Source organism: Ranitomeya imitator, chromosome 1 (assembly GCF_032444005.1).
Source record: "Ranitomeya imitator isolate aRanImi1 chromosome 1, aRanImi1.pri, whole genome shotgun sequence".
NCBI classification, from domain to species: domain Eukaryota; kingdom Metazoa; phylum Chordata; class Amphibia; order Anura; family Dendrobatidae; genus Ranitomeya; species Ranitomeya imitator.
In genome coordinates this window covers 1,109,496,852-1,110,650,284 of record NC_091282.1, presented here as the reverse complement: position 1 = coordinate 1,110,650,284, position 1,153,433 = coordinate 1,109,496,852, and positions in this window count along the sequence as shown.

The following is a 1,153,433-nucleotide window of genomic DNA, read 5'->3' as shown; positions in this document are numbered from 1 at the left end:
GTTCCAGCACCGTCAGCTGGTTCCGGGCCGAGCCTTTGGCTTAGGTGCCTCCTCCTGGGTATCCGAGTTCCGCCAACGCCAGGCGGTCCTTGGTAGTGCTTTTAAGCGCGGGCACCTACAGCTTAGTAACCGGGTTCCAGCACCGTCAGCTGGTCCTCGGTCGTGCCATTGGCTCTTGCACACTGGGGCAACGCATCCGGGTTCCAGCACCGCCAGCTGGTTCTCGGCAGTGTTTTTGTCACAGGTACTCCCTCGTGCCAAGCCTGGTTTCAGCACCGTCAGCTGTTTCCGGGTTGTGTCAAGCTCACTGAGACACCTATGCTTGCCTCGTCGTGGTGCGGTCGGGTTAGCCAACTCCAGGGTGCCTCCAGTTTAGGAGCTTCCTATGTGGGCTGCGTGAACTGGTAGTCAAGGCTGGTTCTGTAGTGCCAGTAGGCCCAGCTCCCCCTGTAGGACTGTTGGGGTTCGGTAACTGCGGCTGCCTCGCGGCCTAGCTGTTCTCTCCTCTCCTGTGGACCTTCGGGTCCACCACCTGGTTCCAGCACCGTCAGCTGGTTCCGGGCCGAGCCTTTGGCTTAGGTGCCTCCTCCTGGGTATCCGAGTTCCGCCAACGCCAGGCGGTCCTTGGTAGTGCTTTTAAGCGCGGGCACCTACAGCTTAGTAACCGGGTTCCAGCACCGTCAGCTGGTCCTCGGTCGTGCCATTGGCTCTTGCACACTGGGGCAACGCATCCGGGTTCCAGCACCGCCAGCTGGTTCTCGGCAGTGTTCTTGTCACAGGTACTCCCTCGTGCCAAGCCTGGTTTCAGCACCGTCAGCTGTTTCCGGGTTGTGTCAACTTCACTGAGACACCTATGCTTGCCTCGTCGTGGTGCGGTCGGGTTAGCCAACTCCAGGGTGCCTCCAGTTTAGGAGCTTCCTATGTGGGCTGCGTGAACTGGTAGTCAAGGCTGGTTCTGTAGTGCCAGTAGGCCCAGCTCCCCCTGTAGGACTGTTGGGGTTCGGTAACTGCGGCTGCCTCGCGGCCTAGCTGTTCTCTCCTCTCCTGTGGACCTTCGGGTCCACCACCTGGTTCCAGCACCGTCAGCTGGTTCCGGGCCGAGCCTTTGGCTTAGGTGCCTCCTCCTGGGTATCCGAGTTCCGCCAACGCCAGGCGGTCCTTGGTAGTGCTTTTAAGCGCGGGCACCTACAGCTTAGTAACCGGGTTCCAGCACCGTCAGCTGGTCCTCGGTCGTGCCATTGGCTCTTGCACACTGGGGCAACGCATCCGGGTTCCAGCACCGCCAGCTGGTTCTCGGCAGTGTTTTTGTCACAGGTACTCCCTCGTGCCAAGCCTGGTTTCAGCACCGTCAGCTGTTTCCGGGTTGTGTCAAGCTCACTGAGACACCTATGCTTGCCTCGTCGTGGTGCGGTCGGGTTAGCCAACTCCAGGGTGCCTCCAGTTTAGGAGCTTCCTATGTGGGCTGCGTGAACTGGTAGTCAAGGCTGGTTCTGTAGTGCCAGTAGGCCCAGCTCCCCCTGTAGGACTGTTGGGGTTCGGTAACTGCGGCTGCCTCGCGGCCTAGCTGTTCTCTCCTCTCCTGTGGACCTTCGGGTCCACCACCTGGTTCCAGCACCGTCAGCTGGTTCCGGGCCGAGCCTTTGGCTTAGGTGCCTCCTCCTGGGTATCCGAGTTCCGCCAACGCCAGGCGGTCCTTGGTAGTGCTTTTAAGCGCGGGCACCTACAGCTTAGTAACCGGGTTCCAGCACCGTCAGCTGGTCCTCGGTCGTGCCATTGGCTCTTGCACACTGGGGCAACGCATCCGGGTTCCAGCACCGCCAGCTGGTTCTCGGCAGTGTTTTTGTCACAGGTACTCCCTCGTGCCAAGCCTGGTTTCAGCACCGTCAGCTGTTTCCGGGTTGTGTCAAGCTCACTGAGACACCTATGCTTGCCTCGTCGTGGTGCGGTCGGGTTAGCCAACTCCAGGGTGCCTCCAGTTTAGGAGCTTCCTATGTGGGCTGCGTGAACTGGTAGTCAAGGCTGGTTCTGTAGTGCCAGTAGGCCCAGCTCCCCCTGTAGGACTGTTGGGGTTCGGTAACTGCGGCTGCCTCGCGGCCTAGCTGTTCTCTCCTCTCCTGTGGACCTTCGGGTCCACCACCTGGTTCCAGCACCGTCAGCTGGTTCCGGGCCGAGCCTTTGGCTTAGGTGCCTCCTCCTGGGTATCCGAGTTCCGCCAACGCCAGGCGGTCCTTGGTAGTGCTTTTAAGCGCGGGCACCTACAGCTTAGTAACCGGGTTCCAGCACCGTCAGCTGGTCCTCGGTCGTGCCATTGGCTCTTGCACACTGGGGCAACGCATCCGGGTTCCAGCACCGCCAGCTGGTTCTCGGCAGTGTTCTTGTCACAGGTACTCCCTCGTGCCAAGCCTGGTTTCAGCACCGTCAGCTGTTTCCGGGTTGTGTCAACTTCACTGAGACACCTATGCTTGCCTCGTCGTGGTGCGGTCGGGTTAGCCAACTCCAGGGTGCCTCCAGTTTAGGAGCTTCCTATGTGGGCTGCGTGAACTGGTAGTCAAGGCTGGTTCTGTAGTGCCAGTAGGCCCAGCTCCCCCTGTAGGACTGTTGGGGTTCGGTAACTGCGGCTGCCTCGCGGCCTAGCTGTTCTCTCCTCTCCTGTGGACCTTCGGGTCCACCACCTGGTTCCAGCACCGTCAGCTGGTTCCGGGCCGAGCCTTTGGCTTAGGTGCCTCCTCCTGGGTATCCGAGTTCCGCCAACGCCAGGCGGTCCTTGGTAGTGCTTTTAAGCGCGGGCACCTACAGCTTAGTAACCGGGTTCCAGCACCGTCAGCTGGTCCTCGGTCGTGCCATTGGCTCTTGCACACTGGGGCAACGCATCCGGGTTCCAGCACCGCCAGCTGGTTCTCGGCAGTGTTCTTGTCACAGGTACTCCCTCGTGCCAAGCCTGGTTTCAGCACCGTCAGCTGTTTCCGGGTTGTGTCAACTTCACTGAGACACCTATGCTTGCCTCGTCGTGGTGCGGTCGGGTTAGCCAACTCCAGGGTGCCTCCAGTTTAGGAGCTTCCTATGTGGGCTGCGTGAACTGGTAGTCAAGGCTGGTTCTGTAGTGCCAGTAGGCCCAGCTCCCCCTGTAGGACTGTTGGGGTTCGGTAACTGCGGCTGCCTCGCGGCCTAGCTGTTCTCTCCTCTCCTGTGGGCCTTCGGGTCCACCACCTGGTTCCAGCACCGTCAGCTGGTTCTCGGCAGTGTCTTTTGCTCTTGTACCTTCTGCTCCCCATCCTGGTTCCAGTACCGTCAGCTGGTTCCGGGCAGAGCCTTTGGCTTAGGTGCCTCCTTCTGGGTATCCAAGTTCCACCAACGTCAGGTGGTCCTTGGTAGTGCTTTCAGGCACGGGTACCTCCTGCTTAGTAACCGGGTTCCAGTAACGTCAGCTGGTCCTCGGTAGTTCCATTGGCTCTTGGACCTTCGGCTACCCATCCGGGTTCCAGTACCGTCAGCTGGTTCTCGGCAGTGTCTTTTGCTCTTGTACCTTCTGCTCCCCATCCTGGTTCCAGTAACGTCAGCTGGTTCCGGGCAGAGCCTTTGGCTTAGGTGCCTCCTTCTGGGTATCCGAGTTCCGTCAACGTCAGGCGGTCCTTGGTAGTGCTTTTTAGCACGGGTACCTCCTGCTTAGTAACCGGGTTCCAGTAACGTCAGCTGGTCCTCGGTAGTTCCATAGGCTCTTGAACCTTCGGGTAGCCATCCGAGTTCCAGTTCCATCAGCTGGTTCTTGGCATTTTCTCAGCCTTCTTGTACCTTCTGCTACATTTCCAAGTTGAAGACCCTAACGTCGACGACCCGGAAGACCACCACGATGACGACGACACGGAAGACCACCCCGATGACGACGACGACGACGGCGGAGATGACGACACTGGAGACGACGACCCTGGAGACGACAACATGGAAGACCGAGAAGCAGAAGAACAAGAGGCTGCAGAACAAAGAGCAGAAGAACATTAAGCATAAGACTTAATATCAGAGCAAAAGATATTATCTAAATTATATGCAGAAGAAGACTAAGCAGTGTATGGGGGTGAGTCCGTTCCTCCTCGTGGTGCCCCTGGATAAAGCCTGATGCTGCAGGCCAAACTGAACGCGGACAAATGTAACTTTTGTGACTGGCAGAACGGAAGGTGTAATCTTCAAACTTTTATAGATAACAACTACGGGAATGCCTGTCACAAATGAGAATATGATGAAGAAGTAGAATAGGAAGAATAATAACAGTGGAATAAAAAGAATATGTAGAATAAGAAGAATAATAATAGTTGAATAAAATGAATATGAAGAATGTAATAAAAAAAAAAAAATAGGTAGAAGATGAAGAAGAAGATGAATAAGGTGAAGAAGTTGATGTCAAAGATGCTGATGATGATGAAGATGAAAGTGTGGGAAAAGAAAAAAAAAAAGAAAAAAAAGAAGGGGAAGGGCGTGGAATAGTGAAACATCAATATCTGACAAAATAAAAAAAAAATTTACATAGTCAATATCTTTGTCACTCCGAACGTCTTAAAAAAAAACAAAAAACATGCTATTCTATTTGATTGGGATAAACCTCTATGACTTTAATGTCTCCGCCACCTCCCCAAATACATCCGGCATTATTCTTAGTTGTTTTCCTTCATGTAGAATGAACCTACAAGGAAAGAAAGGGTTTATTTTAATTCCGATATTTTGGTCCCATTGACTTGCATTGGGATCGGGTATCGGTATCGGCGATATCCGATATTTTTTGAATATCGGCCGATCCAAACCGATACCGATACTTTCCGATATCGGAAGGTATCGCTCAACACTAGACAGGAGTAGTCCCATCATCCGGCTAATGTGTTGAATTAAAAAAAAAACATACATACTACATACATACTACATACATGCTATATACATGCTACATACTACACACATACTACATACATGCCACATACATGCTTCATACATGCTACATACATGCCACATACATACTACATACATGCATGCTACATACATGCTACATACATACATAAATACTACATACATACTACACAGGCACAGAGCCCCGGCACGCTGCACAGAGTCCCGGCAGGCCGCACAGAGCCCCACACGCCGCACAGAGCCCCAGCACGCTGCACAGAGGCCCAGCAGGCATGCACAGAGCCCCGGCACGCACGCTCAAAGCCCAGGCACACACGCACAGAGCCCCGGCGCACACGCACAGAGCCCCACACGCGGCACAGAGCCCCACACGCCGCACAGAACCCTGAGACTCCGCACAGAGCCCCGGCACTCCGCACAGAGCCCCGCACGCTGCACAGAGCCCCGGTACGCCGCACAGAGCCCCGGCACGCCGCACAGAGCCCCACACGCCGCACAGAGCCCCACACACCACACAGAGCCCCGGCACTCCGCACAGAGCCCCAGCACGCCGCACAGAGCCCCGGCACGCCGCACAGAGCCCCGGCACACACGCACAGAGGCCCGGCACGCACGCACAGAGCCCCACACGCCGCACAGAGCCCCACACGCCGCACAGAGCCCTGGCACACACACACAGAGCCCCAGCACGCCGAACAGAGCCCCGCATGCCACACAGAGCCCCAGCAGGCCCGCACAGAGCCCCGGCATACATACTATATACATGCTACATACATGCTACATACATGCTATATACTACATACATGCTACATACATGCTACATACATACATACTACATACATACTACACAGGCACAGAGCCCCGGCACGCTACACAGAGCCCCAGCACGCCGCACAGAGCCCCAGCACGCCGCGCAGAGCCCCGGCACGCCGCACAGAGCCCCGGCACGCCGCACAGAGCCCAAGCACACACGCACAGAGCCCCGACATGCCGCACAGAGCCCCGGCACTCCGCACAGAGCCTCGGCACTCCGCACAGAGCCATGGCACGCCACACAGAGCCCCGGCACACACGCACAGAGCCCCGGCACACATGCACAGAGCCCCGCACGCCGCACAGAGCCCTGGCACTCTGCACAGAGCCCCAGCACTCTGCACAGAGCCCCGGCACTCTGCACAGAGCTGCGGCACGCCGCACAGCAGAGCCCCAGCACACATGCACAAAGCCCCAGCATGCCGCACAGAGCCCCGCACGCCACACAGAGCCCCAGCAGGCCCGAACAGAGCCCCAGCATACATACTACATACATACATGCTACATACATGGTACATACATGCTACATAAATGCTACATGCATGCTACATACTACATACATGCTACATACATACATACATACTACATACATGCTACACAGGCACAGAGCCGCGGCACGCAGCACAGAGCCCCGGCATGCCGCACAGAGCCCCGGCACGCCGCGCAGAGTCCTGGTACGCCGCACAGAGCCCTACACACCGCACAGAGCCCCGGCACGCTACACAGAGCCCCGGCACACACGCACAGAGCCCTGGCACACACGCACAGAGCCCCGGCACTCCGCACAGAGCCATGGCACGCCACACAGAGCCCCGGCACACACGCACAGAACCCCAGCACACACGCACAGAGCCCCACACGCCGCACAGAGCCCCACATGCCGCACAGAGCCCCGGCACTCCGCACAGAGCCCCAGCACTCCGCACAGAGCCGCGCACGTCGCACCGAGCCCCGGCACGCCGCACAGAGCCCCGGCACACACACACAGAGCCCCACACGCCGCACAGAGCCCCACACACTGCACAGAGCCCCGGCACTCTGCACAGAGCCCCGGCACACACACACAGAGCCCCACATGCCGCACAGAGCCCCACACACTGCACAGAGTCCCCGGCACTCTGCACAGAGCCCCGGCATTCCGCACAGAGCCGCGTCACGCCACACTGAGCCCTGGCACACAAGCACAGAGCCCCGACACGCCGCACAGAGCCCTGGCATGTCACACAGAGCCCCCCATGCCACACAGAGCCCCGACATGCCACAGAGCCCAGGCAGGCCAGCACTGTTATGAAGGCAATCCAGTAACACAGTGTGCCAGTAATCAGAGCACATACAGTGATCTGACAATAACCCAAAAACAATAGAACGAGCTCTGAGACGTGGAATCTCTGTAGACCGCAATACCTGAACCTATCCTAAACACAACTAAAGGCAGCTGTGGATTGCGCCTGACACTACCTATGCAACTCGGCACAGCCTGAGGAACTGACTAGCCTGAAGATAGAAATACAAGCCTGACTTGCCTCAGAGAAATACCCCAAAGGAAAAGGCAGCCCCCCACATATAATGACTGTTAGCAAGATGAAAAGACAAAACGTAAGGATGAAATAGATTCAGCAAAGTGAGGCCCGATATTCTAGATAGAGCGAGGATAGCAAAGAGAACTTTGCAGTCTACAAAAAACCCTAAAGCAAAAAACCACGCAAAAGGGGCAAAAAGACCCACCGTGCCGATCTAACGGCACGGCGGTACACCCTTTGCGTCTCAGAGCTTCCAGCAAAAACGAATAGACAAGCTGGACAGAAAAAACAGCAACAAAAGCAAAGAAGCACTTATCTAAGCAGAGCAGCAGGCCACAGGAAAGATCCAGAAGCTCAGATCCAACACTGGAACATTGACAAGGAGCAAGGAAGACAGAATCAGGTGGAGTTAAATAACAAGGCAGCCAACGAGCTCACCAGAACACCTGAGGGAGGAAGCCCAGAAGCTGCAGTACCACTTGTGACCACAGGAGTGAATTCAGCCACAGAATTCACAACAGTACCTCCCCTTGAGGAGGGGTCACCGAACCCTCACCAGAGCCCCCAGGCCGACCAGGATGAGCCACATGAAAGGCACGAACAAGATCTGGAGCATGGACATCAGAGGCAAAAACCCAGGAATTATCTTCCTGAGCATAACCCTTCCATTTAACCAGATACTGGAGTTTCCGTCTAGAGACACGAGAATGCAAAATTTTCTCCACAATATACTCCAATTCCCCCTCCACCAAAACAGGGGCAGGAGGCTCAACAGATGGAACCATAGGTGCCACGTATCTCCGCAACAACGACCTATGGAATACATTATGTATGGAAAAGGAGTCCGGGAGGGTCAGACGAAAAGACACAGGATTGAGAATCTCAGAAATCCTATACGGACCAATAAAACGAGGTTTAAATTTAGGAGAGGAAACCTTCATAGGAATATGACAAGAAGATAACCAAACCAGATCCCCAACACAAAGTCGGGGACCCACACGGCGTCTGCGATTAGCGAAAAGTTGAGCCTTCTCCTGGGACAAGGTCAAATTGTCCACTACCTGAGTCCAGATCTGCTGCAACCTGTCCACCACAGAATCCACACCAGGACAGTCCGAAGACTCAACCTGTCCTGAAGAGAAACGAGGATGGAACCCAGAATTGCAGAAAAATGGAGAGACCAAGGTAGCCGAGCTGGCCCGATTATTAAGGGCGAACTCAGCCAACGGCAAAAAGGACACCCAATCATCCTGGTCTGCAGAAACAAAACATCTCAGATATGTTTCCAAGGTCTGATTGGTTCGTTCGGTCTGGCCATTAGTCTGAGGATGGAAAGCCGAGGAAAAAGATAGGTCAATGCCCATCCTACCACAAAAGGCTCGCCAGAACCTTGAAACAAACTGGGAACCTCTGTCAGAAACAATATTCTCAGGAATGCCATGCAAACGAACCACATGCTGGAAGAACAAAGGCACCAAATCAGAGGAGGAAGGCAATTTAACCAAGGGCACCAGATGGACCATTTTAGAAAAGCGATCACAGACCACCCAAATGACTGACATCTTTTGAGAAACGGAAGGTCAGAAATGAAATCCATCGAAATATGTGTCCAAGGCCTCTTCGGGACCGGCAAGGGCAAAAGCAACCCACTGGCACGTGAACAGCAGGGCTTAGCCCTAGCACAAATCCCACAGGACTGCACAAAAGTACGTACATCCCGTGACAGAGATGGCCACCAGAAGGATCTAGCCACTAACTCTCTGGTACCAAAGATTCCTGGATGACCAGCCAACACCGAACAATGAAGTTCAGAAATAACTTTACTAGTCCACCTATCAGGGACGAACAGTTTCTCGGCCGGACAACGATCAGGTTTATTAGCCTGAAATTTTTGCAACACTCGCCGCAAATCAGGGGAGATGGCAGACACAATGACTCCTTCCTTGAGGATACTCGCCGGCTCAGATAAACCCGGAGAGTTGGGCACAAAACTCCTAGACAGAGCATCCGCCTTCACATTTTTAGAGCCCGGAAGGTACGAAATCACAAAATCGAAGCGAGCAAAAAATAACGACCAACGGGCCTGTCTAGGATTCAAGCGCTTGGCAGACTCGAGATAAGTAAGGTTCTTATGATCAGTCAATACCACCACGTGATGCTTAGCTCCTTCAAGCCAATGACGCCACTCCTCGAATGCCCACTTCATGGCCAGCAACTCTCGGTTGCCCACATCATAATTACGCTCAGCAGCAGAAAACTTCCTGGAAAAGAAAGCACATGGTTTCAACACTGAGCAACCAGAACCTCTCTGTGACAAAACCGCCCCTGCTCCAATCTCAGAAGCATCAACCTCGACCTGGAACGGAAGAGAAACATCTGGTTGACACAACACAGGGGCAGAACAAAAACGACGCTTCAACTCCTGAAAAGCTTCCACGGCAGCAGAAGACCAATTAACCAAATCAGCACCCTTCTTGGTCAAATCGGTCAATGGTTTGGCAATGCTAGAAAAATTACAGATGAAGCGACGATAAAAATTAGCAAAGCCCATGAACTTTTGCAGACTTTTCAGAGATGTCGGCTGAGTCCAATCCTGGATGGCTTGGACCTTAACCGGATCCATCTCGATAGTAGAAGGGGAAAAGATGAACCCCAAAAATGAAACTTTCTGCACACCGAAGAGACACTTTGATCCCTTCACGAACAAAGAATTAGCACGCAGGACCTGGAAAACCATTCTGACCTGCTTCACATGAGACTCCCAATCATCTGAGAAGATCAAAATGTCATCCAAGTAAACAATCAGGAATTTATCCAGATACTCACGGAAGATGTCATGCATAAAAGACTGAAAAACAGATGGAGCATTGGCAAGTCCGAACGGCATCACTAGATACTCAAAATGACCCTCGGGTGTATTAAATGCCGTTTTCCATTCATCTCCTTGCCTGATTCTCACCAGATTATACGCACCACGAAGATCTATCTTAGTGAACCAACTAGCCCCCTTAATCCGAGCAAACAAGTCAGATAACAATGGCAAGGGATACTGAAACTTAACAGTGATCTTATAAAGAAGGCGGTAATCAATACACGGTCTCAGCGAACCATCCTTCTTGGCTACAAAAAAGAACCCTGCTCCCAGTGGTGATGACGATGGGCGAATATGTCCCTTCTCCAGGGATTCCTTCACATAACTGCGCATAGCGGTGTGTTCAGGCACGGATACATTAAATAAACGACCTTTAGGGAATTTACTACCAGGAATCAAATTGATAGCACAATCACAATCCCTATGCGGAGGTAGGGCATCGGACTTGGGCTCTTCAAATACATCCTGATAATCAGACAAGAACTCTGGGACCTCAGAAGGAGTGGATGACGAAATAGACAAAAATGGAACATCACCATGTACCCCCTGACAACCCCAGCTGGATACCGACATAGAGTTCCAATCCAATACTGGATTATGGGTTTGTAGCCATGGCAACCCCAACACGACCACATCATGCAGATTATGTAGCACCAGAAAGCGAATAACTTCCTGATGTGCAGGAGCCATGCACATGGTCAGCTGGGCCCAGTACTGAGGTTTATTCTTGGCCAAAGGTGTAGCATCAATTCCTCTCAACGGAATAGGACACCGCAAAGGCTCCAAGAAAAACCCACAACGTTTAGCATAATCCAAATCCATCAGATTCAGGGCAGCGCCTGAATCCACAAACGCCATGACAGAATACGATGACAAAGAGCATATCAAGGTAATGGACAGAAGGAATTTGGACTGTACAGTACCAATGACGGCAGACCTATCGAACCGCTTAGTGCGCTTAGGACAATCAGAAATAGCATGAGTGGAATCACCAAAGTAGAAACACAGCCCATTCAGACGTCTGTGTTCTTGCCGTTCAACTCTGGTCATAGTCCTATCGCACTGCATAGGCTCAGGTTTAATCTCAGACAATACCGCCAGATGGTGCACAGATTTACGCTCGCACAAGCGACGACCGATCTGAATGGCCAAAGACATAGACTCATTCAAACCAGCAGTCATAGGAAAACCCACCATGACATCCTTAAGAGCCTCAGAGAGACCCTTTCTGAACAAAGCTGCCAGCGCAGATTCATTCCACAGAGTGAGTACTGACCACTTCCTAAATTTCTGACAATATACTTCTATATCATCCTGACCCTGGCACAAAGCCAGCAAATTTTTCTCAGCCTGATCCACTGAATTAGGCTCATCGTACAGCAATCCGAGCGCCAGGAAAAACGCATCGACACCACTCAATGCAGGGTCTCCTGGCACAAGAGAAAATGCCCAGTCCTGAGGGTCGCCGCGCAAAAAAGAAATAATAATCAAAACCTGTTGAACTGAATTACCAGAAGAATGAGGTTTCAAGGCCAGAAATAGCTTACAATTATTTTTGAAGCTCAGAAACTTAGTTCTATCACCAAAAAACAAATCAGGAATAGGAATTCTTGGTTCTAGCATAGATTTCTGATCAATTGTATCTTGAATCTTTTGTACATTTATAACGAGATTATCCATTGAAGAGCACAGAGCCTGAATATCCATGTCCACAGCTGTGTCCTGAAGCACCCTAATGTCTAGGGGAAAAAAAAGACTGAACACAGAGCTGAGAAAAAAAAATGATGTCAGAACTTTTTTTTTCCCTCTATTGAAAATCATTAGTTTGGCTCCTTGTACTGTTATGAAGGCAATCCAGTAACACAGTGTGCCAGTAATCAGAGCACATACAGTGATCTGACAATAACCCAAAAACAATAGAACGAGCTCTGAGACGTGGAATCTCTGTAGACCACAATACCTGAACCTATCCTAAACACAACTAAAGGCAGCTGTGGATTGCGCCTGACACTACCTATGCAACTCGGCACAGCCTGAGGAACTGACTAGCCTGAAGATAGAAATACAAGCCTGACTTGCCTCAGAGAAATACCCCAAAGGAAAAGGCAGCCCCCCACATATAATGACTGTTAGCAAGATGAAAAGACAAAATGTAGGGATGAAATAGATTCAGCAAAGTGAGGCCCGATATTCTAGATAGAGCGAGGATAGCAAAGAGAACTTTGCAGTCTACAAAAAACCCTAAAGCAAAAAACCACGCAAAGGGGGCAAAAAGACCCACCGTGCCAAACTAACGGCACGGCGGTACACCCTTTGCGTCTCAGAGCTTCCAGCAAAAACGAATAGACAAGCTGGACAGAAAAAACAGCAACAAAAGCAAAGAAGCACTTATCTAAGCAGAGCAGCAGGCCACAGGAAAGATCCAGAAGCTCAGATCCAACACTGGAACATTGACAAGGAGCAAGGAAGACAGAATCAGGTGGAGTTAAATAACAAGGCAGCCAACGAGCTCACCAGAACACCTGAGGGAGGAAGCCCAGAAGCTGCAGTAACACTTGTGACCACAGGAGTGAATTCAGCCACAGAATTCACAACACAGCACAGAGCCCCCACAGGCCCACACAGAGCCCCGGCAGGCCCGCACAGAGTCCCACACACTGCACAGAGCACCAGCACACACGCACAGAGCCCCAGCACACAAGCACAGAGCCCCACATGCCGCACAGAGCCCCACATGCCGCACAGAGCCCCGGCACGCCACATAGAGCCCAGGCTGGCCAGCACAGAGCCCCCATAGGCCCACACAGAGCCCCGGCAGGCCCGCACAGAGTCCCACACACTGCACAGAGCCCCGGCACTCCGCACAGAGCCACGGCACGCCTAACAGAGCCCCGGCAGGCCCGCACAGAGCCCCGACAGGCCCACACAGAGCCCAGGCAGGCCCGCACAGAGCCCCAGCACTCCGCACAGAGCTTCGCCACTCCGCACAGAGCCATGGCACGCCACACAGAGCCCCTGCGCACACACACAGAGCCCCAGCACACACGCACAGAGCCCCAGCAGGCACGCACAGACCCCCCACGGTCACTCACAGACCCCGCCCGCACACACACGCAGTCTCCGCCCATGCACTGCCCACACTCCATTTAAGTGCATCATTGCATGGAACTCGGTATCGGAATTCCGATACAGCGAATATCAGCCGATACCCGATATTTGCAGTATTGGAATGCTCAACACTAGTGACTACCTCTTGAAGCTCATAAGGAGAATGCCAAGAGTGTGCAAAGTAGTCATAAAAGCAAAAGGTGGCTACTTTGAAAAATCTAGAATATAAGACATAACAAAAAAGTGTGAAACAACTGAAATTAAGTATATAATTCCACATGTGTTAATTCATAGTTTTGATGTCTTCAGTGTGAATGTACAATTTTCATAGTCAAGAATATACAGAAAAATCTTTAAATGAGATGGTGTGTCCAAACTTTGGCTCTGTACTGTAGATATATATATATATATATATATATATATATATACATCAAATATATTTACTACATAACATAATGTGTGAATTTATAAATGAGTAACATGATAACAACATATAATTGTGAAGACAAACAGGATAACAGTCTTTAGTTTAACATAAAAAGCCATGACTTCTCTGTGATCCGGCTTTTTCTGACAGTTGTGCATTCTGCAGGTGCTGCTGTCTTTCTCCTTTGAGATAATCAATTATTAAGCAGGAAACATTGATTTATGACCCCTTTGGGTATGTTTGCAGGGGATTTCAGCACAGGAATAGTTTACAAGAGCATCTGACTGGAACAATGCCATGCCTACTGCTCTGCTTTATTCATTTCATATTAATATTTAATGTTGTTAAAAAGTCATCTTTGACCCCAATGTGATTAAAAATGTGTAATGCAGCATGTTTAAATATATTACCGATAAAAACATTTTCTGAGGGTTGGAAATAAAAATATATAGCAGCAAATCTAATATTTTCAGTTTCTAATAGGTTATAGAAAATTGTAAAGAATATAATTTGTAAATACAGTAAAACATCAAATCTTGATTGTACTTTGAAGTTCTATACAACCCTGGTTGCATAACGTGCAGCAGAAAACCTACTTTGACATTTTTCACACATCCGTGTTTCTAGTACGTGTGGTATCCATTTTAATGGATACCACATGAATCCATTATAACCTATGGTGCTATGCACATATCCATTTTTTTCTATCAGCATAGATGACAAGGGCCAATACAAGTCTATGGTTCCGTGAAAAACGCAGATGGTGACCATTCCCATAGAATGTGAGTCTGCAAGGACAGGGTCCTCTCCCCTCTGTACCAGTCTGTCACTGTAAACCTGTTTACTGTTAACGATATCTATAACCCTGTATGTAACCCCTTTTCACATGTACAGCACCATTGAATTAATGGTGCTATATAAATAAATAATAATAATAATAATAATAATAATAATGTGACATCCAAGTGCTGATTGTGTTTAACATTGCAAAAAGTACAGGAGAAGCTGATAGAGGCCAGGACTTCCCTGCATATATATCAGGAACTGTTTGTTGCTCTGGTCTCCCGTTCAGGTCCAGCTGCTGTGTCAGCTGCTTAGCACAGACGTTTTTCCCAGCATCTTGCTCAGGTTCCTATTATACATGTGGTTACTGCTGGCTCTCCAGCTAAAGTCTATGGTAACCAGTGGTATACAGAGGCAGCCCCACTCTCTGGAGTTTAGGTCCAGAAATCATCTTACTGAGCATGTCCGTGATGTGGCGCCTTCTCATTGGTGCTCGGAAGCTGACTGCTCTGGTGATGTGGCAGCTCGGAATTGGCCCATGGGCGACACCCTGTCCGACTGGGTGTGAGTGTTTGGGGTGCAGCCTAGCGCATAAAAGGCTTTTAGAGAAGCACTCTGGCGCTCTAGTGTCACTTGTGTTTGGTGTATGTGTGGGTGGATTCGCTACCACTTTGTCTGTGTGTTTTGTGTGTTTAGCACCGTATCAACTACCAGTGGGACGTCAGTGATCTGTGTCAGCATGTGTTTAGGACTGGCCCTGTGCAATTAGAATTCTGGCACCTCCAGAGAGGAGATGGATTATTTGAGTTCAGGACTGGCATCAAGGCATCAGAATTTTGGCTCCTCCAGAGAGGAGATTTGCTGCATGGTCTTCCTGACTGTGAGTTTTTGCTATATGTTTCGGTCCCGTGTGTATGCTATACTTCCCTGTGGGTTAACAAGGTATTGCACCACATAGCAAGTTCTACCTACGTGTTCTTTCGCAGTGGTTCTAAAGCGATATTGCACACTTCCTATTGTCCATGTATGCCTCGGTGGTTAGCTAATCTGGTACTTACCATCACTGTACCCCTCAGTGGTTAGCTAGCTGGTACTGTAACGGGGGCCAGGGTGGTAGCCGTACCAAGGGATTTCTGCTGCTTCCTCATCACACCCCGACGCTCCGCTACAGGAATATCATGTCCATTTTGTGGTGTGCTGTGTGTGTCAAGTAGCTCACCCATCTGTGAGTCAGAATATTTCTCAGCATACAGGGCTCCAATTCATCGCAGACACACACAAACGTTATCAAAGTTTCACAGAAGCACCTCCTAACTGCATGGGTTCCTCTAACTCCACAAATATTGGTTCACCAGTGGACCATCCACCTCGCACAGGGGTATTGTCCCAGAAAGAGAGCTTAGGAGAAGGTGGTCTTACCCATCCATCCCGTAGGCATCTATCTACCCATATAGGCAATGACATGGCAGCATCCAATAACTTTGGGGTTTCATACAATGTAAAAGCAGCTTTTAACCTTTCAATTACAGCTTGACAAAATTGGCTTTTAAGAGCTGGATTATTCCATTTGCTATCCGTTGTCCACCTGCAGAATTCAGAGCTATATGTCTCCACTGAATGATTTCCCTGCAGAAGACAACGCAGCCTGGATCCAACCAAGGAAATTTGTTCAGGATCATCATAGATAAGGACTAAAGCCCTGAAAAACCCTTTTTACGGACTGGAGACAAATATACCCCTGTGGCAAAGGAAAAGCCCAGGATTGAGGATCCCCTTGCAACAGTGAAATCACAATTCCCACTCGTTGCTCCTCCTCTCCAGAGGAGTAAGGCAAAGTTTAAAATGCAACTTACAAGCTTCTTTAAATATAAAAAACCTGTCCTTACCTCCTGAAAACCTGCCCTGGAGGGCAATTTTGGGTTCAAGCAGGACCAGCCTACTCGCAGAGTCCCCAACAGTAGGAGTCTGCAACCACTGCCATTTCTCCTTAACCTCAGATAAAAGGTCAGTCGCTTCTAGTGACAACCTCCATAGCTACTTTGCCAGCACAGAAACAGGATCCTTAAACCTGGAAAAAAAAACGCACAAAAAAAACTGATAAACAGCAAGTGTCACTTTTATTTTACTTTCTAAAAGTGTACGGCTGGTGTTGATATCACCCTGGGTGAGGGAGAAGCAAGGTGTGCAACAATGGGGAGAGGGAGGGTAAGACCAAACAATAGTGAAAGGGGAAGTGGAGACCCCTAGGCACATCGAACAACACCCTCTCGCCTGACTTCCTTAAATAGGTTCCACACCTATCGTCAAGCTGGAATCAGTGCCTGCCTGACCCTCGCAATAGGCCCTTGATAGACCTAGACAGAGAGAGTGGACAAACGAGAGGATGCATTGCTCATAGTGGATGCATCGCTACAGGTCTTCTCCATGCGGTAGTGGCTGCATCACTACAGGTCTGCTCAATGCGCACAACGTAACCTCCTTGTCATCCTCCTCCTCAGATGACCTACTCAGATGCGTGCCTCTGTGTTCAGTCGAACTAGGATCTACCACCTCATCATCCACCTCTATGTTATCACATTCCTCGCCCTAGGAGTCACCCTATTCTTCTTTCTCCCCTTACAGCACAGTACAGTCCGTGTGAGCCTCAGGTATCTGAATCTCATCAGAATCACATCCTCACCGGGGGGTTAACATCTGTTGACAAGTGTTAGGATGCTGCTCGGACTCTACTTCGTCTTGCCCCAGATCCAAGCTAAAAGATTTTAGGCATTGGTGCTGAAAATTTCTTTCTGTTGACTCTGTCAAACATACTTGTGGGGAAAATTTGATTATTTTTTATTTTTACAACTCAAGGTTATAAACTTCTGTGAAAAACCTGAGGGTTCAATGTGCTAACCACACATCTAGATCAGTTCCATGAGGGGTTCAGTTTCCAAAATAGTGTCACTTTTTGGGGTTTTACACTATTTAGGCATATCAGAGGCTCTCCCAATGCTACATGGCATCCGCCAATTGTTCGCACACATTTTGCATTCAGATAGTCAAATGGTACTCCTTCCCTTCCGATCTCTGCCATGTGCCCAAACATTGGTTTTCTTCCTCATATGGGGTATCGGCTTAAATTGCACAACAAATTATTTTGTGCAATTTTGCCTGTTACCTTTATAAAAATGCAATATTTTGTGCTAAAAACATTTTTTTGTGGGGAAAATTTGATTTTTTTTATTCTTATGGATCAATGTTATAAACTTCTGTGAAGCACTTGTGGGTTCAATGTGCTCACCAAACATCTAGGTCAGTTCCATGAGGGGTCTAGTTTCCAAAATGGTGTCACTTGCTGGGGTTTTACACTGTTTAGGCAAATCAGAAGCTCTCCAAATGTAACAGGACATCCGCCAATTGTTCTAGCAAATTTTGCTTTCAAAAAGTCAAATAGTGCTCCATCACTTCTGAGCTCTGCCATGGGCCCAAACAGTGGTTTTCTCCCTCACATAGGTTATCTGCATACTCAGGAGAAATTATACAACAAATGTTAGGGTCCCTTTTTTTCTGCTATTTTTGTCAAAATAAAAAAAAAATTGAATCTGAAGTAATTTTTTTTGTGAAAAAAATTACAGTAAATGTTCATTTTTTTAAACATTCCAAAAATTCCTGTGAAGCACCTGAAGATTTAATAAACTTCTTGAGTGTGCTTTTGAGCAGCTTGAAGAACGCAGTTTTTAGAATGGGGTCACTTTTGGGGATCTTCAATCATATAGACACCTCAAATGGACTTCAAATGTGATGTGGTCCCTAAAAAAATGGTTTCGCAAAGTTTGTTGTAAAAATGAGAAATCAGTGGTCAACTTATAACTTCCTAACAAAAAAAACATGTTAGTTCCAAAATTGTGCTGATGCAAAGTAGACCAGTGGGAAATATTATTTATTTAGTATTTTGTGTGAAATATCTCTGTGATTTAAGGGCATGAAAATTCAAAGTTGGAAAATTGCAGAATTTCCATTTTTTCACAAATAAAAGCAAGTCATATCAAAGAAATTTTACCCCTATTGTGAAGTACAATATATCACAAATAAACAGTCTCAGAATCACCGGGATCCATTGAAACCTTCCAGAGTTATTACCTCATAAATTGACAGTGGTCAGAATTGTAAAAAATGGTCTGCTCATTAACATGCAATCCACCTTCAGGGGTATGGGGCTAACAGGGAACATCTGGGCAAGAAAAATGAAAATTACATCTATAGAATGGGAGGAATAGAACTAAGCAGTAGCACGTGTGAAAAATACTTAAGTACACTAATACATCACAGTCTGCACATGAATCAACAGTGTGATGAAGCAGTGAAAAAGGCAAACACAGTTCTTGGATGTATTAAGAAAAGCATACAGTCTAGATCATATGAAGTCATTATCCACCTCTATTCCTCCTTTGGTCAAGCATCAACTGTAATACTGTGTCCAGTTCTGGCTACCATATTATAAAAAAAGACATTGAAAAACTGGAGCAAGTTGAGACAAAAGCAACCAGGAAGGTAGGCAGCCTGCAAAGTATGTCCTATGATGAATTGTTAAAAGATCTGGGAATGTTTAGCTAGCAAAAAGGAAGGCTAAGAGGAGTCTTAAAGCTGTCTACAAATATCTGAAGGGATGTCACAGTGTAGAGGTATCATTTTTATTCTTATTTTCACATGGAAACATGAGAAGCAATGGAATGAAACTGAAAGGGAAAATATGCAGAATAGATATTAGAGAACACTTTTTGACTGTGAGGGTGATCAATGAGTGGAACAGGTTGCAATGAGAGGTGGTTAGTTCTCCTTAAATGGACGTCTTCTAATTGAGGCTGGACATATATCTGTCTGAGATGGTTTAGTGAATCCTACTTTGAGCAGGGGGTTGGACAGGATGAACCTTGAGGTCCTGTCCAACTTTAACATTCTATGCTTCCATGATTCTAATGGTCCATGTCAATGCATCAGTTTTTTTTCATGTATGAGACAAAGTGATTAAATTTAATCAGTAATTTTGTTAAGAGCTTCTTTACGGTTTCACCAGAGTTTGATCTGAATGTCATAACTTTTTTTTGTACATAAAAAAAAAAATAGTTTCTCCACTTTCTTTTATCTAACAGTCTGTGCAATTGTCACCACATTTAGAAAACATCTGAGTGCGGAATATTATCACGAACCCATAGACTTGGATTGCCAATTTTGATCTAAAATTCAGATAAAAAATGAGACATGTCTCTGCAATTTTTAGGTATGACTGCTAACAGCGGAAAAAAATATGGATAGCACTCATAAAACAGACATCTAAATGAGATATTAAGGTTCATTTAGTCAGGCCAACTTTAATATAAAATGACCACTAAATTGCTATATACTGAAGAAGTCCATTGCCAGTCTTCCAGCCATTGGATGCACTGGTACATAAAACGTTAGGACTAGTGATGAGTCAATTTGTTCAAAAAAATCGCCAAAACTAAAATTGTCACGACTAGGGTTGAGCGACTTTTACTTTTTTAGGGTCGAGTCGGGTTTTGCGACATCCGACTATATCAAAAGTCGAGTCGAGTGAAATAGGCCGATTATCGCGAAAAGTCGGGGATCGACCGAAACACGAAACCCAATGCAAGTCAATGGGGGAGCATAGTCGGCAGTGAGTGGAGGCCAGGAAAACACCTACAGAGCCCATTTTAATGGCAAAAACATCCATTCTTGTTACTGAAGCTTGTCAATCTTAATTTACCTTATAATAATAGTTAGGCATTGGAAATTGGGGGTCATTTGGCTAAAGTTTTGGGGGGTATGGCTGGGTCAAGTATTTAGTGGGCCCAGGAAATGTGGACCATGTCACGGCAGTGGAGCAGGGAGAGGTAAGTATTTCAACTTTGCAAGTGCTGTGATCCTGAGCAAGCAGGGGTGGCCCACTCGTTCGCATTGGCACTGGCACAGGGCCCCTCAAAGTACGGCAGTGTGTTTGCACGGCGGGGGCGCCTCCCACCGGCAGCGTCACTTTTGCATACTATGAGGGGCCCTGTGCCAGTGACATCGCCATCGAGTATCCCCCCCACCTGATGGAGGAACCTGCACTTTCATCTGCACCTTCCTCTTTGTCCCCGTGTAAGGTGGTATAGTATGCGGAAAGGGGAACCTCACTTTCAGCAGGGTCAGAATCTGGCTGTGTAGCGTGCAAGGGGAATGTAGCGGTCTGGGTCAATGTACCAGCAGAGCCATCTAGCACTGGCTGGGCAATGGGCAGGATGAGGAGGAAACACAGATATAGTTACAAATACAAAAGTAGGCTAAACGCAGTTCAAAATTGGTAACAAGACTAAACAGGCGGCATTGCTTTGTTCAATGGAGGACAACTGTAATGAGAGTCTGACACAGTGAATAGGCCCAAATCAGTAAGTAGTCTAAATGCAGTTAAAAATTGGTAACAGTATTAAACAGGCGGCACTGCTTTGTTCAGTGGAGGAGAACAGCAAGGAGCAGCAGACACCGTTAGTAGGCCCCAACCAAACTAGTACGCCAAATGCAGTGTTATATTAATAACTACTTAATGAGAGCATGAAGATCGAAGTTCAGGACAGGAAACCAGGAGAACAGCAAGGAGCGGCAGACACCGTTAGTAGGCCCCAAACAAACTAGTAGCCCCACTGCATTTGTTCCATTTAACAACTATTTAACAAGAGCCTGAAGATAGAAGCTCAGGAAAGGCAACCAGGAGAACACCTTGGAGCGGCAGACACTGTTAGTAGGCCCACTGCAGTTTTAAAATTCCGATAGGCTGAAAACCTGACAATTGCAGGTCATTTTTTTTAAGAGGACAGCTGTATTGAGTGGCACAGACAGACACTGCTAGTAGGCCTTACACCACAAAGTTGGCTCGATGCAGGTTTAAAAAAAGGTTACATGGGTACACAGGCAGCATTGGTGTGGTCAGTGGAGGACTATTGGAAGGAGGGACCGCAGGCAGGCTTAGTAGGCCTAAATAAAAAAAAGTAGGCTCTATGCACTTTTAAATAGGTTCCAGGGGTACACAGGCAGCATTGGTGTGGTCAGCGGAGGACTATTGGAAGGAGGGACCGCAGACAGATGTAGTAGGCCTAACATAGTTTGTATGTTCTCTCCGTGTTTGCGTGGGTTTCCTCCGGGCACTCCGGTTTCCTCCCACATTCCAAAGACATACTGATAGGGAATCTAGATTGTGAGCCCCATCGGGGACAGTGATGATAATGTGTGCAAAACTGTAAAGCGCTGCGGAATATGTTAGCGCTATATAAAAATAAAGATTATTATTATTATTATTAACATAAAAAAAAGTAGGCTCAGTGCAGTTTCAATTATCTTGCAGGGGTACACAGGCAGCATGTGGTCGGTGGAGGACTATTGCAAGGAGGGACCGCAGACAGACTTAGTAGGCCTAAAATGAAAAGTAGGCTCTATGCACTTTTAATTAGGTTCCAGGGGTACACAGGCAGCATTGTTGTGGTTAGCGGAGGACTATTGGAAGGAGGGACCGCAGACAGACTTAGTAGGCTTAACATAAAAAAGGTGGCTCTATGCACTTTTAAATAGGTTCCAGGGGTACACAGGCAGCATTGGTGTGGTCAACGGAGGACAATTGGAAGGAGTGTCTGACACAGTTAGTACTCCAAAATAATACATAGATGTTAATGTCTCGCAAAAAAAAAAAAAAAAAAAGAGTGGCATACTTAGGTACAGGGGTGGGCTCCTCTGATGACTTTCAGACATTGTTATTTGGCGCAAAGTATTTAAAGGTGTAAATGTAGGACAGGGCCACTGAATATTTTAAGTAGCATCATACATGTCAACAAATTGGTATTGTCAGTGCCAGGCATTGAAGGATTTCACCGCATAGACTAAACAGCGGTGGAGCAGTGACAGATAATTTTGCAAGTGGTAGAGCACAGTTTGAGCTGGGGGGGCACTCTCTCGTGCCCGGCGGTACTGGCCCAAGGCCCCTCATGTTACAATGGTGTGTCTGATGTTGGGTGCGCGCCACCACCGCCAGAGACACTTCATTGTACTATGAGGGACCCGGTGCCAGTGCCATCGACCAAAAGTGGGCACACCCACCTCTTCAGAAAAAAAAGGCACTCTCACGGGTGCTTCCGCCAAGTGGCGAGACCATGGCCACGTGGGGGGAGTCAGCCCATTTAGCGAGGTGTAAACATGACGTATACTGGACATACAGCTGCTGCAAATGGAGAAATTGGAACACTCAGTAAGACCAGTCCAAAAGCAAGACCTTTTTAAAGGAAAGCTAGGTGTCAGCCGGGAAAGGTGGGACAAAATAATTAGAAATCCATGAGTGGTTCATTTTAATGAAGGTTATATCATCAACATTTTGGGTAGCCAGACGAGTCCTTTTTTCGGTCAGTATTGAACCAGCAGCACTGAATACTCTTTCTAATAGCACACTAGCTGCTGGGCAAGCGAGCTCCTGCAATGCATATTCAGACAATTCAGGCCAGGTGTCTATTTTGGATGCCCAGTAATCAAATGGGAATGACAGGTGAGGGAGAACATCGATAGGGGAGGAAAAATAGTTAGTAACCCTACTGGACAAATGTTGTCTCCTGTCACTTTGAATTGATGCTGCAGTACCTGTCCTGTCTGCGGTCATTGCGCAATCACTCCACAACCTGGTCAGAAAACCCCTCTGTCCAACGCCACTTCTGTTTTGTGCACCTCTAACACCTCTGCCCTGTTGCCCCAGGCAGCTCTTGTGAGAACCATCACCGGCGCTCTGTGCTGGGAATGCCTGAATCAAACGTTCAACGAGAGTTGCTTGTTTGGTTGCCAATATTTGTTCAAGGTTCTCATGTGGCATGATGTTTTGCAGTTTCCCCTTATAGCGTGGATCCAGGAGGCAGGCCACCAGTAATCGTCATCGGTCATCATTTTTATAATGCAGGGGTCCCTTTTTAGGATACGCAAGGCATAATCCACCATGTGGGCCAATGTTCCAGGTGTCAATTCACTGCTTGCGCTGGGTTGAGGAGCACTTTCGGGCAAATCAACGTCGCTTGCCTTCCTCAAAAACCCTGAACCTGGCCTTGCAACGCCACCAGTTTCTATTGCCCCCTGAGAAGCTTCCTCATCCAAAAAATACTCATCCCCATCGTCCTCCTTGTCCTCCTCCTCTTCGCCCACCACCTCGTCCAGTAGACTTTCCTGACCAGACAATGGCTGACTGTCATCATGGCTTCCCTCGTCCTCGGCTGCAGACGCCTGCTCCTTTATGTGCATCAAACTTTGCATCAGCAGACGCATTAGGGGGATGCTCATGCTTGTTTGGCTGCCAATATTTGTTCGAGGTTCTCATGTGGCATGATATTTTGCAATTTGCCTTTATAGCGAGGATCAAGGAGGCAGGCCAACCAGTAATCTTCATCGGTCATCATTTTTATAATGCGTGGGTCACTTTTGAGGATACACAAGGCATAATCCGCCATGTGGGCCAATGTTCCAGTTGTCAAATCTGTGCTTGTGCTGGGTTGAGGGGCAATTTCTGGCAAATCAACGTCACTTGTCTCCCTCAAAAACCCTGAACCCGGCCTTGCAACGCCACCAGTTTCTATTGCCCCCTGAGAAGCTTCCTCATCCAAAAAATACTCATCCCCATCATCCTCCTCGTCCTCCTCCTCTTCGCTCGTCACCTCGTCCTGTAGACTGCCCTCAACAGACAATGGCTGACTGTCATCAAGGCTTCCCTCGTCCTCGGCTGCAGATGCCTGCTCCTTTATGTGCGTCAAACTTTGCATCAGCAGACGCATTAGGCCGGGGACACACACAACGTATAAAAAAACGGACCGTTCTTGATGGACGAGAATCGCACAAATGTTACCAAAACATTGATCCGTGTGCAGTGCGAGGATGCGATTTTCTCGCATCAAATGATCCGTGTGACATCCGTATGGCATCCGTACTGCGTGTTTTTATCGCAGGCTTGCAAAACCAACACACGGCTATACAAGGGATCCATGTGACAAAAAAACAAACATATATACTGTCTATATATATATATATATATGTTAGTAGACACATATGTATATATATTAATATTTCATCCAGCGCGATATAGCAGAAAGCCGGTAATTCAATTACCGGCTTCTGCTTTCTCCTTCCTAAAACCCGACATGATATGAGACCTGGTTTACATACAGTAAACCATCTCATATCACCATTTTTTTGCATATTCAACACTACTAATGTCAGTAGTGTGTCTATGCAAAATTTGGCCGTTCTAGCTAGTAAATTAAGGGGTTAAATGGTGGAAAAAATTGGCGTGGGCTCCCGCACAATTTTCTCCGCCAGAGTAGTAAAGCCAGTGACTGAGGGCAGATATTAATAGCCTGGAGAGGGTCCACGGTTATTGCCCCTTCCCCCCCTGGCTAAAAACATCTGCCCCCAGCCACCCCAGAAAAGGCACATCTGGAAGATGCACCTATTCTGGCACTTGGCCACTCTCTTCCCATTCCCGTATAGCGGTGGGATATGGGGTAATAAAGGGTTAATGCCACCTTGCTATTGTAAGGTGACATTAAGCCTAATTAATAATGGAGAGGCGTCAATTATGACACCTATCCATTATTAATCCAATACTAGTAAAGGGTTAAAAAAATACACAAACACATTATTAAAAATTAATTTAATGAAATAAACACAAAGGTTGTTGTATTAATTTATTCTACTCTCAATCCACTCACTGAAGACCCTCGATCTGTAAATCAAAAAAACATAATAAACCAACAATATACATACCTTCCGAGGATCTGGCACGTCCAACGATGTAGATCCATCTGAAGGGGTTAAAATATTTTGCAGACACGAGCTCCGCTAATGCAGGATGCTCATTTCTGCAAAACCCCGGCGAATGAAGCTAAATATAGGTCAATGATCTATATTTAGCTTCATTTGCGGTGAGGCGCCCTCTGCTGGCTGTTCCTAGATCGTGGGAACTTTCCTAGAAAGCTCCCTGGCTCGAGATCATAAGAGGGCGCCCTCTGCTGGTTGTCCTCATATGATCTCGAACCAGGGAGCTTTCTAGGACAGTTCCCACGATCTAGGAACAGCTTTTCCCACGACCACCTGATGTTCCACCACCACTACCATCATTACCAGCTGGCAATGACCGCCAACGGCCACGACCTCTTCCACCAGACTTCCTCATTCTTTGAAATATGTAACCAAACTAACAAACGGTATTTGGTAGTGTAAAACCAGTTACAAGGTGGACGCAAAATTGTTGTGAATTTAAATCTCCCTTTATAGGTGTGTGAGAGTGCAAGGAAAATCAGGCCCACTGTATTACAGTACACAGTTCATTCTCTGTCCTTCATAGTACACGCCTGCGCAAGGCAATCCAATATTGCAGCCAGCATGCATCCATCGGGTAAGGAAAGGGTGAATCAAAAACCCCAAAACCCCGCCTCCATGGCTGAAGATTGTTCCCTCCAAATTCAGGTGACAGTGTCCCTTTAACAAAGATTTTTTAAAGAAACCTGTTTAATTTCTTCAATTAAAGGATTTTTTCTGGGTGTGAGCATTTTTATACAATATGACTGTGGGGTTAGTAATGGGGGCATCTCATATATGTCTCTCCATTACTAATCTCGGGGATTGATGTCACCTGACAATACAAAGGTGACATCAACCCCCCCAACTATCACCCCACTTCCCACTGCTACAGGGCAAGTGGGAAAAGCAAGGCTAAGTGCCAGAATTGGCGCATCTTATAGATGTATCTATTCTGGAGTGGCTGAGACCTGATGTTTTTAACTTGTGGGCAGTATCCTTGGCCATTTCCTAGGCTATTAACATCAGCCCCAGCGGTCTGCCTAACCTTTGCTGTTTATTAATTATAAGAGGACCCTATGTGATTTTTTGGGGGTCTCCCATTTTAATAGCCACAAAAGTCTAAGTATACAGCTGTGAACTGATACTAACTCCTTTCCGACATTGGAAAGAGTAATAGTACTCTGATGTTGGATAAACTCCCTTTGATGTGGGCTCTGGTGGTGAGTCCACATCTTTCTGGGGACATGCTTTGAACAGCCAGAAATCCAAAAAGAGTAAAACCGCACCATATGTCCATACAGCTTCCATACGCATATTGGCTCAAGTCAATGCCAAGGGGTCCAACTCGGCTACAAGTCCATATCCCAAAATAGAAGAAAGACAGCGCCACAGTGGTCAGTGATGTAGACCTTACGTATTTAATCTGCCTCCTGCGGCGACGTTTCGGTACAATGACCTTTATCAAGGTCTTCATCACTGACTGCTGTGGCGCTGTCTTTCTTCTATTTTGGGATATGCTTTGAACAGCCGACATGTGCCTGAAAGAGCCACAGGTGGAATCGCTATTCACCCATGGCTATTAACTAGTTAAATGCCACTGTCAAATGCTGACAGCGGCATTTAAATGGCGCTTCCGGCAATCACGCCGGAAATACACACACCTGTGACCTGCGTCCCGTGATTGCGGGTAACCAGTGTGTCGACATAACAACCTAAGGTCTCCTGGAGAACCTCTATGGTTGTCACTGCTGGATTATATAAGCACCATCCAGTGGTTGGGGCACATAGCAAGTCAGCAATTCTACTACATAGAGATGATCTGACCATCACCTCTATGTAACAGAGCCGATCGAGTTGGGCCAGCTTCTATACTCCTATAGAGACTATTGAAGTCATGGCAAAAGTAAAAAAAAATTTTGTTAAAAATATTAAAAAAAATAAAAGTTTAACCCCTTCATGACCTTGGGATTTTTCGTTTTTCCGTGATCGTTTTTCACTCCTCTCCTTCCCAGAGCCATAACTTTTTTATTTTTCCGTCAATTTGGCCATGTGAGGGCTTATTTTTTGCGGGACGAGTTGTACTTTTGAACGACATCATTGGTTTTAGCATGTCATGTACTAGAAAATGGGAAAAAAATTCCAAGTGCGGTGAAATTGCAAAAAAAGTGCAATCCCACACTTGTTTTTTGTTTGGCTGTTTTGCTAGGTTCACTAAATGCTAAAACTGACTTGACATTATGATTCTCCAGGTCAGTACGAGTTCATAGACACCTAACATGACTAGGTTATTTTTTACCTAAGTGGTGAAAGAAAATTCCAAACTTTGCTAAAAAAAAAAATTAAAAAAAAATATTGCGCCATTTTCCGATACCCGTAGCATCTCCATTTTTCATGATCTGGGTCAGTTGAGGGCTTATTTTTTGCATGCCGAGATGACGTTTTTAATGATAGCATTTTGGTGCAGATACGTTCTTTTGATCGCCCATTATTGCATTTTAATGCAATGTCACGGCGACCAAAACAACGTAATTCTGGCGTTTTGAATTTTTTTCTCGCTACCTTGTTTAGCGATCAGGTTAATGCTTTTTTTTAGTTGATAGATCGGGCGATTCTGAGCGCGGCGATACCAAATATGCGTAGATTTGATTTTTTTTTATTGATTTATTTCGATTGGGGCGAAAGGGGGGTGATTTAAACTTTTATATTTTTTTTTATTTTTTTCACATTTTTTTAACTTTTGCCGTGCTTCAATAGCCTCCATGGGAGGCTAGAAGCAGGCACAGCACGATCGCCTCTGGCACCGCCGGAGCCCGCATCAAAGCAGGGGATCTGACCTCGGACGTACTATCCCGTCCGAGGTCAGAAAGGGATTAAATCACCCCAATTTCGCCCAATTCAAAATAAAACAATAAAAATCAAACATACACATATTTGCTATCACCATGATCAGAATCGCCCGATCTATAATTGAAAAAAAGGATTAATCTGACCGCTAAATGGCATAACGAGAAGAAAAATCAAAATGCCAGAATTACATTTTTATGGTTGCCGCGACATTGAATTAAAATACGATAACAAAGATTGTATCATTAAAAATGTCACATTGGCACGCAAAAAATAAGCCCTGACCCATCCCGAGATTACGAAAAATGGAGACGTTACGGATATAGGAAAATGGCGCATGTTTGATGTCTATGAACTCGTAATATCCTGGAAAATCATAATGGAAGGTCAGTTTTAGCATTTAGTAAAGCTAGCAAAAAAACAAAAAAAAAAGAGGGATTGCACTTTTTTGTCAATTTCACCGCACTTGGAATTTTTTTTCACATTTTCTAGTACTCAACATGTTAAAACCAATGGTGTCTTTCAAAAGTACAACTCATCCTGCAAAAAATGAGCCCTCACATGGCCATATTGATGGACAAATAAAAAGTTGGGAAGGAGGGGAGTGAAAAATGAAAACACAAAACAGAAAAAAGCTCAGATCATGAAGGGGTTAATAGCCTGGGAAGCTCCATGGGTATTATCTCCTTCCCAGGTCATAAAAATCTGCCCTCAGCCATCAGCTTTCCCTCTGCTGTTTAAGAAAATTGTGCGGGAGCCCTCGCCATTTTTTTCAGAAAAATAATCTTTTAATAATTAAATATACAGTAACATGTACAGTAAGCTGCACACACTGTACTCATTGTGTATGTCAATGGCATCTATTTATCTATCTATTCTATTTGTATATACTGCATGTAATGCATCTATTCTATCCTGTCAGGTCCTCCTGGGATTTTACAGTACGTGGCTGCTGAATTGCCTGCTTTTCTTTTATCTATCTATGTAATGTATGTACATACATATACTGTGTGTATATATATATATATATATATATATACTAGCTATTGAACCCGTTCTACGCCTGGGTGGCGAGCATTTATATTGGTATATGGTCTCCATCATGTGCTGCTGCCATCCTGCCCCCGTTCTGTCATGTGCTGCTCCCATCCTGCGCCCGTTATGTCATGTGCTGCTGCCATCCTGCGCCCGTTCTGTCATGTGCTGCTGCCATCCTGGCCCGTTCTGTCATGTGCTGCTCCCATCCTGCGCCCCAGTTCTGTCATGCGCTGCTGCCATCCTGCGCCCGTTGTCATGCACTGCTGCCATCCTGCACCCGTTCTGTCATGTGCTGCTCCCATCCTGCGCCCGTTCTGTCATGTGCTGCTCCCATCCTACGCCCCAGTTCTGTCATGCGCTGCTGCCATCCTGCGCCCGTTCTGTCATGCGCTGCTTCCATCCTGCACCCGTTCTGTCATGTGCTGCTGCCATCCTGCGCCCCCGTTCTGTCATGCGCTGCTCCCATCCTGCGCCCGTTCTGTCATGTGCTGCTGCCATCCTGCGCCCCCGTTCTGTAATGTGCTGCTGCCATCCTGCGCCCCCGTTCTGTCATGCGCTGCTCCCATCCTGCACCCGTTCTGTCATGTGCTGCTCCCATCCTGCGCCCGTTCTGTCATGTGCTGCTCCCATCCTGTGCCCCCGTTCTGTCATGCGCTGCTGCCATCCTGCGCCCGTTCTGTCATGTGCTGCTCCCATCCTGCTGCCATCCTGCGCCCGTTATGTCATGCGCTGCTGCCATCCTGCGCCCGTTCTGTCATGTGCTGCTCCCATCCTGCTGCCATCCTGCGCCCGTTATGTCATGTGCTGCTCCCATCCTGCGCCCCCGTTCTGTCATGCGCTGCTGCCATCCTGCGCCCGTTCTGTCATGTGCTGCTCCCATCCTGCTGCCATCCTGCGCCCGTTATGTCATGCGCTGCTGCCATCCTGCGCCCGTTCTGTCATGTGCTGCTGCCATCCTGCGCCCGTTCTGTCATGTGCTACTGCCATCCTGCGCCCGTTCTGTCATGTGCTGCTCCCATCCTGCGCCCCCGTTCTGTCATGCGCTGCTGCCATCCTGCGCCCGTTCTGTCTTGTGCTGCTCCCATCCTGCTGCCATCCTGCGCCCGTTATGTCATGCGCTGCTGCCATCCTGCGCCCGTTCTGTCATGTGCCCGTTCTGTCATGTGCTGCTGCCATCCTGCGCCCGTTCTGTCATGTGCTGCTGCCATCCTGCGCCCGTTCTGTCATGCGCTGCTGCCATCCTGCGCCAGTTCTGTCATGTGCTGCTGCCATCCTGCGCCCGTTCTGTCATGTGCTGCTCCCATCCTGCGCCCCCGTTCTGTCATGCACTGCTGCCATCCTGCGCCCGTTCTGTCATGTGCTGCTCCCATCCTGCTGCCATCCTGCGCCCGTTATGTCATGCGCTGCTGCCATCCTGCGCCCGTTCTGTCATGTGCTGCTGCCATCCTGCGCCCGTTCTGTCATGTGCTGCTGCCATCCTGCGCCCGTTCTGTCATGTGCTGCTCCCATCCTGCGCCCCCGTTCTGTCATGCGCTGCTGCCATCCTGCGCCCGTTCTGTCTTGTGCTGCTCCCATCCTGCTGCCATCCTGCGCCCGTTATGTCATGCGCTGCTGCCATCCTGTGCCCGTTCTGTCATGTGCCCGTTCTGTCATGTGCTGCTGCCATCCTGCGCCCGTTCTGTCATGTGCTGCTGCCATCCTGCGCCCGTTCTGTCATGCGCTGCTGCCATCCTGCGCCAGTTCTGTCATGTGCTGCTGCCATCCTGCGCCCGTTCTGTCATGTGCTGCTCCCATCCTGCGCCACTATTGTATTATATGCCCCCGTATGCTGCTGCCATGTAAAAAAAAAAAATACCATACTCACCTATCGTCCGGCTCCACTGCAGGTGTGTCTTCAAGAAAATGGCGCCGGAAAGCGCGGACTGCGCAGGCGCCGATTCCGGCAGCAGGAATCGGCGCCTGCGCAGTCCGCGCTTTCCGGCGCCATTTTCTTGAACACACACTCCGGCTCCTCTGCCTGTGACTGGACTCTGTCACAGCAGAGGAGCCGGGAGACGGAGCCGCACGCAGCGCTGGAACGAAGGACAGGTGAATATACTTACCCTTCCTCCTGGCGCGTCCACGGTCCCTGACTCTCCGGTGGAGATCGCGGTATGCGTTCAGTGCTTACGCATACTGCGATCTCCTGGGAGCGTCACTCTGTGGGGGCCAGACTGCGCCAGCGCTTGCGCCTGCGCAGTCTATAAAGGCTTCGGACAGAGTGACGCTCCCAGCTTTATATTATATATATATATATATATGTATATGTGTGTGTGACTGACATCTATATGTCTATCTATTCTATTTCTATATACTGTATGTAATATATATATATATATATATATATATATATATATATATATATATATATATATAGATATATATGTACACACACACCCTGTATGCAAGTAAAGAGGAAAAAACGGTGAAATGCAAAATCATAGTTTAAAATATAACCTTATTATATTCTTACATAAAAATGGAGTATTCAAGCAAAAAATGAATAAAAGAGAGGACAGGAGCTTGGAATCACCAAAAAATCCATTACATTAGTATGGAAATGAAGTACTGCACATAATAAATAAGTAAAGCAAAAATAACTCAAAGAAAAAGATGCAAATAAAAAAATATTATATATCAATATATATGTGCATAAACATTGATGCTAGTTCATATCAATTCATGTATGAGTATGTCATAAAGTGCATAGTGCAACTGTGAACAGCCATAATGAATTTGAACAAGCATGTGATTCAAATTATATCCAAAGCATGTTAAAGTGAGTGTATGCATAAAATTAAGTAAAGGTGAAATACCTATAAAGTGCAGTGTGCAAAGGAATCCAGCTCCCAAGTCGTCTCACCCCGACAGTGCCGTTTTGCACAATGCTTCCTCAATGGGGGAGTCATGCATACAGGGTGGGAGAATGGGGGAGCCATGCATACAGGATGGGAGGATGGGGGAGCCGAGTCATGCATACAAGATGGGAGGGGAGGAACTGAGCCATACATGCAGGAAGGGAGGATGGGGAAGCCGAGCCATGCATACAAGATGGCTGGATGGGGGAGCCATGCATACAGGATGGGAGGATGGGGGAGTCATGCATACAGGGTGGGAGGATGGGGGAGTCATGCATATAGGCTGGGAGGATGGGGGAGTCATGCATACAGGGTGGGAGGATGGGGGAGTCATGCATATAGGCTGGGAGGATGGGGGAGTCATGCATACAGGGTGGGAGGATGGGGGAGCCATGCATACAGGATGGTAGGATGGGGGAGTCATGCATACAGGGTGGGAGGATGGGGGAGCCATGCATACTGGATGGGAGGATGGGGGAGTCATGCATACAGGGTGGGAGGATGGGGGAGTCATGCATACAGGGTGGGAGGATGGGGGAGCCATGCATACAGGATGGGAGGATGGGGGAGTCATGCATACAGGGTGGGAGGATGGGGGAGTCATACATATAGGCTGGGAGGATGGGGGAGTCATGCATACAGGGTGGGAGGATGGGGGAGCCATGCATACAAGATGGGAGGGGGGAGCCGAGCCATACATGCAGGATGGGAGGATGGGGAGCCAAGCCATGCATACAAGATGGTTGGATGGGGGAGCCATGCATACAGGATGGAAGGATGAGGGAGCCATGCATACAAGATGGGTGGATGGGAGAGCCATGCATACAAGATGGAACTGGGGGAGCCATGCATACAACAGGGGGAGCCACACAGAGCAGGACAGGACGGGGGTAACCACACATACCGGGATAGGGATGAGGGGACAATATATACCCGGCTTATACTCGAGTCGATAAGCTTACCCAGTTTTTTGTGGCAAAATTAGGTGCCTCTGCTTATACTTGGGTCGGCTTATACTCAAGTATATACGGTATGTAATATATACACATGTATGTGTGTGTGGATATATATATATATATATATATATATATATATATACTAGATTGTGGCCCGATTCTAACGCATCGGGTATTCTAGAATATGCATGTCCCCGTAGTATATGGACAATGATGATTCCAGAATTCGCGGCAGACTGTGCCCCTCGCTGATTGGTCGAGGCAACCTTTATGACATCATCGTCGCCATGGCAACCATTATGACATCTACGTCAATACTGTGCCCATCGCTGATTGGTCGAGGCGAATTCACGGCAGACTGTGCCCGTCGATGATTGGTCGAGGCAACCTTTATGACATCATCGTCGCCATGCTGTGCCCGTCACTGGCGGCCTTGACAAATCAGAGACGCGGGATTTCCAGGACAGACAGACAGAAAAACCCTTAGACAATTATATATATAGATATATATATACACACACATACACATATATAGCTTTGTTGCCATAAAAGGAGGGGGGATGGGGATATTTATTATGTGTGGGGAGAATTGGAGTGGGGATGGAGGGATTTAATGTGAGAGGGAGATTTGAGGATACAAAGGGGGCGATGGGAAAAGAGTACAGGGGAATTGGGGGCATGTATGAGGAAACAGTAAGGGGAATGGGGTCATGTATGAGGAAACAGTACAGGGGAATGGGGGGTGTTGTGAATTCTGTGGCAGAGCTCCCTCTTGTGGTCACAAGTGGTACTTCGGCTGATTCTCTCTGTGATCTTCCGTTGGTGGAGAAAAGTGGTACTGCGGCTTCTGAGTTTCCTTCCTCAGGTGATATGGTGAAGTCGTTAGGTGCTACCCTATTTAACTCCACCTGGTGCTTGGATCCTTGCTTCCAGTCAATGTTCTAGTGTAGGACCTGTTTCCTCCTGGAGTGTTCCTGTGGCCTGCTTATCTGCATAGCTAAGTTCCTCTTTGCTTTTTGTTTGCTGTTTTTTCTATTCCAGCTTGTCTATTTGTTTTTTCTGCTAGCTGGAAGCTCTGGGACGCAGAGGGTGTACCTCCGTGCCGTTAGTTCGGTCTTTTTTGCCCCCTTTGCGTGGATTTTGTAGGGTTTTGTGTTGACCGCAAAGTTGCCTTTTCTATCCTCGCTCTGTTCAGTAAGTTGGGCCTCACTTTGCTAAATCTATTTCATCTCTACGTTTGTCTTTTCATCTTAACTCACAGTCATTATATGTGGGGGCTGCCTTTTCCTTTGGGGTATTTCTCTGAGGCAAGGTAGGCTTATTTTCCATCTTCAGGCTAGCTAGTTTCTCAGGCCGTGCCGAGTTGCATAGGTAGCGTTAGGCGCAATCCACGGCTGCCTCTAGTTGTGTTGGAGAGGATTAGGGATTGTGGTCAACAGAGTTCCCACGTCTCAGAGCTCGTTCTTATTTTTTGGGTTATTGCCAGGTCACTGTATGTGCACTGACTTCTATATCCATTGTGGTACTGAACTACCAGCCATAACAGTACTGGAAGCCAAAAGTACTAATGATTCTCAATAGAGGGAAAAAAGAAGTTCTGAGACCATTTTTTTTCCTGTGCACTGTGTTTTGCCTTTTTTTTCCCCTAGACATTTGGGTGGTTCAGGACACAGGTGTAGCAATGGACATTAAAGGTCTGTCATCATGTGTGGATCAGCTCACAGCAAGAGTACAAAGTATTCAAGACTTTGTGGTTCAGAATTCTATGTTAGAACCGAGAATTCCTATTCCTGATTTGTTTTTTGGAGATAGAACCAAATTTCTGAGTTTCAAAAATAATTGCAAACTATTTCTGGCTTTGAAACCTCGTTCCTCTGGTGACCCAGGTCAACAAGTTAGGATCGTTATTTCTTTTTTGCGTGGCGACCCTCAGGACTGGGCATTTTCTCTTGCGTCAGGAGATCCTGCATTAAGTAATATCGATGCGTTTTTCCTGGCGCTCGGATTGCTGTACGATGAGCCTAATTCTGTGGATCAGGCAGAGAAGAATTTGCTGGCTCTGTGTCAGGGTCAGGATGAAATAGAGGTATACTGTCAGAAATTTAGAAAGTGGTCCGTACTCACTCAGTGGGATGAAGGTGCGCTCGCAGCTATTTTCAGAAAAGGTCTCTCTGAAGCCCTTAAGGATGTCATGGTGGGATTTCCTATGCCTGCTGGTCTGAATGAGTCTATGTCTTTAGCCATTCAGATCGGTCGACGCTTGCGCGAGCGTAAATCTGTGCACCATTTGGCGGTAGTACCTGAGCTTAGACCTGAGCCTATGCAGTGCGATAGGACTTTGACCAGAGTTGAACGGCAAGAACACAGACGTCTGAATGGGCTGTGTTTCTACTGTGGTGATTCCACTCATACTATCTCTGATTGTCCTAAGCGCACTAAGCGGTTCGATAGGTCTGCCACCATTGGTACGGTTCAGTCAAAATTTCTTCTGTCCGTTACCTTGATCTGCTCTTTGTCATCATATTCTGTCATGGCATTTGTGGACTCAGGCGCTGCTTTAAATTTGATGGACTTGGAGTATGCTAGGCGTTGTGGGTTTGTCTTGGAGCCCTTGCAGTGTCCTATTCCATTGAGAGGAATTGATGCTACGCCTTTGGCCAAGAATAAACCTCAGTACTGGACCCAGCTGACCATGTGCATGGCTCCTGCACATCAGGAGGTTATTCGCTTTCTGGTGTTGCATAATCTGCATGATGTGGTCGTGTTGGGGTTGCCATGGCTACAAGTCCATAATCCAGTATTAGATTGGAAATCCATGTCTGTGTCCAGCTGGGGTTGTCAGGGGGTACATGGTGATGTTCCATTTCTGTCAATTTCGTCATCCACCCATTCTGAGGTTCCAGAGTTCTTGTCTGATTACCGGGATGTATTTGATGAGCCCAAGTCCGATGCCCTACCTCCGCATAGGGATTGTGATTGTGCTATCGATTTGATTCCTGGTAGTAAATTCCCAAAAGGTCGACTGTTTAATTTATCTGTGCCTGAGCACGCCGCTAAGCGGAGTTATGTGAAGGAGTCTTTGGAGAAGGGGCATATTTGCCCGTCATCGTCGCCATTGGGAGCAGGGTTCTTTTTTGTAGCCAAGAAGGATGGTTCACTGAGACCTTGTATAGATTACCGCCTTCTGAATAAGATCATTGTTAAATTTCAGTACACCTTGCCATTGTTTTCTGATTTGTTTGCTCGGATTAAGGGGGCTAGTTGGTTCACCAAGATAGATCTTCGTGGTGCGTATAATCTTGTGCGTATTAAGCGAGGCGATGAGTGGAAAACTGCATTTAATACGCCCGAGGGCCATTTTGAGTATCTAGTAATGCCATTCGGACTTGCCAATGCTCCATCAGTGTTTCAGTCCTTTATGCATGACATCTTCCGAGAGTACCTGAATAAATTCCTGATTGTGTACTTAGATGACATTTTGATCTTCTCGGATTATTGGGAGTCTCATGTGAAGCAGGTCAGAACGGTGTTTCAGGTCCTGCGTGCTAATTCTTTGTTTGTAAAGGTATCAAAGTGTCTCTTTGGTGTTCAGAAGGTTTCATTTTTGGGGTTCACTTTTTCCCCTTCTACTATCGAGATGGACCCTGTTAAGGTCCAAGCCATCCATAATTGGACTCAGCCGACATCTCTGAAAAGTCTGCAAAAGTTCCTGGGCTTTGCTAATTTTTATCGTCGCTTCATCTGCAATTTTTCTAGTATTGCTAAACCATTGACTGATTTGACCAAGAAAGGTGCTGATGTGGTCAATTGGTCTTCTGCTGCTGTGGAAGCTTTTCAAGAGTTGAAGCGTCGTTTTTCTTCTGCCCCTGTGTTGTGTCAGCCAGATGTTTCGCTTCCGTTCCAGGTCGAGGTTGATGCTTCTGAGATTGGAGCAGGGGCTGTTTTGTCACAGAGAAGTTCTGATTGCTCGGTGATGAAACCATGTGCCTTCTTTTCCAGGAAGTTTTCGCCTGCTGAGCGAAATTATGATGTGGGCAATCGAGAGTTGCTGGCCATGAAGTGGGCATTCAAGGAGTGGCGTCATTGGCTTGAAGGAGCTAAGCATCGCGTGGTGGTCTTGACTGATCATAAGAACTTGACTTATCTCGGGTCCGCCAAGCGGTTGAATCCTAGACAAGCTCGTTGGTCGTTGTTTTTTGCCCGTTTTGACTTTGTTATTTCATACCTTCCGGGCTCTAAAAATGTGAAGGCGGATGCTCTGTCTCGGAGTTTTGTGCCCGACTCTCCGGGTGTATCTGAGCCGGCGGTATCCTCAAAGAGGGAGAAATTGTGTCTGCCATCTCCCCTGATTTGCGGCGGGTGCTGCAGAAATTTCAGGCTAATAAACCTGATCGTTGCCCAGCGGAAAGACTGTTTGTCCCTGATAGGTGGACGAATAAAGTCATCTCTGAGGTTCATTGTTCGGTGTTGGCTGGTCATCCTGGAATCTTTGGTACCAGAGAGTTAGTGGCTAGATCCTTTTGGTGGCCATCTCTGTCGCGGGATGTGCGTACTTTTGTGCAGTCCTGTGGGATTTGTGCTTGGGCTAAGCCCTGCTGTTCTCGTGCCAGTGGGTTGCTTTTGCCCTTGCCGGTCCCGAAGAGGCCTTGGACACATATCTCTATGGATTTTATTTCAGATCTTCCCGTCTCTCAAAAGATGTCAGTCATTTGGGTGGTCTGTGATCGCTTCTCTAAGATGGTCCATTTGGTACCCTTGTCTAAATTGCCTTCCTCCTCTGATTTGGTGCCATTGTTTTTCCAGCATGTGGTTCGTTTACATGGCATTCCAGAGAATATTGTTTCTGACAGAGGTTCCCAGTTTGTTTCGAGGTTTTGGCGAGCCTTTTGTGGTAGGATGGGCATTGACTTGTCTTTTTCCTCGGCTTTCCATCCTCAGACTAATGGCCAGACCAAACGAACCAATCAGACCTTGGAGACATATCTGAGATGCTTTGTTTCTGCTGATCAGGATGACTGGGTGTCCTTTTTGCCTTTGGCTGAGTTCACCCTTAAGAATCGGGCCAGCTCGGCTACCTTGGTTTCACCATTTTTCTGCAACTCTGGGTTCCATCCTCGTTTCTCTTCAGGGCAGGTTGAGTCTTCGGACTGTCCTGGTGTGGATACTGTGGTGGACAGGTTGCAGCAGATTTGGACTCATGTAGTGGACAATTTGACCTTGTCCCAGGAGAAGGCTCAACGTTTTGCTAATCGCAGACGCTGTGTGGGTCCCCGACTTCGGGTTGAGGACTTGGTTTGGTTATCTTCTCGTCATATTCGTATGAAGGTCTCCTCTCCTAAGTTTAAACCTCATTTTATTGGTCCGTATAGGATTTCTGAGGTCCTTAATCCTGTGTCTTTTCGTCTGACCCTTCCAGATTCTTTTTCCATACATAACGTATTCCATAGGTCATTGTTGCGGAGATACGTGGCACCTGTGGTTCCATCTGTTGATCCTCCTGCCCCGGTTTTGGTGGAGGGGGAGTTGGAGTATATTGTGGAGAAGGTTTTGGATTCTCTTGTTTCTAGACGGAAACTCCAGTATCTGGTTAAGTGGAAGGGTTATGCTCAGGAAGATAATTCCTGGGTCTTTGCCTCTGATGTCCATGCTCCCGATCTTGTTCGTGCCTTTCATTTGGCTCATCCTGGTCGTCCTGGGAGTTCTGGTGAGGGTTCGGTGACCCCTCCTCAAGGGGGGGTACTGTTGTGAATTCTGTGGCAGAGCTCCCTCTTGTGGTCACAAGTGGTACTTCGGCTGATTCTCTCTGTGATCTTCCGTTGGTGGAGAAAAGTGGTACTGCGGCTTCTGAGTTTCCTTCCTCAGGTGATATGGTGTAGTCGTTAGGTGCTACCCTATTTAACTCCACCTGGTGCTTGGATCCTTGCTTCCAGTCAATGTTCTAGTGTTGGACCTGTTTCCTCCTGGAGTGTTCCTGTGGCCTGCTTATCTGCATAGCTAAGTTCCTCTTTGCTTTTTGTTTGCTGTTTTTTCTATTCCAGCTTGTCTATTTGTTTTTTCTGCTAGCTGGAAGCTCTGGGACGCAGAGGGTTTACCTCCGTGCCGTTAGTTCGGTACGGAGGGTCTTTTTTGCCCCCTTTGCGTGGATTTTGTAGGGTTTTGTGTTGACCGCAAAGTTGCCTTTTCTATCCTCGCTCTGTTCAGTAAGTTGGGCCTCACTTTGCTAAATCTATTTCATCTCTACGTTTGTCTTTTCATCTTAACTCACAGTCTTTATATGTGGGGGCTGCCTTTTCCATTGGGGCATTTCTCTGAAGCAAGGTAGGCTTATTTTCCATCTTCAGGCTAGCTAGTTTCTCAGGCCGTGCCGAGTTGCATAGGTAGCGTTAGGCGCAATCCACGGCTGCCTCTAGTTGTGTTGGAGAGGATTAGGGATTGTGGTCAACAGAGTTCCCACGTCTCAGAGCCCGTTCTTATTTTTTGGGTTATTGCCAGGTCACTGTATGTGCACTGACCTCTATATCCATTGTGGTACTGAACTACCAGCCATAACAGGGGGGCATGTATGAGGAAACAGTACAGGGGAATGGGGGAATATATGAGGAAACAGTACAGGAGAATTGGGCATGTATGAGGAAACAGTACAGGAGAATGGGGGCATGTATGAGGAAACAGTACTGGTGAATGGGGGGGCATGTATGAGGAAACAGTACAGGGGAATGGGGGCATATATGAGGAAACAGTACAGGAGGATGGGGCATGTATGAGGAAACAGTACAGGGGAATGGGGGAATATATGAGGAAACAGTACAGGAGAATGGGGCATGTATGAGGAAACAGTAAAGGAGAATGGGGGCATGTATGAGGAAACCGTACAGGGGAATGGGGGGCATGTATGAGGAAACAGTACAGGGGAATGGGGGCATATATAAGGAAACAGTAAAGGGGAATGAGGGCATATATGAGGAAACAGTACAGGGAATGGGGGCATGTATGAGGAAACAGTACAGGGGAATGGTGCATATATGAGGAAACGGTACAGGAGAATGGGGCATGTATGAGGAAACCGTAAAGGAGAATGGGGGCATGTATGAGGAAACAGTACAAAGGGATGGGGGTATGTATGAGGAAACAGTAAAGGGGAATGGGGGCATATATGAGGAAACAGTACAGGGGAATGGGGGCATGTATGAGGAAACAGTACAGGGGAATGGGGGCATGTATGAGGAAACAGTACAGGGGAATGGGGGGCATGTATGAGGAAACAGTACAAGGGAATGGTGCATATATGAGGAAACAGTACAGGAGAATGGGGCATGTATGAGGAAACAGTACAGGGGAATGGGGGCATGTATGGGGAAACAGTATGGGGAGTGAGGGCATGTATGAGGAAACGTTATGGGGGAATGAGGGCATGTATAAGGAAACAGTACAGGGAATGGGGGGCATGTATGAGGAAACAGTACAGCGGAATGGGGGGCATGTATGAGGAAACAGTATGGGGGAATGGGGGGCATATATGAGGAAACATTACAGGGGAATGGGTGGCATGTATGAGGAAATAGAATGAGGGCATGTATGAGGAAACAGTATGAGGGAATGGAGGGCATGTATGAGGAAACAGTATGGGGGAATGGGGGGCATGTATGAGGAAACAATATGGGGAGATGGTTGCAGACAGTATGGGGGGCGAATGGGGGAATGTATGCAGACACAGTATGAGTAGCGATGTGAAAAATGGATGTGGACAGAGTACGGGGAGTGAGGGTGATAGGATGTGTGCGACCACAGTATGGGGAGTCAGGTGAGCAGGCAGTATAGAAAGTGAGGGGGTAAATATATGAGGAGACAGTGTGGGGAACAGGGGGAATGTGAGAGGAGACAGTATGAGGAGGGAGGGAAATAATGTGAGGAGACAGTATGGGGCAGAAAAGTGAGTGGGAGCAGAAAAGTGAGTGAGCATAGAATAGAAACGGAGTAGTGGGGGTGTAGCATGGAGGGACAGCGTAAGGGCACAGCCAGGAGGGGACAGTATACCAAGGAGGGGGAGTGTGATGAGTACAGTATAAATACAGAGCCCTATAGGGAGGACACAGTGTGAGAGGGCAGTGTGAAGAGGGGGCTGGTATGGAAAGGAGAGGTCAGTGTGAAGAGCATGTACCATAAGAGGGACAATGTGGGGATCATATTTTGTGCAGACAATGATTGAGGGGCAATTTTTTATACAGGAGCATTATAATGACACTTAAATTTTTAAGGGCATCATGTGGAGATTTTCTGCAAAAGAGCGGAGAAGATGGAAGTCTGCGAGACGAGCTGTGGATGAGAAAACTCATCATGGGGTCTGGACAAGATGAGGAAAAGAAGAACAGGTCCAGAGACGACGTCATCTATAAGGTACCTGGATGTAAATGTTATTTGTGATGCTAACTAACTCTCATGTTTTTATTTATGTTAGGAGCATTAAAGGGGATGTCCAGGTTTGTAATGAGTCTGCAGTCATTCTTTGTGACTTCAGACTTCTGACTTCTCACAGTGCGCACTGCACACTGTCAGGATTCTGTCATGCTGGTGAATTACATACATGCAGTCACGTGCCGACTAGACAAGTGTGGCCTCACTCAATGAAAATGAACTGAGTGAAGCTGGACACGTCTAGTTGGAATGTGGTCAGAAGTATACAAATCACATACTTGTGCTGACATGACTGTCCACAGGCAAGGGAGAATCCTAAAAGTGTGCAGTGCATTAGTTGTGAGAATTCATTAGCCTGTGATTTCAGTATTAAGCTCTGCAGGTTCCAGCAGTCATAACATGGACACTTCACTCATATGCGATTTTCATACTTGTGGTCCTGTGACAACTAGCTTCTCTTCCTGCTTCTCTCTGTTTTTCACTGAACATTGAGAGCATTAGGGAGAGGAGCTTGTCAGTACATGACTAAGTGTGCAAATCGCATATGCCCTGGGGGGGGCACCAAAATGAATTCTTGCCCCTGGTGCCAGAAACCCTAGATACACCTCAGCCGGTATGATACTGCGAGCAGTGATTACCAGGTCCGGTGGAGCGATTTCTGTGAAAAGTGCAGCACAGGCAGTGAAGCAGGGACTGAGGGTGTGCACAGAGAGAGAGAATGTAGACCCAGAGACTGCCCGTCCCAGTCTACGCCATAGCCTGGAGCCCTCATTATCGTAGGAATATGTCAGTTAATAAATTGTTTTTCTAAAGCTTTATAGTGTAGTTTTAGGTCAAAGGGATGGTTAGGGATGAGCTAGCAAGGTGCAGGGACAGGTAGTGATGGCTGCTTGTGGACATGTGCAGCACTTGCGGTTTTGCACTTGCGGTGAGACAAAAAAACACTGCTAGCAGTGTTTTTTCCATTGCTGCAAGTACCGCATTTGCTGAATAGCTGCAAGTACTGCACATGTCCGCAAGTCCCATAGCGAATGAATGAGGCCGAACATAGTTGCCATAAGTGATCTGTTACACGGCAGATGCGGAAAACTGCCTGATCTGCTGCAAAAGGCTACTTTCACATCAGCGATTTTTGCCAAAGTCACTGCCGATAATGTCATACTCACCAACGGGGGAGGCAGCACTAAAAGTGCCTAGGGCAGCAGAAACTCTAAATACGGCCCTGGCCGTGGTGCATCATTCTACAGTTATCAACATTATACTTCATCTGCCATGTGTTTGTCTATGCAGACATCATACCCAGATTGTTCTGTAATATTATATGGTCAAGCTCCGTTTTTGTCCAACATAGTTTTGTGTCAACAGCAAATACTGACACTTTACTCTTAATCCCACCCACTAGGTCTTTAATAAATAGATTAAACAGAATTGGACCTGATACAGATCCTTTATCCTGCTACATTTTTCCCATTTGGAGAATTTACCATTTTTAATGACTCTCTGTGCTCTTAATCATTTTTTTTTTACTTATCTGCATATTGTGTGCCCCAGTCTATGTTTCTCGAGCTTCAATTTTAGGCTGTTATGTGGTACAGCATCAAATACCTTAGCAATGTCCAGATAAATCACATCCTGATTTGTCTTTATCTCATCATAGAAACTCATCATGTGAGTTAGCAAGAACTGATCTTTTATGACTTATGATTATTATCAGCCATCATCTGCCAAGAAAGATTCTGGGTCACTCAAACAAGTACATCTAAGTTCATGAAGGTGTTAAGGGTCCCATGCGATTAGATTTTTTTTTTTGGAATTAATATACTTATAAAAAATATTTAGCTTTTTTTTTAATGCCATTGGCAATTTGATTTCTATGTAGCTAACTTTGCTATGTTGGTTTCTTTTTTACATTCTCTATTGAGATCTTTATACACCTGGAATGCTAGTTCTGACTTCTTGGCCTTCAAGATTTTAACTGCTTTTTGCTTCTGTCTTCTTATACTTTGTGCTGTCATATTTAATACTAATGTTTTCTTTGCATTCTTGGATAGTTTATTACCAGAGAATAGAAACTTAATACAGGATTTTAGTAGTTGCAAACAAAAACCTCAGTTGCATGCTATATGCTGGGTAATGCCACACAATGGTGATCTACTCGCAATGAAGATATACATCAACTCCAAGAAAGTGGAGAAACATAGGAGAATAAGGAGTACATCAGTCAATGAAATAGAAAAAAATATATATTTATTAAAGTAATTCATAACATGACACCTTTCAGGAAGCAACAAGACCCATGGAGAAACTACTCATAAATACATCAATGTTGCACAAATCCCATGCATCTTGTGATTCTAAAAAAGTGCAAATGTGCTAGTAGATAAGTCAAGGTAGAGAACCAACTAGTGAAAAGGTGAATGAAAAGCCCAATTTGGGCAGGTTCTTACCCAGACAAGATGAGTAGAGCCCCAGGCCAAGTGATAATGCCCCAAAGCAAGTTTTGCGTGTATATGACCACGCTTTCTCAAGGGGATGTGGTGCTTTGAGCAAAGAGGACCTCCTTAAACCCTGTGGAGAGGTCACATGGTTGAAATCAACCAATGACAGCAGGCGCATGTGCACTGCACCCCCCAGGTCCCGGTAATTGCAGCACAGGCGTCCAGCATCACTCTGCTTGCGCGGGGAGGTGAATTAGCCCCAGGCGAGTACAGGAGGCAAAAGGATGCCTGGTCACAAGCCAGTCTCACAAGAGCACGGCTGCCAGTGTCAAACCAATATCACAGAAATTTAAAGGGATAGTGCAAATAAATATATAATCCTAATACATTATTGATAGATGGCAGAGCAGAATCAATTATATACAGCACATTAGGAATTTCCATGAAGTGAGGATCCATCCAAAAGGAACACATACAGGAATGAAGCCAGACGGAAATATTGGGCTATGAGGTCTAGTGAGCGCAATAAGTCAGGAAGTCACACTAGTAAAAATAAAACATGAAGAAAAACCAAAGTTAAAAACACAAGTATAAAAACAAAAATTATAAAACACCTGGATATAGAGGTGTAATGGAGAAGCAGAGGAACCACATTACATAAATTTAGTTTTAAGGATGGAGAAATGCTGATTCCTATAAAAAGGGGGAGAAGCTCAAAGACTCATTAAGACCTCTAGGGGTCATGGTGTCTAGGGTCACTATCCATCTTGTTTCCGTTTGAGCAAGGTTTTTTTTATAATTTTCCCCCCTAATACCCATATGTAATGCATCAATCCCTATGACTGCGAGGGTCTTGGCTTTGCAGTTATGGTACTGCTGAAAATGGTGAGGGATAGTCTTAAGGTCAGAGGGATCGGCCACTGTCTTGGCCGCACAAATGTCCTTCACATGCTCAAGCACCTGTATCCTCAATCAACTCTCTGTTGGTGAGACCAATATAAATTTTGGGACACCTGCATGTGGCATAATAAATGACATTAGTACTGCCACAAGAAATACGATGTTGAAAATTAAATTGTTTTACACCATCCCAAGACTGGAAGGTAGAGTAGTGGAGGACATTTGTGCAGGCAACACAGTGGCCACAGGGTATAGACCCCAGAATGGGCCCTCTAGAACCAAATGGATTAGAAGGAGCCGGTGTGTAATGGCTCCTGACCAGAAAATCATTTAAATTCTTAGACCTACGAGAGGTCATTGAAGGAAAATTCCCCAACACGGTCCCCAAGAAGGGCTCAGCCCCATGAATCATCCTATGTTTTGTCAAGATTCGCCTCATATTTTCCCATTCATGATTATAAGCTGAGATAAACCTAATAGGTCCATCACTATAATCAGAGGAGCCTTTTTAATAATGTAGTAGGCTACTACGAGGGGTCATTCTCGCCCTATCATACCCCTGTTTGATACACCTGCGACTGTAATCACAGGCTTGAAAGCGTGTTTTTAAATCTAAAGCCTGTGCTTCCAACCTTTCATTAGAGGAACAAATTCGCCTCATCCTTAGGAACTGTCAAACCAGGACAGCCGTAATTGTGGCTGGATTGTGAGCGGATGTAGCATGAATTAATGCATTGATGGACATAGGTTTTCTATATACATGTTAGGTGTCGAGTTCCTGCCGCTGCACCTGGGGACTCTTGAACCATGTCCGCTGCTGTCTCCCATTCTCCTTTAGCCGCATTGGAGCTTGCTCAGCAGAGATGTCAGTCCCAGCATCTGGCTCAAGCTGATACTGTGCTCTTGGATACTGCTGCCTTTCCAGGTCCTGCCTTTGTAGCCAGCACTGATCAGCAGCGGGCAGGCGTTTCAGTGACTAAGTCCTGCTTTTCCCATACTGAGCATGCCCACGAGTCGACCTCCCATTGGAGGTCGGGGGTCACATGCTCAGGTCCTGTTGCAACTCCTATTGGACCATCAGGATGGTCCCAGAGCACTACTACTATAAAAGGTTATAGTATAAACTTGCTTGGCCATGCGCTAGTGTAAACTTGTCAACATGTGTGTAGATGAATGTCTGTCGATGGATGAAAGCTTCGAATCATTTCAATCCCTAGAGTTGTTGACTGCAAGCGAATGGTGGAAGCTACCTAGCGCCTGACAGTGCTTTCCTGCACATCTAGCACTTGATACTGCGTCTGTTAGCAGTGACCGCCAGTGTGGCACCGTGCACTATCAGTGTGCATTCCTAGCCCTAGTTAGGGTGGCTAGTAGGGTCCGCCAGAGCAGCGCTGTATGCACTCTTTGCGGTAATCTTTAATCTGTCCTGACTACAGGTCAATGTAGGGTGGGAACTCCTACTTGATCTCAGCATCTGACTCAGGGCGTCCTCAGGCGTGGGCTCAAAAGCCACAGAGTGTCAGAGCAAGATCAATCACCAGCGCAGTGGGGGTGAGTTTCAGGGATCCCACTAGCGTTCATCTGCTGCAACCTGTGACTGTTAACAGGGCACATAATTTCCTTTGTTTCACTGCAACTCTGTGAAGCAACAGAGTTCACATCAGTTCATACTGGGTGACAGGACCCATGTCTATTCTGGTGTAGTACCGCCATATAGTGCCGCCATTACGGTACTTAGCAGCAGGTTCCATCTCTGCGCGGTGGACCCCAGGCTGTGAACGCACGTTATAACTATCTTTATATTTATTCGGTGCGTTCCGCCAGCCCTAACAATACTTTAGTCTGGATTTGTCCAGAAGCGTCCACCTCCAGAGAAATGTCCAGAAAGTTGAGTTTTCTATAATCAAAGTCATAAGTAAGATGAATGCTGTATGAATTCTGATTTAAGTCCATCATAAATTCCTTAAGCTGTTGCACCATCCCATCCCACAAAAATAGAATATTATCGATGTATCTATGCCAGCACAGCACATGGGAGGCAGTCTGTGTGGCCCCCATCACTAAAAAGGAATCTCTCCCATGACCCAAGGAAGAGCTTAGCGAATGTAGACGCATAGTCAGCACCAATGACTGTGCCGTGCTTCTATAGATAAAAATTATCCTTAAATGCAAATAAATTGTGCGTAAGGATGTAGTGCAACAGCTCAAGGATAAGTTCACACAAATAGCCATCAATGTCGGATGCCCCCAAGAAGAGGGGGGGACTGCGTCTATGCTTAGTGAATGGTCAATGCAGGCGTACAAACTCTCTACATCTGCCGTGACAAGCAAGGTATTATTGTGCACATGGATGCCATCAACCCATGCCAGGGCGTCCGCAGTGTTATGAATTTAGGATTTTAGTAATATATTTTTAAAGAATCCTCATTTATGGATCATACTCTACTAAACTAGGTTCTTCCCTTAACCCCTTAACACTCAATGGTGGTTTGCATGTTAATGACCAGGCCAATTTTTACAATTCTGACCCCTGTCCCTTTATGAGGTTATAACTCTGGAACGCTTGCATGGATCCCGGTTATTCTGACATTGTTTTCCTTTACATTACTTGCGTTTATTTATGAAAAAAATTAAACTTGGGAAATGTTTTGAAAATTTCGCAATTCTCCAACTTTGAATTTTCATGCCCTTAAATCACAGAGATATGTCACACAAAATACTTAAAAAGTAACCTTTCCTACATGTCTACTTTACATCAGCACAATTTTGGAACCAAATTTTTTTTCTAAGGGCGTTATAAGGGTTAAAAGTTGACCAGCAATTTCTCATTTTTACAACACCATTTTTTTTAAGGCTCACATAAAATTTGAAGTCACTTTGAGGGGTCTATATAATAGAACATAACCAAGTGTGACACCATTCTAAAAACTGCACCCCTCAAGGTGCTGAAAATCACATTCAATAAGTTTATTAACCCTTCAGGTGTTTCACAGGAATTTTTGGAATGTTTAAGAAAAGAATGAACATCTGACTTTTTTCACAAAAAATTTACTTCAGATCCAATTTGTTTTATTTTACCAAGAGTAACAAGAGAAATTGGACCCCAAAAGTTGTTGTGCAATTTGTCCTGAGTATGCTTATATCCCATATGTGTGGGTAAACCACTGTTTGGGCGCATGGCAGAGCTTGGAAGGGAAGGAGCGCCTTTTGACTTTTCAATGCAAAATTGACTGGAATTGAGATAGGACGCCATGTTGTGTTTGGAGAGCCCCTGTTGTGCTTAAACAGTGGAAAGCTCCCACATGTGACACAATTTTGGAAAGTAGACTCCCTAAGGAACTTATCTAGATGTGTTGTGAGAACTTTGAACCCCCAAGTGCTTCATTGCATTCATAATGCAGAGCCGTGAAAATAAAAAAATATTTTTTTCCCACAAAAATGATATTTTAGCCCCCAGTTTTGTATTTTCCCAAGGGTAAAAAGAGAAATTGGACACCAAATGTTGTTGTCCAATTTGTCCTGAGTATGCTGATAACCTATATGTGAGGGGCAATCACAGTTTGGGTGCATGGAAGATATCAGAAGGGAAGGAGCGCCGTTTGGAATGCAGACTTAGATAGAATGGTCTGCGGGCGTCATATTGCTTTTGCAGAGCCCCAGATGTACTTAAACAGTAGAAGTCCCCACAAGTGACCACATATTGGAAACTAGACCCCTAAGGAACTTATCTAGATGTGTAGTGAGAACTTTGAACCCCAAAGTGTTTCACTACAGAGTATAACGCAGAGCCGTGAAAATAAAAAATCTTATTTCCCACAAAAATGATTTTTTAGCCCCCAAATTTTTATTTTCCCAATGATAACAAGGGAAATTGGACCACAAAAGTCCTGTGTAAGCTAATACCCAAAATATGTTGAGGTACACCCCTGTTTGGGCGCACAGGAGAGCTCGGAAGGAAAGGAGCACTGTTTTACTTTTTCAACGCAGAATTGGCTGGAATTGAGATTGGATGCAATGTTGCATTTGGAGTGCCCCAGATGTGACTAAACAGTGGAAATCTCCCAATTCTAACTCCAACCCTAGCCCCAACACAATCCTAACCCTAATCCCAACCCTAACCATAACCCAAACCCTAACCACACCTCTAACCCCAACACACCCCTAACCCTAATCCCAACCCTAACCACACCCCTAACTCCAACACACCCCTAACCCTAATCCCAACCATAACCCTAACCACACCCCTAACCCTGACACACCCCTAACCATAATCCCAAACCTAACCCCAACCATAAATGTAATCCAAACCCTAACCCTAACATTAGCCCCAACCCTGTTAGGGGTCGAGTTCCCGCTTCTGCACAGGGGGAATCTCGAGCCACTTCCGCTGCGGTCTCCCATTCTTGTCCAGCCGCAGTGGAGCCTGCTCAGCAAGGACGTCGGTCCCAGCGTCTTGCTCATTCTCACTCTGTTCTGAGAGTTAGTGCTGCTTCTCCAGTCTCTGCCATTAAAGTCAGTGCTGGTCAGCAGCGAGCGGACTTCTCTGGGACTAAGTCCTTGTCTGCATGTACTGAGCATGCCCAGCGTAAGGTCTCCCGTTGGAGATCGAGGGTCATGTGCTCAGGCTCTGCAGCACATTCCATTGGTCCTCTTGGCAGGTCCTAGAAGGGCAAAAGTGCTGTGGCCACTTCCTGTGCTGCTGCTATATAAACTGCGCATGACCGCACGGCCATGCGCTAGTATTGTCAAACAATTGCTAATGTGTGTATGTTGTGAGTGCAAGTCGTCCTTGGAAACCCCTACCCTATTGAATGTCTGTTCGCGGAAGGTGTATGGCTGCTATCTAGCGCCCGACTTAGCCTACAGCACTAAACACACATCTCAGCGTCCTGTAGCTGTGCCTGCCAGTACGGCGCCGTGCGCCTGCCTTGCGCTTTCCATACCCGAGTCTGGGTGGTTAGTGGCGTCCGTTAGTGCGGCATCGCTCGCACTCTTGTGCACTTATATTTCCTAAGGTTCTCTACACACCCAGTTGCGGTGTTACGCCAGCAAGGGTCTAATCGGGCTCCAATCCCTTCTGGGGTTAAGTCCGCTGACCACTTGCTCGCGCACTAGTGCGGTACTGCGGTCCTGTGAATTAACAGGATCGCTTTCTTCACGCTGGGTGAGGTTTAACCCACGCGTGTATCCTTTAGTGTACCGCCATATTGTCCGTCTTGCTAGCTGCAGGGTCTTTTACCTGCACGGTGGACCTCGGACTGCGAACGCACCTAGTTTCTTACCATCTATACTTGGTGCGTTCCGCCAGTCCTTAACATAATACTAGCGCCAAGGTCTGGCTAGTATGGCGGACATTCAGCAATCTTTGCGGTATATCCAGCAGTTGGAGGGTAGGTTGAAGGTTCTCGAGAACTCAACCTCAGCTGTGGATGTTACCGCAGTTGCTGTAAAGGCTGCTGGCGTGGCGGCAGCAACCTTGTCCACTGCCACCCCTGTTCCGACATTATCCCGCCTCCCGTTGCCAGAAAAATTTTCTGGAGATTGCAAAACTTGTAGGGGATTCGTGAGTCAGTGCTCTATCCACCTCGAGCTCCTGGCTGCACGTTTTCCTACAGAGCGGGCTAAGGTGGGATTTATTGTCTCGCTGTTGTCGGACAGGGCGTTGGAGTGGGCTACGCCGCTGTGGGAGCGTGATGATCATGTGGTGCAGAGTGCTCCGTTGTTTCTGGGCACGCTGAAAAAGGTCTTTCTAGGACCTCAACTCACCCATGATACAGCGCTCCAACTACTGGCATTAACTCAGGGTGAGTCCTTGGTCAGCCATTTTTCCGTCCGATTCCGTACTTTAGCTTCCGAGCTGGAGTGGTCGGATAAAGCCCTTATCCCCATATTCTGGAGGGGCCTGGCTGACCATGTTAAGGACGCTCTGGCCTCTAGGGAGATTCCTGCCACACTGGAGGAGTTAATATCTATTTCTACTCGTATAGACCTCCGTTTTAACGAGCGGAGGTTGGAACGAGCCCAGTGTAGGCAGAGGTTTCGGCTGGCTCCTACCTTCGCCAAACCTTTGGAATCTCCAGTCCAGGCATCTGAGTCACATGAGACCTTGGAGGTGACACGAGCGGGATCCAAGTCTCAGTCCGCTCGTGCACATAAGGTCCGTCATGTTTGCCAGCAGTCAGGACGTCTTGCCTCCAAGAGTCCTCAGCGGTCGGGGAAACGTCAGCGTCTAGTGGCAGTTGGAGGAGGTACACTAGACACGGCGACGTTTGCCTCAAAGTTGTCCTTCAAGGGGACAATTACCATAGGCCCATCCACTCTTACGGTCGAGCTATGCTTGGATTCTGGGGCAGAGGGTAACTTTATGTCCTCCGCCTTTGCCCAGCGTCACGCAATACCCTTGGTGATGCTCGCCCAGCCAGTGACCGTTCGAGTGGTAAATGGGTCAACACTACCTTCACAGATTACCCACCAAACCATTCCTTTCACGCTATCTGTGTCTCCATCACATCAGGAGATAATCTCCCTATTAGTCATTCCTGAGGGAATTGATGAGGTCCTGTTGGGGATGCCATGGCTTCGCTACCATTCTCCTCATATTGAGTGGTCCTCTGGGAGAATTTTGGGATGGAGTAAATCCTGTGAGGGTAGATGTCAGAGGGAGTGCGTTCAGGTTGCTACTACACAGGTACCCGCAGATCTTTCCTCTCTCCCCAAGCACTATTGGTCCCATGCAGACGTGTTCTCCAAAAGAGCTGCGGAGACTCTTCCGCCTCACCGCCCCTATGACTGTCCTATTGACCTCTTGCCTGGTGCTGAGCCTCCCCGGGGTCGAGTCTACCCGTTATCTCTCCCGGAGACGGAGGCAATGTCCCAGTATATTCAGGAGAATCTGGCAAGAGGATTCATTAGGAAGTCAGTGTCACCGGCAGGGGCTGGGTTCTTCTTCGTACAGAAGAAGACTGGAGACTTACGTCCATGCATAGACTACAGGGGTCTTAACGCCATTACCGTTAAGAACAAGTACCCATTACCCCTGATATCTGAGCTCTTTGATAGGCTACGGGGAGCAAAGGTATTTACAAAGTTAGATCTGCGGGGTGCTTACAACCTGATCCGCATCCGTGAGGGGGATGAATGGAAGACGGCTTTTAACACCAGGGATGGGCACTATGAATATCTAGTGATGCCCTTTGGGCTCTGTAATGCCCCAGCCGTTTTCCAAGACTTTGTGAACGACATCTTTCGGGATATGCTCACCACCTCGGTCATAGTCTATCTGGATGACATTCTCATCTACTCTCCAGATATAGACTCCCATCGGAGAGATGTTCGCAAAGTCTTCGACCTCTTACGGGCAAACTCCCTCTACGCTAAGTTGGAGAAGTGTGTGTTTGAGCAGGAGTCCTTGCCTTTCCTTGGTTATATCATTTCTGCCCAGGGTTTGGCTATGGATCCTGCCAAGCTACAGGCGGTAATGGACTGGCAGGAACCCCATTCTCTTAAAGCGGTGCAGCGCTTTATGGGGTTCATTAATTACTATCGCCAGTTCATTCCACACTTCTCAACTTTGGTAGCTCCCTTGGTCGCCCTCACCAAGAAGGGAGCAAATCCCAAGTTGTGGTCAGAGGAGGTCTCCAAGGCCTTTCTCTCGATTAAGTCACACTTCGCTAGTGCTCCCATCCTACATCGCCCCGATGTAGATAAACCATTCATCTTGGAGGTGGATGCCTCATCCGTTGGTGCTGGAGCAGTCCTTTTCCAAAAGGATGCTCAAGGTCGGAAGCATCCTTGCTTCTTCTTCTCCAAAACATTCACACCAGCGGAGAGGAATTATTCCATCGGGGACAGGGAGTTGCTAGCCATGAAGTTGGCTTTTTCAGAGTGGAGACACCTCTTGGAGGGAGCTCGCTTTCCCTTCCAAGTCTTCACTGACCACAAGAACTTGGTGTATATACAGACGGCCCAGCGGCTAAATTCTCGCCAGGCTAGATGGTCCCTGTTTTTCTCCCGGTTCCATTTTACCCTCCATTTTCTCTCCGGGGAGAAGAACGTTCGTGCCGACGCTCTCTCCCGCTCCGTAGTGTCATCTGAGGAGGAGGAGGAGGAGCCTCGGCTTATTGTTCCGCCTGAGAGCCTGAGAACTGTAGCTCCGGTTTCGCTGGAGTCTGTGCCCCCGGGCAAGACTTTCGTGCCAGCTAACTTGCGACCGGAGGTTCTCTCTTGGGCTCACTCCTCCAGAGTGGGTGGGCATTTTGGGACCAAGAGGACATCTGAGCTTTTGGCGAGAACATATTGGTGGCCGCATATGGTCCGAGATGTCAAGGACTATATTCAGGCGTGCGTTTCTTGCGCCCAGAATCGGTCTCCTCGGCAACGGCCTGCTGGGTTGCTTTACCCTCTACCGGTGGCAGACAGGCCCTGGGAGATGGTCGGAATGGACTTTGTGGTGGGCTTACCCAAGTCGCGTGGCTGCTCCATTATTTGGGTTGTCACCGACCATTTCTCTAAGATGGTACATTTGGTACCGCTTCCTCGGTTACCCTCAGCACGGGCCTTGGCGGTGTTGTTCATGAAGCATGTTTTCCGATTGCATGGTATGCCTGATAAGATTGTCAGCGATCGGGGTCCCCAGTTCGCGTCTCGGTTTTGGAGAGAGCTCTGCCGTTTGCTCAGCATAGAGTTAAACCTCTCCTCTGCATATCATCCCGAGACGAATGGGTTGGTGGAGAGAACCAACCAGACTCTGGTGACATATTTGCGACATTTCGTCTCCGCTAGGCAGGATGACTGGGCATCTTTGCTACCTTGGGCGGAATTTGCCTTGAACAACGCCGTAGCCGATTCCACTGGCCAAACTCCTTTTCTCCTTAATTACGGCCAGCATCCGCGTGTTCCTGTGCCCATGCCCGTGTCATCCACCGATTCTAGGGTGGCAGACTGGGCGGTGGAGGCACGGGACATCTGGGACCGCACACAGGATGCCATTCGGGCCTCCAAGGAGAGAATGAGGGTTTCGGCTGATACACACCGGCGTCCCGCTCCGGTCTTTGCTCCCGGCGACTTAGTGTGGCTCTCCGCCCGTAACATCAGGCTGCGAGTTGAGTCCACTAAGTTTGCTCCTCACTACATTGGCCCGTTTAAGGTTCTGGAACAGGTCAACCCTGTGGTTTACCGTTTGGCCATTCCTCCACGCCTTGGTATCACCGATACCTTTCACGTTTCCCTCTTAAAGCCCGTTCGTTTGTCTCGGTTTTCTGAGTTATCTGCTGGGACATCGGGTTCATCCACGGATGAGTTTGAGGTGAATGCTATTGTGGGAAGCAAGGTGGTACGTGGCAAAAAATTTTATTTGGTGGATTGGAAGGGTCATGGTCCAGAGGATAGAACCTGGGAGCCTGTGGAGCACATTCGGGCTCCGCAGCTCATTGCTGCCTTCGAACGTAGCGAGGCCCAAGGAGGGGGGGGCCCTAGGAGGGGGGGTAATGTTAGGGGTCGAGTTCCCGCTTCTGCACAGGGGGAATCTCGAGCCACTTCCGCTGCGGTCTCCCATTCTTGTCCAGCCGCAGTGGAGCCTGCTCAGCAAGGACGTCGGTCCCAGCGTCTTGCTCATTCTCACTCTGTTCTGAGAGTTAGTGCTGCTTCTCCAGTCTCTGCCATTAAAGTCAGTGCTGGTCAGCAGCGAGCGGACTTCTCTGGGACTAAGTCCTTGTCTGCATGTACTGAGCATGCCCAGCGTAAGGTCTCCCGTTGGAGATCGAGGGTCATGTGCTCAGGCTCTGCAGCACATTCCATTGGTCCTCTTGGCAGGTCCTAGAAGGGCAAAAGTGCTGTGGCCACTTCCTGTGCTGCTGCTATATAAACTGCGCATGACCGCACGGCCATGCGCTAGTATTGTCAAACAATTGCTAATGTGTGTATGTTGTGAGTGCAAGTCGTCCTTGGAAACCCCTACCCTATTGAATGTCTGTTCGCGGAAGGTGTATGGCTGCTATCTAGCGCCCGACTTAGCCTACAGCACTAAACACACATCTCAGCGTCCTGTAGCTGTGCCTGCCAGTACGGCGCCGTGCGCCTGCCTTGCGCTTTCCATACCCGAGTCTGGGTGGTTAGTGGCGTCCGTTAGTGCGGCATCGCTCGCACTCTTGTGCACTTATATTTCCTAAGGTTCTCTACACACCCAGTTGCGGTGTTACGCCAGCAAGGGTCTAATCGGGCTCCAATCCCTTCTGGGGTTAAGTCCGCTGACCACTTGCTCGCGCACTAGTGCGGTACTGCGGTCCTGTGAATTAACAAGATCGCTTTCTTCACGCTGGGTGAGGTTTAACCCACACGTGTATCCTTTAGTGTACCGCCATATTGTCCGTCTTGCTAGCTGCAGGGTCTTTTACCTGCACGGTGGACCTCGGACTGCGAACGCACCTAGTTTCTTACCATCTATACTTGGTGCGTTCCGCCAGTCCTTAACAAACCCTAACCGTAACTTTAGCCCTAACCCTAACCCTAACTTTAGCCCTAACCTTAATGGGAAAATAGAAATAAATAATTTTTTTATTTTAAAATTTTTCCCTAACTAAGGCGGTGATAAAGGGGGGTTTGATTTACTATTTATAGAGGGTTTTTATAGCGGATTTTTATGTTTAGCAGCTGTCACACACCAAAAGACGCTTTTTAATGCAAAAATAGTTTTTGCGTTACACTTACCACATTTTGAGAGCTATAATTTTTCCATGTTTTCGTCCACTGAGTCATGTGAGTCTTGTTTTTTGCGGGATGAGTTGTCGTATTTATTGGTACCATTTTTGGGCACATTGCATATTGCGATCACTTTTTATTCCGATTTTTGTCGGGCAGAAAGAACAAAAACCAGCAATTCATGATTTTCTTTTGGGGGGTGTTAATACCGTTCCACTTTGGTAAAATTGATAAAGCAGTTTTTTTCTTCAGGTCAGTACGATTACAGCATTTTTTAATGTGATGGCACTTTTATACAATAAAAACTATTTTATAGAAAAAATAATTATTTTTGCATCGTTTTATTCTGAGTGCTAAAACTTTTCTAATTTTTCACTGATGACGCTGTATGGTGGCTTGCTTTTTGCGGGATAAGATGACATTTTCAACGTTACCATGTTTATTTATATCTGTCTTTTTGATCGCGTCTTGTTCCACTTTTTGTTCAGTGATATGATGATAAAGCATTGTTTTCTTGCCTCGTTTTTATTTTTTTTACAGTGTTTACTGAAGGGGTTAACTACTTGGACAGTTTTATAGGTCGAGTCATTACGGATGTGGTGATACTAATTATGTGTACTTTTATTGTTTTTTTTTATTTGCATAAAGAAAGGTTTTTTTGATATATATTTTTTTTTCTTTATTTAGGATTTTTTTTACACCTGTTAATATTTTTTTTTTACTTTTTCACTTTGTCCCAGGGAGTGACATCATTGTATAGTGTCAGATCGCTGATCTGACACTTTGCAAAGCACTGTGTCAGATCAGCGATCTGACAGGCAGTGCAGGAGGCTTGCCGGTGCCTGCTCTCAGCAGGCACTTGCAAGCTACCTCCCTGCAGGACCCAGAAGGACCCCCGTGGCCATCTTGGATCTGGGGCCTGCAGGAAGGAGATGCTTGCGTTGTTCGGAGGGTCTCAGGGAAGCAACCAGGGAGCCCCCTCCCTGCGCGATGCTTCCTTATGCCAGCAGAACGCTGCAATCATGTTTGATCGCAGTGTTATGGGGTTTAGTGTGCTGGGAGCAGTCAGTTACTGCTCCTGGCACATAGTGTTGGATGTCAGCTGTAATAGTCAGCTGACACCCGGCCGCGATCAGCCGCGCTCCCCCTGAGAGCGCGGCTGATCGCCTATGACATACTATCCCGTCCTGGAATTAAGTTCCAGGTCACCTTGACGGGATAATACATCAGTTGGCATAAAGGAGTTAATCTAGCAAATTTAGCTGTCCTAAAGTTTTAGCTATTTGCATCCCACTTTGTAATGTTATGTTATATATTACATTTGAGCATATCATATTGTGGTTGCTGCTGCCTAAGTGCTCCCAGACCTGAAGATCATATATTGTATTTGACCTATTTGACAGGACCAGTTCAGGCTAAAATATTTCATCTGATTGCTTCTAGAATCAAAGAAGACTTTACCCCTCTTGGCACAGCCAGAAGACTTAATATCCTTTGAATCTCTGGATAGTGGAAATTCCTCCTAATAAGAACCCTATATTTATTTGTTGCAGTTTCCATTTGTTGCAGCATTTCTTGTTCTACCTATTGAGCTATGTTAGAAGACGTATAGCAAAAACTCTGATTAGCATCTCCCCCAAATGTATAATTCTTTTTTTGTATACATTTATTTTTTTAAATATGTTTTCCATTTCCATTATATTAATCACCTATCACTATTGATCATCAGTAGGTCATAAACAGGGCAAGAACAGCCATTGGGCAAGCCTGGCGCATACCAGAAGGGCCAGTCTGGCAGTGAGCTGCACAATCCCACAACACTGTTAACAATATCAGCATCCTCAGACTACTTCCAACCTGTGTCTTGTTGGAGGCCAAACTGGGAAGGTCAGGCGACATGATCATATCAATAAATCACTTCTCCTGTGCAAACCCACTAACAGATCAATCAACAAGAAGACAAATATTAAGGTGGACATAGAGCCAGGGTTACTTGATTATACAAATGTTCTTGCTATTATGTTGCCCATGAACTGGGCATCGTGCAGTATACAGAAAGTTGTGGACCATCATACTGTGTATGCGGGGCTACAAAGCCACCATACTGTACATAGGAGTTGTTTGGAATCCTACTGTGTAAAGGGGTTATGGATCATCATATTGTATATAGGGTGGTAAGGAGCAATATAATGTATCATACTATAAATATGAGATTATGTGCAATCACACTGTTTATAGGGGTTAGAAGGCATCATACGGTATATAGAAAGCTGTGGACCATCATATTGTGAATTGGAGGCTATAGTTCATCATACTGTGTATAGGGATGATATGTTCACCATTATACTGTACACGTGGGGCCCATCATAATCCATGTGAGTAGGCTGCGGGACATCATTACAAATGGACACAATATGGGATTATCATTTAAGGGATGCACATTGATATAATTATAAGACAGCATAGGAGGGTGCTTTTATTTTTTAAATGAGTCATAGAGTCATTAGTATTATAAGAAAGCGCAGGGGGATGTTTATTAAAGGAGGCACAGAAGTATATTATTTATACATAGTACTGTATAAGTGTAAGGAGGCACAGGGGGAACATTATTACAATGAGGAATTACAGAGGGAACATTATTGTTTTTATGGGAACACAAGGGGCAGGTTATTTTATTGGGACCATTGTGTGTAGTGGTCAAATGCAATGTGTAGCTTTAGTTTAAAAGTTGACTCTACTTACACAAACTCTTTATGGACTTTGCATAGCTCCAATTTCATAACAATTTATACGACAATGGAATCATAATATCAAAACAAAAGCAGATTTACAACTTATGTCAGGGACAAATGGATATATAAAAGAAAATGCTACAAACATAAAAATAATTTATATGTTTAGAAGAATAGGGCTCATAAATCAGCATGAATATGGCAGTGCAGAAATATTCAGAATGTTCTCACCAAATGAATTTCATCTAGGATACCATGAACAGATACCACCAGATTAAATGTCATAATAAATAACGCTTTTTCGATTTGAAAGCTAAATTGTTGCTTTAAGCATATACAGCATTAATTAGGCTAGTTGACCATGATTTGTATCTTTGTATCTTTTGAAGAATAATTATTCGCCCCAACTGCTAAATCATCATAATGGTTCAGATATTTTAAGGCTGAACTAAATCATTTCTACATATTTTTGAATATCAGTGATTTGGTTATTCAACAGTTGTTGTTTTTTCAAAAGTGATGTAAAAAATTTAAAAATACAACTTTTTCTATTCTTTACATGTTTGCATATAATATTTGCAATTTAAAAGTTTACAGATAATTTCTAAATATAAAAATTCCTTTTGAAAGAAAGGTTCCTTATAAAAAGATCACTTAAATTGAGCATTATACTGTAGTAGGATGCCATCATTGAAAGTCAAATCGCAACATTTGTTCTCCTTCAAATATTCCATGATTAACCAGGATTGGTATTAATTAAAAGTAGTTGAAAAATTAAAGAATTAGGCACTAGTTGCTGGAACCAACCAATGTTCTCTGGTTCACACCTCAATATGCCTCCTTAGGATCTCTGTAGGGTGGTGCACTCACATAGGTATCATCAAGGTAAAATGTAAGAAACTAAAAGAATAGGAGCACTCAACCGGATCATTCTTTATGTGCAAATTTATTCCATGGTTAAACGTGAAGTCAAATCATATTTAAGTCCTGAGTGAAGGTAGCAGGGGAGCTAAGCAGATAAAAGAGCCTTACTGACTACGGCCGTTTTGCGCTTTCTTAGCGATTCTATGGGTCATCTACGGGACCCGTTGAAGCACTAAGCAAGCACGAAACGGCCATAGTCCGTTTATATATAAACGTTATATACTATATATAGTAATATACACGGTTTTGAAATTTGTTTGCATTATTGGCCTGAATCTTCAAAACCAGAAATTTTTTCACCAGTCTTGATGAGGGTGCATGATGCTACAGATTCATTAAAAGTTGCATGCCTATTAATGAATCAAGAGTGACTAACTAGCGGCATGCATCTCCATTACCCACATCAGAAATCTCCAGTTCCTGGCTGTAGTTAAGATTTCTGATGTAAGGAATGCCATAGCTTGTAATGAATTGGACATGCTATGACGTTGCACCCCCCACTGCAACCTGTCCCATCCCAGCTACACCCATTTTGGTGTTTGAGCTACACCTTCATAAATTTAAATCTAAGAAGATTTATCTCATGATACACACTACTGGTAACATACAAGACCAGAAAAAACAGTTTATAAAAAAATTCTGTAACAAGATTCAATGGACACACGAAGCCAAGAAGGTGTAAGGAATCAGGTGAGGGTCTTGAACAGGTGAGTATATAGTTTTTGGCTTCTTTTAGCCTTTTTTCCCCTTCTATTTATTATGATTTGTGGCATGGTTAACCTCGGCTTGACTCTCATTTTGTTCTGCCACTCAGTTATTACTCTGGATTCTGATCTCAGCCCGACATTAACTGTGATGTAGGTCCTACAACATCTGACTGATCCTTTGCCTTTGGAACAAGAGACTATGCATCTTTTTTTTCACTCAACCTCCAAATATCTCAGGGTCTGATACCTAGGGCCTCACCAGAAATTGCAGCTGCCTGTTTAGTGGTATACGTAGTTATACAACAGGGAGTTCTTTAGATTCTGGACCTCAGGTTATCTTCACCTAATCAGATTGTAACATAGAGAGTTTAATACCTGCATCACCCATGATGTGACAATTAATACCAATGCATATATAGATATGCAGTAGCATGTTAGATCAGTGGTTAGCATTGCAGCGCTGGGGTCCTGAGTTCAAATCCCACAATGGACAACATCTGCAAGGAGTTTGTATGTTCTCGCCATGTTTGTGCGGTATTACTCCGAGTTGTCCGGTTTCCTCTCACAATCCAAAGACATACTGATAGGTATTCCTAGATTGTGAACCCCAATGGTGACAGTGCCAATAATGTTTGTAAAGCGCTGTGGAATTAATGGTGCTATATAAGTGAGTAATATAAATAAATAAAATAAATAAATTTAGCTATGGAAATGGTCAACCAGATAGCCTTCTTTATACACAGCACTTATGATGGGAAAATACAAGAAAATCTACTGTGTCGAGCCCAAAAGCAAAAGGGCAGCCACATTTACAGAATCCCATTTTAACCCCTTTACCCCCAAAGGTGGTTTGCACATTATGGACCAAGCCAATTTTTACAATTCTGACCACTGTCCCTTTATGAGGTTATAACTCTGGAACGCTTCAACGGATCCCGGTGATTCTGACAAAGTTTTCTCGTGACATATTGTACTTCAGGATTTTTGTAAAATTTCTTTGATATTACCTGCGTTTATTTGTAAAAAAACAGAAATTTGGCGAAAATTTTGAAAATTTCGCAATTTTCCAACTTTGAATTTTATGCAATTAAATCACAGAGATATGTCACACAAAATACTTAATTAGTAACATTTTCCACATGTCTACTTAACATCAGCATAATTTTGGAACCAATTTTTTTTTTTTCTTAGGGAGTTATAAGGGTTAAAAGTTGACCAGCAATTTCTCATTTTTACAACACCATTTTTTTTAGGGACCACATCTCATTTAAAGTCATTTTGAGGGGTCTATATAATAGAAAATACCCAAGTGTGACACCATTCTAAAAACTGCACCCCTCAAGGTGCTCAAAACCACATTCAAGAAGTTTATTAACCCTTCAGGTGTTTCACAGGAATTTTTGGAATGTTTAAATAAAAATGAACATTTAACTTTTTTCACAAAAAATTTACTTCAGCTCCAATTTGTTTAATTTTACCAAGGGTAACAGGAGAAAATGGACCCCAAACGTTGTTGTACAATTTGTCCTGAGTACGCGGATACCCCATATGTGGGAGTAAACCACTGTTTGGGCGCATGGGAGAGCTCGGAAGGGAAGGAGCGCCGTTTGACTTTTCAATGCAAAATTGACAGGAATTGAGATGGGACACCATGTTGCGTTTGGAGAGCCACTGTTTTGCCTAAACATTGAAACCCCCCACAAGTGACACCATTTTGGAAAGTAGACCCCCAAGGAACTTATCTAGAGGTGTGGTGAGCACGTTGACCCACCAAGTGCTTCACAGATGTTTATAATGCAGAACCATAAAAATTAAAAATCATTTTTTTTCACAAAAATTATTTTTTTGCCCCCAATTTTTTATTTTCCCAAGGGTAAGAGAAAAATTTGGACCCCAAAAGTTGTTGTACAATTTGTCCTGAGTACACTGATACCCCATATGTGGGGGTAAACCACTGTTTGGGCGCATGGAAGAGCTCGGAAGGGAAGGAGCGCCATTTGACTTTTCAATTCAAAATTGACAGGAATTGAGATGGGACGCCATGTTGCGTTTGGAGAGTCCCTGATGTGCCTAAACATTGAAACCCCCCACAAGTGACACCATTTTGGAAAGTAGACCCCCTAAGGAACTTATCTAGATGTGTGGTGAGCACTTTGACCCACCAAGGGCTTCACAGAAGTTTATAATGCAGAGCCGTAAAAATAAAACAAAAATTTTTTCCCACAAAAATTATTTTTTAGCCCCCAGTTTTGTATTTTCCCGAGGGTAACAGGAGAAATTGTACCTTAAATGTTGTTGTCCAATTTGTCCTGAATGCGCTGATACCCCATATGTGGGGGGAACCACCGTTTGGGCGCATGGGAGGGCTCGGAAGGGAAGGAGCACCATTTGGAATGCAGACTTAGATGGAATGGTCTGCAAGCATCACATTGCGTTTGCAGAGCTCCTAATGTACCTAAACAGTAGAAACCCCCCACAAGTGACCCCATATTGGAAACTAGACCCCACAAGGAACTTATCTAGATATGTTACGAGAACTTTGATCCCCCAAGTGTTTCACTACAGTTTATATTGCAGAGCCGTGAAAATAAAAAATCATTTTTTTCCCACAAAAAAATATTTTTTAGCCCCCAGTTTTGTATTTTCCCAAGGGTAACAGGAGAAATTGGACCCCAAAAGTTGTTGTCCAATTTGTCCTGAGTATGCTGATACCCCATATGTTGGGGTAAACCCCTGTTTGGGCACACGGGAGAGCTCGGAAGGGAAGGAGCGCTGTTTTACTTTTTCAACGCAGAATTGGCTGGAATTGAGATCGGACACCATGTCGCGTTTGGAGAGCCCCTGATGTGCCTAAACAGTGGAAACTCCCAAATTATAACTATAACCATAATCCCAACGGTAACCCTAACCACACCTCTAACCCAGACACACCCCTAACCCTAATCCCAACCCTATTCCCAACCGTAAATGTAATCCAAACCCTAACCCTAACTTTAGACCCAACCCAAACCCTAACTTTAGCCCCAACCCTAACTGTAGCCTTAACTCTAGCCCCAACCCTAACCCTAACCCTAGACCCAACCCTAACCCTAGACCCAACCCTAACCCTAACCCTAGCCCTAACCCTAACCCTAACCTTGGCCCTAACCCTAATCCTAGCCCTAACCCTAGCCCTAACCCTAGCCCCAACCCTAGCCCTAACCCTAGCCCTAACCCTAATGGGAAAAAGGAAATAAATACATTTCTTTCATTTTTTAATTTTTCCCTAACTAAGGGGGTGATAAAGGGGGGTTTGATTTACTTTTATAGCAGTTTTTTTTAGCGGATTATTATGATTAGCAGCCGTCACACACTGAAAGACGCTTTTTATTGCAAAAAAATTTTTTGCGTTACCACATTTTGAGAGTTATAATTTTTCCATATTTTGGTCCACAGAGTCATGTGAGGTCTTGTTTTTTATGGAACAAGTTGATGTTTTTATTGGTAATATTTTCTGGCACGTGACATTTTTTGATCGCTTTTTATTCCGATTTTTGTGAGGCAGAATGACCAAAAACCAGCTATTCATGAATTTCTTTTGGGGGAGGCGTTTATACCGTTCCATGTTTGGTAAAATTGATAAAGCAGTTTTATTCTTCGGGTCAGTACGATTAAAGCGATAACTCATTTATATCATTTTTTTAATGTGTTTATGTTTTATGTTTTTATGTATTGTATTATATAAAAAATTATTATTTTTGTATCGCTTTATTCTGAGGACTATAACTTTTTTATTTTTTTGCTGATGATGCTGTATGGTGGCTCGTTTTTTGCGGGACAAGATGACGTATTCAGCGGTATCATGGTTATTTATATCTGTCTTTTTGATCGCGTGTGATTCCACTTTTTGTTCGGCGGTATGATAATAAAGCGTTATTTTTTTGCCTTGTTTTTTTTTTTTTTTTTACGGTGTTTACTGAAGGGGTTAACTAGTGGGAAATTTTTATAGGTTAGGTCATTACGGATGCGGCGATACTAAATATGTGTACTTTTATTGTTTGGGTTTTTTATTTAGATAAAGAAATGTATTTATGGGAATAATATATATATATATATTTTCATTGTTTAAGAATTTTTTTTTTTATTTTTTTTTACACGTGTGGAAATTTTTTTAAACGATTTTACTTTGTCCCAAGGGGGAAAATCACAGATCGGTGATCTGACAGTGTGCACAGCACACTGTCAGATCACCGATCTGACTTACAGTGCTGCAGGCTTACCAAGCGCCTGCTCTGAGCAGGCACTTGGTAAGCCACCTCCCTCCATGCAGGACCTGGATGCCGTGGCCATCTTGGATCCGGGCCTGGAGCAGGGAGGGAGGTAGGGAGACCCTCGCAGCAATGCGATCACATCGCATTGCTGCGGGGGTCTCAGGGAGGCCCGCAGGGATCCCCCTCCCAGCGTGACGCTTCCCTATACCGCCGACACACCGCGATCATGTTTGATCGCGGTGTGCCGGAGATTAATGTGCTAATGTGCCGGGGGCGGTCCATGACCGCTCTTGGCACATAGCGCCGGAAGTCAGCTGCGATAGGCAGCTGACACCCGGCCGCGATCGGCTGCGCTCCCCCCGTGAGCGTGGCCAATCACGCTGGACGTACCATTTCCGTCCTTGGAAAATAGGGCCCCCCCACATGGATGGAATAGTACGTCCAGTGGCAGAAAGGGGTTAAAAGGTTGTTCTGTATGCTTGTCTGAAATGAGAATTCACCAGCCTCAACCATACAATGAGGAGCATAGTTACCTATGCCCCTGATTAAACAAAAGTGTAGCCACCAGGCTCATGGACCAAGTATATTTTGGGTAGAGTGGATATGGAAAGCATTCAGACCTCTTTAAATTTTTCACTCTTTGCTTCATTGCAGCGATTTGACAAATTCAAAAAAGTTCATTTTTTTCTCATTAATGTACGCTCTGTACTCTATAGTCACTGAAGAAAATGGAAATGTAGAAATGTTTACATATTTATTTAGAAAAGCAGAAATATCACATGGTCATAAGTATTCAGACCCTTTGCTCAGACCCTCAAATTTAAGTCACATTCTGTCCATTAACTTGTCATCCTCATGGAGATGGTTGTACTCCTTCATTGGAGTCCATCTGTGTTTAAAGTGATAGGACTTGATTTTGAAAGACACACACGTGTTTATTTAAGACCTCATAGCTCACAGTGCATGTCATAACAAATGAGAATCATGAGGTCAAAGAAACTGGCCAAGGAGCTAAGAGACAGAATTGTGGCAGGGCACAGAACTGGCCAAGGTTACAAAAGAAATTCTGCAGTACTCAAAGTTCCTAAGAGCACAGTGGCCTCCATAATCCTTAAATGGAAGAAGTTTGGGACCACCAGAAGTCTTCCTAGACCTGGCTATCCAGCCAAACTGAGCAATCATGGGAGAAGAGCCTTAGTGAGAGAGGTTAAGAAGAACCCCAAGATCACTGTGTCTGAGCTCCAGAGATGCAGTAGGGAGATGGCAGAAAGTTCCGCAAAGTCAGCTGTCACTGCAGCCCTCCTCCAGTTGGGCCTTTAAGGCATAGTGGCCCAACGGAAGCCTCTCCTCAGTGCAAGACCTATGAAAGTCTGCATAGAGTTTGCTAAAAACACATGAAGGACTTCTAGACTATGAGAAATAATATTATCTGGTCTGATGAGATGAAGATAGACCTTTTTGGTGATAATTCTAAGCGGTATGTGTAGAGAAAACCAGACACTGCTCATCACCTGCCCAATACAATCCAAACAGTGAAACATGGTGGTGGCAACATCATGAGTGAACATTAATGAGAACAAAATGAACTGTTCTGAATTTACCTAATAGCTTCAATGAAACAAAGAGTGAAACATTTAAAGGGGTCTGAATACTTTCCGTACCCACTGTATATTATTGGACAATTGAAAATAACAGTAAAGCATTAAGTTTAATAAATTTATAATAAGAAATTTATAAAAATATCATACATAACCTTGCAAGCAATTCATGCATACACAATATTTAATGTTACAGCCATCAGGAGATTTCTATTAGAGATCAGGTAGTTTAACAATAACTATATGAAAAGAAGTGGTCAAAGGTGGGAAAATCCTTGAAGTCCCTTTTTCTAGTCAAATTCCTAACAAAGAACACTGAAGCAAATAAGCTCAATGTATTCAAACATTAAATTCTATGCAATGTTGCATCTGTATCTCAGGCCTTGATTGATTAACCAATATTTATTTTTTCTCTTTTTTTGAGGAGCCTGGAAGGCGGATTGGGCTCCTACTGATGTTACTTGAATACAGATACACATGTAATAACCACTTTCAAATAATAGAAAATATAAATAACATGAATTGAATTATTAAACAGTATTATTATAAAAATAGATACCTTATATTTGAATTTAGGTTTGTAATAATAATAATAATAATAATAATAATAATATATCCTTAAGCAAACTGATAAGTAATTTTGGGTACATGAGTCTAGAATAAATTGCACAGCACAGTAAATAGCTCCACAGTGAATTGATAAATGACACACAAGACTATACCTGCTGATATGTACTTCATATTATTATTTACGTATGCACACAGGACTTAAAATAAGTCACTTTTTTGTTTGTCGATCAACTTAAATTTATTCATTTTTGTAACAACTCTGCTGGCATCACGTCATGGCCTCACATCTCTCACACTAGCTTACCCACTGCTCCAGGCCATGATGTGGTTTCTGTTTCTTGCCAGCTCCATGTTCTGTGTCTCTGCTCTCTGCATGCCTCATGGCTATGTTAATAGGGGGGCGGTGCCTGAACTCTCTGGTTCTTATAGGAATCAGGTGCATCTGTCTAATCAGTTCCTGACCAATTATCAAGAGGCCTCCTGTATATAGTGCAGCTCCACCCTGTGGTCTGGGCCTGTGCAATGTGTTAGCTCAGTTTGTTTCTTGCTTCTGAGTTTGCCAGGTCCTGCTCTGAGTTTCTCCCTTGCTGGAGGCTTTTCTCTGTGCTATTGCCTTGATCTTGTTGTCCGCCCTCCAGGAGGCAGTATATCCTGGTCCCTGTGTCTTTGTCCCTGTGTCTTTGTCCCTGTGTCTTGTTCCTTTGCCTTGTCTGTACTTAGTCTTATCTCTGTCTCCTTGTCTGTGGCTTCCTTCCCTGCTGTGTCTTTCCTTGTGTTCTCAGTCTGCTTACACTCCGCACTCTTGCGGCTCTGCCTGCTCTGTATCTTGGTAGCTTTACCGCTGCTCCACACTCCTGCGGTTCTGCTCCGTTCTACTCTGCTCCGCTCCCGTTGCTGCAGAAACCTCTTTCTGCAGTTCCTCTCTGCAATTCTTGCGGTTCCACTCTGCTTAGCTTCTGCAGTATCTCTTGCTTCAGCTTCTCTCCACATTCTTTGTGGCTCTGCTCAGCTTTTGTTGCTACGCTATCTCTTGCTGCTTTTCCACTCCTATCTGCAGTCTTGCACTCCTCTCCTGTGTGAACAGGTCCCTACCTGTTTCTTCATACCTCATTCCTTTCTGCTTGTTTCCTTTCCTGCACCTCCTGTGTATACGGGTCCCTACCTGTTCCTCCAAACTACATATCTGTTCCTGCACCTCCAGTGTGAACAGGCCCCTACCTGTTCCTCCAAACTACATATCTGTACCTGCACCTCCAGTGTGAACAGGCCCTTACCTGTTCCTTCATATACCACATCAACCAATCCTGTGTTCCTGCCAGTCCTGCCGTTCCTGCCCTGCCTTCCAGTCCTGTGTTCTCTGCAGTGCCTCCCAATCCTGTGTTCCTGCCAGTCCTGCCGTTCCTGCCCTGCCTTCCAGTCCTGTGTTCCTGCTGTCCTAGCCAGTGCTGTGTTCTCTGCCGTGTCTCTGCCAGCCTACTCGTCTGAGTTCCAGCCGTGCTCTTCTGCCAGTCCTGCCTAATGCCCGCACCAATCCTGGTGTTCCTGTCTCCCAAGTGGGATCAGCAGCCACAGCCAGACACCACCCTGGAGTAGCACCTGGCAACTGCCTGCTGCACAAGCCTGACCTCACTATCAGAGGCTCCAGTGAAAACCCAGGCAGCTGTCATAGTCACGCCCCTTCCAGGGTAGTCTGGTTTGTGGCACAGTGGGGCTACAAACCCCCCGAGCTCACGCCCACCAGTCAGGGCGTGAGCGTGACAATTTTCATATACTGTAGCTAAGAAGCACTGATTCAGATTAGCATTTTCAATTTTTTTCTATTTTATCTATACTTTTTTGATAAAGATAGTTAATAACATTCTCATCTCATAGATCAAACTACATCATAAAAAATACAGTCTATAGATGTTCTTTTCAAATTATTGTAGAACATCATTGATATATCAGGTTCTTGGTTAGTACGTGATATTACCATTTTAGAGGGTCAGAATACATTCTCATTAACAGCACCGTAACGCACAAATGAAGATTAGCTTATGGATTTCAGAACTTGAGAAAAAAAGCAAGAATATGTAGTACTTAAAACTAGGGTTGAGCGAAACGGATCGGACAAATTCAAAAATTGCCGACTTTCGGCAAAGTCGGGTTTCATGAAACCCGACCCGATCCTAGTGTGGGATCGGCCATGAGGTCGGCGATCTGCACGCAAAAGCCACGTTTCATATGACGCTTTCAGTGCCATTTTTCAGCCAATGAAGGAGGACGCAGAGTGTGGGCAGCGTGATGACATAGGTCTCGGTCCCCACCATCTTAGAGAAGGGCATGACAGTTATTGGCTTGCTTTTTGCGGCGTCACAGGGCCTAAAAAGGGGCGTGCACGCTGACCGCCATCTTCTGCCGATCTTAGCATAGGGAGAGGTTGCTGCAGCTTCATCAGAAGAAGGGATATAGTTAGTGAGGGAAGATTAACCCCCAAACTGCTTGTGCAGTAGCGATTTCCACTGTCCAACACCACCATTTTTTGCAGGGACAGTGGAGGCTATATTTTTGTGCATCAGCTCTGCAGCTTACTAGGCTGCCTTATAAGGCTCCCTGATAGCTGCATTGCTGTTTGCACGATGCTGTGCAAACCAACTGCTTTTTTAACAGCAAAAATCCTGTTGCTCCTTTCTGCACAGTTATCTTGTTTATTTGTCCACACTTTTGTGTGCAGCAGTCCTTTTTATTGCTGCAATACTTGTCCTGAGATCATTGTAGGGAGATTGAAATTGTACTACAGTCCTTGTATTTTTTCATATATCTTCCAGCCACTTTCTGCCACTTACATTGTGTTGTATTATACACTGGGCCTGAGTTTTGTTTCAGTCTCCCCCCAAAAAAGGGAAATTTAAATTCTCAACAAGTTTATATACACCTTCTACCTTGTTTTACAGTACCATATAACAGGTTTTATTTTGGTTAGATTTTCCCAAAAATGAGGAAGTCTGGTGGAAGAGCCCGTGGGCGGTGGTTGCCAGCTGGTACTGATGGTGGTGGTGGTGGTGCATCTGGTGGTAGTGGCAAAAGCACAATAGCACCTAAGGCTGGAGGTGTTGAGCCAGCATCATTGTCTGGCTATACAAGGCCTTGAAGGCTCCCTTATCTGAGAGTAGGAAAACAGCTTTTAAAGCCGGAGCAGCAGGAAAAAGTTTTGTCTCTCCTTGCTGACTCAGCCTCTAGCTCTTTCGCCTCCTCTTCAGAAAGTTCCAAATATAAAAGCAGCGAATCATCAGTGGATGCTCCCAGTCAGGAACAAGACATTTCCTTGTGTCCTTCACCCAAACCAAAAGTGAAGGATGCGTCAGGCGACACTACAGGTTACTCCATGGAGCTCTTTACACATACATAGTAACATAGTAACATAGTAACATAGTTAGTAAGGCCGAAAAAAGACATTTGTCCATCCAGTTCAGCCTATATTCCATCATAATAAATCCCCAGATCTACGTCCTTCTACAGAACCTAATAATTGTATGATACAATATTGTTCTGCTCCAGGAAGACATCCAGGCCTTTCTTGAACCCCTTGACTGAGTTCGCCATCACCACCTCCTCAGGCAAGCAATTCCAGATTCTCACTGCCCTAACAGTAAAGAATCCTCTTCTATGTTGGTGGAAAAACCTTCTCTCCTCCAGACGCAAAGAATGCCCCCTTGTGCCCGTCACCTTCCTTGGTATAAACAGATCCTCAGCGAGATATTTGTATTGTCCCCTTATATACTTATACATGGTTATTAGATCGCCCCTCAGTCATCTTTTTTCTAGACTAAATAATCCTAATTTCGCTAATCTATCTGGGTATTGTAGTTCTCCCATCCCCTTTATTAATTTTGTTGCCCTCCTTTGTACTCTCTCTAGTTCCATTATATCCTTCCTGAGCACCTGTGCCCAAAACTGGACACAGTACTCCATGTGCGGTCTAACTAGGGATTTGTACAGAGGCAGTATAATGCTCTCATCATGTGTATCCAGACCTCTCTTAATGCACCCCATGATCCTGTTTGCCTTGGCAGCTGCTGCCTGGCACTGGCTGCTCCAGGTAAGTTTATCATTAACTAGGATCCCCAAGTCCTTCTCCCTGTCAGATTTACCCAGTGGTTTCCCGTTCAGTGTGTAATGGTGATATTGATTCCTTCTTCCCATGTGTATAACCTTACATTTATCATTGTTAAACCTCATCTGCCACCTTTCAGCCCAAGTTTCCAACTTATCCAGATCCATCTGTAGCAGAATACTATCTTCTCTTGTATTAACTGCTTTACATAGTTTTGTATCATCTGCAAATATCGATATTTTACTGTGTAAACCTTCTACCAGATCATTAATGAATATGTTGAAGAGAACAGGTCCCAATACCGACCCCTGTGGTACCCCACTGGTCACAGCGACCCAGTTAGAGACTATACCATTTATAACCACCCTCTGCTTTCTATCACTAAGCCAGTTACTAACCCATTTACACACATTTTCCCCCAGACTAAGCATTATCATTTTGTGTACCAACCTCTTGTGTGGCACGGTATCAAACGCTTTGGAAAAATCGAGATATACCACGTCCAATGACTCACCGTGGTCCAGCCTATAGCTTACCTCTTCATAAAAACTGATTAGATTGGTTTGACAGGAGCGATTTCTCATAAACCCATGCTGATATGGAGTTAAACAGTTTTTCTCATTGAGATAATCCAGAATGACATCCCTCAGAAACCCTTCAAATATTTTACCAACAATAGAGGTTAGACTTACTGGCCTATAATTTCCAGGTTCACTTTTAGAGCCCTTTTTGAATATTGGCACCACATTTGCTATGCGCCAGTCCTGCGGAACAGACCCCGTCGCTATAGAGTCCCTAAAAATAAGAAATAATGGTTTATCTATTACATTACTTAGTTCTCTTAGTACTCGTGGGTGTATGCCATCCGGACCTGGAGATTTATCTATTTTAATCTTATTTAGCCGGTTTCGCACCTCTTCTTGGGTTAGATTTGTGACCCTTAATATAGGGTTTTCATTGTTTCTTGGGATTTCACCTAGCATTTCATTTTCCACCGTGAATACCGTGGAGAAGAAGGTGTTTAATATGTTAGCTTTTTCCTCGTCATCTACAACCATTCTTTCCTCACTATTTTTTAAGGGGCCTACATTTTCAGTTTTTATTCTTTTACTATTGATATAGTTGAAGAACAGTTTGGGATTAGTTTTACTCTCCTTAGCAATGTGCTTCTCTGTTTCCTTTTTGGCAGCTTTAATTAGTTTTTTAGATAAAGTATTTTTCTCCCTATAGTTTTTTAGAGCTTCAATGGTGCCATCCTGCTTTAGTAGTGCAAATGCTTTCTTTTTACTGTTAATTGCCTGTCTTACTTCTTTGTTTAGCCACATTGGGTTTTTCCTATTTCTAGTCCTTTTATTCCCACAAGGTATAAACTGCTTACAGTACCTATTTAGGAGGTTCTTAAACATTTTCCATTTATTATCTGTATTCTTATTTCTGAGGATATTGTCCCAGTCTACCAGATTAAGGGCATCTCTAAGCTGGTCAAACTTTGCCTTCCTAAAGTTCAGTGTTTTTGTGACTCCCTGACAAGTCCCCCTAGTGAAAGACAGGTGAAACTGTACAATATTGTGGTCGCTATTTCCTAGATGCCCAACCACCTGCAGATTTGTTATTCTGTCAGGTCTATTAGATAGTATGAGGTCTAAAAGTGCTGCTCCTCTGGTTGGATTCTGCACCAATTGTGAAAGATAGTTTTTCTTGGTTATTAGCAGAAACCTGTTGCCTTTATGGGTTTCACAGGTTTCTGTTTCCCAGTTAATATCCGGGTAGTTAAAGTCCCCCATAACCAGGACCTCATTATGGGTTGCAGCTTCATCTATCTGCTTTAGAAGTAGACTTTCCATGGTTTCTGTTATATTTGGGGGTTTGTAACAGACCCCAATGAGAATTTTGTTACCATTTTTCCCTCCATGAATTTCGACCCATATGGACTCGACATCCTCATTCCCTTCGCTAATATCCTCCCTTAAAGTGGACTTTAGACAAGACTTTACATAGAGACAAACCCCTCCTCCTCTCCAATTTTTACTATCCTTTCTAAACAGACTGTAACCCTGTAAGTTAACTGCCCAGTCATAGCTTTCATCTAACCATTTCTCGGTTATTCCCACTATGTCAAAGTTACCTGTAGATATTTCTGCTTCTAGTTCTTCCATCTTGTTTGTCAGGCTTCTGGCGTTTGCGAGCATGCAGTTTAGAGGATTTTGTTTTGTTCCAATCTCCTTGCTGTGGATTGTTTTAGAAATGTTCTTACCTCCCTTCTGAGTATGTTTTCCTGGTTCTTCTTTGTTCAAGTCTAATGTTTTTCTTCCCGTCCCCTCTTCTTCTAGTTTAACGCCCTCCTGATGAGTGTAGCGAGACTCCTGGCGAATGTATGTTTCCCAGGTTTGTTGAGGTGTAGTCCGTCTCTGGCGAGGAGTTCATCGTACAAGTAATTCACACCGTGGTCCAGGAATCCAAATCCTTGTTGTCTGCACCATCGTCTTAGCCAGTTGTTCGCATCAAGGATCCTGTTCCATCTCCTGGTGCCATGCCCGTCTACTGGAAGGATACTTTACTTTCTTCCCCAACTCTTCAAAGTCCTTGCAGATTGTCGGTAGGTCCTTCCTTGCCGTGTCATTGGTGCCAACATGTATCAGAAGAAATGGGTGGACGTCCTTGGAGCTGAAGAGCTTTGGTATCCTATCGGTCACATCCTTGATCATCGCACCTGGAAGGCAGCATACTTCTCTTGCGGTTATGTCCGGTCTGCAGATGGCTGCTTCTGTGCCTCTCAGTAGTGAGTCTCCCACCACCACCACTCTTCGTTGCTTCTTGGCTGTACTTTTTGCTGTCTTGGCTGTACTTTTTGCTGTCACTTGTTGCTGTGTGCCCTTTTCTTTTTTGCTTGCTGGTATTGCTTCATCCTTAGGTGTGCCATCTTCATCCTCTACAAAGATTTGATATCGGTTCTTCAGTTGTGTGGTTGGTGATTTCTCCATGGTCTTCTTGCTTCTTTTGGTCACATGCTTCCACTCATCTGCTTTTGGAGGTTCTCTGACACTTTTTTCACCTTCTGTGACCAGTAGAGATGCTTCTGTTCTGTCTAGGAAGTCTTCATTCTCTTTGATGAGTTTCAAAGTTGCTATTCTTTCTTCCAGACCCCGCACCTTTTCTTCTAAACGGGCCACTAGTCTACACTTCTGACAGGTGAAATTGGATTCTTCTTCTGGTCGATCTGCGAACATGTAGCACATGCTGCAGCTGACCATGTAGGTTGTCACATCTGCCATGTTGCTCCTAGATCCTGCTGACTTGCTGTGTGTTTTCCTTCTTGTGTAATCTACTCATCCAAGCTTTCTTGCAATAATGTCCTACAGGTAAAAATTCACGCGCCGTAAGGCGCGCGGTTTGGTGATGCTTTCCAAGCAGCTGGTCCCGGCTGTACCCAACGATCTTCTTGCTGAGGGAGACTTTTCGCTTTTCCCAGAAGGCACCTGGAATATGCAAATTATCCTCCTCAAGCTTGAATCCCTGGTTTGGTGATGCTTTCCAAGCAGCTGGTCCCGGCTGTACCCAACGATCTTCTTGCTGAGGGAGACTTTTCGCTTTTCCCAGAAGGCACCTGGAATATGCAAATTATCCTCCTCAAGCTTGAATCCCTGGTTTGGTGATGCTTTCCAAGCAGCTGGTCCCGGCTGTACCCAATGATCTTCTTGCTGAGGAAGACTTTTCGCTTTTCCCAGAAGGCACCTGGAATATGCAAATTATCCTCCTCAAGCTTGAATCCCTGGTGCCTGGGTTAGAAAGAGAAATTGTTAACTGCCCATTACAAGATGAATCGGACATGGAGTGCACTGATGCACAGCCACAGCTAGATTATAATGCTGTTCCATTGACTCAGATCACTACATTGCCCTCGCAGTGTACTGAGCCAGAATCTGACCCTGATGAGACTATGGTGCCCCGTCCCGAACACTATAGCACCTTACGCGGTGACACAGAGGAAGGTGCACATGACATTGAAGAGGAGGTGATAGATGACCCAGTTGTTGACCCAGATTGGGAGCCATTGGGGGAAGAGGGTGCCGCTGCCAGTAGCTCTGAAGCAGAGGAGAATGATCTGCAGCAGCCATCTACATCACAACAGCTGTCATCCAGCAGGCCCGTATCAGGCCAAAAACGTTTGTCAAAAACAAAATCAGTTTTAGGACAGCTTGGCCATCCAGTGAAAGTAGCACAGCGTGCAATGACTGAAAAGGTATTCCATAATAGGAAGAGTGCAGTGAGGCAATATTTTAACCAAGATCCAAATGATCAGTCAAAAGCTTTCTGAAAGAAATGCTCAAAGACGTTTAGCAGAGGGAAGAATCTTCAAAATTTAAATACAACGTGCATGCTTAGACATTTACCAGCATGCACTTGCAAGCCTGGACTAACTACCAAACGCCCCGTACCGTTGGTGCACCTGCTCAGGATGAAGATAGTCAGCAACACTACATTGCTTCCCTCACAGTAAGCCCACCGGTTAGGACACCACCAGCAGAAAATGTGGAGGTATCGTCGCAAGGCCAAAGCAGTCAGGGAATCACAAGGTTATTGGTAGGAATCACTGTATGTAGGCCAACATCAAGAATACCATCACCAACCATCTCTCAATCCGTCATGTCCACTACCACCACCGCTAGATCCACCATATGCAGCTCTCCAGTCCAGCTCACCCTACAAGAGACTCTCGTTAGGAAAAGAAAGTACTCATCCTCTCATCCGCATACACAGGGTTTGAACACCCACATTGCTATACTATTCTCATTAGAGATGATGCCCTACCGGTTGGTTGAAAGCGAAGCTTTCAAAGACCTGATGGCCTAAGCAGTACTACGCTATAACCTACCCAGTTGGCATTTCTTTGCGAGAAAAGCCATCCCAGCCCTCCACCAGCATGTCAAAGACCGCATTGTCCATGCACTGAGGCAATCATTCAGTGGAAACATGCACCCGACAACAGATGCATGGACCTGTAGGCATGGCCAGGAACGTTACATGTCCATCACGGCGCACTGGGTTAATGTGGTGGATGCAGGGTCCACAGGGGACAGCCATAATGGGACAGTTCTGCCTAGCCCACGGTCTAGGAAACAGTTGGCTGTAGGCGTTCGCCACCCTACTCCTCCTCCTCCAGAAGCAAAAGCTCAACCACAGAGCGCAGTCGCATGACCACTCCATCCACAGGAGGAGGATGATGTGGGATGAATATTTATGGGAGGAGGATGCTTATCAGGGGGCAATAGAAACTGGTGGCATTGCAAGGTCAGATACAGGGTTTTTGCAGGACACAAGTGATGTTGATTTGCAAGAAAGTGCTCCTCAACCCAGCACAAGCAGTGAATTGACACCTGGAACATTGGCCCACATGGCTGAGTATGCCTTGCGTATCGTAAAAGGGGACCCCCGCATTATCAAAATGATGACCGATGACAATTACTGGTTGGCCTGCCTCCTGGATCCACGATATAAAGGAAAATTACAAAATATCATGCCTTGAGCAAATATTGGCTACCATACAAGCAACTCTTGTAGACTGTTTGGTTCAGGCATTCCCAGCACACAGCGGTAGTGATGGTTCTCAGAAGAGCCGTAGGGGCAACATGGCAGAGGTGTTAGAGGTGCACAAATCCGAAGTGGCGTTGGACAGAGGGGTTTTATGACCAGGTTGTGGAGTGATTTCGCAATGACCGCTGACACGACAGGTAGTGCGGCATCGGTTCAAAGTGACAGAAGACAGCATTTGTCCAGTATGGTTACGAACTACTTTTCCTCCCTTATCGATGTTCTCCCTCACAGGTCATTCCCCTTTGATTACTGGGCATCTAAAATAGACACCTGGCATGAATTGGCAGAATATGCATTACAGGAGCTCGCTTGCCCTGCTGCTAGTGTGCTATCAGAAAGCGTCTTCAGTGCTGCTGGTTCAATACTGACCGATAAAAGGACACGTCTGGCTACCCAGAATGTTAATGATCTAACCTTCATTAAAATGAACCAATCATGGATTTCAAATTATTTTGCCCCACCTTCCCCTGCTGACACGTAGCTTGCCTGAAAAATGTCTTGCTTTTGGCCTCCTCTTACTGACTTCTCCAATTCCTACATTTGCAGCTGCTGAATGTCCACCATAGGCCATTTTTATACCTCCCTAAATGGGCTGACTCCCCTCCACAGGGCCGTGGTCCCCACCTGGCAGAAGCACCCGTCCGAGTGCCATTTGCCTGGACAGGTGGGTGGGCCCACTCTTGGATGACGGCACTGGCACAGGGTCCCTCATAGTACAATGAAGTGTCTCTGATGGTGGTAGTGCACAACCAATGTCAGACACACCGTCGTAATATGAGGAGCCCTGTGCCAGTACCGCCGCCCACGAGAGAGTGTTCCCTGTTATGATCTGGTGGCCTAGGAGCAGCATGAGATGTACTCTGGAGAAGGTGGTACCTGTATTGACCGCAAACCCTGAACTTAGCAGCGCAACTAGAAGTAGCCGTGGGGGGTACCTAACACTCCCTAGACCCCTCGACATAGCCTAAGAACTAACTTCCCCTAAAGACAGAAACAGGAAACCTATCTTGCCTCAGAGAAAATCCCCAAAGGATAGACAGCCCCCCACAAATATTGACTGTGAGAGGAGAGGGAAATAACATATGCAGACATGAAATCAGGATTTAGCATAGGAGGCCATACTAGCTAAAAAGAAAGAAAAGGACAGAGTGCTATGCGGTCAGTATTAAAACACTAGAAAATATCCACCACAGAAAATACAAATCACCACATCTGACTAAAGACATGGAGGGTATATCTGCATCTCCAGAGACACAGCTTGGCTGCAAAAAATCCTTCACAGACAAAGCTGGACAAGACAAAACATGAAAATGCACAGAACTATAAGGTCCACAGTAGGCGGACAGCAAAAACAAGCCAGAACTTATCATTGTAGAAATGAACAGCAGAACAGGAGAGACCAGGTATGGATGTGAATCCTCCAAAAACAATGGACAACTGGCACTGACTAAAGGATCAAGCAAGGCCATATAGCCCAGCCCAAATTGCAAAAAATAGATACACCTGATAAATGCTGCGATCCAACTACCGCAGCACTACCACTCATAACCACCAGAGGGAGCCCAAGAGCAGAATTCACAACAGTACCCCCTCCCTTGAGGAGGGGTCACCAAACCCTCACCAGAGCCCCCAGGCTGATCAGGATGAGCCAAATGAAAGGCACGAACCAAATCGTCAGCATGAACATCGGAGGCAACAACCCAAGAATTATCCTCCTGGCCATAACCCTTCCATTTGTCCAGATACTGAAGCTTCCGCCTCGAAAAACGAGAATCCAAAATCTTCTCAACCACATACTCCAACTCCCCATCAATCAACACCGGGGCCGGAGGATCAACAGAGGGAACAATGGGCACCACATACTTCCACAACAAAGATCTATGGAACACATTAAGGATGGAAAAAGAGGCTGGAAGGGGCAAACGAAAAGACACTGGATTGATAATCTCAGAAATCCTATAAGGACCAATAAACCGAGGCTTGAACTTAGGGGAAGAAACCTTCATAGGAACATGACAGGAAGACAACAAGCCCAAATCCCCAACCCGAAGCCAGGAACCAACACACCGACGACGGTTAGCAAAACGCTGAACCTCCTCCTGAGACAATACCAAATTGTACACCACATGAGCCCAAATCTGCTGCAGCCTGTTAACCACAGAATCCACACCAGGACAATCAGAAGGCTCAACCTGCCCTGAAGAATAACAAGGATGAAAACCAAAATTACAAAAAAAAGGTGAAACCAAGGTAGCAGAACTAGCCCGATTATTAAGGGCAAACTCGGCCAATGGCAAGAAAGCCACCCAATCATCCTGATCAGCAGACACAAAGCATCTCAAATAAGTTTCCAAAGTCTGATTAGTTCGCTCAGTCTGGCCATTTGTCTGAGGATGAAATGCGGAAGAAAAAGACAAATCAATGCCCAGCCTAGCACAAAAGGCCCGCCAAAACCTAGAAACAAACTGGGAACCTCTATCGGACACAATATTCTCCGGAATGCCATGCAAACGAACCACATGCTGAAAAAACAACGGAACCAAATCAGAAGAGGAAGGTAATTTAGGCAAAGGTACCAAATGAACCATCTTAGAAAACCGGTCACAAACCACCCAGATAACCGACATCCTCTGGGAAACCGGAAGATCTGAAATAAAATCCATAGAAATATGCGTCCAAGGTCTCTCAGGGACCGGCAAAGGCAGAAGCAACCCACTAGCGCCGGAAGAGCAAGGCTTAGCCCGCGCGCAAATCCCACAGGACTGCACAAAAGAAAGCACATCCCGTGACAAAGAAGGCCACCAAAAGGACCTACCAACCAAATCTCTGGTACCAAAAATCCCAGGATGGCCAGCCAACACAGAACAATGAACCTCAGAAATCACTTTACTAGTCCATCTATCAGGAACAAACAGTTTCCCCACTGGACAGCGGTCAGGTTTATTAGCCTGAAATTCCTGAAGAACCCGTCGTAAATCAGGGTAGATGGCAGAAAGAACCACCCCTTCCTTCAGAATGCCGACCGGCTCAAGAACCCCAGGGGAATCAGGAAAAAAACTCCTAGAGAGGGCATCCACCTTAACATTCTTAGTACCAGGAAGGTACGAGACCACAAAATCAAAACGGGAGAAAAACAGGGACCATCGAGCCTGTCTAGGATTCAATCGTTTGGCAGACTCAAGGTAAAGCAGATTCTTATGATCGGTCAGGACCACAATACGGTGCTTGGCCCCCTCAAGCCAATGACGCCACTCCTCAAATGCCCACTTCATAGCCAACAACTCCCGATTGCCGACATCATAATTGCGTTCCGCAGACGAAAACATCCGAGAACAGAAGGCACACTGTTTCATCAAGGAACCATCAGAATTCCTCTGAGACAAAACGGCCCCTGCCCCAATCTCAGACACGACAGAAAAAAGACTCGCACATCCAAACTAGTGTGAATAGGTGCATACCAGGAGCAGCTACCTCCATACATAAATATACAAAAAAGGTTGCACTCTATCATGCAAAAGCATGTCTAATATGAAATATATGAAATATGAATAGCAAAATGGCTTTTGAACATTAGGAAAATATTTAAGAGACGCTTTGCACAGAATTTGATATAATCAAATAGTGTGAGCCCATCAACCAATCGTCAAGGTGGTCTCATAAAACTGATGGGTCCCTGATCTCCCTGTCCAAATGTGAACACTTACCGAAGGCCAATGTCTGTATGCCTGGGTGAATGTGGATACCTCTGTTCAGCAAAGCCTACATATGGGTTGACCGGGACCAAGTGTGATGAGATGCAATTAAAAACCACATGGTGATGGGAGGAGTGCGCAGTCAGTCAGCTAACATAGAAATGACAGAAAAAAGACTCGCACATCCAAACTAGTGTGAATAGGTGCATACCAGGAGCAGCTACCTCCATATATAAATATACAAAAAAGGTTGCACTCTATCATGCAAAAGCATGTCTAATATGAAATATATGAAATATGAATAGCAAAATGGCTTTTGAACATTAGGAAAATATTTAAGAGACGCTTTGCACAGAATTTGATATAATCAAATAGTGTGAGCCCATCAACCAATCGTCAAGGTGGTCTCATAAAACTGATGGGTCCCTGATCTCCCTGTCCAAATGTGAACACTTACCGAAGGCCAATGTCTGTATGCCTGGGTGAATGTGGATACCTCTGTTCAGCAAAGCCTACATATGGGTTGACCGGGACCAAGTGTGATGAGATGCAATTAAAAACCATTGCATCTCATCACACTTGGTCCCGGTCAACCCATATGTAGGCTTTGCTGAACAGAGGTATCCACATTCACCCAGGCATACAGACATTGGCCTTCGGTAAGTGTTCACATTTGGACAGGGAGATCAGGGACCCATCAGTTTTATGAGACCACCTTGACGATTGGTTGATGGGCTCACACTATTTGATTATATCAAATTCTGTGCAAAGCGTCTCTTAAATATTTTCCTAATGTTCAAAAGCCATTTTGCTATTCATATTTCATATATTTCATATTAGACATGCTTTTGCACGATAGAGTGCAACCTTTTTTGTATATTTATGTATGGAGGTAGCTGCTCCTGGTATGCACCTATTCACACTAGTTTGGATGTGCGAGTCTTTTTTCTGTCATTTCTATGTTAGCTGACTGACTGCGCACTCCTCCCATCACCATGTGGTTTTTAATTGCATCTCATCACACTTGGTCCCGGTCAACCCATATGTAGGCTTTGCTGAACAGAGGTATCCACATTCACCCAGGCATACAGACATTGGCCTTCGGTAAGTGTTCACATTTGGACAGGGAGATCAGGGACCCATCAGTTTTATGAGACCACCTTGACGATTGGTTGATGGGCTCACACTATTTGATTATATCAAATTCTGTGCAAAGCGTCTCTTAAATATTTTCCTAATGTTCAAAAGCCATTTTGCTATTCATATTTCATATATTTCATATTAGACATGCTTTTGCACGATAGAGTGCAACCTTTTTTGTATATTTATGTATGGAGGTAGCTGCTCCTGGTATGCACCTATTCACACTAGTTTGGATGTGCGAGTCTTTTTTCTGTCATTTCTATGTTAGCTGACTGACTGCGCACTCCTCCCATCACCATGTGGTTTTTAATTGCATCTCATCACACTTGGTCCCGGTCAACCCATATGTAGGCTTTGCTGAACAGAGGTATCCACATTCACCCAGGCATACAGACATTGGCCTTCGGTAAGTGTTCACATTTGGACAGGGAGATCAGGGACCCATCAGTTTTATGAGACCACCTTGACGATTGGTTGATGGGCTCACACTATTTGATTATATCAAATTCTGTGCAAAGCGTCTCTTAAATATTTTCCTAATGTTCAAAAGCCATTTTGCTATTCATATTTCATATATTTCATATTAGACATGCTTTTGCACGATAGAGTGCAACCTTTTTTGTATATTTATGTATGGAGGTAGCTGCTCCTGGTATGCACCTATTCACACTAGTTTGGATGTGCAAGTCTTTTTTCTGTCATTTCTATGTTAGCTGACTGACTGCGCACTCCTCCCATCACCATGTGGTTTTTAATTGCATCTCATCACACTTGGTCCCGGTCAACCCATATGTAGGCTTTGCTGAACAGAGGTATCCACATTCACCCAGGCATACAGACATTGGCCTTCGGTAAGTGTTCACATTTGGACAGGGAGATCAGGGACCCATCAGTTTTATGAGACCACCTTGACGATTGGTTGATGGGCTCACACTATTTGATTATATCAAATTCTGTGCAAAGCGTCTCTTAAATATTTTCCTAATGTTCAAAAGCCATTTTGCTATTCATATTTCATATATTTCATATTAGACATGCTTTTGCACGATAGAGTGCAACCTTTTTTGTATATTTATGTATGGAGGTAGCTGCTCCTGGTATGCACCTATTCACACTAGTTTGGATGTGCAAGTCTTTTTTCTGTCATTTCTATGTTAGCTGACTGACTGCGCACTCCTCCCATCACCATGTGGTTTTTAATTGCATCTCATCACACTTGGTCCCGGTCAACCCATATGTAGGCTTTGCTGAACAGAGGTATCCACATTCACCCAGGCATACAGACATTGGCCTTCGGTAAGTGTTCACATTTGGACAGGGAGATCAGGGACCCATCAGTTTTATGAGACCACCTTGACGATTGGTTGATGGGCTCACACTATTTGATTATATCAAATTCTGTGCAAAGCGTCTCTTAAATATTTTCCTAATGTTCAAAAGCCATTTTGCTATTCATATTTCATATATTTCATATTAGACATGCTTTTGCACGATAGAGTGCAACCTTTTTTGTATATTTATGTACGGAGGTAGCTGCTCCTGGTATGCACCTATTCACACTAGTTTGGATGTGCGAGTCTTTTTTCTGTCATTTCTATGTTAGCTGACTGACTGCGCACTCCTCCCATCACCATGTGGTTTTTAATTGCATCTCATCACACTTGGTCCCGGTCAACCCATATGTAGGCTTTGCTGAACAGAGGTATCCACATTCACCCAGGCATACAGACATTGGCCTTCGGTAAGTGTTCACATTTGGACAGGGAGATCAGGGACCCATCAGTTTTATGAGACCACCTTGACGATTGGTTGATGGGCTCACACTATTTGATTATATCAAATTCTGTGCAAAGCGTCTCTTAAATATTTTCCTAATGTTCAAAAGCCATTTTGCTATTCATATTTCATATATTTCATATTAGACATGCTTTTGCACGATAGAGTGCAACCTTTTTTGTATACCAATCTCAGACACGTCAACCTCAACCTGAAATGGAAGAGAAACATCCGGCTGATGCAACACAGGGGCAGAAGTAAATAGTCATTTAAGCTCCTGAAAGGCAGGAACAGCCGCGGAGGACCAATTCGTCACATCAGCACCTTTCTTCGTCAAATCAGTCAGAGGTTTAACCACACTGGAGAAGTTGGCAATGAAACGACGATAAAAATTAGCAAAGCTCAAGAATTTCTGAAGGCTCTTCACAGATGTGGGTTGAATGCAATCATGAATGGCCTGAACCTTAACCGGATCCATTTCTATAGATGAGGGAGAAAAAATGAATCCCAAAAAAGAAACCTTCTGCACTCCAAAGAGGCACTTCTACCCCTTCACAAACAAAGCATTATTACGGAGGATCTGAAATACCATCCTGACCTGTTTCACATGAGACTCCCAATCATCGGAAAAAATCAAAATATCATCCAAATATACAACCATGAATTTATCAAGATAACTCCGAAAGATATCATGTATGAAGGACTGGAACACAGATGGAGCATTAGAGAGTCCGAATGGCATCACAAGGTATTCCAAATGGCCTTCGTACGTATTAAATGCAGTTTTCCATTCGTCACCCTGTTTAATGCGAATAAGATTATAGGCCCCTTGAAGGTCAATCTTAGTAATCCAGCTAGCCCCCTTAATCCTAGCAAACAAATCAGTAAGCAAAGGCAAAGGGTATTGAAATTTGACCGTGATCTTATTCAAGAGGCTATAATCAATACACGGTCTCAAGGAGCCATCCTTCCTGGCAACAAAGAAAAAACCTGCTCCCAATGGTGAAGAAGATGGCCGAATATGCCCTTTCTCCAAAGACTCCTTAATATAGCTCCGCATGGCGGCATGTTCTGGCACAGACAGGTTGATAAGTCGACCCTTAGGGAACTTACAACCTGGAATCAAGTCAATAGCACAATCATAGCCCCTATGTGGTGGAAGGGAACTGGATTTGGGCTCATCGAATACATCCTGGAAATCTGACAAAAACTCAGGAATTTCAGAAGAGGGGGAAGAGGAAATTGACATCAAAGGAACGTGACCATGAACCCCCTGACAACCCCAACTAGTCACAGACATAGATTTCCAATCTAACACCGGATTATGTAGCTGTAACCATGAAAAACCCAGCACAATATCATCATGCAAATTATGCAACAAAAGAAAACGACAATCTTCCTGATGGGCTGGCGCCATGCGCATGGTCAGCTGCGTCCAAAACTGAGGCTTATTTCTAGCCAACGGTGTAGCATCAATGCCCCTTAAAGTAATAGGGTTCTGCAAAGGCTGCAAGGGGAAACCACAACGTCTGGCAAATTCTAAGTCCATTAAGTTCAGAGCGGCGCCTGAATCCACAAATGCCATGACAGAAAATGACGATAATGAGCAGATCAAGGTCACAGATAATAGAAATTTAGGTTGTACATTACTGATGGTAAAAGAACTAGCGATTCTCTTTGTACGCTTAGGACAATCAGAAATAACATGAGCAGAATCGCCGCAGTAAAAACACAACCTATTCTGACGCCTAAATCCTTGTCGTTCAGCTCTAGAAAAAATCCTATCACACTGCATAGGCTCAGGGCTCCGCTCGGAGGACAACGCCACAGTGTGCACAACTCTGCGCTCGCGCAAGCGCCGATCAATCTGAATGGCCAGAGACATAGAATCACTCAGACCATTTTCTAAATTTCTGGCAATACGATTCTGACGCTTCTTGACCCTGACACAGGGCCAATAAGATCTTCTCAGCTTGATCCACAGAATTAGGCAGAGGGAGCCCAAGAGCAGAATTCACAACAGTTCCCCCCAGCTCGAACAGTGCTCTACCACTTGCAATACTTACCTCTCCCTGCTCCACCACTGTGTCGTCTGTACTGTTAAATCCTTCAATGGCACTGCCAATACAAATTTGTTGAAATGATAGATGATAGTTAAAATATATAGGGGCCCTGGCCTCCATTTAGACCAGTTAATACTTTGCGCCTACTACCACTGTCTGCTACTCAGCAGAGGAGCCTACCCCTGTACCAGCTATGCCACCTGTTTATTTATGAACAATTTTTTGGCAGACATTTAGCCCACTTTATTATTTGGGCCCACTATCTTAGTCTGATACTCATTACAATTTTCCGACACTGAGCATGCAATGTCGCCTGTTTATTTATGAGCAATTTTTTGGCAGACATTTAGCCCACTTTATTATTTGGACCTGCTAACTGTGTCTGCCACTCATTACAGTTTTCCTCCACTGAACAAAGCAATGCCGCCTGTTTAGTCCTGTTACCAATTTTGAACTGCATTTAGCCTACTTTATTATTAGGGCCTACTAACTGTGTCTGCCACTCATTACAGATTCGGGCAAACAACCGCACTCAGACAATATTTTGCATCAGAGGTGTGAAGTATTTATTAAGTAACACCACAGTGGTCAAAAAAGTTCTGAGGTAACGTTTCGACCAGAAAGGTCTTTCTCAAACCTCACTTAGTGAACAGTGATGGAAGAAGGAGGAGGAGGACGGCACTTGTCCGATGAATGGAGACAGAGGCTCCACAAATGGTCCTGAGGAGTAAAGAGGTACGAGGGTCCGGAACGGCACGGACAGGGCGCAGCATCCCTAGAAGCACTGTGGGTCCAGCAGGGAGAAAGGAGGCGGTGACCAGGTTCAGCCAGCACCAGCTTCATTCTACAGAGTGCACGCCTCATTACAGTTTTCCTCCACTGAACAAAGCAATACCACCTTTTTAGTCCTGTTACCAATTTTGAACTGCATTTAGCCTACTTTCTTATTTGGGCCTATATCTGTGTTTCCTCCTCATCCTGCCCATTGCCCAGCCACTGGTAGATGAGTCTGCTGGTACATTGACCCAGACCACTACATTCCCCTTGCACTCTACACAGCCAGAATCTGACCCTGCTGAAAGTCAGGTTCCCCTTCCCGCATACTATACCACCTTACACGGGGACAAAGAGGAAGGTGCAGATGAAAGTGCAGGTTCCTTCATCAGGTGGGGGCATACTCGTTGGTGACGACACTGGCACAGGGTCCCTCATAGTACGCAAAAGTGTCTCTGCCAGTGGTAGGCGCCACCCGCTGTCAAGCACACCGCCGTACTATGAGGGGCCCTGTGCCAGTGCCAACGAGTGGGCCCCCTGCTTGCTCAGGATCACAGCACTTGCAAATTTGAAATACTTACCTCTCCCTGCTCCACTGCCGTGACGTATGCCGCGTTTCCTGTGCCCACGAAAATCTTGAGCCAGCCCTACCCCCCACAACTTTAGCCAAATGACCCCCAGTTTTCAATGCCTAACTATTATTGTAAAGTAAATTAAGATTGACAAGCTTAAGTAATAAGAATTGATGTTTCTGGCATTAAAATGGGCACTGTAGGTGTTTTCGTGTCCTCCACTCACTGCCGACTTTGATTCCCCATTGACTTGCATTGGATTTCGTGTTTCAGTCGGCCCCGGACTTTTCGCAATAATCAGCCAATTTCACCCGACCCGACTTTTGACAAAGTCGGGTTTTGCGAAACCCGACTCGATCCGAAAAAAGTAAAAGTCGCTCAACTCTACTTAAAACCATGAGTAATCCTAAAGAAAAAACCCAAGTGATCAAAATGATCAAAAATGAAATAAAAAATAAAGAAAGAAATCACTATGAAAATAGACCTCTATACATTAAATGCCTAACTAAGAAATTAAGGCAACATAGGCTTTGATAATGTCTGCTAAGTTTGACCTCAATTGACATTTCAAATTTGATTAATGATAATGATTAATGATCATCAAGACTAGTGCTGAGCTACTTTAATGAAAATTAACAGGTGATGTCACTGGTACAGATAAAGTTCAGGAGATTCATTTTAGTCATAGACATTGTCTTTCTTGGGTCCTGTCAATTTCTGTAGGATCTGTCATCTGTCATCTGTCACTGACTTATATCAGTAGGTACCATCTTGCAGGCTTTTGCCTATGGGGAAACAAATACATTTAAAGGGAGGGTGCCGTGATTTTAGTTTTTGTATTAATAATTAGTGATTATATAATCAATTATTTTTAATACAAAAGTAAATGTAGTACTTTAATACTTTTTTATTTATTCATTTTTACTTTTGCCACTGGAGGCCGCCATTTTCATTAGTGTGGGTGTAAGTGTCTGGACACGACACTTGCACACCTCACTTACGGCAGCCATGGGCATAGGAGCCAACAGTCGGGCTCCGACCGCTCCTCCTGCCTCTCAGCTGTGACTTGGGCACGCCCCCTGGGCTGCTACGTCACAGCTGTGAGAGGAGATCGCGGCCATTTTGTTTTTTTCCTCTGTCATCGCACACACAGCTCAGTGTGTGCGATCATAACAGGAGCTGCCAGGGAGAAGCTGCTGCTGGGAAGAGAGGTTCAGGGTGAGTATCTGCAGCCAGGAGCTGTGATTGCAGCCTGTACTTAGTATTACAGCACAGGCTGCAATCACTGCTCACTGCCGTTCAGAGCAGGGAGATCGTCACACTGCTCTGCCCTGAACATGACTCAGCACTTCCTGGAAGAGGACTGAAGGTAAGTACAGAGTTTTTATTTTCTTATGCATCTACCACTGCTACCTGTCCCTATATACCACTGCTACTAGCCCCTATATACCACTGCTACCTGCCCCTATATACCACTGCTACTAGCCCCTATATACCACTTCTACCAGCCACTATATACCACTGCTACCAGCCCCTATATACCACTGCTACCTGCCCCTATATACCACTGCTACTAGCCCCTATATACCACTGCTACCAGCCCCTATATACCACTGCTACTAGCCCCTATATACCACTGCTACTAGCCCCTATATACCACTGCTACTAGCCCCTATATACCACTGCTACCTGCCCCTATATACCACTGCTACTAGCCCCTATATACCACTGCTACTAGCCCCTATATACCACTGCTACTAGCCCCTATATACCACTGCTACCTGCCCCTATATACCACTGCTACTAGCCCCTATATACCACTGCTACCAGCCCCTATATACCACTGCTACTAGCCCCTATATACCACTGCTACTAGCCCCTATATACCACTGCTACTAGCCCCTATATACCACTGCTACCTGCCCCTATATACCACTGCTACTAGCCCCTATATACCACTGCTACCAGCCACTATATACCACTGCTACCAGCCCCTATATACCACTGCTACCAGCCCCTATATACCACTGCTACTAGCCTCTATATACCACTGCTACTAGCCCCTATATACCACTGCTACTAGCCCCTATATACCACTGCTACCTGCTCCTATATACCACTGCTACTAGCCCCTATATACCACTGCTACTAGCCCCTATATACCACTGCTACCTGCTCCTATATACCACTGCTACTAGCCCCTATATACCACTGCTACTAGCCCCTATATACCACTGCTACCTGCTCCTATATACCACTGCTACTAGCCCCTATATACCACTGCTACCAGCCCCTATATACCACTGCTACCAGCCCCTATATACCACTGCTACCAGCCCCTATATACCACTGCTACCAGCCCCTATATACCACTGCTACCAGCCCCTATATACCACTGCTACCTGCTCCTATATACCACTGCTACTAGCCCCTATATACCACTGCTACTAGCCCCTATATACCACTGCTGCCTGCCTCTATATACCATCTACCACTGCTGCCTGCCTCTATATACCATCTACCACTGCTGCCTGCCTCTATATACCATCTACCACTGCTACCTCTGTCCTGTGTAGCTAATCTAGTCTTGTGTAGCTAATCCTGTCCTGTGTACAGTATCAAACAAGATAGGATTAGATACACGGCGCAGCACAGTATCACACAGGACAGGATTAGATACACGGCTCAGAAGTCAGTATCTAATCCTCTCCTATGCACTCCTCTCCCCCCTGCGTGTCTTTCCCCATTGTGGTTTATTATTTTTGTTGTGGGAGATGAGGGAGTCGAGGATTATGCGTTCGGTATGGTATAAAAAAGATTAATAAAGGACTTTATTCTGGCCGAGTCTTTATTTACAATACATGTGAGATCTATGTGGCGGCATTATGGGTGATCTATATGGTGGTATTATGTGAGAAGCATATGGTGGTATGTGAGAACACTGGCGGTATTATGTGTGATCTATATGGTGGTATGTGAGAACACTGGCGGTATTATGTGAGAAGCATATGGTGGTATGTGAGAACACTGGCGGTATTATGTGTGATCTATATGGCGGTATTATGTGAGAACACTATGGCAGTATTATGTGTGATCTATATGGCGGTATGTGAGAACACTATGGCAGTATTATGTGTGATCTATATGGCGGTATGTGAGAACACTGGCTGTATTATGTGTGATCTATATGGCGGTATGTGAGAACACTGGCGGTATTATGTGTGATCTATATGGTGGTATTATGTGAGAACACTGGCGGTATTATGTGTGATCTATATGGTGGTATTATGTGAGAACTGTATGACAGTATTGTGTGATCTATTTGATAGTATTGTGTGTGATCAATATGGCAGTATTATGTGAGAACACTATGGCAGTATTATCTTCAGAAAGCGGACCCATTCTATGGTGGTTCTGCCTGAGCACCTGCACGCGGGTCTGGGGTAATAGAGGGGCAGCATGACCTCAAGTTAGGTGCAGTCAGGGCTGGTGAGGCAGCTGAAGAGAGGGGTCTCATTTTTATCGTTACTATATGGCTACATTTCCTTCCCAGCGTCACCCCGGACTGCGCCTGTTGCCTCGCTTTCACACATTGCCAGGACAGGATGGAGAAGACAGGATCTGAGGAGGGGAATGGGGTCTGCATGCAAAGTCTGGATCAGACCAGGCCATCAATCCGCAGAAATGTTTCCTGGATTTCTGTGGAGCAGACGGTCCATCCATGTGTATAAAAGACAGCGCTCTATGTACAATCCCTGGCTGCTCCGCGCACCAAACAGGGGGCCCCCATAGACCAGCACACTGCTCTCCTGAAATACTCTGTGCTGCTGTCACCCTGCTCCCTCCACCTTGGTGACTGTCTACTTGTCAGTATAAGGCTGCCTTCACACTATCATTATTTGGTCAGTATTTTACCTCAGTATTTGTAGCCAAAACCAGGAGTGGGTGATAAATGCAGAAGTGGTGACGTGTTTCTACTAGACTTTTCCTCTATTTGTTCCACTCCTGGTTTTGGCTTACAAATACTGAGGTAAAATACTGACCAAATACTGATAGTGTGACGGCAGCCATACTCTGCAGTCACCAACAAAATGGCTGCTCACTGGGTTCCTGAATATCATCCTCTCTAATCCCTTAGCAAACACCCATAAGGGGAGGAGAGGAGACATCACACAAGTCAGCAGACTCCGCCCATAATTACTGCAGTGCAGTAATGTGAGCTATTTGTACACTAGGTTTTTCTGAAATTTCAGCAGCTGCTCCCCCTAGTGTTGAAAAGTGGAAATTCCAAAACTTTTCAAATTATTTTTCATATTTTACTAAATTATAAACAAATGATAATATTTTTTAAGAAAATGTAATCATTAATTCTTTACATTTTTACAATTTCTGAAAAAAAAATTTTTTTGATGGCACCTTCCCTTTAATTTTTCCTTACTGTGCCTTAATTTTTACCAATAAATATAGTAGGTAAAAATCCTTTAGAGCACATTTTCTCCAAATGACTTCAAACTGCTATTTAAAAGTACATATTCACTTTCAAAAGGTTATTTGACCAACAGCTATTCTTACCAAAATGGAGCACCTGCTAGGACCGTGGGATCCTCGGGCCGGGTTCGATGTTTCTGCAGGGGGTTGTCACGGCAGCAGTGACCTGGTCCCTGGCCCTGGGCATCCAATAAAATTAACTGAAAGGAAATAAAGTTTATAGGGGATTAGTTTGTGATGCCACCCGTGGTGTTCGGCAATAAGAAAATGGCTGACGCTGCGATTCAGGTCCAATGGGGCAGTTGGTGACGCAGCAGAGCTGTTACAGTTAAAGTGTTAAAGTCAATGATGAACTGTGTAGTGCAGAGCAGGTGATGCAGTAATAATTCTGAGGACACAGCAAGGTGCAGTTTTTTCACTTTACTCACAGTCAGATGGTTACAGTCTTTAGCCAGTTGCTGGGTCGTCCGGGTCTTTGGCCCAGCCAGCTCTCAGGTGATTTGGGTGCACTTTTCTGAGACTCCCTTTTCTGGTGTACCTTCCCAGGCCGTCTCTCTATGCCCTCCTGCCCTCCGCCTCACACACAGTGTTCCAAGCCAGCAGCCTCAGGTCCTGTCAGGCAACGCTCTCCTGGTCCCCACGACCTTATATGGCTGCCTTTCCAGCGAATATGTGTGGATTTGGCTGTACACATGCAGATACCTCAGGCTCTGGTTTGCTAGCTGAGTCATGCAGTTCCTCCACTAGTATGGGGTCGGTCCCCCACTGTGACCTGGTCCCTCCACCCGACTACTTTCGAGCTGGATTCCTTACTTCCCTGGCCCCTAGGACCCCTTCTCTCTGGAGCCCTTCTCTCTCACTTCTCTCTCCTCTCTCTCCTCAGACTAACTTTCTAACTGACTGACTAACTCCTCCCTTTTACTGTCACTCTCTCCACCCACACCCTTTACCTAGTTCCCTCTCCAACCTGAGATGGGGCCCTCCCTCAATAGGGTCCACCCAGATCCCCTGGCCTGGAGTGATGTAGTGTTGGATGCTGATATGTGTCTAAGGTAGTGCCGCATCCTTACCTGACAGCAGAGTACCACACCTCTGGCTGAGGTGTAGTACCTCTGTGGCAACTGGACCCTCAGGGGCACCACAAAAACATACAAATGCATACACCGCTTAAGCATTAGAGATGAGCAAGCTCTAATATGCTCAGATGCTTGTTACCTGAACGGACCAGTTCCTATTGCTTGAATGCTGTTTTCGAGCAGGAGTATAATGGAAGTCAATGGAAAATCAGAGCATTTTTCTGGCAGACCCTACAAAGAGGTCTAGGGACAGTGAAAATCTTCAAATGGATGAAAAAAGTGTTGAATGGAAAGAGAACAGGATTTGGAAGACCCCTGGAAGCATCTCTGACTCACAGATCGCTGCTGACAATAATGGTGTCACACTTTTACTCCACTTTAAGGACAAAAAAACAAAACATTCAAAATAGACAAAAAATTGGAGTTTCCATAAAAAATATATAGTATGGTGACTTTTATATAAGACAAAATTTAAAAAGAATTAAAAAAAATAATAATCTAATAAATAATTATCTAAGTAAACCGAAATTGAAATTTTTACTTAAAAAATGTGAAATTTCACCATAATTTATGAAGGAAGCCAAAAAAATGTGATGTAAGGGTGACTCAGACGCACCTTGTATTAGACATAAAGGAGGGCCTCATACACATTCTGTTCAAATTGTCTTATAGTGGTACTCCTAGACTCATAAAGGCTATACACTAAGTGAAAAGCCTCCGAAAAATTACAAAGAGGGCCATTCATACACCCTTGAAGGCACCAATTTTAGTGCCTTAGTCAAATATGGTGAGCAACGTAGAGTTGTGGTACTCTTACACTCCTAAGAGTTATAATAGACCAAAAAATGGGGCAAATGATATATAAGCGCCGCCATACGGAAAATTGCAAAAAAACAAAAAAATGGACACTAAAGTTTTAAAAAATTTATTGAAAAATATATTCTAAAAATTCTGTTTACACAACAATAACAATTATAAATAAAGGACGCAATGAAAGGGAAGAGGACAACAACCTAGTACCACATACAGGTAAAGATATTCGCAGGAATATTATATAAGCCACTTCATACTGTATTAAAAATATACATATAGCAAAATAGACAATATCAGATTAGTATCTCTCAGTAGATAATACAATACTGCATGGAAGTTAAAGGTTCAAAAAAAATACCGTAACGGATCAATATGTAACACTAGATGAATGGAAATATACATAAAGTGCCAATAGTGCAAAATATGTGATCCCTAAGGGGTTTCACAATAGCAGTTATAGTAAATCAATCCCTCACTAGGGGTACGAAATGAAAAAGCAATTCCCATATACTAGAATTAAATACAATAAGTCTCCAATTTAATTCACCTTCTTATAATTATACTAGATGGTGGCCCGATTCTAACGCATCGGGTATTCTAGAATATGTATGTAGTTTATTTATGAAGTTTTCAGAATAATTCAATTTATACACAGGATTCGGACGAACAGTCGCGACCAATTAGCGGTGTGGTTCAAATTCTGCGCCAATTCGCCGGCGGACTGCAACTGTCGCTGATTGTTCGTGGCCGGGCGTGACCAATCAGTGAAGCCAGGGCCGGCTCCAGGTTTTGAGGGCCCCGGGCAAAAGAGTCTCAGTGGACCCCCCTCTTTAACACATACCACGATTCATGATGCACAGATACAGCAGAGAAATATAGCACAGCCAAGTAGCGTATAACAGCCCATGTAGTATATAGTAGAGCCACGTAGTATATAACACAGCCAATGTAGTATATAGCACAGCCCACATAGTAAATAGCACAGCCCACATAGTATATTGCCCAGCCACATAGTATATAGCACAACCACGTAGTATATAGCACAGCCACATAGTATATAGCACAGCCACATAGTATATAGCAAAGCCACGTAGTATACAGCACAGCCCATGTAGTATATAGTGTTGTGAATTCTGTGGCAGAGCTCCCTCCTGTGGCCACAAGTGGTACTTCAGCTGATTCTCTCTGGGAGCTTCCGTTTGTGGAGGAAACTGGTACTGCTGCTTCTGAGTTTCCTCCCTCAGGTGATCTGGTGAGGTCGTTAGGTGCTTCTCTACTTAACCCCACCTAATGCTTTGATTCATGCTTCCTGTCAATGTTCCAGTGTTGGACTTGTGTTTCTCTGGATCATTCCTGTGGCCTGCTGCTCTGCATAGCTAAGTGCTTCTTTGCTATTTGTTGCTATTTTTTCTGTCCAGCTTGTCTATTTGTTTTGCTGGAAGCTCTGGGACGCAAAGGGTGTACCTCCGTGCCATTAGTTCGGTACGGAGGGTCTTTTTGCCCCCTTTGCGTGGTTTTCTTTAGGGTTTTGTGTAGACCGCAAAGTTATCTTTCCTATCCTCGTTCTGTCTAGAATATCGGGCCTCACTTTGCTGAATCTATTTCATCCCTACGTTTGTCTTTTCATCTTACTCACAGTCATTATATGTGGGGGGCTGCCTTTTCCTTTGGGGTATTTCTCTGAGGCAAGGTAGGCTTATTTTTCTATCTTCAGGCTAGTTAGTTTCTCAGGCTGTGTCGAGTTGCATAGGGAGCGTTAGGCGCAATCCACGGCTGCCTCTAGTTGTGTTTGGAGAGGATCAGGGATTGCGGTCTGCAGAGTTCCCACGTCTCAGAGCTCGTTCTGTTATTTTGGGTTATTGTCAGATCACTGTGTGTGCTCTGACCTCCATGTCCATTGTGATACTGAATTGCCTTTCATAACAGTACAGGAAGCCCAAAGTACTAATGATTCTCAATAGAGGGAAAAAAGAAGTTCTGAGACCATTTTTTTTCCTTTGCACTGTGTTTTGCCTTTTTTTTTTCCCCTAGACATTAGGGTGGTTCAGGACACAGGTGTGGACATGGAGATTCAGGGTCTGTGCTCTTCAATGGATAATCTCATTATAAATGTACAAAAGATTCAAGATTTGGTGGTTCAGAAGCCTATTTTTGAACCAAGAATTCCTATTTCTGATTTGTTTTATGGTGATAGAGTCAAGTTTGTGAATTTCAAAAATAATTGCAAACTGTTTTTGGCCTTGAAACCTCACTCCTCTGGTGACCCAGCTCAACAAGTGAGAATTATTATTTCTTTTTTGCGTGGCGACTCTCAAGACTGGGCATTTTCCCTTGCGCCAGGAGATCCTCCATTAAGTAATATTGATGCGTTTTTTCCTGGCGCTCGGATTGCTGTACGATGAGCCTAATTCAGTGGATCAGGCAGAGAAAAATTTGCTGGCTTTGTGTCAGGGTCAGGATGAGATAGAGGTATACTGTCAGAAATTTAGAAAGTGGTCTGTACTCACTCAATGGAATGAAGCTGCGCTCGCAGCGATTTTCAGAAAGGGTCTCTCTGAAGCCCTTAAGGATGTCATGGTGGGATTTCCTATGCCTGATGGTCTGAATGAATCTATGTCTTTGGCCATTCCGATCGGTCGACGCTTGCGTGAGCGTAAAGCTGTGCACCATTTGGCAGTATTACCTGAGATTAAACCTAAGCCTATGCAGTGCGATAGGACTTTGTCCAGAGTTGAACGGCATGAACACAGACGTCTGAATGGTCTGTGTTTCTACTGTGGTGATTCCACTCATGCTATCTCTGATTGTCCTAAGCGCTCTAAGCGGTTCGCTAGGTCTGCCACCATTGGTACGGTACAGTCAAAATTTCTTCTGTCCGTTACCTTGATCTGTTCTTTGTCATCATATTCTGTCATGGCATTTGTGGATTCAGGCACTGCCCTGAATTTGATGGACTTAGAGTATGCTAAGCGTTGTGGGTTTTTCTTGGAGCCCTTGCAGTGTCCTATTCCATTGAGAGGAATTGATGCTACACCTTTGGCCAAGAATAAGCCTCAGTACTGGACCCAGCTGACCATGTGCATGGCTCCTGCACATCAGGAGGATATTCGCTTTCTGGTGTTGCATAATCTGCATGATGTGGTCGTGTTGGGGTTGCCATGGCTACAAGTCCATAATCCAGTATTAGATTGGAAATCCATGTCGGTGTCCAGCTGGGGTTGTCAGGGGGTACATGGTGATGTTCCATTTCTGTCAATTTCGTCATCCACCCCTTCTGAGGTCCCAGAGTTCTTGTCTGATTACCGGGATGTATTTGATGAGCCCAAGTCCGATACCCTACCTCCGCATAGGGATTGTGATTGTGCTATCAATTTGATTCCTGGTAGTAAATTCCCAAAAGGTCGATTGTTTAATTTATCTGTACCTGAGCACACCGCTATGCGCAGTTATGTGAAGGAATCCCTGGAGAAGGGGCATATTCGCCCGTCATCATCGCCATTAGGAGCAGGGTTCTTTTTTGTAGCCAAGAAGGATGGTTCGCTGAGACCTTGTATAGATTACCGCCTTTTTAATAAGATCACGGTTAAATTTCAGTACCCCTTGCCATTGTTATCTGATCTGTTTGCTCGGATTAAGGGGGCTAGTTGGTTCACAAAGATAGATCTTCGTGGTGCGTATAATCTGGTGCGAATTAAGCAAGGCGATGAATGGAAAACTGCATTTAATACGCCCGAGGGTCATTTTGAGTATCTAGTGATGCTGTTCGGACTTGCCAATGCTCCATCAGTGTTTCAGTCCCTTATGCATGACATCTTCCGAGAGTACCTGGATAAATTCCTGATTGTGTACTTGGATGACATTTTGATCTTCTCGGATGATTGGGAGTCTCATGTGAAGCAGGTCAGAACGGTTTTTCAGGTCCTGCGTGCTAATTCTTTGTTTGTGAAGGGATCAAAGTGTCTCTTTGGTGTGCAGAAGGTTTCATTTTTGGGGTTCATCTTTTCCCCTTCTACTATCGAGATGGATCCTGTTAAGGTCCAAGCCATCCATGAATGGACTCAGCCGACATCTCTGAAAAGTCTGCAAAAGTTCCTGGGCTTTGCCAATTTTTATCGTCGCTTCATCTGCAATTTTTCTAGTATTGCTAAACCATTGACCGATTTGACCAAGAAGGGTGCTGATGTGGTCAATTGGTCTTCTGCTGCTGTGGAAGCTTTTCAGGAGTTGAAGCGTCGTTTTTCTTCTGCCCCTGTGTTGTGTCAACCAGATGTTTCTCTTCCGTTCCAGGTCGAGGTTGATGCTTCTGAGATTGGAGCAGGGGCTGTTTTGTCGCAGAGAGGTTCTGATTGCTCAGTGATGAAACCATGCGCTTTCTTTTCCAGGAAGTTTTCGCCTGCTGAGCGAAATTATGATGTGGGCAACCGAGAGTTGCTGGCCATGAAGTGGGCATTCGAGGAGTGGCGTCATTGGCTTGAAGGAGCTAAACATCGTGTGGTGGTATTGACTGATCATAAGAACTTGACTTATCTCGAGTCTGCCAAGCGGTTGAATCCTAGACAGGCTCGTTGGTCGCTGTTTTTTGCCCGTTTTGACTTTGTGATTTCGTACCTTCCGGGCTCTAAAAATGTGAAGGCGGATGCTCTGTCTAGGAGTTTTGTGCCCGACTCTCCGGGTTTGTCTGAGCCGGCGGGTATCCTCAAGGAAGGAGTAATTGTGTCTGCCATCTCCCCTGATTTGCGGCGGGTGCTGCAAAAATTTCAGGCTAATAAACCTGATCGTTGTCCAGCGGAGAAACTGTTTGTCCCGGATAGGTGGACAAATAAAGTGATCTCTGAGGTTCATTGTTCGGTGTTGGCTGGTCATCCTGGAATCTTTGGTACCAGAGAGTTAGTGCCTAGATCCTTTTGGTGGCCATCTCTGTCGCGGGATGTGCGTACTTTTGTGCAGTCCTGTGGGATTTGTGCTCGGGCTAAGCCCTGCTGTTCTCGTGCCAGTGGGTTGCTTTTGCCCTTGCCGGTCCCGAAGAGACCTTGGACACATATCTCTATGGATTTTATTTCAGATCTTCCCGTCTCTCAAAAGATGTCAGTCATTTGGGTGGTCTGTGATCGCTTTTCTAAGATGGTCCATCTGGTACCCTTGTACAAGTTGCCTTCCTCCTTTGATTTGGTGCCATTGTTCTTCCAGCATGTGGTTCGTTTGCATGGCATTCCAGAAAATATCGTTTCTGACAGAGGTTCCCAGTTTGTTTCGAGGTTTTGGCGAGCCTTTTGTGGTAGGATGGGCATTGACTTGTCTTTTTCTTCGGCTTTTCATCCTCAGACTAATGGCCAGACCGAACGAACCAATCAGACCTTGGAAACCTATCTGAGATGCTTTGTTTCTGCCGATCAGGATGACTGGGTGTCCTTTTTGCCTTTGGCTGAGTTCGCCCTTAATAATCGGGCCAGCTCGGCTACCTTGGTTTCGCCATTTTTCTGCAATTCTGGGTTCCATCCTCGTTTCTCTTCAGGACAGGTTGAGTCTTCGGACTGTCCTGGTGTGGATACTGTGGTGGACAGGTTGCAGCAGATTTGGACTCATGTAGTGGACAATTTGACCTTGTCCCAGGAGAAGGCTCAACGTTTTGCTAATCGCAGATGCCGTGTGGGTCCCCGACTTCGTGTTGGGGATCTGGTTTGGTTATCTTCTCGTCATATTCCTATGAAGGTTTCCTCTCTGAAGTTTAAACCTCGTTTCATTGGTCCTTATAGGATTTCTGAGGTTATTAATCCTGTGTCTTTTCGTCTGACCCTCCCAGATTCTTTTTTCATACATAACGTCTTCCATAGGTCATTGTTGCGGAGATACGTGGCACCTATGGTTCCATCTGTTGACCCTCCTGCCCCGGTTTTGGTGGAGGGGGAATTGGAGTATATTGTGGAGAAGATTTTGGATTCTCGTGTTTCAAGACGGAAACTCCAGTATCTGGTTAAATGGAAGGGTTATGCTCAGGAGGATAATTCCTGGGTTTTTGCCTCTGATGTCCATGCTCCCGATCTTGTTCGTGCCTTTCATGTGGCTCATCCTGGTCGGCCTGGGGGCTCTGGTGAAGGTTCGGTGACCCCTCCTCAAGGGGGGGTACTGTTGTGAATTCTGTGGCAGAGCTCCCTCCTGTGGTCACAAGTGGTACTTCGGCTGATTCTCTCTGGGAGCTTCCGTTTGTGGAGGAAACTGGTACTGCTGCTTCTGAGTTTCCTCCCTCAGGTGATCTGGTGAGGTCGTTAGGTGCTTCTCTACTTAACCCCACCTAATGCTTTGATTCATGCTTCCTGTCAATGTTCCAGTTTTGGACTTGTGTTTCTCTGGATCATTCCTGTGGCCTGCTGCTCTGCATAGCTAAGTGCTTCTTTGCTATTTGTTGCTATTTTTTCTGTCCAGCTTGTCTATTTGTTTTGCTGGAAGCTCTGGGACGCAAAGGGTGTACCTCCGTGCCGTTAGTTCGGTACGGAGGGTCTTTTTGCCCCCTTTGCGTGGTTTTCTTTAGGGTTTTGTGTAGACCGCAAAGTTATCTTTCCTATCCTCGTTCTGTCTAGAATATCTGGCCTCACTTTGCTGAATCTATTTCATCCCTACGTTTGTCTTTTCATCTTACTCACAGTCATTATATGTGGGGGGCTGCCATTTCCTTTGGGGTATTTCTCTGAGGCAAGGTAGGCTTATTTTTCTATCTTCAGGCTAGTTAGTTTCTCAGGCTGTGTCGAGTTGCATAGGGAGCGTTAGGCGCAATCCACGGCTGCCTCTAGTTGTGTTTGGAGAGGATCAGGGATTGCGGTCTGCAGAGTTCCCACGTCTCAGAGCTCGTTCTGTTATTTTGGGTTATTGTCAGATCACTGTGTGTGCTCTGACCTCCATGTCCATTGTGATACTGAATTGCCTTTCATAACAATATAGCACAGCCACGCAGTATATTGCACAGCCACGTAGTATATAACACAGCCCATGTAGTATATAGCACAGCCACGTAGTATATAGCACAGCCACGTAGTATATAGCACAGCCCATGTAGTATATAGCACAGGCCACGTAGTAAATAGCACAGACACGTTGTATATTGCCCAGACACGTAGTATATTGCCCAGCGACGTAGTATATTGCTCAGCCACGTAGTATATAGCACAACTCACATAGAATATAGCACAGATATGTAGTATATAACACAGCCCGCACAGTATCTAACACAGCCCACGTAGTATATATCAATGTGGGTACCATATCTCTGTTAAAAAAAGAATTAAAATAAAAAATAGTTATATGCTCACCTTCCGTCGGCCCCCCCCGGATCCAGCCGAGGCATTTATTGATGCTCCTCATGACGCTCCGGTCCCAAGAGTGTATTGCAGTCTCACGAGATGATGACGTAGCTGTCTTGCGAGATCGCTACATCATCATTTCGCCAGACCGCAATGCATGGACCGGTCACCAGAGCATCGCGAGGAGCAGGAACGGCCTGGGCTGGATCCAGAAGGTGAGTATATAATGATTTTTTATTTTTTTATTATTTTTAACATTAGATCCCGCGCCAATGTCGCTGATTGGTCGCGCCGGCTGGGTGCGACCAATCAGTGAAGCGGGATTTAAATCTCGTGGCAATGTCGTTGATTGGTCACACCGGCTGATTGGTCGTTGCTGTTTTGCCGCGACCAATCAGCGACTTGGGATTTCCGTTACAGAAAGACAGACAGACAGAAAGACGGAAGTGACCCTTAGACAATTATATAGTAGATTTGTGCATTAGCAAGAAATCTAGCGGCTGAGATACTCAAATTAGATACTTATAATATGTGGCTAGAGCATATACACATAATAGATAACACAATTTTAGAAGCCTGCAGCCAAATACACATGGAAAAAGTTAAACCCGATGTAATGGGGAGAGATAGTGAACCAAAATGGTATATGAACCAACCTGCTCCTGAATGTGGACGAAGGAGACCCCAACGCGCGTTTCGCACCAATGGCTTCCTCGGGGGGCATTAAGTCAAGGTAAAGACTGACTATTCATATTAATATATGACCGGCTTATATACCCAATAGTATGTAAAGTACCGGTGAATAAAGCGGCGCTGCTAATGGCGCCGCGATGACCGGAAGCACAGGAATCAGCGTCCTGTGTCACACGTTCATGCCCACCGCTGAGGCGTCCGTAAGGCGGGCCTGAAGATGCGACGCACGGTGGACACGTATTCATGGCAACCAAGCCATGCTAGCCAGGAGAAGTGCACTCCGCCAGACAATAAACTATTGTAAGATGAAAAAACCTTTTTGGATCAGATAGATCTATCGGATATAGGACAACAACACTAAGGATATACATAAAGTAAAGTGCACATACCTGAAAGAGTGAGACGAGTGAGAAAGTAAAAAACATGAACCATGCATAAAAGTGACTGGAAAAAGGAGGAAAGAGAAGAGAAAAAATGCAAAACATGATAAATAAGTGAGCAAATGAAACAATACATAATACGTTGCATTTATAAAGTGCTCACATAGAAATATTTATAGGCTTGAATAAAGGCCATAAAAATAGTTGCATAAGCAAAAATAAACTCAGCCCTAAAAAAGAGGGGAGAAGCTATGTGTAATAAAAGTGAGAACTATCACAGACTATTGTAAATTCCAATGCATATACAGGGTTGCATAAAGGAATGTACATAGGAGCAAATACATCCGTAAACCATAAATATTAATAAAATATCACAAGATATATGTGTGACAAAAGCAAATAAGTGAAGAATCTACAGATGTAGTATATATTACACAAATATAGATGTTTCTCAAATTGTTTCTTTTATCTTTTCCCTTAGTTGTACTATTCATAGATAGAATACATCTTGACATCCTGAAAGTTCAATATGGGGTAAATAAGAGGGTATGAAAACCGTACGGAGACCTATATAGACAAAGAGTAAAAAATTAATAAAATGTACACAAAAAACATAATTAAAACCTCAGACAAAACACATAAAATAAAATACGTTTACAGGAATAGGGCAAAACTAAAGAACTCGTTGAGGCCCTTAGGACGAATGCAATCAATCCGGATTATCCATTGGGCTTCCAATTGGGCAAATCTATTTTTAATATCGCCACCACGTCCATCAGTCAAGATACGGTCAATGCCTCGTACCCATAGTGCATGACCATTACATCCATGAACTTTTTTAAAGTGTCTGGGGGTAGATTTCAAAAATTCATCTGCCAAAGAATCACGTGCTCTTTTGATGTCCCGGACATGCTCCCTAACTCTTATACGGAGTTGTTGTGAGGTCAAACCGACTTAAATTAGGCCACATGGGCACGTAGTGTAATATATTACACATTCCATGGAACAGGTAATGTGTTGTCTGATGCAAAATTCTTTAGAATTTTTAGAATATATTTTTCAGTAAATTTTCTAATATTTTAGTAGCTCTGGTGTCCATTTATTTGTTTTTTTGCATTTTTCCTAAAAGTTATGTAGAGAATTAAGCCTATACACCTTTGAAGGCAACAACTGTACAGTCTCATTAAAATATTAAGAAAGTGTACCCCTGCAGCAGGACAATTTTGTTTTTTTACTTCAAAAGAGTGAAATTTCACACAAAGCAGGTTCTATGGTATATACATTATTAGTATATGGATGGATGAGTAATTGAATCCAGATACATTTTGAACACTTTTTTAAGAGTTATATAACTCAGCAATGTACCCCAAATAGAGTAATAGGATACGGATATGTAATTGAATTTAAAGGGAACCTGTCACCCCCCTCAGGCGTTTGTAACTAAAAGAGCCACCTTGAGCAGCACTAATGCTGCATTCTGGCAAGGTGTCTCTTTTAGTTATGCTCCCTGCACATGCTGAAATAAACGCTTATATAATGTGCCCCCTCATACCGGAAAATCGTCCCAGGGGCGGGTCTTTCACCCCTAATCAGACACAGCACAGCCATCACTCTGGGCCTGTGCACGCAGGGCTCCTCCTCCTCTTGCTTCATTAGTGGTCCCTGCGCATGTGCTGTAAGGATTTTTTTTTCCAGGCATGCGCAGTTGCGCTGCCCTTTGAACTTACAGCGAAGGCGCCAGGGACACTAATGAAGCAAGAGGAGGTGGTGCCCAGCATGCACAGCCCGGAGTGATAGCATGCAATAATCTATGTATGAGTTATTGAATCCAGAAATATTTTTTCACTGCGTTTTTGTAGTTTTATATACCACCGTAATGTAAAAATAACTGCACTCAATTGCATGGATGACCATTGACTAATATAATCCCCCCAAAATTATTTAATGTAAATATTTTGAAAGTGTATTTGATGTACTTCTACAGTCATAAAAGCTTTGCAGAAAGTGCCAGGAAATATTTATAAGGAGAGAAATAAAGCAATCCTCTCCAGGTGTCCACTTCTCCTTTCTCCTTCAGGATGCTAAGGGGAATCCCATCCCCAGGTGCCTGGGACTAAAGTGAGCCAACATCCTGTTGTGCTGAGGCTCCCAACATCTAGAAATACAGTCTCTGTGTCATCTGCACCATCACCTGCTCCCACATAGCAGGTGGGGACTCCAATGACAGTGCGTTCTCTCATATCGAACTGCCATGAGAAGACTCTCACAGGTTCATTCATTCCTCAAGAAGGCTTCATCCTGCTTCCCTCCTTCTGGTATCACACCCATCCACCATCCATTTTGAGGAACGCGACCTTGATTCCAGCTTTTGCAGCTTTCAAATCAAGTGTTTTGTCTCTATTTCCCAATGGTTGAACAAAATGTAATGACTGGTCCCAAACTATTCAATGGACTTCCTTTTCCTCTGCCATTGTACATAATGACCACCCCTTGGATGCCAACTGTCTGTACCTTGTAGCTGGCAGGCCCTATAGCATTTCTCCAGTCCTTGTACTGGCTTACCTCTTTCTCTCATCTGACCAGCCCAAGTCCCATAGTCCATTCATGATTTCCTGGATCTTGGCTCACCCTTCTACAGTCAGTAAGAACCCCAGTAATGGAGGCTGTGGCCTGGGACTCGGAGGTTCCTGAAAAGCATCCACATCCAGACCGAAAGCTCCTGCCACCTCTGCTGTTGCACCAGATTCTTTTGGCTGTAATGTTCTTTCAGACAGTCTCTTGTGAGTCTTGCATAGTTCTGCCATCTTTGTTGCCTGCATGTTCCACTGTATGGATGACTAATTGAATGCAAAAATAGAATAATGTTTTTTGGAGTGTTAGATTTCACAGACATGTACCGTAGACCAGGGGTGTCAAACTGCATTCCTCAAGGGTCGCAAACAGGTCATGTTTTCAGGATTTCCTTGTATTGCACAGGTGATAATTTAATCACCTGCACAGAATGATTCCAGCACCTTGTGCAATGCTAAGGAAATCCTGAAAACATGACCTGTTTGCGGCCCTTGAGGAATGCAGTTTGACACCCCTGCCTTATACCAAGGAATACTGTATGAGTGAGTAATTTCACTCAGGAAAATTTTTGTATGCTGTTTTGGAGTGTTATTTATCACACAAATGTACCCCAGACCTCAAAATAATGTATAGGTGAGTAATTTGACTCTGCAAAATTTCCCATTGGTCATTGTACATTGCGATATACCATATCACAGTATCACTAGATGTCTTGTTATTTCAGGTAAGTAACTTCTCAATGTCCTTAGCCCATAAATAATCTTTTCTGATACTCCTCCTAATAGACCCGCGGTTTAAAAATCTCTTCCCAAAGTCCACAGCTTGATTCTCAATTCTTCTGACATGCAAATTCTCCTCATGCAGAGGAATTGGCCCACAGGGACCGCTATGATAGTTGAACCCAAGTGTGTAGAGGAGTCCTGTAATAACTCATTGGCTGAAGTCTCCTTGCTGTACACATACATATGTATTGAACCATTCATTTGCATTTTCAGCATGACATTCAGAAGCAAAGTCTCATGATGATGGTAAGTTTATGTGAACTTGAAAAACTGTAAATCTCTGAAGAAGCCCTGCCAGATGAAATATATCTATATAACGATACTAACCAAGGATCTTGGGTAACAGTATGTGGATCATCAGGGAATTTTTCCCTCTCCCAATATCCCAGAAACAGGTTAGCATAAGATGGTGCATATGCCACTCACATCGCTGTACCATGTCTCTATAAAAAGAACCGATCCTTGAATGTAAAAAAAGTTGTGTCAAAATAAACTGCAACAGTTCCAACGCAATGTCCTTCATGTCTGCATGTAAGTTTCTTAACTCAAGAAAAAATTGGGCTGCTTCCAAACCATTCTCATGGCGTATGCTGGTGTACAGCGATTCATCATCCACTTTAATGAGAAACATATCAGAATCTAAAAGTAGTCCAACCAATCATCTCATGATGTCCGCTGTGTCTCTGACAAAGGAGGGTAGAGTTTCAACCTGCAGCTGCAAGTAATGTTCATTACATTTACAGATTGGGTCACACAGACCTCCCATGCCAGAGACCATCGCACGTTTTGGTGGATTGATCTGATCTTTGTGGACTTTTGGGAGAAGATAAAATGTGGGGACTACTGGATAATTAACAGTCAGTCCCTCAATGATTTTTTTTTTGGAATGATCTCTTTCTCACATGCCATCTCAAGTATATTCATCAATTTCTCTTTAAATGAGAACAAAGTATTTTGAGGAAGGGGCATATATGTGTCTTTGTTTCGAAAATGTTTAAAGATTTCCCTATCCTATTTCACCACCATATGACCACATTTTCCCCCTTATCTACTGGATTGATGACAATGTTGTCAAGTGATTTTAAATCATCCAAACTTGTCATTTCTGAGAGTTGAAGTTATCTCTCTCTTCCAGCGATCCATAGTCTACTCTATGAAAATCTAAAAATAATTAACCCAATCGGTAAACACCATAAACAGAAATAAATTGAAAGCGCCAAATTTTTTTGTACTACAAAAATGCTATAAGAAATTATCCAAATGATGCATCTGTCTAACAATAGAATAAATAAAAATGTTGTCTCACTCTGCAAAAAATAAACCCTCACTTAGCTCTATCTACTGAAAAATAAAAATGTTATTTATCTCAAAAAATAGAAAGACAATACATTTTTTTTTTTAGAAAAAGTATGTTTTTTCATCACTAACATAATAAACAGGGCATTTTTGGTATCACCATAATCATACTGATGAAGAGAATCATATTGCTAGGTCCTTTGTACCACAAATAATGCTCATAAGCAATTAACAAAACATAATAACAGAATTGCAATATTTTTTTCGCAATTTCAACACACTTGGATTTTTTTTTCAAGTTTTCCTGTATATTATGTGATAAAGTAAATGGCATCTTTCAAAATTAAAAATAGGACTCGTCCCACAAAAAACAAAAAACCTCATACATCTTTGTGCACAGAAAGATAAAAAGTTATGGCTTTTGGAAGAGGATGAGGAAAAAATAAAAGTGCAAAAATTGAAATTGGCCAAGCCAGGAAGAAATTAAAAAATAAAGAAATTAAAAACAGGTGAGAAAGGTATGAAGGGTCTAAATAGTAACATTTTTCTCTAGACAGATATTCTATTTGTTTTGGTTTAGAATTTTTCTCAACTTCTACTACTGCTCACATTTCATCCATTTCTGTTAGCCTGTTTCTGACCTACCATATAATATCAGGCTTCTGAATCAGTTATTTTCACCTGAGTGCCATGCTGTTGTGAATTTGACAGCCCTTCATCTATATATATAATTGTCTAAGGGGTACTTCCGTCTTTCTGTCAGCAACTTCCATAACGGAAATCCTGCATCGCTGATTGGTCTCGCCAGCTGCCTGTCATGGCTGCCGCGACCAATCAGCAACGGGCACAGTCCGATTAGTCCCTCCCCTGCTTCCCTGCCATCAGTGCCTGGCGCCCGCTCCGTAATCCCCTCCAGTCACCGCTCACACAGGGTTAATGCCAGCGGCAACGGGCCGCGGGTACCGCACTCCGTTACCGCTGCTATTAACCCTGTGTGTCCCCAACTTTTTTAGTATTGATGCTGCCTGTGCAGCATCAATAGTAAAAAGATGTAATGTTAAAAATAATAAAAAAACAAAAAAACTGCTATTCTCACCTTTCTTCGTCTGATGATGCGCTTGCGCCAGCCGCCATCTTCTGTTCCCAGAGATGCATTGTGAAATTACCCAGAAGACTTAGCGGTCTCGCGAGACTGCTAAGTCATCTGGGTAATTTCGCAATGCATCCTGGGAACAGAAGATGGCGGCAGCCGCGCGCGCATCACCAGAGTTTCGCTGGATCCCAGGGGGTGAGTATATAACTATTTTTTTATTCTAATTATTTTTTTTAAACAGGGATATGGTGCCCACACTGCTAAATACTGTGTGGGCAGTGTTATATACTGCGTGGCTGCTATATACTACATGGGCAGTGTTATATACTCCATGGGCTGTGTGATATACTCCGTGGGCTGTGCTATATACTACATGCCCTGTGTTATATGTTACGTCGACTGTGTTATATACTACGTCGTCTGTGTTATATACTGCGTGGCTGCTATATACTGCGTAGGCTGTGTTATATAGTACATGGGCTGTGTGATATACTTTGTGGGCTGTGCTATATTCTACATGCCCTGTGTTATATACTTCATCGCCTGTGTTATATACTGCTTGGCTGCTATATACTGCGTGGGTTGTGTTATATAGTATGTGGGCTGTGTTATATGCTGTTTGAGCTGTGTTATATACTGTGTGGCCACTGTTATATACTGCTTGGCCTGTATTAACACATCACATTGTACTCTACAATATGTATGTATGTTTATAGCAGCCACATAGTATATAGCACAGGCCACGTAGTATTTGCTATATACTACATGGCCTCTGTTATATACTATGTGGCTGCTATATGCATACATACATACATACATATTCTAGAATATCCGATGCGTGAGAATCAGGCCACCATCTAGTAAATAAAATAAAAGTCTAGAAAAAAAAATAGAAGTAGCAAAAGAAAATGCTTATAATAATTCTAATAATGACAATGTTAGAAATGTGACTTTTTTTTCTTAGTCTGGTCTACATTTAGAGTTCCCAACATTTTGGCTCAGAGCACAGATTCTGTTCCAACTGTGAAACTGTCAGTGCTACAAATCCTCCAGACAGTTGTTTGACTCAGTAGTTGGTTATTTCCTTTTATGGCAAAACTACATAGGACAGAAGGAGCAGAGTTGTAATAAAGTAATTACGTCTGGAGTCACAAGATTGAACGTTTTTCTGTGGTATTTCACGGCATAAAAGAATATTTTCTTTTCTGTATAATATGTCTACAGTCTTTATTTTTTCATGTTAAATGTTTTTCTTAGGTATATTCCATGCAATAAAAGAAAATAACCACTTCAATCATGTTTCCAGTTAGATTTCAAAGCTTCATAAACCACTGTGACTCAGGACCCAACAACCCAATTTTGAAACCTAAAGTTTTTGTTTCTAAATTGCTTTATTTTAACTATATTTTATAGGGTGTTTATGTCAGGAAATGAGGAGAATATGGAAGTTGCTACTTAAGTAGAAAATTGCCTATTTGCTGTGTACTAATGCAGTTAGGATCAGAAAGTACAGGAATGTGACTGGGAGTAAAACTTATAAGAAGATATTGCTTTTAAGGAGCAGCCAAGAGCATCATATCGTGTATGTCTAATCGTTGTTTTGGTCATGCAGTCAAATGCAGGGCGGCATCTATGATTGACAGCGGCACTCCAACTACATAATCCAGTATAAAAAAAAAACATTTCTTGTCATCTATCCACTTCCTAATAAGTAGTATTAAGTATAGCATAATCAAGGGTTCATATATCTTTATATCAGAGGAAGGTTCTGAAAATTGCCTATAAATATGCCTTGTTATAAGGAAATGCCTGTGGCTTAGCATGCTGTAGATAATAATATTTTTTAATCAGATATCTTCTTAATTTATTAGAGATTTTACAATACAGTACAAGAGAAAAAGACAACTTTCCTCCACCCACCCTCATACTCAGATCCATCTCCAGTATACAAAGCATACACTATTTTAATTATACAGAGCATTCATTTCTTATATCATGCAGAAAGCAGCAACCCAGGTATATCTTAGGATACAAGATTATGTTGTAAATCAACACAAATATAGTCTATGAATAATCAATGTAAAACAGACATGCATAACATATGATCCGTGAGCCTGCAGCCCGCCGAAAGTTGATTGTGGCCCTCGAAGAACCTGGAGATTCCTGTTCTCATCTTCCTATATTCAACTGTATTTGCATATTTCAGATGCAAGTACAGTTGAGCACTTCAGTGACAGGACAGGGGCAAAACAGAGCAGCGCTCGTCAGCTCCTGCTCCGACAGGCAGCGGTTTGATGAGATTATCACGCTGTGACTTCATCACACTGCTGCTGTCACTGGTGCTGCAAAACAGAGGTTTTGAGGACTCAATGGGATACAGCAAGCACTCCATGGAGGAGCCAATGATTAGAGTTCCGATTATAGGAGAGAATTTGGTTTTACTGTGGGGCAACAGAGCAAAAATTGCAAACGTGGGAGATATTTTGGAGAGAGGCAGTGTGTGTGGGCATTTTATGTAGAGGGGCCTTGTGTGAGGGACATTATGGAGAGGGGCAATGTGATTGGGATATTATGGAGAAGTTCCATGTATCGGGCAATTATAGGTGTTAGAAACAGTTTGGGGGATATTATGAAGAGGGGCAACGTGTGGGAGGAAATTATAGAGAGGGCAGAGTGTGTGGGGATATTATGGAGAGGAGCAGTGTGTGGGGGGATATTTTGGGGAGGGGCTTGAAGTGATGTATTCATGTAAAGACAATGATTATGGTGATGAATTTTTGTATTGCCAGTGGTCATACTGATTTACATAGTAACATAGTAACATAGTTATTAAGGTTGAAGGAAGACTTTAAGTCCATCTAGTTCAACCCATAGCCTAACCTACCATGCCCTAACATGTTGATCCAGAGGAAGGCTAAAAAAAACTATGTGGCAAAGAGTATGCTCCACACTGGAGACAAAAACATTCCTTCCCATCTCCACATACCGCAATCAGACTAGTTCCCTGGATCAACACCCTAACAAGGAATCTAGTATATATACCCTGTAACATTATACTTTTCAAGAAAGGCATCCAGTCCTTTCTTAAATTTAAGTAATGAATCACTCATTACAACATCATATGGCGGAGAGTTCCATAGTCTCACTGCTCTTACAGTAAAGAATCCACATCTGTTATTATGCTTAAACCTTCTTTCCTCCAGATGTAGAGGATGCCCCCTTGCCCCTGTCTCAGGTCTATGATTAAAAAGATCATCAGAAAGGTCTTTGTACTGTCCCCTCATATATTTATACATTAACATAAGATCACCCCTTAGCCTTCGTTTTTCCAAACTTAGTAGCCCCAAGTGTAATAACCTATCTTGGTATTGCAGACCCCCCAGTCCTCTCATAACCTTGGTCGCTCTTCTCTGCACCCGCTCTAAATCAGCTATGTCTTTCTTCTACACAGGAGAACAGAACTATACACAGTATTCTAAGTGTGGTCGAACTAGTGACTTGTATAGAGGTAAAATGATGTTCTCCTCATGAGCATCTTTTAATGCATCCCATTATTTTATTTGCCTTTGTAGCAGCTGCCTGACACTGGCCACTAAATGTGAGCTTGTCATTCACCCATACTCCCAGGTCTTTTTCATTGATGGTTTTGCCCAGAGTTTTAGAATTAACCACATAGTTATACATCTTATTACTTCTACCCAAGTCCATAACCTTACATTTATCCCCATTAAAGCTCATTTGCCATTTATCAGCCCAAGCTTCTAGTTTACATAAATCATCCTGTAATATAAAATTGTCCTCCTCTGTATTGATTACCCTGCAGCGTTTAGTGTTATCTGCAAATATTGAAATTCAACTCTGAATGCCCCCTACAAGGTCATTATTAAATATGTTAAAAAGAAGAGGGCCCAATACTGACCCCTGTGGTACCCCACTGCTAACCGCGACCCTGTCTGAGTTTGCTCCATTAACCCCTTCATGACCTTGGGATTTTTCGTTTTTCCGTGTTAGTTTTTCACTCCCCTCCTTCCCAGAGCCATAACTATGCTATCCATTATGCTATGTAGCAGAAATGGAGGTGTGCTGTGAGCGCCGACCACAGGGTGGCGCTCACAGCCACCGGTGATCAGTAACCATAGAGGTCTCTAGGACCTCTATGGTTACCATCCTGACGCTTCGCCGACCCCCGATCATGTGACGGGGGTCGGCGATGACGTCATTTCCGGCCGCCCGGCCGGAAGCGGTAGTTAAATGCCGCTGTCTGCGTTTGACAGCGCCATTTAACTAGTTAATAGGTGCGGGCAGATCGCGATTCTGCCCTCGCCTATTACGGGCACATGTCAGCTGTTCAAAACAGCTGACATTTCCCGGCATTGATGCGGGCTCACCGCGGAGCCCTGCATCAAAGCAGGCGATCTGACCTCGGACATACTATCCCGTCCGAGGTCAGAAAGGGGTTAATAACCACCATTTGTTTCCTATCCCTGAGCCAGCTCTTAACCCACTTACACATATTTTCCCCTAACCCCATTATTCTCATTTTATGTATCAACCTTTTGTGTGGCACCGTATCAAAAGCTTTTGAAAAGTCCATATACACTACGTCCACTGGGTTCCCTTGGTCCAGTCCGTAACTTACCTCTTCATAGAAATTGATGAGATTAGTCTGACAGGAACGGTCCCTAGTAAACCCGTGCTGATACTGGGTCATGAGGTTATTCCTCTTCAGATACTCCAGTATAGCATCCCTTAGAATGCCCTCCAGGATTTTACCCACAGTAGAGGTTAAGCTTTCTGGCCTATAATTTCCGAGATCAGTTTTTGTCCCCTTTTTGAATATTGGCACCACCTTTCTATACGCCAGTCCTGTGGTACAGACCCTGTTATTATGGACTCTTTAAAGATGAAAAATAACACAGGTCTGCAAAAATAAATTATTTCAAGAGCAGTTTTGTTTTTTCCACGTAATCTTTATGTTTATAAGTGCGCTGAATCCGAAAAACACCTCCGTTTTGTCATAGGACATCACATTTTCTGACAATAAAAGTAACTATGTTAAATTAGACAATACCTCAAAATAAATGAAAATACACTCATAAAATTTATTTTTTATTACAAATGTTTCATGAAAATCATTTTTAACTGCAATGAGCTCACTAACACACACTAAAATCGATTCTTCTTCCCTGTGAGGCTTTTCTTGGTACATTTACGTTTGTGAGTAGCTTTTGTAATGTCTCTCTGAAGCGTCCAACAGTAGTCTGCCATCATTGTAATGCTCCATCTTCCCTGGTATCTTCTTTCCATCTCTTTAATGTCCTGGTGGAATCGTTCACCTTGCTCTTCACTCACAGCTCCCAAACTTTCAGGAAAGTTGTCATGGTGGGAATGGAGGAAATGCACTTTCAAACTCATCAGGTAACCTAAAGCTTGAAATGCTTTCAGCATTCATCCGACGATTTTTGTGTAGTCAGGGTCTTTGTTATTGCCTAAAAATTTCTCTACGACCTCTTTAAATTCAAACCCTTGTTTTTGAGGATGTATCATGGTATTGATAAACTCTTGATCAGTTATAAGCCTTCTAATGTCTGGTCCGACGAACACACCTTTCTTCAATTTTGCCTCCGAGAGGCCTGGAAACTTGGTGACCCAGTATTTGAAATATTCTCCATCTTTTGGAAGGGATTTTATGAATTGCTTCATCAATCCCAATTTTATGTGGAGAGGTGGTAGAAGAACTTTATCGGGAGGAACCAAAGTTTCTCGGAGGACATTTTTTTCACCAACTGTGAGCACCCTCGGCTGCCAATTCGTCTTGGTTCAGTGATTTTGTCGGTCTCGGCTGTCCCATAGACACAGAAAACAAGGGTATTTGGTATACCCAGCTTGTTGCCCAAGCAGCATGCACAAGACTTTCAAATCCCCGCACACTTGCCAACCGTGGCCTTCCTATTTAAGTTTATGACGAACCAATTCCAAGTTCTCGACGGTTTCCTTGAGGTGAACAGAATGACCTACAGGGATGGAAGCATAAAAACGGCTGTTGTGGAGTAAAACTGCTTTAAGACTTCTTTTTGAAGAATCTATAAAAAGACACCATTGCGCTGAATCATATTGGATTTTGAATTGACCCATCAAACCTTCGACATCGATACAATAAACGAACTTCTCTTCCTGAGCAAAGTAAGGAACAAACTCGTTTTCATGATGTCTGAACCATGAAAAAGACACTCCTGGCAACAATAAATTATTGCTTTTGAGCCTTGATCCGAGTAACTCAGCGGCATCTTTGGGAAGATTCAAGTCTCTTACCAAATCATTCATCTCCTCCTGGGAAAACAATTTTGGTCTTGTATCATTTTCAAATTCAGAACTTGATTCATCATCTGGTTCAGGAATGACTCCACCTTCATCGGAGCTAGTTATCTCTTCCAAAGTAGCATTGGCCTTGGGTACTGGTATATCTGTGCCATGGGTGATGGGACGAATTGTTGAGTGAATATTGGGGTATGAAATGGAATGCTTCCATTTTGAATTATACCCTTTCACATCGCATGAACAAAAGTAACAATCATCACTATGGTTCTTTTGCTCTCGCTATACCATAGGAATCCCATAATGGAAAGCTTTTTTCTTACCCTTGACCCAATTTCGGAGGTCCTCAACACACCGTTTGTACATTTTATGAGGCGCCCAAGCTTTATCTTGATCTCCAAGCTTTAGTCCAAAATAAGCGAAGTATACTTTTTTCACAAAGTTTGTAATATTCAGCTGTTGCTTCAACACTGTATATTCACCACAAATGTAACAGAAACTGTCAGGCGAATTAATACACTTCCGCTAAGCCATAATGCTAATTTTAGGAAACACGGTTGAATATGATGAGCTAACACGAACTGAGATGAAAAAGACTGAACAGGCGAGAACCAAGATAAAACAATTGAATCAAGCCCGTGCATGTCAGAGCCTGCTCGTTCAGCTTGCAACATGTTGATGCTGGTTTCATTAGCTCACTCTGAAAGTTCTTTTCTTTGAAAGTTATATTTTGTTGGTATTGTATATCTTCAATGCATTGATGTGAATTAATTACTAGTAATTTTGACTTTCAAAACCCTAAGATAAAAAAAAATACCAAAAATTGAGAAAAATATACTAAATTTGAAGAGAATTTTGCATTTTGTGGCAAATCCTGACATCCAGGATATTTTTCAATTTTTTTTTGTTTTCAGCACACCAAAATACATGGAAATTAGATGAAAATAATCAAGCAGCTTTTTAGTCGCAGACCTGTGTAATGGTCTATCAATGACTGTACTTAATTCCTGCAGTACTCAGGGGTGTATCCCATCTGGGCCTGGAGATTTGTCAATTTTAGTGATGTTTAGATGCCGACGTACTTCCTGCTGGGTTAAGCAGGTGACACTTAATGGGGAATTTTTGTTATCACTGATCATATTGTCTGCCATGGAATTTTCTTGTGTAAATACTGATGAAAAAAAGTCATTTAGCATATTGGCTTTTTCCTTTTCCTCATCCACCATTTCACCCAGACTATTTTTAAGGGGGCCAAAACTATCATTTTTTATTTTCTTACTATTTACGTAGTTAAAGAATATTTGGGGATTATTTTTACTCTCTCTGTCTCAATCTTAGCTGCCTTGATTTGTTTTTTACAGAATTTATTTAATTTTCTGTATTTATTTAATGCCTCATCACTACCTACTTCCTTTAATTCTCTAAATGCTTTGTTTTTGTCACTTATTGCGCCCCTTACAGCTCTATTTAGCCATATTGGTTTCCTCCTATTTCTAGTATGTTTATTCCCATACGGTATATACTGTGCACAGGTCCTATCCAGGATTCTAATAAATGTCTCCCATTTTCTTTGTGTATTGTTTTGTCTCAGGATATCGTCCCAGTTAGTTGCACTAAAATCATCTCTTATTCATTGGAAATTTGCCCTCCTGGGGTTTAGTGTCCTTGTAACCCCTCTACTACACAGCTTGTTAAAGGATACATGAAAACTTATTATTTTGTGATCACTATTCCCCAAGTGACCCCCAACCCTTATATTTGATATGCAGTCTGGCCTGTTGGTTAATATTAGGTCTAGCAGTGCCCCCCTTCTTGTTGGGTCCTGAACCAATTGTGAAAGGTAATTGTCTCTCATAGTTGTCAAAAACCGTTTCCTTTGCTGGAACTGCAGGTTTCTGTTCCCCAATCTATTTCAGGGTAGTTGAAGTCACCCATAATAATGACTTCTCCTTGAGTCGCAGCTTCATCTATTTGCTTTACGAGGATATTCTCCGTTGCTTCCATTATTTTTGGAGACTTAACAATCCCCTATCAGTAATTTATTATTTTTCCCCCTCCCCTTATCTCCACCCACAGGGACTCAACATTTTCATTAGATTCACCTTCACGCAGGATGGGTTTTAAGGATGATTTTACATATAGACACACACCTCCCCCTCACTTATCCGTTCGGTCATTTCTGAGCAGACTATAACCTTGCAAGTTAACAGCCCAGTCATGACTCTCATCCAGCCACTTTTCAGATATCCCCACCATGTCATAATTATGCTCCAACACCATTAATTCTAATTCATCTAATTTGCTGGCAAGGCTTCTGGCATTAGTATACATACATTTTATGTATCTCTCTGTACCTCTATTTTTTCTTAAATTATTAATTGATCTAACCCCACCACCCATGCCACCGCCACCCCAACTACCTTATTTGTGCCTAGGTCTCTATCTGCACTATCGTCCCCTCCTATAAATTGAATACTCTCCCCCCATTCTCTAGTTTAAACACTCCTCCAACCTTCTAGCCATTTTCTCCCCAGCACAGCTGCACCTTCCCCATTGAGGTGCAGCCCATCCCTAGCGTAGAACCTGTAGCCAACTGAGAAGTCGGCCCAGTTCTGCAGGAACCCAAACCCCTCCTTCCTACACCAATTCTTGAGCCACTTATTAACCTCCCTAATCTCCTGTTGCCTCTCTGGCGTGGCACATGGTACAGGCAGTAGTTTGGAAAATACCATGTTGGAGACCTTTGCTTTCAGCTTGCAGCCTAATTCCCTAGAATCGTTTTTAAAGACCTTCCACCTACCTCTAACTTTGTCATTTGTGCCAATGTGCATCGTGACCGCTGGGTCCTCACCAGCCCCTCCCAGTAATTTGTCCACCCGATCAGCGATGTTTCAGACTCGAGCGCCAGGTAGGCAGCACACCGTTCGACAATCCCTGTCTTTGTGACAGATTTCCCTATCTGTTCCCCTAATAATTGAGTCCTCCACTACCAGCACCTGTCTGGTCTGCCCTGCTCTCGTATTTCCCTCCTTACTGTAGCAGTCACTCCTCCGGCTTTCAGAGGACATGCCTGGCTGCAGCAGTGCTACCCCTGTACTGGCACCCCCCTCATCTGCCAACTTAGCAAACTTATTGGGGTGTGCCAGATCAGGACTAGCCTCCCTGGCACTCTTCCCTCTACCCGGCCTTCTAACTGTCACCCAGTGTTTACTGATGGTGGTTTCTTATGCTGTATTCATGTTTTCATGGTGGTTGTCGTGTTGTATTTATGCACTGATGGTGGTTTTGACCATGTACCAATCCACAATGTGCTCAATATTAAAACTGAAAAATCTATAAAACTTACTTTTGAGAGCATGATGAGGATTTGGTTTAGCTTCTGTTTAATTTTGGCTCCAAAAACTCAATGTAAGTTTCTGTATGTTCACGCAGATTGTTTTTAATCACAAACTCTCCAAATAATAATAATAATCTTTATTTATATAGCACCAACATATTCCGCAGCGCATTACAATTGAACAGTTTCAAACACAACAGTCACAAGTAACAACGTTAACAATAATATAATAATTAAAGAAAATAAAACAACCCTGCTTGTGAGATCTTACAATCTACAATGAGTTGGGGGAGATGCAAAGTATACAGGTGTGTATTTACAATGATGGTCCCGCCATCTTGAGGTAGTGGGGGATAGATAGAGATAGTGAATGGGCTACACACACACATAAAATGACTTTGATGAGGGAACATGATACGCCACTCTGAACAAATGTGTTTTGAGGGAGCACCTAAAACTGAGCAAGTTGTGGCTGGTCCTAAATTCTTGGAGTAGAGCATTCCAGAGGATTGGTGCAACACAGGAGTCGTGTTGAAGTCAGGAGCAGGAGGAACGGATTAGTGCAGAGGTTAGTCGAAAGTTGTTTGCAGACGCAGTGATTGGCTATAAGGGGGCGCCGCACTGTGGAGAGCTTTGTTGGTGAGAACAAGTACTTTGAATTGGATCCTATAATAAATGGGCAGCCAATGTATGGACTGGCGAAGAGCGGACACGTCCAAGTACTGATTTGCCAGATGGACGACTCTGGCTGCTGCATTAAGGATAGGCTGGAGAGGGAAAAGTTGAGTGAGGGGGAGGCCAATTAATAGAGTGTTACAGTAGGCCAGGTGGGAGTGGATCAGGGTGACAGTGAGGGTTTTTATTGTTTCCATGGTGATAAAAGGGCGGATTCAAGAGATGTTCTTTAGGTGTAAGTGGCAAGAATAGGCAAGAGATTGTATATGGGAGGTGAAGGAGAGATTGGTGTCAAACATAGCACTCAGACAGTGCACCAGTTATTATGGTGCAACCCACGGAGACGGAAATGTCATATTTAGTGAGGTTAGTAGATGGCGGGACCAGAAGTTCAGTTTTCGAAAGGTTCAGTTTCAGATAGAAAGCCGACATGATGTTGGAGACTGTGGACAGACAGTCTCTAGCGTTCTGTAGTACAGTGGGGGTAAGGTCAGGAGATGACATGTATAGTTGTGTGTCATCAGCATAAAGATGGTACTGAAAGCCAAATCTGCTAATGGTATGTCCAATTGGGGCCATGTAGAGAGACAAGAGAAGGGAGCCAAGGACTGAGCTCTAAGGTACCCCAACAGTGAGAGGAAGAGGAGATGAATTGGATCCAGCAATCAAAACACTGAAGGAGCAGTTAGAAAGATAGGTAGATAACCAGGAGGGAGTGGTGTCCTTAACGCCTAGTGAGTGGTGAGCCTAGAGAGTAGGAGATGGTGGTCAACAGTATTGAAAGCTGCAGAAAGGTCGAGTAGAATGAGCAGTGAGTGGTCACCGTTACATTTTGCTGTCAGAAGGTCATTGGTCACTTTGATGAGTGCAGTTTCTGTTGAATGTAGGAGGCTGAAGCTGAGCTGTGAAGGGTCTAGGAGGGAATGAGGTAAGGCGGTAAGGCGGGAGTAGACCAGGCGCTCCAAGAGTTTAGAGATGAAGGGGAGATTGGATACTGATCTGTAGTTGTTTGTGCAGGATGGGTTGAGAGCTGGTTTCTTTAATAATGGAGTAATGATAGAGTGTTTGAAGTAGGAGGGGAAGATACAAGAGGAGAGGGAGAGATTGAAGATTGTAATTAGGTGAGTTGTGCTGACTTGAGAGACAGACTGGAGGACATGTGAGGGAATGGGCTTAGTAGTGCATTTTGTGGGATGAGAAGTAGAGAGGAACCTGGAGACTTCTTCTGTGATGGGATCAAATGTGGTGTGCGACCCAGGGGAAATGCAGGGTGGGATGGGAGTCTTGGCACCTGGTGGCTGGGAGTTTATTTCCTGACAGATATCTATTTTCTCTATAAAGTGGGAGGTCAGGCCATCAGCACAAATGTCTGTGATAGGGGCTTGTGCTTTTGGCCTGAGGAGGGAGTGTCAAAAAGTTTCTTGGGGTTGTTGGATAGTCAGGAGATCAGGGTGGTGCAGTAGGTCTGCTTGGTGAGGTGAAGGGCAGAGTTAGGGTATGTGCACATGTTGCGGATTTCCTGCAGATCTGCAGCGTTTTTTACCATGTAGAAACGCTGCAGATCCACAGGTGATTTACAGTACAATGTAAATCAATGAGAAAAAAAAATGCTATGCTGATGGTGTGGAAAATTCCATGCAGAAACGCTGTGGATTAAAAGAAGTAGCATGTCACTTCTTTTTTGCGGATTTGCAGCGTTTTTGTACCCATTCCATTATAGAAATCTACAAGGGTAAAAAACACAAGAAGTCCGCACAAAATCCGCAGTAAATCTGCAGCAAATCCACACAAACTCCGCACAAAAAATGCGTCAAATCCGCACCTGCGTTTTCTGCCAATAGATGCAGAATCCGCACAAAAAAATTCCTGAGGCTAATCCGCAACGTGTGCACATGGCCTTATAGGTTCTTAGCATAAATTTGAAGTGGAGGACAGGCAGAGTTGTTTTACTTTGTGCTTGGAGGTTCTGAGGGTGAGGGTGAGGGTAGCTGCTTGGTCAAGGGTGCTTCTGAGAGTGTAATTGTAGTGATGTACAGCCAGATCAGGACAGGAAAAAGAGGAGATTGGGCATAGTGATGAGTGTAGGGAGTCTGAAAGCGCATGAGGGTTAATGGATTTGTAGATTTCTGAATGTGTGGTAGCTAGGAGTGTGGGTGATGATTGTGATCCTGAAGGAGATAATGTTGTGGTCAGAAAGGGGAAAGCAGTGAGTTATGTAGGTAGGAGATTGAACAGAGCTGAACAAAGACCAGGTCAAGGGTGTTACCGTCTTTGTGTGTTTCAGAGGCTGAGAGCTGTGAGAGGCCGAGAGAAGTGGTTAGTGAGAGAAGCTGGGATGTGGAAGTGGGGCTGTTAATGGGGATGTTGAAGTCTCCCAGGATAAGGGTTGGGAGTTCTGAGTACATGGAATGCAACAGCCAGGCAGAGAAATGGTCAAGGAAGTGGGTGGGTGAGTGGGTGAAATCCTTCTCAAATACTATTTATGATTATGTATTATTGTACTGATGTTGGTTCTGGTGATGTGTGCATGCAAGCACCCATTCAATTCTTTTTTGTGGCCCTTCAAATTGGTTCAGTGTGAAATGTAGCCGTTGTACCAAATAAGGTTGTTCGCCCTTGATATAAAATATCAAATCCCTCTAGGAGAGAGAAAAAGTTTGGCCACAAATACTTGAAGGTAATAGGTCTGAGTCTAATTGTCATCCCTTGAAACACTCTCCAGTTCTCCCAAATTCAATAAAATATAGTCAGGGCTTTCAGTTTCCTACAATCTCTGAGACATGCCCACCAGGGCCGTGGTGTACTCGGAATCGGGGCGGACAGTTCTTTGGGGAAGTCACGGTGGTGCAGTGGTTAGCACCGCAGCCCTGCAGTGCTGGAGTCCTAGGTTCAAATCCCACCAAGGAGAACATCTGAAAAGAGTTTGTATGTGTTTGCTTGGGTTTCCTCCGGGTTCTCTGGTTTCCTCCCACATTCTAAAAACATACTGAATTTAGATTGTGAGCCCCAACGGGGACAGCGATGATAATGTGTAAAACTGTAAAGTGCTGCGGAATATGTTAGCACTATATAAAAATAAAGATTATTATTATTTATTAAGTCACGGGCCGTGACCTGATTCCGTGGCCCTGGCTGTGCTGTAAAATGGTGAATATGTATATGGGATTTAACGTGACGCCACTTGTGGTGTTCGTCAACGGATGGCCGACGCTGCTAAAGGAGACCGCTGGGGCTGATATTGATGCAGCTGGCATGGTTCTGCTTCCCACAAGTGGAACTTGGTCCCAGGGCTACCGTTCCAATTTATGTCAGGCTTCGTGCACCTTGTGGTGCAGGACTCAGGGCGCAAGAGATCACTGAATCACACAAGGGCTGCTGTTTTATTTTCCTTTACTTGATGGTTGATAGTACAGACCGGAGTACTGGTAACAGATCATAATGGAGAGCCCTCCTGCTTCTAATTGTCTCTCTCTGTTTTTAAAAACTCACTGTTGCCCGCATGGCAGGAAGCTAGAGCCTATCACAGGTGCTGCTTCTTTGTGTCGGCTCCAGGCTCTAGTATGCTTCTGCGCCACCGGGTATTAGATTGGATCAGAAGACCTGCAGTCCCCTGCCCTCCGGATTTAGCTGCCGTGACTTTAGTACCCACGCAACCATGGACTATAGTATCCAGTTCCTTGCGCTCAGCTCTGGGGTGAGTTTAATCACAGCTCCACTTTTTTCCTACTGACACCTGGTAAGGGGACTCCTCCTTACTTCCAGGCATGACATTACTCGCTGTGATGGAGGCAATGCCACTGTGGCAACCGGAATCTTGGGGTGCCACATTCCCCCTACTGAAATTCAGTAGTCCTGGACCGAGGAAACAAATAATTAACAAGTGAACAATCATAAGTACTTACAAGATTTCAAAAATGAAAATTACAAAAACTAAAGCTCAAAAATAGTCGTGGTGGCAATTACTCCATGCTTCATTGTCCATTGTTTATTCCTGAGCCAGGTTGGTAACTTTATACAAGTATTGTCCTGGTCACAACCAGTACAGTGACCAATCATCCATTAAATCAAGCAAAATAGGATTGATCAAGAGTTTTTACAGAGTCTCTGAAGGCTCATAAGCTTGATGGTTACGTACTTACATTACATATTTACATGTCTTATTTACACAATCTACTTACATGCAAAACCTTACAGGGATTTGACCTAGTGTACTACGGGTAGACCTTCATAGTAGAGTTGAGCGACCTTGACCTTTTTAGAGTCGAGCCGGGTTTCGCGAAACCCGACTATCTCAAAAGTCGGGTCGAGTGAAATCGGCCGATTATGACGTAAAGTCGGGATCGACCGAAACACGAAACCCAATGCAAGTCAATGGGGCAGCATAGTCGGCAGTGAGTGGGGGCCAGGAAAACACCTAGAGTGCCCATTTTAATGTCAAAACCATCCATTCTTCTTAATGAAGCTTGTCAAGCGTAATTTACCTTATAATAATTGGAAGGCATTTGAAATTGGGGGTCATTTGGCTAAAGTTGTGGTGGGTAGGGCTGGTTCAAGTAATTAGTGGGCCCAGGAAATCTGGACCACGTCACGGCAGTGGAGCAGGGAGAGGTAAGTATTTCAACTTTGCAAGTGCTGTGAACCTGAGCAAGCAGGGGGGGCCCACTCGTTGGCATTGGCACTGGCACAGGGCCCCTCAAAGTACAGCGGTGTGTTTGCACGGCGGGGGCGCCTCCCACCGGCAGCAACACTTTTGCGTACCATGAGAGGCCCTGTGCCAGTGACGTCGCCAACTAGTATTCCTCCCCCCACCTGATGAAGGAACCTGCACTTTCATCTGCACCTTCCTGTTTGTCCCCGTGTAAGGTGGTATGGTATGCGGGAAGGGGGACCTGACTTTCAGCAGGGTCACAATCTTGCAGTGTAGTGTGCACGGGAAATGTTGCGTTATGGGTCAATGTACCAGCAGACTCATCTATCACTGGCTGGGCAATGGGCAGGATGAGGAGGAAACACAGATATAGGCCCAAAGAATAAAGTGGGCTAAATGCAGTTCAAAATTGGTAACACAGGACTAATCAGGGGGCATTGCAGTGGAGGACAACTGGAATGAGAGGCTGACACAGAGAGTAGGCCCAAATCAGTAAGTAGTCGAAATGCAGTTCAAAATTGGCAACAGTAGTAAACAGGCGGCACAGCTTTGTTCAGTGGAGGAGAACAGCAAGGAGTGGCAGACACCGATAGTAGGCCCCAACCCAACTAGTAGGCCAAATGCAGTCTAACATTAACAACTACTTAACGAGCGCCTGAAAACGGAATTTCAGGACAGGAAACCAGGAGAACAGCAAGGAGCGGCAGACACCGATAGTAGGCCCCAAACCAACTAGTACGCCAAATGCAGTTGTTCCGTTTAACCACAATTTAATGAGAGCCTGAAGATAGAAGTTCAGGAAAGGCAACCTGGAGAACACCTTGGAGTGGAACACACCATCTCTCTACACCCCATACCCAATTTGTAGGCCTAATGCAGCGTAGTTTCCAACAACTACTAAACGAGAGCCGGAAGATCGAAGCTCAGGAAAGGCAACCTGGAGAACACCTTGGAGTGGAACACACCATCTCTCTACACCCCATACCCAATTTGTAGGCCTAATGCAGCGTAGTTTCCAACAACTACTAAACGAGAGCATGATGATCGAAGCATTGGCGAGGAAACCTGGGGAACACCTTGGAGTGGAACACACCATCTCTCTACAGTGGAACACACCATCTCTCTACACTCCATACCCAATTTGTAGGCCTAATGCAGCGTAGTTTCCAACAACTACTAAACGAGAGCCGGAAGATCGAAGCTCAGGAAAGGCAACCTGGAGAACACCTTGGAGTGGAACACACCATCTCTCTACACCCCATACCCAATTTGTAGGCCCAATGCAGCGTAGTTTCCAACAACTACTAAACGAGAGCCGGAAGATCGAAGCAATGGAGGGGAAACCTGGGGAACACCTTGGAGTGTAACACACCATCTCTCTACACCCCATACCCAATTTGTAGGCCTAATGCAGCGTAGTTTCCAACAACTACTAAACGAGAGCCGGAAGATCGAAGCAATGGAGAGGAAACCTGGGGAACACCTTGGAGTGTAACACACCATCTCTCTACACCCCATACCCAATTTGTAGGCCTAATGCAGCGTAGTTTCCAACAACTACTAAACGAGAGCCGGAAGATCGAAGCAATGGAGAGGAAACCTGGGGAACACCTTGGAGTGTAACACACCATCTCTCTACACCCCATACCCAATTTGTAGGCCTAATGCAGCGTAGTTTCCAACAACTACTAAACGAGAGCATGAAGATCGAAGCAATGGAGAGGAAACCTGGGGAACACCTTGGAGTGGAACACACCATCTCTCTACACCCCATACCCAATTTGTAGGCCTAATGCAGCGTAGTTTCCAACAACTACTAAACGAGAGCATGATGATCGAAGCATTGGCGAGGAAACCTGGGGAACACCTTGGAGTGGAACACACCATCTCTCTACAGTGGAACACACCATCTCTCTACACCCCATACCCAATTTGTAGGCCTAATGCAGCGTAGTTTCCAACAACTACTAAACGAGAGCCGGAAGATCGAAGCTCAGGAAAGGCAACCTGGGGAACACCTTGGAGTGGAACACACCATCTCTCTACACCCCATACCCAATTTGTAGGCCTAATGCAGCGTAGTTTCCAACAACTACTAAACGAGAGCCGGAAGATCGAAGCAATGGAGAGGAAACCTGGGGAACACCTTGGAGTGTAACACACCATCTCTCTACACCCCATACCCAATTTGTAGGCCTAATGCAGCGTAGTTTCCAACAACTACTAAACGAGAGCCGGAAGATCGAAGCAATGGAGAGGAAACCTGGGGAACACCTTGGAGTGTAACACACCATCTCTCTACACCCCATACCCAATTTGTAGGCCTAATGCAGCGTAGTTTCCAACAACTACTAAACGAGAGCATGAAGATTGAAGCAATGGAGAGGAAACCTGGGGAACACCTTGGAGTGGAACACACCATCTCTCTACACCCCATACCCAATTTGTAGGCCTAATGCAGCGTAGTTTCCAACAACTACTAAACGAGAGCATGATGATCGAAGCATTGGCGAGGAAACCTGGGGAACACCTTGGAGTGGAACACACCATCTCTCTACAGTGGAACACAACATCTCTCTACACCCCATACCCAATTTGTAGGCCTAATGCAGCGTAGTTTCCAACAACTACTAAACGAGAGCCGGAAGATCGAAGCTCAGGAAAGGCAACCTGGGGAACACCTTGGAGTGGAACACACCATCTCTCTACACCCCATACCCAATTTGTAGGCCTAATGCAGCGTAGTTTCCAACAACTACTAAACGAGAGCCGGAAGATCGAAGCAATGGAGAGGAAACCTGGGGAACACCTTGGAGTGTAACACACCATCTCTCTACACCCCATACCCAATTTGTAGGCCTTATGCAGCGTAGTTTCCAACAACTACTAAACGAGAGCCGGAAGATCGAAGCAATGGAGAGGAAACCTGGGGAACACCTTGGAGTGTAACACACCATCTCTCTACACCCCATACCCAATTTGTAGGCCTAATGCAGCGTAGTTTCCAACAACTACTAAACGAGAGCATGAAGATCGAAGCAATGGAGAGGAAACCTGGGGAACACCTTGGAGTGGAACACACCATCTCTCTACACCCCATACCCAATTTGAAGGCCTAATGCAGCGTAGTTTCCAACAACTACTAAACGAGAGCCGGAAGATCGAAGCTCAGGAAAGGCAACCTGGGGAACACCTTGGAGTGGAACACACCATCTCTCTACACCCCATACCCAATTTGTAGGCCTAATGCAGCGTAGTTTCCAACAACTACTAAACGAGAGCCGGAAGATCGAAGCAATGGAGAGGAAACCTGGGGAACACCTTGGAGTGGAACACACCATCTCTCTACACCCCATACCCAATTTGTAGGCCTAATGCAGCGTAGTTTCCAACAACTACTAAACGAGAGCCGGAAGATCGAAGCAATGGAGAGGAAACCTGGGGAACACCTTGGAGTGTAACACACCATCTCTCTACACCCCATACCCAATTTGTAGGCCTAATGCAGCGTAGTTTCCAACAACTACTAAACGAGAGCCGGAAGATCGAAGCAATGGAGAGGAAACCTGGGGAACACCTTGGAGTGTAACACACCATCTCTCTACACCCCATACCCAATTTGTAGGCCTAATGCAGCGTAGTTTCCAACAACTACTAAACGAGAGCCGGAAGATCGAAGCAATGGAGAGGAAACCTGGGGAACACCTTGGAGTGTAACACACCATCTCTCTACACCCCATACCCAATTTGTAGGCCTAATGCAGCGTAGTTTCCAACAACTACTAAACGAGAGCATGAAGATCGAAGCAATGGAGAGGAAACCTGGGGAACACCTTGGAGTGGAACACACCATCTCTCTACACCCCATACCCAATTTGTAGGCCTAATGCAGCGTAGTTTCCAACAACTACTAAACGAGAGCATGATGATCGAAGCATTGGCGAGGAAACCTGGGGAACACCTTGGAGTGTAACACACCATCTCTCTACAGTGGAACACACCATCTCTCTACACCCCATACCCAATTTGTAGGCCTAATGCAGCGTAGTTTCCAACAACTACTAAACGAGAGCCGGAAGATCGAAGCTCAGGAAAGGCAACCTGGGGAACACCTTGGAGTGGAACACACCATCTCTCTACACCCCATACCCAATTTGTAGGCCTAATGCAGCGTAGTTTCCAACAACTACTAAACGAGAGCCGGAAGATCGAAGCAATGGAGAGGAAACCTGGGGAACACCTTGGAGTGTAACACACCATCTCTCTACACGCCATACCCAATTTGTAGGCCTAATGCAGCGTAGTTTCCAACAACTACTAAACGAGAGCCGGAAGATCGAAGCAATGGAGAGGAAACCTGGGGAACACCTTGGAGTGTAACACACCATCTCTCTACACCCCATACCCAATTTGTAGGCCTAATGCAGCGTAGTTTCCAACAACTACTAAACGAGAGCATGAAGATTGAAGCAATGGAGAGGAAACCTGGGGAACACCTTGGAGTGGAACACACCATCTCTCTACACCCCATACCCAATTTGTAGGCCTAATGCAGCGTAGTTTCCAACAACTACTAAACGAGAGCATGATGATCGAAGCATTGGCGAGGAAACCTGGGGAACACCTTGGAGTGGAACACACCATCTCTCTACAGTGGAACACACCATCTCTCTACACCCCATACCCAATTTGTAGGCCTAATGCAGCGTAGTTTCCAACAACTACTAAACGAGAGCCGGAAGATCGAAGCTCAGGAAAGGCAACCTGGGGAACACCTTGGAGTGGAACACACCATCTCTCTACACCCCATACCCAATTTGTAGGCCTAATGCAGCGTAGTTTCCAACAACTACTAAACGAGAGCCGGAAGATCGAAGCAATGGAGAGGAAACCTGGGGAACACCTTGGAGTGTAACACACCATCTCTCTACACCCCATACCCAATTTGTAGGCCTTATGCAGCGTAGTTTCCAACAACTACTAAACGAGAGCCGGAAGATCGAAGCAATGGAGAGGAAACCTGGGGAACACCTTGGAGTGTAACACACCATCTCTCTACACCCCATACCCAATTTGTAGGCCTAATGCAGCGTAGTTTCCAACAACTACTAAACGAGAGCATGAAGATCGAAGCAATGGAGAGGAAACCTGGGGAACACCTTGGAGTGGAACACACCATCTCTCTACACCCCATACCCAATTTGAAGGCCTAATGCAGCGTAGTTTCCAACAACTACTAAACGAGAGCCGGAAGATCGAAGCTCAGGAAAGGCAACCTGGGGAACACCTTGGAGTGGAACACACCATCTCTCTACACCCCATACCCAATTTGTAGGCCTAATGCAGCGTAGTTTCCAACAACTACTAAACGAGAGCCGGAAGATCGAAGCAATGGAGAGGAAACCTGGGGAACACCTTGGAGTGGAACACACCATCTCTCTACACCCCATACCCAATTTGTAGGCCTAATGCAGCGTAGTTTCCAACAACTACTAAACGAGAGCCGGAAGATCGAAGCAATGGAGAGGAAACCTGGGGAACACCTTGGAGTGTAACACACCATCTCTCTACACCCCATACCCAATTTGTAGGCCTAATGCAGCGTAGTTTCCAACAACTACTAAACGAGAGCCGGAAGATCGAAGCAATGGAGAGGAAACCTGGGGAACACCTTGGAGTGTAACACACCATCTCTCTACACCCCATACCCAATTTGTAGGCCTAATGCAGCGTAGTTTCCAACAACTACTAAACGAGAGCCGGAAGATCGAAGCTCAGGAAAGGCAACCTGGGGAACACCTTGGAGTGGAACACACCATCTCTCTACACCCCATACCCAATTTGTAGGCCTAATGCAGCGTAGTTTCCAACAACTACTAAACGAGAGCCGGAAGATCGAAGCAATGGAGAGGAAACCTGGGGAACACCTTGGAGTGTAACACACCATCTCTCTACACCCCATACCCAATTTGTAGGCCTAATGCAGCGTAGTTTCCAACAACTACTAAACGAGAGCCGGAAGATCGAAGCAATGGAGAGGAAACCTGGGGAACACCTTGGAGTGTAACACACCATCTCTCTACACCCCATACCCAATTTGTAGGCCTAATGCAGCGTAGTTTCCAACAACTACTAAACGAGAGCATGAAGATCGAAGCAATGGAGAGGAAACCTGGGGAACACCTTGGAGTGTAACACACCATCTCTCTACACCCCATACCCAATTTGTAGGCCTAATGCAGCGTAGTTTCCAAAAACTACTAAACGAGAGCATGATGATCGAAGCATTGACGAGGAAACCTGGGGAACACCTTGGAGTGGAACACACCATCTCTCTACAGTGGAACACACCATCTCTCTACACCCCATACCCAATTTGTAGGCCTAATGCAGCGTAGTTTCCAACAACTACTAAACGAGAGCCGGAAGATCGAAGCTCAGGAAAGGCAACCTGGGGAACACCTTGGAGTGTAACAAACCCTCTCTCTACACCACGGAAGGGCTGATTCTTAGGAAGGAAGGCTGTCGGAAAGAAGCGGGGCGCGTCCGAGGGTGATTATATTCTTATTAGGTATATACTCACCCTCGGACGCGCCCTGCTTCTTTATTTGTAATGAATGTTTATTTGCAATGTGGTTTTGACTTACTCTATTTTTTTGGTAAATAATGATTTTATTATTTTCATTGTTTTGCATCTTCTTGGCAATAATATAAAGAAGACGCGACAGGACAACACTCGGTGGATGCCATATCTGTGTTTAAAATTGAAAAAAACTTTCAGTTAACTACTTGCAGGAGAAAGTTATTGTAGCTGGTGGCCATTTTTAGTACTGTACCAGATTTTTGTTGTATGTGTTTGTTTTTAATGTTAAAATGTCTGCATTTGATATCTCTCCAGTATTTTCTTTTTTATAAGCAAAATACTTATTTTTATATTTTCTGATGTTGGTTCCAGGGGTACACGGGCAGCAGTGGTGTGGTCAGTGGAGGCCTAGTGGAAGGAGTGACCGCAGACAGGCATCGAAGGCCTAAAATAATAACACATGGCTGTAGGCAATTTTAAATTGGTTCCAGGGGTACACGGGCAGCAGTGGTGTGGTCAGTGGAGGCCTAGTGGAAGGAGTGACCGCAGACAGGCATCGAAGGCCTAAAATAATAACACATGGATGTAGGCAATTTTAAATTGGTTCCAGGGGTACACGGGCAGCAGTGGTGTGGTCAGTGGAGGCCTAGTGGAAGGAGTGACCGCAGACAGGCATCGAAGGCCTAAAATAATAACACATGGCTGTAGGCAATTTCAAATTGGTTCCAGGGGTACACGGGCAGCAGTGGTGTGGTCAGTGGAGGCCTAGTGGAAGGAGTGACCGCAGACAGGCATCGAAGGCCTAAAATAATAACACATGGCTGTAGGCAATTTTAAATTGGTTCCAGGGGTACACGGGCAGCAGTGGTGTGGTCAGTGGAGGCCTAGTGGAAGGAGTGACCGCAGACAGGCATCGAAGGCCTAAAATAATAACACATGGCTGTAGGCAATTTTAAATTGGTTCCAGGGGTACACGGGCAGCAGTGGTGTGGTCAGTGGAGGCCTAGTGGAAGGAGTCACCGCAGACAGGCATCGAAGGCCTAAAATAATAACACATGGCTGTAGGCAATTTTAAATTGGTTACAGGGGTACACGGGCAGCAGTGGTGTGGTCAGTGGAGGCCTAGTGGAAGGAGTGACCGCAGACAGGCATCGAAGGCCTAAAATAATAACACATGGCTGTAGGCAATTTTAAATTGGTTCCAGGGGTACACGGGCAGCAGTGGTGTGGTCAGTGGAGGCCTAGTGGAAGGAGTGACCGCAGACAGGCATCGAAGGCCTAAAATAATAACACATGGATGTAGGGAATTTTAAATTGGTTCCAGGGGTACACGGGCAGCAGTGGTGTGGTCAGTGGAGGCCTAGTGGAAGGAGTGACCGCAGACAGGCATCGAAGGCCTAAAATAATAACACATGGCTGTAGGCAATTTCAAATTGGTTCCAGGGGTACACGGGCAGCAGTGGTGTGGTCAGTGGAGGCCTAGTGGAAGGAGTGACCGCAGACAGGCATCGAAGGCCTAAAATAATAACACATGGCTGTAGGCAATTTTAAATTGGTTCCAGGGGTACACGGGCAGCAGTGGTGTGGTCAGTGGAGGCCTAGTGGAAGGAGTGACCGCAGACAGGCATCGAAGGCCTAAAATAATAACACATGGCTGTAGGCAATTTTAAATTGGTTCCAGGGGTACACGGGCAGCAGTGGTGTGGTCAGTGGAGGCCTAGTGGAAGGAGTGACCGCAGACAGGCATCGAAGGCCTAAAATAATAACACATGGCTGTAGGCAATTTTAAATTGGTTCCAGGGGTACATGGGCAGCAGTGGTGTGGTCAGTGGAGGCCTAGTGGAAGGAGTCACCGCAGACAGGCATCGAAGGCCTAAAATAATAACACATGGCTGTAGGCAATTTTAAATTGGTTACAGGGGTACACGGGCAGCAGTGGTGTGGTCAGTGGAGGCCTAGTGGAAGGAGTGACCGCAGACAGGCATCGAAGGCCTAAAATAATAACACATGGCTGTAGGCAATTTTAAATTGGTTCCAGGGGTACACGGGCAGCAGTGGTGTGGTCAGTGGAGGCCTAGTGGAAGGAGTGACCGCAGACAGGCATCGAAGGCCTAAAATAATAACACATGGCTGTAGGCAATTTTAAATTGGTTCCAGGGGTACACGGGCAGCAGTGGTGTGGTCAGTGGAGGCCTAGTGGAAGGAGTCACCGCAGACAGGCATCGAAGGCCTAAAATAATAACACATGGCTGTAGGCAATTTTAAATTGGTTACAGGGGTACATGGGCAGCAGTGGTGTGGTCAGTGGAGGCCTAGTGGAAGGAGTCACCGCAGACAGGCATCGAAGGCCTAAAATAATAACACATGGCTGTAGGCAATTTTAAATTGGTTACAGGGGTACACGGGCAGCAGTGGTGTGGTCAGTGGAGGCCTAGTGGAAGGAGTGACCACAGACAGGCATCGAAGGCCTAACATAACAATAATGTCAATACAATGGTATTGTCAGTGGCAGGCATTGAAGGATGTCAGCACATAGACTAAACATTGGTGGAGCTGTGAGATAATTTTGCAAGTGGTAGAGCACTGTTTGAGCTGGGGTGGGGGGAAACTGTCTTGTGGCCGGCGGTACAGGCCCAGGGCCCCTCATATTACAACGGTGTGTCTGACGTTGGGTGCGCACCACCACCGCCAGAGACACTTTATTGTACTAGGAAGGACCCAGTGGCAGTGCCGTCGACCAAAAGCGGGCTCACCCACCTCTTCAGACAAACTGCACTCTCACGGGTGCTGTCGCCAAGTGTCGATACCACGGCCCCGTGTGGGGAGTTTGGCCATTTAGTGAGGTGTAAACATGTCGTATGCTGGACAATCAGGTGCAGAAAATTACGAGATTGGAAAAGGCATTCAGAATAGTCCACAGGCAAGACCTTTTCATAGGAAAGCTAGGTGTCAGCCGGGCAAGGTGGGGCAAAAGATTTCGAAATCCAGTTGTGATTCATTTTAATGAAGGTTAGATCATCTACATTTTGGGTAGCCAGACGAGTCCTTTTTTCTGTTAGTATTGAACCTGCAGCACTGAATACTCTTTCTGATAGGACACTAGCTGCCGGGCAAGCAAGCTCCTGCAATGCATATTCTGCCAATTCTGGCCAGGTGTCTAATTTTGATGCCCAGTAATCAAATGGGAATGACGGTTGAGGGAGAACATCGATAAGGGATGAAAAATAGTTTGTAACCATACTGGACAAATGTTGTCTCCTGTCACTTTGAATTGATGCTGCAGTACCTGTCCTGTCTGCGGTCATAGCAAAATCACTCCACAACCTGGTCAGAAAACCCCTCTGGCCAACGCCACTTCTGATTTCTGCCCCTCTAACTCCTCTGGTCTGCTGGCCCCTGCAGCTCGTGTGAGAACGATCACGGGCGCTGTGTGCAGGGAATGCCAGAAGCAAACGATCAACAAGAGTTGATTGTTTGGTTGCTAATATTAGTTCCAAGTTCTCATGTGGCATTATATTTTGCAATTTGCCTTTATAGCGAGGATCAAGGAGGCAGGCCAACCAGTAATCGTCATCATTCATCATTTTAGTTATGCGTGTGTCCCTTTTGAGGATACGTAAGGCATAATCCGCCATGTGGGCCAAAGTTCCAGTTCTCAAATCTGCGGTTGTGCTTGGTTGAGGGGCAGTTTCAGGCAAATCCACGTCACTTGTGTCCCTCAAAAAACCAGAACCCGGCCTTGCCGCGCCACCAATTTCCAGTGGCCCCGGAAAAGCTTCCTCATTAAAAATAGAATCATCCCCATCATCCTCCTCGTCCTCCTCCTCCTCTTCGCCCGCTACCTCGTCCTGTACACTGCCCTGGCCAGACAATGGCTGACTGTCATCAAGGCTTTCCTCTTCCTCAGCTGCAGACGCCTGATCCTTTATTTGTGTCAAACTTTGCATCAGCAGACGCATTAGGGGGATGCTCATGCTTATTATGGCGTTGTCTGCACTAACCAGCCGTGTGCATTCCTCAAAACACTGAAGGACTTGACACATGTCTTGAATCTTCGACCACTGCACACCTGACAACTCCATGTCTGCCATCCTACTGCCTGCCCGTGTATGTGTATCCTCCCACAAAACATAACAGCCCGCCTCTGTTCACACAGTCTCTGAAGCATGTGCAGTGTTGAGTTCCACCTTGTTGCAACGTCTATGATTAGGCGATGCTGGGGAAGGTTCAAAGAACGCTGATAGGTCTGCATACGGCTGGAGTGTACGGGCGAACGGCGGATATGTGAGCAAAGTCCACGCACTTTGAGGAGCAGGTCGGATAACCCCGGATAACTTTTCAGGAAGCACTGCACCACCAGGTTTAAGGTGTGAGCCAGGCAAGGAATGTGTTTCAGTTGGGAAAGGGAGATGGCAGCCATGAAATTCCTTCCGTTATCACTCACTACCTTGCCTGCCTCAAGATCTACAGTGCCCAGCCACGACTGCGTTTCTTTCTGCAAGAACTCGGACAGAACTTCCGCGGTGTGTCTGTTGTCGCCCAAACACTTCATAGCCAATACAGCCTGCTGACGTTTGCCAGTAGCTGCCCCATAATGGGAGACCTGGTGTGCAACAGTGGCAGCTGCGGATGGAGTGGTTGTGCGACTGCGGTCTGTGGACGAGCTCTCGCTTCTGCAGGAGGACGAAGAGGAGGAGGAGGGGGTGCGAACGGCTACAGCCAATTGTTTCCTAGACCGTGGGCTAGGCAGAACTGTCCCAAACTTGCTGTCCCCTGTGGACCCTGCATCCACCACATTTACCCAGTGTGCCGTGATGGACACGTAACGTCCCTGGCCATGCCTACTGGTCCATGCATCTGTTGTCAGGTGCACCTTTGTGCTCACAGATTGCCTGAGTGCATGGACGATGCGCTCTTTAACATGCTGGTGGAGGGCTGGGATGGCTTTTCTGGAAAAAAAGTGTCGACTGGGTAGCTCGTAGCGTGGTACAGCGTAGTCCATCAGGGCTTTGAAAGCTTCGCTTTCAACTAACCGGTAGGGCATCATCTCTAACGAGATTAGTCTAGCTATGTGTGCGTTCAAACCCTGTGTACGCGGATGCGAGGCTAAGTACTTCCTTTTTCTAACCATAGTCTCATGTAGGGTGAGCTGGACTGGAGAGCTGGAGATCGTGGAACTAGCGTGGGTGCCGGTGGACATGGCAGACTGAGAGACGGTGGGAGATGGTATTGTTGCCACCGGTGCCCTAGATGCAGTGTTTCCTACTACGAAACTGGTGATTCCCTGACCCTGACTGCTTTGGCCTGGCAAAGAAACCTGCACAGATACTGCAGGTGGTGCGGAAAATGGTGGCCCTACACTGCCGGAAGGGATGTTGCGTTGCTGACTAGCTTCATTGGCCGAGGGTGCTACAACCTTAAGGGACGTTTGGTAGTTAGTCCAGGCTTGCAAATGCATGGTGGTTAAATGTCTATGCATGCAACTTGTATTGAGACTTTTCAGATTCTGTCCTCTGCTTAAGGTAGTTGAACATTTTTGACAGATGACTTTGCGCTGATCAATTGGATGTTGTTTAAAAAAATGCCAGACTGCACTCTTTCTAGCATCGGATACCTTTTCAGGCATTGCAGACTGAGCTTTAACCGGATGGCCACGCTGTCCTCCAACAGGTTTTGGCTTTGCCACGTGTTTTGGGCAAGATACGGGCCTGGCAGATGGAACCTGTTGCGATGTTGATGCCTGCTGCGGCCCCTCCTCCTCCGCTTCAGAACTGCTGCCGCCTGCACCCTGTTCCCCCAATGGCTGCCAATCGGGGTCAAGAACTGGGTCATCTATTACCTCTTCTTGTAGCTCGTGTGCAACTTCGTCTGTGTGACCGTGTCGGTCGGTGGTATAGCGTTCGTGATGGGGCAACATAGTCTCATCAGGGTCTGATTCTTGATCAGCACCCTGCGAGGGCAATGTTGTGGTCTGAGTCAAAGGACCAGCATAGTAGTCTGGCTGTGGCTGTGCATCAGTGCACTCCATGTCAGATTCAACTTGTAATGGGCATGGACTGTTAACTGCTTAACTTTCTAAGCCAGGGACGGTATGTGTAAAGAGCTCCATGGAGTAACCCGTTGTGTCGCCTGCTGCATTCTTCTCTGTTGTTGTTTTTGCTGAAGAGGACAAGGAAGCGACTTGTCCCTGACCGTGAACATCCACTAACGACGCGCTGCTTTGACATTTACCAGTTTCACGAGAGGAGGCAAAAGAGCTAGAGGCTGAGTCAGCAAGATAAGCCAAAACTTGCTCTTGCTGCTCCGGCTTTAAAAGCGGTTTTCCTACTCCCAGAAAAGGGAGCGTTCGAGGCCTTGTGTAGCCAGACGACGAACCTGGCTCCACAGCTCCAGACTTAGGTGCAATATTTTTTTTCCCACGACCAGCTGATGCTCCACCACTACCACTACCCTCATTACCAGCTGACAATGAACGCCCCCGGCCACGACCTCTTCCACCATACTTCCTCATTGTTTTAAAAACGTAAACAAACTAACGGTATTTGTTGCTGTCACACAAATTACACGGTGAGCTATAACTTCAGTATGATTTAGCTACCCCTTTACAGGTGAGTGAGACCACAACGAAAATCAGGCACAATGTTACACACTCTGTTGTTGGTAGCAACAAATGAGAGAGATGCCACACACGCAGGACTGTCACTGAAGCACAAATGTAAATATTAATCTCCCACTGATTTGATTTTTTTTTTTTTTTAAGGGAGACTTTAGGAAGAAAAAAAAATAGAATAAAATGATTTTTTCAGGAAGAATTTAGAAACCAAATAAAATAAAATGATTTTTTCAGGGAGAATTTAGAAAACAAATAAAACAAAAAAAGGCTTTCTATGGCCCACTGAGTGAGAGATGACGCACACAGGAGTCAGGAGTGGCACACAAGCCCAGAGGCCAATATTTATCTCCCACTGATTGATGTAGTGATTTTTTCAGGTAGATTTTGGAACCCAAATCAAGCTAAAAAAAATAATAGGCTTTCTATGGCCCACAATTGGAGAGAGAGAGAGAGATGGCACACCCAGGAGTCAAGACTGGCACACAAGCAGAAAGGGCAATATTAATCTCCCACTGATTTGTTTTTTGTTTTGTTTTTTCAGGGAGACTTTAGGAAAAAAAAATAGAATAAAATGATTTTTTCAGGAAGAATTTAGAAACCAAAGAAAATAAAATGATTTTTTCAGGGAGAATTTAGAAAACAAATAAAACAAAAAAAGACTTTCTATGGCCCACTGAGTGAGAGATGACGCACACAGGAGTCAGGAGTGGCACACAAGCCCAGAGGCCAATATTTATCTCCCACTGATTGATGTAGTGATTTTTTCAGGTAGATTTTGGAACCCAAATCAAGCTAAAAAAAATAATAGGCTTTCTATGGCCCACAATTGGAGAGAGAGAGAGAGATGGCACACCCAGGAGTCAAGACTGGCACACAAGCAGAAAGGGCAATATTAATCTCCCACTGATTTGTTTTTTGTTTTTTTTTTTCAGGGAGACTTTAGGAAAAAAAAAATAGAATAAAATGATTTTTTCAGGAAGAATTTAGAAACCAAATAAAATAAAATGATTTTTTCAGGGAGAATTTAGAAAACAAATAAAACAAAAAAAGACTTTCTATGGCCCACTGAGTGAGAGATGACGCACACAGGAGTCAGGAGTGGCACACAAGCCCAGAGGCCAATATTTATCTCCCACTGATTGATGTAGTGATTTTTTCAAGTAGATTTTGGAACCCAAATCAAGCTAAAAAAAATAATAGGCTTTCTATGGCCCACAATTGGAGAGAGAGAGAGAGATGGCACACCCAGGAGTCAAGACTGGCACACAAGCAGAAAGGGCAATATTAATCTCCCACTGATTTGTTTTTTTTTTTTTTTTTTTCAGGGAGACTTTAGGAAAAAAAAATAGAATAAAATTATTTTTTCAGGAAGAATTTAGAAACCAAATAAAATAAAATGATTTTTTCAGGGAGAATTTAGAAAACAAATAAAACAAAAAAAGGCTTTCTATGGCCCACTGAGTGAGAGATGACGCACACAGGAGTCAGGAGTGGCACACAAGCCCAGAGGCCAATATTTATCTCCCACTGATTGATGTAGTGATTTTTTCAGGTAGATTTTGGAACCCAAATCAAGCTAAAAAAATAATAGGCTTTCTATGGCCCACAATTGGAGAGAGAGAGAGAGATGGCACACCCAGGAGTCAAGACTGGCACACAAGCAGAAAGGGCAATATTAATCTCCCACTGATTTGTTTTTTTTTTTTTTTTTTTCAGGGAGACTTTAGGAAAAAAAAAAATAGAATAAAATGATTTTTTCAGGAAGAATTTAGAAACCAAAGAAAATAAAATGATTTTTTCAGGGAGAATTTAGAAAACAAATAAAACAAAAAAAGGCTTTCTATGGCCCACTGAGTGAGAGATGACGCACACAGGAGTCAGGAATGGCACACAAGCCCAGAGGCCAATATTTATCTCCCACTGATTGATGTAGTGATTTTTTCAGGTAGATTTTGGAACCCAAATCAAGCTAAAAAAAATAATAGGCTTTCTATGGCCCACAATTGGAGAGAGAGAGAGAGATGGCACACCCAGGAGTCAAGACTGGCACACAAGCAGAAAGGGCAATATTAATCTCCCACTGATTTGTTCTTTTTTTTTTTTTTTTCAGGGAGACTTTAGGAAAAAAAAATAGAATAAAATGATTTTTTCAGGAAGAATTTAGAAACCAAATAAAATAAAATGATTTTTTCAGGGAGAATTTAGAAAACAAATAAAACAAAAAAAGGCTTTCTATGGCCCACTGAGTGAGAGATGACGCACACAGGAGTCAGGAGTGGCACACAAGCCCAGAGGCCAATATTTATCTCCCACTGATTGATGTAGTGATTTTTTCAGGTAGATTTTGGAACCCAAATCAAGCTAAAAAAATAATAGGCTTTCTATGGCCCACAATTGGAGAGAGAGAGATGGCACACCCAGGAGTCAAGACTGGCACACAAGCAGAAAGGGCAATATTAATCTCCCACTGATTTGTTTTTGTTTTTTTGTTTTTTCAGGGAGACTTTAGGAAAAAAAAAAATAGAATAAAATGATTTTTTCAGGAAGAATTTAGAAGCCAAAGAAAATAAAATGATTTTTTCAGGGAGAATTTAGAAAACAAATAAAACAAAAAAAGGCTTTCTATGGCCCACTGAGTGAGAGATGACGCACACAGGAGTCAGGAGTGGCACACAAGCCCAGAGGCCAATATTTATCTCCCACTTTTTTTTTTTTGTTCCAGGGAAAATTTATAAACCCAATAAAAAAAATAATAAATAGGCTTTCTATGGCCCACTATCTGAGAGACAGAGAGAGATGGCACGCTTAGGACTGGCACACAAACCCAAAGGCCAATATTAATCTCCCTTTTTTTTAAGGGAGAATTTATAAAACCAAAAAATAATAAATAAATAGGCTTTCTATGGCCCACTATCTGAGAGAGAGAGATGGCACGCTTAGGACTGGCACACAAGCCCAAAGGCCAATATTAATCTCCCACTGATTGATTTATTGATTTTTTCAGGTAGAATTTAGAACCCAAATAAAGCAAAAAAAAAAAAAAAAAAGGGCTTTCTATGGCCCACTGAGTGAGTGATGATGCACACAGGAGTCAGGAGTGGCACACAAGCCCTGAGGCCAATATTTTTCTCCCACTGATTGATGTAGTGATTTTTTCAGGTAGATTTTAGAACCAAAATCAAGCAAAAAAATAAATAGGCTTTCTATGGCCCACTGAGTGAGTGATGATGCAATATTTGTGGGGATAATGTTAGCTGTTTTATGGCTGCTGACATCAAGCACACAAGTTAGTAATGGAGAGGCATCTATAAGACGCCTTTCAACCACTGTGTTGCAGCAGTGTCCACGATGTGTAGTGATGAGGCAGTGACCCAGGAAAGTTCAAAGTAAAACATAGTTTTAATTTACAAACTTACAAACAAAACACAACAGTATACTCCAGATCGCAGCCGGGAAACGAGATAGTACATAAACGCATCTGATTGCCGAGGGCGACTGCACCACTGTATCACACTGCAGGGTGCCTGGGAGTTGCTCTGAGGTGCTCTGTGTTCCCTCACACAGGCTGAGCTTTTGCAGAGCCGACTGCACTGCTTGTTGCAAACTCCACACTGACACACCCAAACCCTATACTGCAGGGTTATAATTGGAATCTGTGGCCGCACGCCACATGTAAAACCTGGCCAGAGGAAAAGGACCTACCCAACTACCTTCCTGAACAATGCCTTTTACTTTGCCTTGTGACTCACAGGCGTCCTGCTGTGAATACAAGGCACTCCAGCGGGTCTAATAGGACTCTATCTGCATCCTGGGGAATATATCGACCCTCGCATATGATGCCCCTCACTGCCTTACACTACTAACCCCATATTTAGATTATGCAGCATGGTGGCTCAGTGGATAGCACTGCAGCCTTACAGCACTGGAGTCCTGGGTTCAAATCCTGCCAAGGACATAATCTGCAAGTAGTTTGCATGTTCTCCCCGTGTTTGCATGGGTTTCTTCCGGGTACTCCGGTTTCCTCCCACATTCCAAAGACATACTGATAGGGTATTTATATTGTGAGCCCCATTGGGGACAGCGATGATAATGTCTGTACAGTGCTGCGTAATATGTTAGCGCTATATAAATTAAAGATTATTATTATTATTAAAGTCCTTTATTTGAACTAAAAATACAGACCATTTCACTTTAAAAATAAAATAAAAACAAAGTTATATTCACCTTACACCAATTCCATTGAAGCCTTCACCCCTATAAAAAAATGAAAATAATAAACAAAAATAATACTCATCTAAGGACTATTCCATTGAAGCCCTGGCTTCCTGTATAAAAAAAAAAAAAAAAAAGAAAATGACCATATCCCTCACCTGTGCGACATACTGCCCCATGCCATAATCCATATCAGTGATAAGTGGTTTTTAACCTCAACGGTGCCAAGTTGTGAATACTACTGCAAGACACTGTTCCCGCTCTTGAGGATTTTCTCAGGAAATTTGATTCAAGTTATTCGTTGTGAATGATTTTAATGTCCCTTATTATGATCTAGGGTTGCAAAAAAAAATCCAAATACCTTATTACTTATCTATACATGTCCTCCCCCCCCCCCCCCCGGTCATCACTGTCACCCAACTAGTCCTCATCAGAGGAGAGAAAAAAGTCATGACACACCGTGAACTTGTGCATGTTTGTGCAGAAGACTTATCAGAGCCAGGAATTTTGGTCTAGCATTGAGGTCTTAGGACTTCATCACTCATGGAGGCCATCAGAAGTTGCCTGCAATTAGAGCCAGACAGGTGAAGGTGAGGAGAGGAGGGGTGGGAGAGGTGAGTGGTAAGGTGAGCATAAGTATCTTTTTTTATTCTTTAACCATTTGATAGCACTATCCATTAGTAATTCATGCAACTTTAAATACAAAAAAAATATCTATACTGAGAATAAAGAGACCATGATGCTGTGGCCTCTCCACAATCTTTCCATGCTGCCTAGCTCAATTTAAGTGAATAGAGGAAGCTCCAGGGGTCTATAGCCTGGGGTGCAGGACAAAAAAATAACAGGACCTCTTATTTATTTTCTTCAAAGGTTCTCCACTATTATCAAAGTTATGGCATATCAGAACTTATGCAATAACTTTGTGGTATTTAGTATTTATTTAACTGTTCTATGCAGTAATTTAAATCAAGTAACATATTTTTTATACAGGCCACAAAACAAATATTTATGATTTATGTTACTATTTTCAATCCCACTATAAAGTACATGTTTCAACTATGCCTAGATTTTCTACAGTGAAAAGCACAAATACAAAAATATTTTACTTCATTTCAACGGTTTGACATGTTTGACACTTTTGCATCTTGTGCCACAAAAGTGTGATCCAAATCTGTACGTAGGGATTCAGTAATATTCCTGTGTTGTAGCTAGGTCAAGTGTTACAAGAGATCAGGTCTAGGCTGGAGCACTTTTATCAACATTTCATCTCAAGTACAAGCGTTCAAGAGAAGATTTGTATTTCATTTGATTTGTTTCTTTCTTGCACCAAAGATTATTTGTAGAAGTCTTTTTTCTAACCAATTTTAGCTGAAAATACAAAATACGCTTCATTAAACTATTAAACTTCATTTGCACAGTAAACTGCTTTGCGGTAGAACAGAAGATCTTGGCTTACAGTATATGATTTTTTGCATTTTTGTATATATTTTACTGTGGGAAAATATCTTTTTATACAACCATAAATTTTTGCTACAAATGGTGTAACATACCAACTACTATCCAAAATTAATTTCAATCAACTTGTTATTTATTCTGGTCTTGAATCCCACTATGTGACTCATCATAAAAGTCCTATTTACCATATGGACTTGCTGCAATGTGACATCAATTTTAACACTATCATAGTCATATCTTTTTCACCAAAGAGTGCTTAATTGTTTCAAATAAGGGCTTGATTAGGCAAGACTGGCATTAATCATTTGCATTATTATCAGTCTTTTTTAACTGTTCCGCAGGACTTAGGGTCTGTTCCGCAGGACTGGCGCATAGCAAATGTGGTGCCAATATTCAAAAAGGGCTCTAAAAGTGAACCTGGAAATTATAGGCCAGTAAGTCTAACCTCTATTGTTGGTAAAATATTTGAAGGGTTTCTGAGGGATGTTATTCTGGATTATCTCAATGAGAATAACTGTTTAACTCCATATCAGCATGGGTTTATGAGAAATCGCTCCTGTCAAACCAATCTAATCAGTTTTTATGAAGAGGTAAGCTATAGACTGGACCACGGTGAGTCATTGGACGTGGTATATCTCGATTTTTCCAAAGCGTTTGATACCGTGCCGCACAAGAGGTTGGTACACAAAATGAGAATGCTTGGTCTGGGGGAAAATGTGTGTAAATGGGTTAGTAACTGGCTTAGTGATAGAAAGCAGAGGGTGGTTATAAATGGTATAGTCTCTAACTGGGTCGAAGTGACCAGTGGGGTACCGCAGGGGTCAGTATTGGGACCTGTTCTCTTCAACATATTCATTAATGATCTGGTAGAAGGTTTACACAGTAAAATATCGATATTTGCAGATGATACAAAACTATGTAAAGCAGTTAATACAAGAGAAGATAGTATTCTGCTACAGATGGATCCTGATAAGTTGGAAACTTGGGCTGAAAGGTGGCAGATGAGGTTTAACAATGATAAATGTAAGGTTATACACATGGGAAGAGGGAATCAATATCACCATTACACACTGAACGGGAAACCACTGGGTAAATCTGACAGGGAGAAGGACTTGGGGATCCTAGTTAATGATAAACTTACCTGGAGCAGCCAGTGCCAGGCAGCAGCTGCCAAGGCAAACAGGATCATGGGGTGCATTAAAAGAGGTCTGGATACACATGATGAGAGCATTATACTGCCTCTGTACAAATCCCTAGTTAGACCGCACATGGAGTACTGTGTCCAGTTTTGGGCACCGGTGCTCAGGAAGGATATAATGGAACTAGAGAGAGTACAAAGGAGGGCAACAAAATTAATAAAGGGGATGGGAGAACTACAATACCCAGATAGATTAGCGAAATTAGGATTATTTAGTCTAGAAAAAAGACGACTGAGGGGCGATCTAATAACCATGTATAAGTATATAAGGGGACAATACAAATATCTCGCTGAGGATCTGTTTATACCAAGGAAGGTGACGGGCACAAGGGGGCATTCTTTGCGTCTGGAGGAGAGAAGGTTTTTCCACCAACATAGAAGAGGATTCTTTACTGTTAGGGCAGTGAGAATCTGGAATTGCTTGCCTGAGGAGGTGGTGATGGCGAACTCAGTCGAGGGGTTCAAGAGAGGCCTGGATGTCTTCCTGGAGCAGAACAATATTGTATCATACAATTATTAGGTTCTGTAGAAGGACGTAGATCTGGGTATTTATTATGATGGAATATAGGCTGAACTGGATGGACAAATGTCTTTTTTCGGCCTTACTAACTATGTTACTATGTTACTATGTAACTGTGCGCTACAGTAAAATGTGTCAAATTCATTACAATTAATTTGTCCCAGCCTTCAACTGCCATGTGCCAAGGTCAGAAATGCTACGCCAGTCATAGACATATTTCTGGCATAATTTATGCAACTTAAGTGGCATTAACTAACATGAATTAATCAGACATGCTTAGTCACACCCCTTCCTGCCCAAGCTCTACCAACTTTTCTAAAAAATTAGCCAAGCCGGATGAGAGTGGTACAAATATGCCAAAGTCTGAAAATGTGCATGCAACTTCAAGTTGTGCGAACATTTTGGAACATTTTAAGGCTTTTTAATTCTGGCCAAAAATATCTTGATGAATGAAGCCAATGGCTCCCCCTTTTGGGCTGTCTATTTTATATATACATAGCTTTCCACATATGGGTTTCTGCACATTTGGGACCCTGTCCTGCTCTGGCCTTACCTATTTGGATGTCTGTTAAAACATAGTGAGGTGAACTACAACAGATAATTACTGTCCTGATTGGGTACACTTTGTCGTGGTGGGATGTTTTTTATGCTTTTTTTATCAAAATACTGTAACTAAATACTCTATATTATTTACTTCTGCTTTTACTATTCATTTACTTATTACAGGATATTTTCTCAATTTGTTTTTATCTTCAGTTTTATCTGTTAAATACCATTCTTCTTAAAAGAAGTCTGCAAGTAAAGAGCAACTGTTCAAACCATGTATTGGTGCTCAGTACACACTTCGTGTTTCCAAACATGCAAGTGCACCTTCCCTCCAACTTGTTTTCCATTTATCTCCACCCTTCTCTGGCTCTATAATGCCTGGGCTGTCAATCAAAGAGTAGTTGGATTTAGAAAACAAGTAGGTGGGAAGGTGGATTTAAATGATAGAACCAGTCACAGAAGAAATGATCAGGCTCCTTGCATCTTCTCACCCTACTACTTGCACCAGCAGTGCTGCCACTAGGAATTTTGGGGCCCCATACTGGCAAAGTTTTTGGGGCCCCCTTGAGATTCCAACCAGGCTCCACCCCATCCTTTCCTCCACCCCTCAAACTGTCCACAGTCCCATCCTTCTCTCTTGGAAAAACTCAGCTTCTTACCCATCACACATAAAATAAATAATAAAGCGCAATCACAAATCGGGGTCCACCGTGCAGAGATGGAAAACTGCTGCTAGTGAATGAATAATGATGGAACTCATGGCAAGCGATCTCCTGGACACACTGTGTTAACGTCACACAGTGTGAAAAGAACACTAAGTACCAAGCTGCGTTACTCCACAGAGAGGTACTGAAACAAATATGAACTGAGTGCTCTGTCCTGTTAAATGTCACAGGACAAGCAAGTGAACAGAACTCGCACACAGAAATGAAAGAGCTGCTCAGCAACAGAGCTGTCACTCACACACAGAAACAAAAGAGATGCTCTGCAACTGAGCTGTGTCACTTGCAGACAGAAACAAAAGAGCTGCTCTGCTACTCAGCTGTGTCACTCGCACACAGTAATGAAAGAGGTGCTCTGCAACTGAGCTGTGTCACTCATACACAGAAACGGAACAGATGGTCTGAGCTTAATACCCTGACTAGTGTTGTGCTTGCTTTGGAACTCTACTGTGCTAACCTCTCACATGTAGAAACCAGATGCTAAGCCAATGGCTAATTGCCTCGACTGACACTAGCTGCCTGCCTAAGCGTTCCGTCCCAAGCTAGACAGACACACAATGCTTGCAGACAGAGTGGTAGAGACACCACTCACATAGCCGTACATAAAATGATTTTAACTAAACGGCACACATATACACTATAAGAATTAAAAAAATAGAATGATAATCTAAAATTTATCGAACATTAAAATACTGTCTATAAAATCAATATATATAGTGCATAAAAAGTGTGACAAAAGAAGTGGAACCCACTCAATATATAGAGAACACCAAACCTAAAACAAGGATCACAGAAAAGAAGTACCACCAGGCTAAGATGTGCCAATATTCAATTATTTATTTATTAAGATAACACGTGATAATACAAAATATAAAATATTAAAAAAGGATGTGCACTACAGGACATATATTACCATAGATATTACATAAACATATATAGAAATATTGTATAAAATGGTAACCTACAATAGGTAAAACCTGATGCCAAAAAAAGGAAAAAATATTATAATAAAAAAATAAATGTGTTTGTGTAACCAATTATTTTGTATAAGCCATATACACATATATATATAAACAAATAAAGTGCTCAAGTGCTCAAGTGCTATGTTAATGTATTGCACTAGTCCAATATATTATAGACCAGAGCCAATATAGAAACCCCACTGTGAGTAAAAAGCGTGATAAAAAAGAAAAGTTAGGAGCATACAGGTACCTAATAGGATTGCTGTCCAAGTGCACAACGCGCCCCTAAAAATGAGCGCGTTAATGACTTTCAAAGACGTAGCGGCTTGTGATTGGTCGCGGCCGCGACCAATCACAAGCCGCTACGTTTTTGAAAGCCATTAACGCGCTCATTTTTAAAAATGAGCGCGTTAATAGCTTGCGGTGACGTCGCGGCTTGTGATTGGTCGCGTGGCGGTCACATGGGCGGCCCACGACCAATCAGAAGCCGGGACGTGATTCTCAGGTCCTAAATGCGCTGATTTTGAACAACGAAGCCTGCCGGTTACCCGCGCTGAGTCCAGGGGCCGCCGGAGAGGTAAATATATCAATATTTTTTATTTTAATTCTTTATTTAACACATCTCTATGTATCCGATACCGATACCCGATACCACAAAAGTATCGGATCTCGGTATCGGAATTCCGATACCGCAAGTATCGGCCGATACCCGATACTTGCGGTATCGGAATGCTCAACACTACTGACCACCAATAGGAAGACGCCACATCACAGACATGCTCAGCGAGGTGATATCTGGACTTAGACTCCAGAGTGTCACATCGCCGTTGCCTATCACTGGTTACCATAGGCTTGGCTGGAGAACCAGCAGTAATGAAATGAACACCATGAGCCTGAACAAGATGCTGGTACTGACGTCTATGCTCAGAAATGCCCGCAGTGACCGAACCTGAATGGGAGATCACAGAGGCACATAAGGCTTGGGATCTATCCCGTGCAGCGGGAGGATCCCATCACCTAACACCTACTTTTCTCTAACCTATAAAACATTTGTTAAAATATGCAATACAATTTAGGTATATTTTCATGTATTTTTCAATTTTAAAAATGACCGATAATATCAGATACAAGGGACAAATACCACTGCACTATGACCAGACACCATATTATCACCACATAGTGACCTATAATACTACATACAAGGAACAAATATTGCCACACCATGTCCAGACCACATATTACCACCACAGTGACCAAAAAATATGACATACAAGGGACAAATACCACCGCACCATGACCAGACCACATATTACCACCACAGAGTAACCAAATAATAGCACATACAAGGAACAAATACCAACACAACAAGACCAGACCACATACTACCACCACACAGTGACCGAATAATAGCACATACAATGAAAAAATACCGCCACACCATGACCAGACCACATATTGCCACCGCATAGAGACCAAATAATTGGACATACAAGGAACAAATACCGCAACATCATGGCTGGACAACAAATTACCACCAGATAGTGACTGAATACTACAATACTGTTAAATGCTAATAAAAAAACACAATACTATCACCATAAGTGCCATTATACAAAGCAGATATGTCCTTAGTATGCAGTGTCTGTGTACAGCTAATAGAGTAATCACCAGTGACATTATACAAAGGAGCTCTGTATATAGTGTATAAGTAATACAGGGATCACTAGTGACAATATATACACAAGCTCTGTATATAGTGTCAGTGTAAAGGTAATACTGTGATCACTGGTGACACTGTACACAGAACCTCTGTTTAAAGTATACAATGTATAGTGTCAGTGTACAGGTAACACACTGACACCAAATTGTTGTCTCTAGGGGAAGTCCTTCATCTTCGCTTTTCATCTTCATCCAGCACAGACTGCCATCACTTCTTCCTGCCAGGGGTCGTCTCTACAGGAAATAACCAGTTATCTAGAGCTCCGCTTGCAGAACACATTACTTAATTTTTTCCCAACTTCTACACCACACCACATGAAGAAAAAAAGGTGACAGTGTCACTCTGCACAGTAACAGGACCGCTCCCCATTCAAAATAGTATCCTCAAAAAATAAAATAAATACATCACTGCAGTAATAATATCCCTTAATTAGCCCCTATGGTATTATGGTATTAATATCCCCCATTCTGGCTGTGTATCTCATTCCTGGCTTCAGCCATATGTTCTCCCATCCTGCCCTCATGAGTATCTATTCTGCCCCCTATGATCTCCCAATCCTGACCCAACTGTCCCATGATCCTGCCCCATCTGTCCCATGATCCTGCACCATAATCCTGCCCCATCTGTGTTCATCGTATCCATCTTGCCCCATGATCCTGCACCATGTATCTCCATCCTGCACCATGATCCTGCCCCATCTTTCTGCATTCTGCCTAATGACTCAGCCCCATCAGTTTCCATCCTGCCCCATGACCCTTCCCCATCTGTCTCCATCCTGCCCCATGACCCTACCCCATCTGTCTCCATCTTGCCCATGAGCCTGCCCCATCTGTCTTCATCCTGCCCCAAGACCAGCCCCATCTGTCTCCATCCTGCCTTATATTCCTGCCCCATTTGTCTCCATCCTGCCTCATATTCCTGCCCCATTTGTCTCCATCCTGCCCTCGTGTCTCTGTCCTGCCCTATGTCTCCATCCTGCCCCATGTCTCCATTCTGCCCCGTGTGCTTACATCCTGCCCTGTGTCTCCAATCCTGCCCCCATGTCTCCCATCATGCCCCCTTGTTTCCCATCCTGCCCCATGTCTCCATTCTAGAAACATAGTAACATAGTTTTTAAGGTTGAATGAAGACATTAAGTCCATCTAGTTCAACCCATATCCTAACCTAATATGCCCTAACATGTTGATCCAGAGGAAGGCAAAACAAACCATGTGGCAAACAGTAAGCTCCACATTGGGGGAAAAAATTCCTTCCTGACTCCACATACGGCAATCAGGCTACTTCCCTTGATCAATGCCCTATCAAGGAATCTAGTGTATATAACCTGTTACATTATACTTTTCAAGAAAGGCATCCAGTCCCTTCTTAAATTTTAGTAATGAATCCCTCATTACAACATCATATGACAGAGTGTTACATAGCCTCACTGCTCTTACAGCAAAGAATCCACATCTGTTATTGTGATTAAATTTTCTTTCCTCCAGACATAGAGAATGCCCCCTTGTCCCCGTCTCAGGTCTATGAGTAAAAAGATAATTAGAAAGGTCTTTGTACTGTCCGCTCATGTATTTATACATTATAAATAGATCACCCCTTAGCCTTCATTTTTCCAAACTAAGTAACCCCAAGTATAATAACCTGTCTTGGTATTGCAGACCCCCCCAGTACTCTAATAACCTTGGTCGCTCTCCTCTGCACCCACTTTAGTTCAGCTATGTCTTTCTTATACTCCGGAGACCAGAACTGTACTCTGTATTCTAAGTGTCGTCGCACTAGTGACTTGTATAGAGGTAAAATTATGTTCTCCTCATGAGCATCTATGCCTCTTTTAATTCATCCCATTATTTTATTTGCCTTTGTAGCAGCTGCCTGACACTGGCCACTAAATGTGAGTTTGTCATCCACCCATACCCCCAGGTCTTTGTCAGTGACAGTTTTGCACAGTGTTTTACAATTAAGCGCATAGTTATACATCTTATTTCTTCTGCCCAGTGCATGACCTTAAAGTTGTCCCCATTAAAGCTCATTTACCATTTTTCAGCCCAAGCTTCTTGTTTACACAAATCCTTTTTTTAATATTAAATTGTCCTCCTCTGTATTGATTACTTTGCAGAGTTAAGTGTCATCAGCAAAAATTTAAATTCTACTTTGTATGCCCTCTACAAGGTCATTAATAAATATGTTAAAAAGAAGTGGGCCTAATACTGAGCCCTGTGGTACCCCACTGTTAACTGTCCCCATTGTCTCCATTCTGCATCAGTGTTTATATTCTACCCCCGTATCTCCAATCCTACCCCCGTGTCTCCCATCCTGCCCCCGTGTCTACCATCCTGGCAGCCTATTGGCTGGTAGCTTTTAACTATTACCGTGCAGGCCCACATGGCAGTAGAGTTTCACTGAACCTGCATCTCGGACAAAGGTTCAGTTTCTGCACAGGCAGAATCCCCATATGCCAGTCAGGCCAGTAATGCCCTGATGGCATCCCTGTGCACCAGTGACTGTATTCCCTCACATCCCCTCCTGTCAAAACTCACCTAACAAAAATATTCAACCTCTCTCTCTTCTGGTATATTTCCCACCTCATTTAAACATGACAGCATACATCAATTACTTAAAAAAAAAACCTTGACCAAAACTGTGCTGTTAACTGTAGGCCTGTCTCTAATCTTCCCTTCATCGCTATATTCCTGAAATGCTTGGTCTACTCCCATCTAATGCGTTATCTCTCAGATCACTCCATTCTTGACAATCTTCATTCTGCTTTCCGCTCTTTACACTCTTCTGAAACTGCCCTGACTAAACTCTCTAATGACCTACTAACAGCTAAATCTAATGGTCACTACTCCATGCTAATTCTCTTGGATCTCTCTGCAGCATTCAACACTGTGGATCATCAGCTCTTCCTCACTATGCTCCACTCCATCAGCCTCAAGGACACGGTTCTCTCCTGGTTCTCCTCCTACCTCTCTGACCGCTGCTTCGCTGTAGCTTTTGCTGGCTCCTCCTGCTTTCATTTCCCTCATACTATCGGGATCCTGAAGGATCAGTTCAAGGTCCCATCCTCTTGCATATTGCCCCTTTTGGATATACAATCAGTAGATCTGGTTTCCAGTACCATCTTTATGCTGATAACACCCAATTATATACGTCTACTCCTGAATAGTGATGAGCGAATATACTCGTTGCTGGGGTTTTCCCGAGCACGCTCAGGTGACATCCTAGTATTGTTAGTGTTCGGAGATTAAGTTTTCATCGCCTCAGCTAAATGATTTACAGCTTTTAGCTAGGCTAAGTATATGTGGGGGTTGCCTGGTTGCTAGGTAATCCCTACATGTAATCAAGCCAGCTAATAGCTGTAAATCATTCAGCTGCCGCGATGAAAACCCGAGAAACGAGTACACTCACTCATCACTACACCTGTCATCACATCTGCATTATTACAAAACACAAGTGATTGTCTTACCACTGTCTACAACATCATGTCCTATCTGTATCTGAAACTGAAGCCATAAAAACAGAACTCTTTATTATTTCATCCCTCCACTAAACTACCTATGACCGACATTGTCATTTCCATATGTGGTTCTACCATTACTCCCCAGCAACATGCTCACTGTCTTGTGGTCATTCTTGATTCAAATCTTTCATTCACGGCCCACATCCAATCACTGGCTCTGTTTTGTCATCCACATCTCAAAAACATTTCTAGAATTCATTGGTTTCTTTTATTCAACTCTGCAAAAACTCTTACTGTAGCTCTTATTCATTCTCGTGTGGACTATTGTAACGCTCTACTAATCAGTATTCCTCTTACTAAACTCTCCTCTCTCAAAATCTGTCTTGGATGCTGTAGTCAGGATCATATTCCTCAACAACTGCTACACATATGCCTTTAACCTGTGTCATCATTGCACTGGTTACCCATCTACTACAGAGTTCAATATAATCTTATCACTCTCACCTTCAAAGCACTCCATCGTTCAGCACCATTCTACATCTCTTCCCTGGTCTCAGTCCACCACCCTTCCCATACCCTCTGTTCTGCTAGTGACCTAAGATTAACATCCTCAATAATCTGAACCTCCCACTCCCATCTCCAAGACTTCTCGCATGCTGCACCAATTCTTCGGAATGCACTATGCTGGACAGTATGATTAATTCCCAATACCCACAGTTTTAAAAGTGCCATAAAAGAGCATTTCTTCAGACTGGCCTACCGCCTCAACATATTTATCTAACTATCCCTGTGTTGCCTATTCAAAATTTTCTTCAATACTAGGACCCTTGTATCATTTGTCCTCACACCCTTTATGCATTTAATAGCCATCTGTGTCTGTACTCTTTCATATACTGGTTGGTGATTGGTTCATGCAGCATTACGTGAACACTAGTGTTGAGCGATACCGTCCGATACTTGAAAGTATCGGTATCGGATAGTATCGGCCGATACCCGAAAAATATCGGATATCGCCGATACCGATATCCGATACCAATACAAGTCAATGGGACATCAAGTATCGGAATGTATCCTCATGGATCCCAGGGTCTGAAGGAGAGGAAACTCTCCTTCAGGCCCTGGGATCCATACTAAAGTGTAAAATAAAGAATTAAAATAAAAAATATTGTTATATTCACCTCTCCGGCGGCCCCTGGACATCAGCGGGAGGATCCGGCGTCCGGCACGGCTTCTTTCTTCAAAATGCGCGCCTTTAGGACCTGTGGAATGACGTCCCGGCTTCTGATTGGTCGCGTGCCGCCCATGTGACCGCCACGCGACCAATCAGAAGCCGCGACGTCATTCCTCAGGTCCTAAAAGGCGCTCATTCTAGGACTTTAGCTGAGGAATGACGTCGCGGCTTCTGATTGGTCGCGTGGCGGTCACATGGGCGGCACGCGACCAATCAGAAGCCGGGACGTCATACCACAGGTCCTAAAGGCGCGCATTTTGAAGAAAGAAGCCGTGCCGGACGCCGGATCCTCCCGCTGATGTCCAGGGGCCGCCGGAGAGGTGAATATAACAATATTTTTTATTTTAATTCTTTATTTTACACTTCCGATACCGATACCCGATATCACAAAAATATCGGATCTCGGTATCGGAATTCCGATACCGCAAGTATCGGCCGATACCCGATACTTGCGGTATCAGAATGCTCAACACTAGTGAACACCCTATTTATTACAATGCTGGTTGTACCATAAAATTAAAGCAATTGTTACCATCCACCTTTCGTTTCTCCCTTATTTCCTCATATATTTTTGTGATTATTGTTATTCTGTAATGTATTTTATTGTCTGTACAAGTCCCCTTTAAAATGTTAAACGCTGAGGAATATGTTGGTGCTATTGAAATAAAATTATTATTAAAATTATTATTTTACTGATTGGCCACACCAAGGATTCAGCGAGCACCTGTAAATGGATACAACAGTCATTCTATGCTCACAGACTCTCAAAACATTGTTGATGGCATGATCTGTAAAAGTAAATGTCATTTGCAACATCATTAACAAAAGTTATTGTTGCCTTGTGAGAGCCAGTGTTCAGCAACAATAACAATCTCTAGTGGCACAGATTGAAATTGTGTAGATTGTCATGAGATCATTACAATTTCATCATTAAGTCATTGGAAAATGGATACAATTCTAAAATGTAAAATTCACAAATAGCCATTACCTAACCCGTGAATCCTTTGCAGCTTCCACCCAATCCCGCAGTGATCATTTCCAGTACCTCCTGTACCGATGCCAATTACTCGCCTCAGCATTGAGACTTATATTTATGTCACTGGTCCTCTATGCTCAGTGATTGGCTGCAGTAGTTACAAGATTGATAGCCAGGATGTCACCATTGAGGGGCTTGCATAGAGCAGTCGGGATATAAGTAATGGCTGTTAACTTAGTTACACTCCCTATTCTATTATGGGTTCCTGAAAAATTCCTGAAAAATACTTTGTGTACAGAGATTCATTCACTATTCTATAGCTATTAAAATAGTCAAAAAGTTGGTTATCTGAAGTATACTGTTCCTCTAAAATTTTGTGAATGTATTGTACATTCTCTCAAGCAGAAATTCAGAATCAATACAAGACATCTTAATTAATATATTTTAAAGGTTTATTTTGTTCTATGCAAATTATTTCTTCTTTTATACAATGCAGCTTTAAGCATGTCACCCATTCACACACATTTCATATTGTGCTACGCTTCAAAGGCAGCTTTACATGATAAGCAATACACTGCAAAGTCCATTCAATGTGACCAGGGTACTGTGTGTTGCTATTGTGTGTGTGTCAGCTGACTTTATCCCATGAAAAAAAAAACATATGAACTCTAATGTCAGTCCTTTCTGAAAACCTAATTCCTATTCATTTAAATAGTAAAGCTCATTAACCAATTACTTGTGTTAGCAGCAACCACATCCTTAATCTATTAGCAATCCGATTTTGGCTCAGACTGTTGAGCTGATTAATTTGCAATTAGCATACAAATTAACTGCATTTAAGTAAATGTCCTATGTTCTAACTTTTGGTTGGGAAAGCCTAATGTAGAATAATGTTTATATACGGTTCGCCAAGTGCTGAAGTGCAATAAAACTTGGTAAAAGTTAACTTTTTTTTATATTATACAATCATGGATAGTATATTTCGAAAAAATAACATGCAATTACACTACAACCTAAATACAGTTCCTATCTGAACATTTGCTGATAATAAATGTGCTCTAATAAAATTTAAAAAGATGCATCATTTCCTTGATAAATGAGTTAGTGAAAAAAAATATTTTCTGTAAGAGTATGTGCACACAGTTTTTTTTTTAGAAAGTCAAAAACATGATGTTTCCTAGTGGAAAATGCTTCTAAAAATGCTCATTCGTGGGGAGGTTTTGTGGAAGTTTTTTGTGTCCTATGATGGTTTTGAATAGTTTTGGAATCAGTGTGGAAGGATTTTTTTTCCTGATGCATTTATTATTGTAGCATTTTGATGTCACAGTGTCTAATTTGGAGCTAAGTGCATCAGGAATTGCTTTAAGAAATGATATGTACTTTTTTCCAAGTGTTTTTCAAAATTGGATTTGGAAGAAAATGCTCAAAAGACAACACAATCGAGCAACAAAGTAGTTTTACAATAGAAATGAATAGTCTTTGATGCATTTTTAAAAAAGTTTTCTGATTTTTTTTAAGTGAACACTGTTTAAAAAAAATCTCAGACACTTGGCACATATATGCTAAATGAAAAAGGGTTTTCAGGTGGGCAAATCTGACAAGTTTTTCAAGAGGAATTGTCTTTGTTAGCATCTCTTGTTGTTTCCTGTGTGCTTTTTCAACATTTTTGACCGCCAGTGGTTTTTTGAGCATTTTTGGGGTCTTTTTTACTTTTTATAATGCAAAGTATAGAGCGCCATAAGAGTAGAAGATGCCTAAGGAAAGATAAGGTCACTTCTTTTAACCCTTTGGTGTTTTTGGAAACCTCAAGAGGCTGTAAGACACACATGAGACTGAAAAAATGAATAGTAAGTAATTTGTTACATAAAAATGCATATGTTTATTTTTTTTGAGCATCTAGTTAGTTAGAACTTTTCAGAGGGTTTTCAGAGCACAATCCACCTGAAAAATACATTTTGTGCACATACACTATATTTCCATGTTATAGTGCTCATTTCTATTTATCTTTATTTTATATGCATTATACTATTCAGAGCATGGCCACATGGTAGCTTTGGTTAATACTGTTGCTTTGCAGTGCTTGGGTCCAGCCAAATCCCACCAAGGGCAACAGCTGCAAAGAGTTTGTATGTTCTCCTTGTGTTTGTATAGGTTTTCTTCAGGTACTCTTTTTTCGGCCGGGATCACACATATGCGAGTTATGGCCAATTCTCCCAGGTGAAAACCCAGCTCTGGCGCCGGCACTTGGGAGCAGAGCCTGCAGCCTCATGTATTGCTGGGCGGCTGCATGCTCCGCTCCGGAGTGCCGGCGCCAGAGCTGGGTTTTCATTTGCGAGACTTGGCCGTATCTCGCGTATGTGTGATCCCGGCCTTCCTCTCACACTCCAAAGACATACTAACAGCAAATTTAAATTGTGAGGCCCGATGTGCTGCGGTGATTATGATGTATGTAAATGCTGTGGAATTAATAGTGCTATATATGCAAGTTAATTAAAGAAATAAGATATTTCTTTAGGCAGATATAAAAAAAAATTAAAATGACCAACCCTGGGATTAAAAGCAACTATATATTTCTCATGTATTGTCATCCTCTATTTAGTTTGGCCTTTGTTGTGAATTCTGTGGTCATGCTCCCTCCTGTGGTCATGAGTGGTACTTCGGCTGGTTCTATGAGCTTCCTCTGGTGGATGTGAGTGGGGCTGCGGCTTCTGAGTTTCCTTCCTCAGGTGACGAGGTTAAGTCGTTAGGTGCTGCTCTATTTAACTCCACCTAGTTCTTTGTTCCTGGCCTCCAGTCAATGTTCCAGTATTGGTCTTGTTCTCTCCTGGATCGTTCTTGTGGCCTGTCTGCCCTGCATAAGCTAAGTTTTGCTGGTGTTACTTTTGTTTGCTATTTTTTCTGTCCAGCTTGCTATATTGGTTTTTCTTGCTTGCTGGAAGCTTTGAGACGCAGAGGGAGCACCTCCGTACCGTTAGTCGGTGCGGAGGGTCTTTTTGCGCCCTCTGCGTGGTTGTTTGTAGGTTTTTGTGTTGACCGCAAAGCTATCTTTCCTATCCTCGGTCTATTCAGTAAGTCGGGCCTCACTTTGCTAAAATCTATTTCATCTCTGTATTTGTATTTTCATCTTTACTCACAGTCATTATATGTGGGGGGCTGCCTTTTCCTTTGGGGAATTTCTCTGAGGCAAGGTAAGCTTATTTTTCTATCTTCAGGGCTAGCTAGTTTCTCAGGCTGTGCCCGAGGCGCCTAGGTCTGGTCAGGAGCGCTCAACGGCTACCTCTAGTGTGGTATGATAGGATTAGGGATTGCGGTCAGCAGAGTTCCCACGTCTCAGAGCTCGTCCTATGTTATTAGTAACTATCAGGTCACTTTGTGTGCTCTTAACCACTAGGTCCATTGTGGTTCTGAATCACCAGTTCATAACAGTACTGGAGGCCCAAAGTACTAATGCTTCTCAATAGAGGGAAAAGAGAATTTCTGAGACCATTATTTTTTCTCTGCACTGTGTTTTGTCTTTCTTTTCCCCTAGACATTTGGGTGGTTCAGGACACAGGTGTAGTGATGGACATTAAAGGTCTGTCTTCTTGTGTGGATCATCTCACTGCAAGAGTACAAAATATTCAAGACTTTGTGGTTCAGAATTCTATGTTAGAACCAAGAATTCCTATTCCTGATTTGTTTTCTGGAGATAGAGCTAAGTTTCTGAGTTTTAAAAATAATTGTAAACTGTTTCTGGCTTTGAAACCCCGCTCCTCTGGTGACCCAGTTCAACAAGTTAAGATCATTATTTCTTTATTACGTGGCGACCCTCAAGACTGGGCATTTTCCCTTGCGCCAGGAGATACTGCATTATGTAATATTGATGCGTTTTTTCTGGCGCTCGGATTGCTTTATGATGAACCTAATTCAGTGGATCAGGCAGAGAAAAATTTGCTGGCTCTGTGTCAGGGTCAGGATGAGGTAGAGATATATTGTCAGAAGTTTAGGAAGTGGTCTGTGCTCACTCAATGGAATGAATGTGCGCTGGCAGCAATTTTCAGAAAGGGTCTCTCTGTAGCCCTTAAGGATGTCATGGTGGGATTTCCTATGCCTGCTGGTCTGAATGAGTCTATGTCTTTGACCATTCAGATCGATCGACGCTTGCGTGAGCGTAAAACTGTGCACCATTTGGCGGTATTGTCTGAGCATAAACCTGAGCCTATGCAATGCGATAGGACTTTGACCAGAGCTGAACGGCAAAAACACAGACGTCAGAATGGGCTGTGTTTCTACTGTGGTGATTCCACTCATGCTATCTCCGATTGTCCTAAGCGCACTAAGCGGTACGCTAGGTCTGCCACCATTGGTGCGGTACAGTCGAAATTTCTTTTGTCCATTACTTTGATCTGCTCTTTGTCATCCTATTCTGTCATGGCATTTGTGGATTCAGGCGCTGCCCTGAATTTGATGGACTTGGAGTTTGCTAGGCGCTGTGGGTTTTTCTTGGAGCCCTTGCAGTATCCTATTCCATTGAGAGGAATTGATGCTACGCCTTTGGCCAAGAATAAGCCTCAGTACTGGACCCAACTGACCATGTGCATGGCTCCTGCGCATCAGGAGGATATTCGCTTTTTGGTGTTGCATAATCTGCATGATGTGGTCGTGTTGGGGTTGCCATGGCTACAAGTCCATAACCCAGTATTGGATTGGAAATCAATGTCTGTGTCCAGCTGGGGTTGTCAGGGGGTACATGGTGATGTTCCATTCCTGTCTATTTCATCATCCACCCCTTCTGAGGTCCCAGAGTTCTTGTCGGATTACCGGGATGTATTTGATGAGCCCAAGTCCAGTGCCCTACCTCCGCATAGGGATTGTGATTGTGCTATCGATTTGATTCCTGGTAGTAAGTTTCCTAAAGGTCGACTGTTTAATCTGTCTGTGCCTGAGCACGCCGCTATGCGGAGTTACGTAAAGGAATCCTTGGAGAAGGGTCATATTCGCCCGTCGCCGTCGCCATTGGGAGCAGGGTTCTTTTTTGTGGCCAAGAAGGATGGTTCGCTGAGACCTTGTATTGATTACCGCCTTCTAAATAAAATCACAGTCAAATTTCAGTACCCCTTGCCGCTGCTGTCTGATTTGTTTGCTCGGATTAAGGGGGCTAGTTGGTTCACCAAGATAGCTCTTCATGGTGCGTATAATCTTGTGCGTATTAAACAGGGCGATGAATGGAAAACAGCATTTAATACGCCCGAGGGCCATTTTGAGTACCTGGTTATGCCATTCGGGCTTGTTAAATATTAATTATTCTTATTTTTATTCTGTACCGAGCACATGGTTTCTTGCTGACACTATCAAAAGCTATTTCTGTGTATGTAGCTCAGAGTATAAGTTAACTCCATATACAGAGGACACGTGATCAGTGTTGGACATATATAAACGTCTCTTAGGAGGGTGTGGGGGCTTTTGTCACGTGGGACGGTCACCTCCTGCCTGCACATTCATTCTCCATGGACAACAGATGAAGAAGCAACAGCTGATAACGGAAGCCATGATGACCTTCGAACTTCACACAGACAGATGACTTTTACCATTCAGGACCTTGGGAAAGATGAGTAACAAGACAAGCACTGATATTTACACATGGACACTCTGTTCGTAACTGTTTAATCTACTTTTATGTTTTTGCTGCAATGGTGGATAATTCAATAAACCACTACGCACCTGGTTAAGTCTTGATTAGATATTTTTGCGCAATAACGATTTTTAACATTGGTCAAGCCAGCCAGTTTTGATTTTTTTGTGCTATTTTTGCGTGAATTTCCTTCTTCTTGCACACGGGGGAAGACAGAACAGTTCCGCTAGATTGTGCAAGTATTCAGGAATTCCACTTCAAGTCACAAAGAACTCATACAAGAACCTACGAATTACGGAGACTTTAACAGGTGTCAGACGGATTGACAAGCAGTAGCTGAAGACAGACGTGCTGAAAATAGCCGTGCTGAAGTCCGGAGCCCAGCGTTGTAAAAGCAAAGGGACTACAAGCTGAGATTTCAAGGTAAGACGAATGGATTTGATTAATTCATATGCTAAATCAAGTCAGATAGAATTTGTAAGTTTGTACGGATCTAGCTTAGAAATATTTTGGTCTAATTTATTTTCAGAATGCAGAACCGCGAATTTGAAGTTAGATTCTAAGCTAATGTGTAGGAAAAAAGAAAAAGAGCAACTGAAAAATATTTTACATATGGTTTATGTATTTAACGAGTTTGTGACAGAGAAGTCCAAAAAAGACAGTGTAGAAAGAATTTCTAAGGAAATGGAAATTAATGATGTTCCCAAGATTGACTGTAATGGGAAGAGTGAGGAAGATGTTACACACGTGTCTGTGATGACGATGACCACCCAAGGTGACATTGACTTTGTGACACAAGATGAAAAACAAGATGGAGGACGTGTAGGAGAAACTGACAAAGATGATCTATGAGGGACAGATGTACCATTGCCCTTAAAAATAGACGACTCAGAGGCCCAACAGCTCCAACCTAATTCTAGAAAAATCTTGCTAAAATTATGCAAAACCATTCCAGCATATGATGACAAAATCCATGTGTGCAGAAATTCAGAGATATTTGAGAGTTTTGCTGATAAGTTTGATTTGACTAATGTGCAGAGAAATCATTTGTTTAAAATTTGGATTCCGGGAAATTTTATGAGAAGATTTTCATTAGAAATGCAGAATGATGAGTTCCATGAAAATATGACTGATGTAGAAAGATTAAAAATTTTGATTTTCTGTGGATTAAAAGAAAATTATCCAGATCTTGATATTCTTCTAAAATTGAAGATTGGCCGGGAAGAATGTACGTTTACTTTTATGGCCATTTTTGAAAGGATTTATAAATTGGTCTGTACGAATTTGAATCAACAATCCATGATAAATTGTTTTGTAAACAAGTTTAAATTCTTAAATCCTGTATCTCGTGCAATTGCTTCACAGAAAGATTCTTTATACGAATGGCAAAATCCCTAGATTTTTCTAGAAAACACGAGAATCTTGAAAGGAAAACACATTTTACTAAGTTTTTGAAACCAGTCAGAATTCAATCTTATCAAAAGCCAAAATCAAAATCTCTAAAACTGACCCAAAATCAAATCTATGAAGTACGAAGAAAATTACATATTTGCTACAAACCCTATGAAACGATTCAGGAGTCTATTAAAGCTGAAGTTCCTTTGAAAGGGTTAAAATCTGAAGGCTCAGATCTGTCTGCAAAGATGGCGGAAATTGACAGATGGAAGCAGGTGGGTATCCCAGGGGGAGCTCAGCTGAACACTCCATTAACACAGCTCTTCAAAGAGTCCATAGGGTTAAAAATGACCTTATTAAATAGAGCTTTCCAACAGATTATCGACAGAGAGTTACATTTTGGGATAGGAATTGGCTAAAAATGTAATTACATTATATGATGACTTATACAATGTATTATTTATTAATGTAATTATTCTATTTCAATATAATTCTGCAGTTACATATATTAATATAATATACAGTAAATACTGTAGCATATTTGTATAAGTAGAGATTATATTAACTGCATTTTTATATATATATAGTGAAATAATTAAAATTTACTCCAGTAAAAATATTTAGAATTATAATTAAATACATTAAATATATACATATGTACAAGATATTTAAATTATTTTGTTTTTAAATAAATATGAAATTAACCTTTATCTTTCATTTTCCCTTAGAATTTTACTTTCAAAGCAAGAATTGAACAAAAAATACCTGTTTCATGAATTTATGTCTTATTCACACAGGAAGTTATATTAACTGCATGATTTTTATATATTTAACACTTAAAAATAAATAATATATCTAACAACCTAAAAATGTGTGTACTACATGTAAATTTTCTTTCTGTAATAATCTAAAACGTGTTTTTTTTTTTTTTCCTCCCACTGCATGGTGTGACATATGTGAGTTAAAGATATCATATAGCCTTGTTTTAGTTTTAGGAATTTTTCTCAGCTTTACTTGCAAATGGATTCTTGTATCGAAATAGCGTTGGAACATTCAACTCGGGTTTCTTGTAAATGGAGGAGTCCTTTCTATAGGTTAAAACATAGTGTTACTGTTAGATAATATTTGGGGAATATTCAAAGGAATATTAGAATACTAAATTTAATAGATTACAATGCGCATTGATTAATAATTAGGATACAATATTTTGGGTTAATATATGTGTATTCTTTGCATGTGAAATATACATTGTGAACGTCTATGTGTGTCACATGTGACAGGTGAGAGAGCATATGAGCAGCTGCTGAGTGAACCTAATGTAAGAGTGACCAGAGCATGGTATGTGGAATGTGGAATGTGTATGCACAGTTTGACAGAGGCCTTATGATTCATGGTATGTTGAGGAAAAAAAAAAAAAAAATACAACAACTTTGTGTTTAAAAAAAATAGGATTCAGTTAAATTATTAGAATATTAAGATATATTTCAATATTATTTATTCAACATATATGCAACATATTTTTCTTTAATAATTATTATTTTTTGATTTAGTTAATAGTGAATAAGTACAATAATACATCAATATGATTTTTCTAGAAAACCTACATTTAGAACATTTTCCCAAATGATAATTTTATGATATTCAGTGTTTTTTTATGGTTACATAGATGAGTACACATCTTCAAACAAATATAAGTCATAAAGCTGATATGACAGTTATAAAAATAATGATTTTTCACTTGGGTTTTTACAAATTAATTTTTTCATAAAATAATATTTTTTGATATTAAGGGGGAAATGTGTTTTTGATCTTGATCACATCATCACATTTCATCAATACCTCTTCTTCACACATTTTAATAAATAAGAAATATTAATAAGGTATTATTGGGTATAATAACAATAAATATTATAAATGTCATTTTTTTCCTCAATTAAGGGTATTATGTGCAAAGTTGCATAATTTCAATATTTTGGTAATCCAAGGTCAAGACAACATTTAGATGATGAAAATATTAAGGGAATGTGTTACTGAGACATAACCTCAGCATTTGTCATCAACATGTAAAGGCCTTATTCTTATTTTTATTTTTTATTCTCATTTTTATTTTTCATTTTTCATCAACAAGTGAAGGCCTTATTTTAATTTTTCATTTTTAATTTTTTCCTCAATTTTTATTCTCAATTTTTATTTTTTATCTCAAGAAAAAATCAATATTTAATAAAGTAATGTCTACAAGCATATTGCTTTATCAAATATAGTGATCATATGGTTTCATTATATAAGAAATGTTTCAATCCTGAGTTAAATACAACAATTCTTTCACTCATTCATTCATTTATTCATATATATATTCTTATTTTGGTTCATGGCTATACATACTTACATATTATTGGTCTACTGAACATAAATTAATAAAGTTTTAATACTAAATATCAGCACTTGTTACATAAAAGACACACTGACATCTATGAGTTCAAAAAGAAATTACACCTATGACATAAAAATGTCCAATCACATGAAGAATATGGTTAATAATATACTATCATTTATTATTATTATTATTATTATTATTATTATTATTTTATTTTTCCAAATATAAACTCCATCTTAATATCATTTAATAATTATATGGATATTATTGATTGCTATGGTACGCTGTGATATTATAAGTTAGGGAAATTACCAGATTTGGTATAGAATAGGGAATGAAGACTTCAATCAAGATACCGGAGATACATTAATAAAGACATTTCATTTTTCTAAATTCAATTGATTCTTAAAAGTTGCAAGAAGAAAAGCCGTTATCCAGAAGTTCCACAAGGTAACAATGCTATGATTTCTGAGTAATAATAGACTGTGTCAAATACAATTCATGTCACTACTGACAACAACTACAGCATCCATCACTGACAACTGAGTACAGTATCAAAGATGAACTGTGTTATTATGTTCCAGTGGTTTCCTATCACCTATAAGACTTCCATGAAAGCTGGTGAACACTCAGGTAATTGTCAGGACACTACAACCCTGACATGTGTCCTGTGCACTAAGGACTGGTTATGGTGCTATGTTTGGCAAGGAAGAGTCAATGTAACCCTTGCTGTGCTGACCAAAGACGTCACACCTGTCCGAAGACCAGTGCTGATGATATGAGGATTCCAGATGATTTCCAAGGCGAGCCAATGTAAGTCCAGGTCTCTAAAGGTGACACTACACAGATATTAAAGCGACATTTCATCTATGAACTTTGTTTTCTTATCAACATTTGAATTTATGGACTTTGATTGACACATGACACACAGTCTCTACATATCTACATGTTATCATCTATTTCAAAAGACTTATGTTAAAGATTGTTTAAAAGAACCAAGAAGACATCAATATGAAGACCAGATGACATCAGACCTGAGATGCTTCAAGTAGATATAGGAAAGTATAATATATATTTTATTTGAATATTAGTCACGGCTTACCATAACATAAATTTACATATCATTATATTATTGAGAACATATAACAATATTATTGATATTACTATTTATTACATTATTTTACCAAAGAAGAAAGTAGATCTAATTAATATTTTAATTTGAGGGTTCCAATCAATGTCTGTCACCCTCAAAAGGGGGAATTGTTAAATATTAATTATTCTTATTTTTATTCTGTACCGAACACATGGTTTCTTGCTGACACTATCAAAAGCTATTTCTGTGTATGTAGCTCAGAGTATAAGTTAACTCCATATACAGAGGACACGTGATCAGTGTTGGACATATATAAACATCTCTTAGGAGGGTGTGGGGGCTTTTGTCACGTGGGACGGTCACCTCCTGCCTGCACATTCATTCTCCATGGACAACAGATGAAGAAGCAACAGCTGATAACGGAAGCCATGATGACCTTCGAACTTCACACAGACAGATGACTTTTATCATTCAGGACCTTGGGAAAGATGAGTAACAAGACAAGCACTGATATTTACACATGGACACTCTGTTCGTAACTGTTTAATCTACTTTTATGTTTTTGCTGCAATGGTGGATAACTCAATAAACCACTACGCACCTGGTTAAGTCTTGATTAGATATTTTTGCGCAATAACGATTTTTAACAGGGCTTTCTAATGCTCCATCAGTATTTCAGTCCTTTATGCATGACATCTTCCGAGAGTACCTGGATAAATTCCTGATTGTATACTTGGATGATATTTTGGTCTTCTCGGATGATTGGGAGTCTCACGTGAAGCAGGTTAGAATGGTGTTCCAGGTCCTGCGTGCGAATTCTTTGTTTGTGAAGGGGTCAAAGTGTCTCTTTGGTGTTCAGAAGGTTTCATTTTTGGGTTTCATTTTTTCCCCTTCTACTATCGAGATGGACCCTGTTAAAGTTCAGGCCATTTATGATTGGACTCAGCCGACATCTCTGAAGAGTCTGCAAAAGTTCCTGGGCTTTGCTAATTTTTATCGTCGCTTCATCAATAATTTTTCTAGTATTGCTAAACCGTTGACTGATTTAACCAAGAAGTGTGCTGATGTGGTCAATTGGTCTTCTGCTGCTGTGGAAGCTTTTCAGGAGTTGAAGCGTCGGTTTTCTTCTGCCCCTGTGTTGTGCCAACCAGATGTTTCGCTCCCGTTCCAGGTCGAGGTTGATGCTTCTGAGATTGGAGCAGGGGCTGTTTTGTCGCAGGGAAGTTCTGATGGCTCGGTGATGAAACCATGCGCCTTCTTTTCCAGGAAGTTTTCGCCTGCTGAGCGTAATTATGATGTTGGCAATCGAGAGTTGCTGGCCATGAAGTGGGCATTCGAGGAGTGGCGTCATTGGCTTGAAGGAGCTAAGCATCGCGTGGTGGTCTTGACTGATCACAAGAACTTGACTTATCTCGAGTCTGCCAAACGGTTGAATCCTAGACAGGCTCGTTGGTCGCTGTTTTTCTCCCGTTTTGACTTTGTGGTTTCGTACCTTCCGGGCTCTAAAAATGTGAAGGCGGATGCCCTGTCTAGGAGTTTTGTGCCCGACTCTCCGGGTTTGCCTGAGCCGGTGGGTATTCTCAAAGAGGGGGTAATTTTGTCTGCCATCTCCCCTGATTTGCGGCGGGTGCTGCAAAAATTTCAGGCTAATAGACCTGACCGTTGCCCAGCAGAGAAACTGTTTGTCCCTGATAAATGGACGAGTAGAGTTATCTCTGAGGTTCATTGTTCGGTGTTGGCTGGTCATCGTGGAATCTTTGGTACCAGAGATTTGGTGGCTAGATCCTTTTGGTGGCCATCTCTGTCGCGGGATGTGCGTTCGTTTGTGCAGTCCTGTGGGATTTGTGCTCGGGCTAAGCCCTGCTGTTCTCGTTCCAGTGGGTTGCTTTTGCCCTTGCCGGTCCCGAAGAGGCCCTGGACACATATCTCTATGGATTTTATTTTGGATCTCCCCGTCTCTCAAAAAATGTCGGTCATTTGGGTGGTTTGTGATCGCTTCTCTAAGATGGTCCATTTGGTACCCTTGTCTAAATTGCCTTCCTCCTCTGATTTGGTGCTATTGTTCTTCCAGCATGTGGTTCGTTTACATGGCATTCCAGAGAACATCGTTTCTGACAGAGGTTCCCAGTTTGTTTCGAGGTTTTGGCGAGCCTTTTGTGCTAGGATGGGCATTGATTTGTCTTTTTCCTCGGCTTTCCATCCTCAGACAAATGGCCAGACTGAACGAACCAATCAGACCTTGGAAACATATCTGAGATGTTTTGTTTCTGCTGATCAGGATGATTGGGTGTCCTTTTTGCCTTTGGCTGAGTTCGCCCTTAATACTCGGGCCAGCTCGGCTACTTTGGTTTTGTCGTTTTTCTGCAATTCTGGTTTCCATCCTCGTTTCTCTTCAGGGCAGGTTGAGTCTTCAGACTGTCCTGGTGTGGATACTGTGGTGGATAGGTTGCAGCAGATTTGGACTCATGTGGTGGACAATTTGACATTGTCCCAGGAGAAGGCTCAACGTTTTGCTAACCGCAGGCGCTGTGTGGGTCCCCGACTTCGTGTTGGGGATTTGGTTTGGTTGTCATCTCGTCATATTCCTATGAAAGTTTCCTCTTCTAAGTTTAAGCCTCGTTTCATTGGTCCGTATAGGATTTCTGAGGTTCTTAATCCTGTGTCTTTTCGTTTGACCCTTCCAGCTTCTTTTTCCATCCATAATGTATTCCATAGGTCATTGTTGCGGAGATACGTGGCACCTGTGGTTCCATCCGTTGATCCTCCTGCCCCGGTTTTGGTTGAGGGGGAGTTGGAGTATATAGTGGAGAAGATTTTGGATTCTTGTATTTCGAGACGGAAACTCCAGTACCTGGTTAAGTGGAAGGGTTATGGTCAGGAAGATAATTCCTGGGTTTTTGCCTCTGATGTTCATGCTGCCGATCTGGTTCGTGCCTTTCATTTGGCTCATCCTGGTCGGCCTGGGGGCTCTGGTGAGGGTTCGGTGACCCCTCCTCAAGGGGGGGGTACTGTTGTGAATTCTGTGGTCAAGCTCCCTCCTGTGGTCATGAGTGGTACTTCGGCTGGTTCTGTCTATGAGCTTCCTCTGGTGGATGTGAGTGGGGCTGCGGCTTCTGAGTTTCCTTCCTCAGGTGACGAGGTTAAGTCGTTAGGTGCTGCTCTATTTAACTCCACCTAATTCTTTGTTCCTGGCCTCCAGTCAATGTTCCAGTATTGGTCTTGCTCTCTCCTGGATCGTTTTTGTGGCCTGTCTGCCCTGCATAAGCTAAGTTTTGCTGGTGTCACTTTTGTTTGCTATTTTTTCTGTCCAGCTTGCTATATTGGTATTTCTTGCTTGCTGGAAGCTCTGAGATGCAGAGGGAGCACCTCCGTACCGTTAGTCGGTGCGGAGGGTCTTTTTGCGCCCTCTGCGTGGTTGTTTGTAGGTTTTTGTGTTGACCGCAAAGCTATCTTTCCTATCCTCGGTCTATTCAGTAAGTCGGGCCTCACTTTGCTAAAATCTATTTCATCTCTGTATTTGTATTTTCATCTTTACTCACAGTCATTATATGTGGGGGGCTGCCTTTTCCTTTGGGGAATTTCTCTGAGGCAAGGTAAGCTTATTTTTCTATCTTCAGGGCTAGCTAGTTTCTCAGGCTGTGCCCGAGGCGCCTAGGTCTGGTCAGGAGCGCTCCACGGCTACCTCTAGTGTGGTATGATAGGATTAGGGATTGCGGTCAGCAGAGTTCCCACGTATCAGAGCTCGTCCTATGTTATTAGTAACTATCAGGTCACTTTGTGTGCTCTTAACCACTAGGTCCATTGTGGTTCTGAATCACCAGTTCATAACAGGCCTTATATTAATCCTCTTTCCAAGATGGCCATAACAGTGGCATGGGGAGTACAGTGGTAAGTCTGAATCATATATCTCATGCCTTCTCTAGCCTACACTACACAAAAGCTAGGGGAGGTGCACACCTCTGATAAGATATGCCAAAATCAATGAGGCACGTGCACAATGAATTTGGCACATCTTTTCCCTGCATGTCCCTCAGTAAAACTGGCTTGTGAAAAGCCAGTCTTAATGAATTGGAGCACTAATCTTTTTCATAGCAAACTTTCATTTGGGTCAGTGATGATTATTAGATCCTTAACCCACAGCATTCTCAAGGCTAAATAAGATATTTTACAAAAATAAATTATTTCTGATATATTGTTAGGTGAAATGGACAGTTAGACTTTCTACTCAAATTACATTGGCCAGAGAAGAATGATGAAATGATTCAAACTCCTAGTCGTTATTCTGCCTCTGCAAGCCATTGTGGTCAGAGAACTAGTAGTACTATTGACTTTTTGAGCCAGGGCAGAAAAGCCAGGAGCTCATGACGATTCCCACACTGATACAATTGTGACTCATGAATATTGCTGCTCATGATTAGAAAGCTGATCAGGGTGTTGAGAAAGTGATCACTTCAGATGGAAGGGTGTTGGAGTTTACATTTAAAAGCATATCCAACATCCATCCAGCAGATCTTCGCCATCTACCTATTTTGTCATCAGGTTGGGAGTGAGTGATGTCACAACTGATGTCCGTGTTGGAGAATCAACAGTGACTGAATGCTCTGGTGGCTGTCGTGGTGGTGGCAAATGCTATATGCAGGCATTGCATGAGGATCAAGCAATGTCTGTCTCTCTGTACATCAAATGGATTCCCCTGCTCAGGTTGAGAAAGCAAACTGATCAGCAAAATTAGCAAGTCTCAAGCTGTCCTCCTTCTCCTAATGATCGTCTATCTGTTAGCTAGTTCACATTGACAACTGCTGCCTGGTCATTGTCTCTATTGCAAATTACATCTACTGTTTTTTATACTCTTCCTCTTTTCCCTTTGTGTCATTGTTAGTTAAAATTTTGGGTGACCTAGAAATATGCCTTCAGTAATGTGTTTGTGTAGAAACTAAAATCCACATTTCAAAATTGACCACAATTTATGCCTAATCACTTTAACTACCTTTTCAGCATCACTGGAAAACACCTAACTACCATAATTTATAGAATAAAGCCATCTGTGTTTTACATTTTCATGTGATCGAAAACCGTAGCCCGCTCTTTCGTGTTGGCGTTGGGCTACAGTTAAGGCTAAGGAATCTATATGCATTTTATGGCCCATCCCACTGATTCAATATTTCAAATTATAGCAATGCACAACTTGAAGTGCTCATTTTTATCTTATGGTGTGCTGATTTTAAAACACCAGTTGATGATTACACACTTAATCCACACCCTTCTCAATGGACATGCCTAGTCTGCACCAGCATCAGGGCATAACATTTTATCAAATGTCTCACAGGGTGACTCTTATTCAACTACAATGGCGCAGCCTAGTAGGTGATAATGCCAGAAATATTATGACTGTTGTGCAATTAGTCAAAGTATCACATGCTTGATGCATGGCACACATCCTCAATTTAATTGTGCAATATTTAAAAAATACAGTATATACACAGCCCTGGAATAAAGTTCTGTTCAATACCTGAAGAGTGTGTATCTGTATGAAAAACATCAGTGTGTGAGGTGAAGGATAATATTATGCACTTTGCAAACTGGAGCTTGTGTTACTGTTATGAACGTGTACACACACACACACGAACAGGTAACTGGCAGATGGACATTTATCCACCGGAAGACATTGTACCTACACCCAACTGGTCTAGGTACAGACTAGAAAGGCCATAGCCACACAACTAAAAATACCACCTCGAGCCAAACTCCTTAAAAGGCTGCAAGGAGTTTCTCGTGGAAGATATAGTAGAAAAATCCAGCAAGCATGCTATATGTATGAACACCTATACTTGTGAAAGCCTAGATCACATTCTGTTATTTTATGACAGAAGCATCTGAATGTCAAGATATTTTTTTCTTCATATTGACAAATAAAAATCTAGAGCAGAAAATTGCCATCGGGTAATGGAAATGATGAGCATTTGTTTTAATTTACATTATATGTAATTATGTCTAGAATTAATCATTGTTTCTAGGTAAGCCACAGAGAGGATGCAATAATGAAAACAAAATGAAAATAATGATCTTTTTTTAATTGAAAAAATGAACATATTAACACTAGAACTACCGATGGGGTCATTTTGACTCCTCACAATTTTTATTTTTCTTCTGTGACTACATTTTTCCGAATTCCGGCTTGAGACTCGGTGACTTTTACTCATTTAGAACATTAAAAAAGATTTTGTGACAATAAATCATTTTGGAAAAAAAAGAGTACCTTTTTTTCCAAATTTACCAAAGGGAGTCATTTTGACTCCCTACAATATCTTGCCAGTCTTTGTCACTAAATGTTATTATTTCTTTTAGTTTTCATTTTCTTGTATGTTTAGAATACATGTTGGCTTAGACTTAGAATAATTAGCATTTTTGCAAATATACTTGACATACACAAGACATATACAGGACATCCATCAGTGAACCAGTGAACTCTCGAATGGACTACATAATTACTTCAACAAATCCCAGTGATTGTGAGCATGTTTTTTCGTGACTCATTATACTTTATGATAATGGTAAATTTAGGTCAATATGTTTTGTGTTTATTTATAGAAAATATCAAAAATTTGAGAAAAATGTTAAAAAATTAGCAATTTTCAAAGTTTGAATGATTATCCCTTTAATCCAGATGGTCATACCACAGCAAACCATTAATAAATAACATTTCCCTCATGTCGGCTTTACATCAGCACCATTTGTAAAATGTTCTTTTATTTTGTTAGCATTTTAGGAGGTTTAAAAATGTAGCAGCAATTTTTCCTTTTTTCAAGGAAATTTGCATTTATTTTTTTTAGGGACCTATCCATGTTTCCGTGTTTGAATTGACTTTAGGGGTCTCATATATTGGGAAACCCCCAAACGTGATACCATTTTAAAAACAGCACCCCCTGACATATTGAAAACGGCTGAAAGGTAGTTTATTAACCCTTCAGGTGCTTTACAGGAATTAATGCAAAGTGGCATGACAGAAATGAAAATGTGTATTTTTACCACCTAAATGTCGGTAACTTCTGAACAGGTTACAATAGCCGACAGACTCTAAGGCCGCTATTTGGTCATGAATTGCCATCGCAAACATCAGGACCACAAAATCATGATCTGAGGGCACCAATTGGGATAAAGAGGAAGCCCCCACGCTCTGTTAACCATTTATAATGATGTAGTCACTATTGACAGCAGCATCTAAGGGGTTAAACAGATATGGACGGTGCCAACACTGATCGTGGCTGATACAGCAAGTTGTCAGCTATAGTGTACAGCCGACAGCTGCTGGATTGTCACCTGTATGGGGAGGCTATGCTCTTGAATCTCAGGTCAGTTAAAAGACGTATTGGCTGTCATTAAGGGGTTAAGTTACAACAATACCAGGAGCAAGAAACTCTAAAAATAAACGAAAACAAGCCAGGAGTCAAAATGACTCCATTCGGTAGTTCTAGGTGGTGACCAGTCCGGTAGTCCTAGTGTTAAGAAATGTAGATTTATTAGGAGAGAAGCATCATGTTCTGGTAAGTTACTATATAACTGGTCTTTATTTCACAAGTGATCTTACATTGCATGTAACAGACTTGTTTACAAAAAAACTATATCTATATAGATATACACAAAACTAGAGTTTTTACTGCTTGGGGCAGCAAAAAAGGTCAATGCTATCAAAATAGCTTCAACTTCATCAAATTTCTTATTTGTGATTACGGCAGTAAATACTGTATCTGCTAGTGCACTGATAAAAGAAAATATTTCTACACATTTCGATTTGAAACCGACATAACAAACTGGAAATTGATGTCAAATTTGCTTAAAATTTCACTTTTTATAGCTATGATGACATTTTAACCCCTTAGAGACCTTGCCCTTTTTAATTTTTGCATTTCTGTTTTTCGCTCCCTTTATTCACATAACTTTTCTATTTTTCTGTCAATATGACCATGTTAGGGCTTGTTTTTTGCAGTACAAGTATTTCTTTTGAAAGACACCACTGGTTTTACCATATTGTGTACTCAAAAATGAGAAAAAAATTCAAGTGCGGTGAAATTGCAAATAAAGTTCAACTCCACAATGTTTTTTGGGTTGTTTTTTTTTACAATGTTCACCAATTGCTAAAACTAACCTGCTATTATGATTTTCCAGGTCACTACGAGTTCATGTACACCAGGCATGTCTAGGTTCTTTTTTATATGCAGTTGTGCTCAAAAGTTTACATACCCCAGCATAATTTTTGCTGTCTTGGCCTTATTTCTGAGAATATGAATGATAGCAACAAAACTTTTCTCCACTCATGGTTATTGGTTGAGTGAAGCCAATAATTTTCAAACTACTGTGTTTTCTCTTTTTAAATCATACTGACAACCCAAAACATCCAAATGACCCTGATCAAAAGTTTATATACCCTGGTTATTTCGACCTGATAACATGCACAGAAGTTGACACAAATGTTTTTGAATGGCTACTAAAGGTAACATCCTCACCTGTGACTTGTTTGCTTGTAATCAGTGTGTGTGCATAAAAGGTGAATGAGTTACTGGGATCCAGACAGACTCTTGCATCTTCCATCCAGCCACTGATGTTTCTGGATTGCGAGTCATGGGGAAAGCAAAATAATTGTCAATGGATCTACGGGAAAATGTAGTTGAACTGTATAAAACAGGAAAGAGATACAGGACTCTGAAAACTAGCGGTTTGTTGTTTCAAGATGCACAATAAGGAGGCACTTGAAGAAAATTGGGTTGCATGGTCAAGTCCCAAGAAGAAAGCCATTACTGCACAAATGCAAAAAGTATCTCACCTACAATATGCAAAACAGCACAGAGACAAGCCACAAAGCTTCTGGAACAAGGTCATTTGGAGTGATGAGACGAAAATTGAACTTTTTGGTCACAACCATAAATGTTACATTTGGAGAGAAGTCAACAAGGCCTGTGATGAAAGGAGCACCGTTCCTAATGTAAAGCATGGAGGTGGATCACTGATGTTTTGGGGATGTGTGAGCTACAAAGGCACAGGTAACTTGGTCAAAGTTGAAGGAAAGCTGAATGCAGCACATTATCAGCAAATACTGAAGGCAAATTTGCACTCATCAGCACTGGAAGCTGCACATGGGACGTGCTTGGATGTTCAAACATGGACAACGATCCAAAACACAAGGCTCAGTTGACCTGTCATTGGCTACAGCAGTAGAAAGTTAAGGTTCTGGACTGGCCATCCCAGTCTCCTGATTTCAATATCATTGAGCCACTCTGGGTAGATTTCAAGCGCTCCCAGGAATTTACAGGAACTGGAGGCATATTGCCAAGAAGAGTGGGCAGCTTTACCATCTTTGAAAATAAAAAACCTCATCTACAAATGCCACAAAAGATTTCAAGCTGTCACTGATATTAGAGGGGGCAATACACGGTATTAAGAAATGGGGTATGATAACTTTTGACCAGGGTCATTTGGATGTTTTGGGTTGTCATTATGATTTAAAAAGAAAAAAACAGTAGTCTGACAATAAATGGCTTCGCCCAACAACTAACCATGAGTTGAGAAAACGTTTTGGTGTTATCATTCATGTTCTCTGAATAAAGGCCAAGAAAGCAAACATTTTGCCGAGGTAAGTAAAGTTTGAGCACAACTTTGAGTGGTGAAAAAAATCAAAAGTTTGTTAAAAAAAAAAAAACGCTTTTCGAGACCTGTAGCGTCTCTATTTTTCAAGATCTCGGGTTGAGGGATAATTTTTTGCACACCAAGCTGACATTTTTAATTATACTATTTTGGTGCTGATACGATGTTTTGATTGCCCATTATTGCATTGTAATGCAGTGTCATGGCAACCAAAAAAACATAATTCTGGCGTATTTACTTTTTCCTCACTACGACGTTTAGCGATCAGGTTAATATTTTTTTTAATTGATAGATCAGGTGATTCTGAATGCGGCAATACCAAATATGTATACTGTATGTTTTTTTTATTGTTTTATTTTGAATGGGGCGAAATGAGGGTGATTTGAACTTTTATATTTTTTTTATTTTGTAATATTTTTTTTATTTTTTTTTTCACTTTTGGCATGCTTCCATTGTCTCCATGGGAGACTAGAAGCTGCCATAACCCGATCGGCTCTGCTACATAGATGAGATGATCAGTTTGCCTGTATGTAGCAGAATTGCTCACTTGCTATGAGCGCCGACCACCTGGCGACAATCACAGCAAACCAGCACTGAGAGCCATAGAGGTCTCCTAGAGTCCTCTTGTTGTCATGCCAACCCACCGTTGACCCTCATCACATGATGGGGGTCACCGATGGGTGGGATTTCCGGCCCTACGACCAGAAGTGCACGTTAAATGCTGCAGTCATAGTTTGAAAGCGGCATTTAACGGGTTAATAGCGGCGGGTGGATGATTGCAATTCCACCCATGGCTGTTCTGGGCACATGTCAGCTGTTCGAAACAGTTGACATGTGCAGGAAATATGTGGGCTCATTGCTGGAGACCAACACACTAAGAGGACACTAAGAAACCATCCAAAAAATTTTTTCTAAAAAAGATACCAGTAGAAAGGCAGAGATGCCTACCTGCCCAAGCAAATTACCTGCAGTAAAACTGTTAATGTCACAAGTCCATGCTCTGTATATTTAGTGCTGGTGGTGCTACGCCACACCCAGTTTTACTGCAGGTGATTGACTTTATTGTATCACACCCTTCCTATTCCCGCTTTGCTTTTAACCTTCGTCCAGCTGAGTAGGTACAATTGCAAGTATTCCGTTTTAAAATTGCAATAATTTTTTTTTTTTCGAAAAGCCGTAGAGAAATTTCGTGACTTTTCTGCAGTTTTGGTCCAGAATATATTGGCCAAATTTCAATAAAATATATATGAAGGTACAATTGTACCTCTGCAGCCTGTTAACGTTGTAAAATTATGCAGCCTCACGAAGGTTAAGGCGGTATTCAGATTGTTTAGTGCTTGAATCACTTCCCAGTGTAAAATAGCAACAAGTTTTGCATTGCTGGGCATATATTCATCTACCTCTCCTTATAGGGAATATAGAAAATTCTGACAATCCATTTTTAATTGTCCCTCCCTGCGGATATACACACACATTGTCACTGTGCACTTTGCTTATTTATTTATTATTAGATATGGCTATTATTATTATTAGATATGGCTATCTATAGCTACATTGTAGTCTATAACATGTGGATTAATTAGTGCTGGGTAACCTCTCCCTGTATTTGGAGGTCCCTCTTTTTTCTTTTATATGAATATACTATTTTAATTATTTATAAATAAAATATATAATTTTAATTGTACCTATATTCACTTATTTTTCTTTTATGGCACCATACCATATTAGAATACGTTCTTGATATACTATTGAAGTGACCTAGCCACTGCTAAATAGGACTATGTGAATATTTAAATTTGTGGGTGTAAAGTGAAAATATATGGAAACGTTGAAGGAGCGTGAATACTTTTTCAACAAACTGTATACTGCTCTTTAGCCCTTCCATGAACAAACTGCTTTATGTTACAGCCAAATATTTCTTTGATCTTTCACTAATCATTCCGGAGCATCTGTCGCCAGATTTCTTAAACCCAAAAACTATTCTTTTTGTTTAGTAGAGTCACTTTGCCGCTTTTCCATGACAGAGGTATGGATTTTTAGATGGATTCTTCCATGAAAACCATGTGAATTCAGCAGGAAAAAAGAAAGAAACCAGAACGTATCGTTCCTAATCACGTCTGACCACTTTTAACTAACAACCCAGCATAGCCAGCCACTAGACTCTAAAACTTAACATTTAATATGTATACCTCTAAAATTATGTGTACTTTAAAAACAATTAGGTGCTCATGTTTAAACGTGCACTAGACAAGAAAAATGGCATGATCTCACCCAATTGCTGTCTCTCTTCTTGTTATAGATTCTTGTGCTTATTGAGAGCACGGCATGGGACGGAAACCAATAAACCTTTTCCAATGGGGGGGAGAAAAAAAAAAAAAAAGATATAGGTAGGTGGGGGGGAAGGGTTTGAAGCTATCTTCCCTGTCGTGCCCCGTGTATAAGACTCCCGCCCTAACAAGGGCAGTCCCCAAGTTTGAGCCTACTTAATGAAGCCCTTTGGTTAGTATAACCACCCTGGATGATATGTCCTCTTTCTCTTCCCAACGCGTTTCCCTCCCCGTTACGGGGGTTCATCAGGGGAATAAAATGTCCAGGTTAAATGTCCAGGTTAATGGAGGTATTCTGCAGTGGCAGACATAACCTCATTCAGCGGCGTCCTCCATGTGAGGATAAGGCAGTCCCTTATCCTCACATGGAGGACGCCGCTGAATGAGGTTATGTCTGCCACTGCAGAATACCTCCATTAACCTGGACATTTAACCTGGACATTTTATTCCCCTGATGAACCCCCGTAACGGGGAGGGAAACGCGTTGGGAAGAGAAAGAGGACATATCATCCAGGGTGGTTATACTAACCAAAGGGCTTCATTAAGTAGGCTCAAACTTGGGGACTGCCCTTGTTAGGGCGGGAGTCTTATACACGGGGCACGACAGGGAAGATAGCTTCAAACCCTTCCCCCCCACCTACCTATATCTTTTTTTTTTTTTTTTTTTTTTTTTTCTTCTCCCCCCCATTGGAAAAGGTTTATTGGTTTCCGTCCCATGCCGTGCTCTCAATAAGCACAAGAATCTATAACAAGAAGAGAGACAGCAATTGGGTGAGATCATGCCATTTTTCTTGTCTAGTGCACGTTTAAACATGAGCACCTAATTGTTTTTAAAGTACACATAATTTTAGAGGTATACATATTAAATGTTAAGTTTTAGAGTCTAGTGGCTGGCTATGCTGGGTTGTTTGTTCCATGAAAACCACTTCTGAACAGTCTTCTCTAAAGATTAAATAGTTGTAGCTGGTTCCCATTATTTACTGCTAGTTCTGTGCTGAGGACAGGTCTGAGCATCTTTTGATTTCAAAGGGGAGTAACAATGATGTGCAATATTTGCTTGACCAAGCACTAAAGTTCTCAACATTGCCCACTTCCTGGTGCTTCTTTATAGGAGATAGAATAACATATCTTGAAACTGCAGTGATTTCAAAGGTATGTGCACATGTTGAGTAAAATTTCTAGATCACTTATGCATCACTTTGCTTGAAAAACGCAGCTTCAAACACACAGAGAATTGACACACTGTAGAATATTTTCTGCGCCACATCTGCAAGTCAAACACAAGCAATGTGTGCATTACACTTTAGGTTTCTCATTCACTTTACTGGTGTTAGGGCTAGCAGTACGCACCAAATAATTAGAAAGATAGTGTAAGGTGTGTTCGCAGCCCGGGGTCCACCGTGCAGAGATGGAACCTGCAGCTAAGTAATGACGGACTATATGGCAGTATAATATGGATTCACACATGGGTTAACTTCACCCTGTATGAAGAAAGCGAACCCTGTTGCATCACAGGGCTGCGGTACCGCACAAAGAGCACAAGCAAGGAGTCACAGAACTCTTCCCCAAGACTCGGGATAGAGTACAATTACAACTAGACATCTTGCGCTCGACACCGCAACTGGGGTGTCAGAGTAACATAAATAATAATTAAGATACATGAGAGTGCATGCGGTGCCGCACTGGCGGACACCACTAACCACCCAGACATGGTTTAGGAAAGCACTGTGATAGCGCACAGCGCCGCACTTTCGGTCACAGCAAATAGACGCTGTTTCTTGTGTTCTAGTGCTGATAGCAAGTTGGGCGCTAGATAGCAATCATCCATCTTTCGCGAGCAGTCAAACCCAAGGGAGTGGATGATTAAAGTGCAACTTTCTCTCATCAACACACTCACGTTCACAAGTATTGATAAAAAGCAGTGACTATGTTTAGATTTCCTTTTTTTATAGGTTTACATGTGAATTAATTTTTTAAGTTCACGGATTTTTATGGATTTAGCAATGCCAAATATGTTTGTTTTTTATTATTTTAATTTCTTTGTTTACTAATTCAGAAAAGATGGTAATTCAGACTTATATTTTTTGTTTTTTATTATTTTTAAAACCATTTATTTTTAATTTTCACAAATTTATAGTCTCACCTTCAAGACTTGAACCTACCATCTTTGTCTATACTATCTGGTGCAACACTACCGTAATGCAGGATACAGGAAGGATAAGAGAAAATTTTCAATTTCCTAGAAAGCCAAGCCACAGGTGACAACAGGAGATGATGACATTCAAATAGTTACATTACCTGTTAAACACCTCGTATCTTCAGTGCAGCTTCTCTATTACTGGAATATAGACAGAGACTAGTGTGGACCAGCAAAGCATTCATAATAGAGCAGATTTTTATAAATGCAAATTTAGTGATTTTGCCAAATCTTTCCCAAAATTTTGATACAGCAAATAAATTTGCTTGAATCTCTTTATTGGAAAGCTTGTAATTCACGGAAAATACATGTGGCACGAGGATAGAGAGTGAAAGAGCAAAAGAGAGAGGTCCCTGCCGACACCATAAGAGTTTACATTTTAAAGGCGAGAGAGATTACTCCATGACCATAAGAGCTTACATTCTACAAGACAGCGAGAGAGAGCGAGGACCTCGCTGACCATAAGAGCTTATGCTCTACAGAAGAAAACTTATCAACAGAGTCTACTCATCTTAAAAGCTTACACTCTACTGGAGAAAGAGAGAGAGGACCTTTCTAACCATAAAAGCTTACACTCTACAGAAAAGAGAAAGGACCCTGATGACCATAACAACTCATACTCTACAGGAGAGAAAGAGTTGCCCAGTTACTCTGGATATGGAAAACAACTCTGCCACAAAAACTTTGCTCTGATTTGGACTGCTGATCTATGATTGCCCAGGAACTGACCACCACTTTACAAGGTATGATAATTCGTAAGATATCATACCTCTAGGGCATTATGGGGAAGTTTATGAAGCCAAGTAGTCATTAGCTGCTCTCTGATGCTCCTTCGGTGCAGGGAATTGTGATGGGGAACTTTTTTTTTAGGCATGTCCTAATTAAATCTCAAAATGTTGGAAATCGCATTTAAGCACAAATGTCATGAAACATGACTCAAACTCGATAATATGTCAATTTATCCCCTCATGTCTAATTTTTAGAACGTTGCAGGGTTCCACTCTGCATGTACCTGTGCAAATATAATGCATAGCCATTTTTCAACTTCTGGCACGGTCCATCAAGAAGCTTAGCCCTTTGCATAAAAAAGCAAAATGATATAAAAAGAGAGCAAAGGCATTGCATGTTCCTAGAGAGACCCCTCTGAATGTTTTGTCCACAACTTCAGAATTGAAGGACTAACTGTACATTCAAGTAGCTATTCAGAAAAAGGTGTCCTGTGTAATTTGCCAAGTAATAACATAATTTCTAGCCATTGTGTGATTTTTCTTCTGCATTCTCACCACTTTTCCCCCCTGCATCCTCTATCAGTTAATTGCAATCCACTGTTTGCGGGGGGAATTCGACTATCAGCATTGCTATTTAACAAATAATGTTTTTATTAATTTAGAAATATTTTCTGCTGCCATTTTTTTTGTTCTCTCAGTCATGCCTTCAATAATCTGAAATGAAAGGCACATTTTAAGGAAACAGTTACATACAATTCTGGAATTTATTGTATATTCAATTTAAAAGCATTAGCATTGTAGAGCAGTAGGAATATAATCTTTAATACAACTGAATTTATAGTTTCTAAGTCAAATATGAAGGAATGTTATCCTTTGAACCCCCTTTCATATTTGAAATCATTAATACAAACAGCACAAATCTACTAATTAGTTTGTAATTTAGCAAGAAAATTAAGTTAATTCAATCTCCAATGACTAGTGAATCGATGTAATTAATAAGGTAGAATTATCAGAGCATTCAAGTGTTACTGTCTCTGTAAGAACACAAAAAATATACCCTTCATCTGCTATAGGCACTCAAGAATGTCTTGCAGTGGAAAGATAGGAACATTTACTTGCAATATATGCTAAACTACCTGCAACTTGACGAATGATACATGATTATTAAGTGAAGACCAAAAAATGGTTGGTTGATGATGGAACTTTAATCTACATTCCATAAATAGTTTGCATTTATCAAATTACTCATTGGCTTCATTTAGCAAAATGATGGGGGAGGGTTAGCAAATTTCCTCTAAGCGTAGAGAAAAAAATCTAATTAGCATGAAATATTGTATACATTTGTTAAAGTCAATTTACTGCCACTATTTACATCATTTTGTATGCAGGAAATTCTTAGCTTATTACTTTGCTGGAGGAGGTTTTATTCTATTTCAATGAAAGATGTGTGAACAATACAGTTTTCAAGGTCACGGCAAAAACAGACTTATTTCACATTTTTCCCCCTTACATTTGCACTTGGTGGCCTAAATTTTAGTTATTACTTAAGTTATTATTAACCAACAGCAGTTTGGAATAACCTACATATTTACAGCTTCTGGCATGGGATCTGGATACATGCTAGGGAAATGCATTGTGGGCTGTGTAGTAACAAGAGATATTGCCTGCAGGTACTAATTTTTTCAGTTAAAATAGCAAGTGAAGGCTCCAAGTAGGAATTTAATGACTGATTTCCATGATTATGTTGACTTTTAGTGTGTAATTTTTGTCATTGCATTATTTAATTTCAGGTATTTTATTGTGTTTTCACTAATACTGCTTGAAAAATTGCCGCAATTCTATGAGGTTGCCTAAGGAGTCTTTCTAACAGTCTTTAAAAAGGATTACCCTATTTCCACATGGTTCTTCATAATTTTATTTGTCTGCTGACTGCTACGCAAACTCTTAACATGAGGGCTGTTACATGCCAAGTCAAAGCTACTCATTTAGCTCAAGCTATGCAGCTACGGTTATTGCTAGTGATGGGTGTACCGGAACAGTAAAGTTCAAGGTCCGTTCTGAACACCTAGAGTCTGAGCACAGACTCAGAACACGGACATCTCCAGGAAGTCGTGTTACTGTGATTTTTTGGCACCCCGAACATCTGCTGTTTCCTATACTGTCATCTGTGTGACAGCACGAGAAACATCGGCAACTCTGATCAGCAGTAAGTTAGTTACTGTGGGTCAGAAAGCTTCAATTTCCATGCTGTCAGATGAGAGTACTACTATCCAGAATTAGAAAAAAACTTGGCACTCAATTGGTAGTGTAGCTTGAAAATAAATCATTTAATGTGCATACATAGGCAAATGGTTGAACATTTTCGTTCCACATCCGGACCTTTATCAGAACAAATTACTGGAACGGTAGATAATGTTAATGTCCTGCCATTTGCAAATCCAATGAGAGTTTCAAAATGCCTGGATGCCGTGGTGAGTCCTGAGTGCATCAGCATAAAGTGGTATGTGACTAAGGTCATGGAGGGTGAGCGCGCCAGGCATTTTAAAATCCTCATTGGATCTGCAAATGGCAGGACATTAACATTATCTATTGCACCAGTAATTTGTTCCGATGAAGGTCTGGATGTGGACACACATTAAATGATTTATTTTCAAGCTACACTACCAATTGAGTGCCAAGTTTTTTGCTAAATCTGGATATTTAGGGTTGGATACCCTACTTGAGCTCCTGTCCTCCTTCAGTGTATGAGTGTCGTGTTCTACTACCTCAACTGAGAGTATTACTATCATCAGCATGTGCCTTCTGATGCTGAAAGCTGCAAAAGCAAGCAAGGCTAATGACACTACTCATCAGAAGATGCCTGGGCTATAAATAAATAAAAAAATAAATAAAATGACGTGGAGTCTCTTCTATTCTTGGTAACGAGCGCAGGCAAAACCAACAGCTGCAAGCTGAAACTCTCAGCTATCTGCTTTATCATAACTGGTTATCAAGAATAGAGGGGCCTCACACTTAGCCTAAAAATAACAGCCCATAGCCGCCGCAGAAAAGGTGCATCTGCCCATCTCTTCATACTTGACCTAGTGCGCTGGCAAGGGGGATAATAGGTTTGGGGCTGATAGCTGTTTTATGGATGCTGAAATCAAACCCACAGGTTAGTAATGGAGAGGCATCTATACGACACCTCCTTTACTAATCTCATAGCAAAATTGGAAAAAAAGCAGCCAGAATAAAGTCCTTTAATTGAAATCAAGACACTGATTCCTTTATTTTAAATACAAATAAAAAAAGCAAAATTATGTTCACATAATGCACTGAAGCCCATGCCCCTGTAAAAGACAGAAAATAATGAACAACCATATTGCTCAGCTGTCCAACGGGAAGGTAATCCACTCAAGCCCATGCCCCCCCTTAAAAGACAAAAATAATAAACAACCTCACCTGTCCGACCAGAAGATAATCCAGTTATCACATGATGAGTCTAGCTCTGCTAAATCTAAATGCCATTCTGAATGTTGGCATGATGCAAGCGTTCAGACTGGTAGCCAGCAGAGCTGTAAGCTGAGCATCATACCACAGCATCCATTTCTCTCGGTGACGTGAATGAGATGAGCAGAGCTCATAGCCAAATAAATTTATTCACTTTGCTGACATCATCGCTAGCGTGAAAAAGTTTGCACAGCTCAGTGTCTCTGCCAGCCGCTAGGCTTAACGCTTGCATCATACCAACGCTCAGCAAGGCATCTAGATGTAGCAGAGCTAGACTCATTGCTGGACAACTGGATTATCTTTTTTGATGGACAGGTGAGGAATAAGGATGTTTATAATTTTTGGTCTTTTACAGGGGATATAGGCATAGGAGGAGTGTCTTTACGCCAGACAGGTGAGAGATTTGTTTTATTATTATTTTTGGTATTTTACAGGGGACATGGGCATCGGAGAAGTATCTTTACATCGGACACATGAGAGATATGGTTGTTTATTATTTTTGGTCTTTTACAGGTGACATGGACATCAATGGATTAAGGCTATAGGTGAATATAACTTTGATTTTTTTATTTTTATTTTAAATAAAGGAGTTAGTATCTTCATTTCAAATAAATGATTTGATTATTGCTGTGTGTTTATTGCAAAACTCACTATGAGGTTACTAATTGGAGTGTCCTTTAGATACCTCTCCATTACTAACACCTGGGCTTGATGTCAGCTGACAATGCAAAGCTGTCATCAATCCCAACCCTATTACACCATTTGCCACTACCACAGAGCAAATAAGAAGAGAAAGGCTATGCACAAGATTTGGCATACCTTATGGATGCGCCATTTCTGTGAAGGCTGAGGGCTGATGTTTTTAGTCTGGCAACCTTTATAGATATTTTCTCTTTCCCAGAGTATTAACATAAGCACCTCAGCTGTTGGCTTTCCCTCTACTGATTATGAAAAGCAAGGGAGACCCACACATGCTTTATTCAATTTTTTTGTATTTATAAACAAGAACAGTAAAGTCACCTCAGTTAATAGCAGCTGTTTCTCTTGCTTTGTAAGTGCCAGTGCCAGACTGATGAAAGCCCACAAGTCTGACACTTGGCACTCCAGCATTCAACAGTCTGGCACTGGAGCTACCATGAGACCCTGTGGCTGGAACTCAGGTAACTTTCATGTTACCAGAATTTACAGCCACTGGGTCTTCTGGGAGCTATGAGGCCCAGAAGTGTCATGGGAAACTTTAAGGGACATTTTAAGGTTAATGTAGGTTCCAGCTGCATGAACACCTGGAGGCTGTTAACTAAAGTTACCGTGGGTGTGTATTTTACTGTATTTGCTAATAAATAAAAAAATAAACAAAAAAAACTTGGGGTCCCTTGAAATTTTCATAAACAGCTGAGGTAGAGTTGACGGCTGGGGGCTGATGTTAATATTATGGAAACAGGCCAATATCCATAAAGGTTATTAGGCTATTAATCAGATAACAGCTGTTTGCTTAGCCTTTATTGGTTATTGTAGAGGAGACTGCCCAAAAAATGATGTGGGGTCCCACCTATATTCAGTAACCAGTAAAAGCTAAACAGACAGCTGAATGCTGATATGAATAGCCTATTAAGGGGTCATGGTTATTGACAAACTACCAGACTAAAACATCTGCTCTTAGCCACCCCAGAACTGGCACAACCAATAGATGCACCAATTCTGGAGTTTATCCTCAGTCTTCCCAATTGCCCTGGTGCGGTGGCAAGTGGGGTAATAATATTGGAGTTGATGTCAGCTTTGTTTTGTCAGCTGACATCAAGCCCAGAGGTTGATAATGGAGAGGCATCTATAAGACACCCACGTTATTAAACCCAAAGTTAGATTGTAAAAAAACCCAGCCAGGATAAAGTCCTTTAATTGATAAAATAAAGACACTGACAATTTAGTTAAAATAAAAATAAAAAGCACATTTATACTCACCTTGATGCATAATCCACTGAATCCCATGTCCACTGTAAAATACAGAAAATTATAACCCACCATGGACATTGAAGTGTTATTTTAGGACATGTGAGGAATATGGTGGTTTATTATTTTCTATCTTTTACAGGGGACACGGGCTTCAGTGGATAAGGCATAAAGGTGAGTTTAACTTTAACTTTTATTTTTATTTCAAACAAAGGAGTCAATGCCTTTATTTTGGAGTTGTCCTTTTTACAATCCAAGTATGGGGTTAGTAATGGGGGTGTCTTAATGACGCCTCTCCATTGCCTCTTCGTCCATGTTGAAAATAGTTTATCCCTGACATGGATTAAGGCGTGGGACAGAATGACGAACAGGTGAGCGATATGGCTGTTTTCTATTTTTGTTCTATTACAGTAGACCAGAGCTTCAATTAAATGGGTGTTAAATGCGTATAACTGTGTTTGTTGTTTTTTAATAAAAAAGGAAAAGTGTGTTTTGCTTCTATTTCAAATATAGGACTTTATTCTGTCTGTGTGCTTATGTACAATGTAACTATAGGACTAGTCTTATAGACACCTCTCCATTACTAAGTCATGGACTTGATGTCATAGGACAATACAAAAGTGACATCAACCCAACAAATATGAACCACACTTGCCACCACCACAGGACAAGTGGGAAGAACAGGGAAAGGGCCAGAATTGGTGTATCTAATAGCTATTCCTTTTCTGGGCATCTGTGGGCTGCTATTTTTAGGCTGGGAGGTCAATATCCATGGCCCCTTACCAGCCTGAGAATTTCAGTCCCCAGCATTCAACTTAAGCTTGGCTGGTTGTAAAAAATGGGGGAGACCCCACACTGTTTTTTTTTAATTGTTTATTTAACAGCTGAGGGTTGCAGTCTACAGCAGTCAGTTTTGCCTGGCTGGTCATTAAAAACTATATGGTAGCCCGATTCTAACGCATCGGGTATTTTAGAATATGTATGTCGTTTATTTATGAAGATTTTAGAGTAATACATTGAATACACAGGATTCGGCCGGCAGCGATCAATTAGCGAAGCGTGGTTAAAATCCTGCGCCAATTCGCGGCCGGACTGCGCCAGTCGCTGATTGTTCGCTGCCAGCCACGTAGTATATATCACAGCCACGTAGTATAGCACAGCCACGTAGTATATTGCACAGCCACGTAGTATATAGCACAGCCACATAGTGTATAGCACAGCCCACGGAATATATAGCACAGCCCACGGAGTATATAGCACAGCCATGTAATATATAGCACAGCCCACAGAGTGTATAACAGCCCACATAGCATATAACACAGCCACGTAGTATCTAACAGCCCATGCATGCAGTATATAACACAGCCCACATAGTGCATAACACAGCCCACGTAGTGTGTAACACAGACCACATAGTATATAGCACAGCCCATGTAGTATATTGCACATCCACGTAGTATATTGCACAGCCACATAGTATATTGCACAGCCCACGTAGTATATTGCACAGCCCACATAGTATATAGCAATGCGGGCATCATATTCCTGTAAAATAAAAAATAGTTATATACTCACCTTCCATTGGCCCCCGGATCCAGGTGAAGCGTTTACCGATGCTCCTTGCGCGCTCCGGTCCCAAGAGTGCATTGCGGTCTCGCGAGATGATGCATAGGCAGCATCAGTAGTAAAAAGTTGGTCACACAGGGTTAATAGCAGGGTTAATGGAGTGTGTTACACCGCTGCATAATGCGGTCCGTTAACGCTGCCATTAACCCTGTGTGAGCGCTGACTGGAGGGGAGTATGGAGCGGGCACAGACTGCGAGGAGTAAGAAGCGGCCATTTTGCCGCTGGACTGTGTCCATCCCTGATTGGTCGTGGCTGTTTTGCTGCGACCAATCAGCGACTTAGGATTTCCATTGCAGACAGACAGAAAGACGGAAGTGACCCTTAGACAATTATACAGTAAATACAGAGAAACCTACATCAATTTTAATTTTAAATTATTTATTTATAGTGCAATTGATGGATTAATTGATGCCACTTTTCCTGGTGTCTGCCGTTAATTTTAGCTGTTTTAACCGCTTTTAGGCCTCCGTGAAGGTGTTGATTTTGCCTCCCATTGAATTTAATGGTGTTCAGCTATGTTCGGTGAACTGTTTGGTGAATGTATTCGGTGAACATAGCCTAACTGATCGTCAAAATGTTTGCTCAATTTTTATCATCGCTTCTTGTTACATCATAAGCCACTGGAAAACTCCTAGCAAAACATTTAGGTGTTAATGCCACCCTTTTTTAGATTTTTTTTTTTTAATACTTGGCTTGGAAACCTTACAGCCATGCTCATATTTGTAAAAAACTTAGCTATGGCACTTTAAATGTATCGTTTTACATCCCCACATACTTTCTCATGTGAAGTGACCATTATTCTCAATTCAAAGTTATATATTTGTGTACTATACAAACATTCCGTCAACAATGCTATAGCCGGAACACTTTCTTGTATTCTGTTGTAACCTTCGATGATAACTAAACAATGGTAAAAAATATATATTTGCATTGATAAATAAAAAAAAAACCATAAAATAGATAAACTATAAAATGACTGCATGAGAAATTTAAAATGTTAAATTAATTTTAAAATCAAATTAATTAACGTGAAACTATTTAAGATGTTATTAGAGCTATAATATTTTTAGATACACAAAATTAAAAGAATTTTTGGTAGTACTAGTAACATTGATTTTAAAAGATATCTCACTGCTCCATTTTTTAAATCACGACACTAGCAAAAAACTGTAGGTATACATAAAAAGTCAAACATAATACTATTGTACATAGCATCTGATAATTGTCCAGAAAACCACACAATGAACAGGCAGCTGAGTGGGAAGAAAACGATAGCAGCATGTATCCATTGATCTGAGAACATTTGTAAAATGGCCAAATATCAGATAAGAACAGTTCTATGAATAACCTTCAGTAATAGTACACCAGCGAGCATTTAATTCACAGGGCATAAAGAAAATTGCCCAATGTCCTGACCTCATTAAGGTGAGCTCTGAAAATAAAAGAGCTAATGCAGAGTAGTAGCAATGTATTAGAGAGGGTATACTAAAAAAAATTCCAGTGCACAGCCTCTATGATATACCTTCAGTACATTTGAACAATATAGTCTTGACTAACTTATTACTAACTTTCAGCAAATCTGTCATCACAGTCATGCATGATTTACCCCCTTAGTGACAAAGCCAATTTGGAACTTAATGAGCAACCCAATTCTTACAATTCTAACCACTGTCACTTCATGAGGTTATAGCTCTGGAACGCTTCAACGTATCCCACTGATTCTGAGATTGTTTTTTTGTGACTTATTGTACTTCATGTTAGTGGTAAAATGTATTCAATATAACTTGTGTTTATTCATAAAAACAATGCAAATTTGGCAAAAATTTTGAAAATTTTGCAATTTCAAACTTTAAATTTTTGTACCCTTAAATCAGGGAGTGGTATCACGCAAAAAAAGTTAATAAATAACATTTTACACATGTCAAGTTTACAGCAGCACCATTTGCAAAACTTTTTTTTTGTTAGGATGTTGAAAGTTGTCCAGCGATTTCTCATTTTTCCAACAAAATTTACAAAACCATTTTTTTAGGGACCACCTCACATTTGAGTGAGTTTACGGGGTCATTATAGCAGAAAATACCCAAAAGTGAAACCATTCTAAAAACTGCACCCCTCAAGGTGCAGAAAACCACATTCAAGACGTTTATTAACCCTTCAGGTGTTTCACGAGAACTAAAGCAATGTGGAAGGAAAAAAATGAACATTTTACTTTTTTCACAAAAAGTTTAATTTGGAACCAATTTTTTTTATTTTCACAAGGGTAGCAGGAGAAAATGTCGTGCAATTTCTCCTGAGTGCCCCCCATATGTGGGGGAAAGCCACTGTTTGGGCACATGGCAGGGCTCAGAAGGGAGGGAGCACTGTTTGACTTTTTTAACGCAAAATTGGCTGGAATGAATGGTGGCCCCATGTTGCGTTTAGAGACCCCATAATGTACCTAAACAGTGGAACCCCCAAATTCTAACTCCAACCTTACCCCCAAGACACCTCTAACCCTAATATCAACCCTAGCAATAACCCTTACCATAACCCTAACCCCAACACACCCCTAATCCTAATCCCCACCCTATGGGCTCATACTCACTTCACTCACTAAAAAATCGGATTGAACTCAAGCCAATGTTATTCAATGGATGACATCTCCTCTGCAATTTTTTTCTCAGCTGAAATTGGACCGATTTGCTGCTTATTTCGGATAAGACGAGGCAAGACTCGCCAATGCAAGTCAATGCATGTGAGAAAAAACTCACAGCACTCGCACCATGAGAGTGCTGTCTGGTTTTTATGCCCGGTGTCGTTTGAAAAGCCGGTAAATCATGTGCAGTGTACAGTAAAATCACACTGACAGGTTAGAATAGAATAGATAGAATAGATATATGCACATGGAATACATACAGTATATATACATGTCAGTGACACACACATACAGTGGGGCAAAAAAGTATTTAGTCAGTCAGCAATAGTGCAAGTTCCACCACTTAAAAAGATGAGAGGCGTCTGTAATTTACATCATAGGTAGACCTCAACTATGGGAGACAAACTGAGAAAAAAAAATCCAGAAAATCACATTGTCTGTTTTTTTAACAATTTATTTGCATATTATGGTGGAAAATAAGTATTTGGTCAGAAACAAACAATCAAGATCTCTGGCTCTCACAGACCTGTAACTTCTTCTTTAAGAGTCTCCTCTTTCCTCCACTCATTACCTGTAGTAATGGCACCTGTTTAAACTTGTTATCAGTATAAAAAGACACCTGTGCACACCCTCAAACAGTCTGACTCCAAACTCCACTATGGTGAAGACCAAAGAGCTGTCAAAGGACACCAGAAACAAAATTGTAGCCCTACACCAGGCTGGGAAGACTGAATCTGCAATAGCCAACCAGCTTGGAGTGAAGAAATCAACAGTGGGAGCAATAATTAGAAAATGGAAGACATACAAGACCACTGATAATCTCCCTCGATCTGGGGCTCCACGCAAAATCCCACCCCGTGGGGTCAGAATGATCACAAGAACGGTGAGCAAAAATCCCAGAACCACGCGGGGGGACCTAGTGAATGAACTGCAGAGATCTGGGACCAATGTAACAAGGCCTACCATAAGTAACACACTACGCCACCATGGACTCAGATCCTGCAGTGCCAGACGTGTCCCACTGCTTAAGCCAGTACATGTCCGGGCCCGTCTGAAGTTTGCTAGAGAGCATTTGGATGATCCAGAGGAGTTTTGGGAGAATGTCCTATGGTCTGATGAAACCAAACTGGAACTGTTTGGTAGAAACACAACTTGTCGTGTTTGGAGGAATAAGAATACTGAGTTGCATCCATCAAACACCATACCTACTGTAAAGCATGGTGGTGGAAACATCATGCTTTGGGGCTGTTTCTCTGCAAAGGGGCCAGGACGACTGATCCGGGTACATGAAAGAATGAATGGGGCCATGTATCGTGAGATTTTGAGTGCAAACCTCCTTCCATCAGCAAGGGCATTGAAGATGAAACGTGGCTGGGTCTTTCAACATGACAATGATCCAAAGCACACTGCCAGGGCAACGAAGGAGTGGCTTCGTAAGAAGCATTTCAAGGTCCTGGAGTGGCCTAGCCAGTCTCCAGATCTCAACCCTATAGAAAACCTTTGGAGGGAGTTGAAAGTCCGTGTTGCCAAGCGAAAAGCCAAAAACATCACTGCTCTAGAGGAGATCTGCATGGAGGAATGGGCCAACATACCAACAACAGTGTGTGGCAACCTTGTGAAGACTTACAGAAAACGTTTGACCTCTGTCATTGCCAATAAAGGATATATTACAAAGTATTGAGATGAAATTTTGTTTCTGACCAAATACTTATTTTCCACCATAATATGCAAATACATTGTTAAAAAAACAGACAATGTGATTTTCTGGATTTTTTTTTCTCAGTTTGTCTCCCATAGTTGAGGTCTACCTATGATGTAAATTACAGACGCCTCTCATCTTTTTAAGTGGTGGAACTTGCACTATTGCTGACTGACTAAATACTTTTTTGCCCCACTGTATATATATATATATATATGTATTTACCGTATTTACTCGAGTATAAGCCGACCCGAGTATAAGCCGACCCCCCATATTTTGCCACAAAAAACTGGGAAAACTTAATGACTCGAGTGTAAGCCTAGGGTGGGAAATGCAGCAGCTACCAGTAAATGTCAAAAGTAAAAATAGATACCAATAAAAGTAAAATTAATAGAGACATCAGTAGGTTAAGTGTTTTTTAATATCTATATTGAATCAGGAGCCCCATATAATGCTCCATAAAGTTTATGATGGGCCCCATAAGATACTCCATATTAAAATATGCCCCATATAATCCTGCATAAAGGTTAATAATGGCCCCATAAGATGCTCCATATACACATTTGCCCAATATAATGCTGCGCAAATGTTGATTATGGCCCATAAGATGCTCCATAAAGATATTTGCTCCACATAGTGCTGCACAAACGTTATGGCCCCATACAGACACTTGCCCCATATAGTGCTGCACAAACGTTATGGCCCCATACAGTGCTGCACAAACGTTATGGCCCCATATAGTGCTGTACAAATGTTATGGACAAAAACAGCGCTGCACTAACGTTATGGCCCCATATAATGCTGCACAAAGGTTATGGCCCCATAGATGCTCCATACAGACACATGCCCCATTTGCTTTGCCCCATACTCTGGAACTTTCTACCCCAACACATCAGACTCTCGCCTACCATAGAAACCTTCAAAAAGAACCTGAAGACCCACCTCTTCCGACAAGCCTACAGCCTGCAGTGATCCTGAAGTTACTGAACCGCCGCGCAACCTGCCCTACCCTCTCCTAGTGTTTCATCACCCATCCCCTGCAGACTGTGAGCCCTCGCGGGCAGGGTCCTCCCTCCTTATGTACCCATGTGCCTGTTATCTGCTCATGTTTAATTTATTTGTCTATATTTGCCTCGTATTCACATGTAAAGCGCCATGGAATAAATGGCGCTATAAAAATGTATAATAATAATAATAATAATAATAATAATTTGCTGTTGCTGCGATTAAAAAATAAAAAAAATCACATACTCACCTCTCCGTCGCTCAGGCCCCCGGCATTTTCAATATTCACCTGCTCCTCGTTCCGGCGCCGCTCCATCTTCAGCGTCTCCTGCACTGCCACTGACGTTCAGGCAGAGGGCGCACCCTGACCACGTCACCGTGCCCTCTGACCTGAGCGTCACTGCTGAAGACGGAGTGGCACCAAAACGAGGAGCAGGTGAATATCGCAAAGTGCAGCACTCCCCTCCCCGTTATACTAACCTGCTCCTGGTGTGGTCCCTGCACGTCTGTTCCCTGGCGCTGGCAGCTTCTTCCTGTACTGAGCGGTCACCGTTACCGCTCATTGCAGTAATGAATATGCGGCTCCACCTCTATGGGAGGTGGAGCCGCATATTCATTACTGTAATGAGCTGTACCATGTGACCGCTCAGTAAAGGAAGAAGCTGTTAGCATCGGGGAAAATACGTGCAGGGACTGCACCAGGAGCAGGTGAGTATAATTAGACAGCACCCGCTCCCCCTCCCCTGCCGACCCCTGGGTATAACTCGAGTATAAGCCAAGAGGGGGACCTTCAGCCCAAAACAATGGGCTGAAAATCTCGGCTTATACTCGAGTATATACGGTATATTGAACTGAAAGATAAAATAAAAGCCAGTAATTCGTCTGCCGGCTTCTGTAAAATCACTGCAGGAGACGACAGGATAGAAGAGATGGATTACATACAGTAAATACATATAGAATATGTAGATTTATAGATGTCAGTGATAAATACAATTAGTACAATGTGTGTGCAAATTACTGAACATGTATTTAATTAATAAATTATTATTTATTATTTATTTGAAGAAAATGGCGTGGGATCTCACACAATTTTCAAAACCAGCAGAGGGAAATCCAGAGACTGAGAGAAGATTTGTATAGCCTGGGAAGGGGTTAATACCCATGGAGCTTCCCAGGCTATTACTATCAGCTCACAGCTGTATACTTAGCCTTTACTGGCTATTCAAATGGGGACCCCCAAAAAATGGCATGGGGTTCCCCAAAATTAATAACCAGCAAAGGCTATGCAGATAGCTGTGAGCTGATTTTAATATCCTAGGAAGGGACCATGGATATTGGCCCCCTGGCTAAAAACATCAGCACTTATCTGCCCCAGAAAAGGCTCATCTCTAAGATGTGCCAATTTCGGCACTTAGCCTCGCTCTTCCCACTTGCCCTGTAGCAGTGGCAAGTGAGGAAATAGTTGTGGGGTTGATGTCACCTTTGTATTGAAAGGTGACATCAAGCCCGGCTGAGTAATGGAGAGATGTCAATAAGACACCTCTCTATTACTAATGCAATAGTTGATACATGTTAAATGAAGACACAGCCAGAATAAAGTATTTTAATGAAATAAAACACAACAGAGTTTGACCATTTTATTGTTACTCCTAATCCATGTGACGCCCTCAATATCCTGTAAAAAAAAGTAAAACAATAAACCAACAATATACCCATACCTGTCCATAGTTGTTTCCCACACCTTAATCCATGTGTGGGGGATATACAGTTTTCAACCAGGATGGTGCCAAGATGCACTGCCCGCGCCTGTGCAGTAGCAGCTCTTGGAGATCGCCGACAGCTGCTACTGCGCAGGCACGGGTGGCACCATCTTGATGGAGGACAATTTTTTTTCTTCTCCAGCAAGATGGTGCAGCCGGAGCCTTCACAATAGCAGATATCAGATCTCTATACAAACCGCAGGCTGCTGCTGCAACAGGCGTGGCGGGCACTATTTTCAAAACATTTTTTTTTTATTTCCTTGCTCAAGTAAAACTGCAAAAGGGATATAAGTGCACATTAACCATATGATTATGCTACAGCTCAGGTGCCACAGCCGACATCTGCCTGCAGAAGCATTTTTTTATTAAGTTCGTGATGGTATTCATTACGCAAACTAGGGGGCAGGTCACTGAGGGCTCAGTTACCTGTCAGCAGTCTGCATTATGAACACCTAATCAGAGCACCACATACCCCAGCCCCGCCTTAGGGCACAAGAAAGAACCTCATTAACACAAAACTGAAAATAAAGCTTAAGATTCAGCCGCAAGACGGATTTCATCAACCAAGATATCATTTTACTCAGTATAATGGTGCTGACCTGACAGTGTGTATAGGTTACCATGCATAACCCTGCTAACAGGTGCCCCTCAAGGGGTTAAAAATTAGATATTTGAGTTCTACTTGAAAAAAACTGAGAGCACCATGTATAATTAACCAAAAAATTCCCCTCCATTTTGCTGCTTAATCACAGCAAACTAAATTATGACACTGGCTACACAATCCTAAAAAACATATTGCAGCTAACTAGGGATGAGCGAACCTGAACGGTAAAGTTTGAGGTTTATACCAGACACACAGTGTCCAGTGCAGAACCTCGAACACAGACTCGTTCATACTTTACGTCCATGTTACTGCTTAGGTTCTGTACCCTAATGAAGCTTGTTTAAAGAATACAGCACAGCCAATCAACAAGCTTTACATTGTGGGCATCTCCGGCCCCATCACAGCCATGACAAGTATGGCATGGGATGGCTATGATTAGCAGGTGCACCACGTGACCCGGCCTGACAGTGTAAAATAAATAAATAAACAACTCTTGGTCCCTCTTTTTCTAATAACCAGACAAGGGAATGCAGATAGCTATGAGCTGGTCTTATTATGCTGGGAAGGGGCTAATATCCATGGACCTTGACAGCCTATTAATATCTGCCCCCATCTGTAAGCTTTGCATTTGTTAGTTATTAAAAATGGGGATCATAAAAAAATGTCTTGGGTCCCCCCTATTTTTCAAAACCAGCTGAGGCAAAGAAGATAGATGGGGCCTGCTATTAATAGGCTGGGAAAAGCCATGGATACTGACCACTTTCTAGACTAAAAAAAACAGCCCTCAGCTGCCCCAAAAATGACGCATTCATTACGCATTATCCAAGATGCATCTGGCGCTTAGCCTTGGATCTTTTCAATTGCCCTGATGTGTTTGCAATAGGAATAATGTGTTTGTAGGATTGATGTTAGCAGCTTGGCGCTGATATCAAGCCCACAGATTAGTAATGGAATCTGTCAGACATCCAGATTACTAAGCCAGCAGTCATTAGAAATATGCACACAAGAGAAAATCTTTGAAAAAATGCCTCAATAAATTTCCTCTTTCACCCATTTATTAAAAAATAATACCATTCAGCCATAGTACAAATGGAGGTCCCAACAAGATCCCTGTCTTGTCTTCTGTGACCTACGCTCCATGCACTGGAAGATTGAGGCTGGGAAGACCCATGGGTATTGGCCCCTTCACCAGCATAAGACCAGCTCACAGCTGTATGCTTTCCCTTGGCTAATTGTTAAAATACAGGTGACCCCATGTAATTTTTTTCATTTATTTATTAACTTATTAACAGATACAGTTAACTACACAAGCAAGTAACTGCTCCTCTCCTCCACTTGAATCTCCACCTGCTAGTTCAAGATAAATTAACATTTAATAAAAACATATTAAAGTCATTTTCCTTTCCACATTTGTTTGCAGGGCAATTGTCCTGCTCTTACCTGCATTTTGCTTCCTTTGGCACCCCCTAGCCCTTACTATGATAATTTTACAGTCAATGTTCGGGTCCCCATTGACTTAAATGTAAAGAGTTTGGCTCTGAGCTCAAGTTCAGGTCAAGATCTGGTACCCGCACCAAATTTTTGACTGAAGTTCAGCTGAAGCCAAAGAAATCCTTTGAGTTCGCTCATTCCTACCCCTAACCCCTAGTTCATTTTGTAGGTCTAGGCCCATGAAGAATAATCTTTATAAATGATTTTGTCTTTAGCAAGTTTAATCAGTGTACCCTCAATTCCTTCATCTAAATCATTGATAAAGATGTCTTTATCAAAATCTTTATCAATGATTTAGATGAAGGAATTGAGGGTACCCTGATTAAATTTGCTGATGACACAAAGCTAGGAGGGATAGCTAATACTAGAGAAGAGAGAGAGGATGATAGAAAATACCCAAGTGTGACACCATTTTAAAAACTGAACATCTCAAGGTGCTGAAAACCACATTCAAGAAGTTTATTAACCCTTCAGGTGTTTCACAGGAATTTTTGGAAAGTTTAAAAAAAATGAACATTTAACATTTTTTCACAAAAAAATTAATTCAGCTCCAAAACGTTTTATTTTACCAAGGGTAACAGGAGACATTGGACCCCAAAAGTTGTTGAAAAATTTGTCCTGTGTACGCTGATACCCCATATGTGGGGGTAAACCACTGTTTTGGCGTATGGCAGAGCTTGGAAGGGAAGGAGCTCCGTTTGGAATGCAGATTTACATAGAATGGTCTGCAGGCGTCACATTGCGTTTGCAGAGCCCCTGATGTGCCTAAACATTGAAACCCCCCACAAGTGACACAATTTTGGAAAGTAGACCCCCTAAGGAACTTATCTAGATGTATGGTGAGCACTTTGACACAACTGTTTCACAGAAGTTTATAATGTAGAGCCGTTAAAAAAAAAAATCATATGTTTTCACAAAAATGATCTTTTCGCCCACAATTTTTTATTTTCCCAAGGGTAACAGAAGAAATTAGGCCACAAAACTTGTTGCAAAATTTGTCCTGAGTATGCTGTTACCCCATATGTGGAAGTAAACCACTGTTTGGGCGCATGGCAGAGCTCGCAAGGGAAGGAGCACCGTTTGAATTTTCAATGCAAAATTGACTGGAATTGAGATAGGACACCATGTTGCGTTTGGAGAGCCCCTGATGTGCCTAAACATTGAAACCCCCCACAAGTGACACCATTTTGGAAAGAAGACCCCCTAAGGAACTTAGTTAGATGTGTTGTGAAAACTTTGAACCTCCAAGTGTTTCATTACAGTTTATAACGCAGAGCAGTGAAAATAAAAATTGTTTTTTTCCACAAAAATTAATTTTAGCCCCCAGTTTTGTATTTTCCCAAGGGTAACAGGAGAAATTGGACACCAAAAGTTGTTTTCCAATTTGTCCTGAGTACACTGATAACCCATATGTTGGGAGGAACCACTGTTTGGGCGCATGGCAGAGTGTTGTGAATTCTGTTGTCAAGCTCCCTCCTGTGGTCATGAATGGTACTTCGGCTGGTTCTGTCCATGGGCTTCCTCTGGTGGTTGTGAGTGGGGCTGCGGCTTCTGAGTTTCCTTCCACAGGTGACGAGGTTAATTCGTTAGCTGGCTGCTCTATTTAACTCCACTTAGATCATTGCTCCTTGCCACCTGTCAATGTTCTAGTATTGGTCTAGTTCGCTCCTGGATCGTTCTGGTGACCTGTCTTCTCCAGCAGAAGCTAAGTTCCTGCTTGTTTTTCTCTTGTTTGCTATTTTTCTGTCCAGCTTGCTATTTTGTCTTGCTTGCTGGAAGCTCTGGGAAGCAGAGGAGCGCCTCCGCACCGTGAGTCGGTGCAGAGGGTCTTTTTGCGCCCTCTGCGTGGTCTTTTGTAGGTTTTTGTGCTGATCGCAAAGTTACCTTTCCTATCCTCGGTCTGTTCAGTAAGTCTGGCCTCTCTTTGCTAAATCTATTTCATCTCTGTGTTTGTGATTTTCATCCTAACTCACAGTCATTATACAGGTCCTTCTCAAAAAATTAGCATATAGTGTTAAATTTCATTATTTACCATAATGTAATGATTACAATTAAACTTTCATATATTATAGATTCATTATCCGCCAACTGAAATTTGTCAGGTCTTTTATTGTTTTAATACTGATGATTTTGGCATACAACTCCTGATAACCCAAAAAACCTGTCTCAATAAATTAGCATATCAAGAAAAGGTTCTCTAAACGACCTATTACCCTAATCTTCTGAATCAACTAATTAACTCTAAACACATGCAAAAGATACCTGAGGCTTTTATAAACTCCCTGCCTGGTTCATTACTCAAAACCCCCATCATGGATAAGACTAGCGACCTGACAGATGTCAAGAAGGCCATCATTGACACCCTCAAGCAAGAGGGTAAGACCCAGAAAGAAATTTCTCAACAAATAGGCTGTTCCCAGAGTGCTGTATCAAGGCACCTCAATGGTAAGTCTGTTGGAAGGAAACAATGTGGCAGAAAACGCTGTACAACAAGAAGAGGAGACCGGACCCTGAGGAAGATTGTGGAGAAGGACCGATTCCAGACCTTGGGGAACCTGAGGAAGCAGTGGACTGAGTCTGGTGTGGAAACATCCAGAGCCACCGTGCACAGGCGTGTGCAGGAAATGGGCTACAGGTGCCGCATTCCCCAGGTAAAGCCACTTTTGAACCATAAACAGCGGCAGAGGAGCCTGACCTGGGCTACAGAGAAGCAGCACTGGACTGTTGCTAAGTGGTCCCAAGTACTTTTTTCTGATGAAAGCAAATTTTGCATGTCATTCGGAAATCAAGGTGCCAGAGTCTGGAGGAAGACTGGGGAGAAGGAAATGCCAAAATGCCTGAAGTCCAGTGTCAAGTACCCACAGTCAGTGATGGTGTGGGGTGCCATGTCAGCTGCTGGTGTTGGTCCACTGTGTTTCATCAAGGGCAGGGTCAATGCAGCTAGCTATCAGGAGATTTTGGAGCACTTCATGCTTCCATCGGCTGAAATGCTTTATGGAGATGAAGATTTCATTTTTCAGCACGACCTGGCACCTGCTCACAGTGCCAAAACCACTGGTAAATGGTTTACTGACCATGGTATTACTGTGCTCAATTGGCCTGCCAACTCTCCTGACCTGAACCCCATAGAGAATCTGTGGGATATTGTGAAGGGAAAGTTGAGAGACGCAAGACCCAACACTCTGGATGAGCTTAAGGCCGCTATTGAAGCATCCTGGGCCTCCATAACATCTCAGCAGTGTCACAGGCTGATTGCCTCCATGCCACGCCGCATTGAAGCAGTCATTTCTGCCAAAGGATTCCCGACCAAGTATTGAGTGCATAACTGAACATTATTATTTGTTGGTTTTTTTGTTTGTTATTAAAAAACACTTTTATTTGATTGGATGGGTGAAATATGCTAATTTATTGAGACAGGTTTTTTGGGTTATCAGGAGTTGTATGCCAAAATCATCAGTATTAAAACAATAAAAGACCTGACAAATTTCAGTTGGTAGATAATGAATCTATAATATATGAAAGTTTAATTGTAATCATTACATTATGGTAAATAATGAAATTTAACACTATATGCTAATTTTTTGAGAAGGACCTGTATGTGGGGGGCTGCCTTTTCCTTTGGGGAATTTCTCTGAGGCAAGGTAGGCTTTAGTTTTCTATCTTTAGGGCTAGCTAGTTCTTAGGCTGTCGAGTTGCATAGGGAGCGTTAGGAGCAATCCATGGCTATTTCTAGTGTGTGTGATAGGATTAGGGATTGCGGTCAGCAGAGTTCCCACGTCCCAGAGCTGGTCCTGTATTATTGTAACTATCAGGTCTTTCCGTGTGCTCTTAACCACCAGGTCCATTATTGTCCTAACCACCAGGTCATAACAGTACAGGTGGCCCAAAGTATTAATGCATCTCAAAAGAGGGATAAGAGAAGTTCTGAGAACATTTTTTTTTCTTTGCACTGTGTTTTGCCTTTCTTTTCCCCTAGACCTCTGGGTGGTTCAGGATACAGGTGTAGATATGGACATTCAAGGTCTGTCCTCCTGGATGGATAATCTCACTGCAAGGGTGCAAAACATTCAAGATTTTGGGGTTCAGAATCCGATGTCAGAGCCTAGGATTCCAATTCCTGATTTGTTTTTTGGGGATAGATCTAAGTTTCTGAATTTCAAAAATAATTGTAAATTGTTTCTTGCTTTGAAACCTCGCTCCTCAGGTGACCCTGTTTAACAAGTGAAAATCATTATTTCTTTGTTACGTGGCGACCCTCAAGACTGGGCATTTGCCCTTGCGCCAGGAGATCCGGCATTGCGTGATGTTGATGCGTTTTTTCTGGCGCTTGGATTGCTTTATGATGAACCAAATTCAGTGGATCAGGCAGAGAAAATCTTGCTGGCTCTGTGTCAGGGTCAGGATGAGGTAGAGATATATTGTTAGAAGTTTAGGAAGTGGTCTGTACTCACTCAGTGGAATGAATGTGCCCTGGCAGCAATTTTCAGAAAGGGTCTCTCTGAAGCCCTTAAGGATGTCATGGTGGGATTTCCCATGCCTGCTGGTCTGAATGAGTCTATGTCCTTGGCCATTCAGATCGATCGACGCCTGCGTGAGCGTAAAGCTGTGCACCATTTGGCGGTATTATCTGAGCATAGACCTGAGCCTATGCAATGTGATAGGAATTTGACCAGAGCTGAACGGCAAGAACACAGACGTCGGAATGGGGTGTGTTTTTACTGTGGTGATTCCACTCATGCTATCTCCGATTGTCCTAAGCGCACTCAGCGGTTCGCTAGGTCTGCCACCATTGGTACGGTACAGTCGAAATTTCTTTTGTCCGTTACTCTGATTTGCTCTCTGTCGTCCTATTCTGTAATGGCATTTGTGGATTCAGGCGCTGCCCTGAATTTGATGGACTTGGAGTTTGCCAGGCGCTGTGTTTTTTTCTTGGAGCCCTTGCAGTATCCTATTCCATTGAGAGGAATTGATGCTACGCCTTTGGCCAAGAATAAGCCTCAGTACTGGACCCAATTGACCATGTGCATGGCTCCTGCACATCAGGAGGATATTCGCTTTTTGGTGTTGCATAATCTGCATGATGTGGTCGTTTTGGGGTTGCCATGGCTACAGGTCCATAATCCAGTATTGGATTGGAAATCTATGTCTGTGTCCAGCTGGGGTTGTCAGGGGGTACATGGTGATGTTCCATTTTTGTCAATTTCATCGTCCACTCCTTCTGAAGTCCCGGAGTTTTTGTCGGATTACCGGGATGTATTTGAAGAGCCCAAATGCAGTGCCCTACCTCCTCATAGGGATTGCGATTGTGCTATTAATTTGATTCCTGGTAGTAAGTTTCCTAAGGGCCGACTGTTCAATTTATCTGTGCCAGAACACGCCACTATTGCGGAGTTATATAAAGGAATCCTTGGAGAAAGGTCATATTCGCCCATCGTCATCACCGTTAGGAGCAGGGTTCTTTTTTGTGGCCAAGAAGGATGGTTCTTTGAGACCTTGTATTGATTACCGCCTTCTTAATAAAATTACAGTCAGGTTTCAGTATCCTTTGCCGCTGCTGTCTGATTTGTTTGCTCGTATTAAAGGGGCTAATTGGTTCACCAAGATAGATCTTCGAGGGGCGTATAATCTTGGGCGTATTAAAGAGGGCGATGAATGGAAAACAGCATTTAATACGCCCGAGGGCCATTTTGAGTACCTGGTTATGCCATTCGGGCTTTCCAATGCTCCATCAGTATTTCAGTCCTTTATGCATGACATCTTCCGAGAGTACCTGGATAAATTCCTGATTGTATATTTGGATGATATTTTGGTCTTTTCGGATGATTGGGAGTCTCATGTGAAGCAGGTCAGAATGGTGTTCCAGGTCCTTCGTGCAAATTCTTTGTTTGTGATGGGGTCTAAGTGTCTCTTTGGAGTTCAGAAGGTTTCATTTTTGGGTTTCATTTTTTCCCCTTCTACTATCGAGATGGACCCTGTTAAAGTCCAGGCTATTTATGTTAGGAGTCGAGTTTCCTCTGCTGCACAGGGGGAATCTCGATCCGTGTCTGCTGCGGTCTCCCATTCGGTATCGGCCGCAGTGGGCTCTGCTCAGTGGAGACGTCGCTCCCAGCGTCTCGCTGAGGCTGATTCGGTGCATAGGGTCACTACTGCCTTTTCTGGCTTTCCTATGGTACCCTGCACTGATCTGCGGCGAGCGAGCCTCTCTGGGACTAAGTCCTTGTTTACTCACACTGAGCATGCCCAGGGCAGGGTCTCCCATTGGAGGTCGAGGGCCACATGTTAGCTCACATGCTCAGGTGCTGCAGTACATTCCATTGGTCCTCCTGGAAGGTCCTGAAAGGGCAAAACATGCTCAGGTACTGCAGCACTTTCCATTGGTCCTTCTGGAAGGTCCTGAAAGGGCAAAAACTTCAGTAGCAGCTTCCTGTGCTGCAACTATATAAACTGCGCATGACCGCACGGCCATGCGCTAGAATTGTCTTGAAAATATGTGTGTGTGTAGATGGATGTATGTCGAAGGATGAATGCTCCTAAATATCCCTCCCTAGTGTTGTTGACTGTTTGCGGATGATGGTAGCTATCTAGCGCCCGACTAGCCATCAGCACAAAACACACATAACAGCGTCTAGTTTCTGTGACCGCCTGTACGGCGCCGTGCGCTTTCCTTACCCAAGCCTGGGTGGTTAGCGGCGTCCGTTTGTGTGGCACCGCACGCACTCTCGTGCCTTTATTTACTATTTCTATAGTTTTCTTACACACCCAGTTGCGGTGTTGTGCCAGCAGTGGTCTAATCGGACTTCAATCCTAGTTGGGGTTGTGTTCGCTGACTTATTGCTCGCGCTCTATGTGCGGTACCGCGGTCCTGTGACGCAACAGGATCGCTTCATTCACGCAAGGTGAAGTTAACCCTTGTATGTATACTTATAGTACCGCCATATAGTCCGTCTTACTTAGCAGCAGGTACTTTCCTTGCACGGTGGATCCCGGGTGGCGAACGCACCAATTCCATCTAATAAACTATATATTTGGTGCGTTCTGCCAACCCTAACAATTTATGATTGGACTCAGCCAACATCTGTGAAGAGTCTGCAAAAGTTCCTGGGCTTTGCTAATTTTTATCGTCGCTTCATCAGTAATTTTTCTAGTGTTGCTAAACCGTTGACTGATTTGACCAAGAAGGGTGCTGATGTGGTCAATTGGTCTTCTGCGGCTGTGGAAGCTTTTCAGGAGTTGAAGCGTTGTTTTTCTTCTGCCCCTGTGTTGTGCCAGCCAGATGTTTCGCTCCCGTTTTAGGTCGAGGTTGATGCTTCTGAGATTCGAGCAGGGGCTGTTTTGTCGCAAAAAAGTTCTGATGGCTCGGTGATGAAACCATGTGCCTTCTTTTCTAGAAAGTTTTCGCCTGCTGAGCGCAATTATGATGTTGGCAATCGAGAGTTGTTGGCCATGAAGTGGGCATTCGATGAGTGGCGTCATTGGCTTGAAGGAGCCAAACATCGCGTGGTGGTCTTGACGGATCACAAGAATTTAACTTATCTCGAGTCTGCCAAACGGTTGAATCCTAGACAGGCTCGTTGGTCGCTATTTTTCTCCCAGTTTTGATTTTGTGGTTTCGTACCTTCCGGGCTCTAAGAATGTGAAGGCTGATGCCCTGTCAAGGAGTATTGTGCCCGACTCTCCGGGTGTTCCTGAGCCGGCGGGTATTCTCAGAGAGGGGGTAATTTTATCTGCCATCTCCCCTGATTTGCGGCGGGTGCTGCAAAAATTTCAGGCTGATAGACCTGACCGTTGCCCAGCGGAGAAACTGTTTGTCCCTGATAAATGGACTAGTAGCGTTATCTCTGAGGTTCATTGTTCGGTGTTGGCTGGTCATCCTGGAATCTTTGGTACCAGAGATTTGGTGGCTAGATCCTTTTGGTGGCCATCTTTGTCACGGGATGTGCGTTCTTTTGTGCAGTCCTGTGGGACTTGTGCTCGGGCTAAGCCCTGCTGTTCTCGTGCCAGTGGGTTGCTTTTGCCCTTGCCGGTCCCGAAGAGGCCCTGGACGCATATTTCTATGGATTTTATTTCGGATCTCCCTGTCTCTCAAAAGATGTCGGTCATTTGGGTGGTTTGTGATCGCTTCTCTAAGATGGTCCATTTGGTACCCTTGTCTAAATTGCCTTCCTCCTCTGATTTGGTGCCATTGTTTTTCCAGCATGTGGTTCGTTTACATGGCATTCCGGAGAACATCGTTTCGGACAGAGGTTCCCAGTTTGTTTTGAGGTTTTGGCGATCCTTTTGTGCTAGGATGGGCATTCATTTGTCTTTTTCCTCGGCATTCCATCCTCAGACAAATGGCCAAACCGAACGAACTAATCAGACTTTGGAAACATATCTGAGATGCTTTGTTTCTGCTGATCAGGATGATTGGGTGTCCTTTTTGCCTTTGGCTGAGTTCGCCCTTAATAATCGGGCCAGCTCAGCTACTTTGGTTTCGCCGTTTTTCTGCAATTCTGGTTTCCATCCTCGTTTCTCTTCAGGGCAGGTTGAGTCTTCGGACTTTCCTGGTGTAGATACTGTGGTGGATAGGTTGCAGCAGATTTGGACTCATGTGGTGGACAATTTGACATTGTCCCAGGAGAAGGCTCAACGTTTTGCTAACCGCCGGCGCTGTGTGGGTCCCCGACTTCGTGTTGGGGATTTGGTTTGGTTGTTGTCTCGTTATGTTCCTATGAAGGTTTCCTCTCCTAAGTTTAAGCCTCGTTTCATTGGTCCGTATAAGATTTCTGAGGTTCTCAATCCTGTGTCATTTCGTTTGACCCTTCCAGCTTCTTTTGCCATCCATAATGTGTTCCATAGGTCGTTGTTGCGGAGATACGTGACGCCTGTGGTTCCATCCGTTGATCCTCCTGCCCCGGTGTTGGTTGAGGGGGAGTTGGAGTATGTGGTGGAGAAGATTTTGGATTCTCATATTTTGAGATGGAACTCCAGTACCTGGTCAAGTGGAAGGGTTATGGTCAGGAAGATAATTCCTGGGTCTTTGCCTCTGATGTTCATGCTGCCGATCTGGTTCGTGCCTTTCATTTGGCTCGTCCTGGTCGGCCTGGGGGCTCTGGTGAGGGTTCGGTGACCCCTCCTCAAGGGGGGGTACTGTTGTGAATTCTGTTGTCAAGCTCCCTCCTGTGGTCATGAATGGTACTTCGGCTGGTTCTGTCCATGGGCTTCCTCTGGTGGTTGTGAGTGGGGCTGCGGCTTCTGAGTTTCCTTCCACAGGTTACGAGGTTAATTCGTTAGCTGGCTGCTCTATTTAACTCCACTTAGATCATTGCTCCTTGCCACCTATCAATGTTCTAGTATTGGTCTAGTTCGCTCCTGGATCGTTCTGGTGACCTGTCTTTTCCAGCATAGTAACATAGTAACATAGTAACATAGTTAGTAAGGCCGAAAAAAGACATTTGTCCATCCAGTTCAGCCTATATTCCATCATAATAAATCCCCAGAAGCTAAGTTCCTGCTTGTTTTTCTCTTGTTTGCTATTTTTCTGTCCAGCTTGCTATTTTGATTTTTGTCTTGCTTGCTGGAAGCTCTGGGAAGCAGAGGGGCGCCTCCGCACCGTGAGTTGGTGCGGAGGGTCTTTTTGCGCCCTCTGCGTGGTCTTTTGTAGGTTTTTGTGCTGATCGCAAAGTTACCTTTTCTATCCTCGGTCTGTACAGTAAGTCTGGCCTCTCTTTGCTAAATCTATTTCATCTCTGTGTTTGTGATTTTCATCTTAACTCACAGTCATTATATGTGGGGGGCTGCCTTTTCCTTTGGGGAATTTCTCTGAGGCAAGGTAGGCTTTATTTTTCATCTTTAGGGCTAGCTAGTTCTTAGGCTGTGTCGAGTTGCATAGGGAGCGTTAGGAGCAATCCACGGCTATTTCTAGTGTATGTGATAGGATTAGGGATTGCGGTCAGCAGAGTTCCCACGTCCCAGAGCTGGTCCTGTATTATTGTAACTATCAGGTCTTTCCGTGTGCTCTTAACCACCAGGTCCATTATTGTCCTAACCACCAGGTCATAACAGCAGAGCTCGGAAGGGAAGGAGCTCCATTTGGAATGCAGATTTAGATAGAATGGTCTGCAGGAATCACATTGCGTTTGCAGAGCCCCTGATGTGCCTAAACAGTAGGAACCCCCCACAAGTGACCCCATATTGGAAACTAGACCCCCGAAGGAACTAATCTGGATGTGTTGCAAGAGCTTTGAATCCCCAAGTGTTTCACTACAGTTTATAACACAGAGCCGTGAAAATAAAAAATCTTTTTTTTCCACAAAAAATATTTTTTAGCCCCCGGTTCTGCATTTTCCCAAGGGTAACAGGAGAAATTGGTCCCCAAAAGTTATTTTTGCATCTCCTTATTCTGAGGACTATAACTTTTTTATTTTTTTGTTGATGATGCTGTATTGCAGCTCATTTTTCGCGGGATAAGATGACGTTTTCAGCGGTACTATGGTTATTTATATCCGTCTTTTTGATCGCGTGTTATTCCACTTTTTTGTTGGAGGTATGATAAGAAAGGGTCGATTTTTGCCTCATTTTTTATTTTTTTGCTTACGGTGTTCACTGAGGGGTTAAATAGTAGGACAGTTTTATAGGTCGGGTCATTACGGACGCGGCGTTACTAAATATGTGCACTTTTATTGTTTTTTTTATTTAGATAAAGAAGTAAATTTATTGGAACAATATTTTTTTCTTTATTTAGGAATTTTTTTATTTTTTTTTACAATTGTGAATATTATTTTTTAATGACTTGACAAGTCCATATTTTGAAATGAAAGGTAATAATTTTGCTAAAAATGAAATATGCCTGCACAAAGCCAAATCCTTTAGCCATTTCACAGAATTATATCAAGACTGGAATGGTCTTAGTTTATAGGCAAAAATAAATAGCCCTTTAAATTGATTCCACCTGTGACATTACTATTAACTACGTGAATAGTAAGAAACTAACAAATGATAGTGTTGGCCCCCTTAAAAATAGTCTGGGTGAAATGGTGGATGAGGATGAGGGAAAAGCCAATATGCTAAATGACTTTTTTTCATCAGTTTTTACACAAGAAAATTCCATGGCAGACAATATGATCAGTGATAACAAAAATTCCACATTAAGTGTCACCTGCTTAACCCAGCAGGAAGTATGGCGGCCTCTAAAAATCACTAAAATTGACAAATCTCCGGGCCAGGATGGGATACACCCCCGAGTACTGCAGGAATTAAGTACAGTCATTGATAGACCATTATTTTAAATCTTTAAAGAGTCCATAATAACAGGGTCTATACCACAGGACTGGCGTATAGCAAATGTGGTGCCAATATTCAAAAAGGGGACAAAAACTGAACTCGGTAATTATAGGCCAGTAATCTTAACCTCTACTGTGGGTAAAATCCTGGAGGGCATTCTAAGGGATGCTATACTGGAGTATCTGAAGAGGAATAACCTCATGACCCAGTATCAGCACGGGTTTACTAGGGACTAGTGTTGAGCGTTACCGTCCGATACTTGAAAGTATCGGTATCGGATAGTATTGGCCGATACCCGAAAAGTATCGGATATCGCCGATACCGATATCCGATACCAATACAAGTCAATGGCACACCAAGTATCGGAAGGTATCCTGATTGTTCCCAGGGTCTGAAGGAGAGGAAACTCTCCTTCAGTCCCTGGGATCCATATTAATGTGTAAAATAAAGAATTAAAATAAAAAATATTGATATATTCACCTCTCCGGCGGCCCCTGGACATCACCGCGGGTAACCGGCGGGCTTCTTTGTTTAAAATGAGCGCGTTTAGTGCCTGAGAATGATGTCGCGGCTTCTGATTGGTCGCGTGGCGGTCACATGGGCAGCACGCGACCAATCAGAAGCCGAGACGTCATTCTCAGGCACTAAACTCCTCATTTTAGGAATTTAGGACCTGAGGAATGACGTCGCGGCTTCTGATTGGTCGCGTGGCGGTCAAATGGGCGGCATGCGACAAATCAGAAGCCGCAACGTCATTCCTCAGGTCCTAAAAGCGCTCATTTTAAACAAAGAAGCCTGCCGGTTACCCGCGGTGATGTCCAGGGGCCGCCGGAGAGGTGAATATATCAATATTTTTTATTTTAATTCTTTATTTTACACCTCACTATGGATCCGATACCGATACCCGATACCACAAAAGTATCGGATCTCGGTATCGGAATTCCGATACCGCAAGTATCGGCCGATACCCGATACTTGCGGTATCGGAATGCTCAATACTAGGGTTGAGCGAAACGGGTCGTTCATTTTCAAAAGTCGCCGACTTTTGGCAAAGTCGAGTTTCATGAAACCCGACCCGACCCGACCCCTGTGCGGGGTCGGCCATGCGGTACGCGACTTTCGCGCCAAAGTCGCGTTTCAATGACGCGAAAAGCGCCATTTCTCAGCCAATGAAGGTGAACGCAGAGTGTGGGCAGCGTGATGACATAGGTCCTGGTCCCCACCATCTTAGAGAAGGGCATTGCAGTGATTGGTTTGCTGTCTGCGGCGTCACAGGGGCTATAAAGGGGCGTTCCCGCCGACCGCCATCTTACTGCTGCTGATCTGAGCTTAGGGAGAGGTTGCTGCCGCTTCTTCAGAAGCAGGGATAGTGTTAGGCAGGGTCCATTAACCACAAAACCGCTTGTGCTGTAGCGATTTCCACTGTCCAACACCACCTTCGGTTTGCAGGGACAGTGGAGGCTACATTTTTTTTTTTTTCCTCAGCGCTGTAGCTCATTGGGCTGCCCTAGAAGGCTCCCTGATAGCTGCATTGCTGTGTGTCCGCCGCTGTGCAAACCAACTGCTTTTTTCAAAGCAAAAATCCTCTTGTTCCTTCCTTTCTGCACAGCTATCTTTTTTGTTTGTCCACACTTTTTATTTCATTTGTGCATCAGTCCACTCCTTATTGCTGCCTGCCATACCTGGCTGAGATTACTTCAGGGAGATAGTAATTGTGGGACAGTCCCTTTTTTTTTTTTGTGGGAGATTAAGATTGGCATTTCTGCTAGAGTGCCATCCCTGTGTATGCCATCTCTCACTCAGTGGGCCATAGAAAGCCTATATTTTTTTTGTTGCTTGATTTGGGTACTAAAATCTACCTGAAAAAATCACATCAATCATTGGGAGAAAAATATTGGCCTCTGGGCTTGTGTGCCACTCCTGACTCCTGTGGGTGCCATCTCTCACTCAGTGGGCCATAGAAAGCCTATTTTTTTTTTTTGCTTGATTTGGGTTCTAAAATCTACCTGAAAAAAATCACATCAATCAGTGGGAGAAAAATATTGGCCTCTGGGCTTGTGTGCCACTCCTGACTCCTGTGGGTGCCATCTCTCACTCAGTGGGCCATAGAAAGCCTATATTTTTTTTTTTTGCTTGATTTGGGTTCTAAAATCTACCTGAAAAAAATCACATCAATCAGTGGGAGAAAAATATTGGCCTCTGGGCTTGTGTGCCACTCCTGACTCCTGTGGGTGCCATCTCTCACTCAGTGGGCCATAGAAAGCCTATATTTTTTTTTTTGCTTGATTTGGGTTCTAAAATCTACCTGAAAAAAATCACATCAATCAGTGGGAGAAAAATATTGGCCTCTGGGCTTGTGTGCCACTCCTGACTCCTGTGGGTGCCATCTCTCACTCAGTGGGACATAGAAAGCCTATATTTTTTTTTGCTTGATTTGGGTTCTAAAATCTACCTGAAAAAAAATCACATCAATCAGTGGGAGAAAAATATTGGCCTCTGGGCTTGTGTGCCACTCCTGACTCCTGTGGGTGCCATCTCTCACTCAGTGGGCCATAGAAAGCCTATATTTTTTTTTTTTGCTTGATTTGGGTTCTAAAATCCACCTGAAAAAAATCACATCAATCAGTGGGAGAAAAATATTGGCCTCTGGGCTTGTGTGCCACTCCTGACTCCTGTGGGTGCCATCTCTCACTCAGTGGGCCATAGAAAGCCTATATTTTTTGTTTTGCTTGATTTGGGTTCTAAAATCTACCTGAAAAAAATCACATCAATCAGTGGGAGAAAAATATTGGCCTCTGGGCTTGTGTGCCACTCCTGACTCCTGTGGGTGCCATCTCTCACTCAGTGGGCCATAGAAAGCCTATATTTTTTTTTTTGCTTGATTTGGGTTCTAAAATCTACCTGGAAAAAAATCACATCAATCAGTGGGAGAAAAATATTGGCCTCTGGGCTTTTGTGCCACTCCTGACTCCTGTGGGTGCCATCTCTCACTCAGTGGGCCATAGAAAGCCTATATTTTTTTTTTGCTTGATTTGGGTTCTAAAATCTACCTGAAAAAAAATCACATCAATCAGTGGGAGAAAAATATTGGCCTCTGGGCTTGTGTGCCACTCCTGACTCCTGTGGGTGCCATCTCTCACTCAGTGGGCCATAGAAAGCCTATATTTTTTTTTGCTTGATTTGGGTTCTAAAATCTACCTGAAAAAAATCACATCAATCAGTGGGAGAAAAATATTGGCCTCTGGGCTTGTGTGCCACTCCTGACTCCTGTGGGTGCCATCTCTCACTCAGTGGGCCATAGAAAGCCTATTTTTTTTTTTGCTTGATTTGGGTTCTAAAATCTACCTGAAAAAAAATCACATCAATCAGTGGGAGAAAAATATTGGCCTCTGGGCTTGTGTGCCACTCCTGACTCCTGTGGGTGCCATCTCTCACTCAGTGGGCCATAGAAAGCCTATATTTTTTCTTTTTGCTTGATTTGGGTTCTAAAATCTACCTGAAAAAAAATCACATCAATCAGTGGGAGAAAAATATTGGCCTCTGGGCTTGTGTGCCACTCCTGACTCCTGTGGGTGCCATCTCTCACTCAGTGGGCCATAGAAAGCCTATATTTTTTTTTTGCTTGATTTGGGTTCTAAAATCTACCTGAAAAAAAATCACATCAATCAGTGGGAGGAAAATATTGGCCTCTGGGCTTGTGTGCCACTCCTGACTCCTGTGGGTGCCATCTCTCACTCAGTGGGCCATAGAAAGCCTATATTTTTTTTTTTTGGTTGATTTGGGTTCTAAAATCTACCTGAAAAAAATCACATCAATCAGTGGGAGAAAAATATTGGCCTCTGGGCTTGTGTGCCACTCCTGACTCCTGTGGGTGCCATCTCTCACTCAGTGGGCCATAGAAAGCCTATATTTTTTTTTGCTTGATTTGGGTTCTAAAATCTACCTGAAAAAAAATCACATCAATCAGTGGGAGAAAAATATTGGCCTCTGGGCTTGTGTGCCACTCCTGACTCCTGAGGGTGCCATCTTTCACTCAGTGGGCCATAGAGAGCCTATATTTTTTTTTTTTGCTTGATTTGGGTTCTAAAATCTACCTGAAAAAAAATCACATCAATCAGTGGGAGAAAAATATTGGCCTCTGGGCTTGTGTGCCACTCCTGACTCCTGTGGGTGCCATCTCTCACTCAGTGGGCCATAGAAAGCCTAAATTTTTTTTTTATTTGGTTTCTAAATTGTCCCTGAAAAATCATTTTATTTTATTTGGTTTCTAAATTCTTCCTGAATAAATCATTTTATTTAATTTTTTTTCTAAAGTCTCCTTAAAAAAAAAAAAAAAAAGTGGGAGATTAATATTGACATTTTTGCTTGAGTGACAGTCCTGCGTTTGTGGCATCTCTCTGATTTTGTGCCACAGAAAACAGAGTGTGTAACATTGTGCCTGATTTTCCTTGCGGTTTCACCAACCTGTAAAGCGATATCAAAATCATACTGAAGTTATAGCTCACCGTGTAAGTTGTCTGACAGCAACAAATAAAGTTACTTTGGTTAAGTTTGTAAAACAATGAGGAAGTCTGGTGGAAGAGGTCGTGGCCGTGGGCGTTCATTGTCAGCTGGTAATGATGGTAGTGGTAGTGGAGCATCAGGTGGTCGTTGGAAAAAAATTATTCCACCTAAGTCTGGAGCTGTGGAGCCAGGTTCGTCGTCTGGCTACACAAGGCCTCGAACACTCCCTTTTCTGGGAGTTGGAAAACCGCTTTTAAAGCCGGAGCAGCAACAGCAAGTTTTGGCTTACCTTGCTGACTCAGCCTCTAGCTCTTTTGCCTCCTCTTCTGAAACTGGCAAATCTAAAAACACCGCGTCGTTAGTGGATGTTCACGGTCAGGGACAAGTCGCTTCCTTGTCCTCTTCAGCAAAAACAACAACAAGAGAGAAGGATGCAGCAGGCGACACAACAGGTTACTCCATGGAGCTCTTTACACATACCGTCCCTGGCTTAGAAAGTGAAACAGTTAACAGGCCATGCCCATTACAAGTAGATTCTGACATGGAGTGCACTGATGCACAGCCACAGCCAGACTACTATGCTGGTCCTTTGACTCAGACCACAACATTGCCCTCTCAGGGTACTGATCCAGAATCAGACCCTGATGAGACTATGTTGCCCCGTCACGAACGCTATACCGCCGACCTACACGGTGACACAGACGAAGTTGCACACGAGCTAGAAGAGGAGGTTATAGATGACCCAGTTGTCGACCCCGATTGGAAGCCATTGGGGGAACAGGGTGCAGGCGGCAGTAGTTCTGAAGCGGAGGAGGAGGGGCCGCAGCAGGCATCAACATCGCAACAGGTTCCATCTGCCGGGCCCGTATCTTGCCCAAAACGCGTGGCAAAGCAAAAAAATGTTGGAGGACAGCGTGTCCATCCGGTAAAAGCTCAGTCAGCAATTCCTGAAAAGGGATCCGATGCTAGGAAGAGTGCAGTCTGGCATTTTTTTAAACAACATCCAATTGATCAGCGCAAAGTCATCTGTCAAAAATGTTCAACTAGCTTAAGCAGAGGTCAGAATCTGAAAAATCTCAATACAAGTTGCATGCATAGACATTTAACCACCATGCATTTGCAAGCCTGGACTAACTACCAAACGTCCCTTAAGGTTGTAGCACACTCGGCCAATGAAGCCACTCAGTAACGCAACATCCCTTCCGTCACTGTAAGGCCACCATTTTCTTCACCACCGGCAGTATCTGTGCAGGTTTCTTTGCCAGCCCAAAGCAGTCAGGGTCAGGGAATCACCAGTTTCGTTGGAGGTAATACTGCATCTAGGGCACCGGCGGAAACAATACCGTCTCCAACCGTCTCTCAGTCTGCCATGTCCACCGGCACACCCGCTAGTTCCACGATCTCCAGCTCTCCAGTCCAGCTCACCCTACATGAGACTCTAGTTAGAAAAAGGAAGTACTTATCCTCGCATCCGCGTACACAGGGTTTGAACGCCCACATAGCTAGACTAATCTCGTTAGAGATGATGCCCTACCGGTTAGTTGAAAGCAAAGCTTTCAAAGCCCTGATGGAGTACGCTGAACGACGCTACGAGCTACCCAGTCGACACTTTTCCAGAAAAGCCATCCCAGCCCTGCACCAGCATGTTAAACAGCGCATCGTCCATGCACTCAGGCAATCTGTGAGTACAAAGATGCACCTGACTACAGATGCATGGACCAGTAGGCATGGCCAGGGATGTTACTTGTCCATCACGGCACACTGGGTGAATGTGGTGGATGCAGGGTCCACAGGGGACATCAATTTTGGGACAGTTGTGCCTAGCCCACGGTCTAGGAAACAGTTGGCTGTAGGCGTTCGCACCCCCTCCTCCTCGTCCTCCTGCAGAAGCGAGAGCTCTTCCACAGACCACAGTCGTGAAACCACTCCATCGTCAGCTGTCACTGTTGCACACCTGTTGTCCCATTATGGGGCAGCTACTGGCAAGCGTCAGCAGGCTGTATTGGCTATGAAGTGTTTGGGCGACAACAGACACACCGCGGAAGTTCTGTCCGAGTTCTTGCAGCAAGAAACGCAGTCGTGGCTGGGCACAGTAGATCTTGAGGCAGGCAAGGTAGTGAGTGATAATGGAAGGAATTTCATGGCTGCCATCTCCCTTTCCCAACTGAAACACATTCCTTGCCTGGCTCACACCTTAAACCTGGTGGTGCAGTGCTTATTGAAAACTTATCCTGGTTTCTCAGACCTGCTCCTCAAAGTGCATGGACTTTGCGCACATATCCACCATTCGCCTGTACACTCCAGCCGTATGCAGACCTATCAGCGGTCTTTGAACCTTCCCCAGCATCGCCTAATCATAGACGTTGCAACAAGGTGGAACTCAACACTGCACATGCTTCAGAGACTGTGCGAACAGAGGCGGGCTGTTATGTTTTTGTGGGAGGATACACATACACGGGCAGGCAGTAGGATGGCAGACATGGAGTTGTCGGGTGTGCAGTGGTCGAAGATACAAGACATGTGTCAAGTCCTTCAGTGTTTTGAGGAATGCACATGGCTGGTTAGTGCAGACAACGCCATAATAAGCATGAGCATCCCACTAATGCGTCTGCTGATGCAAAGTTTGACGCACATTAAGGATCAGGCGTCTGCACCAGAGGAAGAGGAAAGCCTTGATGACAGTCAGCCATTGTCTGGTCAGGGCAGTGTACAGGACGAGGTAGCGGGCGAAGAGGAGGTGGAGGACGAGGAGGATGATGGGGATGAGTATATTTTTAATGAGGAAGCTTTCCCGGGGGCACTGGAAATTGGTGGCGTGGCAAGGCCGGGTTCTGTTTTTTTGAGGGACACAAGTGACGTCGATTTGCCTGCAACTGCCCCTCAACCAAGCACAACCGCAGATTTGACAACTGGAACTTTGGCCCACATGGCGGATTATGCCTTGCGTATCCTCAAAAGGGACACACGCATTACAAAAATGATGAACGATGACGATTACTGGTTGGCCTGCCTCCTTGATCCTCGCTATAAAGGCAAATTGCAAATTATTATGCCACATGAGAACTTGGAACTAATATTAGCAACAAAATAATCAACTCTATTTACCCAAGTAAATACTTTGCGCCAAATTAGTAGGTCAGAAACTACGCAGAGGATCCCACCCCTGTACCTAATGATTGCACCCTTTAGTGTTTCCGTTGTGTTTTAAATGAGAGACATTCACATTTCTGTATTGTTTTTGACTACTAACTGGCAGACACTCATTACAATCTGACTACACTGACCAGACCACTGCTGCCCGTGTAACCCATGGAACCAATTTCAAATTGCCTACAGCAAGGCCAATTTTTTTATGTTAGGCCTTTGAGGCCTGTCTGCGGTCACTCCTTCCACTAGACCTCCACTGACCAGACCACTGCTGCCCGTGTAACCCATGGAACCAATTTCAAATTGCCTACAGCAAGGCCAATTTTTTTATGTTAGGCCTTTGAGGCCTGTCTGCGGTCACTCCTTCCACTAGACCTCCACTGACCAGACCACTGCTGCCCGTGTAACCCATGGAACCAATTTCAAATTGCCTACAGCAAGGTCAATTTTTTTATGTTAGGCCTTTGAGGCCTGTCTGCGGTCACTCCTTCCACTAGACCTCCACTGACCAGACCACTGCTGCCCGTGTAACCCATGGAACCAATTTCAAATTGCCTACAGCAAGGCCAATTTTTTTATGTTAGGCCTTTGAGGCCTGTCTGCGGTCACTCCTTCCACTAGACCTCCACTGACCAGACCACTGCTGCCCGTGTAACCCATGGAACCAATTTCAAATTGCCTACAGCAAGGCCAATTTTTTTATGTTAGGCCTTTGAGGCCTGTCTGCGGTCACTCCTTCCACTAGACCTCCACTGACCAGACCACTGCTGCCCGTGTAACCCATGGAACCAATTTCAAACTGCCTACAGCAAGGCCAATTTTTTTATGTTAGGCCTTTGAGGCCTGTCTGCGGTCACTCCTTCCACTAGACCTCCACTGACCAGACCACTGCTGCCCGTGTAACCCATGGAACCAATTTCAAATTGCCTACAGCAAGGCCAATTTTTTTATGTTAGGCCTTTGAGGCCTGTCTGCGGTCACTCCTTCCACTAGACCTCCACTGACCAGACCACTGCTGCCCGTGTAACCCATGGAACCAATTTCAAATTGCCTACAGCAAGGCCAATTTTTTAATGTTAGGCCTTTGAGGCCTGTCTGCGGTCACTCCTTCCACTAGACCTCCACTGACCAGACCACTGCTGCCCGTGTAACCCATGGAACCAATTTCAAACTGCCTACAGCAAGGCCAATTTTTTTATGTTAGGCCTTTGAGGCCTGTCTGCGGTCACTCCTTCCACTAGACCTCCACTGACCAGACCACTGCTGCCCGTGTAACCCATGGAACCAATTTCAAATTGCCTACAGCACGGCCAATTTTTTTATGTTAGGCCTTTGAGGCCTGTCTGCGGTCACTCCTTCCACTAGACCTCCACTGACCAGACCACTGCTACCCGTGTAACCCATGGAACCAATTTCAAATTGCCTACAGCAAGGCCAATTATTTTATGTTAGGCCTTTGAGGCCTGTCTGCGGTCACTCCTTCCACTAGACCTCCACTGACCAGACCACTGCTGCCCGTGTAACCCATGGAACCAATTTCAAATTGCCTACAGCAAGGCCAATTTTTTTATGTTAGGCCTTTGAGGCCTGTCTGCGGTCACTCCTTCCACTAGACCTCCACTGACCAGACCACTGCTGCCCGTGTACCCATGGAACCAATTTCAAATTGCCTACAGCAAGGCCAATTTTTTTATGTTAGGCCTTTGAGGCCTGTCTGCGGTCACTCCTTCCACTAGACCTCCACTGACCAGACCACTGCTGCCCGTGTAACCCATGGAACCAATTTCAAATTGCCTACAGCAAGGCCAATTTTTTTATGTTAGGCCTTTGAGGCCTGTCTGCGGTCACTCCTTCCACTAGACCTCCACTGACCAGACCACTGCTGCCCGTGTAACCCATGGAACCAATTTCAAATTGCCTACAGCAAGGCCAATTTTTTTATGTTAGGCCTTTGAGGCCTGTCTGCGGTCACTCCTTCCACTAGACCTCCACTGACCAGACCACTGCTGCCCGTGTAACCCATGGAACCAATTTCAAATTGCCTACAGCAAGGCCAATTTTTTTATGTTAGGCCTTTGAGGCCTGTCTGCGGTCACTCCTTCCACTAGACCTCCACTGACCAGACCACTGCTGCCCGTGTACCCCTGGAACCAATTTCTAATTGCCTAAAGCAAGGCCAATTTTTTTGTTTTAGGCCTTTGATGCCTGTCTGCGGTCACTCCTTCCACTAGACCTTCACTGACCAGACCACTGCTGCCCGTGTATGCCGATGGGCGGGGGTTTATGATGCGCTTGCGGCACAGGTATGTTAAATGCTGCTGTCAGAGATTGACAACAGCATTTAAGATGTTAACAGCCATGGGTGGATCGGAGAAAAGTTGCAGGCTCATCGCCGCATCAAACAGGGGGAGGCAACCTTGGACGAGCCTATACATTTTTACCTTGTCCCAGTATGGGACATCTATGTTTCCTGATCTCATACTTTGCAATGCATTTAAATTGCAGGGCATCAGATCAGCGTCTTGCAGGCAGGGAGGAGGCATTTCAGCTCCTACACTCAAAGAGCTTAAAGGCCAAGGCCATAGTCCCTGGGTGACCTTGCAGCCATCTTTCATCCCGGGGTCACCATGGAGACCGTCGGCACAAAGCAATGGCAAACGCATTATGATCATGGGAGCAGAGAGGGAGCTACCACCTTCTGCGATGCCCATTGTTATCACTGTCACTATTGACAGCAGCATCAGAGGGGCTAAACGCCCACGATCAATGCTAGCAGGGCGTCACCTCTCATATTGAGTTGACACCCACATTTGATCGTGACGGTGCTTGGTGTGAGCTCATGTGATCCCACAGCACTGTACATATATGGCGCATGTTGGGAAGGGGTTAAGAAAGAAGTGTGTAAAGACAGAAGACACAACCTTCAAAGAAATCAAGCATTTTGGAAATTAAGAAAAGTAAACACTGAATCAGAAGGCAAACATTTTAATAAAGTTCACAATACTAATAACAATACCACACACAATACAATACAACCACTCACCGATTCATCAAACCTACATACTAAAGATGACCTGCTAATAGTTGTTATCACATTTTACTTTCTTTATAAGTATAACAGCAGCTCTAGAATGTAGTCTTTATGTTGTTTTTTATCTATTTTGAAACACTACTGCTTTTGACAGAACAAACTTGACATTTCAGTCTGTCTTAAAATATTGTGCACAGGGCAACAAGCTCAGAGTACAAAACCAGCACTAAAACTACATATAAATTATGCAAAAGGAATCAATGAAGAAAGTAATGCAATAAAAGGAACAAATAATGTCATGTCAAATGCATACAGGTTGCTGGGGAGAGGATGTATGCCTACAAAAAAGTGCTGAATGATTGCCCACTGTCCTTAAAACCTTAAAATCTGATGATACCTATGGTGGTAATTACAATCAGTTCCTTCTATAAAATCTTACAGTGGCTTTAAAATATAAAACATTAAGTAGCAATGAAGAAAGTGTTTAAGTAGGAAAGATGGATATGCTTCTTAGACCAGCAAATTTTCCTTACTGCTCAGTTCACAGATCTGGGGGTATGACCTAGAATAATGGCCCAACAGACGGAACTTGCTAACATTTCACCTGAGAAGAGCTGACAAGTGTCCATTCAGTTTTTTTTATATAAGACAGTAAATTCATAACAATCATTTCCAAACCATGAAATCTTTGAGATCTCTTAGAGCAACAATTAGAAAAAATATATAATGTGACTCATTAGAAACACATATATAAGACACTTTATAAGCGTGCCCCGAGGAACACTCCGGTATAAAACATCAGAAAATATAAATATAAGTATTTTGCTTATAAAAAAGAAAATACTGGAGAGATATCAAATGCAGACATTTTAACATTAAAAACAAACACATATAACAAAAATCTGGTACAGTACAAAAATTGGCCACCAGCTACAAAAACTTTCTCCTGCAAGTAGTTAACTGAAAGTTTTTTTCAATTGAAAACACAGATATGGCATCCACCGAGTGTTGTCCTGTCGCGTCTTCTTTATATTATTGCCAAGAAGCTGCAAAACAATGAAAATAATAAAATCATTATTTACCAAAAAAATAGAGTAAGTCAAAACCACATTACAAATAAACATTCATTACAAATAAAGAAGCAGGGCGCGTCCGAGTGTAAGTATATACCTAATAAGAATATTCTCACCCTCGGACGCGCCCTGCTTCTTTCCGACAGCCTTCCTTCCTAAGAATCAGCCCTTCCAGGACCTTCGGTGACGCCAGCGGTGACGTCGCGGCTTGTGATTGGTCGCGTGAGCGGTCACATGGGCGGCCGCGCGGTTAATCACAAGCCGCGACGTCACCGCGACGTCACCGCAAGGTCCTGGAAGGCTGATTCTAAGGAAGGAAGGTTCCCGATTAGTACCAGGGCGCGTCAGAGGGTAAGTATTGCGATATTTTTTATTTTAATTCTTTATTTTACACTAAAATATGGATCGCAGGGCCTGAAGGAGAGTTTCCGCTCCTTCAGACCCTGGGAACCATGGAAACTCAATGCACTGCATTGGGTTTCGTGTTTCGTCCGACCCCGACCCCGACTTTTTTATAGGATCGGCCGATTTCACTCGACCCGACTTTTGAAAAAGTCGGGTTTCGTGAAACCCGACCCGATCCTATAAAAGTAAAGGTCGCTCAACCCTACTCAACACTACTAGGGACCGTTCATGTCAGACTAATCTAATCATCTTCTATGAAGAGGTAATTTCCGGACTGGACCAAGGGAACCCAGTAGATGTAGTGTATATGGACTTTTCAAAAGCTTTTGATATGGTGCCACACAAAAGGTTGATACATAAAATGAGAATAATGGGGATAGGGGAAAATATGTGTAAGAGGGTTGAGAGCTGGCTCAGGGATAGGAAACAAAGGGTGGTTATTAATGGAACACACTCGGACTGGGTCGCGGTTAGCAGTGGGATACCACAGGGGTCAGTATTGGGCCCTCTTCTTTTTAACATATTTATTAATGACCTTGTAGGGGGCATTCAGAGTTGAATTTCAATATTTGTAGATGACACTAAACTCTGCAGGGTAATCAATACAGGGGAGGACAATTTTATATTACAGGATGATTTATGTAAACTAGAAGCTTGGGCTGATAAATGGCAAATGAGCTTTAATGGGGATAACTGTAAGGTCATGCACTTGGGTAGAAGTAATAAGATGTATAACTATGTGCTTAATTTTAAAACTCTGGGCAAAACCGACAATGAAAAAGACCTGGGTGTATGGGTGGATGACAAACTCATATTCAGTGGCCAGTGTCAGGCAGCTGCTACTAAGGCAAATAAAATAATGGGATGCATTAAAAGAGGCATAGATGCTCATGAGGAGAACATAATTTTACCTCTATACAAGTCACTTGTTCGACCACACTTAGAATACTGTGCACAGTTCTGGTCTCCGGTGTATAAGAAAGACATAGCTAAACTGGAGCGGGTGCAGAGAAGAGCGACCAAGGTTATTAGAGGACTGGGGGATCTGCAATACCAAGACAGGTTATTACACTTGGAGCTATTTAGTTTGGAAAAAATGAAGACTAAGGGGTGATCTTATTTTAATGTATAAATATATGAGGGGACAGTACAAAGACCTTTCTGATGATCTTTTTAATCATAGACCTGAGACAGGGACAAGGGGGCATCCTCTACGTCTGGAGGAAAGAAGGTTTAAGCATAATAACAGACGCGGATTCTGTACTGTAAGAGCAGTGAGACTATGGAACTCTCTGCCGTATGATGTTGTAATGAGTGATTCGTTACTTAAATTTAAGAGGGGACAGGATACCTTTCTGGAAAAGTACAATGTTACAGGATATATACACTAGATTCCTCGATAGGGCGTTGATCCAGAGATTTAGTCTGATTGCCGTATGTGGAGTCGGGAAGGAATTTTTTTCCCCAATGTGGAGCTTACTCTTTGCCACATGGGTTTTTTTTGCCTTCCTCTGGATCAACATGTTAGGGCATGATAGGTTAGGCTATAGGTTGAACTAGATGGACTTAAAGTCTTCCTTCAACCTTAATAACTATCTAACTATGTAACTATGTAACATGGGCTGAATTCACAGCACTACCAAAAAGAGAATTAGAATACTATAATTTTGGTGACCTCTGCTTTTAGCATGAATATGTAAAGTACACTGTCATAGTTAATTAGTTTTTTTCCTTGACATCACTATTTGGAGAAAGAGTCTGTATAACCCTTAATAATAATGTGCCAGTCACGGGCGAAAAGGAAACCTGCAACTCAATTCATGATGCATATATCATAGCATAGCAATTAAAGCTTAAGATGTTTGTGCTATAGAAATGAAGTGATTATTAGTGTTGAGCATTCCGATACCACAAGTATCGGGTATCGGCCGATATTTGCGGTATCGGAATTCCTATACCGAATTCCGATACTTCCCGCGTATCGGATACCGGAATCGGAAGTTCCCAGAATTCAAACTGAACGCAGCAGCCAATGAGGAATGATTGGAAGTGTGGGCACATCCTGTTTAGCATGGTGGGCATGTAAGTACTGGCAAGGCTGTGATTGGCTGCTGAAATGATGTCACTCTGCACTATAAAAAACGCTGCCGCCATTTTGCGCTCACTCTGCTGTGATTTCAGTTAGGGACAGCACGCTGTGTTCTAACTGAGGGCCAGTTGAGATAGCTAATTGCTTTATTTTCCTTTCCAAAGGCTAATTTAGCAAAACGCTGTGTGTTCTTCACTGTTCACCTTGCTCTTGCCTTGCAGCGCTGTTTTAACAGCGTTCTGCAAGGTCTCTGTGTGTGTGTGTGTGCAGCTCACTCTGTAGTCTGTGTGCAGCCATATACCCGGTTGTATTCAGCTCAGAGGGGGTTCACACTGCCTCACACAGTTGTCCTTTTTTGCTCATAGTGCAGGCTGCTGCACATTTTTTCTCAAATTTCCTATTAGTGTTTTTCCACCCGTCTCCAGCTAAATTGTGGAAAAACACTACATAGGATAACCTAGAGGGGGGTTTTTGGGCCTTGCAGCGCCATTTACGGCTGTCTGCATGGTCTCCGTGTGAGCCCAGCTCGCCCTGTAGTCTGTGTGCAGCCATAGCCGGTTGGATTCAGCTCAGGGTTCGTTACTGCCTCGTACCTTGAGAAAAATTTTCCTTTTTTTCAAATAGTGCAGCCTGTTTAAAATTAAAAAAAAAAATTCCTATTAGTGTTTTTCCACCCGTCTCCAGCTAAATTGTGGAAAAACACTACATAGGATAACCTAGAGGCGTTTTTTTGGGCCTTGCAGCGTCGTTTACGGCTGTCTGCACGGTCTCTGTGTCAGCGCAGCTCGCCCTGTAGTCTGTGTGCAGCCATAGCCGGTTGGATTCAGCTCAGGGTTCGTTACTGCCTCATACCTTGAAAAAAAATTTACTTTTTTCAAATAGTGCAGCTTGTTTAAACTTTAAAAAAAAAATTTCCTATTAGTGTTTTTCCACCCATCTCCAGCTAAATTGTGGAAAAACACTACATAGGCTAACCTAGAGGGTTTTTTTTGGGCCTTGCAGCGCCGTTTACGGCTGTCTGCACGGTCTCTGTGTGAGCGCAGCTCGCCCTGTAGTCTGTGTGCAGCCATAGCCGGTTGGATTCAGCTCAGGGTGCGTTACTGCCTCATACCTTGAAAAAAAATTTCATTTTTTTCAAATAGTGCAGCCAGTTTAAAATTTAAAAAAAAAATTTCCTATTAGTGTTTCTCCACCCGTCTCCAGCTAAATTGTGGAAAAACACTACATAGGATAACCTAGAGGGTGTTTATTGGGCCTTGCAGCGCCGTTTACGGCTGTCTGCACGGTCTCTGTGTGAGCGCAGCTCGCCCTGTATTCTGTGTGCAGCCATAGCCGGTTGGATTCAGCTCAGGGTGCGTTACTGCCTCATACCTTGAAAAAAATTTTCCTTTTTTTCAAATAGTGCAGCCTGTTTAAAATTTAAAAAAAAAATTCCCTATTAGTGTCTTTCCACCCGTCTCCAGCTAAATAGTGGAAAAACACTAAATAGGATAACCTAGAGGAGGTTTTTTGGGCCTTGCAGCGCCGTTTACGGCTGTCTGCACGGTCTCCGTGTGATTTAAACTAGCTCTGTAGCCCGATCTGCAAAAAAAAAAAAAAGTAAAGTTCACCAAACACAACTTAACACTTGTGTAGGCCACATTTGAAAAATAATAAAGTTTAGTCCACACTTTACAACATTAGTGTTTCTTACACCTGTTAGGAGGAGCATTTCAGGAATAAGCACACTAAGGCCTTAGTACTTTTCTGCTTATCTTTATCTGTCAACCAAGATGAAGAGGGCAGGGAGTAAGGCACGTGGGCGTGGGCGCGGAGCAGGGAGAGGAGCAGGGAGAGGACGTGGTGATTCTGTGCCTGCTGCGGGCGCCGGTGACTCGTCGTCACTCAGTTTCAGCAGGGAACAGTCCTTCATGCGCAGCTTTGTCGGAGAGCGCCGTGCACTGCTGCTGCGTGAAGACCAAATTGAAGCCGTTGTCGGGTGGATGGCAGCTAACGCCTCGGCATCGACTTCAGTTAGTGCCACATCCTCTCAGGCACAGACCACTGGAGAGCAGCCATCTGTCTCTTCACCACCTGCCAAATTGGCCAGGCAGTCAGAGAGCCCAGGACAGGAGCCGTCTCTACTTCTGTTCTCTGAATCTCTTGGCTTGGAAACAGGGGGCCAGCCAAGCAGCATTGGAGAAATGGAAGAAGAGGCAGTGTGCAGTGATGCCCAACAGCTTTGTCTCTCTGACTCTGAAGAGGCGGGTGGGCCAGTGCCTCCGGTGACCACAGCGCAGTACGCATCTGATGATGAAACTCAGGTGCCGCTTTCTGGTGCGTACTGTGCTGCCGAGACTACCCAGGAGGAGCAGTTGGTGGCAGAGGGTAGTGGAGATGATGAGGTCGTTGACCCATCGTGGCGTGAGGAACAGGAAGGTGGTGGGAGCAGCTCTGAGGAAGAGATTCCCCTTACGGGCCAAAGAGGGAGAGGGAGGGGGAAGACTGCGGAGCCTGTAGCCTCCACTTTGGCACCCGTTAGGAGCCTGTCTGTTATGTTTGCTAATGACAGGTGTTATGAAGGCAATCCAGAAACACAGTGTGCTTAGCGATCAGAGCGCACACAGTGATCTGACAAATACCCAAAAATACAAGAACGAGCTCTGAGACGTGGAAACTCTGTAGACTGCACACCTGATCCTATCCTAAACACAACTAAAAGCGGCTGTGGATTGCGCCTAACAACTACCTAGGCAACTCGGCACAGCCTAAGAAACTAGCTAGCCTGAAGATAGAAAAATAGGCCTGACTTGCCCCAGAGAAATTCCCCAAAGGAAAAGGCAGCCCCCCACATATAATGACTGTGAGTAAGATGAAAAGACAAAACGTAGGGATGAAATAGATTCAGCAAAGTGGGGCCCGATATTCTAGGACAGAGCGAGGACAGTAAAGCGAACTTTGCAGTCTACAAAAAACCCTAAAGCAAAACCACGCAAAGGGGGCAAAAAAAAAACCCACCGTGCCGAACTAACGGCACGGTGGTACACCCTTTGCGTCTCAGAGCTTCCAGCAAAACAAAAGACAAGCTGGACAGAAAAAAAGCAACAAAAAAACAAAAAGCACTTAGCTATACAGAGCAGCAGGTCACAGGAACAATCAGGAGAAGCTCAGATCCAACACTGAAACATTGACAAGGAGCAAGGATAGCAGCATCAGGCGGAGTTAAGTAATGAAGCAGTTAACGAGCTCACCAGAACACCTGAGGGAGGAAGCTCAGAAGCTGCAGTACCACTTGTGACCACAGGAGTGAATTCAGCCACAGAATTCACAACAGTACCCCCCCCTTGAGGAGGGGTCACCGAACCCTCACCAGAGCCCCCAGGCCGACCAGGATGAGCCGCATGAAAGGCACGAACAAGATCGGAAGCATGAACATCAGAGGCAAAAACCCAGGAATTATCTTCCTGAGCATAACCCTTCCATTTAACCAGATACTGGAGTTTCCGTCTAGAAACACGAGAATCCAAAATCTTCTCCACAATATACTCCAATTCCCCCTCCACCAAAACCGGGGCAGGAGGCTCAACAGATGGAACCATAGGTGCCACGTATCTCCGCAACAACGACCTATGGAATACATTATGTATGGAAAAGGAGTCTGGGAGGGTCAAACGAAAAGACACAGGATTGAGAACCTCAGAAATCCTATACGGACCAATAAAACGAGGTTTAAATTTAGGAGAGGAAACCTTCATAGGAATATGACGAGAAGATAACCAAACCAGATCCCCAACACGAAGTCGGGGACCCACACGGCGTCTGCGATTAGCGAAAAGTTGAGCTTTCTCCTGGGACAAGATCAAATTGTCCACTACCTGAGTCCAGATCTGCTGCAACCTGTCCACCACAGAATCCACACCAGGACAGTCCGAAGACTCAACCTGTCCTGAAGAGAAACGAGGATGGAACCCAGAATTGCAAAAAAATGGAGAAACCAAGGTAGCCGAGCTGGCCCGATTATTAAGGGCGAACTCAGCCAATGGCAAAAAGGACACCCAATCATCCTGGTCTGCAGAAACAAAACATCTCAGATATTTTTCCAAGGTCTGATTGGTTTGTTCGGTCTGGCCATTAGTCTGAGGATGGAAAGCCGAGGAAAAGGATAGGTCAATGCCCATCCTACCACAAAAGGCTCGCCAAAACCTTGAAACAAACTGGGAACCTCTGTCAGAAACAATATTCTCAGGAATGCCATGCAACCGAACCACATGCTGAAAGAACAAAGGTACCAAATCAGAGGAGGAAGGCAATTTAGCCAAGGGCACCAGATGGACCATTTTAGAAAAGCGATCACAGACCACCCAAATGACTGACATCTTTTGAGAAACGGGAAGGTCAGAAATGAAATCCATCGAAATATGTGTCCAAGGCCTCTTTGGGACCGGCAAGGGCAAAAGCAACCCACTGGCACGAGAACAGCAGGGCTTAGCCCTAGCACAAATCCCACAGGACTGCACAAAAGTACGTACATCCCGTGACAGAGATGGCCACCAGAAGGATCTAGCCACTAACTCTCTGGTATCAAAGATTCCAGGATGACCAGCCAACACCGAACAATGAAGTTCAGAGATAAGTTTATTAGTCCACCTATCAGGGACGAACAGTTTCTCTGCTGGACAACGATCATGTTTATTCGCCTGAAATTTTTGCAGCACCCGCCGCAAATCAGGGGAGATGGCAGACACAATGACTCCTTCCTTGAGGATACCCGCTGGCTCAGATAAACCCGGAGAGTCGGGCACAAAACTCCTAGACAGAGCATCCGCCTTCACATTTTTAGAGCCCGGAAGGTACGAAATCACAAAGTCGAAGCGGGCAAAAAATAACGACCAACGGGCCTGTCTAGGATTCAAGCGCTTGGCAGACTCGAAATAAGTCAAGTTCTTATGATCAGTCAATACCACCACGCGATGCTTAGCTCCTTCAAGCCAATGACGCCACTCCTCGAATGCCCACTTCATGGCCAGCAACTCTCGATTGCCCACATCATAATTACGCTCAGCGGGCGAAAACTTCCTGGAAAAGAAAGCACATGGTTTCATCACTGAGCAATCAGAACCTCTCTGTGACAAAACCGCCCCTGCTCCAATCTCAGAAGCATCAACCTCGACCTGGAACGGAAGAGAAACATCTGGCTGACACAACACAGGGGCAGAACAAAAACGACGCTTCAACTCCTGAAAAGCTTCCACAGCAGCAGAAGACCAATTAACCAAATCAGCACCCTTCTTGGTCAAATCGGTCAATGGTTTGGCAATGCTAGAAAAATTACAGATGAAGCGACGATAAAAATTAGCAAAGCCCAGGAACTTTTGCAGACTTTTCAGAGATGTCGGCTGAATCCAATCCTGGATGGCTTGGACCTTAACTGGATCCATCTCGATAGTAGAAGGGGTAAAGATGAACCCCAAAAATGAAACTTTCTGCACACCGAAGAGACACTTTGATCCCTTCACAAACAAAGAGTTAGCACGCAGGACCTGAAAAACCATTCTGACCTGCTTCACATGAGACTCCCAATCATCTGAGAAGATCAAAATGTCATCCAAGTAAACAATCAGGAATTTATCCAGATACTCACGGAAGATGTCATGCATAAAAGACTGAAACACAGATGGAGCATTGGCAAGTCCGAACGGCATCACTAGATACTCAAAATGACCCTCGGGCGTATTGAATGCAGTTTTCCATTTATCTCCTTGCCTGATTCTCACCAGATTATACGCACCACGAAGATCTATCTTAGTGAACCAACTAGCCCCCTTAATCCGAGCAAACAAGTCAGATAACAATGGCAAGGGATACTGAAATTTAACAGTGATCTTATTAAGAAGGCGGTAATCAATACACGGTCTCAGCGAACCATCCTTCTTGGCTACAAAGAAGAACCCTGCTCCCAGTGGTGATGACGATGGGCGAATATGTCCCTTCTCCAGGGATTCCTTCACATAACTGCGCATAGCGGCGTGTTCGGGCACGGATAAATTAAATAATCGACCTTTAGGGAATTTACTACCAGGAATCAAATTGATAGCACAATCACAATCCCTATGCGCAGGTAGAGCATCGGACTTGGGCTCTTCAAATACATCCTGATAATCAGACAAGAACTCTTGGACCTCAGAAGGGGTGGTGTTGTGAATTCTGTGGCTGAGTTCACTTCTGTGGTCACAAGTGGTATTGCAGTCTCTGGGCTTCCTCCCTCAGGTGTTTTGGTGAGCTCGTTGGCTGCCTTGCTATTTAACTCCACCTGAGTCTGTCTTCCTTGCTCCTTGTCAATGTTCCAGTGTTGGATCTGAGCTACTGCATCTTTCCTTGGGCCTGCTGCTCTGCTAGATAAGTGCTTCTAGTTTGTTTTCTGTTTTTTCTGTCCAGCTTGTTATTATCTTTTGCTGGAAGCTCTGAGAAGCAAAGGGGTGCACCGCCGTGCTGTTAGTTCGGCACGGTGGGTCTTTTTGCCCCTTTGCGTGGTTTTCGTTTTAGGGTTTTTTGTAGACTGCATAGTTCTCTTTGCTATCCTCGCTCTGTCTAGAATATCGGGCCTCACTTTGCTGAATCTATTTCATTCCTACGTTTGTCTTTTCATCTTGCTAACAGTCATTATATGTGGGGGGCTGCCTATTCCTTTGGGGTATTTCTCTGAGGTAAGTCAGGCTTGTATTTCTATCTTCAGGCTAGTCAGCTCCTCAGGCAGTGCCGAGTTGCATAGGTAGTGGATAGGCGCAATCCACTGCTGCTTCCAGTTGTGTGAGGATAGATCAGGTACTGCAGTCTACAGAGATTCCACGTCTCAGAGCTCGTCCTATTGTTTTGGGTTATTGCCAGATCTCTGTATGTGCGCTGATTACTGCACGCTGTGTTGCCTGATTGCCAGCCATAACAGTACAAGGAGCCTTTCAATGATTTCCAATAGAGGGAAAAAAGAAATCCTGACATCATTTTTTTTTTCTTAGCTCTGGCTTCAGTCTTTTTTTTTCCCTAGACATTAGAGTGCTTCAGGACACAGCTGTGGACATGGATATTCAGGCTCTGTGCTCCTCAATGGATAATCTCGTTGTAAATGTACAAAAGATTCAAGATACTATTGATCAGAAATCGATGCTAGAACCAAGAATTCCGATTCCTGATTTGTTTTTTGGTGACAGAACTAAGTTCCTGAGCTTCAGAAATAATTGTAAGCTATTTTTGGCCTTGAAACCTCATTCTTCTGGTAATCCTATTCAACAGGTTTTGATTATTATTTCTTTTTTGCGCGGCGACCCACAGGACTGGGCGTTTTCTCTTGCACCAGGAGATTCTGCATTGAGTAATGTTGATGCATTTTTCCTGGCGCTGGGATTGCTTTACGATGAGCCTAATTCAGTGGATCAAGCTGAGAAAAATCTGCTGGCTTTATGCCAGGGTCAGGATGATGTAGAAGTATATTGTCAGAAATTTAGAAAATGGTCAGTACTCACTCTGTGGAATGAATCTGCACTAGCGGCTTTGTTCAGAAAGGGTCTCTCTGAAGCTCTTAAGGATGTAATGGTGGGATTTCCTATGCCTGCTGGTTTGAATGAGTCTATGTCCTTGGCCATTCAGATCGGTCGTCGCTTGCGCGAGCGTAAATCTGTGCACCATCTGGCGGTATTGTCTGAGAGTAAACCTGAGCCTATGCAGTGCGACAGGACTATGACTAAAGTAGAACGGCACGAACACAGACGTCTGAACAGACTGTGTTTCTATTGTGGTGATTCTACTCATGCTATTTCTAATTGTCCTAAACGCACTAGGCGGTTCGATAGCTCTGCCGTTATTGGTACTGTACAGTCCAAATTCCTTTTGTCCATTACCTTAATGTGCTCTTTGTCATCATATTCTGTCATGGCGTTTGTGGATTCAGGCGCTGCCCTGAATCTGATGGATTTGGATTATGCTAAACGTTGTGGATTTTTCTTGGAGCCTTTGCGGTGTCCTATTCCGTTGAGAGGAATTGATGCTACACCTCTGGCCAAGAATAAGCCTCAGTACTGGGCCCAGCTGACCATGTGCATGGCTCCTGCACATCAGGAAGTTATTCGCTTTTTGGTACTGCATAATTTGCATGATGTGGTCGTGTTGGGGTTGCCATGGCTACAAACCCATAATCCAGTATTGGATTGGAACTCTATGTCGGTAACCAGCTGGGGTTGTCAGGGAGTACATGGTGATGTTCCATTTTTGTCTATTTCGTCATCCATTCCTTCTGACATCCCAGAGTTCTTGTCGGACTTTCAGGATGTATTTGAAGAGTCCAAGTCTGATGCTCTTCCTCCGCATAGGAATTGTGATTGTGCTATCGATTTGATTCCTGGTAGTAAATTCCCTAAGGGTCGTTTATTTAATTTGTCCGTACCTGAACACACCGCTATGCGCAGTTATGTGAAGGAGTCCCTGGAGAAGGGACATATTCGCCCATCGTCGTCACCATTGGGAGCAGGGTTCTTTTTTGTAGCCAAGAAGGATGGTTCGCTAAGACCGTGTATTGATTACCGCCTTCTTAATAAGATCACTGTTAAGTTTCAGTATCCCTTGCCATTGATTTCTGACTTGTTTGCTCGGATTAAGGGGGCTAGTTGGTTTACTAAGATTGATCTTCGTGGTGCGTATAATCTGGTGAGAATCAGGCAGGGAGATGAATGGAAAACGGCATTTAATACGCCCGAGGGTCATTTTGAGTATCTGGTGATGCCGTTCGGACTTGCCAATGCTCCATCTGTTTTTCAGTCTTTTATGCATGACATTTTCCGTGAGTATCTGGATAAATTCTTGATTGTTTACTTGGATGACATTTTGATCTTCTCAGATGATTGGGAGTCTCATGTGAAGCAAGTCAGAATGGTTTTCCAGGTACTGCGTGCTAATTCCTTGTTCGTGAAGGGATCAAAGTGTCTCTTCGGTGTGCAGAAAGTTTCATTTTTGGGGTTCATCTTTTCCCCTTCTACTATCGAGATGGATCCGGTTAAGGTTCAGGCCATCCAGGATTGGACTCAGCCGACATCTCTAAAAAGTTTGCAGAAATTCCTGGGCTTTGCTAATTTTTATCGTCGCTTCATCTGTAATTTTTCTAGCATTGCCAGACCATTGACCGATTTGACCAAGAAGGGTGCTGATTTGGTTAATTGGTCTTCTGCTGCCGTGGAAGCTTTTCAGGAGTTGAAGCGTCGTTTTTGCTGTGCCCCTGTGTTGTGTCAACCTGATGTTTCTCTTCCGTTCCAGGTCGAGGTTGATGCTTCTGAGATTGGTGCAGGGGCGGTTTTGTCACAGAGAGGTTCTGGTTGCTCAGTGTTCAAACCATGTGCTTTCTTTTCCAGGAAATTTTCTGCTGCTGAGCGTAATTATGATGTGGGCAACCGAGAGTTGCTGGCCATGAAGTGGGCATTCGAGGAGTGGCGTCATTGGCTTGAGGGTGCTAAGCATCGCGTGGTGGTTTTGACTGATCATAAGAACCTTACTTATCTTGAGTCTGCCAAGCGCTTGAATCCTAGACAGGCCCGTTGGTCGTTGTTTTTTGCTCGTTTTGATTTTGTGATTTCATACCTTCCGGGCTCTAAAAATGTGAAGGCGGATGCTCTGTCTAGGAGTTTTGTGCCCGACTCTCCGGGGTTATCTGAGCCGGCGAGTATCCTCAAGGAAGGAGTCATTGTGTCTGCCATCTCCCCTGATTTGCGGAGAGTGTTGCAGAAATTTCAGGCTAATAAACCTGATCGTTGTCCGGCCGAGAAACTGTTCGTCCCTGATAGGTGGACTAGTAAAGTTATCTCTGAACTTCATTGTTCGGTGCTGGCCGGTCATCCAGGAATCTTTGGTACAAGGGAGTTGGTTGCTAGATCCTTCTGGTGGCCATCTCTGTCACGGGATGTGCGTGCTTTTGTGCAGTCCTGTGGAATTTGTGCTAGGGCTAAGCCCTGCTGTTCACGTGCCAGTGGGTTGCTTTTGCCCTTGCCGGTCCCGAAGAGGCCTTGGACACATATTTCGATGGATTTCATTTCTGACCTTCCCGTTTCTCAAAAGATGTCTGTCATTTGGGTGGTCTGTGATCGCTTTTCTAAAATGGTCCATCTGGTGCCCTTGGTTAAATTGCCTTCCTCCTCTGATTTGGTGCCTTTGTTCTTCCAGCATGTGGTTCGTTTACATGGCATTCCTGAGAATATTGTTTCTGACAGAGGTTCCCAGTTTGTCTCGAGGTTCTGGCGAGCCTTTTGTGGTAGGATGGGCATTGACCTATCTTTTTCCTCGGCCTTCCATCCTCAGACTAATGGCCAGACCGAACGAACCAATCAGACCTTGGAAACATATCTGAGATGTTTTGTTTCCGCTGACCAGGATGATTGGGTGTCATTTTTGCCGTTGGCTGAGTTCGCCCTTAATAATCGGGCCAGCTCGGCTACCTTGGTCTCTCCATTTTTCTGCAATTCTGGGTTCCATCCTCGTTTCTCTTCAGGACAGGTTGAGTCTTCGGACTGTCCTGGTGTGGATAATGTGGTGGACAGGTTGCAGCAGATCTGGACTCAGGTAGTGGACAATTTGACCTTGTCCCAGGAGAAGGCTCAGCTTTTCGCTAATCGCAGACGCCGTGTGGGACCCCGACTTCGTGTTGGGGATCTGGTTTGGTTATCTTCTCGTCATATACCTATGAAGGTTTCCTCTCCTAAATTTAAACCTCGTTTTATTGGTCCGTATAGTATTTCTGAGATTCTCAATCCGGTGTCTTTTCGTCTGACCCTCCCAGACTCCTTTTCCATACATAATGTATTCCATAGGTCGTTGTTGAGGAGATACGTGGCACCTATGGTTCCATCTGTGGAGCCTCCTGCCCCTGTTTTGGTGGAGGGGGAATTGGAGTATATTGTGGAGAAGATTTTGGATTCTCGTGTCTCTAGACGGAAACTCCAGTATCTGGTCAAATGGAAGGGTTATGCTCAGGAAGATAATTCCTGGGTTTTTGCCTCTGATGTCCATGCCCCAGATCTTGTTCGTGCCTTTCATGTGGCTCATCCTGGTCGGCCTGGGGGTTCTGGTGAGGGTTCGGTGACCCCTCCTCAAGGGGGGGGTACTGTTGTGAATTCTGTGGCTGAGTTCACTTCTGTGGTCACAAGTGGTATTGCAGTCTCTGGGCTTCCTCCCTCAGGTGTTTTGGTGAGCTCGTTGGCTGCCTTGCTATTTAACTCCACCTGAGTCTGTCTTCCTTGCTCCTTGTCAATGTTCCAGTGTTGGATCTGAGCTACTGCATCTTTCCTTGGGCCTGCTGCTCTGCTAGATAAGTGCTTCTAGTTTGTTTTCTGTTTTTTCTGTCCAGCTTGTTATTATCTTTTGCTGGAAGCTCTGAGAAGCAAAGGGGTGCACCGCCGTGCTGTTAGTTCGGCACGGTGGGTCTTTTTGCCCCTTTGCGTGGTTTTCGTTTTAGGGTTTTTTGTAGACTGCATAGTTCTCTTTGCTATCCTCGCTCTGTCTAGAATATCGGGCCTCACTTTGCTGAATCTATTTCATTCCTACGTTTGTCTTTTCATCTTGCTAACAGTCATTATATGTGGGGGGCTGCCTATTCCTTTGGGGTATTTCTCTGAGGTAAGTCAGGCTTGTATTTCTATCTTCAGGCTAGTCAGCTCCTCAGGCAGTGCCGAGTTGCATAGGTAGTGGATAGGCGCAATCCACTGCTGCTTCCAGTTGTGTGAGGATAGATCAGGTACTGCAGTCTACAGAGATTCCACGTCTCAGAGCTCGTCCTATTGTTTTGGGTTATTGCCAGATCTCTGTATGTGCGCTGATTACTGCACGCTGTGTTGCCTGATTGCCAGCCATAACAGGGTGGATGACGAAATCGACAAAAATGGAACATCACCATGTACCCCCTGACAACCCCAGCTGGATACCGACATGGAATTCCAATCCAATACTGGATTATGGGTTTGTAGCCATGGCAACCCCAACACGACCACATCATGCAGATTATGCAACACCAGAAAGCGAATAACTTCCTGATGTGCAGGAGCCATGCACATGGTCAGCTGGGCCCAGTATTGAGGTTTATTCTTGGCCAAAGGTGTAGCATCAATTCCTCTCAATGGAATAGGACACCGCAAAGGCTCCAAGAAAAACCCACAACGTTTAGCATAATCCAAATCCATCAGATTCAGGGCAGCGCCCGAATCCACAAACGCCATGACAGAAAACGACGACAAAGAGCATATCAAGGTAATGGACAGAAGGAATTTGGACTGTACAGTACCAATGACGGCAGACCTAGCGGACCGCTTAGTGCGCTTAGGACAATCAGAAATAGCATGAGTGGAATCACCACAGTAGAAACACAGACGTCTGTATTCCTGCCGTTCAACTCTAGTCATAGTCCTATCGCACTACATAGGCTCAGGTTTAACCTCAGACAGTACCGCCAAATGGTGCACAGATTTACGCTCGCTCAAGCGTCGACCGATCTGAATGGCCAAAGACAAAGACTCATTCAAACCAGCAGGCATAGGAAATCACACCATGACATCCTTAAGAGCCTCAGAGAGACCCTTTCTGAACAAAGCTGCCAGCGCAGATTCATTCCACTGAGTGAGTACTGACCATTTCCTAAATTTCTGACAATATACTTCTATATCATCCTGACCCTGGCACAAAGCCAGCAAATTTTTCTCAGCCTGATCCACTGAATTAGGCTCATCGTACAGCAATCCGAGCACCAGGAAAAACGCATCGACACTACTCAATGCAGGGTCTCCTGGCGCAAGAGAAAATGCCCAGTCTTGAGGGTCGCCGCGCAAAAAAGAAATAATAATCAAAACCTGTTGAATAGGATTACCAGAAGAATGAGGTTTCAAGGCCAGAAATAGCTTACAATTATTTTTGAAACTTAGAAACTTAGTTCTATCTCCAAAAAACAAATCAGGAATAGGAATTCTTGGTTCTAACATAGATTTCTGATCAATAGTATCTTGAATTTTTTGTACATTTATAACGAGATTATCCATTGAAGAGCACAGACCCTGAATATCCATGTCCACACCTGTGTCCAGAATCACCCAAATGTCTAGGGGAAAAAAAAAGTGAACACAGAGCAGAAAAAAAAAAAAAAAAAAAATGATGTCAGAACTTTTTCTTTCCCTCTATTGAGAATCATTAGTTGGGCTCCTTGTACTGTTATGTTTGCTAATGACAGGTGTTATGAAGGCAATCCAGAAACACAGTGTGCTTAGCGATCAGAGCGCACACAGTGATCTGACAAATACCCAAAAATACAAGAACGAGCTCTGAGACGTGGAAACTCTGTAGACTGCACACCTGATCCTATCCTAAACACAACTAAAAGCGGCTGTGGATTGCGCCTAACAACTACCTAGGCAACTCGGCACAGCCTAAGAAACTAGCTAGCCTGAAGATAGAAAAATAGGCCTGACTTGCCCCAGTGAAATTACCCAAAGGAAAAGGCAGCCCCCCACATATAATGACTGTGAGTAAGATGAAAAGACAAAACGTAGGGATGAAATAGATTCAGCAAAGTGGGGCCCGATATTCTAGGACAGAGCGAGGACAGTAAAGCGAACTTTGCAGTCTACAAAAAACCCTAAAAGCAAAACCACGCAAAGGGGGCAAAAAAAAAACCCACCGTGCCGAACTAACGGCACGGCGGTACACCCTTTGCGTCTCAGAGCTTCCAGCAAAACAAAAGACAAGCTGGACAGAAAAAAAGCAACAAAAAAACAAAAAGCACTTAGCTATACAGAGCAGCAGGTCACAGGAACAATCAGGAGAAGCTCAGATCCAACACTGAAACATTGACAAGGAGCAAGGATAGCAGCATCAGGCGGAGTTAAGTAATGAAGCAGTTAACGAGCTCACCAGAACACCTGAGGGAGGAAGCTCAGAAGCTGCAGTACCACTTGTGACCACAGGAGTGAATTCAGCCACAGAATTCACAACACCTGTCTCTTTCCAAAGCCAAAAAGGGCGCTCCCAAGACTTGCAGTGCCTGGTCCTTTTTTGACACAGTTGCAGATGACATTTGTTTTGTCAAATGCAAGCTGTGTCATCAGAAAGTAAAAAGAGGGAAAAATGTCAGCAACCTCAATACCACAAATATGTGGAAACATGTGCGGACCAGGCACGCGGTGGAGTTACAGAAACAGACTGAAGATGTAGGCCAACCAACAGCGGCAGCTACCACCTCTTCAGCTCGTGTTGCCTCTTCCTCCAGCTCACGCACAGCTGGTTTGGCTTCCTCCCAGGATCGCCATGGAAGAACCTCTGGCACTGTTGTCCAGAGACCTTGTGTAATTCCACCCACAGCACCTTCCCAGTCATCCTCACACTCCCAGTCTACTCTACAGCCATCGGTAGTACAGGCATGGGAGAAAAGGCGGGCATTCTCGGCCAACCACCCCCGAGCACAGGCTCTGAATGCAGGCATTGCCAAACTGTTGTCCCTGGAAATGCTCTCGTTCAGGCTGGTGGAGACTGACAGCTTCCGTGACTTGATGGCATTGGCAGTCCCACAGTACAAGGTGCCCAGCCGCTTTTACTTCAGCAGGCAAGCTGTCCCTGCCCTGCACAGGCATGTTGAGGGAAACATAAAACATGCGCTACTGAACGCCGTCAGTAGCAAGGTCCACCTCACCACCAATGCGTGGACCAGTCAGCATGGACAGGGGCGATACGTTTCCCTCACTGCCCATTGGGTTAATGTTGTTGAGCCAGGTACAGATCGTGCGAGTGGCGCAGGACGTGTCCTGCCCACTCCAAGGATTGCAGGAATCCAGTCTGTACGCATTGACTCCTCCTCTTACACAAGTTCCTCAGAATCAACTCTGCAGGAGCCGTCACAGTCCACCTCCACATGGACCCGTGAACGTTTACCTATGACCGACATGAGCACAGCCGTGGCCAAACGTCAGCAGGCCGTCTTGAAACTAGTTTCATTGGGGAATCGAAGCCACACAGCGCAGGAGCTCTGGAATGCCATCAAGCAGGAGAGCGATGTGTGGTTACTGCCAGCGAATCTACAGCCAGGCATGGTAGTGTGTGACAATGGCCGAAATCTGGTGGCAGCTTAGGCCCTTGGCAACCTCACTCACATCCCATGTCTGGCACATGTGCTCAATTTGGTTGTGCAGAGTTTTCTGAGGGACTATCCGGATCTTGATGCCCTGCTGCACAAGGTCCGGCTAGAGTGTGCTCACTTGCGGCGTTCCAGCTTGGCCAGATCCCGCATTGCTGCTCTGTAGCGCCGATTCCGCCATCCGGAACACCGCATCATATGTGACCTACTTACCCGGTGGAATTCCACGTTACATATGTTGGAGCGGTTGTGTGAGCAGCAGCAAGCAGTTATGGAGTACCAGCTGCATCAGGCGCAAAGAAGTCGCAGTCAGCGCCGATCAGACTTCACAACCACAGAGTGGGCCACTATGAAGGACGTCTGCCAGGTTTTGCGTCCTTTTGATTATTCCACGCGGATGGCAAGTGCAGATGATGCACTAGTCAGCATGACTGTCCCCCTTATCTGCCTGCTTCAGCAAACTTTGCAAGGGTTAAGGGATGATGTTGTGGAAGAGGTGGAGGATGAGGAGTCACCTTTTCCATCAGCTTCTGGAGAGTCAGCGCCACGTGGTTCCTCACAAAGGGGTACGCAGGGGCCAATTTGTGAGGAGGATGAGGAGGAGTCAATGGAGGAGGAAGAGCTCCATCCAGAGGAGGGAGCGACACAATTGTCCAGTGGTCAGTGTGTACAGCGAGGGTGCGGTGATGACGAGCGGGCAGAGATCATGTCTCAAGCAGGGGACAGCGTTTCTGGGCCAGTTGGCACTCTGCAGCACATGGTGGATTTCATGCTGCAGTGCCTGAGAAACGACCGCCGCATCGACCACATTCTCAACATGCCTGATTATTGGGTGTTCACCCTCCTCGATCCTCGCTACCGGGACAACGTCCAAAACCTCATCCCAGCGTTGACCTGGGAGCGTAAATTGCGGGAGTACCACGACACACTGGTGAATTCCATCATCTTCTCCTGTCCAACTGAGAGGAGTGCTGCTAGTGCTTTACAAAGCAGCTCAGTGCATCGAGGCAGTGGGGGAGGCTCTGCCCAAAGAGGGAGCAGAAGCAGTGCCTCTGCCCAAGGCAAGCCCAGTATGGCACAACTCTGGCACACTTTTGTGTGCCCGCCCCAAATGTCTACACCATCACCGGCTGCTCCAGTCAGCAGGAGGCAACGGTTCCGTCAGATGGTGACAGACTACATGGCTTGCCCTCTTACTGTACTCCCAGACGGCTCTTCCCCGTTCAAGTTTTGGGTCTCTAAGCTGGATACATGGCCAGAGCTAAGCCAGTATGCATTGGAGGTGCTGGCTTGCCCTGCGGCTAGTGTCTTATCGGAACGTGTCTTTAGTGCCGCAGGTGGTGTACTAATAGACCGTCGCATGCGACTGTCCTCCGATAACGTTGACCGGCTTACTTTCCTGAAAATGAACCAGGCCTGGATCTCGCAGGAATTTGCCACTCCTCTGCCTGATTAAGTAATTGAGTGTCATCCAGGTCTCCTGCTGTGTTCATCTTTCTACCACCTGAACTGCTATTCCTGGGCTCCAACACCGCCAGTTGCGGCTCAGAAGTGCAGGCTGCACAGTAAAAACATACGACCCAGTGTTATTGGGTTTCAGTAACGTCAGCTGATCCCCAGCTGTGTAGCCGGCAATGTGTCCTGCGACCTCCACGCTGGCACAGAAACCTAAATGTAAGGGAACCTGTCCTCCCCCCCCCCGTCGTTTGTTACTGAAAGAGCCATCTTGTGCAGCAGTAATGCTGCACAAGGAAAAGGTAGCTCTTTTTTTTTAGCTCCTTGCACACGCAGAACTTAACACTTATAAAATGTGTTCACTGATACCGTTATACCGTCCTGGAGCTGGGACTTTCCTTCGTAATGTGACGCAGCACAGCCGTCATTCCTACCCCCTTGGTGCCATGCGCTGCCTCCTCAGCGTTGTTTTAAGCTGTCACGGAGCCTGCGCTGTTCTGTTATCCCTTGGGCATGCCCTATTTGCGCTGCCTGTCTTCTGACATAATTTGGTGTCAGGCTGGCTGCGCCTGTGCGGCCGCGCTGCCCGAGATCCCGCCTCGCAGTGTCTTCTGATTGAGTCACACTGCGGGCCTGGGATCCATGGGCATGCGCAGTGCATATCTTCCCCTCGGGCTCTCGCTCATTTCCCTCCGCCTTCTTTAGACTGTGCGCCGTCAGCTGATCCCTAATAGCATGCCACGGCCGTGACACCGCACAGTCTGAAGAAGAGGGAAGGAGGGGAGTGAGAGTCGAGTATATGCACTGTGCATGCCCATGGATCCAAGGCCCGCAGTGGGATTACGTTAGACGAGACTGCGAGGTGGGATCTGGAGCAGCGTGGACGCACAGGCACTGACAGCCTGACACCAAATTATGTCAGAAGACAGGCAGCGCTAATTGGGCATGGCCAAGGGTTAACAGAACAGCGCAGGCTCCATGACAGCTTAAAACAATGCTGAGGAGGCAGCGCACGGCACCAAGGGGATAGGAATGACAGCTGTGCTGTGTCCCATTACGAAGGAAATTCGCACCTCCGGGACGGTTGAACGGTATAAGGGGACACATTTTTAGTGTTTACTTCAGTGTTTGCAAGGAGCATAATTAAAAGAGCAACCTTTTCCTTTTGCATCCTTAGTGCTGCACAAGATGGCTCTTTCAGCTACAAACGTCTTGGGGGGGGTTAAAGGTTCCCTTTCAACTTGCTCCAATCAGGCTTCGGCCTACACTCTGTTCCTCTGCTCCTCCTGCTGACCCTGGGCTCTAACACCGCCAGATGGTGCCTGGAAGTGCTGTGTGCACAGTTAACAGTCGCTCCTCTGTTATTGGGGTTCAGTAACGTCAGCTGATCCCCAGCTGTGTGTGCGGCAATACCTCCAATCTGCTCCTCCTGCTGTCCCTGGGCTCTAACACCGCCAGTTGGTGCCTGGAAGTGCTGTGTGCACAGTTAACAGTCGCTCCTCTGTTATTGGGGTTCAGTAACGTCAGCTGATCCCCAGCTGTGTGTGCGGCAGTACCTCCAATCTGCTCTTCCTGCTGTCCCTGGGCTCTAACACCGCCAGTTGGTGCCTGGAAGTGCTGTGTGCACAGTTAACAGTCTCTCCTCTGTTATTGGGGTTCAGTAACGTCAGCTGATCCCCAGCTGTGTGTGCGGCAATACCTCCAATCTGCTCCTCCTGCTGTCCCTGGGCTCTAACACCGCCAGTTGGTGCCTGGAAGTGCTGTCTGCACAGTCAACAGTCGCTCCTCTGTTATTGGGGTTCAGTAACGTCAGCTGATCCCCAGCTGTGTATCCGGCAACGTGTCATGCGACCGCCACACTGGCACAACTAAAATGTAAGGGGACCTGTCCCCCTTCCCCCCTAGGCGTTTGTTACTGAAAGAGCCACCATGTGCAGCACTAATACTGCACAAGGGAAAGGTCGCTCTTGAAATTATGCTCCTTGCAAACGCTGAACTACACACTCATGTAATGTGTCCCCTCACACCGTCCAACCGTCCCGGAGGTGGGACTTTCCTTTGTAATGTGACGCAGCACAGCCGTCATTGCTACCCCCTTGCCACCGTGCGCTGGCTCCTTAGCGTTGTTTGATTCCGTCATGGACCCTGCGCTGTTATGTTATCCCTTGGCCATGCACAGTTTGCGCTGCCCGTCCTCTGACATCATTTGTTGTCATCCTGGCTGCGCCTGTGCGTCCACGCTGCCCGAAATCCCACCTCGCAGTGTCGTCTAATGTGATCCCACAGTGGGCCTGGTATCCATGGCCATGCGCAGTGCATATACTAGCCTCTCACTCCCCTTCTTCACGCTTCTTCAGACTAGGCGGCGTCAGATGATCCCTAATAGCATGCCACGGCCGTGACGCCGCACAGTCTGAAGAAGCAGGAAGGAGGTGAGTGAGAGGCGATGATATGCACTGCGCATGCCCATGGATCCCTGGCCCGCAGTGGGACTACATTAGATGACACTGCAAGGTTGGATCTCGGGCAGCTTGGACGCACAGGCACTGCCAGCCTGACACCTACATGATGTCAGAAGACGGGCACCGCTAACTGTGCATGGCCAAGAGATAACATTACAGCGCGGGCTCCGTGACAGAACCAAACAACGTTGAGGAGGTGGCGCACGGCACCAAGGGGGTTGGAATGACGGCTTTGCTGTGTCACATTACAAAGGAAAGTCCCACTTCCGGGACGGTTTGACAGTGTGAGGGGACACATTATATGAGTGTGTACTTCAGCGTTTGCAAGGAGCATGATTTTCGGAGCCACCATTTTCCATGTGCAGTATTACTGCTGTACAAGATGGCTCTTTCAGCAACAAATGCCTGGGGGGGGGGGGGGTTAAAGGTTCCCTTTCAACTTGCTCCACTGCAGTCTTCGGCCTACACTCTGCTCCTCTTTGATTCCCTGGGTTTCAACACTGTCAGTTGCCACCTGGAAGTGTTGTCTACACAGAAAAAACACTAGGTGATGTGTCAGTGGGGTTCAGCACCGCCAGCTGCTCCCCTGCTGTGTAGCCTGCATCGTGTCCAGCACAAGCCACGCTGGCACAACTGACCAAAAGCTGCCACCAGTGCTGGCTTCGGCCTACACTCTGCTCCTCTCCTCCTCCTGCTGACCCTGTTCTCTAACAACGCTAGTTTTTGCCCGGAATTGCTAGCTGCACAGAGAAAAACACCAGCCAATGTGTTAGTGGGGTTCAGCACCGCCAGCTGTTCCCCTGCTGTGTAGCCGGCAACGTGACCTGCAAATGCCACGCAGGCACATGAACTGAAATTGAAGTGAGCCTGCCCCCCACCCCCAGGTGTTTCTATGTATAACAGCCACCTTGTACAGCAGTACTGCTGCATTTGTACAAGGTGGCTGACTTTTTCTCCTTGCCCACGTGGAACTCAACACGTACAAAATGTGTCTCATTAGAGACCATTACAATGTCCCTGAGGTGTGACTTTCCTTTTTAATGACACGCAGCACCCCCATTGTTAGCACTGCCCGTCTTCAGACATCATTGGTTGGCTGGCTGTGCCTGTGCGCCGCCCTGCCCGACACAACGCCCCTCGTTGTCTCATATATTTTGACTGCGAGGGTGTTATTGATGGGCACGAGCAGTGCATATGTTCGCCTGTCTTCACTCCCCTCCTTCCGCCTTCTTCAGACTGTGCGGCCTCATGGGCGTGGCAGGCAATAAGGGATCAGCTGAGGCCGCCCAGTCTGAAGCAGGTGTAAGGACATGTGTGAGCGGTGAACATATTTACTGCACAAGGCCACGAATCCCAGCACCGCAGTGTGACTTTATGGAAAGGCACTGTGGGTCTGGGATTTATGACCATCGTTAACCGCACCGGCCAACATGAAATGAGGTCATAAGACGGCCTGCACTAACAGGGTATTGCCAAGGGATAACACAAGAGCGCACTCTCCTGTACTGCAAATAACAACGGTAAGGAGTCTGCACCCAGCACCTAGGTGTAAATTTTGACACCTGTGCTGCGTCTTCTTCAAAAGAAAAGTCACGCCTCCACTACTGTTTGACAGTATAATGGGCTAAATAGTGTACGTGTTTTATTCAGCGTGTGCAAGGAGCAAAATGAAGAGAGCAACCTTTGACTTGTGCAGCATTAATGCTGGTCAAGGTGTTGCTCTTGTACCTTGCAACACCTGAGGGGGGGTTAAAGGTTACCTTTGAAATTGGTTCAACTAGGCTTCGGCCTACACTTTGCTCCTCTCCCCCTCCTGCTGACCCTGGGCTCTAACACCGCTAGTTTTTGCCCTGAAGTGCTAGTTGCACAGAGAAAAACACCAGCCAATGTGTTAGTGGGGTTCAGCACCGCCAGCTGTTCCCCTGCTGTGTAGCCGGCATCGTGTCCAGCACAAGCCACGCTGGCACAACCGACCAAAAGCTGGCACCAGTGGAGGCTTCGGCCTACACTCTGCTCATCTCCTCCTCCTGCTGACCCAGGGCTCTAACACCGCTAGTTTTTGCCCGGAATTGCTAGCTGCACAGAGAATAACACCAGCCAATGTGTTAATGGGGTTTAGCACCGCCAGCTGTTCCCCTGCTGTGTAGCTTGCAACGTGACCTGCAAACGCCACGCAGGCACATGAACTGAAATTGAAGGGAGCTTGCCCCCCACCCCCAGGTGTTTCTATGTATAATAGCCACCTTGTACAGCAGTACTGCTGCATTTGTACAAGGTGGCTGACTTTTTCTCCTTGCCCACGTGGAACTCAACACGTACAAAATGTGTCTCATTGAGACCATTCAACTGTCCCTGAGGTGTGACTTTCCTTTCTAATGATACGCAGCACCACCCTTAGTAGCGCTGCCCGTCTTCTGACATCATTGGTTGGCTGCCTGTGCCTGTGCGTCCGCCCTGCCCAACACAACGCCCCTCTTTGTCTCATATATTTTGGCTGCGAGGGTGTTATTGATGGGCATGTGCAGTGCATATGTTTGCCTGTCTTAACTCATCTCCTTCCGCCTTCTTCAGACTGTGCGGCCTTATGGCCGCGGCATGCGATAAGGGATCAGATGAGGCCGCCCAGTCTGAAGCAGGTGTAAGGACGTGTGTGAGCGGCAAACATATTAACTGCACAAGGGCACGAATCCCAGCACCGCAGTGTGATTTTTTCCAAACACACTGTGGGTCTGGGATTCATGTCCACCGCTAACCGCATCGGCCAACATGAAATGAGGTCAGAAGACAGGAAGCGCTCACAGCGCATGGCCAAGGGATAACAAGAGCGCAGACTCCTGTACAGCAAATAACAACTCTCAGGAAGCTGCGCCCATGCACCAAGGTGTTATTTTCGACACCTGGGCTGCTTTTCTTTAAAAAGACAAGTCACGCCTCCACTACTGTTTTACAGTAGAATGGGCTAAATAGTGTACGTGTTTTATTCAGCGTGTGCAAGGAGCAAAATTAATAGAGCAACCTTTTACTTGTGCAGCATTAATGCTGCACGAGGTGTGGCTCTTGTACCTTGCAACACCTGAGGGGGGTTAAAGGTTATCTTTGAAATTGGTTCAACTAGGCTTCGGCCTACACTCTGCTCCTCTCCTCCTCCTGCTGACCCTGGGCTCTAACACCACCAGTTTTTGCCCGGACGTGCTAGCTGCACAGAGAAAAACACCAGCCAATGTGTTAGTGGGGTTCAGCACCGCCAGCTGTTCCCCAGCTGTGTAGCCGGCAACGTGACCTGCAAACGCCACGCAGGCACAACAGAACAAAAGCTGCCACCAGTGCAGGCTTCGGCCTACACTCTGCTCCTCTCCTCCTCCTGCTGACCCTGGGCTCTAACACCGCTAGTTTTTGCCCGGAAGTGCTAGCTGCACAGAGAAAACACCAGCCAATGTGTTAGTGGGGTTCAGCACCGCCAGCTGTTCCCCTGCTGTGTAGCCGGCAACGTGACCTGCAAACGCCACGCAGGCACATGAACTAAAATTAAAGGGACCCTGCCACCCACCCCAAGGTGTTTCTATGTATAACAGCCACCTTGTACAGCAGTACTGCTGCATTTGTACAAGGTGGCTGACTTTGTCTACTTGCCCACGTTTAATTAAACACGTAAAAAATGTGTCTCATTACAGACCATTACAATGTCCCTGAGGTGTGACTTTCCTTTTTAATGACACGCAGCACCCCCCTTGTTAGCGCTGCCCGTCTTCTGACATCTTTGGTTGGCTGGCTGTGGCTGTGCGTCCGCCCTGCCTGAAACCACGCTTCTCGTTGTCTTACTTATTTTGACTGCGAGGGTGTGATTGATGGGCACGAGCAGTGGATATCTTCGCCTGTCTTTACTCATCTCCTTCCGCCTTCTTCAGAATGTGCGGCCTCATGGCCGCGGCATGCGAGAAGGGATCAGATGAGGCCGCCCAGTCTGAAGCAGGTGTAAGGACGTGTGTGAGCGTCGAAAATATTTACTGCTCAAGGCCACGAATCCCAGCACCGCAGTGTGACTTTATGAAAAGGCACTGTGGGTCTGGGATTTATGGCCATCGTTAACCGCAGCGGCCAACATGAAATGAGGTCATAAGACGGGCAGCGCTAACAGGGCATTGCCAAGGGATAACACAAGAGCGCAGACTCCTGTACAGCAAAAAACAACGCTCAGGAAGCTGCGCCAAGCACAAAGGCGTTATTTGGGACACCTATGCTGCGTCTCCTTAAAAATACAAGTCACGCCTCAACTACAGTTTGACTGTAGAATGGGCTAAATTGTGTACGTGTTGCATTCAGCGTGTGCAAGTAGAAAAATTAATAGAGCAACCTTTTACTTGTGCAGCATTAATGCTGCACAAGGTGTGGCTCTTGTACCTTGCAACACCTGAGGGGGGGTTAAAGGTTACCTTTGAAATTGGTTCAACTAGGCTTCGGCCTACACTCTGCTCCTCTCCTCCTCCTGCTGACCCTGGGCTCTAACACCGCCAGTTTTTGCCCGGACGTGCTAGCTGCGCAGAGAAAAACACCAGCCAATGTGTTAGTGGGGTTCAGCACCGCCAGCTGTTCCCCAGCTGTGTAGCCGGCAACGTGACCTGCAAACGCCACGCAGGCACAACAGAACAAAAGCTGCCACCAGTGCAGGCTTCGGCCTACACTCTGCTCCTCTCCTCCTCCTGCTGACCCTGGGCTCATAACACCGCCAGTTTTAGCCTGGAAGTGCTAGCTGCACAGAGAAAAACACCAGCCAATGTGTTAGTGGGGTTCAGCACCGCCAGCTGTTCCCCAGCTGTGTAGCCGGCAACGTGACCTGCAAACGCAACGCAGGCACAACAGAACAAAAGCTACCACCAGTGCAGGCTTCGGCCTACACTCTGCTCCTCTCCTCCTCCTGCTGACCCTGGGCTCATAACACCGCCAGTTTTAGCCTGGAAGTGCTAGCTGCACAGAGAAAAACACCAGCCAATGTGTCAGTGGGGTTCAGCATCGCCATCTGTTCCCCAGCTGTGTAGCCGGCAACGTGCCCTGCAACGCCATGCAGGCACATGAACTGAAATTGAAGGGAGCCTGCCCCCCACCCCCAGGTGTTTCTATGTATAACAGCCACCTTGTTCAGCAGTACTGCTGCATTTGTACAAGGTGGCTGACTTTTTCTCCTTGCCCACGTGGAACTCAACACGTTCAAAATGTGTCTCATTGAGACCATTCCACTGTCCCTGAGGTGTGACTTTCCTTTGTAAGATACGCAGCACCCCCCTTGGTAGCGCTTCCCGTCTTTTGACATCATGGTTAGCTGGCTGCGCCTATGCATCCGCCCTGCTTGAAACAACGCCCCTCGTTGTCTTATTTATTTTGTCAGCGAGGGTGTGGTTTATGGGCACGAGCAGTGCATATGTTCGCCTGTCGTCACTCATCTCCTTCCGCCTTCTTCAGACTGTGCGGCCTCATGGCCGTGGCATGCGAAAAGGGATCAGCAGAGGCCGCCCAGTCTGAAGCAGGTGTAAGGACGTGTGTGAGCGTCGAAAATATTTACTGCTCAAGGCCACGAATCCCAGCACCGCAGTGTGACTTTATGAAAAGGCACTGTGGGTCTGGGATTTATGGCCATCGTTAACCGCAGCGGCCAACATGAAATGAGGTCATAAGACGGGCAGCGCTAACAGGGCATTGCCAAGGGATAACACAAGAGCGCAGACTCCTGTACAGCAAAAAACAACGCTCAGGAAGCTGCGCCAAGCACAAAGGCGTTGTTTGGGACACCTATGCTGCGTCTCCTTAAAAATACAAGTCACGCCTCAACTACAGTTTGACTGTAGAATGGGCTGAATTGTGTACGTGTTGCATTCAGCGTGTGCAAGTAGAAAAATTAATAGAGCAACCTTTTACTTGTGCAGCATTAATGCTGCACAAGGTGTGGCTCTTGTACTTTGTAACACCTGAGGGGGGGTTAAAGGTTACCTTTGAAATTGGTTCAACTAGGCTTCGGCCTACACTCTGCTCCTCTCCTCCTCCTGCTGACCCTGGGCTGTAACAACGCTAGTTTTTGCCCGGAAGTGCTAGCTGCACAGAGAAAAACACCAGCCAATGTGTTAGTGGGGTTCAGCACCGCCTGCTGTTCCCCCACTGTGTAGCCGGCAAAGTGTCCTGCAAACGCAACGCAGACACAAAGCTGACTCCAGTGCAGGCTTCGGCCTACACTCTGCTCCCCCTGCTTACCCTTTGCTCCAACACCGCTAGTTGGGGCTGAAGGAAGACAATCTTTGATAGGACACGCATCCGGGTTCCAGCACCGCCAGCTGGTTCTCGGCAGTGTTTTTGTCACAGGTACTCCCTCGTGCCAAACCTGGTTTCAGCACCATCAGCTGGTTCCGGGCCGAGCCTTTGGCTTAGGTGCCTCCTCCTGGGTATCCGAGTTCCGCCAACGTCAGGCGGTCCTTGGTAGTGCTTTTAAGCACGGGCACCTACAGCTTAGTAACTGGGTTCCAGCACTGTCAGCTGGTCCTCGGTCGTGCCATTGGCTCTTGCACACTGGGGCAACGCATCTGGGTTCCAGCACCGCCAGCTTGTTCTCGGCAGTGTTTTTGTCACAGGTACTCCCTCGTGCCAAACCTGGTTTCAGCACCGTCAGCTGTTTCCGGGTTGTGTCAAACTCGCTGAGACGCCTATGCTTGCCCCGTCGTGTTGCAGTCGGGTTAGCCAACTCCAGGGTGCCTCCAGTTTAGGAGCTTCCTATGTGGGCTGCGTGAACTGGTAGTCAAGGCTGGTTCTGTAGTGCCAGTAGGCCCAGCTCCCCCTGTAGGACTGTTGGGGTTCGGTAACTGCGGCTGTCTCGGGCCTAGCTGTTCTCTCCTCTCCTGTGGGCCTTGGGGTCCACCACCTGGTTCCAGCACCGTCAGCTGGTTCCGGGCCAAGACTTTGGCTTAGGTGCCTCCTCCTGGGTATCCGAGTTCCGCCAACATCAGGCGGTCCTTGGTAGTGCTTTTAAGCGCGGGCACCTACAGCTTAGTAACCGGGTTCCAGCACCGTCAGCAGGTCCTCGGTCGTGCCATTGGCTCTTGCACACTGGGGCAACGCATCTGGGTTCCAGCACCGCCAGCTGGTTCTCGGCAGTGTTTTTGTCACAGGTACTCCCTCGTGCCAAACCTGGTTTCAGCACCGTCAGCTGTTTCCGGGTTGTGTCAAGCTCGCTGAGACGCCTATGCTTGCCCCGTCGTGGTGCGGTCGGGTTAGCCAACTCCAGGGTGCCTCCAGTTTAGGAGCTTCCTATGTGGGCTGCGTGAACTGGTAGTCAAGGCTGGTTCTGTAGTGCCAGTAGGCCCAGCTCCCCCTGTAGGACTGTTGGGGTTCGGTAACTGTGGCTGCCTCGCGGCCTAGCTGTTCTCTCCTCTCCTGTGGGCCTTGGGGTCCACCACCTGGTTCCAGCACCGTCAGCTGGTTCCGGGCCGAGCCTTTGGCTTAGGTGCCTCCTCCTGGGTATCCGAGTTCCGCCAACGTCAGGCGGTCCTTGGTAGTGCTTTTAAGCACGGGCACCTACAGCTTAGTAACCGGGTTCCAGCACCGTCAGCTGGTCCTCGGTCGTGCCATTGGCTCTTGCACACTGGGGCAACGCATCTGGGTTCCAGCACCGCCAGCTGGTTCTCGGCAGTGTTTTTGTCACAGGTACTCCCTTGTGCCAAACCTGGTTTCAGCACCGTCAGCTGTTTCCGGGTTGTGTCAAACTCGCTGAGACGCCTATGCTTGCCCCGTCGTGTTGCAGTCGGGTTAGCCAAATCCAGGGTGCCTCCAGTTTAGGAGCTTCCTATGTGGGCTGCGTGAACTGGTAGTCAAGGCTGGTTCTGTAGTGCCAGTAGGCCCAGCTCCCCCTGTAGGACTGTTGGGGTTCGGTAACTGCGGCTGCCTCGCGGCCTAGCTGTTCTCTCCTCTCCTGTGGGCCTTGGGGTCCACCACCTGGTTCCAGCACCGTCAGCTGGTTCCGGGCCGAGCCTTTGGCTTAGGTGCCTCCTCCTGGGTATCCGAGTTCCGCCAACGTCAGGCGGTCCTTGGTAGTGCTTTTAAGCGCGGGCACCTACAGCTTAGTAACCGGGTTCCAGCACCGTCAGCTGGTCCTCGGTCGTGCCATTGGCTCTTGCACACTGGGGCAACGCATCTGGGTTCCAGCACCGCCAGCTGGTTCTCGGCAGTGTTTTTGTCACAGGTACTCCCTCGTGCCAAACCTGGTTTCAGCACCGTCAGCTGTTTCCGGGTTGTGTCAAGCTCGCTGAGACGCCTATGCTTGCCCCGTCGTGGTGCGGTCGGGTTAGCCAACTCCAGGGTGCCTCCAGTTTAGGAGCTTCCTATGTGGGCTGCGTGAACTGGTAGTCAAGGCTGGTTCTGTAGTGCCAGTAGGCCCAGCTCCCCCTGTAGGACTGTTGGGGTTCGGTAACTGTGGCTGCCTCGCGGCCTAGCTGTTCTCTCCTCTCCTGTGGGCCTTGGGGTCCACCACCTGGTTCCAGCACCGTCAGCTGGTTCCGGGCCGAGCCTTTGGCTTAGGTGCCTCCTCCTGGGTATCCGAGTTCCGCCAACGTCAGGCGGTCCTTGGTAGTGCTTTTAAGCGCGGGCACCTACAGCTTAGTAACCGGGTTCCAGCACCGTCAGCTGGTCCTCGGTCGTGCCATTGGCTCTTGCACACTGGGGCAACGCATCTGGGTTCCAGCACCGCCAGCTGGTTCTCGGCAGTGTTTTTGTCACAGGTACTCCCTTGTGCCAAACCTGGTTTCAGCACCGTCAGCTGTTTCCGGGTTGTGTCAAACTCGCTGAGACGCCTATGCTTGCCCCGTCGTGTTGCAGTCGGGTTAGCCAAATCCAGGGTGCCTCCAGTTTAGGAGCTTCCTATGTGGGCTGCGTGAACTGGTAGTCAAGGCTGGTTCTGTAGTGCCAGTAGGCCCAGCTCCCCCTGTAGGACTGTTGGGGTTCGGTAACTGCGGCTGCCTCGCGGCCTAGCTGTTCTCTCCTCTCCTGTGGGCCTTGGGGTCCACCACCTGGTTCCAGCACCGTCAGCTGGTTCCGGGCCGAGCCTTTGGCTTAGGTGCCTCCTCCTGGGTATCCGAGTTCCGCCAACGTCAGGCGGTCCTTGGTAGTGCTTTTAAGCGCGGGCACCTACAGCTTAGTAACCGGGTTCCAGCACCGTCAGCTGGTCCTCGGTCGTGCCATTGGCTCTTGCACACTGGGGCAACGCATCTGGGTTCCAGCACCGCCAGCTGGTTCTCGGCAGTGTTTTTGTCACAGGTACTCCCTCGTGCCAAACCTGGTTTCAGCACCGTCAGCTGTTTCCGGGTTGTGTCAAGCTCACTGAGACGCCTATGCTTGCCCCGTCGTGGTGCGGTCGGGTTAGCCAACTCCAGGGTGCCTCCAGTTTAGGAGCTTCCTATGTGGGCTGCGTGAACTGGTAGTCAAGGCTGGTTCTCTAGTGCCAGTAGGCCCAGCTCCCCCTGTAGGACTGTTGAGGTTCGGTAACTGCGGCTGCTTCGCGACCTAGCTGTTCTCTCCTCTCCTGTGGGCCTTCGGGTCCACCACCTGGTTCCAGCACCGTCAGCTGGTTCCGGGCCGAGCCTTTGGCTTAGGTGCCTCCTCCTGGGTATCCGAGTTCCGCCAACGTCAGGCGGTCCTTGGTAGTGCTTTTAAGCGCGGGCACCTACAGCTTAGTAACCGGGTTCCAGCACCGTCAGCTGGTCCTCGGTCGTGCCATTGGCTCTTGCACACTGGGGCAACGCATCTGGGTTCCAGCACCGCCAGCTGGTTCTCGGCAGTGTTTTTGTCACAGGTACTCCCTCGTGCCAAACCTGGTTTCAGCACCGTCAGCTGTTTCCGGGTTGTGTCAAGCTCACTGAGACGCCTATGCTTGCCCCGTCGTGGTGCGGTCGGGTTAGCCAACTCCAGGGTGCCTTCAGTTTAGGAGCTTCCTATGTGGGCTGCATGAACTGGTAGTCAAGGCTGGTTCTGTAGTGCCAGTAGGCCCAGCTCCCCCTGTAGGACTGTTGGGGTTCGGTAACTGCGGCTGCCTCGCGGCCTAGCTGTTCTCTCCTCTCCTGTGGGCCTTGGGGTCCACCACCTGGTTCCAGCACCGTCAGCTGGTTCTCGGCAGTGTCTTTTGCTCTTGTACCTTCTGCTCCCCATCCTGGTTCCAGTACCGTCAGCTGGTTCCGGGCAGAGCCTTTGGCTTAGGTGCCTCCTTCTGGGTATCCAAGTTCCACCAACGTCAGGTGGTCCTTGGTAGTGCTTTCAGGCACGGGTACCTCCTGCTTAGTAACCGGGTTCCAGTAACGTCAGCTGGTCCTCGGTAGTTCCATTGGCTCTTGGACCTTCGGCTACCCATCCGGGTTCCAGTACCGTCAGCTGGTTCTCGGCAGTGTCTTTTGCTCTTGTACCTTCTGCTCCCCATCCTGGTTCCAGTACCGTCAGCTGGTTCCGGGCAGAGCCTTTGGCTTAGGTGCCTCCTTCTGGGTATCCGAGTTCCGCCAACGTCAGGCGGTCCTTGGTAGTGCTTTCTAGCACGGGTACCTCCTGCTTAGTAACCGGGTTCAAGTAACGTCAGCTGGTCCTCGGTAGTTCCATAGGCTCTTGAACCTTCGGGTAGCCATCCGAGTTCCAGTTCCATCATCTGGTTCTTGGCATTTTCTCAGCCTTCTTGTACCTTCTGCTACATTTCCAAGTTGAAGACCCTAAAGTCGACGACCCGGAAGACCACCCCGATGACGACGACGACAACGTGGAAGACCACCCCGATGACGACGACGACGACGACGGCGGAGACGACGACGGCGGAGACGACGACGGCGGAGACGACGACGGCGGAGATGACGACACTGGAGACGACGACATGGAAGACCGAGAAGCAGAAGAACAAGAGGCTGCAGAACAAAGAGCAGAAGAACATTAAGCATAACACTTAATATCAGAGCAAAAGATATCTCAATTATATGCAGAAGAAGACTAAGCAGTGTATGGGGGTGAGTCCGTTCCTCCTCGTGGTGCCCCTGGGTAAAGCCTGATGCTGCAGGCCAAACTGAACGCAGACAAATGTAACTTTTGTGACTGGCAGAACGGAAGGTGTAATCTTCCAACTTTTATAGATAACAACTACGGGAATGCCTGTCACAAATGAGAATATGATGAAGAAGTAGAATAGGAAGAATAATACAGTTGAATAAAATGAATATGTAGAATAGGAAGAATAATAATAGTTGAATAAAATGAATATGAAGAATGTAATAAAAAAAAAAAAAGGTAAAGGATGAAGAAGAAGATGAATAAGGTGAAGAAGAAGTTGATATCAAAGATGCTGATGATGATGAAGATGAAAGTGTGGGAAAAGTAAAAAAAAAAAAGAAGGGGAAGGGCGTGGAATAGTGAAACATCAATATCTGACAAAATAAAAAAAATATTTACATAGTCAATATCTTTGTCACTCCGAACGTCTTTAAAAAAAAAAAAAAAAAAACCATGCTATTCTATTTGATTGGGCTAAACATCTATGACTTTAATGTCTCCGCCACCTCCCCAAATACATCCTGCATTATTCTTAGTTGTTTTCCTTCATGTAGAATGAACCTACAAGGAAAGAAAGGGTTTATTTTAATTCCGATATTTTGGTCCCATTGACTTGCATTGGGATCGGGTTTCGGTATCGGCGATATCCGATATTTTTTGAATATCGGCCGATCCTATCCGATACTGATACTTTCCGATATCGGAAGGTATCGCTCAACACTAGTGATTATTAAAATTGTTATAAATCATGGGTAGAATGAATCATAGCTAGACTGCACAATTGCAGCTATGTGTGTTCTTCTATGAAACATGTTTCAGAGAAAACATAATTTGAAGAGACGGCAAGGGACTATTGAAATAAACAAAACAAGTCTGTCACCACCATAGGCCAGCTTCCCTCCACACCGCTCTAGTTGATTGGCAAAAACTTCCAATGTTGTGTATTGTGATCAAGTCACTGGCAAAGTACTTGGAGGAGAGATATGTTTCACTGAGGCTATTAGCTTCAGTGATTTGAAATCTGGAAATTTGCTTAAGCACACTAATTGCTGACAGGGGTTAATCAGCCATTCTAAGGGCTGGATTTTATGTGAACAACTAAAGATTGGGTGGAAAGTTGTTCACCATATTTCCCCACCAGAGTGTTGTCTTGGATACAAATGGCCAGCCTTTTGAGTCAATAGGTGTTCAGTGGATCTGAAGGTGACACCTCCAGAGAAGTGTTCTGATAAACTGTAGTGATCGGAGTTGGCAGAATTCCACAAACCTATGGTCTCTTTTGCCTTCCCATTATGCCAAAAAAAGGCCGTGTTTGTTTTGATGAACTGTACATTGGTTTATGCTGCACTTTAATAAACCAGTGAGAGATTTAAAGAGACAGCATTCCTGTGTCTATCTCTGGGAGAGCCAAATGAGCCGATCTGCCACATGTAGAGTTTTGAATGCAGGCAAAGTTCCAGGAACATATGTAGCAGCTGTAGACTAAACACATGTTGAATGAAAGTGGCTATAAGCCAGGAAACTATGACAGACAGCATGGAGGAGCTAATCAAACACACTTGGCAATGACAGCAGCAGGAGATGCTTATGAGGCAGATGAAACTCCTGAGAGAGGCCATTAGTGGAAGACCAGCCCCCCCCCCCGCAAGTCCAGGGAAAGACTTGTACATCCAGAAAGCGTTAGGGCGAGTCTTGCAAAAGATGACTTGAGGAGATGATGTGAAGGCATTTTTGACTGTTTTTAAATGGGTAACATAGCAGAAACTGCTGCTGCCAGATCAGTGGGTGGAGTTGCGGGGCCCTTATCTAACTTGCAAGCTCCAAAAGGATTTTTACGATCTGGCAATACAGAATGCACAGAAGTATGCCATATTAAAAACTGAAATGTTGGCATGCTATGTTGGTCAGAGCCCAAAGGGTTCACCACTGGATGTATTGTGGTGAGAAACCACCTCGCTCGCCCAAACATTCGACTTACTGCAACTTGTACAGAAGTGGTTATGGCCGGAGTCCTCAACTCCAGCCCAGATGGTCGAGCGGGTTGTCATGGACAGATTCATCCATTTCCTACCTACACCAGTGTAGACATAGGTTGCTCAGGGAGACCACAGGAATGTGGATAACCTTGTTGGCTTTATGGGAAGTTATCAGATGGTTGACAGGTCCCTAAGGAAGATGGGGGTGTTGTATTCCTATACTGGGATACCAAGAAGGAGCACAAATCTCAGAAGAGGGGTGGTAGAACCACAACTGGGTGGAATGTGAGGACCCAAGGGGTTGCTGAGGGGTTGGCAAAGGCCACTGGTAAAGACTTGTTCTGTGGGAGATGTCATAGTCCTAGACACAGTCACCCATTGTCCTATGTCCTCTGAAAAGATGGACAGCAGCCTAGGAAGACAGTTAATCCCAGGAAAAACTGTGTACGTCCATTGTATTCATTGGGATGCCAGGGACTACCCCATTGCTAGAGTAACCATAAAAAACAACTGTGGGGCTATGTCCCATAACATCGGGGTGGTTAAGGACCAAGCTACACCAGGTGATAATAGAATGGGACTTTAGCTTGCTAAGGGACTTATGGAGGAAAGCCGCTGTACCAAGTGATTCAGACATGAGCCTGTAAAACCATGATGAATTCCCATCACAGTCGGAGGTGGATGATTTTCCCCTGTGTGTGCTTGCTGGTGATGAGGGCAAAATGGGGACCAATGAGGCTGAGATTCTTGAGTTGGGTGTTTCTAGGGGGAATTTGCTGAAATGCAACATCTTGCGTTAAAAGGTAAATTTGACAATGGGACTGTGATTTGACAATGGGGTTTCTCAAGAGCCAGGGGGGAAACATCACTTTAAAGAGCTGCTTTATTGAGTCACTACACCGAGAGGGAAAGTGATAGAGCGGTTGTTGGTACTGGCCTCTACATGCATAGGGTAAAACACCTGGCCCATTCTCATGTCTAGAGTAGGCATTTGGCAGTAGACAAAACCCAAAAGCGGGTCCTTGAAAGGCTCTACTGGCTTTGATGTCACCGAAACATTGTTAATTTATGCTGATCCTGCCCTACCTGTCAGCTAACTGCTCCCATATCCCACTTCCACAGTCCCCTACAGCCATTGCCCATTATAAAGGTCCTGTTTAACTGGATTGCTATGGACCTTGTTGGGCATCTAGTTAAGTCCGACAGGGGTCACCAATACATCTTAGTGGTGATGCAACATGGTACCCGGAGGTGGAGCCACTGAGAACTCCTCTGCCAGGTGTATAGCCCAAGAGCTAGTCCATATTTTCTCCCAAATGGGCCTGCCAATTGAGATCCTGACAGGAGAAGTAATTCCTTTCATGTCTAAAATGATGAGGTAGTTGTGTAAGGGTGTGTGCACATGATCAGTAATTGCTGTGGGTTGGATGCTGCGTACTTGTGCAGCGTCCAACCCACAGGTTCCAGCTATTACAGCATTGTGGATGAGATTTCAAGAAATCCCATACCCACTATGAGTCCACAGATGCCCATGGATCACCTGCGGAGATGAACATGAGGCACCAGACCACTGCATGTCTATTTATTTTGCAGGGACGTGAGCCTACTCAAGATAAATTTCACCCGTACAATGTATTGGATGTGGTGATTCCGCATGGTTCAATGAGCGTTTCACGTGAACTTCCTCGGGGGGCTGTCATATATAAGCATAGGCATATGGCCAGTTGAACATTATATGTAGCAAGTTTCAGTGGATTTTGATTCATGTCATCATATCCTGTCTATTATTTTTCAACTCCCAAGGAATGTTCCCTATTAAAGTATGAACAGATCTAACCGGCTTAGGCTCCCTTCACAGACGCGTATAAAAACACATCCATGTGGGACATTTGTGCATTTTTTATATCAGCATCCGTGTGTATGTTTTTCAATCTGTGTGAACGTGTTCGGCATCTGTGTGCTATCCATGTGACACGTAACACAATGTGATGTATTCAAGAAATTACTAATTTTTAAGTGTTACACATTTGAAAATATAATAATTAGATACTAGATAGATAATAGATAGGCAGATAGCTTGAAGAGCTTTCTATTAATCCAAATATGTAATAATTAAATGAAAAAAATTGATGTCATCTGTATGAGGTACAAGTATTACACAGATCCATAGACTTTTGTATATGTGAAAAAACGGACATGCCCAGTGGGTACGGAAAGTATTCAGATGCCTTCAAATTTTGCACTCTTTGTTTCATTGCAGCCATTTGGTAAATTCAAAAAGTTCATTTTTTTCACAATAATATACACTCTGCACCCCATCTTGACTATAAAAAAACAGAAATGCAGGAAATTTAGCAAATTTAATAAAAAAAGCTGAAATATCACATGGTCATAAGTATTCAGACCATTTGCATAGACACTCATATTTAAGTCACATGCTGTCCATTTCCTTGTGTTCCTCCTTGAGATGGTTCTACTCCTTCATTGGAGGTCCGTTGTGTTTAATTAAACTGATAGGACTTGATTTGGAAAGGCACACACCTGTCTATATAAGAACTTACAGCTCACAGTGCATGTCAGACCAATGAGAATCATGAGGTCAAATGAACTGGCGAAGGAGGTCAGAGACAAAATTGTGGCAAGGCACAGATCTGGACAAGGTTACAACAGAATTTCTGCAGTAATCAAGGTTCCTAAGAGCAGAGTGGCTTCCATAATCCTTAAATGGAAGAAGTTTGGGACCACCAGAAGTCTTCCTAGACCTGGCCGTCCAGCCAAACTGAGCAATCGTGGGAGAAGAGCCTTGGTGAGAGAGGTAAAGAAGAACCCCAAGATCACTGCGGCTGAGCTCCAGAGATGCAGTAGGCAGATGGGAGAAAGTTCCACAAAGTCAACTATCACTGTAGCCCTCCACCAGTCGGGCCTTTATGGCAGAGTGGCCCGACTGAAGCCTCTCCTAGTGAAAGACATATGAAAGCCTGCATAGAGTTTGTAAAAAAACACATGAAGGACTCCCAGACTATGAGAAATAAGATTGTCTGGTCTGATAAGACACGATAGACCTTTTCGGTGACAATTCTAATCAGTATCTGTGGAGAAAATCAGGCACTGCTCATCACCTGCCCAATACATCCCCCACAGTGAAACGTGGTGGTGGCAGCATTATGCTATGGGGGTATTTTTCAGCTGCAGGGACAGGATGACTGGTTATCTTTGAAAGGAAACATCAATGCAGCCAAGTACAGAGATATCCTGGATGAAAACTTCCAGAGTGCTCTGGACCTCAGTCTTGGCCAAAGGTTCACCTTCCAACAAGACAATGTCCCTAAGCACACAGCTAAAATATCAAAGGAGTGGCTTCAGAACCACTATGTGACCATTCTTGACTGGCCCAGACAGAGCCCTGACGTAAACCCAAATGAGCATCTCTGGAGAGACCTGAAATTGGCTGTCCACCAACGCTCACCATCCAACCTGACGGAACTGGAGAGGATCTGCAAGGAAGAACGGCAGAGGATCCCTGAATCCAGGGGTGAAAAACTTGTTGCATAATTCTCAAGAAGACTCATGGCTGTACTAGCTCAAAAGGTGCTTCTACTCAATACTGAGCAAAGGGTCTGAATACGTATGACCATGTGATATTTCAGTTTTTCTTTTTTAATAAATTAGCAAAAAATTACTACATTTCTGCGGGATTTTCAAGATGGGGTGCAGAGTGTACATTAATGAGAAAAAAAAATTACTTTTTTGAATTTACCAAATGGCTGCAATGAAACAAAGAGTGAAAAATTTAAAGGGGTCTGAATACTTTTCGTATCCACTGTATTTAGATTAGGACAAGCAATACAAAGAGTGTATATCACAACAAAGTTTCTCTTAACAATCCCTATCAGGTGATTTAACTATTCAGTGCAAAATTTCTCAGTTATGAACTATCTAAAATAAAAGTTAAATTTGATTCTGTGAGGAGATGGCCACTTAATAAAGACTATAGGACTTATGGACATAGAGCAGAGTCCATAGCTCTATGAGATAGAGACTTTTTCCAACACGGAGCACCGATAACATAATTATTATTGTAATTAATAGATATTTGCTTGCTGTGTTTTATTATGCAGTTCATCCTCAGAAATTAATGTTTCTATTCAGTTACAGCAAGCAGAGGAGAACGTGCAGGCTAGATCTTATGTATACCTAAAGCAATACTGTATCAATCTAATTTATATCTCCTTGTGTGGATGGGGATTGCAGACCAAGGGGAGCCATCATCACAGGGGTTTCACATGCAGTCCCAGGTAATGGAATATGTTTCTTTCTGTGAGCTAAAAGAAAATGTTTATGAGGGAGGAAGAAAAAGACACACAGGTTGAATCAGGCAGTTTTTGGAGTAATTTTGAAGGGAGAGGATCCAAGCTGGGATGGATGGATGGTCTGTGGAGTTTTTGAGATCAGTTTCTGGCTGGGCTGGATCCTCCAGCTAAGGTTGAAGGATCTTTTGTCTGGATTTAACACATTTTCTTGCGGATTGTTGATCTTGGATATATGGACGTCGGTTGTGATATTTATCATTTGGAGGAGCCTGGACTGTGATTACAGACTGTGGTGGTGGAAGATACAAAATAAGTGAGTATCGCCTGATACTTGGGTACTGGGACTTTTGGCCATCTAGCTGGATTTGTTGTACAACCATGGATGTATTGAATAAAATTAGTTGCATCGTTAACCTGCCTAGATGATTTGTATAGTTTTTAGTTTTTGGAATTCTTTAGTTTTTTGCACTTTGTAAAAATGAATAATTACCCCTACACAGTTACCTAATAATATGTTTTGGGGCCATTTTACTTCTGCATATGGTGCCCATATATAAAATTCTGCATTGCATCTAAAAGGATATACGCTGCTGTTTTAAATGTCATATTTCCTATTTTTATGAAAGACTCCAAAAATCTGTTTACCTTTCTCCAATTGTCTTTCTTAATCTCTGTCTTTTCTTTATTTTCAGACTAATTCCCTGTTATGGCATTCTGTCAGTAGCTCATTTATCACCACATACAATTGTCGCCTGCTAATCTATCATGTTGGAGTTATTCTGCTTTACCTATCACTGTTCATCTTCCTATCTGCAGCTTCACAATGCCTTCTATTGTATTAAATTACTTGTTAATGTCTGCTAGCATTTCAGATATTTCATACAGCAGATTTCAACAACTAAGTCACTAGAGTCTCAAATGTAGTTCATTCTCATTTGCATTTACACACGTCTCGCCTTTACTGTTTTTGACATACATAAAAGTGAAATAATGACTACAAAGGGACTCCTTTTTCCTGTTTCTTTTTAATCATCGCTGTATTTGCTCTGTTTACAGATTAGTTTTGTCTGTCACCTACCATTTATGCCTTCAGAAGACATAAAGAGAACTGAATCCAGAAACCAATTTTAATGCATATTTATTAAAAGAAGCCATCTTGGACATATCAACTTGCATATAGTTAGACAAGTTTTATGAAGAGCAGTAGACAATTCTGGAAACTATATTTAGGAGTTGAAATTAACACGTGTTTAATAAGGTTTCGCTGTCATCTTTACATGACACGTGACCAATTCTTTGCCTAAAAGGATTATTACGAGTTAGAATAATTCTTAATTCTAGCAAAAAATTAAATGTCATAATACAGACGTACAGTATTCACCCTTACCTTATTCCAGTTTATCACAAATTCATTACAATACTTTAATGGAATTCCTAATACAACCACTTGGTTGCCATACGTGAACATATTTATCATAGATCATAAACATCTCATAAAAGAGTATTACAAAATCAGTTCTCAATGTTGTTCTTAAAAACTGCATATATTTCATGATTCGTTGAGCCTAGAGCAAAGGTAAGGAAGAACATATATTCAACAGGTAATGGGGGATTTAGAAATCAAATAGAGGTCAAATAACTGGAGTTGAGCGAATCTGTTTGGATTCGGTTCCGAATACAATCGGCAGCAAATATTGTTTTTGCAATATTCGTCGAACACAGCTGAACGTCATTAGAGTTAATGGGAGTAGAAGTTACCGATCATCAAACATACATTCGCCATGAATTGTGTACCAATATGGCACAAATACGTCAAATTCAGATTCGGTGACTAAATCCGAACAAATTCGCTCAACTCTACAAATATTGTCTTATAAAACTGACCATAGTGCACGTGATCGTGTTTAAAGGGACTCTGTCACCTGAATTTGGAGGGAACAATTTTCAGCCATAAAGGCGGGGTTTTCGGGTGTTTGATTCACCCTTTCCTTACCCGCTGGCTGCATGCTGGCTGCAATATTGGATTGAAGTTCATTCTCTGTCCTCCATAGTACACGCCTGCGCAAGGCAAGATTGTGTATTGCCATGTGTATTTCTATCCGTCATTTTGATCGCGTTTTATTTCACTTTTTGTTTGGCGTTATGATGATAGAGCTTTGTTATTGTCTTGTCTTTTATGTTTTTACTAGATGGCAGCCCGATTCTAAAGAATCGGGAGTCTAGAATCCATATATACTTGAAATTCGGCAGGAGCTTGAAGAGCAACGTCACTGGGCCCGCCTCCACGCAGTAGAAACTTGCTGTGAGGTAAAAATTCAAAAATCACACCAAAATGGCGGGCGGAGTGTGTCACAGTACGGCACGTTTCTGATTGGTCGCTCGCAGCAGGCGGCAACCAATCAGACACTGGACACTGTTGACGTCACTTATCTCCGGACATTAGCTCCGGACATTAGCTCCGGACATTAGCTCCGGACAAAGCCACGGAAGTTGGCACAAATTGCAGGAAGGAGTATTCTAGGCAATTATATATAAGATGATGTTCACTTGGGTTCAGTTGGGTCATTGCGGACGCGGCGATACTAATTATGTGTGCTTTTATTGTTTATATTTTTTCATACAAATACTTATTTATAGATAAAATATCTTTAGATTTATTTATATTAATTTTTTAAAATATTGTTACAATTATTTTAAAAAAGTTTAACTTTTTTTTACTTTTTACTCTGTCCCACTATGGACAGCATCCTTGCTTTCCAAACTGTCAGCTTTGCTCTGACAGAGAAAGTTGCTTATCATGCTTTGTTCATGATCAGGCAACTTTCCTAGCTCTGGTGGCCCGGATGTCATCATGCCATCCAAGGGCAGAGGGGCTGTCATCCCTCTGCCAGCTCCTGGAATGGTGCGATGGCACTTGGTTGCAGAATTTAGGGGGTTAAAGTGCCAGGAGTGATGCAGGACCACACCTGATACTTAGTGCTAGATGGAAGGTGTCAGAATCAGCTGACACCTGTCTGTAATCGCCCAAACACACAGGCTGTGCAATGGTGATGCCTTAATAATCCATCTATGGTCAATAAGGCCCAGGGCACAGGGACAAATTTGTCATTAGGTTACCGAGACAGAGCAGAGCCAGAAGACTGCAACATCTGATGGCTCCTGCTTCGCCGCTGAGAAGAAGCACTTCTCCGGTATGTTAAATGTGTTTGCTTTCTTTCAGAGGGACATAGGTTAATCGGCCATGTGGAAATCCCTGCATTCAACTGTGCTTGGTTAACCACTCCTGTCTCCTATAAAAGCTAGGTCTGTTGGAGAGGTCCTTGTCTGAGTTAGCACTTGCTAGATAGACCTGGAGAGAGAAGCTGGTGTTTGGAGAGCTGGAGGAGTTTATTGTACGACTGTTGCTTGACTTGTTCGCTTGGAAATTCCTCATCCTTACCTGCCTTATTTTCTTCCCTCCTTCCTACACACCCTGGTAAATACCTCTGTTATTTTTGAGAGTATATTTTCTTTTACCCTTGTCTTGGTTCCCCTGTTTGTGGGGTTGGTGTACTGCGGTACACTGTAGTGCCTGTCTTCCCCAGGTGGGGGAAAAGGATAATGGCAGGGCTGCAGCTAGGAGACAGGGCAAGGGCTGATGCCCTGGCATTTTCGCAATCTGAGATATCCCGTGGAACAGGGCGAGTTAGGGCGCCCCCTAGTGTTAGGGCCAGGAAAGGTGCCCCTGGTCCCAGTTTACTTGTCAGTCCTATCGTGATATTAACTAAGACCGAAAGCCTTCTTCTGATCCATGATGGATCCTATCACAGCACTGTCAGGGCAGTTGCAGCAGCTCAGTTTGAAGGTGGTGGATTTACGCACGGTGGTTTCACAGCACTCCGTTACATCGGGTGTGAGGATCTTGCCCTTCTCTCTCTTTTGCCCTGCATGCTTCCTGGAAAGATCATGGACCCATATAGCTGTGTATAATCTGTAACCTCTTAGGCCTTAGGGATAGTAAGCTATAGATAGGGAGGGCTGATATTGCGTGTGTGATTTGGGTAATTGAGCAGTTAATTGTGGGTTTTTTATAATGTGTGCTATTGTTGTGATATTACTGGATATTGTGGGTTATTACTGTGTGTTATTGTTGGGATATCACTGTATACTGTAGTGATATTACTGTATTAGAGTTGTAGTATCCGTATATTTGTGTATATATATATCCAACTAACTAAAGCAATTGTTACCATCCACCTCTCGTGTCTCCCCTTTTCCTCATAGTTTGTAAGCTTGCGAGCAGGGCCCTCATTCCTCTTGGTATCTATTTTTAACTGTGATTTCTGTTATGCTGTAATGTCTATTGTCTGTAAAAGTCCCCTCTATAATTTGTAAAGCGCTGCGGAATATGTTGGCGCTATATAAATAAAATTATTATTATTATTATATATTTATAGTCGCCAGCTTGGGTATAAATATATATGTATGTTATAGACTGCAGACTTGTGTGTGTGTAATAAATATCCTTTATTGTTACACTGCTTGTCTCAGTTAGTATGTAGTATCCCACCACCGTGTCTTTGTGCGATGCAGAAAAGGTGAACAGATAGACTCTACATGCCTGCTTCCCATGGACGATTGGAGGAGGAGGTGTGATGGTGTGGGGGTGCTTTGCTGGTGACACTGTTGGGGATTTATTCAAAATTGAAGGCATACTGAACCAGCATGGCTACCACAGCATCTTGCAGCGGCATGCTAGTCCATCTGGTTTGCGTTTAGTTGAACCATCTTTTATTTTTCAACAGGACAATGACCCCAAACACACCTCCAGGCTGTGTAAGGGCTATTTGACCAAGATGGAGAGTGATGGGGTGCTATGCTAGATGACCTGGCCTCCACAGTCACCAGACCTGAACCCAATCGAGATGGTTTGGGGTGAGCTGGACCGCAGAGTGAAGGCAAAAGGGCCAACAAGTGCTAAGCATCTCTGGAAACTCCTTCAAGATTGTAGGAAGACCATTCCCGGTGACTACCTCTTGAAGCTCATCAAGAGAATGCCAAGAGTGTGCAAATCAGTCATCAAAGCAAAAGGTGGCTACTTTGAAGAACTTAGAATATAAGACATATTTTCAGTTGTTTCTCACGTTTTTGTTAAGTATATAATTGCATGTGTTAATACATAGTTTTGATGCCTTCGTGTGACTGTACAATTTTCATAGTCATGAAAATACAGAAAAATCTTTAAATGAGAAGGTGTGTCCAAACTTTTGGTCTGTACTGTATATATTTATAGTCGCTAGCTTGGGTATAAATATATATGTATGTTATAGACAGCAGACTTGTGTGTAATAAATATCCTTTACTGTTACACTGTTTGTCTCAGTTAGTATATAGTATAAGGAAAAGATAACGTTGAGGCATATTTGGTGGATATTAATTATTAATAGCCAAGTTCGGCGATAATAGTTAATATCGGTCCTCAATAGAGGACAGTTCCTCCTTTGGTAACGATAAGTTTACTATATTTGTAGGGTACGACTTGGACCCTTTTAAAATTATATTAACGAATTTCTGGCTAAGGGTCATATCAGACCATCCTCTTCTCCCTTTGCTGCAGGGTTCTTTTTTGTGAAGAAGAAGGATGGGGGTTACGTCCTTTCTTGGATTTCCAGGAAGTCAATGCGATCACTGTCTGTGATCTATATTCGTTACCTCTGATCCCAGTTCTCTTTAATAAAATTGTTGGGGCAAAATGGTTCTCTAATAAGGACCTCAGGGGGGTGTACAACCTCATCCGCATTAAGGAGGAGGATGAGTGGAAGACTACGTGCAATACGCCAGAAGGACACTGCGAGAATCTAGTGATAACTTTTGGGTTGACTAACGCGCCCGCTGTCTTTCAGAACTTTATTAATGACATGTTTAGTCACCTAGTAGGTAGGCTTGTAGTTATCTAGCTGGATGATATTCTTTTATATTCACCTGACCCTGAGTCACACCAGCGACATGTCAGGCAAGTCCTACTTATACTTTGTGACAATAAATTGTATGTCAAACCCGAAAAGTGTATGTTCTCAGTTGAGGAGATCCCTTTCATTTGATATGTAATATCTGCCACCGGCTTTTGCATGGGTCCAGCAAAAGTCCGGGCGGTATTGGAGTTGGATCATCCTGAGGATTTGAAGGCATTGCAAAGGTTTTTGGGTTTCACCAACTACTACCGTACATTCATAAACAACTTTGCGGTAGAAGCCAAGCCGCTCACTGATATTATCATGAAGAGATGGACTTCTCCAGGTGGTTCAGTCTTGCCAGGGAGGCATTTGACACGTTGAAAAAGTGTTTTGCTTCTGCACGTTTCTTATTCAGCCTGATGTCATTCAACCTTTCATTGTGGAAGTGAATGCATCTGAGGTGGGGGTGGGGGCTCTATTGTCGCAGGGTTTTTCTCCTGGTAAATGGCAACCATGCGCATTATTTTCTAAACGCTTTCGCCAGCTGAGAGAAACTATGATATTGGTAATAGGGAACTCTTAGCGATCAAATGGGCATTTGAGGAGTGGCACCATTTCTTAGAGGAGCGGTTCACCCAGTGATGGTGATCACTGATCATAAGAATCTGGTTTACTTGGAGTCGGCAAAAACGTCTTACACCACATCAGGCAAGATGGGCATTATTCTTTACCATCTTTAAAATTTTTGTTACTTTTAGGTCGGGGAGCAAAAATGTGAAGGCAGATGCTTTGTCCCATTGCTTTCCTGGGGGAGGCGAAAAGTGCAAACCAGTACCTATTCTACAAAAAGCGGTATTGATGGCGTCTATGTGCTCCAATCTTGAAAAAGAGGTTGCTGACGCTAAGGGGGATGCCCCTGCTACCTGACCACTTGGTAAACTGTTAGTTTTGGTCAATCTCCCTCTTAGAGTCCTTAGTGAACATCATGATATGGTGCTGGCTGGATGCCACCGCATATCTACTTACTTGGAGTTTTTGGTGGCCAGGTGCTCATAAGGATGTTTGGGAGTATGAGGCTGCCTGCAATATCTGTGTGCATTCTAAAACCTCGCATACTCATCCATCAGGGCTCTCCAGCCATTGGAAATTCCCAGCAGACCATGGACTCATTTGTCGGTCAATTTTATTACGGATCTACCTGTGTCTGCAGGGAACACTGTAATCCTGGTGGTGGTGGACAGGTTCAGTAAAATGTCTCATTTTATTGCTTTACCAGCTTTGTCTAATGCCAAAACTCTGGTGCAAATCTTCATAAGGGAAATAATCAGACTGCATGGGATTTCAATCGATATTGTCTCAGATCGGGGGGGGTGCAGTTTATTTCCAATTTCTGGAGGGCATTTTGTACCCATCTGGGGATCCATTTGTCTTTTTCTTTGGCTTTTCACCTGACGCCTAACAGGCAGACTGAACAGGTTAATCAGAATTTAGAGACATATCTTAGATGTTTTGTGTCTCAGAATCAGGAGGACTGAGTGACCTACTTACTGTTGGCTGAATTTGCAGTTAATAATCTCTGTCAGGAATCAACCTGTAAGTCCCCATTTTTGGGGGCATATGGGTTGCATCCACAGTTTAGTTTGTACAATGGTGATCACCCTTCTGGTTTACCGGAGGAGGAACGGTTTTCTTCTTCTATTTCTACTATATGGCAGGTGGTGACTAATAATTTGCAAAAGATGAGTTCCAAGTATAATAGTGGGGCTGATCGGAGATGTTTGGTGGGTCTGGACCTGTGTGTTGGTGACTTAGTATGGCTGTCCTCTAGGAACATTAAGCTGAAGGTTCCGTCTTGGAAATTGGGTCCCAAGTTTGTTGGTCCTTATAAGATCTTAGCCGTTGTCAATCCGGTAGCATTCCACCTTGCTCTGCGACCGACTTTTAAAATCCATAATGTTTTTCACCATTCACTTCTCAAGAAGTACGTGGCATCTGCAGGACCTTCATCTCTGCCACCTTCTACTGTCATTGTAGATGGTAATCTGGAGTTCCAGATAACAAAGATCTTAGACTCTTGTCTTGTTCGTCGGTCACTTCAATACATGGTACATTGGAAGAAGAATGGTCCTGAGGAGAGGATGTGGGTTCCAGCTTCTGACGTCCATACCTCTGTTATTTATGAGAGTATATTTTGTGTAAGTGGAGTTTTCTTTTACCCTTGTCTTGGTTCCCTTGTTTGTCGGGTTGCTGTGCTGCGGTAAACTGTAGCATCTCTCTTCCCCAGGTGGTGGAAAGGGATAATCGCAGGGCTGCAGCTAGGAGACAGGGCAAGGGTGGAGTCCCTGGCATCCTTGCCTTTTGAGGTATCCCAGGGAACAGGGCAAGTTAGGGTGCCCCCTAGTGTTAGGGTCAGGAAAGGTGCCCCTGGTTCCAGTTTACTCACCAGTCCTATCGTGACAGTATTATTATGCCAGATGTCAGAAAGGGATTTTAAAAAATGTCATGGATTCCCTTGTATTTTTGATAACAAGCCAGGCAAAACTGATGGGCTGCAACCCTCAGCTGTCAGCATTAGCAAGGCTGGTTAACAAGAATAAAGGGGTCCCCATGTTTTAAATATTTTTTACAGCCAGCCTGCTAAAACAGATAGCTGGGTGCTGGTACTCTCAGACTGATAATGGGCTATGGATATTGGCCCACCTGCCTAAAAATAGCAGTCCGCAGCCACTCTACATCTATTAAATGTGCCGATTCTGGTATTTTGCCTTGCTCTTCCCACTTGCCTGTAGTGGTGGCAAATGGGGCAATATTTGTGGGTTTGAAGTCACCTTTGTATTGACCTGTGACATCAAACTCAAGGATTAGTAATGGAGAGGCATCTATAAGACACCTATCCATTACTAATCCTATAGTTATATTGTAAATAAACACACAACAAGGATAAAGTCTTTTATTTGAAATAAAAACAATGCACACTTGTCCTTTTTATTTAAAAATAACAGTTAAACTCATCTCTCTCCCATTTCATTGAATCCCTCGTCTACTGTAATAAAACAAAACAAAACAAAAAAAAAACAATATCCCTCACCTGTGTGACATTCTGTCCCACACTGTAATCCATGTCTGGGGAATAATAGTTTTCAACCTGAAAGATGCCAAGATGTGACGATCCAGGCTGAGAACCACTGATCAATGAGCTGCTGGGAGCACAGCATCAGTGAGCAGAGGTAATGTCATCAAGGTTACTGCCGGTCACTGAGGCTGCATTCCGAGCTGGGATATTGAACTTCGCTAGGTGCAACCCTGTGGTGAATTTGAACGGCTGTGAACTCCTCTCTGCACCACTGTGTCAGCATACATTATCACCCTCACTTCTCATACTGTGTTAACACCCATCCCCCCACTTACCGTACTGTGTCCATACCCAATCCTTCCTATCACCATATTGTTTCTGCATCCATGCCCCCATCAAATTTCCTCTTCCACCTACCTATATTGTGTGCATACCCACTCCTTCCTCATTCCCCAAACACTGCTATCAAATTCTATTTCATCTGCCCACATCCCAAACTGTGTCCTTAAATCCTATCTCTTCTGCCACACAAACTGTGTCCTTAAATCATTTTTCTTCTGCCCCTTCCAAACTGTATCCTTAAATCCCATTTCTCTGACTTTTCCAAACTGTGTCTTTAAATCCTGTTACATCTGACCCCAATCGCAAACTGTGTCCGTAATTTCTGTTTAATTTGCCACTCTAAAGTGCGTCCTTAAATTCTATTTCTTCTGCTCCCTAAAACTGTGCCATTAAATCCTATTACATCTGCCTCCACCTCCCAAACTGTGTCCTAAAATCTTATTTACTTTTCCCTCCCCAAAACTGTGTCCTGAAATGCAATTTATTCTGCCCCAAGCAACAAATTTTCGGTGTCTTCAGCTCCACTGGAGCACTTGCCGCCATTTGCCCCTCTGCTGTGTCAGCGAGTGATGTCAGCAAGAAGATCACGTGACATGATCACACTGCTGACGTCACCCTAACCTGGCAGTCAGAGCTTCAAATGTACTCACATCTTTCAGACGTGAGTACAATTCAATACTGTAAACTGGCATGCTGTTTGACAGCCGGCTCAGAGAACACCCAACTCCTAGACTGGGGGGGTGCCATAATACAGCCGCCTGGGGAAAAGCATTATGCAGTCCGACTGCGCACCCTTCTGGCTGCGCTCCCGGCAGTTGCCCCAAACCAACCCCCCACCATATGCTTTTGGCTGCAGAATACAGCCAGCTATATAATCAAAAAGGGTTATTAAAGAAAACAACAAAAAAGTAGATAAAAGTAATCATTATGTAGCGCTGGTGATAAAAAAAAGGCAAGTGATGTTTCAATATTTCTGCCTTAAAAGAATACGTGACGTCTGAAATGTACACTTTAACCTAACCCGGACATTTTTGGACCTTGTGCAAATCATATTTTACAAGTTTATTTCAAAATTGCAAAGTACTAAATAAAAAATTCACAACATTGTAATTATAATTTTTTGCAAAAAATAAGCTACTGGGCTTAAAAGGCCGGGTTACGCATTCTAGGGTTAAACTATGTGATGCTGAGTACAACGAGAAGGAGTAACGGAACATTTGATTTGTCAAAGTATGTATTACTGATCTTCAGCTTTGCACCATCAGTAGCAGACCTACTCAGTATAATTATGATGAGATTACAGAGGAACTGAAAAGTATAAAATTACAACTTGCAGGCTGTAGTATTATATCTCATATTCAGCTATGAGAAGTGATTGGAGTGTTTTATATTTTTTTGGAAGATTTGTGAAATTGCATACCTAATAGAGTTTGATAGAAATAATTGGATAAACAAATCTAAATAAGTATAAAATCGTATAACATGTAGGGATGAATGAATTTGGATATTACATGAGCACCTGCGTGCTCGGATCTGCTCAGCACTCGATGAGCATTGGCTGGTGCTTGAATTTGATGATTGAATCCCCACTCCGCATGTTTGGCCCCCTTTACACAGCATATAGGCATGCGGGGATTACCTCAGCTATCTCGGTAGTGGCATTACTGTGATTGGCTGACCGTATTACCTCATCAAAGGTTATAAAATTACAGGTGCTGCCACGCTCAGCTAACTGATGCCATTGCATAGCTCAGAGACAGTTCTAATCAGAGGGAGAAAGCAGTTATCCAGGCCTATGTGTGCACAGTTTAACTAATCAGATTCTTCTAGTGTTGATACAGATGTGGATGCTAAATCATACTAACAGTCCTTCTAAAGGCTATTCTTGTGCTTTGCTGTTTGTGTCAGATACATTCTGTATTTATAGAAAAATCAGCCGCACTCTTATGGTATATCTTTGCAAAAATGTGATGTATTTATTCACATGTGTTGTGACAAAATTTTCATATATATACACACACACAGCAGGGAGTATAAACGAAGTAGTAACGTTTCGACCCTGCCTCAGGTCTTTCTCAAACTGCATTTTCTAGATAGTGTGAAAAATAAGAAGTGTGGTCCCTTTAAGGGCTCCTATTGTTGTGGTGTCAGGTTGTCCTGCTTCTGTGGGCGTGTGTCACAAAAGATAGATCTAATTGGTTAGAGCGAGCCGTCCCGATAGGCAATCATCGGTGCGAACATTGTCAGTATTGTCGGTTTCATCTTTTGGGCCAGATACTGCACATTGGACCGGTGATACATCAAGTCCGACAATTCACTTCCTGCAAGACGGAGTTCGTGGTATATGTAGTGTTTTGTCCTTGTGGGCGGTATTATATCGGTAAGACTATCCGCAGGTTATACGTGCGATTCAGAGAACATTTTAAATCAGTCACCTCTGGCAAAAGGTGTTACGAGATTAATCAATCATATGAAAGAGAGCCACGATGGCAACCCGGAGGTTCTAACCTTTGCGGGTATTGAGAAAATAGTCTTACCAGTGCAAGGTGGCGATCTCCATAAAATACTTCTAAGACAGGAGGCAAAATGGATTCTACGAACGAAAGCTACTGGTCCAGTTGGCCTTAATGACAGAATTGATATGGCTGTGTTTTTGTAGGTCTGTGGTTGCTGAATGGTTTCTTTTTGTTCTTTTCCGTTTCTTTCATTGTCCAATTTCTTGTTGAAATCATTTAGCGCTGCGACGTTGTTACATTGTCTATATGTTTCTTGGATATAACACTGGTAGGTGTGTCTATGATGTAATCCTCTTTCCTCGTTTCCTAGATGGACATTGCAGGCACTAGTTGTGAGCAATGTCTCGGTCGTAGCATTATATGTTAATATCATAGATTGATTGCAGGATTGTATATGTATGTATCCTCTCTATGTCAGTAACATGCGTTTGTTTTTAATTGTTTTTATTACACTGTGCACTTTTTCTATTGTCCGACGGGTTGATGACACAGGTGGAGTTCGTATTCACTGACCTACTTAGCCTGGCGTCACTTCCCTTTCGGCCATGGACCCGTAGAAGTGCTCTTGTATAGCGTGAAATGGCCGTCATCTCGTCTGCCGCACTCTCCTCTGTTACCCCTCACTCCCCCGTGCCGTGAAGAATGTACCGCTTGGTGTTGCAATAAAGTGCACTTGAAACTGCATCTTGGTGAGTGCATTTGCGTTTCTTTCATTGCTATAATGAATGCAACCATCCAGCCTCTGTGCCTACTTATACAGTCGCTGATCACAATAAAAGCTGGAGCTTTGAATGCAGACCAAGTGGAGATACAGGAAGACATGATACAGGAAGATACTGCCCATCACAGCCACATTGCATCTGTTCAGCACAGATTGAGTAACAATGAGAACAGGAACTGGTTGGTAGCACAACACAGGCTAGTACCTACACAAGCTTTGTCCTGTCTGTCCTACATGGATGGGCTGAGGAGGGGAATGAGAAGGAAGTGATAGAGGAGGAGGAGATGGAGAGTAGTCATCATGGTGGGGACAGGGAAGTGTTGACTATAGGAAGTCTGACACATATAGCCAACTTTATGTACTGCTACTTTTCCCATGACACTTGCATTACTATCATCTTAGCCAAAAAACTGTACTAGTTGTTCACCCTGCTAGACCCATGCTACAAATAGAACCTTGCATCTCCCCTTCTCCAGGTAGATAAGTCTACTAAAATACTGCTATACCAAAAGACCATTGTTTAAAATATATTCTCATCAGGCAATGCTAGCGGCAGTTGTCAATTTGGATAGGCGAAGGAGACACACACCAGGTTCAGCATAGGAAGGAGTACTAGGTCAAAGGCATGAGCCAATTTCATAACACCCTCCAAGCATCCAAGACCTGATGATCTGGTGTTTTTGACAAGGAGGGAAAAGTTTTTAAAGATGTTCAAGCAATACCTGGCCGACAAAACCAGCATACTCCCTAATTTGTCCATGACCTTAAAGCTTGACACCTGGCATGAGCTGTCTCTCTATTCTTTGGAAGAGTTATGCTGCCCTGCTAATAGCATCTTTTCTGATTGAGTTTTTTTGGGGTCGAAACAAGCAGGTGCTTTTGTTTGTCAACTGAAAATGTGGATACGCTCAATCTGATAAAAATGATTAAAGCCTTTTTACATTTTGCCTTATATACAAGTCATCATACAGGAAATAATGTTTCTTAACATTGTCTTTTTGGAAGGTAAATCTCTATCCCAGTTTCAAAACATTGACACACTGAAACAGGTTTTGCTCAAGAATATCCCTGTACTTTGCACCATCCATCTTCCCATTGTCTCTGAACATTTTCCCTGTCCCTGCTGTTGAAAAACTTCCCAATATCCCCATGCATCTCCATCTAATCCCATCTTACTCCATCACCAGTGTCATCTTCCCATTCTCATTCTAGTGGTGGGCAGTCCAGGTCTTTTGTATTTCAAACAGATCCTTATAAAATTTGTATTCACTTGAAGGTGAACACATACATGAATTAAAGTCATCACAGTTTGATGTGGTCAAAACCATTGCCCACCTGTAGCTAGACAGTGATAAGGCATTTTTCACGCTGTGTGTCATCCCAGCAACTGGACACCTTCATTTGAACTTTATTGAAAGCCATTCAGAAACTGTTAATAGCTCTCATTGGGGCACGATTTTTATTGCTTGCAAAAGGGAGTCAGCTCTTTGTATCAGATTGGTCACGAATGACCCGTCACTGTCTCAGAGGGCCTCAGCAACACCTGTCAAAGACACTACTGAAGGTAAATAAATGTTAGAGTAAATAAATGTAATGCAAAGCACCAAAAACAGCAGCTCTAGCAATAAAGCGTGTGCCCTACTACCTCTCTTTACTAACTAAACATGATCCAGTGTAATAGGATGGAAGAAAAGAGAGATGTATGTATTAAAGAAATTATAGATATACTGCATGGTATATATTATCTCAGAGTGTATAGCAGTATGTATGTTTGTTAATATACTCGTACACCTTTATATAGAAATGTATGCAGGTTCAAGGAGAAGATCTGGAAGGGGATATGTGCAGAGAGATGGGATAGCTGTGTCTCCATGCATATGCAGAGTAGCAGTGAGGGAGTTCTGCTGAATAGAACCCCACTTATCCGCACAGCATGAAAAGTCACATGATTGTGATGTCGCATCAGACTGCAAATCCAAGAACTGACGGAGAACCTGATGTGACATCACAGGAAACCAGGAGATTCTTAAATGACTAGGAAAGCAAGTCAAGTTACAGAAAGATTTTGGGAACAAAAGTATTTACATAAATCCTATCCAAAGCAGAAAGGTCACATGATTGAGAAAAGTAAAGTAATGTCCAGTCCCTTTAACATTTCTAATTTCCATTTAAACACTTTTTGATTGAGTGAACTGTAATATACATCTCTGGCAAAAAATTAAGAGACCACTGCAAAATGTTCAGTTTGTCTTATTTTTTCTCTTTATAGGTATATTTTTGAGTAAAATGTAAATTGCTCTTTTAGTCTATAACCTTCTGACAACATGTCTCCGAAGTTCCAAGCAATAAATTTTGTATTTTTTGTCTGAAAAAGAAAAATGGTCAAAATTAAAAAAAAACCCATTGCTTTCAGAAATCAAATAATGCAAAGAAAACAAGTTCATAATCATTGAGAAACAACAACACTAATATTTTAACTCAGGAAGAGTTCAGAAATCAATATTTTGTGGAATAACCATGATTTTTCATGTGTCTTGACATGCTTTCCACCAGTCTTTCACACTGCTTCTAGCACAAAAATGTATGAAGTTCTTCTTTGTTTGATAGCTTGCGACTATCCATCATCCTCTTGATTACATTCCAGAGGTTTTTAATGGGGTTCAGGTCTGGAGATTGGGCTGCCCATGACAGGGTTTTGATGTCACAGAGAGAAGGGAATGAGTGGTAAATTTTCCCACCTGTGTCATGTTTTTCTAGAGATTTTTACTGAATATTATGATATATACTTAAAAGATTTACAAATTTCCTTTGGCTAGGGTATAACTTTTCGATTGCTATGAGTTTAATCACTAGAACACAATAGATTCCTAAAACCGAGGCTTTGAAAAGCACCATGTAAATGAAGCAGTGACAAAGCATGCACAACTCCGCTCCAGTCATTCTTAACCCCTTAGTGACAGAGCCAATTCTGACCACTGTCACTTTATGAGGTTATAACTCTGGAACGCTTCAACGGATCCCGCTGATTCTGAGATTGTTTTTTCATGACATATTGTACTTCATGTTAGTGGTAACATTTCTTCGATATTACTTGCGATTATTTATGAAAAAAACGGAAATATGGCGAAAATTTTTAAAATTTTGCAATTTTCAAACTTTGTATTTTTATGCCCTTAAATCAGAGAGATATGTCACAAAAAATAGTTAATAAATAACATTTCCCACATGTATATTTTACATCAGCACTTTTGTTAGGGAGTTATAAGGGTTAAAAGTTGACCAGCAATTTCTCATTTTTACAACACCATTTTTTTTTAGGGACCACATCACATTTGAAGTCATTTTGAGGGGTCTATATGATAGAAAATAATGAAGTGTGACACCATTCTAAAAACTACACTCCTCAAGGTTCTCAAAACCACATTCAAGAAGTTTATTAACCCTTTACGTGCTTCACAGGAACTGAAACAATGTGGAAGGAAAAAATGTACATTTAACTTTTTTTTGCAAACATCTTAATTCAGAACCATTTTTTTTATTTTCACAAGTGTAAAAACAGAAATGTAACCATAAATTTTGTTAAGCAATTTCTCCTGAATACGCCAATACCCAATATGTGGGGGTAAACCACTTTTTGGGCGCACCGCAGAACTTAGAAGTGAAGGAGCGCCGTTTGACTTTTTCAATGCAGAATTGGCTGGAATTGAGATCGGACGCCATGTCACGTTTAGAGAGCCCCTGATGTGCCTAAACAGTGGAAACTCCCCACAAGTGACACCATTTTGGAAACTAGACCCCTTAAGGAACTTATCTAGATGTGTGGTGAGCACTTTGAACCCCCAAGTGCTTCACAGAAGTTTATAACGTAGAGCCGTGAAAATAAAAAATCGCTTTTGTTTACACAAAAATGATTTTTCGCCCACAAATTCTTATTTTCACAAGGGTAACAGAAGAAATTAGACCACAAAAGTTGTTGTGCGATTTCTCCTGAATACGTCGATACCCCATATGTGAGGGTAAACCACTGTTTGGGCGCACCGCAGAGCTTGGAAGTGAAGGAGCGCCGTTTTACTTTTTCAATGTAGAATTGGCTGGAATTGAGATTGGACGCCATGTCGCGTTTGGAGAGCCTCTGATGTGCCTAAACAGTGGAAACCCCCCACAAGTGACCCCATTTTGGAAACATGACCCCTTAAGGAACATATCTAGATGTGTGGTGAGCACTTTGAACCCCCATGTGCTTCATAGAAGTTTATAATGTAGAGCCGTGAAAAAAAAAAATCGCATTTTTTCTACAAAAATTATCTTTTTGCCCACAAATTTTTATTTTCACAAGGGTAACAGGAGAAATTAGACCACAAAAGTTGTTGTGCAATTTCTCCTGAGTACGTCGATACCCAATATGTGGGGGTAAACCACTGTTTGGGCGCATCGCAGAGCTTGGAAGAGAAAGAGTGCCGTTTTACTTTTTCAATGTAGAATTGGCTGGAATTGAGATCGCACGCCATGTCGCGTTTGGAGAGCCCCTGATGTGCCTAAACAGTAGAAATCCCCCACAATTGACCCCATTTTGGAAACTAGACCCCACAAGGAACTTATCTAGATGTGTGTTGAGAACTTTGAATGCCCAAGTGCTTCACAGAAGTTTAGAATGCAGAGTCGTGAAAATAGAAAATATTTTTTTTTCCACAAAAAAGATATTGTAGCCCCCAAGTTTTTATTTTCACAAGGGTAACAGGAGAAATTGGACTGCAATAGTTGTTGTCCAATTTATCCCGAGTACGCTGATGCACCATATTTGGGGTTAACCACTGTTTGGGCGCACGGCAGAGCTCGGAAGGGAAGGAGCGCCTTTTTGGAATGCAGACTTTGATAGAATGGTCTGTGGGCATTATGTTGCGATTGCAGAGACCCTGATGTACCTAAACTGTAGTAACCCCCCATAAGTGACCCCATTTTGGAAACAAGACCCCCCAAGGAACTTATCTAGATGTGTGGTGAGAACTTTGAATGCCCAAGTGCTTCACAGAAGTTTAGAATGCAGAGTCGTGGAAATAAAAAATATTTTTTCTTTCCACAAAAAAGATATTGTAGCCCCCAAGTTTTTATTTTCACAAGGGTAACAGGAGAAATTGGACTGCAATAGTTGTTGTCCAATTTATCCCGAGTACGCTGATGCACCATATGTGGGGGTAAACCACTGTTTGGGCGTACGGCAGAGCTCGGAAGGGAAGGAGCGCCTTTTTGGAATGCAGACTTTGATAGAATGGTCTGTGGGCATTATGTTGCGATTGCAGAGCCCCTGATATACCTAAACTGTAGTAACCCCCCACAAGTGACCCCATTTTGGAAACTAGACCCCCCAAGGAACTTATCTAGATGTGTGGTGAGAACTTTGAATGCCCAAGTGCTTCACAGAAGTTTAGAATGCAGAGTCGTGAAAATAAAAAATATATTTTTTTTCACAAAAAAGATATTGTAGCCCCCAAGTTTTTATTTTCACAAGGGTAACAAGAGAAATTGGACCCCAGAAGTTGTTGTCCAATTTATCCCGAGTACGCTGATGCCCCATATGTGGGGGTAACCCACTGTTTGGGCGCACGGCAGAGCTCAGAAGGGAGGGAGCACCATTTGACTTTTTGAGCGCAAAATTTGCTGTCGTGTTTGGAGACCCCCTGATGTACCTAAACAGTGGAAACCCCCCAATTCTAGCTCCAACCCTAACCCCAACACACCCCTAACCCTAATCCCAACCTGATCCATAATCCTAATCACTAACCCTAACCATAATCACAACCCTTACCGCAAAACAACCCTAATGTCAACCCTAACCATAACCCTAATCAAAACCCTAAATCCAACACACCCCTAATCCTAATCTCAACCCTAACCTCAAACCTAACCCTAATCCCAATACACCCCTAATCACAACCCTAACCTTAACCCTAATCCCAAACCTAACCCTAATCCCAAGCGTAACCCTAATGCCAACCCTAACCCTAATACCAACCCTAATCCAAACCCTAACCCTAATCCCAGCTCTAACCCTAACTTTAGCCCCAACCCTAGCCCTAACTTTAGCCCCAACCCTAACCCTAGCCCTAAGGCTACTTTCACACTTGCGTCGTTTGGCATTCCGTCGCAATCCGTCGTTTTGGACAAGAAACGGATCCTGCAAATGTGCCTGCAGGATGCGTTTTTTGCCCATAGACTTGTATTGCCGACGGATCGTGACGGATGGCCACACGTCGCGTCCATCGTGCACTGGATCAGTTGTGTTTTGGCGGAGCGTCGGCACAAAAAAACGTTCAATGAAACGTTTTTTTGTAAGTCGCATCCGCCATTTCTGACAGCGCATGCATGGCCGTAACTCCGCCCCCTCCTCCCCAGGACATAGATTGGGCAGCGGATGCGTTGAAAAACTACAGCTGCTGCCCACGTTGGGCACAATTTTCACAACGTGCGTCGGTATGTCGGGCCGACGCATTGCGACGGCCCCGTACCGATGTAAGTGTGAAAGAAGCCTAACCCTAAATTTAGCCACAACCCTAACCCTAAATTTAGCCCCAACCCTAACCCTAAATTTAGCCCTAACCCTAGCCCTAACCCTAGCCCTAACCCTAGCCCTAACCCTAACCCTACCCCTAACCCTACCCCTAACCCTACCCCTAACCCTACCCCTACCCCTAACCCTAACCCTACCCCTAACCCTACCCCTAACCCTACCCCTAACCCTAGCCCTACCCCTAACCCTACCCCTAACCCTAACCCTACCCCTAACCCTAACCCTTCCCCTAACCCTACCCCTAACCCTACCCCTAACCCTAACCCTACCCCTAACCCTAATTTTAGCCCCAACTGCTGTTCTCCTGCCGGCCGGCAGATGGAAACAGATGGCGGGCGCACTGGGCATGCGCCCGCCATTTTCTTCTGCCGGCGGCCAGGAGGAGCAGCAAGAGGATCCAGGGACACAGGTGAGTATTGTAGGGTCCCCGAATCCCCCTATTTCTCTGTCCTCTGATGTGCGATCACATCAGAGGACAGAGAATTACACTTTACTTTTTTTTTTTTTGCGGTCGCCGGTAAACAGTTAATTACCGGCGATCGCAAAACAGGGGTCGGTAAAACTGACCCCGATCATGCTCTTTGGGGTCTCGGCTACCCCCGGCAGCCGAGACCCCAAAGATTCTCCCGGTGCCGGCCGGCGGGCGCACTGCGCATGCGCCCGCCATTTTGAAGATGGCGGTGCCCACCGGGAGACACGAGGAGCATCGGGGGAGCTAGGTGAGTATTGGGGGGCCACCTGGGACCCCTTTTCTCTGTCCTCCGATGTGCGATCACATCAAAGGACAGAGAAATTAAAAAGAGATCGCTTTTTTTTTTTTTTTCCGATCGCCGGTAAACGGTTAATTACCGGCGATTGCAAATGCGGGGTGGGTTAAAAAAACCCCGAATCATGTTCTCTGGGGTCTCGGCTACCCCCGGCAGCCGAGACCCCGGAGAAAATCGGCCTCTGGGGGGCGCTATTTACTTTTTCCACAGCGCCGTTAATTAACGGCGCTGTGGTTTAAGTACCCTTAGCGGCCGCCGTTAAAAGGCGTATCGGCGGTCGCTAAGGAGTTAATGATACCACCAGAGATAGCCAGTTCTCGGGATAGATGGGGGTCCCGGAGGATGGAACTCCAGAAGCTATTCCCTCTCCTATAGTTAAGGAACAGCTTTCAAACTTGGTATAACCTTCTTAATAATCTTAATTAGTTTAAACAGAGATCTATTTTGTCTTCCTAAACATTTTTTATATATTTACGAACCTTTTGTGATTTAAAAGTTTTATGGGACAAATGGCTATTCAAATCATACACAGTTGAATGAGCTGAATGTCTTCCAATGGAATTGAATTGTTATTTTGAAAGTTCAGTATTAGCTAACTGTAAAAATAGCTTATTTAAATTCTTTGTGGGTACTTTGCTTCACTGGTAATTCATTACTTGCACATTTCTAATTAGAATAGTATCATTCTGGAGTATTCGCAATAGGAAAAATCCCCCTGTAAAGCTTAAAATAATTTTTCCTTGCCAAATTGAAGGCCACTTTTTCAATTTAATTTATAACACAAGTGTGAACTTTGGCTCCTGCTACATCTGTCAGATGAATCTTATTGGAAAGCAACACTAATAAAATCCCAAACTAGTTTTCTTTTTAAATGTGGAACAAAAGATAAGATTTGCTTATAAAAAGTAACTTTTCCTGATATGTCATAATATTGTGAGTTTCAAAATATCTAATATATATATATATATATATATATATATATATATATATATATATATATATATATATATATTATTTGGATCAAAATTTAGAAAGGAAATTACATTTTTTAAATTGTCCACGGCTTGTAAAAACTCTGGCAGAGAAGATAGCTTTAAGTATTGTGTGACCTTTTATAAACCAATCTCTTAGAAATGGCATGTGCTTAGAGTACAGTTCATCTGACAGGAATTCTCAAGAAAAAAAATAAGGCAAAACAAACTGCTTGGTCAAGTGAAGCATCTTGGAATATGTTTCTTACACCCTTAATAAACAGTAAAGACCACCCTGCCCTTTTAGTCATTGAAGTATGGCAAGAAAAGGTTAAATTGTCTGGCCATTTAAGGTGGTTGCTTAAACTTTCTATAGGTTCCTATCAGGATTGCTCTGCTCAGACAGTACACATCATGGTGGTACATCCAGGTTTAGAGAACACTACTGTATACGCCTATAAGTTTAGAAAATATATAATTTTTATTTTAGATAATTTTGTAAGTTACAGTATATAAAAGCAGATAATAATTAGGGTAAATTTGGCAACTGTAGGAGTGCCAAAATCTACATTTCCTCCCTTACAATCTTGAGCATTACCATTAGTGCATGGCAGTGAGCAGAGCACAGTCTAATGTCCTTCAAAAAAGAGATCAAGGAGCAAATACACACACATTGGTTAAAAATAATGCTCCGGTACAATTATTAGGTTCTGTAGAAGGACGTAGATCTGGGGATTTATTATGATGGAATATAGGCTGAACTGGATGGACAAATGTCTTTTTTCGGCCTTACTAACTATGTTACTATGTTACTATGTTACTATGGTATTAATTAATGTTAACCCCACATTTGGATAACCTTAAATGTCAATTATGGATCCATGACAGAAAAAAAGAGCAAAGTCAGTCCAAAAGATTTTACATGGTGCTCATGTGTGAAAGTTCATACCAAAATGGACCAATAAATTGTCCAATATCTTGGTATAACCACGTCAAATAAAGGAACGATCTCACCTCATATTCCTTTGCTCATAATAATGTTCAGGGACCGTGATTTCTGGTATAAAAAGAAGGGCGGAGGCACTTTTTTTGTCCATACAATACCCCACATAGGAAACCATCTAGGACCCTTTGTACCGTGACTCCAATACTTTTGTTACCCCACGTGTTTTGTTTATCATATGCATCAGGGGAAGGTAGAGATATTGCTGAAGAAACAGGGTATCTGTCTATCAATCTACACAGAAACCCATTATAAATAGGGGAATGAAGCGGCATGTCATACCAGCTGAATGCAGCAATTAAATAGACCGCCAAATGATCCTCGTGTTCAGAGTGTTCTAACGTCATATCCTATGCACGCTCTAATGGAGCGCATTGGTGACACGCATATGTCATTTCCTGTGTCAGCATGTGCATATAGTCATGTGGTTTCCGGTATGTAATTAGCAGGAGAGCAGCGCCGGACCTCAAACGTCATATCCAGAGCCGCGTCTCAGGTTTGCAGAATAGTTAACCCTTTAATGCATAATATCCAATATTGTGTTTGAACCAAAAGGACACTTTATGCTAAAAAAAGGAATTTTCATCAAAAGCAAGAAGATCCTAACAATACCTCCATATAGGAAGTAGGATCTGAAGTCAAAGCATTTGCTCATTAAATAAAAATAGGGACGAATTCAGACAGATGATTGTTCAGTTTATCTCTCAATTAAATATTTACTGGCTCAAAATAGACTCTACTCCAAAGAACGTAGAAAGATAATGAAATAGTTTTTTGGGATTTTTTTTTACAAATTGGCGAAATGGTACAAAACCACAAAATAGAGAGACCTTAAAAACCAATCATTAATCTCTAATATCCATCTTCTAGTGCATGGAAAAAATAGTGAGAGGGATAGAGATGTATGTGATGTTTACTAATCTCCTACAATAGTCTCAATAGCTGTCACCAACCTATTAATGGGGGTTGGCACCCTAGGGATAGAAAAACGAGATGTGGCACCCCCATTAGTGACGGCTAACCCTATGAATGAAAGTAGAAATTATGGAAAAAAGGCAGAGATTGTGCATGGGGTTTAAGGGGCCAGGCCGTCCTGTTATAATGTAAAAACTAACACCTATACTGCCTACCAGTGGAGGTAGACACCCAAAACGGACATGAGATGGCACCCCCACTCCTCGGCGGCTATCCATATTAGGGCCCTATTCAGATAAAGCAACTGTAGATGAGGATCTCATTAAGACCTCTGTGTGTTTGTGTTTGAGACAATAGATTATTTTGTCTCACATTGCAGTAAGGGTACCGTCACACAGTGGCATTTTGATCGCTACGACGGCACGATTCGTGATGTTCCAGCGATATAGTTACGATCTCGCTGTGTCTGACACGCTCCTGCGATCAGGGACCCCGCTGAGAATCGTACGTCGTAGCAGATCGTTTGAAACTTTCTTTCGTCGTCTAGTGTCCCACTGTGGCGGCATGATCGCATCGTGTAACAAAGGTGTGCACGATATTGTATACGATGTGCGCATAGTAACCAACAGCTTCTACATCGCACATACGTCATGAAATTATCGCTCCAGCGTCGTACATTGCAAAGTGTGACAGCAGTCTACGACGCTGGAGCGATATTGTTACGATGCTGGAGCGTCACAGATCGTGCCGTCGTAGCGATCAAAATGCCACTGTGTGACGGTACCCTAAGGCCTGGTCCCAATTTTCACCCCTTTTTGGTGCATTGATTCTGTCAATCCCCTTAAACTTCAAATCAAAGCTTTTTCCATCATGCTTGGCATTCATATGTCTAGATAAAGGGATTTCTCTTTTAAATGCAATGTCCCTCAAATGTTCTCCCACTCGTCTTCTATATTCGCATATGGTTTTGCCTATTTATTCGAGGCCACATGGGCAGACTGCTCTATATATCATCCCCTTGGATCGACAATTGATGAAATGATATATTTGATATTCCTTTCCTGTCGTGCCACTTCTGAAATTAGATCCTGTTAGTATGACCTGGCATGCAGCACAGCCACTACATTTATAACATCGAATTCAGATGATTAGATAACCATGTTTCTTTCCTTTGTGGAGTGTAGTTACTGTGTACCAGTCTATACCCTATAGATTTCCCCTTCTGGAATGTAATTCTGGGGTATGGACCCATCATTTCTCCAATGTCCTTATCGGTTTCTGCTGAGATTTTTCAAAAGAACCTACTTTACAAAATTCAATAGAATGATACTGTTAGGACTGGCGGAACGCACCAAGACAGGTGACGAAGATGCGTTCGCAGTCCGGGGTCCACCGTGCAGGTGAGAACCTGCTGCTAGCAATTTGCAGACTCTATAGCGGTACACTAAAGTAAACACGCGTGGGTTAAACCTCACCCAGCGTGAGGAAAGCGATCCTGTTAATTCACAGGACCGCAATACCGCACTAGAGAGCGAGCAAGTGGCCAGCGGACTTAACCCCAGAAGGGATTGAAGCCCGATTAGGCCCTTGCTGGCACAACACCGCAACTGGGTGTGTAGAGAACCTTCAGAAATATAAGCGCACAAGTGCGCGAGCGATGCCGCACTAACGGACGCCACTAACCACCCAGACTTGGGTATGGAAAGCGCAAGGCAGGCACACGGCGCCGTACTGGCAGGCACAGCTACAGGACGCTGTGATGTGTGTTTAATGTAGTAGGCTAAGTCGGGCGCTAGATAGCAGCCGTACACCTTCCGCGAACAGACATTCAATAGGGAAGGGGTAACCAAGAACGACTTGCACTCACACATACACACATATCAATTGTAAGACAATACTAGCGCATGGCCGTGCGGTCATGCGCAGTTTATATAGCTGCAGCACAGGAAATGGCTACAGAACTTTTGCCCTTCTAGGACCTGCCAAGAGGACCAATGGAATGTGCCGCAGAGCCTGAGCACATGACCCTCGATCTCCAACGGGAGATCTTGCCCTGGGCATGCTCAGTGTGTGCAGATAAGGACTTAGTCCCAGAGAAGTCCGCTCGCTGCTGACCAGAATAGGCTTCAAAGGCAGAAGCTGGAGAAGCAGCAATAACTCTTCTCACAGAGTCAGACTGAGCGAGACGCTGGGATCGACGTCCCTGCTGAGCAGACTCCACTGCGGCTGGAGGAGAATGGGAGACCGCAGCGGAGACGGATCGAGATTCCCCCTGTGCAGCAGAGGAAACTCGACTCCTAACATTACCCCCCCTCCTAGGGCCCCCCCCTCCTTGGGCCTCGCTACGCTCAAAGGCAGCAATGAGCTGTGGGGCCCGAATGTTTTCAGCAGGCTCCCAAGACCTGTCCTCAGGACCATAACCCTTCCAATCCACCAAATAAAACTTTTTGCCGCGTACCACCTTGCACCCCAAAATAGCGTTCACCTCGTAATCGTCCGTAGACGAACCCGATGTCCCGGCAGATGACTCGGAAAACCGGGACATGTATACGGGTTTCAAGAGGGACACATGAAAGGTGTCGGTGATACCCAAGCGTGGAGGAAGAGCCAGGCGGTAGACCACGGGATTAACCTGCTCGAGGACCTTGAATGGGCCCAAGTAGCGAGGAGCAAACTTAGTGGACTCAACTCGCAGCCTGATGTTACGGGCGGAGAGCCACACCAAGTCGCCAGGAGCAAAGGCCGGAGCAGGGCGCCGATGTGCATCGGCGGAGGACCTCATTCTCTCCTTCGAGGCCCGAATGGCATCCTGAGTGCGGTCCCAAATGTCCCGTGCCTCCACTGCCCAGTCTGCCACCCTGGAGTCAGCAGAGGACACGGGCATAGGCACAGGAACCCGCGGATGCTGGCCGTAATTAAGGAGGAAAGGAGTCTGACCGGTGGAATCGGCTACAGCGTTATTAAGGGCGAACTCTGCCCATGGTAATAAAGATGCCCAGTCATCCTGCCTGGCAGAAACAAAATGTCGCAGATATGTGACCAGAGTCTGATTGGCCCTCTCTACCAACCCATTCGTCTCGGGATGATATGCGGAAGAGAGATTTAACTCAATGCTGAGAAGACGACAAAGCTCTCTCCAGAACCGAGACGCAAACTGGGGACCCCGGTCACTGACAATTTTGTCTGGCATGCCGTGTAGGCGGAAGATGTGTCTTATGAACAACGCTGCCAAGGCCCGTGCAGAAGGTAACCGTGGGAGCGGCACCAAGTGCACCATTTTCGAGAAATGATCGGTAATTACCCAAATGACGGTACAGCCGCGAGACTTGGGCAAACCCACTACAAAGTCCATCCCGACCATCTCCCAGGGCCTGTCTGCCACCGGCAAGGGATAGAGTAACCCAGACGGCCGTTGTCGAGGAGACTTATTTTTGGCGCATGAGACACACGCCAGAACGTAATCCCTGACATCTCGCAGCATATGCGGCCACCAGTACGTCCTCGCCAGCAGCTCAGATGTCCTTTTAGTCCCAAAGTGTCCACCCACCCTGGAGGAATGAGCCCAAGAGAGAACCTCCGGTCGCAAATTTATGGGCACAAAAGTCTTGCCTGGAGGCACAGACTCAAGCGACACCGGAGCCACGGTTCTCAAGCTCTCAGAAGGAACAATAAGCCGAGGCTCTCCTTCCTCCTCCTCAGATGACACAACAGAGCGAGAAAGAGCATCAGCTCGAATGTTCTTCTCCCCAGTGACATAATGGAGGGTGAAGTGGAATCGGGAGAAGAATAAGGACCATCTGGCCTGGCGAGAATTTAGCCTCTGGGCTGTTTGCAAATATAGCAAATTTTTATGGTCTGTAAATACTTGAAAGGGAAAACGAGCCCCCTCCAAGAGATGTCTCCACTCAGAGAAGGCCAATTTCATCGCTAGCAACTCCCTGTCCCCGATGGAATAATTCCTCTCCGCTGGTGTGAAGGTCTTGGAGAAGAAAAAGCACGGATGCTTCCGACCTTGAGCATCCTTCTGGAAGAGGACTGCTCCAGCACCAACGGAAGAGGCATCCACCTCCATTATAAACGGCTTATCGACATCGGGACGATGTAGGATGGGAGCGCTAGCAAAATGAGACTTAGTAGAAGAAAAGGCCCTGGAGACCTCTTCAGACCACACTTTGGGATTTGCTCCCTTCTTGGTGAGGGCTACCAAGGGAGCTACCAAAGTTGAGAAATGGGGGATGAACTGGCGGTAATAATTAATGAACCCCATAAAGCGCTGCACCGCTTTAAGTGAATGGGGTTCTTGCCAGTCCATCACAGCCTGTAGTTTGGCAGGATCCATAGCCAATCCTTGGGCAGAGATGATATAGCCCAAGAAAGGTAAAGACTCCTGCTCAAACACACACTTCTCCAACTTTGCGTAAAGAGAGTTTGCCCGTAAGAGGTCGAAGACTCTGCCAACATCTCTCCGGTGGGAGTCAATATCTGGAGAGAAGATGAGAATATCATCCAGATAGACTACGACCGAGGTGGAAAGCATATCCCGGAAGATGTCGTTGACAAAGTCTTGGAAAACGGCTGGGGCATTACAGAGCCCGAAGGGCATCACCAGATACTCATAATGCCCATCTCTGGTGTTAAACGCCGTCTTCCATTCGTCCCCCTCACGAATACGAATCAGGTTATAAGCTCCCCGCAGGTCTAATTTGGTAAATACCTTAGCTCCCCGTAGCCTATCAAAAAGCTCAGAAATCAGGGGCAGCGGGTACTTATTTTTAACGGTGATGGCGTTAAGACCCCTGTAGTCTATGCAAGGACGCAACTCTCCATTCTTCTTCTGTACGAAGAAGAACCCTGCCCCAGCTGGTGACACTGACTTCCTAATAAATCCTCTTGCCAAATTCTCCTGGATGTATTGGGACATAGCCTCCGTTTCCGGGAGAGAGAGGGGATAGACACGTCCCCGAGGAGGTTCTGCTCCAGGCAAGAGATCTATAGGACAGTCATAGGGACGGTGAGGCGGAAGGGTCTCCGCGGCTTTTTTGGAAAAGACGTCTGCATAAGACCAATAGTGTTTGGGGAGAGTAGAGAGATCTGCGGGTATCTCAGTGGTGGAAACCTGAACGCACTCTTTCACACATCTGCCCTTACAGGATTCACTCCAACCCAATATCCTCCCAGAGGTCCACTCAATATGTGGGGAGTGGAAACGAAGCCAGGGCATTCCCAGCAGAATCTCATCCATTCCCTCGGGAAGGACAAGAAGGGAAATAGTCTCCTGGTGGGATGGGGACATGGCTAACGTGAAAGGGACAGTCTGATGTGTGATCTGTAATGGAAGTGTCGACCCATTCACCACTCTCACGGTTACTGGTTTGGCTAGCATAGCCAGAGGTATTGCGTGGCGCTGAGCAAAAGCAGAAGACATAAAATTTCCCTCTGCTCCTGAATCCACACAAAGCTCTACTGTAAGAGTGGATGTGCCTAACAGGATTGTCCCTTTAAAGGACAATTTTGAGGAAAATGCCGCGGTGTCCAGTGAACCTCCTCCAATGGACACTAGACGCGATCGTTTTCCCGACCGCCGTGGACATTTATTAGCGAAATGTCCCGGTTGCTGGCAATTTTTACATAGCACAGGTACTCGAGCGGTCTGAGACCTAGATCCCGCTCGAGAAACCTCCATGGCCTCATGGGAGTCGGACGCCATAACAGGAGATTCTAGAGGTTTGGCAAAGATGGGAGCCAGCCGAAACCTCTGCCTACACTGGGTCCGCTCCAACCTCCGCTCGTTAAAACGGAGATCGATGCGGGTAGCTATAGTAATAAGCTCCTCCAGTGTGGCGGGAATCTCCCTGGTGGCCAAGGCGTCCTTCACATGATCTGCCAGTCCTTTCCAGAACACCGGAATAAGGACTTTATCCGGCCATTCCAGCTCAGAAGCTAGAGTCCGGAATAGGATGGCAAACTGGCTGACCATGGACGAAGCCTGAGTAATTGCCAACAATTGGAGCGCGGTATCGTGGGTGACACGAGGTCCCAGAAAGACCTGCCTCAGAGCGTCCAGGAAGATAGGAGCACTCTGCACCACACGATCACCACGTTCCCAAAGCGGCGTTGCCCACTCCAACGCCCTGCCCGACAAGAGAGATATAATGAATCCCACTTTCGCCCGTTCCGTAGGAAAACGTGCAGCCAGCAGCTCGAGATGTATGGAGCACTGGCTCACGAATCCCCGACATGGCTTACTGTCACCAGCAAACTTGTCTGGAAGCGGGAGACGGGATAAGGTCGGAGCAGGGGTGGCAGCGGACAAACTGGCTGCAGCTGCACTTGCAGCCTGAACAGCGACAGCAGTAACGTCCACAGCTGAGGTTGTGCGCTCGAGAGCCGCCAACCTACCCTCCAGCTGCTGGATGTACTGCTGTAGACGCTGACCGTCTGCCATTTACTAGCCAGACCCTGGCGCTAGTATTATGTTAGGACTGGCGGAACGCACCAAGACAGGTGACGAAGATGCGTTCGCAGTCCGGGGTCCACCGTGCAGGTGAGAACCTGCTGCTAGCAATTTGCAGACTCTATAGCGGTACACTAAAGTAAACACGCGTGGGTTAAACCTCACCCAGCGTGAGGAAAGCGATCCTGTTAATTCACAGGACCGCAATACCGCACTAGAGAGCGAGCAAGTGGCCAGCGGACTTAACCCCAGAAGGGATTGAAGCCCGATTAGGCCCTTGCTGGCACAACACCGCAACTGGGTGTGTAGAGAACCTTCAGAAATATAAGCGCACAAGTGCGCGAGCGATGCCGCACTAACGGACGCCACTAACCACCCAGACTTGGGTATGGAAAGCGCAAGGCAGGCGCACGGCGCCGTACTGGCAGGCACAGCTACAGGACGCTGTGATGTGTGTTTAATGTAGTAGGCTAAGTCGGGCGCTAGATAGCAGCCGTACACCTTCCGCGAACAGACATTCAATAGGGAAGGGGTAACCAAGAACGACTTGCACTCACACATACACACATATCAATTGTAAGACAATACTAGCGCATGGCCGTGCGGTCATGCGCAGTTTATATAGCTGCAGCACAGGAAATGGCTACAGAACTTTTGCCCTTCTAGGACCTGCCAAGAGGACCAATGGAATGTGCCGCAGAGCCTGAGCACATGACCCTCGATCTCCAACGGGAGATCTTGCCCTGGGCATGCTCAGTGTGTGCAGATAAGGACTTAGTCCCAGAGAAGTCCGCTCGCTGCTGACCAGAATAGGCTTCAAAGGCAGAAGCTGGAGAAGCAGCAATAACTCTTCTCACAGAGTCAGACTGAGCGAGACGCTGGGATCGACGTCCCTGCTGAGCAGACTCCACTGCGGCTGGAGGAGAATGGGAGACCGCAGCGGAGACGGATCGAGATTCCCCCTGTGCAGCAGAGGAAACTCGACTCCTAACAGATACCAGTTCCATCTTAAAGAATGGAAACATGGAGAGATCTGCAGAAATTCAAATAGAATAAGGCGTATCAACTTACAACTAACAAGCACCCTTTGAGAAATTTTTAAACAGATATCTCTTCAACAGATACTGATCTTTCTGACACAGACACATGCCCAAAAACTGCTAGAGTTAGAAAAAGGTGGCAACGTAACCAGAGGGGACATCCCAGTGATAGGTCAGGGAGCACGCGTTTTTTAGACCGGGATAACTTTTTACAGAACAGATCGGGTCCCAACAATAATTAATGCATTCTTGTGTCCCCCCAAGTATTCAGCCCCTCTTCTAAAATTCTTAGTGATTTGGAAATACAGATCTTGAACAAAGGCCTCAATTTTGTGACAACCTCAGATTTCCAACTTTTTGAAAGTATTAAAGACCTTCACCTCTTTACAAGGAAATTGATGTGGAAAAAATATTTTATTAGAGAGGGTGTGCAAGGATATGAACAGCCCAGATTCCCTCTTAACAGATATCAGATTTCATTATGGTTTGGCGGACTCTCCTCCGGAACTAATGGATGAAGGACCCTTTAACAAATTGAAAGAGAAAAGTAAAAAATGCCCCATCTACAAAGTGACAAATCTACCATTGATGTTTTTGTGGAGTTTGTAACTAAAGATCTGGAGAGATTGGAAAGTGAAACTAAGGCCATGTTCACACATTGCGGTTTTTACTGCGGAACCGCGGCGATTTTGCCGCTGCGCATCCGCAGCTGTTTTCCATGCAGGGTACAGTACAATGTTACCCTATGGAAAACAGAAACCGCAGTGCACATGATGCGGAAAAACCCGAAAAAAACCGCGCTGAATTGCTGCGGAAAAAAAGAAGGACCATGTCTCTTCTTTGTGCAGAATCGCAGCGATTCTGCACCCATAGAAATGCATTGATCAGCTTACTTCCCGCATGGGGCTGTGCCCACCATGCGGGAAGTAATGCGGATAATGTGCGGGTTATACCTGGGGTGGAGGAGAGGAGACTCTCCTCCAGGCCCCGGGAACCATATTTGTTGTAAAAAAACAATTAAAATAAAAAATAATGATATACTCACCTCTGAAGTCTCAGCGCTGCACGCGGCCGTCCGGTCTCAGGTTTGCTATGCGACCAGGACCTTCGGTGACGTCGCGGTCACATGACCGTGACGTCACCGAAGGTCCTGGTCGCACAGCATCTTTGGAACCGGACCGCCGCCTGCAGCGCCGAGGAGATCGGGACGTCAGAGGGTGAGTATACCATGATTTTATTATTTTTAACACTGCTATTGATGCTGCATATTGCTGCATATGCAGCATCAATAGTAGGGGTAAATCCCACAGCGGAACCCACAGGACAAACCGCGATAAATCTGCAGGGATAACCGCAGCGGGTTTGCCCTGCAGATTTATAAAATCTGCTGCGGGAGAACCCGCAGGATAAAAAGGAACGTGTGAATGTGGCCTAAGAGTGGAAAGTGCAATCTATCCAGATCCGAAATGGAAATCTTGAAGATGTTGGAAAAAGATCCCAACATCGTAATTAAACCCTCTGATCGTGGATCATGGAGATTATATTGATATGTGCCAGAATATTTTGAATTGCCAAAGGTACTATGAGAAAATATCCTCCAACCCCACGTCCATTTTTGTTAAACAACTCAAAGAGATTCTGGTCAGGGGTTTGGGGGATTCTCTTATTGACAAAAATTAATTATACTTACCTCTTTCTACAGTATCCAGTAACAGTGACCTTTTACTGTCTCCCCAAAGTTCATAAAGGTTTGACACATTTAAATGGGAGACCAATAGTCTCAGGGATCAACAGTATTTGCCAGCATGTAGGGGTCTATCTGGATAAAATACTAAAACCCATGTTACGTTCCTAAATTCTTATACAAGAGATTTGATGGATCTCTTGAGGAAAATGGATGATTTAATTTTGGAACCAGATGCTCTTCTGATCAGTATGGATGCTGAAGCTCTCTACTCGTCCATTAACCATCTGGATGGTTTGAGAGCAGTGGAATGCTTCATTAGGAGCAGAGGTCAACAATCTACTAAACATAACAAATTGCTATTAGATCTACTTGATTTCTGTTTGACCAAAAATGTTTTTCTGCTTATGGTTCAGTTTACCAACAGCTCAGGGGCACAGCAATGGGCAATTCCTGTGCGCCATCTTATACTAATCTGCTCCTGGGCTGGTGGGAAGAGACTATCATCTTTGGTCACTCCTATATTGAAGAAGAGGCAAAAATAGCTTTTTGGTCTCGCTATATCGACGACGTATTGTTGATATGAAATGGAGGTGTCACAAGCTGACCACTTTTTATGTCCAAACTTAACAATAACCCTTTGGGATTATTCTTCACTTTTGAATATCATGAGAACCAGCTACCTTTTTTGGATCTTTGCATCCAAAAAATGACAGATGGTCACTTAACCCCTTTCTGACCTCGGATGGGATAGTACGTCCTAGGTCAGATCCCCTGCTTTGATGTGGGCTCCGGTGATGAGCTTTTTTGAACAGCTGACATGTGCGCACAATAGTGGCGAGTGGAATTGCGATCCACCCGCCGCTATTAACTAGTTAAATGCCGCTGTCAAACGCTGACAGCGGCATTTAACTACCGCTTCCAGACGCGCGGCCGGAAATGTGAGCATCGCCGCCCCGTCACATGATTGGGGGTCAGTGATGTGTCAGGATAGAAAACATAGAGGTCCTTGAGACCTCTATGGTTACTGATGCCGGTTTGCTGTGAGCACCGCTCTGTGGTCGGCGCTCATAGCAAGCCTGTAATTCAGCTGCGCAGGAGCGATCTGATGATTGCTCCTATGTAGCTGAGCCGATTCAGTTATGCCCGCTTCTGGCCTTCCATGGAGGCTATTGAAGCATGGCAAAAGTAAAAAAAATGTTTAAAAAATATGAAATAAATAAAAAAATATAACAGTTTAAATCACTCCCCTTTCGCCCCATTCAAAATAAAACAATATAAATAAAATCAAATATACACATATTTGATATCGCTGCATTCAGAATCGCCCGATCTATCAATGAAAAAAGGATTAACCTGATCGCTAAACGGCATAGCGAGAAAAAATTTGAAACGCCAAAATTACATTTTTTTTGGTCGCTGCGACATTGCATTAAGATGCAATAACGGGTGATCAAAAGAACGTATCTGCACCAAAATGGTATCACTAAAAACGTCAGCTCGGCATCCAAAACATCCTGCAAAAATTGAGCCCTTACGTGGCCATATTGACAGAAAAATAAAAAAAAATTATGGCTCTGAGAAGGAGGGGAGTGAAAAACGAACACGGAAAAATGGAAAATCCCAAGGTCATGAAGGTTTTAAACACCAAAACATACAGGAAACCAATGCCCTTCTTTGGTGGGACAGCCACCATTTGGTGCCTCTGAAGAAGGGCATCCCAAAGGGACAATACCTAAGAGCACGACGCAAATGCTCCTCCATAAGGGATTATCAGAATCAAGCACATGATTTGCGGACAAATATTCCTGGACGGGGATATCTAGATGTAATTCTGAGGAAGGCATACAATGAAGTTGAAAAAGTCAGTAGAAATAAATTATTGGTACCAACTCCCAAAAAAGATGAAATGCCTACATGTTAATATGTTACAACTTATAATAATGGTGCACAACAAATTTGGGCAACATTGCAAAAACATTGGCCCATCCTTCATATGGATGAGGACATTGGAGAAATGGTGGGTCCATACCCCAGAATTACATTCCAGAAGGGGAAATCTATAGGGGACAGACTGGTACACAGTCACTACACTCCTCAAAGGAAAATAACATGGTTATTAACGATGAATGATTGGCGAGCACTAAAATGCTCTGGAACTTGCTGCCAGGGTCGAGCAAATTGGAATACTTGGGCACTCTACCCAAGCAACGAGCCCAATGTAAGTCTATGGGAAACCCGAGTATTTTTACTGCATTCCCCCGGGGGTCCTTTTAAGGTCTAAAAATATCTGAAAATGATAGAAACACTGCTCAAATGACAAGGGCACATCATGAGGATTGCCCCCAGAAGCATTTCTGACTCAAAGGCCACAGCTTTAAGCAATGTTGTCAGAGTTTCACACCATTTTCACAGGAGCACCAAAAAACATACAAAAATGAAACTAAAATGGATTTTGCAGGGAAATCTGCTAAGGTACATCCTTTCCAGGGTAATCTATATATATAATTGTCTAAGGGTTTTTCCGTCTGTCTGTCCTGGAAATCCCGCGTCTCTGATTGGTCGAGGCCGCCAGGCATGGCGACGATGATGTCATAAAGGTTGCCTCGACCAATCAGCGATGGGCACAGTCTGCCGCGAATTCTGGAATCATCATTGTCCATATACTACGGGGACATGCATATTCTAGAATACCCGATGCGTTAGAATCGGGCCACAATCTAGTGACTTGTATATAAGGCAAAATAATTAACCCCAGACCAAAATGTTCCTCCACCACTTTGGCTATGCTCACACACAGCATTTTTGATGCATTTTTCAACTTTAACATTGCTTTCAACCAATACAAATGCATTCACTTGGAAATGTCAGTGTAACATTTAACAACCCTAGCTGGCTATATGGTGTTTGACACATAAGAAGACACATCTTGTTTCATTTATGAAGGAGGGACTCTTAAATTCACAAAGCCTATTTATAGAGATGCATCAGGCAGCATTAATATTCTTAAAGGGCATTATTAAACAGTGGGTATCCTATGCTGTTATTGCCTGGAGAAAATTGCGCGGGAGCCCATGCCAATTTTTTCCGCCATTCAATCCTTAAATTTAATAGCTACAGCGCCCAAATTTTGCACATACACACTACTAAAATTAGTAGTGTGTAATATGTAAAAAGTGGGAATATGACATGGTTTACTGTATGTAAACCATGTCTCATATCATGTCGGGTTTAGGAAGGAGAAATGAAAAGCCGGCAATTGAATTACCGGCTTTTCTGCTATATCACGCTGAAGTAAATATAAATATATGGAGAGAGAGAGAGAGATTTTCCATTGACTTGCATTGGGTTTCGTGTTTCGGTCGATCCCAGACCGCGACTTTTCGCAATAATCGGCCAATTTCACTCGACTCGACTTTTGAGAAAGTCGGGTTTCGCGAAACCCGACTCGACCTTAAAAAAGTAACAGTCGCTCAACCCTAGCCATGAGCACAACAGAAAAATATTTTTTGTAATTGAAGTACTCCGATCCTGTTCTGGCTGGTTTCAAAATGCGAATGTGCTTTCCATCAACCGCTCCCAAACAGTTTGGGAAATCACACACACTCCAGAATTTTTCCGCAATTTCAAGTCACATCTCCAAGGAGGGTAGGGGTATAAACTCATCCTGGAGTACATTCCTCAAAGCCCAACAGGTGTCCGCAACTATTCCGGACAGGGTGGATATTCCAAGTCGGTATTGGAAGTGGAGGGATGATAAACTCTCTCCGGTTGCCAGAAATCTGGAAAAAAATAATAAAAAAATATTGCAATCTATTCTATTTATGGTGTGGTTACGCTAAAAACAGAAAGGAAAATGCACAAAAAATACATGGCAGAAAACCCAAAATTTGTACTGTCATTGGTTTAGATTTGGAACGTAGCTTAATGTAACCAGCAGAAGTTCCTCGGGTGGTATCGCTCTACGGAGCTGGGTGTCCTGTCTTCGTATGGCTCCTTGGACACGAGCAAGCAAATCCCGGAACGAGTCTTGCGACATCCTTGTATATTGATGGAATTTCTCCGGATTGGCATTAAGCTCGCCATACAGCGTGTGATAGGCTCCACGGCTCTCACGTAGTTCGATAATGGGGTGTCTCCAAAAACGAATACGATGTCTCCTTCTCCATCTTTCGCGATTTCTGTCTTGCTTTCAAGCAAACACACAGGCAAGAAACAGCTTGATGCTTAAATCCAGGTTGAAATAAAAGCTCTTCAATTGAAGATCCATTATGACACAGCATACAGGAGCAAAATCTGAAGATTTCAGCTGTTCAAGCATCTATATATAGAGATCCCAAAATATACGCCCTCTGTAGTCACATTGGCGGTGTCTGGTTATCAAGATTTATCTCCTGTAAAATTTGTCACCATGCGCACCAAAAACCGAAACGCAGAAAAAACGCATATAAACGCGTTCAAACGCGGCATTTTTTAAACCGCATGCGTTCCCGCATGCGTCTAAAAAAATGCAGCTTTTGTATGCATTTATATGTGTTTTTTCCAGCACTTGCGGATGCGGATTAAACGCTGCGGATTCTAACGCAAATGTGAAACTAGCCTTAATCTGCCGATGCCCGCACTTACTCGAACACTGCAGGGAGAAAATGCACTTTATTCTCCCTGGCAGTGTTCCAGTTTCAGCCACAGGGGGCGGCACTGGCGCTAGTTTAGTCACCGCTCTGAGTATATAGCAATGTGGCTGTAGCGGTACCCCTGGCCTTGACTGACAGTGGCTCTACATTAGGGTCGTTTGACGATCAGAGCCGGGGGTGCAGTAACAGCGCTGTTTTGTATACTCAGAGTAATGACAGAACCAGTGCCGGTGCCATCCCCTTGCCTGAAACCGGAATTCTGCTGGGGGGAATAAAGTTCATTTTCTCCCTGCACTGTTCGCTTAACCTAATCACCACACACAATGCAGATAGATCACATAAAAATATAGCTTTATTAATACAAATTAAAAGCAATGAATAGAAGCAGGTACAAAAAAGCACAGGTATAGACAATACAACACTAAGTGGCAGTACAAAAAAGGGGCCCAAGGTACCACCCACCGCCGAAGCATACCATCCTCAAAATATATTGGATATCAATCCATGAATATGGGCAAAGATATACAAAGCACTGGTACTATGACCTGATATCCAAAGGGCAAGAGAGTATCACGAAATAATATAATGCACATTACCTGGTACACTCAGCAATGGGGGACCCAGAGCCCACCCCAATGCGCGTTTCGGAGCCACAGACCAGCTCCTTCCTCAGGGGGCGTGAGGGACAAATGCAATCAGCCGACCTTATATACGCCCAATAAGTCAGACAGAGGTAATTACCTCCAAGAAAATGTAGCACCTGCAGATGCCGCCGACCGCGGCGCCACCCCCACCCGCCGGAACCGGAAACACGTGCAAAGACACGTGATGCAGCCCCATGCGGCGGCGAGGACGCCGACATCGGCAGCCATTGCCAACCACAGCGCTCACGCCGCCAACCGGAACCGGAAACACGCGGGCCCACGTGATCCGGTATCCATGGCGACGGAGACGCTGCCGGCAACTAACTACAGGGACAGCGTCTGCGCGGACATAGCAGGGTGAAAGAAGAAACAGAAAAAGCTACACAAAGGCATGTATATACGAAAAAAACCCACATAGAAAAACAAATAAGCAACGCCTCAAATCTATAAATATAGAATCGTCATGGCCCATACACAATAATCCATAGACAGGACATATACCAAATATGGCAAAATCACGACACAAAACAAATCATATACAATAACAAAAAAATACAGGAATATACAAAATATACCAAAATAAATCCCACAATTAAAACACCCCAATAAAAGAAAAAGAACATATGCAACATACATATATAGCACCGAACAGAACGCAGAAAGATAATACATCTATAAACACATATATATATATATGTACAGCAGGGCGATGGCTGAACTGACGCACATCCCGCTGGTATAGTGTTATTCGGATATATCTTCTTCGCCTATCCATAGCAATAGCACCGATATAGAATATCCTAAATAACAACAAATGCACAAGTTAAAAACAAATTAAAAAACAATGTACATGACACTTATGATAGAAACAAAATACCCGTAGATGGAAAGGGAAGATCACAAAAAAGGCGCAAATGAGATGTTCTCGTTCAATCCATTAGGGTGGATTGTCCCTAATGTCCATATCCACCTCGTTTCCAATTGCGCCAGACGTTTAGCGAGATTACCACCTCTGATGTTAATATGCAGGAGGTCAATACCACGGACGCGCAATAATGTACTGTCACTATGATGGAATTCCCTGAAATGACGCGGCAAGGTCTTAAGGGTGGTTACGTCCATGCAGGAGGCTGCCGCCTGTATACCCAACACGTGCTCACGTACCCGAACCTTCAGCTGCCGTGTGGTCAAACCCACATAAATCAGGCCGCATGGGCACGTAGCATAATATATGACGTAACGGGATATACATGAAATGCGTTGTCTGATGGTGAATTGCTTCATACCATCAGAGGTAGCAAATGTAGTACATTTGTCAATGTTGGGACAGGCGACACACCTCCCACACGGAACACAACCACCCTGCCGCATATCATCCAGAAAAGTTGCTGTATTTTGCCCAACATAGTGACTACGCGTCAATTGGTCTCGCAGATTTTTAGCACGTCTGAACGTGATTGGAGGATTATCCGGGAGGAAATTTTTCATGATTGGATTAACCTTCAAAATAGGCCAAGCATTTTTGAGGGCCAGGCGTAGCTTCTCATGCTGAGGGTTATAAGATGTAATAAATCTAACTATATTATTACCGCCAGATTTTTTTGTTGTGGTTTTATTATATAGTAACCCATTACGGTTGGAGTATTTAGCACGGTGGTATGCCCTCTTCACACACCGACCGCTATACCCCCTAGACAAGAAGCGTTGTCTCAGTTCCTCCGCTCGTAACTTGAAATCGGCATCAGTAGAACAGATCCGACGGAGCCGGAGGAACTGGCCCACTGGAATCGCTTGGATCATATGGTGCGGTTGACAAGAAGACGCATGCAACAAGGTGTTGGTGGCTGTCTGTTTACGGAAGATATCCGTCTGGAGTAGGCTCCGTCCATCCTTACGGATAGTAACGTCGAGAAAATCAATTCTCTCAGAGTCCTACACCGGGGTGAGACGTATATTTAGATCGTTGCTGTTCAAAGAGGAGATAAACTGCGCAAGGTCGACGGCGGTGCCCTGCCAGACAAAGAAGATATCGTCAATGTATCGCGTCCATAAAAGGACGCGATCCACTGACCCCTGTTTGTCCGACAGGAAGAGATCCCTCTCCCACAGCCCCAGGAACAACCCAGCATAGGCCGGCGCAAAGGCCGCACCCATCGCTGTGCCCTGGAGCTGTAGGTAGAAGGATCCCTTAAACACAAAAAAATTGTGTGTGAGGGTGAACTCCAATAACTCCAGGATGAGGTCCCTCAAAGCTATAGAAAGCATAGATGTACTAAGAAAAAATCTAACGGCACGTAGCCCATCACAATGACGAATATTCGTATATAGGGACTCAACATCAACTGAAGCCAGAAGAGTATCACCCTCCAAGCACAGGCCGTCGACCCTGCGCAGCAAATCCCCAGTATCCCTCAGGAAGGAAGGTAGATTAAGCACCAAAGGCTGCAGATGGTAGTCGATCCACCTATTCACTTGTTCCAAAAAGTTCCCCCTCCCAGATACAATAGGTCGGCCGGGTGGTGACTTAATATCCTTATGGACTTTAGGAAGGAGATAAAGTGTGGGGATAGTGGGATCTTTAACTAGTAGCGCCGAAGCCAGGTCCTTGGTGACAATGTCGTTGTCCACCGCTTTTTTGAGAATTACCTCTAATTTTGCACTAAATGCCGAGAGGGGATTGTATGTGAGTTTTTTATAACATACAGCGTTATTAAGCTGACGAAACGCCTCCCTCTCGTACATCACTTTAGGCCACACAACGACATTGCCACCCTTATCCGCTGGCTTCAGCACTACATCCGGAAGATTTTGAAGATGTTTAAACCGGATTCTTTCCTCCTTAGTCAAATTATCCCCTATTATCTACTGTTCGCTTAAGTGCGGGCACCAGACAGGTTATTAACGCTAATAACCTGCAGATTAATCCCATATCAGGTTGATCGATTTTTTTGTTGCAGTTTCCCTTTACTTTATTATTAATAGTTTCCTGAAGCTAATAAATTATGAACTATTCAAAGAGGTTTATTGTCACCTATCATTTATCAAATGTCTTCTTGGGACTATATGGCATAGAAGCACATATTGAGCAATGACATAATCAGCAGAATCAAAAATTCAAAATATAAGAACAATTTACTGTGCTTTCATGAGCGGCTAAATTCATGACACCCTGTTGGAAGTCAAAAGGACATTCTTTCTTCTTTTTTTTATTTTGGGTGAATAAAGGCCTTTGATTATGTTTGATGAAATCAGAAAACAGATGTTTTTATTTTTGACAAAATCTGAAAACAGACCATTTTTAGAGATTGTAAGATTAGCGGATATACCCTGTGATATTGGTGAACCGAATAACTGCTGAAACTCTTTACATATGTCTATATCTTAGTACTCATAGAGATCACAGTTACTTAGAAATGTTTAAAATATGTTTTACATTTAATAGTGGGAATATACAAATATTCCTGACATTGTTGATAAATAGTTGTGTTGCTCCGTAGCAGTTTTCATGCAGTGGTCATTAGGAGTTTTATCTGTTCATTTCTTGGATCTAGTCCACATATAACTTCTTTTTTATGCTGTGCTTATTATCAGATTTTTGTGAATTATTTTCATTTCAGATGAATATTGAAAACATTATTGATTTGTAGCATTATAAATGTGTTTCTTTACAGTCATCATGATCATATAGACACATAACTATACACATCCCTGAGGAAAGTGTAAGATGCCCAACTGAGGTAGTCATGGTTGAACTTTTGTTCCCACTCGCTTTGGCATCCTACAGAAAATCGTGGGTCCTGGCTGGGTGTTAGTGTTGTGAGGGCCATGTGCCCATGCAAGCTGCTGATAGCCGATAGTATTTGCTGGCCAGGACCATGAGTTTTACAGATTAGCAAAGGAGACTTCTGTTCAGACATGGGAACTTTACTGAACTTGATGAGGGTTATATACAAGTGACAGCGAGTACACAGTCTTAAGCACTTTTCATTCACAGCAAGAAGCCTTCTCACTGACATCATCTTTCCACTGTAGTCTGCTCCATGGCCAGTATAGCACACTGCTTTGCCCTACTTTGTCACAGCCTAGCTTATCACCACAGTACAGTTCAGCGAGTTCCCCTATGCCAGCTCGGTGGCTCTGCGTCCTATCGCTATGGATGCCCTGGTATATACCATTCGGGACTCTCACTAGTCCCACAGTCTCAGTCCTCTTTAGGTCTGTAACTTCTTCGGCGTTTCTCAAGCTCAGGGTTTCTTCTAAAACGTTGTCCTATTCAAGGACCTATTTTAGATAAAAGGCTACTCTGCCTCTTCTCCGTTTCTAGTCACGCTGCCTCATCGTCCTTTTGTCTTCTTTGCTGTAGTTCACCCAACAGCAGCTCTACACACTTGTCACTTCAGACTCTAAGGCCGGGGTCACACCTAACATATCAAAATACCGTCCGTTTTTTACTGCAGAGATATGCAGAAAATTTTCTGAACAGTGATCCGTATTCAATGTGAGGATGCAAATTTTTCTCCAAAAATTATCCGTGTGTCATCCGTATGGCTTCCGTACAGCGAGATTTTCTCGCCGGCTTGCAAAATGGACATAGAATGGATCCATGGGCTCAAATATTCGTGAAAACATATATACAGTCTATATATGCATTTATGCAAAAGCAGTTCACTAAAATGTAACCATGAGTGAAACTGCTGAAATTAGATTGACTTTGACAGATGAATCTGAGTCACATATAAATTATTAAAAGTGAATTGAATGTTAAGCCCCCATGCCCTAAACTAAGGAGGCAAAGGGAATAATGCAATCTGTTTTATTTTGTGACCTTTTGCCCTGTAAAAATCATAGGTATTTTTGTGATTTTATTTAAGAGTTAATATTTTCCTCAATTTAGTGGGCAACCTCATTGCTGGGCAGAAAACAATCACTGGAGATAAATTCCCACCAGATTTCAGGACCCCTGGGTTGGAGGGCATATAAGGACTTTCTCTTAACTATAACACCCAGTTGACAGTGTCTTTGCATTCCTTACCACAAGTCTTAAAATTCCTGACCCACCCATCTCTATTCTGTTCATTGTTGCATGCCTTGTTAGAGGGTAATGACACCGAGCTCTTTTGCTGGGTGTTTATGGAAACTTGAAGTGGATTAATTGCTGACTCAAGTCAATTAAAGACTAAGCCTTTTTTTAACATTATTCTATTTGATTATTTATTGGTTATTTAACCCACAAGAAATCATTGCAACATCTTTATCCAATATTATGGTGTGATGTCTTTCTCTATATAGTTTAGTGTAAGGGTAGACTATATCATTTATAATCCTTTTTTATGATCTAGGATATCTCTAGCCCCCAAAGCATAACAAATATAGGTCATAAGAAAACAATATATTAATATCACCACTGTCTAGTTATGCCATTGCTGCAGTCCACCATCCAGACACTACTGTCTGACTTCCCCTGCTGCACGTGACATCCTATATTGCCTTCTACATGTGGGGATAGGGCTTTGGTGTGGCGAGACATCATAACATACAATGTCATGTTATAAACCTACCTGGTGCTGAAAGCCCGACTGCAACATGGGTATGTCAAAATCAAAAGAAAAGTCAAAGATACTATAGGATTTTTACAGGCTGAAAAGGGTGAAGTGGTAAAAAATGATGTTGAGAAGGCCGAACTTTTAAATTCCTATATTGCATCTGTGTTCTCTAAGAAAGCAATTGTAACATCAACTGATCTTCATGGTGCAATCAAAGGAATAAAAGAATCCACACTCTCCATATACAGAGAGATGGCCAAGGGACACTTAGCTAATTTAAATAAATTTCAATCTCTTGATCCAGATAAATTATATCTTATGGTACTGAAAGAGTTAGCAGAATAAATTGCAGAGCCACTAGCCAGAATCTTTGAAAAATCCTGGAAAATAGGAGAAATCCCAGAATATTGGAGAAGAGCAATTGTTGTCCCTTTCTTCAAAAAGTAAAAAAAAATGGAACAAGGAAATTACAGGCCTGTGAGCTTTACTTCTATACCAGGAAATATATTTGAACAAAATATTAAACAGCATGTGTGTAAGTACTTAGATAAGAATACAGCAAGTAACCAGAGACAGCATTGGTTTGTAGCAAAAAAGTAATGCCAGATGTATTTAATTTCTTTCTATGATGAAATCACTGACTGGGTGGATTAGAGAAATACGGTAGGTATAGTATATCTTGGCTTCAGCAAAGCATTTGATAAAGTAGCTTATCCTATCCTTATTGAAAAAATGATGAACTATGGGATTGACAAGGCTACGTTTAGGTGGATTCATAACTGGCTCAGTGATCGCTCTCAAAGAATGGAAATAAATGGTTGCGCATACAATTGGAAAAGTGTTTCAAGTGAGATACTGTGAAATAAGTGGTTAATATCTATTGTAAACAGAATAGAAGAAAATAGTATTATGCAATAATAGCCTATGTTCCAGTTATCATCTGTCTACATGCTGATATTCTTATGGCTAATGGTCAGTTCCTGCAATTTCCAGAACTTGTTAAATACATATGTTGTTTCCAATATGGTCTGTAATGACCTAAAAATTCTATTTCTTCAGCCAGAGTCTCTTGAGAACTTCAACTTTTGAACCAGAACACATTGACATGTGGGAGTACCCCCACATTCTTTTATGTAATTTATCTCATATCCCAGGTTGTGTTTGACAACCCATCGTATAACTCAAATTTCTGCCAGATTATTGTGTAATGCCTCATTTCCCTTTGATGTTGTACTATAAAAGAACACCCTAACCCTCCCATTAGACAGAGACAATTTGGAAAGACTATGAGCAGTGTGTCTCTCTGATTATTGTTTCATTGCTTAGGTACTTAAGTAAAAGAACACCTGAGTAGGTTAGAAATCCATTCTCTAACAATACCACAAAGCTCTGCCTTGGCCCCAGTGTTCAATATTTTTTATAAATGATCTAGATAAGGAAACTGAAGATGAACTAATCAAATTTGCAGAGAATGCGCACCTAGAAGGGATGGCTAATACTAAAGAAGACAGAGAAAGAATTCAGAAGGATCTACACAAGCTTGAACAATGGGCAGCAACTAAAAGAATGGTATTTAACAGTGACAATTGCAATATTCCACATCTGGGCAATAAAAGCAAAAATGATATCTATAGAATGTGAGGAATAGAATTAAGCAACTGCACGTGTTTGACTTGTGAATACTAATAAATCACAGACTGCACATGAGTCAACAGTGTGATGCAGCAGCAAAAAAAAGCAATTCTAGCACAGTTCTAGGATATACAGTGTAAAGAGAAGTAAAAAGTCTAGATCTCATGAAGCAATAAGCCTCCTCTACTCCTTGGTCAGGCCTCATCTAGAATACTATATTCAGTTCTGGGCACCACATTTTAAAAAAGACATTGAAAAACTGGAGCAAGTTCAGAGAAGAGCTACCAGGATGGTAAATGGACTACAAAGGATGTCCTATGAGAAACAGTTACAGAATTTGAGAATGTTTAGCTTGCAAAAAAGAAGGCTAAGAGGAGATTAAGTAGCTGTGTACAAATATTGCAAGGGATGTCACAGTGTAGAGGGATCATTCCTATTCCCATTTAATTACACTGCGCAAGAAATTTCAGGAAAGTTCTTGTCCCCTGAGAAAATTCTATAGTATCTTATAGATTTTGATATGCTGAACACAAATATGTGCTCCAAAAGTCTGTTTCTTGTAAGGTTTTTATCCCTTTCATGACCGGAGCTTTTTTCGATTTTTCGTTTTCATTTTTAGCTCCCCTTCTTTCCAGAGCTATAACTTTTTTATTTTTCCATCAATATGGCCATGTGAGGGCTTATTTTTTGCAGGACAAGCTGACATTTTTAATTATACCACGTTTGTGCAGATATGTTCTTTTGTTTGCCCGTTATTGCATTTTAATTCAATGTTGCAGCGACCAAAAAAAGGTAATTCTGGCATTTTGATATTTTTTTATTGCTACGCCATTTAACGATAATGTTATTTTTCTTATTGATAGATCGGGCAATTCTGAATGTGGCAATACAAAATATATGTCGGTTTGATTTTATTTATTGTTTTATTTTGCTTGGGGCGAAATGAGGGTGATTTGAACTTTTATGTTTTTTTATATTTTTAACCACTTTTTTTTTACTTTTGACATGCTTCAATAGCCTCCTTAGGAGGCTAGAAGCTGCCATAGCACAATCACCTCTGCTACATAGAGGTGCTGCTCAGATCATCTTTATGCAGCAGAATTACAGGCTTGCTATGAGTGCCGCCCACAGGGTAGCGCTCATAGCAAACTGCCATCAACAACCATAGAGGTCTTGAGGAGACCTCTGGTTGTGATGGCAATACAGCGATGACCCCCGATCACGTGACTGGGGTTGTCGCTGTGCGTATTTCCGGACCGGTGTCCGGAAGTGCATTTAAATGCCTGCTGTCAGAGTTTGACAGTGGTATTTAACTACTTAATAGGCATGGGAAGATCACGATTCCACTTGGACCTATTGCGGGCACATGTCAGCTGTTAAAATTAACATGTTATGGCTTTGAGGTATGCTCACCACTGGAGCCCACCTCAAAGTGGGGGATACTGCCAGCTGATGTACTATTCCATCAGCTGGCAGTAAGGGGTTAAGAAACAACAGTTTATAGTCTACATTATGATATCTGAGACACTACATGCATGTGCATCGATGTCAGTAGCAAAAGCAATTGTTCAAAAGTGTTTTGTAGATGACTTTCTTTATAATCCGAGTCAGATGCTTCTCGAATAAGATTCCTGCAATAGTCAGCCAGCATTGACGTACTCCACTTTCCCTGGTACCTTTTCTCCAACAGCGCAATGTCTTGGTGAAATATTTCACCGTGTTCATCGCTATCAGCACCAAGATTGGCTGGAAAAAAGTGAGAATGTAAAAAATGCATTTTTAGTGACATATTGCATTTCATCAAATGATATGCTGTGAGCATGTTGTCCACGAGTTGTTCAAAGTTTGGTGCCTTGCTGTTGCCAAGGAAGTTGAAGGTTACATCTTTAAAGGCTCTCCATGCCACTTGCTCAGTATCTTGCAAAATACCATCAAAGCTACTGTCGTTCAATATATCTCTGATCTGTGGGCCAATAAAAATACTTTCTTTAATCTTTGCATCACTTATTCTTGGAAATTTCTGTTGCAAGTAAGAAAAGGCTTCCGATTCTTTGTTCATTGCTTTGACAAAATTCTTCATAAGACCAAGTTTAATATGTAAAGGAGGGAGAAATATCTTTGATGGATCAATGAGAGGTTTATGTTTAACATTCTTCGGTCCAGCAACTAGGTTTTTGCGGAATGGCCAGTCCTTTCTGAAATAGTGCATTTCTTGTGCACAACTGTCCTACTCACAAATAAAACAATGATACTTGGTATATCCAAGCTGTAGTCTAAGAAGAGGTGCAACGACTTTTTGATCACCACATATGTTCCAGTTAAAATTTCTATTATTAATGTGGGTCAACAGTAACTCCATATTCTCATACGTTCTTTCATGTGTACGGCATGTCCAATAGGCATAGAAGGATATATATTTCCATCTTAAAGAAAAAAAGCTGACAGCACCACCGCTCAAAGGAAACAACATACGCCTGCTCACCTGGGATGGGAGTCTTGACCGCCGGATCCGAGGTGCTCTAGCCACAAAACAAGTCCAAGTCCAAACGAAGAAGAAAGAAGGAAAGGCGGCACTCACCGGTCCATTACGAGAGGTAACTTTATTACTTAAAAGCCATCACAGCCGGGGGTACAAAACATACAGTGCGGCAAGCCTGACGACGGCCGTTTCGCGCCCTCCTGACCCGTGGACTAATAACTCATTATCCTCATATGTGGAAAGTGGGCGAGTCCCACGAGGACTGAGAGTTTGGAAAAATATATCCCATTTCACCAATGATTCTGAGTTTCGGGCACAATGGGAGCGGATTATGCTCAAATGCTCACAAGAGCTGCTACAGTTAGTCCTAACCTCTAATATTCGGAATTACGATCAAATCGAGTCTGACATTCAAAAAACCAAAGCGGAGTTAAAATCCAGATTAATTGATAGCCAATGGTCACAATTTTTTAAGAAAATGGAGACTAGACTTATCCCTATCCAAGCGGAGACTAAGCAGAGAAAACGTGATAAATATATACGTGATAAAAAGGACTTCGATCAGGGGTTAATCTTTACTTGGCAAAAACAACAGGCAGCCGAGAATAAGCACCACAATAATCCAGCACATTTCAGCCGCAATAGGAAGAGGTTTCGGAAACGCCATACCTCCCAACGAAGAGATTACGTCACCACCGAGTCCGACTCGAGTTTGAGTGAAGGAGCGGTTCCCTCGGGAAGCTCAGCGGAATGTCGAGATGTGAGAACTGCACTCGAAGAATCCGTCCCTTTAGGAGGAAGAGAAGGACACGCCGAGGAGGACAGAGACGGCAGAGTTGTGCAGGAACGAAAAAGGAAATTTGTATCGTGGCGACAGAAGCGTTAGGAGATTCCAACGCGCCGCATGTCGTTAATTTGACCCACCACGATCTACATGATGCACATTTATCATTACTTGCGAAGGGGCTTAATTTTTGCATCCCTAATGATTTTGATCTTATTGAATTTCAGATCGATTTATTTAAATCCATACGTAAAATACACTTGTTTAACCATGTACCATCGGCCCTATAGGCTTTATGGCGGGGGCGGGATTGCACACCTTAGCTGACACCTACAATGAGGCGGAGTTGTTACTTAGTATAGGTGGAGAAGCATCACAGATTTCTACTTCGGATGTAGAGCCTATCACACCCTTCACAGGGGGAGTAGCGTCCCGATTTATGCCTCCGACAGTCCCTGGCAATTCTATTGATCTGTTTGGGGCTCAAGTACTTAGAGATGTGCAGGCCTTAATTTACCCCAAAGCACCACCCAACCTCACGCCCGATGAACATAGGAATTTGAATGATATAAGGGGGTGGAATGACACGATAGTCCGACCCGCCGACAAGGGGGGAAAAACTGTACTTATCCCCAGAGACATGTACATCGCGGAAGGTCTTAGACAATTACAAAATGGTGGCACTTATCAAAGACTAAAAGGTGACCCCACTAATAAATATAAAGGGGAGTTAAGATCACTGTTGAGACAGGCAGTAGAAACGGGAGTTCTATCTTATACAAAAGCAAGTAAATTGCTGCCGGAGTTCCCCATTAGGCCCCACTGGTACCATGTCCCTAAAATTCATAAGGCTATCGACAATCCCCCAGGCCGACCAATAGTGTCGGGGGTAGGTTCTCTTACTGAACCACTCTCAAAATACATAGACTGGTTATTGCGTCCGATACTCAAGCATATTCCTGCATATATTAAAGACACCGGGGCATTTTTAACGGAGATCCAGCATTTTTCATGGCAACCGTCTTATAAATTGGCATCTATTGATGTTATTAATCTATATACGCGGATCCCACAGGAACAAGGTGTAGAGTCAATACGTCAGATCTTGCAGACCACACAGAAAGAGAGTAACGTGATTGAGTTTATTTGTCATAGTCTCAAATTCATTCTCACGCATAATGCCTTCACTTTTTTGGACCTCTGGTACCTACAGGTGGTTGGCACTGCTATGGGGACTCCGGCAGCATGTACATTTGCAAACCTCTATTTGGGACACTTTGAGGAGCGGTACTTGTACTCCACTAAGAATATCTTTCTCAAACATATTTGAATGTTCTTACGCTATGTCGATTACATGTTTTTGATTTGGGACGGGCCAGCTGAAGATTTTGATGATTTTGTTACCTGGCTTAACGATAACGATATGGGCATGGGTTTCATTTCAGTTTTTGGAGGAACCCATTTAGATTTTTAGAAGTGGCTATTGATATAGAGGATGATAGAATTAAGACTTCCTTGTATCGGAAATCAGTGGCCACTAATGCCCTTATGCACTTCGATAGTTATCATCCCAGCCATACGAAACGTGCACTACCGTATGGGCAATTACTTACAACCAAGCGTGCCAATAATGTTGAAGGGGTCTATTACACACAGTCCCTGGAATTAGAAAAGAGATTGACACAGAGGGGATACCCTGACCATATTTGGCAGGACGCACAGAGGAAAATGAGGAATCAGACCAGTCGGCTCAGAAATGCAGATAAATCAACAGGTAAAAAGTTCACGTTCTGTTTTAAGTACGGCCCGATGGACCAACAGATCAGGGCAGCCATCAGAAATAATTGGCACCTGTTAAAAGGGGAGAGCACTTTGGCTGAAGTGGTAGCTAGGGGTCCCTTAATTTCCAACAAAAGAAGTACCCGGATTAGGGATATATTGGTTCGGAATCGCGTCACGGACAATAGGGCTAAGAATTGGTTAGAGCAGGCCACACCCCTGGGCAACTACCGATGTGGACATTGTTCACACTGTAGGCAACACGTTACCAATAGAATTATCAAAGTTGGACCAGTAGAGCATAAAGTGATGCAGCTCATTACATGCCAAACCAAATACGTTGTATACAGTTAGGTCCATATATATTTGGACAGCGACAACATTTTTCTAATTTTGGTTATAGACATTACCACAATGAGTTTTAAGCAAAACAATTCAGATGCAGTTGAAGTTCAGACTTTCAGCTTTCATTTGAGGGTATCCACATTAAAATTGGATGAAGGGTTTAGGAGTTTCAGCTCCTTAACATGTGCCACCCTGTTTTTAAAGGGACCAAAAGTAATTGTACAATTGACTCCAATGCTATTTCATGGACAGGTGTGGGCAATCCCTTTGTTATGTTATTCTCAATTAAGCAGATAAAAGGCCTGGAGTTGATTTGAGGTGTGGTGCTTGCATTTGGAAGGTTTTGCTGTGAAGTAAACATGCGGTCAAAGGAGCTCTCCATGCAGGTGAAACAAGCCATCCTTAAGCTGTGAAAACAGAAAAAAACCCATCTGAGAAATTGCTACAATATTAGGAGTGGCAAAATCTACAGTTTGGTACATCCTGAGAAAGAAAGAAAGCAGTGGTGAACTCATCAATGCAAAAAGACCTGGGCGCCCACGGAAGACAACAGTGGTGGATGATCACAAGAATAATCTCCATGGTGAAGAGAAACCCCTTCACAACAGCCAGCCAAGTGAATAACACTCTCCAGGAGGTCAGTGTATCAATATCCAAATCTACCATAAAGAGAAGACTGCATGAAAGTAAATACAGATGGTTCACTGCACGGTGCAAACCACTCATAAGTATCAAGAATAAAAAGGCTAGACTGGACTTTGCTAAAAACCATCTAAAAAAGCCAGCACAGTTCTGGAAGAACATTCTTTGGACAGATGAAACCAAGATCAACCTCTACCAGAATGATGGAAAGAGAAAAGTATGGCGAAGGTGTGGTACAGCTCATGATCCAAAGCATACCACATCATCTGTAAAACACGGCGGAGGCAGTGTGATGGCTTGGGCATGCATGGCTGCCAGTTGCACTGGGTCACTAGTGTTTATTGATGATGTGACACAGGACAGAAGCAGCCGAATTAATTCTGAGGTATTCAGAGCCATACTGTGTGCTCAGATCCAGCCAAATGCAGCCAAACTGATTGGTCGTCGTTTCATACTACAGATGGACAATGACCCAAAACAAAGCCAAAGCAACCCAGGAGTTTATTAAAGCAAAGAAGTGGAATATTCTTGAATGGCCAAGTCAGTCACCTGATCTCAACCCAATTGAGCATGCATTTCACTTGTTAAAGACTAAACTTCAGACAGAAAGGCCCACAAACAAACAGCAACTGAAAACCACCGCAGTGAAGGCCTGGCAGAGCATCAAAAAGGAGGAAACACAGCGTCTGGTGATGTCTATAAGTTCAAGACTTCAGGCAGTCATTGCCAATAAAGGGTTTTTAACCAAGTGCTAAAAATGAACATTTTATTTAAAATTATTGAATCTGTCCAATTACTTTTGGTCCTTTTAAAAACAGGGTGGCACATGTTAAGGATCTGAAACTCCTAAAACCTTCATCCAATTTTAATGTGGATACCCTCAAATGAAAGCTGAAAGTCTGAACTTCAACTGCATCTGAATTGTTTTGTTTAAAATTCATTGTGGTAATGTCTATAACCAAAATTAGAAAAATGTTGTCTCTGTCCAAATATATATGGACCTAACTGTATGTGATCTGGTGTCCGTGTGGCAAATTTTATATAGGTAAAACTATTAGGTGCCTGCACATACGTTTTAGAGAGCATTGTAGATCAGTTGTTACAGGTAAAGGGGTACCCATACTCATTAGTCATATACAGGAGTTGCATGGTAGCAATGCAGTAGTCATGACTTTCGCCGGTATAGAGCAGGTTAAAATGCCTGCAAGAGGAGGTGACCACCACAATCTCCTACTGAGACGAGAAACCGAATGGATCCTGCGGACAGGTGCGACGGGTCCTGCAGGACTCAATGAGAAAATAGATATGTCGATCTTTCTATGAGACATACAGAGCCCGTGAGTATATTGGTCCTTCTTAATTATAAATTAGATGCATCATGAGTTTGGGTCCTTGCGCATTGGAGCCTCCCCGATATTCGGTTTGGATTGGGCCTGTCAGGTCCCATTCGGATCATGGGGGGATAGACGGACAGAGAGAATAGTTTGAATTGCTATGTATAATCCCTTGTCGGTATTGCTGGAAACGTTTATATTTCGCCTGTTTGCTGTTAGAATTGGTGCATAGAGAATAGAGTCAATAAGTACACGATACGTTTTGCTAGTCTTGCGGTGGTACTATTATTTTTTGGAAAGTGTAGGTAGGTAGGGAAATTGTGATCGATTGATATACATATACTCTTTTCAATAATAGAGGGTCTGCTGGTTATTTGTTGGTTTCTACCGTAAGTCAGTGAATTTAGATGGATACGATATGGAGGTGATAAGTTTTTTCGTTATTAATTATCTTGTATCTGCATAAACCTTTTGCTATATGTGTATGCTTTTTAATGTTGCTGTTTTTATAGCGAGTTTTTTGTGATTTTATGTTTGTACGGTCAGTGGGCGGAGGGAGGCCAGAGGGAAGTGTGGGGATCCATGCTCTTCTTAAGGCGTCACGTCCGTCCACTGATTGAACCTGTGGAAGCACCGGTCAGGTGCGAAACGGCCGTCGTTCAGCCCTCACATTCCTTTGGAATAGACCCCCGTGCCGTGATGTTGTTGCACTAATAAAAGTTACCTGCACAGAAGATTGGTGAGTGCTGCCGTAATTTCTTCATATTTTATATGCACATTCTTATGCTCTTGCGGCTATAGCACCCGACATCTACAGTAGACCAGCGGAGGTCCAGGATTTGAACTGTTCATTGTGGTTCGGCTCCAGTGGTGCGGATTCCTTCTTTTTTCTTCTTTTTTATTTGGTATATTCTTTTGGGTCATGTTTGCATCCAAGAGCACCAAACAACCCCAAGACATCGTTGCAAAAGGTTAAACTCTCAACATGGCTAATAAATTGATTAAGGTCTTCTTGTCGACTGCGAAAAACAGAAACTCTTGTTCTTGATAATAAGAGATTCCGTTCTTGATGCCTTGATCCCAATAATTCTGCCTGCCTCTTTGAAAAATTCAAATCTCTGACCAAGTCACTCAGATCAGTTTGACTGAACAGATGTGGACTAGATGCAGAAGGCTCAAAGTCTGGGTCTGCAGCAGTTTCATTTTCCACTAACATTGTTAGTTCATCTTCATCGCCCTCCATTGTCCATACTCTATGCGGCTTGGGAACACTGTGGCACTGGTCTTACGGCTGAAGGAAGATTAGGACATTTTATTGATTTCTTGTTCTTTGCTGAATATCCTGTCACATTTGTAAGGCAGAAGTAGCAATCTGTTACATGATCTCTCTGCTCTCTCCATATCATTGGGACAGCGAACGGCATTGAAGGTTGTGATCCATTCAGACATGCTCTAAGGCTACTAGAACAAGATGCACAGCATATATGAAATGCCCACTGTTTGTCCTGATCACCTATTGAACATTCAAAGTATAGTTCATATGCTTTCTTAACAAGTGGAGTCATTTCCTTCTTTTGTGCTTTCATTGTATATTCTCCCCATATGTAGCAGAAATTATCACTGCTTTTGAGACATTGACGTGACATTTCGAAATAAATCTTCAGTTTTTAAAATGAAAAGTATTCAGGCTAATCGCATATATGACAGTAAGTAGATGGAGGCCCGATGCTATCGCATCTGGAGGGTGGTAATGTCACAATGAGGGCAGGGTTTGCAGCATTGAGAATCTCTCCCCCTGTGTGCTCACCCACCTATCAACTCTTTCTTTCCCCATATGATGACTTCTCCCATCTGAGCTCTCTTGAGATTGCAGAGGATACATTTTGTGAGGTAAAATATTGTTTAAAAACAGTCAGTGAAATATTTTTCCTCAAAAAATGAATCCTCGGTGATCCCCAGCTGTAATTTCAGTATTGTCTTTTGATTTCTCCCTTGCCCAGGAGATATGGTATGCTCTGTACACGGTCAGCAGAATGATTCACTGCGCCTGCCTGGAATTCACATGATAAGTGCTTGCATATGTGTAGATCAGTGATTTATGTTATTTTAGTGGAAAATTCAGAATATACTGTTTTAGAAAAAGTTCATATATGAGTTTTTAGAATTATAACAGAATATTGTAATGTTTCAAATCATTTCTTGAAAACCTTATGTGATAGGAAAAATCTGAAGTCATTTCTGAAATCAGCATGAAAAAATCTATCAGGAACACTCAAAATTGTCAGAGGGACAAAATCTTTGTAACACAGTATTATGGAAACACGAGAAGCAATGGAATGAAGCTGAAGGGGGAAAGATACAGATTAAATATTAGAAAAAACTTTTTGACTGTGAGAGTGATCAATGAGTGGAACAGGCTGCCAAGATAGGTGATGAGTTCGCCTTCAGTTGAAGTCTTCAAACAGAGGCTGGACAGACATCTGTCTGAAATGCTTTAGTGAATCCTGCATTGAGCAGCGGGTTGGACACGTTGACCCTTGAGGTCTCTTCCAACACTAACATTCTTTAACAACCCTGCTGGCATCACTGCATGGGCTCCCATCCCCCACCTGCATTACACTCAAACTCACTTACTTCTCTGGGCCATCTTGTGACTTCTCTCTGCTGCCAGCTCCATGCTGTGTGCCTCATGTCTGCTGTTTGCTCTGTGCATGCTCTGTCTGTGTGCATAGGGGGGCGGCATCAGCATTTCCTGTTTCTTATAGAGACTGTGTACACCTTGCTAAGGCGTCCCTGGACAATAGCCATGAGGTTTCCAGTATTTAAGACATCCCCACCCATTGGTGGGGGCCTGTGCAACTTACTCCTTCAGTCAGTTCTTAGCTGCTGAAGTGCCAGGCCTTGTCTCTGTGACTCTTGTGTTCTGCAACCCAAGGGGGTGTTGTACCCTGGTCTGTTTCCTGTCTAGCCACCCAGTGGGCTTAGTACCCTGGCCTATGTCCGCCACCCAGCGAGGCGTCGTACACTGGCTTGTGTCCATGTCTCTGTGCCTTGTCTTGTTCCTGACTCTGTCTTAGTCTAGTCCTGTTCCTGTGTTCATTTATATCCCTGTCTTGATTTCCTCTCCCTGCTGTGCGTTCTCTGTGTCTTGCTTTGCTCCGCTTTCGGCTCCGCTCTCTGCGACCTTGCTTTGCTCCTTGCTCTACATTCTGTTACCTTGCTCCGCACTCTGTTGCTTTGCTCTCGGCTCTGCACTCTGTGTCTTGCTCTGCACTCTGACTTTGCTCTGCTCTCAGCTCTGCACTCTGTGGCTTTGCTCTCAGCTTTGCACTCTGTGTCTTACTCTGCACTCAGCTCTGCACTCTGTGGCTTAGCTCTAGCTCTGCTCTCAGTGACTTTGCTCTGCACTCTTACCTTGCTCAGCACTCTGTGGCTTCGCTCTGCGGCTCCGCTCCTTGCGATTCTACCTGGCTCCGCTCTTTGCGGTTCTACTTCTCCTGCTCTTGTTTCCACCTCCAGAGTTTCTGCACTTGGCTCTGCCCCCAGATCTTGGACCCACCTCCTGCGTTTCTGAACTTGTCTCCGCCTCCTGCTTTTGGCTCCACCTCCGGCATCTCTGTTATTGGCTCTAGCTCCTGTGCTTTCGCTCTGCATCCGCTCTTGCGGTCTTCCTCTACCTTTTCTAAAGTCCTCCTGTCTGAACAGGTTCTTACCTGTTTTACATACCTGTCTGCAGGCCGGTCCCTACCGGTTCTTCCAGTGTACCAGCTTTGTCCGCCTGTCCTGCCAGAGAGCCAGCCGTACCTGCCTGCCTACCAGAGAGCCAGCCGAGCCCGCCTGCCTGCCAGTGTCTCTGTTGTACCCATCTGTCTGCCTGTGTCCCAGCCGTGCCTGCCTGTCTGCCAGAGTGCCAGCCGTGCCCGCTTGCCTGTCTATGTTCTGTTCCCCGGTGGGATCAGCAGTCACAGTATACACCACCCTGGAGTTGTACCTGGTAGCTTCCTATTGCACAAGTCTGACCTCACCATCAGAGGCTCCAGCGAACACCTAGGAAGCTACTTAGTTACGCCCCTTCCAGGGAAGTTTGGTCTGTGGTCCAGTGGGGCCACACCCCCACACGCCCGTGCCAACCAGTCTGGGCGCGAGCGTAACAGTTTGCACAGGCTTTGGTTCCCGCTGAGTCCCAGGTCCTTTCGCTCTCGGAGCAAGATGCACCAATCAATGTCTCTGATACTATCTTTAATAAGCTTCTGGCCTATGAACAGCAAGCTCCTGTGGATCCGCCAAGGTACTATGGGGATCTGTTGTGAATTCTGTGGTGAAGCTCCCTCCTGTGGTCATGAGTGGTACTTCGGCTGGTTCTGTCTATGAGCTTCCTCTGGTGGATGTGAGTGGGGCTGCGGCTTCTGAGTTTCCTTCCTCAGGTGACGAGGTTAAGTCGTTAGGTGCTGCTCTATTTAACTCCACCTAGTTCTTTGTTCCTGGCCTCCAGTCAATGTTCCAGTATTGGTCTAGCTCTCTCCTGGATCGTTCTTGTGGCCTGTCTGCCCTGCATAAGCTAAGTTTTGCTTGTGTTACTTTTGTTTGCTATATTTTCTGTCCAGCTTGCTATATTGGTTTTTCTTGCTTGCTGGAAGCTCTGAAACGCAGAGGGAGCACCACCGTACCGTTAGTCGGTGCGGAGGGTCTTTTTGCCCCCTCTGCGTGGTTGTTTGTAGGTTTTTGTGCTGACCGCAAAGCTATCTTTCTTATCCTCGGTCTATTCAGTAAGTCGGGCCTCACTTTGCTAAAATCTATTTCATCTCTGTGTTTGTATTTTCATCTTACTCACAGTCATTATATGTGGTGGGGCTGCCTTTTCCTTTGGGTAATTTTTCTGAGGCAAGGTAGGCTTATTTTTCTATCTTCAGGGCTAGCTAGTTTCTCAGGCTGTGCCCGAGGCGCCTAGGTTTTTGTCAGGAGCGCTCCACGGCTACCTCTAGTGTGGTTTGATAGGATTAGGGATTGCGGTCAGCAGAGTTTCCACGTCTCAGAGCTCGTTCTATGTTAGTAACTATCAGGTCACTTTGTGTGCTCTTAACCACTAGGTCCATTGTGGTTCTGAATCACCTGTTCATAACAGTACTGGAGGCCCAAAGTACTAATGCTTCTCAATAGAGGGAAAAAAGAAGTTCTGAGACCATTTTTTTTCTCTGTACTGTGTTTTGTCTTTCTTTTCCCCTAGACATTTGGGTGGTTCAGGACACAGGTGTAGTGATGGACATTAAAGGTCTGTCTTCTTGTATGGATCATCTCACTGCAAGAGTACAAAATATTCAAGACTTTGTGGTTCAGAATTCTATGTTAGAACCAAGAATCCCTATTCCTGATTTGTTTTCTGGAGATAGAGCTAAGTTTCTGAGTTTTAAGAATAATTGTAAAATGTTTCTGGCTTTGAAACCCCACTCCTCTGGTGACCCAGTTCAACAAGTTAAGATCATTATTTCTTTATTACGTGGCGACCCTCAAGACTGGGCATTTTCCCTTGCGCCAGGAGATCCTGCATTATGTAATATTGATGGTTTTTTCTGGCGCTCGGATTGCTGTATGATGAACCTAATTCAGTGGATCAGGCAGAGAAAAATTTGCTGGCTCTGTGTCAGGGTCAGGATGAGGTAGAGATATATTGTCAGAAGTTTAGGAAGTGGTCTGTGCTCACTCAATGGAATGAATGTGCGCTGGCAGCAATTTTCAGAAAAGGTCTTTCTGAAGCCCTTAAGGATGTCATGGTGGGATTTCCTATGCCTGCTGGTCTGAATGAGTCTATGTCTTTGGCCATTCAGATCGGTCGACGCTTGCGTGAGCGTAAAACTGTGCACCATTTGGCGGTATTATCTGAGCATGGACCTGAGCCTATGCAGTGCGATAGGACTTTGACCAGAGCTGAACGGCAAGAATACAGACGTCAGAATGGGCTGTGTTTTTACTGTGGTGATTCCACTCATGCTATCTCCGATTGTCCTAAGCGCACTAAGCGGTTCGCTAGGTCTGCCACCATTGGTACAGTACAGTCGAAATTTCTTTTGTCCGTTACTTTGATCTGCTCTTTATCATCCTATTCTGTCATGGCATTTGTGGATTCAGGCGCTGCCCTGAATTTGATGGACTTGGAGTATGCTAGGCGCTGTGGGTTTTTCTTGGAGCCCTTGCAGTATCCTATTCCATTGAGAGGAATTGATGCTACGCCTTTGGCCAAGAATAAGCCTCAGTACTGGACCCAGCTGACCATGTGCATGGCTCCTGCGCATCAGGAGGATATTCGCTTTTTGGTGTTGCATAATCTGCATGATGTGGTCGTGTTGGGGTTGCCGTGGCTACAAGTCCATAACCCAGTATTGGATTGGAAATCAATGTCTGTGTCCAGCTGGGGTTGTCAGGGGGTACATGGTGATGTTCCATTTCTGTCTATTTCATCATCCACCCCTTCTGAGGTCCCAGAGTTCTTGTCGGATTACCGGGATGTATTTGATGAGCCCAAGTCCAGTGCCCTACCTCCGCATAGGGATTGTGATTGTGCTATCAATATGATTCCTGGTAGTAAGTTTCCTAAAGGTCGACTGTTTAATTTGTCTGTGCCTGAGCACGCCGCTATGCGGAGTTACGTAAAGGAATCCTTGGAGAAGGGTCATATTCGCCCGTCGTCGTCGCCGTTGGGAGCAGGGTTCTTTTTTTGTGGCCAAGAAGGATGGTTCGCTGAGACCTTGTATTGATTACCGCCTTCTAAATAAAATCACGGTCAAATTTCAGTACCCCTTGCTGCTGCTGTCTGATTTGTTTGCTCGGATTAAGGGGGCTAGTTGGTTCACCAAGATAAATCTTCGTGGTGCGTATAATCTTGTGCGTATTAAACAGGGCGATGAATGGAAAACAGCATTTAATACGCCCGAGGGCCATTTTGAGTACCTGGTTATGCCATTCGGGCTTTCTAATGCTCCATCAGTGTTTCAGTCCTTTATGCATGACATCTTCCGAGAGTACCTGGATAAATTCCTGATTGTATACTTGGATGATATTTTGGTCTTCTCGGATGATTGGGAGTCTCACGTGAAGCAGGTCAGAATGGTGTTTCAGGTCCTGCGTGCAAATTCTTTGTTTGTGAAGGGGTCAAAGTGTCTCTTTGGTTTTCAGAAGGTTTCATTTTTGGGTTTCATTTTTTCCCCTTCTACTATCGAGATGGATCCTGTTAAAGTTCAGGCCATTTATGATTGGACTCAGCCGACGTCTCTGAAGAGTCTGCAAAAGTTCCTGGGCTTTGCTAATTTTTATCGTCGCTTCATCAATAATTTTTCTAGTATTGCTAAACCGTTGACTGATTTGACCAAGAAGGGTGCTGATGTGGTCAATTGGTCTTCTGCTGCTGTGGAAGCTTTTCAAGAGTTGAAGCGTCGTTTTTCTTCTGCCCCTGTGTTGTGCCAACCAGATGTTTCGCTCCCGTTCCAGGTCGAGGTTGATGCTTCTGAGATTGGAGCAGGGGCTGTTTTGTCGCAAAGAAGTTCTGATGGCTTGGTGATGAAACCATGCGCCTTCTTTTCCAGGAAGTTTTCACCTGCTGAGCGTAATTATGATGTTGGCAATCGAGAGTTGCTGGCCATGAAGTGGGCATTCGAGGAGTGGCGTCATTGGCTTGAAGGAGCTAAGCATCGCGTGGTCGTCTTGACTGATCACAAGAACTTGACTTATCTCGAGTCTGCCAAACGGTTGAATCCTAGACAGGCTCGATGGTCGCTGTTTTTCTCCCATTTTGACTTTGTGGTTTCATACCTTCCGGGCTCTAAAAATGTGAAGGCGGATGCCCTGTCTAGGAGTTTTGTGCCCGACTCTCCGGGTTTGTCTGAGCCGGCGGGTATTCTCAAAGAGGGGGTAATTTTGTCTGCCATCTCCCCTGATTTGCGGCGAGTGCTGCAAAAATTTCAGGCTAATAGGCCTGACCGTTGCCCAGCGGAGAAACTGTTTGTCCCTGATAAATGGACGCGTTGAGTTATCTCTGAGGTTCATTGTTCGGTGTTGGCTGGTCATCCTGGAATCTTTGGTACCAGAGATTTGGTGGCTAGATCCTTTTGGTGGCCGTCTCTGTCGCGGGATGTGCGTTCGTTTGTGCAGTCCTGTGGGATTTGTACTCGGGCTAAGCCCTGCTGTTCTCGTGCCAGTGGGTTGCTTTTGCCCTTGCCAGTCCCGAAGAGGCCCTGGACACATATCTCTATGGATTTTATTTCGGATCTCCCCGTCTCTCAAAAAATGTCCGTCATTTGGGTTGTTTGTGATCGCTTCTCTAAGATGGTCCATTTGGTACCCTTGTCTAAATTGCCTTCCTCCTCTGATTTGGTGCCATTGTACTTCCAGCATGTGGTTTGTTTACATGGCATTCCGGAGAACATCGTTTCTGACAGAGGTTCCCAGTTTGTTTCGAGGTTTTGGCGAGCCTTTTGTGCTAGGATGGGCATTGATTTGTCTTTTTCCTCGGCTTTCCATCCTCAGACAAATGGCCAGACTGAACGAACCAATCAGACCTTGGAAACATATCTGAGATGTTTTGTTTCTGCCGATCAGGATGATTGGGTGTCTTTTTTGCCTTTGGCTGAGTTCGCCCTTAATAATCGGGCCAGCTCGGCTACTTTGGTTTCGCCGTTTTTCTGCAATTCTGGTTTCCATCCTCGTTTCTCTTCAGGGCAGGTTGAGTCTTCTGACTGTCCTGGTGTGGATACTGTGGTGGATAGGTTGCAGCAGATTTGGACTCATGTGGTGGACAATTTGACATTGTCTCAGGAGAAGGCTCAACGTTTCGCTAACCGCCGGCGCTGTGTGGGTCCCCGACTTCGTGTTGGGGATTTGGTTTGGTTGTCATCTCGTTATATTCCTATGAAAGTTTCCTCTCCTAAGTTTAATCCTCGTTTCATTGGTCCGTATAGGATTTCTGAGGTTCTTAATCCTGTGTCTTTTCGTTTGACCCTTCCAGCTTCTTTTTCCATCCATAACGTATTCCATAGGTCATTGTTGCGGAGATACGTGGCACCTATGGTTCCATCCGTTGATCCTCCTGCCCCGGTTTTGGTTGAGGGGGAGTTGGAGTATATAGTGGAGAAGATTTTGGATTCTCGTATTTCGAGACGGAAACTCCAGTACCTGGTTAAGTGGAAGGGTTATGGTCAGGAAGATAATTCCTGGGTCTTTGCCTCTGATGTTCATGCTGCCGATCTGGTTCGTGCCTTTCATTTGGCTCATCCTGGTCGGCCTGGGGACTCTGGTGAGGGTTCGGTGACCCCTCCTCAAGGGGGGGGTACTGTTGTGAATTCTGTGGTCAAGCTCCCTCCTGTGGTCATGAGTGGTACTTCGGCTAGTTCTGTCTATGAGCTTCCTCTGGTGGATGTGAGAGGGGCTGCGGCTTCTGAGTTTCCTTCCTCAGGTGACGAGGTTAAGTCGTTAGGTGCTGCTCTATTTAACTCCACCTAGTTCTTTGTTCCTGGCCTCCAGTCAATGTTCCAGTATTGGTCTAGCTCTCTCCTGGATCGTTCTTGTGGCCTGTCTGCCCTGCATAAGCTAAGTTTTGCTTGTGTTACTTTTGTTTGCTATATTTTCTGTCCAGCTTGCTATATTGGTTTTTCTTGCTTGCTGGAAGCTCTGAGACGCAGAGGGAGCACCTCCGTACCGTTAGTTGGTGCGAAGGGTCTTTTTGCCCCCTCTGCGTGGTTGTTTGTAGGTTTTTGTGCTGACCGCAAAGCTATCTTTCCTATCCTCGGTCTATTCAGTAAGTCGGGCCCCACTTTGCTAAAATCTATTTCATCTCTGTGTTTGTATTTCCATCTTACTCACAGTCATTATATGTGGGGGGCTGCCTTTTCCTTTGGGGAATTTCTCTGAGGCAAGGTAGGCTTATTTTTCTATCTTCAAGGCTAGCTAGTTTCTCAGGCTGTGCCCGAGGCGCCTAGGTTTTTGTCAGGAGCGCTCCACGGCTACCTCTAGTGTGGTTTGATAGGATTAGGGATTGCGGTCAGCAGAGTTTCCATGTCTCAGAGCTCGTCCTATGTTAGTAACTATCAGGTCACTTTGTGTGCTCTTAACCACTAGGTCCATTGTGGTTCTGAATCACCTGTTCATAACAGGGATCCAAAACTGTGCCGTGTGTTCCTGGAGCAGTGTATGCTGAAATTTGAATGGTATGCTTCCGATTTCCCCTCTGATCTGTTCAAGGTGGCATACATAATGTCCTACCTAGCAGGAGATGCTTTGTAATGATCAACCCCCTCTTTGAAGCAGGGGGTCCCATCATCACGGACTTGGAGGCCTTCCTGGCGGCCTTCCATAAAGTCTTCGATGTGCCTACTTCTGTGTCTCCTGAAAAGTCTTCCCCTCCAAGCTCACAGAGACGGTCCAGATGAGAGAAACCTGTGGGTAAACCGTCACTTCCGTCCATGACCATCCAAGACTCACCTGTTCCACAACCTGCCAAAGCAGCCACCCGAGCAAGATCCAAGAGGTCTAATAAGAGGGGGCTGGCAAATCTGCAGCTTGAATCTGTTGCTGAGATTGAAATACGGTATCCCTGTGGTTGTAAAGAACATTCAGATGGTCTTCGCCCTGTGAAGCCTGAACTCCAAAACCCTGGGCCATTAGGAGAGACTATCCCTGGCAAGAGTACTTCCTCTCCATCAAAGTTAATGACTGTTTCTCTGCCTTCTGGGAGCCTTGGTGTGTTTAAGCCACCTGTCATACGGAGTCGGTGTATGGTCTCCATTCTACAGCTCCAGAACCCGTTGTGGGCGTTGCCTGATAATGGCCGAGCCCTGCTTAACAGCAGTCTAGTCCTGAAAGGACAACTACAGCTCCAAGTTGGAGTCTTATACACAAAGAAGTTTGTTTTCCATATGATGTCTGTTGTGCCCATGGGTCATTCTGAGCCAAGGACTCTACCACCCGCTCTGGTCAAGAGTTCCAGTAAAGTGCTTCGTTTGAACTTACCCAGTCTTGAGAGGTGTCTGGTTCCCATGCATCAAAGACACTCAGCAGTGTCATCTTCTTCAGCTGGTCTGCTAGTCGTCGAGTCAAGGTGTGCTGTCGTCACCGAAGATGGGGAAACGGTGACGATGTCTCCACACATCTCCAGCGACTATACCAGTAAACAGTTAGTCGTTGAGTCAAGGTGTGCTGATGTCACCGAAGATGGGGAAATGGTGACTATGTCTCCACACATCTCCAGCGACTATACCAGTAAACAGTTAGTCATCAGTGTCAAGGTGTGCTAACGTCACCGAAGATGGGGAAGCGGTGACGATCTCTCCACACATCTCCAACGACTATACCTGTAATCGGTTCCTTGGAACATTCACGCCGTTTGGACAATTTCTTTTGGATAACGGGCAGAAGATAGTTCCTATGTGGATACCTTCAGCGTCCTTGTGGCCGGCTGGTGTAGATTTCAAAACAGAAGTTTGTTCACCTCAATTTTTCTCTGACCCAGTGGAGTTGTTGTTCTCCACACTCACCAATGATTTTTTTTTGTGTTCCGTACCTAAGAACATCTCTGCTACCTGTCGGGCAAAAGTTGAACCCTATGAGAAGGTTTCCAGTTTCCATGTGTCCGGCTGGTGAAGATATTAAAACAGCAGCATTCAAGTCCCTGTTACCTATGTACCTGGAGGAGGTGGTCCAGCTCATTGTGGAAGCTAACCCTGTTGAGCACCAAGAGACTTTGTTTTCTGAGATTCCTGGTGACCCTCCTGCCTTATTCTACCCTGAAGATTTCATGTTGGCCTGGACTGTGTGTGAACCTATTATTCTTCTGCAGATCATCCTGGCGAGTTTGAAGAAGAGGGGCTGTAAAGGGGGGGGTACTGAAACAACCCTGCTGGCATCACTGCATGGCCTCCCATTCCCCACCTGCATTACACTCAAACTCACTTACTTCTCTGGGCCTTGTGGTGACTTCTCTCTGCTGCCAGCTCCATGCTCTGTGCCTCATGTTTGCTGTTTGCTCTGTGCATGATCTGTCTGTGTGCATAGGGGGGCGGCATCAGCAACTCCTTTGCACTGAGTGCACCTTGCTAAGGTGTCCCTGGCCAATCGCCATGAGGCTTCCTGTATTTAAGCCATCCCCACCCATTGGTGGGGGCCTGTGCAACTTACTCCTTCAATCAGTTCTTAGCTGCTGAAGTGCCAGGCCATGTCTCTGTGACTCTTGTGTTCCGCCACCCAAGGGGGCATTGTATCCTGGTCTGTGTCCTGTGTAGCCACCCAGTGGGGCTTAGTACCCTGGCCTATGTCTTTGTGTAGTCACCCAGCGGGGCTTCGTACCCTGGCCTATGTCCGCCACCCAGAGGGGCGTTGTACCCTGGCTTGTGTCCATGTCTCTGTGCCTTGTCTCATTCCTGACTCTGTCTTAGTCTAGTCCTGTTCCTGTGTTCGTTTATATCCCTGTCTTGAATTTCTTTCCCTGTTGTGCGTTCTTTTTGTCTTGCTTTGCTCTGCTTTCGGCTCCGCTCTCTGCGACCTTGCTTTGCTCCTTGCTCTACATTCTATTACCTTGCTCTGCACTCTGTGGCTTTGCTCTCGGCTCTGCATTCTGTGTCTTGCTCTGCACTCTCACTTTGCTCTGCTCTCAGCTTTGCACTCTGTGGCTTTGCTCTCAGCTCTGCACTCTGTGTCTTGCTCTGCACTCAGCTCTGCTCTCTGTGGCTTAGCTCTAGCTCTGCTCTCAGTGACTTTGCTCGGCACTCTGACCTTGCTCTGCACTCTGTGGCTTCACTCTGACCTTGCTCTGCACTCTGGCTTTGCTCTGCGGCTCTGCTCCTTGCGGTTCTACCTGGCTCCGCTCTTTGTGGTTCTACTTCTCCTGCACTTGGCTTCGCCTCCAGATCTTGGACCCGCCACCTGCGTTTCTGAACTTGGCTCCGCCTCCTGCTTTTGGCTCCACCTCCGGCATCTCTGTTATTGGCTCTAGCTCCTGTGCTTTTGCTCTGCATCCGCTCTTGCAGTCTTCCTCTACCTTTTCTTAAGTCCTCCTGTCTGAACAGGTTCTTACCTGTTTTACATACCTGTCTGCAGACTGATCCCTACAGGTTCTTCCAGTGTACCAGCCTTGTCTGCCTGTCCTGCCAGAGAGCCAGCTGTATCTGCCAGCCTACCAGAGAGCCAGCCATGCCCGCCTGCCTGCCAGTGTCTCTGTTGTACTCGTTTGTCTGCCTGTGTCCCAGCCATGCCCGCCTGTCTGTCTGCCAGAGTGCCAGCCATGCCCGCTTGCCAGTCTATGTTTCGTTCCCCGGTGGGATCAGCAGCCACAGCCAGACACCACCCTGGAGTGGTACCTGGTAGCTTCCTATTGCACAAGTCTGACTTCACCATCAGAGGCTCCAGCGAACACCTAGGAAGCTACTTAGTTACACCCCTTCCAGGGAAGTTTGGTCTGTGGTCCAGTGGGGCCACACCCCCGCACGCCCGCGCCAACCTGTCTGGGTGAGTGTGACACATTCTTTGATTCTATGATTCTATGGTGAAGGTTGAAGAGCTTGTCAAACACTTAGGAAAAGCAGGAATAAGAGGTAGCAGGGCACATATGAATGTGTGGTGTGATGCAGCAGCTTGAATTTAATTAATTGTTAAGTGAGTGCTATATTTTCTTCTAATTTTCTAAATTTCAGATCACCTCCATTGCTATGTGTTCAGAAGCCCCAGATTATTCTCTTTCTGGTTAACAATATATAAGATCAGTGCTGAATGCTTTTTTTCATGGAATTCTTACAACCCTTTTCCTGGCTTTTTGCAATTGAATAAAATTGTGAACACCTGAAGGAGAATCAAATTTTTTTGGTAAAATTCTCTACTAAATTTTTGTTTTCACAATTGTGAGTGAAATCCATTACCTATATGTAAACAACAGTATATACAATGGCTAACTTCCTGGAAGAACACAAATGTATTGCAAGATATTAACCACTTTCTGACATCGGGCGTAATAGTACACCGATCTCAGATATCCTCCCTTTGATGTGGGCTCTGGTGTTGAGCCCACATCTTTTCCAGCACATGTCAGCTGTTTTGAATAGCTGGCATGTGCCTCTAACAGCCACAGGTGGAATAGTGAACTACCCATGGCTGTTAACTAGTTAAATGCCACTGTCAAAATCTAAGAGTGGCATTTAACATGCGCTTCCATCAAGCACGCCGGAATATAGCCACCCATCGCCACCCATGTCACATGACCACAGTTCACCGATGGGTAGGCTTGAAAACCAGAGGTCTCTATGTGGTCAGTGCTCATAGGAAGTCAGCAATTCTGCTATATATATGCGGATCTGATCATCGTCTGTGTGTAGCAGAGGCAATCTGGTTATGGCAGCGTCTAGTCTCCCATAGAGACTATTGATGCTTGCAAAAAGTAAAAAAAAAGTTTGAAAAATATTTAAAAAATAAAAAAATATTAAAGTTCAAATCAACCCTTCTTTCTCCTCGTTCAAAATAAAACAATACAAAATAAATCAAACATACACATATTAGGTATCGCCGCATTCAGAATCACCCGATCTATCAATATAAAAAAAGAATTAACCTGATCACTAAACGGCATAACAAGAAAAAAAAATCAAAATGCGAGAATTACGTTTTTTTTGGTCGCCGCAACATTGCATTAAAATGCAATAACGAGCGATCAAAATATTGTATCTGCACCAAAATGTTATCGTTAAAAACATCAGCTCGGCACAAAAAAATAATCCCTCACCCAACCTGAGATCACGAAAAATGGAGATGCTATGGGCATTGGAAAATGGCACAATTTTTTTTTTTTTTGACAAACTTTGGAATTTTTTTTTACCGAAATGAGGATCATAATGGCAGGTCAATTTTAGCATTTAGTGAACATGGTAAAAGAGCAAAATTAAAAACCATTGTGGAATTGCACTTTTTTTTTGCAATTTCCCCCACTTGTAATTTTTTTCCCATTTTCCAGTACAAGATATCATGCAAAACATAGGTGTCAAACTGCATTCCTCAAGGGCCGCAAACAGGTCATGTTTTCAGGATTTCCTTGTATTGCACAGGTGATAATTTAATCACCTGCACAGAATGATTCCAGCACCTTGTGCAATACAAGGAAATCCTGAACACACAACCCGTTTGCGGCCCTTGAAGAATGCAGTTTGACACCTCTGATGTAAAACCAATGGTGTAGTTCAAAAGTACAACTCATCCCGCAAAAAAACAAGTCTCCACATGGCTATGTTGACCAAAAAATAAAAAAATTATGGCTCTGGGAAGAAGGGGAGCAAAAAAAAAAATTAAATACCTCCGGGGCTAAAGGGTTAATTTAAAAATAATTACATTGCTTCTAGCTCTACTGCAACAGACTTCTTGACTGGGTGCTTCTCTGCTGAACAGGAATCTGTAGAAGAGCTCTCTCATTTATTTTGAATACAGTATAAATAGTAGAGCAAGACATTCAATAATCAGATGGAACTCTAGAGACAATGGTATATGTGAATTTCATTGAAAAGTCAAGTAGGATTCAATGGATTCACCTGTGACATGCTTATCCTCATACATAATATGACAATTATATGACTTTCATTTTATGACAATTGACAGATAATTATTTCGGGAAAAATTAACAAACTCAACTGTCCTAGTTTTAGAAATAAGGTCTTATGTTAGCTTGCAAGAGGAGATAGACTTTTGCAGTAAATAATTGTAAGCAACCTTGCTATTAACTTATGTCCAGAGTGCTCAGAAAAGACTCACAAACATTTTACAAGGGTTACGGCACTTTCTGTATAGTCACCTGGAAAAATTTATCGGTTGAGTCCTTAATTAATTTATTTGTAGAAGGAATTCATGCAAATCTATTACATATTTAGTAATTTTGGCAAGTATAATGTTTTTACCCCCTCCCAACATGTGACTTACAGTATATGCCAAATGACAGTTATAAATGGCTGAAAACAAACATCATGAAAAAAGAGACACAATTGCTGTTATTTAAAGATCTCAATGCCCCTGAAATGTTGAATAAAAAGTTATCAAAAAGTCATATTTAATGTACTAAAAAAGTACTTCACACAGTATTATTAACAGAAAAATAAAAGTTCTAAATGTCAAAACAAAAACACTGTTTTTAGCTTTCTTTTAAACTAGCAAAGCATAAAAAAGACGTATCATACTAACCCTCACAATTAAGTAAATTTTTCAAGTTTATAGCATAGTGAATACAGTAAAAATGGAATTTGAACAATAATGCTTTTTTTACATTCCATGCACCAAAGATTTTCTTTGCATTTCTCAGCACAATAAACAAGTCTGCGGTGTAACTTCATGCTGCAAATAGAAAATTAGGTAATGGAGGTCTTTTGAATTTATAATAGTGTTGTTTCTGCTATATAAGACTATATCTATACAAAATAAATGCCCCAAAGTGTCTCTGCCTGATATTGTAAAATTTCAGAGAACATTAAAAAATCCACTGTGAATATTAGGTAATATATTTTACCGTGATGTTAGTGGAGTATTCCTCGTGAAACGATATTTCCAGCTCCAAAAGGAAACATTTTCAAAGACATCTATTGCACAAAATGTGCAAACAAGAAGCCTTAAATACTAAAAAGTCTCTGAATCTAGTGCATTCTATTAAAGATGATAAAATAGATTTAAGACATATTGAGTTTGTTTCAAATTAAGAAAAACAATAAGGTTCCCCACAATTTTTTTTTTGCATTTTGATTTGACTCAAAATAAGCAAAATTTCATCCTACTGTCAGCCATTTTGTTTGAATCTTTTTTAATTGTGGAAGGGGTTGAAAAATAGCTTAAAACTTTTCCTGGTGCTTAAGATCCTTGTCCTCCGCTAACTTGCTTTCTTCCAACAGTTCCTGCCTTCTTTTCCATTTTCAGTGTTTTGTGCCTCAGATGTTGACTGAGCCTCAAGAGATACCATCTGAGGGCTAAGGATCATTGCAGTTGCCAAAGAGTGAAAGACTAAAAACAGAAAGGAAGGATGTAGCTAGAGGGAGCAAATGAGCCAGTATAGAAGCATAGAATGTAAGAGTTGGATGTGACCTCCAAGGTCATCATGTCAAACCTTTTGTTCAATGCAGGATTCACTAAACCATCTACGACAGTTGTCTGTCTAGCCTCTGTTTGAAGACTTCCATTGAAATAAAACTCACCTCCTCTCATGGCAGCCTGTTCCACTCATTGATCACCAGGACATAGAGGTAGACAGTGTGAGGGAGATAAAAATCCACATTTATTGATTCATTTTAAAATCATGTAAATGATCACCACGTCCAGGAATCTTCATCATACTGTCTCGCTGGAAAACTCTCTTTCCTGACTTATCTTTAGGTTGCACCTGGGGCAGTTCTGTGCAAGACACAAGACTGCATCTGACCTTCACATCAGCGGTGTGCTGACCCTCCCTCTCCCCAACCCCCGACATATCGTACTCACTCTAGCTGTCAAAAAGCTATTTCTAATATCTAATCTGTATCTTCTCCCTTTCAGTTTCATTTCATTGCTCTCGTGTTTCCATGGGCAAATGAGAATAAGGATGATCCCCCTACACTGTGATATCCTTTCAAATATTTGTAAACAGATACTAAGTCTCTTCTTAGCATTTTTTGCAATCAAAACATTCCCAGATCCTATACCCATGTCTTACAGTACATGCGCACTATGGTCTCTGAAGGTCCGCCTCACCCCCTAACTGGCACAAGATCACATGCCTCATGCCTCCCAGTTACCATGTTGATGCATGTGTCACACAGTGGACGCTGCGCTATGATTGGTGGGAGGCGCTTTTCAAATCCCTCACATCCCGGTCATACAGTGCCCCTTGACAAAGGCTTTCTAGCCAAAACACGCATCGGGGAGGATTTTCAAAATCATAGCCTGATTTTCCTCTACCTATTATGTCATTTTTGCTGGTGACTGGACTTCCTCCTCCTTTTTGTGTATATGACGCATTAGGGAGGACACACTACCTGCATTTGCCAGGCCACCTCTGGGAATAAGATAAATACTTCTTTATTTACTATGTATGTCCAAACCAGACTCATTTGAGTGATGTCTGCCATAGATATCGTCAGGTCACATGGGAAAGTGCAATGATGAATTTTAATACCGTGATCTTAATTACAGCTGTACATCATACATGGATGTATATTTCTGTACTATCTGCTCCATATTGCTCTTATGTGCATGTCCTATCCTTCCTCCCATGTCCTTGTACCTCGGTTATGTTTAATACAACTTCTTTTTGTACTTCAATACTATGGGACATTTGAAACTTATCTACAGTAGATCATTCTGAATACTTTCTCTGTCTTCTGTAATGTTAGCTATCCCTCCTAGCTTTGCATCATCTGCAAATTTGATTTGTTTTTCTTCAGTTCCCTTATCTCGATAATTTAAACATTTTGAACAACACTCTGCCCAGGACAGACCCTTGTGGTACCCCACTGAAAACACTCTTCCAATTGGATGTGCATCCATTTATTACCACTCTATGAGTATAATCAGCATAGGATTTAACAAAGAGCTTTGGCACCTAGTGAGAGGAGAAGTGAGTGAAATAGTTTATTTTAGTCCCCTACATTTGTAAAAGAGATATTGCATTGTATGAACCTTTAAATATGACCTTCATAATGGAGATGTTTTAAACAAGAAGTCAACAAGCTTGATAGTTTAAAGTGAGTCAGTAGGATTCATTTTACCATCTATATGGGCATGCAGGTCAGAATAAAATCATACCTTGAAATGTATGATCCAGTGTTTTATTTAAGAGAAATCCACATTTTTCATAATATGTAAATTAATTGTTAAGATCTATGGGCTGGATCTCCCTGAGAAACTGCCTCTAGAGCCTATTTGAAATTAAAGGAAGCATTACCAGTGTGAGATATGGAATGACAGAAATTCTAGTCTCCTGATCTACATGTCGCACACTGGTAACACCCAATTTCATTTAAATAATCCCTGGAGGCCTATTCTAAGTGAAATCTGCATCTGGTCAATAGGTTATAACAGCTCGTTAAGAAAAATGTGTATTTATTTTAAATAAGACATTGGATCACAAATATTAAGGTCTTTAACAGGGGAGAGAAAAGAAGAAGGGACGATCTAGACGATAAGCACCTCTCTTCCTTTCTCCCTCGCCTTTGCATGGAATATCATTAGTAGCAACTGTCATTGCCTATCTCAGTAATGTAAAAATCTGCTTCACAGAATTCAGATTTACTCGAGAATTGAGAATGTTAAAATTAATGATCAGTCCTGCAGAATAACTAAAAAATAAACAGATTCCTATGATAAGATATATTACAAAGTTGCTGATTTTCATATTTACTATTGAAATAATTATATTTTTATAATTATTATTGAAGTAGGAAATAATTTTTTTTACAACTTTTAAACTTTAACTCCTTTATCCCCCAAGGTGGTTTGAATGTTAATGACCAGGCCAATTTTTACAATTTATGAGGAAATAACTCTGGATTGTTTCAATGAATTCCACTGATTCTGATAGTTAATTCAAGACATATTGTATTTCTTGATATTGCTAAATTTTTTCCATATGACTTGTGTTTATTTGTGAAAAAATGTAAATTTGGCAAAAAATTGGAACATTTTGCAATTTTCACATTTTGAATTCTTATGCCCTTAAATCAGAGAGATATGTCACACAAAATAGTTAAAAAATAACATTTACCACATGTCTTCTTTACATCTCCACAATTTCTGAAAAAACTTTTTTAGGAAGTTATAAGGGTTAAAAGTTGACTAGCGTTTTCTCATATTTCCAACAAAATCTTTTTTTCATTAACAACATTACATTTCAAGTGACTTGCAGGGGTCTCTATGAGAGAAAATATCCAAAAGTTACACCATTATAAAAATAACACCCATGAAGGTGCTCAAAACCACATTCAAGAAGTTTATGTTAAGGGAGAAGGACTTGGGGATCCTAGTTAATGATAAACTTACCTGGAGCAGCCAGTGCCAGGCAGCAGCTGCCAAGGCAAACAGGATCATGGGGTGCATTAAAAGAGGTCTGGATACACATGATGAGAGCATTATACTGCCTCTGTACAAATCCCTAGTTAGACCGCACATGGAGTACTGTGTCCAGTTTTGGGCACCGGTGCTCAGGAAGGATATAATGGAACTAGAGAGAGTACAAAGGAGGGCAACAAAATTAATAAAGGGGATGGGAGAACTACAATACCCAGATAGATTAGCGAAATTAGGATTATTTAGTCTAGAAAAAAGACGACTGAGGGGCGATCTAATAACCATGTATAAGTATATAAGGGGACAATACAAATATCTCGCTGAGGATCTGTTTATACCAAGGAAGGTGACGGGCACAAGGGGGCATTCTTTGCGTCTGGAGGAGAGAAGGTTTTTCCACCAACATAGAAGAGGATTCTTTACTGTTAGGGCAGTGAGAATCTGGAATTGCTTGCCTGAGGAGGTGGTGATGGCGAACTCAGTCGAGGGGTTCAAGAGAGGCCTGGATGTGTTCCTAGAGCAGAACAATATTGTATCATACAATTATTAGGTTCTGTAGAAGGACGTAGATCTGGGGATTTATTATGATGGAATATAGGCTGAACTGGATGGACAAATGTCTTTTTTCGGTCTTACTAACTATGTTACTATGTTACTATGTTAGGGCTAGCGGAACGCACCAAATAATAAGACAGATAGAATATGGTGCGTTCGCAGCCCGGGGTCCACCGTGCAGAGATGGAACCTGCTGCCAAGTAATGACGGACTATATGGCGGTACTCATAAGTATACACACGTGGGTTAAACTTCACCCAGCGTGAAGGAAGCGATCCTGTTGCGTCACAGGACCGCGGTACCGCACATAGAGCGCGAGCAAGTAGTCAGCGAACTCAACCCCAACTAGGATTGAAGTCCGATTAGACCCTTGCTGGCACAACACCGCAACTGGGTGTGTAAGGAAACTAAATAACCATATTAAGGCACAAGAGTGCATGCGGTGCCGCACTGACGAACGCCACTAACCACCCAGGCTTGGGTAAGGAAAGCACAGAGGAAGTGCACGGCGCCGTACTGGCGGTCACAGCAACTGGACGCTGTAATGTGTGATTCATGCTGTAGGATAAGTCGGGCACTAGATAGCAACCATACACCTTCCGCGAACAGACATTCAATAGGGTAGGGGTATCCAAGGACGACTTGCACTCACAACATACACACATTAACAATTGTACACTAGCGCATGGCCGTGCGGTCATGCGCAGTTTATATAGTTGCAGCACAGGAAGTGGCCACAGAAACTTTGCCCTTCCAAGACCTTCCAAGAGGACCAATGGAATGTGCTGCAGAGCCTGAGCACATGACCCTCGATCTCCAATGGGAGATCTTGCCCTGGGCATGCTCAGTGTGTGCAGACAAGGACTTAGTCCCAGAGAAGTCCGCTCGCTGCTGACCAGCACTGACTTTAATGGCAGAAGCTGAAGAAGCAGCAGTAACTCTCTGTACAGAGTGAGACTGAGCAAGACGCTGGGACCGACGTCCCTGCTGAGCAGACTCCACTGCGGCTGGATAAGAATGGGAGACCGCAGCGGAGACGGCTCGAGATTCCCCCTGTGCAGAAGCGGGAACTCGAGACCTAACAGTTTATTTACCTTTCAGGTGCTTCATAGTAATTTGAAATGTGGAAAAAGAATGAACATTTAACTTTTTCACAAAAATTTTAATTTAGAGGTTTTTTTGTATTTTCGCAAGTGTAACAGAGAAAAAGGACTCCAAAATTTGTTGTGAAATTTCTCCTGAGCATGCCAATGCCCCATATGTGGGAGGAAACCACTATTTGGGTGCACGGCAGGAGTGAAAAATTTGCGGGGACAATTAGCAAACACCATGTCGTGTTTGGAGAGCCCCTGATGTGCCTGATACCCTGTTTGTGGAGGGAAAACTACTTTTGCGGCCCAGTGCCAAGGTCAGAAGCAGAGAAGCACCATATTGGAGTTCAGATTTTGCTGGAATGGTTTGAGGGTGCCATTTCAGATTGGCAGAGACGTGAGATGTGAGAAAAACAGAAGCCCCCATATGTGAACTCATTTTACAAACTACACCCTCCAATGAATTCATAAGGGGTGCAGTGATCATATTGGCACCATATGTGCATCACACAATTTTGTATCATTAAGCGGTGAAAAAAGAAAGTACATTTTTACCACTAAAATGTTGCTTTAGCCCCAAGTTTTTAATTTTTCTAAGGTTTAATAGCAGAAATTTTTAGAACAAATTGAGGTTCATTTTTTTCCTGAGTGCAAGAATACCCTAAATGTAATCGGAAAATACTTTTCAGGCACAGTGCAAAGCTCAGAAGGGAAGGAGCGCCATATTTTAGTGCATACAGTATATTATTGTTATGGTTTGCAAGTGCCATAACCCACTGGGACAGCCCCTAAGGTGCCAGAACAGCAGAGCTCCCCATTAATGACCTCATTTTACAAACTGCACCTCTCAATGAATTCATCTAGGGGTGCAGTGATCATATTGACATCACAGGTGTGTCACAGAATTTTATACTATTGTACAGAGAAGAAAAAAATAATTACATTACATACACCCAAATTTTGATTTAGCCCCATATTTTACATTTTTTCACAAGATGTGGGTAAAAATGGTATCAAATTTTTCTCACAATTTCTACTGAACTTGGCAATATCCCAAATGTGGCTGTACAGTACTGCTTAGCCACATGGCAAGACTCTGGATGGAGCACTATTTGCCTTCTGGAGCACAGATTTTCTTAGATTAATTTGCTGAATCTACATATATAGATCCAATGTGCTAGAAGAGCAGAATTCTTCCTCAACTGACCCAATTTTGCAAATTATACCCCTTCAGAAATTTATCTACAGATGTAGTGACGATTTTGACTCCATGGCTGTTTTTCATAAACAAGCAGTAATGGATGTTGCTGAGTGGAAATTGTAAACTGCCATTGTGTTATCCAGTTCTCTGTAGTGACTAGCACTTTATAGTGACCACTATTCTATGCCCTGCTCATGCTTCTGGAGAAACGCATCTGTAAATTAGGAAACCTCTTATCGTTACAGAAATGTCAAACATGTGGACGCTATATGTGGTTTAGGTAGACTGAGGGCCAGAAGGGAGGGGGGCATTTGGATATGGGAGCGCAGATTTCCCTGAATTTCTTTTGGAGGGTGAGGAGCCATTTTGCTTTTCCAGAGTTTTTGCACTACCAGTAATGTGGAAGCCTCCCATATTTCTGTTAACAGATGACAAACCTGACGGGGGACTTGCTTTTTTGTGGATTGAAGTTACCTTACATAACATTTGGTATCACATTTATCCTGCGCACTACACTGAGCTTTTAGATCCGGATTTCCATCTAAATCTCTGAGTGTCGTGATTTAGATGAAACCCCCGAGGGATCCATTCACCATAATGAGGCCACAGAGTTACTCTGGACTTCGTCTGGCCTCTGTTCAGTGGCGTCCTTCTTTTCAGAAGTGCACAAAACTGTGGCCGACTGCACTTTTATGCAGGCCTGAAAGATGGACACTGCCAGATCATAGGCCAGATGGCATCCACAGTGCCTCCATCTGCCTCATTATAGGGAATCTTCTGCCGGGGGTTCCATGTGAATCACGTATTTCAAAGATTTACACAGAAACCCCGGTGTAAGCATTCAGCTTTATTGTAATATTTGGGAGGAAGGTTTTGTTTCTTTTTATGATGCTCCTTGTGTGCTTTAAGTGATTGTCAGGGATCGCGTGATGACTTGTCCAGGTCCGGACACGAGTCCCACACAGCGCAGAATGGGATGGGTAGACATAGAACAACATGGTCACAGGCATGCAGGACCTGTGGCACGTGATCTTAGGAGTAGGGGCCTGGAAGGAGTCAGCCGCTGGAGCTCCCAGAGTGATCAGCGGAGCACTGAGGGTACTAGTGGGGGTGATTGCCTGAGGCGCTGACAAGCGTGTAAGCAGAAGAGTTACTGGGGGCAAGTGGGTGTCAGGAAACCGAGTGGGTATAACCAGAGCTGAGGGAACAATCGAAAGGGAAGTCAGAAACCAAGCCAAGATCAGAGAACCAAGCCAAGATCAGAGAACCAGATAATCCACAGACGAAACCTAATCGGCAGGGAAGTGCAACGTGGGGGACAGACCAGGTCAAAACAGGATGCAATCTCACAAGGCAGGCACAAGGCGCAAACACACAAGTATACAGGGGTCACTTAACTCAGCCAAGGGCAGAAGTATAACTGACAAGGATGCAAGCCTCCAGTGGCTATAAAAAGCCCTCCCCTATCCAAAGGGAGGCCACCAGCATTAACTCCCAAGGCTCCTGCTCAAATCCTACCATAGGATCTTGACAGTACCCACCTCTCAATGGGGGGCCACTGGATCCCCAGACCTCCATGGATGTTTAGCATGAAACGCTCGAACCAGATGGGCAGCATGCACCAAGTGAGCAGTAACCCACGAGCGATCCTCCGACCCATACCCTTTCCAGTGCACCAAATACTGCAAAGAGCAGTGCACAAGCTAAGAATCCACAATGTGCCCAACATCATATTCCCTGTGACCCTCCAGCAAGGAGGAGGTGCCGACCCAGAATCTTCCTTGACTGACACTATTGGTTTTAACAGATTTATGGAACACTTTAGACAATTTAAATGAGGCTGGAAGATGCAATCTATAGGCTATGGGATTGACTATTTCCACAATCTTGTAAGGCCCGATGAACTTATGGCCTAATTCGGCAGACAGTAACTTCAGGTTGATATTCCGTATGGAAAGCCAAACCTTCTCCCCAACCTAAAACATGTGACCCGGAGTTCTCTTTCTATAAGCAAACACTTATACCTCCCTTGAGCCCTGGAAATATTATGCTATAGCTCAGCCCACAGATCCCTTAACTGCTGAACAGATCCCTCCACTCCGGGACAACCGGAATCCAATCGTGAGAATTCCCCAAAATGAGGATTAAAGCCATAATTGACCAGAAATGTGGACATACTAGTGGACTGAGATACTCGATTGTTGAAGGCGAATTCAGGCAACTGTAAAGCGATGAAGCAGTCATCTTGCCTATTAGAGGGCAAACACCTAAGAATCTGTTCCAAGGACTGATTGGTGCATTCTGTCTGCCCATTACTCTCCAGGTGATATGTGGAAGAGAAAGACAAAGAAATTTCTTACAGAACATCCTTCAAAATTTAGCCACAAACTGCACACCTCTGTCAGATACAACATTCAGGGGTACCCCATGCAAACTGACCACATGCTGAACAAACAATCTGCACAAAGTCTCCACTGAGGGAAATGAGGCTAAAGGAACAAAATGGGCTTGCTTAGAAAACCCATCCATCACCACCCATATCACAGTATTACCCCTGGACAGAGGGAGAATGGCAATGAAGTCCATGGACAGATGAGTCCATGGTCTCTCAGGAACTGGTAAAAGCATTAATTCCCCAGCTTGCCAGCTATGAGAGCTTTTGGAACGTGCATAAACACCATATGCAGATATACATTTCATTACATCAGAACCCAGTGAGGCCCACCAAAAAACCCTTGCCATCACCTCTCGTGTGGCCGCGATCCAAGAATGGGCACTCAATCTAGACTCATAAAATTCCTGAAGGAGCTTAGCCCGAAATTGGTCCCGGACAAACAATTTATCTCTTAGTTTGGAAGCAGGGGAAAAAGACTGAGCCTCCACAATCTCTCGTTCCAACTCAGACAAGATCCCCGCTACCACCACCCCGGGGTGAAGAATGGAGGATGGCGGCTTGGGGGGAGATACAGGTTTCAAAACTTCAGGACAAGGCTTTGGCTTTAACGTTCTTAGAACTAGGACAAAAAGTAATAGAAAATTGAAACCGGGGAAAAAAATGACCAACGTGATTGTCTAGGGGTCAATCTTTTCGCCGACTCAATATATACCAAATTTTAATATTCAGTGATCACAGTAATCGGGTGAGCCTTAAGGTCTCGGGGTTGAACCCAATCAACGATTGCTTGCACCATCCTGTGATCCAAACGGAACCCCTCAGAGATTTCAATAAGACCCAATAAAGACAGTTCTTGTACAAAAAATGAACATTTCTCCAATTTAGCAAATAATTGATTTCACCTGAGTCTTTGGAGAATGGTAGGTAGATGCTCCAAATGAGTCTGACTGCCCAGGGAAAACACCAAAATATCTTCCAAATAAATAAAGACAAAACGTCAAATAAGGTCAGTAAATACCACATTACTGAAATTCTAAAAAATAGCGGGAGCATTAGTAAGTCCTAATGGCATAACCGGGTTTTCAAAAAGTCCCTCTGATGTGAGGAACGCAGTTTTCCACTCATCCTCCTCACGAACCCTTATCACATTATAAGCCCCCCAGAGATCTAATTTGGAGAACCATTTGGCCCCTGATAACTGGTTACATAATTCTGGGATAAGGGGAAGAGGGTATGTGTTTCTCACCATTAATTTGCTGAGTTCCCAAAAGTCGAGGCAAGGATGCAAGCCACCAACTTTTTTTTAACAAACAAATCTGCATCACTGGAGAGACGTAAGGCTGTAAATGCACCATCCGAAGACTTTCAGCAATATATTCCTTCATGGCCAAACGCTCAGGACCAGACAAATTGAATAGATGGGCTTTTGGTAGCTTAGCCCCTGAAACTAATTCAATGGCACAATCAAAGGGTCTATGTGGCAGTAAAACCTCATCCTCGCTTTTGGAGAACACATCTTCAAAGTCCTTCAGGTACTCCGGAATACCCTCCAGACCAACAGACAACACAGAGTCAGACTTAACAGGTTCAGATAATAATTCAGATTCACAACCATGGTTCACACAATTAGAGCCCCATTGAACAATCTCCCCCATTAGCAAGTTGAAGATAGGGTTATGGCATTGCAACATGAGCATTCCCAACACCAAGTTGCAGGCAAGTTCCCCAAGACAAAATAACTTATCTCTTCAACATGATCAGAGACTATTTTGAAGAAAAATACCTCTGGGAAGTAACAAATTCCATCTTTAGTGAGGGGAGAGAAGTCAATGGCCACCACTTTCATCGGAGTCTGGAGTCTAACTGTCCCTATCTTGCATTGGGAAATGAAATGAGGACTGACTAAGCTGATGGACGAACAGCAGTCCACAAAAGTTGTAGAAAAATAAGGACAACCAACCACCAATAGTTCCACTGGAAGCAAAACTTTAGCAAATGAGGAAAAGTGTACCTGAGTGTCTGGATGGTTTCCTCAACCACCACCCAGACCAAGTCGTTTCCCGCCATCCTGAATGGGTAAGGACAGGAAGGACAATCCCTCTTCCAGTGTCCCACGACTCTCCACAATAGAAGCATAGCTGCTACTCATGATGACGTCTTCTCTCTTTCTCTTTCAAAGCAATGGCCCCCACCTCCATAGCCTCAAAAGTAGCCACAACTTTGTCTCCAGTGGGGAACAATGATGTTTCCAGTTGCATAACACCTCTTGCCAGTAATCTGCAATCCATACGAACCGCTTGGTTCATGACATCTTCCAGGGAACCAGGTGGAGGATGAAGCACCAGGGCATCCTTCAGATGATCTGACAGGCTTCTACGGAACAAGCCCCGGAGGGCGGCATCATCCCACGAAACCTCTGCAGCCCAGTGTCTGAATCCCGAGCAAAAGCACTTGACCGAGTGCTTCCTCTTACAAACACTCATCACCACATCCTCTGCCAGATGCACTCTACCCGGCTCATTGTAAATGTGCCCTAAGGCCTCAAAAAATACATCCACTGACACTCTTTCAGGGGCTGTAGAGGGAGAGAAAAATCGGGTCAAAACGGGATGCAAACTCACAAGGCAGGCACAAGGCACAAACACACAAGCATACAGGGGTCACTTAACTCAGCCGAGGGCAGAAGTATAACTGACAAGGATGCAAGCCTCCAGCAGCTATAAAAAGCCCTCCCCTATCCAAAGGGAGGCCACCAGCATTTACCCCGGAGGCTAATGCTCAAATTCTACCACAGGATCATGACAATGATTAGGCAACTTTATTCTTCAAGTCCGTGTGATTACAGCGATAGCAGATTTATATTGAGGTTTTATGCTTGGCAGCTATCACATGCATTTTATTGCAAAAAAATTGTGTTTGCATCCCAATATTTTGAGAGCTATAATTTATCTATATTTCAGGACGAGTTTATGTTTTTACTGGTAACATTTTTGGGGAGATTACATTTTTTGATTGATTTCTATTCTAATTTTTGGGAGGGAAAATTAACAAAAACCAGCAATTCAGGAATTGTGTTTTTTGTGTCGTTCCACGTGTGGTAAAATTGATAAGGCACCTTTATACTTTGAGTAAGTACGGTTACAGCATTACCACATTTATATATTTTTTTATGTTTTGGCGCTTTTACACAAGCAAAACTATTTTATAGAAAAAAATATTATTTTTGCATGGCTTTTGATTGATGGAATTGTATAACGACTTGTTTTTGCGAAACTAGATGACATTGTTTCTACGTCTATTCATATTTGTCTTTTTGATCATATTACATTTCACTTTTTGTTCAGCAGTATGATGAGAAAGCATTGTTTTTTGCATATTTTATATTTTTTTTATGGTGTTCACTAAACGGGTTAACCAGTGGGACAGTTTTATGTCGCTCAGTACCAAATATGTCTGCTTTTATTGTTTATATATATTTTTATTCATAAAATTATTTATTTATAGGTACATTTTATATATATATATATATATACCGGGTATATATATATATATATATATATACAAATATATTATTATTATTATTATTATTATTATTATTATTATTTCGTGATTTAAAAAAATATATATTTTTACAACTCTTTTCACTTTATTTACTTTTTTTAACTTATTCTCACTATGGGACTTTCAATTTCTGAAATCTGATGGCAGTTATAAGGTATAGCAATGCAGGAGCATTCCTATTCCTTATAACCTGTCAGCCAAGTAGACACAAGTTAGTTAGATCATTCACTGCTCATGATTTAACAAACTTCCCAGTGCCTGGTGACCTGGATGTCATCAAGATGATATTGGGTCAACCTGGCAACGATGGGGACCACCTGATGAGGTTGTGAGGTCTTCGATCCAAGAGAAGAGGGGCTTTCCTCCCTTTGCCTGCTCCCAAAATGCTGCTTAAGTTCAATCACAGCATTTAGGCTGTTAAAGTGCCTGGAGCTGTGTGTGATCGCTCCTGGCACTGAGTGTTGAATGTCAGCTGTCAGAATTAGTTGGCTCATGGCGGCAATCGGGCCCTCATAGTGCCTGGATGTATCCATACGTCGAAGGTCAGCATGTACCAGGCTACCTGTAAAGTCCAAAAAACCCATAAGACCTGATACAGCAACCTTTTTAACTAATAGACCACAGAGAGGTACACGGTAAATGCAATGTTTAATAAAAACATTAAAGATAGCGGTTTCATGTGGTTGACTTGCAATATCCTTCAATTTTTTTTATCTATGTATTTGCTACTTTGCATAAATTATTATGCTAGGTAAAGATGAATTGTAAAGAATACCTAACTTATAATACAGACACTGTTTAAAATGCATTGCTTGACAAAGAACATTGTATTGCACATCAGCCCAACTTGTTAGCATTGAGGAACTCTGACATGTTTAATTACTTCTGTTACTTGTATTCTTGTAATGTCTACTGGCATCAACTAGACCCAGATATAAAGTGCTATGTATTGTTGAACTCATGTCTAATTATAATTATGTTATTAATCTAATGAGCAGACATTAAATGTGATCATTGCACATGTACTTTTACAAGTCATATTCATATGGCAATTACAATAGCCTGAACTTAAATGCATTGTTTACAAGGTTGTCATAAAATGGTAGGTTTTAATGATCTAGCTCTGGGTAGTATTTAGCACCGATTTCCATTATGACTATTAAGTTCTTTATGAGAAATATGATCTGAAGTACATCTTAATAATATCCATGATGTTGTAGAGAGTTTACTGTAAAATATAATTGCATGCCTTGACAACATGCTGAAAGGATTTGTTTTCTTGGGGACTGAATAAACTTAAAGCTTGTTACTATATTTCATTCATTTTTAAAACCTCAGATATAATAAAATCCATGGTTGGATTTAAATTAGCTTTCACATTATTGTTATAGAGAGAAGACTAGTGAACAATACTCCATTATTGCCTGCTATAATCCAATAAGGAACATAGTGGGATAAAGTACCACCATTAGGGTTAAGCGACCTTTACTTTTATAGGATCGGGTCGGGTTTCACGAAACCCGACTTTTTCAAAAGTCGGGTCGAGTGAAATCGTCCGATCCTATAAAAAAGTCGGGGTCGGGGTCGGCCGAAACTCGAAACCCAATGCAGTGCATTGGGTTTCCAATGGTTCCCAGGGTCTGAAGGAGCAGAAACTCTCCTTCAGGCCCTGCAATCCATATTTAAGTGTAAAATAAAGAATAAAAATAAAAAATATCGCTATACTTACCCTCTGACGCGCCCTGGTACTAACCGGGAACCTTCCTTCCTTCGAATCAGCGCTTTCAGGACCTTGCGGTGACGTCGCGGTGACGTCGCGGCTTGTGATTGGTCGCGCGACCGCCCATGTGACCGCCCTATTAGGTACCTAATAGGAATATACTCACCCTCGGACGTGCCCTGCTTCTTTCCGGCAGCCTTCCTTCCTAAGAATCAGCGCTTCCAGGACCTTCGGTGACGTCGCGGTGACGTCACGGCTTCTGATTGGTCGCGCGGCGGTCACATGGGCGGTCGCGCGACCAATCACAAGCCGCGACGTCACCGCGATGTCACCGCAAGGTCCTGAAAGCGCTGATTCGAAGGAAGGAAGGTTCCCGGTTAGTACCAGGGCGCGTCAGAGGGTAAGTATAGCGATATTTTTTATTTTTATTCTTTATTTTACACTTAAATCTGAATTCCAATACCAATTCCCGATATCTTAAACATATCGGGAATCGGTATCGGAATTCCGATTCCAGATTCAGAAGATCGCCAACTTCATGGCCGACCCCACACAGGGGTCGGGTCGGGTTTCATGAAACCCGACTTTGCCAAAAGTCAGCGACTTCTGAAAGTGGCCGACCCGTTTCGCTCAACCCTAACCACCATTCTTTTATGTGTAAAAAAAATAAAAATTGGGGTCTACACCCGAGAGTTTATCATAAGGGCCAAATAAAAACAAAAAACATAGCTGAAGTTTTCCTGGTCAGAGTTGAAGAGGTCAGGTGGTGCAATGTGACAAAGAGTAGCTTGGCAAAAGTCATAGCAGAGTACGTATTTATTCTTTCTCTGTTACATAGTGTACATTCATTTCTGGAGATTGACGGAACCACGGTGCGAGCGATGTTCTTTGATTTATCAAGTGCATTTAATTCCCTGCAGCCACCTTTACTACACAAAAAGATGACTGATATGAAGGTGGAGGTGGGGATGAGAAATTGGATAACTGACTACCTATCAGATCGGCCACAGTTTGTACAGATGGGAGCAGCTGTGTCAAGCAGATTACTGAGCAGTGTAGGTGCCCCCCAAGGAACGGTGCTTGCACCCTTTCTATTCACACTGTATACATCAGACTTTCAGTATAAATCTGATCTTTGCCACCTTCAGAAATTTTCGGATGACTCCGTGGTTGTGGGATGTATTAGGGGAGATCGAGGGGATGAGGAATATAGAAGGGTGGTGTCGAATTTCGTGGATTGGTGCAATGGTAACTATCTACAACTAAATGTTAAGAAAACCAAGGAGTCAGTGGCCAACTATAGCAGGAGTAAGTTGGAATGCTTACCGATCACTATTGCTGGTCAGGAGGTAGAGCAGGTGGAGAGTTACAAATATTTGGGGGTCCATTTGGATAGCAAACTGGAGTGGAGATGCCACTCAGAGTTTGTCTACAAGAAGGGATGAGCAGATTGTATTTCCTAAGGAAACTGAGGTCTTTTAATGTGTGTAGCAAAATGTTAGAAATGTTCTACCAGTCGGTGGTGGCAAGTGCCATCTTTTTTGCAATCACGTGCTGGGGTAGTAGTGTGCCGGCCTCTGATGCTAATAAGCTGAATAAGCTTATCAAAAAGGCAAGCTCTGCTGTTAGCTGCAATCTGGACTCTCTTGAGGAAGTAGTAGAGAGAAGAACTCTGAGAAAGTGTATGACAATTATGAACAATAATGCACATCCACTATATGAGCTATTCATGAGACAGAAGAGCACCTTCAGCAACCGGCTAATACTTCTGAGGTGTAAGAAGGAAAAATATAGGAAATTGTTTGTGCCAACTGCTATGGGGATGTACAGCAATAACATTAGGGTTAAATCATAAAGGTGATTGTCCACTTTATTTCTTCTACTTTTCAGTTCACGCGCTGTGTATGTCCTATTCTAATGTATAATGTTCTTCTGTCAACAAACTGTCATGTCAACTAAGTAATTCATTTTATGATTTTTATGATGTAAGTTGTGCTGCTGTGATACCATCATTTCCCACAGGATCAATAAAGTGTATCGTATCATATCGTATCGTAGGTAAATCCCGAAGAATAGCTAGAGGGAAAATCTGGACAAAAAATTAGAATCATAATTCAATAATTGCATCAGGGTACTGCAAAGTATACAATAGCTTGCACAAAACTATCATATATCTACATTAAATTGCATGCTGGAAACCATAATTGGTCATGATATCCAATCTCTTCAGGATGGTGTCACCAGTTCTCCTAATTGGCTGGTCAGACAGACATTCTTGGGTCAGAGAGAATTTGTGCCAAAGACAACCAGGTACCGTATATACTCGAGTATAAGCCGACCCGAGTATAAGCCGAACCCCCTAATTTTGCCACAGAAAACTGGGAAAACTTATTGACTCGAGTATAAGCCTAGGGTAGGAAATGCAGCAGCTACTGGTAAATTTCAAAAATAAAAATAGATGCTCTATACCATTCATTATGGCCCCATAGATGCTCCTTAGAAAGCTGTGCCATATATATATTGCTCTGCACCGTTGATTATGGCCCCATAGATGCTCCTTATAAAGCTGTGCCCCATATATATATATATGCTCTGCACCTTTGATTATGGCCCCATAGATTCTCCTTATAAAGCTGTGCCATATATATTGCTCTGACCCGTTGATTATGGCCCCATAGATTCTCCTTATAAATCTGTGCCATATATATTGCTCTGACCCGTTGATTATGGCCCCATAGATGCTCCTTATAAAGCTGTGCCCCATGTATTTATTACTCTGCACCTTTGATTATGGCCCCATAGATGCTCCTTATCAAGCTGTGCCATATAGATTGCTCTGCACCGTTGATTATGTCCCCATAGATGCTCCATATATAATGCTGCTGGTGCTGCAATAAAAATAAAAAATCACATACTCACCTGTCTTCGCTCAGGACGCCGGCGCTTTCAATATTTACCTGCTCCTCGTGCGGCTCCGTCTCCAGCACTGACGCTCAGCAGAGGGCGCGCACTGACTACGTCACCGCGCCCTCTAACCTGAGCGTCACTGCTAGAGGACGCTGCAGATGGAGCCGCACCAGAGCGAGGAGCAGGTAAATATCACGCAGTGCTGCGCTCCCCGTATACTTACCTGCTCCTGGCACGGTCCCTGCAGTCCCTGGCTTCCCCGGCGCTGCAGCTTCTTCCTGTAATTGAGCGGTCACAGTTACCGATCATTTACAGCAATGAATATGCGGCTCCTCCCCTATGGGAGGTGGAGCCGCCTATTCATTTCTGTAATGAGCGGTGCCATGTGACCGCTCAGTACAGGAAGAATCTGTAGCGCCGGGGAAGCCAGGGACTGCAGGGACCGCGCCGCAGCAGGTAAGTATAACTACACAGCCCCCGCTCCCCCTCCCCTGCTGAACTCCCGGTATATGACTCAAGCATAAGCCGAGAGGGGGACTTTCAGCCCAAAAAAATGGGCTGAAAATCTCGGCTTATACTCGAGTATATACGGTAAATTTATGACACTGTGTCGGCACTAATCTGTTGTTAAGATACATAACTTACTCATTTTATGCTTTTTCATTAGTTTGTTCCCTTCAAGTCAAATTTCCTGGGTTCTTTGTTCTTGGCTGACAGCTCTAGTGGTCTCTCCAAGCTCCTTAAATCTGGCAGAAAATAATATTTCTACAGCATATTAGCTGGTGTTGTAAATTTGCAGAATTATTGTATTTTCTTTGAATGGTTAGCAGATGAAATATGATAACTTCAGTTAAATTTAAAAATACCTAAAACTTGTGTAGAATTGAATAATTATTTTCATATTAAGAATGTGATGTTGTTGTTGGATATCTTTCTTACATATCTCCCGAAGAAGCATTGCGAAACGCGCGTCGGGGCAGAGGGATGCCAAGGAATTTCACGTGGCTGCTTATGAGGTATACAATTTACCATCACTAATCTATATTATGTGTGTCATCATCACAGATTGCAATACACCAGGGCATATTAGGGACAAACTTAGATTTACCTAAACATTAGTCAATAGAGATACCTGTGTTTAGAAACTGTTTTCAAAACTGCAGTTGGATAATAATAATCTTTATTTTTATATAGCGCTAACATATTCTGCAGCGCTTTACAGTTTTTTGCACACATTATCGTCACTGTCCCCAATGGAGCTCACAATCTAAATTCCCTATCAGTATGTCTTTGGAATGTGGGAGGAAACCGGAGTGCCCGGACGAAACCCACGCAAACAAGGGGAGAACATACAAACTCCTTGCAGATGTTGTCCAAGGTGGGATTAGAATCCAGGACTCCAGCGCTACAAGGCTGCAGTGCTAACCACTGAGCCACCGTGTGCCCATATGATATATACCTGCTATTCATTCAGAGATTCCATTGGGAGTAATTTAGTATTAGGTTCTCATGTATGCAGCCACTGTTTTAGAAATATCCTATGGAAGTGTGGTCCCTCTTTTTCAGGACTATGTACCCTTCTTGTAATGTACAATTTGCATTTTAATCTGGCTTAAAAATAAATACATTTATTTTATCCAAGTACCACTGTGGAGATCATTTTATGTCTCATCACCCGATAGTGAGATTTTCATAAGGGTAACAGGAGAAATTGCTCCATTAAATCTGTTGTGCAATTTCTCCTGAATACTCCCATATGTGGGAAGAGGCGCCATAATGGAGTTCAGATATTGCTGGAATGGTTTGAGGTTGCCATGTCACATTGGCAGAGCCCATGAGGTGCCAGAACAACACAAACCCCTAGATGTGAACAAAGTTTACAAACTACACTCCCCAAAGAATCCTTGTATGGGTACAGTGATCATATTGACACCACATGTGCCTCACAGAATTGAGTGGTGAAGAAAGAATAAACTACATTTTTACCACTAAAATGTTGTTTTAGCTCCAAGAATAAGCTGAGACCCAGCGGCGATTGCTTGTGTGCAGCCTGTGTATGTGCACAATCACCTGGATGTAATAATCCGTCCCGTATTAATAAGTACCAGGGTGCAGGGACATATTGTTACTGACAATGTCGGAAAGGGGTTAAGTGTTAAAAAAAATCCAAAGTTTCTGAAAAAAAAGCCATTTTCTCAGACCTGTAGCATCTCCATTTTTTGTGATCTGGGCTAGGTGAGGGCTAATTTTTTGCCTGCCTAGCTGATGATTTTATTCATAGCATTTTGGTGTATGATATTTTGATCACCCATTATTGCATTTTAATGCAATGCTGTGGCGACCAAAAAAAACCCTTAATTCCACCGTTTAGATTTTTTTCTCGTTACACCGTTTACTGATCTGATTAATTCTTTTTATATATTAATAGATTGGGCGATTATGAACGCGACAATACCAAAATGTGTATTGTTTTTATTGTTTTATTTAGAATGCGGTAGATAGGGGGTGATTTGAACTGTTAAACTTTTTTATTTTTTAGAAAAGTTTTTTTTTACTTTACACTTGCTTCAATAGTCTCCATGGGAGACTACAAGCAGCGATAATCCAATCGCTTCAGCCCTGCTCTGTGTAGAAGAAATGCTCACTTGCTATGAGTGTGGACCACTGGTTGGCCCTCATAGCTATCCGGGTATGACAACCACAGAGGTCTGCTGCAGATGCCGGTTTGATATGCCAACCAATCTACGATCCACAGTTGTGAGACACAGGCACCAATGGGCGGGACTAGTGACGCGCTTCCGTAGCGATCATGTTTATTGCTGCTGTCAGAGATTAACAGCGGATTTTAACATGTTAACAGCCACAGGTGGATTATGATTGCACTCACTGCTCTTAGGGGCACATGTCAGCTGTTCAAATCAGTTGACATGCCTGAAAAGTTGTGAATTCATCACTGAAGCCCTCAACAAACAGGGGAGCAAAAATTTAACAGGGTTGAATTTTTTAAATAATTAAAAAATAGGGCACTCTATTTTTTATCACAAGTAAATATAAAGTTGACGGCGGAGGATTGAAGCCCAAAGCTGTCAGCTTTACCTGAGCTTTTAATAAAAAATAGAGGAGAACCCCGGCCATTTATTTATTTTTTAAATTTTTGTGTTGCACAGGTGCCGGCTGATGAATGCTATCATCAGCCTCACCTTTTCTCTCTGCTCTCAGTGAGAGCAGGTGTAGAGTTTTGAGAGCAGTAATCTCATCAGCCGACTCCTATGATCGGCAGCAACCTTTTTACCGCTGTTACAGATGCTGGCTCACATGCTGTCATCTGACATCATGGGGACCACAGCGATTTGACTGGTGGTAACAAACTTACAACCCATCAGAGCCACCGGTGTTTCTCATCGTGTCACCCAGATGACAGTATGGGAGACACCCAATGTTCAGGCAACCAAACACGAACAGTAACACCGAGTTTCTGGAGAAGTCAGTGTTTGGTGTCCGTGCACAGATACTGGGCATTCGGCATGGTTGTCAAACTTTACTGTTCGGGTGCACCTATCACTAGTCATCAGTGACATCAATTTAGGGGTTGAGCTAGTCCTCCCTTTAATGAGCATGTACTGTCAATTCCAAAGTATTTTCAGTAAATTTGTGCCACTGGGCACTATGCACATTACTTGAGCAAGCAAAAAGATAAAGTTTGGTAAAATAGATTCAAATGATTGTGTGATCATAATTAAGAAATGTGAAATGCTGCCATGTTGCCATGTATAACCTTCTATATGAAAATTCTGTCAATCTCATCTGTGAATACAGTTCCGTCTGATGCCGGTTATTTATGTTTTTCAAACTTCGAATACTAAAATAATTTCAGTTGTTAACTATAATGGCCTCTGCTCATATCGTCAACCATAGTACATTGGAAACCACTGCCACCACATTTAAAGGTAGCACTACCAATAGTCTGAGGAAGGCAAAGTCATCACATCACGTGTGTCAATGGTGTTTAACCCCTTTATGACCAATGACGTGTAGGTAAGTCATAGGTTACCTCCCCATCAATGCAAACTTTGAATAAAAGCTCGCAACTTTTCTGGCACATGTGAACAGATTTTATTAATTGATATGTGCCCCTAACAGCCGTGGGTGGAATCGCAATCTACATGCAACTGATCAAGACCCCTGCATGTTACATGATGTTTGTTAAAGAAGAAGGTGCATAGCAGCATATGCACAAAAATGGCTAACTGCGTTACCATCCATAGAGAAAGACCAGCCCATTGTGGGAGTGGAAGGCATAGAATGGCACAAATATTTTGTCCAACTACCTGAAGGAATAGACTAGAGAAAAGATGCCCTGTCGAAAAAACGGCTAGCTGTCGAAGGGGCGCACAAACAGAGGGTGCGATGGAAGTAATAGAAGACTGAAAAGGATGTTTTATAGTATTTATTGTATTTATTTTTTTACACCCTACAGTATGTTTGAAGGCTCAGAGTTTGTATAATAAACATATATACATTAATGGATATTCAATTTGCAATAAATTTGATGCAAATCAAATTTTCCTGCTAAATTCAAGTGATGTGCTGCATTTGAATGTCGGACGATTTTCTTATCTCTAATATTGAGGTATACGCAGATGGAAAGATGAAGCACTGCCAGATACCTTAAATGCTGTCTTATTAATATAGATAAACAAGTTATAGATGCAAAAAAATCAGACATTGATACAAAGAGCCACAATAACTCTGTCAATGCTGTTGTTTGCATCCAGCAAACCACTATTTCTGTGTATTTCTTTTTTCAAACCTGTGGAAAGAGCATTCATTATTTATTTAGCACTAATTGCAAACATTATACTTCACTTGACTTATATTTCATATGAATAACATTCTGTTTAAAAGAAGAAAAGTCTATCGTAAATACTAAGAATACTGATGATGCAAACATAAGCAAATTCATTTCATATGGCTTTATATTATCTAAAGTTATGAATTTATGATCACAGTAAAATGCATATGTAAATGAAGACTCGTGTCTGCACAAATAAAATGACCAACTTATTTTATCAATTCCAAAAAGATTGCTCTTGTATTATGTTTGATTATCTGTCTTGTAAGGAGAGGGCAGTGAATGCTGTTCAGCTTACTGTGGAAATCATCATTTCACACAAAGCTGAGAAGAAAAAAAATAAAATACTTGTTTTGACATGTTTAAGCAGAAACATTAGGTCTAGTATACACTGAATGTTAATTGCAGCATAACATGCATTTTTTTCTAACATCTTGTGATTAGCATTATTTGTTAATTAAATAATTTCACTCATATTAGGCATTAACTGTAAATATGATCAAATATTTTGAATATGAGTTCTCCAAGTACATTTTTCCTAAAAAAATGATTTGCAGTGAATTAATTCCTGTCAAATGGCTGACACTCTAAATGCCTTAACAAGATATCTATAACTCTATTTTATCCTTAGGACTATATCTAACTCCTTTCAATATCTTTGAAGCAAACAAAGCCTTAGTGATTTCACTTTAGAAACAGAGAGTAACCCGGTAGTAACCAATAGGAAATATAGTAAGAAGCATATTTTACCTTATACATATGGACAAAAGATCCTGATGACTAAAGTGCATTGGGTGATGTCCTATATAATAAAACTAAATTAATCTTATATGCAAATAAGACCATAAATAAACCCAATCCTTCTTTTAAAACTTATCTAAAAAGAGTATGAGTTCAGCAAGTGTATTTATATACTTCCAGGAATTAATTTCAATGTCAAAGGTATTATAGCAATATTAGCTGCCTATTTATGCTTATAAGGTGATCACTAGAAACGCAGGGGACTGTACCTTTAGATGCCTATTAGAGAGTCCTGGTAGGTAAAGTGCCATTGTGCTTGAACTATTAATCTTGGACAACAATCCTGTTATTGCTGGATACCATACATAGCTCTAGGCTAGTATAACTTCTTCATATAAAACTGCCTGTAGGGAGACTCAGAAAAGTGCTGTCCCGGCTAGTGACAAGCGCTTAAATCCAGCATCTGGGTCTGGCAGTGCTAGTAGCAGCATGTGTTTTCCTATAGGACCTTCGTTACATCACCGGTCACGTGGTATGAAGCGGTCACGTGATGCAAACTTCTTACTGACAGTAAGCAAATAGGAGCAATTCCTACGCATTTCTGAAAATGGCGTTTTACTTCCTCATGGATGGACCTAATCTCCTACCAGAGACACTTTATAGCGGTACACCGTCAATTACATGCAAATAGTTTGATTTCATTATTAAGTCCTCTTGGCTTCAATGTATCCAATTCAAAAATCCACTGACTTTCAGCTTTTGACATTCTCTTAATGAAATCTCCTCCACGCCAGTGTTGTTTGATAATTTAAATGCCTGTTATATCTATTCCATTGATAGAGCCTCCATGTAATTTGGCAAAATGTCTTGAAAGGGGATGATCATCATATCTCTTCTTAAAGTTCCTAAGATATTCATTTATTCTTACATGGCAATTTCTCGCATGGAATAGCCATCATTTCTAAGAAAAAGAATAGACTGTCAAAAGTTTCACTTGAAAGTTCTTTTTTTCTGGCCATTTTGAGAGTTTAATGGAACCAACAAACGTAATGCTCCAGATTCTCAACTAGCTCAAAGGAAAGTCAGGTTTATAGGTTCTCTAATCAGCCAAACTGTTTTCAGCTGTGCTAACATACTTTCACAAGGGTTTTCAAAGGGAATTTTAACCATCCATTAGCCTTCTTACACAGTTAGCAAACACACAGTACCATGAAAACACTGGAGTGATGTTGTTGGAAATAGGCCTCTATACACCTATTAAGATATTGTATTACAAACCAGACGTCTGTAGCTAGAATTTACCACTTTAAAAGCGGTTTTCCTACTCCAAGAAAAGGGAGCGTTCGAGGCCTTGTGTAGCACGCAGGACTGTCACTCAAGCACAAATGGCAATATTAATTTCCCACTATTTTTTTTTTTTAGGGAGAATTAAAAAAAAAAAGACAGTATTATAGACACTAGGCTGTTGTGAATTCTGTGGCAGAGCTCCCTCCTGTGGTCACAAGTGGTACTTCGGCTGATTCTCTTTGTGAGCTTCCGTTGGTGGAGGAGAGTGGTACTGCGGCTTCTGAGTTTCCTTCCTCAGGTGATGTGGTGATGTCGTTAGGTGCTGCTCTATTTAACTCCACCTGGTGCTTTGATCCTGGCCTCCAGTCAATGTTCTAGTATTGGACCTGTTTCCTCCTGGATCGTTCCTGTGGCCTGCTGCTCTGCATAGCTAAGTTCCGCTTTTGTTATTTTGTTTGCTGTTTTTTTCTGTCCAGCTTGCTTATTTTGTTTTTTCTTGCTTGCTGGAAGCTCTGGGACGCAGAGGGTGTACCTCTGTGCCGTTAGTTCGGTACGGAGGGTCTTTTTGCCCCTTTGCGTGGTTGTTTGTAGGGTTTTGTGTTGACCGCAAAGTTACCTTTCCTATCCTCGCTCTGTTTAGTAAGTCGGGCCTCACTTTGCTAAATCTATTTCATCTCTATGTTTGTCTTTCATCTTAACTCACAGTCATTATATGTGGGGGCTGCCTTTTCCTTTGGGGTATTTCTCTGAGGCAAGGTAGGCTTATTTTCTATCTTCAGGCTAGCTAGTTTCTCAGGCTGTGCCGAGTTGCATAGGGAGCGTTAGGCGCAATCCACGGCTGCCTCTAGTGTGGTTGGAGAGGATTAGGGATTGCGGTCAGCAGAGTTCCCACGTCTCAGAGCTCGTTCTATGTTTTTGGGTTATTGTCAGATCACTGTATGTGCTCTGACTTCTATTGTGGTACTGAATTACCTCATCATAACAGTACTGGAGGCCAAAAGTACTAGTGATTCTCATTAGAGGGAAAAAAGAAGCTCTGAGACCATTTTTTTTTCTCTGCACTGTGTTTTGCCTTTTTTTTCCCCCAGACATTTGGGTGGTTCAGGACACAGGTGTAGCGATGGACATTAAAGGTCTGTCTTCATGTGTGGATCAGCTCACGGCAAGAGTACAAAATATTCAAGACTTTGTGGTTCAGAATTCTATGTTAGAACCAAGAATTCCTATTCCTGATTTGTTTTTTGGAGATAGAACTAAATTTCTGAGTTTCAAAAATGATTGTAAACTATTTCTGGCTTTGAAACCTCGCTCCTCTGGTGACCCAGTTCAACAAGTTAGGATCATTATTTATTTTTTACGTGGCGACCCCTTAGGACTGGGCATTTTCTCTTGCGTCAGGAGATCCTGCATTAAGTAATATCGATGCGTTTTTCCTGGCGCTCGGATTGCTGTACGATGAACCTAATTCATTGGATCAGGCAGAGAAAAATTTGCTGGCTCTGTGTCAGGGTCAGGATGAGATAGAGGTATATTGTCAGAAATTTAGAAAGTGGTCCGTACTCACTCAATGGAATGAAGGTGCGCTCGCAGCTATTTTCAGAAAGGGTCTCTCTGAAGCCCTTAAGGATGTCATGGTGGGATTTCCTTTGCCTGCTGGTCTGAATGAGTCTATGTCTTTGGCCATTCAGATCGGTCGACGCTTGCGTGAGCGTAAATCTGTGCACCATTTGGCGGTATTATCTGAGCATAAACCTGAGCCTATGCAGTGCGATAGGACTTTGACCAGAGTTGAACGGCAAGAACACAGACGTCTGAATGGGCTGTGTTTCTACTGTGGTGATTCCACTCATGCTATCTCTGATTGTCCTAAACGCACTAAGCGGTTCGCTAGGTCTGCCACCATTGGTACGGTACAGTCAAAATTTCTTTTGTCCGTTACCTTGATCTGCTCTTTGTCATCTTATTCTGTCATGGCATTTGTGGATTCAGGCGCTGCCCTGAATTTGATGGACTTGGAGTATGCTAGGCGTTGTGGGTTTTTCTTGGAGCCCTTGCAGTGTCCTATTCCATTGAGAGGAATTGATGCTACGCCTTTGGCCAAGAATAAGCCTCAGTACTGCACCCAGCTGACCATGTGCATGGCTCCTGCACATCAGGAGGTTATTCGCTTTCTGGTGTTGCATAATCTGCATGATGTGGTCGTGTTGGGGTTGCCATGGCTACAAGTCCATAATCCAGTATTAGATTGGAAATCCATGTCTGTGTCCAGCTGGGGTTGTCAGGGGGTACATGGTGATGTCCCATTTCTGTCTATTTCGTCATCCACCCCTTCTGAGGTTCCAGAGTTCTTGTCTGATTACCGGGATGTATTTGATGAGTCCAAGTCCGACACCCTACCTCCGCATAGGGATTGTGATTGTGCTACCGATTTGATTCCTGGTAGTAAATTCCCAATAGGTCGACTGTTTAATTTATCTGTGCCTGAGCACGCCGCTATGCGGAGTTATGTGAAGGAGTCCTTGGAGAAGGGGCATATTCGCCCGTCATCGTCGCCATTAGGAGCAGAGTTCTTTTTTGTGGCCAAGAAGGATGGTTCGCTGAGACCTTGTATAGATTACCGCCTTCTAAATAAGATCACGGTAAAATTTCAGTACCCCTTGCCATTGTTATCTGATTTGTTTGCTCGGATTAAGGGGGCTAATTGGTTCACCAAGATAGATCTTCGTGGTGCGTATAATCTTGTGCGTATTAAGCGAGGCGATGAATGGAAAACTGCATTTAATACGCCCGAGGGCCATTTTGAGTATCTAGTAATGCCATTCGGACTTGCCAATGCTCCATCAGTGTTTCAGTCCTTTATGCATGACATCTTCCGAGAGTACCTGGATAAATTCCTGATTGTGTACTTGGATGACATTTTGATCTTCTCGGATGATTGGGAGTCTCATGTGAAGCAGGTCAGAACGGTGTTTCAGGTCCTGCGTGCTAATTCTTTGTTTGTGAAGGGATCAAAGTGTCTCTTTGGTGTTCAGAAGGTTTCATTTTTGGGGTTCATCTTTTCCCCTTCTACTATCGAGATGGACCCTGTTAAGGTCCAAGCCATCCATGATTGGACTCAGCCGACATCTCTGAAAAGTCTGCAAAAGTTCCTGGGCTTTGCTAATTTTTATCGTCGCTTCATCTGCAATTTTTCTAGTATTGCTAAACCATTGACCGATTTGACCAAGAAGGGTGCTGATGTGGTCAATTGGTCTTCTGCTGCTGTGGAAGCTTTTCAAGAGTTGAAGCGTCGTTTTTCTTCTGCCCCTGTGTTGTGTCAGCCGGATGTTTCGCTTCCGTTCCAGGTCGAGGTTGATGCTTCTGAGATTGGAGCAGGGGCTGTTTTGTCGCAGAGAAGTTCTGATTGCTCGGTGATGAAACCATGCGCCTTCTTTTCCAGGAAGTTTTCGCCTGCTGAGCGAAATTATGATGTTGGCAATCGAGAGTTGCTGGCCATGAAGTGGGCATTCGAGGAGTGGCGTCATTGGCTTGAAGGAGCTAAGCATCGCGTGGTGGTCTTGACTGATCATAAGAACTTGACTTATCTCGAGTCTGCCAAGCGGTTGAATCCTAGACAGGCTCGTTGGTCGCTGTTTTTTGCCCGTTTTGACTTTGTGATTTCGTACCTTCCGGGCTCTAAAAATGTCAAGGCGGATGCTCTGTCTAGGAGTTTTGTGCCCGACTCTCCGGGTTTATCTGAGCCGGCGGGTATTCTCAAAGAGGGAGTAATTGTGTCTGCCATCTCCCCTGATTTGCGGCGGGTGCTGCAAAAATTTCAGGCTAATAAACCTGATCGTTGCCCAGCGGAGAAACTGTTTGGCCCTGATAGGTGGACGAATAAAGTTATCTCTGAGGTTCATTGTTCGGTGTTGGCTGGTCATCCTGGAATCTTTGGTACCAGAGAGTTAGTGGCTAGATCCTTTTGGTGGCCATCTCTGTCGCGGGATGTGCATTCTTTTGTGCAGTCCTGTGGGATTTGTGCTCGGGCTAAGCCCTGCTGTTCTCGTGCCAGTGGGTTGCTTTTACCCTTGCCGGTCCCGAAGAGGCCTTGGACACATATCTCTATGGATTTTATTTCAGATCTTCCCGTCTCTCAAAAGATGTCAGTCATTTGGGTGGTATGTGATCGCTTCTCTAAAATGGTCCATTTGGTACCCTTGTCTAAATTACCTTCCTCCTCTGATTTGGTGCCATTGTTCTTCCAGCATGTGGTACGTTTACATGGCATTCCAGAGAATATCGTTTCTGACAGAGGTTCCCAGTTTGTTTCGAGGTTTTGGCGAGCCTTTTGTGCTAGGATGGGCATTGACTTGTCTTTTTCCTCGGCTTTCCATCCTCAGACTAATGGCCAGACCGAACGAACCAATCAGACCTTGGAAACATATCTGAGATGCTTTGTTTCTGCTGATCAGGATGACTGGGTGTCCTTTTTGCCTTTGGCTGAGTTCGCCCTTAATAATCGGGCCAGCTCGGCTACCTTGGTTTCGCCATTTTTCTGCAACTCTGGGTTCCATCCTCGTTTCTCTTCAGGGCAGGTTGAGTTTTCGGACTGTCCTGGTGTGGATACTGTGGTGGACAGGTTGCAGCAGATTTGGATTCATGTAGTGGACAATTTGACCTTGTCCCAGGAGAAGGCTCAACGTTTCGCTAATCGCAGACGCTGTGTGGGTCCCCGACTTCGTGTTGGGGATTTGGTTTGGTTATCTTCTCGTCATATTCCTATGAAGGTTTCCTCTCCTAAGTTTAAACCTCGTTTCATTGGTCCGTATAGTATTTCTGAGGTTCTTAATCCTGTGTCTTTTCGTCTGACCCTTCCAGATTCTTTTTCCATACATAACGTATTCCATAGGTCATTGTTGCGGAGATACGTGGCACCTATGGTTCCATCTGTTGATCCTCCTGCCCCGGATTTGGTGGAGGGGGAGTTGGAGTATATTGTGGAGAAGATTTTGGATTCTCGTGTTTCAAGACGGAAACTCCAGTATCTGGTTAAGTGGAAGGGTTATGCTCAGGAAGATAATTCCTGGGTCTTTGCCTCTGATGTCCATGCTCCCGATCTTGTTCGTGCCTTTCATATGGCTCATCCTGGTCGTCCTGGGGGCTCTGGTGAGGGTTCGGTGACCCCTCCTCAAGGGGGGGTACTGTTGTGAATTCTGTGTCAGAGCTCCCTCCTGTGGTCACAAGTGGTACTTCGGCTGATTCTCTTTGTGAGCTTCCGTTGGTGGAGCAGAGTGGTACTGCGGCTTCTGAGTTTCCTTCCTCAGGTGATGTGGTGATGTCGTTATGTGCTGCTCTATTTAACTCCACCTGGTGCTTTAATCCTGGCCTCCAGTCAATGTTCTAGTATTGGACCTGTTTCCTCCTGGATCGTTCCTGTGGCCTGCTGCTCTGCATAGCTAAGTTCCGCTTTTGTTATTTTGTTTGCTGTTTTTTTCTGTCCAGCTTGCTTATTTTGTTTTTTCTTGCTTGCTGGAAGCTCTGGGACGCAGAGGGTGTACCTCCGTGCCGTTAGTTCGGTACGGAGGGTCTTTTGCCCCTTTGCGTGGTTGTTTGTAGGGTTTTGTGTTGACTGCAAAGTTACCTTTCCTATCCTCGCTCTGTTTAGTAAGTCGGGCCTCACTTTGCTAAATCTATTTCATCTCTACGTTTGTCTTTTCATCTTAACTCACAGTCATTATATGTGGGGGCTGCCTTTTCCTTTGGGGTATTTCTCTGAGGCAAGGTAGGCTTATTTTCTATCTTCAGGCTAGCTAGTTTCTCAGGCTGTGCCGAGTTGCATAGGGAGCGTTAGGCGCAATCCACGGCTGCCTCTAGTGTGGTTGGAGAGGATTAGGGATTGCGGTCAGCAGAGTTCCCACGTCTCAGAGCTCGTTCTATGTTTTTGGGTTATTGTCAGATCACTGTATGTGCTCTGACTTCTATGTCCATTGTGGTACTGAATCACCTCATCATAACACTAGGCTTTCTGTGCCCCACAATTTGAGAGAGAAGCCACACACGACTGGCACTCAAGCACAAATGCCAATATTAATCTCCCACTTTTTTTTTTAAGGGAGAATTAAAAAACCCCCAAAAAATACAACAGTATTATAGACACTAGGCTTTCTGTGCAGCACAATTTGAGAGAGATGGCACACACGACTGGCACTCAAGCACAAATGCCAATACTAATCTCCCACTTTTTTTTTTTTAAGGGAGAATTAACCCCCCCCCCCCAAAAAAAAAAGTATTATAGACACTAGGCTTTCTGTGCCCCAAAATTTGAGAGAGATGGCACACACAGGACTGGCACTCAAGCAGAAATGCCAATCTTAATCTCCCACTATTTTTTTTTTTAGGGAGAATTAAAAAAAAAAAAAAAACAGTATTATAGACACTAGGCTTTCTGTGCCCCACAATTTGAGAGAGATGGCACACACGACTGGCACTCAAGCACAAATGCCAATATTAATCTACCACTTTTTTTTTTTTAGGGAGAATTAAACTTCCCCCCAAAAAAAAACAGTATTATAGACACTAGGCTTTCTGTGCCCCAAAATTTGAGAGAGATGGCACACACAGGACTGGCACTCAAGCAGAAATGCCAATATTAATCTCCCACTATTTTTTGGTTTCTGGGAGAATTATCAAGAAATCAGGCCCAGTATTACACACTAGGCTTTCTGTGCCCCAAAATTTGAGAGAGATGACACACACAGGACTGGCACTTAAGCAGAAATGCCAATATTAATCTCCCACTATTTTTTGGTTTCTGGGAGAATTATCAAGAAATCAGGCCCAGTATTACACACTAGGCTTTCTGTGCCCCAAAATTTGAGAGAGATGGCACACACAGGACTGGCACTCAAGCAGAAATGCCAATCTTAATCTCCCACTATTTTTTTTTTAGGGAGAATTTAAAAAAAAAAAAAACAGTATTATAGACACTAGGCTTTCTGTGCCCCACAATTTGAGAGAGATGGCACACACGACTGGCACTCAAGCACAAATGCCAATATTAATCTACCACTTTTTTTTTTTAGGGAGAATTAAACTCCCCCCCAAAAAAACAGTATTATAGACACTAGGCTTTCTGTGCCCCAAAATTTGAGAGAGATGGCACACACAGGACTGGCACTCAAGCAGAAATGCCAATATTAATCTCCCACTATTTTTTGGTTTCTGGGAGAATTATCAAGAAATCAGGCCCAGTATTACACACTAGGCTTTCTGTGCCCCAAAATTTGAGAGAGATGACACACACAGGACTGGCACTCAAGCAGAAATGCCAATATTAATCTCCCACTATTTTTGTTAGGGAGAATTTAAAAGAAAAAAAAAATACAACAGCATTATAGACACTAGGCTTTCTGTGCCCCACAATTTGAGAGAGATGGCACACACAGGACTGGCACTCAAGCAGAAATGCCAATATTAATTTCCCACTATTGTTTTTAGGGAGAATTTAAAAGAATAAACAAAAAACAGTATTATAGACACTAGGCTTTCTGTGCCCCACAATTTGAGAGAGATGGCACACACAGGACTGGCACTCAAGCAGAAATGCCAATATTAATATCCCACTATTTTTTGGTTTCTGGGAGAACTATCAAGAAATCAGGCCCAGTATTACACACTAGGCTTTCTGTGCCCCAAAATTTGAGAGAGATGGCACACACAGGACTGGCACTCAAGCAGAAATGCCAATATTAATCTTCCACTTTTTTTGTTTTTAAGGGAGAATTAACCCCCCCCCCCAAAAAAAAAAAAATACAACAGTATTATAGACACTAGGCTTTCTGTGCAGCACAATTTGAGAGAGATGGCACACACGACTGGCACTCAAGCACAAATGCCAATATTAATCTCCCACTTTTTTTTTTTAAGGGAGAATTAAACCCCCCCAAAAAAAAAATAAACAGTATTATAGAGACTAGGCTTTCTGTGCCCCAAAATTTGAGAGAGATGGCACACACAGGACTGGCACTCAAGCAGAAATGCCAATATTAATCTCCCACTATTATTTTGTTTCTGGGAGAATTATCAAGAAATCAGGCCCAGTATTACACAATAGGCTTTCTGTGCCCCAAAATTTGAGAGAGATGGCACACACAGGACTGGCACTCAAGCAGAAATGCCAATATTAATCTCCCACTTTTTTTGTTTTTAAGGGAGAATTAAACCCCCCCCCAAAAAAAAAATACAACAGTATTATAGACACTAGGCTTTCTGTGCAGCACAATTTGAGAGAGATGGCACACACGACTGGCACTCAAGCACAAATTGTTAGCGCTAGCGGAACGCACCAAATAATAAGACTGATAGTGTATGGTGCGTTCGTAGCCCGGGGTCCACCGTGCAGAGATGGAACCTGCTGCTGAGTAATGACGGACTATATGGCGGTACTCATAAGTATACTCGCGTGGGTTAAACTTCACCCAACGTGAAGGAAGCGATCCTGTTGCGTCACAGGATCGCGGTACCGCACATAGAAGGCGAGCAAGCAGTCAGCGAACTTAACCCCAACTAGGATTGAAGTCCGATTAGACACTTGCTGGCACAACACCGCAACTGGGTGTGTTAGGCAACTCTTATAATTAGAGCACCGAAGTGCGAACTGTGCCGTGCTGGCAGGCACCACTAAGCATCCAGACGTGGGTCAGTAAGCGCACTACTGGCGCGTGGTGCCGCACTGGCGGTCACAGCAATAGACGCTGATACGTGTGTGACACGTTGAGTGATTTGTCGGGCGCTAGATAGCAGCCATACTCCATACGCGAACAGTCATACAATAGGGTAGGGGTATTTAATGAACGACTTGCACTCACAACAAACACACGTATTCAATTGTACACTAGCGCATGGCCGTGCGGTCATGCGCAGTTTATATAATTGCAGGACAGGAAGTGGCCACAGAAACTTTGCCCTTCCAGGGCCTGCCAAGAGGACCAATGGAATGCGCTGCAGAGCCAGAGCACATGACCCTCGATCTCTAACGGGAGATCTTGCTCTGGGCATGCTCAGTGTGCGCAAACAAGGACTTAGTCCCAGGGAAGTCCGCTCGCCGCTGACCAGCACTGACTTTAATGGCAGGAGCTGAAGAAGCAGCAGTAACTCTCTGTACAGAGTGAGAGCGAGCAAGACACTGGGAGCGACGTCCCTGCTGAGCAGACTCCACTGCGGCTGGAGGAGAATGGGAGACCGCAGCGGAGACGGATCGAGATTCCCCCTGTGCAGCAGAGGAAACTCGACTCCTAACACAAATGCCAATATTAATCTCGCACTTTTTTTTAAGGGAGAATTAAACCCCCCCCCCCCAAAAAAAAAACAAAAACAGTATTATAGACACTAGGCTTTCTGTGCCCCAAAATTTGAGAGAGATGGCACACACAGGACTGGCACTCAAGCAGAAATGCCAATATTAATCTCCCACTATTTTTTTGTTTCTGGGAGAATTATCAAGAAATCAGGCCCAGTATTACACACTAGGCTTTCTGTGCCCCAAAATTTGAGAGAGATGGCACACACAGGACTGTCAATCAAGCAGAAATGCCAATATTAATCTCCCACTATTTTTTTTTTTAGGGAGAATTTAAAAAACAAAACAAAACAGTATTATAGACACTAGGCTTTCTGTGCCCCACAATTTGAGAGAGATGGCACACACAGGACTGGCACTCAAGCAGAAATGCCAATATTAATCTCCCACTATTGTTTTTAGGGAGAATTTAAAAGAATAAACAAAAAACAGTATTATAGACACTAGGCTTTCTGTGCCCCACAATTTGAGAGAGATGGCACACACAGGACTGGCACTCAAGCAGAAATGCCAATATTAATATCCCACTATTTTTTGGTTTCTGGGAGAACTATCAAGAAATCAGGCCCAGTATTACACACTAGGCTTTCTGTGCCCCAAAATTTGAGAGAGATGGCACACACAGGACTGGCACTCAAGCAGAAATGCCAATATTAATCTCCCACTATTGTTTTTAGGGAGAATTTAAAAGAATAAACAAAAAACAGTATTATAGACACTAGGCTTTCTGTGCCCCACAATTTGAGAGAGATGGCACACACAGGACTGGCACTCAAGCAGAAATGCCAATATTAATATCCCACTATTTTTTGGTTTCTGGGAGAACTATCAAGAAATCAGGCCCAGTATTACACACTAGGCTTTCTGTGCCCCAAAATTTGAGAGAGATGGCACACACAGGACTGGCACTCAAGCAGAAATGCCAATATTAATCTCCCACTTTTTTTGTTTTTAAGGGAGAATTAACCCCCCCCCCAAAAAAAAAATACAACAGTATTATAGACACTAGGCTTTCTGTGCAGCACAATTTGAGAGAGATGGCACACACGACTGGCACTCAAGCACAAATGCCAATATTAATCTCCCACTTTTTTTTTTTAAGGGAGAATTAAACCCCCCCCAAAAAAAAAAAAAATAAACAGTATTATAGACACTAGGCTTTCTGTGCCCCAAAATTTGAGAGAGATGGCACACACAGGACTGGCACTCAAGTAGAAATGCCAATATTAATCTCCCACTACTTTTTTGGTTCTGGGAGAATTATCAAGAAATCAGGCCCAGTATTACACACTAGGCTTTCTGTGCCCCAAAATTTGAGAGAGATGGCACACACAGGACTGGCAATCAAGCAGAAATGCCAATCTTAATCTCCCACTATTTTGTTTTTTTAGGGAGAATTAAAAAAAAAAAAAAAGTATTATAGACACTAGGCTTTCTGTGCCCCACAATTTGAGAGAGATGGCACACACGACTGGCACTGAAGCACAAATGCCAATATTAACCCCTTTACCCCCAAGGGTGGTTTGCACGTTATGGACCGGGTCAATTTTTACAATTCTGACCACTGTCCCTTTATGAGGTTATAACTCTGGAACGCTTCAACGGATCCCGGTGATTCTGACATTGTTTTCTCGTGACATATTGTACTTCATGATAGTGGTAAAATTTCTTTGATATTACCTGCGTTTATTTGTGAAAAAAACGGAAATTTGGCGAAAATTTTGAAAATTTCGCAATTTTCCAACTTTGAATTTTTATGCAATTAAATCACAGAGATATGTCACACAAAATACTTAATAAGTAACATTTCCCACATGTCTACTTTACATCAGCACAATTTTGGAACCAAAAATTTTTTTTTGTTAGGGAGTTATAAGGGTTAAAAGTTGACCAGCAATTTCTCATTTTTACAACACCATTTTATTTTAGGGACCACATCTCATTTGAAGTCATTTTGAGGGGTCTATATGATAGAAAATACCCAAGTGTGACACCATTCTAAAAACTGCACCCCTCAAGGTTCTCAAAACCACATTCAAGAAGTTTATTAACCCTTCAGGTGCTTCACAGGAATTTTTGGAATGTTTAAATAAAAATTAACATTTAACTTTATTTCACAAAAAATTTACTTCAGCTCCAATTTGTTTTATTTTGCCAAGGGTAACAGGAGAAAATGGACCCCAAAAGTTGTTGTACAATTTGTCCTGAGTACGCTGATACCCCATATGTGGGGGTTAACCACAGTTTGTGCGCATGGCAGAGCTCGGAAGGGAAGGAGCGCCATTTGACTTTTCAATGCAAAGTTGACTGGAATTGAGATGTGACGCCATGTTGCGTTTGGAGAGCCACTGATGTGCCTAAACATTGAAACCCCCCACAAGTGGCACCATTTTGGAAAGTAGACCCCCTAAGGAACTTATCTAGAGGTGTGGTGAGCACTTTGACCCACCAAGTGCTTCACAGAAGTTAATAATGCAGAACCGTAAAAATAAAAAATCATTTTTTTTCACAAACATTATCTTTTCGCCCCAAATTTTTTATTTTCCCAATGGTAAGAGAAGAAATTGGACCACAAAAGTTGTGGCACAATTTGTCCTGAGTACTCTGATACCCCATATGTGGGGGTAAACCATTGTTTGGGCGCATGGGAGAGCTCGGAAGGGAAGGAGCGCCGTTTGACCTTTCAATGCAAAATTGACAGGAATTGAGATGAGACGCCATGTTGCGTTTGGAGAGCCACTGATGTGCCTAAACATTGAAACCCCCCACAAGTGACACCATTTTGGAAAGTAGACCCCCTAAGGAACTTATCTAGAGGTGTGGTGAGCACTTTGACCCACCAAGTGCTTCACAGAAGTTTATAATGCAGAACCGTAAAAATAAAAAATCATTTTTTTTTCACAAAAATTATCTTTTCGCCCCCAATTTTTTATTTTCCCAATGGTAAGAGAAGAAATTGGACCACAAACGTTGTGGCACAATTTGTCCTGAGTACTCTGATACCCCATATGTGGGGGTAAACCATTGTTTGGGCGCATGGGAGAGCTCGGAAGGGAAGGAGCGCCGTTTGACCTTTCAATGCAAAATTGACAGGAATTGAGATTGGACGCCATGTTGCGTTTGGAGAGCCACTGATGTACCTAAACATTGAAACCCCCCACAAGTGACACCATTTTGAAAAGTAGACCCCCTAAGGAACTTATCTAGATGTGTGGTGAGCACTTTGACCCAATAAGAGCTTCACAGAAGTTTATAATGCAGAGCCGTAAAAATAAAACAAAATTTTTTTCCCACAAAAATAATTTTTTAGCCCCCAGTTTTGTATTTTCCTGAGGGTAACAGGAGAAATTGGACCCCAAAAGTTGTTGTGAAATTTGTCCTGAGTGCGCTGATACCCTATATGTGGGGGAGAACCAGCGTTTGGGCGCATGGGAGGGCTCGGAAGGGAAGGAGAGCCATGTGGAATACAGACTTAGATGGAATGGTCTGCAGGCGTCACATTGTGTTTGCAGAGCCCCTAATGTACCTAAACAGTAGAAACCCCCACAAGTGACCCCATGTTGGAAACTAGACCCCCCCACGAACTTATCTAGATGTGTTGTGAGAACTTTGAGCCCCCAAGTGTTTCACTACAGTTTATAACGCAGAGCCGTGAAAATAAAAAATCTCTTTTTTTCCCACAAAAATTATTTTTTAGCCCCCAGTTTTGTATTTTCCCAAGGGTAACAGGAGAAATTGGACCCCAAAAGTTGTTGTCCAATTTGTCCTGAGTACGCTGATACCCCATATGTTGGGGTAAACTCCTGTTTGGGCACACGGGAGAGCTCGGAAGGGAAGGAGCACTGTTTTACTTTTTCAATGCAGAATTGGATGGAATTGAGATCGGTCGCCATGTCGCGTTTGGAGATCCCCCTGATGTGCCTAAATAGTGGAAACCCCCCAATTATAACTGAAACCCTAATCCAAACACACCCCTAACCCTAATCCCAACGGTAACCCTAACCACACCTCTAACCCAGACACACCCCTAATCCTAATCCCAATCGCAAATGTAATCCAAACCCTAACCCTAACTTTAGCCCCAACCCTAACTGTAGCCTTAACCCTAACCCTAGCCCTTACCCTAGCCCTAACCCTAGCCCCAACCCTAACCCTAGCCCTAGCCCTAACCCTAACCCTAACCCTAGTCCCAACCCTAACCCTAGCCCTAACCCTAGCCCTAACCCTAGCCCTAACCCTAGCCCTAACCCTAGCCCTAGCCCTAACCCTAACCCTAGCCCTAACCCTAGCCCTAATCCTAGCCCTAACCCTAGCCCTAGCCCTAACCCTAGCCCTAGCCCTAGCCCTAACCCTAACCCTAGCCCTAACCCTAGCCCTAACCCTAGCCCTAACCCTAGCCCTAGCCCTAACCCTAACCCTAACACTAGCCCTAGCCCTAACCCTAACCCTAGCCCTAACCCTAATGAGAAAATGGAAATAAATACTTTTTTTCATTTACTTTTATAGCGGGTTTTTTAGCGGATTTTTATGATTGGCAGCCGTCACACACTGAAAGACGCTTTTTATTGCAAAAAATATTTTTTGCGTTACCACATTTTGAGAGCTATAATTTTTCCATATTTGAGTCCACAGAGTCATGTGAGGTCTTGTTTTTTGCGGGACGAGTTGACGTTTTTATTGGTAACATTTTCGGGCACGTGACATTTTTTGATCGCTTTTTATTCCGATTTTTGTGAGGCAGAATGACCAAAAACCAGCTATTCATGAATTTCTTTTGGGGGAGGCGTTTATACCGTTCCGCGTTTGGTAAAATTGATAAAGCAGTTTTAATCTTCGGTTCAGTACGATTACAGCGACACCTCATTTATATCATTTTTTTATGTTTTGGCGCTTTTATACGATAAAAACTATTTTATAGAAAAAAATAATTATTTTTGCATCGCTTTATTCTGAGGACTATAACTTTTTTATTTTTTTGCTGTTGTCGCTGTATGGTGGCTCGTTTTTTGCGGGACAAGATGACGCTTTTAGCGGTACCATGGTTATTTATATCCGTCTTTTTGATCGCGTGTTATTCCACTTTATGTTTGGCGGTATGATAATAAAGCGTTGTTTTTTGCCTCGTTTTTTTTTTTTTTTCTTACGGTGTTTACTGAAGGGGTTAACTAGTGGGCCAGTTTTATAGGTCGGGTCGTTACGGATGCGGCGATACTAAATATGTGTACTTTTATTGTTTTGTTTTTTTTATTTAGATAAAGAAATGTATTTATGGGAATAATATTTTTTTTTTTTTTCATTATTTAGGATTTTTTTTTTTTTTTTTTTTTTACACACTTGGAAATTTTTTTTTTTACTTTTTTACTTTGCCCCAGGGGGGGACAATACAGATCGGTGATCTGCCAGTTTGCACAGCACTCTGACAGATCACCGATCTGTCTGAGAGCAGTGCAGCGTTACCAAGTGCCTGCTCTGAGCAGGCACTTGGTAAGCCACCTCCCTCCCTGCAGGACCCGGATCCGCGGCCATTTTGGATCCGGGACTTACTGCAGGGAGGGAGGTAGGAGACCCCCGGAGCAACGCGATCACATCGCGTTGCTGCGGGGGTCTCAGGGAAGCCCGCAGGGAGCCCCCTCCCTGCGCGATGCTTCCCTGCACCGCCGACACATCGCGATCATCTTTGATCGCGGTGTGCCAGGGGTTAATGTGCCGGGGGCGGTCCGTGACCGCTCCTGGCACATAGTGCTGGATGTCAGCTGCGATAAGCAGCTGACACCCGGCCGCGATCGGCGGCGCTCCCCCCGTGAGCGCGGCCGATCGCGCTGGACGTAATATTCCGTCCTTGGGAATTAAGGCCCACCCCACATGGACGGAATATTACGTCCAATGGCAGAAAGGGGTTAATCTCCCACTATTTTTTTTTCAGGGAGAATTAAAAAAAAAACAAAAAAAAGGAACTGTCCTACAATTACTATCTCCCTGCAGTAATCTCAGCAAGGTATGGCAGGCAGCAATAACAAGGAGTGGACTGCTGCACAAATTAAATCAAAAGTGTGGACAAACAAACAAGATAGCTGTGCAGAAAGGAAGGAACAACAGGATTTGTGCATTGAAAAAAGCAGTTGGTTTGCACAGTGGCGTACACACAGCAATGCAACTATCAGGGAGACTTCTAGGGCAGCCCAATGAGCTACAGCGCTGAGGAAAAAAATGTAGCCTCCACTGTCCCTGCAAACAAAAGGTGGTGTTGGACAGTGGAAATCGCTACAGCACAAGCGGTTTCGGGGTTAATGGACCCTGCCTAACGCTATCCCTGCTTCTGACAAAGCGGCAGCAACCTCTCCCTATGCTCAGATCAGCAGCAGTAAGATGGCGGTCAGCGGGAACGCCCCTTTATAGCCCCTGTGATGCCGCAGACAGCAAGCCAATCACTGCAATGCCCTTCTCTAAGATGGAGGGGACCAGGACCTATGTCATCACGCTGCCCACACTCTGCGTCCACCTTCATTGGCTGAGAAATGGCGCTTTTCACGTCATTGAAATGCGACTTTAGCGCGAAAGTCGCGTACCGCATGGCTGACCCCACACAGGGATTGGGTCGGGTTTCATGAAACCCGACTTTGCCAAAAGTCGGCGACTTATGAAAATGAATGACCCGTTTCGCTCAACCCTAATTGACACTCTTTAAAGGGAACCTGTCACCTGAATTTGGCGGGACTGGTTTTGGGTCATATGGGCGGAGTTTTCGGGTCTTTGATTCACCCTTTCCTTACCCGCTGGCTGCATGCTGGCCGAAATATTGGATGGAAGTTCATTCTCTGTCCTCCGTAGTCCATGCCTGCACAAGGCAATCTTGCCTTGTGCAGGCGTGTGCTCCAGAGGACAGAGAATGAACTTCAATCCAATATTTCGGCCAGCATGCAGCCAGCGGGTAAGCAAAGGGTGAATCAAACACCCGAAAACTCCGCCCATATGACCCAAAACCAGTCCCGCCAAATTCAGGTGACAGGTTCCCTTTAAGTTCACATGGTTGAACCCAGTCAATTATGGCCTACATTTTCCCAGGATCCATCTTGAACCATTCAGCCCATACAATGAACCCAAAAAATGATATTTTTTGAATAGAAAAAGTACATGTCTCCAATTTAGCAAACAAAGAATTCTCTCTCAGCTTTTGCAAATTGTCTCTTCAGAGAGGGAGAGGACTAGAACTCTAGTGTCACCTATTGGAAGTAGCAATCCTAACTGTCAATGTCGACCCTTTAACGAGCCTTGTCACATGACTTAGGATAAAAGCCAAACCAGAATCTCAATTTGCAGACACTGTGTTTCGGGGTACTGCTCCTCATCAGTGCAAAATGGAGATCTGGTTTGGCTGAGTGAGAGGTGTCTGTCTGGGATCCAAGAAGTATTATTTTTCCTTGCGGAGAGTGACATGTTAAGCATGTCGATATGAGGAGACTTAAAGCTGCAATGCTCCTCTGGAAAATATGCAAATTGTCTCTTCAGAGAGGAAGAGGACTAGAACTCTAGTGCCACCTATTAGAAGTAGCAATCCTAACAGTCAATGTCGACCCTTTAACAAGCCTTGTCACATGACTTACAATAAAAGCCAAACCAGTATCTCAATTTGCAGACACTGTGTTTCGGGGTACTGCCCCTCGTCAGTGCAAAGTGGAGATCTGGTTTGGCTGAGTGAGAGGCGTCTGTCCGGGATCTAAGAAGTATCATTTCTCCTTGCGGAGAGTGACATGTTAAGCATGTCGAGATGAGGAGACTAAAAGCCACAATGCTCCTCTGGGAAATATGCAAATTGTCTCTTCAGAGAGGAAGAGGACTAGAACTCTAGTTCCACCTAATGGAAGTCACTCTCTCTTTTAGCTTTTTAAGACAAAGTGAAGTAGGGCAGTGTCCCTACAGAGAGGGAGCTGTATGGTTGAAGCATCCCATTATATGTGTCATGCATCTGGGTTTGAACACCTGAGGTTGCACTTTGTGGTCGGCTTCTCTGTCAGCCAAGCTACAGCAGACACAAAGCAGACATGTTGAATTCTATGAGAATTCATTGGTTTATTTAAAAATCAGCAGCTTTTAGATCCAAAATGGCCAGGACTTGCAAATTAGTGTGCACATAGGCTTATTTTGGAAATTTGCACTCTTGAAATTATAATTTTTATTTTAGTCTCTGGACAGCAAGCAACTGAATTAAAAATGCATAAGGGTACATTGAATGAAGCAGACTTTAATTTGGTTTTGTTAAGCTTTTATAATAGTTTTCAGCACATTTTTGTCATGATTGTGATTAGGGTTGAGCGACTTTGACTTTTTTAGGGTCGAGTCGGGTTTCGCGAAACCCGACTATCTCAAAAGTCGAGTCGAGTGGAATCGGCCGATTATCGCAAAAAGTCGGGGATCGACCGAAACACGAAACCCAATGCAAAGTCAGTGGGTTTTTTTTTTTCTCTCTCTCTCTCTCTCCTCCGTCCCTGCACAGAAATGCTGGTGTTACACATTGCAAATCGCTACAGCGCGCAAGTGAGAAGATGGCAATAGACGTGCACGCCCCTAAGACCTATGTCATCACGCTGCCCATGCTCCTTCATTGGCTAAAAAAATGGCGCCAAACGTGTCATACGAAACGCGACTTTGGCGCGAAGATCGCCGACCGCATGGCCGATCCCACACTAGGATCGGGTCAGGTTTCATGAAATCCGACTTTGCCGAAAGTCGGCGACTTTTGAAATTGTCCGATCCGTTTCGCTCAAGCCTAATTGTGATAGAATTAACCCAACACCCAACAAACAAGACCTAATTTCACTGCTTGAGAAAGGGTCAGTTGAACCGAAAGGTCGTCACTAGTGTTGAGCATTCCGATACCGCAAGTATCGGGTATCGGCCGATATTTGCGGTATCGGAATTCCGATACCGAATTCCGATACTTCCCGCGTATCGGATACCGGAATCGGAAGTTCCCAGAATTCAAATTGAACGCAGCAGCCAATGAGGAATGAATGAAAGTGTGGGCACATCCTGTTTAGCATGGTGGGCATGTAAGTACTGGCAAGGCTGGGATTGGCTGCTGAAATGATGTCACTCTGCACTATAAAAAAGCGCTGCCGCCATTTTGCGCTCACTCTGCTGTGATTTCAGTTAGGGACAGGACGCTGTGTTCTAACTGAGGGCCAGTTGAGCTTGCTAATTGCTTTATTTTCCTTTCCAAAGGCTAATTTAGCAAAACGCTGTGTGTTCTTCACTGTTCACCTTGCTCTTGCCTTGCAGCGCTGTTTTAACAGCGTTCTGCAAGGTCTCTGTGTGTGTGTGTGTGTGTGCAGCTCACTCTGTAGTCTGTGTGCAGCCATATACCCGGTTGTATTCAGCTCAGGGGGGGTTCACACTGCCTCACACAGTTGTTCTTTTTTGCTCTTAGTGCAGCCTGCTGCACATTTTTTCTCAAATTTCCTATTAGTGTTTTTCCACCAGTCTCCAGCTCTATTGTGGAAAAATACTACATAGGATAACCTAGAGGGGGGTTTTGGGGCCTTGCAGCGCCGTTTACGGCTGTCTGCACGGTCTCCGTGTGAGCCCAGCTCGCCCTGTAGTCTGTGTGCAGCCATAGCCGGTTGGATTCAGCTCAGGGTTCGTTACTGGCTCATACCTTGAGAAAAATTTTCCTTTTTTTCAAATAGTGCAGCCTGTTTAAAATTTGAAAAAAAAAATTCCTATTAGTGTCTTTCCACTCGTATCTAGCTAAATAGTGGAAAAACACTATATAGGATAACCTAGAGGAGGGTTTTTTGGCCTTGCAGCGCCGTTTACGGCTGTCTGCACGGTCTCCGTGTGAGCCCAGCTCGCCCTGTAGTCTGTGTGCAGCCATAGCCGGTTGGATTCAGCTCAGGGTTCGTTACTGGCTCATACCTTGAGAAAAATTTTCCTTTTTTTGAAATAGTGCAGCCTATTTAAAATTTGAAAAAAAAAATTCCTATTAGTGTCTTTCCACCAGTCTCCAGCTCAATTGTGAAAAAACACTACATAGGATAACCTAGAGGGTTTTTTTTGGGCCTTGCAGCGCCGTTTACGGCTGTCTGCACGGTCTCTGTGTGAGCGCAGCTCGCCCTGTAGTCTGTGTGCAGCCATAGCCGGTTGGATTCAGCTCAGGGTGCGTTACTGCCTCATACCTTGAAAAACAATTTCCTTTTTTTCAAATAGTGCAGCCAGTTTCAAATTTGAAAAAAAAATTCCTATTAGTGTCTTTCCACTTGTATCCAGCTAAATAGTGGAAAAACACTATATAGGATAACCTAGAGGAGGGTTTTTTGGCCTTGCAGCGCCGTTTACGGCTGTCTGCACGGTCTCCGTGTGATTTAAACTAGCTCTGTAGCCCGATCTGCACCAAAAAAAAAGTTAAGTTCACCAAACACAACTTAACACTTGTGTAGGCCACATTTGAAAAATAATAAAGTTTAGTCCACAATTTACAACATTAGTGTTTCTTACACCTGTTAGGAGGAGCATTACAGGAATAAGCACACTAAGGCCTTAGTACTTTTCTGCTTATCTTTATCTGTCAACCAAGATGAAGAGGGCAGGGAGTAAGGCACGTGGGCGTGGGCGCGGAGCAGGGAGAGGAGCAGGGAGAGGACGTGGTGATTCTGTGCCTGCTGCGGGCGCCGGTGACTCGTCGTCACTCAGTTTCAGCAGGGAACAGTCCTTCATGCGCAGCTTTGTCGGAGAGCGCCGTGCACCGCTGCTGCGTGAAGACCAAATTGAAGCCGTTGTCGGGTGGATGGCAGCTAACGCCTCGGCATCGACTTCAGTTAGTGCCACATCCTCTCAGGCACAGAGCACTGGAGAGCAGCCATCTGTCTCTTCACCACCTGCCAAATTGGCCAGGCAGTCAGAGAGCCCAGGACAGGAGCCGTCTCTACTTCTGTTCTCTGAATCTCTTGGCTTGGAAACAGGGGGCCAGCCAAGCAGCATTGGAGAAATGGAAGAAGAGGCAGTGTGCAGTGATGCCCAACACCTTTTTCTCTCTGACTCTGAAGAGGCAGGTGGGCCAGTGCCTCCGGTGACCACAGCGCAGTACGCATCTGATGATGAAACTCAGGTGCCGCTTTCTCGTGCGTACTGTGCTGCTGAGACTACCCAGGAGGAGCAGTTGGTGGCAGAGGGTAGTGGAGATGATGAGGTCCTTGACCCATCGTGGCGTGAGGAACAGGAAGGTGGTGGGAGCAGCTCAGAGGAAGAGCTTCCTCTTACGGGCCAAAGAGGGAGAGGGAGGGGGAAGACTGCGGAGCCTGTAGCCTCCACTTTGGCACCCGTTAGGAGCCTGTCTCTTTCCAAAGCCAAAAAGGGCGCTCCCAAGACTTGCAGTGCCTGGTCCTTTTTTGACACAGTTGCAGATGACATTTGTTTTGTCAAATGCAAGCTGTGTCATCAGAAAGTAAAAAGAGGGAAAAATGTAAGCAACCTCAATACCACAAATATGTGGAAACATGTGCGGACCAGGCACGCGGTGGACTTACAGAAACACACTGAAGATGTAGGCCAACCAACAGCGGCAGCTACCACCTCTTCAGCTCGTGTTGCCTCTTCCTCCAGCTCACGCACAGCTGGTTTGGCTTCCTCCCAGAGACCTTGTGTAATTCCACCCACAGCACCACCTTCCCAGTCATCCTCACACTCCCAGTCTACTCTACAGCCATCGGTAGTACAGGCATGGGAGAAAAGGCGGGCATTCTCGGCCAACCACCCCCGAGCACAGGCTCTGAATGCAGGCATTGCCAAACTGTTGTCCCTGGAAATGCTCTCGTTCAGGCTGGTGGAGACTGACAGCTTCCGTGACTTGATGGCATTGGCAGTCCCACAGTACAAGGTGCCCAGCCGCTTTTACTTCAGCAGGCAGGCTGTCCCTGCCCTGCACAGGCATGTTGAGGCAAACATAAAACATGCGCTACTGAACGCCGTCAGTAGCAAGGTCCACCTCACCACCGATGCGTGGACCAGTCAGCATGGACAGGGGCGATATGTTTCCCTCACTGCCCATTGGGTTAATGTTGTTGAGCCAGGTACAGATCGTGCGAGTGGCGCAGGACGTGTCCTGCCCACTCCAAGGATTGCAGGAATCCAGTCTGTACGCATCGACTCCTCCTCTTACACCAGTTCCTCTGATTCATCTCTGCAGGATCCGTCACAGTCCACCCCCACATGGACCCGTGAACGTTTACCTATGACCGACATGAGCACAGCCGTGGCCAAACGTCAGCAGGCCGTGTTGAAACTAGTTTCATTGGGACATCGAAGCCACACAGCGCAGGAGCTCTGGAATGCCATCAAGCAGGAGAGCGATGTGTGGTTACTGCCAGCGAATCTCCAGCCAGGCATGGTAGTGTGTGACAATGGCCGAAATCTGGTGGCAGCTTTGGCCCTTGGCAACCTCACTCACATCCCATGTCTGGCACATGTGCTCAATTTGGTTGTGCAGAGTTTTCTGAGGGACTATCCGGATCTTGATGCCCTGCTGCACAAGGTCCGCCTAGAGTGTGCTCACTTGCGGCGTTCCAGCTTGGCCAGATCCCGCATTGCTGCTCTGCAGCGCAGATTCCGCCTTCCGGAACACCGCATCATATGTGACATACCTACCCAGTGGAATTCCACGTTACATATGTTGGAGCGGTTGTGTGAGCAGCAGCAAGCAGTTATGGAGTACCAGCTGCATCAGGCGCAAAGAAGTCGCAGTCAGCGCCGATCAGACTTCACAACCACAGAGTGGGCCACTCTGAAGGACGTCTGCCAGGTTTTGCGTCCTTTTGATTATTCCACGCGGATGGCAAGTGCAGATGATGCACTAGTCAGCATGACTGTCCCCCTTATCTGCCTGCTTCAGCAAACTTTGCAAGGGTTAAGGGATGATGTGGTGGAAGAGGTGGAGGATGAGGAGTCACCTTTTCCATCAGCTTCTGGAGAGTCAGCGCCACGTGGTTCCTCACAAAGGGGTACGCAGGGGCCAATTTGTGAGGAGGATGAGGAGGAGTCAATGGACGAGGAAGAGCTCCGTCCAGAGGAGGGAGCGACACAATTGTCCAGTGGTCAGTGTGTACAGCGAGGGTGGGGTGATGACGAGCGGGCAGAGATCATGTCTCAAGCAGGGGACAGCGTTTCTGGGCCGGTTGGCACTCTGCAGCACATGGTGGATTTTATGCTGCAGTGCCTGAGAAATGACCGCCGCATCGACCACATTCTCAACATGCCTGATTATTGGGTGTTCACCCTCCTCGATCCTCGCTACCGGGACAACGTCCAAAACCTCATCCCTGCATTGACCCGGGAGCGTAAATTGCGGGAGTACCACGACACACTGGTGAATTCCATCATCTTCTCCTGTCCAACTGAGAGGAGTGCTGCTAGTGCTTTACAAAGCAGCTCAGTGCGTCGAGGCAGTGGGGGAGGCTCTGCCCAAAGAGGGAGCAGAAGCAGTGCCTCTGCCCAAGGCAAGCCGAGTATGGCACAACTCTGGCACACTTTTGTGTGCCCGCCCCAAATGTCTACACCATCACCGGCGGCTCCAGTCAGCAGGAGGCAACGGTTCCGTCAGATGGTGACAGACTACATGGCTTGCCCTCTTACTGTACTCCCCGACGGCTCTTCCCCGTTCAAGTTTTGGGTCTCTAAGCTGGATACATGGCCAGAGCTAAGTCAGTATGCATTGGAGGTGCTGGCTTGCCCTGCGGCTAGTGTCTTATCGGAACGTGTCTTTAGTGCCGCAGGTGGTGTACTAACAGACCGTCGCATGCGACTATCCTCCGATAACGTTGACCGGCTTACTTTCCTGAAAATGAACCAGGCCTGGATCTCGCAGGAATTTGCCACTCCTCTGCCTGATTAATTAATTGCTGCCATCCAGGTCTTCTGCTGTGTTCATCTTTCTACCACCTGAAATGCTATTCCTGGGCTCCAACACCGCCAGTTGCGGCTCAGAAGTGCAGGCTGCACAGTCAAAACATACGACCCAGTGTTATTGGGTTTCAGTAACGTCAGCTGATCCCCAGCTGTGTAGCCGGCAATGTGTCCTGCGACCGCTACGCTGGCACAACAACCTGAATGTAAGGGAACCTGCCCACCCCCCCCGTCGTTTGTTACTGAAAGAGCCATCTTGTGCAGCAGTAATGCTGCACAAGGAAAAGGTAGCTATTAGTGTTGAGCATTCCGATACCGCAAGTATCGGGTATCGGCCGATACTTGCGGTATCGGAATTCCGATACCGAGATCCGATATTTTTGTGATATCGGGTATCGGTATCGGAAGTGTAAAATAAAGAATTAAAATAAAAAATATTGTTATATTCACCTCTCCGGCGGCCCCTGGACATCAGCGGGAGGATCCGGCGTCCGGCACGGCTTCTTTCTTCAAAATGCGCGCCTTTAGGACCTGTGGTATGACGTCCCGGCTTCTGATTGGTCGCGTGCCGCCCATGTGACCGCCACGCGACCAATCAGAAGCCGCGACGTCATTCCTCAGCTAAAGTCCTAGAATGAGCGCCTTCTAGGACCTGAGGAATGACGTCGCGGCTTCTGATTGGTCGCGTGGCAGTCACATAGGCGGCACGCGACCAATCAGAAGCCGGGACGTCATTCCACAGGTCCTAAAGGCGCGCATTTTGAAGAAAGAAGCCATGCCGGACGCCGGATCCTCCCGCTGATGTCCAGGGGCCGCCGGAGAGGTGAATATAACAATATTTTTTATTTTAATTCTTTATTTTACACTTTAATATGGATCCCAGGGCCTGAAGGAGAGTTTCCTCTCCTTCAGACCCTGGGATCCATGAGGATACATTCCGATACTTGATGTCCCATTGACTTGTATTGGTATCGGATATCGGTATCGGCGATATCCGATATTTTTCGGGTATCGGCCGATACTATCCGATACCGATACTTTCAAGTATCGGACGGTATCGCTCAACACTAGTAGCTATTTTTTTGGGGCTCCTTGCACACGCAGAACTTAACACTTATAAAATGTGTTCACTGATACCGTTATACCGTCCCAGAGCTGGGACTTTCCTTCGTAATGTGACGCAGCACAGCCGTCATTCCTACCCCCTTGGTGCCATGCGCTGCCTCCTCAGCGTTGTTTTAAGCTGTCACGGAGCCTGCGCTGTTCTGTTATCCCTTGGCCATGCCCTATTTGCGCTGCCTGTCTTCTGACATAATTTGGTGTCAGGCTGGCTGCGCCTGTGCGGCCACGCTGCCATAGATCCCGCCTCGCAGTGTCTTCTGATTGAGTCACACTGCGGGCCTGGGATACATGGGCATGCGCAGTGCATATCTTCCCCTCGGGCTCTCGCTCATTTCCCTCCGCCTTCTTTAGACTGTGCGCCGTCAGCTGATCCCTAATAGCATGCCACGGCCGTGACAACGCACAGTCTGAAGAAGAGGGAAGGAGGGGAGTGAGAGTCGAGGATATGCACTGTGCATGCCCATGGATCCAAGGCCCGCAGTGGGATTACGTTAGACGAGACTGCGAGGTGGGATCTGGAGCAGCGTGGACGCACAGGCACTGACAGCCTGACACCAAATTATGTCAGAAGACAGGCAGCGCTAATTGGGCATGGCCAAGCGCTAACAGAACAGCGCAGGCTCCGTGACAGCTTAAAACAACGCTGAGGAGGCAGCACACGGCACCAAGGGGATAGGAATGACAGCTGTGCTGTGTCCCATTACGAAGGAAATTCGCACCTCCGTGACGGTTTAACGGTATAAGGGGACACATTTTTAGTGTTTACTTCTGTGTTTGCAAGGAGCATAATTAAAAGAGCAACCTTTTCCTTTTGCATCCTTAGCGCTGCACAAGATGGCTCTTTCAGCTACAAACGTCTTGGGGGGGGGTTAAAGGTTCCCTTTCAACTTGCTCCAATCAGGCTTCGGCCTACACTCTATTCCTCTGCTCCTCCTGCTGTCCCTGGGCTCTAACACCGCCAGTTGGTGCCTGGAAGTGCTGTGTGCACAGTCAACAGTCGCTCCTCTGTTATTGGGGTTCAGTAACGTCAGCTGATCCCCAGCTGTGTGTGCGGTAATACCTCCAATCTGCTCCTCCTGCTGTCCCTGGGCTCTAACACCGCCAGTTGGTGCCTGGAAGTGCTGTGTGCACAGTCAACAGTCGCTCCTCTGTTATTGGGGTTCAGTAACGTCAGCTGATCCCCAGCTGTGTGTGCGGTAATACCTCCAATCTGCTCCTCCTGCTGTCCCTGGGCTCTAACACCGCCAGTTGGTGCCTGGAAGTGCTGTGTGCACAGTCAACAGTCGCTCCTCTGTTATTGGGGTTCAGTAACGTCAGCTGATCCCCAGCTGTGTGTGCGGTAATACCTCCAATCTGCTCCTCCTGCTGTCCCTGGGCTCTAACACCGCCAGTTGGTGCCTGGAAGTGCTGTGTGCACAGTCAACAGTCGCTCCTCTGTTATTGGGGTTCAGTAACGTCAGCTGATCCCCAGCTGTGTATCCGGCAACGTGTCATGCGACCGCCACGCTGGCACAACTAAAATGTAAGGGGACCTGTCCCCCCCCCCCCCCTAGGCGTTTGTTACTGAAAGAGCCACCATGTGCAGCACTAATACTGCACAAGGGAAAGGTCGCTCTTGAAATTATGCTCCTTGGAAACGCTGAACTACACACTCATGTAATGTGTCCCCTCACACCGTCCAACCATCCCAGAGGTGGGACTTTCCTTTGTAATGTGACGCAGCACAGCCGTCATTGCTACCCCCTTGGCACCGTGCGCTGCCTCCTTAGCGTTGTTTGATTCCGTCATGGACCCTGCACTGTTATGTTATCCCTTGGCCATGCACAGTTTGCGCTGCCCGTCCTCTGACATCATTTGTTGTCATCCTGGCTGCGCCTGTGCGTCCACGCTGCCCGAAATCCCACCTCGCAGTGTCGTCTAATGTGATCCCACAGTGGGCCTGGTATCCATGGCCATGCGCAGTGCATATACTAGCCTCTCATTCCCCTTCTTCATGCTTCTTCAGACTAGGCAGCGTCAGCTGATCCCTAATAGCATGCCACGGCCGTGACGCCGCACAGTCTGAAGAAGCATGAAGGAGGTGAGTGAGAGGCGATGATATGCACTGCGCATGCCCATGGATCCCTGGCCCGCAGTGGGATTACATTTGATGACACTGCAAGGTTGGATCTCAGGCAGCTTTGACGCACAGGCACTGCCAGCCTGACACCTAAATGATGTCAGAAGACGGGCACCGCTAACTGTGCATGGCCAAGGGATAACATTACAGCGCGGGCTCCGTGACAGAACCAAACAACGTTGAGGAGGTGGCGCACGGCACCAAGGGGGTTGGAATGACGGCTGTGCTGTGTCACATTACAAAGGAAAGTCCCACTTCCGGGATGGTTTGACGGTGTGAGGGGACACATTATATGAGTGTGTACTTCAGCGTTTGCAAGGAGCATTATTTTCGGAGCCACCATTTTCCATGTGCAGTATTACTGCTGTACAAGATGGCTCTTTCAGCAACAAATGCCTGGGGGGGGGGGAAGGGGTTAAAGGTTCCCTTTACACTTGCTCCACTGCAGGCTTCGGCCTACACTCTGCTCCTCTTTGATTCCCTGGGTTTCAACACTGTCAGTTGACACCTGGAAGTGTTGTCTACACAGAAAAAACACTAGGTGATGTGTCAGTGGGGTTCAGCACCGCCAGCTAGCTGTTCCCCTGCTGTGTAGTCGGCATCGTGTCCAGCACAAGCCACGCTGGCACAACCGACCAAAAGCTTCCACCAGTGCAGGCTTCGGCCTACACTTTGCTCCTCTCCTCCTCCTGCTGACCCTGGGCTCAAACACCGCTAGTTTTTGCCCGGAACTGCTAGCTGCACAGAGAAAAACACCAGCCAATGTGTTAGTGGGGTTCAGCAACGCCAGCTGTTCCCCTGCTGTGTAGCTGGCAACGTGTCCTGCAAACGCCACGCAGGCACATGAACTGAAATTGAAGGGAGCCTGGCCCCCTCTCCCCCAGGTGTTTCTATGTATAACAGCCACCTTGTACAGCAGTACTGCTGCATTTGTACAAGGTGGCTGACTTTTTATCCTTGCCCACGTGGAACTCAACACGTACAAAATGTGTCTCTTTGAGACCATTCCACTGTCCCTGAGGTGTGACTTTCCTTTCTAATGATACGCAGCACCCCCCTTGGTAGCGCTTCCCGTCTTCTGACATCATCGGTTGGCTAGTTGCGCCTGTGCGTCCGCCCTGCCTGAATAAAATGCTCCTCGTTGTCTTAATTATTTTGACTGCGAGGGTGTGATTGATGGGCACGAGCAGTGCATATCTTCGCCTGTCTTAACTCATCTCCTTCCGCCTTCTTCAGACTGTGCAGCCTCATGGCCGCGGCATGCGAGAAGGGATCAGATGAGGCCGCCCAGTCTGAAGCAGGTGTAAGGACATGTGTGAGCGGCAAACATATTTAGTGCACCAGGGCACGAATCCCAGCACCGCAGTGTGATTTTTTGAAAACACACTGTGGGTCTGGGATTCATGTCCATCGCTAACCGCAACGGCCAACATAACATGAGGTCAGAAGACAGTAAGCGCTCACAGCGCATGGCCAAGGGATCACACAATAGCGCAGACTCCTGTACAGCAACTAACAACGCTCAGGAAGCTGCGCCCATGCAAAAAGGTGTTGTTTTCGACACCTGTGCTGCTTTTCTTTAAAAAGACAAGTCACGCCTCCACTACTGTTTAACAGTATAATGGGCTAAATAGTGTACGTGTTGCATTCAGCGTGTGCAAGTAGACAAATTAATAGAGCAACCTTTTACTTGTGCAGCATTAATGCTGCAGAAGGAGTGGCTCTTGTACTTTGTAACAACTGAGGGGGGGTTAAAGGTAACCTTTGAAATTGGTTCAACTAGGCTTCGGCCTACACTCTGCTCCTCTCCTCCTCCTGCTGACCCTGGGCTCTAACAACGCTAGTTTTTGCCCGGAAATGCTAGCTGCACAGAGAAAAACACCAGCCAATGTGTTAGTGGGGTTCAGCAACGCCCGCTGTTTCCCTGCTGTGTAGCTTGCATCGTGTCCAGCACAAGCCACGCTGGCACAACCGACCAAAAGCTGCCACCAGTGCAGGCTTCGGCCTACACTTTGCTCCTCTCCTCCTCCTGCTGACCCTGGGCTCTAACACCGCTAGTTTTTGCCCGGAAATGCTAGCTGCACAGAGAAAAACACCAGCCAATGTGTTAGTGGGGTTCAGCACCGCCCGCTGTTCCCCCGCTGTGTAGCCGGCATCGTGTCCAGCACAAGCCACGCTGGCACAACCGACCAAAAGCTGCCACCAGTGCAGGCTTCGGCCTACACTTTGCTCCTCTCCTCCTCCTGCTGACCCTGGGCTCTAACACCGCTAGTTTTTGCCCGGACATGCAATCTGCACAGAGAAAAACACCAGTCAATGTGTCAGTGGGATTCAGCAACGCCAGCTGTTCCCCTGCTGTGTAGCTTGCAACGTGACCTGCAAACGCCACGCAGGCACATGAACTGAAATTGAAGGGAGCCTGCCCCCCACCCCCAGGTGTTTCTATGTATAACAGCCACCTTGTACAGCAGTACTGCTGCATTTGTACAAGGTGGCTGACTTTTTCTCCTTGCCCACGTGGAACTCAACACGTACAAAATGTGTCTCATTAGAGACCATTACAATGTCCCTGAGGTGTGACTTTCCTTTGTAATGACACGCAGCACCCCCATTGTTAGCGCTGCCCATCTTCTGACATCATTGGTTGGCTGCCTGTGCCTGTGCGTCCGCCCTGCCCGACACAACGCCCCTCGTTGTCTCATATTTTGGATGCGAGGGTGTTATTGATGGGCATGTGCAGTGCATATGTTCGCCTGTTTTAAGTCACCTCCTTCCGCCTTCTTCAGACTGGGTGTCCTCATGGCCGCGGCATGCGATAAGGGATCAGATGAGGCCGCCCAGTCTGAAGCAGGTGTAAGGACATGTGTGAGCGGCAAACATATTTAGTGCACAAGGGCAAGAATCCCAGCACCGCAGTGTGATTTTTTAAAAAAACACTGTGGGTCTGGGATTCATGTCCACCGCTAACCGCAACGGCCAACATGAAATGAGGTCATAAGACAGGAAGCGCTCACAGCGCATAGCCAACGGATCACAAGAGCGCAGACTCCTGTACAGCAACTAACAACGCTCAGGAAGCTGCGCCCATGCAAAAAGGTGTTATTTTCGACACCTATGCTGCTTTTCTTTAAAAAGACAAGTCACGCCTCCACTACTGTTTAACAGTATAATGGGCTAAATAGTGTACGTGTTGCATTCAGCGTGTGCAAGTAGACAAATTAATAGAGCAACCTTTTACTTGTGCAGCATTAATGCTGCAGAAGGAGTGGCTCTTGTACTTTGTAACACCTGAGGGGGGGTTAAAGGTAACCTTTGAAATTGGTTCAACTAGGCTTCGGCCTACACTCTGCTCCTCTCCTCCTCCTGCTGACCCTGGGCTCTAACAACGCTAGTTTTTGCCCGGAAATGCTAGCTGCACAGAGAAAAACACCAGCCAATGTGTTAGTGGGGTTCAGCAACGCCCGCTGTTTCCCTGCTGTGTAGCTTGCATCGTGTCCAGCACAAGCCATGCTGGCACAACCGACCAAAAGCTGCTACCAGTGCAGGCTTCGGCCTACACTTTGCTCCTCTCCTCCTCCTGCTGACCCTGGGCTCTAACAACGCTAGTTTTTGCCCGGAAATGCTAGCTGCACAGAGAAAAACACCAGCCAATGTGTTAGTGGGGTTCAGCACCGCCAGCTGTTCCCCCGCTGTGTAGCCGGCATCGTGTCCAGCACAAGCCACGCTGGCACAACCAACCAAAAGCTGCCACCAGTGCAGGCTTCGGCCTACACTTTGCTCCTCTCCTCCTCCTGCTGACCCTGGGCTCTAACACCGCCAGTTTTTGCCCGGACATGCGATCTGCACAGAGAAAAACACCAGTCAATGTGTCAGTGGGGTTCAGCAACGCCAGCTGTTCCCCTGCTGTGTAGCTTGCAACGTGACCTGCAAACGCCATGCAGGCACATGAGCTGAAATTGAAGGGAGCCTGGCCCCCACCCCCAGGTGTTTCTATGTATAACAGCCACCTTGTACAGCAGTACTGCTGCATTTGTACAAGGTGGCTGATGTTTTCTCCTTGCCCACGTGGAACTCAACACGTACAAAATTTGTCTCTTTGAGACCATTCCACTGTCCCTGAGGTGTGACTTTCCTTTCTAATGATACGCAGCACCCCCCTTGGTAGCGCTTCCCGTCTTCTGACATCATTGGTTGGCTAGTTGCGCCTGTTCGTCCGCCCTGCCTGAATAAAATGCTCCTCGTTGTCTTACTTATTTTGACTGCGAGGGTGTGATTGATGGGCACGAGCAGTGCATATCTTCGCCTGTCTTAACTCATCTCCTTCCGCCTTCTTCAGACTGTGCAGCCTCATGGCCGCGGCATGCGAGAAGGGATCAGCAGAGGCCGCCCAGTCTGAAGCAGGTGTAAGGACGTGTGTGAGCGGCCAAAATATTTACTGCTCAAGGCCACAAATCCCAGCACCGCAGTGTGGCTTTATGAAAAGACACTGTGGGTCTGGGATTTATGGCCATCGTTAACCGCACCGGCCAACATGAAATGATGTCATAAGATGGGCAGCGCTAACAGGGCATTGCCAAGGGATAACACAAGAGCGCAGACTCCTGTACAGCAAATAACAACGCTCAGGAAGCTGCGCCAAGCACCAAGGCGTTATTTTGGACACCTGTGCTGCGTCTCATCAAAAAACCAAGTCACGCATCCACTACAGTTTGACTGTAGAATGGGGTAAATTGTGTACGTCTTTCATTCAGCGTGTGCAAGTAGACAAATTAATAGAGCAACCTTTCACTTGTGCAGCATTAATACTGCACAAGGTGTGTCTCTTGTACTTTGTAACACCTGAGGGGGGGTTAAAGGTTTCCTTTGAAATTGGTTCAACTAGGCTTCGGCCTACACTCTGCTCCTCTCCTCCTCCTCCTGCTTCAACACGGGCTCTAGCATCGCTAGTTTTTGCCCGCAAGTGCTAGCTGCACAGAGAAAAACACACGCCATTGTGTTAGTGGGGTTCAGCAACGCCAGCTGTTCCCCCAGTGTGTAGCCGGCAAAGTGTCCTGCAAACGCAACGCAGACACAAAGCTGCCTCCAGTGCAGGCTTCGGCCTACACTCATCTCCCCCTGCTTACCCTTTGCTCCAACACCGCTAGTTGGGGCTCTAGGAAGACAATCTTTAATAGGCAAGGCAACGCATCTGGGTTCCAGCACCGCCAGCTGGTTCTCGGCAGTGTTCTTGTCACAGGTACTCCCTCGTGCCAAGCCTGGTTTCAGCACCGTCAGCTGTTTCCGGGTTGTGTCAAGCTCACTGAGACGCCTATGCTTGCCCCGTCGTGTTGCGGTCGAGTTAGCCAACTCCAGGGTGCTTCCAGTTTAGGAGCTTCCTATGTGGGCTGCGTGAACTGGTAGTCAAGGCTGGTTCTGTAGTGCCAGTAGACCCAGCTCCCCCTGTAGGACTGTTGGGGTTCGGTAACTGCGGCTGCCTCGCGGCCTAGCTGTTCTCTCCTCTCCTGTGGGCCTTCGGGTCCACCACCTGGTTCCAGCACCGTCAGCTGGTTCCGGGCCGAGCCTTTGGCTTAGGTGCCTCCTCCTGGGTATCCGAGTTCCGCCAACGCCAGGCGGTCCTTGGTAGTGCTTTTAAGCGCGGGCACCTACAGCTTAGTAACCGGGTTCCAGCACCGTCAGCTGGTCCTCGGTCGTGCCATTGGCTCTTGCACACTGGGGCAACGCATCTGGGTTCCAGCACCGCCAGCTGGTTCTCGGCAGTGTTCTTGTCACAGGTACTCCCTCGTGCCAAGCCTGGTTTCAGCACCGTCAGCTGTTTCTGGGTTGTGTCAACTTCACTGAGACGCCTATGCTTGCCCCGTCGTGGTGCGGTCGGGTTAGCCAACTCCAGGGTGCCTCCAGTTTAGGAGCTTCCTATGTGGGCTGCGTGAACTGGTAGTCAAGGCTGGTTCTGTAGTGCCAGTAGGCCCAGCTCCCCCTGTAGGACTGTTGGGGTTCGGTAACTGCGGCTGCCTCGCGGCCTAGCTGTTCTCTCCTCTCCAGTGGACCTTCGGGTCCACCACCTGGTTCCAGCACCGTCAGCTGGTTCCGGGCCGAGCCTTTGGCTTAGGTGCCTCCTCCTGGGTATCCGAGTTCCGCCAACGCCAGGCGGTCCTTGGTAGTGCTTTTAAGCGCGGGCACCTACAGCTTAGTAACCGGGTTCCAGCACCGTCAGCTGGTCCTCGGTCGTGCCATTGGCTCTTGCACACTGGGGCAACGCATCTGGGTTCCAGCACCGCCAGCTGGTTCTCGGCAGTGTTCTTGTCACAGGTACTCCCTCGTGCCAAGCCTGGTTTCAGCACCGTCAGCTGTTTCTGGGTTGTGTCAACTTCACTGAGACGCCTATGCTTGCCCCGTCGTGGTGCGGTCGGGTTAGCCAACTCCAGGGTGCCTCCAGTTTAGGAGCTTCCTATGTGGGCTGCGTGAACTGGTAGTCAAGGCTGGTTCTGTAGTGCCAGTAGGCCCAGCTCCCCCTGTAGGACTGTTGGGGTTCGGTAACTGCGGCTGCCTCGCGGCCTAGCTGTTCTCTCCTCTCCAGTGGACCTTCGGGTCCACCACCTGGTTCCAGCACCGTCAGCTGGTTCCGGGCCGAGCCTTTGGCTTAGGTGCCTCCTCCTGGGTATCCGAGTTCCGCCAACGCCAGGCGGTCCTTGGTAGTGCTTTTAAGCGCGGGCACCTACAGCTTAGTAACCGGGTTCCAGCACCGTCAGCTGGTCCTCGGTCGTGCCATTGGATCTTGCACACTGGGGCAACGCATCTGGGTTCCAGCACCGCCAGCTGGTTCTCGGCAGTGTTCTTGTCACAGGTACTCCCTCGTGCCAAGCCTGGTTTCAGCACCGTCAGCTGTTTCTGGGTTGTGTCAACTTCACTGAGACGCCTATGCTTGCCCCGTCGTGGTGCGGTCGGGATAGCCAACTACAGGGTGCCTCCAGTTTAAGAGCTTCCTATGTGGGCTGCGTGAACTGGTAGTCAAGGCTGGTTCTGTAGTGCCAGTAGGCCCAGCTCCCCCTGTAGGACTGTTGGGGTTCGGTAACTGCGGCTGCCTCGCGGCCTAGCTGTTCTCTCCTCTCCAGTGGACCTTCGGGTCCACCACCTGGTTCCAGCACCGTCAGCTGGTTCCGGGCCGAGCCTTTGGCTTAGGTGCCTCCTCCTGGGTATCCGAGTTCCGCCAACGCCAGGCGGTCCTTGGTAGTGCTTTTAAGCGAGGGCACCTACAGCTTAGTAACCGGGTTCCAGCACCGTCAGCTGGTCCTCGGTCGTGCCATTGGCTCTTGCACACTGGGGCAACGCATCTGGGTTCCAGCACCGCCAGCTGGTTCTCGGCAGTGTTCTTGTCACAGGTACACTCCCTCGTGCCAAGCCTGGTTTCAGCACCGTCAGCTGTTTCCGGGTTGTGTCAAGCTCACTGAGACGCCTATGCTTGCCCCGTCGTGGTGCGGTCGAGTTAGCCAACTCCAGGGTGCCTCCAGTTTAGGAGCTTCCTATGTGGGCTGCGTGAACTGGTAGTCAAGGCTGGTTCTGTAGTGCCAGTAGGCCCAGCTCCCCCTGTAGGACTGTTGGGGTTCGGTAACTGCGGCTGCCTCGCGGCCTAGCTGTTCTCTCCTCTCCTGTGGGCCTTCAGGTCCACCACCTGGTTCCAGCACCGTCAGCTGGTTCTAGGCAGTGTCTTTTGCTCTTGTACCTTCTGCTCCCCATCCTGGTTCCAGTAACGTCAGCTGGTTCCGGGCAGAGCCTTTGGCTTAGGTGCCTCCTTCTGGGTATCCAAGTTCCACCAACGTCAGGTGGTCCTTGGTAGTGCTTTCAGGCACGGGTACCTCCTGCTTAGTAACCGGGTTCCAGTAACGTCAGCTGGTACTCGGTAGTTCCATTGGCTCTTGGACCTTCGGCTACCCATCCGGGTTCCAGTACCGTCAGCTGGTTCTCGGCAGTGTCTTTTGCTCTTGTACCTTCTGCTCCCCATCCTGGTTCCAGTAACGTCAGCTGGTTCCGGGCAGAGCCTTTGGCTTAGGTGCCTCCTTCTGGGTATCCGAGTTCCGCCAACGTCAGGCGGTCCTTGGTAGTGCTTTTTAGCACGGGTACCTCCTGCTTAGTAACCGGGTTCCAGTAACGTCAGCTGGTCCTCGGTAGTTCCATAGGCTCTTGAACCTTCGGGTAGCCATCCGAGTTCCAGTTCCATCAGCTGGTTCTTGGCATTTTCTCAGCCTTCTTGTACCTTCTGCTACATTTCCAAGTTTAAGACCCTAAAGTCGACGACCCGGAAGACCACCCCAATGACGACGACGACGACCCGGAAGACCACCCCGATGACGACGACGACGACGGCGGAGACGACGACGGCGGAGACGACGACGACGGCGGAGACGACGACGGCGGAGACGACGACGACGGCGGAGACGACGACGGCGGAGACGACGACGGCGGAGATGACGACACTGAAGACGACGACCCTGGAGACGACGACATGGAAGACCGAGAAGCAGAAGAACAAGAGGCTGCAGAACAAAGAGCAGAAGAACATTAAGCATAAGACTTAATATCAGAGCAAAAGATATTATCTAAATTATATGCAGAAGAAGACTAAGCAGTGTATGGGGGTGAGTCCGTTCCTCTTCGTGGTGCCCCTGGATAAAGCCTGATGCTGCAGGCCAAACTGAACGCGGACAAATGTAACTTTTGTGACTGGCAGAACGGAAGGTGTAATCTTCCAACTTTTATAGATAACAACTACGGGAATGCCTGAGGCTGTCACAAATGAGAATATGATGAAGAAGTAGAATAGGAAGAATAATAACAGTGGAATAAAAAGAATATGTAGAATAGGAAGAATAATAATAGTTGAAGAAAATGAATATGAAGAATGTAATAAAAAAAAAAATAGGTAGAAGATTTAGAAGATGAATAAGGTGAAGAAGTTGATGTCAAAGATGCTGATGATGATGAAGATGAAAGTGTGGGAAAAGGAAAAAAAAGAAGGGGAAGGTCGTGGAATAGTGAAACATCAATATCTGACAAAATAAAAAAAAAATTACATAGTCAATATATTTTTCAATCCGAACGTCTTTAAAAAAAAAAAAATCATGCTATTCTATTTGATTGGGCTAATCCTCATTGCCTTTAATGTCTCCGCCACCTCCCCCAATACATCCTACATTATTCTTAGTTGTTTTCCTTCATGTAGAATGAACCTACAAGGAAAGAAAGGGTTTATTTTAATTCCGATATTTTGGTCCCATTGACTTGCATTGGGATCGGGTATCGGTATCGGCGATATCCGATATTTTTTGAATATCGGCCGATCCAAACCGATACCGATACTTTCCGATATCGGAAGGTATCGCTCAACACTAGTCGTCACGCCATGTGGGTCTGAATGAAATCCACTATCACTTGAAATACTAATAGAGTGCTGCCTTCCTTTTGGTTTCTATGGAATTCTGGCAAGTAATGGATGTATTTCTGGGGAGACCTGAGCACCCAAAGTTCTAATATTGTGCTGTTCCATTTTTTTCTACATATTCTTTCAACAAACAAGTCAGTTAAAGAGTTAAACTGATTTTGTTTTTCTGTAGTACAGCACTCTCTGATTCACCAGGATTCCTGCTTGCCATGGTGAAATGTAGGATGGTGGGATTCTGCTTGATAATCACATTGCTATCCCCAACTGTGCACTCTCTGATGCTACTGTGGTCACTGGTTCTAAGGGAAGGAGTAGTTGATAAGAAGATACAAAAATCCATCAAGTGAATAATAAATATTTGATTAAATTTTATTTGCTTATACTCTGAAGGCAACATATGAACACATAAGATTAAAAGTTTAAAGTTTTCCCTGTTTATTAAAACTAAACAAACCATGACATAGTTTATTAAAATATTTGTTACATTGTATGTGAGTAAGTTTATTTAAATGTTTTTCTCCATTACTGTCATGATGTGAATTACCAGAATACAATGATGAGTAACACAACTCTGCATAATGAAAAGCCTTATATTTTTCTTATCAGTTTGATCTGTGAATATTTGTGTTAGGCAATGAGCCGTTCTATCTAATTATCTTTTCCTAATTTATTTCTCTTATCACAATAAGTTTCTTATTTTAAATAAAAATAATATATTCACGCCTTAGGACTGAAGACTATTCAACACTTATTGTACCAAGTAATACTAGTGTTCAGGGATGATTATCTCTACCCAGATTGTGCCAGTCACACAACTGGTAGACAAATATTAGGTATTTTAAGTGGAAAACAGCAGAGAGCTGCAGCATGTACTTGCAATGATGAGAACACCCAGGTACCTGCCTTTCACCCACCCTCTCTCCCTCCCTCCAATTACATCTTTCCCTCCTATTAAATCTCTCCCTACAAAATCCCCACAAACATTTAATCTTGACAATCTTCAGCTTTTAAAAGAGATTTTTGGTATAAATAACACTCGCTATAACTTTGCATCACTGTCCCTATGCTCCTTTCACTGTCCCTAAGCTGAAACTGCGCTCTCCCTACGCTATTTTCGGCTGCAATGTGTTCAAGATGGCGCAGGCAGAATGAATTTGCTCATCACTGATTATTAGCCCTGAGAACTTGAAGCGCTTTTGGTATGACTTGCAGCAGAAAGGACGTGCAATTAGCCCTCGCTGGTACTACACAATCCCTTCAGCACAATCTCTATGTGTTGCTATCATCAGCATTATGAATATTGACTCTATTTAGCCCTAATAAGGACTCTTGTTGCAGTTGAAAGAAATATTACAGGTGTCTAATCCCTGGCTACAACTCTATCCCTAGCTCAGCAGCGCAGCACCTTTCCCTAATCTACTTGTGCTTGTTGGTAAACTGTGGCAATCATAGTGTCACGGGTAGTGTTGAGCATTCCGATACCGCAAGTATCGGGTATCGGCCGATACTTGCGGTATCGGAATTCCGATACCGAGATCCGATACTTTTGTGGTATCGGGTATTGGTATCGGATCCATAGGGATGTGTAAAATAAAGAATTAAAATAAAAAATATTGATATATTCACCTGTCCGGCGGCCCCTGGACATCACGCTGCTAACCGGCAGGCTTCTTTGTTTAAAATGCGCACGTTTAGGACCTGCGAATGACGTCCCGGCTTCTGATTGGTCGCGTGCTGCCCATGTGACCGCCACGCGACCAATCAGAAGCCGTGACGTCATTCGCAGGTCCTCAATTCCTAGAATTAGGAGTTTAGTGAATGAGAATGACGTCGCGGCTTCTGATTGGTCGCGTGGCGGTCACATGGGCGGCACACGACCAATCAGAAGCCGCGACGTCATTCCTCAGGTCCTAAACGCGCTCATTTTAAACAAAGAAGCCTGCCGGTTACTCGCGGTGATGTCCAGGGGCCGCCGGAGAGGTGAATATATCAATATTTTTTATTTTAATTCTTTATTTTACACATTAATATGGATCCCAGGGCCTGAAGGAGAGTTTCCTCTCCTTCAGACCCTGGGAACCATCAGGATACCTTCCGATACTTGGTGTCCCATTGACTTGTATTGGTATCGGTTATCGGTATCGGCGATATCCGATACTTTTCGGGTATCGCTCAACACTAGTGATGACCCCTGTTTATCACATTAATGAAGAGCTGTGGCATACTTTATGCCAAAAATCTTATTCAAGTGCCTGACTCGAGTAAGATTTGCGTTGAGGCGCTTATTAATGGCACTTCACTCTCCAGCATGACCCCTCCTCGTCAAAAAAGCCGGTCTTGATGAATCGGAGAATCAGTTAGCTTAATTTAGACAATTATTTGCACTTCAAAACTGGTGTATTTATAGAAGCTCTAGAGCCATGGCCTAGATTCTAGAAACAATAGAAAAATGTCTGGTGAGACATATATATCAGTTTCTTTTTGTTTTTTGCACAAATTCGTAATAAATCTCTTCAAATTTTTTTGTGCACGAAAAGGAGATGTACTTTTTGTTAGATTTCTGGTGCAATTATTTTAGGCTAGAGAGTTCCAACCCATGCATATGGAATATATGGTTTGCTAGCTATATTCCAAATGATTACTACTGGGTAGTATGGCAACAAAAATGTGTGCGTGTGTTGATAATGTAATAAGTGAGAAAATATTTAATCATTGAAGATTATAGTGAGGGCACATTTCTAACTACTGTCTTATAGACCAAACATAACCTAGAGTAAATTAAGTCAGCTAATTTTAGCCTTTATCTGATTTAGCCACAATTAAGTAGCTTTATTAATGAGATCAAGTGCTGGGCAAAAGAACACTGCTGTTCTACTTATATGCTTTTTAATAAACCACAAACATGAATTAGAAGAGGAAAGGAAAGAGTATTAGTGAAAGGTCAGTAAGAAAAAGACAGGCACCAATACTGATGACTTGTGCAGAAGGTAGTTGCTATTAACACCTTACCACTTAAGACAGTTTTGCTTTCAAGAGAAAATCCCATTTTTCATACCAGAATTGTTCCTCTTTACATGAGAATAATTTTTTATGCTTTTAGTAATTTTTAGATTTTTTTCCTAAAGAACTTCTCTAGATTCTAGACAGTCATACCACACTAGTTAACCCTTTCACCGCAAAGCCTGTTTTCACCTGCCTGACCAAGTACATTTTTTTTAATACTGACAAATGTATATTTCTTAGGTAATAACTCTGGAACGCTTCCACCCATCCTAGTGAGGCCGGCGTCACACTAGTGAGTTTTACGGACATATGAGCGCAGAAAATACGTCCAGAAAATACGCATTGCACACGGCCCAATGATTCTCTATGGGGCAGCTCCTATCTGCCATATATTACGCATGTATTCAACAACGGCCTTCTGGCATGCATGCACTGAAAATAGCATGTCTGCATCCAACATTAGAGAAGGAAATTTTTCTTTCTACCGTCGGCCAAGAAAGGTGCACATCCAGTATTTCATGGTGGACAAAATGTCTTTAACACAAGGGTCTTGGGAAAGGCATCTGGACATGAATTGTGCCATGTGTGGCAGCCTAGAGTCACATGTTCAGTGTCCCCACCAGGACAAATACTAACCATCCTCACCTACTTACGATGCATCATCATCTCATCTTCCTCCTCCTCTTCAGGCCTTCCATGCTGTACAGCATGAATCTGAGATTGAGAGTCCCCTCTTTAGTGCAGAAAAAACTAATTTTCCTCCTCCTCCTGTTGCTTGTTATCACCCAATGTGGCCTGATAATATTGTCTGAGGCTTGGCTGTGTGGTATCAGTCAATGTAAAATCTTGCTCCATAGCCACCTGCTCGGCAGTCAAAGTTTCCTTTTTGAGATTCTGCAGCAAATGTTTTAATAGACAGAGCAGCAGGATGGTTATGCTGATAATAGTCTCATCAGAGCTTACCATCTTGGTGCAGTACTCAAAGTTTTGAATAACCCCACATATGTCAGTGATTCACACCCACTCAGCAGTTGTTATGTGTGCGGGCTGAGTGTTACTCTGACTGGCACTGAGAAGCTGGAATTTAGACACTGCCCTCTGCTGCTCACTAAGCCTTGCCAACATATGAAAGGTCAAATTCCAGCATGTGGGCAGATCACAAATGTGCGATGAGGCAAATCAAAGTGCTGCTGCAGTGCAGCAATACTGTCGAAAGCCTGAGATGACTTTCAAAAATGGGTGCTGATACGACGTACCTTAACCCCTTCCCGACCCATGACGCCACGTAGGCGTCATGAAAGTCGGTGCCAATCCGACCCATGACGCCTATGTGGCGTCATGGAAAGATCGCGTCCCTGCAGGCCGGGTGAAAGGGTTAACTCCAATTTCACCCGATCTGCACGGACAGGGGGAGTGGTAGTTTAGCCCAGGGGGGGTGGCTTCACCCCCTCGTGGCTACGATCGCTCTGATTGGCTGTTGAAAGTGAAACTGCCAATCAGAGCGATTTGTAATATTTCACCTATTATAACGGGTGAAATATTACAATCCAGCCATGGCCGATGCTGCAATATCATCGGCCATGGCTGGAAATACTAATGTGCCCCCACCCCACCCCTCCGATCGCCCCCCCAGTCCCCCGATCTGGCCGGTACACTGCTCCGGCTTCCCTCAGTACAGGGCTCCGCTCCCCCCCGTGCTCTTGTCCGCTCCCCCCGTGCTCCAATCACCCCCCCGTGCTCCAATCACCCCCCCTGCACTCCGATCCACCCCCCCCCGGTGCTCCGTTCCACCCCCCCGTGCTCCATTCCAGCCCCCCCGTGCTCCGTTCCACGCCCCCCGTGCTCCGTTCCACCCCTCCTGCGCTCCGATTCCCCCCCCGTGCTCCGATCCCCCCCCGTGGTCCCCCCCCCACCCCATCATACTTACCGATCCAGCCGGGGTCCCATCCGTCTTCTCCCTGGGCGCCGCCATCTTCCAAAATGGCGGGCGCATGCGCAGTGCGCCCGCCGAATCTGCCGGCCGGCAGATTCGTTCCAAAGTGCATTTTGATCACTGAGATAGATTATATCTCAGTGATCAAAATAAAAAAATAATAAATGACCCCCCCCTTTGTCACCCCCATAGGTAGGGACAATAAAAAAATAAAGAATTTTTTTTTCCCACTAATGTTAGAATAGGGTTAGGGTTAGGGGTAGGGTTAGGGGTAGGGTTAGGGGTAGGGTTAGGGCTAGGGTTAGGGCTAGGGTTAGAGCTAGGGTTAGGGTTAGGGCTAGGGTTAGGGCTAGGGTTAGGGGTAGGGTTAGGGCTAGGGTTAGGGTTTCGGTATGTGCACACGTATTCTGGTCCTCTGCGGATTTTTCCGCTGCGGATTTGATAAATCCGCAGTGCTAAACCGCTGCGGATTTATGGCGGATTTACCGCGTTTTTTCTGCGCATTTCACTGCGGTTTTACAACTGCGATTTTCTATTGGAGCAGTTGTAAAACCGCTGCGGAATCCGCACAAAGAAGTGACATGCTGCGGAATGTAAACCGCTGCGTTTCCGTGCAGTTTTTCCGCAGCATGTGTACAGCGATTTTTGTTTCCCGTAGGTTTACATTGAACTGTAAACTCATGGGAAACTGCTGCGGATCCGCAGCGTGTGCACATACCTTTAGAATTAGGCTATGTGCACACGGTGCGGATTTGGCTGCGGATTGGCCGCTGCGGATTCGCAGCAGTATTCCATCAGGTTTACAGTACCATGTAAACATATGAAAAACCAAATCCGCTGTGCCCATGGTGCGGAAAATACCGCGCGGAAACGCTGCGTTGTATTTTCCGCAGCATGTCAATTCTTTGTGCGGATTCCGCAGCGTTTTACACCTGTTCCTCAATAGGAATCCGCAGGTGAAATCCGCACAAAAAGCACTGGAAATCCACGGAAAATCCGCAGGTAAAACGCAGTGCCTTTTACCCGCGGATTTTTCAAAAATGGTGCGGAAATATCTCACACGAATCCGTAACGTGGGCACATAGCCTTAGGGTTAGGGTTGGAATTAGGGTTGTGGTTAGGGTTGGAATTAGGGTTGTGGCTACAGTTGGGATTAGGGTTAGGGGTGTGGGGGGGTTAGTGTTGGAGTTAGAATTGAGGGGTTACCACTGTTTAGGCGCATCAGGGGTCTCCAAACGCAACATGGCGCCATCATTGATTCCAGCCAATCTCGTATTCAAAAAGTCAAATGGTGCTCCCTCACTTCCGAGCCCTGACGTGTGCCCAAACAGTGGTTTACCCCCACATATGGGGTACCAGCATACTCAGGACAAACTGCGCAACAATTACTGGGGTCCAATTTCTCCTGTTACCCTTGTGAATCTAAAAAAATGCTTGCTAAAACATAATTTTTGAGGAAAGAAAAATGATTTTTTATTTTCACGGCTCTGCGTTGTAAACGTCTGTGAAGCACTTGGGGGTTCAAAGTGCTCACCACATATCTAGATAAGTTCCTTGGGGGGTCTAGTTTCTAAAATGGGGTCACTTGTGGGGGTTTCTACTGTTTAGGCACATCAGGGGCTCTGCAAACGCAACGTGACACCCGCAGACCATTCCATCAAAGTCTGCATTTCAAAAGTCACTACTTCCCTTCTGAGCCCCGACGTGTGCCCAAACAGTGGTTTACCCCCACTGATGGGGTATCAGCGTACTCAGGAGAAACTGGACAACAAATATTGGGGTCAAATTTCTCCTGTTACCCTTGGGAAAATTAAAAAATTCTGGGCTAAATAATTATTTTTGAGGAAAGAAAACGTATTTATTATTTTCACGGCTCTGCATTATAAACTTCTATGAAGCGCTTGGGGGTTCAAAGTGCTCACCACACATCTAGATAAGTTCCTTTTGGGGTCTAGTTTCCAAAATGGGGTCACTTGTGGGGGGTTTCTACTGTTAAGCCACATCAGGGGCTCTGCAAACGCAACGTGACGCCCACAGAGCATTCCATCAAAGTCTGCATTTCAAAACGTCACTACTTCACTTCCGAGCCCCGGCATGTGCCCAAACAGTGATTTACCCCCACATATGGGGTATCAGCGTACTCAGGAGAAACTGGACAACAACTTTTGTGGTCAAATTTCTCCTGTTACCCTTGGGAAAATAAAAAATTGCAGGCTAAAAGATCATTTTTGAGAAAATATTTTTTTTTTTTTTTTGTTAAGGCTCTGCGTTATAAACTTATGTGAAGCACTTGGGGGTTCAAAGTCCTCACCACACATCTAGATTAGTTCCTTTGGGGGTCTAGTTTCCAAAATGGTGTCATTTCTGGGGGATCTCCAATGTTTAGGCACACGGGCTCTCCAAACGTGACATGGTGTCTGCTAATGATTGGAGCTAATTTTCCATTTAAAAAGCCAAATGGCGTGCCATCCCTTCCGAGCCCTGCCGTGCGCCCAAACAGTGGTTTACCCCCACATATGGGGTATCAGCGTACTCAGGACAAACTGTACAACAATATTTGGGGTCCAATTTCTCCTATTATCCTTGGCAAAATAGGAAATTCCAGGCTAAAAATCATTTTTGAGGAAAGAAAAATTATTTTTTATTTTCATGGCTCTGCGTTATAAACTTCTGTGAAGCACCTGGGGGTTTAAAGTGCTCAATATGTATCTAGATAAGTTCCTTGGGGGGTCTAGTTTCCAAAATGGGGTCACTTGTGGGGTTGCTCCAATGTTTAGGCACACAGGGGCTCTCCAAACGCGACATGGTGTCCGCTAACAATTGGAGCTAATTTTCCATTCAAAAAGTCAAATGGCGCGCCTTCCCTTCCGAGCCCTGCCAAGTGCCCAAACAGTGGTTTACCCCCACATATGAGGTATCGACGTACTCGGGAGAAATTGCCCAACAAATTTTATGATCCATTTTATCCTACTGCCCATGTGAAAATGAAAAAATTGAGGCGAAAAGAATTTTTTTGTGAAAAAAAAAGTACTTTTTCATTTTTACAGATCAATTTGTGAAGCACCTGAGGGTTTAAAGTGCTCACTAGGCATCTAAATAAGTTCCTTGGGGGGTCTAGTTTCCAAAATGGGGTCACTTGTGGGGGAGCGCCAATGTTTAGGCACGCAGGAGCTATCCAAACGCGACATGGTGTCCGCTAACGATGGAAATAATTTTTCATTCAAAAAGTCAAATGGCGCTCCTTCCCTTCCGAGCCTTACCATGTGCCCAAACAGTGGTTTACCCCCACATGTGAGGTATTGGTGTACTCAGGAGAAATTGCCCAACACATTTTAGGATCCATTTTATCCTGTTGCCCATGTGAAAATGAAAAAATTGAGGCTAAAAGAATTTTTTTGTGAAAAAAAAGTACTTTTTCATTTTTACGGATCAATTTGTGAAGCACCTGGGGGTTCAAAGTGCTCACTATGCATCTAGATAAGTTCCTTGGGGCGTCTAGTTTCCAAAATGGGGTCACTTGTGGGGGAGCTCCAATTTTTAGGCACACGGGGGCTCTCCAAACGTGACATGGTGTCCGCTAAAGAGTGGAGCCAATTTTTGATTAAAAAAGTCAAATGGCGCTCCTTCCCTTCCAAGCCCTGCCGTGCGCCCAAACAGTGGTTTACCCCCACATATGAGGTATCAGCGTACTCAGAACAAATTGGACAACAACTTTCGTGGTTCAGTTTCTCCTTTTACCATTGGGAAAATAAAAAAATTGTTGCTAAAAGATAATTTTTGTGACTAAAAAGTTAAATGTTCATTTTTTCCTTCCATGTTGCTTCTGCTGCTGTGAAGCACCTGAAGGGTTAATAAACTTCTTGAATGTGGTTTTGTGCACCTTGAGGGGTACAGTTTTTAGAATGGTGTCACTTTTGGGTATTTTCAGCCATATAGACCCCTCAAACTGACTTCAAATGTGAGGTGGTCTCTAAAAAAAATGGTTTTGTAAATATCGTTGTAAAAATGAGAAATCGCTGGTCAAATTTTAACCCTTATAACTTCCTAACAAAAAAAAATTTTGTTTCCAAAATTGTGCTGATGTAAAGTAAACATGTGGGAAATGTTATTTATTAACTATTTTGTGTCACATATCTCTCTGGTTTAACAGAATAAAAATTCAAAATGTGAAAATTGCAAAATTTTCAAAAGTTTCGCCAAATTTCCGTTTTTATCACAAATAAACGCAGAATTTATTGACCTAAATTTACCACTAACATGAAGCCCAATATGTCACGAAAAAACAATCTCAGAACCGCTAGGATCCGTTGAAGCGTTCCTGAGTTATTACCTCATAAAGGGACACTGGTCAGAATTGCAAAAAACGGCAAGGTCTTTAAGGTCAAAATAGGCTGGGTCATGAAGGGGTTAACAAGTATGTCTGGCAAGTCAGGGTATGTTTTAAAAAACTGCTGTACAACCAAGTTTAGCACTTGGAATGTGTACCAGCTTGCAGAACTTTACAGCTGCCACCAAGATACACCCATTATTATACACAACCAGCCCTGGTTAGTGGTTCTGTGGGGAGAGCAACTGATCGATTTGGTCTCATATCCCTTTCAACAGCTCTGCTGCATTGTGAGCTCTATCACCTAAACAGATGAGCTTCAGCAGAGTGTGCTGCCACTTTGGCAAGGCAGTGCTTCAGAGTTCCCAGCTGGGGAGAGATGAGGAGGCTAGTTACGGTGAGGATGAAGAGGAATAGGAGGTAACTGGAATACAATGAGTGAAAGTAACTGGAATACAATGAGACTGAAACCCTGATGGAAGTTGGGCCCGCTATTCTTGGTGTGGGTAAGATGTGTGATATCCCTGCCACTTACTGTGTCCCAGACTCCACCAGATTCACCGAGTGTGCCATCAGGGAAATGTAGCATCCCTGTTCTTAAGAATATGTCCATGTGTCTGTGAATAGGTGAACCTTCCATGTGACTGTGTTGGCCAGAGCACAGCTCATATTGCATAACTTGTGCTTATGTAACGCAGGACAGCACACCGGGAAAAATTGTGGCGGCTGGGAATCAAGTACAGTGGGGCAGTCATCACCAAGAGGTTGCTGAATGACTCAGTTCCCGCAAGCCGAAATGGCAGCATTTCCAGGGCTATCAATCTGGCAATGTGGATGTTTAGCATTTGGGCCTGTAGGTGAGTGAGTGGATATTTCTGCTTCCTATGAAACATCTGGAGCAAGGACAATTGAACGCTGCACTGGGACAACAAACTGGACGTGGTTGCTGACTGTTGTGTCTGTGCAACTGCAGGTTGTGGGCAGGAGGCATCAGAGCCTGCTTCATGGACAGCAGATTCAGAAGGCTGTAACACAGGGGAAGACAGAATGGTTTCACCCTCAGACACAAATTTTGTGCCCAGGTGTTCCTCCCACATACTGGGATGCTTTGCTTCCATGTGCTTCTGCATGCTTATGGTGCTCAGGTTGGCAGTTTCTTGCCCATTCTCAGCTTGATATGGCAAATGCTGCAAATTACAGTTGTTTTGTCTGAAGGACTTTCAGAAAAAACTGCCATACAGGGAAACAACACACCCTTGGACTGTTATTTAGCCGATTGTGGGGGCTGTGTGGAACAGCTGACCCAGTTGTTCCTTTGGTCAAACCGCTACCTTTTCTTGCCTGATTTCATGCTACAGATCCATCCCTCTCTGCACTGCTGTGCTCGCTCTGTGTGCCACTGATCCAGGTTGTAACAGTGACCACATCGTCTTCTTACTTATCAATCTGATCCTCTTTCTGAGTTGCAATTTTAACTTGACCAGATGCTTCATGATTACCTCCACCTCTTCAGGCATGAATTGACCTTCCCCAAAGTGGCTTTCTTCTGGCTGTCAGTGTTCAGACATTTGTGCATCAGTGCACTTCACCTCCTCAAGACCATCTTAATGGTGCACTGTGGGAATCCAGAATAATTACAAGGGAACGTAAACAATTCTTCGGAGTGGGCCATATGTCTCCTGGGACTTTTGATGGGGGGAGGAAGGAGGACCAGGTTGAGGATTGTGAGACCCAGCCTCTTGGCTACTGAGACTGGACCGTGTTGAAGACTTGGTGGTGCTGCTTGTCAGCACACTTTAGCCTTTTACTGCAATCCAACTCACAACATCCTAGCAATTGTCTGAGCTCAACAGTGGTGCAGCTTGCTGGCCGAATTTTGACAGGAAGCTAGAACAAAATAAAGTTACCTTCTACTCTGTCACATGGCCTTGGCAGGCACCACCACATCCACATCCCCGTTCCTTAACGTGACATTTTCTCATATTTAATTCATTGTGGAAAGAAAAATTCCTGGCTTTATTTGTCACAAGTACACTCACAGAGGTGTTATGTACAAATTCTCTGTATCTAGGTATCTAGCAATGTGTGGGTAATTTTTTTAGCTATCAGCTTTATTACACATGATAATAGCAGACTCGGAGAAATTCCTGGTAAATAATGACGTTTGCATATCTCAGCAAGCTTTGCACAAGTCGTAAAGCTGCTAGATAAATATATACTATTTATTTAACAATAGAATTTTTTTTAATCACCTTTATGACACACGCCAACAGTAGATTCAAGGAAATTATTGATAAATAGTGATGTTAGCGAATCTCTGCAGGTTTTACGCCAGTCGCACAACTGCTAGATAAATATTAGCTATTTCAGGTGAGGAATACTATTTAGCAATGTGCTTTAAAGAAAGATGTTTAGTATATCGTGGCACTAATGAATTTTATTTAGCTGTAAAAAAAGCAGTTTATTATATGCTGGTACTGAGTAATATTATTTGGCTCTAAAAAGAGCTGTTTTGTATATTATAGTACTAGATGAAATCTTTGCTCTATCCTTAATCCCACAGTCTTTTCCCATACTATACAACACAATGCAAACTAGCAGAGATCTGCAGCAGGTACTTGCAATGGAAACACCCAGGTGCCTGCCTTTCTCTCTCCCTTTGCTATCTCTACCTAAACAAGATCTAATCTTCACAGTCACAAACTCTCCCTATACATTGCTTTCACAATACCTACTCTCACACTATGCAGCCCGTGTACTGTACTATTCATGCAAGTAACGAATAGTGCCGAATGTATGCATTCATCACTAGTAAAAATTTAGAATTTTTCTGAATTTTCAAATTTTTCAATTTTATACCCTTATGCCAGTTATGTCAAACAAAATGTGTAATAAATATACGTAATAAATAATATTTATCACATGCCTTTTTTAAAGCAGCACAATGTTGTAAAACATTTTTTGTGAGGAAGTTTAGAGGGGCTAAATATTGATCAGCAAGTTCTCATTTTTGCAAAAAAATGTACGAAATCATTTTTGTTAGGGACCACATCACATTAGAAATGACGTTAAGGAGCCTATGTGACAGAAAATTCCCAAAAGTGACACAAATCTAACAACTGTACCCACCCCTCAAAGTCTTCAAAACCACATTTAAGAAGTTTATAAACCCATCAAGCACTACGCAGAAATTAATGCAACTTGGAAGGATACAAATGAACATTTTAGGTTTTTTCATAAAAATTTTACTATAGTCCCAATTTTTTATTTTCACATGGATAACATGAAAAATGAATCCTAAAATTTGTTGAACTGTTTATCCTGAGTAGGCTAATACCCCATACGTAGGGGAAAACTATTGTGCATAGGAAGGCTTGGAAAGGAAGCAGCATCAATTGACTTTTGATACACAAAGTTGACTGAAGTACAGTTGTGGCCAAAAGTATTGACACCCCTGAAATTCTGTCATATAGTACTCAGTTTCTTCCTGAAAATTATTGCAAACACAAATTCTTTGTTATTATTATCTTCATTTAATTTGTCTTAAATGAAAAAAACACAAAAAGAATTGTCCTAAAGCCAAATTGGATAAAATTCCACACCAAACATAAAAAAGGGGGTGGACAAAAGTATTGGCACTAGGGTTGAGCGACTTTTCTTTTTATAGGATCGGGTTGGGTTTCACGAAACCTGACTTTTTCAAAAGTCGGGTCGAGTGAAATCGTCCGATCCTATAGAAAAGTCGGGGTCAGGGTCGGCCGAAACATGAAACCCAATGCAGTGCATTGGGTTTCTAATGGTTCCCAGGGTCTGAAGGAGAGGAAACTCTCCTTCAGGTCCTGGGATCCATATTTAAGTGTAAAATAAAGAATCAAAATAAAAAATATTGATATACTTACCCTCGGACGCGCCCTAGTTATCACCGGCAGCCTTCCTTCCTAAGAATGAGTGCCTGAAGGACCTTCAATGACGTCGCGGCTTGTGATTGGTCGCGTGAGCGGTCACATGGACGTCACGCGACCAATCACAAGCCGCGACGTCATCTAAGGTCCTCCAGGCACTGATTCTTAGGAAGGAAGGCTGCGGGTTAGAACCAGGGCGCGTCCGAGGGTGAGTATATACCTATTGGGAATATACTCACCCTCGGACGCGCCCTCGGACGCTTCCTTCCTAAGAATTAGCGCCTGAAGGACATTAGATGACGTCGCGGCTTGTGATTGGTTGCGTGACCGCCCATGTGACCGCTCACGCGACCAATCACAAGCCGCGACGTCATCGAAGGCCCTTCAGGCGCTCATTTTTAGGAACGCAGGCTGCCGGTTAGTACCAGGGCGCGTCCGAGGGTGAGTATATCAATATTTTTTATTTTTATTCTTTACTTTACACTTAAATATGGATTCCAATACTGATTCCTGATATCGCAAACATATCGGAACTCGGTATCGGAATTCCGATACCAGATCAGAAGATCGCCGACCTCGTGGCCGACCCCACACAGGGGTCGGTCGGGTTTCACGAAACCCGACTTTGCGAAAAGTCGGTGACTTTTGAATCTGGCCGACCCGTTTCGCTCAACCCTAATTGGCACTGTTCAAAAAATCATGTGATGATTCTCTAATTTGTGTAACTAACAGCACCTGTAACTTACCTGTGGCACCTAACAGGTGTTGGCAATAACTAAATTACACTTGCAGCCAGTTAACATGGATTAAAGTCGACTCAACCTCTGTCCAGTGTCTTTGTGTGTACCACATTGAGCATGGAGCAAAGAAAGGAGACCAAAAAACTGTCTGAGGACTTGAGAAACCAAATTGTGAGGAAGCATGAGCAATCTCAAGGCTACAAGTCCATCTCCAAAGACCTGAATGTTCCTGTGTCTACCGTGCGCAGTGTCATCAAGAAGTTTAAAGCCCATGACACTGTGGCTGACCTCCCTAGATGTGGACAGAAAAGAAAAGTTGGCAAGAGATTTCAACGCAAGATTGTGCGGATGTTGGATAAAGAACCTTGACTAACATCCAAGCAAGTTCAAGCTGCCCTGCAGTCCGAGGTTACAACAGTGTCAACAGTGTCAATCTGAATGAAAAGGGACTGTATGGTAGGAGACCCAGGAAGAACCCACTTCTTACCTCGAGACATAAAAAAAAAGACAGGCTAGAGTTTGCCAAAACTTACCTGAAAAAGCCTAAAACGTTTTGGAAGAATGTTCTCTGGTCAGATGAGACAAAAATAGAGCTTTTTTGGCAAAGGCATCAACATATAGTTTACAGGAGAAAAAAAGAGGCATTCAAAGAAAAGAACGCGGTCCCTACAGTCAAACATGGCGGAGGTTCCCTGATGGGTTGCTTTGTTGCCTCTGGCACTGGACTGCTTGACCGTGTGCATGGCTTATGAAGTCTGAAGACTACCAACAAATGTTGCAGCATAATGTAGGGCCCAGTGTGAGAAAGCTGGGTCTCCCTCAGAGGTCATGGGTCTTCCAGCAGGAGAGTGACCCAAAACACACTTCAAAAATCACTAGAAAATAGTTTGAGAGAAAGCACTGGAGACTTCTTAGGTGGCCAGCAATGAGTCCATACCTGAATCCCATAGAACACCTGTGGAGAGCTTTAAAAATGGCAGTTTGGAGAAGGCACCCTTCAAATATCAGGGACCTGGAGCAGTTTGCCAAAGAAGAATGGTCTAAAATTCCAGCAGAACATTGTAAGAAACTCATTGATGGTTACCGGAAGCGGTTGGTCGCAGTTATTTTGGCTAAAGGTTGTGCAACCAAGTATTAGGCTGAGGGTGCCAATACTTTTGTCTGGCCCATTTTTGGAGTTTTGTGTGAAATGATCAATGTTTTGCTTTTTGCTTCATTCTCTTTTGTATTTTTTAATTTAAGACAAATTAAATGAAGATAATAATACTAAAGAATTTGTGATTGCAATCATTTTCAGGAAGGAACTGAGTATTATCTGACAGAATTGCAGGGGTGTCAATACTTTTGGCCACAACTGTAGATAATGGGTGTCATGCTGTGTTTTCAGAACCCCTGATGTGCCAAAACAGTTGAAACCCCCTCACAAGTGATCTTATTTTGGAAACTACCCCTTAAGAACTAAGTGAGAGGTGCAGTGATCACCTTGAACCCACAGATGCTTCTCAGAATTTTATATCATTGAGTCATGAAAATGAAAAAATAAAATGGAAGATACAATTTGTTGTGCAATTTACAACACTGATACCACATATGTTGTGGAAAACTACTGTTTGGGAGCATGGCAGGGCTCGGAAGGGAAGGAACAACAACTGAATTTTGGAACTCAAAATTGGCTGGAATATATTGCAGACACCATGTTGCGTTTGCAGAGCCCCTGATGTGACCAGACAGCAGAAACCCCACACAAGCAACCCCAATTTCGAAATGACATCCAACACGTAACATATCTAGTGGTGTAATGAGCACCTTGAATCCACACATGCCTCACAGAATTTTATATTGTTGAACCGTTAAAATGAGAAAAATACATTTTTCTCACAAAAATGTTGTTTTATCCCCAAATGTTTCATTTTCACAAGGGTAACAGGAGAAAATGTGATATACAATTTGTTGAGATATTTGTCCTGAGTACACTGATACCCCATACGTGGGGAAAACTACTGTTTGCATACGCAGCAGGGCTCAGTAGGAAAGGAGCGAAAATTGAATTCTTGAGTGTAATTTTGGCTGAAACAGTTTGCGAATGTCCCGGACATGCCAAAATAGCAGAAATCTCCACAAGTGAACCCGTTTTGGAAACTATATTGTCATGCCATTGCTGCCGCCGCCTCTCCCCACTGCAGCTCGCCGGGTGCGCGCGCGCGTTGCATTCAGCTCTGCGCGTGCGCACATCTGATTCCTCTGTTGGCGCTCTTTCCTGTCCTCTCCGTCATCCTGGAGGACTGTAACCCGGAAGTAGCTCCCATGCTGCTATGTAAACTGCTTCCTGCTGCTTCTCTGTGCCCGATGTTCATTTGTGTTTTCAAGTGCTTCTGGCCACCTGTGGTCTCTGTGCGTTCCTAGCTCTCTGACTTTGGGTCTCCTCCGCCCTCTGCAGTGCCTGCCTGTTGCCTGTGTTCCTGCCTTGTTCCTTCAGTTCCTTTTCCTCTGCGGCACCTGCCCGGCTCCTATATCTTTTCCTTGCTCCCGTCAGCCTCGGTGTCTCCATATTGTCCTGCCAGCCTCCGTGCCTCCGTAGCGTTCCCATCTTCTCCCTTGTCTCAGTAGTTCCTTTCTGTTCCCTCTTTCCCTTTGTGCCTGCTGTGTTCCCATCTGATCTCAGTCGACCCTCCAGCTTCCGTGGCGATAGTCCCTCACGGGCCTGCCCCTAACTCTCCCTGTATAGGGGGCGGTGCACCTGGTCAGCTCGTCCGAGAGGGGTTCGTCATCACGGTCCAGTGGGTCCACTCTCCGTTTTTCACTGTTTGAATCTACATGCTCTAATAGGACTGCACTCGGGTGACATCCGAGTGCAGCCAGATTCTTACAGCGTCACATATATGTCTTGAGGTATCCATTTAGTGGTGTAGTGAGCATTTTTTATCCCTCAAGCAATTCACAGAATTGTATAACATTGGGCTGAGTCAATGAACAATAACCATTTTGTTTCCACTAATATGTTGCTTTGGCCCCAAGTTTTAAATTTTGAAAAGAGACAATAGGAAAAAATAGACCACAAAATATATTACACAATTTCTCCTGAGTGCAGCAATACATCATATATGATCGAAAAGTACTTTAGAGGCACAGTGCAAAGCTCCAAAGGGAACAATCGCCATTTTGTTGTGCACATTTTGCTGTTATGATTTCAGGGTGCCATGTCATATTGGCAGGGTCCATGAGGTTCCAAAACAGCAGAATACCCCATAAGTGATGTCAGTTTACAAACTACACCTCTCTATGAATTCATCTAGTGGTGGAGTGATCCTATTGACACCTCTGGTGTGTCACTAAACCTTACACCATTGGGCATGGAAGAAAAAATAATTACATTTTACAGCCAAGATCTTGTTTTAGCATCAGATTTTACATTGTCAAAAGGAGAAATGTGTGAAAAAGGCACACAAACATGCTTTGTGGGTGAAATTTCTAAGCTGCTTCTATGGGTTTACTCTGCTCTATGGTCTGTGGGTGAAATTTGTAAGCTGCTTCTTTGGGGTACTCTGACTCAAGCTCCATGTTTGACATTTTTAATCAGCTTCTGTGGGTGTACTGTGACCCCCTACTCTGTGGGTGAAATTTTAAACTGGACTGTCGATGGCAAGAATCACGGCAGATCACTAGCTTTATCTAAAATCATACAACCAGCTTTTCATTGGCACCTGCTGTAATGTTAGCCCCCCCGCGTGAACCCAGAAGAAATACAGCGGGGGTCTCATGGCCTCATAGACCCTATAGTTTTTAATATGACTATTTTTCTATGGGTCATTTAGAGGTCAGGTCAGTCAGATGAGGTGAGGAGAAACTGGTTTTATCCAGTTCTTTCTGGTCTGCCTGGCGACCAATTTTAACTGTTTTGATTGGTTATTGAATTGCTGAGTGCCCAGATATTTGTGTATGTTCTGCCTAGCGCCCAATTTTAACTGTTTTGATTGGTTATTGAAGTGCTGGGCGCCCAAATATTTGTGTATAAAAACCCTGGTTTCAGGGGATTTAGTCATTCTGCTGGTGAAGAAGAAAAGAAGAAGCCCGCCCTCCCTCCCCCTTTTTTAATGTTTGTAATGCACTGTCGTGTAGTTTAATTGTGGGAAAATCACCCATGTATGGGTGGATTGGTTTATTGGAGTAATATGGAAATTGAGTTTTAATTGAAGTATTTATTTATTGGTATTTATTTATTTAACTTATGTAACCCTGAATAAACTACACGGCCATTTTTATCCAAAAAGAACTTAGTGTTTGTGTTTTCTTTGTATGAATGGGTTTTGTGAGGCCATGTTTTTGGAGCTTTGGGGGAAATGTGAAAACATGATCTGTGGGTGAAACTTTTAATCAGCCTCAGTGGGAATACTCTGCCCAATGCTTTATGGGTGGTACTTTTAATCAACTTCTGTGTGGGTACTGTGCCCTGTGATCTATAGGTGAAATTTGTAAGCTGCTTCTGTGGGGGTTCTCTTCCCTATGGTCTGTGGGTGAACTTTGTAAGCTGCTTCTGTGGGAGTACTCTGTCCCATGCTCCATGGGTGACATTTTTAATCAGCTTCGGTGTGGATACTATGCCCCATGATGTATAGGTGAAATTTGTTAGCTGCTTCTGTGGGGGTACTCTGTCCTATGGTTTGTGGGTGACATTTTTAGTCAGCTTCTGCAGGGGTACTCTACCCGATGCTCTCTGGGTTACATTTTTAATCAGCTTCTCTGGGGGTGCTTTGCCCTATGCTCTGTAAGTGAAATTTTTAACTGGACTGCCAAAAGAAAGCCTTGAGGTGGACTGTGAGCTTGATCCAGAATTATACTACCAATTTTCCATTGGCCTCTGCTGTAATGTATGCTACTTGACCTGATATTTTGAAGCTGTGAGGGAATGTGAAAACATGCTCTGTGGGTGAAATTTTAATCAGCCTCTGTGTGGTACTGTACCCCATGATCTGTGGGTGAAATTTGTAAGCTGCTTCTGTGGAGGTACTCTGCCCTATTGTCTGTGTGTGAAATTTGCAAGCTGCTTCAGTGGAGGTACTGTGCTCCATGCTCTGTGGGTGAAATTTGTAATCGGCCTCTGTAAGGGTACTGTGCTCCAAGCTCTTTGGGTGAAATTTGTAAGCTGCTTAGGCGGATTTACTGTACCCCTTGCTCTGTGGCTGAAATGTTTATTCAGCTTAAGTGTGGTACTGTGCCCAATGATCTGTGGGTGAAATTTGTAAGATGCTTCTGTGGGTGGACTGTGCCCCATGCTCTGTGGGTGAAATTTGTTAGCTGCTTCTGTGGGGGTACTGTTCCCCATTCTATTTTGTTTTTCATTTTTTGTAAAAATTAACAGTTGCTGTTTGGTTACAGTCTATGTAAGATCATTCAGTTAACGCGCCTACATAGGTGTGTATGTGTGTGTTTTTTTTACTTACCAGCTTAGTTGTCTGGCTGACAAATTTTCATTCTTAAACTTAGGGCTTGGTGTCAATGACAGCTGCTGACACCAAGCCCTAATCCCATTACCCTGACACTACTGCATCAGAATGAAAAAGAAGGTGTTGAAACAAGAAATTACATCAAAAAACCTTTTTTAAAATATATTTATTTTGCTAAAAAAAAAGCCTTCAATGCCTTGCAAAAGCACATGCAAAACCATGGCAAAAACGCCAACTTATAAAACATGACTGAGTAAAGGCATACAATCCAAAATTTTGCCTATTACATACATTCACCGAAACATTCGCGATCAAAATGCATTAAACTGGGAATTTCACTGCCCAACCTCCGGCCACCCCATTAACCACATCTGCTACTTCTTTCTCCTCTGTCAATGTTGCAAGTGTTCTCATACACTTCTCCATCCACAGAACCTCCACTTGTTTACTTGTTACAGTCGTGGTGAGTGATAACCTGTCGGCTGTAATGGAGGTGAACATGCCTGCTGTTTTTGACTGATCTCAAACACTGAGCACATCACATCTTTTTCAATCCTCTACTGCATCACAGCTTGTAACTTGCACACAGTCCAGCAGTTTGTTGTATTTGCCCTACTGCCAGCAGAGCAGCCAGCCCTCATTTATTCAGATCTGTTCACACAAAAGATTTCACACAAAAAGAACGAAAGCAAGGCGGTTGCAGCGGTGACGACCAGGGCGCGTCAGAGGGTAAGTATATCATTATTTTTTATTTTTATTCTTTACTTTACACATTAATCTTAATCCCGATACCGATTCCCGATATCACAAATATATCGGAACTCGGTATCGGAATTCCGATACCGCAAATATCGGCCGATACCCGATACCCGATACTTGCGATATCGGAATGCTCAACACTAATCGTTACAATGGTGTCAATAACACTGTTCCATTTAAGCTGTGCGCTATAGAAATGATAATCAAAATTCTAAACCCTGGAAACAGATTTATTATTGGGCTCATTGATACTTATTAATGTGTTATTTTCTTTCCAGGGCACACGGATCAGAAGGACCCAATTTCCAGCAATTCATACTTTGTTAGAAAAACGTATTACTTATCCGGAGCTTTAGTTCTCCTGGAGTCTTGTAGGTAGTTGCCTTGGTTAGCCTCTCGTTGACTATTATCTCAGTGTCCTACATACAGTAGGTGTTCTTTTTGCTTGTAATTCACATAGGATTTTGAGGTTTTTATTCTCGGATTTTTTTCTGCTATGCCTTTCCTGAATCATGTCTCTCTTAACTTATGTTAAAACTTTTTACTTAATGTTTGCAAAATACAAGCAATAATACATATTTTTAAATAATAAATAGCAACCATAAACCAGGAAAGAAGCCTTTTACATTTTTTTTCTACTTTCAATCAATGCAAAGTAATGGAAAACTAACAGAAATATTGTATATTTACTTTGCAGCGCGGTGTTCATCATGCAGTATGGCCTCCTCGTATTAACATTCATTTTTGGCAGGCTTACTGTTATTAAAGTGAAGAGCTCATAACTGTAAAGGAATCGCATTACTCATTACTGTACTAGCAGCTATCAATTTGTTCAATATATGAGGAAATATTAAACCTGACAAGATTTTTATTAATACTCTATGCTACTGCAACCTACACATGACCAGCACCAGATAGAAACAATTTCCCACATAAAATATCTTTAGTAATGAGTGACTCAACAGATGGAGAATAATAAGTGTTCAGAGTAAAAGATTTTAAGAAACACTGTATACGTGCAAGGAAATATTATCAGGTACATGAGAGAGGTTGCTTACATTGTTTGATCCAATATTCAAGAAACCAATCCATGCTTAAAGGTAATCTGTCAGCAGGCGTTCACTGTATAACCTGAAGACAGCAGGAGATAGTGGCTGAAAGACTGAATTTATCAACGTGTCAATTGTTAGGCTGCGTGCTGTTGCTTAATCACAATGAAGGTCTTATCACTAGGATATTATCACTGCCAGGTGTGATGTTCACGCTACTTCTAGACCAACGCCACCTGATAAGTAGCTCACTGTTAATAGGCAATGTACATGGAGAGCCTTGTATGGGTGGGGTTAGCTGTCTCAGCTCTGCTTCCTGATACATTTATGAACTTTGATTGTGTCACAATTACTGCACCCAGTGAAATAAGTGAAACATCATTGGAAGCAGGGTCTCTTTTTACATTATGCTGCTCTCAGATGAGGCAGGAAAAACTTGGTGACAGATTCCCTTTAACTGGTACAAAATTAAAAATAAGGAGCATCAAAACATAACAGTACCTAAGCATTTAAGACACATCGTGCATCCTTAGTCACAGCACATAGCAAATAGAAACTAACACTTGAACGAGTTCTAGAACACTAAGGCTACTTTCACACATCAGGTTTTTGCCATCATGCCGATTCAGGCATTGCACCAAAGCGACGGATCATGCATAAAAAAACTGATGAAAAGGATCCGGTTTTCCACTGGATCCGACTAGCGGAACCGTTGAAGAACCAGATCCGTTTCATCAGTTTTGCATCTATTCCGTCCATTTTTTTATCCGTTTTTAGATGAATCCGGTTGTTAAAAACGCCCCAGGGAGGCTCCCAAATGTGATTGGTTACTGAAAACCTATATATACAGTACTTCTTCAGCCCATCTGTGACAGGTTGTAGAGGAACAAGTGGTTGGAGAGCAAGATGGAAGGCGTTATTGCGAATATTCTGAAGATCAATGTGGATTTTACTGAGGAGGCGAATCGTTTGAGAGCGATTGTTCTGGAGAAGGAGCGAGAGAGACAGCAGCGCATCATGCGTCCGCGGCGACGATGTTTGTGGCTCCATCCCATTGCAGCACAGAGAATGACACGGGGAGTCTTTTCAACTTTATACATGGAGCTACGAGGAGACCCAGAGTAGTTTTTCAGCTATGTGCGGATGAAAGCGGAGAACTTCGATCTATTGGTGGACCGAATTGGTCTTCTCATCCGAAGGAGTGACATGTATTGCCGATTCTCCATTTCACTGGCGGAGCGTCTGATGGTCACTCTTTGGTAAGCCATTTTTATTGTATCTCCTCCTGTTAAAGCGCACTTACAACTTTAATGTTGTTGCTGGTAGTTTTTATGAATTGTTTTTATTGTATTTCCTACAGTTAAAGCTGACTTATAACTGCAATTTTATTGATGGTATGTTTTATATATTTTTTATGGCATCTCCTACTGTTAAAGCTGACTTATAAATGTAATGTTATTGCTGGTATTTTGTAATAATTTTTGCCTTGCTTTTATTCACAGATTCCTTGCAACTGGAGAATCCCTTTCGTCACTACATTTTCAATTTCGGCTTGGAATTTCCACCATATCGGGAATTGTAAAGTACAACTGCCGTGCATTGTGGGACTCTTTGCACGGCTAATTTATACCATATTCCACAATGGAGAGTTGGTTGGAAATAGCCCCAAAATTCCACCAAGTCTATCTGTTTCCCAATTGCTTGGGTGCAGTGGGTGGGAATTATATCCGCATCGTAAATCCGGCTGGATCTGGATCGGAATATTTTAACTATGAAAAATATTTCTCCATTGTGCTGTTGGCCATCCTGAATACAAATTTATAGCGGTGGATATAGGGGCGTATGGCCACTCCAATGATTCCCAAGTTTTGTATGCAATGGGGTGTCATCTCTATGGAAACACCTTCCAATCCCCCCCAAGACAACTGCCTAAAACCTCTGGGCCACCAATGCTATTTGTTTGAGTTGGGGATGAAGCCTTCCAACTATCGGTACACCTGCTGAAACCCTACTCCAGTAGTGCATTAATGCAAACTAAAAGAATGTTTAATTACCGCCTCACACAAGCACGAAGAATGGTAGAGTGCGCTTTTGGGATTCTGACAGCCAAATGGCGAGTTCTCTTGACCGCTATCAACTTGAAGACTAACACTGCCGACAAGGGGGTGAAAGCTTGTGTAGTCCTGCACAATTTTGTGATATGCAAGTAACATATTTCCATTGAAGACCACTCTGAAGAAACCACCTTGGCTGATTATCGGAACATTACGTATAGAAGTTCTTTGTCAGTTTCCAGAATGAGGGACAAATTGGCAGAATATTTTATTTCACCTGAAGGAAGAAATATGAAGAACTCTAGGCCCTGTACACATAAAACAATATGTGGGGAGGAAATACCATCACCAACAATGTGCACCAATGGAATATTATAGTGGACAAATCGGAATTTAGACAAACGCCACAAAGAAAAAACTGAAAAGAAATCTAATAATAAGGTATATATTACGAAATTTATTAAAATATGGTAGGGTGGAAAGAGATACCAGGAATAGGCACTATACCAGGGACATACAAAATGAAAACAATAATGGCAAACATAGATAATTAATTAATATAACTCAGGTGAAAGTTCAACATGTGTATACTTATCTACAGTTATATGAAAAAGTTTGGGCACCACTATTAATCTTAGGCTTAATGTTTTATAAAAATTGTTTTTTTTGCAACAGCTATTTCAGTTTCATATATCTAATAACTGTTGGACACAGTAATGTTTCTTGTTATGATAAGGTAATTCAGTACCACAATGGACATAGAGGTCAGAGCACATACAGTGACCTGACAATAACCCAAAAACATTGAACGAGCTCTGAGACGTGGGAACTCTGCTGACCGCAATCCCTAATCCTCTCCAACCACACTAGAGGCAGCCGTGGATTGCGCCTAACGCTCCCTATGCAACTCGGCACAGCCTGAGAAACTAGCTAGCCTGAAGATAGAAAATAAGCCTACCTTGCCTCAGAGAAATACCCCAAAGGAAAAGGCAGCCCCCACATATAATGACTCTGAGTTAAGATGAAAAGACAAACGTAGAGATGAAATAGATTTAGCAAAGTGAGGCCCGACTTTCTGAACAGAGCGAGGATAGGAAAGGTAACTTTGCGGTCAACACAAAACCCTACAAAAACCACGCAAAAGGGGGCAAAAAGACCCTCCGTACCGAACTAACGGCACGGAGGTACACCCTCTGCGTCCCAGAGCTTCCAGCAAGCAGAAAAAAACAAATAGACAAGCTGGACAGAAAAAACAGCAAACAAAATAGCAAAGCGGAACTTAGCTATGCAGAGCAGCAGGCCACAGGAACGATCCAGGAGGAAACAGGTCCAATAATAGAACATTGACTGGAGGCCAGGATCAAAGCACTAGGTGGAGTTAAATAGAGCAGCACCTAACGACTTCACCACATCACCTGAGGAAGGAAACTCAGAAGCCGCAGTACCACTTTCCTCCACCAACAGAAGCTCACAGAGAGAATCAGCCGAAGTACCACTTGTGACCACAGGAGGGAGCTCTGCCACAGAATTCACAACAGTACCCCCCCTTGAGGAGGGGTCACCGAACCCTCACCAGAGCCCCCAGGACGACCAGGATGAGCCATACGAAAGGCACGAACAAGATCGGTAGCATGGACATCAGAGGCAAAGACCCAGGAATTATCTTCCTGAGCATAACCCTTCCACTTAACCAGAAACTGGAGTTTCCGTCTTGAAACATGAGAATCCAAACTCTTCTCCACAATATACTCCAACTCCCCCTCCACCAAAACCGGGGCAGGAGGATCAACAGATGGAACCATAGGTGCCACGTATCTCCGCAACAATGACCTATGGAATACGTTATGTATGGAAAAAGAATCTGGAAGGGTCAGACGAAAAGACACAGGTTTAAGAACCTCAGAAATCCTATACAGACCAATGAAACAAGGTTTAAACTTAGGAGAGGAAACCTTCATAGGAATATGACGAGAAGATAAGCAAACCAAATCCCCAACACGAAGTCGGGGACCCACACAGCGTCTGCGATTAGCGAAACGTTGAGCCTTCTCCTGGGACAAGTTCAAATTATCCACTACATGAGTCCAAATCTGCTGCAACCTGTCCACCACAGTATCCACACCAGGACAGTCCGAAGACTCAAACTGCCCTGAAGAGAAACGAGGATGGAACCCAGAGTTGCAGAAAAACGGCGAAACCAAGGTAGCCGAGCTGGCCCGATTATTAAGGGCGAACTCAGCCAAAGGCAAAAAGGACACCCAGTCATCCTGATCAGCAGAAACAAAGCATCTCAGATATGTTTCCAAGGTCTGATTGGTTCGTTCGGTCTGGCCATTAGTCTGAGGATGGAAAGCCGAGGAAAAAGACAAGTCAATGCCCATCCTACCACAAAAGGCTCGCCAAAACCTCGAAACAAACTGGGAACCTCTTTCAGAAACGATATTCTCTGGAATGCCATGTAAACGAACCACATGCTGGAAGAACAATGGCACCAAATCAGAGGAGGAAGGTAATTTAGACAAGGGTACCAAATGGACCATCTTAGAGAAGCGATCACAGACCACCCAAATGACTGACATCTTTTGAGAGACGGGAAGATCTGAAATAAAATCCATAGAGATATGTGTCCAAGGCCTCTTCGGGACCTGCAAGGGCAAAAGCAACCCACTGGCACTAGAAAAGCAGGGCTTAGCCCGAGCACAAATCCCACAGGACTGCACAAAAGAACGCACATCCCGCGACAGAGATGGCCACCAAAAGGATCTAGCCACTAACTCTCTGGTACCAAAGATTCCAGGATGACCAGCCAACACCGAACAATGAACCTCAGAGATAACTTTATTCGTCCACCTATCAGGGACAAACAGTTTCTCCGCTGGGCAACGATCAGGTTTATTAGCCTGAAATTTTTGCAGCACCCGCCGCAAATCAGGGGAGATGGCAGACACAATTACTCCCTCTTTGAGGATACCCATTGGCTCAGATAAACCCGGAGAGTCGGGCACAAAACTCCTAGACAGAGCATCCGCCTTCACATTTTTAGAGCCCGGAAGGTACGAAATCACAAAGTCAAAACGGGCAAAAAACAGCGACCAACGAGCCTGTCTAGGATTCAACCGCTTGGCAGACTCGAGATAAGTCAAGACCACCACGCGATGCTTAGCTCCTTCAAGCCAATGACACCACTCCTCGAATGCCCACTTCATGGCCAGCAACTCTTGATTGCCCACATCATAATTTCGCTCAGCAGGCGAAAACTTCCTGGAAAAGAAGGCGCATGGTTTCATCACCGAGCAATCAGAACTTCTCTGTGACAAAACAGCCCCTGCTCAATCTCAGAAGCATCAACCTCGACCTGGAATGGAAGCGAAACATCTGGTTGACAGAACACAGGTGCAGAAGAAAAACGACGCTTCAACTCTTGAAAAGCTTCCACAGCAGCAGAAGACCAATTGACCACATCAGCACCCTTCTTGGTCAAATCGGTCAATGGTTTAGCAATACTAGAAAAATTGCAGATGAAGCGACGATAAAAATTAGCAAAGCCCAGGAACTTTTGCAGACTTTTCAGAGATGTCGGCTGAGTCCAATCATGGATGGCTTGGACCTTAACAGGGTCCATCTCGATAGTAGAAGGGGAAAGGATGAACCCCAAAAATGAAACCTTCTGAACACCAAAGAGACACTTTGATCCCTTCACAAACAAAGAATTAGCACGCAGGACCTGAAACACCGTTCTGACCTGCTTCACATGAGACTCCCAATCATCCGAGAAGATCAAAATGTCATCCAAGTACACAATCAGGAATTTTTCCAGGTACTCTCGGAAGATGTCATGCATAAAGGACTGAAACACTGATGGAGCATTGGCAAGTCCGAACGGCATTACTAGATACTCAAAATGGCCTTCGGGCGTATTAAATGCAGTTTTCCATTCATCGCCTCGCTTAATACGCACAAGATTATACGCACCACGAAGATCTATCTTGGTGAACCAACTAGCCCCCTTAATCCGAGCAAACAAATCAGATAACAACGGCAAGGGGTACTGAAATTTAACCGTGATCTTATTTAGAAGGCGGTAATCTATACAAGGTCTCAGCGAACCATCCTTCTTGGCTACAAAAAAGAACCCTGCTCCTAATGGCGACGATGACGAGCGAATATGCCCCTTCTCCAAGGACTCCTTCACATAACTCCGCATAGCGGCATGCTCAGGCACAGACAAATTAAACAGTCGACCTTTTGGGAATTTACTACCAGGAATCAAATCGATAGCACAATCACAATCCCTATGCGGAGGTAGGGTATCGGACTTGGGCTCATCAAATACATCCCGGTAATCAGACAAGAACTCTGGAACCTCAGAAGGGGTGGATGACGAAATAGTCAGAAATGGGACATCACCATGTACCCCCTGACAACCCCAGCTGGACACAGACATTGATTTCCAATCTAATACTGGATTATGGACTTGTAGCCATGGCAACCCCAACACGACCACATCATGCAGATTATGCAAAACCAGAAAGCGAATAACCTCCTGATGTGCAGGAGCCATGCACATGGTCAGCTGGGTCCAGTACTGAGGCTTATTCTTGGCCAAAGGCGTAGCATCAATTCCTCTCAATGGAATAGGACACTGCAAGGGCTCCAAGAAAAACCCACAACGCCTAGCATACTCCAAGTCCATCAAATTCAGGGCAGCGCCTGAATCCACAAATGTCATGACAGAATACGATGACAAAGAGCAGATCAAGGTAACGGACAGAAGAAATTTTGACTGTACCGTACCAATGGTGGCAGACCTAGCGAACCGCTTAGTGCGCTTAGGACAATCAGAGATAGCATGAGTGGAATCACCACAGTAGAAACACAGCCCATTCAGACGTCTGTGTTCTTGCCGTTCAACTCTGGTCAAAGTCCTATTGCACTGCATAGGCTCAGGTTTAAGCTCAGGTAATACCGCCAAATGGTGCACAGATTTACGCTCACGCAAGCGTCGACCGATCTGAATGGCCAAAGACATAGACTCATTCAGACCAGCAGGCATAGGAAATCCCACCATGACATCCTTAAGGGCTTCAGAGAGACCCTTTCTGAAAATTGCTGCCAGCGCACATTCATTCCATTGAGTGAGTACGGACCACTTTCTAAATTTCTGACAATACACCTCTATCTCATCCTGACCCTGACACAGAGCCAGCAAATTTTTCTCTGCCTGATCCACTGAATTAGGTTCATCGTACAGCAATCTGAGCGCCAGGAAAAACGCATCGATATTACTTAATGCAGGATCTCCTGACGCAAGAGAAAATGCCCAGTCCTGAGGGTCGCCACGTAAAAAAGAAATAATGATCCTAACTTGTTGAACTGGGTCACCAGAGGAGCGAGGTTTCAAAGCCAGAAATAGTTTACAATTATTTTTGAAACTCAGAAATTTAGTTCTATCTCCAAAAAACAAATCAGGAATAGGAATTCTCGGTTCTAACATAGAATTCTGAACCACGAAGTCTTGAATATTTTGTACTCTTGCCGTGAGCTGATCCACACATGAAGACAGACCTTTAATGTCCATCGCTACACCTGTGTCCTGAACCACCCAAATGTCTAGGGGAAAAAAAAGGCAAAACACAGTGCAGGGAAAAAAAAATGGTCTCAGAACTTCTTTATTCCCTCTATTGAGAATCATTAGTACTTTGAGCTTCCAGTACTGTTATGATAAGGTAATTCAGTACCACAATGGACATAGAGGTCAGAGCACATACAGTGACCTGGCAATAAACCAAAAACATTGAACGAGCTCTGAGACGTGGGAACTCTGCTGACCGCAATCCCTAATCCTCTCCAACCACACTAGAGGCAGCCGTGGATTGCGCCTAACGCTCCCTATGCAACTCGGCACAGCCTGAGAAACTAGCTAGCCTGAAGATAGAAAATAAGCCTACCTTGCCTCAGAGAAATACCCCAAAGGAAAAGGCAGCCCCCACATATAATGACTGTGAGTTAAGATGAAAAGACAAACGTAGAGATGAAATAGATTTAGCAAAGTGAGGCCCGACTTTCTGAACAGAGCGAGGATAGGAAAGGTAACTTTGTGGTCAACACAAAACCCTACAAAAACCACGCAAAAGGGGGCAAAAAGACCCTCCGTACCGAACTAACGGCACGGAGGTACACCCTCTGCGTCCCAGAGCTTCCAGCAAGCAAAAAAAAAACAAATAGACAAGCTGGACAGAAAAAACAGCAAACAAAATAGCAAAGCAGAACTTAGCTATGCAGAGCAGCAGGCCACAGGAACGATCCAGGAGGAAACAGGTCCAATACTAGAACATTGACTGGAGGCCAGGATCAAAGCACTAGGTGGAGTTAAATAAAGCAGCACCTAACGACTTCACCACATCACCTGAGGAAGGAAACTCAGAAGCCGCAGTACCACTTTCCTCCACCAACGGAAGCTCACAGAGAGAATCAGCCGAAGTACCACTTGTGACCACAGGAGGGAGCTCTGCCACAGAATTCACAACAGTTTCTACCTTGAAATGAGGTTTATTGTAATAACAGAAAATGTGCAATCTGCATTCAAACAAAATTTGACAGGTGCATACGTATGGGCACCCTTATCATTTTCTTGTTTTAAATACATAATCCTACCTACTTTTTACTGACTTACTAAAGCACTTTTTTTGGTTTTCTAACCTCATTGAGCTTTGAACTTCATAGCCAGGTGTATGCAATCATGAGAAAAGTTACTTAAAGTGGCCACTTGCAAGTTGTTCTCCTGTTTGAATCTCCTCTGAAGAGTGGCATCATGGGCACCTCAAAACAACTGTCTAATGATCTGAAAACAAAGATTATTCAACATAGTTGTTCAGGGGAAGTATACAAAAAGCTGTCTCAGAGATTTAACCTGTCAATTTCCACTGTGAGGAACATAGTAAGGAAATAAAAGAACACAGGTATAGTTCTTGTTAAGGCCAGAAGTGGCAGGCCAAGAAAAACATCAGAAAGGCAGAGAAGAAGAATGGTGAGATCAGTCAAGGACAATCCTCAGACCACCTCCAGAGAGCTGCAGCATCAACTTGCTGCAGATTGTGTCACTGTGCATCGGTCAACTATACAATGCACTTTGCACAAGGAGAAGCTGTATGGGAGAGTGATGCGAAAGAAGCCATTTCTGCAAGCACGCCACAAACAGAGTCCGCTGAGGTATGCAAAAGCACATTTGGAGAAGCCAATTTCTTTTTGGAAGAAGGTCCTGTGGACTGATGAAACCAAGATTGAGTTGTTTGGTCATACAAAAAGGCATTATGCATGGCGGCCAAAAACACAGCATTCCAAGAAAAATACTTGCTACCCACAGTAAAATTTGGTGGAGGCTCCCTCATGCTTTGGGGCTGTGTCACCAATGCCGGTACTGGGAATCTTGTTAAAGTTGAGGGACGCATGGATTTCTTTCAGTATCAGCAGAGTCTTGACAATAATGTTCATGAATCAGTGACAAAGTTGAAGTTACGCAGGGGATGGATCTTTCAGCAAGACAATGATCCAAAACACCGCTCCAAATCTACTCAGGTATTCATGCAGAGGAACAATTACACTGTTCTGGAATGGCCATCCCAGTCCCCAGACCTGAATATCATTGAACATCTGCGGGATCATTTGAAGAGAGTTGTCCATGCTCGGTGACCATCAAACTTAACTGAACTGGAATTGTTTTGTAAAGAGGAATGGTCAAAAATACCTTCATTCAGGACCCAGGAACTCATTAAAAGCTACAGGAAGCAACTAGAGGCTGCTATTTTTGCAAAAGGAGGATCTACTAAATATTAATGTCATTTTTCTGGTGGGGTGCCCATACTTATGCACCTGTCAAATTTTGTTTGAATGCAGATTGCGCATTTTCTCTTAGTACAATAAACTTCATTTCAAGGCAGAATCATTACTGTGTCCAACAGTTATTAGATATATGAAACTGAAATAGCTGTTGCAAAAAAAAAAAAACAATTTTTATAAAGCATTAAGCTTAAGATTAATAGGGGTGCCCAAACTTTTTCATATAACTGTATGTAGAAATAACATAGAATCAGTGAAATAAGCAAAAAGAACCATAATGCACAGAATAAACTCAGCAAAAATATCAAAAGGTGTTTGACTAGATAAAGTGCATGTGCATATTTACTAGGGTGGCAACAAAAATGAATAGTATAAGAAAAATGTCCAAAAAACAAATGGAAAACCATATTTTAATAAATTTTGAAATATATACCTTATTATTGGACTTCTTTTCGTTTTTTTCTTTGTGGTTTTGGTTCTGGAGGAAGAGTAGACTGGCAGGATGAGAGAGTTTGAAAAATTTGTCTTGGACCTTGTAATCAAAAGTATTTTACCTTCTTTTACCCAAGTTGTGTACCTCTTTAAATATTTAACCTTTACCCACAGTATTTAACCTTGTTTTACCCAACATATTTAACCTTATAAACCTTATAAATAAATGAAAGACAAAATGTATAACCAATAAACTGTTTTATTAAGAAATTATTAAACAAAAACAATATAGTAAGTTTAAATAGTTTGGGGTCTAGATAATGCTGGAGGGGCTGTCAGATTGGGACATTTCGACATTGGGAGTGTGGAGAGAGGAATGTGATGGTGGTGGTGAAGGAACAGTAGGTAAAACAGGTGAAGGGGTGGAGAAAGAAAGAGAATGGGAGGACATGAAACTGGGAGTAGTACAGGGAATTTGGAAGGTTGGAGGGGTGGAGTGGATGGATTGGGAGGCAGAAGAGGTGGTGGCTGGAGAAGAGGGTTGTGTTTGGGGCATGATGGGTGAAGGAGACTGGTGGTAGTGGGCAGGATGTGGAGGCATGGATGATGGTGAGAACTGGTACGGGGCGGGATATTGGTACGGGGCAGGGTGCTGGTATGGGGCATGATGCTAATATGGGGCAGGATGCTGGCACGGGGCAGGATGTTGATAGTGGCTGGAGGAAGGGACAGTGGCTGGAAGGGGGCAGGGGCAGAAGGGGGTGCAGGTGGAGTGGCTTGGGAGGTAAAAAGTGCTAGAGCAGACTGGCACGATTACATTACTTGCATCTGCTGATCAGGAGATAGCTTATCCATACGCTCGAGTACCGACTGGAAAAATGTGTTATTTGGCAATTTACTTGCATCGGATTGCATCCTATCCAGGCGTATGTGCAGCTCAAGAATACTGTTGCTAAGCAAATTAAATCCTGCGGTCATTTGCTCAGACGACAGTTTGAGACAGTTCTGGAAGACTGCATTCAGGTGCAAGAACTCGGGCGCATAGTTCTTTTCCTGACCCCTCTCGGTCTTCTTCTGGAAGCACCTCTTCTTCTGCTGCAGCTTCCTGTTATACAAAAATGATAGATTGATATATACAAAAATTTATATATATATATATATATATAGATAGATAGACAAGGCAAAAAAAAGGAACATCATCATTAAAAACAAAACAGTTTATTTACCTCACAGCCCTGCCGACGTGGGGGAGGGCTCCCAGAAGAAGACATGGCTACTGTCAAGCTATGGGTGCCTGGCTGATGGCTGGCTGATGGCACGCTCTGGATGGTGGCTGGCCTGGCTCTGTGGCTGATAGACTTTCTGCTGGCTGGCTGCTTTGGCTCTGTGGCTGGTACCCTTTCTGCTGGCTGGCTGCTCTGGCTCTGTGGCTGGCAGGTTCTGGCACTGTGGCTGGCAGGTTATAGTTCTGTGGCTGGCAGGTTAGCTCTGTGGCTGGCAGGTTCGCTCTGTGGCTGGCAGGTATGCTCTGTGGCTGGAAGGCTCTGTGGCTGGCTGTCTTGCTGGCTGGTAAATGGATGAGTGAGGGCCTCACTGGCATTGTTTATATTTGTTTCCTGGGGGCTGGCCAATTGGTTCTTTGCATGCCCAGATTAAAAAAAAACATATTTTTTTAGGATCTGGCGCATTCCAGCGCCAATAGACTTGCATTGCAGCAAAAAGCCGGAAGTGCCGGATCCGGTGTTTTCCGGTTTTTCACCGCAGACAAAAAACATTACTGTAGATGTTTTTTCCAGAAGCAGGAATTGGATTTTTAGCCGGATTCGGCAAAAACAGGAACCAATGGTAGGCCATGCGGTGCAATCCGGTGCTAATACAAGTCAGTGAGAAAAAAACAGATTCGGCTCTTGATTTCGCCGGTTACGGTTTTTCAAAAAAGAGCAGGAGTGGGAGGGACAATAATCTGATGTGTGAAAGTAGCCTAAGCCATTCCCTTCATCCTCTCATCAGAGAGTTCCCTAAATTTTTACTGAAACATTGGTTCACCACTTCATGACCATTCATGTTTTATTTATTTTTTTGCATACATGCAGCTAGAGGAAGTCTATTTTTTCTAACTTGGTTATTCAAATATTTTTACTCTTTTTTGTGCTAATGTTTATGTAATTTTTAGGTATATATTTCTTACTTCTCTGGCATTATAAGGCGAAAATGTAAAGGAAAATGAAAACAGGCATCTAATGTTTACATTTTTAAATTTGTTTTTATATAAAGAATATACTGTATATACTCGAGTATAAGCCGAGATTTTCAGCCCAAATTTTTGGGCTGAAAGTGCCCCTCTCGGCTTATACTCGAGTCATGGTCGGCGGCAGGGTCGGCGGGTGAGGGGGAGAGAGGACTGTCGCATACTCACCTGCTCCTGGCGCTGTCCCCTGCCTGTCCCTTGGTCTTCGGGTGCCGCAGCTCTTCCTCTGTTCAGCGGTCACGTGGTACCGCTCATTAAAGTAATGAATATGGACTCCACTCCCATAGGGGTGGAGCTGCATATTCATTCCTGTAATGAGCGGTACCAGTGACCGCTGACAGAGGAAGAAGCTGCAGTGCCTGGAGACCATCTGTCCGGGAGAAGGAGCCGGAGACCGTGCCGGAGCAGGTGAGTATTTCATATTTACCTGTCTGCGTTCCACCCACCAGGTGCCGCTCCTTCTTCCCATCCTCTTGCAGTGACTGTTCAGGTCAGAGGGCGCGATGACGTATTAGTGTGCGCGCCGCCCTCTGCCTGAACTTTCACTGCAGAGAGAGACGGGACGCTGAGGAGCAGCGACTAGAGGTGAGTATGTAATTTTTTTGTTATTGCAGCAGCAGCATTATATGTGGCACACCTTTATATGGAGCATCTATGGGGCAATAATGAATGGTATGGAGCATTATATGTGGCACAGTTTTATATGGAGCATCTATGGGGCAATAATGAACGGTATAGAGCATTATATGTGGCATATTGTTATATGGAGCATCTATGGGGCCATAATGAACTGTATGGAGCATTATATGTGGCACAGCTTTATATGGAGCATCTATGGGGCAATAATGAATGGTATGGAACATTATATGTGGCACAGTTTTATATGGTGCATCTATGGGGCCTTAATGAACTGCATGGAGCATTATATGTTCTATATGGGTATACCTTGACGATTGGTGGAGCAGCTTAGTATATATTTTTGCAAAAAAGGTATCAACTAAATACCCGTTTTTTTTCCATCTTTTGACTAGCACTTGCTTCTTGTTTGTGGTTCTATAATTGTTCTCTTGTTTCTACAAGACTGGGGAGTCAACCACTCCTTTGTGGGTCATTTGCACTAAAGCTGTTCCATCTAGCAGGTCCACATGGATATTCCCTCTCTGAACACTGCTTATACAGGTACCATGCAGATGATCAGGTTTTTAAATATATATCAGATAGGGATTATATACATTAGTTAGGACTGCTCTATATGGGTATACCTAGACGATTGGTGGAGCAGCTTAGTATAAATTTTTTGCAAAAAATCGTATCAACTAAATACCCTGTTTTTTCCATCTTTTGACTAGCACTTGCTTATTACTGTGATTTTTTTTTACAACAGAGCATTTTTGACCTCACTGTGCTCTTTTGTGTCTTCATGGAGCATTATATGTGGCACAGCTTTATATGGAGCATCTATGGGGCCATAATAAACTGTATGGAGCATTATATGGGGCATCTATGGGGCCATAAAGAACTGCATGGAGCATTATATGGCACCATAAACAACTGCATGGAGCAATATATGGGGCATCTATGGGGCCTTAATGAACTGCATGGAGCATTATATGGGGCATCTATAGGGCCATAAAGAACTGCATGGATCATTATATGGGGCATCTATGGGGCCATAAAGAACTGCATGGAGCATTATATGGGGCATATGTGTATATGGAGCATCTTGTGGGGCCATAAAGAACTGTATGGAGCATTATATGGGGCATATTTTAATATGGAGCATCTTATGGGGCCATAATGAACTGTGTGGAGCATAATATGGGGCTCCTGATTCAATATGGATATTCAAAAACACTTAACCTACTGATGTCTCAATTAATTTTACTCTTATTGGTATCTATTTTTATTTTTGGCATTTACCGGTAGCTGCTGCATTTTCCACCCTAGGCTTATACTCGAGTCAATAAATTTTCCCAGTTTTTTGTTGCAAAATTAAGGGGTCGGCTTATACTCGAGTATATACGGTAAGTATATGTCAATATATTTCAAATTGTTTTTCACTTTTCAATACAATTATCTTTTGTAAAGGGAATAGAGTGACATGTAACAGTTTAGGCACCCCTAGTCAAAATTACTTTTATTGTGAACAATTAAATAAGTTGAAGATGAAATGATTTCTAAAAGGTCTATACCTAAAGATGACACATTTCCTTTGCATTTAGGCAAAAAAAACAGCTATTGTCATCTTTAACATTTTAAACATTACAAAAATGAAAATGGGTGTGCTCAGATAACTTTGACCAAGGTTTCAGATTTTAATTTGCCTGTGTTAGGCGTCGGGATTCTCCCGCTGCGTGGGATAGATCCCAAGCATTGCCTGATACTGTGGTATCCCATTCAGGTCTGGCCAAGGCGGGTGCTGCTCTGCCCAGATGTCGGTCCCAGTGTCTTGCTCAGGCTCATGATATTCACTTGGTTACTGCTGGCCCTCCAACCAAATCTATGGGAACTAGTGATATTCTTGTGCAGTCCTGCGCTCTGGAGTCTAAGTCCAGAGATCACCTTATTGAGCATGTCCGTGATGTGGCATCTTCGTATAGGTGGTCGGATGTTAGTTGCTCTAATGGCGGCTCCGGATTGGCTCGCAGGCGATGCCACACCCGGCTGGGCGTGAGTGTTTGTGGTTGAGACTAGGGTTTTAAAGGCTATCAATGGCACACATGGGCGCGCTAGTATCATTTATGTGTGGTGTTTGTGAGTGGATACTCTACCACTTTGTTTGCATGTGACTCTCTATACATTGAGCGTTCTTTCATTGGCAAGGTAGGGTTAGGACTGGGTAGCTACTATCCCTTGGCTTAGCATCTGTTTCCTACATGTGTGCGGTTAGCACAGTTGAGTCACAGAGCAAGTCCAACCTTCAGGCTACACATCTCAGGGAAAGCATCAGGGCTTTGCACCTAGTGTCACATGAGTTCTTCCTTTGGCTCAGTATCTGCCTCATTCTTGTGTGCGATTGACACAGTTTAGTTGCAGAGCGAGCACAATCCACATGCTTTCATCTCTGTGATGCTTAACAGGGTAGAGTACTCAGCATATTGAGTGTAGTATCTCTCAGTGAAGTAACTGAGCTTGCTACTTTGCGTTCTGTTCATACTGTGTGGCGTTAACACAGTGCAGTTATAGTAGTCGCATGCTGTTGAGTCCCGCCATTGTTTACACTAGAAGCAGTTCTACATCTCTGCACATGGACCCCTGTGTTATGAACTGGTGATTCAGAACCACAATGGACCTAGTGGTTAAGAGCACACACGGTGGCCTGATAGTTACTAATAACATAGGACGAGCTCTGAGACGTGGGAACTCTGCTGACCGTAATCCCTAATCCTATCATACCAGACTAGAGGTAGCCGTGGAGCGCTCCTGACCAGACCTAGGCGCCTCGGGCACAGCCTGAGAAACTAGCTAGCCCTGAAGATAGAAAAATAAGCCTACCTTGCCTCAGAGAAATTCCCCAAAGGAAAAGGCAGCCCCCCACATATAATGACTGTGAGTAAGATGAAAATACAAACACAGAGATGAAATAGATTTTAGCAAAGTGAGGCCCGACTTACTGAATAGACCGAGGATAGGAAAGATAGCTTTGCGATCAGCACAAAAACCTACAAACAACCACGCAGAGGGCGCAAAAAGACCCTCCGCACCGACTAACGGTACGGAGGTGCTCCCTCTGCGTCTCAGAGCTTCCAGCAAGCAAGAAAAACCAATATAGCAAGCTGGACAGAAAATATAGCAAACAAAAGTAACACAAGCAAAACTTAGCTTATGCAGGGCAGACAGGCCACAAGAACGATCCAGGAGAGAGCAAGACCAATACTGGAACATTGACTGGAAGCCAGGAACAAAGAACTAGGTGGAGTTAAATAGAGCAGCACCTAACGACTTAACCTCGTCACCAGAGGAAGGAAACTCAGAAGCCGCAGCCCCACTCACATCCACCAGAGGAAGCTCATAGACAGAACCAGCCGAAGTACCACTCATGACCACAGGAGGGAGCTTGACCACAGAATTCACAACAGTACCCCCCCCTTGAGGAGGGGTCACCGAACCCTCACCAGAGCCCCCAGGCCGACCAGGATGAGCCAAATGAAAGGCACGAACCAGATCGGCAGCATGAACATCAGAGGCAAAGACCCAGGAATTATCTTCCTGACCATAACCCTTCCACTTAACCAGGTACTGGAGTTTCCGTCTCGAAATACGAGAATCCAAAATCTTCTCCACAATATACTCCAACTCCCCCTCAACCAAAACCGGGGCAGGAGGATCAACGGATGGAACCACAGGTGCCACCTATCTCCGCAACAATGACCTATGGAATACGTTATGGATGGAAAAAGAAGCTGGAAGGGTCAAACGAAAAGACACAGGATTAAGAACCTCAGAAATCCTATATGGACCAATGAAACGAGGCTTAAACTTAGGAGAGGAAACTTTCATAGGAATATAACGAGATGACAACCAAACCAAATCCCCAACACGAAGTCGGGGACCCACACAGCACCTGCGGTTAGCGAAACGTTGAGCCTTCTCCTGGGACAATGTCAAATTGTCCACTACATGAGTCCAAATCTGCTGCAACCTATCCACCACAGTATCCACACCAGGACAGTCTGAAGACTCAACCTGCCCTGAAGAGAAACGAGGATGGAAACCAGAATTGCAGAAAAACGGCGAAACCAAAGTAGCCGAGCTGGCCCGATTATTAACCCCTTACCGGCATCGGACGTACTATACCGTCCGATGCCGGCTCCCCTGCTTTGATGCAGGGCTCTGCGGTGAGCCCGCACCAAAGCCGGGACATGTCAGCTGTTTTGAACAGCTGACATGTGCCCGTAATAGGCGCGGGCAGAATCGCGATCTGCCCGCACCTATTAACTAGTTAAATGCCGCTGTCAAACACAGACAGCGGCATTTAACTACCGCTTCCGGCCGGGCGGCCGGAAATGACGTCATCGCCGACCCCCGTCACATGATCGGGGGTCGGCGATGCTTGTGAATGGTAACCATAGAGGTCCTTGAGACCTCTATGGTTACTGATTGCCCGTCGCTGTGAGCGCCACCCTGTGGTCGGCGCTCACAGCACACGTGCAATTCTGCTACATAGAAGCGATCAGCAGATCGCTGCTATGTAGCAGAGCCGATCGTGCTATGCCTGCTTCTAGCCTCTCATGGAGGCTATTGAAGCATGGCAAAAGTTAAAAAAAAAGTATAAAAAAATGTGAAAAAAATAAAAAAAACATAAAAGTTTAAATCACCCCCCTTTCGCCCCAATCAAAATAAATCAATAAAAAAAAATCAAATTTACGCATATTTGGTATCGCCGCGCTCAGAATCGCCCGATCTATCAATTAAAAAAAAGTATTAACCTGATCGCTAAACAGCGTAGCGGGAAAAAAATTCGAAACGCCAGAATTACGTTTTTTTGGTCGCCGCGACATTGCATTAAAATGCAATAATGGGCGATCAAAAGAACGTATCTGCACCGAAATGCTATCATTAAAAACGTCATCTCAGCACGCAAAAAATAAGCCCTCAACCGACCCCAGATGATGAAAAATAGAGACGTTACGAGTATCGGAAAATGGCGCAATTTTTTTTTTTTTTTTTTTTTAGCAAAGTTTGGAATTTTTTTTCACCACTTAGATAAAAAATAACCTAGTCATGTTTGGTGTCTATGAACTCGAAATGACCTGGAGAATCATAATGGCAGGTCATTTTTAGCATTTAGTAAACCTAGCAAAAAAGCCAACCAAAAAACCAATGTGGGATTGCACTTTTTTTGCAATTTCACCGCACTTGGAATTTTGTTCCCGTTTTCTAGTACACGACATGCTAAAACCAATGATGTCGTTCAAAAGTACAACTCGTCCCGCAAAAAATAAGCCCTCACATGGCCAAATTGACGGAAAAATTTAAAAGTTATGGCTCTGGGAAGGAGGGGAGCGAAAAACGAACACGGAAAAACGAAAAATCCCCCGGTCATGAAGGGGTTAAGGGCGAACTCAGCCAAAGGCAAAAAAGACACCCAATCATCCTGGTCAGCAGAAACAAAACATCTCAGATATGTTTCCAAGGTCTGATTGGTTCGTTCAGTCTGGCCATTTGTCTGAGGATGGAAAGCCGAGGAAAAAGACAAATCAATGCCCATCCTAGTACAAAAGGCTTGCCAAAACCTCGAAACAAACTGGGAACCTCTGTCAGAAACGATGTTCTCCGGAATGCCATGTAAACGAACCACATGCTGGAAGAACAATGGCACCAAATCAGAGGAGGAAGGCAATTTAGACAAGGGTACCAAATGGACCATCTTAGAGAAGCGATCACAAACCACCCAAATGACCGACATTTTTTGAGAGACGGGGAGATCCGAAATAAAATCCATAGAGATATGTGTCCAGGGCCTCTTCGGGACTGGCAAGGGCAAAAGCAACCTACTGGCACGAGAACAGCAGGGCTTAGCCCGAGCACAAATCCCACAGGACTGCACAAATGAACGCACATCCCGCGACAGAGACGGCCACCAAAAGGATCTAGCCACCAAATCTCTGGTACCAAAGATTCCAGGATGACCAGCCAACACAGAACAATGAACCTCAGAGATAACTCTACTCGTCCACCTATCCGGGACAAACAGTTTCTCCGCTGGGCAACGGTCAGGTCTATTAGCCTGAAATTTTTACAGCACCCGCCGCAAATCAGGGGAGATGGCAGACAAAATTACCCCCTTTTTGAGAATACCCGCCGGCTCAGGCAAACCCGGAGAGTCGGGCACAAAACTCCTAGACAGGGCATCCGCCTTCACATTTTTAGAGCCCGGAAGGTACAAAACCACAAAGTCAAAATGGGAGAAAAACAGCGACCAACGAGCCTGTCTAGGATTCAACCGTTTGGCAGACTCGAGATAAGTCAAGTTCTTGTGATCAGTCAAGACCACCACGCGATGCTTAGCTCCTTCAAGCCAATGACGCCACTCCTCGAATGCCCACTTCATGGCCAGCAACTCTCGATTGCCAACATCATAATTACGCTCAGCAGGCGAAAACTTCCTGGAAAAGAAGGTGCACGGTTTCATCACCGAGCCATCAGAACTTCTTTGCGACAAAACAGCCCCTGCTCCAATCTCAGAAGCATCAACCTCGACCTGGAATGGGAGCGAAATATCTGGTTGGCACAACACAGGGGCAGAAGAAAAACGACGCTTCAACTCTTGAAAAGCTTCCACAGCAGCAGAAGACCAATTGACCACATCAGCACCCTTCTTGGTTAAATCAGTCAACGGTTTAGCAATACTAGAAAAATTATTGATGAAGCGACGATAAAAATTAGCAAAGCCCAGGAACTTTTGCAGACTCTTCAGAGATGTCGGCTGAGTCCAATCATAAATGGCCTGAACTTTAACAGGGTCCATCTCCATAGTAGAAGGGGAAAAAATGAAACCCAAAAATGAAACCTTCTGGACACCAAAGAGACACTTTGACCCCTTCACAAACAAAGAATTCGCACGCAGGACCTGGAACACCTTTCTGACCTGCTTCACGTGAGACTCCCAATCATCCGAGAAGACCAAAATATCATCCAAGTATACAATCAGGAATTTATCCAGGTACTCTCGGAAGATGTCATGCATAAAGGACTGAAACACTGATGGAGCATTAGAAAGCCCGAATGGCATAACCAGGTACTCAAAATGGCCCTCGGGCGTATTAAATGCTGTTTTCCATTCATCGCCCCGTTTAGTACGCACAAGATTATACGCACCACGAAGATCTATCTTGGTGAACCAACTAGCCCCCTTAATCCGAGCAAACAAATCAGACAGCAGCGGCAAGGGGTACTGAAATTTGACTGTGATTTTATTTAGAAGGCGGTAGTCAATACAAGGTCTCAGCGAACCATCCTTCTTGGCCACAAAAAAGAACCCTGCTCCCAATGGCGACGATGATGGGCGAATATGACCCTTCTCCAAGGATTCCTTTACGTAGCTCCGCATAGCGGCATGCTCAGGCACAGACAAATTAAACAGTCGACCTTTAGGAAACTTACTACCAGGAATCAAATCGATAGCACAATCGCAATCCCTATGCGGAGGTAGGGCACTGGACTCGGGCTCATCAAATACATCCCAGTAATCCGACAAGAACTCTGGGACCTCAGAAGGGGTGGATGATGAAATAGACAGAAATGGAACATCACCATGTACCCCCTGACAACCCCAGCTGGACACAGACATTGATTTCCAATCCAATACTGGGTTATGGACTTGTAGCCATGGCAACCCCAACACGACCACATCATTCAGATTATGCAACACCAAAAAGCGAATATCCTCCTGATGCGCAGGAGCCATGCACATGGTCAGCTGGGTCCAATACTGAGGCTTATTCTTGGCAAAAGGCATAGCATCAATTCCTCTCAATGGAATAGGATACTGCAAGGGCTCCAAGAAAAACCCACAGCGCTTAGCATACTCCAAGTCCATCAAATTCAGGGCAGCGCCTGAATCCACAAATGCCATGACAGAATAGGATGACAAAGAGCAGATCAAAGTAACAGACAAAAGAAATTTCAACTGTACCGTACCAATGGTGGCAGACCTAGCGAACCGCTTAGTGCGCTTAGGACAATCGGAGATAGCATGAGTGGAATCACCACAGTAGAAACACAGCCCATTCTGACGTCTGTGTTCTTGCCGTTCAGCTCTGGTCAAAGTCCTATCGCACTGCATAGGCTCATATTTATGCTCAGATAATACCGCCAAATGGTGCACAGTTTTACGCTCACGCAAGCGTCGACCGATCTGAATGGCCAAAGACATAGACTCTGTCATGATCCCAATGGCAGGGGATCACAAAAGGACAAGCACAAAAACAAAACAAGCTCTAGGGTGATGGAACCTGAGCTGACCGCGATCCTGAACCTAAACACACAACTAGCAGTAGGCGGGGAACGTGCCTACGATGATTCCTAGACGTCTCGCGCCAGCCGAAGGATTAACTTCCCCTATCAGAAGAAACACAGACCTCACTTGCCTCCAGAGAAACACCCCACAGAAATAGCAGCCCCCCACATGTAATAACGGTGAAATGAGAGGAAAGCACATACGTAGTTATGAAAATAGAATCAGCAAAAATGAGGCCCGCTAAAGCTAGATAGCAGAGGATACAAAAGTGAACTGCGCGGTCAGCGAAAAACCCTTCAAAAAACCATCCTGAAATTACTTGAACTCATGTGCCAACTCATGGAACATGAGGAGTAATTTCAGCCCACTAGAGCAACCAGCAGCAAGGAATCACATAGCTGCAAGCTGGACTAAGACAAAAATTAAGCAAAACGTGGAACAGGAAAATCAAAACTTAGCTTGTCCTGAAGATAACAGACGCAGGGAGCAGAGGTAAAAAGACACGCTGATTACATTGATAGCCGGCGAGGAAATGACAAAAAAGCCAGGTTAAATAGGAAACTCCCATAACCTGATGGAACAGGTGGACACCAGAGACCGCAGAGAACACAAGTCACCCAGTACCATCAGTAACCACCAGAGGGAGCCCAAAAACAGAACTCACAACAAGACTCATTCAGACCAGCAGGCATAGGAAATCCCACCATGACATCCTTAAGGGCTTCAGAGAGACCCTTTCTGAAAATTGCTGCCAGCGCACATTCATTCCATTGAGTGAGCACAGACCACTTCCTAAACTTCTGACAATATATCTCTACCTCATCCTGACCCTGACACAGAGCCAGCAAATTTTTCTCTGCCTGATCCACTGAATTAGGCTCATCATAAAGCAATCCGAGCGCCAGAAAAAACGCGTCAATATTACATAATGCAGGATCTCCTGGCGCAAGGGAAAATGCCCAGTCTTGAGGGTCGCCACGTAATAAAGAAATAATGATCTTAACTTGTTGAACTGGGTCACCAGAGGAGCAGGGTTTCAAAGCCAGAAACAGTTTACAATTATTTTTAAAACTCTGAAACTTAGTTCTATCTCCAGAAAACAAATCAGGAATAGGAATTATTGGTTCTAACATAGCATTCTGAACCACAAAGTCTTGAATATTTTGTACTCTTGCAGTGAGATAATCCACACAAGAAGACAGACCTTTAATGTCCATCACTACACCTGTGTCCTGAACCACCCAAATGTCTAGGGGAAAAGAAAGACAAAACACAGTGCAGAGAAAAAAAATGGTCTCAGAACTTCTCTTTTCCCTCTATTGAGAAGCATTAGTACTTTGGGCCTCCAGTACTGTTATGAACTGGTGATTCAGAACCACAATGGACCTAGTGGTTGAGAGCACACAAGGTGACCTGATAGTTACTAATAACATAGGACGAGCTCTGAGACGTGGGAACTCTGCTGACCGCAATCCCTAATCCTATCATACCACACTAGAGGTAGCCGTGGAGCGCTCCTGACCAGACCTAGGCGCCTCGGGCACAGCCTGAGAAACTAGCTAGCCCTGAAGATAGAAAAATAAGCCTACCTTGCCTCAGAGAAATTCCCCAAAGGAAAAGGCAGCCCCCCACATATAATGACTGTGAGTAAGATGAAAATACAAACACAGAGATGAAATAGATTTTAGCAAAGTGAGGCCCGACTTACTGAATAGACCGAGGATAGGAAAGATAGCTTTGCGATCAGCACAAAAACCTACAAACAACCACGCAGAGGGCGCAAAAAGACCCTCCGCACCAACTAACGGTACGGTGGTGCTCCCTCTGCGTCTCAGAGCTTCCAGCAAGCAAGAAAAACCAATATAGCAAGCTGGACAGAAAATATAGCAAACAAAAGTAACAAAAGCAAAACTTAGCTTATGCAGGGCAGACAGGCCACAAGAACGATCCAGGAGAGAGCAAGACCAATACTGGAACATTGACTGGAGGCCAGGAACAAAGAACTAGGTGGAGTTAAATAGAGCAGCACCTAACGACTTAACCTCGTCACCTGAGGAAGGAAACTCAGAAGCCGCAGCCCCACTCACATCCACCAGAGGAAGCTCATAGACAGAACCAGCCAAAGTACCACTCATGACCACAGGAGGGAGCTTGACCACAGAATTCACAACACCCCTGGTTGTGATTGCACTTTATTATTTAATTTTCATTTAGTGCAATCCGCCAACCTTAACAGTCTGTTAGGGTTATGGCTTGTTCACTATTATCATTAAGAAATGCCATGTTATGCAAATTTCCCAGCAACCATGAGTTACTCTAGCAGCTGCCAAGCACTCTGAAAATGAAAATGGTGAAGGCCCACAAAGCAGGAGTAGGTTATAAAAAAAATAGCAAAGTATTTTGAAGTTCCCCTTTCCTCCATTCAAAATGTAACTAAGAAGTGCCATTTAACAGGAATAGTTACATTACACAGTATCACCTGGTCATTGACCTGAAAAGAGCTGGGACCACAGTCTCAAACATTAATGTTAGTAATACACTACACCATCATGAATTAAAATCCTGCAGGGCGTGCAAGGTCTCCCTGCTCAAACCAGCACATGTCCAGGCCCATATGAAGTTCACCAATGACCATTTGGATGATCAAAAGGAGGCATGGGAGAAGGTCATGGGGTCAGATGATAGCTTGCCATTTTTGGAGAAGAAGCATGGAGGGGGAAATATCATACTTTGGTGGTGCTTTTCTGTAAAGGATAACTGCACCCCATTGAAGGGGGGATGGAGGATGTCATGTATGGTGAGACTTTGGCTAACAACCTCCTTCACTCAGAAAGAGCGCTGAAGATGGGTCATGGCTGGGTCTCCCAGCATGACAATAACCTGAAATATACAGCCAGGGCAATAAAGAGTGGCTTTGTAAGAAGTATTTCATGATCCTTTAGTGGCCTAGCCAGTCTCCAGACCTGAATCCAATAGAAAATCTTTGAAGGGAGCTAAAAGTCAATGTTGCTCAGTGACAACCCCGAAACCTGAAAGATCTGGAGAAGATCTGAAAGGGAGAAATGGGACAAAATCCCTGATGTAATGTGTGCAAATTTGGTCAAGACCTACAAGAAACGTCTGACCTCTGTAATTGCAAGCAAAGGTTTCTGTACCAAATATTAAGTTCTGTTTTTCTATTGTATCAAATACTTATTTAGTGCAAAAAAATGCAAATTAATTAAGTAAAAATCATACAATGTGATTTTCTGGATGTTTCAAAGTTGAAGTGTACCTACAATAAGAGTTACAGACCTCTCCATTATTTTTACAGTACAGACCAAAAGTTTGGACACACCTTCTCATTTAAAGATTTTTCTGTATTTTCATGACTATGAAAATTGTACATTCACACTAAAGGCATTGAAACTATGAATTAACACATGTGGAATTATATACTTAACAAAAAAGTGTGAAACAACTGAAAATATGTCTTATATTCTAGGTTCTTCAAAGTAGCCACCTTTTGCTTTGATGACTGCTTTGAACACTCTTGGCATTCTCTTGATGATCTTCAAGAGGTAGTCACCGGGAATGGTCTTCCAACTATCTTGAAGGAGTTCCCAGAGATGCTTAGCACTTGTTGGCTCTTTTGCCTTCACTCCGCGGTCCAGCTCACCCCAAACCATCTCGATTGGGTTCAAGTCTGGTGACTGTGGAGGCCAGGTCATCTGGCGTAGCACCCCAACACTCTCCTTCTTGGTCAAATAGCACTTACACAGCCTGGAGATGTGTTTGGGGTCATTGTCTTGTTGAAAAATAAATGATGGTCCAACTAAACGCAAACCGGATGGAATAGCATGCCGCTGCAAGATGCTCTGGTAGCCATGCTGGTTCAGTATGCCTTCAATTTTGAATAAATCCCCAACAGTGTCACCAGTAAAGCACCCCCACACCATCACACCTCCTCCTCCATGCTTCACGGTGGGAACCTGGCATGTAGAGTCCATCCGTTCACCTTTTCTGTGTCGCACAAAGACACGGTGGTTGGAACCAAAGATCTCAAATTTGGACTCATCAGACCAAAGCACAGATTTTCCACTGGTCTAATGTCCATTCCTTGTGTTCTTTAGCTCAAACAAGTCTCTTCTGCTTGTTGCCTGTCCTTAGCAGTGGTTTGCTAGCAGCTATTTTACCATTAAGGCCTGCTGCAGAAAGTCTCCTCTTAACAGTTGTTATAGAGATGTGTCTGCTGCTAGAATTTTGTGTGGCATTGACCTGGTCTCTAATCTGAGCTTCTGTTAACCTGCGATTTCTAAGGCTTGTGACTTGGATAAACTTATCCTCAGAAGCAGAGGTGACTCTTGGTCTTCCTTTCCTGGGGCAGTCCTCATGTGCGCCAGTGTCTTGGTAGCGCTTGATGGTTTTTGCAACCGCACTTGGGGACACTTTCAATGTTTTCCCAATTTTTCAGACTGACTGACCTTCATTTCTTAAAGTAATGATGGCCACTTGTTTTTCTTTACTTAGCTGCTTTTTTCTTACCATAATACAAATTCTAACAGTCTATTCAGTAGGACTATCAGCTGTGTATCCACCAGACTTCTGCTCAACACAACTGATGGCCCCAACCCCATTTATAAGGCAAGAAATCTAACTTATTAAACCTGACAGGGCACACCTGTGAAGTGAAAACCATTTCCGGTTACTACCTCTTGAAGCTCATCAAGGGAATGCTAAGAGTGTACAAAGCAGTCATCAAAGCAAAAGGTGGCTACTTTGAAGAACCTAGAATATAAGACATGATTTCAGTTGTTTCACATTTTTTTGTCTAGTATATAATTCCACATGTGTTAATTCATAGTTTTGATGCCTTCAGTGTGAATGTGCAATTTTTATAGTCATGAAAATAAAGAAAAATCTTTAAATGAGAAGGTGTGTCCAAACTTTTGGCCTGTACTGTAGGTGGCAAATAATTTATAGGTGGCAAAATAATCAGTGTATCATATACTTATTTTCCCCACTGTATATATTGCTAATTGTTACTATCCACAATTTTCAAACATCTATCTACTTATATGGTTTCTGCATAATGTAATCAATCTATGTAGAAGAATGAAGGTGTGTTATCATCTCATACAGTAACTTTTACACTGAGCAATTAATCACATAATGTAGTTTAGACACATTCCATACATAAAAAAGAGAACGTATATTTACTTTAATCAGAATGAAAAGACAATTCAAGTCCTTTGAATATTTTGGCATTCCTTTCATTATTGTTTTAAACATCAATTCAAAAGCAATCTAGAGTCACGTTGCATGAAATATGAAGAACACAAGAAAAGTACATAATGTATGTGTTAAGTACAAATGTGAGAAATGTCTCAAGTCATTAGTCATTCACCTGCTGCATCACTAGTTCATTGTCATTATAAAAGAATGATTTTCTATACCAGCTCATACATTTATATACTGTACGCATACTTCCTCCAGTAAATGCTTCATCATAAATCTGACAAACATGGCACTGTCAAGCCAAAGTGCATGCTATAATCTTAGCTACTCATACCTACAGTACATATCCAGTGTCTTCCTGCTTTAACACTAATTTCTTTAAATATTTAATAATAATAATTAGGGTTGAGCGACCTTTACTTTTATAGGATCGGGTCGGGTTTCACGAAACCCGACTTTTTCAAAAGTCGGGTCGAGTGAAATCGGCCGATCGTATAAAAAAGTCGGGGTCGGGGTCGGCCGAAACCTGAAACCCAATGCAGTGCATTGGGTTTCCATGGTTCCCAGGGTCTGAAGGAGCGGAAACTCTCCTTCAGGCCCTGCGATCCATATTTTAGTGTAAAATAAAGAATTAAAATAAAAAATATCGCAATACTTACCCTCTGACGCGCCCTGGTACTAACCGGGAACCTTCCTTCCTTAGAATCAGCCTTCCAGGACCTTGCGGTGACGTCGCGGTGACGTCGCGGCTTGTGATTGGCCGTGCGGCCGCCCATGTGACCGCTCGCGCGACCAATCACAAGCCGCGATGTCACCGCGACGTCACCGAAGGTCCTGGAAGGGCTGATTCTTAGGAAGAAAGGCTGCCGGAAAGAAGCAGGGCGCGTCCGAGGTTGAGTATATTCCTATTAGGTATATACTCACCCTCGGACGCTCCCTGCTTCTTTCCGGCAGTCTTCCTTCCTAAGAATCAGCCCTTCCAGGACCTTCGGTGACGTCGCGGTGACGTCGCGGCTTGTGATTGGTCGCGCGAGCGGTCACATGGGCGGCCGCGCGGCCAATCACAAGCTGCGACGTCACCGTGACGTCACCGCAAGGTCCTGGAAGGCTGATTCTAAGGAAGGAAGGTTCCCGGTTAGTACCAGGGCGCGTCAGAGGGTAAGTATTGCGATATTTTTTATTTTAATTCTTTATTTTACACTTAAATCTGAATTCCAATACCAATTCCCGATGTAAACATATCGGGAATCGGTATCGGAATTCCGATTCTAGATTCAAAAGATCGCCGACTTCATGGCCGACCCCACACAGGGGTCGGGTTTCATGAAACCCGACCTTGCCAAAAGTCGGCGACTTTTGAAAAATTTCGACCCGTTTCGCTCAACCCTAATAATAATCTTAAAAATGAAAGAGAAACTTCAGTAGCCACTCTCTAGCATATGGATAGATATAACAGTCTTCCTATTTTTCCACATGGCACCTTTATTAAATAATGACTGATGCAGAAGCAGAGAGGCAGCGGTGGAATTGAGGAAGGTTAAAATTTCTGTGGTTTGTATTTTAATCCTCAGCAAGTTTAAATAACATTAAAATGATTCCCATGCAATCTTTTCATATTAAAGATAATACAACTTTCTGTTTACATCTTCATTACCTAAGCTTCACTAATGGTCGGCTATTAGTACCCCGACCATGTACTAGCAGCTCACCTTCTGCATCTGACACATAAACGAGATCCACATCCAGTTATGTGTTCATCGTAGCCTGGTTACTGACTCATTTTAATAGCTAAGCCCCTTTCTTTGATGCATAGGCAGAGAGTGGGTTGGTTTAGCCATTAAAATAAACCAATCAGTCAAACCCTGCATCAAAGAAAGACCAAAAAACAGAGAATGAGAGGAAGCTCTCATCTGTCTAAAAGCAAATATTGAAGTAGATTTGCCTGTGCCCTGAACTGACATTGACAGAGGGATGCTGGTTAAATTTTGATAATGAAACTCTTTGAACGCATTTTTTGTTGTTTTCAATGAAACTTGCTCTGTAATTGCCCAGTCATAAAGTGAAAAGCCCCATAACTATATTAATTTCAACACTGAACATACCTAAACATATTAATTTAAAGGGAATTTGTCACCCCAATTTTCACCTATAAGCTAAGGCCACCGCCATCAGGGGCTTATCTACCGTAGATAAGCCCCTGATGTAACCTGAAAGATAAGAAAAACAGGTTATATTATACTCACCCAGGGGCGGTCCCAGTTTGGTCCGGTCCTATGTGCGTCACAGTCCGGGTCCGGGGCCTCCCATCTTCATACGATGACGTCCTCTTCTTTGCTTCCTGCCACGGCTCCTGCGCTGGCATACTTTATCTGCCCTGTTGAGGGCAGCGTAAAGTACAGCAGTGCGCAGGCGCCAGGAAAGGTCAGAGAGACCCGGCACCTGCGCAGTGCAGTACTTTGCAGAGCCATGGCTTGCAGAAAAGAAGAGGATGTCATCGTATGAAGATGGGAGGTGCCGGACCCGGACCTGCAATGCCCATCGGACTGGACCGCACTGGGACCACCGCTGGATGAGTATAATCTAACTTGTTTTTCTTATCTTGCAGGTTACATCAGGGGCTTTTCTACAGCATTACAGAATGCTGTAGATAAGCCCCTGATGGTGGTGGCCTTAGCTTATAGGCGAAAATTGGGGTGACAGATTCCCTTTAATATTAAACAACTATTAAGTGAGCTGGATAACCCCATTTAATGATGTATTGTTCACACTTTGTCTACTATTCGTTATAGACAGAAGTAGCCACATACATAATATCTGCTCCCTCCTCATTCCTGAACCATAGGACTTGTTCAGATGTTTAGTTTTGGTACTTGTGGTATGTTTCATACCCATTAAAATTTTTAGTGCTCTTCAAATGTATAAAATAGAAATATACTGTATTATGCAGATTTATAAGCCTCATCCCAAATTTTTGGGAGGAAAACAACATTTTTAATACACTAATAGTGCATCTTATAATCTGCTTTTACTTTAGATTACCTTTGGGGCAGCAAAGGTGGAGCAAGGTTCCAGGTGTCAGAGTTGCTGCTACAGGAAGCTAGCGGCGGTGGAGTGAGGATATGCTGTGGGCTCCTGGCTGGTAGGAGGTAGTGTTCGGGGAAGATAGGAGTGGGGTGATGCTGCAGGCCCCAGGCTGGTAGGTGGTGATGTTCACGAGTGCATGGGCTCAACTGATATTTTGTAAATGCCTGTAGCCCTCACATTTGCCATGCTTTTCAATGGTGTGGACTCCAGGAAAATGGCTGTCAGAGACGACACATGCCCAATTCAGATCTTCTTGCAGCAGCAACCCTGAGACCCCACTCCATTGCATCTGGTAAACTACATTCATTTGAAAAAATGTGAGGCGCCATATTGAACTTCCAGTGACTAGTATGAGAGAATGATAGAGCGATAACGCAAATTTAAGACACCTGCTTCCCATTCACACCTGAAAACGTGTAAGACAAATGAGTCATGTGACACTGGGAGGGAAAATGGACAGTTGGGCACAATTTGGCAATTTTCACTTACGGGTGTACTCACTTTTGCTGTCAGCAGTTTAGACATTTATGTCTGTGTGCTGAGTCACTAAGAGGGCACACCAAATTTACACTTCCTCCAGTAATCCAGAAATTCGGTAAGTGCTATATATTAAACATTTAATTTTTATGATTAACTCCTTTAGTGCATTTTGGCTATTCAACGGTTTTAAAATAACAGGACAATCATTTTACATTGAGAACCCTAACATATCAAGACTTGTGAAATATACTCTGAGTATTTATTCACATTGTTCATGTCAAAGCCAATGAGCTCAGCATAGTATAGTTAGAGAGATGAGACATCAGACATTCAGTTCTTACTCTATTGCCTCTTGAGTAGAAGGGAACTTAAGTAAGATCAATGTTATCTGCATCAGAAATGACTCTGAAATTTAACTAGTGAGGTAGAATTTGTGTAAAAGAGACCAATTTTTCATTATTTTGATTATACCATGCTTTTAGAGTGATGGAGCCCCATTGATCCTTTTTATGCAATCAATGCCAATGAAGTGATAAAAAGGAAACAACTAAGGGGATTGTCCACAAATTTTTACTGTTTCCCTCCTTCTGTTCTCTGAACTAATACTTGAATGTATAACATTATTATAAATAATCTCAACACTGAATTTACAGAAATAATATAAAGTCATGGAGTTATAACTAGAGTTGAGTGAATATGTTCGGAATAGGTGGCGGAATCTGTATTTGCCATATTCGTGACATATTGTTACCCTATTTTTGCTGAATTTATGTTTGATGATAGGTTCCGAACATATTCATTCTTTCCTTCTCCCTTTGCCGCCGATCATATTCGGAACCGAATTTTGAAAAATTCACTCAATTATGCAGCTGACAAACAAATGAAAACAAAATTTTCAAAACATCTAAATATTTTCAGTATCGATTATGAGCTCTACAGCAAAAAATCCTCTCTCGTACAGCCATGTCACGCTATCTATGAGGTTATTGATGGTTGTCAGAGGGATGTTCTGCCATGCTGAATGCACTTGGGTGTGAAAATCATCAACTGAATCTTGATTATTTAGGTGATTGATTTCCATAATTCTATGACTTATCCGTCTTGGTGCTGCAATTTCAATGTTGAGGATTGCACATTTATTTACCAATATTTACTCTGTTTCCACTGTACAATAGTGGTTACATGGTTCTACCTATCAGCTTTGTCCTGCCTACCTGTGACTCTATCTGATAGTTTCTCCTTCCACATCCTGCATGAGATGGAACTTCTCAGTGAAGTCACATAAAAGGCTGTCCCAGTAAAGTTTTGGAAGTCCATGCGTGCCTCGCAAGAATTTAGAAAAAATATCCCTTTTCAAGCACTAGTTCAGAGGGCAGAAGTGTCAAGTGGAGAAAAGTAAAAGACAAACCCCTTATAGAGGACAAATGCTTTAATCATTTCTACATGTTACAGAAAATTCAAAATTGGGTTAGGATTTATTTAATGGGAGTTATAGGCATGATAACATCAACAACATGGTGGCCCTGACCATCCAATACTCTGCAGCTGACTCCAAGTAGGTAATCTGCACATAGCAAAAACTTTTTAATGTAGATTTTTTGGCATAATAGTTAAAGGGAACCTGTCACCCCCAAAATCAATGGTGTGGTGAGCTCACCATCATCAGGGGCTTATCTACAGCATTCTGTAATGCTGTAGATAAGCCCCCGATGTAACCTGAAAGAGGAGTAAAAGAGCTTAGATTATACTCACCCAGGGGTGCGGTCCGGTCACATGGGTGTCTCAGGTCCGCTCCGGCGCCTCCTATCTTCATTCCATGACATCCTCTTCTGGTCTTCACGCCGCAGCTCTGGCGCAGGCGTACTTTGTCTGCCCTGTTACGGGCAGAGCAAAGTACTGCAGTGCACAGGCGCCGGGCCTCTCTGACCTTTCCGGCACCTGCACACTGCAATACTTTGCTCTGCCCTCAACAGGGCAGACAAAGTACGCCTGCGTCGGAGCCGTGGCGTGAAGACCAGAAGAGGACATCATGGAATGAAGATGGGAGGTGCTGTTCCAGACCTGAGACACCCATCGGAGCAGGACCGCCCCTGGGTGAGTATAATCTAACCTCTTTTTCTCCTCTTTCAGGTAACATCGGCGGCTTATCTACAGCATTACAGAATGCTGTAGATAAGCCCCTGATGACGGTGGGCTTACCTCACCATCGATTTTGGGGGTGACAGGTTCCCTTTGAACTGACAATTTAACCAAATTTGTAGCACAATTTAAGAGGCATTGACCATCATAGCACCTGTTTAAATGCAGAAAAATTGCTGAGAGGTTCCTTTTACCATCCTTCACCTTATTAGTCCTAATTTAATATTAAATGTGTATTAAATGTAAAATCTTTTTTGTCACCATTTTTCGTTATTATGAAAGTTAATTAACACATTGCTTAAGTAAGGGCTTTATGGTCTTAACCATGCCATTTTGCTCAACCACCTGGAGTGATTAACAGTTACAAAGTTACTAAGTGCTTTTCATTAAAATTCTTATTGAATTAATCATAGGCAATTTGTTACAATTAAATACCATACATCATTGGGCTACTTGACAGGTCATGCTTTATGTTCAACCCAAATTAGGGAATTCAAAAGTGATTTAGAAGCAAGTAGTGAACAAAACAAAATAGAACAATACAGTATACTTTATAATTATAAAAAGTCCTTAATATTTTTTCCATATTCTCTTGGTCTATCATAGTAATTTTGATGTGATAACGAAACAAATTTTGTAATACCAAACTTTATCTTATACAGTGGGGCAAAAAAGTATTTAGTCAGTCAGCAATAGTGCAAGTTCCACCACTTAAAAAGATGAGAGGCGTCTGTAATTTACGTCATAGGTAGACCTCAACTATGGGAGACAAACTGAGAAAAAAAAATCCAGAAAATCACATTGTCTGTTTTTTTAACAATTTATTTGCATATTATGGTGGAAAATAAGTATTTGGTCAGAAACAAACAATCAAGATTTCTGGCTCTCACAGACCTGTAACTTCTTCTTTAAGAGTCTCCTCTTTCCTCCACTCATTACCTGTAGTAATGGCACCTGTTTAAACTTGTTATCAGTATAAAAAGACACCTGTGCACACCCTCAAACAGTCTGACTCCAAACTCCACAATGGTGAAGACCAAAGAGCTGTCAAAGGACACCAGAAACAAAATTGTAGCCCTGCACCAGGCTGGGAAGACTGAATCTGCAATAGCCAACCAGCTTGGAGTGAAGAAATCAACAGTGGGAGCAATAATTAGAAAATGGAAGACATACAAGACCACTCATAATCTCCCTCGATCTGGGGCTCCACGCAAAATCCCACCCCGTGGGGTCAGAATGATCACAAGAACGGTGAGCAAAAATCCCAGAACCACGCGGGGGGACCTAGTGAATGAACTGCAGAGAGCTGGGACCAATGTAACAAGGCCTACCATAAGTAACACACTACGCCACCATGGACTCAGATCCTGCCGTGCCAGACGTGTCCCACTGCTTAAGCCAGTACATGTCCGGGCCCGTCTGAAGTTTGCTAGAGAGCATTTGGATGATCCAGAGGAGTTTTGGGAGAATGTCCTATGGTCTGATGAAACCAAACTGGAACTGTTTGGTAGAAACACAACTTGTCGTGTTTGGAGGAAAAAGAATACTGAGTTGCATCCATCAAACACCATACCTACTGTAAAGCATGGTGGTGGAAACATCATGCTTTGGGGCTGTTTCTCTGCAAAGGGGCCGGGATGACTGATCCGGGTACATGAAAGAATGAATGGGGCCATGTATCGTGAGATTTTGAGTGCAAACCTCCTTCCATCAGCAAGGGCATTGAAGATGAAACGTGGCTGGGTCTTTCAACATGACAATGATCCAAAGCACACCGCCAGGGCAACAAAGGAGTGGCTTCGTAAGAAGCATTTCAAGGTCCTGGAGTGGCCTAGCCAGTCTCCAGATCTCAACCCTATAGAAAACCTTTGGAGGGAGTTGAAAGTCCGTGTTGCCAAGCGAAAAGCCAAAAACATCAGTGCTCTAGAGGAGATCTGCATGGAGGAATGGGCTAACATACCAACAACAGTGTGTGGCAACCTTGTGAAGACTTACAGAAAACGTTTGACCTCTGTCATTGCCAACAAAGGATATATTACAAAGTATTGAGTTTAAATTTTGTTTCTGACCAAATACTTATTTTCCACCATAATATGCAAATAAAATGTTAAAAAAACAGACAATGTGATTTTCTGGATTTTTATTTCTCAGTTTGTCTCCCATAGTTAAGGTCTACCTATGATGTAAATTACAGACGCCTCTCATCTTTTTAAGTGGTGGAACTTGCACTATTGCTGACTGACTAAATACTTTTTTGCCCCACTGTATATAGCTTGCTTCATAAAAAACAATTTTTTCTCCTTCACCCACGGTTTCTAATATATCTTTTTTAGAAATTGGCCCGATCAAGCCAAATTTAGGTGAATTACTGATGGTACCTCTGACCATAGATATACAAATATCTCACTAAGTGCCTCAGCCACCTCGAGAACTTCCCCCATGTCCGCCACAAAGATGGTTACACACTTTTTTCCTATCCCACCCCAGGGTTCTTAAAAAAACGAAGAGGTCCCAAGGGGGAAGAAGAAGGGCTAAGACAAAAAAAAAAATTGGAAAAGATCAAAAAAGTTAGTAACTGATAATGCTCTTTTTTCTGATAATGATGGTAATTTAACAGTTCATTCCACTTCTCACCAATCTTCTATAAAAAATGTTTAATTTGTCTAAATATACCCTGTCTTCTACAGAAATTGAGGTCCTTTCAAATGGACTCAATTTTTGTCCTACACAAAGCTGTAAGCCATTTGATTTATTTTTGGATTTAAACCATTTCATTCAAAAATTAACTCTTGCAAGGCATTTTGCACTGCAGGACCGCACAGCAGGTGTGAACAAGAACCAAGATTCACCAGTAACAGAAAATAATGAGATGTTTGTGCATAAGGAAGTGATTCCAAAATCTCTTTTTAATCCAGTGCACCACAGAGGCAATTATATTGAAAAGTTTTTTGCCTTGGTAGCGGCAGATTTTAGAGAAATCAATAACGGGAATTTAATAACAAGAAAAGAAGAAAAAAGATAGATTATATAGGAACATTAACCCTACCGAAAGAAAAGCTTCAGTGGGCTTCAAGAAGAACCCAAATATAATTATCAGAGAGGCTGATAAAGGCGGTGGGGTGGTGATTCAAGATATAGAAGATTATCTGCAAGAGGCTGAAGGGATCCTCTCTTATAACAGATATTATGAAAAATTAACAATAGATTCCTCAACACAATTTATAAGGGATTATAACAGTTTAAATAATGAAGCCCATATAAAAGGGATATTGAACCTAAAAGAAAAATGGTTCCTTATTAATAAAAACCCAAATAGGTCATTTCATTAACATCTTCCAAAGGTTCATAAAGATCAGTGACGTCCACCAGGTCGACCCATCGTATCAGGGATTGGGTCCCTAACTGCCAATTCATCGAATTATATAGATCTTTTTTTACAAGATACAGTGATCTTTTCCAGCTTATTTGCAGGATTCTTGGCCATCTTATTCAACTTTGCAAAGATATTACTTGGCAAGAGGGAGACCTTTTCATTACCCTAGTTGTGGTTGGTCTCTATTCTAATATTGACCATACTTTTGGTTTACAATCAGCTGAATATTATTTGCGGCAAAAGGGTAATCTTCCGGTAGCACAAATGGATTTTCTTTTGAAAGGTCTTGACTTTATCCTTAAACATAATGTTTTTTTCTTTTCTGGATTCATTGTACCTTCAGAAGCTTGGTGTTGCGATGGGGACTCTGGCCGCACCAAGTTTAGCTAATTTGTTCATGGGGCGATTCTAATCCTCATCAGCTTTATCAGATCCTATTTTTAAAGAAAAATAGCGATTTAGTTATATTTTGGTGTGGCACCCTAGAAAAAGCATGGAAATTAATTGACAGTCTAAATTGTAATGATTGTGGTATCTCTTTTGTGGGAACTGTGAATAAAGATAAAATCACATATTTAGATTTAGATGTTTCATGAAAAGAATAGGATTGTTACAAAAATATTTTTTTAAAAAGTAGACAGCAATGGCTACTAAGATTTTAGAAGTGCTCACTCCACTATGTGGAAGAGGAACATTCCAGACAGCCCATTCCGACGGATATGAAAAAAATTGTAGCAAATCTTCTGATTATATTGCATCTGAAATTTTAAAAAAGAGATTTTTGGAGAAAAAATACCAACAAAAATTTATAAATTTGGCATTTTAAATTTTTTTAACAAAACACAATGGGAATGTCTGCAAAATATTGAACAAAAATTTTACGGCCATCATACACCCTTGCAAAAAACCAGAGTGGCTGTTGCATCATGGAATACATTCACCCTTGTGTTCTAGTGGTGGTGTCTGAAGAGACATGGAGGATGTCTTCCTATAAAAGTTTTCCCAATATAAAGGAGCGGGTATCCTATACTTGGGATGCCCACACACTAAGTGCATGGGCTGACAAACATTTCCCCCTGGGGGTCTACTTTATTTTAATTATTTATGGGCATCATAAATACCTTTGCCAAAAATTAGAGTGACTGTTGCATCATGGAATACATTCACCATCGTGTTCTAGTGGTGGCATCTGAAGAGACGTGGAGGATGTCCTCCTATGAATGTTTTCCCAAATTAAAGGAGCGGGTATCCTATACTTGTAATGCCCATACACTAAGTGTAAGGGCTGACAAACATTTCCCCTCGGGGTCTACTTTTAAAAAAAAAAGTATTTACGGGCATTATAAATACCCTTGCCAAAAATTAGAGTGATTGTTGCATTACGGAATACGTTCACCCTCTGGTTCTACTGGTGGCGTCTGAAGAGATGTTGAGGATGTTGAGGATTTTTTTATTAATTTCACAACAATGGCCGTCTGGTACTGCACCATTTTAGTACACCTGACTGCCTCTGGAACAAGAGATAGAAAGTTCTTCTTGTAGCGTGGGTATAAAAGTGTCACTACTCAGTAATGACTGTCACCCAAATTTTTTATAATACAGGAGTCATGGGAAATGCAGTGCAACATAAAGTCAGCCAAGCGTGCCAGACTGGTAACAGGAAATCCTTCCATGTCCTCAACAACAGGACAAGTGAACAAGGTGTCCTCCTCCTCCTCCCTGTCCTCAGGCCATCCACACTGAACAGCCCTGACCTCAGGCCATCCATGCTGAACAGACGGTATGACAGTTGTGATTGTAGAACCATCTATACTACATGAAAGTAGCTCCTGTTTTTCCTTCGCCTCTTCTTCCTCATTGTCAACCAATCCACATTGGGATGAGACATGAGGCTGTGTTTTGTGTAATCACCATGGATGGTTCCTTGCTCCATGTCCTTGTGCTTCGACTGCAATATGTCCTCTTTCATTATGAGAAGAGAGCTTTTCAGAATGCAGAGATGCGGGATGGTGATGCTAATTATGGCGTGATCACTGCTCACCTTCTTGGTGGACTCCTCAAAGTTTTGCATGATGGTACAGATGTTTGACATCCATGTCCACACCTGAGGTCTTATGTGTGGAGTCTGAACTGAAAACCGACTGTCTTGTGATGCTGGTAGTCAACAACTGCCCTCTTCTGCTCACAAATCCTTTTCAACATATGCAGTGTACAGTTCCTAAGCTTGGGGATATCACACACCAGTCGGTGAGCCAGAAGCTGCAAATACTGCTGATGCACGGCAAGGGCAGATGAACCTGCAGCTGACTTTCTAAAATGGGCACACAGTCGGTGTACTTTCACTAGCAGATCTGGCAGCTTCAGGTGGGTTTTGAGAAAATGCTGAACCACGAGGTTAAGCAAATGGGCCAGGCATGGCACGTGTGTGAGCTCGCCTCAGAGCCATCACCAGGTTCCGGCCATTGTCACACATGACCATGCCTGGCTGTTGGTTCACAGAAGTCAGCCACAGATTTGACTGCTCTTTCAGAGCTTTCCACAACTCTTCAGCATTGTGCGGTTTGTCACCTAAGAAGATTAGCTTCAGCACAGCCTGTTGGCGCTTGGCTGAGGCAGTATTGCAGTGCTTCCAGCTTGTGACTGATGTGCTACTTTTGGAGATGGAGGCCAAATAGGAGGCGGAGGAGGAGGTGCAGGAGCTATAGACTGTGGGGGCAACCCAGATTGACATAGGGCCCGCAATCCTCGGGGTTGGGAGGACATGCACCATCCCAAGGTCCGACTGGGTCCCGACTTCCACTTTGTTAACCCAGTGTGCCATCAGCGAGATGCAGCGTCCCTGCCCACAAGCACTTACCACGTGTACATGGTTAGGTGGACTTTCCCAGTAACAGCATTGTTGAGGGCATGGCTAATATTGTGAGACACGTGCCTGTGCAATGCAGGGATGGCACACCTGGAGAAATAGTGGTGGCTGGGGACCGAATAACTTGGGATGGCCGCCGCCCTCAGGTTGCAGAAAGCTTCCATCTCTACCAGCCTAAAAGGCAACATTTCGAGCACAATCAGATGAGAAATTTGTGAATTTAGTACTGTGGCCTGTTTGGCATTGGAGGCATACTTCCCCTTGCGTTCCAATGATTGGGGTATGGACAACTGAAGGCTGCGCTGAGACAAGGACGTTGACATACTCAATGATGGTGCTAGTTGAGTCTGGGTAATGGCAGGTGCTGGGCAGGAGGCATTTTCACATGCACCGTGGCTTTCACACACAAGAGTGTAAGAAGGAGTGGTGTTACCCGTAGACACTGTTCCTGGTGCCTGTGGTTTGGCCCACATAGTCGGGTGCTTTGCTGCCATGTGCCTGATAATGCTGGAGGATGTAAGGCTGGTAGTTTTGCCACCCCTGCTGATGCCGGCATGGCAGGTGTTCTAAATGACCTGTTTGGGATTATCAGCAAAGTCTTTAAAAAACAACCAGACTCAGGAAGACCTTACAGTTGGACTTGCAACTTCCGTCATGTTGGTGTTGCGTGGAACAGTTGCTTGCCTACTGTCTGCAGACACCACACTGCATCTTCCTGCCTGTTGAGGTGATATGCCTTCATCCTCCTGTGTGCTGCTGTCCTCGCTCTGCATGTCCTCCTGCTAGTTTGGGTCAGTTACTATATCATCCACCAACTCTTCTTCCACTTCCACACACTGGTCCTCCTCCTGAGTTTCTGGCAATTGTGTCTCATCATTGTCCACCTCTTGTAACCTGTTAACACCGTCGCCTTCATGTGACCGTGGCTGCTCAAATATTTAGGCATTGTTACTTGGAATCTCATCTTGCCCCGCTTCAAGTGGACTGGCAGAGAGACCCGAATCAATAAATGGAAAAGTGAACAACACTTCAGAGTTTCCAAGTGTTGGATCAGTTGTCTCAGGGCACTCGGCATGGTGGGTGGAAGGAAGGTCAGGGTGAGGAATATGCAGCCCAGAATCACGGCTACTCAGACTTGATCGTGTGGAAGACAGGGTGCTGGTGGTGGTGGCAAATTGACTTGAAGCATTATCTGCCATCCAACCAACTACCTTTTCACACTGCTCTGGTGCCAAGAGTGCTGTTCTGCTGTGCCCTATGTTTTCTGACTGGAATCTGTTGCGAGAAGATGTGGGTGTTTATTGTGGCCCACTTTCAGCTTGCCCACGACCTTGACCTCTGCATGCACCTTCACCATCACATCCACTTTCCCGTCCCTTGCCATGTGCCTTGCCCATTTTAATAAAAAGGTGAATGCAATCCTCAACTCTAATCTAATGACACAATTTGTAGGCAACAGCTAGATGAGATGTGTCACAGAAATACCAGACTGTTCAATACGTGGCCTGCATTTTTTTATTTTTTACCCCAAGATAGTGTTTTGAGCTAGGGTAGCAGACAACAAAAAAAAGTGGAATGTAGGCCTGAAAAGCAACAATTTGTAGGGCACAGATAGACCAGGAGTTGGACGGGAATATCACACTCTTCACTATGTGGTCTGTATTTTTTTTTTATTTTTTACCCCAAAATAGTGTTTTGAGCTAGGGTAACAGACAGCAAAAAAAGTGGAATGTAGGCCTGAAAAGCAACTATTTGTAGAGCACAGATAGACTAGGAGTCTGACGGAGATATCATACTCTTCAATATGTGGCTTGAATTTTTTTATTTTATACCCCAAAATTGTGTATAGACCTAAGGTAGCAGACAGCAAAAAAGGTGGAATGTAGGCCTGAAAAGCAACTATTTGTAGAGCACAGATACACCAGGCATCTGACGGAGATAACAGACTGTTCAATATGTGGCTTGGATTTAAAAAACATTTTTTTTACCCCAAAATACTGTATGGACAGTGGGTACCTGACAGCCAAAAAATGGAATGTAGGCCTTAAAAGCAACTATTTGTAGAGCACAGATAGAAAAGGCGTCTGACAGAGATAACAGACTTTTCAATATGTGGCCTGGAGTTTAAAAAAAAAAAATTTACACCAAAATTCTGTAAACACCTAGGGTAACAGACAGTAAAAATAGTGGAATATAGACCGGAAATGCAACAATTTGTAGACCACAGATAGATATGCCATCTGACGGAGATAGAACACTGGAAAACCAATAACACTGGCGCTCACCCAAAGACTGGCAATCCTCCGCCGCTGGAATCAATCAGGGTGGTGCCCCCCTGTATCAATATAAACCAATAAAAACAGTAGATACCGCGCTTGAGGAAACTGCAAACAAGGTTTACTCTACGAAACGCGTTGGTTGTTTCCAGTCCCCCTTTTTGAGCGATCTTGCGCTCCATACTACAGGTGACGTCACTAGGTAGGAGGAGCCTATCAGCCATCTTTTTTGTTACACGCGGTATTCTGGGAAAGCTACCGGCCGGGGCTTCCCTATACCGCACCCCGCCATCAGATACACACTGCACCATAGCCCCAGGGGCACTGACCGGGCGGGTGAAGATCTCCACAGCACGGGTCCACACTCAGCAGTATTTCACTATGACAAGGTAAGCGGAGAGACACCGGTATCTGAACGCTATTCTAATTAGTGTGTGGCAGTGGAGGAATCATCTACTTATTTATGCGGTACCGTTCCCGGGATTCTTTTGTCATCGGCTATACGGTCAGGATCCGGGTGTTAGGGGTCGAGTTCCCGCTTCTGCATATGGGGAATCTCGGGCCACCTCCGCTGCGGTCTCCCATTCTTGTCCAGCCACAGTGGAGTCTGCTCAGCAAGGACGTCGGTCTGTTCTGAGAGTTACTGCTGCTTCTCCAGTCTCTGCTATTAAAGTCTGTGCTGGTCAGCAGCGAGCGGACTTCTCTGGGACTAAGTCCTTGTCTGCACGTACTGAGCATGCCCAGCGTAAGGTCTCCCGTTGGAGATCGAGGGTCATGTGCTCAGGCTCTGCAGCACATTCCATTGGTCCTCTTGGCAGGTCCTAGAAGGGCAAAAGTGCTGTGGTCACTTCCTGTGCTGCTGCTATATAAACTGCGCATGACCGCACGGCCATGCGCTAGTATTGTCAAACAATTGCTAATGTGTGTATGTTGTGAGTGCAAGTCGTCCTTGGATACCCCTACCCTATAGTATGACTGTTCGCGGAAGGTGTATGGCTGCTACCTAGCGCCCGACTTATCCTACAGCACTAGTCACACATTATAGCGTCCAGTTGCTGTGACCGCCAGTACGGCGCCATGCACTTCCTCTGTGCTTTCCTTACCCAAGCCTGGGTGGTTAGTGGCGTTCGTCAGTGTGGCACTGCATGCTCTTCTGTTTCATTTCACACCCAGTTGCGGTGTTGCGCCAGCAAGGGTCTAATCGGACTTCAATCCCAGTTGGGGTTGAGTTCGCTGACTACTTGCTCGCGCTGTAGGTGCGGTACCGCGGTCCTGTGCCTTAACAGGATTGCTTCTTTCACGCTGGGTGAGGTTAACCCACGCGTGAATACTCTAGTGTACCGCCATATAGTCTGCTAATTGCTAGCAGCAGGTTTTCACCTGCACGGTGGACCCCGGACTGCGAACGCATCTATACCATCTGTCTTGGTGCGTTCCGCCAGTCCTAACAGAATACTAGCGCCAGGGTCTGGCTAGTAAATGGCGGACGACCAGCGTTTACAGCGGTACATCCAGCAGCTGGAGGGAAGGTTGGCGGCTCTTGAGCGTTCAACCTCAGCTGTGGATGTTACTGCTGTCGCTGTTCAGGCTGCAAGTGTGGCTGCAGCTACCTTGTCCACTGCCGCTCCTGTACCGATGCTATCTCGCCTCCCGCTACCAGAGAAATTTTCTGGTGACAGTAAGTCCTGTAGGGGTTTCGTGAGTCAGTGTTCAATACATCTCGAGCTTCTGGCCTCTCGTTTCCCTACAGAGCGGGCTAAGGTGGGCTTTATAATTTCCTTATTGTCGGACAGGGCGTTGCAGTGGGCTACGCCGCTGTGGGAGCGTGGCGATCATGTGGTGCAGAGTGCTCCATTATTCCTGAGCACTCTGAAACAGGTCTTTCTAGGACCTCGTGTCACCCATGACATGGCGCTCCAACTGTTGGCACTGACTCAGGGCTCGTCCTTGGTCAGCCTTTTTGCCGTCCATTTCCGCACTCTGGCATCTGAGCTGCAGTGGTCGGATAAAGCCCTTATCCCTATATTTTGGAGGGGGCTGGCTGACTACGTTAAGGATGCTCTGGCCACTAGGGAGATTCCCGCCACATTGGAGGAGTTAATAGCAGTATCTACTCGCATTGACCTCCGTTTTCACGAGCGGAGGTTAGAGCGAGCCCAGTGTAGGCAGAGGTTTCGGCTGGCTCCCACCTTCGCCAAACCTTTGGAATCTCCAGTCCAGGCTCCTGAGTTCCAGGAACCTAAGGTGGTGTCACGAGCGGGATCTAAGTCCCAGAACGCTCGTGCACTCCAGGGTTGCCATGTTTGCCAACAGTCAGGACATCTTGCCACCAGATGTCATCAGCGGTCGAGGAAACGTCAGCGTCTAGTGGTAGTAGGTGGAGGTGCACTAGACACTGCGACGTTTGCCTCCAAATTGTCCTTTAAGGGGACAATTACCTTTGGCTCATCCTCCCACTCGGTAGACCTCTGCGTGGATTCTGGGGCGGAGGGCAATTTTATGTCTTCTGCCTTCGCCCAACGTCACGCAATACCCCTGGTTATGCTATCTCAACCAGTAACGGTACGAGTGGTGAATGGGTCGACACTCCCCGCACAGATAACACATCAGACCATCCCTGTTACTCTGTCCCTGTCGCCATCCCATCAGGAGATTATTTCTCTGCTCGTCATTCCTGAGGGTATTGATGAGGTCCTGTTGGGGATACCTTGGCTACGGTACCACTCTCCTCACATCGAGTGGTCCTCAGGCAGAATTCTGGGATGGGGTGAATCATGTGGGAGTAGGTGTCACCGAGAGTGCGTTCAGGTTGCTACTACTGAGGTACCCACAGATCTATCCTCTCTCCCCAAGCAATATTGGTCTTACGCAGACGTGTTCTCCAAGAAGGCGGCGGAGACCCTTCCGCCCCATCACCCATATGACTGTCCTATCGATCTCTTGCCTGGTGCGGAGCCTCCACGGGGTCGAGTTTATCCATTATCTCTCCCGGAGACGGAGGCCATGTCTCAGTACATTCAAGAGAATCTGGCAAGAGGGTTTATCAGGAAGTCAGTGTCACCTGCTGGGGCAGGGTTCTTCTTTGTGCAGAAGAGGAATGGGGAGCTACGTCCATGCATAGACTACAGGGGTCTTAACGCTATCACCGTTAAAAATAAGTATCCTTTGCCCTTGATATCTGAGCTCTTCGATAGGCTTCGGGGAGCAAGGGTATTTACTAAATTAGATCTGCGGGGTGCTTACAACCTGATTCGCATCCGTGAGGGGGACGAATGGAAAACGACGTTTAACACCAGAGATGGGCACTATGAGTATCTGGTGATGCCCTTCGGGCTCTGTAATGCCCCAGCCGTTTTTCAAGACTTTGTCAACGACATCTTCCGGGATATGCTTTCCACCTCAGTTGTAGTCTATCTGGATGATATTCTCATCTTTTCTCCAGATATTGACTCCCACCGGAGAGATGTTGGCAGAGTCTTCGACCTCCTACGGGCAAACTCTCTTTACGCTAAGTTGGAGAAGTGTATGTTTGAGCAGGAGTCTTTGCCGTTCCTGGGCTATATCATCTCCGCCCAGGGATTGGCTATGGATCCTGCCAAACTACAGGCTGTGATGGACTGGCAAGAGCCCCATTCTCTTAAAGCGGTGCAGCGCTTTATGGGGTTCATTAACTATTACCGCCAGTTCATTCCCCACTTCTCAACTCTGGTAGCTCCCTTGGTAGCCCTCAACAAGAAGGGAGCGAATCCTAAATTGTGGTCGGAAGAGGTCTCCAAGGCCTTCACTTCTATTAAGTCCCACTTTGCTAGCGCTCCCATCTTACATCGTCCCGATGTGGATAAGCCATTCCTAATGGAGGTGGATGCCTCGTCCGTTGGTGCTGGAGCAGTCCTCTACCAGAAGGATGCTCAAGGTCGGAAGCATCCATGCTTCTTCTTCTCTAAGACTTTCTCGCCAGCGGAGAGAAACTACTACATCGGGGATAGGGAGCTGCTAGCAATGAAGTTGGCCTTTTCAGAGTGGAGACATCTTCTGGAAGGTGCGCGGTTTCCCTTCCAGGTTTACACTGACCACAAAAATTTGGTCTACTTACAGACAGCCCAGCGGCTAAATTCTCGCCAAGCCAGATGGTCCTTGTTCTTTTCCCGGTTCCACTTTTCTCTTCATTTTCTCGCCGGGGAGAAGAATATTCGTGCTGATGCGCTCTCTCGCTCCCTTATGTCAACTGAAGAGGAGGAAGAGGAGCCTCGGCTTATTGTTCCCTCTGAGAGCCTGAGAACCGTAGCACCGGTCTGTGCCTCCGGGCAAGACTTTTGTGCCCATTAATTTGCGACCGGAGGTTCTCTCTTGGGCTCATTCGTCCAGAGTGGGTGGACACTTTGGGACAAAGAGGACATCTGAGCTACTGGCGAGGACGTACTGGTGGCCGCATATGGTCCGGGATGTCAGGGATTATATTCTGGTGTGTGTCTCCTGCGCCAAAAATAAATCTCCGCGTCAAAGGCCAGCTGGGTTGCTCTATCCCTTGCCGGTGGCAGATAGGCCCTGGGAGATGGTCGGGATGGACTTTGTCGTGGGTTTGCCCAAGTCTCGCGGCTGTACCATCATTTGGGTCATCACCGATCATTTCTCGAAAATGGTGCATTTGGTGCCGCTACCACGGTTACCTTCTGCACGGGCCTTGGCTGCGTTGTTCATTAAGCACATCTTCCGCCTACATGGTATGCCTGACAAAATTGTCAGTGACCGGGGTCCCCAGTTTGCGTCTCGGTTCTGGAGAGAGCTGTGTCGTCTTCTCAGTATTGAGTTGAATCTCTCTTCCGCTTATCATCCCGAGACGAATGGGTTGGTAGAGAGGGCCAACCAGACCTTGGTCACATACCTGCGACATTTTGTTTCAGCCAGGCAGGATGACTGGGCATCCTTGCTATCATGGGCAGAGTTTGCGCTGAACAATGCTGTAGCCGACTCCACTGGACAAACCCCATTCCTCCTCAACTATGGTCAGCATCCACGGGTACCTGTGCCTATGCCCGTGTCTTCCGCAGACTCCAGGGTGGCAGACTGGGCTGTGGAGGCACGGGATATTTGGGACCGCACTCAGGATGCCATTCGGGCCTCTAAGGAGAGAATGAGGTCCTCCGCCAATGCTCATCGGCGCCCCGTCCTTTGCTCCTGGCGACTTGGTGTGGCTCTCCGCCCGTAACATCAGGCTGCGAGTTGAGTCCACTAAATTTGCTCCTCGCTACTTGGGTCCCTTCAAGGTCCTCGAACAGGTTAATCCTGTGGTCTACCGTCTGGCCCTTCCTCCACGCCTTGGTATCACCGACACCTTTCATGTGTCCCTCCTTAAGCCCGTATACATGTCTCGGTTTTCTGAGTCATCTGCTGGGACATCGGGTTCGTCTACGGACAATTTTGAGGTGAACGCTATCTTGGGGTGCAAGGTGGTACGTGGCAAAAAAATTTTTTGGGTGGACTGGAAGGGTTACGGCCCTGAGGATAGGTCCTGGGAGCCTGCTGAGCACATTCGGGCTCCGCAGCTCATTGCTGCCTTCGAACGTAGCGAGGCCCAAGGAGGGGGGCCCTAGGAGGGGGGGTAATGTTAGGGGTCGAGTTCCCGCTTCTGCACAGGGGGAATCTCGGGCCACCTCCGCTGCGGTCTCCCATTCTTGTCCAGCCGCAGTGGAGTCTGCTCAGCAAGGACGTCGGTCCCAGCGTCTTGCTCATTCTCACTCTGTTCTGAGAGTTACTGCTGCTTTTCCAGTCTCTGCTATTAAAGTCTGTGCTGGTCAGCAGCGAGCGGACTTCTCTGGGACTAAGTCCTTGTCTGCACGTACTGAGCATGCCCAGCGTAAGGTCTCCCGTTGGAGATCGAGGGTCATGTGCTCAGGCTCTGCAGCACATTCCATTGGTCCTCTTGGCAGGTCCTAGAAGGGCAAAAGTGCAGTGGCCACTTCCTGTGCTGCTGCTATATAAACTGCGCATGACCGCACGGCCATGCGCTAGTATTGTCAAACAATTGCTAATGTGTGTATGTTGTGAGTGCAAGTCGTCCTTGGATACCCCTACCCTATAGTATGACTGTTCGCGGAAGGTGTATGGCTGCTACCTAGCGCCCGACTTATCCTACAGCACTAGTCACACATTATAGCGTCCAGTTGCTGTGACCGCCAGTACGGCGCCGTGCACTTCCTCTGTGCTTTCCTTACCCAAGCCTGGGTGGTTAGTGGCGTTCGTCAGTGCGGCACTGCATGCTCTTCTGTTTCATTTCACACCCAGTTGCGGTGTTGCACCAGCAAGGGTCTAATCGGACTTCAATCCCAGTTGGGGTTGAGTTCGCTGACTACTTGCTCGCTCTTTAGGTGCGGTACCGCGGTCCTGTGCCTTAACAGGATTGCTTCTTTCACGCTGGGTGAGGTTAACCCACGCGTGTATACTCTAGTGTACCGCCATATAGTCTGCTAATTGCTAGCAGCAGGTTTTCACCTGCACGGTGGACCCCGGACTGCGAACGCATCTATACCATCTGTCTTGGTGCGTTCCGCCAGTCCTAACACCGGGTGAATCTTTCTTCACCAGATATTGCACGCAGGTGGCATTTGTTTGTAGTTTCCTCAAGCGCGGTATCTACCGGAGATAGAACACTGTTAAGTGTTAAATATATGGACTGTGTATTTTTGGGCCCACCAAAATTGTGTCAATAAGTAGGCTATAACAGTAAAAAAAAAAATGTTGGAGTACTAAAATTGTGAAATATTTAGCGTATTGATATGTGATGTGTGTGGCGTACAAAACACAGTGATAAATATAAGAACTGTAGCTAAATAGTTTTTGCCCAGCTAAAGATTTTTTGGTCAGCAAAATGGTGTCCAAAAATGTTGTAAGACTCTCCAAAAAATACCACAGTACCAAAAAAACAGGCCAGAATTTTCTGCACACTCATTTCTGATGCCTGGGACTAAAAAAGGCATTTTAAATAGCTAGATTTTCACACTTGTATTAAAATGACCTGGCTGTAGTCTACAGTGTGACCAAGCAAATAGATGTAGAAAAAAAGGGGGCTCCAGATAGCTTTGTAATAAAATTAGCAGAATTCAGGTGCCAAACAAAAATAATCCTAGCCACAGATACCTGCAGCCAGGTATATATAAAATAGGCAGCAGCAAAACAGTAATTGACCCTTTTGATATATGCAGTGATGTGGATACGCGCACATAGACTCCCCTGTCTACCTAGCACTGCAAACAATATACCCCCTAATTAGCCCTAAAAAGGACTGTTGGTTTATCTGCATTTGTGGATTGAACAATGGTAGACCCACACTAACTAATAAAAAAACAAATCTGACACTATCTCAGCAGCTGCTCTCCCTATGCTAGCTGAGTCCGGAGCTGAATGTGCTGAGCAGGGCGGCGTGAGGTCTCTTATAGACCTGATGATGCTGTGCGGCCAGCAAATCACAGTAAGGCCGGGATTACACATATGCGTGATACGGCCGAGTCTCGCAGGTGAAATCCCTCCTCCAGAGCGGAGCGTGCAGCTCCATGTGTTGTTGTGCGGCTGCACACTCCGCTCTGGAGTCCCGGCGCCAGAGGAGGGATTTCACCTGCGAGATTTGGCCGTATCTCGCGTATGTGTGATCCCGGCTTAATACAAAGATGGCTGCAGCACTACAGTGCATGGTACACAATCTCTGCATGTTCATTGGTGCTCTAAAGAAAGCCAAAATTGCAGGGCGGAGACCCGAGCTCTCGCAGGATAATCATGGAAATGCTCGGTTTTCGCCAAGTACACCAAGTACAGTGATACTTGGGCAAGTAACGAGTACTGGCCAGCATGTTCACTCATCACTAATAGACCTAGGTCTTTTTTTAACCTACGTAACTATCAAGTTCAACCTTGACACTAACTCAATTATAACCTGCAATTTTAGTGTATCAAGTAAATCATCCAGCTCTTTTTTAAAAGCTGTTATAGTGTCGGCCATTACTACCTCTTGTGGTAGCGCATTCCACAGTCTGACTGCAACAATTCTACTTGTATGACCCAGTTGGGCTGTATTGAAATTCATTATAGATATATTTATTAAATGTCCATTGGCCACTACATTTTTTATGGTGATCTGTTTTGGTCTGATGTGGCACTTTTTGCCATATATTATATTTTTGATTCTCCACCATACCCTTTTTCGCATACTTGATTTATCCTCCTTGCTATAAACCTCATGCACATGTCCTCTTTTCACATGATATATGTTTTTAAAATTAATGTTCAATGAAACTTTTCTGATTTTGTATCTTTGTGTGAGTGGTTCATGGATCTTTTGTATCCATCTATAGGTAATATATGATTCAATCCACTGCATATATATAGACAAGTGTTAATGGGGAGACAGGTATAGCTATGTCTCTAGCCATATTTACTGTTTTATGCTTTCTAAATATTTGGTTGTATATAGTTTGGTGTTGTCAGCAAAGACTGGCACTTTACTCTCAATCCCATCCACAAAGTCATTAATAAAGAGGTTAAAAAGAATTGGTCCCAGCACATATCCCTGCGGTACCCCACTGCTGACTATATCCCATTTAGGGAATATACTATTTATGACAACGCTTTGTTTCCTGTCATTTAGCCAATTCCTACCCATCTGCATATACTTTAAACCAGTCCTTGCTTCTGTAGCTTCAGTATAAGGCTATTATGTGGAACTGTATCAAATGCCTTTGTAAAGTCCAGATAAATCACATTAGCCGCATTACCTACATCCAGATTTGCACTTTTTGGAAGTGAATTGAACAGAAAGGTGGATTGCTGCTGAGGGGAAGGAGAAAAAAAATCTCTTTATATCTTCAGCTTAGCGAGTATGACCTGGCGTAAGTGTGAACGGCGGTAAGTGTGACTTGAGATTCAGTGACTTTGGATTCAGGGAGTTTCCAAGGGGAGGAATTACTGAATTGCTGTCTGTATTTTATTAATACTTTGCATTTATTTTTTATTTAACTTTTCTGTCTGGTGCATTTAGGAAATGTGCTCCACTACTCTTAATGCCATCCAGTGCACATCTTGCCACATGTATGCAATCCTTGAGCAGTCGGTCGAGGGTGCATGCTGCTGTGCGAGATGTGAGCACGTTGTGCATTTGGAAGCCCAGATTCTGCATCTAAATGTGTGCAGCTGGCAACACTGAGATCCATTGACAATATGGAAAGGAGTCTTCTGCTCACTGAGCAGACGGTCAATGGGATAGATGAGGGGGGGATGGTAGGATGGAGCTGCAGGACAGTGGAGCAGCAAGCTGGGAGACAGTTAAAAGGCCGGGTAGAGGGAAGAGTGCCAGGGAGGCTAGTCCTAATCTTGCACACGCCAATAAGTTGGCAGATGAAGGGGGTGCCAGTACAAGGGTAGCACTGCTGCAGCCAGGCATGTCCTCTGAAAGCCAGAGGAGTGACTGCTACCGTAAGGAGGGAAATAGGAGAGCAGTGCAGGCCAGACAGGTGCTGGTAGCGGGGGATTCAATTATTAGGGGAACAGATAGGGCAACCTACCTGGTGCTCGAGTCTGACACATCGCTGATCGGGTTGACAATTTACTGGGAGGGGCTGGTGTGGACCCAGTGGTCATGGTGCACATTGGCACAAATGACAAAGCTAGAGGTAGGTGGAAGGTCCTTAAAAATGATTTCAGGGAATTAGGCTGCAAGCTGAAGGCAAGGACCTCCAACATGGTATTTTCCAAAATACTGCCTGCACCATGTGCCACGCCAGAGAGGCAACAGGAGATTAGGGAGGTTAATAAGTGGCTCAAGAATTGGTGTAGGAAGGAGGGGTTTGGGTTCCTGCAGAACTGGGCCATCTTACAGAAGATCAACTCTCCACTCTACTCTCAAGATCGCATCTCACCACCTGTGCACTTGACCCGAACCCATCCCACCTCATCCCAACCCTAACCCATCTCTTGAACCTATCACTAACAACTGGTGTTTTCCCCTCAAGCTTTAAACATGCCTCCATCACACCTATCCTCAAAAAGCCTTCTCTTGACGCATCCTCTGTATCTAGCTATCGCCCTATATCACTTCTCCCCTATGCCTCCAAACTACTGGAACAACACGTTTACCTTGAACTGTCCTCCCATCTCTCTTCTTGCTCCCTCTTTGACCGCCTACAATCTGGCTTCCGGTCACACCATTCCACTGAAACTGCCCTAACTAATGTCACCAATGACCTCTTAACCGCCAAGAGCAAGCGACACTACTCTGTCCTCCTCCTCCTCGACCTGTCGGCTGTCTTTGACACAGTGGACCATTCCCTATTATTACAGAAACTCTCATCCCTTGGCATCGCAGACTTGGCCCTATCCTGGATCTCATCATACCTAACAGACCGGACGTTCAGCATCTCCCACTCACACACCACCTCCTCACCACGCCCTCTATCTGTCGGAGTCCCACAAGGTTCAGTCCTCGGGCCCCTGCTCTTCTCCATTTACACCTTTGGCCTGGGACAGCTCATAGAATCTCATGGCTTTCAGTATCACCTCTATGCTGACGACACACAGATCTACATCTCTGGACCAGGTATCACCTCCCTTATAACCAGAATCCCTCAATGTCTGTCCACTATTTCATCCTTCTTCTCCACTAGATTTCTGAAACTTAACATGGACAAAACAGAATTCATCATCTTTCACCCATCTCACGCGACCCCCCAACAAACCTATCCATTACAGTAAATGGCTGCCCACTCTCCCCAGTCCCACAAGCTCGCTGCCTCGGGGTAATCCTTGACGCTGATCTCTCCTTCAAACCACATATCCAAGCCCTTTCCACTTCCTGCCGACTTCAACTCAAAAATATTTCACGAATCCGTTCATTCCTCAACCATGAATCTGCAAAAACCCTAGTCCATGCCCTCATCATCTCTTGCCTTGACTACTGCAACCTCCTGCTCTGTGGCCTCCCCTCTAACACTCTTGCACCCCTCCAATCTATTCTAAACTCTGCTGCCCGACTAATCCACCTGTCCCCCCGCTATTCCACGGCCTCTCCCCTCTGTCAATCCCTTCACTGGCTCCCCATTGCCCAGAGACTCCACTACAAAACCCTAACCATGACGTACAAAGCCATCCACAACCTGTCTCCTCCATACATCTGTGACCTCGTCTCCCGGTACTTACCTACACGCAACCTCCGATCCTCACAAGATCTCCTACTCTACTCCCCTCTTATCTCCTCTTCCCACAATCGTATACAAGATTTCTCTCGCGTATCACCCCTACTCTGGAACCCTCTACCACAACACATCAGACTCTCGCCTACCATCGAAACCTTCAAAAAGAACCTGAAGACCCACCACTTCCGACAAGCCTACAACCTGCAGTAACCACCGATCGACCAAAACCTCCTTCGAATCAGCGCTTCCAGGACCTTGCGGTGACGTCGCGGTGACGTCGCGGCTTGTGATTGGTCGCGCGGCCGCCCATGTGACCGCTCGCGCGACCAATCAGAAGCCGTGACGTCACCGCGACGTCACCGAAGGTCCTGCAAGCGCTGATTCTTAGGAAGGAAGGCTGTCGGAAAGAAGCAGGGCGCGTCCGAGGGTGAGTATATACCTAATAGGAATATACTCACCCTCGGACGCGCCCTGCTTCTTTCCGGCAGCCTTCCTTCCTAAGAATCAGCCCTTCCCTGACCTTCGGTGACGTCGCGGTGACGTCGCGGCTTGTGATTGGTCGCGCGAACGGTCACATGGGCGGCCGCACGACCAATCACAAACCGCGACGTCACGCCGACGTCACCGCAAGGTCCTGGAAGGGCTGATTCGAAGGAGGAAGGTTCCCGGTTAGTACCAGGGCGCGTCAGAGAGTAAGTATTGCGATATTTTTTATTTTAATTCTTTATTTTACACTAAAATATGGATCGCAGGGCCTGAAGGAGAGTTTCCGCTCCTTCAGACCCTGGGAACCATGGAAACCCAATGCACTGCATTGGGTTTCGGGTTTCGGCCGACCCCGACCCCGACTTTTTTATAGGATCGGCCGATTTCACTCGACCCGACTTTTGAAAAAGTCGGGTTTCGTGAAACCCGACCCGATCCTATAAAAGTAAAGGTCGCTCAACCCTAGTCCTCACTCCTCCTGTACCAGTTATGACTTGTATTGTTTAAGATTATTGTACTTGTTTTTATTATGTATACCCCTCCTTACATGTAAAGCTCCATGGAATAAATGGCGCTATAACAATAAATAATAATAATAATAACTTCTCAGTTGGCTACAGGTTCTACGCTAGGGACGGGCTGCACCTCAATGGGGAAGGTGCAGCTGTGCTGGGAGAGAAAATAGCTAGAAGGTTGGAGGAGTGTTTAAACTAGGGAATGGGGGGAGGGTATTCATTTTATAGGAGGGGAAGATAGTGCAGATAGAGACCTGGGCACAAATAAGGAAGTTGGGGGTGGCGGTGGCATGGGGGTGGGATTAGAACAATTAATAATTTAAGAAAGAATAGAGGTGCAGAAAGATACATATAATGTATGAGTACTAATGCCAGAAGCCTTGCCAACAAAATGGATGAATTAGAATTAATGGTGTTGGAGCATAATTATGACATGGTGGGGATATCTGAAACATGGCTGGATGAGAGCCAAGACTGGGCTGTTAACTTGCAGGGCTATAGTCTGTTCAGAAATGACCTAATGGATAAGCGAGGGGAAGTGGTGTGTTTATATGTAAAATCATCCTTAAAACCCATCCTGAGTGATAATTTAGGTGAATCTAATGAAAATGTATAGTCCCTGTGGGTGGAGATAAGAAGAGGGGGAAAAATGATAAATTACTTAAAGGGGTTTGTTATAAGTCTCCAAGAGTAATGAAAGCAACGGAGAATATCCTCATGAAGCAAATAGATGAAGCTGCGACTCAAGGGGAAGTCATTATTATGGGGGACTTCAACTACCCTGAAATAGATTGGGGAACAGAAACCTACAGTTCCAGCAAAGGAAATCGGTTTTTGACAACTATGAGAGACAATTACCTTTCACAACTGGTTCAGGACCCAACAAGAAGGAGGCACTGCTAGACCTAATATTAACCAACAGGCCAGACCACATAGCAAATATAAGGGTTGGGGGTCACTTGGGGAATAGTGACCTCGTCTCCCGGTACTTACCTACCCGCAACCTCCGATTCTCACAAGATCTCCTACTCTACTCCCCTCTTATCTCCTCTTCCCACAATCGTATACAAGATTTCTCTCGCGTATCACCCCTACTCTGGAACCCTCTACCACAACACATCAGACTTTCGCCTACCATCGAAACCTTCAAAAAGAAGCTGAAGACCCACCTCTTCAGACAAGCCTACAACCTGCAGTAACCACCGATCGACCAAACCGCTGCATGACCAGCTCTACCCTCACCTACTGTATTCTCACCCATCCCTTGTAGATTGTGAGCCTTCGTGGGCAGGGTCCTCATTCCTCCTGTACCAGTTATGACTTGTATTGTTTAAGATTATTGTACTTGTTTTTATTATGTATACCCCTCCTCACATGTAAAGCGCCATGGAATAAATGGCGCTATAACAATAAATAATAGTAATAATAATAGTGATCACAAAATAATAAGTTTTCATGTATCCTTTAATAAGATGTGTAGTAGAGGAGTTACACGGACACTAAACTTCAGGAGGGCAAATTTCCAACGGATGAGAGATGATCTTGGTGCAATTAACTGGGACGATATCCTGAGACATAAAAATACACAAAGAAAATGGGAGACATTTATTAGCATCCTGGATAGGACCTGTGCACAATATATACCGTATGGGAATAAACATACTAGAAATAGGAGGAAACCAATATGGCTAAATAGAGCTGTAAGGGGTGCAATAAGTGACAAAAAGAAAGCATTTAGATAATTAAAGGAAGTAGGTAGTGATGAGGCAGTAAATAAATACAGCAAATTAAATAATTATGTAAAAAGCAAATCAAGGCAGCAAAGATTGAGACAGAGAGACTCATTGCCAGAGAGAGTAAAAATAATCCCAAAATATTCTGTAACTACATAAATAGTAAGAAACTAAAAATGATAGTTTTGGTCCCCTTAAAAATAGTCTGGGTGAAATGGTGGATGAGGATGAGGAAAAAGCCAATAGGCTAAATGACTTTTTTTCATCAGTATTTACACAAGAAAATCCCATGGCAGACAATATGATCAGTGATAATAAAAATTCCCCATTAAGTGTCACCTGCTTAACCCAGCAGGAAGTACGGCGGTGTCTAAAAATCACTAAAATTGACAAATCTCCAGGCCCGGATGAGATACACCCCCGAGTACTGCAGGAATTAAGTACAGTCATTGATAGACCATTATTTTTAATCTTTAAAGACTCCATAATAACAGGGTCTGTATCACAGGACTGGTGTATACAAATGTGGTGCCAATATTCAAAAAGGGGACAAAAACTGAACTCGGAAATTATAGGCCAGTAAGCTTAACCTCTACTGTGGGTAAAATCCTGGAGGGCATTCTAAGGGGTGCTATGCTGGAGTATCTGAAGAGGAACAACTTCATGACCCAATATCAACATGGGTTTACTAGGGACCGTTCCTGTCAGGCTAATCTGATTAATTTCTATGAAGAGGTAAGTTCCGGACTGGACCAAGGGAACCCAGTGGACGTAGTGTATATGGACTTTTCAAAAGCTTTTGATACGGTGCCACACAAAAGGTTGATACATAAAATGAGAATAATGGGGATAGGGGAAAATATGTGTAAGCGGGTTAAGAGCTGGCTCAGGGATACGAAACAAAGGGTGGTTATTAATGGAGCACACTCGGACTGGGTCGCGGTTAGCAGTGGGGACAGTATTGGGCCCTCTTCTTTTTAACATGTTTATTAATTGCCTAGTAGGGGCATACAGAGTAGAATTTCAATATTTGCAGATGACACAACTCTGCAGGGTAATCAATACAGAGGAAGACAATTTTATTTTACAGGATGATTTATGTAAACTAGAAGCTTGGGCTGATAAATGGCAAATGAGCTTTAATGGGGATAAATGTAAGGTCATGCACTTGGGTAGAAGTAATAAGATATATAACTATGTGCTTAATTCTAAAACTCTGGGCAAAACCATCAATGAAAAGACCTGGGAGTATGGGTGGATGACAAACTCACATTTAGTGGCCAGTGTCAGGCAGCTGCTACAAAGGCAAATAAAATAATGGAATGCATTAAAAGAGGCATAGATGCTCATGAGGAGAACATAATTTTACCTCTATACAAGTCACTAGTTCGACCACACTTAGAATACTGTGTACAGTTCTGGTCTCCGGTGTATAAGAAAGACATAGCTGAACTAGAGCGGCTGCAGAGAAGAGCGACCATGGTTATTAGAGGACTGGGAGATCTTCAATACCAAGATAGATTATTACACTTGGGGTTATTTAGTTTGGAAAAACTAAGGCTAAGGGGTGATCTTATTTTAATGTATAAATATATGAGGGGACAGTACAAAGACCTTTCTGATGATCTTTTTAATCATAGACCTGACAGGGACAAGGGGGCATCCTCTACGTCTGGAGTAAAGAAGGTTTAAGCATAATAACAGATGTGGATTCTTTACTGTAAGAGCAGTGAGACTATGGAACTCTCTGCCGTATGATGTTGTAATGAGTGATTCATTACTTAAGTTTAAGAGGGGACTGGATGCCTTTCTTGAAAAGTATAATGTTACAGGTTATATACACTAGATTCCTTGATAAGGTGTTGATCCAGGGAACTAGTCTGATTGCCATATGTGGAGTCCGGAAGGGGATTTTTTTCCCCAATGTGGAGCTTACTCTTTGCCACGTGGTTTTTTTTGCCTTCCTCTGGATCAACATATTAGGGTATGTTAGGTTAGGCTATGGGTTGAACTAGATGGACTTAAAGTCTTCCTTCAACCTTAATAACTATGTTGCTATGTTACTTACCTCCTCATAGAAACCAAACATGTTAGTTAGACACAACTTATTCTTCATCAATCCATGCTGGTTGTCATATGTTATATTATCTACAATATATTTCTGCAGGTCATCTCTTAAAATTCCCACAAAAATTTTCCACACTACTGATGTCAGGCCTACCAGATGGTAGATGCTTGGTTCCACCTTCTTACCTTTTTTAAATATTGGTACATTTGAGTCATTCTCCAATCCTGTGGCACTACCACTGTTACAAGAGTGTCTAAGAGTATGAGATACAGTGGTGTGTCAATTATTGAGCTCAATTCCCTCAGTATCCGTGGATGAATGCCATCTGGGCTGGGGGATTTGTCAATGTTTAAATTGCTCAGATGTAGATGTACTTTTTTGTGTTAAACTAGCTATATCAGGTTGTGAATTTAGATTTTTGCCTTGTTGAATGAGCCGTTTAAGACACAGTTCATTGCTGAATGAGGATAAAAAGTGCATGTTCAATATCTCAGCCTTTTCTTTATCATCTGCAATTATCTTGATATTGTCACCTTTTAAAGGGAACCTGTCACCCCCAAAATCGTAGATTAGCTAAGCCCACCAGCAACAGGGGCTTATCTACAGCATTCTGTAATGCTGTAGATAAGCCCCCAATGTATCCTGAAAGATGAGAAAAAGAGGTTAGATAATACTCACCCAGGGGCGGTCCCGCTGCGGTCCGGTCCGATAGGTGTCGCGGTTCTTTCCGGGGCCTCCCACCTTCTTACGATGACATCCTCTTCTTGTATTCACGCTGTAGCTCCGGAGCAGGCACACTTTGTCTGCCCTGTGGAGGGCAGAGCAAAGTACTGCAGCGCGCAGGCGCGGGCCTTTCTGACCTTTCCCGGCACCTGCCCACTGCAGTACTTTGCTCTGCCCTCAACAGGGCAGACAAAAGACACCTGCGCAAGCGCCGCAGTGTGAATACAAGAAGAGGACATCATCGTAAGAAGATGGGAGGCCCTGGACCGGACCGTGATGCCCATTCTACCGGAACCGCCCCTGGGTGAGTATAATCTAACCTCTTTTCTTCATCTTTCAGGATACATCGGGTGCATTAGAGAATGCTGTAGAAAAGTCCCTGATGCTGATGGGCTTAGCTCACCTTCGATTTGGGGGGTGACAGGTTCCCTTTAAGGGGCCGATACAATCTATTTTTTTTTTTTATTATAAGGTTGTTGGCGATTTGTTTCTCTGTAGATAACTCAGCTAGCTTGATTTCTTTTTTACATATGTCCTTTTGTTCTTTAAACTCCTGAAATGCTCTTTCAGTATTCTCGACTTTCAAGATTTTTAATTCCCTTTTTTTGTCTCACTAAACTTTGTAGTGTCTTATTTGTCCATATTGGTTTCTTTTTTAATCCTTGACATTTTATTACCAGAGTGCATACGTTTTCTGCAGGACTCTAGTAGTATTTCCTTGAAAATGCGTCATTTATGTTTGGTATCCCCAGTTACCATGATGCTGTCCCAGTGAATACGATTGAGCTCTTCCCTTAATTTGTTGAAATCAGCTTTCTTAAAGTTCCAGATTTTGGCATTTTTCCTTTTGAATGTTTGACTGAAAATCACATTGAAACTTACTATATTATGGTCACTGCTTTCCAAATGCTCCCTGACCTGTAGATCTGAAATTGTATGTGGTCTATGTTAGGGGTCGAGTTCCCGCTTCTGCACAGGGGGAATCTCGAGCCACCTCCGCTGCGGTCTCCCATTCTTGTCCAGCCGCAGTGGAGTCTGCTCAGCAAGGACGTCGGTCCCAGCGTCTTGCTCATTCTCACTCTGTTCTGAGAGTTACTGCTGCTTCTCCAGTCTCTGCCATTAAAGTCTGTGCTGGTCAGCAGCGAGCGGACTTCTCTGGGACTAAGTCCTTGTCTGCACGTACTGAGCATGCCCAGCGTAAGGTCTCCCGTTGGAGATCGAGGGTCATGTGCTCAGGCTCTGCAGCACATTCCATTGGTCCTCTTGGCAGGTCCTAGAAGGGCAAAGGTGCTGTGGCCACTTCCTGTGCTGCTGCTATATAAACTGCGCATGTCCGCACGGCCATGCGCTAGTATTGTCTAACAATTGCTAATGTGTGTATGTTGTGAGTGCAAGTCGTCCTTGGATACCCCTACCCTATAGAATGACTGTTCGCGGAAGGTGTATGGCTGCTACCTAGCGCCCGACTTATCCTACAGCACTAGTCACACATTATAGCGTCCAGTTGCTGTGACCGCCAGTACGGCGCCGTGCACTTCCTCTGTGCTTTCCTTACCCAAGCCTGGGTGGTTAGTGGCGTTCGTCAGTGCGGCACTGCATGCACTCTTGTGCCTTAATATTGCTCTTCTGTTTCATTTCACACCCAGTTGCGGTGTTGTGCCAGCAAGGGTCTAATGGGACTTCAATCCCAGTTGGGGTTGAGTTCGCTGACTACTTGCTCGCGCTTTAAGTGCGGTACCGCAGTCCTGTGCCTTAACAGGATTGCTTCTTTCACGCTGGGTGAGGTTAACCCACGCGTGTATACTTTAGTGTACCGCCACATAGTCTGCTAATTGCTAGCAGCAGGTTTTCACCTGCACGGTGGACCCCGGACTGCGAACGCATCTATACCATCTGTCTTGGTGCGTTCCGCCAGTCCTAACAGTCTATTTGACCGAACCAGATCCAGCAGATTACCTCCCCAGTGGCGCCCCTCTTCCCTGGGTAAGGGAAGAGAACAGACGGAGGGCTAACTCAGGAAATAAGGCAAGGGTTGCGGCCCCAGTGTCTTCACCTTCAGAAGTATCTAATGGAATAGGGCAAGCTAGAACAACCCTACTGTCAGGGACAGGAAAGGAGCCTCTGGTCCCGGGTCAACGGGCAGCTGTGTCATGACATTAGCTCTGACCATAATCATTTTTTCTGAATCATTATGAATTCAATCACTGCTTTTACAGGACAACTGCAGCAGCATAGTCTGGAGGGGGCAGATTTATGCTTGGTGGCTTTGCAGCACCCTAATACATCTGGTGTTGTGTCCACATCTCTCAGGCAAACCCTAGTGGAGCCCAAGATCGGTTTTGCCTGACAGGTTCCCTGGGGATCATGAAAAGTTTGATGTGTTCATGGAAACTATACTTCAGGCTATGTCCAGTTTCCTTAGGTTCAGGGGAGCAACATGTGGGAATAGTAATCTCGCTCCTCCAGGGGGACCCCCAAGCATGGGCGTTTTCTCTCTCGTCTGACTCCCAGTCACTTCAGCTGGTGGAGAATTTTTTTCTGACACTGGGCCTTATATACGATGACCCTGATCATGTTTCCTTGGCTGAGTCCACAATACGTCAACTTCAGCTAGGAGGATGGCTGGCAGAGGAGTATTGCTTTGAGTTTCAAAGGTGGTCCACGGACACAAAGTGGAATGACCCAGCATGCCGTAGCCAGTTCTGTGAGGAACTTGCAGTAAGGGTGAAGGATGCGCTGGCCCTGTATGAGGCTTCAGTCTTCCTAGAGGCAGCCATGTCCCAGGTGATGCAGCTGTCTTCATCAAAGACACAGGGAGACACCCCATCCACCTTCCCTACTGCTCCTACCCAACATCCCCACAGTCCCTATCCCTATTGCCTTTATACACTTGCTTTGGCAAAACTGATGTGTATTTGGTCCTGCCAATAAAGCTTCTTTGAATCTTGAATCTTGAATCTTGACACCTCTGTGTGAGTGGCTTGAGGTCAAGGGAGATTGGTACTGAGTCAAGTGAGGAATGCAATTGGGGGCAATATTTCACTCTGGTAAATTGTCTGTTGTTCATCAAAAAGGGGGGTGTTGCTACTGTGGTAAAAAGGGCCATTTCGTGGACACATGTCCTTCCCAACCTCACAGTAAAATAGCCGCTGGAAACTAGGTGGCCCTGGTTGCAGGGATGTTTGCAAAACACCTCCGTTCGTACAACACAAATTTTTTCTACCAGCTGAAATCCACCTGGGTGAGATCAAGGTGGATGTGTCTGCTTTTCTGGACAGTGGGACGGGGTTTAACTTGATCACAGTTAGGTTTGTCCAGGGCCCAGGACTCAGTCAAGATACTCTTTCCAGACCCATACCAATAATCACCATCGACTTTGCTTCTTTGAGACAGGGGTATTTTACTCAAATCGTCCGAGGTTTACAGCTTCATGCAGGGGCCATGCATTATGAGGTAATAGAATGTTACGTGCTAGGGGGTTTACCCTTACTTGTGGTTCCTGAACTTCGTTGGCTCGCTGTGCACAATCCTGTGGTAGATTGGCAAACTCAGGAAGTGTTAAAGTGGAGTAAGTATTGTTTAGGACATTGCTTGGGTACCCGGCTTGCTAGGGTGGATACCCAGTCTGTACAAAAGTACCTGTGGAATTTTGGGGATGTGTTCTCTGAGCAGAGGAGTCAAGAACTTTCTCCCCATAGTCCTTATGATTGCAACATTAATCTCACTCCTCGTGTCAAACTGCCTAAAAGCAAACTATATAACAACTCTTCCGTGAACTCAATATCATCACTGTCCGCGATCCTCATCAGCTCCCTCTCATCCCGGACCTTTTTAATCAGATTGAAGGAGCAAAATGGTTCTCAAAACTGGACCACAGGGAGCATATAATCTCATTTGCATTAAAGAGGGGGATGAGTGGAATACTGTATTCAATACATCTGAGGGGCATTATGAGAACCTGGTGATGCTTTTTGGGTTGACGAATGCATCCATCTTTCAGCACTTTATAAATTATATCTTTAGCCACTTGGTAGGCATATTTGTGATTATCTATCTGGGTGACATATTAATTTTTTCACCTGACCTTGAGTCACATCAGGTTAATGTCAAGCAGGTCTTACATATACTCAGAGACAATATATTATATGTCAAAATCGTGAAGTGTGTACTCAGTTGAGGATATCCCTTTCCCAGGATATGTGTTGTCATCCAATGGTTTTCACATGGATCCCACAAAAGTCTGGGCTGTATTGGATTGCGATCGCCCTGAGGAATTGAAGGCGTTACAAAGGTTTTGATGTTTTGCCAACTACTACCGTAAGTTTATCAAAAACTTTTCAGTAGCAGCCAAACTTCTGACGGATATAACAAGGAAAGGGATGGACTTGTCCAAGTGGTCCAGTCCTAGTAGGTAGGCATTTGATACTATGAAGAGGTGTTTTTCATGTGCGATGATCCTTATACAGTCTGGCGTCTCTCTGCCTTTTATCGTTAAGATCGATGCGTCTGAGCTGGGAAATGACAACCCTGTGCTTATTTTTTCTAAATAAAAACTTGTCATTTGCTCAGATAAATTGCAACATTGGTAACAGGGAATTCTTAGCAATCAAGTGGGCTTTTGAAGTGTGGTGTCATTTTTGGAGGGGGCAGTTTATCCAGTTATGGTAATCACGGATCATAAGTATATAAGGCATGTTTGCAATCTGTGAAATATCTAACACCTCTACAGGCAAGATGAGATTTGTTCTTTACCAGGTTTGACTTTTTTGTCACATATAGGCCAGGGAACAAAAACATTAAAGCTTTTGCGTTATCTCGCTGTTTTCCTGAGAGAGGTGATAGTTGTGAACCGATACCTATTCTTCAAAAAGGGGTAGGTATAGCATCTATATGCTCCAATCTGGAAAGAGAGGTTGTTTATACTCAGGGGGATGTCCCTGCTGCCTATGTGTTCCTGTTACGCTTTGTCTTAAAGTCCTTAGTGAACATCACAATTCGATTTTGGCTTGACATCCTGGTAAAAAAACGAGCATTGATCTTTTAACTCTGCATTTTTGGTGGCCAGGTGTTCTTCAGGATGTTTGGGAGTATATAGCCACCTGCAGTGTCTGTGCGCTTTCCAAGACCCCACATACTCGTCCATTAGGGACTATCCAACCATTGGAGATAAACAGCAGACCTTGGATTTTATCTTTGACCTACGTGTGTTGGCTGGGAATACTGTAATTCTGATGGTGGTAGAGAGATTCCGTAAGATATCTCATTTTATCGCTTTGCCAGCCTTACCAAATGCCAGGTCCTTGCCGCAAATTTTTGTCAGGGAAATTGTAAGGTTACATCTGATCCCGACCAATATCATTTCTGATGAGGGGTACAGTTTGTCTCCAAGTTTTGGAGGGCATTTTGCACCAATCTGGGGATCTATCTATCATTTTCGATGCTGGTTAACCAGTATCTGGAGATGTATCTCAGGTGTTTTGTGTCTAAAAATCAGGAAGATTAGGTTACTTACAGTTAGCCGAATTTAATGCAAGTAATCATTGTAATGAATTTACTGGTAAGTCCCCGTTTTTCAGGGCATATGGTTCCATCCTCAGTTCAGTTCAATTAACAAAAATCATCCTTCTGGGTTACCTGAAGAGGAACAGTTTTCATCATCTATTACATCTGTATGGCAGGGGGTTACTAATAATTTGAGGGAGATGGGATCCCGATATAAAGGTTTGGATGATCGCATCTGTGTGTTGGTGACTTGGTGTGGTTGTCCTGTGGAAACATTAAGTTGAAGGTTCCATCTTGGAATCTGGGTCCCAGGTTTATCGGTCGTTATAAGATCAAAGCCGTTGTCAATCCTGTAGCATTTTGCCTTGCTTTGCCACCCACCTTTAGGATCCATAATGTGTTTCGTCGACCTCACCTAAAAAAATATGATACTTCTTCAAAACCATCACCATTACCACCATCTCCTGTCATTGTTGATGGAAACTTGGAGTTTGAGATAGCAAAGATCATGGACTCTCGTTTAGTCCATCGGTTGATCCAATATCTGGTTCATTGGAGGGGGTACGGACCTAAGGAGAGGATATGGATGACAGCATCTGATGCTCATGCAACCAAACTGGTCCGATCTTTTCACATGGCACACCCCGATAAGCCCACTCCTGACCTGATGATCCGGGGGTCCTTCATATAGGGGGATACTGTCACTGGGTTTCCACAACAGAGAGGAGCCAGAAGACTGCAGGGTCTGATTGCTCCTACTAGTGCACAGAGAAGAAGCACTTCTCCTTCATTTTCATGGTGTTCATTCCTTTTGGCAGAACAGGAGTTAATCGGCCATGTTGGAAAACCCACAGCTGAGCCAGTTAGCCACTCCTGTTACCTTTATAATCTGGCTCCTGATTCAAATCAATGTCAGAGCTAGCATTTGCTGCATGGCTTAGGAGGAGAGGTGTTCATATGAGAAGGAATTATGGAGGAGTTTTATGTGACTGTTGCGGGGTTTGTAAGTGTGGTAATTCCCTGACCTCCTCTACTTTGGTTTATTCCTATTTCTTCACTCCCAAGTGTATTCCTTTGTTATATGTGAGTGAATATTTTGTATGCTTGGTGTTTTCTGTTAACCCTTGTTTGTGCTGCCTTGTTTGCCAGGTTGGTGTAATGCGGTGAATTTTAGCGCCCCTATTCCCTGGGCGGGGGAAGAAAACAGATGGAGGGCTAACTCAGGAGATAAGGCAAGGGTGGTGGCCATGGCATCTTCACCTTAAGAAGTTTACCTGGAAATAAGGCTAGCTAGGGCGCCCCCTAGTGTCACGGACAGGGACAGGGAAGGAGCCCCTGGTCTCGAGTCACCTGACAACTGTGTCGTAACACTACTTACCTATCTGTTAAAGTTATATATAGATATTTGGATACATAGTAACATAGTAACATAGTAACATAGTTAGTAAGGCCGAAAAAAGACATTTGTCCATCCAGTTCAGCCTATATTCCATCATATACATTTTATAGACATACAGAGGGGAAAAAGTATTTGATACACTGACAATTTTGCAAGTTTTCTCACCTACAAAAAATGGAGAGGTCTGTAATTTTTATCTTAGGTAATCTTCAACTATGAGAGACAGAATCTTTAAAAAAATCTAGAAAATCACATGATTTTTACATAATTAATTTACATTTCATTGTATGAAATAAGTTTTTGACACAAAAGAAAAACAGAACTTCATATTTGGTACAGAAACTTTAGTTTGCAATTACAGAGGTGAGATGTTTCCTGTAGTTCTTAACCAAGTTTGCACACACTGCAACAATGATTTTGGTCCACTCCTCCATTCATATATTCTCCAGATCTTCCAGGCTTGAGGGCTGTAGTTGGGTAACATTGAGTTTCAGCTCCCTTCAGGACCTCCAGGATGGTTACTGGTGAAGTTAAAATGGGCCTTAACATGTGCAGGCATGAGCAGGGGACCCTGCGTGCCCTAAAGGTTTTAATCTATGATGAAGTAGTATGTTACTAGCATTAATGTTTGAGACTGTGGTCCCAGCTCTCTTCAGGTTATTGTCAAGGTTCTCTTATGTACTGTATGTCTAGGCTTTCTGACTTTTCTCAGAATCATCCTAACCACTTGATGCAAGATCTTATATGGAGCCCCAGACTGAGGAAAAATGAAAGTCATCTTGTGTTTCTTCCATTTTCCTATAATTATGCCAACAGTTGTTGCTTTCTCTCGAAGCTGCTTGCCTATTGTCCTGTAGCCCATCCCAGCCTTGTGCAGGTCTACAATTTTGTCCTCGAAGTTCTTAAGGTACCTTCACACTAAACAATATCGCTAGCGATCCGTGACGTTGCAGCGTCCTGGCTAGCGATATCGTTCAGTTTGACACGCAGCAGCGATCAGGCCCCTGCTGTGATGTCGTTGGTCACTGCAGAAAGTCCAGCACTTTATTTCGTCGCTGGACTCCCTGCAGACATCACTGAATCGGCGTGTGTGACGCCGATTCAGCGATGTCTTCACTGGTAACCAGGGTAAACATCGGGTTACTAAGCGCAGGGCCACGCTTAGTAACCCGATGTTTACCCTGGTTACCAGCGTAAAAGTAAAAAAAAAAAAACACTACATACTTACCTTCCGCTGTCTGTCCCCGGCGCTGTGCTTCTCTGCACTGGCTGTGAGCGCCGGCCAGCCGTAAAGCACAGCGGTGACGTCACCGCTCTGCTTTCCGGCCGCTGTGCTCACAGTCAGTGCAGGAAAGCACAGCGCCGGGGACAGACAGCGGAAGGTAAGTATGTAGTGTTTTTTTTTTTTACTTTTACGCTGGTAACCAGGGTAAACATCGGGTTACTAAGCGCGGCCCTGCACTTAGTAACCCGATGTTTACCCTGGTTACCGGCATCGTTGGTCGCTGGAGAGCTGTCTGTGTGACAGCTCTCCAGCGACCAAACAGCGACGCTGCAGCGATCCGGATCGTTGTCTGGATCGCTGCAGCGTCGTTTAGTGTGAAGGTACCTTTAGACAACTCCTTGTTCTTGACCTTGGTGAACAGATTAAAGTGAGATAGAGTTGTCTTTTATACAGGTAATGAATTCACACAGGAGCAATTACTACAGATAATGAGTGCAGAGCAGCCAGAATTCTTGCTACCTACCAACGTAGGTGATCAAATACTTTTTTCATGCAATAGGATGCATTTTAATTATTTAAAAATCATACAATGTGATTTTCTGTTTTTTATTTTAGATTCTGTCTCTCACAGTTGAAGTGCAGCTACAATAAAAGTTGCAGACCTCTCCATTCTTTACAGGTGGTAAAACTTTCAAAATCAGCAGTCTATCAAATACTTATTTTCCCTTCTGTATCTATCCATATGGGAGACCCTTACAGTATGACATTTATCAGGCACAAATGGAATTTTAAGTATATGTGCACCAATCAGTTCTTTACAGAAAATCAGCCAGAGACACCTTAATCACTGATTGATTGACAAAGAGTAGAAAATTAAGGTGACATCTATCTGACCATACTGTATATATGTGTGAATAGACTTAAAATTACCACCTCCATAATTCTTACGTGTTTTCTTTTTTTCTTTTTTTTGCAGTAAATGAATACTGGCCATTTTCTTGCATTATATAATTTAAGTCCCACTAAAGCTTGTTTTTTAAATATCATTTAATTTTCCAGAGTAACAGCTGTCAGAAAAGTAAAAAACACGCAAATATTAAAATAAAATAAAACATGAAGTGAACAACTATGAAGGATTAACTCAATAATATTAGTCTTAGTCTTACGCATGCACATACTGTACATGCAGTATAATAAGAAAGCTGTTCAGATGTGGTGAATTTGCTGTAATTTTCAATGCAATTTTTACACTCAAAATCTGTAGTAAAGTCCAATGCATGAAAATAATAATTTATAAAACCTAATTTCGATATGGCTAGAAAAATCAGTTTGAATTTTATGGAAATCTGCACATACCGGTACTTATATTTTGCAGCAGATTTCCCTCCTTGCAATGCAGCAATTTCTAGTAAAATATCTGGTCCAAGAAATATCCAGAGTGAACATTTTTGGTCAAGAATTTACTAAAGAAAAAGTATAAATATAATTTCCTGCAGTCATGGTTTTAATGGTTTAGATTCAGACAGCTGTGAATGCACATTCTCAACTACTAACCCTGTTAAATAAAAGTGTTTAGGAACATCATATTTCCTAATGCATGTTAGGTGCTTAGAGAAATAAGAACACCTCCTGAAGCTTTCTCAAATAGAGAAATAAAGTTGAAAAATACTTGCGTTTAAAATTCAGTTAAGTTATGGTGATCCATAGAGGTCAGCGATAGGTGAATTGAGGAGAATTTAAAGAGAAGCAAATGAAAAAATAAATATTTGTATTTTTGGGATGTATAGTTGGCTACAATCAGCTATGATAACATACTATATAAGTCATATCAATAAAAGTTGACTTATTCATTAGATATTAAATTAGCTGCTTAATTCAAAGCTTTTAAAAATTGTATCGAGATGAAGAAATCAAACAAATACATTCACAAATATTCATTACAAATTTGCCTTCAATTTTTAACTATTATTTGTTTCCTGAAAGTTTGAATTTTTCCATTGTGGTACATGAGTCGCCCCCGCCAGGGCTGTGGGGTACTAGGTACCGGGTCCTGTAATTAAAGGTGGTGTGTCATGGCGGGGGTGACCCAGTCCATGGCCCCAAGCGCCCATGTTAAAGGGATAGTCTTAAAAGGGATTTGTAAAATAATAAATGCTCGTGACGGCACCTGTGGCATTTGGTCAGAGATGAATAACGCTGCTCAAAGGGGTTCTCTGGGGTGATGTTACGGCAGCTAGATGGTATAACTTCCCACAGGTGAAGTAGGTCCCCAGGGCTCCCGGTGAATAGATGGAAGATGGTGAATGGTGCAGTAAAGAATGAAGGACGCAGTTGTGCAGTCTTTTTACCTGGTTTACTGATGGTAGCAGGTAGTCACAGTCCAGGGCACCAGATCACAGGTGCAGGCAGGGTCAGGCTGGCTTGGAAGTGAGTTCAGAGTTCAGCTTTACCAGGTGGATTTAAAAGCCTTCCTTCTAGCGCTGTGGTGTAGTTGCTTACTGCCTATGGCTTCTTAGCAAGGTCCTCTCAGATATATCTATCCTTTATTGAAGTAGGACACAAACCCATATGACAGGTGACTTGAGCCTTTTTACAGGGTCTCTAATATGACCCAGACTCTATGTGTCACTGTGTCTCCTGGGTATAAGGGCGGACAGGTTATATGTAGTCTAGCTGTCCTACCGGTTTCTGCTGTATGCAGTACACATATACACAAATTCTTACACTGTAAAACGTTACGGTTCACACTTTATTAGTAAGTGCCTTACTTTAATGTGTCATACTAATACAGTGAAGACACCCCTGTATGCTGCCCAATACAGCCAGGGTTAACTTTTATGGTTACTGGTCCAACCTTTCTCAAGGGTCATTTTCTCTGGAATTTGTGTATATGTGTACTGCGAAGAAGGGTGGTACGGAAAAATGAATAAAAAGACTGAGATTAGCTCCTTGGTTTAACATTCTCACTTTTATAACATGGTGGGTATAACACGTACGAAAAAGGAAATGCCCCTAAGCGTTCATATCATTCAGGCCTCTGCTACGTATTTGTTAGTGCATGCACAGCTAGACACCACCTATTGTTACATCATTGAAAGATCGAAGCGAATGAGCTACCTGATACATATATGCGCAGTAAAATTATCAGGGTGCAGTGATCGGGACCTTAAGTCATGTGTTTGACTTTCCAAGACCATTCAAAAATGTTCGCTCAAACACCAGTGAATTATTAAAGGTAATTGAGATAAAAGCGCAATAATAATCAGTAAGAGTATGTCAACCAGCTCAAGATGCTCCGAATACCAAAAGGCGCTTGCGCAGTTACCCATAGTGAAAAAGCTATGTGTCTCAGATTTTAGTGGTATCTGAACCACTTAAGGGCGCATGTGCAATTATTAATAAAAAAGTTAAGCTAACCTAGTAAAAATATTAGTGCGATGGCCTATTTGAAACATAGAACTCCTCTGTATGAGTAAACACACTCATAGTAACATAGTAACATGTAACATAGTAACATAGTTAGTAAGGCCGAAAAAAGACATTTGTCCATCCAGTTCAGCCTATATTCCATCATAATAAATCCCCAGATCTACGTCCTTCTACAGAACCTAATAATTGTATGATACAATATTGTTCTGCTCCAGGAAGACATCCAGGCCTCTCTTGAACCCCTCGACTGAGTTCGCCATCACCACCTCCTCAGGCAAGCAATTCCAGATTCTCACTGCCCTAACAGTAAAGAATCCTCTTCTATGTTGGTGGAAAAACCTTCTCTCCTCCAGACGCAAAGAATGCCCCCTTGTGCCCGTCACCTTCCTTGGTATAAACAGATCCTCAGCGAGATATTTGTATTGTCCCCTTATATACTTATACATGGTTATTAGATCGCCCCTCAGTCGTCTTTTTTCTAGACTAAATAATCCTAATTTCGCTAATCTATCTGGGTATTGTAGTTCTCCCATCCCCTTTATTAATTTTGTTGCCCTCCTTTGTACTCTCTCTAGTTCCATTATATCCTTCCTGAGCACCGGTGCCCAAAACTGGACACAGTACTCCATGTGCGGTCTAACTAGGGATTTGTACAGAGGCAGTATAATGCTCTCATCATGTGTATCCAGACCTCTTTTAATGCACCCCATGATCCTGTTTGCCTTGGCAGCTGCTGCCTGGCACTGGCTGCTCCAGGTAAGTTTATCATTAACTAGGATCCCCAAGTCCTTCTCCCTGTCAGATTTACCCAGTGGTTTCCCGTTCAGTGTGTAATGGTGATATTGATTCCCTCTTCCCATGTGTATAACCTTACATTTATCATTGTTAAACCTCATCTGCCACCTTTCAGCCCAAGTTTCCAACTTATCCAGATCCATCTGTAGCAGAATACTATCTTCTCTTGTATTAACTGCTTTACATAGTTTTGTATCATCTGCAAATATCGATATTTTACTGTGTAAACCTTCTACCAGATCATTAATGAATATGTTGAAGAGAACAGGTCCCAATACTGACTCATCTACAGTTGTTTAGGAGACACTTTACCAGATTAGCTAATAGTATCGGGAACTGCGGTCAGGTGACCAACTTACCTAGCATCATAGGAAGGTTCAACTGCAACTGAAAGAAAGCGCTTGCGCAGAAAATGGCAGGGAAAAGTGATCAACCAGGACCTGCGGTTAGGTGGTCATGTGCCCAGACAGCTCAAGGGTGCTTGCGCAGTGAAGTGCATGTAGGGAATACCGATCAGGACCTGCGGTCAGGTGACTGAGATGCTCAGATACCCTAAGGGCGCTTGCGAGGTTGTTGTTGCACGGAGGTGTTATTGAGGCACAGCCAGTTGCGTAGGGGCAATTGAATTTATTAATTCATGTAAGAAACATACAATAAAGTTTTGAAAACTCATCTAGGAGCATTTTGTCATATGTTATGTGCTAAAAGGGAGCGCTTTTAATTCGGCATATGATGAATTCACCTGAGAAGGAAGTGATGACAGACGCCGAATCTAAAGTACCGCCTACCTGTATATTTAATGGCAACCATTACCTAACAGGAGAGAGACTGCTTTATCCTCACATGTAGGAATCTACCATATAGGGAGGTTGTGTCTGCCACTGCAGAGTACCTCCATTAACCTGGACATTTCCCCTGATGAACCCCCATAGTGGGGAGGGAAACGCGTCTGGAAAGAAAAAGAGGACGCACTTTCCAGGGTGGCTACATTTGTCCAAGGGTATCACAAAATAGGCTCGTATTTGGGTACTGCCCTTGTCAGGGCGGGAGTCTTATGCACGGGGCACGACAGGGAAAGTAGCCTCTATTTGTCTCCCCCCCATTTTGTCTCTGCCCCATAACTCTGGTCTCATATATACTGATATCACAGGAACCTACAGGAAATCGAGAGGCAACGATTGGGTGAGATTGTGCCATTTTTTTTCTAGGGCACTGTTAACCATGAGCACCAAATTGTGATTGTAATTTTAAAAATGTACAAGTTTTATAGGTATACATATTAAATGTTAAGTTTTAGAGTTTAGTGGCTGGCTATGCTGTTCTGCTTCTGCTAGAGAGAATTAATGACAATGTCGTCTCTGATAGAGGTGTTGAGTTTACACCAATATTTTGGAAAGCCTCCTGTACAGCGTTAGGAGTTACTGTCAATTTGTCTACTACCTTCCACCTACAATCCAATGGAGAAATTGAAAGAGCTAACCAAACCCTAGAACAATACTTGGGTTTATTTATACTGTTTTATTTCTTACCTACAGGATGACTGGGTGGATTATCTACCAACAGCAGAATTTACATACAGTAACTCCAAACACAGTTCTACACAAAAAAGCCCATTTTTTGCTAACTATGGCTTGCATCTGGTGTTTATTCCTAATCTTCCATTCAATACAGGTTTTACATGACAAACAACCCACATTTAAAAAAATAAGGGCCTGACACCACAGAAGTGGCATAAATTTCACGAGAGTAGAAATAGTATAATAAGGACCAACAGGTCTTTCACTACGCCCAATCCAGCAGATGGACAACCAACCAGGACTGTTCACAATTCCAAAAATTATTGGCAGACACCACCAAAGTGGCATCAATATCTCCACAATAGAAATAGTATAATAGGGACTGACAGGTCTTCCACTACACCAGGGGTGTCAAACTGCATTCCTCGAGGGCAGCAAACAGGTCATGTTTTCAGGATTTCCTTAGCATTGCACAAGGTGCTGGAATCATTCTCTGCAGGTGATTAAATTATCACCTGTGCAATGCAAGGAAATCCTGAAAACATGACCTGTTTGCAGCCCTACGAGAAATGCAGTTTGACACCCCTGCACTACACCCAACCCAGCAGATGGAAACCCAACCAGGAATTTTCAAATTTTAAAAAATGAGGGCCTGACACTACAGAAGTGGCATAAATTTCTCGAGAGTAGAAATAGTATAATTGGGACCAAGGCATCTTCCCAGCAGATGTAGACCAACCATTGCTCTTTACATGTCCACAAAATTGTGTTAACATCTGCAGCAGTAGCACCACCAACAGCAGGCACAGAAGCCTCACTAAAGATATCACAGAGTGCAGTTATGGGACATTAAAGAAGCATACTAAAAAATGCAATATCACCTAGTCTGTACAGTCTGTGGTTGGGATGCAAAAGTCCTTGATGAAAGTTAGGTGGTCTACACTTTCAGGGGACTGCCAGCTGCATTTATCTGTCAGGTTACCAGGAATCAGCGCTGAAGACACATTCTGATAGAACGCTGGCTGACGGACATGACAAAACCTTCAATTTGTGTGAGGCGAGCTCAGGCCATTTATACATTTTGGTAGAACAAAATGTGAAAGGATCCAAACCCTCCCTGATGGTATTGATATTCAGTTCTAGATACTCCTGCACCATTCTCTCTATTCGTTCACCACATGCAAGACTTGGACACTGTTGTGATGGTGCACAAGCTGGTCCAATAAAGTGTCAAAGGACTCACAGAAATTGCCTCTTCTACTTACAGCATTGCTGCTGCTAATGTTATGGCATTTACAAATTGATGTGCCCGAGGATGGAAGTCTAAAGCTGTTATGCAAACTGTGTGCTTTGCTGTCTTGGGGAAAAGCTCTTTTAAGGTTGTGTAAAAGCGTGTTTCGATATTCCAGCAATTGTGGGTCCATTTCCAGGGCAGGGAACATCTGGAAAAATTTGGTTTTACTATGTAGATCTAACAGAATGGCAACCCAGTAGTCAGCAATATTTCTAATCATAACCCTATGAGGATCATGTGCTGCAAGAAGGCACTCATATGTCAGGCTCTTCCATGAGGTCCAGGCCCATGCTGTGTTGGTGGCTGGGTAACACTGATGCATGTTTCCTCCTTCCCCTCCTGCCAACCATGAACAACACAGATTGGAGCATTATCGTCTTCATCTCTTGACAGTTGCTCACCCACCACCTCTTCCTCCTACATTTGTTCCTTGGATCTTGTACCTTTACTAACGATTTGTCTATTTTCACCAGCCCCCCTCAATCGCAGTAATCCACTCTCCCTTGGCACCCACCTATTTGACTATAGTCTGGAGCTTTGAGACAATATTATCCCTTCCGCATCCTTCTCTGCTTCCTTCTCTTCTTCAGGGACCACCATCTCGGTTATTCAAAGTCTGCTGCAGCATATAGATGACTGAATAGTGATGCTGATAATGGCGTCATCATCACTAATCATCTTAGTAGCCATTTTGAAACTATGCAGAAGGGTGCAAAGGTTCCTAATCTGTGCCCACTCCATAAACTTGATATGCGCCACGTCCATACTGCATTTGCCCAGGCTATATGACATGACATATAGGGTTCGATGCTGCTGTCACAGCCGCTGCAACATGTGCAGAGTGGAATTCCAATTTGTCTGCACATCGCATATCAATCTATTTACTGGCATGGATAAAGATCTCTGCATCGATGCAAGTCAATGACCTGAGGGTTGCAAACGGTGAAGTGAGCACTTAGCATCCGTGCTTTCTGCAGCAGCTCATTCAGGCCAGGAAAGTGACAGAGCAAAAGCGCTGTACCATCAGGTTGAGGATGTGAGCCATTTAATTCAATGGGAGGCATAACCAAATGCATACACAACACTTTCAGGGGACTCAATAGCTGCCAAAACAGCTAATATTAGGGGCAGACACCAGGAACAAAGAGTATAAATAGTATAATTGTGCAGCCTGGATGAATGGGACAGGGCCCTGGACAAGACTTGAACCAGCCTATCTAGCTTAAGCATTGATTGATAACAGGTTGATGAGTGTTTAGGCCTGGTGCTTGGAGAGCCATGCAAAATTCAAGCAACACACTTGAAGGAGACCCAACTTGGAGTTCAAACATTTCCAAAAATTAGGGGCAGACACCATCAAAAGTGGCATCAATTTACCCACAGCAAAAATATTTTAGTAGCGCAGTACTCAGGCATGAGCCATGTATGAGACAGGGTCTGTGCCAGCAATTACAGCTTTGAATTTACAGTTAGGGCCAGAAATATTTGGACAGTGACACAAGTTTTGTTATTTTAGCTGTTTACAAAAACATGTTCAGAAATACAATTATATATATAATATGGGCTGAAAGTGCACACTCCCAGCTGCAATATGATAGTTTCCACATCCAAATCGGAGAAAGGGTTTAGGAATCATTGCTCTGTAATGCATAGCGTCCTCTTTTTCAAGGGACCAAAAGTAATTGGACAATGGACTCTAAGGGCTGCAATTAACTCTGAAGGCGTCTCCCTCGTTAACCTGTAATCAATGAAGTAGTTAAAAGGTCAGGGGTGGATTCCAGGTGTGTGGTTTTGCATTTGGAAGCTGTTGCTGTGAGCAGACAACATGCGGTCAAAGGAACTCTCAATTGAGGTGAAGCAGAACATCCTGAGGCTGAAAAAAAAGAAAAAATCCATCAGAGAGATAGCAGACATGCTTGGAGTAGCAAAATCAACAGTTGGGTACATTCTGAGAAAAAAGGAATTGACTGGTGAGCTTGGGAACTCAAAAAGGCCTGGGCGTCCACGGATGACAACAGTGGTGGATGATCGCCGCATACTTAATTTGGTGAAGAAGAACCCGTTCACAACATCAACTGAAGTCCAGAACACTCTCAGTGAAGTAGGTGTATCTGTCTCTAAGTCAACAGTAAAGAGAAGACTCCATGACAGTAAATACAAAGGGTTCACATCTAGATGCAAACCATTCATCAATACCAAAAATAGACAGGCCAGAGTTAAATTTGCAGAAAAACACCTCAAGAAGCCAGCTCAGTTCTGGAAAAGTATTCTATGGACAGATGAGACAAAGATCAACCTGTACCAGAATGATGGGAAGAAAAAAGTTTGGAGAAGAAAGGGAATGGCACATGATCCAAGGCACACCACGTCCTCTGTAAAACATGGTGGAGGCAACGTGATGGCATGGGCATGCATGGCTTTCAATGGCACTGGGTCACTTGTGTTTATTGATGACATAAGAGCAGACAAGAGTAGCCGGATGAATTCTGAAGTGTACCGGGATATACTTTCAGCCCAGATTCAGCCAAATGCTGCAAAGTTGATTGGACGGCGCTTCATAGTACAGATGGACAATGACCCCAAGCATACAGCCAAAGCTACCCAGGAGTTCATGAGTGCCAAAAAGTGGAACATTCTGCAATGGCCAAGTCAATCTCCAGATCTAAACCCAATTGAGCATGCATTTCACTTGCTCAAATCCAGACTTAAGACGGAAAGACCCACAAACAAGCAAGACCTGAAGGCTGCGGCTGTAAAGGCCTGGCAAAGCATTAAGAAGGAGGAAACCCAGCGTTTGGTGATGTCTATGGGTTCCAGACTTAAGGCAGTGATTGCCTCCAAAGGATTTGCAACAAAATATTGAAAATAAAAATATTTTGTTTGGGTTATGTTTATTTGTCCAATTACTTTTGACCTCCTAAAATGTGGAGTGTTTGTAAAGAAATGTGTACAATTCCTACATTTTCTATCAGATATTTTTGTTCAACCCTTCAAATTAAACGTTACAATCTGCACTTGAATTCTGTTGTAGAGGTTTCATTTCAAATCCAATGTGGTGGCATGCAGAGCCCAACTCGCGAAAATTGTGTCACTGTCCAAATATTTCTGGCCCTAACTGTAAGTTAAAATTAAGAGCTGGGCGAGGAACTGGAGTGGGCCTGCTGTGCTGGGTGCTTGGATACCTCATGTAACAGATCAAACTGTTTTACTGCTCAGCCACATGCAGGTGGCACAAATATCAGCATCGTAGACTACTACTTTTAAGGATAATTGCACAGGTAGTTGACTGAAAGTAAATGCAGGCCTGCCAGTCTGGGAGCCCTACTGCTCAGGCAACACACATGAAGTAGTCCAAATATTTCCAAAAATTAGGGGCAGACACCAGGAAAAGTGGCATCAATTGACCCACAGTAGGAATTTTGTAATAGGGCAGCATGGATGGATGGATGGGACAGGACCTGGCCCAACATTTATAGCTTGCATATTGATCACTAAGAGGTGGATGAGTTACAAGTGTAGGCCTGGTGCTCTGTGACACCTTAAACTACAGGCAAACCACCAGATGGAGACCCAAATTGGAGTCTACACATTTAAAAAAAAGTTTATTAGCAGACATCACTAAAGTGTCATCAATTTCCTTAACCCCTTAGTGACAGAGCCAATTTGGTACTTAATGACCAGGCCAATTTTTACAATTCTGACCACTGTCACTTTATGAGGTTATAACTCTGGAACGCTTCAACGGATCCCGCTGATTCTGAGATTGTTTTTTCGTGACATATTGCACTTCATGTTAGTGGTAACATTTCTTCGATATTACTTGCGTTTATTTATTAAAAAAACGGAAATATGGCGAAAATTTTGAAAATTTTGCAATTTTCAAACTTTGAATTTTTATGCCCTTACATCAGAGAGATATGTCACACAAAATGGTCAATAAATAACATTTCCCATATGTCTACTTTACATCAGCACAATTTTGGAAAAAAAAAAAAATTATTAGGGAGTTATAAGGGTTAAAATTTGACCAGCAATTTCTTATTTTTACAGCAAAATTTACAAAACCATTTTTTTTAGGGACCACCTCACATTTGAAGTCAGTTTGAGGGGTCTATGTAGCAGAAAATGCCCAAAATTGACACCATTCTAAAAACTGCACCCCTCAAGGTGCGCAAAACCACATTCAAGAAGTTTATTAACCCTTCAGTTGCTGCACAGGAACTGAAGCAATGTGGAAGGAAAAAATGAACATTTTACTTTTTTTCACAAATATTTTACTTCAGAATCAATTTTTTTTATTTTCACATGTGTAAAAAAAGAAAATGAACCACATAATTTGTTGTGCAATTTGTCCGGAGAATGCCGATACCCCATATGTGGGGAGGGACCACTATTTGGGTGCACAGTAGAGCTCAGGAGGGAAGGAGCGTCATTTGGCTTTTTCAACATAGAATTCCCTGGAATTGAGATCGGACACCATGTCGGGTTTGGAGAGCCCCTGATGTGCCTAAACAGTGGAAACCCCCCACAAGTGACACCATTTTGGAAACTAGACCCCCTAAGGAACTTATCTAGGTGTGTGGTCAACACTTTGAACCCCCAAGTGCTTCACACAAGTTTATAACGTAGAGCCGAAAAAATTAAAAATCATTTTTTTTTCACAAAAATGATCTTTTCACCCCCAATTTTTTATTTTCCCAAGGGTAGCAAGACAAAATAGACCCCAAAAGTTGTTGTGCAATTTGTCCTGAGTATGTCGATACCCCGTATGTGGGGGTAAACCTCTGTTTGGGTGCACAGTAGAGCTCAGAAGGGAAGGAGCGCCATTTGACTTTTTCAACATGGAATTCTCTGGAATTGAGATCGGACACCATGTCGCGTTTGGAGAGCCCCTGATGTGCCTAAACAGTGGAAACCCCCCACAAGTGACACCATTTTGGAAACTAGACCCCCTAAGGAACTTATCTAGGTGTGTGGTCAACACTTTGAACCCCCAAGTGCTTCACACAAGTTTATAACGTAGAGCCGAAAAAATTAAAAATCATTTTTTTTTCACAAATATGATCTTTTCACCCCCAATTTTTTATTTTCCCAAGGGTATCAAGACAAAATAGACCCCAAAAGTTGTTGTGCAATTTGTCCTGAGTATGTCGATACCCTGTATGTGGGGGTAAACCTCTGTTTGGGCGCACTGCGGAGCTTGGAAGGGAAGGCGCGCCGTTTGACTTTTTAATCTCTTAATTGTGAGAGCGGACGTCATTTTGGGTTTGTAGATGTGCCTAACAGCAGAAACCCCCCACAACTGACCCCGTTTTGGAAACTACACCCCTCAAAGATTTTAATCAGGGGTATATTGAGCAATTTGAACCCACATGTATGACACAGAGTTTGATAACATTAGGTTGTCATATTGAAAAAATTCATTTTTTTCCACGAGAATCTTGTTTTAGACCTGAATGTCTCGATTTTTCAGAAATAACATCAAAAAGTGGACCCCACAATTCGTTACCCACTTTATTATGAGTGCAGCAATATCCCATATGTTGTAAAAAAGTTCTGTTTGGACAAATGGCAGGGCTTGGACAGAAAGGGGCACAATGTGACAAATTTGGCTTTATTTGAAATTGAAGATCCAGGACCCATTCAAAGCTTCTAGAGACATTGAGCAAAAAAGAAAATCCTTCCAGGAATTATTACTCACAGAGGGAGGCATGCTCCTAAAACACAATGGCTGACTATAAAATTGGTCTTGCTAACAAAACAGTTGTCCCGCATTTGCATATATTGTAGCAGGAAGAATAAACTGTACTGGAATGAAGGGCAAAATGTGTAGGAAAATGCAGCCAACTATGTGGCAAAGCGGAGTTTGTTCCAAAGATGAAAGAACACCATAAGGGCTAGAATGGCAGACACTTTCAGAGACTGGTCGTACAACGTCCTTTTAGCTCCATCAATCCCTATATGAGAGACGAATGTGCCAATAGACGTGGTACACCATAGCAAGCTCCCACCCGCCAAGGTCAGAACCGCTATATGCACAAAACAACCAGTTCTCTATAGAAAGTATTGTCTGGTACCAGAGGTTCGGCAAGAACCATAAAGTAAAGCCCATAGTGTATAAGTACGGAACTTCCTCATTTTTTAGAAATCCTACAATAAAATGATCATGCCCGTATCATCAACATAAATATAAGTAATATAAATGGAAGCCAAAGTTTTGTGTAGCAAGACAGTTATAAAAACAGTCAAAGTTAGATAAATGGTCAAAAATGTTTGAGTAATAAAGTCCTAGAATTCATTTTCAGATAATCTCACTTTTCAAGATCATTTCTGGGGTCCACATTCTAACGCTTATTGACATAGGTACGTGGACGAGAATTTGTTGGAATAGTAGTTTGGTATGGGATTGATCGAGTCGTAGAATTTTCAGATGACCTGACTTTGCAAGAACATTTGTGGGGTCCACACTCTGGAGCGTACAGACGTGGGTACGTGGATGAGAATTTGTTGGAATAGTAGTTTGGTATGGGATTGATCGAGTCGTAGAATTTTCAGATGACCTGACTTTGCAAGAACATTTGTGGGGTCCACACTCTAGAGCGTACAGACGTGGGTACGTGGATGAGAATTTGTTGGAATAGTAGTTTGGTATGGGATTGATCGAGTCGTAGAATTTTCAGATGACCTGACTTTGCAAGAACATTTGTGGGGTCCACACTCTAGAGCGTACAGACGTGGGTACGTGGATGAGAATTTGTTGGAATAGTAGTTTGGTATGGGATTGATCGAGTCGTAGAATTTTCAGATGACCTGACTTTGCAAGAACATTTGTGGGGTCCACACTCTAGAGCGTACAGACGTGGATACGTGGATGAGAATTTGTTGGAATAGTAGTTTGGTATGGGATTGATCAAATTCTGGAATTAATTGTGAAATGGGGTAAAATGGGATCTACTAATTAAAATATTTATCAATTGTTCCAAATTGTACTACTGGGGCCACTAAGCAGAAAATAAAAATGATTGAAAAAAAAAACAAACTAATAATTGTAGGTGGTGTGGTAGGTCTCAAAACAGGGGGAGATACAAAGGCCTGGTTGGGATGGGCATGTGGGGCAATAAAATCGGGAATCACTCCGCCTGCCATGCTTTCTGCAAACTCGGCACCTTTTTTGAGGATACCTTTGGGTGGGAGTGACAGGGACAGGGTGAGGAAAATGGCGTTCTGACAGTCTCCGGGAATCCTCAGAGTCGAAGGCTTCCCCCGGTGCCATGGACTCAAATATGAGGCTCTCTACTACTTTTTCCTGAAAGTGCAGGAAAGTTAGTGGTCCTTGAGATTTTTTGTATAGGACAAAACTGTTGTAGGTGGCAGTCTGAATTAGATAGATTCCCACCTTTTTATACCACGCCCTGGTCTTCCTCTTGACCAGGTATGGTTGCAGAACCTGGTCTGACAGGTCTACGCCACCCATATGTCTATTATATTCTGTGACGCAGACAGGTTTTTCTTTGTCCCTGGTGGCACCCCTCTCTCTGACCGTCACAGTGGTGTCCGTATGCAGTGTGGAAAGCATATAGACGTCCTTCCTGTCTTTCCACTTCACTGCAAGTAGTTGGTCGCTTGCAAGTGAAAATGACGCCCCCCTCTCCAAACGTCTGGACACCAACTGTGACGGAAACCCCACTCTGTTTTTCCTCACTGTCCCACAGGCCCCTGTACTTGCAGCATGGAGGGATTTGTATAGGGGGATACTTGTGTAATAATTATCTGTGTACACGTGGTACCCTTGATTGAGAAAGGGCGTCATTAGCTCCCAGACAATTTTGCCTGGGATACCAATTGTCTGGGGGCAGTTTGGGGGGTTTATTTGGCGGTCCCTACCTTCGTAAATTAGGAAGGTGGACGTGTACCCTGATGAGCTCTCGTAAGCTTTATATAATTTTACGCCGTATTTGGCTCTCTTGGAGGGAATAAATTGGCGGAATGAAAGACGGCCCTTGTAGCTCATCAAGGACTCGTCGACTGCCATATTTTGCTCTGGGGTATAGGAATTTAGAAAGGAAGTTTTTAGGAGGGAAATTAGGGGTCTTAATTTATTTAGCCGATCGTAGTTGGGGTCAGTTCTTGGGAGAGCTTGGGCATTGTCACTGAAGTGGAGGAATCTCATCAGGGCTTCGTAACGGGCTCGGGACATGATGGCTGCAAATACAGGGGTGCAGTGGACAGCTTTTGTTGCTCAGTAAGAGCGGAGAGTGGGTTTTTTTACTATACCCATATTCAGGGTGAGGCCTAAGAATTTTTTAATTTCGGGGACATTTGTGGGGATCCAGGAACGGGAATGAAAGGCAGTGGGTTTTTGGGAAATATATTGCCGGGCATATAGGTTAGTTTGGTGGACGATTAATTGCAGGACTTCGGGGCTAATGAAAATTTCAAAAAAATCAATGGGGGTAAAATTGGCGACATCTACTTTTATTCCAGGGACTGCAGAAAAAGGGGGAATTTGAGGGGAAAATGAGGTGTCATTATACCACAGCGGTGGGGGGACTGCGGTACTTGGTCCTGCCTCTGAAGCTTCAGCAGTGACGACCGACTCCGCTACCACCGGGCTGGGGGATCCCGTGGAGGAAGAGTCGTCATCACTGTCTGAAAACTGCTCAACTTCAGGGGCAGAATCTGTTTCGCTGCCGGAGCTGCCGGAGCAAAGCAGGCTGTAAGCTTGCTCCGCGCTAAAAGTTCTGCGAGCCATTTTATCTAATTCCTCCCCTAACCCTAACCCTAACCCTAACCCTAACCCTAACCCTACCCCTAACCCTAACCCTAACCCTAACCCTAAAAAAAATTAAAAAAAAAAATTATAATTTTTTTTTTTTTTTTTATAATCCTCTGCTGGTGATGCAGGGATTACGGAGAACGGGGGTGGGTAAATGGGATGCTGGCGGAGGCAGATATTATGTTTTTTGTCACTGACAGAGCAGCACTTGAACTGTAGTCTCTCTCTCTTCTCTCCTAGAACAACTACAAGGAGAGAAGAGAAAGGTACAGCCCAAGTGCTGCCATGTTTATCAAATATTAGAAGTTTTGATCACTGTAATTGGACATATTACAGTAATCAAAACCCAGCAGCCAATGAGAAAATTCTCATAGGTTGCTGGGTCTCTGCTGGCAGATCATGGCAGGCGCACTGCGCATGCGCCCGCCATTTTCTTCCAGCAGAGAAGAAGAAGGGGGGCCAGGAGCAGTGGGCTGGGGACCGGGGACCACTACTGAGGACCGGGGACCACTACTGAGGACCGGGGACAGGAGCAGGCGGTATGGTGGGGGGCTCGGGGGCTCTATTTCTCTCCCCTCTGATGTGCGATCACATCAGAGGGGAGAGAAATGCAAAGCATTTTTTTTTTTTACAAACTATTTGCAGCGATCGCAATCCCGGGGGTCTGTAAAGACCCCTGGGATTGCGATCGCTCCAGGGGGTCTGCGATCGCTCCAGGGGGTCTGTAAAAACAGACCCCAATACACCGGGGGAAGCTAGGCTTTGGCGGGCGCATCTGCACATGCGCCCGCCATTTTGGAGCCCGGGCAGGAAGGAGGAGGGTCGGGGACCGGGGGGGCACCTTCTCCGGTACATAAGGTACCGTGGGGGGCTCGGGGGACCCTATTTCTCTCCCCTCTAATGTCCGATCACATTAGAGGGGAGAGAAACACAATACTAATCGCGTTTTTTTTTTTTTTTGCGATCGCCGGTAAACGGTTAATTACCGGCGATCGCAAAAGCGGGGTCGGTGAAAACCGACCCGAATCATGTTCTCTGGGGTCTCGGCTACCCCCGGCAGCCGAGACCCCAGAGAAAATCGGCCTCTGGGGGGCGCTATGTACTTTTTCCACAGCGCCGTTAATTAACGGCGCTGTGGCTTAAGTACCCTTAGCGGCCGCCGTTAAAAGGCGTATCGGCGGTCGCTAAGGGGTTAAAGTAGAAATAGTATGATAAGGGTTCTGACACCCTTTCCACTGCAGGCATCCCACCAGATGGAGACCCAACATGAAGTCTCCACATTTTAAAAAAATATTGGCACCCAGAAGTGGCAATAATTTCCCCAGAGTAAATAAAAGTATAACAATGCTCTGAGACCCCTGCCACTACAGTCAACACACAACAATTACCAAAAATTTGGCTTGTCATGACACAGAAGGAATCAAAAGGAGGGGGAATTTGAGGAATATTAGGTGCTTTAAAAGAAAAATTGTAAAAGTATCAGCAATGGACACACCATTCTGATTGGTGGCTAACCAAAGCACTTTTTAGGAACATCAGCAGTAGTAGCATCAGCAGTCACAAAAGCTATGACAAAGGTCAATACAGCACACTAAAAATGACACCATTGCCAAGTCTGCCCAGTCTGCGACTAAGGTACAGAAGTCATTGGATATTCAAGACTTGTTCATTTTGATGAAAGTTAGGCAGTCTACACTTTCAGGAGACAGTGAGATGGGCTTATCCATCAGGACATCACCAGCAGAAGACACGTTCTGAGAGAACACTGGCTACCGGGCATGACAAAACCTCCAAGGTATGACTTGTGAGCTCAGGCCACTCTTCAATTTTTGAAGACCAAAATGCAAAACAGTCCAAATCCCCCTGATGGCATTAATATTGAGCTTGAGATACTCTTTCACCATCCTCTCCAGTCGTTCACTATGTATCAGACTTGTACTCTGGTGCACAGGATTGGGTAAAAAATGATTCTGCCACTTACACTGCTGCTGCTAATGTTTTTGCATTGACGACACAACATTCCTTGAGTTGGAAGTCCATAACTGTCTGCCTCATTGCTCTCTTGGGGAACATCACTCTTAAGATTGTCTACAAGCGTGTAATGATACTCCAGCATGCACTTGTCTCTTTCCAGGGGGAAAGGAACAAGCATCTGGAAAAATTTACTCTTGTACCGTTGATCTAACAGAGCGGTCAACCCAGTAGTCAGCACTACTTCTAATAATAACAATAAGGGAGCATTGTGCAGATAGTGTAGCAAGAAGTATACCAAAAAAGAGAGAATAGCGGGCACCGCATAAATGTATAGATCAGGGATCAGCCATATGCATGTAAACATGTACTAAAAAAAACTAGAAAAAGATATGCAAACAAAGGGGATCAACCTTAAGGTGCAAACCAACCTTGGGGGTAAAGAAGTAAAAAGACTATGAAATAATACTATGCCATGAGTTACCCATTCATGGCTTGAAATTGTTTAAATTTGTTTTAAATATTTCAGTCATTTTAAAAAGCATACTTAGCATCTCCTCTCATAATGTTCTTACTTTATTGAGAAGCAGTGAATCATTTGTCAAGAAATGTATTGATTTACATGAATGCCTTCAAAGTCATTAAGATATAATGGAGTCCATTATGCTCCACAAAACTTATTATAGAGTGTAGTAAGCTGAGCGATCAAGGCACAAACATATTGAAATATTCAGTGTTCAAATGAATGGATACAAATGAATGATTGAAAGGACTGAATATTTTTTCTCAAACATTGTTTTCATTAGAAAAAAAGAATGCAAAAATATCTTTGTATTAATAAGTGTGAAAATCAAGTGTGATAAACTGAAATTTAGCTGAAATATTAGAGTAATTACCATAGTAGATTAAAAAAAAGTAAAAAGATGTTAAATGAGTGTCTGAAGTTGAGTTATTGTAAATAGAGATGAGAGAATATTTCAAAATTTGGTTCGGCTCATGATCGCCAAATTTGCAATATTCGACGATTTTAATAGTCGATTTGTGTCTTTCTTTCAATTAATGGAATTTTTCAGGGTATCTGTGTTTTTTCATACAATGCAACTATGGGGTCTTATTGACACCTCTCCATTACTAACTTCAGGGCTTGATGCCACCTGACAATACAAAGTTGACATCAACCCCCCCCAAACTATCACCCCACTTGGCACAGCTACATGTCAAGTGGGAAGAGCGAGGCTAAGTGCCAGAATTGGTGTATCTTACAGATGAGCCTTTTCTGCGGTGGCTGAGAGTTGATGTTTTTAGCCTGGGGGCAGTATCCATGGCCCCTTCCTAGGCTATTAATATCAGCCAAGAACTGTCGGCTTTCCCTCTGCTAGTTTCAAAAATTGTGTAGTAGCCCACGCCATTTTTTTCAGAAAAATAATCTTTTATTAATTAAATACATGTACAGTTAGCTACACACACACTGTACTAATTGTATTTGTCACAGGTATCTGTATATCTACCTATTCTATATGTATTTACTGTATGTAATCCATTTCTTCTAACCTGTCGGCTCCAGCAGTGATTTTACAGAACACGGCAGATGAATTACCTGCGTTTCTTCTATATATCTATGTAATATGTATACATATAAATATATATATATATATGCGTGTGTGTCACCGACATCTATATATCTATGTATTCTACAGCATGTGTATATACCTATCTATATATATAATTGTCTAAGGGTTTTTCTGTCTGTCTGTCTGTCTGTCCTGGAAATCCTGCGTCTCTGATTGGTCGAGGCCGCCAGGCCTCGACCAATCAGCGACGGGCACAGCATGGCGATGATGATGTCCTAAAGGTTGCCTCGACCAATCAGCGACGGGCACAGTCTGCCGCGAATTCGCCTCGACCAATCAGCGACGGGCACAGTATCGACGTAGATGTCATAATGGTTGCCATGGCGACTATGATGTCATAAAGGTTGCCTCGACCAATGCTGCGAATTCTGGAATCATCATTGTCCATATACTACGGGGACATGCATATTCTAGAATACCCGATGCGTTAGAATCGGGCCACAATCTAGTTCTATATATTCTGCTCTAACCTATCACACTGTGATTAATGAACGCCGGCTTTTCTTCTATCTATCTATGTAATATTTATTCATGTATATATATGTATATGTGTATGTCACTGACATCTATACAGCTATGTATCCTATGTGTATATATCTATTCTTATCTAACCTGTCATGCTGTGATTTTACTGAACATGACACATGAATTGCTGGCTTTTATTATATCTTTTATTGAATGTTACTGACTTTTTACTATTTTAAGGAAAATGCTTGTGCTAACGATCACGAATCCAAATGTACCATATTCATGGCGAATTTATGTTTGGTGATCGATTTCTGAACATATTTGCTCATCTCTAATTGTAAATACAGGTGAACTTTCATTTTAACATGGAAGATTATTGTTAAGGAAATGTCTTATCTTAAAGCATATGGACACCTTTAGGTGAAATTTTGTATGTTAGTGCATGTATTCTGTGTTTAAAATATCTTTTGCCATTGGGTTTCATTAAAAATGCTGCACCTTACAAGCCTCCTATGATGTCTCTATGGACATGTAGGTCATAAGAAGATAAATAAAATGATACCTTAACATCTGTGATCCAATGTCATATTCCAGACATTTTTGTTATATGTAAATGAGCTGTTCCAAGCTATGGGCTGGATATAGATCTCCCTTTGAATCTTCCTACAGAGTTTATTATTAAATAGAATGCAGAGTTACCAGTGTAATGACACTGCACATAATCTTAATTATGCCAAATGAAGGCACTTTCATTCGAAACACGCATTGTGACACTGCAACATTCAGATAATTACCGTATGTCCCTTGCAGGACTGTTTTATAATTGTAATATTGTTTATACTATTATATACCGTATATACTCGAGTATAAGCCGACCCGAGTATAAGCCGACCCCCCTAATTTTGCCACAAAAAACTGGGAAAACTTATTGACTCGAGTATAAGCCTAGGGTGGAAATGCAGCATTTACCGGTGAATTTCAAAAATAAAAATAGATCATTATTTCCCCATAGCTGTGCCATATAGTGCTCTGCACCGTTCATTATTTCCCCATAGCTGTGCCCCATATAGTGCTCTGCACCGTTCATTGTGCCCCATTGCTGTGCCATATACGGTGCTCTGCACCGTTCATTGTGCCCCATTGCTGTGCCATATACGGTGCTCTGCACCGTTCATTGTGCCCCATTGCTGTGCCATATACGGTGCTCTGCACCGTTCATTGTGCCCCATTGCTGTGCCATATACGGTGCCATATGCTCCCTGCATGTCCCACATATATACACAGCTCTGCCGCCTGCATGTCTCACATATATACACAGCTCTGCCGCCTGCATGTCCCTCATATATACACAGCTCTGCTCCCTGCATGTCCCACATATATACACAGCTCTGCTCCCTGCATGTCCCACATATATACACAGCTCTGCCGCCTGCATGTCCCACATATATACACAGCTCTGCTCCCTGCATGTCCCACATATATACACAGCTCTGCTCCCTGCATGTCCCACATATATACACAGCTCTGCTCCCTGCATGTCCCACATATATACACAGCTCTGCTCCCTGCATGTCCCACATATATACACAGCTCTGCTCCCTGCACCGTTCATTGTGCCCCATAGAAATCTCTGCCGCCGCCGCCGCTGCTGCAATAAAAAAAAAAAACACATACTCACCTCCCTTGATTGCAGCTCCCGGCGTCTCGTTCCGGCGCCTCCATCTTCCCGGCGTCTCTGCTCTGACTGATCAGGCAGAGGGCGCCGCGCACACTATATGCGTCATCGCGCCCTCTGCCTGAACAGTCAGAGCGCAGACGTCGGGAAGATGAAGGCGCCGGCCGGGAAGATGGAGCGACGCCCGGCGGCTGGAACGAGGACAGGTGAATATGACATACTCACCTAGTCCTGGCGATCCTCGCGCTGTCCCTCTGCCTGGTCTTCGGTGCCGCAGCTCTTCCTGTCAGCGGTCACCGGCACCGCCGATTAGAGGAATGAATAGGCGGCTCCGCCCCTATGGGAGGTGGAGCCGCTTATTCATATCTCTAATGAGCGGTCCCACGTGACCGCTGAAGAGAGGAAGAAGCTGCAGCACAGAAGACGGGGAGGAAGGCAGGGACAGCGCGAGGATCGCTGGGACTAGGTAAGTATACCTCAGCGCCCTCACCCCCTCACCCGCCGACCCTGCCACCCACATTGACTCGAGTATAAGCCGAGAGGGGCACTTTCAGCCCAAAAATTTGGGCTGAAAATCTCGGCTTATACTCGAGTATATACGGTATATATATATATATATACAGTGGGGCAAAAAAGTATTTAGTCAGTCAGCAATAGTGCAAGTTCCACCACTTAAAAAGATGAGAGGCGTCTGTAATTTACATCATAGGTAGACCTCAACTATGGGAGACAAACTGAGAAAAAAAAATCCAGAAAATCACATTGTCTGTTTTTTTATCATTTTTTTTTCATATTATGGTGGAAAATAAGTATTTGGTCAGAAACAAACAATCAAGATTTCTGGCTCTCACAGACCTGTAACTTCTTCTTTAAGGATCTCCTCTTTCCTCCACTCATTACCTGTAGTAATGGCACCTGTTTAAACTTATCATCAGTATAAAAAGACACCTGTGCACACCCTCAAACAGTCTGACTCCAAACTCCACTATGGTGAAGACCAAAGAGCTGTCAAAGGACACCAGAAACAAAATTGTAGCCCTGCACCAGGCTGGGAAGACTGAATCTGCAATAGCCAACCAGCTTTGAGTGAAGAAATCAACAGTGGGAGCAATAATTAGAAAATAGAAGACATACAAGACCACTGATAATCTCCCTCGATCTGGGGCTCCACGCAAAATCCCACCCCGTGGGGTCAGAATGATCACAAGAACGGTGAGCAAAAATCCCAGAACCACGCGGGGGGACCTAGTGAATGAACTGCAGAGAGCTGGGACCAATGTAACAAGGCCTACCATAAGTAACACACTATGCCACCATGGACTCAGATCCTGCAGTGCCAGACGTGTCCCACTGCTTAAGCCAGTACATGTCCAGGCCCGTCTGAAGTTTGCTAGAGAGCATTTGGATGATCCAGAGGAGTTTTGGGAGAATGTCCTATGGTCTGATGAAACCAAACTGGAACTGTTTGGTAGAAACATAATTTGTCGTGTTTGGAGGAAAAAGAATACTGAGTTGCATCCATCAAACACCATACCTACTGTAAAGCATGGTGGTGGAAACATCATGCTTTGGGGCTGTTTCTCTGCAAAGGGGCCAGGACGACTGATCCGAGTACATGAAAGAATGAATGGGGCCATGTATCGTGAGATTTTGAGTGCAAACCTCCTTCCATCAGCAAGGGCATTGAAGATGAAACGTGGCTGGGTCTTTCAACATGACAATGATCCAAAGCACACCGCCAGGGCAACGAAGGAGTGGCTTCGTAAGAAGCATTTCAAGGTCCTGGAGTGGCCTAGCCAGTCTCCAGATCTCAACCCTATAGAAAACCTTTGGAGGGAGTTGAAAGTCCGTGTTGCCAAGCGAAAAGCCAAAAACATCACTGCTCTAGAGGAGATCTGCATGGAGGAATGGGCCAACATACCAACAACAGTGTGTGGCAACCTTGTGAAGACTTACAGAAAACGTTTGACCTCTGTCATTGCCAACAAAGGATATATTACAAAGTATTGAGATGAAATTTTGTTTCTGACCAAATACTTATTTTCCACCATAATATGCAAATAAAATGTTAAAAAACAGACAATGTGATTTTCTGGATTTTTTTTTCTCAGTTTGTCTCCCATAGTTGAGGTCTACCTATGATGTAAATTACAGACGCCTCTCATCTTTTTAAGTGGTGGAACTTGCACTATTGCTGACTGACTAAATACTTTTTTGCCCCACTGTATATATATGTTAGGAGCCGAGTTTCCTCTGCTGCACAGGGGGAATCTTGATCCATGTCTGCTGCGGTCTCTCATTCTGCATCGGCCGCAGTGCAGCTTGCTCAGCGGAGACGTCGCTCCCAGCGTCTCACTGGGACTGATACTGTGCAGAGGGTTACTACTGCCTCTCCAGGCTCTGCTATTGTACCCTGCACTGATCTGCAGTGAGCAGGCTTTTCTGGGACTAAGTCCTGCTTTGCACACACTGAGCATGCCTAGGGCAAGATCTCTCAGTGGAGATCTAGGGTCACATGCTCAGGTACTGCAGCAACTTCCATTGGTCCTTCTTGGAAGGTCCTTGTAGGTGCTAGGACTAAGTCCTACTTTGCACTTTGAGCATGCCCAGGGCAAGATCTCTCAGTGGAGATTTAGGGTCACATGCTCAGGTAGTGCAGCAACTCCATTGGTCCTTCTTTTAAGGCCCTGTACGTGCTGCAACTATTTAAAGGGACACTGTCACCTGAATTTGGAGGGAACAATCTTCAGCCATGGAGTCGGGGATTTGGGGTTTTTGATTCACCCTTTCCTTACATGCTGGCTGCAATATTGGATTGAAGTTCATTCTCTGTCCTCCGTTGTACATGCCTGCACAAGGCAAGATTGCACCTTGTGCAGGCGTGTACTATGGAGGACAGAGAATGAACTTCAATCCAATATTGCAGCCAGCATGCAGCCGGCGGGTAAGGAAAGGGTGAATCAAAAACCCAAAAACCCCGCCTCCATGGCTGAAGATTGTTCCCTCCAAATTCAGGTGACAGTGTCCCTTTAAGGCTCGCATGGCCGGACGGCCATGCGCTAGTATCAAATATGTTTTGGCTAGTGTTGAGCGATACCGTCCGATACTTGAAAGTATCGGTATCGGATAGTATCGGCCGATACCCGAAAAATATCGGATATCGCCGATACCGATATCCGATACCAATACAAGTCAATGGGACATCAAGTATCGGAAGGTATTCTCATGGTTCCCAGGGTCTGAAGGAGAGGAAACTCTCCTTCAGGCCCTGGGATCCATAGGGAGGTGTAAAATAAAGAATAAAAATAAAAAATATTGATATATTTACCTCTCCGGCGGCCCCTGAACTCAGCGCGGGTAACCGGCAGGCTTCGTTGTTCAAAATCAGCGCTTTTAGGACCTGAGAAACACGTCCCGGCTTCTGATTGGTCGCGGGCCGCCCATGTGACCGCCATGCGACCAAACACAAGCCGCGACGTCACCGCAAGCTATTAGCGCGCTCATTTTTAAAAATGAGCGCGTTAATGGCTTTCAAAGACGTAGCGGCTTGTGATTGGTCGCGGCCGCGACCAATCACAAGCCGCGACGTCACCGCAAGTTATTGACGCGCTCATTTTTAAAAATGAGCGCGTTAATGGCTTTGAAAGACATAGCGGCTTGTGATTGGTCGCGTGGCCGCGACCAATCACAAGCCGCGACGTCACCGCAAGCTATTGACGCGCTCATTTTTAAAAATGAGCGCGTTAATGGCTTTGAAAGACATAGCGGCTTGTGATTGGTCGCGTGGCCGCGACCAATCACAAGCCGCGACGTCACCGCAAGCTATTAGCGCGCTCATTTTTGAAAAATGAGCGCGTTAATGACTTTCAAAGACGTAGCGGCTTGTGATTGGTCGCGGCCACGCGACCAATCACAAGCCGCTATGTCTTTCAAAGCCATTAACGCGTTTATTTTTAAAAATGAGCGCGTCAATAGCTTGCGGTGACGTCGCGGCTTGTGATTGGTCGCGGCCGCGACCAATCACAACCCGCTACGTCTTTGAAAGCCATTAACGCGCTCATTTTTAAAAATAAGCGCGTTAATAGCTTGCGGTGACGTCGCGGCTTGTGATTGGTCGCGGCCGCGACCAATCACAACCCGCTACGTCTTTGAAAGCCATTAACGCGCTCATTTTTAAAAATGAGCGCGTTAATAGCTTGCGGTGACGTCGCGGCTTGTGATTGGTCGCGTGGCCGCGACCAATCACAAGCCGCTACGTCTTTGAAAGTCATTAACGCGCTCATTTTTCAAAAATGAGCGCGCTAATAGCTTGCGGTGACGTCGCGGCTTGTGATTGGTTGCGTGGCGGTCACATGGGCGGCCCGCGACCAATCAGAAGCCGGGACGTGTTTCTCAGGTCCAAAAAGCGCTGATTTTGAACAACGAAGCCTGCCGGTTACCCGCGGACTCACCAGGGGCCGCCGGAGAGGTAAATATATCAATATTTTTTATTTTAATTCTTTATTTTACACATCTCTATGTATCCGATACCGATACCCGATACCACAAAAGTATCGGATCTCGGTATCGGAATTCCGATACCGCAAGTATCGGCCGATACCCGATACTTGCGGTATCGGAATGCTCAACACTAGTTTTGGCTTATGCCAGTGGATACTATACCACTCCGTTCTTATGTGGTGTGAAGCTGTAGCATTGGGTCTGTACACTCAGGCAGGCAGCTAGCATCAGTGGGGGCAATTAGCCGTTGGCTTAGCATCTGGTTCTTTCATCTGTGCGGTTAGCACAGAAGAGTTCCAGAGCAAGCACAACCCTAGTTAGAGTTTTAGTTTTGTGTACAGCACGATTCTGTGAGGCAACAGAGTTCGCTATCAGTTCACACGGGGTGAAGCTTAACCCACGTGTGAGCTCAGAGTCCATCCGCCTTTACTTAGCAGCAGATATCTCTGCACGGTGGATCCCGGGCTGCGAACGCACCTTGTAGCTATCTACCTATTACTCGGTGCGTTCCGCTAGCCCTAACAGTATACTAGCGCCAGGATCTGGCTAAGTAATGGCGGATGAACAGCAATTGCAGGGGTACATCCAGCTGCTGGAGGGCCGGTTGGCGTCTCTTGAGCGTGAAACCTCGGCGGTGGATGTTACCGCAATAGTTGTTCAGGCTGCTAACGTGGCTGCAGCAGCTTTACCCACTGCCACCTCTGTTCTGACCCTATCTCACCTCCCTTTGCCTGAGAGATACTCAGGGGACAGTAAGTCCTGTAGGGGTTTTGTGAGCCAGTGTGGTATACACCTCGAGCTCCTGGCTGCACGTTTTCCCACTGAGCGGGCAAAGGTGGGATTCATAATCTCTCTCTTGTCGGACAGAGCATTGTAGTGGGCTACGCCGCTGTGGGAGCGCAACGAACATGTGGTGCGGAGTGTTCCTCAGTTTCTGGACACTCTGAAACAGGTCTTTTTAGGACCTCAAGTCACCCATGATACAGCGCTCCAACTGCTGGCTTTGACTCAGGGTTCAACCATGGTCAGCCATTTTGCTGTTCACTTCCGGACTTTAGCGTCTGAGTTGGAATGGCCAGATAAAACCCTCATTCCCGTATTTTGGAGGGGGCTGGCTGACCATGTGAAGGACGCTTTGGCTACTAGGGAGATTCCCGCAACACTGGAGGAGCTCATAGCTGTATCAACTCGCATAGACCTTCGTTTTCACGAGCGAAGGTTGGAGCGAGCCCAGTGTAGGCAGAGGTTTCGGCTGGCTCCAACCTTCGCCAGACCTTTGGAATCTCCAGTCCAGGCCTCCGAGTCACATTAGGCCACAGAGGTGACACGAGCGGGATCCAAGTTCCAGTCCGCTCATGCACATAAGGTCTGTCATGTTTGCCGGCAGTCAGGACATCTTGCCTCCAAGTGTCCTCGGGGAAACGTCAGCGTCTAGTGGCAGTTGGAGGAGGTACACTAGACACGGCGACGTTAGCCTTAAAGTTGTCCTTCAAGGGGACAATTACCATCAGTCCATCCACTCTTACGGTAGGGCTATGCGTGGATTCTGGGGCGGAGGGTAATTTTATGTCATCTGCTTTCGCCCAGCGTCACGCAATAACCCTGGTGATGCTCGCCAAGCCAGTAACCGTTCGAGTGGTAAATGGGTCGACACTACCCTCACAGATTACCCACTAAACCATTCCTATCACGCTTTCTGTGTCTCCATCACATCAGGAGATTATCTCCCTATTAGTCATTCCTGAGGGAATTGATGAGGTCCTGTTGGGGATACCATGGCTATGCTATCATTCTCCTGATATAGAGTGGTCCTCTGGGAGAATTTTGGGATGGAGTAAATCCTGCGAGGGTAGATGTCAGAGGGAGTGCATTCAGGTTGCACTACATAGGTACCCGCAGATCTTTCCTCTCTCCCCAAGCACTATTGGCCCTATGCAGACGTGTTCTCCAAAAGGGCTGCGGAGACCCTTCCGCCTCACCGCCCCTATGACTGTCCTATTGACCTCTTGCCTGGTGCTCAGCCTCCCCGGGGTCGAGCCTATCCGTTATCTCTCCCGGAGACGGAGGCAATGTCTCAGTACATCCAAGAGAATCTCGCAAGAGGATTCATTAGGAAGTCAGTGTCACCTGCTGGGGCTGGGTTCTTCTTTGTACAGAAGAAGACTGGAGACTTACGTCCATGCATAGACTACAGGGGTCTTAACGCCATCACCGTTAAGAACAAGTACCCATTACCCCTGATATCTGAGCTTTTTGATAGGCTACGGGGAGCAAGGGTATTTACAAAATTAGATCTGTGGGGTGCTTACAACCTGATTCGCATCCGTGAGGGGGACGAATGGAAGATGGCTTTTAACACCAGGGATGGGCACTATGAATATCTGGTGATGCCCTTCGGGCTCTGTAATGCTCCAGCCATTTTCCAAGACTTTGTGAACGACATTTTCCAGGATATGCTCACCACCTCGGTCGTAGTCTATCGGGTTGATATTCTCATCTACTTTCCAGATATTGACTCCCATCGGAGAGATGTTCGCAAAGTCTTCGACCTCTTATGGGCAAACTCCCTCTACGCCAAGTTGGAGAAGTGTGTGTTTGAGCAGGAGTCCTTGTCTTTCCTTGGTTATATCATCTCTGCCCAGGGTTTGGCTATGGATCCTGCCAAGCTACAGGCTGTGATGGACTGGCAGGAACCCCATTCACTTAAAGCGGTGCAGCGCTTTATGGGGTTCATTAACTAATATCGTCAGTTCATCCCACACTTCTCAACCTTGGTAGCACCCTTGGTTGCCCTCACCAAGAAGGGAGCAAATCCCAAGTTGTGGTCAGAGGAGGTCTCCAAGGCCTTTCTCTCAATTAAGTCACACTTTGCTAGCGCTCCCATCCTACATCGCCCCGAAGTAGATAAGCCATTTGTCTTGGAGGTGGATGCCCCATCCGTTGATGCTGGAGCAGTCCTTTTCCAAAAGGATGCTCAAGGTCGGAAACATCCTTGCTTCTTCTTCTCCAAGACCTTCACACCAGCGGAGAGGAATTATTCCATCGGGGACAGGGCGTTGCTAGCCATGAAGTTGGCTTTTTCAGAGTGGATACACCTCTTGGAGGGAGCTCGCTTTCCCTTCCAAGAGTTCACTGACCACAAGAACTTGGTATATATATAGACGGCCCAGCGGCTGAATTCTCGCCAGGCTATAGGGTCCCTGTTCTTCTTCCGGTTCCATTTTACTCTCCATTTTCTCTCTGGGGAGAAGAACATTCGTGCCGACGAATAGTGTCATCTGAGGAGGAGGAGCCTCGGCTTATTGTCCCTTCTGAGAGCCTGAGAACTGTGGCTTCGGTTTCGCTAGAGTCCGTGCCCCCGGGCAAGACTTTCGTACCAGCGAATTTGCAACCGGAGGTTCTCTCTTGGGCTCACTCATCCAGAGTGGGTGGACATTTTGGGACCAAGAATACATCTGAGCTTTTGGCGAGGACGTACTGGTGGCCGCATATGGCCCGTGACGTCGGGGACTATATTCGTGCATGTGTCTCCTGCGTTCAGAATCGGTCTCCGTGACAACGGCCTGCTGGGTTACTTTACCCCATGCCGGTGGCAGACAGGCCCTGGGAGATGGTCGGGATGGACTTCGTGGTGGGCTTACCCAAGTCTCATAGCTGCACCATTATCTGGGTAGTCACCGATCATTTTTCCAAGATGGTGCATTTGGTGCCACTTCCACGGTTACCATCTGCAACATATTTTCCGCTTACATGGAATGCCTGATAAAATTGTCAGCCACCAGGGTCCCCAGTTCGCGTCTCGGTTTTAGAGAGAGCTCTGCCGTTTACTCAGCATAGAGCTGAATCTCTCCTCTGCATATCATCCAGAGACGAATGGGTTGGTAGAGAGAACCAACCAGACTCTGGTGACATACTTGCGACATTTGTCTCTGCTAGGCAGGATGACTGGGCATCTTTGCTACCTTGGGCGGAATTTGCATTGAACAACTCCATAGCCAATTTCACTGGTCAGACTCCTTTTCTCCTTAATTACGGCCAACATCCGCGTGTCCCTGTGCCCATGCCCATGTCATCCACCGATTCTAGGGTGGCAGACTGGGTGGTGGAGGCACGTGACATCTGGGAACGCACACAGGATGCCATCCGGACCTCCAAGGAGAGAATGAGGGTTTCGACTGATACACACCGGCGCCCCGCTCTGACCTTTGCTCCTGGCGACTTAGTGTGGCTCTCCACCCGTAACATCAGGCTGCAAATTGAGTCCACTAAGTTTGCGCCTCGCTACATTGGCCCGTTCAAGGTTTTGGAACAGGTCAACCCTGTGGTCTACCGTTTGGCTATTCCTCCACGCCTTGGTATCACAGATACTTTTCATGTTTCCCTCTTAAAGCCATTTCATTTGTCCCAGTTTTCTGAGTCATCTGCCGGGACATCGGGTTCATCCACGGATGAGTTTGAGGTGAATGCTATCGTGGGGTGCACGGTGGTACGTGGCAAGAAATTTTATCTCGTGGACTGGAAGGGCTACGGTCTAGAGGATAGAACCTGGGAGCCTGTGGAGCACATTCGGGCTCCGCTGCTCATTGCAGCTTTTGAGCGTAGCGAGGCTCAAGGAGGGGGGCCCTAGGAGCGGGGGGTAATGTTAGGAGTCAAGTTTCCTCTGCTGCACAGGGGGAATCTCGATCCGTGTCTGCTGCGGTCTCCCATTCTGCATCGGCCACAGTGCAGCCTGCTCAGCGGAGACGTCGCTCCCAGCGTCTCACTGAGACTGATACTGTGCAGAGAGTTAATATTGCCTCTCCAGGCTCTGCTATTGTACCCTGCACTGATCTGCGGCGGGCAGGCTTTTCTGGGACTAAGTCCTGCTTTGCACACACTGAGAATGCCTAGGGCAAGATCTCTCAGTGGAGATCTAGGGTCACATGCTCAGGTACTGCAGCAACTTCCATTGGTCCTTCTTGGAAGGTCCTTGTAGGTGCTAGGACTAAGTCCTGCTTTGCACTCTGAGCATGCCCAGGGCAAGATCTCTCAGTGGAGATTTAGGGTCACATGCTCAGGTACTGCAGCAACTCCATTGGTCCTTCTTTTAAGGCCCTGTACGTGCTGCAACTATTTAAGGCTCGCATGGCCGCACTGCCATGCGCTAGTATCAAATGTGTTTTGGCTTATGCCAGTGGATACTATACCACTCCGTTCTTATGTGGTGTGAAGCTGTAGCATTGGGTCTGTACACTCAGGCAGGCAGCTAGCGTCAGTGGGGGCAATTAGCCGTTGGCTTAGCATCTGGTTCTTTCATCTGTGCGGTTAGCACAGAAGAGTTCCAGAGCAAGCACAACCCTAGTTAGGGTTTTAGTTTTGTGTACAGCACGATTCTGTGAGGCAACAGAGTTCGCTATCAGTTCACACGGGGTGAAGCTTAACCCACGTGTGAGCTCAGAGTCCATCCGCCTTTACTTAGCAGCAGATATCTCTGCACGATGGATCCCGGGCTGCGAACGCACCTTGTAGCTATCTACCTATTACTCGGTGCGTTCCGCTAGCCCTAACATATATATATATGTATATACAGTATATATATATATATATATATATATACAGTCATGGCCAAAAGTTTTGAGAATGACACCAAAATTATATTTTCACATGATCTGCTGGCCTCTGGTTTTTATTAGTGTTTGTCTGATGTTTATATCACATACAGAAATATAATTGCAATCATATTATGAGTACCAATAGCTTATATTGACAGTTAGAATGAGTTAATGCAGCAAGTCAATATTTGCAGTGTTGACCCTTCTTCTTCAAGACCTCTGTAATTCTCCCTGGCATGCTCTCAATCAACTTCTGGACCAAATCCTGACTGATAGCAGTCCATTCTTGCATAATCAATGCTTGCATTTTGCCAGAATTTGTTGTTTTTTGTTTGTCCACCCATCTCTTGATGATTGACCACAAGTTCTCAATGGGATTAAGATCTGGGGAGTTTCCAGGCCATGGACCCAAAATCTCTATGTTTTGTTCCATAAGCTATTTAGTTATCACCTTTGCTTTATGGCAAGGTGCTCCATCATGCTGGAAAAGGCATTGTTGGGCGCCAAACTGCTCTTGGACGGTTGGGAGAAGTTGCTCTTGGAGGACATTCTAGTACCATTCTTTATTCATGGCTGTGTTTTTAGGCAAGACTGTGAGTGAGCCGATTCCCTTGGCTGAGAAGCAACCCCACACATGAATGGTTTCAGGATGCTTTACAGTTGGCATGAGACAAGACTGGTGGTAGTGCTCACCTCTTCTTCTCCGAATAAGCTGTTTTCCAGATGTCCCAAACAATCGAAAAGGGGATTCATCAGAGAAAATGACTTTACCCCAGTCCTCAGCAGTCCACTCCTTGTACCTTTTGCAGAATATAATTCGGTCCCTGATGTTTTTTCTGGGGAGAAGTGGCTTCTTTGCTGCCCTCCTTGAAACCAGGCCTTGATCAAAGAGGCTCGGCCTCACAGTGCGTGCAGAAGCACTCACACCAGCCTGCTGCCATTCCTGAGCAAGCTCGGCACTGCTGCTAGTCCGATCCCGCAGCTGAAACAGTTTGAAGATACGGTCCTGGCGCTTGCTGGTCTTTCTTAGGCGCCCTGGAGCCTTTTTGACAACAATGGAAGCTCTCTCCTTGAAGTTCTTGATGATGTAATAGATTGTTGACTGAGGTGCAATCTTTGTAGCTGCGATACTCTTCCCTGTTAGGCCATTTTTGTGCAGTGCAATGATGGCTGCACGTGTTTCTTTAGAGATAACCATGGTTAACTGAAGAGAAACAATGATACCAAGAAAAAGCCTCCTTTTAAAGTGTCCAGTGATGTCATTCTTACTTTATCATGACTGATTGATCGCCAGCCCTGTCCTCATCAACACCCACATCTGTGTTAATGGATCAATCACTAAAACCATGTTAGCTGCTCCTTTTAAGGCAGGACTGCAATGATGTTGAAATGTGTTTTGGGGGTTAAAGTTCATTTTCTGGGCAAATATTGACTTTGCAAGTACAGTAATTGCTATTAAGCTGATCACTCTGACATTCAGCAGTATATGCAAATTGCCATTACAAAAATGAAGCAGTAAACTTTGGAAAAATTACTATTTGTCTCATTCTCAATAGTTTTGGCCATGACTGTATATATACAGTATATATATATATATATATATATATATATATATATATATATATGATAAAGAAAATTAGAATAGCACAAAGAAAAAGTCTGGGTGCAGAGTTCCCCCAGGCAAATACCAAACCTCAATTACAAAAATCCAGAAAAATTAGAGGCAGCACACCGTTTGTAGTGAAAAGGAGCTATTTAATCAGCCCAGAAAGCGACTTTTGGGTCCCAACAGGAACCTTTCTCAAGATATATATCTTGGGATATCAGAGTGTGGTGTTTCCTTTTTTCGGACAAACATGTACAATTCATTACTTTATTAGATATGGAAAATCAGGTACAATTATATTGTTGCTGGCGCACAACACTTAGCACAATAACCTGCAAACAATTGTGGGGGTGCAAACTAAGTGGTTAATCAATAATAGCAATGAGGAGAGAGGAAAGAACCACTTATAAAGTATGCACACCACCTATGATAATGTAAAAACAGAAAACTTTATTGTGAAAGTGCTAAAAACAGTTAAAAACAATTTGTCAAAATCGCTCATGAAGCCTACTTCCATAAACATCAATAATAGTATAAACCCTTAATACTTTGGTAGAACACATGGCAACCCAAGAAATATATATATATATATTGTGTATATATATATGTGTATTTAGTATGCACGCAAATCACAGCATACAACTGGACAAAAAAAGTCAATCGAGTATGCAACAACACCCTGCAGGCACAGGACTTTTTTGTTACCTTTGAGCAGCACTAATGCTCTTTCGGTGGGTCACATCACGCACTCCATCTTTGGTCAGTATATATATATTTATTGTGACTGGCTTTAACACATCTCTGACCACATCCAAATACCTCTATATTATTGGGGGTTAATATTCTCTCAGTTTATCTTTCTTTGGGTGTTGTTGCATACTCAATTGACTATATTTGTCTAGTTGTATGCTGTGATTTACGTGCATACTAAATACACTATATATATGTATATATACAGTGGGGCAAAAAAGTATTTAGTCAGTCAGCAATAGTGCAAGTTCCACCACTTAAAAAGATGAGAGGCGTCTGTAATTTACATCATAGGTAGACCTCAACTATGGGAGACAAACTGAGAAAAAAAAAATCCAGAAAATCACATTGTCTGTTTTTTTTAACATTTTATTTGCATATTATGGTGGAAAATAAGTATTTGGTCAGAAACAAACAATCAAGATTTCTGGCTCTCACAGACCTGTAACTTCTTCTTTAAGAGTCTCCTCTTTCCTCCACTCATTACCTGTAGTAATGGCACCTGTTTAAACTTGTTATCAGTATAAAAAGACACCTGTGCACACCCTCAAACAGTCTGACTCCAAACTCCACTATGGTGAAGACCAAAGAGCTGTCAAAGGACACCAGAAACAAAATTGTAGCCCTGCACCAGGCTGGGAAGACTGAATCTGCAATAGCCAACCAGCTTGGAGTGAAGAAATCAACAGTGGGAGCAATAATTAGAAAATGGAAGACATACAAGACCACTGATAATCTCCCTCGATCTGGGGCTCCACTCAAAATCCCACCCCGTGGGGTCAGAATGATCACAAGAACGGTGAGCAAAAATCCCAGAACCACGTGGGGGGACCTAGTGAATGAACTGCAGAGAGCTGGGACCAATGTAACAAGGCCTACCATAAGTAACACACTACGCCACCATGGACTCAGATCCTGCAGTGCCAGACGTGTCCCACTGCTTAAGCTAGTACATGTCCGGGCCCTTCTGAAGTTTGCTAGAGAGCATTTGGATGATCCAGAGGAGTTTTGGGAGAATGTCCTATGGTCTGATGAAACCAAACTGGAACTGTTTGGTAGAAACACAACTTGTCGTGTTTGGAGGAAAAAGAATACTGAGTTGCATCCATCAAACACCATACCTACTGTAAAGCATGGTGGTGGAAACATCATGCTTTGGGGCTGTTTCTCTGCAAAGGGGCCAGGACGACTGATCCGGGTACATGAAAGAATGAATGGGGCCATGTATCGTGAGATTTTGAGTGCAAACCTCCTTCCATCAGCAAGGGCATTGAAGATGAAACGTGGCTGGGTCTTTCAACATGACAATGATCCAAAGCACACCGCCAGGGCAACGAAGGAGTGGCTTCGTAAGAAGCATTTCAAGGTCCTGGAGTGGCCTAGCCAGTCTCCAGATCTCAACCCTATAGAAAACCTTTGGAGAGAGTTGAAAGTCCGTGTTGCCAAGCGAAAAGCCAAAAACATCACTGCTCTAGAGGAGATCTGCATGGAGGAATGGGCCAACATACCAACAACAGTGTGTGGCAACCTTGTGAAGACTTACAGAAAACGTTTGACCTCTGTCATTGCCAACAAAGGATATATTACAAAGTATTGAGATGAAATTTTGTTTCTGACCAAATACTTATTTTCCACCATAATATGCAAATAAAATGTAAAAAAAACAGACAATGTGATTTTCTGGATTTTTTTTTCTCAGTTTGTCTCCCATAGTTGAGGTCTACCTATGATGTAAATTACAGACGCCTCTCATCTTTTTAAGTGGTGGAACTTGCACTATTGCTGACTGACTAAATACTTTTTTGCCCCACTGTATATATCTATAATATAACGCTGGGAGCGTCACTCTGTCCGAAGCCTTTATAGACTGCGCAGGCGCAAGCGCCGGCGCAGTCTAGCCCCCACAGAGTGACGCTCCCAGGAGATCGCGGTATGCGTAAGCACTGAACGCATACCGCGATCTCCACCGGAGAGTCAGGGACCGTGGACGCGCCAGGAGGGAGAGTAAGTATATTCACCTGTCCTCCGTTCCAGCGCTGCGTGCGGCTCCGTCTCCCGGCTCCTATGCTGTGACAGAGTCCAGTCACAGGCAGAGGAGCCGGAGTGTGTGTTCAAGAAAATGGCGCCAGAAAGCGCGGACTGCGCAGGCGCCGATTCCTGCTGCCGGAATCGGCGCCTGCGCAGTCCGCGCTTTCCGGCGCCATTTTCTTGAAGACACACCTGCAGTGGAACCGGACGATAGGTGAGTACGGTATTTTTTTTTTTAATATGGCAGCAGCATACGGGGGCATACACACTGGAGCGTCTTATGGGGGGCATATAATACAATAGTGGCGCAGGATGGGAGCAGCACATGACAGAACGGGCGCAGGATGGCAGCAGCACATGACAGAACGGGCGCAGGATGGCAGCAGCGCATGACAGAACGGGCGCAGGATGGCAGCAGCACATGACAGAACGGGTGCAGGATGGCAGCAGCACATGACAGAACGGGCGCAGGATGGCAGCAGCACATGACAGAACGGGCACAGGATGGCAGCAGCACATGACAGAACGGGCGCAGGATGGCAGCAGCACATGACAGAACGGGCGCAGGATGGCAGCAGCGCATGACATAACGGGCGCAGGATGGCAGCAGGATGGGAGCAGCACATGACAGAACGGGCACAGGATGGCAGCAGCGCATGACAGAACGGGGGCGCAGGATGGGAGCAGCACAGGACAGAACGGGCGCAGGATGGCAGCAGCGCATGACAGAACGGGCGCAGGATGGCAGTAGCGCATGACAGAACGGGCGCAGGATGGCAGCAGCACATGACAGAACGGGCGCAGGATGGCAGCAGCACATGACAGAACGGGCGCAGGATGGCAGCAGCACATGATGGAGACCATATACCAATATAAATGCTCGCCACCCGGGCGTAGAGCGGGTTCAATAGCTAGTATATATATATATATTTATTTATTTATTTATTTTTTTTTCTTGGGTTGCCGTGCGTTCTACCTAAGTATTAAGGGTTTATACTATTATTGATGTTTATTGAAGTAGGCTTCATTAAGGATTTTGACATATTGTTTTTAACTGTTTTTAGCACTTTTGTCAATAAAGTTTTCTGTTTTTACATTATCATAGGTGGTGTGCATACTTTATAAGTGGTTCTTTTGCTCTCTCCTCATTGCAGATATAGAAAATAAGCCACATTCTGAACTCCTGTGTTATTCTACTCATAGGTTCACAATATAAATGTATAACATTCTATTCCTCTATTGTTGTGGTACCACATTCTGGTCACATTCTGTTATCACCCAACTGTACATCTGTGTAATATTTTTATTGTATTAATAAAACAATACTTTTTATATTTATACCTTGGTTCATTGGTGCATATCTTTGTATTTGCTTTTTCAGTGTGAGACATGTATGGCCAGCCTCACACTAGCGTGTTTTACGGACGTAAGAGAGGTGCTGAAAATACAGATTGCATACGGTACAATGCTTCTCTATGGCCAAGCTCCTATCTGCCGTATTTTGCTGATCCGTATTATACGGTCTTCTACAGCCGTAGAAAATTGCAGCATGCTGCGTTTGTCACCGTATTGCGCAAAAAATACGCCAATGAAAGTCTATGAGGGCCAGAAAAATACGGATTACACACGGACCAATAGTGTGACTTGGAGAAATACGCCAGACATCTCCAGACATCGCCAGGTGCAAGGAATTGAGCCAAGCCCTCAATCAGGAAGCTCAGACATGCTAATTAGCTCAAAGCCACACAGACATCCCGAAAGTCTGGCGCTCGCCTCCACAGAGTTGCAAGCATCATGGCCAGCATAATAAATGTGGATATGCTCTTCATCCTGGTCCAAGAAAGGCCAGAAATATGGGACCAGCGGGATCCCAACTACTCTAACCGGGCCAGGAAAGAGGCAGCTTGGAGGACCATCTGTGGGATCCTATTCCCAGATTATGCCCAATGGCCACGTGCGGAGCAGTCTATGTAAGTACACTCATGTATTATTATTATTATTATACATTTTTTTTATAGCGCCATTTATTCCATGGCGCTTTACATGTGAATACGGGGCAAATATAGGCAAGTACATTAAACATGAGCAGATAACAAGGCACACGAGTACATAAGGAGGGAGGACCCTGCCCGCGAGGGCTCACAGTCTCCAGGGGGTGGGTGAGGATACACTAGGAGAAGGAAGAGCTGGCTGTGAATATTTTTCTTTACAAGATGCTTTCCCTACATGATTACTTGAAGAAACATTTTTAGCTTTATATGTCATTTTTGGGCATAGGGTTAGGGTTTGCTAAAGTGTTTATGTACATAGGTAATCTTGATGTTGCGCTGCTAAATATTTTTTTTTACTCATACCTCGTCCAGGGGGGTGTTGACCCTGGTATTTGTTTTTACATAAATTTACACTTTAGGCTAATTATTTCACAAGGCATTTTATTTTCCTATGCAAAATCTTAGCTAATGTATGTTTGCAAGAACAGGGTTCTCTCCCCTCTGTACCAGTCTGTGACTGTAAAGTTTGTAACTGTGACCGAGATATAGACCTCTGCATGTAACCCCTTTATCATCTGCAGCACCATGGAAATAATGGTGCAAGAAAAATAAACAATACGAATAAGAAGAATATATCACTGACAACTGAAATAAGCTATGTGCAGAATGATATTGAACAATATTTCTAACCGTGTAATTGCAGTGGATGATGTAATGACACGATGGCGCAGCATCCGGGACCAGTAGCGGGCAAGAAGTGGGTCAGCAGCCCCACTCAAGAAGAAAAAATATATCTACTATGACCGTCTTTCATTTTTGGATGTCAGTATGGATCTTAGGCAGTAAGTAATAACCTCACAACACATTTTTCATGAAACTAAATCTTATTAAGATTATTTGTTAGGGTTATTACATTGCGAATTACATGTAAGGATGTGTAAATATAGTGCAAACAACAATGTAAACAAGCTTCAAAAAGGGTCCTGGAGGAGAGAGAACCCTGCCCGCAAAGCATCACAAGCTACAAGAAGGGATGGGTGAGAATATAGTAGGCGGGGTTAGAGATGTTCATGCAGTGTTTGTTCGATGGATTGTTACTGCAGGTTATCTGATTGTTTGAAGAGGTGGTTTTTGTGTAACTTGAAATGGTATGCGACAGTATGATGTGTTGTGATAGTGTTTTTCACAGTAGGGGTGGTACACAAGATAAATCTTGTATATCATTGTGGGAATAGGAGATAAGAGGGGAGTAGAGAAAGAGATCTTGTGCTGGTCTGAGGTTGTGTGTAGGTAATTTTTGTGATTATAGCTCACAGATGTGTAATTAAACAATGGCCACAAAGAAATAACCTTTTAAATCTTTTTTTTTTTGTTAATAACAGAACACAGTCCAACCTCACAGAGAGGGAGACCGGGTCGGAATCGAAGGCTGTGATCGATCCTGTAAGTGTGGATGAAGAGGTGGCAGGCCCATCTTTCAATTCATCCACGTCCATCCTTGAGGACCCATCAGCATCATCATCACTGCAGGCAGCAGCAAGTGAGGAAGATGCAGCACCACCACCCTCAGCAGCACATGATGCGGAAAGGCTTGAGGAACATGGCCAGAGCAGCAGCCCTACAGGCCCACTGGTGTCATCCTCACAGGCAGGTGGGCCTTTACGGAGAGCCCGCCGAAGGAGAGAGCTGCAAGCCACAAGAAGTGATATTGACGCTGGGGTCCTCAATTATTTGGCCAGGGCAGCCATGGATGATGGAGAGGAGACCTTTGCCCGCAGCCTTGCCCGTTACCTTAGACCACTTCCCCGTAAGGTGAGGCTAGGTGTGAGAGGGTGTATGCAAATCCTGATTGATTTAAGCACCCCTCCAAATAACCCCTACAAGGTGTTTGAATATCTGGAGCGAAGGCAGCTTGCCCAAACAAACCTCTTGCGCCTTCAAATCCCTCAACAGGAGCAGGATCAATCAGGATTTGCAGCACCTACTCCACGTATGCCTCCACCTCAACCCCTCCCACCCCAAAATCTACAAAGGCCATCACTGTACCAAAAGGCAGCCTAAAACCCACATTCCCAATATGGCCACTTTTCCAGACCCAGTGATGTAGGCTGGTCCCAACCTGGGTTTGGACAACATGGCCATTTTGGGGTTGGGTATGATGCGAGCCAATATGTCCGTCGGCATAAGGGCCAGAGACAATTCGCTTATGGACAACACACAACTGGCCAATATGGACAAGGCCAGTATTCTGTGCCACAAGCCACTGCATCATCACAGGGTGAAGGACAATTGGCCCTGCAAAGGCCCCCTGACCAGGACCCTGAGCTGCCGCCATCTCCCCCGCCAACTTACAGGGATCTGTAATGTTTTTGTTTTGTTTTGGTATATGGTTGATTTTTTTGATATGCCTACCATGTTTAATGTTTGTTTGGGCACTAGTTCCACTTTGTTGTGGTTACTTGTTTGAAGAACCCCCCCAAAAAACCCCACAAACCATATGAAAAAATATGGTAGCAAGTAAACCAAAAAAGGCTTTGGTTGTTAGTAAAAAAGTGTTACAAAAGCCAATTGCTGTTTGTGGACCAATCATTATAACATCACACACATATTCTCTAAACATATGGGCATTAAGGAAACACAACACACACAGTACTGTTTCAGTGTATGAAAAAATATATTTGACAAACATATATAGAAAATAAGAAAATCACAACTGAGAAACAGCATAATCTTGCCAGGGAGTAGAACCCTGAGGTGAAACAAAAAAATTGGTCAAAACATCCCTAACTTTTAGGCCAGAAAGGGGACGGCGCGGAGGAGGGCCATGTGGTGTTGGCCTAATTACACTACGCAACATGTGTTCATCATTACCATCTGAGAAGCAATCATGTATGTGGGTATAGTTGTGCAAAATTACTGAGGCTTTGATAACTTCATTGATTGTAGCATCACTGAGCTGTATGGCAGTCTGTAGGACACGCCATTTGGCAACCAGAACACCAAAGGCGCACTCCACCAGTCTCCGCACCCTAGAAAGGCGCAAATTAAATATCCTCCAATGGTGGTCCAGGTTGCGCCGGGGATAAGGCTTCATGATGTGTCTGGTGAGTTGGAACGCCTCATCTCCAACAAAAAAAAAGGCAGTGCTTCTGCAGTGGAGCATGGGAGTTGTTGTGATGGTGGGAGGTCTAACTGGTTGTCACGTAGCCGCCGACCCATAATGGACAAATTGAAGACCCTAGAGTCTCCAGTTCGTCCGTAGGCCCCAATGTCTACATTTATAAACCTGTAGTTACTGTCAACTACAGCTAACAGAACTACAAAGAAAAACTGCTTATAATTGTAGAATTGGGAGCCAGAGTTCGGCGGCTTACGTACCCTGATATGTTTCCCATCCACCGCTCCAATGCAGTTTGGAAAGTCACAATTGTCCTGGAACCCACGGGCTATTTTGAGCCAATCAGCCTGTTTTGGCTCAGCCATCACAAGGTCCTTGAGTCTATCCCAAATTTGCCTACAGGTTGACCGCACAATGCCAGAAATTGTTGATCGGCCAATCAAAAACTCCAGGTGGAGTCCCGCAAATGACAATCCAGTGGTCAGGAATCTGAAAGTGAACAAAAAACAAATATTAGGTAGGTTTCAAGAGTGCACACAAAATATGAATAAGCACAATCATATTTGCTAGTTTCATAAACCTGATTAACGCTGGAAAGGGGAAAATGTCCTTTTAGGGTGCTTAACTATAACATTTTCCTAACTTTGTAACATCTGCTTGTGACCTAATGTACACATATTCCTGAAAAAAAAACAGATAGAAACAAACACATAAACTAAAAAAGATCATCAACATACAGTATGTGAGGATGTAGAATACATACCGTAAGGTAAGGGGAAGACATTCCTCGGCGGATATGGCTTTGTGCATCCTTGTGTCCTGATATGTGACTCCTGGCCGTAATATCTCCAACAATCTGTCAAATGTTTGGATTGTCATGCGACAGTAGAGATAGAACTTTTCTGGATGTTCCTTCAGAGCTGAATATAGCCGATGAAAATGGCCTTTAGTGAGGCGTTTAGTCAAAAGAGGATGCACCCACATTCTTCTGCTCCTCCTTCGTGGATCCACAAATGATATGGCTGGCCAAACCGACGTGACAAGACCCAGTTAAACAAAACCCGCTGCGTTGGGGTGAACTGCAGGAGGTGAGACATGGTGCAAATGTTACCACAACACTCCAACAGATGCAAAACCACAAAATGGCCATATGGGAGTGAGCCACCTATTGTAGAGGCCTTAAATAGGGTTGATGATGGTGATTTAAAACAATTTCAGCCTCCAAAACCGTTAAATGTCCATTTTGTCAGGTTGCGTGAAAAATACGCATTACGGTGGGCATACGGATTACATAAGCAACATTACATGCGCAAAATATGCGACCACACCTTGCCTATGGAGTACTTACTTGATCACCGTATTTCGAAATTTGAGGCGTATTACAACCGTAGAATACGGACCATATTTTTATACGCTGAGTGTGAGGCCGGCCTATCTAACACAGAAAAGTAGAACTTTGCTTATATGATGACACAGCACTTATTTTTAATTATACCAGGCGTACAATTAGTAGGCCGAGGGACATGAGATATTATTCATATGAATCTAAATATTGATTCTTGATTTAGAAGGGTCAATATTGTTCCTCTGTAGATTAAACTGATGTTTTTACATTTTTAAATATCTACTGTTTTCCTATTGCATCTGTTCATGCAGCTTGGTGCTCGCAAATATTGAATGATAAACTATGAAGATAATTAGAACACCTTAATAATGAGAGATGACCTCCTCCTATCTTCCCCCAATCCTGAATAAGAGCTATGAACTATAAAAAGAGGATCTGCCTCTGTTTCCACAGTTTCTACATGACAGTAATCAAGGCATCATGGCTCCAAACGGAGGAATATAGATTTGACACTCTACAGGACATTTGGCTTAAGGGACCACAGCCTCATCTGGAAGAATACAGATCTGCTCCATTGACCAACACTGAACCCTCAAAGACATTTGGAGTATCCAGGTTGGGACAAACTGCTGCCTGGCCACATACCTCAATGTACGCTGTCAACTTCCTAAGCTTGCCAATACCGCCTCTCTGTTGGTGCCTGCCAAAAGCAGGGTGCCACTAGTTGAGTTAGTGGGCCCTGGATGCTTGATTGGTGATTCAATAAAGTATTGCCAAACTGTGTTACCCTGACCCTGTGTTGTCGGAGTCGTATTTGGCTCATGGGAAAGGGCTACAGGCATTTAGAGGTATGAGCCCTGGTTGATGAAGTCTTTCTAGAGACAGCCAGGCCAGCGGACAAGAGCACTTATTGACCCTTGTGTCACAACACCTTACAAGCACATTTCCTGCAGCCCTCACTGCTCTCCTGTACTGCAACCCTGTCTGCCTGTGAGATGGAAGCTGAAGCTCTGAAAGGAACCTGCAGATGTGTCAGGTATAACCACACTCAGCTCTGCAGTGAGATCAGGAAAGGTGAGAGCGGTCATTCACATCACACTCGTGATGCCTCCTTTAATTAAGCCTATACCTTTGCCAGTCTGTGAGACTAAGGCCTCTTTCAGATGTCTGTGATTTTTATAGCAGGCAAAAAAAACAATCAGTGTTGTACTTTTTATTTAATTTTCATCAGTGATTTGTCTGTGTGTCAGTTTTAACCATGTGTTTCGTCAATACATTTATTGCATGAAAAGAATAAATAAATTACAGCACTTCCCCTATACCTGTTAAATATACATGTATATATACTTTTGGTCTGTACTATATATATATATATATATATATATATATATGTATACTATATATATATATATATACATATTTATATATACTCAGTATATATATATATATATAGAGAGAGAGAGAGAGAGTACAGACCAAAAGATTGGACACACCTTCTCATTTAAATATTTTTCTGTATTTTCATGACTATGAAAATTGTACATTCACACTGAAAGCATCAAAACTATGAATTATCACATGTGGAATTATATACTTAACAAAAAAGTGTGAAACAACTGAAATTATGTCTTATATTCTAGGTTCTTCAAAGTAGCCACCTTTTGCTTTGATGACTGCTTTGCACACTCTTGGCATTCTCTTGATGAGCTTCAAGAGGTAGTCTCCGGGAATGGTCTTCCAACAATCTTGAAGGAGTTCCCAGAGATGCTTAGCACTTGTTGGCCTTTTTGCCTTTTTGGACTCTGCGGTCCAGCTCACCCCAAACCATCTCGATTAGGTTCAGGTCTGGTGACTGTGGAAGCCAGGTCATCTGACATAGCACCCCATCACTCTCCTTCTTGGTCAAATAGCCCTTACACAGCCTGGAGGTGTGTTTGGGGTCATTGTCCTGTTGAAATATAAATGATGGTCCAACAAAAGGCAAACTGGATGGAATAACATGCCGCTGCAAGATGCTGTGGTAGCCATGCTGGTTCAGTATGCCTTCAATTTTGAATAAATCCCCAAGAGTGTCACCAGCAAAGCAATCCCACACCATCACACTTCCTCCTCCATGCTTCATGGTGGGAACCAGGCATGTAGAGTCCATCCGTTCACCTTTTCTGCGTCGTACAAAGACACGGTGTTTGGAACCAAAGATGTCAAATTTGGACTCATCAGACCAAAGCACAGATTTCCTCTGGTCTATTGTCCATTCCTTGTGTTCTTTAGCCCAAGCAAGTCTCTTCTGCTGGTTGCCTGTCCTTAGCAGTGGTTTCCTAGCAGCTATTTTACCATGAAGGCCTGCTGCACAAAGTCTCCTCTTAACATTTGTTGTAGAGATATGTCTGCTGCTAGAACTCTGTGTGGCATTGACCTGGTCTCTAATCTGAGCTGCTGTGAACCTGCGATTTCTGAGGCTGGTGACTCGGATAAACTTATCCTCAGAAGCAGAGATGACTCTTGGTCTTCCTTTCCTGGGGTGGTCCTCATGTGAGCCAGTTTCTTTGTAGCTCTTGATGGTTTTTGCCACTGCACTTGGGGACGCTTTCAAAGTTTTCCCAATTTTCGGACTGACTGACCTTAATTTCTTAAAGTAATGATTGCCACTTGTTTTTCTTTACTTAGCTGCTTTTTTCTTGCCATAATACAAATTCTAACATTCTATTCAGTAGGACTATCCGCTGTGTATCCACCAGACTTCTGCACAACAAAACCCATGGTCCCAACCGCATTTATAAGGCAAGAAATCCCACTTATTAAACCTGACAGGGCACACCTGTGAAGTGAAAACCATTCCCAGTGACTACGTCTTGATGCTCATCAAGAGAATGCCAAGAGTGTGCAAAGCAGTCATCAAAGCAAAAGGTGACTGCTTTGAAGAACCTAGAATATAAGACATAATTTCAGTTGTTTCACACTTTTTTGTTCAGTATATAATTCCACATGTGTTAATTCATAGTTTTGATGCCTTCAGTGTGAATGTACCATTTTCACAGTCATGAAAACACAGAAAAATCTTTAAATGAGAAGGTGTCCAAACTTTTGGTCTGTACTGTGTGTGTGTGTGTATATATATATATATGTGTGTGTGTGTGTGTGTTAATCACAGACAGCACACTGATGGTATCTGTTTTCATGGACCCTTAGATTTATATGATTCATTTTGATTCATGACGTGGACCAAAAATGGACATGTCTCCACAAACTCTTTGTGGACACATGGTCCATAAAAATATCCAAGACATATGAACACGCCCATAAATTATGATAGATATGAATTCTATCCGAGAAAATCACAGATAGAACATGTATGTAAAAAACATACAGCTGAATGAGGCTTAAATAAAAAAGATTGTGGTTAATTATAATATGTGTTCACTACAAGAAAGAACAAGACTATTTCAGTAGCAGCAGAAACTGTTGCAGGATGTGAACATACTGTATTTATTCTATGTTTTCTATTATCATTCCAGACAAGAGTTTGTGCTTCTTGAAGTGATGCACATTTATAACACAACTTTTACACCTCGTCCTTCTTCATTTGATGACTTGTACAATCTTCACAGCCCTAATTTGAAATGCTTATGTTGTAATACATAAAAAATGCTTCAGCACACCAGGTGCACTTAATTTTATTTAGCTGGCATTCGTGGCACTAATTAACATTTAGGCAGCTGTGGTAGAAGTAGTGCCTCCTCTATACGCTCTGATTAGCTCTCATTTCCACTTGTTAGAAGGGCATGGGAATATTTTCTTTAAATATTATAAAATATCACATTTATACTGATTTATACTTATACTACTACTATAAATCATAATACCAAATAGAATCACCAAACAAAATTCAATTATGCACTAAAACCTTGTCTTAGTCATTATTTAAATTAAGCATTTAATAATTAGCATCATTACACTGTGAGTTTTCATCCTAAAAAAACTTACAATTGTAGTTACTCAGCTAAGAAACGCTAAATATTTCAAAACGGTAGAAAAAGTTGCCTTTATTTTACAAGGCTTAAGACAGGTTTGAAAATGTCTTCCTATCCTGGCTCCTTTAAATATAATAGTTATGCAATTTCCATACATTATTTTATTTGTCTAATGTCACTACCGCATTTCAAATTAATTCCCGGTACACTTATTAATACATACATGAAATTTATCCAACCAACATTCCCTACGCACATGTACAGTTTTCAAGGAAGAGTCAATGGCCACAAAGCCATTCAGTAGGAGGTCATAATGGCTTCTGCAGCTCTTTTTTCCCTTGCCTCTCTGTTACAGATGTGTTACCATTACCATACCATGAGTGTAGGCAAGAACTTTACTTTCTCAAAAAACAAATTCAATCCAATTTTGTAACATATTAGTGAAACCCTATGTCATGACTGTTGTTGGGTATCCCGGGACCAGGTGTTAGGTGTTGAGTTCCCGCTGCTGCACAGGGAGAATCTCGAACCATGTACACTGCAGTCTCCTATTCTCCTCCAGCCGCAGTGGAACCTGCTCAGCAGAGACGTCGATTCCAGCGTCTGGCTCAAGCTGATAGTGTGCGTTTGGGTACTGCTGCCTTTCCAGGCTCTGCCTTTGTAGCCAGCAATGATCAGCAGCGAGCAGGCGTTTCCTTGACTAAGTCCTGCTTTTCCCGTACTGAGCATGCCCACGGGATGACCTCCCATTGGAGGTCTGGGGTTACATGCTCAGGTCCTGTTGCGGCTCTTATTGGACCATCAGGAAGGTCCCGGAGCACTACGACCATAAAAGGTTCGCATGGCCGCTAGACCATGCGCTAGGGTAAAACTTGTTAACTTGTGTGCGTGGATGAATGCCTGTCGATGGATGAAAGCTCCGAATCATTTCCATCCCTAGTGTTCTTACCTGCTCGTGAATGGTAGAGCTACCTAGCGCCCGACAGTGCTATCCTGCACATTAGCAGAAGATACTAATCTAGTTATCAGCAACCCCCAGAGCGGCGCCGTGTGCAGATAGTGCGCTTTCCTGACCCTGGTTAGGGTGGCTTATGACGTACGCCAGAGCACCGCTGCACACACTCCGGTGCAGTAAATGTTTAGTTTAATTAATTTCCTGGCACCACAGAAGTGGTGTCAAGCACAAGAGATCTAGAGGGACTCTTACCCTGAGTCTTGGGGCAAAGTTCTGTGTCACCTTGCTTGTGATTTCTGTGCGGTATCGTGGCCCTGTGACGCAACAGGGTTCTCTTCCTTCAAACCGGGTGAAGCTAACCTGTATTTGTGCTTACATTATACCACCATATAGTCCATCATTACCAAGCAGCAGGTGTCTTAGCTGCACGGTGGACCCCAGACTGCGAACACACTTTATATAATCTCTAATTATTTTTGGTGCCAGTCCTATCACCAGGGGCTCCTTCCCTGTCCTTAAAGCTAGGGCCACCCTTGCTTGTACTGTTGCCCGAATGACTTTTGATGGTGATGACTTCGGGGCCAAGTATCTTGTCTTAACTCTTTAACCCCTTTACCCCCAAGGGTGGTTTGCACGTTAATGACCGGGCCAATTTTTACAATACTGACCACTGTCCCTTTATGAGGTTATAACTCTGGAACGCTTCAATGGATCCTGGTGATTCTGACATTGTTTTCTCGTGACATATTGTACTTCATGACAATGGTAAAAATTATTTGATAGTACCTGCGTTTATTTGTGAAAAAAACGGAAATTTGGCGAAAATTATGAAAATTTCGCAATTTTCCAACTTTGAATTTTTATGCAATTAAATCACAGAGATATGTCACACAAAATACTTAATAAGTAACATTTCCCACATGTCTACTTTACATCAGCACAATTTTGGAACCAAAATTTTTTTTTGTTAGGGAGTTATAAGGGTTAAAAGTTGACCAGCAATTTCTCATTTCTACAACACCATTTTATTTTAGGGACCACATCTCATTTGAAGTCATTTTGACGGGTCTATATGATAGAAAATACCCAAGTGTGACACCATTCTAAAAACTATACCCCTCAAGGTGCTCAAAACCATATTCAAGAAGTTTATTAACCCTTCTGGTGCTTCACAGGAATTTTTTGAATGTTTAAATAAAAATGAACATTTAACTTTTTTTCACAAAAAATTTAATTCAGCTCCAATTTGTTTTATTTTACCAAGGGTAACAGGAGAAAATGGACCCCAAACATTGTTGTACAATTTGTCCTGAGTATGCCAATACCCCACATGTGGGGGTAAACCACTGTTTGGGCGCATGGCAGAGCTCGGAAGCGAAGGAGTGCCATTTGACTTTTCAATGCAAAATTGACTGGAATTGAGATGGGACGCCATGTTTCGTTTGGAGAGCCCCTGATGTGGCTAAACATTGAAACCCCCCACAATTGACACCATTTTGGAAAGTAGACCCCCTAAGGAACTTATCTAGAGGTGTGGTGAGCACTTTGACCCAACAAGTGCTTCACAGAAGTTTATAATGTAGAACCGTAAAAATAAAAAATCATATTTTTTCACAAAAATTATCTTTTCGCCCCCAATTTTTTATTTTCCCAAGGGTAAGAGAAGAAATTGGACCCCAAAAGTTGTTTTACAAATTGTCCTGAGTACGCTGATAGCCCATATGTGGGGGTAAACCACTGTTTGGGCGGATGGGAGAGCTCGGAAGGGAAGGAGCGCCGTTTGACTTTTCAATGCAAAATTGACAGGAATTGAGATGGGACGTCATGTTGCGTTTGAAGAGCCACTGATGTGCCTAAACATTGAAACCCCCCACAAGTGACACCATTTTGGAAAGTAGACCCCCTAAGGAACTTATCTAGAAGTGTGGTGAGCACTTTGACCCACCAAGTGCTTCACAGAAGTTTATAATGTAGAACCGTAAAAATAAAAAATCATATTTTTTCACAAAAATTATCTTTTTGCCCCCAATTTTTTATTTTCCCAAGGGTAAGAGAAGAAATTGGACCCCAAAAGTTGTTGTACAATTTGTCCTGAGTACGCTGATACCCCATATGTGGGGGTAAACCACTGTTTGGGTGGATGGGAGAGCTCGGAAGGGAAGGAGCGCCGTTTGACTTTTCAAAGCAAAATTGACTGGAATTGAGATGGGATGCCATGTTGCGTTTGAAGAGCCACTGATGTGCCTAAACATTGAAACCCCCCACAAATGACACCATTTTGGAAAGTAGACCCCCTAAGGAACTTATCTAGAGGTGTGGTGAGCACTTTGACCCACCAAGTGCTTCACAGAAGTTTATAATGCAGAGCCGTAAAAATAAAACTAAATTTTTTTCCCACAAAAATTATTTTTTTAGCCCCCAGTTTTGTATTTTTCTGAGGGTAACAGGAGAAATTGGACCCCAAAATTTGTTGCCCAATTTGTCCTGAGTGCGATGATACACCATATGTGGGGGGAACCACTGTTTGGGCACATGGGAGGGCTCAGAAGGGAAGGAGTGCCATTTGAATGCAGACTTAGATGGAATGGTCTGCAGGTGTCACATTGCGTTTGCAGAGCCCCTAATGTACCTAAACAGTAGAAACCCCCCACAAGTGACACCATTTTGGAAAGTAGACCCCCTTAGGAACTTATCTAGATGTGTGCTGAGCGCTTTGACCCTCCAAGGGCTTCACAGAAGTTTATAATGGAGAGCCGTAAAAATAAAACAAAAATTTTTTCCCACAAAAATTATTTTTTAGCCCCCAGTTTTGTATTTTCCCGAGGGTAACAGGAGAAATTCGACCCCACAATTTGTTGTCCAATTTGTCCTGAGTGCGCTGATACCCCATATGTGGGGGGGAACCACTGTTTGGGCGCATGGGAGGGCTCGGAAGGGAAGGAGCTCCATTTGGAATGAGGACTTAGATGGAATGGTCTGCAGGTGTCACATTGCATTTGCAGAGCCCCTAATGTACCTAAACAGTAGAAACCTCCCACAAGTGACACCATTTTGGAAACTAGACCCCCTAAGGAACTTATCTAGATGTGTTGTGATAGCTTTGAACCCCCAAATGTTTCACTACAGTTTATAACGCAGAGCCGTGAAAATAAAAAATCTTTTTTTTTCCCACAAAAAATATGTTTTAGCCCCGAGTTTTGTATTTTCCCAAGGGTAGCAGGAGAAATTGGACCCCAAAAGTTGTTGTCCTATTTGTCCTGAGTACGCTGATACCCCATATGTTGGGGTAAACCCCTGTTTGGGCACACGGGAGAGCTCGGAAGGGAAGAAGCACTGTTTTACTTTTTCAACGCAGAATTGGCTGGAATTGAGATCGGACGCCATGTCGCGTTTGGAGAGCGCCTGATGTGCCTAAACAGTGGAAACCCCCCAATTATAACTGAAACCCTAATCCAAACACATCCCTAACCCTAATCCCAACAGTAACCCTAACCACACCTCTAACCCTGACACACCCCTAACCCTAATCCCAACCCTATTCCCAACCGTAAATGTAATCTAAACCCTAACTGTAACTTTAGCCCCAACCCAAACTGTAGCCCTAGCCCTAACCCTAGCCCTAACCCTAATCCTAACCCTAGCCCTAACCCTAGCCCTAACCCTAGCCCTAACCCTAACCCTAGCCCTAGCCCTAGCCCTAACCCTAGCCCTAACCCTAACCCTAGCCCTAACCCTAGCCCTAACCCTAACCCTAGCCCTAACCCTAGCCCTAACCCTAGCCCTAACCCTAACCCTAACCCTAGCCCTAACCCTAGCCCTAACCCTAGCCCTAACCCTAGCCCTAACCCTAGCCCTAACTCTAACCCTAGCCCTAATGGGACAATGGAAATAAATACATTTTTTTAATTTTTCCCTAACTAAGGGGGTGATGAAGGGGGGTTTGATTTACTTTTATAGCGGGTTTTTTAGCGGATTTTTATGATTGGCAGCCGTCACACACTGAAAGACGCTTTTTATTGCAAAAAATATTTTTTGCGTTACCACATTTTGAGAGCTATAATTTTTCTATATTTTGGTCCACAGAGTCATGTGAGGTCTTGTTTTTTGCGGGACGAGTTGATGTTTTTATTGGTAACATTTTCGGGCACGTGACATTTTTTGATCGCTTTTTATTCCGATTTTTGTGAGGCAGAATGACCAAAAACCAGCTATTCATGAATTTCTTTTGGGGGAGGCGTTTATACCGTTCCGCGTTTGGTAAAATTGATGAAGCAGTTTTATTCTTCGGGTCAGTACGATTACAGCGACACCTCATTTATATCATTTTTTTATGTTTTGGCGCTTTTATACGATAAAAACTTTCTATTTTATAGAAAAAATAATTATTTTTGCATCGTTTTATTCTCAGGACTATAACTTTTTTATTTTTTTGCTGATGATGCTGTATGGCGGCTCGTTTTTTGCGAGACAAGATGACGTTTTCAGCGGTACCATGGTTAGTTATATCTGTCTTTTTGATCGCGTGTTATTCCACTTTTTGTTCGGCGGTATGATAATAAAGCGTTGTTTTTTGCCTCGTTTTTTTTTTTTTTTCTTACGGTGTTTACTGAAGGGGTTAACTAGTGGGCCAGTTTTATAGGTCGGGCCGTTACGGACGCGGCGATACTAAATATGTGTACTTTTATTGTTTTTTTTTTTATTATTTAGATAAAGAAATGTATTTATGGGAATAATATTTTTATTTTTTTTCATTATTTTGGAATATTTTTTTTTATTTTTTTTTACACATTTGAAATTTTTTTTTTTTACTTTTTTACTTTGTCCCGGGGGGGACATCACAGATCAGTGATCTGACAGTTTGCACAGCACTCTGTCAGATCACTGATCTGACATGCATCGCTGCAGCCTTCACAGTGCCTGCTCTGAGCAGGCTCTGTGAAGCCACCTCCCTCCCTGCAGGACCCGGATCCGCGGCCATCTTGGATCCGGGGCTGGAGGGAGCAGGGAGGGAGGTGAGACCCTCGCAGCAACGCGATCACATCGCGTTGCTGCGGGGGGCTCAGGGAAGCCCGCAGGGAGCCCCCTCCCTGCGCGGTGCTTCCCTGTACCGCCGGCACATCGCGATCATCTTTGATCGCGGTGTGCCGGGGGTTAATGTGCCGGGGGCGGTCCGTGACCGCTCCTGGCACATAGTGCCGGATGTCAGCTGCGATAAACAGCTGACACCCGGCCGCGATCGGCGGCGCTCCCCCCGTGAGCGCTGCCGATCGCATATGACGTACTATTGCGTCCTTGGGAAGTAAAGCCCACCCCACATGGACGCAATAGTATGTCTAATGGCAGAAAGGGGTTAATCTGCCCTCAGTCTGTACCCCTGCCCCACTAAGGGAAGAGGGGAGTAGTATTGTACCATAATACACCAAAGACCAACTAACAAGGTAATACAAACATTATGTGTTATGTACTACATGGCTGCTATATACTATGTGGGCAGTGTTATATACTGTGTGGGCAGTGTTATTGTCACGATTGGACTGGCGAGTAAACTGGGACCAGGGGCACCTTTCCTGGCCCTAGCTCTAGGGGGCGCCCTAACTCGCTCTGTTCCCCGGGATACCTCAGATGGCGAGGATGCCGGGGCCTCCGCCCTCGTCCTGTCTCCTGACTGCTGCCCTGCGTCTGTCCCCCTCCCCCACCCGGGGAAGAGAGGCTCTACAGTGTACAACAGTACACCAACCCGACAAACAGGGGAACAAAGACAAGGGTAAAAAGAAAACTCCACTCACACAAAATGTGCTCTCACAAATAACAAAGGTATCCACCAGGGTGTGAAGGATGGGGAGGGTAAATAAAGCTAGTAAGGATGAGGAATATTCCAAGCGTACAAACCATACAACTGTTGCACAATAAATTCCTCCAGCTCTCCAAACACCAGCTCCTCACTACTCCAGGTCTATCAAGCAAGTGCTATTTCAGACAAGGATCTGATCAGAAAGCTAAGCTTTTATAGGAGAAAGGAGTGGCTAACAGAGCACAGCTGAAAGCAGGAATTTCCACAAGGCCTATTAACCCCTGTCCTGCTGAAAGAAAACAAAACACCTTTAATACACAGGAGAAGTGCTTCTCCTCAGTGAAGAAGCAGAAGCCGTCAGACACCGTGGTCTTCTGGTATTGCTCTGTCGCGGTAACTCCGTGACCGTACCCCCCTTCTATGAGGGACCTCTGGAACCTCAGGACCTGGTTTATCTGGGTGGGCCACATGAAAGGCCCGAACCAGTCTGGTCGCATGAACGTCGGAAGCTGGAACCCACATCCTCTCCTCAGGACCATACCCCTTCCAATGTACCATGTATTGAAGTGACCGACGAACCAGACGAGAATCTGAGACCTTGGCTATCTGGAACTCCAGATTACCATCGACAATGACAGGAGAAGGTGGCAGAGGTGAAGATCCTGCAGATGCCACGTACTTCTTGAGAAGAGAACGGTGAAACACATTGTGGATTTTAAAAGTAGATGGCAGTGCAAGGCGAAATACTACTGGATTGACGACGGCTAGGATCTTATAGGGACCAATAAACCTGGGACCCAATTTCCAAGATGGAACCTTTAGCTTAATGTTCCTTGAGGACAGCCACACCAAGTCACCAACACTCAGGTCCGGACCCACCAAACGTCTCCAATCAGCCACACTCTTATATTTGGAGCCCATCTTTTGCAAATTATTAATCACCCCCTGCCAAATCGTAGAAATAGAAGAAGAGAAACGTTCCTCCTCTGGTAAACCAGAAGGGCGATCACCATTGAAGGAACTAAACTGCGGATGAAACCCATATGCCCCAAAAAATGGGGACTTGCCAGTTGATTCCTGACAGCGATTATAAACTGCAAATTCGGCCAACGGTAAGTAGGTCACCCAGTCCTCCTGATTCTCAGATATAAAGCATCTAAGATATGTCTCCAAATTCTGATTAACCCGTTCAGTCTGCCCATTAGACTGTGGGTGAAACGCCAAAGAAAAAGACAAATGGATCCCCAGACGGGTGCAAAACGCCCTCCAAAAATTGGAGATAAACTGCACCCCCCGATCAGAAACAATATCTGTAGGAATCCCATGCAGTCTAATTATTTCCCTGACGAAGATTTGCGCCAGAGTTTTGGCATTAGGCAAAGCTGGCAAAGCAATAAAATGAGACATTTTACTGAACCTGTCCACTACCACCAGAATTACAGTGTTCCCTGCAGACACAGGTAGATCCGTAATAAAATCGACCGATAAATGAGTCCAAGGTCTGCTGGGAATCTCCAAAGGTAGGAGAGCCCCTGACGGATGAGTATGTGAAGTCTTAGAACGCGCACAGATATTGCAGGCGGCGACATATTCCTGAACATCCTTAAACGCACCTGGCCACCAAAAACGCTGAGTAAGTAGATCCGCGGTAGCCTTAATCCCTGGATGTCCAGCCAGCACTGTATCATAATGTTCACTGAGGATTCTAAGACAGAGATTGACTGGTACAAATAGTTTACCAAGAGGACAGGTAGCAGGGGCGTCCCCCTGAGCGTCCGCAACCTCTCTTTCAAGATTAGAGCATATGGACACCATTACTACCCCTTTTTGAAGAATAGGTACCGGTTTGCACTTATCGCCTCCCCCAGGAAAGCAACGGGACAAAGCATCTGCCTTAACATTTTTGCTTCCTGGCCTAAAAGTAACAAAAAAGTTAAATCTGGTAAAGAACAAAGCCCATCTTGCCTGACGAGGTGTAAGACGTTTTGCCGACTCCAAGTAAACCAAATTCTTATGGTCAGTGATCTCCGTCACAGGGTGAACCGCTCCTTCCAAGAAATGACGCCACTCCTCAAATGCCCATTTGATAGCTAAGAGTTCCCTATTACCAATATCATAGTTTCTCTCAGCTAACGAAAGTTTTTTAGAGAAGTAAGCGCATGGTTGCCTTTTACAAGGAGACGCACCTTGCGATAATACAGCCCCCACTCCCACCTCTGATGCATCCAATGAATGGCTGAGTGACATCAGGCTGAATAAGAATCAGCGTGGCAGCAAAACACCCCTTCAAAGTGTCAAATGCCTCCCTGGCAGGACTGGACCACTTGGAGAAGTCCGTCCCTTTTTAGTCATATCAGTGAGTGGTTTAGCTACTACTGAAAAGTTCTTTATGAATTTACGGTAGTAATTGGCAAAACCCAAAAACCTTTGTAAGGCCTTCAAATCCTCAGGACAATCCCATTCCAATACCACCCGGACTTTCGCTGGATCCATGCGAAAACCGGTGGCAGATATTACATATCCAAGAAAAGGGATCTCCTCCACCGAGAACATGCACTTTTCAGGTTTGACATACAATTTATTGTCACAAAGTATCTGTAGGACGTGTCTGACATGTTGCTGGTGTGACTCAAGGTCAGGTGAGTACACAAGAATGTTATCCAGGTAGATAACAACAAACCTGCCTACAAGGTGACTAAAGATGTCATTAATAAAGGGCTGGAAGACGGTGGGCGCGTCCGTCAACCCAAAAGGCATCACTAGATTCTCGTAGTATCCTTCTGGCGTATTGAACGCAGTCTTCCACTTATCACCCTCCTTAATGCAGATGAGATTGTACGCCACCCTGAGGTCCATTTTAGAGAACCATTTTGCCCCAACAATTTGATTAAAAAGGTCAGCTATCAGAGGTAGCGGATACGGATCACGGACCGTGATAGCATTAAGTTCCCGGAAATCCAGGCAAGGACGTAACCCGCCATCCTTCTTCTTTACAAAAAAGAACCTTGCAGCAGGGGCTGAAGAGGAAGGTCGGATATGGCCCTTAGCCAGACTTTCTGTAATATAGTCCTTCATGGCCTGCCTTTCTGGACCTGAGATGTTATAGAGTCTGCTCTTGGGCAGCTAGGCACCAGGAACCAGATTGATGGCACAATCATAAGGACGGTGTGGGGGAAGCTCTTGGCTCCCCTGCTCAGAAAACACATCCACGAAGTCTGACAGGTAATGGGGCACAGACTGGGTATCCACCCTTGCCAACCTGATACCCAAACAGTGTCCTTGACAGTATGTACTCCATTATACCACTTCCTGTGTCTGCCAATCAATTACTGGATTGTGCAGAGCGAGCCAAGGAAGTCCCAGTACCACAGGTGAGGGCAGGCCCTCAAGCACATAACATTTTAACACCTCAGAGTGTATGGCCCCTACCTGTAACCGTAAGTCATGGACTACCTGCGTGAAGTGCCCCTGTCTTAGAGGACCGGAATCAATAGCTATTATGGGTATAGGTCTGGGCAAGGTTTGTGAGACAAGGCCTTGGTCCCGGACGAACCCTGCGTCGACCAAATTAAACCCCGCCCCACTGTCCAAGAAGGCGGACACATCAACCTTATTTTCTCCCACATATAGCATAGCTGGAAGGAAAAAAACGAGTCTTTCCCACAGAGGTTATAAGTACACCCGAGTTGCCTACCTCCCCGCAACCCGGGCTCTCTAGTTTTCCGGCGGTTGTTTAAACAAGTGACGGGTAGGACATGTGCTCACAAAATGACCTTTCTTGCCACAACAAAAACACACTCCCCCCTTACATCGAATTAATGCAAGTTTGCTAGGTTGAGATGTTGCACCCACTTGCATAGGTTCCACAGTATTATCAGTACTGGTCATGCTCAAACTTGGACCTCCTGCCCCCAGCGGTGTCTCCCGATGCCTCTGGCGAAGACGGCGATCAATCTGGATCACCAGAGACATGGCCGCCTCAAGGGAATCCGGAGTCTCATAGAGAGCTAAAGTATCCTTTACTCTTACGGAGAGACCCTCGCAGAACTGACTACGGAGGGCTGGGTCATTCCACCTAGTGTCAGTGGCCCACCGCCGAAACTCGGAGCAGTATTCCTCTGCCTGACGGATTCCTTGCTGAAGTTGGCGCAGAGACGACTCAGCCAAGGAGACATGATCAGGGTCATCATACAATAAGCCCAAAGCCTGGAAGAAGCCCTCTACTGACTGAAGTGACTGTGAGTCAGATGGAAGAGAGAATGCCCATGCTTGCGGGTCCCCCTGTTGGAGCGAGATAACAATCCCCACCCGTTGCTCCTCCGTACCAGAGGATACTGGACGCAGCCGGAAATAAAGTTTGCAGGCCTTCCGGAACACAACAAACTTGTCCCGCCCTCCGGAGAACCTGTCTGGCAGCGCGACCTTGGGCTCCATAATGGTTTGTTTGGAAAGTGAGATCCCCACACCAGACGTAACAGAGTGCTGTAAAAACCAGTGTGCGTAAATCCGCCACCTCCAGACTGAGCTGCTGCAACTGCCCTGTCAGCGCTGTGATTGGATCCATTACGGATCACAAAATGCTTTCGGGTCTGAAATAATGTTACGATTGGACTGGCGAGTAAACTGGGACCAGGGGCACCTTTCCTGGCCCTAGCTCTAGGGGGCGCCCTAACTCGCCCTGTTCCCCGGGATACCTCAGATGGCGAGGATGCCGGGGCTTCCGCACTCGCCCTGTCTCCTGACTGCTGCCCTGCGTCTGTCCCCCTCCCCCACCCGGGGAAGAGAGGCGCTACAGTGTACAACAGTACACCAACCCGACAAACAGGGGAACAAAGACAAGGGTAAAAAGAAAACTCCACTCACACAAAATATGCTCTCACAAATAACAAAGGTATCCACCAGGGTGTGAAGGACAGGGAGGGTAAATAAAGCTAGTAAGGATGAGGAATATTCCAAGCGTACAAACCATACAACTGTCGCTATCAAGCAAGTGCTATTTCAGACAAGGATCTGATCAGAAAGCCTAGCTTTTATAGGAGAAAGGAGTGGCTAACTGAGCACAGCTGAAAGCAGGAATTTCCACAAGGCCTATTAACCCCTGTCCTGCTGAAAGAAAACAAAACACTTTTAATACACAGGAGAAGTGATTCTCCTGTGCGAAGAAGCAGAAGCCGTCAGACACCGTGGTCTTCTGGTATTGCTCTGTCGCGGTAACTCCATGACAGTTATGTACTGTGTGGGCAGTGTTATATACATAGTAACATAGTAACATAGTTAGTAAGGCCGAAAAAAGACATTTGTCCATCCAGTTCAGCCTATATTCCATCATAATAAATCCCCAGATCTACGTCCTTCTACAGAACCTAATAATTGTATGATACAATATTGTTCTGCTCCAGGAAGACATCCAGGCCTCTCTTGAACCCCTCGACTGAGTTCGCCATCACCACCTCCTCAGGCAAGCAATTCCAGATTCTCACTGCCCTAACAGTAAAGAATCCTCTTCTATGTTGGTGGAAAAACCTTCTCTCCTCCAGACGCAAAGAATGCCCCCTTGTGCCCGTCACCTTCCTTGGTATAAACAGATCCTCAGCGAGATATTTGTATTGTGCCCTTATCTATATATATAATTGCCTAAGGGTTTTTCCGTCTGTCTGTCTTTCTGTCTGTCTGTCCTGGAAATCCCGCGTCTCTGATTGGTCGAGGCCGCCAGGCCTCGACCAATCAGCAACTGGCACAGCGATGATGATGTCATAATGGTTGCCATGGCAACGATGATTTCATAAGGGTTGCCTCGACCAATCAGCGACGGGCACAGTCTGCCGCGAATTCTGGAATCATCATTGTCCATATACTACAGGGACATGCATATTCTAGAATACCCTAGTATACTTATACATGGTTATTAGATCGCCCCTCAGTTGTCTTTTTTCTAGACTAAATAATCCTAATTTCGCTAATCTATCTGGGTATTGTAGTTCTCCCATCCCCTTTATTAATTTTGTTGCCCTCCTTTGTACTCTCTCTAGTTCCATTATATCCTTCCTGAGCACCGGTGCCCAAAACTGGACACAGTACTCCATGTGCGGTCTAACTAGGGATTTGTACAGAGGCAGTATAATGCTCTCATCATGTGTATCCAGACCTCTTTTAATGCACCCCATGATCCTGTTTGCCTTGGCAGCTGCTGCCTGGCACTGGCTGCTCCAGGTAAGTTTATCATTAACTAGGATCCCCAAGTCCTTCTCCCTGTCAGATTTACCCAGTGGTTTCCCGTTCAGTGTGTAATGGTGATATTGATTCCTTCTACCCATGTGTATAACCTTACATTTATCATTGTTAAACCTCATCTGCCACCTTTCAGCCCAAGTTTCCAACTTATCCAGATCCATCTGTAGCAGAATACTATCTTCTCTTGTATTAACTGCTTTACATAGTTTTGTATCATCTGCAAATATCGATATTTTACTGTGTAAACCTTCTACCAGATCATTAATGAATATGTTGAAGAGAACAGGTCCCAATACCGACCCCTGCGGTACCCCACTGGTCACAGCAACCCAGTTAGAGACTATACCATTTATAACCACCCTCTGCTTTCTATCACTAAGCCAGTTACTAACCCATTTACACACATTTTCCTCCAGACCAAGCATTCTCATTTTGTGTACCAACCTCTTGTGCGGCACGGTATCAAACGCTTTGGAAAAATCGAGATATACCACGTCCAATGACTCACCGTGGTCCAGCCTATAGCTTACCTCTTCATAAAAACTGATTAGATTGGTTTGACAGGAGCGATTTCTCATAAACCCATGCTGATATGGAGTTAAACAGGTATTCTCATTGAGATAATCCAGAATAACATCCCTCAGAAACCCTTCAAATATTTTACCAACAATAGAGGTAAGACTTACTGGCCTATAATTTCCAGGTTCACTTTTAGAGCCCTTTTTGAATATTGGCACCACATTTGCTATGCGCCAGTCCTGCGGAACAGACCCCGTCGCTATAGAGTCCCTAAAAATAAGAAATAATGGTTTATCTATTACATTACTTAGTTCTCTTAGTACTCGTGGGTGTATGCCATCCGGACCCGGAGATTTATCTATTTTAATCTTATTTAGCCGGTTTCGCACCTCTTCTTGGGTTAGATTGGTGACCCTTAATATAGGGTTTTCATTGTTTCTTGGGATTTCACCTAGCATTTCGTTTTCCACTGTGAATACCATGGAGAAGAAGGTGTTTAATATGTTAGCTTTTTCCTCGTCATCTACAACCATTCTTTCCTCACTATTTTTTAAGGGGTCTACATTTTCAGTTTTTATTCTTTTACTATTGATATAGTTGAAGAACAGTTTGGGATTAGTTTTACTCCCCTTAGCAATGTGCTTCTCTGTTTCCTTTTTGGCAGCTTTAATTAGTTTTTTAGATAAAGTATTTTTCTCCCTATAGTTTTTTAGAGCTTCAATGGTGCCATCCTGCTTTAGTAGTGCAAATGCTTTCTTTTTACTGTTAATTGCCTGTCTTACTTCTTTGTTTAGCCACATTGGGTTTTTCCTATTTCTAGTCCTTTTATTCCCACAAGGTATAAACCGCTTATACTGCCTATTTATGATGTTCTTAAACATTTTCCATTTATTATCTGTATTCTTATTTCTGAGGATATTGTCCCAGTCTACCAGATTAAGGGCATCTCTAAGCTGGTCAAACTTTGCCTTCCTAAAGTTCAGTGTTTTTGTGACTCCCTGACAAGTCCCCCTAGTGAAAGACAGGTGAAACTCTACAATATTGTGGTCGCTATTTCCTAGATGCCCGACCACCTGCAGATTTGTTATTCTGTCAGGTCTATTAGATAGTATTAGGTCTAAAAGTGCTGCTCCTCTGGTTGGATTCTGCACCAATTGTGAAAGATAATTTTTCTTGGTTATTAGCAGAAACCTGTTGCCTTTATGGGTTTCACAGGTTTCTGTTTCCCAGTTAATATCCGGGTAGTTAAAGTCCCCCATAACCAGGACCTCATTATGGGTTGCAGCTTCATCTATCTGCTTTAGAAGTAGACTTTCCATGGTTTCTGTTATATATACTGTGTGGGCTGCGTTATATACTACATGGTTGCTATATACTGCATGGCCAGTGTTATATACTATGTGGGCAATGTTATATACTGTTTGGGCTGTGTTATATACTGCTTGGCCACTGTTATATACTGCGTGGCCTGTATTAACGTATCGGTATTCAAGAATATGTCGTGGCCTGTGCTATATACTATGTGGCTGCTATATACATACATATTCTAGAATACCCGATGCGTTAGAATCGGGCCACCATCTAGTATATATATATATATATATATATATATATATATATATACAGTGGGGAAAACAGTATTTAGTCAGCCACCAATTGTTCAGGTTCTCCTACTTAAAAAGATGAGTGAGGCTTGTAATTGACATCATAGGTAGACCACAAGTATGAGAGTCAAAATGAGAAAACAAATCCAGAAAATCACTTTAATATGGCAAGATTTATTTTGCATATTATGGTGGAAAATAAGTATTTGGTCATTAACAAAAGTTCATCTCAATATTTTGTTATATATCCTTTGTTGGCAATGAAAGAGGTCAAACGTTTTCTGTAAGTTTTTCTCCTGCATCTTCACTAACAGTTTTTCTGGTACAATGAGCACCCCTTGATTGCTGTAAGTCACTCTCCCATGGGTCCCACCGGTGCTACGACAGTCCAGAAATTTGAAATATTGTTATCCCTTCTGTATCCTCCCCTGCTTCCAACTCTTCCTCTGGGACCATCATCTTCTCACGCAGACTATTCAAAGTGTGCTCCAGCATGTAGAAGACCGGAATAGTAATGCTGATGATTGCATCATCAGCGTTAACCATCTTAGTAGCCATTTCAAAACTGTGCAGAATGGTGCATAGATCCTTCTCCTGTGCCCACTCTGCAAGCATGGTTTGCATTATGTCTGGACTGCATTGGCCCACTTTATGTTAAAGGACATACTGCACCAGGGCTCGTCACTGCTGCCACAGCCGAAACTACATAAGCAGAGTGGAATTCCACCAGGTTGGAACATTGCTATTTAAATGGTTAACCAGTAGGCTGAAAGACCTCTGTAGTGTTGCAAGTTGATGACCTGCCAGTTGCCAATGCTGGAAGTGAGTACACAGCCACAGAGCTTTCTGCAGCAGTGCATCCAGGCCGGGATAGCGGCAGAGAAATTGCTGTACCCTCAGTTTGAGGAATTGAGCTATGCAAGGCACGTGTGTGAGATTTCCATGGTGTAAAGCTGCCACCAGGTTTGTACCATTACCACACATGGTATATCCTGGCTCCAGGTTTAGTGGAGACAGCCATTGCTCTAACTTGGCCTGGATACCTGTCCACAACTCTTGAGCTGTGCGAATGCGATCACCAAGGCATATTAATTTAAACACTGCCTGATTGCTGTGAGGCTTTATTAAGAAGAACGGAGGTGGGGGAGATACTATCTGCACTGTTGTAATATGTGTCTGATTAAGGGAAAGGTTGAGGGCACAGGTGGAGGCCATAGATGAGGTGGAGGAGGTATAAGCCGTTACATGGACTGTTAGATACAGAGGTTTGTCCTGTGAGCCTTGGGGATTCCAAGACATGTTGAATAGCCCCGTGACTGCCTGCCCCACAGCCACCATAGTCAACCAGTGCCCAGTCAGTGAGATGTAACACCCCTGCCCATGTTTGCTCGTCCAGGTGTCAGTGATGAAATGCACCCTGGCAGACATAGACATTTTCAAGGAATGGTTCATGCTGTCTGCGACTGGGGGACTGTGATGGCCATCAACTTTAAGAAACCTTGTGTATCCACCAGGTGTAAAGGCAGCATTTCCGTGTGCCTGATCCTATAAGATTGCTGTACTTTTCCTGCCTTGCTGCAGAGGTTGGTACCATAAAACCTGCGCATTGGTGCCCCCGCTCGTTAGTAGCTGTCCTTTCCAACCCTGCTTGACCCTATTGGGATCAGAGGGAAGAGAAAGGCAAGACGATGTGTATATGTGATATAATCTGTAGTCGACAGGCCAAAGATTTGATGTAATACAATAAAAGCAGTTTTTGTATTACTGTTAGCCCAGACCATAATATTGCACTAAATTGTTTAAAAAGTGTATGTGTGCTTAGGGTGTTATAGCAGGAGTGAAAAAAATGGCTTCAATAATTGGTGAGATTTATCCTTGATGTGCCCTACCTGTCAGTGGGGGTTGGCGCCCTATGAACCTGCGCAATTGGCGCCCCCCCTCTCGATGGCTGTCTCTTCTATCACTATTGATACTACAAATAAACATTTAGGAATATACACTGCTCAAAAAAATAAAGGGAACACATAAACAACAGAATATAACTCCTAGTAAATCAAACTTCTGTGAAATCAAACTGTCCACTTAGGAAGCAACACTGATTGACAATCAATTTCACATGCTGTTGTGCAAATGGAATAGACAACAGATGGAAATTATTGGCAATTATCAAGACACACTCAATAAAGGAGTGGTTCTGCAGGTGGGGACCACAGACCACATCTCAGTACCAATGCTTTCTGGCTGATGTTTTGGTCACTTTTGAATGCTGGTTGTGCTTTCACACTCGTGATAGCATGAGACGGACTCTACAACCCACACAAATGGCTCAGGTAGTGCAGCTCATCCAGGATGGCACAGCAGTGTGAGCTGTGGCAAGAAGGTTTGCTGTGTCTGTCAGTGTAGTGTCCAGATGCTGGAGGCACTACCAGGAGGCAGGTCAGTACACCAGGAGATGTGGAGGGGGCCATAGGAGGGCATAAACCCAGCAGCAGGACCACTACCTTAGCCTTTTTGTAAGGAGGAACAGGAGGAGTGCTGCCAGAACCCTGCAAAATGACCTCCAGCAGGCCACAAATGTGCATATTTCTGCTCAATCGGTTAGAAACTGACTCCATGAGGATGGCCTGAGAGCCCGACGTCCACAGATGGGGGTTGTGCTCACAGCCCAACACCATGCAGGACACTTGGCATTTTCCACAGAACACCAGGATTGGCAAATTCACCTCTGGCATCCTGTGCTCTTCACAGATGAAAGCAGGTTCACATTGAGCACATGTAACAGACATGACAGAGTCTGGAGACGCCGTGGAGAGTGATCTGCTGCCTGCAACATCCTTCAGCATGACCGCTTTGGCAGTGGGTCAGTAATCGTGTGGGATGACATTTATTTGGAAGGCTACACAGCTCTCCATGCGCTCGCCAGAGGTAGCCTGACTGCCATTAGGTACTGAGATGAGATCCTGAGACCCCTTGTGAGACCATATGCTGGTGCAGTTGGCCCTGGGTTCCTCCTAATGCAAGACAATGCCAGACCTACTAATGTGGCTGGAGTGTGTCAGCAGTTCCTGCAGGATGAAGGCATTGAAGCTATGAACTGGCCCGCCTGTTCCCCAGACCTGAATCCGATTGAACACATCTGGGACATCATGTCTCGCACTATCCACCAATGTCATGTTGCACCAGACTGTCCAGGATTTGGCAGATGCTTTAGTCCAGGTCTGGAAGGAGATCCCTCAGGAGACCATCTGCCGCCTCAACATGAGCATGCCCAGGCATTGTAGGGAGGTCATAGAGGCACATGGAGGCCCCACACACTACTGAGCATCATTTCCTTGTCTTGAGGCATTTCCACTGAAGATTGATCAGCCTGTAACTTAATTTTCCACTTTAATTTTAAGCATCATTACAACTCCAGACCTCCGTGGGATATTAGTTGTGATTTACATTGATTATTTTTAGGTTTTATTGTTCTCAATGCATTCCACTATGTAATGAATAAAGATTTACAAATGGAATATTTCATTCAATGATATCTAGGATGTGGGACTTTAGTGTTCCCTTTATTTTTTTGAGCAGTGCATTATGCCAAATGTCAACAAAAGCGGAAGGAGAAATAGATCATTTGCAACCTATTAATGTGTTATAACCATCAGTGTTACAAAAAATAATAATAGTAGCTTGCAGACAGATGGTGAAAGTTGTTTGCAGACACTCTTGTTATCTCCCAAAATGTGTTTATTGACTACTGCTAAAAAGTTTCTCAGTATTGATAATAAATTCTATAGTCATTAGGAGGACAAACATAGACACTCTAAGAACACTTGATGAGTCCCTATTTCAGGTTCATCGAGAGTGAAGATTATTAGAGTGGCACTGATAGCAAGAAAAGTTTACTTAGCTCTCAAAATTTCAGCTGTTTATTAGCCCATTATAACACCAAATATAGAAGCACGAGAATTGATCCCTCCTGATTCTGTGCTGGATGAAACAATGCATGAGGTGGTCAAAGTGGTGGATTTTCACTATCATCTTCTGGACAGAATCTTAAACCGATAGTTTTCATACTCATTCTGCGTAGCTCCCCAAGTTCATGGGCCAATTTTTTCACATAGGCTCTTCTACGGCATGGTTCAAGCTGGTTTTCAAAGTAAATCACTTGTGAATTTACATCACCCAAATTCAGCAAAAATATTACCATTGTCCAGCGCCTGGAGTTTCTGTTGACAATAAAAGTTTAGCACATCTGAACAGCTGTATCAACAACCCCTTTGACTGAATTATAAAATGTAATTATTTCCACTTTTTTTATGCTTCAGGCCCAGTATCGTTCGCATCATCATCATGAAGCGTTGAGACACAATTACATTTTTCTTTTTGCGCGGTACATAGGAAACCAAAGCCTTTCTTATTGAATGCAAATTTACTGCTGTACTCTTTTCTCCCTTTCACATATACAAACTGTGGCGGCAATTCTTTTTTTATATTTTATTACTGTACCTACATATGAAAGTTTCTACATTTTTAGATAATCAATCAGATCACAATTTGAAAACCAATTATTAGCTGTTATATTGCAACCCGATCCAAATAAGGGCTCAGCCATTCTTTTCACTACATCACTGGATTTGTCACTGACATGGTATAGACCTTCTGGCTGTTTTCCTGCATACATTTCAAGCTTGTATGTGTAGGTCTTCCTGGCATTTACAAGGGCATAAATTTGAATTCCATATTTGCTAGTCTTTGATGGAATGTAATGATAAAATGCACATCTGCCACGAAAAGCTGGGAGCATTTCGTCAATAGTGATGTTTTCTCAAGGGTAATAGCTTTTCTTACAGTTTTCAACACATTTTTGGAATACATCGCGAATCGAGCAAGTCAGTCATACTGTATGTTTAACAAAAAGAGCATTATGCACCAGTTGCTGAAAATAGGCAATGTTCACTGGTTCATACTTCAATATGCTGTTAGGGTTGGCAGAACGCACCAAATATATATTTATTAGAAGTACTAGGTGCGTTCGCAACCCGGGATCCACCGTGCAGGAAAGAACCTGCTGCTAGATATGGCGGTACAATATAGTAGTATAAACAGACTCTGTTATTTCACAGAGTCTGTTAGCAAAGATAACACTGTGCCCTGCTTAGCTCACAGAGGAACACAGCTACTTAGTAGAGCAGATAGTGGTCATGCAGTCAAATGCAAACACGCAGCTCCTCTCCGGTGGAGCCAGAATTCTAATGGCTATACGCCAGCCCTGAATCCAGTCACATGAAACTCCTCGCCGGAGGTGCTCGCATTCTATGGGTTTATTTCAGCCAGGTCCCTGAATACACACACACAAAACTCCTTGCCGGAGGTGCCAGCATTCTAGGGGCTTATTTCAGCCGGGTCCCTGACTGCATATGTGGCACCCCTAGGGGTATTTGCCACAAAAATAGTTACTGACACTAGACACAAATACTAAAATAGCAAAACTGCACTACCACCTCCGGCCAGAAGGGGGAGCTCCAGAGACTCCCCTTAATCCATTCTGGTCTGAGAGAAGAAATGGCAGTTGGGCTAAGGAGCTGATAGTGAGAGGTCATACAGCTGAATTTCTAACAGCCCTATGACGGTTTCCAGGCCCAAATCACCGGCCTGAGGAGAAGAGAGACAGAGAAAAGGGACATTGTGAGAACCGGGTAGCATTATTCACTACCCAGAACAGGTGCAAAGACGGATACCGGATCCGTGGCTGTATTCATTATATATAATACAGCAACCGGAAAAACGTGAGGTGATATCAGCTTCACTAGGGCCGGACGCAGCAACAGACACAGAGTTCAGCGGTACTCCCGGAGGGGGTAAGCCGATAAAAGGACTCGGGTTGCCCGTCGAACCAGGACCCGGAGGGGACAGATTGGGCCGGCAGCCAGTTCACATACAGCAGCAGGGCCACACAGGAATTGCGCACAATAAGAGGCGAAGACCCCGGCAGGGTCAAAGTAACTCAGAGTTCCCATACAGACTCCGGTGATAGGACTGGTTGTAAATCCTTTTATGTTAAAAAAAAATGGTTAAACGTTTCAGTGCCTCAGTCTTTCATTTGTACAATAGCCATCTATCCAGGATTGGGATCATCGCCGCTGGAAGAACCTGCTGCTGATCAAGTAAGTGCCTGTCCCCTCACGATACCCCTTACACTGTGCATTGCCTGAGGCCACAGCACTGGGTCAAGCCACCCGTGACATCCCCTTCAAGAGACAGACCCCATTGGTCCGGTTCTGGGTATCCCGGTCTCTTGGGCATCACAATTGGCGTCACGAACAGGATCTAGCCAGCCCGTATACCGGGTATTGTGTGCCGTGATTGGAGCCCAAAACTGTGAAAACTTGGATGAAAAATCTTGAAAATTGACTTTATTAAAGAAAAATCCATTCCCCATTGAAAACTATTGAAAGTGACTTTTCCCCATTGGTTATAATGGAGTAAAGATGGCCACCATCCCCTGAGGTAATCACTTTATAACCGTTAGGCACGAGACTGTTAATTGAGCTACGCCATCACCTGAGCCCCAGTCTAACTGAAACTTCAGAATCCGCCATTACAGAGCGCGGTGGGTGGGAGCAGCAGGGGGCGTGTCATTGTGGGCGGCACCAAGCTGAGCGCTCTGACATCAGAGCAAGGGGAAAATCGATCCTGCTGCACAGCGGAATGAATCTACACTATCCCGACGGAAGCGGAGGACCGGAAGGGTCCGGATTAACTAAGGGGGCACAGTATGTCGCAGCACGGAGACGCCGCAGCACCCGGCGACGCTAATGCAGCTGAAAGACAGAGTGTCGATAGAGAGTCCGGTAGCGCAGCGGTGCAAGGAGTGGCGCCCATCATGCCGGTGCTGATGCCATATACCCCGGGTGGCCCATGGCTTCCAATGTATGAAGGTGAGCCTAATACCCTTGACGATTTCAGAGAAAAGATGCTGGCCCATTTTGACATGTTCCCTGTGGGTGAAGTTCAGCGTGTTAGTCTCCTGATGATGCAGTTAAGTGGCCATGCTAAGCGAGAAGTCACAGCATGGGCAGCTGATCTAAAAGGCACTGTTGAACGCATATTTGCTGGATTAAAAGCTACATTTGAAACCACTGCCAGCAGCAAAGCTAAAGTACGATTCTTTAATTGCAAACAAAAAGTTAATGAGGGCGTGAGAGACTTTGCCTTAAACCTGCAGGAAGCCCTTAAATCACTTACACTGGCTGAACCCATTTTTAACACCGGAGCGGATAAACTGCTAAGAGATCAATTTATTGAGGGACTCTACACCCCTTCTCACCGGGGGCATGTGAGCATGCTTGTTTTTAAGAACCCTGAATTGACATTTGCCCAATTAAAGGAGAGCGCTATACGTCTCCAGCTGGCAGAGGCACCTCGGGATCAGGAGCCTGCGCAACTCATGGCAGAGGCTCCTCAACAACATGGAGTACCAGTGACATCAGCTATGTCCGGGGCCATTGCTAATCCCCTGGGGCCCAGTACTAATGAGGCTCTTCAACAAAAGCTTGACTCTTTAACTGATGTTGTTGCTTCAATGGCTAAAACCATGCAGGAGATGAGAGGACCCAAGATGGAGTTGTCAAACCGTAGAGAAGGTGTTCCATGGATGAGACCCCGGAGATACCCGACATGGAGAGGACGACCCCGCGACCGCTACCAACCGGATGGACAGCCCATTTGCCGCCGTTGCCAGCAGCCAGGCCACTTTGCACGAGATTGTGATTTAAACGGGAATCCCCTAGGAATGCGGGCCGCTTCGCAGGAATGAACTTTCAAGGCCCAACACCCTGGCACGACAGGTACATCGGAGGACGACCCATTATCCCTATCGTGCTGGACGGAATGCCCCTCAACGCTTTGCTGGACACAGGTTCCCAGATTTCATCTATACCGTATATCCTTTATAAGAGGTACTGGGCTGATGCAGATATTGATAAAGGGCCCTCTGATGTTGAACTAGATATATGGGCCAGTAATGGTAAGTTGGTACCGAAACTAGGATTCAGGGAGATGACCATAAAGATTGGTAAAGTAGAATTGAAGAAACAGGGTATAATTGTTGTTGATGTTGACCAGCGGAACTGTGAACCAACTGTATTGATAGGAATGAATGTGTTAGAGAACTGCTTTTCCGAAGTCATTTCTGTCTTACAGCAAATTGCTGAAACTGCCCAATCCTGCCAGCAGAGAGTTCTCCGGAGGGAAATAAAAGTATTGATGTTAAGGCAACAGGTAGAAGTTGCAGGTGGAGAAATCGGCAGTGTGAGGGTAAGTGATTCAACGTCTATTGTAATCCCACCAAAAACAGAAATGCTGGTATGGTGTAGAGCAGCCATTGGTACTAAGGGACGAGATTATCAAGCCTTAATAGAACCAGTGTACGCCGACAGCAGGCCCACTATACTCACAGCACGAGGGATAGTCGAGGTACACCGGGGACGAGTGCCGGTACGACTTTTGAACTGTGGAGAGGAAGAGGTCACTTTGCCAAGGTATGCTACAATGGCAAAGCTATATACTGTTGACAACAATGCCATCACAACCATTGAGCCCTTAGAACCAACCTGTCAGGTGGAAGGCAATGGCTCAGATGGAGAAATGGAGGATTGGTGCCAACAGCTACACGTGGGCATAAATTCAACACCTACCCATCAAAAACAAGGGGTGTATAGGCTAGTGACGGAATATGAACAAGTCTTCAGTAAACACCCATTGGACTTCGGACGGATAGAAGGGGTAGAACACACAATCCCCACAGGTGACCATCCCCCAATAAAAGAAAGATATAGACCCATACCGCCCGCTCACTATCAATGTGCAAAAGATATGCTGAGGGAAATGAAACAGGCCGGGGTAATAAGAGACAGCTGTAGCCCCTGGGTGGCCCCTCTAGTGATTGTCAAAAAAAAAGATGGAACTATGAGAATGTGCGTAGACTACCGGCAGATTAATAACATCACCCATAAAGATGCCTACCCTTTGCCTAGGATAGAAGAGTCCTTGACTGCTTTGAAATCTGCTAATTATTTTTCCACCTTAGACTTAACAAGCGGGTATTGGCAAGTCCCTGTGGCTGAGAGAGATAAGGAAAAGACGGCATTCACCACACTAATGGGTCTAAGTGAATTTAATCGCATGCCGTTCGGACTCTGCAATGCATCCGGTACCTTCCAGCGGCTGATGGAATGCTGCCTCGGACACAAGAACTTCGAGACCGTCCTCCTGTACCTAGATGATGTGATCGTCTACTCAAAGACTTACGAACAACACTTAAAAGACTTGGCAGAAGTGTTCGAAGCCTTATCCAGGTATGGCATGAAAATCAAGCCATCCAAATGTCACCTTCTCAAGCCAAAGGTACAGTACCTGGGACACATCGTGAGTTCGGAGGGAGTAGCACCGGATCCCGAGAAAATAACCGCCATAAGGGATTGGCCGAGACCTACCAGCGCAAAAGAAGTGAGGCAATTCCTGGGATTGGTGGGTTACTATCGCAGATTTATAAAAGGATTTACCAAGTTGGCAGCACCCTTGCAAGACGCCTTGGTAGGGCAGACGAAGAAACCTTCAAACCGAAACCCTCCTTTCCAGTGGAACGACGAAAGGGAAGACTCCTTTGAACAACTAAAGAAGGCACTAACCGGAGAAGAGGTTCTGGCATACCCAGATTACCATCAACCTTTCATCCTCTACACCGATGCCAGTAATGTGGGACTAGGAGCGGTGCTGTCAAAAAAGCAAGAAGGTCGGGAGAAAGTCATCGCCTTTGCAAGTAGAAAGCTCCGGCCTACTGAAAGAAATCCAGAAAATTATAGCTCCTTCTAATTGGAACTACTGGCAGTAGTTTGGGCTGTGATGGAACGTTTCAAACACTATCTGGCCGCTGCAGAATTTATTGTCTATACTGACAACAATCCGTTGACCCACCTGGACACAGCCAAATTAGGTGCGTTAGAACAGCGATGGATAGCCCGGTTATCTAATTACAACTTCAAGATCAAGTATCGAGCAGGTCGCAAGAATGGAAATGCCGATGCCCTATCCCGGATGCCACACTTGAGAGATGTAGAAGAAGAAACTGTGAAGTTGGTGAAGGAACTGTTAACTGAGCAAAGTGCATATCCCGATGAGGATGCCCCCGAAGAGACGCATCAACTCTGGAAAGGGAGAGGCAAAATGTTCCTGTATCAAGGGAAGCTCTGTAGAAGGTACACCAATCCGAAAACACATGAATTGGTTTGGCAGATTATCATGCCTAAACAAGATGTCAAGATGGTCCTCGAAGCTTACCATAATGGTGCTGGTCACTTTGGTTGGAAAAAGTTAGAAGTACTTCTAAGAGAAAGATTTTATTGGGTCGGGATGAGAAAATCAATCGAACAGTGGTGCAGAAATTGTGGCCCGTGCAACCTCAGAAGAAACGATCAAAAGAACCAAAGAGCACCACTGCAGCCCATAATCACCAAACAACCACTTGAACTTGTAGCCATAGACCACGTGAAGTTAATACCAAGCCGGTCCGGCTATGTCTATGCCTTGACCATCGTGGACCATTATTCACGCTTCTTGGTAGTAGTACCCGTAAAAGATCTGACAGTAAAAACGGCAGCCAAAGCGTTCCAAACGTACTTTTGTAGACCCCATGGATATCCGGAACAGGTTCTCACCGACCAAGGTACAGCCTTTGAATCAGAGATCTTCAGAGAATTCTGTAATATGTATGGTTGCAAAAAGATCAGGACGACGGCCTATCATCCACAAACAAACGGCTTATGCGAGAAGATGAACCATATTGTAATAGACCTACTAAAGACTTTACCTGAGACAGAAAGGAATCAATGGCCAGAGAAATTGCCTGACTTGGTGGATCTGTATAATCATGTCCCGGTGAGCTCCACCAACTGCACCCCAGCTTATCTTATGCGTGCAAGACCCGGCCAATTACCAATCGATCTAGAAATGGGAATTCTGAAACCAGATGCAGAAGTTCAAGACTCCAATTGGGATATCATACGGCAAAAGCAGTATCGCCAAGTGCAAGAGAGTGTGGAAAGAAGCCTTCAGCAAACTAGAGAAAGACAAGAGCGAACTTTCAACCAGAATGCTCTAGCGACCCCATTAAGACCGGGTGACCAAGTGCTCAAGAGAAATCGTCGAACCAATAAACTGGACAATCAGTGGGAAGCCGTACCCTACACAGTTTTACCAACAAGAGTGGATAATCCTAAAATGTGTCTCATTAGCAAAAACGGAGGCTTAACATCTGTACTAGTGTCAAGAGACAATCTTAAATTATGTCCGGAAGCATTAAAAGAGCCAGACGTTGTCCAGCCAGAACCAGAAGTTATTCAACCCATACAGGTTCAACCAGTAAAGGAAAAAGAAGAGGAAGTGTATCACACCTGTATAGGAGACTTTCCCAAAACCCTACTAACATACCATGGTGCAGTAGTGGTTCCCATGGTGGCCTTTTATCCAACAACGAACCCAATACCAGAAGTCCCAAGACAGGAGGTATCAGGCCAGGAAGAACAAATTCCTGAAAAGAGTAATCCCATTCACGGTGGACTTGCCAACTCCATAGTTATGGAATTATCTTTAGCAGAGCGGGCAGATACTACATCCGCAGTAGACAGTAGTACTCCACATGAAGAGATACCGCTATTACGTAGATCACAGTGTAGTACCCAGGGTCAATTACCGGCCAGGTATGCAGATTACCAACTATAAAGCTCATAATGTGAATTGTATATATGTTATGCCGTATATAGTTAAACAAAAAATGTAGTATAGTCATTGTTATCAGTCTGCAACGTTTAAGCCCAGTACCTACAGTGACTTGTCTGTATGAACTTCTTGCATATTCTTGAACTTGTTATCAGACCGGAGGCACTAAATCAAAGCTCCGGAAAGACTGCTTTTTGAACTTTGCTTTTTGCTCTTTTTGAACTTTCTTTAGACTTTATATTGAGTACCTTCAAGGGTAGAACTGTATTAATGGACGCTATTTGAAGTGACTTTTTACAGAACATTATTTTTGTTTCCTTGAGTGGTTTTTGTAACTTTTCATTTTTAAGACTCTGTACATATTAATTGTTATTTCAAAATGTTATCGTCCCACAGTCCCGGAGTACTGTTCTTAACTAAGGGGGAATGTGGCACCCCTAGGGGTATTTGCCACAAAAATAGTTACTGACACTAGACACAAGTATACTAAAATAGCAAAACTGCACTACCACCTCCGGCCAGAAGGGGGAGCTCCAGAGACTCCCCTTAATCCATTCTGGTCTGAGAGAAGAACTGGCAGTTGGGCTAAGGAGCTGATAGTGAGAGGTCATACAGCTGAATTTCTAACAGCCCTGTGACTGTTACCAGGCCCAAATCACCGGCCTGAGGAGAAGAGAGACAGAGAAAAGGGACATTGTGAGAACCGGGTAGCATTATTCACTACCCAGAACAGGCGCAAAGACGGATACCGGATCCGTGGCTGTATTCATTATATATAATACAGCAACCGGAAAAACGTGAGGTGATATCAGCTTCACTAGGGCCGGACGCAGCAACAGACACAGAGTTCAGCGGTACTCCCGGAGGGGGTAAGCCGATAAAAGGACTCGGGTTGCCCGTCGAACCAGGACCCGGAGGGGACAGATTGGGCCGGCAGCCAGTTCACATACAGCAGCAGGGCCACACAGAAATTGCGCACAATAAGAGGCGAAGACCCCGGCAGGGTCAAAGTAACTCAGAGTTCCCATACAGACTCCGGTGATAGGACTGGTTGTAAATCCTTTTATGTTAAAGTAAACTGGTTAAACGTTTCAGTGCCTCAGTCTTTCATTTGGACAATAGCCATCTATCCAGGATTGGGATCATCGCCGCTGGGAGAACCTGCTGCTGATCAAGTAAGTGCCTGTCCCCTCACGATACCCCTTACACTGTGCATTGCCTGAGGCCACAGCACCGGGTCAAGCCACCCGTGACATCCCCTTCAAGAGACAGACCCCATTGGTCCGGTGCTGGGTATCCCGGTCTCTTGGGCATCACACATACAAACACGACCACACTGGCGCTGAGCTCATACATAAATTGACCCTAGCGCATGGCAGTGTGGACCTGCGGATGTTTTATAGTTGCAGCTCTACAGGACCTTCCTTGAGGACCAATGGGAGCTGCTACAGGGCCTGAGCATGTGACCCCCGACCTCCAGTGAGAGGTCCTCCCGTGGGCATGCTCAGTGTGTGCAAATGAGATCTACACAACAAAATGACAGAAGGGTCCATAGTATGTAGAAAATAGCTAATTTTATTCTTTTAAAATAGCCAAATAGGCAAATATTAAAGTGCAAAGGAGAGATATGTAAGATTAAACATACAATATAGAACATTGCAAAAGTATGGAAGAGCCAAGGACATTTGTATGGAAGTGAGGCAAATAAAATTACCACACTAATGAGCAAAACATGTCTTCTGCCATATAAGTACAATACCAAAAGGGGTAATTTGTAATTAGACCCCTATATGTGCCCGATAGAAGTGCCATAATATACCTACAGCATCATCTATAGTATAAAGTGACCGCCTCATAATCAATATAGATCCGTAATTACCCGTACACAGGGGTGATCCAGGGTGACCCAGCGTGTCCAACCCGACGCGCGTTTCGGACCTTCCTTCTTCCAAGGGGGCCTGCCTTGCCACAAGATATCCCATCTTTTATACTTTACCGCAACAATGTGGGCTAAGCTGAGCGTCGCCGCGAGACCGGAAGCTGTGGGCCCGACCGGAAGTGACACGCGCGTTCCTAAGGCAACAGCAGCGCCGGCCGGCGTCGGTGTCACGTGACGGCAGGTCCTGAAGGACACCGCTCAACACGATAAGACGCAGAAAGCCACCCAGGGGCGCAGAGAGAAAGGAACACGCGCGTGCGGGTAGGGAACACACAGCTTCACCCAAGTGCAGCAGCATAATACACACATATAACTACAAAATTGCCACCCAAAAGGGAAACCAAACAAAGGGAGTGAAACCGTAACAACAACAATTAGTATAAGTGTAAACATGCACATGTATAAAAAACACAAAAAACAGCAATGCAAACTATATCAAAAGTATCAATTACATTCTGAAAACATAGAACGCAATTAGGATAGAGATTACACCATTTTGTCTTCATTGTGTTTTCATTTTCAAAAATTCATTATTATTATCTTCTTCATCACTTATTTCTTATTTCAGCATATTGACGCTCGATCACCAGTCACATATTGATGTGGAGATAACATATACACGAAACTATAATAAGAAATTTAAAAACATATTAAAATATAAAAAACGCAGGGTAACAGGTACAATATCCTAATAAGCCAAGTACGACAGTCATGATATAGGCAGGTAAATTATCACAAAAACGGGGCAAAGCTAACATTTTCATTGAGTCCAGATGGATGGACCGTATTAAGTGTACAAATCCATCTGGACTCCAACTGAGCCAATCGCTTAGAAACCCCACCACCGCGGATACCAGCATCAATTTTATCAATGCTGCGGAATCTAAGGAGGGCACCGTCACAGTTATGGTACTCCTTAAAATGGCGGGGAAGGGTTTTTAACATGGATGTGTCCAATTCTGTTGCAGCGGCAATAATGCCGCGTACATGTTCCCTGATCCGTATCTTGAATTGCCATGTGGTCAGACCCACGTATATTTTTCCTCAGGGGCATACGGCATAGTATATCACATTTTTATCAATACAAGTAATCCATTTTTTTATTTCAAATTGCCGTGAGGTATCAGCATTACTAAATGTATTGCAATGGTCGATATTAGAGCAAGCGACACAGTGGCCACAGGGGGCACAGCCATGTTTCCCCTTCATGTTGTCCAAAAAAGTGGTTGCTGTTTCACTTACATAATGACTATGGACCAAATGGTCCCGTAAGTTTTTGGGGTGCCTCGCTGTGACGGATGCCCTCTCAGGGAGGAATCTGGAGATTATTGGATTAGCTTTAAGGATGTGCCAAGATCTATCCAATGCCCTTCTCTTGTGAGGGAAATGGGAATGAAATTTGGTTATGAAACAGACAACATCCCTACTGTTTCTGCCAGTCTTCTTTTCATATAGCAATGTCTGTCGAGATGAAAGTCTTGCCCTATTGAAGGCTTTTTCTATCTTACGATTGCTAGAGCCCCGCTCAATTAGCCGACCCTTAAGATCTTCCGCCTGTCTAAAAAATCGTCATCAGTTGAACAAAGCCTACGAAGGTGTAAAAATTGCCCAGTGCGGATGGACTGAACTATGTGGCCAGGATGGGAGGAGGTAGCGTGCAGGAGCAAGTTAGTGAATGTAGGTTTACGGAAGATATCTGTTTGTATCTCCCCATAACTGTCCTTTTTGAGTGTAACATCAAGAAATTCCACGGTGTCACTATCATACTTGTAGGTAACATAGATGTTCAATGTATTGTCATTCAGTGACACCATGAAGTCCCGGAGGTCCATTTCAGACCCCTGCCAGATCACCATGATGTCGTCAATGTACCGCGTCCAAGAAAGGATGCAGCCCATAGGCGACAACTGATCTGGCAGGGAGAGGTCCCTCTCCCACAGCCCCAGGAACAGATTAGCATAAGCCAGGGCAAAGGAAGCCCCCATAGCTGTTCCCTGGAGATGCAGGAAAAAGGACCCCTTAAAAACAAAAAAATGATGTGTCAAAGTGAAACCAAGTAACTCAATCACCAAATCAATGAGCTCTTTTGGAAAAGTGGAAGTACCCAAGAAAAACATCACTGCCCGTAGGCCGTCCTCATGTCTGATGCTGGTATATAGGAACTCAATGTCCGCTGTAACCAGCATCATGTCATTGTCAAGACATATACCGTCCACCTGTCTTAACAGATCACTGGTATCCTTCAGGAAAAATGGCAAACCCTCAACCAGGGGCTGTAGTTTGGAATCAATCCATTTATTGATGTTCTCCAGGAAGCCCCCCCACTTGAAATAATAGGATGACCAGGGGGTGTCTGCGCATCCTTGTGGATTTTTGGTAGCAAATAGAAGGTGGGGATCGTGGGTTCCATCACTACCAATGCCGTAGCCTGTTCCTTGGTAATTGTCCCCACCTCCCTAGCCTTATAATAGTCTGTAATTGTGTGGAATAGGCGGACAAGGGGTTAAACGTAAGTTTCTCATAACAAGTGGAGTTGTTTAACTGGCGAAAGGCCTCTTTCTCATAAAGAGCCTTTGGCCACACCACAATGTTACCCTTCTTGTCCGCTGGTTTAAATTCCACATCAGATAACTCCTGAAGGGCGCAGACGCCCCCTCTCCTTTTTGGACAGATTGTCACAATGGATGTAATGTGGAATTTCCAAGAACTCCTTAGTCACAATCTGAACAAACAAATCCATGTTTGGACACGATGATAGGGGAGGAAACTTCCTAAATTTTGGGTGAATTGTCAATAGCACCTTACCTCCCTCTGGAGTATTATGTTCAATGGTCAATTCCTCCAAAGCGTAGTGCTATTTGTTCTTCCTCTGTGGGGAATAATTCAACAATTTTACTATCAAAAAAATATTTTTTAAAAATCAATGAACGTGCAAACATATGTAGATCCTTTACAGCCATAAAGGCATCAAATGGTGCAGCTGGTGAGAAGGATAAACCCTTTTCTAAAAGGGCCAAATCAGTATCGGTGAATCTATGTTTACGTAGGTTAATTACCTTATTATCACGTCTCTGGTAATCAGGTGAACGGTATTGATGTCGTCTATATGGATGGAAATTATGGTCCTTTTGTCTCCTCAGGGATATTCCTGACCAAGGATTGTGATGGTGTACGTCTAATCTGTTGTCCCGTAAATCTCTGTTTAATTTCTTTCGTTAGGCTTCATTGATCTTTTTAACAACACCTTCCAATGTTTTCTCCATCTGATTATTAAAATTAGATAGTTTTTCAGGGGTACCACCAACTTTAAGTTCCTCCTCCGCCACCTTAATGGACGCATCAAGTTGTATAATTTTGGGGTTATTAAAATCACTCAAGAGGCGCATCAGTGTTTTAGAACAACCACTACACACTTCCTCCCACCTGGCCACAAAGTCCCCATCATCCACAGGAAAGGTGAGCACCACATGGACCCGCAGGCCCCTAGGTATAATTTCTTTGGAGAGATATTTCTCCAAAAATGTGCGGTTCCACCACAATTTAGTTCTTTTTATCACCATATTCTGTAAGTCTGATGCTTGATCATCCCATCTGCGATCAATGACTAAGCAGGACTTAGTCCCAGAAAAGCCTGCTTGCCGGAAACCAGTAAAGGGTACAATAGCAGAGCCTAGAAAGGCAGCAGTAACCCCTTGTACAATATCAGACTGAGCGACACGCTGTGACCGACGTCTACGCTGAGCTGGCTCCACCGTGGCTGATGCAGAATGGGAGACTGCAGCAGACATGGTTCGAGATTCCCCCTATGCAGCGGCGGGAACTCGACTCCTAACATTACCCCCCCAGAATTCACAACACCCTCCTCCTTGAGCCTCGCTATGCTCAAAAGCTGCAATGAGCAGCGGAGCCCGAATGTGCTCCACAGGTTCCCAGATTCTATCCTCTGGACCGTGGCCCTTCCAGTCCACCAGATAATATTTCTTGCCACATACCACCTTGCATCCCACGATAGCATTCACCTCAAACTCATCCGTGGATGAACCGGATGTCCTGGCAGATGACTCGGAAAACCAGGACAAATGGACGGGCTTTAAGAGAAAAACGTGAAAGGTTTCGGTGATACCAAGGCGCGGAGGAATAGCGGTAGACCACAGGGTTGACCTATTCCAGAACCTTGAAAGGACCAATGTAGCAAGGCACAAGCTTAGTGGACTCAACTCGCAGCCTGATGTTATGGGTGGAGAGCCACACTAAGTCGCCAGGAGCAAAGGCCGGAGCGGTGCACCAGTGTGCATCAGCAGAAACTCTCATTCTCTCCTTGGAGACTTGGATGGCATCCTGTGTGCAGTTCCAAATGTCACATGCCTCCACCACTCAGTCTGCCACCCTAGAATCGGTGGATGATACGGGCATGGGCACAGGGACACACGGATGCTGGCTATAATTAAGGAGAAAAGGAGTCTGCCCAGTGGAATCGGCTATGACGTTGTTCAAGGCAATTTCCGCCCAAGGTAGCAAAGATGCCCAGTCATCCTGCCTAGCAAAGACAAAATGTCTTGGCCCTCTCTACCAACCCATTCGTCTCTGGATGATATGCAGAGGAGAGATTTAGCTCTATGCAGAGTAAATGAAAGAGCTCTCTCCAAAATTGAGATGCGAACTGGGGACTCCAGTCGCTGACAATTTTATCAGGCATTCCATGTAAACGGAAAATGTTTTACGAACAACGCCGCCAAGGCCCGTGCAGAAGGTAACCACAGAAGCGGCACCAAGTGCACCATCTTAGAGAAATGATCGGTGACTACGCAGATAATGGTGCAGTTACGAGACTTGGGTAAGCCCCCCACGAAGTCCATCCTGACCATCTCCCATGGCCTGTCTGCCACCGGCAGGGGGTAAAGTAGCCCAGCAGGCCATTGCCGAGGAGACCGGTTCTTGGTGCAGGAGACACACACCCTAATATAGTCCCCGACATCACGAGCCATATGCGGCCACCAGTATGTCCTTGCCAAAGCTCAGATGTCCTCTTGGTCCCAAAATGTCCACCCACCCTGGACGAGTGAGCCCAAGAGAGAACCTCCGGTCGCAAATTTGCTGGTACAAAAGTCTTGCCCGGGGCACGGACTTGAGTGAAACCGGAGCTACAGAACGAGTGTTCTTCTCCCCTAGAAGAAAATGGAGAGTAAAATGAAACCAGGAGAAGAACAGGGACCATCTAACCTGGCGAGAATTTAGCTGCTGTGCCGTCTGTAGATACACCAAGTTCTTGTGGTCAGTGAACACTTGGAAGGGAAAGTAGGCTCCCTCCAAGAGGTGTCTCCACTCTGCGAAAGCCAATTTCATGGCTAGCAACTCCCTGTCCCCGATGGAATAATTCCTCTCAGCCGGTGTGAAGGTCTTGGAGAAGAAGAAGCAAGGATGCTTCCGACCTTGAGCATCCTTTTGGAAAAGGACTGATCCAGCACCAACGGATGAGGCATCCACCTCCATGATAAATTGCTTATCTACATTGGGACGATGTAGGATGGGAGCGCTAGCAAAGTGTGACTTAATCGAGAGAAAGGGCTTGGAGACCACCTCTGACAACAACTTGCGATTTGCTCCCTTCTTGGTGAGGGCAACCAAGGGAGCTACCAAAGTTCAGAAGTGTGGAATGAACTGGCGATAGTAATTAATGAACCCCATAAAGCTCTGCACTGCTTTAAGAGAATAAGGTTCCTGCCAGTCCATCACAGCCTGTAGCTTGGCAGGTCCATAGCCAAACCCTGGGCAGAGATGATATAACCAAGGAAAGGCAAGGACTCCTGCTCAAAGACACACTTCTCCAACTTTGCATAGAGGGAATTTGCCCGTAAGAGGTCGAAGACTTTGCGAACATCTCTCCGATGGGAGTCAATATCTGGCGAGCAGATGAAAATATCATCCAGATAGACTATGACCAAGGTGGTGAGCATATCCCGGAAGATGTCGTTCACAAAGTCTTGGAAAACGGCTGGGGCATTACAGAGCCCGAAGGGCATCACCAGATATTCATAGTGCCCATCCCTGGTGTTCAAAGCCGTCATCCATTCGTCCCCCTCACGGATGCAAATCAGGTTGTAAGCACCCCGCAGATCTAATTTAGTAAATATCCTTGCTCCCCGTAGCCTATCAAAGAGCTCAGATATCATGGATAGTGGGTACTTGTTCTTAACGGTGATGGCGTTAAGACCCCTGTAGTCTATCAATGAACGTAGTTCACCACTCTTCTTCTGCACAAAGAAAAACCCAGCCCCAGCAGGTGACACTGACTTCCTAATGAATCCTCTTGCCAGATTCTCTTGGATGTACTGAGACATTGCCTCCATCTCCAGGAGAGATAACGGATAGATTCGACCCCAGGGAGGCTCTGCACCAGGCAAGAGGTCAATAGGACAGTCATAGGGGCGGTGGGGAGGAAGGGTCTCCGTAGCCCTTTTGGAGAACATGTCGGCATAGGGCCAATTGTGCTTGGGGAGGGAGGAAAGATCTGCAGGTACCTCGGTTGTAGCAACCTGAACGCACTCCCTCTAACATCTACCCTCACAGGATTTACTCCATCCCAAAAATCTCCCTGAGGACCACTCTATATGAGGAGAATGGTAGCGTAGCCATGGTATCCCTAACAGGACCTCAGCAATTCTCTCAGGAATGACGAGCAGAGATATAATCTCCTGATGTGATGGAGACATAGAAAGAGTGAAAGGAATGGTTTGGTGTGTAATCTGTGAGTGTAGTGTCGACCCATTTACCACTCGAACGGTAACTAGTTTGGTGAGCATCACCAGGGGTATTGCGTGTTGCTGGGAGAAAACGGATGACATAAAATTACCCTCTGCCCAGAGTCCACGCAAAGCTCTGCCATAAGAGTGGATGGGCCTATAGTAATTGTCCACTTGAAGGGCAACTTAGAGGTAAACGTCGCCGTGTCTAGTGTACCTCCTCCAACTTCCACTGGACGCTGACGTTTCCCTGACTGCTGAGGACACCTGGAGGCAAGGTGTCCTGACTGCCGGCAAACATGACAAACCTTAAGTGCACAAGCGGACCGGGACTTGGATCCTGCTCATGACACCTCCATGGCCTCATGTGACTCGGATGCCTGGACTGGAGATTCCAAAGGTTTGGTGAAGGTGGGAGCTAGCTGAAACCTCTGCCTACACTGGGCTCGCTCCAACCCTCACTCATGAAAACGAAGGTTGATGCGAGTTGATATAGCTATGAGCTCCTCCTGTGTGGCGGGAATCTCCCTAGTGGCCAAAGCGTCCTTCAGATGGTCAGCCAGCCCCCTCCAAAATACCAGGATGAGGGTTTTATCCAACCACTCCAGCTCAGACGCTATGTCCAGAAATGGACGGCAAAATGGCTGACCATGGTCGAACCCTGAGTAAATGCCAATAGTTGGAGCGCTGTATCATGGGTGACTTGGGGTCCCAAAAAGACCTGTTTCAGATTGCCCAGAAACCGAGGAAGACTCTGCACCACATGATAATTGCGCTCCCACAGCGGTGTAGCCCACTCCAAAGCTCTGTCTGACAGGAGAGAGATTATGAATACCACCTTTGCCCGCTCTGTGGGAAAACATGAAGCCAGGAGCTCGAGATGTATACTACACTGGCTAACGAAACCCCTACACGATTTACTATCACCAGAGAATTTTTCAGGCAGTGGGAGGTGAGATAAGGTCGGAACAGAGGAGGCAGTGGGTAAAGCTGCTGCAGTCATGCTAGCAGCCTGAAGAGCATTTGCATTAACATCCACCACCGAGGTTGCACACTTGAGAGACGCCAACCTGCCCACCAGCAACTGGATGTACCCCTGCAATCGCTGTTCATCCGCCATAACTTAGCCAGATCCTGGCGCTAGTGTACTGTTAGGGTTGGCGGAACGCACTGAATATATATTTATTAGAAGTAGTAGGTGCGTTCTCAACCCGGGATCCACCGTGCAGGCAAGAACCTGCTGCTAGATATGGTGGTACAATATAGTAGTACAAACAAACTCTGTTATTTCACAGAGTCTGTTAGCAAAGAGAACGCTGTGCCCTGTTTAGCTCACAGAGGAACACAGCTACTTAGTAGACCAGATGGTGGTCATGCAGTCAAATACAAACACGCAGCTCCTCTCCGGTGGAGCCAGAATTCTAATGGCTATACCCCAGCCCTGAATCCACTCACATGAAGCTCCTCTTCGGAGGTGCCAGCATTCTAGGGGCTTATTTCAGCCGGGTCCCTGAATACACACACACAAAACTCCTTGCCGGATGTGCCAGCATTCTAGGGGCTTATTTCAGCCCGGTCCCTGACTGCATACAAACACGACCACACTGGCGCTGAGCTCATACATAAATTGACCCTAGCGCATGGCAGTGTGGACCTGCGGATGTTTTATAGTTGCAGCTCTACAGGACCTTCCTTGAGGACCAATGGGAGCTGCTACAGGGCCTGAGCATGTGACCCCCGACCTCCAATGAGAGGTCCTCCCGTGGGCATGCTCAGTGTGTGCAAATGAGATCTACACAACAAAATGACAGAAGGGTCCATAGTATGTAGAAAATAGCTAATTTTATTCTTTTAAAATAGCCAAATAGGCAAATATTAAAGTGCAAAGGAGAGATATGTAAGATTAAACATACAATATAGAACATTGCAAAAGTATGGAAGAGCCAAGGACATTTGTATGGAAGTGAGGCAAATAAAATTACCACACTAATGAGCAAAAGATGTCTTCTGCCATATAGGTACAATACCAAAAGGGGTAATTTGTAATTAGACCCCTATATGTGCCCGATAGAAGTGCCATAATATACCTACAGCATCATCTATAGTATAAAGTGACCGCCTCATAATCAATATAGATCCGTAATTACCCGTACACAGGGGTGTTCCAGGGCATGAGCACACCAATGACCCAGCGTGTCCAACCCGACGCGCGTTTCGGACCTTCCTTCTTCCAAGGGGGCCTGCCTTGCCACAAGATATCCCATCTTTTATACTTTACCGCAACAATGTGGGCTAAGCTGAGCGTCGCCGCGAGACCGGAAGCTGTGGGCCCGACCGGAAGTGACACGCGCGTTCCTAAGGAAACAGCAGTGCCGGCCGGCATCGGTGTCACATGACGGCAAGTCCTGAAGGACACCGCTCAACACGATAAGACGCAGAAAGCCACCCAGGGGCGCAGAGAGAAAGGAACACGCGCGTGCGGGTAGAGAACACAAAGCTTCACCCAACTGCAGCAGCATAATATACACATATAACTACAAAATTGCCACCCAAAAGGGAAACCAAACAAAGGGAGTGTAACCGTACCAACAACAATTAGTATAAATGTAAACATGCACATGTATAAAATACACAAAAAACAGCAGTACAAACAATATCAAAAGTATCAATTACATGCTGAAAACATAGAACGCAATTAGGATAGAGATGACACCATTTTGTCTTCATTGTGTTTTCATTTTCAAAAATTCATTATTATTATCTTCTTCATCACTTATTTCTTATTTCAGCATATGGACGCTCGATCACCAGTCACATATTGATGCGGAGATAACATATACACGAAACTATAATAAGAAATTTAAAAACATATTAAAATATAAAAAACGCAGGGTAACAGGTACAATATCCTAATAGGCCAAGTACGACAGTCATGATATAGGCAGGTAAATTATCACAAAAACGGGGCAAAGCTAACATTTTCATTGAGTCCAGATGGATGGACCGTATTAAGTGTACAAATCCATCTGGACTCCAGCTGAGCCAATCGCTTAGAAACCCCACCACCGTGGATACCAGCATCAATTTTATCAATGCTGCGGAATCTAAGGAGGGCACCGTCACAGTTATGGTACTCCTTAAAATGGCGGGGAAGTGTTTTTAACATGGATGTGTCCAATTCTGTTGCAGCGGCAATAATGCCGCGTACATGTTCCCTGATCCGTATCTTGAATTGCCGTGTGGTCAGACCCACGTATATTTTTCTGCAGGGGCATACGGCATAGTATATCACATTTTTATCAATACAAGTAATCCATTTTTTGATTTCAAATTGCCGTGAGCTATCAGGATTACTAAATGTATTGCAATGGTCGATATTAGAGCAAGCGACACAGTGGCCATAGGGGGCACAGCCATGTTTCCCCTTCATGTTGTCCAAAAAAGTGGTTGCTGTTTCACTTACATAATGACTATGGACTAGGGTTGAGCGAAACGGGTCGTTCATTTTCAAAAGTCGCCGACTTTTGGCAAAGTCGGGTTTCATGAAACCCGATCCGACCCCTGTGTGGGGTCGGCCATGCGGTACGCGACTTTCGCGCCAAAGTCGCGTTTCAATGACGCGAAAAGCGCCATTTCTCAGCCAATGAAGGTAAACGCAGAGTGTGGGCAGCGTGATGACATAGGTCCTGGTCCCCACCATCTTAGAGAAGGGCATTGCAGTGATTGGCTTGCTGTCTGCGGCGTCACAGGGGCTATAAAGGGGCGTTCCCGCCAACCGCCATGTTACTGCTGCTGATCTGAGCTTAGGGAGAGGTTGCTGCCGCTTCGTCAGAAGCAGGGATAGCGTTAGGCAGGGTCCATTAACCACCAAACCGCTTGTGCTGTAGCGATTTCCACTGCCCAACACCACCTTCGGTGTGCAGGGACAGTGGAAGCTACATTTTTTTTTTTTCCCCTCAGCGCTGTAGCTCATTGGGCTGCCCTAGAAGGCTCCCTGATAGCTGCATTGCTGTGTGTACGCCGCTGTGCAAACCAACTGCTTTTTTCAAAGCACAAATCCTCTTGTTCCTTCCTTTCTGCACAGCTATCTTTTTTGTTTGTCCACACTTTTTATTTAATTTGTGCATCAGTCCACTCCTTATTGCTGCCTGCCATACCTGGCTGAGATTACTGCAGGGAGATAGTAATTGTTGGACACTCCCTGTTTTTTTTTTTTTTTTGTGGGAGATTAAGATTGACATTTCTGCTAGAGTGCCATCCCTGTGTGTGCCATCTCTCACTCAGTGGGCCATAGAAAGCCTATTTATTTTTTTGCTTGATTTGGGTTATAAAATCTACCTGAAAAAATCACTACATCAATCAGTGGGAGAAAAATATTGGCCTCAGGGCTTGTGTGAAACTCTTGACTCCTGTGTGTGCCATCTCTCAGTCAGTGGGCCATAGAAAGCCTATTTATTTTTTTGCTTGATTTGGGTTCTAAAATCTACCTGAAAAAATCACTACATCAATCAGTGGGAGAAAAATATTGGCCTCAGGGCTTGTGTGCCACTCCTGACTCCTGTGTGCATCATCACTCACTCAGTGGGCCATAGAAAGCCCATTTTTTTTTTTTTGCTTTATTTGGGTTCTAAATTCAACCTGAGAAAATCAATAAATCAATCAGTGGGAGATTAATATTGGCCTTTGGGCTTGTGTGCCAGTCCTAAGCGTGCCATCTCTCTCTCTCAGATAGTGGGCCATAGAAAGCCTATTTATTTATTTTTTTATTGGGTTTATAAATTTTCCCTGGAACAAAAAAAAAAGTGGGAGATTAATATTGGCCTCTGGGCTTGTGTGCCAGTCCTGAGCGTGCCATCTCTCTCACAAATAGTGGGCCATAGAAAGCCTATTTATTTTTTTGCTTGATTTGGGTTCTAAAATCTACCTGAAAAAATCACTACATCAATCAGTGGGAGAAAAATATTGGCCTCAGGGCTTGTGTGCCACTCCTGACTCCTGTGTGCATCATCACTCACTCAGTGGGCCATAGAAAGCCCATTTTTTTTTTTTTTTTGCTTTATTTGGGTTCTAAATTCTACCTGAAAAAATCAATAAATCAATCAGTGGGAGATTAATATTGGCCTTTGGGCTTGTGTGCCAGTCCTAAGCGTGCCATCTCTCTCTCTCAGATAGTGGGCCATAGAAAGCCTATTTATTATTTTTTTTATTGGGTTTATAAATTTTCCCTGGAACAAAAAAAAAAAAGTGGGAGATTAATATTGGCCTCTGGGCTTGTGTGCCAGTCCTGAGCGTGCCATCTCCCTCACAAATAGTGGGCCATAGAAAGCCTATTTATTTATTTTTTTTTGGTTTCATAAATTCTCCCTGAAAAAAAAAAGGGAGATTAATATTGGCCTTTGGGCTTGTGTGCCAGTCCTAAGCGTGCCATCTCTCTCTCTCAGATAGTGGGCCATAGAAAGCCTATTTATTATTTTTTTTATTGGGTTTATAAATTTTCCCTGGAACAAAAAAAAAAAAGTGGGAGATTAATATTGGCCTCTGGGCTTGTGTGCCAGTCCTGAGCGTGCCATCTCTCTCACAAATAGTGGGCCATAGAAAGCCTATTTATTTTTTTTTTTTTGGTTTTATAAATTCTCCCTGAAAAAAAAAGGGAGATTAATATTGGCCTTTGGGCTTGTGTGCCAGTCCTAAGCGTGCCAACTCTCTCTCTCAGATAGTGGGCCATAGAAAGCCTATTTATTTATTTTTTTTTGGTTTTATAAATTCTCCCTGAAAAAAAAAAGGGAGATTAATATTGGCCTTTGGGCTTGTGTGCCAGTCCTAAGCGTGCCATCTCTCTCTCTCAGATAGTGGGCCATAGAAAGCCTATTTATTTATTTTTTTATTGGGTTTATAAATTTTCCCTGAAAAAAAATAAAAAGTGGGAGATTAATATTGGCCTCTGGGCTTGTGTGCCAGTCCTGAGCGTGCCATCTCTCTCACAAATAGTGGGCCATAGAAAGCCTATTTATGTTTTTGGTTGATTTGGGTTCTAAATTCTACCTGAAAAAATCAATAAATCAATCAGTGGGAGATAAATATTGGCCTCTGGGCTTGTGTGCCACTCCTGACTCCTGTGTGCGTCATCTCTCACTCAGTGGGCCATAGAAAGCCTTTTTTTGTTTTATTTGTTTTCTAAATTCTCCCTGAAAAAATCATTTTATTTTATTTGGTTTCTAAATTCTTCCTGAAAAAATCATTTTATTCTATTATTTTTTTTTCCTAAAGTCTCCCTGAAAAAAACAAAAAACAAATCAGTGGGAGATTAATATTGCCCTTTCTGCTTGTGTGCCAGTCTTGACTCCTGGGTGTGCCATCTCTCTCTCTCTCTCCAATTGTGGGCCATAGAAAGCCTATTATTTTTTTTAGCTTGATTTGGGTTCCAAAATCTACCTGAAAAAATCACTACATCAATCAGTGGGAGATAAATATTGGCCTCTGGGCTTGTGTGCCACTCCTGACTCCTTTGTGCGTCATCTCTCACTCAGTGGGCCATAGAAAGCCTTTTTTTGTTTTATTTGTTTTCTAAATTCTTCCTGAAAAAATCATTTTATTTTATTTGGTTTCTAAATTCTTCCTGAAAAAATCATTTTATTCTATTATTTTTTTTTCCTAAAGTCTCCCTGAAAAAAAAACAAAAAAACAAATCAGTGGGAGATTAATATTGCCCTTTCTGCTTGTGTGCCAGTCTTGACTCCTGGGTGTGCCATCTCTCTCTCTCTCTCCAATTGTGGGCCATAGAAAGCCTATTATTTTTTTAGCTTGATTTGGGTTCCAAAATCTACCTGAAAAAATCACTACATCAATCAGTGGGAGATAAATATTGGCCTCTGGGCTTGTGTGCCACTCCTGACTCCTGTGTGCGTCATCTCTCACTCAGTGGGCCATAGAAAGCCTTTTTTTGTTTTATTTGTTTTCTAAATTCTCCCTGAAAAAATCATTTTATTTTATTTGGTTTCTAAATTCTTCCTGAAAAAATCATTTTATTCTATTATTTTTTTTTCCTAAAGTCTCCCTGAAAAAAAAAAAAAATCAAATCAGTGGGAGATTAATATTTACATTTGTGCTTCAGTGACAGTCCTGCGTGTGTGGCATCTCTCTCATTTGTTGCCACCAACAACAGAGTGTGTAACATTGTGCCTGATTTTCGTTGTGGTCTCACTCACCTGTAAAGGGGTAGCTAAATCATACTGAAGTTATAGCTCACCGTGTAAGTTGTGTGACAGCAACAAATACCGTTAGTTTGTTTACGTTTTTAAAACAATGAGGAAGTCTGGTGGAAGAGGTCGTGGCCGGGGGCGTTCATTGTCAGCTGGTAATGAGGTTAGTGGTAGTGGTGGAGCATCAGCTGGTCGTGGGAAAAAAAATATTGCACCTAAGTCTGGAGCTGTGGAGCCAGGTTCGTCGTCTGGCTACACAAGGCCTCGAACGCTCCCTTTTCTGGGAGTAGGAAAACCGCTTTTAAAGCCGGAGCAGCAAGAGCAAGTTTTGGCTTATCTTGCTGACTCAGCCTCTAGCTCTTTTGCCTCCTCTCGTGAAACTGGTAAATGTCAAAGCAGCGCGTCGTTAGTGGATGTTCACGGTCAGGGACAAGTCGCTTCCTTGTCCTCTTCAGCAAAAACAACAACAGAGAAGAATGCAGCAGGCGACACAACGGGTTACTCCATGGAGCTCTTTACACATACCGTCCCTGGCTTAGAAAGTGAAGCAGTTACAGTCCATGCCCATTACAAGTTGAATCTGACATGGAGTGCACTGATGCACAGCCACAGCCAGACTACTATGCTGGTCCTTTGACTCAGACCACAACATTGCCCTCGCAGGGTAATGATCAAGAATCAGACCCTGATGAGACTATGTTGCCCCATCACGAACGCTATACCACCGACCGACACGGTGACACAGACGAAGTTGCACACGAGCTACAAGAAGAGGTAATAGATGACCCAGTTCTTGACCCCGATTGGCAGCCATTGGGGGAACAGGGTGCAGGCGGCAGCAGTTCTGAAGCGGAGGAGGAGGGGCCGCAGCAGGCATCAACATCGCAACAGGTTCCATCTGCCGGGCCCGTATCTTGCCCAAAACGCGTGGCAAAGCCAAAACCTATTGGAGGACAGCGTGGCCATCCGGTTAAAGCTCAGTCTGCAATGCCTGAAAAGGTATCCGATGCTAGAAAGAGTGCAGTCTGGCATTTTTTTAAACAACATCCAATTGATCAGCGCAAAGTCATCTGTCAAAAATGTTCAACTACCTTAAGCAGAGGACAGAATCTGAAAAGTCTCAATACAAGTTGCATGCATAGACATTTAACCACCATGCATTTGCAAGCCTGGACTAACTACCAAACGTCCCTTAAGGTTGTAGCACCCTCGGCCAATAAAGCTAGTCAGCAACGCAACATCCCTTCCGGCAGTGTAGGGCCACCATTTTCCGCACCACCGGCAGTATCTGTGCAGGTTTCTTTGCCAGGCCAAAGCAGTCAGGGTCAGGGAATCACCAGTTTTGTAGTAGGAAACACTGCATCTAGGGCACCGGTGGCAACAATACCATCTCCCACCGTCTCTCAGTCTGCCATGTCCACCGGCACCCCCGCTAGTTCCACGATCTCCAGCTCTCCAATCCAGCTCACCCTACATGAGACTATGGTTAGAAAAAGGAAGTACTTAGCCTCGCATCCGCGTACACAGGGTTTGAACGCCCACATAGCTAGACTAATCTCGTTAGAGATGATGCCCTACCGGTTAGTTGAAAGCGAAGCTTTCAAAGCCCTGATGGACTACGCTGTACCACGCTACGAGCTACCCAGTCGACACTTTTTTTCCAGAAAAGCCATCCCAGCCCTCCACCAGCATGTTAAAGAGCGCATCGTCCATGCACTCAGGCAATCTGTGAGCACAAAGGTGCACCTGACAACAGATGCATGGACCAGTAGGCATGGCCAGGGACGTTACGTGTCCATCACGGCACACTGGGTGAATGTTGTGGATGCAGGGTCCACAGGGGACAGCAAGTTTGGGACAGTTCTGCCTAGCCCACGGTCTAGGAAACAGTTGGCTGTAGCCGTTCGCACCCCCTCCTCCTCCTCTTCGTCCTCCTGCAGAAGCGAGAGCTCGTCCACAGACCGCAGTCGCACAACCACTCCATCCGCAGCTGCCACTGTTGCACACCAGGTCTCCCATTATGGGGCAGCTACTGGCAAACGTCAGCAGGCTGTATTGGCTATGAAGTGTTTGGGCGACAACAGACACACCGCGGAAGTTCTGTCCGAGTTCTTGCAGAAAGAAACGCAGTCGTGGCTGGGCACTGTAGATCTTGAGGCAGGCAAGGTAGTGAGTGATAACGGAAGGAATTTCATGGCTGCCATCTCCCTTTCCCAACTGAAACACATTCCTTGCCTGGCTCACACCTTAAACCTGGTGGTGCAGTGCTTCCTGAAAAGTTATCCGGGGTTATCCGACCTGCTCCTCAAAGTGCGTGGACTTTGCTCACATATCCGCCGTTCGCCCGTACACTCCAGCCTTATGCAGACCTATCAGCGTTCTTTGAACCTTCCCCAGCATCGCCTAATCATAGATGTTGCAACAAGGTGGAACTCAACACTGCACATGCTTCAGAGACTGTGCGAACAGAGGCGGGCTGTTATGTTTTTGTGGGAGGATACACATACACGGGCAGGCAGTAGGATGGCAGACATGGAGTTGTCAGGTGTGCAGTGGTCGAAGATTCAAGACATGTGTCAAGTCCTTCAGTGTTTTGAGGAATGCACACGGCTGGTTAGTGCAGACAACGCCATAATAAGCATGAGCATCCCCCTAATGCGTCTGCTGATGCAAAGTTTGACGCACATAAAGGATCAGGCGTCTGCAGCTGAGGAAGAGGAAAGCCTTGATGACAGTCAGCCATTGTCTGGCCAGGGCAGTGTACAGGACGAGTTAGCGGGCGAAGAGGAGGAGGAGGAGGACGAGGAGGATGATGGGGATGATTATATTTTTAATGAGGAAGCTTTTCCGGGGCCACTGGAAATTGGTGGCGCGGCAAGGCCGGGTTCTGGTTTTTGGAGGGACACAAGTGACGTGGATTTGCCTGAAACTGCCCCTCAACCAAGCACAACCGCAGATTTGAGAACTGGAACTTTGGCCCACATGGCGGATTATGCCTTACGTATCCTCAAAAGGGACACACGCATAACTAAAATGATGAACGATGACGATTACTGGTTGGCCTGCCTCCTTGATCCTCGCTATAAAGGCAAATTGCAAAATATAATGCCACATGAGAACTTGGAACTAATATTAGCAACCAAACAATCAACTCTTGTTGACCGTTTGCTTCTGGCATTCCCTGCACACAGCGCCCGTGATCGTTCTCACACGAGCTGCAGGGGCCAGCAGACCAGAGGAGTTAGCGGGGCAGAAATCAGAAGTGGTGTTGGCCAGAGGGGTTTTCTGACCAGGTTGTGGAGTGATTTTGCTATGACCGCAGACAGGACAGGTACTGCAGCATCAATTCAAAGTGACAGGAGACAACATTTGTCCAGTATGGTTACAAACTATTTTTCATCCCTTATCGATGTTCTCCCTCAACCGTCATTCCCATTTGATTACTGGGCATCAAAATTATACACCTGGCCAGAATTGGCAGAATATGCATTGCAGGAGCTTGCTTGCCCGGCAGCTAGTGTCCTATCAGAAAGAGTATTCAGTGCTGCAGGTTCAATACTAACAGAAAAAAGGACTCGTCTGGCTACCCAAAATGTAGATGATCTAACCTTCATTAAAATGAACCACAACTGGATTTCGAAATCTTTTGCCCCACCTTGCCCGGCTGACACCTAGCTTTCCTATGAAAAGGTCTTGCCTGTGGACTATTCTGAATGCCTTTTCCAATCTCGTAATTTTCTGCACCTGATTGTCCAGCATACGACATGTTTACACCTCACTAAATGGCCAAACTCCCCACACGGGGCCGTGGTATCGACACTTGGCGACAGCACCCGTGAGAGTGCTGTTTGTCTGAAGAGGTGGGTGTGCCCGCTTTTGGTCGAAGGCACTGCCACTGGGTCCCTCCTAGTACAATAAAGTGTCTCTGACGGTGGTGGTGCGCACCCAACGTCAGACACACCGTTGTAATATGAGGGGCCCTGGGCCTGTACCGCCGGCCACAAGACAGTTTCCCCCCACCCCAGCTCAAACAGTGCTCTACCACTTGCAAAATTATCTCACAGCTCCACCAATGTTTAGTCTATGCACTGACATCCTTCAATGCCTGCCACTGACAATACCATTGTATTGACATTTTTGTTATGTTAGGCCTTCGAAGCCTGTCTGCGGTCACTCCTTCCACTATGCCTCCACTGACCACACCACTGCTGCCCGTGTACCCCTGGAACCAATTTAAAATTGCCTACAGCCATGTGTTATTATTTTAGGCCTTCAATGCCTGTCTGCGGTCACTCCTTCCACTAGGCCTCCACTGACCACACCACTGCTGCCCGTGTACCCCTGGAACCAATTTAAAATTGCCTACAGCCAGCCCAATTTTTTTATTTTAGGCCTTCGATGCCTGTCTGCGGTCACTCCTTTCACTAGGCCTCCACTGACCACACCACTGCTGCCCGTGTACCCCTGGAACCAATTTAAAATTGCAAAATATAATGCCACATGAGAACTTGGAACTAATATTAGCAACCAAACAATCAACTCTTGTTGACCGTTTGCTTCTGGCATTCCCTGCACACAGCGCCCGTGATCGTTCTCACACGAGCTGCAGGGGCCAGCAGACCAGAGGAGTTAGCGGGGCAGAAATCAGAAGTGGTGTTGGCCAGAGGGGTTTTCTGACCAGGTTGTGGAGTGATTTTGCTATGACCGCAGACAGGACAGGTACTGCAGCATCAATTCAAAGTGACAGGAGACAACATTTGTCCAGTATGGTTACAAACTATTTTTCATCCCTTATCGATGTTCTCCCTCAACCGTCATTCCCATTTGATTACTGGGCATCAAAATTATACACCTGGCCAGAATTGGCAGAATATGCATTGCAGGAGCTTGCTTGCCCGGCAGCTAGTGTCCTATCAGAAAGAGTATTCAGTGCTGCAGGTTCAATACTAACAGAAAAAAGGACTCGTCTGGCTACCCAAAATGTAGATGATCTAACCTTCATTAAAATGAACCACAACTGGATTTCGAAATCTTTTGCCCCACCTTGCCCGGCTGACACCTAGCTTTCCTATGAAAAGGTCTTGCCTGTGGACTATTCTGAATGCCTTTTCCAATCTCGTAATTTTCTGCACCTGATTGTCCAGCATACGACATGTTTACACCTCACTAAATGGCCAAACTCCCCACACGGGGCCGTGGTATCGACACTTGGCGACAGCACCCGTGAGAGTGCTGTTTGTCTGAAGAGGTGGGTGTGCCCGCTTTTGGTCGAAGGCACTGCCACTGGGTCCCTCCTAGTACAATAAAGTGTCTCTGACGGTGGTGGTGCGCACCCAACGTCAGACACACCGTTGTAATATGAGGGGCCCTGGGCCTGTACCGCCGGCCACAAGACAGTTTCCCCCCACCCCAGCTCAAACAGTGCTCTACCACTTGCAAAATTATCTCACAGCTCCACCAATGTTTAGTCTATGCACTGACATCCTTCAATGCCTGCCACTGACAATACCATTGTATTGACATTTTTGTTATGTTAGGCCTTCGAAGCCTGTCTGCGGTCACTCCTTCCACTATGCCTCCACTGACCACACCACTGCTGCCCGTGTACCCCTGGAACCAATTTAAAATTGCCTACAGCCATGTGTTATTATTTTAGGCCTTCAATGCCTGTCTGCGGTCACTCCTTCCACTAGGCCTCCACTGACCACACCACTGCTGCCCGTGTACCCCTGGAACCAATTTAAAATTGCCTACAGCCAGCCCAATTTTTTTATTTTAGGCCTTCGATGCCTGTCTGCGGTCACTCCTTTCACTAGGCCTCCACTGACCACACCACTGCTGCCCGTGTACCCCTGGAACCAATTTAAAATTGCCTACAGCCATGTGTTATTATTTTAGGCCTTCGATGCCTGTCTGCGGTCACTCCTTACAATATGCCTCCACTGACCACACCACTGCTGCCCGTGTACCCCTGGAACCAATTTAAAATTGCCTACAGCCAGCCCAATTTTTTTATTTTAGGCCTTCGATGCCTGTCTGCGGTCCGTTCTTTCTACTACTACTACACTGACCAGGCCACTGCTGCCCGTGTACCCCTGGAACCAATTTAAAATTGCCTACAGCCAGCCCAATTTTTTTATTTTAGGCCTTCGATGCCTGTCTGCGGTCCATTCTTTCTACTACTACTACACTGACCAGGCCACTGCTGCCCGTGTACCCCTGGAACCAATTTAAAATTGCCTACAGCCATGTGTTATTATTTTAGGCCTTCGATGCCTGCCTGCGGTCACTCCTTCCACTAGGCCTCCACTGACCACACCACTGCTGCCCGTGTACCCCTGGAACCAATTTAAAATTGCCTACAGCCATGTGTTATTATTTTAGGCCTTCGATGCCTGTCTGCGGTCACTCCTTCCACTAGGCCTCCACTGACCACACCACTGCTGCCCGTGTACCCCTGGAACCAATTTAAAATTGCCTACAGCCATGTGTTATTATTTTAGACCTTCGATGCCTGTCTGCGGTCACTCCTTACAATATGCCTCCACTGACCACACCACTGCTGCCCGTGTACCCCTGGAACCAATTTAAAATTGCCTACAGCCAGCCCAATTTTTTTATTTTAGGCCTTCGATGCCTGTCTGCGGTCCGTTCTTTCTACTACTACTACACTGACCAGGCCACTGCTGCCCGTGTTCCCCTGGAACCAATTTAAAATTGCCAACAGCAATGTGTTATTATGTTAGGCCTTCGATGCCTGTTTGCGGTCACTCCTTCCAATAGTTCTCCACTGACCAGACCAATGCTGGCCGTGTACCCCTGGAACCCAGCTGAAAGTGCATGTAGCCTCCTTTTTTTCTTTGTTTTATATTTAGAAAGCCCAGATGAACTACGCTGTGCAACGGTTCAAGCTACCCAGTCGACATTTCTTTTGCGAGAAAAGCCATCCCAGCCCTCCACCGGCATGAAAAAGTCTGCATTGTCATAGCACTCAGGCAATCAAACAGTAGAAAGGTGCACCTGACAAGAGACGCATGGACCAGTAGGCATGTCCACAAAAAGTTACGTGTCCATTACGGCGCACTGGGTTAATGTGTTGGATGCATGGTCCACAGGGGACAGCCTACAAAGTCTGTCTGCAGTCCCTAATTCCAATTTTCCTCCGCTGACCACACCACTGCTGCCCGTGTACCCCTGGAACCAATTTTACAGTGTCTACAGCCTAATTTTGTTATGTTAGGCCTACTACGCCTGTCTGCGGTCCCTCCTTCCAATACTCGTCCACTGACCACACCACTGCTGCCCGTGGACCCCTGTAACCTATTTTTAATTGCATAGAGCATCCTTTTTTTAATAGTAGGCGTACAAAGTCTGTCTGCGGTCCACTATTGAAATTGTCCTCCACTGCCCAGAGCACTGCTGCTTGTGTACCCCTGTAACTTTTTTAAGCTGCAGTGAGCCACATTTTTGGGTTAAGTCCTACTACCTGTGTCTGTCTGCGCCACTCAATTCAGCTGTGTTCCTTTGAAAAAAGCTGAGCGTCAATAGTCTTGTTTTCAGCCTCTAGGAATTTTAAAACTGCATTGGGGGTACAACTTTGGTAGGGCCTACTAACGGTGTCTGCCTCCCCAAGGTGTGCCCCAGGTTTCCTCGCCATTGCTTCGATCTTAATGCTCTCGTTTAGTAGTGGTTGGAAACTACACTGCATTAGGCCTACAAATTGGGTATGGGGTGTAGAGGGATGGTGTGTTCCACTCCAAGGTGTTCTCCAGGTTACCTTTCCTGAGCTCCGATCTTCCGGCTCTCGTTTAGTAGTTCTTGGAAACTACACTGCATTAGGCCTACAAATTGGGTATGGGGTGTAGAGAGATGGTGTGTTCCACTCCAAGGTGTTCTCCAGGTTGCCTTTCCTGAGCTTCGATCTTCCGGCTCTCGTTTAGTAGTTGTTGGAAACTACGCTGCATTAGGCCTACAAATTGGGTATGGGGTGTAGAGAGATGGTGTGTTCCACTCCAAGGTGTTCCCCAGGTTTCCTCGCCAATGCTTCGATCTTCATGCTCTCGTTTAGTAGTTGTTGGAAACTACACTGCATTAGGCCTACAAATTGGGTATGGGGTGTAGAGAGATGGTGTGTTTCACTCCAAGGTGTTCTCCAGGTTGCCTTTCCTGAGCTTCGATCTTCCGGCTCTCGTTTAGTAGTTCTTGGAAACTACACTGCATTAGGCCTACAAATTGGGTATGGGGTGTAGAGAGATGGTGTGTTCCACTCCAAGGTGTTCTCCAGGTTGCCTTTCCTGAGCTTCGATCTTCCGGCTCTCGTTTAGCAGTTGTTGGAAACTACGCTGCATTAGGCCTACAAATTGGGTATGGGGTGTAGAGAGATGGTGTGTTCCACTCCAAGGTGTTCTCCAGGTTACCTTTCCTGAGCTCCGATCTTCCGGCTCTCGTTTAGTAGTTCTTGGAAACTACACTGCATTAGGCCTACAAATTGGGTATGGGGTGTAGAGAGATGGTGTGTTCCACTCCAAGGTGTTCTCCAGGTTGCCTTTCCTGAGCTTCGATCTTCCGGCTCTCGTTTAGTAGTTCTTGGAAACTACACTGCATTAGGCCTACAAATTGGGTATGGGGTGTAGAGAGATGGTGTGTTCCACTCCAAGGTGTTCCCCAGGTTTCCTCGCCAATGCTTCGATCTTCATGCTCTCGTTTAGTAGTTGTTGGAAACTACACTGCATTAGGCCTACAAATTGGGTATGGGGTGTAGAGAGATGGTGTGTTCCACTCCAAGGTGTTCTCCAGGTTGCCTTTCCTGAGCTTCGATCTTCCGGCTCTCGTTTAGTAGTTGTTGGAAACTACGCTGCATTAGGCCTACAAATTGGGTATGGGATGTAGAGAGATGGTGTGTTCCACTCCAAGGTGTTCCCCAGGTTTCCTCGCCAATGCTTCGATCTTCATGCTCTCGTTTAGTAGTTGTTGGAAACTACACTGCATTAGGCCTACAAATTGGGTATGGGGTGTAGAGAGATGGTGTGTTCCACTCCAAGGTGTTCTCCAGGTTGCCTTTCCTGAGCTTCGATCCTCCGGCTCTCGTTTAGTAGTTGTTGGAAACTACGCTGCATTAGGCCTACAAATTGGGTATGGGGTGTAGAGAGATGGTGTGTTACACTCCAAGGTGTTCTCCAGGTTGCCTTTCCTGAACTTCTATCTTCAGGCTCTCATTAAATTGTGGTTAAACGGAACAACTGCATTTGGCGTACTAGTTGGTTTGGGGCCTACTATCGGTGTCTGCCACTCCTTGCTGTTCTCCTGGTTTCCTGTCCTGAAATTCCATTTTCAGGCTCTCGTTAAGTAGTTGTTAATGTTAGACTGCATTTGGCCTACTAGTTGGGTTGGGGCCTACTATCAGTGTCTGCCACTCCTTGCTGTTCTCCTCCACTGAACAAAGCTGTGCCGCCTGTTTACTACGGTTGCCAATTTTGAACTGCATTTCGACTACTTACTGATTTGGGCCTACTCTCTGTGTCAGCCTCTCATTCCAGTTGTCCTCCACTGCAATGCCCCCTGGTTAGTCCTGTGTTACCAATTTTGAACTGCATTTAGCCAACTTTATTCTTTGGGCCTATATCTGTGTTTCCTCCTCATCCTGCCCATTGCCCAGCCAGTGATAGATGAGTCTGCTGGTACATTGACCCATAACGCAAAATTCCCCGTGCACGCTACATAGCAAGATTGTGACCCTGCTGAAAGTCAGGTTCCTCTTCCCGCATACCATACCACCTTACACGGGGACAAAGAAGAAGGTGCAGATGAAAGTGCAGGTTCCTTCATCAGGTGGGGGGGGAGGAATACTAGTTGGCGACGTCACTGGCACAGGGCCTCTCATAGTACGCAAAAGTGTTGCTGCCGGTGGGAGGCGCCCCCGCCATGCAAACACACCGCTGTACTTTGAGGGGCCCTGTGCCAGTGCCAATGCCAACGAGTGGGCCCCCCTGCTTGCTCAGGATCACAGCACTTGCAAAGTTGAAATACTTACCTCTCCCTGCTCCACTGCCGTGACGTGGTCCAGATTTACTGGGCCCACTAATTACTTGAACCAGCCCTACCCCCCACAACTTTAGCCAAATGACCCCCAATTTCAAATGCCTTCCAATTATTATAAGGTAAATTACGCTTGACAAGCATCATTAAGAAGAATGGATGTTTTTACCATTAAAATGGGCAGTGTAGGTGTTTTCCTGGCCTCCACTCACTGCCGACTATGCTCCCCCATTGACTTGCATTGGGTTTCGTTTTTTCGGGCGATACCCGACTTTTCGCGATAATCGGCCGATTCCACTCGACTCGACTTCTAAGATAGTCGGGTTTCGCGAAACACGGCTCGACTCTAAAAAGGTCAAGGTCACTCAACCCTACTATGGACCAAATGGTCCCGTAAGTTTTTGGGGTGCCTTGCTGTGACGGATGCCCTCTCAGGGAGGAATCTGGAGATTATTGGATTAGCTTTAAGGATGTGCCAAGATCTATCCAATGCCCTTCTCTTGTGAGGGAAATGGGAATTAAATTTGGTTATGAAACGGACAACATCCCTACTGTTTCTGCCAGTCTTCTTTTCATATAGCAATGTCTGTCGAGATGAAAGTCTTGCCCTATTGAAGGCTTTTTCTATCTTACGATTGCTAGAGCCCCGCTCAATTAGCCGACCCTTAAGATCTTCCGCCTGTCTAAAAAATCGTCATCAGTTGAACAAAGCCTACGAAGGTGTAAAAATTGCCCAGTGCGGATGGACTGAACTATGTGGCCAGGATGGGAGGAGGTGAATGTAGGTTTACGGAAGATATCTGTTTGTATCTCCCCATATCTGTCCTTTTTGAGTGTGACATCAAGAAATTCCACGGTGTCACTATCATACTTGTAGGTAACATAGATGTTCAATGTATTGTCATTCAGTGACACCATGATGTCCCGGAGGTCCATTTCAGACCCCTGCCAGATCACCATGATGTCGTCAATGTACCGCGTCCAAGAAAGGATACAGCCCATAGGCGACAACTGATCTGACAGGGAGAGGTCCCTCTCCCACAGTCCCAGGAACAGATTGGCATAAGCCAGAGCAAAGGAAGCCCCCATAGCTGTTCCCTGGAGCTGCAGGAAAAAGGACCCCTTAAAAACAAAAAAATGATGTGTCAAAGTGAAACCAAGTAACTCAATCACCAAATCAATGAGCTCTTTTGGAAAATTGGAAGAACCCAAGAAAAACATCACTGCCCGTAGGCCGTCCTCATGTCTGATGCTGGTATATAGGGACTCAATGTCCGCTGTAACCAGCATCATGTCATTGTCAAGACATATACCGTCCACCTGTCTTAACAGATCACTGGAATCCTTCAGAAAAAATGGAAAACCCTCAACCAGGGGCTGTAGTTTGGAATCAATCCATTTATTGATGTTCTCCAGGAAGCCCCCCCACTTGAAATAATAGGATGACCAGGGGGTGTCTGCGCATCCTTGTGGATTTTTGGTAGCAAATAGAAGGTGGGGATCGTGGGTTCCATCACTACCAATGCCGTAGCCTGTTCCTTGGTAATTGTCCCCACCTCCCTAGCCTTATAATAGTCTGTAATTGTGTGGAATAGGCGGACAAAGGGTTAAACGTAAGTTTCTCATAACAAGTGGAGTTGTTTAACTGGCGAAAGGCCTCTTTCTCATAAAGAGCCTTTGGCCACACCACAATGTTACCCTTCTTGTCCACTGGTTTAAATTCCACATCAGATAACTCCTGAAGGGCGCAGACGCCCCCTCTCCTTTTTGGACAGATTGTCACAATGGATGTAATGTGGAATTTCCAAGAACTCCTTAGTCACAATCTGAACAAACAAATCCATGTTTGGACACGATGATAGGGGAGGAAACTTCCTAAATTTTGGGTGAATTGTCAATAGCACCTTACCTCCCTCTGGAGTATTATGTTCAATGGCCAATTCCTCCAAAGCGTAGTGCTATTTGTTCTTCCTCTGTGGGGAATAATTCAACAATTTTACTATAAAAAAAAAAAAATTAAAAATCAATGAGCGTGCAAACATATGTAGATCCTTTACAGCCATAAAGGCATCAAATGGTGCAGCTGGTGAGAAAGATAAACCCTTTTCTAAAAGGGCCAAATCAGTATCGGTGAATCTATGTTTGCTTAGGTTAATTACCTTATTATCACGTCTCTGGTAATCAGGTGAACGGTATTGATGTCGTCTATATGGATGGAAATTATGGTCCTTTTGTCTCCTCAGGGATATTCCTGACCTAGTAGTCATAGACGGACCTGACATCTCAGAATGATCACTTACTGACGAGACCGAGGATTGTGATGGTGTACGTCTAATCTGTTGTCCCGTAAATCTCTGTTTAATTTCTTTCGTTAGGCTTCATTGATCTTTTTAACAACACCTTCCAATGTTTTCTCCATCTGATTATTAAAATTAGATAGTTTTTCAGGGGTACCACCAACTTTAAGTTCCTCCTCCGCCACCTTAATGGACGCATCAAGTTGTATAATTTTGGGGTTATTAAAATCACTCAAGAGGCGCATCAGTGTTTTAGAACAACCACTACACACTTCCTCCCACCTGGCCACAAAGTCCCCATCATCCACAGGAAAGGTGAGCACCACATGGACCCGCAGGCCCCTAGGTATAATTTCTTTGGAGAGATATTTCTCCAAAAATGTGCGGTTCCACCACAATTTAGTTCTTTTTATCACCATATTCTGTAAGTCTGATGCTCGATCATCCCATCTGCGATCAATGACTAAGCAGGACTTAGTCCCAGAAAAGCCTGCTTGCCGCAAACCAGTAAAGGGTACAATAGCAGAGCCTAGAAAGGCAGCAGTAACCCTTTGTACAATATCAGACTGAGCGAGACGCTGTGACCGACGTCTACACTGAGCAGGCTCCACCGTGGCTGATGCAGAATGGGAGACTGCAGCAGACATGGTTCGAGATTCCCCCTATGCAGCGGCGGGAACTCGACTCCTAACATTACCCCCCCAGAATTCACAACACCCTCCTCCTTGAGCCTCGCTATGCTCAAAAGCTGCAATGAGCAGTGGAGCCCGAATGTGCTCCACAGGTTCCCAGATTCTATCCTCTGGACCGTGGCCCTTCCCGTCCACCAGATAATATTTCTTGCCACATACCACCTTGCATCCCACGATAGCATTCACCTCAAACTTATCCGTGGATGTCCCGGCAGATGACTCAGAAAACCAGGACAAATGGACAGGCTTTAAGAGAAAAACGTGAAAGGTGCCGTGTTGTGAGTTCTGTTTTTGGGCTCCCTCTGGTGGTTACTGATGGTACTGGGTGACTTGTCTTTCCTGGGTCTCTGGGTTCCACCTGTTCCATCAGGATATGGGAGTTTCCTATTTAACCTGGCTTTGCTGGCATTTCCTCGCCGGTTATCAATGTATCCAGTGTGTCCTGTTACCTCTGCTCCCTGCTCCTAGAACCTTCTGGTCAAGCTAAGTTTGGATTTTCCTGTTTTGGTGTTTTGCTTTATTTGGTTTTTAGTCCAGCCTGCAGATATGTGATTCTTGCTGCTGGTTGCTCTAGTGGGCTGAAATTGCTCCTCATGTACCATGAGTTGGCACATGAGTTCAAGTAATTTCAGGATGGTTTTTTGAAGGGTTTTTCGCTGACCGCGCAGTTCATTTTTGTATCCTCTGCTATCTAGCTTTAGCGGGCCTCATTTTGCTGAAACTGTTTTCATACTGCGTATGTGCTTTCCTCTCATTTCACCGTCATTATATGTGGGGGGCTGCTATTTCTGTGGGGGATTTCTCTGGAGGCAAGAGAGGTCTGTGTTTCTTCTAATAGGGGAAGTTAGATCTTCGGCTGGAGCGAGACGTCTAGGATCATCGTAGGCACGTTCCCCGGCTACTTTTATTTGTGTGTTAGGTTCAGGGTCGCGGTCAGCTCAGGTTCCATCGCCCTAGAGCTTGTTTGTATCTGTGCTTGTCCTTTAGTGATCCCCTGCCATTGGGATCATGACAGTATAACCGGCCCACAAAGTGTTAATTGTATTGGCTGAAGTAGGAGGATAAGTAGTCTGAGGAAGTTTTTTTTTTTTTTTTTTTCTTTCTCTTTCCCTCAGAGTTTGCTGCTTAGCCTTATTGCAGTCTGGCTACTTCCTCCTCCTCTTAATCTTTGAATGGCTCTGATCCCAGCTGTTTATCATGGACGTCCAGAGTTTGGCTTCCAGCCTGAATAATCTTGCCACTAAGGTTCAAAATATACAGGATTTTGTTGTACATGCTCCTATGTCTGAACCTAGAATTCCTGTCCCAGAGTTTTTTTCTGGAGATAGATCTCGTTTTCTGAATTTTAGGAACAATTGCAAGTTGTTTCTTTCTTTGAAATCTCGCTCCTCTGGAGACCCTGCTCAGCAAGTCAAGATAATTATATCTTTCCTGCGGGGTGACCCTCAGGATTGGGCATTTGCATTGGCACCAGGGGACCCTGCGTTGCTTAATGCGGATGCGTTTTTTCTGGCATTGGGTTTGCTCTATGAGGAACCTAACCAAGAGATTCAGGCTGAAAAAGCTTTGTTGGCCCTCTCTCAGGGGCAAGATGAAGCAGAAATTTATTGTCAAAAATTTCGGAAGTGGTCGGTGCTTACTCAGTGGAATGAGTGCGCTCTGGCTGCAAAGTTCAGAGATGGCCTTTCTGAGGCCATTAAAGATGTTATGGTGGGGTTCCCTGCGCCTGCTGGTCTGAATGAGTCTATGACTATGGCTGTTCAGATTGATCGGCGTTTACGGGAGCGTAAACCTGTGCATCATTTGGCGGTGTCGTCTGAACCGTCACCTGAGATAATGCAATGTGATAGAATTCAGTCCAGAAGTGAACGGCAAGAGTATAGGCGGAAAAAAGGGTTGTGCTTTTATTGTGGTGATTCAGCTCATGTTATATCAGCATGCTCTAAACGCACAAAAAAGGTTGATAAGTCTGTTGCCATTAGTACTTTACAGTCTAAGTTCATTCTGTCTGTGACTCTGATTTGTTCATTATCATCCATTTCCGTCGATGCCTATGTGGATTCAGGCGCTGCCCTGAGTCTTATGGATTGGTCATTTGCCAATCGCTGTGGGTTTAGTCTGGAGCCTCTGGAAGTCCCTATTCCTTTGAAGGGAATTGACTCTACACCTTTGGCTATGAATAAACCTCAGTACTGGACACAGGTGACCATGCGTATGACTCCCGTTCATCAGGAGGTGATTCGCTTCCTGGTACTGTATAATTTGCATGATGTTCTAGTACTTGGTCTGCCATGGTTACAAACTCATAATCCAGTCCTTGACTGGAAATCAATGTCTGTGTTAAGCTGGGGTTGTCAGGGGGTTCATGATGATGCACCTCCGATTTCTATCGCTTCATCTACTCCTTCTGAGATTCCTGTGTTTTTGTCTGACTATCGGGATGTTTTTGAGAAGCCTAAGCTCAGTTCGCTTCCTCCTCACAGGGATTGCGATTGTGCTATAAATTTAATTCCAGGCAGTAAATTTCCTAAAGGTCGTTTGTTCAATCTGTCAGTGCCAGAGCATACTGCTATGCGGGATTATGTTAAGGAGTCCTTGGAAAAGGGACATATCCGTCCATCTTTGTCCCCTTTGGGAGCAGGTTTTTTTTTCGTGGCCAAAAAAGATGGTTCCTTGAGGCCTTGTATAGATTATCGTCTTTTGAATAAGATTACCGTAAAATATCAGTATCCTTTGCCATTGTTGACTGATTTGTTTGCTCGCATTAAGGGGGCTAAATGGTTCACTAAGATTGATCTTCGGGGTGCGTATAATCTTATACGAATAAAGCAAGGTGATGAGTGGAAAACCGCATTTAATACGCCTGAGGGCCATTTTGAGTATTTGGTAATGCCTTTCGGACTTTCTAATGCTCCTTCAGTCTTCCAGTCCTTTATGCACGATATTTTCCGTGAATATCTGGATAAATTTATGATTGTGTATTTGGATGATATTTTGGTTTTTTCTGATGACTGGGAGTCTCATGTTCAGCAGGTCAGGAAGGTGTTTCAGGTCCTGCGGGCCAATTCCTTGTTTGTAAAAGGCTCAAAGTGTCTCTTTGGAGTCCAGAAGATTTCTTTCTTGATGTATATTTTTTCCCCTTCTACTATTGAGATGGATCCCGTCAAGGTTCAGGCTATTTGTGACTGGACGCAGCCTACATCTCTTAAGAGCCTACAGAAGTTCTTGGGCTTTGCTAATTTCTATCGTCGTTTTATAACTAATTTTTCTAGTGTTGTTAAGCCTTTGACGGATTTGACTAAGAAGGGTGCTGATGTTGCTAATTGGTCTCCTGCGGCTGTGGAGGCCTTTCAGGAACTTAAGCGCCGGTTTTCTTCTGCTCCTGTGTTGCGTCAGCCAGATGTTTCGCTCCCTTTTCAGGTTGAGGTTGATGCTTCCGAGATTGGAGCGGGGGCGGTTTTGTCACAGAGAAGCTCCGATGGCTCAGTGATGAAGCCATGCGCGTTTTTTTCTAGAAAGTTTTCGCCGGCTGAGCGGAATTATGATGTTGGTAATCGGGAACTTTTGGCCATGAAGTGGGCATTTGAGGAGTGGCGTCATTGGCTAGAGGGTGCTAGACATCGTGTGGTGGTCTTGACTGATCACAAAAATTTGATTTACCTTGAGTCTGCCAGGCGTCTGAATCCTAGACAGGCTCGTTGGTCACTGTTTTTCTCTCGTTTCAATTTTGTGGTTTCATACCTGCCAGGTTCAAAGAATGTGAAGGCGAATGCTCTTTCTAGGAGTTTTGTGCCTGACTCCCTTGGAAATTCTGAGCCCTCTGGTATCCTTAGGGATGGGGTGATTTTGTCTGCTGTCTCCCCAGACTTGCGACGTGCTTTGCAGGAGTTTCAGGCGGGTAAACCTGATCGTTGTCCGCCTGAGAGACTGTTTGTTCCGGATAATTGGACCAGTAGAGTCATCTCCGAGGTCCATTCTTCTGCGTTGGCAGGTCATCCTGGAATATTTGGTACTAGAGACTTGGTGGCCAGGTCTTTTTGGTGGCCTTCCTTGTCGAGGGATGTGCGTTCTTTTGTGCAGTCTTGTGAGGTTTGTGCTCGGGCTAAGCCTTGCTGTTCTCGGGCCAGTGGATTGTTGTCACCTTTGCCTATCCCGAAGAGGCCTTGGACGCACATTTCCATGGACTTTATTTCGGATCTCCCTGTCTCTCAAAAAATGTCCGTCATCTGGGTTGTGTGTGATCGCTTTTCTAAAATGGTTCATCTGGTACCCTTGCCTAAGTTGCCTTCCTCCTCTGAGTTGGTCCCTCTGTTTTTTCAGAATGTGGTTCGTTTGCATGGGATTCCTGAGAACATTGTTTCTGACAGGGGATCCCAGTTTGTGTCTAGATTTTGGCGGACGTTCTGTGCTAAGATGGGCATTGATTTGTCCTTTTCGTCTGCATTCCATCCTCAGACGAATGGCCAGACTGAACGAACTAATCAGACCTTGGAAACTTATTTAAGGTGTTTTGTTTCTGCTGATCAGGATGACTGGGTTACCTTTTTGCCGCTGGCCGAGTTTGCCCTTAATAATCGGGCTAGTTCTGCTACCTTGGTTTCTCCTTTCTTTTGTAATTCGGGGTTTCATCCTCGTTTTTCCTCTGGTCAGGTGGAACCTTCTGATTGTCCTGGAGTGGACATGGTGGTGGATAGGTTGCATCGGATTTGGAGTCATGTGGTGGACAATTTGAAGTTGTCCCAGGAGAAGGCTCAGCAGTTTGCTAATCGCCGTCGCCGCGTGGGTCCTCGACTTCTTGTTGGTGACTTGGTGTGGTTGTCTTCTCGTTTTGTTCCTATGAAGGTCTCTTCTCCTAAGTTCAAGCCTCGGTTCATCGGTCCCTATAGGATCTTGGAAATTCTTAACCCTGTGTCGTTTCGTTTGGATCTCCCGGCATCGTTTGCTATTCATAATGTGTTCCATCGGTCGTTGTTGCGGAAGTATGAGGTACCTGTTGTTCCTTCGCTTGAGCCTCCTGCTCCAGTGCTGGTGGAGGGAGAATTGGAGTATGTTGTGGAGAAGATCTTGGATTCTCGTGTTTCCAGACGGAAACTCCAGTATTTGGTCAAGTGGAAGGGTTATGGTCAGGAGGATAATTCTTGGGTGGTTGCCTCGGATGTTCATGCTGATGATTTGGTTCGCGCTTTTCATAGGGCTCATCCTGGTCGCCCTGGTGGTTCTCGTGAGGGTTCGGTGACCCCTCCTCAAGGGGGGGGTACTGTTGTGAGTTCTGTTTTTGGGCTCCCTCTGGTGGTTACTGATGGTACTGGGTGACTTGTCTTTCCTGGGTCTCTGGGTTCCACCTGTTCCATCAGGATATGGGAGTTTCCTATTTAACCTGGCTTTGCTGGCATTTCCTCGCCGGTTATCAATGTATCCAGTGTGTCTTGTTACCTCTGCTCCCTGCTCCTAGAACCTTCTGGTCAAGCTAAGTTTGGATTTTCCTGTTTTGGTGTTTTGCTTTATTTGGTTTTTAGTCCAGCCTGCAGATATGTGATTCTTGCTGCTGGTTGCTCTAGTGGGCTGAAATTGCTCCTCATGTACCATGAGTTGGCACATGAGTTCAAGTAATTTCAGGATGGTTTTTTGAAGGGTTTTTCGCTGACCGCGCAGTTCATTTTTGTATCCTCTGCTATCTAGCTTTAGCGGGCCTCATTTTGCTGAAACTGTTTTCATACTGCGTATGTGCTTTCCTCTCATTTCACCGTCATTATATGTGGGGGGCTGCTATTTCTGTGGGGGATTTCTCTGGAGGCAAGAGAGGTCTGTGTTTCTTCTAATAGGGGAAGTTAGATCTTCGGCTGGAGCGAGACGTCTAGGATCATCGTAGGCACGTTCCCCGGCTACTTTTATTTGTGTGTTAGGTTCAGGGTCGCGGTCAGCTCAGGTTCCATCGCCCTAGAGCTTGTTTGTATCTGTGCTTGTCCTTTAGTGATCCCCTGCCATTGGGATCATGACAGTGCCGGTGATAGCAAGGCGCGGAGGAATAGCGGTAGACCACAGGGTTGACCTGTTCCAGAACCTTGAAAGGACCAATGTAGCAAGGCGCAAGCTTAGTGGACTCAACTCGCAGCCTGATGTTATGGGTGGAGAGCCACACTAAGTCGCCAGGAGCAAAGGCCGGAGCGGTGTACCAGTGTGCATCAGCAGAAACCCTCATTCTCTCCATGGAGACCCGGATGGCATCCTGTGTGCGGTTCCAAATGTCACATGCCTCCACCACTCAGTCTGCCACCCTAGAATCGGTGGATGATACGGGCATGGGCACAGGGACACACGGATGCTGGCTGTAATTAAGGAGAAAAGGAGTCTGCCCAGTGGAATCGGCGATGACGTTGTTCAAGGCAATTTCCGCCCAAGGTAGCAAAGATGCCCAGTCATCCTGCCGAGCAAAGACAAAATGTCGCAGGTATGTCATCAGAGTCTGGTTGGCCCTCTCTACCAACCCATTCGTCTCTGGATGATATGCAGAGGAGAGATTTAGTTCTATGCAGAGTAAATGAAAGAGCTCTCTCCAAAATCGAGATGCGAACTGGGGACTCCAGTCGCTGACAAATTTATCAGGTATTCCATGTAAACGGAAAATATGTTTTACGAACAACGCCGCCAAGGCCCGTGCAGAAGGTAACCACAGAAGCGGCACCAAGTGCACCATCTTAGAGAAATGATCGGTGACTACGCAGATAATGGTGCAGTTACGAGACTTGGGTAAGCCCCCCACGAAGTCCATCCTGACCATCTCCCATGGCCTGTCTGCCACCGGCAGGGGGTAAAGTAGCCCAGCAGGCCATTGCCGAGGAGACCGGATCTTGGCGCAGGAGACACACGCCCTAATATAGTCCCCGACATCACGAGCCGTATGCGGCCACCAGTACGTCCTTGCCAAAAGCTCAGATGTCCTCTTGGTCCCAAAATGTCCACCCACCCTGGACGAGTGAACCCAAGAGAGAACCTCCGGTCGCAAATTTGCTGGTACAAAAGTCTTGCCCGGGGCACGGACTTGAGTGAAACCGGAGCTACAGAACGAGTGTTCTTCTCCCCGGGAAGAAAATGGAGAGTAAAATGAAACCAGAAGAAGAACAGGGACCATCTAACCTTGGTAGAATTTAGCTGCTGGGCCGTCTGTAGATACACCAAGTTCTTGTGGTCAGTGAACACTTGGAAGGGAAAGTGAGCTCCCTCCAAGGTGTGTCTCCACTCTGTGAAAGCCAATTTCATGGCTAGCAACTCCCTGTCCCCGATGGAATAATTCCTCTCTGCCGGTGTGAAGGTCTTGGAGAAGAAGAAGCAAGGATGCTTCCGACCTTGAGCATCCTTTTGGAAAAGGACTGCTCCAGCACCAACGGATGAGGCATCCACCTCCATGATAAATTGCTTATCTACATTGGGACGACGTAGGATGGGAGCGCTAGCAAAGTGTGACTTAATCGAGAGAAAGGCCTTGGAGACCACCTCTGACAACAACTTGGGATTTGCTCCCTTCTTGATGAGGGCAACCAAGGGAGCTACCAAAGTTCAGAAGTGTGGAATGAACTGGCGATAGTAATTAATGAACCCCATAAAACTCTGCACTGCTTTAAGAGAATAAGGTTCCTGCCAGTCCATCACAGCCTGTAGCTTGGCAGGTCCATAGCCAAACCCTGGGCAGAGATGATATAACCAAGGAAAGGCAAGGACTCCTGCTCAAAGACACACTTCTCCAACTTTGCATAGAGGGAATTTGCCCGTAAGAGGTCAAAGACTTTGAGAACATCTCTCCGATGGGAGTCAATATCTGGAGAGCAGATGAAAATATCATCCAGATAGACTATGACCAAGGTGGTGAGCATATCCCGGAAGATGTCGTTCATAAAGTCTTGGAAAACGGCTGGGGCATTACAAAGCCCGAAGGGCATCACCAGATATTCATAGTGCCCATCCCTGGTGTTCAAAGCCGTCTTCCATTCGTCCCCCTCACGGATGCAAATCAGGTTGTAAGCACCCCGCAGATCTAATTTAGTAAATATCCTTGCTCCCCGTAGCCTATCAAAGAGCTCAGATATCATGGATAGTGGGTACTTGTTCTTAACGGTGATGGCGTTAAGACCCCTGTAGTCTATCAATGAACGTAGTTCACCACTCTTCTTCTGCACAAAGAAAAACCCAGCCCCAGCAGGTGACACTGACTTCCTAATGAATTCTCTTGCCAGATTCTCTTGGATGTACTGAGACATACTACACTGGCTAACGAAACCCCTACACGATTTACTATCACCAGAGAATTTTTCAGGCAGTGGGAGGTGAGATAAGGTCGGAACAGAGGAGGCAGTGGGTAAAGCTGCTGCAGTCATGCTAGCAGCCTGAAGAGCATTTGCATTAACATCCACCACCGAGGTTGCACACTCGAGAGACGCCAACCTGCCCACCAGCAACTGGATGTACCCCAGCAATCGCTGTTCATCCGCCATAACTTAGCCAGATCCTGGCGCTAGTGTACTGTTAGGGTTGGCGGAACGCACTGAATATATATTTATTAGAAGTAGTAGGTGCGTTCGCAACCCGGGATCCACCATGCAGGCAAAAACCTGCTGCTAGATATGGCGGTACAATATAGTAGTACAAACAAACTCTGTTATTTCACAGAGTCTGTTAGCAAAGAGAACGCTGTGCCCTGTTTAGCTCACAGAGGAACACAGCTACTTAGTAGACCAGATAGTGGTCATGCAGTCAAATGCAAACACGCAGCTCCTCTCCGGTGGAACCAGAATTCTAATGGCTATACCCCAGCCCTGAATCCACTCACATGAAACTCCTCTTCGGAGGTGCCAGCATTCTAGGGGCTTATTTCAGCCGGGTCCCTGAATACACACACACAAAACTCCTTGCCGGATGTGCCAGCATTCTATGGGCTTATTTCAGCATACAAACACGACCACACTGGTGCTGAGCTCATACATAAATTGACACTAGCGCATGGCTGTGCGGATGTTTTATAGTTGCAGCTAACCAGGACCTTCCTGGAAGACCAATGGGAACTGCTACAGGGCCTGAGCATGTGACCCCGACCTCCAATGAGAGGTCTTCCTGTGGGCATGCTCAGTGTGTGCAAAGCAGGACTTAGTCCCAGAAAAGCCTGCTTGCTGCAAACCAGTAAAGGGTACAATAGCAGAGCCTGGAAAGGCTAATGCAGAATGCGAGACCGCAGCAGACATGGTTCGACATTCCCCCTGTGCAGCGGCAGAAACTCGACTCTTAACATATGCATCCTTAGGATTTCTAAACAAAACCAAAGAAAAGACAATGTGTGCATATATCCTAATGAAAATAAATAAGTAAAAAAGCAAGTGCATTACATAATTAACATAGGGTACTTAGTAAACACTGTTTTTGATTAAAAAAAAGCATAAAGCTGTCCCACCGCGACAAGGTGTACCCAATTGGGTCAGTAACTACACACTCTAATATTAAAACCTACCTTGTGTGAACCGTGGCAGAGTGACTGGGTCCCAACCGGACACCCAGCTTTGGAGGGAATATATATAAACTGCCCAGCTCAGTGAAAAGGGGGGCACACACTATTTGTACTGAAAACAAAAATACTGAGGAAAAACAGAAACCTGAGTCGGAGTATGACTTGATGCATGATGCATGATGTAACAGCATGTTCACACTGGCTATAACGTTTTTTACAGTTTTCAATACATTTTTGGAATAAATCGTGAATCGGAGCAAGCCGGTCATATGTTTTACAAAAAAAAAATTTGGCACCAGTTGCTGAAAATAAGCAATGTTCACTGGTTCATACTTCAATATGCATCCTTAGGATTTCTTTAGCGTGGTGCATTCACATAGGTAACATCAAGGTAAATCATAAGAAATTGAAAGAATTGGAGCACTCACTCAGATCCTTCTTGATGTGCAATTTTATTCCAAAACATGACATCATACCATATTAAAGTGAGGGGTGCAGGTAGCACGGGATGGACCCGTAGAAGCACTAAAGCAAGCGAAAAAGGCCGTAATCCATCAGGCTCCCTCATCTGCATAGCTCCTCAGCAACCTGCACTCTGCACATTAATATGGTTTGATGTCTTATTTTACTATACAATAAAATTGCACATCAAGGAGGATCTGGGTGATAGCTCCAATTCTTTCAATTTCTTATGATTTATGGTCATATGTTTTACATTGGGTTCGGGTAGTTCTGTTGTCAAACCGAAAGCAACAAATTAGAATCTTGAATCCTTTTAAACACATAACAAGGCCAAAATTTTCTTCTCCATCACCATCTACACCCCAAAGTTCCTCCAAATGTTGGCGATTTGCCCTGTCAGCTCCTGCAACAATCCAAAAAAAGTCCTGAGCTCTATTTCATCTGTGGGCTTGATGATTCTGTTGCAGATGAACTTGTCCTTTAAAATGTCTATATATGGATTTGTGTATGTGACAATAGAGTCCAGAATGTCATCTGTGAATAAACTGTTCCAGCATTCAGCTGCAGTTTTAGCATTCCTTGCTGTTCCTTTAACTGCAGGAAGGTGAGTGAGAATGTTTTGAGGTTCCCTACGTTTAGTTTGCATTGATGGCTTATTGCTCCATTTTTTCAAAACTCTTCCCATATAATATGTTTCTATGTCTTCTTCATCCTCATCTCTCTCACTATCTTGCTCTTTCTCAGAATCAATTTCACATAATTCTACTTCCACAGAATCAATCTCACTTTCTTCTCCTAAATTCTCATGCAGTGTGGGATCTGCATCATCATCATCATCATCATCATCTAACAGAATGTTCACTTCGCCACCATGAAGGGGTTTTGACAAATCGCACATTTTCCTCTCCATTGCAGGAGATAATGTGAAGCAAGAGTAAGAATATGTGTTAGGAAACAATGTGCCTGAGAAAAACCCTTTCATTTGTAGGAAAATGTTGCTTATTTCTATGAAACATCCACAAACTTTGCACCATCCATTCATAAAACAAGCTAAATTAACAATTGTGATGACTAAAAACATAAAATACCAACCTTAAATAGTGTGATGTGTTCGGGAACAATGTGTCCGAGAAGCCAGCACAGTTACATCTGCTCGCCTGAGTCTCTGCAGTGCACCTGTGATATCAGGTTTCACAAAGCATCGAGAGTCAGGAAAATTTCCTGACAATCTAGTTAGGAGGGAGAAATGAAACTAAAAGATCTGCGCCTGTCAGATCAGTTGTTCCCGACAAAAGGTTAGGTGAAAATCTGGCCTTCTGATTTGCCACTGAAACACAGTTTTATCAGAAACGATTTGAAGTAGCTAATTGGGCCTCGTGGACGCACCAAAGAAAAGGCCTAATGATTTTTAACTAGAAATCTGGCCTTCTGATTTGTCTCAGAAACACAGTTTTAGTACAAACTATCTGGAGTAGCTAATTGGGCCTCGTGGCTGCTCCACAATATTAAATGAAATCTCACCTTCTGAATTGCCACTGAAACACAGTTTTAGTACAAATGATTTGGAGTAGGTAATTGGGCATGGTGGCTGCACCACTATATTAGGCCTAATGATTTTAAAATGTAAATCTGGCCTTCTGAGATTTGCCACTGAAGCAGAGTTTTAGGACAAACAATTTGGAGAAGCAAATGGGGCTTCCAGAGTCTGCCACATAGTTTTGCATAATCTACTTCGACGCTGGAAGATCAATTTCACACAGGACAGGATCCTATCTATTTAACTGACTGACAAGTTCACTTTCAGCAGCACCAGCTTTAGCGCAGGAGCGACCTTTCTACACTGTCACACTGAGCAAATGGCACCAGCAAAACAAGATGTCTGCTTTTTATATGGCAAGGGACAAGTGACTTCGTCAGACAATCACAGAAGATCTATTGCCATGACATTGTGGATGGTTTCTGTGCCATGATTGGTTGCCGGAATCAACACACATAAATTTAAGGGGAAAATAACATCTTTACACGCTCCTCTAACCTCTCCACATCAACTTCCCTCGTCAAACACATCCCCCGTAACTCCAGCTCATCATACAGTACCACTATCCTAGCCAAGTAATAACATCATTAGTGGAAACGCGATGATTTACTGAACTGTGAACGATTTTTGCCGACTTTGAGTAAAATTACTTATGAAAGTTAAGACGATTCCGAAAGTGCGACCTTCGTGCCGAATTTGAGATTGGTGAATGTTTTCTGAACATGTTCGCTCATCTCTAGTGATGAACTCTCTTTAAGACATTTGTTGACATATAAAATTTTAGAATTATATGGAAACAAATGAAAAGATGTGTTTTTGAGACGATTTAAAGAAGTGAAGTGTTACTATTTGACAGCGTGGATTGCCAAAAGATGCACTTTCTTTCTTTTTTCTTTAAATTTTTATTGAGAGGTTGTATTGACAATAGAGGATGTAAAATGTAGGGTATCTACATTTTGCTTTGATCCTGCCTTAAAAATTGCTCTAAGAAAGTTTCCAAAGAAAAGGGCTTATTTTTGAAGTGCAAAATAGATTAGAATGGGATTTCATTATAGAAGAGACTTATATAAATGGGTTATGATGAGAGCGAAGTGAGAGTCTGTTAAATCATGAATGTCATGTTCTCTGGATTTGGAATAAATTAGCGTTTTAAAGATTAATTATACTCTATAATGTACATTCAGGAGAAGCCATAACCCAAAGTGCATGAGTACTTTTAACATACAATTGAGAATGTAAATCCATTTTTCTTGCAGCATATTGTTATACATTTTATAGAACTTTGAACACATCTAATCTACGCCTTTGTTGAGTGGAAAAATCTATAGAAATTCTGAAAAATAAGGCCAGAAAAGCAAGCAAAAGGTAAAAGTATAAATAGAAACAGAAAAAAAGGTCAAAATCGCAGCTATGGAAAGAAACAAACTCAAACAAAAGAAATTTTAAAAATTGTTAAACGAACAATAAATCATAAAAAAATAACAAAAAATACTTTTTTCTTTTTAACTTACCACATATTTTAAATCTTTCTTCTCATCCATCTATTAGGCCATTTTCCCATCATGAGCTTTTTGTGCGTTTTTTTACCCTCCATATTTTTGCAGTCTTACATTTCCAGCATACACTTGCATTAGATGCAGAAAATCCACAGGTAAAAAGCAAGAATGCGTTCTTTGTGCATTACTGTGTCAAAACGCTTGTTAAAAAAGGGCACAAAAACGCAATGGAAAATGACAAGTAACCTATTTTAAATAATAGGTGCAGGAATGCTGCAGAAATTCTGCAGCATCGCAAACTTACCAAAAGCTCATAGTGGGAACCTAACCTAATTCCTATGTTATCCTGGAAGCATTCAATTTGCCTACCCGTTTTTACATTCAAGGGTATCTTCAGACTGACTTTTTCCAAAAATCAAAAACTTACATTTCTAAGAATACACTTTAGGAATCAGTCCTTTACTCTAGAGCTTTGAAAACCCAAAAATCTTTCATAGCAATTTTTTTGGTCCTATCCCATTCTGTTTTTCAGTGTTTTTTTTTTTTTCTACTGGCGTATGTTTTCATTGCTTTTTCCAGAAGTTTATTTTGCATTTTCTGAACATATTTTTTAAATCCACTAAACAATAAACAAGCTTTAAAAAAAACAACAACAGCTCAAAAAGATAGCGGGACATCTTTTGGGCATCCTTTGAGCCTTCCCATTGATTTTAATTGTAAAACAACATTAGAATGTACTAGCTTTGAAGACATGGCATCTTTAAAAAAACTAATATGTTTTAAAAATATTCAAAAAAGTCTGAACATATGAACAAAAAGTTGTTTTCTCATACAAGTTAATATTATCTTTTATGATTATGTTGTTAGCACTTTTTTACACCATTTTTTTTAGCAAGCCTGCTCAACCCCCAGCAGGAAAAAACAGTGCAAACATACCCTAAATGGACAATAGAGTTAGGGAAAAATGAAAAATGTTCACCTTGTGTTATTCAAACTCTCTAAGAACTGGGACATTATTTTGTTTTGAGCTTTCATTTTTTCCTCTATTATTCCAGGAGCCATTTTTTTTCGTTCAAATTAAGACTTTTATTGCAGATGGAATTGGATCTTTATACAAAAGTATTATTTTTCCATATAATGTACTGAAAACCAGGAGAGAAATTCCAAGTGAGGTGAAATGGTTAATAAACTCTACAGGAGAGAAAGAGCGAGAAGACCTTGCTGACCATAAGAACTTACACTTTACTGAAAAGGGAACAATTGTACTTGTGTCTTTCAGACGCAAGTACAATTGAAGGTCTGACCACTGGGTCAGGACGATGTCAGCATCGTGATTAGATCATGTGATCAGGCTGCTGATGTTCATCGCCGGCGCAGCAGAGGCGCACATTGGTGTAAGTGCTGCAGTGGAGCTGAAGACACCAAAGATTTAGTTTAATGGGGACCTGGATCTAATTGTTTTTTGTGATACTGATTAATTTTTATTTATGTTAGGAGCATTAAAGGAATTGTTCAAGATTGTGATGAGTCTGCAGTCATTGTAAGTGACTGCAGACTTCTAAATTCTCACAGTGTGCACTGCTAGCTGTCAGGTTACTCTGGTGCCAGCGATTTGCATACATGTGGTCATGTGCCGTCTAGACATGCATGGCTTCACTTAATGAAAATGAATTGAGAGAGGCCCGACATGTCTAGTCAGAATGTGGCCAAAACCATTCAAATCGCATATTTAGATTGACATGACTATCTACACTTGCCTCCAGCAATGTAGAAAACTAAAAGTGTGCAGTGCATGTGCTGTGAGAATTTAGAAGCATGCAGTCACACAAAGTGACTGCAGACTTTCATCTCAAACCTGTACAAGCCCTTTAATTATAAAAGTTAGCAGTGTAGTATGCCAATACTAACAGTGTGTAATATACTCACTGTCAGGGTTAAGCTCTGCTTGCAGGTTCTAACAGTCATCACTCGGCCACTTCACTCGTATGCGATTTTTATACTTACGGTCACGTCACGTGACAACTAACTTTTCTTCCTGATTCTTTCAGTTTTTCACTGAACATTGAGAGACCAAGGAAGAATAGTTAGTTAGCACGTGACTAAGGCCGGGGTCACACTCAACGTATGAAGTATAGGTCCGAGTCTTTCTTCCGAGAGTTGCAGAACTGTTCTCCATGTAATCATGCGTGTGTAATGCGTTTGCAATGCGATGATGCGATTTTTTCACACCTATGTATCTGTATGACATGTGTATGGCTTTATATGTCTCACTGACTTTCCCCATTGAATATAATGGCTCAATGGGCTGAAATGAGGAAAATGTATGCGTATTTCTCGCAAGTCACACTGATAGTTCGTGTGGTGTCTGATTTGTTCTCGCACCCATAGACTTGCATTGGCGAGACTCGGCCCATATACTCGTAAAATCTCAGCATGATGCAATTTCACATTCACGTAGAATACGCCTGAGAAAAAACACGGTGATGTGAGCTGCCCCATAGATTAACAGTGGACCGAGTGCTATGCAATGTTTTCTCGCATAGCACTCGTCCGTATTCAACGCTAGTGTGCCCTGGCCTTAATGTACAAATTGCATATGTGCTGGTGGTGGAGGAGTGGGCTCCATACTGAATTCTTGCCACGGGTGCTGGTAAACCTACATACACGTCTGACATAATAAACTCCAACATATTTGCATTGCTGTATAGACTGAAAATATTAATCTCATTTGAAGTCCAACCATTTCAAAGTAGAAGTTCTCATGAGGTGGATATTGGCTCAGTGCAATGGTAACTCATTGGTACCCCTTCATTGTGCCGATTGTTGGGAGATGGGCACCAGAACAACACCAGCCCCTGAATCTCTCAACATATAAATTAACAGTAGAATTAAAGTGGTAAAAAACAGCATATATTAAAGCAAGCTAAGATCGCTATTCTAACGTTCTGGTGATGGTTGAAAAACACAGCCCTGCATGGAGTGTGCTCAGCCGGTTCCATCAATGCGAGTGTGACATTCTCCATACGTGTCACAAAGTGTTCAAGACAATGTTTCCCAACTCCTGTCCTCAAGAGCCACCAAGAGATCATGTTTTCAGGATTTCCTTATTATTGCTCAGGTGATAGATTTATCACCATGGGTTATCGTATAAAGCAGCTTGCTGTAACAGGAACCTACCTCTAATGTTTGTTTATAAAAGCTAAGCAAAGCCAACTCAGCATCCTTTTGTCAATCCTTCAGCTTAAAAGTTTTGAAAAAAATATTGAAAAGGAATTTTGTAACTATGAACTATCAGCAAAATCCACAAAAATATTTCTTCTAAAAAAAATCAGAAATGTTTTAATACAGTAGAATTCCATGATCCAGTTCCATTTTTACACTTCTAACGTGTCTTCTGTATGTAGCTGTATTACACAGATATAATTAAGGACTATGTAGTATATCTTTGTAACTTTATTTTCATTGCTCACTTGCTTCCTTAATGCAATTTTTCATAACTTTCTAACAAGCATTCATTTCAATTATCCCACCATTTTCTCTGTGGCAGACTCCTTAACCTAGTTAGGAGAAATATGACCAGAACAGAAAGCATAGCAACATATAGCCATGTAAAGGGACCGTGAACCTGTAACCAAGTTAGCTGGTCTACAAAATTGGGCACAATTTTTTTTAACTAAAGGTATTCACTGACATGTACAAATATTTTTTCCCAATAGAAAAGAGGTCATGTCTTTTAAGCCCTAACAATGCAACTGTCCAGATACTGATTATGATGATGTGGAACTAAACTTGTATTCTACAACACTGCACATTCACCCTTTCATTATAGCAACATTGAAGTGAAATAAAACCCTCTTCATTTTCAATGAACACCCAATATAGACAATGTAGACATTGTTCCTATGATGTTTTCTTATATATCTTATTAATGAACATGTAAATATTTTTTGTATATTAGTACAATTCATTTCATAGAGTAAAAAGTAAAAGCGGAGCTTTCACTTGTATCAACTCCAAGAACGTCTATCACCACAAACATTCAATGTAAACTGGGTAAGTATTTCATCTGACTAAACAAGAGCTCGTGTTTGGATGTGGAAATAGTATCAGGTGTAAAAACAAGATTTGCCTGAATTCATCTGGGAAATTCCTGACCGAACAGATACTGCTATCAAAATTTGCCAGTGCATTTTGTATACTGCATGTTGGTATGTAATGGAAATAGTCCAGATATTCTAGAATATATTGCTGTTCCTTGTTGCATAGTTTTGTATATGGCTGCTCACACAGGTCTTACAAAAAATAGAATAATTAGGCTATGTGCACAGGTTGCTGAATTGCAGCGGAAATTTCTGCGGCAATTCGGCAACTCCCTGCAGCAGGTAAAACGCATGAGGACTTGGCATTCGTTTTCCCGCTAAACACTAGCGTTTTGCAAGCTTCATTAGCTTGCAGAATGCTAGTGTTTTCCAAACGGTCACACTTGTCAAAGATAGTGTTTGAAAAGTGTGACCAACTTTTTACTATTGATGCTGCCTATGCAGCATCAATAGTAAAAAGATATAATGTTAAAAATAATTTAAAAAAATAAAAAATCGTGATATTCTCATCTTCCGGCGGCCCCCGAAGCCTTCCCGATCCTCGCGATGCTCCCAGCAACTCCTGTTCCCAGTGATGCCTCACGACAATGACTCCAGATGATGTGGCATCACGCGAGACCGCTACACCATCACAGGTCATTGTTGCAAAGCATCACTGGGAACGGGAGCTGCTGGGAGCATCGCTAAGGCCTGGGCTGGATCCAGGGGCCGCCGGAAGGTGAGTATATAACTATTTTTTATTTCAATTCTTTTTTTTAACAGGGATATGGTACCCAGGGCTGGGAGGAGAGTCTCCTCTCCTCCACACTGGGGTACCATCCGCACATGATCCGCTTACTTTGCGCATGGTGGGCATAGCCCCATGCAGGAAGTAAGCATATCAATGCATTCCTATGTGTGTGGAATCGCCACGATTCCGCAGAAAGAATGAGTATGCTGCATATTTTTCCACGATGCGATTCCGCTGCTGAATAATACGCAGTATTAGCACAGCATTGTGGAATCCTATTGAATTTAATGGCTGTGTTGTATATGCGTTTTCACCGTGATTTTGTGGTAAAAAAATGTAGCAAAAACACATACAATCTGTAACATGTGCACATAGCCTTAACGTTGGCATAGAAAATGCATTTGTTGACCAGACAAGTAACTAGTTGATACTTTTTTTTAACTAGCTTTAGGCTATGTGCCCACATTGCAGAATTGAAGCAGAATTTTCTGCTGCAAATCTGCACACCCTTGGCAGGAAAAATGCATGTGGATTTAGATGAGTTTTATATGCGTTTTTGATGCCTATTTGATGCGTTTTTCATGCGTCTTTCATGCGATTTTCAAGCGTTTTTCTAATGCATGTCTATGGGTGCGGAATTGCCGTGATTCCACAAAAATAATGAACATGCTGCATTTTTTACCGCAAAGCATTTCTGCCGCAGAAAAAAAGGGGCATGGGACATCAATTGCAGAAGGCATTCAAAATTAGTGGGATGCTGTTTGTAAGTGTTTTTTAAGCATTTCCGCTGCGAAAAATTGCTGCAAAAAAGCTAAAAAAAGTAACATGGGCACACTACCTTATACATTGTACATTGTTTCTGTCAAATCTCAGATCTGATTTGGTTCCTGATTAGATGATGTGTTATATTACTGTCTCTCACCCCTAGCCATTCACCAGTACTAACATGCATTCACTCACTGTTTTTGTCTAGTGACATAACTATAGTCATATGAGCCCCAGGGCAAAATTTCGACTAATGATCCACCACAACAACTAGCATGTTTCTTAGATGTGTGAGCTCCAGTGGTGCTGCAGAAATCTATAAGGACATATGTTTGCCAGCTGAGTAAAAAAAATAATGAATGTAATATATATATTTGATAGCAATAAGATCATTTTCTAATTAGTACTTTTAAATACTGTGAAATAATCTTCAAATATCATAAAATACTAGAAATAGGCCCGAAGCGATAGCCCGATGCTATTGCATCGGAAGTACGTGAAATTAACACATGTGTATGCTTAGTGGTGCTGACAGAAGCAGCGAACATGTCTCATACCGTTTGCGCTTTCCAACATATCTTACAATTGTGGTTGTTACTGCGCATGCATGAGAATAGTGGTGACGTGAAAGTCACTTGCGCAGGCGCAGTTTGTGGCATTGCAGCACATCACCACTATTCCCGTGCATGCGTAGTAACAACATGGCTGTTACTGGGCCTGCGTGGGAATAGCAGAGATGTGTATGTCACTTGCACAGGCACAGTTCACACGAACTGTGCCTGCGCAAGTGACACTGCCACTGTGCTTTATGGGATTCAGGGACAGCGGCCGGAAGTCCCAACTGGCGATTATATACAGTCATGGCCAAAAGTATTGACACCCCTGCAATTCTGTCAGATAATACTCATTTTCTTCCTGAAAATGATTGCAAACACAAATTATTTGGTATTATTATCTTCATTTAATTTGTGTTAAATGAAAAAACACAAAAAGAATTGTCCTAAAGCCAAATTGGATATAATTCCACACCAAACATAATAAAGGGGGTGGACAAAAGTATTAGCACTGTTCGAAAAATCATGTGATGCTTCTCTAATTTGTGTAATTAAGAGCACCTGTAACTTACCTGTGGCACCTAACAGGTGTTGGAAATAACTAAATCACACTTGCAGCCAGTTGACATGGATTAAAGTTGACTCAACCTCTGTCCTGTGTCCTTGTGTGTACCACATTGAGCATGGAGAAAAGAAAGAAGACCAAAGGACTGTCTGAGGACTTGAGAAACAAATTGTGAGGAAGCATGAGCAATCTCAAGGCTACAAGTCCATCTCCAAAGACCTGAATGTTCCTGTGTCTACCTTGCACAGTGTCATCAAGAAGTTTAAAGCCTATGGCACTGTGGCTAACCTCCCTAGATGTGGATGGAAAAGAAAAATTGACAAGAGATTTCAACACAAGATTGTGCGGATGTTGGATAAAGAACCTCGACTAACATCCAAACAAGTTCAAGCTGCCCTGCAGTCCGAGGGTACAACAGTGTCAACCCGTACTATACGTCAGCGTCTGAATGAAAAGGGACTGTATGGTAGGAGACCCAGGAAGACCCCACTTCTTACCCCGAGACATAAAAAAGCCAGGCTGGAGTTTGCCAAAACTTACCTGAAAAAGCCTAAAATGTTTTGGAATAATGTTCTCTGGTCAGATGAGACAAAAGTAGAGCTTTTTGGGCAAAGGCATCAACATAGAGTTTACAGGAGAAAAAAAGAGGCATTCAAATCAAAGAACATGGTCCCTACAGTCAAACATGGCGTTGGTTCCCTGATGTTTTGGGGTTGCTTTGCTTCCTCTGGCACTGGACTGCTTGACCATGTGCATGGCATTATGAAGTCTGAAGACTACCAACAAATTTTGCAGCATAATGTAGGGCCCAGTGTGAGGAAGCTGGGTCTCCCTCAGAGGTCATGGGTCTTCCAGCAGGACAATGACCCAAAACACACTTCAAAAAGCACTAGAAAATGGTTTGAGAGAAAGCACTGGAGACTTCTAAGGTGGCCAGCAATGAGTCCAGACCTGAATCCCATAGAACACCTGTGGAGAGATTTAAAAATCGCAGTATGGCAGTTTGGAGAATGCACCCTTCAAATATCAGGGACCTGGAGCAGTTTGCCAAAGAAGAATGGTCTAAAATTCCAGCAGAGCAATGTAAGAAACTCATTGATGGTTACCGGAAGCGGTTGGTCGCAGTTATTTTGGCTAAAGGTTGTGCAACCAAGTATTAGGCTGAGGGTGCCAATACTTTTGTCTGCACCATTTTTGGAGTTTTGTCTGACATGATCAATGTTTTGCTTTTTGCTTCATTCTCTTTTGTGTTTTTTCATTTAAGACAAATTAAATGAAGATAATAATACCAAATAATTTGTGTTTGCAATCATTTTCAGGAAGAAAATGAGTATTATCAGACAGAATTGCAGGAGTGTCAATACTTGTGGCCATGACTGTATGTAGTGAATATTGCTGTGCTAAACCCAATACCTAAACTAATATTAAAAATAATACCAGTATACAAAGGTAGAATAAATATAATAAAATATTCCTGCCACCCCATGACTATATATTACTACCACATAATATCTAAATATTACCATGTAAGACTATGGTATTGCCATACTATGCTATTAGCATATAAAGTGGTGACTAAATAGTACCACCATATTGATCATTAAAGAGGTTGTCCAGAAAAAAAAAATCATGTTTCATATGTAAAGGAAGTTTCAAACAGAACATCATTAGTGATGAGTGAGTACACTCGTTGCTGGGGTGATCTCCGAGTATTTGTAAGTGCTCGGAGATTTCGTTTTTGTTAATACAGCTGCATGATTTACAGCTGTTAGCCAGCTTGAGTACATGTGGGGGTTGCCTGGTTGCTAGGGAATCCCCACATGTATTCAAAGCGTCTAGCAGCTGTAAATCATTCAGCTGCACTGAGGAAAACTAAATCTCCGAGTATTACAAATACTCGGAGACCACCCGAGCAATGAGTCTACTCGCTCATCACTAAACATCATCAATTACATCCATTCAAAGGGCTAGCTGTGTGAATTTCTCCCTTTTACTTAATCCCCTTCCTCCCCTGAAATGGATACACATCTATGAAATCTCTTCTAGTGGCTGTTACTGCAGTTTCTTCTATTGGGTATGTGCCTACTCATGCTCAATGTTCTGTCAGTTAGCCTTTCTCACTCATTAACCATTAACTATACATCCGTAAATTCTCAGATGAGTGGCACAGTGCAGTTCCAATTTTTTATCATTAATGAGCATATGGGATCATAGACAGATTATAATGAGGGCAATCTGGGCTACCAACCGGGACCTGAGGCTCCAGGTGGCACTTTGCTAGATTGCCCTCAATATAGTGCTTTGTGTGCTGCCATAACATGATGGGAGGCTTACCTGGAGCTTTGCTGCTGGCGATACAGTATGGCAGCGCAGCTCCAGGAGAGCTCTCTTCGCCACTCCAGTTACATGCCAGCGCGATGACGTCATTACCCCATGCCAGCAGGTACGCGCTGGATGCAAGTAGAAGTGAAGCTTTAGGGACCAGAGCAGGGCACATACTGTTTATAGGGGCTATGTGGGGGCTTATAATATATATAGAAAAATATGTGGGGTTCATACTGTATATAGGAGGCTATATGGGGTCTCATAGTGTACATAGGAGGCTATGTAGGTGATCATACTGTAAATAGAGGGCTATATGCAAGCACATGGTGTATATAGGGGGCTATTTAAGGGCTTATATTGTATATAGGGAGTTATGTGCAAGCTCATAGTATATTTAGGAGGCTATGTAAGGGCACATATTTTATATAGGGGCAATTTTTGGGGGTGTTTTGAGGCATAATTCTAGCACGATAAATGCCGAATAAATGTAACTACTGAAAAAAATAGCAGTATTAGTATTGCAAGAAATTTGCACACCTCAGATAAACTGGTTACATTGCACGAGCAACATAGCGATGCTATTGCGATCTAATCAAGTCTGGCTGTATGCTTTTGACACACTGCTGCTGCAGTAAAAATGGTGTATAATATTTCCCTGCTCAGAACTATTTGCAAAATTAAGAGCAAAAAAAAATTATTAGCTCTGAGAAGGGGTATTGGTATGAGTTTCAGGTGAAATTCACGCTATCCTGTCCTACGGGATCCCTTCAGCAAAATCTCTCCCTAAGTGCTGCTAACTGCAGTGTTACTATTGATTATAATTAGCACTAAGAAGAGCTGTTCTTGTACTTGAAATATATGTATATGTGGTCAAATTCCTGGCTAATACTACAATTATCTCCCTCTTTTACCAGCAGCTCTTCCTGCGCTGCTTGTGTTCAGGGTACAATGTGGCGAGCATAGCGTCACAGGTCCTACAGACCTGATGATGTTATGTATTCAGCCAATCACAGTAATTTCACAACCAAGATTTCTACAGCATTACAGTGAGTGGAAGGAAATCCCCACATGTTCATTGGCTGTCTAAAAAATTGCCTAACATGCAAGGCTGGGACTCAAGCTCATGCTCTAACATTCAGAAAATATTCGGCGAGTAACAAACATCCCAAGCACACTGATGCTTGAGCTAGTGGCGAGCACAATTGCCCATCACTAGCGACTGTAACTTTGCTTTTTAATTTTTTTTGTGAATAAATGGGTAAAAGAGTGTGGGGAGTTTTTATTTCAAATAAAAGACTTTATTCGGGTTGTGTATTTTTTACTATTTGACTATGGGGTTAGAAATGGTGGCGTCTTACAGACACCTCTCCATTGCTAACCCCTGGGCTTGATGTCAGCAACCATAAAACAGCTGACATCCACTTCTAACCTATTAACCAATATCCATGGCCCCTTCCCAGCCGGAGAATATCAGCCCCCAGCTGTCTGCTTTAGCTTGGCTGGTTGTAAAAAATGAGGGGAACCCATGCTATTTATTTAATTTTTTATTCTTGATAACCAGCCAACACAAAGCTGACAACTTTGGGATTCAACCCGCAGCTGTCAGCTTTACCTGCTCTGGTAATCAACATGCCATTTTTTAAATTTATTTATTGCACAGGTGTGAATACTATCATCATCGTACTCCAATTCTCACTGCTATCAGCGAGATCAGGAGTTTGATGTTGAGAGTAGTAGTCTCATCAGCCAACATCTGTGACTGGTAGTAACTTTTTTTACTACCGGTTACAACGGCTGGCTCACAAGCAGTCATCTGCATGACAGCGTGGGAACCACAGCTCTATGACCGGTGGCAACGAACTTACCGCTGATCAGAGCTGATGGTGTTTCTTGCACTGTCATGCAGTTAACAGCATGAGAATCAGATGATGTTTGGGTTGCCTTTCTGGAGGAGTTAGTTTCTAGGGTCCGTGAATGGACTATAGGTGTTCGGTAAGGACCCCAGACTTTATAGCTTGGGATCACTACTCATTTGTGATTGTTAAATCTGTTGCACATCCCAAATAAAGGATCTTTTTTTCCTAATTTAGAGCCCATTACATCTTCACATTTAAAACAGAACAGCTATTTTTCTCTTTAAGTAAAGGGATAATTTGTAGTTGGCTTGTGAAAAAGCATCTCCATGTAGCAACATTTCAATCTCTTGAAATACAATAGCAAGTCATGTATCGGCCCACAAAAGGATATTTTTTAAACTATTTATACAATATAAGTAGCCTACAAAGTCTGATACTGCACTATGCGGTTAAATTGGCTTCTGGTTACCACCGTTTATCATCTCTCTTCCAAAAACCAGATAGGTTGAGGGCACTTGGACATTAAAAAGGCTGTGTTTGGACTACAGAGCTGAAAACACTCTTAATAGACTCCAAAAGGAACTAGTAATGTTAGACACATATTTTCCAGGCAATTAGAGAGTATTTAGAGATGAGATTCGTCGCAAATTTACTCATCATAAACTAAAATTGTAAGGAAAAATTCAACAAGGCAGGCAACTCCAAACCGCTGCATGACCATCTCTACCCTCACCTACTGTATTCTCACCCATCCCTTGTAGATTGTGAGCCTTCGCGGGCAGGGTCCTCATTCCTCCTGTACCAGTTATGACTTGTATTGTTTAAGATTATTGTACTTTTTTTTATGTATACCCCTCCTCACATGTAAAGCGCCATGGAATAAATGGCGCTATAACAATAAATAATAATAATAAAAACTCCATTGAGTTGAAATAGAAAAAGCATATACTCCTATTACTGTCTAACAAATTGAGCCACTTTAATATAAAGCATGGTTTCATGTATTCCTGTGCTATAGCTCTGATGTTTTACTGAAACAATTATCACATATTGTCATGATATATATAAATAGTTGCAATGTTGATCATTTGTAGTCATTTGAGGAATTAGTTTTTTTCTTGTGACTTACTATCTTTCGGATATGTTAAAATGTATGTATCGCTGTATGTTAAAAAAAAAGTATACACATGTCTGGGCTGGGACTAAAACAATCAGCCTTGGCTCACTAACCCCAACAGCCCATATTCTATAACCCCACCATTGAACATGGTGCAATGAAAGGCTTAGCACATTTTCCTTTACTTGGTCATGCCCCTCACAAACACTTTAAAAAGGTGTGTCAAGTTTGGTATTTGTCCTCTATACTTGGGATAGGGGATAACTACTGAATCGCTAAGAATCTCACATTTGAACCTGAACCTAGGACCACTACGAATGGCAAAAGAAACATCTTAGGCTGGGAAAGTTGGAAGGAGTAAGCAGCCCAATTTAATCTAAAGGACTACGGCCCACTCGGTCTATCTCCAGGTGGGCAGATGGCCACTCTGGAACTGAGGGTCTAAATGACACCCAACAGTACAAAATTTAGATTACAAACATGGTTATTGTATATATACACCTTTTTCATTGCCTAATTCCTTTGTAATCATGGTTCCATATGCAAGTCTGTACATTTACAAGTGCTAACAACTGCTATCAACCTCTATGACAAATGTTAAGAGAACAGCATAAATATGTATGCCATTATATATTATATACTAAGAAAAGGCAAGCATAGCTCTAGAGGATACAATTTTACTGAGTTTCTTTCATTTAAACCATACTTTTAAAATGATAGGAGTCATGTAAATATTTCTTCATAAGTAAATGAGGTGTGTTTAATGAGCTATTTGTAGACTTTTTATGGAGTTTTCCTGTAGAAGAAATATTTTATACAACAAAAATAACCAGATATTTGCTTACTGCATACATGAATGCTGAATAAAGACATAAAGATCATGAATGCAGACAAGTGAATAATAGATACAGCACCTTAGGTGTTCATATACTATGCAATGGAAACAGGCTGGGATATTTTATTAGAACTTCTTGCATGATACATGCATTCTGCCAATTTACATTCCAAACAGAATTGCTCTTCTAGGAGACTTCTACTCACATGTCCAATTTATCAGCTTTCACTGCCCACACATTTGCTCTAATGACCTGATTGGCACTCCAGCTGACAGGTTGGCAGAATGTTTATAATGATTCTATTTTTTGGATTAGTTTTGAACAGTCTCTTTATGTGGAGAAGGCAAACTTGAGGAAACATGTTTCTTGCATATGTAAAATTGCTAATTATATTCATGGGTTTATATACACGTGAATGTTTATTTCCAACATTGTTTCAGTGCAGTAAAGTATATTGAATAAAAAGCAAAACAAAGAAAATAAACCAAAATTATTAGCCTTTGTTGTAATTTGTGCCATAACAAGAATGTTATGCACATATTGGAAAACATGCCTAAGGGCCTACTGTACTGCATGCAAGGCGATTTTTATAGTAATTTCTCTTGCAACAAAAAATAAATGTAGATTTCTGTAATATATTTTTACAGGAATTGTTCAGTCTTCTGCTAAAAGTCAGCATTCACTCCATGTGAATGGCGATGAGAGTGTGTATTCTTGTGAGTGCAAGCATTTGATTTGCATATTTACAGCCACACTCTGACTAAGGGAGCCTATCTATCAAAACAAGTGAATTTAGAGATGTCGAGCACATCCAATTTAACACGTAAGTGCAGTGTGATGCAGTGACTCATGATGCAGCCAGGGGGCGCTGTGTGGGCTCCTCAGGATACGCATGGAGGCGTAACTAGGTTTGTTAAACAGGGTCCGTAATGATTGCAAATGGCCGGTATGTGTTGCAGAGGGAGTCTGCCATGTAAGCCAGTATTGTTCTGAGAACTGTAGTCCCACAAGTATTTGTGTAGCTTTAAAGGGAGGTTTACAGGGTTAGTTGGACAGCTGGGTGGGACTGACTAACCACACACACCTCCCACCTATGGAGATGGTTACAGGTACATAATGTGACCATGATTTGGGTCATATGTTCAGAGTGTATGGACCTGAATGGTCAGAGTGTGAGGTCCTGGATGACCTGTGTTTTGGAATGTCCTGGAGTGGACTGGATTCATGGAATCACATGGTGACGCTATGGACTGATGGCCTGTGTTGGAAGTGCCTGGGACTAGACTTTCTGATTAGCACACAGAGGCCATGTCTGCAGAGCCTGTGATGGCTACTCTGTTGGGGAAGCTACTGTTCCTTCTGTGGGACTGGACTGTCTGAAGTGCCCTGTTCACAAGGACGATGATCCCAGTTAGGCAACTTCCCTGGGAATCAGGACTGACAGGAGTCAGTGTGTGGAGCAGGAGCTCCTGTAAGGTAACCCCAGTTAAATGGGGTTACGGGCAGAGAAGTATCTGCCATTGGAACAGGCTGTCAGTTGTTAATGTGTTATTATTATTATTATTATTTATTATTATTATGTGTTCCGTTGATGTATAAAATAAACTGTTTGTGACCCGGTTTATGAGTCTAAATAAACCAGAATAGACTGTTTTAGTGAGAAACTGTGCCTGAGTGATTTAACCCCTTTGCCAAGCGAGTGACCCCAATGCTCTCAGGGAGCACTATCTCACATATGGTGCTAGACTGCAGGCAATGGTCCAGGAGGCATGTGTAGAGGTGATTGCTGTAACTCGGCAGGGTTACTAAGTTTGCTGTGGATCGGCAGGTCCACGAAACTTACAAGCGTCTGCCTGTAACTCGGGGGTAACGAGGAGTTGCTGTGGATCAGCAAGTCCACGAAGTCTGCGATGTGGAGCCATGCAGAGCCTTGCAGAGAGGAGCTACAGTTTCAGCAAGAGGTTCTGCAGCAGCAGGAGTTGCAGTTGCAGCAGCAGTGGCTTGTGATCAGCACCCGGAGGTGCTGGCGGTTTGTAACTGCAGCAGGAGCTGTGCTAGTGCCAGCAGGAGCTTTTGAGATGTCAGGAGTGGACATTGGTCAAGATCGTGCAGACTGTTAAAGGGCCAGTGCTGACATAAAGAGATTTTTTTGTACTGTGCACACTGGTGCCTGAGAGTACCATGGGGAGTCCATGGGGTGTACCCCAGGGAAGAGGTGGTGTCCCAAAAAAGGGGACGGTAACCCAAACAGGGATGGTTGCCAAAAAAGGGGTGGGGTCACCAAAGGGGGTGGTATCCCAAAAGGGAATAGTTGCCCAAAAGGGGTGGAGTCCCAATAGCGGGGTGATGACCCTAAAGGGGAGGAGTCCCAATAGGGCAGTAACCCAAATAGGTGTAGTGGCAAAAAAAGTGGTGGCAGCGAATGCGCCATTGGACTGTAGCTGGGAACAATGTAGTTCATGCTATGTACGTCCATGCGATGCTATGGATTGCTCGGTCAATAAATCTTCAGAACTGTGTCCCTTCTAGCTAGATGGGGAAGTGATATTTACTAGTGATGAGCGAACGTGCTCGCCACTACTCAGTACTCGCCCGAGTATTACTATACTCGGTGTACTCGGCGAGCACCAAGTATTTCCGGGATTATTCATCAGGAGCTCAGGTCTCCGCCCTGCAACTTTGGCTCTCTTTTGAGTGCCAATGACCATGCAGGGTTTGTCTGCCATGCACTGTAATGCCGCAGCCATCTTTGTTGTGGTATTACAGTGATTGTCTGGCCGCACTGCGTCACAAGGTCTATAAGAGACCTGGCGCCGCACTGCTCGCCCCATTCTGCTTCGGACTCAGCTAAATGAAAGACGAAGGAAAATAACCTAATTTACAGCCTATTTGTTAAAAAAGAGATATACTTTATTGATACAAGATATAAAATATAAAATAATTAATTAATATATATTGTTAGGTAAGGGTGGAAGCAAATACACAGGGACTAAGGAGGAGACGCAATACAATGGGAACTGAGTGAGGTTATGTTATGATAAAAATCGTAGCAGCACAAAATGAGTTAAAGTTTGATATTAATATGAATCTACTGGTTTTAATACCACCATATCATTGTATTAAATGGACAATATGGATCCTCAAAGGAAAAAAGCATAAAAGGTGAATTGAAGGGAATGGGAATTGTTGTGAATTCTGTGGTCACAAGTGGTATTGCAGTCTCTGGGCGTCCTCCCTCAGGTGTTTTAGTGAGCTCGTTGGCTGCCTTGCTATTTAGCTCCACCTGAGTCTGTCTTCCTTGCTCCTTGTCAATGTTCCAGTGTTGGATCTGAGCTACTGCATCTTTCCTTGGGCCTGCTGCTCTGCTAGATAAGTGCTTCTAGTTTGTTTTCTGTTTTTTCTGTCCAGCTTGTTATTATCTTTTGCTGGAAGCTCTGAGAAGCAAAGGGGTGCACCGCCGTGCTGTTAGTTCGGCACGGTGGGTCTTTTTTGCCCCTTTGCGTGGTTTTCGTTTTAGGGTTTTTTGTAGACTGCATAGTTCTCTTTGCTATCCTCGCTCTGTCTAGAATATCGGGCCTCACTTTGCTGAATCTATTTCATTCCTACGTTTGTCTTTTCATCTTGCTAACAGTCATTATATGTGGGGGCTGCCTATTCCTTTGGGGTATTTCTCTGAGGTAAGTCAGGCTTGTATTTCTATCTTCAGGCTAGTCAGCTCCTCAGGCAGTGCCGAGTTGCATAGGTAGTGATAGGCGCAATCCACTGCTGCTTCCAGTTGTGTGAGGACAGTTCAGGTACTGCAGTCTACAGAGATTCCACGTCTCAGAGCTCGTCCTATTGTTTTGGGTTTTTGCCAGATCTCTGTATGTGCGCTGATTACTGCACGCTGTGTTGCCTGATTGCCAGCCATAACAGTACAAGGAGCCAATTCAATGATTTCCAATAGAGGGAAAAAAGAAATCCTGACATCATTTTTTTTTCTTAGCTCTGTCTTCAGTCTTTTTTTTCCCCTAGACATTAGAGTGCTTCAGGACACAGCTGTGGACATGGATATTCAGGCTCTGTGCTCCTCAATGGATAATCTCGTTGTAAATGTACAAAAGATTCAAGATACTATTGATCAGAAATCGATGCTAGAACCAAGAATTCCGATTCCTGATTTGTTTTTTGGTGACAGAACTAAGTTCCTGAGCTTCAGAAATAATTGTAAGCTATTTTTGGCCTTGAAACCTCATTCTTCTGGTAATCCTATTCAACAGGTTTTGATTATTATTTCTTTTTTGCGCGGCGACCCACAGGACTGGGCGTTTTCTCTTGCACCAGGAGATTCTGCATTGAGTAATATTGATGCATTTTTCCAGGCGCTGGGATTGCTTTACGATGAGCCTAATTCAGTGGATCAAGCTGAGAAAAATCTGCTGGCTTTATGCCAGGGTCAGGATGATGTAGAACTATATTGTCAGAAATTTAGAAAATGGTCAGTACTCACTCTGTGGAATGAATCTGCACTAGCGGCTTTGTTCAGAAAGGGTCTCTCTGAAGCTCTTAAGGATGTAATGGTGGGATTTCCTATGCCTGCTGGTTTGAATGAGTCTATGTCCTTGGCCATTCAGATCGGTTGTCGCTTGCGCGAGCGTAAATCTGTGCACCATCTGGCGGTATTGTCTGAGAGTAAGCCTGAGCCTATGCAGTGCAACAGGACTATGACTAAAGTAGAACGGCACGAACACAGACGTCTGAACAGACTGTGTTTCTATTGTGGTGATTCTACTCATGCTATTTCTAATTGTCCTAAACGCACTAGACGGTTCGATAGCTCTGCCGTTATTGGTACTGTACAGTCCAAATTCCTTTTGTCCATTACCTTAATGTGCTCTTTGTCATCATATTCTGTCATGGCGTTTGTGGATTCAGGCGCTGCCCTGAATCTGATGGATTTGGATTATGCTAAACGTTGTGGATTTTTCTTGGAGCCTTTGCGGTGTCCTATTCCGTTGAGAGGAATTGATGCTACACCTCTGGCCAAGAATAAGCCTCAGTACTGGGCCCAGCTGACCATGTGCATGGCTCCTGCACATCAGGAAGTTATTCGCTTTTTGGTACTGCATAATTTGCATGATGTGGTCGTGTTGGGGTTGCCATGGCTACAAACCCATAATCCAGTATTGGATTGGAACTCTATGTCGGTAACCAGCTGGGGTTGTCAGGGAGTACATGGTGATGTTCCATTTTTGTCTATTTCGTCATCCATTCCTTCTGACATCCCAGAGTTCTTGTCGGACTTTCAGGATGTATTTGAAGAGTCCAAGTCTGATGCCCTTCCTCCGCATAGGAATTGTGATTGTGCTATCGATTTGATTCCTGGTAGTAAATTCCCTAAGGGTCGTTTATTTAATTTGTCCGTACCTGAACACACCGCTATGCGCAGTTATGTGAAGGAGTCCCTGGAGAAGGGACATATTCGCCCATCGTCGTCACCATTGGGAGCAGGGTTCTTTTTTGTAGCCAAGAAGGATGGTTCGCTAAGACCGTGTATTGATTACCGCCTTCTTAATAAGATCACTGTTAAGTTTCAGTATCCCTTGCCATTGATTTCTGACTTGTTTGCTCGGATTAAGGGGGCTAGTTGGTTTACTAAGATTGATCTTCGTGGTGCGTATAATCTGGTGAGAATCAGGCAGGGAGATGAATGGAAAACGGCATTTAATACGCCCGAGGGTCATTTTGAGTATCTGGTGATGCCGTTCGGACTTGCCAATGCTCCATCTGTTTTTCAGTCTTTTATGCATGACATTTTTCGTGAGTATCTGGATAAATTCTTGATTGTTTACTTGGATGACATTTTGATCTTCTCAGATGATTGGGAGTCTCATGTAAAGCAAGTCAGAATGGTTTTCCAGGTACTGCGTGCTAATTCCTTGTTTGTGAAGGGATCAAAGTGTCTCTTCGGTGTGCAGAAAGTTTCATTTTTGGGGTTCATCTTTTCCCCTTCTACTATCGAGATGGATCCGGTTAAGGTTCAGGCCATCCAGGATTGGACTCAGCCGACATCTCTAAAAAGTTTGCAGAAATTCCTGGGCTTTGCTAATTTTTATCGTCGCTTCATCTGTAATTTTTCTAGCATTGCCAGACCATTGACCGATTTGACCAAGAAGGGTGCTGATTTGGTTAATTGGTCTTCTGCTGCCGTGGAAGCTTTTCAGGAGTTGAAGCGTCGTTTTTGCTGTGCCCCTGTGTTGTGTCAACCTGATGTTTCTCTTCCGTTCCAGGTCGAGGTTGATGCTTCTGAGATTGGTGCAGGGGCGGTTTTGTCACAGAGAGGTTCTGGTTGCTCAGTGTTCAAACCATGTGCTTTCTTTTCCAGGAAATTTTCTGCTGCTGAGCGTAATTATGATGTGGGCAACCGAGAGTTGCTGGCCATGAAGTGGGCATTCGAGGAGTGGCGTCATTGGCTTGAGGGTGCTAAGCATCGCGTGGTGGTTTTGACTGATCATAAGAACCTTACTTATCTTGAGTCTGCCAAGCGCTTGAATCCTAGACAGGCCCGTTGGTCGTTATTTTTTGCTCGTTTTGATTTTGTGATTTCATACCTTCCGGGCTCTAAAAATGTGAAGGCGGATGCTCTGTCTAGGAGTTTTGTGCCCGACTCTCCGGGGTTATCTGAGCCGGCGAGTATCCTCAAGGAAGGAGTCATTGTGTCTGCCATCTCCCCTGATTTGCGGAGAGTGTTGCAGAAATTTCAGGCTAATAAACCTGATCGTTGTCCGGCCGAGAAACTGTTCGTCCCTGATAGGTGGACTAGTAAAGTTATCTCTGAACTTCATTGTTCGGTGCTGGCCGGTCATCCAGGAATCTTTGGTACCAGGGAGTTGGTTGCTAGATCCTTTTGGTGGCCGTCTCTGTCGCGGGATGTGCGTGCTTTTGTGCAGTCCTGTGGAATTTGTGCTAGGGCTAAGCCCTGCTGTTCACGTGCCAGTGGGTTGCTTTTGCCCTTGCCGGTCCCGAAGAGGCCTTGGACACATATTTCGATGGATTTCATTTCTGACCTTCCCGTTTCTCAAAAGATGTCTGTCATTTGGGTGGTCTGTGATCGCTTTTCTAAAATGGTCCATCTGGTGCCCTTGGTTAAATTGCCTTCCTCCTCTGATTTGGTGCCTTTGTTCTTCCAGCATGTGGTTCGTTTACATGGCATTCCTGAGAATATTGTTTCTGACAGAGGTTCCCAGTTTGTCTCAAGGTTCTGGCGAGCCTTTTGTGGTAGGATGGGCATTGACCTATCTTTTTCCTCGGCCTTCCATCCTCAGACTAATGGCCAGACCGAACGAACCAATCAGACCTTGGAAACATATCTGAGATGTTTTGTTTCCGCTGACCAGGATGATTGGGTGTCATTTTTGCCGTTGGCTGAGTTCGCCCTTAATAATCGGGCCAGCTCGGCTACCTTGGTCTCTCCATTTTTCTGCAATTCTGGGTTCCATCCTCGTTTCTCTTCAGGACAGGTTGAGTCTTCGGACTGTCCTGGTGTGGATTATGTGGTGGACAGGTTGCAGCAGATCTGGACTCAGGTAGTGGACAATTTGACCTTGTCCCAGGAGAAGGCTCAGCTTTTCGCTAATCGCAGACGCCGTGTGGGACCCCGACTTCGTGTTGGGGATCTGGTTTGGTTATCTTCTCGTCATATACCTATGAAGGTTTCCTCTCCTAAATTTAAACCTCGTTTTATTGGTCCGTATAGGATTTCTGAGATTCTCAATCCGGTGTCTTTTCGTCTGACCCTCCCAGACTCCTTTTCCATACATAATGTATTCCATAGGTCGTTGTTGAGGAGATACGTGGCACCTATGGTTCCATCTGTGGAGCCTCCTGCCCCTGTTTTGGTGGAGGGGGAATTGGAGTATATTGTGGAGAAGATTTTGGATTCTCGTGTCTCTAGACGGAAACTCCAGTATCTGGTCAAATGGAAGGGTTATGCTCAGGAAGATAATTCCTGGGTTTTTGCCTCTGATGTCCATGCCCCAGATCTTGTTCGTGCCTTTCATGTGGCTCATCCTGGTCGGCCTGGGGGTTCTGGTGAGGGTTCGGTGACCCCTCCTCAAGGGGGGGGTACTGTTGTGAATTCTGTGGTCACAAGTGGTATTGCAGTCTCTGGGCGTCCTCCCTCAGGTGTTTTAGTGAGCTCGTTGGCTGCCTTGCTATTTAGCTCCACCTGAGTCTGTCTTCCTTGCTCCTTGTCAATGTTCCAGTGTTGGATCTGAGCTACTGCATCTTTCCTTGGGCCTGCTGCCCTGCTAGATAAGTGCTTCTAGTTTGTTTTCTGTTTTTTCTGTCCAGCTTGTTATTATCTTTTGCTGGAAGCTCTGAGAAGCAAAGGGGTGCACCGCCGTGCTGTTAGTTCGGCACGGTGGGTCTTTTTTGCCCCTTTGCGTGGTTTTCGTTTTAGGGTTTTTTGTAGACTGCATAGTTCTCTTTGCTATCCTCGCTCTGTCTAGAATATCGGGCCTCACTTTGCTGAATCTATTTCATTCCTACGTTTGTCTTTTCATCTTGCTAACAGTCATTATATGTGGGGGCTGCCTATTCCTTTGGGGTATTTCTCTGAGGTAAGTCAGGCTTGTATTTCTATCTTCAGGCTAGTCAGCTCCTCAGGCAGTGCCGAGTTGCATAGGTAGTGATAGGCGCAATCCACTGCTGCTTCCAGTTGTGTGAGGACAGTTCAGGTACTGCAGTCTACAGAGATTCCACGTCTCAGAGCTCGTCCTATTGTTTTGGGTTTTTGCCAGATCTCTGTATGTGCGCTGATTACTGCACGCTGTGTTGCCTGATTGCCAGCCATAACAGGGAATGAAAAGTGATCATAGGATAGGTAATGAAATGCATGTGCAAATATTATACCCTAAATTGGGTACAAACAATAAACCTATAATACAGTACCAATATAATTAAATATCATTAATAAGATGAGAAAAAAGCTCACACTTTACAGAACAGATGTCATAACTCCCCTGATGATTCTAAAGACGATGAAACCCGTTGGGAGACATCATACATGATAAGAAAGACCAAAGGGCAAGGGAACATGGTTCACCGCCACTGATGAGATCCTGAGAACTCAGATAGAGAACCAGTGCATCACCCGGCCCTGTAGATGAGTATAAACTAAGCTTTGTTTTAAAAGAAAACCCCATTAGGACCATAAATGGAACATGTGCCTATGAGTGTATCTCCTAGATGGGAGGCATATATGTATTCAAGTGGCTATATGAGTTAAATGACATATCGTATGAATTGGATTTGAATTTTCCTTTCCTTGTTCAATTTTGAGCTTGCTGTCATATATTGTACCGCCATATATTGCATGAGATAACGGAGATTATATTTGATGGTTATATTATTACGAGGAAGGAATGATAATAATTGCCTCCCTAGGTATGGCCAAACAGATGTTGCCACTATTTGAAGAATGACGAGAGGTATTATGGCCACATGATGATTTGAGGCAAAAGATGATGAATACCTCATTTAGGTGACATAAGTCCAAGTAAAGTTAAAATACAGGTCACCCACCAGTAAGTTGGGGAATGTGTATTGCAATTGAATACCTATGAAGAATAAGGGGGAAAAAACAAACATAAAGATTTATAGAAGTTGCTCTCATATTTTGGTATATATGGTGTGTACAAATAATTTTTATTTGCACTATATTATGCACCAGCACTTTTTTTCACTATTTATATGCACTTTAAAAGGACATTTTTAATGAGTTTATTAAAGGTTAAGTTTTAGCTATATAATCTAACCAGCTGACAATACAGAGTTTTAGTTTGGGTCTAAAAATTGCCCCTGCTGATGGAAGACCCAAAAATATTTAGCTACAGTTCTTTTATTTTATATTTATCACTGCAAGTTGTACGCCACGTGCATAGCATATCACTGCGCTAAATATCTTACAATTTTAGTGCTCCAATTTTTTTTTTTAGTGTTATCGCCAACTTGTTGACACAATTTTCGTGTGCCCAAAACAATCAAGGCCAAATTTTGATCTGTCTGTTATCTCTGGCTGACGCCTAGTGTATCTGTGGTGTCAAAATCCTAGCTTTGCAGGCATACGTTGCATTAGTTTGTCTGTTAGCCTTAATCTACTCAGTATTTAGTGTTTTCAAAAAACATTAAAAAATGTATACAATCTGTTATCTCCTTCAGATGCCTGGTGTGGAGGAGCAGGGTGCGGATGTGGAAGATGAAGAGGTGGGTGACATAGTGACTGACCCTACCTGGCAGGAGGACATGCAGAGCGAGGACAGCAGCACACATGGGGAAGGAGGCATATCACCCCATCAGGCAGGAAGAAACAGAATGGTGGCCACAGACAGAAGGCGTGAATCCAATCCCCGTAGCAAAAACTTGATGGAAGTTGCCATTCCAACTGTTAGATCTTCCTGAGTCTGGTTTTATTTTAAAGACTCTGATGATAACCCCAAACTGGCCATTTGCAGCACCGGTCATGCCCGCATCAGCAGGGGTAGCAAAACTACCAGCCTAACCACCACCAGGTACATGACAGGAAAGTACCCGAGTTTTTTGGCCAAACAACAGGCTCCATCAACATTGTCTGTGTGAGATACCACTGCTTCTTCCGCTGTTGTGCATGCAAGCCAATCCTCTGTCCATGGTGCATGCAAAGATGCCTCCTGCCCTGCATTTGTAGTTGCACAAAAACTCAACTAGCACCATTAAGAAGCACGTCCATGTCCTTTTCCCAGTGCAGCGTTCAGTTGTCCATACCTCAGTCCTTGGAATGCAAATGGAAATACCACCAGCATGATCAGGCACATGGCAGCAAACCACTTGACTTTGTGGGCCGAACCCCAGGCTCCAGGAGCACTGTCTGCAGGTGACACCACTGCTTCTTCCACTGTTTTACATAGAAGCCAATCCCTAGTTCACTGTACCTGTGAAGATGCCTCGGGCCCTGCAGCTGTTGTTGCCCACAGGCAACCAGCCCCATCATCAAGCCCGTCCACGTCCTTTTCCCAGTGCAGCCTTCAGTTGTCTATACCCTAGTCAATGCCTCACAGGCCACATTACTAAAGTCTAACATTTTTCATCTGTTTGAGCTCAAAATGTTGCCTTTTAGGTTCTTTAAAACAGTAGCTTTCAACAACCTGATGGCGGCGGCCGTCCCAAGGTACTTGGTCCCCAGTCGCCACTATTTCACCTGGTGTGCCATATCGGCATTACACCAGCACGTGTCCCACAACATTACCTGTGCCCTCAACAATGCTGTTACTGGGAAAGTCCACCTAACCACGGACACGTGGACAAGTGCTTGTGGGCAGGGATGGTACAGCTCACTGATGGCACACTGGGCTAACATAGTGGAAGCCGGGACCAAATCAGATCTTGGGATGGAACAAATCCTCCCCATGCCGAGGATTGCAGGCCCTACGTCAATCAGGATTGCCCCACAGTCTACAGCTCTTGCACTTCCTCCTCTTCAGCCTCCTTCTCTGAAATGAACAAATCAGTAAGAAGCTGGAACCAGTGCAGTACTGCCTAAGCCAAGCAGCAACAGGCTGTGCTGAAGCTAATCTGCTTAAGTGACAAACCGCACAATGCTGAAGAGTTGTGGACAGCGCTGAAGGAGCAGTCAGATATTTGGATGACACTGCTGAACCTGCAGCCAGGCAGGGTCATGTGTGACAATGGTAGGAACCTGGTGGCGGCTCTGAGGCAAGGTGAGCTCAGACACGTACCTTCCCTAGCCCATGTGCTTAACCTTGTCGTTCAATGTTTTCTCAAAAGCTACCCGGAGCTGCCGGATCTGCTAGTTAAAGTACGTCGTCTGTCTGCCCATTTTAGAAAGACAGCTTCAGCCGCCCTTGCCGTGTTTCAGCAGCGTTTGCAGCTTCCGGCTCACCGACTGGTGTGAAATGTTCCCACGCATTGGAACTCTACACTGCATATGTTGGAAAGGATTTGTGAGCACAAGAGGGCAGTTGTTGACTACCAGCATCAATAAGGCAGTTGATATTCAGTTCAGACTCCACACATAAGACCTCAGGAGTAGACATCGATGTCAGACATATATGTTCCATCCTCCAAAACTTTGAGGACTGCACCAAGATGGTGAGTGACGATGATGCCATAATTAGCATCACCATCCCGCTTCTCTGCATTTTGAAAACCTCTATGCTCACAATTAAAACGGATGCATTGCAGGCAGAGCACGAGGACATTGGAGCAAGGAACCATACAAGGTGATTAAACTCTGCCCAGCCACATGTCGTTCCAACGTGGATTGATAGACAATCAGGAGGAGGAGGAAGAGCAGGAGCTACTTTCATGCGCTATAGATGGTACTGCAAGCACAGCTGTCATACCGTTTGTTCAGAGTGGATGGCTTGAGGATAGGGAGGAGGAGGATGACGAGGAAGAGGACAGTATGGTCAGTCGACCTGTTGGTGAGGACACGGAAATCTTGCCTGTTAGCAGTCTGTCACACATGGCTGACTTTATGTTACCCTGCATTTCCCGTGACCCTCGCATTGTTAACATTTTTGGGTAATTCATTACTGGTTATTAACACTTCTAGACCCACGATACAAGGAGAACTTTCATTCTCTTCTTCCAGAGGCAGACAGGTGTACTAAAATGTTGCAGGACCAGAGGGCCTTTGTAGCAGAATTACTTAAAAAATTCTGAGAATGCTGGCAGCTGACATCAGAGTTTCTTGTACAATCAAGGAGTCCAATCTAGAGAGACAGAAGTACACTCCAGCTAAGGTAGGGGAAAGTTTTGGAACAGTTTTCTCAGACCCTCTCTGTTATGGCTGGCAATCAGGCAACACAGCGTGCAGTAATCAGCGCACATACAGAGATCTGGCAATAACCAAAAACAATAGGACGAGCTCTGAGACGTGGAATCTCTGTAGACTGCAGTACCTGATCTATCCTCACACAACTATAAGCAGCAGTGGATTGCGCCTAACAACTACCTATGCAACTCGGCACTGCCTGAGGAGCTGACTAGCCTGAAGATAGAAATACAAGCCTGACTTACCTCAGAGAAATACCCCAAAGGAATAGGCAGCCCCCCACATATAATGACTGTTAGCAAGATGAAAAGACAAACGTAGGAATGAAATAGATTCAGCAAAGTGAGGCCCGATATTCTAGACAGAGCGAGGATAGCAAAGAGAACTATGCAGTCTACAAAAAACCCTAAAACGAAAACCACGCAAAGGGGCAAAAAGACCCACCGTGCCGAACTAACAGCACGGCGGTGCACCCCTCTGCTTCTCAGAGCTTCCAGCAAAAGACAATAGCAAGCTGGACAGAAAAAAACAGAAAACAAACTAGAAGCACTTATCTAGCAGAGCAGCAGGCCCAAGGAAAGATGCAGTAGCTCAGATCCAACACTGGAACATTGACAAGGAGCAAGGAAGACAGACTCAGGTGGAGCTAAATAGCAAGGCAGCCAACGAGCTCACCAAAACACCTGAGGGAGGAAGCCCAGAGACTGCAATACCACTTGTGACCACAGAAGTGAACTCATCCACAGAATTCACAACAGTACCCCCCCCTTGAGGAGGGGTCACCGAACCCTCACCAGAACCCCCAGGCCGACCAGGATGAGCCACATGAAAGGCACGAACAAGATCTGGGGCATGGACATCAGAGGCAAAAACCCAGGAATTATCTTCCTGAGCATAACCCTTCCATTTGACCAGATACTGGAGTTTCCGTCTAGAGACACGAGAATCCAAAATCTTCTCCACAATATACTCCAATTCCCCCTCCACCAAAACAGGGGCAGGAGGCTCCACAGATGGAACCATAGGTGCCACGTATCTCCTCAACAACGACCTATGGAATACATTATGTATGGAAAAGGAGTCTGGGAGGGTCAGACGAAAAGACACCGGATTGAGAATCTCAGAAATCCTATACGGACCAATAAAACGAGGTTTAAATTTAGGAGAGGAAACCTTCATAGGAATATGACGAGAAGATAACCAAACCAAATCCCCAACACGAAGTCGGGGTCCCACACGGCGTCTGCGATTAGCGAAAAGCTGAGCCTTCTCCTGGGACAAGGTCAAATTGTCCACTACCTGAGTCCAGATCTGCTGCAACCTGTCCACCACAGAATCCACACCAGGACAGTCCGAAGACTCAACCTGTCCTGAAGAGAAACGAGGATGGAACCCAGAATTGCAGAAAAATGGAGAGACCAAGGTAGCCGAGCTGGCCCGATTATTAAGGGCGAACTCAGCCAACGGCAAAAATGACACCCAATCATCCTGGTCAGCGGAAACAAAACATCTCAGATATGTTTCCAAGGTCTGATTGGTTCGTTCGGTCTGGCCATTAGTCTGAGGATGGAAGGCCGAGGAGAAAGATAGGTCAATGCCCATCCTACCACAAAAGGCTCGCCAGAACCTCGAGACAAACTGGGAACCTCTGTCAGAAACAATATTCTCAGGAATGCCATGTAAACGAACCACATGCTGGAAGAACAAAGGCACCAAATCAGAGGAGGAAGGCAATTTAACCAAGGGCACCAGATGGACCATTTTAGAAAAGCGATCACAGACCACCCAAATGACCGACATTTTTTGAGAAACGGGAAGGTCAGAAATGAAATCCATCGAAATATGTGTCCAAGGCCTCTTCGGGACCGGCAAGGGCAAAAGCAACCCACTGGCACGTGAACAGCAGGGCTTAGCCCTAGCACAAATTCCACAGGACTGCACAAAAGCACGCACATCCCGTGACAGAGATGGCCACCAGAAGGATCTAGCAACCAACTCCCTGGTACCAAAGATTCCTGGATGACCGGCCAGCACCGAACAATGAAGTTCAGAGATAACTTTACTAGTCCACCTATCAGGGACGAACAGTTTCTCGGCCGGACAACGATCAGGTTTATTAGCCTGAAATTTCTGCAACACTCTCCGCAAATCAGGGGAGATGGCAGACACAATGACTCCTTCCTTGAGGATACTCGCCGGCTCAGATAACCCCGGAGAGTCGGGCACAAAACTCCTAGACAGAGCATCCGCCTTCACATTTTTAGAGCCCGGAAGGTATGAAATCACAAAATCAAAACGAGCAAAAAATAACGACCAACGGGCCTGTCTAGGATTCAAGCGCTTGGCAGACTCGAGATAAGTCAAGTTCTTATGATCAGTCAATACCACCACGCGATGCTTAGCACCCTCAAGCCAATGACGCCACTCCTCGAATGCCCACTTCATGGCCAGCAACTCTCGGTTGCCCACATCATAATTACGCTCAGCAGCAGAAAATTTCCTGGAAAAGAAAGCACATGGTTTGAACACTGAGCAACCAGAACCTCTCTGTGACAAAACCGCCCCTGCACCAATCTCAGAAGCATCAACCTCGACCTGGAACGGAAGAGAAACATCAGGTTGACACAACACAGGGGCACAGCAAAAACGACGCTTCAACTCCTGAAAAGCTTCCACGGCAGCAGAAGACCAATTAACCAAATCAGCACCCTTCTTGGTCAAATCGGTCAATGGTCTGGCAATGCTAGAAAAATTACAGATGAAGCGACGATAAAAATTAGCAAAGCCCAGGAATTTCTGCAGACTTTTTAGAGATGTCGGCTGAGTCCAATCCTGGATGGCCTGAACCTTAACCGGATCCATCTCGATAGTAGAAGGGGAAAAGATGAACCCCAAAAATGAAACTTTCTGCACACCGAAGAGACACTTTGATCCCTTCACGAACAAGGAATTAGCACGCAGTACCTGGAAAACCATTCTGACTTGCTTCACATGAGACTCCCAATCATCTGAGAAGATCAAAATGTCATCCAAGTAAACAATCAAGAATTTATCCAGATACTCACGGAAAATGTCATGCATAAAAGACTGAAAAACAGATGGAGCATTGGCAAGTCCGAACGGCATCACCAGATACTCAAAATGACCCTCGGGCGTATTAAATGCCGTTTTCCATTCATCTCCCTGCCTGATTCTCACCAGATTATACGCACCACGAAGATCAATCTTAGTAAACCAACTAGCCCCCTTAATCCGAGCAAACAAGTCAGAAATCAATGGCAAGGGATACTGAAACTTAACAGTGATCTTATTAAGAAGGCGGTAATCAATACACGGTCTTAGCGAACCATCCTTCTTGGCTACAAAAAAGAACCCTGCTCCCAATGGTGACGACGATGGGCGAATATGTCCCTTCTCCAGGGACTCCTTCACATAACTGCGCATAGCGGTGTGTTCAGGTACGGACAAATTAAATAAACGACCCTTAGGGAATTTACTACCAGGAATCAAATCGATAGCACAATCACAATTCCTATGCGGAGGTAGGGCATCAGACTTGGACTCTTCAAATACATCCTGAAAGTCCGACAAGAACTCTGGGATGTCAGAAGGAATGGATGACGAAATAGACAAAAATGGAACATCACCATGTACTCCCTGACAACCCCAGCTGGTTACCGACATAGAGTTCCAATCCAATACTGGATTATGGGTTTGTAGCCATGGCAACCCCAACACGACCACATCATGCAAATTATGCAGTACCAGAAAGCGAATAACTTCCTGATGTGCAGGAGCCATGCACATGGTCAGCTGGGCCCAGTACTGAGGCTTATTCTTGGCCAAAGGTGTAGCATCAATTCCTCTCAACGGAATAGGACACCGCAAAGGCTCCAAGAAAAATCCACAACGTTTAGCATAATCCAAATCCATCAGATTCAGGGCAGCGCCTGAATCCACAAACGCCATGACAGAATACGATGACAAAGAGCACATTAAGGTAATGGACAAAAGGAATTTGGACTGTACAGTACCAATAACGGCAGAGCTATCGAACCGCCTAGTGCGTTTAGGACAATTAGAAATAGCATGAGTAGAATCACCACAATAGAAACACAGTCTGTTCAGACGTCTGTGTTCTTGCCGTTCTACTTTAGTCATAGTCCTGTCGCACTGCATAGGCTCAGGTTTACTCTCAGGCAGTACCGCCAGATGGTGCACAGATTTACGCTCGCGCAAGCGACAACCGATCTGAATGGCCAAGGACATAGACTCATTCAAACCAGCAGGCATAGGAAATCCCACCATTACATCCTTAAGAGCTTCAGAGAGACCCTTTCTGAACAAAGCCGCTAGTGCAGATTCATTCCACAGAGTGAGTACTGACCATTTCCTAAATTTCTGACAATATACTTCTACATCATCCTGACCCTGGCATAAAGCCAGCAGATTTTTCTCAGCCTGATCCACTGAATTAGGCTCATCGTAAAGCAATCCGAGCGCCAGGAAAAATGCATCAACATTACTCAATGCAGAATCTCCTGGTGCAAGAGAAAACGCCCAGTCCTGTGGGTCGCCGCGCAAAAAAGAAATAATAATCAAAACCTGTTGAATAGGATTACCAGAAGAATGAGGTTTCAAGGCCAAAAATAGCTTACAATTATTTCTGAAGCTCAGGAACTTAGTTCTGTCACCAAAAAACAAATCAGGAATCGGAATTCTTGGTTCTAGCATCGATTTCTGATCAATAGTATCTTGAATCTTTTGTACATTTACAACGAGATTATCCATTGAGGAGCACAGAGCCTGAATTTCCATGTCCACAGCTGTGTCCTGAAGCACTCTAATGTCTAGGGGAAAAAAAAGACTGAAGACAGAGCTAAGAAAAAAAAATGATGTCAGGATTTCTTTTTTCCCTCTATTGGGAATCATTGGTGGGGCTCCTTGTACTGTTATGGCTGGCAATCAGGCAACACAGCGTGCAGTAATCAGCGCACATACAGAGATCTGGCAATAACCAAAAACAATAGGACGAGCTCTGAGACGTGGAATCTCTGTAGACTGCAGTACCTGATCTATCCTCACACAACTATAAGCAGCAGTGGATTGCGCCTAACAACTACCTATGCAACTCGGCACTGCCTGAGGAGCTGACTAGCCTGAAGATAGAAATACAAGCCTGACTTACCTCAGAGAAATACCCCAAAGGAATAGGCAGCCCCCCACATATAATGACTGTTAGCAAGATGAAAAGACAAACGTAGGAATGAAATAGATTCAGCAAAGTGAGGCCCGATATTCTAGACAGAGCGAGGATAGCAAAGAGAACTATGCAGTCTACAAAAAACCCTAAAACGAAAACCACGCAAAGGGGCAAAAAGACCCACCGTGCCGAACTAACAGCACGGCGGTGCACCCCTCTGCTTCTCAGAGCTTCCAGCAAAAGACAATAGCAAGCTGGACAGAAAAAAACAGAAAACAAACTAGAAGCACTTATCTAGCAGAGCAGCAGGCCCAAGGAAAGATGCAGTAGCTCAGATCTAACACTGGAACATTGACAAGGAGCAAGGAAGACAGACTCAGGTGGAGCTAAATAGCAAGGCAGCCAACGAGCTCACCAAAACACCTGAGGGAGGAAGCCCAGAGACTGCAATACCACTTGTGACCACAGAAGTGAACTCAGCCACAGAATTCACAACACCTCTCATCGTGCCAGCACAGAGGCAAGGAGTGCTCTCACAAGAAGTGCAATGTTTGTGAAGATGGTAAGGGAGTACCTTGCAGATCGTACAAACGTCCTCCATGATTCCTCTGTGCCTTTTAATTATAGGGTATCCAAGCTGGACACGTGGCATGAATTGACTCTCTACACCTTGGAGGTCCTGGCCTGTTCTGCTTCTAACGTTATGTTGGAGCGGGTTTTTACTGCCGCTGGTGGAATTATAACAGATAAGTGCATCTGGCTGTCAACTTAAAATGCTGACAAGCTAACTCTTATAAACAAGGGCTGGATTGGGCAAGACTTCTGTACGCCACCAAGTGAAAACAGCGAAACATTACCTCAAATACATTGTCTTTTTTTTTTAAAGTGTATTCTCATGCACCTCTTCACAACCACACATGGGTATACACTTCCTGATTTCGTCTGTTTGGGGTTATCCTCCTCCTTATCCTCATAATCATCATCAACAACCACTAGAACACCAGGGTGAATGTATTCTGTGATGCAAAAGTCACTCATTTTTTTGTGTAAGGATGTCTATGACGCTCATAAAATATTTTTTTTAAATGTACCCCCATGGGGAAATGTTTGTCAGCCCATGCACTTCATGTATCGGCATTCCTAGTCTAGGAGACCTGCTCTTTAACATTGGGCCTAGTTTGTAATAAGGCTTTCCTCCATATCTCATCATTCTCTGCCACTAGAACACCATGGTGAACATTTTGTATGCTGCTACAGCCAGTCCAATTTTTGGCACTGGGAATCTATGATGCCAATAAAATATTTATTAAAAATGTACCCCCATGGGGAAATATTTGTCAGCCCATACACTTCATGTATAGGCATCACAAGTCTAGGAGACACACTCCTTAACATTGGGCCTAGCTTTTAATAATGCCTTCCTCCACATATCATCATTCTCCACCACTAGATCACCATGGTGAACGTGTTGTATGCTGCTGCAGCCATTGAATTTTGGGGCAAAGGTGTCTATGATCCTCATAAATAATTTTTTTAAAATGTACCCCCCATGTGTTACGTGTTGAGTTCCTGCCTCTGCACAGGGGGAATCTCAAACCATCTCCGCTGCAGTCTACCATTCTTCTCCAGCGGCAGTGGGGCCTGCTCAGCAGGGACATGGGTCCCAGCACTGGCTCAAGCTGATACTGTGTGACAGGTTACTGCTGCTCTTCCAGGCTCGGCCTTTTTAGCCAGCACTGATCAGCAGCAAGCAGGTCTTTCTGGGACTAAGTCCTGCTTTTCCCATACTGAGCATGCCCACGGGAAGACCTACCATTGGAGGTCGGGGGTCACATGCTCAGGTCCTGTTGCGGCTCCTATTGCACCAATATGGAAGGTCCCATAGCACTGCTGCTATAAAACTTTTGCATGGCTGCTCGGCCATGCGCTAGTGTATGTTTAAAAACATTTGTGTGTAGATGTGTGAAAGTCACTCTTTAATCATTCCCTTCCTACTGTTGTTGTCTGCTCGCGTATGGTAGATGTTCGCTATCTAGCGCCTGACAGTGCCATCTGCACACCCAGCACACACATTTGCTTTAACGAGCGAAGGTTGGAGCGAGCCCAGTGTAGGCAGAGGTTTCGGCTGGCTCCCACCTTCACCAAACCTCTGGAATCTCTGGCCCAGGCGCCTGAGTCACATGAGGCCATGGAGGTGTCATGAGCGGGATCTAAGTCCCAGACCGCTCGTGCACTCAAGGTCTGTCATGTCTGCTGGCAGTCAGGACATCTTGCCTCCAGATGTTCCTAGCGGTCGGGAAAACGTTTGCGTCTAGTGGTTGTAAGAGGAGGTAAACTAGACATGGTGATGTTTTCCTCCAAATTGTCCTTTAAGGGGACAATTACCATAGGCCCATCCACTCATATGGTAGAGCTTTGCATGGATTCCTGGTCGGAGGGCAATTTTATGTCATCTGCCTTTGACCAATGACACGCAATACCCCTGGTGATGCTCGCCAAACCTGTAACCGTACGAGTGGTGAATGGGTCGACCCTGCCCTCACAGAAAACACACCAGACCATCCCATTTACTCTATATCGCAATCTCATCAGGAGATTATTTCCTTACTCGCCATTCCTGAGGGAATTGATGAGGTCCTGTTAGGGATACCTTGGTTACGGTACCACTCCCCTCATATAGAGGGTTCCATCAGAATTTTGGAATGGAGTGAATCCTGTGAGGCTAGATCTCAGAGGGAGTGCGTTCAGGTTGCTACTACTGAGGTACCCGCAGACCTTTCCTCTCTTCCTAAGCACTATTGGCCCTATGCGGACGTGTTCTCCAAAAGGCCTGTGGAGACCCTTCCGCCTCACCGCCCTTATGTCCTATTTACCTCTAGCCTGGTGCTGAGCCTCCTCGGGGTAGAGTCTATCCATTATCTCTCCCAGAGATGGAGGCAATGTCTGAGTATATCCAGGAGAATCTGGCAAGAAGATTCATTAGGTAGTCAGTGTCACCTGCAGGGGCTGGGTTCTTCTTCGTGCAGAAGTAGAACGGAGAATTACATCCATGCATAGATTACAGGGGTCTTAACGCCATCACCATTAAGAACAAGTACACACTGCCCCTGATATCTGAGCTCTTTGATAAGCTTCAGGAAGCAAAGGTATTTACTAAACTAGATCTGTGGGGTGCTTACAAGCTGATTCGCATCAGTGAGGGGGACGAATGGAAGACAGCATTTAACACCAGGGACGGGCACTATGAACACCTGGTAAAGCCTTTCAGGCTCTGTAATGTGCCTGCCGTTTTCCAAAACTTTTTGAATGATATCTTCCGGGATATGCTCTCCACCTCGGTCGTAGTCAATGTGGATGAAATTCTCATCTACTCTCCAAATATAGACTCCCACCGGAGAGATGTTTGCAAAGTCTTCGACCTCCTACGGGCAAACTCCCTCTATGCCAAGTTGGAGAAGTGTGTGTTTGAGCAGGAGTCCTTGCCTTTCCTTGGCTATATAATCTCAGCCCAGGGATTGGTTATGGATCTTGCCAAGCTACAGGCTGTGATGGACTGGCAGGAACCCAATTCTCTCAAAGCGGTGCAGCGCTTTATGGGGTTCATTAATTACTTTTGCCAGTTCATTCCCCACTTCTCAACTTTGGTTGCTCCCTTGGTTGCACTCACCAAAAAGAGAGCAAATCCCACATTGTGGTCGAAGGAGGTCTCCAAGGCCTTCCTCTCCTTTAAGTCCCACTTTGCTAGCACTTCCATTCTACATTGCCCTGATGTAGATAAACCTTTCATAATGGAGGTGGATGCCTCATCTGACAGTGCTGGAGCAGTCCTATTCCAAAAGGATGCTCAAGGTCGGAAGCATCCTTGCTTTTTTCTCTAAGACCTTCACACCGGCGAAGAGGAATTATTCCATCGGGGACAGGGAGTTGCTAGCCATGAAGTTGGCTTTCTCGGAGTAAAGATATCTCCTGGATAGGGCTTGCTTTCCCTTACAAGTTTACACCAACCACAAGAATTTGGTCTATATACAGACTGCCCAGCAGCTAAATTCTCGCCAGGTCAGATGGTCCCTGTTTTTCTCCTTGTTCCATTTCACCCTCCATTTTCTCTCCGGGGAGAAGAACATTTGTGCCAACAGTCTCTCCCGCTCCGTAGTGTCTTCAGCGGAGGAGGAACCTCGGCTTATTGTTCCTTCTGAGAGCCTGAGGTCTGTGGCTCCGGTTTCGCTAGAGTCTGTGCCCCATGGCAAAACTTTTGTGCCATCAAATTTGCGACTGGACGTTCTCCCTTGTGCTCATTCGTCCAGGGTGGGTGGACACTTTGGGACCAAAAGGACATCTGAGCTTCTGGCGATGACGTACTGATGGCCGCATATGGCCCATCATGTCGGAGACTATATTCTGGCGTGTGTCTCCTGAGCCAAGAATAAGTCTCCTCGACAATGGCCAGCTGGGTTACTTTATCCCCTGCCTGTGGCAGACAGGCCCTGGGAGATGGTCGGGATGGACTTTGTGGTAGGCTTACCCAAGTCCCGTGGCTGCACCATCATTTGGGTAATCACCGACCATTTTTCTAAAATGGTGCACTTGGTGTCGCTTCCCCAGCTACCTTCTGCACGTGCCTTGGCAGCCTTGTTTATAAGACACATTTTCCACCTTCACAGTATGCCGGACAAAATTGTCAGTGACCGGGGTCCTCAGTTTGCATCTCGGTTCTGGAGAGAGCTTTGTCGTCTACTTAGCATCGAGTTGAATCTCTTTTCAGCATATCATCCCGAGACGAATGGGTTGGTAGAAAAGGCCAACCAGACCTTGGTCACATATTTGCGACATTTTGTTTCAGCCAGGCAGGATGACTGGGCTTCCTTGCTACCGTGGGCAGAGTTTGCACTGAACAATGCCGTAGCTGACTCCACTGGGCAGACCCCATTCCTCCTTAACTACGGTCAGCATCCGTGAGTTCCTGTGCCTATGCCCATGTCTTCTGCCGACGCCAAGGTGGCAGACTGGGCTGTGGAGGCACGGGACATTTGGGACCGCACTCAGGATGCCATCTGGGCATCCAAGGAGAGAATGAGGTCTTCCGCCAATGCACATCAGCGCTCCGCTCCAACCTTTGCTCCAAGCAATTTAGTGTGGCTCTCCACCCGTAACATCAGGCTGCGAGTTGAGTCCAATAAGTTTGCACCTCGCTACTTGGGTCCCTTCCAGGTCCTGGAACAGGTTAACCCTGTGGTCTACCGTCTGGTCCTTCCTCCACGTCTAGGTATCACCGACACCTTTCACATGTCCCTCTTAAAGCCCATACACATGGCCCAGTTTTCCGAGTCAACTGCCGGGACATCGGGTTCATCTACGGATGATTACAAGGTGAACACTATCTTGGGCTGTAAGGTGGTACGTGGTAAAAAAATTTATTTGGTGGATTGGAAGGGTTATGGCCTAGAGTACAGGTCCTGGAGCCTGCTGAGCACATTCAAGCTCTGCAGGGGGGAATCTCGAACCATATCCGCTGTAGTCTCCCATTCTTCTCCAGTCGCAAAGGAGCCTGCTCAGCAGAGACGTCGGTCCCAGCTTCTGGCTCAAACTGATACTGTGCGACTGGTTACTGCTGCCCTTCCAGGCTCTGCCTTTGCAGCCAGCACTGATCAACAACGAGCAGGTCTTTCTGGGACTAAGTCCTGCTTTTCCCATACTGAGCATGCCCATGGTAGCAGTATTCTGCTACAGATGGATCTGGATAAGTTGGAAACTTGGGCTGAAAGGTGGCAGATGAGGTTTAACAATGATAAATGTAAGGTTATACACATGGGAAGAAGGAATCAATATCACCATTACACACTGAATGGGAAACCACTGGGTAAATCTGACAGGGAGAAGGACTTGGGGATCCTAGTTAATGATAAACTTACCTGGAGCAGCCAGGGCCAGGCAGCAGCTGCCAAGGCAAACAGGATCATGGGGTGCATTAAAAGAGGTCTGGATACACATGATGAGAGCATTATACTGCCTCTGTACAAATCCCTAGTTAGACCGCACATGGAGTACTGTGTCCAGTTTTGGGCACCGGTGCTCAGGAAGGATATAATGGAACTAGAGAGAGTACAAAGGAGGGCAACAAAATTAATAAAGGGGATGGGAGAACTACAATACCCAGATAGATTAGCGAAATTAGGATTATTTAGTCTAGAAAAAAGACGACTGAGGGGCGATCTAATTACCATGTATAAGTATATAAGGGGACAATACAAATATCTCGCTGAGGATCTGTTTATACCAAGGAAGGTGACGGGCACAAGGGGGCATTCTTTGCGTCTGGAGGAGAGAAGGTTTTTCCACCAACATAGAAGAGGATTCTTTACTGTTAGGGCAGTGAGAATCTGGAATTGCTTGCCTGAGGAGGTGGTGATGGCGAACTCAGTCGAGGGGTTCAAGAGAGGCCTGGATGTCTTCCTGGAGCAGAACAATATTGTATCATACAATTATTAGGTTCTGTAGAAGGACGTAGATCTGGGGATTTATTATGATGGAATATAGGCTGAACTGGATGGACAAATGTCTTTTTTCGGCCTTACTTACTAACTATGTATGGGACAACAGGGTCGGGGGTCACATGCTCAGGTCTAAAGGTGATTGTTCACCAGAAACGCATTGATATCGCATTTTATTTTCTGTTATTGCTGATGTTTTTATTCTGCACTGAACACATTTTTCAAGTGAATAAAGAAAATGTTTTTTTACTATCCCGTTGAGCTGGATTCCTCATCATTTCCTGTATTTTATATATACCTAGCTGCAGGTATTCGTGGCAAAGTTTTTTTGGGGAGAGGCACCTTATACCTGCTAATTTTAGTACAAAGCAATCCAGAGCCCCATTTTTTCAACAGTTTTTTACTTGCTCACACTGCAGACTACAGCCAGGTAATTTTAATACAAGAACGTTAAAATCTAGCAATTTAACACGGTTGTTTTTGTCCAAGGTATCAGATGTGAGTGAGCATAAAATTCTGGCTTTTTGGGGGTACTTTGGTTTTTTTTTTTGCAGTGTCTTACTACATTTTTGGACAACATTTTGGCAACCAAAAAATCTCTAGCTGGCAAATAAAATATTTAGGTACAGTTCTTATATTTAGCACTGTGATTTATACGCCACACAAATCGTATATCATTGCGCTAAATATTGTACAATTTTAGTACTCCAAATTTTTCATTTTAGTGTCTTAGCCTTCTTATTGACATAATTTTGGTGAGCCCAAAAAAATCAACGCCACATTTTGATCAGTCTGTTATCTCCGTCAGTCGCACGGTGTATTTGTAGTGTCCAGATCCTCGCTTTGCAGGCGTCCATTGCATTTTTTGGTCTGCTACCCTGGCTGTATACAGAATATTGTGGTTTAAATTTTTTTTACAAAATACAGGCCACATATTAAAAGTCTGTTATGTGAGTCAGACACCTGGTCTATCTGTGGTCTTCAAATCTTGGCTTTTTAGGCATACATTACAGTTTTTGGTCTGCTACCGTTGGTGTATACGGTATTTTGTTGTTTTTAAAATTGTGAAAAATACAGGCCAGTGGCCACATATTGAAACAGTCTGTTATCTCAGTCACACGTCTTCTCTATCTGTGGTCTTCAAATCTTGGCTTTTCAGGCATACATTACAGTTTTTGGTCTGTTACCTTTGGTGCATACAGTATTTTGCGGTTTTTAAATTTCTAAAAAATACGTCACACATATTTAAGAGTAACTCCCACAGTCCTATTTCAGACAGGCTAGAGTCACTTCAAATACATATGATTCACATATTCCTTTGTGAAAGAAGTATATCCCAAAGGAAAAAACGAAGTGAGGAAATATAATTATAAAATAAAAAATGTTTATTTCCAATAGTTAAAAATATTTTTCAAAATATAAATAAAAAACACACAAGGGGGTATATTTACACCAGACAAAATCTGGGGAGGCGGACCTGCTTGATGCTGGCACAGTAAAACAGCCACAAGTATCACTTATATGATGGTAGTGATGGTGACACCAATATTAATAAAGGCTAAATATCTCAACACTGCACAACGATGATAAATTCATTGCAATCATTAATAACTAACATGTAGACACTTTCCAGAGTATTCTCCCATAGAGCTGGCACAAAAAAAGATGTATACAGTAGTGCAATAGGTAATGCTAACAAACTGAAGGGACAAGTTAATATGAGCGGCCAGAGAGAGAGAAATACCTATTGATAGATGGAAAGTGGACTCATGCTATTGGTGATTACCTCAGTGTAGATGAAGGTACACTGAGGTAATCACCAATAGCATGAGTCCACTTTCCATCTATCAATAGGTATTTCTCTCTCTCTGGCCGCTCATATTAACTTGTCCCTTCAGTTTGTTAGCATTACCTATTGCACTACTGTATACATCTTTTTTTGTGCCAGCTCTATGGGAGAATACTCTGGAAAGTGTCTACATGTTAGTTATTAATGATTGCAATGAATTTATCATCGTTGTGCAGTGTTGAGCTATTTAGCCTTTATTAATATTGGTGTCACCATCACTACCATCATATAAGTGATACTTGTGGCTGTTTTACTGTGCCAGCATCAAGCAGGTCCGCCTCCCCAGATTTTGTCTGGTGTAAATATACCCCCCTGTGTGTTTTTTATTTATATTTTGAAAAATATTTTTAACTATTGGAAATAAACATTTTTTATTTTATAATTATATTTCGTCACTTCGTTTTTTCCTTTGGGATATACTTCTTTCACAAAGGAATATGTGAATCACATATTTAAGAGTGTGGTATCTCCGTCTGACTCTTGGTCTACCTGTGCTGTACAAATAGTTGCTTTTCAGGCCTACATTCCATTTTTTGGATGTCTGCTACCCTAGGTAGCATTTTTTGTTAAAAAATAAAAAAATGGCCATATATTGAACAGTCTGGTATCTCTGTGACACAACTGTGCTATCTGTGGGCTACAAAGTGTGCTTTTGAGGCTTCCATTTTCCTTTTTTTTGCTGTGTGTTACCATAGCTCTAAACACTATTTTGGGTCAATAATTAAAATATATAGGCCATGTATTGAACAGTCTGCTATCGCTGTCAGATGGCTGACCTATTTGTGGCCTACAAATTGCGGCAATTCAGGCTGACATTCCACTGTCTTTGCTGTCTGTGACCCTATTTGAAGACACTATTTTTAGACACTATTTTTGTGGACTAAATAAAAACACAGGCAACTTATTTAACACTGTGGTATCTCGTTAAATATACTTCTGTTTCATGTTGTTATGGCTGATTCAGGACTGGGTCAAAAAAGTGCACCAACTACTACCACCATCATCATCTTCTGCCTAAAGCCAGTTACTGCGCAAATAGAAAGTCTGAGGAGCAGAGGGTCACTGCTTAGGCGATGTTGCACTCTTTCTCTGTATTATGAAGGCAAAATATTCTAGATTAAATCATGACTGGAAGTGCCAGAGCAAGAACACGTGGAAGAGCAGGGGGCCAGGACTCGCAACTACTGAAGCCTTATGCTCCTGGGCCGGATTCTGACAATCCATCACCTACTAATTCTAAACTTTTTTTTTTACAAGGAATTGAGAATGGAAAAAAGTAGCCCCTGCATTTTCCAGAACAGAAGCTATAGATTTTAACATTTTGGCTGTATTGCAAGAGGTGTCAATTGGAGAGTGTGGTGGTCGTTGATGTGACTTATGCTATATGGGTGTTTCCACTAGACAATCCATCGAACATGTTAATAAATTAGAAAAAAATTTGGCTCGTAACTCTGATCATCTGTGCACAAACTATGTCAAATTGGTAGCTAGACCCCACTGGGTCTTGTCACAGTGTCATGTTGACTACAGTCCACAGAGGTTATGAAGATCCCCAATATCACCTCTACTTTACCAATTTATAGAAAAAGCATGTGGTATTGATGGAGCTGTTGTTTTCTTTCAAAAGAAACAAAATAAGATCAATGAGGTGGTTAGCCACACACTCAATCATGAAATAGTAAAGATGACAATTACTTTCACATTTCAGTTAACACACACTTCATCTACTTGCTTTCACTTTTACAACATTATATTTCGAAGCCTTGAAAAAGATGAATATATTGTGAATAGTGTTGAGCATTCCGATACCGCAAGTATCGGGTATCGGCCGATATTTGCGGTATCGGAATTCCGATACTGAATTCCGATACTTCCCGCGTATCGGATACCGGAATCGGAAGTTCCCAGAATTCAAATTGAACGCAGCAGCCAATGAGGAATGAATGAAAGTGTGGGCACATCCTGTTTAGCATGGTGGGCATGTAAGTACTGGCAAGGCTGGGATTGGCTGCTGAAATGATGTCACTCTGCACTATAAAAAAGCGCTGCCGCCATTTTGCGCTCACTCTGCTGTGATTTCAGTTAGGGACAGGACGCTGTGTTCTAACTGAGGGCCAGTTGAGCTAGCTAATTGCTTTATTTTCCTTTCCAAAGGCTAATTTAGCAAAACGCTGTGTGTTCTTCACTGTTCACCTTGCTCTTGCCTTGCAGCGCTGTTTTAACAGCGTTCTGCAAGGTCTCTGTGTGTGTGTGTGTGTGTGTGTGCAGCTCACTCTGTAGTCTGTGTGCAGCCATATACCCGGTTGTATTCAGCTCAGGGGGGGTTCACACTGCCTCACACAGTTGTTCTTTTTTGCTCTTAGTGCAGCCTGCTGCACATTTTTTCTCAAATTTCCTATTAGTGTTTTTCCACCAGTCTCCAGCTCTATTGTGGAAAAACACTACATAGGATAACCTAGAGGGGGGTTTTTGGGCCTTGCAGCGCCGTTTACGGCTGTCTGCACGGTCTCCGTGTGAGCCCAGCTCGCCCTGTAGTCTGTGTGCAGCCATAGCCGGTTGGATTCAGCTCAGGGTTCGTTACTGGCTCATACCTTGAGAAAAATTTTCCTTTTTTTCAAATAGTGCAGCCTGTTTAAAATTTGAAAAAAAAAATTCCTATTAGTGTCTTTCCACTCGTATCCAGCTAAATAGTGGAAAAACACTATATAGGATAACCTAGAGGAGGGTTTTTTGGCCTTGCAGCGCCGTTTACGGCTGTCTGCACGGTCTCCGTGTGAGCCCAGCTCGCCCTGTAGTCTGTGTGCAGCCATAGCCGGTTGGATTCAGCTCAGGGTTCGTTACTGGCTCATACCTTGAGAAAAATTTTCCTTTTTTTCAAATAGTGCAGCCTGTTTAAAATTTGAAAAAAAAAATTCCTATTAGTGTCTTTCCACTCGTATCCAGCTAAATAGTGGAAAAACACTATATAGGATAACCTAGAGGAGGGTTTTTTGGCCTTGCAGCGCCGTTTACGGCTGTCTGCACGGTCTCCGTGTGAGCCCAGCTCGCCCTGTAGTCTGTGTGCAGCCATAGCCGGTTGGATTCAGCTCAGGGTTCGTTACTGGCTCATACCTTGAGAAAAATTTTCCTTTTTTTCAAATAGTGCAGCCTGTTTAAAATTTGAAAAAAAAAAAAATTCCTATTAGTGTCTTTCCACCAGTCTCCAGCTCAATTGTGGAAAAACACTACATAGGATAACCTAGAGGTTTTTTTGGGGGCCTTGCAGCGCCGTTTACGGCTGTCTGCACGGTCTCTGTGTGAGCGCAGCTCGCCCTGTAGTCTGTGTGCAGCCATAGCCGGTTGGATTCAGCTCAGGGTGCGTTACTGCCTCATACCTTGAAAAACAATTTCCTTTTTTTCAAATAGTGCAGCCAGTTTAAAATTTGAAAAAAAAAATTCCTATTAGTGTCTTTCCACTTGTATCCAGCTAAATAGTGGAAAAACACTATATAGGATAACCTAGAGGAGGGTTTCTTGGCCTTGCAGCGCCGTTTACGGCTGTCTGCACGGTCTCCGTGTGATTTAAACTAGCTCTGTAGCCCGATCTGCACCAAAAAAAAGGTTAAGTTCACCAAACACAACTTACACTTGTGTAGGCCACATTTGAAAAATAATAAAGTTTAGTCCACAATTTACAACATTAGTGTTTCTTACACCTGTTAGGAGGAGCATTACAGGAATAAGCACACTAAGGCCTTAGTACTTTTCTGCTTATCTTTATCTGTCAACCAAGATGAAGAGGGCAGGGAGTAAGGCACGTGGGCGTGGGCGCGGAGCAGGGAGAGGAGCAGGGAGAGGACGTGGTGATTCTGTGCCTGCTGCGGGCGCCGGTGACTCGTCGTCACTCAGTTTCAGCAGGGAACAGTCCTTCATGCGCAGCTTTGTCGGAGAGCGCCGTGCACCGCTGCTGCGTGAAGACCAAATTGAAGCCGTTGTCGGGTGGATGGCAGCTAACGCCTCGGCATCGACTTCAGTTAGTGCCACATCCTCTCAGGCACAGAGCACTGGAGAGCAGCCATCTGTCTCTTCACCACCTGCCAAATTGGCCAGGCAGTCAGAGAGCCCAGGACAGGAGCCGTCTCTACTTCTGTTCTCTGAATCTCTTGGCTTGGAAACAGGGGGCCAGCCAAGCAGCATTGGAGAAATGGAAGAAGAGGCAGTGTGCAGTGATGCCCAAAAGCTTTATCTCTCTGACTCTGAAGAGGCAGGTGGGCCAGTGCCTCCGGTGACCACAGCGCAGTACGCATCTGATGATGAAACTCAGGTGCCGCTTTCTCGTGCGTACTGTGCTGCTGAGACTACCCAGGAGGAGCAGTTGGTGGCAGAGGGTAGTGGAGATGATGAGGTCCTTGACCCATCGTGGCGTGAGGAACAGGAAGGTGGTGGGAGCAGCTCAGAGGAAGAGCTTCCTCTTACGGGCCAAAGAGGGAGAGGGAGGGGGAAGACTGCGGAGCCTGTAGCCTCCACTTTGGCACCCGTTAGGAGCCTGTCTCTTTCCAAAGCCAAAAAGGGCGCTCCCAAGACTTGCAGTGCCTGGTCCTTTTTTGACACAGTTGCAGATGACATTTGTTTTGTCAAATGCAAGCTGTGTCATCATAAAGTAAAAAGAGGGAAAAATGTCAGCAACCTCAATACCACAAATATGTGGAAACATGTGCGGACCAGGCACGCGGTGGAGTTACAGAAACACACTGAAGATGTAGGCCAACCAACAGCGGCAGCTACCACCTCTTCAGCTCGTGTTGCCTCTTCCTCCAGCTCACGCACAGCTGGTTTGGCTTCCTCCCAGAGACCTTGTGTAATTCCACCCACAGCACCACCTTCCCAGTCATCCTCACACTCCCAGTCTACTCTACAGCCATCGGTAGTACAGGCATGGGAGAAAAGGCGGGCATTCTCGGCCAACCACCCCCGAGCACAGGCTCTGAATGCAGGCATTGCCAAACTGTTGTCCCTGGAAATGCTCTCGTTCAGGCTGGTGGAGACTGACAGCTTCCGTGACTTGATGGCATTGGCAGTCCCACAGTACAAGGTGCCCAGCCGCTTTTACTTCAGCAGGCAGGCTGTCCCTGCCCTGCACAGGCATGTTGAGGCAAACATAAAACATGCGCTACTGAACGCCGTCAGTAGCAAGGTCCACCTCACCACCGATGCGTGGACCAGTCAGCATGGACAGGGGCGATATGTTTCCCTCACTGCCCATTGGGTTAATGTTGTTGAGCCAGGTACAGATCGTGCGAGTGGCGCAGGACGTGTCCTGCCCACTCCAAGGATTGCAGGAATCCAGTCTGTACGCATCGACTCCTCCTCTTACACCAGTTCCTCTGATTCCTCTCTGCAGGATCCGTCACAGTCCACCCCCACATGGACCCGTGAACGTTTACCTATGACCGACATGAGCACAGCCGTGGCCAAACGTCAGCAGGCCGTCTTGAAACTAGTTTCATTGGGGCATCGAAGCCACACAGCGCAGGAGCTCTGGAATGCCATAAAGCAGGAGAGCGATGTGTGGTTACTGCCAGCGAATCTCCAGCCAGGCATGGTAGTGTGTGACAATGGCCGAAATCTGGTGGCAGCTTTGGCCCTTGGCAACCTCACTCACATCCCATGTCTGGCACATGTGCTCAATTTGGTTGTGCAGAGTTTTCTGAGGGACTATCCGGATCTTGATGCCCTGCTGCACAAGGTCCGCCTAGAGTGTGCTCACTTGCGGCGTTCCAGCTTGGCCAGATCCCGCATTGCTGCTCTGCAGCGCCGATTCCGCCTTCCGGAACACCGCATCATATGTGACCTACCTACCCGGTGGAATTCCACGTTACATATGTTGGAGCGGTTGTGTGAGCAGCAGCAAGCAGTTATGGAGTACCAGCTGCATCAGGCGCAAAGAAGTCGCAGTCAGCGCCGATCAGACTTCACAACCACAGAGTGGGCCACTATGAAGGACGTCTGCCAGGTTTTGCGTCCTTTTGATTATTCCACGCGGATGGCAAGTGCAGATGATGCACTAGTCAGCATGACTGTCCCCCTTATCTGCCTGCTTCAGCAAACTTTGCAAGGGTTAAGGGATGATGTGGTGGAAGAGGTGGAGGATGAGGAGTCACCTTTTCCATCAGCTTCTGGAGAGTCAGCGCCACGTGGTTCCTCACAAAGGGGTACGCAGGGGCCAATTTGTGAGGAGGATGAGGAGGAGTCAATGGAGGAGGAAGAGCTCCGTCCAGAGGAGGGAGCGACACAATTGTCCAGTGGTCAGTGTGTACAGCGAGGGTGGGGTGATGACGAGCGGGCAGAGATCATGTCTCAAGCAGGGGACAGCGTTTCTGGGCCGGTTGGCACTCTGCAGCACATGGTGGATTTCATGCTGCAGTGCCTGAGAAACGACCGCCGCATCGACCACATTCTCAACATGCCTGATTATTGGGTGTTCACCCTCCTCGATCCTCGCTACCGGGACAACGTCCAAAACCTCATCCCTGCGTTGACCCGGGAGCGTAAATTGCGGGAGTACCACGACACACTGGTGAATTCCATCATCTTCTCCTGTCCAACTGAGAGGAGTGCTGCTAGTGCTTTACAAAGCAGCTCAGTGCGTCGAGGCAGTGGGGGAGGCTCTGCCCAAAGAGGGAGCAGAAGCAGTGCCTCTGCCCAAGGCAAGCCCAGTATGGCACAACTCTGGCACACTTTTGTGTGCCCGCCCCAAATGTCTACACCATCACCGGCGGCTCCAGTCAGCAGGAGGCAACGGTTCCGTCAGATGGTGACAGACTACATGGCTTGCCCTCTTACTGTACTCCCAGACGGCTCTTCCCCGTTCAAGTTTTGGGTCTCTAAGCTGGATACATGGCCAGAGCTAAGCCAGTATGCATTGGAGGTGCTGGCTTGCCCTGCGGCTAGTGTCTTATCGGAACGTGTCTTTAGTGCCGCAGGTGGTGTACTAACAGACCGTCGCATGCGACTATCCTCCGATAACGTTGACCGGCTTACTTTCCTGAAAATGAACCAGGCCTGGATCTCGCAGGAATTTGCCACTCCTCTGCCTGATTAAGTAATTGGGTGTCATCCAGGTCTCCTGCTGTGTTCATCTTTCTACCACCTGAACTGCTATTCCTGGGCTCCAACACCGCCAGTTGCGGCTCAGAAGTGCAGGCTGCACAGTAAAAACATACGACCCAGTGTTATTGGGTTTCAGTAACGTCAGCTGATCCCCAGCTGTGTAGCCGGCAATGTGTCCTGCGACCGCCACGCTGGCACAACAACCTAAATGTAAGGGAACCTGTCCCCCCCCCCCCCCGTCGTTTGTTACTGAAAGAGCCATCTTGTGCAGCAGTAATGCTGCACAAGGAAAAGGTAGCTCTTTTTTTTTAGCTCTTTGCACACGCAGAACTTAACACTTATAAAATGTGTTCACTGATACCGTTATACCGTCCCGGAGCTGGGACTTTCCTTCGTAATGTGACGCAGCACAGCCGTCATTCCTACCCCCTTGGTGCCATGCGCTGCCTCCTCAGCGTTGTTTTAAGCTGTCACGGAGCCTGCGCTGTTCTGTTATCCCTTGGGCATGCCCTATTTGTGCTGCCTGTCTTCTGACATAATTTGGTGTCAGGCTGGCTGCGCCTGTGCGGCCGCGGTGCCCGAGATCCCGCCTCGCAGTGTCTTCTGATTGAGTCACACTGCGGGCCTGGGATCCATGGGCATGCGCAGTGCATATCTTCCCCTCGGGCTCTCGCTCATTTCCCTCCGCCTTCTTTAGACTGTGCGCCGTCAGCTGATCCCTAGCATGCCACGGCCGTGACACCGCACAGTCTGAAGAAGAGGGAAGGAGGGGAGTGAGAGTCGAGGTTATGCACTGTGCATGCCCATGGTTCCAAGGCCCGCAGTGGGATTACGTTAGATGAGACTGCGAGGTGGGATCTGGAGCAGCGTGGACGCACAGGCACTGACAGCCTGACACCAAATTATGTCAGAAGACAGGCAGCGCTAATTGGGCATGGCCAAGGGCTAACAGAACAGCGCAGGCTCCGTGGCAGCTTAAAACAACGCTGAGGAGGCAGCGCACGGCATCAAGGGGATAGGAATGACAGCTGTGCTGTGTCCCATTACGAAGGAAATTCGCACCTCCGGAACGGTTTAACGGTATAAAGGGACACATTTTTAGTGTTTACTTCGGTGTTTGCAAGGAGCATAATTAAAAGAGCAACCTTTTCCTTTTGCATCCTTAGTGCTGCACAACATGGCTCTTTCAGCTACAAACGTCTTGGGGGGGGGGGTTAAAGGTTTCCTTTCAACTTGCTCCAATCAGGCTTCGGCCTACACTCTGTTCCTCTGCTCCTCCTGCTGTCCCTGGGCTCTAACACCGCCAGTTGGTGCCTGGAAGTGCTGTGTGCACAGTCAACAGTCGCTCCTCTGTTATTGGGGTTCAGTAACGTCAGCTGATCCCCAGCTGTGTGTGCGGCAATACCTCCAATCTGCTCCTCCTGCTGTCCCTGGGCTCTAACACCGCCAGTTGGTGCCTGGAAGTGCTGTGTGCACAGTCAACAGTCGCTCCTCTGTTATTGGGGTTCAGTAACGTCAGCTGATCCCCAGCTGTGTATCCGGCAACGTGTCATGCGACCGCCACGCTGGCACAACTAAAATGTAAGGGGACCTGTCCCCCCCCCCCCTAGGCGTTTGTTACTGAAAGAGCCACCATGTGCAGCACTAATACTGCACAAGGGAAAGGTCGCTCTTGAAATTATGCTCCTTGCAAACGCTGAACTACACACTCATGTAATGTGTCCCCTCACACCGTCCAACCGTCCCGGAGGTGGGACTTTCCTTTGTAATGTGACGCAGCACAGCCGTCATTGCTACCCCCTTGGCACCGTGCGCTGCCTCCTTAGCGTTGTTTGATTCCGTCATGGACCCTGCGCTGTTATGTTATCCCTTGGCCATGCACAGTTTGCGCTGCCCGTCCTCTGACATCATTTGTTGTCGTCCTGGCTGCGCCTGTGCGTCCACGCTGCCCGAAATCACACCTCGCAGTGTCGTCTAATGTGATCCCACAGTGGGCCTGGTATCCATGGCCATGCGCAGTGCATATACTAGCCTCTCACTCCCCTTCTTCACGCTTCTTCAGACTAGGCGGCGTCAGCTGATCCCTAATAGCATGCCACGGCCGTGACGCCGCACAGTCTGAAGAAGCAGGAAGGAGGTGAGTGAGAGGCGATGATATGCACTGCGCATGCCCATGGATCCCTGGCCCGCAGTGGGACTACATTAGATGACACTGCAAGGTTGGATCTCGGGCAGCTTGGACGCACAGGCACTGCCAGCCTGACACCTACATGATGTCAGAAGACGGGCACCGCTAACTGTGCATGGCCAAGGGATAACATTACAGTGCGGGCTCCGTGACAGAACCAAACAACGTTGAGGAGGTGGTGCCCGGCACCAAGGGGGTTGGAATGACGGCTGTGCTGTGTCACATTACAAAGGAAAGTCCCACTTCCGGGATGGTTTGACGGTGTGAGGGGACACATTATATGAGTGTGTACTTCAGCGTTTGCAAGGAGCATAATTTTCGGAGCCACCATTTTCCATGTGCAGTATTACTGCTGTACAAGATGGCTCTTTCAGCAACAAATGCCTGGGGGGGGGGGGTTAAAGGTTCCCTTTCAACTTGCTCCACTGCAGGCTTCGGCCTACACTCTGCTCCTCTTTGATTCCCTGGGTTTCAACACTGTCAGTTGCCACCTGGAAGTGTTGTCTACACAGAAAAAAAGACTAGGTGATGTGTCAGTGGGGTTCAGCACCGCCAGCTGTTCCCCTGCTGTGTAGTCGGCAACGTGTCCAGCACAAGCCACGCTGGCACAACAGAACAAAAGCTGCCACCAGTGCAGGCTTCGGCCTACACTCTGCTCCTCTCCTCCTCCTGCTGACCCTGGGCTCAAACACCGCTAGTTTTTGCCCGGAAGTGCTAGCTGCACAGAGAAAAACACCAGCCAATGTGTTAGTGGGGTTCAGCAACGCCAGCTGTTCCCCTGCTGTGTAGCCGGCAACGTGACCTGCAAACGCCACGCAGGCACATGAACTGAAATTAAAGGGAACCTGGCCCCACCCCCCCAGGTGTTTCTATGTATAACAGCCACCTAGTACAGCAGTACTGCTGCATTTGTACAAGGTGGCTGACTTTTTCTCCTTGCCCACGTGGAACTCAACACGTACAAAATGTGTCTCATTGAGACCATTCCACTGTCCCTGAGGTGTGACTTTCCTTTGTAATGATACGCAGCACCCCCCTTGGTAGCGTTTCCCGTCTTTTGTCATCATGGTTAGCTGGCTGCGCCTGTGCATCCGCCCTGCTAGAAACAACGCCCCTCGTTGTCATATTTATTTTGTCAGCGAGGGTGTGGTTTATGGGCACGAGCAGTGCATATGTTCGCCTGTCTTAACTCATCTCCTTCCGCCTTCTTCAGACTGTGCAGCCTCCTGGCCGTGGTAGGCGATAAGGGATCAGCTGAGGCCGCCCAGTCTGGAGCAGGTGTAAGGACATGTGTAAGCGGCAAACCTATTTACTGCACAAGGCCACGAATCCCAGCCACGCAGTGTGATTTTTTGAAAACACACTGTGGGTCTGGGATTCATGTCCATCGCTAACCGCAACGGCCGACATGAAATGAGGTCAGAAGACAGGAAGCGCTCACAGCGCATGGCCAAGGGATCACAATAGCGCAGACTCCTGTACAGCAAATAACAACGCTCAGGAATCTGCGCCCAGTACCTAGGTGCAAATTTTTACACCTGTGCTGCGTCTCGTTAAAAAGACAAGTCACGCCTCCACAACTGTTTGACAGTATAATGGGCTAAATAGTGTACGTGTTTTAGTCAGCGTGTGCAAGGAGCAAAACAAATAGAGCAACCTTTTACTTGTGCAGCATTAATGCTGCACAAGGTGTGGCTCTTGTACCTTGCAACACCTGAGGGGGGGGTTAAAGGTAACCTTTGAAATTGGTTCAACTAGGCTTCGGCCTACACTCTGCTCCTCTACTCCTCCTGCTGACCCTGGGCTCAAACACCGCTAGTTTTTGCCCGGAAATGCTAGCTGCACAGAGAAAAACACCAGCCAATGTGTTAGTGGGGTTCAGCACCGCCAGCTGTTCCCCTGCTGTGTAGTCGGCATCGTGTCCAGCACAAGCCACGCTGGCACAACCGACCAAAAGCTGCCACCAGTGCAGGCTTCGGCCTACACTTTGCTCCTCTCCTCCTCCTCCTGCTGACCCTGGGCTCTAACACCGCTAGTTTTTGCCCGGACATGCAATGTGCACAGAGAAAAACACCAGTCAATGTGTCAGTGGGGTTCAGCAACGCCAGCTGTTCCCCTGCTGTGTAGCTTGCAACGTGACCTGCAAACGCCACGCAGGCACATGAACTGAAATTGAAGGGAGCCTGCCCCCCACCCACAGGTGTTTCTATGTATATCAGCCACCTTGTACAGCAGTACTGCTGCATTTGTACGAGGTGGCTGACTTTTTCTCCTTGCCCACGTGGAACTCAACACGTACAAAATGTGTCTCATTAGAGACCATTACAATGTCCCTGAGGTGTGACTTTCCTTTGTAATGACACGCAGCACCACCCTTGTTAGCGCTTCCCGTCTTTTGACATCATTGGTTAGCTGGCTGCGCCTGTGCATCTCCCCTGCTCGAAACAACGGCCCTCGGTGTCTTATTTTTTTGGACAGCGAGGGTGTGATTGATGGGCATGTGCAGTGCATATGTTTGCCTGTGTTCACTCATCTCCTTCCGCCTTCTTCAGACTGGGTGTCCTCATGGCCGCGGCAGGCGATAAGGGATCAGATGAGGCCGCCCAGTCTGAAGCAGGTGTAAGGACATGTGTGAGCGGCAAACATATTTAGTGCACCAGGGCACAAATCCCAGCACCGCAGTGTGATTTTTTAAAAACACACTGTGGGTCTGGGATTCATGTCCATCGCTAACCGCAACGGCCGACATGAAATGAGGTCAGAAGACAGGAAGCGCTCACAGCGCATGGCCAAGGGATCACAATAGCGCAGACTCCTGTACAGCAAATAACAACGCTCAGGAATCTGCGCCCAGTACCTAGGTGCAAATTTTGACACCTGTGCTGCGTCTCGTTAAAAAGACAAGTCACGCCTCCACAACTGTTTGACAGTATAATGGGCTAAATAGTGTACGTGTTTAATTCAGCGTGTGCAAGGAGCAAAATTAAATAGAGCAACCTTTGACTTGTGCATCATTAATGCTGTTCAAGGTGTGGCTCTTGTTCCTTGCAACACCTGAGGGGGGGGTTAAAGGTAACCTTTGAAATTGGTTCAACTAGGCTTCGGCCTACACTCTGCTCCTCTACTCCTCCTGCTGACCCTGGGCTCAAACAACGCCAGTTTCTGCCCGGACATGCTAGCTGCACAGAGAAAAACACCAGCCAATGTGTTAGTGGGGTTCAGCACCGCCAGCTGTTCCCCCGCTGTGTAGCCGGCATCGTGTCCAGCACAAGCCACGCTGGCACAACCGACCAAAAGCTGCCACCAGTGCAGGCTTCGGCCTACACTTTGCTCCTCTCCTCCTCCTCCTGCTGACCCTGGGCTCTAACACCGCTAGTTTTTGCCCGGACATGCAATGTGCACAGAGAAAAACACCAGTCAATGTGTCAGTGGGGTTCAGCAACGCCAGCTGTTCCCCTGCTGTGTAGCTTGCAACGTGACCTGCAAACGCCACGCAGGCACATGAACTGAAATTGAAGGGAGCCTGCCCCCCACCCCCCCAGGTGTTTCTATGTATAACAGCCACCTTGTACAGCAGTACTGCTGCATTTGTACAAGGTGGCTGACTTTTTCTCCTTGCACACGTGGAACTCAACAAGTACAAAATGTGTCTCATTACAGACCATTACAATGTCCCTGAGGTGTGACTTTCCTTTGTAATGACACGCAGCACCACCCTTGTTAGCGCTTCCCGTCTTTTGACATCATTGGTTAGCTGGCTGCGCCTGTGCATCTCCCCTGCTCGAAACAACGGCCCTCGGTGTCTTATTTTTTTGGACAGCGAGGGTGTGATTGATGGGCATGTGCAGTGCATATGTTTGCCTGTGTTCACTCATCTCCTTCCGCCTTCTTCAGACTGGGTGTCCTCATGGCCGCGGCAGGCGATAAGGGATCAGATGAGGCCGCCCAGTCTGAAGCAGGTGTAAGGACATGTGTGAGCGGCAAACATATTTAGTGCACCAGGGCACAAATCCCAGCACCGCAGTGTGATTTTTTAAAAACACACTGTGGGTCTGGGATTCATGTCCATCGCTAACCGCAACGGCCGACATGAAATGAGGTCAGAAGACAGGAAGCGCTCACAGCGCATGGCCAAGGGATCACAATAGCGCAGACTCCTGTACAGCAAATAACAACGCTCAGGAATCTGCGCCCAGTACCTAGGTGCAAATTTTGACACCTGTGCTGCGTCTCGTTAAAAAGACAAGTCACGCCTCCACAACTGTTTGACAGTATAATGGGCTAAATAGTGTACGTGTTTAATTCAGCGTGTGCAAGGAGCAAAATTAAATAGAGCAACCTTTGACTTGTGCATCATTAATGCTGTTCAAGGTGTGGCTCTTGTACCTTGCAACACCTGAGGGGGGGGTTAAAGGTAACCTTTGAAATTGGATCAACTAGGCTTCGGCCTACACTCTGCTCCTCTACTCCTCCTGCTGACCCTGGGCTCAAACACCGCTAGTTTTTGCCCGGAAATGCTAGCTGCACAGAGAAAAACACCAGCCAATGTGTTAGTGGGGTTCAGCACCGCCAGCTGTTCCCCTGCTGTGTAGTCGGCAACGTGTCCAGCACAAGCCACGCTGGCACAACAGAACAAAAGCTGCCACCAGTGCAGGCTTCGGCCTACACTTTGCTCCTCTCCTCCTCCTGCTGACCCTGGGCTCAAACAACGCCAGTTTCTGCCCGGACATGCTAGCTGCACAGAGAAAAACACCAGCCAATGTGTTAGTGGGGTTCAGCACCGCCAGCTGTTCCCCCGCTGTGTAGCCGGCATCGTGTCCAGCACAAGCCACGCTGGCACAACCGACCAAAAGCTGCCACCAGTGCAGGCTTCGGCCTACACTTTGCTCCTCTCCTCCTCCTCCTGCTGACCCTGGGCTCTAACACCGCTAGTTTTTGCCCGGACATGCAATGTGCACAGAGAAAAACACCAGTCAATGTGTCAGTGGGGTTCAGCAACGCCAGCTGTTCCCCTGCTGTGTAGCTTGCAACGTGACCTGCAAACGCCACGCAGGCACATGAACTGAAATTGAAGGGAGCCTGCCCCCCACCCCCCCAGGTGTTTCTATGTATAACAGCCACCTTGTACAGCAGTACTGCTGCATTTGTACAAGGTGGCTGACTTTTTCTCCTTGCACACGTGGAACTCAACAAGTACAAAATGTGTCTCATTACAGACCATTACAATGTCCCTGAGGTGTGACTTTCCTTTTTAATGACACGCAGCACCCCCATTGTTAGCGCTGCCCGTCTCCTGACATCATTGGTTGGCTGGCTGTGCCTGTGCGTCCCCCCTGCCCGACACAACGCCCCCCGTTGTCTCATATATTTTGACTGCGAGGGTGTGATTGATGGGCACGAGCAGTGCATATGTTCCCCTGTTTTCACTCCCCTCCTTCCGCCTTCTTCTGACTGTGCGGCCTCATGGCCGCGGCATGCGATAAGGGATCAGCTGAGGCCGCCCAGTCTGAAGCAGGTGTAAGGACATGTGTGAGCGGCGAACATATTTACTGCACAAGGCCACGAATCCCAGCACCGCAGTGTGACTTTAGGAAAAGCCACTGTGGGTCTGGGATTTATGGCCATCGTTAACCGCACCGGCCAACATGAAATGAGGTCATGAGACGGCCTGCACTAACAGGGTATTGCCAAGGGATAACACAAGAGCGCAGACTCCTGTACAGCAAATAACAACGCTCAGGAATCTGCGCCCAGTACCTAGGTGCAAATTTTGACACCTGTGCTGCGTCTCGTTAAAAAGACAAGTCACGCCTCCACAACTGTTTGACAGTATAATGGGCTAAATAGTGTACGTGTTTAATTCAGCGTGTGCAAGGAGCAAAATTAAATAGAGCAACCTTTGACTTGTGCATCATTAATGCTGTTCAAGGTGTGGCTCTTGTACCTTGCAACACCTGAGGGGGGGGTTAAAGGTAACCTTTGAAATTGGTTCAACTAGGCTTCGGCCTACACTCTGCTCCTCTACTCCTCCTGCTGACCCTGGGCTCAAACACCGCTAGTTTTTGCCCGGAAATGCTAGCTGCACAGAGAAAAACACCAGCCAATGTGTTAGTGGGGTTCAGCACCGCCAGCTGTTCCCCTGCTGTGTAGTCGGCAACGTGTCCAGCACAAGCCACGCTGGCACAACAGAACAAAAGCTGCCACCAGTGCAGGCTTCGGCCTACACTTTGCTCCTCTCCTCCTCCTGCTGACCCTGGGCTCAAACAACGCCAGTTTCTGCCCGGACATGCTAGCTGCACAGAGAAAAACACCAGCCAATGTGTTAGTGGGGTTCAGCACCGCCAGCTGTTCCCCCGCTGTGTAGCCGGCATCGTGTCCAGCACAAGCCACGCTGGCACAACCGACCAAAAGCTGCCACCAGTGCAGGCTTCGGCCTACACTTTGCTCCTCTCCTCCTCCTCCTGCTGACCCTGGGCTCTAACACCGCTAGTTTTTGCCCGGACATGCAATGTGCACAGAGAAAAACACCAGTCAATGTGTCAGTGGGGTTCAGCAACGCCAGCTGTTCCCCTGCTGTGTAGCTTGCAACGTGACCTGCAAACGCCACGCAGGCACATGAACTGAAATTGAAGGGAGCCTGCCCCCCACCCCCCCAGGTGTTTCTATGTATAACAGCCACCTTGTACAGCAGTACTGCTGCATTTGTACAAGGTGGCTGACTTTTTCTCCTTGCACACGTGGAACTCAACAAGTACAAAATGTGTCTCATTACAGACCATTACAATGTCCCTGAGGTGTGACTTTCCTTTTTAATGACACGCAGCACCCCCATTGTTAGCGCTGCCCGTCTCCTGACATCATTGGTTGGCTGGCTGTGCCTGTGCGTCCCCCCTGCCCGACACAACGCCCCCCGTTGTCTCATATATTTTGACTGCGAGGGTGTGATTGATGGGCACGAGCAGTGCATATGTTCCCCTGTTTTCACTCCCCTCCTTCCGCCTTCTTCTGACTGTGCGGCCTCATGGCCGCGGCATGCGATAAGGGATCAGCTGAGGCCGCCCAGTCTGAAGCAGGTGTAAGGACATGTGTGAGCGGCGAACATATTTACTGCACAAGGCCACGAATCCCAGCACCGCAGTGTGACTTTAGGAAAAGCCACTGTGGGTCTGGGATTTATGGCCATCGTTAACCGCACCGGCCAACATGAAATGAGGTCATGAGACGGCCTGCACTAACAGGGTATTGCCAAGGGATAACACAAGAGCGCAGACTCCTGTACAGCAAATAACAACGCTCAGGAATCTGCGCCCAGTACCTAGGTGCAAATTTTGACACCTGTGCTGCGTCTCCTTAAAAAGACTAGTAGTCACGCCTCCACTACTGTTTGACAGTATAATGGGCTAAATAGTGTACGTGTTTAATTCAGCGTGTGCAAGGAGCAAAATTAAATAGAGCAACCTTTGACTTGTGCATCAATAATGCTGTTCAAGGTGTGGCTCTTGTACCTTGCAACACCTGAGGGGAGGTTAAAGGTAACCTTTGAAATTGGTTCAACTAGGCTTTGGCCAACACTCTGCTCCTCTACTCCTCCTGCTGACCCTGGGCTCAAACACCGCTAGTTTTTGCCCGGAAATGCTAGCTGCACAGAGAAAAACACCAGCCAATGTGTTAGTGGGGTTCAGCACCGCCAGCTGTTCCCCTGCTGTGTAGTCGGCAACGTGTCCAGCACAAGCCACGCTGGCACAACAGAACAAAAGCTGCCACCAGTGCAGGCTTCGGCCTACACTTTGCTCCTCTCCTCCTCCTGCTGACCCTGGGCTCAAACAACGCCAGTTTATGCCCGGACATGCTAGCTGCACAGAGAAAAACACCAGCCAATGTGTTAGTGGGGTTCAGCACCGCCAGCTGTTCCCCTGCTGTGCAGCTTGCAACGTGACCTGCAAACGCCACGCAGGCACATGAACTGAAATTGAAGGGAGCCTGGCCACCACCCCCAGGTGTTTCTATGTATAACAGCCACCTTGTACAGCAGTACTGCTGCATTTGTACAAGGTGGCTGACGTTTTCTCCTTGCCCACGTGGAACTCAACACGTACAAAATGTGTCTCTTTGAGACCATTCCACTGTCCCTGAGGTGTGACTTTCCTTTCTAATGATACGCAGCACCCCCCTTGGTAGCGCTTCCCGTCTTCTGACATCATTGGTTGGCTACTTGCGCCTGTTCGTCCGCCCTGCCTGAATAAAATGCTCCTCGTTGTCTTAATTATTTTGACTGCGAGGGTGTGATTGATGGGCACGAGCAGTGCATATCTTCGCCTGTCTTAACTCATCTCCTTCCGCCTTCTTCAGACTGTGCAGCCTCATGGCCGCGGCATGCGAGAAGGGATCAGCAGAGGCCGCCCAGTCTGAAGCAGGTGTAAGGACGTGTGTGAGCGGCCAAAATATTTACTGCTCAAGGCCACGAATCCCAGCACCGCAGTGTGGCTTTATGAAAAGACACTGTGGGTCTGGGATTTATGGCCATCGTTAACCGCACCGGCCAACATGAAATGAGGTCATAAGATGGGCAGCGCTAACAGGGCATTGCCAAGGGATAACACAAGAGCGCAGACTCCTGTACAGCAAATAACAACGCTCAGGAAGCTGCGCCAAGCACCAAGGCGTTATTTTGGACACCTGTGCTGCGTCTCATCAAAAAACCAAGTCACGCATCCACTACAGTTTGACTGTAGAATGGGGTAAATTGTGTATGTCTTTCATTCAGCGTGTGCAAGTAGACAAATTAATAGAGCAAACTTTCACTTGTGCAGCATTAATACTGCACAAGGTGTGTCTCTTGTACTTTGTAACACCTGAGGGGGGGGTTAAAGGTTTCCTTTGAAATTGGTTCAACTAGGCTTCGGCCTACACTCTGCTCCTCTCCTCCTCCTCCTGCTTCAACACGGGCTCTAACATCGCAAGTTTTTGCCCGCAAGTGCTAGCTGCACAGATAAAAACACACGCCATTGTGTTAGTGGGGTTCAGCAACGCCAGCTGTTCCCCCAGTGTGTAGCCGGCAAAGTGTCCTGCAAACGCAACGCAGACACAAAGCTGCCTCCAGTGCAGGCTTCGGCCTACACTCATCTCCCCCTGCTTACCCTTTGCTCCAACACCGCTAGTTGGGGCTCTAGGAAGACAATCTTTAATAGGCAAGGCAACGCATCCGGGTTCCAGCACCGCCAGCTGGTTCTCGGCAGTGTTCTTGTCACAGGTACTCCCTCGTGCCAAGCCTGGTTTCAGCACCGTCAGCTGTTTCCGGGTTGTGTCAACTTCACTGAGACGCCTATGCTTGCCCCGTCGTGGGGCGGTCGAGTTAGCCAACTCCAGGGTGCCTCCAGTTTAGGAGCTTCCTATGTGGGCTGCGTGAACTGGTAGTCAAGGCTGGTTCTGTAGTGCCAGTAGGCCCAGCTCCCCCTGTAGGACTGTTGGGGTTCGGTAACTGCGGCTGCCTCGCGGCCTAGCTGTTCTCTCCTCTCCTGTGGGCCTTGGGGTCCACCACCTGGTTCCAGCACCGTCAGCTGGTTCCGGGCCGAGCCTTTGGCTTAGGTGCCTCCTCCTGGGTAGCCGAGTTCCGCCAACGTTAGGCGGTCCTTGGTAGTGCTTTTAAGCGCGGGCACCTACAGCTTAGTAACCGGGTTCCAGCACCGTCAGCTGGTCCTCGGTCGTGCCATTGGCTCTTGCACACTGGGGCAACGCATCCGGGTTCCAGCACCGCCAGCTGGTTCTCGGCAGTGTTTTTGTCACAGGTACTCCCTCGTGCCAAGCCTGGTTTCAGCACCGTCAGCTGTTTCCGGGTTGTGTCAACTTCACTGAGACGCCTATGCTTGCCCCGTCGTGGGGCGGTCGAGTTAGCCAACTCCAGGGTGCCTCCAGTTTAGGAGCTTCCTATGTGGGCTGCGTGAACTGGTAGTCAAGGCTGGTTCTGTAGTGCCAGTAGGCCCAGCTCCCCCTGTAGGACTGTTGGGGTTCGGTAACTGCGGCTGCCTCGCGGCCTAGCTGTTCTCTCCTCTCCTGTGGGCCTTGGGGTCCACCACCTGGTTCCAGCACCGTCAGCTGGTTCCGGGCCGAGCCTTTGGCTTAGGTGCCTCCTCCTGGGTAGCCGAGTTCCGCCAACGTTAGGCGGTCCTTGGTAGTGCTTTTAAGCGCGGGCACCTACAGCTTAGTAACCGGGTTCCAGCACCGTCAGCTGGTCCTCGGTCGTGCCATTGGCTCTTGCACACTGGGGCAACGCATCCGGGTTCCAGCACCGCCAGCTGGTTCTCGGCAGTGTTTTTGTCACAGGTACTCCCTCGTGCCAAGCCTGGTTTCAGCACCGTCAGCTGTTTCCGGGTTGTGTCAACTTCACTGAGACGCCTATGCTTGCCCCGTCGTGGGGCGGTCGAGTTAGCCAACTCCAGGGTGCCTCCAGTTTAGGAGCTTCCTATGTGGGCTGCGTGAACTGGTAGTCAAGGCTGGTTCTGTAGTGCCAGTAGGCCCAGCTCCCCCTGTAGGACTGTTGGGGTTCGGTAACTGCGGCTGCCTCGCGGCCTAGCTGTTCTCTCCTCTCCTGTGGGCCTTGGGGTCCACCACCTGGTTCCAGCACCGTCAGCTGGTTCCGGGCCGAGCCTTTGGCTTAGGTGCCTCCTCCTGGGTAGCCGAGTTCCGCCAACGTTAGGCGGTCCTTGGTAGTGCTTTTAAGCGCGGGCACCTACAGCTTAGTAACCGGGTTCCAGCACCGTCAGCTGGTCCTCGGTCGTGCCATTGGCTCTTGCACACTGGGGCAACGCATCCGGGTTCCAGCACCGCCAGCTGGTTCTCGGCAGTGTTCTTGTCACAGGTACTCCCTCGTGCCAAGCCTGGTTTCAGCACCGTCAGCTGTTTCCGGGTTGTGTCAACTTCACTGAGACGCCTATGCTTGCCCCGTCGTGGGGCGGTCGAGTTAGCCAACTCCAGGGTGCCTCCAGTTTAGGAGCTTCCTATGTGGGCTGCGTGAACTGGTAGTCAAGGCTGGTTCTGTAGTGCCAGTAGGCCCAGCTCCCCCTGTAGGACTGTTGGGGTTCGGTAACTGCGGCTGCCTCGCGGCCTAGCTGTTCTCTCCTCTCCTGTGGGCCTTGGGGTCCACCACCTGGTTCCAGCACCGTCAGCTGGTTCCGGGCCGAGCCTTTGGCTTAGGTGCCTCCTCCTGGGTAGCCGAGTTCCGCCAACGTTAGGCGGTCCTTGGTAGTGCTTTTAAGCGCGGGCACCTACAGCTTAGTAACCGGGTTCCAGCACCGTCAGCTGGTCCTCGGTCGTGCCATTGGCTCTTGCACACTGGGGCAACGCATCCGGGTTCCAGCACCGCCAGCTGGTTCTCGGCAGTGTTTTTGTCACAGGTACTCCCTCGTGCCAAGCCTGGTTTCAGCACCGTCAGCTGTTTCCGGGTTGTGTCAACTTCACTGAGACGCCTATGCTTGCCACGTCGTGGGGCGGTCGAGTTAGCCAACTCCAGGGTGCCTCCAGTTTAGGAGCTTCCTATGTGGGCTGCGTGAACTGGTAGTCAAGGCTGGTTCTGTAGTGCCAGTAGGCCCAGCTCCCCCTGTAGGACTGTTGGGGTTCGGTAACTGCGGCTGCCTCGCGGCCTAGCTGTTCTCTCCTCTCCTGTGGGCCTTGGGGTCCACCACCTGGTTCCAGCACCGTCAGCTGGTTCCGGGCCGAGCCTTTGGCTTAGGTGCCTCCTCCTGGGTAGCCGAGTTCCGCCAACGTTAGGCGGTCCTTGGTAGTGCTTTTAAGCGCGGGCACCTACAGCTTAGTAACCGGGTTCCAGCACCGTCAGCTGGTCCTCGGTCGTGCCATTGGCTCTTGCACACTGGGGCAACGCATCCGGGTTCCAGCACCGCCAGCTGGTTCTCGGCAGTGTTTTTGTCACAGGTACTCCCTCGTGCCAAGCCTGGTTTCAGCACCGTCAGCTGTTTCCGGGTTGTGTCAACTTCACTGAGACGCCTATGCTTGCCCCGTCGTGGGGCGGTCGAGTTAGCCAACTCCAGGGTGCCTCCAGTTTAGGAGCTTCCTATGTGGGCTGCGTGAACTGGTAGTCAAGGCTGGTTCTGTAGTGCCAGTAGGCCCAGCTCCCCCTGTAGGACTGTTGGGGTTCGGTAACTGCGGCTGCCTCGCGGCCTAGCTGTTCTCTCCTCTCCTGTGGGCCTTGGGGTCCACCACCTGGTTCCAGCACCGTCAGCTGGTTCCGGGCCGAGCCTTTGGCTTAGGTGCCTCCTCCTGGGTAGCCGAGTTCCGCCAACGTTAGGCGGTCCTTGGTAGTGCTTTTAAGCGCGGGCACCTACAGCTTAGTAACCGGGTTCCAGCACCGTCAGCTGGTCCTCGGTCGTGCCATTGGCTCTTGCACACTGGGGCAACGCATCCGGGTTCCAGCACCGCCAGCTGGTTCTCGGCAGTGTTTTTGTCACAGGTACTCCCTCGTGCCAAGCCTGGTTTCAGCACCGTCAGCTGTTTCCGGGTTGTGTCAACTTCACTGAGACGCCTATGCTTGCCCCGTCGTGGGGCGGTCGAGTTAGCCAACTCCAGGGTGCCTCCAGTTTAGGAGCTTCCTATGTGGGCTGCGTGAACTGGTAGTCAAGGCTGGTTCTGTAGTGCCAGTAGGCCCAGCTCCCCCTGTAGGACTGTTGGGGTTCGGTAACTGCGGCTGCCTCGCGGCCTAGCTGTTCTCTCCTCTCCTGTGGGCCTTGGGGTCCACCACCTGGTTCCAGCACCGTCAGCTGGTTCCGGGCCGAGCCTTTGGCTTAGGTGCCTCCTCCTGGGTAGCCGAGTTCCGCCAACGTTAGGCGGTCCTTGGTAGTGCTTTTAAGCGCGGGCACCTACAGCTTAGTAACCGGGTTCCAGCACCGTCAGCTGGTCCTCGGTCGTGCCATTGGCTCTTGCACACTGGGGCAACGCATCTGGGTTCCAGCACCGCCAGCTGGTTCTCGGCAGTGTTTTTGTCACAGGTACTCCCTCGTGCCAAGCCTGGTTTCAGCACCGTCAGCTGTTTCCGGGTTGTGTCAACTTCACTGAGACGCCTATGCTTGCCCCGTCGTGGGGCGGTCGAGTTAGCCAACTCCAGGGTGCCTCCAGTTTAGGAGCTTCCTATGTGGGCTGCGTGAACTGGTAGTCAAGGCTGGTTCTGTAGTGCCAGTAGGCCCAGCTCCCCCTGTAGGACTGTTGGGGTTCGGTAACTGCGGCTGCCTCGCGGCCTAGCTGTTCTCTCCTCTCCTGTGGGCCTTGGGGTCCACCACCTGGTTCCAGCACCGTCAGCTGGTTCCGGGCCGAGCCTTTGGCTTAGGTGCCTCCTCCTGGGTAGCCGAGTTCCGCCAACGTTAGGCGGTCCTTGGTAGTGCTTTTAAGCGCGGGCACCTACAGCTTAGTAACCGGGTTCCAGCACCGTCAGCTGGTCCTCGGTCGTGCCATTGGCTCTTGCACACTGGGGCAACGCATCTGGGTTCCAGCACCGCCAGCTGGTTCTCGGCAGTGTTTTTGTCACAGGTACTCCCTCGTGCCAAGCCTGGTTTCAGCACCGTCAGCTGTTTCCGGGTTGTGTCAACTTCACTGAGACGCCTATGCTTGCCCCGTCGTGGGGCGGTCGAGTTAGCCAACTCCAGGGTGCCTCCAGTTTAGGAGCTTCCTATGTGGGCTGCGTGAACTGGTAGTCAAGGCTGGTTCTGTAGTGCCAGTAGGCCCAGCTCCCCCTGTAGGACTGTTGGGGTTCGGTAACTGCGGCTGCCTCGCGGCCTAGCTGTTCTCTCCTCTCCTGTGGGCCTTGGGGTCCACCACCTGGTTCCAGCACCGTCAGCTGGTTCCGGGCCGAGCCTTTGGCTTAGGTGCCTCCTCCTGGGTAGCCGAGTTCCGCCAACGTTAGGCGGTCCTTGGTAGTGCTTTTAAGCGCGGGCACCTACAGCTTAGTAACCGGGTTCCAGCACCGTCAGCTGGTCCTCGGTCGTGCCATTGGCTCTTGCACACTGGGGCAACGCATCTGGGTTCCAGCACCGCCAGCTGGTTCTCGGCAGTGTTTTTGTCACAGGTACTCCCTCGTGCCAAGCCTGGTTTCAGCACCGTCAGCTGTTTCCGGGTTGTGTCAACTTCACTGAGACGCCTATGCTTGCCCCGTCGTGGGGCGGTCGAGTTAGCCAACTCCAGGGTGCCTCCAGTTTAGGAGCTTCCTATGTGGGCTGCGTGAACTGGTAGTCAAGGCTGGTTCTGTAGTGCCAGTAGGCCCAGCTCCCCCTGTAGGACTGTTGGGGTTCGGTAACTGCGGCTGCCTCGCGGCCTAGCTGTTCTCTCCTCTCCTGTGGGCCTTGGGGTCCACCACCTGGTTCCAGCACCGTCAGCTGGTTCCGGGCCGAGCCTTTGGCTTAGGTGCCTCCTCCTGGGTAGCCGAGTTCCGCCAACGTTAGGCGGTCCTTGGTAGTGCTTTTAAGCGCGGGCACCTACAGCTTAGTAACCGGGTTCCAGCACCGTCAGCTGGTCCTCGGTCGTGCCATTGGCTCTTGCACACTGGGGCAACGCATCTGGGTTCCAGCACCGCCAGCTGGTTCTCGGCAGTGTTTTTGTCACAGGTACTCCCTCGTGCCAAGCCTGGTTTCAGCACCGTCAGCTGTTTCCGGGTTGTGTCAACTTCACTGAGACGCCTATGCTTGCCCCGTCGTGGGGCGGTCGAGTTAGCCAACTCCAGGGTGCCTCCAGTTTAGGAGCTTCCTATGTGGGCTGCGTGAACTGGTAGTCAAGGCTGGTTCTGTAGTGCCAGTAGGCCCAGCTCCCCCTGTAGGACTGTTGGGGTTCGGTAACTGCGGCTGCCTCGCGGCCTAGCTGTTCTCTCCTCTCCTGTGGGCCTTGGGGTCCACCACCTGGTTCCAGCACCGTCAGCTGGTTCCGGGCCGAGCCTTTGGCTTAGGTGCCTCCTCCTGGGTAGCCGAGTTCCGCCAACGCCAGGCGGTCCTTGGTAGTGCTTTTAAGCGCGGGCACCTACAGCTTAGTAACCGGGTTCCAGCACCGTCAGCTGGTCCTCGGTCGTGCCATTGGCTCTTGCACACTGGGGCAACGCATCCGGGTTCCAGCACCGCCAGCTGGTTCTCGGCAGTGTTCTTGTCACAGGTACTCCCTCGTGCCAAGCCTGGTTTCAGCACCGTCAGCTGTTTCCGGGTTGTGTCAACTTCACTGAGACGCCTATGCTTGCCCCGTCATGGGGCGGTCGAGTTAGCCAACTCCAGGGTGCCTCCAGTTTAGGAGCTTCCTATGTGGGCTGCGTGAACTGGTAGTCAAGGCTGGTTCTGTAGTGCCAGTAGGCCCAGCTCCCCCTGTAGGACTGTTGGGGTTCGGTAACTGCGGCTGCCTCGCGGCCTAGCTGTTCTCTCCTCTCCTGTGGGCCTTGGGGTCCACCACCTGGTTCCAGCACCGTCAGCTGGTTCTCGGCAGTGTCTTTTGCTCTTGTACCTTCTGCTCCCCATCCTGGTTCCAGTACCGTCAGCTGGTTCCGGGCAGAGCCTTTGGCTTAGGTGCCTCCTTCTGGGTATCCAAGTTCCACCAATGTCAGGTGGTCCTTGGTAGTGCTTTCAGGCACGGGTACCTCCTGCTTAGTAACCGGGTTCCAGTAACGTCAGCTGGTCCTTGGTAGTTCCATTGGCTCTTGGACATTCGGCTACCCATCCGGGTTCCAGTACCGTCAGCTGGTTCTCGGCAGTGTCTTTTGCTCTTGTACCTTCTGCTCCCCATCCTGGTTCCAGTAACGTCATCTGGTTCCGGGCAGAGCCTTTGGCTTAGGTGCCTCCTTCTGGGTATCCGAGTTCCGCCAACGTCAGGCGGTCCTTGGTAGTGCTTTTTAGCACGGGTACCTCCTGCTTAGTAACCGGGTTCCAGTAACGTCAGCTGGTCCTCGGTAGTTCCATAGGCTCTTGAACCTTCGGGTAGCCATCCGAGTTCCAGTTCCATCAGCTGGTTCTTGGCATTTTCTCAGCCTTCTTGTACCTTCTGCTACATTTCCAAGTTGAAGACCCTAACGTCGACAACCCGGAAGACCACCCCGATGACGACGACCCGGAAGACCACCCCGATGACGACGACGACGACGACGACGGCGGAGACGACGACGGCTGAGACGACGACGGCGGAGATGACGACACTGGAGACGAAGACCCTGGAGACGACAACATGGAAGACCGAGAAGCAGAAGAACAAGAGGCTGCAGAACAAAGAGCAGAAGAACATTAAGCATAAGACTTAATATCAGAGCAAAAGATATTATCTAAATTATATGCAGAAGAAGACTAAGCAGTGTATGGGGGTGAGTCCGTTCCTCCTCGTGGTGCCCCTGGATAAAGCCTGATGCTGCAGGCCAAACTGAACGCGGACAAATGTAACTTTTGTGACTGGCAGAACGGAAGGTGTAATCTTCCAACTTTTATAGACAACAACTACGGGAATGCCTGTCACAAATGAGAATATGATGAAGAAGTAGAATAGGAAGAATAATAACAGTGGAATAAAAAGAATATGTAGAATAGGAAGAATAATAATAGTTGAAGAAAATGAATATGAAGAATGTAATAAAAAAAAAAATAGGTAGAAGATGAAGAAGAAGATGAATAAGGTGAAGAAGTTGATGTCAAGGATGCTGATGATGATGAAGATGAAAGTGTGGGAAAAGAAAAAAAAAAAAAAAAGAAAAAAAAGAAGGGGAAGGGCGTGGAATAGTGAAACATCAATATCTGACAAAATAAAAAAAATTTACATACTCAATATCTTTTTCAATCCGAACTTCTTTAAAAAAAAAAAAAAAACATGCTATTCTATTTGATTGGACTAATCCTCATTGCCTTTAATGTCTCCGCCACCTCCCCCATACATCCTACATTATTCTTAGTTGTTTTCCTTCAGGTAGAATGAACCTACAAGGAAAGAAAGGGTTTATTTTAATTCCGATATTTTGGTCCCATTGACTTGCATTGGGATCGGGTATCGGTATCGGCGATATCCGATATTTTTTGAATATCGGCCGATCCAAACCGATACCGATACTTTCCGATATCGGAAGGTATCGCTCAACACTAATTGTGAAGCAAATAGGTATGAATAATTTACACCCAAATGATGTTACAGATGTCAGAACATGCACAACCTATCTGTGGGGGAATGAACTACCACCGAAATTTTGAAGTTTGAGCCTAGTGTCATCTTGTGGATTGATATGAGCCACAAAGTCCTTCAAAGTGAAAGTGTTCTGGGTGTAATGTACAATTTGCTCTTGAAAATTAGAACATTCCTTCTATGATGCTTGCATTAAACAACTGCTTGGCCAGATATATATGGAATAGGGATGACCAGGCTGCGGGTACCTGGGTTGCAGGTACCTGTGCTGCGCCGAGTACAAAAAATGTCAAGGCTAAGTCCCCTGTTTCCCGGGGGGGGAAAGAAATAGGGGAACAGACAGACCCTATTACCAAAGAATAGGGAGCATGTTTAGACAGGGAACCTGGCCAGAAGCTGAGTGAAAAAAAGGAAAGTGAGTCCCCAGCTGTAATCGTGTGAGCAGCAATGGGGGCAGTGCACTATGCACCCAAAGTGCCGGTGCTGCAGCAAAGTGCAGTAGACAGACCCGTTGACCTAGGAGCAGGGGGGACAGCTTAAAAGAAAGCAGGTATAACAGCAGAGATTTTTGGCATAAACAAGCAGTGCATAGGAGGCTGAGCAGTGTGCTTCGTCCGTTGAGCACTGGCGTCGCAAAGGACTGTTCCCGTTGGCTCCCGCCAATAAAAGCGGTACTGCCAGAAAGTGTGGTGACTGCTAGAGAGCGAGGCGCCGTGCTCTCCATGACTCTGAATACAGCGCTTGTGCGCAGTAGAGAGAGCCAGTTCATGCCACGTGCTCAGCTTTGCAAACCAATAATTATAAGGTACAGAGGAATGATAGAGGTCCTTGGTACAGTCAGCAAGGTACTCCCTCAGCATCTACCAAACTTTGCACTCCTTGTGAGAGTCCCTTGTGCCTCAGGGCCAGGGCAATGGGAGGGTCTGAGAAAACACTCCCAGAACTTTGTCAGTGTGCCACTGTCTCTGCTGGATTGGAGTTGTGTCTATCTCACCTGTACTCCTTGGTTTGCCAATAAACTGTGTCTGTGACATCTGCTGCCAGGGTATTCAGATGTAAATTTTTTTAATAATTCCACAACAAGGGCCCTCTGCTCCTCCAACATTTTAGTACACCTGTCTGCCTCTGGAATAAGAGATCTAAAGTTCTCCTTGTAGCATGGGTCTAGAAATGTCACCAATCAGTACTGCCTGTCACCGAAACTTTTGATAACACAAGGGTGACGGGAAAGGCAGCATAAAATAAACTAATTCATGTATGCAAGACTGGTAACAGTCAATACTTCCATGTCCTTACTAAGAGGACAAGTGATCATGCTCTCCTCCTCCTCCTTGTCCTCAGGCCTCCACAACTTTCGACTTATCTCAGAACTATCATTGTAAATACATCATCATTGTAAATACACCCCAGTAGTTTTTATCTCCCTCACCTCATTGTAGATTGTAAGTTGTCACGAGCAGGATCTTTTTTTTTGTTTACTTATTGTATTATTGTAAGTGTTGTTACTTCGGACTGTTGTATTTTAAACTGTTAAAATGTAAATATGTTGGCGCTATATAAATAAATAAAAATATTATTATTAGAACACAGAGAAGCAGGATGGAGATATTAATTACGGCGTCATTGCTGCTTACGATCTTTCTGGATTCCTCAAAGTTTTGGAGAATGTACATTTGTCTGACATCCATGTCCACTTCAGAGATCTTATGTGTGAAGTCATAACTGAGTACCTTGTTGATGATGGAAGTCGCCAACTGCTCTCTTCTGCTCACAAATCCTTTCCAACATCTGCAGTGTAGAGTTCCAACGCGAGGGGACATCACACACTAGTCAGTGAGCCAGAAGCTGCAAACGCTGCTGAAGCACAACATGGGCAGCTAAAGCTCTAGCTGACTTTCTAAAATGGGTATGCAGGGCGTCGTGCTTTCTGTAGCAGATCCATGAGCTCCATTTTATAAAGCGTTGAACAATGAGGTTAAGCACATGGGCCAGACCATGCCTGGCTGTAGGTTCACCAGTGTCAGCCACAGATCTGACTGCTCTTCAGAGCTGTCCACAAATCTTCAGCATTGTGCATTTTGTCACCTAAGCAAATTATCTTCAGCACAGCCTGTTGCCACTTGGATTAGGCAGTGCTGCAGTGCTTCCATTTTCTGACTTATGTGTTACTTTCGGAGATGGAGGCTGAAGAGGAGGAGGAGGTGCAAGAGCTGTAGACTGTGTAGGAAACCCAGATGTAGGGCCCACATTACAGGGGTTGGGAGGACATGCACAATCCCAAGGTCAGACTGGGTCCTGGCTTCCACTATGTTAACCCAGTGTGCCCTCAGCAAGATATATCGTCCCTGCCTACAAGCCCTTACCACATGTCTGTGGTTAGGTGGACTTTCCCAGTAACAGCATTTTTGAGGGCATGTGTAATGTTGTGGGATATGTGCCTGTGTAATGCCGGGACAGCACCCCTGGAAAAATAGTCCCGCATGTTCGGGGCCTCGGGGTGATCCTCGACTCTGCCCTCACTTTCAAGCTGCCTCCCCCTGCCCACTGCAACTCTAAAACATTTCCCGAATCTGTACAATCCAAGAAACTGCAAAAATGTTTGTGCACGCCCTCATCATCTTCCGCCTCAGCTATTGCAACCTACTGCTCTGTGGCCTCCTCGCTAGCACTCATGCACCACTCCAATCTATACTAAACCCTGCTGGATGAGTAATCCAACTGTCCCTCCATTGTTCCCCAGCCTCTCCTCTCTGCCAGGCCCTTCACTACCTTCCTATTGCCCAGAAGCTACAGTTCTGAAGCTTAACTACGACAAACAAAGCTTTCCACATCCTGTCTCCTCCATACATTTGTGACATGGTCTCCCAATGTCCGACTAGGTCATGGCTTCCTCTACGCTAACTCAGTGTGCCATCAGTAAGATGTAACGTCCCTGCCCACAAGCACTTGTTCATGTGCCCATGGTTAGGTGCTGTTTCCTACTAACAGCATTGTGGAGGGCCAGGGTAATGTTGTGGGACACGTGCTAGTGTAATGTGGGGATGGCACACCAGGAGAAATAGTAGCAGCTGGGGACAGTGTACCTTGTGACGGTCACCGCCATCAGGTTGCAGAAAGCTTTCGTCTCCCACGAGCCTAAAATGCAACATTTCAATCGCAAGCAGATGAGAAAATGTGTGAATTTAGTACTGTGGCTTGTGTGGTGTTGGCTGCGTATTTCCATTTGCATTCCAAGGAATGGGGTATGGACAACTGAACGCTGCGCTGGGAAAAGGACATGGACCTGCTTCTTAATGGTGCTAGTTGAGTTTGTGTGCAACTACAGATGCAGGGCAGGAGGCATCTTTGCATGCACCATGGACAGAGGATTGGCTTGCATGCACTACAGCAGAAGAAGCAGTGGTATCTCCTGCAGACAATGTTGATGGAGCCTGTTGTTCGGCCAACAAACTCGGGTGCTTTCCTGCCACTCGGGTGGTGGTTAGGCTGGTAGTTTTGCTACTCCTGCTGATGTGGATATGGCCGGTGGTGCAAATGGCCTTTTAGGGGTTATCAGCAGAGTCTTTAAAAAAACAACAAGACTGTTCCGGGACATTCAGTGTCTTCACTTCCTCATCTTGACCCCTATCTTTCGGTGTTCCCCAAGTCTAAGTTATTGGACCCCCTAACCTTCTCCATCTACACCTACGAAATCGTCATCAATACCATCATCATCCATATCCATCATCCTTATCTAATCTCACAACCTCTCCCTTCTCCATATCTGACCACCATTTACTCACCTCCTCATCCTTGTCCTCCTCACCCGCCCCCCATGTCCAGCCACTACCACATCCTCACAGAAACCTTGCACACCTAGACATTCACAGACTCTCAAACTCTCTCCTACCCCATTTCTCCATATCTTCACTCCACAACACAGACAGCGCCACCGCTTTCTATAACTCCACTCTCACATCAGCCATAGAGTCATTCGTCCCTCCCCTGCATGTCAAAGTGCGAAAAATCAATAGGCAACTCTGGCATAAAAACCTCACCAAAAAAGTCCGACAAGCATCCAGGGTCGCAAAGCGGCATTGGAAAATAACACGCCTGCCAGACGGCTTCACTTCTTTCAAACAAGCTACGCTTGCCTTCAATCTAGCCCTCACTTCTGCTAAACAGACTTATTTCACTAACCTTGTATCTTCACTATCCTACAACTCAAAACAACTGTTCAGCACATTTAACTCTCTCTTCCGCCCACCATTGCCACCTCTAACTTCCCTCATCTCTTCTGAGGACTTTGCCACCTACTTCAAAAACAAGATCGACCAAACAAGGCAAACCTTTACTGTTCCACCATTCCAATCACTCCATATACCAGTCCTCTGCCCTTCCCTAATAACTTCCTTCTTCAACATCACTGAAGTAGAACTTACTCGCCTCCTTTCCAAATCACACCTCACCACCTGTGCACTTGACCCCATCCTTTCCCACCTGCTCCCTAACCTCACTAACATGCTCATTCCAGCCCTAACACATCTTTTCAAGCAATCGCTATCTTCTGGTACCTTCCTGTCTGAATTCAAACATGCCACCATTACACCCATCCTCAAAAAAGATAACCTTAACCCAACTGATATGCCCAGCTATCGCCCCATATCACTGCTCCCGTTTGCTTCCAAACTCCTTGAGCAGCATGTCATGCTCAACTTTCCTCCCACCTCTCATCTAACTCTCTCCTTGACAACCTCCAATCTGGCTCCCCCCTCCTCTCCACTGAAACTGCTCTGACTAAAATTACTAATGACTTACTCACAGCCAAAGCTAACAGACAGTTCTCCATCCTCATCCTTCTCGACCTGTCCTCTGCTTTCGACACAGTCGACCACTGCCTACTGCTACAGATTCTTTCTTCCCTTGGCATCAAAGGCCTTTCCCTGTCCAGGAATGCTTCATACCTTTCCGACCGCACATTTAGCGTTTCCCACTCCCACTATCCTGTCACTGGGAATTAAGTCCCAGGTCAGCTCGATGTGATTGTACGTCATGTTAAGGGGTTAACAGTATTCGTTACACTAGAACAAATAATTTTCGACTGTGACATTTGGATATTATTGGTAATATGTATGGATGAAAATGAAGAATCTTGGGCCACGGTTGTGTTCATAGTTAAGGACAGTGCACTCCTCTTTAAACTTCATTTTTCACAAGCATCCATCAGTTTGTTTGGTTTTCCTTCAACACTGATCTGCTTTCTCTAATTCAGCATCTCACAAACATGTTGCACTTTGCCCTTTAGACAGACACGTGTCTTTGGCACCATATTTTTGATGGGCATTTGTTAGGCCAAGTCTCACACGCGCATCTGTTACACCGATCTTCTGATGGGCATGAAACACATTCTGGTAATTGGTGGTGGGTAAAAGACTAATCATTGTAGGCTGTATCCTGGATCTTATACCTCCCATAGCCACCACTGTTATAGTCATGTACATTAACACAGGAAAACCCACTTCACATTCTTCAGTTGGTCCTGCCATACTGTTTCCTTATGCATTGAATGCAAGCCCGCCTTGACCCAAATTTGCACGCAATACAATCCCCCCTTGGAACAATCATGGAGGAGAGCCTCATAAAAAAAATTCACATTACAATGGAGCGGGTCTCCTAGACTCGTAATGCCCATACACTTAGTGCATGGACTGACAAATTTCCCCATGGAGGATACATTTTTTTAAAAAATATTTTATGGGGATCATAGACACCCTTTCCCAAAAAATTGACTGGCTGTAGCAGAAAAAAGCATATAAACCCTGGTGATCTAGTGGCGGAGAATGATGAGACGTTGAGGAAGGCTTCATTTAAAACTAAGCCCATTTTAAAGGAGCGGATCTCGTAGACTTCGAATGCCTATGCACTAAGTGCATGGGCTGACAAACATTTCCCAATGGTGGGTACATTTTTTTTAAAAAAATTGTTTACGGGCATCATAAACACCTTGCAAAACTGGAAAGTGGTTTTCTAATCAGTTGCTGCTATGAAGGTGCAGGTTTTTAGTAAAAATATGGTGGACGAATCATTGGATGAAGTGATCAGGAAAAGGGCTATGGTGATAGTAACATAGTGTTAGATGTCGAGTTCCCGCCTCTGCACAGGGGGAATCTCGAACCATCTCCGCCACAGTCTCCCATTCTTCTCCAGCCACAGTGGAGTCTGCTCAGTGGAGACGTCGGTCCAAGCGTCTAGCTCAGGCTGATACTCGATGACTGCTGGCTACAAGAACAGAGCCTGGAAGGGCAGTAGTAGCCAATGTTCAGCAGCGAGCAGGTCTTTTTTTGGAAGTGCATTTGGACAGCAAGGTGGATTGCTGTTAAGGGAGAGAAAAAAAAATCTTTAAATCTTCAGCATAGCGAGTGTGAGCGAGCTGAGTGTGGCCTGAGCGTAAGTGTGGACGGCGGTAAGTGTGACTTGTGATTCAGTGAAAAGGTATTTGGAAAGCCTTTAACAAATACCTGTGTGAATTGGTGTGAGTTGCTGAATTGGGGGTAGCTAAATTCATAAGGGGTTAACTTAGGGTGGGGGCTCATAAATAAGGGTTTATAAGGGGCAGCTGTTTGGGGCTCCAGTCCTTTTTGGAAGTGCATTTGGACAGCAAGGTGGATTGCTGTTAAGGGAGAGAAAAAAAAAATCTGGCCTGAGCGTAAGTGTGGACGGCGGTAAGTGTGACTTGTGATTCAGTGACTTTGGAGTCAGGGAGTTTCCAAGGGAGGAATTACTGAATTGCTGTCTGTTTTGTATTAATACTTTGTATTTATTTTTTTAATTTTTTTTATTGAACTGTTCTGTCTGGTGCAATCCCCATTAGGAAATGTGCTCCAGTCTTGTTAATGCCATCCAGTGCACATCTTGCCACATGTATGCAATCCTTGAGCAGCCGATCGAGGGTGCATACTGCTGTGCGAGATGTGAGCACGTTGTGCATTTGGAAACCCAGATTCTGACTCTAAATGTGCAGCTGGCAACACTGAGATCCATAGACAATATGGAGAGGAGTCTTCTGCTCATGGAGCAGACGCTCAATGGGACAGATGAGGGGGGGGATGGTGGGATGGAGCTGCAGGACAATGAAGTAGCAAGCTGGGTGACAGTTAGGAAGCGGGGTAGAGGGAAGAGTGCCAGGGAGGCTAGTCCTGACCTGGCACACCCCAATAAGTTTGCTAAGTTGGCAGATGAGGGGGGTGCCAGTACAGGGGTAGCACTGCTGCAGCCAGGCATGTCCTCTGAAAGCCGGGGGAGTGACTGCTCCAGTAAGGAGGGAAATAGGAGAGCAGGGCAGGCCAGACAGGTGCTGGTAGTGGGCGACTCAATTATTAGGGGAACAGATAGGGCAATCTGTCACAAAGACAGGGATCGTCGAACGGTGTGCTGCCTACCTGGCGCTCAAGTCTGACACATCGCTGATCGGGTGGACAGATTATTGGGAGGGGCTGGTGAGGACCCAGCGGTCATGGTGCACATTGGCACTAATGACAAAGTCAGAGGTAGGTGGAAGGTCCTTAAAGATGATTTCAGGGAATTAGGCTGCAAGCTGAAAGCAAGGACCTCCAACGTGGTATTTTCCAAAATACTGCCGGTACCACGTGCCACGCCAGAGAGGCAACGGGAGATTAGGGAGGTTAATAAGTGGTTCAAGAATTGGTGTAGGAAAGAGGGGTTTGGGTTCCTGCAGAACTGGGCCGACTTCTCAGTTGGCTACAGTCTCTACGCTAGGGACGGGCTGCACCTCAATGGGGAGGGTGCAGCTGTGCTGGGGGAGAGAATGGCTAGAAGGTTGGAGGAGTGTTTAAACTAGGAATTGGGGGGAGGGTATTCATTTTATAGGAGGGGAAGATAGTGCAGACAGAGACCTGGGCACAAATAAGGAAGTTGGGGGTGGCGGTGGCATGGGGGGTGGGGTTAGAACAGTTAATAATTTAAGAAATAGAAGTACAGAGAGGAACATAAAGTGCATGTATACTAATGCCAGAAGCCTCGCCAACAAAATGGACGAATTAGAACTAATGTTGTTGGAGCATAATTATGACATGGTGGGGATATCTGAAACGTGGCTGGATGAGAGCCATGACTGGGCTGTTAACTTGCAGGGCTACAGCCTGTTCAGAAATGACCATACAGATAAGCGAGGGGGAGGGGTATGTCTATATGTAAAATCGTCCTTAAAACCCATCCTGCGCGATAATATAGGTGAATTTAATGAAAATGTAGAATCCCTGTGGGTGGAGATAAGGGGAGGGGGAAAAATAATAAATTACTGATAGGGGTTTGTTATAAATCTCCAAAAATAATGGAAGCAATGGAGAATATCCTCGTAAAGCAAATAGATGAAGCTGCGACTCAAGGAGAAGTCATTATTATGGGGGACTTCAACTACCCTGAAATAGATTGGGGAACAGAAACCTGCAGTTCCAGCAAAGGTAATCGGTTTTTGACAACTATGAGAGACAATTACCTTTCACAACTGGTTCAGGACCCAACAAGAAAGGGGGCACTGCTAGACCTAATATTAACCAACAGGCCAGACCGCATATCAAATATAAGGGTTGGGGGTCACTTGGGAAATAGCGATCACAAAATAATAAGTTTTCATGTATCCTTTAAAAAGATGTGTAGTAGAGGGGTTACAAGGACACTAAACTTCAGGAGGGCAAATTTCCAACGGATGAGAGAGGATCTTGGTGCAATTAACTGGGACGATATCCTGAGACACAAAAATACACAAAGAAAATGGGAGACGTTTATTAACATCCTGGATAGGACCTGTGCACAGTATATACCGTAAGGGAATAAACATACTAGGAATAGGAGGAAACCAATATGGCTAAATAGAGCTGTAAGGGGCGCAATAAGTGACAAAAAGAAAGCATTTAGAGAATTAAAGGAAGTAGGTAGTGAGGAGGCATTAAATAAATACAGAAAATTAAATAAATTCTGTAAAAAGCAAATCAAGGCAGCAAAGATTGAGACAGAGAGACTCATTGTCAGAGAGAGTAAAAATAATCCTAAAATATTCTTTAACTACATAAATAGTAAGAAACTAAAAAATGATAGTGTTGGCCCCCTTAAAAATAGTCTGGGTGAGATGGTGGATGAGGATGAGGAAAAAGCCAATATGCTAAATGACTTTTTTTCATCAGTATTTACACAAGAAAATCCCATGGCAGACAAAATATCTAGTGATAAAAATTCCCAATTAAATGTCACCTGCATAACCCAGCAGGAAGTGCGGCGGCGTCTAAAAATCACTAAAATTGACAAATCTCCGGGCCAGGATGGGATACACCCTCGAGTACTGCAGGAATTAAGTACAGTCATTGATAGACCATTATTTTTAATCTTTAAAGACTCCATAATAATAGGGTCTGTGCCACAGGACTGGCGTATAGCAAATGTGGTGCCAATATTCAAAAAGGGAACAAAAACTGAACTCGGAAATTATAGGCCAGTAAGCTTAACCTCTACTGTGGGTAAAATCCTGGAGGGCATTCTAAGGGACGCTATACTGGAGTATCTGAAGAGGAATAACCTCATGATCCAGTATCAGCACGGGTTTACTAGGGACCGTTCATGTCAGACTAATTTGATCAGTTTCTATGAAGAGGTAAGTTCCGGATTGGACCAAAGGAACCCAGTGGATGTAGTGTATATGGACTTTTCAAAAGCTTTTGATACGGTGCCACACAAAAGGTTGATACATAAAATGAGAATAATGGGGATAGGGGAAAATATGTGCAAGTGGGTTGAGAGCTGGCTCAGGGATAGGAAACAAAGGGTGGTTATTAATGGAGCACACTCGGACTGGGTAGCGGTTAGCAGTGGGGTACCACAGGTGTCAGTATTGGGCCCTCTTCTTTTTAACATATTTATTAATGACCTTGTAGGGGGCATTCAGAGTAGAATTTCAATATTTGCAGATGACATTAAACTCTGCAGGGTAATCAATACAGATGAGGACAATTTTATATTACAGGATGATTTATGTAAACTAGAAGCTTGGGCTGATAAATGGCAAATGAGCTTTAATGGGGATAAATGTAAGGTCATGCACTTGGGTAGAAGTAATAAGATGTATAATTATGTGCTTAATTCTAAAACTCTGGGCAAAACCGTCAATGAAAAAGACCTGGGTGTATGGGTGGATGACAAACTCATATTCAGGGGCCAGTGTCAGGCAGCTGCTACAAAGGCAAATAAAATAATGGGATGCATTAAAAGAGGCATAGATGCTCATGAGGAGAATATAATTTTACATAGTAACATAGTAACATAGTAACATAGTTAGTAAGGCCGAAAAAAGACATTTGTCCATCCAGTTCAGCCTATATTCCATCATAATAAATCCCCAGATCTACGTCCTTCTACAGAACCTAATAATTGTATGATACAATATTGTTCTGCTCCAGGAAGACATCCAGGCCTCTCTTGAACCCCTCGACTGAGTTCGCCATCACCACCTCCTCAGGCAAGCAATTCCAGATTCTCACTGCCCTAACAGTAAAGAATCCTCTTCTATGTTGGTGGAAAAACCTTCTCTCCTCCAGACGCAAAGAATGCCCCCTTGTGCCCGTCACCTTCCTTGGTATAAACAGATCCTCAGCGAGATATTTGTATTGTCCCCTTATATACTTATACATGGTTATTAGATCGCCCCTCAGTCGTCTTTTTTCTAGACTAAATAATCCTAATTTCGCTAATCTATCTGGGTATTGTAGTTCTCCCATCCCCTTTATTAATTTTGTTGCCCTCCTTTGTACTCTCTCTAGTTCCATTATATCCTTCCTGAGCACCGGTGCCCAAAACTGGACACAGTACTCCATGTGCGGTCTAACTAGGGATTTGTACAGAGGCAGTATAATGCTCTCATCATGTGTATCCAGACCTCTTTTAATGCACCCCATGATCCTGTTTGCCTTGGCAGCTGCTGCCTGGCACTGGCTGCTCCAGGTAAGTTTATCATTAACTAGGATCCCCAAGTCCTTCTCCCTGTCAGATTTACCCAGTGGTTTCCCGTTCAGTGTGTAATGGTGATATTGATTCCCTCTTCCCATGTGTATAACCTTACATTTATCATTGTTAAACCTCATCTGCCACCTTTCAGCCCAAGTTTCCAACTTATCCAGATCCATCTGTAGCAGAATACTATCTTCTCTTGTATTAACTGCTTTACATAGTTTTGTATCATCTGCAAATATCGATATTTTACTGTGTAAACCTTCTACCAGATCATTAATGAATATGTTGAAGAGAACAGGTCCCAATACTGACCCCTGCGGTACCCCACTGGTCACAGCGACCCAGTTAGAGACTATACCATTTATAACCACCCTCTGCTTTCTATCACTAAGCCAGTTACTAACCCATTTACACACATTTTCCCCCAGACCAAGCATTCTCATTTTGTGTACCAACCTCCTGTGCGGCACGGTATCAAACGCTTTGGAAAAATCGAGATATACCACGTCCAATGACTCACCGTGGTCCAGTCTATAGCTTACCTCTTCATAAAAACTGATTAGATTGGTTTGACAGGAGCGATTTCTCATAAACCCATGCTGATATGGAGTTACACAGTTATTCTCATTGAGATAATCCAGAATAACATCCCTCAGAAACCCTTCAAATATTTTACCAACAATAGAGGTTAGACTTACTGGCCTATAATTTCCAGGTTCACTTTTAGAGCCCTTTTTGAATATTGGCACCACATTTGCTATGCGCCAGTCCTGCGGAACAGACCCTGTCGCTATAGAGTCACTAAAAATAAGAAATAATGGTTTATCTATTACATTACTTAGTTCTCTTAGTACTCGTGGGTGTATGCCATCCGGACCCGGAGATTTATCTATTTTAATCTTATTTAGCCGGTTTCGCACCTCTTCTTGGGTTAGATTGGTGACCCTTAATATAGGGTTTTCATTGTTTCTTGGGATTTCACCTAGCATTTCATTTTCCACCGTGAATACCGTGGAGAAGAAGGTGTTTAATATGTTCGCTTTTTCCTCGTCATCTACAACCATTCTTTCCTCACTATTTTTTAAGGGGCCTACATTTTCAGTTTTTATTCTTTTACTATTGATATAGTTGAAGAACAGTTTGGGATTAGTTTTACTCTCCTTAGCAATGTGCTTCTCTGTTTCCTTTTTGGCAGCTTTAATTAGTTTTTTAGATAAAGTATTTTTCTCCCTATAGTTTTTTAGAGCTTCAATGGTGCCATCCTGCTTTAGTAGTGCAAATGCTTTCTTTTTACTGTTAATTGCCTGTCTTACTTCTTTGTTTAGCCACATTGGGTTTTTCCTATTTCTAGTCCTTTTATTCCCACAAGGTATAAACCGCTTACACTGCCTATTTAGGATGTTCTTAAACATTTCCCATTTATTATCTGTATTCTCATTTCTGAGGATATTGTCCCAGTCTACCAGATTAAGGGCATCTCTAAGCTGTTCAAACTTTGCCTTCCTAAAGTTCAATGTTTTTGTGACTCCCTGACAAGTCCCCCTAGTGAAAGACAGGTGAAACTGCACAATATTGTGGTCGCTATTTCCTAAATGCCCAACCACCTGCAGATTTGTTATTCTGTCAGGTCTATTAGATAGTATTAGGTCTAAAAGTGCTGCTCCTCTGGTTGGATTCTGCACCAATTGTGAAAGATAATTTTTCTTGGTTATTAGCAGAAACCTGTTGCCTTTATGGGTTTCACAGGTTTCTGTTTCCCAGTTAATATCCGGGTAGTTAAAGTCCCCCATAACCAGGACCTCATTATGGGTTGCAGCTTCATCTATCTGCTTTAGAAGTAGACTTTCCATGCTTTCTGTTATATTTGGGGGTTTGTAACAGACCCCAATGAGAATTTTGTTACCATTTTTCCCTCCATGAATTTCAACCCATATGGACTCGACATCCTCATTCCCTTCGCTAATATCCTCCCTTAAAGTGGACTTTAGACAAGACTTTACATAGAGACAAACCCCTCCTCCTCTCCGATTTTTACGATCCTTTCTAAACAGACTGTAACCCTGTAAGTTGACTGCCCAGTCATAGCTTTCATCTAACCATGTCTCGGTTATTCCCACTATGTCAAAGTTACCTGTAGATATTTCTGCTTCTAGTTCTTCCATCTTGTTTGTCAGGCTTCTGGCGTTTGCGAGCATGCAGTTTAGAGGATTTTGTTTTGTTCCAATCTCCTCACTGTGGATTGTTTTAGAAATGTTTTACCTCTATACAGGTCACTAGTTCGACCACACTTAGAATACTGTGCACAGTTCTGGTCTCCGGTGTATAAGAAAGACATAGCTGAACTAGAGCGGGTGCAGAGAAGAGCGACCAAGGTTATTAGAGGACTGGGGGGTCTGCAATACCAAGATAGGTTATTACACTTGGGGCTATTTAGTTTGGAAAAACGAAGACTAAGGGGTGATCTTATTTTAATGTATAAATATATGAGGGGACAGTACAAAGACCTTTCTGATGATCTTTTTAATCATAGACCTGAAACAGGGACAAGGGGGCATCCTCTGCGTTTGGAGGAAAAAAGGTTTAAGCATAATAACAGATGCAGATTCTTTACTGTAAGAGCAGTGAGACTATGGAACTCTCTGCCGTATGATGTTGTAATGAGTGATTCATTACTTAAATTTAAAAGGGGACTGGATACCTTTCTGGAAAAGTATAATGTTACAGGGTATATACACTAGATTCCTTGATAGGGCGTTGATCCAGGGAACTAGTCTGATTGCCATATGTGGAGTCGGAAAGGAATTTTTTTCCCCAATGTTGAGCTTACTCTTTGCCACATGGGTTTTTTTTGCCTTCCTCTGGATCAACATGTTAGGGCATGTTAGGTTAGGCTATGGGTTGAACTAGATGGACATATAGTCTTCCTTCAACCTTAATAACTATGTAACTATGTAACTATGTTTCTGGGACTAAGTCCAGATTTTCCCTTTCTGAGCATGCCCATGGGATGACCTCCCATTGGAGGTCGGGGGTCACATGCTTAGATACTGCAGCTAATCCCATTGGTCCTCTAGGAAGGTCCTAAAGGTGTTCTTCTTCTGTGGCAGACTCCCATTGGTCCTTCTCGGAAGGTCTTGTACTTGCTGCAGCTATAAAAGGTTTGCATGGCCGCACGGCCATGCGCTAGTATACAATTGTTATCGTGTGTGTGTTGATGAGTGCAATTCGTTCCTTAAAAAACCCGTCTCTTGTGTATGACTGTTCGCATAAGGTGTATGGCTGCAATCTAGCGCCCGGCTGAACTCACAGCTTTAACACACGAAACAGCGTCTAACTGCTGTGACCGCCAGTGCAGCGCAGTGCGCTATTAGAGCGCTTATCTTACCCAAGTCTGGGTGGTTAGTGGCGTCCGCTAGTGTGGCACAGCATGCACTTCGGTTCATATTAGTTACCTCTGATACCCCAATTGTGGTGTTGATCGCAAGAGGTCTACACTAACTCTAATCCTGTGTCCTGGGATAGAGTTCTGTGGTTCCTTGCTTGCGCTCTCTGTGCGGTACAGCGACCCTGTGACTTAACAGGGATCGCTTTCTTCATACAGGGTGAAGTTAACCCATGTGTGTATCCTCATTGTACCGCCATATAGTCCGTCATTACTTAGCAGCAGGTTCCATCTCTGCAATGTGGACCCCGGGCTGCGAACGCACCTTATTATATCTATTTAATTATATGGTGCGTTCCGCTAGCCCTAACATTATACTAGCGCCAGGGCCTGGCTAGTAATGACGGACAAACAGCAATCTTTGCACTACATCCAGCAGCTGGAGGGTAGGTTGGCGGCTCTTGAGCGCACAACCTCAGCTGTGGATGTAACCGCAGTTGCTGTTCAGGCTGCTAGCGTGGCTGCAGCAACCTTGTCCACTGCCACCCCTGTTCCGACTCTATCTCATCTCCTGCTGCCAGAAAAATTTTCTGGTGATAGTAAATCTTGTAGGGGTTTCGTGAGTCAGTGCTCTATTTATCTCGAGCTTCTGGCCGCACGTTTCCCCACAGAGCGGGCTAAGATGGGATTTTGTTATGGACCTGGTGGTTAAGAGCACCTGGAACGACCTGATGGTTAAACTCACACAGGACAAGCTCTGGGAAGTGGGAACTCTGCAGACCGCAACCCCTAATCCTATCACACAACTAGAAATAGCCGTGGAGCGTACCTAACGCGACCTAGACGCCTCTTCACAGCCTAAGATCTAACTAGCCCTAAAGATAGAAAATAAAGCCTACCTTGCCTCAGAGAAATTCCCCAAAGGAAAAGGCAGCCCCCCACATACAGTGGGGCAAAAAAGTATTTAGTCAGTCAGCAATAGTGCAAGTTCCACCACTTAAAAAGATGAGAGGCGTCTGTAATTTACATCATAGGTAGACCTCAACTATGGGAGACAAACTGAGAAAAAAAAATCCAGAAAATCACATTGTCTGTTTTTTTAACATTTTATTTGCATATTATGGTGGAAAATAAGTATTTGGTCAGAAACAAAATTTCATCTCAATAGTTTGTAATATATCCTTTGTTGGCAATGACAGAGGTCAAACGTTTTCTGTAAGTCTTCACAAGGTTGCCACACACTGTTGTTGGTATGTTGGCCCATTCCTCCATGCAGATCTCCTCTAGAGCAGTGATGTTTTTGGCTTTTCGCTTGGCAACACGGACTTTCAACTCCCTCCAAAGGTTTTATATAGGGTTGAGATCTGGAGACTGGCTAGGCCACTCCAGGACCTTGAAATGCTTCTTACGAAGCCACTCCTTTGTTGCCCTGGCGGTGTGCTTTGGATCATTGTCATGTTGAAAGACCCATCCACGTTTCATCTTCAATGCCCTTGCTGATGGAAGGAGGTTTGCACTCAAAATATCACGATACATGGCCCCATTCATTCTTTCATGTACCCGGATCAGTCGTCCTGGCCCCTTTGCAGAGAAACAGCCCCAAAGCATGATGTTTCCACCACCATGCTTTACAGTAGGTATGGTGTTTGATGGATGCAACTCAGTATTCTTTTTCCTCCAAACACGACAAGTTGTGTTTCTACCAAACAGTTCCAGTTTGGTTTCATCAGACCATAGGACATTCTCCCAAAACTCCTCTGGATCATCCAAATGCTCTCTAGCAAACTTCAGACAGGCCCGGACATGTACTGGCTTAAGCAGTGGGACACGTCTGGCTCTGCAGGATTTGAGTCCATGGTGGTGCAGTGTGTTACTTATGGTAGGCCTTGTTACATTGGTCCCAGCTCTCTGCAGTTCATTCACTAGGTCCCCCCGCGTGGTTCTGGGATTTTTGCTCACCGTTCTTCTGATCATTCTGACCCCACGTGGTGGGATTTTGCGTGGAGCCCCAGATCGAGGGAGATTATCAGTGGTCTTGTATGTCTTCCATTTTCTAATTATTGCTCCCACTGTTGATTTCTTCACTCCAAGCTGGTTGGCTATTGCAGATTCAGTCTTCCCAGCCTGGTGCAGGGCTACAATTTTGTTTCTTTTGTCCTTTGACAGCTCTTTGGTCTTCACCATAGTGGAGTTTGGAGTCAGACTGTTTGAGGGTGTGCACAGGTGTCTTTTTATACTGATAACAAGTTTAAACAGGTGCCATTACTACAGGTAATGAGTGGAGGAAAGAGGAGACTCTTAAAGAAGAAGTTACAGGTCTGTGAGAGCCAGAAATCTTGATTGTTTGTTTCTGACCAAATACTTATTTTCCACCATAATATGCAAAAAAAATGATACAAAAAACAGACAATGTGATTTTCTGGATTTTTTTTCTCAGTTTGTCTCCCATAGTTGAGGTCTACCTATGATGTAAATTACAGACGCCTCTCATCTTTTTAAGTGGTGGAACTTGCACTATTGCTGACTGACTAAATACTTTTTTGCCCCACTGTATATTGACTGTGAGTTAAGATGAAAGTCACAAACACAGAGAGGAAACAGGTTTCAGCAAAGGGAGGCCAGACTTACTAAACAGACTGAGGATAGAAAAGGTATCTTTGCGGTCAGCACAAAAAACTACAAAAAACCACGCAGAGTGTACAAAAAGACCTCCGCACCGACTCACGGTGCGGAGGTGCCACTCTGCATCCCAGAGCTTCCAGCTAGCAAGACAAAATCATGATAGCCAACTGGACAAGGAAACAATGAACAAATAACTAGCAGGGACTTAACTTCTGCTGGAGTAGACAGGTCACCAGAAAGATCCAAGAGCGAACTGAACCAGTACAAGAACATTGACAGCTGGAATGGAGTAACGATCTGAGTGGAGTTAAATAGAACAGCCAGCCAAAGAATAAACTACGTCACCTGTGGAAGGAACCTCAGAAGCAGCAGCAGCTCCACTCACAGCCACCAGAGGGAGTCCATGGACAGAACTCGCCGAAGTACCATTCACGACCACAGGAGGGAGTTCGATAACAGAATTCACAACAGGATTTATTGTGTCTCTCCTGTCGAACAGGACGTTGGAGTGGGCTACGCCGCTGTGGGAGTGTGGCGATCATGTGGTGCAGAATGCTCCGTTGTTTCTGAGCACTCTGAAACAGGTCTTTTTAGGACCTCGTGTCACCCATGATACGGCGCTCCAACTGTTGGCATTAACTCAGGGCTCGCCCTTGGTCAGCCATTTTGCTGTCCACTTTCACACACTAGCATCTGAGCTGGAGTGGTTGGATAAAGCTCTTATTCCGATATCTTGGAGGGGGCTGGCTGACCACGTGAACGATGCTCTGGCCACTAGTGAGATTCCAGCCACACTGGAAGAGTTAATAGCAGTGTCCACTCGTATTGACCTCCGTTTTCACGAGCGGAGGTTAGAGCGCACCCAGTGTAGGCAGAGGTTTCGACTGCCTCCTACCTTCGCCAAACCTTTGGAATCTCCAGTCCAGGCCCCTGAGCCCCATAAGCCTATGGTAGTGTCACGAGCGGGATCTAAGTCCTGGACCGCTCGTGCGCTCCAGGTTTGTCATGTTTGCCAGCAGTCAGGACATCTTGCCACCAGATGTCCCCAGCAGTCGAGGAAACGTCAGTGTCTAGTGGTAGTAGGTGGAGGTACACTAGACAAAGCGACGTTTGCCTCCAAATTGTCCTTTAAGGGGACAATTACTATAGGCTCATTTTCCCACTCGTAGAGCTCTGCGTGGATTCTGGGGTGGAGGGCAATTTTATGTCATCTGCATTCGCCCAACGTCATGGAATTCCCCTGGTAATGTTAGCTCAACGAGTGACCGTACGAGTGGTAAATGGGTCGACACTGCCCTCACAGATAACACACCAGACCATCCCTTTCACTCTGTCCATGTCGCCATCTCATCAGGAGATTATATCTCTGCTTGTCATTCCTGAGGGAATTGACGAGGTCCTGTTGGGGATGCCTTGGCTACGTTACCACTCTCCTCATATTGAGCGGTCCACAGGTAGAATTTTGGGATGGGGTGAATCTTGTGGGGATAGATGTCAGAGGGAATGTGTTCAGCTTGCTACTACTGAGGTACCCGCAGATCTATCCTCTCTCCCCAAGCAATATTGGCCCTATGCAGACGTGTTCTCCAAAATAGCTGCGGAGACCCTTCCGCCTCACTGCCCCTATGACTGTCCTATTGACCTCTTGCCTGGTGCTGAGCCTCCCCGGGGTCGAGTCTATCCGTTATCTCTCCCGGAGACGGAGGCAATGTCACAGTACATCAAGGAAAATTTGGAAAGAGGATTAATAATAATAATAATAATAATATTTATTTTTATATAGTGCTAACATATTCCGCAGCGCTTTACAGTTTGCACACATTATAATCACTGTCCCCGATGGGGCTCACAATCTAAATTCCCTATCAGTATGTCTTTGGATTCATTAAGAAGTCAGTGTCACCTGCAGGGGCTGGGTTCTTCTTCATGCAGAAGAAGAATGGGGAACTACGTCCATGCATAAATTACAGGGGTCTTAACGCCATCACCGTTAAGAATAAGTATCATTTGCCCCTGATATCTGAGCTCTTTGATAGGCTTCGGGGAGCAAGGGTATTTACAAAATTAGATTTGCGGGGTGCTTACAAACTGATTCGCACCCGTGAGGGGGACGAATGTAAGACGGCTTTTAACACCAGGGATGGGCACTATGAATATCTGGTGATGCCCTTCGGGCTCTGTACTACCCCAGCCATTTTCCAAGACTTTGTGAATGACATCTTCCGGGATATGCTCTCCACCTCGGTCGTAGTCTATCTGGATGATATTCTCATCTACTCTACAGATATTGACTCCCACCAGAGAGATGTTTGCAAAGTCTTCGACCTCCTACGGGCAAACTCCCTCTATGCCAAGTTGGAGAAGTGTGTGTTCAAGCAGGAGTCCCTACCTTTCCTAGGCTATATCATCTCCGCCCAGGGATTGGCTATGGATCCTGCCAAACTACAGGCTGTGATGGACTGGCAGGAACTCCATTCTCTTAAAGCGGTGCAGCGCTTTATGGGGTTCATTAATTACTATCACCAGTTAATTCCACACTTCTCAACTTTGGTAGCTCCCTTGGTTGCCCTCATCAAGAAGGGAGCAAATCCCAAATTGTGGTCTGAGGAAGTTTCCACGGCCTTTCTCTCCATTAAGTCACACTTCGCTAGCGCTCCCATCCTACATCGCCCCGATGTAGATAAGCCATTTATAATGGAGGTGGATGCCTCATCTGTTGGTGCTGGAGCAGTCCTTTTCCAAAAGGATGCTCAAGGTCGGAAGCATCCTTGCTTCTTCTTTTCTAAGACCTTCTCACCAGCAGAGAGGAATTATTCCATCGGGCACAGGGAGTTGCTAGCCATGAAGTTGGCCTTCTTGGAGTGGAGACATCTCTTGGAGGGAGCTCGTTTTCCCTTCCAAGTCTTCACAGATCACAAGAATTTAGTGTACCTGCAGACAGCCCAGCAGTTAATTTCCCCCCAGGCCAGATGGTCCCTGTTCTTCTCCCGATTTCATTTCACCCTTCATTTTCTTTCTTGGGAGAAGAACATTCGTTCCGACGCTCTCTCTCGCTCCGTTGTAACATGTGTGGAGGAGGAAGAGGAGCCTCGACTTATTGTCCCCACCGAGAGCCTGAGAACTGTGGCCCTGGTTTCGCTAGAGTCTGTGCCTCCGGGCAAGACTTTTGTACCATCCAGTTTGCATCCGGAGGTTCTCTCTTGGGCTCATTCATCCAGGGTGGGTGGATATTTTGGATCCAAAAGGACATCTGAGTTACTGGCGAGGACATACTGGTGGCCGCATATGGCTCGTGATGTCGCAGACTATGTTCGGGCGTGTGTCTCTTGCGCCAAGAACAAGTCTCCTCGGCAACGGCCAGCTGGGTTCTTTACCCCCTGCTGGTGGCGCAAAGGACCTGGGAGATGGTCGGGATGGACTTTGTGGTGGGCTTACCCAACTCTCGTAGATGCACCATTATCTGGGTGGTCACCGACCATTTTGCCAAAATGGTTCATTTGGTGCATCTTCCACTGCTACCTTCTGCATGGGTTCTGGCAGCGTTGTTCATTAGGCATATCTTTCGCCTACATGGTATGCTGGACAAAATTGTCAGTGACCGGGGTCCCCAGTTTGCGTCGTCTACTCAGTATTGAGTTGAATCTCTCTTTGGCATATCATCCCGAGATGAATGGGTTGGTTGAGAGGGCCAACCAGACCCTGGTCACATATTTATGACATTTTGTTTCTGCCAGGCAGGATGACTGGGCATCCTTGCTACAGTGGGCAGAGTTTGCACTGAACAACGCCGTAGCCGACTCCACGGGTCAGACTCCATTCCTCCTAAATTACGGCCAGCATCCGCGTGTCCCTGGGCCCATGCCTGTGCCTTCCGCTGACTCCAGTGTGGCAGACTGGGCTGTGGAGGCACGGGACATTTGAGACTGCACTCAGGATGCCATCCGGGCCTCCAAGGAGAGAATGAGGACCTCCGCCCATGCACATCGGCGCCCCGCTCCGACTTTTGCTCCTGGCGACTTGGTGTGGCTGTCCGCCCATAACATCAGGCTGCACGTTGAGTCCACTAAGTTTGCACCTCGCTACTTGGGTCCCTTCAAGGTCCTCCAACAGGTTAACCCTGTGGTCTACCGTCTGGACCTTCCTCCATGCCTGGGTATCACCGACACCTTTCATGTGTCCCTCTTGAAGCCCGTATACATGTCCCGGTTTTCCGAGTCGTCTGCCGGGACATCGGGTTCGTCTACGGACGATTACGAGGTGAACGCTATTTTGGGGTGCAAGGTGGTACGTGGCAAAAAAATTCTATTTAGTGGATTGGAAGGGTTATGGCCCAGAGGACAGGACCTGGGAGACTGCTGAACACATTCGAGCTCCACAGCTCATTGCGGCCTTTGAGCATAGCGAGGTCCAAGGAGGGGGCGCCCTAGGAGGGGGGGTAATGTTAGGTGTTGAGTTCCCGTCTCTGCACAGGTAGAATCTTGAACCATCTCAGCTGCGGTCTCCCATTCTTCTCCAGCCGCAGTGGAGTCTGCTCAGCGGAGACTTCGGTCCCAGCATCTAGTTCAGGGTAATACTGGATGACTGGTTACTACTGCCATTCGAGGTTCTGTTCTTGTAGCCAGCAATGTTCAGCAGCGAGCAGGTCTTTCTGGGACGAAGTCCAGATTTTCCCTTTCTGAGCATGCCCACGGGATGACCTCCCATTGGAGGTCGGGAGTCACATGCTTAGACACTGCAGCTAATCCCATTGGTCCTCTAGGAAGGTCCTAAAGGTGTTCTTCTTCTGTGGCAGACTCCCATTGGTCCTTCTCGGAAGGTCTTGTACTTGCTGCAGCAATAAAAGGTTTGCATGGCCACACGGCCATGTGCTAGTATACAATTGTTATCGTGTGTGTGTTAATGAGTGCAAGTCATTCCTTAAAAAACCCATCCCTTGTGTATGACTGTTCGCATAAAGTGTATGGCTGCAATCTAGCGCCCGGCTGAACTCACAACTTTAACACACGAAACAGCGTCTAACTGCTGTAACTGCCAGTGCAGCGCCGTGCGCTATTAGAGCGCTTACCTTACCCAAGTCTGGGTGGTTAGTGGCATCCGCTAGTGTGGCCCAGCATGCACTTCTGTGCATATTAGTTACCTCTGATACCCCAATTGTGGTGTCGATCACAAGAGGTCTACACTAACTCTAATCCTGTGTCCTAGGATAGAGTTCTGTGGTGCCTTGCTTGCGCTCTCTGTGCGGTACAGCGACCCTGTGACTTAACAGGGATCGCTTTCTTCATACAGGGTGAAGTTATCCCATGTGTGTATACTCATTGTACCACCATATAGTCCGTCATTACTTAGCAGCAGGTTCCATCTCTGCAAAATGGCTGCGAACGCACCTTATTATATCTATTTAATTATTTGGTGCATTCCGCTAGCCCTAACACATAGTTATTAAGGTTGAATTAAGACTTTAAGTCCATCTAGTTCAACCCATAGCCTAACCTAACATACCCTAACATGTTGATCCAGAGGAAGGCAAAAAAAACCCATGTGGCAAATAGTAATCTCCACTTTGGGAAAAAAAAATTCCTTCCCGACTCCACATACGGCAATCAGACTAGTTCCTTGGATCAACGCCCTATCAAGGAATCTAGTATACAGTGGGGCAAAAAAGTATTTAGTCAGTCAGCAATAGTGCAAGTTCCACCACTTAAAAAGATGAGAGGCGTCTGTAATTTACATCATAGGTAGACCTCAACTATGGGAGACAAACTGAGAAAAAAAAATCCAGAAAATCACATTGTCTGTTTTTTTATCATTTTTTTTGCATATTATGGTGGAAAATAAGTATTTGGTCAGAAACAAACAATCAAGATTTCTTGCTCTCACAGACCTGTAACTTCTTTAAGAGTCTCCTCTTTCCTCCACTCATTACCTGTAGTAATGGCACCTGTTTAAACTTGTTATCAGTATAAAAAGACACATGTGCACACCCTCAAACAGTCTACTCCAAACTCCACTATGGTGAAGACCAAAGAGCTGTCAAAGGACACCAGAAACAAAATTGTAGCCCTGCACCAGGCTGGCAAGACTGAATCTGCAATAGCCAACCAGCTTGGAGTGAAGAAATCAACAGTGGGAGCAATAATTAGAAAATGGAAGACATACAAGACCACTGATAATCTCCCTCGATCTGGGGCTCCACGCAAAATCCCACCCTGTGGGGTGAGAATGATCACAAGAACGGTGAGCAAAAATCCCAGAACCACGCGGGGGGACCTAGTGAATGAACTGCAGAGAGCTGGGACCAATGTAACAAGGCCTACCATAAGTAACACACTACGCCACCATGGACTCAGATCCTGCAGTGCCAGACGTGTCCCACTGCTTAAGCCAGTACATGTCCGGGCCCGTCTGAAGTTTGCTAGAGAGCATTTCGATGATCCAGAGGAGTTTTGGGAGAATGTCCTATGGTCTGATGAAACCAAACTGGAACTGTTTGGTAGAAACACAACTTGTCGTGTTTGGAGGAAAAAGAATACTGAGTTGCATCCATCAAACACCATACCTACTGTAAAGCATGGTGGTGGAAACATCATGCTTTGGGGCTGTTTCTCTGCAAAGGGGCCAGGACGACTGATCCGGGTACATGAAAGAATGAATGGGGCCATGTATCGTGAGATTTTGAGTGCAAACCTCCTTCCATCAGCAAGGGCATTGAAGATGAAACGTGGCTGGGTCTTTCAACATGACAATGATCCAAAGCACACCGCCAGGGCAACGAAGGAGTGGCTTCGTAAGAAGCATTTCAAGGTCCTGGAGTGGCCTAGCCAGTCTCCAGATCTCAACCCTATATAAAACCTTTGGAGGGAGTTGAAAGTCCGTGTTGCCAAGCGAAAAGCCAAAAACATCACTGCTCTAGAGGAGATCTGCATGGAGGAATGGGCCAACATACCAACAACAGTGTGTGGCAACCTTGTGAAGACTTACAGAAAACGTTTGACCTCTGTCATTGCCAACAAAGGATATATTACAAAGTATTGAGACGAAATTTTGTTTCTGACCAAATACTTATTTTCCACCATAATATGCAAATAAAATGTTAAAAAAACAGACAATGTGATTTTCTGGATTTTTTTTTCTCAGTTTGTCTCCCATAGTTGAGGTCTACCTATGATGTAAATTACAGACGCCTCTCATCTTTTTAAGTGGTGGAACTTGCACTATTGCTGACTGACTAAATACTTTTTTGCCCCACTGTATATACCCTGCAACATTATACTTTTCAAGAAAGGTATCCAATTCCCTCTTAAATTTAAGTAATGAATCACTCATTACAACATCATATGGCAGAGAGTTCCATAATCTCACTGCTCTTACAGTAAAGAACCCGCGTCTGTTATTATGCCTAAACCTTCTTTCCTCCAGACGTAGAGGATGCCCCCTTGTCCCTGTCTTAGGTCTATGATTAAAAAGATCATCCGAAAGGTCTTTGTACTGTCCCCTCACAAATTTATACATTAAAATAAGATCACCCCTTAGTCTTCATTTTTCCAAACTAAATAGCCCCAAGTGTAATAACTTATCTTGGTATTGCAGACCCTCCTGTACCTCTCGTGAAATGGGTATTGGGGTGCGTTGTAATTCTTGGCAGCCCAGCCACTCACTGTATAGGCAATAACAGCATTGGAGACCCACTGTTTAATAATGGCCCTTTAAGAATTTTAATGCCGCCTAATGCCCCTCTAAAAATAGGCTCTGCGACTTTAAGAGTCTTTCCTTCATACATGAAACAAGATGTGTCTCCTTATGTGTCACACACCACATGGCCAGCTAGGGTTGTTAAATGCTACAATGACATTTTCAAGTGAATGCATTTGTATAGGTTGAAAGCAATGTTAAAGTTGAGAAACGCATCAAAAGCGCTGTGTGTGAACATAGCCCAAGTGTTGGAGGAACATTTTGGTCTGGGGTAAAACTATTTTGCCTTATATTCAAGTCATTAGTTTGGAAAGGATGTACCTTGACATATTTCCCAGCAAAATCCATTTTGGTTACGTTTTTGTATGGTTTTTGGTGCACCTGTAAAAATGGCGTGAAACTCTGGCAACACAGCTGTGACCTAGGAGTCAGGAATGCTTCCGGGGCAATCCCCTTGTGTCATTTGAGCCGTGTTTCCATCATTTTCTGACATTTTTAGACCTTAAAAGGACCATTTGGGGGATCACGGTAAAAACACCCGGGTTTCCCATAGACTTACATTGGGCTCGCTGCTCGGGTCGAGTACCCGAGTATTTCAATTTGCTTGACCCGAGCAACGAGCACACGAGCAGTTTATTGCTCGTTCATCACTAGTCCCCTACTGTATGACACTAGGAACAGCTACATGTGAGTGTCCATCAAGATGAGTTACTTCTTATACTCGAGTACTATAGGTATGAAAACGATGACATAGTGTTCCAACAGGACAACGCAAATGTCAAAATTGGCAAAGAAATGTTTCAATGACAATGAAGTGGGGGTGCTGGATTGTCCACCATAGATCCCACACCTCAACCCAATCGAACATTTGTGGGTAGAGTTGAAGAAAAAGCTGCATACATACCCCAGTGAGTCCACCTGTACGTACCAACTTTGGGAACATGTTGAAGAGACATGGGATCAGATTTCAGTTTAGCTATGACTGAATCTGAACGAGAGCATGCCCAGAAAGATTCTGGCAGTGTTGAAAAGCAAAGGTGAATACTAACAAAGTAACAAAAATTAAAATTTAGATTTTTAGGAGCAAAACAGTAACAATGCAGTGACATGACAAGAATATGCACAACTAATTAAGTGCGAAATGGTTGCAAGTCAAATGTATGTATGAGATAGCCAAGATGATTGTCTATAAAATGACCATAGTCTCATGTTCAAAGCTGTCGTAGATGATGAAATTTGGAGCCTGAAAGTCAAAGTTCAAAACATTGTTACCCTTTTGCTTGTCAGTGTATATCGCCTTTAACCCCTTACCGGCATCGGACGTACTCTACCATCCGATGCCGGCTCCCCTGCTTTGATGCAGGGCTCCGCGGTGAGCCCGCATCAAAGCCGGGACATGTCAGCTGTTTTGAACAGCTGACATGTGCCCGTAATAGGTGCGGGCAGAATCGCGATCTGCCCGCACCTATTAACTAGTTAAATGCTGCTGTCAAACGCAGACAGCGGCATTTAACTACCGCTTCCGGCCGGGCGGCCGGAAATGACATCATCGCCGACCCCCGTCACATGATCGGGGGTCGGCGATGCTTGTATATTGTAACCATAGAGGTCCTTGAGACCTCTATGGTTACTGATGACCGGTGGCTGTGAGCGCCACCCTGTGGTCGGCGCTCACAGCACACCTCCATTTCTGCTACATAGCAGCGATCAGCAGATCGCTGCTATGTAGCAGAGCCGATCGGGTTGTGCCTGCTTCTAGCCTCCCATGGAGGCTATTGAAGCATGGCAAAAGTTAAAAAAAAAAGTTTAAAAAAATGTGAAAAAAATAAAAAAACATAAAAGTTTAAATCACCCCCCTTTCGCCCCAATCAAAATAAATCAATAAAAAAAATATCAAATCTACGCATATTTGGTATCGCCGCGCTCAGAATCGCCCGATCTATCAATTAAAAAAAAGTATTAACCTGATCGCTAAACAGCGTAGCGGGAAAAAAATTTGAAACGCCAGAATTACGTTTTTTTGGTCGCCGCGACATTGCATTAAAATGCAATAACGGGCGATCAAAAGAACGTATCTGCACCGAAATGCTATCATTAAAAACGTCATCTCGGCACGCAAAAAATAAGCCCTCAATTGACCCCAGATCACGAAAAATGGAGACGCTACGAGTATCGGAAAATGGCGCAATTTTTTTTTTTTTTTTTTTAGCAAAGTTTGGAATTTTTTTTCACCACTTAGATAAAAAATAACCTAGTCATGTTAGGTGTCTATGAACTCGTACTGACCTGGAGAATCATAATGGCAGGTCAGTTTTAGCATTTAGTGAACCTAGCAAAAAAGCCAAACAAAAAACCAATGTGTGATTGCACTTTTTTTGCAATTTCACCGCACTTGGAATTTTTTTCCCGTTTTCTAGTACACGACATGCTAAAACCAATGATGTCGTATGGCTCTGGGAAGGAGGGGAGCGAAAAACGAACATGAAGGGGTTAATGGGTTATTGGAGAAATGTTGTGGGATTTCAGCTATGAACCCTGCAAATTTTGAATGCAGCAGTGGACTTATGTATGCTATTCTTCAGACTTTAAATAATATAAGAAAAGCATTTTATGGAAAGGGCGCCATTCTTTTCCATAGGCATTGTTTGATATTATATTTCATTACTATTCATCCATGAAGTTTCTGAGCTTGTAATAGCTTTCTAAGGATTGTATATTAAAAAATTGCTATGCTTCCTATCTCAAAAAAGGCTCCTCTGAGACTGGCTCCATGCAGTGATATGACTCCTGACAGTTGGTATGTGGGCCTTTCCCACAGTCAGAAAGTATGCTACGTGTGATTAGCAGTCTTATGCAAGGGTAGATGTTACAAAAATACAATGCAGATGCTGACACATCTAGCGATAGTAATATACATTCACAAGTGATTGATAACAGAGACTTTAAGTGTTTCTTATAATAGTCACACTTTTACCATGATTTTTAAATACAGGAAAGGACAGTTATTAAAAAGCACCAAAAATACTGTAGGCATTCAGTCGTGTTATGAACTTCAAAACATTACTGACCTCAGAAAATATAATCTTATATAAAACAGTTAAAATATCAGAGAAAAAAATGTCCTTTAGACAATTTTCCTTTTTTTTTTCTTCCAGGTCGTAGATTTTGTTATGCAAATCAGAACACCTCACATTACACTGGCCTTGTATCTGCACACATCATCATCATCAAACAGCTGCTCTCTGCTGCAACATGTGCTATAAAGTACTTCACCTAATTGACCAGATGGTCAGATGGCCGGTACCGTTCATGCAGGTCAGGCTATTTTCAGTTTTAGAAACTTGTATTCATACACTGAGCAAACTGTCACCCATCAGCGTTATTATCATTATTATTACTACAACAACAATTATCATCATCATCATCATTATTATATCTGTTTTATGGCTTCTTTACTGGTCAGAATAGTAAACACAAGTTTTCAATGCCAATTTAATTTAATGAATATGCTTATCTACAGTGGCATGTAAAAGTTTGGGCACCATTGGTCAAAATTATGTCTTTTTTTACATTTTAAAAATGACAAAGTGGACCAAAGGAAATGTTTGAGCACCCTTCGTGGTTAGTATTGATGGAGAAATAAGGGGGATAGAACTGGGTCTGTGATTAGCTCATGATCTGGCTCAGTTGGAGAGTGGGAGAGAACCTAGGAACAATAGTACTAAAGGGAACCTGTCACCTGAATTTGGCAGGACAGGTTTGTGGTCATATGGGCAGGGTTTTCGGGTGTTTGATTCACCCTTTCGTTACCCGCAAGATTGCCTTGCGCAGGCGTGTACTACGGAGGACACAGCATGAACTTCAACCCAATATTGCGGCCAGCATGCCGCCAGGGGGTAAGGAAAGGGTGAATCAAACACCCGAAAACCCCGCCCAAATGACCGCAAATCTGTCCCGCCAAATTCAGGTGACAGGTTCCCTTTAAGTTCCAGTCAAAAAGGAATACAACTCCCACCCAGCAATAAAACAGAAGTAACAACCTAGAGATAACAAGTTTATCTACACACCCTCTCTGATGCACAATGTGAAATCTTTACAAATTTAATTTATATTTTTCATCCACTAATAGCTTTAAATGTTTTACAGCTGCAAAGGACCATTTGTGACAAACTTCTCTTCAAAAAATTACATAATCAGTCTGAACATGACCTGGACCTTAATAGTGAGGCAGAACTAGAGGCATTGAATATAGTTGAGGAATTACTGAGGGAACAGGGACCTAAGCCTGTGGGTGTTAGGTGTCGAATTCCCGCATCTGCACAGGGGGAATCTCAAACCATCTCCACTGCAGTCTACCATTCTTCTCCAGCCGCAGTGGAGTCTGCTCAATGGAGACGTCGGTCCCGGCGTCTAGCTCAGGCTGATACTGGACGACTGGTTACTACTGCCCTTCCAGGCTCTGAACTTGTAGTCAGCAATGTTCAGTAGTGAGCAGGTCTTTCTGGGACTAATTCCAGCTTTTCCCTTTCTGAGCATGCCCACGGGACGACCTCCCATTGGAGGTCGGGGGTCACATGCTTAGATACTGCAGCAAATCCCATTGGTCCTCTAGGAAGGTCTTGAAGGTGTTCTTCTACAGACTCACATTGGTCCTTCTGGGAAGGTCCTGTACTTGCTGCTGCTATAAAAGGTTTGCATGGTCGCATGGCCATGCGCTAGTATACATTTGAAAACGTGTGTGTGTTGATCAGTGCAAGTCGTTCTTTAAACATCCCCTCCCTTGTGTATGACTGCTCACGAAAGGTGGATGTCCGCAATCTAGCGCCCGGCTGAGTTATCAGCACAAAGCCACACGTAAACAGTGTCAAACTGCTGTGACCACCAGTGCAGGCGCCGTGTGCTATTAGAGCGCTTACCTTACCCAAGTCTGGGTGGTTACTGGCATCCACCAGTGTGGCACAGCATGCACTTCTGTGCATATTAGTTACTCTGATACCCCAATTGTGGTGTCAATCGCAAGAGGTCTACACAAACTCTAATCCTGTGTCCTGGGATGGAGTTCTGTGATTCCTTGTTTGCGCTCTCTGTGCGGTACCGTGACCCTGTGACGTAAAAGGGTTCACTTTCTTCATACAGGGTGAAGTTAACCCATGTGTGTATCCTCATTGTACTGCCATATAGTCCGTCATTACTTAGCAGCAGGTTCCATCTCTGCATGGTGGACCCCGGGCTGCGATCGCATCTTATTCTATCTATTCAATTATTTGGTGTGTTCCGCTAGCCCTAACATTATACTAGCGCCAGGGTCTGGCTAGTAATGACGGACAAACAGCAATCTTTGTAGTACATCCAGCAACTGGAGGGTAGGTTGGCTGCTCTCGAGCACACAACCTCAGCTTTGGATGTAACCGCAGATGCTGTTCAGGCTGCTAGCATGGCAGCAGCAACCTGGTCCACTGCCACCCCTGTTCCAACTTTATCTCACCTCCCGCTGCCAGAAAAATTTTCTGGTGATAGTAAATCTTGTAGGGGTTTCGTGAGTCAGTGCTCTATATATCTCGAGCTTCTGGCCGCACGTTTCCCCACAGAACAGGCTAAGGTGGGATTTATTGTGTCTCTTCTGTCGGGCAGGGCGTTTGAGTGGGCTACGCCGCTGTGGGAGCGTGGAGATCATGTGGTGCAGAATGCTCCATTGTTTCTGAGCACTCTAAAACAGGTCTTTTAGGACCTCGTGTCACCCATGATACGGTGCTCCAACTGTTGGCATTGACTCACGGCTCAGAGCTTTGGTCAGCCATTTTGCTGTCCATTTTTGCACCCCAGCATCTGAGCTGGAGTGGTCGGATAAAGCCCTTATTCCGATATTTTGGAGGAGGCTGGCTGACCACATGAAAGATGCTCTGGCCACTAGGGAGATTCCTGCCACACTGGAAGAATTAATAGCAATGTTCACTCATATTGACCTCCGTTTTTACGAACGGAGGTTAGAGCGAGCCCAGTGTAGGCAGAGGTTTCGGCTGGATCCCACCTTCGCCAAACCTTTGAAATCTCCAGTCCAGGCCCTGAGTCACATGAGCATATGGTAGTGTCACGAGTGGGATCTAAGTCCTGGACCGCTCGTGCACTCCAGGTTTGTCATGTTACCAGAAGTCAGGACATCTTGCCATCAGATGTCTCCAGCGGTCGAGGAAACATCAGCATCTAGTAGTAGTAGGTGGAGGTACACTAGACACAGCGATGTTTTCCTCCAAATTGTCCTTTAAGGAGACAATTACTATAGGCTCATTTTCCCACTCGGTAGAGCTCTGCATGGATTCTGGGGCGAAGGGCAATTTTATGTCATCTGCATTCGCCCAACGTCACGCAATTCCCCTGGTAATGTTAGCTCAACCACTGACTGTACAAGTGGTCAATGGGTCGACACTGCCCTAACAGATAACACACCAGACCATCCCTTTCACTCTGTCCATGTCGCCATCTCATCAGGAGATTATATCTCTGCTCGTCATTCCTGAGGGAATTGACGAGGTCCTGTTGGGGATGCCTTGGCTACGGTACCACTCTCCTCATATTGTGTGGTCCACAGGCAGAATTTTGGGATGGGGTGAATCTTGTGGGGGTAGATGTCAGAGGTAATGTGTTCAGCTTGCTACTACTGAGGTACCCGCAGATCTATCCTCTCTCCCCAAGCAATATTGGCCCTGTGCAGACGTGTTCACCAAAAGAGCTGCGGAGACCCTTCCGCCTCACAGCCACTTTGACTGTCCTATTGACCTCTTGCCTGGTGCTGAGCCTCCCGGGGTCTAGTCTATCTGTTATCTCTCCTGGAGACGGAGGCAATGTCACAGTACATCAAGGAAAATTTGGCAAGAGGATTCATTAGGAAGTCAGTGTCACCTGCAGGGGCTGGGTTCCTCTTCGTGCTGAAGAAGAAGAACGCCATCACCGTTAAGAATAAGTATCCTTTGCCCCTGATATCTGAGCACTTTGATAAGCTTCCAGGAGTAAGGGCATTTACAAAATTAGATCTGCGGGGTGCTTACAACCTGATTCGCATCCGTGAGGGGGACGAATGGAAGACTGCTTTTAACACAAGGGATGGGCACTATTAATATCTGGTGATGCCCTTCGGGCTCTGTAATGCCCCAGCTGTTTTCCAAGACTTTGTGAATGACATCTTCCGGGATATGCTCTCCACCTCAGTCGTAGTCTATCTGGATGATATTCTCATCTACTCTCCAGATATTGACACCCACTGGAGAGATGTTTGCAAAGTCTTCGACCTCTTACAGGCAAACTCCCTCTATGCCAAGTTGGAGAAGTGTGTGTTTGAGCAGGAGTCCTTACCTTTCCTAGGCTATATCATCTCTGCCCAGGGATTGGCTATGGATCCTGCGAAACTACAGGCTGTGATGGACTGGCAGGAAACCTATTCTCTTAAAGCGGTGCTTCACTTTATGGGGTTCATTAATTACTATCGCCAGTTCATTCCACACTTCTCCACTTCTCCACTTTAGTAGCTCCCTTGGTTGCCCTCACCAACAAGGGAGCAAATCCCAAATTGTGGTCTGAGGAGGTCTCCAAGGCCTTTCTCTCCATTAAGTCACACTTCCCTAGCGATCCCATCCTACATCGCCCCGATGTAGATAAGCGATTTATAATGGAGGTGGATGCCTCATCTGTTGGTGCTGGAGCAGTCCTTTTCCAAAAGGATGCTCAAGGTTGGAAGCATCCTTGCTTCTTCTTTTCTAAGACCTTCTCACCAGCAGAGAGGAATTATTCCATCGGGACAGGGAGTTGCTAGCCATGAAGTTGGCCTTCTCGGAGTGGAGACATCTCTTGGAGGGAGCTCGTTTTCCCTTCCAAGTCTTCACAGATCACATGAATTTGGTGTACCTGCAGACAGCCCAGCGGTTAAATTCTCGCCAGGCCAGATGGTCCTTGTTCTTCTCCCTGTTTCATTTCACCCTCCATTTTCTTTCCAGGGAGAAGAACATTTGTGCCGACGCTCTCTCTCTCTCTCCTTTGTATCATCTGAGGAGGAGGAATAGGAGCCTTGGCTTATTGTCCCCACCGAGAGCCTGAGAACTGTGGCCCTGGTTTCGCTGGAGTCTGTGCCTCCGGGCAAGACTTTTGTACCATCCAGTTTGCATCCGGAGATTCTCTCTTGGGCTCACTCATCCAGGGTGGGTGGACATTTTGGATCCAAAAGGACATCTGAGTTACTGGCGAGGACATACTGGTGGCCGCATATGGCTCGTGACGTCGCAGACTATGTTCGGGCATGTGTCTCTTGCGCCAAGAATAAGTCTCCTTGTCAACAGCCAGCTGGGTTGCTTTACCCCCTGCCGGTGGCTGACAGGCCCTGGGAGATGGTCGGGATGGACTTTGTGGTGGGCTTACCCAAGTCTCGTAGCTGCGCCATTATCTGGTTGATCACCGACCATTTTTCCAAAATGGTTCACTTGGCGCCTTTTCCATGGCTACCTTCCGAACGGGCTCTGGCAGCTTTGTTCATCAAGCATATATTTCGCCTACATGGTATGCCGGACAAAATTGTCAGTGACCGGGGTCCCCAGTTTGCATCTCGATTCTGGAAAGAGCTTTGTCGTCTACTCAGTATTGAGTTGAATCTCTCCTCGGCATATCATCCTGAGATGAATGGGTTGGTTGAGAGGGCCAACCAGACACTGGTCACATATTTACTCTATTTTGTTTCTGCCAGGCATGATGACTGGGCATCCTTGCTACTGTGGGTAGAGTTTGCTCTTAACAATGCTGTAGCCAACACCACCGGTCAGACTCCATTCCTGCTAAATTACGGAGAGCATCCGCGTGTTTCTGTGCCCATGCCCGTGTCTTCCACCGACTCCAGGGTGGCAGACTGGGCTGTGGAGGTACGGGACATTTGTGACCACACTCAGAATGCCATTGGGGCCTCCAAGGAGAGAATGAGGACCTCCACCGATGCACATTGGTGCCCCGCTCCGACCTTTGCTCCTGGCGACTTCGTGTGGCTCTCCGCCCATAACATCAGGCTGCGCGTTGAGTCCACTAAGTTTCCACGTCGCTACTTGGGTCCCTTCACGGCCCTCGAACAGGTTAATCCTGTGGTCTACCGTCTGGCCCTTCCTCCACGCCAGGGTATCACTGACACCTTTCATGTGTCCCTATTGAAGCCTGTATACATGTCCCGGTTTTCCGAGTCATCTGATGGGACATCGGGTTCGTCTACGGATGAATACGAGGTGAACGCTATTTTGGGGAGCAAGGTGGTACGTGGCAAAAAATTCTATTTAGTTGATTGGAAAAATTATGGCCCAGAGGACACGTCCTGGGAGCCTGCTGAACACATTCAACCTCAACAGCTCATTGCTGCCTTCGAGCGTAGCAAGGTCCAAGGAGGGGGGGTAATGTTAGGTGTCGAATTTCCGCCTCTGCACAGGGGGAATCTCGAACAATCTCCGCTGCAGTCACCCATTCTTTTCCAGCCACAGTGGAGTCTGCTCAGTGGAGATGTCGGTCCCAGCGTCTAGCCCAGGCTGATACTGGACTACTGGTTGCTACTCCCCTTCCAGGCTCTGTCCTTGTAGCCAGCAATGTTCAGCAGCGAGCAGGTCTTTCTGGGACTAAGTCCAGCTTTTCCCTTTCTGAGCATGCCCACGGGACGACCTCCCATTGCAGCAAATCCCATTGGTCCTCTAGGAAGGACTTGAAGGTGTTCTTCTTCTGTGGCAGACTCCCATTGGTCCTTCTGGGAGGGCCCTGTACTTGCTGCAGCTATAAAAGGTTCGCATGGCCACATGGCCATGCGCTAGTATACATTTGAAAACGTGTGTGTTGATGAGTGCAAGTCGTTCTTTAAACATCCCCTCCCTTGTGTATGACTGCTCACGAAAGGTGAACTATTAGCACAAAGCCACACGTAAACAGCGTCTAACTGCTGTGACCGCCAGTGCAGCTCCATGTGCTATTAGAGCGCTTACCTTACCCAAGTCTGGGTGGTTAGTGGCATCCGCCAGTGTGGCACAGCATGCACTTCTGTGCATATTAGTTACTCTGATACCCCAATTGTGGTGTCGATTGCAAGAGGTCTAAACAAAGTCTAATCCTGTGCCCTGGGATAGAGTTCTGTGATTCCTTTGATTGCACTCTCTTTCTTCATACAGGATGAAGTTAACCCATGTGTGTATCCTCATTGTACCGCCATATAGTCCATCATTACTTAGCAGCAGGTTCCAACTCTGCACGGTGGACCCCGGGCTGCAATCGCATCTTATTCTATCTAATTATTTGGTGCATTCCACTAGCCCTAACATTGGGTGAATTTCCTATATTTGTTGTGTCAAGATCCACTGTCCCACCTTTGTCAGTCTGCCCACAGGTGGAAATCTTTGCTAAACTATTGATAGAAGATTTAAAAAAAAATACAGCACAGGTTAGGGGTGACAATCTAAACCCCTTGCAAAGAAAAGCACATAAAGAGCTAAAATCACTGAATGATATGGTATTAAAGGTATTGAAGCAGCTGACAAGGGAAGTAATGCCATGGTCTGGCCAATGAATCAATACGAGAGAGAAGCCTTTAAGCAACTCAAGAACAAAGATAATTATACTGTCCTTTCCAATAATTTGGTACCTTTGTTCTCACAATTGTATCAGATACTATACCAGGCTTTTGAATTGTGTAATATCCCCAATAATAAAGAATAACATTCCAAAAATATCCAACTTTTTACCTACTCCTCAAAGTTTATAGGGACCTAAGTGTAAACTGTAAACACACTGCCGCTCCCAAAATGATAAATGTAAGCTAAAGCTGCTGGAGCCTAGACAGCTTCTGTGCCAAATCTGTCACAATGTGAATAAAGAAGAGGAAAGAAGGCACCGTGCTATAGCTGTAACTGTAATGGCCCAAATAGACAACCAAGAATCTGTAGCTTTAAGCAGTACGTGTAAACTAATAGCATGAAGTCACCACTACTAAATGCACTAGATGAATTATTGGTGGTGTACAGTGATAACCTGATAACTGTCTACTGTGGGACCGGCCCCCACTTGCATAACAATAGTATACAATGCTGTCAAAGAATAAAGGACTTACTTGTGATAAGCCATGATATGTGTCATACATCCAGGGTATGATGGAGTAAGTGCCAGGAAAGTGCAGCTGGACACATGGATATCCGTGCCACGTGGACTTAATTCTAGAAGCCCCTTGTTTATAAGGACCTGGTAAACCCCCCATGTCATCCAGTAGTCTCTGGCATTGAAGGGCTATGTGACCCCGTATGTAAGTTTCACCACTATCTCAAGTCTCTTATAGAGACCATGCTTTCCTATGTTAGAAACTTCTCAGACATCTTGGTGAGCATTGATGGTATCATATTAGAATTGGACATGTTTTAGGGGATTACTGACATTGAGTCCTTATAGACGTGCACATTGAACACAATGATGGAATAAGGGCAGTTGTTTTTTCTTAGAGATGAGAAATCTAGATAATGTTTTAGTCAATTTGATACTTGAATTCATCTTAAAACACAATTTTTTCTATTCAAAGATCGATACTACTTACAGAAGGGGGGCACTGCCATGGGTGCAGTATGTGCCCCGCTGATTGCAAATCTTGGGTACTGGGAGAGGCAGATTTTTAATTGTGATGGGGCATGTGCTGCTGACCATATGCAGTGTTGGTTTTGTTACATCGATGATTTGCTCATTATTTGGCAAGATTCGACAAATTTTACAACATGAGACTCACTCATATATGGGATTAACCCTTTAATAACAGCCAATACGTCTTTTAACTGACCTGAGATATAAGAGACTAGCCTCCCCATACAGGTGACAATCCAGCAGCTGTCAGCTGTCCACTCTAGCTGACAACTTGCTGCATCAGCCACGATCAGTGTTTGCACCTTCCAAATCTGTTTAACCTCTTAGATGCTGCTGTTAATAGTGACTACATCACTATAAATGGTTAACAGAGTGTGGGGGCTTCCTCTTTATCCAAATTGGTGCCCTCAGATCATGATTGTGTGTTCCTGATGTTTGCAATGGCAATTCACGTCCAAATAGCGGCCTTAGAGTCTGACTGCTGTTGTAATCTGTTCAGAAGTTAGAGGCATTTAGGTGGTAAAAAAGCACATTTTCATTTCTGTCATGCCACTTTGCATTAATTCCTGTAAAGCACCTGAATGGTTAATAAACTACCTGACAGCAGTTTTCAATATAATAGGGGGCCCTGTTTTTAAAATGGTATCACGTTTGGGGGTTTCCCAATGAGACCCCTAAAGTGACTTCAAACATGGATAAGTTCCTAAAAAAAAAAAATTTTGCAAATTTCCTTGAAAAAATGAAAAATTGCTGCTACATTTTTAAACCTCCTAAAATGCTAAAAAAATAAAATAACATTTTACAAATGGTGTTGATGTAAAGCAGACACGAGGGGAAATGTTACTTATTAATGGTTTGCTGTGGTATGACCATCTGGATAAAAGGGATAATCATTCAAATTTAGAAAATTACTAATTTTATAACATTTTTCTTAAATGTTTGATATTTTTTATAAATAAACACAAAACATATTGACCTAATTTTACCATTATCATAAAGTATAACATGTCATGAAAAAACAGTCTCAAAATCACTGGGATTTGTTGAAGCGTTGCAGAGTTATTACCACATAAAGTGATACTGGTCAGATTTTAAAAATTTGGCTCCGTCACTAAGGGGTTAAAAACAGATGGAATTTCTGTATATTGCACTTTCGGTTGGGGATGATGAGCCAATTCAAACTGATATTCATCTCAAGGAGACCTCCGTTAATTCGATACTGCATTGCTCATCAGCACATATGCACTCTACTATTAAGGCCATCCCTATCAGACAATTTTTGATGGCCAGACATACTTGTTCAACTGAAGAGAATTTTGAACAACAGGCTAGGGACCTGTTGTGAATTCTGTGGCAGAGTTCACTCCTGTGGTCACAAGTGGTACTTCGGCTGATTCTCTCTGGGATCTTCCGTTTGTGGAGGAAAGTGGTACTGCAGCTTCTGAGTTTCCTCCCTCAGGTGATCTGGTGAGCTCGTTAGCTTCTTCTCTACTTAACTCCACCTGATGCTTTGATCTATGCTTCCTGTCAATGTTTCAGTGTGGGACTTGTTTTTTCCCTGGATCATTCCTGTGGCCTGCTGCTCTGCAAAGCTAAGTTTTGCTTATGTTATTTTGTTGCTATTTTTCTGTCCAGCTTGCTTTATTGCTTTTTCTCGCCTGCTGGAAGCTCTGAGACGCAGAGGGACCACCTCCGTGCCGTTAGTCGGTGCGGAGGGTCTTTTTGTCCCCTCTGCGTGGTTTTTTATAGGTTTTTGTGCTGACCGCAAAGTTATCTTCCCTATCCTCGTTCTGTTCAGCTAGTCGGGCCTCACTTTGCTAAATCTGTTTCATCTCTATGTTTGTGTTTTCATCTTACTCACAGTCATTATATGTGGGGGGCTGCCTTTTCCTTTGGGGAATTTCTCTGAGGCAAGGTAGGCTTATTTTTCTATCTTCAGGATTAGCTAGTTTCTCAGGCTGTGACGAGGCGCCTAGGTTCTGGTCAGGAGCGCTCCACGGCTACCTTTAGTGTGGTTTGATAGGCTTAGGGATTGCGGTCTGCAGAGTTCCCACGTCTCAGAGCTCGTTCTATTATTTTGGGTTATTGTCAGTTCACTGTATGTGCTCTGACCTCCATGTCCATTGTGATTCTGAATTGCCTTTCATAACAGGGACCTCAGGAATAGGTTCTTGGATAGAGGTTACAAACATAGGACCTTTAAAAACAGATACAATAGGGGTAGAAAAATCCCACATGAGAAACTCCTTTCCCCTTACAAAAAGAACAAGAAGAGTGATTACAAAAGGAAGATTTATATCTACCTTTGATTGTGAGTGGGACTCAGTTCATAAGATCTTAATCAAACATTGATCCATACTTAAGACTGAGCCTATACTGGTGACAACAAGAAGAAGCAAAAATTTAAAAGGTCATCAGGTCAAGAGCCACTTTGTGTCGAAATCTAAAAATGATTTTGGTGCTAGGAGACAAAGATGGGGATGCTTCCCCTGTGGTTATTGATTGGCTTGCAACAAGAACGTCATAATTAGAGCAAACTCTTTCCTTTCTCATTGGCTGATGGGACAAGGAAATTCGCAATCATTAACTACATCTCGTGCATTACCTCATATTTGGTATACTACACTTTGTTACTTTGTTCCAAGATAGTAATACATTTTTATAAAGCGCTAACATATTCCGCAGCACTTTGCACACATTATCATCGCTGCCCACGATGGGGCTCACAATCTAAATTCCCTATCAGTATGTCTTTGGAATGTGGGAGGAAACCGGATAAGCCGGGGAAACCCATGCAAACATGGAGAGAACATACAAACTTCTTTCAGATGTTCTCCTTGGTGGGATTTGAACCTAGGACTCCAGCGCTGCAAGGCTGCTGTGCTAACCACTGAGTCACCGTGCTGCCCAAGATATGTGGGATTTACTTCACAAGAGCTACCCGTCATGACCAGGGAGCATGTAAGGGACATTTTTGCAGAATGAGAGGTAGAGGACCTTTCCTTATTAAAGACAATACCCAAACATTTTAAGTTACACCCTGACTCTGATCCTCATGGCTTTTCAGGGTCCACTGTGATATCAGAGGAGTAAATGTGAAAAAAAAACCATAGCACAACTTTAGTCCAGATGGATTATAGAACTGGGAACAATGTCCCCTAAAGGACTGAATGAAAAAATAAGCTTCTTCTCCTTCCTGTGATATATCTGCATTAATTATTTTTTGTGTGTTGCTATGTTTTTTTAAATATTTTTTCCTTCCCTTGGATCTTATTAATGAATCTACACCCATTTCTCCATATGGTTTTCATGATCCTTTGCAAATATCGGGCAGAGGTGAAGGTGAAGGAGAGGAGGGGATAAGAGAGACAACATCTACAATACAAGAAAGAGGAGGGGTTGGGAGAACATGAGAGGAGACTGATACAGTTGAAAGAACAAGAAGACCTTCTTGAGGAACATAATTGGAGTAAAGACTGGATTTACTTAGAGGAGTGATACTTCCACATTTATTGATGGCTCTCACCTCTTTTTACCCTCCTTTTATGTAGTGGTTAGACCTGTAATGATGTATTATACAGATTGCCAAATGACATTCTCCATTTTCCTCCATCTTTGCTACGTCATCACTTTCCTTTGTTTCCTTTCCTTTCTTATTCATCTTTCCCTTTCTTTACCTCTTGTTTTCTGCAGACATCATTTTTTTATTTACGCAACATGTTCTCTTTGTTTTCTTCTATTTTCTGTGATAATAATATTGGGTCACCACATATGGACCAATAATATTTTTTGAATTGTTGACTGTTGTTATGTAATTTCTCCTTTTGGCACACTGCACTTTTATTTCACCTGGTTTTATTGCACTGCAATAATGTGATTTTGCATAATTTTCTCACTTTTTGGACTTTATATAGGTGACATGTGAATGTGATTGTGCTAAATTTGGTGCTTGTGCAATACCAAGTTATCTATTTCTTCATTATTTTTTACTTTTTGCTTACCATTGTTCAATTTTTTGATGATGTAATGTATAGATTATTTTTTTAGTAATCAGTATGGTAGCTTTCTTCCTGCACTTTGAACTTTAGGAAATAATCTTTTATTTTTTATATAGCGCTAACATATTCCGCAGCGCTTTACAGTTTGCACACATTATCATCACTGTCCCCGATGGGGCTCACAATCTAGAATCCCTATCAGTATGTCTTTGGAATGTGGGAGGAAACCGAAGTGCCCGGAGGAAACCCACGCAAACACGGAGAGAACATACAAACTCTTTGCAGATGTTGTCCTGGGTGGGATTAGAACCCAGGACCCCAGCGCTGCAAGGCTGCTGTGCTAACCACTGCGCCACCGTGCTGCCCAAATGCAAAAGATAATCAGTCACTATTTTCCACATAGTAATAATGTTATGGAACATGGCTGCCTCTTAAGACCTCCCCAAAATGGAGCCCGTGTGCGCATGTACTAAACCTAGTGTTCCTGCATTGCAAAGGCCTCTTTAAACTACAGGCGTGTGTCAAGGAGCTATTTTTCTCCTGACATACGCAGGTGATGAGTGCCAGAACAAGATGCACCTGTGACCTGGGGATGATTTTCGCATGCGCTGGTTTGACTGACTCATATGTGAGTAACATCTGATATTTAAGAATGGAAAGAGAGACCATTTGACCCACTGCTCTTGATAATGCACCAATGTAACACGTGTGTCAGGGAAGGCAGTCAGGATGGTCATGTGATTAAATTATATGTAAGCTATAATATTTAACCAGGTCTGTTCATATGGTTTAGTCAAGTCAAATGGGATCAATTTCAGACTATGTATGTATAGTACTCCAGGGCAGCCATTTTTAAGCATAGCATATACAGGTAGCAATAACTCAGGCTGCAATTGACTTATCAATGCCTTTCTTTGCTTGATCCTTCCTCTTTACATTCCTTCAGATATCTATATTTGTTGCATGTTAAATGTTTTTAATTGTATTAAATACAATTCAATTTACTTTCTCCATGTCTGTGATTGGTTAAATGAACATGTTTGCATTTAAATGCAGGCTGTTAGATTTCCAATGATGTTCAGATGAGAGAATGGCCAGGGCCATTGTAAGACCTTCAGCTTGCGCCCATTGAGTTAAGGTACCTTCACACATAACGATATTGTTAACGATATCGTTGCTATTTGTGACGTAGCAACGATATCGTTAATGAAATCGTTATGTGTGACAGCGACCAACGATCAGGCCCCTGCTGGGAGATCCTTGGTCGCTGAATAAAGTCCAGAACTTTATTTCGTCGCTGGACTCCTCCTGACATCGCTGGATCAGCGTGTGTGACACCGATCCAGCGATGTCTTCACTGGTAACCAGGGTAAACATCGGGTAACTAAGCGCAGGGCCGCGCTTAGTAATCCGATGTTTACCCTGGTTACCATGCTAAAAGTAAAAAAAAACAAACACTACATACTTACCTAACGCTGTCTGTCCTCCAGCGCTGTGCTCTGCACTCCTCCTGTACTGGCTGGGAGCCGGAAAGCAGAGCGGTGACGTCACCGCTCTGCTTTCCGGCTCACAGACAGTACAGGAGGAGAGCAGAGAAGCAGAGCGCAGCGCTGGAGGACAGACAGCGGTAGGTAAGTATGTAGTGTTTGTTTTTTTTAACTTTTAGCATGGTAACCAGGGTAAACATCGGGTTACTAAGCGCTGCCCTGCGCTTAGTTACCCGATGTTTACCCTGGTTACCGGCATCGTTGGTCGCTGGAGAGCGGTCTGTGTGACAGCTCTCCAGCGACCAAACAGCGACGCTGCAGCGATCCGGATCGCTGTCGGTATCGCTGCAGCGTCGCTTAATGTGAAGGGGCCTTTAGTCTATTGTGGATTTGGATGTGTGTTTAGGATAATTATCCATTTGTAGAAGCCATGCTTTTTTCAACTTCAGTTTTTTACAAATGGTGTTACGTTTGCATCAAGAATTTGTTCCAGTTTTATTGAATCCTTTCTTCCCTTCCTTTCTCCCCTCTACCTGTGAAATGTTCCCTGTGCCATTGGCTACAGCAAAACCCCAAATGATACGTTTATGTGCTACATGTATACCAACTTAATCCAAACTCAATTTTTGTGTTTATTTCGTTGTATTATTCCATTCTGTGCAAGCCGGGGTGTTTCCTACCTCTCTTGAGCTGGAAATTACATTTAAAAGCTTCCCCTAGGCTACAGATGGGGACCCAGTTTTTTTGTCTGCCCTTACTCACACACTAAGGTTAACTCTGACACGTGGTAAGGTTTTTAATATTTGCATAGGATCGTTCCGATTAGAGTCACCTTGTCGATGGTGGGATGGCTTTTCTGCTATTTTTGATCAAAAAAAGTATTACTAAGTACTCTGTGTTATTTAACCCCTTCAAGACCCAGCCTATTTTGACCTTAAAGACCTTGCCGTTTTTTGCAATTCTGACCAGTGTCCCTTTATGAGGTAATAACTCAGGAACGCTTCAACGGATCCTAGCGGTTCTGAGATTGTTTTTTCGTGACATATTGGGCTTCATGTTAGTGGTAAATTTAGGTCAATAAATTCTGCATTTATTTGTGATAAACACGGAAATTTGGCGAAAATTTTGAAAATTTCGCAATTTTCACATTTTGAATTTTTATTCTGTTAAACCAGAGAGATATGTGACACAAAATAGTTAATAAATAACATTTCCCACATGTTTACTTTACATCAGCACAATTTTGGAAACAAAATTTTTTTTTGTTAGGAAGTTATAAGGGTTAAAATTCGACCAGCGATTTGTCATTTTTACAACGAAATTTACAAAACCATTTTTTTAGGGACCACCTCACATTTGAAGTCAGTTTGAGGGGTCTATATGGCTGAAAATACCCAAAAGTGACACCATTCTAAAAACTGCACCCCTCAAGGTACTCAAAACCACATTCAAGAAGTTTATTAACCCTTCAGGTGCTTCACAGCAGCAGAAGCAACATGGAAGGAAAAAATGAACATTTAACTTTTTAGTCACAAAAATTATCTTTTAGCAACAATTTTTTTATTTTCCCAATGATAAAAGGAGAAACTGAACCACGAAAGTTGTTGTCCAATTTGTCCTGAGTACGCTGATACCTCATATGTGGGGGTAAACCACTGTTTTGGCGCACGGCAGGGCTTGGAAGGGAAGGAGCGCCATTTGACTTTTTGAATCAAAAATTGGCTCCACTCTTTAGCGGACACCATGTCACGTTTGGAGAGCCCCCGTGTGCCTAAAAATTGGAGCTCCCCCACAAGTGACCCCATTTTGGAAACTAGACGCCCCAAGGAACTTATCTAGATGCATAGTGAGCACTTTGAACCCCCAGGTGCTTCACAAATTGATTCGTAAAAATGAAAAAGTACTTTTTTTTCACAAAAAAATTCTTTTAGCCTCAATTTTTTCATTTTCACATGGGCAACAGGATAAAATGGATCCTAAAATGTGTTGGGCAATTTCTCCTGAGTACACCAATACCTCACATGTGGAGGTAAACCACTGTTTGGGCACATGGTAAGGCTCGGAAGGGAAGGAGCGCCATTTGACTTTTTGAATGAAAAATTATTTCCATCGTTAGCGGACACCATGTCGTGTTTGGATAGCTCCTGTGTGCCTAAACATTGGCGCTCCCCCACAAGTGACCCCATTTTGGAAACTAGACCCCCCAAGGAACTAATTTAGATGCCTAGTGAGCACTTTAAACCCTCAGGTGCTTCACAAATTGATCTGTAAAAATGAAAAAGTAATTTTTTTTCACAAAAAAATTCTTTTCGCCTCAATTTTTTCATTTTCACATGGGCAGTAGGATAAAATGGATCATAAAATTTGTTGGGCAATTTCTCCCGAGTACGCCGATACCTCATATGTGGGGGTAAACCACTGTTTGGGCACTCGGCAGGGCTCGGAAGAGAAGGCGCGCCATTTGACTTTTTGAATGGAAAATTAGCTCCAATTGTTAGCGGACACCATGTCGCGTTTGGAGAGCCCCTGTGTGCCTAAACATTGGAGCTCCCGCACAAGTGACCCCATTTTGGAAACTAGACCCCCCAAGGAACTTATCTAGATGCATGTTGAGCACTTTAAACCCCCAGGTGCTTCACAGAAGTTTATAACGCAGAGCCATGAAAATAAAAAATAATTTTTCTTTCCTCAAAAATGATTTTTTAGCCTGGAATTTCCTATTTTGCCAAGGATAATAGGAGAAATTGGACCCCAAATATTGTTGTCCAGTTTGTCCTGAGTACGCTGATACCCCATATGTGGGGGTAAACCACTGTTTGGGCGCACGGCAGGGCTCGGAAGGGATGGCACGCCATTTGGCTTTTTAAATGGAAAATTAGCTCCAATCATTAGCAGACACCATGTCACGTTTGGAGAGCCCCTGTGTGCCTAAACATTGGAGATCCCCCAGAAATGACACCATTTTAGAAACTAGACCCCCAAAGGAACTAATCTAGATGTGTGGTGAGGACTTTGAACCCCCAAGTGCTTCACAGAAGTTTATAACGCAGAGCCATGAAAATAAAAAAAAAAATTATTTTCTCAAAAATGATCTTTTAGCCTGCAATTTTTTATTTTCCCAAGGGTAACAGGAGAAATTTGACCCCAAAAGTTGTTGTCCAGTTTCTCCTGAGTACGCTGATACCCCATATGTGGGGGTAAATCACTGTTTGGGCACATGCCGGGGCTCGGAAGTGAAGTAGTGACGTTTTGAAATGCAGACTTTGATGGAATGCTCTGTGGGCGTCACGTTGCGTTTGCAGAGCCCCTGATGTGGCTTAACAGTAGAAACCCCCCACAAGTGACCCCATTTTGGAAACTAGACCCCCAAAGGAACTTATCTAGATGTGTGGTGAGCACTTTGAACCCCCAAGTGCTTCATAGAAGTTTATAATGCAGAGCCGTGAAAATAATAAATACGTTTTCTTTCCTCAAAAATAATTATTTAGCCCAGAATTTTTTATTTTCCCAAGGGTTACAGGAGAAATTGGACCCCAAAAGTTGTTGTCCAGTTTCTCCTGAGTACGTTGATACCCCATATGTGGGGGTAAACCACTGTTTGGGCACACGTCGGGGCTCAGAAGGGAAGTAGTGACTTTTGAAATGCAGACTTTGATGGAATGGTCTGCGGGTGTCACGTTGCGTTTGCAGAGCCCCTGGTGTGCCTAAACAGTAGAAACCCCCCACAAGTGACCCCATTTTAGAAACTAGACCCCCCAAGGAACTTATCTAGATATGTGGTGAGCACTTTGAACCCCCAAGTGCTTCACAGACGTTTACAACGCAGAGCCGTGAAAATAAAAAATCATTTTTCTTTCCTCAAAAATTATGTTTTAGCAAGCATTTTTTTAGATTCACAAGGGTAACAGGAGAAATTGGACCCCAGTAATTGTTGCGCAGTTTGTCCTGAGTATGCTGGTACCCCATATGTGGGGGTAAACCACTGTTTGGGCACACGTCAGGGCTCGGAAGTGAGGGAGCACCATTTGACTTTTTGAATACGAGATTGGCTGGAATCAATGGTGGCGCCACGTTGCGTTTGGAGACCCCTGATGTGCCTAAACAGTGGTAACCCCTCAATTCTAACTCCAACACTAACCCCAACACACCCCTAACCCTAATCCCAACTGTAGCCATAATCCCAACACACCCCTAACCACAACACTAACCCCAACACACCCCTAACCCTAACCACAACCCTAACCCTAAGGCTATGTGCCCACGTTGCGGATTCGTGTGAGATATTTCCGCACCATTTTTGAAAAATCTGCGGGTAAAAGGCACTGTGTTTTACCTGCGGATTTTCCGCGGATTTCCAGTGTTTTTTGTGCGGATTTCACCTGCGGATTCCTATTGAGGAACAGGTGTAAAACGCTGCGGAATCCGCACAAAGAATTGACATGCTGCGGAAAATACAACGCAGCGTTCCCGCGCGGTATTTTCCGCACCATGGGCACAGCGGATTTGGTTTTTCATATGTTTACATGGTACTGTAAACCTGATGGAACACTGCTGCGAATCCGCAGCCAAATCCGCACCGTGTGCACATAGCCTAATTCTAAAGGTATGTGCACACGCTGCGGAAAACGCTGCGGATCCGCAGCAGTTTCCCATGAGTGTACAGTTCAATGTAAACCTATGGGAAACAAAAATCGCTGTACACATGCTGCGGAAAAACTGCACGGAAACGCAGCGGTTTACATTCCGCAGCATGTCACTTCTTTGTGCGGATTCCGCAGCGGTTTTACAACTGCTCCAATAGAAAATCGCAATTGTAAAACCGCAGTGAAATGCGCAGAAAAAAACGCGGTAAATCCGCCATAAATCCGCAGCGGTTTAGCACTGCGGATTTATCAAATCCGCAGCGGAAAAATCCGCAGAGGACCAGAATACGTGTGCACATTCCTAACCCTAACCCTAGCCCTAACCCTAGCCCTAACCCTAGCCCTAACCCTAACCCTACCCCTAACCCTACCCCTAACCCTAACCCTACCCCTAACCCTACCCCTAACCCTACCCCTAACCCTAACCCTATTCTAACATTAGTGGAAAAAAAAAAATTTCTTTATTTTTTTATTGTCCCTACCTATGGGGGTGACAAAGGGGGGGGGGTCATTTATTATTTTTTTTATTTTGATCACTGAGATAGATTATATCTCAGTGATCAAAATGCACTTGGGAACGAATCTGCCGGCCGGCAGATTCGGCGGGCGCAGTGCGCATGCGCCCGCCATTTTGGAAGATGGCGGCGCCCGGGAGAAGACGGACGGGACCACGGCTGGATCGGTAAGTATGATAGGGTGGGGGGGGACCACGGGGGGGGGATCGGAGCACGGGGGGGCAATCGGAGCGCGGGAGGGGTGGAACGGAGCGCGGGGGGCGTGGAACGGAGCACGGGGGGGCTGGAATGGAGCACGGGGGGTGGAACGGAGCACGGGGGGGTGGATCGGAGTGCAGGGGGGGTGATTGGAGCACGGGGGGGTGATTGGAGCACGGGGGGAGCGGACACGAGCACGGGGGGGAGCGGAGCACAGGGCGGAGGGGAGCCGGAGCAGTGTACCGGCCAGATCGGGGGGGTGGGGGGGCGATCGGAGGGGTGGGGTGGGGGCACACTAGTATTTCCAGCCATGGCCGATGATATTTCAGCATCGGCCATGGCTGGATTGTAATATTTCACCCGTTATAATGGGTGAAATATTACAAATCGCTCTGATTGGCAGTTTCACTTTCAACAGCCAATCAGAGCGATCGTAGCCACGAGGGGGTGAAGCCACCCCCCCTGGGCTAAACTACCACTCCCCCTGTCCCTGCAGATCGGGTGAAATGGGAGTTAACCCTTTCACCCGATCTGCAGGGACGCGATCTTTCCATGACGCCGCATAGGCGTCATGGGTCGGAATGGCACCGACTTTCATGACGCCTACGTGGCGTCATGGGTCGGGAAGGGGTTAAATGCACTCTAGCTTTTTACTTATTTAGTTACAGCAGGGTTTATGTTTATTTTGCTTCTTGCAGGTTTTGTATGCTTTATGGTCAATTTGAACATGTGTTTATGTGCTGCATGTATACCAACTTAATCCAAGCTCAATTATTGTATTTTTTTTTACTTTTAATAAACTGTATAGTAATTGCATCCCTAAATTGTGCTAATAAAAGCTACAAATGGTTCCATAGAAAAAAAATCTCTCCTACAGGTTTGTCAACAGAACAATGAATGATTTTGAAATGTGACCCAAACCTTAAGGAGTTATTAAGTGCATTACTTGCTGTATGAAGTTGTTCCTAAGAGTATAATTTAATTTACTTCTCGAAAATATCTAATGCAACATTTACATCCTAATATCCATGGAAGACTAACCTATTATAAAACTGAACAGAGCAGAACTTAGCGTTAAAGTGTATTACATATTCTACTCGTAAACTTACTATATTGCAGCTCATCATATTAATTACTCACTTAATAAACTTTAAGAGCATTCATTAAAATATTAAGACTGAAAAGAAAGAGTGAAAAGATTTTAAACAGTACTTTATGAAACCATCAATACAAATGAAAGTATGATATATAGACCAGTACTATTATTTTCTACTCTATATTGCTATTATATGGTAATTTTTATACCAGTATTCATTCAGCAAAGGCTTTCTTACATTGTAACATTCCTGGACTATTTTATGTAATGCTGAGAATCTGTTAGTTGGAGACTCTATGAGGAGAATCCATCACAAAATCCATTAGGCTTGACCATAGGAAAAGCACTACAAGGATCACTGTTCTTCCCATTAAAACAGTGAACACTGCTACTAAATCCTAATGGAACTTACTATAAAGCAATAGTGCAGTAAAGTAATCTATGAAAAGAATAATACAGTTACTGTCACTGTATGGCTAATGTTATAAAATGACATCATAGTGCAGTTTTTCACATCCAAACATAAACTAAGTGGTAATCTAGAGTCACCAAATCATATACACTCAAACAAAAAAGGCAGCACTTTGTGGCACCATAACATGCAAATATGAAATATGAAAATTGAATTGCATTACTGCACTAGAAAAATTGAGAAAGCTTAGCACATAAATTGGCCAATTCATGTGTACCTGGAAGCCACGGTAAGGTGTTTCTCGTTTCCAGGACCTAACAATGCCATTCCTCTATTAGAATAAAGTCTTCATCTGAATGGGAACCTAATATGAGTCCTCTCTTTGACTGAAATCTCTGTCTAAGAGAGGACTCTTGTAATTTACGTCACAGCTGGATGATGTAGCAACTGACAGCGACACCATTAATCTGAGTTAGTGATTTGCTCAGAACATCTCCACCACTGCCATAACACTTAAAGGAGTTCTCCAAGAATTTAATCAAACGGGTTCGGGCATGTAATTCAAACAGTTTGCCATCACAACACATCTCAAACTGTCTCAATAGTTAGAGCAGCTGTAAGGTAAGCAAACATACCAAAGTTGCTGAAAAAGCAATGTGACAGGATAAATGATAGAAATTATCCTTTTCTGACTCAGCATGATGTATTTTTTTCCAACCTTGGTCCTTCATAATCAGTTTGCTAAGAAAAAAAATATATTTCTTCTTCTGTAAAGTCAGAGCACTTCTCAGCATCACTGGAATGCCTGTTTATGATCCATCTCCTCTGACAGTTGAGAGGTCTTTTTCGATTGTGCCCCATATTCCTGTAGCAATTCACAGAATGCCAGGGGCTAAGGAACACACTTCACCTGAACAATGCTTTCCAATTACTTTAATTGAGGAAATGAACAGTCAATTTTTGTATAACATGGGCATGGATTAGATGAAGGAAACAAATCTAACTCTGAACTGTGTTGCTTGCTCTGCTAACTCTGATGTTAGGGGCAGTGCAGCACTCAGCCAGGGCAAATGTCAAAGTAGAAATCTTGTGGGTGAGCCAAGAGGCTTTGGCCATGTACCACACAGAGATGAGTGCTAGCCAATCAAGGATAGTTATGATGATGATTATAATGATGGTTTTGAATTGGACCAGACCAGGAAAACATACACGAGTGCCAAGGAGGTGATGTTATCAGAGGAATAGGGTGTTGGGTTTAGTGATATATAATGATACATAGCACAGCTGACATGTGGGTAACAGATTGCGTGGTCCAATATGTTAAGGCTAGCGGAACGCACCAAATAATTAGAGAAAAGGAATAAGGTGCGTTTGCAGCCCGGGGTCCACCGTGCAGAGATGGAACCTTCTGCTAAGCAATGACAGACTATATGGCGGTACAATGAGAATAGACACACGGATTAGCTTCACCATGTGTGAAAGAAGCGAACCCTGTTGCATCACAGGGCCACAGTACCGCACGTAACGAAAATAATAATAAAGTAGCATGAGAGTGCATGCGGTGCCGCACTGGCGGACGCCACTAACCACCCAGACTTGGGTTTGAAAGGTACGGTGATAGTGCACAGCGCCTCACTGGCGGTCACAGCAATAGGCGCTGTTTGTGTACTAATGTTGATAAAGTCGGGAACTAGATTACAATCATCCTCCTTACGTGAGTATTCAAACACAAGGGAAGGGATGATAAAAAAATGACTTTCACTCACAACACACACCATAAATAAGTGTATACTAGCGTATGGCTATGCGGCCATGTAAACCTTTTATAGCTGCAGCAAGTTCAGGAAATTCCTAGAGGACCAATGAGAACTGCTACAGTAACTGAACAACTTCAGGACCTTCCTGGAGGACCAAGAGAAGCTACTGCAGTACCTGAGCATGTGACCCCAGACGTCCACTGAGAGGTCTTCCTTTGGGCATGCTCAGAAGGGGGAAAAGAGGACTTAGTCCCAGAGATGTCTGCTCACTGCTGATCAGTACAGGCTACAATGGCAGAGCCTGGAAAGGCAGCAGTAACCCTTAGCACAGAACCAGACTGAGTGAGAGGCTGGGACCGACGTCTCTGCTGAGCAGGCTCCACTGCGGCTGATGCAGAATGAGAGACCGCAGCAGAAAAGGTTCGAGATTCCCCCTGTGAAGCGGCGTAACTCGACTCCTAACACAATATCTGCTAGTTGTAGTTCTTTGAAGTAGGTAATGACTAGTGATGTATGTGTGCTACCCGGGCTCTCAGCGGCATGTGGGATCTCTGTGGTGTGCTGGGGGTCTGTGTGTGTGTGCAGGCATCGTCCGATGGGACTACAAGTCCCATCGGACGATGCCTGCTACACTGACAGTGACTGGCACATTAGCCAATGATGGGACAGTAGTAGTCCCATCATCCGGCTAATGTGTTGAATTTAAAAAAAAATACTCCATACATACTCCATACATACTCCATAAATTACATACAGTAAATACATATAGACATACAATACATTAAACATAGAGTTCACAATATCCATGGCCCCTCTCTAGGCTATGAATATCAGCCTACAGCTGTCTGCGTAGCCTTTCTGGCTATAAAATATAGGGGGACCCCACGTCATTTTTTGGGGGGTTCCCCTATTTTAATAGCCAGTAAAGGCTACGCAGACAGCTGCGGGCTGACATTCATAGCAGGCTACAAATATTGGCCCCTGGCCGTCGGCTTTCTCCCTCTGGCGCAGAAAGATGCGTGGGAGCCCACGCCGTTTTTTTCTGTTTTTTTTTCAATTCAACGCTCATAAAGGTCTCTTTCACACTTGCGTCGGTACAGGTCTGTCGCTATGCATCGGGCCGACGTACCGACGCACGCTGTGAAATTTGTTGTGAAATTTGGTGCTGTTTTTTATGCTGTTTTTGATGCATTTTTGGTGCAGTTTTTGATGCTGTTTTTGATGCATTTTGGTGCTGTTTTTGATGCATTATTGATGCAGTTTTTGGTGCATTTTTTGATGCAGGTTTTTGGTGATGTTTTTGATGCAGGTTTTTGGTGCTGTTTTTGATGCAGGTTTTTGGTGCTGTTTTTGATGCAGGTTTTTGGTGCTGTTTTTGATGCATACTTGGTGCTGTTTTTAAGCATTTTTGGTGCTGTTTTTGATGCATTTTGGTGCTGTTGTTGATGCGTTTTTGATGCAGTTTTTAGTGCATTTTTTATGCAGGTTTTTGGTGCTGTTTTTGATGCATTTTGGTGCTGTTGTTGATGCATTTTTGGTGCTGTTTTTGATGCAATTTTTGGTGCAGTTTTTGATGCAGGTTTTTGGTGCTGTTTTTGATGCGGTTTTTGATGCAGGTTTTTGGTGCTGTTTTGGGTGCTGTTTATGAACAGCACCAAAACCTGCATCAAAAACAGCATCAAAAACCGCATCAAAAACAGCACCAAAATCTGCACCAAAACCTGCACCAAAAACTGCATCAAAAACAGCACTAAAAACCTGCATCAAAAACAGCACCCAAAACAGCATCAAAAACAGCGCCAATAACCTGCATCAAAAACAGCATCAAAACAGCACCAAAAACTGCATCAAAAACTGCACCAAATCTGCATCAAAAACCACATCAAAAACAGCACCAAAAATGCATCAAAAACAGCACCAAAAACAGCACCAAAAACCCAGATTAAAAAGAGCATAAAAAACAGCAGCAAAAACTGCACCAAAACTGCATCAAAAACCGCATCACAAACAGCACCCAAAAATGCATCAAAAACAGCACCATAAACCTGCTTCAAAAACTGCACCAAAAACTGCATCAAAAACAGCATCAAAAACAGCACCAAAAACCTGCATCAAAAACCGCATCTAGAACAGCACCAAAAACAGCATCAAAAGCAGCACCAAAAAACTGCATCAAAAACTGCACCAAAAACTGCATCAAAAAGTGCACCAAACACTGCATCAGAAACAGCACCAAAACAGCACCAAAAACCTGCATCAAAACGCTTCAAAACCAGCATAAAAAACCAGCATAAAAAACTGCACCAAAAACTTGCATCAAAAACTGCACCAAAAGCTGCATCAAAAACAGCACCAAAAATGCATCAAAAACAGCATCAAAAACAGCACCAAATTTCACAAATTTCACAACATGCATCGGTACGTCGGCCCAACGCATAGCGATGGACCCGTACCGACGCAAGTGTGAAAGAGGCCTTTATGAGCGTTGAATTTTTTTTAAAAATTGAAAAAAATGGCGTGGGCTCCCATGCAATTTTCTGCGCCAAAGGGGGAAAGCTAACGGCCAGGGGCCAAGATTTGTAGCCTGCTATGAATGTCAGCCCGCAGCTGTCTGCGTAGCCTTTACTGGCTATTAAAATAGGTGGACCCCCCAAAAAATGACGTGGGGTCCCCCTATATTTTATAGCCAGAAAGGCTACGCAGACAGCTGCGGGCTGATATTCATAGCCTAGAGAGGGGCCATGGATATTGCCCCTGCCCCCCGGCTACAAATACCAGTCTGCAGCCGCCCCAGAATAAGACGCCTATCCATTATTAATCCAATAGTAATAAAGGGTTAATAAAGCACGCACACATTAGGAAAAAAGTATTTTAATATTCGTCATTTAACCATACTTACCATACTTCAGCGCCTGCAAAAAACATAAAATAATAAACCGTATACTACCTGTCCGCCGTAGTCCAATTAATAACGAGTGTCCCATGACGATCTCCCCTATAGAACAGTGACATCGGGTGATGTCTCTGCTCTATAGGACCCTCAGTGACACAGTGACAGGAGACAATGGCTCCTGCAGTGTATCACTGAGGTTACTAAAGTTCAAAGTCATACTTTATGGCAATTGCTGCGTGGGAAAATTTCTCACCCAGCAATGCCATAAGTGAGGCTAGGGACTATTTTTTTACAGCGGCGGAGGAATACCTTCCTCCCGTCATTGTGTTTCTGGAGCCCCTAGAGAGTGGTTGCAACAGCTGTTGCTGCCGTTCTCCATGGGAGATCATCGTGGGAGTATATTGGTTGTTTGTTTTTTTTTATATTTTTTACAGGTTGATACTGGCTTCGGGGATCAAAATGACAAGTAATGGTGAGTATGTAATCTATGTTTAATGTACTGTATGTCTATATGTATGTCATATATGTAATTTATGAATGTACTGTATGTAGTATGTATGTAGTATGTATGTATGTAGTATGTATATAGTATGTATGTTGTATGTATGTTGTATTTAGTATGTATGTATGTGGTATGTATGTATGTAGTATGTATGTATGTATGTATGTATGTATGTATGTAATATGTATGTAGTATGTATGTATGTATGTTGTATGTATATAGTATGTATGTAGTATGTATGTAGTGTGTATGGAGTATGTATGCAGTATGTATGTAGTATGCATGTATGTAGTATGTATGTAGTAGGTTGTATGTATGTATGGAGTATGTATGTATGTAGTATGTATGTATGTAGTATGTATGTATGGAGTATGTATGGAGTATGTATGTATGGAGTATGTATGGAGTATGTATGGAGTTTTTTTTTTTCATTCAACACATTAGCCAAATGATGGGACTACTACTGTCCCATCATTGGCTAATGTGCCAGTCACTGTCAGTGTAGCAGGCATCGTCTGATGGGACTTGTAGTCCCATTGGACGATGCATGCACACACGCAGAGAGCCCCGGCACACACGCACAGAGCCATGGCACATAAGCACAGAGCTACGGCAGTCCGCACAGAGCCCCGCAGCCCGCACAGAGCCCCGCAGCCCACACAGAGCCCCACAGCCCGCAAAGAGCCCCGGCACATAAGCACAGAGCCCCGGCACATAAGCACAGACCCCACCCACACACCCACACACAAACGCAGTCATCGCCCACGCACCGCCCACTCTCCATTATAGTGCATAATTGCACTATAGGAACTTCCGATTCCGGAATCCAATATCGCAAAAGTATCGGATCTCGGTATCGGAATTCCGATACAGCGAATATCGGCCGATACCCGATACTTGCAGTATCGGAATGCTCAACACTAGTAATGACACATGTGTTGTTGGTGGAGGAGGATCAAAGATGACTAAAAAATTAGATGGTGGTTGTGGTTATGGAAATTTGTATGAGTGGGTGTTGGAATTATTTTCTATGTTGTTGGAGGACCAATTAATTGCAGTGTGCAGGCTTGCTGTTGGAAAATAAGTTGTGTACATCCTGGCACATAGTGACTAGGATCTACGTCACTCCATCAGCAATTGAAATGGCATCACCTGCTCACGTTGGGAATTTTTACTAACAAACTAATGTGTGGAAACTGAACTCTCACATGAGAGTGATGCCAAACTATGTGTATTGTACTGCTTTTTGCAAAGTAATTAAAAAAAGCAACACCTGTCAAGTTTTGTCACAAAATACTACATTGTTTCATAGCAAAATGAATTATTCTCCAGACATAACATTTTCAATACACCTAATGACTCTCCGATTCTTTGTAATTTTTGGTTAAACTTAAATTTTATTGTGACTTTATCTGGGTTGACTTTCCTCAGTAGCACTTTGAACATGATTGTGTCCATAAATTTAATTTTTGTCAAAATTGTGAATAATTGGTATGTGGTGTCTCTCCCATACATGTGCCAGCACCATAGCTAAAACAAATAACCAAGATAGCAGCGATTATAGTATGATGATCCTCAGACAGCCAGAGTCACACCGTCTGAGCAGGCAGAATAAATCATATTTGCACTGTGTCATTTCTCCAAGTGATCCCATGCACTTCTGGCTCAGCAGATTGAAATGGTTGCTAAAGGTAGCCCAGCTGGTTTTGGGTATACTGTTATGTCCAGCCTTAAATCTACTCTGACAGTAGAATTATGCATGTACAGTGGCAATGTTACACACTAGTGGTCCTGGTTATACAGTGCAAGCGTGAAAAACTTTACATTTGTCGTAATTAACTGAGCATGGATGTGTTCTGATTCTTATTCAATGACCGCTGATGCCAATAAATAAATCAGCGATACTATCTTCCTGTCTTTCATCATGCCATTCTTCTTCCACTAGTGCCAATGGCTCATACTCAGCCTGGCATCTACTCCTTGTTCATTACTGCTGCTGCTTATGGGGCTAGCCAAACATCTCCTTTACCTACCTCGTCCAGTTTTTCTACCATGCAGATTTTGCCATATCACTGCCACTGCACTACCACACCATACACACATCTTTTGTTTGCCCACTGTGTTTAATAGTGCGACACTACACTGCTTCTGCTGTCTGTTATTGCTGCCCCTACACATCCAGAAAACTACTTGCTAACTCCATGCTGCTGTGAACAATGAGAGGCGGCACCCCAGTTTGAGCCACTGAATTCTCTGAATGGCTCTCACTGGGCGTAAAATTCCAGAGTTTGGAGGATGTAACTCCACCAACCAGACCCAAACACCACCCATTCATCAATTTAATTGTCTGACTGCAAGTAGGAGGGGTTTTGGCAATAGGTGGGTGGGGTTTTGGCCACATTCACGTCATTTTAAGTATGTGTTCACATATTGTGAACACATATGTTAGGGGTCGAGTTCCCGCCTCTGCACAGGGCGAATCTCGGACCATCTCCGCTGCAGTCTCCCATTCTTCTCCTGCAGCAGTGGAGCCTGCTCAGCGGAGACGTCAGTCCCAGCGCCTTGCTCAGTCCCACTCAGTACAAAGAGTTACTGCTGCTTTTCCTGCTTCTGCCATTGAAGCCAGTGCTGGGCAGCGGCGAGCAGATGCTTCTGGGACTAAGTCCTGCTTTTCTCATTCTGAGCATGCCCAGCGTAAGATCTCTCAGTGGAGATCGAGGGTCACATGGTCAGATACTGCAGCTAAGTCCATTGGTCCTTTCAGGAAGGTCCTGTAGGTACTCTGGCTTTGTGGTAGCCTCTCATTGGTCCTTCCAGGAAGGTCCTGCACGTGCTGCAACTTTTTAAGACTCGCATGGCCACACGGCCATGCGCTAGTATTGTTCCATGTTATGTGCTTTGCGCCAGTGTGGTCACTTAAGAGTGTGTTCAGGGACCCGGCTGAAACAAGCCTCTAGAATGCTGGCACCTCCGGTCGAGGAGTTTGTGTGTGTATGTATTCAGGGACCTGGCTGAAATAAGCCCCTAGAATGCTGGCACCTCCGGCGAGGAGTTTTGTGTGCATGTGTGACCACTCACTGCTCTCTGTTTGGGCAGTTAGCCTGTGCCTCTGTGAAGTCTAACAGGGCACAGTGCTTTGCTTTCACAGCTACTCGGTGAATTAACTGAGTTAGTCTATACCGCCATATAGTGCCACCATTTGCTAGCAGCAGGTTCTCCTGCACAGTGGACCCCGGGCTGCGAACGCACCAATAACAATAAAAACATCTATATTTACTCAGTGCATTCCGCTAGCCCTAACAACATATTTAATAGGGATCTATTTAGGGTCCAAAAGAGCTCTTCTTGGTGAGTGGAGCCAAGAGAACCGGATCACCAAAAAGAGCCCGGCTGCCCATCACTACTCCCATTAGTGTTGTTATGTTGCTATAGCAATCAGAGGCCTGACAATGACCTTTTTGCCTGTTATTTCCCTAAGCCAATCATATTTCACTGAGACTTGATGAGATAACAGTCAGGCAGACACTGACAGGTTAGATTATATACTCTACAACATTTGTTTCACAGTGTATTATTATGGTTAGTTGATATTTATCAATGCCATCACAGGATCACATATTCAGATCCCCTTGTGGGTGCTGCTTTTTTCCAAAATGTTAATAAAAAATTATTAAAATGTCAAATTTACCATAATGGCACCAATGGAAATTACAGATTGTTTAGCAAAAACTAAGCACTCATACAGCTCCATTGATGGAAAATTGTGGAACTTACCACTTTCGTACATTGGGCCTAATAGCACGCTGATGTTGGACTCCTTTCTTTTGATGTTGGCTCCGGGGCTGAGCACACATCTTTTCCAGCACATGACAGCTATTTTCAACAGCTGACATGTGCTTCTAACTTCTGCAGGTGGAATCGCGATCCACCTGCGGCTGTTGACTAGTGAAATGCTGCTGTCAGACTCTGACAGCGGCATTTAACACAGGTGTAAGGATTCTGGACTTTCCTGGTGTCTGTTCGCCCTGATCCAAGATGGAGTCTTGGATCTCGCCTTGTCATGGAACTTCCTGTCTGTCCTGACTATTTAAGTCCGGGTCTTGTGTTCACCTGTGCTTGAGTATTTTGTGCTGCTGGCTCCTGAGCATCTGCCTGTTTGCTGGCTAACTCCCTGCTTCTGCTGCTCACTACATCGGTGGTCTGCTTCACCCCATTCAGCTACCTCTCGCCTCTGGAACTGCTGCGACGTGCAGCACACCAGTGGAAGGATTTCCTTTGTGTACAAAACTTTTCCCAGTGTTGTGCCTCTTTGCACAACCACACCAGGTGAGCAAGATTCAAGCTGTGCTTTTCTCTCCAAGAAAGATGTACTCATCTACTACGCTTAGATAGCGCTCTCCCTCTTTCTCCCCCCGTCCTCTCTTTTCCAGGACGTCATTCACATGATGCACCATCTGTGAACTATTGGACTCTTACTAACAAGTACTGTGCACACGTGTGAGCAAGTTTTGCTGGACTTCATCATTTAAGTACAGTGTGCATTTGCACTATAACTTTATTGGACTTCCTCGTCCAAGTGTCTTGTTTGCTTCCACATTATTTCCTTGCTGGACTGGTTCACATTAGCGGTCGCGCCCCGCTTCTCAGTTTGCTGTGATTTTCTATGTAGAGCTGAGGACCTCGTTACAATTGCAGAAATATCTGTTAGTTCTGTTTTTGAGTAAATACATCTTTTGTTACAACTTTGCTCTCAGACTGGCTTTATCCCATGCTATCAGAGAACCCATATAATTATTACAACAGGCTTCCGACAAGCGTGTCATAAATCCTGCTCATCTGCGCCCATGCCATATGAACGTTGGTCGCCGATGGGTTGGCATGACAACCAGAGGTCTCCAGCAGACCTCTATAGTTGGTTGTCACTGCGGGATTGCCATGTAGTATTGCCACGGTGGTCGGCGCTCATAGCAAGTGAGCCATTCTGCTACATATTGTACAGGCGATCTGATCATCGCCTGTATGTAGCAGAGCCAATCGAGTTATATCAGCTTCTAGTTTCCCATGGAGACTATTGAAGCATGCCAAAAGTAAAAAAAAAAAAAAAATGAACACCCTTTCACCCTATTCAAAATAAAACAGTAAAAAAATCAAATATACACATTTGTTATCACCACATTCAGAATTGCCTGATCTATCAATACAAAAAAAGAATTAACCCGATCACTAAACAGCGTAACAAGAAAAAATGTAAAAACGCTAGAATGACGTTTTTTTTTGGTCGCCACAACATTGCATTAAAATGCAATAACAGGCAATGAAAAGATCGTATCTGCACCAGTATGATATCATTAAAAACATCAGCACGGAGCACAAAAATTAGCCCTCACCCAACCCGAGATCATGAAAGCTAGAGATGTTACGGGTATCGGAATATGGCACAATTTTTTTTTTTTAACAAATTTTGGAATTTTTTTCACCACTTAGATACAAAAGAACCCAGACATGTTTGGTGTCTATGAACTCGAAATGACCTGGAGAATCATAAAGTCAGGTTATTTTTACATTTAGCGAAAATAGTAAAAAAAGCCAAACAAATAAGAATTGTGAAATTGCACTTTTTTTTGCAATTTCACCCACTTGGAATTTTTTTTTTACCCTTTTCCAGTATACGATATATTAAAACCAATGGTGTCATTCAAAAGTACAACTCGTTTCACAAAAAGACAAGCCCTCACAAGGCCATTTTGACAAAAAAATAAAAAAGTCATGGTTCTGGGAAGAAAGAGTGCAAAAAATGAAAATGCAAAACCTAACATACCTCTGTCCGTTTAGGAGTTAAAGTATGATGACACAAAAACAAAAGTTTTTATTTTTTATTAAATAAGTGTATTAATTGTACAAAAGGGATAAAATTGAAAAAAGTTTATAAATGTAGTATTGCCATATTCACCCACAGAATAAAGCAAACACAACGTACAATTTAAATCGAAAACAGAATTGTATTGGTAGAATTGTTGTTTTGTTTAAAAAGTTTATAAAAGTTTCTTAACCCTGCTGTTGTCTTCGGTCTGGGGAGACCTATTTTGAACTTTGGTATTTTTTGGGGTGTTCAAAATGCGGTTCTGAAACTTGTGGTTGATTGACTTAAATGAGGATGGGTCGGTCGGCCACGGGTTTCAGAGCCGCATCTGGAATATTTTAAAGGATATTGAAGTTCAAGGTCGGTCGTTTTTGACCGAAGACAACAGCAGGGTTAATAAGCTATATTTATCCCAAAGTGATGCCACTAAAAGAAAACCCATCCGGACAAAATAAGCGCTCATGAAAAAATGTATATGACTAAGGCCAATACTGGCTGTCATGTCAAAGGGGTTAATTTCTCATTGACATATTTATGGTTACAAGAGGCACTGTGTACTGGCCCATTTTAATTATATGTGAATAATGTAAAAAAAGAAAAGACTATTTTTGTCAATTTAGGGTATGTGCACACGTTGCAGTTTTTGCTGCGGATCCGCATCGGTTTTGACGCTGCGGATCCGCAGCAGTTTTCCATGTGGTGTACAGTACAATGTTAACCTATGGAAAACAAAAACCGCTGTGCACATGCTGCGGAAAAAAACGCGTGGAAACGCTGTGGTTTATATTCCGCAGCATGTCAATTCTTTGTGCGGAATCCGCAGCGGTTTGGCACCTGCTCCATGTTAAAAATCCGCAGGTGTCTAAAACCACAGTGGAAACCGCACAAAAAACCGCGATAAATCTGCAGTACTTTTTGCACTGCGGATTTAATCAAATCCACTGCGGAAAATTCATCAACGGAATCCGCAGTGTGTGCACATGGCCTTATACTTGTAATTAATGTATGACTGCAATATCTAGCATTTGAAAGTCAATTTAGAGTTTTATCATTTTTGTGTCTTTCAGCCGTTATTCTGTTTTCTATAGAGAGTAGAAATTAACCAGCCTAACTCAATAAAGTTCTGGAGTGCAGATGCCCTAAAGTTATGCCAATTTTCTCATGTGTGAATGGTCAGTTGGAAAAGTGTTGGATGTAGATAAAAAGAGGCATAAAACTGTTTTGAGATATAAATCAGGAATGCTGGCAGGGATTTCCAGGTTTCCACCAACTTGGCAAAGGAAAGGAAAAAAAAAGCTCAGCAACTTTTTACAGTGACATAATACAGCTGATAAACACCGGCACTATGCGTAAGATAATCAGAACAAAATGAACTTTTTTAGCAGTTCATTATAACACCTTCCAACTACGTATTGAGAACCCTTGTAAGCATTCTAAACATTTTAAACATATATAAACTTCAACTACTAAAACAACATCAATAGTTTACCCCACTGATTTAAAAAAAATATATACAAAATTAAACCAGCGGCATGCAAAGAAAGAAATTGCTTCATAAAAACATAACACGCTACCCCTGTTATGATGCTGTATTCCTTAATCTCCTCTGGTGCAGAATCACATGAAATCTGCTGCCTCGATTTTTAACCCTTGAAACAAGTAAGTTGCATGAATTTAATACCAGAAAAATGAATAATTGGGTCAATACTTAACCATAATAATAAATAAAATATTGATAATAAATACTAGCTTTATACATAATGTTTATGAATGTCGTAATGGAAGTAGTACACTATCACATGGCCCGATATACATTTTGAACCCAGCTGCCTAAAAACAAGAATATGCAAAGGACAAACTAAATTATACTTAAGCGATACATCTGAAAACATAAATTATGGTGAAATTTATATCCTTTATGCAATGTAAAAAAATATATATTTATACACATACATAGAGTATCTATGGCTTAGTTTGGCATTTGATATATGGTATTTTGCCTTTTTTTTTACGTATTTTACGGTTTACATTTCACACTAAATTTAATTAATAGTACAGTTTAGTAAGATCATGGGGATGTACAGTATGTATACATTTTTATTTTACCTTATTTATATCTAATAAAATGTATTTATGTGAAAGAAATTATTATAATTATTATTATTATTATACAAATCTGATTTTTTTTTGCATTGTTGACTTTTAACTTCTTACTTTTCTATTTTTGCATGTTTTTATGTATATATATTGTTTTACATTATTTTACAAAACTTTATCCTAAAACATTATCATTTTTGTTTTTTCACTTTATTGATTTTTTTCCACTGTAACTTGGACTTCCTTAGAAGTCCCAGTTACAATGGGAAGAGAGTGCAATACATTGAGATAAATCACTGGCAGAGCTGACATGCATCTCCTAGGACCCAAGAGCATTGCTACACTATGAAAAAGATGCCCCAATAATTAAACACAGAGGACCGTGTTTTAGACAAATATGAAAGAACAAGAGTCCTCCAAACATGAATCAAAAAATAACATATTCTTTATTTGAATTGACAATAAAAACACTTGTCAAGGCAACATACCGGGCTATGCTTCCGGGTCACGCTGACCCAAGATGGCGCAGTATACTTCAGGTTCACACGGAGCATGGCGCCCAACAGGTGTTTTTGATTGGATAAGCTCGTCAGGTTTAATATAAATAGGTCGTCTGGTCAGTGTGGGAGGTTGTGCACCCCTTCTGAGGAAGATCATTATCGAAACTTCAGGTATGACTGCCCATAGCTTTCACTCGTTTACATTATATAGGCAGACAATGTGGTCCTAAAGCTATGGTGTGCACCATTTGCTCCTGATTTCCTCTGTGACTTGTTTATTCATTCTCTTGAACCACACTAGTGTGTTTTTACACTAAATAGAAGGTAATCAGGAATGAATTCTAACAGAGTCTGGGGCATTTTAAAATTATTAATTTTTTTGTGTCTCATTTTTTATAGCACAATTATTCTTGCATTTTGCACTTTATGTATTAAATGGTGCTATTTTGGCAATAATTTTTGTATACTCATTTTAAAGGCACATACACATATCCTGTAATGTGTTTCAGATAATACTTTCTTTCTCCAGACTTAGGTGCCAATTATTTGTCCAGTGTTTTGCTTTTTACATTTCTGTATGATTTGTCTTCATCTCCAACAACTTTTTTATGAAGTGTTTTTAATGTCAATTCAAATAAAGAATATGTTATTTTTTGATTCATGTTTGGAGGACTCTTGTACTTTCTGCTTTGCTACACTAGCAGACATCCGTCATGCCATCTTCAGGTAGTAACGGTGGTGACCAAGCTTCTATACGTTACATGTGTAAATCTAGAAGTTGAAAACAGAGCACACAATAGGGTGGGATCCTATGGCAGGAAAGTAGAAGAGTGATGGTTATGTCACTTGTGACAGGCACCAATCCTATGTATGCATCAAGAAAAACAGCTGCTGCTGCCCCATGGCTGGTGGATGAATACTCCAGGAGATTTTGGATCCAGTTGGATGAACATGTAGGTGGGCTGTAATGCTGGAGTAAATCAATTCTTCAGAAATGATGATGAGAATAAGGATTTTTATTTACAAAGCATTTGAACTCCCTACCGGGATCTTTATCAAGTGAAATAACCAAATGACTGCAATATCTGAACCATAAAGACCCTCAAAACGTAAATAAAAGCCTTATACTCACTTCCCCACTGACATACTAAGCCCCTCTGCTCCTCACCACCACTTATCCTTATCACATCTTCGGATCACTGCCATTTGTGCTGAAATGCCCTGGCTCCTCCCACTGACTTGACCTTTGCAGATACCTGTGCAGAACTATCCTGGGCCTATCAAATTCAGAAGTCCTGGCCTAGCTTGAGAAAAGTCCGGCACTCATAAGAAAATATTATCCGAAAATTTCTTTATTTAAAGAACATAATCCAAATATAACGTTTTGGTCTTTTCTTTGACCTTCATCAGACTAGAATATAAGTGAACATAAATAGAATAATATCAGTCATTTCCATACATTAAACATATAAAATTATCAAAAGAATTTTTTACCCATAGTTAAAAAACATAAATAGTATACAAACGCAAGCAGTATACGTTAATGCCACACTGTAGCATCTCCAGAGATAGTACTGAATACTCATCGATTATTTTGACTGTGATAAACATAATAAGCTTTTATCATCCTAGTAAAAGGTACAAAATTAATTGATTGTCTTACCAGATTATAATGATAGCAATAAGACTCGATCATGCAGTGATCTGAAAATGGTGAAAGAGTGACCGCCTTAGTTTTAGATATAATATAAGAATTAGGACATAACAAAATTTCTAAATAGTGAATCATAATCCTGCAAAAATATGTCTTACCATATGGAATAAGTGTGGAAGGATCCCAGGAAAAAGTGATACATGTAACGGGTGAAAGCCAGTGGAAATGAGCTCAAGGGATCTGTGCACGTGTATGAGCTAAAATAGTAGCGTCTCCAGGTATGACTCATATTTTGCTCATGACACGCAGATGGAACGCATGTGCTGCGGCTCACCAGAAGTGCGTAAACAAGAACTCCCCGGTGTGGATTCCTTGTAAGGCGGAAGTGGGTCATCAGAACTCCCTACGCGGAAGTTGTTTGTGAAGCGCTCGTGTGGAACACAGAAAAAGAGAAGGAGGTGTTAGGGGCGGTCCTCAACGCTGGAGCATGTGAAAGGTAAGTATCATAGAGGAAGATAGAGATCATCACGCAATCTAAGCAATATTAAAAGAAAAAAGAGAAACATTAAAGAAAAAGAATTGCCTTAAACACGATATTATTTGAGAGCCTAAGGCATAATAAAAATTCTCTTTTAAGAACAACATTAAATGAATACGAGGCACAGTAATAACAGAACCAAAAGAGCATTATAGCATTTACAGGCTATGGAGGAATACGATACTATTAACCCCTTCATGACCCAGCCTATTTTGACCTTAATGACCTTGCCATTTTTTGCAATTCTGACCCGTTATGAGGTTATAACTCAGGAACGTTTCAACGGATCATAGCGGTTCTGAGATTGTTTTTTCGTGACATATTGGGCTTCATGGTAGTGGTAAATTTAGGTTGATAATTTTTGTGTTTATTTGTGAAAAAAATGTAAATTTGGCGAAAATATTGAAAATTTAGCAATTTTCAAATTTTTAATTTTTATTCTGTTTTATTCTGTTAAACGAGAGAGTTATGTGATGCAAAATAGTTAATAAATAACATTACCCACATGTCTACTTTACATCAGCACAATTTTGGAAACAACATTTTTTTTGTTAGGAAGTTATAAGGGTTAAAATTTGACCAGCGATTTCTCATTTTTACACCTCACAATTGAAGTCAGTTTGACACCATTCTAAAAACTGCACCCCTCAAGGTGCTCAAAACCACATTCAAAAAGTTTATTAACCCTTCAGGTTTTTCACAGCAGCAGAAGCAGCAGGGAAGGAAAAAATGAACATTTAACTTTTTAGTCACAAAAATTATGTTTTAGCAACAATTTTTTTATTTTCCCAAGGGTAAAAACAGAAACTGGACCCCAAAAGTTAATGTACAATTTGTCCTAAGTGCGCCGATACCCCATATGGGGGGGAAACCACTGTTTGGGCGCACAAAAGGGCTCGGAAGGGAAGGAGCGCCATTTGAAACATAGTATCTATGTATATAATTGTCTAAGGGTTTGGCTGTCTGTCCTGGAAATCCCGTGTCGCTGATTGGTCGAGGCCGGCTGGCCTGTGCACGTCACTGATTGGTCGAGGCCACCAGGCCTCGACCAATCAGCAACGGGCACAGTCTGCCGCGAATTCTGGAAACATCATTGTCCTCCACTGCTGTCAAGTGCCGCCATTGTGTTGTCTAAGGGTCTAATTGTCTGTCTGTCTCGGATATCAGCCAATCAGCGATATTAGTGCGGGATTTAAACACCACTGACAGCGCAACATACATACATACATATTTTAGAATACCCGATGCTTTTGAATTGGGCCAACATCTAGTATATATACAGTTAGGGCCAGAAATATTTGGACAGTGACACAAGTTTTGTTATTTTAGCTGTTTACAAAAACATGTTCAGAAATACAATTATATATATAATATGGGCTGAAAGTGCACACTCCCAGCTGCAATATGATAGTTTCCACATCCAAATCGGAGAAAGGGTTTAGGAATCATAGCTCTGTAATGCATAGCGTCCTCTTTTTCAAGGGACCAAAAGTAATTGGACAATGGACTCTAAGGGCTGCAATTAACTCTGAAGGCGTCTCCCTCGTTAACCTGTAATCAATGAAGTAGTTAAAAGGTCAGGGGTGGATTCCAGGTGTGTTTGGTTTTGCATTTGGAAGCTGTTGCTGTGAGCAGACAACATGCGGTCAAAGGAACTCTCAATTGAGGTGAAGCAGAACATCCTGAGGCTGAAAAAAAAGAAAAAATCCATCAGAGAGATAGCAGACATGCTTGGAGTAGCAAAATCAACAGTTGGGTACATTCTGAGAAAAAAGGAATTGACTGGTGAGCTTGGGAACTCAAAAAGGCCTGGGCGTCCACGGATGACAACAGTGGTGGATGATCGCCGCATACTTAATTTGGTGAAGAAGAACCCGTTCACAACATCAACTGAAGTCCAGAACACTCTCAGTGAAGTAGGTGTATCTGTCTCTAAGTCAACAGTAAAGAGAAGACTCCATGACAGTAAATACAAAGGGTTCACATCTAGATGCAAACCATTCATCAATACCAAAAATAGACAGGCCAGAGTTAAATTTGCAGAAAAACACCTCAAGAAGCCAGCTCAGTTCTGGAAAAGTATTCTATGGACAGATGAGACAAAGATCAACCTGTACCAGAATGATGGGAAGAAAAAAGTTTGGAGAAGAAAGGGAACGGCACATGATCCAAGGCACACCACATCCTCTGTAAAACATGGTGGAGGCAACGTGATGGCATGGGCATGCATGGCTTTCAATGGCACTGGGTCACTTGTGTTTATTGATGACATAAGAGCAGACAAGAGTAGCCGGATGAATTCTGAAGTGTACCGGGATATACTTTCAGCCCAGATTCAGCCAAATGCTGCAAAGTTGATTGGACGGCGCTTCATAGTACAGATGGACAATGACCCCAAGCATAATAATAATAATAATAATAATAATTTTTATTTATATAGCGCCAACATATTCCGCAGCGCTTTACAAATTATAGAGGGGACTTGTACATACAATAGACATTACAGCATAACAGAAATACAGTTCAAAACAGATACCAAGAGGAGTGAGGGCCCTGCTCGTAAGCTTACAAACTATGAGGAAAAGGGGAGACACGAGAGGTGGATGGTAACAATTGCTATAGTTATTCGGACCAGCCATAGTGTAAGGCTTGGGTGTTCATGTAAAGCTGCATGAACCAGTTAATTAATTTTTTTTTTTTTTTTTTTTAATATAGGCCACACAGGGATCGTTAGGTTAATGCATTGAGGCGGTAGGCCAGTCTGAACAAATGAGTTTTTAGGGCACGCTTAAAACTGTGGGGATTGGGGATTAATCGTATTATCCTAGGTAGTGCATTCCAAAGAATCGGCGCAGCACGTGTAAAGTCTTGGAGACGGGAGTGGGAGGTTCTGATTATTGAGGATGCTAACCTGAGGTCATCAGCGGAGCGGAGGGCACGGGTAGGGTGGTAGACTGAGACCAGAGAGGAGATGTAGGGTGGTGCTGAGCCATGGAGTGCTTTGTGGATGAGGGTAGTAGTTTTGTACTGGATTCTTGAGTGGATGGGTAACCAGTGTAATGACTGGCACAAGGTAGAGGCATCGGTGTAACGGTTGGTGAGGAATATGATCCTGGCAGCAGCATTCAGGACAGATTGGAGCGGGGAGAGTTTGGTAAGAGGGAGGCCGATTAGTAGAGAGTTACAATAGTCCAGACGAGAATGAATAAGTGAAACAGTAAGAGTTTTTGCAGAGTCGAAAGTAAGAAAAGGGCGAATTCTAGAAATGTTTTTGAGATGCAGGTAAGAAGAGCGAGCCAGTGATCGGATGTGGGGGGTGAATGAAAGGTCAGAATCAAGGATGACCCCAAGGCAGCGGGCATGTTGCTTTGGAGTAATGGTGGAACCGCAAACGGAGATGGCAATGTCAGGCAAAGGTAGGTTAGTAGAGGGAGAAAACACGAGGAGTTCAGTTTTTGACAGGTTTAGTTTCAGATAGAGGGAGGACATGATGCTAGAGACAGCGGTAAGACAATCACTGGTGTTTTCTAAGCATACATCCAAAGCTACCCAGGAGTTCATGAGTGCCAAAAAGTGGAACATTCTGCAATGGCCAAGTCAATCTCCAGATCTAAACCCAATTGAGCATGCATTTCACTTGCTCAAATCCAGACTTAAGACGGAAAGACCCACAAACAAGCAAGACCTGAAGGCTGCAGCTGTAAAGGCCTGGCAAAGCATTAAGAAGGAGGAAACCCAGCGTTTGGTGATGTCCATGGGTTCCAGACTTAAAGCAGTGATTGCCTCCAAAGGATTTGCAACAAAATATTGAAAATAAAAATATTTTGTTTGGGTTATGTTTATTTGTCCAATTACTTTTGACCTCCTAAAATGTGGAGTGTTTGTAAAGAAATGTGTACAATTCCTACATTTTCTATCAGATATTTTTGTTCAACCCTTCAAATTAAACGTTACAATCTGCACTTGAATTCTGTTGTAGAGGTTTCATTTCAAATCCAATGTGGTGGCATGCAGAGCCCAACTCGCGAAAATTGTGTCACTGTCCAAATATTTCTGGCCCTAACTGTATATACAGTGGGGCAAAAAAGTATTTAGTCAGTCAGCAATAGTGCAAGTTCCACCACTTAAAAAGATGAGAGGCGTCTGTAATTTACATCATAGGTAGACCTCAACTATGGGAGACAAACTGAGAAAAAAAAATCCAGAAAATCACATTGTCTGTTTTTTTAACAATTTATTTGCATATTATGGTGGAAAATAAGTATTTGGTCAGAAACAAACAATCAAGATTTCTGGCTCTCACAGACCTGTAACTTCTTCTTTAAGAGTCTCCTCTTTCCTCCACTCATTACCTGTAGTAATGGCACCTGTTTAAACTTGTTATCAGTATAAAAAGACACCTGTGCACACCCTCAAACAGTCTGACTCCAAACTCCACTATGGTGAAGACCAAAGAGCTGTCAAAGGACACCAGAAACAAAATTATAGCCCTGCACCAGGCTGGGAAGACTGAATCTGCAATAGCCAACCAGCTTGGAGTGAAGAAATCAACAGTGGGAGCAATAATTAGAAAATGGAAGACATACAAGACCACTGATAATCTCCCTCGATCTGGGGCTCCACGCAAAATCCCACCCTGTGGGGTCAGAATGATCACAAGAACGGTGAGCAAAAATCCCAGAACCACGCGGGGGGACCTAGTGAATGAACTGCAGAGAGCTGGGACCAATGTAACAAGGCCTACTATAAGTAACACACTACGCCACCATGGACTCAGATCCTGCAGTGCCAGACGTGTCGCACTGCTTAAGCCAGTACATGTCCGGGCCCGTCTGAAGTTTGCTAGAGAGCATTTGGATGATCCAGAGGAGTTTTGGGAGAATGTCCTATGGTCTGATGAAACCAAATTGGAACTGTTTGGTAGAAAAACAACTTGTCGTGTTTGGAGGAAAAAGAATACTGAGTTGCATCCATCAAACACCATACCTACTGTAAAGCATGGTGGTGGAAACATCATGCTTTGGGGCTGTTTCTCTGCAAAGGGGCCAGGACGACTGATCCGGGTACATGAAAGAATGAATGGGGCCATGTATCGTGAGATTTTGAGTCCAAACCTCCTTCCATCAGCAAGGGCATTGAAGATGAAACGTGGCTGGGTCTTTCAACATGACAATGATCCAAAGCACACCGCCAGGGCAACGTAGGAGTGGCTTCGTAAGAAGCATTTCAAGGTCCTGGAGTGGCCTAGCCAGTCTCCAGATCTCAACCCTATAGAAAACCTTTGGAGGGAGTTGAAAGTCCGTGTTGCCAAGCGAAAAGCCAAAAACATCACTGCTCTAGAGGAGATCTGCATGGAGGAATGGGCTAACATACCAACAACAGTGTGTGGCAACCTTGTGAAGACTTACAGAAAACGTTTGACCTCAGTCATTGCCAACAAAGGATATATTACAAAGTATTGAGATGAAATTTTGTTTCTGACCAAATACTTATTTTCCACCATAATATGCAAATAAATTGTTAAAAAAAACAGACTGGATTTTTTTTTCTCAGTTTGTCTCCCATAGTTGAGGTCTACCTATGATGTAAATTACAGACGCCTCTCATCTTTTTAAGTGGTGGAATTTGCACTATTGCTGACTGACTAAATACTTTTTTGCCCCACTGTGTATATATATATATATATATATATATATATATATATCTGATTGAGAGTCAAGAATAAGGTCAAGCAGATTCTCATTATGTCCGAATATGTAGAACTCTACCCTGGACTGTTTACTTCTCTGTGCATACTCTAACCTTTTTTAGTCAGTAATATCAGCCTATAGACTTACCATTGAGATCCTCTTATATTTCTCATGGGCAACATTTAAACCTACTCCACATTTTTTATCATATATATCTTTCTTATTTTAATACATTATAAGTATAGAACGCAAAAGGATTAGGGTGATATTGCAGCACTATCCCTATAATCATTTTTTTCTTTTTTTAACAGCACACCAGCGGGAACTAGAGTCTGAGCACTGATAACATTGCGCATGTGCACAATTTTGGCTTTTTCCGGCATTTTCCGTCTCTTCCTGGACTATACGAGTGCTCTCATCACAAGTTATTTCTTCAACTTTCACCCGGAAGTATTAGTACAGGTACAGGCACCGGAAGGGAGTAAAAAACCGGCACCATGCTGTCTCTCACACATGCTTTCCTGACAGTGGTCACACATCCTCTCCCGGACCTCAGCACTGCGCACGGCATATACCGGTGACTTTTTTTCAAGGTACTCTATATGTGTCTCTTATGAGACATACAAAAGTTTTTGAATACGTGTACTACTTTAGATTGAACAATGTGCAAATAATCTGTATTTGCTCCCGCAGTGGGTTCTTTATCTTCTGCGCATCTCATTTGCAAGTATAGCGTTTTTTTCTTAAATCACATATGGGGATTTGCTATAAGACTATTTACAATCAACACAGGTTTCTATTGGGACGAACATTTTTCTATATATAACCATAAGATAAGATATATATGGACAGTATGTCCTTAGGACTTTTTGTCCTTCTAATTATTTTACATGAGTGATATAATTATTATCTTGTATGAGCAATATAATGGCAAATTACATGTAGTGATGATGTGCATCTTTAGATTGCCGCTAGCTAATGTATAGGCCTCTCAGCTATTTTTACTTTGTGATGCTTCTCTGATTTATGTCATATGAGAACCATTATGTAATTACTCACACGGTGGGTGAGATACACTATACATGAGGAAATATGCTACATATATAATATTTCCTTCATTTCGTGATATATATTTTTTCTGTTTCTTCTTTTTTTCCTATTTAAGTTGTCTTTGTTTATGTATATTGCAGAAAGACAGAAATCTCTTGAAAAAGGCCGATATGCCGAAACGTTGAGAAAATGTGATATATGTCTGTTACAAAAAGTCTGCAGAATTTTTTCTTATATGGAATCCCACCGTTCAAAGAATTTTTTTAATAACAGAAAACAATAAAAAAGAGTTTGATAATTTAAGAGTGTGCTGGAGTTTCTTTATATGGTATTGATTTTTTTTCTCCAGAGCACCTCCTCTTTTTGATACAAAGATGCAGTGAGGACCAGATGAATAGTGGTGAGGAGCTGGAGAGTTGAGCAGTGAGGTGAATATAAGGATTTTTTAGATTTTTTAATTATTTTATTTATTATGCTCTTTGGCTTGGAGAGATTCCAGGGCATTATATGAGACATTAAATTCTCCGCAAAGCAAAATTTCAGGGAACAAGTGAACTCAAATTGTGCATGATTCGAACAAGTCTGCTGGTTATGTCTTCTCCAGATAAGGTACCTTCACACTAAACGATATCGCTAGCGATCCGTGACGTTGCAGCGTCCTGGCTAGCGATATCGTTCAGTGTGGCATGCAGCAGCGATCAGGATCCTGCTGTGACATCGCTGGTCGGGGCTAGAAGGCCAGAACTTTATTTGGTCGCTGGCTCTCCCGCTGACATTGCTGAATCGGCGTGTGTGACGCCGATTCAGCGATGTCTTCGTTGGTAACCAGGGTAAACATCGGGTTACTAAGCGCAGGGCCGCGCTTAGTAACCCGATGTTTACCCTGGTTACCATCCTAAAAGTAAAAAAAACAAACGCTGGCCGCTGTGCTCACGGCCAGTGCAGGAAAGCACAGCGCTGGAGGACAGACAGCTGAAGGTAAGCATGAAGCGTTTGTATTTTTTACTTTTAGGATGGTAACCAGGGTAAACATCGGGTTACTAAGCGCGGCCCTGCGCTTAGTAACCCGATGTTTACCCTGGTTACCGGCATCGTTGGTCGCTGGAGAGCTGTCTGTGTGACAGCTCTCCAGCGACCAAACAGCGATGCTGCAGCGATCCGGATCGTTGTCTGGATCGCTGCAGCGTCGTTTAGTGTGAAGGTACCTATAGTCTCCAACTGTGTCTAACAGCTGGGAACAGGCCTTCTCCTGTTATGTAGTAGTAGAAGCTTTAAGTCTGCACAGTAAATTTACAATAGCACAGGGTTAAAGTCTAGGATCAAGTGACATAAATAGCAACTGGTCCCTATGTGGCTAAGTTATCATTGTGATAAATTACATGGTTATCCATTATATCTAAAGGCAAAGTGGATTATGTTAAATCAAACAAAATATACTGTATGCATGAATTAATGAGTTCCCATATGTAAAGTTTCAAGTAAAAGTTTGTAATGAGATAAAAGATGAAACAAATAATTCATTTAATCCTTTCCACAAATTGGGTTGTCATTATGATTTAAAAAGGGAAAACAAAGTAACCTGACAATAACTGGCTTCACCCAATCACTATCCATGGGTGGAGCAAAAGTTTTGGTGTTATTCATATTCTCTGAAAAAAAGGCCAACAAAGCAAAAATTCTGCTGGGATATGCAAACTTTTAAGCAATATTCATTTTTGAGCACAGTGACAATATACTCCCTCGGTGGCTTGACCTAGTCCAAGAGTCATTCTCATGCAGCACTGGTGGCTCCATGCTGATACGGTTAGATCCCCCACAAGGTCCAAAGCCATAGAACATCCAAGATTCTGAGGCACCAGAGAATATGGGGATAAAGCATAACCTTTATTCCATTATTCCAGCATTAAAAATCACTTGGTGGAACAATTGAGATAGACAAGTGAAGCAACGTTTCTGTCAGAAAAGTCCTTTTTTAAATAAGAAATAAAGTAAAAATTGCAGCCATGCTCGCATTTAGAATCTTTGTCAATAGGCTACAGCTGCATCTGCTGAATCCCGGGCCTGCCAGTACTGGGACTATGGAAAGGCAAACTAGAGCAAAAATGGGAGAGCTTTGGATGAGCGCTGCTAAGGAGTACAATACTTTATTGCACTACACCCTTCAGAGCCGATTAGGCTCCTTCATCAGGTAAATGGTTATGAGTAACATCCTGCAAATCAGGAGCCTGATCCGCTCTGAGATGCATTGTGCTATAAAGTATTATACTCGCCATGGATCATCATCATCTCTATGGCAGCGCTCACCTCATCCAAGTTTTTTGCATTACTTTGCATTTGAGTATCCCAGCATGCACTGGGGATTAATTTAATTAATATTAGTATTAATTAAAGTATATTAGAAAAGCTATTAGATTAATATATTAAACATTTCACGACATATGATTTAAATCTCCCTGCCTTAGATGTGGGCTCACATGCTGATCCCGCATCTTTCCCCACACATGATGTCTGATTTAATCAGCCAAAATGTAAATTTAACAACCACACGAGGAGTGGTGCTCCGCCTGTGGCTATTAACCAGTTTAATCGTGCTGTCAATCACTAAAGGTACCTTCACATTGAGCAACTTTACAATGAGAACGACAGTGATCCGTGATGTTGCAGCGTCCTGGATAGCGATCTCGTTGTGTTTGACACGCAGCAGCGATCAGGATCCCGCTGTGCCATCGCTGGTCGGAGCTAGAAGTCCAGAACTTTATTTGGTTGTCAGGTCGGCATGATTCGTCATTTTTGACAGCAAAAGCAATGATGCCTGCAATGTTTTTTCATGGAGCTAACAACCAGCGAGAATGATAAGTACGTCACTGGATTGCTCCTGAATCGTTCTGGTGTTGCCGTGTTTGACGTCTCCTAGCGACCTAAACAGCGACGCTGCAGCGATCGGCTCGTTGTCTATATTGCTGCAGCGTCGCTGAGTGTGACGGTACCTTAACAGCAGGATTTAACACGCACCAGCAAGGATTGCATCATTAATCATTATTAGTCATTGGCACCCCTGTTATTTGATTGGGGGCCGCTGACATATTGTCATGACAGCTGGGGTCCTGCTAAAGACCCCCATGCCTGTGAGTATGATATTCATTTTAACATTCATAGGAGATAATTCTCCTAAGGAGAATATTTATTTAAGTAAAAAAAAGTTTTTTAAAAAATGAAAAAACCACACTAGTTTAAATTACCCCCTTTTCCCCATTGAAAATACAACAATTTAAAAAATACACATATTTGGAAATGCTGCATTTAGAAATGTCCGATGCATCAAGATATAAAATTAATTAATCTGATTGGTAAACAACCTATCCAAAAAAATAGAAACACATGAATTATGTTTTATTTTGGCTGCTTCCTCAATGCAATAAGAGGCAATCAAAATTAATAAAAAGTATTAATAAAAATGTCACAAAAATAAGCCATCACACAGCTCCAGATCCTGAAAAATGAAAACAAATTATTGTATTCAATGTCACCATTACATTCGGCAACGGAATGGATCAGAAATGGACATTTCCTTAAAAAAAAAACTAAATATGTTCTCTATATGATAAAACTGTATATTAAGAAAAAACCCAGAGACAAAAATTATTTACTAATAATAATCATTTTGTGATCAATGGGAATCCAGAGACTGAATTGTACCCAAAATGTCTTTAGAAAAATTGTTTCACTTTGATTGCTACGTACGAGTCAGCAAAAGCAAGAACATGTTTTTCTAATCCCGCTGGGTTGTAGAATTTGAAAATAACCTTTATTTAAGTATAATTTTCCCTTTACACCACTTGTAAAGCCACATTATATATTAAGAGAAAACAGTGTCTGCAGTTTCATTTATATCTTTGACATTTGTAATTTATTGTGCTGCAAACATTACTAATGAAATGTTAAAGGCTAATTCAATGAGAATCTAGAAATTACAAAGATTATAATGAGAAAAAAAATTAGAGGTTATATACTACACTTTCTTCATCAACAAAAATCAGTCTTCGGTTAGCTCTCATTTCAAGTTCGGTGAGGCACAATGTAATGTTTTTCACCAAACACTATCACAAAGACTGAAAAATATCAGCCCCCAATGACCCCCTTGTTATTACATATTAATTCCTTTAAAAAGAACTGCGTACTCATTTGTAAATCTACTTTTCCAGGAGCAGACATACTGCCTGTGCAACCGGTTCAGCTTAACAGTAGCTGAAAGGTGGAGGAGAGCCAGTTATGCATGGTTAAATAATGAGGGCAATGTGGCTACGGCTCCGGGCCTGTGGCCAGATTGCCCTCATCACAGTTTATTTTTGCATTAGCATATCACCAGGCAGTGTTCATGCTTCTAATCTGCCAGCAATAGAAAGTAGGAAGCCGTTCTCAGATTCTTGCTTAGATCTTTTCTATAACTCAGATGCCATGATGACAGCATTGAGCCATTTGGAACATCTACGTGGTGCCTAGTTAGAAGAGGAAGAAAGTGAGGCCGTAAGGGATAGTCAGAAAAGGTGAGCGATTCCTTTCTTTTTTTAAGTCAGCGGGGATGGGGAGGAGATGAGGCAGGAGAGGTGAAGATGATATAGTGTCTAATAAGGAATTGGTGTGGGATAGGATATACAGGGTCTAATAATGAATTGGGGAAGAGAGAGTATACATGACAGGGTCTTATAATGAATTGGAGAGAGGACTTTATAGGGTGTTATAATGAACTAGATGGTGGCCTGATTCTAACGCATCAGGTTTTCTAGAATATGCATGTCCACGTAGTATATTGCACAGCCCACGTAGTATATTGACCAGTCACGTAGTATATTGCCCAGTCACATAGTATATTGCCCAGCCACGAAGTATATTGCCCAGCCACCTAGTATATTGCACAGCCACGTAGTATATTGCACAGCCACGTAGTATATTGCCCAGCCACCTAGTTTATTGCACAGCCACGTAGTATATTGCACAGCCATGTAATATATTGCCCAGCCACGTAGTATATTGCCCAGCCACGTAGTATATTGCACAGCCACATAGTATATTGCCCAGCCACGTAGTATATTACCCAGCCACGTAGTATATTGCCTAGCCACTTAGTATATTGCCCAGCCACATAGTATATTGCACAGCCACGTAGTATATTGCCCAGCCACCTAGTATATTGCACAGCCACATAGTATATTGCACAGCCATGTAGTATATTGCCCAGCCACAGAGTATATTGCCCAGCCACGTAGTATATTGCACAGCCACGTAGTATATTGCCCAGCCACGTAGTATAGTGCCCAGCCACGTAGTATAGTGCCCAGCCACGTAGTATATTGCACAGCCACGTAGTATATTGCACAGCCATGCAGTATATTGCACAGCCACGTAGTATATTGCCCAGCCACATAGTATATTGCCCAGCCACGTAGTATATTGCCCAGTGACATGGTATATTGTCCAGCCACGTAGTATATTGCCCAGACACATAGTATATTGCCCAGTGACGTAGTATATTGCCCAGTGACGTAGTATATTGCCCAGCCACGTAGTATATTGCCCAGCCACATAGTATAATGCCCAGTGACATAGTATATTGCTCAGCCACGTAGTATATTGGTCAGTTATGTAGTATATTGCCCAGTCACGTAGTATATTGCGCAGCCACGTAGTATATTGCCCAGCCACGTAGTATATTGCCCAGCCACGTAGTATATTGCCCAGCCACGTAGTATAGTGCCCAGCCACGTAGTATATTGCCCAGCCACGTATATTGCACAGCCACGTAGTATATTGCCCAGCCACATAGTATATTGCCCAGTGACATAGTATATTGTCCAGCCACGTGGTATATTGCTCAGACACGTAGTATATTGCCCAGTGATGTAGTATATTGCCCAGTGACATAGTATATTGCCCAGTCACGTAGTATATTGCGCAACCACATAGTATATTGCCCAGTCACGTAGTATATTGCCCAGTTATGTAGTATATTGCCCAGTGACATAGTATATCCCACAGAATCGTAGTATACAGTACAGAGCCATGTAGTATATTGGCCAGTAACGTAGCATATTACCCAGTGACGTAATATATTGCCCAGTGACGTAGTATACAGCATAGAGCCACGTAGTATATTGCAGAGCAAAGTAGTATACAGCACAGAGCCACGTGGTATATTGGCCAGTCACGTAATATATTGCCCAGCCACGTAGTATATTACCCAGCCACGTAGTATATTGCCTAGCCACGTAGTATATTGCCCAGCCACATAGTATATTGCACAGCCACGTAGAATATTGCCCAGCCACATAGTATATTGCACAGCCACGTAGTATATTGCACAGCCATGTAGTATATTGCCCAGCCACGTAGTATATTGCCCAGCCACGTAGTATATTGCACAGCCACGTAGTATATTGCACAGCCACGTAGTATATTGCACAGCCACGTAGTATATTGCACAGCCACGTAGTATATTGCCCAGCCACGTAGTATAGTGCCCAGCCACGTAGTATATTGCACAGCCACGTAGTATATTGCACAGCCATGCAGTATATTGCACAGCCACATAGTATATTGCCCAGCCACATAGTATATTGCCCAGCCACGTAGTATATTGCCCAGTGACATGGTATATTGTCCAGCCACGTAGTATATTGCCCAGACACATAGTATATTGCCCAGTGACGTAGTATATTGCCCAGTGACGTAGTATATTGCCCAGCCACGTAGTATATTGCCCAGCCACATAGTATAATGCCCAGTGACATAGTATATTGCGCAGCCACGTGGTATATTGCCCAGACACGTAGTATATTGCCCAGTGATGTAGTATATTGCCCAGTGACATAGTATATTGCCCAGTCACGTAGTATATTGCGCAACCACATAGTATATTGCCCAGTCACGTAGTATATTGCCCAGTTATGTAGTATATTGCCCAGTGACATAGTATATCCCACAGAAACGTAGTATACAGTACAGAGCCATGTAGTATATTGGCCAGTAACGTAGCATATTACCCAGTGACGTAATATATTGCCCAGTGACGTAGTATACAGCACAGAGCCACGTAGTATATTGCAGAGCAAAGTAGTATACAGCACAGAGCCACGTGGTATATTGGCCAGTCACGTAATATATTGCCCAGCTACGTAGTAAATTGCCCAGCCAGGTTTGTCACAGGTGAAAAAATAAAAAATAAACATATACTGACCTTTCCGAAGGCCCCTTTTAGTCCACGGCAGCTTCCGGTCCCAGCGTTGGTATGGGCGCAGGACCTGTGATGATGTTGCAGTCACATGACCGTGATGTCATGGCAGGTCTTTCTAACGCAGGCGCACAGGGACTTGTGATGATGTCGCGGTCACATGACCGTGACGTCATGGCAGGTCCTTGTTGCGCAGGGCCTGTGATGACGTCGCAGTCACATGACCGTGACGTCATGGCAGGTCCTTTTGCCATACCATCTTTGCGACTGGAAACGGCAGCGGAAGATGGCGGCCGACGGGAGCGGCTCACTGGACTACGGAGGGTGAGTATAGCAGGTTTATTTTTTTTAATTATTTTTAACATTACATTTTTTACTATTGATGCCGCATAGGCAGCGTCAATAGTAAAAAGCTGGGGACACACACGGTTAATAGCCGCAGTAAAGGAGTGCGTTACCCACGGCATAACGCGGTCCGTTACCGCCGGCATTAACCCTGTGTTAGCGGTGACTGGAGGGGAGTATGCGGGCGACAGGCACTGACTGCGGGGTGTAGGGGACGGCCATTTTTTTCCAGACTGTGCCCGTCGCTGATTGGTCCCGGCAGCCATGACAGGCAGCTGACGAGACCAATCAGCGAATGAATAACCGTGACAGAAAAAAAGAAGGACAGACGGAAGTGACCCTTAGACAATTATATAGTAACTTGGGGGAGAGATGGCAATACAGTGAGGATCTTATATTGAATGGAGGAGGAGCGTGGACTAGACAGTGTCTCATAACCAATTTGGGAGGGAAAGAAAGGACAATACAGGGTGTTATAATAAGCCGAAGTAGAGAGGAAAAAACAGGGTCTTTTAATGATTTGGGAGGAAGAGAAGACAATACAGAGTCTTTAAATGAATTGGGAGGAAGTGATAGGACACTACAGGATGCTGTATTGAACTGGGGGAAAGAGAGGACACAGAACGGTTTTCTAATGAAATGGGGGAGGAGAAAGGAAAAACGACATAATCTTATAATGAACAGGGGAGAGAGAGGAATACTGATACTTATAATGAATTTTGACACAGAGTAGACAATAAAGGGTCTTATAATAAATTGGGAGTGAGAAGGAGAGATCAATACAATGACTCATAATGATTTGGGGAGGGAGAGAAAGGACAACATATGGTGTTATAATGAATTGGGAGTGGAGATAGAGAACAACATAGTGTCTTCCAATAGAATTGGAGGGACAAGTGGACAATACAGGGTCTAAAAATGAATTGGGGAGGGAAAGGGAAAACAACACTTGGTTGCATGATGAATTGGACAGAAAAGACACAGGACAGGGTCTTAAAATGAATTGGGGTGAGAAGAGTGGTCAATACAGAGTTTTATAATGAATTTGGAGGGGGACGAGCATTTCATAAAGAATTGAGGAGAGAAAGAGGACAATACAGGTTCTTATAACGAAAAAGGGGAGAGGTCAATACATGATTTTTTATGAATTAAGAAAGAGGACAATAGTGGGGCTTAAAATGAATCAGGGGAACAATACAGATTTTCATAATTAATTGGCAAAGGAGAGAAGGGACCACGCTGGTTTTTATAATTAATTGGGGTGGAGAGAGGTCATAGGATAGTCTCATTTAATGAATTGGGTGGAGAAAGAGCACAGAACAATACCTGATTTCCTAATTAATTGGGAGAGATACATGACTTAATAACAATTTGGCTGTGGGAGAGGACATACAGCATGTTATATTAAATTAGAGGAGAGAGAGGATAATACAAGGTTTTATAATGAATAGGACACAGAAAAGATCTAAGGAATTGGGGAGAGAAAGAGGACAATCCAGTCTTATAGTTAATTGACAAGGGATAGGACAATACAGGGTTTCATAATAAATTAAAATAGGGAAAATGGGCAATATAGGGCCTTATAATGAAATAGGGGGTTACAATAGGGGTCTTATAATGAATTGGAGGTTGGACAGAGAAGACAATACAGGGTCTTATAATAAATTGGGTGTGACAGTGGTAGGACACATTGATATTACGATGAAGTAGGATAGAGAATAAGGCGCAGGATTGTATAATCAATTGGAAGGCAAGGAAAACACAGGATCTTATAATTGGGGCAACATCAGGTCTTATGATGTAGTGGGAAAAAGAGCGAGAAAGAGTGATCACTACAGGGTGTTACAGTGATTTGAGGGTGGAGAGAGGGGGTAATATGGGTTGTTATAGCGCATTGAAGGGGATAGAGGACAATACAGGGTCTTATAATGAATTGTTGGTGAGAAAGGAGATGATACAGGGTCTTATAATAAATTGGGGGAGAGAAAACAACACAAAGTCTAGCAATGAATTTGGGGTGTGAAAGGACATAAAAGGTCTTATATTGAATTGGAGGGAAGAGCAAGGACAATACATTATCTTTATAATGAATTGTTGTTAGGAGAGAGACAATACAGGGTCTAGTAATAATTATATAGTTTTATAATTTGGAGAGGGATGAAAAAAGACAATACAATATCTTTTAATTAATTAAGTGTGGGAAGGGACATACAGGGTAGATGAGTTGGGGAGAGAAGACAATACAGGGTCTTATAATAAATTGATGGAAGGAGAGAGAGATTACAATACAGGGTATTTTAATCAATTGGGGGTGGGTGCGAAATGACAAAACAGGGTCTTTTCATGATGTGGGAAAGAGAATAAAACTCAGGATTGCATATTGAATAGTAGTAAGCAGACAACACAGAGGTTTATAATGAATTTGGGCAACATATGGATTTTGAAAAGGGTAGGTGCCAAGGAGACTTACTGCCTACATCTTAAAATGTTATTATTGTTCTATGAGTTCCCCAGTCTAGTCATTAAAATTATCAAACAAGACCTGAAGCTTATCTTCAAATTCAAAAACTGGGACAACTTTATCACTAACACCCTGAAGATACTTAAACAGTTTAAAGAAGTTGTCCACTGCATGGACTACCCCTTATTAAATGCTGTAGTTCTTCAAATAAGTGCTGTGGTTAATCAGCGGCTGCTAATGGGATGCTTTACTCACAGTTTTCTTGGACGAATCTTGGAGAACTGGGAAGGTATAAGTTCTGCACATTTCTAGGAGATGAGTATAATGTTTTTTTTTTATTTTACTTTAAAAAAAATAGCATTTAAGTGAGCAGTGTTCAAGAGGTGGGCTACATCTTTAAGTAAGCTGTTATAAATCCTTTAATAAAGAGGATATTGTTGTATTGTGACCTGTGGATGTGTTGTAGAGGTGTTTGAACAGGAGTTGTTTAAAAAAAACTCAGTAATACAGCCTGCTACAAGAAAGTACCTTTAACCCCTGTCTGAATATAAATTCCAGTATTTACAGATCCTGAGTAGGGCCTTTGATAATGGTATAATTAACAAACAACAAATAACAATTCTGAATATTACCCGCAATATAGCTGTTGCCTAAAATCAATAAAGACCTGATGTTTCCACCAAGTCTTCCAATACGGTCAGGTGTGAATAATTTATGCAAACCTCTGTGTAAACTGATTTATTGAACGCATACTTGAAAATCTTCTATTCTACTTCAAGGACACAAGGGATATGCTGTTGAATCGGGATCTTACCCAATTAGGTGACATACACTTCGTCATGCATGATTTCGAGTAATTAGACTCATCAATCAAACATGATCAAGTCGTGACTGAAGTAACATCCTTTCTTTCTATTAGTTCTTTGAATGACATGAAATGTAATTTTATTTTCATGGCTCTATCATTTACTTTGATACATAATTTCTACTTCTTTAAATACTCCCTTTGCCTGCAGAAACAAAGGACTGCAAAGGGGCAGCTTGTGTACCCTCATATTGGTTCTTTGGGCTGCAGGAAATAAATCTTTCCTATTGAGCATATTTCATTGATACAGAAGGTCTAATTTGGGGGGTGTTATAGCAATGATATTTTGTTGATATGGCAGGGCTCCCCAGGTGACCTGGATTTCTTCATACATAATTTGAACCAAAACAACTTTAATATTAAGTTGAGAAATCAGGCTAGTTCCATTGTAATTGAATTATTAGATCTGTTCATACAGGTTGATCAGTATGGCTTTTTAACGTATCTCATCCTAGACATCTACGTTATATTCACTGAATAGTTCATCCAAGTGAGCAGGATCTGTTTCGATTAACAAAGGCATGGAAAGCAAGAAAACATTCTGATTAATTGTCTGGATCACAGGGGCTACACTCAGAAATGTATAAACAAGCAAGGGATGGAGCTTGACATACCAGATGCTCTGAACTTCTGATACCTAACATTCAGGGGAGAATAATTCTCAACATCACTTAAATTTGACAGGTATGAAAGGTAGTACACATTCAATGGTCTAACCCCTTAGTGACCATCAATATGTCTTTTTACTGGCCTGACATATAAAAGAATAGCATCCCCATACAGGGGACAATCCAGCAGCTGTCGGCTGTACACTATAGCTGGCAACTTGCTACATTTGCCACAATCAGTGTTGGCACCGATTATAGTCGTTTAACCCTTTAAATGATGCTGTCAATAGTGACTACTGTTGTGAATTCTGTGGTCAAGCTCCCTCCTGTGGTCATGAGTGGTACTTCGGCTGGTTCCGTCCATGAGCTTCATCTGGTGGATATGAGTGGGGCTGCGGCTTCTGAGTTTCCTTCCTCAGATGACGAGGTTAGGTCGTTAGGTGCTGCTCTATTTAACTCCACCTAGTTCTTTGTTCCTTGCCTCCAGTCAATGTTCCAGTATTGGTCTTGCTCTCTCCTGGATCGTCTTGTGGCCTGTCTGCCCTGCATAAGCTAAGTTCTGCTTGTGTTACTTTTGTTTGCTATTTTTTCTGTCCAGCTTGCTATATTGGTTTTTCTTGCTTGCTGGAAGCTCTGGGACGCAGAGGAAGCACCTCCGTGCCGTTAGTCGGTACAGAGGGTCTTTTTGCGCCCTCTGCGTGGTTGTTTGTAGGTTTTTGTGCTGACCGCAAAGCTATCTTTACTATCCTCGGTCTATTCAGTAAGTCGGGCCTCACTTTGCTAATACCTATTTCATCTCTATGTTTGTATTTTCATCTTTACACACAGTCATTATATGTGGGGGGGCTGCCTTTTCCTTTGGGGAATTTCTCTGAGGCAAGGTAGGCTTATTTTTCTATCTTCAGGGCTAGCTAGTTTCTCAGGCTGTGCCCGAGGCGCTTAGGTCTGGTCAGGAGCGCTCCACGGCTACCTCTAGTGTGGTGGGATAGGATTAGGGATTGCGGTCAGCAGAGTTCCCACGTCTCAGAGCTCTTCCTATGTTGTTAGTAACTATCAGGTCACTTTGTGTGCTCTTAATCACTAGGTCCATGGTGTTTCTGAATCACCAGTTCATAACAGTACTGGAGGCCCAAAGTACTAATGCTTCTCAATAGAGGGAAAAGAGAAGTTCTGAGACCATTTTTTTTTCTCTGCACTGTGTTTTGCCTTTCTTTTCCCCTAGACATTTGGGTGGTTCAGGACACAGGTGTAGTGATGGACATTAAAGGTCTGTCTTCTTGTGTGGATCATCTCACTGCAATAGTACAAAATATTCAAGACTTTGTGGTTCAGAATTCTATGTTAGAACCTAGAATTCCTATTCCTGATTTGTTTTCTGGAGATAGAGCTAAGTTTCTGAGTTTTAAAAATAATTGTAAACTATTTCTGGCTTTGAAACCCCGCTCCTCTGGTGACCCAGTTCAACAAGTTAAGATCATTATTTCTTTATTACGTGGCGACCCGCAAGACTGGGCATTTTCCCTTGCGCCCGGAGATCCTGCATTATGTAATATTGATGCGTTTTTTCTGGCACTCGGATTGCTTTATGATGAACCTAATTCAGTGGATCAGGCAGAGAAAAATTTGCTGGCTCTGTGTCAGGGTCAGGATGAGGTAGAGATATATTGTCAGAAGTTTAGGAAGTGGTCTGTGCTCACTCAATGGAATGAATGTGCGCTGGCAACAATTTTCAGAAAGGGTCTCTCTGAAGCCCTTAAGGATATTATGGTGGGATTTCCTATGCCTGCTGGTCTGAATGAGTCTATGTCTTTGGCCATTCAGATCGATCGACGCTTACGTGAGCGTAAAACTGTGCACCATTTGGCGGTATTATCTGAACATAAACCTGAGCCTATGCAGTGTGATAGGACTTTGACCAGAGCTGAACGGCAAGAACACAGACGTCAGAATGGGCTGTGTTTTTACTGTGGTGATTCCACTCATGCTATTTCCGATTGTCCTAAGCGCACTAAGCGGTTCGCTAGGTCTGCCACCATTGGTACGGTACAGTCGAAATTTCTTTTGTCCGTTACTTTGATCTGCTCTTTGTCGTCCTATCCTGTCATGGCATTTGTGGATTCAGGCGCTGCCCTGAATTTGATGGACTTGGAGTTTGCTAGGCGCTGTGGGTTTTTCTTGGAGCCCTTGCAGTATCCTATTCCACTGAGAGGAATTGATGCTACGCCTTTGGCCAAGAATAAGCCTCAGTACTGGACCCATCTGACCATGTGCATGGCTCCTGCGCACCAGGAGGATATTCGCTTTTTGGTGTTGCATAATCTGCATGATGTGGTCGTTTTGGGGTTCCCATGGCTACAAGTTCATAACCCAGTATTGGATTGGAAATCTATGTCTGAGTCCAGCTGGGGTTGTCAGGGGGTGCATGGTGATGTTCCATTTCTGTCTGTTTCGTCATCCACCCCTTCTGAGGTCCCAGAGTTCTTGTCGGATTACCGGGATGTATTTGATGAGCCCAAGTCCAGTGCCCTACCTCCGCATAGGGATTGCGATTGTGCTATCAATTTGATTCCTGGTAATAAGTTTCCTAAAGGTCGACTGTTTAATTTGTCTGTGCCTGAGCACGCCGCTATGCGGAGTTACGTAAAGGAATCCTTGGAGAAGGGTCATATTCGCCCGTCGTCGTCACCATTGGGAGCAGAGTTCTTTTTTGTGGCCAAGAAGGATGGTTCGCTGAGACCTTGTATTGATTACCGCCTTCTAAATAAAATCACAGTCAAATTTCAGTACCCCTTGCCGCTTCTGTCTGATTTGTTTGCTCGGATTAAGGGGGCTAGTTGGTTCACCAAGATAGATCTTCGTGGTGCGTATAATCTTGTGCGTATTAAACAGGGCGATGAATGGAAAACAGCATTTAATACGCCCGAGGGCCATTTTGAGTACCTGGTTATGCCATTCGGGCTTTCCAATGCTCCATCAGTATTTCAGTCCTTTATGCATGACATCTTTCGAGAGTACCTGGATAAATTCCTGATTGTATACTTGGATGATATTTTGGTCTTCTCGGATGATTGGGAGTCTCACGTGAAGCAGGTTAGAATGGTGTTCCAGGTCCTGCGTGCTAATTCTTTGATTGTGAAGGGGTCAAAGTGTCTCTTTGGTGTTCAGAAGGTTTCATTTTTGGGTTTCATTTTTTCCCCTTCTACTATCGAGATGGACCCTGTTAAAGTTCAGGCCATTTATGAGTGGACTCAGCCAACATCTCTGAAGAGTCTGCAAAAGTTCCTGGGCTTTGCTAATTTTTATCGTCGCTTCATCAATAATTTTTCTAGTATTGCTAAACCGTTGACTGATTTAACCAAGAAGGGTGCTGATGTGGTCAATTGGTCTTCTGCTGCTGTGGAAGCTTTTCAGGAGTTGAAGCGTCGTTTTTCTTCTGCCCCTGTGTTGTGCCAGCCAGATGTTTCGCTCTCGTTCCAGGTCGAGGTTGATGCTTCTGAGATTGGAGCAGGGGCTGTTTTGTCGCAAATAAGTTATGATGGCTCGGTGATGAAACCATGTGCCTTCTTTTCCAGGAAGTTTTCGCCTGCTGAGCGTAATTATGATGTTGGCAATCGAGAGTTGCTGGCCATGAAGTGGGCATTTGAGGAGTGGCGTCATTGGCTTGAAGGAGCTAAGCATCGCGTGGTGGTCTTGACTGATCACAAGAACTTGACTTATCTCGAGTCTGCCAAACGGTTGAATCCTAGACAGGCTCGTTGGTCGCTGTTTTTCTCCCGTTTTGACTTTGTAGTTTCGTACCTTCCGGGCTCTAAGAATGTGAAGGCAGATGCCCTTTCTAGGAGTTTTGTGCCCGACTCTCCGGGTTTGCCTGAGCCGGTGGGTATTCTCAAAGAGGGGGTAATTTTGTCTGCCATCTCCCCTGATTTGCGGCGGGTGCTGCAAAAATTTCTGGCTAATAGACCTGACCGTTGCCCAGCGGAGAAACTGTTTGTCCCTGATAAATGGACGAGTAGAGTTATCTCTGAGGTTCATTGTTCGGTGTTGGCTGGTCATCCTGGAATTTTTGGTACCAGAGATTTGGTGGCTAGATCCTTTTGGTGGCCGTCGCTGTCACGGCATGTGCGTTCGTTTGTGCAGTCCTGTGGGATTTGTGCTCGGGCAAAGCCTTGCTGTTCTCGTGCCAGTGGGTTGCTTTTGCCCTTGCCGGTCCCGAAGAGGCCTTGGACAAATATCTCTATGGATTTTATTTCGGATCTCCCCGTCTCTCAAAAGATGTCGGTCATTTGGGTGGTTTGTGATCGCTTCTCTAAGATGGTCCATTTGGTACCCTTGTCTAAATTGCCTTCCTCCTCTGATTTGGTGCCATTGTTTTTCCAACATGTGGTTCGTTTACATGGCATTCCGGAGAACATCGTTTCTGACAGAGGTTCCCAGTTTGTTTCGAGGTTTTGGCGAGCCTTTTGTGCTAGGATGGGCATTGATTTGTCTTTTTCCTCGGCTTTCCATCCTCAGACAAATGGTCAAACTGAACGAACCAATCAGACCTTGGAAACATATCTGAGATGTTTTGTTTCTGCTGATCAGGGTGACTGGGTGTCCTTTTTGCCTTTGGCTGAGTTCGCCCTTAATAATCGGGCCAGCTCGGCTACTTTGGTTTCGCCGTTTTTCTGCAATTCTGGTTTCCATCCTCGTTTCTCTTCAGGGCAGGTTGAGTCTTCGGACTGTCCTGGTGTGGTTACTGTGGTGGATAGGTTGCAGCAGATTTGGACTCATGTAGTGGACAATTTGACATTGTCCCAGGAGAAGGCTCAACGTTTCGCTAACCGCAGGCGCTGTGTGGGTCCCCGACTTCGTGTTGGGGATTTGGTTTGGTTGTCGTCTCGTTATATTCCTATGAAAGTTTCCTCTCCTAAGTTTAAGCCTTGTTTCATTGGTCCGTATAGGATTTCTGAGGTTCTTAATCCTGTGTCTTTTCGTTTGACCCTTCCAGCTTCTTTTTCCATCCATAATGTATTCTATAGGTCATTGTTGCGGAGATACGTGGCACCTGTGGTTCCATCCGTTGATCCTCCTGCTCCGGTTTTGGTTGAGGGGGAGTTGGAGTATATAGTGGAGAAGATTTTGGATTCTCGTATTTCGAGACGGAAACTCCAGTACCTGGTTAAGTGGAAGGGTTATGGACAGGAAGATAATTCCTGGGTCTTTGCCTCTGATGTTCATGCTGCTGATCTGGTTCGTGCCTTTCATTTGGCTCATCCTGGTCGGCCTGGGGGATCTGGTGAGGGTTCGGTGACCCCTCCTCAAGGGGGGGTACTGTTGTGAATTCTGTGGTCAAGCTCTCTCCTGTGGTCATGAGTGGTACTTCGGCTGGTTCCGTCCATGAGCTTCATCTGGTGGATGTGAGTGGGGCTGCGGCTTCTGAGTTTCCTTCCTCAGGTGACGAGGTTAGGTGCTGCTCTATTTAACTCCACCTAGTTCTTTGTTCCTTGCCTCCAGTCAATGTTCCAGTAATGGTCTTGCTCTCTCCTGGATCGTCTTGTGGCCTGTCTGCCCTGCATAAGCTAAGTTCTGCTTGTGTTACTTTTGTTTGCTATTTTTTCTGTCCAGCTTGCTATATTGGTTTTTCTTGCTTGCTGGAAGCTCTGGGACGCAGAGGAAGCACCTCCGTGGCGTTAGTCGGTACGGAGGGTCTTTTTGCGCCCTCTGCGTGGTTGTTTGTAGGTTTTTGTGCTGACCGCAAAGCTATCTTTACTATCCTCGGTCTATTCAGTAAGTCGGGCCTCACTTTGCTAATACCTATTTCATCTCTATGTTTGTATTTTCATTTTTACTCACAGTCATTATATGTGGGGGGCTGCCTTTTCCTTTGGGGAATTTCTCTGAGGCAAGTTAGGCTTATTTTTCTATCTTCAGGGCTAGCTAGTTTCTCAGGCTGTGCCCGAGGCGCCTAGGTCTTGTCAGGAGCGCTCCACGGCTACCTCTAGTGTGGTGTGATAGGATTAGGGATTGCGGTCAGCAGAGTTCCCACGTCTCAGAGCTCGTCCTATGTTGTTAGTAACTATCAGGTCACTTTGTGTGCTCTTAATCACCAGGTCCATGGTGTTTCTGAATCACCAGTTCATAACAGACTACTGCATCTAGATGGTTAACAGAATGTGGGGGCTCCCTCTTTAACCCCATCGGCACCCTGAGATATTGATTGTGTGGTCCTGATGTTTGCCATGGCAATTCAATGCCAAATTATGGCCTTAAAGTCTTCCAGCTACATCAGCCTGTTCAGAAGTTATCATCATTTAGGTGGTAAAAATAAACTTTTTAATTCCTGTCATGTCACTTTGCATTAATTCCGGAAAAGCACCTGAAAGGTTAATGAAGTACCGAAACCTATTTTGAATATGTTAAGGGGAGCCGAATTTAAAATGATATCACTTGTGGGGGTTTTCCATTATATTGCCACTTCAAAACTGAACAGGTCCCCAAAAAATAAGGTTGTGTAAATTTCCTTGAAAAAATGAAAAGTGACTGCAATAATTTTAAATCTTCTAAAATGCGAAAAAAATAAAACAACATTTTACAAATGGTGCTGATGTATAGCAACTATGAGGGAAATGTCATTTATTAATGTTTTTGTGTGATATGACAATCTGGATTAAAGGGATAATCTTTCAAAGTTCAAAAATTGTTCATTTTTAAACATTTTTATCATATTTCTGACATTTTTATAAATAAATCCAAAACATATCAACCTAAATTTGCCATTATCATAAAGTGTAATGTGTCATGAAAAAACAATCTTAAAATCAATGGGATATGTTGAAGAGATGGCAGGAGATCAGCAAGTGTTTTTTGAATTTTTGAATTGTAATGATCAAAATTTACAGTTTGTTTCAGAATACAAGGATTAAAATTCCCCTTTTCTAGTTGTATTTGTTGAAGGACAAGTGGACAATGGTAAAATCTGTAGCTGATTATACCATAAGTCAACTAAGGGTAATGGCATTTTGCATGCGTCCAGTGCATACCCTGTTCACACAATAAAGAATTTACCCATAGGAGAATTTTTTAGGGCGAGGCATGCCTGTTCTAGCGAGGCATGTCTGTTCTAATGATGTTGAATTCAGGAGTGCAAAGTAATTGCAAGAAGATTCAAGCAGCGAGGTTATTCACAGGCATGTGTGAACAGGGCCAGAAATATAGCATCCAGTAAATACAGAGAACAATGTTTATTGGATAGCAGTATACGTGATTCTCAATCACAAGTAGGGTTGAGCGAAACGGGTCGTTCATTTTCAAAAGTCGCCGACTTTTGGCAAAGTCGGGTTTCATGAAACCCGATCCGACCCCTGTGCGGGGTCGGCCATGCGGTACGCGACTTTCGCGCCAAAGTCGCGTTTCAATGACGCGAAAAGCGCCATTTCTCAGCCAATGAAGGTAAACGCAGAGTGTGGGCAGCGTGATGACATAGGTCCTGGTCCCCACCATCTTAGAGAAGGGCATTGCAGTGATTGGCTTGCTGTCTGCGGCGTCACAGGGGCTATAAAGGGGAGTTCCCGCCGACCGCCATGTTACTGCTGCTGATCTGAGCTTAGGGAGAGGTTGCTGCCGCTTCGTCAGAAGCAGGGATAGCGTTAGGCAGGGTCCATTAACCACCAAACCGCTTGTGCTGTAGCGATTTCCACTGCCCAACACCACCTTCGGTGTGCAGGGACAGTGGAAGCTACATTTTTTTTTTTTCCCCCTCAGCGCTGTAGCTCATTGGGCTGCCCTAGAAGGCTCCCTGATAGCTGCATTGCTGTGTGTACGCCGCTGTGCAAACCAACTGCTTTTTTCAAAGCACAAATCCTCTTGTTCCTTCCTTTCTGCACAGCTATCTTTTTGGTTTGTACACACTTTTTATTTAATTTGTGCATCAGTCCACTCCTTATTGCTGCCTGCCATACCTGGCTGAGATTACTGCAGGGAGATAGTAATTGAAGGACACTCCCTGTTTTTTTTTTTTTTTTGTGGGAGATTAAGATTGACATTTCTGCTAGAGTGCCATCCCTGTCTGTGTCATCTCTCACTCAGTGGGCCATAGAAAGTCTATTTATTTTTTTGCTTGATTTGGGTTATAAAATCTACCTGAAAAAATCACTACATCAATCAGTGGGAGAAAAATATTGGCCTCAGGGCTTGTGTGCCACTCTTGACTCCTGTGTGCATCATCACTCACTCAGTGGGCCATAGAAAGCCCATTTTTTTTTTTTTTTTGCTTTATTTGGGTTCTAAATTCTACCTGAAAAAATCAATAAATCAATCAGTGGGAGATTAATATTGGCCTTTGGGCTTGTGTGCCAGTCCTAAGCGTGCCATCTCTCTCTCTCAGATAGTGGGCCATAGAAAGCCTATTTATTTTTTATTTTTTTTATTGGGTTTATAAATTTTCCCTGGAAAAAAAAAAAAAGTGGGAGATTAATATTGGCCTCTGGGCTTGTGTGCCAGTCCTGAGCGTGCCATCTCTCTCACAAATAGTGGGCCATAGAAAGCCTATTTATTTATTTTTTTTTGGTTTTATAAATTCTCCCTTACAAAAAAAAGGGAGATTAATATTGGCCTTTGGGCTTGTGTGCCAGTCCTAAGCGTGCCATCTCTCTCTGTCTCTCAGATAGTGGGCCATAGAAAGCCTATTTATTATTTTTTTTATTGGGTTTATAAATTTTCCCTGGAACAAAAAAAAAAAGTGGGAGATAAATATTGGCCTCTGGGCTTGTGTGCCACTCCTGACTCCTGTGTGCGTCATCTCTCACTCAGTGGGCCATAGAAAGCCTTTTTTTGTTTTATTTGTTTTCTAAATTCTCCCTGAAAAAATCATTTTATTTTATTTGGTTTCTAAATTCTTCCTGAAAAAATCATTTTATTCTATTTTTTTTTCCTAAAGTCTCCCTGAAAAAAAAAAAAAAAAAAAAAATCAGTGGGAGATTAATATAGCCCTTTCTGCTTGTGTGCCAGTCTTGACTCCTGGGTGTGCCATCTCTCTCTCTCTCTCCAATTGTGGGCCATAGAAAGCCTATTATTTTTTTTAGCTTGATTTGGGTTCCAAAATCTACCTGAAAAAATCACTACATCAATCAGTGGGAGATAAATATTGGCCTCTGGGCTTGTGTGCCACTCCTGACTCCTGTGTGCGTCATCTCTCACTCAGTGGGCCATAGAAAGCCTTTTTTTGTTTTATTTGTTTTCTAAATTCTCCCTGAAAAAATCATTTTATTTTATTTGGTTTCTAAATTCTAACTGAAAAAATCATTTTATTCAATTTTTTTTTTTTCCTAAAGTCTCCCTGAAAAAAAAAAAAAAAAACAAATCAGTGGGAGATTAATATTGCCCTTTCTGCTTGTGTGCCAGTCTTGACTCCTTGGTGTGCCATCTCTCTCTCTCTCTCCAATTGTGGGCCATAGAAAGCCTATTATTTTTTTTAGCTTGATTTGGGTTCCAAAATCTACCTGAAAAAATCACTACATCAATCAGTGGGAGATAAATATTGGCCTCTGGGCTTGTGTGCCACTCCTGACTCCTGTGTGCGTCATCTCTCACTCAGTGGGCCATAGAAAGCCTTTTTTTGTTTTATTTGTTTTCTAAATTCTCCCTGAAAAAATCATTTTATTTTATTTGGTTTCTAAATTCTTCCTGAAAAAATCATTTTATTCTATTTTTTTTTTCCTAAAGTCTCCCTGAAAAAAAAAAAAAAAAAAAAACAAATCAGTGGGAGATTAATATTGCCCTTTCTGCTTGTGTGCCAGTCTTGACTCCTGGGTGTGCCATCTCTCTCTCTCTCTCCAATTGTGGGCCATAGAAAGCCTATTATTTTTTTAGCTTGATTTGGGTTCCAAAATCTACCTGAAAAAATCACTACATCAATCAGTGGGAGATAAATATTGGCCTCTGGGCTTGTGTGCCACTCCTGACTCCTGTGTGCGTCATCTCTCACTCAGTGGGCCATAGAAAGCCTTTTTTTGTTTTATTTGTTTTCTAAATTCTCCCTGAAAAAATCAATTTATTTTATTTGGTTTCTAAATTCTTCCTGAAAAAATCATTTTATTCTATTTTTTTTTTCCTAAAGTCTCCCTGAAAAAAAAAAAAAAAACAAATCAGTGGGAGATTAATATTGCCCTTTCTGCTTGTGTGCCAGTCTTGACTCCTGGGTGTGCCATCTCTCTCTCTCTCTCCAATTGTGGGCCATAGAAAGCCTATTATTTTTTTAGCTTGATTTGGGTTCCAAAATCTACCTGAAAAAATCACTACATCAATCAGTGGGAGATAAATATTGGCCTCTGGGCTTGTGTGCCACTCCTGACTCCTGTGTGCGTCATCTCTCACTCAGTGGGCCATAGAAAGCCTTTTTTTGTTTTATTTGTTTTCTAAATTCTCCCTGAAAAAATCAATTTATTTTATTTGGTTTCTAAATTCTTCCTGAAAAAATCATTTTATTCTATTTTTTTTTCCTAAAGTCTCCCTGAAAAAAAAAAAAAAAAAAACAAATCAGTGGGAGATTAATATTGCCCTTTCTGCTTGTGTGCCAGTCTTGACTCCTGGGTGTGCCATCTCTCTCTCTCTCTCCAATTGTGGGCCATAGAAAGCCTATTATTTTTTTAGCTTGATTTGGGTTCCAAAATCTACCTGAAAAAATCACTACATCAATCAGTGGGAGATAAATATTGGCCTCTGGGCTTGTGTGCCACTCCTGACTCCTGTGTGCGTCATCTCTCACTCAGTGGGCCATAGAAAGCCTTTTTTTGTTTTATTTGTTTTCTAAATTCTCCCTGAAAAAATCATTTTATTTTATTTGGTTTCTAAATTCTTCCTGAAAAAATCATTTTATTCTATTTTTTTTCTCCTAAAGTCTCCCTGAAAAAAAACAAAAAAAAAACAAATCAGTGGGAGATTAATATTGCCCTTTCTGCTTGTGTGCCAGTCTTGACTCCTGGGTGTGCCATCTCTCTCTCTCTCTCTCCAATTGTGGGCCATAGAAAGCCTATTATCTTTTTAGCTTGATTTGGGTTCCAAAATCTACCTGAAAAAATCACTACATCAATCAGTGGGAGATAAATATTGGCCTCTGGGCTTGTGTGCCACTCCTGACTCATGTGTGCGTCATCTCTCACTCAGTGGGCCATAGAAAGCCTTTTTTTGTTTTATTTGTTTTCTAAATTCTCCCTGAAAAAATCAATTTATTTTATTTGGTTTCTAAATTCTTCCTGAAAAAATCATTTTATTCTATTTTTTTTTTCCTAAAGTCTCCCTGAAAAAAAAAAAACAAAAACAAATCAGTGGGAGATTAATATTGCCCTTTCTGCTTGTGTGCCAGTCTTGACTCCTGGGTGTGCCATCTCTCTCTCTCTCTCCAATTGTGGGCCATAGAAAGCCTATTATTTTTTTTAGCTTGATTTGGGTTCCAAAATCTACCTGAAAAAATCACTACATCAATCAGTGGGAGATAAATATTGGCCTCTGGGCTTGTGTGCCACTCCTGACTCCTGTGTGCGTCATCTCTCACTCAGTGGGCCATAGAAAGCCTTTTTTTGTTTTATTTGTTTTCTAAATTCTCCCTGAAAAAATCATTTTATTTTCTTTGGTTTCTAAATTCTTCCTGAAAAAATCATTTTATTCTATTATTTTTTTTTCCTAAAGTCTCCCTTAAAAAAAAAAAAAAATCAAATCAGTGGGAGATTAATATTTACATTTGTGCTTCAGTGACAGTCCTGCGTGTGTGGCATCTCTCTCGTTTGTTGCCACCAACAACAGAGTGTGTAACATTGTGCCTGATTTTCGTTGTGGTCTCACTCACCTGTAAAGGGGTAGCTAAATCATACTGAAGTTATAGCTCACCGTGTAATTTGTGTGACAGCAACAAATACCGTTAGTTTGTTTACGTTTTTAAAACAATGAGGAAGTATGGTGGAAGAGGTCGTGGCCGGGGGCGTTCATTGTCAGCTGGTAATGAGGGTAGTGGTAGTGGTGGAGCATCAGCTGGTCGTGGGAAAAAAAATATTGCACCTAAGTCTGGAGCTGTGGAGCCAGGTTCGTCGTCTGGCTACACAAGGCCTCGAACGCTCCCTTTTCTGGGAGTAGGAAAACCGCTTTTAAAGCCGGAGCAGCAAGAGCAAGTTTTGGCTTATCTTGCTGACTCAGCCTCTAGCCCTTTTGCCTCCTCTCGTGAAACTGGTAAATGTCAAAGCAGCGCGTCGTTAGTGGATGTTCACGGTCAGGGACAAGTCGCTTCCTTGTCCTCTTCAGCAAAAACAACAACAGAGAAGAATGCAGCAGGCGACACAACGGGTTACTCCATGGAGCTCTTTACACATACCGTCCCTGGCTTAGAAAGTGAAGCAGTTAACAGTCCATGCCCATTACAAGTTGAATCTGACATGGAGTGCACTGATGCACAGCCACAGCCAGACTACTATGCTGGTCCTTTGACTCAGACCACTACATTGCCCTCGCAGGGTGCTGATCAAGAATCAGACCCTGATGAGACTATGTTGCCCCATCACGAACGCTATACCACCGACCAAACACGGTGACACAGACGAAGTTGCACACGAGCTACAAGAAGAGGTAATAGATGACCCAGTTCTTGACCCCGATTGGCAGCCATTGGGGGAACAGGGTGCAGGCGGCAGCAGTTCTGAAGCGGAGGAGGAGGGGCCGCAGCAGGCATCAACATCGCAACAGGTTCCATCTGCCGGGCCCGTATCTTGCCCAAAACGCGTGGCAAAGCTAGAACCTGTTGGAGGACAGCGTGGCCATCCGGTTAACGCTCAGTCTGCAATGCCTGAAAAGGTATCCGATGCTAGAAAGAGTGCAGTCTGGCATTTTTTTAAACAACATCCAATTGATCAGCGCAAAGTCATCTGTCAAAAATGTTCAACTACCTTAAGCAGAGGACAGAATCTGAAAAGTCTCAATACAAGTTGCATGCATAGACATTTAACCACCATGCATTTGCAAGCCTGGACTAACTACCAAACGTCCCTTAAGGTTGTAGCACCCTCGGCCAATGAAGCTAGGCAGCAACGCAACATCCCTTCCGGCAGTGTAGGGCCACCATTTTCCGCACCACCTGCAGTATCTGTGCAGGTTTCTTTGCCAGGCCAAAGCCGTCAGGGTCAGGGAATCACCAGTTTCGTAGTAGGAAACACTGCATCTAGGGCACCGGTGGCAACAATACCATCTCCCACCGTCTCTCAGTCTGCCATGTCCACCGGCACCCCCGCTAGTTCCACGATCTCCAGCTCTCCAGTCCAGCTCACCCTACATGAGACTATGGTTAGAAAAAGGAAGTACTTAGCCTCGCATCCGCGTACACAGGGTTTGAACGCACACATAGCTAGACTAATCTCGTTAGAGATGATGCCCTACCGGTTAGTTGAAAGCGAAGCTTTCAAAGCCCTGATGGACTACGCTGTACCACGCTACGAGCTACCCAGTCGACACTTTTTTTCCAGAAAAGCCATCCCAGCCCTCCACCAGCATGTTAAAGAGCGCATCGTCCATGCACTCAGGCAATCTGTGAGCACAAAGGTGCACCTGACAACAGATGCATGGACCAGTAGGCATGGCCAGGGACGTTATGTGTCTATCACGGCACACTGGGTAAATGTGGTGGATGCAGGGTCCACAGGGGACAGCAAGTTTGGGACAGTTCTGCCTAGCCCACGGTCTAGGAAACAATTGGCTGTAGCCGTTCGCACCCCCTCCTCCTCCTCTTCGTCCTCCTGCAGAAGCGAGAGCTCGTCCACAGACCGCAGTCGCACAACCACTCCATCCGCAGCTGCCACTGTTGCACACCAGGTCTCCCATTATGGGGCAGCTACTGGCAAACGTCAGCAGGCTGTATTGGCTATGAAGTGTTTGGGCGACAACAGACACACCGCGGAAGTTCTGTCCGAGTTCTTGCAGAAAGAAACGCAGTCGTGGCTGGGCACTGTAGATCTTGAGGCAGGCAAGGTAGTGAGTGATAACGGAAGGAATTTCATGGCTGCCATCTCCCTTTCCCAACTGAAACACATTCCTTGCCTGGCTCACACCTTAAACCTGGTGGTGCAGTGCTTCCTGAAAAGTTATCCGGGGTTATCCGACCTGCTCCTCAAAGTGCGTGGACTTTGCTCACATATCCGCCGTTCGCCCGTACACTCCAGCCGTATGCAGACCTATCAGCGTTCTTTGAACCTTCCCCAGCATCGCCTAATCATAGACGTTGCAACAAGGTGGAACTCAACACTGCACATGCTTCAGAGACTGTGTGAACAGAGGCGGGCTGTTATGTTTTTGTGGGAGGATACACATACACGGGCAGGCAGTAGGATGGCAGACATGGAGTTGTCAGGTGTGCAGTGGTCGAAGATTCAAGACGTGTCAAGTCCTTCAGTGTTTTGAGGAATGCACACGCCTGGTTAGTGCAGACAACGCCATAATAAGCATGAGCATCCCCCTAATGCGTCTGCTGATGCAAAGTTTGACGCACATAAAGGATCAGGCGTCTGCAGCTGAGGAAGAGGAAAGCCTTGATGACAGTCAGCCATTGTCTGGCCAGGGCAGTGTACAGGACGAGGTAGCGGGCGAAGAGGAGGAGGAGGACGAGGAGGATGATGGGGATGATTATATTTTTAATGAGGAAGCTTTTCCGGGGCCACTGGAAATTGGTGGCGCGGCAAGGCCGGGTTCTGGTTTTTTGAGGGACACAAGTGACGTGGATTTGCCTGAAACTGCCCCTCAACCAAGCACAACCGCAGATTTGAGAACTGGAACTTTGGCCCACATGGCGGATTATGCCTTACGTATCCTCAAAAGGGACACACGCATAACTAAAATGATGAATGATGACGATTACTGGTTGGCCTGCCTCCTTGATCCTCGCTATAAAGGCAAATTGCAAAATATAATGCCACATGAGAACTTGGAACTAATATTAGCAACCAAACAATCAACTCTTGTTGACCGTTTGCTTCTGGCATTCCCTGCACACAGCGCCCGTGATCGTTCTCACACGAGCTGCAGGGGCCAGCAGACCAGAGGAGTTAGAGGGGCAGAAATCAGAAGTGGCGTTGGCCAGAGGGGTTTTCTGACCAGGTTGTGGAGTGATTTTGCTATGACCGCAGACAGGACAGGTACTGCAGCATCAATTCAAAGTGACAGGAGACAACATTTGTCCAGTATGGTTACAAACTATTTTTCATCCCTTATCGATGTTCTCCCTCAACCGTCATTCCCATTTGATTACTGGGCATCAAAATTAGACACCTGGCCAGAATTGGCAGAATATGCATTGCAGGAGCTTGCTTGCCCGGCAGCTAGTGTCCTATCAGAAAGAGTATTCAGTGCTGCAGGTTCAATACTAACAGAAAAAAGGACTCGTCTGGCTACCCAAAATCTAGATGATCTAACCTTCATTAAAATGAACCACAACTGGATTTCGAAATCTTTTGCCCCACCTTGCCCGGCTGACACCTAGCTTTCCTATGAAAAGGTCTTGCCTGTGGACTATTCTGAATGCCTTTTCCAATCTCGTAATTTTCTGCACCTGATTGTCCAGCATACGACATGTTTACACCTCACTAAATGGCCAAACTCCCCACACGGGGCCGTGGTATCGACACTTGGCGACAGCACCCGTGAGAGTGCAGTTTGTCTGAAGAGGTGGGTGAGCCCGCTTTTGGTCGACGGCACTGCCACTGGGTCCCTCCTAGTACAGGTAACTTTGACATAGTGGGAATAACCGAGACATGGTTAGATGAAAGCTATGACTGGGCAGTTAACTTACAGGGTTACAGTCTGTTTAGAAAGGATCGTAAAAATCGGAGAGGAGGAGGGGTTTGTCTCTATGTAAAGTCTTGTCTAAAGTCCACTTTAAGGGAGGATATTAGCGAAGGGAATGAGGATGTCGAGTCCATATGGGTTGAAATTCATGGAGGGAAAAATGGTAACAAAACTCTCATTGGGGTCTGTTACAAACCCCCAAATATAACAGAAAGCATGGAAAGTCTACTTCTAAAGCAGATAGATGAAGCTGCAACCCATAATGAGGTCCTGGTTATGGGGGACTTTAACTACCCGGATATTAACTGGGAAACAGAAACCTGTGAAACCCATAAAGGCAACAGGTTTCTGCTAATAACCAAGAAAAATTATCTTTCACAATTGGTGCAGAATCCAACCAGAGGAGCAGCACTTTTAGACCTAATACTATCTAATAGACCTGACAGAATAACAAATCTGCAGGTGGTCGGGCATTTAGGAAATAGCGACCACAATATTGTGCAGTTTCACCTGTCTTTCACTAGGGGGACTTGTCAGGGAGTCACAAAATCACTGAACTTTAGGAAGGCAAAGTTTGAACAGCTTAGAGATGCCCTTAATCTGGTAGACTGGGACAATATCCTCAGAAATAAGAATACAGATAATAAATGGGAAATGTTTAAGAACATCCTAAATAGGCAGTGTAAGCGGTTTATACCTTGTGGGAATAAAAGGACTAGAAATAGGAAAAACCCAATGTGGCTAAACAAAGAAGTAAGACAGGCAATTAACAGTAAAAAGAAAGCATTTGCACTACTAAAGCAGGATGGCACCATTGAAGCTCTAAAAAACTATAGGGAGAAAAATACTTTATCTAAAAAACTAATTAAAGCTGCCAAAAAGGAAACAGAGAAGCACATTGCTAAGGAGAGTAAAACTAATCCCAAACTGTTCTTCAACTATATCAATAGTAAAAGAATAAAAACTGAAAATGTAGGCCCCTTAAAAAATAGTGAGGAAAGAATGGTTGTAGATGACGAGGAAAAAGCTAACATATTAAACACCTTCTTCTCCACGGTATTCACGGTGGAAAATGAAATGCTAGGTGAAATCCCAAGAAACAATGAAAACCCTATATTAAGGGTCACCAATCTAACCCAAGAAGAGGTGCGAAACCGGCTAAATAAGATTAAAATAGATAAATCTCCGGGTCCGGATGGCATACACCCACGAGTACTAAGAGAACTAAGTAATGTAATAGATAAACCATTATTTCTTATTTTTAGTGACTCTATAGCGACAGGGTCTGTTCCGCAGGACTGGCGCATAGCAAATGTGGTGCCAATATTCAAAAAGGGCTCTAAAAGTGAACCTGGAAATTATAGGCCAGTAAGTCTAACCTCTATTGTTGGTAAAATATTTGAAGGGTTTCTGAGGGATGTTATTCTGGATTATCTCAATGAGAATAACTGTTTAACTCCATATCAGCATGGGTTTATGAGAAATCGCTCCTGTCAAACCAATCTAATCAGTTTTTATGAAGAGGTAAGCTATAGGCTGGACCACGGTGAGTCATTGGACGTGGTATATCTCGATTTTTCCAAAGCGTTTGATACCGTGCCGCACAAGAGGTTGGTACACAAAATGAGAATGCTTGGTCTGGGGGAAAATGTGTGTAAATGGGTTAGTAACTGGCTTAGTGATAGAAAGCAGAGGGTGGTTATAAATGGTATAGTCTCTAACTGGGTCGCTGTGACCAGTGGGGTACCGCAGGGGTCAGTATTGGGACCTGTTCTCTTCAACATATTCATTAATGATCTGGTAGAAGGTTTACACAGTAAAATATCGATATTTGCAGATGATACAAAACTATGTAAAGCAGTTAATACAAGAGAAGATAGTATTCTGCTACAGATGGATCTGGATAAGTTGGAAACTTGGGCTGAAAGGTGGCAGATGAGGTTTAACAATGATAAATGTAAGGTTATACACATGGGAAGAGGGAATCAATATCACCATTACACACTGAACGGGAAACCACTGGGTAAATCTGACAGGGAGAAGGACTTGGGGATCCTAGTTAATGATAAACTTACCTGGAGCAGCCAGTGCCAGGCAGCAGCTGCCAAGGCAAACAGGATCATGGGGTGCATTAAAAGAGGTCTGGATACACATGATGAGAGCATTATACTGCCTCTGTACAAATCCCTAGTTAGACCGCACATGGAGTACTGTGTCCAGTTTTGGGCACCGGTGCTCAGGAAAGATATAATGGAACTAGAGAGAGTACAAAGGAGGGCAACAAAATTAATAAAGGGGATGGGAGAACTACAATACCCAGATAGATTAGCGAAATTAGGATTATTTAGTCTAGAAAAAAGACGACTGAGGGGCGATCTAATAACCATGTATAAGTATATAAGGGGACAATACAAATATCTCGCTGGGGATCTGTTTATACCAAGGAAGGTGACGGGCACAAGGGGGCATTCTTTGCGTCTGGAGGAGAGAAGGTTTTTCCACCAACATAGAAGAGGATTCTTTACTGTTAGGGCAGTGAGAATCTGGAATTGCTTGCCTGAGGAGGTGGTGATGGCGAACTCAGTCGAGGGGTTCAAGAGAGGCCTGGATGTCTTCCTGGAGCAGAACAATATTGTATCATACAATTATTAGGTTCTGTAGAAGGACGTAGATCTGGGTATTTATTATGATGGAATATAGGCTGAACTGGATGGACAAATGTCTTTTTTCAGCCTATGTTACTATGTTACTATGTTACAATAAAGTGTCTCTGGCGGTGGTGGTGCGCACCCAACGTCAGACACACCGTTGTAATATGAGGGGCCCTGGGCCTGTACCGCCGGCCACAAGACAGTTTCCCCCCATCCCAGCTCAAACAGTGCTCTACCACTTGCAAAATTATCTCACAGCTCCACCAATGTTTAGTCTATGCGCTGACATCCTTCAATGCCTGCCACTGACAATACCATTGTATTGACATTTTTGTTATGTTAGGCCTTCGATGCCTGTCTGTGGTCACTCCTTCCACTAGGCCTCCACTGACCACACCACTGCTGCCCGTGTACCCCTGGAACCAATTTAAAATTGCCTACAGCCATGTGTTATTATTTTAGGCCTTCGATGCCTGTCTGCGGTCACTCCTTCCACTAGGCCTCCACTGACCACACCACTGCTGCCCGTGTACCCCTGGAACCAATTTAAAATTGCCTACAGCCATGTGTTATTATTTTAGGCCTTCGATGCCTGTCTGTGGTCACTCCTTCCACTAGGCCTCCACTGACCACACCACTGCTGCCCGTGTACCCCTGGAACCAATTTAAAATTGCCTACAGCCATGTGTTATTATTTTAGGCCTTCGATGCCTGTCTGCGGTCACTCCTTCCACTAGGCCTCCACTGACCACACCACTGCTGCCCGTGTACCCCTGGAACCAATTTAAAATTGCCTACAGCCAGCCCAATTTTTTTATTTTAGGCCTTCGATGCCTGTCTGCGGTCCATTCTTTCAAAAACTACTACACTGACCAGGGCACTGCTGCCCGTGTACTTCTGGAACCAATTTAAAGTTGCCTACAGCCATGTGTTATTATTTTAGGCCTTCGATGCCTGTCTGTGGTCACTCCTTCCACTAGGCCTCCACTGACCACACCACTGCTGCCCGTGTACCCCTGTAACCAATTTAAAATTGCCTACAGCCATGTGTTATTATTTTAGGCCTTCGATGCCTGTCTGCGGTCACTCCTTCCACTAGGCCTCCACTGACCACACCACTGCTGCCCGTGTACCCCTGGAACCAATTTAAAATTGCCTACAGCCATGTGTTATTATTTTAGGCCTTCGATGCCTGTCTGCGGTCACTCCTTCCACTAGGCCTCCACTGACCACACCACTGCTGCCCGTGTACCCCTGGAACCAACATCAGAAAATATAAAAATAAGTATTTTGCTTATAAAAAAGAAAATACTGGAGAGATATCAAATGCAGACATTTTAACATTAAAAACAAACACATAAAACAAAAATCTGGTACAGTACTAAAAATGGCCACCAGCTACAATAACTTTCTCCTGCAAGTAGTTAACTGAAAGGTTTTTTAAATTTTAAACACAGATATGGCATCCACCGAGTGTTGTCCTGTCGCGTCTTCTTTATATTATTGCCAAGAAGATGCAAAACAATGAAAATAATAAAACAATTATTTACCAAAAAAATAGAGTAAGTCAAAACCACATTGCAAATAAACATTCATTACAAATAAAGAAGCAGGGCGCGTCCGAGGGTGAGTATATACCTAATAAGAATATAATCACCCTCGGACGCGCCCTGCTTCTTTCCGACAGCCTTCCTTCCTAAGAATCAGCCCTTCTGTGGTGTAGAGAGAGGGTTTGTTACACTCCAAGGTGTTCCCCAGGTTGCCTTTCCTGAGCTTCGATCTTCCGGCTCTCGTTTAGTAGTTGTTGGAAACTACGCTGCATTGGGCCTACAAATTGGGTATGGGGTGTAGAGAGATGGTGTGTTCCACTCCAAGGTGTTCCCCAGGTTGCCTTTCCTGAGCTTCGATCTTCCGGCTCTCGTTTAGTAGTTCTTGGAAACTACACTGCATTAGGCCTACAAATTGGGTATGGGGTGTAGAGAGATGGTGTGTTCCACTCCAAGGTGTTCCCCAGGTTTCCTCGCCAATGCTTCGATCTTCATGCTCTCGTTTAGTAGTTGTTGGAAACTACACTGCATTAGGCCTACAAATTGGGTATGGGGTGTAGAGAGATGGTGTGTTCCACTCCAAGGTGTTCTCCAGGTTGCCTTTCCTGAGCTTCGATCTTCCGGCTCTCGTTTAGTAGTTCTTGGAAACTACACTGCATTAGGCCTACAAATTGGGTATGGGGTGTAGAGAGATGGTGTGTTCCACTCCAAGGTGTTCCCCAGGTTTCCTCGCCAATGCTTCGATCTTCATGCTCTCGTTTAGTAGTTGTTGGAAACTACACTGCATTAGGCCTACAAATTGGGTATGGGGTGTAGAGAGATGGTGTGTTCCACTCCAAGGTGTTCTCCAGGTTGCCTTTCCTGAGCTTCGATCTTCCGGCTCTCGTTTAGTAGTTCTTGGAAACTACACTGCATTAGGCCTACAAATTGGGTATGGGGTGTAGAGAGATGGTGTGTTCCACTCCAAGGTGTTCCCCAGGTTTCCTCGCCAATGCTTCGATCTTCATGCTCTCGTTTAGTAGTTGTTGGAAACTACACTGCATTAGGCCTACAAATTGGGTATGGGGTGTAGAGAGATGGTGTGTTCCACTCCAAGGTGTTCTCCAGGTTGCCTTTCCTGAGCTTCGATCTTCCGGCTCTCGTTTAGTATTTCTTGGAAACTACACTGCATTAGGCCTACAAATTGGGTATGGGGTGTAGAGAGATGGTGTGTTCCACTCAAAGGTGTTCCCCTGGTTTCCTCGCCAATGCTTCGATCTTCATGCTCTCGTTTAGTAGTTGTTGGAAACTACACTGCATTAGGCCTACAAATTGGGTATGGGGTGTAGAGAGATGGTGTGTTCCACTCCAAGGTGTTCTCCAGGTTGCCTTTCCTGAGCTTCGATCTTCCGGCTCTCGTTTAGTAGTTCTTGGAAACTACACTGCATTAGGCCTACAAATTGGGTATGGGGTGTAGAGAGATGGTGTGTTCCACTCCAAGGTGTTCTCCAGGTTGCCTTTCCTGAACTTCTATCTTCAGGCTCTCATTAAATTGTGGTTAAACGGAACAACTGCATTTGGCGTACTAGTTGGTTTGGGGCCTACTATCGGTGTCTGCCACTCCTTGCTGTTCTCCTCCACTGAACAAAGCTGTGCCGCCTGTTTACTACGGTTGCCAATTTTGAACTGCATTTCGACTACTTACTGATTTGGGCCTACTCTCTGTGTCAGCCTCTCATTCCAGTTGTCCTCCACTGCAATGCCCCCTGGTTATTCCTGTGTTACCAATTTTGAACTGCATTTAGCCAACTTTATTCTTTGGGCCTATATCTGTGTTTCCTCCTCATCCTGCCCATTGCCCAGCCAGTGATAGATGAGTCTGCTGGTACATTGACCCATAACGCAACATTCCCCGTGCACGCTACACAACAACATTGTGACCCTGCTGAAAGTCAGGTTGCTCTTCCCGCATACCATACCACCTTACACGGGGACAAAGAGGAAGGTGCAGATGAAAGTGCAGGTTCCTTCATCAGGTGGGGGGGAGGAATACTAGTTGGCGACGTCACTGGCACAGGGCCTCTCATAGTACGCAATAGTGTTGCTGCCGGTGGGAGGCGCCCCCGCCGTGCAAACACACCGCTGTACTTTGAGGGGCCCTGTGCCAGTGCCAATGCCAACGAGTGGGCCCCCCCTGCTTGCTCAGGTTCACAGCACCTGCAAAGTTGAAATACTTACCTCTCCCTGCTCCACTGCCGTGACGTGGTCCAGATTTCCTGGGCCCACTAATTACTTGAACCAGCCCTACCCACCACAACTTTAGCCAAATGACCCCCAATTTCAAATGCCTTCCAATTATTATAAGGTAAATTACGCTTGACAAGCTTCATTAAGAAGAATGGATGGTTTTGACATTAAAATGGGCACTCTAGGTGTTTTCCTGGCCCCCACTCACTGCCGACTATGCTGCCCCATTGACTTGCATTGGGTTTCGTGTTTCGGTCGATCCCGACTTTACGTCATAATCGGCCGATTTCACTCGACCCGACTTTTGAGATAGTCGGGTTTCGCGAAACCCGGCTCGACTCTAAAAAGGTCAAGGTCGCTCAACTCTAATCACAAGTATTTTTTTTCTACACCATTTTCCATTCAATATCTACAAATAGTCAATATAATAAAACGGCATCTTCCAGTTTTGAGGCAGGATAAAAAAAACTAACATCATTTTAGGTAATGGAGTGCTATTTGTAATCTAGCTCTGAGGGTCCTATCTACATGTCAATAAAATATAACCTTTATTGGTAACCATAAAAATGGATTCTGGACCATCCACATAAATGACACTAAAACAAAAACCAAAAGCACAAAGTGCGCGCGCTCAACAGTGCTCAATTAAAAATTGGTTTGGTCTCATCAAATCTCGTTGTCCCATATCGATTCTATCATGAACAGGAGAAAAGATATGTACCTACTTGTGTTGAATAGCAGGGGGAAGAGGATGTCTATTCTTCCCTGTCATGCCCCTGTGTTGCTCCCGTCCTGACAAAGACAGTCAGTCCCCAAATATATGCTGTTTGGGGTACCCACCACCTTTCAAGAAATGAAAATATATGCTGTTTGGGGTACCCACCACCTCTCACAAATGCATACATTTCTTGAGAGGTGGTGGGCACGCCAAACAGCATATATTTGGGGACTGTCCTTGTCAGGATGGGAGCAATGCAGGGGCACGACAGGGAAAAATAGACATCCTCTTCCCCCTGCTATTTAACACAAGTAGGTACATATCTTTGCTCCTGTTCATGATGGAATCGATATGGGACAACGAGATTTGGTGAGACCAAACCAATTTTTAATTGAGCACTGTTGAGCACACGCACTTTATGCTTTTGGTTTTTGTTTTTGTGTCATTTATGTGGATGGTCCAAAATCCATTTTTATGGTTACCAATAAAGGTTATATTTTTATTGACATGTAGCTAGGACCCTCAAAGCTAGATTACCTAATATTACGAGGAGGATTTGTTGGTAGACAATGGTACCACTAAAAAAGCTGAGTTTAGTTTGATTTGTAGCCAAAAAATCCTAGACTTTAGCTAACATGTTGTCACTAGTGATGGGCGAGTACTAAAATGTTTGGGTGCTCATTGCTCTGGTCGAGCAAATTGGAATACTCGGGTACTCGACCCGAGCAACGATCCCAATGTAAGTCGATGGGAAACCTGAGTATTTTTACCACGATTTCCCCAGGGGGTCCTTTTAAGGTCTAAAAATGTCTGTAAATGATGGATACATTGCTCAAATGACACAGAAACATCATGGGTATCGCCCCTGGAAGCATTCCTGACTCCTAGGTCACAGCTGAAAGCAATGTTGTCAGAGTTTCACGCCATTTTTACATGTGCACCAAAAAACATACAAAAACTAAACCAAAATGTATTTTACTGGGAAATATGTTAAGATACATCCTTTTTTTGCTGGGAAATATGTTAAGGTACATCCTTTTCAGGGCAAAATAATTAACCCCAGACCATCATGTTCCTCCACCACTTGGGCTATGTTGACACGCAGCGTTTTTGATGCGTTTTTCAACTTTAACATTGCTTTCAGCCAATGCAAATGCATTCACTTGGAAAGGTCATTGTAACATTTAACAACCCTAGCTGGCCGTGTGGTGTGTGACTTATATGGAGAAACATCTTGTTTCATTTATGAAGGGGGGACTCTTAAAGTAACAATTTATATTTTTAAAGGGGCATCAGGCGGCAATAATAATCGTAAAGGGCCAGTATTAAACAGTGGGTCTCCTATGCTGTTATTGCCTATGCAGTGAGTAGCTGGGCTGCCAAGAATTACGATACATCACAATACCCCTTTCACAAGAAGTACAGGAGGGCTTCCTGAAAAAATATTGACTGCCCCCTGAGGAAGCAGCGAAACGCGCGTTGGGGTATCGGAGCAGTGCCTTATTTCTGTCCTAATGGGTGAGATTTTACTTTCTTCAGTATCTCCTCTCCAGTGACTATTTGTGTATACTCTATATTGATCTGTATCATGGGTCTTGGACACACTTTAAATATGGAGTAATGGAGTCTGATGTTACTTACCTGCAGCTCACCCATATACTTATATGGTTCTCATTAGGTTATTTATATCCATGCCACCTTGTTTTAGGTATATGTATAATTGTGGTTATTTATTGAGAGCCCTTGAAATGGTGGATAGTTTGTCACTGCTTGTATGCATTGTCACATTTCTTACCTGTCCTATATTTATTATTTTTGCTATGTATTTTTTGGTTATGTTTTTGTATTTGTGATTTAATAAATTTTTTTTAAATTTTTTTATAAAGGTTTCTCATGGTATATGTTGCATATTTTATATAGGTAATTATACTTGGGAATTTTTTTGGGCTCCTTTTTCTCTTTATGACTACTGAATGCAAGGCCTGCCCTGCTATCAAGTCATATGCACCCCAAGAATCCTTTGAACCCAGGTACTGGATGGTCACAGGAAAATACATTTCACATTAGTCATTTTGTAATCCCATACTGTTTTCTTATGTATTGACTGCAAGGCCTGCCATGCTACCAAGTCATATGCACCCCAATAAGTCTTTGAACCCAGGTACTGGATGGCCACAGGAAAACCCGTTTCATATTATTCAGTTGGTCCTGTCATACTGTTTTCTTATGTATTAACAGCAAGGCCTGACCTGCAACCACGTCATATGCACCCCAATAAGCCTTTGAACCCAGGTACTGGATGGCCACAGGAAAACCCACTTCACATTATTCAGTTGGTCCTACCATTCTGTTTTCTTATGTATTAACTGCAAGGCCTTCCATGCTACCAAGTCATATGCACCCCAATAAGGCTTTAAACCCAGGTACTGTAGGGGCACAGGAAACCACACTTAACATTATTCAGTTGGTCCTGCCATAATGTTTTCTTATGTATTGACAGCAAGGCCTGCCCAGCTACCAAGTCATATGCACCCCAATAAGCCTTTGAACCCAAATACTGGATGGCAATGGGAAAACCCACTTCACATTATTCAGTTGGTCCTGCCATACTGTTTTCTTATGTATTAGCAGCAAGGCCTGCCCTGCTACCAAGTCATATGCACCCCAATAATCCTTTGAACCCAGGTACTGGATGGCCACAGGAAACCCCACTTCACATTCTTCAGTTGGTCCTGCCATACTGTTTCTTTACGCATTGAATGCAAGGGCTGCCTTGATGCAAATTAGCAAGCAACACAATCCCTCCTTGGAAGAAACGTGGAAGAGGGCATCATAAAAAAAATAGTCCCATTACAAAGGAGCGTGTCTCCTAGACTCGAAATGCCCATATTAGGGCTAGCGGAACGCGCCAAATAATAAGATAGATTAAGGTGCGTTCGCAGCTCGGGGTCCACCGTGCAGAGATGGAACCTGCTGCCATGTAATGACGGACTATATGGCGGTACAATGTGAAAACACACACGGGTTAACTTCACCCTGTGTGAAGGAAGTGAACCCTGTTAAGTCACAGGGCCGCGGTACTGCACACAAGAGCGCAAGCAAGGAGTCACCAAGCTCGGTCCCAAGACTTGGGATCCGAGTCTGACTAGACTACTTGCGCTCGACACCGCTAATGGGGTGTCAGCGTAACCAAAGTAATAATAAAAGATGCACGAGAGTGCATGTGGTGCCGCACTGGCGGACGCCACTAACCACCCAGGCTTGGGTCAGGAAAGCGCTGTGAAAGCGCACTGCACCGCTCTGGCGGCCACAGCATTTAGACGCTGTATGGTGTGTAACGTGCTGGTAGCTAAGTCGGGCGCTAGATAGCAATCACCCACCTTCCGCAAACAGTCATCCAATAGGGAGGGGATTTTAATGAACGACTTTCACTCACAACACACACACGTTAACAAATGTACACTAGCTCATGGCCGTGCGGTCATGCGCAGCTTATCTAGCTGCAGCACGTTCAGGACCTTCCAATAAAGGACCAATGGGAACCGCTGCAGCATCTGAGCATGTGACCCTCGATCTCCAATGGGAGATCTCACCCTGGGCATGCTCAGAAGGGAAAAAGCAGGACTTAGATCCCAAAAGCGTCTGCTCGCCGCTGCCCAGCACTGGCTTCAATGGCAGAAGCAGGCAAAGCAGCAGTAGTCCTATGCACAGAGTGAGACTGAGCAAGACGCTGGGAACGACGTCTCCGCTGAGCAGACTCCACTGTGGCTGCAGAAGAATGGGAGACTGCAGCAGAGATGGTTCGAGATTCCCCCTGTGCAGAGGCGGGAACTTGACACCTAACAGCCCATACACTAAGTGCATGGGCTGACAATCATTTCCTCATGGGGATACATTTTAAAAAAAATATCTCATGGGCATAATAGACACCCTTGCCAAAGATTGGACTGGCTGTAGCAGCACATAACACGTTAACCCTGGTGATCTAGTGTCAGTGGATGATCAGACGTTGAGGAAGGCCTCATTAAAAATTAGGCAAAATTTAAACGAGCGGGTCTCCTACCCTTGTAATGCCTATACACTAAGTGCATGGGCTGACAAACATTTCACCATGGGGATACATTTTTAAAAAATATTTTATTGGCATCATACTACCATTGCCCAAAAATTGACTGGCTGTAGCAAAAAGGAACATGTTAACCCTGATGATCAAGTGGCGGAGAATGATGAGACGTTGATGAAGGCCTCATTTAAAACTAGGCCCAATGTAAAGGAGCGGGTCTCCTAGACTTGTAATGCCCATACACTAAGTGCATGGTCTGACAAACATTTCCCCATGGGGGGTACATTTTTAGAAAATTATTTTATGAGGATCATAGACACCCTTGCCCAAAAATTGGCTGGCTGTAAGGAACACATTAGCACTGTTGATCTAGTGGCGGAGAATGATAAGACGTTGATGAAAGCCTCATTAAAAACTAGGCCCAATGTAAAGGAGCGGGTCTCCTAGACTTATAATTCCAATACAATAAGTGCATGGGCTGACAAACATTTCCCCATGGGGGGTACATTTTTAAAAATATTTTATGGGGATCATAGACACCCTTGCCAAAAATTGGACTGGCTGCAGCAGCACAGAACACGTTAACCCTTGTGATCTAGTGGCAGTGAATAATGAGACGCTCAGGAAGGCCTAATTAAAAACTAGGCCCAATTTAAAGGAGCGGGTCTCCTAGACTTGTAATGCCCATTCACTAAGTGTATGGGCTGACAAACATTAACCCCTGGCGGAGTAAAATTTCTTTTGGTTTAAAATTATTAACGGGCATCATAAAAACACCCTTGCACAAAAAATGAGTGACTTTTGCCCACAGAATATGTTCACCCTGATGTGCGTATGGCTGTGGATGATGAGGATAAGGAGGAGGATAACACCAAACAGACAAAATCAGGAAGCATATACCAATGTGAGGTTGTGAAGAGGTGCATGAGAATACACCTCCACAAAAGAGACAATGTATTTGAGGTTATTTTTCACTGTATTCATTTGGGGGTGTACTGAGGTCTTGCCCAATACAGCCCTTGTTCATTTTTATAAGTCAACACCATGTATAAGTATATAAGGGGACAATACAAATATCTCGCTGAGGATCTGTTTATACCAAGGAAGGTGACGGGCACAAGGGGGTATTCTTTGCGTCTGGAGGAGAGAAGGTTTTTCCACCAACATAGAAGAGGATTCTTTACTGTTAGGGCAGTGAGAATCTGGAATTGCTTGCCTGAGGAGGTGGTGATGGCGAACTCAGTCGAGGGGTTCAAGAGAGGCCTGGATGTCTTCCTGGAGCAGAACAATATTGTATCATACAATTATTAGGTTCTGTAGAAGGACGTAGATCTGGGTATTTATTATAATGGAATATAGGCTGAACTGGATGGACAAATGTCTTTTTTCGGCCTTACTAACTATGTTACTATGTTACTATGTTACCTGTCAGCATTTTAAGTTGACAGGCAGATTCACTTATACATTATAATTCAGCCAGTGTCACTAAAAACCCGCTCTGACAGAATGCTAGCAGCAGGGCAGGCCAGGACCTCCAAGGCGTAGAGAGCCAGTTCTCTACCACTCCACGTTCATGCCACGTGTCCAGCTTGGATACCCAATAATTACAAGACACAGAGGAATCACGGAGGACATTTGTACTATCAGCAAGGTACTCCCTCAGCATCTTCCCAAACATTGCACTTCTTGTGACAGCACCCCTTGCCTCTGTGGTGGCACAATGGGAGAGTCAGAGAAAACTGTCCCAGAACTTTGTCATTGTTTCCCTGCCTGAGCTGGATTGTACTTCTGTCTCTCTCGCTTGGACTGCTTGATTGTACAACAAACTCTGACATCTGCTTTCAGCGTTCCCAGATGTGAATTTTTTTAGTAATTCCACTACAAGGGCCCTCTGGTACTGTAACATTTTAGTACACCTCTCTGCCTCTGGAAGAAGAGATTGAAAGTTCTCCTTGTAGCCATGGCAACTGCAGCTTTGTGAGCCGGCACGTTATCTTGGTGAAACAGCACTCCAGCCCGCAGTTTGCTGCACCTTTTCTCCTTGATAGCCTCCCGCAATCTTCTTATTTGTTCTGCGTAGCAGGAGCCCGTAATAGTGGCTCCCTTCTCCAAATAGTCCACCATAATAATTCCTTCAGCGTCCCAAAAAACAGACGCCATACCCTTCCCTGCTGAGCTTGACACTTTGAATTTCTTCGGCGTCGGTTCGTCGGCTCGTTTCCATGTCCTCGATTGTTGTTTAGTTTCGGGATCAAAGAGGTGGATTCAGGTCTTGTCCATGGTCAAAAAACGTGACAAAAAATTTTCCTTGTTTGCTTGGAACTTTTCGAGATTTGCTATTGAAATGTCAACTCGTTTCTTCTTTTGCTCGTCGGTTAACATTTTTGGCACCCAACGCACGGAGACATTTCTCATATGCAATTCTTTTGCAAGGATTCTTTGAATACTGCCATTTGAGATCCCTGTAACCTCAGCTACATGCCTGATAGTCACTCTTCGATCTGCCAATAGTTCTTCAACTTTTTTCACTTTTCTTCATTGAGGGACGTGGATGGGCGTCCTTCACGATGTTCATCTTCCGTCGATGTTCTTCCCAGCTTAAATTCCTTGGCCCAGCATGCAACTGTGGAATATGGAGGAGAAGAGTCCCCCAATGTTTCCACCAAGTCGCTGTGTATGTCTTTGGTAGTCATTTTTTTCAAGCAGAGATATTTGATGACAGCTCTGAGCTCGTTTTTTTCCATTTTGATATTCACTCCTCGGCAGTTCATATCCAAATGAATGTAGCTCCCGGGAATCGTGGTCTATTTAAGTGATTTTTTTTTCCTGGACTAGTGGGTACCTAAGAGAGAAGAAAACATTTTATTTTAATTTCTGTGAGCAATAGAAATAACCGATTATCATTACTTTTGGATCGGCCCTCGTATGTACCCCCAATTTAGCCCTAAAAGGACTTTCGGTTTATCATGATTCATGGATTGAACATTAGCAGACCTACACTAACTAAGAAAAGAAAGAATCTGGACCTTTCTGAGCAGCAGCTCTCCCTATACTAGCTGAGTCTGGAGCAGAATGCGGTGAGCAGGGCGGCGTCAGGTGTCTTATAGACCAGATGATGCTGTGTGGCCAGCCAATCGCTGCGGTATTACTGTGTATGGCCGGCCTCACACTCAGGGTATAAAAATACGGTCTGTATTTTACAGCCGTAATACGCCACAAAATTCCAAAAATGGTGATCCGTAAGTACTCAGTAGGCAAGGTGTGGTCGCGTATTTTGCGCATGTAATGTTGCGTATGTAATCCGTATTTCCACCATAATGCGTATTTTTCACGCAACCTGACAAAATGGACATTTTGGAGGCTGAAATTGATTTAAATCACCATCATCAACCCTATTTAAGGCCTCTACAACAGGTGGCTCACTCCCATATGGCCATTTTGTGGTTTTGCATCTGTTGGAGTGTTGTGGTAACGTTTGAACCATGTCTCACCTCCTGCAGTTCACCCCAACGCAGCGGGTTTTGTTTAACTGGGTCTTGTCGCGTCGGTTTAGCCAGCCATATCCTGTGATTGTGGATCCACGAAGGAGGAGCAGAAGAATGTGGGTGCATCCTCTTTTGACTAAATGCCTCACTAAAGGCCATTTTCATAGGCTATATACAGCTCTGTGGGAACATCCAGAAAAATTTTATCTCTACTGTCGCATGACAATCCAAACATTTGATAGATTGTTGGAGATATTACGCCCAGGAATCACATATCAGGACACAAGGATGCGCAAAGCCATATCCGCCGAGGAGCGTCTTCTCGTTACCTTACGGTATGTATTCTACATCTTCACATACTGTATGTTGATGATCTTTTTTTATGTGTTTGTTTCTATCATGTATTTTTATGTAGATGGGTACATTAGGTCACAAGCAGATGTAAAAAAGATGGGAAAATGTTATAGTTAAGCACCCTAAGGACATTTTTCAGTTTACAGCGTTAAGCATGTTTGTTAAAATATAAAATATGATTGTGCTTATTCATGTTTTGTGTGAACTCTTGAAACCTACCTAATATTGCTTTTTTGTACACTTTCAGCTTCCTGACCACTGGATTGTCATTTGCGGGACTCCACCTGGAGTTTTTGATTGGCCGATCAACAATTTCTGGCATTGTGCGGTCAACCTGTAGGCAAATATGGGATAGACTCATGGACCTTGTGATGCCTGAGCCAAAACAGGCTAATTGGCTCAAAATAGCCCGTGGGTTCCAGGACAATTGTGACTTTCCAAACTGCATTGGAGCGGTGAATGGGAAACATATCAGGGTACGTAAGCCGCCGAACTCTGGCTCCCAATTCTAAGCAGTTTTTCTCTGTAGTTCTGTTAGCTGTAGTTGACAGTAACTACAGGCTTATAATTGTAGACATTGGGGCCTATGACCGAACTGGAGACTCTAGGGTCTTCAATTTGTCCATTATGGGTCGGCGGCTACGTGACAACCAGTTAGACCTCCCACCACCACAACAACTCCCAGGCTCCACTGCAGAAGCACTGCCTTTTGTTTTTGTTGGAGATGAGGCGTTTCAACTGACCAGACACGTCATGAGGCCTTATCCCCGGCGCAACCTCGACCACCATCGGAGAATCTTTAATTTGCACCTTTCTAGGGTGCAGAGACTGGTGGAGTGCGCCTTTGGTATTCTGGTGGCCAAATGGCGTGACCTACAGACTGCCATACAGCTCAGTGAGGCTACAGTCAATGAAGTTATCAAAGCCTCAGTAATTTTGCACAATTATACCCGCATACATGATTGCTTGTCAGATGGTAATGATGAACACATCTTGAGTAGTGTAATTAGGCCTACACCACATGGCCCTCCTCCGTGCCGTCCCCTTTCTGGCATAAAAGTTAGGGATGTTTTCACCAATGTTTTTGTTTCTCCTCAGGGTTCTACTCCCTGGCAAGATTATGCTGTTTCTCATTTGTGATTTCCTTATTTTCAAGATATATTTGTCAAATATAATTTTTTAAGTCACTGAAACAGTACTGTATGTGTTGTCTTTCCTTAATGACCATATGTTTATGTTTAGAGCATATGTGTGTATTATAATAATGATTGGTCCACAAACATCAATTGGCTTTTGTCAAAATTGTTTACTACCATCAAAAACCCTTTTTCTTAAACTTGTAACCATATTTTAGTCATATGTTTTGTTTTTTTTTTAAACAAGAAAGCACAACAAAGTGCAAATACTGCCCCCCAAAAAAACATGGTTGGCAGTTCAAAAAAAAAGAAGATAAACAAACAAAAAACATTACAGATCCCTGTAAGTTGGCGGGGGAGATGACGGCAGCTCAGGGTCCTGTTCATGGGGCCTTTGGCTACTTTCACACTAGTGTTTTCTGCAATCCGTCACAATGCGTCGTTTTGCAGAAAAAACGCATCCTGCAAAAGTGCTTGCAGGATGCGTTTTTTCCCCAAAGACTTGTATTGACGACGCATTTGCGTCGGATTGCCACACGTCGCATCCGTCGAGCGACGGATGCGTCGTGCTTTGGCGGACCGTCGGGAGCAAAAAACGCTACATGTAACGTTTTTTGCTCCTGACGGATCGCTTTTTCCGACCGCGCATGCGCGGCCGGAACTCCGCCTCCACCTCCCTGCACCTTACAATGGGGCAGCGGATGCGCCGGAGAAATGCATCCGCTGCCTCTATTGTGCAATGCGTTAAACGCCAGCGTCGGGGAGATTCTGACACTAGTGTGAAAGAAGCCTTTGTTGGGCCAACTGTCCTTCACCCTGTGAGGATGCTGTGGCTTGTGGCGCAGAATACTGGCCTTGTCCATATTGGCCAGTTGTGTGTTGTCCTGTTATGATCTGGTGGCCTAGGAGCAGCATGAGACGTACTCTGGAGAAGGTGGTCCCTGTACTGACTGCAAACCCTGAACTTAGCAGCGCAATTAGAAGTAGCCGTGGGGGGTACCTAACTCTCCCTAGACCCCTCGACACAGCCTAAGAACTAACTACCCCTAAAGACAGAAACAGGAAACCTATCTTGCCTCAGAGAAAATCCCCAAAGGATAGACAGCCCCCCACAAATATTGACTGTGAGAGGAGAGGGAAATAACATACGCAGACATGAAATCAGGATTTAGCATAAGAGGCCATAGTAGCTAAAAAGAAAGAATAGGACAGAGTACTATGCGGTCAGTATTAAAACACTAGAAAATATCCACCACAGAAAATACAAATCACCACATCTGACTAAAGACATGGAGGGTATATCTGCATCTCCAGAGACACAGCTAGGCTGCAAAACATCCTTCACTGACAAAGCTGGACTAGACCAAACATGAAAATGCACTGAAATATAAGGTCCACAGCAGGTGGACAGCAAAAACAAAGCCAGAACTTATCTTTGTTGAAATGAACAGCAGAACATAAGAGACCAGGTATGGATGTGAATCCTTCAAAAACAATGGACAACTGGCACTGACTAAAGGATAAAGCAGGACTAAATAGCCCAGCCCAAATTGCAAAAAATAGAAACACCTGATAAATGCTGCGATCCAACTACCGCAGCACTACCACTCATAACCACTGGAGGGAGCCCAAGAGCAGAATTCACAACATTGTCCATAAGCTAATTGTCTCTGGCCCTCATGCTGATGGACATATTGGCTGGCATCATACCCAACCCCAAAATGGCCATGTTGTCCAAACCCAGGTTGGGACCAGCCTACATCACTGGGTCTGGAAAAGTGGCCATATTGGGAATGTGGGTTGTAGGCTGCCATTTGAAACAGTGCTGGCCTTTGAAGATTTTGGGGTGGGAGGGGTTGAGGTGTAGGCATACGTGGAGTAGGTGCTGCAAATCGTGATTGATCCTGCACCTGTTGAGTGAATTGAAGGCGCAAGAAGTTTGTTTGGGAAAGCTGACTTTGCTCCAGAAATTCAAACACCTCATAGGAGTTATTTGGAGGGGTGCTTAAATCAATCAGGATTTGCATACACCCTCTCACACGTAGCCTCACCTCACGGGGAAAGGGTCTAAGGTCACGGGCAAGGCTGCGGGCAAAGTTCTCTTCTCCATCATCCGTGGCTGCCCTGGCCAAATAATTGAGGACCCCAGCGTCCACATCACTCATTGTGGCTTGCAGCTCTTTCCTTCAGCGGCCTCTACGTAAAGCCCCAGCTGCCTGTGGGGAGGACACCAGTGGGCCTGTAGGGCAGCTGCTCTGGCCATGTTCCTCATGCCTTCCCTGATCATGGATGCACACTACTAAATAACCTTTTAATTTATTTTTCTTTCATTTATTGTTTAATAACAGAACACAGTCCAACCTCACAGAGAGGGAGACCGGGTCTGAATCGGAGGCTGTGATAGATCCCCTAAGTTTGGATGAAGAGGTGGCAGGCCCATCTTTGGAATCTTCCACATCCATCCTTGAAGGGCCATCAGCTTCATCATCACTGCAGGCAGCAGCAAGTGAGGAAGATGCAGCACCACCACCCTCAGCAGCACATGATAATAATAATAATAATATAATAATAATTTTTATTTATATAGCGCCAACATATTCCGCAGCGCTTTACAAATTATAGAAGGGACTTGTACAGACAATAGACATTACAGCATAACAGAAATACTGTGTTCTGTTATTAAACAATAAATCAAAGAAAAATAAATTAAAAGGTTATTTAGTAGTGTGCATTCTTTTATTACACATCTGTGAGCTCTTCGCACAATAATTACCTACACACATCTCCTTCTCTACTCCCCTCTTATCTCCTATTCCCACAATGGTAGGCAAGATTTATCTTGTGTATCACCCCTACTGTGGAAACCACTACCACAACACATCATACTGTCACCTACCATTGAAAGCTACACAAACAGCATGAAGACCCACCTCTTAACCTGCAGTAACCACCCATCGACCAAACCACTGCATGAACATCTCTAACCTCGCCTACTATATTCTCACCCATCCCTTGTTGTAGCTTGTGAAGCTTTGCGGGCAGGGTCCTCTCTCCTCCAGGTCACTTTTGTCATTTTTTGTTGTAAACATTATTTTTTTCACTAGATTTACACATCCTTACATGTAATTCGCCATGGACTAACCATAACAAATAATCTTAATAAGATATTTTTTCATGAAAAATGTGTTGTGTGGTTATTACTTACTGTCTTAGATCCATACTGCCATCCAAAAAGGAAAGACAGTCGTAATATATATATTTTTTCTTCTTCGGTGGGGCTGCTGACCCACTTCTTGCTCGCTGCTGCCTTTCCCGCTGGTACTGGTCCCGGATGCTGCGCCATCGTGTCATAACATCATCCACTGCAATTACATGGTAATAAATATTGTTTAAACTCATTATGCACATTGCTTAATCCAGTTGTCAGTGATATATTATTATTCTTATTATGGTTTATTTTTCTTGCACCATTATTTCCATGGTGCTGTAGATGAGAAAGGGGTTCCATGCAGAGTTCTAGATATCGTTCACAGTAAACAACTTTACAGTGACAGACTGGTACAGAGGGGAGAGGACCCTGTTCTTGCAAACATACATTATCTAACATTTGACTGAGGATAACAAAATGCCTTCTTAAATAATTATCATAAAGTTTAAATTTAGGGAAAAACAAATAACAGGGTCAACACCCCTCTGGACAAGGTATGAGGCCAAAAAAAGAGTTACCAACGCAACATCAATATTAGCTATGTACCTGAACAATTTATCATGTTAATCAGCTTTGTTTTTGGACAAAAATGCCAAAAAATTACATAGTAAGATAAAAAAGATTATTCCAGTAATCATGTATGGAAAGCATCTTTCAAAGTTCATTATTGTGAATACATTAGTGTACTTACAAAGTCTTGTCTGCTCCGCACGTGGCTGTTGGGCATAATCTGGTAATAGGATCCCACAGATGGTCCTTCAAGCTGCCTCTTTCCTGGCCCAGTTGGAATAATTAGGATCCCGCTGGTCCCATATTTCTGGCCTTTCTTGGACCAGGATGAGGAGCATATTCACGTTTATTATGCTGGCCATGCTGCTTGGAACTCAGTGGAGGCGAGCGCCAGACTTCCGGGATGTCTGTGTGGCTTTTTGAGCTAATTAGCATGTCTGAGCTTCCTGATTGAGGGCTTGGCACAATTCCTTGCACCTGGCGATGCCTGGAGATTAGGGTTGAGCGAAACGGGTCGTTCATTTTCAAAAGTCGCCGACTTTTGGCAAAGTCGGGTTTCATGAAACCCGATCCGACCCCTGTGCGGGGTCGGCCATGCGGTACGCGACTTTCGCGCCAAAGTCGCGTTTCAATGACGCGAAAAGCGCCATTTCTCAGCCAATGAAGGTAAACGCAGAGTGTGGGCAGCGTGATGACATAGGTCCTGGTCCCCACCATCTTAGAGAAGGGCATTGCAGTGATTGGCTTGCTGTCTGCGGCGTCACAGGGGCTATAAAGGGGAGTTCCCGCCGACCGCCATGTTACTGCTGCTGATCTGAGCTTAGGGAGAGGTTGCTGCCGCTTCGTCAGAAGCAGAGATAGCGTTAGGCAGGGTCCATTAACCACCAAACCGCTTGTGCTGTAGCGATTTCCACTGCCCAACACCACCTTCGGTGTGCAGGGACAGTGGAAGCTACATTTTTTTTTTTTTCCCCCTCAGCGCTGTAGCTCATTGGGCTGCCCTAGAAGGCTCCCTGATAGCTGCATTGCTGTGTGTACGCCGCTGTGCAAACCAACTGCTTTTTTCAAAGCACAAATCCTCTTGTTCCTTCCTTTCTGCACAGCTATCTTTTTGGTTTGTACACACTTTTTATTTAATTTGTGCATCAGTCCACTCCTTATTGCTGCCTGCCATACCTGGCTGAGATTACTGCAGGGAGATAGTAATTGAAGGACACTCCCTGTTTTTTTTTTTTTTTTTGTGGGAGATTAAGATTGACATTTCTGCTAGAGTGCCATCCCTGTCTGTGTCATCTCTCACTCAGTGGGCCATAGAAAGCCTATTTATTTTTTTTGCTTGATTTGGGTTATAAAATCTACCTGAAAAAATCACTACATCAATCAGTGGGAGAAAAATATTGGCCTCAGGGCTTGTGTGCCACTCTTGACTCCTGTGTGCATCATCACTCACTCAGTGGGCCATAGAAAGCCTATTTATTTTTTTGCTTGATTTTGGTTCTAAAATCTACCTGAAAAAATCACTACATCAATCAGTGGGAGAAAAATATTGGCCTCAGGGCTTGTGTGCCACTCCTGACTCCTGTGTGCATCATCACTCACTCAGTGGGCCATAGAAAGCCCATTTTTTTTTTTTTTTGCCTTATTTGGGTTCTAAATTCTACCTGAAAAAATCAATAAATCAATCAGTGGGAGATTAATATTGGCCTTTGGGCTTGTGTGCCAGTCCTAAGCGTGCCATCTCTCTCTCTCAGATAGTGGGCCATAGAAAGCCTATTTATTTTTATTTTTTTTATTGGGTTTATAAATTTTCCCTGGAAAAAAAAAAAAAATTGGGAGATTAATATTGGCCTCTGGGCTTGTGTGCCAGTCCTGAGCGTGCCATCTCTCTCACAAATAGTGGGCCATAGAAAGCCTATTTATTTATTTTTTTGGGGTTTTATAAATTCTCCCTTACAAAAAAAAGGGAGATTAATATTGGCCTTTGGGCTTGTGTGCCAGTCCTAAGCGTGCCATCTCTCTCTGTCTCTCAGATAGTGGGCCATAGAAAGCCTATTTATTATTTTTTTTATTGGGTTTATAAATTTTCCCTGGAACAAAAAAAAAAAAGTGGGAGATAAATATTGGCCTCTGGGCTTGTGTGCCACTCCTGACTCCTGTGTGCGTCATCTCTCACTCAGTGGGCCATAGAAAGCCTTTTTTTGTTTTATTTGTTTTCTAAATTCTCCCTGAAAAAATCATTTTATTTTCTTTGGTTTCTAAATTCTTCCTGAAAAAATCATTTTATTCTATTTTTTTTTTCCTAAAGTCTCCCTGAAAAAAAACAACAAAAAAAACAAATCAGTGGGAGATTAATATTGCCCTTTCTGCTTGTGTGCCAGTCTTGACTCCTGGGTGTGCCATCTCTCTCTCTCTCTCCAATTGTGGGCCATAGAAAGCCTATTATTTTTTTAGCTTGATTTGGGTTCCAAAATCTACCTGAAAAAATCACTACATCAATCAGTAGGAGATAAATATTGGCCTCTGGGCTTGTGTGCCACTCCTGACTCCTGTGTGCGTCATCTCTCACTCAGTGGGCCATAGAAAGCCTTTATTTGTTTTATTTGTTTTCTAAATTCTCCCTGAAAAAATCATTTTATTTTATTTGGTTTCTAAATAATTCCTGAAAAAATCATTTTATTCTATTTTTTTTTTCCTAAAGTCTCCCTGAAAAAAAACAAACAAAAACAAATCAGTGGGAGATTAATATTGCCCTTTCTGCTTGTGTGCCAGTCTTGACTCCCGGGTGTGCCATCTCTCTCTCTCTCTCCAATTGTGGGCCATAGAAAGCCTATTATTTTTTTGGCTTGATTTGGGTTCCAAAATCTACCTGAAAAAATCACTACATCAATCAGTGGGAGATAAATATTGGCCTCTGGGCTTGTGTGCCACTCCTGACTCCTGTGTGCGTCATCTCTCACTCAGTGGGCCATAGAAGGCCTTTTTTTGTTTTATTTGTTTTCGAAATTCTCCCTGAAAAAATCATTTTATTTTATTTGGTTTCTAAATTCTTCCTGAAAAAATCATTTTATTCTATTTTTTTTTTCCTAAAGTCTCCCTGAAAAAAAAAAAAAAAACAAATCAGTGGGAGATTAATATTGCCCTTTCTGCTTGTGTGCCAGTCTTGACTCCTGGGTGTGCCATCTCTCTCTCTCTCTCCAATTGTGGGCCATAGAAAGCCTATTATTTTTTTAGCTTGATTTGGGTTCCAAAATCTACCTGAAAAAATCACTACATCAATCAGTGGGAGATAAATATTGGCCTCTGGGCTTGTGTGCCACTCCTGACTCCTGTGTGCGTCATCTCTCACTCAGTGGGCCATAGAAAGCCTTTTTTTGTTTTATTTGTTTTCTAAATTCTCCCTGAAAAAATCAATTTATTTTATTTGGTTTCTAAATTCTTCCTGAAAAAATCATTTTATTCTATTTTTTTTTTCGAAACAGGAACACATGGGCTACTTGCACAGTGAACAAGTCTGTATGATCATGTTCACACACCACCAAGAAACCTGAAGACACAAAAGAGAATAGTAAAACCAAAAACACTCAGTTTGAAAAAATGTTGCAGTAATCCGCAAGTGCTAGTAAAAGATGTAAAAAACAGGGTATTTGGTTGATACGTTTTTTGCAAAAAATGTATACTAAGCTGCTCTACAAATCTTCACGGTATACCCTTATCAGAGCAGTCCTAACTAATGTATGCAATCCCTATCTGATGTATTTAAAAACCTGATCATCTGTATATAACCTGTGTGAACAGGGTTCAGAGAGGAAAAATCCATGTGTGCATACAGGGTAGAACAGCTTTTGTGCAGATAGCCCAAGAGGAGTGGTGGAACTCCCCAGTCTTGTAGACACAAGAGAACAATTATGGAAACAGGAACACATGGGCTACTTGCACAGTGAACAAGTCTGTATGATCATGTTCACACACCACCAAGAAACCTGAAGACACAAAAGAGAATAGTAAAACCAAAAACACTCAGTTTGTGTCTACAAGACTGGGGAGTTCCACCACTCCTCTTGGGCTATCTGCACAAAAGCTGTTCTACCCTGTATGCACACATGGATTTTTCCTCTCTGAACCCTGTTCACACAGGTTATATACAGATGATCAGGTTTTTAAATACATCAGATAGGGATTGCATACATTAGTTAGGACTGCTCTGTTAAGGGTATACCGTGAAGATTGGTAGAGCAGCTTAGTATACATTTTTTGCAAAAAACGTATCAACCAAATACCCTGTTTTTTACATCTTTTACTAGCACTTGCGGATTACTGCAACATTTTTTCAAACTGAGTGTTTTTGGTTTTACTATTCTCTTTTGTGTCTTCAGGTTTCTTGGTGGTGTGTGAACATGATCATACAGACTTGTTCACTGTGCAAGTAGCCCATGTGTTCCTGTTTCCATAATTGTTCTCTTGTGTCTACAAGACTGGGGAGTTCCACCACTCCTCTTGGGCTATCTGCACAAAAGCTGTTCTACCCTGTATGCACACATGGATTTTTCCTCTCTGAACCCTGTTCACACAGGTTATATACAGATGATCAGGTTTTTAAATACATCAGATAGGGATTGCATACATTAGTTAGGACTGCTCTGATAAGGGTATACCGTGAAGATTGGTAGAGCAGCTTAGTATACATTTTTTGCAAAAAATGTATCAACCAAATACCCTGTTTTTTACATCTTTTACTAGCACTTGCGGATTACTGCAACATTTTTTCAAACTGAGTGTTTTTGGTTTTACTATTCTCTTTTGTGTCTTCAGGTTTCTTGGTGGTGTGTGAACATGATCATACAGACTTGTTCACTGTGCAAGTAGCCCATGTGTTCCTGTTTCCATAATTGTTCTCTTGTGTCTACAAGACTGGGGAGTTCCACCACTCCTCTTGGGCTATCTGCACAAAAGCTGTTCTACCCTGTATGCACACATGGATTTTTCCTCTCTGAACCCTGTTCACACAGGTTATATACAGATGATCAGGTTTTTAAATACATCAGATAGGGATTGCATACATTAGTTAGGACTGCTCTGATAAGGGTATACCGTGAAGATTGGTAGAGCAGCTTAGTATACATTTTTTGCAAAAAACGTATCAACCAAATACCCTGTTTTTTACATCTTTTACTAGCACTTGCGGATTACTGCAACATTTTTTCAAACTGAGTGTTTTTGGTTTTACTATTCTCTTTTGTGTCTTCAGGTTTCTTGGTGGTGTGTGAACATGATCATACAGACTTGTTCACTGTGCAAGTAGCCCATGTGTTCCTGTTTCCATAATTGTTCTCTTGTGTCTACAAGACTGGGGAGTTCCACCACTCCTCTTGGGCTATCTGCACAAAAGCTGTTCTACCCTGTATGCACACATGGATTTTTCCTCTCTGAACCCTGTTCACACAGGTTATATACAGATGATCAGGTTTTTAAATACATCAGATAGGGATTGCATACATTAGTTAGGACTGCTCTGATAAGGGTATACCGTGAAGATTGGTAGAGCAGCTTAGTATACATTTTTTGCAAAAAACGTATCAACCAAATACCCTGTTTTTTACATCTTTTACTAGCACTTGCGGATTACTGCAACATTTTTTCAAACTGAGTGTTTTTGGTTTTACTATTCTCTTTTGTGTCTTCAGGTTTCTTGGTGGTGTGTGAACATGATCATACAGACTTGTTCACTGTGCAAGTAGCCCATGTGTTCCTGTTTCCATAATTGTTCTCTTGTGTCTACAAGACTGGGGAGTTCCACCACTCCTCTTGGGCTATCTGCACAAAAGCTGTTCTACCCTGTATGCACACATGGATTTTTCCTCTCTGAACCCTGTTCACACAGGTTATATACAGATGATCAGGTTTTTAAATACATCAGATAGGTATTGCATACATTAGTTAGGACTGCTCTGATAAGGGTATACCGTGAAGATTGGTAGAGCAGCTTAGTATACATTTTTTGCAAAAAACGTATCAACCAAATACCCTGTTTTTTACATCTTTTACTAGCACTTGCGGATTACTGCAACATTTTTTCAAACTGAGTGTTTTTGGTTTTACTATTCTCTTTTGTGTCTTCAGGTTTCTTGGTGGTGTGTGAACATGATCATACAGACTTGTTCACTGTGCAAGTAGCCCATGTGTTCCTGTTTCCATAATTGTTCTCTTGTGTCTACAAGACTGGGGAGTTCCACCACTCCTCTTGGGCTATCTGCACAAAAGCTGTTCTACCCTGTATGCACACATGGATTTTTCCTCTCTGAACCCTGTTCACACAGGTTATATACAGATGATCAGGTTTTTAAATACATCAGATAGGGATTGCATACATTAGTTAGGACTGCTCTGATAAGGGTATACCGTGAAGATTGGTAGAGCAGCTTAGTATACATTTTTTGCAAAAAACGTATCAACCAAATACCCTGTTTTTTACATCTTTTACTAGCACTTGCGGATTACTGCAACATTTTTTCAAACTGAGTGTTTTTGGTTTTACTATTCTCTTTTGTGTCTTCAGGTTTCTTGGTGGTGTGTGAACATGATCATACAGACTTGTTCACTGTGCAAGTAGCCCATGTGTTCCTGTTTCCATAATTGTTCTCTTGTGTCTACAAGACTGGGGAGTTCCACCACTCCTCTTGGGCTATCTGCACAAAAGCTGTTCTACCCTGTATGCACACATGGATTTTTCCTCTCTGAACCCTGTTCACACAGGTTATATACAGATGATCAGGTTTTTAAATACATCAGATAGGGATTGCATACATTAGTTAGGACTGCTCTGATAAGGGTATACCGTGAAGATTGGTAGAGCAGCTTAGTATACATTTTTTGCAAAAAACGTATCAACCAAATACCCTGTTTTTTACATCTTTTACTAGCACTTGCGGATTACTGCAACATTTTTTCAAACTGAGTGTTTTTGGTTTTACTATTCTCTTTTGTGTCTTCAGGTTTCTTGGTGGTGTGTGAACATGATCATACAGACTTGTTCACTGTGCAAGTAGCCCATGTGTTCCTGTTTCCATAATTGTTCTCTTGTGTCTACAAGACTGGGGAGTTCCACCACTCCTCTTGGGCTATCTGCACAAAAGCTGTTCTACCCTGTATGCACACATGGATTTTTCCTCTCTGAACCCTGTTCACACAGGTTATATACAGATGATCAGGTTTTTAAATACATCAGATAGGGATTGCATACATTAGTTAGGACTGCTCTGATAAGGGTATACCGTGAAGATTGGTAGAGCAGCTTAGTATACATTTTTTGCAAAAAATGTATCAACCAAATACCCTGTTTTTTACATCTTTTACTAGCACTTGCGGATTACTGCAACATTTTTTCAAACTGAGTGTTTTTGGTTTTACTATTCTCTTTTGTGTCTTCATATTTTTTTTTTCCTAAAGTCTCCCTGAAAAAAAAAAAAAAAAAAATCAGTGGGAGATTAATATTGCCCTTTCTGCTTGTGTGCCAGTCTTGACTCCTGGGTGTGCCATCTCTCTCTCTCTCTCTCTCTCTCCAATTGTGTAAAGCCTATTTATTTTTTTTAGCTTGATTTGGGTTCCAAAATCTACCTGAAAAAATCACTACATCAATCAGTGGGAGATAAATATTGGCCTCTGGGCTTGTGTGCCACTCCTGACTCCTGTGTGCGTCATCTCTCACTCAGTGGGCCATAGAAAGCCTTTTTTTGTTTTATTTGTTTTCTAAATTCTCCCTGAAAAAATCATTTTATTTTATTTGGTTTCTAAATTCTTCCTGAAAAAATCATTTTATTCTATTTTTTTTTCCTAAAATCTCCCTGAAAAAACAAAAAACAAAAACAAATCAGTGGGAGATTAATATTGCCCTTTCTGCTTGTGTGCCAGTCTTGACTCCTGGGTGTGCCATCTCTCTCTCTCTCCAATTGTGGGCCATAGAAAGCCTATTATTTTTTTAGCTTGATTTGGGTTCCAAAATCTACCTGAAAAAATCACTACATCAATCAGTGGGAGATAAATATTGGCCTCTGGGCTTCTGTGCCACTCCTGACTCCTGTGTGCGTCATCTCTCACTCAGTGGGCCATAGAAAGCCTTTTTTTGTTTTATTTGTTTTCTAAATTCTCCCTGAAAAAATCAATTTATTTTATTTGGTTTCTAAATTCTTCCTGAAAAAATCATTTTATTCTATTTTTTTTTCCTAAAGTCTCCCTGAAAAAAAAAAAAACAAAAAAACAAATCAGTGGGAGATTAATATTGCCCTTTCTGCTTGTGTGCCAGTCTTGACTCCTGGGTGTGCCATCTCTCTCTCTCTCTCTCTCTCCAATTGTGGGCCATAGAAAGCCTATTATTTTTTTTAGCTTGATTTGGGTTCCAAAATCTACCTGAAAAAATCACTACATCAATCAGTGGGATATAAATATTGGCCTCTGGGCTTGTGTGCCACTCCTGACTCCTGTGTGCGTCATCTCTCACTCAGTGGGCCATAGAAAGCCTTTTTTTGTTTTATTTGTTTTCTAAATTCTCCCTGAAAAAATCAATTTATTTTATTTGGTTTCTAAATTCTTCCTGAAAAAATCATTTTATTCTATTTTTTTTTTTTCGAAACAGGAACACATGGGCTACTTGCACAGTGAACAAGTCTGTATGATCATGTTCACACACCACCAAGAAACCTGAAGACACAAAAGAGAATAGTAAAACCAAAAACACTCAGTTTGTGTCTACAAGACTGGGGAGTTCCACCACTCCTCTTGGGCTATCTGCACAAAAGCTGTTCTACCCTGTATGCACACATGGATTTTTCCTCTCTGAACCCTGTTCACACAGGTTATATACAGATGATCAGGTTTTTAAATACATCAGATAGGGATTGCATACATTAGTTAGGACTGATCTGATAAGGGTATACCGTGAAGTTTGGTAGAGCAGCTTAGTATACATTTTTTGCAAAAAACGTATCAACCAAATACCCTGTTTTTTACATCTTTTACTAGCACTTGCGGATTACTGCAACATTTTTTCAAACTGAGTGTTTTTGGTTTTACTATTCTCTTTTGTGTCTTCAGGTTTCTTGGTGGTGTGTGAACATGATCATACAGACTTGTTCACTGTGCAAGTAGCCCATGTGTTCCTGTTTCCATAATTGTTCTCTTGTGTCTACAAGACTGGGGAGTTCCACCACTCCTCTTGGGCTATCTGCACAAAAGCTGTTCTACCCTGTATGCACACATGGATTTTTCCTCTCTGAACCCTGTTCACACAGGTTATATACAGATGATCAGGTTTTTAAATACATCAGATAGGGATTGCATACATTAGTTAGGACTGCTCTGATAAGGGTATACCGTGAAGATTGGTAGAGCAGCTTAGTATACATTTTTTGCAAAAAACGTATCAACCAAATACCCTGTTTTTTACATCTTTTACTAGCACTTGCGGATTACTGCAACATTTTTTCAAACTGAGTGTTTTTGGTTTTACTATTCTCTTTTGTGTCTTCAGGTTTCTTGGTGGTGTGTGAACATGATCATACAGACTTGTTCACTGTGCAAGTAGCCCATGTGTTCCTGTTTCCATAATTGTTCTCTTGTGTCTACAAGACTGGGGAGTTCCACCACTCCTCTTGGGCTATCTGCACAAAAGCTGTTCTACCCTGTATGCACACATGGATTTTTCCTCTCTGAACCCTGTTCACACAGGTTATATACAGATGATCAGGTTTTTAAATACATCAGATAGGGATTGCATACATTAGTTAGGACTGCTCTGATAAGGGTATACCGTGAAGATTGGTAGAGCAGCTTAGTATACAGTTTTTGCAAAAAATGTATCAACCAAATACCCTGTTTTTTACATCTTTTACTAGCACTTGCGGATTACTGCAACATTTTTTCAAACTGAGTGTTTTTGGTTTTACTATTCTCTTTTGTGTCTTCATATTTTTTTTTTCCTAAAGTCTCCCTGAAAAAAAAAAAAAAAAAACAAATCAGTGGGAGATTAATATTGCCCTTTCTGCTTGTGTGCCAGTCTTGACTCCTGGGTGTGCCATCTCTCTCTCTCTCTCTCTCTCCAATTGTGTAAAGCCTATTTATTTTTTTTAGCTTGATTTGGGTTCCAAAATCTACCTGAAAAAATCACTACATCAATCAGTGGGAGATAAATATTGGCCTCTGGGCTTGTGTGCCACTCCTGACTCCTGTGTGCGTCATCTCTCACTCAGTGGGCCATAGAAAGCCTTTTTTTGTTTTATTTGTTTTCTAAATTCTCCCTGAAAAAATCATTTTATTTTATTTGGTTTCTAAATTCTTCCTGAAAAAATCATTTTATTCTATTTTTTTTTTCCTAAAATCTCCCTGAAAAAACAAAAAACAAAAACAAATCAGTGGGAGATTAATATTGCCCTTTCTGCTTGTGTGCCAGTCTTGACTCCTGGGTGTGCCATCTCTCTCTCTCTCCAATTGTGGGCCATAGAAAGCCTATTATTTTTTTAGCTTGATTTGGGTTCCAAAATCTACCTGAAAAAATCACTACATCAATCAGTGGGAGATAAATATTGGCCTCTGGGCTTCTGTGCCACTCCTGACTCCTGTGTGCGTCATCTCTCACTCAGTGGGCCATAGAAAGCCTTTTTTTGTTTTATTTGTTTTCTAAATTCTCCCTGAAAAAATCAATTTATTTTATTTGGTTTCTAAATTCTTCCTGAAAAAATCATTTTATTCTATTTTTTTTTCCTAAAGTCTCCCTGAAAAAAACAAAAAAAAAAAAACAAATCAGTGGGAGATTAATTTTGCCCTTTCTGCTTGTGTGCCAGTCTTGACTCCTGGGTGTGCCATCTCTCTCTCTCTCTCTCTCTCCAATTGTGGGCCATAGAAAGCCTATTATTTTTTTTAGCTTGATTTGGGTTCCAAAATCTACCTGAAAAAATCACTACATCAATCAGTGGGATATAAATATTGGCCTCTGGGCTTGTGTGCCACTCCTGACTCCTGTGTGCGTCATCTCTCACTCAGTGGGCCATAGAAAGCCTTTTTTTGTTTTATTTGTTTTCTAAATTCTCCCTGAAAAAATCATTTTATTTTCTTTGGTTTCTAAATTCTTCCTGAAAAAATCATTTTATTCTATTATTTTTTTTTCCTAAAGTCTCCCTTAAAAAAAAAAAAAATCAAATCAGTGGGAGATTAATATTTACATTTGTGCTTCAGTGACAGTCCGGCGTGTGTGGCATCTCTCTCGTTTGTTGCCACCAACAACAGAGTGTGTAACATTGTGCCTGATTTTCGTTGTGGTCTCACTCACCTGTAAAGGGGTAGCTAAATCATACTGAAGTTATAGCTCACCGTGTAATTTGTGTGACAGTAACAAATACCGTTAGTTTGTTTACGTTTTTAAAACAATGAGGAAGTATGGTGGAAGAGGTCGTGGCCGGGGGCGTTCATTGTCAGCTGGTAATGAGGGTAGTGTGTTGTGAATTCTGTGGTCACAAGTGGTATTGCAGTCTCTGGGCGTCCTCCCTCAGGTGTTTTGGTGAGCTCGTTGGCTGCCTTGCTATTTAGCTCCACCTGAGTCTGTCTTCCTTGCTCCTTGTCAATGTTCCAGTGTTGGATCTGAGCTACTGCATCTTTCCTTGGGCCTGCTGCTCTGCTAGATAAGTGCTTCTAGTTTGTTTTCTGTTTTTTCTGTCCAGCTTGTTATTATCTTTTGCTGGAAGCTCTGAGAAGCAAAGGGGTGCACCGCCGTGCTGTTAGTTCGGCACGGTGGGTCTTTTTTGCCCCTTTGCGTGGTTTTCGTTTTAGGGTTTTTTGTAGACTGCATAGTTCTCTTTGCTATCCTCGCTCTGTCTAGAATATCGGGCCTCACTTTGCTGAATCTATTTCATTCCTACGTTTGTCTTTTCATCTTGCTAACAGTCATTATATGTGGGGGCTGCCTATTCCTTTGGGGTATTTCTCTGAGGTAAGTCAGGCTTGTATTTCTATCTTCAGGCTAGTCAGCTCCTCAGGCAGTGCCGAGTTGCATAGGTAGTGATAGGCGCAATCCACTGCTGCTTCCAGTTGTGTGAGGACAGTTCAGGTACTGCAGTCTACAGAGATTCCACGTCTCAGAGCTCGTCCTATTGTTTTGGGTTTTTGCCAGATCTCTGTATGTGCGCTGATTACTGCACGCTGTGTTGCCTGATTGCCAGCCATAACAGTACAAGGAGCCTATTCAATGATTTCCAATAGAGGGAAAAAAGAAATCCTGACATCATTTTTTTTTCTTAGCTCTGTCTTCAGTCTTTTTTTTCCCCTAGACATTAGAGTGCTTCAGGACACAGCTGTGGACATGGATATTCAGGCTCTGTGCTCCTCAATGGATAATCTCGTTGTAAATGTACAAAAGATTCAAGATACTATTGATCAGAAATCGATGCTAGAACCAAGAATTCCGATTCCTGATTTGTTTTTTGGTGACAGAACTAAGTTCCTGAGCTTCAGAAATAATTGTAAGCTATTTTTGGCCTTGAAACCTCATTCTTCTGGTAATCCTATTCAACAGGTTTTGATTATTATTTCTTTTTTGCGCGGCGACCCACAGGACTGGGCGTTTTCTCTTGCACCAGGAGATTCTGCATTGAGTAATATTGATGCTTTTTTCCAGGCGCTGGGATTGCTTTACGATGAGCCTAATTCAGTGGATCAAGCTGAGAAAAATCTGCTGGCTTTATGCCAGGGTCAGGATGATGTAGAACTATATTGTCAGAAATTTAGAAAATGGTCAGTACTCACTCTGTGGAATGAATCTGCACTAGCGGCTTTGTTCAGAAAGGGTCTCTCTGAAGCTCTTAAGGATATAATGGTGGGATTTCCTATGCCTGCTGGTTTGAATGAGTCTATGTCCTTGGCCATTCAGATCGGTCGTCGCTTGCGCGAGCGTAAATCTGTGCACCATCTGGCGGTATTGTCTGAGAGTAAGCCTGAGCCTATGCAGTGCAACAGGACTATGACTAAAGTAGAACGGCACGAACACAGACGTCTGAACAGACTGTGTTTCTATTGTGGTGATTCTACTCATGCTATTTCTAATTGTCCTAAACGCACTAGGCGGTTCGATAGCTCTGCCGTTATTGGTACTGTACAGTCCAAATTCCTTTTGTCCATTACCTTAATGTGCTCTTTGTCATCATATTCTGTCATGGCGTTTGTGGATTCAGGCGCTGCCCTGAATCTGATGGATTTGGATTATGCTAAACGTTGTGGATTTTTCTTGGAGCCTTTGCGGTGTCCTATTCCGTTGAGAGGAATTGATGCTACACCTCTGGCCAAGAATAAGCCTCAGTACTGGGCCCAGCTGACCATGTGCATGGCTCCTGCACATCAGGAAGTTATTCGCTTTTTGGTACTGCATAATTTGCATGATGTGGTCGTGTTGGGGTTGCCATGGCTACAAACCCATAATCCAGTATTGGATTGGAACTCTATGTCGGTAACCAGCTGGGGTTGTCAGGGAGTACATGGTGATGTTCCATTTTTGTCTATTTCGTCATCCATTCCTTCTGACATCCCAGAGTTCTTGTCGGACTTTCAGGATGTATTTGAAGAGTCCAAGTCTGATGCCCTTCCTCCGCATAGGAATTGTGATTGTGCTATCGATTTGATTCCTGGTAGTAAATTCCCTAAGGGTCGTTTATTTAATTTGTCCGTACCTGAACACACCGCTATGCGCAGTTATGTGAAGGAGTCCCTGGAGAAGGGACATATTCGCCCATCGTCGTCACCATTGGGAGCAGGGTTCTTTTTTGTAGCCAAGAAGGATGGTTCGCTAAGACCGTGTATTGATTACCGCCTTCTTAATAAGATCACTGTTAAGTTTCAGTATCCCTTGCCATTGATTTCTGACTTGTTTGCTCGGATTAAGGGGGCTAGTTGGTTTACTAAGATTGATCTTCGTGGTGCGTATAATCTGGTGAGAATCAGGCAGGGAGATGAATGGAAAACGGCATTTAATACGCCCGAGGGTCATTTTGAGTATCTGGTGATGCCGTTCGGACTTGCCAATGCTCCATCTGTTTTTCAGTCTTTTATGCATGACATTTTTCGTGAGTATCTGGATAAATTCTTGATTGTTTACTTGGATGACATTTTGATCTTCTCAGATGATTGGGAGTCTCATGTAAAGCAAGTCAGAATGGTTTTCCAGGTACTGCGTGCTAATTCCTTGTTTGTGAAGGGATCAAAGTGTCTCTTCGGTGTGCAGAAAGTTTCATTTTTGGGGTTCATCTTTTCCCCTTCTACTATCGAGATGGATCCGGTTAAGGTTCAGGCCATCCAGGATTGGACTCAGCCGACATCTCTAAAAAGTTTGCAGAAATTCCTGGGCTTTGCTAATTTTTATCGTCGCTTCATCTGTAATTTTTCTAGCATTGCCAGACCATTGACCGATTTGACCAAGAAGGGTGCTGATTTGGTTAATTGGTCTTCTGCTGCCGTGGAAGCTTTTCAGGAGTTGAAGCGTCGTTTTTGCTGTGCCCCTGTGTTGTGTCAGCCAGATGTTTCTCTTCCGTTCCAGGTCGAGGTTGATGCTTCTGAGATTGGTGCAGGGGCGGTTTTGTCACAGAGAGGTTCTGGTTGCTCAGTGTTCAAACCATGTGCTTTCTTTTCCAGGAAATTTTCTGCTGCTGAGCGTAATTATGATGTGGGCAACCGAGAGTTGCTGGCCATGAAGTGGGCATTCGAGGAGTGGCGTCATTGGCTTGAGGGTGCTAAGCATCGCGTGGTGGTTTTGACTGATCATAAGAACCTTACTTATCTTGAGTCTGCCAAGCGCTTGAATCCTAGACAGGCCCGTTGGTCGTTATTTTTTGCTCGTTTTGATTTTGTGATTTCATACCTTCCGGGCTCTAAAAATGTGAAGGCGGATGCTCTGTCTAGGAGTTTTGTGCCCGACTCTCCGGGGTTATCTGAGCCGGCGAGTATCCTCAAGGAAGGAGTCATTGTGTCTGCCATCTCCCCTGATTTGCGGAGAGTGTTGCAGAAATTTCAGGCTAATAAACCTGATCGTTGTCCGGCCGAGAAACTGTTCGTCCCTGATAGGTGGACTAGTAAAGTTATCTCTGAACTTCATTGTTCGGTGCTGGCCGGTCATCCAGGAATCTTTGGTACCAGGGAGTTGGTTGCTAGATCCTTTTGGTGGCCGTCTCTGTCGCGGGATGTGCGTGCTTTTGTGCAGTCCTGTGGAATTTGTGCTAGGGCTAAGCCCTGCTGTTCACGTGCCAGTGGGTTGCTTTTGCCCTTGCCGGTCCCGAAGAGGCCTTGGACACATATTTCGATGGATTTCATTTCTGACCTTCCCGTTTCTCAAAAGATGTCTGTCATTTGGGTGGTCTGTGATCGCTTTTCTAAAATGGTCCATCTGGTGCCCTTGGTTAAATTGCCTTCCTCCTCTGATTTGGTGCCTTTGTTCTTCCAGCATGTGGTTCGTTTACATGGCATTCCTGAGAATATTGTTTCTGACAGAGGTTCCCAGTTTGTCTCAAGGTTCTGGCGAGCCTTTTGTGGTAGGATGGGCATTGACCTATCTTTTTCCTCGGCCTTCCATCCTCAGACTAATGGCCAGACCGAACGAACCAATCAGACCTTGGAAACATATCTAAGATGTTTTGTTTCCGCTGACCAGGATGATTGGGTGTCATTTTTGCCGTTGGCTGAGTTCGCCCTTAATAATCGGGCCAGCTCGGCTACCTTGGTCTCTCCATTTTTCTGCAATTCTGGGTTCCATCCTCGTTTCTCTTCAGGACAGGTTGAGTCTTCGGACTGTCCTGGTGTGGATTATGTGGTGGACAGGTTGCAGCAGATCTGGACTCAGGTAGTGGACAATTTGACCTTGTCCCAGGAGAAGGCTCAGCTTTTCGCTAATCGCAGACGCCGTGTGGGACCCCGACTTCGTGTTGGGGATCTGGTTTGGTTATCTTCTCGTCATATACCTATGAAGGTTTCCTCTCCTAAATTTAAACCTCGTTTTATTGGTCCGTATAGGATTTCTGAGATTCTCAATCCGGTGTCTTTTCGTCTGACCCTCCCAGACTCCTTTTCCATACATAATGTATTCCATAGGTCGTTGTTGAGGAGATACGTGGCACCTATGGTTCCATCTGTGGAGCCTCCTGCCCCTGTTTTGGTGGAGGGGGAATTGGAGTATATTGTGGAGAAGATTTTGGATTCTCGTGTCTCTAGACGGAAACTCCAGTATCTGGTCAAATGGAAGGGTTATGCTCAGGAAGATAATTCCTGGGTTTTTGCCTCTGATGTCCATGCCCCAGATCTTGTTCGTGCCTTTCATGTGGCTCATCCTGGTCGGCCTGGGGGTTCTGGTGAGGGTTCGGTGACCCCTCCTCAAGGGGGGGGTACTGTTGTGAATTCTGTGGTCACAAGTGGTATTGCAGTCTCTGGGCGTCCTCCCTCAGGTGTTTTGGTGAGCTCGTTGGCTGCCTTGCTATTTAGCTCCACCTGAGTCTGTCTTCCTTGCTCCTTGTCAATGTTCCAGTGTTGGATCTGAGCTACTGCATCTTTCCTTGGGCCTGCTGCTCTGCTAGATAAGTGCTTCTAGTTTGTTTTCTGTTTTTTCTGTCCAGCTTGTTATTATCTTTTGCTGGAAGCTCTGAGAAGCAAAGGGGTGCACCGCCGTGCTGTTAGTTCGGCACGGTGGGTCTTTTTTGCCCCTTTGCGTGGTTTTCGTTTTAGGGTTTTTTGTAGACTGCATAGTTCTCTTTGCTATCCTCGCTCTGTCTAGAATATCGGGCCTCACTTTGCTGAATCTATTTCATTCCTACGTTTGTCTTTTCATCTTGCTAACAGTCATTATATGTGGGGGCTGCCTATTCCTTTGGGGTATTTCTCTGAGGTAAGTCAGGCTTGTATTTCTATCTTCAGGCTAGTCAGCTCCTCAGGCAGTGCCGAGTTGCATAGGTAGTGATAGGCGCAATCCACTGCTGCTTCCAGTTGTGTGAGGACAGTTCAGGTACTGCAGTCTACAGAGATTCCACGTCTCAGAGCTCGTCCTATTGTTTTGGGTTTTTGCCAGATCTCTGTATGTGCGCTGATTACTGCACGCTGTGTTGCCTGATTGCCAGCCATAACAGTAGTGGTAGTGGTGGAGCATCAGCTGGTCGTGGGAAAAAAAATATTGCACCTAAGTCTGGAGCTGTGGAGCCAGGTTCGTCGTCTGGCTACACAAGGCCTCGAACGCTCCCTTTTCTGGGAGTAGGAAAACCGCTTTTAAAGCCGGAGCAGCAAGAGCAAGTTTTGGCTTATCTTGCTGACTCAGCCTCTAGCTCTTTTGCCTCCTCTCGTGAAACTGGTAAATGTCAAAGCAGCGCGTCGTTAGTGGATGTTCACGGTCAGGGACAAGTCGCTTCCTTGTCCTCTTCAGCAAAAACAACAACAGAGAAGAATGCAGCAGGCGACACAACACTGCAGGCACTGCAATGCCCCCTGGTTATTCCTGTGTTACCAATTTTGAACTGCATTTAGCCAACTTTATTCTTTGGGCCTATATCTGTGTTTCCTCCTCATCCTGCCCATTGCCCAGCCAGTGATAGATGAGTCTGCTGGTACATTGACCCATAACGCAATATTTCCCGTGCACGCTACACTGCAAGATTGTGACCCTGCTGAAAGTCAGGTCTCCCTTCCCGCATACCATACCACCTTACACGGGGACAAACAGGAAGGTGCAGATGAAAGTGCAGGTTCCTTCATCAGGTGGGGGGAGGAATACTAGTTGGCGATGTCACTGGCTCAGGGCCTCTCATGGTACGCAAAAGTGTTGCTGCCGGTGGGAGGCGCCCCCGCCGTGCAAACACACCGCTGTACTTTGAGGGGCCCTGTGCCAGTGCCAATGCCAACGAGTGGGCCCCCCCTGCTTGCTCAGGTTCACAGCACTTGCAAAGTTGAAATACTTACCTCTCCCTGCTCCACTGCCGTGACGTGGTCCAGATTTCCTGGGCCCACTAATTACTTGAACCAGCCCTACCCACCACAACTTTAGCCAAATGACCCCCAATTTCAAATGCCTTCCAATTATTATAAGGTAAATTACGCTTGACAAGCTTCATTAAGAAGAATGGATGGTTTTGACATTAAAATGGGCACTCTAGGTGTTTTCCTGGCCCCCACTCACTGCCGACTATGCTGCCCCATTGACTTGCATTGGGTTTCGTGTTTCGGTCGATCCCGACTTTACGTCATAATCGGCCGATTTCACTCGACCCGACTTTTGAGATAGTCGGGTTTCGCGAAACCCGGCTCGACTCTAAAAAGGTCAAGGTCGCTCAACTCTACTGGAGATGTCTGGCGCATTTCTCGCAAGTCACACTGTTGGTCCGTGTGTAATCCGTATTTTTCTGGCCCCCATAGACTTTCATTGGCGTATTTTTTGCGCAATACGATGACAAGCGCAGCATGCTGCATTTTTCTACGGCCGTAGAAGACCGTATAATACGGATCAGTAAAATACGGCTGATAGGAGCTGGGCCATAGAGAAGCATTGTACCATATGCAATCCGTATTTTCAGCACCTCTCTTACATCCGTAAATCATGCTAGTGTGAGGCCGACCTATGGCAGACAATCCCTGAATGCTGATTCACGCTCTAAAAAGTGCCAAAATTAAAAGGTGGAGACCCTAACTCCTGCCTAATAATCCCGGAAATACTGGGTGCTCACCGAGCATAATGATGCTCTGGAGAGTATGGAGTAGTGGTGAGCATGTTCGCTTATCACTAGCTGTCACCCAGTTTATATATGGGATCAAATAATTTAGAAAAAAAAGCTTATTCCTGGTTAGAAAGTACGGGTAGCTAGAAATGTGGCATGAGTAGATGTGGATTGTGTCAATATATGCAAAAAACTACCAAATTTAGAGCAAAAGATGCACAGCATGATTATACTATCAAATTTTTTGCTAATTGCAATTCCAGATCTGTAATATATTTGGTTTCTTGTCAGGCATGTAATGTGCAATATGTGGTATCGACCACACGTAAATTAAAGCAGAGAATTAAAGAACATGTATCAGGAGCTGCAACAGATAATAGCTATGAAACGCTAAAGTATCTAGACACTTCAAGGAGGTTCATGCTAGTGACACGACTTCCATGAGAGTAATTGCCATTGAACAAGGAATGAGGGCAGTCAGAGGAGGGGATACAGTATCTATTCTGCGAGCCAGAGAGGCAGCTTGCATCTTAAAATTAGATACTTGTTTCCCCAAAGGAATGAATTATAAAACAGATCTGATGTATTTTTATTAAGTGATGTTTTCATGTACAAATATAATAAAGATATGTGGTTTATGTATATATATCTGGTGGTATTTATATGGATTTACATGTATTTACATATATTGGAGAAGGGTATTTTTGTATTCTTACAATTTGTATTTGCAAAATTGTATGTAGACTTAGTGGCTAAAATATTTGTATAACACTCCATTCAATATTTGCATGAGCCGGACAAGTGAGTGAATTACACATGATTTCTACACTAGATTTATCCTGACCAGCACATTTGATCTCTACAAAAAACAAATATACATTTTATTGACGACCTAGTCCTATATAGCCATACTTCTACTTCTAAATGTACAAATGGGCTAATTTTTTCCTTTTAGGCCAGGTGCACACAATTATATTATCGGTCCAAATGCAATCTGATAAAACATCGGATCACACTCGGACAAATGTTAGTCGTAGCATGTCCGAGTTTGAACTGATATTCGGATCAAAGTCATCCATGCAAGTCAATGAGTTAGTGGAAATAATCTGACTGCTCTCGGATGCTTAGATTCACAATTGGATATCATTACATACCTGTCATTGAGTCATTAATAGCATCTGAGAAAAACACCTGAAATTTGCCATTTTGTGAATATCATTTTATCAGTAAGGTAATTGTAATTTTTGTGCGTTTTACACAATGAAGCTTTAGGATTTTCATAGATAACTGGCTATTTTGTCTAAGTGTGTATCAGAAGTAAGTCTGTATTATATTTAACTATGTGGAGGCATTTTGGAAAGTGACATGTGCACTTAAAATTCCACATGCTTTCCGAACTACCCCACATGCTATTATTGTAACTTTGATTCTATTTCATTTGATTCAAACATTCCTTTGTTATCAATTTCTTTAGTCAGTTATTGTTCTATTCCATTTGTGTCTTGGAACATTGTTATTTTAGATATTCTAACCTGCCTTTTTCGTTACTGGATATGTAAATTAAATGATACTTCAATTTAGCTTTGGGTTGTACTTTTGAAAAGCACATTCAATTCATCTCATGAATAAATCTGTTGGAAAATGTTCATGTCATCAATCATTTTACAAGTTGATATCAGCAATACCCAGACTTTGGTACAAAAAAAAAAGGAAAAAAAAAGAAGAAAACATGCAGTTCAGAAAAACTTTTTGTTTTACTGAGCGAATAGAAAAGCACTTTGGCTGAGCTGGATTCAGGCTCCCTGATGCATGTCAAACTTTATTATTCTGTTTTCCACAGACTGCATCAAATTCTTACTTAACAGAGATTGTATAGATACATTGCATTAGCCCCGTGTGCTCTATTAAACTTCTCTACATTGATATATATTTATAAGTCAGTGTCCATAAAAATGTTTTTCATTTTTAATTGAGACATTAAATTATGCATGCATATAGTGCTCCATCTAGTAAAAATTAGAATAAAACTAAGATAAAATCAGAGAATTTCTGTTCGCATGTTTTCAGCATCAAGTTAGTTCGAAAACCTATATTAAATGCATGTAAAGTCTAACTGACCTGATATTATTTTATTAAATGTCAATTCTACATAACATGTATAAAGACTAGTGTTGAGCGATACCTTCCGATATCCATAAGTATCGGTATCGGATTGTATCGGCAGATATTCAGAAAATATCGGATATCGCCGATACCGATACCTGATACCAATGCAAGTCAATGGGACAAAAATATCGGAATTAAAATAAACCCTTTCTTTCCTTGTAGGTTAATTCTACATGAAGGAAAACAACTAAGAATAATGTAGGATATATTGGGGGAGGTGGAGGAGACATTAAAGGCATAGAGATTTAGCCCAATCAAATGAAATAGCAGGAATTATTATTTTTTTTTTTTGCAGAACAGACTACAGAGTGAGCTGCACTCACAAACAGACTGTGCAAGGCCAAAAATAAGCTCCTCTATGTACTCCTATATAGTGTTTTCCACAATCTAGCAGGATACAGATGGAAAGCCACTAATAGGATAAATTTGAACAAATGTGCAGCAGGCTGCACTAATTGACAAACGGACAATGGAACGGTATGAGGCAGTGACGCACCCTGAGCTGACTACAACCGGCTGTGGCAGTAGAACAGACTACAGAGTGAGCTGCACTCATACAGAGACCGTGCAGACCGCCGTGAACTTCGCTGCAAGGCCAAAAAAAGCTCCTCTATGCAATTCTATAGTGTTTTCCCACAATCTAGCTGTATACGGATGGGAAGCCACTAATAGGATAAATTTGAATAAATGTGCAGCAGGCTGTACTAATTGAAAAATGGACAATGGAACGGTATGAGGCAATGATGCCCCATGAGCTGACTACAACCAGCGGTGGCTGCAGACCAGACTACAGAGTGAGCTGCTCTTACACAGACACCTTGCAGACACCTGTGAACAGTGCTGCAAGGCAAAAACAAGGTTCTCACACAGCAGTTGCTAAATAAGCCTGGGTAAAGCCCAATGAAGCAAATTGCTATCTCTAAACTGGCCCTCAGTCAGAACACAGCGTCCTGTCCCTAACTGAATTCACAGCAGAGTGAACCCAAAAAGGTGGCAGCGACTTTTATACTGCATCATGACATCATTTCAGCAGTCAATCACAGCCATACCACTAGTTACATGCCTACCATGCAGAACAGGATGTGCCCACACTTCTAATCATTCCTCATTGGCTGAATTCTGGCTGTTTGAATTATGGGAACTTCCGATTCCGGTATCCGATATACTGAAAGTATCTGAACTCGGTATCAAAATTCCGATACCGCAAATATCGGCCGATACCCGATACTTACGGTATCAGAATGCTCAACACTAATAAAGACAGATTTATGCCAACAAAATTAGGAAATAAGGCTCATACAAATAGCAATGACCATGTTTAGCAACGCTTAGTCCCGTCTGATCGACTGTGCTCTTTTTAAGTCACTTTTAATTTTTATCTTGTGGTATTCATTATTATTTTTCACATTAAATTCTTATAAACTCTTCAAAACAATGCACTCATGATTCATTAATTTTTTTAATTTTCAAAAACGGTCTTTATTTCTATTTAAAACTTTTTTTTACAAGAAGCCACATGTTTTGAAAAATGGCACAAAGATTGGGCAGAATTAACCAGCATATATAAAATTGCTCCAGTGGCACTGGTGACTAAAGAAAATTTGCTACTAAGGTTGCAACTTTTCTAAAAGTTGCAAATTATTAATGAGGCAAAAACATGTGGAAGACCTAAATTCTGCTCACAATGGTAAAATAAAATTTGGCATAACACAAAATAGGTGCAAATCAATGAAAACACAACAAAAACAGAAACAAGTGCAATTATGCTTTGTGTCCTTAGTCTGCTATATACACTATAAAACACAAAAGAAGGCAATCAGTTCACTTTTTTAACATTTTATTTAAGTCAATATGTGTGTGACATCAGTTAATAAGAGAAGAAATGACACTATGGGAAGTAGATGCTGCAGCTGATGAAGGATGATGATTGCTCTGGGCAATATGGATATTAAACTGGTTTACACGTACAGTGGCTTGCGAAAGTATTATTCAGCCCCTTGGCTTTTTACCTATTTTGTTACATTACAACCTGTGTTTAAATATTTTTATAATCCAATTTGTGTGCTATGCATTAATACTAATTAGTCTAAGTTGGTGAAGTGAAGTGGGAAAAACGTAGGCAAAAATAACAATAATAATAATAATAATTATTATATATTTATATAGCACCTCTGATTCCACAGTTCTGTACATGAGAAGGGGTTACATACAAATTACAAATATCACTTACAGTAAACAAACTAACAATGACAGATTGATACAGAGGGGCGAGGACCCTGCCCTTGCGGGTTTAATTTTACAGGATGGTGGGGAAGGAGACAATGGGATGGGGGGTTGCGGCAGCTCCGGTGTTGGTGAGGGGGTAGCTCAGGTTGTGGTGAGGAGGCAGCGGGGTGATTGCAGGCTGTAGGCTTTTGTGAAGAGGTAGGTTTTCAGGTTCTGTCTGAAGGATACAAATATACAAATGTGGGTGATAGTCAGACATGTTGGGGCAAAGAATTCCAGAGTATGGGGCATATTCAGGCAAAGTCTTGGAGGCAAGTAGGTGAGGAGCGAAGTGTAGAGGAGAGAAGGAGGTCTTGGGAATACCGGAGATTACGTGAGGGAAGATATCGGGAGATTAGGTCAGAGTTATATGGAGGAGACAGGTTGTGGATGACTTTATAGGCCATTGTTAGTAATTTGAACTGGATACACTGAGGGAATGGGAGCCAGTGAAGATATTTGCAGAGGGGAGAAGTGGTGGAGTAGCGAGGAGAGAGATGAATTAGTCAGGCAGCAGAGTTAAGGATGAACTGGAGAGGTTCGAAAGTGTTAGCAGGGAGGCCACAGAAAAGGATGTTACAGTAGTTGAGGCAGGAGATGATGAGGGCGTGCACAAGCATTTTACTAGATTGAGGGTTAAGGAAAAGATGGATTCTGGAGATATTTTTGAGCTGGAGGCGACAGGAGGTGGAAAGAGCTTGGATGTGTGGTTTGAAGGACAGGGCAGAGTCCAGGGTTTCTCTGAGGCAGCGGACTTCAGGTATGGGGGAAAGCTTGATGTCATTAATTGTGATAGATAGATCAGGTAAGGAAGATCTGTAAGATGGAGGAACGATGGTGAGTTCAGATGTGTCCATGTTGAGTTTAAGAAAGCGAGAGGAGAAGAAGGAGGATAAATTAGATTCATGGGCTCAAATAACTGAAAATTAACATTCGCATATGTATTCATCTGTAAGGGTGTGACAGAAGCTGCCATGTGTCTCTCCCTCTCTAAACAGTGTAGGTATTAAATGTGTGCTGATAGTCACTGTTATTTTATGTGCTGCTGCATAGAATTTTATGAAAATTACTGTATTTGCTTAATGTTACTATGTAGTGATTAAATGTCATTTATGCATAGCGATTAGGTAACGATGTAAAGGATAATATAAAAGGGTAGCGTTAAATTAGGAAAGGATTGGGTTTAGTACAGCGGGGCACTATAGAGTCAGGAAAACTAGGGTGCCAGTATAGGAATAGTTAAGGAAATAAGGGCATTTCCAAGTTGGGAGAGGTAAGAGTGAGTGATTTTGTCAGATGGGACACTTCCTGATTCTCAGTCAGTCAGTGGGAGCAGTGTACATTAGTGTATTATAATTTTAAAGTTAAGAAAGTGCTGGAGAGTAATTCAGGAGAAGGCATTAAGTGCCAGAGGTCCACAAAGTATGGAAAGGCACGGAAAGCTTGGGAAAAGCAGAATGCGGTCGGCCGTCACTTGGTACGATGGTATCCTTTAGAGAATCCGGGGCCTTGTTAAGGGGAGCCAGAGTGGGAACCGATGCGGGAAAGTGGGAGCAGGAATATGGGAAACCCTTAGCCAGGATGAGCATCTCAGAGGAGCCAGCATTGAGAAGGAAAGCTCAGGTTAAAAATGGGACTGCAGAGCCAGGAAGAGCATTCTAGAGGCTAGAGGAGCCAGCATTGAGAGGGAAAGCTCAGGCAGAAAATATGGATTTGTGCTGTAATGAAACTGCCATGGATTGTTTGTTATCGAGTAAAGTTACACTGTAAAAGCAGAATATGGTGTCTCTTCCTGAGTGTGTGATATTGTCTGGAGATGGGACTATGGGATCAGCAGGATCTGCAAACATGAGTTTTGTACAATACTCCCATACCACACATCACTTAGGACATTATGTCTTCGTTACGGGGTGCCAGAGTGTGGGAACACAACAGCCCCTCACCATGACTACCACCCTGGCCACCTCACACATCCCTTTTGCTATGTAGCCCCCTAAAAATTTCTGGTGCAAGCAATTACCTTTATAAGTCATATGCATAGTGAAGTACTTTTGTGTGCTATCTAAGTGTCATATGGTCTGTTGGTACATACACACCTTTTATGAAAGGTCACAGAGGCTGCAACACCATAAAGCAAGAGGCCCAATAACCAAACACCAAGGAGATCTTCAAACAAGTTGTCGAGAAGTACAAGTCAGGGTTCGGTTACAAAAAAAATCCCAATTTCTGGTGCTTCCCCGGAGCACCATCAAATCCATTATCATCAAATGGAAAGAACATGGTACCACAACAAACCTTCCAAGAGAGGGGCGGCCACCAAAACTTTAAGCCTGAGCAAGGAGGACATTAATTAGAGAGGCAGCACAGAGTGTAACCCTGAAGGAGCTGCAGAGTTCTCATGCAGAGACTGTAGTATCTGTCCATGTGACCACAATAAACCATACACTCCATAGAAATGGCCTTCATGGAAGAGTGGGCAGAAAAAAGCCTTTACTTGCACAACAAAAATTGTGAGGCTCCTTTAAAGTTTGCCAAAAGACATGTGGGAGACTGTTAGGAGTCGAGTTTCCTCTGCTGCACAGGAGGAATCTCGATCCGTGTCTGCTGCGGTCTCCCATTCTGCTTCGGCTGCAGTGGGCTCTGCTCAACGGAGGCGCCGCTCCCAGCGTCTTGCTGGGATTGATTCTGTGCAGGGGGTTACTGCTGCCTTTTCTGGCTCTCCTGTTGTACCCTGCACTGATCTGCGGCGAGCGGGCTTCTCTGGGACTAAGTCCTTATTTGCACACACTGAGCATGCCCAGGGCAAGATCTCCCGTTGGAGATCGAGGGTCACATGCTCAGGCACTGCAGCACATCCCATTGGTCCTCTTGGCAGGTCCTGAAAGGGCAAAACTTCTGTAGCTGCTTCCTGTGCTGCAACTATATAAACTGCGCATGACTGCACGGCCATGCGCTAGTATTGTCTTGATAATGTGTGTGTGTAGATGGATGTATGTCGATGGATGAAAGCTCCTAAGTATCCCTCCCTAGTGTTGTTGACTGCTCGTGGATGATGGTAGCTATCTAGCGCCCGACTAGCCATCTGCACGTAACACACATCACAGCGTCCAGTTGTTGTCTCTGCCAGTACGGCGCCGTGCGCTTCCTCTGTGCTTTCCTTACCCAAGCCTGGGTGGTTAGTGGCGTCCATCAGTGCGGCACCGCACGCACTCTCGTGCCTTTATATTCTATTTATTAGTTTCCTTACACACCCAGTTGCGGTGTTGTGCCAGCAAGTGTCTAATCGGACTTCAATCCTGAGTAGGGGTTGAGTTCGCTGACTTCTTGCTCGCGCTCTATGTGTGGTACTGCGGTCCTGTGACGCAACAGGATCGCTTCCTTCACGCAGGGTGAAGTTAACCCATGTGTGTATACTTAGTACCGCCATATAGTCCGTCTTACTAGTGGCAGGGTCTTTACCTGCACGGTGGACCTCGGACTACAAGCGCACCTAGTTTCATATCATCTATACTTGGTGCGTTCCGCCGGTCCTTAACATAATACTAGCGCCAAGGTCTGGCTAGTAAATGGCGGACATTCAGCAATCTTGGCGGTATATCCAGCAGCTGGAGGGTAGGTTGTCGGCTCTCGAGAGCTCAACCTCAGCTGTGGATGTTACCGCAGTTGCTGTACAGGCTGCTAGCGTGGCTGCAGCAACCTTGTCCACTGCCACCCCTGTTCCAACATTATCTCGCCTCCCGTTGCCAGAAAAATTTTCTGGAGATTGCAAAACTTGTAGGGGATTCGTGAGTCAGTGCTCTATCCACCTCGAGCTCCTGGCTGCATGTTTTCCTACAGAGCGGGCTAAGGTGGGATTTATTGTCTCTCTCTTGTCGGGCAGGGCGTTGGAGTGGGCTACGCCGCTGTGGGAGCGTGATGATCATGTGGTGCAGAGTGCTCCGTTGTTTCTGAGCACTCTGAAAAAGGTCTTTTTAGGACCTCAAGTCACCCATGACACAGCGCTCCAACTACTGGCATTAACTCAGGGTGAGTCCTTGGTCAGCCATTTTTCCGTCCGCTTCCGTACTTTAGCTTCTGAGCTGGAGGGGTCAGATAAAGCCCTTATCCCCATATTTTGGAGGGGCCTGGCTGATCACGTTAAGGACGCTCTGGCCACTAGGGAGATTCCTGCCACACTGGAGAAGTTAATAACTGTCTCTACTCGTATTGACCTCCGTTTTAACGAGCGGAGGTTAGAGCGAGCCCAGTGTAGGCAGAGGTTTCGGCTGGCTCCCACCTTCGCCAAACCTTTGGAATCTCCAATCCAGGCATCTGAGTCACATGAGGCCTTAGAGGTGACACGAGCGGGATCCAAATCTCAGTCCGCCCATAGGGTCCGTCATGTTTGCCAGCAGTCAGGACATCTTGCCTCCAAGGGTCCTCAGCGGTCGGGGAAACGTCAGCGTCTAGTGGCAGTTGGAGGAGGTACACTAGACACGGCGACGTTTGCCTCAAAGTTGTCTTTCAAGGGGACAATTACCATAGGCCCATCCACTCTTATGGTCGAGTTATGCGTGGATTCTGGGGCAGAGGGTAATTTTATGTCTTCCTCTTTTGCCCAGCGTCACGCAATACCCTTGGTGATGCTCGCCAAGCCTGTAACCGTTCGAGTGGTAAATGGGTCAACACTACCCACACAGATTACCCACCAAACCATTCCTTTCACGCCTTCTGTGTCTCCATCACATCAGGAGATAATCTCCCTATTAGTCATTCCTGAGGGAATTGATGAGGTCCTGTTGGGGATACCATGGCTTCGCTACCATTCTCCTCATATTGAGTGGTCCTCTGGGAGAATTTTGGGATGGAGTAAATCCTGCGAGGGTAGATGTCAGAGGGAGTGCGTTCAGGTTGCTACTACACAGGTACCCGCAGATCTTTCCTCTCTTCCCAAGCACTATTGGCCCTATACAGACGTGTTCTCCAAAAGAGCTGCGGAGACCCTTCCGCCTCACCGCCCCTATGACTGTCCTATTGACCTCTTGCCTGGTGCTGAGCCTCCCCGGGGTCGAGTTTATCCGTTATCTCTCCCGGAGACGGAGGCAATGTCTCAGTACATCCAAGAAAATCTGGCAAGAGGATTCATTAGGAAGTCAGTGTCACCGGCAGGGGCTGGGTTCTTCTTCGTACAGAAGAAGACTGGAGACTTACGTCCATGCATAGACTACAGGGGTCTTAACGCCATCACCGTTAAGAACAAGTACCCATTACCCCTGATATCTGAGCTGTTTGATAGGCTACGGGGAGCGAGGATATTTACTAAGTTAGATCTGCGGGGTGCTTACAACCTGATTCGTATCCGTGAGGGGGATGAATGGAAGACGGCTTTTAACACCAGGGATGGGCACTATGAATATCTGGTGATGCCCTTCGGGCTCTGTAATGCCCCAGCCGTTTTCCAAGACTTTGTGAACGACATCTTCCGGGATATGCTCACCACCTCGGTCGTAGTCTATCTGGATGATATTCTCATCTTCTCTACAGATATTGACTCCCATCGGAGAGATGTTCGCAAAGTCTTCGACCTCTTATGGGCAAACTCCCTCTACGCCAAGTTGGAGAAGTGTGTGTTTGAGCAGGAGTCCTTGCCTTTCCTTGGTTATATCATCTCTGCCCAGGGTTTGGCTATGGATCCTGCCAAGCTACAGGCTGTAATGGACTGGCAGGAACCCCATTCTCTTAAAGCGGTGCAGCGCTTTATGGGGTTCATTAATTACTATCGCCAGTTCATTCCACACTTCTCAACTTTGGTAGCTCCCTTGGTTGCCCTCACCAAGAAGGGAGCAAATCCCAAGTTGTGGTCAGAGGAGGTCTCCAAAGCCTTTCTCTCGATCAAGTCACACTTCGCTAGCGCTCCCATCCTACATCGCCCCGATGTTGATAAACCATTTATCTTGGAGGTGGATGCCTCATCCGTTGGTGCTGAAACAGTCCTTTTCCAAAAGGATGCTCAAGGTCGGAAGCATCCTTGCTTCTTCTTCTCCAAGATCTTCACACCAGCGGAGAGGAATTATTCCATCGGGGACAGGGAGTTGCTAGCCATGAAGTTGGCTTTTTCTGAGTGGAGACATCTCTTGGAGGGAGCTCGCTTTCCCTTCCAAGTCTTCACTGACCACAAGAACTTGGTATATCTACAAACGGCCCAGCGGCTGAATTCTCGCCAGGCTAGATGGTCCCTGTTCTTCTCCCGGTTTCATTTTACTCTCCATTTCCTCTCCGGGGTGAAGAACGTTCGTGCTGACGCTCTCTCCCGCTCCGTAGTGTCATCGGAGGGGGAGGAGCCTCGGCTTATTGTCCCTTCTGAGAGTCTGAGAACTGTAGCTCCAGTTTCGCTAGAGTCTGTGCCCCCGGGCAAGACTTTCGTACCAGCTAACTTGCGACCGGAGGTTCTCTCTTGGGCTCACTCCTCCAGAGTGGGTGGGCATTTTGGGACCAAGAGGACATCTGAGCTTTTGGCGAGAACATACTGGTGGCCGCATATGGCCCGAGATGTCAGGGACTATATTCAGGCGTGCGTTTCTTGCGCCCAGAATCGGTCTCCTCGGCAACGGCCTGCTGGGTTGCTTTACCCTCTACCGGTGGCAGACAGGCCCTGGGAGATGGTCGGGATGGACTTTGTGGTGGTCTTACCCAAGTCGCGTGGCTGCTCCATTATTTGGGTTGTCACCGACCATTTCTCTAAGATGGTGCATTTGGTGCCGCTTCCTCGGTTACCCTCTGCACGGGCCTTGGCGGTATTGTTTATTAAGCACGTTTTCCGATTGCATAGTATGCCTGATAAGATTGTCAGCGATCGGGGTCCCCAGTTCGCGTCTCGGTTTTGGAGAGAGCTCTGCCGTTTACTCAGCATAGAGTTAAACCTCTCCTCTGCATACCATCCCGAGACGAATGGGTTGGTGGAGAGAACCAACCAGACTCTGGTGACATATTTGCGACATTTTGTTTCTGCTAGGTAGGATGACTGGGCATCTTTGCTACCTTGGGCGGAATTTGCCTTGAACAACGCCGTAGCCGATTCCACTGGTCAGACTCCTTTTCTCCTTAATTACGGCCAGCATCCGCGTGTCCCTGTGCCCATGCCCGTGTCATCCACCGATTCTAGGGTGGCAGACTGGGCGGTGGAGGCACGTGACATCTGGGACCGCACACAGGATGCCATCCGGGCCTCCAAGGAGAGAATGAGGGTTTCGGCTGATACACACCGGCGCCCCGCTCCGGTCTTTGCTCCTGGCGACTTAGTGTGGCTCTCCGCCCGTAACATCAGGCTGCGAGTTGAGTCCACTAAGTTTGCTCCTCGCGGCAAGAAATTTTATCTGGTGGACTGGAAGGGTCACGGCCCAGAGGATAGAACCTGGGAGCCTGTGGAGCACATTTGGGCTCCGCTGCTTATTGCAGCTTTTGAGCGTAGTGAGGCTCAAGGAGGGGGGACCTAGGAGGGGGAGTAATGTCAGGAGTCGAGTTTCCTCTGCTGCACAGGGGGAATCTCGATCCGTGTCTGCTGCGGTCTCCCATTCTGCTTCGGCCGCAGTGGGCTCTGCTCAGCGGAGGCGCCGCTCCCAGCGTCTTGCTGGGATTGATTCTGTGCGGTGGGTTACTGCTGCCTTTTCTGGCTCTCCTGTTGTACCCTGCACTGATCTGCGGCGAGCAGGCTTCTCTGGGACTAAGTCCTTATTTGCACACACAGAGCATGCCCAGGGCAAGATCTCCCATTGGAGATCGAGGGTCACATGCTCAGGCACTGCAGCACATCCCATTGGTCCTCTTGGCAGGTCCTGAAAGGGCAAAACTTCTGTAGCTGCTTCCTGTGCTGCAACCATATAAACTGCTCATGACCGCACGGCCATGCGCTAGTATTGTCTTGATAATGTGTGTGTGTAGATGGATGTATGTCGATGGATGAAAGCTCCTAAGTATCCCTCCCTAGTGTTGTTGACTGCTCGCGGATGATGGTAGCTATCTAGCTCCCGACTAGCCATCTGCACGTAACACACATCACAGCGTCCAGTTGTTGTATCCGCCAGTACGGCGCCGTGCGCTTCCTCTGCGCTTTCCTTACCCAAGCCTGGGTGGTTAGTGGCGTCCGTCAGTGCGGCACTGCACGCACTCTCGTGCCTTTATATTCTATTTATTAGTTTCCTTACACACCCAGTTGCGGTGTTGTGCCAGCAAGTGTCTAATCGGACTTCAATCCTGAGTAGGGGTTGAGTTCGCTGACTTCTTGCTCGCGCTCTATGTGTGGTACTGCGGTCCTGTGACGCAACAGGATCGCTTCCTTCACGCAGGGTGAAGTTAACCCATGTGTGTATACTTAGTATATAGTCCGTCTTACTAGCAGCAGGGTCTTTACCTGCACGGTGGACCTCGGACTGCGAACGCACCTAGTTTCATATCATCTATACTTGGTGCGTTCCGCCGGTCCTTAACAGGAGACTTCACAAATGTATGGCAGCATCTGTGGTCAGATGAGACCAAAATTGAACTTTTTGGCCGCCAAGGTAAATGCTATGTCTGTTTCCAATCCAACACAGTTTATCAACTCAAGAACACCATTCCCACAGTGAAACATGGTGGTGGCATAATATGCAGTGGAGATGGTTTTTGGCAGCAGGGACAGGGAAAATGGTCCAAGTTGAGGGAAAGATTGGTGGTGTGAAGTACAGAGGTACTCTTGAGCAAAACCTCTTTCAGTTTGTCAGTGATTTGAGACTGGGACTGAGGTTTGCATTCCAAGAAGACAATTACCCAATGAATACTGCTAAAGCAACACGCGAGTGCTTTAAGGGGAAACGTGTAACTGTTTTGTAGCAGCCTAGTCAAAGCCCAGACCTTAATCCAATTGAGAATCTGTAGTCAGACTTACAAAACTTAGTTTGACATGTATTATCTATCGAAACATTTTTGCACACTAATTATACTATACAAGGCAATCTTGCCTTGCGCAGGCGTGTACTACAGAGGACAGAGAATGAACTTCAATCCAATATTGCGGCCAGCATGCAGCCAGCGGGTGAGGAAAGGGTGAATCAAAAACCCGAAAACTTCACCCATATGACCCAAAACCGGTGCCACCAAATTCAGGTGACAGGTTCCCTTTAATGCAGGTACTGCAGGATGCTATTAGAGGTCCATGCCTTGACACTGAGCTGTTTTGATGCCATGATAAGTTCACACAAAATGTTAGACAAATGGTTTTATAGTTATGGCAATTCTCAGAAAATTCCAATAAAACTGAATAGAAATAAGTGGATCTGCTGAGATTCTAATTAGGCAAATTCCACAGATTTCACAGGAAAATTCGATTTGCTATTAAGTTAATAAATGCAAATTGACTGTTCATTGTTATTATAACTTGAGACAATAGAGTATGATAAACTTAGGATAAATAATGCCTTGCCAGCCAATTATCCCACAATCCACCATTGACACACATGGAACCATCCAATAACATTGAAATGCCATATCTTATACTTATAAGCAAAATGTTAGGTGTCAAGTTCCCATCACTGCACAGGGGGAATCTGAAGCCATGTGCTCTGTGGTCTCCCATTTTTCCCCAGCAGCAGAGGAGCTTGCTCAGCAGAGACTTCGGTCCCAGCGTCTTGCTCAAGCTCATGCTGAGAGTCTGGTTACTGCTGCCATTCCAGGTCCAGCAATTATAACCAGCATTAATCAGTGGTGAGCAAACGCTCCTGGGACTAAGTCGCAGGAGGTCACATGTTCAGGTCCTGTAGCGGCTCTGATTGGACCACCAGGAAGGTCTCGGAAGGACGCCGCTATAAAAGGTTCTCATGGCCATTCGGCCATGCGCTAGTATAAACCTAAATTGTGTGTGAGCTTTTATGATTGTATCTGGTGAATGCTCCTTAATGTTTCCCTTCCCTATGGTTGTTGCTTGGGCATTAGGGTGAGTGGAGCTAAGATACAGTGCCAGTCAGTGGCTAAGCCTCCGCCACACACTATGTCAGCATCAGTAGCGGTGTATGCAAGCACGACGCTGCGTGCACTCCATGCGCTATTGCTTTCCGTTAGCGGTTTTCAGTCGCATCCGCATTAATAATCTTAGCCCAATACCTTTGTCAGAGTAGGGTGGGAATTCCCACTTGAACCCAGCATCTGTCTTCAGGCGTCCTCAGGCTCGGGCGCAAAAGCCACTGAGTGACAGAGCGGGTTCAACCACCAGTGTAGTTGGGGTGAGCATTAGGGATCCCACTAGATTTCACTCTGCTGCACTCTGTGCCAGCTAACAGGGTGCAGCGTTCTATTGTGCTCTGCAGCTCTGTGAAGTAACAGAGTTCATATCTGTTCACACCGGATGACATTAACCAGTGTACTTTGGTGTAACACCACCATAGAGTGCCACCATTACTCAGCAGCAGGTACCATCACTGCACGGTGGACCCCGGGCTGCGAATGCACCCTATTTCCATATTTATATTTAATTGGTGCGTTCTGCCAGTCATAACACAAAGTGACTCTGATTGATACAGAAGATATGTGGAAAAGGTACTGTGCCTATCAAATGTTGTGGTTCCTTTTGACGAATTCAAGTACAAATTTATATATTTTAATACATCAAACTTTAGTTTCCTTGAATCTTTTTAAAATGACATGGTCCCCAATCAATCTACTAACATGTGGCCGGAATTAAGGTAGTTTAATACCTAGAACACCTGGTCACATTTGGGGACCTGTTTCTCTTGTTTGGATCTGCAGTATTACACCTGGACCCATGCAGCCCTTAAACCTATATACTGTAGCTATTCTGTTAAAGACCAGTTTGCACTTACAATAGTCATCTTATACATTGCCTAGACTCCTTTTTTGATAAATATAATTTAGTTGAAAGGATTAGTTTTTTCAAAAACAATTCCAATTTCTCAGTAATTTTAAGCTTTTGAATAGTATCGCAGACCATGGAGTGCAGCCTGAAATGTTATGGCAGATTTCTCTTGTTGTGGAGCTATGAGTTCTGCTATGACCAATGCTATGATCTAATGATTTCCCTTGGCACTCACGCTTCTCTTCTCACAGCATTAGTTCTTCTCACTTTCTTATTTCATGTGTTTTCAGACCTTTCATACTGAATGTATGGTTCTTTGTAAACCATAATTTTTTGTAGACTATTTGAAGAACTATTCAAAATGCATATGATAAATTCTTGCTTTTCAGCCCAGGAATGTTAATGATTCAATTTGTCAAAGTTGATTCCTGTACATTTATTAGCCTATTCTAAATACATTTAACATTCTAACAGTTTTGCAAGTACTAGAGAATTGTTTGATAAGCCCCTGGATATGTTTCCACAGGGAACCCCTGCAGAATTTCAGAGTAAAACATACATGTTGTAATAAAGGAGTTGGCCTCTGAATCACGCTGCTCGTGGGTTAGACAACATGAATCATGTAACAGGTTTTCTTAAACCTTTAGGTATTGGAGGTCAACATTTTTTATTAAGACATTTCTGGTGCACATTTCTAAAGCTGTAATTCTGCCAAAACTTTTCTTTCTGAAGAAGTAAATGGTCAAACATAAATTTTTGACAGATACTAAATAATCAGCCAATGGAACATAGACCTTTATCATAAAGGAAAGCAGTAACACAGTATTTTATACATGTGGCACATAATAAGGGTATATTGCACTTTTCTCTAATGTATAGTATTTGTGTCTTACTTGTAAAGAAATATGCAGAATAGTACACTGTTTGGAAATAAGATGTCAAGCAACAAATTGATCAAGTTATTTGTTAATTATTGAGGATAAATAGAGCATGAAAGCATTGTAAAGGTTTTGAGCACATTTGGCATGATGCCACAACTTGTCCTAATTAGCTGTGGCATACTTTTAGGACAGAAATCTTACTCCAGTTCCTGACTAGTAACACTAATTGTAACAGGGGTATTGGGTAGACTAAAGCTGATTACCCGGGCCCCTGCGATATCCCTCAGACTAGGGAAAACCCTGTTTGTCCCTCTCCCAGAATTTACACTGATTGTGTGCTTGTCTGGGCCGCCAGGCCTGACCCTGACTCCTGTTTCAGCCCTATGCTGAAACCTCCACCCGCCACCCAGTGATAAGACCACACACCAACATACGCAGAAAGTACAGACCGGGAAAACTAAAAACGCACCACGCCGCAGACACACAGGAAAACACTATAATGTGCACAGGGCAAAAATAAACACAAATATAGGAAGGAGAAATATGACAAAGGATAATACACCACCAGATACGATACTTCAACTCCTAGACCACCACTCCAGACTGAGATCACCAGGCACAAGACACAAGCTATAATCGGCGATGCCCAAAATCCAGAATGACTATTTAAAGGCCACGGGCGTGACCCAACCTCCAACCAGGTTACCAGCCAGATTAACCCTGGATAACCTGGATAAAATCTAGCCGGCGCCACTGAGTGTATAGTGGACAAATGTGGAATTACCGCTGTCTGTCGCACGCCCTAGTGTGAACAGCGTCCGACATGACACTAATGCACACAACTGCTCAGAAACTCCCGATTCATGAAGAAACATGCACCATTTAATGAATCAGAAGAGTTTGACTCAAACACATCTAACTCATCATGTCCATTGAGAACATCGCCAGTCTTGATGAATCGGGTCCACAGTATCATTTAAAAGTAATATATACAAAAAAATTTCATGTTTCCATATGTATTCAACTGGAAATCCTTAATTGTAGGTGTTGCATTTATCTTCTATAGATATCTCAAAGCTAGTAAGAAGCTGTATTTATGTTCTGGTGTATAAGCTGTAAGACTAGCTGTAAGAGCTATCCTCATAAAAAAATATATAATTTTTTGTAGAGAGGAAATTAGAATACCTAAAGGAAACTAATCCAGGCCCGAAGATCTTAAAAACCCCTCTGCAGATGTTGTCCAGGTTAAATAAAAACTACAGCTGCAAGGTTGCAAGGCAATGGTGATATCTATTGGGCCGTTATGCTGTACAGAATTGTAATGTACCAATTTTATGCCATGGGACATAGAAAAGACCATGGTGGAGTGTTACATTTCATTTTGTCCAGTTCAGCAAGAAGAAATACTCATGAAAGAAATAAAAGGTTGGAGCTATTTATATTCTATTGTTCATGTACATGAATGTCCAGGCATTTTGCAAGCTAGAAGATTTTGTTGAAGGTCCTAAAGAAGCAACAATGACACTTAATATTATTTATCCCACTCCCTAGTTCTAGACTAAGCAAGAATTATTATTTTTTTTAATGCTAATTGATCTTCAAGTGGCATTTATATTTAAGTCTTTTGTTCTTTATGTGTAGAATCTGAATACAAATTATGCTCCATATAATGGATGTTTTGTTTACTGCACATTTACCATTTTGGAATAATATCAAATAATTTAAATTTAAATCCTCACATCGAGTGGAAACAATAAAAAAACTGTGCATTCATAAAAATAAATATAGTAACTGACACAGTGCAAAATGTACGCCTACATATCATTTCATTTGAAACAAGCACTGAATAAATTATACAAGACACTGGATATATTAGCTTTATGAATAGGAGTCTGTAATTTAAGCCGCATTTTGATTAGTCAGAAACTGGTATCTTCTTAATTTTGTGACACCCCAATATTTTAGGTATAGTTGACAGTATGTATGATGTATGAATTTGTAGTCAAAATCACATCGTTTGCTAATTAACTGGAGCAGATGAGCAGATTAAGATAACATCCACGTTACTTTTATTATCCGAATTCTTTGACTTTTTCTGCTTGACATCTTGAAGACCTTATTTGTTAGGCTATGTTACTGATGGGAAAATGTTGGAATCTTTGCACACATGCCATGCTAAATTTAATAATATTATGTACCGTATTTCATAGCTTGTCTAAGTTATTTTAAAATTGCTGCCATTTTGGTACAATTTTGGCACAGCAATCTGGTAAACTTTGTTCACTAAATCTCCCTGTCTTGGTCGTCTTCTTTAATTACATAATTCCATTCATTTATGGATATTTTACATCCAAACATTGAAAACATGACCTCATCTTCTTTAACTGATAGAATTGCGCGGCTCATTAATTGCATTAGGCAGCAGTTAAGGTGAACCAGAATTCAGCATGTTTTTTTTATGACTGCAACTAAATGCAGTTTTATTATTAAAAGGGTTTTCCACAAATATGTTTTTAATGCATTAGTGTGCTGAGTTTAAAAATACCAAACTGAGCTTTTACTCACCCATTGCTGCTACAGCGCTGGCTCTCTAGGATGTAAGAAAAAGAGACTGAACATCAGCAAAGAGGCAAGTTCATAACTAAATTGCATGTGACTACTAAAGCAAATCACTGAGTTCAGCAGTGATGCTCAGGCACAGAGCACATGGTTATGAGGCCGGTGATTGGCTGCAGTTATCATGTCTTCTATATTTGTGACTCCACTATTGCAGCCTGTCAACAAAGACTGGGGCAGCAGCTCAGAGCTAGTGCTGGAGCAGTAGTAAGTAAGCGAAGTAAAATTCTAGATAAACAGTGCAACCTTTCATAACCACAAAGCTACTAACAAAGGAATGGCTTTTAGTTACAGTCAATATGAAAACTGCACTGATCTCCTCTTTAGTGTGGTTTTGTCAATTGTGGACACATCATTGTTGAGTGACAGCTGCAATTTGTATGCCAAGCCTAAGAGTGTATTGATCCATCTTGATACATAGTTAAGATAAAGTTTCATGTAAAAATGTTTCTTTTCATTGAAAAATAAAATTAATACATAGATTTAAAGCAAAAGCGAAAATATAAAACCTGTAATGCTGATAAGTCAATCACGTTACGTTAATCTATTTTCAATTTTGTCTGATTGAAAATCTTTACTTTCTTGAAATTTTTGCGACTTGTGAAGAAATTAATTACTACAATTCTGTATTTCCTGCTGTGCTTAAAGGGTTTCAGATTCTTCCTTGAAGCTACGTAGCGCATTGGCAGTCGATATCTCTCATCGCTGACGGAGAAGAAACTCCCCATTCTGTTCTATTCTGGGTTATAAATGTTATCTTTTTATAACTTGCAAATTCAATTAAGATTTTAAATCAGCAACTTCCTACATGACCACAATTATCTAATAGACTAGCGAGTGAAGGATTGATGAGAAATGTTAACTATTTTAAACGTATTCTCTGCCACATAATAAGGCTTTCTGACAATTCATTGCAATCCATTTACAGTGACATAGACGGCAGAGATTACATCAGTTTTCCATTGAGATAATACTTTGTCAGTAGCATGGCTCTTTCTAATTGTATATCAGATGTAAATGCTATAACGCCATAATTTGAGAAAGAAATTTCAAACTTCACAACATTTCAAATACCAGTAAGGCCTTTGGCACTTAGCTATGTTTAGTGCTTATGATTTATATTGGAGATATAGTGTTTTGTTTTTTTGTTTTTTTCATTTTATCCAAAATCCAATCAAACTTACAGTTAGGTTATCATTGCATACAATTGTTTACGCACATTGACCTTCAATAGGTTGAGAATTATTCCATCATAGCATTGATCAGAGTTTGACAACAGGAGACCATTTCATTAACCTATGACCTATAGCAACTCTTTTCACACATCATAGGCTTATAGATTGTTATCATGACTTATTCATTTCAATCAAAATGGTGGATGCAGTCATGTTAAATATAATAGTGATTTAACACATCCTGAGGGCTCAAACATACAGTATATAAGAGTATGGGGTGATTACAACGATGTGGCAGATTACAAGAAAATGTGAAAGAAGGTACTAATTTAATTTAAAGGAATATTTTTAAAATGCTCCTAAGTCAAAAAGTGTTCTAACTATTGAGGACAAAAGTACAAATCTCCACAAATATGGCAAAATGTTCAGTGGTGAAAAATTGTTTCAAGAAAATAAAAACCCTAACTAGGTTGTTATAAAAGAACATGGGACATTGTATGACTTGCCATATAAATCCACTAGAAAATAAATTGTGGCATGATGCATCAAATGTTAAAAGTACAGAGATATCCTTACCTGTGAGAACTGCTTTGTACACTTAGTATGGCACTCCATGGAGCATGATGTCACAGCACATGAAGTCTCTGCAGTTTGGTAAATTTAGTAAAATATATAAAGTACACTAGATGGTTGCCCGATTCTAACGCATTGGGTATTCTAGAATATGCATGTAGGTATGTATGTTATAGCAGCCACATAGTATATAGCACAGGCCACGTAGTATATAAGAGCCATGTAGTATATAGCAGACAAATACTACGTGGCCTGTGCTATATACTATGTGACTGCTATATACATACATATTCTAGAATACCCGATGCGTTAATACAGGCCACGCAATATATAACAGTGGCCACGCAGTATATAGCACAGCCCAAACAGCATATAACACAGCCCACACAGTATATAGCAGCCATGTAGTATATAACACAGGCCATGCAGTATATAACACTGGCCACGTAATATATAGCACAGCCCACGCAGTACATAACACAGCCCACATAGTGTTAGGAGTCGAGTTTCCTCTGCTGCACAGGGGGAATCTCGATCCGTGTCTGCTGCGGTCTCCCATTCGGTATCGGCCGCAGTGGGCTTTGCTCAGCGGAGACGTCGCTCCCAGCGTCTCGCTGGGGCTGATTCGGTGCATAGGGTCACTACTGCCTTTTCTGGCTTTCCTATGGTACCCTGCACTGATCTGCGGCGAGCGAGCCTCTCTGGAACTATGTCCTTGTTTACTCACACTGAGCATGCCCAGGGCAGGGTCTCCCATTGGAGGTCGAGGGCCACATGTTCGGTCACATGCTCAGGTGCTGCAGTACATTCCATTGGTCCTTCTGGAAGGTCCTGAAAGGGCAAAACATGCTCAGGTACTGCAGCACTTTCCATTGGTCCTTCTGGAAGGTCCTGAAAGGGCAAAAACTTCAGTAGCAGCTTCCTGTGCTGCAACTATATAAACTGCGCATGACCGCACGGCCATGCGCTAGTATTGTCTTATGTTATGTGCTTTGCGCCAGTGTGGTCACATGTATGTGTGTTCAGGGACCCGGCTGAAATAAGCCCCTAGAATGCTGGCTCCTCCGGCGAGGAGATTGAGTCTGAGTGTATTCAGGGACCCGGCTGAAGTAAGCCCCTAGAATGCTGGCTCCTCCGGCGAGGAGTTTTGTGTGTTTGTGTGACCACTGACTGCTCTCTGTTTGGGCAGTTAGCCTGTGCCTCTGTGGAGTCTAACAGGGCACAGTGCTTTCCTTTGACGGCTAATCAGTGAATTAACTGAGTTAGTCTATACCGCCATATAGCTCCGCCGTTTGCTAGCAGCAGGTACTCCTGCACAGTGGACCCCAGGCTGCGAACGCACCAATATCAATAAACATCTCTATTTACTCGGTGCGTTCCGCTAGCCCTAACAGAATACTAGCGCCAGGGTCTGGCTAGTAAATGGCGGACATTCAGCAATCTTTGCGGTATATCCAGCAGCTGGAGGGTAGGTTGGTGGCTCTCGAGAGCTCAACCTCAGCTGTGGATGTTACCGCAGTTGCTGTACAGGCTGCTAGCGTGGCTGCAGCAACCTTGTCCACTGCCACCCCTGTTCCGACATTATCTCGCCTCCCGCTGCCAGAAAAATTTTCTGGAAATAGCAAAACTTGTAGGGGATTCGTGAGTCAGTGCTCTATTCACCTCGAGCTCCTGGCTGCACGTTTTCCTACAGAGCGGGCTAAGGTGGGATTTATTGTGTCTCTTTTGTCGGACAGGGCGTTGGAGTGGGCTACGCCGCTGTGGGAGCGTGGTGATCATGTGGTGCAGAGTGCTCCGTTGTTCCTGAGCACTCTGAAAAAGGTCTTTTTAGGACCTCAAGTCACCCATGACACAGCGCTCCAACTACTGGCATTAACTCAGGGTGAGTCCTTTGTCAGCCATTTTTCCGTCCGCTTCCGTACTTTAGCTTCCGAGCTGGAGTGGTCGGATAAAGCCCTTATCACTATATTTTGGAGGGGCCTGGCTGACCACATTAAGGACGCTCTGGCCACTAGGGAGATTCCTGCCACACTGGAGGAGTTAATAACTGTCTCTACTCGTATTGACCTCTGTTTTAACGAGCGGAGGTTGGAGCGAGCCCAGTGTAGGCAGAGGTTTCGGCTGGCTCCCACCTTCGCCAAACCTTTGGAATCTCCAGTCCAGGCATCCGAGTCACATGAGGCCTTAGAGGTGACACGAGTGGGATCCAAGTCTCAGTCTGCCCGTGCACATAAGGTCCGTCATGTTTGCCAGCAGTCAGGACACCTTGCCTCCAAGGGTCCTCAGCGGTCGGGGAAACGTCAGCGTCTAGTGGCAGTTGGAGGAGGTACACTAGACACGGCGACGTTTGCCTCAAAGTTGTCCTTCAAGGGGACAATTACCATAGGCCCATCCACTCTTATGGTCGAGCTATGCGTGGATTCTGGGGCAGAGGGTAACTTTATGTCTTCCGCTTTTGCCCAGTGTCACGCAATACCCTTGGTGATGCTCGCCAAGCCAGTAACCGTTCGAGTGGAAAATGGGTCAACACTACCTTCACAGATTACCCACCAAACCATTCCTTTCACGCTATCTGTGTCTCCATCACATCAGGAGATAATCTCCCTATTTGTCATTCCTGAGGGAATTGATGAGGTCCTGTTGGGGATACCATGGCTTCGCTACCATTCTCCTCATATTGAGTGGTCCTCTGGGAGAATTTTGGGATGGAGTAAATCCTGCGAGGGTAGATGTCTAAGGGAGTGCGTTCAGGTTGCTACTACACAGGTACCCGCAGATCTTTCCTCTCTCCCCAAGCACTATTGGCCCTATGCAGACGTGTTTTCCAAAAGAGCTGCGGAGACCCTTCCGCCTCACCGCCCCTATGACTGTCCTATTGACCTCTTGCCTGGTGCTGAGCCTCCCCGGGGTCGAGTCTATCCGTTATCTCTCCTGGAGACAGAGGCAATGTCCCAGTACATCCAAGAGAATCTGGCAAGAGGATTCATTAGGAAGTCAGTGTCACCGGCAGGGGCAGGGTTCTTCTTCGTACAGAAGAAGACTGGAGACTTACGTCCATGCATAGACTACAGGGGTCTTAACGCCATCACCGTTAAGAACAAGTACCCACTACCTCTGATATCTGAGCTGTTTGATAGGCTACGGGGAGCGAGGGTATTTACAAAGTTAGATCTGCGGGGTGCTTACAACCTGATTCGCATCCGTGAGGGTGATGAATGGAAGACGGCTTTTAACACCAGGGATGGGCACTATGAATATCTGGTGATGCCCTTCGGGCTCTGTAATGCCCCAGCCGTTTTCCAAGACTTTGTGAACGACATCTTCCGGGATATGCTCACCACCTCGGTCGTAGTCTATCTGGATGATATTCTCATCTTCTCTCCAGATATTGACTCCCATCGGAGAGATGTTCACAAAGTCTTCGACCTCTTACGGGCAAACTCCCTCTACGCCAAGTTGGAGAAGTGTGTGTTTGAGCAGGAGTCCTTGCCTTTCCTTGGTTATATCATCTCTGCCCAGGGTTTGGCTATGGATCCTGCCAAGCTACAGGCTGTAATGGACTGGCAGGAACCCCATTCTCTTAAAGCGGTGCAGCGCTTTATGGGGTTCATTAATTACTATCGCCAGTTCATTCCACACTTCTCAACTTTGGTAGCTCCCTTGGTTGCCCTCACCAAGAAGGGAGCAAATCCCAAGTTGTGGTCAGAGGAGGTCTCCAAAGCCTTTCTCTCGATCAAGTCACACTTCGCTAGCGCTCCCATCCTACATCGCCCCGATGTTGATAAGCCATTTATCTTGGAGGTGGATGCCTCATCCGTTGGTGCTGGAGCAGTCCTTTTCCAAAAGGATGCTCAAGGTCGGAAGCATCCTTGCTTCTTCTTCTCCAAGACCTTCACACCAGCGGAGAGGAATTATTCCATCGGGGACAGGGAGTTGCTGGCCATGAAGTTGGCTTTTTCGGAGTGGAGACATCTCTTGGAGGGAGCTCGCTTTCCCTTCCAAGTCTTCACTGACCACAAGAACTTGGTGTATCTGCAAACGGCCCAGCGGCTGAATTCTCGCCAGGCTAGATGGTCCCTGTTCTTCTCCCGGTTCCATTTTACTCTCCATTTCCTCTCCGGGGAGAAGAACGTTCGTGCTGACGCTCTCTCCCGCTCCGTGGTGTCATCGGAGGAGGAGGAGCCTCGGCTTATTGTCCCTTCTGAGAGCCTGAGAACTGTAGCTCCGGTTTCGCTAGAGTCTGTGCCCCCGGGCAAGACTTTCGTACCAGCTAACTTGCGACCGGAGGTTCTCTCTTGGGCTCACTCCTCCAGAGTGGGTGGGCATTTTGGGACCAAGAGGACATCTGAGCTTCTGGCGAGAACACACTGGTGGCCGCATATGGCCCGAGATGTCAAGGACTATATTCAGGCGTGCGTGTCTTGCGCCCAGAATCGGTCTCCTCGGCAACGGCCTGCTGGGTTGCTTTACCCTCTACCGGTGGCAGACAGGCCCTGGGAGATGGTCGGGATGGACTTTGTGGTGGGTCTACCCAAGTCGCGTGGCTGCTCCATTATTTGGGTTGTCACCGACCATTTCTCCAAGATGGTGCATTTGGTGCCGCTTCCTCGGTTACCCTCAGCACGGGCCTTGGCGGTGTTGTTCATTAAACACGTTTTCCGATTGCTTGGTATGCCTGATAAGATTGTCAGCGATCGGGGTCCCCAGTTCGCATCTCGGTTTTGGAGAGAGCTCTGCCGTTTACTCAGCATAGAGTTAAACCTCTCCTCTGCATAACATCCTGAGACGAATGGGTTGGTGGAGAGAACCAACCAGACTCTGGTGACATATTTGCGACATTTCGTCTCTGCTAGGCAGGATGACTGGGCATCTTTGCTACCTTGGGCGGAATTTGCCCTGAACAATGCCGTAGCCGATTCCACTGGTCAAACTTCTTTTCTCCTTAATTACGGCCAGCATCCGCGTGTCCCTGTGCCCATGCCCGTGTCATCCACCGATTCTAGGGTTGCAGACTGGGCGGTGGAGGCACGTTACATCTGGGACCGCACACAGGATGCTATCCGGGCCTCCAAGGAGAGAATGAGGGTTTTGGCTGATACACACCGGCGCCCCGCTCGCGTCTTTGCTCCTGGCGACTTAGTGTGGCTCTCCGCCCGTAACATCAGGCTGCGAGTTGAGTCCACTAAGTTTGCTCCTCGCTACATTGGCCCGTTTAAGGTTCTGGAACAGGTCAACCCTGTGGTCTACCGTTTGGCTATTCCTCCACGCCTTGTTATCACCGATACTTTCCACGTTTCCCTCTTAAAGCCCGTTCATTTGTCCCGGTTTTCCGAGTCATCTGCTGGGACATCGGGTTCATCCACGGATGAGTTTGAGGTGAATGCTATTGTGGGGTGCAAGGTGGTACGTGGCAAGAAATTTTATCTGGTGGACTGGAAGGGTCACGGCCCAGAGGATAGAACCTGGGAGCCTGTGGAGCACATTCGGGCTCCGCTGCTTATCGCAGCTTTTGAGCGTAGTGAGGCTCAAGGAGGGGGGGGCCCTAGGAGGGGGGGGTAATGTTAGGAGTCGAGTTTCCTCTGCTGCACAGGGGGAATCTCGATCCGTGTCTGCTGCGGTCTCCCATTCGGTATCGGCCGCAGTGGGCTCTGCTCAGCGGAGACGTCGCTCCCAGCGTCTCGCTGGGGCTGATTCGGTGCATAGGGTCACTACTGCCTTTTCTGGCTTTCCTATGGTACCCTGCACTGATCTGCGGCGAGCGAGCCTCTCTGGGACCAAGTCCTTGTTTACTCACACTGAGCATGCCCAGGGCAGGGTCTCCCATTGGAGGTCGAGGGCCACATGTTCGGTCACATGCTCAGGTGCTGCAGTACATTCCATTGGTCCTTCTGGAAGGTCCTGAAAGGGCAAAACCTGCTCGGGTACTGCAGCACTTTCCATTGGTCCTTCTGGAAGGTCCTGAAAGGGCAAAAACTTCAGTAGCAGCTTCCTGTGCTGAAACTATATAAACTGCGCATGACCGCACGGCCATGCGCTAGTATTGTCTTATGTTATGTGCTTTGCGCCAGTGTGGTCACATGTATGTGTGTTCAGGGACCCGGCTGAAATAAGCCCCTAGAATGCTGGCTCCTCCGGCGAGGAGATTGAGTCTGAGTGTATTCAGGGACCCGGCTGAAATAAGCCCCTAGAATCCTGGCTCCTCCGGCGAGGAGTTTTGTGTGTTTGTGTGACCACTGACTGCTCTCTGTTTGGGCAGTTAGCCTGTGCCTCTGTGGAGTCTAACAGGGCACAGTGCTTTCCTTTCACAGCTACTCAGTGAATTAACTGAGTTAGTCTATACCGCCATATAGCTCCGTCGTTTGCTAGCAGCAGGTACTCCTGCACGATGGACCCCGGGCTGCGAACGCACCAATATCAATAAACATCTCTATTTACTCGGTGCGTTCCGCTAGCCCTAACACATAGTATCAAACACTGGTCAGGTAGTATATAGCAGCCACGCGGTATATAACACAGCCCACGCAGTATATAACACTGGCCACGTAATATATAACAGCCCATGCAGGATATAACACTGGCCATGTAATATATAGACAGCCCACGCAGTACATAACACAGCCCAAAGAGTATCTAACACTGGCCAGGTAGTATATAGCAGCCACGTGGTATATAACACAGCCCACATAGTATATAGCAGTGTGGGTACCATATCCCTCTTAAAAAAATAATTAAAATAAAAAATAGTTATATACTCACCCGCCGGGATCCAATCCAGCGAAGCTCTGGCGATGCGCGTGCGGCTGCCGCCATCTTCCATTCCCAGGATGCATTGCAAAATTATCCAGATGACTTAGTGGTCTCACGAGACCGCTAAGTCTTCTGGGTAATTTCGCAATGCATCTCTGGGAACGGAAGCTGGCGGAGGCCGCGCGCGGCTCGGCAGACTACGGAAGGTGAGAATAGCAGGTTTTTTGTTTTTTATTATTTTTAACATTACATCTTTGTACTATTGATGCTGCATAGGCAGCATTAATAGTTAAAATTAAACAAAAAATATTTTGGCCTAATAAAAGGCACTTCCAATTATGCTACTCCAACAAACACAATGGAAGTAAATGCCATAGTAGAAAGTTAAAATGTCTTTTTATTAAACATATACATACAGTACAATACAAAAAGTAAAAAGGGATACAATTCAAAATAGCTGCTAACACAGTGCATTGCACTCCAAACAATGAGCAGTACCAATTCAAAAATTATTATATCCAATCATAAAGATTATTTAGCCCTCTCAAATTATCAGTAGTAAGGTAGTTCACCCAAGCCAAGAAACAAAGCACAAGGCTGCCCTTAATCCATACAGGGCAATAATACTGCACAATAATCAATAATAATTAAATTGATGACATACTGTCACATAAAAGGTGCTAAATAAGGATCGCCTTGACTCGTTTCCCTCCCATGATGTAAGTTCCTGAGGAGGCACATGGTAACTTCAATGTTCATTCAGAGCATCAGAGATTTAGATGATGCCTGGTTGCTGATCTGTTTGGGCATAGTGCAATAGAGGCATGATTTATATAGGCTGCTATAGCAAAGGTGTAGTGGTAGCGGTTCTGAATTAATTAATTCTAACTGGGTCGTTCACCCTTTGTATTTATAGATTTGGTAATCTGGTTATTTAACCATTGATATGTCTAGACTTGATAATAGCTTATCCCTTGAACTTTTTGCTATTGGCTAACTGAGTCTTGTATCATAGGTGGCTATGCAGCAATAATGAACATTGTATTGTGGCTTTGCGATATCTAATTTATCAGAATTGTACTGTGTATTAAGCCCCACAGAAAATATTTTGCAGTGGTTCTGTATGAATAAGGGGGCTATTAGTTGACAGTCCAGTAAGAGACATATATCCTGGGTATATCGACTTGAACCCATATTTCCCTGCCCCCACATCCCCACATTATGGGTATTAAATGAAAGGAGAGCTTTGGGGCAATTAAGGGTGAGTCATCGGTGAGTGGGGACGCCACTTTGCATGTTGTGATAGGGTGCCAACCTCCGCAGCCAGGAGGAACTCTGAAAATAGGGATTGTGGAGGGTAAGAAACAAACACCCCCCCCCCCCTGTTTTCTCCCCCTAACAAACTACTTACAAACTAACCACCAATTGGACATTCAACTAGTTTGTGTTTTTTCTGGTACCTTTAATTATCAATGTCATGGTCGCTTAGTATCATTTTATTCCCTGGACTGCTCAATTTAAGTTTCATGAAAGGCACAGTTATTGCTTGGTTTGGATTTTTGTATTGTGGTGTGTGTTTTTTGTGCTTTTCCCCTTTTTTAGGGATTTCTAGGGAATCTAGGGCAAGCTGTCGTTCAGTAGGGCACCATTTGCATCTCAAAAGGGTGCCAACCTCCGCTCATAGGCAGGAGTTCAGCTAGAGTGAATTAGGGTCAATTTGGCCTATCTAGCACCCCTGCTGTTGTATCAACTAGTAGTTACAGATCATCAATAGATTTTTCTTTGTTTTTCCTTTTGTTTTTTTCACTTTTTTGATTTTTGTGGTGTTTTTAAATTATTTATCAATAAAAGGTAATTTTTAGAGGTATTAGTCTTTTCTGATGAGCCAACACTATAACTAATCCTACAGAAAAATTGAGCTTGGATTAAGTTGATATACATAGCAAATAGATCAATGGCTGCACTTAATTTTACTGTACTAAAGCAAGGAAATGTGTGATACATGAAATGTGAATAGCATAATGGCTTGTGAAATCTATGAAAAAACACATGATTTGGCCAAAAATTGTGAGCCCATCCACCAAACGTCAAGGTAATCTCAGATCGAATGGGTACCTGACCTGTCTGCCTAGTGTGAACACTTACCTCTGGCTAATAACATGGTAAAGCCTGCATTTAACCCCTTCCCGACCCATGACGCCACGTAGGCGTCATGAAAGTCGGTGCCATTCCGACCCATGACGCCTATGCGGCGTCATGGAAAGATCGCGTCCCTGCAGGCCGGGTGAAAGGGTTAACTCCCATTTCACCCGATCTGCAGGGACAGGGGGAGTGGTAGTTTAGCCCAGGGGGGGTGGCTTCACCCCCTCGTGGCTACGATCGCTCTGATTGGCTGTTGAAAGTGAAACTGCCAATCAGAGCGATTTGTAATATTTCACCCATTATAACGGGTGAAATATTACAATCCAGCCATGGCCGATGCTGAAATATCATCGGCCATGGCTGGAAATACTAGTGTGCCCCCACCCCACCCCTCCGATCGCCCCCCCACCCCCCCGATCTGGCCGGTACACTGCTCCGGCTCCCCTCCGTCCAGTGCTCCGCTCCCCCCCGTGCTCGTGTCCGCTCCCCCCGTGCTCCAATCACCCCCCCGTGCTCCAATCACCCCCCCTGCACTCCGATCCACCCCCCCGTGCTCCGTTCCACCCCCCGTGCTCCATTCCAGCCCCCCCGTGCTCCGTTCCACGCCCCCCGCGCTCCGTTCCACGCCTCCCGCGCTCCGATTCCCCCCCCCCGTGCTCCGATCCCCCCCCCCCCCGTGGTCCCCCCCACCCTATCATACTTACCGATCCAGCCGTGGTCCCGTCCGTCTTCTCCCGGGCGCCGCCATCTTCCAAAATGGCGGGCGCATGCGCAGTGCGCCCGCCGAATCTGCCGGCCGGCAGATTCGTTCCAAAGTGCATTTTGATCACTGAGATATAATCTATCTCAGTGATCAAAATAAAAAAAATAATAAATGACCCCCCCCCCCTTTGTCACCCCCATAGGTAGGGACAATAAAAAAATAAAGAAATTTTTTTTTTCCACTAATGTTAGAATAGGGTTAGGGTTAGGGGTAGGGTTAGGGTTAGGGGTAGGGTTAGGGTTAAGGTTAGGGCTAGGGGTAGGGGTAGGGGTAGGGGTAGGGTTAGGGGTAGGGGTAGGGTTAGGGCTAGGGTTAGGGCTAGGGTTAGGGCTAGGGTTAGGGTTAGGAATGTGCACACGTATTCTGGTCCTCTGCGGATTTTTCCGCTGCGGATTTGATAAATCCGCAGTGCTAAACCGCTGCGGATTTATGGCGGATTTACCGCGTTTTTTTCTGCGCATTTCACTGCGGTTTTACAATTGCGATTTTCTATTGGAGCAGTTGTAAAACCGCTGCGGAATCCGCACAAAGAAGTGACATGCTGCGGAATGTAAACCGCTGCGTTTCCGTGCAGTTTTTCTGCAGCATGTGCACAGCGATTTTTGTTTCCCATAGGTTTACATTGAACTGTACACTCATGGGAAACTGCTGCGGATCCGCAGCGTTTTCCGCAGCGTGTGCACATACCTTTAGAATTAGGCCATGTGCACACGGTGCGGATAGGCCGCTGCGGATTCGCAGCAGTGTTCCATCAGGTTTACAGTACCATGTAAACATGTGAAAAACCAAATCCGCTGTGCCCATGGTGCGGAAAATACCGCGCGGAAACGCTGCGTTGTATTTTCCGCAGCATGTCAATTCTTTGTGCGGATTCCGCAGCGTTTTACACCTGTTCCTCAATAGGAATCCGCAGGTGAAATCCGCACAAAAAACACTGGAAATCCGCGGAAAATCCGCAGGTAAAACACAGTGCCTTTTACCCGCAGATTTTTCAAAAATGGTGCGGAAATATCTCACACGAATCCGCAACGTGGGCACATAGCCTTAGGGTTAGGGTTGGAATTAGGGTTGTGGTTAGGGTTAGGGGTGTGTTGGGGTTAGTGTTGTGGTTAGGGGTGTGTTGGGGTTAGGGTTGTGATTAGGATTATGGCTACAGTTGGGATTAGGGTTAGGGGTGTGTTGGGGTTAGTGTTGGAGTTAGAATTGAGGGGTTTCCACTGTTTAGGCACATCAGGGGTCTCCAAACGCAACATGGCGCCACCATTGATTCCAGCCAATCTCGTATTCAAAAAGTCAAATGGTGCTCCCTCACTTCCGAGCCCTGACGTGTGCCCAAACAGTGGTTTACCCCCACATATGGGGTACCAGCATACTCAGGACAAACTGCGCAACAATTACTGGGGTCCAATTTCTCCTGTTACCCTTGTGAATCTAAAAAAATGCTTGCTAAAACATAATTTTTGAGGAAAGAAAAATGATTTTTTATTTTCACGGCTCTGCGTTGTAAACGTCTGTGAAGCACTTGGGGGTTCAAAGTGCTCACCACATATCTAGATAAGTTCCTTGGGGGGTCTAGTTTCTAAAATGGGGTCACTTGTGGGGGGTTTCTACTGTTTAGGCACACCAGGGGCTCTGCAAACGCAACGTGACACCCGCAGACCATTCCATCAAAGTCTGCATTTCAAAAGTCACTACTTCCCTTCTGAGCCCCGACGTGTGCCCAAACAGTGGTTTACCCCCACATATGGGGTATCAGCGTACTCAGGAGAAACTGGACAACAACTTTTGGGGTCCAATTTCTCCTGTAACCATTGGGAAAATAAAAAATTCTGGGCTAAATAATTATTTTTGAGGAAAGAAAACGTATTTATTATTTTCACGGCTCTGCATTATAAACTTCTATGAAGCACTTGGGGGTTCAAAGTGCTCACCACACATCTAGATAAGTTCCTTTCAGGGTCTAGTTTCCAAAATGGGGTCACTTGTGGGGGGTTTCTACTGTTTAGGCACATCAGGGGCTCTGCAAACGCAACGTGACGCCCGCAGAGCATTCCATCAAAGTCTGCATTTCAAAACGTCACTACTTCAATTCCAAGCCCCGGCATGTGCCCAAACCTCCGCTCATAGGCAGGAGTTCAGCTAGAGTGAATTAGGGTCAATTTGGCCTATCTAGCACCCCTGCTGTTGTATCAACTAGTAGTTACAGATCATCAATAGATTTTTCTTTGTTTTTCCTTTTGTTTTTTTCACTTTTTTGATTTTTGTGGTGTTTTTAAATTATTTATCAATAAAAGGTAATTTTTAGAGGTATTAGTCTTTTCTGATGAGCCAACACTATAACTAATCCTACAGAAAAATTGAGCTTGGATTAAGTTGATATACTAAGCAAATAGATCAATGGCTGCACTTAATTTTACTGTACTAAAGCAAGGAAATGTGTGATACATGAAATGTGAATAGCATAATGGCTTGTGAAATCTATGAAAAAACACATGATTTGGCCAAAAATTGTGAGCCCATCCACCAAACGTCAAGGTAATCTCAGATCGAATGGGTACCTGACCTGTCTGCCTAGTGTGAACACTTACCTCTGGCTAATAACATGGTAAAGCCTGCATTTAAAGGAAGGTCGGAACCAACTGTGTTTGGATGTAATGTGTATCGCACATTTCCTTGCTTTAGTACAGTAAAAATGAGTGAAGCCATTGATCTATTTGCTATGTAAAGTCTTTTTTGGTTATGCACCAGTTCAGACTAGATTGCTGTTCAGTCAGTTTTCCTATATTTACTATGTACTAATTTTTCTGACTTGATGCCCCGCCCTTCGCCATGCTGTGATTTTAGTTCCATCCAAACACAGTTGCCTCTGGCTAATAACATGGTAAAGCCTGCATTTATAGGAAGGTCAGAACCAACTGTGTTTGGATGGAACTTTTATTCCCATAAATACATTTCTTTATCTAAATTAAAAAAAATAAAAGTACACATATTTAGTATCGCCGCGTTCGTAACGACAAGACCTATAAAACTGTCCCAAAAGTTAACCCCTTCAGTGAACACGTAAAAAAATGAGACAAAAAGGAACGTTTTCTTATCATACCGCCGAACAAAAAGTGGAATAGCACGTGATCAAAAAGACAGATATAAATAACCATGGTACCGCTGAAAATCTCATCTTGTCCCGCAAAAAAAGAGCCTCCATACAGCATCATCAGCAAAAAAAAAGTTATAGTCCTCATAATAAAGTGATGCAAAAATAATTATTTTTTCTATAAAATAGTTTTTATTGTATAAAAGCACCAAAACATAAAAAAATGATATAAATGAGGTATCGCTGTAATCTTACTGACCCAAAGAATAAAACTGCTTTAACCATTTTACCAAACGCGGAACGGTATAAACGCCCCCCCAAAAGAAATTCATGAATAGCTGGTTTTTGGTCATACTGCCTCACAAAAATCGGAATAAAAAGCGATCAAAAAATGTCACGTGCCCAAAAATGTTACCAATAAAAACGTCAACTCGTCCCACAAAAAGCAGGACCACACATGACTCTATGGACCAAAATATGGAAAAATTATAGCTCTCAAAATGGTAACGCAAAAAACTACTATATTTTTTGCAATAAAAAGCGTCTTTTAGTGTGTGACTGCTGCCAGTCATAAAAATCCTCTAAAAACCTGCTATAATCATAAATCAAACCCCCCTTCATCACCCCCTTAGTTAGGGAAAAATAAAAAAAATAAAAAATTTATATATTTCCATTTTCCCATTAGGGTTAGGGTTAGGGCTAGGGTTTAAGCTAGGGCTAGGGTTAGGGCTAGGGTTAGGGCTAGGGTTAGGGTTAGGGCTAGGGTTAGGGTTAGGGCTAGGGTTGGGGCTAAGGTTAGGGTTTGGATTACATTTACTGTTGGGATTATGGTTAGGGGTGTAGTTAGGGTTATGGTTGAGCGAAACGGGTCGGCCATTTTCAGAAGTCGCCGACTTTTGGCAAAGTTGGGTTTTATGAAACCCGACCCGACCCCTGTGTGGGGTCGGCCATGAGGTCGGCGATCTTCTGAATCTGGTATCAGAATTCCGATACCGAGTTCCGATATGTTTGCAATATCGGAAATCGGTATCGGAATCCATATTTAAGTGTAAAATAAAGAATTAAAATAAAAAATATTGCTATACTTACCCTCTGACGCGCCCTGGTACTAACCGGCAGCCTTCCTTCCCTAGAATCAGCGCGTGAAGGACCTTAGATGACGTTGCGGCTTGTGATTGGTTGCACGACCGCCCATGTGACCGCTCACACGACCAGTCACAAGCCGCGACGTCACCGAAGGTCATTCAAGCGCTGATTCTTAGGAAGGAAGGCTGCCGGAAAGAAGCAGGGCGCGTCTGAGGGTGAGTATATACCTAATAGGAATATACTCACCCTCGGACGTGCCCTGCTTCTTTCCGGCAGCCTTCCTTCCTAAGAATCAGCGCTTGAATGACCTTCGGTGACGTTGTGGCTTGTGATTGGTCGCGTGAGCGGTCACATGGGCGGTCGCGCGACCAATCACAAGCCGCGACGTCATCTAAGGTCCTTCACGCGCTGATTCTAAGGAAGGAAGGCTGCCGGTTAGTACCAGGGCGCGTCAGAGGGTAAGGATAGCAATATTTTTTATTTTAATTCTTTATGTTACACTTAAATATGGATCCCAGGGCCTGAAGGAGAGTTTCCTCTCCTTCAGACCCTGGGAACCATAGTATCCCATTGCACTGCATTGGGTTTCGTGTTTCGGCCGACCCCGACTCCGACTTTTCTATAGGATCGGCCGATTTCACTCGACCCGACTTTTGAGAAAGTCGGGTTTCGTGAAACCCGACCCGATCCTATAAAAGTAAAAGTCGCTCAACCCTACTTAGGGGTGTGCTGGAATTGGGGTTAGGGGTGTGGTTGAGATTAGGGTTAGGGGTGTGTTTGGGTTAGGGTTTCAGTTAGAATTGGGGGTTTCCACTGTTTAGGCACATCAGGGCTCTCCAAATGCGACATGGCATCCGATCTCAATTCCAGCCAATTCTGCGTTGAAAAAGTAAAACAGTGCTCCTTCCCTTCCGAGCTCTCCCGTGCGCCCAAACAGGGCTTAACCCCAACATATGGGGTATCAGCATACTCAGAACAAATTGCGCAACAACTTCTGGGGTCCAATTTATCTTGTTACCCTTAGGAAAATTAAAATTTGGGGGGCTAAAAAAATATTTTTGTAGGAAAAAAATGATTTTTTATTTTCATGGCTCTACGTGTTAGGGGTCGAGTTCCCGCCTCTGCACAGGGGAAATCTCAGGCCATCTCTGCTGCGGTCTCCCATTCTACTCCTGCCGCAGTGGAGCCTGCTCAGCAGAGACATCAGTCCCAGCGTCTCGCTTAGTCTGACTCTGTACAAAGGGTTACTGGTGCTTTTCCTGCTTCTGCCATTGAAGTCAGTGTTGGGCAGCGGCGAGCAGATGCTTCTAGGACTAAGTCCTGCTTTCCTCGTTCTGACCATGCCCAAAGTAAGATCTCTCAGTGGAGATCGATGGTCACATGTTCAGATACTGCAGCTAAATCGATTGGTCCCTCTAGGAAGGTCCTGTAGGTGCTCAGGCTCTGTAGCAGCCTCTCATTGGTCCTTCTTGGAAGGTCCTGTACTTGCTGCAGCTATTTAAGGCTCTCATGACCGCATGGCCATGCGCTAGTACTGAATCAGTTATGTGCATGCGCCAGTGTGGTCACATTTATGTGTGCTCAGGGACTCGGCTGAAATAAGCCCCCAGAATGCCGGCACCTCCGGCAAGGAGATTGTGTGCATGGATTTAGGGCCCCGGCTGAAATAAGCCCCTAGAATACCAGCTCCTTTGGTGAGGAGATTGTATGTTTGTTTTGCCACACACTGCCTTCAGCTCGGCAGTTGCTGGATACTTCTGTGAAGTCAACAGGGTTCCGCATTTCTTAGTTGCCAAGGTCTCAGCTGCTGACTCGGGGCATCCTCTGGCGCGGGCTTAAAAGCCACCGAGGGTCAGAGTGAGATCTGGCACAGCATCTCTGTGAAGTAACAGAGTGCGTTTCTAACGCATATAGGTCCGCCATTTGCCAGCAGCAGGTCCTCTCCTGCACGGTGGATCCCGGGGTGCGAACGCACCAAATAACATCTCTCAAATTAACTTGGTGTGTTCTGCCAGCCCTGTTGTGAATTCTGTGGTCAAGCTCCCTCCTGTGGTCATGAGTGGTACTTTGGCTGGTTCTGTCTATGAGCTTCCGCTGGTGGATGTGAGTGGGGCTGCGGCTTCTGAGTTTCCTTCCTCAGGTGACGAGGTTAAGTCGTTAGGTGCTGCTCTATTTAACTCCACCTAGTTCTTTGTTCCTGGCCTCCAGTCAATGTTCCAGTATTGGTCTGGCTCTCTCCTGGATCGTTCTTGTGGCCTGTCTGCCCTGCATAAGCTAAGTTCTGCTTGTGTTACTTTTGTTTGCTATATTTTCTGTCCAGCTTGCTATATTGGTTTTTCTTGCTTGCTGGAAGCTCTGAGACGCAGAGGGAGCACCTCCGTACTGTTAGTCGGTGCGGAGGGTCTTTTTGCCCCTCTGCGTGGTTGTTTGTAGGTTTTTGTGCTGACCGCAAAGCTATCTTTCCTATCCTCGGTCTATTCAGTAAGTCGGGCCTCACTTTGCTAAATCTATTTCATCTCTGTGTTTGTATTTTCATCTTAACTCACAGTCATTATATGTGGGGGGCTGCCTTTTCCTTTGGGGAATTTCTCTGAGGCAAGGTAGGCTTATTTTTCTATCTTCAGGGCTAGTTAGTTTCTCAGGCTGTGCCGAGTTGCATAGGGAGCGTTAGGCACAATCCACGGCTACCTCTAGTGTGGTATGATAGGATTAGGGATTGCGGTCAGCAGAGTTCCCACGTCTCAGAGCTCGTCCTATGTTAGTAACTATCAGGTCACTTTGTGTGCTCTTAACCACTAGGTCCACTGTGGTTCTGAATCACCTGTTCATAACAGTACTGGAGGCCCAAAGTACTAATGCTTCTCAATAGAGGGAAAAGAGAAGTTCTGAGACCATTTTTTTTCTTTGCACTGTGTTTTGTCTTTCTTTTCCCCTTTACATCAGGGTGGTTCAGAACACAGGTGTAGACATGGACATTTAAGGTGTTAGGGCTAGCGGAACGCACCAAATAATAAGACAGATAGTGTATGGTGCGTTCGCAGCCCGGGGTCCACCGTGCAGAGATGGAACCTGCTGCTAAGTAATGACGGACTATATGGCGGTACTCATAAGTATACACACGTGGGTTAAACTTCACCCAGCGTGAAGGAAGCGATCCTGTTGCGTCACAGGATCGCGGTACCGCACATAGAAGGCGAGCAAGTAGTGAGCGAACTCAACCCCAACTAGGATTGAAGTCCGATTAGACCCTTGCTGGCACAACACCGCAACTGGGTGTGTAAGGAAGCAGAATAACAATATTAGGGCACAAGAGTGCATGCGGTGCCGCACTGACGAACACCACTAACCACCCAGGCTTGGCTAAGGAAAGCACAGAGGAAGTGCACGGCGCCGTACTGGCGGTCACAGCAACTGGATGCTGTAACATGTGATTAGTGCTGTAGGATAAGTCGGGCGCTAGATAGCAACCATACACCTTCTGCGAACAGACATTCAATAGGGAAGGGGTATCAAAGGACGACTTGCACTCACAACAAACACACGTAAGCAAATGTACACTAGCGCATGGCCGTGCGGTCATGCGCAGTTTATATAGTTGCAGCACAGGAAGTGTCCACAGAAACTTTGCCCTTCCAAGACCTGTCAAGAGGACCAATGGAATGTGCTCCAGAGCCTGAGCACATGACCCTCGATCTCCAACGGGAGATCTTGCCCTGGGCATGCTCAGTGTGTGCAGACAAGGACTTAGTCCCAGAGAAGTCCGCTCGCTGCTGACCAGCACTGGCTTTAATGGCAGAAGCTGAAGAAGCAGCAGTGACTCTCTGTACAGAGTGAGACTGAGCAAGACGCTGGGACCGACGTCCCTGCCGAGCAGACTCCACTGCGGCTGGATAAGAATGGGAGACCGCAGCGGAGATGGCTCGAGATTCCCCCTGTGCAGAAGCGGGAACTCGAGACCTAACATTACCCCCCCCTCCTAGGGCCCCCCCCTCCTTGGGCCTCGCTACGCTCGAAGGCAGCAATGAGCTGTGGGGCCCGAATGTTTTCAGCAGGCTCCCATGACCTGTTCTCTGGACCATAACCCTTCCAATCCACCAGATAGAACTTTTTGCCGCGTACCACCTTACACCCCAAAATAGCGTTCACCTCGTAATCGTCTGTAGACGAACCCGATGTCCCGGCAGATGACTCGGAAAACCGGGACAGGTATACGGGTTTCAAGAGGGACACATGAAAGGTGTCGGTGATACCCAAACGTGGAGGAAGAGCCAAACGGTAGACCACAGGATTAACCTGTTCGAGAACCTTGAAGGGACCCAAGTAGCGAGGAGCAAACTTAGTGGACTCAACTTGCAGCCTGATGTTACGGGCGGAGATCCACACCAAGTCGCCAGGAGCAAAGGTCGGAGCGGGGCGCCGATGAACATCGGCGGAGGACCTCATTCTCTCCTTGGAGGCCCGAATGGCATCCTGCGTGCGGTCCCAAATGTCCCGTGCCTCCACAGCCCAGTCTGCCACCCTGGAGTCAGCAGAAGACACAGGCATGGGCACAGGAACACGCGGATGCTGGCCGTAATTTAGGAGGAATGGAGTCTGACCGGTGGAGTCGGCTACGGCATTGTTAAGTGCAAACTCTGCCCACGGTAGCAAGGATGCCCAGTCATCCTGCCTGGCAGAAACAAAATGTCGTAAATATGTGACCAAGGTCTGGTTGTCCCTCTCTACCAACCCATTCGTCTTGGGATGATATGCCGAAGAGAGATTCAACTCAATACTGAGTAGACGACAAAGCTCTCTCCAGAATCGAGACACAAACTGGGGACACCGGTCACTAACAATTTTGTCTGGCATACGGTGTAGGCGAAAGATATGCTTGACGAACAAGACAGCCAATGCCCATGCTGAAGGTAGCCGTGGAAGAGGCACCAAGTGCACCATTTTGGAAAAATGGTCGGTGATCACCCAGATAATGGTGCAGTTACGAGACTTGGGTAAGCCCACCACAAAGTCCATCTCGACCATCTCCCAGGGCCTGTCCGCCACCGGCAGAGGATAAAGCAAACCAGCTGGCCGTTGCCGAGGAGTCTTGTTCTTGGCGCAAGAGACACACGCACGAACATACTCTGCGACATCACGAGCCATATGCGGCCACCAGTATGTCCTCGCCAGTAACTCAGATGTCCTTTTGGTACCAAAATGTCCACCCACCCTGGACGAGTGTGCCCAAGAGAGAACCTCCGGTCGCAAACTGGATGGTACAAAAGTCTTGCCCGGAGGCACAGACTCTAGCGAAACCGGGGCCACAGTTCTCAAGCTCTCGGTGGGGACAATAAGCCGAGGCTCCTCCTCCTCCTCCGCAGATGACACAACGGAGCGAGAGAGAGCGTCGGCCCGAATGTTCTTCTACCCAGAAAGAAAATGGAGGGTGAAATGAAACCGGGAGAAGAATAAGGACCATCTGGCCTGGCGAGAATTCAACCGCTGGGCTGTCTGCAGGTACACCAAATTTTTATGGTCTGTGAAGACTTGGAAGGGAAAACGTGCTCCCTCCAAGAGATGTCTCCACTCCGAGAAAGCCAACTTCATGGCTAGCAACTCCCTGTCCCCGATGGAATAATTCCTCTCTGCTGGTGAGAAGGTCTTGGAGAAAAAGAAGCAAGGATGCTTCCGACCTTGAGCATCCTTTTGGAAGAGGACTGCTCCAGCACCAACAGAAGAGGCATCCACCTCCATGATAAATGGCTTATCAACATCGGGGCGATGTAGGATGGGAGCGCTAGCGAAGTGTGACTTTATAGAGTTAAAGGCCTTGGAGACCTCCTCAGACCACAATTTGGGATTCGCCCCCTTCTTGGTGAGGGCAACCAAGGGAGCTACCAAAGTTGAGAAGTGCGGAATGAACTGGCGATAATAATTAATGAACCCCATAACGCGCTGCACCGCTTTAAGAGAATGGGGTTCCTGCCAGTCCATCACAGCCTGTAGTTTGGCAGGATCCATAGCCAATCCCTGGGCAGAGATGATGTAGCCTAGGAAAGGTAAGGACTCCTGCTCAAACATACACTTCTCCAACTTGGCATAGAGGGAGTTTGCCCGTAGGAGGTCGAAGACTTTGCAAACATCTCTCCGGTGGGAGTCAATATCTGGAGAGTAGATGAGAATATCATCCAGATAGACTACGACCGAGGTGGAAAGCATATCCCGGAAGATATCGTTCACAAAGTCTTGGAAAACGGCTGGGGCATTACAGAGCCCGAAGGGCATCACCAGATATTCATAGTGCCCATCCCTGGTGTTAAAAGCCGTCTTCCATTCGTGTCCCTCACGGATGCGAATCAGGTTGTAAGCACCCCGCAGATCTAGTTTAGTAAATACCCTTGCTCCCCGAAGCCTATCAAAGAGCTCAGATATCAAGGGCAAAGGATATTTATTTTTAACGGTGATGGCATTAAGACCCCTGTAGTCTATGGATGGACGCAATTCCCCATTCTTCTTCTGCACGAAGAAGAACCCTGCCCCAGCAGGTGACACTGACTTCCTAATGAATCCTCTTGCCAGATTTTCCTGGATGTACTGTGACATTGCCTCCATCTCTGGGAGAGATAACGGATAGACTCGACCCCGGGGAGGCTCAGCACCAGGCAAGAGATCAATAGGACAGTCATAGGGGCGATGGGGCGGAAGGATCTCCGCCGCCTTTTTGGAGAACACGTCTGCATAAGACCAATACTGCTTGGGGAGAGAGGAAAGATCTGCGGGTACCTCTGTAGTAGCAACCTGAACGCACTCCCTCTGACACCTACCCCCACAAGATTCGCCCCATCCCAGGATTCTGCCAGAGGACCACTCAATATGAGGAGAGTGGTACCATAGCCAAGGTATTCCCAACAGGACCTCATCAATTCCCTCAGGAATGATGAGCAGAGATATAATCTCCTGATGAGATGGCGACATGGACAGAGTAAAAGGGATGGTCTGGTGTGTAATCTGTGAGGGCAGTGTCGACCCATTCACCACTCGTACTGTTACTGGTTGAGCTAGCATAACCAGGGGTATTGCGTGACATTGGGCGAAGGCAGAAGACATAAAATTGCCCTCCGCCCCAGAATCCACGCAGAGCTCTACCGAGTGGGAGAATGAGCCTATAGTAATTGTCCCCTTAAAGGACAATTTAGAGGCAAACGTCGCCGTGTCTAGTGTACCTCCACCTACTACCACTAGACGCTGACGTTTCCTCGACCGCTGAAGACATCTGGTGGCTAGATGTCCTGACTGCTGGCAAACATGACAGACCTTGAGTGCACAAGCGGTCCGGGACTTAGATCCCGCTTGTGACACTTCCCTGGCCTCATGTGACTCAGGAACCAGGACCGGAGATTCCAGAGGTTTGGCGAAGGTAGGAGCCAGCCGAAACCTCTGCCTACACTGGGCTCGCTCTAACCTCCGCTCGTTAAAACGGAGGTCAATTCGAGTGGAGACAGTTATTAACTCCTCCAGTGTGGCAGGAATCTCCCTAGTGGCCAGAGCGTCCTTAACGTGGTCAGCCAGGCCCCTCCAAAATATGGGGATAAGAGCTTTATCCGACCAATCCAGCTCAGAAGCTAAAGTGCGGAATTGGACGGCAAAATGACTGACCAAGGACTCACCCTGAGTTAATGCCAGCAGTTGGAGCGCAGTATCATGGGTGACTTGAGGTCCTAAAAAGACCTGTTTCAGAGTGCTCAGAAACAGCGGAGCACTCTGCACCACATGATCGCCACGCTCCCACAGCGGCGTAGCCCATTCCAACGCCCTGTCCGACAAGAGAGACACTATAAATCCCACCTTAGCCCGCTCTGTGGGAAAACGTGCAGCCAGGAGCTCGAGGTGAATAGAGCACTGACTCACAAATCCCCTACAAAATTTGCTATCACCAGAAAATTTTTCTGGCAGCGGGAGGCGAGAAAATGTCGGAGCAGGGGTGGCAATGTACAGGGTTGCTGCAGCCACGCTAGCTGGCTGTGCGGTCATGCGCAGTTTATATAGTTGCAGCACAGGAAGTGGCCACAGAAACTTTGCCCTTCCAAGACCTGCCAAGAGGACCAATGGAATGTGCTGCAGGGCCTGAGCACATGACCCTCGATCTCCAACGGGAGATCTTGCCCTGGGAAGCTCTGAGACGCAGAGGGAGCACCTCCGTACCGTTAGTCGGTGCGGAGGGTCTTTTTGCCCCTCTGCATGGTTGTTTGTAGGTTTTTGTGCTGACCGCAAAGCTATCTTTCCTATCCTCGGTCTATTCAGTAAGTCGGGCCTCACTTTGCTAAATCTATTTCATCTCTGTGTTTGTATTTTCATCTTAACTCACAGTCATTATATGTGGGGGGCTGCCTTTTCCTTTGGGGAATTTCTCTGAGGCAAGGTAGGCTTATTTTTCTATCTTCAGGGCTAGTTAGTTTCTCAGGCTGTGCCGAGTTGCATAGGGAGCGTTAGGCGCAATCCACGGCTACCTCTAGTGTGGTATGATAGGATTAGGGATTGCGGTCAGCAGAGTTCCCACGTCTCAGAGCTCGTCCTATGTTAATAACTATCAGGTCACTTTGTGTGCTCTTAACCACTAGGTCCATTGTGGTTCTGAATCACCTGTTCATAACACAGCCCTAACACTGCATTATAAACTGTAGTGAAATACTTGGGGGTTCAAAGTTCTCACAACACATCTAGATACGTTCCTTGGGGGGGTCTAGTTTCCAACATGGGGTCACTTGTGGGGGGTTTCTACTGTTTAGGTACGTCAGGAGCTCTGCAAATTCAACGTGACGCCTGAAGACCAATCCATCTAAGTCTACATTCCAAATGGCGCTCCTTTCCTTCCAAGCTCTGCCATGCACCCAAATGGTGGTTCCCCCCACATATGGGGTATTAGCGTACTCAGGACAAATTGGACAACAACTTCTGTGGTCTAATTTCTCTTGTTACCATTGGGAAAATAAAAATTTGGGAGGCTAAAAAAACATTTTTGTAGGAAAAAAATGATTTTTTATTTTCACGGCTCTGCGTTATTAAATGTAGTGAAACACTTGGGGGTTCAAAGTTCTCACAACACATCTAGATAAGTTCCTTGGGGGATCTAGTTTCCAATATGGGGTCACTTGTGTGGGGTTTCTACTGTTTAGGTACATTAGGGGCTCTGCAAACGCAATGTGACGCCTGCAGACAATTCCATGTAAGTCTGCATTCCAAATGGCGCTCCTTCCCTTCCGAGCTCTGCCATGCGCCCAAATGGTGGTTACCCCCCACATATGGAGTATCAGCGTACTCAGGACAAATTGCACAACAACCAATTTCTCCTGTTACCATTGGGAAAATGCAAAACTGGGGGCTAAAAAATTATTTTTGTGGAAAAAATAATATTTTCACGGAACTGCATCATAAACTGTAGTGAAACACTTGGGGGTTCAAAGCTCTCACAACACATCTAGATAAGTCCCTTAGGGGTTTTACTTTCCAAAATGGTGCCACTTCTTGGGGTTTCAATGTTTAGGTACATCAGGGGCTCTCCAAATGCAAAATGGCGTCCATCTTAATTCCAGCCAATTTTGCATTGAAAAGTCAAACAGCGCTCCTTCCCTTCCGAGCTCTGCCATGCACCCAAACACTGATTTACCCCCACATATGGGGTATCAACATAGTCAGGACAAATTGCCCAACAACTTTTGGGGTACAATTTTTTCTGTTACCCTTGGGAAAATAAAAAATTGGGGGCGAAAATTTAATTTTTGTGAAAAAATATTATATTTTATTTTTACGGCTCTACATTATAAACTTCTGTGAAGCACTTTGTGGGTCAAAGTGCTCACCACACATCTAGATAAGTTCCATAGGGGTCTACTTTCCAAAATGGTGTCACTTGTGGGGTTTTTTTCAATGTTTAGGAACATTAGTGGCTCTCCAAACGCAACATGGCGTCCCATCTCAATTCCAGCCAATATTGCATTGAAAAGTCAAATGGCGCTCCTTCCCCTCCGAGCTCTGCCATGCACCCAAACAGTGGTTAAACCCCACATATGGGGTATCGGGGTCCTCAGGACAAATTGTACAACAACTTTTGTTGTCCATTTTTTCCTTTTACCCTTGGTAAAATAAAACAAATTGGAGCTGAAATAAATTTTTTGGGAAAAAAATTAGATGTTCAGTTTTTTTTAATCATTCCAAAAATTCCTGTGAAGCACCAGAAGGGTTAATAAACTTCTTTAATGTGGTTTTGAGCACCTTGAGGGGTGCAGTTTTTAGAATGGTGTCAAACTTGGTTATTTTCTATCATATAGACCCCTCAAAATGACTTCAAATGTGATGTAGTCACTAAAAAAAACAGTGTTGTAAAAATGAGAAATTGCTGGTCAAATTTAAACCCTTATAACTCCCTAACAAAAAAAAAATGTGTTTCCAAAATTGCTGATGTAAAGTAGGCATGTGGGAAATGTTACTTATTAAGTATTTTGTGTGACATATCTCTGTGATTTAAGGGCATTAAAATTCAAAGTTGGAAAATTGTGAAATTTTCAAAATTTTCGCCAAATTTCCATTTTTTTCAGAAAAAAATGCAGATAATATCAAAGAATTTTTACCACTATCATGAAGTACAATATGTCTCGAGGAAACGTTTTTAGAATCACTGGGATCCGTTGAAGCGTTATAGAGTTATAAGCTCATAAAGGGAGTGTTCAGAATTGTAAAAATTGGCCTGGTCATTAACGTGCAAACCACCCTCGGGGCGTAAGAGGTTAACCGAGTACTGAATGGCCCTAGATATAATTTCTTCACCTACTATATAATTGTCTAAGGGTCACTTCCGTCTGTCTGTCTTTCTGTCTGTCTTTCTTTCTGTCTGTCACGGATATTCATTGGTCGTGGCCTCTGTCTGTCATGAAATCCAAGTCACAGATTGGTCGCGGCAAAACAGCCAGGACCAATCAGCGACGGGCACAGTCCGGAAGAAAATGGCCGCTCCTTACTCAGTGCCTGGGGCCCGCATACTCCCCTCCGTTTGCCGCTAACACAGGGTTAAAGCCGGCGGTAATGGACTGCGTTATGCCGCGGGTAACGCACTCCATAACCGCTGTTATTAACCCTGTGTGTCCCCAACCTTTTACTATTGATGCTGCCTATGCGTCATCAATAGTAAAAAAATAACAGGGGACTATAGGGAGAGAAATGGGAAGCGCAGACTTCTGAGTGTATTAGTCAGTTTCCCAAGGTATGTACTCAGTGTGAATCCACTCGCCTTTTTGGTGTCTTGATATACTGTGTATAGATCCAATCCATGGATCACTCCATTCCTCTTTCCACTCAGTTTGCTGCAAAAGATCTGGGAACTGATGAGCGCACTGAACAGTGCTTTCATAGGCGATAACACTTTGTGAATGTTTTTCCCAGCAATATGCGCTCCTGAAGGATGATGATGGAACTCAATATTCTGATTCAAGGATGATTTTTATTTCAAACTAAAATACAACTGGTTTCGACTTCTTAGAGTCTTCCTCAGGTATAATGTCATGCATATTTATGTACCTGAGGAATTGCTGGAAAAAACATTCACAAAATAGTAAAAAAATGTAATGTTAAAAATAATAAAAAAACCTGCTATTCTCACCCTCCGTCGTTGCGTCCTCTCCTCAGCATTGCACACGGCAGGTTCTGGGGCCAAGGATGGTATGCGAGAAGGACCTTCCATGATGTCACGGTCATGTGACCGCGACGTCATCACAGGTCCTGTGCTCGTCCAACCCTGGGGCTGGAAGCTGCCGCGTGCACCGCACACAAGCGACAGGACTACAAGGGCTCCCTCAGAAGGTGAGTATATGTTTATTTTCTATTTTAACTCTTTTTTAACCTGTTACATTTGTCTCTGGGCAATATGCTACGTGGCTGGGCAATATACTACATATACTATGTGGCTCTGTGCTGTATACTACATAGCTGGGCAATATACTATGTGACTGGGCAATATACTACATGGCTGGGCAATATACTACATGGCTGGGCAATATACTACGTAACTGGGCAATATACTACGTGACTTGGCAATATACTACGTGACTGGGCAATATACTACGTGGCTGGGCAATATACTACGTGGCTGGGCAATATACTATGTGGTTGGGCAATATACTATGTGGCTGGGCAATATACTACGTGGGCTGTGCAATATACTACGTGGGCATGCATATTCTCGAATACACGATGCATTAGATTCGGGCCACCATCTAGTGTAGTATATGGAGCTTATCTGAATGTCTGGTATTTAGTGCTTTATGAAAGTTGTTACTGTTTTGATGCACAGATTCAGATAAGCTCCCTATACTACATGAAAGAATGCTATCTAAGGAACTTTTTTTTAGATATATGGTGGTTATTTCTAACAATTAGTTTATAATCTGTATCTTGGCTTAACCCTGTTATTAGAGAGTTAAGGGATTACTAGGGAGTGTCGAAGAGAAGCGGGGGTAACTTTATCATGACCTTAGGGTCCTAACCTCCACTGGAAGATAGGGGTAAGCAATAGGGTAAGACTCTTAGGGTACCGTCACACAGTGGCACTTTGATCGCTAGGACGGCACGATCCGTGACGTTCCAGCGATATCGTTACGATCTTGCTGTGTCTGACACGCTACTGCGATCAGGGACCCCGCTGAGAATCGTACGTCGTAGCAGATCGTCTGAAACTTTATTTCGTCGCTGGATCTCCCGCTGACGCCGATTCAGCGATGTCTTCACTGGTAACCAGGGTAAACATCAGGTTACTAAGCGCAGGGCCGAGCTTAGTAACCCGATGTTTACCCTGGTTACCAGCATAAACGTAAAAAAAACAAACACTACATACTTACCTTGAGCCAGAAAGCACAGCCGTGACGTCATCGCTCTGCTTTCCGGCTGACCGGCGCTGACAGTGCAGAGGAAAGCACAGTACCGGAGGACAGACACGGAATGTAAGTATGTAATGTTTGTTTTTTTTACGATGTTTACCCTGGTTACCAGGGGACTTCGGGATCGTTGGTCGCTGGAGAGCAGTCTGTGTGACAGCTCTCCAGCGACCAAACAGCGACGCTGCAGCGATCGACATCGTTGTCGTATCGCTGCAGCGTCGTTTCAGTGTGACGGTACCCTAACCCTTAATCTATCATATAAACCATAACCATTTTCTGAGAAGCACAGTATATGGACAGTGATTACCAGAAATGATTGATTATGATGTGATAAAATGGTCTATTTGATGACAACTTGTGAGACTGTACCTACCTACAAGGGAGCTTTTTGTTTTTTTTCTGAGAAATAGTATTTAACTAAGATCCCTATTTTTGTGTAATCTTTTGTGGTCAATTATACAATGATTTATATAAGAATAACTTATTGAGTGACATACCAGCAAATTCTAGTCTGCCGGACTTGGAGCAGAAGACCTGTTCTGGGGTGTTTTTTTATTATTAGATTTGTTGACTATGTTAGGATAGGGTGAGCCAACAATGAACGGTGGCGCCACTGTCATGACCCTAGGGTGCCAACCTCTGCGGCTCAGGCAGGGATCGACATTAAGGTAAGATCCTACAGACCTAACTGAGTCATTCTCACCATCAGTCTGATTGAATCCCCAGATTGGAGAAATCATGTGTATTGTATTTTATTACTCAGTGTTTGTGTTTTATGTGAAAGTGGTTTACTTAAGGCAAATTTATGGTATTTGATTTTGATGTACTCTTTCTATATATATAGCGTTAGTCAACTTTTAACTGTTCTAAGTTCCTAACAAAAAATAATTATGCTTCAAAAATTGTGCTGATGTAAAGGCACACATGTGGTAAATGTTATTTATTGACTATTTTGAATGACATAACTCTGGTTTAATGGGATAAAAATTAGAAGTTTGAAAATTGCAACATTTTCCAAATTTTGGCCATATTTCAGATTTTTCCAAAAATAAACACAAGTCATATCAAACACATTTTACCACTATCATGAAGTACAATATGTCACAAAAAGCATTCTCAGAATCGGTGCGATCCATTGAAGGGTTCCAGAGTTATTACCTCATAAAGTGACAAATCAGAATTGTAAAATTTGGACTTATTGTGAAAGTAAAAACATGCTTGGGTGTAAAGGGGTTAAGAGTAAAAAAAACTAGAGCAGAATAGGGTTAAATATACTGAACATCGCTATTATGATGTTAGAATACTATGGTTTATTTATAGTACTGAGTCCATGTAATCAGCTCTAGGGATGAGCTATGTGCCTATGGATCAATTAAAGTGGATCATCCCTAGACTCTCAGGACAGGGAATGTAACAAAACCTTGTTCACTCTGGTTTTCATTTTAGATCTGTGAAATATTCTACGAATTTTTAACACTAATGAAGCATTTAGGAAAATGAACAGAACTTTGCCACATTTTTTCCACACCTGCCTAAAACTATTCCATAGTAGTGCATATGTGAACCTTTTTGTAACATGTAATATAGGACAGTTTAGATTTTCTGATCTAATATTTTGTGTAATATTTTGCTATCTTGTAGTCAATATTTTGAGAAACTATGGGTTATGGGGCGTATGCTGGGATAGGGATGAAAATAACTGCTTAAGAGGTTGGTATCTAGTGGAATTCACTAAGTGACCTGTGCATTGAGTTTTATTTTGTCAGTAAATGGTATAATAAGCCTGCTTACTCACTTAACAGAGCTATTTTGCCATATATTTTATGTGAGCTTGCCTATGGCTGTGCTTACCTCACTGAATTCATCCACACCTAACATTTTGGTTCACGACACTAAAGCAATAACAAGTTAAATATCAGTATCTTTTGGTAGCACAAGTCTCCTGGTCTGAAAAATACATTTAATAAAGTATAAGTACATACAATATAGCATGGTATGATGTCCTAATTTGGGCACTTTATTTTGGAAAACTATTTTTTTAATTCCGCGAATGTTTGTCTTGCAGTATCTTGGAGTTGTAAAACTTTGTTATAGTGATGTGAAATATCAAGTTTGAGTCAAATTGTAATTCATGTATCTGCAAAAAACAGAAAATTACCGTACACCATTTCACACTGCTGAAAAATCAGTAGGCATCCTAATAGCATCAGGCAAAGCTGTGCGAGTTTTCCATAATGGCATAATGGCCTGCAGCAATTAGATTACAGTCTCGCAGCCAACTATTGGTTCTATCACAGCTAGCATAAGGATAGGTTATTACTAAGACTGTTTAAGGGTCAAAATGCATCATGTGTTACTGCTTTTCTCTAACATATATATGGAATTTTGATGAATATTAAATAAAGAATTCCGATTTTTTTAATGAAAAGCCAGCAGCACTTTTTCTATTTTCTTGAAAACATAGGAACCAGTCAAGGAATGCCATTTCATGCCTCTACTGTGTGGGATAAGTGCCCAAAGCACACTTCAAAGAATAGAAAAAGATCTAATGCGATTGTAGTGTACTACTGCAGTGCTCATGCACCACACTGAGAATGGGAGTGAGAGTCTCAGTTTTTTAATATACTAATTATGCAAATTGTCTCAATTTTTTTAGTATAAATTAGTATTTGTGTGTGTGTGGATGTATGCCTGTTCTGGTGAAAGCTCTGAATCATTCCCATCCCTAGAGTTGTTGAATGCTCGCGAGTGTTGTTGCTGTCTAGCGCCAGATAGTGCCATCCAGCACCAGGCACAAAATATACTGCCTCAATGAAAAAGTGGCGCAATGTGTTACAGGGGCTAGGTCCTGCTGCGAATCCAACAATTCCCACAGAAAAAATTGTCAATATCTAAAACTCAATAACACAAATATACATACGTATATATAGATTTGCGCTGGAAGGAAGCCACTAGTTGTCTAAAATAGATGTCCGCAACTGAATGTCTCTGACCTTTGTAGGTCCGTATCGCACTTTGCACACATCACCAGGCTATAGCAGGGGTCACGTGGGTCACTACATCAGGCAGGTCCTGCAGACCAGCCGGACATACCGCTCGCACTGCACGCAGCGTCGGCTCAGCTGGACCCCGCTTATACCTACAACCGGGTGAGTAGTGGCTGCTACCGGACGGGGCAGCCACTAGTTCTGCTAAGGATTTTCTTCTAACTCTGGATTCAACTCACTGCTGCATAGAAGGGCAACGCCACCTGCATCATAGACAACTCTAACACGGTGGGTAAGAAAGCAAATACCTTTTTTCTCACGGATTTCATTACTCTTTTAAATGTGAGCCACTATTTTTACTTTTTGTATATACCTGATAAGGTCAGAGACATTCAGTTGCGCACATCTATTTTAGACAACTAGTGGCTTCCTTCCAGCGCGAATCTATATATACATATGTACATTTGTGTTATTGAGTTACAAAATATACTGCGTCTATCCTGCAGTGACCGCGGCTGCAGTACTGTATGCACTCTGTGCAGCAATCTTTAGTGTCTCCTGACAATCCGTCAGTGTAGGGTGGGAACTCCCATTTGATCTCAGCATCTGACTCAGGGCGTACTCAGGCGCGGGCTCAAAAGCCACCGAGGGTCAGAGAGGGATCAACCACCAGCATAGTGGGGGTGAGTTGCAGGGATCCCACTAGCATCCATTTGCTGCGCCCTGTGAATGCTAACAGGGCACAGCGTTATCTTTAATCCTGGAGACTCTGTGAAGCAACAGAGTTCGCTCCTATACAGATCGGGTGATGGTACCCGTGTCTATTCAGGCATAGTACTGCCATATAGTGCCTCCATTTACTAGCAGCAGGTTCCACTCCTGCATGGTGGACCCCGGGCTGTGAACGCCCCTATACTATCTCTATATTTACTCGCTGCTTTCCTCCAGCCCTAACAGCTACCTTCCAATAGGTGGCACTAGAGTTCTAGCTCTCTTCCTCTCTGAAGAGAAAATTTGCCTAATTAGCATATTACCCAGAGGAGCATTGCGGCTTTAAGTCTCCTCATCTCAGTTTGCTTAGCATGTCGATCTCCGCAAGGAGAAACAATACTTCTTGGATAGTTTTTTAATATGAACCTACAATTTTGTGTGCTTGATAAATCAGGAAGTCCTGTACCTGTATAGTCACTGAAGGTGACTGTGAATTGATCGATTTATAACGCTGCAGAATGTGAAAAAACTTCTCATTTTTGATTTCCTTAAATTAAGTATTATTTTAGTTGAGGGAGTGGGACCGTCAATGTTTAAAAAAAATGTAAAATGTAAAAAACAAAAAAACGTAACAGCTTAATGATTCGCAACTTCTTAAGTTTATTTCCCATTGCTCAAGTCAATCACAGCAAAATAATATAGCCTCAGACAGCAAATCAATCCCCTCTGCTGCCATAACAGTTAATGTTGTAAGTAAAAGAATTTTCAATCTATCAATGACACCTTGGGGACAAAGGAACAAATTACACCAGAACAACACCAAAATAACTACTTCCAGTTGTTTTTGTAAGAGTTGAGCAGTTAGCATTTGTTCTTGTGAGACAAGGTGGTGGAGGAGATGTAGAACATGATTCTAAAACCAAGTTATGTTGCAGGCTCTGCAAGTCATGGTGGTAGGGACATTGTCAGTAGTAGAGGTACTCTGAGTTATGGGAAATATCAGAATAGGAATCAGGTTGGGGAGAGGCGAAGAGTGTTGGTCATTTCACACAGACACATAAGCTGAAGTAAGAAGTAAGCTGAATTTGAAATGACGTTAAAGTTTATGATGGTGATAATTGATGATGGTGCAATGGATAGTACCTGGAAACCAGAAGGGGTGCCGAAGACGTGAGGTCATCAGAGTAGGTTGTTGGCATCTGTGATACATAGCGTGTGCAACATGTACCAAAGAGATGCTGCAAATCAGATTTTTCTGCTATTAGCTCTTGAGCAAGTAATGTCCCATGTGGTGCTGCTAGAGGAGGCTCTACAGCAAAGTAAATTGTCTGGTTGTGGTGGTGGTCTTTTGATCACACTTGTATTTCTATTAAACGGAGATGTACCTTTCAGCAGTACCTGGTCCATGTTATCATCACCACCATTATCAATGTCTTCCTCCTCTATCATTACATACAGGAAAACACAGGCCAAACTATGGACTCATACATGCGCTTTAAAGAGGACTGCAATGTAGATACCTGGAGTTGCAACTATGGTCAGGCACAAACATGTTTTTAATGGCTCACTGGTTGAATGTTTTCAATATCAGCAATGCTACACTGCATGTGAGACAAGTGGTGAACCCTAAACCATATGCTAATTTAGTTTCTACTGCCAGGTGGTATTTATCCGTCTCCTCCTACATCTCCTTCTGATTCTTATCAACTGATAATATCTCTCCATCAATAGCCATGGGTGCATTATTAATTCTACACACTGCTTTCTTTATTTTATTTTATTAATGCAAAAACAGCACTACCAGTGATGTCGGGTGATGTCACTGCTCTATAGGACCCTCAGTGACACACTGACAGGAGACAATGGCTCCTGCAGTGCATCACTGAGAGGTTACAAGTGTTCAAAGTCTCACTTTATGGCAATTGCTGCGTAGGTACATTTCTCACACAGCAATGCCAAAAGTGAGACTAGTGACTATTTTTTTACAGCGGTGAAGGAATACAGTGCAGAAGGATACCTTTCTCCTGTCATTGTGTTCCTGGAGTGCCTGGAGAGCGGTCGCATCAGCTGATGCTGCCTGCACAGACCTCCAGCAGCCCACACAGAGCCCCGGCAAGCCCGCACAGAGCCCCGGCAAGCCCGCACAGAGCCCTGGCAGGCCGCACAGAGCTTCGGCAGGCCGCACAGAGCCCCGGCAGGCACGCACAGAGCCCCGGCTGGCCACACAGAGCCCCGGCAGGCATGCATAGAGCCCCAGCAGGCAAGCACAGAGCCCCGGCAGGCACGCACAGAGCCCCGGCAGGCACGCACAGAGCCCCGGCAGGCACGCACAGAGCCCCAGCAGGCACACACAGAGCCCCGACAGGCCGCACAGACCCCCAAGACGCCCGCACAGACCCCGCCCACACACACAGACACGCACAGTGTCCGCCCACGCACACTCTTCTCCCCTCCGGACCAGGATGTAGAAGGACAGAAAGGGCTTATTTACATTCCGATATTTGTGTCCCATTGACTTGCATTGGTATTGGGTATCAATATCGGCGATATCCGATATTTTTTGGATATTGGCCGATCCAATCCGATACCGATACTTCTTGTTATCGGAAGGTGTCGCTCAACACTACTCATATATAGACATCTGTATGAAGCTTTATTTCTGCATTTGCAAAGCCCATTAGAAGAATAGCTTTAGCACTGCAACAGCACCAATCCACTTTAATGTGTGTGAATGTTGAAATTATTAGCAAAGTTATCTCCAAGTCTGAAACTACAGTGAGTGGCTCAATACATTTTTCCCTAGTTAGATGTTTTCAAGTCACCTGGACATCAAAAAAGTCTGTGTTTGCACTTTAGGGTTCAAAATTGGTTCAGTAGACTCCAAGGGTACTTAAATGTGTTATATGCACATTTTGCAGGTCATTTGAGGCTTTTTATTTATGTGAAGATGGCAAATACAAATTTCAAACAATCCATTCTTCTCTAGCAGTAAGGTACATAAAACCTAAATAATATTTTTAATTTAAATTTAATTGACATTTAAAGGAAACCTATAAACTGGTTCTGTCAGCACTGGTGATCCGAGAAGATCTTTCTAAAGTTACCATATTTTATCTAATCAATTGTCCTGCAAAAACTATTTTAAAAATGACTTTGTGGATCAAGTGAAGTATCTTCTCTGTGTTTATAGACAATCTCAGTTTTATGTTTGATCTTTGCTAAACCTAAATCTTGCCATAATCCACAAACAAATGAAATATGGTTCTTGTGTGGTAGAGCTGAAAACAAATGCATGTGCAGAGTGCTTGCTCTTGTGTTGGCACAGTATTAAAGGGACTCTGTCACCTGAATTTGGCGGGACTGGTTTTGGGTCATATGGGTGGAGTTTTCGGGTGTTTGATTCACCCTTTCCTTACCTGCTGGCTGCAATATTGGATTGAAGTTCATTCTCTGTCCTCCGTAGTACACGCCTGTGCAAGGCAAGATTGCTTTGTGCAGGCGTGTACTATGGAGGACAGAGAATGAACTTCAATCCAATATTGCAGCCAGCATGCAGCCAGCAGGTAAGGAAAGGGTGAATCAAACACCCGTAAACTCCGCCCATATGACCCAAAACCAGTCCCGCCAAATTCAGGTGACAGGTTCCCTTTAATATTGACATGTGCATGTTAGTTCTGATTATCTAAAAGTGAGCTTGAAGCTAGAGCATTCACAGACCAATATTTATTAATCTGGTGTCACAGTACTGAAACTCTGCACTCACGAGTTTTCAGCTCTGCTCCAATTGAAAGACAAGGCACAGTCCATTATAGACCATTTAAATGGTAACTGACCAGGGGGAGGGTGTTGGAGCATGGTCACAGGAGGCAGGGTCACTGCTTCTGTAGGCCGTCAGGGGAGGTAGAGGGGGGTCACAGGAGGCAAGGTCGCTGCTTCATGAGGCTGCCCGCTGCAGGAGTGAGGCGATTCTGTGGTGGCTGTGCTTTCAGAAGATGTCAGTGTTGTTGAGTGGAGTCCCCTTTTCTCATTGGTTTCCCTGCGGAGGGCTTCAGGATCTCATCTCACGAGTTCTCATTGTGTGAATGGACCATTTTCTCGAAGCCCACCATAAGAAAACAAATGAGAAAGGGGACTTTGCTCACTGATGCTGACATCTTCTGATGGTACATGCACCACAGCATTGCCCCACTCCTCTTGTCACCACTGCTAGCCTCCTGAAGCAATGGCCCTGCCTCCATTGACCCCGCCACACCGACGTCGGTTCCTCCATAAGCTACCTTCAGAATATAAGATGCACCCTTATTTTCCTCCTAACTTTGGAGGAATATGCGGCATCTTGTAATCCGAATAATACGGTACTCTAGGAGTGAACCCTGTTGACAGTTTTCCCTTTAAAAATTTGTTTTCAAACTCCTTATTATATTTAAAAAGAAATATAAGCACATTATACATGGAAAAACAATGATGGAGCTTATGGCTCATTATCTATATGCAAAAGTGTGGCACTAATTTGTTTTTTTATATAATTATTTTGTTCTATTGGAATACTAATAGTCAATTTTTCAATATATCTCAGAGACAATAGTGTAGACTAACAACATGTCAATAGTCAATTGCCTCTCAGACGCCGAAATAGAATTTCAAGGTAACCACATCAATGAAAGGATGCAACAGGATACAAACTAAAAAAAATTCAATTGTGTTTTTACTTTCTGCTCATGTTAATATGTTTGTATCACTAGAAAGTCAGTAACCATGTCTCTGGTTTTCATGCACTGCTAGGTCCCCAGCTGCACTGAAATACTCCTTTGCACAGATGTTCCCTGCTGGGAAGATAATGATGCAGAGAGTTTCACAATGTAATGTTTACACTTTACATCGAACATTGATTTTGATCACTGCAGTCTCCTGCTCTAGCTCATGACTGAATAATCTAAACAACAGTATTGTGGATGGCAAACTTTACAACTGATGGAAAAAAAGAATTACAGTGAATGTTTGAATGGGTTTCCACGGACTTGCTCAAACTTTAAATTATGGGAATGGACTCCAGAAAGCAATATGGAAACGTGAAAATAAAATTATTACACTGTGACCTTTAGAAAAATAACATTCATTGGAAGAAAAACAGTCAGTGGCTTTAGAAGGGCTTGATAGCTATTTCAATACAGAAATGTATCAGAAAATAAGTAAAATTAAAGCTGGAATATATGAATAACATATGATGCATTTTAAGTTCATTGCAAATTCTAAAAATGTGAATAAGTAATTTCTTAAAATATTTGGTGACAATCTAGAAATGCTGTACTTTACATTAGATGGATAAAGAATGCAGTTAAGGAAATGTAAGTTTTACACCCAGAGAAATGTCTTAGGAAAGGTTAATGAGAAGTTTAAAACTGTGGGAAATGCCACTCGGAAAGTGAGCAGTCTGGCTATCTATCAAATTATACAATACAAGAAAGATTTCCATTAGGTACTTCCATTATAGCATGGTGACAAAATCAAAATATGTACTTACAATCAATAGAGCATGAAGTCCATGTGATATCAATGTGACCAACAGCTCAAGCTTAGTTAAAGGGAACCTTTCATCTTCATATGATTCATACTACCCAAACCAAGGAGTGCAATCCTAAGACCAAGTCTGGTATATTCCATATATAGTCGCTATATGTAGTAGAATTAATTAGCTGTTTAAGGTCTAGAGAGGAAGTTAGAGATAGATGAGTGGTAGATGGAGAGAGGAGATTGGGGATGCTATAAAGTCCCCCTTGATAAGAGTCAGAACATCACAAGATATAAAGTGTTATGATACGGTGGTCTAGGAGCAACATGGAACGAGCTCTGAAGGACATGGTAACTGTACTGACCGCAGTCCCTAAGCTCAACACAACACTAGAAGTAGCCGTGGAATGCTCCTAACTCTCCCTAGGCATCTCGTCACAGCCTAAGAGCTAACTACCCCTAAAGAAAGAAGCAGGAAAACTATCTTGCCTCAGAGAAAATCCCCAAAGGATAGATTAGCCCCCCACAAATAATGACTGTGAGTGGAGAGGGAAAAGACGTACACAGAATGAAACCAGTATGAGCACAGGAGGCCAGTCTAGCTAAATAGATAGGACAGGATGGAATACTGTGCGGTCAGTATAAAACACTACAAAAATCCACGCAGAGTTTACAAAAAATCTCCACACCTGACTAAAGGTGTGGAGGGCAAATCTGCCTCCCAGAGCTTCCAGCAAGACAGAATTAATTCACACTGATAAGCTGGACAAACATAGAAAGCACAGAATGGATAAGTCCACAATCTATGGACAGAAAAGAGCAAGCAAAAACTTAGCTTAGCTGAACTGGTCAGGATAACAAGGAACTCCAAAGAGATGTGAATCCAACCAGGAACCATTTACAAGTGGCACTGGCTGAAGAAAGAGCCAGACCTAAATAGCCGAGCAGAAGAGACGATAAGTGGAGGCAGCTGATGACAGCTAACTCCAAGGAGCAGCCATACCACTAGAAACCACAGTAGGGAGCCCAAGAGCAGAACTCACAAAAGTGCCACTTACAACCACCGGAGGAAGCCCAAGAGCGGAATTCACAACAAGAAAGTGAGGCAGGTGGCAAAGTGAAACTAGTGGGACTGGGCATGGAGGGCGGTACATAATGATCACTCACAGGCAGAAGGTGTTGAATAGTCTGATGTGGACTTCAAAAAATAGAAAGATAAGTGGGAGTTCTCGGGGATGACCTGAAAAGAAGATTTTGCTGAAAGAAACAGACCAACACCTCCACCTTGTAAGTTTTCAGGTAAGGAGATATGCAAGAAAAGTAGGCAAACATGCCAGAGAGAGCAGTGGAAGTGATGTCCAAATTCTAGATTCAGGTTTTAGTAGAGCCAAAAGTTTTAGCGGATGTGATAGGGTTGCAATATTGTTGCAATACACCAGAGTGCAGAGAAAAATGTGTAATTCAGACCTATCAGTCTGGAAAAGGTTATGAAGCCATTTCTAAAGCTTTGGGACTTTAACAAACCACAGTGAAAGCGATTATCCACAAATGGTGAACACATGGAACAGTGTTGAGCTTTCGTAGGATTGGCTGGCGGACCAAAATTACCACAAGAGTGCAGCAACGACTCATACAAGAGGTCACAAAAGACTCCATAATAACATCCCAAGAACTGCAGACCACACTTGCCTCAGTTAAGGTTAATTGTTCATGACTCCATCATAAGAATGAGACTGGGCAAAAATGCTTTACATGTAGAATTCCAAGACAAAAACCACTGCTGAGCAAAAGAACATAAGGGCTTGTCTCAGTTTTTGCCAGAGAACATCTTGATTCTCCCAAGACTTTGGGGAGAATACTCTGTAGGATCACTAGACAAAATTGAGCTTTTTGGAAGGTGTATGTATCATTACATCTGGCATAGAAGTAACACAGCATTTCAGAAAAGGAACATCATACCAATAGTAAAAGATTGTGGTGGTAGTGTGATCTTCTGGGGCTGTTTCGCTGCTTCGGAACCTGGAAGACTTGCTGTCGTAAATGGAATCATGAAGGTGAACATCCTGCCATCTGGCCTCAAGATGAAATGCACTTTGGTTATACAGCTGGGCAATGATCTAAAACACACCAGCAAGTCCACCTCTGAATGGCTTAAGTAAAACTAAATTAAGACTTTGAAGTGGCATAGTCAAAGTCCTGACCTTAATCTGATTGAGATGCTATGGTGTGGCCTTAAAAAGGCAGTTCATGCTCGGAAACCCTCCAATGTGGCTGAATTACAACAATTCTGCAAAGATAAGTGGCCCAAAATACCTCCAGAATGTTGTACAAGACTCATTGCCAGTTTTTGCAAACTCTTGCAGTTAAAGATGCTAACGGTGGCCCAACCAGTTATTAAGGTTAGAGGTCAACCACTTTTTCACACGGCCCTTTAGGTTTGGATTTATTTTTCCCTTAATAATAAAGACCTTCAATTAAAAACTGCATTTTATAACATAGTAACATAGTTAGTAAGGCCAAAATAGACATTTGTCCAACCAGTTCAGCCCATATTCTGTCAGAATAAAATCCCCAGATCTACGTCCTTCTAAAGAAGGCCACTCATGAACCCCTCGACTGAGTTCACCATCACCACCTCCTCAGGCAAGGAATTCCATATTCTCACTGCCCTAACAGTAAAGAATCCCCTTCTATTTTGGTGGAAAAACCTTCACTCATCCAGATACAGAGAATGCCCACTTGTGACCGTCACCTTCCTTGGTACAAACAGATCCTGGGAGAGATATTTGTATTGTCCCCTCACATACTTATACATGATTATTAGATCGCCGCTCTGTCACCTTTCTTATAGACTAAATAATCCTAATTTTGCAAATCTCTCTGGGTATTATAGTTCCCTGATCCCCTCTATTAATTTTGTTGCCCTCCTTTGTACTCGCTCTAGTTCCATTATATTCTTCTTGAGCACCAGTGCCCAAAACTGGACACAGTACTCCATGTGCCGTTTAAACAGGGATTTGAACAGAGGCAGTATAATTCTCTCATCATGTGTATACAGACCTCTTTTAATGCATCCCATGATCCTGTTTGCCTGGCACTGGCTGCTCCAGGTAAGTTTATCATTAACTAGTATCCCCAAGTGCTTCTCAATGTCAGATTTACCCAGTGGTTTCCCATTCAATGTGTAATGGTGATATTGAATCCTTCTTCCCATGTCTATAACCTTATATTTATCATTGTTAAACCACATCTGCCACCTTTTGGCTAAAGTTTCCAACTTATCCAGATCCATCTTTAGCAGAAATCTATCTTCTCTTGTATGACGGCTTTACATAGTTTTGTAACATCTGCAAATATCGATATTTTACTGTGTAAATCTTTTACCAGATTGCTAATAAATACTGTATTTTGAAGAGAATAGGTCCCAACACTGACCTCTGCAGTACCCCACTGGTCACAGCGACCAAGTTAGAGAATATACATTTATAACCACCCTCTGCTTTCTATCACTAAGCCAGTTACTCACCCATTTACACACATTGTCCACATACCCAGCATTCTCATTTTGTGTTACAACCTCTTGTGTGGCAAAGTATCAAACGCTTTGGAAAATACCACGTCCAATGACTCACCTTGGTCCAGTCTATAGCTTACCTTTTCATAAAAACTGATTAGATTGGTTTGACAGGAGCGAATCCTCATAAACCCATGCTGATATGGAGTTAAACAGTTATTCTTATTGAGATAATCCAGAATAACATCCCTCAGAAACCCTTCAAATATTTTACCAACAATAGAGGTTAGACTTACTGGCCTATAATTTCCAGGTTCACTTTTAGAGCCCTTTTTGAATATTGGTACCACATTTGCTATGCGCCAGTCCTGCGGAACAGACCCTGTCGCTATAGAGTCCCTAAATATAGGAAATAATGGCTTGTCTATTGCATTACTTAGTTCTCTTAGTACTCGTGGGTGTATGCCATCCGGACCTAGAGATTTATCTATTTTAATCTTATTTAGCCAGTTTCGCACCTCTTCTTGGGTTAGATTGGTGTCCCTTAATATAGGGTTTTCTTTGTGTCTCAGCATTTCACCTATCATTTCATTTTCCATGTGAATACCGTGGAGAAGGTGTTTAATATATTAACTTTTTCCTCGTCATCTACAACCATTCTTTCCTCACAATTTTTTAAGGGGCTTACACTTTCACTTTTGATTCTTTTACTATTGATATAGTTTAAGAACAGTTTGGGATTAATTTCATTCTCCTTAGCAATGTGCTTCTCTGTTTCTTTTTTGGCAGCTTTAATTAGCTTTTTAGATATTTTATTTTTCTCCCTATAGTTTTTTAGAGCTTCAAGGGTGCCATTCTGCTTTAATAGTTTAAATGCTTTCTTTTGACTGTTAATTGCCCCTCTTACTTCTTTGTTTAGCCAAATTGGGTTTTTCCTATTTCTTGTCCTTGTCCACAAGGTATAACCTGCTTATAGTGCCTATCTAGGATGTTCTTAAACATTTCCCATTTATTATCTGTATCCTTACTTCTGAGGACATTGTCCCAGTCAACCAGATTATGGTTATCTCTAAACTGGTCAAACTTTGCCTTCCTAAAGTTCAGTGATTTTTGTGACTTCCTGACAAGTCCCCCTAGCGAAAGACAAGTGAAACTGTACAATATTGTGGTCGCTATTTCCTAGATGCCCGACGACCTGCAGATTTGTTATTCTGTCAGGTCTATTAGATAGCATTAGGTCTAAAAGTGCTGCTCATGTGGTTCGATTCTGCACCAATTTTGAAACATAATTTCTCTTGGTTATTAGCAGAAACCTGTTGCCTTTATTGGTTTTTGGGTTTCACAGGTCTCTGTTTCTCAGTTAATATCCGGGTAGTTAAAGTCCCCCATAACAAGGATCACATTATGGGTTGCAGATTCATTTATCTGCCTTAGTAGTAGACTTTCCATGATTTCTGTTATATTTGCGGATTTGTAACATACCCCAATGAGAATTTTGTTACTATTTTTCCCTCCATATATTTTGATCCAAATGAACTCGTCATTCTCATTCCCTTCGCTAATATCCTCCCTTAAAGTGGACTTTAAACAAGACTTTACATAAAGATAAACCCCTCCTCCTCTTTGATTATTATGATCCTTTCTAAACAGACTGTAACCCCGTAAGTTAACTGCTCAGTCATAGCTTTCATCTAACCCTGTCTTGGTTGTTCCCACTATGTCATAGTTCCTGTTGATATTTCTGCTTCTGGTTCTTCCATCTTGCTTTTCAGGCTTCTGGCATTTGTGAGCATGCAGTTTAGAGGATTTTGTTTTGTGCCAATCATCTCCCAGTGGATTGTTTTAGAAACTTTCTTAACTCCCTTCTGAGTATGTTGTCTTGGGTCTTCTTTGCCGCACTTCATATCCTTCATCAGTACATTTTCTGGCTTCATATTTGAGTCTACTGTTTTTCTTCCCATCCCCTCTTCTACTTTAACGCCCTCCTGATGAGTGTAGCAAGTCTTCTGGCGAATGTGAGTTTACCAGGTTTCATGAGGTGAAGTCCATCTCCGGCGAGGAGTCCGTCGTACAGGTAATTCACACCGTGGTCCAGGAATCTGAATCCTTGTTGTCTGCACCATTGTCTTAGCCAGTTGTTCACAAGCATCAAGTTCCATCTCCTGGTGCCTTGCCCATCTATTGGAAGGATGGAAGAAAAAACTACCTGTGCATCCATTTCCTTTACTTTCTTCCTCAAATCTTCAAAGTCCTTGCAGATTGTTGGTAGGTCCTTCCTTGCCATGTCATTGGTGCCAACATGTATCAGAAGAAATGGGTGGATGTCCTTGGAACTGATAGGCTTTGGTACCATATTGGTCACATCATTGATCTTTGCACCTGGGAGGCAGTATACTTCTCTTGCGGTTATGTCCGGTCTGCAGATGGCTGCTTCTGTGCCTCTCAGTAGTGAGTCTCCCACCAATACCACTCTTCTTCTCTTCTTGGCTGTACTTTTTGTTGTGACTTCTGGGTGTTGCTGTGTGCCCTTTTCTTCTTTGCTTGCTGGTAGTGCCTCATCCTTAGGTGTGCCATCTTCGTCCTCCACAAAGCCTTGGTATCAGTTTCTCAGTTGTGTGGTTGGTGATGTCTACATGGTCTTCTTCGTTCTTTTGGTCACATACTTCCACTCATCTGCTTTTGGATGTTCTCTGACACATTCTTCACCTTCTGTGACCAGTAAAGATGCTTCTGTTTGTCTAGGAAGTCTTCATTTTCTTTGATGAGTTTCAAAGTTGCAATTCTTTCTTACAGACCCTGCACCATTTCTTCAAAAAGTGCCAGTAGTCTACACTTCTGGCAGGTGAAGTTGGATTCTTCTTGCAATAATGTCCTAGATGCAAAAATTATCCTCTTCAAGCTTCAATCCCTGGTTTGGCGATGCTTTCCAAGCAGCTGGTCCCGGCTGTACCCAATAATCTTCTTGCTGAGGGAGACTTCACTTTTCCCAGAAAGCACCTGGAATATGCAAATAATCCGCTTCAAGCTTCAATCCTTGGTTTTGTATTTGTTATCTTTGTCTAATATTTAAATTGTTTGCTAACTTGAAACATTTAAATGTGACAAACATGCAAGAGAATAGGAAATCTGGAAGGAGCAAATACTTTTTCATACAACTGTATGGCACTTAGACCAATTCTACACAAGAGACTTCCTTCCCCATGCACACGTGCCTTCCCTTTACCTAGGACTACATTTTTAGGCAGTTTGTACTTACGTCTATGTCTAATTTAACTTGTTAAATATTATTCAACTGATTCAAGACAGGAGGAGGCAATATGCAAAGCATCTGATAGGCGCACATTTATTTTTCTTCTATTACATTCAAAGTCACAAAGAAAAAGAAACCTCCATATACTCCATGAAGTAAAAGATGGGCGACACACTCAACAGTTCAACATTCAGATGTCTCTGTTTGTCGTAAATGTAAATTAAAATAGTGGGCTGTTCAGTGATTAGTCAGGGTGTTTGTGAAAACCAGAATCTAAAATAGGCCTAAGGCAATGTACAAGAACATCACACATTACATTGAAATACGAAAGAATTTACTTAGGTATGTGCATTCAATTTGCTTTTAAGAATATTTATTATACACATTCAAAACATGCTATCTATAAAACATGTTCACAGCCACCATATTAATATGATTTTTAGGCATATGCACATTGAGAGTCTATAGCAGTGGAAAGTTGGAAACGCTCATTTACTATGTAATTCACCCAATATTTTGCAAACACAGCAACACTAGAATTCTTGCAGAAAATTATTTCCATATGGCTTTCTATGAGATAATGGGTATTTTTACAATATTTAGGAGAAAATGTGACTTCAAACTGAAATACAACAGACAGTGTCCAGATGTTAAAATATAAAACTACTTGGATGAAAATACTTTGGAGGAGAATTCATCTCTTATGGAAAAACTTTGAAGAAAAATTAAATTGTCATTACTGATACGTTCTAGCCAAAAGCACTTTGAAAAATGTGAAAGATGAAAATTGAGGCATCACTTTCACCTTATTATGAGCAGATATTTTTAGATTTGATATGTGATATTTATAATGTGTGTGCATACTTTTATGGTACAGTTATTATTTACTTAATCCAACCAGTCAGATAAAGAATCATAGATGGGTTTGTTACCAGTTTCTGATTAGCTGAGATAGCAATACTACTTGTCTCACATAAAACAAGCCCAGTTCTACTTTTGGGGGAAGGGTTTTTTTTTTAATTAATATATTTGGGATAAAACCGTTCTTTTGCTATTAAATCTCATTAGAAATTGTGTACCATTTGACTTTTAAAAGCTCTTTGTTTCAATTAACCCATTACTTGCCAAATTAGCAATTTTCTTTTTTTTTTTAATGACAGATTTTTAATGATTTTGGTCCTAATGAATCAGAAACATAATTTGCAAAATTTTTACAAGTACGGATTTTTCAGAAAAGGGCATCCCAATATTCAATTAAAAATGACAATGACATGATTTCCTATTTTGAAAACATTTATTTTACAAACACAACACAAAAAATTGGTCCTAATTATAAAAATTATAAAATCATAACTGCTAGAAGCTAAAGATTAGACGTCCCAAAAAAAGGACATTGGTAGATAATGGGTTAATGAGGTCTGTAAATCAGCTTAGAAAAGATAGAGAAAGGAGTAATACATTTCCCTGCCTTTGAATAAGATTGAGTTAAATGACGGATCCTCGGATAACTTGTTCGGCAGTTATGAATGGACTGTGCAAACAGAGGCTATGAATGGTAAATTATACATTTTAAAGCTGATTTTGAGAACCAAATGCATACATTTAAGTAACAAATATGTCCTCATAAGTGCACTACCGCTATAATAAATTTGAGGCTTTTTTTGTGCGCTATGTTGTCAATTTTAGGGCCACCATTTTGGGAAACATGTCAACCTGTTGATAAACAGGTGAGGAATTGACAAGCAAATTTTTTTGTCATTCTTTTTTTAATTTAAAATTGTGTACTGATCATGGTGAATGATTGAATTGATAAGTTGTGAATAGAATTTAAGCCAAGTTTTTTTTAAATTTGCTGGTCCTGGTAAACTTGAACAATTTACAATTTGATTTCCGTAATTCGCCCAAAAGAAATTCGCCCCTTTTTACAAATTGCAGAAGATTTCATCACTTACAAAAGGTTGATGACCACAAAGACTTTCCCATAATGCCTTACATCTAACACATCACACTGCATAGCACAGCCAATAAGGAGGGTCTATTTCAGCCTGTATAAAAGTTTCAGTGGGACTGCAGGAGCCATTTTGAATTGATTTTAGGAAAGTAACAGTTTGTCAGAATTTAGTTAAAAAAAAAATCACAAATAAAAGAAGCAAATATGCTTACCTGCTCAGGCCTCCAAACAAATGCACCGGCAGGGTGCAGCAGACCAGATTAATGATGGCAGAAACACAGGTGCAACAATACCGATGAAACAACCACTTTCAATCCAGTGTTGGCTGATTGGTATATTAGTGCACAAAAGATAAAAGATAATTATCTGTATGGGGCGTTATTCACACAGGCAATGCAGAGCATCTGGCTAACGGCCTATTAGTAATGCACATACAGGCGGGCCGCCCAGTGCTACAAAATGCATACTGTGTGAACAGAGGCCACAGTTTACAGAGCCATCTTGGTCCAACTGCACCCTGTAAGATAAAGTGCAAAAAAATACAGTACAGACCAAAAGTTTGGATACACCTTCTCATTGAAAGATTTTTCTGTATTTTCATGACTATGAAAATTGTAAATTCACACTGAAGGCATCAAAACTATGAATTAACACATGTGGAATTATATACTTAACAAAAAAGTGTGAAACAACTGAAAATATGTCATGGAGGAGGAGGTGTGATGGTTTGGGGGTGCTTTGCTGGTGACACTGTTGGGGATTTATTCAAAATTGAAGGCATATTGAACCAGCATGGCTACCACAGCATCTTACAGCGGCATGCTATTCCATCCGGTTTGCGTTTAGTTGGACCATCATTTATTTTTCAACAGGACAATGACCCCAAACACACCTCCAGGCTGTGATGGGGTGCTACGCCAGATGACCTGATGGTTTGGGGTGAGCTGGACCGCAGAGTGAAGGTAGAAGGGCCAACAAGTGCTAAGCATCTCTGGGAACTCCTTCAAGATTGTTAGAAGACCATTTCCGGTGACTGCCTCTTGAAGCTCATCAAGAGAATGCCAAGAGTGTGCAAAGCAGTCATCAAAGCAAAATGTGGCTACTTTGAAGAACCTAGAATATAAGACATATTTTCAGTTGTTTCACACTTTTTTGTTAAATATATAATTGCACATGTGTTAGTTCATAGTTTTGATGCCTTCAGTGTGAATTTACAATTTTCACAGTCATGAAAATACAGAAAAATCTTTAAATGAGAAGGTGTGTCCAAACTTTGGTCTGTACTGTATATCAATATATGTAAGGTATTGTTATACTATTTAGCGTTAGGGCTGGCAAATGTAAGAAACCTTGACGCGGGTTGCCAGCCTATGTATTGTGGCCCCAATATTAACCAATTACTTGCATATATTGATATTTTTTTACACTTTATCTTACAGGGTGCAGTTGGACCAAGATGGCTCTGTAAACTGTGGTCTCTGTTCACACAGCATGCATTTTGTAGCACTGGGCGGCCCGCCTGTATGTGCATTACTAATAGGCTGTTAGCCAGATGCTCTGCATTGCCTGTGTGAATAACGCCGCATGCAGATAATTATCTTTTATCTTTTGTGCACTAATATACCAATCAGCCAACACTGGATTGAAAGTGGTTGTTTCATCGGCATTGCTGCACCTGTGTTTCTGCCATCAATGATCGGGTCCACTGCACCCTGCCAGTGCATTTGTTTGGAAGTCTGAGCAGTTAATCATTTCTGCTTCTTTTCTTTGTGATTTTTTTCAAATTTTTGGAGTATTTCTAAGTCTTCTTCTTGTGTCTGTGAGATTTGTTATCAGAATTTACTTCTCAGCATCACAGACAGGAGAAGAAATGCCTAAAACATTTGACAAATACTCCACACAGTAAAATGTTGACCACCTGCCATCTGGAGGAGATAGAGATATTTATATTATTGATTGCAAAAGGAAGAAGAATTATTTCTAAGATTGGATGCTTTGGGACTTTTAGAGTTAAATGACAAAAATGATTTAAGCCCCTTTCTAAAAATATGTGAAAACATTTTTTAATGCAGTTCTGATTTGTGATTTGTCTATGTAAATTTTGTGAGAGACACCAAAAAGAAAAATGCTTTATAACAGGACAATAAAGAGTATAAAATCAAAATTTATTGAGATACATTATAAAATCAAGCCATAAAGGCATAGAATAGTAAAAGGTGAAAAAAACACAGTTGAGGTAGATAGGTGGCAAAACCCGGATACATAGCATGTGGTAAGCTGCATAATAAGCAATAAGACATAAATGAGGAGGAAAAATGTATAAAGGCAGATAAAATAGCATTTTTATGTTAACCCCTTAACCCACAGAGCTTTTTTTGGCTTTGCATTTTCGTTTTTCACTCCCTTCTTTCCCAGAGCCATAAGAGCCGTAACTTTTTGTATTTTTCAATCAATATGGCCATGTGAGGGCTTATTTTTTGAAGGACGAGTTATGCTTTTGAACAACACCATTGATTTTACCTTGTCATGTACTGGAAAAAGGGAAAAAAAATTCCAAGTGCGGTGAAATTGCAGAAAAAAAGTGCAATCCCACACTGGTTTTTAGTTGTTTTTTTTGCCAGGTTCACTAAATGCTAAAACTGACCTGTCCTTATGATTCTCCTGGGTTCTTTTTTATCTAAGTGGTGAAATAAAATTCCAAACTTAGCTAAAAAAAATGAAAAATAAAAAATTGCACAATTTTCCGATATCTGTAGCGTCTCCATTTTTCATGATCTGGGGTTTAATGATGGCTTATTTTTATTATTTTTATTTACCCCACGTTCTTGGGGCTGAGTCTTGTGACTGAACACTAGCACTGTTTCTGCTGTGCCATTTGACATTATCTGTGCTCTCTGGTACTGCGGCTCTGTGAAGTATCAGAGCTCATCGCAAGTACACACCAGGTGGTGGTTAACCCACGTGTAGAATCTTGATTTCAGCTCACCCAGTTGCTCTATGCTCATCCACCTGTGGCTAAGACACCGGCCTCGCCCTGGCCTCACATCAAGGAAAATAGAAAAAAATTGGAGTCCGGCTCAACAGGACTGGATTTTCCTTTTCTTTTTATTTTTCAAAAGAAATTATAGTGCATACAAAACAAAAACGTCATGTGTAAGACTGCCTAGTGCAGTTGAAATGCGTCGACTGGGTCATGTCGACCATGTACATTTTTCTTTTGTGACCTTATCCCGCCTAACACTGCCTGAATGGTACTCAAACTATCGATAGCAAGTCGTGTAGGGGACTCATGAACCAGTGTGCGATACACCTTGAGCTACTGGCTGCATGTTTCCCCTCAGGGCAGGCTAAAGTGGGATTTATCATTTCCCTTCTGTCGGACAGGGCGTTGAAGTGAGCTATGCCGCTGTGGGATTGCGATGATCATGTGGTGCAGAGTGCTCCGCGGTTTCTAAGCACTCTGAAGCAGGTCTTTTTGGGACCGCTAGTCACCCATGATATGATGCTCCAACCACTGGTATTGAAACAGGGATCATCCAAGGTCAGTCACTTTGCCATCCACTTCCGGACATTAGCATCTGAGCTGGAGTAGCTGGATAAAGTCCTCATCCCTGTTTTTTGGAGGGGTCCACACTGGAGAAGCTAATATCAGTCTCCCTCGCATCGACCTTCGTTTCTTCCAGCAATGGTTAGAGCGAGTCCAGTGTCGGCAGAGGTTTCGGCTGGCTCCTAACTTCACCAGACCTCTGGAATTCCCGGAACAAGCATCCGAGCCCCAGAAGGCCATGGAGGTTTCTCGAGCTGGATCTATGTCCTTGATTACCCATGTTCTGTCATGTCTGCCATCATCAGGACATTTCGCCAGCAAAAGTCCCCAGCAGTCAGGAAATGACCGCATCTAGCGGCCATAGGAGGAGGCTCACTAGGCACAGCAGCGTTTTCCTCCAAATTGTCCTTCCAGGGGACACTTACAATAGGCCCATCCACTCACGCGGTAGAGGTTTGCATGGATTCCGGAGCGGAGGGTAATTTCATGTCTTTGGCCTTTGCCCAACAGCATGCAATACCGCTGGTGATGCTCACCAAGCCAGTGACAGATCACACATCAAACCATCTCACTCACTCTCACTATGTTTCCAGCCCATCAGGAGATAGTCTCCTTATTAGTCATACCCGAGGGTATTGATGAGGTTTTATTAGGGGCACCTTGGTTACGCCACCATTTTCCTCATTGAGTAGTCCTCTGGGAGAATATTGGGATGGAGTCTTGTGAGGGTAGATGTCAGAGAAAGTGTGTTCAGGTGGCTTCTACAGCAGTGCCCACAGATCTATCCTCTCTCCCCAAACACTATTGGGCATATGCAGACATATTCTCCAAGATAGCTGCGGAGATCCTTCCAGCTCACCGCCCCTATGACTGTCCTATTGACCTCTTGCCTGGTGCTGAGCCTCCCTGGGGTCGAGTTTATCCGTTGTCTCTTCCGGAGATGGAGACAATGTCTCAATACATCAAGGAGAATCTGGCAAGCGGGTTCATTAGGAAGTCAGTGTCACCTGCAGGGGCAGGGTTCTTCTTTGTGCAGAAGAAGAGCATGGAGTTATGTCCTTGCATAGACTACAGGGGTCTTAATGCCATAACCATCAAGAATAAATATCCTATGTCTTTAATCTCTGAGCTCTTCGATAGGTTGTGGGGAGCGAGGGTATTTACTTAACTAGATCTGCGGAGCGCTTAGAACCTGATACGCATCCGTGAGGGGGACAAGTGGAAGATGGCATTTAACACCAGGGACAGCCAGTATGAGTACCTGGTGATGCACTTCGGGCTCTGTAATGCCCCTGCCATTTTCCAAGATTTTATGAATGACATCTTCCAGGATCTGTTATCCACCTCGGTTGTAGTCTATCTGGATGATATTCTCATCTACTCTCCAGATATAGACTCCCACCGGAAAGATGTCTGCAAAGTCTTCAACTTCCTACAGGCTAAATCCCTCTATGCAAAGCTTGAGAAGTGTGTGTTTGAGCAGGAGTCCTTGCCTTTCCTTGGCTATATCATCTCTGCCCAGGGATTGGCCATGGATCCTGCCAAATTAGAGTCTGTAATGAACTGGCAAGAACCTCATTCTCTAAAAGCGGTGCAGCGCTTTATGGGGTTCATTAATTATTATTGCCAGTTCATTCCCCACTTCTTAACTTTGGTAGCTCCATTGGTTGCCCTCACCAAAAAAGGAGCTAACCCTAAGGTGTGGTCGGAGGAGGTCTCCAAGACATTTCTCTACATTAAGTTACACTTTGCTAGTGTTCCCATTTTACATTGCCCCGATGTTGATAAACCATTAATCATGGAGGTGAATGCCTCTTCTGTCGGTGCTGGAGCTGTCCTTTTCCAGAATAATGCTCAGGGTCGGAAACATTCATGTTTCTTCTTCTCCAAGACCTTTTCACCGGCGAAGATGAATTATTCCATCGGGAACAGGGAGTTGCTAGCTATGAATTCGGCCTTTTCAGAATGGAGACATCTCCTGGAGGGGGCTCATTATCTCTTCCAAGTTTTTACTGACCATAAGAAACTTATCTACTTCCAGACAGCCCTGGAACTAAATTCTCACCAGGTCAGATGGTCCCTGTTCTTCTCCCGATTCCACTTCACCCTCGATTTTCTTTCTGGGGGAAGAACTCTCATGCCAATGCTCTCTCCCGCTCCATAGTGTCATATGAGGAAGGATAGGAGCCTCAGCTTATTGTCCCTTCAGAGAGCCTGAGAATCGTGGCTCCGGTTACGCTTGAGTCTATGCCTCTGTGCAAGATTTTTCTTCTCCTAATTTGCAACCAGAGGTTCTCTCTTGGGCTCATTCCTCCGGGGTGGGTGGACATTTTGGGACCAAAAGGACATCTGAGCTCCTGGCGAAGTCGTACTGGTGGCCGCATATAGCCCGTGATGTTGGAGACTATATTCGGGCCTGTGTCTCCAGAGCCAAGAAACGGTCACACTGGCAGTGGTCTGCAGGTCTACTGCATCCTCTACTGTTGCCGGATAGGCCCTGCAAAATGGTTGGGATGGACTTTGTGGTGGGTTTACCCAAATCTTGGAACTGTACCATTATCTGGGTAGTCACACATTTCTCTAAAATGGTGCACTTGGTGCCTCTGGTGGTACATGGCAAAGGGTTTTATCTGTTGGACTAGAAGGGTCATGGTCCAGAGGACAGGACCTAGGAACCTATTGAGCACATTCAGGCTCCTGAGCTCATTGCAGCATTTGAGCATAGCGAGGCCCAAGGAAGGGGGGCCCTAGGAGGGGGATAATGTTAGGCGTCGAGTTCCTGCCGCTGCACAGGAGGAATCTCAAGCCATGTCCTCTGCAGTCTTCCATTTTTCCACCGCCGCAGAGGATCCTGCTCAGCAGAGAAGCCTGTCCCAGCGTCTTGCTCAGGCTAATGCTGTGTCTGATTGCTTCTGCCATGCCAGGTCCAGCTTTAGTAACCAGCATTAGTCAGCGGCGAGCAGACGCTCCTGGGACTAAGTTCTGCTTTTGGCCTTCTGAGCATGCTCGTGAAATGACCACTCATTGGTGGTTGGAGGTCACATGCCCATTTCCTCAAGCTGCTCAGATTGGTTCACTAGCAAGGTCCCAGAAGGCTGTGGCTACAAAGGGATCGCACGGCCGTGCGCTAGTATATCCGTAATCACGGTGTATGTGGATGCATGTATGTTTCTGGTGCAAGCTCCTAATTATCCCCTTCCCTCGTGCTATATCTAAGTCTGGATGATTGAAGCAAATACAGCACCAGGTGTGCATTGCCAGCACCAAGCACAATAACCAGCATCTATTAGTGGCATTCGCCAGTGCAATGCCATGCGCAATGAGTGCGCTTAATTCCATAGTCAGGGTGGTTAGTGGCATTCGCCAGTGTGACGCTGCATGCACTCTGTGTACTAAATCTATTAGCAAGGTTTGGTCCAGGCATCGCCGGTGCGATGCCACGCGCTTAGTGGGTCTAGAGAGACTCTTACCCCACGACCTTGGGGCTGAGTCTGGTGGCCAAACACTAGCGCTGTTTCTGCTATGACCTTTGACAGCTAAAAGGGTTTGGTATCTGTGCTCTATGGTACTGTGGCTCTGCGAAGTAACAGAGCACATCGCAAGTACACTCCGGTTGACGGTTTACCCACGTGTGTCCAGTGCGATACCGCCACTTTGTGTCTGCCTTTCCCGAGCAGCAGTTAACATCTCTGCACAGTGGACCCCAGGCTGCGAACGCACCTTATTTTTATCCTTCTATTTATTTGGTGTGTTCCATCAGCCCTAACACCACTCAAGTCCCATGCTGCCATCTTGTGACCATAACTAATGACCAACCGGAAGTCAGAGGTCACAAGCTCTCAATGTAAGACAAAGAGAGACTCATTCTGGCTTACATAGACTTACCCTGAGTAGTGACTTCTTGATCACCCAGAAAACACTGGAGAAATCCAGCAAGTCTCAACCTGCAGAAGAATGTCGGAAGTGGAGACCATAACAGATGAAGAAGGCAACTGTTAAGTATAATGCTAAGGGCAAGGAACTTAGAATAGTGATATCACTCCAGAGGTGAAATAATTATGATAAAAAAGTGCAGTGGTGCTTTTAAGTTTGCATGTTTGCAAACTTGCATCTGCAAGTTTGCACACCTCTTTCACTTGTCTAGTTTGAGAACTGTCACACACATAATGCGGCCTGATGACATATCTGCTGGCACATCAGCTCTCTGTATGTTTAGCTACCAACCCGGCTTTTCCAATTACATACATTTTGGAAGGGGTCTCATCTTTTAGTTTGAAGAGATTGCCAAAAGTTAATTATAATTGGTGATAATGTTGTACAAATTGTGTGTGGTAAAAGAAAAGGTGGCAAGGACAATGAATAGGGTGTGTAAGAAAAAATGATCACAGATAAAAATTTGGCAACTACTAACAGCAGCAAAAGTTCCATCACTGACACGTACCTACGGGCAGTGGTAGAGGCTAACACAAGCGATAATTGGCCTCCTTCGCATCTTCCAAGAGTACTAGTGGAGAGGAAGCATAGGGCATTATGGAATATATGGCACATCACTTTTCTCAATTATAGCAGAATGATATTATCTCTAACAAAGACACTGTCGGTTTGAGTCAGTGTTCTTCACAGAATCGTCTACCTTATCACAAATGACTAAAAAAAATAATTTTTGGACAGTTTTTATAAAAACAATTATATTCTGTTATTAATATCATTATCTATGATGAGGTAACTATGACATTACTAAGGCTGTGTTTGTATTAACGAGATTAAAAGGTTTTAGATACAGTCCTGGGGAACCTGGGAGTGTTTAACCCCTTCATGACATGCGCCGTAGCTGTACATGTTCTGTGCATGTTGTGTCTCCCCCTTTGATGTGGCATCCGACTCTAAGCCCACATCTTTCCCGGCACATGTTAGCTGTTTTGTGTTGCACAGTTTGGTCACAGAGGAAATTTGTGGGAGTAGATCATATGGGGTAATTAAACTTTTATCTACACAGAACATGAGGTACATGTATCAGCTTCTTAATACAGCATAAGAGGAAGTCTGAAGGACCTTACCAGAGAGAAAGTGAAACCAAAGTACAAGAAGTATATGCATTACATTCAACTAAGCATATATCAGTACCAACATCGCCATCTACTGTCAGAGAAGTGTAAACTCCTCCTGCACACAAATAAGTCCATATCTGTTGCATTCAAACAAAAAAGGCAGCACTCTGTGGTGCCATAGCATGCAAATATGAAATATGAAAATTGAGTTGCATTACTGCATTAGAAATATGAAAAATTGAGAATGCTTCGCACATAAATTGGCCAATTTATGTGTACCTGGAAGCCACGTTAAGGCATTTATCCTTTCCAGGACCTAACAATGCCATTCGTCTCTTAGAATAAAGTCTTCATCTGTATAGGAAAATGAATCCTCTCTTAGACTGAAATGTACATCTCTGTAGAAGGGTAGTGGTCCTGCTGTGATTACAAACACATGTGGCTAAAAGGTGGAGTGCTCAGTCAGAAGGCTAATGAATAAAATTTTTCTTAAAAACTGACCGTCACACCCAAACATAAACTAAGTGTGAACAGGTGCTAACCTAGAGTCACCAACTACAGTTGGTGACTCTAGGTTAGCACCTGTTCACATTTAGTTTATGTTTGATGTGACGGTCAGTTTTTTGAATTTTGTATCTGTTGCATATCTGCCAACACCCTTTCTCAACAGTAAGTACTTATTCAGTTAAGCCTAATTTCTTCATGAGTCTCTGATGTCTTTCAGCATTCAATGCCTTTGTGAAAATATCTGCTGTCATATCTTCAGTTGGGCAGTACCCTAAATTTAGGATTCCTTGTTCCTGGTGATCTCTCAAGAAGGGAAACTTCACATCAATGTGTTTAGTTCTTGGATTAACTCTTTCCATCTGAGCAAGAACTAGACATCCTTGATTGCTCTCATACATCTTTTTTGGTCCCAATTGTTGTTGTCCTAAGTCTGTTAGCAGTTGTCTTAACTAGAATATAGCGACTTTTACTTTTTTAGGATCGAGTCGGGTTTCGCGAAACCCGACTTTGTCAAAAATCAGGTCGGGTGAAATTGGCCGATTATTGCGAAAAGTCGGAGGCCGACCGAAACACGAAACCCAATGCAAGTCGATGGGGAATCAAAGTCAGCAGTGAGTTGAGGACAGGAAAACTCCAACAGTGTCCATTTTAATGCCAAAAACATAATTTCTTATTTCTTAAGCTTGTCAATCTTAATTTACTTTATAATAATAGTTAGGCATTGAAAACAGGGGGTCATTTGGCTAAAGTTGTGGGGGGTAGGGCTGGCTCAAGATTTTCTTTCAAAAACCTGACCTACACATCCAAACATAGACTCAGTGTGAACAGGTGCTGAACCTAGAGTCGCCAACTCGTATATAGTTAAGTAAATAAGGCAGCACACTGCAGCGCTAAAACATACAAACTTGAAAACACAAAATTTGAACTGCATTACTGCACTAGAAATATGAAAAATGAGAGCTTTTAGCGCATCTCTCTTATACCAGGTCCTACGCTTGACTTACCTCGCTGAGAATAAACGTCTCCATCTGAATGGGTACATGTAAAAACCTCTTACTAGACTAAAATTCTCTCTCCAAACATAGACTCAGTGTGAACAGGTGCTGAACCTAGAGTCGCCAACTTAACTATATACGAGTTGGCGACTCTAGGTTCAGCACCGAGGTAAGGCAAGCGCTGGACCTGGTATAAGAGAGATGCCGTAAAGAGGCTACCAGGGACACATAAAATTGGCCATTTTTATGCGCTAAAAGCTCTCATTTTTCATATTTCTAGTGCAGTAATGCAGTTCAAATTTCGTGTTTTCAAGTTTGCATGTTTTAGCGCTGCAGTGTGCTGCCTTATTTACTTAACTATATACGAGTTGGCGACTCTAGGTTCAGCACCTGTTCACACTGAGTCTATGTTTGGATGTGCAGGTCAGGTTTTTGAAATGTATTCTCTAGCCTTCTGATCGTGCACTCCGCCTCCTAGTTTCAGGTGTTTTAATTACAGCAGGTCCAATACCCATCCACAGAGAGAGATAATTTTAGTCTAGTAAGAGGTTTTCACATGTACCCATTCAGATGGAGACATTTATTCTCAGCGAAGTAAGGCAAGCGTAGGACCTGGTACAAGAGAGATGCCGTAAAGAGGCTACCAGGTACACATAAAATTGGCCATTTTTATGCGCTAAAAGCTCTCATTTTTCATATTTCTAGTGCAGTAATGCAGTTCAAATTTCGTGTTTTCAAGTTTGCATGTTTTAGCGCTGCAGTGTGCTGCCTTATTTACTTAACTAATGGCTCAAGATTTTCGTGGGCCCAGGAAACGCAGAATACTTCACAGCGGTGAAGCAGGGAGAGGTAAGAATTTCAACTTTGCAAGTGCTGTCATCCTGAGCAAGCGGGGGGGCTCACTCGTTGGCACTTGGCACTGGCACAGGGCTCCACATAGTATGGCGGTGTGTTTGACGGCGGGTGGCGCCTCCCACTGCCAGAGACTATTTTGCGTACTATAAGGGGCCCTGTGCCAGTGACGTCGCATAAGAGTATGCCCCCCCACCTGATGAAGGAATCTGCACTTTCATCTGTACCTTCCTCTTTGTCCCCATGTAAGGTAGTATAGTATGCAGGAAGGGGAACCTGACTTTCAGCAGGGTCAAATTCTGGCTGTGTAGAGTGCAAAGGGAATGTAGTGGTCTGGATCAATGTACCAGCAGACTCATCTAGCAGTGGATGGGCAATGGGCAGGATGAGGAAGAAACACAGATATAGGCCCAAATAAAAAAGTAGGCTAAAAGCAGTTCAAAATTGGTAACAGGACTAAACAGGCGGCATTGATTTGTTCAGTGGAGGACAACTGTAATGAGTGGCGCAGACACAGTTAGTAGGCCCAACTAAAAAAGTAGGCTAAATGCAGTTCAAAATTTTTAACAGGAATAAACAGGCGGCATAGCTTTGTTCAGTGGAGGACAACTGTAATGAGTGGCGCAGACAGTTAGTAAGCTCAAAATAAAAAAGTTGGCTAAATGCAGTTAAAAATTGGCAGCAGGACTAAACAGGCCGCCTAGCTTTGTTCAGTGGAGGACAACTGTAATGAGTGGCGCAGACACAGTTTGTAGGCCCACAATAAAAAAGTAGGCTAAATGCAGTTCAAAATTGGTAACAGGACTAAACAGGCGGCATAGCTTTGTTCAGTGGAGGACAACTGTAATGAGAGGCGCAGACACAGTTAGTAGGCCCAAATAATAAAGTAGGCTAAATGCAGTTTAAAACTGGTAACAGGACTAAACAGGCGGCATAGCTAGGTACTGGGGTCGGCTCCTCTGCTGAGTAGCAGACAGTGGTAGTAGGCGCAAAGTATTAACTGGTCTAAATGGAGGCCAGGGCCCCTGTATATTTTAACTATCATTTCAACAAATTTGTATTGGCAGTGCCATTGAAGGATTTAACAGCACAGACTACACAGTGGTGGAGCAGGGAGAGGTAAGTATTGCAAGTGGTGAAACACTGTTCGAGCTGGGGGAACACTCTCTCGTGGGTGGTGGTACTGGCACAGGGCCCCTCATATTACAACGGTGTGTCTGATATTGGTTGTGCACTACCACCATCAGAAACACTTCATTGAACTATGAGGGACCCTGTGCCAGTGCCGTCACCCAAGAGTGGGCGCATCCACATGTCCAGGCAAACGGCACTCGCATGGGTGCTTGCGCCAGGTGGTGACCACGGCCCTGTGGGGAGAGTCAGCCCATTTAGGGAGGTATAAAAATGGCCTATGGTGGACATTCAGCAGCTGCAAAGGGTGGAATTGGAGCAGTCAGTAAGAGGAGGCCAAAAGCAAGACATTTTTAAGGCAAGCTACGTGTCAGCAGGAGAAGGTGGGGCAAAATAATTTGAAATCCATGATTGGTTCTTTTTAATGAAGGTTAGATCATCAACATTCTGGGTAGCCAGACGTGTCCTTTTTTCAGTCAGTATTGAACCAGCAGCACTGAAGGCTCTTTCTGATAGCACATTAGAAGCAGGGCAAGCGAGCTCCTGTAATGCATATTCTGCCAATTCAGGCCAGGTGTCTATTTTAGATGCCCAGTAATCAAAGGGGAATGACCTGTGAGGGAGAACATCGATAAGGGAGGAAAATTAGTTCGTAACCATACTGGACAAATGCTGTCTCCTGTCACTTTGAATCGATGCAACACTACCTGTCGTGTCAGCGGTCATTGCGAAATCACTCCACAACCTGGTCATAAAACCCCTCTGTCCAATGCCAATTTGGATTTATGCACCTCTAACACCTCTGCCATGTTGCCCCCTATGGCTCGTGTGAGAACCATCACCGCTGCTGTGTGCTGGGAATGCCTGAACCAAACGGTCTATGAGAGTTGCTTGTTTGGTAGCCAATATTTGCTCAAGGTTCTCATGTGGCATGATATTTTGTAATTTTCCTTTATATCGTGGATCCAGGAGGCAGGCCAACCAGTAACCGTCATCAGTCATCATTTTGATAATGTGGGGGTCCCTTTTTAGGATACGCAAGGCATACTCAGCCATGTGGGCCAATGTTTCAGGTGTCAATTCACTGCTTGTGTTGGGTTGAGGAGCACTTTCTTTCAAATCAACATCACTTGTGTCCTGCAAAAACCCTGAACCTGACCGTGCAACGCCACCAGTTTCTATTGCCCCCTGTGAAGCATCCTCCTCCCATAATTATTCATCCCCATCATCCTCCTCCTCCTCCTCATCTTCATCCGCCACCTCGTCCAGGAGAGTTCCCTGAGCAGACAATGGCTGACTGTCATCAAGGCTTCCCTCCTCTTTGGCTGCAGACGCCAGCTCCTTAATGTGCGTCAAACTTTGCATCAGCAGACGCATTATTGGGATGCTCATGCTTATGATGGCGTCGTCTGCACTTACCAGCCGTGTGCATTTCTCAAAACACTGAAGGACTTGACAGAGGTCTTGGAGCTTCGACCACTGCACACCAGACAACTCCATGACTGCCATCCAACTGCCTCCCCGTTTATGTGTATCCTCCCGCAAATTAATTACAGCACACCTCTGTTCACACAGCCTCTGAAGCATGTCCAGTGTGGAGTTCCACCTTGTTGCAACGTCGATTATTAGGCGGTGCTGGGGAAGATTCAGCGATTGCTGATGGTTCATCATAGGGCTGGAGTGTACGGGCGACCGGCGGATGTGCGAGCAAAGTCTTTGCACCTTCAGGAGCGGGGCTGGTAACTCCAGATAACTTTTGAGGAAGCACTGCACCACCAGGTTCAAGGTTTGAGCCAGGCAAGGTATGTGTTTCAGTTCTGAAAGGTCTATGGCAGCCATAAAATTCCTTCCTTTATCACTGACTACCTTGCCTGCCTCATGATTTACATTGAGAGAGGGTTGGTGATGGTATTCTGGATGTTGTCCTACATACAGTGTTTCCTACCAATAACCTTGTGATTCCCTGACTGCTTTGGCCTTGCGACGATACCTCCACATTTGCTGCTGGTGGTGTCCTAACCGGTGGGCTTACAGTGAGGGAAGCAATGTAGCATTGCTGACTAACTTCATTCTGAATCGGTGCACCAGCGGTACGGGACATTTGGTAGTTAGTCCAGGCTTGCAAGTGCATGCTGGTTAAATGTCTGAGCATGCACGTTGTATTTAAATTTTGAAAATTCTTCCCTCTGCTAAAGGTCTTTGAGCATTTCTTACAGATAACTTTTGACTGACCATTCGGATCTTGGTTAAAAAATTGCCACACTGCACTCTTCCTACTATGGAATACCTTTTCAGGCATTGCACGCTGTGCTACTTTCACCGGATGGCCTTGCTGTCCTAAAACTGTTTTTGTTTTTGACAAACGTTTTTATCCTGATACGGGCCTGCCAGATGACAGCTGTTGTGATGTAGATGGCTGCTGCGGATCATCCTCCTCCGCTTCTGAGCTACTGGCAGCGGCACACTCTTCCCCCAATGGCTGCCAATCTGGGTCAACAACTGGGTCATCTATCACCTCCTCTTCAATGTCATGTGCACCTTCCTCTGTGTCACCGTGTAAGGTGCTACAGCGTTCGGGACGGGGCACCAAAGTCTCATCAGGGTCAGATTCTGGCTCAGTACATTGCGAGGGCAATGTAGTGATCTGAGTCAATGGAACAGCATTATAATCTAGCTGTGGCTGTGCATCAGTGTCCGATTAATCTTGTAATGGGCAGTTAACAATTTCCCGTTCTAACCCAGGCACGGTATGTGTAAAGAGCTCCATGGAGTAACCTTTAATGTCGCCTGATGCATCCTTCACTTTTGGTTTGGGTGAAGGACACAAGGAAACATCTTGTTCCTGACCGGGAGTATCCACTGACCACTCGCTGCTTTTATATTTGGAACTTTCTGAAGATTAGGCGAAAGAGCTAGAGGCTGAGCCAGCAAGGAAAGCCAAAACTGTTTCCTGCTGCTCCGGCTTTAAAAGCAGTTTTCCTACTCCCAGATTAGGGAGCCTTCGAGGCCTTGTGTAGCCAGATGATGACTCTTGCTCAACACCTCCAGTCTTAGGTGCTATTGTGCTTTTGCCACTACCACCAGTTGCACCATCACCACCATCAGTACCAGCTCGCAACCACCGCCCACGGCCTCTTCCACCTGACTTCCGCATTTTTGGGGAAATCTAACCAAAATAACAACCGTTATGTGGTACAGTAAAACAAAGGTAGAAGGTGTATATAAACATGTTGAGATTTTAAATCTCCCTTTTTTGGGGGGGGAGACTGAACAAAAAATCAGGCCCTGTGCAAAAAACAACACAATGTACGTGGCTGAAAGTGGCTGGCTGATATACGACAAACTAACAGGACAGAAGTATATCCACTTTGTGAGAATTTGAATCTCCCCTTTTTTTTGGGAGACTGAACCACAACTTAGGCCCAGTGTATATAACAACGCAATCTAAGTGGCAGAAAGTGGCTGGCTGATATACGACAAACTAACAGGACAGAAGTATATCCACTTTGTGAGAATTTGAATCTCCCCTTCTTTGGGGGAGACTGAACCACAACTTAGGCCCAGTGTATAAAACAACACAATGTAATTGGCAGAAAGTGGCTGGCTGATATACCACAAACTAACAGGACTGAAATATATCCACTTTGTGAGAATTTGAATCTCACATTATTTGGGGGAGGCTAAACCAAACCTCAGGCCCTGTGCATAAAACAACAAAATGTAAGTGGCAGAAAGTGGCTGGCTGATATACCACAAACTAACAGGACTGAAATATATCCACTTTGTGATAATTTGAATCTCACTTTTTTTTGGGGGGGAGACTAAACCAAACCTCAGGCCCTGGGCATAAAACAACAGAATGTAAGTGGCAGAAAGTGGCTGGCTGATATACCACAAACTAACAGGACTGAAATATATCCACTTTGTGACACATTGAATCTCACTTTTTTTGGGGGGGAGACTAAACCAAACCTCTGGCCCTGTGCATAAAACAACAGAATGTAAGTGGCAGAAAGTGGCTGGCTGATATACCACCAACTAACAGGACTGAAATATATCCACTTTGTGATAATTTGAATCTCACTTTTTTGGGGGGGAGACTAAAGCAAACCTCAGGCCCTGTGCATAAAACAACACAATGTAAGTGGCAGAAAGTGGCTGGCTGATATACCACAAACTAACAGGACTGAAATATATCCACTTTATGATAATTTGAATCTCACTTTTTTTTGGGGGGAGACTAAAGCAAACCTCAGGCCCTGTGCATAAAACAACACAATGTAAGTGGCAGAAAGTGGCTGGAAGATAAATGAAAAAAATACAAGGACTGTAGTACAATTTCAATCTCCCTACAATGATCTCAGGACAAGTATGGCAGCAATAAAAAGGACTCCTGCACACAAAAGTGTGGTCAAATAAACAAGATAACTATGCAGAAAGGAGCAACAGGATTTTTGCTTTTAAAAAAAGCAGTTGGTTTGCACAGCTGCGTGCAAGCAGCAATGCAGCTATCAGGGAGCCTTATAAGGCAGCCTAATAAACTACAGAGCTGATGCACTAAAATATAGCCTCCACTGTCCCTGCAAACAAATTGTGGTGTTGGACCGTGGAAATCGCCACAGCACAAGCAGTTTTGGGGCTTAATCTTCCCTCCCTAACTATATCCCTTCTTCTGATGAAGCTGCGGCAACCTCTCCCTATGCTACGATCGGCAGAAGTAAGATGGCGGTCGGCGTGCACGCCCCTTTATAGCCGCTGTAACGCCGCAGAAAGCAAGCCAATCGCTGTCATGCCCTTCTCTAAGATGGTGGGGACCGAGACCTATGTCATCACGCTGCCCACACTCTGCGTCCTCCTTCATTGGCTGAAAAATGGCGCTGAACGCGTCATATGAAACGCGACTTTAGCACGAAGATCGCCAACCTCATGGCCGATCCCACACTAGGATCGGGTCGGGTTTCATGAAACCCAACTTTGCCGAAAGTCGGTGATTTTTGAATTTGTCTGATCCGTTTCGCTCAACCCTAGTCTTAACCATAGAACTTCTTGACTGGCATGTGCTACGGCCACATATTCTGCTTCTGTCGATGACAGTCTTACTATAGAGTGTTTCTTATTAGTCCAACTAATTGGTCCACTTGAGAACAAGAAAAGATAGCCACTGGTACATTTTCTGTCAATTGGATCTCCATCCCAGTCTGCATTAACATATCCGGTTAAAATGCATTTCTCACTTGCAGGTAGTTTAAGTTTAACACTGCTAGGCCCTTTCAAATAACGAATTACTCTCTTCACTGCATTCCAATCCATTTTGTTTGGCTTTGACACCATCCTGCTCAAAATTCCTACTGCTGCTGCAATGTCCGGCCTTGTAACAGTTGCAAGATATAATAATTTTCATAATTTATAATATTGTTCATTATTTGGTAACAGATTCTGTTCACTATTTATTTCTTTCAGATAGTTGGTTTCCATTGGAGACCTTACTGGTTTTGCATCTTTCAATCCAGATGTTTCGATTATGTCTTGAATCATGTGATTTTGATTAAGAAGTAGTGTTGAGCATTCCGATACCGCAAGTATCGGGTATCGGCCGATATTTGCGGTATCGGAATTCCGATACTGAATTCCGATACTTCCCGCGTATCGGATACCGGAATCGGAAGTTCCCAGAATTCAAATTGAACGCAGCAGCCAATGAGGAATGAATGAAAGTGTGGGCACATCCTGTTTAGCATGGTGGGCATGTAAGTACTGGCAAGGCTTGGATTGGCTGCTGAAATGATGTCACTCTGCACTATAAAAAAGCGCTGCCGCCATTTTGCGCTCACTCTGCTGTGATTTCAGTTAGGGACAGGACGCTGTGTTCTAACTGAGGGCCAGTTGAGCTAGCTAATTGCTTTATTTTCCTTTCCAAAGGCTAATTTAGCAAAACGCTGTGTGTTTTTCACTGTTCACCTTGCTCTTGCCTTGCAGCGCTGTTTTAACAGCGTTCTGCAAGGTCTCTGTGTGTGTGTGTGTGTGTGTGTGTGCAGCTCACTCTGTAGTCTGTGTGCAGCCATATACCCGGTTGTATTCAGCTCAGGGGGGGTTCACACTGCCTCACACAGTTGTTCTTTTTTGCTCTTAGTGCAGCCTGCTGCACATTTTTTCTCAAATTTCCTATTAGTGTTTTTCCACCAGTCTCCAGCTCTATTGTGGAAAAACACTACATAGGATAACCTAGAGGGGGGTTTTTGGGCCTTGCAGCGCCGTTTACGGCTGTCTGCACGGTCTCCGTGTGAGCCCAGCTCGCCCTGTAGTCTGTGTGCAGCCATAGCCGGTTGGATTCAGCTCAGGGTTCGTTACTGGCTCATACCTTGAGAAAAATTTTCCTTTTTTTCAAATAGTGCAGCCTGTTTAAAATTTGAAAAAAAAAATTCCTATTAGTGTCTTTCCACTCGTATCCAGCTAAATAGTGGAAAAACACTATATAGGATAACCTAGAGGAGGGTTTTTTGGCCTTGCAGCGCCGTTTACGGCTGTCTGCACGGTCTCCGTGTGAGCCCAGCTCGCCCTGTAGTCTGTGTGCAGCCATAGCCGGTTGGATTCAGCTCAGGGTTCGTTACTGGCTCATACCTTGAGAAAAATTTTCCTTTTTTTCAAATAGTGCAGCCTGTTTAAAATTTGAAAAAAAAAAAAATTCCTATTAGTGTCTTTCCACCAGTCTCCAGCTCAATTGTGGAAAAACACTACATAGGATAACCTAGAGGTTTTTTTGGGGGCCTTGCAGCGCCGTTTACGGCTGTCTGCACGGTCTCTGTGTGAGCGCAGCTCGCCCTGTAGTCTGTGTGCAGCCATAGCCGGTTGGATTCAGCTCAGGGTGCGTTACTGCCTCATACCTTGAAAAACAATTTCCTTTTTTTCAAATAGTGCAGCCAGTTTAAAATTTGAAAAAAAAAATTCCTATTAGTGTCTTTCCACTTGTATCCAGCTAAATAGTGGAAAAACACTATATAGGATAACCTAGAGGAGGGTTTCTTGGCCTTGCAGCGCCGTTTACGGCTGTCTGCACGGTCTCCGTGTGATTTAAACTAGCTCTGTAGCCCGATCTGCACCAAAAAAAAGGTTAAGTTCACCAAACACAACTTACACTTGTGTAGGCCACATTTGAAAAATAATAAAGTTTAGTCCACAATTTACAACATTAGTGTTTCTTACACCTGTTAGGAGGAGCATTACAGGAATAAGCACACTAAGGCCTTAGTACTTTTCTGCTTATCTTTATCTGTCAACCAAGATGAAGAGGGCAGGGAGTAAGGCACGTGGGCGTGGGCGCGGAGCAGGGAGAGGAGCAGGGAGAGGACGTGGTGATTCTGTGCCTGCTGCGGGCGCCGGTGACTCGTCGTCACTCAGTTTCAGCAGGGAACAGTCCTTCATGCGCAGCTTTGTCGGAGAGCGCCGTGCACCGCTGCTGCGTGAAGACCAAATTGAAGCCGTTGTCGGGTGGATGGCAGCTAACGCCTCGGCATCGACTTCAGTTAGTGCCACATCCTCTCAGGCACAGAGCACTGGAGAGCAGCCATCTGTCTCTTCACCACCTGCCAAATTGGCCAGGCAGTCAGAGAGCCCAGGACAGGAGCCGTCTCTACTTCTGTTCTCTGAATCTCTTGGCTTGGAAACAGGGGGCCAGCCAAGCAGCATTGGAGAAATGGAAGAAGAGGCAGTGTGCAGTGATGCCCAACACCTTTTTCTCTCTGACTCTGAAGAGGCAGGTGGGCCAGTGCCTCCGGTGACCACAGCGCAGTACGCATCTGATGATGAAACTCAGGTGCCGCTTTCTCGTGCGTACTGTGCTGCTGAGACTACCCAGGAGGAGCAGTTGGTGGCAGAGGGTAGTGGAGATGATGAGGTCCTTGACCCATCGTGGCGTGAGGAACAGGAAGGTGGTGGGAGCAGCTCAGAGGAAGAGCTTCCTCTTACGGGCCAAAGAGGGAGAGGGAGGGGGAAGACTGCGGAGCCTGTAGCCTCCACTTTGGCACCCGTTAGGAGCCTGTCTCTTTCCAAAGCCAAAAAGGGCGCTCCCAAGACTTGCAGTGCCTGGTCCTTTTTTGACACAGTTGCAGATGACATTTGTTTTGTCAAATGCAAGCTGTGTCATCATAAAGTAAAAAGAGGGAAAAATGTCAGCAACCTCAATACCACAAATATGTGGAAACATGTGCGGACCAGGCACGCGGTGGAGTTACAGAAACACACTGAAGATGTAGGCCAACCAACAGCGGCAGCTACCACCTCTTCAGCTCGTGTTGCCTCTTCCTCCAGCTCACGCACAGCTGGTTTGGCTTCCTCCCAGAGACCTTGTGTAATTCCACCCACAGCACCACCTTCCCAGTCATCCTCACACTCCCAGTCTACTCTACAGCCATCGGTAGTACAGGCATGGGAGAAAAGGCGGGCATTCTCGGCCAACCACCCCCGAGCACAGGCTCTGAATGCAGGCATTGCCAAACTGTTGTCCCTGGAAATGCTCTCGTTCAGGCTGGTGGAGACTGACAGCTTCCGTGACTTGATGGCATTGGCAGTCCCACAGTACAAGGTGCCCAGCCGCTTTTACTTCAGCAGGCAGGCTGTCCCTGCCCTGCACAGGCATGTTGAGGCAAACATAAAACATGCGCTACTGAACGCCGTCAGTAGCAAGGTCCACCTCACCACCGATGCGTGGACCAGTCAGCATGGACAGGGGCGATATGTTTCCCTCACTGCCCATTGGGTTAATGTTGTTGAGCCAGGTACAGATCGTGCGAGTGGCGCAGGACGTGTCCTGCCCACTCCAAGGATTGCAGGAATCCAGTCTGTACGCATCGACTCCTCCTCTTACACCAGTTCCTCAGATTCCTCTCTGCAGGATCCGTCACAGTCCACCCCCACATGGACCCGTGAACGTTTACCTATGACCGACATGAGCACAGCCGTGGCCAAACGTCAGCAGGCCGTCTTGAAACTAGTTTCATTGGGGCATCGAAGCCACACAGCGCAGGAGCTCTGGAATGCCATAAAGCAGGAGAGCGATGTGTGGTTACTGCCAGCGAATCTCCAGCCAGGCATGGTAGTGTGTGACAATGGCCGAAATCTGGTGGCAGCTTTGGCCCTTGGCAACCTCACTCACATCCCATGTCTGGCACATGTGCTCAATTTGGTTGTGCAGAGTTTTCTGAGGGACTATCCGGATCTTGATGCCCTGCTGCACAAGGTCCGCCTAGAGTGTGCTCACTTGCGGCGTTCCAGCTTGGCCAGATCCCGCATTGCTGCTCTGCAGCGCCGATTCCGCCATCCGGAACACCGCATCATATGTGACCTACCTACCCGGTGGAATTCCACGTTACATATGTTGGAGCGGTTGTGTGAGCAGCAGCAAGCAGTTATGGAGTACCAGCTGCATCAGGCGCAAAGAAGTCGCAGTCAGCGCCGATCAGACTTCACAACCACAGAGTGGGCCACTATGAAGGACGTCTGCCAGGTTTTGCGTCCTTTTGATTATTCCACGCGGATGGCAAGTGCAGATGATGCACTAGTCAGCATGACTGTCCCCCTTATCTGCCTGCTTCAGCAAACTTTGCAAGGGTTAAGGGATGATGTGGTGGAAGAGGTGGAGGATGAGGAGTCACCTTTTCCATCAGCTTCTGGAGAGTCAGCGCCACGTGGTTCCTCACAAAGGGGTACGCAGGGGCCAATTTGTGAGGAGGATGAGGAGGAGTCAATGGAGGAGGAAGAGCTCCGTCCAGAGGAGGGAGCGACACAATTGTCCAGTGGTCAGTGTGTACAGCGAGGGTGGGGTGATGACGAGCGGGCAGAGATCATGTCTCAAGCAGGGGACAGCGTTTCTGGGCCGGTTGGCACTCTGCAGCACATGGTGGATTTCATGCTGCAGTGCCTGAGAAACGACCGCCGCATCGACCACATTCTCAACATGCCTGATTATTGGGTGTTCACCCTCCTCGATCCTCGCTACCGGGACAACGTCCAAAACCTCATCCCTGCGTTGACCCGGGAGCGTAAATTGCGGGAGTACCACGACACACTGGTGAATTCCATCATCTTCTCCTGTCCAACTGAGAGGAGTGCTGCTAGTGCTTTACAAAGCAGCTCAGTGCGTCGAGGCAGTGGGGGAGGCTCTGCCCAAAGAGGGAGCAGAAGCAGTGCCTCTGCCCAAGGCAAGCCCAGTATGGCACAACTCTGGCACACTTTTGTGTGCCCGCCCCAAATGTCTACACCATCACCGGCGGCTCCAGTCAGCAGGAGGCAACGGTTCCGTCAGATGGTGACAGACTACATGGCTTGCCCTCTTACTGTACTCCCAGACGGCTCTTCCCCGTTCAAGTTTTGGGTCTCTAAGCTGGATACATGGCCAGAGCTAAGCCAGTATGCATTGGAGGTGCTGGCTTGCCCTGCGGCTAGTGTCTTATCGGAACGTGTCTTTAGTGCCGCAGGTGGTGTACTAACAGACCGTCGCATGCGACTATCCTCCGATAACGTTGACCGGCTTACTTTCCTGAAAATGAACCAGGCCTGGATCTCGCAGGAATTTGCCACTCCTCTGCCTGATTAAGTAATTGGGTGTCATCCAGGTCTCCTGCTGTGTTCATCTTTCTACCACCTGAACTGCTATTCCTGGGCTCCAACACCGCCAGTTGCGGCTCAGAAGTGCAGGCTGCACAGTAAAAACATACGACCCAGTGTTATTGGGTTTCAGTAACGTCAGCTGATCCCCAGCTGTGTAGCCGGCAATGTGTCCTGCGACCGCCACGCTGGCACAACAACCTAAATGTAAGGGAACCTGTCCCCCCCCCCCCGTCGTTTGTTACTGAAAGAGCCATCTTGTGCAGCAGTAATGCTGCACAAGGAAAAGGTAGCTCTTTTTTTTTAGCTCTTTGCACACGCAGAACTTAACACTTATAAAATGTGTTCACTGATACCGTTATACCGTCCCGGAGCTGGGACTTTCCTTCGTAATGTGACGCAGCACAGCCGTCATTCCTACCCCCTTGGTGCCATGCGCTGCCTCCTCAGCGTTGTTTTAAGCTGTCACGGAGCCTGCGCTGTTCTGTTATCCCTTGGGCATGCCCTATTTGCGCTGCCTGTCTTCTGACATAATTTGGTGTCAGGCTGGCTGCGCCTGTGCGGCCGCGGTGCCCGAGATCCCGCCTCGCAGTGTCTTCTGATTGAGTCACACTGCGGGCCTGGGATCCATGGGCATGCGCAGTGCATATCTTCCCCTCGGGCTCTCGCTCATTTCCCTCCGCCTTCTTTAGACTGTGCGCCGTCAGCTGATCCCTAGCATGCCACGGCCGTGACACCGCACAGTCTGAAGAAGAGGGAAGGAGGGGAGTGAGAGTCGAGGTTATGCACTGTGCATGCCCATGGTTCCAAGGCCCGCAGTGGGATTACGTTAGATGAGACTGCGAGGTGGGATCTGGAGCAGCGTGGACGCACAGGCACTGACAGCCTGACACCAAATTATGTCAGAAGACAGGCAGCGCTAATTGGGCATGGCCAAGGGCTAACAGAACAGCGCAGGCTCCGTGGCAGCTTAAAACAACGCTGAGGAGGCAGCGCACGGCATCAAGGGGATAGGAATGACAGCTGTGCTGTGTCCCATTACGAAGGAAATTCGCACCTCCGGAACGGTTTAACGGTATAAAGGGACACATTTTTAGTGTTTACTTCGGTGTTTGCAAGGAGCATAATTAAAAGAGCAACCTTTTCCTTTTGCATCCTTAGTGCTGCACAACATGGCTCTTTCAGCTACAAACGTCTTGGGGGGGGGGGGTTAAAGGTTTCCTTTCAACTTGCTCCAATCAGGCTTCGGCCTACACTCTGTTCCTCTGCTCCTCCTGCTGTCCCTGGGCTCTAACACCGCCAGTTGGTGCCTGGAAGTGCTGTGTGCACAGTCAACAGTCGCTCCTCTGTTATTGGGGTTCAGTAACGTCAGCTGATCCCCAGCTGTGTGTGCGGCAATACCTCCAATCTGCTCCTCCTGCTGTCCCTGGGCTCTAACACCGCCAGTTGGTGCCTGGAAGTGCTGTGTGCACAGTCAACAGTCGCTCCTCTGTTATTGGGGTTCAGTAACGTCAGCTGATCCCCAGCTGTGTGTGCGGCAATACCTCCAATCTGCTCCTCCTGCTGTCCCTGGGCTCTAACACCGCCAGTTGGTGCCTGGAAGTGCTGTGTGCACAGTCAACAGTCGCTCCTCTGTTATTGGGGTTCAGTAACGTCAGCTGATCCCCAGCTGTGTATCCGGCAACGTGTCATGTGACCGCCACGCTGGCACAACTAAAATGTAAGGGGACCTGTCCCCCCCCCCCCCTAGGCGTTTGTTACTGAAAGAGCCACCATGTGCAGCACTAATACTGCACAAGGGAAAGGTCGCTCTTGAAATTATGCTCCTTGCAAACGCTGAACTACACACTCATGTAATGTGTCCCCTCACACCGTCCAACCGTCCCGGAGGTGGGACTTTCCTTTGTAATGTGACGCAGCACAGCCGTCATTGCTACCCCCTTGGCACCGTGCGCTGCCTCCTTAGCGTTGTTTGATTCCGTCATGGACCCTGCGCTGTTATGTTATCCCTTGGCCATGCACAGTTTGCGCTGCCCGTCCTCTGACATCATTTGTTGTCGTCCTGGCTGCGCCTGTGCGTCCACGCTGCCCGAAATCACACCTCGCAGTGTCGTCTAATGTGATCCCACAGTGGGCCTGGTATCCATGGCCATGCGCAGTGCATATACTAGCCTCTCACTCCCCTTCTTCACGCTTCTTCAGACTAGGCGGCGTCAGCTGATCCCTAATAGCATGCCACGGCCGTGACGCCGCACAGTCTGAAGAAGCAGGAAGGAGGTGAGTGAGAGGCGATGATATGCACTGCGCATGCCCATGGATCCCTGGCCCGCAGTGGGACTACATTAGATGACACTGCAAGGTTGGATCTCGGGCAGCTTGGACGCACAGGCACTGCCAGCCTGACACCTACATGATGTCAGAAGACGGGCACCGCTAACTGTGCATGGCCAAGGGATAACATTACAGTGCGGGCTCCGTGACAGAACCAAACAACGTTGAGGAGGTGGTGCCCGGCACCAAGGGGGTTGGAATGACGGCTGTGCTGTGTCACATTACAAAGGAAAGTCCCACTTCCGGGATGGTTTGACGGTGTGAGGGGACACATTATATGAGTGTGTACTTCAGCGTTTGCAAGGAGCATAATTTTCGGAGCCACCATTTTCCATGTGCAGTATTACTGCTGTACAAGATGGCTCTTTCAGCAACAAATGCCTGGGGGGGGGGTTAAAGGTTCCCTTTCAACTTGCTCCACTGCAGGCTTCGGCCTACACTCTGCTCCTCTTTGATTCCCTGGGTTTCAACACTGTCAGTTGCCACCTGGAAGTGTTGTCTACACAGAAAAAAACACTAGGTGATGTGTCAGTGGGGTTCAGCACCGCCAGCTGTTCCCCTGCTGTGTAGTCGGCAACGTGTCCAGCACAAGCCACGCTGGCACAACAGAACAAAAGCTGCCACCAGTGCAGGCTTCGGCCTACACTCTGCTCCTCTCCTCCTCCTGCTGACCCTGGGCTCAAACACCGCTAGTTTTTGCCCGGAAGTGCTAGCTGCACAGAGAAAAACACCAGCCAATGTGTTAGTGGGGTTCAGCAACGCCAGCTGTTCCCCTGCTGTGTAGCCGGCAACGTGACCTGCAAACGCCATGCAGGCACAGGAACTGAAATTAAAAGGGAACCTGGCCCCACCCCCCCAGGTGTTTCTATGTATAACAGCCACCTAGTACAGCAGTACTGCTGCATTTGTACAAGGTGGCTGACTTTTTCTCCTTGCCCACGTGGAACTCAACACGTACAAAATGTGTCTCATTGAGACCATTCCACTGTCCCTGAGGTGTGACTTTCCTTTGTAATGATACGCAGCACCCCCCTTGGTAGCGTTTCCCGTCTTTTGTCATCATGGTTAGCTGGCTGCGCCTGTGCATCCGCCCTGCTAGAAACAACGCCCCTCGTTGTCATATTTATTTTGTCAGCGAGGGTGTGGTTTATGGGCACGAGCAGTGCATATGTTCGCCTGTCTTAACTCATCTCCTTCCGCCTTCTTCAGACTGTGCGGCCTCCTGGCCGTGGTAGGCGATAAGGGATCAGCTGAGGCCGCCCAGTCTGGAGCAGGTGTAAGGACATGTGTAAGCGGCAAACCTATTTACTGCACAAGGCCACGAATCCCAGCCACGCAGTGTGATTTTTTGAAAACACACTGTGGGTCTGGGATTCATGTCCATCGCTAACCGCAACGGCCGACATGAAATGAGGTCAGAAGACAGGAAGCGCTCACAGCGCATGGCCAAGGGATCACAATAGCGCAGACTCCTGTACAGCAAATAACAACGCTCAGGAATCTGCGCCCAGTACCTAGGTGCAAATTTTGACACCTGTGCTGCGTCTCGTTAAAAAGACAAGTCACGCCTCCACAACTGTTTGACAGTATAATGGGGTAAATAGTGTACGTGTTTTAGTCAGCGTGTGCAAGGAGCAAAACAAATAGAGCAACCTTTTACTTGTGCAGCATTAATGCTGCACAAGGTGTGGCTCTTGTACCTTGCAACACCTGAGGGGGGGGTTAAAGGTAACCTTTGAAATTGGTTCAACTAGGCTTCGGCCTACACTCTGCTCCTCTACTCCTCCTGCTGACCCTGGGCTCAAACACCGCTAGTTTTTGCCCGGAAATGCTAGCTGCACAGAGAAAAACACCAGCCAATGTGTTAGTGGGGTTCAGCACCGCCTGCTGTTCCCCCGCTGTGTAGCCGGCATCGTGTCCAGCACAAGCCACGCTGGCACAACCGACCAAAAGCTGCCACCAGTGCAGGCTTCGGCCTACACTTTGCTCCTCTCCTCCTCCTCCTGCTGACCCTGGGCTCTAACACCGCTAGTTTTTGCCCGGACATGCAATCTGCACAGAGAAAAACACCAGTCAATGTGTCAGTGGGGTTCAGCAACGCCAGCTGTTCCCCTGCTGTGTAGCTTGCAACGTGACCTGCAAACGCCACGCAGGCACATGAACTGAAATTGAAGGGAGCCTGCCCCCCACCCCCCCAGGTGTTTCTATGTATAACAGCCACCTTGTACAGCAGTACTGCTGCATTTGTACAAGGTGGCTGACTTTTTCTCCTTGCCCACGTGGAACTCAACACGTACAAAATGTGTCTCATTAGAGACCATTACAATGTCCCTGAGGTGTGACTTTCCTTTGTAATGACACGCAGCACCACCCTTGTTAGCGCTGCCCGTCTTTTGACATCATTGGTTAGCTGGCTGCGCCTGTGCATCTCCCCTGCTCGAAACAACGGCCCTCGGTGTCTTATTTTTTTGGACAGCGAGGGTGTGATTGATGGGCATGTGCAGTGCATATGTTTGCCTGTGTTCACTCATCTCCTTCCGCCTTCTTCAGACTGGGTGTCCTCATGGCCGCGGCAGGCGATAAGGGATCAGATGAGGCCGCCCAGTCTGAAGCAGGTGTAAGGACATGTGTGAGCGGCAAACATATTTAGTGCACCAGGGCACGAATCCCAGCACCGCAGTGTGATTTTTTAAAAACACACTGTGGGTCTGGGATTCATGTCCATCGCTAACCGCAACGGCCGACATGAAATGAGGTCAGAAGACAGGAAGCGCTCACAGCGCATGGCCAAGGGATCACAATAGCGCAGACTCCTGTACAGCAAATAACAACGCTCAGGAATCTGCGCCCAGTACCTAGGTGCAAATTTTGACACCTGTGCTGCGTCTCGTTAAAAAGACAAGTCACGCCTCCACAACTGTTTGACAGTATAATGGGGTAAATAGTGTACGTGTTTTAGTCAGCGTGTGCAAGGAGCAAAACAAATAGAGCAACCTTTTACTTGTGCAGCATTAATGCTGCACAAGGTGTGGCTCTTGTACCTTGCAACACCTGAGGGGGGGGTTAAAGGTAACCTTTGAAATTGGTTCAACTAGGCTTCGGCCTACACTCTGCTCCTCTACTCCTCCTGCTGACCCTGGGCTCAAACACCGCTAGTTTTTGCCCGGAAATGCTAGCTGCACAGAGAAAAACACCAGCCAATGTGTTAGTGGGGTTCAGCACCGCCTGCTGTTCCCCCGCTGTGTAGCCGGCATCGTGTCCAGCACAAGCCACGCTGGCACAACCGACCAAAAGCTGCCACCAGTGCAGGCTTCGGCCTACACTTTGCTCCTCTCCTCCTCCTCCTGCTGACCCTGGGCTCTAACACCGCTAGTTTTTGCCCGGACATGCAATCTGCACAGAGAAAAACACCAGTCAATGTGTCAGTGGGGTTCAGCAACGCCAGCTGTTCCCCTGCTGTGTAGCTTGCAACGTGACCTGCAAACGCCACGCAGGCACATGAACTGAAATTGAAGGGAGCCTGCCCCCCACCCCCCCAGGTGTTTCTATGTATAACAGCCACCTTGTACAGCAGTACTGCTGCATTTGTACAAGGTGGCTGACTTTTTCTCCTTGCCCACGTGGAACTCAACACGTACAAAATGTGTCTCATTAGAGACCATTACAATGTCCCTGAGGTGTGACTTTCCTTTGTAATGACACGCAGCACCACCCTTGTTAGCGCTGCCCGTCTTTTGACATCATTGGTTAGCTGGCTGCGCCTGTGCATCTCCCCTGCTCGAAACAACGGCCCTCGGTGTCTTATTTTTTTGGACAGCGAGGGTGTGATTGATGGGCATGTGCAGTGCATATGTTTGCCTGTGTTCACTCATCTCCTTCCGCCTTCTTCAGACTGGGTGTCCTCATGGCCGCGGCAGGCGATAAGGGATCAGATGAGGCCGCCCAGTCTGAAGCAGGTGTAAGGACATGTGTGAGCGGCAAACATATTTAGTGCACCAGGGCACGAATCCCAGCACCGCAGTGTGATTTTTTAAAAACACACTGTGGGTCTGGGATTCATGTCCATCGCTAACCGCAACGGCCGACATGAAATGAGGTCAGAAGACAGGAAGCGCTCACAGCGCATGGCCAAGGGATCACAATAGCGCAGACTCCTGTACAGCAAATAACAACGCTCAGGAATCTGCGCCCAGTACCTAGGTGCAAATTTTGACACCTGTGCTGCGTCTCGTTAAAAAGACAAGTCACGCCTCCACAACTGTTTGACAGTATAATGGGGTAAATAGTGTACGTGTTTTAGTCAGCGTGTGCAAGGAGCAAAACAAATAGAGCAACCTTTTACTTGTGCAGCATTAATGCTGCACAAGGTGTGGCTCTTGTACCTTGCAACACCTGAGGGGGGGGTTAAAGGTAACCTTTGAAATTGGTTCAACTAGGCTTCGGCCTACACTCTGCTCCTCTACTCCTCCTGCTGACCCTGGGCTCAAACACCGCTAGTTTTTGCCCGGAAATGCTAGCTGCACAGAGAAAAACACCAGCCAATGTGTTAGTGGGGTTCAGCACCGCCAGCTGTTCCCCTGCTGTGTAGTCGGCAACGTGTCCAGCACAAGCCACGCTGGCACAACAGAACAAAAGCTGCCACCAGTGCAGGCTTCGGCCTACACTTTGCTCCTCTCCTCCTCCTGCTGACCCTGGGCTCAAACAACGCCAGTTTCTGCCCGGACATGCTAGCTGCACAGAGAAAAACACCAGCCAATGTGTTAGTGGGGTTCAGCACCGCCTGCTGTTCCCCCGCTGTGTAGCCGGCATCGTGTCCAGCACAAGCCACGCTGGCACAACCGACCAAAAGCTGCCACCAGTGCAGGCTTCGGCCTACACTTTGCTCCTCTCCTCCTCCTCCTGCTGACCCTGGGCTCTAACACCGCTAGTTTTTGCCCGGACATGCAATCTGCACAGAGAAAAACACCAGTCAATGTGTCAGTGGGGTTCAGCAACGCCAGCTGTTCCCCTGCTGTGTAGCTTGCAACGTGACCTGCAAACGCCACGCAGGCACATGAACTGAAATTGAAGGGAGCCTGCCCCCCACCCCCCCAGGTGTTTCTATGTATAACAGCCACCTTGTACAGCAGTACTGCTGCATTTGTACAAGGTGGCTGACTTTTTCTCCTTGCCCACGTGGAACTCAACACGTACAAAATGTGTCTCATTAGAGACCATTACAATGTCCCTGAGGTGTGACTTTCCTTTGTAATGACACGCAGCACCACCCTTGTTAGCGCTGCCCGTCTTTTGACATCATTGGTTAGCTGGCTGCGCCTGTGCATCTCCCCTGCTCGAAACAACGGCCCTCGGTGTCTTATTTTTTTGGACAGCGAGGGTGTGATTGATGGGCATGTGCAGTGCATATGTTTGCCTGTGTTCACTCATCTCCTTCCGCCTTCTTCAGACTGGGTGTCCTCATGGCCGCGGCATGCGATAAGGGATCAGCTGAGGCCGCCCAGTCTGAAGCAGGTGTAAGGACATGTGTGAGCGGCGAACATATTTACTGCACAAGGCCACGAATCCCAGCACCGCAGTGTGACTTTAGGAAAAGCCACTGTGGGTCTGGGATTTATGGCCATCGTTAACCGCACCGGCCAACATGAAATGAGGTCATGAGACGGCCTGCACTAACAGGGTATTGCCAAGGGATAACACAAGAGCGCAGTTTCCTGTACTGCAAATAACAACGGTAAGGAATCTGCGCACAGCACCTAGGTGTAAATTTGTACACCTGTGCTGCGTCTCCTTAAAAAGACTAGTAGTCACGCCTCCACTACTGTTTGACAGTATAATGGGCTAAATAGTGTACGTGTTTAATTCAGCGTGTGCAAGGAGCAAAATTAAATAGAGCAACCTTTGACTTGTGCATCATTAATGCTGTTCAAGGTGTGGCTCTTGTACCTTGCAACACCTGAGGGGGGGGTTAAAGGTAACCTTTGAAATTGGTTCAACTAGGCTTCGGCCTACACTCTGCTCCTCTACTCCTCCTGCTGACCCTGGGCTCAAACACCGCTAGTTTTTGCCCGGAAATGCTAGCTGCACAGAGAAAAACACCAGCCAATGTGTTAGTGGGGTTCAGCACCGCCAGCTGTTCCCCTGCTGTGTAGTCGGCAACGTGTCCAGCACAAGCCACGCTGGCACAACAGAACAAAAGCTGCCACCAGTGCAGGCTTCGGCCTACACTTTGCTCCTCTCCTCCTCCTGCTGACCCTGGGCTCAAACAACGCCAGTTTCTGCCCGGACATGCTAGCTGCACAGAGAAAAACACCAGCCAATGTGTTAGTGGGGTTCAGCACCGCCTGCTGTTCCCCCGCTGTGTAGCCGGCATCGTGTCCAGCACAAGCCACGCTGGCACAACCGACCAAAAGCTGCCACCAGTGCAGGCTTCGGCCTACACTTTGCTCCTCTCCTCCTCCTCCTGCTGACCCTGGGCTCTAACACCGCTAGTTTTTGCCCGGACATGCAATCTGCACAGAGAAAAACACCAGTCAATGTGTCAGTGGGGTTCAGCAACGCCAGCTGTTCCCCTGCTGTGTAGCTTGCAACGTGACCTGCAAACGCCACGCAGGCACATGAACTGAAATTGAAGGGAGCCTGCCCCCCACCCCCCCAGGTGTTTCTATGTATAACAGCCACCTTGTACAGCAGTACTGCTGCATTTGTACAAGGTGGCTGACTTTTTCTCCTTGCACACGTGGAACTCAACAAGTACAAAATGTGTCTCATTACAGACCATTACAATGTCCCTGAGGTGTGACTTTCCTTTTTAATGACACGCAGCACCCCCATTGTTAGCGCTGCCCGTCTCCTGACATCATTGGTTGGCTGGCAGTGCCTGTGCGTCCCCCCTGCCCGACACAACGCCCCCCGTTGTCTCATATATTTTGACTGCGAGGGTGTGATTGATGGGCACGAGCAGTGCATATGTTCCCCTGTTTTCACTCCCCTCCTTCCGCCTTCTTCTGACTGTGCGGCCTCATGGCCGCGGCATGCGATAAGGGATCAGCTGAGGCCGCCCAGTCTGAAGCAGGTGTAAGGACATGTGTGAGCGGCGAACATATTTACTGCACAAGGCCACGAATCCCAGCACCGCAGTGTGACTTTAGGAAAAGCCACTGTGGGTCTGGGATTTATGGCCATCGTTAACCGCACCGGCCAACATGAAATGAGGTCATGAGACGGCCTGCACTAACAGGGTATTGCCAAGGGATAACACAAGAGCGCAGTTTCCTGTACTGCAAATAACAACGGTAAGGAATCTGCGCACAGCACCTAGGTGTAAATTTGTACACCTGTGCTGCGTCTCCTTAAAAAGACTAGTAGTCACGCCTCCACTACTGTTTGACAGTATAATGGGCTAAATAGTGTACGTGTTTAATTCAGCGTGTGCAAGGAGCAAAATTAAATAGAGCAACCTTTGACTTGTGCATCATTAATGCTGTTCAAGGTGTGGCTCTTGTACCTTGCAACACCTGAGGGGGGGTTAAAGGTAACCTTTGAAATTGGTTCAACTAGGCTTCGGCCTACACTCTGCTCCTCTACTCCTCCTGCTGACCCTGGGCTCAAACACCGCTAGTTTTTGCCCGGAAATGCTAGCTGCACAGAGAAAAACACCAGCCAATGTGTTAGTGGGGTTCAGCACCGCCAGCTGTTCCCCTGCTGTGTAGTCGGCAACGTGTCCAGCACAAGCCACGCTGGCACAACAGAACAAAAGCTGCCACCAGTGCAGGCTTCGGCCTACACTTTGCTCCTCTCCTCCTCCTGCTGACCCTGGGCTCAAACAACGCCAGTTTCTGCCCGGACATGCTAGCTGCACAGAGAAAAACACCAGCCAATGTGTTAGTGGGGTTCAGCACCGCCTGCTGTTCCCCTGCTGTGCAGCTTGCAACGTGACCTGCAAACGCCACGCAGGCACATGAACTGAAATTGAAGGGAGCCTGGCCCCCACCCCCAGGTGTTTCTATGTATAACAGCCACCTTGTACAGCAGTACTGCTGCATTTGTACAAGGTGGCTGATGTTTTCTCCTTGCCCACGTGGAACTCAACACGTACAAAATGTGTCTCTTTGAGACCATTCCACTGTCCCTGAGGTGTGACTTTCCTTTCTAATGATACGCAGCACCCCCCTTGGTAGCGCTTCCCGTCTTCTGACATCATTGGTTGGCTACTTGCGCCTGTTCGTCCGCCCTGCCTGAATAAAATGCTCCTCGTTGTCTTAATTATTTTGACTGCGAGGGTGTGATTGATGGGCACGAGCAATGCATATCTTCGCCTGTCTTAACTCATCTCCTTCCGCCTTCTTCAGACTGTGCAGCCTCATGGCCGCGGCATGCGAGAAGGGATCAGCAGAGGCCGCCCAGTCTGAAGCAGGTGTAAGGACGTGTGTGAGCGGCCAAAATATTTACTGCTCAAGGCCACGAATCCCAGCACCGCAGTGTGGCTTTATGAAAAGACACTGTGGGTCTGGGATTTATGGCCATCGTTAACCGCACCGGCCAACATGAAATGAGGTCATAAGATGGGCAGCGCTAACAGGGCATTGCCAAGGGATAACACAAGAGCGCAGACTCCTGTACAGCAAATAACAACGCTCAGGAAGCTGCGCCAAGCACCAAGGCGTTATTTTGGACACCTGTGCTGCGTCTCATCAAAAAACCAAGTCACGCATCCACTACAGTTTGACTGTAGAATGGGGTAAATTGTGTATGTCTTTCATTCAGCGTGTGCAAGTAGACAAATTAATAGAGCAACCTTTCACTTGTGCAGCATTAATACTGCACAAGGTGTGTCTCTTGTACTTTGTAACACCTGAGGGGGGGGTTAAAGGTTTCCTTTGAAATTGGTTCAACTAGGCTTCGGCCTACACTCTGCTCCTCTCCTCCTCCTCCTGCTTCAACACGGGCTCTAACATCGCTAGTTTTTGCCCGCAAGTGCTAGCTGCACAGATAAAAACACACGCCATTGTGTTAGTGGGGTTCAGCAACGCCAGCTGTTCCCCCAGTGTGTAGCCGGCAAAGTGTCCTGCAAACGCAACGCAGACACAAAGCTGCCTCCAGTGCAGGCTTCGGCCTACACTCATCTCCCCCTGCTTACCCTTTGCTCCAACACCGCTAGTTGGGGCTCTAGGAAGACAATCTTTAATAGGCAAGGCAACGCATCCGGGTTCCAGCACCGCCAGCTGGTTCTCGGCAGTGTTCTTGTCACAGGTACTCCCTCGTGCCAAGCCTGGTTTCAGCACCGTCAGCTGTTTCCGGGTTGTGTCAACTTCACTGAGACGCCTATGCTTGCCCCGTCGTGGGGCGGTCGAGTTAGCCAACTCCAGGGTGCCTCCAGTTTAGGAGCTTCCTATGTGGGCTGCGTGAACTGGTAGTCAAGGCTGGTTCTGTAGTGCCAGTAGGCCCAGCTCCCCCTGTAGGACTGTTGGGGTTCGGTAACTGCGGCTGCCTCGTGGCCTAGCTGTTCTCTCCTCTCCTGTGGGCCTTGGGGTCCACCACCTGGTTCCAGCACCGTCAGCTGGTTCCGGGCCGAGCCTTTGGCTTAGGTGCCTCCTCCTGGGTATCCGTGTTCCGCCAACGCCAGGCGGTCCTTGGTAGTGCTTTTAAGTGCGGGCACCTACAGCTTAGCAACCGGGTTCCAGCACCGTCAGCTGGTCCTCGGTCGTGCCATTGGCTCTTGCACACTGGGGCAACGCATCCGGGTTCCAGCACCGCCAGCTGGTTCTCGGCAGTGTTCTTGTCACAGGTACTCCCTCGTGCCAAGCCTGGTTTCAGCACCGTCAGCTGTTTCCGGGTTGTGTCAACTTCACTGAGACGCCTATGCTTGCCCCGTCGTGGGGCGGTCGAGTTAGCCAACTCCAGGGTGCCTCCAGTTTAGGAGCTTCCTATGTGGGCTGCGTGAACTGGTAGTCAAGGCTGGTTCTGTAGTGCCAGTAGGCCCAGCTCCCCCTGTAGGACTGTTGGGGTTCGGTAACTGCGGCTGCCTCGCGGCCTAGCTGTTCTCTCCTCTCCTGTGGGCCTTGGGGTCCACCACCTGGTTCCAGCACCGTCAGCTGGTTCCGGGCCGAGCCTTTGGCTTAGGTGCCTCCTCCTGGGTATCCGAGTTCCGCCAACGCCAGGCGGTCCTTGGTAGTGCTTTTAAGCGCGGGCACCTACAGCTTAGCAACCGGGTTCCAGCACCGTCAGCTGGTCCTCGGTCGTGCCATTGGCTCTTGCACACTGGGGCAACGCATCCGGGTTCCAGCACCGCCAGCTGGTTCTCGGCAGTGTTCTTGTCACAGGTACTCCCTCGTGCCAAGCCTGGTTTCAGCACCGTCAGCTGTTTCCGGGTTGTGTCAACTTCACTGAGACGCCTATGCTTGCCCCGTCGTGGGGCGGTCGAGTTAGCCAACTCCAGGGTGCCTCCAGTTTAGGAGCTTCCTATGTGGGCTGCGTGAACTGGTAGTCAAGGCTGGTTCTGTAGTGCCAGTAGGCCCAGCTCCCCCTGTAGGACTGTTGGGGTTCGGTAACTGCGGCTGCCTCGCGGCCTAGCTGTTCTCTCCTCTCCTGTGGGCCTTGGGGTCCACCACCTGGTTCCAGCACCGTCAGCTGGTTCCGGGCCGAGCCTTTGGCTTAGGTGCCTCCTCCTGGGTATCCGAGTTCCGCCAACGCCAGGCGGTCCTTGGTAGTGCTTTTAAGCGCGGGCACCTACAGCTTAGCAACCGGGTTCCAGCACCGTCAGCTGGTCCTCGGTCGTGCCATTGGCTCTTGCACACTGGGGCAACGCATCCGGGTTCCAGCACCGCCAGCTGGTTCTCGGCAGTGTTCTTGTCACAGGTACTCCCTCGTGCCAAGCCTGGTTTCAGCACCGTCAGCTGTTTCCGGGTTGTGTCAACTTCACTGAGACGCCTATGCTTGCCCCGTCGTGGGGCGGTCGAGTTAGCCAACTCCAGGGTGCCTCCAGTTTAGGAGCTTCCTATGTGGGCTGCGTGAACTGGTAGTCAAGGCTGGTTCTGTAGTGCCAGTAGGCCCAGCTCCCCCTGTAGGACTGTTGGGGTTCGGTAACTGCGGCTGCCTCGCGGCCTAGCTGTTCTCTCCTCTCCTGTGGGCCTTGGGGTCCACCACCTGGTTCCAGCACCGTCAGCTGGTTCCGGGCCGAGCCTTTGGCTTAGGTGCCTCCTCCTGGGTATCCGAGTTCCGCCAACGCCAGGCGGTCCTTGGTAGTGCTTTTAAGCGCGGGCACCTACAGCTTAGTAACCGGGTTCCAGCACCGTCAGCTGGTCCTCGGTCGTGCCATTGGCTCTTGCACACTGGGGCAACGCATCCGGGTTCCAGCACCGCCAGCTGGTTCTCGGCAGTGTTCTTGTCACAGGTACTCCCTCGTGCCAAGCCTGGTTTCAGCACCGTCAGCTGTTTCCGGGTTGTGTCAACTTCACTGAGACGCCTATGCTTGCCCCGTCGTGGGGCGGTCGAGTTAGCCAACTCCAGGGTGCCTCCAGTTTAGGAGCTTCCTATGTGGGCTGCGTGAACTGGTAGTCAAGGCTGGTTCTGTAGTGCCAGTAGGCCCAGCTCCCCCTGTAGGACTGTTGGGGTTCGGTAACTGCGGCTGCCTCGCGGCCTAGCTGTTCTCTCCTCTCCTGTGGGCCTTGGGGTCCACCACCTGGTTCCAGCACCGTCAGCTGGTTCCGGGCCGAGCCTTTGGCTTAGGTGCCTCCTCCTGGGTATCCGTGTTCCGCCAACGCCAGGCGGTCCTTGGTAGTGCTTTTAAGCGCGGGCACCTACAGCTTAGCAACCGGGTTCCAGCACCGTCAGCTGGTCCTCGGTCGTGCCATTGGCTCTTGCACACTGGGGCAACGCATCCGGGTTCCAGCACCGCCAGCTGGTTCTCGGCAGTGTTCTTGTCACAGGTACTCCCTCGTGCCAAGCCTGGTTTCAGCACCGTCAGCTGTTTCCGGGTTGTGTCAACTTCACTGAGACGCCTATGCTTGCCCCGTCGTGGGGCGGTCGAGTTAGCCAACTCCAGGGTGCCTCCAGTTTAGGAGCTTCCTATGTGGGCTGCGTGAACTGGTAGTCAAGGCTGGTTCTGTAGTGCCAGTAGGCCCAGCTCCCCCTGTAGGACTGTTGGGGTTCGGTAACTGCGGCTGCCTCGCGGCCTAGCTGTTCTCTCCTCTCCTGTGGGCCTTGGGGTCCACCACCTGGTTCCAGCACCGTCAGCTGGTTCCGGGCCGAGCCTTTGGCTTAGGTGCCTCCTCCTGGGTATCCGAGTTCCGCCAACGCCAGGCGGTCCTTGGTAGTGCTTTTAAGCGCGGGCACCTACAGCTTAGTAACCGGGTTCCAGCACCGTCAGCTGGTCCTCGGTCGTGCCATTGGCTCTTGCACACTGGGGCAACGCATCCGGGTTCCAGCACCGCCAGCTGGTTCTCGGCAGTGTTCTTGTCACAGGTACTCCCTCGTGCCAAGCCTGGTTTCAGCACCGTCAGCTGTTTCCGGGTTGTGTCAACTTCACTGAGACGCCTATGCTTGCCCCGTCGTGGGGCGGTCGAGTTAGCCAACTCCAGGGTGCCTCCAGTTTAGGAGCTTCCTATGTGGGCTGCGTGAACTGGTAGTCAAGGCTGGTTCTGTAGTGCCAGTAGGCCCAGCTCCCCCTGTAGGACTGTTGGGGTTCGGTAACTGCGGCTGCCTCGCGGCCTAGCTGTTCTCTCCTCTCCTGTGGGCCTTGGGGTCCACCACCTGGTTCCAGCACCGTCAGCTGGTTCCGGGCCGAGCCTTTGGCTTAGGTGCCTCCTCCTGGGTATCCGTGTTCCGCCAACGCCAGGCGGTCCTTGGTAGTGCTTTTAAGCGCGGGCACCTACAGCTTAGCAACCGGGTTCCAGCACCGTCAGCTGGTCCTCGGTCGTGCCATTGGCTCTTGCACACTGGGGCAACGCATCCGGGTTCCAGCACCGCCAGCTGGTTCTCGGCAGTGTTCTTGTCACAGGTACTCCCTCGTGCCAAGCCTGGTTTCAGCACCGTCAGCTGTTTCCGGGTTGTGTCAACTTCACTGAGACGCCTATGCTTGCCCCGTCGTGGGGCGGTCAAGTTAGCCAACTCCAGGGTGCCTCCAGTTTAGGAGCTTCCTATGTGGGCTGCGTGAACTGGTAGTCAAGGCTGGTTCTGTAGTGCCAGTAGGCCCAGCTCCCCCTGTAGGACTGTTGGGGTTCGGTAACTGCGGCTGCCTCGCGGCCTAGCTGTTCTCTCCTCTCCTGTGGGCCTTGGGGTCCACCACCTGGTTCCAGCACCGTCAGCTGGTTCCGGGCCGAGCCTTTGGCTTAGGTGCCTCCTCCTGGGTATCCGAGTTCCGCCAACGCCAGGCGGTCCTTGGTAGTGCTTTTAAGCGCGGGCACCTACAGCTTAGCAACCGGGTTCCAGCACCGTCAGCTGGTCCTCGGTCGTGCCATTGGCTCTTGCACACTGGGGCAACGCATCCGGGTTCCAGCACCGCCAGCTGGTTCTCGGCAGTGTTCTTGTCACAGGTACTCCCTCGTGCCAAGCCTGGTTTCAGCACCGTCAGCTGTTTCCGGGTTGTGTCAACTTCACTGAGACGCCTATGCTTGCCCCGTCGTGGGGCGGTCGAGTTAGCCAACTCCAGGGTGCCTCCAGTTTAGGAGCTTCCTATGTGGGCTGCGTGAACTGGTAGTCAAGGCTGGTTCTGTAGTGCCAGTAGGCCCAGCTCCCCCTGTAGGACTGTTGGGGTTCGGTAACTGCGGCTGCCTCGCGGCCTAGCTGTTCTCTCCTCTCCTGTGGGCCTTGGGGTCCACCACCTGGTTCCAGCACCGTCAGCTGGTTCCGGGCCGAGCCTTTGGCTTAGGTGCCTCCTCCTGGGTATCCGAGTTCCGCCAACGCCAGGCGGTCCTTGGTAGTGCTTTTAAGCGCGGGCACCTACAGCTTAGCAACCGGGTTCCAGCACCGTCAGCTGGTCCTCGGTCGTGCCATTGGCTCTTGCACACTGGGGCAACGCATCCGGGTTCCAGCACCGCCAGCTGGTTCTCGGCAGTGTTCTTGTCACAGGTACTCCCTCGTGCCAAGCCTGGTTTCAGCACCGTCAGCTGTTTCCGGGTTGTGTCAACTTCACTGAGACGCCTATGCTTGCCCCGTCGTGGGGCGGTCGAGTTAGCCAACTCCAGGGTGCCTCCAGTTTAGGAGCTTCCTATGTGGGCTGCGTGAACTGGTAGTCAAGGCTGGTTCTGTAGTGCCAGTAGGCCCAGCTCCCCCTGTAGGACTGTTGGGGTTCGGTAACTGCGGCTGCCTCGCGGCCTAGCTGTTCTCTCCTCTCCTGTGGGCCTTGGGGTCCACCACCTGGTTCCAGCACCGTCAGCTGGTTCCGGGCCGAGCCTTTGGCTTAGGTGCCTCCTCCTGGGTATCCGAGTTCCGCCAACGCCAGGCGGTCCTTGGTAGTGCTTTTAAGCGCGGGCACCTACAGCTTAGCAACCGGGTTCCAGCACCGTCAGCTGGTCCTCGGTCGTGCCATTGGCTCTTGCACACTGGGGCAACGCATCCGGGTTCCAGCACCGCCAGCTGGTTCTCGGCAGTGTTCTTGTCACAGGTACTCCCTCGTGCCAAGCCTGGTTTCAGCACCGTCAGCTGTTTCCGGGTTGTGTCAACTTCACTGAGACGCCTATGCTTGCCCCGTCGTGGGGCGGTCGAGTTAGCCAACTCCAGGGTGCCTCCAGTTTAGGAGCTTCCTATGTGGGCTGCGTGAACTGGTAGTCAAGGCTGGTTCTGTAGTGCCAGTAGGCCCAGCTCCCCCTGTAGGACTGTTGGGGTTCGGTAACTGCGGCTGCCTCGCGGCCTAGCTGTTCTCTCCTCTCCTGTGGGCCTTGGGGTCCACCACCTGGTTCCAGCACCGTCAGCTGGTTCCGGGCCGAGCCTTTGGCTTAGGTGCCTCCTCCTGGGTATCCGAGTTCCGCCAACGCCAGGCGGTCCTTGGTAGTGCTTTTAAGCGCGGGCACCTACAGCTTAGCAACCGGGTTCCAGCACCGTCAGCTGGTCCTCGGTCGTGCCATTGGCTCTTGCACACTGGGGCAACGCATCCGGGTTCCAGCACCGCCAGCTGGTTCTCGGCAGTGTTCTTGTCACAGGTACTCCCTCGTGCCAAGCCTGGTTTCAGCACCGTCAGCTGTTTCCGGGTTGTGTCAACTTCACTGAGACGCCTATGCTTGCCCCGTCGTGGGGCGGTCGAGTTAGCCAACTCCAGGGTGCCTCCAGTTTAGGAGCTTCCTATGTGGGCTGCGTGAACTGGTAGTCAAGGCTGGTTCTGTAGTGCCAGTAGGCCCAGCTCCCCCTGTAGGACTGTTGGGGTTCGGTAACTGCGGCTGCCTCGCGGCCTAGCTGTTCTCTCCTCTCCTGTGGGCCTTGGGGTCCACCACCTGGTTCCAGCACCGTCAGCTGGTTCCGGGCCGAGCCTTTGGCTTAGGTGCCTCCTCCTGGGTATCCGTGTTCCGCCAACGCCAGGCGGTCCTTGGTAGTGCTTTTAAGCGCGGGCACCTACAGCTTAGCAACCGGGTTCCAGCACCGTCAGCTGGTCCTCGGTCGTGCCATTGGCTCTTGCACACTGGGGCAACGCATCCGGGTTCCAGCACCGCCAGCTGGTTCTCGGCAGTGTTCTTGTCACAGGTACTCCCTCGTGCCAAGCCTGGTTTCAGCACCGTCAGCTGTTTCCGGGTTGTGTCAACTTCACTGAGACGCCTATGCTTGCCCCGTCGTGGGGCGGTCGAGTTAGCCAACTCCAGGGTGCCTCCAGTTTAGGAGCTTCCTATGTGGGCTGCGTGAACTGGTAGTCAAGGCTGGTTCTGTAGTGCCAGTAGGCCCAGCTCCCCCTGTAGGACTGTTGGGGTTCGGTAACTGCGGCTGCCTCGCGGCCTAGCTGTTCTCTCCTCTCCTGTGGGCCTTGGGGTCCACCACCTGGTTCCAGCACCGTCAGCTGGTTCCGGGCCGAGCCTTTGGCTTAGGTGCCTCCTCCTGGGTATCCGAGTTCCGCCAACGCCAGGCGGTCCTTGGTAGTGCTTTTAAGCGCGGGCACCTACAGCTTAGTAACCGGGTTCCAGCACCGTCAGCTGGTCCTCGGTCGTGCCATTGGCTCTTGCACACTGGGGCAACGCATCCGGGTTCCAGCACCGCCAGCTGGTTCTCGGCAGTGTTCTTGTCACAGGTACTCCCTCGTGCCAAGCCTGGTTTCAGCACCGTCAGCTGTTTCCGGGTTCTGTCAACTTCACTGAGACGCCTATGCTTGCCCCGTCGTGGGGCGGTCGAGTTAGCCAACTCCAGGGTGCCTCCAGTTTAGGAGCTTCCTATGTGGGCTGCGTGAACTGGTAGTCAAGGCTGGTTCTGTAGTGCCAGTAGGCCCAGCTCCCCCTGTAGGACTGTTGGGGTTCGGTAACTGCGGCTGCCTCGCGGCCTAGCTGTTCTCTCCTCTCCTGTGGGCCTTGGGGTCCACCACCTGGTTCCAGCACCGTCAGCTGGTTCTCGGCAGTGTCTTTTGCTCTTGTACCTTCTGCTCCCCATCCTGGTTCCAGTACCGTCAGCTGGTTCCGGGCAGAGCCTTTGGCTTAGGTGCCTCCTTCTGGGTATCCAAGTTCCACCAATGTCAGGTGGTCCTTGGTAGTGCTTTCAGGCACGGGTACCTCCTGCTTAGTAACCGGGTTCCAGTAACGTCAGCTGGTCCTTGGTAGTTCCATTGGCTCTTGGACATTCGGCTACCCATCCGGGTTCCAGTACCGTCAGCTGGTTCTCGGCAGTGTCTTTTGCTCTTGTACCTTCTGCTCCCCATCCTGGTTCCAGTAACGTCATCTGGTTCCGGGCAGAGCCTTTGGCTTAGGTGCCTCCTTCTGGGTATCCGAGTTCCGCCAACGTCAGGCGGTCCTTGGTAGTGCTTTTTAGCACGGGTACCTCCTGCTTAGTAACCGGGTTCCAGTAACGTCAGCTGGTCCTCGGTAGTTCCATAGGCTCTTGAACCTTCGGGTAGCCATCCGAGTTCCAGTTCCATCAGCTGGTTCTTGGCATTTTCTCAGCTTTCTTGTACCTTCTGCTACATTTCCAAGTTGAAGACCCTAACGTCGACAACCCGGAAGACCACCCCGATGACGACGACCCGGAAGACCACCCCGATGACGACGACGACGACGACGGCGGAGACGACGACGGCTGAGACGACGACGGCGGAGATGACGACACTGGAGACGAAGACCCTGGAGACGACAACATGGAAGACCGAGAAGCAGAAGAACAAGAGGCTGCAGAACAAAGAGCAGAAGAACATTAAGCATAAGACTTAATATCAGAGCAAAAGATATTATCTAAATTATATGCAGAAGAAGACTAAGCAGTGTATGGGGGTGAGTCCGTTCCTCCTCGTGGTGCCCCTGGATAAAGCCTGATGCTGCAGGCCAAACTGAACGCGGACAAATGTAACTTTTGTGACTGGCAGAACGGAAGGTGTAATCTTCCAACTTTTATAGATAACAACTACGGGAATGCCTGTCACAAATGAGAATATGATGAAGAAGTAGAATAGGAAGAATAATAACAGTGGAATAAAAAGAATATGTAGAATAGGAAGAATAATAATAGTTGAAGAAAATGAATATGAAGAATGTAATAAAAAAAAAAAATAGGTAGAAGATGAAGAAGAAGATGAATAAGGTGAAGAAGTTGATGTCAAGGATGCTGATGATGATGAAGATGAAAGTGTGGGAAAAGAAAAAAAAAAAAGAAAAAAAAGAAGGGGAAGGGCGTGGAATAGTGAAACATCAATATCTGACAAAATAAAAAAAATTTACATACTCAATATCTTTTTCAATCCGAACGTCTTTAAAAAAAAAAAAAAAACATGCTATTCTATTTGATTGGACTAATCCTCATTGCCTTTAATGTCTCCGCCACCTCCCCCATACATCCTACATTATTCTTAGTTGTTTTCCTTCAGGTAGAATGAACCTACAAGGAAAGAAAGGGTTTATTTTAATTCCGATATTTTGGTCCCATTGACTTGCATTGGGATCGGGTATCGGTATCGGCGATATCCGATATTTTTTGAATATCGGCCGATCCAAACCGATACCGATACTTTCCGATATCGGAAGGTATCGCTCAACACAATTAAGAAGGAAACTCCAGTCTTCTCTTTCAATCTGTATTCCTGGGTACTGTTTCACATTTCCCAGATCTTTGATCTCGAAGTGTTGATCAAATTTTTTCACTATCTCCGCTTCATCCCTTTCTTTTTCAATACAAACTAAAATATCGTCCACATATATCAGCACATAGATCCATCTGTCAGTCTCTTTGTATATACATTTTCCTGAAATCAAGACCATATAATTAAAGCTCATCCATAAAAATAATAGTATCAACCGAAAAGCAAATATGGACCACGGAGCAAAGGATAAAATGAGAATTTTTATTGACAAATATTAATAACAAGCACTAAAACATTTTTTTAAAGAAAAAATAGACAATGGGTAAATTAAAGGGGTAGTGACACCTATGTGCCACATCCAAAGGTGGTTGGTTAAATATATCAGAGAGGCATAATCAGACCACACCAGAGTATATACATGATATTGTCTCCAACTACTATATAATTGTCTAAGGGTCCCTTCCGTCTTTCTGTCTGTCTGTCTTTCTGTCTGTCTGTAACGGAAATCCCAAGTCGCTGATTTGTCGCGGCAAAACAGCCACGAACAATCAGCAATGGGCACAATCCGGTGGCAAAATGGCCGCTCCTTACTCCCCGCAGTCAGCGCCCGTTCCATACTCCCCGCAGTCAGTGCTCACACAGGGTTAATGGCAGCGTTAGCGGACCGCGTTATGCCGTGGTGTAACGCACTCCGTTAACGCTGCTATTAACCCTGTGTGACCAACTTTTTACTATTGACGCTGCCTATGCAGCATCAATAGTAAAAAGATCTAATGTTAAAAATAATAAAAAAATTAAAAATAGTTATATACTCACCATCCGTCGGCCCCTCGGATCCAGAACAGGCCTTTCCCGCTCCTCAGGACGCTCCGGTGACCCCTCCATGCATTGCGATCTCGCGAGATGAAGATGTAGCGGTCTTGCGAGACCGCTACGTCATCATCTCATGAGTCCGCAATGCACTCTTGGGACCGGAGCGCGCGAGGAGCATCGGTAAATGCTTCGCCTGGATCCGGGGGCCAACGGAAGGCGAGTATATAACTATTTTTTAATTTTAATTATTTTTTAACAGGGATATGATGCCCACATTGCTATATACTACGTGGGCTGTGCAATATACTACATGGGCTGTGCAATATACTACGTGGGCTGTGCAATATACTACGTGGGCTGTGCAATATACTACGTGGGCTGTGCAATATACTATGTGGGCTGTGCAATATACTACGTGGGCTGTGCAATATATTACGTGGCTCTGCAACAAACTACAAGGCTGTTCAATATCCTACGTGGCTGTGCTATATACTATGTGGCTGTGCTATATACTACGTGGGCTGTGCTATACAGTGGGGCAAAAAAGTATTTAGTCAGTCAGCAATAGTGCAAGTTCCACCACTTAAAAAGATGAGAGGCGTCTGTAATTTACATCATAGGTAGACCTCAACTATGGGAGACAAACTGAGAAAAAAAAATCCAGAAAATCACATTGTCTGTTTTTTTAACATTTTATTTGAATATTATGGTGGACAATAAGTATTTGGTCAGAAACAAAATTTCATCTCAATACTTTGTAATATATCCTTTGCAGGCAATGACAGAGGTCAAACGTTTTCTGTAAGTCTTCACAAGGTTGCCACACACTGTTGTTGGTATGTTGGCCCATTCCTCCATGCAGATCTCCTCTAGAGCAGTGATGTTTTTGGCATTTCGCTTGGCAACACCGACTTTCAACTCCCTCCAAAGGTTTTCTATAGGGTTGAGATCTAGAGACTGGCTAGGCCACTCCAGGACCTTGAAATGCTTCTTACGAAGCCACTCCTTCGTTGCCCTGGCGGTGTGCTTTGGATCATTGTCATGTTGAAAGACCCAGCCACGTTTCATCTTCAATGCCCTTGCTGATGGAAGGAGGTTTGCACTCAAAATCTCACGATACATGGCCCCATTCATTCTTTCATGTACCCGGATCAGTCGTCCTGGCCCCTTTGCAGAGAAACAGCCCCAAAGCATGATGTTTCCACCACCATGCTTTACAGTAGGTATGGTGTTTGATGGATGCAACTCAGTATTCTTTTTCCTCCAAACACGACAAGTTGTGTTTCTACCAAACAGTTCCAGTTTGGTTTCATCAGACCATAGGACATTCTCCCAAAACTCCTCTGGATCATCCAAATGCTCTCTAGCAAACTTCAGACGGGCCCGGACATGTACTGGCTTAAGCAGTGGGACACGTCTGGCACTGCAGGATCTGAGTCCATGGTGGCGTAGTGTGTTACTTATGGTAGGCCTTGTTATATTGGTCCCAGCTCTCTGCAGTTCATTCACTAGGTCCCCCCGCGTGGTTCTGGGATTTTTGCTCACCGTTCTTGTGATCATTCTGACCCCACGGGGTGGGATTTTGCGTGGAGCCCCAGATCGAGGGAGATTATCAGTGGTCTTGTATGTCTTCCATTTTCTAATTATTGCTCCCACTGTTGATTTCTTCACTCCAAGCTGGTTGGCTATTGCAGATTCAGTCTTCCCAGCCTGGTGCAGGGCTACAATTTTGTTTCTGGTGTCCTTTGACAGCTCTTTGGTCTTCACCATAGTGGAGTTTGGAGTCAGACTGTTTAAGGGTGTGCACAGGTGTCTTTTTATACTGATAACAAGTTTAAACAGGTGCCATTGCTACAGGTAATGAATGGAGGAAAGAGGAGACTCTTAAAGAAGAAGTTACAGGTCTGTGAGAGACAGAAATCTTGATTGTTTGTTTCTGACCAAATACTTATTTTCCACCATAATATGCAAATAAATTGTTAAAAAAACAGACAATGCGATTTTCTGGATTTTTTTTCTCAGTTTGTCTCCCATAGTTGAGGTCTACCTATGATGTAAATTACAGACGTCTCTCATCTTTTTAAGTGGTGGAACTTGCACTAATGCTGACTGACTAAATACTTTTTTGCCCCACTGTATACCAAGTGGCTGTTGTTATAAACTACGTGGGCTGTTATATACAACGTGGGCTGTGCTATATACTACGTGGGCTGTGCTATATACTATGTGGACTGTATTATACACTACATAGACTGTTATATAATACATGGGCTGTGTTATATACTGCGTGAGTGGGCTGTTATATACTATGTGAGCTGTGTTATATGCTACATGGGCTGTTATACACTCCATGGGCTGTGCTATATACTACGTGGGCTGTGCTATATACTACGTGGCTGTGTTATACACTACATGGGCTGTTATATACTACGTTGGCTGTGCTATATACTACGTTGGTTGTTCTATGTACTATGTGGATTGTGTTATATACTACGTGACGTGGGCTGTGCTATATACTATGTGGGCTGTGTTATACATTACGTGGGCTGTTATACACTAGGTGGGCTGTGTTATATACTGCATGCATGGGCTGTTATATACTATGTGAGCAGGGTTATATGCTACATGGGCTGTTATACACTCCGTGGGCTGTGCTATATACTCTGTGGGCTGTGTTATGTGCTATGTGGCTGTGCTATATACTCCGTGGGCTGTGCTATATACTCCGTGGGCTGTGCTATATACTCTATGGGCTGTGTTATATACTGCGTGGCTGTGATATATACTCCGTGTGCTGTGCTTTATGCTATATACTCCGTGGGCTGTGCTATATACTATGTGGCTGTGCTATATACTACGTGGCTGTGCAATATACTACGTGGCTGTGTAATATACTACGTGGCTGTGCAATATACTACGTGGCTTGCAATATACTACGTAGGCTGTTATATACTACGTGGCTGTGCTATATGCTCCATGGGCTGTGCTATATTCTCCGTGGGCTGTGCTATATACTACGTGGCTGTGCTATGTACTACGTGGCTGTGCTATGTACTACGTGGCTGTGAGAATTGGCGTGGGATTTGAACCATTCTTCGCTAATTGGTTGCGGTTGGCCGAATCCTGTGCATTCAATGTATTATTCTAAAATCTTCATAAATAAACTACATACATATTCTAGAATACCCAATGCGTTAGAATCAGGCTACCATCTAGTCATTAATAAGTTTAATAAAAAGCAGCACAATTATTGGGAATAGCAATAAAATAGCAGTAAAAAAGGAATAATTGTGAATGTTTATAAAGACTCAAATTGAGATATAAAGTGACAAGTGCAAGTACAATACAAAGTTACAAATAGAGACTATCTCAAAGAAGTCCAAAAATGATTGCCATTGCAAGAAAGCTAAACAAATCAAATCATGACTGCTACAAACTAATAACAGATGAAAGACACACAGGCATTACTAATGTGAGTGGTAAAGTCAGAGAACCATTAGTGGACCAACCTCAGAGAAGAACATGGAAGAGGAAACCCAATGCGTGTTTCCGTTTGGCTATGATGATTCTTCGGGGGGTGTCATGTCCAAATGTAAGTAGCAGGTATTTATAGAGAAATAATAACAGATGGTCCAAATGAGTGGCATCATGTGGCACATATGATGGCATAGCGTGGACTAGAAGCTGAGGCCCCGGTGTCCGACGTCACCAGCTCACACCTGCCACAGACGCACCAGCAGGGTGGGCATAGAGCCAGAGACCTCACAAGGATGCATAGCCACGGCAATGGACAAACGCAGGCCAGGGAAAATGCACACCGCAGGGAAACTCGGGGATAGATGAGCAATAAAGTAAGTAACAGCAAACATCTAAGGATTTGAGGCATTGACTGCATTCTGCCTGACAAACGTAGTGGTGACAGCAAGAAAAAACTGGCCCAACTTGAAACTCGCTGGATTTTCAGATTTGATTGCATTCGTCCAAAAGGACTTAATGAGACCCCATTTTACATTATGTTTTATGTTTTCCTAGGAATTTAGGACCTGGGGAATGACGTCGCGGCTTCTGATTGGTCGCGTGGCGGTCACATGGGCGGCACGCGACCAATCAGAAGCCGCGACGTCATTCCTCAGGTCCTAAACGCGCTCATTTTAAACAAAGAAGCCTGCCGGTTACCCGCGGTGATGTCCAGGGGCCGCCGGAGAGGTGAATATATCAATATTTTTTATTTTAATTCTTTATTTTACACCTCACTATGGATCCGATACCGATACCCGATACCACAAAAGTATCGGATCTCGGTATCGGAATTCCGATACCGCAAGTATCGGCCGATACCCGATACTTGCGGTATCGGAATGCTCAACATTAGTGAAGAATCAACAACAAGTGGAAAACAATTCTGAAGTTGAAAGAAATTTATTGGTTATTTTAAATTTTTGGGGAAATTCAAAAACTGAAAAGTGGGGCGTGCAATATTATTCAGCCCTTTTACTTTCAGTGCAGCAAACTCACTCCTAAAGTTCATTGTGGATCTCTGAATGATCCAATGTTGTCCTAAATGCCTAATGATGATAAATATAATCCACCTGTGTGTAATCAAATCTCCATATAAATTCACCTGCTCTATGATAGTCTCAGGGTTCTGGTTGAAGCACAGAGAGCATCATGAAGACCAATGAACACAACAGGCAGGTCCTTGATACTGTTGTGGAGAAATTTAAAGCTGGATTTGGATACAAAAATGATTTCCAAAACTTTAAACATCCCAAGGAACACTGTGCAAGCAATCATATTGAAATGGAAGGAGTATTATACCATTGCAAATCTACCAAGACCTGGCCGTCCCTCTAAACTTTCATCTCAAACAAGGAGAAGACTGATCAGAGATGCAGCCAAGAGGCTCATGATCACTCTGGAAGAACTGCAGAGATCTAAAGCTGAGGTGGTCAGTCTGTCCATAGGACAACAATCAGTTGTACACTGCACAAATCTGGCCTTTATGGAAGAGTGGCACGAAGAAAGCCATTTCTCAAACATATCCATAAAAAGTGTCATTTAAAGTTTGCAACAAGCCACCTGAGAGACACAGCAAACATGTGGAAGAAGGTGTGGAAATCAAAATCGAACTTATTGGCAAGAATGCCAAATGATGCGTTTGGCGTAAAGGCAACACTGCTCATCACCCTGAACACACCATCCCCACTGTCAAACATGGTGGTGGCAGCATCATGGTTTGGGCCTACTTTTCTTCAGCAGGGACAGAGAAGATGGTTAAAATTGATGGGAAGATGGATGGAGCCAAATACAGGACCATTCCTGAAGAAAACCTGTTGGAGTCTGTAAAAGACCTGAGACAGAGACGGAGATTTGTCTTCCAACAAGACATTGATACCAAACATAAAGCAAAATGGAATGGTTCACAAATAAATGTATCCAGGTGTTAGAATGGCCAAGTCAAAGTCCAGACCTCAATCCAATCGAGAATCTGTGGAAAGAGCTGAAAACTGCTGTTCACAAATGATCTCCATCAAACCTCATTGAACGCGAGTTGTTTGCCAAGGAAGAGTGAGAAAGAATTTTAGTCTCTTTATGAACAAAACTGATAGAGACATACCCCAAGCGACTTGCAGCTGTAATCGCAGCAAAAGGTGCGCAACAAAGCATTAAGTGCAAGGGGCTGAATAATATTGAACGCCCCACTTTTCAGTTTTTGAATTTCCACAAAAATTTAAAGTATCCAATAAATTTCGTTCAACTTCAAAATTGTGTTCCACTTGTTGATTCTTCACCAAAAATTTACAATTGGTATCTTTATGTTTGAAGCATGATATGTGGGAAATGGTTGAAAAGTTCCAGGGAGCCGAATACTTTTTCTAGGCACTGTATATATCTATGGTTGTGTGTCCATTTTATTATTTATCCTTGGTTTATTGGTTATTTTTATTCCCAATGTAATATGCCTTTGGGTATTTTGTTAGTTTAATGATCACAGTTATTTCTGTCATCTTATGCCTTTTATATAACTGTACACATTGTTCTTTATGTGTGCATTGTTCACTTGCTTATAATCTATTATTTATTATCTTTTTAATTTTTTATGCCATGCTGAATAGCCATGTCTATTATAATACCAATATAGTAATATTTGCACATTTATATTCAGATATTACTTTCTTTTTTCTAGCACGTATTCTTTAACTGTGCACTTTTTCTTTTTTACTTTATGGATGTCACCTACTGACTCGTCATCAGGTATGTGCACTTTTAACTTGCTGTTTTATATCTTCTGTCCAGCATTATTGTTTGCGCCCCACTCTGTCCGCCCACATTTACTTACTTTATCACTCATTTATGCCTGAGCTTCCCTGCGGTGTGCGTTTTCCCTGGTCTGCGTTCGTCCATTGTCATGGCTATGCGCCCTTGTGACATCTCTGGCTTTCTGCCTGCCCTGCTGGCGTGTCAGCTGCGGGCGTGAGCTGGTGACATTGGATGCTAGGGCCTTGGCTTCCGGTACATGCTGTGCCATCGGAAGGGCCACATGATGCCGTTCATTTGGACCATCTAGTATTATTTTTCTATAAATACCTGCCACTTACATTTGGACCCCACGTATTTCCTCTTCCACGTCATGCTCTGAAGTTGGTCCACTAATGGCGCTCTGATTTTACCACTCACATTAGTAATGTCTGTGTGTCTTTCATCCGTTATTACCTTGCAGCAGTCATGATTTGAGTTGTTTAGCTTTCTTGCAATGGCAATAATTTTTGGACTTCTTTGAGATAGTCTCTATTTGTAACTTTGTATTGTACTTGCACTTGTCACTTTATATCTCAATTTGAGTCTTTATGAACATTCACAATTATTCCTTTTACTGCTATTTTATTGTTATTACCAATACTACTTGTGCTCCTTTTTATTAAACTTATTAATGATGGAGACAATATCATGTATATACTCTGGTGTGGTCTGATTATGCCTCTCTGATATATTTAACCAACCTCCTTTGGACGTGGCACTTAGGTGTCACTACCACTTTAATTTACCCTTTGTCTATTTTTTCTTTAAAACAATTTTTAATGCATGTTATTAATATTTGCCAATAAAAATTCTCATTTTATCTATTGCACCGTGGTCCATATTTGCTTTTCGGTTGAATCTTTGTATATAGACAAGGATCTGCTTTGCTTTTTGCTGCAACTGCAAACAAAGTTCTGATTGTGGTTTGTTTGACAACTGGAGCAAATGTCTCATCATTGTCTTCTCCATATTTCTTAAAATAGCCTTCAGCTACGAGTCGTGCTCGGTATCGATCAGCTGAGCCATCTGCTTGGTATTTTACTTTAAAGGGAACCTGTCACCCCCCTTCAGGCGTTTGAAACTAAAAGAGCCGCCTTGTGCGGCAGTAATGCTGCATTCTGACAAGGTGGCTCTTTTAGTTATTGGTGCTGTAAAAGCAGAAATAATCCATTTTGTAATTTGTCTGAAATACCTGTCTTCAGTCCTGGAGGCAGGTCTTTCCCCCCCTGCTGCAGACGCCTCACAGCCGTCACTCAAGTCTTCTTGGTGCCGGGCGCCACCTCCTCAGTGCTGTTTGTTTTTAAATCTGCCGGCGCCTGCGCTCTTCTGTCATGCCTGTGGCAGGTGCAGTGAGCGCTGCCCGTCTGTCCTCATATGCAGTCTCATTGACTGCGCCTGTGTGGCCGCCCTGCTTGTGAATCCCAGCCCCGCAGTGTCTTATGATTTATTCAGACTGCGGGGCTGGGATTCCTGGACATGCGCACTGCGTGTCTAAGCCACTCACTCAGGTCGCAGTGCGCAAGGCTCCAAGAAGACTTGAGTGATGGCTGTGAGGCGTCTGCAGCAGGGGGGAAATGCCTGCCTCCAGGACTGAAGACAGGTATTTTGGCCAAATTACAAAATGGATTATTTCTGCATTTTGAGGAAAAAATGTTGTCTCAAGCAATTTATACCGCTAAATACAATAAAGATATGGAGAGGAGAGTATAGATGCTATCATTCAACAGCACAGGCACCACTGTTGGTGCCTTCAAGATGAATGTATTTTTTTTTTCAATCCATAGATAGGGCCATGTCTGACCCAGTCTATCTATTATAATTTTAATATTAAAGGGAACCTGTCACCTGAATTTGGTGGGACTGGTTTTGGGTCATATGGGCGGAGTTTTCGGGTGTTTGATTCACCCTTTCCTTACCCGCTGGCTGCATGCTGGCTGCAATATTGGATTGAAGTTAATTCTCTGTCCTCCGTAGTACACGCCTGCGCAAGGCAAGATTGCTTTGCGCAGGCGTGTACTATGGAGGACAGAGAATGAACTTCAATCCAATATTGCAGCCAGCATGCAGCCAGCGGGTAAGGAAAGGGTGAATCAAACACCCGAAAACTCCGCCCATATGACCCAAAACCAGTCCCGCCAAATTCAGGTGACAGAGTCCCTTTAATTAACAACTGGCTGTATTTGGAAACTCTGATGTAATATTTGGAAAATGATGCTGAGGAAATAAGGAAAATTGGACTTTAAAATGTAAAGTAGATTTAGAACATAATACATAATCTAAAAACTGAGGAAGTGGAAAATCAGATGTAAAGTCAGGAATTGTAGGTGCATGCACAAATATTCCAGGTTCAAGTGAGTGGATCTCTGAATGCTAAGTGTTTGTTATAGATTTTCATTTTACAGTGATGTCCAGTAACATGTTTTAGGAGAATTTTCTCTAGACAAATGGCAGCTGATTGACTGATGCAACACAGTAAAAAATCTATATAATGAGGATTCATTTACACTTTGTTGATGGCGTATTGATTTAAATGGTTGTCTACCACTAATGGTAAACATGTATTTGCACACTGACATCCCTTTATTTCTGTCTTCATCATTCAAAATAACTAAATAATTGAAATTGACCATTCTGTCTGTTTGACAACCTGTGTATTTAGTTCCTATGGGATATAGGCTGCATTTACAGTGGTCTGTTTATCCCATTCCTCCCTCCTGTCTTTGACTGCAACTACAAAAAAATAGATAAAACCTGAGGAAAGAAGGTTCACTGGTCCACACTGAAGATAAATTATTATTATTATTATACATTTTTATAGCGCCATTTATTCCATGGCGCTTTACATGTGAATACGGGGCAAATACGGTCTATTGTATTGAAAATATGTATAAATTTCCATAAACATGAAAAAAAGACAAATTACTATAATATGCTATAGCTTAAAAATGTCAATAGTATGTCTAGGGCAATGTTCACACAAGTCCTTCTGTTAATGAGTTCCTTTAAGGTTTCCATCACTTTTGAGGAGAAGAAAAACACAGCATGAAGTGATATTTTTGCAGTCAAATGGAAAGAAACCTTGACAGAACCATAACAGACCCGAATGACCTAGAAGATAGCAGAATGCTTTTGCTCCTGTTATGCACTGAAGCTATAGTGCAGATGTGTAAAAGTCTTTAACAGCGATGTTGCCCAAAGAATTCTTGCTTTATGACATGCTTTGATAAAAAATACTTTTTCATAATAAATAATACAAGAAGTTGCCTTCTAGATACTTTTTATTCAATATTAATATTCAAAATTATTTTAGCCTTTTAACCCCTTTACCCCCAAGGGTGGTTTGCACGTTAATGACCAGGCCAATTTTTACAATTCTGACCACTGTCCCTTTATGAGGTTATAACTCCGAAACGCTTCAACGGATCCTGGTGATTCTGACATTGTTTTCTCGTGACATATTGTACTTCATGATAGTGGTAAAATTTCTTTGATAGTACCTGCGTTTATTTGTGAAAAAAACGGAAATTTGGCGAAAATTTTGAAAATTTCACAATTTTCAAACTTTGAATTTTTATGCAATTAAATCACAGAGATATGTCACACAAAATACTTAATAAGTAACATTTCCCACATGTCTCCTTTACATCAGCATAATTTTGGAACCAATTTTTTTTTTTGTTAGGGACTTATAAGGGTTAAAAGTTGACCAGCAATTTCTCATTTTTACAACACCATTTTTTTTTAGGGACCACGTCTCATTTGAAGTCATTTTGAGGGGTCTATATGATAGAAAATGCCCAAGTGTGACACCATTCTAAAAACTGCACCCCTCAAGGTGCTCAAAACCACATTCAAGAAGTTTATTAACCCTTCAGGTGTTTAATAGGAATTTTTGGAATGTTTAAATAAAAATGAACATTTAACTTTTTTACACAAAAAATTTACTTCAGCTCCAATTTGTTTTATTTTACCAAGGGTAACAGGAGAAATTGGACCCAAAAAGTTGTTCTCCAATTTGTCCTGAGTACGCTGATACCCCATATGTGGCAGTAAACCACTGTTTGGGCGCATGGGAGAGCTCGGAAGGGAAGGAGCGCTATTTGACTTTTCAATGCAAAATTGACAGGAATTGAGATGGGACGCCATGTTGCGTTTGGAGAGCCACTGATGTGCCTAAACATTGAAACCCCCCACAAGTGACACCATTTTGGAAAGTAGACCCCCTAAGGAACTTATCTGGATGTGTGGTGAGCACTTTGACCCACCAAGTGCTTCACAGAAGTTTATAATGCAGAACCGTAAAAATAAAAAATCATATTTTTTCACAAAAATTATATTTTTGCCCCCAATTTTTTATTTTTCCAAGGGTAAGAGAAGAAATTGGACCTCAAAAGTTGTTTTCCAATTTGTCCTGAGTACGCTGATACCCCATATGTGGCAGTAAACCACTGTTTGGGCGCATGGGAGAGCTCGGAAGGGAAGGAGCGCAGTTTGACTTTTCAATGCAAAATTGACAGGAATTGAGATGGGACGCCATGTTGCGTTTGGAGAGCCACTGATGTGCCTAAACATTGAAACCCCCCACAAGTGACACCATTTTGGAAAGTAGACCCCCTAAGGAACTTATCTGGATGTGTGGTGAGCACTTTGACCCACCAAGGGCTTCACAGAAGTTTATAATGCAGAGCCATAAAAATAAAACAAAATTTTTTTCCCACAAAAATTATTTTTTAGCCCCCAGTTTTGTATTTTCCCTAGGGTAACAGGAGAAATTGGACCCCAAAAGTTGTTGTCCAATTTGTCCTGAGTACGCTGATACCCCATATGTGGGGGGGAACCACTGTTTGGGCGCATGGGAGGGTTCGGAAGGGAAGGAGCGCCATTTGGAATGCAGACTTAGATGGAATGGTCTGCAGGCGTCACATTGCGTTTGCAGAGCCCCTAATGTACCTAAACAGTAGAAACCCCCCACAAGTGACACCATTTTGGAAAGTAGATCCCCTAAGGAACTCATCTTGATGTGTTGTGAGAGCTTTGAACCCCCAAGTATTTCACTACAGTTTATAACGCAGAGCCATGCAAATAAAAAATATTTTTTTTTCCACAAAAATTATATTTTAGCCCCCAGTTTTGTATTTTTCCAAGGTTAGCAGGAGAAATTGGACCCTAAATGTTGTTGTCCAATTTGTCCTGAGTACGCTGATACCCGATATGTGGGGGGGAACCACCGTTTGGGCGCATGGGAGGGCTCGGAAGGGAAGGAGCATCATTTGGAATGCAGACTTAGATGGATTGGTCTGCAGGCGTCACATTGCGTTTGCAGAGCCCCTAATGTACCTAAACAGTAGAAACCCCCCACAAGTGACCCCATATTGGAAACTAGACCCCTCAATGAACTTATCTAGATGTGTTGGCTGGAATTGAGATCGGACGCCATGTCGTGTTTGGAGAGCCCCTGATGTGCCGAAACAGTGGAAACCCCCCAATTATAACTGAAACCCTAATCTAAACACACCCCTAACCCTAATTCCAACGGTAACCCTAACCACACCTCTAACCCTGACACACCCCTAACCCTAATCCCAACCCTATTCCCAACTGTAAATGTAATCTAAACCCTAACCCTAACTTTAGCCCCAACCCTAACTGTAGCCCCAACCCTAACCCTAACCCTAGCCCTAACCCTAGCCCTAACCCTAGCCCTAACCCCAGCCCTAACCCTAACCCTAGCCCTAACCCTAGCCCTAACCCTAGCCCTAACCATAGCCCTAACCCTAACCCTAGCCCTAACCCTAGCCCTAACCCTAGCCCTAACCCTAACCCTAGCCCTAACCCTAGCCCTAACCCTAACCCTAGCCCTAGCCCTAACCCTAACCCTAGCCCTAGCCCTAACCCTAGCCCTAACCCTAGCCCTAGCCCTAACCCTAGCCCTAACCCTAGCCCTAATGGGAAAATGGAAATAAATACATTTTTTTTTATTTTTCCCTAACTAAGGGGGTGATGAAGGGGGGTTTGATTTACTTTTATAGCGAGTTTTTTAGCGGATTTTTATGATTGGCAGCCGTCACACACTGAAAGACCCTTTTTATTGCAAAAAATATTTTTTGCAATACCACATTTTGAGAGCTATAATTTTTCCATATTTTGGTCCACAGAGTCATGTGAGGTCTTGTTTTTTGCGGGACGAGTTGACGTTTTTATTGAAAACATTTTTGGGCACGTGACATTTTTTTATCGCTTTTTATTCCGATTTTTGTGAGGAAGAATGACCAAAAGCCAGCTATTCATGAATTTCTATTGGGGGAGGCGTTTATACCGTTCCGCGTTTGGTAAAATTGATAAATCAGTTTTATTCTTCGGGTCAGTACGATTACAGCGATACCTCATTTATATCATTTTTTTATGGTTTGGTGCTTTTATACGATAAAACTATTTTACAGAAAAAATAATTATTTTTGCATCGCTTTATTCTCAGGACTATAACTTTTTTATTTTTTTGCTGATGATGCTGTATGGCGGCTCTTTTTTTGCGGGACAATATGACGCTTTCAGCGGTACCATGGTTATTTATATCTGTCCTTTTGATCGCGTGTTATTCCACTTTTTGTTCGGCGGTATGATAATAAAGCGTTGTTTTTTGCCTCGTTTTTTTTTTTTTTCTTACGGTGTTTACTGAAGGGGTTAACTAGTGGGACAGTTTTATAGGTCGGGTCGTTACGGACGCGGCGATACTAAATATGTGTACTTTTATTGGTTTTTTTTTTATTTAGATGAAGAAATGTATTTATGGGAATAATATTTTTTTTTTTTTTCTTTATTTTGGAATATTTTTTTTTATTTTTTTTACACATTTGGAAAAATTTTTTTTTACTTTTTTACTTTGTCCCAGGGGGGGACATCACAGATCAGTGATCTGACAGTTTGCACAGCACTCTGTCAGATCACTGATCTGACATGCAGCGCTGCAGCCTTCACAGTGCCTGCTCTAAGCAGGCTCTGTGAAGCCACCTCCCTCCCTGCAGGACCCGGATCCGCGGCCATCTTGGATCCGGGGCTCGAGCAGGGAGGGAGGTGAGGAGACCCTCGCAGCAACGCGATCACATCGCGTTGCTGCGGGGGGCTCAGGGAAGCCCGCAGGGAGCCCCCTCCCTGCGCGGTGCTTCCCTGCACCGCCGGCACATCGCGATCATCTTTGATCGCGGTGTGCCAGGGGTTAATGTGCCGGGGGCGGTCCGTGACCGCTCCTGGCACATAGTGCCGGATGTCAGCTGCGATAAGCAGCTGACACCCGGCCGCGATCGGCCGCGCTCCCCCCGTGAGCGCGGCCGATCGGCTATGACGTACTATCCCGTCCAGGGTCAGATAAGCCCAGGGCACCTCGACGGGATAGTACGTCTAAGGTCACAGAGGGGTTAAACTGCTGCAGTTAAGATGCTGATATAGACCAAAAGATTGCTTCCATATTTTACATTCCTCAGTAAAGCTGGGGGCCACACAAGTGTAGTTTCTCTCATTTGAGAGAATCGGGGCAATTATAAAAATCACACCCTGATCAGAGTTTGATCAGAGTGTGATCATAGTGTAACCCAATTCTCTTGGATGATGAGAAGATGGAGAAAAAAATTATCCATCTTCTCCATTATGTCAGTCCATGCCGTGGAAATTGGACTGCACTCAGATGTTATCTGGTTTCAATCCATTGTTTTCCATGCATTCATTGACTTGCATATCAAGCTGTGATCCAAATATCAAACTTGGGTATGCTGCAATTATTTTCCCAGATTAACTCAGTGTGAGGAAAAAAATCAGTAATTTGCACAACCCATAGAATAACATTGGTCTGGGTGCAATATTTTGTTGGATCGCCCTCAGACCGATAATGCAGTCATGTGTATGGGCTCTAAGGTGAGCAAATATGCATGAAAATGTTATAGATTGTGATTTTAACCCCTTAACAACCAGAGGTATTTTTGTTTTTGCATTTTCGATTTTTGCTCACCTTCTTCCCATAGCCACAACTTTTTTTGGGGGAAGGGGTCAAGATGGCCATGTGAAGGCTTTTTTTCTGCGGGACAAGTTGTGCTTTTGAGTGACACCATTTTAACATATCATGTACTGGAAAACAGGAAAAAAATTCCAAGTGCGGTGAACTTGCAAAAAATGTGCATTCCCACAGTTGTTTTTGGTCTTTTTTTACCATGTTCACTAAATGCTAAAACTGACCTGCCACTATGATTCTCCAGGTCATATTGAGTTCATAGACACCAAACATGTCTAGGTTCCTTTTTATTTAAGTGGTACAAAAAAATCAAAAGTTTGTTAGAAAACAAATTAAAAAATTGCGCCATTTTCCTTTAGGGGAGTCCTACATCGGCATACTATTACGCCCGATGTCAAAAAGGGGTTAAATAAAGAGAGTAATTTTGCTTTATGTCTAAAGTTATTCAACAATTTACTGTACCTCGGGATGCCACTGGAAACTTAGGTAACTCTTGGTAAAAATTCACACACGGATGATTTGTTGGTGAAATTTCTGTAACTATTAAGCATATCTCAATAGGAATTGCAGAATTCCATGCACATGCTGTAAAAAGAAAAATCAACCAAGATAATGGGACAACACAAGCTATGTCTTTCTGCTAGTTGTTGAGGGACGTAGGGATGAAGAGGCAGGGGATTCCCTTTACAATCTCTGCAGCACTAACAAACAAGGTGTTAGGGCTAGCGGAATGCACCGAGTAAAATAGATGTTTATTATGAATGGTGCGTTCGCAGCCCGGGGTCCACCGTGCAGGAGGAACATGCTGCTAGTGAATGGTGGCACTGTTTGGCGGTATAGACTAGCTCTGCCGAACTGATAGCAGTCAGTGGTTATGCACACATGCAATCTCCTCACCGGAGGTGCCGGTATTCTAGGGGGTAAATTTCAGCCGGGTCCCTGAATCACGTTCACACAATCTCCTCGCCGGAGGTGCCAGCATTCTAGGGGCTTATTTCTGCCGGGTCCCTGAATACAAACATACATAACCACACTGGCACAAAGCACATATTAGAATTGATACTAGCGCATGGCTATGCGGCCATGCGAGCCTTAAATAGCTGCAGCACGTTTACGACCTTCCAAAGAAAGGACCAATGGAGTTGCCGCAGTACCTGAGCATGTGACCCCAGATCTCCACTGAGAGATCTTGCCCCCGGCATGCTCAGAGTGCAAAGTCCTAGCACCTACAAGGACCTTAGCTGCAGTATCTGATCATGTGACCCACGATCTCCACTGAGAGATCTTACTCTGGGCATGCTCAGAACGTGAAAAGCAGGACTTAGACCCAGAAGCGTCTGCTTGCCACTGCACAGCACTGACTTTAATGGCAGAAGCAGGAAATGCAGCAGTAACTCTCAACACAGAGTCAGACTGAGCGAGATGCTGGGACTGACGTCTCCACTGAGCAGGCTCCACTGTGGCAGGAGAAGAATGGGAGACCGCAGCGCAGATGGCCCGAGATTCCCCCTGTGCAGAGGCAGGAACTCAACCCCTAACATAAGGTATCTGGAATTAGCAAATTGAATCTAAACTAATCAAATTCACTCTGAATTTTCCCCAAAATTCAGATCTTTAAGAATTAATTTGTGTGCTTCTGAGGGCTGTAAGAGGGCTAAAAACAAAACTTACCTGCTGCCATGTTTAGTCATAGGTTGAAAGAGGATAGCAGCAATTAAGTGATTTAGCAGATGGTGACTTTTGGAGTATCAACCATACTGCAGGCTGCCAATGGGTTAGAATGGCTTAACTGTGACCTTGAGGTGTGTAGTATATGTACAGTATTGCTATTAGACCCTGTCTTTCAGTTTTATGCTTGCAGACATAATGCAAGGTATTTCAGAATTATCAAAGATGTTTATATTTAGATCAGAGGATTACATGGACTTTAAAATGACTCCTGTCTTTTAAAAAGGCAAAAAATAGAAGCAAAACAAAAAGTTGGTAAATAAATTCTAGTAAAAACAAAAAATGTTTAGTGTTTGTTCTTTTGCTAAAAAAAAAGGGTATACTACATTACTTCCCAAATATTGAGGACCATTACAAAAATTAAAACCCGATAACAAAATGTTATTATTCCTAATTCTGTATTAAAATGTAAATGTCTCCCAAAAAAAGTTTTACAACACATCGCCACCAACCCTTCAAAAAGGGGCAATTTAGCGATAAATGAATCTCAGAAAATAAATACATAAATTTAAACAGGTCATAGCTTTTAAACTCTCGAAACAATAAAACAACATGCTAAGCTTTTCACTATCCTTAAATGATAAATGCCATTTTAACAAGTTTTACATTAATCAGTAAGTCACGCAAATTTAAGAAACTGTAAGGCTGCCATCACACTAGCAGTATTTGGTCAGTATTTTACATCAGTATTTGTAAGCCAAAACCAGGAGTGGAACAAATAGAGGAAAAGTATAATAGAAACATATGCACCACTTCTGTATTTATCACCCACTCCTGGTTTTGGCGTACAAATACTGAGGTAAAATACTGACCAAATACTGCTAGTGTGACAGCAGCCTAAGGGATCTAGAAATAAGCTTATTTCTGTATTGAGTGAAGTTGTGCTGATTAATCACTTTATATGATTTTGAAAATTGGAGCTTTGTATTAATGATAGTAGCTGCTCACTCTTGGCACTGGAGAACCTTACAGTCTCACTGTATATAATGCATATATTGAATTCAATAATAGAAAGAAAACAAAGTTTCAAAGGTTGTATATTCAAGATATTTGGAACTTTATATCAGAAAAATAGACTTCCAACCAATGTGAAGTCATATTGACAAGTAAGCCAGTATAGAGTACTGGACCTAAAAACAGCTTAGTGTCACAAGGTGGAAATTCATGCTAATAATAATAGTGTCTGCAGATGGTATTATTTTTAAAGAAGTCTTGATAATTGCTCGAGCTACATCTGTTTTGGGATAGAATTGTGTTCAGTTTATTAAATTAAAACATCTGTTCAGTTTTTTAACATTTCACAATTTTAAGTTGTTAAAATGCAGCTTTATATTTAACACAAAATGTGAGTAAATCATGATTTATAATTCATTTATCCACTATGCCTGTACTTTACTCAGACATGTGGTCTAGCTAGATCTTACATTATGTAGATGAAGGAAGTTCTCGTCATGGTGGAAATGGAATGTGAATTAAAAACAAATAAATTAATTCCCTTAAAGGGAACCAGTCAGCTATTACATGTTGCCAAAACCGGGGACAGTATGTGTCAGCCATTGGCTGTTGGGTCACATCCATGTATCTTTGACTCTAAAAAACATACTTTTAGTAGCCGCTAGAGACCAAGCTTCTATTGACTAGTTGTCTGGCCAGGTCCAAGGAGGCTTCTCTCCACCAGCTGACAGTAACTGGCAAGTTTATGTCTATATGTGTACGTAGGCAGAGGCTTGTTAATCACTGTCAGCGGGTAGGTAGAGGCCGCCAGGGACCCGCCAATACTACTAGTCACTCGCACTCCTCAGTCCTCAGTGGCTATTAAAGGTATGTTTTTCTCTGAAACGCTCCAGCTTTTCAGAGACAAACTTACCTGGCTGTGATCCAATGGCCAGTGCCTGATACATGCTGCTCACGGTTTGGGCAGCATGTATCAGCTGACAGGATCTCTTTTAACCCTGCTGTTCTGTTCGGTCTGGGGAGACCTATTTTGAACTTTGGTATTTTTTGGGGTGTTCAAGATGCGGTTCTGAAACTTGTGGTTGATTGACTTAAATGAGGATGGGTCGGTCGGCCACGGGTTTCAGAGCCGCATCTTGAATATTTTAAAGAATATTGAAGTTCAAGGTCGGTCATTTTTGACCAACAGAACAGCAGGGTTAAAATAGGAAAAAATTACACTGTAATTGATACTTAGTAAAAAAAATTACAATTTAACCCCTTAATGACCGCCAATACGTCTTTTAACTGACCTGAGATATAAGAGAATAGCCTCCCCATACAGATGACAATCCAGCATCTGTCGGTTGTACACTATAGCTGACAACTTGCTGTATCAGCCACGATCAGTATTTGCACCTTCTAAATCGGTTTAACCCCTTAGATGCTGCTGTCAATAGTGACTACATCATTATAAATGGTTAACAGAGTGTGGGGGCTTCTTCTTTATCCCAATTGGTGCCCTCAGATCATGATTTTGTTGTCCTGATGTTTGCGATGGCAATTCATGACCAAATAGTGGCCTTAGAGTCTGACGGCTCTAGTAATCTGTTTAGAAGTTAGCAACATTTAGGTGGTAAAAATACACATTTTCATTTCTGTCATGCCACTTTGCATTAATTCCTGTAAAGCACCTGAAGGGTTAATAAACTACCTGACAGCAGTTTTCAATATGTTTAGGGGTGCTGTTTTTAAAATGGTATCACGTTTGGGGGTTTCCCAATATATGGGACCCCTAAAGTCACTTCAAACATGGATAAGTCCCTAAAAAAATAAATGTGGTAAATTTCTTTGAAAAAATGAAAAATTGCTGCTACATTTTTAAACCTCCTAAAATGCTAACAAAATAAAATAACATTTTACAAATGGTGCTGATGTAAAGCAGACATGTGGGAAATGTTATTTATTAATGGTTTGCTGTTGTATGACTATCTGGATTAAAGGGATAATCATTCAAATTTAGAAAATTGCTAATTTTTTAACATTTTTCTCAAATTTTTTATATTTTTTTATAAATAAACAAAAAAAAGTTGAACTAAATTTACCATTATCATAAAGTATAATGTGTCACAAAAAACAATCTCAAAATCACTGGGATTTGTTGAAGCGTTGCAGAGTTATTACCACATAAAGTGACACTGGTCAGAGTTCAAAAATTTGGCTTGGTCACTAAGGGGTTAAAAGTCAGACATTCACAAGCATGATTAAAGCTGTGCCATTTTAATTCATGTTTGGATTTTATCCAGTTTTAGGAATATTTTTAGAAGAGGTCTTATCAATTTTTGCCTAGACTATGGAATGTCTTAATACCAGACAGCTTAAGATCCTAAAATATCCTTTCCCAGGATACAAATTAAATTGTTCATAGATTCTCAGAAAACATTTTGTATCCAATGAAATTCAAATAAACATTATGATTCTTTTTAAAAATAATGCATAACATTAGAATAAGACAAATAAAAAAGTACACCCATCATATTGGCTTTTTAAATGTTTGACTAGCTTTTTATGAAAAAAAAAATACTTGAAAGCCAAAGAACAAGAAACTTGAAAGTGCATGTGTTATTTTTTATATTAGAGAAGAATCATAAAACTTCCTATATTTATTAAATCTGGAAATGAGTGAATAGAGTTGATGGGTTCTAGATTTACCTATCATGTTTCATTAATTTTAAATGTGAAAGAAATTAAAAAGGAAATGTATATTTAGGTCCAGGATATCTTTGATTTGTGGAATATTTGGAAACTCTTATCTCCACTTTAAGTTTTGCATAAATCATGATTTGGTTGGTATATTGGAAAGAGAATGATTGTCAAATGCTTGAGTATTTATATTGAATTACTGTATATTATAGAGAATAATATTTGTATGAAGAAAAAGAATTTGGCCACTTCACTGACATGTTTATGTTGGAACAAACTCGCAATATTTTTTCAAACACATTTTGACTTTTGTTGTTTACATGCCAATTCTGGCCAGCTACACCAATATGGATAAAGTATGGGCAGGACATGGCATGTTAAGTCAAGCTTACTGCAGAAATATATTCCATTCCTTGAAGCAGCCGCCCATGTACGAGTCATAAAGTGATGTTTGCCTCTTAATAAATTAGGCACATTATACTCCAGTAAGACTGTTCATTAAAGGGAACCTGTCACCTGAATTTGGCGGGACAGGTTTGCGGTCAGATGGGCGGGGTTTTCGGGTGTTTGATTCACCCTTTCTTTACCCACTGGCTGCATGCTTGCCGCAATATTGGGTTGAAGTTCATGCTGTGTCCTCCGTAGTACACGCCTGCGCAAGGTAATCAAGGCACAATGCGCTAGTATTGAATCAGTTATGCGCATGCGCCAGTGTGGTCACATTTATGTGTGTTCAAGGACTCGGCTGAAAAAATCCCCTAGAATTCCGGCACATCTGGCGAGGAGATTGAGTACATGGATTTAGGGCCCTGGCTGAAATAAGCCCCGAGAATACCGGCTCCTCCGGTGAAGAGATTGTATGTTTGTTTTGCCACACAATGCCTTCAGCTCGGCAGTTGCTGGATACTCCTGTGAAGTCAACAGAGTTCTACATTTCTTAGTTGCCAAGGTCTCAGCTACTGACTAGGGGCGTCCTCTGGCGCGGGCTTAAAAGCCACCGAGGGTCAGAGTGCGATCTGGCACAGCATCTCTGTGAGGTAACAGAGTACATTTCTACCACCATATAGGTCTGCCATTTGCCAGCAGCAGGTCCTCTCCTGCACGGTGGACCCCGGGCTGCGAACGCACCAAATAACATCTCTCAAATTAACTCGGTGTGTTCCGCCAGCCCTAACAGGTGGGAGGAAAGTTGAGCATGGACATGCTGCTCAAGGAGTTTTGAAGCAAATGGGAGCAGTGATATGGGGCAATAGCTGGGCATAACAGTTGGGTCAAGGTTTTTTTTGAGGATGGGTGTGAAGGTGGCATGATTGAAGGCAGAGGAGAAGGTACCAGAAGATAGCAATAGGTTGAAGAGATGGGATAGGGCTGGAGTGAATGTGTTAATGAGGTTGGGGAGCAGGTGGGAAGGGATGGAGTCAGGTGCACAGGTGGTGAGGTGTGATTTGGAAAGGAGGTGAGTAAGCTCTCCTTCAGTGATGTTGGAGAGGGAGGTTAATAGGGAAGGGCAGAGGTCTGGTATATGGAGTGGTTGGGGTGGAACAGTAAAGGTTTGCCTTGTTTGGTCAATCTTATTGTTGAAGTAGGTTGCAAAGAGAGAGTTAAATGTGCTGAAAAGTTGTTTTGGGTTGTAGGATAATGAAGATACAAGGTTTGTGAAATAGATCTGTTTAGCAGAGGTGAGGGCTAATTAAAAGGCAAGTGTAGCTTGTTTGAAAGCAGTGAAGTCATCTGACAAGTGTGTTTTCTCCCAACGCCACTCCGCGACCCTGAATGCTTGTTGAAGTTTTTGGTGAGATTGTTGTGCCAGGGTTGCCCATTGATTCATCGCATGTTGCCATGCATGAGAGGGGCGACTGAGTCTATGGCTGATGTGAGGGTGGCGTTATAGAAAGCGGGGGCGCTGTCCGTGTCGTGGAGTGAAAATATGAAGGACAGAGGTAGAAGAGAGTCAGAGAGTCTGTGAATGTCTAGGTGTGCAATGATAAAAACTTTGATGGAAGTACTTCTCTAAACCACAGATAGCCTGTTCTATATTGCTAAAAAAGTGATTGATTGATACATTTGCAAATGCTTATTCATTTTGAGATTAGTAAATGTGTTGTGTATGCCACAAAAGGGTTACATTTTTTAACAAATTAAAGATTTTCCAGCCAATTATGAAATAAAACAAATTAAAAAAACTTTATTCCACGGGTAATAAAAATTACAATAATGGCACATCCAAGGAATACCACATATTCTTTGAAAGCACAGAGACGGTTATTTCAATTACTTTTGAAATTAAGTTTTTGAAATTCTTTAATCTGAAAAACATCTGGAAAAACTTTCATCTTTGATTACTAATGTTGTCACATCGGGCAAGAGTGGCAGTTTTGTGCAGAATTCTGGAAGTCTCAGTTATTGTTAGCTGGCTGATACATGTCTCTTAATTTTTTCACTCCTAGGTGAAAAGTGAGTCTTCAATTTCAAATCAGCACACCTGCTTTTGCTAAACAAGTGTATAATTTTTGGATTTTTGGACTGCTGGTAAAAAAATATTGCTTCTTCATTTAGCCAACAACCAATCCATTGATAAGTCCCACACTACAGTAGTATTTGCACCATCCAGTTCGAAAAAGTATGGCTTCTTCTGTTCGCATGCTTTTGTATAAACCCCAGCAAAGCACGTATTCGCACCAAAAAAAGTGAGTAATTAAATAAGCTGACGGTTACCACTGATTGCCACATGTTTTTCCGTAACCAAATAGGTTGAGGTCACTTGGACATCAATTTGGTTGTGTTTCTATTAAAGCTCTCAAAAGAAGTTCCATACAGTCCTAGGAGCCCTTAGAATTGAACACACATATTTTCTAGGGAATTAACTTTTTCATTGGAAAAAATATATACTTTATATATATAACATACACTGCATAATATATTAATATTTCTAAGCGGAACCTTAGTAACCGATATTCCAGCAGAAACATATGCAGAAACAGTGTTTTCCACTGTCTTTTTCTACATATAAATGTCTCCCTTAGTATTGACCTAATTGACCTATGTCGGTGGAAAACAAGTCTGTAATAAATGTTTGGAAAGTTAAGTTTAAAATAAATTAGGGTGATGATTTGCCAAAGAATTATAGAATTGAATTTTCACAAAATTGTTCATGTATAATTTGATTTACTTACACTTATTTTATACCTTTATTTTACTCGTAAAACTTAATGTCTCAGTATGGATTCAGGGTAAAGCTAATTGCAAATTTAACTGGTTGTGTTTCCAGCAGTTAAATATTAAAAGTGCGGGAACTCCACTCAGAAGCAGAATTAAAACATCAATTATAGTGGGTTTGCAATGAGTGCTTGAGGTTTGCAAAGCTAGACAAGCTTTTTGAAGCAGCTCTCTACTCTCACTGATAAGCCAAGTGTTACAGAACCCCCCCCAGCACCAAGAATGTTATGCAGTATATGTATGTATAATAGTTTCCATGTGAAATGCATCAGTCCACAGGCTGCGCCCCTGGACAAGATATTCTCTTTCTGACCTCCCCCCACCTTTGTAATTCCCACAGTAAATAGCGGCAGGCTCCGGCCCCCTGCGGCTATTGTAATGTATGTCTGGCCAGCTGTTTTCCTATTGGCCTGTCCTTTGTATCTGTGTTATATATTCTGTGTGCTGAAAATAAAGTGTGTTCTTTTAGACTGGAAATACGTGGGGTAGCAGTCAGCTTTTATATGCTCTCATGTAACCAAGGAATTCCAGCCAGCGTCCTTCATTCAGAATCCAGCAAAAGCAGCGTGGACCTCCTGAAACACGGGGTGGTACTGAAAGAGGTACCCCAGCTTGTTAGACCCCATTACACTGGTGGCAGACAGCGGCATCTGATACCCCTTCTACAGGAGGAAAGGAATGAATGAAAGACAACTACCAGAAGTTAAAGAGGACTACATTAAAAGATCTGGTGGAAGCCCGAGGGTTAATCGCCAGCAACAACACAAAAGCGGATTTGATAGCAGCCATCATGGAACACGACAGTGCAAGCCCCCCCAATGTGAACGTGGAGGAGACTGAATTCCAGAGGGAGGTAAAGAACAGACTGGCGTTCTATGGCCCAAACCCTGCAGTAGAGATCATACGAGAGGTGATGGCTGATGTGCGTACTGATCTGAAGGAAAAGATGACCGAGCGGACCAGGATAGAACTGGCCAAGATAGAGATGGCAGAACGGACCAAAGTGGAACTGGCCAAGATGGAGATGGCAGAGCGGAGAGAGGAGAGTCAGCGAGCAGGGGGAGCTCTGGCTTCCGCCCAGGTACCTTCAACAGTAAGCCACAAAAAGATCCAGTATAATGCCTTCCGACAGTTGGGAGAGGCAGAGGAAGACATTGATGGCTTTCTGCAGGACTTTGAGCGGCAGTGTGCCCTTCATCAAGTGAAGCCGGAGGAACGGGTTCAGATTCTGGCCAGCAAGCTGACAGGCCGGGCAGCGGACGCCTATCGCACGGTACCTGATGAGGACTGTATGGACTATGAGCGGATCAAAGAAGTGATCTTGGCCCGGTATGCGCTGACACCAGAGGCATACCGCCAAAAGTTCCCCGGACTTATAAAATGAGTAACCGATACCCACGCTGAATGGGCCTGTAAATTACGGCGGTCACTGCTACAGTGGGTACAAGGGAGCCAAGCAACCACTAAGGAGGACATCCTTCAGCTCTTCTTGTTAGAACAATTCTTTAATGGACTAAACCCCGAGACACAGGAATGGCTTCGGGACAGGCGGCCAATGACTCTTGAGGAAGCCGCTCGTCTGGCCGATGAACATCATGACGCCAGGAGGCCTCAGTTGTCAGGATCAAAGATGGTCACTAGGGGTCCGCCCATGTACCTGGAGGGCCCCAAACCACCGAAGATTGTAGGGGGACCAGCTAGAAACCCGGCCTACCACAGTTCCCCTGGGGCGTGATGCCACACCTGCCGTCAGCTGGGCCACCTGCAAAGACAATGTCCCAACCGGACTCAGCATACCCAGTGGCCAAAGGCGGGAAGAGCTACCTTCCGCCGGGCTGCTGTACACTGCTACCAAGGCGAAGCTGACCCGGCATTGGGGGCTACAACTAACCAAAGGGTGGAAGACATGGAGGAAGTGCTGCATCAAGTAGACCCCATGCAGGCAGCCTGGGCAGATAATCGACAACAGCATCGACAGGTCGTGTGGGTTAATGGGAAACGCATGCAGGGACTAAGAGATTCCGGAGCAACTTTGACCCTTGTGAAGCCTCATCTCATCCGGGACCAAGAGAAGATGGACCGGACAGTGGCAGTCCGTGTAGCAGGGGGAGCCATACATCGACTGTCCACTGCCAGAATTCACCTGAACTGGGGAGTTGGGGATGGCCTTGTTGAGGTCGGCTTGATGGAGGATTTGCCTGCAGATGTTTTGCTGGGAAATGACTTGGGGCCCATGTTGTCTGCCTTCTCGGTTGCCCCTCTGGCTGAGACATATCCTGTGACCACCCGGAGACAAGCTCGAGCTGCGGAGGCGGAATCACACTCAGAGGAGGCCTAGGTAAGACATCCCAGCCCTACATGTATTCCCATAGCCAGACACATTTCTTGGGCCACCCCAGATGAATTTAAGAGGGAGTAACTTGAGGATCCTTCATTGGAGGGATATCATGGGAAGGCACAGGAGGGGAGAGGGGTACTGGAAGGGGAACAGTTTATATGGAAGCAGGGACTCCTCTACCAGATCACAGAGCAGCACCACACAGGGACTAGCCCCACTATAAAACGACAGCTGGTAGTTCCCAAGAAGTATAAGCAGGAGTTACTCCGAATCTCTCATGACATACCCTTGGCCGGGCACTTCGGCGTCAGTCGCACCAGGCATCGTCTGACACAAAACTTCTTTTGGCCGGGGGTAACCTATGATGTTCGTCAATACTGCCAGACCTGTGACAGTTGCCAGCGCATTGGCAAGAGGGGAGATCGATGCAAGGCCAAATTACGCCCCTTCCCCATTGTGGAGGAACCATTTAGCCGAGTAGCAGTCGATCTGAAAGGGCTGTTAGCCAAACCCAGTCCATCAGGGAAAAGGTATATATTGACAGTGGTAGATTATGCTAGACGGTATCCAGAGGCGGTTGCGTTACCTAACATACTGGCAGAGACGGTGGTGGCTGCCTTGCTCCAGGTTTTCTCATGGGTTGGATTTCCCCGGAAGATTATCTCAGACCAGGGTACCCAGTTTACAGCAGAGGTGACCAACCAACTGTGGAAGCTGTGCGGCATAAAGTCCATTAGAAGCGCCCCCTACCACCCGCAAACCAATGGGTTGTGTGAACGCTTTAACGGGACATTAAAACAACTCATTGGGACTTTTACTAGGACCTACAGGGACTGGGAGAAATTCTTGCCTCAACTCCTGTTTGCCTATCGAGAGGTGCCCCAAGAATCCACGGGGTTCTTCCCATTCGAACTGGTATACGGGAAACGGGTAAGGGGACCCCTAGACTTAGTGCTAGAACACTGGGAAGGGGAGGGCACCATAGAAGGGGTACCTATTGTACCCTATGTGCTGGAATTCCGGGACCGCCTACAGGAGCTGACCCAGGCTGTACATGGGAACATGCAGGTGGCCCAGCGGCGCCAGCACGTATGGTACGATCGGAGGGCCAGAGAGCGCACCTTGGAAATAAGGCAGAAGGTCCTGGTGTTAGAGCCCACTAGGCAGAACAAGTTCCAAGCTGCATGGCAGGGGCCCTACCAGGTAGTGGGGAAAATAGCCGACACCACCTATAATGTTGCCAATTATGACGACCCCAGGATTATCCGCATGTTCCACGTGAATATGCTGAAGCCCTATCGGGAACGCCCTGAAGAGGTAGTGGCCATCTGTGCACCTGAAGCAGAGGATTTAGCCGGACTTCCCTTGCCTGATGTCTTAGGGGAGAGGACTCAGTCTAAAACATGGGACCAGGTACACTGGAGTGAAGACTTAGGTCCCCGGGAGAGACAGCAGGCGGAGGAGATGTTGAGGCAGCGACAGAGGATGTTTTCGGGGAAACCCGGGTACACTCACCTGGCACAACACAAGGTTGAGACCCAGGATCAGACCCCCCTGCGACAACCCCCCTTCCACGTCCCTGAGTCTGTACGAGAAGGGATGCGACAAGAGATACAAGAGATGTTGCGTTTAGGGGTCATTGAAGAGTCAGATAGTCCCTGGGCATCCCCCGTAGTGTTAGTGCCCAAGAAGGATGGGAGTACACGGTTTTGTGTAGACTATCGTAAGCTCGATGAGAAAACAGTGACGGATGCGTATCCCATGCCGCATGTGGATGACTTGTTAGACCGGCTGGCAGGGGCAAAGTATTTGACCACCATCGATCTATGCAAAGGCTACTGGCAGATTCCCCTTAGTCCTGATGCTATTCCCAAGTTGGCATTTGTCACCCCGTTTGGCTTATTCCAGTTTCGAATTATGCCATTCGGGATGAAGACTGCCCCGGCGACCTTCCAGAGGCTGGCTGACCGGCTTCTGGATGGTCTCCAGGACTATGCGTGTGCCTACCTGGATGACATAGCCATCTACAGCGCGACATGGGAAGAGCATCTAAATCACCTAGAGACAGTATTGGACAGGATCCACAAGGCCGGAATCACCCTGAACCCAAACAAGTGTCATGTGGGCAAAGCAGAGGTTCAGTATTTAGGGCATTGGGTGGGAAGTGGGAAACAGAGACCAGAACCAGCCAAGATTGAGGCCATAGCCAAATGGCCCACCCCACGCACTAAAACCCAGGTCATGGCGTTTTTAGGGACAGCGGGGTATTACAGGAAATTCGTTCCCAATTACAGCAGCGTAGCCAAGCCCCTCACTGATCTAACCCGTAAGAACCAACCCCGCTAGGTAACCTGGACCCCAGAGTGTGAGGAAGCCTTCCGCCAGCTAAAGGACGCCCTCACCAATTCCCCTGTATTGGCCGCACCCGATCGAACTAAACGTTTCCTGGTCCACACAGACGCTTCTATGTTTGGATTGGGAGCAGTATTGAGCCAAGTCGGGCCGGACGGCCAAGAGTACCCGGTAGCTTACCTGAGTCGGAAACTACTGCCCCGTGGAGTGAGCTATGCGACCATCGAGAAGGAGTGCCTGGCAATAGTATGGGCACTCAAAACAACCATATTTGTATGGACGACAGTTTTCCCTCCTAACGGACCATAATCCCCTAGTCTGGCTTAATCGGGTCTCCGGAGACAACGCCAGATTACTGCGCTGGAGTTTAGCCCTACAACCTCTGGACTTCACCATCCACTACAGACCCGGCAAACAAAACAGTAACGCCTATGGACTAAGTCGACAAATGGAACTCGTACCAACCCCATAAACTTCGGTCATCCCCAAACCGATCCATTAAGGATCAGACTGTGTATGCCGATTGCGTCGCTGAAAAGGGGAGCCGTGTTACAGAACCCCCCAGCACCTAGAATGTTATGCAATATATGTATGTGTAATAATTTCCTTGTGAAATAATGCATCAGTCCACAGGCTGCGCCCCTGGACAAGATATTCTCTTTCTGACCTCCCCCCACCATTGTAATTCCCACAGTAAATAGCGGCAGGCTCCGGCCCCCTGCGGCTATTGTAATGTATGTCTGGCCAGCTGTTTTCCTATTGGCCTGTCCTTTGTATCTGTGTTATATATTCTGTGTGCTGAAAATAAAGTGTGTTCTTTTAGACTGGAAATACGTGGGGTAGCAGTCAGCTTTTATATGCTCTCACGTAACCAAGGAATTCCAGCCAGCGTCCTTCATTCAGAATCCAGCAAAAGCAGCGTGGACCTCCTGAAACACGGGGTGGTGCTGAAAGAGGTACCCCAGCTTGTTAGACCCCGTTACACCAAGTTCACATGTTCAGTATTTCGTCAGTATTTCACACCAGCATTTGGAAGCTAAAACCATATAAATACAGAAGTGGTGGTGGGGTTCTATTATACATTTCCCCTGATTGTTCCTCTCCTGGTTTTGGCTTACAAATACTGATGTAAATTCCTGAGCAAATACTGAATATGTGATCGAGGCCATAAGAGAATAGTCTTGATGGGTTATTCAACACTTAACATAATACAAATTTACCTATTAGGGTATTATATGATGATCTAAACCAGATAACTCCTGCAAATGGAAAAGTATAATAAGGGATTGCTTCAATTTTCCCATACAATAGTTTTAATCCCTAAGTATTTATTTTACTCTACATACTATATTGTTGACTCCTAATAAAAATGTACAATCGGTGTGAAAAATTAATAATGCAATTTCCATCTATAAAGATGTCTTGTCTCATGAATAGAAGTTGAAATTGAAATTCCCACAAATCTATATTTAATAATATTTTCTCTTTCCCACAGCAGGGACAAGAATATCAAACAGGAGAATTTTTCCCATTCATTTATTTTCTAAGAAGACTGAAAATAAAATGGGGAATGTATTTAAGGACAGCATTATATATGTATAAGCTGGAATTATGTGGACAGTGGACACCACATAAAATATTGCTGTAAATATTGCTGGATATGTTTCCTAGTGTGCATACCTTCTCTCCTTGTACTTTCATTTGCATTATATGCCTAAACCATGATGGTGTACAGTCAGTGTTCTTAGGTATATTATTTATTTAAGTAATGTATTGAACTGTAGGAGTCTTGTATTTCCATTGCTTTGGGCAAGTAATAAAACATTCCAACCAAGAAAATCATTTTCAACAAAAAAATGAGAAACACATCTTGACGTTTTAAAATGATAAATTGTATGAATGTCTAGTAATAAAATGTTTACAATGTATTTTTTTTTAGACACATACACTTTGACATTGAAAGGAAACATTCTCTTACTTAGGGTACCGTAATTAAAAGACTTTACTACAGATTTCAATTCAAAATGTAATTTGGCATCTATATCCTCTGGTACGGTGTTCATTTTAGGACATGGTCACAAATCAAAGTCAAACATCAGAAATACTCTGTCTGATACCTCATTCTGATACTTGACTCTTATACCTGACTTTCACACATGGTCACAAATCAAAGTCAAACATCAGAAATACTCTGTCTGATACCTCATTCTGATACTTGACTCTTATACCTGACTTTCACACATGGTCACAAATCAAAGTCAAACATCAGAAATAACATCAGAAATGCTCTGTCTGATACCTCATTCTGATACTTGATTCTGATACCTGACTTTCACATATCAAAGTCACAAATCAAAGTCAAACATCAGAAATACTCTGTCTGATACCTCATTCTGATACTTGACTCTGATACTTGACTTTGATACCTGATTCTGATACTTGACTCTGATACTTGACTTTGATACCTGACTCTGATACTTGACTCTGATACTTGACTCTGATACTTGACTTTGATACCTGACTCTGATACCTGACTCTGATAATTGACTTTGATACCTGACTCTGATACTTGACTCTGATACTTGACTCTGATACCTTACTCTGATACTTGACTTTGATACCTGACTCTGATAATTGACTTTGATACCTGACTCTGATACTTGAATCTGATACTTGACTCCGATACCTGAGTCTGATACTTGATTCTGATACATGAAATTAGTAAAATTAGTAAAATTAGCTAAAATTAGTACCTGGGATCACTTGAGCTTGTGGTGCAATGGTAATGCCGACGGCTGTAGCCTCTAGACGCAGGATCCGTTTTTTTTCCGCCGATCCTTTTTTTTCCCGCCGGATCGGTTTTATTTTTCTGCCGGATCCGTTTTTGTCGGCCGGATCCGTTTTTTTCCTCAGGATCCGTTTTTTTTTCCGGATCCGTTTTTGTCCGCCGGATCCGTTTTTGTCTGCCGGCTCCGTTTTTGTCTGCCGGCTCCGTTTTCTTTCTGCCTGATCCTTTTTTTTACGCCGGATCCGTTTTTTTTTACACCGGATCCGTTTTTTTTACACCGGATCCGTTTTTTTTCGCCAGATCCTTTTTTTCCTGCCAGATCTGTTTGTTTTTTTTGCCGGATCCGTTTTTTTTTTTACGCCAGATCCGTTTTTTTTTGCCGGATCCATTTTTTTTTTACGCCGGATCCGTTTTTTTTTTGCCTGATCCGTTTTTTTTACGCCGGATTGGTTTTTCTTCCGCCGGATCCGTTTTTTTCACCGGATCCGTTTTTTTACGCCGAATCCGTTTTTTTTTCACCGGATCCGTTTTTTTCTGCTGGATCCGTTTTTTTATGCCAAATCCGTTTTTTTTTGCCGGATCCGTTTTTTTACGCTGAATCCGTTTTTTTCGCCGGATTCATTTTTTCTTCCAGATCCGTTTTTTTTTTACGCCTGATCCGTTTATTTTTACGCCGGATCCATTTTTTTTTACGCCGGATCCGTTTTTTTTACGCCGAATCCGTTTTTTTTTTGCCGGATCCGTTTTATTCTGCCGAATCTGTTTTTTTTAACGCCATATCCATTTTTTTACGCCGGATCCGTTTTTTTTAACGCCGGATCCGTTTTTTTTACACCGGATCCGTTTTTTTTTCGCCAGATCCGTTTTTTTTTTGCCGGATCCGTTTTTTTTCGCCGGATCCGTTTTTTTTTACGCCAAATCCGCTTTTGTTCGCCGGATCCATTTTTTTTATGGCGAATCCGTTTTTTTCGGCGGATTCATTTTTTCTTCCGGATCCGTTTTTTTTTTACGCCTGATTCATTTATTTTTACGCCGGATCCGTTTTTTTTACGCCGGATCCGTTTTTTTCTGCCGCCGGAAAAAACGGATCCGGCGTAAAAAAAAACGTTTTTTACGACGGATCCGTTTTTTTTACGACGGATCCGTTTTTTTCCGCCGGCAGAAGAAAAATGGATCCGGCGTAAAAAAACGGATACGGCGCAAAAATAAACTGATCAGGCGTAAAAAAAAAAAACGGATCTGGAAGAAAAAATGGATCAGGCGAAAAAAAACGGATTCGGCGTAAGAAAAATGGATCAGGTGAAAAAACACGGATCTGGCAAAAAAAAAAATCCGGTGTAAAAAAAAAAAACGGATCCGGCGTAAAAAAAAAACGGATCCGGCATAAAAAATGGATATGGCGTAAAAAAACAGATCCGACAGAAAAAAACGGATCCGGCGAAAAAAAACGGATTCGGCGTAAAAAAAAATGGATCAGGCGAAAAAAAACCGATCCGGCGAAAAAAAACGGATTTGGCGTAAAAAAACGGATCCGGCGAAGAAAACAGATCCGACGGAAGAAAAAAGGATCTGGCGGAAAAAAATACGGATCAGGCAAAAAAAAAAAAACGGATCCGGCGTAAAAAAAAACGGATCCGGCGTAAAAAAAAACAGATCCGGCGTAAAAAACGGAGCTGGCAGAAAAATAAAACCGAGCCGGCGGAAAAAAAACGGATCCTGCGTCTAGACACTACAGCCGTTGGCCTTACCATTGCACCACAAGCTCGAGTGATCCCAGGTACTAATTTTAGCTAATTTTACTAATTTTACTAATTTCATGTATCAGACTCAAGTATCAGAGTCAAGTATCAGAGTCAAGTATCAGAGTCAGGTATCAGAGTCAGGTATCAGAGTCAGGTATCAGAGTCAGGTATCAGAGTCAGGTATCAGAGTCAGGTATCAGAGTCAGGTATCAGAGTCAAGTATCAGAGTCAGGTATCAGAGTCAGGTATCAGAGTCAGGTATCAGAGTCAAGTATCAAAGTCAGGTATCAGAGTCAGGTATCAGAGTCAAGTATCAGAGTCAGGTATCAGAGTCAGGTATCAGAGTCAGGTATCAGAGTCAGGTATCAGAGTCAAGTATCAGAGTCAGGTATCAGAGTCAGGTATCCGAGTCAGGTATCAGAGTCAAGTATCAAAGTCAGGTATCAGAGTCAGGTATCAGAGTCAAGTATCAGAGTCAGGTATCAGAGTCAGGTATCAGAGTCAGGTATCAGAGTCAAGTATCAGACTCAGGTATCAGACTCAGGTATCAGACTCAAGTATCAGAATGAGGTATCAGACAGAGTATTTCTGATGTTTGACTTTGATTTGTGACCATGTCCTAAAATGAACACCGTACTCTGGATTAGTTTCTTGAGTTCTCTTATTGGGTGAGTCATTTCAATTTTTGAGATTTGAGGTTCACAATGCACATTTCGATTAAATTGTGAGCTCATCTGCCAATGACATTGCGTCCTCTAGAGATGGAATCCTTCACTAATATAATTACTTGAGCTTTGCCATTTACTCCTTTCTTCCAGAAGATGTCTCTTTATTTACTTTCTGGAATACTCTTATTTGATGGGTAAGTTGATATTTGAGTTTCTAGATATCCAACTTCTGTCTCACAAAGGCAAGTTACTAACACTGGTCAAATTGTGTGTGCCCATCAGACAATGACAAAGCATCTGTTCACTAATAAAATTAAGCTTCTTCATGCACCCTTTCCCATATTCTTGAAGTAGTCTTTCATTTGTTTTTCTGAGTCCTCTAATTTGGTGGGTAACTTCCAAATTCTTTTTCCCATGGTCAAGGCACTAACACTAATATTGTGAAGCATACTGTTATAGTAGTCTACTGATTTTTCTTAAGGGTTTAAATATTGTTGATGCTGCACCTGTTCCGATTATTAGATCTGTCATCAGTGATTCAGTGTCAGAAAGACTCTTACCTTATAAAGTGGTGTGATTTGGGGAAAACCCATCTTTTTCAAGAGATTCCAACGTATTGGCTAATAAAGTAATGAGTCATACTTAGCGTTGAGCATTTCGATACTGAAATATCAGGTATCAACCGATATTCGCTGTATCAGAGTTAAAGGGACACTGTCACCTGAATTTGGAGGGAACAATCTTCAGCCATGGAGGCGGGGTTTTTGTGTTTTTGATTCACCCTTTCCTTACCCGCTGGCTGCATGCTGGCTGCAATATTGGATTGAAGTTCATTCTCTGTCCTCCATAGTACACGCCTGCGCAAGGCAAGATTGCACCTTGTGCAGGCATGTACTACGGAGGACAGTGTCCCTTTAAGATACTGAGTTCCGATGCTTTTAGAATATTGAATTCCAGAATCTGAAGTTCCCATAATGCAATGAGCCAGTTTGATTTTATTCAGCCAATGAGGATCCTAAGAAGTGTGGGCACGTCCTGTTAGGCAAGTTAGGCATGTTAACTAATGGCATGGCTGTGATTGGCTGCTGAAATGATATCATGATGCACTATAAAAGTCGCCGCCGCCATTTTGGGTTCACTCTGCTGTGAATTTACTTAGGGCCAGGATGCTGCTTTTCTGACTCTGAGGGAAAGGTTGAGCTAGCGATTTGCTTTATTGTGCTTTACCCAGGCTACTTTAGCAACCGCTGTGTGAGAAGCATTCTTTTGCCTTGGAGCGCTGTTCATGGCTGTCTGCGAGGTCTGTGTGTCTGAGTGCAGCTGACGCTGTAGTGTGTTCTGCAGCCTCCTCAGATTGTAGTCCGCTCAGTGTGTCACTGCCTCATACATTGTCCATTTTTGCATGAGTGCTGCTCATTTTTCCTGATTTCTCCTATTAGTGTGGTTCCATCCATATCCAGCTAGATTGCTTGCAAACACTCTAAAGGAGTAGAGGAGCCCTTCTGCAGCCTTGCAGCGCTAGTGCACAGTTCTCTGCACTGTTCACGGCTGTCTACGAGGTCTGTGTGTGTGAGTGCAGCTCACGCTGTAGTGTGTTCTGCAGCCACCTCGAGTTGTAGTCCGCTCACCGTGGGTCACTGCCTCATACATTGTCCTTTTTTGCATTAGTGCAGCTCATTTTTCCTGATTTCTCCTATTAGTGTGGTTCCATCCGTATTCAGATAGATTGCTTGCAAACACTATATAAGAGTAGATAGAGGAGCCTTTCTGCAGCCTTGCAGCGCTAGTGCACAGTTCTCTGCACTGTTCATGGCTGTCTGCTAGGTCTCTGTGCGTGAGTGCAGCTCACGCTGTAGTGTGTTCTGCAGCCACCTCCGGTTGTAGTCCACTCAGTGTGCGTCACTGCCTCATACATTGTCTTTTTTTGCATTAGTGCTGCTCATTTTTCCTGATATCTCCAATTAGTTGTGGTTCCATCCATATCCAGCTAAATTGCTTGCAAACACTATATAGTAGTAGATAGAGGAGCCTTTCTGGTGGCTTGTGCCCAGCAGCCCTAGTCAGATTAGTATTAGCCTATTTTTTGGAGCCTCGTCTATTGCATTGTAGGTTACCTTCCTGCATTGTAATAGCTACAAAAAGTTTGTGATACTATCGGTTTTACATCTTTGGCACATCCAGTGTCTTTTTGTGACAAAAAAAGGAAATAAAGTTCACCAAACACTCGACTTTACAGTTGTGTAGGCCACATTAGCTCATATTAAAGTCTAGTCCACACTTTATAAAATTAGTTTTTCTTATACCTGTTAGCAGCTGTTCAGGAATAAGCACACTAAGCCCTTAGTACTTTTCTGCTTATCTTTATCAGTCTACCAAGATGAAGTAGGCAGGGAGTAAGGAACGTGGTCGTGGAGTTTCTGCAGGGAGAGGACATGGGGATTCTGTGCCTGCTGCGGGCACCAGTGACTCAGCATCCCCAGTTTTACCAGGGAACAGTCCTTTATGCGCAGCTTTGTAGGAGCTTGCGTACCCCACTGCTGCGGGAGGACCAAATTGAAGCTGTTGTTGGATGGATGGCAGCTAATGCATCGACTTCAATTAGATCCAGATCCTCACAGGTCTTGAGCACTGAAGAGAACCCATCTGTCTCTTCACCACCTGCCAATTTGCCCAGGCAGTCAGAGAGGCCTGGATAGGAGCCATCTATACTTCTGTTCTCTGAATCTCTTGGCTTGGAAAGAGGGGGCCAACCAAGCAGCATTCTAGAATTTGAAGAAGAGGAAGTATGCAGTGATGCGCAACAGCTTTGTTTCTCTGAATCTGAAGAGGCGGGTGGGCCAGTGCCTATGGTCAGCACACCTCAGTACGCATCTGATGATGAGACTCAGGTGCCACTTTCTGGTGCATACTGTGCTGTCGGGACTACCCAGGAGAAGCAGTTGTTTGAAGAGTGTAGTGTAGATGATGAGGTCCTTGACCCATCATGGCGTGAGGTAACATAGTAACATAGTTAGTAAGGCCGAAAAAAGACATTTGTCCATCCAGTTCAGCCTATATTCCATCATAATAAATACCCAGATCTACATCCTTCTACAGAACCTAATAATTGATAGTAACATAGTTAGTAAGGCCGAAAGGTACAGGAAGGTGGTGGGAGCAGCTCTGGGGAAGAGGTTTCCTGAATGGCCAAAAAAGGAGGGAGAGGGAGGGGGCAGACGTGGATGACTGTAGCCTCCACTTCGGCACCCATTAGGAGCATGCATCTTCCAAAACCCAAAACGGGCGCTGCTAAGACTTGCAGTGCCTGGTCCATTTTTGACACAGTTGCACAGTTGCACATGATATCAGAAAGTGAAAAGAGGGAAGAGTGTCAGCAACCTCAATACCACAAATATGTGGAAACATGTGCAGACCAAGCACGTGGTGGAGTTACAAAGAAACACTGAAGACATTGGCCAGCCTACAGCCCCACCTACCACCTCATCAGCTCAGGATGTAGCCTCTTCCTCCAGCTCACACACAGCTGATTCAGCTTCCTCACAGTATCACCATGGAAGAACCTCTGCCACTGTTGTACAGAGACAGTGTTATTCCACCCACAGCACCACGTTCCCTGTCATCCTCACACTCCCAGGCCAGTCTACTGCCATTGGTAGCACAGGCATGGGAGAGAAGGCGCCCGTACTCAGCAAACCACCCCCGAGCACAGGCTCTGAATGCTGGCATTGCAAAACTACTGTCCCTTGAAATGCTATCATTCAGGCTGGTGGAGACTGACACCTTCCGTAACTTCATGGCATTGGCAGTCCCACAATACAACATGCCCAGCCGCATTTATTTCAGCAGGCAAGCCGTCCCTGCCCTGCAAAAGCATGTGGAGGGAAAAATGAAACATGCGCTACTAAACGCCATCAGTAGCAAGGTCCACCTGACCACCGATGCGTGGACCAGTAAGCATGGACAGAGACAATACCTTTCCCTCACTGCCCATGGGGTAAATGTTGTGGAGCGGGATACAGATCTTGAGTGGCGCTGTACGTGTTCTGCCAACTCCAAGGATTGCAGGAATCCAGTCTGTACACATTGACTCCTCATACTCCAGTTCCTCTGAATCAACACTGCAGGAGCCGTCACGGTCTACCTCCACATGGACCCGTGAACGCTTACTTGTTTCGACCGATATGAGCACAGCCATGGCCAAACATCAACATGCCGCATTAAAATTAATTTCTTTGGTTAATCAAAGCCACACAGCGCAGGAGCTCTGGAATGCCATCAAGCAGGAGAGCGATGTGTGGTTTGTGCCAGCGAAACTCCAGCCAGGCATGCTAGTGTGTGACAATGGCTGAAATCTGGTGGCAGCTCTGGGCCTAGGCAACCTCACTCACATCCCATGTCTGGCATATGTGTTCAACTTGGTCATGCAGAGTTTTTTGAGGGACTATCCAGATCTTGATGCACTGCTGCACATGTCCGCATAGAGTGCACTCACTTGCGACATTCCAGCATGGCAAGATTGCTCATTGCAGCTCTGCAGCGCCGATTCCGCCTTCCGGAACATCACATCATATGTGACTCACCCACCAGGTGGAATTCAACGATATAAACAGTACAGACCAAAAGTTTGGACACACCTTCTCATTCAAAGATTTTTCTGTATTTTCATGACTATGAAAATTGTACATTCCCACTGAAGGCATCAAAACTATGAATTAACACATGTGAAATTATATACTTAACAAAAAAGTGTGAAACAACTGAAATTATGTCTTATATTCTAGGTTCTTCAAAGTAGTCACCTTTTGCTTGATGACTGCTTTGCACACTCTTGGCATTCTCTTGATGAGCTTCATGAGGTAGTCACCGGGAATGGTTTTCACTTCACAGGTGTGCCCTGTCAGGTTTAATAAGTGGGATTTCTTGCCTTATAAATGGGGTTGGGACCATCAGTTGTGTTGAGCAGAAGTCTGGTGGATACAGAGCTGATAGTCCTACTGAATAGACTGTTAGAATTTGTATTATGGCACGAAAAAAGCAGCTAAGTAAAGAAAAACGAGTGGCCATCATTACTTTAAGAAATGAAGGTCAGTCAGTTCGAAAAATTTGGAAAACTTTGAAAGTGTAACCAAGTGCAGTTGCAAAAACCATCAAGCGCTACAAAGAAACTGACTCACATGAGGACCGCCCGAAGAAAGAAAGACCAAGAGTCACCTCTCCTTCTGAGGATAAGTTTATCCGAGTCACCAGCCTCAGAAATCGCAGGTGAACAGCAGCTCAGATTAGAGACCAGGTCAATGCCACACAGAGTTCTAGCAGCAGACACATCTCTACAACAACTGTTAGGAGGAGACTTTGTGCAGCAGGCCTTTATGGTAAAATAGCTGCTAGAAAACCACTGCTAAGGACAGGCAACAAGCAGAAGAGACTTGTTTGGGCTAAAGAACACAAGGAATGGACATTAGACCAGTGGAAATCTGTGCTTTGGTCTGATGAGTCCAAATTTGAGATCTTTGGTTCCAACGACCGTATCTTTGTGCGACGCAGGAAAGGTGAACGGATGGACTCTACATGCCTGATTCCCACCGTGAAGCATGGAGGAGGAAGTGTGATGGTGTGGGGGTGCTTTGCAGGTGACACTGTTGGGGATTTATTGAAAATTGAAGGCATACTGAACCAGCATGGCTACCACAGCATCTTGCAGCGGCATGCTATTCCATTAGGTTTGCGTTTAGTTGGACCATCATTTATTTTTCAAAAAAATAATGACCCCAAATACACCTTCAGGCTGTGTAAGGGCTATTTGGCCAAGAAGTAGAGTGATGGGGTGCTATGTCAGATGACCTGGCCTCTACAGTTACCAGACCTGAACCCAATCGAAATGGTTTGGGGTGAGCTGGACCGCGGAGTGAAGGCAAAAGGGCCAACAAGTGCTAAGCATCTCTGGCAACTCCTTCAAGATTGTTGGAAGACCATTTCTGGTGACTACCTCTTGAAGCTCATCAAGAGAATGTAAAGAGTGTGCAAAGCAGTAATCAAAGCAAAAGGTGGCTACTTTGAAGAACCTAGAATATAAGACATATTTTCAGTTGTTTCACACTTTTTTGTTAAGTATATAATTCCACATGTGTTAATTCATAATTTTAATGCCTTCAGTGTGAATGTACAATTTTCATAGTCATGAAAATACAGAAAAATCTTCGAATGAGAAGGTGTGTCCAAACTTTTGCTCTGTACTGTATATTGGAGAGGTTGTGTGAGCAGCAGGCAGCAGTAATGGAGTACCAGTTGCATCAGGCGCAAACAAGTCTCATTGCGCGCTGTTCACAATTCACCACCACTGAGTGGGCCTCTATGAAGGACATCAGCCATGTTTTGCTTGCCTTCGATGATTCCACGTGGATGGCGAGTGCTGATGACGATCTAGTCAGCATGGCTATCCCCCTTATCTGTCTGCTTGAAAAAACACTGCAAGCACTAAGGGAGGAGGTTTTGGAAGAGGTGGAGGATGAGGAGTCACAAATGCCATTTGCTTCTGGACAGTCTGCGCAACGTGGTTACTCACAAAGGCCTAGGCAGGGGACACTTTGTGAGGAGGATGAGGAGGAGTCAATGGAGGAGGAAGACATCCAGAGGAGAGAGGTACACAATGCTCTAATAGTCAGTATGTAGAGCGAGGGTGGGGTGATGCAGAGCAGGCAGAGATCACGCCTCAATCAGAGGACAGCATTTCTTGGCCAGTTGGCAGTCTGCAGCACATGGTTGATTTCATGTTGCAGTGCCTGAGAAACAACAGCCGCATCGCCCACATTCTCAACACGGCTGATTATTGGGTGTCCACCCTCCTAGATCCTCGCTACCAGGACAACTTACAAAGCCTCATAACACCATTGAACCGGGAGCATAAAATGCAGCAGTAACAAGACGCACTGCTGCATTCCATCATGTTCTCTATTCCACCTGAGAGCAGTGCTGCTAGTGCTTTACAAAGCAGCTCAGTGCGCCGAGGCAGTGGAGGAAGCTCTGCACAAAAATTGAGCAGAAGCAATGCCTCAGCACAAGGCAAGACCAGTATGACGATATCATGATTAAGGGTGCTTGACCACCAGAAACGCGTTGTTATCGCATTTTATCCTTTGTAATCGCTGATGTTTTTATCCTCTACTGAACATATTTTTCAAGTGAATAAAGAAAAGGCTTTTTTTTTCACTACCTCATTGAGCTAGATTCCTTATTTCTTCTCTGACTTCTACACGCCTTGACACAGCGGTTCCATGCTCCGAGTTTCCAAGGATGTCGATCATGGGAAGCTGGACTTTGTTTGATTAAGACCAGTATGACCCAAATGTGGCAAAGTTTTGTGTCCCCGCCACAAATGTCTACACCATCACAGATGGCTCCAGTCAGCAGGAGGCAACGTTTCTTTCAGATGGTGACAGACTACATGTCTTGCCCTCTCAGTGTACTCCCAGACGGCTCTTCTCCCTTCAAGTTCTGGGTCGCTAAGTTGGATACATGGCCAGAGCTTAGCCAGTATGCATTGGAGGTGCTGGCTTGCCCTGCTGCTAGTGTATTATCAGAATGCGCCTTTAGTGCCGCAGGTGGTGTACTAACAGACCATCGCATGCAACTATCTTCCGATAACGGTGACCGACTTACTTTTCTGAAAATGAACAAGGCCTGGATCTTGCAGGAATTTGCCAGTCCTCTTGCAGATTAAATAATTGGTTGACAACAGTATCCATGTCTCCTGTTGTGTTCATATTTCTACCACCTGAACTGTAATCCCTGGGCTCCAACACTGCCAGTTGCTGCTCAGAAGTGCCGTCTGCACAGTCAACACATGCTCCAGTGTTATTGGGGTTCAGTAACGTCAGCTGATCCCCTGCTGTCTCTCCGGCAATTTCTCCGGCAATTTCTCCTGCTCTGTCAACAGTCACACTACTACTGATTTTAAACTTGCTCCAATTAGGCCTCTGCCTCCACTCTTTTTCTAATATTTACCCTGGGCTCCAACACCGCCAGTTGCTGCTCTGAAGTGCCGTCTGCGCAGTCAACACTTGCTCCTGTGTTATTGGGGTTCAGTAACGTCAGCTTATCCCCTGCTGTGTGTAACGGCAATTTCTCCTGCTCTGTCCACATTCACACTACTACAGATTTTAAATTTGCTCCAATTAGGCCTCTGCCTCCACTCTGTTTCAAGTATTTACTCTGGGCTTCAACAATGCAAGTTGCTGCTCAGAAGTACCATCTGCACAGTCAACACATGCTCCAGTGTTATTGGGGTTCAGTAACGTCAGCTGATCCCCTGCTGTGTGTCCGGCAATTTCTCCTGCTCTGTCCACATTCACAATACTACTGATTTTAAACTTGCTCCAAATAGGCCTCTGCCTCCACTCTGTTTCTAGTATTTATCCTGGACTAAAACACCGCCGGTTGATGCTCAGAAATGCCGTCTGCATAGTCAACACTTGCTCCTGTGTTATTGGGGTTCAGTAACGTCAGCTGATCCCCTGCTGTGTGTCCGGAAAATTCTCCTGCTCTGTCCACATTCCCACTACTACTGATTTTAAACTTGCTCCAATTAGGCCTCTGCCTCCACTCTGTTTCTAGTATTTACCCTTGGCTCCAGCAGCGCCAGCTGTTTTCCGGCAGTGTCTTTTGCACGGGTACTCCCTCCTGCCCAGCCTGGTTTCAGCATGCCAGCTGTTTCTGGGTAGTGTCAACGTCACTTTGCCTCCAATACGTTGTCCTGTCGTGTTGCAGTCGGATTAGCAGACTCTATGGTGCCTGAAGTTTAGGTGCTTCCTATGTGGGCTATGGGATCTGGCAATGAAGGCTGGTTCCATAGTGCCAATAGGACAAGCACCCCCTGTAGGACTGTGGGTTTCAGTAATTCCGGCTGGCTCGCGGTCTTGCAACTTTTTTTTTCATGTCTACCTTCTGCTGCCTATGTGAGTTCCAGTACCATTAGCTGGTTCCTTGGAAGTCAATCTTGAATATGTCCCCCTGGGTTGTAGTAACATCAGCCGGTTCCAGGTAGTGCCTTTGGATTAGGTGCCTCCTTTTCGGTATTTGAGTTCCACCAACATCTGCTGGTCCTTGGTAGTGCATTTGGGCACAGGTACCTCCTGCTTAGCAACCAGGTTCCAGTACCATCAGCTGGTCATCGGTAGTTCCATTGGCTCTTGTACCTTTTGCTACCCATCAGGGTTCCAGTACCGTCAGCTGGTTCTCGGCAGTTCCTCAGCCTTCTTGTACCTTCTGCTACATTTCCAAGTTCAAGCTTTTTGAAATGGTTTTTGGTAATCACTCTGGATCTCCCTGACGATGACCCTAAAGACGACGACCCTGAAGACCACCCCGAAGAAGACGACCCAGAAGACGACAACCCTGAAGACCACCCCAAAGAAGACCAAGAAGATGACCCTGAAGAAGATGACCAAGAGTACAAAGAACAAGAAGACAAGCACCAAGATACAGAAGAACAAGAGACAGAAGACCAAGAAGCAGAAGAACAAGAAGCTGCAGAACAAAAAGCAGAAGAACATTAAGCATAAGAATAAAAAAACAGAGTAAAATATATTATCTAAATTGTAAGCAGAAGAAGACTAAGCAGTGTATGGGGGTGAGTCCGTTCCTCCTCGTGGTGCCCCTGGAAAATACCAGCTGCAGGCCAAACTGAACACGGACAAATCCTGTTGTAAATCTTTTATGACAGGCAGAACGGAAGGTGTAATCTTCAAACTTTTATACATAACAACTACAGGAATGCCTGTCACAAATAAGAATATGATGAAGAAGAAGAATATGAAGAAGATGAAGAAGTAGAATATGAAGAAGAAGAATAGTTGAATAAGAAGAATATGAAGAATGTAAAAACAAAGAATAATAAGTAGAAGGTGAAGAAGAAGAAGATGATGAAGAAGGTGAAGAAGTTGATGAAAAAGATGCCGCTGCTTAGGATGATGAAGGAGAAAGTGTGGGAGAAGTAAAAAAGAAGGTGAAGAGCATGGAAGTAGTGAAACATAAATATCTGACAAAATATAAAAATGCTTTACATAGTCAATATCTTTGTAACTCCGAACATCTTAAAAAAAGATTTAATTCCTGCTATTCAATTTAATTGGGCTAAACCTCTATGCCTTTAATGTCCACCTCCCCAATACATTCTACATTATTCTTAGTTGTTTTCCTTCATGTAGAATTAACCTACAAGGAAAGAAAGGGTTTATTTTTATTCTGATATTTGTGTCCCATTGACTTGCATTGGTTTCCGGTATCAGAATCGGTGATATCCAATACATTTTTGGTATCAGTCCGATTCAATCCGATATTTCTCGATATCGGAAGGTATCACTCAACACTAGTCACTATAATGATAGCAAAGTGTCCAGATGTTTTTACTACCCAGTCTTTTCATAATGTACAGTGGTTACAGAAAGTATTCCGACTCTTTTAAATATTTCACTCTTTGTTTCATTGCAGCCATTTGCTAAATTCAAAAAAGTTGCTCCAGAGATGCAGTAGGGAGTTGGGAGAAATTTCCACAATGTCAACTATCACTGTAGCCCTTCACTAGTGATGAGCGAATATACTTGTTACTCGAGATTTCTCGAGCACACTCGGGGGTCCTCCGAGTATTTTTTATTACTCGTTTTAGTTTTTCTTGCTGCAGCTGAATGATTTACATCTGATAGCTAGCATAAGTACATGTGGGGGTTGCCTGGTTGCTAGGGAATCCCCACATGTACTTATGCTGGCTATCAGATGTAAATCATACAACTGCGGCAAGAAAAACAAACTCCGAGCACTAAAAAATACTCGGAGGACCCCTGAGCATGCTCGAGAAATCTCGAGTAATGTATATATTCGCTCATCACTACCCTCCACCAGTCAGGCCTTTATAGCAGAGTGGCCTGACGGAAGCCTCTCCTCAGTGCAAGAGATATGAAAGCCCTCATAGAATTTGCTGAAAAACACATGAAAGACTCCCAGACTATGAGAAATAAGATTCTCTGGTCTGATGAGATGGATAGACCTTTTTCGTGATAATTCTAAGCGGTATGTGTGGAGAAAACCAGGCACTGCTCATCACCTGCTCAATACAATTCCAACAGTGAAACATAATGGTAGCAGCATCATGTTATGGGGGTGTTTTTCAGCTGCATGGACAGGAAGACTGGTTGTCATTGAAGGAAACATGAATGCGGCCAAGTACAGAGATATCCTGCATGAAAACCTCTTCCAGAGTGCTCTGGACCTCACACTTGGCCAAAGGTTCACCTTCCAACAAGGCAATGACCCTAAGCACACAGATAAAGTAACAGAGTGTCTTCAGAACAACTCTGACAATTCTTGACTGGTCCAGCCAGAGCCCTGACCTTAACCCAATTGAGCATCTCTGGAGTGACCTGAAAATGGCTGTCCACCAACGTTCACCATCCAACCTGATGGAACTGAAGAGGATGTGGAAGGAAGAATGGTAGAGGATTCCAAAATCCAGGTGCGAAAAACTTGTTGCATCATTCCCAAGAAGAATCATGGCTGCACTAGCTGAAAAGGCGCTTCTACTCAATACTGAGCAAAGGGTCTAAATACTTATGACCATGTTATATTTCAGCTTATCTTTTTAAATAAAATTGCAAAAATTACATTTTTGTTTTTTCAGTCAAAATAGGGTGCAGAGTGTACATTAACCCCTTCATGACCCAGCCTATTTTGACCTTAAAGACCTTGCCGTTTTTTGCAATTCTGACCAGTGTCCCTTTATGAGGTAATAACTCAGGAACGCTTCAACGGATCCTAGCGGTTCTGAGATTGTTTTTTCGTGACATATTGGGCTTCATGTTAGTGGTAAATTTAGGTCAATAAATTCTGCGTTTATTTGTGATAAAAACGGAAATTTGGCGAAAATTTTGAAAATTTCGCAATTTTCACATTTTTAATTTTTATTCTGTTAAACCAGAGAGATATGTGACATAAAATAGTTAATAAATAACATTTCCCACATGTATACTTTACATCAGCACAATTTTGGAAACAAAATTTTTTTTTGTTAGGAAGTTATAAGGGTTAAAATTTGACCAGCGATTTGTCATTTTTACAACGAAATTTACAAAACCATTTTTTTAGGGACCACCTCACATTTGAAGTCAGTTTGAGGGGTCTATATGGCTGAAAATATCCAAAAGTGACGCCATTCTAAAAACTGCACCCCTCAAGGTACTCAAAACCACATTCAAGAAGTTTATTAACCCTTCAGGTGCTTCACAGCAGCAGAAGCAACATGGAAGGAAAAAATTAACATTTAACTTTTTAGTCACAAAAATTATCTTTTAGCAACAATTTTTTTATTTTCCCAATGGTAAAAGGAGAAACTGAACCATGAAAGTTGTTGTCCAATTTGTCCTGAGTACGCTGATACCTCATATGTGGGGGTAAACCACTGTTTGGGCGCACGGCAGGGCTTGGAAGGGAAGGAGCGCCATTTGACTTTTTGAATCAAAAATTGGCTCCACTCTTTAGCGGACACCATGTCACGTTTGGAGAGCACCCGTGTGCCTAAAAATTGGAGCTCCCCCACAAGTGACCCCATTTTGGAAACTAGACGCCCCAAGGAACTTATCTAGATGCATAGTGAGCACTTTGAACCCCCAGGTGCTTCACAAATTGATCCGTAAAAATGAAAAAGTACTTTTTTTTCACAAAAAAATTCTTTTAGCCTCAATTTTTTCATTTTCACATGGGCAACAGGATAAAATGGATCCTAAAATGTGTTGGGCAATTTCTCCTGAGTACACCAATACCTCACATGTGGGGGTAAACCACTGTTTGGGCACATGGTAAGGCTCGGAAGGGAAGGAGCGCCATTTGACTTTTTGAATGAAAAATTATTTCCATCGTTAGTGGACACCATGTCGCGTTTGGATAGCTCCTGTGTGCCTAAACATTGGCGCTCCCCCACAAGTGACCCCATTTTGGAAACTAGACCCCCCAAGGAACTTATTTAGATGCCTAGTGAGCACTTTAAACCCTCAGGTGCTTCACAAATTGATCTGTAAAAATGAAAAAGTACTTTTTTTTCACAAAAAAATTATTTTCGCCTCAATTTTTTCATTTTCACATGGGCAGTAGGATAAAATGGATCATAAAATTTGTTGGGCAATTTCTCCCGAGTACGCCGATACCTTATATGTGGGGGTAAACCACTGTTTGGGCACTCGGCAGGGCTCGGAAGGGAAGGCGCGCCATTTGACTTTTTGAATGGAAAATTAGCTCCAATTGTTAGCGGACACCATGTCGCGTTTGGAGAGCCCCTGAGTGCCTAAACATTGGAGCTCCCCCACAAGTGACCCCATTTTGGAAACTAGACCCCCAAGGAACTTATCTAGATGTATATTGAGCACTTTAAACCCCCAGGTGCTTCACAGAAGTTTATAACGCAGAGCCATGAAAATAAAAAATAATTTTTCTTTCCTCAAAAATGATTTTTTAGCCTGGAATTTCCTATTTTGCCAAGGATAATAGGAGAAATTGGACCCCAAATATTGTTGTCCAGTTTGTCCTGAGTACGCTGATACCCCATATGTAGGGGTAAACCACTGTTTGGGCGCACGGCAGGGCTCGGAAGGGATGGCACGCCATTTGGCTTTTTAAATGGAAAATTAGCTCCAATCATTAGCGGACACCATGTCACGTTTGGAGAGCCCCTGTGTGCCTAAACATTGGAGATCCCCCAGAAATGACCCCATTTTGGAAACTAGACCCCCAAAGGAACTAATCTAGATGTGTGGTGAGGACTTTGTACCCCCAAGTGCTTCACAGAAGTTTATAACGCAGAGCCATGAAAATAAAAAAAAATAAAAATTATTTTCTCAAAAATGATCTTTTAGCCTGCAATTTTTTATTTTCCCAAGGGTAACAGGAGAAATTTGACCCCAAAAGTTGTTGTCCAGTTTCTCCTGAGTACGCTGATACCCCATATGTGGGGGTAAATAACTGTTTGGGCACATGCCGGGGCTCGGAAGTGAAGTAGTGACGTTTTGAAATGCAGACTTTGATGGAATGCTCTGTGGGCGTCACGTTGCGTTTGCAGAGCCCCTGATGTGGCTTAACAGTAGAAACCCCCCACAAGTGACCCCATTTTGGAAACTAGACCCCGAAAGGAACTTATCTAGATGTGTGGTGAGCACTTTGAACCCCCAAGTGCTTCATAGAAGTTTATAATGCAGAGCCGTGAAAATAATAAATACGTTTTCTTTCCTCAAAAATAATTATTTAGCCCAGAATTTTTTAATTTTCCCAAGGGTAACAGGAGAAATTTTACCCCAATATTTGTTGTCCAGTTTCTCCGGAGTACGGTGATACCCCATATGTGGGGGTAAACCACTGTTTGGGCACACGTTGGGGCTCGGAAGTGAAGTAGTGACGTTTTGAAATGCAGACTTTGATGGAATGCGCTGCGGGCGTCACGTTGCGTTTGCAGAGCCCCTGATGTGCCTAAACAGTAGAAACCCCCACAAGTGACCCCATTTTGGAAACTAGACCCCGAAAGGAACTTATCTAGATGTGTGGTGAGCACTTTGAACCCCCAAGTGCTTCATAGAAGTTTATAATGCAGAGCCGTGAAAATAATAAATACGTTTTCTTTCCTCAAAAATAATTATTTAGCCCAGAATTTTTTATTTTTGCAAGGGTAACAGGATAAATTGGACCCCAATAGTTGTTGTCCAGTTTCTCCTGAGTACGCTGATACCCCATGTGTGGGGGTAAACCACTGTTTGGGCACACGTCAGGGCTCGGAAGTGAGGGAGCACCATTTGACTTTTTGAATACGAGATTGGCTGGAATCAATGGTGGCGCCATGTTGCGTTTGGAGACCCCTGATGTGCCTAAACAGTGGTAACCCCTCAATTCTACCTCCAACACTAACCCCAACACACCCCTAACCCTAATCCCAACTGTAGCCATAACCCTAATCACACCCCTAACCACAACCCTAATTCCAACCCTAACCCTAAGGCTATGTGCCCACGTTGCGGATTCGTGTGAGATATTTCCGCACCATTTTTGAAAAATCCGCGGGTAAAAGGCACTGCGTTTTACCTGCGGATTTTCAGCGGATTTCCAGTGTTTTTTGTGCGGATTTCACCTGCAGATTCCTATTGAGGAACAGGTGTAAAACGCAGCGGAATCCGCACAAAGAATTGACATGCTGCGGAAAATACAACGCAGCATTTCCGCGCGGTATTTTCTGCACCATGGGCACAGCGGATTTGGTTTTTCATATGTTTACATGGTACTGTAAACCTGATGGAACACTGCTGCGGATCCGCAGCGGCCAATCCGCAGCCAAATCCGCACCGTGTGCACATAGCCTAATTCTAAAGGTATGTGCACACTGCGGAAAACGCTGCAGATCCGCAGCAGTTTCCCATGAGTTTACAGTTCAATGTAGACCTATGGGAAACAAAAATCGCTGTACACATGCTGCGGAAAAACTGCACGGAAACGCAGCGGTTTACATTCCGCAGCATGTCACTTCTTTGTGCGGATTCCGCAGCGGTTTTACAACTGCTCAAATAGAAAATCACAATTGTAAAACCGCAGTGAAATGCGCAGAAAAAAACGCGGTAAATCCGCCATAAATCCGCAGCGGTTTAGCACTGCGGATTTATCAAATCCGCAGCGGAAAAATCGGCAGAGGACCAGAATATGTGTGCACATACCGAAACCCTAACCCTAGCCCTAACCCTACCCCTAACCCTAACCCTACCCCTAACCCTAGCCCTAACCCTAGCCCTACCCCTAACCCTACCCCTAACCCTAACCCTAGCCCTAACCCTAGCCCTACCCCTAACCCTAACCCTAACCCTACCCCTAACCCTAACCCTACCCCTAACCCTAACCCTACCCCTAACCCTAACCCTACCCCTAACCCTAACCCTAACCCTACCCCTAACCCTACCCCTAACCCTAACCCTATTCTAACATTAGTATTTCCAGCCATGGCCGATGATATTGCAGCATCGGCCATGGCTGGATTGTAATATTTCACCCGTTATAATAGGTGAAATATTACAAATCGCTCTGATTGGCCGTTTCACTTTCAACAGCCAATCAGAGCGATCGTAGCCACGAGGGGGTGAAGCCACCCCCCCTGGGCTAAACTACCACTCCCCCTGTCCCTGCAGATCGGGTGAAATGGGAGTTAACCCTTTCACCGGATCTGCAGGGACGCGATCTTTCCATGACGCCACATATGCGTCATGGGTCGGATTGGCACCGACTTTCATGACGCCTACGTGGCGTCATGGGTCGGGAAGGGGTTAATAAGAAAAAATGAACTTTTTGGGATTTACTAAATGGCTGCAATGAAACAAAGAGTGAAAAATTTAAAGGGGTCTGAATACTTTCTGTACCCACTGTATTTTAAACATGGTGATGGACACTGCATCTGAATTGGATGCACATCCATCCCACCTGCTCATATCTGTTTTCATGAAGAATACAAGCAGTTACTAAATTAGACATATTAGGATAGTTGACAGGTCCTCTCTAAAGGGGTTCTTTGGGACTTTTACATTGATGGACTATAAATAGAATAGGGCAATAATATCTGATCAGTGGTGGTGCGATACTTGGCACCCCCATCGATCAGCTGTTTCCGATGCTAAATCAGTAGAGGATGGTTGTGCAGTAATTGTGCAGTTCCCAGCCATGGCCACTATGGAGATTACAGTATAGAGCTCCACAACTGAGCACTTATGCCCATCAGGATCAGTTCGTATTTTTACTATCTGACAAATAATTGTTTTTTGTTAAAATTCTTGCTATTTCTTTACTTTACATGCTGAAAATAGAAATAGAATATTATTCTGTTAATAACATCTAAGATTTTAAATACAGCTTGCATTATAAAACAGATATTTTTTTATTTTAACCCTATGCAAAAAGCATGCTAGCACATTGCATACTAAATTTAGAAATCAAATCAACATCTGCTTTGTGAAAATTAGTGGTCAGTCACACACTGTTTAGAAAAACTTTTTCCCAGTGACCATAAATATCTCACCTGGAAAAAATGTCCAGATGATTTGCACACAAGGAACGTGCCCACGTGTATTATTGAATTAATTGGTAAAACTAGAGAGACAAAAAAGCACAAATAGGGTCTTCTCTGATAACCAAGTGGTATGAAATATTATAGGTGCGCTCACCTGATGGTGTTATGACAGTCACAACTCCCATAGAAGTGTGTAATGGCTTTAGCAGGACCATCAATGAGATACATTGTAATCCATGAGGAATAAGGTGGTTCAAAGTCTGCGCTGTCCAAGGTTCAAAGGTACGATCACACACAAAGGTAAAACATGATCATTGTAGTTTGGTCCTGATTAAAACATTTGAAAACCTTGAATTCTTTGACATAATAAACCACATTCATGCTTCACCTTTGTGTGTAATTGCACCTTTGAACTTTTGGCAGAGCAGACGTCCAACCCTCGTTTTCCACATTTACTGCAACACAAGAATTATTGAAAAAATGGTGACACATAAAAAAGCCAACAAGTAAAGTTACTCAAAATGAATAAAGTCCAAATGGAGCTTTACTTGATTGAAAGACCATGTAGTGCAGTGCTATTGGAGCACCATGTACTGTTGTGTTATCTGATGTCTGTGTGTAGGATCTGACTATTTAGTTATGTGTAAAATCTATCTAAAGGTACCGTCACACTAGACGATATCGCTAGCGATCCGTGACGTTGCAGCGTCCTCGCTAGCGATATCGTCCAGTGTGACAGGCAGCAGCGATCAGGATCCTGCTGTGATATCGCTGGTCGGGGAAGAAAGTCCAGAACTTTGTTTCGTCGCTGGATCTCCCGCTGACATCGCTGAATCGGCGTGTGTGACGCCGATTCAGCGATGTCTTCGCTGGTAACCAGGGTAAACATCGGGTTACTAAGCGCAGGGCCGCACTTAGTAACCCGATGTTTACCCTGGTTACCATCGTTAAAGTAAAAAAAACAACCGCTACATACTTACCTACCGCTGTCTGTCCCCGGCGCTCAGCTTCTCTGCACTCCTCCTGCACTGGCTGTGAGCACAGCGGCCGGAAAGCAGAGCGGTGACGTCACCGCTCTGCTTTCCAGCTGACCGGCGCTCACAGCCAGAGCAGAGAAGCACAGCGCCGGGGACAGACAGCGGTAGGTAAGTATGTAGCGGTTGTTTTTTTTACTTTAACGATGGTAACCAGGGTAAACATCGGGTTACTAAGCGCGGCCCTGCGCTTAGTAACCCGATGTTCACCCTGGTTACCGGCATCGTTGGTCGCTGGAGAGCGGTCTGTGTGACAGCTCTCCAGCGACCAAACAGCGACGCTGCAGCGATCCGGATCGTTGTCGGTATTGCTGCAGCATCGCTTAGTGTGACGGTACCTTAAGTCTACTTTCACACATCAGGTTTTTGGCATCAGGCATAATCTGGTGAATTAAAAAAAAACGGATCCCCTGCAAATTGTGAAATTCGCCGGATTGTGCCTGATGGCAAAAACCTGATGTGTGAAAGTAGCCTAAGAAAATAACACATATAGTGAGCTGCAATGAATTTGTAGTCATGTCCCTCTCTAATGAACAGATCCCAAATAAAGTCAATAAAGTCAATAAAGTTCTGTCTTCCTCTGCATTTAAAATGTCTGGAGGTCTCTTTGGTGGGTGAATACTTTGTATTTGTCAGTATGATAAAGTAAAGTGACCAATATTGTAGAGGCACCACACTATCTGGCATTTTGGAGTGGCATTGACTAGAATTGAGTTGGGGTATTTTCATGAACTGTAATACAGCAATGTGACCTTTGTGATGGGTCACTTTCTGGTATTTCGATGAAGCAATAAGCAACATTGTGATGGGTCACTGTTGCTGGACTCTTTATTTGGCAATATGATTGGACCCTTTGGCTGGCATTGTGTTGGTGCACTATTTGGTATTGTGGTGGGACATTAATTAGCATTGTGGTGGGGTGATCTACAGCATTGTGGTAGGGCACTATCTGGTATTGTAGTAAGGCACTGTTTGCAATTGTGGCAGGGTACCGACTGGGATTGTGCAACACAGACTGGGCTCGTAGTGGGGCACTGACTGGCATTGTTGTGGGGCAGTGTGTTAATGTATTAGCTCCTCTAAGGGCTTTATATTTGGCAATATGATAGGGCACTGAGGCTGTGATTGTAGATGAGTGCTATCTGGCATTGTGATTATACAATTTCTGGTTTTGTGGTGGGTACTATGGTACTGAATCTGTGCTATGTAATGAGTCTTGACCCAGCAATGATATTCTGCACTATAGTGGGACAATCTGCTCCAGGTAAATCCCAATTTTGATATTCTTCGGTGTTCTTGAAAATGTCATTAATTTCACTACAGGTTGAAAGAAACTGGTAAACAAGAGAGCGCAATAGGGTCGTACCTGATTTAACAGAGTTTTGAGAAAAAGTGAAACAACTCACCTGTTGAGGATGCACTGAAGCAACATATAAAACATGTGTATATCATCTGCTGCTGGACACCTGTCATAGATGGACCGGCTTGAAATGAACACGGGATGGAGGTGTCAGTCAAAGCACTGCTGATGAAAGCTCCAAAATTAAATGCACTTGAAAGGGATTATTATGCAGGTTTTAAGAGTCAACGTGTTTCGAGGTCACGCAGGACTTCTTCATAAGAACAAAAAACAAGGTTTGTAAATTTTTGGGGAAAAATAAAAATTTCAGCTACATTTTTAAACCTCCTAAAATGCTAACAAGATAAAATAACATTTTACAAATGGTGCTGATGTAAAGCAGGCATAAGGGAAATGTTATTTATTGTTTTTTTTTGTGTGGTATGAATATCTGGATTAAAGGGATAATCATTCAAAGCTTGAAAATTGCTATTTTTTTACAGTTTTGTCAAGTTTCTGATTTTTTTTTTATAAATAAACACAAAACATATTGACCTAAATCTACCATTATCATGAAGTATAATGTGTCACGAAAAAACATCCTCAAAATCAGTGAGATTTGTTGAAGTGTTCCAGAGTTATTATCATATAAAGTGACACTGGTTAGATTTCAAGAATTTGGTCCGGTTACAAAGGGGTTAAAAATCCATGACTTTGTACAACTGTACATAGAAGAATTGATGCTGTTTTGAAGGCGAACAGTGATGATTGATCCCACAAAATATTGATTTGATTTAGAGTTTTCTTTTATATACTTTGCATTTTGTTAATTGATACAAAATAAACTATTAAAACTTTTATTTATTTATTTTTTTAATATACCTGCATTTTTTTTATTTTATTGTTTTTGAGGACATCGGTTTTTTGCATCATTTTTTCCACACCTGCCTAAACGTTTTGCATAGTACTGTATATTATGTACTTGAATTTCTTACTTGTATAAAGGAGATGAGAACCTCTGGAAGATTTCTTGCATGAGTCTGTTCACCAAGCAGAATCATCAGTACATAGACATCATGGGAGACTGAACTGTACATCAACCATCTGAATCATCACAACATAAAGGGCTACAGGAAGAATTTTACGTAAACCTGAGGTCATACAAAAGAATCCAGAGAAACTAAGTACATGTATATTAACAGACTATAACAATTAATATTGCGCCATGGATGTTTCTTTAAAGGAGGCCTGTCATGCTCCCAAATGCTCTTAACCTGCAGATATGGCATCTGTCTGTAGGTTAATAAAATTCCAAAGCTGTGTGGCCGGCTATCGAACAAAATCAGCTTTATTAAATCTGACAGCCTCTGGATTCCAAATAACCATAAACTGACTGGCACTTCCAAAACAGAAAACTAATGTGTACACGTGCGAACTAGGAGAAGCCATCTCTACATATCCATCTCTGTATATAACAAACAAATAAAGTTACACTCTGTAGTGCTAAGGCATGTAAAATATGAAATAACTGAAATATGAATAACACTACTGCTCTAGATAAGAAGAAAAAATGGAAATACTTTGCACATAATTTGGCCAATTCATGCATGCCCAGTAGGCAATGACAAGGCGATTTCCAGTTTGCTGCCCTCCAGCCTGTGGTGGTTTTAATTGCAGAAGGATCCTACCTACCCATAAATTCAGGCTTTAGCCTAAGAGAGGTATTCACACTAGACACATTGGTTCCCAGGAAAACAGAGATCACGTTGTCGCTGGCTGCTGGGCATGCATGAATTGGCCAAATTATGTGCTAAGCATCTCGATTTTTTTCTCATTATCTAGACCAGTAATGCTATTCATATTTCATATATTTCATATTTTCATGCTTTAGCACTACAGAGTGCAACTTTATTTGTTTGTTAACCTCTGGATTTCAGTCATAGAGGAGCGGCCAGTGAAGCTTCAGTCACCACTCAGTACATATTTAAATTGTCAATCACGTCACTCCTCAGCCAATCAGGTGCTCAGAGAAGGGATGCCAACCCCTATTCAATGCAATAAGGAAAAAATCCGGCACTCAAAAAATCATGAAAAGTTGTTTGTTTATTTAATGATCCCAATATAATTCATAGCGTTTCGGTCTTTATGACCTTCATCAGACGGATAGCTGTCAGAAATAGTCCAAATGTAGCCGACCGTGTGGAGCGGCGTGTGTTATGTCCGCATACCACTCAGTACATAGTGAGCAGTGTCTATAACCACATCCCGTATACTTCTTGTTAACTTCATTTAATTGGGCACTCTGAGTTCAGAACAACTTAAATTAGAACATTTTCATGTCCTAAATTCAAATCCATTTTATCTACACATAAATACAGACTTTTACTTTTTAAATACATATACTTTTTTCATTTCTTCTTTGGCTAGAAATAAATACAAAAGTATAAGCATATACTAGAAAAACTAGTGAAGGCAAAAGGGCCATCAAGTGCTAAGCATTTCTGTGAACTCCTTCAAGATTGTTGGAAGACAATTTCCGGTGACTACCTCTTGAAGCTCATCAAGAGAATGCCAAGAGTGTGCAAAACAGTCATCAAAGCAAAAGGTCGCTACTTTGAAGAACCTAGAATCTAAGACATAATTTCAGTTGGTTCACACTTTTTTGTTAAGTATATAATTCCACATGTGTTAATTCATAGTTTTGATGCCTTCAGTGTGAATGTACAAACTTTTGGGCTATACTGTATATACAGCCCAGCAGCAGCCCCTCATATATATACAGCCCAGCAGCAGCCTCTAATATATACTGCCCAGCAGCAGCCCCTTATATATATATATATATATATATATATATACATATATATATATGTATATATATATATATATATATTTATAAAAATATATATATATACAGCCTAGCAGCAGCCCCTCATTTATACAGCCCAGCAGCAGCTTCTAATATATACAGCCCAGCAGCAGCTCCTCATATATATATATAGCCCAACGGTGTGAAGCAGAAGAACTGTTAAGATAAATGAATCAGCTTGAAATTGGTATTAACACCAAATTCCGGAATGATATCCTGGGAAGAGCAGATGCTATTAGTAAAAATCTACAACACGCAAAACTCGATCTAAACACTGCTGGTCACTGACCAGCTTAAAAAACTATGTCACATCAAAGCGTGACTCCTTCAAAATGTATGAGAAGCAAGGAGAAGAGCTGTCTGGTTCATCTCAGTATGTTCAGACGATAACACGACACAGGAGCGGAAATGTGTGTCTCAATCTATTGGATTATGGCCATATGGAAGAAGAACAACTCAGCCCTTCTGAAAAATACAGAACAGAAACTTTCTTGCCTATCATTGGTCAGTTTATCGCTTCTCTTGACCAACGTCTTCAAGCATATAAAGATATATCAAACAAATTTAGCTCATTTCAGATGAGCTTAAGGCCACAGCAGAGCAACTCGTCAGGTCTTATTCAGATGACTTGGACCTTACATTTATCGATGACCTGTGTCAGTTTGTAACATTTGCCAATTTATTCACAGACGAGGAGCCAAAAGATATCAGCACTGAACTTTTCATATACAAGCTTATCATTGAAAAGGGTGTGCAGGACACTTTCCCAAATATTGAGATAGCTCTAGGGATAAATCTAATTTCGATGGTAACAAACTGCAGTGGTGAGTAGGGTTGAGCGACCTTTACTTTTATAGGATCGGGTCGGGTTTCACGAAACCCGACTTTTTCAAAAGTCGGGTCGAGTGAAATCGGCCGATCCTATAAAAAAGTCTGGTTCGGGGTCGGCCGAATCTCGAAACCCAATGCAGTGCATTGGGTTTCCAATGGCTCCCAGGGTCTGAAGGAGCGGAAACTCTCCTTCAGGCCTTGGGATCCATATTTAAGTGTAAAATAAAGAATTAAAATAAAAAATATCGCCATACTTACCCTCTGACGCGCCCTGGTACTAACCGGGAACCTTCCTTCCTTAGAATCAGCCTTCCAGGACCTTGCGGTGACGTCGCGGTGACGTCGCGGCTTGTGATTGGTCGCGCGGCCGCCCATGTGACCGCTCACGCGACCAATCACAAGCCGCGACGTCACCGCGACGTCACCGAAGGTCCTGGAAGGGCTGATTCTTAGGAAGGAAGGCTGCCGGAAAGAAGCAGGGCGCGTCCGAGGGTGATTATATACCTAATAGGAATATACTCACCCTCGGACGCGCCCTGCTTCTTTCCGGCAGCCTTCCTTCCTAAGAATCAGCCCTTCCAGGACCTTTGGTGACGTCGGGGTGACGTCGCGGCTTGTGATTGGTCGCGCGAGCGGTCACATGGGTATCATTAGTATATACCTAATAGGAATATACTCACCCTCGGACGCGCCCTGCTTCTTTCCGGCAGCCTTACTTCCTAAGAATCAGCCCTTCCAGGACCTTCGGTGACGTCGCGGTGACGTCGCGGCTTGTGATTGGTCGCGCGAGCGGTCACATGGGCGGCCGCGCGACCAATCACAAGCCGCGACGTCACCGCGACGTCACCGCAAGGTCCTGGAAGGCTGATTCTAAGGAAGGAAGGTTCCCGGTTAGTACCAGGGCGCGTCAGAGGGTAAGTATGGCGATATTTTTTATTTTAATTCTTTATTTTACACTTAAATCTGAATTCCGATACCAATTAGTTATCTTAAACATATCGGGAATCGGTATCGGAATTCCGATTCCAGATTCAGAAGATCGCCGACTTCATGGCCGACCCCACACAGGGGTCGGGTCGGGTTTCATGAAACCCGACTTTGCCAAAAGTCGGCGACTTCTGAAAATTGCCGACCCGTTTCGCTCAACCCTAGTGGTGAGTGTTCCTTCTCAAAACTCAAATTAGTTGAAACCGATTAATGACATCCATGAAGTGACATCCATGAAGAAGGAATGACTTGTAAATTTGGCTATCATGAGCATCGAGTCAGATATACTGCGTGAATTGGACTTTAGTGAGATCATTAGTGATTTTGCAGCATGGAAATCAAGGAAAGTGCCTGGATTATAAAAAATGAATGATTTTACCTGAATTACTGTGCGTAAATAATTTTTGTAAATAATCTTACGTTTGTTTCATTTTGTGTTTTTGCATTACATATTGCTACACCTTGAAAAATGGCCTCCCTCCAAAATGGGCCCCGGGCCACCCACCTCTTAAATCAAGCCCTGGCTCTTTCCATTTCATGATAATGGATTTGATCTTTCACTGGGGGATTATCAGAGATTGGGATTTTTTTTTATAACTCAAATACTTTGTTTCTGACTTGTTTGGAGATTTTCTTGGTCTTCATGGTGTTGTTTGGTTAGTGGTGCCTTTTGCTTAAAGTGTTGAAGCCTCTGTGGCCTTTCAGAAAAAATAAAGTGTATATACTGACAAACCTTGTGGCTCTTAGATTGCGCACAGGTGGACGTCCTTTCACTAAGCATGTGACTTATGAAGGTAATTGCTTGTATCAGAAATTTTTAGGGGTGTGAATACATATGTACATGCCAATTTTTAGTTTTTGATCCAATGAATGTAAGTTATTCCTGTATTTTCTCACTTTACTTCACCAACTTAGACTATTTAGTGCTGATGCATCACACACAAATTGGATTACAAAACTATTTAAACATGTTCTTATGTAGCAAAATAGGTAAAAAGCCAAGGGGGTTAATACTTTCACAAGCCACTGTATAAAAAATAAGAAACTGCTTTAATTGAATACAGGAAAAAAGATAAATCCAGCATTATAATTTTATAAATAAAAAGCTGTAGAAACGCTCCCACACAGCAATGATAAGTACACATGAATACACATTATTACTCACTGAAAATGAAATTAATATCCTCTGGCAATGGAAATGAATACTAGTATTCAGTATGTATATATTTTAATATGTTGTTAATATTTTTATATTTGAGTCATCATTAACCACTTGACGCATATACAGGTCCTTCTCAAAAAATTAGCATATAGTGTTAAATTTCATTATTTACCATAATGTAATGATTACAATTAAACTTTCATATATTATAGATTCATTATCCACCAACTGAAATTTGTCAGGTCTTTTATTGTTTTAATACTGATGATTTTGGCATACAACTCCTGATAACCCAAAAAACCTGTTTCAATAAATTAGCATATCAAGAAAAGGTTCTCTAAACGACCTATTACCCTAATCTTCTGAATCAACTAATTAACTCTAAACACATGCAAAAGATACCTGAGGCTTTTATAAACTCCCTGCCTGGTTCATTACTCAAAACCCCCATCATGGGTAAGACTAGCGACCTGACAGATGTCAAGAAGGCCATCATTGACACCCTCAAGCAAGAGGGTAAGACCCAGAAAGAAATTTCTCAACAAATAGGCTGTTCCCAGAGTGCTGTATCAAGGCACCTCAATGGTAAGTCTGTTGGAAGGAAACAATGTGGCAGAAAACGCTGTACAACGAGAAGAGGAGTCCGGACCCTGAGGAAGATTGTGGAGAAGGACCGATTCCAGACCTTGGGGAACCTGAGGAAGCAGTGGACTGAGTCTGGTGTGGAAACATCCAGAGCCACCGTGCACAGGCGTGTGCAGGAAATGGGCTACAGGTGCCGCATTCCCCAGGTAAAGCCACTTTTGAACCATAAACAGCGGCAGAGGCGCCTGACCTGGGCTACAGAGAAGCAGCACTGGACTGTTGCTAAGTGGTCCCAAGTACTTTTTTCTGATGAAAGCAAATTTTGCATGTCATTCGGAAATCAAGGTGCCAGAGTCTGGAGGAAGACTGGGAGAAGGAAATGCCAAAATGCCTGAAGTCCAGTGTCAAGTACCCACAGTCAGTGATGGTGTGGGGTGCCATGTCAGCTGCTGGTGTTGGTCCACTGTGTTTCATCAAGGGCAGGGTCAATGCAGCTAGCTATCAGGAGATTTTGGAGCACTTCATGCTTCCATCGGCTGAAATGCTTTATAGAGATGAAGATTTCATTTTTCAGCACGACCTGGCACCTGCTCACAGTGCCAAAACCACTGGTAAATGGTTTACTGACCATGGTATTACTGTGCTCAATTGGCCTGCCAACTCTCCTGACCTGAACCCCATAGAGAATCTGTGGGATATTGTGAAGAGAAAGTTGAGAGACGCAAGACCCAACACTCTGGATGAGCTTAAGGCCACTATTGAAGCATCCTGGGCCTCCATAACATCTCAGCAGTGTCACAGGCTGATTGCCTCCATGCCACGCCGCATTGAAGCAGTCATTTCTGCCAAAGGATTCCCGACCAAGTATTGAGTGCATAACTGAACATTATTATTTGTTGTTTTTTTTGTTTGTTATTAAAAAACACTTTTATTTGATTGGATGGGTGAAATATGCTAATTTATTGAGACAGGTTTTTTGGGTTATCAGGAGTTGTATGCCAAAATCATCAGTATTAAAACAATAAAAGACCTGACAAATTTCAGTTGGTGGATAATGAATCTATAATATATGAAAGTTTAATTGTAATCATTACATTATGGTAAATAATGAAATTTAACACTATATGCTAATTTTTTGAGAAGGACCTGTAGACATAACATGACAAGGTTCGCATATGTGAATCAGGTGATTGGGCAGATGCCGCTGTGAAACAAACAGCGGCTTTTAAATGGTACGATTTTACTCAGAAATGTTCTTTGTCCATGCCATCATACAATTTCACAAACATGTAATGAACATCAGACTTTGATAGATCACTATTCTTTCAATAAAACAGGTTGTCCAGTCACAGCTGATTGTCATCCTATTGATTAACCCCTTTACCCCCAAGGGTGGTTTGCACGTTAATGACCGGGCCAATTTTTACAATTCTGACCACTGTCCCTTTATGAGGTTATAACTCTGGAACGCTTCAATGGATCCCGGTGATTCTGACATTGTTTCCTCGTGACATATTGTACTTCATGACAATGGTAAAAATGCTTTGATAGTACCTGCGTTTATTTGTGAAAAAAACGGAAATTTGGCAAAAATTATGAAAATTTCGCAATTTTCCAAATTTGAATTTTTATGCAATTAAATCACAGAGATATGTCACACAAAATACTTAATAAGTAACATTTCCCACATGTCTACTTTACATCAGCACAATTTTGGAACCAAAATTTTTTTTTGTTAGGGAGTTATAAGGGTTAAAATTTGACCAGCAATTTCTCATTTCTACAACACCATTTTTTTTTAGGGACCACATCTCATTTGAAGTCATTTTGAGGGGTCTATATGATAGAAAATACCCAAGTGTGACACCATTCTAAAAACTACACCCCTCAAGGTGCTCAAAACCATATTCAAGAAGTTTATTAACCCTTCTGGTGCTTCACAGGAATTTTTTGAATGTTTAAATAAAAATGAACATTTAACTTTTTTTCACAAAAAATTTAATTCAGCTCCAATTTGTTTTATTTTACCAAGGGTGACAGGAGAAAATGGACCCCAAACATTGTTGTACAATTTGTCCTGAGTATGCCAATACCCCACATGGGGGTAAACCACTGTTTGGGCGCATGGCAGAGCTCGGAAGCGAAGGAGCGCCATTTGACTTTTCAATGCAAAATTGACTGGAATTGAGATGGGACACCATGTTTCGTTTGGAGAGCCCCTGATGTGCCTAAACATTGAAACCCCCCACAAGTGACACCATTTTGGAAAGTAGACCCCCTAAGGAACTTATCTAGAGGTGTGGTGAGCACTTTGACCCACCAAGTGCTTCACAGAAGTTTATAATGTAGAACCGTAAAAATAAAAAATAATATTTTTTCACAAAAATTATCTTTTCGCCCCCAATTTTTTATTTTCCCAAGGGTAAGAGAAGAAATTGGACCCCAAAAGTTGTTGTACAATTTGTCCTGAGTACGCTGATAGCCCATATGTGGGGGTAAACCACTGTTTGGGCGGAAGGGAGAGCTCGGAAGGGAAGGAGCGCCGTTTGACTTTTCAATGCAAAATTGACAGGAATTGAGATGGGACGCCATGTTGCGTTTGAAGAGCCACTGATGTGCCTAAACATTGAAACCCCCCCACAAGTGACACCATTTTGGAAAGTAGACCCCCTAAGGAACTTATCTAGAGGTGTGGTGAGCACTTTGACCCACGAAGTGCTTCACAGAAGTTTATAATGTAGAACCGTAAAAATAAAAAATAATATTTTTTCACAAAAATTATCTTTTCGCCCCCAATTTTTTATTTTCCCAAGGGTAAGAGAAGAAATTGGACCCCAAAAGTTGTTGTACAATTTGTCCTGAGTATGCTGATACCCCATATGTGGGGGTAAACCACTGTTTGGGCGGATGGGAGAGCTCGGAAGGGAAGGAGCGCCGTTTGACTTTTCAATGGAAAATTGACAGGAATTGAGATAGAACGCCATGTTGCGTTTGAAGAGCCACTGATGTGCCTAAACATTGAAACCCCCCACAAGTGACACCATTTTGGAAAGTAGACCCCCTAAGGAACTTATCTAGAGGTGTGGTGAGCACTTTGACCCACCAAGTGCTTCACAGAAGTTTATAATGCAGAGCTGTAAAAATAAAACAAAATTTTTTTCCCACAGGAATTATTTTTTTAGCCCCCAGTTTTGTATTTTCCCGAGGGTAACAGGAGAAATTGGACTCCAAAATTTGTTGACCAATTTGTCCTGAGTGCAATGATACACCATATGTGGGGGGAACCACTGTTTGGGCACATGGGAGGGCTCGGAAGGGAAGGAGTGCCATTTGAATGCAGACTTAGATGGAATGGTCTGCAGGTGTCACATTGCGTTTGCAGAGCCCATAATGTACCTAAACAGTAGAAACCCCCACAAGTGACACCATTTTGGAAAGTAGACCCCCTTAGGAACTTATCTAGATGTGTGCTGAGCGCTTTGACCCACCAAGGGCTTCACAGAAGTTTATAATGGAGAGCCGTAAAAATAAAACATAAATTTTTTCCCCACAAAAATTATTTTTTAGCCCCCAGTTTTGTATTTTCCCGAGGGTAACAGGAGAAATTCGACCCCACAATTTGTTGTCCAATTTGTCCTGAGTGCGCTGATACCCCACATGTGGGGGGGAACCACTGTTTGGGCGCATGGTAGGGCTCGGAAGGGAAGGAGCTCAATTTGGAATGAGGACTTAGATGGAATGGTCTGCAGGTGTCACATTACATTTGCAGAGCCCCTAATGTACCTAAACAGTAGAAACCTCCCACAAGTGACACCATTTTGGAAACTAGACCCCCTAAGGAACTCATCTAGATGTGTTGTGATAGCTTTGGACCCCCAAGTGTTTCACTACAGTTTGTAACGCAGAGCCGTGAAAATTAAAAAAAAAATCTTTCCCTCCAAAATTATTTTTTAGCCCCCAGTTTTGTATTTTCCCGAGGGTAAGAGGAGAAATTCGACCCCAAAAGTTGTTGTCCAATTTGTCCTGAGTACGCTGATACCCCGTATATTGGGGGAAACCACTGTTTGAGCGCATGGCAGAGCTCGGAAGGGAAGGAGCGCTATTTGGAATGCAGACTTAGATGGAATGGTCTGCAGGTGTCACATTGCGTTTGCAGAACCCCTAATGTACCTAAACAGTAGAAACCCCCCACAAGTGACCGCATACTGGAAACTAGACCCCACAGGGAACTAATCTAGATTTGTTGTGAGAACTTTGAACCCCCAAGTGTTTCACTACAGTTTATAACGCAGAGCCGTGAAAATAAAAAATCTTTTTTTTTCCCACAAAAAATATTTTTTAGCCCCCAGTTTTGTATTTTCCCAAGGGTAACAGGAGAAATTGGACCCCAAAAGTTGTTGTCCTATTTGTCCTGAGTATGCTCATACACCATATGTTGGAGTAAACCCCTGTATGGGCACACGGGAGAGCTCGGAAAGGAAGAAGCACTGTTTTACTTTTTCAACGCAGAATTGGCTGGAATTGAAATCGGACGCCATGTCGCGTTTGGAGAGCCCCTGATGTGCCTAAACAGTGGAAACCCCACAATTATAACTGAAACCCTAATCCAAACACACCCCTAACCCTAATCCCAAACCTATTCCCAACTGTAAATGTAATCTAAACCCTAACTGTAACTTTAGCCCCAACCCGAACCCTAACTTTAGCCCCAACCCAAACTGTAGCCCTAACCCTAGCCCTAGCCCTAACCCTAGCCCTAACCCTAACCCTAACCCTAACCCTAACCCTAGCCCTAACCCTAGCCCTAACCCTAGCCCTAACCCTAACCCTAGCCCTAACCCTAACCCTAGCCCTAACCCTAGCCCTAACCCTAGCCCTAGCCCTAACCCTAGCCCTAATCCTAGCCCTAACCCTAGCCCTAGCCCTAACCCTAACCCTAGCCCTAACCCTAGCCCTAACCCTAGCCCTAACCCTAGCCCTAACCCTAGCCCTAGCCCTAACCCTAGCCCTAACCCTAACCCTAGCCCTAGTGGGAAAATGGAAATAAATACATTTTTTTAATTTTTCCCTAACTAAGGGGGTGATGAAGGGGGGTTTGATTTACTTTTATAGCGGGTTTTTTAGCGGATTTTTATGATTGGCAGCCGTCACACACTGAAAGTTGCTTTTTATTGCAAAAAATATTTTTTGCGTTACCACATTTTGAGAGCTATAATTTTTTCATATTTTGGTCCACAGAGTCATGTGAGGTCTTGATTTTTGCGGGACGAGTTGACGTTTTTATTGGTAACATTTTCGGGCACGTGACATTTTTTGATCGCTTTTTATTCCGATTTTTGTGAGGCAGAATTACCAAAAACCAGCTATTCATGAATTTCTTTTGGGGGAGGCGTTTATACCGTTCCGCGTTTGGTAAAATTGATAAAGCAGTTTTATTCTTCGGGTCAGTACGATTACAGCGACACCTTATTTATATTTTTTTTATGTTTTGGCGCTTTTATACGATAAAAACTATTTTAAAGAAAAAATAATTATTTTTGCATCGCTTTATTCTCAGGACTATAACTTTTTTATTTTTTTGCTGATGATGCTGTATGGTGGCTCGTTTTTTGCAGGACAAGATGACGTTTTCAGCGGTACCATGATTATTTATATCTGTCTTTTTGATCGCGTGTTATTCCACTTTTTGTTCGGCGGTATGATAATAAAGCGTTGTTTTTTGCCTCGTTTTTTTTTTTTTCTTACGGTGTTTACTGAAGGGGTTAACTAGTGGGCCAGTTTTATAGGTCGGGCCGTTACGGACGCGGCGATACTAAATATGTGTACTTTTATTGTTTTTTTTTAATTATTTAGATAAAGAAATGTATTTATGGGAATAATATTTTTTTTTTTTTCATTATTTTGGAATATATTTTTTATTTTTTTTTACACATTTGAAAATTTTTTTTTTAACTTTTTTACTTTGTCTCAGGGGGACATCACAGATCGGTGATCTGACAGTTTGCACAGCACTCAGTCAGATCACCGATCTGAGAGCAGTGCAGGCTGCTTCACAGTGCCTGCTCTGAGCAGGCTCTGTGAAGCCACCTCCCTCCCTGCAGGACCCGGATCCGCGGCCATCTTGGATCCGGGTCTGGAACAGGCAGGGAGGGAGGTAAGACCCTCGCAGCAACGCGATCACATCGCTTTGCTGCGGGGGGCTCAGGGAAGCCCGCAGGGAGCCCCCTCCCTGCGCGATGCTTCCCTGCACCGCCGGCACATCGCGATCATCTTTGATTGCGGTGTGCCAGGGGTTAATGTGCTTGGGGCGGTCCGTGACCGCTCCTGGCACATAGTGCCGGATGTCAGCTGCGATAGGCAGCTGACACCCGGCCGCGATCCGCGGCGCTTCCCCCGTGAGCGCCGCCGATCGCGCTGGACATACTATCCCGTCCATGGTAATAGGGGCCCACCCCACATGGACGGGGTAGTACGTCCGATGTCAGAAAGGGGTTAATAACTCCAGACTCTAATTTCACTTTCATCTTAAAGAGTCACATACTTTTGCCACTATTATATGTTACATAATTTAAAAAAAAATATAAAATATATATTTTTACTCATTTCTTTTTATTTAGTTACCATTACTACTTAACCCCTTCCCGACCTGTGATGCCACATAGGCGTCATGAAAGCCAGTGCCAATCCGACCTGTGACGCCTATGTGCAGATCGAGTGAAAGGGTTAATTAAAATTTCACCCGACATGCAGGGACAGGGGGAGTGGTACTTCAGCACGGAGGGGTGGCTTTGCCCCCACGTGGCTACTATCGCTCTGATTGGCTGTTAAAAGTGAAACAGCCAATCAGAGCAATTTGTAATATTTCACCTAAGAAACTTGGTGAAATATTACAATCCAGCCATGGCCGATGCTGTAATACCATAGGCCACGGGTGGAGACCCCGATCTGACCCCCCCACTGACTGACCGGTGATCTGCCTCCACTGTCAGTCTTTCTTCCCCACCGTTCTGTGCTCTGCTGCCCTCCTCTCCCCTCCACCTGACCCCGGCCTCCCCTCTGCCTCCCGCTGTTTGATCCCACCCTCCCATACTTACCAAGTCCCGGTGTCCGTCCATCTTCAGCGATGGGTGCCGCCATCTTCCAAAATGGCAGGCGCATGCGTAGTGCACCCGCTGAATCTGCCAGCCGGCAGATTCATTCCAGGTACATTTTGATCACTGTGATAAGTTCTATAAGTGATCAAAATAGAAAAAATTGTAAATAAAGCCCCCCTTATCACCCCCATAGGTAGGTAAAATAATGAAATAAAGAAAACATATTTATTTTTATTTTTCCACTAGGGTTAGAACTATGGTTAGGGTTAGGGTTAGGGCGAGGGTTAGGGTTGCAAAAAGGGTTAGGGTTAGAATTAGGGTTAGGGTTGCAATTAGGGCTAGGGCTAGAATTAGGGATAGGGTTGCAATGATGGTTAGGGTTGCAATTAGGCTTATGGTTAGAATTAGGGTTAGGGTTAGAATTAGGCTATGTGCACACAGTGTGGATTGGCCGCTGCGGATTCGTGGCAGTTTTCCATCACGTTTACAGTACCATGTAAACTTATGGAAAACCAAATCCGCTGTGCCCATAGAGTGGAAAATACCGTGTGGAAACACTGCATTGTATTTTCCGCAGCATGTCAATTCTTTGTGTGGAATCCACAGCGTTTTACACCTGTTCCTCAAAAGGAATCCGCAGGTGAAATCCGCACAAAAAACACTGGAAATCCGCGGTAAATCCGCAAGTGAAATGCAGTGCGTTTTACCTGTGGATTTTTCAAAGACGGTGCGGAAAAATCGGCACACGAATCTGCAACGTGGGGACATAGCTTTAGGGTTAGGGCTGGAACTAGAGTTAGGGTTGGAATTAGGGTTAGGTTTGGAGTTAGGGTTAAGATTAGGGTTAGGGGTGTGTTGAGGTTAGGGTTAGGCTTGTGGTTAGGGTTATGGTTAGGGTTGGTTGTGTGTTGGGGTTAGTGTTGTGGTTAGGGTTGGGATTAGGGTGGTTAGTGGTGTGTTGGGGTTAGGGTTGTGGTTACGGGTGTGTTGGGGTTATTGTTGGAGTTAGAATTGAGGGGTTTTCACTGTTTAGGCACATCAGGGGGTCTCCCATCACAACATGGCGCCACCATTGATTCCAGCCAATCTTGCATTCAAAAAGTCAAATGGTGCTCCCTTCTGAGCCCTGACGTGCGCCCAAATAGTGGTTTACCCAAACATATGTGGCGTAAACAAACTCAGGAAAAATTGTACAACAATTTTGGAGGTCTAATTTCTCCTGTTTCCCTTGGAAAAAATAAAAAATGAGGCTAAAATGTATTTTTGTGGGAACACAAAGGTTTTTTATTTTCATGGCTCTGCGTTATAAAATTCTGTGAAGCACTTGGGGGTTCAAAGTGCTCACAACGACACATCTAGATAAGTTCCTTGGGGGGTCTAGTTTCCAAAATCGGGTCAATTTTGGGGGTTTCCACTGTTTAGGCACATCAGGGGCTCTGCAAACGTAACATGACACCACCAGACCATTCCATCAAAGTCTGCATTTCAAAATATCGCTACTTCCCTTCCGAGCTCTGCCATGCACCCAAACAGTGGTCCCTCCCACATATGGTATATCAGCATACTCAGGACAAGCTGGACAACAAATATTGAGGTTCAGTTTCTCCTGTTACCCTTGTGAAAATAAAAAATGTTTTGCTAAAAATAATTTTTGAGGAAAAAAAATGATTTTTTTATTTTCACAGCTCTGCGTTATAAACTTCTGTGACGCATTTAGGGGTTGAAAGTGCTCACTATGCATATAGATAAGTTCCTTGGGGGTCTAGCTTCCAAAATGGGGTCACTTGTGGGGGAGCTCCAATGTTTAGGCACACAGGGGCTCTCCAAACACGACATGGTGTCCGCTAACGATTGGAGCTAATTTTTCATTCAATAAGTCAAGTGGCGCTCTTTCCCTTCTGAGCCTTGCCGTGTGCCTATACAGTGGTTTACCCCCACATGTGAGGTATCAGTGTACTCAGGAGAAATTGCCCAACAAATTTTAGGATCCATTTTATCCTGTTACCCATGTGAAAACAAAAAAATTGAGGCTGAAATAATTTTTTTGTGAAAAAAAAGTACTTTTTCATTTTTACGGATCAATTTGTGAAGCACAAAGGGGTTGAAAGTGCTCACTATGCATCTAGATAAGTTCCTTTGGGATCTAGTTTCCAAAATGGGGTCACTTGTGGGGGAGCTCCAATCTTTAGGCACACAGGGGCTCTCCAAACTTGACATGGTGTCCGCTAAAGATTGGAGCCAATTTTTCATTCAAAAAGTCAAATGGCGCTCCTTCCCTTCTGAGCCTTGTCATGCACCCAAACAGTGATTTCCCTGTATCGGCGTACTCAGGACAAATTGTGCAACAACTTTTGGTGTCCAGTTTCTCCTTTTACTCTTGGGAAAATAAAAAAATTGTTGCTAAAATTTCAATTTTGTGACTAAAATGTTGCTTCTGCTGCTGTGAAACACCTGAAGGGTTAATAAACTTCTTGAATGTGGTTTTGAGCACCTTGAGGGGTGCAGGTTTTAGAATGGTGTCACTTTTGGGTATTTACAGGCATGTAGACCCCTCAAACAGTCTTCAAATGTGAGGTGGTCCCTGAAAAAATGGTTTTGTAAATTTTGCTGTAAAAATGAGAAATCGCTGGTCAAATTTTAACCTTTTTAACTTCCTAGCAAAAAAAAAATGTTGTTTCCCAAATTGTGCTGATGTAAAGTAGACATGTGGGAAATGTTATTTATTAACTATTTTGTGTCACATAACTCTCTGATTTAACAGAATAAAAATTCAAACTTAGAAAAGTGCAAAATTATCAAAATTTTCACCAAATGTCTGTTTTTTTCACAAATAAACACAAAAATTATCGACCTAAATTTACCACTATCATGAAGCTCAATATGTCCCGAAAAAACAGTCTCAGAATCGCTAGGATCCGTTGAAGTGTTCTTGAGTTATTACTTCATAAAGGACACTGGTTAGAATTGCAAAAAATGGCCAGGTCATTAAGGTCAAAATATGCTGGGTCATGAAGGGGTTAAAGCCTAGGACATGTGAAAATCAAATGTAGTGTTAGGAGGTCAAATGTATGCAGAAGTATGGAAAATTCTGAAGGGTTCATAAACTTTTAAGCATCATTGTTAAAGTACAGTATATTATACAGTTTATTAATTATTCTGTATTGCAGTCTATATGCAATAGTATTAAGATGTATTTAGCAACAACAGGAGATGTAGTTAGAAAACAGCAATAAAGAAATGGTGGATGTCATGTTTGAACAGAAATATGTGCACTTTCTTAACCCCTTGGGTTTTTCTGTTTTTGTGTTTTCGTTTTTTGCTCCCCTTTTTCCCAGAGCCATAACTTGTTTATTTTTCCATCAATATACCGATGTGAAGTTTTGTTATTTGCAGGCCGAGTTGTATTTTTCAACAAAACCATTGGTTTTACCATATTTTGTACTCGAAAACAGGAACAAAATTCAAAGTATGGTTAAATGGCAGAAAAAAGTGCAATCCCACAATTGTTTTTTGGCTGATTTTTTTTTACCATGTTCACCAAATGCTAAGATTGACCTGTCATTATGATTCTTCAGGTCATTACAACTTTGGTTAACAAAAATGTATAGGTTCTGTTTTATTAAAATGGTAAAAAAAATCCAACCTTTGTTAAAAAAAAAAAATGTTAGGATTTTCCGAAACATATAGCATCCCCATTTTTCGTGATCTGAGGCTGGGTGAAAGCTTATTTTTTGCTCGTTGAGATGTCATTTTATTGATACCACTTTGGGGAAGATACAATCTTTTTATCGCTTGTTATAGCATTTTAATGCAATGTTGCAGCAACCGAAAAAAAGTAATTCTGGCATTTTTTTTTTAATATGACCTTTACCAATCGGATTAATTCTATTTATACAGGGTGGAGCGCGGTAATTTGCTTTTTTGCACTGCATGCTGTGGCGGCACTGTCGGTCGAAGAGAGGGGAGAGTGGGTGTGGCTTACAGTGGCTGATGGGAGATTTGTATTCCTCTGCCTTTCAGTTGCCATCATGCAGTGGACACGTGAGGAGAGGTCATTTTGTGTTGAAGCGTATTTTTCAAATGCCCACTCAATCATTGCAGTGCAGCGTGCTTTTCGTTTACAATTCGCTGTTCCTCCACGCGGACGTGTTCCTGGACGGCAATCAATTGTAAATTGGGTGAATTTTCACATTTTCACCTCAGTGGGTGTGTAAACAAACAAAATATGCATTACTGGAGTGAAACAAACCCCAGAGAAGTTCACGAGAGACCTCTGCATTCGGACCGCGTCACTGTGTGGTGCTCCATATCACGAGTAGGCATCATTGGTCCCTACTTTTTTCAGGATAATGGTCGTGCCATAACTGTGAACTCCGAACGGTACTTGTCTATGATACAGGATTATTTTCAGCAGGCTCTTGAGGCAATGGAACTAGAGGATACATGGTTCCAACAGGATGGTGCCACTGCACACACAGCGAGGGTTACCATGAATTGTTTGAGGCAAATGTTTCCTGGACGGCTTATCTCTTTGAGGGGAGATGTGAACTGGCCAGCACGCTCACCAGATTTAGCCCCATGCGATTTTTTCCTTTGGGGTTACCTGAAGTCTAAGGTGTATATCAACCGTCCCAACACTTTGGAAGACCTAAGGAACAATATTGAAGCTGAAATTGGCAGAATACCAGTGGACATGCTTGTTAGAGTTCATGAAAACTTCAGAAAACGTATGCAGCAGTGTGTGGATAGCGAAGGTCGACATTTGCCAGATACACTATTTAAAACCATGTAATTTAAAAATTCCATTACTGTTCAGTATAATTAAAATATAAAATAAATTTTTCTAATGATCATAATTTTTTTATTTCATTCCCAAATCAGCAAATTACCGCGCTCCACCCTGTATGTTGATAAATTGGGTGATTTTGAACGCGATGATACCAAATATGTGTGTTTTGTTTTATTATTTTAGATTTGAATGGGGCAAAATTGGGTTGATTTGAACCTTTTTTTTCAACATTTTTTTTCCTTTTCACTGCCTTCAAAAGTCTCCATGGGAGACTAGAAGCTGCAATCATGGAAGCTGTGATCATATAATCAGTTATGCTACACACAGCAGGGCGTCAGAAAAAATAATCATCTGCTATGAGCTCCGTCTGCAGGGAGCCACTCTTATCATTTTGGTGACAACCACAGGGATCTCCTGCAGACCCCGTGTTCCCATGCCAACCCATCAGCGACCCATGGTCATGTGACACTGCTGCTGATGGGTGGGGTTTATGAAGCTCCTTCGGTGCATGCCTATTAAATGTCGCTGTCAGAACTTGACAGCCGTATTTAACATGTTAACAGCTGCTGGTGGATTGCGATTCCATCAGAGGCTGTTAGGGACACATGTCAGTTGATTAAATCACCTGACATGTGTCCTGGAAAAGTTGGGGGCTCATCGCCGGAGCCTGCATCAGAGGGAGGTAGGCTACCTTGGACATTCCTATATGTCCAAGGTCCCAAAGGGGTTAAAGCAAGGCTGCTAAGTATTACAGAAAAGATCCCATTACCCATTACCTTGATTAGTAATGAAGTGTAAAATTGTATTGGCTACTGAATTTGAACTTAAATGTTCTGCCAGCAATGTTGACCAGTCAAAACTGCTTTAGGTCCATGTGGATTAAAGTAGATTGATGATTATGCCACTTGTTTAACCAGGAAAATCAAGTTTAGTCCCACTTAAATTGCAATTAAGTGTATCCCATGGGTATTGTGTTCATATGAAGCGCCCTGTGCTTTCTGCATTGGTCACTTACTTCTTCCATCTGCTGATGGTTGTAGAATCAAACTAGAATATCTCTATAACCATCATTCAGAGCAGAAGTAAAGTTTGGGGGTATTCAGTGCAAAAAGCCCAGAACACATCACATAAAGGAGCTACTTTCAAGACCCTTGCAATCCTTGCAGTTTTGTTTTCTGCTATTAGGCTTCTTTTTCAGAGGACCAAAAGTGCCCAGTATTTGCTCTTATTTTATTCCTGATGTTCCCCTGAGTATTGTTTTTACTTTTTGATTTTTTAGTATTTAGTGCAAATTTTTATGGTCTTTATGTGCCTGCCTTGTCAAAAACAAACAAACAGACTTTCCAGTCTGCAGTTTCAGTTGTATCACACTCTTTGCCTCTAAATTTATTCTGGCTCTTTACCATTTTGACACCACCCTTGTGTTAACAAATACTCATTTCTAAACAACGGACTGTTCTTATCAGTCTGAGAAGACTCTGTACTTAGCACTTTGTAATGTCTTTGTCTTTCTAGCACTCCTTGCTATCAAATGGCTACATTAAAGCTGAAAATAAAATGTCAAAGTGGTTGAATCAAATTGAACCAATAAGTTGACCCTTTACAATACTATTAGTACAAACTTTTGATGATTCAGTGAATAAGTTGAAACAAACTTATAATTATTTTGCCTGGTGACTTATAGCATGCTGATTAAATGGGTTACGCAGTACTAAGCAAACTCTCATAAATTTTTCCTCAAAGGGTGAATATAAGGTTTTTTTCTACTATTTTCACTGCAGTGGACAACATTTTTTAAATAATATTCTATTGAATCTTTCCTAGTATTTAGAAGCATCTCTAAAAATATGTTTCTTTTCCTCCAAAAAAATACCCATACTTTCTAAATCAATGATTATTTGTAGAGTAGCAGATACACATTTCTGCCAGATGGGTATACATATTAGTCCATATATCTATAAAGAGAACACATTCAAGATATCATGAGTAGGGTTGAGCGAAACGGGTCGAACATTTTCAAAAGTCGCCGACTTTTGGCTAAGTCGGGGTTTCATGAAACCCGATCCGACCCCTGTGCGGGGTCGGCCATGCGGTACGCGACTTTCGCGCCAAAGTCGCGTTTCAATGACGCGAAAAGCGCCATTTCTCAGCCAATGAAGGTAAACGCAGAGTGTGGGCAGCGTGATGACATAGGTCCTGGTCCCCACCATCTTAGAGAAGGGCATTGCAGTGATTGGCTTGCTGTCTGCGACGTCACAGGGGATATAAAGAGGCGTTCCCGCCGACCGCCATCTTACTGCTGCTGATCTGAGCTTAGGGAGAGGTTGCTGCCGCTTTGTCAGAAGCAGGGATAGCGTTAGGCAGGGTCCATTAACCACAAAACCGCTTGTGCTGCAGCGATTTGCACTGTCCAACACCACCCTCGGTGTGCAGGGACAGTGGAAGTTTTTTTTTTTTTTTTTTCCCCCTCAGCGCTGTAGCTCATTGGGCTGCCCTAGAAGGCTCCCTGATAGCTGCATTGCTGTGTGTACGCCGCTGTGCAAACCAACTGCTTTTTTCAAAGCACAAATCCTCTTGTTCCTTCCTTTCTGCACAGCTATCTTTTTTGTTTGTCCACACTTTTTATTTCATTTGTGCATCAGTCCACTCCTTATTGCTGCCTGCCATACCTGGCTGAGATTACTGCAGGCAGGGAGATAGTAGCTGCCTGCCATACCTGGCTGAGATTACTGCAGGCAGGGAGATAGTAATTGTAGGACATTCCCTGTTTTTTTTTTTTTTTTTTTTTTGGTGGGAGATTAAGATTGGCAATTTGGCATTTCTGCTAGAGTGCCATCCCTGTGTGTGCCATCTCTCTCACATAGTGGGCCATAGAAAGCCTTTTCATTTTTCTGTATTTTTTTTTGTGGGGTGTATAAATTCTCCCTGATAAAAATACAGTGGGAGATTAATATTGGCCTTTGGGCTTGTGTGCCAGTCCTGAGTGTGCCATCTCTCTCACAAATAGTGGGCCATAGAAAGCCTATTTTATTTTTTTGGGGGTTTTATAAATTCTCCCTGAAAAAAAGGGAGATTAATATTGGCCTCTGGGCTTGTGTGCCAGTCCTGAGCGTGCCATCTGTGCCAGCCCTGAGCGTGCCATCTCTCTCACAAATAGTGGGCCATAGAAAGCCTATTTATTTTTTTTTTTGGTTTTATAAATTCTCCCTGAAAAAAAGGGAGATTAATATTGGCCTCTGGGCTTGTGTGCCAGTCCTGAGCGTGCCATCTGTGCCAGCCCTGAGCGTGCCATCTCTCTCACAAATAGTGGGCCATAGAAAGCCTATTTAATTTTTTTTTTTGTTTTATAAATTTTCCCTGAAAAAAGGGAGATTAATATTGGCCTCTGGGCTTGTGTGCCAGTTGTGAGCGTGCCATCTGTGCCAGTCCTGAGCGTGCCATCTCTCTCACAAATAGTGGGCCATAGAAAGCCTATTTAATTTTTTTTTTGGTTTTATAAATTCTCCCAGAAAAAAAGGGAGATTAATATTGGCCTCTGGGCTTCTGTGCCAGTCCTGAGCGTGCCATCTGTGCCAGTCCTGAGCGTCCCATCTCTCTCACAAATAGTGGGCCATAGAAAGCCTATTTTATTTTTTTTGGGGGTTTTATAAATTCTCCCTGAAAAAAAGGGAGATTAATATTGGCCTCTGGGCTTGTGTGCCAGTCCTGAGCGTGCCATCTGTGCCAGCCCTGAGCGTGCCATCTCTCTCACAAATAGTGGGCCATAGAAAGCCTATTTATTTTTTTTTTTTGTTTTATAAATTTTCCCTGAAAAAAGGGAGATTAATATTGGCCTCTGGGCTTGTGTGCCAGTTGTGAGCGTGCCATCTGTGCCAGTCCTGAGCGTGCCATCTCTCTCACAAATAGTGGGCCATAGAAAGCCTATTTAAATATTTTTTTGGTTTTATAAATTCTCCCAGAAAAAAAGGGAGATTAATATTGGCCTCTGGGCTTCTGTGCCAGTCCTGAGCGTGCCATCTGTGCCAGTCCTGAGCGTCCCATCTCTCTCACAAATAGTGGGCCATAGAAAGCCTATTTTATTTTTTTTTTGGGTTTTAGAAATTCTCCCTGGAAAAAAAAAGGGAGATTAATATTGCCCTTTGGGCTTGTGTGCCAGTACTAAGCGTTCCATCTCTCTCTCTCTCTCTCTCAGTCAGTGGGCCATAGAACGCCTATTTTTGGTTTTATTTGTTTTATAAATTCTCCCTGAAAAAATCATTTTATTTTATTTGGTTTCTAAATTCTTCCTGATAAAATCTTTTTTTTTTTATTATTTTTTTTTCTAAAGTCTCCCTGAAAAAAAAAAAAAAAAACAGTGGGAGATTAATATTGGCCTTTCTGCTTGTGTGCCAGTCTTGACTCCTGGGTGTGCCATCTCTCTCTCTCTCTCTCTCTCTCTCTCTCTCCAATTGTGGTCCATAGAAAGCCTATATTTTTTTTCCTTGATTTGGGTTCTAAAATCTACCAGAGAAAATAACTACATCAATCATTGGTAGAAAAATATTGGCCTCTGGGTTTGTGTGCCACTCCTGACTCCTGTGTGCGTCATCTCTCAGTCAGTGGGCCATAGAACGCCTATTTTTGTTTTTATTTGTTTTATAAATTCTCCCTGAAAAAATCATTTTATTTTATTTGGTTTCTAAATTCTTCCTGATAAAATCATATTTTTTTTATTATTTTTTTTTCTAAAGTCTCCCTGAAAAAAAAAAAAAAAACAGTGGGAGATTAATATTGGCCTTTCTGCTTGTGTGCCAGTCTTGACTCCTGGGTGCGTCATCTCTCAGTCAGTGGGCCATAGAACGCCTATTTTTGGTTTTATTTGTTTTCTAAATTCTCCCTGAAAAAATCATTTTATTTTATTTGGTTTCTAAATTCTTCCTGATAAAATCACATTTTTTTTATTATTTTTTTTTCTAAAGTCTCCCTGAAAAAAAAAAAAAAAAACAGTGGGAGATTAATATTGGCCTTTCTGCTTGTGTGCCAGTCTTGACTCCTGGGTGCGTCATCTCTCAGTCAGTGGGCCATAGAACGCCTATTTTTGGTTTTATTTGTTTTCTAAATTCTCCCTGAAAAAATCATTTTATTTTATTTGGTTTCTAAATTCTTCCTGATAAAATCACATTTTTTTTATTATTTTTTTTCTAAAGTCTCCCTGAAAAAAAAAAAAAAAAACAGTGGGAGATTAATATTGGCCTTTCTGCTTGTGTGCCAGTCTTGACTCCTGGGTGCGTCATCTCTCAGTCAGTGGGCCATAGAACGCCTATTTTTGGTTTTATTTGTTTTCTAAATTCTCCCTGAAAAAATCATTTTATTTTATTTGGTTTCTAAATTCTTCCTGATAAAATCACATTTTTTTTATTATTTTTTTTTCTAAAGTCTCCCTGAAAAAAAAAAAAAAAAACAGTGGGAGATTAATATTGGCCTTTCTGCTTGTGTGCCAGTCTTGACTCCTGGGTGCGTCATCTCTCAGTCAGTGGGCCATAGAACGCCTATTTTTGGTTTTATTTGTTTTCTAAATTCTCCCTGCAAAAATCTTTTTTTTTTTTTGGGGGGGGTTTCTAAAGTGTTCCTGAAAAAAATAAAAATAAAAAAAAAATAATAGTGTGACATTAATATTAACATTTGTGCTTCAGTGACAGTCCTGCGTGTGGGGCATCTCTCTAATTTGCAGCCACCAAAAAAAGAGTGTGTAACATTGGGCCTGATTTTCGCTGTGGTCTCACCAACCTGTAAAGGGGTAGCTAAATCATACTGAAGTTATAGCTCACCGTGTAAGTTGTGTGACTGCAACAAATAACGTTAGTTTGGTTACGTTTTTAAAACAATGAGGAAGTCTAGTGGAAGAGGTCGTGGCCGGGGGCGTTCATTGTCAGCTGGTAATGAGGGTAGTGGTAGTGGTGGAGCATCAGGTGGTCGTGGGGGAAAAAATATTGCACCTAAGTCTGGAGCTGTGGAGCCAGGTTCGTCGTCCGGCTACACAAGGCCTCGAACGCTCCCTTTTCTGGGATTAGGAAAACCGCTTTTAAAGCCGGAGCAGCAAGAGCAAGTTTTGGCTTATCTTGCTGACTCAGCCTCTAGCTCTTTTGCCTCATCTCGTGAAACTGGTAAAAGTAAAAGCAGCGCGTCGTTAGTGGATGTTCACGGTCAGGGACAAGTCACTTCCTTGTCCTCTTCAGCAAAAACAACAACAGAGAAGAATGCAGCAGGCGACACAACGGGTTACTCCATGGAGCTCTTTACACATACCGTCCCTGGCTTAGAAAGTGAAGCAGTTAACAGTCCATGCCCATTACAAATTGAATCTGACATGGAGTGCACTGACGCACAGCCACAGCCAGACTACTATGCTGGTCCTTTGACTCAGACCACAACATTGCCCTCGCAGGGTGCTGATCAAGAATCAGACCCTGATGAGACTATGTTGCCCCATCACGAACGCTATACCACCGAACGACACGGTGACACAGACGAAGTTGCGCAGGAGGTACAAGAAGAGTTATTAGATGACCCAGTTCTTGACCCCGATTGGCAGCCATTGGGGGAACAGGGTGCAGGCGGCAGCAGTTCTGAAGCAGAGGAGGAGGAGGGGCCGCAGCAGGCATCAACATCGCCACAGGTTCCATCTGCCGGGCCCGTATCTTGCCCAAAACGCGTGGCAAAGCCAAAACCTGGTGGAGGACAGCGTGGCCATCCGGTTAAAGCTCAGTCTGCAATGCCTGAAAAGGTATCCGATGCTAGAAAGAGTGCAGTCTGGCATTTTTTTAAACAACATCCAATTGATCAGCGCAAAGTCATCTGTCAAAAATGTTCTACTTCCTTAAGCAGAGGTCAGAATCTGAAAAGTCTCAATACTAGTTGCATGCATAGACATTTAACCACCATGCATTTGAAAGCTTGGACTAACTACCAAACGTCCCTTAAGGTTGTTGCACCCTCGGCCAATGAAGCTAGTCATCAACGCAACATCCCTTCCGGCAGTGTAGGACCACCATTTAGCGCACCACCTGCTGTATCTGTGCAGGTATCTTTGCCAGGCCAAAGCAGTCAGGGTCAGGGAATCACCAGTTTCGTAGTAGGAAACACTGCATCTAGGGCACCGGCGGCAACAATACCATCTCCCACCGTCTCTCAGTCTGCCATGTCCACCGGCACCCCCGCTAGTTCCACGATCTCCAGCTCTCCAGTCCAGCTCACCCTACATGAGACTATGGTTAGAAAAAGGAAATACTTAGCCTCGCATCCGCGTACACAGGGTTTGAACGCCCACATAGCTAGACTAATCTCGTTAGAGATGATGCCCTACCGGTTAGTTGAAAGCGAAGCTTTCAAAGACCTGATGGACTACGCTGTACCACGCTACGAGCTACCCAGTCGACACTTTTTTTCCAGAAAAGCCATCCCAGCCCTCCACCAGCATGTTAAAGAGCGCATCGTCCATGCACTCAGGCAATCTGTGAGCACAAAGGTGCACCTGACAACAGATGCATGGACCAGTAGGCATGGCCAGGGACGTTACGTGTCCATCACGGCACACTGGGTAAATGTGGTGGATTCAGGGTCCACAGGGGACAGCAAGTTTGGGACAGTTCTGCCTAGCCCACGGTCTAGTAAACAGTTGTCTGTAGCCGTTCGCACCCCCTCCTCCTCCTCCTCCTCCTCCTCCTGCAGAAGCAAGAGCTCGTCCACAGACCGCAGTCGCACAAACACTCCATCCGCACCTGCCACTGTTGCACACCAGGTCTCCCATTATGGGGCAGCTACTGGCATACGTCAGCAGGCTGTATTGGCTATGAAGTGTTTGGGCGACAATAGACACACCGCGGAAGTTCTGTCCGAGTTCTTGCAGCAAGAAACGCAGTCGTGGCTGGGCACTGTAGATCTTGAGGCAGGCAAGGTAGTGAGTGATAACGGAAGGAATTTCATGGCTGCCATCTCCCTTTCCCAACTGAAACACATTCCTTGCCTGGCTCACACCTTAAACCTGGTGGTGCAGTGCTTCCTGAAAAGTTATCCGGGGTTATCGACCTGCTCCTCAAAGTGCGTGGACTTTGCGCACATATCCGCCGTTCGCCTGTACACTCCAGCCGTATGCAGACCTATCAGCGTTCTTTGAACCTTCCCCAGCATCGCCTAATCATAGACGTTGCAACAAGGTGGAACTCAACACTGCACATGCTTCAGAGACTGTGCGAACAGAGGCGGGCTGTTATGTTTTTGTGGGAGGATACACATACACGGGCAGGCAGTAGGATGGCAGACATGGAGTTGTCAGGTGTGCAGTGGTCGAAGATTCAAGACATGTGTCAAGTCCTTCAGTGTTTTGAGGAATGCACACGGCTGGTTAGTGCAGACAACGCCATAATAAGCATGAGCATCCCCCTAATGCGTCTGCTGATGCAAAGTTTGACGCACATAAAGGATCAGGCGTCTGCACCAGAGGAAGAGGAAAGCCTTGATGACAGTCAGCGATTGTCTGGTCAGGGCAGTGTACATGACGAGGTACCGGGCGAAGAGGAGGTGGAGGATGAGGAGGATGATGGGGATGAGTATATTTTTAATGAGGAAGCTTTCCCGGGGGCACGGGAAATTGGTGGCGTGGCAAGGCCGGGTTCTGGTTTTTTGAGGGACACAAGTGACGTAGATTTGCCTGCAACTGCCCCTCAACCAAGCACAACCGCAGATTTGACAACGGGAACTTTGGCCCACATGGCGGATTATGCCTTGCGTATCCTCAAAAGGGACACACGCATTACAAAAATGATGAACGATGACGGTTACTGGTTGGCCTGCCTCCTTGATCCTCGCTATAAAGGCAAATTGCAAAATATTATGCCACATGAGAACTTGGAACTAATATTAGCAACAAAACAATCAACTCTTGTTGACCGTTTGCTTCTGGCATTCCCTGCACACAGCGCCCGTGATCGTTCTCACACGAGCTCCAGGGGCCAGCAGACCAGAGGTGTTAGAGGGGCAGAAATCAGAAGTGGCGTTGGCCAGAGGGGTTTTCTGACCAGGTTGTGGAGTGATTTTTCTATGACCGCAGACAGGACAGGTACTGCAGCATCAATTCAAAGTGACAGGAGACAACATTTGTCCAGTATGGTTACAAACTATTTTTCATCCCTTATCGACGTTCTCCCTCAACCGTCATTCCCATTTGATTACTGGGCATCCAAATTAGACACCTGGCCAGAATTGGCAGAATATGCATTGCAGGAGCTTGCTTGCCCGGCAGCTAGTGTCCTATCAGAAAGAGTATTCAGTGCTGCAGGTTCAATACTAACAGAAAAAAGGACTCGTCTGGCTACCCAAAATGTAGATGATCTAACCTTCATTAAAATGAACCACAACTGGATTTCAAAATCTTTTGCCCCACCCTGCCCGGCTGACACCTAGCTTTCCTATGAAAAGGTCTTGCCTGTGGACTATTCTGAATGACTTTTCCAATCTCGTAATTTTCTTCACCTGATTGTCCAGCATACGACATGTTTCCACCTCACGAAATGGCCAAACTCCCCACACGGGGCCGTGCTATCGCCACTTTGCGCTTGGACCCTTGAAAGTGCTGTTTGTCTGAAGAGGTGGGTGTGGCCGCTTTTGGTCGACGGCACTGCCACTGGGTCCCTCATAGTACAATAAAGTGTCTCTGGCGGTGGTGGTGCGCACCCAACGTCAGACACACCGTTGTAATATGAGGGGCCCTGTGCCTGTAACGCCGGCCACAAGACAGTTCCCCCCCCCAGCTCAAACAGTGCTCTACCACTAGCAAAATTATCTCTCACAGCTTCACCAATGTGTAGTCTAGGCGCTGACATCCTTCAATGCCTGGCACTGACAATACCATTGTTTTGACATTTTTGTTATGTTAGGCCTTCGAAGCCTGTCTGCGGTCCCTTCTTTCTACAACTACTACACTGACCAGGCCACTGCTGGCCGTGTTACCCTGGAACCAATTTAAAAGTGCCTACAGTCAGCCCAATTTTGTTATGTTAGGCCTTCGAAGACTGTCTGCCGTCACTCCTTCCACTAGACTTCCACTGACCATACACTGCTGCCCATGTACCCCTGGAACCAATTTAAAGTGCCTACAGCCAGCCCAATTTTGTTATGTTAGGCCTTCGAAGCCTGTCTGCGGTCACTCCTTCCACTAGACTTCCACTGACCAGACCACTGCTGCCCGTGTACCCCTGGAACCAATTTAAAAGTGCCTACAGCCAGCCCAAGTTTGTTATGTTAGGCCTTGGAAGCCTGTCTGCGGTCACTCCTTCCACTAGACTTCCACTGACCAGACCACTGCTGCCCGTGTACCCCTGGAACCAATTTAAAAGTGCCTACAGCCAGCCCAAGTTTGTTATGTTAGGCCTTCGAAGCCTGTCTGCGGTCACTCCTTCCACTAGACTTCCACTGACCAGACCACTGCTGCCCGTGTACCCCTGGAACCAATTTAAAAGTGCCTACAGCCAGCCCAAGTTTGTTATGTTAGGCCTTCGAAGCCTGTCTGCGGTCCATTCTTTCAACTACTACTACACTGACCAGGTCACTGCTGCCCGTGTACCCCTGGAACCAATTTAAAAGTGCCTACAGCCAGCCCAAGTTTGTTATGTTAGGCCTTGGAAGCCTGTCTGCGGTCACTCCTTCCACTAGACTTCCACTGACCAGACCACTGCTGCCCGTGTACCCCTGGAACCAATTTAAAAGTGCCTACAGCCAGCCCAAGTTTGTTATGTTAGGCCTTGGAAGCCTGTCTGCGGTCACTCCTTCCACTAGGCCTCCACTGACCACACCACTGCTGTCCGTGTACCCCTGGAACCAATTTAAAATTGCCTACAGCCATGTGTTATTATTTTAGGCCTTCGATGCCTGTCTGCGGTCACTCCTTCCACTAGGCCTCCACTGACCACACCACTGCTGTCCGTGTACCCCTGGAACCAATTTAAAATTGCCTACAGCCAGCCCAATTTTTTTATTTTAGGCCTTCGATGCCTGTCTGCGGTCCATTCTTTCAACTACTACTACACTGACCAGGTCACTGCTGCCCGTGTACCCCTGGAACCAATTTAAAATTGCCTACAGCCATGTGTTATTATTTTAGGCCTTCGATGCCTGTCTGCGGTCACTCCTTCCACTAGGCCTCCACTGACCACACCACTGCTGCCCGTGTACCCCTGGAACCAATTTAAAATTGCCTACAGCCAGCCCAATTTTTTTATTTTAGGCCTTCGATGCCTGTCTGCGGTCCATTCTTTCAACTACTACTACACTGACCAGGTCACTGCTGCCCGTGTACCCCTGGAACCAATTTAAAATTGCCTACAGCCAGCCCAATTTTTTTATTTTAGGCCTTCGATGCCTGTCTGCGGTCCATTCTTTCAACTACTACTACACTGACCAGGTCACTGCTGCCCGTCTACCCCTGGAACCAATTTAAAATTGCCTACAGCCATGTGTTATTATTTTAGGCCTTCGATGCCTGTCTGCGGTCACTCCTTCCACTAGGCCTCCACTGACCACACCACTGCTGTCCGTGTACCCCTGGAACCAATTTAAAATTGCCTACAGCCATGTGTTATTATTTTAGGCCTTCGATGCCTGTCTGCGGTCACTCCTTCCACTAGGCCTCCACTGACCACACCACTGCTGCCCGTGTACCCCTGGAACCAATTTAAAATTGCCTACAGCCAGCCCAATTTTTTTATTTTAGGCCTTCGATGCCTGTCTGCGGTCCATTCTTTCAACTACTACTACACTGACCAGGTCACTGCTGCCCGTGTACCCCTGGAACCAATTTAAAATTGCCTACAGCCAGCCCAATTTTTTTATTTTAGGCCTTCGATGCCTGTCTGCGGTCCATTCTTTCAACTACTACTACACTGACCAGGTCACTGCTGCCCGTGTACCCCTGGAACCAATTTAAAATTGCCTACAGCCAGCCCAATTTTTTTATTTTAGGCCTTCGATGCCTGTCTGCGGTCCATTCTTTCAACTACTACTACACTGACCAGGTCACTGCTGCCCGTCTACCCCTGGAACCAATTTAAAATTGCCTACAGCCATGTGTTATTATTTTAGGCCTTCGATGCCTGTCTGCGGTCACTCCTTCCACTAGGCCTCCACTGACCACACCACTGCTGTCCGTGTACCCCTGGAACCAATTTAAAATTGCCTACAGCCATGTGTTATTATTTTAGGCCTTCGATGCCTGTCTGCGGTCACTCCTTCCACTAGGCCTCCACTGACCACACCACTGCTGTCCGTGTACCCCTGGAACCAATTTAAAATTGCCTACAGCCAGCCCAATTTTTTTATTTTAGGCCTTCGATGCCTGTCTGCGGTCCATTCTTTCAACTACTACTACACTGACCAGGTCACTGCTGCCCGTGTACCCCTGGAACCAATTTAAAATTGCCTACAGCCATGTGTTATTATTTTAGGCCTTCGATGCCTGTCTGCGGTCACTCCTTCCACTAGGCCTCCACTGACCACACCACTGCTGTCCGTGTACCCCTGGAACCAATTTAAAATTGCCTACAGCCATGTGTTATTATTTTAGGCCTTCGATGCCTGTCTGCGGTCACTCCTTCCACTAGGCCTCCACTGACCACACCACTGCTGTCCGTGTACCCCTGGAACCAATTTAAAATTGCCTACAGCCATGTGTTTTTATTTTAGGCCTTCGATGCCTGTCTGCGGTCCATTCTTTCAACTACTACTACACTGACCAGGGCACTGCTGGCCGTGTACCCCTGGAACCAACATCAGAAAATATAAAAATAAGTATTTTGCTTATAAAAAAGAAAATACTGGTGAGATATCAAATGCAGACATTTTAACATTAAAAACAAACACACAACTAAAATCTGGTACAGTACTAAAAATGGCCACCAGCTACAATTACTTTCTCCTGCAAGTAGTTAACTGAAAGTTTTTTTAAATTGAAAACACACATATGGCATCCACCGAGTGTTGTCCTGTCGCGTCTTCTTTATATTATTGCCGAGAAGATGCAAAATAATGAAAATAATAAAATCATTAATTACCAAAATAATAGAGAAAGTCAACACCACATTGCAAATAAACATTCATTCCAAATAAAGAAGCAGGGCGCGTCCGAGGGTGAGTATATACCTAATAAGAATCTAATCACCCTCGGACGCGCAATGCTTATTTCCAACAGCCTTCCTTCCTAAGAATCATCCCTTCCGTGGTGTAGAGAGACGTTGTGTTACACTCCAAGGTGTTCCCCAGGTTGCCTTTCCTGAGCTTCGATCTACCGGCTCTCGTTTAGTAGTTGTTGGAAACTACGCTGCATTAGGCCTTCAAATTGGGTATGGGGTGTAGAGAGATGGTGTGTTCCACTCCAAGGTGTTCCCCAGGTTGCCTTTCCTGAGCTTCGATCTTCCGGCTCTCGTTTAGTAGTTCTTGGAAACTACACTGCATTAGGCCTTCAAATTGGGTATGGGATGTAGAGAGAGGGTGTGTTACACTCCAAGGTGTTCCCCAGGTTGCCTTTCCTGAGCTTCGATATTCCGGCTCTCGTTTAGTAGTTGTCGGAAACTACGCTGCATTAGGCCTACAAATTGGGTATGGGGTGTAGAGAGAGGGTGTGTTACACTCCAAGGTGTTCCCCAGGTTGCCTTTCCTGAGCTTCGATCTTCATGCTCTCGTTTAGTAGTTGTCGGAAACTACGCTGCATTAGGCCTACAAATTGGGTATGGGGTGTAGAGAGAGGGTTTGTTACACTCCAAGGTGTTCCTCAGGTTGCCTTTCCTGAGCTTCGATCTTCCGGCTCTCGTTTAGTAGTTGTTGGAAACTACGCTGCATTAGGCCTTCAAATTGGGTATGGGGTGTAGCGAGAGGGTGTGTTACACTCCAAGGTGTTCCCCAGGTTGCCTTTCCTGAGCTTCGATCTTCCGGCTCTCGTTTAGTAGTTCTTGGAAACTACACTGCATTAGACCTTCAAATTGGGTATGGGGTGTAGAGAGAGGGTGTGTTACACTCTAAGGTGTTCCCCAGGTTTCCTTGCCATTGCTTCGGTCTTCCGACTCTCGTTTAGTAGTTGTAGAAAAGTACACTGCATTAGGCCATACAAAATGGGTATGGGGTGGAGAGAGATGGTGTGTTACACTCCAAGGTGTTCCCCAGGTTGCCTTTCCTGAGCTTCTATCTTCAGGCTCTCATTAAATTGTGGTTAAATGGAACAACTGCATTTGGCGTACTAGTTGGTTTGGGGCCTACTATCGGTGTCTGCCACTCCTTGCTGTTCTCCTCCACTGAACAAAGCTGTGCCGCCTGTTTACTACGGTTGCCAATTTTGAACTGCATTTCGACTACTTACTGATTTGGCCCTACTCTCTGTGTCAGCCTCTCATTCCAGTTGTCCTCCACTGCAATGCCCCCTGGTTATTCCTGTGTTACCAATTTTGAACTGCATTTAGCCCACTTTCTTCTTTGGGCCTATATCTGTGTTTCCACTTCATCGTGCCCATTGCCCAGCCAGTGATAGATGAGTCTGCTGGTACATTGACCCATAACGCAACATTCCCCGTGCACGCTACACAACAACATTGTGACCCTGCTGAAAGTCAGGTTGCTCTTCCCGCATACCATACCACCTTACACGGGGACAAAGAGGAAGGTGCAGATGAAAGTGCAGGTTCCTTCATCAGGTGGGGGGAGGAATACTAGTTGGCGACGTCACTGGCACAGGGCCTCTCATAGTACGCAAAAGTGTTGCTGCCGGTGGGAGGCGCCCCCGCCGTGCAAACACACCGCTGTACTTTGAGGGGCCCTGTGCCAGTGCCAATGCCAACGAGTGGGCCCCCCCTGCTTGCTCAGGTTCACAGCACTTGCAAAGTTGAAATACTTACCTCTCCCTGCTCCACTGCCGTGACGTGGTCCAGATTTCCTGGGCCCACTAATTACTTGAACCAGCCCTACCCCCCACAACTTTAGCCAAATGACCCCCAATTTCAAATGCCTTCCAATTATTATAAGGTAAATTACGCTTGACAAGCTTCATTAAGAAGAATGGATGGTTTTGACATTAAAATGGGCACTCTAGGTGTTTTCCTGGCCCCCACTCACTGCCGACTATGCTGCCCCATTGACTTGCATTGGGTTTCGTGTTTCGGTCGATCCCGACTTTACGTCATAATCGGCCGATTTCACTCGACCCGACTTTGGACATAGTCGGGTTTCGCAAAACCCGGCTCGACTCTAAAAAGGTCAAGGTCGCTCAACTCTAATCATGAGCACACAAGGGCCTCCCAATGGAAAATTCAGACAGGCCACATCAATGTTAAGTTCAAAAAACAATTTATTTTATTAGTATCAAAAAATAAACCAATAATGAGATAAAAGAGTACCTCTGATCTAAATAACAGGTCACATATGAGCATACCCTGATACCTAAAACACGTATATTAGGCAAGCTACTGAGTGGTTATATGCCAAGTAATACAACGTGATGGAGGTGGTAAAAACGTATAAGGAAACCTAAATGAAATAAGCCACCATGAAAAGTGCTGAGTGCATGTATACACAATAACCTCACCACAAGATGCGTGGGATAGACCAGTTAAAGCTATTGGTACTGAGGAAAAACCTGACTATAAATACCATGAGTAATACCTAAAAATAGTGGGTTTAGTGCAAGTATGGAAAGGCCTCAAGACATAGTTACCACGATAAGAAGGCTCAGGACCTGTGAATCCCCTACCCACGTTTCGATAGAATTCTTCTTCCGGGGGCATCACTGATGTGACTGCTTTCAAAGACAGCTGGCTATAGGTAGGTGGGTATAGGTAAGAGGTAATCGATCCTGCAATGTATACCACTGAGCTGTTAAGAGAGAGGTCACACAAATTCATCAGCTGATTTCACTTATGGCAGCACTGCTGCATGAGAAAGTTCACCGAAAGTTCATCATGAACTTGTGTGACCTCTCTCACAGCAGCTCAGTGCTTTACACTCTGGGAATGATTACCTCCTATCAGTGTATCACAGGAGGCTGGGTAGAGCAGTCACATCTCCCGATGTGACTGTTCTACAAGTGAGATCCCCATGGGACGCTCAGGATTACATGGACTACGGTGGACAGGTAAATATGTGGTGGTTTATTTTTTTTTTTTTTATAGGAGACATGGGCATCGGGGATTGGGCATTAAGGTGAGTATATGTTGATTTTTTATTTTGCATTTTCTATAAGAGTCAAGAGCATCAGGGATTTGGTGTAAGGTGAGTATAATGTGCTTTTTGTTTCTATTTGAATATTTATTTAATTAATTTACTTTTTTTACTTTGAGCACAGGCTGGCAATACTTCTCCTATCAGCGGCACCAGCTGTCACTGTTATCTGTGACAGCAGACATAGGCTGATCGGAGAAGTAGTATCTCATCAGCCGGCACCTGCTGACCTGTGGTAAACTTTTTACAGTGGGTCACTGCATCTCTGTGGGGCCATGCCAACATCTGACAATGTGACCCCACAGGGATATGACGGCGGTAATGATCTAGCGGTGGTAATCTGACCGCTGATCATAACCGAAATGTCGGTGTTTCCCACGCTGTCAAACAGCTTGTGCTGTGAATATGGTTGCTTTTGCCTCTCATTGACTCAAATGGATGTAATCGGTGAATATTCAATGATTAAATCAGCAAATATTGAAAATTTGGCGATCATGAGCCGAACCGAATATTGAAATATTCGCTTATCTCTAGTCATGATGGACCTCTGGGCTTGTCAGAAACGGTGGCCTGCTTATACCATGCCAGGAGCATGGTCTAAAAGGCTTCGGTCAGTGTAATACTGACATTTCTAATGCATTGCAATGCTGGTTCATTGCAATGAGCTATACCAGTGGTCAGAGTAATCAGAGTCTCATGGAGGGACAAAGTAAAAAAGTACAGCCAAAATTATATAAATTTGGCATCTCTGTAATCATAGTGAAGCAAACAATAAAGCAATCTTATCACTTTTATCTCACGGTGAATGGCATTTAAAAAAAAATATTCCTGAATTGCTAGTTTTTGTTTATTTTGCCTCCCAATAATTTGAATAGGAAGTGATAAAAAAATGTTATTTGACCAAAAATGGTACCAATAAATGTCAATTCATATAATAAAAAACAAGCCCTCAAATGACTTTATTAGCAGAAATATTGAAAACTTATAGCTCTTAAAATATGAAGATGCAGAAACTTTTTGTAAAAAATAAGCGTCTTTCATTGTGTGATACTGGCCAAACATAAAAAAACTAAATAAATCTGATAACGCTGTAATCACACTGAATCAAAGAATGCAGTTGTCTAATCACTTTTACCGCATGAGAAATAGCATAATATATAAATAAAACCAATTTTTGCCCCGCTGTTGATTTGTTTTTTCTGTCTCCCAAAGATCGCAGAAATGCTCGGCTCACATTTATTCTGCTAAATGCTTTCACCAGGGTTTCTGTGTAAGTCTCTGAAATGCGTGATTCAAATGGAATCACTGGCAGAAGATGCCTTATAATGAGGCAGATAGAGACACTTTGGATACTGTGTGGCCTATCATCCCTATGTCAGTAATTTTAAAAGCACAGTTGGCCACAGTTTTGTACACCTCTGAATAGAAAGGCAAAAGTCCAAAGTAACTCTGCAGGCTCATTACAGTGAAAGGATCCTTCAGGGGTTTTATCTGAATCATGTTGTCATAATGGTGTTGGGACTATTGGCGCTTACCAGGTTGCTAGACCTAGGGGTGCTTTAGTCTATCCTTTTCTACCGGATTACTCCTGAAGGTGGAGACACCAAGTTCATATGCCATGCTATGCTCCTGATCTGTTGATCTGTCCCCTCCTCCACCCCACACCCAGGGAAACTAAAGTGTTTAGGAACACACTAACTGTACAAACAAGGAAAGACGGACAATTAAAAATAAAAATACCAACCATATTAAATACATACAACAAACATTGGTGGGACATAGGGGAATTAAAAGGTAGTAGAAACAAAATAGGAGAGGAAGAGGATGTGCACACAAGCAAAACTCCCAACAATGAACTCCAAACACCAGCTCCAACCAAAAACTATACCTCCAACTCCACAATCAGGCAGAAAGAACTGGCAATCCTGAAGTACCAGAGGCATACATACACTGATGAGCAAAAGGGTAACAATATTTTGAACTTGTGAATTTCAGGCTACATATCTCACCATCCACTACTGCTTCAAAGGTGAGACTACCTTCATTTTAAAGACAAATTTGGTGCATACCGGTCAACACACTTGGGTATGTATGCAGCTGTTTCTTCAACTCTATATCCACAAGTGATTGATTGATTAATTGATTGGGCAAACTCTGGGGACTGTGGCAGCCAATCCAGCACCTCTAATTAATTGTCATTGAACCATTGCTTTGCCAATCACAACAAATTCTTCGGATCCTTGTTCTGCTGGAACACTATGTCATCCTCTGCATACTCATAGTATTGAGTGTATGAAGCAACTTGCATTGTAGTATTCTCACATATAGCTCAGCATTGAGACCACAATCGATCGTGGTCATGTTTTTAACAGCTTTGGCTGTGAAGCAACCCCATATCATCAGGCTTCCTGCACTAAACTTGACAGTTTCTTCAATTTCTCGATCCATTCGCTCCCTTTTCTGTTTTTTCTTCCAGACCTATTTTCATCTATCAGAGCCTTAATGACGTTCACCTCATTGCTTCAAATCACCCGTTTCCAAACTGCTACTGTCCACTTTTGTACTTTTTTGCAAACTCAAGCTAATGCTTTTTATTATGACATTGTAGTTAAGGCTTCTTCACCTTTTTTCAGGCCACCATTCCAGACGTGTGTAACGGACATCACACAGTGCTTGCATGGACGTCTGTGATCTCACTGTTATGAAGCATATGAGCAACCACCTCAGCCGAGTTTGTAGAGCCAGAACTGATAGACCTTGTGCTGAGCTGACTTGTTGACTCCGATATTCTGCCTGGACGTTCAACTCTTGGCTTTTGAAACAATGGACATACTTCATTTTGTATTCTTCCAACTGTCATGGCACTCACATAATGCAGTTTGGCAATTTTCTTGGCCGAGAGACCACTATTGATGAGCTGGATGATGCTGTTTCACATTTTGTGAGAAATCATCTTCATGGCTGCTCCTCGATTCAAACCACTTTTGCTAGGCATTCAACCTAATAACACACTGAGCTGTAAGGGAATGTGAAACAGGTTATATGTTATGTGTAGTAAACAGGAAGAAGAAGGCTTTTCTACCACCAGGAGCAAAACAGTAACAATGCAGTGACATGACAAGAATCTGCAGAACTAATTATTTGCTAAATATTTGCAAGTCAAATTTATGTATGAAATAGCCAAGATGATTGTCTATAAAACGATGATAGTTTCATATTCAAAGCAGTAGTGGATGGTGAAATATGGAATCTGAAAGTTGAAACTTCAAAATATTGTTACTAGGGATAAGTGACCTTTACTTTTATAGGATCGGGTCGGGTTTCACGAAACCTGACTTTTTCAAAAGTCGGGTCGAGTGAAATCGGCCGATCCTATAAAAAAGTCGGGGTCGGGGTCGTCCGAAACTCGAAACCCAATGCAGTGCATTGGGTTTCCATGGTTCCCAGGGTCTGAAGGAGCGGAAACTCTCATTCAGGCCCTGCGATCCATATTTTAGTGTAAAATAAAGAATTAAAATAAAAAATATCGCAATACTTACCCTCTGACGCGCCCTGGTACTAACCGGCAGTCTTCCTTCCTTAGAATCAGCCTTCCAGGACCTGGCGGTGACGTCGCGGCTTGTGATTGGCCGCGCGGCCGCCCATGTGACCGCTCGCGCGACCAATCAGAAGCCGTGACGTCACCGAAGGTCCTTCAAGCGCTGATTCTTAGGAAGGAAGGCTGTCGGAAGGAAGCAGGGCGCTTCCGAGGGTGAGTATATACCTAATAGGTATTTTTTATTTTAATTCTTTATTTTACACTTTAATCTGAATTCTGATACCAATTCCCGATATCTTAATCATATCGGGAATCGGTATCGGAATTCCGATTCCAGATTCAAAAGATCGCCGACTTCATGGCCGACCCCACACTGGGGTCGGGTCGGGTTTCATGAAACCCGACCTTGCCAAAAGTCGGCGACTTTTGAAAAATCTCGACCCGTTTCGCTCAACCCTAATTGTTACCCTTTTGCTTGCCACACCAGTGAATATAGCACAGGGGAGTGGCCAACACTGGACAGTTGATATAGTCCAAGTAGGAAAGCTCCAGAAGCTTCAACCTGCACTGTTAAATATGCTGGTGAATTCCTTCTAACCAGTGAAGGAGTTTGTGAAACCAGACAATGCAGTTTTCTGGCCCCTCTCTGTCGCGGTTTCCCTGTGACACATGTCATGCAGAGATTTAAATGGAAACCAAGATGTAGGTGCTCAGCATTGAGAACAGAATAAATGTAATCCAAAATGTTATGTATAATGTATTCAATAAAAGCTTCAACTCCATTCACAGAAAAGCAAGTCAACACTCAGGTCCGTCATCTGTCAATGGAAACATAGGGGACTTCAATGTAACTGGCAACAAAAAAGGTATATTTAAAAGCACTATGGCTTTTCACCTTCCCAAAAAATATCCAGAAAATTCTGCACTCCTAAATGCAAATGCCTCTCTCCCTTCTTCAGCCCGGTGTGCCTAAACCATATTTGGCGTCCATATGTTTGGCATTTCTGTAGTGATGAGAGCCCGCCTAATTTACAGGTGCATGTCTCCAGTAGTACAAGCTGGGCATAATGTACAGATACTACAGCATACTGGGCACTGCAATGTACTAGGCACTGCAATGTACGGGTAAATGAAAATGAAAATGGCAGATTTGCAATTTTCACTTTGCAAAATCCTTTGAGGCACATTTCTGGAAAACACACATAAAATGTAAATACATTTCTAGAGGAGTGTAATATCCAAACTCAGGTCACTTGAGAGGAAATTCTGCACTTAGGGACTCTGTTTATGGAGTTCACAAACTATTCTAGGAAAATCTGTGCTCCAGGAGTTGAATAGTGCTGCTTCCCTCTCGGGTCTCAACATGTGTCTAAACAGTAGTGTATAGCAACATATGGGGAATTTCCATGCTCAGTAGAAATTGTGTAACAACATTTGGTTAACACCAGTGTAAAAATGTAAAACCTAGGGCTAAAACAAAACTTTTAAGTTAAAAATTAAATCATTTTTTTCTTCACTGCCCAATGGTATAACATTCTATGACTCACCTGTAGTGTAAATGTGATCACTGCACTCTTAGATAAGAGGTGTAGTTTGTAAAATGGAGTCACTTATAGGTTGTTAGGCAGTTCTGGCACCTTATGGGGCTCTTCCAGTGGCTCATGGCACACAAAAAAGATAACAGCAAAATTTGCACTATAATATGGCGTTTCTTCAAATCTGAGCTTTGCGCTGTGCCTTAAAATTACTTCCTGATCACATTTTGGGTTTGTTATACTCAACAGAAACTGCACAACAAACTGTGAGGTCCATTTTTTCTAGTAGCCTGTATAAAAATTAAAAAATTAGAGATAAAACAATTTTTTAGTAGTAAAAATGTATTTACCGGTATTTTTTCTTCCCTGCCCAATGGAATAAAATTCTGTGAGGCACATGTGGTGTCAACATGCTCACTGCACCCTTAGATGAACTCATTGGGGGGTGCAGTTTGTAAAATGGAGTCACTTATGGGGTTCCACTGTTCTGGCACCTCAGAGGCTGTGCCAATGTGACAAGGCACCCTGAAACCTTTTTAGGAAAATCTGAACTTGAATATGGTGCTTCTTACTTTCTGAGCTTTGCACTGCGCCTCAAAATTAATTTTTAATAACATGTGTGGTATTGACGTACTCATGAGAAATTGCGTAAAACAAATTGCACCATTTGTTTTCTTCTATGATCCCTTTTGAGAATGAAAAAATTGGGGCAAAAGCAACCTTTTGTGGAAAAAAATTATAATTTTTTCATTGACTCAGTTCAGTTTTATACAATTTTGTGAATCGCCTGAAGGCCAAAAATGCTCACAACACTACTTGATGAATTCCTTAACATTTCCATGTGAAAACGTAACATTTTATTTTTTTATAAGTCCACAGTCCAGAAATATTGCAACCCTTTCTGCTTCAGGGGTATTGAATGCCACACCGTATATGCCTTTAGTCACAATAGAAAAAAGTAATCGCTATACAAGCTCCACCTGGGTGCTGCTTCATGAAAAAAACAATTTGTATAAGAGTATCCAGAACAAGAAAAGTAACAGCGCACTCACCGGTGTTGAGCAAAAAGCGATTTATTCACATGAAATCATGCGGTGCAGGGAGGGTGGTGAAACACATACGGATGTGTTTCACCACCCTCTTTGCACCGCATGATTTCATTTTATTTTTTTCTTCCACATTGTTATAATTTTTGTGAAGCACGTTAAGGACTAAAGTGGTGTCTGGTCCAAATCAATAAGTCTCCAGTCACTGTGTGTGACTCCAAACTTATGAATCCCCTCAGAGCATGCACTGTGCACTGTGGGGATTCATCGGTTTCAGACCTTATACCAGAGGGTATGTATGAGTTATACATGGGCGGTGGGCATGCCCTTACTCTCCATACACTTGTATGAAGAGAGGTTGCACCCTCTAGTCGGCCATGCCCACTGGCCGGCCACGTCACTAGACTGAGCGTAACCTTGCTCAATACAAGAATACGAGGTGAGGCCATGCCCACTAGCCAGGAGTATGAAAACTATGAACATTTTTCAAAATCTTTTGTCAAAATTCTGATATTTTCAAAATTTTGTTAAATAAAGATCAACCTAAATTTACCACTAACTAAAAGTACAAAGTGCCAAGAAAGAGAATCTCAGAATCACTGGGATATGTTGACGTGTTCCAGAGTTATTACCTTATCATGTGACACTGGTCAGAATTGCAAAATTTTGCCTGGTCAGGATGGTGAAAACAAGCTCAGGGGTGAAGGGGTTAATGCATCGACTTATATAATAATATTCAAACAACATTGAGATATATCATTTGTGGATGTTGAATAGTATCTGGAAGGTTCAACATAAGAGACTGACTCAGTTATTTCACACCGTTTATTCTCAATTGACAATGGAAAAGTATCTCGTGATAAATATTACTTCAGATAGAAGTAAGGATCAAATGCAGATTTAAGCCATTTAAACATATGTTCTGCAAAGGATTAGTAGGCTGTAACCCCAGATGTGAACAATGGTTTATTAAAGTCTTTTAAGCTCATTTTGTAGAGAGAATATGAACTATTTGCCTTCTGTTTCAGTAGACAACAATTGACTGGGGGGAAGTGATTAAGATGTTCACTTTTTAATGACTACTTAGAATAATGCAAGAAATTTTCTGGCTCTGAGCTGTCTAATTGAACTCATCTGTCTAACACGTCTATTTTTGTAGGATTATATATAACAGGACTGTCCCTTGTTTATAGTTTATGATCACTGAGAGATTCCAAACATGTTTTAAAAAATTGCATTACAGAAGACTAGTTTTCTAATATTTTTAACTAATGCATCCATTTTTAGAAGCTCTGATTAATTTTATTTTTTTAAAGCACTCGATAATACGTTATGCCAGTATATGATGAGACTAGAATTTTACTTAACATGGATCTGTGGGAACTACAGTGCCTTGCGAAAGTATTCGGCCCCCAGGAACTTTTCAACCTTTTCCCACATATCATGCTTTAACCCCTTCCCGACCTTTGACGCATACGCTGCGTCATGAAAGTCGGTGCCATTCTGACCCATGACGCAGCATATGCGTCATGGAAAGATCGCGTCCCTGCAGATCGGGTGAAAGGGTTAACTCCCATTTCACCCGGCCTGCAGGGACAGGGGGAGTGGTAGTTTAGCCCAGGGGGCTTCACCCCCTCGTGGCTACGATCGCTCTGATTGGCTGTTGAAAGTGAAACTGCCAATCAGAGCGATTTGTAATATTTCACCTAAAAAAATGGTGAAATATTACAATCCAGCCATGGCCGATGCTGCAATATCATCGGCCATGGCTGGACACACTAATGTGCACCCACCCCACTCCTCCGATCGCCCCCCCAGCCCCCCGATCTGTGGTCTGCTCCCCTCGGTCCTCTGCTCCGCTCCCCCGTCCTCCTGCCCGCTCCCCTCGTGCTCCAATCACACCCCCCGTGCTCCAATCAAACCCCCCCGCACTCCGATCCCCCCCCGCACAGCGATTCCCCCCCCGTGCTCCGATCCACCCGCCCGCACAGCGATCCCCCACTCCGTGCTCCAATCCACCCCCCGTGTTCCGATCCCCCCCCCCGTGCTCCGACGCCCCCCCGTGCCCTGATCTCCCCCCCCTTATACTTACCTGGCCTCCCTGGGACCGTCCGTCTTCTTTCCTGGGCGCCGCCATCTTCCAAAATGGCGGGCGCATGTGCAGTGCGCCCGCCGAATCTGCCGGCCGGCAGATTCGTTCCAGAGTGAATTTTGATCACTGAGATATAACCTATCTCAGTGATCAAAATAAAAAAAAAAAGTAAATGACCCCCCCCCCCTTTGTCACCCCCATAGGTAGGGACAATAAAAAAAATATTTTTTTTTTTCCCCACTAAGGTTGGGGTAAGAACTAGGGTTAGGGTTAGGGGTAGGGTTAGGGTTAGGGTTAGGGGTAGGGTTAGGGGTAGGGTTAGGGTTAGGGGTAGGGTTAGGGTTAGGGGTAGGGTTAGGGGTAGGGTTAGGGGTAGGGGTAGGGTTAGGGTTAGGGTTAGGGTTTCGGTATGTGCACACGTATTCTGGTCCTCTGCGGATTTTTCTGCTGCGGATTTGACAAATCCGCAGTGCTAAACCGCTGCGGATTTATGGCGGATTTACCATGTTTTTTCTGCGCATTTCAATGCGGTTTTACAACAGCGATTTTCTATTTGAGCAGTTGTAAAACCGCTGCGGAATCCGCAGAAAGAAGTGACATGCTGCGGAATGTAAACCGCTGCGTTTCCGTGCAGTTTTTCCACAGCATGTGTACAGCGATTTTTGTTTCCCATAGGTTTGCATTGAACTGTAAACTCATGGGAAACTGCTGCGGAACCGCAGCGTTTTCCGCAGCGTGTGCACATACCTTTAGAATTAGGCTATGTGCACACGGTGCGGATTGGCCGCTGCGGATCCGCAGCAGTGTTCCATCAGGTTTACAGTACCATGTAAACATATGGAAAGCCAAATACGCTGTGCCCATGGTGCGGAAAATACCGCGCGGGAACGCTGCGTTGTATTTTCCGCAGCATGTCAATTCTTTGTGCGGATTCCGCAGCGTTTTACACCTGTTCCTCAATAGGAATCCGCAGGTGAAATCCGCACAAAAAACACTGGAAATCCGCGGTAAATCCACAGGTAAAACGCAGTGCCTTTTACCCGCTGATTTTTCAAAAATGGTGCTGAAAAATCTCATACGAATCCGCAACGTTGGCACATAGCCTTAGGCCTAGGGTTGGGTTGGAATTAGGGTTGTGGTTAGGGTTAGGGGTGTGTTGGGGTTACGGGTGTGTTGGGGTTAGGGTTGTGAATAGGGCTACGGCTACAGTTGGGATAAGGGTTAGGGGTGTGTTGGAGTTAGAATTGAGGGGTTTCCACTGTTTAGGCACATCAGGGGGTCTCCAAACGCAACATGGCGCCACCATTGATTCCAGCCAATCTTGTATTCAAAAAGTCAAATGGTGCTCCCTCACTTCCGAGCCCCAACGTGCACCCAAACAGTGGTTTACCCCCACATATGGGGTACCAGCATACTCAGGACAAACTGCGCAACAATTACTGGGGTCCAATTTCTCCTGTTACCCTTGTGAAAATAAAGAAATGCTTGCTAAAACATCATTTTTGAGGAAAGAAAAATGATTTTTTATTTTCACGGCTCTGCGTTGTAAACGTCTGTGAAGCACTTGGGGGTTCAAAGTGCTCACCACATATCTAGATAAGTTCCTTGGGGGGTCTAGTTTCTAAAATGGGGTCACTTGTGGGGGTTTCTACAAGGCACACCAGGGGCTCTGCAAACGCAATGTGACGCCCGCAGACCATTCCATCAAAGTCTGCATTTCAAAAGTCACTACTTCACTTCCGAGCCTCGGCATGTGCCCAAACAGTGGTTTACTCCCACATATGGGGTATCAGCGTACTCAGGAGAAACTGGACAACAAGTTTTGGGATCCAATTTCTCCTGTTACCCTTGGGAAAATAAAAAATTCTGGGCTAAATAATTATTTTTGAGGAAAGAAAACGTATTTATTATTTTCACGGCTCTGCAGTATAAACTTCTATGAAGCACTTGGGGGTTCAAAGTGCTCACCACACATCTAGATAAGTTCCTTTCGGGGTCTAGTTTCCAAAATGGGGTCACTTGTGGGGGGTTTCTACTGTTAAGCCACATCAGGGGCTCTGCAAACGCAACGTGACGCCCACAGAGCATTCCATCAAAGTCTACATTTCAAAATGTCACTACTTCACTTCCGAGCCCCGGCATGTGCCCAAACAGTGGTTTACCCCCACATATGGGGTATCAGCGTACTCAGGAGAAACTGGACAACAACTTTTGGGGTCAAATTTCTCCTGTTACCCTTGGGAAAATAAAAAATTGCAGGCTAAAAGATCATTTTTGAGAAAATAATTTTTTTTTTTTTTTTCGTGGCTCTGCGTTATCAACTTCTGTGAAGCACTTGGGGGTTCAAAGTCCTCACCACACATCTAGATTAGTTCCTTTGGGGGTCTAGTTTCCAAAATGGGGTCATTTCTGGGGGATCTCCAATGTTTAGGCACACAGGGGCTCTCCAAACGTGACATGGTGTCCGCTAATGATTGGAGCTAATTTTCCATTTAAAAAGCCAAATGGCGTGCCATCCCTTCCGAGCCCTGCCGTGCGCCCAAACAGTGGTTTACCCCCACATATGGGGTATCAGCTTACTCAGGACAAACTGGACAACAATATTTGGGGTCCAATTTCTCCTATTATCCTTGGCAAAATAGGAAATTCCAGGCTAAAAAATCATTTTTGAGGAAAGAAAAATTATTTTTTATTTTCATGGCTCTGCGTTATAAACTTCTGTGAAGCACCTGGGGGTTTAAAGTGCTCAATATGCATCTAGATAGGTTCCTTGGGGGGTCTAGTTTCCAAAATGGGGTCACTTGTGGGGGAGCTCCAATGCATAGGCACACAGGGGCTCTCCAAATGCGACATGGTGTCCGCTAACAATTGGAGCTAATTTTCCATTCAAAAAGTCAAATGGCGCGCCTTCCCTTCCGAGCCCTGCCGTGTGCCCAAACAGTGGTTTACCCCCACATATGAGGTATCGGCGTACTCGGGAGAAATTGCCCAACACATTTTAGGATCCATTTTATCCTGTTGCCCATGTGAAAATGAAAAAATTGAGGCTAAAAAATTTTTTTGTGAAAAAAAAGTACTTTTTCATTTTTACGGATCAATTTGTGAAGCACCTGGGGGTTCAAAGTGCTCACTATGCATCTAGATAAGTTCCTTGGGGCGTCTAGTTTCCAAAATGGGGTCACTTGTGGGGGAGCTCCAATTTTTAGGCACACGGGGGCTCTCCAAACGTGACATGGTGTCCGCTAAAGAGTGGAGCCAATTTTTGATTCAAAAAGTCAAATGGCGCTCCTTCCTTTCCAAGCCCTGCCGTGCGCCCAAACAGTGGTTTACCCCCACATATGAGGTATCAGCGTACTCAGGACAAATTGCACAACAACTTTCGTGGTTCAGTTTCTCCTTTTACCATTGGGAAAATAAAAAAAATGTTACTAAAAGATAATTTTTGTGACTAAAAAGTTAAATGTTCATTTTTTCCTTCCATGTTGCTTCTGCTGCTGTGAAGCACCTGAAGGGTTAATAAACTTCTTGAATGTGATTTTGAGTACCTTGAGGGGTGCAGTTTTTAGAATGGTGTCACTTTTGGGTATTTTCAGCCATATAGACCCCTCAAACTGACTTCAAATGTGAGGTGGTCCCTAAAAAAAATGGTTTTGTAAATTTCGTTGTAAAAATGACAAATCGCTGGTCAAATTTTAACCCTTATAACTTCCTAACAAAAAAAAATTTTGTTTCCAAAATTGTGCTGATGTAAAGTAAACATGTGGAAATGTTATTTATTAACTATTTTGTGTCACATATCTCTCTGGTTTAACAGAATAAAAATTCAAAATGTGAAAATTGCGAAATTTTCAAAATTTTCGCCAAATTTCCGTTTTTATCACAAATAAACGCAGAATTTATTGACCTAAATTTACCACTAACATGAAGCCCAATATGTCACGAAAAAACAATCTCAGAACCGCTAGGATCCGTTGAAGCGTTCCTGAGTTATTACCTCATAAAGGGACACTGGTCAGAATTGCAAAAAACGGCAAGGTCTTTAAGGTCAAAATAGGCTGGGTCATGAAGGGGTTAAACATAAAGATACCAAATGTACATTTTTGGTGAAGAATCAGCAACAAGTGGAACACAATAGTGAAGTTAAACGAAATTTATTTTTTTATATTAAATTTTTGTGGAAATTCAAAAACTGAAAATTGGGCGTGCAATATTATTAGTCCCCTTTAACTTAATACTTTTTTGCGCCACCTTTTGCTACGATTACAGCTGCAAGTCGCTTGGGGTATTTCTTGGGTCTCTATCAGTTTTGTACATCGAGAGACTGAAATTCTTGCCCATTCTTCCTTGGCAAACAGCTCGAGCTCAGTGACGTTTGATGGAGATTGTTTGTGAACCGGTTTTCTTCAAGAATGGTCCTGTATTTGGCTTCATCCATCTTCAATGAAAGATAGCTAAGGCATATAATGGAACTAGCCGTGTCTATATCCTCAGGATCAATATGGAAATAGCTGTGGAGGATATCCACTAAATTAAAACATAACCTTTAATAAATGTAATTAAAATACTCTGGATCCTAATAAAACACATACATAGACACTAAACAACGTGCTCAGGTGAACCAGTGCTCAAGATAAAAAATTGGAACAGCCTTACCAATTTAGACGGACATATAGAGGAAATCCCTCAAATTCTGTAAGGGAGGTGGTTCCAAGACAAACATCGGGCCAAGGGTAGGGAATGATATACCACCACTGTCTTCCCTGTAAACCCTGAAAGAGCTCCTGTCCTGACAAGGACAGGCCCCAAGTAAGCCCTGCTATGGACACCCAACAACCAAATAATAACCTAAATGTCTCTCTTCTCCCAATGCGTTTCAACTCCAATAGAGGAGAACCATCAGGGGAGTTATATAAAGTGCAGGAAGAGACCAATGAGTCTTCTTAATAGTCCAGAAAAGACAGTCCGTTAAAATCCATACAGGTCCGTATGAGTCCATGCAGATTGGGTCCCGCAGTGGCTAGGAGTCCCAACAAAAGTCAGCAAATACTAGCTGTGTCCGCAGCTTAGAATGAGGGACAATCTGCACGGACTCATACGGACCTGTATGGATTTTAATGGACTGATAAATAGAGTGCAGGGCAGAATTAGGGGTAGCATATGGTGTGGTCATGTCTACTCTAATTCATATTAAATTGTGGCGTGCTTTATGCCACAAATCTTTCTCCAATACTCAAGGAAAATTCTGGTATGGCACATGGCACTTTTAACCCCTTCCCGACCTTTGACGCACCGTGTGCGTCATGAAAACCTGTGCCAATCCGACCTGTGACGCAGCATATGCGTCATGGCCGGATTGGGCTCCTGCAGGCCGGGTGAAAGGGTTAACTGTAATTTCACCCGGCCTGCAGGGACAGGGGGAGTGGTACTTTACCCCCCCGTGGCTATGATCGCTCTGATTGGATAGTAATATTTTACCAATGAAAATTGATGAAATATTACAATCCAGCCATGGCCGATGCTGCAATAGCATCAGCCATTGCTGGAGATCGTGATCTGACCCCCCCACCGCCACCGATCGCCTCACCTCCGGTCCTCCGTCCTGTCAAGTGCTCTCCCCCGCTCCCCTCCGTCCTCCTGTCCGCACCCCCCGCTGTCCGATGACCACCCCCCTCATACTTACCGACCTGTGTCCTTCCCGGTGTCCATCCGTCTGTTCGATGGGCGACGCCATCTTCCAAAATGGTGGGCGCATGCGCAGTGCGCCCGCCGAATCTGCCGGCCGGCAGATTCGTTACAGGTACATTTTGATCGCTGTGATAGGTTCTATCACATGGTGCGGAAAATACCGCGCGGAAACGCTGTGTTGTATTTTCCGCAGCATGTCAATTCTTTGTGCGGATTCCGCAGCGTTTTACACCTGTTCCTCAATAGGAATCCACAGGTGAAATCCGCACAAAAAACACTGGAAATCCGTGGTAAATCGGCAGGTAAAATGCAGTGCCTTTTACCTGCAGATTTTTCAAAAATGGTGCGGAAAAATCTCACATGAATCCGCAACGTGGGCACATAGCCTTAGGGTGAGGGTTGGAATTAGGGCTAGGATTGGAAATAGGGTTAAGATTAGGCTGTGGTTAGGGTTATGTTTAGGGTTAGGGGTGTGTTGGGGATAGGGTTGGGATTAGGATTAGGATTAAGGTTAGGGTTGGGATTAGGGTTAGGGGTGTGTTGGGGTTAGGGTTGTGGTTAGGGGTGTGCTGGGGTTAGGGTTGTGATTAGGGTTATGGCTAGAGTTGGGATTAGGGTTAGGGGTGTGTTGGGGTTAGTGTTGGAGTTAAAATTGAGGGGTTTCCACTGTTACGGCACATCAGGGGTCTCCAAACGCAACATGGCGCCACCATTGATTCCAGTCAATCTTGCATTCAAAAAGTCAAATGGTGCTCCCTCCTTTCCGAGCCCCGACGTGCGCCCAAACAGTGGTGTACCCCCACATATGAGGTACCAGCATACTCAGGACAAACTGGGCAACAATTATTGGGGTCCAATTTCTCCTGTTACCCTTGTGAAAATAAAAAATTGCTTGCTAAAACATAATTTTTGAGGAAAGAAAAATGTTTTTTTTTACTTTCACAGCTCTGCGTTGTAAACTTCTGTGAAGCACTTGGGGGTACAAAGTGCTCACCACATAACTATATAAGTTCCCCTGGGGGGTCTAGTTTCCAAAATGTGGTCACTTGTGGGGGGTTTCTACTGTTTAGGGACATCAGGGGCTCTGCAAATGCAACATGACGCCCGCAGACCATTACATCAAGTCTGCCTTTCAAAAGTCACTACTTCCTTTCCGAGCCCCGACGTGTGACCAATCAGTGGTTTACCCCCACATATTGGGTATCAGTGTACTCAGGATAAACTCGGCAACAACTATTGGGGTCCAATTCCTCCTGTTACCCTTGTGAAAATAAAAAATTGCTTGCTAAAACATCATTTTTGAGAAAAGAAACATGATTTTTTATTTTCACAGCTCTGCGTTGTAAACTTCTGTGAAGCACTTGGGGGTTCAAAGTGCTCACCACATATCTAGATAAGTTCCTTGGGGTGTCTAGTTTCCAAAGAGCGGTCACTTGTGGGGGGGTTCTACTGTTTAGGCACATCAGGGGCTCTGCACACGCAACGTGACGCCCGCAGACCATTCCATCAAAGTCTGCATTTCAAAAGTCTCTCGATGCACCCGGACATATAAGCCCCAAAGATGTCAATCAAAGTTGCAAGCCTGCCCATTTAACCCATTGTGCTGGTGACTGCTATAATAATACTAGTTGCGGAGCCACAAAAAACCGCATTGCCATGGATAGAAATGAAAATGAAAATGCTGATAAAATATGGTACACGGACAAGTGTAAAAGTATTAATTGAAAAAACTTATAAATATATATAAAAGTATGGATGTACTATACCAATTTAAATTATGAACGTACTATACTCGTTAAAATGGGGACAATACAGCTACCACTGTCTAAACTGACACATAAACAATAAAAGCAAGCCTTTAATTGTTTATGTGTCAGTTTAGACAGTGGTAGCTTGACATCTTTGGGGCTTATATGTCCAGGTGCATCGAGAGACCGGTAACCCTGATGAAGAAGGACGCCACTCCTTCGAAACGCGTTGGCTTTTGGTCTCTGCGCTGCCCCGTACTAACTTTGTGACGTCACACACTGAGCCCTGTGCCAGCTACTTTCCCTTTCCCGCTCGTATCCAGGGACGCCACCGGCCGGGGCTTTCCCTGGCTCTACGCAGCCTCCGTACTGCTCTATTGCATTGCGGCTTATCACCTCTGCCTGCCCACCTTCCCGCAAGCGTCTCCACACGCCGGATCCTCCTTTCCTGACTGGACTGCACCCACCACGATATACGGCGCTACATCTCCTGCTGGTGAGTCCCTCCATGTGTTCATCAGTATCAGTGTGGCTACTAGTTCAGGCTCCGGTCCCGGTTGATTCGAGGTGGGATTGTTCTGCTATAGGTGGGGGTGTGTAGGCAAGTATAGCATGTTTTGTGTGTCCCTATATCACATTAGCTCTTCACGGTTATAATTATTCCATCTGCTTTACCCTTTCAGCGCGGATTCAATTGCTTTCATTATTCTTGGTAGTTTATTGACAGGGGTGGCACCTCCCTGCCTTGTTTCCTTGCAGCTGAGGGTTCTTACTTATTGTTTGAGGTAGCGCGTGTGTATTATCTATTCAATGTATTTATCTATTTTCAATATGGAGACCAGTATAAAGCATAAGAAGTGAGGCAGATGACAGTTACAGCTTTATTTCATGGGTTGAAAGGTTTCCTGCACACTGATTTATCACACATTGAAGCTTTATACTTTAAATCTGAAATGTTTTACATAGTATTAATAAGTAACCTTTAAAATAATGAAAAGATTTCTTGATTTTAGAAAATTAAATTATTTGAAATATCATATTAACTCATCATACCGTAGTAAGTTATTAAAGAGTCCCATAAAAATCTTGAATTCAAATCTACTGGAGCAGCCAGTGCCAGGCAGCAGCTGCCAAGGCAAACAGGATCATGGGGTGCATTAAAAGAGGTCTGGATACACATGATGAGAGCATTATACTGCCTCTGTACAAATCCCTAGTTAGACCGCACATGGAGTACTGTGTCCAGTTTTGGGCACCGGTGCTCATGAAGGATATAATGGAACTAGAGAGAGTACAAAGGAGGGCAACAAAATTAATAAAGGGGATGGGAGAACTACAATACCCAGATAGATTAGCGAAATTAGGATTATTTAGTCTAGAAAAAAGACGACTGAGGGGCGATCTAATAACCATGTATAAGTATATAAGGGGACAATACAAATATCTCGCTGAGGATCTGTTTATACCAAGGAAGGTGACGGGCACAAGGGGGCATTCTTTGCGTCTGGAGGAGAGAAGGTTTTTCCACCAACATAGAAGAGGATTCTTTACTGTTAGGGCAGTGAGAATCTGGAATTGCTTGCCTGAGGAGGTGGTGATGGCGAACTCAGTCGAGGGGTTCAAGAGACCCCTGGATGTCTTCCTGGAGCAGAACAATATTGTATCATACAATTATTAGGTTCTGTAGAAGGACGTAGATCTGGGGATTTATTATGATGGAATATATGCTGAACTGGATGGACAAATGTCTTTTTTCGGCCTTACTAACTATGTTACAATAGTGCCCTGCTTCTAAATGAATCTTGATTTAGGTTGTGTTAAATATTAGCAAACTATGTTGACAGACAGACACCCCTTAGTGACCGAGTCAATTTTGACCTTAATGACCAGGTCATATTTTTTAATTCTGACCAACATCACTTTATGTGGTAATAACTCTGGAATGCTTCAAGAGATCCCAGTGATGCTAAGACTGATTTTTTTAACACATATTGTACGTCATAACAGTAGTAAAATTTGTTCTAGTTCACTTGCGTTTATTTGTGAAAATATTGGAAATTTTGAAAATTTTGAAAGTGTCATACTTTAACCCCTCAGTGACAGAGCCAATTTGGTACTTAATGACCAAGCCAATTTTTACAATTCTGACCACTATCAATTTATGAGGTTATAGCTCTGGAATGCTTCAACTTATCCCACTGATTCTGAGAATGTTTTTTCGTGACATATTGTTCTTCATGTTAATGGTAAAATTTCTTCCATATAGCTTGTGTTTATATATGAAAAAAATGGAAATTTTGGCAAAAATTTAGAAAATTTAGCAATTTTCAAACTTTTAATTTTTGTACACTTAGATCAGAGAGTTGTGTCACACAAAATACTTAATAAATAACATTTTCCACATGTCTGCTTTACATCAGCACAATTTTGGAAACATATTTTTTTTTTCTTAGGACGTTATAAGGGTTAAAAGTTAACAAGCGTTTTCTAATTTTTCCAACAAAATTTACCAAACCATTTTTTCTTAGGTACCACCTCACATTTGAAGTGAGTTTGGGGTTCAATATAACAGAAAATACCCAAAAGTGACACCATTCTAAAAACTGCTCCTTTCAAGGTGCGCAACACCCCATTCAAGAAGTTGATTAACCCTTCACATTACTTTTTTCGCATAAAATTTACTTTGGAACCAATTTTTTTTTGTTTTCACAAGGGTATCAGGAGAAAATGGACCATGAAATGTATGCAATTTCTCCTGAGTACGCCAATACCCTGTATGTGGGGGAAAGACACTGTTTGGCTGCATGGCAGTGCTCCGAACACCACTTGACTTTTCGAACACAAAATTGGCTGGAATCAATGGTCGCGCTACGTTGCATGTGGAGACCCCATGATGTACCTAAACAGTGGAACCCCCCAATTCTAACTCCAACCCTAACCCTAATTGAAAAATGGAAATTAATACTTTTTTTTAATTTTATTATTTTTACCTAACTAGGGGGGTAATGATAATAATAATAATAATAATAATAATAATAATAATAATAATAATTAATCCCTGCCAGTGACATCATGTGCACATTACAGCCAGAAACAAAAAAAGGGAATTTTTACAATACACCCCTGTGAGGGTACTTGTGGAAAATAAAGCCAGGATTTTTTTTCCTTAAAGCATTCAATATGGGAAAGGGTGACGTTAAGGAACGAGTATGTGGATGTGGTGTTGCCTGCCAAGGCGGTATTTAAGATTAGAAGGTGATTACAACTGTCAAACCCAGAAAAGTGTCAGGATCTTGTGGGTTGGATGGCAGACAAAGGCTCCAGTGTGTTGACAAGCAGCACCACCAAGTGTTCCACGTGGTCCGGTCTCAATAGCCAAGACTCTAGGCCTCACAGTCCTCAAACTGGTCCTTCTTTCTCCCCCATCAAGAGTCCAAGGAGACATATGACCCCAAAGCTAGCCACTCTGATGAACTGTTTACATTCCCTTGTAATTATTTAGGCCTGTCAGCATGCACCATTAAAGAGTGTTATGAGAAGGTGGAGTGCACTGATGCACAAACAGATGAGCATCCATGGGCCACGCCAAGCCACGCTGGGGAAGGTCAATTCATGTCTGAAGAGGTGGAGGATAATCATGATACACAACTGACATCATGTCAGCCTAAAATCACAACTCAGAAGGATGATCAGATTGATGAATTGGAAGATGACATGATCGATAAGGCCATTGATCCAACCTGGCACAGTGGCATGCCTAGCGAGAACAGCAGTGCAGAGAAGGATGGATCTGTAGCACGAAAACAGGCAAGAAAAGTTAGTGGTTTGACCAGAGGGAGAACTCAGTCAACTATTTAATAGAGCCCCCCTTCCCCCTCATCTTGGTAACATGCCAAAGGTGCGTTGCTCCCCTGTATTGAAGTATTTTTCTGAAAGTCCTTCAGACAAAACAACTGTAATTTTCAACATCTGCCATACAAGCTGAGAAGGGGCATGAACACTGCCAACCTGAGCACCAGATAAATTCAGCCTGTGGTGTAATCCTTAATAATTGCCTATATATACGCCTAGACGAAGTGCACGTATTAGAGATTCGCTAGTACATAATCGGATCACGAAAGAAAGATCTACATGGCTGGAGCGTGCCGCACCTTTGGGTAACTACCGCTGTGGCCACTGTCGGTTCTGCCAGTTTCATATGCAGGGTCCAACGGTACATATTGGCCCCATTATGCATCAAGTGCGGCACTTCATCTCATGCAAAATGCAGCATGTTGTTTATGTGGTCTTCTGTCCCTGCAGGAGGTTCTACATTGGCTATGTAGGGATTCAAGCTTCAGGAGGCTAATTTGCATATTCCAGGTGCCTTCTGGGAGAAGCGAAGTCTCCCTAAGCTAGAAGATCGTTGGGTACAGCCGGGACCAGCTGCTTCGAAAGCATCACCAAACCAGGGATTCAAGCTTCAGGAGGCTAATTTGCATATTCCAGGTGCCTTCTGGGAGAAGCGAAGTCTCCCTAAGCTAGAAGATCGTTGGGTACAGCCGGGACCAGCTGCTTCGAAAGCATCACCAAACCAGGGATTCAAGCTTCAGGAGGCTAATTTGCATATTCCAGGTGCCTTCTGGGAGAAGCGAAGTCTCCCTAAGCTAGAAGATCGTTGGGTACAGCCGGGACCAGCTGCTTCGAAAGCATCACCAAACCAGGGATTCAAGCTTCAGGAGGCTAATTTGCATATTCCAGGTGCCTTCTGGGAGAAGCGAAGTCTCCCTAAGCTAGAAGATCGTTGGGTACAGCCGGGACCAGCTGCTTCGAAAGCATCACCAAACCAGGGATTCAAGCTTCAGGAGGCTAATTTGCATATTCCAGGTGCCTTCTGGGAGAAGCGAAGTCTCCCTAAGCTAGAAGATCGTTGGGTACAGCCGGGACCAGCTGCTTCGAAAGCATCACCAAACCAGGGATTCAAGCTTCAGGAGGCTAATTTTTGCCTGTAGGACATTATTGCAAGAGAGCTTGGCTGAGTAGATTACACAAGAAGGAAAACACACAGCAAGTCAGCAGGATCTAGGAGCAACATGGCAGATGTGACAACCTACATGGTGAGCTGCAGCATGTGCTACATGTTCACAGATCGACCAGAAGAAGAATTAAATTTCACCTGTCAGAAGTGTAGACTAGTGGCCCTTTTAGAAGAAAAGGTGCGGGGTCTGGAAGAAAGAATAGCAACTTTGAATGAAGACTTTCTAGACAGAACAGAAGCATCTCTACTGGTCACAGAAGGTGCAAAAAGTGTCAGAGAACCTCCAAAAGCAGATGAGTGGAAGCATGTGACCAAAAGAAGCAAGAAGACCATGGAGAAATCACCAACCACACAACTGAAGAACCGATATCAAATCTTTGTAGAGGATGAAGATGGCACACCTAAGAATGAAGCAATACCAGCAAGCAAAAAAGAAAAGGGCACACAGCAACAAGTGACAGCAAAAAGTACAGCCAAGAAGCAACGAAGAGTGGTGGTGGTGGGAGACTCACTACTGAGAGGCACCGAAGCAGCCATCTGCAGACCGGACATAACTGCAAGAGAAGTATGCTGCCTTCCAGGTGCGATGATCAAGGATGTGACCGATAGGATACCAAAGCTCTTCAGCTCCAAGGACGTCCACCCATTTCTTCTGATACATGTTGGCACCAATGACACGGCAAGGAAGGACCTACCGACAATCTGCAAGGACTTTGAAGAGTTGGGGAAGAAAGTAAAGGAACTGGATGCACAGGTAGTTTTTTCTTCTATCCTTCCAGTAGACGGGCATGGCACCAGGAGATGGAACAGGATCCTTGATGCAAACAACTGGCTAAGACGATGGTGCAGACAACAAGGATTTGGATTCCTGGACCACGGTGTGAATTACTGGTATGATGGACTCCTCGCCAGAGACGGACTACACCTCAACAAACCTGGGAAACACACATTCGCCAGAAGACTCGCTACACTCATCAGGAGGGCGTTAAACTAGAAGAAGAGGGGACGGGAAGAAAAACATTAGACTCGAACAAAGACGACCCAGGAAAACATACTCAGAAGGGAGGTAAGAACATTTCTAAAACAATCCACAGTGAGGAGATTGGAACAAAACAAAATCCTCTAAACTGCATGCTCGCAAACGCCAGAAGCCTGACAAACAAGATGGAAGAACTAGAAGCAGAAATATCTACAGGTAACTTTGACATAGTGGGAATAACCGAGACATGGTTAGATGAAAGCTATGACTGGGCAGTTAACTTACAGGGTTACAGTCTGTTTAGAAAGGATCGTAAAAATCGGAGAGGAGGAGGGGTTTGTCTCTATGTAAAGTCTTGTCTAAAGTCCACTTTAAGGGAGGATATTAGCGAAGGGAATGAGGATGTCGAGTCCATATGGGTTGAAATTCATGGAGGGAAAAATGGTAACAAAATTCTCATTGGGGTCTGTTACAAACCCCCAAATATAACAGAAAGCATGGAAAGTCTACTTCTAAAGCAGATAGATGAAGCTGCAACCCATAATGAGGTCCTGGTTATGGGGGACTTTAACTACCCGGATATTAACTGGGAAACAGAAACCTGTGAAACCCATAAAGGCAACAGGTTTCTGCTAATAACCAAGAAAAATTATCTTTCACAATTGGTGCAGAATCCAACCAGAGGAGCAGCACTTTTAGACCTAATACTATCTAATAGACCTGACAGAATAACAAATCTGCAGGTGGTTGGGCATTTAGGAAATAGCGACCACAATATTGTGCAGTTTCACCTGTCTTTCACTAGGGGGACTTGTCAGGGAGTCACAAAAACATTGAACTTTAGGAAGGCAAAGTTTGAACAGCTTAGAGATGCCCTTAATCTGGTAGACTGGGACAATATCCTCAGAAATGAGAATACAGATAATAAATGGGAAATGTTTAAGAACATCCTAAATAGGCAGTGTAAGCGGTTTATACCTTGTGGGAATAAAAGGACTAGAAATAGGAAAAACCCAATGTGGCTAAACAAAGAAGTAAGACAGGCAATTAACAGTAAAAAGAAAGCATTTGCACTATTAAAGCAGGATGGCACCATTGAAGCTCTAAAAAACTATAGGGAGAAAAATACTTTATCTAAAAAACTAATTAAAGCTGCCAAAAAGGAAACAGAGAAGCACATTGCTAAGGAGAGTAAAACTAATCCCAAACTGTTCTTCAACTATATCAATAGTAAAAGAATAAAAACTGAAAATGTAGGCCCCTTAAAAAATAGTGAGGAAAGAATGGTTGTAGATGACGAGGAAAAAGCTAACATATTAAACACCTTCTTCTCCACGGTATTCACGGTGGAAAATGAAATGCTAGGTGAAATCCCAAGAAACAATGAAAACCCTATATTAAGGGTCACCAATCTAACCCAAGAAGAGGTGCGAAACCGGCTAAATAAGATTAAAATAGATAAATCTCCGGGTCCGGATGGCATACACCCACGAGTACTAAGAGAACTAAGTAATGTAATAGATAAACCATTATTTCTTATTTTTAGGGACTCTATAGAGACAGGGTCTGTTCCGCAGGATTGGCGCATAGCAAATGTGGTGCCAATATTCAAAAAGGGCTCTAAAAGTGAACCTGGAAATTATAGGCCAGTAAGTCTAACCTCTATTGTTGGTAAAATATTTGAAGGGTTTCTGAGGGATGTTATTCTGGATTATCTCAATGAGAATAACTGTTTAACTCCATATCAGCATGGGTTTATGAGAAATCGCTCCTGTCAAACCAATCTAATCAGTTTTTATGAAGAGGTAAGCTATAGACTGGACCACGGTGAGTCATTGGACGTGGTATATCTCGATTTTTCCAAAGCGTTTGATACCGTGCCGCACAAGAGGTTGGTACACAAAATGAGAATGCTTGGTCTGGGGGAAAATGTGTGTAAATGGGTTAGTAACTGGCTTAGTGATAGAAAGCAGAGGGTGGTTATAAATGGTATAGTCTCTAACTGGGTCGCTGTGACCAGTGGGGTACCGCAGGGGTCAGTATTGGGACCTGTTCTCTTCAACATATTCATTAATGATCTGGTAGAAGGTTTACACAGTAAAATATCGATATTTGCAGATGATACAAAACTATGTAAAGCAGTTAATACAAGAGAAGATAGTATTCTGCTACAGATGGATCTGGATAAGTTGGAAACTTGGGCTGAAAGGTGGCAGATGAGGTTTAACAATGATAAATGTAAGGTTATACACATGGGAAGAGGGAATCAATATCACCATTACACACTGAACGGGAAACCACTGGGTAAATCTGACAGGGAGAAGGACTTGGGGATCCTAGTTAATGATAAACTTACCTGGAGCAGCCAGTGCCAGGCAGCAGCTGCCAAGGCAAACAGGATCATGGGGTGCATTAAAAGAGGTCTGGATACACATGATGAGAGCATTATACTGCCTCTGTACAAATCCCTAGTTAGACCGCACATGGAGTACTGTGTCCAGTTTTGGGCACCGGTGCTCAGGAAGGATATAATGGAACTAGAGAGAGTACAAAGGAGGGCAACAAAATTAATAAAGGGGATGGGAGAACTACAATACCCAGATAGATTAGCGAAATTAGGATTATTTAGTCTAGAAAAAAAGACGACTGAGGGGCGATCTAATAACCATGTATAAGTATATAAGGGGACAATACAAATATCTCGCTGAGGATCTGTTTATACCAAGGAAGGTGACGGGCACAAGGGGGCATTCTTTGCGTCTGGAGGAGAGAAGGTTTTTCCACCAACATAGAAGAGGATTCTTTACTGTTAGGGCAGTGAGAATCTGGAATTGCTTGCCTGAGGAGGTGGTGATGGCGAACTCAGTCAAGGGGTTCAAGAGAGGCCTGGATGTCTTCCTGGAGCAGAACAATATTGTATCATACAATTATTAGGTTCTGTAGAAGGACGTAGATCTGGGTATTTATTATGATGGAATATAGGCTGAACTGGATGGACAAATGTCTTTTTTCGGCCTTACTAACTATGTTACTATGTTACTATGTTATATGTACGCTTCCGTGAACATTTTAAATCTATTGAAACCGGGAAAGGTGTCCCGAGATTAATTGAGCATATAAGAGAAGAACACCAGGGTGACCCAGAAGTGTTAATGTTTGCGGGCTTGAAAGAGTTAATCTACCGGCGCAGGGTGGTGATCTGCACAAAATCTTACTGAGGCAAGAAACTAAATGGATCATACGGACAAGAGCCACTGGCTCAGCAGGTCTTAATGATCGTGTTGACATGTCTGTCTTTTTATAGAACGCTAACGTTGTTTTTGCATATATTTGCTGTTCTATATTGATCGTCATCCTAGATTGATCCCCATCTTGTACTCTTGTGGTTGTAAGTAATTATTCTGTTTTGTACAGGTTTATTCAGTAAGTATTTGTAAGCCGTATACATATCTCTGCTTTTTTTTTTTCCCCTCTGAGCCAGGTGAATTCAGGTGTGGATTCCTTTGTATGTCTTGGAATAGAGGACATAATTAGTATTCTGGATAGATTGGTCTATTATAATTGGCTACCGTTCTTATTCTATATTGCTGTGTGTAATAAGGTGCTCTAGCCGTTGTTGTTTTTAACTGTTTTGTTTTTTGTTATTTTACACTGTGCACTGTGGTTGTCTCGGGGGGAAGTGGCGTGGGAGGAGCTGGTTGTTTCTTACCTGCTTATCTAGGCGTCACTTCCTCCTGGACACAGACCCGTGGAAGCGCTTGGTATTAGCGCGAAACGATCGTCGTCGTCTTGCCTGTCGCACTCCTACTTTCACTCCCTCCCTTGAACCGTGAAGATGATTTGCTGCATGTTCTAATAAAGGACGTTTGAATTGCCACTGATTGGTGAGTGCTATTGCGTTTTTTTTATTTTTTTTATATATACGTCTAGGATTAAAACATAACCTTTACTAAATCTCTAAAAGGCATACAAAATACCCCAAAAAATTTTACCATAAAAAAATGCAACGTGCATAGGACAGACATACACTAAACATACCAGTGGATTGCGTTTAAGATCAGTATTAAGACAGAGTCTTGTGCCTGTACCTGATCTCCAGAAATATTGATCCCACAATAGAAATTTCAAATACAATGCAAAATACACAGAAGTGAAACAAAACTCACATATTGGGCTTGAAAAACAGTCACCTTTTAAGCCCTAGTGGGTATAATCACTCCTTTTGAGGAATTTTTTTAACACATATCCACATTTAGACCACTACCAAATTAATCCCTATGAACCATTCAGAAATGAATCTGTGCAATCAATTGTCATAGGCTCAGGGGTTAAACAGTGTGAGACAGTAAATTCCTGGATATAATCAATAGACAATAAATATGCTCTTTGTATTGAGGGATGCATATATCACACATTGTTCCTCATACTTCCAGGAATACATCTCAACCAGAGGACTACAACCGGCAAACATATATATGAAACGATCTCACCCACCTGGAACCGTCCTATACTCGATCTATGTTCCAATACTGGCGATGAGTCCTTTCCCCATCTTATGGTCCTGACGCATTTCATTATCTCGCATCAGGGGATACCGTTGGGGCTATTAACAAATCTGCCGTACAGCCGACGCTGCTATCCATGCGCGTGGTCAGTGCTGTGTAAGCCGGCCTTGTCAAAGCGCCTATATGTTTACACTTACGGCTTCAATGACGCACAGGTGCCGATCACCTGACCACATATGAATACCGGACATGCGCTCATTGGAACTCAACAGCTGACCGGATGTTCGGCCTGCCGCGTCCGCAGCCTTTTGTGGAGCGCAAACATTCACAATGCGCACGTGCTACTCTCAAAGGCTGTTACTTCATGCATATGGGATGCATTACTCACCGTGTGTTTCAGCTGACACATGCTCTGGTGCGCATCCTGATGCATGGAATGGAGATCTGTATTACACATGTATCTAGGGGAATACACATTCAAATCTCCCTGTCTATACTACTTTATATGTACAGATTTCAATCTTAGGTAAGGCATCTTATAAATATATCATTGGCTAAAGAGGGACTTAGGGGTATGCAGATTCAGTATACTCTCTACTATGGAGACTCATATTGTGGTGAAATTCCAATGTTCATGATCCATTCTTTTAATGGGTTAGAGTCTAGTATGCTTAAAAATGAACTTCATCAGAGCATGATTTACTAAATGTACCTGAGACGACCAACTGTATCCCAGGAGCATAGTAGGCACAAGAAATTAAAGATGCAGCAAGAAAAGAGAGAGGGTGTGAGTGGTGTCAGCCTACAGTATACCTAGGGTGCCCTATACTATCTTATACGCTTCCTAACGCGGAGGTTGGCACCCTAGGACCTGCACAATGGCGCCCCCACTCGATGGCGGCTGTCCCTTCCTGCTGACCCTACAAATCCCTGTACTAAAGGAAGGAAGCAAAAGAAAGTTGGTCATTGAGACCCTTAGGATGAACAGTACGTAGCCAAAATATCCACTTGCATTCTCTCTGAAGTATCATCTGGTCCCAATTGCCCCCTCTACTTGGGGGGTTTATTTTATCAAAGACTACAAAGGAGATTTTCCTTATATTACCTTGATGGTACCTATTCATGTGATTTGCTATTGAGGTGTCTCTCTTGTTCACGATGCCTCGTATGTGTTCTCCTTTGTACTAGACTCTAACCCATTAAAAGAATGGATCATGAACATTGGAATTTCACCACAATGTGAGTCTCCATAGTAGAGAGTATACTGAATCTGCATACCCCTAAGTCCCTCTTTAGCCAATGATATATTTATAAGATGCCTTACCTAAGATTGAAATCTGTACATATAAAGTGGTATAGACAGGGAGATTTGAATGTGTATTCCCCTAAATAGTTGTGTAATACAGATCTCCATTCCATGCATCGGGATGCGCACCAGAGCATGTGTCAGCTGAAACACACGGTGAGTAATGCATCCCATATGCATGATGTAACAGCCTTTGAGAGTAGCGCGTGCACATTGTGAATGTTTGCGCTCCACATAAAGCTGCGGATGCGGCAGGCCGAACATCCAGTCAGCTGTTGCGTTCCAATGAGCGCATATCCGCTGCACGTCATTGAAGCCGAAAGTGTAAACATAAGGTGCATTGACAAGGCCGGCTTACACAGCACTGACCACGCACATGAATAGCAGCGTCGGCTGTATGGCAGATTTCTTAATAGCCCCAATGGTATCCCCTGATGAGAGATAACAAAACGTTTTGGGACCATAAGATGGGGAAAGGACTCATCGCCAGTATTGGAACATAGATCGATTATAGGATGGTTCCAGGTGGGCGAGATCGTTTCATATATATGTTTGCCGGTTGTAGTCCTCTGGTTGAAATGTATTCCTGGAGGTATGAGGAACAATGTGTGATATATGCATCCCTCAATACAAAGAGCATATTTTTTGTGTATTAATTATATGCAAGAATTCACTGTCTTACACTCTTTAACCCCTGAGCCTATGACAATTGATTGCACAGATTTATTTCTGAATGGTTCATAGAGATTAATTTGATAGTGGTCTAAATGCGGATATGTGTTAAAAAAAACCCCCACTAAAGGAGTGATTATACCCGCTAGGGCTTAAAAGGTGACTGTTTTTCAAGCCCAATATGTGTGTTTTGTTTCACTTTAGTGGATTTTGCATTATATTTGAACTAAAGTGGTTAAAACGTTATTAGCAGTTTGATAATTTGAGTTTACACTGCAAAAAATTTCTATTGTGGGATTAATATTTCTGGAGATCAGGTACAGGCACAAGACTTGGTCTGAATACTGATTTTAAACGCAATCCACTGGTGTGTTTAGTGTATGTCTGTCTTATGCACCTTGCACTTTTTTATGGTAAAAATTTTTTGGTATTTTGTATGCCTTTTAGAGATTTAATAAAGGTTATGTTTTAATCCTAGACGTATATACAACCTGAGCACCTCCGGCATGCAGAAGCACATGGCTGCCAAGCACCCAGTAGGTGGGTGGAACGCCTGGGTACAAAATCTGTGTCTATTAGGTGTCGAAATCCCCACTTCTGGCTCAAACTGATACTATGCGGCTGGTTATTGCTGTCCTTTCAGGCTCAGCCATCGTAACCAGTACTGATCAGCGGCTAGCGGGCCCTCCTGGGACTAAGTCCTGCTTTTCTTTCTCTGAGCATGCCCATGGGATGACCTCCCATTGGAGGTTGGGCATCACATGCTCAGGTCCTGTAGCAGCTCCTATTGGACCAGTAGAAAGGTCCTGTATAGCTTCTGGTATAAAAGGTTCACATGGCCGCACGGCCATGCGCTAGTATAAAACCTGTTATCGTGTGTGTGTGGATGTATGCCTGTTCTGGTGAATGCTCCTTAATCATACCCATTCCTAGTGATGTTGAATATTTGAGAACTAGCAGTAGAACTAGCCTACCCATCACTCCCCAGCAGGGACTTCTGCAGCATTGCCTTGGCGAATCGGCAGAACGCTCTGCTGAAGCTTATCAGTTTAGGTGATAAAGCTCACAACACAGCAGAGTTGTTGAAAAGGATAAAAGACCAGACCAATTAGTGGCTTTTCCCGCTGAACCCCAACCAGGTCTCGTTGTATGCGATAATGGGCATAACTTGGTAGCGGACTTAAAGTTCGGCAAGTTGTACAAGTTCCATGCATGGCCCACGTTCTGAACTTGGTTGTAGAGCGGTTTCTAAAAACATACCGTAAACTAACTTGCCAGGCCTGCTTGCCAAGGTATGCTGTGTCAGCACCCATTTCCAAAAGTCATCTTAGGCTTTTGTCAGTCTGACTTTGCTGCAGCAACGCTTTAATTTGCCTTGTCACAGACTGATTTGTGACCTGCCCACATGCTGGAACTCAACCTTTCATATGTTGGCAAGGCTTAGTGAGCAGCAGAGGGCAGAGTCTGAATTTCAGCTTCTCAATGCCCATCAGAGTAACATTCAGCCCCCACATATAACAACTGCTAAGTGGGTGTGGATCACTGACATATGTGAGGTTCTTCAAAATTTGAAGTACTGCACCAAGATAGTGAGCACTGATGACACTATTATTTGTGTAACCATCCCACTGCTCTGTCTATTAAAATGTTCACTACAGAATCCTAAAGATGAAACTTTGAATGCCGAGCAGGTGGCTATGGAACAAGATTTTACAGTGGCTGATTCCACACAGCCCAGCCTCACACAATATTCTCAGGCCACATTGGGTAATAATGAGGAACAGGAGGAGTAGGATGGGGAGGAACAAGAATATTGGTCTTCACTACAGAGGGGGACTCCAAATCCCACCTTCATGCCTGTCCAGCATGGATGACCTAAAGAGGAGGAGGAGGCAATACATCGTGAGGAGGAGAGGATGGCTAGTGTTCGACCTGGTGGGGATACTGAATATTTGATTCTTTATAGTCTGTCACACATGGCACAGTTCATGTCCAGATGCCTTTCCCAAGGCCATAGCGTGAAAGACATTTTGTCCACCATGAAACACTGGCTGTGCGCCTTTCATGACACTTGGTATAAGGAGAAATTTCCTTCTCTCATGTTGGAGACAGATGTGCTATTTTTAGTGCATGCATGCCAGAGGGCCGTTGTGCAAGACTTGCTGAAAAGATTACCCACAGACAACGCTCCTGGCAGACGTACCAGCTATTTTCACCCACAAAGATTACAGGGGAGGGACACGCACACCAGGTGTAAGGCAGGAGGGGGGGAAATGTCCACCCACTGGGCCATTTCCATGAATCCATAACATTAGGACATGAGTGTAACTATGATGAGGAGGGAGATGCTGACCAAGATAGTGAAGGACTACTTAAGTGACCATACCAGCCTCCTTCCTAATTCTTCAGTGCCCTTTAAATATTGATTGTCGAAGCTGCACACTTGACCCAGCACCTTGGAGGTGCTGACACGCCCTTCCACAATGTGCTGTCTGAGCGGGTCTTTAGTTCAGCCAGTGCAATGATAACGGATAGGCGCACACGCTTGTCAATGAAAAATGCAGACAGTCTGACTCTTGTAAAATTGAACAAAGGCTGGATTTCCTCCGACTTTGTAAGCCCTACAGATGACAGCAACCTAACATAAATGCATGTCCAAATGTTCTTTTTTGTAAGCTGTCTTAATGTCTATGCCTTACTATCCAAGCCCATTTTGTTCAGGAAATCTCGTCCTACTCCTCCTGCTTCTGCAACAAGTATTTAGTGCTCATACATACATACCCCACGTTGTTAATGTTTTTAAATGTTTTCAAACCATTGCACATTGTGAAATGGTGAAATTTGTACTCTCTGTCTCTACCTATTCTTATAACTGCAAAATGTATTGTGAGGTCCCCATCACGGTCTCTTTCAGCATGTATGATATAGACCCCTTGGGTAATTTTTGGAAAAATTTGTACATTGTACAGTGATGAAACTTGTTCTACCTTTCTCTACCTATTCTAATAGCTGCACAATGTATTGTGAGGTCCCCATTACGAGTGAATACAGACCCCTTGGGTAATTGTTCTAAAACTTTGCACATTGTGCAATGCTGAAACTTGTACTCTCAATCTCTATATATTCTATTATAATTATTTTATTGTGCTGCCCTTCTCATGGTCTCTTTAAGCATGTATCTGGGAGCCTGATGTTGATTTTTGGGTCTGCACTTGGATGTTTTGGAACATCAATGCATTAATATGCTCCACACACTTCTGCAGGTTTCAGCCTTAAGCAGAATAATAATATGTGTAATGAAACATGCTTTATACAGTTAGGGCCAGAAATATTTGGACAGTGACACAATTTTCGCGAGTTGGGCTCTGCATGCCACCACATTGGATTTGAAATGAAACCTCTACAACAGAATTCAAGTGCAGATTGTAACGTTTAATTTGAAGGGTTGAACAAAAATATCTGATAGAAAATGTAGGAATTGTACACATTTCTTTACAAACACTCCACATTTTAGGAGGTCAAAAGTAATTGGACAAATAAACATAACCCAAACAAAATATTTTTATTTTCAATATTTTGTTGCAAATCCTTTGGAGGCAATCACTGCCTTAAGTCTGGAACCCATGGACATCACCAAACGCTGGATTTCCTCCTTCTTAATGCTATGCCAGGCCTTTACAGCCGCAGCCTTCAGGTCTTGCTTGTTTGTGGGTCTTTCCGTCTTAAGTCTGGATTTGAGCAAGTGAAATGCATGCTCAATTGGGTTTAGATCTGGAGATTGACTTGGCCATTGCAGAATGTTCCACTTTTTGGCACTCATGAACTCCTGGGTATCTTTGGCTGTATGCTTGGGGTCATTGTCCATCTGTACTATGAAGCGCCGTCCAATCAACTTTGCAGCATTTGGCTGAATCTGGGCTGAAAGTATATCCCGGTACACTTCAGAATTCATCCGGCTACTCTTGTCTGCTCTTATGTCATCAATAAACACAAGTGACCCAGTGCCATTGAAAGCCATGCATGCCCATGCCATCACGTTGCCTCCACCATGTTTTACAGAGGATGTGGTGTGCCTTGGATCATGTGCCGTTCCCTTTCTTTTCCAAACTTTTTTCTTCCCATCATTCTGGTACAGGTTGATCTTTGTCTCATCTGTCCATAGAATACTTTTCCAGAACTGAGCTGGCTTCTTGAGGTGTTTTTCTGCAAATTTAACTCTGGCCTGTCTATTTTTGGTATTGATGAATGGTTTGCATCTAGATGTGAACCCTTTGTATTTACTGTCATGGAGTCTTCTCTTTACTGTTGACTTAGAGACAGATACACCTACTTCACTGAGAGTGTTCTGGACTTCAGTTGATGTTGTGAACGGGTTCTTCTTCACCAATTAAGTATGCGGCGATCATCCACCACTGTTGTCATCCGTGGACGCCCAGGCCTTTTTGAGTTCCCAAGCTCACCAGTCAATTCCTTTTTTCTCAGAATGTACCCAACTGTTGATTTTGCTACTCCAAGCATGTCTGCTATCTCTCTGATGGATTTTTTCTTTTTTTTCAGCCTCAGGATGTTCTGCTTCACCTCAATTGAGAGTTCCTTTGACCGCATGTTGTCTGCTCACAGCAACAGCTTCCAAATGCAAAACCACACACCTGGAATCCACCCCTGACCTTTTAACTACTTCATTGATTACAGGTTAACGAGGGAGACGCCTTCAGAGTTAATTGCAGCCCTTAGAGTCCATTGTCCAATTACTTTTGGTCCCTTGAAAAAGAGGACGCTATGCATTACAGAGCTATGATTCCTAAACCCTTTCTCCGATTTGGATGTGGAAACTATCATATTGCAGCTGGGAGTGTGCACTTTCAGCCCATATTATATATATAATTGTATTTCTGAACATGTTTTTGTAAACAGCTAAAATAACAAAACTTGTGTCACTGTCCAAATATTTCTGGCCCTAACTGTATATATGCTGCTTTTTGAAAATTTTAAACTACCTCAATAGTCCACTAATCCAATTAATTATGGCACTTCCAACAATAATCCTAACGAAAGCGGACTTATATCAAAAACAGCCGCAAGAAGAGATCCATATGCATATATAAAACCAAAGTTTACTTTATTAATACAAACTATAATAAAAATATACATGTTTTGGGATCCATTGGACTAATTGTGGACTATTGCTTTGTTACCTGGCACAAGGATTATCGGGAGGTGCCCCCGAACCTGTTCCATTGGACTAATTGTGGACTCTGTAGATCTACCTGCATGTGTTGTTCCAGCGTTCTTGATAATAAATCTGTGGAATCATCCCTTGGCCTATTGTCCCTTCTTGCTCTGCCTTTCACCCCGTCACAGTTACTTATTAAGCATTTTGTGCGACATTTCTCTGTGATTTAATTGCATAAAAATTCAAATTTGCAAAATTGCAAAATTTTCAAAATTTTCGCCAAATTTCTGCTTTTTTTTTCACAAATAAACGCAGGTAATATCAAAGAAATGTTACCACTATCATGAAGTACAATATGTCTCGAGAAAACGTCAGAATCACCGGGATTCATTGGAAGTGTTACAGAGTTATAACCTCATAAAGGGACAGTGGTCAGAATTGGCCTGGTCATTAAAGTGCAAACCACCCTTGGGGGTAAAGGGGTTAATGTATAAAGTTTGTGAAGGATGTCTGTACAGCCACATGCCATCAAGAGAGGCCTGGATGTCTTCCTGGAGCAGAACAATATTGTATCATACAATTATTAGGTTCTGTAGAAGGACATAAATCTGGGGATTTATTATGATGGAATATAGGCTGAACTGGATGGACAAATGTCTTTTTTCGGCCTTACTAACTATGTTACTATGTTACTATGTTACAGACAGATGAAACATATATAAACAAAAGAGTGTCTACAGGAATAGAATCAGTGGAGCTCAGACCAATAAACCCATATATTAGTAGTTCTCAGTAATCATATATCACTCTATCAGTCTATATCATGACGACATGTGGTGGATCTACTATTCATAGTCCCAATGGCGACATTGGGACTATGAATAGTAGATCCACCACATGTCGTCATGATATAGACTGATAGAGTGATATATGATTACTGAGAACTACTAATATATGGGTTTATTGGTCTGAGCTCCACTGATTCTATTCCTGTAGACACTCTTTTGTTTATATATGTTTCATCTGTCTGTGTATATTTTTATTATAGTTTGTATTAATAAAGTAAACTTTGGTTTTATATATGCATATGGATCTCTTCTTGCGGCAGTTTTTGATATAAGTCCGCTTTCGTTAGGATTTTTGAAAATCTTACCCACAAATTCCCTTATAAAGGGAAATTCAACATAATACCTCTGCTAGCATACACAAAAAAGGCGTCAGTGCAAGATACAATACGCACATATATGGCGACTCAAAAATCCAATTATCAAAATTAGGAGAAACACGAGTCAAAACTGGCCACAATATATAACAACAAGTAGTTTTTATTAAATAATCAAATTTACAACTATATAGTATTCAAAAAAGAACTATAAAGTGCATAGCAACTTAATCTAAGGGTACATCCAGGTCACCCATTTGTCCAGGACTGGGCCCACACGAGTGTAAAACAATAATATATACGATAATAAATATCAACATTAAGGTACTGCTCATATAAGGGCTATATGGCCAAAAGCATGTGGTGATCCTAATAAAAAAGAGTATATTCACAGTGGCCACATTACATGGAACACCACATGTTTCAAGCGTACAGATAGTCACACAAAAGAATCAAATGGTTAAGTTACCCATGTGTGCTTAAGGGGTCCTGCCTGGGTCCTGGGTGACGTTCCCCAACGCGCGTTTCGCGTCCTATGGTTACCGCTTCTTCAGGGGGCGTGGTCTAATACAGATCTACATCTGGTTTAAATAATGTGCATTACCGATCACATGATCGGGTAATTAAAAAGTGCGCAAGCGTGAAACATCGGACTTGCACCGCACTGCGCTCCAAACCTCATTCCCGGCCTGCACGCCCAGATCACGTGAGCGGGCTGACGTCACACCCACATCACGCGACCCAGGACAGCCGCCAGGGAGGAGCCAGAACGCGGCTAGGACCTCATACCCGGCCTGCACGCCGAGGTCACGTGAGCGAGCCGACATCACGCCCACAACTCGCGACCCGGGACAGCCACCAGGAAGAAGCCAGAACGCAGCTAGATCCAAATACCTGCATACATATATATATATATATAAATAAAGTGACAGTGCCTGTAAAGTGCTTAAGTGAACTTATAGTGCTGGTGACAGATTAATGTGCCCATTTACCTAATGTAGGAAATAGGCTGTATATATTCTTCTGAGTGTTCTGTCCCCATTAATACATCAGTGGATGTTTTAACACCACTGCAGAAAAAATCTAAGGGGCTAAAAGTGATTGAAAGGGGCTAGGAGTGATTATAAGTGAACATACCATAACAAGATAACCAATGATACCTCACTGGTATGCATTTGTTAAATAAAATAAATGCAAACTAAATAACTAATAACTCATGCATAAAAACTAACCAGATGGGCCAAAATCCCCAAATAGATGGATATAAGATAATGATGCACATAAACACTCACTGGAAAATAAGTCAAAAAGAAAATAAAAAAGACTAAAATATAAAGACAAGCATGCTTAATAGATCGCTGATGTATGGGGCACATATCTGTCATGGAGATCACATGTACTCTATTATTCACTGTTGATCAACAAATCGCATACGCCAACATATTAACATCTGATGTCCTTAGTGTTGAATGTTGTATCAATTCCGATCTTTGATTTTTTCCACGACCTTAAAGATTCTTCAATCCCTGGATTTATCCAATCGGTAATTATCAACATCAGCTGCCTGATAAGCATGGATGTAAGTATATGCACACTAAAATAAGGATAAACATAAAAAGATACCATATTAAAACCGATGGTATATGACAGAGACAAAAGCAAAAAAGAGACCCTACTTGGGGAATATCCCCAAAGGTGACCACTCTACAGGAAAGAGGAAAACCCATGGGTTTCATTAAGTCCCATGGGTGCCATGGTACCCAGTATGCTGATCCACCGACATTCTCTTTGGGCTAAAATACGCCCAATATTGCCCCCTCTGATGCCACATTGAATATGGTCAATACCACGTGCCATAAAGGATCTGGGGTCACACCCATGATGCTGTTTGTAATGTCGTGGTAGAGTTTTGAGCTTGGTCATGTCCGTCTCATCCCTCGCTGTCACTATATTACGCACATGTTCACGTATGCGTGTGCCCAGACGTCTAGATGTTAACCCTACATAGATTTTGGGACAACTGCATACAGCGTAATATACAACTTGCGTGGTGTTGCACGTTATATGATAGGTGATGTGGAAAATTTTCTTCCCATCAACTGATTCAAAAGTGGCCATGCGAGAGATGTTCGGACATGAAACGCAATCACCACACGGAAAACATCCCTTGGGTGGTCCACCAGATCCAAAATTGTACCTGCTAACTTTTGGAATATAGTGGCTTGACACCAATAGATCTTTAAGATTTTTACTCCTTTTTGCGGTCACCCACAATTACTTTGAGTTTGACAAGAAGATCTATCTACAGGAGACTGGCACAGCAATGGGAAGTAAAATGGCCCCACAGTATGCAAATCTTTTCATGGCCAAGCTTGAAAGCGACTTTTTGTCCTCATGCCCCATCAGGCCTCTGGCCTACTACCGCTACATTGATGACATTTTAATCATCTGGACGGAGTCTGAGCCGCAGCTAAAGACGTTCCATGAACAGTTTAATCAATTTCATCCTACCATCAACTTGACACTCAACTACTCCTGCACTGAAATTAACTTTTTGGACACCATCATTAGGCTGCAGAAAAATGAAATAGAGACATCCCTGTATCAGAAGCCAATTGACCGCCCAACATACCTTAAATGGGACAGTTTCCATCCAAAACACATAAAAAACTCTATTGTCTACAGCCAAGCCATCAGATACAATCGTATATGTTCCAACCCCATGGATAGGGATGAGCACCTTGGTCGCCTCAGAAAGATCTTTTTGAATCAGGGCTACCATCCAAGAACAATTGAAAATCAGATCACAAGAGCCACCAGAATATCAAGGAATCACCTGCTACATTACAAAACTAAAGAAGAAAATAACCGGGTACCTCTAGTGGTTACCTACAACCCAAATCTGGGGAGCTGCACGGAAATTACAACCTTTACTGCAAAAAGATGCCCGATTACAATCCATTTTTCCAGACCCCCCACTACTGTGTTTTAGGCAGCCCCCAAATCTAAGAAGCATCATTGTCAAGAGCTCCCTGTCCTCTCCAACAGCTGCAGGAACCTTTCCTTGCAACCAGAAAAAATGTAAAACCTGTCCATTTATAATGACCACAGACAAGATAAAGATCCCCAATTCACATCAGGACTACAAGATCCCAGGTACTTTCAGCTGCGTCACTTCTAATGTGGTGTACCTAATTATATGTACTAAATGTCCAACTGGGGGTCTGTATGTGGGGGAGACAGGGCAGAAGCTTAGAACAAGAATGAACTCCCATCGCCATACAATAAGAGAAAAAAGAATGGATCTACCGGTGGCAATACATTTCTGTCTCCCAAAGCATAACATTATGGACATGAAATTACTTGTATTGAAAGGAAACTTCAAATCGCAGAAAGACAGGAGAGTCTGGGAATATAAACTGATGATGACCTTTGACACTCTTAATGCAGGAATGAATGTGTCACATGGATTTATGTCTTTTTACATCAACTAAGGAACTTGCCCCTCAGACCATGAAGGGTCATTACAACAGAGACCCTAATCACAGGACAATAAAACAATCCTTATCTAAGAATTGGCCCAATATTTATGGACGTAACTGTTTATCACCCATGGTAATTCTGCTTCATGTCACCTGGCTTATCCATGGTTTTTTTTTTTTCCCTTTTTTTTTTTTTTCCTATACTATGTTGTGCATAAATATGTGATTCTTCAGAATTTGTTTTAGTCTTTGCCTGATGAAGAGACCTGTGTAGTCTCGAAAGCTTGCAATTTGTTACCATCTTTTCAGTTAGCCTTTAAAAGGTATCAACCACTGAGGACTCTCAATTCTAAATATTTTTCATTGCAGGATGGTCATTGAGGTATCTAGAGAGCACCGGGTCACTTTTGAGGATGTCCCAGTATTTCTGGAGACATCTCCTCATAGTGGCCCATTCCCCATTGTAGGTAGAGATAAATCGTACTACGTCCTGTTGTTTAGACGTCTCCCTACACTTCCGACTGATGTTATTAATACTTGGGCACAACAATTCCTCACGTGATGTATATTTGGCTCTTAGATAACCTCTTTTGATACTCCTGTTACTGTATCCTCTTGATTGGAACCTGGTTCTAAGATCTGCCGCCTGGGCCTCAAATTTGATAGTAGAGGAGCAGATCCGCTTCATCCTAAGGTGCTGACCAACTGGGATGGCTTTAATGGTACTATATGGGTGACCCGAATCAGCATGCAACAGAGCATTAACCGATGTGGATTTCCTAAAGACATCCGTCTGTAGATACCCATCTTTATCAACCTCAATCTTGATGTCAAGGAAATCCACATCAGTCTTACTCATCTGATACGTTAATTTAATATTATATGGATTGTCATTAAGTTGTTTCATAAATTCATGCAATGCATCATCGGGCCCCTGCCATATAATGAGCAAGTCATCGATGTATCGCAGCCAGCACTGCACATGGTCAATGGCCTGCGGCCCCCCCCCGCCAAAAATCTCCCTCTCCCAGAATCCCAGGAAGAGGTTGGCGAAGGAGGGCGCACAGGCCGCGCCCATGGCAGTGCCGCGTTGCTGTAGATAAAATACATCCTTGAACACAAAGAAATTCTTAGTTAGTATGAATGTCAAGAGTTCGATGACCAGATCACAAATGGCGCCATCCCAGTTGCTGGCACCCAGGAAGAAGCGGACCGCCTCCAGGCCATCCTCATGCCCAATACAAGTGTACAGGGAAGTTATATCCGCGGTGACGAGACACATATCTTCCTCCAATTGGATCCCATCGATCCGCCGGAGTACGTCAGACGTGTCCCTGGCATAGGAGGGGAGCGACTCAACCAAGGGTTTAAGATAGAAATCAACAAACTTACATATGGGGTCGCTCAACCCCTCCACTCCAGAGACTATCGGACGGCCCGGCGGATCAATGGGATCTTTGTGGATCTTGGGGACAAAATACAATGTGGGGACCTTGGGTGATCTAGTGAGCAAACCATCCAATATTGATTTAGGAATGATGCCCCTTTCGTGTGCATCCACCAAAATACCCTCAAGTTCATGACAAAACCGATTGGTAGGATTGTAATCCAATCTCCTGTATGTGTCTCTATCTCTAAGTTGTTTCAACGCTTCCTTCTCATAGAGAGCATTGGGCCAGATGACCACATTTCCCCCCTTGTCTGCTGGTTTGATCACTACGTCATCAAGACTTCTAAGTTGGTCAAGGGCCACTCTTTGTCTGGACGTAAGGTTGTCATGTCTACGTCTGGTGGGTATGTTTTGAAATTCTTGTATGACCATTCTAGTAAATATTTCCACCGCTGGACACAGAGACAAGGGGGAAAATGTGGTAGATCTGGGTTTACAGTCACGTGGGAGAGTACTCACCGTGTGGGATGATTGCTCATCAAGGAGATCCTCCAGTGCCATCTGTGCCTCCCTCTCACAGTCATCACCAGCTGACTGATTACCACCCTTATCAAATAATTTCTTAATTATTAGTTTCCTTGAGAAGAGGTGTACATCCTTGGTGGCTGTGAAGAGATCAAATTTATTAGTGGGGGAGAAAGTAAGACCCCTCTGTAAAACATCCAATTGATCCTCAGAGAGAACATGGTGGGAAAGGTTGATTACCTCCAAACCCTTTTTATCCTTTTTATTGGGTTGGTTATTAGTTGGATTGACGAGGAGGCCCTTGCGTTTCCCAGCATTTCTCTCTCTATTGAAACCAGAGTTCCGTAATTCATAGAATCTAGGTTGTGTCTTGTTCGATTCCTCACTGGATGCTATCGATACTGTAGAGGCAGCATACAGATACTGCTGACATACGCAGCACCCCAGTAGGTGGGTAGAATGCCTAGGTGCAAAATCTGTGTTTGAGGTTGAAACTACTGGCCCTTCCATTGTGTTACGTCCTTCCCAATCTGTTGTCCAGGAAGGAGGAGCTCATGGCTCTTGCCCACAACCTGCAGTTGCAGAGACACAACAGTCAGCAACCACGCGCAGTTAGTTGTCCCAGTGCCAAGTTGAGTTGTTCCTTGTCAGCATACAGTATATATGTCTTCCCAAATGAGTTAGTCACAACAATCTCAAAAACAGTGCATACATGTATTGTGGGTGGCAAGAAATATATAGTATATTAAGTGATGAATAATACGATAATGAAATATATTCTTATTTCTACCATTACATGTTTGACATGGATATAAAAGTGGGCCAGATCGGTAATAATACATACACAAAGAAAAAAAAAAACGGTTTTGAAACCCAATTAGTGAAAAATAGTATACATTTTTATTAGTATAAAGTAATAAAAGGAAAAAAAAATCAAAAAAGTAGAGGTGGAAAAAATGTACAGGGGACTTAAAAGGACGCAATACATGAGGAACAGATTCAAATGGATGGGTAATCATGATGATGCCGACAGCAAATACAAAAACAAGTGCATTAAATAGAATATATATATATATATATACATATATATATATATATATATATATATATATATATATATATATATATATATATATAGTGCTAATAGCATCTCAAAAGGTGAAAAAAAATGGACCCATATAAATAAATAGGTAAAAAATGACAAATATATAAAAAGGTGCAGTGTAGCAAACAAGCTATGTAGAATACCAAACGTAACAATATAAAGTGCATGTGCATGTATTATTCACATTAATATATTAGTGGCCATAGACTGTGCCAAATAAATATGTGATCACAAAGTGAAAAGTTACTGCCATGGCATCAATAAATATATGTTACCTACTGCAAGGTGGAAGAGAGAAGGGTTGCAAAAACTTACCGGTAGTTACATATTCCCTTTAAGCAGAAGCGTAGCTAGGGTTTTGGTTCAGGGAGGCGAAGATTCTGAGTGGGCCACTAACCAGGTATCCTCGATTACAACTGGGTAACGCACCCTAAGAGTGGAGGAGAACCTCAGCAGATGACCGCGCTGTTACTGAAGATAATCTCTATATAAAGACCAACATGGATATTACCGCCATATGGTCAGTGGTAGATAACAGCCCTGCAGAACATATAACAGATCACAGCACAGTTACAGATAATGTCTTACCGCTGATGTTCTTTCTGATGGAGTCGTTCAGTTTTCCCATCTTTTCCATCTGGCACAGATTGACATGACAACTTCTTCCAGCCAGGACTCATCAGCAGAGAATACAACAAAGACACATTTCACTTCTCACATTTCAGCCCCATCAACATCTATTCCCAACCTGCACAAACTCCTCATCCTGCTGATATCCCAATACTGAGCCGCTGCTGCCGTATGTGACCCTATTACTGCACCTGCTGTGTGGTGCTCTGTACCTTCTAAATCCTAAAGCACTCGTCTAGAATATAGTAATGCAGGGTGCAAGTGTCCTAGAAAACAGTGCAAATATTTTGCCCCCTAAAAAGTAATATTGCTCTCTGTGTGCCCCTTTGATAGTCATAGCAACCTGAGTTCCCCTATAACAATAAGTGCCCACTTTACATTTAATAATGTCTCGAATCTGCCCCTTACAGCTCCCCTATACACAGCATGATGCTCTCTTATACACAGTATAATGCCCCCTCAATGTATAGTACCACCCACACAGACTGACCCCTTAGTAGTCTCAAAACCATTTGATGGCTCAAACACTGTATGATGGCCCCTTCACTGTAATCCCCACACTGTACAATGGCCCCTTCACTGTAATCTCCACACTGTATGATGCCCCCCTACATAGCTTCCATATAGTGTAATGCACCAGATAGTCCTAAATGTAATATAATGTACTCCCCATAAGCCTCCATATAGTATAATGCACTCCCCATAAGCCTCCATATAGTATAATGCACCCCCCATAAGCCTCCATATAGTATAATGCACCCCCCATAGGCCTACTCTATATTGTATAATGCACCCCCATAGGCAGAACATGTAGTATAAGGCAGCATCCCCATAGACAGACCCTGTAGTATAAGGCAGCACCCCCATAGACAGACCTTGTAGTGTAAGGCAGCACCCCCATAGGCAGACCCTGTAGTATAAGGCAGTACCTCCATAGGCAGACCCTGTAGTATAAGGCAGCACCCCACAGGCAGACCCTGTAGTATAAGACAGCACCCACCACAGGATGACTCTGTAGTGTAAGGCAGCATCCCAATAGGCAGAAAATTATAGGCTTCCTTTATTGGTTAGTCAAGATAGACCATGTGATTACTCGATTATTCAGGCCTAGGTCAGTAGCTTTTGCAACAAGGGCATCTGCCATCTAGGACTGAGTTGAGGGAGGCCTGGCCTCAGCCTGGACACTCAAACAGAAAACAGTTGATGTAGACCAAGACACTTATCAGCGATTAGCAATGTGCCAGGTTGGGTGGCTGCTGTTATAGGCATTTTGGGATTTAGAAAAACAGATGATGCCAAAGTTATCTGACCATGCTGAGTACTAGTGGTCCAGGGTACCTCTTTTCAAATTAAACTTATGTACGATTGAGTACTTTTGATTATGCGTGACATAAGCGATTTACATAAATAACTTCTGAACTACACATAGAGTTTATTATTTTTTTGGCAAATATTATTCAGGACATTGAGCTGGTCATTTTGAGTACTAGTGGTCCAGGGTACCTCTTTTCAAATTGAAATTATGTACAATTGAGTACGTTTGATTATGCGCGACGTAAGCGATTTACGTGAATAACTTCTGAACTACACAGAGAGTTGATCATTTTTTTGGCAAACATTATTCAGGTCATTGAGCTGGTCACTTTGAGTACTAGTGGTCCAGGGTACCTCTTTTCAAATTGAAATTATGTACAATTGAGTACGTTTGATTATGTGCAACATAAGCAATTTACGTGAATAACTTCTGAACTACACGTAGAGTTGATAATTTTTTTGGCAAACATTATTCAGGTCATTGAGCTGTTCATTTTGAGTACTAGTGGTCCAGGGTACCTCTTTTCAAATTAAACTTATGTACGATTGAGTACGTTTGATTATGCGCGACATAAGCGATTTACATGAATAACTTCTGAACTACACATAGGGTTGATAATTTTTTGGCAAATATTGTTCAGGATATTGAGCTGGTCATTTTGAGTACTAGTGGCCCAGGGTACCTATTTTCTTATTGAAGTTATGTACGATTGAGTCCGTTTGATTATGCACAACATAAATAAGCGATTTACGTGAATAGCCCAGGACCACAAGTAGTCAAAATAAACATCTCAAAGTCCTGAACAAAATTTTACCCAAACAATATCCACTCTATGTATAATTCATCACACATGAACCTCTAAAAGCTAACTAATAACCAATAGCTAACTGCAGACTAACTTGAGTCCGGTGTGTGGTGTAGGGGCGTAAGAAAATTTTCAAATAAGGGAGGAAGGATAAAAACTGAATGTTTGCCCTGCATACATCCCAAGCTTTTGAAGGATGCCACATATGGAGTCCCAATGAAATGCAAAACAATACCATATAGATAGACTTCAAAGTCATTTTAAACCCATTTAAAATTATTGCATGCCATATTTGATTTCATTTTAATGTCTAATAATGATTATGTTTAATGTATTTCTTATTCTCCTGCTTCTTAATGGACGTAATGCAGTTGTATTAGGTTGGTGATTAGTCTCAATTTGACCCTATTATCCTTAGAGTGCTATACGTTTCTGGAACACCTAGGGCAGCTGGTTAAAACATTCAATGAAACAGATGAAAGATCTTTTAGTATATTATAGCGCAGTGTGGCACGAGAGGGATCAGCTGGGTAAGGTAACCATTATTGATAAAATTACCTGGTGCAGTGAATGTCCTGACTAATGATTAAACTGTCTATAAAATGTTATAAAGTGATCATAAAATCTTAAAACTACTACATAAAATCCCAAGATCTATGAGCTATGGTCACATACTTCAGAAAACAAGGTACTAAATTAGCCACAAGTTTAGGTTCAGCAGTATATCTTGTGTACTAAGCATTTTTGAACCTTCAATGCAATGTTTTATTCTTCAAACATTTCAACCGATTTGCTTTAATCTTATTGTGGAAATATGTTATTGCTGAATACACAAAAAGGCAATATGCAAAACATAGATAAATAACCGTGTGCTTTCTTTTTATTTTAGAATGAGAGTGATCTCATGATTCGCGATGAGCAGCAATGACACTCCGTCCTACTGTAGAAAAGTAATTATGCATGAGGCATCATGTCCTTTATTTCATGTCCTCCTCTGTCAGCAGAACAGATACCAGTGCTGCACACTTCTGTAACTTATAACCAGGGAATGTTCACATGGATGACATATGCAGTGGATTTTCCATGTGATGCATTTTATAGTAATTGCTGCAGATAGTATTTTATAAAATATCATCCACAGAATGTAAATTGACCATTGCTGGATGATTGACATTCGAAGTAAAGGGTGAAAACTGGAATATACAGTGAGTATGGAAACTATTCAGTCCCCTGTAAATTATTCACTCTTTGTTTCATTGCAGCCATTTGGTTAATTCCAAAAAGTTCACTTTTTTTCCTCATTAATGTACACACTGCACCCAATCTTGACTGAAAAAAACAGAAGTGAAATTTTTGCAAACTGAATTATCACATGGTCATAAGTTTTCAGACACTTTGCTCAGTATTGAGTAGAAGCACCTTTTGAGCTAGTACAGCCATGAGTCTTCTTGGGAACGATGCAACAAGTTTTTCACGTCAGGATTTGGGGATCCTCTGCCATTCTTCCTTGCAGATCCTCTCCAGTTCGGTCAGGTTGGATGGTGATACGTTGATGGACAGAGCCGTATTTAGAGTTTCTGCTGCCCTAGGCACGTTTAGTGCTGCCTCCCCCTTTGGTGAGTATGACATTATCGGCAGTGACTTTGGCAAGAATCGCTGATGTGAAAGTAGCCTTTTGCAGCAGATCGGGCAGTTTTTCTGCATCTGCCGTGTAACGGATCACTTACAGCAACACTGCTGCGTTTGACCTCATTCATTCCCTACGGGATTTGCGGCACTTGCCATGATCTGGCAAATGCGGTACCATACCTCCCAACTTTTGAAGAAGGGAAAGAGGTATAAAGTTTGCGGCGCACACAGTGCGCCACGGCAAATTTAGGCCACGCCCCTGACCACACCCTTTTCACAACTAGTCACACCCATATCCATATCCCAACCACACCCATTTAGCACTGCTGATCACACTGTTTCATAAACTATAATTATATACAAAAAAATTATGGCCACAAAGTGCTCCATACATACTCCATACTGTATAATGGCCACACATGATGCTCCATACTGTATAATGGCCACACATGATGCTCCATACTGTATAATGGCCACACATGATGCTCCATACTGTATAATGGCCACACATGATGCTCCATACTGTATAATAGCCACACATGATGCTCCATACTGTATAATGGCCACGCATGATGCTCTATACTGTATAATGGCCACATATGATGCTCCATACTGTATAATGGTCACATATGATGCTCCATACTGTATAATGGCCACACATGATGCTCCATACTGTATAATGGCTACACATGATGCTCCATGCTGTATAATGACCCCACATGATGGTCAATACTGTATAATGGCCACACATGATGCCCCCCTCCCATCGTGTATGCATGGCTCATCTCCCCCCATCCTGTATGGATGGCTCATATCCCCCCTCTTGTATGCATGGCTCATATCCCCCCTCCTGTATGCATGGCTCATCTCCCTCCCATCCCATATGCATGGCTCATATCCCCCCTCCCATATGCATGGCTCATATTCCCCCCTCCTGTATGCATGGCTAATATTCCCCCCTCCTGTATGCATGGCTCATATCCCCCCTCCTGTTTGCATGGCTCATATCCCCCCTCCTGTATGCATGGCTCATATTCCCCCCTCCTATATGCATGGCTAATATTCCCCCCTCCTGTTTGCATGGCTCATATCCCCCCTCCTGTATGCATGGCTCATATCCCCCCTCCTGTGTGCATGGCTCATATTCCCCCCTCCTGTATGCATGGCTCATATTCCCCCTCCTGTATGCATGGCTCATATTCCCCCCTCCTGTATGCATGGCTCATCTCTCAACCCCCCCTACTCCCGCTGCTGCTCCTGCTCCCATCTTGCATGGCTCAGCTCCCCGTCCTCCTTCATTCCCCCGTCCCCTGTCCCCCGACCCCCCTTCCCTCATACTCACCTTTCTTTCCCACACCGCGCAGCTGCACCGAACATCCCTCTAGCTCTGTCCCGGCTCATTGCGCAGCACCTTCTTCCTGCGTGAGCGGTCATGTAGTACCGCTCATTAAGATCATGAATTTGTCCATATTCATGACCTTAATGAGCGGTACCACGTGACCGCTCACTCAGGATGAGCTGCAGAAGCTGAGACCAGGCATCGCTGGAGCAGGGTGAGTATGACGTCTTCAAGGAGGGAGGGTGGGAAGCAGGCAAGCGGGTGGGTGGGGGAGGGAAGGGGGCGGGGGTCTATCAGTCGGGAGGTGAACCAGGACTTAAAAAAAAAAACTTGCTCATGCTCAGGTACCACCCCCCGCATCGTCCCGCCCTAGGCACGTGCCCTCAAGTGCCTAGTCGCAAATACGGCCCTGTTGATGAATAGCCATCTTCAGGTCTCCCCAGAGATGCTCAATTAGGTTTAGGTCAGGGTTCTGGCTGGACCAGTCAACAATTGTCACAGAGTTGTTCTGAAGCCACTTCTTTGTTATTTTAGCTGTGTGCTTAGGGTCACTGTCTTGTTGGAAGGTGACCATTCGGCCAAATCTGAGGTCCAGAGCACTCTGGAATAGGTTTTCATCCAGGATATCTCTGTACTTGGCCGCATTCATGTTTCCTTCAATGACAACCAGTCATCCTGTCTCTGTAGCTGAAAAACACCCCCACAGCATGATTCTGCCACCACCATGTTTCACTGTTGGGATTGTATTGGGCTGGTGATGAGCAGTGCCTGGTTTTCTCCACGCATTCCACATAGAACTATCACCAAAAAGGTCTATCACCTTCTCATTAGACCAGAAAATCTTATTTCTCATAGTCTGGGAGTACTTCATGTATTTTTCAGCAAACTCTATGCGGGCTTTCATATGTCTTTCACTAATGAGAGGTATCCGACGGGCCACTCTGCCATAAAGGCCCTACTGGTGGAGGGCTGCAGTGATAGTAGACTTTGTGGACCTTTCTCCCAAATCCCTACTGCTTCTCTGGAGCTAAGCCACAGTGATCTTGGGGTTCTTCTTCACCTTTCTCACCAAGGCTCTTCTTCCACAATTGCTCAGTTTGGCTGGATAGTCAGATCCATTTAAGGATTATGGATCCACTGTGCTCTTAGGAACATTGTGTACTGCAGAAATTCTGTTGTAACCTTGGCAAGATCTGTGACTTGCCACAATTCTGTCTCTAAGCTACTTGGCCAGTTCCTTTGACCTCATGATTCTCATTTGGTCTGACATGCACTGTGAGCTGTGAGGTCTTAAATAGACAGGTGTGTGCCTTTCCAAATCAATTCCTATCAGTTTAATTAAACACAGCTGGACTCCAATGAAGGAGTAGAACCATCTCAATGAGGATCACAGAGAAATGGACAGCATGTGACTTAAATATGAGTGTCTGAGCAAAGGGTCTGAATACTTATGACCATGTGATATGGGGTGCAGAGTGTACATTAATGTGAAAAAATGAACTTTTTTGAATTTCCCAAATGGCTGCAAAGAAAAAAAGAGGGAAAAATTTAAATAGGTTTGAATACTTTCCGTACCCACTGTATCCACACCAATTGCACAGCAATATCCATACAATAAAGCACAGGTGGTGCCACTGAATTTGCTATAGGAAAGTAAGTTTTGAATATTCCTTAGGCCGGCGTCACACTAGGCGTAAGTAAATACGGTCCGTTTTTTACGGCCGTAATACGCAGTAATTGTCCCAAAACACTGTTCCGTATTTAATGCGAGGATGCGATTTTTACTCACAAATTTATCCGTGTGTCATCCGTATGGCATCCATATGGCTTCCGTACAGCGATTTTTTCTCGCAGGCTTGCAAAATGGACATAGCATGGATCCATCAGCTCAAATATTCTTAAAAACATATATACAGTCTATATATATATATATATATATATGTATCTAATATATAAAGCTGAATGTGTGTGTGTATGTGTGTATGTAATAATAATAATCTTTATTTTTATATAGCGCTAACATATTCCTCAGCGCTTTACATTTTGCATACATTATCATCACTGTCCCTGATGGGGCTCACAATCTAAATTCCCTATCAGTATGTCTTTGGAATGTATGTATGTGTTTATGTCCGGGATTGGCATCTGCACCGTCGCAGCTACAGCCACAAAATTTTGCACAGTCACACGTCTTGACCCCGAGAGCTTCATAGGCTATGTTGTGAGGCGAAATTTTAACCCCGCGCATTCCAATTCACCAAACAATTTTGCCCCTATCTACATAATGGGTAAAAAGTGAAAGGAAAAGTGTTGGAGGCAAATTGACAGCTGTGCCAGATGTGAACAAGGGGGACTTAAAGAGTGAGAGCGATGGCGCCAAAGAGTATATACCGTACAGTTGCTAAGGTGGGGCCCCGACATGGGATACTCACCACACACTGGGATATGAACACACACACAAAATGCGCCACACACTACAACGTGCTTGAACACATATACCACCCTCAGCACACATTTCACCACACATACACCAACCTCGCCACATAAAAGTCGAAACACAAAAGTCGCCGCTCAAAACTCGCCATGCGGAAAACTCGCCACATGCAAAACTAGGCTCACGCAAAACTCGCCACACGTGCAAAACTCACCTCATGGAAAACTCGCCACACGCAAAACTTGCACACGCGGAAAAATTGCCACATGCACAAAAGTTGCAACACATGCAAAAGTTGCCTTACACAAAACTTGCACATACTCAAAACGCACCACACATAAAACTCACCATGCGCAAAACTCGCCATGCACAAAACTTGCTGTACACAACTTGCTACACTAACCTGTCACATGCAACTCGACACACAAAAAGTTGCTACACGCATGTTGCCACACAAAACTCATCTCACAAAAGTCGCTACATGCATGTCGCCACATGCAACTCAACACACACATCTTGACACATGAAACGTGCCCTAAAACACACACACAAGTCTGGTATTATCCTTCAAAAATAAAAATCTGATTAATAAGCAGACAAACTACAAGAGCAACAAATGTACCATATAGGAAATACGGCAGCTGTCAGTCACATGACCTGTCTATTATGTGTATGTGTGAGCTAATATATACTGCCAGGGGGGAAGGCTTCCTGTTGGCTGGGGATTTATCAGGCTGCCAATTTAGCTTACAAATACTGAGGTAAAAATACTGACCAAATAACGTGTGAACGCAGTCTAATACAGGAGGAGATGACATACAGATAAATATAATATATACAGGGGAGATGACACACATGTATATACTATATACAGGAGGAGATGACACAGGAATATACTATATACAGGAGAGATGACACACAGGTATACACTATATACAGGAGGAGATGACACACATGTATATGCTATATACAGGAGGAGATGACACACAGGTATATACTATATACAGGAGGAGATGACATACAGATACATACTATATACAGGAGAGATGACACACAGGTATATACTATATACAGGAGGAGATGACACAGGTATATACTATATACAGGAGGAGATGACATACAGATATATACTATATACTGGAGGAGATGACACACTGGTATATACTGTATACAGGGGAGATGACATACAGGTACATACTATATACAGGGGAGATGACGCATAGGTGTATACTATACAGGGGAGATGACACACAGGTATATACTGTATACAGGGGAGATGACACACAGGTATATATTATATACAGGAGGAGATGACACACAGGTATATACTTTATACAGGAGGAGATGACATACAGGTATATACTATATACAGGAGGAGATGACACACTGGTATATACCATATACAGGGGAGATGACACACATATATACTATATACAGGGGAGATGACACACAGGTATATACTATATACAGGAAGAGATGACATACAGGTATATACTATATACAGGAGGAGATGACAAACACATATATACTATATACAGGGGAGATGACACACAGATATATACTATATACAGGAGGAGATGACACACAGATATATACTATATACAGGAAGAGATGACACACAGGTATATACTATATACAGGAGGAGATGACACACAGGTATATACTATACAGTCATGGCCAAAAATTTTGAGAATGAGACAAATATTAATTTTTCCAAAGTCTACTGCTTCATTTTTTCTAATGGCAATTTGCATATACTCCTGAATGTCAGAGTGATCAGCTTAACAGCAATTACTGTACTTGCAAAGTCAATATTTGCCCAGAAAATGAACTTTAACCCCCAAAACACATTTCAACATCATTGCAGTCCTGCCTTAAAAGGAGCAGCTAACATTGTTTTAGTGATTGATCCATTAACACAGGTGTGGGTGTTGATGAGGACAGGGCTGGCGATCAATCAGTCATGATTAAGTAAGAATGACATCACTGGACACTTGAAAAGGAGGCTGGTGCTTGGTATCATTGTTTCTCTTCAGTTAACCATGGTTATCTCTAAAGAAACACGTGCAGCCATCATTGCACTGCACAAAAATGGCCTAACAGGGAAGAGAATCGCAGCTACAAAGATTGCACCTCAGTCAACAATCTATCGCATCATCAAGAACTTCAAGGAGAGAGCTTCCATTGTTGTCAAAAAGGCTCCAGGGCGCCCAAGAAAGACCAGCAAGCGCCAGGACCGTATCTTAAAACTGTTTCAGCTGCGGGATCGGACTACCAGCAGCAGGCTGGTGTGAGTGCTTCTGCACGCACTGTGAGGCGGAGACTCTTTGAGCAAGGCCTGGTTTCAAGGAGGGCAGCAAAGAAGCCACTTCTCTCCAGAAAAAACATCAGGGACCGACTGATATTCTGCAAAAGGTGCAGGGAGTGGACTGCTGAGGACTGGGGCAAAGTAATTTTCTCTGATGAATCCCCTTTTCGATTGTTTGGGACATCTGGAAAACAGCTTATTCGGAGAAGAAGAGGTGAGCGCTACCACCAGTCTTGTCTCATGCCAACTGTAAAGCATCCTGAAACCATTCATGTGTGGGGTTGCTTCTCAGCCAAGCGAATCGGCTCACTCACAGTCTTGCCTAAAAACACAGCCATGAATAAAGAATGGTACCAGAATGTCCTCCAAGAGCAACTTCTCCCAACCGTCCAAGAGCAGTTTGGCGCCCAACAATGCCTTTTCCAGCATGATGGAGCACCTTGCCATGAAGCAAAGGTGATAACTAAATGGCTCATGGAACAAAACATAGAGATTTTGGGTCCATGGCCTGGAAACTCCCCAGATCTTAATCCCATTGAGAACTTATGGTCAATCATCAAGAGACAGGTGGACAAACAAAAACCAACAAATTCTGGCAAAATGCAAACATTGATTATGCAAGAATGGACTGCTATCAGTCAGGATTTGGTCCAGAAGTTGATTGAGAGCATGCCAGGGAGAATTGCAGAGGTCTTAAAGAAGAAGGGTCAACACTGCAAATATTGACTTGCTGCATTAACTCATTCTAACTGTCAATATAACCTATTGGTACTCATAATATGATTGTAATTATATTTCTGTATGTGATATAAACATCAGACAAACACTAATAAAAACCAGAGGGCAGCAAATCATGTGAAAATATAATTTTGGCGTCATTCTCAAAACTTTTGGCCATGACTGTATACAGGGGATATGACACACATATATACTATATACAGAAGGAGATGACACACAGATATATACTATATACAGGAGCAGATGACACACAGGTATATACTAAATACAGGAGATGATGACATACAGGTACAGTACATACTATATACAGGATGAGATGAAACACAGGTATATACTAGATACAGGAGCAGATGACACACAGGTATATACTATATACAGGAGGAGATGACTTACAGGTATATACTATATACAGGAGGAGATAACACATGTATATACTATATACAGGAAGAGATGACATACAGGTATATACTATATAAAAGATGAGATGACACATAGGTATATAGAGGAGGAGATGACATACAGCAGGTATATACTATATACAGGGGAGCTGACATACAGGTATATACTATATACAGGAGATGACATACAGGTATATACTATATATAGGAGGAGATGACATACAGTTATATACTATATACAGAAGGAGATGACACATAGGTATATACAATATACAGGAGGAGATGACATACAGCAGGTATATACTATTTACAGGGGAGATGACATACAGGTATATACTATATACAGGAGATGACATACAGGTGTATACTATAGAACACCGCTGCGTATTTCTCGCAAGTCACACGCATGGTCCATGTGTAATCCGCATTTTTCTCGCCCCATAGACTTTCATTGGCGTATTTTTTGTGCAATACGCTGACAAACGCAGCATGCTGCGATTTTCTATGCCTGTAACATACCGTATATTATGAATGCGTAATATACGCCAGATAGGAGCTGCCCCATAGAGAATCATTGGGCCGTGTGTAGTGCGTATTTTCTGGACGTATTTTCTGCGCTCATACGTCCGTAAAACTCGCTAGTGTGACGCTGGCCGGAATGTTTTTGTAATAGAGCCCTTTTAGGTATTCCTTTCCTGCAAGATGTCTGCTAAAAAAGCCAATGTTGATTGCAGAGAAGATATAATAAGAGAATTACCTAATGTTCAACTTAGGTTTTTGTGTGTGAAACTTTTTTCTCAATATATTTTTCTAATATCACAGCTAGTGTTGAGCATTCCGATACCGCAAGTATCGGGTATCGGCCGATATTTGCGGTATCGGAATTCCGATACCAAATTCCGATACTTCCCGCGTATCGGATACCGGAATCGGAAGTTCCCAGAATTCAAACTGAACGCAGCAGCCAATGAGGAATGATTGGAAGTGTGGGCACATCCTGTTTAGCATGGTGGGCATGTAAGTACTGGCAAGGCTTGGATTGGCTGCTGAAATGATGTCACTCTGCACTATAAAAAACGCTGCCGCCACTTTGTGCTCACTCTGCTGTGATTTCAGTTAGGGACAGGACGCTGTGTTCTAACTGAGGGCCAGTCGAGCTAGCTAATTGCTTTATTTTCCTTTCCAAAGGCTAATTTAGCAAAACGATGTGTGTTCTTCACTGTTCACCTTGCTCTTGCCTTGCAGCGCTGTTTTAACAGCGTTCTGCAAGGTTTCTGTGTGTGTGTGTGTGTGCAGCTCACTCTGTAGTCTGTGTGCAGCCATATACCCGGTTGTATTCAGCTCAGGGGGGGTTCACACTGCCTCACACAGTTGTCCTTTTTTGCTCTTAGTGCAGCCTGCTGCACATTTTTTCTCAAATTTCCTATTAGTGTTTTTCCACCAGTCTCCAGCTCTATTGTGGAAAAACACTACATAGGATAACCTAGAGGGGGGTTTTTGGGCCTTGCAGCGCCGTTTACGGCTGTCTGCACGGTCTCCGTGTGAGCCCAGCTCGCCCTGTAGTCTGTGTGCAGCCATAGCCGGTTGGATTCAGCTCAGGGTTCGTTACTGGCTCATACCTTGAGAAAAATTTTACTTTTTTTCAAATAGTGCAGCCTGTTTAAAATTTGAAAAAAAAAAATTCCTATTAGTGTCTTTCCACTCGTATCCAGCTAAATAGTGGAAAAACACTATATAGGATAACCTAGAGGAGGGTTTCTTGGCCTTGCAGCGCCATTTACGGCTGTCTGCACGGTCTCCGTGTGAGCCCAGCTCGCCCTGTAGTCTGTGTGCAGCCATAGCCGGTTGGATTCAGCTCAGGGTGCGTTACTGCCTCATACCTTGAAAAACAATTTCCTTTTTTTCAAATAGTGCAGCCAGTTTAAAATTTGAAAAAAAAAATTCCTATTAGTGTCTTTCCACTCGTATCCAGCTAAATAGTGGAAAAACACTATATAGGATAACCTAGAGGAGGTTTTTTTGGCCTTGCAGCGCCGTTTACGGCTGTCTGCACAGTCTCCGTGTGAGCCCAGCTCGCCCTGTAGTCTGTGTGCAGCCATAGCCGGTTGGATTCAGCTCAGGGTTCGTTACTGGCTCATACCTTGAGAAAAATTTTACTTTTTTTCAAATAGTGCAGCCTGTTTAAAATTTGAAAAAAAAAATTCCTATTAGTGTCTTTCCACTCGTATCCAGCTAAATAGTGGAAAAACACTATATAGGATAACCTAGAGGAGGGTTTTTTGGCCTTGCAGCGCCGTTTACGGCTGTCTGCACGGTCTCTGTGTGAGCGCAGCTCGCCCTGTAGTCTGTGTGCAGCCATAGCCGGTTGGATTCAGCTCAGGGTGCGTTACTGCCTCATACAGTACCTTGAAAAACAATTTCCTTTTTTTCAAATAGTGCAGCCAGTTTAAAATTTGAAAAAAAAAATTCCTATTAGTGTCTTTCCACTCGTATCCAGCTAAATAGTGGAAAAACACTATATAGGATAACCGAGAGGAGGGTTTTTTGGCCTTGCAGCGCCGTTTACGGCTGTCTGCACGGTCTCCGTGTGATTTAAACTAGCTCTGTAGCCCGATCTGCACCAAAAAAAAAGTTAAGTTCACCAAACACAACTTAACACTTGTGTAGGCCACATTTGAAAAATAATAAAGTTTAGTCCACAATTTACAACATTAGTGTTTCTTACACCTGTTAGGAGGAGCATTTCAGGAATAAGCACACTAAGGCCTTAGTACTTTTCTGCTTATCTTTATCTGTCAACCAAGATGAAGAGGGCAGGGAATAAGGCACGTGGGCGTGGGCGCGGAGCAGGGAGAGGAGCAGGGAGAGGACGTGGTGATTCTGTGCCTGCTGCGGGCGCCGGTGACTCGTCGTCACTCAGTTTCAGCAGGGAACAGTCCTTCATGCGCAGCTTTGTCGGAGAGCGCCGTGCACCGCTGCTACGTGAAGACCAAATTGAAGCCGTTGTCGGGTGGATGGCAGCTAACGCCTCGGCATCGACTTCAGTTAGTGCCACATCCTCTCAGGCACAGAGCACTGGAGAGCAGCCATCTGTCTCTTCACCACCTGCCAAATTGGCCAGGCAGTCAGAGAGCCCAGGACAGGAGCCGTCTCTACTTCTGTTCTCTGAATCTCTTGGCTTGGAAACAGGGGGCCAGCCAAGCAGCATTGGAGAAATGGAAGAAGAGGCAGTGTGCAGTGATGCCCAAAAGCTTTATCTCTCTGACTCTGAAGAGGCAGGTGGGCCAGTGCCTCCGGTGACCACAGCGCAGTACGCATCTGATGATGAAACTCAGGTGCCGCTTTCTGATGCGTACTATGCTGCCGAGACTACCCAGGAGGAGCAGTTGGTGGCAGAGGGTAGTGGAGATGATGAGGTCCTTGACCCATCGTGGCGTGAGGAACAGGAAGGTGGTGGGAGCAGCTCTGAGGAAGAGCTTCCCCTTACGGCCAAAGAGGGAGAGGGAGGGGGAAGACTGCGGAGCCTGTAGCCTCCACTTTGGCACCCGTTAGGAGCCTGTCTCTTTCCAAAGCCAAAAAGGGCGCTCCCAAGACTTGCAGTGCCTGGTCCTTTTTTGACACAGTTGCAGATGACATTTGTTTTGTCAAATGCAAGCTGTGTCATCAGAAAGTAAAAAGAGGTAAAAGTGTCAGCAACCTCAATACCACAAATATGTGGAAACATGTGCGGAACAGGCACGCGGTGGAGTTACAGAAACACAGTGAAGACGTAGGCCAACCAACAGCGGCAGCTACCACCTCTTCATCTCGTGTTGCCTCTTCCTCCACTGTTGTCCAGAAACCTAGTGTAATTCCACCCACAGCACCACCTTCCCAGTCATCCTCACACTCCCAGTCTACTCTACAGCCATCGGTAGTCCAGGCATGGGAGAAAAGGCGGGCATTCTCGGCCAACCACCCCCGAGCACAGGCTCTGAATGCAGGCATTGCCAAACTGTTGTCCCTGGAAATGCTCTCGTTCAGGCTGGTGGAGACTGACAGCTTCCGTGACTTGATGGCATTGGCAGTCCCACAGTACAAGGTGCCCAGCCGCTTTTACTTCAGCAGGCAGGCTGTCCCTGCCCTGCACAGGCATGTTGAGGCAAACATAAAACATGCGCTACTGAACGCCGTCAGTAGCAAGGTCCACCTCACCACCGATGCGTGGACCAGTCAGCATGGACAGGGGCGATATGTTTCCCTCACTGCCCATTGGGTTAATGTTGTTGAGCCAGGTACAGATCGTGCGAGTGGCGCAGGACGTGTCCTGCCCACTCCAAGGATTGCAGGAATCCAGTCTGTACGCATCGACTCCTCCTCTTACACCAGTTCCTCTGATTCCTCTCTGCAGGATCCGTCACAGTCCACCTCCACATGGACCCGTGAACGTTTACCTATGACCGACATGAGCACAGCCATGGCCAAACGTCAGCAGGCCGTCTTGAAACTAGTTTAATTGGGGCATCGAAACCACACAGCGCAGGAGCTCTGGAATGCCATCAAGCAGGAGAGCGATGTGTGGTTACTGCCAGCGAATCTCCAGCCAGGCACGGTAGTGTGTGACAATGGCCGAAATCTGGTGGCAGCTTTGGCCCTTGGCAACCTCACTCACATCCCATGTCTGGCACATGTGCTCAATTTGGTTGTGCAGAGTTTTCTGAGGGACTATCCGGATCTTGATGCCCTGCTGCACAAGGTCCGCCTAGAGTGTGCTCACTTGCGGCGTTCCAGCTTGGCCAGATCCCGCATTGCTGCTCTGCAGCGCCGATTCCGCCTTCCGGAACACCGCATCATATGTGACCTACCTACCCGGTGGAATTCCATGTTACATATGTTGGAGCGGTTGTGTGAGCAGCAGCAAGCAGTTATGGAGTACCAGCTGCATCAGGCGCAAAGAAGTCGCAGTCAGCGCCGATCAGACTTCACAACCACAGAGTGGGCCACTATGAAGGACGTCTGCCAGGTTTTGCATCCTTTTGATTATTCCACGCGGATGGCAAGTGCAGATGATGCACTAGTCAGCATGACTGTCCCCCTTATCTGCCTGCTTCAGCAAACTTTGCAAGGGTTAAGGGATGATGTGGTGGAAGAGGTGGAGGATGAGGAGTCACCTTTTCCATCAGCTTCTGGAGAGTCAGCGCCACGTGGTTCCTCACAAAGGGGTACGCAGGGGCCAATTTGTGAGGAGGATGAGGAGGAGTCAATGGAGGAGGAAGAGCTCCGTCCAGAGGAGGGAGCGACACAATTGTCCAGTGGTCAGTGTGTACAGCGAGGGTGGGGTGATGACGAGCGGGCAGAGATCATGTCTCAAGCAGGGGACAGCGTTTCTGGGCCAGTTGGCACTCTGCAGCACATGGTGGATTTCATGCTGCAGTGCCTGAGAAACGACCGCCGCATCGACCACATTCTCAACATGCCTGATTATTGGGTGTTCACCCTCCTCGATCCTCGCTACCGGGACAACATCCAAAACCTCATCCCTGCGTTGACCCGGGAGCGTAAATTGCGGGAGTACCACGACACACTGGTGAATTCCATCATCTTCTCCTGTCCAACTGAGAGGAGTGCTGCTAGTGCTTTACAAAGCAGCTCAGTGCGTCGAGGCAGTGGGGGAGGCTCTGCCCAAAGAGGGAGCAGAAGCAGTGCCTCTGCCCAAGGCAAGCCCAGTATGGCACAACTCTGGCACACTTTTGTGTGCCCGCCCCAAATGTCTACACCATCACCGGCGGCTCCAGTCAGCAGGAGGCAACGGTTCCGTCAGATGGTGACAGACTACATGGCTTGCCCTCTTACTGTACTCCCAGACGGCTCTTCCCCGTTCAAGTTTTGGGTCTCTAAGCTGGATACATGGCCAGAGCTAAGCCAGTATGCATTGGAGGTGCTGGCTTGCCCTGCGGCTAGTGTCTTATCGGAACGTGTCTTTAGTGCCGCAGGTGGTGTACTAACAGACCGTCGCATGCGACTATCCTCCGATAACGTTGACCGGCTTACTTTCCTGAAAATGAACCAGGCCTGGATCTCGCAGGAATTTGCCACTCCTCTGCCTGATTAAGTAATTGGGTGTCATCCAGGTCTCCTGCTGTGTTCATCTTTCTACCACCTGAACTGCTATTCCTGGGCTCCAACACCGCCAGTTGCGGCTCAGAAGTGCAGGCTGCACAGTAAAAACATACGACCCAGTGTTATTGGGTTTCAGTAACGTCAGCTGATCCCCAGCTGTGTAGCCGGCAATGTGTCCTGCGACCGCCACGCTGGCACAACAACCTAAATGTAAGGGAACCTGTCCCCCCCCCCCGTCGTTTGTTACTGAAAGAGCCATCTTGTGCAGCAGTAATGCTGCACAAGGAAAAGGTAGCTCTTTTTTTTTAGCTCTTTGCACACGCAGAACTTAACACTTATAAAATGTGTTCACTGATACCGTTATACCGTCCCGGAGCTGGGACTTTCCTTCGTAATGTGACGCAGCACAGCCGTCATTCCTACCCCCTTGGTGCCATGCGCTGCCTCCTCAGCGTTGTTTTAAGCTGTCACGGAGCCTGCGCTGTTCTGTTATCCCTTGGGCATGCCCTATTTGCGCTGCCTGTCTTCTGACATAATTTGGTGTCAGGCTGGCTGCGCCTGTGCGGCCGCGCTGCCCGAGATCCCGCCTCGCAGTGTCTTCTGATTGAGTCACACTGCGGGCCTGGGATCCATGGGCATGCACAGTGCATATCTTCCCCTCGGGCTATCGCTCATTTCCCTCCGCCTTCTTTAGACTGTACGCCGTCAGCTGATCCCTAGCATGCCACGGCCGTGACACCGCACAGTCTGAAGAAGAGGGAAGGAGGGGAGTGAGAGTCGAGGTTATGCACTGTGCATGCCCATGGATCCAAGGCCCGCAGTGGGATTACGTTAGACGAGACTGCGAGGTGGGATCTGGAGCAGCGTGGACGCACAGGCACTGACAGCCTGACACCAAATTATGTCAGAAGACAGGCAGCGCTAATTGGGCATGGCCAAGGGCTAACAGAACAGCGCAGGCTCCGTGACAGCTTAAAACAACGCTGAGGAGGCAGCGCACGGCATCAAGGGGATAGGAATGACAGCTGTGCTGTGTCCCATTACGAAGGAAATTCGCACCTCCGGAACGGTTTAACGGTATAAAGGGACACATTTTTTGTGTTTACTTCGGTGTTTGCAAGGAGCATAATTAAAAGAGCAACCTTTTCCTTTTGCATCCTTAGTGCTGCACAAGATGGCTCTTTCAGCTACAAACGTCTTGGGGGGGGTTAAAGGTTCCCTTTCAACTTGCTCCAATCAGGCTTCGGCCTACACTCTGTTCCTCTGCTCCTCCTACTGTCCCTGGGCTCTAACACCGTCAGTTGGTGCCTGGAAGTGCTGTGTGCACAGTCAACAGTCGCTCCTCTGTTATTGGGGTTCAGTAGCGTCAGCTGATCCCCAGCTGTGTGTGCGGCAATACCTCCAATCTGCTCCTCCTGCTGTCCCTGGGCTCTAACACCGCCAGTTGGTGCCTGGAAGTGCTGTGTGCACAGTCAACAGTCGCTCCTCTGTTATTGGGGTTCAGTAACGTCAGCTGATCCCCAGCTGTGTGTGCAGCAATACCTCCAATCTGCTCCTCCTGCTGTCCCTGGGCTCTAACACCGCCAGTTGGTGCCTGGAAGTGCTGTGTGCACAGTCAACAGTCGCTCCTCTGTTATTGGGGTTCAGTAACGTCAGCTGATCCCCAGCTGTGTGTGCGGCAATACCTCCAATCTGCTCCTCCTGCTGTCCCTGGGCTCTAACACCGCCAGTTGGTGCCTGGAAGTGCTGTGTGCACAGTCAACAGTCGCTCCTCTGTTATTGGGGTTCAGTAACGTCAGCTGATCCCCAGCTGTGTATCCGGCAACGTGTCATGTGACCGCCACGCTGGCACAACTAAAATGTAAGGGGACCTGTCCCCCCCCCCCAGGCGTTTGTTACTGAAAGAGCCACCATGTGCAGCACTAATACTGCACAAGGGAAAGGTCGCTCTTGAAATTATGCTCCTTGCAAACGCTGAACTACACACTCATGTAATGTGTCCCCTCACACCGTCCAACCGTCCCGGAGGTGGGACTTTCCTTTGTAATGTGACGCAGCACAGCCGTCATTGCTACCCCCTTGGCACCGTGCGCTGCCTCCTTAGCGTTGTTTGATTCCGTCATGGACCCTGCGCTGTTATGTTATCCCTTGGCCATGCACAGTTTGCGCTGCCCGTCCTCTGACATCATTTGTTGTCGTCCTGGCTGCGCCTGTGCGTCCACGCTGCCCGAAATCACACCTCGCAGTGTCGTCTAATGTGATCCCACAGTGGGCCTGGTATCCATGGCCATGCGCAGTGCATATACTAGCCTCTCACTCCCCTTCTTCACGCTTCTTCAGACTAGGCGGCGTCAGCTGATCCCTAATAGCATGCCACGGCCGTGACGCCGCACAGTCTGAAGAAGCAGGAAGGAGGTGAGTGAGAGGCGATGATATGCACTGCGCATGCCCATGGATCCCTGGCCCGCAGTGGGACTACATTAGATGACACTGCAAGGTTGGATCTCGGGCAGCTTGGACGCACAGGCACTGCCAGCCTGACACCTACATGATGTCAGAAGACGGGCACCGCTAACTGTGCATGGCCAAGGGATAACATAACAGCGCGGGCTCCGTGACAGAACCAAACAACGTTGAGGAGGTGGCGCCCGGCACCAAGGGGGTTGGAATGACGGCTGTGCTGTGTCACATTACAAAGGAAAGTCCCACTTCCGGGATGGTTTGACGGTGTGAGGGGACACATTATATGAGTGTGTACTTCAGCGTTTGCAAGGAGCATAATTTTCGGAGCCACCATTTTCCATGTGCAGTATTACTGCTGTACAAGATGGCTCTTTCAGCAACAAATGCCTGGGGGGGGGTTAAAGGTTCCCTTTCAACTTGCTCCACTGCAGGCTTCGGCCTACACTCTGCTCCTCTTTGATTCCCTGGGTTTCAACACTGTCAGTTGCCACCTGGAAGTGTTGTCTACACAGAAAAAACACTAGGTGATGTGTCAGTGGGGTTCAGCACCGCCAGCTGTTCCCCTGCTGTGTAGTCGGCAACGTGTCCAGCACAAGCCACGCTGGCACAACAGAACAAAAGCTGCCACCAGTGCAGGCTTCGGCCTACACTCTGCTCCTCTCCTCCTCCTGCTGACCCTGGGCTCAAACACCGCTAGTTTTTGCCCGGAAGTGCTAGCTGCACAGAGAAAAACACCAGCCAATGTGTTAGTGGGGTTCAGCAACGCCAGCTGTTCCCCTGCTGTGTAGCCGGCAACGTGACCTGCAAACGCCACGCAGGCACATGAACTGAAATTAAAGGGAACCTGACCCCACCCCCCCAGGTGTTTCTATGTATAACAGCCACCTAGTACAGCAGTACTGCTGCATTTGTACAAGGTGGCTGACTTTTTCTCCTTGCCTACGTGGAACTCAACACGTACAAAATGTGTCTCATTGAGACCATTCCACTGTCCCTGAGGTGTGACTTTCCTTTCTAATGATACGCAGCACCCCCCTTGGTAGCGTTTCCCGTCTTTTGTCATCATGGTTAGCTGGCTGCGCCTGTGCATCCGCCCTGCTAGAAACAACGCCCCTCGTTGTCATATTTATTTTGTCAGCGAGGGTGTGGTTTATGGGCACGAGCAGTGCATATGTTCGCCTGTCTTAACTCATCTCCTTCCGCCTTCTTCAAACTGTGCGGCCTCCTGGCCGTGGTAGGCGATAAGGGATCAGCTGAGGCCGCCCAGTCTGGAGCAGGTGTAAGGACATGTGTGAGCGGCAAACCTATTTACTGCACAAGGCCACGAATCCCAGCCATGCAGTGTGATTTTTTGAAAACACACTGTGGGTCTGGGATTCATGTCCATCGCTAACCGCAACGGCCGACATGAAATGAGGTCAGAAGACAGGAAGCGCTCACAGCGCATGACCAAGGGATCACAATAGCGCAGACTCCTGTACAGCAAATAACAACGCTCAGGAATCTGCGCCCAGTACCTAGGTGCAAATTTTGACACCTGTGCTGCGTCTCCTTAAAAAGACAAGTCACGCCTCCACAACTGTTTGACAGTATAATGGGCTAAATAGTGTACGTGTTTTATTCAGCGTGTGCAAGGAGTAAACCAAATAGAGCAACCTTTTTCTTGTGCAGCATTAATGCTGCACAAGGTGTGGCTCTTGTACCTTGCAACACCTGAGGGGGGTTAAAGGTAACCTTTGAAATTGGTTCAACTAGGCTTCGGCCTACACTCTGCTCCTCTCCTGCTGACCCTGGGCTCAAACACCGCTAGTTTTTGCCCGGAACTGCTAGCTGCACAGAGAAAAACACCAGTCAATGTGTTAGTGGGGTTCAGCACCGCCAGCTGTTCCCCTGCTGTGTAGTCGGCATCGTGTCCAGCACAAGCCACGCTGGCACAACTGACCAAAAGCTGCCACCAGTGCAGGCTTCGGCCTACACTCTGCTCCTCTCCTCCTCCTGCTGACCCTGGGCTCAAACACCGCCAGTTTCTGCCCGGAAGTGCTAGCTGCACAGAGAAAAACACCAGCCAATGTGTTAGTGGGGTTCAGCACCGCCAGCTGTTCCCCCGCTGTGTAGCCGGCATCGTGTCCAGCACAAGCCACGCTGGCACAACTGACCAAAAGCTGCCACCAGTGCAGGCTTCGGCCTACACTTTGCTCCTCTCCTCCTCCTGCTGACCCTGGGCTCTAACACCGCCAGTTTTTGCCCGGACATGCGAGCTGCACAGAGAAAAACACCAGTCAATTTGTCAGTGGGGTTCAGCAACGCCAGCTGTTCCCCTGCTGTGTAGCTTGCAACGTGACCTGCAAACGCCACGCAGGCACATGAACTGAAATTGAAGGGAGCCTGCCCCCCACCCCCAGGTGTTTCTATGTAAAACAGCCACCTTGTACAGCAGTACTGCTGCATTTGTACAAGGTGGCTGACTTTTTCTCCTTGCCCACGTGGAACTCAACACGTACAAAATGTGTCTCATTGAGACCATTCCACTGTCCCTGAGGTGTGACTTTCCTTTCTAATGATACGCAGCACCACCCTTGTTAGCGCTGCCCGTCTTTTGACATCATTGGTTAGCTGGCTGCGCCTGTGCGTCTGCCCTGCTCGAAACAACGCCCCTCGGTGTCTTATTTTTTTGGACAGCGAGGGTGTGATTGATGGGCATGTGCAGTGCATATGTTTGCCTGTGTTCACTCATCTCCTTCCGCCTTCTTCAGACTGGGTGTCCTCATGGCCGCGGCAGGCGATAAGGGATCAGATGAGGCCGCCCAGTCTGAAGCAGGTGTAAGGACATGTGTGAGCGTCAAACATATTTACTGAACAAGGCCACGAATCCCAGCCACGCAATGTGATTTTTTGAAAACACACTGTGGGTCTGGGATTCATGTCCATCGCTAACCGTAACGGCTGACATTAAATGAGGTCAGAAGACAGGAAGAGCTCACAGCGCATGGCCAAGGGATCACAATAGCGCAGACTCCTGTACAGCAAATAACAATGCTCAGGAATCTGCGCACAGCAGCTAGGTGTAAATTTTGACACCTGTGCTGCATCTCCTTAAAAAGACAAGTCACGCCTCCACTACTGTTTGACAGTATAATGGGCTAAATAGTGTACGTGTTTTATTCAGCGTGTGCAAGGAGCAAAATTAAATAGAGCAACCTTTGACTTGTGCATCATTAATGCTGTTCAAGGTGTGGCTCTTGTACCTTGCAACACCTGAGGGGGGGGTTAAAGGTAACCTTTGAAATTGGTTCAACTAGGCTTCGGCCTACACTCTGCTCCTCTACTCCTCCTGCTGACCCTGGGCTCAAACACCGCTAGTTTCTGCCCGGAACTGCTAGCTGCACAGAGAAAAACACCAGTCAATGTGTTCGTGGGGTTCAGCACCGCCAGATGTTCCCCTGCTGTGTAGTTAGCATCGTGTCCAGCACAAGCCACGCTGGCACAACCGACCAAAAGCTGCCACCAGTGCAGGCTTCGGCCTACACTCTGCTCCTCTCCTCCTCCTGCTGACCCCGGGCTCAAACACCGCCAGTTTCTGCCCGGACATGCTAGCTGCACAGAGAAAAACAGCAGCCAATGTGTTAGTGGGGTTCAGCACCGCCAGCTGTTCCCCTGCTGTGTAGTCGGCATCGTGTCCAGCACAAGCCACGCTGGCACAACTGACCAAAAGCTGCCACCAGTGCAGGCTTCGGCCTACACTTTGCTCCTCTCCTCCTCCTGCTGACCCTGGGCTCAAACAACGCCAGTTTCTGCCCGGACATGCTAGCTGCACAGAGAAAAACACCAGCCAATGTGTTAGTGGGGTTCAGCACCGCCAGCTGTTCCCCTGCTGTGTAGCTGGCAACGTGTCCTGCAAACGCCACGCAGGCACATGAACTGAAATTGAAGGGAGCCTGCCCCCCACCCCCCCAGGTGTTTCTATGTATAACAGCCACCTTGTACAGCAGTACTGCTGCATTTGTACAAGGTGGCTGACTTTTTCTCCTTGCACACGTGGAACTCAACAAGTACAAAATGTGTCTCATTACAGACCATTACAATGTCCCTGAGGTGTGACTTTCCTTTTTAATGACACGCAGCACCCCCACTGTTAGCGCTGCCCGTCTCCTGACATCATTGGTTGGCTGGCTGTGCCTGTGCGTCCCCCCTGCCCGACACAACGCCCCCCGTTGTCTCATATTTTTTGACTGCGAGGGTGTGATTGATGGGCACGAGCAGTGCATATGTTCCCCTGTCTTCACTCCCCTCCTTCCGCCTTCTTCTGACTGTGCGGCCTCATGGCCGCGGCATGCGATAAGGGATCAGCTGAGGCCGCCCAGTCTGAAGCAGGTGTAAGGACATGTGTGAGCGGCGAACATATTTACTGCACAAGGCCACGAATCCCAGCACCGCAGTGTGACTTTAGGAAAAGCCACTGTGGGTCTGGGATTTATGGCCATCGTTAACCGCACCGGCCAACATGAAATGAGGTCATGAGACGGCCTGCACTAACAGGGTATTGACAAGGGATAACACAAGAGCGCAGTTTCCTGTACTGCAAATAACAACGGTAAGGAATCTGCGCCCAGCACCTAGGTGTAAATTTGTACACCTGTGCTGCGTCTCCTTAAAAAGACTAGTAGTCACGCCTCCACTACTGTTTGACAGTATAATGGGCTAAATAGTGTACGTGTTTAATTCAGCGTGTGCAAGGAGCAAAATTAAATAGAGCAACCTTTGACTTGTGCATCATTAATGCTGTTCAAGGTGTGGCTCTTGTACCTTGCAACACCTGAGGGGGGGGGGTTAAAGGTAACCTTTTAAATTGGTTCAACTAGGCTTCGGCCTACACTCTGCTCCTCTCCTCCTCCTGCTGACCCTGGGCTCAAACACCGCTAGTTTTTGCCCGGAACTGCTAGCTGCACAGAGAAAAACACCAGTCAATGTGTTAGTGGGGTTCAGCAACGCCAGCTGTTCCCCTGCTGTGTAGTCGGCAACGTGTCCAGCACAAGCCACGCTGGCACAACAGAACAAAAGCTGCCACCAGTGCAGGCTTCGGCCTACACTTTGCTCCTCTCCTCCTCCTGCTGACCCCGGGCTCACACAACGCCTGTTTCTGCCCGGACATGCTAGCTGCACAGAGAAAAACACCAGCCAATGTGTTAGTGGGGTTCAGCACCGCCAGCTGTTCCCCTGCTGTGTAGTCGGCAACGTGTCCAGCACAAGCCACGCTGGCACAACAGAACAAAAGCTGCCACCAGTGCAGGCTTCGGCCTACACTTTGCTCCTCTCCTCCTCCTGCTGACCCTGGGCTCAAACAACGCCAGTTTCTGCCCGGACATGCTAGCTGCACAGAGAAAAACACCAGCCAATGTGTTAGTGGGGTTCAGCACCGCCAGCTGTTCCCCTGCTGTGTAGCTGGCAACGTGTCCTGCAAACGCCACGCAGGCACATGAACTGAAATTGAAGGGAGCCTGCCCCCCACCCCCAGGTGTTTCTATGTATAACAGCCACCTTGTACAGCAGTACTGCTGCATTTGTACAAGGTGGCTGACTTTTTGTCCTTGCCCACGTGGAACTCAAAACGTACAAAATGTGTCTCATTGAGACCATTCCACTGTCCCTGAGGTGTGACTTTCCTTTCTAATGATACGCAGCACCCCCCTTGGTAGCGCTTCCCGTCTTCTGACATCATTGGTTGGCTTGTTGCGCCTGTGCGTCCGCCCTGCCTGAAACAATGCTCCTCGTTGTCTTATTTTGACTGCGAGGGTGTGATTGATGGGCACGAGCAGTGCATATCTTCACCTGTCTTAACTCATCTCCTTCCGCCTTCTTCAGACTGTGCAGCCTCATGGCCGCGGCATGCGAGAAGGGATCAGCAGAGGCCGCCCAGTCTGAAGCAGGTGTAAGGACGTGTGTGAGCGGCCAAAATATTTACTGCTCAAGGCCACGAATCACAGCACCGCAGTGTGACTTTATGAAAAGGCACTGTGGGTCTGGGATTTATGGCCATCGTTAACCGCACCGGCCAACATGAAATGAGGTCATAAGACGGGCAGCTCTAACAGGGCATTGCCAAGGGATAACACAAGAGCGCAGACTCCTGTACAGCAAATAACAACGCTCAGGAAGCTGCGCCAAGCACCAAGGCGTTATTTGGGACACCTGTGCTGCGTCTCCTTAAAAAGCCAAGTCACGCATCCACTACAGTTTGACTGTAGAATGGGCTAAATTGTGTACGTCTTTCATTCAGCGTGTGCAAGTAGACAAATTAATAGAGCAACCTTTCACTTGTGCAGCATTAATACTGCACAAGGTGTGTCTCTTGTACTTTGTAACACCTGAGGGGGGGTTAAAGGTTTCCTTTGAAATTGGTTCAAATAGGCTTCGGCCTACACTCTGCTCCTCTCCTCCTCCTCCTGCTTCAACACGGGCTCTAACATCGCTAGTTTTTGACCGCAAGTGCTAGCTGCACAGAGAAAAACACACGCCATTGTGTTAGTGGGGTTCAGCAACGCCAGCTGTTCCCCCACTGTGTAGCCGGCAAAGTGTCCTGCAAACGCAACGCAGACACAAAGCTGCCTCCAGTGCAGGCTTCGGCCTACACTCTGCTCCCCCTGCTTACCCTTAGCTCCAACACCGCTAGTTGGGGCTCTAGGAAGACAATCTTTAATAGGCAACGCATCTGGGTTCCAGCACCGCCAGCTGGTTCTCGGCAGTGTTTTTGTCACAGGTACTCCCTCGTGCCAAACCTGGTTTCAGCACCGTCAGCTGTTTCCGGGGTGTGTCAAGCTCACTGAGACGCCTATGCTTGCCCCGTCGTGGTGCGGTCGGGATTGCCAACTCCAGGGTGCCTCCAGTTTAGGAGCTTCCTATGTGGGCTGCGTGAACTGGTAGTCAAGGCTGGTTCTGTAGTGCCAGTAGGCCCAGCTCCCCCTGTAGGACTGTTGGGGTTCGGTAACTGCGGCTGCCTCGCGGCCTAGCTGTTCTCTCCTCTCCTGTGGGCCTTGGGGTCCACCACCTGGTTCCAGCACCGTCAGCTGTTTCCGGGCCGAGCCTTTGGCTTAGGTGCCTCCTCCTGGGTATCCGAGTTCCGCCAACGTCAGGCGGTCCTTGGTAGTGCTTTTAAGCGCGGGCACCTACAGCTTAGTAACCGGGTTCCAGCACCGCCAGCTGGTCCTCGGTCGTGCCATTGGCTCTTGCACACTGGGGCAACGCATCTGGGTTCCAGCACCGCCAGCTGGTTCTCGGCAGTGTTCTTGTCACAGGTACTCCCTCGTGCCAAGCCTGGTTTCAGCACCGTCAGCTGTTTCCGGGTTGTGTCAAGCTCACTGAGACGCCTATGCTTGCCCCGTTGTGGTGCGGTCGGGTTAGCCAACTCCAGGGTGCCTCCAGTTTAGGAGCTTCCTATGTGGGCTGCGTGAACTGGTAGTCAAGGCTGGTTCTGTAGTGCCAGTAGGCCCAGCTCCCCCTGTAGGACTGTTGGGGTTCGGTAACTGCGGCTTCCTCGCGGCCTAGCTGTTCTCTCCTCTCCTGTGGGCCTTGGGGTCCACCACCTGGTTCCAGCACCGTCAGCTGGTTCCGGGCCGAGCCTTTGGCTTAGGTGCCTCCTCCTGGGTATCCGAGTTCCGCCAACGTCAGGCGGTCCTTGGTAGTGCTTTTAAGCGCGGGCACCTACAGCTTAGTAACCGGGTTCCAGCACCGCCAGCTGGTCCTCGGTCGTGCCATTGGCTCTTGCACACTGGGGCAACGCATCTGGGTTCCAGCACCGCCAGCTGGTTCTCGGCAGTGTTCTTGTCACAGGTACTCCCTCGTGCCAAGCCTGGTTTCAGCACCGTCAGCTGTTTCCGGGTTGTGTCAAGCTCACTGAGACGCCTATGCTTGCCCCGTCGTGGTGTGGTCGGGTTAGCCAACTCCAGGGTGCCTCCAGTTTAGGAGCTTCCTATGTGGGCTGCGTGAACTGGTAGTCAAGGCTGGTTCTGTAGTGCCAGTAGGTCCAGCTCCCCCTGTAGGACTGTTGGGGTTCGGTAACTGTGGCTGCCTCGCGGCCTAGCTGTTCTCTCCTCTCCTGTGGGCCTTGGGGTCCACCACCTGGTTCCAGCACCGTCAGCTGGTTCCGGGCCGAGCCTTTGGCTTAGGTGCCTCCTCCTGGGTATCCGAGTTCCGCCAACGTCAGGCGGTCCTTGGTAGTGCTTTTAAGCGCGGGCACCTACAGCTTAGTAACCGGGTTCCAGCACCGCCAGCTGGTCCTCGGTCGTGCCATTGGCTCTTGCACACTGGGGCAACGCATCTGGGTTCCAGCACCGCCAGCTGGTTCTCGGCAGTGTTCTTGTCACAGGTACTCCCTCGTGCCAAGCCTGGTTTCAGCACCGTCAGCTGTTTCCGGGTTGTGTCAAGCTCACTGAGACGCCTATGCTTGCCCCGTCGTGGTGCGTTCGGGTTAGCCAACTCCAGGGTGCCTCCAGTTTAGGAGCTTCCTATGTGGGCTGCGTGAACTGGTAGTCAAGGCTGGTTCTGTAGTGCCAGTAGGCCCAGCTCCCCCTGTAGGACTGTTGGGGTTCGGTAACTGCGGCTGCCTCGCGGCCTAGCTGTTCTCTCCTCTCCTGTGGGCCTTGGGGTCCACCACCTGGTTCCAGCACCGTCAGCTGGTTCCGGGCCGAGCCTTTGGCTTAGGTGCCTCCTCCTGGGTATCCGAGTTCCGCCAACGTCAGGCGGTCCTTGGTAGTGCTTTTAAGCGCGGGCACCTACAGCTTAGTAACCGGGTTCCAGCACCGCCAGCTGGTCCTCGGTCGTGCCATTGGCTCTTGCACACTGGGGCAACGCATCTGGGTTCCAGCAACGCCAGCTGGTTCTCGGCAGTGTTTTTGACACAGGTACTCCCTCGTGCCAAGCCTGGTTTCAGCACCGTCAGCTGTTTCCGGGTTGTGTCAAGCTCACTGAGACGCCTATGCTTGCCCCGTCGTGGTGCGGTCGGGTTAGCCAACTCCAGGGTGCCTCCAGTTTAGGAGCTTCCTATGTGGGCTGCGTGAACTGGTAGTCAAGGCTGGTTCTGTAGTGCCAGTAGGCCCAGCTCCCCCTGTAGGACTGTTGGGGTTCGGTAACTGCGGCTGCCTCGCGGCCTAGCTGTTCTCTCCTCTCCTGTGGGCCTTGGGGTCCACCACCTGGTTCCAGCACCGTCAGCTGGTTCCGGGCCGAGCCTTTGGCTTAGGTGCCTCCTCCTGGGTATCCGAGTTCCGCCAACGTCAGGCGATCCTTGGTAGTGCTTTTAAGCGCGGGCACCTACAGCTTAGTAACTGGGTTCCAGCACCGCCAGCTGGTCCTCAGTCGTGCCATTGGCTCTTGCACACTGGGGCAACGCATCTGGGTTCCAGCACCGCCAGCTGGTTCTCGGCAGTGTTCTTGTCACAGGTACTCCCTCGTGCCAAGCCTGGTTTCAGCACCGTCAGCTGTTTCCGGGTTGTGTCAAGCTCACTGAGACGCCTATGCTTGCCCCGTCGTGGTGCGGTCGGGTTAGCCAACTCCAGGCTGCCTCCAGTTTAGGAGCTTCCTATGTGGGCTGCGTGAACTGGTAGTCAAGGCTGGTTCTGTAGTGCCAGTAGGCCCAGCTCCCCCTGTAGGACTGTTGGGGTTCGGTAACTGCGGCTGCCTCGCGGCCTAGCTGTTCTCTCCTCTCCTGTGGGCCTTGGGGTCCACCACCTGGTTCCAGCACCGTCAGCTGGTTCCGGGCCGACCCTTTGGCTTAGGTGCCTCCTCCTGGGTATCCGAGTTCCGCCAACGTCAGGCGGTCCTTGGTAGTGCTTTTAAGCGCGGGCACCTACAGCTTAGTAACCGGGTTCCAGCACCGCCAGCTGGTCCTCGGTCGTGCCATTGGCTCTTGCACACTGGGGCAACGCATCTAGGTTCCAGCACCGCCAGCTGGTTCTCGGCAGTGTTCTTGTCACAGGTACTCCCTCGTGCCAAGCCTGGTTTCAGCACCGTCAGCTGTTTCCGGGTTGTGTCAAGCTCACTGAGACGCCTATGCTTGCCCCGTCGTGGTGCGGTCGGGTTAGCCAACTCCAGGGTGCCTCCAGTTTAGGAGCTTCCTATGTGGGCTGCGTGAACTGGTAGTCAAGGCTGGTTCTGTAGTGCCAGTAGGCCCAGCTCCCCCTGTAGGACTGTTGGGGTTCGGTAACTGCGGCTGCCTCGCGGCCTAGCTGTTCTCTCCTCTCCTGTGTGCCTTGGGGTCCACCACCTGGTTCCAGCACCGTCAGCTGGTTCCGGGCCGAGCCTTTGGCTTAGGTGCCTCCTCCTGGGTATCCGAGTTCCGCCAACGTCAGGCGGTCCTTGGTAGTGCTTTTAAGCGCGGGCACCTACAGCTTAGTAACCGGGTTCCAGCACCGCCAGCTGGTCCTCGGTCGTGCCATTGGCTCTTGCACACTGGGGCAACGCATCTGGGTTCCAGCACCGCCAGCTGGTTCTCGGCAGTGTTCTTGTCACAGGTACTCCCTCGTGCCAAGCCTGGTTTCAGCACCGTCAGCTGTTTCCGGGTTGTGTCAAGCTCACTGAGACGCCTATGCTTGCCCCGTCGTTGTGCGGTCGGGTTAGCCAACTCCAGGGTGCCTCCAGTTTAGGAGCTTCCTATGTGGGCTGCGTGAACTGGTAGTCAAGGCTGGTTCTGTAGTGCCAGTAGGCCCAGCTCCCCCTGTAGGACTGTTGGGGTTCGGTAACTGCGGCTGCCTCGCGGCCTAGCTGTTCTCTCCTCTCCTGTGGGCCTTGGGGTCCACCACCTGGTTCCAGCACCGTCAGCTGGTTCCGGGCCGAGCCTTTGGCTTAGGTGCCTCCTCCTGGGTATCCGAGTTCCGCCAACGTCAGGCGGTCCTTGGTAGTGCTTTTACGCGCGGGCACCTACAGCTTAGTAACCGGGTTCCAGCACCGCCAGCTGGTCCTCGGTCGTGCCATTGGCTCTTGCACACTGGGGCAACGCATCTGGGTTCCAGCAACGCCAGCTGGTTCTCGGCAGTGTTTTTGACACAGGTACTCCCTCGTGCCAAGCCTGGTTTCAGCACCGTCAGCTGTTTCCGGGTTGTGTCAAGCTCACTGAGACGCCTATGCTTGCCCCGTCATGGTGCGGTCGGGTTAGCCAACTCCAGGGTGCCTCCAGTTTAGGAGCTTCCTATGTGGGCTGCGTGAACTGGTAGTCAAGGCTGGTTCTGTAGTGCCAGTAGGCCCAGCTCCCCCTGTAGGACTGTTGGGGTTCGGTAACTGCGGCTTCCTCGCGGCCTAGCTGTTCTCTCCTCTCCTGTGGGCCTTGGGGTCCACCACCTGGTTACAGCACCGTCAGCTGGTTCCGGGCCGAGCCTTTGGCTTAGGTGCCTCCTCCTGGGTATCCGAGTTCCGCCAACGTCAGGCGATCCTTGGTAGTGCTTTTAAGCGCGGGCACCTACAGCTTAGTAACCGGGTTCCAGCACCGCCAGCTGGTCCTCAGTCGTGCCATTGGCTCTTGCACACTGGGGCAACGCATCTGGGTTCCAGCACCGCCAGCTGGTTCTCGGCAGTGTTCTTGTCACAGGTACTCCCTCGTGCCAAGCCTGGTTTCAGCACCGTCAGCTGTTTCCGGGTTGTGTCAAGCTCACTGAGACGCCTATGCTTGCCCCGTCGTGGTGCGGTCGGGTTAGCCAACTCCAGGGTGCCTCCAGTTTAGGAGCTTCCTATGTGGGCTGCGTGAACTGGTAGTCAAGGCTGGTTCTGTAGTGCCAGTAGGCCCAGCTCCCCCTGTAGGACTGTTGGGGTTCGGTAACTGCGGCTGCCTCGCGGCCTAGCTGTTCTCTCCTCTCCTGTGGGCCTTGGGGTCCACCACCTGGTTCCAGCACCGTCAGCTGGTTCCGGGCCGAGCCTTTGGCTTAGGTGCCTCCTCCTGGGTATCCGAGTTCCGCCAACGTCAGGCGGTCCTTGGTAGTGCTTTTAAGCGCGGGCACCTACAGCTTAGTAACCGGGTTCCAGCACCGTCAGCTGGTCCTCGGTCGTGCCATTGGCTCTTGCACACTGGGGCAACGCATCTGGGTTCCAGCACCGCCAGCTGGTTCTCGGCAGTGTTTTTGTCACAGGTACTCCCTCGTGCCAAACCTGGTTTCAGCACCGTCAGCTGTTTCCGGGGTGTGTCAAACTCGCTGAGACGCCTATGTTTGCCCCGTCGTGTTGCAGTCGGGTTAGCCAACTCCAGGGTGCCTCCAGTTTAGGAGCTTCCTATGTGGGCTGCGTGAACTGGTAGTCAAGGCTGGTTCTGTAGTGCCAGTAGGCCCATCTCCCCCTGTAGGACTGTTGGGGTTCGGTAACTGCGGCTGCCTCGCGGCCTAGCTGTTCTCTCCTCTCCTGTGGGCCTTCGGGTCCACCACCTGGTTCCAGCACCGTCAGCTGGTACCTCCTGCTTAGTAACCGGGTTCCACTAACGTCAGCTGGTCCTCGGTAGTTCCATTGGCTCTTGGACCTTCGGCTACCCATCCGGGTTCCAGTACCGTCAGCTGGTTCTCGGCAGTGTCTTTTGCTCTTGTACCTTCTGCTCCCCATCCTGGTTCCAGTAACGTCAGCTGGTTCCGGGCAGAGCCTTTGGCTTAGGTGCCTCCTTCTGGGAATCCGAGTTCCGCCAACGCCAGGCGGTCCTTGGTAGTGCTTTTTAGCACGGGTACCTCCTGCTTAGTAACCGGGTTCCAGTAACGTCAGCTGGTCCTCGGTAGTTCCATAGGCTCTTGAACCTTCGGGTAGCCATCCGAGTTCCAGTTCCATCAGCTGGTTCTTGGCATTTTCTCAGCCTTCTTGTACCTTCTGCTACATTTCCAAGTTTAAGACCCTAAAGTCGACGACCCGGAAGACCACCCCGATGACGACGACCCGGAAGACCACCCCGATGACGACGACGACGACCCGGAAGACCACCCCGATGACGACGGCGGAGACGACGACGGCGGAGACGACGACGGCGGAGATGACGACACTGGAGACGACGACATGGAAGACCGAGAAGCAGAAGAACAAGAGGCTGCAGAACAAAGAGCAGAAGAACATTAAGCATAAGACTTAATATCAGAGCAAAAGATATTATCTAAATTATATGCAGAAGAAGACTAAGCAGTGTATGGGGGTGAGTCCGTTCCTCCTCGTGGTGCCCCTGGATAAAGCCTGATGCTGCAGGCCAAACTGAACGCGGACAAATGTAACTTTTGTGACTGGCAGAACGGAAGGTGTAATCTTCAAACTTTTATAGATAACAACTACGGGAATGCCTGTCACAAATGAGAATATGATGAAGAAGTAGAATAGGAAGAATAATAACAGTGGAATAAAAAGAATATGTAGAATAGGAAGAATAATAATAGTTGAATAAAATGAATATGAAGAATGTAATAAAAAAAAAATAGGTAGAAGATGAAGAAGAAGATGAATAAGGTGAAGAAGAAGTTGATGTCAAAGATGCTGATGATGATGAAGATGAAAGTGTGGGAAAAGTAAAAAAAAAAAAGAAAAAAAAGAAGGGGAAGGGCGTGGAATAGTGAAACATCAATATCTGACAAAATAAAAAAAAATTTACATACTCAATATCTTTTTCACTCCGAACGTCTTTAAAAAACAAAAAAACATGCTATTCTATTTGATTGGGCTAAACCTCATTGCCTTTAATGTCTCCGCCACCTCCCACAATACATCCTACATTATTCTTAGTTGTTTTCCTTGATGTAAAATGAACCTACAAGGAAAGAAAGGGTTTATTTTAATTCTGATATTTTGGTCCCATTGACTTGCATTGGGATCGGGTATCGGTATCGGCGATATCCGATATTTTTTGAATATCGGCCGATCCCAACCGATACCGATACTTTCCGATATCGGAAGGTATCGCTCAACACTAATCACAGCCTGCTTTTAAAAATAAAAAATAGTAATCTTGCAATTTTCTCCATGGTCACAAGAGCTTTTTTAAACTTAAACTTCATGTATTTTCAGGAAACACTACAAGCACATAACCACAGTGGTCAGATCTTTTGTATTGAAGCATCTAATGAGTGTATGTTTAGGACATTGTGAAGGGAGGTAGAGGAAGGTTAGCTATGACATTTCCTTTTGAGAATGGTGTATTCTGTCTTTGAAGCTGTGTATAAAGTTACCTCATGTTACATCTGATGATAGTGAGTTTGCTGAAAACCCCTCTTGAAAGAACAGGAAGTATGATAAAAAAAAGTCTTGGTGCAAAGAGTGGAATTTACAAAATGATTAATTTTTTTTCAAAACAAAACCTGTTTTCATCTTCCTGACCTGGACAAATTTTTCAAATCAGAGACAAGTAATTTCATGGGGTAATACTGACATGGACAAAATTGTTGGTATCCTTCTGTTAAAGTAAGACAAACTCACAATGGTCACTGAAATAGCTTGAAACTGAGAAAAGTAATTTTCAATTCAAATGTAGTGAATAACAAATAATGAAAAATACATTCTTTTGAATTGTAGTTCAACAGAAAAAAATTAAAAGCAAAGTAATGAAAATGTCCTGGACAAAAAAATGATGGTACTCCTCAAAAAGATTGACAATAATTTGACCATAGGAACATGATAAACTAAACTGTGTCTTTAATTAATATCATAGGTGTCTACACATTTGTGATCAATCTGACTGCCTACTTGAAAGAAAAAAGTAGCCTTTGTGCTGTTTGGTATCATGGTATGTACCATGTAGTACACTTAACATGCACCAAAGAAAGTTAAAGATAAAGTTGTCAAACATATAAGGTAATGATTTTAAGACCATATTCAAACATCTTAAAGGGAACCTGTCACCCCCAAAATGGAAGGTGAGCTAAGCCCACCAGCATCAGGGGCTTATCTACAGCATTATGTAATGCTGTAGATAAGCCCCCCAATGTATCCTGAAAGGTGAGTAAAAGAGGTTAGATTATACTCACCCAGGGGTGGTCCCGCTGCGGTCCAGTCCGATGGGTGTTGTGATCCAGTCCAGGGCCTCCCATCTTCTTACGATAACGTCTTCTCCTTGTCTTCAAGCTGTGGCTCTGGCGCAGGCATACTTTGTCTGCCCTGTTGAGGGTAGAGCAAAGTACTGCAGTGCGCAGGTGCCCAGAAAGTTCAGAGAAGCCCAGCGCCTGCGTACTGCAGTACTTTGCTCTGCCCTCAACAGGGCAGACAAAGTAGGCCTGCGCTGGAGTCGGAGCGTGAAGACCAGAAGAGGACGTCATGGAATGAAGATGGGAGGCCTCGGACCGTGACGCCCATCGGATCGGACCGCCCACCCAGGTGAGTATAATCTAACCTCTTTTTCTCATCTTTCAGGTTACATCGGGGGCTTATCTACAGCAATACATAATGCTGTAGATAAGCCCGTAATGTCGGTGGGCTTAGATCATATTCCATTTTGGGGGTGATAGGTACCCTTTAATATTCCTGTTACTATACATTGTAAGGATTGTACTCACTCAGATGCGTAGGAGGAAACAGGAGGCACATTCTCTTCAATGTCCATGTGGGTTTATTTGCTCCATAAACCAGCAAGGCAGCAACATAATGGTTAACAGTCCATACAACAGGCCGACACAGCATTATTGTCCATAGAAGAGCTATGCTCTCTCAGGCCTGAAGGCACACAGGCTGTGCAATGTCCAGCACTCAGGCTCTATCTGAATACACAGACCACTCTGTAGTGTCCAGCCTGGACACATGGAAGTCTGTCAACACTGGCAGACTCCCAAACACTCACTAACATGTGCCAAGCACACCTCCATTAGGTAGCCTTAAACCACACCCACAGGTGAGGTAACATCAACTGCACTGTCACGTGATTATGACATCACTGCAGGTCCTCAAACTCCTGCAGGGAAAAGGGTACAGTGAGCACCCCCACTCAGAGTGAGGTATGTGGGTAGCCAGACCCTCCCATCTCTCATGGCTACCCGCAACCCAGAGCCAGGTGCATTAAATGATATCTTCAGTGCTCATGTGCACTAAAGACAAAATACTCCGAGTTGCATCACAGGGAGCATCTATCCCTGTGACACATACCTACCATTAACCACGTGACCACCAGTCACACCTCATATTCCCCCCCTCTGTTCAAACCTGTGGGGTTGAACACTTGTCCTAAACCGAGGGCCTCGAGACAGGGCACCCACATAACCTTGCTCTACCCGTTGAGAGGGCCTTCCCAATTGGTTTTGAGCATCAGTTCCAGAGATATAGTCCGCCACCGTCACCACATTCCTGCCTGTGAACAATGTGCTATCAGACTTTGTCGCCTCAAGGTTTCAGTGTCAACAATCTATTAGGCCTTCCCCGCCTCCATCGGTCAGTGTGTAGGCATAATCCCCTTGTACCCATACGTCCTGTCTGGTCAGACGCTTTGTTATTTCGTCCGCCACAGGGTCTCCCGCTTAGGTCATTTAGCCCTGAGCTAACGGAGGCATCACTGCTTCTACCTATAATTTGGATGCTCATGACCGCTTACAGAGCACCCCTTCACATCCAGTTCATGTTAAAGAATGTTCTGATGAAGGTCCTGTGATGGACCGAAAACCTTCATAACCATTTTTGTCTGGATGCACAAATAAAAGGAAGCTCTTTTTTGTTCAAATACTGAGTGCCAAGTTTGATATTGGACTTTGTAACGGATGGGCACATAGTGGTGGCATCAGTCTAATGGTTGGACAGAAATATGATCCTGGCTGCTTCATTCATGGTAGATTGGGGAGTTTAGTAAGAGGGACACTGACTAGTAGAGAGTAGCAGTAGTCAAGGAGAGAATGAATCAGAGCAATAGTTAGGCTGGGGTCAAACTGCATTAACGCAATCCGTTAACGCTGCCATTAACCCCTATTAATGGGCGCATCGCCAATGCATGCTACAATCGGCGTGCGCTAGCGATTTGCTGTCATTCAGTGGCAGGGCCTTGGACACGGACTGCAGCAGCTGAGGCTCCATCACCGCTGGCACGGATGAATCATCTGCGCTAGTGGTATAGCATAACGCGATGGCATGTATGCTATAGTGTTAACGCAGCCCGTCAACGCTATGCATTGAACGGGCTGCTTTAACGCAGTATGAACCTGGCCTAAGAGTTTTTGCAGAGTCAAAAATATAAGAAAATGGTGAATTCACATGACCTCTTGTAAATACCGGTATGGCCATTTGCAGCAACTACATGGAAATTAGGACTTGGTGGTGTGTCCAATGTCGGGAAGGAGTTAATAATGATTGTGATATGAAAGAAAATTACATGTAGTACAAATTCTTGATTTAAACAATAGGTTGTTTTCTCATTATAGCTTCCCTAGTAAAAACAGCACATTGAGGCTTGTTACCTTATTCTAGGGATTTTGAGAAATAAGGTGTACAGTTAGGGCCAGAAATATTTGGACAGTGACACAAGTTTTGTTATTTTAGCTGTTTACAAAAACATGTTCAGAAATACAATTATATATATAATATGGGCTGAAAGTGCACACTCCCAGCTGCAATATGATAGTTTCCACATCCAAATCGGAGAAGGGGTTTAGGAATCATAGCTCTGTAATGCATAGCGTCCTCTTTTTCAAGGGACCAAAAGTAATTGGACAATGGACTCTAAGGGCTGCAATTAACTCTGAAGGCGTCTCCCTCGTTAACCTGTAATCAATGAAGTAGTTAAAAGGTCAGGGGTGGATTCCAGGTGTGTGGTTTTGCATTTGGAAGCTGTTGCTGTGAGCAGACAACATGCGGTCAAAGGAACTCTCAATTGAGGTGAAGCAGAACATCCTGAGGCTGAAAAAAAATAAACAATCCATCAGAGAGATAGCAGACATGCTTGGAGTAGCAAAATCAACATTTGGGTACATTCTGAGAAAAAAGGAATTGACTGGTGAGCTTGGGAACTCGAAAAGGCCTGGGCGTCCACGGATGACAACAGTGGTGGATGATCGCCGCATACTTAATTTGGTGAAGAAGAACCCGTTCACAACATCAACTGAAGTCCAGAACACTCTCAGTGAAGTAGGTGTATCTGTCTCTAAGTCAACAGTAAAGAGAAGACTCCATGACAGTAAATACAAAGGGTTCACATCTAGATGCAAACCATTCATCAATACCAAAAATAGACAGGCCAGAGTTAAATTTGCAGAAAAACACCTCAAGAAGCCAGCTCAGTTCTGGAAAAGTATTCTATGGACAGATGAGACAAAGATCAACCTGTACCAGAATGATGGGAAGAAAAAAGTTTGGAGAAGAAAGGGAACGGCACATGATCCAAGGCACACCACATCCTCTGTAAAACATGGTGGAGGCAACGTGATGGCATGGGCATGCATGGCTTTCAATGGCACTGGGTCACTTGTGTTTATTGATGACATAAGAGCAGACAAGAGTAGCCGGATGAATTCTGAAGTGTACCGGGATATACTTTCAGCCCAGATTCAGCCAAATGCTGCAAAGTTGATTGGACGGCGCTTCATAGTACAGATGGACAATGACCCCAAGCATACAGCCAAAGCTACCCAGGAGTTCATGAGTGCCAAAAAGTGGCACATTCTGCAATGGCCAAGTCAATCTCCAGATCTAAACCCAATTGAGCATGCATTTCACTTGCTCAAATCCAGACTTAAGACGGAAAGACCCACAAACAAGCAAGACCTGAAGGCTGCGGCTGTAAAGGCCTGGCAAAGCATTAAGAAGGAGGAAACCCAGCGTTTGGTGATGTCCATGGGTTCCAGACTTAAGGCAGTGATTGCCTCCAAAGGATTTGCAACAAAATATTGAAAATAAAAATATTTTGTTTGGGTTATGTTTATTTGTCCAATTACTTTTGACCTCCTAAAATGTGGAGTGTTTGTAAAGAAATGTGTACAATTCCTACATTTTCTATCAGATATTTTTGTTCAACCCTTCAAATTAAATGTTACAATCTGCACTTGAATTCTGTTGTAGAGGTTTCATTTCAAATCCAATGTGGTGTCATGCAGAGCCCAACTCACGAAAATTGTGTCACTGTCCAAATATTTCTGGCCCTAACTGTATGTAGAATAAGTGCCTTTTCTTGTTCTAATGTATGTGTTGCTGTTTATTGAGTTGAGAACTTTGTCCATTACATATACTGCCCTCTTATACTACATTTTGTTTGTATGGACATTATTATGGTGAATGACTTAGTCTTGTGGCCTAGGTAGTATGGGGAAGGTATAGCAAGGTTAACCGTCCCACCCTGAATAGCTCATAGGCAAGTTAAGTATGTAGGAATAGCTCATTATATAAGGTAGTGGCAGAAAAGTTTAGAGCCACATCATGAGGTACTGTGCAGGCGGTGCAAAGTAACTTTATACAAGCCAAGTGAACTGTACAATCATTGGGGAATTAATATAGGTCAAGTCATCTCAAAGGGTGTCATTTTTAGAGGTCATATCTCACAATAAATACTTGTCACTTGTGTAGGTTCTGATTATTGTTACATTACTGCTCTTAAAGGCTGTGTGCATCCTGGAGTAAAGCTTCCAAATAAATGTAAAGTACCTTTTTGTTTGTTTCTGACTCCAACCCAAGCCTTCTTTGGATATGTTTACAAGTGCATAGGACACTGACTGCTAATGTAGCTTTACTATCACTACGTGTGCAGCCTAAGTGTTTCATAAGGGAAAACAGAGAGAGTTGCCTGTCTTACTGTTTACCAGCAAGCCAAAGAGAACTTCCCCTTTGCTGCACTGCATTCAAGACAATAGAAGAGGACATCTTGTGGCATGTGCATGTCAATGTTGCTGACAAGGGCCATGCTTGGTAAGAATAACTCTTGGGGAGGAACAGCTGTTAGGACAAGGCACTGGACTTGCACATGCTGAGGGTAACAGAGGTAGGCCTCAGTGAATGTTGCTTTCCATCCCCCTATCCTCTTTAAGCAGCTCAGTCCCAGCATGTTATGTTGGTTTTCTGGGAGAACTAAACCTTGCGTTGAGGAGATGGCGAAAGCTATGCAAGGGCTAGTCTTTACCTGTGGTCAAATTCAAAATGTGGATCTTCCTACGAGCCAATTTGAGTACTTGCAGTACCTGCAGGCTGGCCATAAGGTACCTTCTGTGCTTTTAGCTTTTACCTGGTCTTCAGGCATATAGCCAGCAGTATCGGCTGCAGGTGGCCAAGAGGAAAAGTAGTAGCAGGGAGCTTTTAAGAAACCTCAGTTGAATCAGTATGAGGAATATGCTGGAGATGGTGGAATAGTTTTTAACCTGGCAGTGAACACTATTTGCTATTCCATGGCACATCGTTCAGGGACAATCACGTGTAGGAACCACTCTGTTTGGAGTAACAAGTCCCAACCCCCATAAGATGTCAAGGAGTGCCAGGTGGAATGTTTTTATGCAGAACATGTGATGGACTCTTTCTTTGACTTCTTATTTAGCTTTGAATTCACACAAGTGTAAAAATATAAGGGCTCAACACACTAGATCCAGTCTTCAACATCATGGGCATTGCCGGAAGGGCCATTGTTCCAGAACAGTGTTTCTCAACTCCAGTCCTCAAGACCCACCAACAGGTCACGTTTTCAGGATATCCTTAGTATTGAACAGGTGATAATTTCATCACCTGCTCAAGCATTAATTCCATCACCTATGCAATACTAAGGAAATCCTGAAAACATGACCTGTTGGTGGGTCTTGAGGACCGGAGTTGAGAAACACTGTTCTAGAAGCACTTCTTTGTCTTCAAACTCATTTTTACTGTGGGGAAAGAAAGTATTTAGTCAGCCACCAATTGTGCAATTTCTCCCAATTAAAAAAGATGTAAGGCCTGTAATTGACATCATAAGTAGGCCACAACTATGAAAGTCAAAATTAGAAAACAAATCCAGAAAATCACGTTGACTGATTTGGCAAGATTTATTTTGCAAAATATGGTGGAAAATAAGTATTTGGTCACCTAAAAACATGCAAGATTTCTGGCTCTCACAGACTTGTAACTTCTTCCTTAAGAGGCTCCTCTGTCCTCCACTCATTACCTGTAGTAATGGCACCTGTTTGAACTTGTTATCAGTATAAAAGACACCATTCCACAACCTCAGGCAGTCACACTCCAAACTCTGGTGAAGACCAAAGAGCTGTCAAAGGACACCAGAACAAAATTGTAGCCCTGCACCAGGCTGGGAAGACAGAATATTTAATAGACAAGCAGCTTAGTGTCATGATATCAACGGTGGGAGCAATAATAAGAAAATGGAAGACATACAAGACCACTAATAATCTCCCTTGATCTGGGGCTACATACAAGATCTCACCCCATGGGGTCAAAATGATCAAAAGAATGGTGAGTAGGGTTGAGCGACTTTTACTTTTATAGGATCGGGTCGGGTTTCACGAAACCCGACTTTTTCAAAAGTCGGGTCGAGTGAAATCGGCCGATCCTATAAAAAAGTCGGGGTCGGGGTCGGCCGAAACTCGAAACCCAATGCAGTGCATTGGGTTTCCAATGGTTCCCAGGGTCTGAAGGAGAGGAAACTCTCCTTCAGCCCTGCGATCCATATTTAAGTGTAAAGTAAAGAATTAAAATAAAAAATATCGCTTTACTCACCCTCGGACACCCCCTGGTACTAACCAGGAACCTTCCTTCCTTCGAATCAGCGCTTGCAGGACCTTGCGGTGACGTCGCGGCTTGTGATTGGTCGCGCGACCAATCACAAGCCGTGACGTCACCGCAAGGTCCTGCAAGCGCTGATTCTTAGGAAGGAAGGCTGCCGTAAAGAAGCAGGGCGCGTCCGAGGGTGAGTATATTCCTATTAGGTATATACTCACCCTCGGACGCGCCCTGCTTCTTTCCGGCAGCCTTCCTTCCTAAGAATCAGTGCTTGCAGGACCTTGCAGTGATGTCGCGGCTTGTGATTGGTCATGCGAGCAGTCACATGGGCGGTCGCGCGACCAATCACAAGCCGTGACGTCACCGCAAGGTCCTGCAAGCGCTGATTCGAAGGAAGAAAGGCTGCCGGTTAGTACCAGGGCGCGTCAGAGGGTAAGTATAGCGATATTTTTTATTTTAATTCTTTTTTTTACACTTAAATATGGATTCCGATACCGATTTCCGATATTGCAAACATATCGGAACTCGGGATCGGAATTCCGATACCAGATTCAGAAGATCGCCGACTTCATGGCCGACCCCACACAGGGGTCGGGTTGGGTTTCATGAATCCCGACTTTACCAAAAGTCGGCGACTTCTGAAAATGGCCGACCCGTTTCGCTCAACCCTAATGGTGAGCAAAAATCCTAGAACCACACTGGGGGACCTAGTGAATGACCTGCATAGAGCTGGGACAACTGTAACAAAGGCTATTATCAGTAACACACTATGCCGCCAGGGACTCAGATCCTGCAGTGCCAGACGTGTCCCCTTGCTTAACCCAGTACATGTCTGGGCCCGTATGAAGTTTGCTAGAGAGCATTTGGATTATCCAGAAGAGTATTGGGAGACTGTCATATGGTCTGATGAAACCAAAGTAGAATTGTTTGGTAGAAAAAAGTCATTATGTTTGGAGGAGTTAGAATGCCGAGTTGCATCCAAAGAACACCATACCTACTGTAAAGCATGGGGGTGGTAACATCATGCTTTGGGGATGTTTCTCTGTAAAGGGACCAGGACGACTGATCCGTGTACATGAAAGAATGAATGGGGCATGTATCATGAGAATTTGAGTGCAAGCCTCTTTCCAAGCACAAGCCCCTATCACAGACATTTGTGCTGATGACCTGGCCTCCCACTTTATGAAGAAAATAGACAATATCCGTCAGGAAATCCGCTCCCAATCACCAAGTGCTGTGACTCCCATCCCTCCCTGCATTTCCCCTGGCTCACTCTCCACATTTGATCCCATCACAGAAGAAGTCTCCAGGCTCCTCTCCTCTTCTCGTCCGACTACATGCACCACCGACCCCATTCCCTCACATCTCCTCCAGTCTCTCTCTCCAGTCGTCACAACTCACCTAACTACAATCTTTAATCTCTCCCTCTCCTCTGGCATTTTCCCCTCCTCCTTCAAACACTCTATCATTACTCCATTATTAAAGAAACCCACCCTTAACCCATCCTGCACAAACAACTACTGACCAGTCTCCAATCTCCCCTTCATATCTAAACTCTTCGAGCACCTGATATACTCCCGCCTTACCCGTTACCTCTCCACTCAATCCCTCCTAGACCCTTCACAGTCCGGTTTCCGCCCCCTATATTCGACAGAAACTGCACTCATCAAAGTGACCAATGACCTTCTGACAGCAAAACGTAACTGTGACCACTCTCTGATCATTCTTCTCGACCTTTCTGCAGCTTTCGACACTGTTGACCACCCTCTCCTACTCTCTAGGCTCCAGTCACTTGGTATTAAGGACACTGCTCTCTCCTGGTTCTCCTCCCATCTTTCTGACCGCTCCTTCAGTGTTCTGTTCTCTGGCTCCACTTCATCTCCTCTTCCTCTCACTGTCGGGGTACCTCAGGGTTCAGTCCTTGGCCCCCTTCTCTTCTCTCTCTACACGACCCCAATTGGACAGACCATCAGCAGATTTGGCCTTCAGTACCATCTTTATGCTGATGACACACAACTATACACATCATCCTCTGACCTTACCCCCGCTGTACTACAGAACGCCACTGACTGTCTGTCTGCAGTCTCCAACATCATGTCTGCTCTCTATCTGAAACTCAACCTCTCCAAAACTGAACGTCTGCTCCCGCCATCTACTAACCTCCCTAAATCTGACATTTCCCTCTCCGTGGGTGGCACCATAATAACAATCCGGCAGCAGGCGCGCTGTCTGGGTGTTATGTTTGACTCCGATCTCTCCTTCACCTCCCATATACAATCTCTTGCCCGCTCGTGCCGCTTACACCTAAAGAACATCTCTAGAATCCGCCCTTTTCTCACCATGGAAACAACAAAAACCCTCACTGTCGCCCTGATCCACTCCCCCCTGGACTACTGTAATGCTCTACTAATTGGCCTCCCCCTTACTCGACTTTCCCCTCTCCAGTCTATCCTTAATGCAACAGCCAGAGTCGTCCATCTGGCTAGTCATTACTCAGATGCATCCGCTCTTCGCCAGTAGTTACACTGGCTGCCCATTCATTACAGGATACAATTCAAAGTACATGTTCTCACCCACAATGCTCTCCACAGTGCGGCACCCCCATACATCTCCTCCCTCATTTCGGTCTATCGGCCTAGCTGACCGCTGCGCTCTGCAAATGACTTTCGACTAACCTCTGCACTAATCCGTACCTCCCACTCTCGACTCCAATACTTCTCCCACGCTGCGCCAATCCTCTGGAATGCTCTACCTCAAGATATTAGGACCATCCACAATTTGCATAGTTTTAGGCGCTCGCTCAAAACACATTTGTTCAGAGCGGTCTATCACATTCAGTAATTAAAGTCATGTTATGTTTGTGTGTGTGTAGCCCATTCACTATCTCCATCTATTCCCCACCCCCTGAAGATGACTGGACCATCATTGTAAATACATCATTGTAAATACACACCTGTACTTTGTATCTCCCCCACCTCATATAAAGCTGTGCCACATATAATGCTCTACACCGTTCATTATTGCCCCATAGATGCTCCATATAAAGCTGTGCCATATAAAATGCTCCTCCACATTTATTCGTTCCTCACACAACCGCCTCCAAGATTTCTCCAGAATATCCACCATACTCAGGAATTCCATGCCTCGACTCGTCCGATTATCCACCACCATCAGATCCTTCAAAAGGAACCTGAAAACCCATCTCTTCAGGAAAGCCTACAGCCTGCAATAACCATTCTACCACCTCACCACCACCTGAGCTGCCGCCTCACCACCACCCAAACTGCCGCCTCACCACCACCCGAGTTGCAGCCTTACCACCACCAGAGCTGCTGCCTCACCACCATCAGAGCTGCCACACCCTGACCTTCTGTCTCTTCCCCATTATCCCGTAGAATGTAAGTCCGCAAGGACAGGGTCCACTCCCCTCTGTACCAGTCTGTCATTGTAAATTTGTTTACTATAAATGATATCTATAACTCTGCACGTAACCCCTTTCTTATGTACAGGACCATGGAATTAATGGTGCTATATAAAAAAATAATATTATTAATAATAATAATAATAATAATAATAATAATAATAATGTCCATCGAATCCTATGAAGTCTTATTCTGAGAAAGTTTTCAGAATGAGACTCCATAGTTCACGCCCGTTCAGTGGTAGGTACAGAAATTTTCATGTTCCTGCCTACCGCTGACTGCAAGTAACCCTATTGCAAATAACCCTATTATTAGGAGAATGTTCTGAAAACAAGGTTCAGTAGGGTTACTCATGGTAAGCGGGAGGCAGGAGCATGAGCATTTTGTTGCCTGCCACTGAACAGGAGAGTATTATGGAGATTTTTATTTTCATAAAGACTGCCCCACACTAGCCTTCATTCACCCATTTATTAATCAAATGATCCCATGAATAAATCCATATTCATCTTCTTGGACTCCAGTGCCTGTGAATAACAATAAAGCTACCGCTACGCACAGGCATCAGCTGATGAATACTCTCATCAGCGTCGCCTGATCTTGCTGTTATCAGCAAGAACAGGTGACGCTGATGACAGTAGTAGTTGTCAGCTGGTGCCTGACTGATGTTAACCTTGTCACCAAGGGTCATAGCTGCTGATTCACACGCTGTCCTCTGTGTGACAGCGGTCCGCGATACCCAACGATTGTGACCAGCGGTGACTTTAGTAAGGTTACCACCGGTCATAGCAGCTTCTTTCCATGCTGCCATAAAGGGGACCACGTAGGAACTGCTGGTTGTTCAGGCCCCCCAATCACTTGAATGTTGTTTAGGTTAGTGATCAAGTTTGGGTACTGTTCTGGTACCCGAACCAAACTTTTTTCTAAAGTTTGGTTCAACCCAATGGCCCTGAACTTCCACGGGTCCACCCATCCTTAGTCATTTATATAAAGTTATTTCTAAAAAATAATACATCTGATTTGAGGCATATAGGTATCACTCTCCTCAGCAGTCTATAATCTTTATGCCCATATTCATAGTTTAGATAGGTCAAATGTGGTGACAGATCCCTTTCAACTAAATTTTTATCTCAGCTTAAAATGGTCCCCAGAGTTTTTGGGTTCTCAGATAGGTACAGTGGCAAATGGTTTAGTGTTTTATGTTCTTAGTTCTGCTTGGTGGAGATATTTGCAATGCCATGTACAGTAGGTGCTCTCAGCATCCTCATTGGTGGAAAAAGTTTAGTGCTGAAGAGGGTGCCTGTAGAATGCATACATACTTCAAGACTGCAATAGTTTTGCAGGTCAGTTGATTGCATGAAGAATAATGATGAGAAAGGATTTTTCTTTATGCCAATGGTTTTATTTTTAATGTTTTAAGATAAAGAGAATAAGGCTAAATTACTGTTGTCATTATGTTATTTAACAGTAGTGACTGTCAAGGTAAATGTAGAGGAGTGAGTCCTTGAATATCTTAACAGTCTATAGGTCCATTTAGGCAAGCTGACCATGGCTGTTAAACAATCACCAAATATTTATATACAATCCAGTTGACAACATTTAATGGTCTCTTTAAACAGGCAAGCCAAAAATCTAGGAGCACACAATGATTGTTAATTAGATGATTCTGTGTGCATGAAATATCATCAACAGCACACATCCTGTTTACACTGGATGAATGATGAACAATCTAATCACCTGATGAAAAAGCTTTAACAAAACTCAATAATCAGAGAAAGCTCATGAAAAGTATTATTATTATTATTATCTGAAAAGAAGATACCCTAATGCAAGGTTTATTGTTGCAAAGGAAATTTATTGTAAAATTTAAAAAATCCAAAAATTAAGTTTTGCTAAAATTGTCAAATATCATGTGAAATTTCAGAATAAATGTGTAGACATATTCTGAGTTTATTTTCATCTTTTGGCTGTTTTACTTTATGAGCAAAATACCGGTCCCCCGAGTGGGCAACAAAATAAATCAATTATGTTTCAAAATAATCAGCATTCATAATATGGTAACACAAAATGTTCAGAGTAAAATGTACCCATGCCAGTGCCATATAAAAAGAAAAACAAAGCATATTTCCTTTTGTTCTTTTTAACTGTGTAATACATAATTTAAAGCTTAATGGTTTGTGTTATGGAAATTATTAGCGGTGAACTTTACTATAAATGTACTTGCTTTGCGTTTAATGAAATGCTACAATACATTAAAGCAAAAACATAACTTAGCTCTTTCTAAAGATTTTGTGAATATGTCACATGGCAGATAAGCATGTGTTTTAAACTGTAAACTCCTGAGGGCACAACTCTCCCTATTTAAGCATTTATTTACATGGCATTTGTTACTACTTTGTTCTTTTTGTGGTTTTCCTTCATTGTGTGATAAAAGGAAATCTGGTGCATAACTTTTCAGAAAGAGTAGATTCCTCCAACTTTTCTTATTTCTAGAAATCTTTCTTCTTTTGGGTATTAAATTTGTTATATAGTGGGATAAAAGAAAACTCCACTCTCCACGGTGAACCTTTTAGATTCCCAATTCCTTAATAACAACCTAGATCTAATTGAAATACAGAAGAAAAGTTACTATCTGACACCATACTATTAGTCTCATACATCTCTGGACCATCATTTTTTAACGAGGTGTAAAGGGTTTCTCAAGAAAAACGTACTAACCTTTTTATGAATTAGTATTCCAGTATGAAGTTATCACCTGTTCAGCGTGGTGATAACTACCAGCTCACTAAAGGTGCAACAGTTGAGACGTCTCTCTAGAGATCATATAGTATGGGACAGTTATGTCCTCCATTCAATGAAGCAGTGTTCAAGCATGTACACTGCTGCTTCATTTAAAAGAATGGGACATGAGTCTTAGAAATTAAACACCCAGAGCGAATTAAGAGTAGCCAGGGCCCCGGGAAGTTTAGAAGGCGTGGGCCGCCCTCTTGCCCGACAAATAAAGCGTTACGCATACCACTAGTTGCGCAAATGTTTCTTTTATGTACAGCAAAATACACAACATGGCGCTATACATAAAAGAACAGGGATGGGAGATTCATTTTCCTAAGAGGCCACATGAGAGACCAGGACTGTTGTGGAAGCCGAACCACTAGGCTGAAATTAATTCTGCTCGATATTAATATATTAATTATAATTATTATTTTATATTCATTTTATAGCGTAATATTGAGCAGAATTAAGTATGCTAACATCCTTCTATATACAGTATAAGCCCCATCAGCAACTAAAGCGATCAACCCTGGGACCCTTACATACAAGTGCTTCTCACTAAATAAAAATATAATCAAAAAGTTAATTTATTTCAGTTCTTCAATACAAAAAGTGAAACTCATATATTATATAGAGTCATTACAAACAGAATGATCTATTGCAAGTGTTTATTTATGTTAATGTTGATGATTATGGCTTACAGCCAATGACAACACAAAAGTCATTATCCCAGTAAATTAGAATACTTTATAACACCAGCTTGAAAAGTGATTTTAAAATCTGAAATGTTGGCCTACTTGAATGTATGCTCAGTAAATGCACTAAATACTTGGTCGAGGCTCTTTTTGCAGCATGAAGGCGATCAGCCTGTGGCACTGCTGAGGTGCTGTTTTGCATATTGTAGGCAAGATGTTTTAGGTTGTCATTATGATTTGAAAAGAGAAAACACAGTAGTTTGACAATAAATGGCTTCACCAAACCACTAACCATGAGTGGAGAAAAAGTTTTGGTGTTATCATTCATATTCTCTGAAAAAAGGCCAAGGAAGCAAAATTTCTGCCGGGGTATGTAAACTTTTGAACACAACTCTATATGACAGAAAATATCCAAAAGTAACTCCAATCTAAAAACTGTTCCCATCAAGGTACTCAAAACCTCATTCAAGACGTTTAATAACCTTTCAGGTACTTCACAAGGATTAATGTAATGTGGAAGAAAAAATATACATTTAACTTTCTTTCACAAACATTTTTCTTTAGATTAATTTGTTTTACTTTCGCAATCATAATAGGAGAAAATGGACCATACAATTTTTTGTATAATTTCTCCTGAGCATGATCATACCCCATATGTGGGGGAATACTACTGTTTGGGCACACGGAAGGGCTCGGAGGGGAAGGAGCACCATTTGACTTTTTGAATGTAAAATTTACTGGATGCCATGTCCCGTTTGGAGAGCCCCTGATTTGCTTAAACAGTGGAAAATCCACACAAGCAAAACCATTTTTGAAACTAGACCCCTTAGGGAAGTTATCTAGATGTGTATTGAGCACCATGAAGGTGCTTCACAGAAGGTTATAATGTAGAGCCGTGGAAATGTTAAAAAAAAATGAAATTTTTCCCCAAAAAATCTTTTTTAGCTCCAACTTTTGCATTTCCATAAGGGTAACATGAGAAATTGCACCATACAATTTGTTGTGCAATTTCCTCTAAGTACTCCTATACCCCATATGTGGGGGAATACTACTGTTTGGGCGCACAGCAGGGCTTGGAAGGAAAGGAGCACCATTTGAATTTTTGAATGTAAAATTTGCTGGAATAATTAGCAGATGCCATGTCGTGTTTGGAGAGCCCCTGATGCACCTAAACAGTGCAAACCCTCCACAAGTAACCATGCAGATTTTGCTGCACTGTTGATGCTGCCATGTTACATTGGCAGAGCCCCTGAGGTGCAAGAACAGCAGAACCCCCCATAAGTTACCAAATTTTACAAACTAAACCTCTCACTTAATTAATCTAGGGGTGCAGTGTTAAATTGACACTACTGGTGTGCCACAGACTTTTATACCATTGGGCAGCAAAGAAATTATAATTAACATTTTTACCACCAAGATGTGTCTTAGCCCCAAGTGTTAGGACTGGCGGAACGCACCAAGAAAGATGTAATAGATGCGTTCGCAGTCCGGGGTCCACCGTGCAGGTAAAAACCTGCTGCTAGTAAATGGCAGCGTAATATGGCGGTGGAAGCGAACCCGGTAAAACCACAGGTCCGCAATACCGCACTAAAGAGTGCAAGCAAGGAGTCAGCGAACACAACCCCAAGACACAGGATTGAAGTCCGATTAGACCACTTGCTGACACAACACCGCAACAGGGTGTGTTAGGCAACTCTTATAATTAGAGCACCGAAGTGCGAACTGTGCCGTGCTGGCAGGCACCACTAAGCACCCAGACGTGGGTCAGGAAGCGCACTACTGGCGCGTGGCGCCGCACTGGCGGTCACAGCAATAGACGCTGATACGTGTGTGACACGTTGAGTGATTAGTCGGGCGCTAGATAGCAGCCATACTCCATACGCGAACAGTCATACATTAGGGTAGGGGTATTTAATGAACGACTTGCACTCACAACAAACACACGTATTCAATTGTAAGACAATACTAGCGCATGGCCGTGCGGTCATGCGCAGTTTATATAGCAGCAGCACAGGAAGTGGCTACAGTACCTTTGCCCTTCCAAGACCTGCCAAAAGGACCAATGGAATGTGCTGCAGAGCCTGAGCACATGACCCTCGATCTCCAACGGGAGATCTTACCCTGGACATGCTCAGTAAGTGCAGACAAGGACTTAGTCCCAGAGAAGTCCGCTGGCTGCTGACCAGCACTGACTTTAATGGCAGAGACTGGAGAAGCAGCAGTAACTCTCAGAACAGAGTGAGAATGAGCAAGACGCTGGGTCCGACGTCTTTGCTGAGCAGACTCCACTGCGGCTGGACAAGAATGGGAGACCGCAGCGGAGGTGGCTCGAGATTCCCCTTGTGCAGAAGTGGGTACTCGACCCCTAACACCAAGTTTTATATTTTCCTACCTGGAAATGGGTAAAAATGGGTAAAAATGGCACCAAAATTTGTCCCACAGTTTATGCTGAACGTAGAAATCCCCTTTATGTGGAAGTACAGTACTGATTAGCTATATGGAGAGACTCTTGAGGGACTGAGTGATATTTTCCTCCTGTAGTGCAGCTTTTCCTAGAATAGTCACAGCACAAAAATAAATAAATATGGAGTGGACAATTTTGACAATTTACAGAAGAAAACCCCAATGTATATATATTGAAAGATAACTTTTATTAAATCAAATCTAAAATACAACAACTGGTGCAACAAAAAATCTCATCACCCAAATATAAAAAAGACACTAAATAGAAAAGGCCAAGGGAGTGCCTAGCCCTGTTCTTAGAGCTGGCTGTACCCTATCTGCCAGCGGAGGTTGGCACCCTAATCCTGCACAGATGGCGCCCCTGCTCACCATCAACTGGCCTTTCTACCCCTCAGAAGCCCTATATGTGTAGGGTATAAGAGCTAATAATCAAACCAAAATGTGTCCGATAATAGGAACACTTAAAAGTTATGTTTTTTTTCAATATTGAAAAAAAAGGGAAACATAATTGCCTTAGACAGTGACTTGGCAGTGTACCATCTAATACTAATCCCTATCCTAAGTCCCAGGTCACCTTGACGGGATAGTATGTCATATGGGATTAAGGAGTTAAAGCACATCCCTTTTTCTACATTAAAATAAAGATATAAAATTTTAAAAAAAACCTCCGCATTGCGAGAAATCTAATCTATCAAAATATAAAAATAATGAATCCAATTGGTAAACACCGCAGACATAAAAAAAAAAAAAGTAGCAAGAATTCCAATATTAATTTTTGGTCTCTGCAATTCCACAAAAATTGTTGTAATAAGTGATAAAAATGTCATGTATATCCAAAATTGATATTAATAAAATTATTGTCTGGGCGATAGAACCCCCAAACATTTTTTGCAAGATTCTGATTTGTTTTTTCACCACAAAAGTAATAAAATGACTGGACATGTTTGGTATCACCATAATAATATTGATGAGGAGAATCATATTGCAAGTTTATTTTTATCACAAAATATACACCATAAAAACAATTCGCCCAAAAATGTAAGAATTGCATTTTATTTCACAATATCTCACATTTCCGAAAGTTCAAATTTCCAAAAATTATTGGCAGACATCACAAAGTGGCATCAATTTAACCACAGTATAAATAGTATAATAGGGACCTACAACCAACCCAGCATATAGATACCCAACCAGAAGTTTTCACATTTCAAAAAATGAGGGCCTGACACCACCGAAGTGTCCTAAATTTCACAAGAGTAAAAAATAGTGTAATAGGGACGGACACGTCTTCCACTATAGCCAACCCATCAGATGTAGACCTATCATGACTGTTGATATTCCTACAAATTTGTGTTTCTACCTGAAACAGCAACAGCAGGCACAGAAGCCACACTAAAGACATCATAGAGTGCAGTTACACAAGATTAATGCAGCATACTAAAAAATGCAACATCGCCTAGTCTGTACAGTCTGCGATCGGGGTGCAAAAGTCCTTGGAGATCCATGACTTGTTCATTTTGATGAAAGTTAGGCAGTCTACACTTTCAGGAAACAGCCCGCTGTGCTTGACCATCAGGATGCCACCAGCAGTGCTGAAGACACGATTTTAGAGAATGCTGACTGCCGGGCATGATAAATCCTCCAAGGCATGTGAGGCGAGCTCATGCTACTCATCCATTTTTGAAGACCAAAATGTGAAAGGGTACAAACTCTACCTGACAGTATTGATATTGATTTCTAGATACACCATCCTCTCTATTCGTTCCCCACGTGTAAGACTTGGACTCTGTTGTGCTAGTGCACAAGCTGGTCTTAAAAAAGTGTCAAAGGACTCCCAGAAATTGCTTCTTCCAATTACACTGCTGCTGCTACTAATGTTTTAGCATTGACAAATTGAAGTGTGGGACGTTGAAAGTCTAGAACTGCAATGTGCACTGTGAACGTCTCTGCTGTCTTGGAGAAAACCTCTCTTAAAGTTGTATAAATGCGTATTTCAATACTCCAGCATTCGCGGGTCCCTTTCCAGGGCTGGAAGCCTCTGGCAAAATTTGGTTTCATAATGTGGATCTAACAGAGTGGCAACCCAGTAGTCAGCACTATTTCTAATCAAAACTATACAGAGAACATGTTACAGATAGTGTAGCAAGAAGGCACTTCTATGTTGAGCTCTACCATGAGCTCTAAGCCCAAGCTGTGTTGGTGGTTGGGTAACACTGATGCTTGTTTCCTCTGTTCCCTCCTGCTAGCCACGAACAACAGAGAGGGGAGGATTATCTTCTTCATCTCCTGACAGTTGCTGGCTCAGCATCTGTTCCTCCTCTATTTCTTCCTTGGATCTTGCACCTTCACTAACAGTTTGTCCATTATTATCAGCCTCCCTCGATCGCAGTAATCCACCCTCCCTTGACAACTGCCTGTGTGATGACAGTCTGGAACTGAGATAATGTTATCCCTTTTCTATCCTACTCTGCTCCCCCCTCTTCCTATGGGACCACCACTTCCTCCCACAGGCTATTCAAAGTCTGCTCCAGCATATGGATGACCAGAATAGAGATGCTAATGACAACATTGCCAGCGCTAACCATCTTAGTAGCCGTTTCGAAACTGTGAACAAGGTTCTTAATCTGTGCCCACTCCGTAAACGTGATATGTGCCAAATCCGTACTGCGCTGGCCGAGGATATATGACATGACACACTGCATCATGGCTTGTTGCTTCTGCCACAGTCGCTGCAACATGTGCAGAGTGGAATTCCACCATGTTGGCACATCACATATCAACCTGTTAGGCTACTTTCACACATACGGTTTTTTGTTTCAGGCAGAATCCGGCTAATGTTCCAAATAATGGATCCTTTGCAAATAGTGAAAAAACTGATGCAACGGATCCGTTTTTATGCCAGATCCTGTTTTTATGAGAGAGAGAGAGAGACCAGTACGGAAAATTTGCATGATTTCAATGGAAAATGCTTTGAAAACTGGATCAGGAGGCCGGATTCAGTGTTTCACATCTCCGTTTCACGTGTTTTTGGCCGCTTCCGTCACTGTGCGCTTTTTTCACCGGACAAAAAAAATTCCTCTGAACGTTTTCTCTGTCCACCGGAAATGACTATTTGGACAGATCCGGAAAAAAAACGGATGAAACGTCTGGCCATCAGGCGCAATCTGGCCCTAATACAACTTTATGAGAAAAAAAACGGATCCGGCATAAAAAAAATGATCCGTTTTTTCAAAGCTTCCCAGATTGTGTCTGAAACAAAAAAACCTGATGTGTGAAAGTAGCCTTAACTGGCATGGACAAAGACCTCTGTATTGATGCGAATCTATGACCTGAGCGGTGCAAATGGCGTAAATGAGCACACAGCTAACGTGCTATCTGTAGCAGCACACCCAGGCCAGGATAGTGGTGAAGAAAATGCTGTACAAGATTGAGGACGTGACCCATGCAAGGCATGTGTGTGAACTTGCCTCGCCATAGGGCCGTCTTCAGGTTTGCACCGCTATCGGACATGGCCTTCCCTGAATGTAGGTTGAGCAAAGACAACCATTGTTCAAACTTGGCCTGGGGAGCTGTCCACAACACGTCAGCTGTATGACTGCAATGTCCAAGGCATATCATTTTTAACATTGCCTGATTGCGGTGAGCCCTGGCTGTGCAGTATAGAGGTGGAAGGCATTCGCTCTGCACTGTTGGAACGTGTTTCTAATTAACCCCTTCATGACCCAGCTTATTTTGATCTTAATGATCTAGCAATTTTTTGCAATTCTAACCAGTGTCCCTTTATGAGGTAATAACTCAGGAATGCTTCAATGGATCCTAGCGATTCTGAGATTGTTTTTTATGACATATTGGGCTTAATGGTAGTCATAAATTTAGGTTGATAATTTTTGCGTTTATTTGTGAAAAAATTGGAAATTTGATGAAAATTTTGAAAATTTCACAATTTTCAAATTTTTAATTTTTATTCTGTTAAACTAGAGAGTTGTGTTACACAAAGTAGTTAATAATTAGCATTTTCCACATGTCTACTTTACATCAGCAAAATGTTGGAAACTAAATTTTATTTTGTTAGGAAGTTATAAAGGTAAAAATTTGACCAGCGATTTCTCATTTTTACACTAAAACTTACAAAACCATTTTTTTAGGGATCACCTCACATTCGAAGTCAGTTTGAGGAGTCTGTATGGCTGAAAATACCCAAAAGTGACAACATTCTAAATACTGCACCCCTCAAGGTGCTCAAAACCACATTCAAGAAGTTTATTAACCCTTCAGGTGTTTCACAGCAGCAGAAGCAACATGGAAGGAAAAATGAACATTTAACTTTATAGTCACAAGAATGAGCTTTTAGCAACAATTTTATTTATTTTCCCAAGGGTAAAAGAAGAAAGTGGACCTCAAAAGTTGTCCAATTCGTACTGAGTACGGTGAAACCCGATAAGTGGAGGGGAACCACTGTTTGGGCGCACGGCAGGACTCGGAAGGGAAGGAGAGCCATTTGACTTTTTGAATGGAAAATTAGCTCCAATCGTTAGCGGACACCATGTCGTGTTTGGAGAACCCCTGTGTGCCTAAACATTGGAGCTCCCCCACAAGTTACCCCATTTTGGAAATAAGACCCGGAGGGCGTTAAACTAGAAGAAAAGGGGACGGGAAGGAAAACATTAGACTTGAACAAAGAAGACCCAGGAAAACATACTCAGAAGGGAGGTAAGAACATTTCTAAAACAATCCACAGCGAGGCGATTGGAACAAAACAAAATCCTCTAAACTGCATGCTCGCAAACGCCAGAAGCCTGACAAACAAGATGGAAGAACTAGAAGCAGAAATATCTACAGGTAACTTTGACATAGTGGGAATAACCGAGACATGGTTAGATGAAAGCTATGACTGGGCAGTTAACTTACAGGGTTACAGTCTGTTTAGAAAGGATCGTAAAAATCGGAGAGGAGGAGGGGTTTGTCTCTATGTAAAGTCTTGTCTAAAGTCCACATTAAGAGAGGATATTAGCGAAGGGAATGAGGATGTCGAGTCCATATGGGTCGAATTTCATGGAGGGAAAAATGGTAACAAAATTCTCATTGGGGTCTGTTACAAACCCCCAAATATAACAGAAACCATGGAAAGTCTTCTTCTAAAGCAGATAGATGAAGCTGCAACCCATAATGAGGTCCTGGTTATGGGGGATTTTAACTACCCGGATATTAACTGGGAAACAGAAACCTGTGAAACCCATAAAGGCAACAGGTTTCTGCTAATAACCAAGAAAAATTATCTTTCACAATTGGTGCAGAATCCAACCAGAGGAGCAGAACTTTTAGACCTAATACTATCTAATATACCTGACAGAATAACAAATCTGCAGGTGGTTGGGCATCTAGGAAATAGCGACCACAATATTGTGCAGTTTCACCTGTCTTTCACTAGGGGGACTTGTCAGGGAGTCACAAAAACACTGAACTTTAGGAAGGCAAAGTTTGACCAGCTTAGAGATGCCCTTAATCTGGTAGACTGGGACAATATCCTCAGAAATAAGAATACAGATAATAAATGGGAAATGTTTAAGAACATCCTAAATAGGCAGTGTAAGCGGTTTATACCTTGTGGGAATAAAAGGACTAGAAATAGGAAAAACCCAATGTGGCTAAACAAAGAAGTAAGACAGGCAATTAACAGTAAAAAGAAAGCATTTGCACTACTAAAGCAGGATGGCACCATTGAAGCTCTAAAAAACTATAGGGAGAAAAATACTTTATCTAAAAAACTAATTAAAGCTGCCAAAAAGGAAACAGAGAAGCACATTGCTAAGGAGAGTAAAACTAATCCCAAACTGTTCTTCAACTATATCAATAGTAAAAGAATAAAAACTGAAAATGTAGGCCCCTTAAAAAATAATGAGGAAAGAATGGTTGTAGATGACGAGGAAAAAGCTAACATATTAAACACCTTCTTCTCCACGGTATTCACGGTGGAAAATGAAATGCTAGGTGAAATCCCAAGAAACAATGAAAACCCTATATTAAGGGTCACCAATCTAACCCAAGAAGAGGTGCGGAACCGGCTAAATAAGATTAAAATAGATAAATCTCCGGGTCCGGATGGCATACACCCACGAGTACTAAGAGAACTAAGTAATGTAATAGATAAACCATTATTTCTTATTTTTAGGGACTCTATAGCGACGGGGTCTGTTCCGCAGGACTGGCGCATAGCAAATGTGGTGCCAATATTCAAAAAGGGCTCTAAAAGTGAACCTGGAAATTATAGGCCAGTAAGTCTAACCTCTATTGTTGGTAAAATATTTGAAGGCTTTCTGAGGGATGTTATTCTGGATTATCTGTTTAACTCCATATCAGCATGGGTTTATGAGAAATCGCTCCTGTCAAACCAATCTAATCAGTTTTTATGAAGAGGTAAGCTATAGGCTGGACCACGGTGAGTCATTGGACGTGGTATATCTCGATTTTTCCAAAGCGTTTGATACCGTGCCGCACAAGAGGTTGGTACACAAAATGAGAATGCTTGGTCTGGGGGAAAATGTGTGTAAATGGGTTAGTAACTGGCTTAGTGATAGAAAGCAGAGGGTGGTTATAAATGGTATAGTCTCTAACTGGGTTGCTGTGACCAGTGGGGTACCGCAGGGGTCAGTATTGGGACCTGTTCTCTTCAACATATTCATTAATGATCTGGTAGAAGGTTTACACAGTAAAATATCGATATTTGCAGATGATACAAAACTATGTAAAGCAGTTAATACAAGAGAAGATAGTATTCTGCTACAGATGGATCTGGATAAGTTGGAAACTTGGGCTGAAAGGTGGCAGATGAGGTTTAACAATGATAAATGTAAGGTTATACACATGGGAAGAAGGAATCAATATCACCATTACACACTGAATGGGAAACCACTGGGTAAATCTGACAGAAAGAAGGACTTGGGGATCCTAGTTAATGATAAACTTACCTGGAGCAGCCAGTGCCAAGCAGCAGCTGCCAAGGCAAACAGGATCATGGGGTGCATTAAAAGAGGTCTGGATACACATGATGAGAGCATTATACTGCCTCTGTACAAATCCCTAGTTAGACCGCACATGGAGTACTGTGTCCAGTTTTGGGCACCGGTGCTCAGGAAGGATATAATGGAACTAGAGAGAGTACAAAGGAGGGCAACAAAATTAATAAAGGGGATGGGAGAACTACAATACCCAGATAGATTAGCGAAATTAGGATTATTTAGTCTAGAAAAAAGACGACTGAGGGGCGATCTAATAACCATGTATAAGTATATAAGGGGACAATACAAATATCTCGCTGAGGATCTGTTTATACCAAGGAAGGTGACGGGCACAAGGGGGCATTCTTTGCGTCTGGAGGAGACAACATAGAAGAGGATTCTTTACTGTTAGGGCAGTGAGAATCTGGAATTGCTTGTCTGAGGAGGTGGTGATGGCGAACTCAGTCGAGGGGTTCAAGAGAGGCCTGGATGTCTTCCTGGAGCAGAACAATATTGTATCATACAATTATTAGGTTCTGTAGAAGGACGTAGATCTGGGGATTTATTATGATGGAATATAGGCTGAACTGGATGGACAAATGTCTTTTTTCGGCCTTACTAACTATGTTACTATGTTACTATGACCCCCCAAGGAACTTGTCTATATGTGTGGTGAGCACTTTGAACCCACAAGTGCTTCACAGAAGTTTATAATGCAGAGCCGTGAATTTAAAAAATCATTTTTTTTTCTCAAAAATGATTTTTAGCCCGCGATTTTTTATTTTCACAAGGGTAACTGGACACCAAACGTTGTTGCCTAGTTTGTCCTGAGTACGATGGTACCCCATATGTGGGGAGCAACCACTGTTTGGGCACACGTTGTGGCTCTCATGGAATGGCCTGCGGGCGTTATGTTACGTTTGCAGAGCCCCTGATGTACCTAAACAGTAGAAACCCCTGACAAGTGACCCCATTTTGGAAACTAGACCCCCCAAGGAACATATCTGTGTAGTGTGTACTTTTTAATCCCCATGTGCTTCACAGAAGTTTATAAAGCAGAGCCGTGAAAATAAAAAATCTTTTTTCCTCAAAAAAGATTTTGTAGCCCGCAATTTTTTATTTTCACAAGGATAACAGGAGAAATTGGACCACAAAAGTTGTTGTCCAGTTTGTCCTGAGTACGATGGTATCCCATATGTGGGGGGAACCACTGTTTGGGCACACGTCGGGGCTCAGAAGGGAAGTAGTGATGTTTTGGAATTCAGACTTTGATGGAGTGGTCTGCGGGCGTCATGTTGCGTTTGGAGAGCCCGTGATGTGCCTAAACAGTAGAAACCCCCCAATTCTAACTCCAAACGTAACCCCAACACACCCCTAACCCTAATCCCAACTCTAATCCCAAACCTAACCCTAACACACCCCTAATCCCAACCCTAGCTTTAGCCCAACCCTAACCCTAAATTTAGCCCCAGCCCTAACCCTAATTTTAGCCCCAACCCTATCCTTAACTTTAGCAGGGGGGAGATCAGTGGGGCAGGGGGCAATCACCATGGGTGGGGGGAGATCACCGGGCCAGGGGGCGATCAGCCGGGCAGGGGCAGATCGGCGAGGCAGGGGGCAGATCAGCAGGGCAGGGGGCAGATCAGCGGGGCAGGGGACAGGTCAGCAGACACATCCGAGAGGCAGGGGTCAGATCAACGGGGCAGGGGGGAGATCAGTGGGGCAGGGGGCAGATCAGCCAGGCAGGGGGCAGATCAGCCAGGCAGGGGGCAGATCATTGGGGCATGGGGAGATCGACGGGGCAAGGGGGAGATCAGTGGGGCAAGGGAGAGATCAGCAGTGCAGGGGAGATCAGAGGGGCAGTGGGCAGATCAGTGGGGCAGGGGGCGATCACCGGGGCGGGGGAGATCACCAGGTCAGGGGGCGATCAGCAGGGCAGGGGGCAGATCAGCGAGGCAGGAGGCAGATCAGCGGGGCAGGGGACAGGTCAGCGGTGCAGATCAGAGAGGCAGGGGGCAGATCAGCGGGACAAGAGGCCGATCAGCGGGGCAGGGGGCAGATCAGTGGGGCAGGGGGAGATCCACGGGGCAGGGAGGGAGATCAGTAGGGCTGGGGGGAGATCAGCAGGGCAGGGGGCAGATCAGCGGGGCAGAAAGGAGATCAGTGGGACAGGAGAAGATCAGCGGGGCAGAGGGGAGATCTGAAGGGCAGGAGAGATCAGCAGGGCAGGGGGAGATCAGCGAGGCAGGGGTGAGATCTGTGAGGCAGGGGGCAGATCAGTGGGGCAGGGGGTAGATCAGCAGGGCAGAGGGAGATCAGCGGGGCAGGGGGGCGATCAGGGGGTTGATCACTGGGGGGCAGGAGGGGGCTGTCAGGCACAGGGGAGGAGATGCAGCAGCAGCAGATGGAGCCAGCAGGAGCATAGGGGTGATCAGGGGGTGATCACCGGGGCAGGGGAAGGGAGAAAATGGTGGGGGGAGTGGAGGGCAGCAGAGGGCACTGCCTGGTAGCGGCAATGATGGTGGTGGTGGTGATGATGGTGGCGGCAATCGCGGTGAGTATGTGGCAGGGCATCAAGCAGGCACCTCGCTGTTCAGCTTCCATGGACGGCATGAAGCTGGACAGCTAGGCAGTCATGGTTTACTCTGCCCCTCCACATCTGAATGGAGAGGTGGCATCACATGGACGCTAGCTCCAATCAGATATGGATGGTGGTGACAAAGTGGTCACCAGAGCGATCATAGCCATGGGGGGGCAAAGCCATCCCCCCTGGGCTCAAGTACAAGTGCCCCTATTCCTGCGAGTCGGGTGAAATTTCAGTTAACTCTTTCACCCGAACTGCAGGAACGTGAACCCACCATGATGCATACGCTGCGTCACAGGTCGGATTGGCACTGACTTTCATGATGCATACGCTGGGTCATAAGTCAGGAAGGGGTTAAGGCAGATAGAGGAGGAAGTGTTAAATATAGAGGTTTGTCCTGCAAGCCTTGGGGATTCCATGACTTGTGGAGCAGCGCTTACCCCCACAGCCACCAGAGTCACCCAGTGCCCAGTCAGTGAGATGTAACGCCTTTGGCCATGCTTACTCGTCCAAATGTCTGTAGTGAAATGCACCCTAGCAGACATAGATTTAGTCAAAGAATGGGTGATGTTGCCTGCAACATGCTGTTATAGCACAGGCACAGCTTTCTTAGAAAAGTAATTGCAACTGGTTAACTATTACTAGGGGACTGTGACAGCCATCAACTTTCGGAAATGTCTTTATCTACCATGCGCAAATGCAGCATTTCCGTGGCCAACAAATTGGACATGGTGGATTTCAACCTCTTAGCTTTTTCATGCGAGCTGTGCTATATACTATGCGGGCTCTGTTATATACTATGCAGGCTGTACTATATACTGTTTGGGCAGAGCTATATACTATGCAGACTGTGTTATATACTATGCGGGCTGTGGTATATACTATGGGGGGGTACATTATATTCTATGAGGGCTACAATGTGTACTATAGGGAGGTGGGCTGTATTATATTCTATGCGGGCTACATTATATTCTATGGGAGGCTGTATTAGATTGTATGAGGGAGGATTGCATCATACTCTTTGATGGGGCTACATTATATTTTATAGGGAGGTGCGCTGTATTATATTCTATTCGGGGCTACATTATATTCTATGGGGGCTGTATTATATTTATATTCTATGAGGGAGTGATTGCATCATACTCTATGAGGGGGCTACATTATATTATATGAGGGGGGCTGCATTATATTCTATGGGGGGTTACATTATACTCTGTGGGGTGGTTGCATTATACCATTATACTCTGTGGGGTGGCTGCATTATGCTCTATGGGGTGGCTGCATTATACTATATGTGGGCTGCATTATACTGTGTCGAGGACTATGGGGAATACATTATACTATGAAGCACTATGGGGTGCATTGTACTATGAGAAGTGAATTGTACTACCTGGATGATTATGGCGGTGCATTATACTATATGGAGCACTATGAGGAATGTATTATACTATGTGGAGGACTGAGCAGTGTATTTTAATATATGGAGGACTATGAGGAGTGTATTATACTATGTGGAGGACTATGAAGCATATTATATTATATAGAGGACTATGCGGTGTGCATTTTACAATATGCAGAACTGTGATGCACATTATAATATATGGAGGACTATTGGGTGTATTATACTAAACAAGCAAAATGCTGCATATTAATCGAGTGACTGGATTGTTTATGCCGGTACATCGCCGGTGTAAACTGTAGATATGCTGCTAATAACATGATACTGTATGGTGATCTGTTAGTGATCATTCTGTCCCCATCATTCTTTGTCAGACGGTAGAAAGAGGCCGGGAAACAAATGTTGAATGATTTCAATATTGTCGATCACAATCATTTAGCGGCGCGAACTCAGCGCATGTAACATAGTAACATAGTAACATAGTAACATAGTTAGTAAGGCCGAAAAAAGACATTTGTCCATCCAGTTCAGCCTAAATACAACCGAAATACTTCTGTGTGATGTGCAATATGTTAGCATTTGGGACCCCATTATACACTTAGGGTCCCACTTTGCCTTAAACTGGCCCTGATTAGGATTTAGGCCAGAGTCACACTACCGCATGACATGGCCGAGTGCTATGCGATAAAACATCACATAGCACTCGGCCCATTGTTACGATATGGTGCCGCTCAGATCTGCAAATATGTTCTCATGCCGAATCAGCATGCGAGAACAATCGCAGCATGCTGCGATTGGCAGCGATACTTGGCTCCCTTGCACCAATATAAGTCTGACACAACGCACAGCACTCGGATATCACCCAAGTGTGGTGCGGTATACGCTGATGCAGACAGCAGAGGAGATTGAGAAATTAATTTATCCGCCTCTCCCGCAGCTGTACTCCGGTCCTCTCTGTGCAAGAGAATTGGAACACAGTAGCAGGACACTCGACTCCCACTCGCAGCAGAATGACTCCAGCCTTCTGCTACATATAGCTTGGTTGAAGCATTGCTATGCATAGCACAGGCGATCAGACGATCACAGCTACAAGTGTCTTAGGCCGGCTTCACACTCAGCGTATGAAAATATGGTCCGTATATTACGGCCGTAATACGCTGAAATGTCCCGAAAATAGTGGTCCGTAGCTCCTCCGTAGGCAGGGTGTGTCAGCGTTTTTTGCGCATGGCATCCTCCGTATGTAATCCGTATGGCATCCGTACTGCGTGGTTTTCTCGCAGGCTTGCAAAACCAACATACCGCTATAGAAATGATCCATGTGTCCCAAAAAGAAAAAAAAAATATATATACTGTCTATATATATATATATATATATATATGTATATATATATATATATATATATATATATATATATATATATATATATATGTCATTAGACACATATATGTATATATATTAATATTTATTCCAGCGCTATACAGCTTGAAAGCCGGTAATTCAATTACCGGCTTTTTCTTTCTCCTTCCTAAAAGCCGACATGATTTGAGACATGGTTTACATACAGCAAACCATGTCTTCTCTCCATTTTTTTTGCAGATTCCACACTACTAATGTCAGTAGTGTGTATCTGCAAAATTTGGCCGTTCTAGCTCTTAAAATAAAGGGTTAAATGGCGGAAAAAATTGGCGTGGGCTCCCGCGCAATTTTCTCCGCCAGAGTAGTAAAGCCAGTGACTGAGGGCAGATATTAATAGCCTGGAGAGGGTCCATGGTTATTGGCCCCCCCCTGGCTAAAAATATCTGCCCCCAGCCACCCCAGAAAAGGCACATCTGGAAGATGCGCCTATTCTGGCACTTGGCCACTCTCTTCCCATTCCCGTGTAGCGGTGGGATATGGGGTAATGAAGGGTTAATGCCACCTTGCTATTGTAAGGTGACATTAAGCCTAATTAATAATGGAGAGGCGTCAATTATGACACCTATCCATTATTAATCCAATTGAATGAAAGGGTTAAATAAAACACAAACACATTATTTAAAATTATTTTAATGAAATAAAAACAATGGTTGTTGGAGTATTTTATTCTACGCCCAATCCAATCACTGAAGACCCTCGTTCTGTGAAAGAAAAAACATAATAAACCAACAATATACTTACCCTCCGCAGATCTGTAACGTCCAACGATGTAAATCCTTCTGAAGGGTTTAAAACATTTTGCAGCAAGGAGCTTTGCTAATGCAGGCTGCTCCTCGCTGCAAAACCCCGGGGAATGAGTCTAAATATAGATCAATGAGCTATATTTAGCTTCATTTGCGGTGAGGCGCCCTCTGCTGGCTGTTTATAGATCGTGGGAACTTGCCTAGAAAGCCTGGGAGCTTTCTAGGAAATTTCCCACGATCTATGAACATCCAGCAGAGGGCGCCTCACCGCAAATGAAGCTAAATATAGCTCATTGATCTATTTTTAGACTCATTCCCCGGGGTTTTGCAGCGAGGAGCAGCCTGCATTAGCAAAGCTCCTTGCTGCAAAATGTTTTAACCCCTTCAGAAGGATTTACATCGTTGGACGTTACAGATCTGCGGAGGGTAAGTATATTGTTGGTTTATTATGTTTTTTCTTTCACAGAACGAGGGTCTTCAGTGATTGGATTGGGCGTAGAATAAAATACTCCAACAACCATTGTTTTTATTTCATTAAAATAATTTTAAATATTGTGTTTGTGTTTTATTTAACCCTTTCATTCAATTGGATTAATAATGGATAGGTGTCATAATTGACGCCTCTCCATTATTAATTAGGCTTAATGTCACCTTACAATAGCAAGGTGGCATTAACCCTTCATTACCCCATATCCCACCGCTACACGGGAATGGGAAGAGAGTGGCCAAGTGCCAGAATAGGCGCATCTTCCAGATGTGCCTTTTCTGGGGTGGCTGGGGGCAGATATTTTTAGCCAGGGGGGGGCCAATAACCATGGACCCTCTCCAGGCTATTAACCCCTTCATGACCCAGCCTATTTTGACCTTAATGACCTGGCCGTTTTTTGCAATTCTGACCAGTGTCCCTTTATGAGGTAATAACTCAGGAACGCTTCAACGGATCCTAGCGGTTCTGAGATTGTTTTTTCGTGACATATTGGGCTTCATGTTAGTGGTAAATTTAGGTCAATAAATTCTGCGTTTATTTGTGATAAAAACGGAAATTTGGCGAAAATTTTGAAAATTTCGCAATTTTCACATTTTGAATTTTTATTCTGTTAAACCAGAGAGTTATGTGACACAAAATAGTTAATAAATAACATTTCCCACATGTATACTTTACACCAGCACAATTTTGGAAACAACATTTTTTTTTGCTAGGAAGTTATAAGAGTTAAAATTTGACCAGCGATTTCTCATTTTTACAACGAAATTTACAAAACCATTTTTTTTAGGGACCACCTCACATTTGAAGTCAGTTTGAGGGGTCTATATGGATGAAAATACCCAAAAGTGACACCATTCTAAAAAATGCACCCCTCAAGGTACTCAAACCCACATTCCAGAAGTTTTTTAACCCTTCAGGTGCTTCACAGCAGCAGAAGCAACATGGAAGGAAAAAATGAACATTTAACTTTTTAGTCACAAAAATTATCTTTTAGCAACATTTTTTTTATTTTCCCAATGGTACAAGGAGAAACTGAACCACGAAAGTTGTTGTCCAATTTGTCCTGAGTACGCTGATACCTCATATGTGGGGGTAAACCAATGTTTGGGCGCACGGCAGGGCTTGGAAGGGAAGGAGCGCCATTTGACTTTTTGAATGAAAAATTGGCTCCACTCTTTAGCGGACACCATGTCACGTTTGGAGAGCCCCCGTGTGCCTAAAAATTGGAGCTCCCCCACACGTGACCCCATTTTGGAAACTAGACGCCCCAAGGAACTTATCTAGATGCATAGTGAGAACTTTGAACCCCCGGGGGCTTCACAAATTGATCCGTAAAAATGAAAAAGTACTTTTTTTTCACAAAAAAATTCTTTTAGCCTCAATTTTTTTCATTTTCACATGGGCAACAGGATAAAATGGATCCTAAAATTTGTTGGGCAATTTCTCATGAGTACACCAATACCTCACATGTGGAGGTAAACCACTGTTTGGGCACATGGTAAGGTTCGGAAGGGAAGGAGCGCCATTTGACTCTTTGAATGAAAAATTATCTCCATCGTTAGCGGACACCATGTCGTGTTTGGAGAGCCCCCGTGTGCCTAAACATTGGAGCTCCCCCACAAATGACCCCATTTTGGAAACTAGACCCCCCAAGGAACTTATCTAGATGCATATTGAGCACTTTAAACCCTCAGGTGCTTCACAAATTGATCTGTAAAAATGAAAAAGTACTTTTTTTTTTCACAAAAAAATTCTTTTCGCCTCAGTTTTTCATTTTCACATGGGCAATAGGATAAAATGAATCCTAAAATTTGTTGGGCAATTTCTCCAGAGTACGCCGATACCTCATATGTGGGGGTAAACCACTGTTTGGGCACACGGCAGGGCTCGGAAGGGAAGGCGCGCCATTTGACTTTTTGAATGGAAAATTAGCTCCAATTGTTAGCGGACACCATGTCGCGTTTAGAGAGCCCCTGTGTGCCTATGCATTGGAGCTCCCCCACAAGTGACCCCATTTTGGAAACTAGACCCCCCAAGGAACTTATCTAGATGCATATTGAGCACTTTAAACCCCCAGGTGCTTCACAGAAGTTTATAATGCAGAGCCATGAAAATAAAAAATAATTTTTCTTTCCTCAAAAATGATTTTTAGCCTGGAATTTCCTATTTTGCCAAGGGTAATAGGAGAAATTGGACCGCAAATGTTGTTGTCCAGTTTGTCCTGAGTACGCTGATACCCCATATGTGGGGGTAAACCACTGTTTGGGCGCACGGCAGGGCTCGGAAGGGAAGGCACGCCAATTGGCTTTTTAAATGGAAAATTAGCTCCAATCATTAGCGGACACCATGTCACGTTTGGAGAGCCCCTGTGTGCCTAAACATTGGAGATCCCCCACATATGACCCCATTTTGGAAACTAGACCCCCAAAGGAACTAATCTAGATGTGTGGTGAGGACTTTGAACTTCCAAGTGCTTCACAGAAGTTTATAACGCAGAGCCATGAAAATAAAATAAAAATTTTATTTTCTCTAAAATGATCTTTTAGCCTGCAATTTATTATTTTCCCAAGGGTAACAGGAGAAATTTGACCCCAAAAGTTGTTGTACAGTTTCTCCTGAGTACGCTGATACCCCATATGTGGGGGTAAACCACAGTTTGGGCACATGTCGGGGCTCGAAAGTCAAGTAGTGACATTTTGAAATGCAGACTTTGATGGAATGCTCTGCGGGCGTTACGTTGCGTTTGCAGAGCCCCTGATGTGGCTAAACAGTAGAAACCCCCCACAAGTGACCCCATTTTAGAAACTAGACCCCGAAAGGAACTTATCTAGATGTGAGGTGAGCACTTTGAACCCCCAAGTGCTTCACAGAAGTTTATAACACAGAGCAGTGAAAATAATAAATACGTTTTCTTTCCTCAAAAATAATTTTTTAGCCCAGAATTTTTTATTTTCCCAAGGGTTACAGGAGAAATTGGACCCCAAAAGTTGTTGTCCAGTTTCTCCTGAGTACGCTGATACCCCATATGTGGGGGTAAACCACTGTTTGGGCACACGTCGGGGCTCAGAAGGGAAGTAGTGACTTTTGAAATGCAGACTTTGATGGAATGGTCTGCGGGCGTCACGTTGCGTTTGCAGAGCCCCTGGTGTGCCTAAACAGTAGAAACCCCCCACAAGTGACCCCATTTTGGAAACTAGACCCCCCAAGGAACTTATCTAGATATGTGGTGAGCACTTTGAACCCCCAAGTGCTTCACAGACGTTTACAACGCAGAGCCGTGAAAATAAAAAATCATTTTTCTTTCCTCAAAAATGATGTTTTAGCAAGCAATTTTTTATTTTCTCAAGGGTAACAGGAGAAATTGGACCCCAGTAATTGTTGCCCAGTTTGTCCTGAGTACGCTGATACCCCATATGTGGGGGTAAACCACTGTTTGGGCACATGTCGGGGCTCGGAAGTCAAGTAGTGACGTTTTGAAATGCAGACTTTGATGGAATGGTCTGCGGGCGTCACGTTGCGTTTGCAGAGCCCCTGGTGTGCCTAAACAGTAGAAACCCCCCACAAGTGACCCCATTTTGGAAACTAGACCCCCCAAGGAACTTATCTAGATATGTGGTGAGCACTTTGAACCCCCAAGTGCTTCACAGACGTTTACAACGCAGAGCCGTGAAAATAAAAAATCATTTTACTTTCCTCAAAAATGATGTTTTAGCAAGCAATTTTTTATTTTCTCAAGGGTAACAGGAGAAATTGGACCCCAGTAATTGTTGCCCAGTTTGTCCTGAGTACGCTGATACCCCATATGTGGGGGTAAACCACTGTTTGGGCACATGTCGGGGCTCGGAAGTCAAGTAGTGACGTTTTGAAATGCAGACTTTGATGGAATGGTCTGCGGGCGTCACGTTGCGTTTGCAGAGCCCCTGGTGTGCCTAAACAGTAGAAACCCCCCACAAGTGACCCCATTTTGGAAACTAGACCCCCCAAGGAACTTATCTAGATATGTGGTGAGCACTTTGAACCCCCAAGTGCTTCACAGACGTTTACAACGCAGAGCCGTGAAAATAAAAAATCATTTTACTTTCCTCAAAAATGATGTTTTAGCAAGCAATTTTTTATTTTCTCAAGGGTAACAGGAGAAATTGGACCCCAGTAATTGTTGCCCAGTTTGTCCTGAGTACACTGATACCCCATATGTGGGGGTAAACCACTGTTTGGGCACACGTCGGGGCTCGGAAGGGAAGGAGCACCATTTGACTTTTTGAATAAAAGATTGGCTGGAATCAATGGTGGCGCCATGTTGCGTTTGGAGACCCCCTGATGTGCCTAAACAGTGGAAACCCCTCAATTCTTACGCCAACACACCCCTAACCCTTATCCCAACTGTAGCCGTAACCCTAACCACAACCCTAACCGCAACACACCCCTAACCACAACCCTAACCCCAACACACCCCTAACCCTAACCACAACCCTAATTCCAACCCAACCCTAACCCTAAGGCTATGTACCCACGTTGCGGATTCGTGTGAGATTTTTCCGCACCATTTTTGAAAAATCCGCGGGTAAAAGGCACTGCGTTTTACCTGCGGATTTCACCTGCGGATTCCTATTGAGGAATAGGTGTAAAACGCTGCGGAATCCGCACAAAGAATTGACATGCTGCGGAAAATACAACGCAGCGTTTTCGTGCGGTATTTTCCGCACCATGGGCACAGCGGATTTGGTTTTCCATAGGTTTACATGGTACTGTAAACCTGATGGAACACTGCTGCGGATCCGCAGCGGCCAATCCGCTGCGGATCCGCAGCCAAATCCGCACCGTGTGCACATAGCCTAATTCTAAAGGTATGTGCACACGCTTTGGAAAACGCTGCGGATCCGCAGCAGTTTCCCATGAGTTTACATTTCAATGTAAACCTATGGGAAACAAAAATCGCTGTACACATGCTGCGGAAAAACTGCACGGAAACGCAGCGGTTTACATTCCGCAGCATGTCACTTCTTTCTGCGGATTCCACAGCGGTTTTACAACTGCTCCAATAGAAAATCGCAGTTGTAAAACCGCAGTGAAATGCGCAGAAAAACCGCGGTAAATCTGCCATAAATCCGCAGCGGTTTAGCACTGCGGATTTATCAAATCCGCTGCAGAAAAATCCGCAGAGGACCAGAATACGTGTGCACATACCGAAACCCTAACCCTAACCCTACCCCTAACCCTACCCCTACCCCTACCCCTAACCCTACCCCTAACCCTACCCCTACCCCTACCCCTAACCCTACCCCTACCCCTACCCCTACCCCTACCCCTAACCCTAACCCTAACCCTAACCCTACCCCTAACCCTACCCCTAACCCTAACCCTAGTTCTAACTCCAACCTTAGTGAAAAAAAAAAAAAATTCTTTATTTTATTATTGTCCCTATCTATGGGGGACAAATGGGGGGGTCATTTACTGTTTTTTTATTTTGACCACTGTGATAGATTATATCACAGTGATCAAAATTCACATTGGAACGAATCTGCCGGCCGGCAGATTCGGCGGGCGCACTGCGCATGCGCCCGCCATTTTGGAACATGGCGGCGCTCGGGGAAGAAGACTGACGGACCCCGCCAGGATCGGTAAGTATAAGGGGGGGAGATCAGGGCACAGGGGGGGGAGATCAGGGCACGGGGGGGCGTCGGAGCACGGGGGGGGAGGGATCGGAGCATGGGGGAGAGTGATCGGTGTGCGGGCGGGTGGATCGGTGTGCAGGGGGGGGGGATCGGTGTGCAGGGGGGGTGGTTCGGAGCACGGGGGGGGATCGGAGTGCGGGGGGGTTTGATTGGAGCACGGGGGGGTGTGATTGGAGCACGGGGGAGCGGACAGGAGGACGGGGGAGCGGAGCACAGGACGGAGGGGAGCGGGCCACAGATCGGGGGGCTGGGGGGGCGATCGGAGGGGTGGGGTGGGGGCACATTAGTATTTCCAGCCATGGCCGATGATATTGCAGCATCGGCCATGGCTGGATTGTAATATTTCACCATTTTTTTAGGTGAAATATTACAAATCGCTCTGATTGGCAGTTTCACTTTCAACAGCCAATCAGAGCGATCGTAGCCACGAGGGGGTGAAGCCACCCCCCCTGGGCTAAACTACCACTCCCCCTGTCCCTGCAGATCGGGTGAAATGGGAGTTAACCCTTTCACCCGATCTGCAGGGACGCGATCTTTCTGTGACACAGCATATGCGTCACAGGTCGGATTGGCACCGACTTTCATGACGCATACGCTGTGTCACAGGTCGGGAAGGGGTTAATATCTGCCCTCAGTCACTGGCTTTACTACTCTGGCGGAGAAAATTGCGCGGGAGCCCACGCCAATTTTTTCCGCCATTTAACCCTTTATTTTAAGAGCTAGAACGGCCACATTTTGCAGATACACACTACTGACATTAGTAGTGTGGAATCTGCAAAAAAAATGGAGAGAAGACATGGTTTACTGTATGTAAACCATGTCTCAAATCATGTCGGCTTTTAGGAAGGAGAAAGAAAAAGCCGGTAATTGAATTACCGGCTTTCAAGCTGTATAGCGCTGGAATAAATATTAATATATATACATATATGTGTCTCACTGACATATATATATATATATATACCTATTCTATGTGTACACATTTATTCTACCTATTGGACTGTAAGCTGTCAGTGTGATTTTACTGTACACCGCACTGAATTACCGGCTTTTCTCTCTAACAGCGCTGCGTATTTCTCGCAAGTCACACTGCTTGTCCGTGTGAAATCCGTATTTTTCACGCTTCCATAGACTTTCATTGGCGTATTTCTTGCGCAGTACGGTGACAAACGCAGCATGCTGCGATTTTGTACGGCCGTAGAAAGCCATATAATACTGATCAGTAAAATACAGCAGATAGGAGCAGGGGCATAGAGAATAATTGTGCCGTATTTTTTGCGAGTTTTACGGACGTAGTTTCTGCTCTCTTATGTCCGTAAAACTCGCAAGTGTGAAGCCGGCCTTAGGGGGACTATTGTAGCCAGTGAAAACTAAAAAAAGTTTTAAAAAATATTTTAAAAAGTTAAAAATAAAAGTTCAAATCATCCCCCTTTTGCCCCATTCAAAATAAACAAAGCACATATTTGGTATTGCTGCATTCAGAAATGTCCAGTCTATCAAAATATAAAGTAAATTAATCCAATTGGATAACAACGTATTGAGAGATAAAAATCAAAATGCAGAATTATGTTTTTTTGCCGTCGCAACATTGCAATAAAATGTCCTCTCCAGGAATAGACTTACAAATACTAAGGTAAAAAACTCACCAAATACAGGCTCTTTGTGTACCTGCACATTCAACTTTGCTCTAAAAAGATACCTAAAAAAGAGTTAAGGCCACGTTCACATGTAAGGCTACTTTCACACTGGCGTTTTTTGCCAGACGTCGCAATGCGTCATTTATGGCAAAAAACGCATCCTGTAAAGTTGTTTGCAGGATGCGTTTTTGCCCCATAGATTAACATTAGCGACGCATTGCGACGCTTTGCCACACGTCGCAACCGTCGTGCGACGGTTGCGCCGTGTTGTGACGGACCGCCGGGAGCAAAAAACATTACATGTAACATTTTTTCCTCCTGACGGACCGCTTTTGCCCCACCTCCCCGCACCTCACAAAGGGGCAGCGGATGCGCCGGAGAAATGCATCCGCTGCACCCATTGTGCAGTGCGTCAAACGCTAGCGTCGGAATCTCTGCCCGACGCATTGCGACGGGGAGATTCCGACGCTAGTGTGAAAGTAGCCTAAGGAGTAGAACCGGGCTGCGGGTACCTGTATTGAGCCGGGTCAGGAACTGTCGCGGCTGCGTCCCATGTTGCCCGGGGGAAGGAATAGGGGAACAGACAGGCCCCATGAACCGTGAAGAAGGGGTGTGTTTAAACCGGAAACAGAGCCAAAAGCAGCAGTCATCTTCCCGCCGTCAGGGAGAGTGCAAGAGGGTGAGCAGCATGCTCCGCACCCCGAGCATCTGCACTGCGCCATACTGCATCCGTCATCCTCTGGGCACTTGAGCGGGAGAGTGTGAGTGGAGAGCGCCATGTGCCCTTCAAAAAAGCAAGACCGCGCTCGTGCATAGAAACATGGGACAGCTGCGGGACATTGAGTTGCATTCCCCTCTGCTGGTCATAGCGCAGCAGCCCACGCCTGACACTGGGATTTCTGCAGCTCTCTTTGCTTCAGCTGCACAGGCTTGTGGACTAGGGGCTCAGCGGGTAATACTGATGACAGCCCGCTGCCGCCAGAAGTTGGATGTTATTTGCAGGACCATATCTGCGGACACTACTCCGGCCATTGTTACTACTACAACCCCCAATGGATCATCTGCAGCTGAGGAACCTAAGAACATGATAAGTTTGATAATTGGACTGCTAATACTTTGCAATTTCTCTTTTCAACTTAACTATTTATCTCCCTGTGAGGAGTTCCCCTATTGTTTCAATTAAACTGTTATACTGTTAACCCTTGCTCTGCCTCCCTTGTGTCACTGCATCCCGCAAACTGCTTACACACACATTGAGTATATGGGAGTTTTTTACCTCGTTATTTGTAGGCCAAAACCAGGAGTGGGAACAGCAGAGGAAAAGAATAATAGAAACACATCACCACTTCTGTATTATTCACCACTGCTGATTTTTGATTACAATTTTAATGAGGTAAAAAACTCACCAATCACTCAAGGTGTGCATGTGGCCTTAGAATGAGCTTTCTCACAGATTAGCAGTTAACCCTTTCTGAAGCTAGCAATTTACTAGATTACAGAAGCCAAATGGTGTAAAGGTTTTAGTGAAACCCAGTTACAAAAATGATTTTTAGTCAAAATGCACGCGTTTAAGTGAGAAAATAAATTGTTCCCAAAGGTGGACAACCTCTAAATTCTGGAAAACGATGACTTCAACATGATCTCTGTCTTGTTTGATATGCTCTTAGGTTGTTAAATTAGAAATAAGGAGCTGCCCAGTAGCATAGCTACGGGGGAGGAGGGGCAGAAGGTGTGGGAACCCCGGGCCCTGCGCTCTGAGGGGGCCCACTCGGAGCTACGCTACTGTAACTATCAGCGTGTACACATTCGTACCGATACAGATACATTCTGCCGCAGAGCAGGGAGAATTGATCTCCCTGTTCGGCTACCCGGCCGCTTTGGGGCCCCCCCAGCAGGCAGGGGGGTCCGGTGCCAGCAGTGGACTCCCCGCCTGTCATCGCAGGTTCAGCCGTATTGGCTACATGCCGACACAGCTGACCGCATTGATGTGAGAAGGAGTGCTATGCTCATTCTCCCATCATCCCCCTGTCAGCGTCTGACATCACCGATGCCGGCACTGACAGCGGGCACGATGATGTCACTGCTCGGCGCCCAGGGTCCAGAGATGTGTGGGCGCTCGGAGCAGCGGAGGAACCAGGAGGAAGAGAGGTGAGTATTTATTTATTTTTATGGGGGCTGCTTTATACTACAGAGTCTGCCTATGGGGGGGGTTGCCTTATAATACAGAGTGTGCCTATGGGGGAATCTACCTTATACTACAGAGTCTGCCTATGGGGGTCTCCCTTATACTACAGTGTCTGTCTATGGGGGATTTGCCTTATACTACAGAGTCTGCCTAAGGGGGGTCTGCCTTATACTACAGAGTCTGCCTATGAGGGGTCTGCCTTATTATTATTATTTATTATGATTTATTTATATAGCACCATTAATTCCATGGTGCTGTACATGAGAAGGGGTTACATACAAAGTTACAGATATCATTTACAGTAATAAAAATTATAATGACAGACTGGTACAGAGGGGAGAGGACCCTGTCCTTGCGGACTTACATACTACAGAGTCTGCCATTGAGGGGGTCTGCCTTACACTAAAGAGTCTGCCTATGGGGGGTCTGCCTTATACTACAGAGTCTACCTATGGGGTCTGCATTAAACTATAAAGTCTGCCTATGGGGGGTCTGCATTATACTACAGAGTCTGCCTATGGGGGTCTGCCTTATACTACAGAGTCTACCTATGGGGTCTGCCTTAAACTATAAAGTCTGCCTATGGGGGGTCTACATTATACTACAGAGTCTGCCTATGGGAGGTCTGGCTAATACTACAGAGTATGCATATGGGGGGGTCTGCCTTATATTACAGAATCTGCCTGTGGGGGTGTTATGGAACTGCAGTACATAACTAGGATAGAAAGGGGAAAACTGACACTGCACTGAGACTAGGCTGATACCCTACAATGGAGTGGGTGACCTATTCCTTGCGAATAGACCCAGCGATGATCCTAGGTTAAACTCAGTGAAGACCTATAGATAAGGGGAAGGAGGTCCCTAAAAGATCTAAGGACTGAGTTTAAAAAACAGGTCACCTCCTAATAGGAAACACAGAGAAGGCTGCAGAAACCAACTGAAAACAGAATCTAAATATAGCAGAACCAGAGGACCCAGAACTGCATAAAATCCAACACAGAAAGCTATCAAAGCACCAGCCAGAACTCTAGTGGATTAACACTGTTGTCCAGCAAGGAATGGGAGGCAGGTGCTGGGTAATAACGGGTGATACAATCACATGACCTAAGACAACCCAGCACCAGGGAAAAAGGACCAGCAGCCAGAAAACCACAACAAGATGGCGGATGGTCAAAACAAATCAGATTCTAACAGTACCTCCGCTTTTACAAGGATCCTTTGGATCCTCTTGGCTGAGCCTTATTCGGAAATCTCCTGTGAAAAGCCTTAATCAGCCTTGAGGCCGAGATGTCCCCAGCTTTCACCCAGGAATTATCCTTGGGACCGAAACCCTTCCAGGACACGAGACGTGCAAGCTTCCTCAGTGCCACCTGGAATTTAAAATGCATGAAATCTCAAACTTGCCATCCTCTTCAGCTGGGGGAACAGTCGGCATCGCCTCCATATCTGGTTTGTCAACGTTCTTCAGTAAAGATACTTGAAAAGCTGAATTAATTCTCCAGGACGTGGGGATGTCTAATCTCACTGCTGCCGAGTTGACAACCTGAACCACTTTGAAGGGTCCTACAAACTTAGGTCCCAGTGGTTTAGAAGGGATCTTCAAACGCAGATTTCTAGAGGACAACCAGACCATGTCCTCAACTGCAAACAACGCCTCCCTTCTTTTCTTGTCAAAAATATTTCTTTGACCTCCTATTTGCCTCTTTCAGATTATGAAGTACAATGGTCCAAACCCTGTCCAAATTTCCAGGAAAACTCTCCTCCTCAGGCACTGCTGCCCCAATCTTTGAAAATGGACCGAAAGATGGATGCCTCCCTGTACAGCAAAAAAAAGGAGAACACTCAGCTAAGGAAGATGTATGATTATTAAGAGCAAACTCAGCTAGTGGTAGATATTCCGACCACATCTCCTGATTGTCTGCTACAAAACATCTTAAAAACTGCTCGACATTCTGGTTCTTCCTTTCGGTCTGTCTATTGGACTCCAGATGATAACCTGACAAAAATGACAAATGAACCTTTAATCTGTCACAAAAAGCACGCCAAAAGCGAGCCACAAACTCTGGTCCTTTATTGGAAGCAATGTCCGTGGGAACCCCATGTAGCCTGACAATCTCTTTCACAAATGCCTTAGCTAGAGTTTTGGTGCAGGGTAATTTATTAAATGGGACCAGATGACACATCTTACTAAAACGGTCCACAACAACCCAGATGATAGAAAAACCCTCAGAGACCGTCAGATCGGTGATAAAATCCATAGCAAGATGGGACCATAGCGAACTAGGAACTTCCAAAGGGCACAGCAACCCTGCAATCGGGGCATGTTCGGCCTTCGACCTAGCGCACACAGTACACTGATGCACCCACTTGATGATTTTTCTTTGCCACTCTGGCCACCAGAAACTTCAAACGATCGACTTTCTCGTTTCCGAAAAATCCCTGGATGACTTGCCAACTGAGACTCATGACATTCAGCAAACAAAGCTCTCCGCAAAGCTCTAGGCAGAAATAATTTACCATACAGAGTGTTAGTTGGTGCAGCATTCTGGGCCTGTAGGATGCTACTCTTCAAATCAGAACCCAATGCTGCCACCACCACCCTTCTCTGAAAATTACATTCCTCCTTCTCAGTATTAACTGCTGGAGAGAAACTACGAGACAAAGCATCCGCTTTAACATTCTTTGTCCCAGGGATATTTGTGACGGAGAAATGAAACCGGGCAAAAAACAGTGCCCACCTAGCTTGACGGGCATTCAAACGTTTAGCAGCATCCAGATATATCAGATTCTTATGATCAGTAAAAACCTGTATCGGATGTCTAGCCCCCTCCAAAAAATGTCGCCAATGCTCAAAATCGAGTTTCATAGCCAGCAACTCTCTGTTCCCAACATCACAGTTGAGCTCATTCTCCGAAACTTTTTTAGAAAAGAAAGCACAGGGATGCACCCCATCCTCTCCCTCCTGGGCCAGAACTGCCCCCACACCTACTGAAGAGGCATCAACCTCTACCAGAAATGGCTTGGTCTCATCTGTCTGGATCAAAACAGGAGCAGAGCTAATCCTCTCCTTGAGATGCTCAAAAGCCTTAACAGCCTCAGAGGACCATTGTACAGTATTAGAACCCTTCTTGGTGAGACCAGTTATAGGTTTAGCGATCATAGAAAAATTATTTATGAATTTTCTGTAATAAATAGCAAACCCTAAAAATCTCTGAACCGACTTCAGACATTCAGGCCTAGGGCAATCCAGCACTGCTGGAGTCCATCTCAAACCCATCACTGTAGACAAGGTACCCCAAAAAACTCATTTTCTGTACCGCAAACTTGCACTTCTCCAATTTAGCAAAGAGTGAGTTTTTGCTCAAAATCTGTAGAACTTCGTGGACTCTCTGCCAATGCAACTCCAGATCAGGTGAATAGATCAAAATATCATCCAAATAAACAATAACACTCCTACAGATCAACGACTTCAGAATGTTATTAAGGAAATTTTGAAAAAACGCAGGCGCATTAGTAAGGCCAAAAGGCATCACCAGACACTCAAAATTACCTTCCGGGGTATTAACGGCTGTCTTCTATTCATCGCCCTCCTTCACCCGCAGCAAATTATATTCGCTTCAGTTAGTTGGTTAACCCCTCCATCACATACAACTGATCTGACAGGCGCTTCTCTTTTACTTTCATTTCTCCTTCCTCACCAGATTGTGAGGAAACCCCCCCCTCCAGGTAGTCTCCTGTCTCTTGAAGGTCTGTGAAACCTGATATCACAGTTGGATTTCAGAGCTTCAGGGGAGAGGATATAGCTGCACAGATCTCTCAGGCTCATTGTATGTGAATACGTCACATTCAGTAAGGTTGGTATTTTATGTTTTTATTCATCACAATAGTTTATTTAGCTTATTTTATGAATGTATAGCACAAAATGTGAGGATATTTCATAGAAATAAGGGAGATTTTATAAAAGAAAGTGTGCTGCTCAGGCATATACAGTAGTTCCCTAACATATTCCTTCTCTTGCTTCAGATTATCTGCTGAAATGGAGAGGAAAGTGTACAATTTATCCAAACAACTTGATGTTGAGGAAGTAACAAACATGCTGTTAGATGATAGAGACCTCACACTGAATGAGGATTTAGGAGAGGAAAGTGAGATTGATTCTCATGATGAGGTGGAAGAATGTGTCCTGGATTCTGAAACAGAGCAAGATGGTGACAGTGGTGAGGATGAAGAAGTTGGATCATATTATATTGGAAAAGATAAAAATACTAAATGGAACAAGAAGCCATTCCAGAAAAAACGTACTTCTTCTATCAACACTTCATGATGATGCTGCCATCGATCCTGGGACTGGGGCAGAAAAAAACCCGGAGATAATTACATTTTACAATGCCACCAAAGGGGGTGTGGATACAGCAGATCAGATGTGCTCCACTTTCAACGTCAGCAGAAACATCAAACGCTGGCCAATGGTCATATTTTTTGCTATGTTGAATTTGGGTGGTATAAATTCACAAGTAATTTATCTTGAAAACAAGCTTGAACCACTCCGTAGACGATTGTATCTGAAAAAATTGGCCCATGAACTAGTACTTGGAGAGCTACACAGGAGAAGCGTGAAAACAATCGGTATCCCCTCTCGCCTTCAAGTTCAGCTCAAAAGGTTCCGCCCAGAAGATGATGGTGAAAAGTCACCATCTGCACCACCTCACAAAAGAAGGAGATGCACCACCTGCCAAGGCTTTCAAATTATGAATGTCTCAAATGTCATAAAGCAATTTGCCTGACACATGCAAAAATGGTGTGTAATTCTTGCTATTTGCTCTGCAAGTGTGACTTTTCTGGGGAAACCTCAGCATCTACTTCTGATTGAATATGTTTTTAATAGTACTTAAGGTACCTTAAAATTAAGTTTGTGTTCAAAAATTTTCTTTGTACATTTTTTTGAGAGAGTCGAACTGGAGACTATTTGGCGGGAGTTTTGAAAAGTTTGTATTTCATAGTTATTAGTTTTGTTAAGTAAATGTTTTTTTTTGCAACTGATTATGTGTAGTCTCTTTTGTTACATCCCTATGAAGGTCACTGATCACTTTTAGAGCACTGAAATTGCAAACATTAGATATTATAGGTATTTTTCCAGCAGGCGCCTGACAGGCACATTGTATGTGAACTCGTTAGTCCGAATATTGTATGTGACGGAGGGTTAAACAAATCCGGAATTAGCGGCAACGGGTAAGGATTGCACACAGTGATCTTATTAATCTCCCAAAAATCCAGACACGGCCTAAGGCCCCATCCTCCTTTTTAACAAAAAAGAATCCTACAGCCACAGAAGGCTTAGAAGGTCTTATGCGACCTGCAGCTAAACTAGTCTGTAGATATTCCTTTAAGGTCTCCCTCCCCTATTTAATCATCAGATTAAATAAACGACCCTTAGGAAGCGTGGCAACTGGGACAAACTCAATAGCACAGTCGTAATCTCTATGGGGTGGTAGAGCTAGCGACTCAATCTCTGAAAATACCCTCCATAAATCCTAAATGGCTTCGGGTAGCTCCTTCTTCACAACAGCAGCAATGTGAACATTACAACAATTACCATAACAACCCTGACCACAGGACCTTATAGTACTAGACGACCAGTCTAGCAAAGGATTGTGCATTTTTAACCAGGGTAAACCCAGGACAACTGGTCAAGGTAATTTAGTAAGGACATACAAGTCTATACACTCCTGATGTTCCATATTCACAATAAATGGGAACCCGGTAACCTTTCGAGAAATACACCCATGTTCCAGAGGAGTGTTATCAATAGCCACAACAGGAATAGGAGATGACAATGGTTCAGCATCAAACTTATATTTGTCTAGGAATTGTTGATCAATCAAATTAAGTGCAGAACCACAAACCACCATTACCTGAAAATCAATGGAATGACCATGATATGTGGTATTACCAGGAAAAAAAACTCCTGCAGACTGTAAAAACGCAATACAAACTAGAGTGTTACTCCTACTGACCTTTTTTTTTGCTAAATAAAATGGTCAAACTTACCACAATACAAGCATAGCCCTTCAGAAAACCTCTTCTCCCTCTCCTGCATCGGTTCCCCGCTGTTGACGGGGCTATCCTGAAAGACTTGGTCCAGCATTATAAGAGCCTTCCCTTCATTTTGTCTGCCTCTCAATCTTCTATCCACATGGATAGCTAACTGCATAGCAGTTTCCAAAGTATCAGGTGAAGGATATGCAATGAGCAAATCTTTAACTCTTTCACTCAAACCTGCTAAAAACTGACTCTTGAGCGCTTTGTCATTCCACCTGACCTCTGCAGACCATCGTCTGAACAGGGTGCAATACCTCTTAGCATCAACAGAACCCTGTTTAAGCCGACTGAGCTCTGCCTCAGCTGACGTGACCCGATGAGGATCTTCATATAACAACCCCCTAGCAGAAAAAAATGCTTCTACTAATGTCAAACAAGGATCATCAGGATGTAATGAAAATTCCCAGATTTGTGGTTCACTTCGCAACAAAGACATAATAATCCCAACACGCTGTAATTCACTCCCTGAGGATCTGGGTCTAAGCCGAATATATAGTAAAAATGCATTTTTAATTGTAAAAATTTCTGCCGTTTACCAGAACTAACTCAGGTAATCCTACCTTAGGTTCTTCAGAGCGTGCTCCAGAGTAATTACTCACGTGCTGTTGCAGGTTGGCTACTTCCGAAGTTAACCCTTGCAAGCGTTGAGCAAGTTCCTGGACATTGCACATATTGAAAGAATCCAGGATTTTTTTTTTATATGTGTGGCTGGACAAACTGTTACGGAACTGCAGCACAGAACTAGGATAAAAAAGGGAAAACTGACACTGCACTGGGACTAGGCTGATACCCTATGATGGAGTGGGCGACCCATTCCTTGCAAATAGACCCACCGGCGATCCTAGGTTAAACTCAGTGAAGACCTATAGATAAGGGGAAGGAGGTCCCTAAAACAGGGGTCCCCAACTCCAGTCCTCAAGGCCCACCAACATGTCATGTTTTCAGGATTTCCTTAGTCTTGCCCAGATAATAATTGCATCACCTGTGCAATGCAAAGGAAATTCTGAAAACATGACCTGTTGGTGGGCCTTGAGGACTGGAGTTGGGGACCCCTGCCCTAAAAGATCTAAGGACTGGGTATAAAAAACAGGTCACGTCCTAATAGGAAACACAGAGAAGGCTGCAGAAATCAACTGAAAACAGAAACTAAAGATAACAGAACCAAAGGTCCCAGAACTGCATAAAATCCAACACAGAAAGCTATCAAAGCACTTAGCCAGAACTCTAGCGGATTAACACTGTTGTCCAAGCAAGCAATGTGAGGCAGGTGCTGGATAATAAAGGGTGATACAATCACATGACCTAAGACAACCCAGCACCAAGGGAAAAAGACCAGCAGCCAAAAAACCACAACAAGATGGCGGATGGTAAAAACAAAACAGATTCTAACAGGGGGTCTGCCTTATACTACAGAGTCTGCCTGTGGGGGGTCTGCCTTATACTACAGAGTCTGCCTATTGACGGTCTGCCTCACACTAGAGTCTGCCTACAGGCATCTGCCTGATAGTACAGATTCTGCCTTTGGGGGTCTGCTTTACACTACAGAGTCTGCCTATGGGGGTCTGCTTTATACTACAGATCTGTCTATGCGGGTCTGCCTTATTCTACAGAGCCTGCCTATGGGGTGTCTGCCTTATACTACAGAGTCTGCCTATGGGGTTTCTGTCTTATGCTACAGAGTCTGCCTATGAGGGGTTCTGCCTTATACTACAAAGTCTGCCTATGGGGGGTCTGCCTTATACTACAGAGTCTTCCTATGGAAAGGTGTGCCTTATACTACAGAGTCTGCCTTTGTGGGGCTGCCTTATATTACAGGGTCTGCCTCTGGGGGCTTCCTTATAATGCAGAGTCTGCCTATGGGGGGTTTTATACTACAGAGTCTGCCTATGGGGGGCTGTCATATAGTACAGACTCTACCTATTAGGGCTTCCTTATACTACAATGTCTGCCTATGGGTGCTGCCTTATGCTATAGAGTCTGCCTATGGGGCTGCCTTATGCTATAGAGTCTCCCTATGGGGGCTGCCTTATGCTATAGAGTCTGTGTATGGGGGTTACCTTCTGCTATAGCATCTGCCTATGGGGGTGCATTATACAATATAAAGTAGGCCTATGGGGAGTGCATTATGCTATATGAAGTCCTATGGGTGTGCAATATGCTATATTAAGGCCTGTGGGGAGTGCATTATACTATATGAAGGCTTATGGGGAGTGCAATATACTATATGAAGGCCTATAGGGGGTGCATTATACTATATTTTGGACTATCTGGTGCATTATACTATGTGGAGGCATATGTGTAGTGCATTATCCTATATTGAGGACTATCTGGTGCATTATACTATATGGAGGCTATCTAGGGGCCATCATACTGTGTGGAGATTACAGTGAGGGGGTCATCTTACAGTGTTGGAGCCATCAAACAGTTTGGGGGCTACTAAGGAGTCAATATACTCTGTGTGTGGTACTATACAGTGAGGGGTCATTATACTATGCATAAGAGAGCATCATACTGTGTATAGGGGAGCTGTACAGGGGGGAGACTCAGGACATTATTAAATATAAAGTGGGCACTTATTGTTATAAGGGAACTCAGGTTACTGTGACTATCAAAGGGGCACACAGGGCATTATTACTTTCTAGGGGGCAAAATATGGGCACTGTTTTCTAGGGCACTTGCACCCGACATTACTATATTATAGAGGGGTGCTTTAGAATTTAGAAGGCACAGAGAACCACACAGCAGTAGCAGTAATAGCGACACATACGGCAGCAATGGCTCAGTATTGGGATATCAGCAGGATGAGGAATTTGTGCAGGTTGGGAATAGATGGTGATGGGGCTGGAATATGAGAAGTGAAACGTGTCTTTGTTGTAATCTCTGCAGCCGAGTCGTTGCTGGAAGAAGTTGTCATGTCAGTCTGGACCAGATGGAAAAGACAGAAAAAATGAATGATTCCATCAGAAAGAATGTCAGTAAGTCATTATCTGTAACTGTGCTGTGATCTCTTATATGTTCTGTAAGACTGGTATCTACCACTGACCATATGGCGGTAATATCACTATTGGTCTTTACAGTTAGGTCCATATATATTTGGACAGAGACAACATTTTTCTAATTTTGGTTATAGACATAACCACAATGAATTTTAAACAAAACAATTCAGATGCAGTTGAAGTTCAGACTTTCAGCTTTCATTTGAGGGTATCCACATTAAAATTGGATGAAGGATTTAGGAGTTTCAGCTCCTTAACATGTGCCACCCTGTTTTTAAAGGGACCAAAAGTAATTGGACAATTGACTCCAAGGCTATTTCATGGACAGGTGTAGGCAATCCCTTCGTTATGTCATTCTCAATTAAGCAGATAAAAGGCCTGGAGTTAATTTGAGGTGTGGTGCTTGCATTTGGAAGGTTTTGCTTTGAAGTAAACATTCGGTCAAATGAGCTCTCCATGCAGGTGAAACACGCCATCCTTAAGCTGCAAAAACAGAAAAAACCAATCCAAGAAATTGCTACAATATTAGGAGTGTCAAAATCTACAGTTTGGTACATCCCGAGAAAGAAAGAAAGCACTGGTGAACTCATCAATGCAAAAAGACCTGGGCGCCCACGGAAGACAACAGTGGTGGATGATCGCAGAATAATCTCCATGGTGAAGAGAAACCCCTTCACAACAGCCAACCAAGTGAACAACACTCTCCAGGAGGTAGGTGTATCAGTATCCAAATCTACCATAAAGAGAAGACTGCATTAAAGTAAATACAGAGGGCTCATTGCACGGTGCAAGTCACTCATAAGCATCAAGAATAAAAAGGCTAGACTGGACTTTGCTAAAAACATCTAAAAAAGCCAGCACAGTTATGGAAGAACATTCTTTGGACAGATGAAACCAAGATCAACCTCTACCAGAATGATGGAAAGAGAAAAGTATGGCGAAGGTGTGGTACAGCTCAAGATTCAAAGCATACCACATCATCTGTAAAACACGGCGGAGGCAGTGTGATGGCTTGGGCATCCATGGCTCCCAGTGGCACTGGGTCACTAGGGTTTATTAATGATGTGACACAGGGCAGAAGCAGCCAAATGAATTCTGAGGTATTAAGAGACATACTGTGTGCTCAGATCCAGCCAAATGCAGCCAAACTGATTGGTCGTCGTCTCATACTACAGATGGACAATGACCCAAAACATAAAGCCAAAGCAACCCAGGAGTTTATTAAAGCAAAGAAGTGGAATATTCTAGAATGGCCAAGTCAGTCACCTGATCTCAACCCAATTGAGCATGCATTTCACTTGATAAAGACTAAACTTCAGACAGAAAGGCCCACAAACAAACAGCAACTGAAAACCACCGCAGTGAAGGCTTGGCAGAGCATCAAAAAGGAGGAAACACAGCGTCTGGTGATGTCCAGGAGTTCAATACTTCAGGCAGTCATTGCCAACAAAGGGTTTTCAACCAAGTGCTAAAAATGAACATTTTATTTGAAATTATTGAATCTGTTCAATTACTTTTGGTCCCTTTACAAACAGGGTGGCACATGTTAAGGAGCTGAAACTCCTAAACCCTTCATCTAATTTTAATGTGGATACGCTCAAATTAAAGCTGAAAGTCTGAACTTCAACTGCATCTGAATTGTTTTGTTTAAAATTCATTGTGGTAATGTCTATAACCAAAATTACAAAAATGTTGTCTCTGTCCAAATAAATATGAACTGTATATAGAGATTATTTTCAGCAACAGCGCAGTCATCTGCTGAGGTTCTCCTCCACTATTAGGGTGCATCACCCAGCTGTAATCAAGGTAACCTGGTTACCGGGGCCCACTCAGAAGCTTCGTGCCCCCTGAATAAAAACCCTAGCTACGTCTCTGAGAGCTGCCAATACAAGCCGCCTGTTACACAGATATCTGCTTTGTTTCTACATAACATTTTGATGTTGAATGCTTTTCTCTGTTTCTCCATGCAGACGTAACCTCACATAATCAAGGTCAATCAACGGCAATACTGCATCACAATCATTTATCTACCACAGAGCTATACAGCTTTGACTGAAGGACCATGAAACAATTTTATGACTCCTCACATCCTCTATTATCTCAATTAGCTAGAACAAAACGCTACTGAGGGTACTATTGCCATATGCAACAGAGTAAAACAATGTGTTATGCCAAGCTATTATTCCCAGGTGATACTATTGTTAGACCATGCATGTTTATTTTTAAATTCACCGTTTTACTGAAAAACAAAAACTACAGAATGAAGAAAGCAAATGGTTTAGAGTGCAGTAAATAAATGCAGACCTGTAACATGAGAGGTGAGAATAAGGGTTTGCTTTTTTACATTCTTTTTGGCTACCTTCCTATTAACTCAATGATGTGAGTGAAGATTCTGACAAACATTGCATCATTTTAAGCGACGCCGCCTTTAACCCAAGCCATGCTTCTTCTCTGATACACACACTTATTTTTCAACTTAGCCATGCTCCCTCCTTGATGCACCATGCATTTTTTTCTGCTAGGCGATGTTCCTTCCCTGATGCACCTCACCTGTTTTTAAACTAAGCTATGCTACCTCCCTGAAGCACCACAGCTTATTTTCAGCTAAGTCATATGCTTTCCCTGATACACCATGCCTCTATTTTAGCTAAGCCAAGCTCCTTCCCTGATACACCACACCTCTATTTGAGCTAAGCTATGCTCCTGTCCTTATACTCTATGCCTCTATTTCAGCTAAAGGTACCTTCACACTGAGCAACTTTTGAACGATAACGATAGCGATCCGTGACTTTGCAGCATCCTGGATAGCGATCTCGTTGTTTTTGACACACAGCAGCGATCAGGATCCTGCTATGACATCGCTGGTTGGAGCTAGAAGGCCAGAACTTTATTTCATCGCTAGATCAGCGTGTGTGATGCCAATCCAGCTATGTGTTCACTTGTAACCAAGGTAAACATCGGGTTACTAAGTGCAGAGCCGCGCTTAGTAACCCGATGTTTACCCTGGTTACCATTGTAAATGTAAAAAAAAAACAGTACATACTTACATTCTGGTGTCTGTCACGTCCCCCGCTGTCACCTTCCCGCACTGACTGTGTCAGCGCCGGCCGGCCGTAAAGCAGAGCACAGCGGTGACGTCATGACATCACCTCTGTGCTCTGCTTTACGGCCGGCCGGCGCTGACAGTCAGTGCGGGAAGGTGACGGCGGGGGACGTGACAGACACCGGAATGTAAGTATGTACTGTTTTTTTTTTTACATTTACAATGGTAACCAGGGTAAACATCGGGTTACTAAGCGCGGCCCTGCGCTTAGTAACCCGATGTTTACCCCGGTTACCCGGGGACTTCGGCATCGTTGGTCGCCGGAGAGCTGTCTGTGTGACAGCTCTCCAGTGACCACACAACGACTTACCAACAATCACGGCCAGGTCGTATCGCTGGTCGTGATCGTTGGTAAATCGTTTAGTGTAACGGTACCTTAAGCCATGCTCTCTCCCTGAAAGGACACACCTCTATTTCAGCTAAGCCATGTTCCTTCTTGGATACGCCACGCCTCTATTTCAGCTAAGCCATGATTTCTTCATAATATAACATGCCAAATAGGTCTAGAACGAGGTAATTTGTATCAAAACTGGTGTCATATATTTGTTTTTTTTTTTTAAAGCTATAGTCATTTTCCCTTTAATTCCCTATTGATAACCTGGGGTCTTTTTTAACCATTAATGCCAAGCATTTTTAACATTTTTTTTAAACCCCTTTACACTCCCCAAGAGTTTATGCACATTAAAGACCAGGCCAAATTTTACAATTCTGACCGATGTTACTTTTTGAAGTACTTACTCTGGAACGCTTCAATGGATCCCATTGATTCTGAGAATTTTTTTGTGACATATTGTACTTCATGATAGTGGCAAAATGTTTCCAATATGACTTGTGGTTATTTGTGAAAAAAATGGAAATTTGGAAAAAAATTGGAAACTTAAGCAATGTTTTTAACTTTATTTATTATGCCCTTAAATCAGAGAGTTATATCACAAAAAAATAGTTAATAAATAACATTTCCCATGTGTATACTTTACATCAGCTCAATTTTTTACCATAATTTTTTCTTTGTTAGAAAGTTATACGAGTTAAAACTTGACCAGCTATTTCTAATTTTTCTAACAAAATTTACAAAACCATTTTTTTGGGGACCACATTACATTTAAAGTGACTCTGAGGGGTCTATATGATAGAAAATACCCAAAAGTGACACCATTCTAAAAACTTCACCCCTCAAGGTGCTCAAAATCACATTCAAGAAGTTTATTAACCCTTCAGGTGCTTCACAGGAATTTTTGGAATGTGGAAGGAAAAAATGAACACTAAACTTTGGCACAAAAATATTTAAACCCTAATCTTTTATTTTTTAAGGGTAACAGGAAACATGGAAAACAAGGAAAACATGGACCTCAAAATTTGTTGTGCAATTTCTCCTGAGTATATTGATACCCCATACTTGGGGAAAAACCACTGTTTGGGCACACATTAGGGCTTGGAAGAGAAGGAGCGTCATTTGACTTTTTGAATGTAAAATTTGCTGGAATATTTGATGGACGCCATGTTGCTTTTGGAGAGCCACTGAGGTACCTAAATAGTAGAAATCGCCCATGAGTTACACCATTTTGGAAACTAGACCACTTAGGGAACCTATCTAGATGTGTTGTGAGCACCTTGAACCCCCAGGCAATTTGTTGCACAATTTCTCCTGAGAATACCCTATATGTGGGGAAACTATTACCAGAGCTTGGAAGGGAAGGAGCGCCATTTGACTTTTGAATGCAAAATTTGCTGGAATAATTGGCAGATGCCATGTCACTTTAGAGAGCCCCTGTTGAGTCTTCATAGTAGAAATGCCCCACAAGTGACACCAATTTGGAAACTAGACCTCTCATGGAACTTATATATACCGTATTTCCCGGCATATAAGACGACTTTTTGACCCCTAAAAATTGTCCCAAAAGTCAGGGGTCGTCTTATGCGCTGGGTACGGCATGTGCAGGGAGCGATCCTGCATTTCGGCGTGTGGTTCCCAGGGTCTGGAGGAGAGGAGACTCTCCTTCAGGCCCTGGGATCCATATTCATGTAAAAAATAAAGAATAAAAATAAAATACATGGATATACTCACCCTCGGATGGGCCCTGGATCACAGCGCTGCTACCGTCTCCCTCTGTTCCTTAGAATGTGGTGAATGAAGGACCTTAAGTGACGTCGCGGTCACATGAGCGGTCAGGTGACCAGTCACCTGACCGCTCATGTGACCAGTCACCTGACCGCTCATGTGACTGCGATGTCATCGAAGGTCCTTCACTCACCACATTCTGAGAAACAGAGGGAGACGCTAGCAGCGCTGTGATCCAGGGCCCGTCCAAGGGTGAGTATATATCAATGTTTTTTATCTTTATTCTTTATTTTTAACATCAATATGGATCCCAGGGCCTGAAGGAGAGTCTCCTCTCCTCCAGACCCTGTGAAACTACAGACCGGTCTCCAATCTCCCCTTCATCTCTAAACTCTTGGAGCGCCTGATATACTCCCGCCTTACCCGTTACCTCTCCACTCACTCCCTCCTAGACCCTTCACAGTCCGGTTTCCGGCCACCAAATTTCGACAGAAACTGCACTCATCAAAGTGACCAATGACCTTCTGACAGCAAAACGTAATGGTGACCACTCTCTGCTCATTCTTCTCGACCTTTCTGCAGCTTTTGACACTGTTGACCACCCTCTCCTTCTCTCTAGGCTCCAGTCACTAGGCATTAAGGACACTGCTCTCTCCTGGTTCTCCTCCTACCTTTCTGACCGCTCCTTCAGTGTTCTGTTCTCTGGCTCCACTTTATCTCCTCTTCCTCTCACTGTTGGGGTACCTCAGGGCTCAGTCCTTGGCCTCCTTCTGTTCTCTCTCTACACGGCCCCAATTGGACAGACCATCAGCAGATTTGGCTTTCAGTACCATCTTTATGCCGACGACACACAACTATATACATCATCCCCTGACCTTACCCCCACTGTACTACAGAACGTCACTGACTGTCTGTCCGCAGTCTCCAACATCATGTCCGATCTCTATCTGAAACTCAACCTTTCCAAAACTGAACTTCTTCTGCTCCCACCATCTACTAACCTCCCTAAATCTGACATTTCCCTCTCTGTGGGTGGTGTTAAGGACTGGCGGAACGCACCAAGTATAGATGGTAAGAAACTAGGTGCGTTCGCAGTCCGAGGTCCACCGTGCAGGTAAAAGACCCTGCAGCTAGCAAGACGGACAATATGGCGGTACACTAAAGGATACACGCGTGGGTTAAACCTCACCCAGCGTGAAGAAAGCGATCCTGTTAATTCACAGGACCGCAGTACCGCACTAGTGCGCGAGCAAGTGGTCAGCGGACTTAACCCCAGAAGGGATTGGAGCCCGATTAGACCCTTGCTGGCGTAACACCGCAACTGGGTGTGTAGAGAACCTAAAGAAATATAAGTGCACAAGAGTGCGAACGATGCCGCACTAACGGACGCCACTAACCACCCAGACTCGGGTATGGAAAGCGCAAGGCAGGCGCACGGCGCCGTACTGGCAGGCACAGCTACAGGACGCTGAGATGTGTGTTTAGTGCTGTAGGCTAAGTCGGGCGCTAGGTAGCAGCCATACACCTTCCGCGAACAGACATTCACTAGGGTAGGGGTTTCCAAGGACGACTTGCACTCACAACATACACACATTAGCAATTGTTAGACAATACTAGCGCATGGCCGTGCGGTCATGCGCAGTTTATATAGCAGCAGCACAGGAAGTGGCCACAGCACTTTTGCCCTTCTAGGACCTGCCAAGAGGACCAATGGAATGTGCTGCAGAGCCTGAGCACATGACCCTCGATCTCCAACGGGAGACCTTACGCTGGGCATGCTCAGTACATGCAGACAAGGACTTAGTCCCAGAGAAGTCCGCTCGCTGCTGACCAGCACTGACTTTAATGGCAGAGACTGGAGAAGCAGCACTAACTCTCAGAACAGAGTGAGAATGAGCAAGACGCTGGGACCGACGTCCTTGCTGAGCAGGCTCCACTGCGGCTGGACAAGAATGGGAGACCGCAGCGGAAGTGGCTCGAGATTCCCCCTGTGCAGAAGCGGGAACTCGACCCCTAACAGGTGGCACCATAATAACACCCCGGCAGCAGGTGCGCTGTCTGGGTGTTATGTTTGACTCCGATCTCTCCTTCACCTCCCATATACAATCTATTGCCCGCTCGTGCCGCTTACACCTAAAGAACATCTCTAGAATCCGCCCTTTTCTCACCATGGAGACGGCTAAAACCCTCACTGTCGCCCTGATCCACTCCCGCCTGGACTACTGTAACGCTCTATTAATTGGCCTCCCCCTCACTCGACTTTCCCCTCTCCAGTCCATCCTTAATGCAGCAGCCAGGGTCGTCCATCTGGCTAATCGTTACTCGGACGCGTCCGCTCTTCACCAGTCGTTACACTGGCTACCCATTCATTACAGGATACAATTCAAAGTACTTGTTCTTACCCACAAAGCTCTCCACAGTGCGGCACCCCCTTACATCTCCTCCCTCATTTCTGTCTATCAGCCTAACAGACCACTGCGCTCTGCAAATGACTTTCGATTAACCTCTGCACTAATCCGTACCTCCCACTCCCGACTCCAAGACTTCTCCCGTGCTGCGCCAATCCTCTGGAATGTTGTTGTGAATTCTGTGGCAGAGCTCCCTCCTGTGGTCACAAGTGGTACTGCGGCTTCTGAGTTTCCTTCCTCAGGTGATGTGGTGAAGTCGTTAGGTGCTGCTCTATTTAACTCCACCTAGTGCTTTGCTCCTGGCATCCAGTCAATGTTCTAGTATTGGTCTTGCTTCCTCCTGGATCATTCCTGTGGCCTGTCTGCTCTGCATAAGCTAAGTTTTGCTTGTGTTATTTTTGTTTGCTATTTTTTCTGTCCAGCTTGCTTAATTGGTTTTTCTGGCTTGCTGGAAGCTCTGGGACGCAGAGGGAGCACCTCCGTACCGTTAGTCGGTGCGGAGGGTCTTTTTGCCCCTCTGCGTGGTTGTTTGTAGGGTTTTGTGTTGACCGCAAAGTTATCTTTCCTATCTTCGGTCTGTTCAGTAAGTTGGGCCTCACTTTGCTAAATCTATTTCATCTCTGCGTTTGTATTTTCATATCTACTCACAGTCATTATATGTGGGGGGCTGCCTTTTCCTTTGGGGTATTTCTCTGAGGCAAGGTAGGCTTATTTTTCTATCTTAGGCCTAGCTAGTTTCTCAGGCTGTGCCGAGTTGCATAGGGAGCGTTAGGCGCAATCCACGGCTGCCTCTAGTGTGGTTGGATAGGATTAGGGATTGCGGTCAGCAGAGTTCCCACGTCTCAGAGCTCGTCCTATGTCTTTTGGTTATTGTCAGGTCACTTTGTGTGCTCTGAACTTCAAGGTCCATTGTGGTTCTGAATTGCCTAATCATAACAGTACTGGAGGCCCAAAGTACTAATGCTTCTCAATAGAGGGAAAAAAGAAGTTCTGAGACCATTTTTTTTTCTTTGCACTGTGTTTTGCCTTTTTTTTCCCCTAGACATTTGGGTGGTTCAGGACACAGGTGTAGTGATGGACATTAAAGGTCTGTCTTCATGTGTGGATCATCTCACTGCAAGAGTACAAAATATTCAAGACTTTGTGGTTCAGAATTCTATGTTAGAACCAAGAATTCCTATTCCTGATTTGTTTTCTGGAGATAGAGATAAATTTCTGAGTTTCAAAAATAATTGTAAACTGTTTCTGGCTTTGAAACCTCACTCCTCTGGTGACCCAGTTCAACAAGTTAGGATCATTATTTCTTTATTACGTGCCGACCCTCAAGACTGGGCATTTTCCCTTGCGCCAGGAGATCCTGCATTATGTAATATTGATGCGTTTTTCCTGGCGCTCGGATTGCTGTACGATGAACCTAATTCGGTGGATCAGGCAGAGAAAAATTTGCTGGCTCTGTGTCAGGGTCAGGATGAGATAGAGATTTATTGTCAGAAGTTTAGAAAGTGGTCCATGCTCACTCAATGGAATGAAGGTGCGCTGGCAGTTATTTTCAGAAAGGGTCTCTCTGAAGCCCTTAAGGATGTCATGGTGGGATTTCCCATGCCTGCTGGTCTGAATGAGTCTATGTCTTTGGCCATTCAGATCGGTCGACGCTTGCGTGAGCGTAAATCTGTGCACCATTTGGCGGTATCCGAGCATAAACCTGAGCCTATGCAGTGCGATAGGACTTTGACCAGAGTTGAACGGCAAGAACACAGACTGTTATGTTTGCTAATGACAGGTGTTATGAAGGCAATCCAGAAACACAGTGTGCTAGCGATCAGAGCGCACACAGTGATCTGACAAATACCCAAAAATACAAGAACGAGCTCTGAGACGTGGAAACTCTGTAGACTGCACACCTGATCCTATCCTAAACACAACTAAAAGCGGCTGTGGATTGCGCCTAACAACTACCTAGGCAACTCGGCACAGCCTAAGAAACTAGCTAGCCTGAAGATAGAAAAATAGGCCTGACTTGCCCCAGAGAAATTCCCCAAAGGAAAATGCAGCCCCCCACATATAATGACTGTGAGTAAGATGAAAAGACAAAACGTAGGGATGAAATAGATTCAGCAAAGTGGGGCCCGATATTCTAGGACAGAGCGAGGACAGTAAAGCGAACTTTGCAGTCTACAAAAAACCCTAAAGCAAAACCACGCAAAGGGGGTAAAAAAAAACCCACCGTGCCGAACTAACGGCACGGCGGTACACCCTTTGCGTCTCAGAGCTTCCAGCAAAACAAAAGACAAGCTGGACAGAAAAAAGCAACAAAAAAGCAAAAGGCACTTAGCTATACAGAGCAGCAGGTCACAGGAATAATCAGGAGAAGCTCAGATCCAACACTGAAACATTGACAAGGAGCAAGGATAGCAGCATCAGGCGGAGTTAAGTAATGAAGCAGCCAACGAGCTCACCAGAACACCTGAGGGAGGAAGCTCAGAAGCCGCAGTACCACTTGTGACCACAGGAGTGAATTCAGCCACAGAATTCACAACAGTACCCCCCCCTTGAGGAGGGGTCACCGAACCCTCACCAGAGCCCCCAGGCCGACCAGGATGAGCCGCATGAAAGGCACGAACAAGATCGGAAGCATGAACATCAGAGGCAAAAACCCAGGAATTATCTTCCTGAGCATAACCCTTCCATTTAACCAGATACTGGAATTTCCGTCTAGAAACACGAGAATCCAAAATCTTCTCCACAATATACTCCAATTCCCCCTCCACCAAAACCGGGGCAGGAGGCTCAACAGATGGAACCATAGGTGCCACGTATCTCCGCAACAACGACCTATGGAATACATTATGTATGGAAAAGGAGTCTGGGAGGGTCAAACGAAAAGACACAGGACTGAGAACCTCAGAAATCCTATACGGACCAATAAAACGAGGTTTAAATTTAGGAGAGGAAACCTTCATAGGAATATGACGAGAAGATAACCAAACCAGATCCCCAACACGAAGTCGGGGACCCACACGGCGTCTGCGATTAGCGAAAAGTTGAGCTTTCTCCTGGGACAAGATCAAATTGTCCACTACCTGAGTCCAGATCTGCTGCAACCTATCCACCACAGAATCCACACCAGGACAGTCCGAAGACTCAACCTGTCCTGAAGAGAAACGAGGATGGAACCCAGAATTGCAAAAAAATGGAGAAACCAAGGTAGCCGAGCTGGCCCGATTATTAAGGGCGAACTCAGCCAACGGCAAAAAGGACACCCAATCATCCTGGTCAGCAGAAACAAAACATCTCAGATATGTTTCCAAGGTCTGATTGGTTCGTTCGGTCTGGCCATTAGTCTGAGGATGGAAAGCCGAGGAAAAGGATAGGTCAATGCCCATCCTACCACAAAAGGCTCGCCAAAACCTTGAAACAAACTGGGAACCTCTGTCAGAAACAATATTCTCAGGATTGCCATGCAACCGAACCACATGCTGAAAGAACAAAGGTACCAAATCAGAGGAGGAAGGCAATTTAGCCAAGGGCACCAGATGGACCATTTTAGAAAAGCGATCACAGACCACCCAAATGACTGACATCTTTTGAGAAACGGGAAGGTCAGAAATGAAATCCATCGAAATATGTGTCCAAGGCCTCTTTGGGACCGGCAAGGGCAAAAGCAACCCACTGGCACGAGAACAGCAGGGCTTAGCCCTAGCACAAATCCCACAGGACTGCACAAAAGTACGTACATCCCGTGACAGAGATGGCCACCAGAAGGATCTAGCCACTAACTCTCTGGTACCAAAGATTCCAGGATGACCAGCCAACACCGAACAATGAAGTTCAGAGATAAGTTTATTAGTCCACCTATCAGGGACGAACAGTTTCTCTGCTGGACAACGATCAGGTTTATTCGCCTGAAATTTTTGCAGCACCCGCCGCAAATCAGGGGAGATGGCAGACACAATGACTCCCTCCTTGAGGATACCCGCTGGCTCAGATAAACCCGGAGAGTCGGGCACAAAACTCCTAGACAGAGCATCCGCCTTCACATTTTTAGAGCCCGGAAGGTACGAAATCACAAAGTCGAAGCGGGCAAAAAATAACGACCAACGGGCCTGTCTAGGATTCAAGCGCTTGGCAGACTCGAGATAAGTCAAGTTCTTATGATCAGTCAATACCACCACGCGATGCTTAGCTCCTTCAAGCCAATGACGCCACTCCTCGAATGCCCACTTCATGGCCAGCAACTCTCGATTGCCCACATCATAATTACGCTCAGCGGGCAAAAACTTCCTGGAAAAGAAAGCACATGGTTTCATCACTGAGCAATCAGAACCTCTCTGTGACAAAACCGCCCCTGCTCCAATCTCAGAAGCATCAACCTCGACCTGGAACGGAAGAGAAACATCTGGCTGACACAACACAGGGGCAGAACAAAAACGACGCTTCAACTCCTGAAAAGCTTCCACAGCAGCAGAAGACCAATTAACCAAATCAGCACCCTTCTTGGTCAAATCGGTCAATGGTTTGGCAATGCTAGAAAAATTACAGATGAAGCGACGATAAAAATTAGCAAAGCCCAGGAACTTTTGCAGACTTTTCAGAGATGTCGGCTGAATCCAATCCTGGATGGCTTGGACCTTAACTGGATCCATCTCGATAGTAGAAGGGGTAAAGATGAACCCTAAAAATGAAACTTTCTGCACACCGAAGAGACACTTTGATCCCTTCGCAAACAAAGAGTTAGCACGCAGGACCTGAAAAACCATTCTGACCTGCTTCACATGAGACTCCCAATCATCTGAGAAGATCAAAATGTCATCCAAGTAAACAATCAGGAATTTATCCAGATACTCACGGAAGATGTCATGCATAAAAGACTGAAACACAGATGGAGCATTGGCAAGTCCGAACGGCATCACTAGATACTCAAAATGACCCTCGGGCGTATTGAATGCTGTTTTCCATTCATCTCCTTGCCTGATTCTCACCAGATTATACGCACCACGAAGATCTATCTTAGTGAACCAACTAGCCCCCTTAATCCGAGCAAACAAGTCAGATAACAATGGCAAGGGATACTGAAATTTAACAGTGATCTTATTAAGAAGGCGGTAATCAATACACGGTCTCAGCGAACCATCCTTCTTGGCTACAAAGAAGAACCCTGCTCCCAGTGGTGATGACGATGGGCGAATATGTCCCTTCTCCAGGGATTCCTTCCCATAACTGCGCATAGCGGCGTGTTCGGGCACGGATAAATTAATTAATCGACCTTTAGGGAATTTACTACCAGGAATCAAATTGATAGCACAATCACAATCCCTATGCGGAGGTAGAGCATCGGACTTGGGCTCTTCAAATACATCCTGATAATCAGACAAGAACTCTGGGACCTCAGAAGGGGTGGATGACGAAATCGACAAAAATGGAACATCACCATGTACCCCCTGACAACCCCAGCTGGATACCGACATGGAATTCCAATCCAATACTGGATTATGGGTTTGTAGCCATGGCAACCCCAACACGACCACATCATGCAGATTATGCAACACCAGAAAGCGAATAACTTCCTGATGTGCAGGAGCCATGCACATGGTCAGCTGGGCCCAGTATTGAGGTTTATTCTTGGCCAAAGGTGTAGCATCAATTCCTCTCAATGGAATAGGACACCGCAAAGGCTCCAAGAAAAACCCACAACGTTTAGCATAATCCAAATCCATCAGATTCAGGGCAGCGCCCGAATCCACAAACGCCATGACAGAAAACGACGACAAAGAGCATATCAAGGTAATGGACAGAAGGAATTTGGACTGTACAGTACCAATGACGGCAGACCTAGCGGACCGCTTAGTGCGCTTAGGACAATCAGAAATAGCATGAGTGGAATCACGACAGTAGAAACACAGACCATTCAGACGTCTGTATTCCTGCCGTTCAACTCTAGTAATAGTCCTATCGCACTGTATAGGCTCAGGTTTAACCTCAGGCAGTACCGCCAAATGGTGCACAGATTTACGCTCGCGCAAGCGTCGACCGATCTGAATGGCCAAAGACAAAGACTCATTCAAACCAGCAGGCATAGGAAATCCCACCATGACATCCTTAAGAGCCTCAGAGAGACCCTTTCTGAACAAAGCTGCCAGCGCAGATTCATTCCACTGAGTGAGTACTGACCATTTCCTAAATTTCTGACAATATACTTCTATATCATCCTGACCCTGGCACAAAGCCAGCAAATTTTTCTCAGCCTGATCCACTGAATTAGGCTCATCGTACAGCAATCCGAGCGCCAGGAAAAACGCATCGACACTACTCAATGCAGGGTCTCCTGGCGCAAGAGAAAACGCCCAGTCTTGAGGGTCGCCGCGCAAAAAAGAAATAATAATCAAAACCTGTTGAATAGGATTACCAGAAGAATGAGGTTTCAAGGCCAGAAATAGCTTACAATTATTTTTGAAACTTAGAAACTTAGTTCTATCTCCAAAAAACAAATCAGGAATAGGAATTCTTGGTTCTAACATAGATTTCTGATCAATAGTATCTTGAATTTTTTGTACATTTATAACGAGATTATCAATTGAAGAGCACAGACCCTGAATATTCATGTCCACACCTGTGTCCAGAATCACCCAAATGTCTAGGGGAAAAAAAAAAGTGAACACAAAGCAGGAAAAAAAAAAAAAAAAATGATGATGACAGAACTTTTTCTTTCCCTCTATTGAGAATCATTAGTTTGGCTCCTTGTACTGTTATGTTTGCTAATGACAGGTGTTATGAAGGCAATCCAGAAACACAGTGTGCTAGCGATCAGAGCGCACACAGTGATCTGACAAATACCCAAAAATACAAGAACGAGCTCTGAGACGTGGAAACTCTGTAGACTGCACACCTGATCCTATCCTAAACACAACTAAAAGCGGCTGTGGATTGCGCCTAACAACTACCTAGGCAACTCAGCACAGCCTAAGAAACTAGCTAGCCTGAAGATAGAAAAATAGGCCTGACTTGCCCCAGAGAAATTCCCCAAAGGAAAATGCAGCCCCCCACATATAATGACTGTGAGTAAGATGAAAAGACAAAACGTAGGGATGAAATAGATTCAGCAAAGTAGGGCCCGATATTCTAGGACAGAGCGAGGACAGTAAAGCGAACTTTGCAGTCTACAAAAAACCCTAAAGCAAAACCACGCAAAGGGGGTAAAAAAAAACCCACCGTGCCGAACTAACGGCACGGCGGTACACCCTTTGCGTCTCAGAGCTTCCAGCAAAACAAAAGACAAGCTGGACAGAAAAAAGCAACAAAAAAGCAAAAGGCACTTAGCTATACAGAGCAGCAGGTCACAGGAATTATCAGGAGAAGCTCAGATCCAACACTGAAACATTGACAAGGAGCAAGGATAGCAGCATCAGGCGGAGTTAAGTAATGAAGCAGCCAACGAGCTCACCAGAACACCTGAGGGAGGAAGCTCAGAAGCCGCAGTACCACTTGTGACCACAGGAGTGAATTCAGCCACAGAATTCACAACAACAGACATCAGAATGGGCTGTGTTTCTACTGTGGTGATTCCACTCATGCTATCTCCGATTGTCCTAAGCGCACTGAGCGGTTCGCTAGGTCTGCCACCATTGGTACGGTACAGTCAAAATTTCTTTTGTCCGTTACTTTGATCTGCTCTTTGTCATCTTATTCTGTCATGGCATTTGTGGATTCAGGCGCTGCACTGAATTTGATGGACTTGGAGTATGTTAGGCGTTGTCAGTTTTTCTTGGAGCCCTTGCAGTGTCCTATTCCATTGAGAGGAATTGATGCTACGCCTTTGGCCAAGAATAAGCCTCAGTACTGGACCCAGCTGACCATGTGCATGGCTCCTGCACATCAGGAGGATATTCGCTTTCTGGTGTTGCATAATCTGCATGATGTGGTCGTGTTGGGGTTGCCATGGCTACAAGTCCATAACCCAGTATTAGATTGGAAATCAATGTCTGTGTCCAGCTGGGGTTGTCAGGGGGTACATGGTGATGTTCCATTTCTGTCTATTTCGTCATCCACCCATTCTGAGGTCCCAGAGTTCTTGTCTGATTACCGGGATGTATTTGATGAGCCCAAGTCCAATGCCCTACCTCCGCATAGGGATTGTGATTGTGCTATCGATTTGATTCCTGGTAGTAAGTTTCCTAAAGGTCGACTGTTTAATTTATCTGTACCTGAGCACGCCGCTATGCGGAGTTACGTGAAGGAGTCCTTGGAGAAAGGTCATATTCGCCCGTCATCGTCGCCATTGGGAGCGGGCTTCTTTTTTGTGGCCAAGAAGGATGGTTCGCTGAGACCTTGTATAGATTACCGCCTTCTAAATAAAATCACGGTCAAATTTCAGTACCCCTTGCCGCTGCTATCTGATTTGTTTGCTCGGATCAAGGGGGCTAGTTGGTTCACCAAGATAGATCTTCGTGGTGCGTATAATCTTGTGCGTATTAAGCGGGTCGATGAATGGAAAACTGCATTTAATACGCCGAGGGCCATTTTGAGTACCTAGTTATGCCTTTCGGACTTGCCAATGCTCCATCGGTGTTTCAGTCCTTTATGCATGACATCTTCCGAGATTACCTGGATAAATTCCTGATTGTATACTTGGATGATATTTTGGTCTTCTCGGATGATTTGGAGTCTCATGTGAAGCAGGTCAGAATGGTGTTCCAGGTCCTGCGTGCTAATTCTTTGTTTGTGAAGGGATCAAAGTGTCTCTTTGGTGTTCAGAAGGTTTCATTTTTGGGGTTCATTTTTTCCCCTTCTACTATCGAGATGGACCCTGTTAAGGTCCAGGCCATCTATGATTGGACTCAGCCGACATCTCTGAAGAGTCTGCAAAAGTTCCTGGGCTTTGCTAATTTTTATCGTCGCTTCATCTGTAATTTTTCTAGTATTGCTAAACCATTGACCGATTTGACCAAGAAGGGTGCTGATGTGGTCAATTGGTCTTCTGCTGCTGTGGAAGCTTTTCAAGAGTTAAAGCGTCGTTTTTCTTCTGCCCCTGTGTTGTGTCAACCAGATGTTTCGCTTCCGTTCCAGGTCGAGGTTGATGCTTCTGAAATTGGAGCGGGGGCTGTTTTGTCGCAGAGAAGTTCTGATTGCTCGGTGATGAAACCATGCGCCTTCTTTTCCAGGAAGTTTTCGCCTGCTGAGCGAAATTATGATGTTGGCAATCGAGAGTTGCTGGCCATGAAGTGGGCATTCGAGGAGTGGCGTCATTGGCTTGAAGGAGCTAAGCATCGCGTGGTGGTCTTGACTGATCACAAGAACTTGACTTATCTCGAGTCTGCCAAACGGTTGAATCCTAGACAGGCTCGTTGGTCGCTGTTTTTCTCCCATTTTGACTTTGTGGTTTCGTACCTTCCGGGCTCTAAAAATGTGAAGGCGGATGCCCTGTCTAGAAGTTTTGTGCCCGACTCTCTGGGTTTGTCTGAGCCGGCGGGTATTCTCAAAGAGGGAGTAATTTTGTCTGCCATCTCCCCTGATTTGCGGCGGGTGCTGCAAAAATTTCAGGCTAATAAACCTGATCGTTGCCCAGCGGAGAAACTGTTTGTCCCTGATAGGTGGACGAATAAAGTTATCTCTGAGGTTCATTGTTCGGTGTTGGCTGGTCATCCTGGAATCTTTGGTACCAGAGATTTAGTGGCTAGATCCTTTTGGTGGCCATCTCTGTCGTGGGATGTGCGTTCTTTTGTGCAGTCCTGTGGGATTTGTGCTCGGGCTAAGCCCTGCTGTTCTCATGCCAGTGGGTTGCTTTTGCCCTTGCCGGTCCCGAAGAGGCCTTGGACACATATCTCTATGGATTTTATTTCGGATCTCCCCGTCTCTCAAAAAATGTCGGTCATTTGGGTGGTTTGTGATCGCTTCTCTAAGATGATCCATTTGGTACCCTTGTCTAAATTACCTTCCTCCTCTGATTTGGTGCCATTGTTCTTCCAGCATGTGGTTCGTTTACATGGCATTCGAGAGAACATCGTTTCTGACAGAGGTTCCCAGTTTGTTTCGAGGTTTTGGCGAGCTTTTTGTGCTAGGATGGGCATTGATTTGTCTTTTTCCTCGGCTTTCCATCCTCAGACTAATGGCCAGACCGACGAACCAATCAGACCTTGGAAACATATCTGAGATGCTTTGTTTCTGCTGATCAGGATGATTGGGTGTCCTTCCTGCCTTTGGCTGAGTTCGCCCTTAATAATCGGGCCAGCTCGGCTACCTTGGTTTCGCCGTTTTTCTGCAACTCTGGGTTCCATCCTCGTTTCTCTTCAGGGCAGGTTGAGTCTTTGTACTGTCCTGGTGTGGATACGGTGGTGGACAGGTTACAGCAGATTTGGACTCATGTAGTGGACAATTTGACCTTGTCCCAGGAGAAGGCTCAATGTTTCGCTAATCGCAGACGGTGTGTGGGTCCCCGACTTCGTGTTGGGGATTTGGTTTGGTTGTCATCTCGTCATATTCCTATGAAGGTTTCCTCTCCTAAGTTTAAGCCTCGTTTCATTGGTCCATATAGGATTTCTGAGGTTCTGAATCCTGTGTCTTTTCGTTTGACCCTTCCAGATTCTTTTTCCATCCATAACGTATTCCATGGGTCATTGTTGCGGAGATACGTGGCACCTATGGTTCCATCTGTTGATCCTCCTGCCCCGGTTTTGGTGGAGGGGGAGTTGGAGTATATTGTGGAGAAGATTTTGGATTCTTGTGTTTCGAGACGGAAACTCCAGTATTTGGTTAAGTGGAAGGGTTATGGTCAGGAAGATAATTCCTGGGTCTTTGCCTCTGATGTCCATGCTGCCGATCTTGTTCGTGCCTTTCATATGGCTCATCCTGGTCGGCCTGGGGGCTCTGGTGAGGGTTCGGTGACCCCTCCTCAAGGGGGGGTACTGTTGTGAATTCTGTGGCAGAGCACCCTCCTGTGGTCACAAGTGGTACTGCGGCTTCTGAGTTTCCTTCCTCAGGTGATGTGGTGAAGTCGTTAGGTGCTGCTCTATTTAACTCCACCTAGTGCTTTGCTCCTGGCCTCCAGTCAATGTTCTAGTATTGGTCTTGCTTCCTCCTGGATTGCTCCTGTGGCCTGTCTGCTCTGCATAAGCTAAGTTTTGCTTGTGTTATTTTTGTTTGCTATATTTTCTGTCCAGCTTGCTTAATTGGTTTTTCTGGCTTGCTGGAAGCTCTGGGACGCAGAGGGAGCACCTCCGTACCGTTAGTCGGTGCGGAGGGTCTTTTTGCCCCTCTGCGTGGTTGTTTGTAGGGTGTTGTGTTGACCGCAAAGTTATCTTTCCTATCTTCGGTCTGTTCAGTAAGTTGGGCCTCACTTTGCTAAATCTATTTCATCTCTGTGTTTGTATTTTCATCTCTACTCACAGTCATTATATGTGGGGGGCTGCCTTTTCCTTTGGGGTATTTCTCTGAGGCAAGGTAGGCTTATTTTTCTGTCTTAGGCCTAGCTAGTTTCTCAGGCTGTGCCGAGTTGCATAGGGAGCGTTAGGCGCAATCCACGGCTGCCTCTAGTGTGGTTGGATAGGATTAGGGATTGCGGTCAGCAGAGTTCCCACGTCTCAGAGCTCGTCCTATGTCTTTTGGTTATTGTCAGGTCACTTTGTGTGCTCTGAACTTCAAGGTCCATTGTGGTTCTGAATTACCTAATCATAACAGAATGCTCTACCCCAAGATATTAGGACCATCCATAATTTGCATAGTTTTAGGTGCTCGCTCAAAACACATTTGTTCAGAGCGGCCTATCACGTTCACTAATCAAAGTTATGTTATGTTTGTGTGTGTGTAGCCCATTCACTATCCCCATCTATTCCCCAACCCCTGAAGATGGCTGGACCATGATTGTAAATACATCATTGTAAATACACACCTGTACTTTGCATCTCCCCCTCCTCATTGTAGATTGTAAGCTTTCACGAGCAGGGTCATCTTATTTTGCTTTAATTATTGTATTGTTAACGTTGTTACTTATGACTTTTGTGTTTGAAACTGTTAAACTGTAAAGCGCTGCGGAATATGTTGGCGCTATATAAATAAAGATTATTATTATTAACTGCTACCCTAGTGAAAATGCACAATTTGGGACTAAATACATTTTTGTGGGGAAAATTTGATTTTTTTTTCACGGCTCAGTGTTATAAACTTCTGTGAAGCACCTGAGCGTTCAAGGTGCTTCCCACACATACGTATTTTCTCCTATTGCACCATAAAATTTGTTGTGCAATTTCTTCTGAGTACACCAATACCCCATATGTGGGGGAAAACTACCATTTGGATGCACAACAAGGCTTGGAAAGGAAGAAGCACCATTTCCCTTTTTGAATGAAAAATTTGATGAAATAATTAGCAGATGCCATGTCTCGTTTGGAAAGTCTCTGATGTGCCTAAGCAGTGGAAACCTCCCCCACAAGTGACACCATTTTTTAAAGTAAATTCCTCATGGAACTTATCTAGATGTGTGGTGAGAACTAGGGATGAGCGAGCAGTGAAATATTTTGACTCGCTATACTCATAACGAGTAGGTCCTAATACTCGGGTATTCGTAACAAGTAGAAGGTCCAATGCAAGTCAATGGGTACTAGTTACTGATGCTATCCCGGCAGCTTCTCATTCATTCTTCAGTGTTTTACAGCCAGGGTGGTCGCATTAGCACCATCCCTGTTTGTTAACTATATATCCCCCAGATATGGATTATGGCGTGGGACTGAATTCTGGACAGGTATGATATATTGTTGTTGTTATTTTTACAGGAGATCGAGGGAGTCGCATGGATTAGGAGAACAATAAAGATGGCAAACTGTGTTTATTGTTTTATTTTATTAAAGGACTTTTTTCTGGCTGTGTCTTTTATTAACCCATTAACAACTATAGGATTATATGGCTGTAACTCGGCGGGGTTACGAAGAGTTGCTGTGGATCGGCGGGTCCACGAAGTCTGTGGTGCAGAGCCTTGCGGAGAAGAGCTGCAGTTGCAGCAAGAGGTTCTGCAGCAGCACGTGCTGCAATGGCAGCAGCAGCGGCTTGTGATTGCAGCCAGAGGTGCCAGCAGTTGGTGACTGCAGCAGGAGCTGTGGCAGTGCCAGCAGGAGCACGTGAGGAGTCATAAAGACATTGGTGGTCCAGGTCGTACAAACTCTTAAAGGGCTAGAACAAGCCCAGAGATATATAAGTGAACTGTGCAAACTGGGGCCTGAGAGTACCGTGGGGGAGTCCATGGGTGTACCCCAGAGTGGGGTGGTGTCCTTAAAGGGGAGTGGTGTCCCAAAAAGGGGGTGGTAACACAAACAGGGATGGTTGTCAAAAAAGGGATGGAGTGCCAAAAGGGAGTAGTTGTCCAAAAGGAGGTGGAGTTCAAAAAGAGGCGGTAACTGAAATAGGGGTGGTGCCAAAAAAAGAGGCTGCAGCAAATGCACTATTGGACTGTAGCCGGGAACAGCATAGTTCATGCTATGTAGGTCCATGCTGTGCTGTGGATTGGTTGGCCAATAATGAGTCCTGGGATTTGGTAGTTACCCAAAAAGGGGCAGAGCTTCCTGATGTTAAAGGAGAGACACAGATAGACTGTTATACAAAAAAAGGTTGCACTCTATCATGCCAAAACACGTCAAATATGAAATACATGAAATTTGAATAGCAAAATTGCTTTTTGAACATTAGGAAAAAAATTTTTTTTTGAGACACTTAGCACAGAATTTGGCCAAATAGTGTGAGCCCATCAACAATCGTCAATGTGGTCTCATTAAAAAACTGATGGGTACCTGACCTCCCTGTCCAAATGTGAACACTTACCGAAGGTTAATGTCTGCATGCTTGGGTGAATATGGACACCTCTCTCAGCAAAGCCTACATATGGGTTGGCCGGAACTAAGTGTGAATAGATGTAATTAAAAACCAGATGGTGAAGGGAGGAGTAGGCTTTGCTGAGAGAGGCTACCTTGGTTTCGCCGTTTTTCTGCAACTCTGGGTTCCATCCTCGTTTCTCTTCAGGGCAGGTTGAGTCTTTGGACTGTCCTGGTGTGGATACGGTGGTGGACAGGTTACAGCAGATTTGGACTCATGTAGTGGACAATTTGACCTTGTCCCAGGAGAAGGCTCAATGTTTCGCTAATCGCAGACGCTGTGTGGGTCCCCGACTTCGTGTTGGGGATTTGGTTTGGTTGTCATCTCGTCATATTCCTATGAAGGTTTCCTCTCCTAAGTTTAAGCCTCGTTTCATTGGTCCATATAGGATTTCTGAGGTTCTGAATCCTGTGTCTTTTCGTTTGACCCTTCCAGATTCTTTTTCCATTCATAACGTATTCCATGGGTCATTGTTGCGGAGATACGTGGCACCTATGGTTCCATCTGTTGATCCTCCTGCCCCGGTTTTGGTGGAGGGGGAGTTGGAGTATATTGTGGAGAAGATTTTGGATTCTTGTGTTTCGAGACGGAAACTCCAGTATTTGGTTAAGTGGAAGGGTTATGGTCAGGAAGATAATTCCTGGGTCTTTGCCTCTGATGTCCATGCTGCCGATCTTGTTCGTGCCTTTCATATGGCTCATCCTGGTCGGCCTGGGGGCTCTGGTGAGGGTTCGGTGACCCCTCCTCAAGGGGGGGTACTGTTGTGAATTCTGTGGCAGAGCACCCTCCTGTGGTCACAAGTGGTACTGCGGCTTCTGAGTTTCCTTCCTCAGGTGATGTGGTGAAGTCGTTAGGTGCTGCTCTATTTAACTCCACCTAGTGCTTTGCTCCTGGCCTCCAGTCAATGTTCTAGTATTGGTCTTGCTTCCTCCTGGATTGCTCCTGTGGCCTGTCTGCTCTGCATAAGCTAAGTTTTGCTTGTGTTATTTTTGTTTGCTATATTTTCTGTCCAGCTTGCTTAATTGGTTTTTCTGGCTTGCTGGAAGCTCTGGGACGCAGAGGGAGCACCTCCGTACCGTTAGTCGGTGCGGAGGGTCTTTTTGCCCCTCTGCGTGGTTGTTTGTAGGGTGTTGTGTTGACCGCAAAGTTATCTTTCCTATCTTCGGTCTGTTCAGTAAGTTGGGCCTCACTTTGCTAAATCTATTTCATCTCTGCGTTTGTATTTTCATCTCTACTCACAGTCATTATATGTGGGGGGCTGCCTTTTCCTTTGGGGTATTTCTCTGAGGCAAGGTAGGCTTATTTTTCTGTCTTAGGCCTAGCTAGTTTCTCAGGCTGTGCCGAGTTGCATAGGGAGCGTTAGGCGCAATCCACGGCTGCCTCTAGTGTGGTTGGATAGGATTAGGGATTGCGGTCAGCAGAGTTCCCACGTCTCAGAGCTCGTCCTATGTCTTTTGGTTATTGTCAGGTCACTTTGTGTGCTCTGAACTTCAAGGTCCATTGTGGTTCTGAATTACCTAATCATAACAGAATGCTCTACCCCAAGATATTAGGACCATCCATAATTTGCATAGTTTTAGGTGCTCGCTCAAAACACATTTGTTCAGAGCGGCCTATCACGTTCACTAATCAAAGTTATGTTATGTTTGTGTGTGTGTAGCCCATTCACTATCCCCATCTATTCCCCAACCCCTGAAGATGGCTGGACCATGATTGTAAATACATCATTGTAAATACACACCTGTACTTTGCATCTCCCCCTCCTCATTGTAGATTGTAAGCTTTCACGAGCAGGGTCATCTTATTTTGCTTTAATTATTGTATTGTTAACGTTGTTACTTATGACTTTTGTGTTTGAAACTGTTAAACTGTAAAGCGCTGCGGAATATGTTGGCGCTATATAAATAAAGATTATTATTATTAACTGCTACCCTTGTGAAAATGCACAATTTGGGACTAAATACATTTTTGTGGGGAAAATTTGATTTTTTTTTCACGGCTCAGTGTTATAAACTTCTGTGAAGCACCTGAGCGTTCAAGGTGCTTCCCACACATACGTATTTTCTCCTATTGCACCATAAAATTTGTTGTGCAATTTCTTCTGAGTACACCAATACCCCATATGTGGGGGAAAACTACCATTTGGATGCACAACAAGGCTTGGAAAGGAAGAAGCACCATTTCCCTTTTTGAATGAAAAATTTGATGAAATAATTAGCAGATGCCATGTCTCGTTTGGAAAGTCTCTGATGTGCCTAAGCAGTGGAAACCTCCCCCACAAGTGACACCATTTTTTAAAGTAAATTCCTCATGGAACTTATCTAGATGTGTGGTGAGAACTAGGGATGAGCGAGCAGTGAAATATTTTGACTCGCTATACTCATAACGAGTAGGTCCTAATACTCGGGTATTCGTAACAAGTAGAAGGTCCAATGCAAGTCAATGGGTACTAGTTACTGATGCTATCCCGGCAGCTTCTCATTCATTCTTCAGTGTTTTACAGCCAGGGTGGTCGCATTAGCACCATCCCTGTTTGTTAACTATATATCCCCCAGATATGGATTATGGCGTGGGACTGAATTCTGGACAGGTATGATATATTGTTGTTGTTATTTTTACAGGAGATCGAGGGAGTCGCATGGATTAGGAGAACAATAAAGATGGCAAACTGTGTTTATTGTTTTATTTTATTAAAGGACTTTTTTCTGGCTGTGTCTTTTATTAACCCATTAACAACTATAGGATTATATGGCTGTAACTCGGCGGGGTTACGAAGAGTTGCTGTGGATCGGCGGGTCCACGAAGTCTGTGGTGCAGAGCCTTGCGGAGAAGAGCTGCAGTTGCAGCAAGAGGTTCTGCAGCAGCACGTGCTGCAATGGCAGCAGCAGCGGCTTGTGATTGCAGCCAGAGGTGCCAGCAGTTGGTGACTGCAGCAGGAGCTGTGGCAGTGCCAGCAGGAGCACGTGAGGAGTCATAAAGACATTGGTGGTCCAGGTCGTACAAACTCTTAAAGGGCTAGAACAAGCCCAGAGATATATAAGTGAACTGTGCAAACTGGGGCCTGAGAGTACCGTGGGGGAGTCCATGGGTGTACCCCAGAGTGGGGTGGTGTCCTTAAAGGGGAGTGGTGTCCCAAAAAGGGGGTGGTAACACAAACAGGGATGGTTGTCAAAAAAGGGATGGAGTGCCAAAAGGGAGTAGTTGTCCAAAAGGAGGTGGAGTTCAAAAAGAGGCGGTAACTGAAATAGGGGTGGTGCCAAAAAAAGAGGCTGCAGCAAATGCACTATTGGACTGTAGCCGGGAACAGCATAGTTCATGCTATGTAGGTCCATGCTGTGCTGTGGATTGGTTGGCCAATAATGAGTCCTGGGATTTGGTAGTTACCCAAAAAGGGGCAGAGCTTCCTGATGTTAAAGGAGAGACACAGATAGACTGTTATACAAAAAAAGGTTGCACTCTATCATGCCAAAACACGTCAAATATGAAATACATGAAATTTGAATAGCAAAATTGCTTTTTGAACATTAGGAAAAAAATTTTTTTTTGAGACACTTAGCACAGAATTTGGCCAAATAGTGTGAGCCCATCAACAATCGTCAATGTGGTCTCATTAAAAAACTGATGGGTACCTGACCTCCCTGTCCAAATGTGAACACTTACCGAAGGTTAATGTCTGCATGCTTGGGTGAATATGGACACCTCTCTCAGCAAAGCCTACATATGGGTTGGCCGGAACTAAGTGTGAATAGATGTAATTAAAAACCAGATGGTGAAGGGAGGAGTAGGCTTTGCTGAGAGAGGCTACCTTGGTTTCGCCGTTTTTCTGCAACTCTGGGTTCCATCCTCGTTTCTCTTCAGGGCAGGTTGAGTCTTTGGACTGTCCTGGTGTGGATACGGTGGTGGACAGGTTACAGCAGATTTGGACTCATGTAGTGGACAATTTGACCTTGTCCCAGGAGAAGGCTCAATGTTTCGCTAATCGCAGACGCTGTGTGGGTCCCCGACTTCGTGTTGGGGATTTGGTTTGGTTGTCATCTCGTCATATTCCTATGAAGGTTTCCTCTCCTAAGTTTAAGCCTCGTTTCATTGGTCCATATAGGATTTCTGAGGTTCTGAATCCTGTGTCTTTTCGTTTGACCCTTCCAGATTCTTTTTCCATTCATAACGTATTCCATGGGTCATTGTTGCGGAGATACGTGGCACCTATGGTTCCATCTGTTGATCCTCCTGCCCCGGTTTTGGTGGAGGGGGAGTTGGAGTATATTGTGGAGAAGATTTTGGATTCTTGTGTTTCGAGACGGAAACTCCAGTATTTGGTTAAGTGGAAGGGTTATGGTCAGGAAGATAATTCCTGGGTCTTTGCCTCTGATGTCCATGCTGCCGATCTTGTTCGTGCCTTTCATATGGCTCATCCTGGTCGGCCTGGGGGCTCTGGTGAGGGTTCGGTGACCCCTCCTCAAGGGGGGGTACTGTTGTGAATTCTGTGGCAGAGCACCCTCCTGTGGTCACAAGTGGTACTGCGGCTTCTGAGTTTCCTTCCTCAGGTGATGTGGTGAAGTCGTTAGGTGCTGCTCTATTTAACTCCACCTAGTGCTTTGCTCCTGGCCTCCAGTCAATGTTCTAGTATTGGTCTTGCTTCCTCCTGGATTGCTCCTGTGGCCTGTCTGCTCTGCATAAGCTAAGTTTTGCTTGTGTTATTTTTGTTTGCTATATTTTCTGTCCAGCTTGCTTAATTGGTTTTTCTGGCTTGCTGGAAGCTCTGGGACGCAGAGGGAGCACCTCCGTACCGTTAGTCGGTGCGGAGGGTCTTTTTGCCCCTCTGCGTGGTTGTTTGTAGGGTGTTGTGTTGACCGCAAAGTTATCTTTCCTATCTTCGGTCTGTTCAGTAAATTGGGCCTCACTTTGCTAAATCTATTTCATCTCTGCGTTTGTATTTTCATCTCTACTCACAGTCATTATATGTGGGGGGCTGCCTTTTCCTTTGGGGTATTTCTCTGAGGCAAGGTAGGCTTATTTTTCTGTCTTAGGCCTAGCTAGTTTCTCAGGCTGTGCCGAGTTGCATAGGGAGCGTTAGGCGCAATCCACGGCTGCCTCTAGTGTGGTTGGATAGGATTAGGGATTGCGGTCAGCAGAGTTCCCACGTCTCAGAGCTCGTCCTATGTCTTTTGGTTATTGTCAGGTCACTTTGTGTGCTCTGAACTTCAAGGTCCATTGTGGTTCTGAATTACCTAATCATAACAGAATGCTCTACCCCAAGATATTAGGACCATCCATAATTTGCATAGTTTTAGGTGCTCGCTCAAAACACATTTGTTCAGAGCGGCCTATCACGTTCACTAATCAAAGTTATGTTATGTTTGTGTGTGTGTAGCCCATTCACTATCCCCATCTATTCCCCAACCCCTGAAGATGGCTGGACCATGATTGTAAATACATCATTGTAAATACACACCTGTACTTTGCATCTCCCCCTCCTCATTGTAGATTGTAAGCTTTCACGAGCAGGGTCATCTTATTTTGCTTTAATTATTGTATTGTTAACGTTGTTACTTATGACTTTTGTGTTTGAAACTGTTAAACTGTAAAGCGCTGCGGAATATGTTGGCGCTATATAAATAAAGATTATTATTATTAACTGCTACCCTTGTGAAAATGCACAATTTGGGACTAAATACATTTTTGTGGGGAAAATTTGATTTTTTTTTCACGGCTCAGTGTTATAAACTTCTGTGAAGCACCTGAGCGTTCAAGGTGCTTCCCACACATACGTATTTTCTCCTATTGCACCATAAAATTTGTTGTGCAATTTCTTCTGAGTACACCAATACCCCATATGTGGGGGAAAACTACCATTTGGATGCACAACAAGGCTTGGAAAGGAAGAAGCACCATTTCCCTTTTTGAATGAAAAATTTGATGAAATAATTAGCAGATGCCATGTCTCGTTTGGAAAGTCTCTGATGTGCCTAAGCAGTGGAAACCTCCCCCACAAGTGACACCATTTTTTAAAGTAAATTCCTCATGGAACTTATCTAGATGTGTGGTGAGAACTAGGGATGAGCGAGCAGTGAAATATTTTGACTCGCTATACTCATAACGAGTAGGTCCTAATACTCGGGTATTCGTAACAAGTAGAAGGTCCAATGCAAGTCAATGGGTACTAGTTACTGATGCTATCCCGGCAGCTTCTCATTCATTCTTCAGTGTTTTACAGCCAGGGTGGTCGCATTAGCACCATCCCTGTTTGTTAACTATATATCCCCCAGATATGGATTATGGCGTGGGACTGAATTCTGGACAGGTATGATATATTGTTGTTGTTATTTTTACAGGAGATCGAGGGAGTCGCATGGATTAGGAGAACAATAAAGATGGCAAACTGTGTTTATTGTTTTATTTTATTAAAGGACTTTTTTCTGGCTGTGTCTTTTATTAACCCATTAACAACTATAGGATTATATGGCTGTAACTCGGCGGGGTTACGAAGAGTTGCTGTGGATCGGCGGGTCCACGAAGTCTGTGGTGCAGAGCCTTGCGGAGAAGAGCTGCAGTTGCAGCAAGAGGTTCTGCAGCAGCACGTGCTGCAATGGCAGCAGCAGCGGCTTGTGATTGCAGCCAGAGGTGCCAGCAGTTGGTGACTGCAGCAGGAGCTGTGGCAGTGCCAGCAGGAGCACGTGAGGAGTCATAAAGACATTGGTGGTCCAGGTCGTACAAACTCTTAAAGGGCTAGAACAAGCCCAGAGATATATAAGTGAACTGTGCAAACTGGGGCCTGAGAGTACCGTGGGGGAGTCCATGGGTGTACCCCAGAGTGGGGTGGTGTCCTTAAAGGGGAGTGGTGTCCCAAAAAGGGGGTGGTAACACAAACAGGGATGGTTGTCAAAAAAGGGATGGAGTGCCAAAAGGGAGTAGTTGTCCAAAAGGAGGTGGAGTTCAAAAAGAGGCGGTAACTGAAATAGGGGTGGTGCCAAAAAAAGAGGCTGCAGCAAATGCACTATTGGACTGTAGCCGGGAACAGCATAGTTCATGCTATGTAGGTCCATGCTGTGCTGTGGATTGGTTGGCCAATAATGAGTCCTGGGATTTGGTAGTTACCCAAAAAGGGGCAGAGCTTCCTGATGTTAAAGGAGAGACACAGATAGACTGTTATACAAAAAAAGGTTGCACTCTATCATGCCAAAACACGTCAAATATGAAATACATGAAATTTGAATAGCAAAATTGCTTTTTGAACATTAGGAAAAAAATTTTTTTTTGAGACACTTAGCACAGAATTTGGCCAAATAGTGTGAGCCCATCAACAATCGTCAATGTGGTCTCATTAAAAAACTGATGGGTACCTGACCTCCCTGTCCAAATGTGAACACTTACCGAAGGTTAATGTCTGCATGCTTGGGTGAATATGGACACCTCTCTCAGCAAAGCCTACATATGGGTTGGCCGGAACTAAGTGTGAATAGATGTAATTAAAAACCAGATGGTGAAGGGAGGAGTAGGCTTTGCTGAGAGAGGTGTCCATATTCACCCAAGCATGCAGACATTAGCCTTCGGTAAGTGTTCACATTTGGACAGGGAGGTCAGGTACCCATCAGTTTTTTAATGAGACCACCTTGACGATGGTTGATGGGCTCACACTATTTGGCCAAATTCTGTGCTAAGCGTCTCAAAAAAAAAATTTTTTCCTAATGTTCAAAAAGCAATTTTGCTATTCAAATTTCATGTATTTCATATTTGACGTGTTTTGGCATGATAGAGTGCAACCTTTTTTTGTATATTATATATGGAGGTAGCTGCTCCTGGTATGCTCCTATTCACACTAGTTTGGATGTGCCAGTCTTTTTTCTGTCATTTCACAGATAGACCGATGCCAGGGACAATGGTAATATGTGTGTCCAATTTGCCATATGAACTACAATGTCCTGGAGTGAACTGGATTCCTGGAAGCACATGGTGAGACCATGGACTGAAAACATGTGTGTTGGAAGTGCCTGGGACTGGGCTTCCTGAATAGCACATGGAGAGGCCGTATCTGCAGAGCCTGTGATGGCTACTGTGTGGGGGAAGCTACAGTTCCGTCTGTGGGTCTGGACTATCTGAGGTGACCTAGTCACAAAGATGGTGATCCCAGTTCAGCAGCATCCCTGGGAATCAGGACTGACAAGATTCAGTGTGTGGAGCAGGAGCTCCTGTAAGGTGACTCCAGATAAAGGGGGTTACGTGCAGAGAAGTATCTGCCATTGGAACAGACTGTCAGTAGTTAATGTGCTCCGTTGATGTATATAATGAACAGTTTGTGACGTGGTTTATGAGTCTAAATAAATCGGAATAGACTGTGTTTGTGAGAAATCGTGCCTGGGTGCTTTAATCCGTTGCCAAGCAAGTGTCCTCCAACCAACTCAGGTAGCGCTTTATGACACAGCAAAACACAGCCCAGAATGTGGCAGATCTCTGAAATCAGGATATCTGCTTCTACATCATGGTGCTTCCAGATTACATATCAAAAACATGGTAACAGATTCCCTTTGGGCTACTTTGAACATTTTTCATAATGTCACTGTGACCACTTTCATAAATAGTGTGTTCTGATTAGATTGAAGGAGGAAAATCACTTTTCTGCATATCACTATGCATACATCTTTGTTTGTTAAATGTGCAAGCATCAGAAAAATATCTAATCAATGAGCCTATGAACCTCGCAAAGGCATTCTAACAGCAGAGACTATAAAAAAACATTGGTTCAATTGCCACCAGGTCAAGATGGCAGGAATTAAATAAATTTAGGTATTATGCCACTGTGTGCTGGTATGTTGAAGACACACTCTTTTTTCTTGTGCTGGCCTTCAGGTTACATGACATTCTCAGATCATGTAACTGGGTATCAGCAGACAACATAGTCTGAGGAGCAGGAAGGTGACTCACGTGGGATACTTTTTTGGTGGGGGGTTGAATGGAGTATCATACTTTGAAGGGCATTACACTGTGTATGGGGTTTTGGTGATATATTATGGGGGCATTATAGTGTGTGGACATCATATGATATCTGTATGACTTGTATGTAATCCGTTTGAAATGTGATTTTAACATTAGTTTTTCATATAGTAATTCTCTGTCATTTAAAGATAATTTTCTAACAAAATATTCTTCAATACATAGACAGGTAAAAATATGTTATGTGAGATATATAATCATTGCTTTGCATGTGTTGCTAACTATACATGTATTTAAGTAAGAAACAAATAAATTAACCCCTTAGCGACCGCCGATACGCCTCTTAACGGCGGCCGCTAAGGGTACTTAAACCACAGCGCCGTTAATTAACGGCGCTGTGGAAAAGTAAATAGCGCCCCCCAGAGTCGGATTTTCTCCGGGGTCTCGGCTGCCGGGGGTAGCCGAGACCCCAGAGAACATGATTCGGGGGGGTTTTAACCCACCCCGCATTTGTGATCGCCAGTAATTAACCGTTTACCGGCGATCGCAAAAAAAAAAAACGCGATCTCTTTTTAATTTCTCTATCCTCCGATGTAATCGCACATCGGAGGATAGAGAAAAGGGGTCCCAGGTAGCCCCCCAATACTTACCTTTCTCCCCCGGTGCTCCTCGTGGCTCCCGGTGGGCGCCGCCATCTTGAAAATGGCGGGCCCATGCGCAGTGCGCCCGCCGGCCGGCCCTGTAAGAATCTTTGGGGTCTCGGCTGCCGGGGGTAGCCGAGACCCCAAAGAGCATGATCGGGGGTCGGTTTTAGCGACCCCTGTTTTGCGATCGCCGGTAATTAACTGTTTACCGGCGACCGCAAAAAAAAAAAAAAAAGCTAAGTGTAATTCTCTGTCCTCTGATGTGATCGCACATCAGAGGACAGAGAAATATGGGGATTTGGGGACCCTATCATACTCACCTGTGTCCCTGGATCCTCCTGCTGCTCCTCCTGGCCGCCGGCATCTTCTGGGCAAAAGAAAATGGCGGGCGCATGTGCAGTGCGCCCGCCATCTGCCTCCATCTGCCGGCCGGCAGGAGAAGAGCAGTTGGGGCTAAAATTAGGGTTAGGGGTAGGGTTAGGGGTAGGGTTAGGGGTAGGGTTAGGGGTAGGGTTAGGGCTAGGGTTAGGGTTAGGGTTAGGGCTAGGGGTAGGGGTAGGGCTAAGGTTAGGGTTAGGAGTAGGGTTAGGGCTAGGGTTAGGGGTAGGGTTAGGGGTAGGGTTAGGGCTAGGGTTAGGGCTAGGATTAGGGCTAGGGGTAGGGGTAGGGTTAGGGGTAGGGTTAGAGGTAGGGTTAGGGCTAGGGTTAGGGTTAGGGGTAGGGTTAGGGCTAGGGGTAGGGTTAGGGCTAGGGTTAGGGGTAGGGTTAGGGCTAGGGTTAGGGCTAAATTTAGGGTTAGGGTTGGGGCTAAATTTAGAGTTAGGGTTGGCTCAAAATTTAGGGTTAGGCTTCTTTCACACTTACGTCGGTACGGGGCCGTCGCAATGCATCGGCCCGACATACCGACGCACGTTGTGAAAATTGTGCACAACGTGGGCAGCGGATGTAGTTTTTCAACGCATCCGCTGCCCAATCTATGTCCTGGGGAGGAGGGGGCGGAGTTACGGCCACGCATGCGCGGTCAGAAATGGCGGATGCGACATACAAAAAAACGTTACATTGAATGTTTTTTTGTGCTGACGGTCCGCCAAAACACTGATCCAGTGCACTACGGACGCGACGTGTGGCCATCCGTCACGATCCGTCGGCAATACAAGTCTATGGGCAAAAAACGCATCCTGCGGGCACATTTGCAGGATCCGTTTCTTGTCCAAAATGACGGATTGCGACGGATGCCAAACGACGCAAGTGTGAAAGTAGCCTTAGGGCTAGGGTTAGGGTTGGAGCTAAAGTTAGGGTTAGAGTTGGGATTAGGGTTAGGGTTTGGATTAGGGTTGGTATTAGGGTTAGGGTTGGCATTAGGGTTACGCTTGGGATTAGGGTTAGGTTTGGGATTAGGGTTAAGGTTAGGGTTGTGATTAGGGGTGTATTGGGATTAGGGTTAGGTTTGAGGTTAGTGTTGAGATTAGGATTAGGGGTGTGTTGGATTTAGGGTTTTGATTAGGGTTATGGTTAGGGTTGACATTAGGGTTGTTTTGGGGTAAGGGTTGGGATTATCGTTAGGGTTAGTGATTAGGATTATGGATCGGGTTGGGATTAGCGTTAGGCGTGTGTTGGAGTTGGGTTGGAGCTAGAATTGGGGGGTTTCCACTGTTTAGGTACATCAGGGGGTCTCCAAACACGACAGCCAATTTTGCGCTCAAAAAGTCAAATGGTGCTCCCTCCCTTCTGAGCTCTTCCGTGCGCCCAAACAGTGGGTTACCCCCACATATTTGGCATCAGCATACTCGGGATAAATTGGACAACAACTTCTGGGGTCCAATTTCTCTTGTTACCCTTGTGAAAATAAAAACTTGGGGGCTACAAAATCCGTTTTGTGGAAAAATATATATATATATTTTTTATGACTCTGCATTATAAACTTCTGTGAAGCGCTTGGGCATTCAAAGTTCTCACCACACATCTATATAAGTTCCTTGGGGGGTCTAGTTTCCAAAACGGGGTCACTTGTGGGGGGTTACTACTGTTTAGGTACATCAGGGGATCTGCAAACGCAACATAACGCCCACAGACCATTCTATCTAAGTCTGCATTCCAAAACGGCGCTCCTTCCCTTCCGAGCTCTGCCGTGCGCCCAAACAGTGGTTTACACACCCACATATGGGGCATCAGCATACTCAGGATAAATTGGACAACAAATTTAGTGGTCCAATTTCTCCTGTTACCCTTGTGAAAATATAAACTTGGGGGCTACAATATCTTTTTTGTGAAAAAAAAAATATTTTTTATTTTCACGACTCTGCATTCTAAACTTCTGTGAAGCACTTGGGCATTCAAAGTTCTCACCACACATCTAGGTAAGTTCCTTGGGGGGTCTAGTTTCCAAAATGGGGTCACTTGTGGGGGGTTACTACAGTTTAGGTACATCAATGGCTCTGCAAACGCAAAATAATGCCCGCAGAACATTCTATCAAGGTCTGCATTCCAAAACGGCGCTCCTTCCTTCCGAGCTCTGCCGTGCGCCCAAACAGTGGTTTACTCCCACATATGGGGTACCAGCATACAAAGGACAAATTGGATAACAACTTTTGGGGTCCAATTTCTCTTGTTACCCTTGTGAAAATAAAAACTTGGGGGCTAAAAAATCTTTTTTGTGGAAAAAAAAATATTTTTTATTTTCACGACTCTGCATTATAAACTTCTGTGAAGCACTTGGGCATTCAAAGTTCTCACCACACATCTAGATAAGTTCCATGGGGGGTCTAGTTTCCAAAATGGGGTCACTTGTGGGGGATTTCTACTGTTTAGGCACATCAGGGGCTCTCCAAACGCGACATGGCGTCCAATCTCAATTCCAGCCAATTCTACATTGAAAAAGTAAAACGGCGCTCCTTCACTTCCAAGCTCTGCGGTGCGCCCAAACAGTGGTTTACCCTCACATATGGGGTATCGACGTATTCAGGAGAAATCGCACAACAACTTTTGTGGTCTAATTTCTCCTGTTACCCTTGTGAAAATAAGAGTTTGTGGGCGAAAAGATCATTTTTGTGTAAACAAAAGCGATTTTTTATTTTCACGGCTCTACGTTATAAACTTCTGTGAAGCACTTGGGGGTTCAAAGTGCTCACCACACATCTAGATAAGTTCCGTAAGGGGTCTAGTTTCCAAAATGGTGTCACTTGTGGGGGGTTTCCACTGTTTAGGCACATCAGGGGCTCTCTAAACGTGACATGGTGTCCGATCTCAATTCCAGCCAATTCTGCATTGAAAAAGTCAAACGGCGCTCCTTCACTTCTAAGTTCTGCGGTGCGCCAAAAAAGTGGTTTACCCCCACATATGGGGTATTGGCGTATTCAGGAGAAATTGCATAACAAAATTTATGGTTACATTTCTGTTTTTACACTTGTGAAAATAAAAAAAATGGTTCTGAATTAAGATGTTTGCAAAAAAAATTTAAATGTTCATTTTTTCCTTCCACATTGTTTCAGTTCCTGTGAAGCACGTAAAGGGTTAATAAACTTCTTGAATGTGGTTTTGAGAACCTTGAGGGGTGTAGTTTTTAGAATGGTGTCACACTTCATTATTTTCTATCATATAGACCCCTCAAAATGACTTCAAATGTGATGTGGTTCCTAAAAAAAAATGGTGTTGTAAAAATGAGAAATTGCTGGTCAAATTTTAACCCTTATAACTCCCTAATAAAAAAAAATTTTGTTTCCAAAATTGTGCTGATGTAAAGTAGACATGTGGGAAATGTTATATAATAACTATTTTTCGTTACATATCTCTCTGATTTAAGGGCATATAAATACAAAGTTTAAAAATTGCAAAATTTAAAAAATTTTCGCCATATTTCCGTTTTTTTCATAAATAATCGCAAGTAATATCAAAGAAATGTTACCACTAACATGAAGTACAATATGTCATGAAAAAACAATCTCAGAATCAGCGGGATCCGTTGAAGCGTTCCAGAGTTATAACCTCTTAAAGTGACAGTGGTCAGAATTGCAAAAATTGGCTCGGTCATTAAGTACCAAATTGGCTCTGTCACTAAGGGGTTAAAGAAAAAAATACAGTGGGGTTAACTGAAATTTTTAAAACCAGAGGAGGGAAAGCAGACAGCTGGGGGCTGATGTTTATAGTCTGGTAAGGGGTTAATAAAATTGTAGCTTCCCAGGTTATTAATATCAGCATACTGCTGTAAACTTAGCCTTTACTAGTTATTAAAATGGGGGGACCCCCCCGGTCTGATATTAATAGGCTAGGAAGGTGTCATGGATATTGGCCCCTCCCTTAGTCCCATCTAACTGTTATCACTGCTAGCTTGAGAAGGTGCTCATGCCCTAGCAGTGAAATCAGGGAAGTGAACGGAGTTCATTGGCCATGAACTCCACTCACCTTTCTCACGTCACCTTGACACATTGATGCTGTGCTATCACGAACAGCTCAGTGTCTCTGCTGGATGGAAGGCTGAACGCTGTCATCATGCTAACAACATTCAGCATGCCATCTAGATGTAGCGGACCTAAACTTCTTAAGGGACAAATGGATTTTCTTGTCCTCAGACAGGGGAGGAATATGCTGATTTACAATTTTTTGCCTTTTACCGAGGACATTGGAATCTATGGATTATCCTGTCATCTGACAGGTGAGTATGAGTTTGCTTTTTATTTTTAATTTTTTAACTCCATGTTGATTACCCCCTTCCTAGGCTATAAACATCTGCCCCCAGCTGTCCGCTTTTTCTCAGCTGGGTAGTTAAATGTTGGGGAACCCTGCAACATTTTTTCTTTAAGTTCTAGAATTATTAGCTAAATACCTGAATATTACACTAACTATATATGTCACTGACATTTTTCTATTTATCTATTCAATGTACAGTATTTATCCATTCTAATCTGATGGGTTTTCTAGGAGATAGGTGCCTAAAAATCATACGACACATTCACGGATCGTGTGCCGTGCGATTTTTTTTCTTGCACCCATTGACTTGCACTAGCAAATCTTGGCTCATAACACAAGGCAATTTTATTCTCACTCCGTTTTGAGCTGAGAAAAAAATTCGCAGAAGAGCAGGGACTTATAGAACAACATTAGGCAGAGTGCAGTTGCAGCGCCCCAGGGTCCTGGTCGTTGCAGTAATATCATTCTCCTCTAGGGGGAGTGGTGCTATGTTTGGAGGCAAAGAAGGACAACTGCATCCAGGTATCACAAACATGCAACACATTTCATATTCCAGGCCACCAGGGGGAGCTCTGCTCCTATTTATTAGGGCACTCCCCACACTTAGGTGTTATGAAAGGTAATTCAGTACCACAATGGACATAGAGGTCAGCGCACATACAGTGACCTGGCAATAACCCAAAAAACAAGAACGAGCTCTGAGACGTGGGAACTCTGTTGACCGCAATCCCTAATCCTCTCCAACCACACTAAAGGCAGCCGTGGATTGCGCCTAACGCTCCCTATGCAACTCGGCACGGCCTGAGAAACTAGCTAGCCTGAAGATAGAAAATAAGCCTACCTTGCCTCAGAGAAATACCCCAAAGGAAAAGGCAGCCCCCACATATAATGACTGTGAGTTAAGATGAAAAGACAAACGTAGAGATGAAATAGATTTAGCAAAGTGAGGCCCAACTTTCTGAACAGAGCGAGGATAGGAAAGGTAACTTTGCGGTCTACACAAAACCCTAAAGAAAACCACGCAAAGGGGGCAAAAAGACCCTCCGTACCGAACTAACGGCACGGAGGTACACCCTTTGCGTCCCAGAGCTTCCAGCAAAAAATTAGACAAGCTGGACAGAAAAAATAGCAAACAAATAGCAAAGAAGAACTTAGCTATGCAGAGCAGCAGGCCACAGGAATGATCCAGGGAAAAGCAAGTCCAACACTGGAACATTGACAGGAAGCCAGGATCAAAGCATTAGGTGGAGTTAAGTAGAGAAGCACCTAACGACCTCACCAGATCACCTGAGGGAGGAAACTCAGAAGCCGCAGTACCACTTCCCTCCACCAACAGAAGCTCACAGAGAGAATCAGCCGAAGTACCACTTGTGACCACAGGAGGGAGCTCTGCCACAGAATTCACAACAACTTACCCAGTGACTCTGAAGGTGGATATCAACTTTGCAGTACAAACTGTACTCTGTTGGAAACAGCTGGTCTGTGATGGCCCAGGCACTGACCATCACCGTCCAAGGTATGATAACACATATTTCATAGCTGCATGGCATTATGGGGAAACCTAAGCAGCAATGCAAAATAGCTCTCTGATGCTTCAGCAGTATTGGATATGGTGCTGAAAAGTTTTTTTTTTGTTTGTGATCCTCTAAGTCCATACCTCAGACCGCTGCCTAAGGCAGAAGTGGTCTCTGGTTTATACAGTAGTATGAAATAAGCCACATTTTAAAATGTACTTTTGCTGCACTTAAAGGGAACCTGTAACCCCGTTTTTTCAGATTGAGATATAAATACTGTTAAATAGGGCCTGCGCTGTGCGTTACTATAGTGTATGTAGTGTACCCTGATTCCCCACCTATGCTGAGAAATACATTACCAAAGTCGCCGTTTTCGCCTGTCAATCAGGCTGGTCTGGTCAGGTGGGCGTGGTGACATCGCTCTTTTCTTCCCCAGCTTTCCGTTGGTGGCGTAGTGGTGTGCGCATGTCCAAGTTCCGAATTCCCTGCGCGCACGTGAAGAAACAGCGCGCGATCTGCGCTGGTATCCCTTTCATCGGTGGGGACGGCCATCTTCCTGGGGCCGCCGTGCCCAGATGGAGTGCTCTGCTGCACGGGGCTTTAGGAAAATGGCCGCGGGATGCCGCGCATGCGCAGAAGAGATCGCGGCGGCCATTTTCCCAAAGCCGAGATGCAAACTAACTTATTTACCATGATCCTGACTAACTTATTTACCATGTAGCCTATATTTCTATTTTCAATATGTAAAAATATTGTTATTATTCACATTGTAAATCCATTTCAACCTATTTCATTATTTGATCAAGTATTTTAGTTACATTTTATATAGGTATATAACGATCTGCTTTTCTTACGTCCTAACCATCTTTGCGCAGTACAAAGGTAACAAAATTATTCAAGAGATAAAAGAGGTAAGTAAAAGTCATGCATGTTTTATTTCCATCATAAATGCATCTAAACATAGTATATGAACAATGACATTTTTAAGATGCATAATGTCTCAGACTACAGCACATTACCGTGCATTACATTTTATTTGCCTATGAAAATACATCTACTCTACGTCAGTATGTCATTAAATACTATTTTGCTCAATTTTCCTTATAAAGTTGGTTCCTGGCTTTTTGTTCTTATAAAATCTTCCACATAAATATTCAAAGTTTGAGATCAATTTTTTTAGACTCCCTAGGGAAAATTGTATCAAGGGACACATTTCATCCACCCAAAAAAAAAATAGTTTGGGGAAGAGTCATGGCTCATCTATGTTTATGACCTATTTTCTAAAAAATGAAATGAGAACACAGTACTTTTTACTTACAATGACTATGAAATTAAATGGTTATTACTAGACCAGCAAATAACAGAAAGTACTAGAATTTACTCGAACGATGTTGGTAGGAGGCCACCCACTTTGCGGCAACATGATTACCAACTGTCCAGAAATTCCAGGACAGTCCATAAAAATAGGGAATTTTTAAGCCCTGTCTGTAGAAAAGAAATTTCAGGCATCTGTGATTTTTTTTAAGCTGAAGGAATTTTCTGCAGATTATTTTGACTGCAGTTATTATATCACCCTTTTACCGTTTACAGTGAATGCAGCTAAAGTATTAATATTAAAATTATGAATTGCAGACATGTATCACTTATCATAAAGATTTATAATTATTATTTTCCAATGTGTCCATAAAAATATTGTCTTTTGGTGATTTTTTAAATCCAGAAACAATACAAAGTCAAGTTGACAACCCTGGTGGACCACCGATGCTCCATCTGATTTTGTCCATTTATACTCCAATCCAGGCTTCATGCAGTATTTCTGAGGATGTGCTAAAAAGTAGCATTGAAGTTCCTTTCAGCCCGTACTATTCCATAGCTCTTTTCTACAGCTAGACCTATCATAAAGATGTTGTGAATGAGTTACCAACCTCAATATTATAAGTAATTCTAGCATGATTTGTAGTATGCCAAACATTTTTTTTTATTTTGACTTCTATATGTAGCCATTAGAGAGAAGCAGATCAATCAGTGAAGGATTGACTTTGAAGAAAATTTGCTAACATTTGCAGTTCCATCGCTTATTTAGACATTTTGTGATTTAATTCACAATTTAAAAAAATTAAAACAATTGCCCAGCAGCAACATTTCCCACACTGCTGAACCATTGGATTGCTGCATTGGCTTTCCCATAATGCCCTGCTGGTACAATATCTTGATTATCCTTGGAAATGAACAAACTCCTAGATGTTCGGGTTTGACGGTTGCGGCGAACAGTTAAAAAAAGGTTTTGTTCAGGTACTAGAACAGTACCTGAGCCTGAACCTGGATCCTGTTCACTTGAATGGGGGGCCAGAACATACAGTGTTTGCCACGCTGTCATGTGCATGACAATACAGCAAACACTGCCTCTGATCAGCAGTAAAATCATTACCAGCAGTCTGTGAGCCGCTTTTCGTACACCTGCAGCTGTGATCGGTGGTAAAAAGTTAATTCAATATTGAAAAACGAAACAGCACTCCCCATTGCTGCTTAAAAAAAGGTTAATGTCCTTTATTCCATGTGGTGGGGCAATCCTTTAACATGCAGGGGGAGCGGGGAAGTGAAGGAGGACAACAGCCGTTTCGCACCTACCCCAGCTGGTCCAAACATGCTGAGATGAACAACCACCTCCCTTATGCCAGGTGTACATGTGGTATACCTCACAATGCAATCAGATGACATAAAGACATATCAGAACATTTTTTAGAAAGACATAGACAAGTCAGACCTGTCATTAAGCCCAAATGGGCCATTGGCATTTGTTTTAATAATCTATTTTGCCTTTCTTCGTAAGAGGTAGTTATTATGATTTCCACTTCTCACTGGACAATTAATCTGTTCAATGCCTGCAAACTGCAAGGTGTTTGGATCAGCATTGTGCTGTCCCACTGCATGCTCAGTTGACCTGCGGGAGCGTTTCTTAGTAACAAGTGAGTGTAGATGTTCCCTGAAACAAATAAAGAAAGGAAGAATTGTTTTGCCTATATAAAAGTAACAGCAAGGGCAAAAAATAACATATACAATAAATTTTGATCTGCAAGTTATAAAATCCCTGACTACATGCAATACAGCACCTATTTTCAAAGGATTAATAGTTAAATGATGATAGCAAAAAGAGCAACTTCTGCATTTGAAATTACCTTTGGGACTGGATCTATACAACCAGTTATTAATAGTTAGCGCTGTTCCCCGACGCTTGGTACTGAAGACTACTCTCATACTTCGCACTGCGATCAGTACTAGTAGGGAGAATGTTAAGAGTTGTATTCAACAGATAACAACGAGAGCTGGTGGCAGCTGATGGGACTACTACTCCCATCATCTTACACCTGCTGCCGCTAGTAACAGCGAGAGCAGACGGCGGCTCAGACAGAGGGTGTCTGAACAGCCAAGAGAGAACATCAGTGGCCATTCTGGTTTCTTTATTGTAGATTAGTGCAGCATTGCAGCAGAGAGGAAGAGAGGGACAGATGTAGGAAACTGAAGGGATAGCAAGTCTCTACCATATCTGATCCTTTCCAGTGTAAAAGTCACAGGGCCGGACTAGGTCAACAGGTGTGATGAGGGATCAGCTGAAACTGTCGAGTAGATATAGTGGAATGCTGCTGACTTTATTGAAGTGATCCTATCCTACCCATCAGTAAGTGGTGGCATTATGACATATGCTAGTGACTTTACTGCAGTTCTGTTTTTAATACAAAGTCTTGGTCGAGTTAGTGTCCTTAACTTGGAAAAGAAGAGCGCTGATATATATTTTAGATTTTATCAATATTAGATTTTCTAATTTTCCAGTGCAGCTAGCACATTTTTCAGTGAAGCACAATATGTTATAGCATTTTGGGACACAGCAGAGAATTTATGATTCTTGCTACTTATTTCATTTACACAATCTATTTTTCTTGAAGCAATTTATATCTATACATCCCATTTCTCTATGCGCTGCTTCAGATCACCAAAGAGGATTAATATATGTTGTTCCCAATAAACTTTGTTCACTTTTTTGTTCATTCTTGAAGAAAATGAACATTTAACCCCTTAAGAACAGGACATAGCTTTTTTTTGTTTGTATATACTTACATTATTTCACTGGATTGCTCTATGATAAATGTGCAGTTGGCTACAACTTGTCAGAATTTCACTGAAAGCACATTTTAGATTTTTCATTGCACGGGATAAAATAGTTATTTTGCACAGGTATGTCATCTATTTTAGTTCTAGAAATACCAAATATGCACTACATACAGCAGACCTGGGCAAAGTGCAGCCCGCGGGCCACATCCGGCACTCTTGCCGCACCGTGCCCTCCTCCGCCTGCTGTCACCCGTCTGTATCCTCAGGAAGCAGATACCGGTGAATACATTGATGAAGAAGGGTCCGCCTGCCCCTTTGTCCACAAATCAGCGTACGAAGCAGTAGACACGATGACGTAATTTCATTGTGTGGTCTGTGCACTGCAGAGAGTCATTGCCCCGGAGACACGAGCAGAGGCGGATTGCTGGGGGAACAGGAATGACGTGAGTACATAGTGGTTTTTTTATGCACATGAGATGTTTGGCTTTACATGGGGATACTATAGGGGTGTCATGCTGTACAAATTGGAGGCTATGGTGGTCTCATGCTGGATATGGGGAGACAATGGGTATCTCATGCTGGACATGGGGAGGCAATGGGACCGTCATGCTGGACATGGGGAGGCTATCAGAGTCTCATGCTGGACTCATCAACACAGGACTTATGTTTTCTATTCTTGTATATACACAGGTATTATATTTTTTTTATCACTTATCCATTAACATAACAATGTTCTGTTCACTACACATTTAGGTATTTTATCTCACCATGTGCATACTTTGTATGGGCCATTAATATGACAGTATACTTTTGCAATAGCTGATCAAGCCATATGCAAAGTATGCACTTACACTTTTCTATTGCCCCCACGCACTTTTTACCTCCTATAGCTCTCTTTTTGGTTTTGATGCATGATGTCACTTTATATAATAGGTATCACAACAAATAATTTTCTCCTCTGCCTCTCTGTTGTCAGTACATTGAAGTACAGTGAAGCCATTGTTCGTATGTAAATCTTTCACGTACTGTATATTGATTACATTTTATGTACTTTAAGCCCTGTGGCACTTTTCACTCCTTCAGGTTTTCCCTGGCTTTTACGCATTTTGTCACTTTATATGAATCCCAATAAATAACCTTCTTTTGGTTTCTCTGCTTTCAACAAGAAACAAAAACTCCCTGGTCCTAATGTATAACATCTTTTTCATGATGCATTAATCACATTTGCACTTTATACACAGCATTCTAATAATTCTGTTCCTTGGGTAAGATGTTTTCACACATATCTATGTCCTTGACTTGATTTTCACATTGCATTTATAAAACTCCATGTTCAGTGTCCTCACTCTTCTCACTTCCATATAATTTTCATCATTAATTTCTTTACATTTTACGATTATCTTTATTTTTTCTCTTTTCTTGTTTCATATTCATGTTCCTTATTATTCATTCATTTCTCAAACTGCATCATTTTTCTTGTTTCTTTTTCTTTTTTTTCTTTTTTTAATTGTATTTCTGTTCTATTTCTATTTTTATTTTTTACACTTATTTTTCTCCATCAATCCTATTTCACATTTTTTGGCCCACTACATAATAATTGCCTTTATTATTTCTTATCAAATTTAGTGTTCCTAGGAATACTTACCTCCCATTATGTATTTGAGAGTATCCATGGGGATGGACCATGTGGACCCGCATGCACCACCCTCTGTGAGCTTACATAAATAGGTGGCCATTTTGGACTGTTCCTCAGGCACTCCTTCTAAGGAAGGGCTTTCGAAGCGCGCTTTAATGGGATACACTGGAGCCTCCTGGATTGTGGGTATTTATATCTGGGTATTTGTCAGACAGTATGAATAACATACAAAGCTAGGAATTATCAGGGAATTTTCTTTAAGACACTTTTCAGAATTACTTGTCTGACCTCATGCTACATTTTATGATGCTGTCTGTGGATCCTCCTATAAATTATTTACTCTCTGCCAATGGCATTATTTTCATGCTTTTTAAGTACACACTTTTCATGGAAGTTACCAGAGACATTTCAAGCGAAACGCGCGTCGGGTGTGGTGGGTTTCCAGGAGCGCTCCTAATTGGTAACTATACCTTGCTGCACTTATTGTATAAATGTTCTTACTAGTGCTTGTATATCTGTGTAAATAGGTACATGATTAATTGCATATGGACACATGTCCGGATAAGTACTGTTCATGTTGTATTGATTCTTATCTTTGAGCCTCTCTGGACTACCCACCTTTTTGTTCTGTGTTTGAGTTGTGCTTTCACCAATGTGATTTTTACTAGTATTGTTCATCAATAAAAGCTATATTTTATCTTTGGCTCTTCTTGTGAAGTTAGTTTTTTGGTGTATTTATATAGTGCATGTGTCATTAGACACAAAGTAAATGTATACCAAACCTAATTTGATAGCAGGCGACTGCTTACAATTAGAAATGAGCGAATTTGATCGGGTCAGGGCTTATTTGGCAAGCTAAATCGCTTACCGAATAAGCTGCAGAAGGAAACCAGCTACTTGGATCACTCCGGCTGAGCAGCTGTTTCGGCTCTGCAGCTGCATGTTTCGCAGCTGTGTGACACGACACATGCATGGAGAGCCTGTTTGCTGGTCTGATGAAACTAAGGCTAAATATGGTCCTTCCCGGGGGCACACATCAAATGGCACAATCAGAAAGAGAAGTATGCAAAGACCAATAGTATAACAAAGCATAAAAACATTCACAAACAGGGCCGGACTGGCCATCGGGCAGTTCTGGCAAATGCCAGAAGGACCGGTGCCAGTAGTTGGCTTCTGCGCGCCTACTCACCCCCCCCACCAGCGCTGCCGCCGCGTTCAACTATACCAGTGTCTATGATGCCGATGCAGTTGAATGCAATGATGGAGGAGAGAGCGTCTGCTCTCCCATCATTTCCCACTCTGCCTCTAACACTGCGGGTGCATGCGCACTCACTGTGTCCCAAGCAGTGCAGCGGCAGCCGCCTAGACAGGAGCAGGGAGCAACGTGGGCACGAGGAGAGGTGAGGAGTGTGTTTTCTTTTTTTACTGGACTGTGGGCCCATTCTCGAGGGGGGAGGAGAGATGCCGGTTGTGATGTATACTACTATGTGGGTTGTGCTGTATACTACTGTGTGGGCTGTGCTATATACTACTATATGGGCTGTGCTATATACTACTATATGGGCTGTGCTATATACTACTATGTGGGCTGTGCTATATACTACTATGTGGGCTGTGCTGTATACTACTATGTGGGCTGTGCTATATACTACTGTGTGGGCTATGCTGTATACTACTATGTGGGCTGTGCTGTATACTACTATGTGGGCTGTGCTATATACTACTGTGTGGGCTGTGCTGTATACTACTGTGTGGGCACTGCTGTATACTACTGTGTGGGCTGTGCTGTATAATGCTACGTGGGCTGTGCTGTATACTGCTACGTGGGCTGTGCTATATACTACTGTGTGCGCTATGCTGTATACTACTACTTGGGCTGTGCTGTATACTACTATGTGGGCTGTGCTGTATACTGCTACGTGGGCTGTGCTGTATACTACTATGTGGGCTGTGCTGTATAATGCTATGTGGGCTGTGCTGTATACTGCTATGTGGGCTGTGCTGTATACTGCTATGTGGGCTGTGCTGTATACTACTGTGTGGGCTGTGCTGCATACTACTCTGCGGGCTGTGCTGTATACTACTGTGTGGGCTGTGCTGTATACTACTGTGTGTGCTGTGCTGTATACTACTATGTGTGCTGTGTTATCTGCTATGCGGATTGTGCTATATACTATGTGGGTTGTGCTATATACTATGCGAGCTTTGCTATATACTATGGGGGTATATTATATTCTATGGGGGAGGCCATGTTATATACTATGTAGCTGTGTTATATACTATTGTGGGGGTATATTATATTCTATGGGGAGGCTGTATTATATATTATGGGGGGCTGCATTATATTTTATGGGGGCTACATTATATATTATGGGGAGGTGGGCTGT